This window comes from Pseudophryne corroboree, chromosome 9 (genome assembly GCF_028390025.1).
Source record: "Pseudophryne corroboree isolate aPseCor3 chromosome 9, aPseCor3.hap2, whole genome shotgun sequence".
NCBI classification, from domain to species: Eukaryota; Metazoa; Chordata; class Amphibia; order Anura; family Myobatrachidae; genus Pseudophryne; species Pseudophryne corroboree.
In genome coordinates this window covers 120,693,281-121,569,865 of record NC_086452.1, presented here as the reverse complement: position 1 = coordinate 121,569,865, position 876,585 = coordinate 120,693,281, and the positions used below count along the sequence as shown (strand labels likewise).

General features: G+C 47.0%; 1 protein-coding gene, 1 long non-coding RNA gene, 1 other non-coding gene and 4 pseudogenes across 4 annotated transcripts; 5 read left to right on the top strand and 2 right to left on the bottom strand.

Moving 5' to 3' along the window:
* The first annotated feature begins 31,779 nt into the window (after positions 1–31,779).
* Positions 31,780–634,692, top strand: TDRD5 (tudor domain containing 5). 2 transcript variants are annotated; one of them, XM_063939810.1, is made up of 16 exons: positions 31,780–32,079; positions 92,465–92,695; positions 93,118–93,501; positions 93,619–94,079; positions 101,727–101,810; positions 132,003–132,059; positions 152,189–152,348; positions 198,206–198,321; positions 225,899–226,110; positions 341,673–341,885; positions 486,021–486,087; positions 486,200–486,400; positions 564,713–564,880; positions 578,983–579,153; positions 579,260–579,440; positions 633,231–634,692. In XM_063939810.1, exons 2-16 carry the CDS (start codon positions 92,467–92,469, stop codon positions 633,479–633,481), a joined length of 2,955 nt encoding a protein of 984 aa, XP_063795880.1. In that variant the 5' UTR covers positions 31,780–32,079; positions 92,465–92,466; the 3' UTR covers positions 633,482–634,692. The 2 variants fall into 2 exon arrangements, with proteins under 2 accessions (XP_063795880.1, XP_063795881.1); XM_063939811.1 differs by lacking the exon at positions 633,231–634,692 and adding an exon at positions 607,866–607,948.
* Positions 317,422–317,541, bottom strand: LOC134963834 (5S ribosomal RNA; annotated as a pseudogene).
* On the top strand, positions 325,235–325,354 carry LOC134962294 (5S ribosomal RNA; annotated as a pseudogene).
* LOC134959234 (U1 spliceosomal RNA) lies at positions 385,847–386,011 on the top strand. The gene has a single exon (XR_010187308.1). It is a non-coding gene; the product is annotated as a U1 spliceosomal RNA (small nuclear RNA).
* An 83,953-nt stretch (positions 634,693–718,645) lies between the features above and the next one.
* LOC134962941 (5S ribosomal RNA) lies at positions 718,646–718,764 on the bottom strand (annotated as a pseudogene).
* Positions 718,765–719,533: 769 nt separating this feature from the next.
* Positions 719,534–719,652, top strand: LOC134962940 (5S ribosomal RNA; annotated as a pseudogene).
* A 68,816-nt stretch (positions 719,653–788,468) lies between these two features.
* Positions 788,469–849,251, top strand: LOC134956765 (uncharacterized). The gene is made up of 4 exons (XR_010186159.1): positions 788,469–789,044; positions 805,740–805,868; positions 846,456–846,569; positions 847,088–849,251. It is a non-coding gene; the product is annotated as an uncharacterized LOC134956765 (long non-coding RNA).
* Positions 849,252–876,585: the final 27,334 nt, after the last annotated feature.

The window sequence follows — 876,585 nt, the reverse complement described above, 5'->3', positions numbered from 1 at the left end:
ATGTGGTCATCCTCAGGGTTAAAAAAAAATAATAAAAAAAATAACAAAACCCGAACCATGCGACTAAAGGTGATCCATGTTTACACATGGATCCTCTTACCCCAAATGCAGGGACCACTCGTGACTTTCTCTCAGTTGGGGACCCGGCAGCTAATCAGGGAGAGCCACATCATAGTGCTCTCCTGATTGGCTGTGCGCTCCTGGCCTGTCAATCAGGAGAAGCGCTTAGGCTGTAATGGAGGTTCGCAATCCTCCATTATAGTCAATGGTGGAAACTTTGCGGTCTGCGGTAGACCGCAAGGTTAATTAAGGTCTCTTTAGTGGGTGGGGCAGCAACTCTCCGTTTCCTAGGCGTAGATGGAGCGTTGCGGGGGCGGCATCATGGAAACGGAGGCGCCAGTCAAACGGGGGGCACACGCAGCCTCTTCGATCAAAAAGATGGCAGCGGACCTCCTGTTGTCGCAGCCAGGCTGTGCCGGCAGGAGGCTTCCTTATTTTCTGCATTCACTCTGAAATTGTGGTGCGACCGCAATTTCAGCATGGTCGCAGGCTGGAGGCGGCAGTTAGCATGCTGGGCAGCCTTACCCTGCGATGGGCAGCCCCCAGCATACGAACAAAAGGATTGCAAATTCTGCTAAAAAGCAGAATTTGCAATCCTTACTGAATAGGGTCCAAAATCAGTATACATTAAACTGAGGTCAGAACAGACAGCAAAGAATGATAGTCCAGAACAAAGTAAAGATAGTACACTGGTTAGAAAGCAAAACATATATTGCATACAAAAGATGCATAGAGCCACATCCACGAATGCATCTTTTACTGGTCATGTGTCTGCAAGTTTATGCAAATGCTGCTAAAAAAGAATGTAAGCTCTCACGAGCAGGGCCCTCTTCCCTCATGTGCTTATCCTTTTTCTTACTTTAATAATCTTCAACTGCACCAAATCCAGCAGTCTTCTGCCACCTGATACTTATTCCAGTGCCATCTGCTGATGTAGCTACAGTATGTTTATTTACCCTGTACTTGTCCTACATTGTCGTCAACTGTAAGTTGCTGTTTCCTGTTTTGATGATTTGTTTATGTATTCTGTAATTGGGCGCTGCGGAATCCTTGTGGCGCCATATAAATAAAGGATAATAATAATAATAATAAAGCCCTTCCCTGGTGTAAAACCATGTGTCCGAAAGTGCAAGACCTAAGGTGCCAACTTTTAGCATCCGTATACTCTGAAATACCATTTGGTGCGTTTTAAGAGGCACCAAATAGACAGAATCATCTACTTATGGTGCCCAGGTACTAGGAATATACTTCAATATAGGAACAAGGGTGCAGGTGCACCATACACCATTAAATTATAATTATAACAACCATCATATCCAAGGTTCTTGGCATATATTGGCAATATATGAGCCTGCTCACCTGCTTCACGGTGACCTCGTTGGACAGGTCCCTAACATTATAGGGGTTTGCCTCTGGGGCGCAGAGCACCCCCAAATCACCACAGCCATACCACCCCAGGGCATCACACAAATGAGAGATAGAAGTGAAAAATCAGTGTTAAGCAAGTGAGAGAAGCTGCTGAGTGTTAGAAAGAGGACAGCAGTAAGGTGTCAGAGTGTTGGAAAGTGAGGTTAGTTGAATTCAGTGTTGCAAGTGTAAAAGATATGTGAAAAATGCTACATAAATAAAAACAAATACAGGGTGATATAGGTGTTAGAAATAAGTATAAGGTGGTGATGTCCCAAAGTTGCCCAGCCAGAGCAATCCAAGGAGCTCCACGCCCCAAAAGTTCACTCCCAAACTGACTCTCTATATAATTGAAAGGATCTTACCTATAGCCCCGTACACACGGGGGAGATGTGTGCTGAGCGGTGAAATGAACAATCTCACTAGATTTGGCATGCATGCGCAGGCGTGTCCTAGCGTTTGCAGGGCGGGTGTCTGACGTCAATGCTGGACAAGAATAGGCTGAAGTGATCGCAGCGGCTGAGTAAGTTCTGAGCTACTCAGGAACTGCACAAAACTTTTTTGTAGTGCTCAGCTGCACATGCGATCGCACGCTTGCAAAGCAAAACTATACTCCCCTATAGGCGGCAATTATCTGTTCGTAGTACTGCAAAAAATAGCTAGCGAGCGATCAACTCAGAATGAACACCTATGTATTAATAATCGCGGTGATGTACAATTATTAACTGTCCATGGTGCAGATGTATTAACCTGGAGAAGGCATAAGGAAGTGATAAACCAGTGATAAATGCAAGGTGATAAACGCAACAGCCAATCAGCTCCTAACTGTTAATTTACACGTTGGAGCTGATTGGCTGGTGCATTTATCACTGGTTTATCACTTCCTTATGTCTTCTCCAGGTTAATACATCTGCCCCCACATCGGGACAGAATTTTTCATGTGAAACAAGATTTACCCTTCTGTGTAGTACAGTAAACTTGCAGGGACCTTTTTGAGTTAAAATCCGGCAACATCAAACATCAAATTTGTGAAAGATTCCTCCGGAGGAATCTGACACTACACATTCAGACAGTGTCATGTTCATCACCAGGGTATGCGGTTAGCATACCACTTGTCGGGATCCCGGTTGTCCTAATACCGACACCGGGATCCTGACAGGGTCACCATACCGCCACCGTAATACTGGCGAGGTAGGTGATACCCCCACTATGGGTGTCCACGACACCCATAGAGGGAGAATAGAACCTGTGCTCGCCACCGAGCACACAAGCGGCTTCATTGCGCTCGCCCCCCTGCCGGCATTCTGCCGCACGGGATGCTGAAATTCGGCATCTCGTGCGGCGGGATCACATATCGAACCTTTGAGCAGACCTAATGCTGAGGGAGAGGAAGCCATCTTCGGATAGTGTAAAACAACAAAGCTACAATTTTCGAAGTTTGGTACATAGGGCCAGACCATAGTCCCCATTGCTATCAATGGGGACTGCGGGCTCTAGCGCTAATTAGCCGTCTGCAGGAAATTTCTGTTAAATCTCCTGTATAAAACTGTTATCACAAGGCAACAATTCAAAAATTATGCAAAAACTCCAGTTTCTACATCCTTTTAAAAAAAAACCCTTGATAAATAGACCCGTAAGTCACCGTTGCATGTATGATTTCCTTTAATGAGGGGACTGAAGGAAATAGTTTAAGCATTGAAATTAAAAAATTCTATATAGTTAAATCCTTACAATTTGTTTGTAAACAATTTATAAAAAGAGAATCCGGCGCCACTGTTATCCCAGAATGTCAGCAGCGAGTTCCAAGGGTCAGGTTTTTTTAGACCCTAGCAATTACTGAATGAAAAACAAAAAATACAGAACTGCGCTTCTCATCCGGGTATGGACATTTATTGCACAATACAATATTTAAAAATAACGACACTGGCCGGTATCACACAAATAAAACATAATAATACTCAATTAACAATAAACCTACTACTAAATTTCATGTGCTCATATAGCTAGTAAAACACTCTATATATTTATCATAACCAATAGATATCATTAATATGTAATGCATGCATATTAGTTAGTATATGAGTTCAGCCGTATATAAAATGCAGGGGTTATTAAAATCCAGCCATATAATGAACATGCGGGCGTTAATTATATTTGTTGGCCTCTGATTTAGAACTTATAACATGCTCCTCCGGACTCCATATAGTGGTGGTCATTCCGAGTTGATCGCTCGCTAGCAGTTTTTAGCAGCCGTGCAAACGCTATGCCGCCTCCCACTGGGAGTGTATTTTAGCTTAGCAGAAGTGCGAACGAAAGGATCGCAGAGCGGCTACAAAGTTTTTTCGTGCAGTTTCAGAGTAGTTCAAAACCTACTCAGCGCTTGCGATCACTTCAGACTGTTCAGTTCCTGTTTTGACGTCACAAACACGCCCTGCGTTCACCCAGCCACGCCTGCGTTTTTCCTGGCACGCCTGTGTTTTTTTGAACACTCCCTGAAAACGGTCAGTTGCCACCCAGAAACGCCAACTTTATGTTAATCACTCTGCGGCAACCAGTGCGACAGAAATGCTTCGCTAGACCCTGTGTTCGTTGTAATAGTACGTCGTGCGTGCGCATTGCGCCGCATGCGTAGAAGGGACTTTTTTTGCATCATTGCTGCACAGCGAACGAATGCAGCTAGCGATCAACTCGGAATGACCACAAGTGTCCAGCTGTCCGCTTATTATGAAACAGTACAGGCGTCCCTGCAAGCATGCAGCAATTCAACATCAACAGTCCTGCTGTCATTTATAGGTTAGGTCAGCACAGTGATACTGCAGCGCACTCCTTATTCCTCCTTAGCACTGGGGTCAGCGTGCCAACAGCCTCCTCTTCCCCCTTTCTAATGATTAGCAGCGGGGTACTCAGGCAAAGATAGTCAGTCGGCCGGCTCGTGACTCACGTAACCGTGGGTCTGTTCTCCTCCGATTATGACCTCCACAGATGCGTTTCCCCACTTGTATTAGTCAACGGCTTCCTTTAGTGTTCACGCTAGGCTGTTTTAGCAGGGCACCACGCCATGTCCGATTTTCTAAGGGCAAAATCCGCCCTGCCCTTTCTGCGGCGCCCTGCTAGAACAGCCACCCGCTTTCTGCCCTCCCAGCGTGTAAAGATGCCGTGCGCATGCGCGCGGCATCCATTCATGCTGTGAGAGCTTGGGGGAAGCCCAGCACCGCATGCCCCCAACAGTGACGCCGCCGGCCGCCCACGCCCCACGTCTGTTGGCTGAACCGCCCACTTTTATTACATGTATTGACCACACCCCCTATTTTGCATGGACACACCCTTTTTTTGACGCGTGCACGCTTGTGCCCCTCACAGTCCGGCGTCCTGCCCTGCCCGGATCCTAGAGTGAACACTATCCTCAGTGTCGTTATTTTTTAATATTGTATTGTGCAATAAATGTCCATACCCGGATGAGAAGCGCAGTTCTGTATTTTTTGTTTGTAAACAGTGTGGCCCGGTTCATAAAAAAACTAATGTCACAAGCAGAATTATTCATCCCCTTACATTTCCTGGATAGTTACCAGTCAACACAACACAGCACTAGTTACACATCAGTGAATTACACAAACAGACATATCTAGATGGAAATAATGATGACTGATTCTTCTCCGATAGTGATGATTATCTTTTGCAGTCACATATTGGTCACTTGTAGTTTCGCCTGCAGATCCCATGTGACTGCGTGTTGACTCGTCACTATTATTCTGCTGATCCTGCAGAGTTCTCCCAGTACTCATTAGCACTTGCAGTGACAATGTTTTTCTGTGTGGGAAGAACATGTTGGAGGAGTGCTTGGTAAGAGATTCCACTGAAATGAACACATGCCCCCTCTTCTTTGGAAAGCGAATAGCTTAAAAACATTTAATTTTCAACTCTTTAATGTTACATCTTAGAACTTTTCCTTGAGTTAAAAATGGAAAAAAATATTTTCAGTAGATAGGGCTCGATACGACCGTGTACGTCCATAGCGCAAATGCTCTTTTGTGACATCATGTGGCTACCTTTCAGCATGTGTGCTGATGTTATGGCTACCAAAAGGATTATGTAGCTTAAAATGGCAGCAGCTGGGTTTTAGGGTTCCAATGCAAAGGTCGACAGTCAATAGGTCAACCCCATATGGGTTCAAGAGGTTGACAGGTAAAAGGTAGACAGTGCGTAAGGTCGACAGGAACAAAGGGTCGACATGGTCAAAAGGTTGACATGACAGTGGTCAACACACAAATCATCAACACATGTTTTTTAGTGTGTTTACATGTTTTTCCACCTTTTGCTTGATTCACTATTCACCTGGACTACAATTGGGAATAGTAACCCAAAGCATGGCGAGCGAAAAGACCCCGTGAGGGTACATGATTCCACTGATTTTGCTTAGATCTGGTTAAACATATTAAATGATACACAAAAAACTTTTTTTTTAAATAAAAAATCTTGTGTAAACCTTTTTTTGTGTCGACCATTGTTGTTGAACTTTTGACCCTGTCAACTTTTGTTCTTGTCGACCTTGTCCACTGTCTACCTTTTATCTGTCAACCTTTTGACCCTGTCAACTTTTGTTCCTGTCCAACTTGTCCACTGTCTACTTTTCTACCTTTTATCTGTCAACCTTTTAACCCTGTCAACTTTTGTTCCTGTCCAACTTGTCCACTGTCTACTTTTCTACCTTTTATCTGTCAACCTGTTGACCCTGTCGACCAAATCGAGTCGACCTAATCTAGACAGAGCAGATCTTCTATATCTGCAAAAATATGCAAATGTCGCAATGACTGGAATTTATACCGAGACAAACCCTGTGCCAGCTCTGCCCCTAAACACAAGACATAATGATGTTCAATTGCGGGGGCAAGGGTCACCAGCACTGGGACGTGCAGCATCATGATGAAGCTCCAAAAAGCTGCACAAACTGCAGGGTGGCACTGCAGCAGCAGTACTGGCTATAAGGTAAGAAAAGTTGTTTTATATACTCCTAGAAATGTGTGCCCCAGCAGCCCATATGGAGTGCCTCTTCCTCTAAAATGGGGTGTCACCTCACCACAAACAAAAGCGGTACAAAAATGTGATAGAAGTAAAAGGCACAATCATGGGCGCTAACCACTTTGAGCATATATATTATAAGTGAAATAAATAATAATAAAAGATGAGAAATAAGAACAAATAAATATATCAATACGTTCCCTTGATATCAATTCTTGTTTCTTGTGTGCTTCTTATATTGTTCTTTTCACTCGTTTCAAATGTCCATATATCATGTGGAAAAAAGATGATAAAAAACAATGTGTTATATTGTCTTTATAAGTAAAGAGTTACTGTGACAATTTTGATTTCTTAAACGATCAGGCGTACCCCACTCACAATAAAAAGAGTGGTTCTATATATATATATATATATATATATATATATATATAAAGGTTTCTTTTATGAACTGAAGAACTATTCACCGAAGATTTTCATAAACAATGGCGTACCATAACTCACATCAAACAACAGTGAGAATATACACATCAAGGTATCTTTCAAATATTGATTGGCTGTAATTTTGCGTACCACACTCAATGAGATAGCAGGCTTTCTACTCCTGTGTGGGTTTCTTTAGTTCACCACTGCAGAGTATGTTCTTTCTCCAAATTTTCACAGCATATGTATACCATGCTTAAAAAATAAACAGAATCCAATGTGTAGTATAATCATAACTCACAAAAAGTACAGAAGGAATCAACACATCAAGGTATCTTTTTGTATGATATAAGACCAGTTTAAACTTTGCGTACCACACTCACGGGAATAATAAGTCTGTAATTCTTATCTGTGTTTCTTTGATTTTCACTCAAAAAAGGAGACCATTTCTCTTCAAACATTTGAAAATTTGGAGAAAGAACATATGCTACAATGGTGAACTAAAGAAACCCACGTAGGAATAGAAAGCCTGCTATCTCAGTGAGTGTGGTACACAAAATTATAGCCAATCAACATTTGAAAGATACCTTGATGTGTATATTCTCACTGTTGTTTCATGTGAGTTATGGTACGCCATTGCTTGTGAAAATCTTCGGTGAAGGGTTCTTCAGTTCATAAAAGAAACCTTTATATATATAGAACCACTCATTTTATTGTGAGTGGGGTACGCCTGATCGTTTAGGAAATCAAAATTGTCACTGAACTCTTTACTTATAAAGACAATATAACACATTGTTTTTTTATCATCTTTTTTCCAAATTATATATGGACATTTGAAACAAGTGAAAAGAACAATATAAGAAGCACACAAGAAACAAGAATTGACATCAAAGGAACGTATTGATATATTTATTTGTTCTAATTTCTTATCTTCTATTATTATTTATTTCACTTATGATATATATGCTCTAAGTGGTTAGCGCCCATGATTGTGCCATTTCCTCATATCACATTTTTGTACTGGCTATAAGGTGCCTTTTCAAAAGCAAGGGCCATTGCAGATGGTTTCACACCATCGCCGTCATCCATCAATGGTACCATAAATGAACATTATATAAGCACTAGTTGAAGTCGCGTTTTAGAGAAATCCAATGCAAGTGACAATTCTGAACTCTGGGCCTAACTTATGTTTGTGCGCATATGTCTACACAGCTGTGATTTTTGAGCATATGGAAATATTAATCATCGTAAGTGAAGCTGCTGCCCAGGAAGAAATACAGTCGCCCACCGGAGTCATCGCAAAGTCCTCAGCAACTGTTTACTCATATGCAGCACCAACGTAATAACAAGTATCATCAACTGCTCCAGTGGGTCTATGGCTACGCAGACTGGCCTCCGTGTCAGCGACGCTGGCGCCATGTTTTTGTATGTACATGATCACAGCTGAAAAGCAGATACATGCCCTAAAAGCGGCCATGACATGTCTTCATTTTTACCGCCACTCCCCGTTACCCCCCCAAACAGTCCCTTCCTGTCAATCACGTTACGTTAAAAATCCCACTGCAAGTCTGCTAATAATCGCTCAGCATTAGGCCTTTTGTACCAAGCTCTGCTGATTCCATGGAGTATCTGTCCGGTGGTTCTGTTGGTGGTAAGTATTACATACTGTGTATATGTACAGTGTCTGACTGAAGCGTGAAAGGGCCCACTGGGGTAATGCTGTGGTAGGGGCCCATGTTTAAGGGTGCGGTCAGTCTAGAGGGTGTGTGGCCAGTCTACAGAGGCGGTGTGCTCAGCCACCACATTGGTTTGCCTAACCATTAGAGGGGTCTGGTTCATTAGGTCGACATGAGTTAGGTGCGACATACATTGGGTCGTCCACGTTTGGTCGACATGGTCATTAGGTCGACATGTGCTAGGTCGACATGAGGTTTTAATTTTTTTGGTGTCCTTTTTGTTCGAAAAGTGACGGGGAACCCCAGTTAGATCACCGTGACCCCTCGCCCCTCACCGTACTTCGGGCACAGTGCCTTGCTCCGCTACTGCTCGACACAGGTTACCATTCCCAATTGTAGTCAACATGGAGCGTTAAGTATGAAAAAGGTCAAAAAATGAAAAAAAAAAATTGTGAAAAACTCATGTCGACCTTTTTCCAGGTCAACCTAATGACCACGTCGACATAGTGATCATGTCGACCTAATGCATGTTGACCAAACATGGCCGACCCAATGTATGTCGACATAACTCATGTCGACCTAATGACCGCCATCCCCATTAGAGAGTGCATAGGCTCATTGATACCTCTATACTGCTAATGCATGTATGATAATGGGGTGTAGCATGGAATGCGGGCGTCCGGGCTCCTGGTGACCAGCATACCGGCGCCGGGAGCCGGACCGCCGGCATACCGACAATGGGGCAAGCGCAAATAAGCCCCTTGCAGGCTCGCTGCACTCGCCACGCTGCGGGCACGGTGGCGCGTGCCACGCTATTTATTCTCCATCCAGGGGGGTCGTGGATCCCCACGAGTGAGAAAATCTGTCGGTATGCCGGCCGTCAGGATTCCGGCGCCGGTATACTGTGCGCCGGGATCCCGACAGTCGGCAACCTGAAGACCACCCTGATAATGCACCAGATTAATAACAGCAATGCACTATAGAAAATACACCATAGCCATGTGCAGTATAAGGTAACATATACTGTATAATAGGATTTTAATACCTACCGGTAAATCCTTTTCTCTTAGTCTGTAGAGGATGCTGGGGTTCCAAAAGGACCATGGGGTATAGACGGGATCCGCAGGAGACATGGGCACACTATAAGACTTTGAATGGGTGTGAACTGGCTCCTCCCTCTATGCCCCTCCTCCAGATTTCAGTTAGAAAACTGTGCCCAGAGAGACGGACATTTCGAGGAAATAATTTATTGTTTAAACACGGTGAGTGTCATACCAGCTCACACCTCAAACATGCCGCAGAACGTGGAATTAAATAGAACACCAGCTGACGGCATGGAAAAACCATACAGCAAAATGCTGACCGAAAACGTAGCACAACTTATGTGTATCATGACCGATAATCACATATCGCATGTCATGGCACGAATAACCGCAGCAACAGACTTGACTGCAAAGAAAACACCACATGTAACGACAACCAATAGCTGCAGATACAGTACGCACTGGGACGGGCGCCCAGCATCCTCTACGGACTAAGAGAAAAGGATTTACCGATAGGTATTAAAATCCTATTTTCTCCTATGTCCTAGAGGATGCTGGGGTTCCAAAAGGACCATGGGGTTTATACCAAAGCTCCAGACCGGGCGGGAGAGTGCGGACAACTCTGCAGCACCGATTGAGCAAACCTGAGGTCCTTATCAGCCAGAGTATCAAACTTGTAGAACTTAGGAAAAAAGTGTTTGAACCCGACCAAGTAGCCGCTCGGCAAAGTTGAACCGCCGAGACTCCACGGGCATCCGCCCAAGAAGAGCCCACCTTCCTGGTAGAATGGGCCTGCACCGACTTCGGTAACGGCAATTCAGCCGTAGAATGAGCCTGCCGAATCGTATCACAGATCCAGCATGCAATAGTCTGCTTAGAAGCAGGAGCCCCAATTTTGTTGGGAGCATAAAGGATAACCAGAGCCTTTGTTTCCCCAATCTGAGCCGTTCTGGCGACTCAAATATTCAAAGCTCTGACTACCACAAGAGACTTCGAATCAGCCAAGGCTTAAGTAGCCCCAGGCACGACAACAGGCTGGTTCCTGTGAAAACGCAGAAACCACTTAGGCAGAAATTGTTGCCAATTTCTCAATTTCGTTCTATCCACAAGGAAGATCAAAGAGGGCTCTTTTGAGGCAAAGCCGCCAATTCCGACACCCGCCTTGCGGGCGCCAATGCCAATAGCATGACCACTTTTCAAGAGAGAAATTTTTACCTTACATAAAGGTTCCAACCAGTGTGACATAAGAAACTGCACCACCACATTAAGGTCCCATGGTGCCACTGGGGGCACAAATGGAGGTTGGAAGTGCAGCACTCCTTTCACGACAGTCTGAACTTCTAGAAAGGTGGTCGATTCTTTTTTTTTTTTTAAAGAAAATTGATAAGGCCGAAACCTGCACTTTAATGGAGCCTAACGTTAGGCCTGCATCCACACCTGCATGCAAAAAATGGAGAAAATGACCCAGCCGAATTTCTTCCGTAGGAGCATTCTTGGATTCACACCAAGACACATACTTCCTCCAAATACGGGGATAAATCTTCGCCGTTACTCCTTTACTAGCCTGAAGCAATGTGGAAATGACTTCACCGGCAATGGGGGTCATTCCGAGTTGTTCGCTCGCTAGCTGATTTTAGCATCATTGCACACGCTAGGCCGCCGCCCTCTGGGAGTGTATCTTAGCATAGCAGAATTGCGAACGAACGATTAGCAGAATAGCGAATAAATTATTCTTAGCAGTTTCTGAGTAGCTCGAGACTTACTCCTACACTGCGATCAGCTCAGGCCGTTTTGTTCCTGGTTTGACGTCACAAACACGCCCTGCTTTCGGCCAGCCACTCCCCCGTTTCTCCAGACACTCCCGCGTTTTTTCCTGACACGCCTGCGTTTTTTAGCCAACGCCGGGAAAACGCTGAGTTACCACCCAGAAACGCCCCTTTCCTGTCAATCATTTACCGAACACCAGTACGACTGAAAAGCGCCGCAGATGCTACAGCAAAATAACTAAGTTTTTAGTAAAATAACTAAGAGCATGGGCTCTGCGTACCATGCGCATGCGCAGTTAGCGGCTAATCGCAGTATAGCGAAAATCGGCAACGAGCGAACAACTCGGAATGACCCCCAATACCCTTTCGGGCCAGGATATGGCGTTCAACCGCCAAGCTGTCAGACGCAGCCCCGGTAAATCTTGGTACACGCTCTGTCCTTGCTGTAACAGGACCACTCTTAGAGGAAGAGGTCAGGGATCTTCTATGAGTAAGTCTTGAAGATCTGGATACCAAGCCCTCCTTGGCTAGACCGGAACAATGAGGATCGCCTGAATCTTTGTTTTTCTTATGGTTATCACCTTCGGAAAGAGTGAACGTGGAGGGAACACATAGACCGACTGAAACACCCAAGGTGTCACGAGGGGGTCCACTGCTATAGCTTGAGTGTCCCTTGACCTGGAACAACATCCCCGAAGTTTTCTGTTGAGGCGAAAACGCCCTCACGTCTAATCGAGGAATTCCCCAAAGACTTGTCATTTCTGTGAACTTCTTGATGAAGACCCCCACTCTCCTGGATGAAGATCGTGCTTAAGAAGTCTATTTCTCCGTTGTCTTCACCCGGAACGACAACCTCTAATAGAGCGTTTACCTGCCTTTCCGCTCATCGGAAACTTTTGTGGCTTCCACCATTTCCGCTCTGCTCCTCATTCCGCCCTAGTGGCTTACTTACGCCACTGCTGTTTATTCGTCCGTGTCAGCGTCCGGGGTCTTACCGGAACGCTGGGGCCGCGGGGCTTCACGGTGGGTTCAAGGGTACAGGCAGCGGTAATGGCGTTGAGGGGGTCCGCTCATGGTGGCGGGACGCCGCTGCAGCAGCTTGCTCTCGCTAAGCCGTTGCCTAGGAGACCAGGGGCAGTGAGCAGCATGTTGTCTCCCGCAAACGATATGGTCGCCTCCAGTACCTAGTTGATTGGAAGGGATATGGACCTGAGGAAAGGTCCTGGGTAGAGGCAGAGGACGTCCATGCCCCAAGACTTCTTCGGACATTTCATGCCAAATTTCCAGCTAAACCTTATAGGTGTCCGGAGTCCACCCGCAAAAGGGGGGGTACTGTCAGCGTCCGGGGTCTTACCGGAACGCTGGGGCCGCGGGGCGGGCTTCACGGGCGGCCAGGCAACGGCGGTGGAGGGCTGCGGCGCTGGGTTCAAGGGTACAGGCAGCGGTAATGGCGTTGAGGGGGTCCGCTCGTGGCGGCGGGACGCCGCTGCAGCAGCTTGCTCTCGCTAAGCCGTTGCCTAGGAGACCAGGGGCAGTGAGCAGCATGTTGTCAGAAAAGGTCTGCATTACTGGGCGCCGCCATGTTGGAGACCAAGTTTCTGACATAATTCCTGTTCCTAGTTTTCCAGCCAATCCAGGGAGACTTCTTCCTATAAAAGGGGGCTGGTTTAGGACATGGATGTCAGTGCTTCAAGTTACAACCCTGTTGTAGGTGCTTTAGCCTGTGCTCCCAGGATTCCTGCTGTATTCTGGTACTTCTAACCCTGCTTTGCCAGTTCTCAGTTGCTGCTGCAGTTTTCCCGTTCCTAGCCTGCTGCTGCCCGTGGAGACGCTCTTGGAAAACCCGGTTCAGTAAGACCCTTTGGGCACGGATGACCCCGGGTCTCTTGCCTCGTCCTCCAAGCCACAGTCCGCAGATTCTTGCTACCAGCCAAGTCCTCGAACCACCATTCACAGTCCTCAGCTCGTTATCTCCAGCTTCATCTTTTCAAGCCACAGTCTACAGTTCTCAGTCTCCAGTCACGACCCAAACTACCGTCCTCAGTTCTCAGCTCCTCTACCGCAGTTTCATCTCATAAGTCGCAGTCCACGGTTCTTGTCTTCAGCCTCGTTTTACTCTCACCCACAGTTCCACAGTTCTTTGTCTACGACCACATTCTCAAGTCACCGTTCATCAACCTCAGTTTTCTACCTTTGCTCTGTACATAATAAATACTTTTCATTGACTCTCAAACTCCGCCTACATCCTTCATTGCTCCGTATCCCATGCAAAGGAACTATATCCAACCCCCTCATTTTGTTCTTCCCCAGCCTGCTACCTCCTTGGGCAAGTCTCAACTGCCGGATCCCCAAACTTTGCTAGACGTGACAGTCCGACAGAATTAAGATGGGCAGAACACGAAGAAGATGTTCCATTGTAAATAGTTCTTAATCCAAGAATGCTTATTGCAGGCAAGCTTTTCGGCTTGACCTTTCCCCTTGGAAATTCTTCCCTTGGAAAAACTGCTCCCCAGCCTCGGAGACTTGTATCCATGGACACCAGGATCTAATCCTGGATCCCGAACCATTGTCCCTGTAGGAGGTGAGAACTGTGAAGCCACCACAGGATATCCTGGTCCTGTAAATTAGGAATATTTACTGGTGCATGTGCAGGTAAGACCCGGACCATGGGGGTCATTCCGAGTTGTTCGCTCGGTAAAAATCTTCGCATCGCAGCGATTTTCTGCTTAATGCGCAATGTCCGCACTGCGACTGCGCCAAGTAAATTTGCTATGCAGTTAGGATTTTTACTCACGGCTTTTTCATCGTTCTGGCGATCGTAATGTGATTGACAGGAAATGGGTGTTACTGGGCGGAAACAGGCCGTTTTATGGGCGTGTGGGAAAAAACGCTACCGTTTCCGGAAAAAACGCAGGAGTGGCCGGAGAAACGGAGGAGTGTCTGGGCGAACGCTGGGTGTGTTTGTGACGTCAAACCAGGAACGACAAGCAGTGAAATGATCGCAGATGCCGAGTAAGTCTGGAGCTACTCAGAAACTGCTACGAGGTGTGTAATCGCAATATTGCGAATACATCGTTCGCAATTTTAAGATGCTAAGATTCACCCCCAGTAGGCGGCGGCTTAGCATGAGCAAATCTGCTAAAATCCGCTTGCGAGCGAACAACTCGGAATGACCCCCCATATGTCCAACTGGTCCCGCAAAACTACTCTGGCATTTGACCTGCTCACCGAATGGCCTTGTTGGCCGCAACCATCTTCCGCATCAACGAAAGGTATCGACGGGTTTACACTGTTTCAAACCTGATCCGACTCTGGATCATCAGATCTCTTTCCACAGGGAAAAACAAACTCTTAACCGATCAGTATCTAAACTTATTCCCAACTCCGACCTCAGCGTCGTTGGGATCAACAGCGATTCTTTGTGACGAAGAACTGTCAGAGAGAAACAACGAATTGTACCATTTGTTTCTTGACCTCGCCGCAGTCAGGAGAGCGTCCCAGTACAGAAAAATAATGGCTCTTACTATAGAAGGAAACCATCATACCACCATCACTCTGGTGAAATGGCAATGATAATCCTGAATAGAAAAATAGGAAAGTTTAATGCGGATGACACCGCACTTAAAACCTCTTTTTTCTTTTACAGGTCGAAAATCTCTGCCCTGAGAGATTCCAAGTTGTAGTTCAACTTCTTAAGAAGAAATCTTTTTGGGATTGTTCTGACCGAACTGTCCGGTCTCAGAAGCACGAAAAAGCCTGAATAACAGCTTATTCCCTTTCTTTTTTTTTTTTTTTTTAATTACAGGGACAGCAGGACAATGTCCTGATCCTGAACCAAGCCTTATGGCGTCGCCTACTACCTCCCCGTCCATAGGAGAATCGGTAAGATCTATTTTAAAAATCAGCGAGGGGAATCATCTGGAAACTCGAGTATGTCCCCCTATGGACTGTATTCTTAACTCACTGTGTCAAGTCCATTCCAGGACTGACTGAGGAGTATTAGATGCGTTCCCACCGATGTGGGCTCCAGCAAGATAGACCCAGCGATCTACGGTGGACGTGGTAGAAACAGAGGATGATATCTTGCTCTGCGAACTTGAAAAGGCCGCAGACCTCTTACCTTTTCACCTTCCTCTACCTGCAAAGAAGGGGAAAACAAAATGGTATCCGACCGGTCAAAATGACTACATCCCACAAAAAATGCGTCAGCAACCGTTGTGAGGGAACATAGCTCAGGACGGTAGACATACCAGTGGTATCTGCCGAGATCCACTTAACCAAGCCATCCCCAAACCAGATTATCCCTTCATAGGGAAGATGCTCCAGTATTTCTCGGAGTCAGTGCATACCTCTTGTTGTTGCACGGCAGCATGCTGCAATGTTCTAGATAGGACCCAAGGAATATCCCATTTCTCCCCGGGGTGATTATATCGGATAACAAGGTAGCCGACCATCTTTGAATACAAGTACACCCCCATGCGCATGTAATGCAAATATCATCAAAGCATATAATTCAAATTATAACTTAGCTTCCTGTATACGATCCTTGGTGACAGGGCCCCATGTAGACCAGGGGTAGACATTCACTTTATTCCATCCACGGTGGGAGAATAAACACTCGGACTCCTCGTGAGGATTCGAGACCATCTTGTCATGGCTGACCTAGAGCTTCAACAGAGCGACCAGCACATGAGAAAGAATAACTTTACTTCAGCATTCATAATAAATTGTAATATAACTGTACACATTTAAATACACATATACCTATATATATATATACCTATATATATATATATATATATATATATATATATAATCTGTCAGGAACATCAGGGTCCCTAGTGACATTTATGTGTTCTGAATGTGTATGAACTTCTACTGAATGCCAATGTTGTGGATCTAATCAGGAAACATTATGGCCGACATAGAACATAGTATTCGTGTCGACGACAGGGAGTAGTGACTGGGCAAAATAAAATTTTTGTGACCCAGAGGGATCTGAGGGAAACATATCCCTAATTTCACTAGGACGCCCCCACAAAATACTATCACGTCTGTGCTCGAGCTACAGCTCACTGCAACATACCATACATATATACACACCTACAGGTATAGGCTTTTTATATATTTTTACACCCAGTCATCATAGTTGGTGCCGACAGGGTCACCCACATACTTCTGTGTTCCCCAAACAGTGCTTACTTTGGCAAAGCTTACCACTACTGACATGCTGACACTTAATCTCATGAATCAAGTACCATCTGGAGTCGGCACTGCCGACAGAGGGATACCCATATCTGTTTGCGGTAGATCACTCACATGTCGACACACGTGTACTAAACACCCACCAGCATTGCTAACATGGGCAGATTTCTGACAGGGAAACCACAGAAAACTCTAACCGACTCTGTGTACACACGCACATTATTTACATATATCTATAGTGCCTCATGGTGAACCTATAATTGCACTACATAACTGTGCCCCCCCTCATTTTACACTGTTAGGTGTTTTGGCGGGCCCAGCATCTCTGTGAGGAGAAAATGGCGCCGTACAGAGTTGTGAGGGCTAAGCCACGCCCCCTTCTCGGCGCGATTCAGGCCCGCTATCTTTTTACAGTTTTATACTGGTGGGGGTCCGCATACAGTGCCTATGCACTGTATACATCTTTGCCAGGGTTAAACTGTGAGGTATATTGCTGCCCAGGGCGCCCCCCTTGCGCCCTGCATCCTTGTAGTGCCGCTGGTATGTGGGAGCAATGACGCGCAGCGCGACCGCTGCGCGTTACCTCTGAGACTCTGAAGTACTTCTGCCGTCACTGAAGTCTTCTGTTCTTCTAATACTCACCTGGCTTCTTTCTTCTGGCTTTGTGAGGGGGGTGACGGCGCGGCTCCGGGAACGAGCAGCTAGGCGAACCAAGTGATCAGACCCTCTGGAGCTAATGGTGTCCAGTAGCCTAAGAAGCAGAGCCCTTGAACTCAGAAGAAGTAGGTCTGCTTCTCTCCCCCGCGATGCAGGAAGCCTGTAGCCAGCAGGTCTCCCTGAAAATAAGAAACCTAACATAAAGTCTTTTCAGAGAAACTCAGGAGAGCTCCCCTAGTGTGTGTCCAGTCTCCTCTGGGCACAGAGTCTAACTGAAGTCTGGAGGAGGGGCATAGAGGGAGGAGCCAGTTCACACCCATTCAAAGTCTTACAGTGTGCCCATGTCTCCTGCGGATCCCGTCTATACCCCATGGTCCTTTTAGAACCCCAGCATCCTCTAGGACGTAGGAGAAATATAATGCATAATATAAGTGCACAGTCTGGAACCTGATCCCCCAGGCGGTAGGCTGACCATATTATCCCTTTAACCTGGGACACTCATGAATTACACAGGTTCTGGGGCTGGCTGACTACAAGCCTGCATTTCACCTGGTTTTAAGTAGCCACAGAACCTGTGTAATTCATGAGTGTCCCAGGTAAAAAGAATAATATGGTCAGCCTACGGGACTGATGAAAAGGCCCATAATACTCCGTATAATACGGAGTATTATGGTCATTTATGGAAATTATCATAAATAGATATAACTATTAATATATATTTATTTATTGCACCTGCATTGGTATTTAACAGGTAGTGATATGTTTTTAGTATTTGTGATCCAGTATTATATGTATTTCCATGTTTTCATTCAGTGCGTATTGCATCCATGGTGACGGGGAGCACGTATGTTAGGACGTCTCTTGATGACGTCATTTACTGGGCCCCGACCGGCCGGGAGTGCGGTCCCGCGACCGGAAGATGATTCTTTGCACGGGGGGCACATCATGTACAAAAGTAAGCGTTTTGTTATACTCTGTTGACCCGACGAAAGTGCCGGGAATAAAGGGCACTGAAACGTTGCCATCACTCATGTATGCTTCAGCTTAAGTTATTTAGACGCCAGGAGTGCCGCACCTGTCTACTCGCCTATATCACTTCATTGTGCTGGCACCCAGCGCACTATGGGGGTCATTCCGAGTTGATCGCACATAGCAAATTTTTGTTGCTCATGCGACCAACTAGACGCCGCCTATGGAGGAGTGTATTTTAGCATAGCAGGGCTGCGATCGCTTGTGCATCCCTGCTATGCTAAAAAAAGTTTTGTGCAGAACAAGAACAGCCCTGCAGTTACTTACCCTGTGCGATGGATCCAGCGATGAAGGTCCCGGAATTGACGTCAGACAACCGCCCTCCAAACGCCTGGACACGCCTGCGTTTGGATCTCCACGCCCGGAAAACGGTGAGTATCCGCCCCAGAACGCCTCCCCCCTGTCAATCTTCTTGCGATCGCGCTAGCGATCACTTTCTTCTGGTCGTTGCCCGTCGCCGGGCAACGACGCATGTGCGCATTGCAGGCGCCGCGCATGTGCATTTCCGACCCGTTCGCACCGCTGCGATGAACCGCTGCGTGCGAACGGGACAGAATGACCCCCCCTATATCCAATACAGGGAGAGCCGGACCTGCGCCTTATATATATATATATATGTGTATATATATATATATATATATATATATACATACACACACATATATATATATATGTATATATATATATATATACATAGTGTTCACTCTAGGAGTGAAAAGGGGCATGGCGCCGGCCTCCGGTGGCATAAATGCATGCGCACGGAGAAGCCGTGCGCGCGTCCGAAACGGGGGCACGCAAATTAGGGGGCGTGGCCACGCCTACGTCATTTTAGGGGGCGGTGCGGCCCACAGACGCTACTATAGAGAGCATCTGTGGTCGGCGACGTCACTGTTGGGGGCGTGCCCAGCACCTCCGTCGGTGCTGGGCTTTCCCCAGCTCTCTCCCAATGCGTGAATGGATGCCGCGCGCATGCGCACGACATCTATACACGCCGGGAGGGCTGGAAGCGGGCGGCTGTTCTAGCAGGGCGCCGCAAAAGGGGCAGGGCGGGTTTTGTCTGCTAAAAAACGGGCAGCGCGCGGCGCCCTGCTAAAACAGCCAAGAGTGAACACTAATATATATATATATATATATATATATATATATATATATATATATATAGCATTTGTACCTTCCCCACCTGTGGCTCAGGTGTATCTGGCAAAGGACAAGAGGCGGCACTCCAAGGTCTTGAAAAAACTTTTATATGCAAAGCATGGTGCAAAACAAGGCAATAAAGTGCAAAAAATGGAAAAACATGGAGGTCTTACGACGTTTCAAGGCATCAAGCCTTTTCCTCAGGTAAGGATACCCATGTGCAGTGTCTAGTGCAGAAAGAAAGAACCCCTTCGTCAGGGGCTGCGTCCCCGAAACGTAGAACACGCTATTAAAACACTTGAAAAGTCTACTGAGTGCCGCCTCATTGTACTGCTTATATATATATATATATATATATATATATATATATAATAAGATTTTAAACCTACCGGTAAATCTATTTCTCCTAGTCCGTAGAGGATGCTGGGGACTCCGTAAGGACCATGGGGTATAGACGGGCTCCGCAGGAGATAGGGCACCTAAAAATAACTTTGACTATGGGTGTGCACTGGCTCCTCCCTCTATGCCCCTCCTCCAGACCTCAGTTAGAGAACTGTGCCCAGAGGAGATGGACAATACAAGGCAGGATTTAGCAATCCAAGGGCAAGATTCATACCAGCCCACACCAATCATACCATGTAACCTGGAACATACATAACCAGTTAACAGTATGAACAAACGACAGTAACGGTCCAAGACCGATGTCAACTGTAATATAACCCTTATGTAAGCAACAACTATATACAAGTTTTGCAGAGTTTCCGCACTGGGACAGGTGCCCAGCATCCTCTACGGACTAGGAGAAATAGATTTACCGGTAGGTTTAAAATCTTATTTTCTCTTACGTCCTAGAGGATGCTGGGGACTCCGTAAGAACCATGGGGTTTATACCAAAGCATCCAATCAGGCGGGAGAGTGCGTATGACTCTGCAGCACCGACTGAGCAAACGCTAGGTCCTCATCAGCCAGGGTATCAAACTTGTAGAATTTAGCAAAAGTGTTTGACCCTGACCAAGTCGCCGCTCGGCAAAGTTGTAAAGCAGAGACGCCTCGGGCAGCCGCCCAAGAAGAGCCCACCTTCCTAGTGGAATGGGCCTTAACCGAATTTGGTACCGGCAATCCAGCCGTAGAGTGAGCCTGCTGAATCGTATTACAGATCCAGTGAGCAATAGTCTGCTTTGAAGCAGGAGCGCCAATCTTATTGGCCGCATACAGGACAAACAGAGCCTCTGTTTTCCTAATTCTAGCCGTCCTGGCTACATAAATTTTTAAGGCCCTGACTACGTCCAGGGATCTGGAATCCTCCAGGTCACCGGTAGCCACAGGCACCACAATAGGTTGATTCATATGGAACGACGAAACCACTTTAGGCAAAAATTGCGGACGTGTCCTCAATTCAGCTCGATCCACATGAAAAATCAAGTAGGGGCTCTTGTGTGATAGAGCCGCCAATTCTGACACTCGCCTTGCTGATGCTAAGGCCAACAACATGACCACCTTCCAGGTAAGAAATTTCAACTCAACCTTGTTAAGCGGTTCAAACCAGTGTGATTTTAGGAACTGCAACACCACGTTCAGGTTCCATGGTGCCACTGGAGGCACAAAAGGGGGCTGGATATGCAGCACTCCCTTTACAAATGTCTGGACTTCTGGAAGAGAAGCCAATTCCTTCTGAAAGAAAATCGAGAGGGCCGAAATCTGTACCTTAACTGAGCCTAATTTCAGGCCCATATCCACACCTGTCTGTAGGAAGTGGAGAAGACGACCCAGATGAAAATCTTCCGTAGGTGCATTCTTGGTCTCACACCAAGACACATACTTTCGCCAGATACGGTGATAATGTTTTATCGTCACCTCCTTCCTAGCCTTTATTAAAGTAGGGATGACCTCTTCCGGAATCCCCTTTTTTTCTAGGATTCGGCGTTCAACCGCCATGCCGTCAAACGTAACCGCGGTAAGTCTTGAAATACACAGGGCCCCTGCTGCAACAGGTCTTCCCTCAGAGGAAGAGGCCAGGGGTCTCCTGTGAGCATCTCTTGTAGATCCGAGTACCAGGCCCTTCGAGGCCAGTCTGGGACAACGAGTATCGTCTGTACTCTTCTTCGTCTTATGATCCTCAACACTTTCGTGATGAGAGGAAGAGGAGGAAACACGTAAACCGATTCGAACACCCACGGTGTTACCAGTGCGTCTACTGCTACTGCCTGAGGGACCCGAGACCTGGCGCAATACCTCCGAAGTTTTTTGTTGAGGCGTGACGCCATCATGTCTATTTGAGGAGTTCCCCAAAGACGTGTTACGTCTGCAAAGACTTCTTGATGAAGTCCCCACTCTCCTGGATGGAGATCGTGTCTGCTGAGGAAGTCTGCTTCCCAGTTGTCCACTCCCGGAATGAAGACAGCCGACAGAGCGCTTACATGATTTTCCGCCCAGCGAAGGATCCTTGTGGCTACCGCCATCGCGACTCTGCTTCTTGTCCCGCCTTGGCGGTTCACATGAGCCACTGCTGTGACATTGTCTGATTGAATCAGAACCGGAAGGTTTCGAAGAAAACTCTCCGCTTGTCGAAGGCCGTTGTAAATGGCCCTGAGTTCCAACACATTGATGTGTAAACAGGACTCCTGGTCTGACCAAAGACCCTGAAAAGTCTTTCCCTATGTGACCGCTCCCCATCCTCGGAGGCTCGCGTCCGTGGTAACCAGGATCCAGTCCTGAATCCCGAACCGGCGACCCTCCAGCAGGTGAGCACTTTGCAACCACCACAGGAGGGACACTCTGGTTCCTGGGGACAGAGTTATTTTCCGATGTAAGTGCAGATGGGACCCGGACCACTTGTCCAGAAGGTCCCATTGAAAAGTCCTTGCATGGAACCTTCCGAAGGGAATGGCCTCGTAGGCCGCCACCATTTTCCCCAGAACTCGAGTGCATTGGTGAACTGACACCCTTTTCGGTTTTAGCAGGTCTCTGACCATGTTTTGGATGTCTTCGGCTTTCTCTATTGGGAGGAAGACCTTCATTTGTTCCGTATCCAGTATCATACCTAGGAACGGTAGTCGAGTTGTCGGAATCAACTGTGACTTCGGTAGATTTAGAATCCAACCGTGTTGCTGGAGCACTCTGAGAGAGAGCGCCACACTGCTCAGCAATTTCTCCCTTGATCTCGCTTTTATCAGGAGATCGTCCAAGTATGGGATAATTGCGACTCCATGCTTGCGCAGGACCACCATCATTTCCGCCATTATCTTGGTGAAAATCCTCCGGGCCGTGGAAAGTCCAAACGGCAACATCTGAAATTGGTAATGACAATCCTGTACAGCGAATCTCAGGTATTCCTGATGGGGGGCATATATGGGGACATGAAGGTACGCATCCTTTATGTCCAGAGACACCATAAGCTACCCCTCCTCCATGTTGGCTATTATCGCTCTGAGAGATTCCATTTTGAATTTATATCTTTTTATGTACAGGTTTAGGGATTTCAGATTAAAAATAGGTCTGACCGAACCATCCGGTTTCGGGACCGCAAATAGGGTTGAACAGTAACCTCTTCCCTGCTGGTGCAGGGGAACCTTGATTATCACTTGCTGTATACACAGCGTTTGAATTGCAGCTAACACTACATCCCTTTCCGATGTGGAAGCTGGTAGGGCCGATTTGAAAAATCGGCTCGGGGGCACCTCCTCGAATTCCAATTTGTAACCCTGGGAAACTATTTCCAACACCCAGGGATTCAGGTCCGAACTTACCCAGGCCTGACTGAAAAGTCGAAGACGTGCCCCCACCGGTGCGGACTCCCTCAGGGGAGCCCCAGCGTCATGCTGTGGGTTTTGGAGCAGCCGGGGAGGACTTTTGTTCCTTGGCACCTGCTGAAGCAGGTGCTCTCTTGCCTCTGCTCTTACCTCTGGCGAGGAAAGAGGATCCCCGACCTCTTTTGGACTTGTGCGACCGAAAGGACTGCATCTGATAGGGTGTTACTTTCTTTTGCTGTTGGGGAATATATGGTAAAATATTTGCTTTACCTGCTGTAGCTGTGGAAACCAGGTCCGTCAGCCCATCCCCAAACAATACATCCCCCTTATAGGGTAGTACTTCCATATGTTTCTTGGAATCCACATCACCCGTCCATTGGCGAGGCCATAAGGATCTTCTCGCTGAGATAGACATGGCATTGGCCCTAGAAGCTAGCAATCCAATGTCCCTTTGAGCATCCCTCATAAATAAGACTGCGTCTTTAATATGGGCTAGAGTTAGGAATATAGTATCCTTATCCATATTATCAAATTGATCTGTCAGCTCATCTGTCCAAGCTGCAATTGCGCTACACACCCATGCCGATGCAACTGTCGGTCTTAACACAGCACCCGTATGAGAATAAATACACTTTAAGGTAGTTTCTTGCCTGCGATCTGCAGGGTCCTAATGTAAGGATGTGCCCTGTGGGCACATCCATGTTGCCGTCCCTAGCTGGGGACAGCGCTGGGGCAGCTTGTCTGTCCCCAGCGCTTGGTGCGTGGCGGCGGGTGTCCGGTGCAGGGATTACCTTTTTCCCTGCACCGGACCAGAGACTGCGGGGGCATTTAAATCTTGGCGCCCTCCGGGAGCCAATCGCGGCTCCCGGAGCGGCAGCCAATCGGAGAGTGACGCGGCGAGCCAATCGGCGCTCGCCGCGTCATAGGCCCCGCCCCCGGCGTCTGACGTCAGACGCCGGGCGGGAGCCGTTCGTAAAGGAGGCCGCGCCGAAGAGCGGCGAAGAGGAGGAGCCCGCGCGCAGGAGCGCGAGGAAGAGGTTCGCGTGGGAGAAGAAAGAAGACGGGCGGGAGCAGCGCGGACGGAGGTCGGCGCGCCGGAGCGCAGAAGATCCAGACGCCGCAAGGAGGAGCCGGAGGAGGTCATCGGTCGGGATCGGAAGAGAAGATGTCCAGCGGCGGCTGGACGCGGAGGAGAGACGCCGGCGCCGCTGGCCAGGACGGGTCAGCGGCAGAAGACGGTGCCGGAGGCCCTCGGGTTAGGTAAGGCCTCAGTGAGGCTATCCTCCCCTCTTCCTCCCTCGACCACCAGGGACGGGCATTAGGCCCGCGGGCACAAGTCAGGCACTAGGCCTGTGGCGCAGTTAGGAGATTGGGGGTCATTTGTCTGATTAGGTGGTTTGGGCATTAGGCCCAAGCCACCCAACCCCTGCGGCACCAGATAGGCAGGCACTAGGCCTGGGGGGCACATGTTGGGCACTAGGCCCATGAGAATAGTCAGGCCACCGGCCTGTGGGCACAGTTAGGCGGGCATTAGGCCCGAGGGGCAGTTCAGGCAATAGGCCTGTTGGGACATTAGAGGGCGCTAGGCCCTAGCGTATTTTGGCCAGTAAGTACAGATAAGGTGACCCTGGGCACAAGGCCCAGGTCACCCAACGGGCAGCAAGTTAGGCGGGCGCTAGGCCCGTGGGCGAAGTCAGGCCTCCGGCCTGTGTGCAGTTAGGGGGCGCCAGGCCCAGCGAAGCAGTGTTTTCCCCGAGGTGAGTAAAGGTGGCACTGGGCGTTAGGCTCAGGCCACCCTGAGAGTACGGTAGGTGGGTGAGCTGTGCGGTCCCCACTACTGGGTGTTCTGAGTCGGGTAGAAAAGGGACAGCACCATTTTATGTTGTAACTCCGATAGTGTGATATATGTTGTTACCGTGCAGGGCAAAGTGTATGTGTTGTGTAAGTTGTGCATAGTTGTGTTGCACCACACCCACAGCGCTAGTTTGAGGGCTCTGCTGTTGTAGATAGTATAGGGTGTGACACTAGGTCAGAGTTAGGCCCTGCACGGCTGTTTCTCTTTGCCTCCTTACAGGGACCTGTAAGTGGAGAAGATCGGAGTGCAAGACTTGTGACGGTGAGTAGCATCCGTGTACGTCTGTCCCTTGTTTGTCCCCGAGCGCCGGAGTTAGGATTGCTCACGGATGTGAGAATCCCTTTCATCACACTACGTGCGAAAGCGCGAGTGTGTGAAAGCTGGGTAGCTGAGGCTTTGTGCCGGTGATGACCATTCACCCAGCCGGTGAAGGTCGCAGCCACCCCTGGGGTATCCCCTGTTCCACCGGAAGCAGGGTCGATACCCCCTTTAATGTAGACCATTCTCTCCTCAGCTCGGTCGTCGGTCAGCTCCGAGAGGGAATCGCCGTGTCCGGATCCGAGTGAAGATTTCCAGGTCCGTTGAGGGTTCCGGTACCTGAAGGTGAGAGCGAGCGGCGCCTGGTGAGTACCGAGTCTACACCTGCACGGCAGCAGGCACCACCACACGCACTCGCAGGCCCCAACCGCACCTCTCACATTTGGCGTAGTCGGCAGGATCAAAGAGACCGGATCACGGACACGATGTGGAACGCCACCAAGAAGACCTCCCTGCGGACGGCTCCGGAGAAGACTCACCCCCGGACGTGTGCGGACCAGAGCGACTGGGTGACGGTGTCTGGTGCAGACATCCTGAAGATGGTGCAGCGGTCGGTCCAGCGTGGAAAAGAAGAGCGCCGGGAGAAGGGGCGCAAGAAGGCCGCTGTGACGCCCTGCAAGAAATGTCGGCAAACAGGTCACTTTGCCGACGAGTGTACTTGGCGAGAGACGTCCCCAAAGAAGGTGGTCCAGGAAGCGGACCGAAGACGTCAGAAGGGCCAAGCGAAAGAGTCCTGGTGTTTGCTCTGCGTAAACTATGGGCATGAGCACAACAGTTGTCCCTGGGACGAAGAGTCGAGCGAAGACGAGGTTGATCCCCGGTGTGAAAACTGTGGAGATCCCCGACATCTGCTCCTGGAATGTCCATGGACTGAAGACAGGACGGACTACGAGGCCACGGTGAAGCAGATGACGGAGTCTCGTCAGCAGCTTTGGGACCGGGTGGCTGCAGAGCCTGTGTGTGCGCTCTGCGAGGCGAGAGGACATGCGCTTCCCGATTGTCCGTGGAATGAAGACCGGATGATTGCGGATGGTCGCGCCCAGAGATGGGAGGAGGAAACCAGGGAAATGGAGCGGAAGGCCTTGCTTGAAGTTAATTCGCAGGTGCCCATTTCCACGGAGCCGGAACCAACGGGTGAAGATTCCCCAGTGAAGGAGGCGGACCAGGAACCCGTCTTGGAGAAGGTGGCAGTGGCCCTCCCTTGTTGGAAGTGTCGGCGACCAGGACATGCGGCCAGTGAGTGCCCTTGGGAAGATGCCGAGGACCTACTCTGTCCCAAGAAAGTGACCCCAGTAAGGCAGAATCCTTTCCCGCATGAGGCGGAGGTGGACGACTGGGAGGTGAAGAGGCCACGCTGCGAAGAAAAGCGTGAAGACCCAGTGACTGAGACGTCCGGAATCTCCCCGCGATGGAACCGTCCACGACCAGGACGTGCGGAACAGGAGTGTCCTGGGTACCAAGAAATGCCAGCGGAAGCAAAGGAGTACGCTGAGGAAGTAACGATGCCAGCGGAAGCGAAGGAGTACGCTGAGGAAGTAACGATGCCAGCGGAAGCGCAAGAGTACGCTGAGGAAGCAGAGGTGCCAGCGGAAGCGAAGAAGTACGCTGAGGAGGAAAGTAATACCCCAGTCCAGATATCGGAGGAGGACTCGGACTACGGTGAGCTGTCCGCCGACGAATCCCTCCCAGAACAGATGGAGGACGACTCTGGCATCGGAAGCGCCGTCGAGAGTGACTGGCAGGATCGGGTGGAGTCATGCTCCCAGTTGAATGCCCTCCGGAAAGAGGAGGAGATAGTCCTGGAGCAAGAATACCTGCCAGGAGTGCCGAAATGGACCGACGTACGGGGACAGGACTGCGATGCCGTGGGAGGACCCGTTCCAGAGGAAGAGATAGGACCTTTGGAGATGCCCCACGAGGAAATGCGACATGTGGTGGCTGTTGCCCGGGAGGAAACGGATGCCCCGGAGGATTCCGCTGTTGGGTGGTGGTCGATACCACACCCGGACGACAGGGACGAAGCCACAGACGGTATCGGAGGCCAAGAGTGGGTGACTGTTGTCCCCGTGGAGGAAGATTCCCCTTGGTGGCCAACGTCAAGCGACCGTGAGGAGATGCCACTCCCCCAGAGGATCCGCCGATGGAGGTCAGGACGTAAGAGGAACCCGGAGCTGGAGGAGGAAGGATGTGGGGGTCACAGCTGGTCCAGGCTGGGCCCCCGAATGTACCTTCGCCGGAGGGACCTCTGAATTCCCTGACCCGCGGACAATGGAAGTCGTGAGGAACTTTGTAGGGACTACAAAGGAAAAAGGGGGGGGAAATGTAAGGATGTGCCCTGTGGGCACATCCATGTTGCCGTCCCTAGCTGGGGACAGCGCTGGGGCAGCTTGTCTGTCCCCAGCGCTTGGTGCGTGGCGGCGGGTGTCCGGTGCAGGGATTACCTTTTTCCCTGCACCGGACCAGAGACTGCGGGGGCATTTAAATCTTGGCGCCCTCCGGGAGCCAATCGCGGCTCCCGGAGCGGCAGCCAATCGGAGAGTGACGCGGCGAGCCAATCGGCGCTCGCCGCGTCATAGGCCCCGCCCCCGGCGTCTGACGTCAGACGCCGGGCGGGAGCCGTTCGTAAAGGAGGCTGCGCCGAAGAGCGGCGAAGAGGAGGAGCCCGCGCGCAGGAGCGCGAGGAAGAGGTTCGCGTGGGAGAAGAAAGAAGACGGGCGGGAGCAGCGCGGACGGAGGTCGGCGCGCCGGAGCGCAGAAGATCCAGACGCCGCAAGGAGGAGCCGGAGGAGGTCATCGGTCGGGATCGGAAGAGAAGATGTCCAGCGGCGGCTGGACGCGGAGGAGAGACGCCGGCGCCGCTGGCCAGGACGGGTCAGCGGCAGAAGACGGTGCCGGAGGCCCTCGGGTTAGGTAAGGCCTCAGTGAGGCTATCCTCCCCTCTTCCTCCCTCGACCACCAGGGACGGGCATTAGGCCCGCGGGCACAAGTCAGGCACTAGGCCTGTGGCGCAGTTAGGAGATTGGGGGTCATTTGTCTGATTAGGTGGTTTGGGCATTAGGCCCAAGCCACCCAACCCCTGCGGCACCAGATAGGCAGGCACTAGGCCTGGGGGGCACATGTTGGGCACTAGGCCCATGAGAATAGTCAGGCCACCGGCCTGTGGGCACAGTTAGGCGGGCATTAGGCCCGAGGGGCAGTTCAGGCAATAGGCCTGTTGGGACATTAGAGGGCGCTAGGCCCTAGCGTATTTTGGCCAGTAAGTACAGATAAGGTGACCCTGGGCACAAGGCCCAGGTCACCCAACGGGCAGCAAGTTAGGCGGGCGCTAGGCCCGTGGGCGAAGTCAGGCCTCCGGCCTGTGTGCAGTTAGGGGGCGCCAGGCCCAGCGAAGCAGTGTTTTCCCCGAGGTGAGTAAAGGTGGCACTGGGCGTTAGGCTCAGGCCACCCTGAGAGTACGGTAGGTGGGTGAGCTGTGCGGTCCCCACTACTGGGTGTTCTGAGTCGGGTAGAAAAGGGACAGCACCGTTTTATGTTGTAACTCCGATAGTGTGATATATGTTGTTACCGTGCAGGGCAAAGTGTATGTGTTGTGTAAGTTGTGCATAGTTGTGTTGCACCACACCCACAGCGCTAGTTTGAGGGCTCTGCTGTTGTAGATAGTATAGGGTGTGACACTAGGTCAGAGTTAGGCCCTGCACGGCTGTTTCTCTTTGCCTCCTTACAGGGACCTGTAAGTGGAGAAGATCGGAGTGCAAGACTTGTGACGGTGAGTAGCATCCGTGTACGTCTGTCCCTTGTTTGTCCCCGAGCGCCGGAGTTAGGATTGCTCACGGACGTGAGAATCCCTTTCATCACACTACGTGCGAAAGCGCGAGTGTGTGAAAGCTGGGTAGCTGAGGCTTTGTGCCGGTGATGACCATTCACCCAGCCGGTGAAGGTCGCAGCCACCCCTGGGGTATCCCCTGTTCCACCGGAAGCAGGGTCGATACCCCCTTTAATGTAGACCATTCTCTCCTCAGCTCGGTCGTCGGTCAGCTCCGAGAGGGAATCGCCGTGTCCGGATCCGAGTGAAGATTTCCAGGTCCGTTGAGGGTTCCGGTACCTGAAGGTGAGAGCGAGCGGCGCCTGGTGAGTACCGAGTCTACACCTGCACGGCAGCAGGCACCACCACACGCACTCGCAGGCCCCAACCGCACCTCTCACACTTAAGGGCCGCTGTGTCAGGAGACGGTAGCGCCACTTTCTTGGACAAGCGCGTCAGGGCCTTGACCACAGTGGGGGGTGATTCCGAAATCTCCCTGTCCTGCTTAGAGAAAGGGTATGCCATATAAATTCTTTTGGGGATCTGCGGTCTCTTATCCGGAGTCTCCCAAGCTTTTCCAAAGAACTCATTTAATTCATGAGATGTGGGAAAGTTAATAATCTGTTTCTTTTCCTTAAACATGTGTACCCTTGTGTCGGGGACCGAGGGTTCATCCACAATATGCAACACATCCCTTATTGCCACAATCATACACTGAATGGTTTTAGTCACCCTAGGGTGCAATTGTATTTAGTCATAGTCGACACTGGAATCAGAATCCGTGTCGGTATTAGTGTCTTGTGTTAAGGGACGCTTTTGAGACCCCGACGGGCCCTGTGAGTCGGTCCAATCTGAGGATTGACCCCCTGATGTCCCCCCTAAACCAGCCTTATCAAGCCTTTTATGTAAATATGCCACACTTGCATTCAACATATGCCACATGTCCATCCAATCTGGAGTCGGCACAACCGACGGGGACACAACACTCATTTGCTCCACCTCCTCCTTGGAGAAGCCTTCCGCCTCAGACATGTCGACACGCACGTACCGACACCCCCCACACACAGGGATTAACCTATAAGGGGACAAAACCCCAACCAGGTCCTAAGGAGAGACAGAGAAAGAGTATGCCAGCACACACCAGCGCTTAAAACACTGGAAAAAATATGTCCAGATAGCGCTTTTTTATATATATATTATGCCAATTCCCACTCACTGCGTCACTGATGTGCCCCCCTCCTCTTTTTTCCAGCCTGTGTTCAGCAGGGGAGAGACCAGGGAGCCAGCGTTTTCCTCATGCAGCTTCTGTGGAGAAAATGGCGCTGGTTAGTGCTGAGGATGAAGCCCCGCCCCCCCCGACGGCAGGCTTCGGTCCCAGTGATTTTTCAACAAAATGGCGGGGGATCATAGATTTACTGCCTCCGCAGTCTAATCCAACTGTATTTGTGCCAAAATGTGAGGTTTATTGCTGCCCAGGGCGCCCCCCCCCTGCGCCCTGCACCCTTCAGTGCTGTTCTGTGTGTGACTGGGAGCAATGGCGCGCAGCGGTATGAAGATCTGATGTCTTCTGCCGCCTAAGATGTCTTCTGCCTTCTCTATCCGGCTTCTATCTGCGGCATCTGTCAGGAGGACGGCGGCGCGGCTCCGGGACGAACCCCAGGTGAGACCTGTGTTCCGACTCCCTCTGGAGCTAATGGTGTCCAGTAGCCTTAGAAGCAGTGCCCAACTTGACAAGCCAGCTCTGCTTCTCTCTCCTCGGTCCCACGATGCAGGGAGCCTGTTGCCAACAGGACTCCCTGAAAATAAAAAACCTAACAAAATTCTTTTTCCACAGAAAACTCTGGAGAGCTCTCTGCAGTGCACCCATTCTCCTCTGGGCACAAGATCTAACTGAGGTCTGGAGGAGGGGCATAGAGGGAGGAGCCAGTGCACACCCATAGTCAAAGTTCTTTTTAGGTGCCCTATCTCCTGTGGAGCCCGTCTATACCCCATGGTCCTTACGGAGTCCCCAGCATCCTCTAGGACGTAAGAGAAATATATATATATATATATATATATATATATATATAAAAACAAACCTGGTAGGTACAAACATGGGGGGGAGGGGTATTTCGAACCATTCACGCGCTGCTGGTTGTCGCAGCGGTGTGAACGGGTCTGGACTGCGCCTGCGTGACGCCCGCAAATCTTTGCCCAGCGACAGCCGTCGCCAGGCAACGACCAGAAGAAAGTGATCGCTAGCGCGGTCGCAAGAAGATTGACAGCGGGGAGGCGTTCCGGGGCGGATACTCACCGGTTTCTGGGAGTGGTGAGTCCAATGCAAGCGTGTCCAGGCGTTTGGAGGGCAGATGTCTGATGTCAATTCCAGGACCTGTATTTGCTGGATCGATCGCACAGGGTAACTCTTACCCATGTCTTGTTTTACAGGAATCTTTTTTCGCAGAGCTGGGCTGCACAAGCGTTCGCAGCACGGTGTCTAGTTGATCGCACAGGCAGCAAAAAGTTGCTACGTGCGATCAACTTGGAATGTGAGCTGCTCCCACTGCAATTCCCAAGCTATCTCAGAGATGATTATGACTAGTGGAGCTCTCCTTCTGGACTTTAAAGGGTCAATTATTCAGATCACAACAGGCTGCACCACACTGCGCGACCAACACCGAGCATGCTGCTGCTTTAGGGCTTGCGGTTCTACTACCAGACCAGTCCCAGGCTCCCAGAAGCAGCAGCAGTGCAGCCATGACGTCGCCGCGCGGGCGGCAGCGTGTGACGTTGGCATCAGCAGCGCCACGGGGAGAGAACGCTGTAACAACGGTGTCTATTCTCGGGCGTGGCCCTTCCGCAGCGTCCTGCGCAGAGACACTGAGGGAGGCCGAGCAGCACGAGGGAGGCCGCGCAGTGATTAGGCGTCCCTGGGTGCGGGTGTGACCACAGTGTGGACAGTAAGTGATTTATTATTATTTACATGTGAACGAGTCACTGCAGATGGGCCTGATCTGTGATGGACCAGTTACAGCATGACATGCCTGTGTTTCTGCATAGGAGATACAGTTTTTACCATTGATTTCATGTCTGCCATTGATGGATAGGATATACTGGAGGATAGTATATAACATGCAAATAAGTATATTATAATGAAATAAAGTTCTTTATGTTGTGAATAGTCCCTGAGCGAACACCTGTACTGGTTTCTGCAGGTGTCTCCCATATATTATACCCAGATGAGTGGTGTCCGTGTGTTGCTGGACATTTGCTGCACGTAGTTGTCGGTGTCATATCTGCCCTCCACCCCAGGCCTGCTGCTTTTGTACACCTGCTTTGATTTTGGTTTTGTATGTGACTGTATATTTCCTGTTCCTATATTGCTACACATGTGCACTGTAATTGTTGCTACTGTATGTCCACTACTAGGTCCAAGACACGAGGCTGAAGTTAGCTTCTTATTCGGGCAGCTTCTTAGATTCACTTCTTATTCGAGCTCCAGCTTCTTATTCAGAAAATTTAGTTTTGCAAGGGTTAACCAGTCTTGGGCCTGCATGTGACCCACTTGTATTTTGCCTGGCCCAACGCTGTTTTGGGCATGAAATACACTGGCAAAGTGGGCACAAACACCATTTTATAAATTGCCATTTTGAATAAGTAGCTGTAGATTTGCAAGGGTTAACTAGTCTTGGGCCACAAATTTGACACCTGAAATCAACAGAGGATGGTCACTTACACATGACCCACTCACTTGTATATTGCCTGGCCCAAAGCTGTTTTGCGCATGAAATACACTGGAAAAGTGGGCACACACACCATATTTCTCTTACGTCCTAGAGGATGCTGGGGACTCCAAAAGGACCATGGGGTATAGATGGGATCTGCAGGAGACATGGGCACACTAAAAAGACTGACTGGGTGTGAACTGGCTCCTCCCTCTATGCCCCTCCCCCAGACCTCAGTTAGATTTTGTGCCCAGGAGTGACTGGACACACACTAGGGGAGCTCTACTGAGTTTCTCTGGAAAGACTTTTGTTAGGTTTTTTTATTTTCAGGGAGACCTGCTGGCTACAGGCTCCCTGCAGCGTGGCAGTGAGGGGAGAGAAGCAGGACCTACTTCTTAGTTTAAGGGATTTGCCTCTCAGCTACTGGACACCATTAGCTCCAGAGGTTTCGATCACTTGGTGCGCCTAGCTGCTTGTTCCCGGAGCCGTACCGTAACCCGCCTCACAGAAGCCAGAAGAAAGAAGTACGGAGGTACAGCGCATCGGTCGCGCTGCGCTCCATGCTCCCACACCAACGGCACTCACAGGGTGCAGGGCGCTGAGGAGGGGGGGGGGGGGACTACAGCGCGCCGGGAGCGGGACTACAGTGCGCCGGGAAGGGGCGAGTCTTAGCCGCACAGCTCACCAGCGCCATTTTCTCTCTTCACAGCCGCTGCAGAGACGCTGGCCCGGACCTCCAAGCTAATTTCAAGTAACACGGGACCAAAACGGGGGGCGGGGGGGAGGGGCACACAGGCAATTTCTCTGACGTCCTAGTGGATGCTGGGAACTCCGTAAGGACCATGGGGAATAGCGGCTCCGCAGGAGACTGGGCACAACTAAAGAAAGCTTTAGGACTACCTGGTGTGCACTGGCTCCTCCCTCTTTGACCCTCCTCCAGACCTCAGTTAGAATCTTGTGCCCGGCTGAGCTGGATGCACACTAGGGGCTCTCCTGAGCTCCTAGAAAAAGAAAGTATTTCTTAGGTTTTTTATTTTCAGTGAGATCTGCTGGCAACAGACTCACTGCTACGTGGGACTGAGGGGAGAGAAGCGAACCTACCTGCTTGCAGCTAGCTTGGGCTTCTTAGGCTACTGGACACCATTAGCTCCAGAGGGATCGAACACAGGGCCCGACCTCGATCGTCCGGTCCCGGAGCCGCGCCGCCGTCCCCCTTACAGAGCCAGAAGCAAGAAGATGGTCCTGAAAATCGGCGGCAGAAGACTTCGGTCTTCAACAAGGTAGCGCACAGCACTGCAGCTGTGCGCCATTGCTCCTCATGCACACCTCACACTCCGGTCACTGATGGGTGCAGGGCGCTGGGGGGGGGGGGGCGTCCTGAGCAGCAATATTAACACCTTGTCTGGCAAAATAACACAATATATAGTCCTAGAGGCTATATATGTGTAAAATACCCCTGCCAGGATCCATAAAAAAGCGGGAGAAAGTCAGCCGAAAAAGGGGCGGGGCTATCTCCCTCAGCACACTGGCGCTATTTTCTCTTCACAGTGCAGCTGGAAGACAGCTCCCCAAGCTCTCCCCTGTAGTTTTCAAGCTCAAAGGGTTAAAAAGAGAGGAGGGGCACTATATTTAGGCGCAAATCTGTGTATTATAGCAGCTATAAGGGAAAAATCACTGTGGGTAGTGTGAATCCCTGCATTATATAGCGCTCTGGTGTGTGCTGGCATACTCTCTCTCTGTCTGCCCAAAGGACTTTGTGGGGTCCTGTCCTCAGTCAGAGCATTCCCTGTGTGTGTGCGGTGTGTCGGTACGGCTGTGTCGACATGGTTGATGAGGAGGCTTATGTGGAGGCGGAGCAGATGCCGATAAATGTGATGTCGCCCCCTGTGGGGCCGACACCACAGAGTGGATGGATAGGTGGAAGGTATTAACCGACAGTGTCAACTCCTTACATAAAAGGCTGGATGACGTAACAGCTGTGGGACAGCCGGCTTCTCAGCCCGCGCCTGCCCAGGCGTCTCAAAGGCCATCAGGGGCTCAAAAACGCCCGCTACCTCAGATGGCAGACACGGAGTCTGACTCCAGTGTCGACGAGTTGAGACATATACACAATCCACTAGGAACATCCGTTGCATGATCTCGGCAATGAAAAATGTGTTACACATTTCTGACATTAACCCAGGTACCACAAAAAAAGGGGTTTTATGTTTGGGGAGAAAAAGCAGACAGTGTTTTGTTCCCCCATCAGATGAGTGAATGAAGTGTGTGAAGAAGCGTGGGTTCCCCCGATAAGAAACTGGTAATTTCTAAAAAGTTACTGATGGCGTACCCTTTCCCGCCAGAGGATAGGTCACGTTGGGAGATATCCCCTAGGGTGGATAAGGCGCTCACACGTTTGTCAAAAAGGTGGCACTGCCGTCTTAGAATACGGCCACTTTGAAGGAGCCTGCTGATAAAAAGCAGGAGGCTATCCTGAAGTCTGTATATACACACTCAGGTACTATACTGAGACCTGCAATTGCCTTCAGCATGGATAGTGCTGCTGCAGCGTGGTCTATTACCCTGTCAGGACAGGGATACTATTTGCTAACCATAGAGCATATTAAAGACGTCGTCTTATATATGAGGGATGCCCAGAGGGACATTTGCCTACTGGGCTCAAGAATTAATGCAATGTCGATTTCTGCCAGAAGGGTCCTGTGGACTCGGCAGTGGACAGGTGATGCCGATTCAAAAAAGCACATGGAGGTTTTACCTTATAAGGGTGAGGAATTGTTTGGGGACGGTCTCTCGGACCTAGTTTCCACAGCTACGGCTGGGAAGTCAATTTTTTTGCCATATATTCCCTCACAACCTAAGAAAGCACCGTATTACCAAATGCAGTCCTTTCGATCACAAAAAAGCAAGAAAGTCAGAGGTGCATCTTTTCTTGGCAGGGGTAGAGGAAAGAAGCTGCACCATACAGCTAGTTCCCAGGAACAGAAGTCCTCCCCGGCTTCCACTAAATCCACCGCATGGCGCTGGGGCTCCACAGGTGGAGCCGGGAGCGGTGGGGGCGCGTCTACGAAATTTCAGCCACCAGTGGGTTCGCTCTCAGGTGGATCCCTGGGCTTTACAGATTGTGTCTCAGGGATACAAGCTGGAATTCGAAGTGATGCCCCCTCACCGTTACCTAAAATCGGCCCTGCCAGCTTCCCCCATGGAAAGGGAGGTAGTATTAGCGGCAATTCGCAAGTTATATCTCCAGCAGGTGGTGGTAAAGGTTCCCCTCCTTCAACAGGGAAGGGGTTACTATTCCACAATGTTTGTGGTACCGAAACCGGACGGTTCGGTCAGACCCATTTTGAATTTAAAATCCCTGAACATTTATCTGAAGAAGTTCAAGTTAAAAATGGAATCGCTCAGAGCGGTCATTGCAAGCCTGGAAGAGGGGGATTTTATGGTGTCTCTGGACATCAAGGACGCTTACTTGCATGTCCCCATTTATCCACCTCATCAGGAGTACCTCATGTTTGTGGTACAGGACTGTCATTACCAATTCCAGACGTTGCCGTTTGGCCTGTCCACGGCACCGCGAATATTTACCAAGGTAATGGCGGAAATAATGGTGCTCCTTCGAAAGCAAGGGGTCACAATTATCCCATACTTGGACGATCTCCTCATAAAGGCAAGGTCCAGAGAGCAGTTGCTGATCAGCGTAGCACACACTCAGGTAGTGTTGCAACAGCACGGCTGGATTCTAAATATCCCAAAGTCGCAGCTGATTCCTACGACGTGTCTGGCCTTTCTGGGCATGTTTCTGGACACAGGAAATAAAAAGGGTGTTTCTCCCGGCGGAGAAGGCTCAGGAGCCCTGAGTCAAGCGGAGCCTCTGCTTCGCAACCAACCGGTGCTGATTAGGGCAGACAACATCACCGCAGTGGCTCACGTAAACCGCCAGGGCGGCACAAGAAGCAGGGTGGCGATGTCGGAAGCCACCAGGATTCTTCGTTGGGCGGAGAATCACGTGCAAGCACTGTCAGCAGTGTTCATTCCGGGAGTGGACAACTGGGAAGCAGACTTCCTCAGCAGGCACGACCTCCATCCGAGAGAGTGGGGACTTCATCAAGAAGTCTTCACGGAGATTACAGATCGATGGGAACTGCCACAGGTGGACATGATGGCATCCCGCCTCAACAAAAAGCTAAAAAGGTATTGCGCCAGGTCAAGGGACCCTCAGGCGATAGCTGTGGACGCACTAGTGACACCGTGGGTGTTCCAGTCGGTCTATGTATTTCCTCCTCTTCCTCTCATACCCAAGGTACTGAGAATCGTAAGAAAAAGAGGAGTGAGAACAATACTCATTGTTCCGGATTGGCCAAGAAGGACTTGGTACCCGGAACTGCAAGAAATGCTCACAGAGGACCCATGGCCTCTGCCTCTCAGACAGGACCTGTTACAACAGGGGCCCTGTCTGTTCCAAGACTTACCGCTGCTGCGTTTGACAGCATGGCGGTTGAACGCCGGATCCTAGCGGAAAAAGGCATTCCGGATGAAGTTATTCCTACGCTGATAAAGGCTAGGAAGGACGTGACAGCTAAACATTATCACCGTATATGGCGAAAATATGTTGCTTGGTGTGAGGCCAGGAATGCCGCAACAGAGGAATTCCAGCTGGGCCGGTTCCTGCACTTCCTACAGTCAGTAGTGACTATGGGCCTAAAATTGGGGTCCATAAAGGTCCAGATTTCAGCCCTATCCTTTTTCTTTCAGAAAGAACTGGCTTCTCTTCCTGAGGTTCAGACTTTTGTTAAGGGAGTGCTGCATGTTCAGCCCCCTTTTGTGCCACCAGTGGCACCTTGGGATCTCAACGTGGTGTTGGGTTTCCTGAAATCCCACTGGTTTGAGCCACTTAAAACCGTGGAGCTAAAGTATCTCACGTGGAAAGTGGTAATGCTATTGGCCTTAGCTTCGGCTAGGCGTGTGTCAGGATTGGCGGCTTTGTCATGTAAAAGCCCCTATCTGGTTTTTCATATGGACAGGGCAGAATTACGGACTCGTCCACAATTTCTGCCGAAGGTGGTGTCATCTTTTTATTTGAACCAACCTATTGTGGTGCCTGCGGCTACTCGTGACTTGGAGGATTCCAAGTTGCTTGATGTAGTCAGGGCTTTGAAGATTCATGTGACCAGAACGGCTGGAGTCAGGAAAACTGACTCGCTGTTTATCCTGTATGCATCCAACAAGCTGGGTGCTCCTGCTTTAAAGCAAACCATGGCTCGCTGGATCTGTAACACGATTTAGCAGGCTCATTCTGCGGCGGGATTGCTGCATCCAAAATCAGTAAAAGCCCATTCCACAAGGAAAGTGGGCTCTTCTTGGGCGGCTGCCCGAGGGGTCTCGGCATTACAGCTTTGCCGAGCAGCTACTTGGTCAGGTTCAAACACCTTTGCAAACTTCTACAAGTTTGATACCCTGGCTGAGGAGGACCTTGTGTTTGCCCATTCGGTGTTGCAGAGTCATCCGCACTCTCCCGCCCGTTTGGGAGCTTTGGTATAATATCCATGGTCCTTACGGAGTCCCCAGCATCCACTAGGACGTTAGAGAAAATAAAATTTTACTCACCGGTAAATCTATTTCTCGTAGTCCGTAGTGGATGCTGGGCGCCCGTCCCAAGTGCGGATTTTCTGCAATACATGTATATAGTTATTGCTTAATAAAGGGTTATGTTATGTGGCATCCGTTGAGTGATGCTCGATTGTTGTTCATACTGTTACCTGGGTATGTTATCACAAGTTGTACGGTGTGGCTGGTATGAGTCTTACCCTGGATTCCAAAATCCTTTCCTTGTAATGTCGGCTCTTCCGGGCACAGTTTCCTTAACTGAGGTCTGGAGGAGGGGCATAGAGGGAGGAGCCAGTGCACACCAGTAGTACTAAATCTTTCTTAAAGTGCCCAGTCTCCTGCGGAGCCCGTCTATTCCCCATGGTCCTTACGGAGTCCCCAGCATCCACTACGGACTACGAGAAATAGATTTACCGGTGAGTAATATCTTATTTTTACATATCTCTGAGGAACCTGCTGTTCCAGACACAAGGGTTTGCTTATTTAAAGGGAAAAAGCCTGAGGTGAAGTTTCCTCCCTCTCATGAACTGAACGCTCTTTGTGAAAAGGCTTGGGAGTCGCCTGACAAAAGGTGGCAGATTCCCAAGAGAATTTTTATGGCGTATCCTTTCCCCTCTGACGACAGGGAAAAATGGGAGTCGTCTCCCAATGTGGACAAGGCTCTGTCCCGATTGTCCAAGAAGGTGGCGCTTCCGTCTCCTGACGCGGCTGCTCTCAAGGATATGGCGGATCGCAAGCTGGAGACGACATTGAAGGCCATTTTCGTTAATACTGGTGCATTGCTCAGACCAGCTGTGGCTTTGGTGTGGGTGAGTAATGCTATTGCTAAGTGGGCTTCTGATATGGATACCCTTGATAAGGATAACATTCTTTTGACTCTTGGTTATATCAAGGACGCCGCAGATTACCTAAAGGATGTGGCGAGGAATGTTGGCCTCTTGGGATCCAGAGCCAATGCCATGGCGGTCTCGGCCAGGAGGGCGTTGTGGATTCATCAATGGAATGCTGATGCCGACTCCAAGAAAGCTATGGAAGCTCTTCCTTTTAAAGGTAGTGTCTTGTTTGGTGATGGTCTTGCGGACCGGGTGTCTACCGCTACTGCGGGTAAGTCATCTTTTCTTCCTTATGTTCCCGCACAACAGGAAAAGACGCCCTATTATCAGATGCAGTCCTTTCGGCCTAATAAATACAAAAAAGGAAAGGGCTCGTCCTTCCTCGCTTCAAAGGGTAGAGGAAGGGGAAAGAGGTCGCCTGCTGTGTCAGGCACCCAGGAACAAATGTCCTCCCCCCGGACGGCTCGGTCAGACCGATTCTGAACCTAAAATCCCTCAATTCATACTTGAAAACTTTCAAGTTCAAGATGGAATCTCTTCGAGCTGTGATCTCCAGCCTAGAAGGGGGGGATTTTATGGCGTCAGTCGACATAAAGGATGCCTACTTACACGTCCCAAAATATCCTCCTCATCGGGCCTTCCTGAGATTTGCGGTGCAGGATTGTCATTACCAATTTCTCTATCGTCCTAGTGGATGCTGGGGTTCCTGAAAGGACCATGGGAATAGCGGCTCCGCAGGAGACAGGGCACAAAAAGTAAAGCTTTTCCAGATCAGGTGGTGTGCACTGGCTCCTCCCCCTATGACCCTCCTCCAGACTCCAGTTAGATTTTTGTGCCCGGCCGAGAAGGGTGCAATTCTAGGTGGCTCTCATAAAGAGCTGCTTAGAGAAAGTTTACTTAGGTTTTTTATTTTACAGTGATTCCTGCTGGCAACAGGATCACTGCAACGAGGGACAGAGGGGAGAAGAAGTGAACTCACCTGCGTGCAGGATGGATTGGCTTCTTGGCTACTGGACATCAGCTCCAGAGGGACGATCACAGGTACAGCCTGGATGGTCACCGGAGCCGCGCCGCCGGCCCCCTTGCAGATGCTGAAGTAAGAAGAGGTCCAGAATCGGCGGCTGAAGACTCCTGCAGTCTTCTAAAGGTAGCGCACAGCACTGCAGCTGTGCGCCATTTTCCTCTCAGCACACTTCACACGCAGTCACTGAGGGTGCAGGGCGCTGGGGGGGGGGCGCCCTGGGAGGCAAATGAAAACCTATTAAAAGGCTAAAAATACCTCACATATAGCCCCCAGAGGCTATATGGAGATATTTAACCCCTGCCTGGATTCACAAAATAGCGGGAGACGAGCCCGCCGGAAAAGGGGCGGGGCCTATCTCCTCAGCACACGGCGCCATTTCCTCTCACAGCACCGCTGGTCAGGACGGCTCCCAGGTCTCTCCCCTGCACTGCACTACAGAAACAGGGTAAAACAGAGAGGGGGGGCAAATTTAATGGCAATATTTTGATATATATAAAGCAGCTATAAGGGAGCACTTATTATAAGGCTATCCCTGTCATATATAGCGCTTTTTTGGTGTGTGCTGGCAGACTCTCCCTCTGTCTCCCCAAAGGGCTAGTGGGTCCTGTCTTCGTGTAGAGCATTCCCTGTGTGTCTGCTGTGTGTCGGTACGTGTGTGTCGACATGTATGAGGACGATATTGGTGTGGAGGCGGAGCAATTGCCAAATATGGGGATGTCACCTCCTAGGGGGTCGACACCAGAATAGATGCCTTTATTTGTGGAATTACGGGATAGCGTCAACTCGCTTAAGCAGTCGTTTGACGACATGAGGCGGCCGGACAATCAATTAGTGCCTGTCCAGGCGCCTCAAACACCGTCAGGGGCTGTGAAACGCCCTTTGCCTCAGTCGGTCGACACAGACCCAGACACAGGCACTGATTCCAGTGGTGACGGTGACGAATCAACCGTATTTTCCAGTAGGGCCACACGTTATATGATTTTGGCAATGAAGGAGGCGTTACATTTAGCTGATACTACAGGTACCACTAAACAGGGTATTATGTGGGGTGTGAAAAAACTACCTATAGTTTTTCCTGAATCAGAAGAATTAAATGACGTGTGTGATGAAGCGTGGGTTGCCCCTGATAAAAAGCTGATAATTTCAAAGAAATTATTGGCATTATACCCTTTCCCGCCAGAGGTTAGGGAGCGCTGGGAAACACCTCCTAGGGTGGACAAGGCGCTAACACGCTTATCTAAACAAGTGGCGTTACCCTCTCCTGAGACGGCCGCACTTAAAGATCCATCAGATAGGAGGATGGAAAATATCCAAAAAAGTATATACACACATGCAGGTGTTATACTACGACCAGCTATAGCGACTGCCTGGATGTGCAGTGCTGGGGTAGTTTGGTCAGAGTCCCTGATTGAAAATATTGATACCCTGGACAGGGACAATATTTTACTGTCGTTAGAACAAATAAAGGATGCATTTCTTTATATGCGTGATGCACAGAGGGATATCTGCACACTGGCATCACGGGTAAGTGCTATGTCCATTTCGGCCAGAAGAGCTTTATGGACGCGACAGTGGACAGGCGATGCGGATTCAAAACGGCATATGGAAGTTTTGCCGTATAAAGGGGAGGAGTTATTTGGAGTCGGTCTATCAGATTTGGTGGCCACGGCTACAGCCGGGAAATCCACCTTTCTACCTCAAGTCACTCCCCAACAGAAAAAGGCACCGATTTTTCAACCGCAGCCCTTTCGTTCCTTTAAAAATAAGAGAGCAAAGGGCTATTCATATCTGCCACGAGGCAGAGGTCGAGGGAAGAGACAGCGACAGGCAGCTCCTTCCCAGGAACAGAAGCCCTCCCCGGCTTCTACAAAAGCCTCAGCATGACGCTGGGGCTTCTCAAGCGGACTCGGGGACGGTGGGCGGTCGTCTCAAAAATTACAGCGCGCAGTGGGCTCACTCGCAGGTAGATCCCTGGATCCTGCAGAAAATATCTCAGGGGTACAGGTTGGAATTAGAGACAGATCCACCTCGCCGTTTCCTGAAGTCTGCTTTACCAACGTCCCCCTCCGAAAGGGAGACGGGTTTGGAAGCCATTCACAAGCTGTACTCTCAGCAGGTGATAGTCAAGGTACCTCTTCTACAACAAGGGAAGGGGTATTATTCCACTCTATTTGTGGTACCGAAGCCGGATGGCTCGGTAAGGCCTATTCTAAATCTGAAGTCCTTGAACCTGTACATAAAGAAGTTCAAGTTCAAGATGGAGTCACTCAGAGCAGTGATAGCGAACCTGGAAGAAGGGGACTTTATGGTATCCTTGGACATCAAGGATGCGTATCTCCACGTTCCAATTTACCCCTCACACCAGGGGTACCTCAGGTTCCTTGTACAAAACTGTCACTATCAGTTTCAGACGCTGCCGTTTGGTTTGTCCACGGCACCTCGGGTCTTTACAAAGGTAATGGCCGAGATGATGATTCTTCTTCGAAGAAAAGGCGTATTAATTATCCCATACTTGGACGATTTCCTAATAAGGGCAAGGTCCAGAGAACAGCTAGAGATGGGATTAGCACTATCTCAAGAGGTGCTAAAGCAGCACGGATGGATTCTGAATATTCCAAAATCCCAATTAATGCCGACAACTCGTCTGCTGTTCCTAGGGATGATTCTGAACACGGTTCAGAAAAAGGTTTTTCTTCCCGAGGAAAAAGCCAAGGAGTTATCCGACCTGGTCAGGAACCTCCTAAAACCAGGAAAGGTGTCTGTACATCAATGCACAAGAGTCCTGGGAAAAATGGTGGCTTCTTACGAAGCAATTCCATTCGGCAGATTCCATGCAAGAATTTTCCAAAGGGATCTGTTGGACAAATGGTCAGGGTCGCATCTTCAGATGCACCTGCGGATAACCCTGTCTCCAAGGACAAGGGTATCTCTTCTGTGGTGGTTGCAGAGGGCTCATCTATTGGAGGGCCGCAGATTCGGCATACAGGATTGGATCCTGGTGACCACGGACGCCAGCCTGAGAGGCTGGGGAGCAGTCACACAAGGAAGAAACTTCCAGGGAGTGTGGTCGAGCCTGGAAAAGTCTCTTCACATAAACATTCTGGAACTAAGAGCAATCTACAATGCTCTAAGCCAGGCGGAACCTCTGGTTCAAGGAAGACCGGTGTTGATCCAGTCGGACAACATCACGGCAGTCGCCCATGTAAACAGACAGGGCGGCACAAGAAGCAGGAGTGCAATGGCAGAAGCTGCCAGGATCCTTCGCTGGGCGGAGAATCACGTGATAGCACTGTCAGCAGTGTTCATCCCGGGCGTGGACAACTGGGAAGCAGACTTTCTCAGCAGACATTGCGCCAGGTCAAGAGATCCGCAGGCAATAGCTGTGGACGCGCTGGTAACACCTTGGGTGTACCAGTCGGTGTATGTGTTTCCTCCTCTGCCTCTCATACCAAAGGTATTGAGAATCATACGGCAAAGCGGAGTAAGAACGATACTAGTGGCTCCGGATTGGCCAAGAAGGTCTTGGTACCCGGAACTTCAAGAGATGGTCACGGACGATCCGTGGCCTCTACCTCTGAGAAGGGACCTGCTTCAACAGGGTCCCTGCCTCTTTCAAGACTTACCGCGGCTGCGTTTGACGGCATGGCGGTTGAACGCCAGATCCTAAAAGGAAAAGGCATTCCAGAAGAAGTCATTCCTACCTTGATTAAGGCAAGAAAGGAAGTCACCGCGAAGCATTATCACCGCATTTGGCGGAAATATGTTGCGTGGTGCGAGGATCGGAGTGCTCCGACGGAGGAATTTCAACTGGGTCGTTTCCTACATTTCCTGCAATCAGGATTGTCTATGGGTCTCAAATTGGGATCTATTAAGGTTCAAATTTCGGCCCTGTCAATATTCTTCCAAAAAGAATTGGCCTCAGTCCCTGAGGTCCAGACTTTTGTCAAAGGAGTACTGCATATACAGCCTCCTGTGGTGCCTCCGGTGGCACCGTGGGATCTAAATGTAGTTTTAGATTTCCTCAAATCCCATTGGTTTGAACCACTACAAAATGTGGATTTGAAATATCTCACATGGAAAGTGACTATGTTACTGGCCCTGGCTTCCGCCAGGAGAGTATCTGAAATGGCGGCTTTATCTTATAAAAGCCCTTATTTAATTTTCCATTCGGATAGGGCAGAGCTGCGGACGCGTCCGCATTTTCTCCCTAAGGTGGTATCAGCGTTTCACCTGAACCAGCCTATTGTAGTGCCTGCGGCTACAAGCGACTTGGAGGACTCCAAGTTGTTGGACGTTGTCAGAGCTTTAAAAATATACATTTCAAGGACGGCTGGAGTCAGAAAATCTGACTCGCTGTTTATACTGTATGCACCCAACAAGTTGGGTGCGCCTGCTTCTAAGCAGTCGATCGCTCGTTGGATTTGTAACACAATTCAACTTGCACATTCTGTGGCAGGCCTGCCACAGCCTAAATCTGTTAAGGCCCATTCCACAAGGAAGGTGGGCTCATCTTGGGCGGCTGCCCGAGGGGTCTCGGCATTACAACTCTGCCGAGCAGCTACGTGGTCAGGGGAGAACACGTTTGTAAAATTCTACAAATTTGATACCCTGGCAAAAGAGGACCTGGAGTTCTCTCATTCGGTGCTGCAGAGTCATCCGCACTCTCCCGCCCGTTTGGGAGCTTTGGTATAATCCCCATGGTCCTTTCAGGAACCCCAGCATCCACTAGGACGATAGAGAAAATAAGAATTTACTTACCGATAATTCTATTTCTCGGAGTCCGTAGTGGATGCTGGGCGCCCATCCCAAGTGCGGATTATCTGCAATACTTGTACATAGTTATTGTTAACTAATTCGGTTTATTGTTTAGGGAGCCATCTTTCAGAGGCTCCTCTGTTATCATACTGTTAACTGGGTTTAGATCACAAGTTGTACGGTGTGATTGGTGTGGCTGGTATGAGTCTTACCCGGGATTCAAAATCCTCCCTTATTGTGTACGCTCGTCCGGGCACAGTACCTAACTGGAGTCTGGAGGAGGGTCATAGGGGGAGGAGCCAGTGCACACCACCTGATCTGGAAAAGCTTTACTTTTTGTGCCCTGTCTCCTGCGGAGCCGCTATTCCCATGGTCCTTTCAGGAACCCCAGCATCCACTACGGACTCCGAGAAATAGAATTATCGGTAAGTAAATTCTTATTTTCAGACGTTGCCGTTTGGGCTTTCCACGGCCCGAGGGTTTTCACCAAGGTAATGGCGGAAATGATGGTACTCCTTCGCAAGCAAGGGGTGACAATTATCCCGTACTTGGACGATCTCCTGATAAAGGCGAGATCAAAGGAACAGTTGCTAAGCAAGGTGGAACTCTCCCTGTCGGTTCTGCGACATCACGGTTGGATTCTAAATTTGCTAAAGTCTCAGTTGATCCCGACAACTCGGCTGCCCTTCCTGGACATGATCCTAGACACGGAGCTACAGAGTGTTTCTTCTGGCGGACAAAGCTCTGGAAATACAGACCTTGGTCAAGGAGCTTCTGAGACCGACTAGTGTGTCGATTCATCAATGCACTCGAGTGCTAGGGAAGATGGTTGCGGCTTACGAAGCCATTCCGTTTGGCAGGTTTCATGCCTGGGTGTTTCAGTGGGATCTGCTGAACAAATGGTCCGGGTCTCACCTGCACATGCACTGGAAAATAAGTCTATCTTCCAGGGCCAGGATTTCTCTCCTGTGGTGGCTGCAAGGTTCTCACCTTCTGGAGGGACGCCGATTCGGAATTCAGGACTGGGTCCTGCTGACCACGGATGCAAGTCTCCGAGGCTGGGGCGCAGTCACAAAAGGAAGAAGTTTCCAGGGAAAATGGTCAAGCCAGGAATCTTGTCTCCACATAAATGTTCTCGAGTTAAGAGCCATTTACAACGGCCTCCTGCAAGCGAAGAACCTTCTTCAGGGTCTCCCTGTCCTGATCCAGTCGGACAACATAACAGCGTTGCGTACGTAAACCGCCAAGGCGGAACAAGGAGCAGGGCGGCAATGGCGGAGGCCAAAAGAATTCTCAGTTGGGCGGAACAGCACGTGAGCGCTCTGTCAGCAGTCTTCCTCCCGGGCGTGGACAACTGGGAAGCAGACTTCTCCATCCAGGAGAGTGGGCTCTTCATCAAGAGGTATTTGCAGAAGTGACAAGGCGTTGGGGAATTCCTCAGATAGACATGACGGCGTCCCGCCTCAACAAGAAGCTTCCGAAGTATTGTTCCAGGTCAAGACACCCCCAAGCCAGTGCAGTGGACGCCCTGGTAACTCAGTGGGTTTTTCAGTCGGTGTATGTGTTCCCTCCGCTTCCTCTCATTCCAAAGGTGTTGAGGATCATAAGGCGAACACGAGTTCAGGCAATACTCGTCGTTCCAGATTGGCCACGGAGGGCCTGGTATCCGGATCTTCAGGAATTACTAGTAGAAGATCCTTGGTCGCTTCCTCTAAGAGAGGACCTGTTACTGCAGGGGCCCTGCGTGTTTCCGGACTTACCGCGGCTGCGTTTGACGGCGTGGAAGTTGAACGCCAAATCCTAGCTCGGAAGGGTATTCCCGGGGGGGTCATCCCAACTCTCCTTAAGGCTAGGAAGGAGGTCACGGCAAAACATTATCACCGTATTTGGAGAAAGTATGTGTCGTGGTGTGAAACCAAGACCGGTCCTGAGGAGGAGTTTGACTTGGGTTGTTTCCTCCATTTTTTGCAGGCAGGCGTGGATGCAGGCCTGAAATTGGGTTCCATCAAAGTGCAGATTTCGGCTTTATCTTCTTTCAAAAAGAATTGGCCGTCCTTCCTGAGGTTCAGACTTTCATGAAGGAAGTGCTGCATATCCATCTTCCATTTGTGGGATCTTGAAGTGATGTTGCAGTTTCTTATGTCTTACTGGTTTGAACCTTTGCATAAGGTTGAGTTAAAGTTTCTCACTTAGAAAGTGGTCATGCTTTGGCGTCTGCCAGACGAGTGTCCGAATTGGCGGCTTTGTCTCACAAGAGCCCATATTTGATTTTTCATGTTGATAGAGCGGAATTGAGGACTCGTCAACAATTTCTGCCGAAGGTAGTTTCTTCGTTTCACATAAATCAACCTATTGTGGATGCTGTGGCTGTTCCAAAATCTCTTGATGTCGTAAGAGCTTTGAAAATTTATGTCACCAGAACGGCTCTTATAAGGAAAACGGAGGCTCTGTTTGTCCTTTATGCTTCCAACAAGATTGGAAATACTGCTTCCAAGCAGACTATTGCCCGCTGGATTTGTAATAAGATTCAGCACGCTCATTCTTCGGCTGGGTTGCCGTTGCCGAAGTCATTAAAGGCCTATTCTACCAGGAAGGTGGGCTCTTCTTGGGCGGCTACCCAAGGGGTCTCGGCACTTCAACTTTGCCGAGCAGTACTTAGGAGGACCTCATGTTTGCTCAATCGGTGCTGCAGAGTCGTCCGCACTCTCCCGCCCGGTCTGGAGCTTTGGTATAGACCCCATGGTCCTTTTGGAGTCCCCAGCATCCTCTAGGACGTAAGAGAAAATAGGATTTTAATACTTAACGGTGAATCCTTTTCTCCTAGTCCGTAGAGGATGCTGGGTGCCCATCCCAGTGCGGACTGTTCCTTGCAGTTGTATTTATACTGGTTCTTTTCGGTTACACGAGGTTTGTGTATCAGTTATATTCAGCTTGTTGCTGTTGTTAGTTCATACTGTTATCTGGTATTCATGCTGATCCAGTTGTACGGTGTGTTTGTGGTGTGAGCTGGTATGTCTCTCGCCCTTAGTTTAACAAAAATCCTTTCCTCGAAATGTCCGTCTCCCCTGGGCACAGTTCCTATAACTGAGGTCTGGCGGAGGGGCATAGAGGGAGGAGCCAGTTCACACCCAGTCAAAGTCTTTTTAGTGTGCCCATGTCTCCTGCGGATCCCGTCTATACCCCATGGTCCTTTTGGAGTCCCCAGCATCCTCTACGGCAGTGTTTTTCAACCGCTGTGCCGCGGCACACTAGTGTGCCGCCAGCGGTGCTCAGATGTGCCGCCACAGATGCCCGAAGCCTAGCTGCTGCTACCCCCACACTGTTTTTGACGGCGCTGGACTGCGGCAAGTAACCTATGACACGCAGCGTGACTCGCGCATGCCATGTCACCTTCCCGCCCGCCCGTCCATCCGCTTACCTGCCCGCTGTCTCACCCTGGGCTGCTCCTCCGGCTGCATGCACTCCAGACGCTGAGGCAGGGAGAGGGAAACACAAGCTGTCCGCTCACCTGTCTGCTCTCTCATCCCGTGCTGCTCCTTGCTCCTCCGGCTGCATAAACTCCAGTGGCTGAGGCAGGGAGAGGGAAATGAGCTTCATATCCATTGACTCCCAGGTAGGGGCCCAGTGAATTTGTATTTATTTAATAGCTGTGGGAGTCACTGTGTGGAAATACTGTGGGTGTGCAATGTGTGGAAATACTGTGGGGGCCAATGTGGGATATTACTGTGGGGGGCAATGTGTGGAATTACTGCAGAGGTCAACGCATTTGTTTAATTACTGGGGGGGCCACTGTGTGTGTGTGTGCTTTCCCCTCAATGTGTGTGTGGGATTTTTTTTTGTGGGGGGGGGGGGGGGGGGATACTGATGGTGTGCCTTGGCAATTTAAAAAATTTGGTCGGTGTGCCGCGACTTAAAAAAGGTTGAAAATCACTGCTCTACGGACTAGGAGAAAAGGATTTACCGGTAAGTATTAAAATCCTATTTCTCTAACGTCCTAGAGGATGCTGGGGACTCCGTAAGGACCATGGGGATAGACGGGCTCCGCAGGAGACATGGGCACTTTAAGAAAGACTTTAGGTCTGGGTGTGCACTGGCTCCTCCCTCTATGCCCCTCCTCTAGACCTCAGTTTGATACTGTGCCCAGAGGAGATGGGTGCACTTCAGGGAGCTCTCCTGAGCTTCCTGACAGTATATTTGTTAGGTTTTTTATTTTCAGGGAGCCTGCTGGCAACAGACTCCCTGCATCGAGGGACTGAGGGGAGAGAAGCAGACCTACTTCTGTCAGTTTCAAGACTCTGCTTCTTAGGCTACTGGACATCATTAGCTCCAGAGGGATTGGTACGCAGGTCTCACCCTCGCCGTCCGTCCCAGAGCCGCGCCGCCGTCCCCCTCGCAGAGCCGGAAGATAGAAGCCGGGTGAGTATGAGAAGAAAGGAAGACTTCAGAGGCGGCAGAAGACTTCATGATCTTCACTGAGGTAACGCACAGCACTGCAGCTGTGCTACATTGCTCCCATACACCTCACACACGGCAGTCACTGTAAGGGTGGCAAAAATAAGTATACGTACAGCTGGGCACTGTACATATATAAGAGGCCCCGCCAAATTTTGAGATTTTCAGCGGGACAGAAGCCCGCCGCCGAGGGGTCGGGGCTTCTCCCTCAGCACTCACCAGCGCCATTTTTTTCTCCACAGCACCGCTGAGAGGAAGCTCCCCGGACTCTCCCCTGCTTATACCACGGTAGACAGAGGGTTTTAAAGAAAAGGGGGGGCACAAAATTGGCGCATATTGTATATGTAAACAGCGCTATCTGGGTAAACATAAAATTATTGTGTTTTTCTTCTGGGTCATACAGCGCTGGGGTGTGTGCTGGCATACTCTCTCTCTGTCTCTCCAAAGGGCCTTGTGGGGAAACTGTCTTCAGATAAGAGGTGTGTGTGTGGTGTGTCGGTACGCGTGTGTCGACATGTCTGAGGTAGAAGGCTCACCTAGAGAGGAGGTGCCGACACCTGACTGGGTGGATATGTGGAATGTTTTAAGTGCTAGTGTGAACTTATTGCACAAGAGATTAGACAAAGCTGAGGCTAAGGAACAGTCAGGGAGTGAACCCGTGTCTGTCCCTATGTCGCCGGGACCTTCAGGGTCTCAGAAGTGCCCACTATCCCAAATAGCAGACACTGATACCGACACTGATTCGGACTCCAGTGTCGACTACGATGATGTAAAGTTACAGCCAAAAGTGGCTAAATGTTTTCGATATATGATTATTGCAATAAAAGAAGTGTTGCATATCACAGAGGAACCCCCTGTCCCTGACACGAGGGTACACATGTATAAGGGAAAAAAGCCTGAGGTAACTTTTCCCTCCTCACATGAGTTGAACGAATTATGTGAAAAAGTTTGGGAATCTCCAGACAAAAAACTGCAGGTTCCCAAAAGGATTCTTATGGCGTATCCTTTCCCTGCCAACGGACAGGGTACGGTGGGAATCATCCCCTAAGGTGGACAAAGCGTTGACATGCTTGTCAAAAAAGATAGCGCTGCCATCACAAGATACGGCTACCCTCAAGGATCCTGCAGACCGCATGCAGGAGATTACCTTGAAATCCATTTACACACATTCTGGTGCATTACTCAGACCGGCAATTGCGTCGGCCTGGGTTTGTAGCGCGGTAACAGCATGGACAGATTCCTTATCGGCGGAGATTGAGACCCTAGATAAGGATACCATTTTATTGACCCTAGGCCATATAAAGGATGCTGTCTTATATATTATGAGGGATGCTCAAAGAGACATTAGTTTACTGGGTTCCAGAATAAACGCTATCTCAATCTCTGCTAGACGAGTCCTCTGGACCCGGCAGTGGACAGGTGATGCCGACTCAAAAAGACATATGGAGGTTTTACCTTACAAGGGGGAGGAATTGTTTGGAGAAGGTCTCTCGGACCTGGTCTCCACAGCTACGGCAGGTAAATCGAATTTTTTGCCTTATGTTCCCTCACAACCTAAGAAAGCGCCACATTATCAAATGCAGTCCTTTCGTTCAAATAAAAGCAAAAGAGTGCGTGGATCGTCCTTTCTTGCCAGAGGTAAGGGCAGAGGTAAAAAGCTGCACAACACAGCTAGTTCCCAGGAACAGAAATCCTCCCCGGCCTCTGCAAAATCCACCACATGACGCTGGGGCTCCGCTGGGGGAGTCCGCCCCAGTGGGGGCACGTCTTCGACTTTTCAGCCACATCTGGGTTCACTCACAGGTGGATCCCTGGGCAATAGAAATTGTTTCTCAGGGATACAAGCTGGAATTCGAAGAGGTGCCTCCTCGCCGGTTTTTCAAATCTGCTCTACCGACTTCTCCCCTGGAAAGGGAGATAGTGTTAAATGCTATTCACAATATGTGTCTTCAACAAGTGGTGGTCGAAGTTCCCCTACTTCAGAGAGGGAAGGGATACTACTCCACCCTGTTTGTAGTTCCGAAACCGGACGGTTCGGTCAGACCCATATTGAATTTAAAATCCCTGAACCTATACTTAAAACGGTTCAAGTTCAAAATGGAATCGCTCAGAGCGGTCATCGCCAGCCTGGAAGGGGGGATTTTATGGTATCCCTGGACATAAAGGATGCATACCTTCATGTTCCCATATATCCACCTCATCAGGCGTACCTGAGATTTGTGGTACAGGATTGTCATTACCAATTTCAGACGTTGCCGTTTGGGCTTTCCACGGCCCCGAGGATTTTCACAAAGGTAATGGCGGAAATGATGGTGCTACTGCGCAAGCAGGGTGTCACAATTATCCCGTACTTGGACGATCTCCTCATAAAAGCGAGATCACGAGAGAAGTTACTGAACAGTGTGTCACTTTCAGTGAAGGTGTTACAGCAACACGGCTGGATTCTCAATATCCCGAAATCGCAGCTGGTTCCTACGACTCGTCTGAGCTTCTTGGGCATGGTTCTGGATACAGACCAGAAAAAGGTTTTTCTTCCGATAGAAAAAGCTCAAGAACTCATGACTCTAGTCAAGAACCTATTGAAGCCAAAACAAGTGTCTGTGCATCATTGCACTCAAGTCCTGGGAAAAATGGTGGCAACATACGAGGCCATTCCCTTCGGCAGGTTCCATGCAAGGACTTTCCAATGAGACCTGTTGGACAAGTGGTCCGGATCACATCTACAAATTCATCAGCGGATCACCCTGTCCCCCAGGGCCAGGGTATCTCTCCTGTGGTGGCTGCAGAGTGCTCACCTTTTGGAAGGACGCAGGTTCGGCATTCAGGATTGGATCCTGGTGACCATGGACGCGAGCCTCAGAGGGTGGGGAGCAGTCACACAGGGAAGAAACTTCCAAGGACTCTGGACAAGTCAAGAGACTTGTCTTCACATCAACATCCTGGAACTGAGGGCCATATACAATGCCCTACGCCAAGCGGAGAACTTACTTCGCGACCAACCAGTTCTGATCCAGTCAGACAACATCACCGCAGTGGCTCATGTAAACCGCGAAGGCGGCACAAGGAGCAAGGTGGCAATGGCGGAAGCCACCAAGATTCTTCGCTGGGCGGAAAATCATGTAAGCGCACTGTCAGCTGTGTTCATTCCGGGAGTGGACAACTGGGAAGCAGACTTCCTCAGCAGACACGACCTGCATCCAGGGGAGTGGGGACTTCATCGGGAAGTCTTTGCACAGATTGCAAGTCAGTGGGCACTGCCCCAGATAGACATGATGGCATCCCGTCTCAACAAAAAGCTACAGAGGTATTGCGCCAGATCAAAAGATCCTCAGGCGGTAGCAGTAGACGCCCTAGTGACACCGTGGGTGTTCCAGTCGGTTTATGTGTTTCCTCCTCTTCCTCTCATACCCAAGGTATTGAGAATCATAAGAAAAAGAGGAGTGAGAACAATTCTCATTGTTCCAGATTGGCCAAGAAGGACCTGGTATCCGGATCTGCTGGAAATGCTCACAGAAGATCCGTGGCCTCTTCCTCTACGACAGTACCTGTTACAACAGGGGCCATCAAGACTTACCGCGGCTGCGTTTGACGGCATGGTGGTTGAACGCCGGATCCTAGCGGAAAAAGGTATTCCGGATGAGGTCATTCCTACGCTGATAAAGGCTAGGAAGGACGTGACAGCTAAACATTATCACCTTATATGGCGAAAATATGTTTCTTGGTGTGAGGCCAGGAATGCTCCTACTGAAGAATTCCATCTGGGCCGTTTCCTGCACTTCCTACAGACTGGAGTGAATTTGGGCCTAAAGTTAGGATCCATTAAGGTTCAGATTTCGGCCTTATCCATTTTCTTTCAAAAAGAATTGGCTTCTCTCCCAGAAGTTCAGACTTTTGTAAAGGGAGTGCTGCATATTCAGCCTCCTTTTATACCTCCGGTGGCGCTTTGGGACCTTAACGTGGTGTTGAGTTTCCTTCAGTCGCACTGGTTTGAACCACTTCAAACGGTGGAGTTAAAATATCTCACTTGGAAGGTGGTCATGTTATTAGCCTTGCAAAATATGTATACCCCTGCGCTGGAAAATGTAGGCAGCACAATAATATCCACCAGTGTTATCAAAAACTGGAAAGGCAATAATACAGAAAGAAGTTAGATATACCGTGCGCCCAACATTGGATATGTCAAAAAACTTGTATGGATCAGAGTTCTGATATTTAAAGTCCACAACACGATCTTTCTAGGTGCTTTCTATCGGATGTAGAATATTCAGGTCGCTTTATTCTTCCCCAACACGGATATGTTAGATGGTGGAGACGGAAATGCAAAAAAGATAAAACAACAAAGAGAGTCCAATGTGAAGTACAGTCTTATTCTGCAATCATACAGAATGGATCAAAAACAAGGGTCCTATGGATTATGTTCCCACTTCATGTGTCGATCTATATTAGAGGATCACCCAGGTGGACATAATCAGTGATGAGCTTACTTTATAGCTTACATCAAACAGATGATTCAAGACATATAGAGGTATCTTTTTCTTTATAATCTTCCCCGAATAATTTTCAAAATAAATAATTTTCAAATAAAGCCCAAAAGGTAAAGGGTCAGCTTACACGTAGCTTACTTTATGCTGAATGTAGATGTTCACATAAAGGTTTCTTTAACTGAATTCATCCAGATAAAGTGTCCATTTCATAAACTCCCAACCGTAGGTATTCAATGCAATGGGAAAACAAAAATATACAAACACCAATGTGTAGCCAGTTCTTATTTTAAAGACAAATGGGGATGAAATTATTGGTATTTCTTCCACCTGAATGTAAAGGCTATCTTTAAGGGTCACCCCAAATGTGTCAACATGGATTATGGCTCACTGGAAAAAGGTCCAATAGCTCAAGATCAATGGTTCTATATATGCTTACTCTCAAGCTTACTTGTGACAGATCTGTAAATTCATATAGCGGTTTCTTTTCCTCTCCTACTTGTAACAGACAACGCTCCAAATAAATGTCCACCGTTTGGCAATTTTTAACGGTACATTTATTGTAAAAAAGATAAAATTACACTTTAAAAACAAACTATATGTACAGCTGATATCACCACGTTGTTAAAGCCACAAAAACCTTGGAAAATACAGATGGAAATTTGATTCCGGCTAAATGGGTATAGCACACAAAAAAAAGGGCCCTAATGTGCTTACCCTTCTTGCCGGATTCCACAGGTAGTTGGTACAGGGTGTATCAGAACTAGTTTCCACCAACGCGTTTCGACTTGTAATGTCTTCCTCAGGGTGGATAATTGAGCCCAGAGCCATCTATTTAAACTCTGGGTAGACCCGCCCATATGCAATTACATAATTAGTGCAACAAAACATATATTTATACGGGGCATAAAATGGACGCTGTTCTTTTACTTAATAAAAACAGGGGGGAAAAAAAATCTAAGTTGTGAATGGTTAGGACTGAATAATCACTGAAATCCGGGTTGAAAGGGGATGTAATATGCCCTAATAACTTAAATGACCACGACCTGGTTTCCATAGCAACCTAGGTCAGTGGTAGTGTCATAAGCCTGATCTACCAATAGTTGAGAACCTTAATCCGGATGTGTTGTGCGGCGGGTGGTGACGCACTTCGTTAGTGTGCGTTCCACCCGTCCCCGGAAGTGCGGCGGATGTACGCGCTGAAATCGGTACGTGTGTGTCGACATGTATGAGGACGTTATTGGTGTGGAGGCGGAGCAATTGCCAAATATGAGGATGTCACCTCCTAGGGGGTCGACACCAGAATGGATGCCTTTATTTGTGGAATTACGGGATAGCGTCAACTCGCTTAAGCAGTCGTTTGCCGACATGAGGCGGCCGGACACTCAATTAGTGCCTGTCCAGGCGCCTCAAACACCGTCAGGGGCTGTAAAACGCCCCTTGCCTCAGTCGGTCGACACAGACCCAGACACAGGCACTGATTCCGGTGGTGAAGGTGACGAATCAACCGTATTTTCCAGTAGGGCCACACGTTATATGATTTTGGCAATAAAGGAGATGTTACATTTAGCTGATACTACAGGTACCACTAAACAGGGTATTATGTGGGGTGTGAAAAAACTACCAGTAGTTTTTACCGAATCAGAAGAATTAAATGACGTGTGTGATGAAGCGTGGGGTGCCCCGATAAAAAACTGCTAATTTCAAAGAAGTTATTGGCTTTATACCCTTTCCCGCCAGAGGTTAGGGAGCGCTGGGAAACACCTCCTAGGGTGGACAAAGCGCTAACACGCTTATCAAAACAAGTGGCGTTACCCTCTCCTGAGACGGCCGCACTTAAAGATCCATCAGATAGGAGGATGGAAAATATCCAAAAAGGTATATACACACATGCAGGTGTTATACTACGACCAGCTATTGCGACTGCCTGGATGTGCAGTGCTGGGGTAGTTTGGTCAGAGTCCCTGATCGAAAATATTGATACCCTGGACAGGGACAATATTTTACTGTCGTTAGAACAAATAAAGGATGCATTTCTTTATATGCGTGATGCACAGAGAGATATCTGCACACTGGCATCACGGGTAAGTGCTATGTCCATTTCGGCCAGAAGAGCTTTATGGACACGACAGTGGACAGGCGATGTGTAGAGGAGTTATTTGGGGTCGGTCTATCGGATTTGGTGGCCACGGCTACGGCCGGGAAATCCACCTTTCTACCTCAAGTCACTCCCCAACAGAAAAAGGCACCGACCTTTCAACCGCAGCCCTTTCGTTCCTTTAAAAATAAGAGAGCAAAGGGCTATTCATATCTGCCACGAGGCAGAGGACGAGGGAAGAGACAGCAACAGGCAGCTCCTTCCCAGGAACAGAAGCCCTCCCCGGCTTCTACAAAAGCCTCAGCATGACGCTGGGGCTTCGCAAGCGGACTCGGGGGCGGTAGGCGGTCGTCTCAAGAATTACAGCGCGCAGTGGGCTCACTCGCAGGTAAATCCCTGGATCCTGCAGATAATATCTCAGGGGTACAGGTTGAAATTAGAGACAGAGCCACCTCGCCGTTTCCTGAAGTCTGCTTTACCAACGTCCCCCTCAGAAAGGGAGACGGTTTTGGAAGCCATTCACAAGCTGTATTCTCAGCAGGTGATAGTCAAGGTACCTCTTCTACAACAAGGGAAGGGGTATTATTCCACTCTTTTTGTGGTACCGAAGCCGGATGGCTCGGTAAGGCCTATTCTAAATCTGAAGTCCTTGAACCTGTACATAAAGAAGTTCAAGTTCAAGATGGAGTCACTCAGAGCAGTGATAGCGAACCTGGAAGAAGGGGACTTTATGGTATCCTTGGACATCAAGGATGCGTATCTCCACGTTCCAATTACCCCTCACACCAGGGGTACCTCAGGTTCGTTGTACAAAACTGTCACTATCAGTTTCAGACGCTGCCGTTTGGTTTGTCCACGGCACCTCGGGTCTTTACAAAGGTAATGGCCGAGATAATATTTCTTCTTCGAAGAAAAGGCGTATTAATTATCCCATACTTGGACGATCTCCTAATAAGGGCAAGGTCCAGAGAACAGCTAGAGATGGGTTTAGCACTATCTCAAGAGGTGCTAAAGCAGCACGGATGGATTCTGAATATTCCAAAATCCCAATTAATGCCGACAACTCGTCTGCTGTTCCTGGGGATGATTCTGGACACAGTTCAGAAAAAGGTTTTTCTTCCCGAAGAAAAAGCCAAGGAGTTATCTGACCTGGTCAGGAACCTCCTAAAACCAGGAAAGGTGTCTGTACATCAATGCACAAGAGTCCTGGGAAAAAATGGTAGCTTCTTACGAAGCAATCCCTTTCGGCAGATTCCATGCAAAGGGATCTGTTGGACAAATGGTCAGGGTCGCATCTTCAGATGCACCTGCGGATAACCCTGTCGCCGAGGACAAGGGTATCCCTTCTGTGGTGGTTGCAGGAGGCTCATCTATTGGAGGGCCGCAGATTCGGCATGCAGGATTGGATCCTGGTGACCACGGATGCCAGCCTGAGAGGCTGGGGAGCAGTCACACAGGAAAGAAATTTCCAGGGAGTGTGGTCGAGCCTGAAAAAGTCTCTTCACATAAGCATTCTGGAACTAAGAGCAATCTACAATGCTCTAAGCCAGGCGGAACCTCTGCTTCAAAGAAGACCGGTGTTGATCCAGTCGGACAACATCACGGCAGTCGCCCATGTAAACAGACAGGGCGGCACAAGAAGCAGGAGGGCAATGGCAGAAGCTGCCAGGATCCTTCGCTGGGCGGAGAATCACGTGATAGCACTGTCAGCAGTATTCATCCCGGGCGTGGACAACTGGGAAGCAGACTTCCTCAGCAGACACGACCTTCACCCGGGAGAGTGGGTACTTCATCCAGAAGTTTTCCACATGCTATTAAACCGTTGGGTAAAACCAATGGTGGACATGATGGCGTCTCGCCTCAACAAAACACTGGACAGGTATTGCGCCAGGTCAAGAGATCCGCAGGCAATAGCTGTGGACGCGCTGGTAGCACCTTGGGTGTACCAGTCGGTATATGTGTTTCCTCCTCTGCCTCTCATACCAAAGGTATTGAGGATTATACGGCAAAGAGGAGTAAGACTAGTGGCTCCGGATTGGCCAAGAAGGACTTGGTACCCGGAACTTCAAGAGATGGTCACGGACGATCCGTGGCCTCTATTTCTGAGAAGGGACCTGCTTCAGCAGGGTCCTTGTCTTTTTCAAGACTTACCGCGGCTGCGTTTGACGGCATGGCGTTTGAATGCCAGATCCTAAAAGGAAAAGGCATTCCAGAAGAAGTCATTCCTACCTTGATAAAGGCAAGGAAGGAAGTCACCGCGAAGCATTATCGCCGTATTTGGCGAAAATATGTTGCGTGGTGCGAGCAGCGGAGTGCTCCGATGGAGGAATTTCAACTGGGTCGTTTTCCTACATTTCCTGCAATCAGGATTGTCTATGGGTCTCAAATTGGGATCTATTAAGGTTCAAATTTCGGCCCTATCAATATTCTTCCAAAAAAGAATTGGCCTCAGTCCCTGAGGTCCAGATTTTTATCAAAGGAGTACTGCATATACAGCCTCCTGTGGTGCCTAAGGTGGCACCGTGGGATCTAAATGTAGTTTTAGATTTCCTCAAATCCAATTGGTTTGAACCACTGAAGAATGTGGATTTGAAATATCTCACATGGAAAGTGACTATGTTACTGGCCCTGGCTTCGGCCGGGAGAGTATCTGAACTGGCGGCTTTGTTTTATAAAAGCCCTTATTTAATTTTCCATTCGACATAGGGCAGAGCTGCGGACGCGTCCGCATTTTCTCCCTAAGGTGGTATCAGCGTTTCACCTGAACCAGCCTATTGTAGTGCCTGCGGCTACAGACGACTTGAAGGACTCCAAGTTGTTGGACGTTGTCAGAGCCTTAAAAATATACATTTAAAGGACGGCTGGAGTCAGAAAATCTGACTCGCTGTTTATACTGTATGCACCCAACAAGTTGGGTGCACCTGCTTCTAAGCAGTCGATTGCTCGTTGGATTTGTAACAAAATTCAACTTGTACATTCTGTGGCAGGCCTGCCACAGCCTAAATCTGTTAAGGCCCATTCCGCAAGGAAGGTGGGCTCATCTTGGGCGGCTGCCCGAGGGGTCTCGGCATTACAACTCTGCCGAGCAGCTACGTGGTCAGGGGAGAACACGTTTGTAAATTTTTACAAATTTGATACCCTGGCAAAGGAGGACCTGGAGTTCTCTCATTCGGTGCTGCAGAGTCATCCGCACTCTCCCGCCCGTTTGGGAGCTTTGGTATAATCCCCATGGTCCTTTCAGGAACCCCAGCATCCACTTAGGACGATAGAGAAAATAAGAATTTACTTACCGATAATTCTATTTCTCGGAGTCCGTAGTGGATGCTGGGCGCCCATCCCAAGTGCGGATTATCTGCAATACTTGTACATAGTTATTGTTAACTAATTCGGGTTATTGTTTAGGAAGCCATCTTTCAGAGGCTCCTCTGTTATCATACTGTTAACTGGGTTTAGATCACAAGTTGTACGGTGTGATTGGTGTGGCTGGTATGAGTCTTACCCGGGATTCAAAATCCTCCCTTATTGTGTACGCTCGTCCGGGCACAGTACCTAACTGGAGTCTGGAGGAGGGTCATAGGGGGAGGAGCCAGTACACACCACCTGACCTGTAAAAGCTTTACTTTTGTGCCCTGTCTCCTGCGGAGCCGCTATTCCCCATGGTCCTTTCAGGAACCCCAGCATCCACTACGGACTCCGAGAAATAGAATTATCGGTAAGTAAATTCTTATTTTATTGACTCTAGAGCAATTAAAGGATGCTTTTCTTTATATGCGAGATGCTCAGAGGGATGTTTGTACTCTAGCATCAAGAGTAAGCGCGATGTCCATATCTGCCAGAAGAAGTTTATGGACGCGACAGTGGTCAGGTGATGCGGATTCCAAGAGGCATATGGAAGTATTGCCATATAAAGGAGAGGAATTGTTTGGGGTCGGTCTTTCGGACCTGGTGACCACGGCAACTGCCGGCAAATCCACCTTTTTACCTCAGACCCCTTTACAACAGAAAAAGACACAGTCTTTTCAGCCGCAGTCCTTTCGCTCCTATAAAAAGCGACCAAAAGGACAGTCTTATTTGCCGAGAGGCAGAGGAAAGGGTAAGAAAGGGCAGCACGCAGCCCCTGCCCAGGAACAGAAGCCCGCCCCGGCTTCTACAAAGCCATCAGCATGACGCTGGGGCTTTACAAGCGGACTCAGGAACGGTGGGGGGTCGACTCAAGATTTTCAGCAATCAATGGGCTCACTCACAAGTGGACCCGTGGGTCCTGCAGATAATATCTCAGGGTTACATGCTGGAGTTCGAAAGGTTTCCCCCTCGCCGGTTCCTAAAGTCTGCTTTACCAACGTCTCCCTCAGAAAGGACGTCGGTTTTGGAAGCCATTCACAAGCTATATTCTCAGCAGGTGATAGTCAAGGTACCCCTCCTACAACAGGGAAAGGGGTATTATTCCACTCTATTTGTGGTACCGAAACCGGACGGTTCGGTAAGGCCTATTCTAAATCTGAAATCCTTGAACCTGTACATACAGAAATTCAAGTTCAAGATGGAGTCACTCAGGGCAGTGATAGCGAATCTGGAAGAAGGAGACTTCATGGTGTCCTTGGACATAAAAGATGCTTATCTACATGTCCCGATTTACCCCTCACACCAAGGGTATCTCAGGTTCGTGATACAAGACTGTCATTATCAGTTTCAAACGCTGCCGTTTGGTTTGTCCACGGCCCCTCGGGTCTTTACCAAGGTAATGACCGAAATGATGGTTCTTCTACGAAGAAAAGGCGTATTAATTATCCCTTACTTGGACGATCTCCTGATAAGGGCAAAGTCCAGAGAACAGCTGGAAGTCGGTGTGGCGCTAACACAAGTAGTGCTTCAGCAACACGGGTGGATTCTAAATCTTCCAAAATCTCAATTGACCCCGACAACGCATCTGCTGTTCCTGGGTATGATTCTGGACACGGTTCAGAAAAAGGTATTTCTCCCGGAAGAGAAAGCAAGGGAGTTATCCGAACTTGTCCGGAACCTCCTAAAACCAGGAACTGTGTCAGTACATCAATGCACAAGAGTCCTGGGAAAGATGGTGGCTTCGTACGAAGCGATTCCATTCGGCAGATTCCATGCACGGACATTTCAGTGGGATCTGCTGGACAAATGGTCCGGATCGCATCTGCACATGCATCAGCGGATAACACTGTCACCGAGAACAAGGTTGTCTCTCCTGTGGTGGTTGCAGACTGCCCATCTGCTAGTGGGCCGCAGATTCGGCATACAGGACTGGGTCCTGGTGACTACGGATGCCAGCCTACGAGGTTGGGGAGCAGTCACAAAGGGAAGAAACTTCCAGGGCGTGTGGTCAAACCTGGAGACGTCTCTTCACATAAATATACTGGAGCTAAGAGCGATCTACAATGCTCTAAGTCTGGCAAAACCGCTGCTTCAGGGTCAGCCGGTGTTGATCCAGTCCGACAACATCACGGCAGTCGCCCACGTAAACCGACAAGGCGGCACGAGAAGCAGGAGTGCAATGGCAGAAGCTGCAAGGACTCTGCGCTGGGCGGAGAATCATGTCATAGCACTGTCAGCAGTGTTCATCCCGGGAGTGGACAACTGGGAAGCAGATTTCCTCAGCAGACACGACCTTCACCCGGGAGAGTGGGGACTTCATCCAGAAGTTTTCCACATGATTGTGAACCGTTGGGAAAAACCAAAGGTGGACATGATGGCGTCTCGCCTCAACAAAAAATTGGACAGGTATTGCGCCAGGTCGAGAGACCCTCAGGCAATAGCTGTGGACGCTCTGGTAACACCGTGGGTGTACCAGTCAGTGTATGTGTTCCCTCCTCTGCCTCTCATACCAAAGGTACTGAGAATTATACGGAAAAGAGGAGTGAGAACAATACTGGTGGCTCCGGACTGGCCAAGAAGAACTTGGTATCCGGAACTTCAAGAGATGCTCACGGAGGATCCGTGGCCTCTACCTCTAAGAAGGGATCTGCTTCAGCAGGGACCTTGTATGTTCCAAGACTTACCGCGTCTGCGTTTGACGGCATGGCGGTTGAACGCCGGATTCTAAAAGAAAAGGGCATTCCAGAGGAAGTTATTCCTACCTTGATTAAGGCTAGAAAGGAAGTGACTGTACAACATTATCACCGCATTTGGCGAAAATATGTTGCGTGGTGTGAGGCCAAGAAGGCTCCAACGGAAGAATTTCAATTGGGTCGATTCTTACATTTCCTGCAAGCAGGATTGTCTATGGGCCTAAAATTGGGGTCCATTAAAGTTCAAATTTCGGCCTTATCAATTTTCTTCCAGAAGGAATTGGCGTCAGTGCCTGAAGTACAAACTTTTGTAAAAGGTGTACTACATATACAACCCCCAATAGTGCCTCCAGTGGCACCGTGGGATTTGAACGTGGTTCTAAATTTTCTCAAATCTCATTGGTTTGAGCCGTTAAAATCGGTAGAATTAAAATACCTTACATGGAAGGTAACCATGCTGTTGGCCCTGGCTTCTGCCAGGAGAGTTTCAGAATTGGCAGCTTTGTCATACAAGAGCCCATATCTGATATTCCATTCGGACAGGGCAGAATTGAGGACACGTCCTCAATTTCTCCCTAAGGTGGTTTCGGCATTTCACTTGAACCAGCCTATTGTGGTGCCTGCGGCTACTAGCGACTTGGAGGACTCCAAGTTACTGGACGTTGTCAGAGCATTAAAAATATATATTTCAAGGACAGCTGGAGTCAGAAAAACTGACTCGTTGTTTACATTGTATGCACCCAACAAGATGGGTGCTCCTGCGTCTAAACAGACGATTGCACGTTGGATCTGTAGCACAATCCAACTTGCACATTCTGTGGCAGGCGTGCCACAGCCTAAATCTGTAAAGGCCCACTCCACAAGGAAGGTGGGCTCATCTTGGGCGGCTGCCCGAGGGGTCTCGGCATTACAACTTTGCCGAGCAGCTACGTGGTCAGGGGAGAACACGTTTGTAAAATTTTACAAATTTGATACTCTGGCTAAAGAGGACCTGGAGTTTTCTCATTCGGTGCTGCAGAGTCATCCGCACTCTCCCGCCCGTTTGGGAGCTTTGGTATAATCCCCATGGTCCTGACGGAGTCCCCAGCATCCACTAGGACGTTAGAGAAAATAAGAATTTGCTTACCGATAATTCTATTTCTCATAGTCCGTAGTGGATGCTGGGCGCCCATCCCAAGTGCGGATTGTCTGCAATGCTTGTACATAGTTATTGTTACAAAATCGGGTTATTACTGTTGTTGTGAGCCATCTTTTCAGAGGCTACTTCGTTTTGTTATCATACTGTTAACTGGGTTCAGATCACAAGTTGTACGGTGTGATTGGTGTGGCTGGTATGAGTCTTACCCGGGATTCAAGATCCTTCCTTATTGTGTACGCTCGTCCGGGCACAGTACCTAACTGAGGCTTGGAGGAGGGTCATAGGGGGAGGAGCCAGTACGCACCATGTGACCTAAAAGCTTTTTTAGATGTGCCCTGTCTCCTGCGGAGCCCGCTATTCCCCATGGTCCTGACGGAGTCCCCAGCATCCACTACGGACTATGAGAAATAGAATTATCGGTAAGTAAATTCTTATTATATATATATATATATATATATATATATATATATATATATATATATATATATGTATGTGTGTATATATATATATATATATATATATATATAAATGAATAAATATATAATGCCTAACAATTTGTAATAGCAGGAGTGTGTGTGTGTGTATATGTGTGTATGTATGTATGTATGTATGTATATATATATATATATATATATATATATATATATATATATATATATATATACTTACCTCATTAAGATATTAATAATACCAGATTTATGTTTAATGTGATGGGTTTAAACTGATCATGGGGCGGGAACTCCACATCCCAAGTCCTAGCCATCGCCCACTTCTTGAACTAACCAATGGTCCCCGGTGCAGGACATGTCCCACCCCCTAACCAATGGAAGAAGAGCACACAGTGTCTATTGTATTATGTCTTGGGCTACTGAATAAAGAGCGAGCAGCAGGCCAGGTCACTATCAAAGACTCTGAACGCTATCTACCTGATAAGCGGAGGACCGGATTCGGGTTGCGCTTGCGAAACATTCTCACGTATGTACATTCTCTGTAGCCATTATTCTGTTTAGAACAACACAGAATAGAAAATTAGCGCTGGGAAACTGGATATTTGAATGTATAACAATTTTAATCAAAATAATTTAAGAAAAACTGTTGCAACAGATCAATAAAATACAATATGTGTAGTTAAATCCGGGCATATCGTAGCACTGCAAAAATAAAAAATTGAATAAAAAATTCCATAAAAAAATTCCATAAACCTTAATGCTGCAAATTAAATTTGCTGGTGCTCAAATAATAACCGTTCATCCCCAAGAATGCTGCCACAGTCCAGGAACAATAATTAGCGAATGGAGAAAGAACCAACGGATGTTGGTAGTGACCTTACGTGGCTTGGTTCAAGATGCTACTTGGTCCAATTTAGTGGACCAAGTAGCATCTTGAACCAAGCCACGTAATTATTGTTCCTGGACTGTGGCAGCATTCTTTGCAGTGCTACGATATGCCCGGATTTAACTACACATATTGTATTTTATTGATCTGTTGCAACAGTATTTCTTAAATTATTTTGATTAAAATTGTTATACATTCAAATATCCAGTTTCCCAGCGCTAATTTTCTATTCTGTGTTGTTCTATTTGCGGGGCCTAACTAACCCCATTGTATTAGCAGCTCTAAGTAAAGCATCTCATTACTAGCACCAAAGGTATTACTTGGTAATCCATTTTTTACACTCTTATTATTCTGTTTAGATTTACTTGTTAGTCTGTAGTGTATAACTTGTATTGTTTTTTACCTTTTTGGAATCAATCCACGGAGGCCTTAGAACCCTGTGGTTTCAACTACAAACGTTGTTGTGTTTTCACTTTCCTGCCTGGGCTTTAAAGTAGTTTAACCTGTTTAAGGTGTATAAGCATTGTTAAGGTGTACGCACTGCGGATACTTTGTATCGCCAGCGCTACTTAAGGTTTAAAGGTATAACATCATTACAGTACTTTACTATTAAGGGTTTAAAGTGTAAGCATATCATCACATTATATCGTTAACAAGGTTTAAAGGTTATCAATTGTGTTTGCGCTCGCTGTGTGTTCTCTGTACACTCAGCGCGGCCTGTGTACGTCAAGTACGTACCACGTGCGGGGCTCTGTACGCAAATAGCGTACAAAGTGCGTAGCACGTGCACGTAGCCTAGTGGCCATAGTGGCACAACGGTAATTGTGTACTCAGGGGTATAGCTTTACGGTCAAAGATAATATCAGCATTATCAAGACTATTGCTCGCTGGATCTGTAATACCATCCAGCAGGCGCATTCTACGGCTGGATTGCCGTTACCAAAATCAGTCAAGGCCCATTCCACTAGGAAGGTAGGCTCGTCTTGGGCAGCTGCCCGAGGGGTCTCGGCACTACAACTGTGCCGAGCTGCTACTTGGTCGGGTTCAAACACCTTTGCAAAATTTTATAAGTTTGATACCCTGGCTGAGGAGGACCTAAGGTTTGCTCAATCGGTGCTGCAGAGTCATCCGCACTCTCCCGCCCGTTTGGGAGCTTTGGTATAATCCCCATGATCCTTACGGAGTCCCCAGCATCCTCTAGGACGTTAGAGAAAATAATATTTTAAATCTACCGGTAAATCTTTTTCTTGTAGTCCGTAGAGGATGCTGGGCGCCCGTCCCAAGTGCGGACTACTTCTGCGAGACTTGTATATATTTTTGCTTACATAAGGGTTATGTTATAGTTCCATCAGGTTGGACTGATGCTACGTTATTTCACTGTTAACTGTTTAATTGATACACAAGTTATACGGTGTGATTGGTGTGGCTGGTATGAATCTTGCCCTTGGATTACCAAAAATCCTTTCCTCGTACTGTCCATCTCCTCTGGGCACAGTTTCACTAACTGAGGTCTAGAGGAGGGGCATAGAGGGAGGAGCCAGTGCACACCCAGACCTAAAGTCTTTCTTAAAGTGCCCATGTCTCCTGCGGAGCCCATCTATCCCCATGGTCCTTACGGAGTCCCCAGCATCCTCTACGGACTACGAGAAAAAGATTTACCGGTAGGTTTAAAATCTTTTCTCTGACGTCCTAGTGGATGCTGGGACTCCGTCAGGACCATGGGGATTAGCGGCTCCGCAGGAGACAGGGCACAAAAATAAAGCTTTAGGATCAGGTGGTGTGCACTGGCTCCTCCCCCTATGACCCTCCTCCAAGCCTCAGTTAGGTTTTTGTGCCCGTCCGAGCAGGGTGCAATCTAGGTGGCTCTCCTAAAGAGCTGCTTAGAAAAAGTTTTTAGGTTTTTTATTTTCAGTAAGTCCTGCTGGCAACAGGCTCACTGCATCGAGGGACTTAGGGGAGAGAAGTGAACTCACCTGCGTGCAGGATGGATTGGCTTCTTAGGCTACTGGACACCATTAGCTCCAGAGGGATCGAACACAGGCCCAGCCATGGAGTCCGGTCCCGGAGCCGCGCCGCCGACCCCCCTTGCAGATGCCGAAGATTGAAGAGGTCCAGAAACAGGCGGCAGAAGACTTTTCAGTCTTCATGAGGTAGCGCACAGCACTGCAGCTGTGCGCCATTGTTGTCAGCACACTTCACACAGCGGTCACTGAGGGTGCAGGGCGCTGGGGGGGGTGCCCTGGGCAGCAATGTATAATACCTTTCTTATGGCTAAAAATACATCACATATAGCCCTTGAGGCTATATGGATGTATTTAACCCCTGCCAGATCTCACAAACTCCGGGAGAAGAGCCCGCCGAAATAGGGGGCGGGGCTTATTCTCCTCAGCACACAGCGCCATTTTCCTGCTCAGCTCCGCTGTGAGGAAGGCTCCCAGGACTCTCCCCTGCACTGCACTACAGAAACAGGGTAAAACAGAGAGGGGGCACTTTTTTTGGCGATATTACTATATTTAAGCTGCTATAAGGATACAACACTTATATAGGGTTGTTCCCATATATATTATAGCGCTTGGGTGTGTGCTGGCAAACTCTCCCTCTGTCTCCCCAAAGGGCTAGTGGGGTCCTGTCTTCAATAGAGCATTCCCTGTGTGTCTGCTGTGTGTCGGTACGTGTGTGTCGACATGTATGAGGACGATGTTGGTGTGGAGGCAGAGCAATTGCCGGTAATGGTGATGTCGCCCCCCAGGGAGTCGACACCGGAATGGATGGCTTTGTTTATGGAATTAAGTGATAATGTCAGCACATTACAAAAATCAGTTGACGACATGAGACGGCCGGCAAACCAGTTAGTACCTGCCCAGGCGTCTCAGACACCGTCAGGGGCTGTAAAACGCCCTTTACCTCAGTCGGTTGACACAGACCCAGACACGGGCACTGAATCTAGTGTCGACGGTGAAGAAACAAACGTATTTTCCAGTAGGGCCACACGTTATATGATCACGGCAATGAAGGAGGCTTTACATATCTCTGATACTGCAAGTACCACAAAAAGGGGTATTATGTGGGGTGTGAAAAAACTACCTGTAGTTTTTCCTGAATCAGAGGAATTGAATGATGTATGTGATGAAGCGTGGGTTAACCCAGATAGAAAAGTGCTAATTTCAAAAAAGTTATTGGCATTATACCCTTTCCCGCCAGACGTTAGGGCGCGCTGGGAAACACCCCCTAGGGTGGATAAGGCGCTCACACGCTTATCAAAACAAGTGGCGTTACCGTCTCCTGATACGGCCGCCCTCAAGGATCCAGCTGATAGGAGGCTGGAAACTACCCTAAAAAGTATATTCACACATACTGGTGTTATACTGCGACCAGCCATCGCCTCAGCCTGGATGTGCAGTGCTGGGGTGGTCTGGTCGGATTCCCTGACTGAAAATATTGATACCCTGGATAGGGACAGTATTTTATTGACTTTAGAGCAATTAAAGGATGCTTTTCTTTATATGCGAGATGCTCAGAGGGATATTTGCACTCTGGCATCGAGAGTAAGTGCGATGTCCATATCTGCCAGAAGAAGTTTATGGACGCGACAGTGGTCAGGTGATGCGGATTCCAAACGGCATATGGAAGTATTGCCGTATAAAGGGGAGGAATTATTTGGCGTGGGTCTATCGGATCTGGTGGCCACGGCAACTACCGGGAAATCCACCTTTTTACCTCAGACCCCCTCCCAACAGAAAAAGACACCGTCTTTTCAGCCGCAGTCCTTTCGGTCCTATAAGAACAAGCGGGCAAAAGGACAGTCATATCTGCCCCGAGGCAGAGGAAAGGGTAAGAGAGGGCAGCAAGCAGCTCCTTCCCAGGAACAGAAGCCCTCCCCGGGTTCTGCAAAGCCCTCAGCATGACGCTGGGGCTTTACAAGCGGACTCAGGAGCGGTGGGGGGTCGACTCAAGAATTTCAGCGCGCAGTGGGCTTGCTCACAGGTGGACCCCTGGATCCTGCAGGTAGTATCTCAGGGTTACAGGTTGGAATTCGAGAAGTCTCCCCCTCGCCGGTTCCTAAAGTCTGCTTTGCCAACGTCTCCCTCAGACAGGGCGACGGTATTGGAAGCCATTCACAAGCTGTTTTCTCAGCAGGTGATAGTCAAGGTACCCCTCCTACAACAGGGAAAGGGGTATTACTCCACGCTATTTGTGGTACCGAAGCCGGACGGCTCGGTAAGACCTATTCTAAATCTGAAATCTTTGAACCTGTACATACAAAAATTCAAGTTCAAGATGGAGTCACTCAGAGCAGTGATAGCGAATCTGGAAGAAGGGGACTTTATGGTGTCCCTGGACATCAAGGATGCTTACCTGCATGTCCCAATTTGCCCTTCACACCAAGGGTACCTCAGGTTCGTGGTGCAAAACTGTCATTATCAGTTTCAGATGCTGCCGTTTGGATTGTCCACGGCACCTCTGGTCTTTACCAAGGTAATGGCCGAGATGATGTTTCTTCTGCGAAGAAAAGGCGTATTAATTATCCCTTACTTGGACGATCTCCTGATAAGGGCAAGGTCCAGAGAACAGCTGGAAGACGTAGTAGCACTAACCCAAGTAGTGCTGCAACAGCACGGGTGGATTCTGAATTTTCCAAAATCTCAATTGAACCCGACGACACGTCTGCTGTTCCTGGGAATGATTCTGGACACGGTTCAGAAAAAGGTGTTTCTTCCGGAGGAGAAAGCCAGGGAGTTATCCGAACTTGTCAGGAACCTCCTAAAACCAGGAAAAGTGTCTGTGCATCAATGCACAAGAGTCCTGGGAAAGATGGTGGCTTCTTACGAAGCGATTCCATTCGGCAGATTCCACGCACAAACTTTTCAGTGGGATCTGCTGGACAAATGGTCCGGATCGCATCTGCAGATGCATCAGCGGATAACCTTATCGCCACGGACAAGGGTGTCTCTTCTGTGGTGGTTGCAGAGTGCTCATCTGTTAGAGGGCCGCAGATTCGGCATACAGGACTGGGTCCTGGTGACCACGGATGCCAGTCTGAGAGGCTGGGGAGCGGTCACACAGGGAAGAAACTTCCAGGGAGTATGGTCAAGCCTGGAGATGTCTCTTCACATAAATATACTGGAGCTAAGAGCGATTTACAATGCTCTAAGCCTGGCAAAACCCCTGCTTCAGGGTCAGCCGGTGTTGATCCAGTCGGACAACATCACGGCAGTCGCCCACGTAAACAGACAGGGCGGCACAAGAAGCAGGAGAGCAATGGCAGAAGCTGCAAGGATTCTTCGCTGGGCGGAAGATCATGTGATAGCACTGTCAGCAGTGTTCATTCCGGGAGTGGACAACTGGGAAGCAGACTTCCTCAGCAGACACGATCTACACCCGGGAGAGTGGGGACTTCATCCAGAAGTCTTCCACATGATTGTGAACCGTTGGGAAAAACCAAAGGTGGATATGATGGCGTCTCGCCTCAACAAAAAACTGGACAGGTATTGCGCCAGGTCAAGAGACCCTCAGGCAATAGCTGTGGACGCTCTGGTAACACCGTGGGTGTTCCAGTCAGTGTATGTGTTTCCTCCTCTGCCTCTCATACCAAAAGTACTGAGAATTATACGGCAAAGGGGAGTAAGAACGATACTCGTGGCTCCGGATTGGCCAAGACGAACTTGGTACCCGGAACTTCAGGAGATGCTCACGGAAGATCCGTGGCCTCTACCTCTAAGACGGGACCTGCTTCAGCAGGGACCGTGTCTATTCCAAGACTTACCGCGGCTGCGTTTGACGGCATGGCGGTTGAACGCCGAATTCTAAGGGAAAAAGGCATTCCGGAAGAGGTCATTCCTACACTGGTAAAAGCCAGGAAGGAGGTGACTGCACAACATTATCACCGCATTTGGAGAAAATATGTTGCGTGGTGTGAGGCCAGGAAGGCCCCCACGGAGGAATTTCAACTGGGTCGATTCCTACATTTCCTGCAAACAGGATTGTCTATGGGCCTCAAATTGGGGTCCATTAAGGTTCAAATTTCGGCCCTGTCGATTTTCTTCCAGAAAGAATTGGCTTCAGTTCCTGAAGTCCAGACTTTTGTAAAAGGAGTACTACATATACAGCCCCCGGTTGTGCCCCCAGTGGCTCCGTGGGACCTTAATGTAGTTTTGGATTTTCTCAAATCCCATTGGTTTGAGCCACTCAAATCGGTGGATTTGAAATATCTTACGTGGAAAGTAACCATGCTATGGTGCCTGCGGCTACTAGCGATTTGGAGGATTCCAAGTTGCTGGACGTTGTCCGGGCATTGAAAATATATATTTCAAGGACGGCTGGAGTCAGAAAATCTGACTCGCTGTTTATACTGTATGCACCCAACAAGCTGGGTGCTCCTGCTTCTAAGCAGACGATTGCTCGTTGGATTTGTAGCACAATTCAACTTGCACATTCTGTGGCAGGCCTGCCACAGCCTAAATCTGTCAAGGCCCATTCCACAAGGAAGGTGGGCTCATCCTGGGCGGCTGCCCGAGGGGTCTCGGCATTACAACTCTGCCGAGCAGCTACGTGGTCGGGGGAGAACACGTTTGTAAAATTCTACAAATTTGATACCCTGGCTAAAGAGGACCTGGAGTTCTCTCATTCGGTGCTGCAGAGTCATCCGCACTCTCCCGCCCGTTTGGGAGCTTTGGTATAATCCCCATGGTCCTGACGGAGTCCCAGCATCCACTAGGACGTCAGAGAAAATAAGATTTTACTTACCGATAAATCTATTTCTCGTAGTCCGTAGTGGATGCTGGGCGCCCATCCCAAGTGCGGATTGTCTGCAATACTTGTACATAGTTATTGTTACAAAAAAATCTGGTTGTTATTGTTGTGAGCCGTCTGTTCAGAGGCTCCTACGTTTGTCATACTGTTAACTGGGTTCAGATCACAAGTTGTACGGTGTGATTGGTGTGGCTGGTATGAGTCTTACCCGGGATTCAAAATCCTTCCTTATTGTGTACGCTCGTCCGGGCACAGTATCCTAACTGAGGCTTGGAGGAGGGTCATAGGGGGAGGAGCCAGTGCACACCACCTGATCCTAAAGCTTTTATTTTTGTGCCCTGTCTCCTGCGGAGCCGCTAATCCCCATGGTCCTGACGGAGTCCCAGCATCCACTACGGACTACGAGAAATAGATTTATCGGTAAGTAAAATCTTATTATTTTTTACCATTTTGAATAAGTATCTGTAGTTTTGCAAGGGTTAACCAGTCTTGGGCCACAAATTTGACACCTGAAATCAACAAAGCGTGGTCACTTACATATGACCCACTTGTATTTTGCTTGTTCCAACACTGTTTTGGGCATGAAATACACTGGCAAAGTGGGCACAAACACCATAATTTACCATTTTGAATAAGTAGCTGTAGTTTTGCAAGGGTTAACCAGTCTTGGGCCACAAATTTGACACAAAAAATGCACAGTGTGGTCACATACATATGACCCACTTGTATTTTGCTTGGCCCAATGCTGTTTTGGGCATGAAATACACTGGCAAAGTGGGCACAAACACCATTTTATAAATTGCCATTTTGAATATGTAGCTGTAGTTTTGCAAGGGTTAATCAGTCTTGGGCCACAAATTTGACACCTGAAATCAACAAAGCATGGTCACTTGTATAACCCACTTGTATTTCTCTGATGTCCTAGTGGATCCTGGGTACTCCGTAAGGACCATGGGTATAGACGGGCTCCGCAGGAGTCTGGGCACTCTTAAAAGAAAGATTAGGTACTATATCTGGTGTGCACTGGCTTCTCCCTCTATGCCCCTCCTCCAGTCCTCAGTTAGTATCTGTGCCCGGCCAGAGCTGGATGCACCCTAGGGGCTCTCCTGAGCTTCCTAGAAAAGAAAGTATTTGTTAGGTTTTTTATTTTCAGCGAGATCTGCTGGAAACAGACTCACTGCTACGTGGGACTGAGGGGAGAGAAGCGAACCTACCTGCTTGCAGCTAGCTTGGGCTTCTAAGGCTACTGGACACCATTAGCTCCAGAGGGATCGAACACAGGCCCTGTCCTCGGTCGTCCGGTCCCGGAGCCGCGCCGCCGTCCCCCTTGCAGAGCCAGAAGAACGAAGAGAAGTTGAAAATCGGCGGCTGAGACTCCGGTCTTCATTAAGGTAGCGCACAGCACTGCAGCTGTGCGCCATTGCTCCCTTAGCACACCACACACTCCGGTCACTGATGGGTGCAGGGTGCTGGGGGGGGGGGGGGGGCTCCCTGGGCAGCAATTAGATTACCTTACTTGGCGAAAAGCACCTAATACAGTCTGATAAACTGTATATGTGCATTAACCCCCGCCATTAAAGTACATGAAAGGACAGAAGCCCGCCGCTGAGGGGGCCGGGCCTTCTTCCTCAGCACACCGGCGCCATTTTCTCTTCACAGCTTAGCTGGAAGGAAGCTCCCCAGGCTCTCCCCTGCAGTATCCTGGTACACAAAGGGTAAAAAAGAGAGGGGGGGCACATATATTTAGGCGCAAAAACTGTGTATATAAACTGCTATAGGGGAAAAATCACTCAGTATAGTGTACATCCCTGTATTATATAGCGCTGTGGTGTGTGCTGGCATACTCTCTCTCTCTGTCTCTCCAAAGGGCCTGGTGGGGGAACTGTCTTCAAATAGAGCATCCCCTGTGTGTGTGGTGGGTCGGTACGCGTGTGTCGACATGTCTGATGTAAAAGGCTCCTCTAAGGAGGTGATAGAGTGGATATGTGTGTGGGAGGGTGTCTCCGTCGACAACGCCGACACCTGTTTGGATCTGTGTAAGTGCTGAGGTAAAATTATTGCACAAAAGGTTAGGGAACAGAAAGGAAATCTACCCTGGTCTGTCCCTATGTCACAGAGTCCTTCAGAGTCTCTCTATGTTCACTATCCAAAATAACAAAGTATCGACACGGAGTTTAACTCCACTGTCGACTTCGATAATGCAAAGTTACAGCCAAGAGGGCTAAAAGATATTCAATATATGATTATTGGAATAAAAGATGATTTGCATATCACTGATGACTCATCTGTCCCTGACACGAGAGTACACATGTTAAGGGGAAGAATGCTGAGGTAAATTTCCCTCCCCTCATGAGGAAAAAGAGCGGGAATCTCCAGACAAGAGACGGCGGCTTCCCACAAGAGAATTCTCAGGCTGTATCCTTTCCCCACTAGGGCCAGGATGTGTTGAGAATCTTCCCCTTGGGTGTCCTGTTTGCACTAGCTATTCTCAGGGATCCTGCAGATAGTGTGCACATTCTAGTATACTACCCAGACCGGCGATTGTGTCGGCATGGGTTTATAGCGCTGTGGCAGCGTGGACAGGTACCTTATCAGCAGAGATTGAGACCCTAGTATGCATATAAATATTTTAAGATGCTGTCTTAAGTAATAGATATATAATTATAAAGCATGCCCAAAGGGACATGAGTATACTGGGTCCTAGAGACAAAAGCTATGTCGATTTCTGCTTGACGTGTCCTGTAGAATATACATTGGACAGATGATGCCGACTTAAGAGGCATATGGAAGGCTGAGGATTGTGTGGAGAAAGGTTCTCGGGCCTGGTCTCCACAGCTATAGCTGGTAATTCTGATATTTTGCCTTATATTCCTGCACAGCCTAGGAAAGCACGACATTATTAAATGCAGCTTTTCGAATAAAGAAACAAGAAAGTCTGAGGTGCGTCCTTTCTTGTCAGAGCCGGGGGCAGAGGAAAGAAGCTGTACAACACAGCTAGTCCCCAGGAACAGAAGTCCTCCCCGGCCTCTACAAAAATCCACCGCATGTCGCTGGGGCTCCACAGGCGGAGCTAGGCCCGGTGGGGACACGCCTTCGTAAGTTCAGCCACAAGTGAGTTCACTCCCTGTTAGATCCCTGGGCAATAGAAATTGTATCGCAGGGATACAGGCTGGACTATGAGAAGATGCCCCCCTCACCGAGGACCCGGCGGGCTTCCCCCCAAGAGAGGGAGCCAGTGTTAACTGCAATTCGTAAATTGTATCTTCAACAGGTGGTGGTCAAGGGTCCCCTCCTTCAACAAGAGGGTGTTATTATTCGACCATGTTATAATCCCGAAACCAGACGGTTGGGTTAGACCCATATTGAATTAAAATCCCTGAACATATACCTGAAAAGGTTCAGGTTCAAGATGGAATCGCTAAGAGCGGTCATTGCAAGCCTGAAATGAATAGGGACATACGGGATGCATACCTTCGTGTCCCCATTTATCCACCTCATCAGGCGTACCTCAGAATTGCGGTACTGGATTGTCATTACCAATTTCACCAAGGTAATGGCGGATATGATGATGCTCCTGCGGAAGCAAGGTGTCACTATTATCACATACTTGGATGATCTCCTCATAAAAGCGAGATCAAGAGAGCAGTTGCTGGGCAGCGTATCACCTTCTCTGGAAGTGAAACGGCAACACGACTGGATTCTATATATTCCGAAGTCGCAGTTGGTTCCTACAGCTCATCTGCCTCGCCTAGGCATAATCCTAGACACAGACCAGAAGAGGGTTTATCTCCCGATAGAGAGAGCTCAGGAGCTCATGACACTGGTCAGGAATCTATTGAAAACCAAAACAGGTGTCAGTGCATCACTGCACTCGAGTCCTGGGAAGGATGATGGCATCATACGAGGCCATCCCCTTCGGCTGGTTCCATGAAGGACAATGGAACTTACTGGACAAGTGGTCCGGATCACATCTTCAGATGCATCGTTTAATCACCCTATCCCCCAGGGCCAGGGTGTGTCTCCTGTGGTGGCTGCGGAGTGCTCACCTTCTCGAGGGCCGCAGATTCGGCATTCAGGACTGGGTCCTGGTGACCACGGATGCAAGCCTCCAAGGTTGGGGGGCAGTTACACAGGGAAGAAAATTCCAAGGTTTGTGGTCAAGCCAACAGACTTGCCTTCACATCAATATCCTGGAACTAAGGGCCATATACAACGCCCTAAGTCAAGCAGAGTTCCTGCTTCGCGACCAACCGGTTCTGATCCAGTCAGACCGCAGGGGCTCATGTAAACCGCCAGGGCGGCGCAAGGAGCAGGGTGGCGAGGGTAGAAGCCACCAGAATTCTTCGCTGGGCGGAGAATCACGTAAGCGCACTGTCAGCAGTGTTCATTCCGGGAGTGGACACGACCTCCACCCGGGAAAGTGGTGACTTCATCAGGAAGTCTTCACGCAGTTTTGCAAATTGATGGAAACTGCCTCAGGTGGACTACATGGCGTCCCACCTCAATAAAAAGATAAAAAAGGTTTTACGCTGGGTCAAGGGACTCTCAGGCGATAGCTGTGGTCGCACTAGTAACACCGTGGGTGTTCCAGTCGGTCTATATATTCCCTCCTCTTCCTCTCAGACCCAAGGGCTGAGAATTGTAATAAACGGAGGAGTGTGAACAATATTCTTTGCTCCGGATTGGCCAAGAAGGACTCTGTACCCGGAACTACAAGAAATGCTCTCAGAGGACCCATGGCCTCTGCCTCTCAGTCAGGACATGTTGCAACAGGGACCCTGTCTGATCCAAGACTTACCGCGGCTGCGTTGGACGGCATGGCGGTTGAACGCCAGATCCTAGCGGAAAAGGGCATTCCGGATGCAGTTATTCCTACGCTGATAAAGGCTAGGAAAGACGTGACAGCAAGACTTTTTCACTGTATATGGCGAAAATAGGTTGCTTGGTGTGTGGCCGGGAAGGCCCTACAGAGGAATTCCAGGGGGGTCGATTCCTGCATTTCCTACAGTCAGGAGTGACTATGGGCCTAAAATTAGGATCCATAAAGGCTAAGATTTCGGCCCTATCCCTTTTTCTCTCAAAAAAGAACTGGCTTCACTGCCTGAAGTTCGGACGTTGTTACAGGGATGCTGCATATTCAGCCCCTTTTGTGCCTCCAGTGGCACCTTGGGATCTTAACGTGTGTTGGATTCCTAAAATCCCACTGGTTTGAGCCACTTAAGACCGTGGAGCTAAAATATCTCACGTGGAAAGTGGTCATGCTTTTGGCCTTGGCTTGGACTAGGCGTGTGTCAGAATTGGCGTCTTTGTCATGTAAAAGCCCATATCTGATCTTCCATATGGAAAGGGCAGAATGGAGGACTCGTCCCCAATTTCTCCCTAAGGTGGTATCATCGTTTCATTTGAACCAACCTATTGTGGTGCCTGCGGCTACTAGGGACTTGGAGGATTCCAAGTTGCTGGACGTAGTCCGGGCCCTGAAAATCTGTTTCCAGGACGGCTAGAGTCAGAAAAACTGACTCGCTATTTATCCTGCATGCACCCAACAAGCTGGGTGCTCCTGCTTCAAAGCATACTGTTGCTCGCTGGATCTGTAGCACGATTCAGCTTGCACATTCTGCGGCTGGACTGCCGCATCCTAAATCAGTAAAAGCCCATTCCACGAGGAAGGTGGGCTCTTCTTGGGCGGCTGCCCGAGGGGTCTCGGCTTTACAACTTTGCCGAGCTGCTACTTGGTCGGGTTCAAACACTTTTGCAAAATTCTACAAGTTTGATACCCTGGCTGAGGAGGACCTTGAGTTTGCTCATTCGGTGCTGCAGAGTCATCCGCACTCTCCCGCCCGTTTGGGAGCTTTGGTATAATCCCCATGATCCTTACGGAGTCCCCAGCATCCTCTAGGACGTTAGAGAAAATAAGATTTTACTTACCGGTAAATCTATTTCTCGTAGTCCGTAGAGGATGCTGGGCGCCCGTCCCAAGTGCGGACTTCTTCTGCAATACTTGTATATAGTTATTGCTTCAATAAGGGTTACATCATTGTTGCATCGGGCGTGAACTGATGCTATGTTATTGTCATACTGTTTACTGGATTGTTATCACAAGTTATACGGTGTGATTGGTGTGGCTGGTATGAATCTTGCCCTTGGATTAACAAAAATCCTTTCCTCTTACATGTCCATCTCCTCTAGACACAGTTCTCTAACTGAGGTCTGGAGGAGGGGCAGAGAGGGAGGAGCCAGTGCACACCAGGAACTAAATTCTTTCATAAAGTGCCCATGTCTCCTGCGGAGCCCGTCTCTCCCCATGGTCCTTACGGAGTCCCCAGCATCCTCTACTGACGAGAAATAGATTTACTGGTAAGTAAAATCTTATTTTCTCTTAGTCCGTAGAGGATGCTGGGCGCCCGTCCCAGTGCGTACTGTGTCTGCAGTAATTGGTTATGGTTACACTCTTGTGGTGTTTCTTTTCTGTCAGGCTGTTGCTGATGTTGTGGCTGCCATGGCAGGCGGTGTCTTTTTATTGATGGTGTTGACACACTGTTTGTGTTACATGTTCTCTCAGCATGTGGCTGTGTATTTCATGCCATTGGCTGGTATTCTTTTGAATGCCACGTTCTGCGGTAGGTTCGTGGTGTGAGCTGGTATGACACTCATCGTGTTTAAATAATAAATGCTTTCCTCGAAATGTCTGTCTCCCTGGGCACATTTTTCTAACTGAGGTCTGGAGGAGGGGCATAGAGGGAGGAGCCAGTTCTCTCACACTCAAAATCTTATAGTGTGCCCATGACTACTGCGGATCCCGTCTATTTCCCATGGTCCTTACGGAGTCCCCAGCATCCTCTACGGACTAAGAGAAAAGGATTTACCGGTAGGTATTAAAATCTAATTTCTCTAACGTCCTAGTGGATGCTGGGGACTCCGTAAGGACCATGGGAAATAGACGGGCTCCGCAGGAGACATGGGCACTTGAAGAAAGAATTTAGATTCTGGTGTGCTCTGGCTCCTCCCTCTATGTCCCTCCTCCAGACCTCAGTTTGAATCTGTGCCCGGACGAGCTGGGTGCTTTTCAGTGAGCTCTCCTGAGCTTGCTGTGAGAAAGTATTTTGTTAGGTTTTTTTTTTTCAGGGAGCTCTGCTGGCAACAGACTCCCTGCATCGTGGGACAGGGGAGAGAAGCAGCCCTACTCTCTGAAGCTAGGTCCTGCTTCTTAGGCTTCTGGACACCATTAGCTCCAGAGGGATCGTACACAGGATCTCACCCTCGTCGTCCGATCCCAGAGCCGCGCCGCCTTCCCCCTCGCAGAGCCGGAAGACAGAAGCCGGGTGAGTATGAGAAGCAAGAAGACTTCAAAATTGTCGGCAGAAGACTCCGGTCTTCACTAAGGTAACGCACAGCACTGCAGCTGTGCGCCATTGCTCCCACACACCTCACATACTCTGGTCACTGTAAGGGTGCAGGGGGGGGGGGGGGCGCCCTGGGCAGCATTTGGACCTCTTTTTGGCAAAAGTGAACATATATACAGTTGGGAACTGTATATATGTATGAGCCCCCGCCAAGAAAATACATATTTAAGCGGGACAGAAGCCCACCGTCAAGGGGGCGGGGCTTCTTCCTTAGCACTCACCAGCGCCATTTTTTCTCCACAGCTCCGCTGAGAGTAAGCTCCCCAGGCTCTCCCCTGCAGATACACGGTAGAAGAGGGTAAAAAGAAGGGGGGGGGGGGGGGGGGGGGGGACATAATTAGGCGCAAAAATCAGTATAACAGCAGCTACTGGGTTAACATTAAGTTACTGTGTTATTCCTGGGTTTATAGCGCTGGGGTGTGTGCTGGCATACTCTCTCTCTGTCTCTCCAAAGGGCCTTGTGGGGGAACTGTCTTCAAAAAGGGCATTCCCTGTGTGTGTGGTGTGTCGGTACGCTTGTGTCGACATGTCTGATGTGGAAGGCTATGTGGAAGCAGAGCAGGAGCAAATGAATGTGGTGTCTCCGCCGACGGCGCCGACACCAGATTGGATGGATATGTGGAAGGTTTTAAATGATAATGTTAATTCCTTGCATAAAAGGTTGGAAAAAGCTTAAGCCTCAGGACAGTCAGGGTCTCAGCCCGTGCCTGATCGTATGTCGCAGAGGCCGTCAGGGTCTCAGAAGCGCCCACTATCCCAAATTGTTGACACAGATACTGACATGGATTCTGACTCCAGTGTTGATTACGATGATGCAAAGTTACAGCCTAAATTGGCTAAATCCATCCGTTATATGATTATAGCAAGTAAGGATGTGTTGCACATCACAGAGGAAACCCCAGTCCCTGACAAGAGGGTTCATATGTATCGGGAAAAGAGGCAGGTGGTGACCTTTCCCCCTTCACACGAGCTAAATGAGTTATGTGAAAAGGCTTGGGAATCTGCAGATTTCCAAACGGATTCTTATGGCGTATCCTTTCCCGCCAACGGACAGGTTACGCTGGGAATCCTCCCCTAGGGTGGACAAAGCTTTAACACGCATATCCAAGAAGGTAGCCCAGCCGTCACAGGATACGGCTACCCTCAAAGATGCTGCGGATAGAAAGCAGGAGGGTACCCTGAAGTCCATTTATACACATTCAGGTACCTTACTGAAGCCGGCGATCGCGTCGGCCTGGTTGTGTAGTGCTGTGGCAGCATGCACGGACACCCTGTCTGAGGAACTTGATACCTTAGACAAGGATACTATATTATTGACCCTGGGGCATATAAAAGACGCTGTCCTATATATGAGAGATGCTCAAAGAGACATTAGTCTACTGGGTTCTAGAATAAATGCTATGTCGATTTCTGCCAGAAGGGTCCTGTGGACTCGGCAATGGACAGGTGATGCCGACTCAAAAAGGCACATGGAGGTTTTACCTTACAAGGGTGAGGAATTGTTTGGGGAGGGTCTTTCGGACCTGGTCTCTACAGCTACTGCTGGAAAGTCAAATTTTTTGCCATATGTTTCCGCACAGCCTAAGAAAGCACCGTATTACCAAATGCAGTCCTTTCGATCACAGAAAAGCAAGAAAGTCCGAGGTGCGTCCTTTCTTGCCAGGGGCAGAGGAAAGAAGCTGCACAACACAGCTAGTTCCCAGGAACAGAAGTCCTCACCGGCTTCCACAAAATCCACCGCATGACGCTGGGGCTCCACAGGCGGAGCTAGGCCCGGTGGGGACGCGTCTCCGAAATTTCAGCCACAAGTGGAGTTACTCCCAGTTGGATCCCTGGGCAATAGATATTGTGTCTCAGGGATACAAGCTGGAATTCGAAGAGATACCCCCTCACCGATACCTCAAATCGGCCCTGCCAGCTTCCCCCCTCGAGAGGGAAATAGTGTTATCTGCAATTCACAAATTGTATCTTCAACAGGTGGTGGTCAAGGTTCCCCTCCTTCAACAAGGAAGGGGTTATTATTCGACCATGTTTGTAGTACCGAAACCGTACGGTTCGGTCAGACCCATATTGAATTTAAAATCCCTGAACATGTACCTGAAAAGGTTCCGGTTCAAGATGGAATCGCTGAGAGCGGTCATCGCAAGCCTGGAAGGGGGGGATTTTATGGTGTCTCTGGACATAAAGGATGCATACCTTCATGTCCCCATTTATCCACCTCATCAGGCGTACCTCAGATTTGTGGTACAGGGTTGTCATTACCAATTTCAGACGTTGCCGTTTGGTCTCTCCACGGCTCCGAGAATATTTACCAAGGTAATGGCGGAAATGATGGTACTCCGGCGGAAGCAAGGGGTAACAATTATCCCATACTTGGACGATCTCCTCATAAAAGCGAGGTCAAGAGAGCAGTTGCTGATCAGCGTAGCACGTTCTCTGGTAGTGTTACGGCAACACGGCTGGATTATAAATATTCCAAAGTCGCAGTTGATTCCTACGACTCGTCTGCCTTTCCTGGGCATGATTCTGGACACAGACCAGAAAAGGGTTTATCTCCCGATAGAGAAAGCTCAGGAACTCATGACACTGGTCAGAAACCTATTAAAACCAAAACGGGTGTCAGTGCATCACTGCACTCGAGTCCTGGGAAAGATGGTGGCATCATACGAGGCCATTCCCTTCGGCAGGTTCCATGCGAGGACCTTTCAATGGGACTTACTGGACAAATGGTCCGGATCACATCTTCAGATGCATCGGTTAATCACCCTATCCCCCAGGGCCAGGGTGTCTCTCCTGTGGTGGCTGCAGAGTGCTAACCTACTCGAGGGCCGCAGATTCGGCATTCAGGACTGGGTCCTGGTGACCACGGATGCAAAACTTCGAGGGTGGGGAGCAGTCACACAGGGAAGAAATTTCCAAGGTCTGTGGTCAAGTCAGGAGACTTGCCTTCACATCAACATCCTGGAACTAAGGGCCATATACCACGCCCTACGTCAAGCGGAGACCCTGCTTCGCGACCAACCGGTTCTGATTCAGTCAGACAACATCACCGCTGTGGCTCATGTAAACCGACAAGGCGGCACAAGGAGCAGGGTGGCAATGGCGGAAGCCACCAGAATTCTTCGCTGGGCGGAGAATCGCGTAAGCGCACTGTCAGCAGTGTTCATCTCGGGAGTGGACAACTGGGAAGCAGACTTCCTCAGCAGGCACGACCTCCACCCGGGAGAGTGGGGACTTCATCAAGAAGTCTTCACGCAGATTGCAAGTCGGTGGGAACTGCCACAGGTGGACATGATGCCATCCCGCCTCAACAGTATTGCGCCAGGTCAAGAGACCCTCAGGTGATAGCTGTGGACGCACTGGTGACACCGTGGGTGTTCCAGTCGGTCTATGTATTTCCTCCTCTTCCTCTCATACCCAAGGTGCTGAGAATCATAAGAAAAAGAGGAGTGAGAACAATACTCATTGTTCCGGATTGGCCAAGAAGGACTTGGTATCCAGATCTGCAAGAAATGCTCACAGAGGAACCGTGGCCTCTAACTCTAAGACAGGACTTGTTGCAACAGGGGCCCTGTCTGTTCCAAGACTTACCGCGGCTGCGTTTGACGGCATGGCGGTTGAACGCCGGATCCTAGCAGAGAAAGGCATTCCGGATGAGGTTATTCCTACGCTGATAATGGCTAGGAAGGACGTGACAGCTCAACATTATCACTGTATATGGCGAAAATATGTTGCTTGGTGTGAGGCCAGGAATGCCCCTACGGAGTTATTCCAGCTGGGCCGTTTCCTTCACTTCCTACAGTCAGGAGTGACTTTGGGCCTAAAATTGGGTTCCATTAAGGTCCAGATTTTGGCCCTATCCATTTTCTTTCAAAAAAAGCTGGCTTCTCTACCTTTAGTTCAGACGTTTGTAAAGGGAGTGCTGCATATTCAGCCCCCTTTTGTGCCTCCAGTGGCGCCTTGGGATCTTAACGTGGTGTTGAGTTTCCTGAAATCCCACTGGTTTGAACCACTCAAAACGGTGGAATTAAAATATCTCACGTGCAAGGTGGTCATGCTACTAGCCTTGGCTTCGGCTAGGCGTGTGTCAGAATTGGCGGCTTTGTCACATAAAAGCCCCTATCTGGTTTTCCATGCGGATAGAGCAGAATTGAGGACCCGTCCACAATTACTGCCGAAAGTGGTTTCATCTTTTCATATAAACCAACCTATTGTGGTGCCTGTGGCTACTACTGACTTGGAGGATTCCGAGTTGCTTGATGTGGTCAGGGCTTTGAAGGTTTATGTAGCCAGAACGGCTAGGGTCAGGAAAACAGAGTCTTTGTTTCTCTGACGTCCTAGTGGATGCTGGGTACTCCGTATGGACCATGGGGAATAGACGGGCTCCGCAGGAGACTGGGCACTCTTAAAAGAAAGATTAGGTACTACAGGTTGAGTATCCCTTATCCAAAATGCTTGGGACCAGAGGTATTTTGAATATGGGATTTTTCCGTATTTTGGAATAATTGCATACTATAATGAGATATCATGGTGATGGGACCTAAATCTAAGCACAGAATGCATTTATGTTACATATACACCTTATACACACAGCCTGAAGGTAATTTTAGCAAATATTTTTTGTAACTTTGTGCATTGAACAAAGTGTATCTACATTCACACAATTCATTTATGTTTCATATACACCTTATACACACAGCCTGAATGTCATTTAATACAATATTTTTAATAACTTTGTGTATTAAACAAAGTTTGTGTACATTGAGCCATCAAAAAACAAAGGTTTCACTATCTCACTCTCACGCAAAAAAGTCCGTATTTCGGAATATTCCGTATTTCGGAATATTTGGATATGGGATACTCAACCTGTATATCTGGTGTGCACTGGCTCCTCCCTCTATGCCCCTCCTCCAGACCTCAGTTAGAATCTGTGCCCGGCCAGAGCTGGATGCACCTACTGGGCTCTACTGAGCTTACTAGAAAAGAAAGTATTTGTTAGGTTTTTTATTTTCAGTGAGATCTGCTGGCAACAGACTCACTGCTACGAGGGACTGAGGGGACAGAAGCAAACCTACCTGCTTGCAGCTAGCTTGTGCTTCTAAGGCTACTGGACACCATTAGCTCCAGAGGGATCGAACACAGGGCCCAACCTCGATCGTCCGTTCCCGGAGCCGCGCCGCCGTCCCCCTTGCAGAGCCAGAAGACGGAAGATTCCAGGAGAAAATCGGCGGCTGAAGACTCCGGTCTTCAATAAGGTAGCGCACAGCACTGCAGCTGTGCGCCATTGCTCCCACAGCACACCACACGCTTCGGTCACTGGTGGGTGCAGGGCGCTGGGGGGGGGGGGCGCCCTGGGCTGCAATATGTATACCTTTTTTTGCAAAATGCACATAATACAGTTATAAACTGTATATGTGCCTAATCCCCCGCCATAAATATTATTAAAAAAGCGGGAGAAGCCCGCCGCTGAAAGGGCGGGGCTATCTTCCTCAGCACAGCCAGCGCTATTTTCTCTTCACAGCTCCGCTGGAAGGACGCTCCCCAGGCTCTCCCCTGCAGTATACACTACGAGAAGGGTAAAAAAGAGAGGGGAGGCACATAAATTTAGGCGCAGCTATTGGGGGAAAATTCACTTTGTATTAGTGTAAATCCCTCTGTTATATAGCGCTCTGGTGTGTGCTGGCATACTCTCTCTCTGTCTCCCCAAAGGACTTTGTGGGGTCCTGTCCTCAGTCAGAGCATTCCCTGTGTGTGTGTGCGGTGTGTTGGTACGGCTGTGTCGACATGTTTGATGAGGACGCTTACGTGGAGGCGGAGCAGGAGCCGATAAGTGTGATGTCGCCCCCTGCGGGGCCGACACCAGAGTGGATGGATATGTGGAAGGTATTAACCGACAGTGTCAGCTCCTTGCATAAAAGGTTCGATGACGTAACAGCTTTGGGACAGCCGGCATCTCAGCCCGCGCCTGCCCAAGCGTCTCAGAGGCCATCAGGGACTCAAAAACGCCGGCTACCTCAGATGGCAGACACAGATGTCGACACGGAGTCTGACTCCAGTGTAGACGAGGATGAGACAAATGTACAATCCACAAGGGCCATCCGATGCATGATTACGGCAATGAAAAATGTGTTGCACATTTCTGACATTAACCCGGTTACCACTAAAAAGGGTATTATGTTTGGGGAGAAAAAGCAGCCAGTGACTTTTCCCCCATCTGATGAGTTAAATGAATTGTGTGAAGAAGCGTGGTGTTCCCCAGATAAGAAATTAGTGATTTCTAAGAGGTTACTAATGGCGTACCCTTTCCCGCCAACGGACAGGTTGCGTTGGGAAACATCCCCTAGGGTGGACAAGGCGCTCACACGCTTATCAAAAAAGGTGGCACTGCCTTCTCAGGATACGGCCGCCTTAAAGGAGCCTGCAGATAGAAAGCAGGAGGCTATCCTGAAGTCTGTGTATACACACTCAGGTACTATACTGAGACCTGCTATTGCTTCAGCATGGATGTGTAGTGCTGCAGCAGCGTGGTCTGATTCCCTGTCTGATTACATTGATTCCCTGGACAGGGACACTATATTGCTAACCATAGAGCATATTAAAGACGTAGTCTTATATATGAGAGATGCACAGAGGGACATTTGCCGGCTGGCATCTAGAATTAATGCGACGTCCATTTATGCCCGGAGAGTATTATGGACTCGGCAGTGGACAGGTGATGCTGACTCTAAAAGGCACATGGAAATTTTGCCTTATAAGGGTGAGGAATTGTTTGGGGACGGTCTTTCGGACCTCGTATCCACAGCAACATCCGGGAAGTCGACTTTTTTTTACCTCAGGTTCCCTCACAGCCTAAGAAAGCACCGTATTATCAAGTACAGTCCTTTCGGCCTCAGAAAGGCAAGCGGGTTAGAGGCGCGTCCTTTCTGCCCAGAGGCAGGGGTAGAGGGAAAAAGCTGCACCATACAGCCAGTTCCCAAGAACAAAAATCCTCCCCTGCTTCCACTAAGTCCACCGCATGACGCTGGGGCTCCACATGTGGAGCCAGGTGCGGTGGGGGCCCGTCTCCGGAACTTCAGCGACCAGTGGGTTCGCTCACAGGTGGATCTCTGGGTTCTACAAGTGGTATCTCAGGGATACAAGCTGGAGTTCGAGACGTCTCCCCCTCGCCGTTACCTCAAATCAGCCTTGCCAGCTACTCCCCAGGACAGGGAGGTAGTACTGGCGGCAATTCACAAGCTGTACCTCCAGCAGGTGATAATCAAAGTTCCCCTCCTTCAACAGGGACGGGGTTACTATTCCACAATGTTTGTGGTACCGAAACCAGACGGTTCGGTGAGACGCATTCTAAATTTGAAATCCTTGAACACTTATATAAGGAAGTTCAAGTTCAAAATGGAATCGCTCAGGGCGGTTATTGCAAGCCTGGAAGAGGGGGATTACATGGTATCACTGGACATCAAGGATGCTTACCTACATGTCCCCATTTACCCACCTCACCAGGTGTACCTCCGTTTTGTGGTACAGGACTGCCATTACCAATTCCAGACGTTGCCGTTTGGTCTGTCCACGGCACCAAGGGTATTTACCAAAGTAATGGCCGAAATGTTGATACTCCTTCGAAAGAAGGGAGTTATAATTATCCCGTACTTGGACGATCTCCTTATAAAGGCGAGGTCCATGGAGCAGTTGTTGGTCGGAGTAGCACTATCTCAGGAAGTGCTACAACAGCACGGCTGGATTCTGAATATCCCAAAGTCGCAGCTGGTTCCTACGACGCGTCTGCTGTTCCTGGGTATGATTCTGGACACAGAACAGAAGAAGGTTTTTCTCCCGGAGGAGAAGGCCAAGGAGTTGTCATCTCTGGTCAGAGACCTCCTGAAACCAAAACAGGTGTCGGTGCATCACTGCACGCGAGTCCTGGGAAAGATGGTAGCTTCTTACGAGGCAATTCCATTCGGCAGGTTCCATGCAAGGATCTTTCAGTGGGATCTGTTGGACAAGTGGTCCGGATCGCATCTTCAGATGCATCGGCTGATCACCCTGTCCCCGAGGGCCAGGGTGTCTCTGCTGTGGTGGCTGCAGAGTGCTCATCTTCTCAAGGGCTGCAGATTCGGCATACAGGACTGGGTCCTGGTGACCACGGATGCAAGCCTCCGAGGTTGGGGGGCAGTCACTCAGGGAAAAAACTTCCAAGGACAATGGTCGAGTCAGGAGGCTTCCCTACACATAAATATTCTGGAACTAAGGGCCATTTACAATGCCCTAAGTCAGGCAAAACCCCTGCTTCAAAACCAGCCGGTGCTGATTCAGTCAGACAACATCACGGCGGTCGCCCATGTAAACCGACAGGGCGGCACAAGAAGCAGGATGGCGATGGCAGAAGCCACAAGGATTCTCCGATGGGCGGAAAATCACGTGCTAGCACTGTCAGCAGTGTTCATTCCGGGAGTGGACAACTGGGAAGCAGACTTCCTCAGCAGGCACGACCTCCACCCGGGAGAGTGGGGACTTCATCCAGAAGTCTTCCAGCTGATTGTAAATCATTGGGAAAGGCCACAGGTGGACATGATGGCGTCCCGCCTCAACAAAAAGCTAAAAAGATATTGCGCCAGGTCAAGGGACCCTCAGGCGATAGCTGTGGACGTTCTAGTGACACCGTGGGTGTACCAGTCGGTTTATGTGTTCCCTCCTCTTCCTCTCATACCAAAGGTACTGAGGATAATAAGAAAGAGAGGAGTAAGAACTATACTCATTGTTCCGTATTGGCCAAGAAGGACTTGGTACCCGGAACTACAAGAAATGATCTCAGAGGACCCTTGGCCTCTGCCTCTCAGACAGGACCTTCTACAGCAGGGGCCCTGTCTGTTCCAAGACTTACCGCGTCTGCGTTTGACGGCATGGCGGTTGAACGCCGGATCCTGATGGAAAAGGGCATTCCGGTTGAAGTCATTCCTACGCTGATAAAAGCTAGGAAGGATGTGACAGCAAAACATTATCACCGCATATGGCGAAAATATGTTGCTTGGTGTGAGGCTATGAAGGCCCCAACAGAAGAATTTCAGCTGGGTCGATTTCTGCACTTCCTACAGTCAGGAGTGACTATGGGCCTAAAATTGGGATCCATTAAAGTCCAGATTTCGGCCCTGTCTATTTTCTTTCAAAAAGAACTGGCTTCACTGCCTGAAGTTCAGACGTTTGTTAAGGGAGTGCTGCATATTCAGCCCCCTTTTGTGCCTCCAGTGGCACCTTGGGATCTCAACGTTGTGTTGGATTTCCTAAAATCACATTGGTTTGAGCCACTTCAGACCGTGGAGTTGAAATATCTCACGTGGAAAGTGGTCATGCTTTTGGCCTTGGCTTCGGCTAGGCGTGTGTCAGAATTGGCGGCTTTGTCCTGTAAAAGCCCCTATCTGATCTTCCATATGGACAGGGCAGAATTGAGGACTGGTCCCCAATTTCTCCCTAAGGTGGTATCAGCGTTTCATTTGAACCAACCTATTGTGGTGCCTGCGGCTACTCGGGACTTGGAGGCTTCCAAGTTGCTGGATGTAGTCCGGGCCCTGAAAATCTATGTTTCCAGGAAGGCTAGGGTCAGAAAAACTGACTCGCTGTTTATCTTGCATGCACCCAACAAGCTGGGTGCTCCTGCTTCTAAGCAGACTATTGCTTGCTTGATCTGTAGCACAATTCAACTTGCACATTCTGCGGCTGGACTGCCGCATCCTAAATCAGTCAAAGCCCATTCCACAAGGAAGGTGGGCTCTTCTTGGGCGGCTGCCCGAGGGGTCTCGGCTTTACAACTTTGCCGAGCTGCTACCTGGTCGGGATCAAACACGTTTGCAAAATTCTACAAGTTTGATACCCTGGCTGAGGAGGACCTTGAGTTTGCTCATTCGGTGCTGCAGAGTCATCCGCACTCTCCCGCCCGTTTGGTCGCTTTGGTATAATCCCCATGGTCCTTACGGAGTACCCAGCATCCACTAGGACGTCAGAGAAAATAAGATTTTACTCACCGGTAAATCTATTTCTCGTAGTCCGTAGTGGATGCTGGGAGCCCGTCCTAAGTGCGGAATTCTGCAATACTTGTATATAGTTATTGCTTAACTATAGGTTTTTTCTTGTTCTGAGCTATCAGTTTAATGAGGCTCAGTTGTTGTTCATACTGTTAACTGGGTATAGTTATCACGAGTTGTACGGTGTGATTGGTGTGGCTGGTATGAGTCTTACCCTGGATTCCAAATCCTTTCCTTGTAATGTCAGCTCTTCCGGGCACAGTTTCCCTAACTGAGGTCTGGAGGAGGGGCATAGAGGGAGGAGCCAGTGCACACCAGATGTAGTACCTAATCTTTTCTTTAAAGAAGTGCCCAGACTCCTGCGGAGCCCGTCTATTCCCCATGGTCCTTACGGAGTACCCAGCATCCACTACGGACTACGAGAAATAGATTTACCGGTGAGTAAAATCTTATTTTTTCGGGCCCAGGCTCCATGCCTTATACTTAGATATTTTTGCCAATAATGAACTTCCCCCTTCTTTGTCAGAGGCAGTTATAATAGTGATCCCGAAGCCCGGTAAAGACCCTAGGCTTCCAGACTCCTATAGGCCGATATCTGTGATTCCCACCGATGCTAAGATCCTGGCAAAGGTATTGGCAGTACGGCTCAACACAGTGATCACCTCCATCATTCACCCGGATCAGACTGGCTTCATGCCAGGGATGTCCACGTCTATTAACTTGCGTAGATTGTATCCCATTTTACAAATCCCACATGACTTCCCTTCTGATTCGGCTGTGGTCTCGCTGGACGCGGCCAAAGCTTTTGACAGATTCAATATTGAATGGGCTTACTTATGGGAGGTCATGACTTGTATGGGCTTTGGGCCCAATTTTATTAGATGGACTAAATTACTGTACCAACATCCGAGTGCCAGGATCTTGGTAAATGTCTATGTATCTCCCTCCTTTCAATTGTCTTGTGGTACTAGGCAGGGCTGCCCTCTATCCCCCACACTGTTTGCCTTAGCCATCGAGCCCTTGGCCTGTTTGTTACGAATGCACCCAGATATTGTGGGAATATGTACGGGCTCCCGCGAGGATAGGATCGCTCTCTACGCTGACGACATGTTGTTGTTTTTGCAAGATTGCACCAAGTCTATGCCCATTCTGTTGCGTGTGATTGACGGCTTCGGTGCTCATTCGGGTCTTCAAATCAACTGGTCTAAATCATACATTATACCAGTAATAGACCCCCCTCCTACTGTTCCCAAAATTTCCCTGCCACTGTGTTGGACAACACAATTTAAATACCTCGGAATTCAAATAACTAATGACCCTTCTGATTTTATCCCTTTGAACCTTGACCCGATCATGCAGCAGGTTGTGTGCAAATCCAAAACTTGGTGTAGGCTTCCGCTGACGGTGTCTGGCAGGGTTAATCTCATTAAAATATCATACTGCCCAAACTTTTATGTTATTCTTCAGTCCCCCATATATATCTATCCAGTATTTTTTAGGAAATTGAATAGTGTTTTATCCTCTCTGATCTGGGCTAACAGACGACCTAGGATACAGTTAAATACTCTCACCAGGCAACGCTGTGATGGCGGCCTGGCTTTGCCTAACTTTCAGATGTATTATTATGCTGCTCAGCTGACTCATATTAGTGCATGGGCGCAGGATTCTGACATTGACTCTCTACATTGGGTGTTCATTCGATGCTACTTTCCTGACCTTTCTTCTATGCAGGTATTGCTGAGTGGGAGCATTACTCTGTTCCTTCCCCCAGTTATTTTCCAGGCTTTGAGGATCTGGCGAGCCCTGAGGGACCTCTTAGGGTACGACGGCCTGGACCCAGATACCCCCCTATGGTACTCTGACTGGCTTCCTGAACTGTATACGATTGAGGGACGGGAGGTTTGGGCCCCTAGATATGTGGTTTCTATTTCCCAACTTTATGCAGATAGTGTACTCAAATCCTTTCAGCAATTAAAGGATGAATTTGAGTTACCCAACTCCTACTTTTTCAGATATCTTCAGCTTCGTCATGCCCTCCAGTCCCAATTTGCTGTTTCACCCCCACGGATCCTCCCATTTCCCATTAAGACCTTTGTAACTACATTGGGTCGAGTTAAGATGGTCTCCCTTGCGAATGGGTATCTTCTTACCAAACTCCATACGGGCCCTTTTACACGTCTCCGTGGAAAGTAGGAGGAGGATTTGGGTCTAGTAACTGAGGAGGACTGGGCCCTTGATCTGGAATATCCTGCTACGGTCACCAAGTCTCTCAGGTACCAACAAATTCAATTCTTCTTTCTACACCGAACATATGACTCCAGTTAGACTGGCCACTATTGGGACTGGCAGATCAAGTCGCTGCCCTAAGTGCGGAGTGGCTGTGGGAACATTTTGGCATCTAGTGTGGGACTGCCCGACGCTGCAGGTATTCTGGTCGGGGGTCAGGTCGATTCTGGAGAGTACAGGAGTGACTGGTGGCTTGCTTACCCCACAGTTTTGTATTTTGAGGATGGGATGCTCTGCTTCTGTGTTTGATCCTGTGGGTCTATATGCTCGCAATGTCTGTGCCTTGGCTAAGGTATGCATTGCAAGGCTCTGGATGGCCCCTGGTTGCCCTCTAGTCTCTGCTTTAAAGATTCTAGTTAATGATGATACAATTTTCAAGGAATGTTATATATATATATATATATATATATATATATATATCCAGAAAGTCCACACTCACTGCTCCAATTTGCAACCTGGGCGGTGCTCCATAAGAGATTCACAAGAAATCCAAAAATATATCCGAAAAAAGATACAGGCACTCACCACTTCCTTGATGATGAAAACTTTATTGGTGTGTCTCACATAGAGACAGTTAACAGCATGTCAGCAAAAGGTGTCGACGTTTCGGCTCCATCTGAGCCTTTTTCAAGACTAACAAGATTACAGCAGGTTCTTACCTGGGCTGCTGGGTGAGAACCTGCTGTAATCTTGTTAGTCTTGAAAAAGGCTCAGATGGAGCCGAAACGTCGACACCTTTTGCTGACATGCTGTTAACTGTCTCTATGTGAGACACACCAATAAAGTTTTCATCATCAAGGAAGTGGTGAGTGCCTGTATCTTTTTTCGGATATATATATATACAAAACGCTTCTGCCAAATTTGATAGAGTCTGGTCTCCATGGCTGGAATCTCCCTACTCCCACCTAGACCCTCAGTCATAGCGGTCATTGGAATGCTATCATGTCTCTAAATTAATGTTTAATGATATATGCTCTGTTTCTGTCTGATGAACTCTGCATGGTCGCCTAACTCTATGGATGGCTGGAGAGGTCCTGAGTTGGGTGATTCTTCCTCACTCTGCTTCTTTCTATGTTTTCTCTTTTTCTTTTCTTGTTCTTTTTTCTTGGGTTAGTTTTACGGGTTAAAAACAAAAAGTTTAATGTGGATTTTTATATTGGTTGCGGATCTTGCAAGTCCATTTGTTATGAACAACTGTATATATTTGCTCATTTCATCAATGACATGGTTTATTCCTCCACTTGATGTAAATTCTGTCCCACAAATGGAACCTTCATTTGTTTTTGCACGTGATATGTCGTTGATATGCAATATCTGCAACTGTATTTCTATTCTGTTGAATAAAAATTACTCTATTAAAAAAAAATAACCGTGAAATTAACACAGTTTGGACATATCCTTTCCACTCAACAGAAATGGACAAAGACCGGGTGTTGCAGAGATTGCAGAAGGATGTGCGCTCTTTGTTAATTGCATCCAAACATGGGCTGAGCATACAGGAACTTGAGCACGATTACCGTATGCTGATTGGTACAGCTCTTCCAGTAAGGAAACTAGACTACAGAACAACCATGGAGCTGCTTTTGGATATGCCAGATGTGGTGAACATCCACACTAAAGTTGATGGCACAGTGGTATTGTCAGGTACGTATCTTCTTTTTACAATTTCTTCACTGGTCTTCCAGGCGCGTTGGGTATGGGATGCCGGCGGTGAGCATACCGACGCCGGTATCCCGGCCGCTAGAGTGCCGGCAGTGGGGCGAGAGCGCAACAAAGCCCCTTGGCGGCTCGCTGCGCTCGCCACAGGTTCTATTGCCACTCTATGGGTGTCGTAGACGACCACGAGTGGGAATAGCCCCTGTTAGCTGGTCAGTGGTCGGGATTCCGGCGTCTATATCCTGTCCGCCGGGATCTGGACTGCTGGCCATGTAACTACATCCCCTCCTCACATGAGGGGGCAGAGAGCCGTATGTGGCAGTGAATGTAGGACTGATTTTATGAAGGTCATTCCAAAAGTAATTTACCAAAATCTCTAATAATTGTATCTTTCTTTCATGCTACTCAAGCTGTTGTTAATGAAGAAACAAAAAGTATTGCGGATTTGGTGTCCCGGCAGAAGGCCCAAACCAAAAGGAAAGTTCTAAACAAACGTCGCGTAGTGAGACCTGTGTGCCATAAGGACCTTGTGAGACGTGGCAGAATAGCTCCTGTACTTCCTGCATCAATGAAAAGTGACCTACGAGAGCTTCTCTCCATCTCCCCATTACTGGTCTCCCATCTGGAAACTGCCTTTTATAAACGGTTTGGCCGCAGTTTTCAGTATACTAGATACGGGTTCTACTCCTTAATAGAAGTCCTCAGATCTGTATCTGATATTATACAGGTGACGCAGACCAGAGCTGGATCATTGCTGGTGCTGAGGAACGCTGATCCTAAGGGTACATCTGTTGGTGAGTATGTTTCGTTATGAGTAGTTTAATGCATTAACTGAGTGTCAGATACTGCATTCCTTTATAGATTATTTTATCTAGAAATAATAGCCAACACTTAATTTTATCTGCTTCCAGGCTCAAGTATTCAACTCTCTAATCAAGCTGTTACTTTCAAGGGGACTTGCAGTGTTTCCGTAGATGCACAAAACAGTAAAAGAAAGCCATTTGTTCAGGATATTCCTTTGCCAGATGCATCCACACCATCTGCCGGAACTACCACCCTGGAGAAGCTTCTCAATGATGCAGAGACCAATTATTTTGCTAGCAAGATTTCTCTTAAGACCCTCCCCATAGACCCGAAATTTGGAGTTTGTGACTCCCAAGTGATGACTGAAAACTCAGTGTTAGGAGTCAATTTGCCTTTAAGCTTGTTCCCATCCCCTGTGCCACGGGACACTGCTAATAAATTACTGGTTAAACCTCCAATACACATAGAAACTATCACAGCTGGAGGGACTAGCTTGGCTGCAGGTACTATGGAATTGGGTACAGCAGAACCTGACAATAATTGCAGCCTGCAGTGGCTGGAAGAAAAGGTATGTTCAACGTTGCATATTTGTGATTAATAGTAACCTTTCCAGAATGTTCACACTGAAACTAAAATGTCATTAACGGAGGCAGAATCAATTAGCTGCAGGTTGTGTTGCGAGGTTTCTTCTTCCTGTTAAAGTGCCCAGAGCTATTCAATTAGAAACACGTGAGCAACCTGCAAGCAGCCTCGAGGCAGCAGTTAATACTTGTTTCTGCTCGCACCTCAAGAGAATGCAAGCAGAAATAAGCGTTAACTGCTGCATTGGGGTTGAACGCGACTCTATAAAAATTAATAGCTCAAGGCATGATACCCAGGAGAAGAAGGGACTACATGTCCCAAACTGCAGCTAATTAAATCAACCCCATTGTGTTAAACTAAATGCAGAGTACAATTGTTACTGTTAATCCCCAGATTTACATTTTTCAGTAACTAGGCAAAATAGTAAAATATACATGAGGGTTATCCCCTCACTGTCTTCTCTAGTGACTCCTATGGTAATTTAGCTGCGTTTCAGTGGAATACTGTATGAGTGCCAGAATCTACCTATATTGTACTAATCTAACTCTTCCGCATGGTGCTGTTTGATATTGTGTAATGGCATTACTGCATAATTGTTTGCTCACTGTGCGTTTTCATATGTTGATATTGTAGTGATCAAAGCTTGGGCACTTACAGAATAGCTTATTCCTGTCAGTCTTCCGCATGAATGCTATGCAAAAAATATATTGCACTCTCTCGGGAGTTTTTCAGAGTTTTTTAATCTAACCTGTTGGTGCAAGCAGGCATTTACATTAGACTGTAAGGGGCATAAGAAGGGGGTGGACTCGAGTAGTGGTGTAACAAGAGCGGGACATGTGCATGGGATAGACATTAGGATATCCTTACAAAGAAATAAGGATCAAATAAGGTTTGAGATAAGTATGGTAAAAAAAATGGGCAGACTAGACGGACCAAGTGGTTCTTATCTGCCATCAAATTCTACGTTTCTATGTGCCCTGGGTGCGAAGCAGGCCTTGCAGAGGGGGCCGCTTCTGCCAGAGCAGTGTACTACCCAGCGGAGAGTAATCGTGACTGGTATTTTTAACTACAGTACTCTGTACCATCCACTGGTGTATGGGTATAGACCTTCCTGGGGTGCGTTGTATGCCACTGGGCCAGTAAGAGCAGCACTGAAGAATGGTGGAACGCAAAGGCTGGTGTGTAACGTACTGTGGGCTCGGATAGACAGGGTGACCTGCCAGGGCTGCTAATTTCTGCTATAACCTACTGAGTCACAGTCTGACGGTAAGACTGACGTCAGGCTGTTATTATGGTGGGGGCATTGGGGTACATGCGCTCTGAGCCACCTCTTTCAGGAGGTGCTCCTGGAGTAGCAGTACTGGCTGCCAGTGCATGACTTACTCCTGATGTAGCGCACCTGCTGTGGGAAGCGTTTTTACTTATATTGCTGGCAGAGCGCAGGAGCATCTAAAAGCATCTCTTCCAGTCACCTGGAGTGCTGAGAGCAGTGGCAGCTAGAAGCAGGGCTGCTTCCATGAGAGGCCTGAGAGAAATGTAAGTAGTATCTGCCCATTTCCCATGTTTGCCTCTGCCATGTTTCCCCATGTGTGAAGCTTGCCACCAAGCCAGAAGCGTTGAGAAGTTTTACAAGTTTTAGTGTTCTGAACAAGGGGAGTCATTCTGACCTGATCCGCATGCTGCCGTTCATCGCAACGCAGCGCAGCGATCAGGTCAGAACTGCGTATGCGCCGACGCATGGCTGACAGCCGACGGCTATCGTTGCCTAGCAATCACCTCTGCCTGATGCTGGGCGGGAGGGGTTGGCGCGGCGGCGTTTGGCCGCCGTTTTGTGGGTGCGGTCCGGCCAGCAGCCGCTGCGAGCCGGGCAGCGACGAGAGTAGCTACCGGCCAGCATGCAAAAGCTGCGCTGGCTGGGAGCTAATCCTGAAGTGCAAAAGCATCGCCGCTGTGCGATGCTTTTGTACTTCAGCGACGGGGCAGGGTCTGACATGCGGGGCGGGCTAGCTCTGTGCTGGGCATCCCCCCGCATGTCCGTGTGGATGATCGTAGCTGTGCTAAATTTAGCACAGCTACGATCAAGTCTGAATTACCCCCAAGGTCATACAAATCCAGGGGGGGTCCCATCTTCTGAACTTGAACCTTTTTTCTCTTACGTCCTAGAGGATACTGGGGTCCACTTAATACCATGGGGTATAGACTGGTCCACCAGGAGCCATGATAGTGTGGGCTGGCTCCTCCCTCTATGCCCTTCCTACTAGACTCAGTTTAGAAAATGTGCCCGGAGGAGCCGGTCACGCTGAAGGAAGCTCCTGAAGAGTTTTCTGCATTTATTTTCTATGTTTGTTGTTTTCAGGCAGGGCTGGTTAGCACCAGCCTGCCTGCTTCATGGGACTTAGGGGGAACGGCCCAACCTCTTGAAGGGTTAATGGTCCCGTTCCCCGCTGACAGGACACTGAGCTCCTGAGGGAACTATTTGTAAGCCCCACCACGGCGAGCGCATATTCCAGCAGCATGCCGCCACCTCTAACAGAGCCAGAAGAATAAAGAGTAGTGAGTACTGAGCTGGCGTCCAGGGTTAGCGGGGCGCCGGCCATTATGACGGCACGAGGGTATGGAGACGCATGTCTTCTAAACGGGGCGGAATGCGTCTCCAGACACAGTACACAACTGCGTCTCAGTACACTGTACACAGTACCCAAACTGGCACAAACAGCCTTAAAACAGTTCTGTTCCATTTTAAGCACAAATATTACCTCAGCCAGTATAAAAAAGCGGGAGGACTGCGCGCCATTGATGGGGCGGGGCTTCACTATGAGAGGATCCAGCAGCTCACCAGTGCCATTTTCCCCTCTGCAGTGGTCACAGGCAGGACAGGGACGCGCAGCTCCTCCGGTGTGACTGCAGATTACCGCAGCGGTACCAGGCAGGGGGGGGATCGACTATTAGTATACTAAGTCCCCTATTGGGGTATTTAGTCTGTCACCCGGCTAAGCTTGGCATTAGCGATAAGGGCGCGGTGGGGGCTGGCTCCAAACAACTCTGTGTCTCCCTGAACTGTCTCCCTTTGTGGGTTAATTGTGCTTAACCCTTTCCTGTGTGTGTGTTCTGTCACATTTACATTATGTCAGGCAAAGAATGTGTTTCTTGTACAGCGGAGTGTTCCTCTTCCCCATGGGGCTCACTACTGTATTCTCCAGGTTCACAAGCTAGCGGGGCTGAACCGGAGTGGGTTAATTCTTTCAAAGGAAAGATTTCCACTCTTTCTACAAAATTGTCCCTCAATGAGAGAGACACTCCATACTTAAAACAAACTGTGGATGAGTTTATGGTGGCCATTCCGAGTTGATCGCTAGCTGCATTTGTTCGTAGTGCAGCGATCCGGCTACAAAACGGCTGTTATGCGTATGCGGCGCAATGTGCACGTGCATCGTACGAGCACAACAAACGATGTAGTTTTGCACAGGGTCTAGCGAAGCATTTCGGTCGCATTGGTGGCCGCAGTGTGATTGACATGAAGTGGGCGTTTCTGGGTGGCAACTGACCGTTTTCAGGGAGTGTGCGGAAAAACGCAGGCATGCCAGGAAAAATGCAGGCGTGGCTGGGCGGGTTTGTGACGTCAAAACAGGAACTGAACAGTCTGAAGTGATCGCAAGCGCTGAGTAGGTTTTGAGCTACTCTGAAACTGCACACAAAAACTTTGTAGCCGCTCTGCAATTTATTAGTTCGCACATCTGCTAAGCTAAAATACACTTTCAGTGGGCGGCTGCATAGCGTTTGCACAGCTGCTAAAAACTGCTAGCGAGCGATCAACTCGAAATGACCACCTCAGTCCCCTCCCATTTGCCCGCAAAAAGCGATCTCTGGCCCATATCCTGCAATCTGACTCTGACGCTGATGGGTCATACTTGGAGGGGGGGTGAGGTAGACTTGGAGGGGGGATGTGGCTCTGTCACAGGGAATAGAGGCTATCAGAGATGTTCTGCATATTCCTGATAAGGTGTCAGAGGAGATTGAAGAATCTTATTTTAATGTAAAGAAGTCGTCCTCTGTTACTTTTCCTGTGTCAAAGGAATTCAATACCCTGTTTGAAGAACCATGGATTAATCCTGATAAGACGTTTCAGATCCCTAAAAGGTTGCTCTCATCTTTACCTTTTCCTCTGGAGGATAGGAAAAAATGGGAAAATCCACCGATAGTGGACGCATCAGTCTCTAGGCCGTCACGTAAAATTGTATTGCCTGTCCCTGGTGCAGCCTCCCTAAAAGACTCAGTTGATTATAAAATTGAGACTACACTCAAATCATTGCACACAGCTGCTGGGGTGGCCCAAAGACCCACTATTGCATGTGCGTGGATCACTAAAGCCATTGCAAAATGGTCAGGTAACCTAATTGTGAGGTTAGATTCCTTATCTAGGGGGGATGTTGTCTTACTCATGCAGCATACCCATGTATACAGGACTCTGCAAACTTTATGGTGGTAGCCATAAAGGAAATAGGCGTGCTTAACGCACGCACCACCGCTATGGCAGTGTCGGCACGCAGGGGCTTGTGGCTACGCCAGTGAACTGCTGACGCTGACTCCAGGAAAGGCGTGGAAGGCCTACCATTCACAGGAGAGGTCTTGTTTGGAGATGAACTAGACAAATGGATCGCCACAGCTACTGCGGGTAAGTCTACATATCTTTTTTTTCCTCAGCCCCCCCGACCGAGAAGACTTATTCAGCTTCTAAGTTACAGTCCTTTCGGACAGCCAAGTTCAAGGGCAAATCCAGAGGTGCTTCTACGTCCTCCAGCGGCGCAAGAGGTAAACCACGCAAACCAGCAACTGCAGGTGCCCAGGAACAGAGCTCAGGCTCTGCTTCCTCAAAGACTTCAGCATGACGGTGGACCGCAATGCCTGGAAGGCTGTCGGGTGGGACCCAGTCTACAATTCTTCAGTCAGATCTGGTCAAATTCGTGCCAGGATCCATGGGTCGTAGCTCTTATTTCTCAGGGCTACAGACTGGAGTTCCAAGAGATCCCACCTCACAGATCCTTTAAATCAGGCTTGCCAGTTTCACAAGAGGCAAGTATAACTTTACAGCTTGCCATCCAAAAACTGTTACAGACTCAGGTCATTGTTCCAGTTCCACCTCCTCTACTAAACAAGGGGTACTATTCCAACTTGTTCGTAGTACCGAAGCCGGACGGTTCGGTAAGACCGATTCTGAACCTCAAGTCTTTGAACCCGTATTTACGAGTGTTCAAATTCAAGATGGAGTCTCTGAGAGTGGTGATCTCAGGTCTGGAGGAGGGGTAATTCCTAGTGTCTCTGAATATCAAGGATCCGTACCTTCATATTTCGATCTGGCAGCCTCATCAGGCTTATCTACGGTTTACACTGCAGCACTGTCACTACCAGTTCCAGGCCCTACCATTTGGTCTCTCCACGGCACCGAGGGTGTTCACAAAGGTGATGGCAGAGATGATGTTTTTACTCCGCAAACAAGGAGTGAACACAATTCCGTACCTGGACAATCTCCTGATAAAAGCGCCGTCCAGGGAGAGGTTGCTGGACAGCATTGCTCTCTCAACCAAACTCCTCCAGGATCACGGGTGGATTCTGAACCTTCCGAAAGATCATCTAGAGCCAACACGGAGGCTCCCATTCCTGGGAATGATACTGGACACGGACTCACAAAAGTTGTTCCTTCCGTTGGAAAAGGCATTGGTAATCCAGTCGATTGTTCGGGATGTCCTGAAGCCAACCCGGGTGTTGGTGCATCTGTGCATTCGCCTTCTGGGGAAAATGGTGGGCTCTTACGAGACACTTCAATACGGAAGGTTTCACGCAAGACCCTACCAGCTCAATCTGTTGGACAAATAGTCTGGATCGCATCTTCACATGCACCAGAGGATCCGTCTCGCAGGACGGAGGTTCGGAATTCAGAACTGGATTCTGTTAACCACAGGCGCAAGCCTCAGAGGTTGGGAAGCAGTCACTCAGGGGGTGCAGTTTCAGGGAAGATGGTCAAGTCAAGAATTCATCCTTCCAATCAACATTCTGGAACTCAGGGCCATATACAACGCCCTTCTGCAGCCCTCACATCTTCAAGATCGGGCAATTCAGGTCCAGTCGGACAATTTGACGCCAGTAACTTACATAAACCGACAGGGCGGAACAAAAAGCAGAGCAGCAATGTCAGAGGTGTCAAGAATTCTCCTCTGTGCAGAAAGAAACGCTGTGGCGTTGTCAGCGGTCTTCATTCCCAGAGTAGACAACTGGGAAGCAGACTTCCTTAGCAGACACTACCTGCACCCGGGGGAGTGGGGCCTTCACCCGGAAGTGTTCAGATGCTTGACAAGTCGATGGGGATATCCACAGATCGACATGGTGGCCTCTCGTCTCAACAAGAAGCTCAGGCGGTGTTGTTCCAGGTTGAGAAAACCACAGGTGGTGGCGATAGATGCCCTGACAATGCTATGGGTCTATCAGCTGGTGTACGGGTTTCCTCCACTTCCTTTGATCCCAAGAATTCTAAAGCGAATAAAAAAGGAAAAGGTTCAAGCAATACTCATTCTGACCTCATCGTAGATGTGCAAAAAAACGCACATCTACATTCAAATTCTTTGACATGCGGGAGGACGCCCAGCACAGGTCAAGGCCACCCTGCATACTGCCCCCCCCCCCCCCCTCCTCTTCCCTCGCAGACATGCAAAATTATTGCACTGAGCCAATGCTGTCGCATGTTTTGAGTGGGCTACCTCTCAAGGCAGACAGCTACCCGCCACTTTTTGGGTCGCAGCGGCTGCGTGTGATGTCACGCAGCCGCCGCCGCATCCTGCCATGATGACAGTCCGGACACGCCACCGTTGACCGGACCGCTCCACTTAAACGGAGCGTCGACGCCCCGTTCCTGCCTCCCTCCTGGTCTTAAACTGTGTTCTGAAGAGAACACAGTTTAGACCTTGCACATGCACGTAGCGGTGCATGCGCAGATGTGCAAAAATCGCTTTATAGCGATTTATCGCACATCAGCAACGGGGTCTGAATTAGGCCCATAGGGTACTACTTCTGTGTGCATAATATGTATAATGGGTACTACTATGGTGTGGCATAATGGGTACTTCTACGGAGTGGCATGTATAATGGGCACTGCTACTGTGTGACATAATGTGTGTATGGAGTACTACTACCACCATGTGTCATGTTGTGTATAATGGGTACTACTACTGTGTGGCGTAACATGTATATGGGGTTTTACTACTGTGTGACATGTTTATAATTTCTAAAAAGCCACCCCTGGCTTAAATAGTAAAAAAAAAAAAAAAAAACAGGCCTTGCTTATTTAATTGTAAAAAAAATTCCCAGGTAACAATAAAAGTTTGATATTTGCAAATCCTTTTTTTTTTCTTTTTTTTTTCCTTCTTGAGAACAAAAATGCCCTGATGCACTAGTTGATTGTCATTATGTAAGTCGTTATGTAACTTTTAAATTTAGTATTGCACATTCACTTTTTTCATCACTTATAAAAGAACTGTTTTAAAATATGATCTTTAACGCACTGAGTTGTAGTCTCCAATTCCTGGACACAGTGCTAAATTTTACATCTGTACAGAAGTTCTTACTACAGTATGTTTCCTTGCAGCTGGACAAGGATTTGAAACTATGCTTATCACAGAAGAGAACAGCTGGCGTTTTCAGCCCCGATCTTCGACGAGATATTAAACATGTAAGTATCAATGACGGCTATCTATAATTTTTAATTTCACAATTTAGCAATACAGGTATATGGCATTACCATATCTGACAGTTGACCGGACGGTTACTTCGGCCTGCCTTTTGAGTTCTTTATGTCCTTGACATTAAATTAATTTGCCTAGAAAACCATGATGATGTATACCTTTTTAAAGACCCTAAAAAGTTAAAACCTATGATTAGAATGCAATTTTCATTAGGCATGACCAACATATATGGTAATTGTTTTTTTTTAAATTCAATTAATTTTTTATTAGGTTTTTGATATAAATTAAAATTTACGATTATACAGTAAAAGAACAAAACAAAACAAAAAGAGCAAAAGAAGGGGGAAAATAAAAACAATAAGATACAATACTTTGCTCATAGTAAATGTCATACACTTGTGGTCTACTCTTTTACATGCATGCATTCCTAAACATAAGGATCCAATAGAGAGACTTATTACAAAATCTTGAGTTGAATGTATCGTGGGTAATAATACTCAATATATGTCCAGTATATAGCGATTTGGCACTCATCATGGTCCATACAAGAGGGACTTGAATATCTTCCAATCGTTCAGGTATGCTAAATACCGTGAATCAATTGGTGTATGGAGAGCCGAGCCATCTGTCCCATATATTGTGGAATTTCTGTTCACAATTCCTTGTTAAATAAACGTATTTCTCATGTGTAATCGAGTCATTGACCAAAGACTTCCAAGCTGTAAATGTGGGACCAGTGGAGGCAAGCCAGGTTCTAGCTATGCATACTTTAGGAAGAGTGCATAAGTTAAATACATATTGCCTAGCATACTGATCAAGAAGCTCTATTTCTCATACGTCCTAGAGGATGCTGGGGATGCTTCAAGAACCATGGGGTATAGACGGGATCTGCAGGAGACATGGGCACACTATAAGACTTTGGGTGTGAACTGGCTCCTCCCTCTATGCCCCTCCTCCAGACTCCAGTTAGATTCTGTGCCCAGTGAGACTGGATGCACACTGAGGAGCTCTCCAGAGTTTCTCAGAAAAATACTTTTATTAGGTTTGTTATTTTCAGGGAGACCTGCTGGCAACAGGCTCCCTGCATCGTGGGACTGAGGGGAGAGAAGCAGACCTACTACTTCTGAGTTCAAAGGCTCTGCTTCTTAGGCTACTGGACACCATTAGCTCCAGAGCGTTCGATCACTTGGTGCGCCTAGCTGCTTGTTCCCGGAGCTGCGCCATAACCCCCCTCACAGAGCCAGAAGACAGAAGTGAGGTGAGTATGAGAAGATCGGAAGACTTCAGTGACGGCAGAAGACGGCGTTTGAGGTACCGCGCAGCGGTCGCACTGCGCGCCATGCTCCCACACATACCTCGGCACTGCAGGGCGCAGGGGGGGGGCGCCGCCGCCCCGGGCAGCATGAACACCACAAACGCCACTGGCATAACTTATAACAGTGCCCAGGCACTAGTTAAGGGACACCCGCCAGTATAAAGATAATTTTGAGCGGGACTGAAGTGTGCCATGCAGGGGGCGGGGCTTAGCCCACACAGCTCTGACAAGCGCCATTTTCTCTTCACAGAAGCTGCAGAGGCGCTGGCCCTGACCTCCACACTGCTGTACAAGTAACAGGGTGCAAAAGGGGGGGCACAAGTGATTTGGTGTTAAATTATATATATAGAAAGCGCTAACAGGTCTGGGCAGTCTTGTTAATTGCTTCAGTACCGGGATAGGCGCTGGGTGTGAGCTGGCAGAACACACTCTGTGTCTCTCTTGCAGTCTTTATTGTGGGTCTGTCTCCTATAGCCCCAGTGTGGTTGTGGGTGTCGGTACCTGTGTGTCGACATGTCTGAGGCTGAATGCTCTTCCCAGGAGCAGGCTGGAGTGGGGACAGAAAATACTGTGAGTGGCCGTGTCGGCACCGCCGACGGATGATTGGGTGCATATGTTGAGTGTTTTAAATGAAAATGTGATTAGGTTGACTAAGATTTGACAAAGCTGAGTCTAAGAACCAGACATGGAGGAAATCCATGGAAGATGCTTTGTCACAGGCCCAGACCCCTTCGGGGTCACAGAAACGCGCATTTACCCAGAGAGCAGATACAGACACCGACACGGACTCTGATTCCAGTGTCGACTATAGTGATGCCAGATTGCATCCAAAACTGGCTAAGAGTATTCAGTACATGATTGTGGCGATAAAAGAAGTACTACATATCACTGAGGACCCTGCTGTTCCTGATACTAGGGTCTGTATGTTTAAAGGAAAGAAACCTGAGGTAACGTTTCCTCCCTCTCATGAACTGAACGCACTTTTTGAAAAGGCTTGGGAAAATCCTGACAAAAAGATACATGTTCCCAAAAGAATTCCGGTGGCATATCCGTTCCCCTCTGGGGACAGGAAAAGGTGGGAGTCAATCCCCACGGTAGACAAAGCTTTATCGCGTCGATCCAAAAAGGTGGCGCTGAGGTAGATACCCTAGACAGGGATAGTGTGCTTTTGACTCTGGGTCATATCAGGGACGCTGAAGCATATTTAAAAGAAGCTGTGAGGGATATTGGCCTTTTGGGATCAAGGGCCAATGCCATGGCAGTCTCAGCAAGGAGAGCATTGTGGATTCTTCAATGGAATGCGGACGCTGACTCTAAGAAGGTGATGGAGTCTCTTCCGTTTAACGGTAGGGTCTTGTTTGGTTAAGGCCTTACTGACCTGGTGTCTACGGCTACCGCGGGTAAGTCTTCATTTTTACCTTATGTTCCGGCACAGCAGAAGAAATCACCTCACTATCAGATGCAGTCCTTTCGGCCCAATAAATTAAAAAAAGGACGTGGGTCCTCCTTTCTTGCAGCGAGGAGGAGAGGACGGGGAGAAAGGTCACAGGCTGTGGCAAGTTCCCAAGAGCAGAAGTCCTCTCCGGCTTCTACCAAATCCACCGCATGACGCTGGGGCTCCTCTGCGGGAGTCTGCACCGGTGGGGGCACGTCTCAAGCTCTTCAGTCAGGTCTGGGTGCACTCGGAGCTGGATCCTTGGATAGTAGACATAGGAACCCAAGGGAACAAGTTAGAGTTTCAAGACGTGCCCCCTCGCCGATTTTTCAAATCGGCCTTGCCAGCTTTTCTTCTAGAAAGGGAGATAGTAAGCGCTGCGATACTAAAGTGGTGTCAAAATCAAGTAATTGTCAAGGTGCCCCCATCACAACAGGGGGAAGGATTTTATTCGAGCCTGTTCGTGGTCCCGAAGCCGGATGGCTCAGTCAGACCGATTCTGAATCTAAAGTCCCTCAATTTCTTTCTAAAAACATTCAAATTCAATATGGAATCTCTCCGAGCAGTGATCTCCAGTCTGGAGGAGGGGGATTTTATGGTGTCGGTCGACATATAAGATGCCTACTTACATGTCCCTATATATCCTCCACATCAGGCTTACCTGAGATTTGCTGTGCAGGATTGTCATTACCAATTTCAGACGTTGCCGTTTGGTCTGTCCACTGCTCCGAGGATTTTCACCAAGGTAATGGCGGAAATGATGGTTCTCCTGCGCAAGCAGGGAATCACAATTATCCCGTACTTGGACAATCTCCTCATAAAGGCGAGGTCCAGGGAGCAATTGTTGAAGAGTTGCCCTTTCACTGACGATTCAGCAACAACACCGTTGGCTCCTAAATTTGCCAAAATCACAGTTGGATCCGACGACACGGCTGTCGTTCCTGGGTACCATTCTGGATACAGAATTGCAGAGAGTTTTTCTTCCAGTGAAAAAAGCTCTGGAAATACAGAACATGGTAAAACAGATTCTGAAACCGGCAAAGGTGTCAGTTCTTCAATGCACTCTGTTGCTGGGGAAGTTGGTGGCGGCCTACAAGGCCATTCCGTATGGCAGGTTCCATGCCAGGGTGTTTCAGTGGAACCTGTTGGACCAGTGGTCAGGCTCTCACCTGGACATGCACCGGAAAATAATTCTATCTCCCAGGACCAGAATCTCCCTTCTGTGGTGGCTGCACAGTTCTCACCTTCTGGAAGGACGCAGGTTCGGGATCCAGGATTGGATCCTGGTGACCACAGATGCAAGCCTCCGAGGCTGGGGAGCAGTCGCACAGGGAAGAGACTTTCAGGGAAAGTGGTCGAGCCAGGAAGCTTGTCTACACATAAACATTCTTGAATTTAAGAGCCGTTTACAACGTCATACTGCAAGCAGAACATCTTCTTCAAGGTCTGCCTGTCTTGATTCAGTCAGACAACGTGACAGCAGTGGCATACATAAACCACCAAGGCGGAACAAGGAGCAGAGCGGCGATGGCCGAGGCCACGAAGATTCTTCGCTGGGCGGAAAGACATGCCAGCGCTCTGTCAGCAGTCTTCATTCCGGGAGTGGACAACTGGGAAGCAGACTTCCTCAGCAGACACGATCTCCATCCAGGAGAGTGGGGTCTTCATCAAGAGGTCTTTGCAGAAGTGACAACTCGTTGGGGAGTTCCTCAAGTAGACATGATGGCATCCCGCCTCAACAAGAAACTTCAGAGACATTGTTCCAGGTCAAGGGACCCTCAAGCGATAGCGGTGGATGCCCTAGTGACACCGTGGGTGTTTCCGTCGGTATATGTGTTCCCTCCACTTCCACTCATTCCAAAGGTGATAAAAATTATAAGAACAAGGGTTCAGGCGATCCTCATTGTTCCGGATTGGCCAAAAAGGGTCTGGTATCCAGATCTACAGGAATTACTCATAGAAGATCCCTGGCCTCTTCCTCTTCGGGAGGACCAATTACAACAGGGGCCGTGCGTGTATCAGGACTTACCGCGGCTGCGTTTGACGGCGTGGTGGTTGAACGCCAAATCCTAGCCCGGAAGGGTATTCCCAGTAAAGTCCTTTCCACGCTTCTTCAGGCTAGAAAAGGAGTAACGTCTACACATTATCACCGTATTTAGAGAAAATATGTGTCTTGGTGTGAATCCAAGAAGGCTCCTACGGAAGAATTTCACCTGGGGCGTTTGCTCCATTTCCTACAAGCAGGTGTGGATGCGGGCCTAAAGTTAGGTTCTATTAAAATACAGATTTCGGCCTTGTCGATCTTTTTTCAGAAAGAATTGACTTCTCTTCCAGAAGTTCAGACCTTCGTAAAAGGTGTGCTGCACATCCAACCTCCATTTGTGCCTCCTGTGGCACCGTGGGATCTTAATGTGGTGTTGCAATTTTTGCAATCACATTGCTTTGAACCTTTGCGAAAGGTTGAGTTAAAATTCCTTACTTGGAAAGTGGTCATGTTGTTGGCCTTGGCGTCCGCAAGACGAGTGTCTGAATTGGCGGCTTTGTCTCACAAAAGCCCCTATTTGATTTGAGAACTCGTCAACATTTTCTGCCAAAAGTAGTTTCATCTTTTCACGTAAACCAGCCTATTGTGGTGCTTTGGCGGAGTCAAAGTCTCTCGATGTTGTCAGAGCTTTGAAAATCTATGTCGCCAGAACGGCTCAGATTAGGAAAACAGAGGCTCTGTTTGTTCTGTGGGCTCCCAACAAGATTGGGACTCCTGCTTCCAAGCAGACAATTGCACGCTGGATCTGTAATACGATTCAGCAGGCTCATTCTACGGCAGGATTGCCATTACCGAAATTGGTGAAAGCCCATTCTACCAGAAAAGTGGGCTCATCCTGGGCGGCTGCCTGAGGGGTCTCGGCATTACAGCTTTGCCGAGCTGCTACTTGGTCGGGGTCAAACACCTTTGCAAGTTTTACAAGTTTGATACCCTGGCTGAGGAGGACCTCTTGTTTGGTCAATCGGTGCTGCAGAGTCATCCGCACTCTCCAGCCCGTTCTGGAGCTTTGGTATAAACCCCATGGTTCTTGAAGCATCCCCAGCATCCTCTAGGACGTATGAGAAAATAGGATTTTAATACCTACCGGTAAATCCTTTTCTCTTAGTCCGTAGAGGATGCTGGGCGCCCGTCCCAGTGCGGGCTGTATCTGCAGTTTGGTTATAATTACGCTCATGTTGCGTTGAGTTCAGTCAATTCTGTGACTGCTGTTGATCATGCAGTTGCATGTGTTGTTGTTGAATGCCATGTTGTGCGGCGCGTTGGTGGTGTGAACTGGTATGTATCTCACCTTAGATTAAAATAATTAAATAAATCGTTTTCCTCAATGTCCGTCTCCCTGGGCACAGTTCCTATAACTGGAGTCTGGAGGAGGGGCATAGAGTGAGGAGCCAGTTCACACCCATTCAAAGTCTTAAAGTGCCCATGTCTCCTGCGGATCCCGTCTATACCCCATGGTTCTTGAAGCATCCCCAGCATCCTCTACGGACTAAGAGAAAAGGATTTACCAGTAGGTATTAAAATCCTATTTATCATAAAGTATGCACGCTGAGGGTGTAAGTATATCTCTAGGAATATCAGTGGACACAATGGTGTCGATAACAGCCTTCCAAAATTTAGGTAACAAGAGGCAGGTCCATAACAGGTGCCAAAAAGATCCTACTCCAGAGGTGCATTTAGGACAGTTTGAGTCGGCCCTACCTCCGAAACTAAGGAGACGAACAGGGGTCATATAAATTCTCTGTATCAGAAATATGTGTACCTGTTGAAACCTCACAGAGTTGCTTGCATATCGGATATTGCCTAGCCCCCCTCCTGCCATCCTCTGTAATATTACCAATATCTGAGATCCAAAGTGATCTCAAACGTGGCAGAGCAGTATCATGAGATGCCTTAAGCAAGTCGGAGTAAACCATAGATATCAAATGTCTAGGCCCTAATGATAAAAGCAGAGTTTTGGCTGCTGAGTCCTGCAAATCCACACTAGTTCCCCCAAACTGTGACGATAGGGCGTGGCGAAGCTGAAAGTATCTGTATAAGTAAGTATTAAGGAGCGAGAACTCAAGTTTCAATTGCTGAAAGGATTTTAGACCATTGTAACAATATAGTTGTCTCAACGTGGCAACTCCCATTTCTCATATGTCCTGGAGGATGCTGGGGACGCTTCAAGAACCATGGGGTATAGACGGTATCCGCAGGAGACATGGTCACTTTAAGACTTTGAATGGGTGTGAACTGGCTTCTCCCTCTATGCCCCTCCTCCAGACTCCAGTTAGATTCTGTGCCCAGTGACACTGGATGCACACTGAGGAGCTCTCCTGAGTTTCTCTGAAAAAGACTTTGTTAGGTTTTTTATTTTCAGGGAAACCTGCTGGCAACAGGTTCCCTGCTTCGTGTGACTGAGGGGAGAGAAGCAGACCTACTTCTGTGAGTTTCAAGGCTCTGCTTCTTAGGCTACTGGACACCATTGGCTCCAGAGGGTCTGATCGCTAGGTACGCCTAGATGCTCGTTCCCGGAGCTGCGCCATCACCCCCCTTGCAGAGCCAGATGTGAGAAGATGGATGAGTAGAAGATGATCAGAAGAACCCAGTGACGGCTTTGAGGTACCGCGTAGCGGCCGCGCTGCGTGCCACGCTCCCACACACACAGCGGCACTACAGGGCGCAGGGTGGGCGCCCAGGGCAGCATAAAACCTCACTAATGGACTGGCAAAAGCGGTATAAAGTGCCTGGGCACTAAAACCAGACCCCCGCCAGTATAAATATGTGAAAAATAGCTGGGCTGAAGCGCGCCATTAAGGGGGCGTGGCTTAGCCCTCATAGCTCTAATCAGCGCCATTTTCTCTTCACAGAGCTGCAGAGACGCTGGTCCTGACCTCCTACACTGCTGTACAAGTATCAGGGTGCAAAACGGGGGGGGGGGGGGGCGGCACAGTAATTTGGTGCTGTTTTATTAATATTAAAAGCGCAAACAGGTCTGAGACATTATATTAAACGTTTCAGAACCGGGATAGGCGCTGGGTTGTGAGCTGGCAAAACTCCCTCTGTGTTTCTCTAACAGGCTTTGCTGTGGGCTGTCCCCTATAGCCCCAGTGTGGTTGTGGGTGTCGGTACGCGTGTGTCGGCATGTCTGAGGCTGAGTGCTCTTTCCAGGGGTAGGCTGGAGTGGGGACAGAAAAGACTGTGGAAGTGACCCTGTCGGCACCGCCGACTGCTGATTGGGTAAATGTTTTGAGTGTTTTGAATGCAAATGTGGCTCTATTGAATAAGAGATTAGATAAACCTGAGTTTCCGAACCAGTCATGGAGAGAATCCATGGAGGATGCATTGTCACAAGTCCAGACCCCCTCGGGGTCACAGAAGCGTTCATTTACCCAGATAGCGGATACAGATACCGACACGGACTCTGACTCCAGTGTCGACTATAGTGATGCCAGATTGAATCCTAAACTGGCTAAGAGCATTCAGTACATGATTGTGGCGATAAAAGACGTATTACATATCACGGAAGACCCTGCTGTTCCTGACACAAGGGTCTGTATGTTTAAAGGAAAGAAACCTGAGGTAACGTTTCCTCCCTCTCATGAACTGAACACTTTTTGAAAAGGCTTGGGAAAATCCTGACAAAAAGTTACAGATTCCCAAGAGAATTCCGGTGGCATATCCGTTCCCCTCGGGGGACAGGGAAAGGTGGGAGTCAACCCCCACGGTGGACAAAGCTTTATCGCGTCTATCCAAAAAGGTGGCACTTCCGTCCCCTGACACGGCAGCCCTAAAGGATCCTGCGGATCGTAAGCAGGAAAATACACTAAAATCCATTTATGTCACTACAGGGTCGCTACTCAGGCCTGCCGTTGCATCGGCATGGGTGAGTAGCGCTATTGAGAAGTGGGCAGATAACTTGTCATCTGATATAGATTCCCTGGATAGGGATAGCATTCTTTTGACACTGGGTTTATATCAGGGACGCTGCAGCCTACCTAAAGGAAGCTGCGAGGGATATTGGCCTTTTGGGATCAAGGGCCAATGCCATGGCAGTCTCGGCTAGGAGGACATTGTAGATTCATCAATGGAATGCTGATGCTGACTCTAAGAAGGCTATGGAGTCTCTGCCGTATAAAGGGGGTGTCTTGTGTGGTGACGGCCTCGCTGACCTGGTATCTACGGCTACCGCGGGTAAGTCATCGTTTCTACCTTATGTCCCTGCACAACAAAAGAAAACGCCCCACTATCAGATGCAGTCCTTTCGACCCAATAAATACAAAAAAGGAAGAGGGTCTTCTGTCTTTGCTACTAGAGGAAGAGGAAGGGGAAAAAGTTCAGTCTGTGGCAGGTTCCCAAGAACAGAAGTCCTCCCCGGCTTCTGCAAAATCCACCGCATGACGCTGGGGCTCCTCTGCGGGAGTCCGCACCGGTGGGGGCACATCTCCAAATCTTCAGTCAGGTCTGCGTTTGCTCGGCCCTGGATGCTTAGGTATTAGAAATAGTAGCCCAAGGGTACAAATTGGAGTTTCAAGACGTGCCCCCTCTCCGTTTTTTCAAATCGGCCTTGCCAGCTTCTCTTCCGGAAAGGGAGGTAGTAGGCGCTGCAATACAAAAGCTGTGTCAAAATCAAGTCATTGTCACGGTGCCCCCATCACAGCAGGGAGAAGGCTTTTATTCGAGCCTGTTCGGGGTCCTGAAGCCGGATGGCTCGGTTAGACCGATTCTGAGCCTAAAATCCCTCAATTTCTTTCTAAAAAAATTCAAATTCAAGATGGAGTCTCTCCGAGCAGTGATCTCCAGTCTGAAGGAGGGGGATTTTATGGTGTCGGTCGACATAAAGGATGCCTACTTACACGTCCCCATATATCCTCCGCATCAGGCTTACCTGAGGTTTGCTGTTCAGGATTGTCATTACCAGTTTCAGATGTTGCCGTTTGGTCTGTCCACGGCCCCGAGGGTTTTCACCAAAGTAATGGCGGAAATGATGGTTCTCCTGCACAAGCAAGGAATCAAAATTATCCCATACTTGGACGATCTCCTGATAAAGGCGAAATCCAAGCAGCAATTACTGAAAAAGTTACGCTCTCCCTGGCAATTCTGCAACAACATGGTTGGCTCCTAAACTTGCCAAAATCACAGTTGGTTCCAACAACACGGCTGTCATTCTTGGGTATGATTCTGGACACAGAATTACAGAGAGTCTTTCTTCCAGTGGAAAAGGCTCTGGAAATCCAGAACATGGTCAAACAGATTCTGAGACCGGCAAGAGTGTCGATTCATCAATGTACTCGGTTGCTGGGGAAGATGGTGGCGGCCTACGAGGCCATTCAGTTTGGCAGGTTCCATGCCAGGGTGTTTCAGTGGGACCTGTTGGACAAGTGGTCCGGGTCTCACCTGCACATGCACCGGAAAATAATCCTATCTTCCAGGACCAGAATCTCTCTCCTGTGGTGGCTGCACAGCTCTCACCTCCTAGAGGGACGCATGTTCGGGATCCAGGATTGGATCCTGGTAGACCACGGATGCAAGTCTCCGAGGCTGGGGAGCAGTCACACAGGGGGGAAATTTCCAGGGAAAATGGTCAAGCCAGGAAGCTTGTCTGCACATAAACATTCTGGAATTAAGGGCCATTTACAACGGCCTTCTGCAAGCGGAACATCTTCGCGGTCTGCCCGTCTTGATTCAGTTGGACAACATAACAGCAGTGGCGTACGTAAACCGCCTGGGCGGAACAAGAAGCAGAGCGGCAATGGCGGAGGCCACAAAAGTTCTTTGCTGGGCGGAAAGACATGCAAGCGCTTTGTCAGCAGTCTTCATTCCAGGCGTGGACAACTGGGAAGCAGACTTCCTCAGCAGACACGATCTCCATCCAGGAGAGTGGGGTCTTCATCAAGAGGTCTTTGCAGAAGTGACAAGTCGTTGGGGAATTCCTAAAATAGACATGATGGCGTCTCGCCTCAACAAGAAACTTCCGAAATATTGTTCCAGGTCGAGGGACCTTCAAGCAATAGCGGTGGACGCCCTAGTGACACCGTGGGTGTTTCAGTCGGTCTATGTGTTCCCTCCACTTCCACTCATTCCAAAGGTGATAAATTTCATAAGAAGAACAAGGGTTCAGGCGATACTCATTGTTCCAGACTGGCCAAGGAGGGCCTGGTATCCGGATCTTCAGGAATTACTCATAGGAGATCCCTGGCCTCTTCCTCTTCGAGCGGACCTGTTACAGCAAGGACCGTGCGCGTATCAAGATTTACCGCGGCTGCATTTAACGGCATGGCGGTTGAACGCCAAATCCTAGCCCGAAAGGGTATTCCCAGTGAAGTCATTCCCACACTACTTCAGGCTAGAAAAGAAGTAACGGCGAGGCATTATCACCGTATTTGGAGAAAATATGTGTCTTGGTGTGAATCCAAGAAGGCTCCTACGGACGAATTTCAGCTGGGGCGTTTTCTCCATTTTTTGCAAGCAGGTGTGGATGCGGGCCTGAAGTTAGACTCCATTAAAGTACAAATTTCGGCCTTATCAATTTTCTTTCAGAAAGAATTGGCCTCCCTTCCAGAAGTTCAGACCTTCGTGAAAGGAGTGCTGCACATTCAACCTCCTTTTGTGCCCCCAGTGGCACCATGGGATCTTAACGTGTTGTTGCAGTTCTGCAATCTCATTGGCTGGAACCTTTACATAAGGTTGTGCTCAAATTCCTCACTTGGAAAGTGGTAATGCTGTTGGCCTTGGCATCCGCAAGAATTGTCTTGGCTTTGTCTCACAAGAGTCCCTGTTTAATCTTCCATGTAGATAGAGCGGAGTTGAGAACTCGGCAGCAATTTCTACCAAAAGTGGTTTCATCGTTTCACATGAACCAACCTATTGTGGTGCCAGTGGCTACCGAAGCCTTGGCGGAATCGAAGTCTCTCGATGCGGTCAGAGCTTTGAAAATTTATGTCGCCAGAACGGCTCAGATTAGGAAAACGGAGGCTCTGTTTGTCCTGTACGCTCCCAACAAGATTGGGGCTCCTGCTTCCAAGCAGACTATTGCACGCTGGATCTGTAATACGATTCAGCATGCTCATTCTACGGCGGTATTGCCTTTACCGAAATCAGTGAAGGCCCATTCTACGAGAAAGGTGGGCTCATCTTGGGCGGCTGCCCGAGGGGTCTTGGCGTTACAGCTTTGCCGAGCGGCTACGTGGTCGGGAAAAAACACTTTTGCTAAGTTCTACAAGTTTGATACCCTGGCTGAGGAGGACCTCATGTTTGGTCAGTCGGTGCTGCAGAGTCATCCGCACTCTCCCGCCCGTTCTGGAGCTTTGGTATAAACCCCATGGTGCTTGAAGCGTCCCCAGCATCCTCTAGTACATATGAGAAAATAGGATTTTAATACCTACCGGTAAATCCTTTTCTCGAAGTCCGTAGAGGATGCTGGGCGCCCGTCCCAGTGCGGGCTCTATCTGCAGTACTTTTTTAATAGTTATTGCTTGTGTTACACAATGGTTGTATTTTGGTTATGGTCAGCCTGTTGCTGACTTTGTTCATGCTGTTGACTGGAATTCTGTTAAATGCCAGGTTGTATGGCGAGTTTGGTGGTGTGAGCTGGTACGTATCTCACCCTTAGTTTAACAATAAATCCTTTTCCTCGAAATGTCCGTCTTCCTGGGCACAGTTCCTATAACTGGAGTCTGGAGGAGGGGCATAGAGTGAGGAGCCAGTTCACACCCATTCAAAGTCTTAAAGTGCCCATGTCTACTGCGGATCCCGTCTATACCCCATGGTTCTTGAAGCGTCCCCAGCATCCTCTACGGACTAAGAGAAAAGGATTTACCGATAGGTATTAAAATCCTATTTTTACCCCATATTTCCCAAATCTGTAATTTACCTGGTTTTGAAAGCTTGTGTGAGGAATATAACGGGGTGTCTGGATCCCAGCCCCGTCTCCCAGTCATGTTCTCCACCGGTCTCCAAACCAGTACTGCCTGTTTGACAAGGAGGGCCATTTACGGGACAGGTTGCCACTCAGCAGTAGCTGTAAAAGGGTATGACCCAGGGAGGCCTGTTCAACTAAAAATGTCGGTAAATCATCATTACCACTACTGTGGAGCCAGAACTTTGTGTGATAGTTGAGCCGCGAGATAGTAGAGTCTGTAGTTAGGAAGCGCTAGTCCCCCCTCGTCACTAGGTCTAGTCAACGTACTTATTTTAAGACGAGCCCGTTTTGTGGTCCACAACAGGGAAGAAAGGAATCAGTCTATTACTTTAAATATTTTTTGTGGGAGATAAATTGGCGAATGCTGAAAGATATATAAAAGTTTTGGTTGCAGAACCATTTTAACTAAATTTACCCGCCCTGTAAGCGTTAGTGGTAACTTCCTCCATGACACAATCCGTGATTTCAAGTAATTCACCTGTGGTGTTACATTCAGAAGAGAATAGCTAGAAGGGTCATTAGAAATACAGATACCTAGGTATTTGAAAGAATTCACCCATCGTAAGGGAAGAGGGACAAGTGAAACTAAAGGGTCGTACTCACAGGGGAGATGTGGGGGGAGATGTGTGCTGAGCGAGGGGGGGCGGGATGCTCATTTCACCCAGCGGGTGAAATTAGTGATGTTCTAGATTGATCCTTCATGCAGGCCAATCTATCACTGGTGATGGCGACGCACGGGGCCGCGCATCGCTATCGCTGGGGGGCATACACACGAGAGATCCATGCTTAAAATCTAAGCAATCTGGTCAGATTGCTTAGATTTTAAGCATGGATCTCTCCGTGAGTACCCCCCTTTAAGGGACATTCTCCCCTAAGGGGAAGAATACAAGACTTGTCCCAGTTTATTGTGAGACTAGAGTAACCACCAAAAGTGTTAATAGTTGCCAAGGCCTCCGGCAGTGAAATATCATATTGATCGATAAACAAAAGAATTTCTCATACGTCCTAGAAGATGCTGGGGACACTTCAAGAACCATGGGGTATAGACGGGATCCGCAGGAGACATGGGCACTTTAAGACTTTCAAATGGTGTGACCTGGCTCCTCCCTCTATGCCCCACCTCCAGACTCCAGTTTTAGATCTGTGCCCAGTGAGACTGGATGCACTCTGAGGAGCTCTACTGAGTTTCTCTGAAAAGACTTATGTTTAAGTTTTTTTTATTTTCAGGGAGAACTGCTGGCAACAGTCTCCCTGCATCGTGGGACTTAGGGGAGAGAAGTCAGACCTACTTCTGTGAGTTTCAAGGCCCTGCTTCTTTGGCTACAGGACACCATTAGCTCCTGAGGGTCTGAATGCTAGGTACGCCTAGATGCTCGTTCCCAGAGCCTGCCGTCACCCCCTTTGCAGAGTCAGGTGAGTAGAAGAAGAAAAGAAGACTTCAGTGTAATTATCAGTGACAAAAAGCGGGATGAAGCGCGCCACTGGGGCGGACCTTCTCCTCACAACCCACAGCAGGGCGCGGGGGCGATAGGGGCTCCAGGAAAATAGCTCAAATAAGACTCTCTCCCGAGCTTAATGTATTCTTTCCCGGCACTCACCCGCTAGGTTAGACCGTACACTGTCCAGGTTGACAAAGAAGGTAATTCTCCCTGCACCTGGCACGACTTCACTAAAAGAGCCGACAGACCGAAAGGTGGAATCTACGTTAAAATTTTATGTTGCAAATGCTACGCTGCTCAGGCCACTATTGCTTGCGCGTGGGTGAGTCGCGCTATGGGAAAGTGGTCAGAAAGCGTGTCATCAGATATTGACACGATTGATAAAGATAAGATACTCCTTAAGGTAGGGAATATCTAAGAAGTTGCCGCATACATACTGGGAGCAACGTAAGATATTGGACTCTTGAGTTCACAAGCCGCTACCATGGCGGTATCGGCTAGGCGGGCGTTGTGATTTCGCCAGTGGAACGCGGATGCAGAGTCCGAGAGATATATGGAGGCTCTCCCATATAACTGGGACGCCTTTCTTGGCGATGGACTGGAGGCGTTTGTCTAGGCGGCTACCGCAGGTAAGTCGACATTTTTTTGCCACCTGCACCGGCAAAAAAGATCACCCTCATATACAGTCCTTTCGGCCCAGTAAGTACAGCAAGGTCTCCCCGTCTTGGCAGGTAGGGGAAGAGACGGAAAGATATCCACACCGGCTTCATGTTCCCAAGAACAGAAGTCTACTCCTACTTCTGCCATGTCTACAGCATGACGCTGGGGCTCCCTCGCGGGAGGTCGCTCGGGTGGAGGCACATTTTTTAAAACTGTTCAGCCAAGGTTGGAGTCAATCTGGCCTGGATTCCTGGGTTTTACAAATAGTGTCCCAGGGGTTCAAACTGAAGTTCAAGCATTCCCCCATGCAGATTTTTTTAAATCGATTTTGCCAGCTTTTCTTCCAGAAAGAAAAGTAGTGATAACGGTAATTCAAAAATGATGTCAGGACCAGGTCATAGTCCTGGTGCCTATGTCGCAACAAAGGGAGGGGTTTTATTCAAGCCTCTTGTAGTTCCAAAAACCAGACGCCTCGGTCGGATCGATCCTAAACCACAGATTTTTTTTTTTTTGGAATATCTACTTAAACCGGTTCAGATTCAAGTTGGAATCACTGGGAGCAGTGATTTCCAGTCTGGAGGAGGGAGATTACAGGGTGTCAGTAGACGTAAAGATACTTACCTGCAGGTTCCCATTTATCCTCCTCACCTGGCTTATCTGAGATTCGCGGGTCAGGATTGCCATTACCGATTCCAGAAGTTACCTTTTCGGTCTCTCCACAGTGCCGAGGGTTTTCACCAAGGTGACAGCGGAGATGAGGATCCTCCTGATTATTATCTAGACCAGAGGTTCTCAAACTCGGTCCTCGGGGGCCCACACAGTGCATGTTTTGCAGGTAACCCAGCAGGTGCACAGGTGTATTAATTACTCACTGACACATTTTAAAAGGTCCACAGGTGGAGCTAATTATTTCACTTGTGATTCTGTGAGGAGACCTGCAAAACATGCACTGTGTGGGCCCCTGAGGACCGAGTTTGAGAACCTCTGATCTAGACGGTCACCTGATACAGCCGACATCCAGGGAGCGGTTGGTACAAAACATCGCGCTCTACCTGTTCATACTCCATTAACACGTTTACATACAGGAAAGATTATTTCTCTGACGTCCTAGTGGATGCTGGGAACTCCGTAAGGACCATGGGGAATAGCGGCTCCGCAGGAGACTGGGCACAACTAAAGAAAGCTTTAGGACTACCTGGTGTGCACTGGCTCCTCCCTCTATGACCCTCCTCCAGACCTCAGTTAGAATTTTGTGCCCGGCCGAGCTGGATGCACACTAGAGGCTCTCCTGAGCTCTTAGAAAAGAAAGTTATATTTAGGTTTTTTATTTTCAGTGAGATCTGCTGGCAACAGACTCACTGCTACGAGGGACTTAGGGGAGAGAAGCAGACCTACCTGCTTGCAGCTAGCTTGGGCTTCTTAGGCTACTGGACACCATTAGCTCCAGAGGGATCGAACACAGGCCCAGCCTCGGTCGTCCGGTCCCCGGAGCCGCGCCGCCGTCCCCCTTGCAAAGCCAGAAGCAAGAAGATGTTCCTGAAAATCGGCGGCAGAAGACTTCGGTCTTCATTAAGGTAGCGCACAGCACTGCAGCTGTGCGCCATTGCTCCCCATGTACACCACACACACCGGTCACTGATGGGTGCAGGGCGCTGGGGGGGGGGGGGGGCGCCCTGGGGCTGCAATAAGAGTACCTTACTGGCAAAATAACACATAATATAGTCATTAAGACTATATATGTGTAAAATCCCCTGCCATATATTCCATAAAAAAGCGGGAGAAGTCCGCCGGAAAAGGGGCGGGGCTATCTCCCTCAGCACACTGGCGCCATTTTCCCTCACAGCTCTGCTGGAAGGACGCTCCCCAGGCTCTCCCCTGCAGTTTCCAGACTACATAGGGTTAAAAAGAGAGGGGGGGGCACTAAATGTAGGCGCAATCTGTGTAATATCAGCAGCTATAGGGGAAAAAATCACTGTGGGTAGTGTGAATCCCTATATATATAGCGCTCTGGTGTGTGCTGGCATACTCTCTCTCTGTCTCCCCAAAGGACTTTGTGGGGTCCTGTCCTCAGTCAGAGCATTCCCTGTGTGTGTGCGGTGTGTCGGTACGGCTGTGTCGACATGTTTGATGAGGAGGCTTATGTGGAGGCGGAGCAGGTGCCGATAAATGTGTTGTCACCCCCTGCGGGGTCGACACCTGAGTGGATGGTTATGTGGAAGGAATTACGCGACAGTGTCAACTCCTTACATAAAAGGTTTGACGACATAGCAGATGTGGGACAGCCGGCTTCTCAGCCCGTGCCTGCCCAGACGTCTCAAAAGCCATCAGGGGCTCTAAAATGCCCGCTACCTCAGATGGCAGACACAGATGTCGACACGGATACTGACTCCAGTGTCGACGATGATGAGACTAGTGTACATTCCAATAGAGCCACCCGTTACATGATTAGGGCAATGAAAAATGTGTTGCATATTTCTGATATTACCCCAGGTACCACAAAAAAGGGTATTATGTTTGGGGAGAAAAAAGTACCAGTGGTTTTTCCCCCTTCTGATGAATTAAATGAAGTGTGTGAAGAAGCGTGGGCTTCCCCCGATAAGAAACTGGTAATTTCTAAAAAGTTACTAATGGCGTACCCTTTCCCGCCACGTTGGGAGACATCCCCTAGGGTGGATAAAGCGCTCACACGTCTGTCAAAGAAGGTGGCACTACCGTCTCCGGACACGGCCGCCTTAAAGGAACCTGCAGATAGAAAGCAGGAGGCTATCCTGAAGTCTGTATATACACACTCAGGCATTATACTGAGACCAGCTATTGCTTGTGCATGGATGTGCAGTGCTGCAGCAGCGTGGTCAGATTCCCTGTCAGAAAACATTGATACCTTAGACAGGGACTCTATATTGCTAACCGTAGAGCACATTAAAGACGCAGTCTTATACATGAGAGATGCACAGAGGGATATTTGCCGGCTGGCATCTAAAATAAACGCAATGTCCATTTCTGCCAGGAGAGGATTGTGGACTCGGCAGTGGACAGGTGATGCTGATTCTAAAAGGCACATGGAAGTTTTGCCTTACAAGGGTGAGGAGTTGTTTGGGGATGGTCTCTCGGACCTCGTTTCCACAGCTACAGCTGGGAAATCAGCATTTTTACCCCATGTTCCCTCACAGCCAAAGAAAGCACCGTATTATCAGGTACAGTCCTTTCGGCCCCAGAAAGGTAAGCGGGTTAAAGGCGCGTCCTTTTTGCCCAGAGGCAGAGGTAGGGGGAAAAAGCTGCAGCATACAGCCAGTTCCCAGGAACAAAAGTCCTCCCCCGCTTCCTCTAAGTCCACCGCATGACGCTGGGGCTCCACAGGCGGAGCCAGGTACGGTGGGGGCCCGTCTCAAGAACTTCAGCGACCAGTGGGCTCGCTCACGGGTGGATCCCTGGATTCTACAGGTAGTATCTCAGGGGTACAAGCTGGAATTCGAGACGTCTCCCTCTCGCCGTTTCCTCAAATCTGCCTTGCCGACGGCTCCCTCGGACAGGGAGGCAGTGCTGGAGGCAATTCACAAGCTGTATTCGCAGCAGGTGATAGTCAAGGTTACCCCTCCTTCAACAGGGACGGGGTTACTGTTCCACAATGTTGTGGTACCGAAACCGGACGGTTCGGTGAGACCCATCTTAAATTTGAAATCCTTGAACACTTATATACGAAGGTTCAAGTTCAAAATGAAATCGCTCAGGGCGGTTATTGCAAGCCTGGACGAAGGGGATTTCATGGTATCACTGGACATCAAGGATGCTTACCTGCATGTCCCCATTTACCCCCCTCACCAGGAGTACCTCATATTTGTGGTACAGGACTGTCATTACCAATTCCAGACGTTGCCGTTTGGTCTGTCCACGGCACCGAGGGTATTTACCAAGGTAATGGCAGAGATGATGATACTCCTTCGAAAAAAGGGAGTTATAATTATCCCGTACTTGGACGATCTCCTTATAAAGGCGAGGTCCAGGGAACAGTTGTTGATCGGAGTAGCATTAGCTCGGGCAGTGCTACAACAGCACGGCTGGATCCTGAACATTCCGAAGTCACAGCGCGTCTACTGTTCCTGGGGATGGTTCTCAACACAGAACAGAAAAAAGTGTTTCTCCCGGAGGAGAAGGCCAAGGAGTTGTCATCTCTAGTCAGAGACCTCCTAAAACCAAAACAGGTGTCGGTGCACCACTGCACGCGAGTCCTGGGAAAGATGGTGGCTTCTTACGAAGCAATTCCATTCGAAAGGTTCCATGCAGGGATCTTTCAGTGGGATCTGTTGGACAAGTGGTCCGGATCGCATCTTCAGATGCATCGGCTGATAACCCTGTCTCCGAGGGCCAGGGTGTCGCTGCTGTGGTGGCTGCAAAGTGCTCATCTTCTAGAGGGCCGCAGATTCGGCATACAGGACTGGGTCCTGGTGACCACGGATGCCAGCCTTCGAGGTTGGGGGGCAGTCACACAGAGAAGAAATTTCCAAGGACAATGGTCAAGTCAGGAGACTTCCCTACACATACATATTCTGGAACTAAGGGCCATTTACAATGCCCTAAGTCAGGCAAGACCCCTGCTTCAACACCAGCCGGTGCTGATCCAGTCAGACAACATCACGGCGGTCGCCCATGTAAATCGACAGGGCGGCACAAGAAGCAGGATGGCGATGGCTGAAGCCACAAGGATTCTCCGATGGGTGGAAAATCATGTGTTAGCACTGTCAGCAGTGTTCATTCCCGGAGTGGACAACTGGGAAGCAGACTTTCTCAGCAGACACGACCTCCACCCGGGAGAGTGGGGACTTCATCCAGAAGTCTTCCAAATGATTGTACAACATTGGGAAAGGCCACTTGTGGACATGATGGCGTCCCGCCTCAACAAAAAGCTAAAAGATATTGCGCCAGGTCAAGGGACCCTCAGGCGATAGCTGTGGACGCTCTGGTAACACCGTGGGTGTACCAGTCGGTGTATGTGTTCCCTCCTCTGCCTCTCATACCCAAGGTACTGAGAATAATAAGAAGGAGAGGAGTAAGAACTATACTCATTGTTCCGGATTGGCCAAGAAGAGCTTGGTACCCAGAACTTTAAGAAATTATCTCAGAGGACCCATGGCCTCTGCCGCTCAGACAGGACCTGCTGCAGCAGGGGCCCTGTCTGTTCCAAGACTTACCGCGGCTGCGTTTGACGGCATGGCGGTTGAACGCCGGATCCTGAAAGAAAAGGGCATTCCGGAGGAAGTTATCCCTACGCTAATTAAAGCTAGGAAAGAAGTGACCGCAAACCATTATCACCGCATATGGCGGAAATATGTTACGTGGTGTGAGGCCAGGAAGGCCCCAACGGAGGAATTTCAGCTAGGTCGATTTCGGCACTTCCTACAGTCAGGGGTGACTATGGGCCTAAAATTGGGTTCCATTAAGGTCCAGATTTCGGCTCTATCGATTTTCTTCCAAAAAGAACTGGCTTCACTACCTGAAGTTCAGACATTTGTTAAGGGAGTGCTGCATATCCAGCCCCCTTTTGTGCCCCCAGTGGCACCTTGGGATCCTAACGTGGTGTTGGATTTCCTAAAGTCGCATTGGTTTGAACCACTTAAAACCGTGGAACTAAAATATCTCACGTGGAAAGTGGTCATGCTGTTGGCCTTGGCCTCGGCCAGGCGTGTGTCAGAATTAGCGGCTTTGTCATGTAAAAGCCCTTATCTGATTTTCCATATGGATAGGGCGGAATTGAGGACTCGTCCCCAATTTCTCCCAAAGGTGGTTTCAGCGTTTCATTTGAACCAGCCTATTGTGGTGCCTGTGGCTACTCGTGACTTGGAGGACTCCCAAGTTGCTGGACGTAGTCCGGGCCCTAAAAATCTATGTTTCCAGGACAGCTGGAGTCAGAAAGACTGACTCGCTATTTATCCTGCATGTGGCCAACAAGTTGGGTGCACCTGCTTCAAAGCAGACTATTGCTCGCTGGATCTGTAGCACGATTCAACTTGCACATTCTGCGGCTGGACTGCCGCATCCTAAATCTGTGAAAGCCCATTCCACGAGGAAGGTGGGCTCTTCTTGGGCGGCTGCCCGAGGGGTCTCGGCTTTACAACTTTGCCGAGCAGCTACTTGGTCGGGGTCAAACACATTTGCTAAATTCTACAAGTTTGATACCCTGGCTGAGGAGGACCTAGAGTTCGCTCATTCGGTGCTGCAGAGTCATCCGCACTCTCCCGCCCGTTTGGGAACTTTGGTATAATCCCCATGGTCCTTACGGAGTTCCCAGCATCCACTAGGACGTCAGAGAAAATAAGATTTTACTCACCGGTAAATCTATTTCTCGTAGTCCGTAGTGGATGCTGGGCGCCCGTCCCAAGTGCGGATTGTCTGCAATACTTGAATATAGTTATTGTTTAACTAATGGGTTATTGTTGAGCCATCTGTTGAGAGGCTCAGTTCTATTTCATACTGTTAACTGGGTATAGTATCACGAGTTATACGGTGTGATTGGTGTGGCTGGTATGAGTCTTACCCGGGATTCAAAATCCTTCCTTATTGTGTCAGCTCTTCCGGGCACAGTATCCTAACTGAGGTCTGGAGGAGGGTCATAGAGGGAGGAGCCAGTGCACACCAGGTAGTCCTAAAGCTTTCTTTAGTTGTGCCCAGTCTCCTGCGGAGCCGCTATTCCCCATGGTCCTTACGGAGTTCCCAGCATCCACTACGGACTACGAGAAATAGATTTACCGGTGAGTAAAATCTTATTTTTTTCTTTTGGGATGGTACTGGACAGGGAGGTTCAGAGTTTCTTCCGATGGAAAAGGCTCTGGAAATACAGAAAATTGTAAAATTAGTTTTGCAACCATCAAAAGTGTCGATCCATCAGGGCAAATTTGGTGGCCATACAGTTGGCAGGTTCCAGGCCAGGGTGTTCCGGGGGGACCTGTTGAAATTCCCACCTACGCATGCACCAATTGATAGTCCTGTCGTCGAATGCCAGGGTTTCACTCCTGTGGTGGCTACACAGCTCGCACCTACTAGAGGGACACAGGCTCGGGGTTCAGGACTGTGTCCTGGTGACCACGGATGCGAGTCTCCGAGGCTGGGAAGCTGTCACTCTAGGAAAAAGCTTCCAAGAAAAAGTCTAAAGTCCGGAAGCCTGCTTTCTCATGAATAAGATGGAATTGAGATCCATCTACAAAGGCCTTCAACGAGCGGTACATCTTCAAGATTATCCCGTGTGATTCCAGTTGGACGAAACGAAAAGCAGAGCGAAAATGGCATAGGTGACAAAGATCTTCCTCTGGGCAGAAAAACATATAAGGTCTCTGTCTGCTATTTCCATTCCGGGAATAGACAACTGGGAAGCAGACTGCTTTAGCAGACACTATCTCCAGAAGCTTGACGAGAAGCTCCAAACATATTGTTTCAGGTCAAGAGACGCGCGGACAATAGCAGCTGATGTACTGGTGTCCCAGTGGCTATTCCGGTCGGTGTATGTGTTCTCTCCACTTTCACTGATCCCAAAAGTTCTCGAGATCGTAAGAAGAGCAATGATTCGGACAAATTTCTTTGGCCCAGACTGACCAAGGAGAGTTGGTGCCCAGATCTTCAGGAGTTGCTCATGAAAAGATCCTGGGTTTCTTCTTCTTTGTGAGGACCTACTACGGTAGGTACCATGAGTGTACCTAGGCTTACCGCGGCTACGTTTGACGGCATGGCGGTTGAGCGCCAGATCCTAGCCCGAAAGGGTATTCCCTAGGATGTCATCCCCACTCTTGTTCAGGCCAGGAACGGAGTAACGTCTGAACATTACCACAGTTTTTTTGGAGAAAATGTGTCTTGGTTTGAATCCAAGAAGGCTCCAACGGAAGAATTTTGATTAGGGCGTTTCTCCATTTCCTACAGGCAGGAGTAAAGCAACCTGAAATTGGATCCCATCAGGTTCCAGATTTCAACATCGGCAATTTTCTTTCTGAAAAAATTGGCTTCTCTTCCGGAAGTTCAAGCTTTCGTGAAAGGCTTGTTGCGCATCCAACCTCCAGTGGCACCATGGGTTTTTAATGTGGTGTGGCAGTTCCTTTGATCAAGTTGGTTTAGACCTTTGGCTGGCCTTGGCATCTGCAAGGCGTTTGTCTGAGTTAGGGACCTTGTCCTATGCGAGCCCTTATTTGATCTTCTATGAAGATAGAGTTGACTTGAGGACGTCAGCGTTTTCACCAACAGGTGGTTTCTTCTTTCTACAGTAACCGACCTATTGTGGTGACTGCGGCTACTGACGCCTGCGCTAAGTCACAGTCTCTGAATGTGGTTAGAGCTTTGAAGGTTATGTCGCCTGAAAGGCTCAGATTGGGAAAACAGAGGCTCTATTTTGTCCTGTGTGCTTCCCAACAAGATTGGGTGTCCTGCTTCCAAGCAGACCATTGCGCGCTGGATCTATGGTGCGATTCAGCATGCTCCTTCCATGGCTGGATTGCCGTTACCGAAATTGGTGAATGCCCATTCTACTAGAAAGGTGGGCTCATCCGGGGCGGTTGACCAGGGAGTCTCGGCATTGCAACTTTGCTGAGCAGCTAGGTAACAAACAATTTGGCTAAGTTTACAGTTTTAATACCTTGGCCGAGGTTGACCTCACGTTTGGTCATTCGGTGCTGCAGAGTCATCCGCACTCTCCCGCCCGTTCTAGAGCTTTGGTATAAACCCCATGGTTCTTGAAGTGTCCCCAGCATCCTCTAGGACGTATGAGAAAATAGGATTTTGATACCTACCGGTAAATCATTTTCGCTTAGTCCGTAGAGGATGCTGGGCGCCTGTCCCAGTGTGGACTCTGTTTGCAGTTATTGGTTGTGGTTATACACAGGTTGTGTTATGGTTTTTTGTCAGCGTATTGCTGCAAATTCTTCATGCCGTTGGCTTGTGTTCTATTGAATGCCACGTTCTGCGGCATGCTTGCGGTGTGAGCTGGTAAGATTGCTCACTGTGGTTTAACGATAAATCCTTTCCTCGAAATGTCCGTCTCCCTGGGCACAGTTCCTTAAACTGGAGTCTGGAGGAGGGACATAGAGGGAGGAGCCAGGTCACACCATTTGAAAGTCTTAAAGTGCCCATGTCTCCTGTGGATCCCGTCTATACCCCATGGTCCCCAGCATCATCTACGGACTAAGAGAAAAGGATTTACCGGTAGGTATTAAAATCCTATTATCGTCTGCATATAGGGCAATCTTGTCCTCCCTATATCCCCACCGTAAACCCCGGATCATTAAATTAGCTCAGATTTTGCATGCAAGAGGTTCAATCGCAATAGCGAATAGGGCTGGCGCGAAGGGGCATCACTGTCGCATACCGCTCTGAAGTGGGAACAAGGGGGAGACAAAACCATTACTAGAGACCCTGGCAACAGGCGCCGAGTACAATAATTTGATCCATTTGATAAATCCAGGGCCAATACCAAAAGACTCCATTAATTCCCAGAGGAACGCCCACTCCACAGATTCGAATGCCTTGTCAGCATCCAAAGATACTATTACAGCACCCTGGGCAGCAAAAACACCTCTATAAACTGGCAAAAAGGGGGTATAAGATGCCCAGGCACAGCCCTACCCCCTGCCAATATAAAAATATTATCAAAAGTTTCAGAGGTAAAAACGCGCCATTGTGGGGGCGGAGCTTCTTCCTCAGGCAGTCAGCACACTGCTCAGCGCCATTTTCTCTCTCCTCAGGCTGCAGAGACATCGCTGGTCCTCCTTCACTCCTGACTACAATTATCAGGGTGCAAAACGGGGGGGGAGGCGGCACAAGCGAATTTGGTTCTTTACAAGTGTGTTTTACTGTGTAAAAAGCGCTGCATGGCAGTGGGCATTGTGTGTTCACAGGCATTATATACTGGTGCTGGGGTTGTGAACTGGCTACTCCTACACTGTGTCCCTCTGACAGATTTTACTGTGGGTCTGTCCCCTATAAGTCCCAGTGTGTCTGTGTGTGTGTGTTGTACACGTGTGTAAGACATGTCAGAGGCAGGGAGTTCCTCCCCGGAGGAAACCATTTTAGGGACACAGAAGTGTAATGTGGTGGCGCTGCCGGCACACCAAGAGCCTGCATGGGTGAAAGAAATACGTGATAGTATGCATCATATCAATAGGAGATTAGAGAAGTCTGAATCTCATGCTGAGTGCTGGAGAAAATCTGTGGAGGATGTGTTTTTTTCACGGCTCTATTCTTCCATCCGCAGGCGACCCCTCTGGGTCACATAAGAGACAATTTGCGAAAATTGTGAATACTGATACCGACACGGACACTGATTCTTGTGTCGACGATAGTGACTCCAGAGAAATAGATCATAAATTGGCAAAAAATATACAATATATGATTGTAGCTATAAGGGAAGTTCTGGAAGTCACGGAAGCCACCCCTGTACCTCAGGAGAAGGCTTATTTCTATAAAGAAAATAAATCCAAGGTCACTTTCACTCCTCCCCACGAGCTTAATACTCTCTTTGAAGGGATGTGGGTGAATCCCGAAAAGAAATTTCGTATTCCCAAGAGAATTCAGATAGCTTATCCTTTCCCGGTGGAGGACAGGAAAAAATGGGAGTCACCCCCTGTGTTAGACAGTGCTCTGTCCAGGCTGACAAAGAAGGTAATTCTCCCTGCACCTGGCACGGCTTCACTAAAGGAGCCAGCAGACCGCAAAATGGAGACTACATTGAAATGCATTTATGTTGCCAATGGTACGCTGCTCAGGCCCACAATTGCTTGCGCGTGGGTGAGTCGCGCTATTGAAAAATGGTCAGAAAGCGTGTCATCAGAAATTGACACGATTGATAAAGATGAGATACTCCTTAAGTTAGGGAATATCAAAGGCGCTGCCGCATACATGCTAGAAGCGATGAATGATATTGGACTCACAAGCCGCTACCATGGCAGTATCGGCTCGGCGGGCGTTGTGGATTCGCCAGTGGAACGCGGATGCAGATTCCAAAAGAAATATGGAGGCTCTCCCATATAAAGGTGAGGCCTTATTTGGCGATGGACTAGATGCGTTAGTCTTGGCGGCTACCGCAGGTAAGTCGACATTTTTGCCCTCTGCGCCTGCACCGGCAAAAAAGACCTATCACCCGCACATGCAGTCCTTTCGGCCCAATAAATACAAAAAAGCGAGAAGTTCCCCCTTCTTTGCAGGTAGGGGAAAGGGAAAGAAGTCCACAGCGGCTTCAGGTTCCCAGGAGCAGAAGTCTACCCCTACTTCTGCCAAATCTTCAGCATGACGCTGGGACTCCTTTGCGGGAGGCCGCTCGGGTGGGGGCACGTCTCAAACTGTTCAGCCAAGGTTGTATTCTGTCTGGCCTGGACCCCTGGGTTTTGCAGATAGTATCCCAGGGGTACAAGCTGGAGTTTCAAGATGTTCCCCCATGCCGATTTTTCAAATCGACCTTGCCAGCTTCTCTTCCGGAAAGGGAAGCAGTAACAGCGGCAATCCAAAAATTATGTCAGGATCAAGTCATAGTCCTGGTACCTTTGTCACAACAAGGGGAGGGGTTTTATTCAAGCCTTTTTGTAGTTCCGAAGCCGGACGGCTCGGTCAGACCGATCCTAAACCTAAAAAATCTGAATCTCTACTTGAAACGATTCAAGTTCAAAATGGAATCACTGAGGGCAGTGATTTCCAGTCTGGAGGAGAGGGGACTACATGGTGTCTGTAGACATAAAGGATGCTTACCTGCATGTTCCCATTTATCCTCCTCACCAGGCTTATCTGAGATTTGCGGTTCAGGATTGCCATTACCAATTCCAGACGTTACCTTTCGGTCTCTCCACGGCGCCGAGGGTATTCACCAAAGAGATGGTGGAGATGATGGTTCTCCTGCATCAAAAGGAGTCAATTCCTTATCTAGACGATCTCCTGATAAAGGCGAGATCCAGGGAGCAGTTGTTACAAAACATCACACACTCCCTGTCAATACTCCAACAACACGGTTGGATCATAAATTATCCAAAGTCACAGTTGGAACCGACGACAAGATTGTCTTTTCTCGGGATGATTCTGGACACAGAAGTTCAGAGAGTATTTCTTCCGGTGGAAAAGGCTCTGGAAATCCAGAAAATGGTAAAACAGATATTGAAACCATCAAGTGTTTCGATCCATCAGTGCATTCGATTGTTGGGGTAGATGGTGGCGGCCTACGGGGGCCATACAGTTTGGCAGGTTCCATGCCAGAGTATTCCAGTGGGACCTGTTGGACAAGTGGTCGGGATCCCACCTACACATGCACCGGAAGATAATCCTGTTGTCAAAAGCCAGGATTTCGCTTCAGTGGTGGCTACACAGTTCTCACCTACTAGAGGGACGCAGGTTCGGGATTCAGGATTGGGTCCTGGTAACCACGGATGCAAGTCTCCGAGGCAGCGGAGCTGTCACTCAGGGGGAAAGCTTCCAAGGAAAATGGTCAAATCAGGAAGTCTGCCTTCACATAAACGTGCTGGAATTGAGAGCCATTTACAACGGCCTTCAACAAGCGGTACATCATCTTCAAGAACATCCCGTGCAGATCTAGTCAGACAATGTAACCGCAGTCGCGTACATAAACAGGCAGGGGGGAACGAAAAGCAGAGCGGCAATGGCAGATGTGATGAAGATCCTCCTCTGGGCAGAAAGACATTTAAAGGCTCTGTTTGCAATTTTCATTCCGGGAGTAGACAACTGGGAAGCAGACTTCCTCAGCAGACACGATCTCCATCCAGGATAGTGGGGCCTCCACCAAGAAGTCTTCGCAGAGGTGACAAGTCTTTGGGGAGTTCCTCAAGTAGACATGATGGCATCTCGTCTCAACAAGAAGCTTCATAAATATTGTTCCAGGTTGAGAGACCCTCAACCAATAGCAGTGGATGCGCTAGTGACCCAGTGGGTATTCCGGTCAGTGTATGTCTTCCCTCCACTTCCGCTGATCCCAAAAGTCCTCAGGATCCTAAGAAGAACAAGGGTTCGAGCAATCTTCATTGCCCCAGACTGGCCAAGGAGGGCTTGGTACCCAGATCTTCAGGAATTGCTCTTAGAAGATCCTCGGCCTCTTCCTCTTCGCGAGGACCTGCTGCAGCAGGGGCCGTGCGTGCATCAAGACTTACCGCGGCTACGTTTGACAACATGGCTGTTGAGCGCCGGTTCCTAGCCCGAGAGGGTATTCCCAAGCAAGTCATCCCCACCCTTATTCAGGCCAGGAAAGGAGTATCGTCGAAACATTACCACCGTATTTGGAGAAAATATGTGTCTTGGTGTGAATCCAAGAAGGCTCCTACGGAAGAGTTTCAGTTGGGACCTTTTCTCCATTCTCTGCAGGCTGGGGTGTAGGCGGGCCTCCGATTGGGGTCAATCAAGGTCCAGATTTCGGCCTTGTCAGTATTCTTCCAAAAACAATTGGCCTCTCTTCCAGAGTTTCAGACCTTCGTGAAAGGGGTTCTGCACATCCAGCCTCCATTTGTGCCTCCAGTGGCACCATGGGACCTTAACGTGGTGTTGCAGTTCCTTCAATCGGATTGGTTTGAGCCTCTACAAGAGATAGAGTTGAGGTTTCTCACCTGGAAAGTGGTGATGCTTTTGGCATTGGCATCCGCACGCCGGGTGTCTGAATTGGGGGCCTTGTCTCACAAGAGCCCTTACCTGATCTTCCATGAAGATAGGGCAGAGTTGCGAACTCGTCAACATTTTCTTCCAAAGGTGGTTTCATCTTTTCACATAAACCAACCTATTGTGGTGCCAGTGGTTACTGACACGTTCACTGAGTCAAAGTCTCTAGATGTGGTTAGGGCTTTGAAGATTTATGTCGTAGAACAGCTCGAATACGGAAAACAGAGTCTTTGTTTGTCCTGTATGCTCCCAACAAGATTGGGTGTCCTGCTTCCAAGCAGACTATTGCACGTTGGATCAGAGGTACAATTCAGCACGCTCATACTACGGCTGGATTGCCGTTACCGACGTCGGTGAAGGCCCATTCCACTAGAAAGGTTGGGCTCATCCTGTGCGGCTGCCCGGGGGGTCTCGGCATTGCAGCTTTGCCGAGCAGCTACTTGGTCAGGAGCTAACGTGTTTGCAAAATTCTACAAGTTTGACACCTTGGCCGATGAAGACCTCAAGTTCGGTCAATCGGTGCTGCAGGGTCATCCGCACTATCCCGCCCGTACTGGAGCTTTGGTATAAACCCCATGGCCATGAAGTGGACCCCAGCATCCTCTAGGACGTATGAGAAAACAGGATTTTGATACCTACCAGTAAATCCTTTTCTCCTGGTCCGTAGAGGATGCTGGGCACCCGTCCCAGTGCGTACTTTACCTGCAGTACTTGTTTAATAGTTATTGCTTGTGTTACACAATGGTTGTATTTTGGTTATGGTCAGCCTGTTGCTGACTTTGTTCATGCTGTTGACTGGAATTCTGTTGAATGCCATGTTGTGCGGCATGGTTGAGGTGTGAGCTGGTATGTATCTCACCACTAGTATTAAAGTAAATCCTTTCCTCGAAATGTCCGTCTCCCTGGGCACAGTCCCTATAACTGAGGTCTGGAGGAGGGGCATAGAGGGAGGAGCCAGTTCACACCCATTGAAAAGTCTTGAGTGCCCATGGCTCCTGCAGAACCGTCTATACCCGATGGTGATGAAGTGGACCCCAGCATCCTCTACGGACTAGGAGAAAAGGATTTACCGGTAGGTATCAAAATCCTGTTTTCTTGCATCTGCAGTCAGGAAGGGAAGATCAGTATCGGCAAGGTATTATACGATTGCTGATAGTATTACACAAAATTAGTAGCAATTTCTGGAGTCTGACAGGCTGAAACCCCATTTTGCTGAAGAATTTCAACCACTGTGGCTGTAGGATGATCGGCCCTAGCCAGATTGGCTAAGTAGTTACCTGGTCTATCCCCAGTGGCGTATCTAGAGTGAACCACAAACAGTAATTTATATTGGGCTTTGTCAGATATACAGCTCCGCCACTTCCTCTGTGCAGCAAGTCACGCAAATCTGGACTCAACAGAACCCTCAGTTAAATATGCTAGTTCAAGGGATCTACACGAGGCCCCCAGCTCCAACTCCTGACTCTTATAAGCCGATTTCAGGTTAGCCACTGTCTTAATTAATGTACCCCGCAGAAAGGCCTTAAAAGCATCCCATAGCACCTCGGGAGTGGTAGTATCCCTATTTAGATCGAAAAATTCCTGCCAAGCTGCCTCCAACTCGATCTTATCATCCATGCGAGTCAACCAAAATTTCATATATGGTAATTGTACCCGGAAATTCAATCGGTCTGTCGTCATGTTTTTATTCTTACCGAAATACAGAGCAGATCACCGTATATAATTTGTTGTGACATACACAAAAATGCTTACAAACATTGTGTTATTTTAAACAGGTTGTTAACCAGTATTCGCAAGGTCTCCCAGTTTCACAATTGTCGGGTCTCTATAAGGTAATAATGACTTTTTGAATAGTTTTATTGTACTACTTAGCACCAGCCAGTATGGTTTCAAATGGAAACGGGATTTAAATTTTCTAATTGCTGTGAGCTAATATTTCTCTAACGTCCTAGTGGATGCTGGGGACTCCGTAAGGACCATGGGGAATAGACTGGCTTCGCAGGAGACAGGGCACTTTAAGAAATAATTTGGATACTGGTGCGCTCTGGCTCCTCCCTCTATGTCCCTCCTCCAGACCTCAGTTTGAATCTGTGCCCGGATGAGCTGGGTGCTACTTAGTGAGCTCTCCTGAGCTTGCTAAAAAAGTATTTTGTTTGGATTTTTTATTTTCAGAGTGTTCTGCTGGCAACAGGAATTCTGCTACGTGGGACTGAGGGGAGAGAAGCAGCCCTACTCACAGAAGATAGGTCCTGCTTCTTAGGCTACTGGACACCATTAGCTCCAGAGGGATCGTACACATGAACGCACCATTGGTCGTCCGATCCCAGAGCCGCGCCGCCGTCCTCCTCGCAGAGTCAGAAGTCAGAAGCTTGAAGCAAGAAGACGTCGAAATCGGCGGCAGAAGACTCCAGTCTTCATATGAGGTAGCGCACAGCACTGCAGCTGTGCGCCATTGCTCCCACACTAACCCACACACTCCGGTCACTGTAGGGTGCAGGGCGCAGGGGGGGGGGGGCGCCCTGGGCAGCAATTAAGTACCTCTTGGCAAAATAGAGCATATATACAGTTGGGCACTCTATATATGCATAGGCCCCCGCCATATTTTTACATAGGAACGCGGGACAGAAGCCCGCCGCTGAGGGGGCGGGGCTTCTTCCTCAGCACTCACCAGCGCCATTTTCTCTTCACAGCTCCGCTGAGAGGAAGCTCCCCAGGCTCTCCCCTGCAGAATCACGGTAGAAGAGGGTTAAAAGAGAGGGGGGGCACATAATTTTGGCACAAAAACAGTTATACAGCAGCTATTGGGTTAACACTAAGTTACTGTGTGATTCCTGGGTTATATAGCGCCGGAGTGTGTGCTGGCATACTCTCTCTCTGTCTCTCCAAAGGGCCTTGTGGGGGAACGGTCTTCAAAAAGAGCATCCCCTGTGTGTGTGGTGTGTCGGTACACTTGTGTCGGCATGTTTGACTATGTGGAGGCAGAGCGGGAGCAAATGAATGTGGGGTCGCCGCCGACGGTGCCGACCCCGGATTGGATGGATATGTGGAAGGTTTTAAATGAGAATGTTAATTCCTTGCATAAAAGGTTGGATAAAGCTGAAGCCTTAGGACAGCCGGGGTCCCAGACCATGCCTGATCCTCTATCGCAGAGACCGTCAGGGTCTCAGAAGCGCCCACTATCCCAAATTGTTGACACAGATATCGACACGGATTCTGACTCCAGTGTCGATGGCGATGATGTAAAGTTACAGCCTAAAATGGCTAAAGCCATCCGTTACATGATTATAGCAATGAAGGAGGTGTTGCACATCACAGAGGAAACCCCAGTCCCTGACAAGAGGGTTTATATGTATGGGGAAAAAAGGCAAGAGGTGACCTTTCCCCCTTCACATGAGTTAAATGAGTTATGTGAAAAAGCTTGGGAATCTCCAGATAGGAAACTGCAGATTTCCAAACGGATGCTTATGGCGTATCCCTTCCCGCCAGCGGACAGGTTACGCTGGGAAGCCTCCCCTAGGGTAGACAAAGCGTTAACGCGCTTTTCCAAGAGGGTAGCCCTGCCGTCACAGGATACGGCTACCTTAAAAGATGCTGCGGATAGAAAGCAGGAGGGTATCCTGAAGTCCATTTATACTCATTCAGGTACCTTATTAAGGCCGGCAATTGCGTCGGCCTGGATGTGTAGTGCGGTAGCAGCATGGACAGATACCTTATCTGAGGAACTTGATACATTTGATAGGGATACTATAATACTAACCCTGGGGTATATAAAAGACGCTGTCCTATATATGAGAGATGCTCAAAGAGACATTAGCATGCTAGGCTCTAGAATAAATGCAATGTCGATTTCTGCAAGAAGGGTCCTGTGGACTCGGCAGTGGACAGGCGATGCCGACTCAAAAAAAGCACATGGAGTTTTTACCTTACAAGGGCGAGGAATTGTTTGGGGAGGGTCTCTCGGACCTGGTCGCTACGGCTGGAAAATCAAATTTCTTGCCATATGTTCCCTCACAACCTAAGAAAGCACCGTATTACCAGATGCAGTCCTTTCGATCACAAAAAGGCAAAGTCCGAGGTGCGTCCTTTCTTGCTAGAGGCAGGGGTAGAGGAAAGAAGCTGCACAATACAGCTAGTTCCCAAGAACAGAAGTCCTCCCCTGCTTCCACTAAATCCACCGCATGACGCTGGGGCTCCACAGGCGGAGCTAGGCCCGGTGGGGGCGCGTCTCCGAAATTTCAGCCACAAGTGGGTTCACTCACAGGTGGATTCCTGGGCTATAGAGATTGTGTCTCAGGGATACAAGCTGGAATTCGAAGAGATGCCCCCTCACCGTTATCTCAAATCGGCCCTGCCAACTTCCCCCTTAGAGAGGGAAATAGTGTTAGCTGCAATTCACAAATTGTATATTCAGCAGGTGGTGGTAAAGGTTCCCCTCCTTCAACAGGGAAGGGGTTACTATTCGACCATGTTTGTGGTACCGAAACCGGACGGTTCGGTCAGACCCATATTGAATTTAAAATCCCTGAACATATACCTGAAAAGGTTCAAGTTCAAAATGGAATCGCTCAGGGCGGTCATCGCAAGCCTGGAAGGGGGGGATTTTATGGTGTCTCTGGACATAAAGGATGCATACCTTCATGTCCCCATTTATCCACCTCATGAGGCGTACCTCAGATTTGTGGTACAGGATTGTCATTACCAATTCCAGACGTTGCCGTTTGGTCTCTCCACGGCACCGAGAATATTTACCAAGGTAATGGCGGAGATGATGGTGCTCCTGCGAAAGCAAGGGGTCACAATTATCCCATACTTGGACGATCTCCTCATAAAGGCGAGGTCCAGAGAGCAGTTGCTGATCAGCGTAGCACGCTCTCGGGAAGTGTTACAACAGCACGGCTGGATTCCAAAGTCGCAGCTGATTCCTACGACGCGTCTGCCCTTCCTGGGCATTATTCTGGACACAGACCAGAGGAATGTTTTTCTCGCGACGGAGAAGGCTCAGGAACTCATGACACTGGTCAGAGACCTCTTAAAACCAAAACAGGTGTCGGTGCATCACTGCACGCGAGTCCTGGGAAAGATGGTGGCATCATACGAGGCCATTCCCTTCGGCAGGTTCCATGCGAGGACTTTTCAATGGGATCTGTTGGACAAGTGGTCCGGATCACATCTACAGATGCATCGGCTGATCACCCTATCCCCCAGGGCCAGGGTGTCTCTTCTGTGGTGGCTGCAGAGTGCTCACCTTCTCGAGGGCCGCAGATTCGGCATTCAGGACTGGGTCCTGGTGACCACGGATGCAAGCCTCCGAGGGTGGGGGGCAGTCACGCAGGGAAGAAATTTCCAGGGTCTGTGGTCAAGTCAGGAGACTTGCCTTCACATCAACATCCTGGAACTAAGGGCCGTATACAACGCCCTAAGTCAAGCGGAGGCCCTGCTTCGCGACCAATCGGTGCTGATTCAGTCAGACAACATCACCGCATTGGCTCATGTAAACCGCCAAGGCGGCACAAGCAGCAGGGTGGCGATGGCGGAAGCCACCAGAATTCTTCGCTGGGCGGAAAATCACGTGAGAGCACTATCAGCAGTGTTCATTCCGGGAGTGGACAACTGGGAAGCAGACTTCCTCAGCAGGCACGACCTCCACCCGGGAGAGTGGGGACTTCATCAAGAAGTCTTCGCGCAGATTGCCAGTCGGTGGGAACTGCCACAGGTGGACATGATGGCATCCCGACTCAACAAAAAAACTACAGAGGTATTGCGCCAGGTCAAGAGACCCTCAGGCGATAGCTGTAGACGCACTAGTGACACCGTGGGTGTTCCAGTCGGTTTATGTGTTTCCTCCTCCTCTTCTCATACCCAAGGTGCTGAGAATCATAAGAAAAAGAGGAGTGAGAACAATACTCGTTGTTCCGGATTGGCCAAGAAGGACTTGGTATCCAGAACTGCAAGAAATGCTTACAGAGGACCTATGGCCTCTGCCCCTAAGACAGGACCTGTTGCAACAGGGGCCTTGTCTGTTCCAGGACTTACCGCGGCTGCGTTTGACGGCATGGCGGTTGAACGCCGGATCCTAGCAGCAAAAGGCTTTCCGGATGAGGTTATTCCTACGCTGATAAAGGCTAGGAAAGACGTGACGGCTAAACATTATAACCGTATATGGCGAAAATATGTTGCTTGGTGTGAGGCCAGGAATGCCAGCTGGCCCGTTTCCTTCATTTCCTACAGTCGGGAGTGACTTTGGGCCTAAAATTGGGTTCCATTAAGGTCCAGATTTCGGCCCTATCCATTTTCTTTCAAAAAGAACTGGCTTCTCTTCCTGAAGTCCAGACGTTTGTAAAGGGAGTGCTGCAAATTCAGCCTCCAGTGGCACCTTGGGATCTTAACGTGGTGTTGAGTTTCCTGAAATCTCACTGGTTTGAACCACTCAAGACCGTGGAGTTAAAATTTCTCACCTGGAAGGTGGTCATGCTATTAGCCTTGGCTTCGGCTAGGCGTGTGTCAGAACTAGCGGCTTTGTCACACACAAGCCCCTATCTGGTTTTCCATATGGACAGGGCAGAATTGCGGACCCGTCCGCATTTTCTGCCAAAAGTGGTGTCATCCTTTCATATGAACCAGCCTATTGTCGTGCCTGTGGCTACTCGTTATTTGGAGGATTCCGAGTTACTAGATGTGGACAGGGCTTTGAAAGTTTATGTAGCCAGAACGGCTAGAGTCAGGAAAACCGAGTCGCTGTTTATCCTGTATGCATCCAACAAGCTTGGTGCTCCTGCTTCAAAGCAAACTATCGCTCGCTGGATCTGTAACATGATTCAGCAGGCTCATTCTGCGGCTGGCTTGCCGCTTCCAAAATCGGTTAAAGCCCACTCCACAAGGAAGGTGGGCTCTTCTTGGGCGGCTGCCCGACGGGTTTCGGCATTACAGCTTTGCCGAGCAGCTACTTGGTCAGGTTCAAACACTTTTGCAAAGTTCTATAAGTTTGATACCCTGGCTGAGGAGGACCTGGAGTTTGCTCATTCGGTGCTGCAGAGTCATCTGCACTCTCCCGCCCGTTTGGTAGCTTTGGTATAATCCCCATGGTCCTTACGGAGTCCCCAGCATCCACTAGGACGTTAGAGAAAATAAGATTTTACTTACCGGTAAATCTATTTCTCGTAGTCCGTAGTGGATACTGGGCGCCCGTCCCAAGTGCGGACTTCTTCTGCAATACTTGTATATAGTTATAGCTTACATAAGTGTTATGTTGGTTGCATCAGGGTTGGTCTGATGCTCAGTTGTTGTTCATACTGTTAACTGGGTAAGTTTATCACGAGTTATACGGTGTGATTGGTGTGACTGGTATGAGTCTTGCCCTGGATTCCAAAATCCTTTCCTTGTACTGTCCGCTCTTCTGGGCACAGTTTACTTAACTGAGGTCTGGAGGAGGGACATAGAGGGAGGAGCCAGTGCACACCAGTATTCCTAATTCTTTCTTAAAGTGCCCTGTCTCCTGCGGAGCCCGTCTATTCCCCATGGTCCTTACGGAGTCCCCAGCATCCACTACGGACTACGAGAAATAGATTTACCGGTAAGTAAAATCTTATTTTTCCTAAGGTGCTTTCTTTCACTAGCTGGATCAATTTTACAAAAATACCAGATAATTGTCTTGCATATCACTAAGGAACCACAGTTTTTATATATTTGAAAAACTTGTAAACCATAAAAGAATTTGCATTAAGTGATTTCAAATGTACAATACATATCAAAAGTAAAATTGCGTAATATGAAAATGTGTATACGCATATGACCACTGGAATCTGAGCTTTCTAATAAATCCCAGTCCTATAAGATTAGAGACGTGCAGTCCAGAGCTCACACCGTTGGATGTGTCCCCTGATTTCTAGCATTCTGGCTGCTGCTCAGTTCTGGAATCAAGGGGTTTGCGTGGAGCGCACAGTATGTGTATCTTGTTCAAGGGGGCTGCTGGTATCAGGAGAGTTGTCCAGACTCTAGGGCTAGTGTTATCGTACAGGTTTTGGATACCTGCGCTCACCCTCTATTTGGTGTTTGTATGTGAGAAATGATGTATCTCTATGATCTGTAAATACCTTTATAAGTCACAATGCTTAGTATAACAGATGGTACAATAATTCATATATAATTGATGATATTGTGATTACACATAAATGCCCTTATAGTAACATGCATATTGTGTGAACATCTGATGTATAGGGAAATTAAACACAAGATGAAATAAAATATGGTATTGCCGCTTGATGAATATCCTAAAAAAAAAAAAAAAAAAAGTCTTGTGAGAAAAGGAGTGTCTTTGTTCCAGATATATAGGAGTCAGTCTTTATCTGAAGGGATTTCCTTTCCCCTCAGTGTGAGTCTAAACAGTGTGCCCAGAGGCGGTTCTTTTGTCAATAATTGATCGTAGGTGGAGGTCGTGTTCTGGGAGGCCGGCGTCCCGGCCTGCCAGGTGCAACTTACCCTCACGATGTGATGTTTAGTTCTCTTTGTTCACTCTGTGGTGAGTGATGATGTGGCCACTTGCGCTGTTTCCGCTGTATCCGTCCCCGGTGGTGTTCCTCAGCAGACAGGGCTGGAAGCCTTCCTGGCTCTGCTGCTAGGCTGCCGGGTCCCGCCGGAAGCCGCACTGAACAACCGGAAGTTGCGTTGCCGCAACGCTCAGCTTCTTCCTATGTCCTGTGTGGTCTCAACGGCCGCTCCACTCGCCGGCCGGCGAGGAGTCTTGTGGATGTAGTTTGCGGTGATGTGCTGGCAAGCTTGAGGTGTCTGCATGGATCTGTTTCCAACCGGTTTCGGCCGCAACTGGCCTTTTTCAAGGATTCAGAGTGCTGTCCCATGGGGTTCTTTTATTGGTCTTTCTGACCAATCGGATGCGGTGGGTGTGGTTCCAAATGGGTGATTGATGTTGTGGTGGGTGTGGTTCCAAATGGGTGATTGATGTTTCCATGGAAATGCTTCACTTAGTGCATCTGTTCATTTCAAACAGTAGTGTGCCAGACTTTTTTACTTTTATGGTATGGTGTTTGACGAAAACGTGTATGTCCCATATATAGATAGTGGTTTGTTGGTCATATGTATCATTGATACATGAATAGTAGTTCTACGGTTAAGTAGAGATATCATTTTCTACAAACATATCACATTTGCATATGTATTCATGTCTATGTATAAGTGGATATGGGTGTCTGGTTTTCCAGTGTCCGATAGTGTGCTCCAACCTGTAATGATTATTTGACTAGTATGCTGTTGTTAAAGTCAATGTTGAGACCTTTCGGTGCCATGGTTTTGAGATTAAAGATCCATTTTAATTCGTTCCTATCCAATATTTTATTGAAATCCCCACCTCTCCAATTTCTGAGTGGTTTCTCTATTGCTATGAAGAACAAAGTGGTGGGATTTGCCCCATGTACTTCTTTGTAATGTTTTGATACGCTGTGGTTCTCATATCCAATTTTGATGTTTCTTATATGTTCATATATCCTATTTTTTAATGGTCTGATGGTTCTGCCTATATATTCTAGCCCACACGGGCATCTCAGTAGGTATATCACCCCCTTACTTTCACATGAGACTTCATGTCTGATTTTGAATGACTCATTTATCGTGGAGGAGTGGAATTCCTCTATTCTCTTTGTGGTGTTCTTATGTGTGATCTTGCAGCCTGAGCATTTCCCACAATAGTGAAAGCCCGTATGGTGTTCTGTGTATGGTAACGTAGTTTGTACCTTTGCTGATGGTTTGAGATGGTTCCTTACCAATTTTTGCTTAATGTCAGGGGCTTTCCTGTAGACTATGTGTGGTCTGTCATCCAAGATTTTATTAAGGTCCTCATCTTTCCTTAGTATACTCCAATGTGTTTGCAGTGTCTTCTCTATTTGTTTGGCTGCTCTGTTATATTGGGTTATGAAGTAGGTCCTCTCTCCTGGGGAATTCCGTGGTTTAGTTTTGTCCTGTAGTAGTGTTTGTCTGTCTAAGTGTAATGTTTCTGCAAATGCTTTGTCTACCAGTTCGGGGGCGTATTTCTTTTCCAAGAATTGGTCCCCCAGCTGTTTCCCTTGTGTCTTGAAATCACCCACATCTGAGCAATTTCTCCTAATTCTCATGAATTGCCCCTTAGGTATGTTTTGAAGCCATGTGTTGTGGTGTCCACTGGTTGCTAGGATGTAACTGTTGACATCCACATCCTTCCTGAATGTTTTTGTCTGTAATGAATTGTCTTTAATGAAGATCTCCAAATCCAGAAATTCAACCTTCTCCTTGCTAGTGTGAGTTGTGAATGTGAGATTCCGGTCATTGTTATTCATGTGTTGGATGAATGAATTCAGGGAGTCCTGTGTCCCTTTCCAGATGAAAATGATGTCATCAATGTAGCGCCGCCATAGGACGAGGTTGGCGCCAAAGTCATGCCCTCTCCATATGTTCTCTTCCTCCCATTTGCCCATGAAGAGGTTGGCATAACTTGGCGCCACCCTCGATCCCATAGCGGTCCCGGTCATCTGCAGGTAGTAGGTGTCGTTGAACCATACATAGTTATGGTTCAGTATGAATTTGGTGGCTGTGACAATAAAATCAGTTTGTTCTGGATCCAGAGTACCGTCTGTCTGTAGAAAATGTTTTATGCTTTCAAGCCCTTGGTTGTGTGCAATTATTGTGTATAGTGATGTCACGTCGCTGGTCGCCAGCCAGTAATCTGGTTGCCACTCTACCGTCTGTAATGTTCTAATTATGTCCGTGGTGTCCCGTATGTATGATGGCAGGTTTTTGACTTTCTCTTTTAAGAACGTGTCTATATATTGTGAGAGGTTTGAGGTGAGTGAGTTGATTCCTGAGATAATTGGGCGTCCGGGAGGGTTTGTCTGATGTTTGTGGATCTTAGGGAGGTAGTAAAACACGGGAATGACTGGGTGGTTGTTGGATAGAAATAGAAATTCTTGTTTGTTCAATATACCTAATTCCTGTCCTTGTTTGAGGAATTGATCCAGTTCTTTTTTGTATGTCTGTGTTGGGTCAGTTGGTAGTATCCGGTATGTGTCTGTGTCTCCCAGGATTCTCAATGATTCCTGAATGTAGTCTGTTTTGTTCAGGACAACTATACCCCCCCCTTTGTCTGCTGGCTTAATTATTATGTCCTTGTTTTTCTCCAGATCTCTCAGTGCCTTGGTTTCATTATTGGTGAGGTTATTGCTTCTATGTGTTCGTGCCCTTATGTTCTCTTGATCCAATTTGTCTAAGTCCTCCGTCACGAGGGCTTCAAAAGTTTTAATGTAGTGGTTCTTGAGGTGGCTGGGGTAAAATGTGGACTGGGGCCTATGTGGTGTGTGGGTGTAATTATCCATGTCCCTGTCATTGGCATTTCTGATAACTGGATTACTGGCAAAATATTTCTTCAGTGTCAGTTTTCTTATGAATGTCTGGAGATCACAGTATACATCGAATTTGTTAGGTTGTTTGGTAGGTGCGAACTTAAGACCTTTGTTCAGTACTGTTTTGTGATGTTCTGTAAGTTCCATTTGACTGAGATTAAAGATGTTGGTACTGTTTATTTTTGGTTCAATGTTTGGTTGTCCCTTTGTTTTGCCTTTTTTGGTGTTCTGCCCTCCCCTACATCCTCGTCTGACTCTGTGTCCCTCCTTTTCTTTTTTATGTTCACCCCTGCTAATGTTTTGGTTCCGCAGACCTGTTCGTCTGCACCCCATTCTAAAAAAGGAGCAGTGTGTTCCCTCAAATTGTTTGTGTGTGATGCTTCTGGAATGTTTCTTTCTTTGGTTGTCGCACCTACCAAACAACCTAACAAATTCGATGTATACTGTGATCTCCAGACATTCATAAGAAAACTGACACTGAAGAAATATTTTGCCAGTAATCCAGTTATCAGAAATGCCAATGACAGGGACATGGATAATTACACCCACACACCACATAGGCCCCAGTCCACATTTTACCCCAGCCACCTCAAGAACCACTACATTAAAACTTTTGAAGCCCTCGTGACGGAGGACTTAGACAAATTGGATCAAGAGAACATAAGGGCACGAACACATAGAAGCAATAACCTCACCAATAATGAAACCAAGGCACTGAGAGATCTGGAGAAAAACAAGGACATAATAATTAAGCCAGAAGACAAAGGGGGGGGTATAGTTGTCCTGAACAAAACAGACTACATTCAGGAATCATTGAGAATCCTGGGAGACACAGACACATACCGGATACTACCAACTGACCCAACACAGACATACAAAAAAGAACTGGATCAATTCCTCAAACAAGGACAGGAATTAGGTATATTGAACAAACAAGAATTTCTATTTCTATCCAACAACCACCCAGTCATTCCCGTGTTTTACTACCTCCCTAAGATCCACAAACATCAGACAAACCCTCCCGGACGCCCAATTATCTCAGGAATCAACTCACTCACCTCAAACCTCTCACAATATATAGACACGTTCTTAAAAGAGAAAGTCAAAAACCTGCCATCATACATACGGGACACCACGGACATAATTAGAACATTACAGACGGTAGAGTGGCAACCAGATTACTGGCTGGCGACTAGCGACGTGACATCACTATACACAATAATTGCACACAACCAAGGGCTTGAAAGCATAAAACATTTTCTACAGACAGACGGTACTCTGGATCCAGAACAAACTGATTTTATTGTCACAGCCACCAAATTCATACTGAACCATAACTATGTATGGTTCAACGACACCTACTACCTGCAGATGACCGGGACCGCTATGGGATCGAGGGTGGCGCCAAGTTATGCCAACCTCTTCATGGGCAAATGGGAGGAAGAGAACATATGGAGAGGGCATGACTTTGGCGCCAACCTCGTCCTATGGCGGCGCTACATTGATGACATCATTTTCATCTGGAAAGGGACACAGGACTCCCTGAATTCATTCATCCAACACATGAATAACAATGACCGGAATCTCACATTCACAACTCACACTAGCAAGGAGAAGGTTGAATTTCTGGATTTGGAGATCTTCATTAAAGACAATTCATTACAGACAAAAACATTCAGGAAGGATGTGGATGTCAACAGTTACATCCTAGCAACCAGTGGACACCACAACACATGGCTTCAAAACATACCTAAGGGGCAATTCATGAGAATTAGGAGAAATTGCTCAGATGTGGGTGATTTCAAGACACAAGGGAAACAGCTGGGGGACCAATTCTTGGAAAAGAAATACGCCCCCGAACTGGTAGACAAAGCATTTGCAGAAACATTACACTTAGACAGACAAACACTACTACAGGACAAAACTAAACCACGGAATTCCCCAGGAGAGAGGACCTACTTCATAACCCAATATAACAGAGCAGCCAAACAAATAGAGAAGACACTGCAAACACATTGGAGTATACTAAGGAAAGATGAGGACCTTAATAAAATCTTGGATGACAGACCACACATAGTCTACAGGAAAGCCCCTGACATTAAGCAAAAATTGGTAAGGAACCATCTCAAACCATCAGCAAAGGTACAAACTACGTTACCATACACAGAACACCATACGGGCTTTCACTATTGTGGGAAATGCTCAGGCTGCAAGATCACACATAAGAACACCACAAAGAGAATAGAGGAATTCCACTCCTCCACGATAAATGAGTCATTCAAAATCAGACATGAAGTCTCATGTGAAAGTAAGGGGGTGATATACCTACTGAGATGCCCGTGTGGGCTAGAATATATAGGCAGAACCATCAGACCATTAAAAAATAGGATATATGAACATATAAGAAACATCAAAATTGGATATGAGAACCACAGCGTATCAAAACATTACAAAGAAGTACATGGGGCAAATCCCACCACTTTGTTCTTCATAGCAATAGAGAAACCACTCAGAAATTGGAGAGGTGGGGATTTCAATAAAATATTGGATAGGAACGAATTAAAATGGATCTTTAATCTCAAAACCATGGCACCGAAAGGTCTCAACATTGACTTTAACAACAGCATACTAGTCAAATAATCATTACAGGTTGGAGCACACTATCGGACACTGGAAAACCAGACACCCATATCCACTTATACATAGACATGAATACATATGCAAATGTGATATGTTTGTAGAAAATGATATCTCTACTTAACCGTAGAACTACTATTCATGTATCAATGATACATATGACCAACAAACCACTATCTATATATGGGACATACACGTTTTCGTCAAACACCATACCATAAAAGTAAAAAAGTCTGGCACACTACTGTTTGAAATGAACAGATGCACTAAGTGAAGCATTTCCATGGAAACATCAATCACCCATTTGGAACCACACCCACCACAACATCAATCACCCATTTGGAACCACACCCACCGCATCCGATTGGTCAGAAAGACCAATAAAAGAACCCCATGGGACAGCACTCTGAATCCTTGAAAAAGGCCAGTTGCGGCCGAAACCGGTTGGAAACAGATCCATGCAGACACCTCAAGCTTGCCAGCACATCACCGCAAACTACATCCACAAGACTCCTCGCCGGCCGGCGAGTGGAGCGGCCGTTGAGACCACACAGGACATAGGAAGAAGCTGAGCGTTGCGGCAACGCAACTTCCGGTTGTACAGTGCGGCTTCCGGCGGGACCCGGCAGCCTAGCAGCAGAGCCAGGAAGGCTTCCAGCCCTGTCTGCTGAGGAACACCACCGGGGACGGATACAGCGGAAACAGCGCAAGTGGCCACATCATCACTCACCACAGAGTGAACAAAGAGAACTAAACATCACATCGTGAGGGTAAGTTGCACCTGGCAGGCCGGGACGCCGGCCTCCCAGAACACGACCTCCACCTACGATCAATTATTGACAAAAGAACCGCCTCTTTAGACTCACACTGAGGGGAAAGGAAATCCCTTCAGATAAAGACTGACTCCTATATATCTGGAACAAAGACACTCCTTTTCTCACAAGACTTTTTTTTTTTTTTTTTTTTTAGGATATTCATCAAGCGGCAATACCATATTTTATTTCATCTTGTGTTTAATTTCCCTATACATCAGATGTTCACACAATATGCATGTTACTATAAGGGCATTTATGTGTAATCACAATATCATCAATTATATATGAATTATTGTACCATCTGTTATACTAAGCATTGTGACTTATAAAGGTATTTACAGATCATAGAGATACATCATTTCTCACATACAAACACCAAATAGAGGGTGAGCGCAGGTATCCAAAACCTGCTGCTCAGTTCACTCATAAATGCCCCACAGGCATTATAGTGCTAGTGAAAACATGTTGTCTTCCTGAATTTTTTTTTTTTTTTTAAATTCTGTGCAGGTTGTAAATTTGATCTGCTTTTGCATGTAGCCCACAAATGTGAAGACAGCTTTGTTTTTACACTGAAATTTAGGTTTTAGTTTGGACACCCCCCACCCAAATCTATCTGCACATTTTACATGTGCACTACCAGCAGTACAGCATAGTTTTGCCAAAGTGCACAGTTACAGTGTTTTGTGCTTTACTTCCAAAGCAGAATCAGGCCCAATGTGCAGAGGAGAGCATGGAACTCTCCTCACTCCTGCTGACTGTTTCACAAGTTTTTTTTTTGCACATCTGATCTCCTGTCTAAAGTTACAGGGCGAACAGATCGGACCTGACTAACTGGTAGCCCATTACTTTTCGCACATCGCATAAAGCAACTGAATCCATCTAAACTATTGAGCACGCTGCCGAGAATGCAGTTTGACTGTCCAAAAGTGGACTTTTCTCACGTTTCTGCTAGCCACCTCAGTAGGGTGCAGGCAGAAATAATAGGCACCGGGTCGGCACAACAGTTGAATAGCTCCATCCTCCCATAATGCGATTTACAAGGGTTATACGTTGTTAGGAATCACAACTGCAATTATTGGCTTTTAGTTTAAATTATCTATGAAATCTTTGTGAAAGATGCAGGTTGACTAAAAGAGGGAATATGTTGTTTCTTTCTTCGTCCACTAAGGGGGCACAGGAGTGCTAATGCTGGGTATAGGGTTGGCTGGAAGCAGGCAGGCGCCAAAAGGGTTTACTTTAAAGCTCCCAGCAGGCCTTGACTCCCCGTCCCGTATACCCCACCAGGCCCGCCAGTTTTTTCTTTTGGTGCGACAAGGAGCAGGCACCAATCTTTTCTCGTGAGCTTTTAAGATCGCTTGGTTACTTTTATATTTAGTAATCCGCGCTACAGCACAGCAGAGTGGGATGCTGGCGCACTAAGCGCCCAACAAGCCCACTCCAACACCCGGATCCCGCTGGCGGCAGCGCCGGTGAACGGATCGGGGACTTCCGCCGTGGGGACCACAGGAGGCTTCAGACAGCCCGCCGCAGCCGGGACCGGAGGGTAGATTAGACTGGATCCCTGTGGCAATCCGCTCCTGCTCCAGGGAGCCAGCGGGGGGGGGGGGGGGGGCAGATGAGAGGGGGCCCGGGTGACACCATGCCTGTTTGCCACTAGACCACCCGGTCATCAGCCGCAGGGCAGGTGGGCAGAGTCCCTAGGATCCATCTGAGGGGGCAGGGTGTCTAACCTGCAGCCCCTCCCCCGACAGGGCTCACCAGTAGCAATGCTCAAGGTCAGTCCCTGGGCAATCTCTCCTCCCTCCTTACCCAGTCCCTCCCTAAAAACGCTCAGCAGCCATTTTGGGCTCACTTGCTGGCTGGGAGTTGCTGAGTAAGGAGGGTCTGGCCACTGCCTTCCCTGTTCCCCGCTTCTGTAGCCGGGTCCAGTCAATTTCTCCTGTCTGGCTTCCTCACAGGCCAATTGAGTACCTTGGCCCTCATTGTCTTTTCTGGCATTGTGTGGCTGAGTGAGTGTGTGAGTGTGTGTGTGTCAGTCTGTGTCTGTAACACCACTGTGCAGTAGTTGGTTTCACTTCCCTTGGGCAGACTCTTATTTTGCAGTGAGTTCTTCAGGGACTGGTTTGTGCACATTTAATTAACATCTTTTGCTGTGTTGTTTATTTTACTGTACCCTGTTTGCATTTTTACTGTGACTTCCAGGGGCAAGAGGGTCGTTGATCCAGAACCACTAACTTGCACAGTATGTTGTAATATTCTGTCTTCACAGAATTCTTTAGACACTGGTCGTTGCAGGGCGTGCATGGCCGTCCCACCACGTGAGGACCCACCTCTTACCCCCGTTTCGCAGGAACCAGTTTGGGCAACTACGCTGACACACGTTATGACGCAACTCATGGATCGGTTGGCTACGCAGCAAGTAGATCCTCAAGTTACAGCGCCTTCCGGTCCGATGGTTCCAGGTCAGTCTTACCCTATTCCTCCCCCAAAGGGGGAACCACCGTGGGTCACTACACTGACTCAATCTGTCCAGGGCCTGTCACAGGTTTCGGCTTCCATTCAGCAGCTTCTAGGCAGAGAAAAGCGTCCCAGGCGGGCACATACTTCTAGTGGAACTGCTACCCCTCTGTCGGGAGGGTTTTCGTTGTCAGAGTTGCCCAATTCGGACAAAGAAAGCGGGTCGGCAGACTCTGATCCGGACGCAGCTTCTAGTCTGGAAGACTCTCTCTCCATAGCGGAAGTGGAGGCCCTTGTCAAACAAATCAAACTGATCCTTGATTTTGAACACGAAGATCCGGCTCCAACTTCCAAGACGCCTATTTTCAATAAACCCAAAAAGGATTCTTCAGTTTCCCTCCTCAGCTCAGCTAGAGAACTTGCTAGAAGTGGCTTGGGCTAAACCTGATAAACGGTTTCAGCTCTCTAAAAGGTTGCAGGCTTTTTATCTTTTCCCTTCTAAGGATAGGTCCAAGTGGGAGAACCCACCCCCTGTGGACGCACATGTGATACATCTCGTGAGATCCTCGGTTCTGCCGATTCCAGACACCACCTTCCTTAAGGACTCCACTGATCGTAAACTAGATACTTTTCTAAAGACGACCTACATGGCCGGCATGGGTAACTAAAGCAATCTCGTGCTGGACAGACCAGCTTCAACAAGGCCTCTCTTCTAACGTGAGTAGGAAACTATTGTTGGCAAATGTTGGGCATATTCAGAAGGCAAATACTTACCTGGCGGAAGCGGCTCTGGATACGGCCACCCTTACATCTAAGGTTTCGGCTTCCACTGTGGCGGCCAGACGGTCATTATGGGTGCGTTCTTGGAGGGCGGACGCCTCCTCCAAGAAAGCTCTAGAAGCTTTACCTTTACCTTACGCAGCAGATACCCTTTTTGGACAAGAACTCAACAACATTGTCACTTCACTGGCTACTGCTAAAACAGCTATTCTCCCGTCGGCTACACCGGCTAAACCTATAACTTCCAATCTGCCTTTTCGGGGTCAGGGGAGAGCTAAGGGCCAAACCTCTACTAAATACCAATCCCAAACTAAGAATACGAAGTCTCGCAAGCAACCTTGGGCTACTAGACACCCGGCCACCAAGCCAGCTGACAAAACTGCAGCGTGATGGGGCGGGGCCCCCTCTGGGGGGCCTACTGCTGTCTTTTGCTCCGCAGTGGTGGAACGTCACAAAGGACGCCCTGGTCAGAGATGTAGTGACTTACGGATACGCCTTGACTTTCTGGCGTCATCCTCCAAGAAGGTTCTTCACCACAGGACTTCCGAGGGATCCCGGAGAGGCAGCTGCTCTTCAAGAGTCAGTCAGCTCCCTTCTCGCCTCTAACGTGATAGTTCCGGTACCAGCAGTACAGGAAGGCCATGGTTTTTACACGTCGCTTTTTCTGGTTCCGAAGCCGGACGGCTCATATCGACCTATACTCAACCTCGAACGGTTGAACCAATTTCTACGGGTTCCCAAGTTCAGAATGGAATCCCTCAGAACAATAATTCTCACATTGCTACCAGGGGACTTTATGGCGTCACTGGACATACAGGATGCATATTTGCATATCCCAATCCATCCAAGTCATCAACGGTTTCTTCGGTTTGCAGTCAAAACCTACTATTTTCAATTCCGTGCCCTGCCCGTTGGACTTTCCACACCTCCAAGGGTCTTTACCAAAGTGATGGCAGCTTACCTCAGACGCAAAGGTGTTTGAATTTTCCAATATCTGGATGACCTCCTACTTCTGGGTCATTTGCAAGAGGAGCTCGCATTTCACCTTCAGCTAACTGGACTTTTTGCAATCTCATGGCTGGAAAATAAACTGGAAGAAATCGTCTCTAACGCCCTCTCAAACAGTCCTGCATTTAGGGGCGCTCCTAGATTCCAGAGCGCAGAGAGTGTTTCTCCCCCAGGGCAAGATCAGTCATTCAGTGCTGAAACCAAATGCTACTACATCATCGCACGGTTTTCATACATACTTGTATGATAGTACTGGGCTCGATGGTGGTAGCGTTTGATATGGTGGGATAAGCCCAATTCCACTCCCGTCCTCGATAACTGGAGGTTCTTCGGAAATGGGACGAGTCTCCTCTCCACATACGCTCACAAACCATAGTTCTCCCTCCGGAGGTTCGACGGTCTTTAACTTGGTGGCTCCTCCAACCCAATCTCAATAAAGGACGTCCCTTTTGGATTCAAGATTGGACGGTGGTTACAACGGATGCCAGTCTTCGGGGATGGGGAGCGGTCTTGGAAGCTCATACGTTCCAGGCCGCTGGACTCTTCAGGAAAGCAAACTTCCCATCAATGTACTAAACTTGAGGGCAATCCTCAATACTCTACGTGCAGCTCAGCGGATTCTGCGCGGTCATCTGGTAAAAGTCCAGTCGGACAATGCGACCGCAGTCGCATATGTCAACTGCCAGGGCAGCAGTCGAGGAGCCATGCGAGAGGTCTCCAGGATCTTACTGTGGGCGGAAAGAAATCTACCTGCACTGTCGGCAGTATTCATACCAGGAGTGCTCAGCTGGGAAGCGACTTCCTAAGTCGGCAAGACATTCACTCAGGGGAGTAAATGTTACATCCGGAGGTGTTCGACCAGTTGGTCACCCGATGGGGGATGCCGGACATAGATCTCATGGCATCCCGCCACAACAACCAAGTCAGAAAACTCGGCTCACGCACAAGGGATCCACAAGTGTTCCTAGTGGATGCTCTGACTGCTCCGTAGCCTTTCCGCCTAGTGTACATCTTTCTACCGATTTTCCTGATTCTCAGGTTACGCCGGAAGTTCAAACAGGAAGGCGGAACAATTATACTGATCGTTCCGGATTGGCCATGTCGCCCATGGTACAGTATACGGACTTGCACAATCTGTCCATCGACAGTTCGTGGCGTCTTCCTCTACGTCAAGACCTTCTATCACAGGGGTCCTGCGTACATCCTCATCCAGACCGTCTAACTTTAACAGCGTGGCTGTTGAGACATCCATCCTGAGGTGGAAAGGATTTTCCAACCAGGTCATCAAGACTATGCTTAAGGCAAGGAAGTCATCCTCTGCTAGAGTCTCCATCGCATTTGGAGGACTTATTTTTCCTGGTGCGCTGGAAAGCAATACAACCCACGTTCTTTTAGATTGCCTCGGCTGTTGGCTTTTTTGCAATCCGGCCTCGACCTAGGCTTTCGTTTATGATCCTTGAAGGTTCAAGTTTCTGCCTGGTCTGTACTCTTTCAGAATCAACTGGCGGTTATCCCGGAGGTAAGGACTTTCCTCCAGGGGGTTATTAATGTTTAGCCGCCGTTTGTGCCTCCGGTGGCACCTTGGAATTTTTCATTGGTATTGAAACTCTTCAACGGGCTCCTTTTAAACCCATGGACAAGACGGATCTCCGTTGGGTCACTTGGAAGACTTTATTCCTTTTTGCCATATCCTCAGCTCGTCGGGTTTCGGATCTCAGTGCCTTGTCTTGGCGCTCCCCTTTCTTGGTTTTCCACTCCGACAGGGCAGTGCTCCGCACTAGAGCAGGTTTCCTGCCCAAGGTGGTTTCTAGTTTCCACATCAATCAGGAGATAGTGCTGCCCGTTTTGTCATCAACTTCTCCAAAGGAGGCTTCCTTGGATGTTGTCCGAGCTCTCCGTATCTATGTGGAAAAGACTAGGGTTATTTGGTGTACGGATTCCCTGTTCGTGTTATTGGACGCGCACAAACGGAAATGACACGCGTCCAATCAAACCTTAGCTAGATGGCTTCGGTTGATTATTCATCACGCCTATGTGGTGGCGAATCTTCCTTTCCCTTCGGGGGTGAGGGCCCATTCCACACGAGCTTTGGGGACTTCCTGGGCAGCCTCTCATGGGGCCACAGCAGAGCAGCTTTGTAAAGCGGCTACGTTGTCTTCTGCCCTGACATTCATCAAATTCTATGCATTTGGCACCTTTGCGTAGGATGACACGACCTTCGGGCGAAGGGTCATTGGCGCAGTCCAGGAGCGTCCCCGCCCCAATGGGGACAGCTTTAGGATGTCCCAGTGTTAGCACTCCTTTGCCCACTAGTGGACGAAGAAAGAAAATAGGAAATATGTCTTACTTGGTAAATCATTTTCTTCGAGTCCATAGGGGGCACAGGACGCCCTCCCTGATGCACCTGTCCTGCGGGATTGGATTCCTGTGTAGGTGCTGTGCAACCTTCCGGCTTCACAGTGGTCTTCTGTGTGTGAGGTGTCTGTGACTTTCTTCCTTCCTCTGTATGCTGCTCCTGCCTTAAGGCTTAAGGCTAACAAAACTGGGGGCGGGGTATAGGTGACGGGGAGGCAAGGCCTGCTGGGTACTTTTAAAGTAACCCTTTTGGTGCCTGCTGCTCCCAGCCAGCCCTATAACCAGCATTAGCACTCCTGTGCCCCCTATGGACTCAAAGAAAAGGATTTACCAGGTAAGATATAAATCCTATTTTCTTTTTGCGTTGCCCAGTGATACTTGTGTACAGGCATGTATTTACCACACCACATCTGTTTCATTGATGTGAAGGATGCAGGTATCATAGTAGCATCCTAGGAAGAACGCCTTTGCTTATAATTGTTGATATTTTGAAAACTTTAGTAAACTTTCCTATTACATGCATGTCCTTAGCAATACACAGGAAAGGACCTGCCATTCAGAGAGATGGGATTTCTGTCTGTACTGGACCTTGTCGGATCATTGGGTGACATGCTCTATTTGGAATGCACAGTGGATGGGCAAGATTGGCGTATATTTGATATGGAAAAAAAACAGAAAAAAGATGTGACCGGTGAGAGATTATTAAAATTACTTAGATGGATGAGCAGTTAATTTTTTGTTTTTCAGTTGAACCTTATTGATTTAATTCACAATAAAATTATATTTATTTCTTGACGCCTATCTTACCTTGCACAGACTGCTGTAGTGAGAATAGAGTCTGACCTAGAAATGTACACTGAAAAGAATTGTATTAAACCTCTAAGATGTTCACAAATAAAATGCATATGGCCTTGATAGTTATGCTGTTGCTGGTATAATGCTGACACGGTTGTAATGTTATTTAAAGCATGTTTAAAGTTATAATGCTTTAAGTCCATCTGGGGAACACTGCGTTAGCCATTACAGATGTGTCCTCATACATCTTACCTCAATACGCCACGCAGCAGGAGATGCCTGGCATAAGTGACCTGACAGGTCCAGTGCAACTCTGTTAGCGTTGGGTGTCTTTTGCTGAAAATGCATCTTTCTTGCATAGCTATGTGAATAAGATGCACAAGCAGACGCTGCTGATTAAAATCATATGCGGCATGCCTACATTCTGTGTGCAAAATGCTATGTTAGAGTTTGCATGGAAAGCACTGTAACGTAGCATTTCGCAGACAGAATATAGGCATACTACAAAAATACAGTAAGCACTACTAAGCACCACTCACCACATTGAAAAAGTAAATACAATTTAGTTCATCATGAGTGACAATTAAAATAAACAATACTGAAAGGTGATCACCCTGCACAAATAAATACATTTAAATGTATGGATCATACATTTAAGGAAGAAAGAGGCGGCACTCTGATATTCCAAAAATGCAACAAAGTTTAGTGATTCATCTTTAAATATTCGTCAACGTTTCAAGGTCCGCAGACCTTTTCGTCAGGACGTTACAACATCAGTGAAAATCAACAAAGCATTCCTCTTTCTTCCCTAAATGTAAGATCCAATCAGCTATTAACTCACCTGGGAGGGCACCTGAGCCATTGCACCTGTATCTGGAGTGCCAAGCTACTATGCAGTGTGTATGTGTGTATATATGTATATGTGTGTGTATGTATGTGTATATATATATATATATATATATATATATATATATATTCTCAATAAAATGTTACACACAGTCTCGAAACTATTTCAGCTGGTAATAAAATGTTCAAATATGGATCCACTATGGTTAGAGAGTAGTAGTTTAAAATCTTTACAAATAATACTGATGTCCATCAGCTTTGTTATAATTAGTAATTAGTGCACTCACCCATAGAGTACATTGGAATAAATTTTGTGGTGTTTCAAAATTAATGAACTCCTCTGAGAGTTGGGTTGGTCTTTTAATAGCTCTGATGGCTGACAGGCTGAGTGTAGCGGTCCATTGTAAATAGCCACTGTTAGTAAATTCGGCTTGCACGGCCAGGTGTAGAATGAAAGTGTGGCTTGGATACCGCAGCCTGTAACCAGAGCCCATGCTGTGGCTAGTAGTCCCAAGCAGCGTGTGACATACCGGCAGGGGTTTCCTTCCCCACAGATGTCTAGCCCGGACAAGAGGTGCAGGTGCAGGGGCCGCAGATCGGTGGTAAGTATTGGTAGCTCCGTAACCGGGTCCCGGATACAATGAGCAATAGCAGATGAATGGATGGCCCGAATGAGGCTATCGAGGACAACGATCACAGATGGACAGTGAATGAAGGTGGCTCCGTGACCAAGTCCCGGATGCAATGGGTGACTGCAGTCAACATTCACAAACACTCTTTTCTCAACGCTTTTCTCTGCGCCAGGCAGCTTCTTTCCTGTAGTGTCACCCCTCCCCCAATGTTTGCAAAATAGTTCTGTTTTATTGTGTTTCTGCCAAGGTCAGGAAGTCTCCCAAGTGTCAGCAGGAGCAAATAGCTCAATGTGCATGATGACTGACTGCAGAGTATGATTTTGAGAGTTCAAGAACCAGGAGTGATTTCTCTGAGAAATGTATGATTTAATGCATGTTGACAGTCCTTGCAAGGGATATCATCACCTTCTAGGGTTTGCAGTAGAAAACTGACATTTTCAGTTCCGAGCCTGGCCCTTTGGTCTCTCTTGGCTTCCACGGTGTTCACGTGGGTCATGGCCCATATGGTGTCTGAGATGTTTGGGCAGTCACCTTTGTTCCATGTCTGTACGACCTGTTGCTCACGGCTCCTTTAGAGTCCCTTATGAGGTAACATCTGCAGCTGACTTTGTCATGCGCCAGTCTTTTGGATGAAACGTGAACTTTCCGAAGTCATAAATCATCCCATATCAAACTATGGAGTTTTTGAGTCTCTTATTCAGCACCCAGTGTCAATGGGTCTTTTTTCCCTCAAAGAAGGGTCAGGACCTTAAACATCTGGACACAATGATGTCCGACTGTCTCTTCAAACCTGCTCAGTCCCTTCTGTAGTGGGTACATGTACCGAATTTGACCAAGGGATCCTCTTTTCAATTTGGAATTGAGTGTTTGTCACCACAGATGACAGCATGATCATGCTGGACAGGCAATTTCATGGTCTTTGGTTCACCATGGAATCTACTCTCCTTCAGCATCTGTGACTTGCATCAAAAAACAGGGTGGCTCTGGTGGACCCACATACTCCATTGGGCAGAATTTTGGATTCCTGCCATAGCAACAGTTTACATTCTGGGAGTAAACAACTGGGAGGTGGATTTCCTCAGCCGCCACACAACTCATTCAGGACAACGGAAACTCCACCAGGAGGTGTTTCTTCAGCTCGTGGCCATAAGGGGAAGGCCTGACCTAGATCTCCTGGCTACTCGCATGAACAGTACATTTCCTTTGTACAGCACTCTATCATGGGACCCTCAAGCAGCCCTTGTGGACACAATAATGGCTCCTTAGTGCATTCACCTGGGTTATCTGTTTCCATCTCCTGTTAATGCTACCTAGAGTACTTCAGAAGAATTGGCAAGAGGCTCTTCCAGTCACTCTGATTGCTTCGAACTTGCTTAGATGACAATGGTATACTCTACTTCCAGACATGTTGACTGAGGCCTCTTACGGTCTTCCTCTTCGGTGAGACTTCTTTTGTCAAGAGCTGTATCTGCACCAAGATTTGCCTCTTCTGGCTTTGTCAGAATGGTTTTTGAGGCGAAGATCTTGAAGGTGCAGGTGCTCTTCCAGCCGCTGGTTCAGACCATGGTAAAGACTCGAAGACCGGTGACCTCCAAAATATATAATTGAGTTTGGAAGTTATTCATCTCTTGGTGCAAACGTTGGCATCTGTTGGCTGCTTCTTTTCATTTTCCATGCCTCCAATTTCTCCAGGATGGTTTGCCTAAAGGCTTTTCATCTCTCAAAGGCCTGGTTTAGGGCCTGTCTGTCCTTTTCCGGAGGTGGTTGGCCACAATTCTGGAGGTTCAGACTTTCCTGTCCTTCATATCCAGGCACCATGCCTACTTTGTTCCTCCTTGGGACTTCAGCTTGGTGTTGGAGGCTCTCCAGATGGTGCCTTTTGAGCCTCTTGAATCGGTCTAATTGACCTCAATTTGACAGTTATGTTGCTTCTGGCCATTGCATCTAGCAGCTGCGTTTCTGCATTGGTTGCTCTGTCCTGCAAACCTCACCTGATCATTTTGCATTCGAATTGGGTAGTTTTGCGGGCTAAATATTTACTATCTACTGTCGTGTTCACATTCCATCTCAACCAGGACATTGTTCGTCTGACCAATCCACAGGATTCTTCTTCAGCCAGATCTTCCTCTCTAGCACTGTTGGATGTAGTACCTGCTCTATGGATTTATCTGAACCATACATACTTTGTTAGGTGTATGGAATCGTTGTTGGTTGATGTCCGCAAGCAAGTTTGGCGGCCTCTAAGAGTTCCGTTGTTCGGTGGGTCACCTCTACCGTCCATTAGGCCTGGTAAATGGTAACTTGTTTTAAACATTTCAGTGGTGGTAAAAGATAATGAAATGATGTGTTTCACGTGTATAAAATATGGAAAGAGACCAGCCACAAAGTTTTTTGGGTGACTATTTCATGTAAGAGACTTTGAAAGGAAACTTTAAATGACCATAAGCAAACTAATACCCGTTTCAGACTGCCAGCAATAATTCGGGTTATTGCATGTGAACACCCGTTCACTGCTTAGAGATCATCTCATCTTCAAGTGCCGCCTCGGGATGCGTCGGCTGTGACATCACTCACCTACCATAACGCGGTTTGGGCTGCCAGTCTATAAGGGGTCTCAGCCGGGTCGCACCTGGAAAGGACCCGTGTACAAAATCCCAGGTGCGACCTGGCACTGCAGTCTGAAAGGGGTATAAGTTACACTAACCGTGTTCAAATATACTTGAAAAAGATGTGGTCTTGAAGAAACTTGGTAAGCAAAAATGTATCAATTTCAGTTTTGATTAACTTTGTAGAGAGATTCTTTCTTTAGCATACATAAGGAATATTGGGGGAAACTAGTACGAGGGGGTATAGACGGGGTCCAAAGGAGCCAGTGCACTTTAAATTTCTTCAACTGGGTGTGCTGGCTCCTCCCTTCTATGCCCCCTCCCACAAGCAGTTTTAGAAAAAAGTGCCCTTAGGAGAAGATGCACATCTCTGCAGCTCCAGAGCGTTTTCTTCAATTTTTGTTGAAACTTTTATTTTCAGTATGCTGTCTGGGCAACAGCGTACCTGCACCATGGGAGTTAGGGGGGTAATGGCCACCGGCCTTACGAGGTGCAGAGCCGCTTCCCTCCTGCAGGACCATCGTCCTGAGGGGCGGCTGTTCAGCGGGGCACTGCACTTTTGCTGTCGCAGCACGCCGCACACCCCTAACGCTGCCTGAAGGTGACATCGGTGGTGAGTACAAACCGGGGGCCCCGCTAAGGGGTTCCCCCACTTCAAAGTGCGGCTGACCACGGGCGCAGCGTACAGGACCCCCCTGGGGAGGTCCCGATAAGATCCCCCGTGTAGAACTGGCACAAAAGGGCTTGACTAGCATTTGTGTGATGTTTTAAGCTATATAGGAGACTTTGCTAGTATAAATATTCATTATAGCTCTGGCGCCATTAGAGGGGGCGGAGCTAACTGAGCGGGACCGGAGGCGTTTTGGCACCTTCCTCTGCTTACTGCAGCCATCTACAGCACACACAGTGCTTACTGCCTCACAAGACACGCTGGAAAACTGGTACAGGGTGTAGCAAAGGGGGATAGCCACTTGTGTACACTATCCTGATCCTCTGTAGGACATAAATTGTTAGTGTTTACTGTGTTTTAGAAAGCTGAAAGCCTCACTGGGGCTGTGCAGCTCAGGGTGTGCTGGTGTCCTCTCTTCTCTGTGTCTCCTCTGACATACAGTAAGGCTTGCATTATAACTGTGTGTGTTATTGTGCTTACTGTGAAATATGGGTAAACCCGAGCTGTGCAGTGTATGTCGCACCAGATTCTCTCCATTATCGAATGATTGTTTCCTGTGAACAATGCAGTCAATATTCACAAATCAGTGAAGGGGCTGGTGGAGAGGGTCCAGAGCCCCACTGGTTAGGGTCTCTTAAGACTATGATGTCAGATATTTCTTCCCAGCTCACTGCTAATGTGCAGAAGACTCAGTTACTACAACAAGCTGTTGCAGATTTAGCTGCTAGAGCAGATGTACAGCCCCCCCTCTCTCATGCAGGTCCACAGAAACGGGGTTTACCTGCTCTGCTATCTGATAAAGATGATATACAAGATGATGGGGATGACCTGGATCCCATTAGTGGGAATCTCAATGCTGCTAAGGGTATTGAACCCCTCATTTTGGCTATAAGGGATATGTTAAAGCTCCCTCTAGGGGACGCTGCGTCACAGCAGTCGTTTTTCTTTGTCCAAAACAAGCCCAATGTCACTTTCCCTGATTCTCCAGATTAGATGACTTATTCATACAGGCCTGGGAAAATCCAGACAAAAAATTCCAAGTGTTCAAAAAGTTTTTGCACACTTACCCATTTGCTCCTGAAAGTAGAAATTTTTTGGAGTAACCCCCTGGGGTGGATGTCTCAGTCTCTTGCCTGTCTAAGAAGGTGGTGCTGCCTGCCCCGGGCTCCTTTACCATGAACGATCCTGGGGATCGGAAGCTTGAGACTACCTAAAATTTATATACACTGCAGCCGGCCTTTCACAAAGACCGGTCACTGCAGGTTGCTGGATGACCCATGCTATTCATTCTTGGGCCAAGCAAAATCAGGGGAGCCTCTCGCGGGATATGCCTTTAGTTACTATGGTAACCCTCATGAATCACATTCAGGACACTACCAGTGTCCTCTAATTCCCTCAAGGAGAAGGGGAACATTAATGCTCGAACGTCTGCCATGGCAGTGTCGGCACTCAGAGACTTGTGGTTGCGTCAGTGGATTGCGGACGCAGAATCCAAATGTAATGTGGAATCCCTCCCCTTTTCTGGGGAATGGCTTTTTGGGGTTGAACTGGATACCTGGATTTCCAAAATTACGGCAGGCAAATCCACGTTTCTCCTCTCTGGGGCCCCGTCGGCAAGATGCTCTTATCTGGGGCTGTCTGTCCAGTCCTTTCAGTCTCGTATATTTCGATCAAAGGCCAGAGGTTCCTCCAATGTGGCTAGAGGCACGAGAGGTAGGTCCAGAAATCCTGCAAGTACCAGTTCTCAGGAACAGTTCACCAGTTCTGCTTCCACTCCTCAGCAAGACTGTGCCCACCCACCCCGAGGGGACTTCGAGGCGGGAGCCCGACTGCGTCATTTCAGGCGCGTCTGGGAGACCTCCTGCAAGGATGCCTGGGTCAGAGAGCTTGTTTCAGTGATTGCTGGCCTGAAGGAATGGTTTCCTTTGATATCAAGGACGCCTATCTCCATATTCCGATTTGGCCGCCTCATCAGGCATACCTGCGTTTTCCCTGCTGGACGATCACTCCAGTTTCAGGCTCTGCCCTTCGAGGGTGTTCACAAAGGTGATGGTGGAGTTGATGTTTCAGCTCAGGGTCCAGGGAGTCAATGTGGTCCCCTATTTAGACAATCTTCTGATAAAGGCAAGATCCAGGGAGGTTTTGTTGCTCCATATTGACCGCACCATCCATCTTCTGTCAGACCATGGATGGATCCTCAATTTGCAGAAGTCCCATCTGGAGCCGACTCAGAGGCTCCTGTACCTGGGGATGTTGCTTGATACTGTGGCTCAGAAGGTGTTTCTCCCAGAGGACAAGGCGAAAACTCTTCAGGAAATGGTCTGCATGGTGCTCCGACCAACTCGAGTGTCTGTACATCTTTGCATAAGATTGTTAGGAAAGATGGTTGCCTCATACGAGGTGATCCAGTATGGGAGGTTCCATGCCAGGACGTTTCAGTTAGATCTCCTGAGCAAGTGGTCTGGATCACATCTACAGGTGCATCGGATGATTCAGCTGTCATCTCAAGCCAGGATTTCTCTCCTTCGGTGGTTACAGTCCTTCAATCTCCTGGAAGGCTGGAGTTTCGGGAATCAGGATTTGACCCTCCTCACGACGGATGCCAGTCTACGGGGATGGGGAGCTGTCACCCAGGGGGCGCAGTTCCAGGGCCAGTGGTCAGCCCACAAGGCCCCTCCTTCCAGTCAACATTCTGGAACTTCGGGCAATCTACACTGCTCTACTTCAGGCCTCTCCTCCTCATGGATCATATGATCCAGGTACAGTCGGAAAACGCCATGGCTGTGGCGTATATCAGTCGACTAGGAGGGACAAAAAGCAGAGCCTGCATGCGAGAGGTGTCAAAGATACTCCTCTGGGTGGAAAGAAATGCAAGAGCACTGTCAGCAATCTTCATTCCGGGTGTGGACAACTAGGAGGCGGACTTCCTGAGTTGTCACGATCTCCACCCGGGGGAGTGAGGGCTCCACCATCTAGTGTTCCAGCAGATCATCGACCTGTGGAGTTGCCCACAAATAGACATGGCTTCTCGTCTCAACAGAAAACTTCCCTGGTATTGCTCACGCACCAGGGACCCTCAGGCGAGGGCAGTGGACGCACTGGCGTCGCCTTGGCCGTACCGGCTGGTCTACCTGTTTCCTCCGATTCCCTTGGTCCCAAAGGTGCTAAAGCGAATAAGAAATCCGGGTGTTCAGGCAATTGTAATTGCCCCGGAATGGCCTCGTCGGGCGTGGTACGTGGATCTTCTGGATATGTTCGTCGAAGACCCTTGGCCTCTACCACTCAGAAGAGATCTTCTTCAGCAAGGAACGTTCGTCTGCCTGAACTTACGTCGACTTTGTTTGACGGCATGTAGGTTGAACGGAACATCCTAGCTCACAAGGGCCTTTCCAAGAAGGTTATTGCTTTCATGGTTCATGCCAGGGAACCTGTAACGTCATCACACTATCATCATATCTGGAGGAGATATGTATCTTGGTGCAAGGAATGCAAGTATCCGCCTGCAGAGTTTCACTTAAGACGTTTCTTGCAGGCTGGTGTGGATAAGGGCGTACGTCTGGGTTCTATTAAGGTCCAGATTTCAGCACTCTCCATTTTCTCCAGAAGAAATAGGCAGTGTTGCCGGAAGTTCAGTCCTTCTTGCAAGGATTACTCCACATACAACCACCTTTTGTGCTGCCTACGGCACCCTGGGAATTGGATGTAGTGTTGGCATTTCTACAGTCCTCCTGATTTGAACCTCTGGTGACAGTGGAAGAAAAGTACCTCACGTGGAAGATGGTGATGTTATTGGCCCTGGCTTCTGCTCGACGTGTCTCAGTATTGGGGGCCTTATCGTGTAAAAGTCCGTACTTGGTCTTTTACAAGGACAGAGCGGAGCTCCGGAATAAACAGCAGTTCCTGCCGAAGGTTGTCTCCGCGTTTAATCTAAATCAACCTATTGTGGTACTATCCGCTTCTGCTCCTCTGAAGGATTTGAATGCGGTGCGTGCTTTGAAGATCTATGTCAAGCGCACAGCTCGGGTCAGAAAAAACGATTCCTTGTTCGTTCTCTATGATGCACAGAAAAAGGGTTGCCCTGCTTCCAAGCAGTGCATTGCTCGTTGGATTAGGCTTACTATCCAACAGGCCTATGTGTCGGCAACCTTACCCTGTTCCTAAGTTTCTAAAGGCCCACTCTACAAGATCTGTGGGCTCTTCCTGGGTGGCTGCCCGTGTAGTCTCGGCCTTGCAACTATGCCGAGCTGCTACCTGGTCAGGGAAGAACACCTTTGTGAAGTTCTACAAGTTTGATACTCTGGCCAAAGAGGATACCCAGCTTGGTTAGGCGGTGCTGCAGCAGTCTTCGCACGTTCCTGGAAGCTTTGGGAAGTCCCCATCGTGCTATTTTCCCCCAATATCCCTTATGGATGCTAGAGAAAATAAGATTTTAAGACCTCCCTGTAAATACTTTTCTCGTAGTCCATAAGTGATATTGGGCGCCCGCCTTCATGCGTTGACTTTTCTGCAGGTTCTTGTTCTATAGTTACCTGTTCAGCTGTTGCTGTTGTTGTTACCAGCCGTTGCTGGTTGTTTTATGTTTGTGGTGTGCTGGTGTGTAAATCTCCCCACCCTTTGTTATCATTTTCCTTCTCTCATATACAGTGTGTCCTTTCTCCTTCGGGCACGTTTTTACCTATAACTGCCTGTGGGAAGGGGCATAGAGGGGAGTAGCCAGCACACCCAGTTGAAGAAATTTAAAGTGCACTGGCTCCTTTGGACCCCGTCTATACCCCGTCGTACTAGTTTTCCCCAATATCCCTTATTGACTACAAGAAAAGGATTTACCAGTAGGTATTAAAATCCTATTTTTGTCTGCTTTAAGAAGTACAGTATGTATTGGTTGGCAAAAATGTACCACATACTGCATTGTAAGAAAAATGGGTTAAGCACTGCAAAGCTTTTGTGTTGTACATAATTTCAGAATCTTTATATTGGAAAGAATGCAAATGACACTTCAGAAAGAATCATGCAATAATTGATTGACATCTTAGCTTCACAAATAAGATGTGAAATGCTTAAACATTTGCAGATTATTTTGGTGTTCTGTGTGATAAAAACTACAGACTTCTCTGTTTTGAATAGAGATGTGCGCAAACCATCGTGTTTTGGTTTTTCCAAAACCACCCTCAAGTGTTTTGAGTCTGGTTTGGTTTTGCATTTCTTGGAAGTTGATATACCACTAAAAGTGGACCACCTCACAGCTCACAATATTACTCACCAATATTGGCCAAAGGCTGCAGTGAGCTGATTGGCTACACTAAGGCGACAGAGCAGCAACACATGGCAGTTTAAAAGACTACAGCACATCTAAGAAACATTGCAGCAGAGCAGTGGAAGACAGGATGGCAGTTTAATAAACTATATGACCCTCATAGAATTTCATTAATCAAGAACTAGATCAGAGGCCCAAGAGCAGAACAAGGAAATGTAGTATGTAATAGAAGGCACATAATTCATTGATTGATTAAAAAAATAGAGATGTGGAACAAATTATTAAAAAGCAAGAATCCTGACTTCCTGTGGGCGGACCTAGCTGATGGTCGATTTTTATACAGAGCTCTCCGTTCCTGCCTGCTACCGGTGTTGACTGTGACCACGAACACCAGTAAAAGTGCCCCCAACTCACCATCAAGGGCACTGGAGATGGCGGTAGGCAAGTGGTAGTGGTCCCCGGCTCCCCGCCCTCCCGTACCAGCCAGAATCGCGGCGTTCACCGAGACGCCAAAAACAGGCGCCATCTTGCCTGCAGCATTGTCTCCCTCCCTGCAGCGCCTGCTTACTGTCCGGGCTCGCAGGTGCGGGTAGCGGCGGTGTCCGCTGTACAAGCACTCCCTGTCTTGACCGGGATCATGGAGCTTCATGACTTGTCGGGTGCCGTCCTCTCTCTCATGCTGTCCTCCTCCTTGCTGCGCCTATTCAACAGCGGGGGTTTGAGTTCTATCCGACTCCGTGGAAAAAAGGTGGGGGCTGCACAGGGAGTACCTTGATCTGTGACTGCTCCACAATTCCCCTCACTATTTATAATTGGCACTGACAGCCACTACATTGGGAAATTGGGAAGGGAAAAAAAAAAGACAGGGTCTGCATGTATAGTGCAGCAGACTCTCTGCACTAACTGGTTTTGTGTTTGTATTTTTATCAGCCTCATCACAAACTGCTTTCTCGGCAGACACTCTTTGGAGGTATCTCGGTGGCTGAGACTTCATTTATGCCTTTTCTGGGACTATTTCTTGAAGTGTGAGGATCTGGAATATTTGCGTATTTGCTCTGCCCTGCAATTTTCTCCTGCTTCATTTCTCCCTACTGCTTGTTTGGATGATCTGGGAATTTGCTAACTCCCTTTTTCTACTCCCAGTGTGACTGTCATTCAGTACCTAAGAAATACATTTCTTTATACTACTTTGTCACCCTTTATTATGGATATATTTGCGGCCAAGCCTCAGAGTGGGGGAAGAGGGGGCACGACAGCCAAATCTCGAGATACAAGAGCATCCGCCATATCTGCAACGAGCCCGCCGTCCTCAATATCTGATTTATTGTCACTGTTGCTTCATAAGAAACTGAAGGAGGCCATTGAATCTGCCGTTACTCAGCTCAAGGAACATAGTGCTTGCTTTGACGAAGCGGAGCAACGCATTTCCAACATGGAGGATGACCTGTTGGCGGCTAAAGCTACTATCACTACTCAAGAAACGTCTCTCGTGGCCATACGTGACAAATTGGAGGATCTCGAGAACCGAAATTGTTGTAATAACCTTCGCCTGATTGGCCTAGCTGAGTCGGTCATACAACGAGACCTTATGGACCTCATCTCCCCGTGGTTTCTGGGTGAATTGCACTGTTTGCCCGCATCTGGCACCATGCTCCTAGAAAGAGTACACCGTATTGGCCTGTCATCTTTAAGTTCTTAAACTACGTGGATGAAGTCTGCGTGTTGGATGCCTACAGGACATCTCATGACCTGAATTACCAGGGTGACAGACTTCTTTTGTTTCAGGACTTCTCCTACCAAGTGACGATGAAACGAAAAGAATTCTCGCCTGTCTGCAAGTCTTTCTTTGATGCTGGTCTCCGCTTTGCACTCCTATACCCTGCCAAACTGCGGGTACAACACGATGGCAAACAGCATTTTTTTGACTCTATCACCCGTTAAGTCTTTTCTTGCTTCTCTCTCGGGCCAACCAAATTCTCCCACCGATGATATGGACAGATGTTGATTTGCAAGTATAACTTCTCATTATGTACTAAAATGTTTTTTATGTTTGCATTATTAATGGTTATTGTTTAGCGACTTGCGACCTGTCGCTTTACTACTGTAAAAGTGGATTATTATGGTTCACCTGGTCTCTCTCTCTCTCGTTCCCCACCTAACCCCCCCCGTCTTTTTCCGCTGCGGGCCATTCTGAGCCTTCCCTTTCCCCCCCCCCCTCCCTTTTCTTTCTTTTCCCCGCCCATATGGAATCACTACTGTTACCATTGTTAAAGACTGGCCCTGTTGGCCTTTTGTTTGGGTTCCTAAAACAACAAAAAATAGTTAGAGCTGCCAAATGTATTTGTTGTTTCACTTCCCTACTGTTGGCTACTGCACACACTACGTTTCTCTTGGTAGTGCCCCTGCTGGCTGGGACAAGGGGGACTGCCTACCTTAAGTTCAATTCTCGTTACTTGTTTCTGAAACCAGGAATAGGTTGATATGGCACACACACACGCACGCGCGCACACACACACACACACACACACACACACACACACACACACACCCACACCCACACACCCACCATAACTTATTAAACGGGAACACATCAAAATTTTACTTAGAACGTAGAGGACCTTAAAGCACCTTTGAAACGGAGAAAAGTTCTGCAACATTTAAAGCGATTTAAGCCAGATATTGCAGTCTTACAAGAATCGCACTGGAAATAGTGTGATCCCAATACTCTTAGGGAAAATTGGTTTTCGGACTATATATCTGCCTCCTACACGGCTAAGCGACGAGGGGTGTTTCTTATTAACAAAGCCCTACAATACATAATAGATAAGCTATGTGACCCTGAGGGACGATTTATGGTTGTAAAGTTAACGTTGGATGGGGAATTGTTTACTATAGCGACATTGCATGCTCCGACTGGCCCTAACAATGTATTTTTTACTGAGATTTATGTTGAATTGCAGGACTGGGCCACGGGTCAAATAATTCTAGGTGGAGATTTTAATACCACTCTAAACCAATCATTGGACAAATCCAACGCTATCAGCCATACCACACCACCTGCTGCTCTTGCCCTATTAATGGACCCCCTACATCTTTCTGACCCCTGGAGGTATTAACATCCCGTGGCTATGGATTACACATTTTATTCCCACCCACATCACACTTCTTCCAGAATTGATTTTTGGCTAATTCCCACCTCTTTATTAGTCAGGGTACATTGTTCAAAAATTTTGAATATTGTTGTATCACATCCTGCCCCGGCCTGGTTTACGTTGACACTTTCTTCCCCTAAACTGCTTACTTGGCAGATACTCCAGACTTTAAATTATCCTTAGAACAACACTTCCTTAATTATGTAGATGACAACATTCAACATGTGAATCTTTTCTGGGATGCTTCTAAACCTGTGCTTCGGGGCCATATAATTGCATACTTCACGGCCAAGCGCAAAGCTTTAAATGCGAGATTCATGAGCTTAGTTTAGCTGGGTTATTCTGCCATGTTACATATTAACACTTCGAATCTCGCCAGTTGTACACCGACACAGGGCTATGTATGATGCCCTGTGCACTGAGAAAGCACAACACTCCTTGGACTACCAAAATAATCGTTACTTTGGGGGGGGTAATAAGGCTGGCAAATTGTTGGCTTCGTAGTAAGTAGTCAACGACCGCAAATACACATACCAAAAATCATTTCAGATACGGAACAATTGACTTCCGCTTCGGAAATTACTAGTTCCTTTTTAGACTATTACATGCGCTTTTATGCTGCTCCCCCCGACAATCCCCCATTGGGCATGGCCTTCCTTAAAAAGGCGAATGCGCCAATATTGACAGACGCGAAAGAGATGCTCTGGTTGATCCTGTTTCAGAACAGGAACTCGGATCAACCATTGGTCAGCTGGCCAAGGGTAAAGGCCCAGACACTGATGGGTTGGGGACTGAATATTATAAACTTCTGTCTTGTCACTTATCTCAACATCTCCTGACTTTGTTTAATTCTATATTATTGGGAAAAGATCCCCTGTCTGATTTTAACCAGGCTCGAATTATAATTCTCCCAAAGCCAGGTAAAGACCCCACACTGGTCACTTCATACCGCCTGATATCCCTCCTCAATCAAGACCTTAAATTATTGACGACTATTATAGTACGGCTGTGTTACCAAAATTACTCCATCCCTCACAAACTGGCTTTGTAAAAGGCCGTTCCTCAGTCCATAACATACGACAGGTAGTGGCTGCTTTGACCCAGCCCTTGTCTGAACCTATCGGTACATCCCTGTTAGTTGTGACGCGGACAAAGCCTTTGACAGGGTATCCTGGGCTCATTTACTTTGTGTTTTACATCTTCAAAATTTCGTAATGGTGTTTATCACTTTTTCTCTTACGTCCTAGAGGATGCTGGGGACTCCGTAAGGACCATGGGGTATAGTCGGTCTCCGTAGGAGACATGGGCACTATAAAGACTTTAGATGGGTGTGAACTGGCTCCTCCCTTTATGCCCCTCCTCCAGACCTCAGTTAGATCCTGTGCCCAGAGGAGACTGGATGCACTGCAGGGGAGCTCTACTGAGTTTCTCTGAAAAGACTTTTGTTAGGTTTTTTATTTTCAGGGAGCACTGCTGGCAACAGGCTCCCTGCTTCGTGGGAGTGAGGGGAGAGAAGCAGACCCACTTTCCTGGACTGATGGGCTCTGCTTCTTAGGCTACTGGACACCATTAGCTCCAGAGGGTCGGAACACAGGTGTCGTCCTTGCTGTTCGTCCTCCTCACAGAGCCGGGATAGAAGCCGGGTAAGTGTAAGAAGCAAGAAGACTTCAAAGGCGGCAGAAGACTTCAGGTCTTCATGAGGTACCGCGCAGCGGTCGCGATGCACGCCATTGCTCCCACAACACACACAGGCACAGCAAGGGCGCAGGGGGGTGCGCCCTGGGCAGCAATTTTCACCTCAAATAAGTCTGGCACAGTTATATAGATACTGCAGAGGCAGTATATAATAAATCCCCTGCCAGTTTAAAGAAAAAGAGCGGGACCGAAGCCCGCCGTCGAGGGGGCGGGGCTTGCTCCTCCAGCACTAACCAGCGCCATTTTCTCCACAGCAAGATGCAGAGAAGCTGCTCCCAGACTCTCCCCTGCTGAACAAGTATCGGGGGGCAAAAACGAGTAGGGGGTCACATTTATTTGGTGCTAAATTGTGTAGATATAGCGCTTTACAGGCTGGGACTTTGTTTCAGTATCTAGTGGCGCTGGGTGTGTGCTGGCATACTTTCTCTCTCTCTCTCTCTCTCTCTCTCTCTCTCCAAAGGGCCTTATTGTGGGTCTGTCCCCATATTCCGATATCCCAGTGTGTGTGGGGGTGTCAGTACGTTTGTGTCGACATGTCTGAAGCGGATGGCTCGTCTAGGGAGGATGCAGAGCAGATGGTGGTGGTGGTGTCTCCGTCGGCACTGCCGACACCTGATTGGTTGGACATGTGGAATGTTTTAAATGCTAATTTACTTTATTACATAAGAGATTGGACTAAGCAGAGTCCAAGGACAAAGCAGGGAGTCAATTCATGGCTTTGGCTGTGTCACAAGACCCTTCAGGGTCTCATAAACATCCCTTCTCCCATATAACAGACCCTGATACCGACACGGATTCTGAATCCAGTGTCGACTATGATGATGCGAGGTTGCACCCAAGAGTGGCCAAGAGTATTCAATATATGATTATTGCAATAAAAGATGTTTTGCATATCACAGAGGACCCCTCTGTCCCTGACACGAGGGTCTGCATGTTTAAGGAAAAGGAACCTGAGGTAACGTTTCCCCCATCTCATGAGCTGAACGCTTTATTTGAAAAGGCTTGGGAAACTCCAGACAAGAGACTGCAGGTTCCCAAGAGAATTATTATGGTGTATCCTTTCCCCTCAAAGGACAGCTTACGGTGGGAATCCTCGCCCACGGTGGACAAGGCCTTGACGCGCTTGTCCAAAAAGGTTGCACTACCGTCCCCGGACACGGCGGCCCTAAAGTATCCTGCGGTTCGCAGACAGGAAACTACCTTAAAATCAATTTATGCGACTACGGGAGCCCTGCTCAGACCTGCAGTAGCGTCTGCATGGGTGGGTAGCGCAATTGCAGCATGGGCAGATAATTTGTCATCTGACATGGACACCTTAGATAAAGATAGTATTTTGTTGACCTTGGGTCACTTTAAGGACGCAGCGTTATATATGAGAGGAAAAAAGACAAACCGGCTGCGCTGTATGTCAGGGGTTAATAATAGTAAGAGAGCCAATGAATAGAAAGTTTTATGATTTTTAATATATCATTTAAAGAATAATTAAGATAGCATGCACATACATAAATATAGTAAAATGCACTGATCACACCTAGGGTGTCTCAAATTTTAATGTCTCTTGTAACATAGGTGTACAACGGCCACAGTAGAAATCAATTACGGAGTTCCGTATTCTCCAAAGATCATAATAATGGAGATTTTTAGGTGACTGTGAATTGAATGAATGCCGTCCCAATTGATGGTACTTGAGAATATCCGGTGGAGTGGGATGCTGTAATTACCTCACTAGTGGGCTGGTGAGAGCCGGGCGTCCCCGGCTAACAGTCCTGCCGTGCCCTCGACCGCTAAGCAGCGGGGAGGAGATGTAAAAGCCGCCTGGATTTGGTTGCTGGCTGTGGCGGCGGGAAGTGCAAAAGCCGCTTGTAGCAAACACTCTGTCATCGTGATCAGGCTGTGTTCGTCCAAGTACACCTGTGGAGACACCTCAGCAAGGTGTGCAGGAGGGCGGGATCCTGACGCGTTTCGTCACGCTCCACGTGACTTTTTCAAAGGAATGAGTTATATATGAGAGAGGCTGCGAGAGATATTGGGCTGTTGGGTTCAAGAGCCAATGCCATGGCAGTTTCTGCTAGAAGGTCCCTGTGGACCCGTCAATGGACAGGTGATGCTGATTCAAAGAGACATATGGAGGCTTTGCCTTACAAAGGTGAAGTTTTATTTGGGGAGGGCCTCGCGGACCTGGTTTCCACAGCTACCGAGGGTAATTCTTCTTTTTTGCCTTATGTTCCCCCACAGCAAAAGAAAACACCTCAATACCAGATGCAGTCCTTTCGGCGCATAAGTTCAGAAATGGTCGGGGCTCTTCCTTCCTCGCCAGAGGTAGAGGTAGAGGGAAAAGAACACCAGCTACAGCTAGTTCCCAGGAACAAAAATCCTCCCCGGCCTCTACAAAATCCACCGCATGACGCTGGGGCTCCGCTGCGGGAGTCCGCAACGGTGGGGGCACGTCTTCGTCTCTTCAGCCAGGTCTGGGTGCAGTCGGATTTGGACCCTTGGGTGGTCGAAATTGTATCCCAAGGCTACAAACTGGAGTTCGAAGATGTGCCTCCACACCGATTTTTCAAATCGGCCTTGCCAGCTTCTCCCCCAGAGAGGGAAATAGTTTCAGCTGCCATACAAAAGCTGTGTCAACAGCAGGTGATTATCAAGGTTCCCCTAGGGCAACAGGGGAAAGGGTTTTATTCAACCCTATTTGTGGTCCTGAAGCCGGATGGCTCGGTCAGACCGATTCTGAATCTAAAATCCCTAAACCTATATTTGAAAAGGTCCAAATTCAAGATGGAATCTCTCCGGGCAGTGATCTCCAGCCTGGAAGGGGGGGATTTTATGGTATCACTAGACATAAAGGATGCATACCTTCATGTCCCCATATATCCTCATCACGCGTACCTGAGATTCGCTGTACAGGATTGTCATTACCAGTTTCAGACGTTGCCGTTTGGGCTTTCCACGGCCCCGAGAATTTTCACCAAGGTAATGGCGGAAATGATGGTGCTCCTGCGCAAGCAGGGGATCACAATTATCCCATACTTGGACGATCTCCTGATAAAGGCAAGATCAAGAGATCAGTTACTAAAAAGCGTGTCTCTCTCCCTGAGAGTACTACAACAACACGGCTGGATTCAAAATCTACCAAAGTCGCAGTTGGTTCCGACAACTCGGCTGTCATTTTTGAGCATGGTTCTGGACACCGAAAAAAAGAGGGTTTTTCTCCCAGTGGAAAAAGTCCAGGAACTCCAGAGCATGGTCAAGGACCTGCTGAAACCAAAAAGAGTGTCAGTTCATCAATGCACTCGAGTATTGGGAAAGAGGGTGGCGGCCTACGAGGCCATTCCGTTCGGCAGGTTCCATGTAAGAACCTTTCAGTGGGACCTTCTGGACAAGTGGTCAGGGTCCCATCTACTGATGCATCGGAGGATAAGCCTGTCCCCCAGGGCCAGGGTCTCTCTCCTGTGGTGGCTCCAGAGTGCTCACCTTCTAGAGGGTCGCAGGTTCGGCATTCAAGATTGGGTTCTTGTGACCACGGACGCGGGCCTCCGAGGATGGGGAGCAGTCACACAAGGCAGAAATTTTCAGGGAATATGGTCAAGCTAGGAGGCTTGTCTACACATCAATGTGCTGGAAATGAGGGCCATATACAACGGCCTGCAACAGGCAGAGTGTCTTCTTCGCAACCTACCCATTCTGATCCAATCAGACAACGTCACAGCCGTGGCACATGTAAACCGCCAGGGCGGGACAAGGAGCAGAGCAGCAATGGCAGAAGCCGCCAGGATTCTTTGCTGTGCGGAAAATCATGTAAGCGCTCTGTAAGCGGTCTTCATTCCGGGAGTAGACAACTGGGAAGCAGACTTCCTCAGCAGACACGATCTCCATCCAGGAGAGTGGGGACTTCATCAAGAGGTCTTTGCAGAAGTAACAAGTCGTTGGGGACTGCCTCATATAGACATGATGGCGTCACGCCTCAACAGAAAGCTTCGGACGTATTGTTCTAGGTCGAGGGACACTCAGGCAGTGGCGGTGGATGCCCTGGTGACACCGTGGGTGTTTCAGTCGGTCTATGTGTTCCCTCCACTTCCGCTTATCTTAAAATTACTGAGAATCATAAGACGAACAAGAGTGCAGACAATACTCATTGTTCCAGATTGTCCTCGAAAGGCCTGGTATTCAGATCTTCAGGAAATGATCACAGAAGATCCGTGGCCTTTTCCTCTCAGGGAGGACCTGTTACAACAGGGGCCCTGTGTGTTCCAGGACTTACCGCGGTTACGTTTGACGGCATGGTGGTTGAACACCAAATCCTAGCTAGGAAGGGTATTCCGGGGGAAGTCATCCCTACTCTAATCAAAGCTAGGAAGGAGGTAACGGCGAAGCATTATCACCGTATTTGGAGGAAATGTGTGTCTTGGTGTGAAGCCAAGAATGCTCCTACGGAAGATTTTCAGCTGGGTCGTTTTCTCCATTTTCTACAGACAGGAGTGGATATGGGCCTAAAGTTAGGCTCCATTAAGGTGCAGATTTCGGCCTTATCTATATTCTTTCAGAAGGAATTGGCTTCTCTCCCAGAAGTCCAGACTTTTGTAAAGGGAGTGCTGCACATCCAACCTCCTTTTGTGCCCCCAGTGGCACCGTGGGACCTTAACGTGGTGTTACAGTTCCTTAAATCACACTGGTTTGAACCTCTTTAAACAGTTGAATTAAAATTTCTCACTTGGAAGGTGGTCATGTTGTTGGCCTTGGCATCTGCGAGGCAGGTGTCCGAATTGGCGGCTTTGTCTCACAAGAGCCCCTATCTGATTTTCCATGTGGATCGAGCAGAGTTAAGAACTCGTCCTCAATTTCTTCCTAAGGTGGTTTTGTCGTTTCATATGAACCAACCTATTGTGGTGCCTGTGGCTACGGGTGACTGGGAGGATTCCAAGTCCCTGGATGTAGTCAGGGCCTTTAAAATGTTTGTAGCCAGGACGGCTCGGGTTAGGAAAACAGAGGCACTGTTTGTCCTGTATGCAGCCAACAAGGTTGGCGCTTCTGCTTCTAAGCAGACTATTGCTCGCTGGATCTGTAACACGATTCAGCAGGCTCATTCTACGGCTGGATTGCCGTTACCAAATTTGGTAAAGGCCCATTCCACTAGGAAGGTGGGCTCTTCTTGGGCGGCTGCCCGATGCATCTCGGCATTACAGCTTTCCCGAGCAGCTACTTGGTCGGGTTCAAACACTTTTGGAAAATTCTACAAGTTTGATACCCTGGCTGATGAGGACCTCATGTTTGCTCAATCGGTGCTGCAGAGTCATCCGCACTCTCCCGCCCGTTCTGAAGCTTTGGTATAATCCCCATGGTCCTTACGGAGTCTCCAGCATCCTCTATGACGTAAGAGAAAATAAGATTTTAAACCTTTTTCTCCTAGTCCGTAGAGGATGCTGGGCGCCCGTCCCAGTGCGGACTATTTCTGCAAGGCTTGTATATAGTTGTTGCTTACATAAGGGTTATGTTACAGTTGAGATCAGTCTCTGGCTGATGCTGTTTTATTCATGCTGTTAACTGGTTTAGTATATACCATGTTGTACGGTGTGTATGGTGTGGGCTGGTGTGTATCTCGCCCTTAGATTAACAAAAATCCTTTCCTCGTACTGTCCGTCTCCTCTGGGCACAGTTCTATAACTAAGGTCTGGAGGAGGGGCATAGAGGGAGGAGCCAGTTCACACCCATCTAAAGTCTTAGAGTGCCCATGTCTCCTGCGGAGCCCGTCTATACCCCATGGTCCTTACGGAGTCCCCAGCATCCTCTACGGACTAGGAGAAAAAGATTTACCGGCAGGTTTAAAATCTTATTATTTCGCAAATTGTACTCTTCACCATAAGCCTTCCTAACCGTTAATGACTTGAATACCCCTAGCTTTACTTTGCTTCGTAGCACTAGACAGGGCTGTCCACTGTCCCCATTATTATTTAATTTGGCATTAGAGCCTCTGATTAGACCGTTTCACTTATATAATCTATGGCGTGGAATACAGATGGGCCCAAATGTACTGAAGGTTTCAGCATCCGCAGACGACCTTCTATTATATTTCACAAATCCACAAGAGGTGTTCCAGAGTTTCCTACAAATATTACATGATTTTGAAAAAGTTTCCGGATTTTTGCTAAATTTAAAAACCAAGGCACAAGCTTTACATGTGGGCGCTAGGGAGGGCTGGACAGAAGGCTTTCCGTTTCTTTGGGCGGACTCCTCGCTCACGTATCTATTTTTAAATATACCAGTGAAGCCAACTAACTTGTACGCGGCTAATTTGCCTGGCCTGATTGCCCCCACATTATCAGACTTTCACTCCTGGCGACATTTACCATTGTCATACATAGGCAGATGTCCTCTGATTAAGATGATATAATTTCCTCGATTGTTATACGCCGTACAAATGCTCCCTATCCTCTTGAAAGCCTCAAATTTAAAAATTTTGAACAAGGCCTTTAGTACTTTTATCTGGGCGGGGAGAAAGCCTCGAATTTCGCTGTTCAAACTATGTCAGTCCCCTTCCTTAGGTGGTATCAATTTACCTTGTATACGTAACTATGCATTAGCAGCAAACTATCGCTATGTGGTAGATTGGATACATGCCACCGGCAATTATGCTAATACTGTCCTAGAACAAGCCTTCTGTCCAGATATACCTCTGACTAGCTTGTTACATATGATGCCTTCTAGTTACCCCCCACATGTTTCCAGTAATCTGTTGCTTACGACCACTTGCACTGCCTGTCAACTATCCCGCTCCAGCCTAGGTCTCTCATCCCATAACACTATTTACCAACCCCTCCACCATACCACTTCAGTATATACCCCATTGATGTTAGGTTCTTTGTTGTCTACAAATTGGACCAGTGGGGGTCTTTGCTTTTTGTGTGTGCATGTACTGGAATGTGGTCATTTCAAATTATTGTCTCACCACCGGTTGTGTGAAAAATATCCTCACTTATCTATTCCATTATTTGTGTATTACCAGCTTCGCAGTTATGCGTCTGGTGTTCTTTCCCAATTAACTGATAAAGACACTTTAAATGGGCTGGATGTCATGGTTAGACATGCTACTGAAAGGGTATGCACTACCTCCTTATTGTATATGCATATTGAACGTCAACTCTGTTTAGACCATCTTCAAATGGGTATGGTGTCATGGACTGTAGATTTACCCAACATTCCTCTTACAACGCTTCTTTCCGCATTTACACGTCTCAATAAGACCTTAGTTTCTGCTTCCTACATGGAGATGCGATACAAATTATTGCATCGGGCATATTATACCCCTAAACGACGTTTGCTAATGGGCACATCTACAGATCAAAACTGTTTCAAATGCAGGTTTATACCACTACATGTGGAGTTGCCCTGAAGTTCACAAATTTTGGATGACTGTTGGTCATTATATAAAAAACACTTATGACATAACTCTTACTCCCACTCCTGAATGGGCCTTATGGGATATTTCTCTAACGTCCTAGTGGATGCTGGGGACTCCGTCAGGACCATGGGGAATAGCGGCTCCGCAGGAGACAGGGCACAAAAGCAAGCTTTTAGGATCACATGGTGTGTACTGGCTCCTCCCCCTATGACCCTCCTCCAAGCCTCAGTTAGGTTTTTGTGCCCGTCCGAGAGGGTGCAATCTAGGTGGCTCTCCTAAAGAGCTGTTTAGAAAAGTTTTTTTTTAGGTTTCAATCTCAGTGATTCCTGCTGGCAACAGGATCACTGCATCGAGGGACTAAGGGGAGAAGAAGCGAACCTACCTAAGTGGTGGTAGCTTGGGCTTCTTAGGCTACTGGACACCATTAGCTCCAGAGGGACCGAGGGACTTAGGGGAGAGATTTCCAACTCACCTGCGTGCAGGATGGATTGGAGTCTTAGGCTACTGGACACTTAGCTCCAGAGGGAGTCGGAACACAGGTCAGCCTGGGGTTCGTCCCGGAGCCGCGCCGCCGATCCCCCTTACAGACGCTGAAGAGACGGCAGAACGGAGGTCCGGAAAACAGGCGGCAGAAGACTCCACAGTCTTCATGAAGGTAGCGCACAGCACTGCAGCTGTGCGCCATTGTTGTCACACGGCTCACTGACTCAGTCACGGAGGGTGCAGGGCGCTGCTGGGGGCGCCCTGGGCAGCAATATAATTACCTTTAGTGGCAAAATAAATACATCACATATAGCCATTAAGGCTATATGTATGTATTTTAACCCAGGCCAGTTTATTAAAAACCGGGAGAAGAAGCCCGCCGGAAAAGGGGCGGAGCTTATTCTCCTCAGCACTCAGCGCCATTTTCCTGCTCAGCTCCGCTGGTGAGGAAGGCTCCCAGGACTCTCCCCTGCACTGCACTACAGAAACAGGGTAACAAAGAGAAGGGGGGCATAAATTGGCGATATTTATATATTAAGAGCGCATATATAGTAAACAACACCTTCTAGGGTTGTTTATATACATTTATAGCGCTTTTGGTGTGTGCTGGCAAACTCTCCCTCTGTCTCCCCAAAGGGCTAGTGGGTCCTGTCCTCTATCAGAGCATTCCCTATGTGTGTGCTGTATGTCGGTACGTGTGTGTCGACATGTATGAGGAAAATATTGGTGAGGAGGCGGAGCAAATTGCCTGTAATGGTGATGTCACTCTCTAGGGAGTCGACACCGGAATGGATGGCTTATTTATGGAAATTACGTGACAATGTCAACACGCTGCAAGCCGGTTGACGACATGAGAGGGCCGGCGAACAAATTAGTATCTGTCCAGGCGTCTCAAACACCGTCAGGGGCTGTAAAATGCCCATTTACCTCAGTCGGTCGACACAGACCCAGACACGGACACTGATTTCAGTGTCGACGGTGAAGAAACAAACGTATTTTCTTTTAGGGCCACACGTTAAGGGCAATGAAGGAGGTGTTACATATTTCTGATACTCCAAGTACCACAAAAAAGGGTATTATGTGTGAGGTGAAAAAACTACCTGTAGTTTTTCCTGAATCAGATAAATTAAATGAAGTGTGTGATGATGCGTGGGTTTCCCCCGATAGAAAATTATTGGCGGTATACCCTTTCCCGCCAGAAGTTAAGGCGCGGTGGGAAACACCCCTCAGGGTGGATAAGGCGCTCACACGCTTATCAGAACAAGTGGCGGTACCATCTACGGATAGGGCCGTACTTAAGGAGCCAGCTGATAGGAGGCTGAAAAATATCCTAAAAAGTATACACACACATGCTGGTGTTATACTGCGACCAGCGATCGCATCAGCCTGGATGTGCAGAGCTGAGGTGGCTTGGTCGGATTCCCTGACTAAAAATATTGATACCTTTGACAGGGACAGTATTTTATTGACTATAGAGCATTTAAAGGATGCATTTCTATATATGCGAGATGCGCAGAGGGATATTTGCACTCTGGCATCAAGAGTAAATGCGATGTCCATATCTGCAAGAAAATGTTTATGGACACGACAGTGGTCAGGTGATGCAGATTCCAAACGGCACAAAGATGTATTGCCGTATAAAGGGGAGGAGTTATTTGGGGTCGGTCCATGGGACCTGGTGGCCAGGGCAACTGCTGGAAAATCCACCGTTTTTTACCCTAAGTCACATCTCTGCAGAAAAAGACACCGTCTTTTCAGCCTCAGTCCTTTCGTCCCTATAAGAGTCATATCTGCCCAGGGATAGAGGAAAGGGAAGAAGACTGCAGCAGGCAGCCCATTCCCAGGAACAGAAGCCCTCCACCGCTTCTACCAAGTTCTCAGCATGACGCTGGGACCGTACAGGACCCCTGGATCCTACAAGTAGTATCCAAAGGGTACAGATTGGAATGTCGAGAGGTTTCCCCCCTCGCAGGTTCCTGTAGTCTGCTGTACCAATGTCTCCCTCCGACAGGGAGGCAGTATTGAAAACAATTCACAAGCTGTATTCCCAGCAGGTGATAATAAAATTACCCCTCCGACAACAAGGAAAGGGGTATTACTCCACACTATATGGTGGTACTGAAGGCTAGGTGAGACCTATTCTAAATCTGAAAAATTTGAACACTTACAAGGGTTCAAATCCAGATAGAGTCACTCAGAGCAGTGATAGCAAAGAACAAGGGGACTATATGGTGTCCCGGGACATCAGGGATGCTTACCTCCATGTCCCAAAATTTGCCTTTTCTCACCAAGGGTACCTCAAGTTCGTGGTACAGAACTGTCACTATCAGTTTCAAGACGATGCCGTTGGATTGTCCAAGGCACCCCGGGGTCCTTACCAAGGTAATGACCGAAAGGAGGATTCGGCTTCAAAGAAAATGGACGACCTCCTGATAAGAACAAGGTCCAGAGAACAGTTGGAGGTCGGAGTAGCACTATCTCAAGTAGTTCTACGACAGCACGGGTGGATTCTAAATATTCCAAAACCGCAGTTGTTCCGACGACACGTCTGCTGGTCCTAGGGATGATTTTGGACACAGTCCAGGAAAAGGTGTTTCTCCCAGAGGAGAAAGCCAGGGAGTTATCCGAGCTAATCGGGATCCTCCTAAAACCAGGAAAAGTGTCAGTGCATCATTGCACAAGAGTCCTGGTAAAAAATGGTGGCTTATTACGAAGCGCTTCCATTCGGCAGATTTCACGCAAGAACTCTTCAGTGGGATCTGCTGGACAAATGGTCCGGATCGCATCTTCAGATGCATCAGCGGATAACCCTATATCCAAAGACAAGGGTGTCTCTCCTGTGGTGATTACAGAGTGCTCATCTTCTAGAGGGCCGCAGATTCGGCATTCAGGATTGGATGCTCGTGACCACGGAGGCCAGCCTGAGAGGCTGGGGAGCAGTCACACAAGGAGTGTGATCAAGTCTGGAGAATTCTCTCCACATAAATATACTGGAGCTAAGAGCAAATTTATAATGCTCTAAGCTTAGCAAGACCTCTGCTTCAAGGTCAGCCGGTATTGATCCAGTGGGATAACATCACGGCAGTCGCCCACGTAAGCAGAAAGGGCGGCACAAGAAGCAGGAGGGCAGTGGCAAAACTGCAAGGATTTTTCGCTAGGCGGAAAATCATGTGATAGCACTGTCAGCAGTGTTCATTCCGGGAGTGGACGACTGGGAAGCAGACTTCCTCAGCAGGCACGACCTCCACCCGGGAGAGTGGGAACTTCATCGGGAAGTTTTCCGCATGATTGGGAACCGTTGGGAAAGACCAAAGGTGGACATGATGGCGTCCCGCCCGAACAAAAAATGGGACAGGTATTGCGCCAGGTCACGAGACCTTCAGGCGATAGCTGTGGACGTCCTGGTAACACCGTGGGTGTAACAGTCGGTGTATGTGTTCCCTCCTCTGCTTCTCATAACCAAGGTATTGAGAATTAAAAGACATAGAGGAGTAAGAACTATACTCGTGGCTCCGGATTGGCCAAGAGGGACTTGGTAACCGGAACTTCAAGAGATGCTCACAGAGGACTAATGGCCTCGGGAGCTAAGAAGGGATTTGCTTTCAGCAAGTACCATGTCTGTTCCAAGAGGAACCGTGGCATCGGCCTTTAAGAAAGGACCTGCTCCAGCAGGGTCCTTGTCTGTTCCAAGACTTACCGCGACTGCGTTTGACGGCATGGCGGTTTGAACGCCGGATCCTAAGGGAAAAGGCATTCCGGAAGAGGTCATACCTACCCTGGTCAAAGCCAGGAAGGAGGTGACCGCACAACGTTATCACCACATGTGGTAAAAATATGTTGCGTGGGTGAGGCCAGGAAGGCCCCACGAAAAAATTTCAACTAGGTCGATTTCTGCACTTCCTGCAAACAGGAGTGTCTATGAGCCTCAAATTGGGGTCCATTAAGGTTCAAGTTTCGGCCCTATAGATTTTCTTCCAAAAAGAATTGGCTTCAGTTCCTGAAGTCCAGACGTTTGTCAAGGGAGTATTGCATATACAGCCCTTGTGTGCCTCCAGTGGCACCGTGGGATCTCAACGTAGTGTTGGGATTCCTCAAATCATATTGGTTTGAACCACTCAAATCTGTGGATTTGAAATATCTCACATGGAAAGTGACCATGCTGTTGGCCCTGGCCTCGGCCAGGCGATTGTCAAAATTGGCGGCTTTGTCTTACAAAAGCCCATATTTGATTTTCCATTCGGACAGGGCAGAACTGCGGACTCGTCCCCAGTTTCTTCCTAAGGTGGTGTCAGCGTTTCACCTAAAACAACCTATTGTGGTGCCTGCGGCTACTAGGGACTTGGAGGACTCCAAGTTGCTAGACGTTGTCAGGGCCCTGAAAATATATATATATATATATATATATATATATATATTTATATAATTCCAGGACGGCTGGAGTCAGAAAGTCTGACTTGCTGTTTATATTGTAGGCACCCAAAAAGCTGGGTGCTCCTGCTTCTAAGCAGACTATTGCTCGTTGGATTTGTAGTACAATTCAGCTTGCACATTCTGTGGCAGGCCTGCCACAGCCAAAATATGTAAATGCCCATTCCACAAGGAAGGTGGGCGCATCTTGGGCGGCTGCCCGAGGGGTCTCGGCTTTACAACTTTGCCGAGCAGCTACTTGGTCAGGGGCAAACACGTTTGCTAAATTCTACAAATTTGATACCCTGGCTGAGGAGGACCTGGAGTTCTCTCATTCGGTGCTGCAGAGTCATCCGCACTCTCCCGCCCGTTTGGGAGCTTTGGTATAATCCCCATGGTCCTGACGGAGTCCCCAGCATCCACTAGGACGTTAGAGAAAATAAGATTTTACTTACCGATAAATCTATTTCTCATAGTCCGTAGTGGATGCTGGGCGCCCATCCCAAGTGCGGATTGTCTGCATTACTTGTACATAGTTATTGTTACAAAAAAATCGGGTTATTATTGTTGTGAGCCATCTTTTTTAGAGGCTACTTCATTGTTATCATACTGTTAACTGGGTTCAAATCACAAGTTGTACGGTGTGATTGGTGTGGCTGGTATGCGTCTTACCCGGGATTCAAGATCCTTCCTTATTGTGTACGCTCGTCCGGGCACAGTACCTAACTGAGGCTTGGAGGAGGGTCATAGGGGGAGGAGCCAGTACACACCATGTGATCCTAAAAGCTTGCTTTTGTGCCCTGTCTCCTGCGGAGCCGCTATTCCCCATGGTCCTGACGGAGTACCCAGCATCCACTACGGACTATGAGAAATAGATTTATCGGTAAGTAAAATCTTATTTTATGCTCCGCTACCCACGCCAGACTCCCCTTGGGGCAAGGATTGTTACTTGCCAAATTATCAGCCACAGTGCGGAAAACAATTTTGTCTCAATGGATCTCGTCTGACTCCTTAACTTTGTCCGTGTTTTTACCAAGGGTCTCTCACCTGTTCCAAATGGATTGGCTTGAAATGTCCCTTAACAAAGAGAGACATGCTGATAATTTCTTTGCCATTTGGTTGCCCCATGTAAAATCATTGTCACCAACTCTAAAAAAATTTGTTACGAGCAGCGGTTTCTTTAACTTCTTGGTATAATCTTTTCATGCTTGAAACTGGCAACCCTCCTTTCTAAAAATGTTCAGCTCTGTATGTTATGTTTCCCGAATAATTACATTTGCGTGATCAAATTTTGATAAATTGTGTGTTCTTTTTTGATTTGTGTGCTTTGTGTGACTTCTATTATGATCGATATTTCTGTCACGATGCTTTGTACCTTATTGTTCATACTCTGATTATCTTCCTATGTACATTTTACGATACTGTTTTGTATATACATGTGCAGTTCTTCAATAAATTAAGGAAAAAAAAAGAATCCTAATGTGAGATTTCTAAATTCTAATGCAATTGCAAACTAATCCATGAAGCAAATCACAGGCCTTAGGAGTTAGGACAATAGAAGTGGTGATTCAAATCATAAGTATAATAAGTTAGCAAGGGGTCCAGTTTGAGGGACAGAAGACCATCAACAATGCTCTAAAAAAACAAAACAAAAACAGCCCATAATGAAAAGAAAAGTGGTGCATGATGGAATTTGTCCTTGGGCTATGCCACCCCCCTTATGTTGTATATTAAAAAATACATGCACATTTTAACAATCCAAGCACTTCAGCGAAAGGAAATGGCATTTTTGTGGCAGAAGTGCTTCATTTATTTGAACCCCACAAAAGACCACATCTTTTTGATGCAGTTAAACCAAGCTACCAGTGGGCTTAAGGCAACTAACTGTGTTGTTATTCATAGTTGAATTTGGAACATGTTAGACTCCTCATCATCACCCTTCTCACTGTTGTTGATGTTAACTTCACCATCGCACAATGGTGGTAATTCCGAGTAATTCGCTCGTTGCCGATTATAGCTATGCTGCGATTTGTTGCAAAATGCGCATGCGCAAGGCACGCAGGGCGCATGCGCTTAGTTATTTAACTAAAAACTTAGTAGATTTGCTGTGGATTCTGCGGTGCTTTTCAGTCGCACTGCTGATCGGTGAGTGATTGACAGGAAAGGGGCGTTTCTGGGTGGTAACTGAGCGTTTTCCGGGAGTGTGCTAAAAAACGCAGGCGAAAAACGCGGGAGTGTCTGGAGAAACGGGGGAGTGTCTGGCCGAACGCAGGGCGTGTTTGTGACGTCAAACCAGGAACTAAACGGACTGAGCTGATCGCAATCTGTGAGTAGGTCTGGAGCTACTCAGAAACTGCAAGGAATTATTTAGTAGCAGTTCTGCTAATCTTTCGTTAGCTATTCTGCTAAGCTAAGATACACTCCCAGAGGGCGGCGGCCTAGTGTGTGCAATGCTTCTAAAAGCAGCTAGCGAGGGAACAACTCGGAATGAGGGCCAATATTAGCTCATTCCCACGAATCCACCATTACAGAAGACGTTTGTTGTAATTGGCGGCACAGGTCTTGTTCATAGAATTTGTAATTTAATTTTAATGAAGATGAGTTTTTCCACATTTTTTGTAAGTAGCCTATTACACTGATCAATCTCCAGGTTCCCGACTGTGCTAAACCTTTCTGAATACACATTGGAGGGTGGGCAGCTTAAGTACAACAAAGTGTGTTTGAACAAGGGGCTCCAAATTTCATCTCCGTATTTGCGTTTGATGTGCTAACTTGTACATTGTTATTAAAATAATCATCCACAATTCTAGAGGTCTCAAATTGTGGGCAATTCTTTTAAACCTGACCAGATGTCATACAATTTTACTCTGGTAAACGGAGTTGACTCATAATCACCAATGGGTCGCTTGGAAAAGGTCAGTATTTTCCTGGCAGTTGCAGAAGAAGATGTCAATGTGTCATGTGCCAATCGAGCTGACATGGTTCTTAAGATCCGGGCCATTTGTAAAGAAAGATATTGCACAGGACTTAAAATTAGGATCCAGCATGCCAAAATGTAATGATCCAATGTCACGCTGTTGCAAATCTTTAATTCCTTGCAAAGCATAAAAAGAACTTAAACTACGAGTCCAACGTGCTTAGCAGAATCACTTTGTTTCATTTCTTCCTTTAGCTTCACTAGCAACTTTTTCAATATTTTAATTAACCACATGCCTGGCATTGTCGCATGTGACACGACCGGAGCCAGGTGTACGTTACCTGGCTAGGTCATATGGGATGTAGTTATGTAACCAACAGTCACAATAACTCCCCCTGCATCCCGAACCCTCAAAATACCAACAGTCGACATGCTGACTAGAAGGGACTATTCCCACTCGTGGATGTCCACGACACCCTTAGAGTGAGAATAGAACCTGTCTCGCCACCGAGCCCGCAAGGGGCTTCATTACGCTTGCTGTGCGGCTTGCATTCTGGAGCGCTTGTTCGAGGAAGCACAGTGTGGGGAAAGGAACTTAGTTCCTCTTCCAGCAAATTTTGGCTGATATGTGCTTGTGCAAAGATCAGCTGCAGCAGGGGGGGCTGATCTTCAGTGTTTCCTGACATACTCCACTGCACTCTGCATGTGTGGAGGAGGGGGGGGGGGGGGGGGGGGAGATTTGTGCTGGTGGGGGGATAACATTAAATGATGCTGGAGGGGTGGTTAAAAAAAAAGTTTTTTTTCTCTGACGTCCTAGTGGATGCTGGGAACTCCGTAAGGACCATGGGGAATAGCGGCTCCGCAGGAGACTGGGCACAAAAGTAAAGCTTTAGGACTACCTGGTGTGCACTGGCTCCTCCCCCTATGACCCTCCTCCAAGCCTCAGTTAGATTTTTGTGCCCGGCCGAGAAGGGTGCACACTAGGGGCTCTCCTGAGCTTCTTAGTGAAAGTTTAGTTTTAGGTTTTTTATTTTCAGTGAGACCTGCTGGCAACAGGCTCACTGCATCGAGGGACTAAGGGGAGAAGAAGCGAACCTACCTAAGTGGTGGTAGCTTGGGCTTCTTAGGCTACTGGACACCATTAGCTCCAGAGGGACCGAACACAGGCCCAGCTTCGGAGCTCGGTCCCAGAGCCGCGCCGCCGGCCCCCTTACAGAGCCAGAAGCAAGAAGAGGTCCGGAAAAATCGGCGGCAGAAGACATCGGTCTTCAACAAGGTAGCGCACAGCACTGCAGCTGTGCGCCATTGTTACTCAGGCACACTTCATACTTCGGTCACTGAGGGTGCAGGGCGCTAGGGGGGGGCGCCCTGAGCAGCAATGTAAACACCTTGGCTGGCATAACCACATATAACCCCCAGGGCTATATGGATGTATTTTAACCCCTGCCAGAACTCACCAAAAAGCGGGGGGAAAGGCCGCCGAGAAGGGGGCGGAGCCTATCTCCTCAGCACACGGGCGCCATTTTCCATCACAGCTCCGCTGGAAGGACGTCTCCCTGACTCTCCCCTGCAGTCCTGCACTACAGAAAAGGGTAAAAAAGAGAGGGGGGCACTAATTTGGCGCAGTTTTAATACTAACAGCAGCTATAAAGGGAAAAGCACATTTTATAGTGGTATTCCTGTCTATATATAGCGCTCTGGTGTGTGCTGGCATACTCTCCCTCTGTCTCCCCAAAGGGCTAGTGGGGTCCTGTCCTCTATCAGAGCATTCCCTGTGTGTGTGCGGTGTGTCGGTACGATTGTGTCGACATGTTTGAGGAGGAAAATGAGATGGAGGCGGAGCAATTGCCTATTATAGAGTTGTCACCCCCTAGGGAGTCGACACCTGAGTGGATGAGCTTATGGAAGGAATTGCGTGACAGTGTCAGCTCTTTACGACAGACAGTTGACGACATGAGACAGCCGGCTACTCAGCTTGTGCCTGTCCAGGGGTCTCAAACGCCATCAGGGGCTTTAAAACGCCCGTTACCTCAAATGGCAGACACAGACACGGATACTGACTCCAGTGTCGATGATGAGGAGACAAACGTGACTTCCACTAGGGCCACACGTTACATGATTGAAGCAATGAAAAATGTATTGCATATCTCTGATAATACAAGTACCACTAAAAAGGGTATTATGTTTGGTGAGAAAAAACTGCCTGTAGTTTTTCCTGTATCCGAGGAATTAAATGAAGTGTGTGATGAGGCGTGGGTTTCCCCCGATAAAAAACTGATAATTCCTAAAAGGTTATTGGCATCGTACCCTTTCCCGCCAGAGGATAGGGCACATTGGGAAACACCCCCTAGGGTGGATAAAGCGCTCACACGCTTGTCTAAACAGGTAGCACTACCCTCTCCTGATACGGCCGCCCTAAAGGAACCTGCCGATAGAAAGCTGGAGAATATCCTAAAATGTATATACACTCACACGGGTGTTATACTGCGGCCAGCAATCGCCTCAGCCTGGATGTGCAGTGCGGGCCTGGCGTGGTCGGATTCCCTGACTGAAAATATTGATACCCTAGATAGGGACAGTATATTACTGACTATAGAGCATTTGAAGGATGCATTTCTATATATGCGTGATGCACAGAGGGATATTTGCCGACTGGCATCAAGAGTTAGCGCGCTGTCCATTTCTGCAAGAAGAGGTTTATGGACGCGGCAGTGGTCAGGTGATGCGGATTCTAAAAGGCACATGGAAGTATTGCCTTATAAGGGGGAGGAGTTATTTGGGGTAGGTCTATCAGACCTGGTAGCCACGGCAACTGCTGGAAAATCCACATTTTTACCCCAGGTAGCTTCTCAACCTAAGAAGACGCCGTATTATCAGGCGCAGTCCTTTCGGCCCCATAAGGGCAAGCGGGCAAAAGGCGCCTCATTTCTGCCCCGTGGCAGAGGGAGAGGAAAAAGGCTGCAACAAACAGCCAGTTCCCAGGAACAAAAGCCCTCTCCCGCCTCCGCAAAGTCCTCAGCATGACGCTGGGGCTTTACAAGCGGACTCAGGCACGGTGGGGGCCCGTCTCAAGAAGTTCAGTGCGCAGTGGGCCCACTCGCAAGTGGACCCCTGGATCCTTCAGGTGGTATCTCAGGGGTACAAATTGGAATTCGAGACGTCTCCCCCTTGCCGTTTTCTAAAGTCTGCTTTACCGACGTCTCCCTCAGACAGGGAGGCAGTATTGGAAGCCATTCACAAGCTATATTCCCAGCAGGTGATAATCAAGGTACCCCTCCTACAACAGGGAAAGGGGTACTATTCCACACTATTTGTGGTACCGAAGCCGGACGGCTCGGTGAGACCAATTTTAAACCTAAAATCCTTGAACACTTACATACAAAGGTTCAAATTCAAGATGGAGTCACTCAGAGCAGTGATTGCAAACCTGGAAGAAGGGGACTATATGGTGTCTCTGGACATCAAAGATGCTTACCTACATGTCCCAATTTACCCTTCTCACCAAGGGTACCTCAGGTTTGTGGTACAGAACTGTCACTATCAGTTTCAGACGCTGCCGTTTAGATTGTCCACGGCACCCCGGGTCTTTACCAAGGTAATGGCCGAAATTATGATACTCCTTCGAAGGAAGGGAGTTTGTTATCCCTTACTTGGACGATCTCCTGATAAGGGCAAGATCCAGGGAACAGTTGGAAGTTGGAGTAGCACTATCTCAGATAGTGCTGCGCCAGCACGGTTGGATTCTCAATATTCCAAAATCGCAGCTGATCCCGACGACACGACTTCTATTCCTAGGGATGATCCTGGACACAGTCCAGAAAAAGGTGTTTCTCCCGGAGGAGAAAGCCAGGGAGTTATCCGAACTAGTCAGAAATCTCCTAAAACCAGGCCAAGTCTCAGTGCATCAATGCACAAGGGTCCTGGGAAAGATGGTGGCTTCTTACGAAGCAATCCCATTCGGCAGATTCCACGCAAGAACCTTCCAGTGGGATCTGCTAGACAAATGGTCCGGGTCGCATCTTCAGATGCATCAGCGGATAATCTTGTCACCAAGGACAAGGGTGTCTCTCCTGTGGTGGTTGCAGAGTGCTCATCTTCTAGAGGGCCGCAGATTCGGCATTCAGGACTGGGTCCTGGTGACCACGGATGCCAGCCTGAGAGGCTGGGGTGCAGTCACACAGGGAATAAATTTCCAGGGCTTGTGGTCAAGCCTGGAGACATCACTTCACATAAAAATCCTGGAGCTAAGGGCCATCTACAATGCTCTAAGCCTAGCAAGACCTCTGCTTCAAGGTCAGCCGATGCTGATCCAGTCAGACAACATCACGGCAGTCGCCCACGTAAACAGACAGGGCGGCACAAGAAGCAGGAGGGCAATGGCAGAAGTTGCAAGGATTCTTCGCTGGGCGGAAAATCATGTGATAGCACTGTCAGCAGTGTTCATTCCGGGAGTGGACAACTGGGAAGCAGACTTCCTCAGCAGACACGACCTCCACCCGGGAGAGTGGGGACTTCACCCAGAAGTCTTCCACATGATTGTGAACCGTTGGGAAAAACCAAAGGTGGACATGATGGCGTCCCGCCTCAACAAAAAACTAGACAGGTATTGCGCCAGGTCAAGGGACCCTCAGACAATAGCTGTGGACGCTCTGGTAACACCGTGGGTGTACCAGTCAGTGTATGTGTTCCCTCCTCTGCCTCTCATACCCAAGGTACTGAGAATCATATGAAGGAGAGGAGTAAGGACTATACTCGTGGCTCCGGATTGGCCAAGAAGGATTTGGTACCCGGAACTTCAAGAGATGCTCACAGAGGACCCGTGGCCTCTACCTCTAAGAAGGGACCTGCTCCAGCAGGGACCCTGTCTGTTCCAAGACTTACCGCGGCTGCGTTTGACGGCATGGCGGTGGAACGCCGGATCCTGAAGGAAAAAGGCATTCCGGATGAAGTCATCCCTAACCTGATCAAAGCCAGGAAGGATGTAACCGTACAGCATTATCACCGTATTTGGCGTAAATATGTTGCGTGGTGCGAGGCCAGGAAGGCCCCTACAGAGGAATTTCAACTGGGTCGTTTCCTGCAAACAGGACTGTCTATGGGCCTAAAATTAGGGTCCATTAAGGTTCAAATTTCGGCCCTGTCAATTTTCTTCCAGAAAGAACTGGCTTCAGTTCCTGAAGTTCAGACGTTTGTCAAGGGGGTACTGCATATACAGCCTCCTTTTGAGCCTCCAGTGGCACCTTGGGATCTCAATGTAGTTTTGGGGTTCCTAAAATCACATTGGTTTGAACCACTCACCACTGTGGACTTAAAATATCTCACATGGAAAGTGATAATGCTGTTGGCCCTGGCTTCAGCCAGGCGTGTCTCAGAATTGGCGGCTTTATCCTATAAAAGCCCTTACCTAATTTTTCATACGGACAGGGTAGAATTGAGGACTCGTCCTCAATTTCTCCCTAAAGTGGTTTCAGCGTTTCACTTGAACCAGCCTATTGTGGTACCTGCGGCTACTAGGGACTTGGAGGACTCCAAGTTGCTGGACGTAGTCAGGGCCCTGAAAATATGTTTCCAGGACGGCTGGAGTCAGAAAATCTGACTCGCTGTTTATCCTGTATGCACCCAACAAGATGGGTGCTCCTGCTTCTAAGCAGACTGTTGCTCGTTGGATTTGTAGTACAATTCAGCTTGCACATTCTGTGGCAGGCCTGCCACAGCCAAAATCTGTAAAAGCCCATTCCACAAGGAAGGTGGGCTCATCTTGGGCGGCTGCCCGAGGGGTCTCGGCTTTACAACTTTGCCGAGCTGCTACTTGGTCAGGGGCAAACACGTTTGCAAAATTCTACAAATTTGATACCCTGGCTGAGGAGGACCTGGAGTTCTCTCATTCGGTGCTGCAGAGTCATCCGCACTCTCCCGCCCGTTTGGGAGCTTTGGTATAATCCCCATGGTCCTTACGGAGTTCCCAGCATCCACTAGGACGTCAGAGAAAATAAGAATTTGCTTACCGATAATTCTATTTCTCGTAGTACGTAGTGGATGCTGGGCGCCCATCCCAAGTGCGGATTGTCTGCAATACTTGTACATAGTTATTATTACAAAAATCGGGTTATTATTGTTGTGAGCCATCTTTTCAGAGGCTCCTCTGTTATCATGCTGTTAACTGGGTTCAGATCACAGGTTGTACGGTGTGATTGGTGTGGCTGGTATGAGTCTTACCCGGGATTCAAAATCCTTCCTTATTGTGTACGCTCGTCCGGGCACAGTATCCTAACTGAGGCTTGGAGGAGGGTCATAGGGGGAGGAGCCAGTGCACACCAGGTAGTCCTAAAGCTTTACTTTTGTGCCCAGTCTCCTGCGGAGCCGCTATTCCCCATGGTCCTTACGGAGTTCCCAGCATCCACTACGGACTACGAGAAATAGAATTATCGGTAAGCAAATTCTTATTTTTTGTAATGTGGGGTATAAAATGTGTTATTTTACTACTAAGGAGGTGTGTGTGTATTGGGGGTATTATCAGGATTTACGCCCACTCTGGCTTTTTTTGCCTTTTGGGTGGAAATTATAATGGGGCTTATTGACATGGGGAGGATGGGAGTGCAAAACACACCCTAGATATTTTTAAAAAATTATATTTTAATATATTATTAAAAATACTTTTTAAACTTTAATAAGTAAATAAAGAACCCAACAATTTCTGAGCGGTTTTGTGGTGAAAAAATAATTGGTTAAGGGAATCACCTAAGGCTCTCAGTGTCTGAACTCACTTCATTGGTTACAAAATTTCAAATGGTTTCAGTAGCTTGCATAAAACAGAGTATTCTTCACTCTGCTGGACTAAGGTAACATGTCCCCCCTTTCCCTATCTCATGTCTTGATATGTATGCCTGGATGGTTAATTGCTGTTCCTTCAGTCTCTGAACCATATAGAGGGTGTAATTACACCTGTTTACTACCTCTTGCTTCATTTGGTGGCATGGCAAATGGACCTTTCCTTGCAGTTTGTCAGGGCTGAGGTTATTTGTGAACCCAGACTAGTACTGGACACTGGGTTTGGACTTGAACGCAGTGAGCAGAATCGGGCTGGCTTAGTGAACGATCTGCTCGTCCAGACGTGGCAGTCAGACAGTGTACTCTGAGGAAAGGTGACCAGCTATGGGTACTGGAACACTGGTGGTGGAAGCCACCAGTGCAATAGGTAGCTGAGTTGTCACCTAATGGAGAGTCACGTGAGAACTGGTGAGTTGACGGAATGCTGGGAGGATCAGCAATGCAGGAAAATCACAGATCACTGGCTGGAACCAGTGTGATGGCTGCCGACGAGGCTGAGGACAACAGCAGTACTTGAAGATGAAGTTGAGGATGTCAGTGATACTTGAACACGAAGCCGAGGACGTCGGCAAAGCTTGTAGCAGACGATGAGGACGTCCGCAATACTTGTAATCGAAGCTGAGGACGTCAGCAATACTTGTAGACGGAGCCGAGGACGTCGGCAATGTTTGTAGCAGAAGCTGAGGATATCAGCAATACTTGTGGATGGAACCGAGGATGTCGGCAATGTTTGTAGCAGAAGCTGAGGACGTCAGCAATACTTGTGGACGGAGCTGAGGACTTCGGCAATGTTTGTAGCAGAAGCTGAGGATGTCAGCAATACTTGTAACCAAAGCTGAGGATGTCAGCAATACTTGTGGACTGAGCGGAGGACGTCGGCAACACAGGTTTCCAAACGCTGGGCAGCTGAGGTAGAGCAATGGGGATTCTATGTGCTGTACAGTGCAGTGTCGGCACTGCTGGTTTCCCAGTAGCTGGGATGCGGTGGTTCTGCACAATGGATACTGCAATGTTGTAGACAGCAATGGCAGGTTTTCCGGAAACTATGGTGCGCTACCTTGCGCAGTGGAGAACGGGAAGCTGGCAAGAACTAGCAAAGTCTCTAAGACCGCTAGGGATATAGGACTGTCCCTCTGGTTTACTGGAGGACTTCCAGTAAGTCTGGAGATGCCAGGATGTAGTGGCAGCGATGGCCCTTTAAATCATCCAGGAAGTCAGGAAGTGCGTGAGATGACAATTGCAAATGCCACTAGGGATATAGGATAGTCCCTCTGGATCACTGGAGGACTTCCAGTGAATCTGGAGCTGCCACGATATAGTGACAGCGATGGCCCTTTAAATCATCCAGGGAGTCAGGCAGTGCGGGGGATGGTAACTTGCACAGAGTCTATTACCAGCAGGAGATTCTGGAGCTCACTCCAGGCTGAGAGACACCGAAGCACTGACAGTTTGCTAGTGCTTGAGACCTGGAACTTATACCCAGTGCTTACAGCTGAGTGGATGAGCGGCTCACATGATGCAGAGGTGAATACAGATTGGACCATGGATGGTCAGCTGACCAGGAACTGTCATGGCGACGTCCATAGCTGGTTTTGGAGGGAACTCCGGCGTGGTGTGTGCATAGACAAGCAATAATGCCACGGGTCCTGAGAACACAGGAAGGTATATCTGGTAACCACTGGACTTGTGGATACTGGCACAGAAGTATAGAACTGCATGAGAGTAGGAACCAACTTCCTGAAGAGTTAAAAGTTCTCAACTCCGTTGACAGGACACTGAGCTCCTGAAGGTGCTGATCGCAAGCCCACGAGGCGACCGCTCACTCCCGCAGCACGGCTGCCACCCCCTAACAGAGCCAGAAGAAAGAGTGGTGTGTACAGCGCCGACGTCCCGGTTAGCGGGTCGCCGGCGGGTATGGCGGCACAACAATGGGAGCGCAGCTCTGACAGGCTGCACTCCGGGAAGGCTCAGCAACGCACTGTGTAGGCGCTTTGAGGGGCGTCCTGAGCCAGCGAGGATACACCCTACACTGGTCACGCAGCTAACAGGGGCTAATCCCGCTGTTAGCACAAAGAAACCTCAGGCCAGTATAAACAATTAGTGCGTGAAGCCGCGCGCCATTAGTAGGGGCGGGGCTTTCTCTCAGAGCGGATCCAACACTCACCAGCCCCATTTTCTCCCTGCAGATCATAGGAAGAAGCTGACAGGGAGCGCTGCCGTCCACGTAACTCCAGCTAGAACACTGCAGTACCAGGGTGTTATAGACAGGGGGGGAAATGTGATAGTAGTACTAATTAACCTATTAAGGTTAGTTAGTCAGCGCTGGGCTTTTATCATAATAATTGCCTACAGGGGCGCTGTGTGGCTGGCTCCTTATACTCTGTGACTCTCTGAAGGTGCTCTGGGGGAAACTATGTCTGACATTTTCCTGTGTGTGTAAGTGTATATCCACATTACCATGTCTAAGGACTCTGTGTCCTGTGCTGTGTTTATCTTCTCCTGGGGAGTCTATTCCATGTACTCAGAACTGCAATATACTGTCTCAGCTGTCTGAATCCGAACCCCCATGGGTGGATTCTTTAAGGGGAATGATATCCCAGAATGAAACTAGGATGTCACATACTGACAATGAGACGCAGTTTTTGAGAAAATCTGTAGAGGGTTTGAAGTATTCAGCACCCACTACTTCGTCTAAACCTCTACCTACATACCCGCGAAAACATACACTTGCCCAGATAATGTAAGCAGACACTGATATCGACTCTGATACAGGGGACGGTGATGGGGATATGCAGGGGGGACGGGGGGGATTCATCCCTTGCTAAAGGGGTGCAACTGATGATAGAAGCCATTAGGGATGTTTTGCATATTTCTGACAAGGTACCTGAGCAGGTAGAGAAATCTTATTTTACAGTTAATAAGAAATCCTTGCTTACCTTCCCGACTTCTAAGGAGTTAAACTCCTTGTTTGAAAATCCTGGGAAATCCCAGAGAAAAAAATTCCAGATCCCTATAAGAATTCTCATTGCTTTCACTTTCCCTGCAGAGGATAGAAAGAAGTGGGAAAACCCACCTATGGTAGACGCTTCTGTATCTAGGTTGTCAAAAAAGGTGGTTTTACCTGTCCCTGGTTCAACTGCCTTAAAGGAGCCTGCTAACCGCAAGTTTGAGACTACGCTCAAATCACTATACACTGCTACAGGCGTGGCTTTAAGGCCCACTATGGATATAAGTGACATTGATTTGTTTTTACGAGGATTCTGCAGGTTTCATGGTGGAGTCCATGAAGGACATTGGCCTGCTTAATGCAAGGGCTACTTCCATGGCAGTATCGGCACGCAGAGTACTCTGGCTACGCCAATGGACTGCAGATGCAGAATCCCAGGAAAAGTGTGGAGATCCTGCCCTTCACAGGTCAGGCACTATTTGGGGACGCTTTGGATGCGTTGGTTTCCACAGCGACTGCGGGTAAGTTGACATTTCTTCCCTCCGCAGCTGCAACAGCTAGGAAATCTTATTATACGCCGTCACTGCAGTCCTTTCGGACTACTACAAAGAACAAGTGTTCCGGCGATCCTCATTGCTCTGGGCTGGCCATGAAGGACTTGGTACGCAGATCTTCTGGCATTACTGCTGGAGGATCCGAGGCCTCTTCCTCTTCGCAAGGACCTTCTACTACAGGGTCCATTCGCCTATCAAGACTTACTGCGGCTACGTTTGACGGCATGGAGGTTGGGCGCCGGATCTTCGCTCGGAAGGGCATTCTGAACAAGGTCATGCCTACTCTGATCCAAGCTAGGAAGGGGGCAACATCTCAGCATTACCATCGGATTTGGAAAAAGTATGTGTCTTGGTGTGAATCCAGGAAGTTTCCTATGGTGGCGTTTTAACTGGGACGTTTTCTCCTTTTTCTGCAAGCCGGTGTGGATATGGGCCTACGCTTGGGCTCTAGGTCCAGATTCCGGCCTTGTAAATTTTCTTCCAGAAACAATTGGCTGCTTTCCCTGAGGTTCAGACATTCTTGAAAGGAGTTCTGCACATCCATCCACCTTTTGTGCCTCCTACGGCATCTTGCGATCTTAATGTGGTGCTGCATTTCCTGCAATCGGATTGGTTTAAACCTTTATGGGAGGTGGTTGTAAAGTTTCTTACTTGGTAGGCAGTCACACTGTTGGCATTGGCATCTGCAAGACGTGCGTCTGAAGTAGGGGTATTGTCGCACAAGAGCCCCTATTTGATTTTCCATGAAGATAGAGCTGAACTGAGAACGCCTCAGCAATTTCTTCCAAAGGTAGTGTCGGTTTTTCTTCTCAACCAACCCATTGTGGTGCCAGTGGCTACTGACACCTCGATTCTTTCAAAGTCCTTGGATGTCGTGTGGGCTTTGAAGATATATGAAGAGGACTGCTCATCACAGGAAGTCAGACGCGCTATTTGTCCTTTATGATCCCAACAGGTTTGGGTGTCCTGCTTCTAAGCAGACAATTTCTCGCTGGATCAGGCTTACTGTTTTTTAATGTGTTTTAATATTATGTCTAATTAAATTGTGATCAGTTTTTTTCACTCAATCCTTCTTATTCACTAGTTAATTATTCCGTTAGCGCTGCTATTGTGTTTGTGTATTTGTATGTATTTTTGGGTGTGACTACCCCAAATTTTTAGCAGCAGCATTAGAAACACAACACCTATTAGCGCCTGATCCTTCTTTACCACTTGGTAAAAAATTCCTTACTGTCCAGCATGCTTATTCTACGGCAGGTTTGGCATGTCCAAGATCTGTTCAGGCCCACTCTACCCGTAAAGTGGGTTCTTCGTGGGGGGCTGCCCGGGGTGTTGTCGGCTATTCACCTTGCCGAGCGGCTACTTGGTCGGGTCGGACATGTTTGCTAAGTTCACAAGTTCGATACTTTGGCCTCTGAATACCTGAAGTTTGGTCAATCTGTTCTGCAGGAACCTCAGCACTCTCCCTCCCGCACTGGGAGCTTTGGTACATCCCCATGGTACTAATTTGGACCCCAGCATCCTCTAGGGCGTAACAGAAAAAAAGGATTTTAATTACCTACAGGTAAATCTTTTTCTTGTAGTCCGTGGAGGATGCTGGGTGCTCGCCCAGTGCTTCATATTCCTGCATTGTTACTTGGTTAAGTATTGTTGGTTCAGCCGTTACTGAATCGTTAAAGTTGATTAGCTTGGCTTTCCTTTTTGTTATGTGTCAGCTGGTGTGAATCTCACCACTATCTGTGTATTTCCTTCTCTCGAAGTATGTCCGTCTCCTCGGGCACAGTTTCTAGACTGAGTCTGGTAGGAGGGGCATAGAGGGAGGAGCCAGCCCGCACTATTAATCTGTTACGGACTACAAGAAAAGGATTTACCGGTAGGTAATTAAAATCCTATTTTTGTTAAACTTCCCGGTACAGGTGAGGAATTGTTGTTCTGGTAAAATGAATAGAGCTGAAATTGGTAGCGGGGACACATGGCCTCAACTAATGGCCTAAAACCAGATGCATTGATGGTGGATATTAGATGCAGATCTAAAGCTAATATAGTGTAACAGGATGTGTTCTGTCATACTTTTTTCCTCGTGTAAATCTTGTTTCATAGTCAGTTATTGTTTAAAACTACTAGTCGTCTTGGTCCTCTTCTGGGATGTAGTCACACCCTCAGCAGAAGCAGCCTAGTATGGAATCATTCTTCTTGGGAATCCTAGATAGGGTAGGAATCGGTTAGCCTTTGCATAGAGGTTATCTCAGGACTACCTGCCCTCTGTTCATTAATGAGGAGGTTGATTATATAATGGTGTTGGCAGTGGAGATTGCATGTGCTGGTAACTGATAGGACTGTTTGTTATTTAAACAAGATTTTTCAGATTTTTATAAATTTGCACAAATTTGCTGCAAATGACGCAACAGGGAGGAGATACCTAGATGGTTAACGTTCCCTACCTTTACTAACGTTGACCTCCTAAATGGTACAGATGCTTTGACAAATGTCAGGATTTGGTTAATAATAATTCCACACAGAAGAGGTGGTTTTTTTTTTTTGTCTTGGTTGTTATCACTGGTAATAACTGCTGCCACTTGTGGCTCCCTTACTTTGACACAAGCAACATACTTCTCCTTAATTTGATTAACTACTTCTTTGCAAACACATTCATAATCAATATCCTTCTTGGCATCGGATACACAAATCCCCCCCCCCCCCCCCCCCCCATCCTGTTACACTTCTACAGTAGTATCATCAATTTCCATGTCTGATTGTAAACCATTACCATCCTTACTTTTTCTACTAATCACATTTGAAGAGGGTTCAGAAATGGTGGAAGGAGGCTTTGATACGTTTACATTGTCAGAATCGTCCGACTCACACATTGCACTCATGGACACCCTTAGGCGCTCAGGGATTTGTGAAATTTGTGAACACTGTTTGTTTTTAAGCCTTAATGTGGGTACACACTTGTCCAATCCACGGCAGCTTGACTCCCAACCGACCGGTATGTCCGACATTAAACAAGTGTGTACCCTCCTCCGATGACCCCTTCCCCTGATCCAGTCGGGTCTCCTGGTTTTTAAACATGCTACCCCAAAGACATTACTGCTGACCATGTGGCCGATTCTGCAGTGTGTAGGCTGAGGGCATGGTGGCATGGGCATGGAGGCGGGGCAGTTGCTCTTTACCCTCATGCAGAGTTTGGCGGCAGTTCCCTTTTCAGTAGTAGGAAAAAGTGTGAGTGAAGAAGATGGTGCTTTTGTGTTCTAATAAGTGAAGGAATTAATGACCGAGGCCCAAAAATACTTATCTAAATGATTGGTTGAGTGTTGGGTTCCTGTTCCAAGTTTGTTCATCCTCCTTTCTACCATTTAGTGTGATGCTCGTATATGCATGCTAAATATAATGCAAAAGAGGTGATGTGCAGTAATTGGAACGACTCTGTGAATGGTTTTTGAAGTAAAACCACATGGTGGGAAATAGCCACCCTATAAAAATACTCTGCAGAACAAATACCTAAAGGTCTAAGGATGAACAAACCGGCCACATTTCAAGACTGCTTTGAAAACTTTCAACCAGAATGGAACACCATTCTAGATTCATGTTCTCTCTCACTCATGACATTAATATTACAGTAAAGGAATGAGAAATTGAAGGAAGTGAATGAGAGAATTTAAATTCTTAAGACCTTGATACAACCCTCTAGTAAACTACCCACCTTCTCATCTTTGGAGAAAAATATTACTGAAAAGATTGCAAAAAATACAGACTTTCTGATTAAGAAAAAACAGGATAAGCTACAAAGAGTACTATGATTTTTCCAAATTCGGGATCGGGGAAAAAGAGAGAACCAAACATACAAAGAAAAGAAGAAGAGCGCCCCAACCAGAAATATAGAAACACAAATAAATCACGGATTTAACCAGTTTGATTGACAGTTTTTGTCCGTTTTCCAGTATTCTGGAGCAAATGGTCGTTTGTCATTTGCTTTCATCCATTACCACATTTTCATTCCAACTAGCCAGATCTGACAGATAATTGTATAGTGTATGCCCAGCTTAAAGGGGCCCATACATCAGCAATCACAATTTTATTGTTTCACAGATCCTGTGATCTTTTTCCCCCAGATTTATTGTATCCCCAGTCCATCTAATGGTGCCCATACACTTGTGAGATATCTGGTACAATCTTTCGATATTGACCTCATCGGTGCGATAAATCGCAGGATTGTATGCACATCGAATGTGTCCCCCAATGTAATGCTCGGGCACGCTGGTCAAATCTCACATCTCACTTAATATTTATTGGATCGCATGTACAATCGCATGCTTTTTCTACCTCATTCGATTTATGGCACTGCGATGTGCGATCTGTGAGGTATTTAGCTCACTTCCTGGACACTCCCCTCCACCCTGGTCGCAAGGGGCATGCGATAAATCTCAAGATTGTATGCGCATCAATTGCACACAAAAAACACACTTTCGATGCAATTTTGTGCATGGGGAGCTTCAAGGGATATCGAAGCGCAATATCGCACAAGTGTATATGGGCACCATTACTTTGCTCATACGTTACATATTTTTTTCCCCATTGATTTGCAGATCATCTTCAGTTAAACAGATCTGCCAATCTTGAAAGACTCATCAGTTTACTAGAAACAGTCTGCAGATCTGCTGATTGTTACCGTACACTAGCAATCTACAGTCCCAATTGATCTGGGAAATTAAACATGTTCAAAAACATGATTTAACAATACCAATTGCTTTGTGGCCAAACTGCGATTTGTGAACCCCATAAATTACAAATTAATTGACAGTCTCTGCAAAATGGCAGATTGTCCCAATTGATTGCTGATGTATTTGCCCCTTAAGGCATAAGGCCCCCATATATTGGCAATCGATTGGGGCAGTTTGCTCTTTCGCAGATTATTGTGCAAATAAATCTGTAATGTATAGGGTTCACAGATCTCAGATTCAGAACAAAAATCAATTGGGTCTGTTAAATGGGTTTGCCCAACATGTTGAATTTCACCGATCAATTGGGGCTGTAGATTGCTAGTGTATGGTAACAATCAGCAGATTTGTAGACCATGTCTAGTAAACTGATGTGCCTTTCAAGATTGACAGATCTGTATTTGCAGAAAAATATCTGTAATCTATGGCCTTGGATTGGGGAATTTTTAAATCTGGGGGAAAAAAATCTCAGGATCTTCAAATTGCTATTTTTGTGATTGCAGATGTGTGGGCGCCTTTACTTAATACTAAGAAGTAAATGTAAAGAAATTTGACTTTGTATATAGCACAGATTATTTTGAACAAAAAAGTAAATTTTGTAAGAATAGTACATCTCCCAAATTATTTGTTGTGTGTCCTCTCTTCTAGATAGTAAGGTGCTGTCACTCGTTGAACCCACTTCAAGATGGAATTCTCCTATACAGAAATCAGAGTGCCTGAAACCACAGATGATAAAAATCTCTACTACAGATGCAAGCTCTTCGGTATTGCTGTTTGTAATTAATGTTACTCTTGTATTAGTATTATTATTATCATCCTTTTTTCTCTTACATCCTAGAGGATGCTGGGGTCTAGATTAGTACCATGGGGTATAGACTAGTCCACCAGGAGCCATTGGCACGTTAAGAGTTTGAGCGTGTGGGCTGGCTCCTCCCTCTATGCCCCTCCTATCAGACTCAGTTTAGAAAATGTGCCCGGAGGAGCCGGTCACAGCTAGGGGAGCTCTCCAGAGTTTCCTTAGTAAAGTTTAGTTTTAGAGTTTATTATTTTACAGGGAGGCTGCTGGCAACAGCCTCCCTGCATCGAGGGACTGAGGGGGGGGGGAAGCAGTGTCCGCCCTGCGGGGTCTGAGCCACTGTCTCCGCTGACTGGACACTGAGCTCCAGAGGGCATAGATCGTTCCCCGCCGCAAGGGATCGCTCACCCCAGCAGCATGCCGCTACCTCCTTACAGAGCTGAAGATTATGGCGAGTGAGTCACCGACCCCCATAGCAAGCGGAGCGTCGGTGTGAAGATGGAGGCATCAGGGTAGGAGCGCCCTGAGCCAGTGCCTACACCCTACACTGGTCACACAGCCTGTCAGGGTCCCCGGATCTTAGCCAGCATCAATTCTCAGGCCAGTATAATCCTGTGAAGAGCGGGAAGACGTTGCCATTTTGGGGGCGGAGCTTCTCAGAGCGGACCCAGCAGCGTTTCAGCGCCATTTTCCTGCCTGCACAGCGCTGGCAGTGAAGAGCAAGTCCCTCCACAGCAACTCCAGCTATCTATCACTTTACCAGGGGGTTGTAGAAGGGGGGGGGGGGGAGGCTGTGAAACGACTGTGTAACCTATTAAGGTGCACAGTCAGCGCTAATAGGGGGTCTCCCTTTATATTAAAAGCGCTGCGTGTGGGTTGGCTCCAATCTCTGTCTCTCTCTTGCCATTCTTGGGGGTTAAACTCTGTCTGCCCTCCCGTGTGTGTGTGTGTGTGTGTGTGTGTGTGTGTAGTGTCTGTGGTCTCCATTAAGCAATGTCCGAGGACTCTGTGTCATATGCTGCAGAGGATATGTCCTCTCAGGATGATCCCATTCCATGTAATCAGGATTGCACTGGGTTAGCACAGATTCCAGCAAGGGAGCCTGAGTGGTTATCCTCTATCAATTCTATGATTTCTCAGATTTCTAATAGGGTTGCACAAAATGAATCTGCAACTCAGGCTTTACAGAACTCTTTGGCAGTAAGGCCCAGTTCTGGTACATCCGGACTCCCCGCTGTATATTCCCATAAACGTGCTCTTGCTGAGATCATGCAGGATGATACCGATACCGACTCTGATACTGCAGACGGTAACGGTGATGTGTTGCGGGGGGCGGCATCTCTTGCAAAAGGGGTGCAGTTGATGATAGAGGCTATTAGGGATGTGTTGAATATTGCTGATACAACACCCGAGCAGGTTGAGGAGGCTTACTTCACTGAAAATAAGAAAGCCTCGCTAACCTTCCCTGCGTCAAAGGAATTAAATGCTATATTTTAAAAGGCTTGCGAGAACCCAGATTAATTCCAGATACCTAAAAGGGTTCTGGTAGCGTTTCCTTTCCCGGTTGAGGATAGGAAAAAATGGGAAAACCTGCCTATTGTTGACGCGTCAGTATCCATACTCCCAAGAAAAGGTGGTTTTACCTGTTCCAGGATCTACCGCCTTGAAAGAGCCGGCTGATCGTAAAATTGATAATGCACTCAAATCCATGTACACGGCTTCCGGGGCAATGCTACGTCCCACTATTGCCAGTGCTTGGATTGCCAAAGCTATAGTAAAGTGGTCAGGCACGTTACTTGAGGATTTGGATACTATGGAAAATGTGATGTTGAATTGTATTTACGTAACATTCAGGATTCTGCAGGATTTCTGGTAGAATCCATGAAGGACCTGAGTTCCATGGCTGCAGGGATTTCCTTCATGTCAGTATCAGCTCGTTGAGGGCTGTGGTTGTGCCAGTGGTCTGCCGACGTGGAATCCAGGAGAAGTGTGGAGACCCTACCCTACATAGGTCAGGCTCTCTTTGGGGAAGCGTTAGATGCGTTGATCTCCATGGCTACGGCTGGTAAGTCACCCTTCCTTCCCTCAGCTACACCTGCTCCGAAGAAGCCCTTTTCTTCAGTTACGCTACAGTCCTTTCGGTCTAACACCTTCTTTTGGGGAGGTCGGCCCAAGTTTAAGAAACCTGCGGCTGCAGGTTCCCAGGAACAGAAACCTGCTTCGTGTATACCAAAGTCCTCCGCATGACGGTGGACTGCACGCCCCGGAGGTGGGGCCGATGGGAGCGAGACTCAGACATTTCAGTCATGTCTGGGTGTCCTCCGGCCTGGACCCCTGGGTGATAGATATTGTGTCCCATGGGTACAGGTTGGAATTTAAAAATCTCCCTCCTCACTGATTTTTCAGATCAGGCTTGTCAGCTCTGCTCTGCAAGAAGCAGTCCAGAAGTTGGTGGAGGCACAGGTCATTGTACCATTACCACCTCACATGCAGAACAAAGATTACTATTCGAACCTTTTCATGGTACCGAAAACCGGATGGTTCGGTCAGGCCCATTCTGAACTTAAAATCACTAAACTTCTTTCTGAGGGAGTTCAAATTCAAAATGGAGTCCCTAAGGGCGATGATATCAGGTCTGGAGGAGGGGGAATTCCTAGTATCCCTGGATATCAAGGATGCATACCTCCACATTCCGATTTGGCTGCCGCATCAAGCTGATCTGCGATTTGCACTGTTGGACTGTCGCTTTCAATTCCATGCCCTCCCATTCGGTCTCTCCACAGCACCGAGGGTATTCACCAAGGTAATGGCGGAAATGATGATTCTCCTCCGCAGACAGGGGGTGAACATAATTCCGTATCTGGACGATCTGCTGATAAAGGCATCGTAGCAAAAAAAGGGGGGTTTGGGGAAGGCCGCACTGGAAAAAACTGAACAATATATAGATACCTCAGAATTAACTGACACTCTTGGGATATTCTCTCCCTTTTAATTGGTCAATTGTATACCTACACCAAATTGGTATTATTGGTAACAAAGATTTTGACGGTCAGAGGTGCTCCCAAGGGTATGGAAACACGTATCACAAAAAAGATTACAGAGAAGACAAGATAACCCTGGTAGGGGGGAGCACTCTTATCTGAGGTAACACAATCATTTTTAGTATTAATGAAACAATCATAAAATTACAAATTTTATTAGATATGCCTTAAAAATTGAAATCTACAAAACCTGTGTGTATTCACTAGTAAATATGTGATCATATGCGAAAATATGTTGGAAAATATATGTATTCTTATCTAAATGACCTCAGTCAGAAAAATTAAATACGTTAAGGTTTGTCTACGTATTGATTCCCTTAACACTAATGTGTTGAGAAATAAAGATATATTTAAAAATTAAATGGTGTGACCATCATCTTATCAATTGTATAGCCCATATACAGGTTTCTCAGGGCAATTAGTTTGAATCATAGGTCACTGATTGGTTATTTTGATTGGGTCACCTATACAACAGTATGAGGCCCGGTTGTCAACGAAAAATGTCTGTAGGGCTGTTTGCAACAATACAGTGGACATGGACATCCCATCCACCAGCCGTGTGATATTGCCACCTGTGTGAAAAAGTGGTTAGTTTATATTAGATCACACACATATATACTGAATACCGGGGTATGAGGCCCTGGTACTTAGAAACAATTGCCCAAGAGCGACACAATTGCTCTATATCAGATAATCATGTGCTGATCACTCAGAAACAGAAGCAAAACAATTTACCTGCAGTATACATCAATCGTACTTTATCGGAGGTATGAGGCACATATACCTCAATTACTCAGTAGCTACAAAAGGTTTATAGAATGCTGGATTAATGACATATATACCTCAAATTCTCAACAGTTACCAATTAGTTTCAGAATGCTGAGTTCATACAATAGATAAAGGCATCGTCCAAGGAGAAGCTGTTAAGGTCCATAACTCTCAAGACTCGGCTTCTCAGAAAACATGGTTGGATCCTGAATCTTCCAAAGTCACATTTGGAACCAACCAGAAGGTTGTCCTTTCTGGGGATGATCCTCGACACAGAAGTGCAGAGGGTGTTTCTTCCAGTGGAAAAGGTGTTGGTGATTCAAACGATGGTCCGGGATGTCTTGAAGCCAGTCCGGGTGTCAATTCATTAGTGGATTCGCCTTCTGGGGAAGATGGTTGCCTCGTACGAGGCTCTGCAGTACGGAAGGTTTCACGCTCGGTCCTTCCAACTGGATCTCCTAGACAAGCGGTCGGGATCCCATCTACACATGCACCAGAGAATTGGTCTGTCGCCAAAGGCCAGGATTTCACTCCTTTGGTGGCTGCAATTATCTTGCCTTCTGGAGGGCCGCAGGTTCGGGTTTCCGGACTAGATCCTTCTAACCATGGATGCGAGTCTCCGGGGCTGGGGCGCAGTCACACAAGGGGATACCGTCCAAGGAAGGTGGTCAAGTCTGGATCCCGGCCTGGCGATCAACATTCTGGAGCTAACAGCCGTCTACAACGGTCTCCTCCAATCGGCCCATCTTCTGAGAAATCGGGCCATTCAAGTCCAGTCGGACAATGTGACAACAGTGGCTTACATAAACCGACAGGGCGGAACGAAGAGCAGAGCTGCGATGGTAGAGGTAACAAGAATCATCCCCATGGCAGAAAAGCACGCATTGGCGCTGTCAGCAATCTTCATTCCGGGAGTAGACAACTGGGAAGCGGACTTCTTCAGCAGACACGATCTCCATCCAGGGGAGTGGGCTCTCCATCCGGAGTTGTTCAAGGAGGTAACAGATCTTTGGGGCGTACCCCAGATCGACATGATGGCCTCTCGTCTCAACAAGAAGATTTGGTGGTATTGTTCCAGGTCGAGGGACCCGCAAGCCTTTGCGGTGGACCCCTAGTGACTCCGTGGGTGTTCCAGTCGGTGTATGTGTTTCCTCCACGTCCGCTCATCCCAAGAGTTCTAAAGCTCATAAGGAGAACAAAGGTTCAAGCGATCCTCATTGCTCCAGACTGGCCAAGAAGGGCTTGGTACGTGGATCTACTGCAAGAAGAGCCGAGGCCTCTTCCTCTTTGGGAGGATCTGCTGCAGCAGGGACAGTTCTCCTCTCAAGACTTACCGCGGCTACGTTTGACGGCATGGAGGTTTAATGCCTGATACTAGCTCAGAAGGGCATTCCGCACAAGGTTATTCCTACCCTGTTACAGGCTAGGAAAGGAGTAATGCCTAACATTACCATCGAATTTGGAAAAAATATGTCTCTTGGTGTGAGTCCAAGAAATTTCCTGCGGTGGAGTTTCAACTAGGACAGTTTCTCCTCTTCTTACAAGCTGGTGTGGATATGGGCCTAAGGTTGGGATCTTTGAAGGTCCAAATTCGGCCCTATCCATTTTCTTCCAAAAACATTTGGCTGCCCTTCCTGAGGTTCAGACCTTTTTGAAGGGTGTTCTGCACATCCAACCTCCCTTTATACCGCCTACGGCGCCTTGGGACCTTAACGTGGTGTTGCAGTTCCTCCAATCGGACTGGTTCGAGCCTCTACAGGAGGTTGAAGTCAAATTTCTTACGTGCAAAGCTGTCACTTTGTTGGCTTTAGCTTCTGCTAGACATGTGTCGGAGTTGGGGGCTTTATCATGTAAAAGCCCGTACTTTCTTTTTTTCATCCACTAGGGGTCACTGGAGTACTCTTGGGATATGGACTGGGCGTAGCCGGAAATGGCACATATTTAAATATTTAAATTAGTAACTGGCCATCCCCTCCATAATCCCATAGAGCCTTCAGTATTTTTCTGTGCCTCTAGCGGAAGGTACTGTGGACTGAATGTCCTGCGATTCTTCAAGCAAGATTATATTTGTTTTTTTCTACCTGATCCCTTCCCAACTTATCAGACAAGTTCGGGTTAGGGATCATTGGTGCTGCATTAGCAGCAGATGGTCTGCCGGCGCTCATACAAAGGGCCCCGCCATTGATCAAAATCAGCACAGCTGATTGCAGCCACGGGCTGCACAAGGACACAGGCGCTTACAGAAAGGTCCCGTCATGGCCTCCGCAGGTGGTGCAGGTACTGAGCGGTAGGCAGCTCTCACTGCCGCCGCTCACTTACTTACTTTTTCTGTCTATTGCGGGCGGTCAGCTCACGCTGCCGCCCATTATGTGGGGACTGTGTGTATTTATATACTTTAATGGCGTTCCCCTGCTGCCTGCCACTAGTAAAACCCCTCTTGCACAGGGAGCCAGCGAGCGAACCCCGGCACTGGGCAGGCCGCTCGACGCTTCCTGGGTCACCCGGCGCCGCTGGCCGCTTGCAGGGTTAGCTAGCGAGCAGCTCCCGCCACTACCACCGGATTGCTCGCCGCTCCCCGTCTCGCCGGCGTCCGCGCAATACGTCCTCCTCCCTACCCTGGTACGGCTCTGATGGGGTGTGCGGCCGAGCTGACCGCGGACAGCTGCTGCCGCGGCCCGCTCTGGCAGCCGCTCACCAATCTCCGACGGGCAGTCCTTCACACGGCCGCGGTAAGACTTGCACTCCCCGTCTCCCGTCTGCTGAACAACGGGGGGGGGGGAGCAGTGTGGGGGAAATCGGCAGCCATAATAAAGGCTGCACCTGCAAATAATACTCTTCTGCAGGAGAGAGAGGGGGGGAGGAAGCCCGCAGGGAGGCCCCAATAACTAAGCTGCGTTTAGGCAGCAAAATCATCAGGAATTTTAAGACTGTGGCCAATATCAGAGTCTCTGTTACATATACAATATAACTGTTGTGTATATATATATATATATGTGTGTGTATATGTGTGTGTATATGTGTTTGTGTGTTTACACACTGATAGTATACAGATAGGGGTGTCTGTGTATATACATGTGCATGTATTAATATATATCTGTGTGTTTATATATATATATATATATATATATATATATATATGGAACTTGGTGTATCAGCAATCTTGCACTAAGCAAGCACATGGCGGACACCATTTTAACATTACTTCCTGGTTCTTCCCAGGAAGTTGCTGCCCTACAACACTCGGCCTCTAGAGGAGCCGGGGTGTTGTTAGGAATTTTATTTTCTTAGTTTTGTACAGCACAAGATGAACACGTGTGCTGTAATGTAGATTTATACACACTTTATTTACGTGGTACTAAGTCACGGTATTGGTCTATTCTTCTGTACTTGCTTGTCCGTGTACATAAGGAGTAAGTCTAAGACATAGCAGCTTCGCTGCAGAGTCCGTCGGACAAATAAGACTGCACATAAGCACTATTGCCGTTCCTCGTTGGGGGAGGCTGGCGTATATACTGACTGTGAACAATTGTTATTATTGTTTTCTAATTTGACAGTTTCAGAGATACCCGTCGCAGTGTGTCCTACAGTATACAGCAGTAGGGGTGTTGTTTAACCTGGTTTGGGCCCGGTTTCGGCTTAACAGGGCAGTGGTTGCATGGCAAAACAGTTCACATTTGCCCTACAAGAAGAACACCTTACGCTTCTCGCTGATCACACTTGTGAATCTGCTCAATATCTAGGTACAGTTTCTGTGGACGTCAGCCAGTTTAGTTCTCGCTTTCCAGTTTCACTAGTGCGCCATGACGTGCTTTTTCGCTACGTGCTTAACAAGACGGTGTCCGTTTCTAAACGAGAATAGAAACATTACCTTACGCTGCCCACAGTTTTCGTCCTGTCTTGGACAAATTCCTGAATAAATATACTCAGGATATAGTCTTTACATCTCGGTCCTTTCGGGCCCGTGCTACAGAAACAGCCACAGGCGGGTAAAGTGCTGCCACCTACTTCCAGGCATCTTTAACCAGGGTTTCAGTGGCGTTTACAGCTAAGCCACTGAAAAGCCAGGGCAGAATGAGTTTCCAGGCCATCGCCGATCGTCAGTTGTGGGCATCCACGGTTGGGGGATCCGCAATTTTTGGGTTCGCAGTTTACCAGAGAAAGGTTGATTGTTTTCCACCATTGCAATTTGCAAGACGGGTCTGCCTGGGTCAGAAGATAAAATCGCGGTTCTGCACACCGCCATACAAGCTTTAGTAGATTGAGCACTTTGACTGCAGTCAACAACAGAGTCACGGTCATTATTCCAGTTTGGGGTAGTTCCAAAGCTGGCTGAATCTGTCAGTCCGATACTGACCCTTCAGGTCAATCAGGGCGTCGCTTATACTACACATTCATGAATACCTGCAGTTGGTGACTACAGGTTTAAATCCACAGTGATTCTGGATTTCAACAAGAATAAGTACTTAGATCAGGCCTACTTAAGTTTGCAGTAAAAACCATTCTCGCTTTCAAGCGCTACCGTTTTGGCTTCGTATGGCGCCTAGGGTTGTCACAAGTAATGGCTATCGTGATAGCTCATCCCTGGAAGTGATAACAGTTCCGTGTTTTGCAGATCTGCTCATTAAAGCTCCGTCTCAAAACTTCGTCATGCAACGAATACAAATGTTGTATTAAATGACCTTCAGGCTGTGTATAAGGTGTATATGAAACATAAATGAATTGTGTGAATGTACACACACTAGTTTAGTGCACAAAGTTATTAAAATATTGGCTAAAATGACCTTCAGGCTGTGTGTATAACTTCTGGTCCCAAGCATTTTGGATAAGGAATACTCAACCTATATAACTAAGCCGTAAGCAGGGAACCTACTTCTGAATAAACTTATCCTGTTTAACTTAAGTACAAAGAAAGTCATACAGATCAGAAACCACTGAATCCGGTCTTCCCTACATAAGTTGAACCAAGAAATAGAGGCAACATCCTGAAGTAATGCTGTTAGTATTCAGATGGAAAACACCATTTTGTACGCAGATTTACAGTAGCCACAGACGCATAGAGAATATAGGCATTCTGCATATCCTTTTAATCAGCAGAGCCTGCTTGTGCGTCCATGCACATAGCGATGCGTAAACAAACTCATTTTCATCAAAAAAGACGCCCAGCACTAACGGAGTTGCATGTTACCTTTCAGCTCACTTATGCCACTCATCTCCCGCTACGTGGCAAGACGTATGTTCCCACTGCACATGTTACAGACTGGGCAGAATTTTGTGGATTATTATATAGATACTGTAGCCTCATTAGGGCTTCTTCAGTTTTTATTTTATTGTGCATTGCTAGTTAATGCTTGAAACACCCAATTGCATTGTGCGTTGTAGCTATTTCAGAAGACCACCAGTACTTATGAATAAGTGTGTTATTCACACAATCTGCTTAACATGTGAATAATACATTTACAGTTCTTCAAATATGTTATGTACGTGGTTTTACTAAAACAAGAAATATATTTCTTTTTCATCCACTAGGGGTCACTGGAGTACTCTTGGGATACGGACGGGGCGTTAGCAGGAATAGGCATATTTAAATTAGTAACCATCCACCCCCTCCATACTCCCAAGGTACCTCAGTGTTTTTCTGTGCCTCAGCCGGTATAAACAGACGTGGAGGATTCTCCACAGTTTACTTCTATTTTTGACTAGAATTTTTTTTTTTTTTTTTTACACTCAATCCCTTCCCAGTTTATTAAGAAGCTTGAGTCCGGGATTGTAGAGGCTGCTGAGTGTAACAGTTGGCTTGTCGGCGCTCAGGAGAGGAGCCCCGCCATAGACCAGAATCAGCAGAGCTGATTCCAGCCTGAGGCTGCAGGAAGAAGCTGTACAGTGCTTACAGAAGAAGCCCCGTCATAGCCTCCAGTCGCTGCTCACTTGCTGGGACATTGCTGGGGGATCTGGGCGGTCATCACTGCCGCCCCCGCTGTGTGGGACTGTACATTTATTACATATGTTTCCTGCCTCTGCTTACCGGCTCCCTCCCGCTAGCCGCACTCAGTCACTGCCGTGGACAGCTTCTACGCTGCCGCGGCTCAGCCCTCACTAAGAACGCAGACAGCTCTCACTGCTGCTGCGGTCTGACAGCGCTGGAAGCAGCGACGCTGCAGTGGGGAGATCGCAGAAGGAGGATTATACCCACAGCACAACGGCTCACACAAATGTAATACATGCTTATGAGGGATGTATATTACAGAGAGTTATAAATAATCTCTATGTGTACTGTGAATAGGTTATAACCTGACAATGTGGTTTTCTTATACATGAGAAATACTGTATATGGTGAAAGCACATGGCTGGACGCCATTATAACTCAACTTCCTGCTTTTTCTTCCAGGAAGTTTGCTGCGGTCCTACAACACTCAGCCACTGGAGGGTGCAGGGGTGTTAATAGGAATTTTGTAAAGCCTATTTCTCTATCGTCCTAGTGGATGCTGGGGTTCCTGAAAGGACCATGGGGGATAGCGGCTCCGCAGGAGACAGGGCACAAAAAGTAAAGCTTTAGGATCAGGTGGTGTGCACTGGCTCCTCCCCCTATGACCCTCCTCCAAGCCTCAGTTAGATTTTTGTGCCCGGCCGAGAAGGGTGCAATCTAGGTGGCTCTCCTAAAGAGCTGCTTAGAAAAGTTTAGCTTAGGTTTTTTATTTTACAGTGAGTCCTGCTGGCAACAGGATCACTGCAATGAGGGACTTAGGGGAGAAGAAGTGAACTCACCTGCGTGCAGGATGGATTGGCTTCTTTGGCTACTGGACATTAGCTCCAGAGGGACGATCACAGGTACAGCCTGGATGGTCACCGGAGCCTCGCCGCCGGCCCCCTTGCAGATGCTGAAACAAGAAGAAGGTCCAGAATCGGCGGCATGAAGACTCCTCAGTCTTCTTAAGGTAGCGCACAGCACTGCAGCTGTGCGCCATTTCCTCTCAGCACACTTCACACGGCAGTCACTGAGGGTGCAGGGCGCTGGAAGGGGGGCGTCCTGGGAGGCAATGAAAACCTAATTTTGGCTAAAAATACCTCACATATAGCCTCCGGGGGCTATATGGAGATATTTAACCCCTGCCAGAATCCGTTAAGAGCGGGAGACGAGGCCGCCGAAAAAGGGGCGGGGCCTATCTCCTCAGCACACAGCGCCATTTTCCCTCACAGAAAGGCTGGAGGGAAGGCTCCCAGGCTCTCCCCTGCACTGCACTACAGAAACAGGGTTAAAACAGAGAGGGGGGGCACTAATTGGGCGTTAGAAATATATAAAAAAGATGCTATAAGGGAAAACACTTATATAAGGTTGTCCCTATATAATTATAGCGTTTTTGGTGTGTGCTGGCAAACTCTCCCTCTGTCTCTCCAAAGGGCTAGTAGGTCCTGTCCTCTATCAGAGCATTCCCTGTGTGTGTGCTGTGTGTCGGTACGTGTGTGTCGACATGTATGAGGACGATGTTGGTAAGGAGGCGGAGCAATTGCCTGTAATGGTGATGTCACTCTCTAGGGAGTCGACACCGGAATGGATGGCTTATTTAGGGAATTACGTGATAATGTCAACACGCGGCAAGGTCGGTTGACGACATGAGACGGCCGACAAACAATTAGTACCGGTCCAGACGTCTCAAAAACACCGTCAGGGGTTTTAAAACGCCCGTTTACTTTAGTCAGTCGACACAGACACAGACAGGGACACTGAATCCAGTGTCGACGGTGAATAAACAAACGTATTCCTTATTAGGGCCACACGTTAAGGGCAATGAAGGAGGTGTTACATATTTCTGATACTACAAGTACCACAAAAGAGGGTATTATGTGGGTTGTGAAAAAACTACCGTAGTTTTTCCTGAATCAGATAAATTAAATGAAGTGTGTGATGATGCGTGGGTTCCCCCCGATAGAAAATATGGGCGGTATACCCTTTCCCGCCAGAAGTTAGGGCGCGTTGGGAAACACCCCTTAGGGTGGATAAGGCGCTCACACGCTTATCAGAACAAGTGGCGGTACCGTCTATAGATAGGGTCGTCCTCAAGGAGCCAGCTGACAGGAGGCTGGAAAATATCATAAAAAGTATATACACACATACTGGTGTTATACTGCGACCAGCGATCGCCTCAGCCTGGATGTGCAGAGCTGGGGTGGCTTGGTCGGATTCCCTGACTAAAAATATTGATACCCTTGACAGGGACAGTATTTTATTGACTATAGAGCATTTAAAGGATGCATTTCTATATATGCGAGATGCACAGAGGGATATTTGCACTCTGGCATCAAGAGTAAGTGCGATGTCCATATCTGCCAGAAGATGTTTATGGACACGACAGTGGTCAGGTGATGCAGATTCCAAATGGCACAAAGGTGTATTGCCGTATAAAGGAAGAGGAGTTATTTGGGGTCGGTCCATCGGACCTGGTGGCCACGGCAACTGCTGGAAAATCCACCGTTTTTTACCCTAAGTCACATCTCTGCAGAAAAAGACACCGTCTTTTCAGCTTCAGTCCTTTCGTCCCTATAAGAGTCATATCTGCCCAGGGATAGAGGAAAGGGAAGAAGACTGCAGCAGGCAGCCCATTCCCAGGAACAGAAGCGTTCCACCGCTTCTGACAAGCTCTCAGCATGACGCTGAGACCGTACAGGACCCCTGGATCCTACAAGTAGCATCCCAGGGGTACAGATTGGAATGTCGAGACGTTTCCCCTGCGCAGGCTCCTGAAGTCTGCTTTACCAAGGTCTCCCTCCGACAAGGAGGCAGTATGGGAAACAATTCACGAGCTGTATTCCCAGCGGTTGATAATTAAATTACCCCTCCTACAACAAGAAAAGGGGTATTATTCCACACTATATTGTGGTACTGAAGCCAGAAGGCTAGGTGAGACCTATTCTAAATCTAAAAAAATTTGAACACTTACAAATGTTCAAATCAAGATGGAGTCACTCAGAGCAGTGATAACGAACCGGGAAGAAGGGGACTATATGGTGTCCCGAGACATCAGGGATGCTTACCTCCATGTCCCAAATTTGCCCTTATCACTAAGGGTACCTCAGGTTCGTGGTACAGAACTGTCACTATCAGTTTCAGACGCTGCCGTTTGGATTGTCCACGGCACCCCGGGTCTTTACCAAGGTAATGGCCGAAATGATGGTTCTTCTTCGAAGAAAAGGCGTCTTAATTATCCCTTACTTGGACGATCTCCTGATAAGGGCAAAGTCCAGGGAACAGTTGGAGGTCGGAGTAGCACTATCTCGGATACTGTTACAACAGCAGGGGTGGATTCTAAATATTCCAAAATCGCAGCTGATCCCGACAACAAGTCTCCTGTGCTTAGGGATGATTCTGGACACAGTCCAGAAAAAGGTGTTTCTCCCGGAAGAGAAAGCCAGGGAGTTATCCGAGCTAGTCAGGAACCTCCTAAAATCAGTGCATCATTGCACAAGGGCCATGGTAAAAAAAAATGGTGACTTCCTTCGAAGCAATTCCAGTCGGCAGATTTCATGCAAGAACTTTTCAGTGGGATCTGCTGGACAAATGGTCCGGATCGCATTTTCAGATGCATCAGCGGATAACCCTATATCCAAGGACAAGGGTGTCTCTCCTGTGGTGGTTACAGAGTGCTCATCTTCTAGAGGGCCGCAGATTCGGCATTCAGTTTTGGATGTTGGTGACCACGGAGGCCAGCCCGAGAGGCTGGGGAGCAGTCACACAAGGAAAAAATTTCCAGGGAGTGTGATCAAGTCTGGAGACTTTTCTCCACATAAATATAGCTAAGGGTAAATTTATAATGCTCTAAGCTTAGCAAGACCTCTGCTTCAAGGTCAGCCGGTATTGATCCAGTGGGATAAAACATCACGGCAGTCGCCCACGTAAATAGACAGGGCGGCACAAGAAGCAGGAGGGCAGTGGCAAAAACTGCAAGGACTTTTCGCTGGGCGGAAAATCATGTGATAGCACTGTCAGCAGTGTTTCATTCCGGGAATGGAAACTGGGAAGCAGACTTCCTCAGTAGGCACGACCTCCACCCGGCAGAGTGGGAACTTCATGGGGAAGTTTTCCACATGATTGTAAACCGTTGGGAATTACCAAAGGTGGACATGATGGCGTCCCGTCTGAACAAAAAACGGGACAGGTATTGCGCCAGGTTAAGAGACCCTCAGGCAATAGCTGTGGACGTTCTGGTAACACCGTGGGTGTACCAGTCGGTGTATGTGTTCCATCCTCTGCTTTTCATACCTAAGGTACTGAGAATTATAAGACGTAGAGGAGTAAGAACTATACTCATGGCTCCGGATTGGCCAAGAAGGACTTGGTACCCGGAACTTCAAGAGATGCTCACAGAGGACTTATGGCCTCTGCCGCTAAGAAGGGACTTGTTTCAGCAAGTACCATGTCTGTTCCAAGACTTACCGCAGCTGCGTTTGACGGCATGGCGGTGGAACGCCGGATCCTAAGGGAAAAGGCATTCAGGAAGAGGTCATTCCTACCCTGGTCAAAGCCAGAAAGGAGGTGACCGCACAACATTATCACCACATGTGGCGAAAATATGTTGCGTGGTGTGAGGCCAGGAAGGCCCCACGAAGAAATTTCAACTCGGTCGATTCCTGCATTTCCTGCAAACAGGAGTGTCTATGGGCCTCAAATTGGGGTCCATTAAGGTTCAAATTTCGGCCCTGTCGATTTTTCTTCCAGAAAGAATTGGCTTCAGTTCCTGAAGTCCAGAAGTTTGTCAAGGGAGTATTGCATATACAACCCCCCTTTGTGCCTCCAGTGGCACTGTGGGATCTCAACGTAGTTCTGGGATTCCTCAAAACACATTGGTTTAAAACCAGTCAAATCTGTGGATTTGAAGCATCTCACATGAAAAGTGAACATGCTCTTGGACCTGGCCTGGACCAGGCGAGTGTCAAATTGGTGGTTTTTTTCTCAAAAAAGCCCATATCTGTTTGTCCATTCGGACAGGGCAGAGCTGCGGACTCGTCCCCAGTTCTCTCCCTAAGGTGGTGTCAGTGTTTCACCTGAACCAGCTTATTGTGGTGTCTTGCGCCTACTAGGGACTTGGAGGACTCCAAGTTGCTAGATGTGGTCAGGGCCCTAAAAATATAGGTTCCTGGACGGCTGGAGTCAGGAAAACTGACTTGCTGTTATCCTGTATGCACCCAACAAACTGGGTGCTCTTGCTTCTAAGCAGACTTTTGCTAGTTGGATGTGTAATACAATTCAGCTTGCACATTCTGTGGCAGGCCTGCCACAGCCAAAATATGTAAATGCCCATTCCACAAGGAAGGTGGGCTCATCTTGGGCGGCTGCCCGAGGGGTCTCGGCTTTACAACTTTGCCGAGCGGCTATTTAGTCAGGGGCAAACACGTTTGTAAAATCCTACAAATTTGATAACCTGGCTAAGGAGGACCTGGAGTTCTCTCATTCGGTGCTGCAGAGTCATCCGCACTCTCCCGCCCGTTTGGGAGCTTTGGTATAATCCCCATGGTCCTTTCAGGAACCCCAGCATCCACTAGGACGATAGAGAAAATAAGAATTTACTTACCGATAATTCTATTTCTCGGAGTCCGTAGTGGATGCTGGGCGCCCATCCCAAGTGCGGATTATCTGCAATACTTGTACATAGTTACAAAAATCGGGTTATTATTGTTGTGAGCCATCTTTTCAGAGGCTCCTTCTGTTATCATACTGTTAACTGGGTTCAGATCACAGGTTGTACAGTGTGATTGGTGTGGCTGGTATGAGTCTTACCCGGGATTCATAAATCCTTCCTTATTGTGTACGCTCGTCCGGGCACAGTATCCTAACTGAGGCTTGGAGGAGGGTCATAGGGGGAGGAGCCAGTGCACACCACCTGATCCTAAAGCTTTACTTTTTGTGCCCTGTCTCCTGCGGAGCCGCTATCCCCCATGGTCCTTTCAGGAACCCCAGCATCCACTACGGACTCCGAGAAATAGAATTATCGGTAAGTAAATTCTTATTATTTCAGTATTGTGTACCAGGTGCACTGCACTTCTGGGTTATACATGCTTTAGTGAAAGTTTTACTCAATCGCGGGACTTGTCTTTCTTTTTCATCCACTAGGGGTCACTGGAGTACTCTTGGGTTATGGACTGGGCGTAGCGGAAATGGCACATATTTAAATATTTAAATTAGTAACTGGCCATCCCCTCCATAATCCCATAGAGCCTTCAGTATTTTTCTGTGCCTCTAGCGGAAGGTACTGAGGCCTGAATGTCCTACGATTCTTCAAGCAAGATTATTTCAAGATTTTTTTTTTTCTACCTGATCCCTTCCCAACTTATCAGACAAGTTCGGGTTAGGGATCATTGGTGCTGCATTAGCAGCAGATGGTCTGCCGGCGCTCATACAAAGGGCCCCGCCATTGATCAAAATCAGCGCAGCTGATTGCAGCCACGGGCTGCACAAGGACGCAGGACGGCGCTTACAGAAAAGTCCCGTCATGGTCTCCGCAGGTGGTGCAGGTACTGAGCGGTAGGCAGCTCTCACTGCCGCCGCTCACTTACTTACTTTTTCTGTCTATTGCGGGCGGTCAGCTCACGCTGCCGCCCATTATGGGGGGACTGTATGTGTTTAGATACTGTAAATGTCCCACTGCTGCCTGCCACTACATACTCTTTGCTGCCACTATAATGCTCACTGGGTTTGCAGACGGAGCCAGCGAGCGAACGGCACTGCCGCACCGCGGGGCGCTTGCAGTAAACTAGCGAGCAGTTCCAGCTACTACCGCCGGAACGCTCGCCGCTCCCCGTCTCTCCGGCGTCCCGCAATCCGTCCTCCACCCTACTTCTGGTGGGGTGAGCGGCCGAGATGACCTCAGCTGCTGCCGGGCCCGCTCTGGCGGCCGCTCACCAATCTCCGGCGTGCAGTCATTTACACGGCCGCGGTAAGACTCGCACTCCCCGTCTGCTGAACAACGGGGGGGGGGGGGGGGGGAGCAGTAAAAGAAGAAAGTGGGGGAAGTCGGCAGCCAGCATAAAGACTGCACCTGCAAATAATAGTCTTCTGCAGGAGAGAGAGGGGGTGAGAGAACCCGCAGGGAGGCCCCAATAACTAAGCTGCGTTTAGGCAGCAAAATAATCAGGCTTTTAAGCCTGTGGCCAATATCAGAGTCTCTGTTACTTATACAATATACCTGTGGGTGTGTATCTGTGTATGTATATATATGATATATATATATATATATATATATATATATGTGTGTTATGTATATGTATTTGTGTGTTTATACACTGATTGTATACAGATAGGTGTGTCGTGTATATGCATATACATGTATTAATATATTTATTGTTAAATATAAATATATATATATATATATATATATATATATATATATATGGAACTTGGTGTATTAGCAATCTTGCAATAAGCAAGCACATGGCCGGACACCATTTTAACATTACTTCCTGGTTCTTCCCAGGAAGTTGCTGCCCTACAACACTCGGCCTCTAGAGGAGCCGGGGTGTTGTTAGGAATTTTATTTTCTTGGTTTTTTACAAGCACAAGATGAACACGTGTGCTGTAATGTAGATTTATACACACTTTATTTACGTGGTACTAAATCACGGTACTAGTCTATCCTTCTGTACTTGCTTGTCCATGTACATAAGGAGTAAGTCTAGGAAATAGCAGCTTCGCTGCAGAGTCCGTCGGACAAATAAGACGCACTATTGCCGTTCCTCGTTGGGGGAGGCTGGCGTATATACTGACTGTGAACAATTGTTATTATTGTTTTATAATTTGACGGTTTCAATACCCGTCGCAGTGTGTCCTACAGTATACAGCAGTAGGGGTGTTGTTTAACCTGGTTTGGGCCCGGTTTCGGTTTAATAGGGCAGTGGTTGCATGGCAAAACAGTTCACGTGCCCTACAAGAAGAACACCTTACGCTTCTCACTGATCACACTTGTGGACAGCTTCTGTGGACGTCAGCCAGTTAGTTCTCGCTTTTCAGTTTCACTAGTGCGGCACGACGTGCTTTTTCGCTACGTGCTTAACAGGACGGTGTCCGTTTCTAAACGAGAATAGAAACATTGCCTTACGCTGCCCACATGTTTCGTCCTGTCTTGGACAAATTCCTGAATAAATAGATTCAGGATATAGTCGTTACATCTCGGTCCTTTCGGGCCCGTGCTACAGAAACAGCCACAGGCTGGTCAGGTGGTAGTGAACGTGGTTTTCAATAACCTTTACCTATCTGATTGTCGTCAATATACGGTTAAAGTGCTGCTACCTATTTCCACGCATCTTTAACCAGGGTTCAGTGGCGTTTACAGCTAAGCCACTGAAAAGCCAGGGCAGAATGAGGTTCCAGGCCATCGCCGATCGTCAGTGGTGGGCATCCACAGTTGGGGGATCCGCAATTTTTGGGTTCGCAGTTTACCAGACAAAGGTTGCTTGTTTTCCACCATTGCAATTTGCAAGACGGGTCTGCCTGGGTCATAAGATGCGGTTCTGCACACCGCCATACAAGCTCTAGTAGATTGAGCACTTTGACTGCAGTCAACAACATTATTCCAGTTTGGGGTAGTTCCAAAGCTGGCAGAATCTGTCAGTCCGATACTGACCCTTCAGGTCAATCAGGGCGTCGCTTATACTACATTCATGAATACCTGCAGTTGGTGACTACAGGTTGAAAATCACAGTGTTTCTGGTTTTCAACAAGAATGGGTACTTAGACACATCAGGCCTACTAAAGTTGGCAGTAAAAACCATTCTCGCTTTCAAGCGCTACCGTTTTGGCTTCGTAGGGCGCCTATGGTTGTCACAAGTAATGGCTATCGTGATAGCTCATCCCTGGAAGTGATAACAGTTCAGTGTTGGCAGATCTGCTCATTAAAGCTCCGTCTCAAAACTTCGTCATGCAGCGGCCCTTACTAACGTACAAGGGTGTCGTTCAACGCGGTTAGATTGTTAACCTAGAGAGATCAAGCCTCATTCCGTAACAACGGACTCATGCTTAGGGATAATTCCGTGGTTGCACGGATTTACCTGCCTGAACATACCACACAAACTGTTCGTCATCACGTACAGTTCGTACGCAAGCCACGGACAATCTTGATCCGTTTGGCCTTTTGCCTATTGGTAAGGAGGGTGACGTCTTTCGACGCACTCTTTTTCGCAAGGAGTCACTCAGGTCATTTTCACCTGGAAGTTCTTGCACGCTCCTACAAGTTCATCAAATAGTACGGTTGTCTCTAAGGGCCAGAGTTTCACTACTCTAGTGGCTCCAAGTACATAATTTTTACCGCAGGGACAATGTGCGGTGTCTGGAATTGGATAATTCTAAATATGAACGCAAGTCTCAGAGGTTGGGGACCTGGGGTCCCAAAATGATTAATTTCACAAATCACGGAGATTTCGGTCAAACGCGCTGCGGCAAGCGGCCCACATGCTCCGTTCTCAGACTGTCCAAGTGCGGTCAGACAACACAACGGCGATCGCATACATCACCGATCAAGGACGGAATCGAAGTCGCATGACCATGCGGCAAGTTGCTCCATGTTGATTCTGGAAGTGAACAGCTGTAGGGCAGCTTATTCCAGGACACTGAGCATTGAATTCTTACGTGTTCCAGATGTTGGTCCAGCGGTGGAGTTACCCACAGGGGTATCTATTGGCATCTCGCAAAAAAAAATAAAAAAAAATCCAAGTATGTGTCCATCCCAGTATGTGTCCAGTACAAGGGCTCCGAAGGCAGCAGCTGTAGATGCTCTGATGCTCTCACGATCGCGTGGCTGTACAGCGTTGTGAATCTGTTACAACGGTTACGCTGCTTCCTCGGGTACTAAAGTGGATCATACAAGACTCCATGACAGTCATACTAGTGGCGCCACATTGGCCTCGGAGGCCATGATTCTTGGATCTCCGCGAACTACTCGCAGCCGATCCTTCACCGTTCTCGCCAAGTCCGGACCTGTCCCACTAGGGTCAGTTCTTTTACCCCGTTTTAGCACGGCAGCGTTTGACGGGGTGGCTGTTCAAAGCGCTCTCAAGTACGGAGGGCATTCCAGAATCTGGTATACAAACCATGTTAGGGCCTGGGAAGCCAGTAAGGCAGCTCATTATCACAAGGTTTAGCGTGCCTCTATAGGTTGGTGTGACGCTCAGAAGTTTCCAACATCATTTTCAAGTTATCCCGTCTTTTAATATTTTTACAGACTGGGTTTGGGGAAGGATTATATTCTACACTCAAGGTGCAGGTCTCTGCATGTCCATTTACCTGCAAAGGTGTTTGCCTCCTTTGCCGATTGTACACACTTTCCTGCACGGTGTCCTCAGACGACCTCCATTTATACCACCTAAAGCACCATGAGACATGATCTGGTGTTACCACCTACAGCACCAGGGGACGTGATCTGGTTTTAGATTTTTTATTTACAGTCTTCATTTGTTGAATTCTTACAGCAAGTGGATGTTACGTTTATCAATTGGTAAACACTTTTCTCTTAGCCTTAGCCTCTCAGCAAGGCGTGTTTTAACATAGGGTGGCTTGCATGTCAAGGGCCCAAATCTGGTGTTTTATGGTCATAGGGCGGAATTTCGCACAAATTCCGTGTTCCAGTCAAAGATCGTATAATGTCACGCATCAACTAATTAATGTAGTTCCTTGGTTATCAATATGTTCGAGAACTTACGTTACTTTGAATGGGGTACGCGCACTACGCGTTTATGTAACCAAACAATTGTACGTAGAACAGACACATTGTTCTCTATAATGTAGTGAAGATGGCTTTACAAGCTACCAAGCAGTCCTTATGTCATACGTCAGGCTTAGCTTCATAATAGGCTACAACGCCTACATCAAGGTCAGACATTCCAAACGTTCTAGTGAACGTCATAAGCGGGTCAACCGCCTACTTCAGTGTCAGACCATTCCATACGTTCTTTGGGAATGTCAGGAGCAGCAGGTCGTGGAGTTTCTACGAAACAGCGTAGACGAGCTGCTACATGGTCATCAGTGCATGACCATCAGTGCGCATGTTGGTGCGCTTTTACAGGTTGGCTACGTTTCCGGCATCAGCATTTAGCTTTGGCCGTCTAGTGTTACAGGTGCCAAACTGCTCTCCCGCCCAAGGGGGAAACTTTGGTACGTCCCAAGAGTACTCCAGTGACCCCTAGTGGATGAAAAAAAAAATAGGATTTTGGTACTTACCAGGTAAATCCTTTTCTTTGAATCCATAGGGGGCACTGGATGCCCACCCAGAGCAGTTTACCTGTCTTGTGGTAAGGTCTGTGGATCTTATGGTAACACTTTATCACCAATGCATTTGATGGTATGGTATCAACTGATTGTTATCAGTTCCGTTATGTGTCAACTTTAGGGTTGACCATTATATTATAATGTTATAGGTTCATATAATGTTATATGTAATTCTCTATGGTTCATCCTCTCTATCACTCCTGTTCGGCCCAGTAAAAATACTGAAGGCTCTATGGGATTATGGAGGGGATGGCCAGTTACTAATTTAAATATTTAAATGTGCCATTTCCGCTACGCCCAGTCCATAACCCAAGAGTACTCCAGTGCCCCCTATGGATTCAAAGAAAAGGATTTACCTGGTAAGTACCAAAATCCTATTTTCTCTGTATACTGTCTGTCTGTCTACATAATGAGTAAGGCTAATGCAAAAAAGCAGCTTGTCTGCGATGTCTGTAAGAGTATGTTGTTACCTGATGGAACTGCCACTTGCACAGTGTGTCTGGTCCATACGGATACTAATATGAGCCTCTACCCTGATCCTTCAACTTTCAAAAAAAAATATAACCATTCCCGTCCCTGCTGCAACGACTCTTAAAGACCCGTCAGAGCGTAAGCTAGAAGCTATGCTAAAGCCAATGTATACAGCAGTAGGGGTGTTGCTTCGACCTGCTTTGGTTGGGGTTTGGGTTAACAAGGCTGTCGCTGCATGGGCAACACAGCTCAAGTTGGGCCTACAACAGGATCTTCACTTAGACCGGCTTATTCTTCTTGCCGATCACGTCTGTGAATCTGCGGAGTATTTAGGTACGTCTTCTATGGACTTTTGCCAGGTTTGTTCTCTGCTTTCAGCTTCACTAGTTGCGGCACGACGTGCGCTTTGGCTGCGTTCTTGGCAAGCAGAGGCAGAGTCAAAATGAGGAATAGAAGTGTTGCGTTACACTGGCGAGATGATATTTGGTCCTGAATTGGACAAATGGATTTTGCAGGCTACTGGGGGAAAATCTGTTTTCCTGCCATTGCCTGCACTAGTTCCTAAACGAAAATACCCTGGACCGGCATTTAAATCTTTTAAACCTCTGTCCTTTCGAGGATGTGCTAGAGGAACGACCATACGGAGTAGACGTGGTTTCCGACATACCAATAACCGTCGTCAGGATACAAAGTCCGCAGACAAGCCAGTGGCATGACGGGCTTCCGGCCCATCTCGGGTCTTCAGTTGTGGGAGCACACCTTCAAACGTTTCACTTGGCGTGGTTTCAGACATCCACAGATGGGTGGATCCGAAGTTTTAGTGTTCACAGGTTACAAAATAGAGTTCGATTGTCTACCACCCATGTGGTTTTTCAAAACAGGCCTCCCGGAGTCGGAAGTTAAAAAGGTGGTTCTGCAGACCGCGATTCAGTCGCTCGTAGATTCAGCGGTTTTGATCCAGGTTCCAGTTCACCAACAGGGTCAAGGTTATTATTCCAGTCTATTTGTAGTACCAAAGCCGGACGGCTCGGTCCGACCGATATTGAACCTAAAGGGGCTCAATCAGTACGTGACTTACTACAGATTCTAGTGTTCACTCTGGAATCCGGGCTGGGCAGGGCGCCGGTTCTAGAGGGGCACTAGCGCGCGTCGAAAAAAGGGCGCGGACCTGCAAAATAGGGGGCGGGGTCATCACGGGTAATAAAAGGGGGCGTGGGTGGCCGGCGGCGTCACTGTTGGGGGCGTGCCCAGCACCTACGGAGGTGCTGGGCTTCCCCCATGTGCTTTCTCAGCATGCGCTGTGAGGGCAGGAAGCGGGCAACAGTTTTAGCAGGGTGCTGATGAAAAGGCAGGGCGGGTTTTGCCCTTAAAAAATCGGGCAGGGCGCGGCGCCCTGCTAAAACTGCCTAGCGTGAACACGAGCTTTAAGATGGAATCCCTGCGGTCAGTTATTACAGGTTTAGAGCCACGGGAATTTATGATTTCGCTGGATCTCAAGTATGCGTACTTACACATTCCAATTTGGCCCCCGTCAGGCGTACTTAAGGTTTGCAGTGCAACTGAACCATTATCAATTTCAGGCACTACTGTTTGGCCTCTCAACAGCACCTCGGGTATTCACAAAGGTGATGTCTGTGATGATAGCTTATCTTAGATCCCTGGGAGTGATAATAGTTCCATACTTAGACGACCTTCTCCTCAAGGCTCTGTCTCCACACATACTCCTTCAAAATGCCTTACTAACGTACAATGTTCTAGTTCAGCACGGTTGGATTGTCAACTTTAAGAAATCAAGCCTAGTTCCGTGTCAGAGAATTCAATTCCTAGGATTGATTCTGGATACGGTGGATCAAGAAATTTACCTGCTAGAACAAAAAGCACAAACTATTCGTCATCTCGTACAGTTAGTGTACAAACCACGGACAGTCTCGGTGCACTTGTGTATTCGACTATTGGAAAAGTTGGTGGCATCTTTCGAAGCACTCCAGTTCGGAAAATTTACTCACGTCCTTTTCAGCTAGATCTTATAGCACAGTGGTCAGGTTCTCATCTCCAAATTCACCAGAGGGTGCGGTTGTCTCCAATGGCCAGAGTGTCATTACTCTGGTGGCTCCAAATGCAGCATCTCACCGCGGTGAAACGGTTCGTCTGGAATTGTATAATACTGACAACGGACGCCAGTCTCAGAGGTTGGGGAGCAGTGGTTCTACATCGTCAATTTGAATGTCTCTGGTCAGACCGAGAAAGATTACTGCCAATAAATGTCCTGAAACTCAGGGCAATCTACAATGCTCTGCGTCAGGCAGTTCAAATACTCCAGTCTCAGACTGTTCAGGTTCAGTCAGACAATACAGCAGCAGTCGCATACATCAACAAACAAGGATGGACTCGAAGTCGCATGGCCATGCGAGAAGTTGCTCGAATCCTGAATTGAGCCGAGCATCACCAAGTGATATTGTCAGCAGTGTTCATTCCAGGAGTGGACAACTGGGAAATAGATTATCTCAGCCGTCAGGATTTTCATCCAGGAGAATGGGCTTTACATCTAGAGGTATTCCAGATGTTGGTCCAGTGGTGGGGTTACCCACGAGTGGATCTAATGGCATCTCGTCAAAATCATCAAACACCACCGTATGTGTCCAGAACAAGAGATCCAAAGGCAGTGGATGCTCTCACAATCGCGTGGCCGTACAGCCTAGTGTATCTGTTTCCGCTGCTGCCTTGGTTGCTAAAGCGGATCAAGAGAGAATCCACGACCTTCATACTAGTGGTGCCTCATTGGCCTTGGAGAGCGTGGTTCTCGGATCTCCGCGGTCTACTCGCAGACGATCTGTCGGCGCTACGTCCAGACCTGCTACAACACGGTCCATTCCTTTACCACGATTTAGCTCGGCTGCGTTTGACGGGGTGGCTGTTGAAACCACTCTCAAGACGAGAGGGCATTCCAGAGTCTGTTATTCCAACCATTTTACGTGCTAGGAAGCCAGTTACATCAGCTCATTATCACAGGATTTGGGGAGCTTATATAGGGTGGTATGAAGTTCCGAAGTTTCCGACATCTTTCAAGTTATCCCGTCTTTTGCTATTTTTACAGGCGGGGTTAGATGTAGGACTACGTTTATCTACACTAAAAGTGCAGGTCTTTGCATTGTCAATTTTCTTTCAAAGGCATTTGGCCCTTTTGCCAACAGTTCGCACTTTCCTGCAAGGTGTCCTCAGAGTTCAACCTCCATTTATACCACCTACAGCGCCATGGGACTTGAATCTGGTTTTAGATTTTTACAGTCTTCACTTTTTGAACCCTTACAGCAAGTGGATGTTAAGTTTCTAACTTGGAAAACAGTTTTTCTACTACCCTTAGCTTCAGCAAGACGTGTTTCAGAATTGGGTGCATTGTCATGCAAGCCACCGTATTTTGTGTATCATGATGACAGAGCGGAATTTCGGGTGAATCTCGCTTTCCTACCAAAGGTGGTATCTTTTTTACACATCAACCAATCATAGTTCCTGTGTTCTCAGAAGGTGCAGGAACTCCACTTACTTTGGATGTGGTACGCGCACTCCGCGTTTATGTAGCCCGAACATCAATAGTGCGTAAAACAGATACATTGTTTGTTCTCTATGATGCAGTCAAGATTGGTTGGCCAGCTTCCAAGCAGACCTTGGCCAGATGGGTTAAGCTGACCATTCGTCAAGCTTTACCTTCCTGCTAGGTTACAACCGCCTACATCCGTTTCAGCTCATTCCACGCGTTCTGTGGGAACTTCATGGGCAGCAGGTCGTGGAGCTTCTACGACGCAACTTTGCGGTGGGACTACATGGTCCCCCGCCCAAGGGGGAAACTTTGGTACGTCCCAAGAGTACTCCAGTGATTCCTAGTGAATGAAAAAGAAAATAGTATTTTGGTACTTATCAGATAAAACCTTTTCTTTGAATCCACAGGGGTCACTGGATGCCCGCCCAAAGTGGTTTTCACCTATCTTGTAAGTTCAGTAGATCTTATGGTAACACATTATCACCGACTTGTTCAATTGTTAAGGTGATTGTTATCTATTGTCGTGTTAACTTTCTGGTTGTCCGTTATGTGTCAACTTTATCGTTGTCTGTTATGTTATAATGTTATATGTAATTCTCCATTGTTCATACTCTGTCGCTCCTGGTCGGCTGAGTAAAAACACTGAGGTACCTTGGGAGTATGGAGGGGGTGGAGGGTTACTAATTTAAATATTTAAATGTGCCTATCCCTGCTAACGCCCCGTCCATATCCCAAGAGTACTCCAGTGCCCCTGTGGATTCAAAGAAAAGTAATTATCTAGTACCAAAATCCTATTTTGTGGCCCTTACTGCTTAGAAAACAAAAGCATCTACTGTATGTATTAGCAGAATTGAATCATTCATTTTTTTTAAGCACAATCAAAATCATAAACTCACTAGTCTTCAATGTATTTCAATTGAACTGTAACATTTCACACGTCAAAATGCAATCTATGGGCAATATTCACATACATATTCCTCAGTTACTACATAACAACTAGTTTTTCCTTAGGGTTTGGTTACTGTTTTTTGCAATTGAACAACTAGTATTTCCTTAGGGTTTGGTTACTGTTTTTTGCAATTGTTTTTTCTTAAATTCTTGTGAAGATTTTTGAACACTGAAGTTGCTTCCTGTAGTAGAAGTGCTTGGACTCTATGCTGTAGGAGTCCAGTACAAATTTGTGTTGTCATGGCTCCAAGTTGCTAGGACCACACCCCAGCCATCTGCACTTTCATTTTCTAAGCAAAGAATTCCCAGATATAGGTAGAGATATATATATATATATATATATATATATATATATATATATATATAAAAAAGAGAAGAGAGAGATTTAAATTGTTTTGTAGTAAACACTGATAAATCACACCCCTTCACTCTTTTGCACTAGTTATATATGTTGCAAAATTTTCACTATTCATGCTTGAAACCTGTTAACTCACATTTGAATTGTTAATAAATGTGTAACAGACCATGTATCAAGCACAAGAGAGTTAATTGATGTAGAAACACTGCATATATCGGTTTCCCTAGCATTTTTGATGATATTATGTGTTTTTATTATATTTTCAGCATTTTACTTGTTGTGGATTAAACCAAAATTACTTAACTGCTTTGTGCACTGAAGCAATTTTTTCGCTAGCCATACCGCTGTCTTTTGGTAGCCTGTGGAAATATGTATCTCTTCGTATTAAGTGAATAATACAGGATTGCTTTATTATGACCTCTAAGACAACACACCATATTGTGTGCGCATATATAGGGGTTAATAAAATGGATACTTGACCACCTATAGTGACACATGACCCTGTTTGACTGTTTTCCCCTATATCTTGATGCCCCAGGGCTATTTACCCTCAACTGTTTTCTACTTTTCTCCTCTCTGCCCTTTCTGATACCCCTTTCAGACAAAAGATCTGGGAAATACCCAGGTCTATCAACTCAGGAAATTCCCGGGTCTCAGTCTGACCCTGGTACAGTTCAGGATCCCTGAACCCAGGATTTAACCCTGGTTGTTTGGGTCCACACACAGCAAAATCCTGGGTCGATGTGTATTCATGTGTAAAAACCTGGAGTTTTGCTGTACAGTATGTCTGTAAGGGGTATAACTCGCAGCTCACAAAACCTCTAATACAGTACAGAGAAATTTCCAGCGAGTTCCAAGCTGGATAGGTCTTTGACTTACCTAGCGAGGTCACTGGTTTTACGGTTACCAAGGCAGAAGTGTGTATGTCTCTAATTTATTTCCTACATACATTGATTGGGTGACCAGGAAACACTGTAATGATATTTTGCAACATCAGTGGAATTTTGAGCAGTAATTTACAGCCCAGATCTCTTACCCTGCGCTTATTAAGCACAGCAATTTAATTATATCAAATACAGGCCAAAAGGAAGAGGCATATGGATATCGAAATAAAATAACTGACTTGTAAATGTTCTGAGCTTAACACAATGCTTTTCATGCTTTGTTATTCTGCTCTTTCAGTGGAGACCCCTGGATGTGCAGTTACCTGTCTCCCAGCAAGAGATCCCACCTGATGCTGTCAGAAAGCAGAAGCTTCGTTGTTTATCTCACATGAAACGTGGCTTCGTAATTGGGGTCTTTGTGGAGAATATAATTTCTCCCAGTGAGTTCTATATTCGATGCTACAGTAAAGACACCTCTCAGAAGCTGGAGGACATGATGATAGAGATGAGGTAGAAAATTACTTTATAATGTTCTCAAGTGAATTATAAACTAGAAACACTATGATGAAAAATGTAATTTGTGTTTATGTGGAGTAGAATAGCCGAATTTTACTGCTTAGTAAATGACTAACACAACACTGCCAGTACACTACTGTATGTAACTGAATGATTCATGCTGTCATTTACTGAGCAGTACACCCAGTCCGTGAAATCACAAGTCTCACGAGGGGTGCTATTGGGGGTGGGAAAGGCTGCATATTAAAGCAATGGGGACGCCTGGGAAGAAGTACAATAAAGTCAGTCTCGTAAAGATAAAACTCAAGTAATTTCAAAAGCCACACTTGTATATACAGGTTGAGTATCCCATATCCAAATATCCGAAATACGGAATGTTCCGAAATACGGACTTTTTTGAGCGAGAGTGAGATAGTGAAACTTTTGTTTTCTGATGGCTCAGTGTACACAAACTTTGTTTCATACACACAGTTATTAAAAATATTGTATTAAATGACCTTCAGGCTGTGTATATAAGGTGTATATGAAACATAAATGAATTGTGTGAATGTAGACACACTTTGTTTAATGCACAAAGTTATAAAAAATATTGGCTAAAATTACCTTCAGGCTGTGTGTATAATGTGCATATAAAACATAAATGCATTCTGTGCTGAGTTAGGTCCCATTGCCATGATATCTCATATGCAATTATTCCAAAATACGGAAAAATCCGATATCCAAAATACCTCTGGTCCCAAGCATTTTGGATAAGGGATACTCAACCTGTATGTGTAAAAAGTAGCATCCACATCTTTTTTTCTAATTTTGACTTAAATCTGTGTGCATGTCTGAGTCTGTATACGAAGCACGACAGAACTTGTTTTGGAAAATTCAAAAAAAGCTGGTGATGCTACTTTTTATACAGATATACAATACAATTGTGTCCTTTGCGGGCATCGAACTGTAACCCACGGTCATAGTAACCATCAACGATACCACTATGCCAAGAGAGCCACGGAGACAGGTGACTGACACATGCAGTGACATAGTGATGTTGCTCATTGTAAAAAAAAAATTCTCTTATGTCCTATGTACCATCGGGTATAGGCTGGTCTACTAGGAGCCATGGGCACTTTAAGAATTTGATAGTGTGGACTGGCTCCTCCCTCTATGCCCCTACTACCAGTTTAGAAAATGTGCCCGGAGGAGCCGGTCATGCTTATGGAAGCTCCTGAAGAGTTTTCAGCATTTATTTTTCTGTTTGTTATTTTCAGGCAGGACTGGTTGGCACCAGCCTGCCTGCTTTGTGGGACTTAGGGGGGGAATGGCCTAACCTCCTATAGGGTTAATGGTCACGTTCCCCGCTGACAGGACACTGAGCTCCTGAGGGAAACATTCGCAAGCCCCACCACGGCGACCGTACATTCCCACAGCACGCCGCCACCCCCAACAGAGCCAGTAGACAGAAGAGTGGTGAGTACTGTGCCGGCATCCCGGTTAGCGGGTCACCGGTTATTATGGCGGCATGAGGGTACGGAGCTCGGCTCTGAGAGCAGGCTGTGTCTCCAGGCTCAGAACAGCGTGGCTGCACCGCTTATGAGGGGGTGAGCTGAGCCATCTAAAACTGTACCCACACTGGCAATACACTTACAGGGACCATGGTTCACTGTATTAAGCACCAAACACTTCAGCCAGTATTAAAAAAACTGGGAAGACTGCGCGCCATTAAGTGGGCGGTGCTTCACTAAGAGCAGATCCAACAGCTCACCAGCGCCATTTTCACTCTACAGGTCCACAGTGACAGCCTGACCGAGCAGCGCAGCTCCTCTGGAGGGACTCTAGATTACCTCTGCGGTACCAGGCGGTCATAGCAAGGGGGAGAGCGTTATTTGTGTACTAAGCACCTATCAGAGTACTTAGCCTGCGATCCAGCTGAACTTGGAATTAGCAGTAAGGGCGCTGTGTGGATGGCTCCAACATACTCTGTGCCTCCCTAGCAGGGCTCTGTGTGGGTTACTTGTGCTTAACCTTTTCCTGTGTGGGGTGTGATTTCACATTTACAATGTCAAAGGAGTGTGTTTCATATACGGCAGAGTGTTTTCTCTCTCTCCGGGGTATCACTACAGTGTACTCAGGATAGTACACTTTCTTAGGCTAGTGGGTCCAAACCAGCATGGTTGGATTCACTGAAAGGGATGATCTCGACTATTTCTAACAAATTATCCCAGAATGAGAAAAAGACGCAATACTTAAGACAGTCTGTGGATGACCTGCTGAATAGAGATTCAGGCACCACACCAGCGCCTCAGACCCCTTCCATTTATCCACAAAAGCGTACACTGGCTCAAATCCTGCAGGCTGACACTGCTGACGACGTGTCAGACGTAAGGATGGTGAGGTGTGTGGGCAGCTCTGTCACAGGGGGGTACAGGCTCTGATAGAAGCTATTACAGACATTCTGCAGATTCCTGATAAGGTGACAGGAGGAGGAGGAGGTATCTTATTTTAATGTATAAAAGAAATCCTCTGCTACTTTTCCTGCATCAAAAGAGTTAAATTCTCTGAAGAAACCTGGGTTAATCCTGATAAAAAGTTTCAGATACCTAAGAGATGACTCACATCCTTCCCCTTTCTCATACGTCCTAGAGGATGCTGGGGACTCCGTAAGGACCATGGGGTATAGACGGGATCCGCAGGAGACATGGGCACACTATAAGACTTTGAATGTGAACTGGCTCCTCCCTCTATGCCCCTCCTCCAGATCTCAGTTAGATTCTGTGCCCAGGAGAGACTGCACACACACTAGGGGAGCTCTACTGAGTTTCTCAAAAAGACTTTGTTAGGTTTTTTATTTTCAGAGAGACCTGCTGGCTACAGGCTCTCTGCTTCGTGGGACTGAGGGGAGAGATGTCAGACCTACTTCTACTTCTTCTGAGTTAAGGGCTCTACTTCTTAGGCTACTGGACACCATTAGCTCCAGAGGGTTCGATCACTTGGTGCGCCTAGCTGCTTTTTCCCGGAGCCGCGCCGTCACACCCCTTACAGAAGCCAGAAGAAAGAAGCCGGGTGAGTATTAGAAGAACAGAAGACTTCAGTGACGGCAGAAGACTTCCGAGTCTCAGAGGTACCGCGCAGCGGTCGCGCTGCGCGCCACTACTCCCACACACCAACAGCTCTACAAGGGTGCAGGGGGAGCGCCCTGGGCAGCAATATATACCTCCTTTAAGCCTGGCTAAACATGTATACAGTGCATAGGCACTGTATACGGACCCCTGCCAGCATAAACGCAAAATTAATAGCGGGGCTGAAGCGCGCCGAGAGGGGGCGGGGCTTAGCCCTCACAACATGATTCAACGCCATTTTCTCTACGGTCCCCGCCAAAGCAATGTTTACACTGTGTAAACGCAGGGGGGTACAGTGATTTAGTGCAATATAGAAGGCAATATAGCACTGTCTTAGATAATGGGCATGTAATCATTGAGTTGTGCATATATGTCTGTGTTTTCCCTATCAGATATACCCACTATAGCTTTTTAGTGCACATGTGTCGACATGTGTGAGTGCTCTGTCGCAAACAGCTATGGGAATCTCTGTTGATACTTGATTCAGTAGATGCTGTGTCAGCAGGTTGGTAGTTGTATGCTTTTCAAAAGTAAACACTGTATGGGAGACACAGTAGTATGTGGGTGATCCTGTCGGCACCAACTGTTATTACTGGGTGTAAATTAACATGCTGTAACTAACTTATACCTTTATATTTATATGTATATGCATGGTACGGTTCCATGGACCTGTAGCTCGAGCACAGACATGGTGGTATTTGTGTGGAAGTGATATTAGAAATTATATATGTATACTTCCCTATGACCCCTCATGGTCGCAAGAATGTTTTTTGCCTGGTTACTACTCCCTGTTGTCGACGAATAATGGCTTTTCTGTCAACCATAAGGTTTCCTGGTTAGATCCACAACTGGGGCATTCAGTACATGGTCATACACATTCAGAACACATTAATGTCACTAGGGACCTGGCGGTTCCGGACAAGCTGCTTATATGTATGATATATATATATATCTATATATTATATATATATATCTATATATATATATATATATATATATATATCTATATATATATATATCTATATATATATATATATATATATATATCTATATATATATATATCTATATATATCTATATATCTATATATCTATATATATATATATATATATATATATATATATATATATATAGGATATGTGTGTGTATATGTGTATTACAAGATGTATATTCATATTACGATTTCTAATGAATGCTGAAGTAAAAAGTATTCCTTCTCATGTGCTGGTCGCTCTGTTGATAAATCTCTAGGTCGGCCGTGACGTCTTGGTCTCAGATCCTCACGAGGAGTCCGAGTGTTTATTCTTTTCCCTCCGCGGATAGAATACTGTGAAAGTCAACTCCTGGTCGACACGGGGCCCTGTCATAAAGGATCGTATACAGGAAGCTAAGTGATATTTTATTTCTATGTTTTGAAGTTATTTGCATTACATGCGCATGGGGAAGTGTTTGGAAAGGCATCCGATAGTTTTACCCTAAAGAGAGAGGGGATGTCTCTTATGTTGGTTCTTCTCTATAACATTGAGGCAGGCTGCCGTGCGTATGCAGTAGGTGTGGCCGGGGGAATGCTGAGGCTGACTCCGAGAGATACTGGAGTTTTTCCCTGTGACGGTGTACCGCAGTTTGGGGATGCCTCAGTTAAGTTACTCTCGGTGAGTACCATTGGTAAGTCTACCTTCGTGAGTTAGATTCGCTCACAACGGTTGGTGACAAATTCTTTTGTGGGATGCAGTCATTTTAACCGGTTCGATACCGTTCTTTTTTCCCTTTCTGTGCAGATAGTGGAAGGTGAAAAGGTAAGAGCTCTGCAGCCTTGTTAGGTTCGCAGAAGCGGATATTGTCTTCTGTTTCTACCATGTCCACCGCAAGTCGCGGGGTCTTTCTGGCTTGAGCACACACAGGTGGCAACTCGTCTAATACTGTTCCGTCAGTCTGGGAATGGACTTGAACCTGGGAGTTAATAATATAATCCAAAGGGGGTCATACTGGAGTTTACAGATGTTTCCCCTTACTAATTTTCAAATAGATCTTACCGATTACCCTCTGGAAGGGGAGGTAGTACGCGACGCCATACCAGAGTTGCGTCAGGTTCAGGACTTTGTCCTGCTGTCCCTGTTTAAAAAAAAAAAAAAAAAAAAAACAACCAAAGAGTTCTACTTACGAGGTTAAATTACAGGTTGGAATCTCTCAGGCCAGAGAGCTCCAGCACGAAAAGGTAGAAAAAGGGTTTCTCTTACGTCCTAGAGGATGCTGGGGACTCTGTAAGGACCATGGGGTATAGACGGGCTCCGCAGGAGCATTGGGCACCTATAAAGAACTTTAAGTATGGGTGTGCACTAGCTCCTCCCTCTATGCCCCTCCTCCAGACCTCAGTTAGATTTTGTGCCCAGAGGAGATAGGGTGCATTACAGGGAGCTCTCCTGAGTTTTCTGTGTAAAAGAATTTTGTTAGGTTTTTTATTTTCAGGGAGCACTGCACCTGCATCGTGGGACTGAGGAGAGAGAAGCAGACCTACTTAAATGATAGGATCTGCTTCTTAGGCTACTGGACACCATTAGCTCCAGAGGGAGTCGGAACACAGGTCTCACCTGGGGTTCGTCCCAGAGCCGCGCCGCCGTCCTCCTCGCAGAGCCGGAAGATAGAAGCCGGGTGAGTATGAGAAGAAAAGAAGACTTCAAGGCGGCAGAAGACTTCAGATCTTCATGAGGTAAGCACGCAGCGGTAACGCTGCGCGCCATTGCTCCCACACAACACACACAGGCACAGATGGGTGCAGGGCGCAGGGGGGGGCGCCTTGGGCAGCAATAAACCTCGTTTTTGGCACAAATATATATATTAGGCTGTGGAGGTAGCAAATAGACGATCCCCCGCCATTTTTATGAAATTGAAGTGGGACCGAAGCCCGCTGCTGGGCGGAGCTTGATCCCTCAACACTAACCAGCGCCATTTTCTCCACAGAATCTGCAGAGAACGCTGGCTACCCGGACTCTCCCCTGCTGAACACATCAGAGGGCTTAAATAAGAGGAGGGGGGCACATTTCAAGCTCAGTGAGTGTGAATAGCATTGGTATTATATATTTCTCTAACGTCCTAGTGGATGCTGGGGACTCCGTAAGGACCATGGGGAATAGACGGGCTCCGCAGGAGACTGGGCACTCTATAAGAAAGATTTGGTACTATCTGGTGTGCACTGGCTCCTCCCTCTATGCCCCTCCTCCAGACCTCAGTTAGATTTCTGTGCCCGGCCCGAGCTGGTTGCACACTAGGAGCTCTCCTGAGCTGCTAGAAAGAAAGTTTAAAATTAGGTTTTTTATTTTACAGTGAGACCTGCTGGCAACAGGCTCACTGCATCGTGGGACTAAGGGGAGAAGAAGCGAACTTACCTGCTTGCAGCTAGCTTGGGCTACTTAGGCTACTGGACACCATTAGCTCCAGAGGGATCGACCGCAGGACTCGTCCTTGGTGTTCGTTCCCGGAGCCGCACCGCCGTCCCCCTTACAGAGCCAGAAGCATGAAGATGGTCCGGAAAATCGGCGGCAGAAGACATCAGTCTTCACCAAGGTAGCGCACAGCACTGCAGCTGTGCGCCATTGCTCCTCATACACACTTCACACTCCGGTCACTGAGGGTGCAGGGCGCTGGGGGGGGGCGCCCTGAGTAGCAATAATATCACCTTGGCTGGCAAAAATAACCACAATATATAGTCCCAGAGGCTATATATGTGGTAATTACCCCTGCCAGATTACAGAAAAAAGCGGGAGAAAGGCCGCCGAAAAAGGGGCGGAGCCTTCTCCCTCATCACACTGGCGCCATTATTCCCTCACAGTTCCGCTGGAAGGAAGCTCCCTGACTCTCCCCTGCAGTCTACACTACGGAAAGGGTAAAAAAGAGAGGGGGGCACTAAATTTGGGCGCAGTTTAATATAATAAGCAGCTATAAAGGGTCATAATTCAGTTAGTCCCTGTATTATTATAGCGCTCTGGTGTGTGCTGGCATACTTTCTCTCTGTCTCCCCAAAGGGCTTTTGTGGGGTCCTGTCTCCTTGTAAGAGCATTCCCTGTGTGTGTGTGCGGTGTGTCGGTACGGCTGTGTCGACATGTTTGATGAGGAGACTTATGTGGAGGAGGAGCAGATGCCTATTAATGTGATATCACCCCCTGCGAGGCAGACACCTGAGTGGATGGATTTATGGAAGGAATTACGTGCAAGTGTCGACTCCTTACATAAAAAATTTGACGACATGCCAAATGCGGGACAGCCGGCTTCTCAGCTCGTGCCTGCCCAGACGATTCAAAGGCCGTCAGGGGCCCTGAAACGACCACTACCTCAGATGGCAGACACAGATGTCGACACGGATACTGATGCAAGTGTCGAAGACGATGAGTCAAATTTAATGTCCACTAGGGCCATTTGTGGCATGATTGAGGCAATGAAAGAGGTATTACACCTTACTGATATAAACCCGGGTACCTCAAAGAAGGGTATTATGTTTGGGGAGAAAAAACTACCTATAGTTTTTCCCCCATCTGAGGAATTGAATGAGGTGTGTGAAGAAGCGTGGGCTTTCCCTGATAAAAAATTGGTGATTTCAAAAAAATTACTAATGGCGTTCCCTTTCTCGTCAGAGGATAGGTCACGTTGGGAAACTCCCCCTAGGGTGGATAAGGCGCTCACACGTTTGTCTAAAAAGGTGGCACTACCGTCTCCGGATACGGCCGCCCTAAAGGAACCTGCTGATAGAAAGCAGGAGGCTATCCTAAAATCTATTTACACACACACTGGTGTTATACTGAGACCAGCTATTGCCTCAGCCTGGATGTACAGTGCCGCTGCTGCTTGGTCAGATTCCCTGTCGGAAAATATTGACACCCTAGACAGAGACACTATATTGCTAACCATAGAGCATATAAAAGACTCGGTCTTATACATGAGAGATGCACAGAGGGAGATCTGCCGGCTGGCATCTAGAATAAGTGCTTTGTCCATCTCTGCTAGGAGAGGCTTATGGACTCGGCAGTGGACAGGAGATGCAGATTCTAAAAGGCACATGGAAGTTTTGCCTTATAAGGGTGAGGAGTTATTCGGGGACGGTCTCTCAGACCTTGTTTCCACAGCAACGGCTGGGAAATCTGCATTTTTGCCCCATGTCCCCTCACAGCCTAAGAAAGCACCGTATTACCAAGTACAGTCCTTTCGACCCCAGAAAAACAGGCGCGGAAAAGGCGGGTCCTTTCTGTCTAGAGGCAGAGGAAGGGGGAAAAAGCTGCAACACTCAGCCGGTTCCCAGGACCAAAAGTCCTCCCCCGCTTCTTCCAAATCAGCCGCATGACGGTGGGGCTCCACAGGCGGAGCCAGGTACGGTGGGGGGCCGCCTCAAAAATTTCAGCGATCAGTGGGCTCGCTCACGGGTGGATCCCTGGATCCTTCAAGTAGTATCTCAGGGGTACAAGCTGGAATTCGAGGCACCGCCCCCCCGCCGTTTCCTAAAATCAGCCTTACCGACGACTCCATCGGGCAGGGAGGCTGTGCTAGAGGCCATTCACAAGCTGTATTCCCAGCAGGTGATAGTCAAGGTACCCCTACTTCAACAAGGCCGGGGCTACTATTCCACACTGTTTGTGGTACCGAAACCAGACGGTTCGGTGAGACCCATTTTAAATTTGAAATCCTTGAACACTTACATAACAAAATTCAAGTTCAAGATGGAATCGCTCAGGGCGGTTATTGCAAGCCTGGAGGAGGGGGATTACATGGTATCCCTGGACATCAAGGATGCTTACCTGCATGTCCCTATTTACCTTCCTCACCAGGAGTACCTCAGATTTGTGGTACAGGATTGCCATTACCAATTCCAGACACTACCGTTTGGACTGTCCACGGCACCGAGGGTGTTTACCAAGGTAATGGCAGAAATGATGATACTCCTTCGAAAAAAGAAAGTTTTAATTATCCCATACTTGGACGATCTCCTTATAAAGGCGAGGTCCAGGGAGCAGTTACTGGTCGGAGTAGCACTATCTCAGGAGGTGCCACAACAGCATGGCTGGATTCTGAACATTCCAAAGTCACAGCTGGTTCCTTCCACTCGCTTACTGTTCCTGGGGATGATTTTGGACACAGAACAGAAAAAAGTGTTTCTCCCGCAGGAGAAAGCAAAGGAGCTGTCCTCTCTAGTCAGAGACCTCCTAAAACCAAAACGGGTATCGGTGCATCGTTGCACACGAGTCCTGGGAAAAATGGTGGCTTCATACGAAGCAATTCCATTCGGCAGGTTCCATGCGAGGACCTTCCAGTGGGACCTCTTGGACAAGTGGTCGGGATCGCATCTTCAGATGCATCAAATGATAACCCTGTCTCCAAGGACCAGGGTGTCTCTACTGTGGTGGCTGCAGAGTGCTCATCTTCTAGAGGGCCGCAGATTCGGCATACAGGACTGGGTCCTGGTGACCACGGATGCCAGCCTTCGAGGCTGGGGAGCAGTCACACAGGGAAGAAACTTCCAAGGACTATGGTCAAGTCAGGAGACTTCCCTACATATAAATATTCTGGAACTAAGGGCCATTTACAATGCCCTAAGTCAGGCAAGACCCCTGCTTCAAAACCAGCCGGTACTGATCCAGTCAGACAACATCACGGCAGTCGCCCATGTGAACCGAAAGGGCGGCACAAGAAGCAGGATGGCAATGGCAGAAGCCACAAGGATTCTCCGATGGGCGGAAAATCATGTACTAGCACTGTCAGCAGTGTTCATTCTGGGAGTGGACAACTGGGAAGCAGACTTCCTCAGCAGACACGACCTACACCCGGGAGAGTGGGGACTTCATCCAGAAGTCTTCCTACTGTTGGTAAACCGTTGGGAAAGGCCACAGGTGGACATGATGGCGTCCCGCCTCAACAAAAAACTAAAGAGATATTGCGCCAGGTCAAGGGACCCTCAGGCGATAGCTGTGGACGCTCTAGTGACACCGTGGGTGTACCAGTCGGTTTATGTGTTCCCTCCTCTGCCTCTCATACCAAAGGTACTGAGAATAATAAGAAGGCGAGGAGTAAGAACGATACTCGTGGTTCCAGATTGGCCAAGAAGGGCTTGGTACCCGGAACTTCAGGAAATGATATCATGGCCTCTACCGCTCAGACAGGATCTGCTGCAGCAGGGGCCCTGTCTGTTCCAAGACTTACCGCGGCTGCGTTTGACGGCATGGCGGTTGAATTCCGGATCCTAAAGGAAAAGGGCATTCCGGAGGAAGTCATTCCTACGCTAATAAAAGCCAGGAAAGAAGTAACCGCGAACCATTATCACCATATTTGGCGAAGATATGTTGCGTGGTGTGAGGCTCAGAAGGCCCCAACAGAGGAATTTCAGCTGGGTCGCTTTCTACACTTCCTACAGTCGGGAGTGATTATGGGCCTAAAATTGGGTTCCATTAAAGTCCAGATTTCGGCCCTGTCGATTTTCTTCCAGAAAGAACTGGCTTCACTGCCTGAAGTTCAGACTTTTGTAAAGGGAGTGCTTCATATTCAGCCCCCTTTTGTGCCTCCCGTGGCACCTTGGGATCTCAATGTGGTGTTGAATTTCCTAAAATCACATTGGTTTGAACCACTTAAAACTGTGGATCTGAAATATCTCACGTGGAAAGTGGTCATGTTATTGGCCTTGGCTTCGGACAGGCGTGTGTCAGAATTGGCGGCTTTGTCTTGTAAAAGCCCTTATCTGATTTTTCATATGGATAGGGCAGAATTGAGGACTCGTCCTCAGTTTCTCCCTAAGGTGGTATCTGCTTTTCACTTGAACCAACCTATTGTGGTGCCTGCGGCTACTGGGGACTTGGAGGATTCCAAGTTACTGGATGTAGTCAGGGCCCTGAAACTTTATGTTTCCAGGACGGCTGGAGTCAGAAAGACTGACTCGCTTTTTGTCTTGTACGCACCCAACAAGATAGGTGCTCCTGCTTCTAAGCAGTCTATTGCGCGCTGGATTTGTAGCACTATTCAGCTGGCGCATTCTGCGGTAGGCTTACCGCAGCCTAAATCTGTAAAAGCCCATTCCACGCGGAAGGTGGGCTCATCTTGGGCGGCTGCCCGAGGGGTCTCGGCTTTACAACTTTGCCGAGCTGCTACTTGGTCAGGGGCAAACACGTTTGCAAAATTCTACAAATTTGATACCCTGGCTGAGGAGGACCTTGAGTTCTCTCATTCGGTGCTGCAGAGTCATCCGCACTCTCCCGCCTGTTTGGGAGCTTTGGTATAATCCCCATGGTCCTTACGGAGTCCCCAGCATCCACTAGGACGTTAGAGAAAATAAGATTTTACTCACCGGTAAATCTATTTCTCGTAGTCCGTAGTGGATGCTGGGCGCCCATCCCAAGTGCGGATTGTCTGCAATACTTGTATATAGTTATTGCCTAACTAAAGGGTTGTTGTTGAGCCATCTGTTGAGAGGCTCAGTTATATTTCATACTGTTAACTGGGTATAGTATCACGAGTTATACGGTGTGATTGGTGTGGCTGGTAAGAGTCTTACCCGGGATTCAAAAATCTTTCCTTATTGTGTCAGCTCTTCCGGGCACAGTATCCTAACTGAGGTCTGGAGGAGGGGCATAGAGGGAGGAGCCAGTGCACACCAGATAGTACCAAATCTTTCTTATAGAGTGCCCAGTCTCCTGCGGAGCCCGTCTATTCCCCATGGTCCTTACGGAGTCCCCAGCATCCACTACGGACTACGAGAAATAGATTTACCGGTGAGTAAAATCTTATTAAAAGCGCTATCTGGGTTTTCCAGTGTCAGTTTGGCGCTGGGTGTGTGCTGGCATACTCTCTCTGTCTCTCCAAAGGGCCTGGTTGGGGAATTGTCCCTGTATAGTTATATCCCTGTGTGTGTGGGGGGGGGGGGGGGAGGGGTACGTGCGTGTCGGCATGTCTGAAGCGGAAGGCTTATCAAAGGAGGAGATGGAGGAGATGAGTGGTGTGTCCCTGTCGGTAGTGCCGACTCAGGAATGGATGGATATGTGGCATATGTTAAATGCAAGTGTAGCATCATTGCATAAGAGGCTAGACAAAGAAGAATCCAGGGAAACATCAGGGGGTCAATCCACGGATTGGACCGACTCACAGGGCCCGTCAGGGTCTCAAAAGCGTCCCTTGTCACAAATTGTGGACACGGGTCCTGACACGGACTCTGATTCCAGTGTCGACTATGATGATGCTAGATTGCCCCCTAGGGTGGCAAAAACTATTCAGTATATGATTATTGCAATAAAAGATGTTTTGCATATCACAGACGACCCCTCTGTTCACGACACGAGGGTGCGCATGTATAAGGAAAAGAAACCTGTGGTAAACTTTCCTCCATCTCATGAACTTAATGAGTTATTTGAAAAAGCTTGGGAATCTCCAGATAAGAGACTGCAGATTCTCAAAAGGGTTCTTATGGCGTACCCTTTCCCTACACAGGACAGGGCACGTTGGGAATCCTCTCCCATAGTGGACAAGGCTCTAACACGCCTGTCCAAGAAGGTGGCACTGCCGTCTCCAGATACAGCGGCCCTCAAGGACCCTGCGGACCGCAGGCAGGAGACTACATTAAAGTCTATTTATACACATACTGGTACTTTACTTAGACTGGCAATTGCGTCGGCATGGGTATGTAGTGCAGTTGCAGCTTGGACAGATACCCTGTCAGCTGACCTTGATACCCTAGATAGGGATACTATTTTGCTAACTTTAGCACATATTAAAGACGCAGCTTTATATATGAGAGACGCTCAAAGAGACATTGGATTGTTGGGTTCCAGAGCCAATGCCATGGCTATTTCAGCGAGACGATCCTTATGGACCCGCCAATGGATGGGTGATGCGGATTCAAAAAAGCATATGGAGGTTTTACCCTAGAAGGGTTATGTGTTGTTTGGGAATGGGCTCGCGGACCTGGTTTCCACAGCTACCGCAGGTAAATCTACCTTTTTACCTTTTGTACCCCAACAGCAAAAGAAAACTCCACAGTATCAGATGCAGTCCTTTCGGTCGCAAAATCCCAGAAGAGGTCGGGGCTCCTCCTTCCTTGCCAGAGGTAAGGTTAGAGGGAAAAGAACACCTGCCGCGGCGGGTTCCCATTAACAGAAGTCCTCCCCGGCTTCTACAAAATCCACCGCATGACGCCGGGGCTCCCCTGCGGGAGTCCGCACCGGTGGGGGCACGCCTTCGACTCTTCAGCCAGGTCTGGGTTCGGTCAGAGGTAGATCCTTGGGCGATGGAGAGAGTTTCCCATGGCTACAAGCCGGAATTCGAAGAGGTGCCCCCACGCCGATTTTTCAAGTCTGCCTTACCAGCTTCTACCCCAGAGTGGGAAGTATTGTTAGCGGCAATTCAAACTCTGTGTCAACAGCAAGTGATTATCGGGGTTCCCCTGAGCCAACAGGGAAAAGTGTACTATTCGACACTCTTTGTGGTCCCGAAGCCGGATGGTTCGGTCAGGCCCATTTTAAATCTAAAAGCCCTAAATCTGTACTTGAAACGTTTCAAATTCAAGATGGAATCACTCCGAGCTGTAATAGCCAGCCTGGAAGGGGGGATTTTATGGTGTCACTGGACATAAAGGATGCATACCTTCATGTCCCCATATATCCCGCTCATCAGGAGTACCTGAGATTCACGGTACAGGATTGTCATTTCCAGTTTCAGACGTTGCCGTTTGGACTTTCAACGGCCCCGAAGATTTTCACCAAGATAATGGCGGAAATGATGGTGATCCTGCGCAGGCATGGAGTCACAATTATCCCATACTTGGACGATCTCCTGATAAAGGCGAGATCAAAAGATCAATTACTGAAGAACGTGTCACTCTCTCTGAGAGTGCTCCAGCAACATGGTTGGATTCTCAATCTGCCAAAGTCACAGTTGGTTCCAACAACTCGACTATCGTTCCTAGGCATGATACTAGACACGGAACGAAAGAAGGTTTTTCTCCCGTTGGAAAAAGCCCAGGACCTCCAGAACATGGTCAGAGACCTGCTAAAGCCAAAAAGAGTGTCAGTTCATCAATGCACTCGAGTTATGGGGAAAATGGTGGCAGCCTACGAGGCCATTCCCTTCGGCAGGTTCCATGCGAGGACGTTTCAATGGGACCTTCTGGACAAGTGGTCCGGGTCCCATCTACAAATACATCAGAAAATAACACTGTCCCCCAGGGCCAGGGTGTCTCTCCTATGGTGGCTGCAAGGTACTCACCTTCTAGAGGGCCGCAGATTCGGCATACAGGACTGGGTCCTGGTGACCACGGATGCCAGCCTTCGAGGCTGGGGAGCAGTCACACAGGGAAGAAACTTTCAAGGACTATGGTCAAGTCAGGAGACTTCCCTACATATAAATATTCTGGAACTAAGGGCCATTTACAATGCCCTAAGTCAGGCAAGACCCCTGCTTCAAAACCAGCCGGTACTGATCCAGTCAGACAACATCACGGCAGTCGCCCATGTGAACCGAAAGGGCGGCACAAGAAGCAGGATGGCAATGGCAGAAGCCACAAGGATTCTCCGATGGGCGGAAAATCATGTACTAGCACTGTCAGCAGTGTTCATTCTGGGAGTGGACAACTGGGAAGCAGACTTCCTCAGCAGACACGACCTACACCCGGGAGAGTGGGGACTTCATCCAGAAGTCTTCCTACTGTTGGTAAACCGTTGGGAAAGGCCACAGGTGGACATGATGGCGTCCCGCCTCAACAAAAAACTAAAGAGATATTGCGCCAGGTCAAGGGACCCTCAGGCGATAGCTGTGGACGCTCTAGTGACACCGTGGGTGTACCAGTCGGTTTATGTGTTCCCTCCTCTGCCTCTCATACCAAAGGTACTGAGAATAATAAGAAGGCGAGGAGTAAGAACGATACTCGTGGTTCCAGATTGGCCAAGAAGGGCTTGGTACCCGGAACTTCAGGAAATGATATCAGAGGACCCATGGCCTCTACCGCTCAGACAGGATCTGCTGCAGCAGGAGCCCTGTCTGTTCCAAGACTTACCGCGGCTGCGTTTGACGGCATGGCGGTTGAATTCCGGATCCTAAAGGAAAAGGGCATTCCGGAGGAAGTCATTCCTACGCTAATAAAAGCCAGGAAAGAAGTAACCGCGAACCATTATCACCATATTTGGCGAAGATATGTTGCGTGGTGTGAGGCTCAGAAGGCCCCAACAGAGGAATTTCAGCTGGGTCGCTTTCTACACTTCCTACAGTCGGGAGTGATTATGGGCCTAAAATTGGGTTCCATTAAAGTCCAGATTTCGGCCCTGTCGATTTTCTTCCAGAAAGAACTGGCTTCACTGCCTGAAGTTCAGACTTTTGTAAAGGGAGTGCTTCATATTCAGCCCCCTTTTGTGCCTCCCGTGGCACCTTGGGATCTCAATGTGGTGTTGAATTTCCTAAAATCACATTGGTTTGAACCACTTAAAACTGTGGATCTGAAATATCTCACGTGGAAAGTGGTCATGTTATTGGCCTTGGCTTCGGACAGGCGTGTGTCAGAATTGGCGGCTTTGTCTTGTAAAAGCCCTTATCTGATTTTTCATATGGATAGGGCAGAATTGAGGACTCGTCCTCAGTTTCTCCCTAAGGTGGTATCTGCTTTTCACTTGAACCAACCTATTGTGGTGCCTGCGGCTACTGGGGACTTGGAGGATTCCAAGTTACTGGATGTAGTCAGGGCCCTGAAACTTTATGTTTCCAGGACGGCTGGAGTCAGAAAGACTGACTCGCTTTTTGTCTTGTACGCACCCAACAAGATAGGTGCTCCTGCTTCTAAGCAGTCTATTGCGCGCTGGATTTGTAGCACTATTCAGCTGGCGCATTCTGCGGTAGGCTTACCGCAGCCTAAATCTGTAAAAGCCCATTCCACGCGGAAGGTGGGCTCATCTTGGGCGGCTGCCCGAGGGGTCTCGGCTTTACAACTTTGCCGAGCTGCTACTTGGTCAGGGGCAAACACGTTTGCAAAATTCTACAAATGTTATACCCTGGCTGAGGAGGACCTTGAGTTCTCTCATTCGGTGCTGCAGAGTCATCCGCACTCTCCCGCCCGTTTGGGAGCTTTGGTATAATCCCCATGGTCCTTACGGAGTCCCCAGCATCCACTAGGACGTTAGAGAAAATAAGATTTTACTCACCGGTAAATCTATTTCTCGTAGTCCGTAGTGGATGCTGGGCGCCCATCCCAAGTGCGGATTGTCTGCAATACTTGTATATAGTTATTGCCTAACTAAAGGGTTGTTGTTGAGCCATCTGTTGAGAGGCTCAGTTATATTTCATACTGTTAACTGGGTATAGTATCACGAGTTATACGGTGTGATTGGTGTGGCTGGTATGAGTCTTACCCGGGATTCAAAAATCTTTCCTTATTGTGTCAGCTCTTCCGGGCACAGTATCCTAACTGAGGTCTGGAGGAGGGGCATAGAGGGAGGATCCAGTGCACACCAGATAGTACCAAATCTTTCTTATAGAGTGCCCAGTCTCCTGCGGAGCCCGTCTATTCCCCATGGTCCTTACGGAGTCCCCAGCATCCACTACGGACTACGAGAAATAGATTTACCGGTGAGTAAAATCTTATTAAAAGCGCTATCTGGGTTTTCCAGTGTCAGTTTGGCGCTGGGTGTGTGCTGGCATACTCTCTCTGTCTCTCCAAAGGGCCTGGTTGGGGAATTGTCCCTGTATAGTTATATCCCTGTGTGTGTGGGGGGGGGGGGGGGGGGGGGGTACGTGCGTGTCGGCATGTCTGAAGCGGAAGGCTTATCAAAGGTGGAGGAGATGAGTGGTGTGTCCCTGTCGGTAGTGCCGACTCAGGAATGGATGGATATGTGGCATATGTTAAATGCAAGTGTAGCATCATTGCATAAGAGGCTAGACAAAGCAGAATCCAGGGAAACATCAGGGGGTCAATCCACGGATTGGACCGACTCACAGGGCCCGTCAGGGTCTCAAAAGCGTCCCTTGTCACAAATTGTGGACACGGGTCCTGACACGGACTCTGATTCCAGTGTCGACTATGATGATGCTAGATTGCCCCCTAGGGTGGCAAAAACTATTCAGTATATGATTATTGCAATAAAATAAGAATTTACTTACCGATAATTCTATTTCTCGGAGTCCGTAGTGGATGCTGGGGTTCCTGAAAGGACCATGGGGAATAGCGGCTCCGCAGGAGACAGGGCACAAAAAAGTAAAGCTTTACTAGGTCAGGTGGTGTGCACTGGCTCCTCCCCCCATGACCCTCCTCCAGACTCCAGTTAGGTACTGTGCCCGGACGAGCATACACAATAAGGGAGGCATTTTGAATCCCGGGTAAGACTCATACCAGCCACACCAATCACACCGTACAACTTGTGATCTAAACCCAGTTAACAGTATGATAACAGAAAGGGCCTCTTAAAGATGGCTCCTTAACAATAACCCGAATTAGTTAACAATAACTATGTACAAGTATTGCAGATAATCCGCACTTGGGATGGGCGCCCAGCATCCACTACGGACTCCGAGAAATAGAATTATCGGTAAGTAAATTCTTATTTTCTCTATCGTCCTAAGTGGATGCTGGGGTTCCTGAAAGGACCATGGGGATTATACCAAAGCTCCCAAACGGGCGGGAGAGTGCGGATGACTCTGCAGCACCGAATGAGAGAACTCCAGGTCCTCCTTTGCCAGGGTATCAAATTTGTAAAATTTTACAAACGTGTTCTCCCCCGACCACGTAGCTGCTCGGCAGAGTTGTAATGCCGAGACCCCTCGGGCAGCCGCCCAAGATGAGCCCACCTTCCTTGTGGAGTGGGCTTTTACAGTTTTAGGCTGTGGCAGGCCTGCCACAGAATGTGCAAGTTGAATTGTGTTACAAATCCAACGAGCAATCGACTGCTTAGAAGCAGGTGCGCCCAACTTGTTGGGTGCATACAGTATAAACAGCGAGTCAGATTTTCTGACTCCAGCCGTCCTTGAAATGTATATTTTTAAAGCTCTGACAACGTCCAACAACTTGGAGTCCTCCAAGTCGCTAGTGGCCGCAGGCACCACAATAGGTTGGTTCAGATGAAATGCTGATACCACTTTAGGGAGAAAATGCGGACGAGTCCGCAGTTCTGCCCTATCCGAATGGAAGATTAGATAAGGGCTTTTATAAGATAAAGCCGCCAATTCAGATACTCTCCTGGCAGAAGCCAGGGCCAGTAACATAGTCACTTTCCATGTGAGATATTTCAAATCCACCTTATTCAATGGTTCAAACCAATGGGATTTGAGGAAATCTAAAACTACATTTAGATCCCACGGTGCCACCGGAGGCACCACAGGAGGCTGTATATGCAGTACTCCTTTGACAAAAGTCTGGACCTCAGGGACAGAGGCCAATTCTTTTTGGAAGAATATTGACAGGGCCGAAATTTGAACCTTAATGGATCCCAATTTGAGACCCATAGACAATCCTGATTGTAGGAAATGTAGGAAACGACCCAGTTGAAATTCCTCCGTCGGAACACTCCGATCCTCGCACCACGCAACATATTTTCGCCAAATGCGGTGATAATGTTTCACGGTGACTTCCTTCCGTGCCTTAATCAAGGTAGGAATGACTTCTTCTGGAATGCCTTTCCCTTTTAGGATCTGGCGTTCAACCGCCATGCCGTCAAACGCAGCCGCGGTAAGTCTTGAAAGAGACAGGGACCCTGCTGTAGCAGGTCCCTTCTCAGAGGTAGAGGCCACGGTTCGTCCGTGAGCATCTCTTGAAGTTCCGGGTACCAAGTTCTTCTCGGCCAATCCGGAACCACTAGTATTGTTCTTACTCTTCTTTGCCGTATGATCTTCAATACCTTTGGTATGAGCGGCAGAGGAGGAAACACATACACTGACTGGTACACCCAAGGAGTTACCAGTGCGTCCACAGCTATTGCCTGTGGATCTCTTGACCTGGCGCAATATTTGTCCAGTTTCTTGTTGAGGCGAGACGCCATCATGTCTACAATTGGTCTTTCCCAACGGTCTATTAACATGTTGAAGACCTCTGGATGTAGACCCCACTCTCCCGGATGAAGATCGTGTCTGCTGAGGAAGTCTGCTTCCCAGTTGTCCACGCCCGGGATGAACACTGCTGACAGTGCTATCACGTGATTCTCCGCCCAGCGAAGAATCTTGGCAGCTTCTGCCATTGCACTCCTGCTTCTTGTGCCGCCCTGCCTGTTTACATGGGCGACCGCCGTGATGTTGTCCGACTGAATCAACACCGGCTTCCCTTGCAGGAGAAGTTCCGCCTGGCTTAGAGCATTGTAGATTGCTCTTAGTTCCAGAATGTTTATGTGAAGAGACTTTTCCAGGCTCGTCCATACTCCCTGGAAGTTTCTTCCTTGTGTGACTGCTCCCCAGCCTCTCAGGCTGGCGTCCGTGGTCACCAGGATCCAATCCTGAATGCCGAATCTGCGGCCTTCTAATAGGTGAGCCTTCTGCAACCACCACAGAAGTGACACCCTTGTCTTTGGTGACAGGGTTATTCGCAGGTGCATCTGCAGATGCGACCCTGACCATTTGTCCAACAGATCCCTTTGGAATATTCTTGCATGGAATCTGCCGAATGGAATTGCTTCGTAAGAAGCCACCATTTTTCCCAGGACTCTTGTGCATTGATGTACTGACACCTTTCCTGGTTTTAGGAGGTTCCTGACCAGGTCGGATAACTCCTTGGCTTTTTCCTCGGGAAGGAAAACCTTTTTCTGGACCGTGTCCAGAATCATTCCTAGGAACAGCAGACGAGTTGTCGGGATTAATTGGGATTTTGGAATATTCAGAATCCACCCGTGTTGTCTTAGCACCTCTTGAGATAGTGCTAATCCTGTCTCCAGCTGTTCTCTGGACCTTGCCCTTATCAGGAGATCGTCCAAGTATGGGATAACTAATACGCCTTTTCTTCGAAGAAGAATCATCATCTCGGCCATTACCTTGGTAAAGACCCGAGGCGCCGTGGACAATCCGAACGGCAGCGTCTGAAACTGATAGTGACAGTTTTGAACAACGAACCTGAGGTACCCCTGGTGTGCGGGGTAAATCGGAACGTGGAGATACGCATCCTTGATGTCCAAGGATACCATAAAGTCCCCTTCTTCCAGGTTCGCTATCACTGCTCTGAGTGACTCCATCTTGAACTTGAACTTTTTTATGTAGATGTTCAAGGACTTTAGATTTAGAATAGGCCTTACCGAGCCATCCGGCTTCGGTACCACAAATAGAGTGGAATAATACCCCTTTCCTTGTTGTAAGAGGGGTACTTTGACTATCACCTGCTGAGAGTACAGCTTGTGAATGGCGTCCAAAACCATCTCCCTTTCGGACGAGACGGTTGGTAACGCAGACTTCAGGAAACGATGAGGAGGATCCGTCTCTAATTCCAACCTGTACCCCTGAGATATTATCTGCAGGATCCAGGGGTCTACCTGCGAGTGAGCCCACTGCGCGCTGTAATTTTTGAGACGGCCGCCCACTGTCCCCGAGTCCGCTTGAGAGGCCCCAGCGTCATGCTGAGGTTTTTGCAGGAGCCGGGGAGGGCTTCTGTTCCTGGGAAGGAGCTGCCTGTTGGTGTCTCTTCCCTCTGCCTCTGCCTCGTGGCAGGTACGACAAGCCCTTTGCTCTCTTATTTTTGTAGGAGCGAAAGGGCTGCGGTTGAAAGGTCGGTGCCTTTTTCTGTTGGGGAGTGACTTGAGGTAAAAAGGTGGATTTCCCGGCAGTAGCCGTGGCCACCAAGTCTGATAGACCGACTCCAAATAACTCCTCCCCTTTATACGGCAAAACTTCCATATGACGTTTTGAATCCGCATCACCTGTCCACTGTCGTGTCCATAAGGCTCTTCTGGCTGAAATGGACATAGCACTCACCCGAGATGCCAGTGTGCAGATATCTCTCTGTGCATCACGCATATAGATAAATGCATCCTTTATTTGTTCTAACGACAGCAAAACCTTGTCCCTATCTAGGGTATCAATATTTTCAATCAGGGATTCTGACCAAACTACTCCAGCACTGCACATCCAGGCAGTTGCTATAGCTGGTCGTAGTATAACACCTGCATGTGTGTATATACTCTTTTGAATAACTTCCATCCTCCTATCTGATGGATCCTTAAGTGCGGCCGTCTCAGGAGAGGGTAACGCCACTTGTTTAGATAAGCGTGTGAGCGCCTTGTCCACCTTAGGGGGTGTTTCCCAGCGCGCCCTAACCTCTGGCGGGAAAGGGTATAATGCCAATAATTTTTTTGAAATTATCAACTTTCTATCAGGAGCAACCCACGCTTCATCACACACGTCATTTAACTCTTCTGATTCAGGAAAAACTGTTGGTAGTTTTTTCACACCATACATAATACCCTGTTTTACGGTATCTGTAGTATCAGCTAAATGTAACGTCTCCTTCATTGCCAAAATCATATAACGTGTGGCCCTACTGGAAAATACGTTTGAATTTCCACCGTCGTCACTAGAATCAGTGCCTGTGTCTGGGTCTGTGTCGACCGACTGAGGCAAAGGGCGTTTTACAGCCCCTGACGGTGTTTGAGGCGCCTGGACAGGCATTAATTGATTGTCCGGCCGCCTCATGTCCTCAACCGACTGTTTAAGTGAAGATAAACTATCACGTAATTCCACAAATAAAGGCATCCATTCTGGTGTCGACCCCCTGGGGGGTGACATCTGCATATTTGGCAATTGCTCCGCCTCCACACCAATATCGTCCTCATACATGTCGACACCACGTACCGACACACACAGCAAACACACAGGGAATGCTCTAATGAAGACAGGACCCACTAGCCCTTTTGGGGAGACAGAGGGAGAGTCTGCCAGCACACACCAAAAAGCGCTATATATAACAGGGATAGCCTTATAATTAAGTGCTCCCTTATAGCTGCTTTAATATATACAATATATAGCCATTAATGTGCCCCCCCTCTCTGTTTTACCCTGTTTCTGTAGTGCAGTGCAGGGGAGAGACCTGGGAGCCGTCCTGACCAGCGGAGCTGTGACAGAAAATGGCGCCGTGTGCTGAGGAGATAGGCCCCGCCCCTTTCTCGGCGGGTTCTTCTCCCGCTATTATTTTAGTCAGGCAGGGGTTAAATATCTCCATATAGCCCCTGTGGGCTATATGTGAGGTATTTTTAGCCTTTTATAAGGTTTTTATTTGCCTCTCAGAGCGCCCCCCCCCAGCGCTCTGCACCCTCAGTGACTGCCGTGTGAAGTGTGCTGAGAGGAAAATGGCGCACAGCTGCAGTGCTGTGCGCTACCTTATGAAGACTGAGGAGTCTTCAGCCGCCGGTTTCTGGACCTCTTCACGCTTCAGCATCTGCAAGGGGGTCGGCGGCGCGGCTCCGGGACCGGACTCCATGGCTGGGCCTGTGTTCGATCCCTCTGGAGCTAATGGTGTCCAGTAGCCAAGCAGCAAATCCACTCTGCACGCAGGTGAGTTTACTACTTCTCCCCTAAGTCCCTCGTTGCAGTGATCCTGTTGCCAGCAGGACTCACTGTAAAGTAAAAAAAACCTAAACTAAACTTTCTCTAAGCAGCTCTTTAGGAGAGCCACCTAGATTGCACCCTTCTCGTTCGGGCACAAAATCTAACTGGAGTCTGGAGGAGGGTCATGGGGGGAGGAGCCAGTGCACACCACCTGACCTAGTAAAGCTTTACTTTTTTGTGCCCTGTCTCCTGCGGAGCCGCTATTCCCCATGGTCCTTTCAGGAACCCCAGCATCCACTTAGGACGATAGAGAAAAGATGTTTTGCATATCACAGACGACCCCTCTGTTCACGACACGAGGGTGCGCATGTATAAGGAAGAGAAACCTGTGGTAAACTTTCCTCCATCTCATGAACTTAATGAGTTATTTGAAAAAGCTTGGGAATCTCCAGATAAGAGACTGCAGATTCTCAAAAGGGTTCTTATGGCGTACCCTTTCCCTACACAGGACAGGGCACGTTGGGAATCCTCTCCCATAGTGGACAAGGCTCTAACACGCCTGTCCAAGAAGGTGGCACTGCCGTCTCCAGATACAGCGGCCCTCAAGGACCCTGCGGACCGCAGGCAGGAGACTACATTAAAGTCTATTTATACACATACTGGTACTTTACTTAGACTGGCAATTGCGTCGGCATGGGTATGTAGTGCAGTTGCAGCTTGGACAGATACCCTGTCAGCTGACCTTGATACCCTAGATAGGGATACTATTTTGCTAACTTTAGCACATATTAAAGACGCAGCTTTATATATGAGAGACGCTCAAAGAGACATTGGATTGTTGGGTTCCAGAGCCAATGCCATGGCTATTTCAGCGAGACGATCCTTATGGACCCGCCAATGGATGGGTGATGCGGATTCAAAAAAGCATATGGAGGTTTTACCCTAGAAGGGTTATGTGTTGTTTGGGAATGGGCTCGCGGACCTGGTTTCCACAGCTACCGCAGGTAAATCTACCTTTTTACCTTTTGTACCCCAACAGCAAAAGAAAACTCCACAGTATCAGATGCAGTCCTTTCGGTCGCAAAATCCCAGAAGAGGTCGGGGCTCCTCCTTCCTTGCCAGAGGTAAGGGTAGAGGGAAAAGAACACCTGCCGCGGCGGGTTCCCATTAACAGAAGTCCTCCCCGGCTTCTACAAAATCCACCGCATGACGCCGGGGCTCCCCTGCGGGAGTCCGCACCGGTGGGGGCACGCCTTCGACTCTTCAGCCAGGTCTGGGTTCGGTCAGAGGTAGATCCTTGGGCGATGGAGAGAGTTTCCCATGGCTACAAGCCGGAATTCGAAGAGGTGCCCCCACGCCGATTTTTCAAGTCTGCCTTACCAGCTTCTACCCCAGAGTGGGAAGTATTGTTAGCGGCAATTCAAACTCTGTGTCAACAGCAAGTGATTATCGGGGTTCCCCTGAGCCAACAGGGAAAAGTGTACTATTCGACACTCTTTGTGGTCCCGAAGCCGGATGGTTCGGTCAGGCCCATTTTAAATCTAAAAGCCCTAAATCTGTACTTGAAACGTTTCAAATTCAAGATGGAATCACTCCGAGCTGTAATAGCCAGCCTGGAAGGGGGGATTTTATGGTGTCACTGGACATAAAGGATGCATACCTTCATGTCCCCATATATCCCGCTCAACAGGAGTACCTGAGATTCACGGTACAGGATTGTCATTTCCAGTTTCAGACGTTGCCGTTTGGACTTTCAACGGCCCCGAGGATTTTCACCAAGATAATGGCGGAAATGATGGTGATCCTGCGCAGGCATGGAGTCACAATTATCCCATACTTGGACGATCTCCTGATAAAGGCGAGATCAAAAGATCAATTACTGAAGAACGTGTCACTCTCTCTGAGAGTGCTCCAGCAACATGGTTGGATTCTCAATCTGCCAAAGTCACAGTTGGTTCCAACAACTCGACTATCGTTCCTAGGCATGATACTAGACACGGAACGAAAGAAGGTTTTTCTCCCGTTGGAAAAAGCCCAGGACCTCCAGAACATGGTCAGAGACCTGCTAAAGCCAAAAAAGAGTGTCAGTTCATCAATGCACTCGAGTTAAAATCACGTAAGCGTTCTATCAGCTGTCTTCATTCCGGGAGTGGACAACTGGGAAGCAGACTTCCTTAGCAGACATGATCTCCATCCAGGAGAGTGGGGACTTCATCAAGAAGTCTTTGCAGAGATAACGGGTCTCTGGGGAGTTCCTCAAATAGACATGATGGCGTCACGCCTCAACAAGAAGCTTCGGAGGTACTGTGTCAGGTCCCGGGACCCTCAGGTAATAGCAGTAGACGCTCTGGTAACGCCATGGGTGTTCCAGTCGGTCTATGTGTTTCCTCCTCTGCCTCTCATCACAAAGGTGTTGAGGATATAAGACGGAAAAGAGTACAGACAATACTCATTGTTCCAGACTGGCCTCGAAGGGCCTGGTACTCAGATCTTCAGGAGATGCTCGCAGAAGATCCTTGGCCTCTTCCACTAAGGGAGGACCTGTTACAGCAGGGACCCTGCACGTGCCAAGACTTACCGCGGTTACGTTTGACGGCATGGCGGTTGAACGCCGGATCCTAGCTGAGAAGGGTATTCCGGAGGAGATCATACCTACTCTAATAAAGGCTAGGAAGGAGGTGACGGCGAAACATTATCACCGTATCTGGAGGAAGTATGTTTCTTGGTGTGAAGCCAAGAATGCTCCTACGGAAGATTTCCACCTGGGCAGTTTTCTCCACTTTCTACAGACAGGAGTGGATATGGGCCTGAAGTTAGGCTCTGTTAAGGTACAGATTTCGGCCTTATCGATTTTCTTTCAGAAGGAATTGGCTTCTCTTCCAGAAGTCCAGACGTTTGTGAAGGGAGTGCTACACATCCAGCCTCCTTTTGTGGCCCCAGTGGCGCCATGGGACCTGAACATGGTGTTACAGTTCATTAAGTCAGTTTGAACCCCTTACAACGGTTGAGTTGAAATTTCTCACCTGGAAGGTGGTCATGTTATTGGCCTTAGCTTCGGCATGGCGGGTGGCATTGTCTCACAAGAGCCCCTACTTGATTTTTCATGTGGATAGAGCAGAATTGAGGACTCATCCTCAATTTCTACCTAAGGTGGTGTCTTCATTTCATATGAACCAACCTATCGTGGTGCCTGTGGCTACGAGTGACTTGGAGGATTCCATGTCCCTGGATGTAGTCAGGGCCTTAAAGATTTATGTAGCCAGGACGGCTAGAATTAGGAAAACAGAGGCTCTGTTTGTCCTGTATGCAGCCAGCATGATTGGCGCGCCTGCATCAAAGCAGAGTATTGCTCGCTGGATCTGTAACACGATTCAGCAGGCTTATGTTATGGCTGGATTGCCGTTACCACATTCAGTAAAGGCCCATTCCACTAGGAAGGTGGGCTCTTCTTGGGCAGCTGCCCGAGGCGTCTCGGCATTACAGCTTTGCCGAGCGGCGACTTGGTCGGGTTCAACTTTTGCTAAATTCTACAAGTTTGATACCCTGGCTGATGAGGACCTAGCATTTGCTCAGTCGGTGCTACAGAGTCATCCGCACTCTACCGCCTGATTGGGAGCTTTGGTATAATCCCCATGGTCCTTACGGAGTCCCCAGCATCCTCTAGGACGTAAGAGAAAATAAGATTTTAAACCTACCGGTAAATCTTTTTCTCCTAGTCCATAGAGGATGCTGGGCGCCCGTCCCAGTGCGGAATATCTGCAAGACTTGTATATAGTTATTGCTTACATAAGGGTTATGTTACAGTTGGAATCGGTCTTGGACCGATGCTGTTGTTTGTTCATACTGTTAACTGGTTTTGGATATTCCAGGTTATATGGTATGATTGGTGTAGGCTGGTATGAATCTTGCCCTTAGATTAACAAAATCCTTTCCTAGTATTGTCCATCTCCTCTGGGCACAGTTCTCTAACTGAGGTCTGGAGGAGGGGCATAGAGGGAGGAGCCAGTGCACACCCATACTAAAAGTTCTTTATAGGTGCCCATGTCTCATGCGGAGCCCGTCTATACCCCATGGTCCTTACGGAGTCCCCAGCATCCTCTACGGACTAGGAGAAAAAGATTTACCGGTAGTTTTAAAATCTTATTTTAAAGGCGTTTTTCTCAGCTTTCAGCCTACCTGGGTTGTTATCCAGGATTGTCTTTGCCATTTCACCGGAGGGTTGGCAGTATGATGGTTTTCTTTTAATAATAAGAGCCATTGTTATTCTGTACTGAGATGCTCTCCTGATTACGGCGAGGTCAAGAAACAAGTGGTCCAAATCGGATGTCTGAGGGGGGTATCGGAGTAGATACTGAACGGTTGAGGTTCTGTGTTTTCCTGTGGAAAGAGGTCTGAGGATCCAGAGTCGTATCAGATTTGCAGTGACAATCCATCAATATGTTCCGTTGATGAAGAAGATGGGTGCGACCTAAGAGGCCTTTTCGGTGAGCAGGTCAAATGCCAGAGTGGTTTTTACGGGACCAGTTGGAAATGTGGTCCGGGTCTCACCTGCACATGCACCGGAATATAATCCTAATGGGCAGGATATCACTCCTGTGGTGTCTACACAGTCTCACCTCGTCCGGGATCCAGGATTAGATCCTGGTGTCCATGCATGCAGATCTCCGAGGCTGGGGAGCAGTCTTTCCAAGGAAAGTATTTCCAGAGGAAAAGGTCAAGCTGGGAAGCTTGTCTGCAATAAGCTTTTTTGTATTAAGAGCTATTTTCAACGAACATATTGTTCGTGATCTGCTCGTGTTATTTCTGTCGGACGACTTGAAAGCAGTGGTGTAAATAAGCCGCTAGGGCGGAACAAGGAGCAAAGCGGCAATAGCAGAAGCCGCAAAAGTTTCCCGCTGGGCGGAAAGACAGGTAAACGCTATATTAGCAGTCTTCGTTCCGGATGTAGACGACGGAGAAATGGGTTTTCTATACAGACGAGATCTCCATCCGGGAGAAATACAGTCGTCATCGAGAAGTTGCACAGAAGTGTCAAGTCTTTGAGGAGTGCCTCAATTGGACATGATGGCGTCTCGCCTTAACGAGAGACCTCAGGGATGTTGTTCCATGTCAAGGGACACTCAAGCTGTAGCAGTGGACGCCCTCGTGACACCTTGGGTGTTTTCAGTCGGTCTATGGGGTAAATTTACTAAGGTGGGAGATTTTTAGAACTGGTGATGTTGCCCATAGCAACCAATCAGATTATATCTATTATCTGCTAGAAGCAGCTAGATAAATGATAAGTAGAATCTGATTGGTTGCCATGGGCAACATCACCAGTTCTAAAAATCTCCCACCTTAGTAAATGTACCCCTATGTAGCCCTCCACTTTCACTTTTTCTGAAGGTGATAAACGTAAGAAGAACATAGGTTCAGGCGATCCTCATTGTTCCGGTCTAGCCAAGGAGGGCTTGGTATCCAGATCTTCCAGATTTACTTATAGAAGATCCCTGGCCTCTTCCTCTACGAGAGGTCCTGTTACAGCAAGATCTGGGTCTGTATCAAGACTTAGAGAGGCTGCGTTTGACGGCGTGGCGGTTGAACGCCATTTCCTAGCCCGAAAGGGTATTCCCAGGGAAGTCATTCCCACACTTCTTCAGGCTAGAAAAGAAGTAACGGCAAAGCTTTACCACCGTATTTGGAGAAAATGTGTGTCTTGGTGTGAATCCAATTTCAGCGGGGTCGTTTTTCTCCATTGTTTGCATGCAGGTGTAGATGCAGGCCTAAAAGTTAAGCTCCTTTTCAGTGCGGTTTTGGCCTTATAAATTTTCTTTTAAAAAGAATTGACCGCTTTTTCGAAAGTCCAGACTTTTGTGGAAGGAGTGCTGCACATCCAACCTCCATTTGTGCCCTCATTGGCACCGTGGGATTTTGACGTGGTGTTGCAGTTTCTTAGGTCACACTGGTTGGTACTTTTTTGAAAGGTTGTGTTGCAATTTCTCTCTTGGAAAGTGGTCATGCTATTGGCCACGGCGTCCGCACGGCGGGTGTCAGAAGTGGCGGCTTTGTCTCACAATAGCCCCTGTTTGATCTTCCATGTGGATAGAGCGGAATTGAGAACTCTGAAAATAGTTCTGCCAAAGGTGGTTTCTGTGTTTCACAGAAATCAGCCTATTTTGCTGCCTGTGGTTACTTAAGCATTGGCTGATTCAAAGTCTCTCGATGTAGTCAGGGCTTTGAATGTTTATGTCGCCAATTCGGTTCAGATGGAGGAAAAAGAGGCTCTGTTGTCCGGTATGCGCCCAACGTAATTGGGGCGCCTGCTGCTATGCAGTCTGTTATACGCTGGATCTGTGTTACGATTCGGCATGTTCGTTCTACGGCTAGATTGCCGTTACCAAAGTCGGTGGAGACCCATTCTACTAGGAAGATGGTCTCTTCTTGGGCGGATGCCCGAGGAGTCTCGGCTGTTCAACTTTACCGAGCGGCTACTTGGTCGGGTTCAAACACTTTTGCTAAGTTCTACAAGTTTGATACCCTGGCTGATGGGGACCTCATGTTTGCTCATTCGGTGCTGCAGAGTCGTCCACACTCTCCCGCCCGGTCTGGAGCTTTGGTATAAACCCCATGGTCCTTACGGAGTCCCCAGCATCCTCTAGGACGTATGAGAAAATAGGATTTTAATACCTACCGGTAAATCCTTTTCTCTTAGTACGTAGAGGATGCTGGGCGCCCGTCCCAATGCGTACTGTGTCTGCAGTTATTGGTTATGGTTACACTCTTGTGGTGTTTCTTTTCTGTCAGACTGTTGCTGATGTTGTTCATGCCCTGGCATGCGGTGTCTTATTATTGGTTGTGTTGACACACAGGTTGTGTTGCATATTCTCTCAGCATGTGGCTGGGTATTTTTTCATGCCGTTGGCTGATGTTCTATTGAATGCCACGTTCCGCGGTATGTTCGAGGTGTGAGCTGGTATGACACTCACCGTGTTTAAACAATAAATTCTTTCCTCGAAATGTCGGTCTCCCTGGGCACAGTTTACTAACTGAGGTCTGGAGGAGGGGCATAGAGGGAGGAGCCAGTTCGCACCCATTCAAAGTCTTATAGTGTGCCCATGTCTCCTGCGGATCCCGTCTATACCCCGTGGTCCTTATGGAGTCCCCAGCATCCTGTACGGACTAAGAGAAAAGGATTTACCGGTAGGTATTAAAATCCTATTTTCTTCAGGATGATAGAAAAAAATCGGAAAACCCACTGATTGTTGACGCATCGGTATCTAGGTTTTCACGTAAGATAGTCTTACCTGTCCCTGGGGCAGCCTTCTTAAAGGACACGGCTGACCGCAAAATTGAGAACACTCTCAAATCTCTGTACACAGCTTCTGGGGTGGCCCACTATTGCTTGCACATGGATCACTGGGGCCGTTGCTAAATGGTCAGGTAATCTAATTAACAAGATAGATTCCTTATCTAGGGGGGAGATAGTTTTACTCCTACAGCATATACAGGAATTTTATGGTAGAGGCCATAAAAGAAATAGGTTTGCTCAGTGTGCGCACCACGGCCATGACAGTGTCAGCATGCAGGGGCCTATGGCTTCGCCAGTGGACTGCGGATTCAAGGAAAGGTGTGGAAAACCTACCATTTACAGGTGAGGCCCTGTCTGGAGCTGAATTGAATACATGGATTTCCATGGCTACAGCAGTTAAGTCTACATACCTTCCTTCCGCAGCCCCCCAGCTGGGAAAACCTATTCTGCTCCGACTCTGCAGTTCTTTCGGACAGCGAAGTTTAAAAACAAAACCAAAGGTTCTTCTACGGTCTTCAAAGGCAATAATGGTAAACCCAGAAAACCAGCAACTGCAGGTTCACAGGAACAGAACCCCGGTTCTGCTTCTTCTAAGCCTTCAGCATGACTGTGGACCGCACTGCCTGGAAGACAGGCAGCTGGGAGCCCGATTAAGATACTTCAGTCACATATGCCAGAATCGCTGGGTCAAAGATCTTATAGCCCAGGGCCACAGACTGGAGTTTCAGGAACTCCCACCTCACAGATTCATGAAATCAGGCTTACCAGCTTCTCAAGAAGCAAGTATGATTTTACAGGAAGCAATTCAAAAACTAATACAGACTCAGGTCATTGTTCCAGTTCCACTTCAGCTGCAAACCAGGGTTGTTATTCCAACCTGTTTGTAGTACCGAAACCGGACGGTTCGGTAAGGCCCATTTTAAATCTCAAGTTGTTGAACCCGTACTTACGGGTGTTCAAGTTCAAGATGGATTCTCTGAGTGCGGTGATCTCAGGTATGGAGGAGGGGGAGTTCTTTGTGTCTCTGAATATAAAGGATGCGTACCGTTCTATTCCGATTTGGCCATCTCATCAGGCTTATCTAAGGTTTGCATTGCAGGACTGTAACTACCAGTTCCAGGCCCTGCCATTGGCCTCTCTACAACACCGAGGGTGTTCACCAAGGTAATGGCAGAGATGATGTTTTTCCTTTTGCAAACAAGGAGTGAACATAATGCCGTACCTGGACGATCTTCTGATAAAAGCACCATCCAGGGAGAGGTTGTTGGACAACATTGCCCTCTCAACCCCTACTACTTCAGGATCACGGGTTGATTCTGAACCTACCAAAATCTCATCTGGAACCAACATGGAGGCTTCCGTTCCTGGGGATGATACTGGATATAGTGTCACAGAAGGTATTCCTTCCTTTAGACAAGGCATTGGTAATCCAGTCGATGGTACGGGATGTTCTAAAATCAACCCGGATATCGGTGCATCTATGCATTCGCCTCCTGGGGAAGATGGTAGCCTCTTACAAGGCACTGCAGTAAGGAAGGTTTCACACAAGGCCCCTCCAGCTGGATCTGTTGGACAAATGGTCCGGATCGCATCTTCATATGCACCAGAGGATCCGTCTGTCGCCAGATGCCAGGATTTCTCTTCTGTGGTGGCTTCAGACTTCTTACCTGACCGAGGGCCGAAGGTTCGGGATTCAAAATTGGATTCTGCTAACCACAGATGCAAGCCTCAGAGGTTGGGGAGCAGTCACCCAAGGGGAACAGTTCCAAGGAAAATGGTGAAGTCAGGAAACCATCCTTCCAATCAACATTCTGGAACTAAGGGCCATATACAACGCCTTTCTACAGGCATCACATCTTCAAGATCACCCCATTCAGGTTCAGTCGGACAATGTGATGACGGTAACGTACATAAACCGACAGGGAGGAACTAAGAGAAGAGCAGCAATGTCAGATGTGACAAAGATTCTCCTCTGTGCGGAAAGACACGCTGTGGCGTTGTCAGCAATCTTCATCCTGGGAGTAGACAACTTCGGCCTTCACCCGGGGGTGTTCGGGTGCTTGACACGTCGGTGGGGAAAGCCACATATCGACATGAGGGCCTCTCGTCTCAACAAGAAGCTCAAGCGGTATTGTTCCAGGTCGAGAGACCCATAAGCAGTGGCGGTGGACGCTCTGGTGACTCTATGGGTCTACCAGATGGTGTTCGTGTTTCCACCACTTCCATTGATCTGACAAATTCTCAAAAGAATCAAAAGGGAAAAGGTTCAAGCAATTCTCATTTGCTCTGGACTGGCCATGATTTGCCTGGTACGTGGATCTACTGGAGATGCTTCTAGAGGACCCGTAGCTTCTACCTCTTCGCGAGGACATTCTACAACAGCCGCAGTTCGTCTGTCAAGACTTACCACGTCTACATGATGGCATGGAGGTTGAGCGTCAAAATCTAGCCCGGAAAGGGATTCTGGATAGGGTTATTCCAACATTACCACCATATTTGGAAAAAAATGTCTCGTGGTGAGAACAAGAAATTTCTTACGGTGGAATTTCAACTGGGACGTTTTCTCCTTTTTCTGCAGTCAGCTGTGGAAGTGGGCCCACGTTTGGGCTCCATAAAAGTCCAGATTTCGGCCTTATCAATTTTCTTCCAGAAACAATTGGCTTCTCTCCCTGAGGTTCAGACATTTTTGAAGGGGGTTCTACACATCAAACTGCCCTTTGTGCCTCTTACGGCACTTTAAGATCTCAACGTGGTGTTGCAGTTCCTGCAATCGGAATGGTTTGAGCCTTCACAGGACGTTGACGTCAAGTTTCTTACGTGGAAGGCCGTCACACTGTTGGCCTTGGCTTCTGCAAGGCGTGTGTCGGAGCTGGGGGTGTTATCTCACAAAAACCTCTACTCAGAACTCGTCAGGAATTTCCTACAAAGGTGGTGTCTGCGTTTCATATCAACCAACCTATTGTGGTTCCGGTGGTTACCGACACCTCTGCTATTTCAAAGTCCTTGGATGTTGTGAGGGCTTTGAAGATCTATGTGAAGTGGACAGCTCGTCACAGAAAATCTGACTCGCTGTTTGTTCTCTATGATCCCAATAAAATTGGCTGTCTTGCGTCAAAGCAGACAATTGCACGCTGGATCAGGCTTACTACCCAGCATTGTTATTTCACGGCAGGTTTGCCATGTCCAAAATCTGTACAGGCCCACTCTACTAGGTCGGTGGTTCTTCCTGGGCGGGTGCCCGGGGTGTCTCGGCTTTACAGCTCTGCCGAGCAGCTACTTGGTCAGGTTCGAACACGTTTGCTAAGTTCTACAAGTTCGATACTTTGGCCTCTGAGGACCTTCAGTTTGGTAAATCAGTTCTGCAGGAACCTCCTGGAAATTTGGTGAGTTTTAATCTGAGAAGTGCAGAAAAGATAAGCAGGTGAGGCACTACCTCACCTGCCATAGACTTTTTCCGCCAGAGTTTTGGCTATAAAAATGATTAGAATAATACATAGAAGATATTTCAAACATATTCTTTGTATGTTTCATATACTTTATACAATCAAAACTCTGGTACAAACGTTAGTATGATGGGAAAGGCTTTGCCTCACCCCACCGCACGTCACTGGTGGGCGCGGCATACGGGACCCTTCTGGGGGGGGGGACCCGTTAGAGCCCCCTGTGTAAACTGGCTAGTGGTAGCTTAAACTAGCACTTGTTTGATGTTTTTAAGCACTTTAGGAGACATTGCCAGTACAAAAAACTCTGTAGCTTCGGCGCCATGGGGGGGGGGCGGTGCTACCTCAGAGCGGGACCAGCAGCATTTTGGCGCCTTCCTCTGTTTTACAGCAGCAGCAGGCACTCACAGCTCCTCCTGACACTCAGAAAACGCTGGAAAACTAGTACAGGGTGTAGCAAAGGGGGAGAGTCACTATTGTACTCAATCTGTGTCCTATACAGGACAGATATCATAAGTGTTTCACTGTGATATTATTATAAGCTGACAGCCTCACTGGGGCTGTGTAGCTGGTGTGTGCTGGTCTTCTCTCTCTGTATGTCTCCCTCTCATATACAGTAAGGGCAGGCTTGATAAGTTTTACTCTTTGTGTGTATGTCATTGTGATTTACTGTGAACATGGGTAAACACAAACTATGCAGTATATGCTACACCAGATTCTCTCACTTATCATCTGATTCTGTTTCATGTGAACAATGCGGCCAATCTTCACAACTCAGTGAGGGGCTGGGGGAGAGGGTCAGGAGCCTTCCTGGCCAGGGGCCCTTAAGAATATGATGTCTGATATGTCATCACAACTCACTGCTAATGTTCAGAAAACTCAGCTACTACAACAGCCTGTTGCAGACTTAGCTACTAGGGCAGATGTTACACATCCTTCCCCCCTCCCTAACTCAGGACCACAAAAGTGTGGTTTACCTGCTCTACTCTCTGATTCAGATGAGGATATACATGAGGATGGGGAGGACTTGGATCCCGTTAGTGGGGACTCCGCTTCTGGCTATAAGGGACATGTTAAAACTCCCTCAAGAGGACGCTGCATCACAGCAGTCGTTTCTTTTTCATCCACTAGGGGTCACTGGAGTACTCTTAGGGATATGGACGGGGCGTTAGCAGGATAGGCACATTTAAATATTTAAAATAATAACTCTTCACCCCCTCGGTCCTCCAAAAGTACCTCAGTGTTTTTTCTGTGCTCAATCAGGATAGAGCACACGTGGAGATTCTCCGCGTTATTTCTATTGTTTTGTTTTTTTCTCACTTTTTACCTTTTACTTTTTACTGACAATCCCTTCCCAGCTTATAAAGAAGCTTGGGTCTGGGATTGTGGAAGCTGCTGGTGCAGCTATTGGTTTGTTGGCGCTCAGAGAGGAGCACCGCCATAGATCAGATTCAGCTCAGCTATTGTACACTGAGGCTGCAGGAAGGAGCTGGACAGAGCCTACACCAGAAGCCCCGTCATAGCCTCCAACATCCTCAGGTAAGGCTGGCAGGCACCACTCCTTTCAAATCCCTTGCGGGGCGATTGGGGCAGTCAGATCACACTGCTGCCCCGCTGTGTGTGGGGATTGCTAGATTAGGTCACTCCTGCTGCCTACTCCCCAGCCCTGCCACGTAAAGCTGCCCGCTGCTGCACCTCAGCTTCTGCTTCCGGCCACTGATGGAGGTACCGCTGCATGCTGCTGCTCCCCGGCTCCCGGCCACTGCTAGTGATGGTACCGCTGCCGCTCCCACCGCTGATAGCTCTCACTGAAGGGAGCTCAAACTAGGTGGGGGGCCTATAGAGGGGAGATAAACAGTTTCAAAGCTGCCGGCGGCTCAGCCCTCACTCAGACCGCGGACAGCGCTCACTGCTGCCGCGGTCTGTCTCCATTTTAGGCAGTGCTGCTGCAGAGGGGAGCTCGGCGGGGGGGGGGGGGGGGGAGATAATGCACCTGCAACAGGCTGTTAAGCCTGTATTAATACAATATTACTGTAAAGAGGCTGTATGGTTTTAAGGGTTATAAATGTACCAGGGTCACATACTTATAACCTGACATGATTGCTGTGTTATACATAGAATAAGCACATGGCTGGACGCCATTTTAACCATACCTCCTGCTGCTTCTTCCAGGAAGTTTGCTATCCTACAACACTCGGCCACCGGATGGAGCAAGGGTGTTAGTAGCAATTTGGACAGATCAGGTTTCCTATAGTGTGGCCACGTGCACTGCCCTTGGGCAGTATACACACTTTAGTAACATTTTTATGATTCGTGGGACTTGTCTGTCTTTGTCTATTTGTTTGTCTGTGTACATAATGAGTAAGGCACCAGAAAAATCAAAAAAGCAGCTTAACTCCAATGTCTGTGCGAGTGTGTTACCTGATGGATCTACCACATGCACAGTATGTTTTGTAAATACAGCTACAAATACGATTTCTTCTTCTGATCCTCCATGGGCAATGCTAGCGGATGGGTTACAATCGGAATTGGCCGCCGCTCGGAAGGAGCATGAGGCGGCTAGATCTGAGGCTCTGGTGAGACCGCAGGAGATACCGGAGGGGTCTCGGGAGATGTCTAGGACTTTGCAAAAGTTCAAGTCTAGTTCGGGTCACAAAGATAGTTATAATTTGTCTTATAATTTACCTGTCTCTGCTATATTGCATTCAGACAATTCCATGCCAGACCTCATATCTCAAGAGGAACATGAGGAGGGTGAATTGGGCCAGGACTTAGATAGTGAGGATACTGGCAGCCCGGCCATTGAAAATCTCATCGGAGCAGTACGTCAGACTCTAAATTTTACAGAGACTGAAGAACCTCTTTCAAATGATGAGGTGTTGTTTGCTAAACGACCGATATCCGGTGTGTTTTCCTTATTCAGAGTCTCTTAATAAGCAGTTAACACAGGCATGGAAGAATCCAGATAAACGGTTTTCTATACCTTGGCGGTTTCTGTCTAGCTACCCATTCCCAGAGTCCATGACGTCTAAATGGGAGAATCCTCCGACGGTGGATTCGTCGGTGTCGAAACTTTCTGAAAAGTTAACCATTCCAGTACCAACTGCTACTACGCTTAAAGATCCGTCAGAGCGTAAGCTAGAAGCTATGCTAAAGTCAATGTATACAGCAGTAGGGGTGTTGCTTAGGCCTGCTTTGGTTGGAATTTGGGTAAATAAGGTTGTAATTACATGGATAACACAGCTCAGGTCGGCCCTACAAGACGACCACCTTATACTTCTTGCTGATCACATCTGTGAATCTGCTGAGTACTTATGTACAGCTTCTATGGACGTCGGCCGGGTTAGTTCTCGCCTTTCAGCTTCACTAGTTGCGGCACGACGTGCACTCTGGCAGCGTTCTTGGCAATCAGAGGTGGAGTCCAAACAAGGAATAGAAGCGTTGGGGGGGGGGGGGGGAATCTGTTTTCCTACCATTGCCTGCACTGGCTCCTACACGAAAATATTCAGGTCCAGTGTTCAAATCCTTTAGACCTCAGTCCTTTCGAGGCCGTGCTAGAGGAACAACCACACACAGTAGACGTGGTAGAGGACGTGGTCTTCAACAAACCACCAACCGTCATCAGGACGCTAAGACCACCGACAAGCCAGTGGCATGAATGGTACCCACCCCATCTCGGATCTTCAATTGTGGGGGCACGCCTTCAGACGTTCCATTTGGCTTGGTTTCAGACATCCACAGATGGGTGGATCCGCAATTTAGTGTTTAAAGGTTACAAAATAGAGTTCAATTGTTTCCCACCAAAACGCTTTTTCAAGACAGGTCTGCCTGTGTCAGAAGACAAGAAGGTGGTTCTGCAGACTGCGATTCAGTCTCTGGTAGATTCAGCAGTTTTGATCCCTGTTCCAGTTCACCAACAGGGTGGTTATTCCAGTCTTTTTGTAGTACCAGAGCCGGATGGCTCTGTCAGACCTATATTGAACCTAAAGGGACTCAATCAGTACGTGACTTACTACAGATTCAAGATGGAATCCCTGCAGTCAGTAATTGCAGGTTTAGAGCCACAGAAATTCATGATTGCTCTGGATCTCAAGGATGCGTACTTGCACATTCCAATTTGGCCACCGCATCAGATGTACTTAAGGTTTGCAGTACAGCAAAACCATTATCAATTTCAGGCCCTACTGTTTGGCCTCGTCAGCGCCTTGGGTATTCACCAAAGTGATGTCTGTGATGATAGCTTATCTCATATCCCTGGGATTGATAATAGTTCCGTACTTAGACGATCTGCTCATCAAAGCTCTGTCTCAACAGACACTCCTTCAACATGCCTTGCTAACGTACAATGTACTAGTTCAGCACGGTTGGATTCAAACCTGATTCTATCTCAAAGACTTCAATTCCTAGGAATGATTCTCGATACGGTGGATCAACGAATTTACCTGCCAGAACAGAATGTACAAAGTATTCGTCATCTGGTACAGTTAGTGCTCAAACCACGGACAGTCTCGGTGCATTTGTGCATTCGACTATTAGGAAAGATGGTGTCGTCTTTCGAAGCGCTCCAGTTCGGAAGATTTCACTCACGTCCTTTTCAACTGGATGTTCTCGCACAGTGGTCAGGCTCGCATCTACAAATTCACCAGCTGGTGCAGTTGTCTCCACGGGCCAGAGTATCACTGGTCTGGTGGCTCCAAGTACACAATCTCACCACAGTGAAAAGGTTCGGCGTCTGGAATTGGATAATTCTAACGACGAACGCGAGTCTCAGAGGTTGGGGAGCAGTGGTCCAAAATTGTCAGCTTCAGGGTCTCTGGTCAGATCAAGAAAGATTGCTGTAAATAAATGTCCTGGAACTCAGGGCAATTTACAACGCGCTGCGACAAGCAGTTCACATGCTCCGGTCTCAGACTGTCCAGGTCCAGTCAGACAACGAAACGGCAGTCGCATACATCAACAAACAAGGAGGAACTCGAAGTCGCATGGCCATGGGGGAAGTTGCTCGAATCCTCAATTGGGCCGAGCATCACCAGGTGATATTGTCGGCAGTGTTCATTCCGGGAGTGGATTATCTCAACCATCAGGATTTTCGTCCAGGAGAATGGGCGTTAAATCCAGAAGTGTTTCAGATGTTGGTCCAACGGTGGAGTTACCCACAGGTGAATCTAATGGCATCTCGCCAAAATCATCAAACATCCCAGTATGTGTCCAGAACACGAGATCCAAAGGCAGTGGCAGTAGATGCTGTCACGATTGCGCGGCCGTACAGCCTCGTGTATCTGTTTCCACCGTTTCCGCTGCTTCCTCAGTTGCTAAAGCGGATCAAACGAGAGTCCACGACAGTCATACTAGTGGCGCCTCATTGGCCTCGGAGAGCATGGTTCTCGGATCTCCGCGGGCTACTCGCAGATGATCCTTGGCCAGTCCCGCTACGTCCGGACCTGTTACAATAGGGTCCGTTCCTTTACCCCGATTTAGCGCAGCTGCGTTTGACGGGGTTGCTGTTGAAACCGCCCTCTTAAGAAGAGGGCATTCCAGAATTGGTTATACCAACCATGTTACGTGCTAGGAAGCCAGTTACGGCAGCTCATTATCACAGGATTTGGCGTGCCTATATAGGGTGGTGTGAAGCTCGTAAGTTTCCGGCATCATCTTTCAAGTTATCCTGTCTTTTGCAATTTTTACAGACTGGGTTAGATGGAGGACTATGTTTATCTACACTAAAGGTGCAGGTTTCTGCCTTGTCAATTTACTTTCAAAGGCGTTTGGCTCTTTTGCCAACTGTACACACTTTCCTGCAAGGTGTCCCCAGAGTACAAACTCCATTTAGACCACCTACAGCGCCATGGGACTTGAATCTGGTGTTAGATTTTTTACAGTCTTCACTTTTTGAACCCTTACAACAGGTGGATGTTAAGTATTTCACTTGGAAAACAGTTTTTCTGCTAGCCTTAGCCTCAGTAAGGCATGTTTCCGAATTGGGTGCCTTGTCATGCAAGACACCATATTTGGTGTTTCATGATGATAGAGCGGAACTTCGGACGAATCCCGCTTTCCTACCAAAGGTAGTATCTTCTTTTCACATCAATCAACCAATCGTAGTTCCGGTTTTATCAGAAAGTGCAGGAACTCCAGCTACTTTGGATGTGGTACGCGCACTCTGCGTTTATGTAGCCCGAACGGATACATTGTTTGTTCTCTGTGATGCAGTCAAGATGGGTTGGCCAGCTTCCAAGCAGACCTTGTCTAGGTGGATTAAGCTGACCATACGTCAGGCTTTTCTTCATGCTAGGCTACAACCGCCTACATCAGCTTCAGCTCATTCCACACGTTCTGTTGGAACTTTATGGGCAGCAGGCCGTGGATCCTTTCACTACGCAGCTATGTCGTGCGGCTACATGGTCATCAGTACCCACGTTTGTGCGCTTTTACAAGTTTAAAACGTTTGCGGCATCAGCATCTAGCTTTGGCCGTCTAGTGTTACAGGTGCCAAAAAGCTCCCCCGCCCAAGGGGGAAACTTTGGTACGTCCCAAGAGTACTCCAGTGACACCTAGTGGATGAAAAAGAAAATAGGATTTTGGTACTTACCAGATAAATCCTTTTCTTTGAATCCACAGGGGGCACTGGATGCCCTCCCAGAGCAGTTTCACCTATCTTGTGGTAAGTTCAGTGGATCTTATGGTCTAACACATTCTCACCGACTTGTTCAAATGTTCAGGTGATATCTATTATTGTGCCGTTACGTTATGTGTCAACTTCATTGTTGTCCGTTAAGTTATAATGTTATGTGTAATTCTCTTTCTGCGGCGGGGTACACTGGGCTCCACAAGGATTCACATCGAGGGTGTAGAGTAGGATCTTGATCCGAGGCACCAACAGGCTCAAAGCTTTTGATTGTTACCAAGATGCACAGCGCCGCCTCCTCTATAATCCCGCCTCCATGCCAGTGAGCTCCGTTTGTAAGTTGGTGCCTTGCAGTATGCAGGCACTTTACAGGAGGCTGCCATAAGCAGCCTTTTCAGAGCGTCATTTTACAAAGACTGACAGAAGAATCTGTAAGAAAACTACAAGGGTTGCTGCAGGCAAAGTCTCAGGGACTTTCCTGCATGCAGCTGCATCACCCCCAGCGGCGCTGTATACTCCCGCAACGGGGTTGCCGGGTCACTGCAGCGGAGGCGCCGTCTTCTTCCTAAAGTGAGTCACACACGCCGCCGTTTCCTGGATCGCGGGGCCGCAGACCAGGGGGAGGTAAGGGGCTCCTGTGCCGCACTTTACCGCGATCCTGCCAGGCTGTAGGAGGCGGGCAGCGCGCTCGCTGGCGTGGACACTAAGTACTGGGCAGCTGCTCCACTAGCCACCAGGGTCATATTTTGGGCACAGGTCAGGGAGGTTTTGTACCATGTTCCCCCGTTTTGTTTTCTGCCTGCACACCCGGTGGGGATGCCAGCAGGGGGAGCAGTCCGGACCTGATGCCCCCCACCCCAGCCCCAGGGCGCCATTTCTACAATGTTCCCGCCCTGGAGCTGCTTCCTTCTCCCTTACTCCCGGTCAGCAGCCATTACAGATAGAGCCTTGCTGTTCCTGGGATTGCTGGGGCAAATCCTCCTCTGTGGAACCGCCTCACTGCCAGTGCTGTGCTTCCTACAGGACACTTGAGTATTCTACCTGTCACTGGGACTGTGTTAGTTAAGAAAGAGTGCATACATTCAGGGTTGTGTGGTATAAACACCCTATGATATACATCCAGTGCTTACTGTGTTTGTTATATCTATAGTTATCACATATAGCCATACTGAGTATTACTTTGTATTGCTAGTCCAGTACAGTTTATGGTACATCATTTCTGTATGGTACACTTGTGACTATATATGTGTGTGTGCATGTAGCTGCTGCGTGGTTGCCTTATTGCAGGGTATTTCACTCAGCGTGCTATTCCTATATTGCTATATCTGAGGGGGGCCAAGTGTTTCAGGTTTTTCTATAATAAATATAGGATTGTATCACAAGATATACTGACGGGGTATTTTTACTTGTGAGTTATAGTCACCATATATATTCTATATCTATTGAACTCCCAGTCTGTGCCATCTTAGGCTTGTGTTCTGAGAGTTCTTGCTAGGTATAGTGCTGCTACACCTTGTACCCATTATTGTGCACATAGTTATGTCTGCTACACATGGCAACGACGTTGGGGCCTCTCCCACACTGCGTGGTAGTGAGTCCGCAGACGTAATGGAGGATAATTTAGCAGCTGAGAGTTCAGGTTCAGGGGGTTCCCTACCCCCCAGTAGGTCGGTAGCGCTTGGGGCATCACAGGACCCACCTTGGGCTACATTCTCCACATTGTTAAACATGCTTGTGACTAAATTGATTCCCCCTGTTGGACCACCTGTGCCACTGCAACAGTTTATGGTCCCTGCTGTGAACCCACCATGGGCGGATCAGCTTTCCACTCAGTTACAGCATTTGAACCGATCGATGACTAAATCTAAGTGGCACTCTCACCCGCCTAAGACTAAGTCGTCTTCTAAACGGGCCATTACCTCCTCCCAATCCATGGTTTTAACCGACACGTCCTCTTTGAGGACGGTGCATATACTGACCCCTTTGACACTGACAGTGCTGTTTCAGATGGGGAGGGTAAGTCATCCGTGGATATCTCTGATTTGATTGAGGCGACACGGCTCATTCTTCAAGTGTCTGATGATTCTGAGCCTGAAACTGTCTCCAAGAAACTGGATAGGTTTAAGCGTAAGAAGGTGGTTAAACAAGTTTTACCCTACTCTAAACACCTGGTTGACATACGTCAGGAATCCTGGGATAATCCGGGGACAAAATTTACACCGAATAAGAGACTGTTGGCTCGCTATCCTGCAGAGGTGTGTAAAAATTGGGAAACCCCACCGCCTGTAGATTTTCATGTGGCGCTCATGGTTGTTTCCTCTGCTCTGCCAGTAACTACCATCACCTCTCTGAAGGAACCGACGGATCGTCGTGTGGAGGGCTGTTTAAAAGCAATTTATACCCTTACGGGGGCTGTACAAAGGCCAGCTATTGCAGCGACTTGGGTTGCTGAAGCTGTTGAGGCGTGGGCTCAGGAACTCGAGGCGGAACTGTCTTCCGACGCGTCTGAGCATGCTCAACAATGTCTCTCGTATATTGCCATGGCTTCTCTGTACCTTAAGGAGGCGGCCTCCGATGCCGGGGTGCTCGCGGCCAAGGCTGCTACTGCGTCCGTCTTGGCCAGACGTATCCTTTGGTTGAGATCCTGGTCGGTGGATTTGGATTCCAAGAAAACCCTGGAGGCGCTTCCTTTCAAAGGAGACTTTCTCTTTGGAGAAGACCTCAATAAGATTGTGGCTGATCTGGCTACTGCTAAAACAGCTTGCCTACCTAGTACGGCTCCTTCCGCATAGAGGCTAAAAGTACTGTCTCTCGGCCCTTTCGTACTCCAGATAAAGCAAAAGGTCAGGCGTACCCAAAGCAAGCTCGTGCTTCCAGACCTGCCAAGCCCAGACCAAAGCGTGCCTGGGCCGCCCGTCAGCCAGCTTCCAAAACTGACAAGCCGGCCGAATGACGGGGCGGGCCTCCCTCATCGATTTTGCCTGACAGATGTGCCTCTGGATCCGGCAAAAGCAAACATGTTGCACTCAGTGGTACATTCCCTCCTGATCACAGGAGTGGTGGTACAGGTGCCTCTGGCTCAGAGAGGCAAGGGGTACTATTCACCGCTGTTTCTAGTCCTGAAACCGAATGGGTCCTCGCGGCCCATTCTCAATCTGAAGTCCTTAAACAAGCATGTGCGGGTCTCCAAGTTTCGTAAGGAAACTCTGCGCTCTATTGTTCTGGCCATGGAGCCTAGGGACTATATGGTCTCCCTGGACATACAGGATGCCTACCCGCATATTGCGGTATCTCATCAACAGTACCTGCGGTTTGCGGTGGGCAACCTTCATTGCCAATTTCGGGCGTTACCCTTTGGTTTGACAACAGCTCCCCGAATTTTCACCAAAGTAATGGCGGTCATGACAGCTACACTCCGCCGTCAAGGGGTCAGGATCCTACCGTATTTGGACAATTTGTTGATCCTGGCAAATTCCCCAGAACTTCTCCTGTGTCATCTCGATCTGACGGTCCAGTGCATGACAGCCCGCGGGTGGCAGATCAACTGGAAGAAATCCTCCCTGGTTCCTGCTCGGAGCATGTTACACCTGGGAGCGTTATTGGACACTCACAACCAGCGTTTGTTCCTGTGTCAGGAGAAAGTCCTGAAGCTTCAGGACAGGGTTCGATGCTTCCTTTCTCGTCTGCAAGTGTCGATATATTCGGCAATGCAAGTGCTAGGTCTCATGGTGTCGGTTTTCGACAGGGTGGAGTATGCTCAGTAACACTCTCGCCGTCTGCAGAAGTTAATTCTGACCAAGTGGGACGGCCTGCCTCACCGGATAAGATCTCACATGATCTCATTGTCTCCAGAGGTCGGCCTGTCACTGAGCTGGTGGCTGCAGGACCATCAATTGAGCAGGGGCCGTCCATTCTGGATATCCGACTGGGTCCTCCTGACAACGGATGCCAGTCTGAGAGGTTGGGGCGCGGTGTTGGACCAGGGTCGGTGGACCAAGGAGGAGTCTCTACTCCCGCTAAATATTCTGGAACTGCGGGCAGTGTTCAATGCATTGACAATGGCACAGCATCTCATACAGAACAGACCTGTTCAAGTACAATCGGACAACGCCACCACGGTGGCGTACATCAATCATCAAGGCGGCACTCGAAGCCGCATGGCAATGAAGGAAATATCGTGGATTCTTCAGTGGGCAGAACGCCATCTGCCGGCCATATCCGCAGTGTTCATTCGTGTGTCCTGACCTGGGAAGCGGACTATCTCAGTCGTCAGGACGTACATGCAGGAGGTGTTTAACTTCTCGTGGACACGTGGGGCCTTCGAGATGTGGATCTGATGGAGTCTCGACACAATCACAAGGTTCCGGTCTTCGGAGCAAGGACAAGGGATCCTCAAGCTGCGTTCGTGGAAGCTCTGGCGATTCCATGGAACGTTCAGCTACCGTACGTGTTCCCTCCAGTGTCACTCCTGCCCAGAGTATTGCGAAAGTTGAAGCAAGAAGGAGGAAACCTGCTTCTGGTCGCTCCAGCATGGCCCAGACGGCACTGGTTCTCCAATCTACTGGGTGTCTTGTGGGATCGTCCCCTTCTACTTCCACAACGACCAGACCTCCTCGTTCAGGGCCCTTGTGTTTACCAGGATCCTTTAGGACCAAGGGTTTTTCTGAGGTTGTTGTTCAAACTATGTTGAAGGCCCGTAAGCCGGCTTCTGCTCGGATCTACCACATGGTCTGGAATGCTTACTTTACTTCGTGTGCGTCTCACAATCATGACGTCTTCAATTTTGGTACGGGCAAACTGTTGGCCTTTCTACAACAGGGCCTGGACTTCGGCGTGCGTCTGGCCTCCCTCAAGGTTCACATCTCTGCCTTGTCGGTTTGGTTTCAGAGAAAAATTGCTATCCTACCTGATGTCCATACATTCACTCAGGGTGTGTTGAGGATTCAGCCTCCTTATGTGCCACCTGTGGCCCCTTGTGATCTGTCGGTGGTGTTGGAGGCCTTGCAAGAGTTTCCGTTTGAGCCTCTTCCCTTTGCTGACCTTAAGTGGCTTTCCCTTAAGGAGTTATTCTTGCTGGCTATTGCTTCGGCTAGAAGGGTCTCGGACTTGGGTGCCTTATCCTATAAGTTTCCCTATTTGATTTTTCACTCTGACCGGGCGGTGCTTCGAACACGCCCGGGTTATTTACCCAAGGTGGTGTCTTCCTTCCACCTTAACCAGGAGATTGTGGTTCCGGCCTTTAATTCTCCTCACTTGTCTTCCAAAGAGCGGTCTTTGGATGTAGTACGGCTCTCCGTATCTATGTGAAGAGAACTTCCTCCATTAGGAAATCTGATTTTCTTTTTGCGTTTGGTTTTCACAAACGTGGCTGGCCTGCTTCCAAGCAGACTCTGGCCAGATGGATTAGAATGGTGATTGCACATGCTTATGTACAGGCTGGTCGTCTGGTTCCTACTACCATCAAAGCCCATTCTGCTCGGTCGGTTGGACCTTCTTGGGTGGCCCACCGTGGTGCGACCCTTGAACAGTTGTGCAAGACGGCTACGTGGTCCTCAGGGAACACTTTCATTAGGTTCTATGCCTTTGATACCGCCGCTTCCTAGGATGCTTCATGTGGACGCCGGGTTCTTGTGCCCGCTACAGTGCGTCCCCTCCCATAAGGAACTGCTTTAGGACATCCCCGATGTTAATCCTTGTGTAGGCCAGTGTACCCCGCAGCAGAAAACAAGATTTATGGTAAGAACTTACCGTTGTTAAATCTTTCTGTGAGGTACACTGGGCTCCACAAGGCGCTCACCCTGACGCACTTAGCTTTGTTGGGTTAGTATTGGCATAGCCGCTGACTGAGCTCACTGGCATGGATGCGGAGTTATAGAGGTGGCGGCGCTGTGCATCTTGGGAACAGTCAAAAGCTTTGAGCCTGTTGGTGCCTCGGATCAAGATCCTACTCTACACCCCCGATGTGAATCCTTGTGGAGCCCAGTGTACCTCGCAGAAAGAGATTTAACAACGATAAGTTCTTACCATAAATCTCGTTATTGTTCGTCTTCTCTATCGCTCCTGTTCGGCTCATTAAAAAACACTGAGGTACTTTGAGAGTATGGAGGGGGTGGCGATTTACTAATTTAAATATTTAAATGTACCTATCCTGCTGACGCCCCATCCATATCCCTAAGAGTACTCCAGTGCCCCCTGTGGATTCAAACAAAAGGATTTATCTTTTAAGTACCAAAATCCTATTTTTTTCTTTACACAAAACAAGCCTAATGTCACTTTACCTGATTCTGCAGCGTTAGATGATCTATTTAAGTTAGCCTGTAAAAATCCAGACAAAAAATACCAAGTGTCAAAAAGATTTTCGCACACTTTCCCATTTGCTCTTGAAGGTAGGAAATTCTGGGAAGAACCCCCGTGAGTTGACGTCTCAGTCTCTCGACTGTCGAAAAAGGCGGTGCTGCCTGCCTCGGGCTCCTTTACCATAATGGACCCTGGGGATAGAAAAATAGAGACTACACTAAAGTCCATCTACACAGCAGCAGGTGTATCGCAAAGGCCGGTCATAGTGGGTTGTTGAATGACCCATGCCATTCAGACGTGAGCTTCTCAAATTCAGGAGGGCCCCTCCAGATATATGCCTCTTGTCACTATGGTGACTCTCCTGAAGCACATTCAGGACACTGCACGCGTCCTGTGTGACTCGCTCAAGGAGATGGGCAATATTAATGCTAGGACTTCTGCCATGGCAATGTCAGCATGCAGGGCCTTGTAGTTGCGTCAGTGGATAGTGGACGCAGAGTCCAAGCGCAGTGTGGAATCTCCCCATTTCTGGGGAATGGCTCTTTTGGGTTGAGTTGGATACGTGGATTTCCAAAGTCACTGCAGGTAAATCCAAGTTTCTTCCCTCTGGGGCACCACCGGCTAGGCGTTCCTACCTGGGGCTGTTTGTTCAGTCCTTTCGGTCTAATAGATTTTGATCTAGGGCCAGAGGTGCCTCCAATGCGGCTAGAGTCACCAGAGGTAAGACGAGAAGACTTGCGAACACTGGTTCTCAGGAACAGAGCACCAGTTCTCCTTCCACTAAGTCCTCAGCATGACAGTGCCCACCCACACCAAGGGGATCTCGAGGTGGGAGCTCGACTGCATCACTTCAGCCGCGTTTGGGAGGTTTCCTGTCAGGATACCTTGGTCAAGGACCTCATTTCTCAGGGCTACAAGCTGCAGTTCGACGGTGCTTCTCCCCAACGATTTTTCAAATCAAGCTTACCAGCTTTGGAGTATACGCAAGTTACGTTGCAACAGGCCATCCAAAAGTTGGTCCAGTCCCACGTCATTATTCCAGTACCAATACCACAACATGGAAAGGGTTATTACTCCAACCTGTTTGTGGTACCGAAGCCGGACGGTTCGGTAAGACCCATTTTGAATCTAAAGTCTTTGAACCTTTCCCTAAAGGTTTTCAAGTTCAAAATGGAATCCTTGAGAGTAGTGATTGCGGACCTGGAAGAACAGGAATTCATGGTTTCCTTGGATATCAAGGGCGCCTAGCTTCATATTCCAATTTGGCCACCTCATTAGGCTTATCCAAGGTTTGCCCTGCTGGACAATCACTACCAGTTCCAGGCACTGCCCTTCGACCTGTCCACAGCTCAGAGGGTATTCACAAAAAGTAATGGCGGAGATGATGTTCCAGCTCTGTGTTCAGGGGGTTAATGTTGTCCCTTACTTGGATGATTTTCTTATAAAAGCAAGATCCAGGGAGCTTTTATTGCTTCATATCGACCGCACTATCCAACTTCTGTCACACCATGAGTGGATTCTCAATATACAGATGTCCCATCTGGAGCCAACTCAGCGGCTTCTGTTCCTGGGGATGTTACTGGATACTGTGGCCCTGAAGGTGTACCTCCCAGAGTACAAAGCTAGAACTTTTCAGGAGATGGTCCCCATGGTGCTCCGACCTGCACGAATATCCATCCACCTTTGCATAAAATTGTTGGGGGAGATGGTTGCCTCATACGAGGTGATCCAATATTTGAGGTTCCATGCCAGAACATTTCAATTGGATCTCCTGAGCAAGTGGTCCGGATTACATCTACAGGTGCACCGGATGATACGGCTGTCACCTCAGGACAGGATTTCCCTCCTGTGGTGGCTGCAATCCTCCAATCTCCTGGAAGGCTGAAGTTTCGGGATTCAGGATGTGATCCTTCTCTTGATGGATGCAAGTCTGAGAGGATGGGGAGCTGTCACCCAAGGGGCTCAGTTCCAAGGCAGGTGGTCAGCCCACGAAGCCCTCCTTCCGATCAACATTCTGGAACTTCGGCGATCTACAAGGCTCTGCTTCAGGCCTCTACTCTACTCAAGGATCACGCGATCCAAGTACAGTTGAACAACGCCACAGCAGTGCCGTACATCGATCGGCAAGGAGGGACAAAAAGCAGAGCCTGCATGCGAGAGGTGTCAAAGATACTCCTCTGGGCGGAAAGAAATGCAAAAGCAACGTCAGCAATTCCGGGAGTGGACAACTGGGAAGCGGACTTACGGAGTCGTCCCGATCTCCACCCAGAGTAGTGGGGGCTCCACCATCAGGTGTTTCAGAAAATCATCAACCGGTGGGGCTGCCCACAAATAGACATGATGGCTTCTCGACTCAACAAGAAGCTTCACTGGTATTACTCACGAACCAGGGACCCTCAGGCGAGGGCAGTAGATGCACTGACGTCACGTTGGCCTGGCTTGTCCACCTGTTTCCTACGGTTCCATTGCCCCCTAGGGTGCTCAAGCGAATCAGAAATCAGGGAGTCCAGGCACTTGTGATTGCCCCGGATTGGCCTCGGAGGGCTTGGTACACGGATCTTCTGGACATGTCCTTCGAAGACCCTTGGCCTCTACCACTCAGAAAAGATCTTCTTTAACAAGGGCCGTTTGTCTACCCGGACTTACGGTGACTTTGTTTGACGCCATGGAGGTTGAGCGGAACATCCTAGCTCACAAGGGCCTTTCCAAGAAGGTTATTGCTACCATGGTTCAGGCCCGGAAATCTGTGACGTCAAAACACTATTATCATATCTGGAGAAGATATGTCTCTTAGTGCGAGGAACGCACGTATCCGCCTGCAGGGTTCCACTTGGGACGTTTCTTACATTTCTTGCAGGCTGTTGTGGATAAGGTCTTGCGTCTGGGTTCCGTTAAGGTCCAGATTTCAGCTCGCTCAATTTTCTTTCAGAAGAAATTGGCAGTGTTGCCAGAAGTTCAGACCTTCTTTCAAGGGGTGCTCCACATACAACCTCCTTTTGTGCCGCCTATGGCATCCTGGGATGTGAATGTGGTGTTGGAATTTCTACAGTCCTCCTGGTTTGAACCTCTGATAACAGTAGAAGACAAGTACCTCACGTGGAAGATGGTGATGTTACTGGTCCTGGCTTCTGCTAGACGTGTCTCAGAATTGGGGCCTTATCGTGTAAAAGTCCCTATTTGGTCTTTTACGAGGAAAGAGCGGAGCTCAGGTTGAGGCAGCAGTTGCTGCCGAAGGTTGTCTCTGCGTTCCACTTGAATCAGCCTATTGTGGTTTCGTCCAGTTCTGGCAATTCTGCTCCTCCGGAGGCATTGGATGCTGTGCAAGCCTTGAAGATCTATGTCAAGCGAACGGCTCGGATCAGAAAGACGGATTCTTGTTCATGCTCTATGATGCGCAGAAAAAGGGTTGCCCTGCTTCAAAGCAGTCCATTGCTCATTGGCTTAGGCTTACTTACTATCCAACGGGCCTATGTGTCGGGAGCCTTGCCTTTTCCTAAGTCTCTGAAGGCCCACTGTACAAGATCGGTGTGCTCTTCCTGGGCCTTGCAACTATGCCGAACTTTGTTCAGCTGTTGCTGCTGCTGTTCCCAGCCGTTGCTGGTTGTTGTATGTTAGTGGTGTGCTGGTGTATAAATCTCACCACTCTTGTTATGTTCCTTCTCTCATATATGTCCTTTCTCCTTCGTGCACTGTTTTACCTATAACTGCCTGTGGGAGGGGGCATAGAGGGGAGGAGCCAGCACACCCAGTGAAGAAATTTTATAGTGCACCGGCTCCTTTGGACCCCGTCTATGCCCCATCGTACTAAGTTTCCCCAATATCCCTAATAGACTTTGAGAAAAGGATTTACTGGTAGGTAATTAAAATCCTTTTTTTCCTTTTTCTGTCAGCCACTAGGGGACACTGGCATAACTTCAAGCCCGTGGGGTGATGATTGTGGCTTACAAGGAGCTGGCACTTGAAATAATCTAAGAAGGGAAACGAGCTCCTCCCCCTCTATCCCTCATTATCCCTCAGTTTTGAATTTGTTCCGAGGGATCCGGTCACTGCTGACTGAGTTCCAGCTCAGTCTATATTGACTTTCATTTTATTTAATTTGTTTAGCTTTTTTATTCATGGGACTTTGTACCCTCAGCCTCAGGAACCCTTCGCCACTTATATGAGAGAAGTGGGATCCGGGTTACACACTAGCAGTGTCAATCTGCACAAGGAGAACAGCACTTAATCTGAGAGGCACTGTTCCTCCCGAGATAGCAAGGAGAGCAGCGCTTAACCTGAGAGGTACTGTTCCTCCCGTGACAGCAAGGAGAACAGCTCTTAACCTGAGAAGCACTGTTCCTCCCGAGACAGCCGCATCCCGAGGCTCTGGTTGAGTGAGTGAGCCTCCTTTTGTGAGACACTGTGCGGCGCCTGCATCCAGCGCAGGGGTGTCATCCACATTCCCTCCCCTCCTATCCCTGCAGGATATGACTGGCAGCTGTGCAGTTTCCATTACACTGATGTGCTGACAGTACAGAGCGCGGCAGTGTGGGTGAGTGAGCCTCTTTGTGTGAGGCACTGCGCGCAAGTGGCCGCGGCGTGATCTCCACTGCACTGCCAATACACAGCGAGACAGCATTGCTCACTCAGTGCATGACAGAGGAGGATAGTGGAGCGGATCCGCAGTAAGCAGCGGATCCGCTGGGCTCAGGAGCAGGGCATTTAACTAGAAGGCAGACAGCATCTGGAGCACCTTGTGAGTTATGGGCAGCTAAAGGCTGATTTTAATTTTGTAAGGCACCCACTCAATTTTGTAAGGCACCCACTCAAAATGGCGCTTAGGGACCTGGTTGAGATGGGTGCCTGTGCATAGGGGACGGAGTTGGCAGGTTTTCAAACTGTCAATCACAGAAAAAGGCGCCTTCCTCAGCTAGGCAGCTCATGAATAGCAACAATGTTTCTTCTCAGGAATCAGCATTGTTAGCAGCGGTGTGGTATGTTAGATAGACTAGACTTAGGGCGACCATTTTTGGTCGACAGTAAGTAGGTTGACATGGTTTCTAGGTCGACATGAGTTTTTAAATTGTTTTTGGTGTCGTTTTCTTCGTAGAGTGACCGGGAACCCCAATTAGTACACCGTGTCCCCTCGTATGGCTCGCGATGCTTCGGGCAAGGTGCTTCGCGATCATAAAGTATGAAAAAGTTATTTTTTTTATAGAAAAACTCATGTCGACCTAGAAACAATGTCGACCTACTTACTGTCGACCAATAATGGTCAATCTAGACCGTGTCTACTTAAGTCTTGTCAACCTACAGACTGGATCCCATTAGCAGAGACAGGTGCACATTCCTTCAAACTGCCAGAAACCTGAAAGCCTGCACATAAAATACAGGCTGGTGGCAGAGAGAGTTAGAATAGGGGATTAGTACAAATATTATACATCCCTCTATCTTTCTGATATTCCTTCTCTCTCTCTCTCTCTCTCTCTCTCTCTGTATTATTGAGAGTGCTGGTGTGAATTGTATGCGTCTCCACTCTGTCTGTCACAATGTCAGACAAGGGACCAGTTAATAAGGCATCACAAAAACTATTTTTCTCTATCATCCATAAGGGATATTGGGGACACATTAGTACACTGGGTATAGACGGGGTCCAAAGGAGCCAGTGCACTTTAAATTTCTCGCATGCAGGGCCTGCTTGCAATAGGTGTCAAGGATTCTCCTTTGGGCAGACAGAAATGCAAGAGCACTGTCCACAATCTTCATTCCGAGTGTGAACAACTGGGAAGCGAACTTCCTGAGTCATCACGATCTTCACCCAGCAGAGTGGGGACTACACCTCCCAGGTGTTTCAACAGATCATCGACAGGTGGGGATGTTCACAGATCGACATGATGGCGTCTCGCTTCAACAAGAAACTTGGCTGTTATTGCTCGCGAGCCAGAGACCCTCAGGCGAGCGCAGTGGATGCACAGATGTCGCCTTGGTCTTACCCGCTGGTCTATCAATTTCCTCCAATTCCGTTGATCCCAAGGGTGCTGAAGAGGATCAGACATCAAGGAGTGCAGGCAATCCTGATTGCCCCGGATACCTTGGTACGTGAATCTTCTGGACATGTCCTTCGAAGACCCTGGGCCTCTGCCAATAAGAAGGGGTCTTTATCAGCAAGAACCGTTTGTCTACCCGGACTTACGGCAGCTTTGTTTGACAGCATGGAAGTTGAGCAGAACATCACACCATGTTGAAGTCCATCTATTCGGCAGCAGGTGTCTTAGACCAACCTTGGTAAGTTCCAGGGTGAACAAGGCAGTGGAGCATTGGGCCCCTAAATTGCTAAAGGACTTACAAGAGGGAATTCCATTAGATGAAGTATTGATCTTAGCGGAACATATTAAGGAATCAGCTATATACCTAGGAGAAGCGGCTAGAGATATCGGAAAAGTTAACTTAAGAATCACAGCAGCAACTATTGCAGCCAGAAGAGTTCTTTGTCTTCGGTCATGGCAAGTTGACACGGAGGCAGAAGCACTTTCGTTTACAGGTGACATTCTTTTTGGAAAAGAACTAGACTCGTTAATTTCCCAGGCTACGGGTGGTAAATCTACCTTTTTACAGACCCTTCCGCCACCACCTAAGCGCTCTTATACTGGAATTTCCTTTCGGTCCTTTCGTCCCACTCAGCCTTTTAGAGGGCACGGAAGAGCTACACCCTTGCGAGGTATAGGTCACGGCAAGTAGCCAGTCGCTGCTCGTCGTCAAGACCCAAAACCTGCAGAAAAGACCGTGGCATGACGGTCTCCCCTCCCACTGGGGCCCAAGTACAGTGGGAGCGCGGCTTCGAAGCTTTCTGGATGTCTGGTTCATGATATCAGACAATGCGTGGATTCACAATATCATCTACCATGGGTACAAGTTATATTTCAACATTTTGCCACCAAAGAAATATTTTATGACTAGTCTTCCACTTTTTCTGGACAAACGTGCAATACGGTCCTTGGTAGAATCGACTGTGTTAATGCCGGTACCACTGCTTCAACAAAAAAAAGGTTACTATTCCAATCTTTTCTTAGTACCAAAACCAGACGGTACTATACGACCAATTCTGAATCTGAAATCATTAAATCAGTTTGTGTCTTATTACCGGTTCAAGATAGAGTTGCTCAAGTCTGGGATCTCGAGCCTGGAACCCAAGATATTTATATCTCTGGACATCAAGGATTAATATCTCCACATTCCGATATAGGAACCATACCAAGTGTTTCTCAGGTTCGTGATTCAACAGGATCATTTTCAGTTCAGAGCCTTACCATTCAGTCTGTCCATAGCCCCCAGTGTGTTTACCAGGGTCATGTCGGTGGTGATTGCTCATCTCTGATCATTGGGAGTCACAATAATACCATACCTAGAAGACCTCCTCCTCAAAGCTCAATCAAATCTTATTCTCCAGGAGCATGCTCTATTAACATACAATGTGTTAGTGGAACACAGATGGATAATCAATTTTCGGAAATCCAACCTTCAGCTGTCATAGCGTATCCAGTTTCTCGGTGTGATCCTGGACACAAACATCCAGAAAGTTTTTCTGCCTCAATACAAAGCTCTGGGTATACAGAAACTGGTCCAAGCTGTCCTCAAGCCAAGGCTGGTATTAGTCTATTTATGCATTCGTTTACTTGGGAAAATGGTAGCAGCTTTCGAAACTCTGGAGTTTGGCAGTTTTCATTCACATCCTTTTCAGTTACATCAATGGTCAGGGTCGCATCTACACCTTCAACAGTTAATTCGACTGACTCCAGGGATGCTACATTCGCTTCTTTGGTGTCTCCAAATGCACAGTCTTACTGCGGGCAGGCAGTTCGGTGTATGGCACTGGATGCTCTTAACGACGGATCCAGCCTCAGGGGATGGAGCGTGGTTGTGCTGGACTTCCATCTTCAGTGCCATTGGTCTCCACAGGAATTACTGTTGCAAATAAATGTGTTGGAACTGAGAGCGATCTACAATGCGCTGGTAAAAGCAGCCCAAATACTTCGATTCAAGGCAGTAAAGGTTCAATTTGGACAACGCGACTCCTTTAGCGTACGTAAACAAGCAGGGAGGAACTTAGTCGCCAAGCGATGCGAGAGGTGACACGCATTCTCCAGTGGGCTGAACGCAACGCTGTAGTCCTCTCAGTATTCATTTCAGGAGTAGACAATTAGGAAGCAGACTACGTCAGCCGTCAAGATCTACGTCCGGGAGAATGGGCACTTCACCCAGAGGTGTTCGACGCTGACACAGCGCTGGGAATGTCCAGAGGTGGATCTCATGGCGTCCCATCTCAATCATCAGCTTCCTCGATACATCTCCAGAACACGGGATCCTCCGGCAGGAGCTGTAGACGCTCTGGCCGTGCCTTGGCCGAACGACCTAGTATACGTGTTTCCTCCGTTTCCTCTATTGTCTCGAATACTCAAGAGAATCAAACGGGAGTCAATCACGGTGGTCTTGGTGGCACCAGATTGGCCTCGGAGAGCTTGGTTTTCAAACCCGCGCCTTCTGCTAGCGGACTATCCTTGGCCTCTACCTCTGCAAACAGATCTACTCCAACAAGGGCCCTTCATGTATCCAGATTTACTACAACTACGTTTCTCCTGCAGGGTCCACAGGATAACAATGGGATATGATGAAGCGACAGCGGATCTGCACCAGTCGGTCAAAGCTTTCCGGCCTCCCAGCATGCAACGGGCCCATCCATATGTCCCCGCCTCCTGGCTCAGCCGGACCATGGTCAGAGGGCTGCTGGTTTTTAGCAGTCCTAAGCTTTCTTATTTTATTTTTATAGTCTTTACTATTTTTTCTGAGCAATCTTTCTAAACAGCGTCTTATACATATCTTAGAGGCGCTCCAACAACTCTCTGCCAGGTCGCAACAACGCTTACCCACGAGTACAGTGCTTTTTCGGCTGGCGTCTGTGTCGGCTATACTAGCAGGTCCAGCAGACGTTACCAGGCTGTGGCCGAAGCACGGGGAGAAGGTAAGGCATTGGTTCCGCTTTGAAGGGGAATACGGACACAGCCGCAATGTTTTGGGAGGAGACTACCAAACAGTCGCTGACGCGGCTGCCACCTCGGGTGCACCAGGGATCATAGGCTCCAGGAATAGTGTGAGGCCACGATCCCTAGGGTTGATGTCAGCAGTAGGGAGTCAGACATTCTCCTGGTCGCCCCTCCCACCGGTTTATGACCAGTTTCCTCCGAGTCTCCCGCCATGAACTGTTTTCCCGCTTCCGTCTCAGGCGCTGTACACGAAGGGGATCCAGTCGCAGCCTAAGCAGCTGTGTGACTGGTGTTTCTGTGTTCAATGAGCATCTGTGTTCACTATAGGTTCATGGAGCGACAGTGTACACTAGTAGCGTCTGGATCCACTCAGCGTTCGCTAACGTATTGATTGGTCCTGGAAGCGAGCTGAGTCTCCCTGTATCCCACTCTACCGAGTACGGGTAATACAGCACTAAATCTCTCTCTATCTTTTTGAGTATGAATAGTTAGATAAGTGCCTATTGCATATGAGTCTGTATACATTTACTGTTTCTTTCGCAATGCGTCAGAATACGGTAGATCTGTTTAAACATGATGCAGTAATATGTTCTCCAACATGTAGTTGATGATGTGCTCATATTGCTTATTATACTAATGTATAACATAACTGATTGCTGACTTTACTATATTCTGTCAGTTTTGTTCCGTTCTGATCTTCAATGCTGGTGCATGGGTAGGGTCGGATTGTATGTCACTTTAAAAATCTTAAAGTGATTACAATCACAAATTGTGTAGTACACTGTGGAAGTGTTGATTATTTAACATGTCTAAGAGCGGCAAAGGTGAGGAAGATACTCGCAGCAACACCAACACTCATATCATGTTTGTCTTGCAAAGCTGTGTTATCCTCTCATGATCTCATTCAGTATGGTTTGTGTTCAAATTGTTTTAACTGTCACCAGGGGTTCTTGAAAAATACAAGGCAGATTCAGGTGCAGGTTGATCCACCTTGTTCGCACAGACTATATCCAGTATAGCTGAACGGATAAATTCCTCCAACTCCTGTATTGGGGATAGGTTACACAATTAACCCTTACATGGAGCTTTCCACCTGTGGTGTATCACTTCCAGCAGCAGCCTATCAAAAGAAATAGGCTGATAAGCCGGTGGTAAGTAAATCTTCATCCCTTCAGGCTACACATGGTTCAGATGAGGATTCATCGGAGAATGAAAGCTTAATTAATTCTACTTCGGCATATGAAGAGGAGGAGGAAGGTCTCAGCTTAGTGAATATAGCTGAGTTTATTAAAGCAATGAAAACCATTCTATCCTTAGAGGATTCAGCAGAGCCTGTGTTAAAAACCAAGGCACCTGTGTTTAAACATCCCAAAACAGTTTCCAGGGTCAGATCAGCTGACGGAAATCATGGAAGAGGCTTAGGCTACGCCTAATAAGAAGTTTAGCTCTTCCAGCTGGGGATTGTTTAAAAAGGGAGGTGGCTCCTAAAGTAGATAAGCATGTGATTCGATTAGTGCGAAAATCTACATTACTTTTCCCTCAACATCATTAAATGATGTCACGGATAGGAGAGTGGATGATTTTCTAAAAAAAACATTTTTTTCCCTGTCTGGGGCAGTCATAAGGCCAGCCATGGCTTCAGCTTGGATGGCAAAGGCAGTGGCTGCCTGGGCTGATGCATTGGAGGGGGACTTTTCAATAGCATCTAGAGAGCAAAGTGCTCGCATACGGGTCAAGAACAAAGGATCTTTGTGGATGCCCTGTCGGTGAAATGGGACTTTCATCTGGCTTATGCGTTTCCTCCAATCACCCTATTATTCAGGATGGTGAGAAAGATAAAGCAAGGGAAAGGTGCTGTGATACTAGTAGCTCCGGCTTGGCCCAGAAGGCATTGGTACACAGAGAATGTCGATGGATGCTTCACTTCCGCTCCCTCATGTCCAGATCTACTGATGCAGGGTCCTTGTTATCACAGACATCTGGATCGACTGTCTTTGACGGCGTGGCTCTTCAAACCTCTATCCTGAAGTCAAGAGGATTCTCACAACAGGTAATTCAAACTATGCTCAGAGCAAGGAAACCTTCCTCAGCTCGCATTTATCACCGATTATGGCAAACCGGTATTCATTGGTGCAGTGAATGGAAAATGGACCCTAGGTCTTTCAGAGTTTCCAGCGTCTTCACATTCTTTCAGGCAGGAATGGATAAAGGTTTGAAGGTGGCTTCCTTCATAGGGCAAGTGTCTGCATTGACTGTATGGTTCCAAAAGAAAACTGCCAACTTACAGGATGTGCGTATTTTCTTCCAGGGAATGCTGCGCATTCAACTTCCTTTTGCTCCTCCTATAGTGCCTTGGGACTTAAATCTAGTCCTGAAAGCCCTTCAAGTTGCCCCATTTGAACCACTTAATAAAGTGGATCTTAAATGGTTGACAGCTAAAGTTCTCTTTCTACTGGCTATGGCGTCAGCTAGAAGAGTATCTGATTTAGGGGCTTTATCATGTCGTTCCCCATTTCTGATTTCTTTTATCCAGATAAAGCAGTTCTAAGAACTAGATCTGGGTATCTTCCGAAGGTGGTGTCTAAATTCCACCTCGATGAAGAAATTGTAGTCCCGGCTTTTCAGGTACCGGGCCTTTCTGCGGGAGATGCCTCGCTGGACGTGGTCCATGCATTAAGGATCTACGTGGATCGTACCAGTACCATCAGAAAGACAGATTCTCTCTTCATTCTCTACAGATTTCACAAGAAAGGATGGCCTGCTGATAAGCAGACACTGGCAGGATGGCTTTGGATGACTATTTCAGAAGCATATTCTCAAGCTGATCTCCCTTTTCCATCTAATGTGTCTGCTCACTCTACTCGTAAGGTAGGTCCATCATGGGCAGCACAACGTGGTGCTTCAGCAGAACAGATTTGTAAGGCAGCCACATTCATTAGACATTATGCTATGGATACCTTTGCCTCTCATGATGCGGAATTCAGGCTAAGGATTCTCCTGTCCAATCAGGACCATCACCACCACTAAATTGCTTTGGGAAATCCCATTGTTAGAATGTGGATAACCTGTGGACCCTGCCGGAGAAATATACGTTATGGTAAGAACTTACCGTTGATAACGGTATTTCTCCTAAGTCCACAGGATCCCACCCTGACGCACCTGATTTGAGGATCCTGTTACTCACTAACCTCTTCCTTCTTGTACGGAAGGGTGTGCATGTGCGTTCTTATCGCCTGATTAGGGCTACCTATGATGCTCCTGCCTTGAGCTTTGGAGTACAACTGATTTGCTTGAGCCAGGAGGCGGGGATATATGGACGAGCCTTTTGCATGCTGGGAGGCCAGAAAGCTTTGACCGATTGGTGTAAATCTGCTGTTGCTTCATCGTATCCCATTGTTATCCTGTGGATATTTAACAGGATGGCTCTTAATGCAGACATCCTAAAATGCAAAGGGATTCCGGAATGTGCGATTCCCACGATGTTGCATGCACAGAAACCTGTTAGGAAGCCCATTACCATCGCATCTGGCGTTCTTATATCTCTTTCTATGACCAAAAAGTGTTTCAATCCGTTTCTTTTTGTCTCTCATTGTTCTTGCTCTTTCTTCAGGCAGGTATAGATTCCGGGCTTCAGCTAGGATCCCTGAAAGTTCAGGTATCTGCCTTATCGATTTTCTTTTAGAGACGCCTAGTGCTCCTACCGGATGTGCAAACTTTCCTACAAGGGGTCCTTCGGGTACAGCTCCCGTTTGTTCCCCCTACAGCTCCATGGGACTTGAATCTGGTGCTGGATTATCTGCAGTCACTCTGTTTTGAACCCTTGGAAGACGCAGATATTAACTATCTTACTTAGAAGACTGTTTTTCTATTAGCCATAGCTTCAGCCCGGAGGGTATCTGAATTAAGTGCCTTATCTTTTATGCCTCCCTAATTGATTTTTCTACGGCAGGGTCCACAGGTTATCCACAGGATAACATTGGGATATGATGGAGCGACAGCGGATTGGCACCAAACGATCACAAGCTTTCTGGCCTCCCAGGATGCAACGGGCTCATCCATATATTCCCGCCCACTGGCTCAGTCAAATCAGTTTTTTGTTTGGTGCGGCACGAGCCGGACCATGGTCACAGGACTGCTGTGTTTGGCAGCCCTAAGCATTATTATTTGATTTTTATAGTCTTACTACATTGTTTTAAGTGATCTTTCCTAACAGCGTCTTACACGCATATTGGAAAGAGTCGCTCCAACAACTCTCCGCTGGGTCGCAACAAGGCTTACCCACGGTACAAGTTGTGTCTCGATGGGCGTCTGCGTCGGATATACTAGCAGGGCCAGCAGACGTTACCAGGCTGTGGTCGGAGCACGGGGAGAAGGTAAGGCATCGGTTCCGTTTAGAAGGGGAATACCGACACAGCTGCACTATTTTGGGAGGAGACTACCAAACAGTAGCTGGCACGCCGCCACCACGGGTTCTCCAGCGCTAGGCCTTAGGGATCATAAGTCACCAGGATTAGTTTGAGGCTGCGATCCCTAGGGTTGATGTCAGCAGTGGGGAGTCTGACGCTGTCCTGGCCGCCCCTCCCCCCAGTTCATGACCAGTTTCTGCGTGTCTCCCGCCATGAACTGATTGCCTCACTTTCATCTCAGACGCTGCCACGAGGGGTCTCGGTCGCAGCATAGGCTGCTGCGTCTGTGTACACTGTGGTTTACCGCTAAGAGACCGGGTCGCAGACATGAGCGCCTGCATGCACTAGCGTTCATTGAGCGTCTGTGTCCACTAAAATTTACCAGAGCGGTAGTGTACATTAGTAGCGTCTGGATCCACTCAGCGTTCGCTAACGTATTGATCGATCCTGAGAGTGGGGTGAGTCTCCCTGTATCCCACTCTACGGAGTTAGGGTTATACAGCACTAAATTTCTATCTACTTTTTGTCAGTAAAAATAGTTAAGTCTAGTGCCTATTGCATATGAGTTTGTGTACATTACTGTGGTTTTCTTCGCAATGCATCTGAATACGTTAAATAACTGTATAGAACAGAATTCAGTAAATGTAATCCTACATACTTGAAATGTGTTCGTAGTAGATACAGGTTGAGTATCCCTTATCCAAAATGCTTGGGACCCGAGGTATTTTGGATATCGGACTTTCCGTATTTTGGAATAATTGCATACCATAACGATATATCTTGGCGATGGGACCTAAATCTAAGCACAGAATGCATTTATGTTTTATATACACCTTATACACACAGCCTGAAGGTAATTTTAGCCAATATGTTTTATAACTGTGCATTAAACAAAATGTATCTACATTCACACAATTCATTTATGTTTCATATACACCTTATACACACAGCCTGAAGGTCATTTAATACAATATTTTTAATAACTGTGTGTATTAAACAAAGTTTGTGTACATTGAGCCATCAAAAAACAAAGGTTTCACTATTTCACTCTCACTCAAAAAGTCCGTATTTCGGAATATTCTGTATTTTGGATATTTGGATATGGGATACTCAACCTGTTTTACGCTCATATGACAAATATATGACTAATATATAACATGTGACTCACTGCTAGTGTGATTGCTGACTTTATATATGTTTGTCAGTGGTTTCTTCTGAGCCTCAATGCTGATGCTTGGGTTGGGGTCAGATTGATATCCCTTTTATACAAGTAAAGTGATTACAGTCACAGATTGTGTAGTATACTGTGATAAGCTGATTATTTATCATGGCTAAGAGTGGCAAAGGTGACGAGGTTACATTAACAGTAACACCAACACTCATAACATGTTTATCCTGCAAGGTGGGGTTATCAACTTAGCATCTGGCACATGATGGGTTATGTGCAAATTGTTTTGCGTTTCAGCACATTGCAAGGCAGATCCCTGTTCAACGACAAATAGATCCACCTTGGGCTATGTTTGCACAAACATCCAGTATAGCTGACAGGTTGGTCCCTACAGCTTCAACTTCAGGAATAGGGTACACTATTTACCCATACATGCAGCTCCCATCTTATGGTATAGCCCCAACAGCTTCTACAAATCAACAAGCTGATAAAACAAGGATAAATATATCATCAAATTCACAGGCTACACAGAATGATGCATCAAATGAGGATAGCTCCATATACTCTACTTCACCATATGAAGAACAAGTGGAAGGTTTCAGCTCAGAGGATATAGCTGAGTTAATTGGAGCAATGAAGGCTATTCTGTCTCAAGAGGATTCAGCTTATCCAATAATAAAAACTAAGGCACCTGTGTTTAAACATCCCAAAACAGTTAGGGTTGAGTTTCCAGGGTCAGAGGAACTGACGGAAATTATGGAGGAAGCGTGGTCTACACCCAATAGGAAACATAGAATTCCAAAAAAGTGGGATTCTAACTACCCTTTTCCAACTGGGGACTTTTTAAAAAGAGAAGTACCTCCTAAGGTAGATAGGCACGTCATTCGATTAGTGCGAAAATCTATTTTCTCTGACGTCCTAGTGGATGCTGGGAACTCCGTAAGGACCATTGGGAATAGCGGCTCCGCAGGAGACTGGGCACAAAAGTAAAGCTTTAGGACTACCTGGTGTGCACTGGCTCCTCCCCCTATGACCCTCCTCCAAGCCTCTGTTAGATTTTTGTGCCCGAACGAGAAGGGTGCACACTAGGGGCTCTCCTGAGCTGCTTAGTGAAAAGTTTAGTTTTAGGTTTTTTATTTTCAGTGAGACCTGCTGGCAACAGGCTCACTGCATCGAGGGACTAAGGGGAGAAGAAGCGAACTCACCTGCGTGCAGAGTGGATTGGGCTTCTTAGGCTACTGGACACCATTAGCTCCAGAGGGATCGAACACAGGCCCAGCCATGGAGTCCGGTCCCAGAGCCGCGCCGCCGGCCCCCTTACAGAGCCAGAAGCAAGAAGAGGTCCGGAAAATCGGCGGCAGAAGACATCCTGTCTTCACCAAGGTAGCGCACAGCACTGCAGCTGTGCGCCATTGCTCCTCAGCACACTTCGGTCACTGAGGGTGCAGGGCGCTAGGGGGGGGCGCCCTGAGCAGCAATAAAAACACCTTGGCTGGCGAAAATACATCACATATAGCCCCCAGGGCTATATGGATGAATTTTAACCCCTGCCAGATTACACTGAAAAACGGGAGAAAAGGCCGCCGAGAAAGGGGCGGAGCCTATCTCCTCAGCACACTGGCGCCATTTTCCCTCACAGCTCCGTTGGAGGGAAGCTCCCTGGCTCTCCCCTGCAGTCACTACACTACAGAAAGGGTTAAAAAAGAGAGGGGGGCACTAATTAGGCGCAGTATAAACAATACAGCAGCTATAAGGGGAAAAACACTTATATAAGGTTATCCCTGTGTATATATATATATATATATATAGCGCTCTGGTGTGTGCTGGCAAACTCTCCCTCTGTCTCCCCAAAGGGCTAGTGGGGTCCTGTCCTCTATCAGAGCATTCCCTGTGTGTGTGCTGTGTGTCGGTACGTTTGTGTCGACATGTATGAGGAGGAAAATGATGTGGAGGCGGAGTAAATTGCCTGTAATAGGGATGTCACCCCCTAGGGGGTCGACACCTGAGTGGATAAACTGCTGGAAGGAATTACATGACAGTGTCAGCTCTTTACAAAAGACAGTGATTGACATGAGACAGCTGGCTACTCGGCTTGTGCCTGTCCAGACGTCTCATAGGCCGTCAGGGGCTCTAAAGCGCCCGTTACCTCAGATGGCAAATACAGACGCCGACACGGATACTGACTCCAGTGTCGACGGGGAAGAGACAAATATGACTTCCAGTAGGGCCACACGTTACATGATTGAGGCAATGGAAAATGTTTTACACATTTCTGATAATACGAGTACCACCAATAGGGGTATTATGTTCAGTGAGGAAAAACTACCTGTAGTTTTCCTGAATCTGAGAAATTAAATGAGGTGTGTGATGAAGCGTGGGTTTCCCCCGATAAAAAACTGATAATTTCTAAAAAGTTATTGGCATATATCCTTTCCCGCCAGAGGTTAGGGTGCGTTGGGAAACACCCCCTAGGGGGGATAAAGCGCTCACACGCTTGTCAAAACAAGGGCTCTACCCTCTCCTGAGATGGCCGCCCTTAAGGATCCTGCTGATAGAAAGCAGGAGGGTATCCTAAAATGTATTTACACACATACTGGTGTTATACTGCGACCAGCAATCGCCTCAGCCTGGATGTGCAGTGCTGGGTTGGCGTGGTCGGATTCCCTGACTGAAAATATTGATACCCTAGAGAGGGACAGTATATTATTGCCTATAGAGCATTTAAAAGATGCATTTCTATATATGTGTGATGCACAGCGGGATATTTGCCGACTGGCATCAAGAGTAAGTGCGCTGTCCATTTCTGCCAGAAGAGGGTTATGGACACGACAGTGGTCAGGTGATGCGGATTCCAAATGGCATATGGAAGTATTGCCTTATAAAGGGGAGGAGTTATTTGGGGTCGGTCTTTCAGACCTGGTGGCCACGGCAACAGCTGGAAAATCCACGTTTTTACCCCAGGTCGCCTCTCAACATAAGAAGACGCCGTATTATCAGGCGCAGTCCTTTCGTTCCCATAAGGGCACGTGGGCAAAAGGTTCCTCATTTCTGCCCCGTGACAGAGAGGGAAACGGCTGCAGAAATCAGCCAGTTCCCAGCAACAGAAGCCTTCCTCTGCCAAGCCCTCAGCATGACGCTGGGGCTTTACAAGCAGACAGGGAGGCAGTGTTGGAAGCCATTCACAAGCTGTATTCCCAGCAGGTGATAATTAAGGTACCCCTCCTGCAACAGGGAAAGGGGTATTACTCCACACTGTTGTGGTACCGAAGCCGGACGGCTCGGTGAGACCGATTTTAAATCTAAAATCTTTGAACACTTACATACAGAGGTTCAAATTCAAGAGAAGGGGACTACATGGTGTCTCTGGACATCAAGGATGCTTACCTTCATGTCCAAATTTACCCTTCTCACCAAGGGTACCTCAGGTTTGTGGTACAGAACTGTCACTATCAGTTTCAGACGCTGCCGTTTGGATGGTCCACGGCACCCCGGGTCTTTACCAAGGTAATGGCCGAAATGATGATACTCCTTCGAAGGAAGGGAGTTTTAGTTATCCCTTACTTGGACGATCTCCTGATAAGGTTAAGATCCTGGGAACAGTTGGAGGTCAGTGTAGCACTATCTCAGGTAGTGTTGCGACAGCACGATTGGATTCTCAATATTCCAAAATCGCAGCTGGTTCCGACGACTCGTCTTCTGTTCCTAGGGATGATTCTGGACACAGTTCAGAAAAAGGTGTTTCTCCCGGAGGAGAGAGCCAGGGAGTTATCCGAGCTAGTCAGGAACCTCCTAAAACCGAACCAAGTCTCAGTGCATCAATGCACAAGGGTTCTGGGAAAAATGGTAGCTTCCTACGAAGAAAAGCCATTCGGCAGATTCCACACAAGAACTTTCCAGTGGGACCTGCTGGACAAATGGTCCGGGTCGCATCTTAAGATGCATCAGCGGATAACCCGGTCACCAAGGACAAGGGTGTCCCTCCTGTGGTGGTTGCAGAGTGCTCATCTTCTAGAGGGCCGCAGAGTCGGCATTCAGGACTGGGTCCTGGTGACCACGGATGCCAGCCTGCGAGGCTGGGGAGCAGTCACACAGGGAAGAAATTTCCAGGGCTTATGGTCAAGCCTGGAGACATCATTTCACATAAATATCCTGGAGCTAAGGGCCATTTACAATGCTCTCAGCTTAGCAAGACCTCTGCTTCAAGGTCAGCCGGTGTTGATCCAGTCGGACAACATCACGGCAGTCACCCATGTAAACAGACAGGCTGGCACAAGAAGCAGTCAATGGCAGAAGCTGCAAGGATTCTTCGCTGGGCGGAAAATCATGGGATAGCACTGTCAGCAGTATTCATTCCGGGAGTGGACAACTGGGAAGCAGACTTCCTCAGCAGGCACGGCGTCCACCCGGGAGAGTGGGGACTTCACCCAGAAGTCTTCCACATGATTGTAAACCATTGGGAAAAACCAAAGGTGGACATGATGGCGTCCCGCCTAAACAAAAAATTGGACAGGTATTGCGCCAGGTCAAGGGAACCTCAGGCAATAGCTGTGGACGCTCTGGTAACACCGTGGGTGTACCAGTCAGTGTATGTGTTCCCTCCTCTTCCTCTCATACCAAAAGTACTGAGAATTGTAAGACGGAGGGGAGTAAGAACTATACTCGTGGCTCCGGATTGGCCAAGAAGGACTTGGTACCCGGAACTTCAAGAGATGCTCACGGAGGACCCGTGGCCTCTACCTCTAAGAAGGGACCTGCTCCAGCAAGGACCCTGTCTATTCCAAGACTTACCGCGGCTGCGTTTAACGGCAGGGCGGTTGAATGCCGGATCCTGAAGGAAAAAGGCATTCCGGATGAAGTCATCCCTACCCTGATCAAGCCAGGAAGGATGTAACCGCAAAGCATTATCACCGCATTTGGCGAAAATATGTTGCGGGGTGCGAGGCCAGTAAGGCCCCGATGGAGGAATTTTCAACTAGGTCGATTCCTGCATTTCCTGTAAACAGGAGTGTCTATGTGCCTAAAATTGGGGTCCATTAAGGTTCAAATTTCGGCCCTGTCAATTTTCTTCCAGAAAGAACTAACTTCAGTTCCTGAAGTTCAGACGTTTTGTAAAAGGGGTACTGCATATACAGCCTCCTTTTGTGCCTCCAGTGGCACCTTGGGATCTCAATGTAGTTTTGGGGTTCCTAAAGTCACATTGGTTTGAACCACTTGAATCTGTGGAGTTAAAATATCTCGCATGGAAAGTGGTCATGTTGTTGGCCCTGGCCTCGGCCAGGCGCGTGTCAGAATTGGGGGCTTTATCCTGTAAAGGCCCTTATCTGATCTTCCAGACAGGGCGGAGTTGAGGACTCATCCTCAATTTCTCCCTAAGCTGTTTTCAGCGTTTCATGTGAACCAGCCTATTGTGGTACCTGCGGCTACTAGGGACTTGGAGGACTCCAAGTTGCTGGACGTAGTCAGGGCCCTGAAAATATATGTTTCCAGGACGGCTGGAGTCAGAAAATCTGACTCGCTGTTTATCCTGTATGCACCCAACAAGCTGGGTGCTCCTGCTTCTAAGCAGACTATTGCTCGTTGGATTTGTAGCACAATTCAGCTTGCACATTCTGTGGCAGGCCTGCCACAGCCAAAATCTGTAAAAGCCCATTCCACACGGAAAGTGGGCTCATCTTGGGCGACTGCCCGAGGGGTCTCGGCTTTACAACTTTGCCGAGCAGCTACTTGGTCAGGGGCAAACACGTTTGCTAAACTCTACAAATTTGATACCCTGGCTGAGGAGGACCTGGAGTTCTCTCATTCGGTGCTGCAGAGTCATCCCCACTCTCCCGCCCGTTTGGGAGCTTTGGTATAATCCCCATGGTCCTTACGGAGTTCCCAGCATCCACTAGGACGTCAGAGAAAATAAGAATTTACTTACCGATAATTCTATTTCTCATAGTCCGTAGTGGATGCTGGGCGCCCATCCCAAGTGCGGATTGTCTGCAATACTTGTACATAGTTATTGTTACAAAAATCGGGTTATTGTGGTTGTGAGCCATCTTTCCAGAGGCTCCTCTGTTATCATGCTGTTAACTGGATTCAGATCACAGGTTGTACGGTGTGATCGGTGTGGCTGGTATGAGTCTTACCCGGGATTCATAAATCCTTCCTTATTGTGTACGCTCGTCCGGGCACAGTATCCTAACTGAGGCTTGGAGGAGGGTCATAGGGGGAGGAGCCAGTGCACACCAGGTAGTCCTAAAGCTTTACTTTTGTGCCCAGTCTCCTGCGGAGCCGCTATTCCCCATGGTCCTTACGGAGTTCCCAGCATCCACTACGGACTATGAGAAATAGAATTATCGGTAAGTAAATTCTTATTTTGCCTTTGCCATCTACGTCATTAAATGATGTCAAAGACAGAAGAGTGGATGGTTTTTTGAAAAAGATATTTTCTCTGTCAGGGGCAGTCATAAGGCCGGCTATGGCCTCAGCCTGGATGGCAAAAGCGGTAGTTGAATGGGCTGACGAACTGGAAAACGGGCTCTCAGCACCTACTAGGGAGCAGGAGTCCCATATAGCTCATATGAAACAGGCTGTGCTATTCTTAGAAGAAGCAGCAATGGATATGGGTACTATTGCTTCTAAAGCATCAGCCTTAACGGTAGCTGCTCGCAGAGCAATTTGGCTACGTACATGGAAAGCTGATTCAGAATCCAAGAAGGTTCTGGAAGCTTTGCCTTTGTTGGGAACATTCTTTTTGGTAAGGAATTGACAGATATTCTGAAGTCAAAAGCAGAATCCAAGAAGGTCAGGTTTCCTGCCAGTTATAACCCTAAGCCTAGGGGTTCGGGATTTCGCTGGCAAGGTAAAACAAAAGGTAAAAATGAATCGAAGCAAACCCAGTACAATAAGTCTGGTAAAGCAAAGAAGCAATGGGCCACTAGAGGTCCAGCTTCCAAACCAGAACAGAAACCATCAGCTTGATGGTGTGGGCCTTCACCTGGGGTACTCCAAGGTAGGGGGCCGACTTCTTCAGTTTGCACACATATGGCAGCAGTTGACAACAGATGCTTGGGTGCAAGAAGTGCTATCTCTGGGTTATGTTTTTCCATTCAATAAGCAGCCTCCTCGAAGGTTTTTTTTGCACCAACACGTCTCATGTAGAGACGAAGGCCAGGGCCCTGCAAGAAGCAGTTCAGAAATTTCTTCAGTCCGGGGTTATTCCAGTACCACCGGCACAACGGGAGCAGGGTTTTTACTCCAACCTATTTTTGGTCCAGAAGCCAAGTGGGTCATTTCGGTCCATTCTCAATCTCAAAATGTTAAACAAATACATTTGGGTCCCAAGGTCCACATGGAGACGTTACGCTCCATAATTTTGGCCATGGAACCGGGGGATTACATGGTATCTCTGGATATACAGGATGCTTACCTGCATGTTCCTATAGCATTGTCCCATCAGTGTTACCTCAGGTTCGCTATCCTCCAGCAACATTTTCAATTCCAGGCCTTACCCTTTGGGTTAGCCACAGCCCCCAGAGTATTTACCAAGATCATGGTGGTTATGGCAGCTTATCTCCGTAAGCAGGTGATAATGCTGATTTATATACAGGAATAAAAAGCTATTCCTTATACACACTTTAAATACACTTTACCATGGAGCCGCTGCGGCCGCTAAACTTAATACACACTCTACGCACCTTTTACGCTGTTAGCGTACAGAGTCCCGTACCATGTACGGACTTTGCGTACAAACGCCGCGCTGACGGTACAAAGTACACACAGCGCGTACACACCCAATGAATACACTTTAAACCTTATGCAGCAATGCAGTGCGATGTTATTGCACTTTAAACCTTAGCAGGGAAAGAAAGACACGACACCAGTCTGTAGTTAAACCACTGGGTTCCGACACCACAGCGTATTATTGCTGAAAGGGGGTGACAATATAAACAATACAATACAACAGAATAATGGCTATATTCAATGGTACATATGTGATTGGATTCGCTGCTCTACCCGGTCCGGTCCTTGGTCATCTAATAGATAACTTTGTGAGTCTTGTGTTTGACCAGGTCTGCTGCAGGCTCTCTTTATACAATCCATCCAAAACATAACACAATGGATACTGTAATCTCTTTGTCCATTGGACACAGGGATGGTCATTTACAGTACAGGAGAGGTCATAGGTCGGTTTGAATAGGTAGGCAATGTCTGTTCCAACTGCTCTTGTGGGTGGTCTCCTCTGGATTCCCGCCGCATACATAATGTACAGTAAATACAGTTTATATCTACATTCTGCTCCTGCACATAACTATCCGCAGGAACATGCGATCTTTCTCAAACCAACACCGGAATGTTACCCTTAAAATACACTTCAGCTGGATACCAAACACCACCTTATAACCTTGTTCTGTCCCCTCTATCCTGTAAAGGTGAATCCCTTTGTTCTGTTACCATTTAAACTGCTGTTACTTACTGATGTGGTGCAGGGAGACTATGTGTACATTGTGCACTATCTGGATTAAATATGTAATGTGTTTTAATAGCCTTCCATGCGTTCACAAACTCTACCGTAAATACCCATACCACGCGCTAATGCGCAGGACCGCGGGAGCGACCATACGCAAATTGCGGATATACGCACGCACGGCAGAACAAGTACACGCGCGGAGGCCATCTGTGTGTAGTTTGTACGTGATGTGTGTACTGCAATATTTCTCTAACGTCCTAGTGGATGCTGGGGACTCCGTAAGGACCATGGGGAATAGACGGGCTCCGCAGGAGACTGGGCACTCTAAAGAAAGATTTAGTACTACCTGGTGTGCACTGGCTCCTCCCTCTATGCCCCTCCTCCAGACCTCAGTTAGAATCTGTGCCCGGCCAGAGCTGGGTGCTTTTAGTGGGCTCTCCTGAGCTTGCTAAGAAGAAAGTATTTTATTTTGAGACGAAACGCGTTGGGTGCCCTGCAGTGACCCCCCTAGCCTTTTTTAAAAGCGAAGTCCGAATTCCTTACCTTTTATTGAGATTTTTTATGCTTTTACCAGTACTTGTGAAATATTCTGTCTTTTATTCCACTTTTATATATTAAAAAGCTTGTTTGTTAATTATATATTTTTTGGCTCATAAATCTTATTCTGTTAATGCTTCTGTTTTAAACAACACCAGTCGCCGATACCCATATTCCCCCATTCTATAAAAAAGTATTTTAGTTTAGGTTTTTTTATTTTCAGAGAGCTTCTGCTGGCAACAGACTCTCTGCTACGTGGGACTGAGGGGAGAGAAGCAAACCTACTAACTGCGGCTAGGTTGCGCTTCTTAGGCTACTGGACACCATTAGCTCCAGAGGGATCGAACACAGGTACCTAACCTTGATCGTCCGTTCCCTGAGCCGCGCAGCCGTCCCCCTCGCAGAGCCAGAAGTACAGAAGCAGCAGAAGCATGAAGACATCGAAATCGGCAGCAGAAGACTCCTGTCTTCACTTAAGGTAGCGCACAGCACTGCAGCTGTGCGCCATTGCTCCCGCACACTCCGGTCACTGTAGGGTGCAGGGCGCAGGGGGGGCGCCCTGGGTAGCAATTAAGGTACCTTTTGGCAAAATAGCACATATATCCAGTCAGGCACTGGATATATGTTCGAGCCCCCGCCATTTTTTACACATGGGGGCGGGGCCTTCTTCCTCAGCACACCAGCGCCATTTTCTCTTCACAGCTCCGCTGGAAAGACGCTCCCCAGGCTCTCCCCTGCAGTATCCAGGTGCAAAAAGGGTAAAAAGAGAGGGGGGCACATAAATTTAGGCGCAAAACGATCACAAACAGCAGCTACTGGGTAATCACTAAGGTACAGTGTAATCTCTGGGTTATATAGCGCTGGGGTGTGTGCTGGCATACTCTCTCTCTCTGTCTCCCCAAAAGCCTTTGTGGGGTCCTGTCCTTAGTCAGAGCATTCCCTGTGTGTGTGCGCGGTGTGTCGGTACGTCAGTGTCGACATGTTTGATGAGGAAGGAAATGTGGAGGCAGAACAAGTGCAGGTGAATGAGGTGTCGCCGCAGACGGTGCCGACACCTGATTGGATGGATATGTGGAAGGTGTTAAATGATAATGTAAGCTCCTTGCATAACAGGTTGGATACAGCTGTAGCCTTGGGACAGTCAGGGTCTCAACCCATGCCTGATCCTACAATGCAGAGGCCGTCAGGGTCTCACAAGCGCCCACTATCCCAGATGGTTGACACAGATGCCGACACGGAGTCTGACTCCAGTGTCGATGACGATGATGCAAAGTTGCAGCCTAAAATGACTAAAGCCATCCGCTACATGATTATAGCAATGAAGGATATATTGCACATATCAGAGGAAAACCCTGTCCCTGACAAGAGGGTTTATATGTATGGGGAGAAAAAGCAAGAAGTGACTTTTCCCCCTTCACATGAATTAAATGAATTATGTGTAAAAGCGTGGGATTCCCCTGATAGGAAAGTAGTAATTTCCAAGAGATTACTGATGGCGTATCCTTTCCCGCCAACGGACAGGTTACGCTGGGAATCCTCCCCGAGGGTAGACAAGGCGTTGACACGCTTATCTAAGAGGGTGGCCCTGCCGTCTCAGGATACGGCCGCCCTAAAGGATCCTGCGGATAGAAAGCAGGAAGCTATCCTGAAGTCTGTTTATACACATTCTGGTACTCTACTGAGGCCAGCAATTGCTTCGGCCTGGATGTGTAGTGCTGTAGCAGCTTGGACTGATAATCTCTCGGAGGAGATAGATAACCTGGACAGGGACACTGTTCTACTGACCCTGGGACATATCAAGGACGCTGTCCTATATATGCGCGATGCCCAGAGGGACATTTGCCTGCTGGGCTCTAGAATAAACGCAATGTCCATTTCTGCCAGAAGGGTCTTATGGACTCGGCAATGGACAGGGGATGCCGACTCTAAAAAAACACATGGAGGTTTTGCCTTATAAGGGTGAGGAATTATTTGGGGACGGTCTCTCGGACCTAGTTTCCACTGCTGCGGCAGGGAAGTCAAATTTCTTGCCATATGTTCCCTCACAGCCGAAGAAAGCACCGTATTACCAAATGCAGTCCTTTCGTTCGCAAAAGAGCAAGAAAGTCAGAGTGGCATCTTTTCTTGCCAGAGGCAGGGGTAGAGGAAAAAAACTGCACCATGCAGCTAGTTCCCAGGAACAAAAGTCCTCCCCGGCTTCCACTAAATCCACCGCATGACGCTGGGGCTCCACAGGCGGAGCCAGGAGCGGTGGGGGCGCGTCTCCGAAATTTCAGCCACCAGTGGGTTGGCTCACAGGTGGATCCTTGGGCTATACAAATTGTGTCTCAGGGATACAAGCTGGAGTTCGAAGTGACGCCCCCTCATCGTTACCTAAAATCGGCCTTGCCAGCTTCCCCCATGGAAAGGGAGGTAGTGCTGGCGGCAATTCACAAGCTATACCTCCAGCAGGTGGTAGTAAAGGTTCCCCTCCTTTAACAGGGAAGGGGTTACTATTCCACTATGTTTGTGGTACCGAAACCGGACGGTTCGGTCAGGCCCATCTTGAATTTAAAATCCCTGAATATTTATCTGAGGAAATTCAAGTTCAAAATAAAATCGCTCAGAGCGGTCATTGCAAGTCTGGAAGAGGGGGATTTCATGGTGTCTCTGGACATCAAGGATGCTTACTTGCATGTCCCCATTTATCCGCCTCATCAAGAGTACCTCAGGTTTGTGGTACAGGACTGTCATTACCAATTCCAGACGCTGCTGTTTGGCCTGTCCACGGCACCGAGAATATTTACCAAGGTGATGGCGGAGATGATGGTGCTCCTTCGGAAGCAAGGAGTTACAATTATCCCATACTTGGACGATCTCCTCATAAAGGCGAGGTCCAGGGAGCAATTACTGATCAGCGAAGCACACTCTCAGGAAGTGTTGTGGTAGCACGGCTGGATTCTGAATATTCCAAAGTCGCAGCTGATCCCTACGAAGCGTCTGCCCTTCCTGGGCATGATTCTGGATACAGGCCAGAAGAAGGTATTTCTCCCGGAGGAGAAGGCTCAGGAGCTCGTGACTCTGGTCAGGGACCTCCTGAAACCAAAATAGGTGTCGGTGCATCACTGCACGCGAGTCCTGGGAAAGATGGTGGCGTCATACGAAGCCATTCCCTTCGGCAGGTTCCATGCCAGGATTTTTCAGTGGGATCTGTTGGACAAGTGGTCCGGATCGCATCTTCAGATGCATCGGCTGATCACCCTGGCCCCCAGGGCCAGGGTGTCTCTTCTGTGGTGGCTGCAGAGGGCTCACCTCCTCAAGGGCCGCAGGTTCGGCATACAGGGCTGGGTCCTGGTGACCACGGATGCAAGCCTCCGAGGTTAGGGGGCAGTCACTCAGGGAAGAAACTTCCAAGGGCTGTGGTCAAGTCAGGAGACTTGTCTGCACATAAATATCCTAGAACTAAGGGCCATATACAACGCCCTAAGCCAAGCGGAGCCTCTGCTTCGAGACCAACCAGTGCTGATTCAGTCAGACAACATCACTGCAGTGGCCCATGTCAACCGACAGGGCGGCACAAGAAGCAGGGTGGCGATGGCAGAAGCCACCAGGATTCTTCGTTGGGCGGAGAATCACGTGCCGGCACTGTCAGCAGTGTTCATTCCGGGGGTCGACAACTGGGAAGCAGACTTCCTCAGCAGACACGACCTCCACCCGGGAGAGTGGGGACTTCATCAAGAAGTCTTCACGCTGATTGCAAATCGATGGGAACTCCCACAGGTGGACATGATGGCGTCACGCCTCAACAAAAAGCTAAACAGGTATTGCGCCAGGTCAAGGGACCCTCAGGCGATAGCTGTGGACGCACTAGTAACACCATGGGTGTTCCAGTCGGTCTATGTGTTTCCTCCTCTTCCTCTCATACCCAAGGTGCTGAGAATTGTATGAAAAAGAGGAGTGAGAACAATATTCATTGCTGCGGATTGGCCAAGAAGGACTTGGTACCCGGAACTGCAAGAAATGCTCACAGAGGACCCATGGCCCCTGCCTCTCAGACAGGACCTGTTACAACAAGGGCCCTGTCTGTTCCAAGACTTACCGCTGCTGCGTTTGACGGCATGGCGGTTGAACGCCGGATCCTAGCGGAAAAGGCCATTCCGGATGAAGTTATTCCTACGCTGATAAAGGCTAGGAAAGACGTGACAGCAAAACATTATCACCGTATATGGCGAAAATATGTTGCTTGGTGTGAGGCCGGGAAGGCCCCTACAGAGGAATTCCAGCTGGGTCGATTCCTGCACTTCCTACAGTCAGGAGTGACTATGGGCCTAAAATTAGGGTCCATAAAGGTCCAGATTTCGGCCCTATCCATTTTCTTTCAAAAGGAACTGGCTTCACTGCCTGAGGTTCAGACGTTTGTTAAGGGAGTGCTGCATATTCAGCCCCCTTTTGTGCCACCAGTGAAATCCCACTGGTTTGAGCCACTTAAGACCGTGGAGCTAAAGTATCTCACATGGAAAGTGGTCATGCTGTTGGCCTTAGCGTCGGCTAGGCGTGTGTCAGAATTGGCGGCTTTGTCATGTAAAAGCCCCTATCTGGTTTTTCATATGGACAGGGCAGAATTGCGGACTCGTCCGCAATTTCTACCAAAGTTTGTGTCTTCGTTTCATTTGAACCAACCTATTGTGGGGCCTGCGGCTACTCGTTACTTGGAAGATTCCAAGTTGCTGGACGTGGTCCGGGCTTTGAAGACTTATGTTAACAGAACGGCTGGAGTCAGGAAGACTGACTCGCTGTTTATCCTGTATGCATCCAACAAGCTGGGTGCTCCTGCTTCAAAGCAAACTATTGCGCGCTGGATCTGTAACACGATTCAGCAGGCTCATTCTGCGGCAGGATTGCCACATCCAAAATCCGTGAAAGCCCACTCCACAAGGAAGGTGGGCTCTTCTTGGGCGGCTGCCCGAGGGGTCTCGGCATTACAGATTTGCCGAGCTGCTACTTGGTCGGGTTCAAACACTTTTGCAAAATTCTACAAGTTTGATACCCTGGCTGAGGAGGACCTTGTGTTTGCCCATTCGGTGCTGCAGAGTCATCTGCACTCTCCCGCCCGTTTGGAGGCTTTGGTATAATCCCCATGGTCCTTACGGAGTCCCCAGCATCCACTAGGACGTTAGAGAAAATAAGATTTTACTCACCGGTAAATCTTTTTCTCGTAGTCCGTAGTGGATGCTGGGCGCCCGTTCCCAGTGCGGACTTTCTGCAATACGTGTATATAGTTATTGCTTAATAAAGGGTTATGTTATATTGGCATCCTTTGGTTGATGCTATGTTGTTTGTTCATACTGTTAACTGGGTAAGGTTATCACAAGTTATACGGTGTGTTTGATTGGCTGGTATGAGTCTTACCCTGGATTCCAAAATCCTTTCCTTGTAATGTCAGCTCCTCCGGGCACAGTTTCCTTAACTGAGGTCTGGAGGAGCCAGTGCACACCAGGTAGTACTAAATCTTTCTTTAGAGTGCCCAGTCTCCTGCAGAGCCCGTCTATTCCCCATGGTCCTTACGGAGTCCCCAACATCCACTACGGACTACGAGAAAAAGATTTACCGGTGAGTAAAATCTTATTTTTTCGACTTTGACACAGGGGATAAGATTTTTTCCATACCTCGACTATCTTTTAATCCTGGCACAATCCCAGGAATTGCTATTGAGCCATCTCCAACAGACCATAAGTTGTCTACAGAAACACGGATGGATCATAAATTGGGCAAACTCGTCTCTGATTCCGTCACAAAGGATGATTCACTTGGGGGCTGTATTGGATTCAAGTATGCAGAAAATATTTTTACCTCTGGATAAGATATCCAAGGTGCAGTTAATGTTGCACAGTCAAACAATTTCAATTCACGCAGCAATGCGAGTGATGGGGTTGTTGGTGTCAACATTCGACATGGTGGAATATGCACAATTCCACTCAAGACCTCTGCAGCATCTGATTCTAGCCAGATGGAATGGAGTACATCAGACAATAAAAATAAGATTTTACTCACCGGTAAATCTATTTCTCGTAGACCGTAGTGGATGCTGGGACTCCGTAAGGACCATGGGGAATAGCGGCTCCGCAGGAGACTGGGCACAACTAAAGAAAGCTTTAGAACTACCTGGTGTGCACTGGCTCCTCCCACTATGACCCTCCTCCAGACCTCAGTTAGGATACTGTGCCCGGAAGAGCTGACACAATAAGGAAGGATTTTGAATCCCGGGTAAGACTCATACCAGCCACACCAATCACACCGTATAACTCGTGATACTATACCCAGTTAACAGTATGAAATATAACTGAGCCTCTCAACAGATGGCTCAACAATAACCCTTTAGTTAGGCAATAACTATATACAAGTATTGCAGACAATCCGCACTTGGGATGGGCGCCCAGCATCCACTACGGACTACGAGAAATAGATTTACCGGTGAGTAAAATCTTATTTTCTCTGACGTCCTAAGTGGATGCTGGGACTCCGTAAGGACTATGGGGATTATACCAAAGCTCCCAAACGGGCGGGAGAGTGCGGATGACTCTGCAGCACCGAATGAGCAAGCTCTAGGTCCTCCTCAGCCAGGGTATCAAACTTGTAGACTCTTGCAAAAGTGTTTGAACCCGACCAAGTAACAGCTCGGCAAATTTGTAAAGCCGAGACCCCTCGGGCAGCCGCCCAAGAAGAGCCCACTTTCCTCGTGGGCTTTTACAGATCTAGGGTGCAGCAGTCAAGCCACAGAATGTGCAAGTTGAATCGTGCTACAGATCCTGCGAGCAATAGTCTGCTTAGAAGCAGGAGCACCCAGCTTGTTTGGAGCATACAGGATAAATAGCGAGTCAGTTTTCCTGACTCCAGCCGTCCTGGAAACATATATTTTTCAGGGCCCTGACTACGTCCAGTAACTTGGAATCCTCCAAGTCCCAAGTAGCCGCAGGCACCACAATAGGTTGGTTCACATGAAAAACTGATACCACCTTAGGAAGGAATTGGGAACGAGTCCTCAATTCCGCCCTATCCATATAAAAAAATCAGATAACGGCTTTTGCATGATAAAGCCGCCAATTCTGATACACGCCTCGCCGACGCCAAGGCCAACAGCATGACCACTTTCCACGTGAGGTATTTTAGCTCCACGTATTTAAGTGGCTCAACCCAATGCGACTTCAGGAAATCCAACACCACGTTGAGATCCCAAGGTGCCACTGGAGGCACAAACGGGGGCTGACTATGCAGCACTCCCTTAACAAAAGTCTGAACTTCAGGCAGTGAAGCCAGTTCTATTTTGGAAGAAAATCGATAGAGCCGAAATCTGGACCTTAATGGAACCCAATTTTAGGCCCATAGTCACCCCTGACTGTAGGAAGTATAGAAATCGACCTAGCTGAAATTCCTCCGTTGGGGCCTTCCTGGCCTCACAGCACGCAACATATTTCCGCCATATGCGGTGATAATGGTTTGCGCTCACTTCTTTCCTAGCTTTAATTAGCGTAGGGATAACTTCCTCCGGAATGCCCTTTTCCTTCAGGATCCGGCGTTCAACCGCCATGCCGTCAAACGCAGCCGCGGTACGTCTTGGAACAGACAGGCCCCCTGCTGCAGCAGGTCCCGTCTGAGCGGCAGAGGCCATGGGTGCTCTGAGATCATTTCTTGGAGTTCTGGGTACCAAGCTCTTCTTGGCCAATCCGGAACAATGAGTATAGTTCTTACTCCTCTCCTTCTTATTATTCTCATTACCCTGGGTATGAGAGGCAGAGAAGGGAACACATACCCCGACTGGTACACCCACGGTGTTACCAGAGCATCCACAGTTATCGCCTGAGGGTCCCTTGACCTGGCACAATATCTTTTTAGCTTTTTGTTGAGGCGGGACGCCATCATGTCCACCTGTGGCCTTTCCCAACGGTGTACAATCATTTGGAAGACTTCTGGATGAAGTCCCCACTCTCCCGGGTGGAGGTCGTGTCTGCTGAGAAAGTCTGCTTCCCAGTTGTCCACTCCGGGAATGAACACTGCTGACAGTGCTAACACATGATTTTCCGCCCATCGGAGAATCCTTGTGGCTTCTGCCATCGCCATCCTGCTTCTTGTGCCGCCCTGTCGGTTTACATGAGCGACCGCCGTGATGTTGTCTGACTGGATCAGCACCGGCCGGTGTTGAAGCAGGGGTCTAGCCTGACTTAGGGCATTGTAAATGGCCCTTAGTTCCAGAATATTTATGTGTAGGGAAGTCTCCTGACTTGTCCATAGTCCTTGGAAGTTTCTTCCCTGTGTGACTGCCCCCCAGCCTCGAAGGCTGGCATCCGTGGTCACCAGGACCCAGTCCTGTATGCCGAATCTGCGGCCCTCTAGAAGATGAGCACTCTGCAGCCACCACAACAGCGACACCCTGGCCCTTGGAGACAGGGTTATCCGCCGATACATCTGAAGATGCGACCCGGACCACTTGTCCAACAGATCCCACTGGAAGATCCTTGCATGGAACCTGCCGAATGGAATTTCTTCGTAAGAAGCTACCATCTTTACCAGGGCTCGCGTGCATTGATGCACCGACACCTGTATTTGTATTAGGAGGTCTCTGTCTAGAGACGACAACTCCTTGGACTTCTCCTCCGGGAGAAACCCTTTTTTCTTGTTCTGTGTCCAGAACCATACCCAGGAACAGTAGACGCGTCGTAGGAACCAGCTGCGACTTTGGAATATTCAGAATCCAGCCGTGCTGTTGTAACACTTCCCGAGATAGTGCTACTCCGACGAACAACTGCTCCCTGGACCTCGTCTTTATAAGGAGATCGTCCAAGTACGGGATAATTATTTCGGCCATTACCTTGGTAAATACCCTCGGTGCCGGGGACAGACCAACGGCAACGTCTGGAATTGGTAATGACAATACTGTACCACAATTTTGAGGTACTCCTGGTGAGGAGGGTAAATAGGGACATGCAGGTAAGCATCCTTGATGTCCAGTGATACCATGAAATTCTCCAGGCTTGCAATAATCGCCCTGAGCGATTCCATTTTGAACTTGAACCTTCGTATAGAAGTGTTCAAGGATTTAAATTTTAGAATGGGTCTCACCGAACCGTCTGGTTTCGGTACCACAAACATTTTGGAATAGTAACCCCGGCCTTGTTGAAGGAGGGGTACCTTGATTTCACCTGCTGGAAGTACAGCTTGTGAATTGCTGCCAGTACTACCTCCCTTTCTCCGAGGGCAGCAGGCAAGGCTGATGTGAGGTAACGGCGAGGGGGAGTCGCCTCGAACTCCAGCTTGTATCCCTGTGATACTACTTGCAGAACCTAGGGATCCACCTGTGGGCAAGCCCACTGGTCCCTGAAGTTCCCGAGACGCGCCCCCACCGCACCTGTCTCCACCTGTGGAGCCCCAGCGTCATACGGTGGACTCAGGGGAAACGGGGGAAGATTTTTGATCCTGGGAACTGGCTGTCTAGTGCAGCTTTTTCCTTCTTCCCTTGTCTCTGTGCAGAAAGGAAGCGCCTTTGACCCGCTTGCTTTTCTGAAGCCGAAAGGACTGTACCTGAAAATACGGTGCTTTCTTAGGCTGTGAGGAAACCTGAGGTAAAAAATTTTCTTCCCAGCTTTTGCTGTGGATACGAGGTCCCAGAGACCATCCCCAAACAATTCCTCACCCTTATAAGGCAGAATCTCCATGTGCCTTTTAAAGTCAGCATCATCTGTCCACTGCCGGGTCTCTAATACCCTCCTGGCAGAATGGACATTGCCTTAATTTTGGATGCCAGCCGGCAAATATCCCTCTGTGCATTCCTCATATATAAGACGACGTCTTTAATATGCTCTATGTTAGCAAAATATTATCTCTGTCTAGGGTATTAATATTGACAGGGTATCAGACCACGCTGCAGCAGCACTATTCATGCTGAGTCAATTGCAGGTCTCAGTATAGTACCTGAGTGTGTATATACAGACTTCAGGATAGCCTCCTGCTTTTTATCAGCAGGCTCCTTCAAAGTGGCCGTATCCTAAGACGGCAGTGCCACCTTTTTTTGACAAACGTGTGAGCGCCTTATCCACCCTAAGGGATATCTCCCAACGTGACCTATCCTCTGGCGGGAAAGGGTACGCCATCAGTAACTTTTTTGAAATTACCAGTTTCTTATCGGGGGAACCCACGCTTCTTTACACACTTCATTCACTCATCTGATGGGGGAACAAAACACTGGCTGCTTTTTCTCCCCAAACATAAAACCCCTTTTATGTGGTACTTGGGTTCATGTCAGAAATGTGTAACACATTTTTCATTGCCGAGATCATGCAACGGATGTTCCTAGTGGATTGTGTATATGTCTCAATCTCGTCGACACTGGAGTCAGACTCCGTGTCGACATCTGTGTCTGCCATCTGAGGTAACAGGCGTTTTTTGAGCCCCTGATGGCCTTTGAGACGCCTGGGCAGGCGCGGGCTGAGAAGCCAGCTGTCCCACAGCTGTTACGTCATCCAGCCTTTTATGTAAGGAGTTGACATTGTCGGTTAATACCTTCCACCTATCCATCCACTCTGATGTCGGCCCCACAGGGGGCGACATCCCATTTATCGGCCTCTGCTCCGCCTCCACGTAACCTTCCTCATCCAACATGTCGACACAGCCGTACCGACGCACCGCACACACACAGGGAATGCTCTGACTGAGGACAGGACCCCACAAAGTCCTTTGGTGAGACAGAGAGAGAGTATGCCAGCACACACCAGAGCGCTATATATAAGCAGGGTATAACACTATAACTGAGTGATTTTTCCCCCAATAGCTGCTTGTATACACATATTGCGCCTAAATTTAGTGCCCCCCCTCTCTTTTTAACCCTTTGAGCCTGAAAACTACAGGGGAGAGCCTGGGGAGCTGTCTTCCAGCTGCACTGTGAAGAAAAAATGGTGCCAGTGTGCTGAGGGAGATAGCCCCGCCCCTTTTTCGGCTGACTTTTCTCCCGCTTTTTTCATGGATTCTGGCAGGGGTATTTATCACATATATAGCCTCTGGGACTATATATTGTGATTTTTTTTGCCAGCCAAGGTATTCATATTGCTGCTCAGGGCGCCCCCCCCCCAGCGCCCTGCACCCATCAGTGACCGGAGTGTGAGGAAGACCGAAGTCTTCTGCCGCCGATTTCCAGGACCATCTTCATGCTTCTGGCTCTGTAAGGGGGACGGCGGCGCGGCTCCGGGACCGAACGATCGAGGTCGGGTCCTGTGTTCGATCCCTCTGGAGCTAATGGTGTCCAGTAGCCTAAGAAGCCCAAACTATCTACAGTCAGGTAGGTTCGCTTCTTCTCCCCTTAGTCCCTCGTAGCAGTGAGTCTGTTGCCAGCAGATCTCACTGAAAATAAAAAACCTAAAATATACTTTCTTTTCTAGGAGCTCAGGAGAGCCCCTAGTGTGCATCCAGCTCAGCCGGGCACAAGATTCTAACTGAGGTCTGGAGGAGGGTCATAGTGGGAGGAGCCAGTGCACACCAGGTAGTCCTAAAGCTTTCTTTAGTTGTGCCCAGTCTCCTGCGGAGCCGCTATTCCCCATGGTCCTTACGGAGTCCCAGCTTCCACTTAGGACGTCAGAGAAAAACAGATGATGATACTTTCAGTAAATGTAAAAAGGTCATTAGCCTGGTTGCCACAGACATCCCATCTAGACAAGGGGAGACCCTTTTGGTTAACTTTTTGGGAGATCCTGACAACGGATGCCAGTCTACAGGGCTAGGGAGCAGTGTCCGGAAAATAATGTTTCCAAGGACAATGGACCACAGAAAAAAGTTGCCTGCCAATAAACCTGTTAGAACTTCGGGCCACATACATGGCACTGATTCAGGCAAAGGACATTCTGCAAGGAAAACCAGTCCAGATCCGCTCGGGCAATGCAACGGCAGTAGTGTACCTCAACCATCAGGGAGGAACTCGCAGCCAAAAAGCAATGAAGGAGGTAAGTCACTTACTAAAGTGGGCAGAACTCCATCTTCTAGCATTGACCGCAGTGTTCGTTCCAGGAGTCCTAAACTGGGAAGTGGACTTTCTCAGTCGACACACAATTCGTGTAACTGAATGGGCTCTACACCCGGAAGTATTTCAGACTCTAGTAGAAAAGTGGGGGTTGCCAGAGCTAGATCTCATAACGTCCCATCTAAACAACAAAGTTCTGGCATACGGGTCAAGAACAAAAAATCCTGGAGTGATCCTTGTGGATGCACTGTCAATGAAATGGGACTTTCATCTGGCATATCGGTTTCCTCCCATCACCCTGTTAACCAGGGTGGTGAGGAAAATAAAACAAGCAAGGGGTGCCGTGATTCTAATAGCTCCGGCTTGGCCCAGAAGGCATTGGTACATAGATCTGCAGAGAATGTTGATGGATGCTCCAATTCTGCTCCCTCAACGTCCAGATCTACTAATGCAGGGTCCCAGTTATCACAGGCATCTCGATCGCCTGTCTTTGACGGCATTGCTGTTGAAACCTCTATCCTGACGTCAAGAGGTTTCTCACAACAGGTAATTCAAACTATGCTCAGAACAAGGAAACCCTCCTCAGCTCGCATATATCACCGAATATGGCAAGCCTATATTCATTGGTGCAGTGAAAGAAGTATGGTTCCAAGATCTTTCAGAGTATCCAGAATCTTATATTTCCTTCAGGCAGGAATGGATAAGGGTTTGAAGGTGGCTTCATTGAGAGTTCAAGTTTCCGCATTGACTGTATGGTTTCAAAAGAAAATTACAGGATGTGCATACTTTTTTCCAGGGAATGCTGCGCATTCAACCACCCTTTGTTCCTCCTGCAGTACCTTGGGATTTAAGTCTGGTCCTCAAAGCCCTTCAAGGGGCTCCATCTCCATTTGAACCACTTAAGAAAGTGGATCTTAAATGGTTGACAGCTAAAGTACTCTCTCTACTGACTATTACATCAGCTAGAAGAGTATCAGATTTAGAAGCGCTGTCATGTAAGTCTCCTTTTCTGATTTTTTTTTATCCAGGTAAAGCAGTTCTCAGAACTAAGTCTGGTTATCTTCCGAAGGTGGTCTCGAAGTTTCACCTTAACGAAGATTTTGTAGTGCCGGCTTTTCAGGTATCGGGACTGTCTACGGGAGAAGCATCGCTGGACGTAGTCCGTGCATTAAGAATCAACGTAGAACGTACCAGTGCCATCAGAAAATAAGATTTTACTTACCGGTAAATCTGTTTCTCGTAGTCCGTAGAGGATGCTGGGACTCTGTAAGGACCATGGGGAATAGACGGGCTCCGCAGTGCACTGGCTCCTCCCTCTATGCCCGTCCTCCAGACCTCAGTTAGGGAAACTGCCCAGAGGAGATGGACAGTACGAGGAAGGATTTTTGTAAATCTAAGGGCGAGATTCATACCAGCCACACCAATCACACCGTATAACTTGTGATAAACTTACCCAGTTAACAGTATGAACATCAACCTAGCCACGGTACCACCGAAAACTATAACATAACCCTTATGTAAGCAATAACTATATACAAGTCTTGCAGAAGAAGTCCGCACTTGGGACGGGCGCCCAGCATCCTCTACGGACTACGATAAATAGATTTACCGGTAAGTAAAATCTTATTTTCTCTAACGTCCTTGAGGATGCTGGGACTCCGTAAGGACCATGGGGATTATACCAAAGCTCCCAAACGGGCGGGAGAGTGCGGATGACTCTGCAGCACCGATTGAGCAAACAGGAGGTCCTCCTCAGCCAGGGTATCAAACAAAGCTTCAGTCTTCCTGATTCTAGCCATTCTGGTCACATAAATCTTCAAAGCCCTGACTACATCCAGGGACTCGGAATCCTCCAAGTCCCGTGTAGCCACAGGCACGACAATAGGTTGGTTCACATGAAAAGATGAGACCACTTTTGGCAGAAAGTGAGGGCGAGTCCTCAACTCTGCCCTATCCACGTGAAAAAACCAAGTGTGGGCTTTTATGTGATAAAGCCGCCAGTTCGGAAACACGTCTTGCCGAAGGTAACGCCAACAACATGACCACTTTCCACGTGAGGTATTTTAACTCCACAGTTTTGAGTGGTTCAAACCAAGGTGACTTGAGGAAACGTAACACCACGTTAAGATCCCAAGGCGCCACCGGAGGCACAAAAGGAGGCTGAATATGCAGCACTCCCTTCACAAAGGTCTGTACTTCAGGAATAGAGGCCAATTCTCTTTGAAAGAAAATGGATAAGGCATAAATCTGGACCTTTATGGACCCTAATTTTAGGCCCAAAGTCACTCCTGTTTGAAGGAAGTGGAGTAGACGGCCCAAATGGAACTCCTCCGTAGGAGCAGCTCTGGCCTCACACCAAGCAACATATTTCCGCCATATACGGTGATAATGTTTTAAGGTCACATCTTTCCTAGCCCTGATCAGCGTAGGAATGACTTCCTCCGGAATCCCTTTTTCCGCTAGGATCCGGCGTTCAACCGCCATGCCGTCAAACGCAGCCGCGGTAAGTCTTGGAACAGACAGGGCCCCTACCGCAGCAGGTCCTGCCTTAGAGGAAGAGGCCACGGATCCCCTGCGAGCATCTCTTGCAGCTCTGGATACCAAGTCCTCCGTGGCCAATCCGGAACAATGAGTATTGTTCTGACCCTGCTTCTTCGTATTATTCCCAACACCTTGGGTATGAGAGGAAGAGGAGGAAACACATAGACCGATCTGAACACCCAAGGTGTCACCAGAGCGTCTACCGCTACCGCCTGAGGGTCCCTTGACCTGGCGCAATACCGCTTTAGCTTTTTGTTGAGACGGGATGCCATCATGTCGATTTGAGGCAGTCCCCAACGATCTGTGATCTGTGCGAAGACTTCTTGATGAAGTCCCCACTCTCCCGGATGCAGGTCGTGCCTGCTGAGGAAGTCCGCCTCCCAGTTGTCCACCCCCGGGATGAACACCGCTGTCAGCGCGCTTACATGGCCTTCCGCCCAGCGTAGAATCCTGGTCGCTTCTGCCATGGCCATTCTGCTCCTTGTTCCGCCTTGGCGGTTTATATGAGCCACTGCCGTGACATTGTCTGACTGAATCAGAACCGGTTTTCTCCGAAGCAATTCCTCCGCTTGACGCAGGGCGTTGTATATGGCCCTCAACTCCAGGACGTTGATGTGGAGACAAGACTCTAGGCTTTACCAGAGACCTTGGAAATTTCTTCCCAGTGTCACTGCTCCCCAGCCTCGGAGGCTTGCGTCCGTGGTCACCAGGACCCAGTCCTGAATGCCGAACCTGCGACCTTCTAGTAGGTGAGCACTGTTCAGCCACCACAGGAGAGATACCCTGGTCCTGGGAGACAGTGTGATCCTTTGATGCATTTGTTAATGGGACCCGGACCACTTGTCCAAGAGGTCCCATTGAAAAGTCCTCGCATGGAACCTGCCGAAAGGGATGGCCTCGTAGGAAGCCACCATCTTTCCCAGGACCCGCGTGCAATGATGCACTGAAACCTTTTTTGGCTTTAATAGGTTCCTGACCATGGCTATGAGTTCCTGAACCTTTTCAATCGGAAGAAAAACCTTTTTCTGGTCTGTGTCTAGAATCAGGCCCAAAAAGGTCAGACGCGTTGTAGGGACTAGCTGGGACTTCGGTATATTGAGAACCCAGCCGTGTATCTGCAACGTCTTCATGGGCAGAGACACGCTGTCCAGCAACCTCTCCCGAGATCTCGCCTTTATGAGGAGATCGTCCAAGTATGGGATAATTGTGACCCCCTGCCTGCGCAGATTTCCGCCATTACCTTGGTGAAAATTCTCGGGGCCGTGGAAAGCCCAAACGGCAACGTCTGAAATTGGTAGTGACAGTCCTGCACTGCAAATCTCAGGAACGCCTGATGCGGGGGGAATATCGGAACATGAAGGTAAGCATCCCTTATGTCCAGGGACACCATCCAATCCCCCCCCCTCCAGGCTGGCGATGACCGCCCTGAGTGATTCCATTTTGAACTTGAACCTCTTCAAGTACAGGTTCAGAGATTTCAGGTTTAAAATGGGTCTGACCGAACCGTCAGGTTTCGGGACCACAACCAGGGTTGAGTAATATCCCTCTCTTTGCTGGAGATGAGGAACTGTGACAATCACCTGTTGAATATACAATTTTTGGATTGCTGCCAACACTAGCTCCCTCTCTGACGGGGAAGCCGGCAGAGCCGATTTGAAAAATCGGCGAGGAGGCAAGTCTTCGAATTCCAGCCTGTATCCCTGAGAAACAATCTCTAATGCCCAGGGATCCACCTGCGAGTGAACCCAGACGTGGCTGAAAAATCGAAGACGAGCCCCCACCAGATCTGCCTCCCCTCGGAAAGCCCCAGCGTCATGCGGTGGACTTTGCAGACGCAGGGGAGGACGTCTGCTCTTGGGAACTAGCTGTGTGCAGCTTTTTTCCCATGCCTTTCCCTCTGGCAACAAAGGATGATCCACGTACCTACTTGTTTTTATTGGAACGAAAGGACTGCATTTGATAATGAGGTGCCTTTTTTGTATGTTGCGGGGGGACATAAGGTAAGAAATTTGACTTAACAGCCGTAGCCGTAGAGACAAGATCCGAGAGGCCATCTCCAAACAACTCCACCCCTTTGTAAGGCAAGGACTCCATATGCCGCTTTGAATCGGCATCTCCTGTCCACTGTCGGGTCCACAAGAGCCGCCTAGCAGAAATAGACATAGCATTTATTCTGGAGCTTAATAAACAAATGTCTCTCTGAGCATCCCTCATATACAAGGCAGCATCTCTGATATGCTCTATGGTCATTTGAATGGCGTCCCTATCTAAGGTGTCAATTTCCGTAGATAAGGAATCTGCCCATGCTACAACCGCACTACAAACCCAGGCCGACGCCATAGCCGGTCGAGCAATAGTACCGGAATGATTGTAAATGTGCTTTAAGGTAATTTCCTGCCTGTGATCAGCAGGTTCCTTGAGGGAAGCCATATCCTGAGAAGGCAGTGCCACCTTTTTGGACAAACGTGTCAGCGCCTTGTCAACTTTTGGCTAAGATTCCCAGCGTATCCTATCAGTTTGTGGAAAAGGATACGCCATGAGAATCCTTTTGGGAACTTGTGGTCTCCTATCCGGAAATTCCCAAGCCTTTTCGCACAAGTCACTTAATTCAAATGAGGATGGAAAAGTGACTTCAGGCTTTTTCCCTTTATACATGTGTACCCTCGTGTCAGGGACAGGGGGTTCCTCAGTAATATGCAAAACCTCTTAAATGGCCATAATCATGTACCGTATACCCGTAGCCACCTTTGGCTGTAATTTTGCATCTTCATAGTCGACACTAGACTCAGTATCTGTGTCGGTATCTGTGTCATCGATCTGGGATATGGTGCGCTTCTGAGACCCCGAAGGACCTGGTGCCCCAGGGACAGGCATGGACTGGCTACCTGACTGATCCCTAGCTTCTGCCTTGTCTAATCTTTTATGCAATAGATTGACATTTGCATTCAAGACATTCAGCATATCCACCCATTCCGGTGTCGGCATTGCCGACGGCGACCTGACATTTAAGCACTCCCCCTCCCTATTAAGCGAGCTTTCCTCGTCAAACATGTCGACACACGCGTACCGACACACATCACACACACACACGGAACCCCTTTTCTGAAGACAGTATCCCTATCAAGGCCCTTTGGAGAGACAGAGAGTATGCCAGCACACACCCCAGCGCAATAACCCTGGAGACCAACACAAATTGTTTTTCCCCAGCAGCGCTGTATAATATGTAAACTGCCAATTATGTGCCCCCCCTTCCTCTCTTTTAAGCACCCTTTCACCATGTGTAAGCAGGGGAGAGTCCGGGGAGCTTCCTCTCAGCAGTGCTGTGGAGAGAAAATGGCGCTGGTGAGTGCTAAGGGAGAAGCCTCGCCCCCTCGGCGGCGGGCTTCTGTCCCGCTCAAACTTAGTAAAATATGGCGGGGGCTCTTTTATATACATGTACAGAGCCCACCTGTACATGTATATAGTCTTTTTGCCATGCAGAGGTTTATATTGCTGCCCAGGGCGCCCCCCCCTGCGCCCTGCACCCTTATAGTGACCGGAGTGTGTGAGGTGTACGGGAGCAATGACGCACAGCTGCAGTGCTGTGCGTTACCTCAGTGAAGCTGAAGGCTTCTGCCACCTGACGACTTCTGTCTTCTGTACTTCTAGCTCTATGAGGAGAACGGCGGCGCGGCTCCGGGTGTGGACGCCCAGTAAGAACCTGCGTTCACCCCCTCTGGAGCTAATGGTGTCCAGTAACCGAGGAAGCAGAGCCTATCTTTGACAAGAAGGTCTGCTCCTCTCTCCTCAGTCCCTCGATGCAGGAGCCTGTTGCTGTGAAAAAGTAAAAGGTAGAAAGAAAAAATCCAAACAAAAATGCTTCTAGGCAGAGAACTCTGGAGAGCTCTCTGCAGTGCACCCATCTTGCTCTGGGCACAGTGTAAAACTGAGGTCTGGAGGAGGGGCATAGAGGGAGGAGCCAGTGCACACCCAGAGTCCAAAGCTTTCTTAAAGTGCCCTATCTCCTGCGGAGCCCGTCTATTCCCCATGGTCCTTACGGAGTCCCAGCATCCTCAAGGACGTTAGAGAAAGACAGATTCTCTCTTCATTCTCTACGGATTTCACGAGGGGATGGCCTGCTACTAAACAGACGCTAGTAAGATGGCTTCGAATGACGATTTCAGAAGCATATTCTCGAGCTTATCTACCTGTTCCGGCTAATGTCTCTGCTCATTGTACAGGTAAGGTATGTCCTTCATGGGCAGCACAACATGGTGCTTCAGCAGAACAGATATGTAAGGGAGCCACATGGTCTTCCATTAACACATTCATTAGACATTATGCCTTGGATACCTTTGCCTCTCATGACGCTGAATTCGGGCGAAAGGTTCTCCTGTCTAATCAGGAGCATTCCCACACAAAAAAATTGCTTTGGGAAGTCCCATTGTTATCCTGTGGATAACCTGTGGACCCTGCCGGAGAAATATATGTTATGGTAAGAACTTACCGTTGATAACAGTATTTCTCCTATGTCCACAGGGATACCACCCTGACGCACCTGACTTGAGAACCTTTATACTCACTAACCTCTTGCATGGAAGGGTGTGCATGTGTGTTGTTCTCGCCTGAATAGGGTTCTACATAATGCTCCTGCCTAAATGCTTTGTAATACAACTGATTTGACTGAGCCAGTGGGCGGGAATATATGGACGAGCCCGTTGCATCCTGGGAGGCCAGAAAGCTTGTGATCGTTTGGTGCCAATCCGCTGTCACTCCATCATATCCCAATGTTTTCCTGTGGAACCCTGTGGACATAGGAGAAATACCGTTTTCAACGGTAAGTTCTTACCATAACGTATATTTCAGCCTGATAGTGCTGAGTTGAGAACACATGCTTCCTTTCTTCTTGTGGTCGTTTCGGCTTTTCATATCAGTCAGCTGATTGTGGTACCGTACTTACAGAAGGACTTTGGGACACCACCTTCTCTGGATGTAGTGAGAACGTTAAAGATCTACGTGGAATGGACAGCACCTTTATGAAAGACTGATGCTTTATTTGTGCTTTTTGATCTTCCGCGGCGAGGGTGGCCTGCTATGAAGCAGACCTTGGCCCGCTGGATTCGGTTGACTATTCATCATGCTCATCTACACCAATCTAGGCATCCTCCATTTTCCATTCCGGCCCATTCTACACGCTCAGTTGGGTCTTCCTAGGCCACTAGTAGGGGTTCTACCACGTCTCAACACTGTAGAGCAGCCACTTGGTCCAGTATTCATACTTTAGCCACATTCTACAAGTTTGATACTTTTGCAGCTTCATCTTCAGTTTGGCCATCTTGTTTTGCAAGTTCCTCAGTGATCTCCCGCCTAGGGGGAAACTTTGGGACGTCTCCACGGTCTTGAAGTTGTTCCAGTGTCCACTAGTGGCTGACAGAAAAAGGAGGCTTTTGGTACTTACCGATAAATCCCTTTTAGTGAGCTGTGTAAAACTTTGAACTGTGCTTATCTTTGTGAGTGTTGAAGATGCTTAGCACATTTTTTTCTGTGTTCACATTCCTACGTAATGTAGGGATCATTTTACACAGCGCACCAGGGGAGCTTTCAGTTGTATGGCATGTTGTCCCTGGGTGCCTACCGTTCTGGTAATTTTGAATTCCGCCCTGCAGATTTAATGTATTTAAAAAAGAACTACTGTCTTTACTTCGTACTGGCCCACTTGTCAGGACTTGCTACATTGTAATGTATTCTGCAGTGCCATATCCATCTGCTGCTATTCAGCACTGTACTGTAGTTTTCATTAGTGGAACAATCACCACCCAGTGGTAAAGCTGTATATTGTATGCTGTTTGTCCTCTTGTGCCTTATAACTCCTTACTTCGCTTGTATGGCGCAACTAGGACATCGATGAACGTGGCTACATCTGTACATCGGGAAATAGTTAAGTAGGAAATAGTGAAGAAAATTTGTCCTGTTGTGTTGGATGTGGTTAGTCCCCTAGGAGCAGCTTTTGTACATCCCCGTTGTTATGAAGTGTCCCCCAGATGAAGGAAAGAGAAAACAAGATTTTTTTGGTACTTAACAGTACTTATCTCCTTGTCTGACTTAATCTTGGGGACACTTCGATCCCTCCCTTATTGGTTAAGTATATGGGAAAGATACTGTATTAATAGTTTTTTCTTTGACCAATCGTTGAGGCTTTTTAAGCTCAAACTGATGAGGGGATGTGAAAGGAGGAGCTTATATACTGGTAAAAATTCCCTCATTAAATGCTGATGCCTAAATCCCTCACTAACCCCATGGTTATGAAGTGTTCCCAGATGAAGTTAGAGAAAGAAATTTAATTGGTACAGTAAGTACCCCCCAAAAAATCTTGTTTTCTATGGCGTCACAAAGTTTTCATACCTCCTTACAGGTTAAACATAGAAAAAAGGGAGTTTAAGGGGGAAAACCGCACCAGTCTGAATAGATTTTAATGAAATAGTTAGAGGCCTCTGAAAAACTGAATTTAAATAGAATTCCTTCTATATATGGCAACCATAGATGTTGTAAGGATTAATCCCAAAATCGTATAGTGTTGCTATCAGTGGTGCTCCCTGGAGTCAAAAAGTATCAAGTACAAAGAAAGCCAAAAGGAGAGTTTTGGAAAAGACTCTTTTGTGGGAGCACTCCAATTCAGAGGTTATTAGTGTAATTTATGAATTGTTAAATAGAAACAATGATAGTTAACAAAAATCAAATTCAGGGAGTGACTACCTATGAAATTAATAGTAGCTTAGCGAGAATATTAATAAATTATTCGTGATCTCCAATACTCACGATTAGCAAATCGCCAGGAGCAAATTTCTGTGATACTTTTGTCACCATAATTCTATGTGATATATCTCATGAAGTAAGTGACCATCATTCATTCTGCGATTAATATCCATTACGGATTTTTGTAGATGCAGAGAATAAAATCATTGGTCACACGAATCCCAATATTGGATGACATACAACTAAGTGCCACTGTGTCCAAGAGCCAATTTATTGCAGTACCAGGGTGTTCAAAGGAGGTCTCCCTTCCTCGTACTGACCCGGCCTTTCACTGCTTAGCTTCCACGTTCAGAAGAGATTGGGCATCTCCAGTGGAGTATGACCGCAATTATTGGACTCCTTTCTTTGGTCACTCCAAATATATGCCAAGTGACTACTATATGTAAGGAGTGGAAAATGTATATAATTCGTAACAATTGAGTTACAAACTGAAAAGGATTACATGCAAACAGCTGATAAATCAGCATAAGATACAGTGATCACTGGGGTTAGTTGTATGTATATAGTCACTTAAATATATGAGGGAAAAATTCAAATATACCACATATAAGCAAAATATGTGACACGGCGGTCACATGGGAGTAAATAAATGCATATTATCACAAATATTCATTAACTGATAAGTCAATATATGACATGGCGGTCATGACACAGTTGTCATAAAGAGATACTTAAATTACGGAAAGGTATGTGACAGAGTGGTCACAGAACCTTAACAATAACCAGCTGATTGATCAGCATATGACACAATGGTCACAAAGAGATAATTATAAATACAATCCCTTAATTATACCACATGTGACCTGATTGTCACACGTATTCATCAATTGATAATTCGGTTTGTGACCCGGCAGTCACGACACAGTGGTCACAAAGAGATACTTAAATTGTGGAAAGGTATGTGACACGGCGGCCACAAAATCCTTAACGATCACCAGCTGATTAATCAGCATATGACACAATGGTCACAAACAGATAATTATAGATATAATCCCTTAATTATTCCACATGTGACATGGTTAACAACCACCAGTTGATTGATCAACATATGACACAATGGTCACAAAGAGATAGTTATAAATACACTCCCTTAATCAATTGATAATTCGGTTTGTGACCCGGCAGTCACGACACAGTGGTCACAAAGAGATACTTAAATTGTGGAAAGGTATGTGACACGGCGGCCACAAAATCCTTAACGATCACCAGCTGATTAATCAGCATATGACACAATGGTCACAAACAAATAATTATAGATATAATCCCTTAATTATTCCACATGTGACATGGTTAACAACCACCAGTTGATTGATCAACATATGACACAATGGTCACAAAGAGATAGTTATAAATACACTCCCTTAATTATACCGCATGTGACATAGAAGTTCACAGAAAAATTATAAATAAGTTATTAGAAAAATTGTATATGTGGAAAAATTCATAAATGCCACATTACATCATTAATTAATAAATGTTATGTTTGTGCTTAGAAAAAATCACCTGTACGGCCGTACCAATTAACTTAAGTGCCTGATTAAGGCAGAGTGGCAGACAATTTTGAGTAGATATCAAACAGATACCAGCTATAATGAACAATTATTTCTTTAGATTGCACTTGAGGACTGAACTGCTATAGGGTATCTCTGATGTTCAGAGTTCTATAAGAGGTATTTGCAGATTATTCAGTCAGTCAGTTGCAGCCTTGCAAATTTTCACTTTAAAATAGTTAGATTGCACATTGGTGTGGGGTATATACGATACCAGTGCTGGTCTGTACGCTGTCCATTCCGTTTTAGGCCGTGTAAGGGCTCCGAGGACTGCAGCGGCGTGTGTCTGTAATAGCGGTGGGTTGTAGACGTTGCCGCGGAGACACTCCGGAAGCTGCAGCAGCGTGTGTCCGTGGTCTCACTGAGGGCCGTTACCTGGTGATGGTCTAAGCGCTCCGGCTGGCGCGATCACGTGTGCGCATCACGTGATTTACTTGATCCTGACGTACTTTTCGCAAATTAAGCTTGGTCACAGGACGTAATGTGATCACTGAAGGTTCCAGTTTATGTAGATCGGGGCTCTTAGCTGATTGGATGATTTGTTTGATGAACATAATAGTCCACCAATCTTGTGGGTTATATTGGTCTCCCAGGTTTCACAATAATAATAAAAGTAGTTACCACGGCTTGTGTTAGTTTGTAGTGGATTTGTAGTATAAATAATATGCCAAGGCATGTTTAATAAGGTGAAAAACATATTGTTGATGTGCAAGTAGTGATATGTTATTAATTAATTTATAGCAGTGCCTTAATTGATTAATAAGTAATAAGTGATGTGATTCATGATGACTTTTATATTAATTTTTATTATTGATTGGTGAAAATTGCGGGGGAATGAAATATTTAATAAGGAAGTGAGGGAAAAATGGTGAATTAATTGTACTTATTTGTGATGATAATGGAGAGGACAGGAATAATGTGAAGAGAACCTATGATGAAGATGTGCTGTTGAATAGAAGTGGTGGGAATGTGAGTGATATGCTGTTACTAGCCTGTGATGAAATTGTGCTATGTGAGAGTAGATAAGTGTGACAAGAGCGTGATTAATAGTCTGTTATTAGGAAATGGGATGTTTTAAAAAGAGGTGTTGTAAAAATATTTTATGTGAGTTAACCATGGCTAAAGGGAGAAACTGAAGGTGGATAGCAAGTGTTATGAAATGAGGACATTAATTTAGATAAACCCCGTAGTTTATGTTTTCATTCATACCTGTTGGGTATAAGGATCCCATCTTAAAGATCCATTCGCTCTCTCTTTTCAGTAAGTTATCGGTTAGATTACCTCCTCGTATTCAGAGTTTAATTTTCTCCAAACCAAAGACTTTGTGCTCCTCCCATCTATTCTCATGATGGGTGTAAAAATGGCGAGCAACTGAAGTTAGTTGCTTCATCTTAGCCTTGTCCGTGATGGCATTACGTATAGATCCTACATGTTCTAGGACTCGCTGTTTGAGCGGGCGAGTTGTCATGCCAATGTATTTTTGGTTACAGCTACATTTCAAGCAATAAATAACTCCTTCCGTTTGGCAGTTCATGTAGTCTTTTATTTGTATCATCTTTCCGAATTTATCTTCTATTTCCTTTGTTGAATCTATATATTTGCAGGCTTTGCATTTGCCACAGGGGTATGTTCCAGTGGCTATTGGTCTTTTAGTAGGGAATTTTTGAAAGTGACTGCTTACAAGTCTGTCTTTGAGGTTTTTGGATCTGCGCCAACTCATGGCGACCTTAGGACCCAAATTTTTGGATAGGGTAAGATCTGCATGTAGAATATGCCAATGTTTCTGTATTGCTGTGTTTACCCTCTTCCATTCTTGACAGAAATTCCCAACAAAACGAATGGTGTTATCAGTACTTGTATTTTTTGGTTCTCTTTTGAAAATTAAGTCCTCTCTTTTGATGGTTTTGACAGTTTTCATAGCTTTTTTTATTGAGGTTTTACTGTATCCCCTATCGCATAGTCTATTTGTCAGTTCTATGCTTTGTGTTGTAAATTCCTTGTCATCTGAACAGTTCCTGCGGAGTCGGAGGAATTCCCCTTTTGGAATATTTTCTATGGTAGGGGGAAAATGAGAACTGGTTTGGTGTAATAAGGTGTTTGTTGCTGTGCTCTTCCGATATAATTTTGTAGCAATCATTCCTTCAGGGTTCTTGTAAATCATCAAGTCCAAAAATGGAAGCTCCGATTGGCTTATACTATGTGTTAGATGAATATTCAAATCATTCTTGTTGAGATGTTCTATGAATTGGTGCAGCAGCTGTAGGTCACCTTCCCAGATCATAAAAATGTCGTCTATGTATCTGTTCCACATAACGACATGAGACGTAAATATGTTATTGTGGTCTTTGAAGATGATTTCCTTCTCCCACCATCCAAGAAATATGTTAGCATATGTGGGCGCACAGGCCGCCCCCATAGCCGTGCCCCTTGTTTGGAGGTAAAATTTGTCATTAAATGTAAAAAAATTGTAATGTAGCACAAAATGAAGTAATTTAATCAAAAACAGGTGAAAGTCCTTCTTTGGTTCATTATATAGAAAGTGTGCTACCGCTCTTATCCCATCTTTATGGCCTATTGATGTGTATAAAGCCTCAACATCTAGTGACACCAAGTATTGATTTTCTTCTAGTCTCAAATCATGCAGTTTCCTCAATATGTCAGTTGTGTCCTGGACATATGAGGGAAGATCAAGAACATATTGTCTGAGGTGTAGATCAAGGAAGATACTCGCCTTTTCTGTTAATCCCCCTATCCCAGACCCATTGTGTCTGGGATAGGGGGATTAACAGAAAAGTCGAGTATCTTCCTTGATCTACACCTCAGACAATATGTTCTTGATCTTCCCTCATATGTCCAGGACACAACTGACATATTGAGGAAACTGCATGATTTGAGACTAGAAGAAAATCAATACTTGGTGTCACTAGATGTTGAGGCTTTATACACATCAATAGGCCATAAAGATGGGATAAGAGCGGTAGCACACTTTCTATATAATGAACCAAAGAAGGACTTTCACCTGTTTTTTATTAAATTACTTCATTTTGTGCTACATTACAATTTTTTTACATTTAATGACAAATTTTACCTCCAAACAATGGGCACAGCTATGGGGGCGGCCTGTGCGCCCACATATGCTAACATATTTCTTGGATGGTGGGAGAAGGAAATCATCTTCAAAGACCACAATGACATATTTACGTCTCATGTCGTTATGTGGAACAGATACATAGACGACATTTTTATGATCTGGGAAGGTGACCTACAGCTGCTGCACCAATTCATAGAACATCTCAACAAGAATGATTTGAATATTCATCTAACACATAGTATAAGCCAATCGGAGCTTCCATTTTTGGACTTGATGATTTACAAGAACCCTGAAGGAATGATTGCTACAAAATTATATCGGAAGAGCACAGCAACAAACACCTTATTACACCAAACCAGTTCTCATTTTCCCCCTACCATAGAAAATATTCCAAAAGGGGAATTCCTCCGACTCCGCAGGAACTGTTCAGATGACAAGGAATTTACAACACAAAGCATAGAACTGACAAATAGACTATGCGATAGGGGATACAGTAAAACCTCAATAAAAAAAGCTATGAAAACTGTCAAAACCATCAAAAGAGAGGACTTAATTTTCAAAAGAGAACCAAAAAATACAAGTACTGATAACACCATTCGTTTTGTTGGGAATTTCTGTCAAGAATGGAAGAGGGTAAACACAGCAATACAGAAACATTGGCATATTCTACATGCAGATCTTACCCTATCCAAAAATTTGGGTCCTAAGGTCGCCATGAGTTGGCGCAGATCCAAAAACCTCAAAGACAGACTTGTAAGCAGTCACTTTCAAAAATTCCCTACTAAAAGACCAATAGCCACTGGAACATACCCCTGTGGCAAATGCAAAGCCTGCAAATATATAGATTCAACAAAGGAAATAGAAGATAAATTCGGAAAGATGATACAAATAAAAGACTACATGAACTGCCAAACGGAAGGAGTTATTTATTGCTTGAAATGTAGCTGTAACCAAAAATACATTGGCATGACAACTCGCCCGCTCAAACAGCGAGTCCTAGAACATGTAGGATCTATACGTAATGCCATCACGGACAAGGCTAAGATGAAGCAACTAACTTCAGTTGCTCGCCATTTTTACACCCATCATGAGAATAGATGGGAGGAGCACAAAGTCTTTGGTTTGGAGAAAATTAAACTCTGAATACGAGGAGGTAATCTAACCGATAACTTACTGAAAAGAGAGAGCGAATGGATCTTTAAGATGGGATCCTTATACCCAACAGGTATGAATGAAAACATAAACTACGGGGTTTATCTAAATTAATGTCCTCATTTCATAACACTTGCTATCCACCTTCAGTTTCTCCCTTTAGCCATGGTTAACTCACATAAAATATTTTTACAACACCTCTTTTTAAAACATCCCACTTCCTAATAACAGACTATTAATCACGCTCTTGTCACACTTATCTACTCTCACATAGCACAATTTCATCACAGGCTAGTAACAGCATATCACTCACATTCCCACCACTTCTATTCAACAGCACATCTTCATCATAGGTTCTCTTCACATTATTCCTGTCCTCTCCATTATCATCACAAATAAGTACAATTAATTCACCATTTTTCCCTCACTTCCTTATTAAATATTTCATTCCCCCGCAATTTTCACCAATCAATAATAAAAATTAATATAAAAGTCATCATGAATCACATCACTTATTACTTATTAATCAATTAAGGCACTGCTATAAATTAATTAATAACATATCACTACTTGCACATCAACAATATGTTTTTCACCTTATTAAACATGCCTTGGCATATTATTTATACTACAAATCCACTACAAACTAACACAAGCCGTGGTAACTACTTTTATTATTATTGTGAAACCTGGGAGACCAATATAACCCACAAGATTGGTGGACTATTATGTTCATCAAACAAATCATCCAATCAGCTAAGAGCCCCGATCTACATAAACTGGAACCTTCAGTGATCACATTACGTCCTGTGACCAAGCTTAATTTGCGAAACGTACGTCAGGATCAAGCAATCACGTGATGCGCACACGTGATCGCGCCAGCCGGAGCGCTTAGACCATCACCAGGTAACGGCCCTCAGTGAGACCACGGACACACGCTGCTGCAGCTTCCGGAGTGTCTCCGCGGCAACGTCTACAACCCACCGCTATTACAGACACACGCCGCTGCAGTCCTCGGAGCCCTTACACGGCCTAAAATGGAATGGACAGCGTACAGACCAGCACTGGTATCGTATATACCCCACACCAATGTGCAATCTAACTATTTTAAAGTGAAAATTTGCAAGGCTGCAACTGACTGACTGAATAATCTGCAAATACCTCTTATAGAACTCTGAACATCAGAGATACCCTATAGCAGTTCAGTCCTCAAGTGCAATCTAAAGAAATAATTGTTCATTATAGCTGGTATCTGTTTGATATCTACTCAAAATTGTCTGCCACTCTGCCTTAATCAGGCACTTAAGTTAATTGGTACGGCCGTACAGGTGATTTTTTCTAAGCACAAACATAACATTTATTAATTAATGATGTAATGTGGCATTTATGAATTTTTCCACATATACAATTTTTCTAATAACTTATTTATAATTTTTCTGTGAACTTCTATGTCACATGCGGTATAATTAAGGGAGTGTATTTATAACTATCTCTTTGTGACCATTGTGTCATATGTTGATCAATCAACTGGTGGTTGTTAACCATGTCACATGTGGAATAATTAAGGGATTATATCTATAATTATCTGTTTGTGACCATTGTGTCATATGCTGATTAATCAGCTGGTGATCGTTAAGGATTTTGTGGCCGCCGTGTCACATACCTTTCCACAATTTAAGTATCTCTTTGTGACCACTGTGTCGTGACTGCCGGGTCACAAACCGAATTATCAATTGATGAATACTTGTGACAATCAGGTCACATGTGGTATAATTAAGGGATTGTATTTATAATTATCTCTTTGTGACCATTGTGTCATGTGCTGATCAATCAGCTGGTGATTGTTAAGGTTCTGTGACCACTCTGTCACATACCTTTCCGTAATTTAAGTATCTCTTTATGACAACTGTGTCATGACCGCCATGTCATATATTGACTTATCAGTTAATGAATATTTGTGATAATATGCATTTATTTACTCCCATGTGACCGCCGTGTCACATATTTTGCTTATATGTGGTATATTTGAATTTTTCCCTCATATATTTAAGTGACTATATACATACAACTAACCCCAGTGATCACTGTATCTTATGCTGATTTATCAGCTGTTTGCATGTAATCCTTTTCAGTTTGTAACTCAATTGTTACGAATTATATACATTTTCCACTCCTTACATATAGTAGTCACTTGGCATATATTTGGAGTGACCAAAGAAAGGAGTCCAATAATTGCGGTCATACTCCACTGGAGATGCCCAATCTCTTCTGAACTTGGAAGCTAAGCAGTGAAAGGCCGGGTCAGTACGAGGAAGGGAGACCTCCTTTGAACACCCTGGTACTGCAATAAATTGGCTCTTGGACACAGTGGCACTTAGTTGTATGTCATCCAATATTGGGATTCGTGTGACCAATGATTTTATTCTCTGCATCTACTAAAATCCGTAATGGATATTAATCGCAGAATGAATGATGGTCACTTACTTCATGAGATATATCACATAGAATTATGGTGACAAAAGTATCACAGAAATTTGCTCCTGGCGATTTGCTAATCGTGAGTATTGGAGATCACGAATAATTTATTAATATTCTCGCTAAGCTACTATTAATTTCATAGGTAGTCACTCCCTGAATTTGATTTTTGTTAACTATCATTGTTTCTATTTAACAATTCATAAATTACACTAATAACCTCTGAATTGGAGTGCTCCCACAAAAGAGTCTTTTCCAAAACTCTCCTTTTGGCTTTCTTTGTAGGTTAAACATAGAGACAAAAACATAGTATCAGAGCATAAATACGATACACAATATGGGATCATAGCATAATAGTCTTCACTCTAGGATTTTTTTAGGGCAGGGTGCTGATCACGGGGAGGGCACATTTTTCATTCGTGAGGGCACATTTTTAAGTTAGAAGGGCAAAATTAGGTACATACTATAATGCTTGGTGCTCCCATTCCTATAGGTGAAAGCATGGACAGTGCGCGCCGGAGGCGTGCAGCAAAAATGTAGGGGAGTTGTTTCGTGGGGAAGGGGCGTGACCACATAATAGTACCAAATCACATTATACCACACAATAGTGCTGCTTATACACATTGCACCAGGTAGAACCTCCTATACACACTGCGCCAGGTGTATACATATTTCGCCAGATAGAGCACGTTCTACACATTGCACCAGGTAGAACCTCCTATACACACTGCGCCAGGTAGAGCACGTTATACATATTGCGCCAGGTAGAGCACGTTATACACATTGCACCAGGTAGAACCTCCTATACACACTGCGCCAGGTAGAGCACGCTATACATATTGCGCCAGATAGAGCACGTTATACACATTGCACCAGGTAGAACCTCCTATACACACTGCGCCAGGTAGAGCACGTTATACATATTGCGCCAGGCAGAGCACTGAGGCACACTGCACCAGGGAGAGAACACTGAGGCACACTGCACCATGGAGAGAACACTGAGGCACACTGCACCAGGGAGATAACACTGAGGCACACTGCACCAGGGAGAGAACACTGAGGCACACTGCACCAGGGAGAGAACACTGAGGCACACTGCACCAGGGAGAGAACACTGAGGCACACTGCACCAGGGAGAGAACACTGAGGCACACTGCACCAGGGAGAGAACACTGAGGCACACTGCACCAGGGAGACAACACTGAGGCACACTGCACCATGGAGACAACACTGAGGCACACTGCACCAGGGAGAGAACACTGAGGCACCCTGCACCAGGGAGAGAACACTGAGGCACCCTGCACCAGGGAGAGAACACTGAGGCACACTGCACCAGGGAGAGAACACTGAGGCACACTGCACCAGGGAGAGAACACTAGGAGGAAGGGGAGGACGGGCACAGGGCAGATGCAGAGTGGCACTCACCGTTGCGGAGGAGAGCGCTGTGCCGGGTCAGCGGGGCCGGTCTCTTGATGCTGACGGCGGAGCCCAGGTCAGCGCGCAGCGCCATGGTGAGGGGGAATCAAACCATGCCGGAGGACTGGCGGGAGACACCGCAGGCTCTGATTGGCTGCTCCTCCCCACTGCACGCATACCCTGTCTCCGCCTTCAGCTGAGAGCTATCAGCGCGGCGGGGGGGAGATGTGACAGCGCGGCGGGGGGGAGAAGTGACAGCGCGGCGGGGGGGAAAGAGCAGTCCTTAGCAGGGCGGGCACAAACGGGCAGGGCGGCATTCTGTCACTCAAAAAAGGGGCAGGGCGCAGCGCCCTGCGAAAGAAGCTTAGAGTGTACACTACATAAGTACCAAAGATTAATAACACCACAGACTGAGTAGGGCAAATAACAGGCACAAGGCTAGGGTACCATTCTAAAGCTAGCAGGAGCATGTAGTGATGAGTTGTATGTGGGAATTCATTCTGCACACCATAATCCTGTATACAATATATGTACAAGCAAACAGGGTCTGAGTCACTGAAAGGGAGAAGGAGACAAGGGAGCGGAGTACTGGTGACATGGAGTGTGTTATGGAGGACAAGAGAGAAAAAGGGTACTGCCATGCTTACATATTGAGGGAAGTAATGAACAGTTGGTGGGTGAACTGGGAAAGATACTGTATATGGTGGAGGGTTTGAGGAGGAAGCATTGAGTTATGAGAAGGGCACATTTACTTTAATAAAAATTTACAGTTTTAGGGCGCATGTAAATCTGTGGAGGATTGTAGACAAATTATTGGTATGCCACCAGGGATTTGGAGAGACTAAAAATACATAAAGTATTCATAATTACTGGCCAGGAGATCTTCCATTCATCACAGTGTCTAACTCAGATGCAGATGTATGCTCTTATAAAACCTGATTTTGTGAAAATATTGGCTCACTTAATCTAGTCAAATAGTTCAGCAATGATCGACAAGGCATGTTAACAGTAATAGAGTTGAAGGCATGGTAATCTATTTAGGGGGTATCCAATTACCCGCGATGAAACATCAGGGGCCAAATGTAATAGAGTGAGAGTTTCAGAAAATGAGAGATTTGGTAAGGTTTTTCAGTTTTCTCTTACGTCCTAGAGGATGCTGGGGACTCCAAAAGGACCATGGGGTATAGACGGGATCCGCAGGAGACATGAGCACACTAAAAGACTTTTGACTGGGTGTGAACTGGCTCCTCCCTCTATGCCTCTCCTCCAGACCTCAGTTATAGGAACTGTGCCCAGTGAGACGGACATTTTGAGGAAAAGGATTTTCGTTAAGTAAGGGTGAGATACATACCAGCTCACATCACAACATACCGTACAACTGGATTACCAAGAAAACCAGATAACAGTATGAACGAAAAAACACAGCAACAAGCTGAACATGACCAATACACAACCTTCGTGTAACCGAAACCAACAAGTAACCATACAACTGCAAGTAACAGTACGCACTGGGATGGGCGCCCAGCATCCTCTACGGGCTAGGAGAAAAGGATTTACCGGTAGGTATTAAAATCCTATTTTCTCTTACGTCCTAGAGGATGCTGGGGACTCTCCCCCCATGGTCTATACCAAAGCTCCAGACCGGGCGGGAGAGTGCGGACGACTCTGCAGCACCGATTGAGCAAACATGAGGTCCTCATCAGCCAGGGTATCAAACTTGTAGAATTTAGCAAAAGTGTTTGAACCCGACCACGTAGCTGCTCGGCAAAGCTGAAGTGCCGAGACCCCTCGGGCAGCCACCCAAGATGAGCCCACCTTTCTGGTAGAATGGGCCTTCACTGACTTCGACAACGGCAATCCAGCCGTAGAATGAGCATGCTGAATCGTATTACAAATCCAGCGGGCAATAGTCTGCTTGGAAGCGGGATTTCCAATCTTGTTGGAAGCATAGAGGACAAACAGAGCCTCTGTTTTCCTCACAAGAGCCGTTCTGATGACATAAATCTTCAACGCTCTTACCACATCGAGAGATTTTGGTACCGCCACGGCATCCGTAACCACCGGTACCACAATAGGTTGATTTATATGAAACGAAGAAACCACCTTTGGCAGAAATTGTTGACGAGACCTCAATTTCGCTCTATCCACATGGAAAATCAAATATGGGCTCTTGTGAGACAAAGCTGCCAATTCTGACACCCGTCTGGCGGACGCCAAGGCCAAAAGCATGACCACTTTCCAAGTGAGAAATTTCAACTCAACCTTTCGCAAAGGTTCAAACCAGTGAGACATAAGAAATTGTAACACCACGTCAAGATCCCATGGTGCCACGGGTGGCACAAACGGAGGATGGATATGCAGCACTCTCTTCACGAAAGTCTGAACTTCAGGAAGGGCGGACAATTCTTTTTGTAAGAAAATAGATAAAGCCGAAATCTGCACTTTGATGGAACCTAAGTTTAGGCCTGTATCCACACCTGCCTGCAAAAAATGGAGGAAACGACCCAGCTGAAACTCCTCCGCAGGAGCTTTCCTGGCTTCACACCACGACACATATTTTCTCCAAATACGGTGATAATGCTTCGCCGTGACCTCCTTTCTAGCCTTAAGGAGAGTGGGGATGACTTCCCCGGGAATACCCTTTCGAGCTAGGATTTGGCGTTCAACCTCCACGCTGTCAAACGCAGCCGCGGTAAGTCCTGAAAAACGCATGGCCCTTGTAGTAACAGGTCCTTTCTGAGAGGAAGCGGCCAAGGATCTTCTATGAGCAATTCCTGAAGATCCGGATAACAGGCCCTCCGTGGCCAATCTGGAACGACGAGTACTGCCGGAACTCTTGTTCGTCTTATGATCCTCAACACTTTCGGAATGAGAGGAAGTGGAGGGAACACGTATACCGACTGAAACACCCACGGAGTTACCAGGGCGTCCACTGCACTGGCTTGGGGTTTCCTTGATCTGGAACAGTACCTTGGACGCTTCTTGTTGAGGCGAGACGCCATCATGTCTATTTGAGGAATTCCCCAACGCCTTGTCACTTCTGCAAAAACCTCTTGATGAAGAGCCCACTCTCCTGGATGGAAATAGTGTCTGCTGAGGAAGTCTGCTTCCCAGTTGTCCATGCCCGGAAGGAAGACTGCCTCCGCCATCGCCGCTCTGCTCCTTGTTCCGCCCTGGCGGTTTACGTACGCTACCGCTGTTACGTTGTCGGACTTAATCAGGGCAGGTAGACCTCGAGAAGGTGTTCCGCTTGCAGAAGGCCGTTGTAAATGGCTCTTAACACGAGAACGTTTACGTGGAGACAAGTTTCCTGGCTTGACCATTTTCCCTGGAAACTTCTTCGTAGCATGACTGCTCCCCAGCCTCAGAGACTTGCATCCGTGGTCAGCAGGACCCAATCCTGGATTCCGAACCTGCGTCGCTCTAGAAGGTGAGAACTTTGCAGCCACCACAGGAGAGAAATTCTGGTCCTGGAAGATAGACTTATTTTCCGGTGCAAGTGCAGGTGAGACCCGGACCATTTGTTCAGCAGGTCCCACTGAAACACCCGGGCATGAAACCTGCAAAACGGAATGGCTTCGTAAGCCGCAACCATCTTCCCTAGCACTCGAGTGCATTGATGAATCGACACTCCGCTGGAAGAACCAGTCTTTGCCGTTCCGTGTCCATGATCATGCCCAAAAACGGCTGCCGAGTTGTCGGAATCAACTGAGATTTTGGCAAATTTAGAATCCAACCATGATGTTACAGAACCGTCAGGGAGAGTTCCACATTTCTTAGCAACTGTTCCTTCGATCTCGCCTTTATCAGGAGATCGTCCAAGTACGGGATAATTGTGACACCTTGCTTGCGTAGGAGCACCATCATTTTCGCCATCACTTTGGTGAAGACCCTCTGGGCCGTGGAAAGCCCAAACGGCAACGTCTGAAACTGGTAATGACAATCCTGCACCGCAAATCTCAGGAACGCCTGATGTGGAGGATATATCGGGACATGTAAGTAGGCATCTTTTATGTCGACTGACGCCATAAAATCCCCCCCTTCTAGACTGGAGATCACTGCCCGAAGAGATTCCATTTTGAACTTGAAAGTTTTCAAATACAGATTGAGGGATTTAGGTTCAGGATCGGTCTGACCGAGCCATCCGGCTTTGGTATGACAAAGAGGCTTGAATAAAACCCTTCTCCCCGTTGGGACGGGGGTACCGGGACAGTGACACACTGTTGACATAGCTTTTGTATTGCCGCACTCACTACTTCCCTTTCTGGGATAGAAACTGGCAAGGCTGAGTTGAAAAATCGGTGGGGGGGCAGCTCCTGAAACTCCAGTTTGTATCCTTGGGACACTATGTCTTAACACCCAAGGATCTAGGCCCGAGTGAACCCAGACCTGACTGAAGAGTCTGAGACGCGCCCCCACCGGCACGGACTTCCGTAAGGGAGCCCCAGCGTCATGCGGTGGACTTGCCAAAGGCCGGGGAGGACTTTTGGTCCTGGGAGCCTGACGTAGCAGGCGCCCTTTTACCCCTTCCTCTACCTTTTGAAGCAAGGAAGGACGAGCTTCTTCCTTTTTTGTATCTATTAGGCCGAAAGGACTGCATCTGATAATGGGGTGCCTTTTTCTGTTGTGCTGGGACATAAGGAAGAAAAGATGACTTACCCGATGTAGCGGTAGACACCAGGTCAGCGAGGCCGTCACCAAACAAGACACCTCCTTTATAAGGGAGAGCTTCCATAGCTTTCTTGGAGTCGGCATCAGCATTCCATTGATGAATCCACAGCGCTCTCCTGGCCGAGACTGCCATGTCATTGGCCCTTGATCCCAAGAGGCCAGTATCCCTCGCCGCATCCTTTAGGTAAGCAGCAGCGTCCCTGATATAACCGAGAGTCAAAAGAATGTTATCCCTATCCATGGTATCCATATCAGATGCCAAATTATCAGCCCACTTAGCAATAGTACTACTCACCTAAACCGACGCCACGGCAGGTCTGAGGAGTGCACCCGTATTGACATAAATTGCTTTTAATGTCGTTTCCTGCTTACGATCCGCAGGATCCTTGAGGGCAGCAGTGTCGGGAGACGGAAGTGCCACCTTCTTGGACAGCCGGGAGAGGGCCTTGTCCACATTGGGAGATGACTCCCACTTTTCCCTGTCGTCAGAGGGGAAGGATATGCCATAAAAATTCTCTTGGGAATCTGCCACCTTTTGTCAGGCGATTCCCAAGCTTTTTCACAAAGAGCATTCAATTCATGAGAGGGGGGAAACGTCACATCAGGCTTTTTCCCTTTAAATAAACAAACCCTTGTATCTGGAACAGGAGGCACCTCAGGAACATGTAAAACATCTTTAATTGCCACAATCATGTACTGAATACTCTTCACCACTCTTGGATGTAAACTGGCCTCACTAAAGTCGACACTGGAATCAGAGTCCGTGTCGGTATCAGAATCCGCCATCTAGGTAAATGAACGCTTTTGTGACCCCGAGGGTGCCTGTACCTGGGATAAGGCTTCCTCCATAGATTTTCTCCACGTTTGCGAAGCAGGGAGCCTGTAGCCAGCAGGTCTCCCCGAAAATAAAAAAACTAACAAAGTCTTTTCAGAGAAACTCAGGAGAGCTCCCCTAGTGTGTGTCCAGTCTCTCTGGGCACAGAATCTAACTAACTGAGGTCTGGAGGAGGGGCATAGAGGGAGGAGCCAGGGAGTAGACAGTTTGTAAGTGGTGCCTGCAGTGCAGGTCAACTAACAGGGGGGTTGCGCTAGGCATCCCTGAAAAGAGCTTTTTTAGAAGACTTCAAGGGCCGCTGCACTTTGTGTCATCCTGACATGCTGTGCTGCCACTCCATCACCTCCCTTAGCGGCGCTGCATACTCATGTGGCCTGGTTCCTGGGTACTTGCAGCGGAGACGTACCGGTTTTTAGGCACACTGCTGCTGCAGCTCTCCTGGATCGCGTGGCTGCACATCATGGAGGAGGTAAGAGGGTCCCCCAGGTGGGATCCGCCGGTAAATCGCGGTCTAAGGAGACGGACTGCGACGCTGGCGTGTTCACTGTGGCCATGCAGGGACCTCACTATATCCATCAGGGCATAGGAGCACAAGTCGTATACCGACATATCCATTTTAATAAGGCTCCATAGTACCAGGTGGTGAGGACAAGCATAGGGGATAAGGCGCTTGACCTGTAGCCCCTCCCCCAGCTCCAGGCTCCATCTACTGCTGGTGTTCCCGCTCTGGAGCTGCCTGACAATCTTCCGTCCAACACCTTCAGAAACCTGCTGCCGCGGGTTTTCAGGAACAGAAGCCTGCTTCAGGTACGCCAAAGTCCTCAGCATGACGGTGGACCGCGCGGCCCGGAGGTAGGGCTGGTGGGGGCGAGAGTCAGTCACGTCTGGGTGTCGTCCGGACTGGATCCCTGGGTACAAGATTCTTGTACTGGAATTTCAGGATCTCCCTCCTCACCGGCTCTTCAAATCAGGCTTGCTAGCTTTGCTGGCACACAGGGCTACCCTACAGGGAGCCATCCTGAAGTTGGTGGAGGCACAGGTTATTGTACCAGTTCCTCCCCAGATGCAAAACAAAGGTTTCTATTCAAACCTTTTCGTGGTACCGAATCCGGATAGTTCGGTCAGGCCCATTCTGAACTTAAAATCACTAAACCCCTTTCTGAGGGCGTTCAAGTTCAAAATGGAGTCTCTAAGGGCGGTGATATCAGGTCTGGAGGAAGGGAAATTTCTGGTATCCCTGGATATCAAGGATGCGTACCTCCACATTACGATTTGGCAGCCGCATCAAGCTTATCTCCGATTCGCACTGTTGGACTGTCATTTTCAATTCCAGGCCCTGCCATTCGGCCTTTCCACAGCACCGAGGGTATTCACCAAGGTGATGGCGAAAATAATGGTTCTCCTCCGCAGACAAGAGGTGAACATAATTCCATATCTGGACGATCTGCTGATAAAGGCATCGTCCAAGCAAAAGCTGTTACAGTCTATAGCTCTCACGACCCAACTTCTCAAGGAACATGGGGGGTCATTCCGAGTTGTTCGTTCGTTATATTTTTCTCGCAACGGAGCGATTAGTCGCTAATGCGCATGCGCAATGTCCGCAGTGCGACTGCGCCAAGTAAATTTGCTATGCAGTTAGGTATTTTACTCACGGCATTACGAGGTTTTTTTCTTCGTTCTGGTGATCGTAATGTGATTGACAGGAAGTGGGTGTTTCTGGGCGGAAACTGGCCGTTTTATGGGTGTGTGCGAAAAACGCTAACGTTTCTGGGAAAAACGCGGGAGTGGCTGGAGAAACGGAGGAGTGTCTGGGCGAACGCTGGGTGTGTTTGTGACGTCAAACCAGGAACGAAACTGACTGAACTGATCGCAGTTGCCGAGTAAGTGTGGAGCTACTCAGAAACTGCTAAGAAGTGTCTATTCGCAATTTTGCTAATCTTTCGTTCGCAATTTTGATAAGCTAAGATTCACTCCCTGTAGGCGGCGGCTTAGCGTGTGCAAAGCTGCTAAAAGCAGCTTGCGAGCGAACAACTCGGAATGAGGGCCATGGTTGGATCCTGAATCTTCCAAAATCACATTTGGAACCAACTGGGATGTTATCATTTCTGGGAATGATCCTCGACACGGAAATGCAGAGGGTGTTTCTTCCTAAGGAAAAAGCGTTGGTGATACAGCCAATGGTCCGGGATGTCCTGAAGCCAGCCCGGGTGTCAGTTCATCAGTGCATTAGCCTTCTGGGAAAGATGGTGGCTTCTTACGAGGCTCTGCTGTACGGGAGATTTCATGCTCGGTCCTTCCAACTGGATCTCCTGGACAAATGGTCGGGATCTCATCTGCACATGCACCAGACAATATGTATGTCGCCAAAGGCCAGGATCTCACTCCTCTGGTGGCTGCAATTACCTCTCCTTCTGGAGGGCCGCAGGTTCGGGATTCAGGACTGGATCTTTCTAACCATGGATGCAAGTCTCCGGGGATGCGGCGCAGTCACTCAAGGGGAAACCTTCCAAGGAAGGTGGTCAAGTCTGGAAGCCGGCCTACCGATAAACATTCTGGAATTAAGAGTCGTCTACAACGGGCTTCTCCAAGCGGCCCATCTTCTGAGAAATCGGGCCATTCAAGTGCAGTCGGACAATGTAACGACGGTGGCTTACATAAACCGACGTTATTATCCAGGTCGAGGGACCCGCAAGCCGTAGCGGTGGACGCTCTAGTGACTCCAGGGGTGTTTCGGTCGGTGTACGTTTTCCTCCACTTCCACTCATTCCAAGAGTTCTAAAAATCATAGGGAGAACAAAAGTTCAGGCAGTCCTCATTGCCACGGACTGGCCAAGAAGTGCTTGGTATGCGGATCTACTGCTAGAAGTGCCAAGGCCTCTTCCTCTTCGGGAGGACCTACTGCAGCAGGGGCCGTTCGCTTATCAAGACTTACCGCGGCTACGCTTGATGGCATGGAGGTTGATCGCCAGATACTAGCTGGGAAGGGCATTCCGAACAAAGTCATTCCTACCCTGATACAGGCTAGGAAAGGAGTTACGTCTAAACACTATCATCGCATTTGGAAAAAGTATGTATCTTGGTGTGAAGCCAAGAAATTTCCTACGGTGGAGTTTCAACTGGGACGTTTTCTCCTCCTCCTGCAAGCAGGTGTGGATATGGGCCTGAGGTTGAGATCCGTAAAGGCCCAGATTTCAGCCCTATCAATTTTCTTTCAGAAACAGTTGGCTGCCCTCCCTGAGGTTCTGACTTTTTTGAAGGGAGTTTTGCACATCCAACCTCCCTTCGTGCCGCCTACGGCGCCCTGGGATCTTAACGTGGTGTTGCAGTTCCTCCAGTCGGTCTGGTTTGAGCCTCTAAAGGAGGTTGAGGTCACTTTGAAGGCTGCCACTTTGTTGGCCTTGGCTTCTGCAGTTCCTTCCGAAGGTTGTGTCGGCATTTCATATCAACCAATCTATTGTGGTGCCAGTCTCCTCAATTTCATCAAAGTCCTTGGATGTCGTAAGGGCTCTGAAAATCTATGTGAAGAGGACTGCTCCTCGCAGAAAATCGGACTCTGTTTGTCCTGTATGATCCCAAGAAACTTAGGTGTCCTGCTTCTAAGCGGACGATCTCTTGCTGGATCAGGTTCACTATCCAGCATGCGTATTCTATGGCAGGCTTGCCATGTCCTTCGTCTGTTAAGGCCCACTCTACTCGTAAGGTGGGTTTTTCCTGGGCGGCTGCCCGGGGTGTGTTAGCAGTACAACATTGCCGAGCGGCTACTTGGTCTGGGTCAAACACGTTTGCAAATTTCTACAAGTTCGATACTTTGGCCGCTGAAGACCTGAAGATTGGTCAATCAGTTCTGCAGGAGCCTCTGTGCTCTCCCTCCCGTTCTGGGAGCTTTGGTACATCCACATGGTACTAATGTGAACCCCAGCATCCTCTAGGACGTAAGAGAAAATAGGATTTTAATTACCTACCGGTAAATCCTTTTCTCGTAGTCCGTAGAGGATGCTAGGCGCCTGCCCAGCGCTTCGTGATCCTGCAGTGGTTACTTAGTTTAGTACTGCTTTGTTCTTGGTAAGTTCTGTTTCGTTACTTGGTAAGTAATATTGTTCAGTCGTTGCTGATGTGTGTGAGCTGGTGTGAATCTCACCACTATCTGTGTAAAATCCTTCTCTCGAAGATGTCCGTATCCTCGGGCACAGTTTCTAGACTGAGTCTGGTAGGAGGGGCATAGAGGGAGGAGCCAGCCCACACTCTTAAAGTGCCAATGGCTCCTAGTGGACCCATCTATACCCCATGGTACTAATGTGGACCCTAGCATTCTCTACGGACTACGAGAAAAGGATTTACCGGTAGGTAATTAAAATCCTTTTTTTTTTAATTATGTAAACAAACAGATCTCAGGGCACGTATGTGTATGGTACTGGTTCAATAATAGTACATCAGTTTAAAAAAACAAACAATTTTCAGTTACATAGAATAAAATTTATTCATAAAAGTACAGAATAAAACATAGTATGTCTAATAACTAGTATGAAAAATCTCTTATTCAACTTATTCACTGAACTCTGAGAGGAGCACATCACCCTTGTTGCATGTCCCTATATCATATGTGCAGAAGGCTCTACTACATCTACTGTACTAAAGTTCAGTGGTAGACACTTATCTGCATTTCATAGCAGTAATTTTTTACTATCGTTGAGATACTACATATTAGTGTCTGGACATTTGTTTTCCGTAATAGAGCCACATCACGCTGAGATTTTTTTATACTAGTTATTAGTCTGGTATCCTATCCAGATAACCTGGTTTTAATAGCGGTTTATACATTTCATCAGATTTTCTTCACATCATTCATTGAGCATTTTGATAAAGTACCGCTGATGAAGTCCGATAGGGACAAAACGCGTTAGGTCGATCTGTTGTTCTACTTCTGTATCGCATGTTTCAACAAAGAAATACACTAAAAACTGAATTTATAACTGGATATAGCCGAAGACGTTCTCTGTAAAATCACAAAGACGTACTATGTTTTATTCTGTACTTTTATGAATAAATTTTTTGTTTGCTGTTTGAGTACGATGTCCTCAGTCATCTATGACTGACGGTAACCTTCCTACAAGCCCATGGGTGGCTCATCAACTGGAAGAAGTCATCGTTGGTCCCTGCTTGGAGCATGGTGCACCTGGAGGCACTGCTGGACACACACAGCCAAAGACTGTTTTTGTCCCCGCCCAAGAGTGTCGATACACTCGGCGATGCAAGTACTAGGCCTCATGGTGTCAGCTTTCGACATGGTGGAGTATGCTCAATTTCATTCCCTCCTTCTGCAGAGCTTAATCATTTCCAAGTAGGATGACCTGCCTCATCGGACGGATCAGGTCTCAAATGATCTTCTTGACGCCGGAGGTTTGCCTGTTACTGAGCTGGTGGCTACAGGACCAACAGTTGAGCAGGGGCCGTCCCTTCTGGATACCCAACTGGGTCCTACTGACTACGGACCCCAGTCTGTGGGGTTGGGGCGCAGTGTAAGAGCAACACTCTCTCCAGGGTCGGTGGGCCAAGGAGGAATTTCTCCTCCCGATAAACATTCTGAAATTGTAGGCAGTGTTCAGTGCTTTGACAGTGGCCCTGCCTCTGGTACAGAATAAGCCTGTTCAAGTACAATCGGGCAACACCACCACGGTGGCGTACATAAATCATCAAGGCGGCACTCGAAGCTGCATGGCAATGATGGAAGTGTCAAAAATCCTTCAATGGGCGGAAAGCCATCTACCAGCCTTATCGGCAGTGTTCATTCCGGAGTCCTCAACTGGGTAGCGGACTTCGTCAGTCGTCAGGACGTGCACGCCGGAGAGTGAAGTCTTCATCCAGAAGTCTTTCAATTACTAGTGTACAAGTGGGGCCTACCAGATGTAGACCTGATGGCATCTCGACACAATCACAAGGTTCCCGTCTTCGGAGCAAGGACAAGGGATCCTCAAGCAGCGTTCGTGGATGCACTGGCAATTCCATGGAACTTTCGGCTGCCGTACGTGTTCCCTCCAGTGTCATTCCTGCCCAGGGTAATAAGGAAGTTCAAACAGGAAGAAGGAATACAACTTCTAGTTACTCCAGCATGTCCCAGACGGCATTGGTTCTCAGACCTACAGGGTCTCTCGATAGAGCATCCTCTTCTACTTCAACGCCCATACTTTCTCGTTCAGGTCCCTTGTGTCTACCCGGACCTGGCCAGACTGGCTTTGACGGCGTGGCTCTTGAAGCATCTCTCCTGAAAGCAAAAGGGTTCTCTGAGGCGGTCATTCAAACTATGTTGAGAGCCCGTAAACCAGCTTCGGCTTGGATTTATTACAGGGTCTGGAATTCTTACTTCACCTGGTGTGCGGCTAAGAATTATGATGCATATACTTTCAAAACTTCCAGACTTTTGGCTTTTCTACAACAGGGCCTAGACTTGGGCCTTCGTCTGGCTTCCCTCAAGGTTCATATATCTGCCTTGTCGGTGTGGTTTCAGAGAAAAATTGCGTCTTTTCCTGACATTCACACTTTCACTCAGGGTGTTCTACGGATTCAGCCTCCCTATGTCCCTCCTGTGCCTCCGTGGGATCTGTCTGTTGTTCTGAATCCCCTACAAGAGTCTCCATTTGAACCTCTTGAGTCTGTGGACCTTAAATGCCTTACGCTTAAGGTCGTGTTTCTGTTGGCTATTGCCTCTGCTAGGAGGGTGTCGGATTTAGGCGCTTTGTCCTGTCGTCCACCCTTTCTGATTTTTCACGTGACCGGGCATTTCTGCGACCTCGCCCTGGTTATCTGCCTAAGGTGGTATCTTCTTTTCACCTTAACCAGGAGATTGTGGTTCCAGCCTTCATCTCTTCTGGTGTGTCCTCCAAAGAAAGATCTTTGGATGTGGTACGGGCTCTCCGTATATATGTGGAAAGGACTGCCTCTATCAGGAGGTCAGATTACCTTTTTGTACTATTTGTTTTTCACAAATGTGGCTGGCCTGCGAATATGCAAACCTTGGCCAAATGGATTAGAATGGTGATTGCACAAGCCTATGCGCAGGCTGGGCTCCCAGCTCCTGCTGCTATTAAAGCCCATTCTACTCGGTCTGTTGGACCTTTTTGGGTGGCCCACCATGGCGCGTTCGTAGAACAATTGTGCAAGGCGGCTACGTGGTACTCGGTGAACACGTTCATCAGGTTCTATGATTTTGATACTTCTGCCTCCCAGGAAGCTTCCTTTGGACGCCGGGTTCTTGTGCCTGCTACAGTGCGTCCCCTCCCATGAGGAACTGCTTTAGGACATCCCCGATGTTATTCCCTGTGGAATACCAATGTACCCTGCTGCAGAAAAGGAGATTTATGGTAGTCTTACCATAGTTAAATCTTTCTGCGAGGTACACTGATTTCCACAAGGCGCCCACCCTGATGCACTTAGCTTTTTGGGTTTGTGTGGCATTAGCCACTAGTCCCTTCTCCTGTCGTGAGAACGTGGTTCTATGTGCGGAACATCTACCGTCTCTCTTACCTGCTACTGCATTGGACTGGTTAACAAAACTGAGCTCCAGTGCCTGGAGGCGGGGCATTAAAGGAGGCGGTGCAGTGCATCCTGAGAATAGTCAAAGCCTCGGCTCAAGATCCAACTCTACACCCCAATGTTATTCCCTGTGGAAACAAGTGTACCTCGCAGAAACATTTAACCATGGTAAGTCTACCATAAATCTCCTTTTTTGCAGTATCAAAGTTGATTCTAAATAATAGTTGATAAATGGAAGTCTGTCCCTGTAATTATTAGACCATAACTTAAGTTTAAGGAGTACTAGGAAAGCATATGTGGGCTGTGTTTTTATTGTGCTCTTTCTTGCTAAATTGTAATATACAGTATAAGAGAAATAATATAACTCTCTATATATAGATCTGTGCAAAAGTTTTAGGCATGTGTGAAAACACAAAGTGAATGAACAGAAGAGAAATCTAAATCAAATCAATATATAGTATAACCACATTTGCCTTCAAAATGGCATCAGTTCTTCTAGGTACACTTGTACACAGTTTTTGAAGGAATTCTACAGGGAGGTTGTTCTAAACATCTTTGAGAATGAACCACAGATCTTCTGTGGATGTAGGCTTGCTCAAATCCTTCTGTCTGTTCATGTAATCCCAGACAGACTCGATGTTGAAATTAGGGCTCTATGGGGGCCATATCATCATTTCCATGACTTTTTGTTCTTCGTTATGCTGAAGATAGTTCTTAATGACCTTGGCTGTATGTTTGGGATCGTTGTCCTGCTGCAGAATAAATTGACATCATTTACATTAAGCCAGTGGTTACTAGACTTTGTCCTCAAGGCCCCCTAACAGTCCTAGTTTTAAGGATATCCATGCTTGAGCATAGGTGACTTAATCAGTACCTCATGCATTTTGATTAAACCCTCTGTGTAGAACCATGGATTTGGGAACCACTGCATTAGCCAGCGAGTTCTAGTGCATGGGACCATCCCCTGTACTTTTCACATTGATCTGTAACAAATGTTTTACTTTACAAGGAAACCTGCCATCTTCAACTGGGTGTGGATCATAGGGTCGACAGTACCTAGGTCGACCACTATTGGTCAACAGCGACTACGGCGACACCTGAAATAGGTTGACACAGTCATTAGGGCGACATGAAAAAAGGTCGACATGAGTTTTTTACATTTTTTTTGTGTCGTTTTCTTTGCAAAGTGACCGGGAACCCCAATTAGTGCTACCGCTGTGCTCTGCACAGGTTACAATTCCCAATCGTAGTCCACGTGGATCGTAAAGTATGAAAAAGTTCAAAGAAAAGAATATTTTTTTTAAACTCATGTCGACCTTTTCCCATGTCTGCCTTTTCCATGTCAACCTAGTGACCATGTTGATCTATAGACCATGTCGACCTAATTAGTGTCAACCTAAGTGCAGTTGACCTAATGAACAGATCCCCTTCAAATACCTTGTTTGAACCATCCATTTTATAATGTATCATATTTGTCCAATGCAAATAATTATATGAAGTTTTCTCTTCATTATTGTTTTGTAATTATTTTAATAAAGGTTGTTAACCCCTTCCCTGCTGAGCTCTGAATTCAAATCTGGTTGATTGGATTAGAGAAACTCGGTGCCCATGAAATAAAATGCTGACTTGTGTTACGCATGGAAAGACATGTTTCTGTACAGTAGTATCTTAAAAATTTTAATATATATTTTTGCCGGCTTGACAAGTCTTGTGGAAAATTAACCAGATTTTATTGCCTTTTTAGATGCTGCTATTCAAGTGAGCATGTGTCCAGTCGCTATGTGGTACCTGATGATTACATCTCTGTTGGGGATATCTTCGCTGTCTGCGTGCCTGGCGATGTGTGGTGGTACAGGGTAATTGTCCACCTTGTCATCAGTTCTACAGAAATTCAAGTGTACTATCCTGACTTTGGCAATGTAGCCACTGTAAAAAGATGCTGGCTGCGATTCCTCAAGTAAGAATTTACAACTGTGCTAAAAAAAAATTAAATGTATAAAACTGTTGAGCGTTACTTTATTTATGTTCTGTAATTTCTTAGTATTGCTATCTGAGACCACCAAATGAATGGTTTAGTTAAGAAAATATATATATTTACTATAGTGTTAACGATTTTAATCTTGCATAGAACTTGGGGGTATAGAGGCTGGGCACTTGAGAAGACACTTAACAAGTTAAAATAATGAACTTATTCTGCCTCCCTTATATACTGTACCCCTACTTTTTCCAGTAAGAGCTTATTTAGATTAAATGCCTGTGGAGAGAGACAGGTGTTGGCTGCTCTGTAATATTGCTGATTTTATTTTCTTTGGCACTCGAAGTGGTATGGTCAGTTTTTAGGAGTTGCCACAAGTGTCAGCTGCACCCTTAGGAAGGACTCCAGAGGGGTTACTGAGGAGCATGTCAAACTTGTCCCGGGATCCTGGATTTAAGTGTACAGTGCGTAAAAAGACAGATCCTGGGTCTAGAAGGTAAGTGCAGTCAGAGCTTTTCTACAGGTAGTGCTGGCCTGCTTTCTTCAACCCTGGTCACAGAGATCTGTTCTAAGGCTCCGAAGACCTTTGGCAGGGTTCTTGGAAGGCATCATTTCCCCCCTAACCAAACAAAGAGGAAAAGTTTCCTGTGTTGCAAAAATAGCTTTACAAAATAGCTCAGGTTACAGCTTAGTAACGTCCCTCCTTCCCATTTAATAGGGACTTGTTTTTTATTAAGTCTGAAGTATGTTTTTACTTAGGTTAAATGATTATCCATCAGCCTTACACCCTAAAATTCACCAACCCATTTCTTGGTTACTTATTCTGTTGGCGATATGATTCTGCAGGCTCCTCACAAGTTTGAAGAGAAAATTCCAGAATTTTGTGGTTGGGAAGATTTTCCTACCAGCCAGGGTGTGAAAGATCTGGTTGTTTAGGCTGTCAGACTCTCAATATACCGGAGCCAGTGATTCCTTAGCAGTGGTCTTTTCTTTCTTATTTAAGTGCATAGAAAACAGACTCTTTTCTTTTTGCTTTCCCTTTTTTGTGGGTTTTGGGGAAGGCTTGGCTAGAGCCAGATGAATAGTTTCAGGTGCCAGCAGAATGGTAAGGATGCTCCTATAGCGGATGCCCCTTCAGCAAGACTCATCAATTCTATGGCATTCCTGCCACTAGTTCACCTTAAACAACAGCATGGACAGAAATGTGACCATTGTCAAAGATACTGTACCTTTGGTGTGGCGGGGCTTCTCTTAAACTAGTTTTAGTAAGGGCATGGGTTAAAAAATTAATTGAATCTTGGATGAACTAATTGCCTTATGGCATTTAAACAAATGTTTCTCTGGTTGATCTTCTGACTTTGGTGCACCAGATAAGGGGGGGAGGGGAATCTAATTAGCCACGATAAAACATTAGGCTTTTTTCAGGGATTTGGTTTTGCATGCTTAAAACGCGGCACATGCCAGCGTATCAGGGCTAATTGGATTGCCCAGGTGATGCAATTACCTGTGATAAATGGCCGCAGGTAATTGGATACCCACCTAAGGAAGCTTCTGTATACATTGAGGATGCTCTTCTAGATGTGAGCTCACTCCATATAGAATCTAGCAATCTAGTCTACTTCCAGGGGGCATCAGTCAGGCTCTAGATTCGCAGTGAGGGTTGGGGGTTCAGTTGAAACCTTTTCTTGTGTGAAAGGTGGATCTTTTCTTTCATCCAGATCTGAGCTTCACACTGTTCACCCATTTATTCATGGAGAGGGTTATCAGGGATTTTATGGTTGTTCTGTACCTCTTGTTTGACACTAAGAGCCAGAGGGCATTCCAGGGTTCAAAATTTGAACCCTGTAGCGTCATGCGAAAGCTCAGTTATGTATTAGAGAGGTTTCTATTCTCCTTTGTATGCAGTTGGTGTGTAGACTGGGTGGCTCTTGCTGAGATCATGCCATTTGTACTGGTCCATTCATGGTCTCTTAAGTCTCAGATTCTGGATTGATGGTCCAGGGCCTATCCTCTATTGGACAGAGAGACATTTCACTGGTCCACTCAGAAGCTGGATGCAGGAATGGAATCTTCTCTCACCCAGCCTGCTGAAAAAGACTCCCTTCTATTTATAGAAAAGAGTTCACAACATCCAGATCGCACCAGATGGGCCGAGGAAGGCATGTATGTGATTTTTCAGCCTATGTTAATATAACCTTGGCATCCTCCTCTAAGAAGAGACGTTTCTTCCGCTGGGCTGGGTTTGAATCACATGGTTTTGATGGCATGTCACTAGAAGTCTTTCTAGTTCTGTGATCCAGATTATGCTTTAGGACTCGAAAGCCTTCTACAGTTAGGATCTACCATCGGGTGTGTAAAGCATATATGATCTTATGTGAACACTGGGGAATGCTTGCTTTCCATTTCAGTATACTGATCCCCTTTTCTTTTTTGCAGGTTGGCTTAGATGAGCGGCTTCAACTATCACGCATCAAGTGTCATATATTTTTAGCCATTTATGTTTTGTTTCACCAGAAACTGGTCTCCATTTTGGAAGTTCACACCTTCATTCTTTGGGTTAACACCTTATGTCCTGGCTCTTACCCCTTTGGATTAAATTCCCTTTTGGTGATCAGAAGACTCCGTTTGAGCCACTGGTCTCAGTAAAGATGCACTGTCTTTCTTAGAATATGGAATTCTTGTTGGATATAGTCTCAGCCAACAATTGGCAGCCCTGTCATGTAAATCAGCCTAGATGATCTATTTACTAAGCGTTTGGTATTAAAACCAGGTACTTCTGATCATTTATTTTTTACTCAAAATTTAAAAGGGCAATGTTTCTACTAGCTGTGTTTTGCTAGTAAAATCATATGGCCTTTTAAATTGTTGCAGAGGTCCCACAAATGTGTTGTGCACTTGTAGGTTGCTTTACTTTCACTCTTTGGTCCAGTAAATCCCAAACTGCCTTGGTGGGATATAATAGTCTGAAGCCACTGCTGGCCAATCCATGATATGAAGCCTACCATCATGTTTTCCTTGAAGGTAGTTCTGATGTAGTCAAGAGGTATGTTTTGGGTCATTATCTTCCTGTATGATGAACCCCTGACCAACTAGGTGTAGGCCAGAGGGTTTTGCATGGTGCTGAAAAAAGCTGTGGTTGTCTTCTTATTATAAGCTCCAGTCACTCTGTGCAAGCTGCTGACTCTGCATTCAGAAAAGAGAGCCCCAGACCATCCCCTTTCCTTTGCTATGTGACAGTATTACTGGGATTTATTTACTAAGCAAGCTTACCTGCTTGTTTAACACCTACATTTAAAAGGTGAATGCTTTTAATAACAAAACATGGGATGGCCTTTTACATTTTGGGCTCAACATGCTGGGAAGCAGTGACTTATAAGCTGCTTAGTAAATAAACCTCACATGCTGATTGACCATTATTTCTTTTTCATCCACTAGGGGTCACTGGAGTACTCTTGGGTTATGGACTGGGCGTAGCCGGAAATGGCACATATTTAAATATTTAAATTAGTAACTGGCCATCCCCTCCATAATCCCATAGAGCCTTCAGTATTTTTCTGTGCCTCTAGCGGAAGGTACTGAGGACTGAATGTCCTGCGATTCTTCAAGTTTTCTACCTGATCCCTTCCCAACTTATCAGACAAGTTCGGGTTAGGGATCATTGGTGCTGCATTAGCAGCAGATGGTCTGCCGGCGCTCATACAAAGGGCCCCGCCATTGATCAAAATCAGCGCAGCTGATTGCAGCCACGGGCTGCACAAGGACGCAGGACGGCGCTTACAGAAAAGTCCCGTCATGGTCTCCGCAGGTGGTGCAGGTACTGAGCGGTAGGCAGCTCTCACTGCCGCCGCTCACTTACTTACTTTTTCTGTCTATTGCGGGCGGTCAGCTCACGCTGCCGCCCATTATGGGGGGACTGTATGTGTTTATATATACAATATAACTGTTGTGTGTATATATATATATATATATATATATATGTGGCCAATATCAGAGTCTCTGTTACATATACAATATAACTGTTGTGTATATATATATATATTTCTCTATCGTCCTAAGTGGATGCTGGGGTTCCTGAAAGGACCATGGGGAATAGCGGCTCCGCAGGAGACAGGGCACAAAAAAGTAAAGCTTTACTAGGTCAGGTGGTGTGCACTGGCTCCTCCCCCCATGACCCTCCTCCAGACTCCAGTTAGATTTTGTGCCCGAACGAGAAGGGTGCAATCTAGGTGGCTCTCCTAAAGAGCTGCTTAGAGAAAGTTTAGTTTAGGTTTTTTTTTCTTTACAGTGAGTCCTGCTGGCAACAGGATCACTGCAACGTGGGACTTAGGGGGAAAGTAGTAAACTCACCTGCATGCAGAGTGGATTTGCTGCTTGGCTACTGGACACCATTAGCTCCAGAGGGATCGAACACAGGCCCAGCCGTGGAGTCCGGTCCCGGAGCCGCGCCGCCGACCCCCTTGCAGATGCTGAAGCGTGAAGAGGTCCGGAAACCGGCGGCTGAAGACTCCTCAGTCTTCATAAGGTAGCGCACAGCACTGCAGCTGTGCGCCATTTTCCTCTCAGCACACTTCACTGGGCAGTCACTGAGGGTGCAGAGCGCTGGGGGGGGGCGCTCTGAGAGGCAAATATAAACCTTATACAAGGCTAAAAATACCTCACATATAGCCCATAGGGGCTATATGGAGATATTTAACCCCTGCCTGACTGGAAAAATAGCGGGAGAAGAACCCGCCGAAAAAGGGGCGGGGCCTATCTCCTCAGCACACGGCGCCATTTTCTGTCACAGCTCCGCTGGTCAGAACGGCTCCCAGGTCTCTCCCCTGCACTGCACTACAGAAACAGGGTAAAACAGAGAGGGGGGGCACATTAATGGCTATATATATATATATATTAAAGCAGCTATAAGGGAGCACTTAATATAAGGATATCCCTTGTATATATAGCGCTTTGTGGTGTGTGCTGGCAGACTCTCCCTCTGTCTCCCCAAAAGGGCTAGTGGGTCCTGTCTTCATTAGAGCATTCCCTGTGAGTTTGCGGTGTGTGTCGGTACGTGGTGTCGACATGTATGAGGACGATATTGGTGTGGAGGCGGAGCAATTGCCAAATATGCAGATGTCACCCCCCAGGGGGTCGACACCAGAATGGATGCCTTTATTTGTGGAATTACGTGATGGTTTATCTTCCCTTAAACAGTCAGTTGAGGACATGAGGCGGCCGGACAATCAATTAATGCCTGTCCAGGCGCCTCAAACACCGTCAGGGGCTGTAAAACGCCCTTTGCCTCAGTCGGTCGACACAGACCCAGACACGGGCACTGATTCCAGTGACGACGGTAGAAATTCAAACGTATTTTCCAGTAGGGCCACACGTTATATGATTTTGGCAATGAAGGAGACGTTACATTTAGCTGATACTACAGATACCGTAAAACAGGGTATTATGTATGGTGTGAAAAAACTACAAACAGTTTTTCCTGAATCAGAAGAATTAAATGACGTGTGTGATGAAGCGTGGGTTGCTCCTGATAAAAAGTTGATAATTTCAAAAAAGTTATTGGCATTATACCCTTTCCCGCCAGAGGTTAGGGCGCGCTGGGAAACACCCCCTAAGGTGGACAAGGCGCTCACACGCTTATCCAAACAAGTGGCGTTACCCTCTCCTGAGACGGCCGCACTTAAGGATCCATCAGATAGAAAGATGGAAGTTATTCAAAAGAATATATACACACATGCAGGTGTTATACTACGACCAGCTATAGCAACTGCCTGGATGTGCAGTGCTGGAGTAGTTTGGTCAGAATCCCTGATTGAAAATATTGATACCCTAGATAGGGACAATGTTTTACTGTCGTTAGAACAAATAAAGGATGCATTTATCTATATGCGTGATGCACAGAGGGATATTTGCACACTGGCATCTCGGGTGAGTGCTATGTCCATTTCAGCCAGAAGAGCCTTATGGACACGACAGTGGACAGGCGATGCGGATTCAAAACGTCACATGGAGGTTTTGCCGTATAAAGGGGAGGAGTTATTTGGAGTTGGTCTATCAGACTTGGTGGCCACGGCTACTGCCGGGAAATCCACTTTTTTACCTCAAGTCACTCCCCAACAGAGAAAGGCACCGACCTTTCAACCGCAGCCTTTTCGCTCCTACAAAAATAAGAGAGCAAAGGGCTTGTCGTACCTGCCACGAGGCAGAGGAAGAGGGAAGAGACACCAACAGGCAGCTCCTTCCCAGGAACAGAAGCCCTCCCCGGCTCCTGCAAAAACCTCAGCATGACGCTGGGGCCTCTCAAGCGGACTCGGGGACAGTGGGGGGCCGTCTCAAAAATTACAGCGCGCAGTGGGCTCACTCGCAGGTAGACCCCTGGATCCTGCAGATAATATCTCAGGGGTACAGGTTGGAATTAGAGACGGATCCTCCTCATCGTTTCCTGAAGTCTGCCTTACCAACCGTCTCTTCCGAAAGGGAGAGGGTGTTGGAAGCCATTCACAAGCTGTACGCTCAGCAGGTGATAGTCAAAGTACCCCTATTACAACAAGGAAAGGGGTATTATTCCACTCTATTTGTGGTACCGAAGCCGGATGGCTCGGTAAGGCCTATTCTAAATCTGAAGTCCTTGAACCTCTACATAAAAAAGTTCAAGTTCAAGATGGAGTCACTCAGAGCAGTGATAGCGAACCTGGAAGAAGGGGACTTTATGGTATCCTTGGACATCAAGGATGCGTATCTACACGTTCCGATTTACCCCGCACACCAGGGGTACCTCAGGTTCATTGTTCAAAACTGTCACTATCAGTTTCAGACGCTGCCGTTCGGATTGTCCACGGCGCCTCGGGTCTTTACCAAGGTAATGGCCGAGATGATGATTCTTCTTCGAAGAAAAGGCGTATTAGTTATCCCATACTTGGACGATCTCCTAATAAGGGCAAGGTCCAGAGAACAGCTGGAGACAGCTTTAGCACTATCTCAAGAGGTGCTAAGACAACACGGGTGGATTCTGAATATTCCAAAATCCCATTTAATCCCGACAACTCGTCTGCTGTTCCTAGGAATGATTCTGGACACGGTTCAGAAAAAGGTTTTCCTTCCAGAGGAAAAAGCCAAGGAGTTATCCGATCTGGTCAGGAACCTCCTAAAACCAGGAAAAGTGTCAGTACATCAATGCACAAGAGTCCTGGGAAAAATGGTGGCTTCTTACGAAGCAATTCCATTCGGCAGATTCCATGCAAGAATATTCCAAAGGGATCTGTTGGACAAATGGTCAGGGTCGCATCTGCAGATGCACCTGCGAATAACCCTGTCACCAAAGACAAGGGTGTCACTTCTGTGGTGGTTGCAGAAGGCTCACCTATTAGAAGGCCGCAGATTCGGCATTCAGGATTGGATCCTGGTGACCACGGACGCCAGCCTGAGAGGCTGGGGAGCAGTCACACAAGGAAGAAACTTCCAGGGAGTATGGACGAGTCTGGAAAAGTCTCTTCACATAAACATTCTGGAACTAAGAGCAATCTACAATGCTCTAAGCCAGGCGGAACTTCTCCTGCAAGGAAAGCCGGTGTGGATTCAGTCGGACAACATCACGGCGGTCGCCCATGTAAACAGGCAGGGCGGCACAAGAAGCAGGAGTGCAATGGCAGAAGCTGCCAAGATTCTTCGCTGGGCGGAGAATCACGTGATAGCACTGTCAGCAGTGTTCATCCCGGGCGTGGACAACTGGGAAGCAGACTTCCTCAGCAGACACGATCTTCATCCGGGAGAGTGGGGTCTACATCCAGAAGTCTTCAACATGTTAATAGACCGTTGGGAAAGACCAATTGTAGACATGATGGCGTCTCGCCTCAACAAGAAACTGGACAAATATTGCGCCAGGTCAAGAGATCCACAGGCAATAGCTGTGGACGCACTGGTAACTCCTTGGGTGTACCAGTCAGTGTATGTGTTTCCTCCTCTGCCGCTCATACCAAAGGTATTGAAGATCATACGGCAAAGAAGAGTAAGAACAATACTAGTGGTTCCGGATTGGCCGAGAAGGACTTGGTATCCGGAACTTCAAGAGATGCTCACGGACGAACCGTGGCCTCTACCTCTGAGAAGGGACCTGCTACAGCAGGGTCCCTGTCTTTTTCAAGACTTACCGCGGCTGCGTTTGACGGCATGGCGGTTGAACGCCAGATCCTAAAAGGGAAAGGCATTCCAGAAGAAGTCATTCCTACCTTGATTAAGGCACGGAAGGAAGTCACCGTGAAACATTATCACCGCATTTGGCGAAAATATGTAGCGTGGTGCGAGGATCGGAGGGTTCCGACGGAGGAATTCCAACTGGGTCGTTTCCTACATTTCCTGCAATCAGGATTATCTATGGGTCTCAAATTGGGATCCATTAAGGTTCAAATTTCGGCCCTGTCAATATTCTTCCAAAAAGAATTGGCCTCTGTCCCTGAGGTCCAGACTTTTGTCAAGGGAGTACTGCATATACAGCCTCCTGTGGTGCCTCCGGTGGCACCGTGGGATCTAAATGTAGTTTTAGATTTCCTCAAATCCCATTGGTTTGAACCATTGAAAAAGGTGGATTTGAAATATCTCACATTGAAAGTGACTATGTTACTAGCCCTGGCCTCTGCCAGGAGAGTATCTGAATTGGCGGCTTTATCTTATAAAAGTCCTTATCTAATCTTCCATTCGGATAGGGCAGAACTGCGGACTCGTCCGCATTTTCTCCCTAAAGTGGTATCAGCATTTCATCTGAACCAACCTATTGTGGTGCCTGCGGCCACTAGCGACTTGGAGGACTCCAAGTTGTTGGACGTTGTCAGAGCCTTAAAAATATACATTGCAAGGACGGCTGGAGTCAGAAAATCTGACTCGCTGTTTATATTGTATGCACCCAACAAGTTGGGCGCACCTGCTTCTAAGCAGTCGATTGCTCGTTGGATTTGTAACACAATTCAACTTGCACATTCTGTGGCAGGCCTGCCACAGCCTAAAACTGTAAAAGCCCACTCCACAAGGAAGGTGGGCTCATCTTGGGCGGCTGCCCGAGGGGTCTCGGCATTACAACTCTGCCGAGCAGCTACGTGGTTGGGGGAGAACACGTTTGTAAAATTTTACAAATTTGATACCCTGGCAAAGGAGGACCTGGAGTTCTCTCATTCGGTGCTGCAGAGTCATCCGCACTCTCCCGCCCGTTTGGGAGCTTTGGTATAATCCCCATGGTCCTTTCAGGAACCCCAGCATCCACTTAGGACGATAGAGAAAATAAGAATTTACTTACCGATAATTCTATTTCTCGGAGTCCGTAGTGGATGCTGGGCGCCCATCCCAAGTGCGGATTATCTGCAATACTTGTACATAGTTATTGTTAACTAATTCGGGTTATTGTTAAGGAGCCATCTTTAAGAGGCCCTTTCTGTTGTCATACTGTTAACTGGGTTTAGATCACAAGTTGTACGGTGTGATTGGTGTGGCTGGTATGAGTCTTACCCGGGATTCAAAATGCCTCCCTTATTGTGTATGCTCGTCCGGGCACAGTACCTAACTGGAGTCTGGAGGAGGGTCATGGGGGGAGGAGCCAGTGCACACCACCTGACCTAGTAAAGCTTTACTTTTTTGTGCCCTGTCTCCTGCGGAGCCGCTATTCCCCATGGTCCTTTCAGGAACCCCAGCATCCACTACGGACTCCGAGAAATAGAATTATCGGTAAGTAAATTCTTATTATATATATATATATATATAATGTGTGTGTGTGTGTATATGTGTTTGTGTGTTTACACACTGATAGTATACAGTGTCTGTGTATATACATGTGCATGTATTAATATATATCTGTGTTTATATATATATATATATATATATATATATATATATAGAACTTGGTGTATCGGCAATCTTGCATTAAGCAAGCACATGGCCGGGCACCATTTTAACATTACTTCCTGGTTCTTCCCAGGAAGTTGCTGCCCTACAACACTCGGCCTCTAGAGGAGCCGGGGTGTTGTTAGGAATTTTATTTTCTTGGTTTTGTACAGCACAAGATGAACACGTGTGCTGTAATGTAGATTAATACACACTTTATTTACGTGGTACTAAGTCACGGTACTGGTCTATCCTTCTGTACTTGTTTGTCCGTGTACATTAGGAGTAAGGCTAAGACATAGCAGCTTCGCTGCAGAGTCCGTCGGACAAATAAGACTGCACATACGCACTATTGCCGTTCCTCGTTGGGGGAGGCTGGCGTATATACTGACTGTGAACAATTGTTATTATTGTTTTCTAATTTGACAGTTTCAGAGATACCCGTCGCAGTGTGTCCTACAGTATACAGCAGTAGAGCTGTTGTTTAACCTGGTTTGGGCCCGGTTTCGGCTTAACAGGGCAGGGGTTGCATGGCAAAACCGTTCACGTTTGTCCTACAAGAAGCACACCTTACGCTTCAGGCTGATCACACTTGTGGATCTGCTCAATAACTAGGTACAGTTTCTGTGGACGTCAGCCAGTTTAGTTCTCGCTTTTCAGTTTCACTAGTGCGGCACGACGTGTTTTTTTTTCCCGCTACGTGCTTAACAGGACGGTGTCCGTTTCTAAACGAGAATAGAAACATTACCTTACGCTGCCCACATGTTTCGTCCTGTCTTGGACAAATTCCTGAATAAATAGATTCAGGATATAGTCGTTACATCTCGGTCCTTTCGGGCCCGTGCTACAGAAACAGCCACAGGCGGGTCAGGTGGTAGTGAACGTGGTTTTCGATAACCTCTACTTGTCTGATTGTCGTCAATATACGGTTAAAGTGCTGCCACCTACTTCCACGCATATTTAACCAGGGTTCAGTGGCGTTTACAGCTAAGCCACTGAAAAGCCAGGGCTAGAATGAGTTTCTAGGCCATCGCCGATCGTCAGTTGTGGGCATCCACAGTTGGGGGATCCACAATTTTTGGGTTCGCAGTTTACCAGAAAAAGGTTGCTTGTTTTCCACCATTGCAATTTGCAAGACGGGTCTGCCTGGGTCATAATATGCGGTTCTGCACACCGCCATACAAGCTCTAGTAGATTGAGCACTTTGACTGCAGTCAACAACATTATTCCAGTTTGGGGTAGTTCCAAAGCTGGCTGAATCTGTCAGTCCGATACTGACCCTTCAGGTCAATCAGGGCGTCGCTTATACTACACATTCATGAATACCTGCAGTTGGTGACTACAGGTTGAAAATCACAGTGATTCTGGATTTCAACAAGAATAAGTACTTAGACGCATCAGGCCTACTTAAGTTGGCAGTAAAAACCATTATCGTTTTCAAGCGCTACCGTTTTGGCTTCGTATGGCGCCTAGGGTTGTCACAAGTAATGGCTATCGTGATAGCTCATCCCTGGAAGTGATAACAGTTCAGTGTTTTGCAGATCTGCTCATTAAAGCTCCGTCTCAAAACTTCGTCATGCAACGGCCCTTACGTACAAGGGTGTCGTTCAGCACGGTTAGATTGTTAACCTAGAGATATCAAGCCTCATTCCGTAACAACGGACTCATGCATAGGGATAATTCCGTGATTACACGGATTTACCTGCCGGAACATACCACACAAACTGTTCGTCATCACGTACAGTTCGTACGCAAGCCACGGACGGTTTTGATCCGTTTGGCCTTTTGCCAAGGAGAGTGACGTCTTTCGACGCACTCTACTTCGCAAGGAGTCACTCAGGTAATTTTCACCTGGAAGTTCTTGCACGCTCCTACAAGTTCATCAAATAGTACGGTTGTCTCTAAGGGCCAGAGTTTCACTACTCTAGTGGCTCCAAGTACATAATTTTTACCGCAGGGACAATGTTCGGCGTCTGGAATTGGATAATTCTAAATATGAACGCGAGTCTCAGAGGTTGGGGACCTGGGGTCCCAAATGATTAACTTCACAAATCACGGAGATTTCGGTCAAACGCGCTGCGGCAAGTGGGCCACATGCTCCGTTCTCAGACTGTCCAAGTGCGGTCAGACAACACAACGGCGATCGCATACATCACCGATCAGGGACGGAATCGAAGTCGCATGACCATGCGGCAAGTTGCTCCATGTTCATTCTGGGAGTGAACAGCTGGAAGGCAGCTTATTCCAGGACACTGAGCATTGAATTCTTAAGTGTTCCAGATGTTGGTCCAGTGGTGGAGTTACCCACATGGGTATCTATTGGCATCTCGCAAAAACAAATAAATAAAAAAAAAAAAACATCCAAGTATGTGTCCATCCCAGTATGTGTCCAGTACAAGGGCTCCGAAGGCAGCAGCTGTAGATGCTCTGATGCTCTCACGATCGCGTGGCTGTACAGCGTTGTGAATCTGTTACAACGGTTACGCTGCTTCCCCGGGTACTAAAATGGATCATACAAGACTCCATGACAGTCATACTAGTGGCGCCACATTGGCCTCGGAGGCCATGATTCTTGGATCTCCGCGAACTACTCGCAGCCGATCCTTCACCGCTCTCGCCACGTCCGGACCTGTCCCACTAGGGTCAGTTCTTTTACCCCGATTTAGCGCGGCAGCGTTTGACGGGGTGGCTGTTCAAAGCGCTCTCAAGAACGGATGGCTTTCCAGAATCTGGTATACAAACCATGTTAGGGGCTGGGAAGCCAGTATGGCAGCTCATTATCACAAGGTTTAGCGTGCCTCTATAGGTTGGTGTGACGCTCAGAAGTTTCCAACATCATTTTCAAGTTATCCCGTCTTTTAATATTTTTACAGACTGGGTTTGGTGAAGGATTATATTCTACACTCAAGGTGCAGGTCTCTGCATGTCAGTTTACCTGCAAAGGTGTTTGGCTCCTTTGCCGATTGTACACACTTTCCTGCACGGTGTCCTCAGACGACGTCCTTTTATACCAGCGCCATGGGACGTGATCTGGTTTTACCACCTACAGCGCCATGGGACGTGATCTGGTTTTAGGTTTTTTTATTTACAGTCTTCATTTGTTGAATTCTTACAACAAGTGGATGTTACGTTTATCAATTGGTAAACACTTTTCTCTTAGTCTTAGCCTCTCAGCAAGGCGTGTTTTAACATAGGGTGGCTTGCATGACAAGGCCCCAAATCTGGTGTTTTATGGCCATAGGGCGGAACTTCGCACAAATTCCGTGTTCCAGTCAAAGATCGTATAATGTCCTGCATCAATTAATTAATGTAGTTCCTTGGTTATCATTAGGTTCGAGAACTTAAGTTACTTTGAATGTGGTACGCGCACTACGCGTTTCTGTGACCCAAACAATTGTACGTAGAACAGACACATTGTTCTCTATAATGTAGTGAAGATGGCTTTACAAGCTTCCAAGCAGTCCTTATGTCATACGTCAGGCTTAGCTTCATAATAGGCTACAACGCCTACATCTGGGTCAGACAATTCCAAACGTTCTAGTGAACGTCATAAGCGGGCTTCAACCGCCTACATCAGTGTCAGACCAACGCCTACATCAGGGTCAGACCATTCCAAACGTTCTAGTGAACGTCATAAGCGGGCTTCAACCGCCTACATCAGTGTCAGACAATTCCATACGTTCTTTGGGAACGTCAGGAGCAGCAGGTCGTGGAGTTTCTACAAAACAGCGTAGACGAGCTGCTACATGGTCATCAGTCCATGACCATCAGTGCGCATGTTGGTGCGCTTTTACAGGTTGGCTACGTTTACGGCATCAGCATTTAGCTTTGGCCGTGTAGTGTTACAGGTGCCAAACAGCTCTCCCGCCCAACGGGATACTTTGGTACGTCCCACGAGTACTCCAGTGACCCCTAGTGGATGAAAAAGAAAATAGGATTTTGGTACTTAACCAGGTAAATCCTTTTCTTTGAATCCATAGGGGGCACTGGACGCCCACCCAGAGCAGTTTACCTGTCTTGTGGTAAGGTCTGTGGATCTTATGGTAACACTTTCACACCAATGCATTCGATGTTATGGTATCAACTGATTGTTATCAGTTCCGTTATGTGTCAACTTTATATTATAATGTTATAGGTTCATATAATGTTATATGTAATTCTCTATGGTTCATCCTCTCTATCACTCCTGTTCGGCCCAGTAAAACTACTGAAGGCTCTATGGGATTATGGAGGGGATGGCCAGTTACTAATTTAAATATTTAAATATGTGCCATTTCCGGCTACGCCCAGTCCATAACCCAAGAGTACTCCAGTGCCCCATATGGATTCAAAGAAAAGGATTTACCTGGTAAGTACCAAAATCCTATTTTTGCATACAAGATGACATATAAAAGCCCTTATGTGCCATAGATTTAAAATTTTGATTATTTAAAAAAAAAAAAACAAACTTTGGTTTACCTTCATACTGCTTCAGGTTATTTACTGGGCATCAATTGCTTAACTTTCTGTAGAAGCTGAAAATAAAAGGTTTGCCCAGTACTGTACATAAATGAATCAAAGTGAAAACCAGTACGTGTGGTATTACTGTGATGTGCTGTAGCACATATTATTGAATAGGTGTGATAATGAAAATTACTGACTCCTAATAAAGTAATTGAAACACAATTTAATGAAGTAGATCATGCCTGTCCAACCTGTGGCTCTCCAGCTATTGTGAAAACTACAAGTCCCAGCATACACTAATAGCTAAGCTGTGGCAGGGTATGCTGGGACTTGTAGTTTCACAACAGCTGGAGAGCCGCCAGTTGGCCAGGCTGAACTAGATAGATATGCAGTAATCAGTAATTCCTGAGTTCATATATACTAATCGTGGAACTATTCTACACAATTTAATCTAGAAGTCCCCAAATTATATTGCAATCTCTGTATATACTCATTATTCACACTTTTGCTTTGGTTTAAGTTACAGGTGCATTAGTATAATTTCCTTAGGTCCAGTTTATTGTTTAGATTAGTGTTAACACGCTAGATGTCCTCATATACTGATAGGAATAATCAAACACTGTTTCTCTTTCATCCACTAGGGGACAATGGAGATACATTACACTGGGGTATAGACGGTCAGTGTGGGAGCTGGCACTTAATGAAATTTACAAGTGTGAAGGCTATCCCCCCTGTATATCCCATCAGCCCTTTCAGTTTTAGAATTGTGCCGATTAGGCTGGCTCCAACCAGTACTTAGTTTTTATCTTTATTTTAGTTTTATTTTAATTTCTCTTACGTCTTAGAGGATGCTGGGGACTCCAAAAGGACCATGGGGTATAGACGGGATCCACAGGAGACATGGGCACACTATAAGACTTTGAATGGGTGTGAACTGGCTCCTCCCTCTATGCCCCTCCTCCAGACCTCAGTTAGATTATGTGCCCAGGAGAGACTGGACACACACTAGGGGAGCTCTACTGAGTTTCTCTGAAAATACTTTGTTAGGCTTTTTTATTTTCAGAGAGACCTGCTGGCTACAGGCTCTCTGCTTCGTGGGAGTGAGGGGAGAGAAGTCAGACCTACTTCTTCTGAGTTAAGGGCTCTGCTTCTTAGGCTACTGGACATTAGCTCCAGAGGGTTCGATCACTTGGTGCGCCTAGCTGCTTGTTCCCGGAGCCGCGCCATCAACCCCCTCACAGAAGCCAGAAGAAAGAAGCCGGGTGAGTATACAGAAGGCAGAAGACTTCAGTGACGGCAGAAGACTTTAGTAACGAAGGTACAGCGCAGCGGTCGCGCTGCGCTCCATGCTCCCACACACACACACCAACGGTACTCTCGGTGCAGGGCGCTAGGGGGAGCGCCCTGGGCAGCAGGTTACTGGAGTTTTCTCTATCGTCCTAAGTGGATGCTGGGGTTCCTGAAAGGACCATGGGGAATAGCGGCTCCGCAGGAGACAGGGCACAAAAGTAAAGCTTTTACAGGTCAGGTGGTGTGTACTGGCTCCTCCCCCTATGACCCTCCTCCAGACTCCAGTTAGATTTTTGTGCCCGGCCGAGAAGGGTGCAATTCTAGGTGGCTCTCATAAAGAGCTGCTTAGAGAGTTTAGCTTAGGTTTTTTATTTTACAGTGATTCCTGCTGGCAACAGGATCACTGCAGCGAGGGACTGAGGGGAGAAGAAGTGAACTCACCTGCGTGCAGGATGGATTGGCTTCTTGGCTACTGGACATGAAGCTCCAGAGGGACGATCACAGGTACAGCCTGGATGGTCACCGGAGCCACGCCGCCGGCCCCCTCACAGATGCTGAAGCAAGAAGAGGTCCAGAATCGGCGGCTGAAGACTCCTGCAGTCTTCTTAAGGTAGCGCACAGCACTGCAGCTGTGCGCCATTTTCCTCTCAGCACACTTCACACGGCAGTCACTGAGGGTGCAGGGCGCTGGGAGGGGGGCGCCCTGGGAGGCAAATGAAAACCTTTAAAAAGGCTAAAAATACCTCACATATAGCCCCAGAGGCTATATGGAGATATTTACCCCTGCCTAAATGTACTAAATAGCGGGAGACGAGCCCGCCGAAAAAGGGGCGGGGCCTATCTCCTCAGCACACGGCGCCATTTTCTGTCACAGCTCCGCTGGTCAGGAAGGCTCCCAGGTCTCTCCCCTGCACTGCACTACAGAAACAGGGTATAACAGAGAGGGGGGGCAAAATAAATGGCAATATATTAATATAAAAGCAGCTATAAGGGAGCACTTAATCATAAGGCTATCCCTGTCATATATAGCGCTTTTTGGTGTGTGCTGGCAGACTCTCCCTCTGTCTCCCCAAGGGGCTAGTGGGTCCTGTCTTCGTATAGAGCATTCCCTGTGTGTCTGCTGTGTGTCGGTACGTGTGTGTCGACATGTATGAGGACGTTATTGGTGTGGAGGCGGAGCAATTGCCAAATATGAGGATGTCACCTCCTAGGGGGTCGACACCAGAATGGATGCCTTTATTTGTGGAATTACGGGATAGCTTCAACTCGCTTAAGCAGTCGTTTGCCGACATGAGGCGGCCGGACACTCAATTAGTGCCTGTCCAGGCGCCTCAAACACCGTCAGGGGCTGTAAAACGCCCCTTGCCTCAGTCGGTCGACACAGACCCAGACACAGGCACTGATTCCGGTGGTGAAGGTGACGAATCAACCGTATTTTCCAGTAGGGCCACACGTTATATGATTTTGGCAATGAAGGAGGCGTTACATTTAGCTGATACTACAGGTACCACTAAACAGGGTATTATGTGGGGTGTGAAAAAACTACCAGTAGTTTTTACCGAATCAGAAGAATTAAATGACGTGTGTGATGAAGCGTGGGGTGCCCCGATAAAAAACTGCTAATTTCAAAGAAGTTATTGGCTTTATACCCTTTCCCGCCAGAGGTTAGGGAGCGCTGGGAAACACCTCCTAGGGTGGACAAAGCGCTAACACGCTTATCAAAACAAGTGGCGTTACCCTCTCCTGAGACGGCCGCACTTAAAGATCCATCAGATAGGAGGATGGAAAATATCCAAAAAGGTATATACACACATGCAGGTGTTATACTACGACCAGCTATTGCGACTGCCTGGATGTGCAGTGCTGGGGTAGTTTGGTCAGAGTCCCTGATCGAAAATATTGATACCCTGGACAGGGACAATATTTTACTGTCGTTAGAACAAATAAAGGATGCATTTCTTTATATGCGTGATGCACAGAGAGATATCTGCACACTGGCATCACGGGTAAGTGCTAGGTCCATTTCGGCCAGAAGAGCTTTATGGACACGACAGTGGACAGGCGATGCGTAGAGGAGTTATTTGGGGTCGGTCTATCGGATTTGGTGGCCACGGCTACGGCCGGGAAATCCACCTTTCTACCTCAAGTCACTCCCCAACAGAAAAAGGCACCGACCTTTCAACCGCAGCCCTTTCGTTCCTTTAAAAATAAGAGAGCAAAGGGCTATTCATATCTGCCACGAGGCAGAGGACGAGGGAAGAGACAGCAACAGGCAGCTCCTTCCCAGGAACAGAAGCCCTCCCCGGCTTCTACAAAAGCCTCAGCATGACGCTGGGGCTTCGCAAGCGGACTCGGGGGCGGTAGGCGGTCGTCTCAAGAATTACAGCGCGCAGTGGGCTCACTCGCAGGTAAATCCCTGGATCCTGCAGATAATATCTCAGGGGTACAGGTTGAAATTAGAGACAGAGCCACCTCGCCGTTTCCTGAAGTCTGCTTTACCAACGTCCCCCTCAGAAAGGGAGACGGTTTTGGAAGCCATTCACAAGCTGTATTCTCAGCAGGTGATAGTCAAGGTACCTCTTCTACAACAAGGGAAGGGGTATTATTCCACTCTTTTTGTGGTACCGAAGCCGGATGGCTCGGTAAGGCCTATTCTAAATCTGAAGTCCTTGAACCTGTACATAAAGAAGTTCAAGTTCAAGATGGAGTCACTCAGAGCAGTGATAGCGAACCTGGAAGAAGGGGACTTTATGGTATCCTTGGACATCAAGGATGCGTATCTCCACGTTCCAATTACCCCTCACACCAGGGGTACCTCAGGTTCGTTGTACAAAACTGTCACTATCAGTTTCAGACGCTGCCGTTTGGTTTGTCCACGGCACCTCGGGTCTTTACAAAGGTAATGGCCGAGATAATATTTCTTCTTCGAAGAAAAGGCGTATTAATTATCCCATACTTGGACGATCTCCTAATAAGGGCAAGGTCCAGAGAACAGCTAGAGATGGGTTTAGCACTATCTCAAGAGGTGCTAAAGCAGCACGGATGGATTCTGAATATTCCAAAATCCCAATTAATGCCGACAACTCGTCTGCTGTTCCTGGGGATGATTCTGGACACAGTTCAGAAAAAGGTTTTTCTTCCCGAAGAAAAAGCCAAGGAGTTATCTGACCTGGTCAGGAACCTCCTAAAACCAGGAAAGGTGTCTGTACATCAATGCACAAGAGTCCTGGGAAAAAATGGTAGCTTCTTACGAAGCAATCCCTTTCGGCAGATTCCATGCAAAGGGATCTGTTGGACAAATGGTCAGGGTCGCATCTTCAGATGCACCTGCGGATAACCCTGTCGCCGAGGACAAGGGTATCCCTTCTGTGGTGGTTGCAGGAGGCTCATCTATTGGAGGGCCGCAGATTCGGCATGCAGGATTGGATCCTGGTGACCACGGATGCCAGCCTGAGAGGCTGGGGAGCTGTCACACAGAGAAGAAATTTCCAGGGAGTGTGGTCGAGCCTGAAAAAGTCTCTTCACATAAGCATTCTGGAACTAAGAGCAATCTACAATGCTCTAAGCCAGGCGGAACCTCTGCTTCAAGGAAGACCGGTGTTGATCCAGTCGGACAACATCACGGCAGTCGCCCATGTAAACAGACAGGGCGGCACAAGAAGCAGGAGGGCAATGGCAGAAGCTGCCTGGATCCTTCGCTGGGCGGAGAATCACGTGATAGCACTGTCAGCAGTATTCATCCCGGGCGTGGACAACTGGGAAGCAGACTTCCTCAGCAGACACGACATTCACCCGGGAGAGTGGGGACTTCATCCAGAAGTTTTCCACATGCTATTAAACCGTTGGGTAAAACCAATGGTGGACATGATGGCGTCTCGCCTCAACAAAACACTGGACAGGTATTGCGCCAGGTCAAGAGATCCGCAGGCAATAGCTGTGGACGCGCTGGTAACACCTTGGGTGTACCAGTCGGTATATGTGTTTCCTCCTCTGCCTCTCATACCAAAGGTATTGAGGATTATACGGCAAAGAGGAGTAAGACTAGTGGCTCCGGATTGGCCAAGAAGGACTTGGTACCCGGAACTTCAAGAGATGGTCACGGACGATCCGTGGCCTCTACTTCTGAGAAGGGACCTGCTTCAGCAGGGTCCTTGTCTTTTTCAAGACTTACCGCGGCTGCGTTTGACGGCATGGCGTTTGAATGCCAGATCCTAAAAGGAAAAGGCATTCCAGAAGAAGTCATTCCTACCTTGATAAAGGCAAGGAAGGAAGTCACCGCGAAGCATTATCGCCGTATTTGGCGAAAATATGTTGCGTGGTGCGAGCAGCGGAGTGCTCCGATGGAGGAATTTCAACTGGGTCGTTTTCCTACATTTCCTGCAATCAGGATTGTCTATGGGTCTCAAATTGGGATCTATTAAGGTTCAAATTTCGGCCCTATCAATATTCTTCCAAAAAGAATTGGCCTCAGTCCCTGAGGTCCAGATTTTTATCAAAGGAGTACTGCATATACAGCCTCCTGTGGTGCCTAAGGTGGCACCGTGGGATCTAAATGTAGTTTTAGATTTCCTCAAATCCAATTGGTTTGAACCACTAAAGAATGTGGATTTGAAATATCTCACATGGAAAGTGACTATGTTACTGGCCCTGGCTTCGGCCGGGAGAGTATCTGAACTGGCGGCTTTGTTTTATAAAAGCCCTTATTTAATTTTCCATTCGACATAGGGCAGAGCTGCGGACGCGTCCGCATTTTCTCCCTAAGGTGGTATCAGCGTTTCACCTGAACCAGCCTATTGTAGTGCCTGCGGCTACAGACGACTTGAAGGACTCCAAGTTGTTGGACGTTGTCAGAGCCTTAAAAATATACATTTAAAGGACGGCTGGAGTCAGAAAATCTGACTCGCTGTTTATACTGTATGCACCCAACAAGTTGGGTGCACCTGCTTCTAAGCAGTCGATTGCTCGTTGGATTTGTAACAAAATTCAACTTGTACATTCTGTGGCAGGCCTGCCACAGCCTAAATCTGTTAAGGCCCATTCCACAAGGAAGGTGGGCTCATCTTGGGCGGCTGCCCGAGGGGTCTCGGCATTACAACTCTGCCGAGCAGCTACGTGGTCAGGGGAGAACACGTTTGTAAATTTTTACAAATTTGATACCCTGGCATAGGAGGACCTGGAGTTCTCTCATTCGGTGCTGCAGAGTCATCCGCACTCTCCCGCCCGTTTGGGAGCTTTGGTATAATCCCCATGGTCCTTTCAGGAACCCCAGCATCCACTTAGGACGATAGAGAAAATAAGAATTTACTTACCGATAATTCTATTTCTCGGAGTCCGTAGTGGATGCTGGGCGCCCATCCCAAGTGCGGATTATCTGCAATACTTGTACATAGTTATTGTTAACTAATTCGGGTTATTGTTTAGGAAGCCATCTTTCAGAGGCTCCTCTGTTATCATACTGTTAACTGGGTTTAGATCACAAGTTGTACGGTGTGATTGGTGTGGCTGGTATGAGTCTTACCCGGGATTCAAAATCCTCCCTTATTGTGTACGCTCGTCCGGGCACAGTACCTAACTGGAGTCTGGAGGAGGGTCATAGGGGGAGGAGCCAGTACACACCACCTGACCTGTAAAAGCTTTACTTTTGTGCCCTGTCTCCTGCGGAGCCGCTATTCCCCATGGTCCTTTCAGGAACCCCAGCATCCACTACGGACTCCGAGAAATAGAATTATCGGTAAGTAAATTCTTATTTTTACTGGCAAAAAAGCATATTAGCGGTGCCTGGGCACTATATACAAGTCCCCCGCCAGTATAATAATTTGAGCGGGACTACAGCGCGCCGTGTAGGGGCGTGGTTTAGCCGCACAGCTTACCAGCGCCATTTTCTCTCTTCACAGAGCATGCAGAGACGCTGGCCCGGACCTCCACTCTCCTTTACAAGTACAATATATGTATTAAAACAGCGCAGTGATCATGTATTATTTTTTTGGTAGTATATGGGCGATGGGGTGTGAGCTGGTATACTCCCTCTGTGTTCTCTCTAACAGGTCTTTCCTGTGGGTCTGTCCCCTATTGCCAGTGAGAGTGAGTGTGTGTGTGTGTGTCGACATGTCTGAGGCTGAGTGCTCCTCCCCGGAGGAAGTTACTGGGGGCGCAGAGAAGGATTTGACTCTGTCGGCACAGCCGACTGCTGATTGGGTGAATATGTTGAGTACATTGAATGCAAATGTGGCGTTATTGTCTAAGAGGCTGGATAAATCTGATTCTCAGACACAAACGTGGAGAAAATCCATGGAGGACACCTTGTCTCAGGTATAGGCCTCCTCAGGGTCACAGAAACGTTCCTTTACCCAGATGGCAGATACGGATACCGACACGGACTCTGATTCCAGTGTCGCCAGTTTACATCCAAAATTGGTAAAGAGTATTCAGTACATGATTGTGTCTATTAAAGATGTTTTCTCTGGCTCGGTCCACAGGATAACATTGGGATATGGTTGAGCGACAGCGGAAATGGCACCAACACGGTCACGAGCTTTCTGGCCTCCCAGGATGCATCGGGGCCTCACCATATAGTCCCGCCCACTGACTCAGTCAAATCAGTTTTTTGCCTGGTGCAGCAGGAAGCCACATGGTCACAGGGCTGCTGTAGATAAAGCAGCCTGAAGCTTTTATTATTTTATTTTTATAGACTTACTATGTTTTTCTTTTTTGAGCGACTTTTCTTAACAGCGTCTTAAACGCATACTGGAAAGAGTCGCTCCGACAACTCCCCACCGGTTCGCAACAATGCTTACCTTCACGGTACAGTGCTTTCTCGACGGGCGTCCGTGTCGGATGTTCTAGCAGGTCCAGCAGATGTAAACAGGCTGTGGCCAGGGCATGGGGGGAAGGTGAGTCTATGGATTTCCTCTTACTAGGGTCCGGACACAGCTACACTGTATTGGTGGAGACTACAATCAGTGTGTTGATGCGCCGAACATCTCGAGTGCGACAGCGCTACAGTCCAGGGATCATAGGCGCCTGAACTAGGTAGAGGTTGCGATCCTTAGAGTTTAAGTCAACAGGGGGATTCAGACGCTCTCCTGGCAGTCCCTCCTCCAAGTTCATGTTTCCGCGCGTCTCCCGTCCATAAACTGAATGACCTCACTTCCGTCTCAGACACTACCACGAGGGTACTCGGTCACAGCTTAGTCGCTGCAGTTGTATACACTAGAGATCCCGCCTAGACCGAGTCGCAGGCCTTAGCGTCTGCATACACGTGGAAGTCGCTGAGCGTCCGTGTCCGTCAGTGAGCGACTTTCATCAATTATCAGGAGCGGTAGTGTACATCAGTAGCGTCTGAATCCACTCAGCTTCTTACGAGCACATTTGCTTGGATATGGAAGTGTGGTGAGTCTCCCTGTATCCCGCTCTCCAGAGGAAGGGTATACAGTACTAAAAATTCTCTACTTGTTAGTATTAATTGTTAATTTCTCTAACGTCCTAAGTGGATGCTGGGGACTCCGTAAGGACCATGGGGAATAGCGGCTCTGCAGGAGACTGGGCACAAAAGTAAAGCTTTAGAACTACCTGGTGTGCACTGGCTCCTCCCCCTATGACCCTCCCCCAAGCCTCAGTTAGATTTTTGTGCCCGAACGAGAAGGGTGCACACTAGGTGGCTCTCCTGAGCTGCTTAGTGAAAAGTTTAGTTTTAGGTTTTTTATTTTCAGTGAGACCTGCTGGCAACAGGCTCACTGCATCGAGGGACTAAGGGGAGAAGAAGCGAACTCACCTGCGTGCAGAGTGGATTGGGCTTCTTAGGCTACTGGACATTAGCTCCAGAGGGACGATCACAGGCCCAGCCATGGATGGGTCCCAGAGCCACGCCGCCGGCCCCCTTACAGAGCCAGAAGACAGAAGAGGTCCGGAAAATCGACGGCAGAAGACGTCCTGTCTTCAACAAGGTAGCGCACAGCACTGCAGCTGTGCGCCATTGCTCTCAGCACACTTCACACTCCGGTCACTGAGGGTGCAGGGCGCTGGGGGGGGGCGCCCTGAGACGCAATAAAAACACCTTGGATGGCAAAAAAAATGCATCACATATAGCTCCTGGGCTATATGGATGAATTTAACCCCTGCCAGAATACACAGGAAAAACGGGAGGCTCCGCCCCCTTATCGGCGGCCTTATCTCCTCAGCACACTGGCGCCATTTTCCCTCACAGCTCCGTTGGAGGGAAGCTCCCTGGCTCTCCCCTGCAGTCACTACACTACAGAAAGGGTTAAAAAAGAGAAGGGGGGCACTAATTACGCGCAGTATTTAAGATACAGCAGCTATAAGGGGAAAAACACTTATATAAGGTTATCCCTGTGTATATATATAGCGCTCTGGTGTGTGCTGGCAAACTCTCCCTCTGTCTCCCCAAAGGGCTAGTGGGGTCCTGTCCTCTATCAGAGCATTCCCTGTGTGTGTGCTGTATGTCGGTACGTTTGTGTCGACATGTATGAGGAGAAAAATGATGTGGAGACGGAGCAGATTGCCTGTAATAGTGATGTCACCCCCTAGGGGGTCGACACCTGAGTGGATGAACTGTTGGAAGGAATTACGTAACAGTGTCAGCTCTGTATAAAAGACAGTGGTTGACATGAGACAGCCGGCTACTCAGCTTGTGCCTGTCCAAACGTCTCATAGGCCGTCAGGGGCTCTAAAGCGCCCGTTACCTCAGATGGCAGATATAGACGCCGACACGGATACTGACTCCAGTGTCGACGGTGAAGAGACAAATGTGACTTCCAGTAGGGCCACACGTTACATGATTGAGGCAATGAAAAATGTTTTACACATTTCTGATAATACGAGTACCACAAAAAGGGGTATTATGTTCGGTGAGGAAAAACTACCTGTAGTTTTCCTGAATCTGAGAAATTAAATGAGGTGTGTGATGATGCGTGGTTTTCCCCCGATAACAACTGATAATTTCTAAAATGTTATTGGCATTATATCCTTTCCCGCCAGAGGTTAGGGTGCGTTGGGAAACACCCCCTAGGGTGGATAAAGCGCTCACACGCTTGTAAGAACAAGGGCTCTACCCTCTCCTGAGATGGCCGCCCTTAAGGATCCTGCTGATAGAAAGCAGGAGGGCATCCTAAAAGGTATTTACACACATACTGGTGTTATACTGCGACCAGCAATCGCCTCAGCCTGGATGTGCAGTGCTGGGTTGGCGTGGTCGGATTCCCTGACTGAAAATATTGATACCCTAGATAGGGACAGTATATTATTGCCTATAGAGCATTTAAAAGATGCATTTCTATATATGCGTGATGCACAGCGGAATATTTGCCGACTGGCATCAAGTCTAAGTGCGATGTCCATTTCTACCAGTAGAGGGTTATGGACACGACAGTGGTCAGGTGATGCGGATTCCAAACGGCATTTGGAAGTATTGCCTTATTAAGGGGAGGAGTTATTTGGGGTCGGTCTTTCAGACCTGGTGGCCACGGCAACAGCTGGAAAATCCACGTTTGTACCCCAGGTCGCCTCTCAACATGAGAAGACGCCGTATTATCAGGCGCAGTCTTTTCGTGGGCAAGCGGGCAAAAGGTTCCTCATTTCTGCCCCGTGACAGAGGGAGAGGAAAAAGGCTGCAGAAATCAGCCAGTTCCCAGGAACAGAAACCCTCTCCCGCCTCTGCCAAACCCTCAGTATGACGCTGGGGCTTTACAAGCAGAATCAGGCACGGTGGGGGCCCGTCTCAATGAATTTCAGCGCGCAGTGGGCTCACTCGCAAGTAGACCCCTGGATCCTTCAGGTGATATCTCAGGGGTACAAATTGGAATTCGAGACGTCTCCCCCTCGCCGTTTCCTAAAGTCGGCTTTACCGATGTCTCCTTCTGACAGGGAGACAGTTTTGGAAGCCATTCACAAGCTGTATTCCCAGCAGGTGATAATCAAGGTACCCCTCCTGCAACAGGGAACGGGGTATTATTCCACACTGTTGTGGTACCGAAGCCGGACGGCTCGGTGATACCGATTCTCTTTGAACACTTACATACAGAGGTTCAAATTCAAGATTGAGTCACTCAGAGCAGTGATTGCGAACCTGGAAGAAGAGGACTACATGATGTCTCGGTACATCAAGGATGCTTACCTTCATGTCCCAATTTACCATTCTCACCAAGGGTACCTCAGGTTTATGGTACAGAACTGTCACTATCAGTTTCAGACGCTGCCGTATGGATGGTCCACGGCACCCCGGGTCTTTACCAAGGTAATGGCCGAAATGATGATACTCCTTCAAAGGAAGGGAATTTTAGTTATCCCTTACTTGGACGATTCCCTGATAAGGGTAAGATCCAGGGAACAGTTGGAGGTCGGTGTAGCACTATCTCAGGTAGTGTTGCGGCAGCACGATTGGATTCTCAATATTCCAAAATCGCAGCTGATTCCGACGACTCGTCTTCTGTTCTTAGGGATGATCCTGGACACAGTTCAGAAAAAGGTGTTTCTCCTGGAGGAGAAAGTCAGGGAGTTATCCGAGCTAGTCGGGAACCTCCTATAACCGAGCCAAGTCTCAGTACATCAATGAGATGGTTCTGAAAAAAATGGTGGCTTCCTATGAAGCAATCCCATGCGGCAGATTCCACGCAAGAACTTTCCAGTGGGACCTGCTGGACAAATGGTCCGGGTCGCATCTTCAGATGCATCAGCGGATAACCCTGTCACCAAGCACAAGGGTGTCTCTCCTGTGGTGGTTGCAGAGTGCTCATCTTCTAGAGGGCCGCACATTCAGGACTGGGTCCTGGTGACCACGGATGCCAGCCTGCGAGGCTGGGGAGCAGTCACACAGGAAAGGAATTTCCAGAGCTTATGGTCAAGCCTGGAGACATCACTTCACATAAATATCCTGAAGCTAAGGGCCATTTACAATGCTCTAAGCTCAGCAAGACCTCTGCTTCAAGGTCACCCGGAGTTGATCCATTCGGACAACATCACGGCAGTCACCCACGTAAACAGACAGGGTGACACAAGAAGCAGAAGGGCAATGGCAGAAGCTGCAAGGATTCTTCGCTGGGCGGAAAATCATGTGATAGCACTGTCAGCAGTATTCATTCCGGGAGTGGAAAACTGGGAAGCAGACTTCCTCAGCAGACACGACCTCCACCCGGGAGAGTGGGGACTTCACCCAGAAGTCTTCCACATGTTTATAAAACTCGACAAGTATTGCGCCAGGTCAAGGGACCCTCAGGCAATAGCTGTAGACGCTCTGGTAACACAGTGGGTGTACCAGTCAGTGTATGTGTTCCCTCCTCTGCCTCTCATAATCAAGGTACTGAGAATTATAAGATGGAGAGGAGTAAGCACTATATTCGTGGCTCCGGATTGGCCAAGAAGGACTTGGTAACCGGAACTTCAAGAGATGCTCACGGAGGATCCGTGGCCTCTACCTCTAAGAAGGGACCTGCTCCAGCAAGGACCCTGTCTGTTCCAAGACTTACCGCGGCTGCGTTTAACGGCAGGGCGGTTGAACGCCGGATCCTGAAGGAAAAAGGCATTCCGGATGAAGTCATCCCTATCCTGATCAAAGCCAGGAAAGATATAACCGCAAAACATTATCACCGCATTTGGCAAAAATATGTTGCGTGGTGCGAGGCCAGTAAGGCCCCGACGGAGGAATTTTCAACTAGGTCGATTCCTACATTTCCTGCAAACAGGAGTGTCTATGGGCCTGAAATGGGGGTCCATTAAGGTTCAAATTTCGGCCCTGTCAATTTTCTTCCAAAAAGAACTAGCTTCAGTCCCTGAAGTTCAGACGTTTGTGAAAGGGGTACTGTATATACAGCCTCCTTTTGTGCTTCCAGTGGCACCTTGGGATCTAAATGTAGTTTTTGGGTTCCAAAAGTCACATTGGTTTGAACCACTTAAATATGTGGAGTTAAAATATCTCACATGGAAAGTGGTCATGCTGTTGGCCCTGGCCTGGGCCAGGTGCGTGTCAGAATTGGCGGCTTTATCCTGTAAAAGCCCTCATCTGATTTTCCATTCGGACAGGGCGGAATTGAGGACTTGTCCTCAGTTTCTCCCTAAGGTGGTTTTCTGCGTTTCACCTGAATCAACCTATTGTGGTGCCTGCGGCTACTAGGGACTTGGAGGACTCCAAGTTGCTAGACGTTGTCAGAGCCCTGGAAATATAGGTTTCCAGGACGGCTGGAGTCAGAAAATCTGACTCGTTGTTTATTCTGTATGCACCCAACAAGCTGGGTGCTCCTGCTTCTAAGCAGACTATTGCTCGTTGGATTTGTAGTACAATTCAGCTTGCACATTCTGTGGCAGGCCTGCCACAGCCAAAATCTGTAAAAGCCCATTCCACAAGGAAGGTGGGCTCACCTTGGGCGGCTGCCCGAGGGGTCTCGGCTTTACAACTTTGCCGAGCAGCTACTTGGTCAGGAGCAAATACGTTTGTAAAATTCTACAAATTTGATACCCTGGCTGAGGAGGACCGGGAGTTCTCTCATTTGGTGCTGCAGAGTCATCCGCACTCTCCCGCCCGTTTGGGAGCTTTGGTATAATCCCCATGGTCCTTACGGAGTCCCCAGCATCCACTTAGGACGTTAGAGAAAATAAGAATTTACTTACCGATAATTCTATTTCTCGTAGTCCGTAGTGGATGCTGGGCGCCCATCCCAAGTGCGGATTGTCTGCAATACTGGTACATAGTTATTGTTACCAAAAAATCGGGTTATTGCTGTAGTGAGCCATCTTTTCTAGAGGCTCCTCTGTTATCATGCTGTTAACTGGGTTTAGATCACAAGTTATATGGTGTGATTGGTGTGGCTGGTATGAGTCTTACCCGGGATTCAAAATCCTTCCTTATTGTGTACGCTCGTCCGGGCACAGTATCCTAACTGAGGCTTGGGGGAGGGTCATAGGGGGAGGAGCCAGTGCACACCAGGTAGTTCTAAAGCTTTACTTTTGTGCCCAGTCTCCTGCGGAGCCGCTATTCCCCATGGTCCTTACGGAGTCCCCAGCATCCACTACGGACTACGAGAAATAGAATTATCGGTAAGTAAATTCTTATTTTTTAGTACATATTGCATATGAGATCTGTATATTACTGTGTTTTCTGCATGTTATGTTGAAAAAGAACCAGTTGAAACAGAAGTACAATTTTCCTACTTATTTATAAGTTGTTATGGGGGTTGTATTCTCATATGACAATGTCTAATGCTTTAACATGTGACTGACTGCTAGTATGTTTGCTGACTTTTCTGTGTAACGTCAGTCCTGTTCTGACCCTCAATTCAGGTGAACTGTGGTCAGATTGATCTCACTTCTATATAATCATATATAGGTGATTTTCAGTCACAAATTGTGTAGTCATTAACAGATTATTACCATGTCTGTGAGCTGCAAAAGTGACAAGTAGAATTTATCAAGCACTCCTACATCCCTAACATGCTTATCTTGTAAGACAGGGTTAATTGGTATGGACCAATTGGTCACTTATGAGGGGTTGTGTGCTAACTGTTTTGCTTTTCAGCAAAGTAAAAAAACAGGAGTTGGTTCAACCACCAACAGAGCCACCATGGAATATGTTTGCAAAGACTTTATCTTCAATAGCGGACAGGTTAGCTCCGGTAGCATCACCTCAGGGGTTAGGTTACACTATTAACCCATACATGCAGCTCCCTTCCTACGGCTTGGTTCCAGTAGCCTCTACAGGCTAACAAAGGGACAGGTAAGACTAAGACAGATCCGTCTATGTGGCAGACTACACAAGATGATACAACAGATGATGATACAGTATATTCAAATACTCCGTATGATGATCAGTCGCAGAGTTTTAGTTCAGAAGATGTAGCTGAACTTATTGATGCTGTAAAGGCTGTTCTCTCTTTGGAAGAGCCAGCCAAGACAGTGTTAAAATCTAAATCACCTGTGCTTAAACGAGCAAAATCAGTTAAAACTGAATTCCCAGCGTCAGATGAGCTGACGGAAATGATTTTTGTCTTGGGCGACGCCCAGTAAAAAATATAAGATTCCGAAAAGATGGAATTCTTATTATCCATTTCCAGCTGCGAATTGTTCGAAAAGAGAAGTTCCTCCAAAAATAGATGCACATGTACTGCGACTTGTGCATAAATCTGCTTTACCACTGTCATCTACCTCACTAAATGATGTCACAGACAGAAGGGTAGATAGCTTCCTGAAAAATGTATTTTCTCTAGTAGGAGCAGTGGTAAGACCTGCTATGGCTTCGGCCTGGGTAGCAAAGGCAATGGGCGAATGGATAGAGGAACTTGAGAATGACATCTTTTCTACTAATAGGGAGCAAGAGTATCATTTAAGCCGTTTAAGACAATCTGCCCAATACTTAGAAGAAGCAGCAATTTATATGGGTACAGTTGCTTCTAAAGCTTCAGCCTTGACGATAGCCGCTCGCAGAGCAGTTTGGCTACGTACCTGGAAAGCAGATGCGGAATCCAAGAAAGAATTGGAAGCATTGCCTTTCGTTGGCAATATATTGTTTGTTTGGAAAACCATTATCTGATATCCTAGAATCAGAGGCTGAATCAAAGAAGGTCAGATTTCTGGCTATAACCCTAAGCCTAATGGTTCAAAGTTTCGCTCATTTCGTTGGCAAAGCGAAAGAGGAGTCTAAGCAACCCCAGTTCAAAACCAGGGGTAGGAAGCAGTGGGCTAGCAAAAAGCCAGCTTCCAAGCCTGAACAGAAACCATCAGCCTGAAGAGACTGGTCTCCGCCTGGAGGATTCCAGGGTTGGGGGCCGACTCCTTCATTTTGCACACATATGGTAACAGTCAACAACAGATGCTTGGGTGCAGAAGGTGGTATCTCAGGGGTATGGGTTCCCATTCAGGAGGCAACCTCCTCAAAGAGTTTTTTTGCACCAGCCCGTCTCGTATAGAGTTGAAGGCCAATGCCCTGCAAGAAGCAGTCCAAAAATTACTGCAGTCAGGTGTGATTGTCCCAGTACCGCCATCACAGAGTGGACAGGGGTTTTACTCCAATCTATTTCTGATCCAGAAGCCAAATGGGTCATTTCGACCAATTCTCAATCTGAAAATGTTGAACAAATACATTTGGATCCCAAGGTTCCACATGGAGACGTTACGCTCCATAATGTTGGAACCGGGAGATTATATGGTATCTCTGGATGTAAGGGATGCTTACCTACATGTGCCTATAGCACTGTCTCATTAGTGTTACCTCAGGTATGCCCTCCTCCAGGAACATTTTCAGTTCCAAGCTTTGCCCTTCAGGGTTAGCAACAGCACCCAGGATCTTTACAAAGATCATGGTGGTTATGGCAGCTTGTCTGCGCAAGCAAGGGATAAGAATATTCCCATATCTCAACAACCTGTTAATCCTAGCACATTCGCAAGATTTACTTTTGAGCCATATTCAACAGACAATAGTTTGTTTACAGAGACATGGGTGGCTCATAAATTGGGAAAAGTTGTTTCTGAATCCGTCACAGCGGATGGTTCATTTGGGGGCCATATTGGATTCAGACCTACAGAAGTTCTCTTACCAGAGAAAAAGATATTCAAGGTGCAGGTCATGGCTCAGGAAGCGTTGCACGCCCAGACAATGTCAGTCCATGCAGCAATGCGACTGTTGGGTCTGATGGTATCAACCTTCGACATGGTGGAATATGCGCAATTACACTCCAGAACATTGCAGCACCTTATTCTGACCAAATGGAATGGAAATCATCAGACAATAAAAAAGCAGATGATAAAGTTCCAGTAAATGTAAAAAGGTCTCTAGCGTGGTGGCTACAGACAGACCATTTAAACAAGGGAAGACCCTTTTGGATAAAAGGATGGCAAGTCCTGACAACAGATGCCAGCCTGCAAGGCTGGGGTGCGGTACTCGGAAGCCTTTGGTTCCAGGGAAAATGGACCGCAAGGGAAAGTCGCCTGCCGATAAATCTGTTGGAGATAAGGGCCATTTACTTGGCTCTAGTTCAGGCAAAGGACAGTCTGCAGGGAAGACCAGTCCAGATTCGATCAGACAATGCGACAGCAGTAGCGTACCCTCAATCATCAAGGAGGAACTCACAGCAAAAGATTGATGGAGGAAGTAACTCCCATACTAAGATGGGCAGAGCTTCATCTCCCAGCATTGTCGGCAGTATTTGTCCCAGGTGTACTGAACTGGGAAGCGGATTTTCTCAGTCGACACACCATTCAGGAAACCGAATGGGCATTACACCCAGAAGTGTTTCAGACATTAGTGAACAGATGGGGTCTACCAGAGATAGACCTCATGGCGTCTCCTAGGTACGGATCGAGAACAAGGGACCCAGGAGCGGTCCTTGTAGACGCACTGTCAGTAGAATGGAAATTTCATCTGGCATATCTGTTCCCTCCAATATCTCTGTTACCCAGAGTAGTAAGAAAAATAAAGCAAGCAAAGGAAGCGATAATTCTAATAGCTCCAGCTTGGCCAAGAAGGCATTGATACACAGATCTGCTAAGAATGTCCGTGGAAGCACCGATACTGCTCCCTCAACGTCCAGATCTGCTAATGCAGGGTCCTTTAGATGTATTTTAATTGACTGTGCTAATAAAATGAGCTGCTTTCTTAGAGGCTTTCTTTTAAACATCAAATGCAGGGTCCTTGTTGCCACAGTCATCTTGATCGTCTGTCTTTGACGGCGTGGCTGTTGAAACCTCTATCTTAGAAGCTAGAGGATTTTCGAAGCAAGTAATTCAAACTATGCTTAGAGCAAGAAAGCCTTCCTCAGCTCGTATTTATCATCGAATATGGCAAGCCTATATTCATTGGTGTAGTGAAAAAAGTTTGAATCCAAGATCTTTTAAAGTATCCAGGATTTTAGATTTCCTTCAAGCAGGATTGGATAATGGTTTGAAAGTAGCTTCCTTGAGAGTTCAAGTATCCGCATTAACTGTATGGTTTCAGCGAAAGATTACGGACTTACAGGATGTGCGTACTTTCTTTCAGGGAGTTGTACACATTCAACCTCTATTTGTTCCTCCTGCAGCTCCCTGGGATTTGAATCTAGTTCTTAAATTCCTTCAGGGACCTCCGTTTGAACCACTTAAGAGAGCAGATCTTAAATGGTTAACGGCTAAAGTACTCTTTCTTCTGGTAATGGCCTCAGCTAGAAGAGTATCAGATATAGGCGCACTGTCGTGTAAGTTTCCTTTCCTAAGTTTTTTTCCAGATAAATTAGTTCTCAGAACTAGATCTGGTTATCTTCCGAAGGTAGTTTCAAATTTTCACCTTAACGAAAAGATTGTAGTCCCAGCTTTTCAGGTATCGGGACTATCTGCGGGAGAAGTGTCGCTGGACGTAGTCCGAGCATTAAGAATCTACATAGATCGTACTAGTGCCATCAGGAAAACAGATTCTCTCTTCATCCTCTACGGATTTCATAGAAGAGGAAGGCCTGCTAGTAAACAGACGCTGGCGAGATGGCTCCGAATTGTAATATCAGAAGCTTATTCTCATGCAGATCTCCCTACTCCGGCTAATGTCTCTGCTCACTCTACACGTAAGGTAGGTCCTTCAAGGGCAGCACAACAGGGTGCTTCAGCAGAACAGATTTGTAAGGCAGCCATATGGTCTTCCATAAACACATACATTAGATATTATGCCTTGGATACTTTCTCTTTCATCCACTAGGGGACACTGGAGCTTCCTTAGACATTAGGGGTGTGAAGCTTGCAACCGGAGGTGTGGCACAATCTAAAATCAGTATTGTCTGCACAGCCGGCTCCTCCTCCTTCACATCCCTCCTCCCTCAGTTTTGAAAATTGTGCTAAGGAGGAGGTAGCACATGGAGCTTTGAGCTCCTGACTGAACTTTAATTTTTTCTCTTTTTTTCTTGATATGGGCTGTGTCACCCTAATGAAAAGGGAGACAAAGCCACAAATTTGTGAGAGACAAAGATCCCTATTGAAGGGACCTGCATCTCTCGACAGGAAAATACAGATAACGAAGGAGCTGCGTCTCCCTAGGAAAAGGGTGACAAAGCCTGATATTACTGAGAGACTACGATCCTTTTTGAAGGGATCTGCTTCTCTCACAGGAGATCCTCTTCAGCTCTGTGAGTACTGGTTGTTAGAAGGGCCAGTTAGCATAGGGGTTTTCTTTTAATTTAAATTCTTATTGATTTCTAATAGAGGCGCTACGACATAGGGCTTTATTCTTATACTCCCTTACTGGAGTTATATGCCCGCATTAGAGGGCCACTACAGGACCTGATGAAAGCGGTCCCAGCGCGCACCGGCCAGCGGTATTATAATGCCGCAGCGCAGCACAACACCGGAATCCCTTCAGCAGCGCAGATTTCCCTTGTTACTGAGAGCGGCCCCAGCGCGCGCCGACAAGGGATCACAATGCCGCAGTACTAATGTGTGAGCGGCCGGGATCCCTTCAGCAGCGCATGTTTCCCCTGTCACTATTCGAGAGGGGCGCCGCTACAGGTCCTGCTGAGAGCGGTCCCAGAGCGCGCCGGCCAGGGGGATCACGATGCCACAGCACTAATGTGTGAGCGGCTGGGATCCCTTCAGCAGCGCAGGTTTCCCCGGTCAGTGTTCAAGAGGGGCGCCGCTACAGGTACTGCTGAGAGCGGTCCCAGCGCGCGCCGGCCAGGGGGTTCATAATGTGTACAGGAGAACGAGTAGCTAACAGCGGCCGGGATCCCTTCAGCAGCGCAAGTTTCCCCTGTCAGTATTTGAGAGGGGCGCTGCTACGGGACCTGCTAAGAGCGGCCCCAGCGCGTGCCGGCCAGCGGAATCACTATGCCATGCGGCTGATCAAATACCCTCAGCCGCCGGAGGCAAGGAGTGGGGAAGTGACACTACATTAAAAGATTTGCACTACTGCTGCCAGGCATTGCAAGCCCAGATAGGTGCAAAGGGTGTCCTCATGTAGGCCAAACATTTACACATAAGAATAGGGGGGGCAGTGGGGCTCACCGAATGGAAATCCCTCTCCTCTATGAGGTGTTCAGAATTTTGCAGTGGCGGCCATCTTAAAATTCACAAAGGCGCCAAGGCACATTGGAGCCTCCCCCTATCAATACACAAGTAGACCCTACGTGTGGTAACAGCACCCTCTCCTGGTGAAAGGTTATATCTTTCTTTATATAAAACTACATAGACTATGAGGATCTCCTGTGCTATAATATGACGATTTTATTTTCAATGGACTTCTGATTCACAGATCCTACTGAAAATACAAGGAAGCAAGTGAGGCCAACTCTACCATCGTAGCTGTGTTACAGTTGAAGTGTGATTGTTGCATGTCGGCTGATGTGTGTGTGTGTGTGTGTGTGTGTGTGTGTGTGTGTGTGTGTATGTATGTATGTGTATATATATATATATATATATATATATATTATTTTATTTTATTTTTTTATTTTACATTTTTTTCATTGTTTCTCAAGTATATCCTGTTCCTTTTGTCTATGTAAGAGAGGGAACAGTAATTCCAGCCGGTTCAGATACCTTCGCTTCCACCATCTCTCACAGCCTTTCTCTTCCTAATTAAAGGGTGAAAGCGCCGCATAATACCCTGGTAGGGGATTTACACAACATGCCTAAAAAGAATCACGCAAGCCGCAATAAGAATCGGCTGCTGGATGCTTTAAGACGAGGAAATTGCTCATTAAGTAACGCCGCCTGTACACACAGAAACAGATGTGCGCTAGGCAGTTAAAATAACTTTTCTTCTTATACCAGAAAGTGAGTAAATTGACTCTACCCTAGATGCCGATTTTCCAGGAAAGGACACGGCAGTCTTAGGTCTTGAGTCTTTAGTTGAAGGGGCCAGAAGAATTCGAATTGTTTGAATCCCAAGAACAACCGAGTTCAACAGTGTTTCCCATTCCTAAATCCTTCCAATCTCAAATGGAGGAGGCTTGGACACAACCTGACAAATGTTTTCAATTTCCAAGATGGTCTCAAGTAACTTACCCTTTACCTATAGGGGTAATGTTTAGATGGGAGACTCCGCCGGTGGTAGATGCCTTACTAGGACAGTTGTCAACAAGAAGACAATCTTACCGATACCTACTGTAACGACTTTAGAGGAGGCTTCACACCGAAAAGTTGACACAGCTTTAAAGTCAATTTTTTTCGTAACAGCTGGTGCGGCACAGAGTCCTACGCTCATCTGTGTTTGGGTTACCAAGGCCATGGGAGCATGGGCGAGCCGTATTGTACAGATTATTGATGAGGAATATAGCTGGGAAATCTTTACCCAGCTGGTGGAACACTTTCAAGAATCTGCTTCATACAAGGGATGCTAGCAGGATTGCATCGCGCATCTCCGCATCGGCCATATCGGCTAGACGGATTTTATGGCTCAGAAAATGACAAGGAGGCTCTGACACTAAGAAGGCGGTGGAATCCATCCCCCTTGGGGGTGAAATACTTTTCGGGCCAGAGTTGAACAAACGGATTACACGGGCTACGGCAAGGAAGTCCACATTACTCCTTACTCCTTGTACGAGAACCACTTCACAAGGTTAAAAGGGGTTATTCGGGTCCAATGGTTATTTCGTTCAGATCTCAGGCCTTTCGAGGCCGATGAAGAGGGTTCCGTACACAGGCATGTGGGGGCAGAGTTAGAGGCCGCTCACAGGCAACACCCGGAAAGCAGGAGTAGCCGGCTGACTAGACCGTGGCATGAGATCTCCCAGCTCACTTGGTGTACCCCCTAGGGATGCATGTCTGGAAGCCAACACCTCACCGGAACGTTGGAGGAGTTTTTACAATGGGTTTGCCTCGGTGCCCTCAGACGGCAGAAGCACTACTGTCGGCAATTCAGACATTGCTACAGTTAGAGGTCATTCTTTCAGTTCCCGCCTCCAGGAGAGGAGGGGGTTCTACTCCAGTCTTTTGGTCGTGCCAAAACCGGACAGGACGGTCAGGCCGATACTCAATTTTAAAACTTTCAAACCAGTTTCTAAGGGTGATGAATTCAAGAGTGAATCAATCCAGTCGGTCATTGTATGCATACCTGCATATCCCTATTTGCGTTTCCCCACCAAGCTTACCTAAGGTTGCTCAGGTACTAAGGACACCGATGGTTTCTCGGCACTTCTGAGTACACCTTCTCGGGAAGATGGTGGCGTTGTTCGAAGCTCTCCAGTACGGCAGACTTCACTCCCGACCAATACAGATAAGCCTCATTGCTCAGAAAGCAGGTTCGCACTGGCTTCTTCATCAGAGTATCCGACTCCAACCTAACGTACGAGTCTCCTTGATATGGTGTTCGTTACACAAGAATCTTGCAGCAGAGAGGAGATTCGGGATTTGGGGATTGGAGTATCCTGACAACGGACGCCAGTCTCAGAGGTTGGGTGGCCGTCCTAGAGGAACGTCAGTTTCAGGGTAGATGGACGTTACGGGAGAGCAGACTACCCATAAGCATTCTAGACAATGCGCTTTTCTTAGCCAAAGACCTAGTCGGGGTCAATACTTAGAGATACAGATGGACAATGTCACGACGGCGGCTTACATAAACCGTCAGGGAGGACCAAAGAGCAGGATGGCGTTAAAGGAAGCCACAAAGATCTTGTTGTGGGCAGAAAGGTGAAACGTCATCCTCTCGGCTGTGTTCATTCCAGGTATGGAGAACTGGGAAGCGGATTATCTCAGTCGCCAGGACAGGCATCTGGGAGAGTGGTGCCTACATCCACAGATTTTCAACATGGTAATGAGGAGATGGGGCCTACCTCAAGTGGACCTCATGGCGTCTCGGCAAAACCATCAGCTGCCCAGATATGTGTCCAGGACAAGAGATCCAGCAGCAGAAGGAGTGGACGCATTAACACTTCCTTGGTGTTACAGGAGAGTTTACATTTTTCCACAATTCCCCCTCATACCCAGGGTTCTGATAAGGTTGAAACAAGAGCGAATGTGGGCGATTCTAATCGCACCAGATTGGCACCGCCGGAGTTGGTATTCAGACCTGCGAAGATTACTCGCGGAAGATCCTTGGCGATTATCGCAGAGGACCTGCTGTCTCAGGGACTGTTCCACCACCCAGACCTGAACAGGCTGCGTTTAACAGCGTGGCTATTGAAACCCGGATCTTAAGGAACAGAGGAATATCACGAACGGCCATTCCTACGATGATTGCCGCTAGGAAGCCGGTCACAGCCATGCACTACTACAGAATTTGGAAGAGGTACATGGACTGGTGTCAAGAACGGGAGTGGAATTCGGCAAACTTCCATTTATCCAGACTTCTACTCTTCCTGCAGGCCGGTCTAGTTTTAGAACTGAGGCTGGGCTCTCTAAAGGTTCAAATTTTGTCTCTCTCTATCCTATTTCAACAGTGGTAATCGTCCTTGCCAGAGGTTCAAACCTTTTTACATCCTCCTATTGCACCATGGGACTTAAATTTGGTGTTGGAATTTTTGCAATCGCCTACTTTTGAGCCGTTAGCAAGAACAGACCTGTGATATCTCTCTTGGAAGGTGACGTTATTGCTTGCCTTGGTTTCGGCTAGGCGGGTTTCTGAGTTGGGAGCCTTATCGTGTATGAGCCCCTTTTTAACTTTTCATGAGGATAGGGCTCCCAACTCAGAAACCCGCCTGGCCGAAACCAAGGCAAGCAATCTTGCAGATGGGGACGGGTCTTGCAGATGGGGATGTGTCCTTGGATGTTGTCCGAGCTTTACGGGTATACGTACAAGTTACGTCGTCCTTCAGAACGTTGGATCATTTGTTTTTTCCTTATGATGGGCCTAAGAAGGTTTGGCCCACATCTAAGCAGTCTTTGTCCAGTTGGATTCGACTTGCCATTTGGCTAGCTTTTAATTCCTGTGGCAAAAAGGTTCCGGTTCGGACGGGTGCTCATACCACCCGATCAGTGGGTGCCTCATGGGCAGCTGCCGAAGGGTGTTTCCACTTCTCAACTTTGCAGAGCGGCGACGTGGTCCTCAGCCCACACGTCCGCGAGATTTTACAAGTTTGATACCTTTGCGTCCGAAGATTCCCAGTTCGGACGTTTGGTTTTGCAGGTTACTGACAGCACTCCCTCCCTGGGGGATAACTTTGGGACGTCCCCTAATGTCTAAGGAAGCTCCAGTGTCCCCTAGTGGATGAAAGAGAAAAGAGGATTTTGGTACTTACCGATAAATCCATTTCTCTGAATCCTCTAGGGGACACTGGACGCCCGCCTCGGTGCTGTCGGCCTGCGGAGTTTATGGTTTTGTTCAAACACTTCGTTCAAACAGTGTTGGTTTTTCGGTTAAAGAAGTTTCTTGGATGCTGTTTGATTTGTTGTACAGTTCGGTTCCTCGCCAGGTGCTATAGTATCATGTCCTATTCTCTCAGTCCAATTTTCAAAACTGAGGAAGGAGGGATGTGAAGGAGGAGGAGCCGGCTGTGCAGACAATACTGATTTTAGATTGTGCCACACCTCCAGTTGCAAGCTTCACACCCCTAATGTCTAAGGAAGCTCCAGTGTCCCCTAGAGGATTCAGAGAAATGGAGTTATCGGTAAGTACCAAAATCCTCTTTTTGCCTCTCATGACGTAGACTTCGGGCGAAAGGTCCTCTTGTGTAATCAAGAGCGTCCCCACTACTAAAAATTGGCTTTGGGGATCCCAATGTTATCCTGTGGATAATCCGGTGGACCCAGCCAGAGAAATAGACGTTATGGTAAGAACTTACCGTTGATAACGTGATTTCTCTTATGTCCACAGGTATCCACAGGGAACCCATTCTGACGCACCTGATTTGAGGATCTTGACATTCACTAAACCTCTTCCCTCTTGTATGGAAGGGTGTGCATGTGTGTTCTTATCGCCTAAATAGGTCTCTACCTGATGCTCCTGCCTAATTGCTGTGGAAAGAACTGATTTGACTGAGTCAGTGGGCGGGACTATACGGTGAGACCAGATAGCTTGTGACCGTGTTGGTGCCATTTCCGCTGTTGCTCAACCATATCCCAATCTTATCCTGTGGATACCTGTGGACATAAGAGAAATCACGTTATCAACGGTAAGTTCTTACCATAATGTCTATTTACATATTTCTGAGGAACCTACTGTTCCAGATACAAGGGTTTGTTTATTTAAACGGAAAAAGCCTCAGGTGAAGATTCCCCCCTCTCATGAACTGAACGCTATTTGTGAAAAGGCTTGGGAGTCGCCTGACAAAAGGTGTCGGATTCCCAAGATAATTATTTTTATGGCATATCCTTTCCCCTCTGATGACAGGGAAAAGTGGGAGTCATCTCCCAATGTGGACAAGGCTCTGTCCCGACTGTCCAAAAAAGTGGCGCTTCCGTCTCCTGACACGTCTGCCCTCAAGGATCCTGCGGGATTGCAAGCATGAAACGACATTAAAGGCCATTTATGTCACTACGGGAGCACTCCTCAGACCTGCCGTGGCGTCGGCATGGGTGAGTAGTGCTATTGCTAAGTGGGCTGATAATTTGGCATCTGACATGGATACCCTTGATAAGAATAACATTCTTTTGACTCTCGGTTATATCAGGGACGCTGCAGCTTACCTAAAGGATGCGGCGAGGGATATTGGCCTCTTGAGATCAAGGGCCAATGCCATGGCAGTCTCGGCCAGGAGGGCGCTGTGGATTCATCAATGGAATGCTGATGCCGACTCCAAGAAAGCTATGGAAGCTCTCCCTTATAAAGGTAGCGTCTTGTTTTGTGACGGCCTTGCTGACCTGGTGTCTACCGCTACTGCGGGTAAGTCATCTTTTCTTCCTTATGTTCCCGCACAACAGAAAAAGGCGCCCCATTATCAGATGCAGTCCTTTCGGCCTAATAAATACAAAAAAGGAAGGGGCTCGTCCTTCCTCGCATCAAAAGGTAGAGGAAGGAGAAAAAGGTCGCCTGCTGTGTTTGGCGCCCAGGACCAAAAGTCCTCCCCCCGCTTCTGCCAAGTCCACCGCATGACGCTGGGGCTCCCCTTCGGTAGTCCGTGCTGGTGGGGTCCCATCTCAGAATCTTCAGTCAGGTCTGGTTTCAATCGGGCCTAGGGTACAAACTGGAGTTTCAGGAGATGCCCCCCCCCCTCCCACTGATTTTTAAAATCAGCCTTGCAAGTTTCTATCCCAGAAAGGGAAGTAGTAAATGCTGCGATACAAAAGCTGTGTCAACAGAGGGTCATTGTCCCGGTTCCCCCGTCCCAACGGGGGGAATGGTTCTATTCGAGCCTTTTTGTCACGCCAAAGCCGGACGGCTCGCTCAGACCGATCCTGAACCTAAAATCCCTCAATCTGTATTTGAAAACTTTAAAGTTTAAGATGGAATCTCTTCAAGCTGTGATCTCCAGCCTAGAAGGGGGGGATTTTATGGCGTCAGTCGACATAAAAGATGCCTACTTACACGTCCTGATATATCCTCCACATCAGGCCTTCCTGAGATTTGCGGTGCAGGATTGTCATTACCAATTTCAGACGTTGCCGTTTGGGCTTTCCACGGCCCCGAGGGTCTTCACCAAAGTGATGGCGGAAATGATGGTACTCCTACGCAAGCAGGGTGTCACAATTATCCCGTACTTGGACAATCTCCTGATAAAGGCCAGATCAAAGGAGCAGTTGCTAAGAAATGTGGAACTCTCCCTGACGGTTCTGCGACATCATGGTTGGATTCTAAATTTGCCAAAGTCTCAGTTGATCCCGACAACTCGGCTGCCCTTCTTGGGCATTATCCTATACACGGAACTACAGAGTGTTTCTTCTGGCGGAAAAAGCTCTGGAAATCCATTGCATGGTCAAGGAGTTTCTGAAACCGGCAAGAGTGTCGATTCATCAATGCACTCGAGTGCTAGGGAAGATGGTTGCGACTTTCCGAAGCCATTCCGTTTGGCAGGTTTCATGCCCGGGTGTTTCAGTGGGACCTGCTGAACAAATGGTCCGGGTCTCACCTGCACATGCACCGGAAAATAAGTCTATCTTCCAGGACCAGAATTTCTCTCCTGTGGTGGCTGCAAAGTTCTCACCTTCTAGAGGGACACAGGTTCGGAATCCAGGATTGGGTCCTGCTGACCACGGATGCAAGTCTCCGGGGCTGGGGGGCAGTCACACAAGGAAGAAGTTTCCAGGGAAAATGGTCAAGCCAGGAAACTTGTCTCCACATAAACGTTCTGGAGTTAAGAGCCATTTACAACGGCCTTCTGCAAGCGGAAGTCTTTCTTCGAGGTCTACCTGTCCTGATTCAGTCGGACAACATAACAGCGGTAGCGTACGTAAACCGCCAGGGTGGAAAAAAGAGCAGAGCGGCGATGGCGGAGGCCACAAGGGTTCTCCGCTGGGCGGAAAAGCACTAGAGCGCTCTGTCAGCAGTCTTCCTTCTGGGCGTGGACAACTGGGAAGCAGACTTCCTCAGCAGACACGATCTCCATCCAGGATAGTGGGCTCTTCATCGAGAGGTATTTGCAGAAGTGACAAGGCGTTGGGAAATTCCTTAATTAGACATGATGGTGTCTCGCCTCAACAAGAAGCTTCCGCGGTATTGTTCCAAGTCAAGGAAACCCCAAGCCAGTGCAGTGGACGCCCTGGTAACTCCGTGGGTGTTTCAGTCGGTATATGTGTTCCCTCCACTTCCTCTCATTCCAGAGGTGTTGAGGATCATAATACGAACAAGGGTTCCGGCAGTACTCGTCGTTCCAGATTGGCCACGGAGGGCCTGGTATCCGGATCTTCAGAAATTGCTCATAGAAGATTCTTGGCCGCTTCCTCTCAGGGAGGACTTGTTGCTGCAGGGGCCATGCGTATTTCTGGACTTACCGCAGCTGCGTTTGACGGCGTGGAGGTTGAACGCCAAATCCTAGCTCGAAAGGGTATTCCTGGGGAAGTCATCCCCACTCTCCTTAAGGCTAGAAAGTAGGTCACGGCGAAGCATTATCACCGTATTTGGAGAAAATGTGTCGTGGTGTGAAGCCAAGAAAGCTCCGGCGGAGGAGTTTCAGCTAGGTCGTTTCCTCCATTTTTTGCAGGCAGGCGTGGATGCAGGCCTGAAATTGGGTTCCATCAAAGTGCAGATTTCGGCTTTATCTATTTTCTTTCAAAAAGAATTGTCCGCCCTTCCTGAAGTTCAGACTTTCGTGAATGGAGTGCTGCATATCCATCCCCTGTTTGTGCCACCCGTGGTGCCGTGGGATCTTGACATGGTGTTGCAATTTCTTATGTCTCAGTGGTTTGAACCTTTGCGAAAGGTTGAGTTGAAATTTCTCACTTGGAAAGTGTTCATGCTTTTGGCCGTTTGTGCCACCCCGTTCTACCTGTCCCTTTTCCTGTTCTTTTTTTTCTCTATTCTGTGTGTACTATGTGTGAGAATAACAGAGTGGCAGCCGCAAAAGCTTCCCAGAGGTTGTTTGTGTGCTCCAAATGTAATGCAAAGCTAACTCAGTTCGGTGCACATGGCACTATGCTGTGTGATTCCTACGCAACATATGTGGTCTCCCATGCCGGAAACCCCATGGAAATTTCTGTTCTTATCAGTTTAATATCTGTTACGCCCCTTATCTGGGAGCCATATATTAAAAGTATTCTGGAACAGATTCCCATAAGGGAACGGAAATTGGCGTCCCATGTCCTCTCTTTTTTTTTTTTCTCTCTCTCCAGAACCATCCTGGGTAACGGAAAGCCAAGTTAGAGGAGGGACTTGTGCAGGTTATGGTATCTTTGACCAAGTCTACGTCTGCAGCTCTCCATCGACTCCTACGGTCTGATGACTCCAATGCAGTAATCCTGTCTCTAGATAAGGAGGATAAAGGTGAGATGATTAAGGATTCCTGACATGGACGTGCCGGACTACTAGAACTCTACTTTGTCCGGTAAGCGTCAGCGGTTTCCCAAAAGCTAGACAACAACTATCGGCGACTTTGAAGCACCTGGTTAAGCGTTTTCTGATACTAAACGCTATTTGTCTATCCTATTTTCGAAGTTTTGACGGAAAGGTGGGAAACTCTCCCTGCCGTCGGTTTTTCGGACTACCAGATAAAGCCACGTTGCCATTTCCAGGAGCTACGTCTCTTTAGGATCCATCAGAGTGTACATTGGGGAATACTCTTACATCTTGCATACTGCTAGGGTATGCGGGTCAACAAGGCGGCACAGGTCTGGGCTGACGTATTGATAAAATATAGTCCAAAAGGATGGTGGAGGCCCTACCATTTACCAGTGGCATACTCTTTAGTCCGGAATTGCACAAGTGGATTTCTCAAGCTCCACCTCCACCGAAGAAGACATATACGCGACCCTCCTTTCGTACCCATAGTCCTTTCGGGACATGCTTGAGGTGTTTCCTCTAATGCTACAGAAGAAACCTGTGGCATTACGAGCTCCCTTCCCACATTGGATCCCCCCAGGATGGGAGCTCGCCTTCATTACTTTACCTGGCAGGGGAGATACCATAATCTCAAAGGTAGTTCTCCTAGGGCAAGGTTCACCCATTGCACTCTGCTTGTGCTGACCTCTGCCTTTTCCCCAAATGCAGGAAACTCGACTGCATAATTTGTGGTAGCGGGGGACTGCATACACGTTTTTCTCTGGTCAGCTCAATATTGTCTCACGGATACATACTCGAATTTACAGTTTCCTCCACATCTCATGGCAAATTGGAGGGTCACTCTTCAGGGGTCAGTACAGTCCTTGGTGGTTTCGGTGGTTATGTTTCCTGTCCCGATGCATCAATGGGGCAAGGAGCTGTACTCCTACCTATTTATGGGTCAGACACTGGTTACTCTGATCCATCTTCAACCTGAAGCCAATATACCAGTATTGGGCATTTTAGTGGTTTAAGATGGAGTTACTCCACTCTGTTATTGCAAACCTGGAACCGGAGTAAATTCTGGTGTCTTTAGGCATAAAAAGATCCCTGTCTACATATTCCGATCTGAGATCCGAATCAAGCGTTCCTGCAGTTTGCCATTCTCCAGGACCATTAGCAGTTTAAGGCCTGCTTCAAATGTCTATCCTCAGCACCCCAAGTACTCACGAAGGTGATGTCTGTGTTGATTGCCCATCTCTGTACCCCGTCCCATACCTCTGTGACCTTCTGATCAAAGCGCCGTCGGAACGGATTCTACAGGACCATGCATTGTTGTAGTAAGATTTTGGTACAACACCGTTGGCTCGTCAACTTCAAAAAGTCAATCCTCCTCCCGTTACAGGGCATCCAGTTTCTGGGAATGATTCTGGATACGGGATTACAGAAGGTCTCTCTACCAGACAACAAGGCCCTGAATGTCCAAATGAGGGTATGGATGCTCCTCCGGTGGCGAAAGGTGTCTCTACATGTGTTTGGTTGAAAAAATTATGGTGGCGGCGTTCGAGGCTCTGCAATTTGTTTGCTTCCATTATCATCCATTTCAGCTGTGTTTCCTGTCTCAGTAGTTAGGGTCCCATTTGCAATTCCACCGGAAGGTCTGTTTATCTCTGAGGACCAGAGTATTTCGGCTCTGGTAGTCCAAATTAGCAGCCTCACTGTGGGTTGACGCTTCTGCCTGTGGGATTGGATAAGACTGACAACCGTTGCCAGCCCAAAGGGCTGAGGCGCATTGCTGCTTGCCACCAAATCCTTCGGTTTTCTGCCACCCTGATACCTATTTCAGTGCAGTTTACTGACGCAGCTATGTTTCTCTGGCTGGGTCCACAGGTTATCCACAGGATAACATTGGGATATGCCGGATCGACTGTGAAAATAGCACCAAACGGTCACGAGCTTTCTGGCCTCCCAGGATGCATCGAGGCTTCACCATATAATCCCGACCACTGACTCAGTCAAATCAGTTTTTTGTTTGGTGCAGCAGGAGCCGGACCATGGTCACTGGGCTGCTGTTAATAGCAGCCTGAAGCTTTTATTATTTTATTTTTATAGTCTTACTATATTTTTTGACTGACTTTTTAACAGCGTCTTAAACGCATACTAGAAAGAGTCGCTCTAACAACTCCCCACCGGGTCGCAACAATGCTTACCTTCGCGGTATAGTGCTGTCTCAACGGGCGTCTGTGTCGGATGATTCTAGCAGGTCCAGCAGATGTAACCAGGCTGTGGCCAGAGCATGGGGAGAAGGGAAGTCAATGGATTTCCTGTTACTAGGGGTTCCGGACACAGCTACACTGTATTGGAGGAGACTACAAACAGTGTGTTGATACGCCGACCACTCTTAGGTGCGACAGCGCTATGCTTTAGGGATCATAGGCGCCAGCACTAGGTTGAGGCCGCAATCTTTAGAGTTTAAGTTAACAGGGGGAATTAGGCGCTCTCCTGGCCGCCCCTCCCCCAAGTTCATGACTAGTTTCCGCGCGTCTCCCGTCCATGAACTGAATGACCTCACTTCCGTCTCAGACCCTACCATGAGGTACTCGGTCGCAGCAAAGACGCTGCGGTTGTGTACACGAGAGATTGCCGCCTAGACCGAGTCACAGGCCTTAGCGTCTGCATACATGTGGCATTCACTGAGCGTCTGTGTCCGTTAGTGAGCGTCCGTGTCTCTCATCAGTTATCAGAACGGCAGTGTACACCAGTAGCGTCTGAATCCACTCAGCGTCTTGCGAGCGTATTGATGGATATGGAAGTGTGGTGAGTCTCCCTGTATCCCGCTCTATGGAGGAAGGGTTATACAGTACTAAAATTCTCTCTACTTGTTAGTATGAATTGTTAATTTTGGTACATATTGCATATGAGGCCTGAATATTACTGTTGTATCTGCATGTTATGTTTGAAGAAAAAAAACAGTTAAAAACAGAAATACAATTTTCCTACTTACTTGTAAGTTATTATGATGGTGATTGTATTCTCATATGACAGTGTTTAATGTTTTAACATGTGACTGACTGCTAGTATGTATGCTGACTTTTATATGTTGTCAGTTCTGTTCTGAACCTCAATTCAGGTGCACGGTTGTGGTCAGATTGATCTCACTTCTATATATTTATATATAGGTGATTTTCAGTCACAAATTGTGTAGTCATAAACAGAATAATACCATGTCTGTGAGCGGCAGAAGTGACGAGGAGAATTTATCAGGCACTCCTACATCCTTAACATGTTTATCTTGTAAAACAGGGTTAGTTGGTATAGGCCAGTTGGTCACTTATGAGGGGTTATGTGCGAACTGTTGCTTTTCAGCAAAGTAGAAAACAGGAGTTGGTTCAACAACCAGCAGAGCCACCATGGAGTATGTTCGCACAGACTTTGTCTTCAATAGCGGACAGATTAACTCCGGCAGCATCACCCCAGGGAATAGGTTACACTATTAACCCATACATGCAGCTCCCTTCCTATGGTTTGGTTCCAGTAGCTTCTACAAGTAACCAAGGTACAGGTAAGACTAAGAGAGATACGTCTATGTTGCAGACTACACAAGATGATACAACAGATGATGATACAGTATATTCAAATACTCTTTAAAATGATCAATCGCAGAGTTTCAGCTCAGGATGTAGCTGAACTTATTGATGCAATGAAGGCTATTCTCTCTTTGGAGGAAACAGCCAAAACAGTGTCAAAATCTAAAGCACCTGTGTTTAAACGAACAAAAACAGTTAAGACTGAATTCCCAGCATCAGAGGATCGGACGGAAATGATGGTAGAATCTTGGGCGACGCCCAGTAAGAAATATAAGATTTCCGAAAAAATGGGATTCTTATTATCCATTTCCAGCTGCGGATTGTTCAAAAAGAGAAGTTCCTCCTAAAATAGATGCACATGTACTGCGACTTGTGCATAAATCTGCTTTGCCATTGTCTTCTACCTCCTTAAATGATGTCACAGACAGAAGGGTAGATAGCTTCCTGAAAAATATATTTCTCTAACGTCCTAAGTGGATGCTGGGGACTCCGTAAGGACCATGGGGAACAGCGGCTCCGCAGGAGACTGGGCACAAAAGTAAAGCTTTAGAACTACCTGGTGTGCACTGGCTCCTCCCCCTATGACCCTCCTCCAAGCCTCAGTTAGATTTTTGTGCCCGAACGAGAAGGGTGCACACTAGGTGGCTCTCCTGAGCTGCTTAGTGAAAAGTTTAGTTTTAGGTTTTTTATTTTCAGTGAGACCTGCTGGCAACAGGCTCACTGCATCGAGGGACTAAGGGGAGAAGAAGCGAACTCACCTGCGTGCAGAGTGGATTGGGCTTCTTAGGCTACTGGACATTAGCTCCAGATGGACGATCACAGGCCCAGCCATGGATGGGTCCCAGAGCCGCGCCGCCGGCCCCCTTACAGAGCCAGAAGACAGAAGAGGTCCGGAAAATCGGCGGCAGAAGACGTCCTGTCTTCACCAAGGTAGCGCACAGCACTGCAGCTGTGCGCCATTGCTCCTCAGCACACTTCGGTCACTGAGGGTGCAGGGCGCTAGGGGGGGGCGCCCTGAGCAGCAATAAAAACACCTTGGCTGGCGAAAATACATCACATATAGCCCCCAGGGCTATATGGATGAATTTTAACCCCTGCCAGAATCCATAAAAAAGCAGGAGAAAAGTCCGCGAAAAAGGGGCGGAGCCTATCTCCTCAGCACACTGGCGCCATTTTTCCTCACAGCTCAGTTGGAGGGAAGCTCCCCTGGCTCTCCCCTGCAGTCACTACACTACAGAAAGGGTTAAAAAAGAGAGGGGGGCACTAATTAGGCGCAGTATTAACAATACAGCAGCTATAAGGGGAAAAACACTTATATAAGGTTATCCCTGTATATATTTATAGCGCTCTGGTGTGTGCTGGCAAACTCTCCCTCTGTCTCCCCAAAGGGCTAGTGGGGTCCTGTCCTCTATCAGAGCATTCCCTGTGTGTGTGCTGTGTGTCGGTACGTTTGTGTCGACATGTATGAGGAGAAAAATGATGTGGAGACGGAGCAGATTGCCTGTAATAGTGATGTCACCCCCTAGGGGGTCGACACCTGAGTGGATGAACTGTTAGAAGGAATTACGTGACAGTGTCAGCTCTGTATAAAAGACAGTGGTTGACATGAGACAGCCGGCTACTCAGCTTGTGCCTGTCCAGACGTCTCATAGGCCGTCAGGGGCTCTAAAGCGCCCGTTACCTCAGATGGCAGATATAGACGCCGACACGGATACTGACTCCAGTGTCGACGGTGAAGAGACAAATGTGACTTCCAGTAGGGCCACACGTTACATGATTGAGGCAATGAAAAATGTTTTACACATTTCTGATAATACGAGTACCACCAAAAAGGGGTATTATGTTCGGTGAGGAAAAACTACCTGTAGTTTTCCTGAATCTGAGAAATTAAATGAGGTGTGTGATGATGCGTGGGTTTCCCCCGATAACAACTGATAATTTCTAAAATGTTATTGGCATTATATCCTTTCCCGCCAGAGGTTAGGGTGCGTTGGGAAACACCCCCTAGGGTGGATAAAGCGCTCACACGCTTGTAAGAACAAGGGCTCTACCCTCTCCTGAGATGGCCGCCCTTAAGGATCCTGCTGATAGAAAGCAGGAGGGTATCCTAAAATGTATTTACACACATACTGGTGTTATACTGCGACCAGCAATCGCCTCAGCCTGGATGTGCAGTGCTGGGTTGGCGTGGTCGGATTCCCTGACTGAAAATATTGATACCCTAGATAGGGACAGTATATTATTGCCTATAGAGCATTTGAAAGATGCATTTCTATATATGCGTGATGCACAGCGGAATATTTGCCGACTGGCATCAAGTCTAAGTGCGTTGTCCATTTCTACCAGTAGAGGGTTATGGACACGACAGTGGTCAGGTGATGCGGATTCCAAACGGCATTTGGAAGTATTGCCTTATTAAGGGGAGGAGTTATTTGGGGTCGGTCTTTCAGACCTGGTGGCCACGGCAACAGCTGGGAAATCCACGTTTGTACCCCAGGTCGCCTCTCAACATGAGAAGACGCCGTATTATCAGGCGCAGTCTTTTCGTGGGCAAGCGGGCGAAAGGTTCCTCATTTCTGCCCCGTAACAGAGGGAGAGGAAAAAGGCTGCAGAAATCAGCCAGTTCCCGGGAACAGAAACCCTATCCCGCCTCTGCCAAGCCCTCAGTATGACGCTGGGGCTTTACAAGCAGAATCAGGCACGGTGGGGGCCCGTCTCAATGAATTTCAGCGCGCAGTGGGCTCACTCGCAAGTAGACCCCTGGATCCTTCAAGTGATATCTCAGGGGTACAAATTGGAATTCGAGACGTCTCCCCCTCGCCGTTTCCTAAAGTCGGCTTTACCGATGTCTCCTGACAGGGAGACCGTTTTGGAAGCCATTCACAAGCTGTATTCCCAGCAGGTGATAATCAAGGTACCCCTCCTGCAACAGGGAACGGGGTATTATTCCACACTGTTGTGGTACCGAAGCCGGACGGCTCGGTGAGACCGATTCTAAATCTAAAATCTTTGAACACTTACATACAGAGGTTCAAATTCAAGATTGAGTCACTCAGAGCAGTGATTGCGAACCTGGAAGAAGGGGACTACATGATGTCTCGGGACATCGAGGATGCTTACCTTCATGTCCCAATTTACCCTTCTCACCAAGGGTACCTCAGGTTTATGGTACAGAACTGTCACTATCAGTTCAGACGCTGCCGTATGGATGGTCCACGGCACCCCGGGTCTTTACCAAGGTAATGGCCGAAATGATGATACTCCTTCGAAGGAAGGGAATTTTAGTTATCCCTTACTTGGACGATTCCCTGATAAGGGTAAGATCCAGGGAACAGTTGGAGGTCGGTGTAGCACTATCTCAGGTAGTGTTGCGGCAGCACGATTGGATTCTCAATATTCCAAAATCGCAGCTGATTCCGACGACTCGTCTTCTGTTCTTAGGGATGATCCTGGACACAGTTCAGAAAAAGGTGTTTCTCCCGGAGGAGAAAGTCAGGGAGTTATCCGAGCTAGTCGGGAACCTCCTATAACCGAGCCAAGTCTCAGTACATTAATGAAATGGTTCTGGGAAAAATGGTGGCTTCCTATGAAGCAATCCCATGCGGCAGATTCCACGCAAGAACTTTCCAGTGGGACCTGCTGGACAAATGGTCTGGGTCGCATCTTCAGATGCATCAGCGGATAACCCTGTCACCAAGCACAAGGGTGTCTCTCCTGTGGTGGTTGCAGAGTGCTCATCTTCTAGAGGGCCGCACATTCAGGACTGGGTCCTGGTGACCACGGATGCCAGCCTGCGAGGCTGGGGAGCAGTCACACAGGGAAGGAATTTCCAGAGCTTATGGTCAAGCCTGGAGACATCACTTCACATAAATATCCTGAAGCTAAGGGCCATTTACAATGCTCTAAGCTCAGCAAGACCTCTGCTTCAAGGTCACCCGGAGTTGATCCATTCGGACAACATCACGGCAGTCACCCACGTAAACAGACAGGGTGACACAAGAAGCAGAAGGGCAATGGCAGAAGCTGCAAGGATTCTTTGCTGGGCGGAAAATCATGTGATAGCACTGTCAGCAGTATTCATTCCGTGAGTGGACAACTGGGAAGCAGACTTCCTCAGCAGACACGACCTCCACCCGGGAGAGTGGGGACTTCACCCAGAAGTCTTCCACATGTTTATAAAACTCGACAAGTATTGCGCCAGGTCAAGGGACCCTCAGGCAATAGCTGTAGACGCTCTGGTAACACAGTGGGTGTACCAGTCAGTGTATGTGTTCCCTCCTCTGCCTCTCATAACCAAGGTACTGAGAATTATAAGATGGAGAGGAGTAAGCACTATATTCGTGGCTCCGGATTGGCCAAGAATGACTTGGTAACCGGAACTTCAAGAGATGCTCACGGAGGATCCGTGGCCTCTACCTCTAAGAAGGGACCTGCTCCAGCAAGGACCCTGTCTGTTCCAAGACTTACCGCGGCTGCGTTTAACGGCAGGGCGGTTGAACGCCGGATCCTGAAGGAAAAAGGCATTCCGGATGAAGTCATCCCTATCCTGATCAAAGCCAGGAAATATATAACCGCAAAACATTATCACCGCATTTGGCGAAAATATGTTGCGTGGTGCGAGGACAGTAAGGCCCCGACGGAGGAATTTTCAACCAGGTCGATTCCTACATTTCCTGCAAACAGGAGTGTCTATGGGCCTGAAATGGGGGTCCATTAAGGTTCAAATTTCGGCCCTGTCAATTTTCTTCCAAAAAGAACTAGCTTCAGTCCCTGAAGTTCAGACGTTTGTGAAAGGGGTACTGTATATACAGCCTCCTTTTGTGCCTCCAGTGGCACCTTGGGATCTAAATGTAGTTTTTTGGGTTCCAAAAGTCACATTGGTTTGAACCACTTAAATATGTGGAGTTAAAATATCTCACATGGAAAGTGGTCATGCTGTTGGCCCTGGCCTGGGCCAGGTGCGTGTCAGAATTGGCGGCTTTATCCTGTAAAAGCCCTCATCTGATTTTCCATTCGGACAGGGGGAATTGAGGACTTGTCCTCAGTTTCTCCCTAAGGTGGTTTTCAGCGTTTCACCTGAACCAACCTATTGTGGTGCCTGCGGCTACTAGGGACTTGGAGGACTCCAAGTTGCTAGACGTTGTCAGAGCCCTGGAAATATAGGTTTCCAGGACGGCTGGAGTCAGAAAATCTGACTCGTTGTTTATTCTGTATGCACCCAACAAGCTGGGTGCTCCTGCTTCTAAGCAGACTATTGCTTGTTGGATTTGTAGTACAATTCAGCTTGCACATTCTGTGGCAGGCCTGCCACAGCCAAAATCTGTAAAAGCCCATTCCACAAGGAAGGTGGGCTCATCTTGGGCGGCTGCCCGAGGGGTCTCGGCTTTACAACTTTGCCGAGCAGCTACTTGGTCAGGAGCAAATACGTTTGTAAAATTCTACAAATTTGATACCCTGGCTGAGGAGGACCTGGAGTTCTCTCATTTGGTGCTGCAGAGTCATCCGCACTCTCCCGCCCGTTTGGGAGCTTTGGTATAATCCCCATGGTCCTTACGGAGTCCCCAGCATCCACTTAGGACGTTAGAGAAAATAAGAATTTACTTACCGATAATTCTATTTCTCGTAGTCCGTAGTGGATGCTGGGCGCCCATCCCAAGTGCGGATTGTCTGCAATACTGGTACATAGTTATTGTTACCAAAAAAATCGGGTTATTGCTGTAGTGAGCCATCTTTTCTAGAGGCTCCTCTGTTATCATGCTGTTAACTGGGTTTAGATCACAAGTTATATGGTGTGATTGGTGTGGCTGGTATGAGTCTTACCCGGGATTCAAAATCCTTCCTTATTGTGTACGCTCGTCCGGGCACAGTATCCTAACTGAGGCTTTGAGGATGGTTATAGGGGGAGGAGCCAGTGCACACCAGGTAGTTCTAAAGCTTTACTTTTGTGCCCAGTCTCCTACGTAGCCGCTGTTCCCCATGGTCCTTACGGAGTCCCCAGCATCCACTACGGACTACGAGAAATAGAATTATCGGTAAGTAAATTCTTATTTTTCTCTCTCAGGAGCAGTGGTAAGGCCTGCTATGGCTTCAGCCTGGATGGCAAAGGCAATGGGCGAATGGTTAGAGGAACTTGAGAATGGCCTCTTCTCTCTTAATAGGGAGCAGGAGTATCATCTGGGCCGTTTAAGACAAGCTGCCCAATATTTGGAAGAAGCAGCAATTGATATGGGTACGGTTGCTTCTAAAGCATCAGCCTTGACAGTAGCCATTCGTAGAGCAGTTTGGCTACGCACTTGGAAAGCAGATGCTGAATCCAAGAATTGGAAGCATTGCCTTTCATTGGAAATATATTGTTTGGGAAACAATTGTCAGATATTCTAGAATCGGAAGCTGAATCCAAAAAGGTAAGATTTCCGGCTAGTTATAACCCTAAGATTAGAGGTTCAAAGTTTCGGCAATTTCGATGGCAAAGCAAAGGCTAAAGAGGAGTCTACGCAACCCCAGTTCAATAGATCGTCCAGGGGTAGGAAGCAATGGGCTAGTAGAAAGCCAGCTTCCAAGCCTGAACAGAAACCATCAGCCTGAAGAGACGGGCCTCCGCCTGGAGGATTCCAGGGTTGGGGGCCGACTCCTTCATTTTGTACACATATGGCAACAGTCGACGACAGATGCTTGGGTGCGGAAGGTGGTATCTCGCGGGTATGGGTTCCCATTCAGGAGGCAGCCTCCTCAAAGATTTTTTTGCACCAGCCCGCCTCGTATAGAGTCAAAGGCCAATGCCCTGCAAGAAGCAGTTCAGAAATTGCTTCAATCGTGTGTAATTGTCCCAGCACCCCCATCACAAAGGGGACAGGGTTTTTACTCCAATCTATTTCTGATTCAGAAGCCAAATGGGTCATTCCGACCAATTCTCAATCTCAAAATATTAAACAAATCCGTTTGGATTCCAAGGTTCCACATGGAGACATTACGCTCCATAGTGTTGGCTATGGAACCGGGAGATTACATGGTATCTATGGAAATACAGGATGCTTACCTACATGTGCCTATAGCAAGGTCCCATCAATGTTACCTCAAGTTTGCCATCCTCCAGCAACATTTTCAGTTCCAAGCCTTGCACTTCGGGCTAGCAACAGCACCCAGGGTGTTTACCAAAATTATGGTGATGGCAGCTTATCTCCGCGAGCAGGGGATAAGAATATTTCCACACCTCGACGACCTGTTAATCCTAGCACATTCGCAGGAATTACTTTTGAGCCATCTTCAACAGACAGTAAATACAAAGAATTACCAGGTCAGCGCTTAATGCCAATGATGTACCCAAGAAGCATATAAAACACTTTATTAAACAGCACTAAAAAAACATATAACAAATTAAAGGATATTTAGACCACAAAATAATGATCTTATAAAAATACCTCTTAAATACCTCTTAAATAGACAATAATATACACTGATTGTAAACAGTAGAAGGCAGTCGCAAAACCTTATATGGGAATGACCCTCAGATTGATTTTATCCGTATTGGAATAATTGCCCATAATGTGAACACAGAAGAGTCTTACACGGCCGTGTATGTAAGTGTCCTCAGTTATTGCAGATTTAATCACAGCTGACAAGTGTTCATTAACTAAATCATCCACTGGATATGTAAACGGTGCAAAGATATGGAGTTGTATAGTAACTGCTACTCACAGTGTAAATAGAACCGTCCTTGCTGCACCTCATATGTTGTGTAATGCCGCTCTAGATTACCCTGTGCACGGGTGAGACATCCGTCAGCGGCACGATCCGTCAGCGGCGTAGTAAAGCAGAGGGCACTATCCGGCACAAATAGAGGCACCGGTCCGCCGTTCAACACCCCCAGCACAATTGAAGTAATTCTCGGCAGGGCAGGGTGAATGGTGTTACCAGTGCAGTGGAGAAGGATGGCTGATGCAGTCTCGTAATGGATAAGCAATTGCCGGCAATGCTAGGATCAGCTGTTAAGAGGACAAAATTGTGTTCTTAAGGGCAGTTAGGGTATTGACGACTCCTTCCCTCTGTACCCTCAACGCGTTTCTCCGCACCCCAGGCGGCTTCTTCAAGAGGCAGAGTGTTCTCCTCTGAGCATTTCCCTCATTCTTTTATACCCAGTCCTTTGAACAAAGAAAGAGGGTGTGCACTAACAAAGAATGCGCAATTAAAACAGACTGAGCAGCCTTGTTACTGCACCGGGAGGGACAAACACATAAATCCCTGAGTATTCAAAAAATGCAGAAATATGCAGCATACATTGGCGCTCAGGCCGTAAGATGTATCCCTTACATAGGTTGGAGGGATATACTGAATATAACCAAGGTTGGTTAGAATAAAGTGCATTTATTTAAACGAAAAACATACTGACATGCATGTATTACAACTCTTTGGTGATCCTTCCCTCCGACCATATGTTGGTTATTTACTGCACAAGCACTTTAACCCAGCCACTGCCTCCCAGTCCATACCGAATATATGTTTATATGTCTTTGTATCTGTCTTATTAATAATACATCATACATGCATGTCAGTATGTTTTTCGTTTAAATAAATGCACTTTATTCTAACCAACCTTGGTTATATTCAGTATATCCCTCCAACCTGTGTAAGGGATACATCTTACGGCCTGAGCGCCAATGTATGCTGCATATTTCTGCATTTTTTTAATACCCAGTCCTTTGTAATTAGTGAGAACAGGTGTACATGGAGTCACAGCAGGTGTAATATGATTATCACTCTCATATAGCATCATTTGGCTCAGAGTATCACTGAAGTGGTCTATTTAAATAATAAAAAAAATGACATTTTTAAATAATTAATAATATTAAACTAATCATATACAAAATTATACACATATATAAAACAAGTGCTTAGTGAAATGCGGACAGGATAAGAGACTATAGGTTTATATTTATATAATTTCTACAGTCTAATACAGACTCTAATATAGAGAATATATTTACTGAATTTTATAAATAACAAATTCATAATAATACAATCTTTATTCTATATTCTTTATTTTATAAGCTCCAGGAGTCTCTATTATTTTTATTACATTTGTTTAGCGCAGTGCAGGGCATAAAGCTCTGCATCTCTGCACATGCGCTCATGAGGTACTATACATATACCAGTGTCTATGAGGATTAGGGCAGTTGGAGCACAAAACCTTACTATCGCAGATTATAAACCTTCCTATTTAATTAATTTATAGACCCTCCAAATAAACACCTTTTAAAATAGTCCTACACGTCAGTGCCCAAAACCGCGAGCAGACCATAGATAGGCATGCCGCTAGCAATATAGAGGCAATGCCAAATCTGGACGCAGTCGTGGGCACCGATCAAAGAGTACACTCACATAAGGGTGCATTTACGCAGGGAACCAAGGAGTACAAGGGGAGGCCAAATATGAAACAGAAAGAGAAATGTGTATATATAAGGATTATTGATAAAGGGAAAGAGAAGAAAACCAAAAAGAACGCACTCAAAGCTGCACGGATCTTAGATTTATCTAGATGAATTCAAGATCTATTGTTTCATTAAGCCCTTGTGGCTTCAAAGTCTGCAATCTCCAGATCCATGCAGCTTCCTGACGACATAATGTTCTAAAACGATCCCCTCCTCTGGGGGTAACCTTTATCTGTTCAAGACCAATTAGTTGTAAACAAGCAGGATTACTGGCATGGACTTCTGTATAGTGACGTGAGACACTGTGGTTCATATAGCTTTTAAGAATATTTCTCCTATGCTCCATGAATCGCAGTTTTAATGCCCTAGTCGTGCGTCCCACATAATATAATTGACTTGAGCAACGCAGCAAATGGATTACAAAATGCGAACTACAATTGATGAATGAATGAATCTTAAATTCTGTTTCTGAGCCCGGTGCAGAAATATATTTGGTTTTATTTACTACGTGATTACACGTAGTACATTTATTATGATTACATCTAAAGAAACCCATAACTTTTGGGCCCACTATTGTTTGTTCACTCAGATCCGTGTCTTCACGTGATCCACTAAAAAAGCTAGGAGCCAGTATGTTTCTAAAGTTTCTCGTTTTCTTAAAGATGATCGTAGGGTTTGCAGGGAGGGTGGTACTTAAAATCGGATCAACAGACAGTAATTTGTCTACAGAGACACGGGTGGCTCATAAACTGGGAAAAGTCGTCTCTGAATCCGTCACAGCGGATAGTTCATCTGGGGGCCATATTGGATTCAGGTCTACAGAAAGTTTTCTTACCAGAGAGAAAGATAGCCAAGGTGCAGGTCATGACTCAGGAGGCATTGCACACTCAGACAATGTCAGTCCATGCAGCAATGCGACTGTTGGGTCTGATGGTGTCAACCTTCGACATGGTGGAATATGCACAATTCCACTCCAGACCTTTACAGCACCTTATTCTGACCAAATGGAACGGAAATCATCAATAAAAAAGCAGATGATAAAGTTTCCGGTAATCGTATAAAGGTCTCTAGCGTGATGGCTACAGACAGACCATTTAAACAAGGGGAGACCCTTTTGGATAAAATAATGGCAAGTCCTGACAACAGATGCCAGTCTTCAAGGCTGGGGAGCGGTACTCGAAAGCCTTTGGTTCCAGGGAAAATGGACCATAAGGGAAAGTCGCCTGCCAATAAATCTGTTGGAGATAAGGGCCATTTATGTGGCTCTAGTTCAGGCAAAGGACAGTCTGCAAGGAAGACGAGTCCAGATTTGCTCAGACAATGCGACCGCAGTAGCATACCTCAATCATCAAGGAGAAACTCACAGCAAAAGATTGATGGAGGAAGTAACTCCCATACTAAGGTGGGCAGAACTCCATCTTCCAGCATTGTCAGCAGTGTTCCATGTGTACTGAACTGGGAAGCAGATTTTCTCAGTCGACACACCATTCAGGAAACCGAATGGGCATTACACCCAGAAGTGTTTCAGACATTAGTGAACAGATGGGGTCTACCAGAAATAGACCTCATGGCGTCTCATCTAAACAACAAAGTTCCGAGGTACGGATCAAGAACAAAGGATCCTGGAGCGGTCCTTTTAGACGCGCCATCAGTGAAATGGAAATTTCATCTGGCATATCTGTTCCCTCCAATTTCTCTGTTACCCAGAGTAGTGAGGAAAATAAAGCAAGCAAAGGGAGCCATAATTCTAATAGCTCCAGCTTGGCCAAGAAGGCATTGGTACACAGATCTACTAAGGATGTCCGTGGAAGCACCGATACTGCTCCCTCAACGTCCAGATCTGCTAATGCAGGGTCCTTGTTGTCACAGCCATCTGGATCGTCTGTCTTTGACGGCGTGGCTGTTGAAACCTCTATCCTAGAAGCTAGAGGATTTTCGAAGCAAGTAATTCAAACTATGCTTAGAGCAAGAAAGCCTTCCTCAGCTCGTATTTATCATCGAGTATGGCAAGCCTATATTCATTGGTGTAGTGAAAAAAGTTTGAATCCAAGATCTTTTAAAGTATCCAGGATTTTGGATTTCCTTCAAGCAGGATTGGATAAGGGTTTGAAAGTAGCTTCCTTGAGAGTTCAAGTATCAGCATTAACTGTATGGTTTCAGCGAAAGATTACTGACTTACAGGATGTGCGTACTTTCTTTCAGGGAGTTGTACACATTCAACCTCCATTTGTTCCTCCTGCAGCTCCCTGGGATTTGAATCTAGTTCTTAAATTCCTTCAGGGACCTCCGTTTGTACCACTTAAGAGAGCAGATCTTAAATGGTTAACGGCTAAAGTACTCTTTCTTCTGGCAATGGCCTCAGCTAGAAGAGTATCAGATTTAGGAGCACTGTCGTGTAAGTCTCCTTTCCTAAGTTTTTTTCCAGATAAAGCAGTTCTCAGAACTAGATCTGGTTATCTTCCGAAGGTAGTTTCAAAGTTTCACCTTAACGAAAAGATTGTAGTCCCAGCTTTTCAGGTATCGGGACTTTCTGCGGCAGAAGCGTCGCTGGACGTAGTCCGAGCATTAAGAATCTACATAGATCGTACTAGTGCCATCAGAAAAACAGATTCTCTCTTCATCCTCTACGGATTTCTTAGAAGAGGATGGCCTGCTAGTAAACACGCTGGCAAGGTGGCTCCGAATTGTAATATCAGAAGCTTATTCTCGTGCAGATCTCCCTGCTGCGGCTAATGTCTCTGCTCACTCTACACATAAGGTAGGTCCTTCATGGACAGCACAACAGGATGCTTCAGCAGAACAGATTTGTAAGGCAGCCACATAGTCTTCCATAAACACATTCATCAGACATTATGCCTTGGATACTTTTGCCTCTCATAATGCAGAATTCGGGCGAAAGGTTCTCCTGTGTATACAGGAACGTCCCCACCACTAAAACTTGCTTTGGGAATCCCAATGTTATCCTGTGGATAACCTGTGGACCCAGCCAGAGAAATAGACGTTATGGTAAGAACTTACCGTTGATAACGTGATTTCTCTTATGTCCACAGGGGTCCCACCCTGACGCACCTGATTTGAGGATCTTTACAATCGCTAAACCTCTTCCCTCTTGCATGGAAGGGTGTGCATGTGTGTTCTTATCGCCTGAATAGGTTTCTACCTGATGCTCCTGCCTAATTGCTGTGGAAAGAACTGATTTGACTGAGTCAGTGGGCGGGATTATATGGTGAAGTCCCGATGCATCCTGGGTGGCCAGGAAGCTCATGACCGTTTGGTGCCATTTCCGCTGTCGCTCCGGCATATCCCAATGTTATCCTGTGGATACCTGTGGACATAAGAGAAATCACGTTATCAACGGTAAGTTCTTACCATAACGTCTATTTATATACCCTGTACTTGTCCTATATTGTATTGAACTGCAAGTCCATGTCTACATGTTTTGCTTATTTGTTTACTCTGTAATTGGGCGCTGCGGATCCCATGTGGTGCCATATAAATAAATCATGATAATTTTCGGTTTCAAGAGTGTTGGTCACAGGAACTACTCAGACTCTTCTCATCTACGTGTTAGAACTTTACAACATATTGTTAGAAACTGAAGGGATGGACTTGGAATATGGTCCTCTTTTAAGCCTTGGCCTCTGCGAGACTCTGAGTAGATGCTTTGTTGTGTCGGCCACAATATCTCATTTTTCATGAAGATTGTGCGCAGCTCCGCACACATAAAATGTTCTTGCCTAGCGTGATGTCCTTGTTCCATATTAATCAGCCTATTGTAGTTCTTCTTAACCTATTGTAGTTCCTGCTTTGCTTGAGGACTCTGGGCTTTCTTCTTCCTTGGATGTTGTTCGGGCTCTATGTATTTCGGTGGCCCAAAAAGCATTTTTCCGTTAATCTGATGCATTGTTTATTCTGTACGATTTGGTTTAGAGAAGCTTCCAAGCAGACTTTTGCTGGGTGAATTTGGCTTGTCATTAGTCAGGCTTATTTGAGCTACGGTCAGCTGCCTCCTAACTTCTTCTGACTTAGGCGCTCTCCACCTGTTCGGTGGGTAAGTCTTATGCTGCATGTTGGTATGCCTCCATGCTGTAGCTTTGCTGTGCAGTCACTTAGTCCAATATCCATAAGTTTGACACTTTTGCCGGTGCTGCTTCCAGTTTTTTGACACCTTGGTTGTGCAGGTTCCTCAGAGTTCTCCCTCCCGTGGAGCTAACGTTAGGACATCCCCAATGTAATGTATCTCCAGTGTTACCTAGTGGATGAAAGAGAAAATAGGATTTTGGTTCTCACCGAGAATCATTTCTCTGATTCCACAGGGGACACTGGACACCCTCCCAGCACTGCTTTACCTACCTTGTTGTTTGTTGTGTTCTTGTTATATGTTCTCCTCCGGACTTCCTCTGTTTCAGTCTCCTCTTGGCTCATTCTTAACTGAAGAAGCTGATCGGGCATAGAGGCATAGGTGCCTTCACACTTCTACATTTCTTAAAGTGCCAGCTCCCACTGACCACAGTCTATATCTCTGTGTAATGTATCTCCAGTATCCCCTGTGGAATCGGAGAAACTGATTTATTGGTGAGTACCAAAATCCTATTAAGTCAAAAACAAAGAGCTCAGTATTTAGTTCCACCCACCTGATACAAATTACAAATTGGCAATGAAGAGCACAGTGATTGAAAGAATTTAAGCTAAGTAACTAGGGGAAAATGCCTTTCCTGGCACGTTTCGTCTAGCCTGGTCGTAGACTTTTTCAAAGTGAATTGGCAGAGTAAGTTCATGGGTCATTTTATACTCCTAGACTCCTCCCCTTACTTTAGATCAGTGTATATATAGTACCTGTACAGTGTGATCAGCGGTTACCTGTAATTTTTATTAAAAACAATGTATAAATATACTCTAAGAACCATACAAAGAAATATTTGTCAGGTTTATATGTGCTATAATTGTATTTCCTTAAACAGAATTCATAATATGGGTGTGACAGAATATGCCAACATTCTGACCATATCAATAATCTAGTCTCAACATTATGAACATATTCCCATAATATATATTTAATAAGAATATATTTGAGTCTTTTTTTAGGTATAATCTGATATACAGATTATTCCATCTTAATTCTACTCATCATTTTTAAGACACACATAATATATATATATATATATTTATAACACACACAGAACGCCGGCACTCGGTCCGCCCCCTGGGCTAACTCGCTGCTGGTGCCATCCACTAGGGTGTTACCCCCATATTCATCCATCAAAAACGAGGCGGCACTCAGAGACTTCAAGCAGCAAACAAATTTAGTGCAAAGACTGCAGTGAAACAATCAACGTTTCGGGGTATGATGAAGGGGTTAAATACCCCGAAAGGTTGATTGTTTCACTGCAGTCTGTGCACTAAATTTGTTTGCTGCTTGAAGTCTCTGAGTGCCGCCTCGTTTTTAATGGATGGATATAGATATATATATATATATATATATATATATATATATATATATATATATATATAGATATATATATATATATATATATAGATATAGATATATATATATATATTCCAGAAGATTATTATTATTATTATCCTTTATTTATATGGCGCCACAAGGGTTCCGCAGCGCCCGGCAGATGCGGCACTCGTGATACAGATGATCAAACGAAGATAGCAAAAATCGTTCTCAACGTTTCAGTTTATTAACTGTTTTCAAGAGCTTAAAACAAACACATAAACACTCACCTAAATACCCTCCACCATCACCATGTGCAGAGAACAGCTGGCGCTGTTTGCCGGTCCGTCCATTGAAAATTACGTCATGGCGCCTCCGGCGCATCTCCCCGACGTCAGACGTCATACAGCCTGTGACCACCACCGCATCTGTTGCCAAGCAACCAGTATAAGCAAAAATCTCCAAATTGACAGCAGCACTGCTTCTTATTACTCATACATGGTCTCCTATACTACTAAACATCAACCATATATATATACACATTAGCGTTCATATTATAAAGCAAATGTCATCACAGCGGAGATGCATAGCGATATCCATACACGCTAATATAAATTATGTATACAATGTATATATATTACAATCAGGTGATCATTCTTAACTCCATAGATTACCAATATACAACTGCGTTTCCCCAATAAGGTATTGACAAAGGCTTAAGTCTAATGGCTATCAACTAATACCTACAACTAGAGGAAACAGGTAAATTAAATTGATTTATTTAACTCTTTAGGGGCCCACTACATCGAGTTTTGAGATCCAATATGTCTCCCTTTGCAGCAATCTTTTATTACGGTCCCCCCCCCACGACTATTAGGAGGGACCAAGTCAATCATTCTATACCTTAAAGTTGTTACCGGGTGTTTCTTTTCAGCAAAATGTCTTGCTACAGGTTGTTCGCTAATTCCTTTAGCCAATGCCGATCTAATTGCATGGCGATGGTTGGCCATTCTTTCCTTGAACTTAGTTTGTGTCTTGCCAACATAAAACAATCCACAGGGACAAATCAGCTGATAAATTACAAAACTGCTGTTACACGTAAAATGATGATTCATTTTAATGGGTTTACCAGTCTGTGGATGATTAAATGTGTCCCCAGGTATCATAAAACCACATGTTACACAGCCACAACGAAAACACCCTGGTTTCTCTAACGTCCTAGTGGATGCTGGGGACTCCGTAAGGACCATGGGGAATAGACGGGCTCCGCAGGAGACATGGGCACTTTAAGAAAGAATTTAGATTCTGGTGTGCTCTGGCTCCTCCCTCTATGTCCCTCCTCCAGTTTGAATCTGTGCCCGGACGAGCTGGGTGCTGTTCAGTGAGCTCTCCTGAGCTTGCTGTAAGAAAGTATTTTGTTAGGTTTTTTTATTTTCAGGGAGCTCTGCTGGCAACAGACTCCCTGCATCGTAGGACTGAGGGGAGAGAAGCAGCCCTACTCTCTGCAGATAGGTCCTGCTTCTTAGGCTACTGGGCACCATTAGCTCCAGAGGGATCGTACACAGGATCACACCCTCGTCGTCCGATCCCGGAGCCGCGCCGCCGTCCCCCTCGCAGAGCCGGAAGACAGAAGCCGGGTGAAAGAAGCAAGAAGACTTCGAAATCGGCGGCAGAAGACTCCAGTCTTCACTGAGGTAGCGCACAGCACTGCAGCTGTGCGCCATTGCTCCCACACTACACCCACATACTCCGGTCACTGTAAGGGTGCAGGGCGCGGGGGGGGGGCGCCCTGGGCAGCAATTAGAGACCTCTTTGGCAAAAGTTTGCATATATACAGTTGGGCACTGTATATATGTTTGAGCCCCCGCCAAAAATTGTACATTAAAGCGGGACAGAAGCCCGCCGTCGAGGGGCGGGGCTTCTTCCTCAGCACTTACCAGCGCCATGTTTTTTCTCCACAGCACCGCTGAGAGGAAGCTCCCCAGCCTCTCCCCTGCAGTTACACGGTAGAAGAGGGTAAAAAGAGAGGGGGAGGCACATAATTAGGCGCAAAAATCAATATAAACAGCAGCTGCTGGGTTAACATTAAGTTACTGTGTTATTCCTTGGTTAATAGCGCTGGGGTGTGTGCTGGCATACTCTCTCTCTCCAAAGGGCCTTATGGGGGAATTGTCTTCAGATGAACATTCCCTGAGTGTGTGGTGTGTCGGTACGTGTGTGTCGACATGTCTGAGGTAAAAGGCTCCCCTAAGGAGGAGATGGAGCAAATGTGTATGTGAGGGTGTCTCCGTCGACAACGCCGACACCTGTTTGGATATGTGTAATTAAGTGCTAAGGTGAATTGATTGCACAAAAGATTAGAGAACAGACAGGGAATCTACCCATGTCTGTCCCTATGCCGCAGAGACCTTCAGAGTCTCTCAATGATCACTATCCAAAATAATAGACACTGATATCGACAAGGAGTCTGACTCCAGTGTCGACTACGATAATGCAAAGTTACAGCCAAAATGGCAGAAAACTATTCAATATATGATTATTGTAATAAAAGATGATTTGCATATCACTGATGACGCATCTGTCCCTGACACAAGGGTACACGTTTAAGGGGAAGAAAGCTGAGGTAAATTTCCCTCCTCTCATGATGAAAAAAAGCTGGAATCTCCAGACAAGAGACTGCAGTTTCCCACAAAGAATTCTCAGGGAGTATCCTTTCCCTACTAGGGCCAGGATGCGATGGGAATCTTCCCCTAGGGTGTCACGTTTGCCCAAAAGGTAGCCCTGACTTAACAGCTATTCTCAGGGATCCTGCAGATAGCGTGCACATTCTGGTACACTACTCAGACCGGCGATTGTGTCGGCATGGGTTTATAGCGCTGTAGCAGCGTGGACAGGTACCTTATCAGCAGAGATTGAGACCCTAGTATGTATATATATATATATATATGTGTATGTATATATATATATATATATATATATATACATATGTATATATATATATATAGATGTATATATAGAGATTTATATATTAAAGATGCTGTCTTAAGAGATATACAGATATACATATATAAAACATGCCCAAAGAGACATTAGTCTACTGCATGGGTCTTCAACCTGTGGCCCTCCAGCTCCTGTGAAACTACACATCGCAGCATGCCCTGTCATAGTTTTGCTATTAAGGTATGCTAAGACTGAGGCAGGGCATGCTAGGATATGTAGTTCCACAGCAGCTGGAGGGCCGCAGGTTGAAGACCCATGGTCTACTGGGTTCTAGAGTCAACGCTATGTCGATTTCTGCTTGACGTGTCCTGTAGAATATGCAATGGACAGGTGATGCCGACTTAAGAGGCATATGGAAGGCTGAGGATTGTGTGGAGAAGGGTTCTCGGACCTGGTCTCCACAGCTATAGCTGGTAATTCTAATATTTTGCCTTATATTCCTGCACAGCCTAGGAAAGCACGACATTATCGAATGCAGCCTTTCGAACACAAAGAAACAAGAAAGTCCGAGGTGCTTCCTTTCTTGCCAGAGGCAGGGGCAGAGGAGAGAAGCTGCACAACACAGCTAGTTCCCAGGAACAGAAGTCCTCCCCGGCCTCTACAAAATCCACCGCATGTCGCTGGGGCTCCACAGTTGGAGCTAGGCCCGGTGGGTTCACGTCTTCGTAAGTTCAGCCACAAGTGGGTTCACTCCCTGTTGGATCCCTGGGCAATAGATATTGTGTCTCAGGAATACAAGCTGGACTTCGAGGAAATGCCCCCTCACCGACGGCCCTGCCGGCTTCCCCCCACGAGAGGGAAATAGTGTTAACTGCAATTCACAAATGGTATCTTCAACAGGTGGTTGTCAAGGTTCCCCCTCCTTCAACAAGGAGGGGGTTATTATTCGACCATGTTGTAGTCCCGAAACCGGACGGTTCGGTCAGACCCATATTGAATTTAAAATCCCTGAACATATACCTGAAAAGGTTCAAGTTCAAGATGGAATCGCTGAGAGCGGTCATCCCAAGCCTGGAAGGGGGGATTTTATGGTGTCTGGACATAAAGGATGCATACCTTCATGTCCCCATGTATCCTCCTCATCAGGCGTACCTCAGATTTGTGGTACAGGATTGTCATTACCAATTTCAGACGTTACCGTTTGGTCTCTCCACGGCACCGAGAATATTTACCAAGGTAATGGCGGAAATGATGGTACTCCTGCGGAAGCAAGGGGTCGCAATTATCCCATACTTGGACGATCTCCTCATAAAAGCGGGATCAAGAGAGCAGTTGCTGGTCAGCGTAGCACTTTCTCTGGAAGTGTAACGGCAACACGGCTGGATTCTAAATATTCCAAAGTCGCAGTTGGTTCCTACGGCTCGTCTGCCTTTCCTAGGCATGATTCTGGACACAGACCAGAAAAGGGTTTATCTCCCGATAGAGAGAGCTCAGGAGCTCATGACACTGGTCAGGAACCTATTAAAACCAAAACAGGTGTCAGTGCATCACTGCACTCGAGTCCTGGGAAGGATGGTGGCATCATACGAGGCCATTCCCTTCGGCAGGTTCCATGCGAGGACCTTTCAATGGGACTTACTGGACAAGTGGTCCGGATCACATCTTCAGATGCATCGATTAATCACCCTATCCCCCAGGGCCAGGGTGTCTCTCCTGTGGTGGCTGCAGAATGCTCACTTTCTCGAGGGCCGCAGATTCGGCATTCAGGACTGGGTCCTGGTGACCACGGATGAAAGCCTCCGAGGGTGGGGAGCAGTCACACAGGGAAGAAATTTCCAAGGTCTGTGGTCAAGTCAGGAGACTTGCCTTCACATAAACATCCTGGAACTAAGGGCCGTATACAACGCCCTACGTCAAGCGGAGACCCTGCTTCGCGACCAACCGGTTCTGATTCAGTCAGACACCATCACCGCAGTGGCTCATGTAAACCGACAAGGCGGCACAAGGAGCAGGGTAGCGATGGCGGAAGCCACCAGAATTATTCGCTGGGCAGAAAATCACGTAAGCGCACTGTCAGCAGTGTTCATCCCGGGAGTGGACAACTGGGAAGCAGACTTCCTCAGCAGACACGACCTCCACCCAGGAGAGTGGGGACTTCATCAGGAAGTCTTTGCACGAACTGCAAGTCGGTGGGTACTGCCACAGGTGGACATGATGGCATCCTGCCTCAACAAAAAACTACAGAGGTATTGCGCCAGGTCAAGAGACCCTCAGGCGATAGCTGTAGATGCCCTGGTGACACCGTGGGTGTTCCAGTCAGTCTATGTATTTCCTCCTCTTCCTCTCATACCCAAGGTGCTGAGAATAATAAGAAAAAGAGGAGTGAGAACGATACTCATTGTTCCAGATTGGCCATGAAGGACTTGGTTTCCAGATCTGCAAGAAATGGTCACAGAGGATCCGTGGCCTCTTCCTCTAAGACAGGACTTGTTGCAACAGGGGCCCTGTCTGTTCCAAGACTTACCGCGGCTGCATTTGACGGCATGGCGGTTGAACGCCGGATCCTAGCGGAGAAAGGCATTCCGGAGGAGGTCAGGAAAGGCTAGGAAAGACGTGACAGCTCAACATTATCACCGTATATGGCGAAAATATGTTGCTTGGTGTGAGGCCAGGAATGCCCCTACGGAGGAATTCCAGCTGGGCCGTTTCCTTCACTTCCGACAGTCAGGAGTGAATTTGGGCCTAAAATTGGGGTCCATTAAGGTCCAGATTTCGGCCCTATCCATTTTCTTTCAAAAGGAGTTGACTTCTCTACCTGAAGTTCAGACGTTTGTAAAGGGAGTGCTGCATATTCAGCCCCCTTTTGTGCCTCCAGTGGCACCTTGGGATCTTAACGTGGTGTTGAGTTTCCTGAAATCCCACTGGTTTGAACCACTCAAAACGGAGGAGTTGAAATATCTCACGTGGAAGGTGGTCATGCTATTAGCCTTGGCTTCGGCTAGGCGTGTGTCAGAGTTGGCGGCTTTGTCACATAAAAGCCCCTATCTGGTTTTCCATGCGGATAGAGCAGAATTGCGGACCCGTCCACAATTTCTGCCGAAAGTGGTTTCATCCTTTCATATAAACCAACCTATTGTGGTGCCTGTGGCTACTACGGACTTGGAGGATTCCGAGTTGCTTGATGTAGTCAGGGCTTTGAAGGTTTATGTAGCCAGAACGGCTAGGGTTAGGAAAACAGAGTCTTTGTTTATCCTGTATGCTTCCAACAAGCTTGGTGCTCCTGCTTCGAAGCAGACTATTGCTTGCTGGATCTGATACACGATTCAGCAGGCTCATTCGGCGGCTGGATTGCCGCTGCCAAAATCAGTTAAGGCCCATTCCACTAGGAAGGAGGGCTCTTCCTGGGCGGCTGCCCGAGGGGTCTCGGCATTACAACTTTGCCGAGCGACTACTTGGTCAGGTTCAAACACTTTTGCAATGTTCTACAAGTTTGATGCCCTGGCCGAGGAGGACCTTGTGTTTACTCAATCGGTGCTGCAGAGTCATCCGCACTCTCCCAACCGTTTGGGAGCTTTGGTATAATCCCCATGGTCCTTACGGAGTCCCCAGCATCCACTAGGATGTTAGAGAAAATAAGATTTTACTTACCGGTAAATCTATTTCTCGTAGTCCGTAGTGGATGCTGGGCGCCCGTCCCAAGTGCGGACTTCTCCTGCAATGCTTGTATATAGTTATTGCTTAAATAAGGGTTATGTTATGGTTGCATCAGGGTTGACCTGTTGCTCTGTTGTTGTTCATACTGTTGACTGGGTATGTTTATCTTAAGTTATACGGTGTGATTGGTGTGGCTGGTATGAATCTTGCCCTGGATTACCAAAATTCTTTCCTTGTACTGTCAGCTCTTCCGGGCACAGTTTCTCTAACTGAGGTCTGGAGGAGGGACATAGAGGGAGGAGCCAGAGCACACCAGAATCTAAATTCTTTCTTAAAGTGCCCATGTCTCCTGCGGAGCCCGTCTATTCCCCATGGTCCTTACGGAGTCCCCAGCATCTACTACGGACTACGAGAAATAGATTTACCGGTAAGTAAAATCTTATTTTATATATATATATATATATATATATATATATATATATATATATATCTATATATCAAGAACAGATTTACCAAGCGCGCTATATTGATTGTATACAATTTGCAAGAATTGTTCCAGGGAGACCCAAATGGATGTACTCTGTACACTGGAGAATGGTATTTCCTGGGGTTCTGAAACAAATTGCCCCTCACCAGAAAGTCACCCAAACAAGAAGCCCAAGGCCAATTAGAAAAAAATAATGATTTAATATCACAATTTCAGCATATCCATATTAAAAAAATGTAAAAAAAAAAAAAAAAAAAAGGTTTTTACAGAAATTTTGTACAGAAGACTTGAAAAATTCAAACAATGAGAAATGTCCAGAAAGTGGTGATGACCTAGATACTCCCTCACCTTAGCAAGGTTTGAGCTCAAAAGGGAGTATCTTCATAGACTGGATTAATCACTCATGGCTAACAGATCCAACGCGTTTCGTCTACTCGACTTCATCCGGGGTAACTTGTTTGGGGGTATAGAAAAAACAATTTACTTAGTTGTCAGACAACCAAATATGATAGAGAAATTATAAATAGATAGGTATCTACCAATAATCAGTAGGACCAATAATTATTTCAGAATTTCTGAATGAGAAGACTTATGAGAAACCTAGGTGGAAAAAGAACACAATCTTTAAAAATGTGTTCTTAGCGGGGAATTCAAAGTAATAGTTTATAAGTGGATTAACATACCTTGTATGTAAATAAGTTCATCTCATGTCTAACTTTTAAAATAGCATCTAAAATTGCTTGTGTTCAAGCTTTTCTAAAAGGGTTAATACCCATCAATCGATATCCTTAAAGCCACCTAACAGAGATGAAAAGCAAGGTATGTAACATATATCTAACTAGAGTATCTGTATAAATAGAGTAAACTCCAAAAACACATACCTGAATATACTAAATGGCTTTTGTATCCATAAGTAGCATTGAATTGAATTTTGGTTAAAATAAATGTATCTACAAAAAAGGGATTAGTGGCTAATTAGCATGAGGTATATCAGCCATTAAACTTCACATCAAAAAAATATAAATATACATATCAAAAAAGTATACCGGAATAAAAGAAAATTTATTTTTTTAGAAACACTGGAACTTCCCAAAAGGACTCACAGTTGCATCTTAAAATAAAAAACATTTCATCAATTGATATACTCAAATTCTTACAACCCAAAGTTCTCCATGAGAACTTGTTATATACCTTAACTGTAGCCCATAAAAACAAAGATAGCAGAATAGTTTGAGCACTCACCCAGGGAACTTCAGCAGCAGCCATGTGTGCGGAAGTCTCAGAATGAAGTGCTTCTCACCACAGTCGCTATTTAAACCCCCTCAGTGGTTACATCACTTCCTTTAATAACTGGAAGCTACATTTGTCCTTAACTGATTAGAAACGAATTTGGACTAACTTTACTTCTACTAGATTCACAAACTTGGCTTGCCTATTCACTCCTAAATAAGAGTGTGTAAAAAAAACTACAGTGAAACTCTAATTTTAGAGCTAATAAAGGCTTAAATTGCCTACATCTAATTAGAGCCCTTTCTTCCGGTGTGCGTTCCACCTGAGTCCCCAGCCGCCAGCACCGCCTCCCGTGTCCGGCCTGACCCGCAACCCTGTCAGCTGGTAGTGCCGCGTCTCATAGAGACACCACGTCTTTGCTCTAAATTTATTGGTTGCCAAGCTAGAGGCAGGTCCCAAACCAAAAGGGAGTCTGCTAGAACATCCCCATTTCGTATGGAACGCAAACAGGAAATACATGAGTTTCACCAATGTTAAATCCAGAGTGACTGCAATAAGTTGTTTTTTAAGGCTACAGTTTTACAGAGATCAATGCAACAATAGATATTGTTTAACAAATGAATAAAATAAATAAAGCTTATATGAATAATTATCACAGCTTACGTAGGGCACACATACATCCCACAATATAGAAGCGATCTCCACAGGATATTCTCAGTGAGTTCCAATAAACTTTATTCTTACAGACAGACACCCTGATTAACAATTTTACATTAAGTATGCTATTATAAGCCTTGGTGGTTGTTCTGATCTATTCATTTATTTCATATTTTCTTTTTTAGTACTTAATTTTTATTTTTTTTATTTTTTTTATTTATTTATTAATGTGTTGTGGCTTTGAGGGGCAAAGTTCTACCCAGTAGAGTCGAGGGGTAGCAATATAGACATTTTCTATGAGTCAGTCAAAGACGACTTTAAAAAATTAAATTATAGCAAATTCAATTCTAACCTTAATTTAGATTAAAAGAAATCTCTTAACCATCTTAAAAAGGAGGATAATTTGGTCATCAGAAGTGCGGACAAAGGAGGAGCGGTGGTCCTCCGGGAGAGAAGGGTTTACCTCAAAGAAGCTTTTAATATATTAGATGATGTGTCAACTTATATCAAGCTTAATGAGGATCCAACAGTGACATTTAAAGAGGATCTTAGAGTTCCTCTATATAACGCACAAAGGAACAATGTAATCTGTAAGAAAGTAATGGATTACTTATGGGTGGAACACCCAACTACAGCTATTTTTTTATCATCTCCCAAAAGTACATAAGAGTTTACAATTCCCCCCCCCCCCCCTCCCCCCCACAGGAAAGCCAATTATTTTGGGTGTCGACTCTTTGACTGCTAACCTCTCTCATTTTATTGATTTGAAGCTACAACCTTCCGTGAAAACTTTACCTTCCTATTTAAAGGACTCTACAAGTCTGCTACAGATGTTGGATAAATATATATGGAATGTAGAGGAAAGATGGATAACCATTGACGTTCAAGTCTTGTATTCTTCCATTCCACACACTAAAGGAATTGAGGCAGTTAAATCATTTTTGATAGCCGATTCCGATAAATTGGAAGTTAAAACCAAATTTATTTTGGACAGTATAGGTTTCATTTTGAAATATAATTACTTCCAGTTTGAGGACTCCCACTACCTCCAGCGGCAGGGAACTGTGATGGGGACAAAAATTCCCCCATCGTATGCAAACCTGCTGATGGGGGTGTGGGAGGAGACATTTATCTATGGATCTGATTTCGAGAGAGACCATATTAAGTTTTATCGAAGGTATATCAACGATTTAATTATATGGAAAGGAGATGAGCAGAGTGTCGAAAAATTTATCAACTATCTTCAGATAAATCCTTTCAATTTGAAATTTACCTATAAAACTGATGCCAATACGATTGACTACCTAGATCTGAAATTGGGGAGCAAAATGGGAGAAGTGGTTAAGACATCAACCTTCTTCAAGGAAGTCGATGCAAATAATTTTATTCCTACATCTAGCTGCCACCATCCCATTATCGATAGATGGAGTTCCCTATTCCCAGTTCCTCAGATTGAGGAAAAACTGTAGTATATTTAGTGAATTTTTGGCACAAGCAGAAGTACTTAAAGATAGATTTCTGGCGCGGGATTGCAATCAGGTAAAGGTGGAAGAAGCCTAACAAAGAGCATGTAATATGAACAGAGCCAGTCTTCTATTTAAAGATACAATACCAAAAAGTGTGAGAGACATCAAATGTATACCTTTTATAACTCAGTTCAATAAAGAAAATAGTTTAATCACTAAAATTTTGGATAAACATTGGCCCATTTTGTTGAAAGACTCCATACTTGGACCAATACTGCCCCATAGACCTCAAGTGGTGTTTAGAAGGGCTAGCAATTTGAAAAATCTTCTAGCACCTAGCGCATTACGGTCTAAAAAATCAGCCGTACAGCTAGACAACAGCTCTTCCTTTTTGAAAAAAAGCGTTGGGTGTTTCCCTTGTAATCGCTTGTAATTGTTGCAAATTTATGGAAAAAACTACTTTCTCTTATGTCCTAGAGGATGCTGGGGACTCCGTAAGGACCATGTGGTATAGACGGGCTCCGCAGGAGATAGGGCACCTAAAAAGAACTTTGACTATGGGTGTGCACTGGCTCCTCCCTCTATGCCCCTCCTCCAGACCTCAGTTAGATTCTGTGCCCAGAGGAGAAAGGGTACAATGCAGAGAGCTCTCCAGAGTTTTCTGTTTTGAAGAATTTGTTAGGTTTTTTTATTTTCAGGGAGTCCTGTTGGCAACAGGCTCCCTGCATCGTGGGACTGAGGAGAGAGAAGCAGAGCTGGCTTGTCAAGTTGGGATCTGTTTCTAAGGCTACTGGACACCATTAGCTCCAGAGGGAGTCGGAACACAGGTCTCACCTGGGGTTCGTCCCGGAGCCGCTCCGCCGTCCTCACAGATGCCGAAGATAGAAGCCAGGTGAGTATGAGAAGGCAAGAAGACATCAGGCGGCAGAAGACATCAGATCTTCATGAGGTAAGCGCGCAGCAGTATGCTGCGCGCCATTGCTCCCAGTACACAAGCAGGCACTGAAGGGCGCAGGGGGGGGGGGCGCCCTGGGCAGCAAGTTTCCTCATTTTTTGGCAATATAAAGCAGGATTAGGCTGTGGGACAGTAAATCCTAAAATCCCCCGCCATTTTTTATATAGAATTACTGGGACCGAAGCCCGCCGTCGGGTGGGCGGGGCTTGATCCTCAGCACTAACCAGCGCCATTTTCTCCACAGAAACTGCATGAGATACGCTGGCTCCCTGATCTCTCCCCTGCTGAACTTCACAGGCTGGAAAAAAGAGGAGGGGGGGCACTTTGGCGACGCAGTGAGTGGGAATTAAGGTTATATATATATAAAAAGCGCTATCTGGTCATATATAGTCCAGTGTTTTTAAGCGCTGGGTGTGTGCTGGCATACTTTCTCTCTGTCTCTCCTAAGAGCCTGGTTGGGGTTTTGTCCCCTTACAGGTTAATCCCTGTGTGTGGGGGGGTGTCTGTACGTGTGTGTCGACATGTCTGAGGCGGAAGTCTTCTCCAAGGAGGAGGTGGAGCAAATGAGTGGTGTGTCCCCGTCGGTTGTGCCGACTCAGGATTGGATGGACATGTGGCATATGTTGAATGCAAGTGTGGCATCTTTACATAAAAGGCTTGATAAGGCTGAATTAGGGGGGACATCAGGGGGTCAATCCTCGGATTGGACCGACGCACAGGGCCCGTCGGGGTCTCAAAAGCGTCCCTTAACACAAGACACTACTACCGACACGGATTCTGATTCCAGTGTCGACTATGACGAAGTAAAATTGCACCCCAGGGTGACTAAAACCATTCAGTGTATGATTGTGGCAATAAGGGATGTGTTGCATATTGAGGATGAACCCCCTCGGTCCCCGACACAAGGGTACACATGTTTAAGGAAAAGAAACAGATTATTAATTTTCCCACATCTCATGAATTAAATGATTTCTTTGGAAAAGCTTGGGAGACTCCGGAAAAGAGACCGCAGATCCCCAAAAAAATTTATATGACATACCCCTTCCCTAAACAGGACAGGGAGATTTGGGAATCACCCCCCACTGTGGACAAGGCCCTGACGCGCTTGTCCAAGAAAGTGGCGCTACCGTCTCCTGACACAGCGGCCCTTAAGGACCCTGCAGATCGCAGGCAAGAAACTACCTTAAAGTGTATTTATTCTCATACGGGTGCTGTGCTAAGACCGACAATTTCGTCGGCATGGGTGTGTGCGCAATTGCAGCTTGGACAGATGAGCTGACAGATCACTTTGATAATATGGATAAGGATACTATATTCTTAACTCTAGCCCATATAAAAGACGCAGTCTTATTTATGAGGGATGCTCAAAGGGACATTGGATTGCTAGCTTCTAGGGCCAATGCCATGTCTATCTCGGCGAGAAGATCGTTATGGACTCGCCAATGGACGGGTGATGCGGATTCCAAAAAACATATGGAAGTGCTACTCTATAAGGGAGATGTATTGCTTGGGGATGGGCTGACGGACCTGGTTTCCACAGCTACAGCAGGTAAATCAAATTTTTTACCATATATTCCCCAACAGCAAAAGAAAGTACCACCCTATCAGATGCAGTCCTTTCGGTCGCACAAGTCCAGAAGAGGTCGGGGATCCTCTTTCCTTGCCAGAGGTAAGGGCAGAGGCAAAAGAGCACCTGCTTCGGCAGGAGCCCAGGAACATAAGTCCTTCCCGGCTGCTCCAAAACCCACAGCATGACGCTGGGGCTCCCCTGAGGGAGTCCGCACCGGTGGGGGCACGTCTTCGACTTTTCAGTCAGGCCTGGGTCGGATCAGACCTGAATCCATGGGTGTTGGAAATAGTTTCCCAGGGTTAAAAATTGGAATTCGAGGAGGTGCCCCGCGCCGATTTTTCAAATCGGCCCTACCAGCTTCCACATCGGAAAGGGATATAGTGTTAGCTGCAATTCAAACGCTGTGTATACAGCAAATGATAATCAAGGTTCCCCTGCACCAGCAGGGAAGAGGTTACTACTCAACCCTATTTGTGGTCCCGAAACCGGACGGTTCGGTCAGACCTATTTTGAATCTGAAGTCCCTAAACCTGTACATAAAAAGATTCAAATTCAAAATGGAATCACTCAGAGCGATAATAGCCAACATGGAGGAGGGGGAGTTTATGGTGTCTCTGGACATAAAGGATGCGTACCTTCATGTCCCCATATATACCCCCCATCAGGAATACCTGAGATTCGCTGTACAGGATTGTCATTACCAATTTCAGACGTTGCCGTTTGGACTTTCCACGGCCCCGAGGATTTTCACCAAGATAATGGCGGAAATGATGGTGGTCCTGCGCAAGCATGATGTCACCATTATCCCATACTTGGACGATCTCCTGATAAAAGCGAGATCAAGAGAGAAATTGCTGAGCAGTGTGGCGCTCTCTCTGAGAGTGCTCCAGCAACACGGTTGGATTCTAAATCTACCGAAGTCACAGTTGATTCCGACAACTCGACTACCGTTCCTAGGTATGATACTGGATACGGAACAAATGAAGGTCTTCCTCCCAATAGAGAAAGCCCAGGACATCCAGAACATGGTCAGAGACCTGCTAAAACCAAAAAGGGTGTCAGTTCACCAATGCACTCGAGTTCTGGGAAAATGGTGGCGGCCTACGAGGCCATTCCCTTCGGAAGGTTCCATGCAAGGACTTTTCAATGGGACCTTCTGGACATGTGGTCCGGGTCCCATCTGCACTTACATCGGAAAATAACTCTGTCCCCAGGAGCCAGAGTGTCTCTCCTGTGGTGGTTGCAAAGTGCTCACCTGCTGGAGGGTCGCAGGTTCGGAATTCAGGATTGGATCCTGGTTACCACGGACGCGAGCCTCCGAGGATGGGGAGCGGTCACACAAGGAAAACATTTTCAGGGACTTTGGTCAGACCAGGAGTCCTGTCTACACATCAATGTGTTGGAACTCAGGGCCATTTTCAACGGCCTTCGACAAGCAAAGAGTCTTCTTCGAAACCTACCGGTTCTGATTCAATCAGACAATGTCACAGCAGTGGCTCATGTGAACCTCCAAGGCGGGACAAGAAGCAGAGTCGTGATGGCGGAAGCCACCAGGATTCTTCGCTGGGCGGAAAATCATGTAAGCGCTCTGTCGGATGTCTTCATTCCAGGAGTGGACAACTGGGAAGTAGACTTCCTCAGCAGACACGATCTCCATCCAGGAGAGTGGGGACTTCATCAAGAAGTCTTTGCAGACATAACACGTCTTTGGGGAACTCCTCAAATAGACATGATTGCGTCACGCCTCAACAAAAAACTTCGGAGGTATTGTGCCAGGTCTCGGGGCCCTCAGGCAGTGGCTGTAGACGCTCTAATAACACCGTGGGTGTTCAAATCGGTCTACGTGTTTCCTCCTCTTCCTCTCATCACAAAAGTGTTGAGGATCATAAGGCAAAGAAGAGTACAGACGATACTTGTTGTCCCAGACTGGCCTCGAAGGGCCTGGTACTCAGATCTACAAGAGATGCTCACAGGAGATCCCTGGCCTCTTCCTCTGAGGGAAGACCTGTTGCAACAGGGGCCCTGTGTATTTCAAGACTTACCGCGGTTACGTTTGACGGCATGGTGGTTGAACGCCGAATCCTAGCGAAAAAGGGGATTCCAGAAGAGGTCATCCCTACTTTAATAAAGGCTAGGAAGGAGGTGACGGTTAAGCATTATCACCGTATCTGGCGAAAGTATGTGTCTTGGTGTGAAACCAAGAATGCACCTACGGAAGATTTTCATCTGGGTCGTTTTCTCCACTTCCTACAGACAGGAGTGGATATGGGCCTGAAATTAGGCTCTGTTAAGGTACAGATTTCGTCCCTCTCGATTTTCTTTCAGAAGGAGTTGGCTTCTCTTCCAGAAGTACAGACGTTTGTAAAGGTAGTGCTGCACATCCAGCCTCCTTTTGTGCCTCCAGTGGCACCGTGGAACCTCAACGTGGTTTTGCAGTTCCTAAAATCACACTGGTTTGAACCGCTTAACAAGGTAGAGTTGAAATTTCTTACTTGGAAGGTGGTCATGTTGTTGGCCTTGGCATCAGCAAGGCAAGTGTCTGAATTGGCGGCTTTGTTGATTTTTCATGTGGATCGAGCTGAATTGAGGACACGTCCGCAATTTTTGCCTAAGGTGGTTTCTTCATTCCATGTGAATCAACCTATTGTGGTGCCTGTGGCTACAAGTGACCTGGAGGATTCCAGATCCCTGGACGTAGTCAGGGCCTTAAAGATTTATGTGGCCAGGACGGCTAGAATTAGGAATACAGAGGCTCTGTTTGTCCTGTATGCTGCCAATAAGATTGGCGCACCTGCTTCGAAGCAGACTATTGCTCGCTGGATCTGTAATACGATTCAGCAGGCTCATTCTACGGCTGGATTGCCGGTACCAAATTCGGTTAAGGCCCATTCCACTAGGAAGGTGGGCTCTTCTTGGGCGGCTGCCTGAGGCGTCTCGGCATTACAACTTTGCCGAGCGGCGACTTGGTCGGGGTCAAACACTTTTGCTAAATTCTACAAGTTTGATACCCTGGCTGATGAGGACCTAGCGTTTGCTCAGTCGGTGCTGCAGAGTCATACGCACTCTCCCGCCCGATTGGATGCTTTGGTATAAACCCCATGGTCCTTACAGAGTCCCCAGCATCCTCTAGGACGTAAGAGAAAATAAGATTTTAAACCTACCGGTTAATCTATTTCTCCTAGTCCGTAGAGGATGCTGGTCGCCCGTCCCAGTGCGGAAACTCTGCAAGACTTGTATATAGTTGTTGCTTAAATAAGGGTTATGTTACAGTTGACATCGGTCTTGGACCGTTGCTGTTATTGTTCATACGGTTAACTGGTTTTGTATGATCCAGGTTACGTGGTATGCTTGGTGTGGGCTGGTCTGAATCTTGGCCTTGGATTTCTAAATCCTGCCTTGTTGTGTCCATCTCCTCTGGGCACAGTTCTCTAACTGAGGTCTGGAGGAGGGGCATAGAGGGAGGAGCCAGTGCACACCCATAGTCAAAGTTCTTTTTAGGTGCCCTATCTCCTGCGGAGCCCGTCTATACCCCATGGTCCTTACGGAGTCCCCAGCATCCTCTACGGACTAGGAGAAATAGATTTACCGGTAGGTTTAAAATCTTATTTTTTCTTTGCTGTATGAGAATGGGTTCAAGTAGACTTTAAGAGAAAAGGTGAATTGTAACAGCGAATTTGTAATTTATAGAATTACATGCAGTTGTAATTTGATGTATGCAGGTAAAACCAAAAGGAATGTTAAACTTAGGATACAAGAGCATTTACAAAGTATAAAAAATAAAGTTACAAATCATAGCTTACCTCAGCATTTTTTAGAGGCCCACAATTCTAATCCCAAAGACTTTAAATTTACTATCCTAAAGTGGTTAAATTAGGACCAAGAGGAGTGGATAGAGAATGTGCACTTTCCATAAGAGAATCTTTCTGGATTTTCTCTTTAAATACTCTCTCCCCTAAAGGTCTCAATGAAAGTATAGATATTGTGTCAGTTTTGTAAGATAAGCCTAATTAAGTAATAGTAGATTGGCACAGCATTATCACTAATATGATTATTGTAACTGTAGAATTGATATTTTTTATATAGGGTTAATAGTAGATGGGTATCTTATATTTTATTAATACATTATCACCAGTTATCATAAGAGGGGTGTATTCCCTATTTGATTCACTGTGTCACCAAAATTCACTTTTTCACAACATTTTTAGACCAACACCGTTGAATACCACAACACATTAATATATAAATAGAATAAATAACATAATTGAACACCACAACACATTAATAAATAAAACTTTAAAAAAAAAAAGTACTAAAAAAGAAAATGTGAAATAAATGAATAGATCAGAACAACCACCAAGGCTTATAAAAGCATACTTACGGGTATATTCAATTAAAGTTTGACCCATTCCGACATGTACAGTATTTGTCGGAATGGATCCGACAACCCCTATTCAATCTCATCTCAATTCGACTTTTTCAAGTCGAATTGAGATGAGGGACGCAGAGGAGGAGAGGGGGGGCGAGCTGCGGGGAAACCAGCGGGCATACAGGGGAGATCAGCGCTAAAATAGCGCTGCAGGAGGATGTCACACAGCCGCCCGACCTCACGGCAGTGTCCACCCGGCTCCAGCAAGCGTGCTGGAGCTGGGTGGAAGCTGCCGTGAGCGGCGCAGCTGTGTGACATCCTGCTGCAGCGCTACAGTAGAGCTGATCTCCCCTGTATGCCCACCGGCTGTCCCCCCGTCTCCCTGCGGCTCTCCCCCCTCTCCTCCTCTGGGTCCGCATCTCAGTCCGACATCTTTCGACACAAACACGTGGATCGACAGCTATTCCGCCGATCCACGTGCTTTTTGAAAAGTCGATTTCATCGACTTGTCGAAAAATTTAGGAATATATTGAATAGGTCGAATCAGGATTCGACCTTAAAAAGTCGAAAACTGCCGTCTTTTCGACAGATGGCAGTTTTCGACTTCAATTGAATATACCCCTTAATGTGAAATTGTTAATCAGGGTGTCTGTAAGAATAAAGTTTATTGGAACTCATTGAGAATATCCTGTGGAGATCGCTTCTATATTGTGGGATGTATGTGTGCCCTACGTAAGCTGTGATAATTATTCATATAAGCTTTATTTATTTAATTCATTTGTTAAACCGTATCTATTGTTGCATTGATCTCTGTAAAACTGTAGCCTTAAAAAACAACTTATTGCAGTCACTCTGGATTTAACATTGGTGAAACTCATGTATTTCCTGTTTGCGTTCCATACGAAATGGGGATGTTCTAGCAGACTCCCTTTTGGTTTGGGACCTGCCTCTAGCTTGGCAACCAATAAATTTAGAGCAAAGACGTGGTGTCTCTATGAGACGCGGCACTACCAGCTGACAGGGTTGCGGGTCAGGCCGGACACGGGAGGCGGTGCTGGCGGCTGGGGTCTCTGACGCGAGCGACGCCAGGGACACGGAGGCGCGGCCCGTTGACGTAGTCCAGGTTACGGACGTAACCCTTGTCAGAGGGGGGAGTGTCGCGGACAGGGATACTGGCTTGTAGCTGGTTATTGTAAACACTGTGTGCTATTACATTCATCAGATAGGGCACGTGATGTGCTTCAGGCACGTGATGCGTTCCAGGTGGAACGCACACCGGAAGAAAGGGCTCTAATTAGATGTAGGCAATTTAAGCCTTTATTAGCTCTACAATTAGAGTTTCACTATAGTTTTTTACACACTCTTATTTAGGAGTGAATAGGCAAGCCAAGTTTGTGAATCTAGTAGAAGTAAAGTTAGTCCAAATTCGTTTCTAATCCTTTAAGGACAAATTTAGCTTCCAGTAATTAAAGGAAGTGATGTAACCACTGAGGGGGTTTAAATAGCGGCTGTGGTGAGAAGCACTTCATTCTGAGACTTCCGCTCACATGGCTGCTGCTGAAGTTCCCTGGGTGAGTGCCCAAGCTATTCTGCTACAGTATGTTTGTTTTTATGGGCTACAGTTGAGGTGTATAACAAGTTCTCATGGAGAACTTTGGGTTGTAAGAATTTGAGTATGTCAATTGATGCAATATTTTTTATTTCTCTAACGTCCTAAGTGGATGCTGGGGACTCCGTCAGGACCATGGGGAATAGCGGCTCCACAGGAGACAGGGCACAAAAATAAAGCTTTAGGATTAGGTGGTGTGTACTGGCTCCTCCCCCTATGACCCTCCTCCAAGCCTCAGTTAGGTTTTTGTGCCCGTCCGAGCAGGGTGCAATCTAGGTGGCTCTCCTAAAGAGCTGCTTAGAAAAAGTTTTTAAGGTTTTTTATTTTCAGTGAGTCCTGCTGGCAACAGGCTCACTGCATCGAGGGACTTAGGGGAGAGAATTTCAACTCACCTGCGTGCAGGATGGATTGGATTCTTAGGCTACTGGACACCATTAGCTCCAGAGGGAGTCGGAACACAGGTCTCACCCTGGGGTTCGTCCCGGAGCCGCGCCGCCGATGCTGAAGATTGAAGGTCCGGAAACAGGCGGCAGAAGGCTCTTCAGTCTTCATGAAGGTAGCGCACAGCACTGCAGCTGTGCGCCATTGTTGTCACACACTTCACACCAAGCGGTCACGGAGGGTGCAGGGCGCTGCTGGGGGCGCCCTGGGCAGCAATATTTAATACCTTTATGGCAAAAGAATACATCACATATAGCCATTGAGGCTATATGTATGTATTTAACCCATGCCAGATATCTAAAACTCCGGGAGAAAAGCCCGCCGAAAAAGGGGGCGGGGCTTATTCTCCTCAGCACACAGCGCCATTTTCCTGCTCAGCTCCGCTGTGAGGAAGGCTCCCAGGACTCTCCCCTGCACTGCACTACAGAAACAGGGTAAAACAGAGAGGGGGCACTTTTTTTGGCGATATTACTATATTTAAGCTGCTATAAGGATACAACACTTATATAGGGTTGTTCCCATATATATTATAGCGCTTGGGTGTGTGCTGGCAAACTCTCCCTCTGTCTCCCCAAAGGGCTAGTGGGGTCCTGTCTTCGATAAGAGCATTCCCTGTGTGTCTGCTATGTGTCGGTACGTGTGTGTCGACATGTATGAGGACGATGTTGGTGTGGCAGAGCAATTGCCGATAATGGTGATGTCACCCCCCAGGGAGTCGACACCGGAATGGATGGCTTTGTTTATGGAATTACGTGATAATGTCAGCACATTACAAAAATCAGTTGACGACATGAGACGGCCGGCAAACCAGTTAGTACCTGCCCAGGCGTCTCAGACACCGTCAGGGGCTGTAAAGCGCCCTTTACCTCAGTCGGTCGACACAGACCCAGACACTGAATCTAGTGTCGACGGTGATGAAACAAACGTATTTTCAAGTAGGGCCACACGTTATATGATCACGGCAATGAAGGAGGCTTTGCATATCTCCGATACTGCAAGTACCACAAAAAGGGGTATTATGTGGGGGGTGAAAAAACTACCTGTAGTTTTTCCTGAATCAGAGGAATTAAATGATGTATGTGATGAAGCGTGGGTTAACCCAGATAGAAAAATGCTAATTTCAAAAAAGTTATTAGCATTATACCCTTTCCCGCCAGAGGTTAGGGCGCGCTGGGAAACACCCCCTAGGGTGGATAAGGCGCTCACACGCTTATCAAAACAAGTGGCGTTACCGTCTCCTGATACGGCCGCCCTCAGGGATCCAGCTGATAGGAGACTGGAAACTACCCTAAAAAGTATATACACACATACTGGTGTTATACTGCGACCAGCCATCGCCTCAGCCTGGATGTGCAGTGCTGGGGTCGTCTGGTTGGATTCCCTGACTGAAAATATTGATACCCTGGATAGGGACAGTATTTTATTGACTATAGAGCAATTAAAGGATGCTTTCCTTTATATGCGAGATGCTCAGAGAGATATTTGCACTCTGGCATCGAGAGTAAATGCGATGTCCATATCTGCCAGAAGGAGTTTATGGACGCGACAGTGGTCAGGTGATGCGGATTCCAAACGACATATGGAAGTATTGCCGTATAAAGGGGAGGAATTATTTGGCATCGGTCTATCGGATCTGGTGGCCACGGCAACTGCCGGAAAATCCACCTTTTTTACCTCAGACCCCCTCCCAACAGAAAAAGACACCGTCTTTTCAGCCGCAGTCCTTTCGGTCCTATAAGAACAAGCGGACAAAAGGACAGTCATATCTGCCTCGGGGCAGAGGAAGGGGTAAGAGAGGGCAGCAAGCAGCCCCTGCCCAGGAGCAGAAGCCCTCCCAGGGTTCTGCAAAGCCCTCAGCATGACGCTGGGGCCTTACAAGCGGACTCAGGAGCGGTGGGGGGTCGACTCAAGAATTTCAGCGCACAGTGGGCTTGCTCACAGGTGGACCCCTGGATTCTGCAGGTAGTATCTCAGGGTTACAGGTTGGAATTCGAGAAGTCTCCCCCTCGCCGGTTCCTAAAGTCTGCTTTGCCAACGTCTCCCTCAGACAGGGCGACGGTATTGGAAGCCATTCACAAGCTGTTTTCTCAGCAGGTGATAGTCAAGGTACCCCTCCTACAACAGGGAAAGGGGTATTACTCCACGCTATTTGTGGTACCGAAGCCGGATGGCTCGGTAAGACCTATTCTAAATCTGAAATCTTTGAACCTGTACATACAAAAATTCAAGTTCAAGATGGAGTCACTCAGAGCAGTGATAGCGAATCTGGAAGAAGGGGACTTTATGGTGTCCCTGGACATAAAGGATGCTTACCTGCATGTCCCAATTTGCCCTTCACATCAAGGGTACCTCAGGTTCGTGGTGCAAAACTGTCATTATCGGTTTCAGACGCTGCCGTTTGGATTGTCCACGGCACCTCGGGTCTTTACCAAGGTAATGGCCGAAATGATGATTCTTCTGCGAAGAAGAGGCGTATTAATTATCCCTTACTTGGACGATCTCCTGATAAGGGCAAGGTCCAGAGAACAGCTGGAGGACCGAGTAGCACTAACCCAACTAGTGCTGCAACAACACGGGTGGATTCTGAATTTTCCAAAATCTAAGTTGACCCCGACGACACGTCTGCTGTTCCTGGGAATGATTCTGGACACGGTTCAGAAAAAGGTGTTTCTTCCGGAGGAGAAAGCCAGGGAGTTATCCGAACTTGTCAGGAACCTCCTAAAACCAGGGAAAGTGTCTGTGCATCAATGCACAAGAGTCCTGGGAAAGATGGTGGCTTCTTACGAAGCGATTCCATTCGGCAGATTCCACGCACGAACTTTTCAGTGGGATCTGCTGGACAAATGGTCCGGATCACATCTGCAGATGCATCAGCGGATAACCTTATCGCCACGGACAAGGGTGTCTCTTCTGTGGTGGTTGCAGAGTGCTCATCTGTTAGAGGGCCGCAGATTCGGCATACAGGACTGGGTCCTGGTGACCACGGATGCCAGTCTGAGAGGCTGGGGAGCGGTCACACAGGGAAGAAACTTCCAGGGAGTATGGTCAAGCCTGGAGATGTCTCTTCACAATAATATACTGGAGCTAAGAGCGATTTACAATGCTCTAAGTCTGGCAAAACCCCTGCTTCAGGGTCAGCCGGTGTTGATCCAGTCGGACAACATCACGGCAGTCGCCCACGTAAACAGACAGGGCGGCACAAGAAGCAGGACAGCAATGGCAGAAGCTGCAAGGATTCTTCGCTGGGCGGAAGATCATGTGATAGCACTGTCAGCAGTATTCATTCCGGGAGTGGACAACTGGGAAGCAGACTTCCTCAGCAGACACGATCTACACCCGGGAGAGTGGGGACTTCATCCAGAAGTCTTCCACATGATTGTGAACCGTTGGGAAAAACCAATGGTGGATATGATGGCGTCCCGCCTCAACAAAAAACTGGACAGGTATTGCGCCAGGTCAAGAGACCCTCAGGCAATAGCTGTGGACGCTCTGGTAACACCGTGGGTGTTCCAGTCAGTGTATGTGTTCCCTCCTCTGCCTCTCATACCAAAAGTACTGAGAACTATACGGCAAAAGGGAGTAAGAACGATACTAGTGGCTCCGGATTGGCCAAGAAGAACTTGGTACCCGGAACTTCAAAAGATGCTCACGGAGGATCCGTGGCCTCTACCTCTAAGACGGGACCTGCTTCAGCAGGGACCGTGTCTATTCCAAGACTTACCGCGGCTGCGTTTGACGGCATGGCGGTTGAACGCCGAATTCTAAGGGAAAAAGGCATTCCGGAAGAGGTCATTCCTACACTGGTAAAAGCCAGGAAGGAGGTGACTTCACAACATTATCACCGCATTTGGAGAAAATATGTTGCGTGGTGTGAGGCCAGGAAGGCCCCACGGAGGAATTTCAACTGGGTCGATTCCTACATTTCCTGCAAACAGGATTGTCTATGGGCCTCAAATTGGGGTCCATTAAGGTTCAAATTTCGGCCCTGTCGATTTTCTTCCAGAAAGAATTGGCTTCAGTTCCTGAAGTCCAGACTTTTGTAAAAGGAGTACTACATATACAGCCCCCGGTTGTGCCCCCAGTGGCACCGTGGGATCTTAATGTAGTCTTGGATTTTCTCAAATCCCATTGGTTTGAGCCGCTCAAATTGGTGGAGTTGAAGTATCTTACATGGAAAGTAACCATGCTACTGGCCCTGGCTTCAGCCAGGAGAGTATCAGAATTGGCGGCTTTATCATATAAGAGCCCATATCTGATTTTCCATACGGACAGGGCAGAACTGCGGACGCGTCCTCATTTTCTGCCTAAGGTGGTGTCAGCGTTTCACCTGAACCAGCCTATTGTGGTGCCTGCGGCTACTAACGATTTGGAGGATTCCAGTTTGTTGGACGTGGTCCGGGCATTGAAAATATATATTTCAAGAACGGCGGGAGTCAGAAAGTCTGACTCACTGTTTATATTGTATGCACCCAACAAGATGGGTGCTCCTGCTTCTAAGCAGACGATTGCTCGTTGGATTTGTAGCACAATTCAACTTGCACATTCTGTGGCAGGCTTGCCACAACCTAAATCTGTCAAGGCCCATTCCACAAGGAAAGTGGGCTCATCCTGGGCGGCTGCCCGGGGGGTCTCGGCATTACAACTCTGCCGAGCTGCTACTTGGTCAGGGGCAAACACGTTTGCAAAATTCTACAAATTTGATACCATGGCTGAGGAGGACCTTGAGTTCTCTCATTCGGTGCTGCAGAGTCATCCGCACTCTCCCGCCCGTTTGGGAGCTTTGGTATAATCCCCATGGTCCTGACGGAGTCCCCAGCATCCACTTAGGACGTTAGAGAAAATAAGAATTTACTTACCGATAATTCTATTTCTCGTAGTCCGTAGTGGATGCTGGGCGCCCATCCCAAGTGCGGATTGTCTGCAATACTTGTACATAGTTATTGTTACAAACAAATTCGGGTTGTTATTGTTGTGAGCCGTCTGTTCAGAGGCTCCTACGTTTGTCATACTGTTAACTGGGCTCAGATCACAAGTTATACGGTGTGATTGGTGTGGCTGGTATGAGTCTTACCCGGGATTCAATATCCTTCCTTATTGTGTACGCTCGTCCGGGCACAGTATCCTAACTGAGGCTTGGAGGAGGGTCATAGGGGGAGGAGCCAGTACACACCACCTAATCCTAAAGCTTTATTTTTGTGCCCTGTCTCCTGCGGAGCCGCTATTCCCCATGGTCCTGACGGAGTCCCCAGCATCCACTACGGACTACGAGAAATAGAATTATCGGTAAGTAAATTCTTATTTTTAAGATGCAACTGTGAGTCTTTTCGGGAAGATCCAGTGTTTCTAAAAAAATAAATTTTCTTTTATTCCGGGTATACCTTTTTGATATGTATATTTATATTTTTTTGATGTGAAGTTTAATGGCTGATATACCTCATGCTAATTAGCCACTAATCCCTTTTTTTGTAGATACATTTATTTAAGCCAAAATTCAATTAAATACTACTTATGGATACAAAAGCCATTTAGTATATTCAGGTATGTGTTTTTGGAGTTTATTTATACAGATACTCTAGTTCAGGGGTGTCAAACACAAGGCCCGCGGGCCAAATCCGGCCCGCCAGACCTCGTCTGATGGCCCGCGGACTCACATTTCAAACATGGGTGGGTCCGTGGGACGCGCTTCGCTGCAGCCAATCCCTAGCCTGCCAGATTGATTGATGGCTCTGTGGCCCGGCTGCAAACTTTAAAAATAGGAGGTGGAGCCTTGCCAGTGCGGACTTGATGGCGCAGCTCTCCTCGATTTGGTGAGTTGTGCTTCGGACAGTGGATAACCTGCGGCTGGAGGAGGGTGTTGGGGTCTGAGAGCTGCCAGTGTTCCGCAGCCGGGGATCGGGGCTGGGTACTCCGTGATCCCGCGGCCAGCTCCGGGTGGTGATGCTGCTTTAGCTCTGAGCTGTTACAATCAGCGGTGACAGGGGGGCTGACTGTTCCCGCGGTGGGGGCTGGTTCAGGTCCCCGAGCTTCCGGCATTACAATGAGTCTCACTGACTCATTTAATGCCGCCACCAACGCTGCGCCTGTCTGCCCACCACCAGTGCCCCGGAGCCCTGTGCATTAAGACAGTCACTGCACAGTCAGTGACTCGGGTCCCGACTCCCGGCCGGAGGGGGAGAAGGAGATGCTCTGCTTTCAGCTCCTCCACCATAGACTCAAATGCTGCATGTGCCCGACTTGTTTAACTATTCCAAGTCCCTCTCTCTATTGCTGTTCACACGGACACCTGGCTGTTACACCCCGGTCCTGATTGTCACCAGCGCCAAAAGTTCATGGGAGGGATGCATATTGTCACTGGCAGCCATCTCCATGCACAGTGACAGCCCCTGATTGTAAGCACTACTGATGCCAGGCAGGAAAATGCAATACTATTGTTGTACAAGTGGAAAGTGCTGCTCCTCCTCTCTCTCGCTCCTCTGCCCCCCCTCTCTCTTCATGTATCCCCCTCTATGCATCTCCTTCCTCTCTGTCTCCCCCCACTCTCCGTCTCTCCTCCTTTCTCGCTCTCTGTCTGTCTCCCCCCTTTCTCTCTCCGTCTCTCCCCCCTCTCTATCCCTATCTCCTCACTATCCATTTCCCCTCTCTGTCTCCCCCTCTCTCTGCTCCTCTCTCCGTCTCTCCCCCCTCTGCGTCTCCCCCCTCGCGCTCTCTCTCTGCGTCTCCCCCCTCGCGCTCTCTCTCTGCGTCTCCCCCCTCGCGCTCTCTCTCTGCGTCTCCCCCCTCGCGCTCTCTCTCTGCGTCTCCCCCCTCGCGCTCTCTCTCTGCGTCTCCCCCCTCGCGCTCTCTCTCTGCATCTCCCCCCTCGCGCTCTCTCTGGACACATAGACCTACAGATACAACCGGCCCTTTGATGGGGACCAAACTGCTGATGCGGCCCCCGATGAATTTGAGTTTGACACCCCTGCTCTAGTTAGATATACCGGTATGTTACATACCTTGCTTTTCAGCTCTGTTAGGTGGCTTTAAGGATATCGATTGATGGGTATTAACCCTTTTAGAAAAGCATGAATACAAGCCATTTTAGAAGCTATTTTAAAAGTTAGACATGAGATGAACTTATTTACATACAAGGTATGTTAATCCACTTATAAACTATTACTTTGAATTCCCCGCTAAGAACACATTTTTAAAGATTGTGGGGGTTTTTCCACCTGGGTTTCTCATAAGTCTTCTCATTCAGAAATTCTGAAATAATTATTGGTCCTACTGATTATTGGTAGGTACCTAGCTTTCTGCTGCGGGGTACACTGCGCTCCACAAGGAAATACATCGGGGTGTAGAGTAGGATCTTGATCCGAGGCACCAACAGGCTCAAAGCTTTTGACTGTTCCCAAGATGCACAGCGCCGCCGCCTCTATAACCCTGCCTCCATGCCAGTGAGCTCAGTTTGTAAGTTGGTACCTTGCAGTATGCAGGCACGCTACAGGTGGCTGCCTTGAGCAGCGTTTTTCAAAGTTATTTTATAGATCTGAACAGAAGTTTCGGTTTGAAGACTTCAAGGGCGGCTACTTATAAAGTCTTAGAGACTTTTCAGCGTGCAGCTCCATCACCCCCAGCGGCGCTGTATACTCCCGCGCCGGGGTTGCCGGGTCACTGCAGCGGAGACGAAGGCTTCTTCTTAACTGTGAGTCACACACACGCCACCGTCTCCGGGATCGCAGAGCCGCAGACAAGGGGGAGGTAAGGGGCTCCTGTGCCGCACGTTACCGCGATCCAGCGCGGCTGTAGGAGGCGGGCTGCGCGCGCACTGATTACTGGGCAGCTTGCTCCACTAGCCACCAGGGTATTATTTTGGACATGAGTCAGGGGGATTTAATACAATTCCCCCATTTAAGTTCTGCCTGCACACCCGGTGGGGATGCCAGCAGGGGGAGCAGGCCGGACCTGAGCCCCAGGGCGCCCTTTCTACAATGTTCCCACCCTGGAGCTGCCTCCTTCTCCTTCACTTCTGGTCAGCGGCCATTACAGCTTGAGCCTTGCTGTTCCTGGGACTGCTGGAGCAAATCCTCCTCTGTGGAACCACCTGACTGTCAGTGCTGTGCTTCCTACAGGACACTTGAGTATTCTACCTGTCACTGGGACTGTGTTAGTTAAGAGAGTGCATACCTTCAGGGTTTGTGGTACAAACACCCTGTGATATACATCCAGTGCTTACTGTGTTTGTTATATCTATTGTTATCACATATAGCTATACTAAGTATTTCTTTGTATTGCTAGTCCAGTACAGTTTATGGTACATAATTTCTCTTACGTCCTCGAGGATGCTGGGGACTCCGTAAGGACCATGGGGTATAGACAGGCTCTGCAGGAGACATGGGCACTTTAAAGAACTTCAGAATGGGTGTGCACTGGCTCCTCCCTATATGCTCCTCCTCCAGACCTCAGTTAGATCCTGTGCCCAGAGGAGACTGGGTGCATTACAGGGGAGCTCTCCTGAGCTTCTCTGAAAAATAATTTTGTTAGGTTTATTATTTTCAGGGAGCACTGCTGGCAACAGGCTCCCTGCATCGTGGGACTGAGGAGAGAGAAGCAGACCTACTTAAATGATAGGCTCTGCTTCTTAGGCTACTGGACACCATTAGCTCCAGAGGGTCGGAATGCAGGTCTCACCCTCGCCGTTCGTCCCGGAGCCGCGCCGCCGTCCTCCTCGCAGAGTCGGAAGATAGAAGCCGGTGAGTACAAGAAGAAAGAAGACTTCAAAGGCGGCAGAAGACTTCAGATCTTCTCTGAGGTAACGCTGTGCGCCATTGCTCCCACACACAACACACACTGCATGGCACGGATGGGTGCAGGGCGCAGGGGGGGCGCCCTGTGCAGCAATAAAAGACCTCTAGGATTGGCTAAAAAGCATATATAAGCTGAGGTGGCAATATATATTTCTCTTACGTCCTAGAGGATGCTGGGGACTCCAAAAGCCTAAGTCTGAGCCTGGGCACACTATAAAGACTTAAACTAGGTGTGAACTGGCTCCTCCCTCTATGCCCCTCCTCCAGACCTCAGTTAGACTTTGTGCCCAGGAGTGATGGGTCACACACTAGGGGAGCTCTAAAGAGTTTCTCTAAAAGACTTTAAGTTAGGTTTTTTATTTTCAGGAAGACCTGCTGGCTACAGGCTCCCTGCAGCGTGGGAATGAGGGGAGAGGAGCAGGACCTACTACTTCTTAGTTTAAGGGCTCTGCTTCTCGGCTACTGGACACCATTAGCTCCAGAGGGTTCAATCACTTGGTGCGCCTAGCTGCTTGTTCCCGGAGCCGCGCCGTCAACCCCTCACAGAAGCCAGAAGAAAGAAGCCGGGTGAGTATGTGAAGAACAGAAGACTTCAGTGACGGCAGAAGACTTCAGTAACGGAGGTAACAGATCGTGCTACGCTCCATGCTCCCACACACCAACGGCACTCACATGGCGCAGGACGCTGGGGGGGGAGCGCCCTGGGCAGGAATGTTACTGAGGCTCTTTTATACTAAATAGGCTGGCTTGAGTTGTTATTCGGTGCCCGAGCACCGTGTCTGCTTCCCCCGCCAGCACATCGCAGCGGTCCCGCTGCGCGCCATTGCTCCCACACACCAACTGCTCCCCTGCCTGCATATAATGTTTGTAATATACTGTGCTACCGCGTGCCGATAAGGGGCGGAGCTTAGCCCTCACAGCAAGAGACAGCGCCATTTTAATCACTGTCCCCGCCAAAACAGCAAACAAGAGGGGGCACATATGGTTAGTGTTATGTAGGACTGTATAACACTATTTAATTGGAAATGGACATGTACTCTCTGTGTGCTCCCTGTCTGATATACACTTGTGTCGACACGGGTGAATTTTCTGTCATTAACACCTCTGGGGTTCATTGTCTGCATCGCCGACGCCTGTTTGGTACTTGATACAGTAGATATTGAGTCAACAGTTCGGTTGTGTTATACTTGTTCATAGTAAACACGGTATGGGAGACACAGTAGTATGTGGGTGACCCTGTCGGCACATATTGTTATTACCGGGTGTAAATTAACATGCTGTAACTAACTTTTACCTGTATACAGGTTGAGTATCCCATATCCAAATATTCCGAAATACTGACTTTTTTGAGTGAGAGTGAGATAGTGAAACCTTTGTTTTCTGATGGCTCAATGTACATAAACTTTGTTTAATACACAGTTATTAAAAATATTGTATTAAATGACCTTCAGGCTGTGTGTATAAGGTGTATTGAAACATAAATGAATTGTGTGAATGCAGACACACTTTGTTTAATGCACAAAGTTATAAAAAATATTAGCTAAAATGACTTTCAGGCTGTGTGTATAAGGTGTATATGAAACATAAATGCATTCTGTGCTTAGATTTAGGTCCCATCACCATGATATCTCATTATGGTATGCAATTATTCCAAAATACGGAAAAATCCGAAATCCAAAATACCTCTGGTCCCAAGCATTTTGGATAAGGGATACTCAACCTGTATATATTTAAATGTATTTATATGGTTCGGCTCCATTAGTCTGTAGCTTGAGCGCAGACATGGTTATTTTTGTGAGGGAATATTATTAAAATTATTTATGTATAATCCCCTAGGACCCCTCGGGGTCGCAAGTATGTTGTTTGCCTGGTTACTACTCTCTGCTGTCGACGATTACTAGACTATACTATAATGCTTCCTGGTAGAGCAACGACTGCGGTTCAGTACATGGTCATACACATTCAGTACACATTAATGTCATTTGGGTCCCGAAGGTGCCGGACAATCCGCTTATATGTATATATAGGTAGGATATGTGTGTATATGTGTATTACAATATATACAGTATATATATATATATATATATATATATATATTATATATATTCATCTTATGATTTTTAATGAATGCTGAAGTAATAGTATTCCTTCTCATGTGCTGGTCGCTCTGCTGATAAAGCTTTAGGTCGGCTGTGACGAGTGGGTCTACCGTCCACTCAAGATGTCCGAATGTTTATTGTCTCCACGTGGCGGAGGGAATACTGTGAAAGTCAACGCCTGGTCGAAACAGCGTCCTGTCACGAAGGATCGGATACAGGAAGCTAAGTGATATTTTATTTCTATTCTTTGGACTTATTTACATTGTATGCACAGCATCCGATGAAATTATCCTGCAGGGTTAGGAGATTTTCCTTATGTTGGGTTTTCTCTATATATCACAACACGCTGCAGTGTGTATACAGGATACAGGAGGTGTCCGGAGAAAGACTGAGGCTGACTCCGAGAGGTACTGGAGTCTTTTCCCTTGGTCGGTGTGTCACTGTTGGGGATGCCTTACTTCAGTCAATCTCGGCGGACACTGCTGGTAACTCTAACTTAGTGAGTTAGATTCTCTCTCAACGGTTGGTTACGCGTTCCTTTGTGGGATGTAGTCGCGTTACCTAGTTCAATACCGTTCTTTTTTACTTTCTGTGCAGATGGAAGGTGAAAAGGTAAGTGTTCTGCAGCCTTGTTAGGTTCGCAGAAGCCGAGGTTGTTTTCTGTTTCTCACACATCCACCACAGGGTGCTTAGTCTACCTGACTGGACCCCACTCCGGTGGGGACTCGTCTACTACTTTTCTATTAGTCCGGAAATAGACCAGGACCCGTGAGTTAATTATAGAATCCAGAAGGGGACAGTCTGGAGTTAAAGATGTTTCTCATCACTGTTTCTTTTTCATCCACTAGGGGTCACTGGAGTACTCTTGGGATATGGACGGCTTCCACAGGAAGTAGGCACTGAATAAATTAATTTTGAAACTACACCTCCCCTCCATATTCCTGAGTACCTCAGTGTTTTTTCTGTGCTCGACACAGTTAGTAGGCTTGTGGCTTTGCTGCCACAGAGGTCCACATTTCATTGGAATTTTTTCTAAGTTTTTTCTTTTTTCAACGATTTACCACATCCCTTCCCCCCTTACAATAGGCGTGGGTCCGGGATAGTGAAGGCTGCTTTAGCAGCTGTGGGTGTCGGACCTCTCTAAAAAGAGCTCCCTCACTACCACGTGCAGGACTAAAACCTGCAGTAAAGGCTGGACGGAACTTACAGAGAAGCCCCGTCATAGCCCTCACCACAGGGTCCAGGTATGTTGAACGGGGCGGTCAGCTCACGCTGCCGCCCCACTGTGTGGGATACTGTGTGTGTGTGTGTGTGTGTGGTCCCCCGCCGCTCTGAGCTGCGTCAGCCACATGGTTTTATGCACAGGCCGCTCCATGAGTAACTTTGCTGCCACAGTGATGTTCCCTGCACACAGAAATGTCAGGGTCACTGGATAAAAGATCATGATTCAACTCTTATTGATCAAGGGAATACAGCATATGTATTACAATAGACTATGAAGTCTTTGTTAAAACAGGATACAAGTTACATGTGCAGGTTTGGGTGCAACATAAGATGTTTATTAAATCTGCCTACATAATTATAAGTCGGCACTTTGTGTTATACTGTGAGCATGGGGACATATTAACCATGCTTCCTGTTGTTTTCCTGTTGTATTTCCAGAATTTTCCTGTGTTACATCTCACCTCCATTGAAGGCGCAGGGGTGTTAAGGGGAATTTGGGATCAGGCATATTGCTGGCGTGCACTGCACTTGGCCAGATATATATTTATAGAGACACCTTAGTGCTATTTACTGAGTCGTGCAAGTTGTCTGTCTTTGTTTGTTTTTTTTGTATTGTCTGTCTGCATTAGTAAGACACCAGCAATTACTAATAAACAGTTTCCTTGCCATGTCTAAAACATGGGTATACACTTACTAATTATTTATTTCATAAACTGTTTATAATGATCCTAAAGACTGCAAATCTGAATCATGGCTGTGGCAGCCAAATACTGGCTTTGTTCACTATTGTAAAGTAAGATATGTTACATCAATTAGCCAGCACATGGTGCTTATAAAACAGTATCTGTGGAGCACTGCAAAGCCTGCAGCAGCTTTGGCTTAATTCACTTGGCCACACCACACTGGATACGCCCAATCTCATCTGATTTTGGAAGCTAAGCAGTGTTGGGCCTGATTAGCCATCTGGGAGTACAAGGTGCTGTAGGTATTTTTAATCTACAGCCACACCACTCTGGATACGCCCAAACTCATCTGAGCTTGGAAGCTAGGCAAAGTGCATAGTGTTTTGCCATCTAGGGGAAACTGGTGATCCAACTAGATTGCATACTAATACATGCTAGTTCAAACTGTTAAAAATAGCTCAGTTGGGGCTTACACTATCAATATAAACCTACCATAGGTTTAACAGTCAGGATAGCTCTCCAGAGGCTGCTCCCAAGAGCGCGCTCCCGGCGCCGGCCACTAGATAGGGCCCATTAACTAAGCTGTGGTTAAGCAGCAGTCATCTCAGGTTTTAAGCCTGTGTGAGGTCACATTTAGTTTCAGACTTCTAAAAAATTTATTATACCTCTGTATCAGGATATATCTGGATATTGTATATGGGTATATAATATATATGTGTATGTATGCATATATGGAATATATATATATTTATTAAGGTCTGAGTATGTGTGAATATACATTGTTGTATGTATGTGTAGATAGATATATATATATATATATATATATATATCTAATATGCTGACATTAAAAATCTATTTTGCAGTAAGCAAGACTAATTGGTCAGCACACAGTGCTTATTAAACAGTATCTGTTGAGCACGGCAAACATGGTGAGTTCAGGCCTCATCTGCAGCAGCTTTGCTTATTGTTTTTACAGGTGGCTCTGTAGCTAAGTGGTTAGGCTTTCCGGCCACAGTGAACACTGATTGCATGGACACTGGTTCAGATCCTGGTTTAACAGGTGTTAAAAAGAAAAAGAAAAAAAAAGAAAAACATGGTAGGACACCATTTTCTTTTTACGTTCCTTCCTGGTTCTTTCCCGGAGGTTGCTGCTCTACAACACTTAGCATCTGGAGGAGTGGGGTGTTGTTAGGAGTTTAATTTATTAATTGTTTTTTGTACAGCATGACTCTACAGGAAGATTCACTATTGCTGGTAACCACATGCACGGTAATGCAGGTTAATACACACGTTACTTCCGTGGTGTACTCACTGGTTGGAGTACATGATCACTAAGTCTAATGCATAGTCAAACAAGCAGCTTCGCTGCAAAGTCGGTCACACAGTGTGTCGGACAAATACGAATCTGGGCTAGTGGCGCAATGTATAACGCATCTGACTATAGATAACAAGATTGTAGGTTCGTCTCCTACCTGACTCGTTTAAGTTGTCGTGATCGTATAGTGGTTAGTGCTCTGCGTAAAAACTGCACAGACAGACCCTTACCGGTCCTCTTTTGGGGGAATGCGGGGGCATGTACTGCCTGAAGGGAGGGAATTTTTTTTTTACTGTTTCAGTTATATTGTTGCTGTCGATTTACCGCCAGCCCTCATAGCACCAGGCCAGTACGTCAGGTTCTCGGCGAAGGCTGAACGATTTCCAATGAGAGACAATTACAATTATTGGGTGTTTTACTACCTATCGGAGTGTACCCTACACAGCAGTAGGGCTGCTGCTTCGCCCTGCTTTGGTAAGGGTTTTGAGGTAACAAGGCTGTAGGGGCAGGGCACTCCAGTTCAGGTTTGCCCTAAATAAAGACCACCTTACACTTCTTGCTACCTACAGCTTCTTTGGACGTTGGCAGTTGGTTCTTGCGTTTTCAGCTTCGCTAGTGGCGCATAACGTCCACTTTGGCTACGTTCCTAACAGGCGGAGTCGGATTCCAAACGAGATAGATCGCAGACCAAGTGGGGGGGGAAATCTGATTTCCTACCATTGTCTACGCGAATTCCTGAATGATTCCGTCTCAACGACTTCAATTCCTAGGCATGATTCTCGATACGGTAAATCAAAGAATTTACCTACCCGAACAGAAAGTACAGGTCATTCGTCATCTGGTACAATTAGTGCTCAAGCCACGCACAGTCTCGGTTCATTTGTGCATTCGCCTATTAGACACAATAGTGGCGGCTTTCGAAGCGCTTCAGTTCGGAGGACTTCACTCACGTCCTTTTCAATTGGATGTGCTCGCACAGTGGTCGGGCTCGCATCTGCAGATTTACCGCAGGGTGAGGTTGTCTCCAAGGGCCAGAGTGTCTTTACTCTGGTGGCTCAAAGTACAGAATCTAACCGCAGGGAAACGGTTCTGTGCCTGGAATTGGATAATTCTCACGGCGGACGCGAGTCTCAGAGGTTGGGGAGCTGTAGTTCAAAATTATCAGCTCCAGGGTCTCTGGGCGGTTCACGAAAGATTGCTGTCTATAAATGTCCTGGAACTCCGGGCAATTTACAATGCGCTACGACAAGCAGTGCACAGGCTGCAGGCTGTTCAGATGCAGTCAGACAATGCGACGGCGGTCGCATACATCAACAAACAAGAAGGAACGAAAAGCCGTATGGCAATGCGGGAAGTAGCTTGAATCCTCTATTGGGCCGAGTATCACCAAATGATATTGTCGGCAGTAGTCATTCCGGGAGTGGACAACTGGGAGGCGGATTATCTCAGCCGTCTGAATTTTCAAGGAGAATGGGCATTAAATCCAGAAGTATTTCACATGCTGGTCCAGAAATGGAGTTACCCGCAGGTGGACCTGATGGCATCTCGCCACAATCATCAAACGCCCCAGGTCGTGTCCAGAACGAGAGATCCAAAGGCAGTGGGGGTGGATGCTCTCACAATCACGTGGCCATACAGTCTCGTGTATCTGTTTCCACCGTTTCTACTGCTCCCTCTGTGGCTAAAACGGATCAAAGGAGAGTCCGTCACAGTTATACTAGTGGCGCTTCTTTGGCCTCGGAGAGCTTGGTTCTCAGATCTCCGCGGTCTACTCGCAGTTGGTCTTTGGCCGCTCCCACTACGTTCTGACCTGTTACAGCAGGGTCCGTTCCTTTACCCCGATTTAGTGCGGCCGCGTTTGACGGGGTGGCTGTTGAGACAGCCCTCTTAAGAAGAGAAGGCATTCCAGAATCTGTTATACCAACCATGTTACGAGCTAGGAAGCCGGTTACGGCAGCTCATTATTACAGAATTTGGCGTGCCTATGTAGGTTGGTGTGAAGCTCGGAAGTTTCCGACATCATCTTTTAAGTTATCCCGTCTTTTGTTATTTCTACAGATGGGGTTAGATAGAGGTCTGAGTTTATCCACACTTAAAGTGCAGATATCGGCGTTGTCCATTTATTTTCAGAGTAGATTGGCCCTATTGCCATCGGTTCACACCTTTATGCAGGGTGTCATAAGAGTTCAGCCTCCATTCACTCCACCTACTGCGCCATAAGACTTGAATCTGGTTTTTAGATTTCTTACAGTCTTTTTATTATGAACCCTTACAACAAGTGGATATTAAATTTCTCAATTGGGAAAACAATTTTTCTTTTAGCCTTAGCGTCAGCAAGGCGTGTTTCAGATTTGGGTGCCTTGTCGTGCAAGCCACCGTATTTAGTGTTTCATGATGACAGAGCGGAACTCCGGACGAATTCCGCTTTTCTACCAAAGGTAGTGTCATCTTTTCACATCAATCGACCAATAGTAGTTCCTGTGTTACAGGAGACTCTGGTAGGTTGGATGTGGTACGCGCATTACGCATTTATGTATCCCGAACGTCGACCGTTCGTAAGACGGATACGTTGTTTGCTCTCTATGATGCTGCCAAGATGAGTTGGCCAGCTTCTAGGCAGACCTTATCCAGTTGGATTAAACTGACCATACGTCAGGCTTACCTTCATGCTAGGTTACAGCCGCCTACATCAGTAACAGCTCATTCCACACGGGCTGTGGGAACATCATGGGCAGCGAGTCGTGGAGCTTCTACGACACAGCTTTGCCGGGCGGCTACATGGTCTTCGGTGCACACGTTTGTGCGCCTCTACAAGTTTGATACGTTGGCGGCATCAGCATCTAGCTTTGGCCGCCTAGTGTTACAGGTGCCAAACAGCTCTCCCGCCCACGGGGGAAACTTTGGTACGTCCCAAAAGTACTCCAGTGACCCCTAGTGGATGAAAAAGAAAATAGGATTTTGGTACTTACCAGGTAAATCCTTTTCTTTGAATCCATAGGGGGCACTGGACGCCCACCCAGAGCAGTTTACCTGGTTTGGGGTAGGTTCAGTAGATCTTATGGTAACACATTTTCACCGACTGGTTTAGATTAACAAGTTATGGTGTCAACTGTTTAGTTGTCAGTAATGTTGTGTCAACTTTATTGTTGTCCGTTATGTTATATGTAATTCTACATTGTCAACCTCTCTATCGCTCCTGTTCGGCTCAGTAAAAAACACTGAGGTACTCAGGAATATGGAGGGGAGGTGTAGTTTCAAAATTAATTTATTCAGTGCCTACTTCCTGTGGAAGCCGTCCATATCCCAAGAGTACTCCAGTGCCCCCTATGGATTCAAAGAAAAGGATTTACCTGGTCAGTACCAAAATCCTATTTTTTCTAATAGATCTTACAGTTTTCCCTCGGGAAGGGGAGGTAATACGTGACGCCAGACCAGAGGGAGTCAGGTTCAGGGCATTATACTGCTGTCCCCTGTTAATAAAAAAAAAAAAAGATGTTTAAATGCGTTGTTTTCCGTATTCAGATCACCTCGCTGGAAAGGCGAGGTCAAGAAACAAATGGTGCAAAGCGTTGTTTCTCTCTGACTATTCTTCAACACAGGGAATGGCTATCGTTCCCAACGTCGCAGATGTTGGGGGTAGGTATCAGAGTAGATACTGCACGGTTGAGGTTCTATGTTTTTCCTGTGTCAGAAGGACTGAGGTTCTGGAGTCGAATTAGATTTGCAGTGCCAAACCATCATTATGTTCCGTTATGAAGCGGATGGTTGCGGCCTGAGATGCCTTTTAGGTGAGCAGGTCAAATGCCGGAGTGGTTTCAAGGGACCAATTAGATGTGTGGTCCGGGTCTCACCTGCCAATACACCGGAATATGGTTCTAATGGCCACGACATCGCTCCTGTGGTGTCTGCTCGATTCTCACCTTCTAGAGGGACGAAGGTTCGGGATCCAAGATTTGATCCTGGTGTTCAGGCATACAAATCTCCGGAAATGGGAATTAGTCCTTGCAAGTGAAGTATTTCCGGAAGAAAAGGTCAAGCTGGGAAGCTTGTCTGTAATATGCTTTCCTGTATTAGGAGCTATTTTTGACGAACAGATTATTCAGGGTCTTGCCGTGTTAGTTCTCTCGGACGATTTGACAGCAGTGGCGGGAGTGAGCCGCTAAGTCGAATTAAGGAGCACAGCGCCAATTGCAGAGGATGCAAAAGTTTGCCGCTGGATGGAAAGACTGGTACACGCTATATTAGTGGTATGTGCTCCGCAGGTAAACGACGGAGAATTAGATTTCCTCTGCAGACGAGATCTCCTTCTGGGAGAAATACAGTCGTCATCGAGGAATTTTCAAAGACCTGACGAGTCTTTGGGGAGTACCTAAATTAGACATGTTGGCGTCTTGCCTCAACGAGAGGCCTCAGAGATATTGTTTCAGGTAAAGGGACACTGAAGCGATGGCAGTGGACGCCCTCGTGACACCTTGGGCGTTTTAAGTCGGTCTATGTGTCTCCTCCGTTTTGCTTTTTCTGAAGGTGATGCCGGAAGAAGAACAACAAAGGTTCAGGAGATCCTCATTGTTCCGGTCTAGCCAAGCAGAGCTTGGTTTTCCAGGTTTTCATGATTACTCATAGAAGATTCCTGGCCGCTTCTTTTATGTGAGGAACGGTTACGAAGATCTGGGAGTATATTAAGTCTTACCGTGGCTGCGTTTGTCGGGTCCCGATTGAAGGACATATCCTAGCCAGAAAGGGTATTCCCAGTGAAGTCGTTTCCACACTTCTTCTGGCTAGAAAAGAATAACGGCAAGGCCTTACCACCGTAGTTGGAGTAAAGCTATGTTTTGGTGTACATCCAAGAAGACTCCTACTGAAGATTTTCGTCTGGGTCGTTCTTCTCCGTTCCTTGCAAGCAGTCGGGGATGCAGGCCTAAAGTTAGGCTCTTTTTCAGTCCAGTTTTGACCTTATGAATTTTCTTGAAGGAATTGGTCACCTTTCGGGAGGTTCACACTTTCGTGAAAGGAGTACTGCACATCCAATCTCCGTTTGTGCCCTTTGGCACCGTGAGACCCTGATGTGGTATTGCGTTTTTCTTGTGTCACAATGTTTGGATCTTTTGTGAAAGATTATCTCTTGAAGAGTGGTCATGGTACTGGCTTTGGCGTCCGCAAAGCGGGTGTCGAAAGTAGCGGCTTTGTCTCACAAGAGCCCTTGTTGGATCTTGCATGTGGATAGAGCGGTATTGAGAACTCGGATAGTAGTTCAGCAGAGAAGGTGATTCTGTGTTTCGCAGAAACCAGCCTATTGTGATGCCTGTGGTTACTTCAGCATGGCCTGATTAAAGAACTCTCGATGTAGTCGGGGCTTTGACTAATTTGTCGCCATTTTGGCTCAAGTTGGGGAAACAGGGACTCTGTTTGTCCGCTATGCTCCCAGTGTGATTGGGGCACCTGTGTCTATGCAGTCTGTTACAGGTTGAGTATCCCATATCCAAATATTCCGAAATATGGAATTTTTTGAAGTGAGAGTGAGATAGTGAAACCTTTGTTTTCTGATTGCTCAAAGTAACACAAACTTTGTTTAATACACAGTTATTTTAACATATTGTATTAAATGACCTTCAGGCTGTGTGTATAAGTTGTATATGAAACATAAATGAAATGTGTGTATGTACACACACTTTGTTTAATGCACAAAGTTATTACAAATATTGGCTAAAGTGACCTTCAGGCTGTGTGTATAAGGTGTATATGAAACATAAATGCATTCTGTGCTTAGACTTGGGTCCCATCGCCATGATATCTCATTATGGTATGCAATTATTCCAAAATACGGAAAAATCTGATATCCAAAACACTTCTGGTCCCAAGCATTTTGGATAAGGGTTACTCAACCTGTATAAGCTGGATCTGTGATACGATTCGGCGTGATCGTTCTACGGCTGGATTACCGTTACCGTTGTTGGGGGAGATCCATTCTCCTAGGAAGATGGGCTTTTCTTGGGAGGATATCCGAGGAGTCTCGGGCGGTTTAACTTAGCCGAGCAGCTACTTGGTCGGGTTTCAAACACCTTTGCTGTGTTCTACAAGGTGGATACCCTGGCTGATGGGGGCCTCATGTTAGCTCAATCGGTGCTGCAGAGTTGTCCGCACTCTCCCGCCCGTTCTGGAGCTTTGGTATAGACCCCATGGTCCTTTTGGGAGTCCCCAGCATCATCTAGGACGTAAGAGAAAATAGGATTTTAGTACCTACCGGTAAATCCTTTTCTCCTAGTCCGTAGAGGATGCTGGGCGCCCGTCCCAGTGCGTATTATATCTGCAGTTATAGATTTTGGTTGCACTTTGTGGTGGTTTTTCTCTGTCAGGCTATTGCTGACGTTGTTCATGCCATGGCAGGTGTTTTTTTTTTATTGTTGGTAAATTGACACACAGGTTGTGTTACATATTCTCTCAGCATATGGCTGGATGGTTTTCATATCGTGGACTGGTATTCTGTTGAAGGCCATGTCTTGCGGTATGTTCGTGGTGTGAGCTAGTATAACACTCACTGTGTTTAAATTATAAATTCTTTCCTCGAAATGTCCATCTCTCCTGGGCACAGTTTTCTAACTGAGGTCTGGAGGAGGGGCATAGAGGTAGGAGCCAGTTCACACCCAGTTTAAGTCTTTATAGTGGGTCCAGGCTCATGCGCATCCGTCTATACCCCATGGTCCTTTTGGAGTCCCCAGCATCCTCTACGAACTAGGAGAAAATAATTTACCGGTAGGTACGAAAATCCTATTTAAATCCCCCGCCAGTATTAAACAAATTGAGCGGGAACGAAGCACACCGTTGAGGGGGCGGAGCTTGATCCCACAGCACTGACCAGCGCCATTTTCTCTGACGTCCTAAGTGGATGCTGGGGACTCCGTCAGGACCATGGGGAATAGCGGCTCCGCAGGAGACAGGGCACAAAAGTAAAAGCTTTAGGATCAGGTGGTGTGCACTGGCTCCTCCCCCTATGACCCTCCTCCAAGCCTCAGTTAGATTTTTGTGCCCGGCCGAGAAGGGTGCAATCTAGGTGGCTCTCCTAAAGAGCTGCTTAGAGTAAAAGTTTTGTTAGGTTTTTTTATTTTCAGTGAGTCCTGCTGGCAACAGGCTCACTGCATCGAGGGACTTAGGGGAGAGAAGTGAACTCACCTGCGTACAGGATGGATTGGCTTCTTAGGCTACTGGACACCATTAGCTCCAGAGGGAGTCGGAACACAGGTCTCACCCTGGGGTTCGTCCCGGAGCCGCGCCGCCGACCCCCTTGCAGATGCCGAAAAGTGAAGAGGTCCAGAAACCGGCGGCAGAAGACTTTTCAGTCTTCATAAGGTAGCGCACAGCACTGCAGCTGTGCGCCATTGTTGTCAGCACACTTCATAGCAGCGGTCACTGAGGGTGCAGGGCGCTGGGGGGGGCGCCCTGGGCAGCAATGATAGTACCTTATTCTGGCTAAAAATACATCACATATAGCCCCTGGGGGCTATATGGATGTATTTAACCCCTGCCAGGTCTCAGAAAAACGGGAGAAGAAGCCCGCCGAAAAGGGGGCGGGGCCTATTCTCCTCAGCACACAGCGCCATTTTCCCTCACAGAAATGCTGGTGGGAAGGCTCCCAGGCTCTCCCCTGCACTGCACTACAGAAACAGGGTTAAAACAGAGAGGGGGGGCACTTATTTGGCGATATGTATATATATATAATAAAATGCTATAAGGGAAAAACACTTATATAAAGGTTGTCCCTGTATAATTATAGCGTTTTTGGTGTGTGCTGGCAAACTCTCCCTCTGTCTCCCCAAAGGGCTAGTGGGGTCCTGTCCTCTATCAGAGCATTCCCTGTGTGTGTGCTGTGTGTCGGTACGTGTGTGTCGACATGTATGAAGACGATGTTGGTGAGGAGGCGGAGCAATTGCCTGTAATGGTGATGTCACTCTCTAGGGAGTCGACACCGGAATGGATGGCTTATTTAAGGAATTACGTGATAATGTCAACACGCTGCAAGGTCGGTTGACGACATGAGACGGCCGGCAAACCAATTAGTACCTGTCCAGGCGTCTCAAACACCGTCAGGGGCGTTAAAACGTCCTTTTACCTCAGTCGGTCGACACAGACACAGACACGGACACTGACTCCAGTGTCGACGGTGAAGAAACAAACGTATTTTCCTTTAGGGCCACACGTTACTTGTTAAGGGCAATGAAGGAGATGTTACATATTTCTGATACTACAAGTACCACAAAAAAGGGTATTATGTGGAGTGTGAAAAAACTACATGTGGTTTTTCCTGAATCAGATAAATTAAATGAAGTGTGTGATGATGCGTGGGTTTCCCCCGATAGAAAATTATTGGCGGTATACCCTTTCCCGCCAGAAGTTATGGCGCGTTGGGAAACACCCCTTAGGGTGGATAAGGCGCTCACACGCTTATCAAAACAAGTGGCGTTACCGTCTCCAGATACGGCCGCCCTCAAGGAGCCAACTGATAGGAGGCTGGAAAATATCCTAAAAAGTATATACACACATACTGGTGTTATACTGCGACCAGCGATCGCCTCAGCCTGGATGGGCAGCGCTGGGGTGGCTTGGTCGGATTCCCTGACTGGAAATATTGATACCCTTGACAGGGACAGTATTTTATTGACTATAGAGCATTTAAAGGATGCATTTCTATATATGCGAGATGCACAGAGGGATATTTGCACTCTGGCATCAAGAGTAAGTGCGATGTCCATATCTGCCAGAAGATGTTTATGGACACGACAGTGGTCAGGTGATGCAGATTCCAAACGGCACATGGAAGTATTGCCGTATAAAGGGGAGGAGTTATTTGGGGTCGGTCCATCGGATCTGGTGGCCACGGCAACAGCTGGAAAATCCACCTTTTTACCCCAAGTCACATCTCAGCAGAAAAAGACATCGTCTTTTCAGCCTCAGTCCTTTCGTCCCCATAAGGGAAGAAGACTGCAGCAGGCAGCCCATTCCCAGGAACAGAAGCCTTCCACCGCTTCTGCCAAGTCCTCAGCATGACGCTGGGGCCGTACAAACAGGTGCGGTGGGGGGGTCGTCTTAAGAGTTTCAGCACGCAGTGGGCTTACTCGCAAGTGGACCCCTGGATCCTACAAGTAGTATCCCAGGGGTACAGATTGGAAATTCGAGACGACTCCCCCTCGCAGGTTCCTGAAGTTTGCTTTACCAACGTCTCCCTCCGACAGGGAGGCAGTATTGGAAACAATTCACAAGCTGTATTCCCAGCAGGTGATAATCAAAGTACCCCTCCTACAACAAGGAAAGGGGTATTATTCCACACTATATTGTGGTACTGAAGCCAGACGGCTCGGTGAGACCTATTCTAAATCTGAAATATTTGAACACTTACATACAAAGGATCAAATCAAGATGGAGTCACTCAGAGCAGTGATAGCGAACCAGAAAGAAGGGGACTATATGTGTCCCTGGACATCAAGGATGCTTACCTCCATGTCCCAATTTGCCCTTCTCACCAAGGGTACCTCAGGTTCGTGGTACAAAACTGTCACTATCAGTTTCAGACGCTGCCGTTTGGATTGTCCACGGCACCCCGGGTCTTTACCAAGGTAATGGCCGAAATGATGATTCTTCTTCAAAGAAAAGGCGTCTTAATTATCCCTTACTTGGACGATCTCCTGATAAGGGCAAGGTCCAGAGAACAGTTGGAGGTCGGAGTAGCACTATCTCAAGTAGTTCTACGACAGCACGGGTGGATTCTAAATATTCCAAAATCGCAGCTGTCTCCGACGACACGTCTGCTGTTCCTAGGGATGATTCTGGACACAGTCCAGAAAAAGGTGTTTCTCCCGGAGGAGAAAGCCAGGGAGTTATCCGAGCTAGTCAGGAACCTCCTAAAACCAGGCCAAGTGTCAGTGCATCAATGCACAAGGGTCCTGGGAAAAATGGTGGCTTCTTACGAAGCGATTCCATTCGGCAGATTCCACGCAAGAACTTTTCAGTGGGATCTGCTGGGAAAATGGTCCGGATCGCATCTTCAGATGCATCAGCGGATAACCCTGTCTCCAAGGACAAGGGTGTCTCTTCTGTGGTGGCTGCAGAGTGCTCATCTACTAAAGGGCCACAGATTCGGCATTCAGGACTGGGTCCTGGTGACCACGGATGCCAGCCTGAAAGGCTGGGGAGCAGTCACACAAGGAAAAAATTTCCAGGGAGTGTGATCAAGTCTGGAGACTTCTCTCCACATAAATATACTGGAGCTAAGAACAATTTACAATGCTCTAAGCTTAGCAAGACCTCTGCTTCAAGGTCAGCCGGTATTGATCCAGTGGGACAACATCACGGCAGTTGCCCACGTAAACAGACAGGGCGGCACAAGAAGCAGGAGGGCAATGGCAGAAACTGCAAGGATTCTTCGCTGGGCGGAAAATCATGTGATAGCACTGTCAGCAGTGTTCATTCCGGGAGTGGACAACTGGGAAGCAGACTTCCTCAGCACGACCTCCACCCAGGAGAGTGGGGACTTCATCGGGAAGTCTTCCACATGATTATGAACCGTTGGGAAAGACCAAAGGTGGACATGATGGCGTCCCGCCTGAACAAAAAACTGGACAGGTATTGCGCCAGGTCAAGAGACCCTCAGGCAATAGCTGTGGACGTTCTGGTAACACCGTGGGTGTACCAGTCGGTGTATGTGTTCCCTCCTCTGCTTCTCATACCTAAGGTACTGAGAATTATAAGACGTAGAGGAGTAAGAACTATACTCGTGGCTCCGGATTGGCCAAGAAGGACTTGGTACCCGGAACTTCAAGAGATGCTCACAGAGGACTCATGGCCTCTGCCGCTAAGAAGGGACTTGCTTCAGCAAGTACCATGTCTGTTCCAAGACTTACCGCGGCTGCGTTTGACGGCATGGCGGTTGAACGCCGGATCCTAAGGGAAAAAGGCATTCCGGAAGAGGTCATTCCTACCCTGGTCAAAGCCAGGAAGGAGGTGACCGCACAACATTATCACCACATGTGGCGAAAATATGTTGCGTGGTGTGAGGCCAGGAAGGCCCCACGAAGAAATTTCAACTCGGTCGATTCCTGCATTTCCTGCAAACAGGAGTGTCTATGGGCCTCAAATTGGGGTCCATTAAGGTTCAAATTTCGGCCCTGTCGATTTTCTTCCAGAAAGAATTGGCTTCAGTTCCTGAAGTCCAGAAGTTTGTCAAGGGAGTACTGCATATACAACCCCCTTTTGTGCCTCCAGTGGCACTGTGGGATCTCAACGTAGTTCTGGGATTCCTCAAATCACATTGGTTTAAACCGCTCAAATCTGTGGATTTGAAATATCTCACATGGAAAGTGACCATGATGTTGGCCTTGGCCTCGGCCAGGCGAGTGTCAGAATTGGCGGCTTTGTCTCACAAAAGCCCATATCTGATTGTCCATTCAGGCAGTGCAGAGCTGCGGACTCGTCCCCAGTTTCTCCCTAAGGTGGTGTCAGCGTTTCACCTGAACCAGCTTATTGTGGTACCTGCGGCTACTAGGGACTTGGAGGACTCCAAGTTGCTAGATGTTGTCAGGGCCCTGAAAATATAGGTTTCCAGGACGGCTGGAGTCAGGAAAACTGACTTGCTGTTATCCTGTATGCACCCAACAAACTGGGTGCTCTTGCTTCTAAGCAGACGATTGCTAGTTGGATGTGTAGTACAATTCAGCTTGCACATTCTGTGGCAGGTCGGCCACAGCCAAAATATGTAAATGCCCATTCCACAAGAAAGGTGGGCTCATCTTGGGCGGCTGCCCGAGGGGTCTCGGCTTTACAACTTTGCCGAGCTGCTACTTGGTCAGGGACACACCCTGGCTGAGGAGGACCTGGAGTTCTCTCACTCGGTGCTGCAGAGTCATCCGCACTCTCCCGCCCGTTTGGGAGCTTTGGTATAATCCCCATGGTCCTGACGGAGTCCCCAGCATCCACTTAGGACGTCAGAGAAAATAAGAATTTACTTACCGATAATTCTATTTCTCGTAGTCCGTAGTGGATACTGGGCGCCCATCCCAAGTGCGGATTGTCTGCAATACTTGTACATAGTTATTGTTACAAAAATCGGGTTATTATTGTTGTGAGCCATCTTTTCAGAGGCTCCGCTGTTATCATGCTGTTACCTGGGTTCAGATCACAGGTTGTACAGTGTGATTGGTGTGGCTGGTATGAGTCTTACCCGGGATTCAAAATCCTTCCTTATTGTGTACGCTCGTCCGGGCACAGTATCCTAACTGAGGCTTGGAGGAGGGTCATAGGAGGAGGAGCCAGTGCACACCACCTGATCCTAAAGCTTTTACTTTTGTGCCCTGTCTCCTGCGGAGCCGCTATTCCCCATGGTCCTGACGGAGTCCCCAGCATCCACTACGGACTACGAGAAATAGAATTATCGGTAAGTAAATTCTTATTTTTCTCCACAGCACATGCAGAGAAGCTGGCTCCCCGGACTCTCCCCTGCTGAACACGGTGACACAGGGCAAAAAAGAGGGGGGCGGGGGCACTTGTAAGGCGCAGTGAGTGTATAGGTATATACAGATAATCATAATAGCGCTGTTATCTGGGGATTTTGTTCCAGTATCAGTTGGCGCTGGGTGTGTGCTGGCATACTCTCTCTCTGTCTCTCCAAAGGGCCTTATTGGGGAACTGTCTCCATATAAATATATCCCTGTGTGTGTGGGGGTGTCGGTACGCGTGTGTCGGCATGTCTGAAGCGGAAGGCTCATCTAGGGAGGAGGTGGAGCAGATGATTGTGGTGTCTCCGTCGGCAACGCAGACTCCTGATTGGTTGGACATGTGGAATGTTTTTAATGCAAATGTGACTTTGTTACATAAGAGATTAGACAAAGCAGAGTCCAGGGATAATACAGGGAGTCAATCAATGGCTTTGTCGGTGTCACAGGGCTGATAATGTTGATATTATCTTAAACCATAAAGCTATACCTTTAAACACACCTTTACCATGGAGCTGCTGCGGTCGCTAGCTCACGCTACGTACTTCGTACGCTATTTGCGCAGAGTCCCGTACCGTATACGCACTCAGCGTACAAATGCCGCACTGTGGGTACAAAGCACACACAGCGTGCGCACACACAATTAATACACCTTAAAACCTTATACAGGTTGAGTATCCCATATCCAAATATTCCGAAATACGGAATATTCCGAAATACGGACTTTTTTGAGTGAGAGTGAGATAGTGAAATCTTTGTTTTCTGTGGCTCAATGTACACACACTTTGTTTAATACACAAAGTAATTAAAACTATTGTATTAAATGACCTTCAGGCTGTGTGTATAATGTGTATATAAAACATAAATGAATTGTGTGAATGTACGCACACTTTGTTTAGTGCACAAAGTTATTAAAAATATTGGCTAAAATTACCCTCAGGCTGTGTGTATGAGGTGTATATGTAACATATACGTATTCTGTGCTTAGACTTAGGTCCCATCGCCATGATATCTCATTATGGTATGCAATTATTCCAAAATACGGAAAAATCCGATATCCAAAATACCTCTGGTCCCAAGCATTTTGGATAAGGGATACTCAACCTGTACAGTTATACAATGCAATGATATGATTACACTTTAAACCTTATGCAGCAAAGCTCTGCAATGATGTTATACCTTTAAACCTTAAGTAGCGCTGGCGATACAAAGTATCCGCAGTGCGTACACCTTAACAATGCTTATACACCTTAAACAGGTTAATCTACTTTAAAGCCCAGGCAGGAAAGTGAAAACACAACACCGTTTGTAGTTGAAACCACAGAGTTCTAAGGCCTCCGTGGATTGATTCCAAAAGATAAAACAATACAAGTTATACACTACAGACTAACAAGTAAATCTAAACAGAATACTGGCTACAGAGAATGTACATACATGAGAATGTTTCGCAAGAGCAACCCGAGTCGGTCCTCCGCTGGTCATACAGATAGCGTTCAGAGTCTTGTGTCCCCAAGCCTGCTGCAAGCTCTCTTTATTCACTTCATCCAAAACAATACAATGGTCACTGTAATCCCTTTGTCTATAGTACACAGAGATGTACCTTTTCATTACGGGAGGGGTCATAGGTTGATTTGAAAAGGTGGGCTATGTCTTTCTCAACTGCTCCTGTGGGTGGTCTCCTCTGGATTCCCCCCGCATACACAATACACAGCAAATTAAGTTTAAACCTATATTCTGCTTCTGCATCTAACTATCCTCAGGAACATGCGATTTTCCTCAAACCAACACCAGAATGTTTCCCTTAAAATACCCTACAGCTGGATACCAAACACCACCTTGTAACCTTGTTCTGTCCCCTCCTATCCTGTAAAGGTGAATCCCTTTGTTCTGTTATTTTAAACAGCTATTTCTTTCTGATGTGGTGCAGGGGGCTATGTGTACAATGTGCACTATTTGGGTTAAATATGTAATGTTCTAATAACCCTCTACGCGCTCACAAACTCCGCCGTAAATACCCATATCACGCGCATGATCGCCGGAGCGATCCTACGCAAATTGCGGATATGTGCACGAACGGAGGACGGGGTGCACGAGCAGCGGGCATGTGCATGGGGTTAGTACATGGGGCATGTATTACAATATTTTTCGACTTTGACAGTCCACCCTTTGGCAGTCAACAATAACTGCCACTATCTAAACATTAAACAGAAAAATATACAATACAATATCTACAAAGGATTGAATGGTAGGAGGAGAGGTGTAGGTGGGAAATGTATGACCTAGTGGGATAGTAAAAGCATGTATGTATGAAATCCGTCTGAGGGGCATGTATCATCATGCCGTACATGTTCTAGATAAGCTTCGAGGTATTGTGAAGTATACATTAAATTCTTCTTATCCCGTATTAAGGGTCTGTAAGTGGGCCAACAAACACTACCGAGCTCTTTTCGGCTTTGTTTCAACAAATGGGGTGCACATTTAGTTGATGATACATGGAGGGGGAAAAACATGTGAATGCTAATATATGTATCTATATCACCTGTCGACTATGTGTGTCACTACCTGAAGGTTGTAGAGATGAAGATAAGACACGTATCACAAATACATTCATATAACAATTGTGTAATCCTCCTTGGGTGTTGGTTGAAGTCTTGTCCGGATGGGTGTATCCTTGCTGTGGGTGGTAATCAAAGTCTTTCAAGTGTCCATAAAAAGTCTTTAAAAGTCTTTAAAGTGTCTATCAAAGTCTTTAGAATGTCCATCAAAGTCTGTAGAAATGTCCATCAAAGTCTGTAGTCTTCTTCCGAATGGATGTATTTTTGCTTGGGAGAAAAACAAAGAAGAAGCGGGTGAAAGAAACGGACCGTGGAATCACGTCTTATCACAACATTGTCTCAATTGAAGGGTCATAAATTAAATCAGTTGTTGTAACAATGCCTCCGCTCCTCAAACTCATCACTTTGGTACTGCGCTTGCACCGCATTAGAACTCGAACACACCTAAATATCAAACCAATCATTATGACAACTCCCAGGATACAAAAGAGAAACTTTCCTACATTCACAATAACATTTTGAGCCCATTCTCCTAAACCTCAGAAACCAATTGCGTGGGTTTAACCTTGAAACCCAGCCGGTCAGTTCATTACTCACAGCAGTAAGTGTAAGGTTGTGTCTCCATCGGAACTCCCACTTCAACTGTAAGATATCGTCCCTCTTTTGATCTATGACCTCGGTCGGGTCATCAGTGCTGTTTGTAATGTACGTGCAGCACTTCACACCATACTGAGTTGCTAGGGTGACACAATACCCGCCTGTCACCGCCGTGATGTAATTGAGAACCATCCTGTGCTGGATCAGTTCCGTTTTGTAAGCTTGCAACTCCCTCCCAGTATACCTGAAGGTGTCATCATACATCTCAGTGATATTATCTATCAGGTTCGCTAGCGCATGAATATACCTAAAATGTATAATTCCTCTGGCGGTACGGGTGATATCTAACGCGAGTAGGAATTGAATCCCGGTGGATTCGTGGATCAAATCAGAGGCTGCGTGCTCTGTCCTATCTTTAAGGTGTCTCTTAACGATGTGTTCATAGTGAGTGTGAGTGTAAGGAGCTTGAGCATTGCGGTGAATGTCTTTCATCTTATTATGGGTTATGGTCATTACTTCTGGCAACACTCTTCCAATGTAACACAATCCCTCTGAGTTTGGGGCAAGCCACTTATACGCCTTCCTCCCGCATATGAAATATGCATCATCGGGGAGAACATATGGGACAGAATATGACATTACCATATTGCAAACCTTCCAAGTGAAAAATCCTACCCCTAACTTTCTCATCTGTTCAGTACACGTATCAGGCTGTATGATATGCGCACAGTACCCTGGAGATACTTCTCCAACCCGCATGGTCCTACTTCCCAGAGTATACCTGTACCGAAAATATCTTCCACCGTCGGCTATTTGGCGTATAAGTTCTGAGTCTATGGGCATTCTGTCGGCTCTGTGTGAAAATGCCATGGTTTGGTTATTCCATGTCACTTCCCAATTTCCCGGCTTTCGGAAATTGGAAATGTTGAAACATACTAAGGACCTATCCACATGATATTGGTGGAGCTTCAAACTAGGGGGCCTAGAAATATTAAATTTCTTGTCCACCGGTCTCCCACCCCGTAATTCAAGTACCTCATCTATTGCTAAAGGATACGGTACTAGTCCTGACTTGCTCTGACCTTGAGGTACTTGTGAGCACACCCAGCATTCTGTTTGGTTTAAAACCTTACCCACTAATGAGTGATAATCACTCAATGGATGACGGTCCATGTTGATATTAAGGCTGGACTGACATCTCTGGATGCACCCGTCCTCAACTATGTTTTCACAATTTCTACAGATACAATTTTCTTCAGCCAATAACCCTTCACAGTGTCTCCTAGTTTCTTGACTACTAGATCGTTTTCTGATACTCGCCTTTGCTCGATGGATGTGTTGCTCTTGGAATTCTACAAATCCGTCCTTGCCATCAGAACCCATTCCAGATCCTTTCTCGACCTCTCTGGTACTCTCACCGAAACAGACTGCTCTGGTCAACAACAGGGTCAACAGGAAAACCCGGAATTCAGTCTCTTGGGGTAAGTCCATCTTGTTAAGGGGAGAGAAAAAGGAGCAAGGAAGGGGGAGGAAAGGAGGGTAATGGAGAAAATAATAAAAAGGAAAAAGAAAAACTGGTACGACAACCGCCTCTAGTCTTGTTGTTCTCCGTGCTCAGGTGCCATCTCAACAGTGCTGCCTCTCAGCCTTCCTGGAACAGACACTCCAGTGATAAGATGTTCTCTCCGAGTCAGCGACCTTTCTGTAGGGAACATAAATCTTGCATTACCATGTGTTTAACTGTTGTGTGAAATAAACCATCCGTAGAAAATGAAGAAAGAGAGAGAGAATAATAAAAAGAAAATTTGTCAGATTTGCGTTCACCATCAGGCTGTCACACCATCATGTCTATCGGTATCTCTGCACATTCTCCCTTCACCAGTATTTCCACTCTCCACCCTCTGTGCATGGCCAGGCACACTGATGCTGGTGAGATATACTAGGGTTGGGCAGACCTCTGAAAAGACCCGAGTAGATATGTGACGTTTGAGCTGTAAATCTGTCTGTGAACGTCAGAGATGAAGAGGAAACTTTAAAGATAAATCACAGAGTTTACCTGGCCGCCCCTGTATCTACAAGAAATGATCTACCAACTACATCAACTGTGACCTCAGGCTTACTACCAAGGCTAGCAATCAACTTCACTGGCTGCAGACTACAGGTGCGGCCCAAAATTTTTCCTATGTGATCCTTGATCCCAATTACGTGTATCATAACTTTGCTCGTGTTCTTGTCTAGGGGGTCTGAATTTATGTGTGCTGTTACAGTTGCTGGCATAATGCCCTTCCCTTTTACACAGATAACAAACTCTTGGCTTCCTCCCTGTGCCATGGGCCTGGGGTTTTGGTCGAGTTGATGCTTCTAGTGCTTGGATGCTCATCACCATCAACCGCTCTCCCTGTGCTTCCCTGGTTCTTTGGATATTATGGTCATGCTCGATAGCGGACTTTCTTAATGCAGCCACCGAAATACCTCTCCAGTTAGGTAGAGAGGTTTGTACCCTGGTTCTTAGTGAGAGGGATTGTGTTCAATTACACCATTTTGTGTTGACTCTACAATGTGAGGTGCTATTATCTCTGCATAATGTACAGTACCATACTTACCTGTGGACACGACCTCACTTATCCCTCCGCTAGGGGGCTTTACTACTGCTCTTAGCGGTTGGGCCGTGCCCACCTGGGTGTCCTGTATAGTGGCTGCTAGGGAAAGTGCCGACATCGTGCTGGGTTCATCTTCTTGCTTGTAATCCTGAGGGAAGTTTAAAATGGGGTACAACTTGCACGGGTTAGAATTAATACATTTATCAGTTTTACTCTTATCATCATTAATACATTTATCAACTTTACTCTTATTAGATATAGCGGTATGCCATTGTCTGTAGCCACTTTCTTCCCTGTAATATACGGTGGTGGTGGTGCGGTTGCCATCAGTTTCCTGCTAGGGTTGGAACCGGCTGTGTAAGCTAGTTCCCTCTGCATATCACCCTCTTGCTGCCATAAATTTAAACAATCTGTATGTCTAATCCTCTGTTTTCTGGATTTTAACAGACATATCCTAAGCCTTAGATTATGCAATACCTCTGAGTCAAAACTACCTATCCCAGGAAATGGTGCTTTATCCCCCACAGTCATTCGTGTCCATTCATCACAAAAGGTCTCAGTGTGGGGACCATACTTCCCCCACATTACTAACCGAGCTGACCCCCTGGGTCTGAAATTGCAGTCTGAACCCTGACTGCTGAACGTCCCTGTGTTGTGCACTTGGCTTCCATTGTGGACCTTTTTAACACGGGAAAACTTCCTAAAATGCACCAAACACAGTAGTCTACCGGTGGAAGTCCTCAAAGTTCTTCCACTAACTTCTTCTGCTCCGAGTATCACGGATCCGCCTTCTTTAGCAGACACGTGTAGCCGTTGCAGGCCCTACTTCGACCTATATCCCCTGGGCCTTTAGGTACCCAGTGAATATCTGCCTCTGGAGATTTTCCTGAGAGACCAGCGAAAACTCCCTAAACCTTTACTTTACACAAATCACGCTTGCATGTGCTTCCTATAACGCGTATGATGACGAGATTTACGCACAAATATGCAAAACTTCGTATCACGTTGCGTCACGTATTGCCCATACAACCGTGCGGTCCAATCGTACCGCTTATAGACACTTGCTATCTATAAGTGGTAGGATCACTGGAGTCTCCACACTGTGCTCCAAAACAGCCGGAGAGTAATACCATGAAAACTTTATCACACTCCGTTGCACGTATTTACTAAGACCGTGCTCATCACGTTTTCACCTAGACCAAGCTTCACCAAGATTCACCAAGTTCACCAAGCGGGATTCAATATATTCACACCCTATTCAGCCCACACTAACATTCTATAGTTTTCTGATCAGAAAAATCCTTTCCTGCTAACTGATAGCTTTCCCCAGAGGTAATACAGAAAAAAAGGTTTTTAAACTAAATTTTTGAAACTGAACAAATTTGTGCTATTATCGCGTGGCTACCATCTCGCGCTTAAACTAAAACAATGCTATTGTGTGATTTGTATTTTAGCGGTCGTACTGTTACGCATGTTGCGTAAACACGCCACGTGCGTAGGCCTTTACGTTGCGTACGCAGTCCCGCACGCTGTCCGAGACACGTGTACAAAGGCCGTACATCCGCAGTACTACAAATTCCACACTTCTATAAATGTAAGCGATATTTAACTATAATCGCTTACTTAACACTACACACATTTTCTACTGTATAAACCTTTACTAGGCCAGGCTGCGTGTGCGTCTTACACTTATTTCCTTAACTATTAACTCTATATTTTAACTAAATAGCAACAAATTTTCTCAGTACAGGTCAAAATGAATCTAGTAATCCTTAATAATTCAAATGGTATGATTCAGATTGGATAGCTATCTTGCAGAACATACATTGATATAAACACACATAATTATAATATTATATATATGTACCATTCACTGGTCTCCTGAGACTCATTTACTCATTAAGTGCTTCTAATTTGCATATGAATGCTGTGTGCTTTTGACTGCCTGTTCAAGAGGGTTGTTCACTGCTAAGAAAAAGCAGTTACACACGTTAATTTGCATTTCAATGGCTATCTTACAGCAAGCAGAGTTAACTGAATCCTAGAGGTAGAAGGAAAAAAAACTTTTTTTATATCTGTGTGTCGTTCTTACATCAAGTATTCATCTTAGTATTAACTTTCATTAGGCCCCATCTGAAACTATTTGTAATTGACTATGGCATGGGTTAAATAAATGCATTGGTAACTCATAAATGGTGATTTCTTTTTGACCAGGGAGGGCTGATTATTCTTGTCAGTGAAAATCAGCCATTTAGAAAAATGACCTTCCCAACATGGCCGCTGCTCCTCCCCCTTCCACATCCATGAGGGTTACACAAAATGGTGGATAGGCCATGTGGTTAGTCCAAAATGGAGGACAAACCATGCGGCTTCCTTTGTCACAAAGAAATCACACACCATGCAAGCCCCTGAAGTTATTTTAGGCCTGAGTTAAATTTAAAAAAAAAACACTATATCAAGGCTTTTGCAGCAACTTTTAAATGTACTTTTACCCTACTTAACAGATAAGCAATCCAATCTGAATCAAACACAACATGACTCATTTGAACCTTGTTTTGCAACAATATGATCAGATATGCAGAGTACAGGTGTATGCTTGTATTGTGTGCGTATTTGGAGCCAAACAGAAATTTGCAGATTTTAAAATAGCTTTGCGTTCTTATCTTCCGGATCCCACCAGCATCCCAACAAACCTTGCAGAGCAGACACCATCTTATCAGCAATGAAATAGGGTTTACCAGTGTATTCTACAGCCAAAAAAAGCTTACGTAGGATACCTGTCCGCCTTTTTGCTGATAGATAGTCTGCTTTAACCTGCTAGGCTTTGGGTATGAGGAAAACCAGGACGTAGCCCCCAATTGATAATGTTGATATTACCTTAAACCATAATGCTATACCTTTAAACACACCTTTACCATGGAGCTGCTGCGGTCGCTAGCTCACGCTACGTACTTCGTACACTATTTGCGCACAGAGTCCCGTACCGTATACGCACTCAGCGTACAAACGCCGCACTGTGGGTATATAGCACACACAGCGTGCGCGCACACAATTAATACACCTTAAAACCTTATACAGTTATACAATGCAATGATATGATTACACTTTAAACCTTATGCAGCAAAGCTCTGCAATAATGTTATACCTTTAAACCTTAAGTAGCGCTGGCGATACAAAGTATCCACAGTGCGTACACCTTAACAATGCTTATACACCTTAAACAGGTTTATCTACTTTAAAGCCCAGGCAGGAAAGTGAAAACACAACACCGTTTGTAGTTGAAACCACAGGGTTCTAAGGCCTCCGTGGATTGATTCCAAAAGATAAAACAATACAAGTTATACACTACAGACTAACAAGTAAATCTAAACAGAATAATGGCTACAGAGAATGTACATACGTGAGAATGTTTCGCAAGTACAACCCAAGTCGGTCCTCCGCTGGTCATACAGATAGCGTTCAGAGTCTTGTGTCCCCAAGCCTGCTGCAAGCTCTTTATTCACTTCATCCAAAACAATACAATGGTCACTGTAATCCCTTTGTCTATTGGACACAGAGATGTACCTTTTCATTACGGGAGGGGTCATAGGTTGATTTGAAAAGGTGGGCTATGTCTTTCTCAACTGCTCCTGTGGGTGGTCGTCTCTGGATTCCCCCCGCATACACAATACACAGCAAATTAAGTTTAAACCTATATTCTGCTTCTGCATCTAACTATCCTCAGGAACATGCGATTTTCCTCAAACCAACACCAGAATGTTTCCCTTAAAATACCCTACAGCTGGATACCAAACACCACCTTGTAACCTTGTTCTGTCCCCTCCTATCTTGTAAAGGTGAATCCCTTTGTTCTGTTATCATTTTAAACAGCTATTTCTTTCTGATGTGGTGCAGGGGGCTATGTGTACAATGTGCACTATTTGGGTTAAATATGTAATATTCTAATAACCCTCTACGCGCTCACAAACTCCGCCGTAAATACCTATATCACGCGCATGATCGCCGGAGCGATCCTACGCAAATTGCGGATATGTGCACGAACGGAGGACTGGGTGCACGAACAGCGGGCATGTGCATGGGGCTAGTACATGGGGCATGTATTACAATTTTTTCGACTTTGACAGGGCCCTTCTCAAAAACGTCCCCTATCCCAAATAGCAGACACTGATACCGACACGGATTATGACTCCAGTGTCGACTGCGATGATACGAGTTTACACCCAAGGGTGGCCAAAAGCATTCATTATATGATTATTGCAATAAAAGATGTTTTGCATATCACAGATGACCCCTTTGTCCCTGACACGAGGGTACACATGTTTAAGGAAAAGAAACCGGAGGTAACCTTTCCCCCATCTCATGAGCTGAATGCGTTATTTGAAAAGGCTTGGGAATCTCCAGACAAGAAACTGCAGATTCCCAAAAGAATTCTTATGGCGTATCCTTTACCTGCACAGGACAGGGTACGGTGGGAGTCCTTGCCCAGGGTGGACAAGGCTTTAACGCGCTTATCCAAGAAGGTGACGCTACCGTCTCCAGACACGGCAGCCCTCACGGATCCTGCTGATCGCAAACAGGAAACGACTTTAAAATCAATATATACACATACAGGGGCTTTACTCAGGCTGGCGATAGCATCGGCGTGGGTTTGTAGCGCTGTAGCAGCTTGGACAGATACCTTGTCCGCTGATTTTGATACCCTAGATAGGGATACCATTTTATTGACCTTAAGTCACATCAAAGACGCAGTCTTATATATGAGAGACGTTGGGTGCTAGGTTCGAGAGCCAACGCCATGGCCATTTCTGCTAAGCGAGCGCTGTGGACCCGCCAATGGACGGGTGATGCCGATTCAAAAAGGCATATGGAAGTTTTGCCTTACAAGGGTGAAGTTTTATTTGGGGAAGGTCTCACGGATCTGGTTTCCACAGCTACCGCGGGTAAATCTACCTTTTTGCCTTATGTTCCCCCACAGCAAAAGAAAACACTACAGTATCAAATGCAGTCCTTTCGGTCGCATAAGTCCAGAAGAGGTCGGGGATCTTCCTTCCTCGCCACAGGTAATGGTAAAGGGAAAAGAATGCCTGCTACGGCTAGTTCCCAGGAGCAGAAGTCCTCCCCGGCTTCTACTAAATCCACCGCATGCCGCTGGGTCTCCACTGAGGGAGTCCACGCCGGTGGGGGCACGTCTTCGAATTCTCAGCCACGTCTGGGTTCAGTCGGATGTGGATCCTTGGGTGATGGAAATTATATCCCAGGGCTACAAGCTGGAATTCGAAAACGTGCCTCCTCGCCGATTCTTCAAATCGGCTTTTCCAGCTTCTCCCCAGAGAGATAAGATAGTTTTCGCTACAATTCAAAAGCTGTGTCAACAGCAAGTGATTACAAAATGTTCCCCTAAATCAACAGGGAAAGGGGTACTATTCAACCCTGTTTGTGGTCCCGAAACCGGATGGCTCAGTCAGACCCATTCTAAACTTAAAATCCCTAAACCTGTACTTAAGAAGGTTCAAGTTCAAGATGGAATCGCTCAGGGCGGTTATCTCTGGAAGGGGGGGGATTTTATGGTGTCACTAGACATAAAGGATGCATACCTTCACGTCCCCATATATCCTCCTCATTAGGCATACCTGAGATTCGCTGTACAGGACTGTCATTACCAGTTTCAGACGTTGCCGTTTGGGCTTTCCACGGCCCCGAGGGTTTTCACCAAGGTAATGGCGGAAATGACGGTGCTCCAGCGCAGGCAAGGAGTCACAATTATCCCGTACTTGGACGATCTCCTGATAAAAGCGAGATCAAAGGAACAGTTGCAGAAAAGCGTGTCTCTCTCCCTGAGAGTGCTGCAACAACATGGCTGGATTCTAAATCTACCAAAGTCACAGTTGGTTACTACGACTCGGCTGTCGTTCTTAGGCATGATTCTGGACACAGCCGAAAGAGGGTTTTTCTCCCGATGGAAAAAGCCCATGAACTCCAGAACATAGTCAGAGACCTGTTAAAACCGACGAGAGTGTCAGTACATCAATGCACTCGAGTACTGGGGAAAATGGTGGCGACCTACGAGGCCATCCTCTTCGGCAGGTTTCATGCGAGGACTTTTCAGTGGGACCTTCTGGACAAGTAGTCCTGGTCCCATTTTCAAATACATCAGAAAATATCCCTGTCACCCAGGGCCAGGGTGTCTCTCCTGTGGTGGCTGCAGAGTGCTCACCTTCTAGAGGGTTGCAGGTTCGGCATTAAAGACTGGGTTCTGGTGACCACGGCCGCGAGCCTCCGAGGATGGGGAGCAGTCACACAGGGAAGGAATTTTCAGGGACTATGGTCAAGCCAGGAGGCTTGTCTACACATCAACATACTGGAATTAAGGGCCATATACAACGGCCTTCGACAAGCGGAAAATCTTCGCGGCCTTCTGGTTCTGATTCAATCAGACAACGTCACAGCTGTGGCTCATGTAAACCGCCAAGGCGGGACAAGGAGCAGAGTGGCAATGGCCGAAGCCACCGGGATTCTGCGCTGGGCAGAAAATCACGTAAGCGCTCTGTCAGCGGTATTCATGCCGGGAGTGGACAACTGGGAAGCAGACTTCCTCAGCAGACACGATCTCCATCCAGGAGAGTGGGGACTACATCAAGAAGTTTTCTCAGAGATAACAAGTCTTTGGGGACTTCCTCAAATAGACATGATGGCGTCGCGCCTCAACAAGAAGCTTCGGAGGTATTGTGCCAGATCACGGGACCCTCAGGCAGTAGCAGTGGACGTCCTGGTGACACCGTGGGTGTTTCAGTCGGTCTATGCGTTCCCTCCTCTTCCACTCATCTCAAAAATACTGAGAATCATAAGACGAAAAAGAGTGCGAACAATACTCATTGTTCCAGATTGGCCTCGCAGGGCATGGTATTCAGATCTTCAGGAAATGCTCACAGAGGATCCATGGCCTCTTCCTCTCAAAGAGGACCTGTTGCAACAGGGGCCCTGTCTGTTCCAAGACTTACCGCGGTTGCGTTTGACGGCATGGCGGTTGAACGCCGAATCCTAGCTGGTAAAGGCATTCCGGAAGAAGTCATCCGTACTCTGATAAGGGCTAGGAAGGAGGTGACGATGAAGTATTATCACCGTATCTGGAGAAAGTATATATCTTGGTGTGAAGCCAAGAATGCTCCTGCGGAAGATTTCCATCTGGCCCGTTTTCTCCACTTTCTACAGACAGGAGTGTATATGGGCCTAAAATTGGGCTCCATTAAGGTACAGATTTCGGCCCTATCGGTTTTCTTTCAGAAGGAATTGGCTTCTCTCCCAGAAGTCTAGACTTTTGTAAAGGGAGGGCTGCACATCCAACCTCCTTTTGTGCCTCCAGTGGCACCATGGGACCTTAACGTGGTGTTACAGTTCCTGAAATCTCACTGGTTTGAGCCTCTTCAAACGGTGGAATTAAAATTTCTCACTTGGAAGGTGGTCATGTTGTTGGCCTTGGCATCTGCAAGGCGGGTGTCTGAATTGGCGGCTTTGTCTCACAAAAGCCCCTATCTGATTTTCCATGTGGATAGAGCAGAATTGCGGACTCAGCCTATTGTGGTGCCTGTGGCTACAGGGGTCTTGGAGGATTCCGAGTCCCTTGATGTAGTCAGGGCCTTAAAAATTTATGTAGCCAGGACGGCTCGGGTTAGGAAAACAGAGGCTCTGTTTGTCTTGTATGCAGCCAACAAGGTTGGCGCTCCTTCTAAGCAGACTATTGCTCGCTGGATCTTTAACACGATTCAGCAGGCTCATTCGACGGCTGGATTGCCGTTACCAAATTCGGTTAAGGCCCATTCCACTAGGAAGGTGGGCTCTTCTTGGGCGGCTGCCCGAAGCGTCTCGGCATTACAGCTTTGCCAAGCTGCGACTTGGTCAGGGTCAAACACATTTGCGAAATTCTACAAGTTTGATACCCTGGCTGATGAGGACCTACTGTTGCTCAATCGGTGCTGCAGAGTCATCCACACTCTCCCGCCCTGTATGGAGCTTTGGTATAATCCTCATGGTCCTTACGGAGTCCCCAGCATCCTCTAGGACGTAAGAGAAAATAAGATTTTAAACCTACCGGTAAAACTTTTTCTCCTAGTCCGTTGAGGATGCTGGGCGCCTGTACCAGTGCGGACTATCTTCTGCAAGATTTGTATATAGTTTGCTTACGTAAGGGTTATGTTACAGTTTTGATCAGTCTCGTGCTGATGCTGTTTTGTTTCATACTGTTAACTGGTTCGTATATTCCATGTTATACGGTGTGGATGGTGTGGGCTGGTATGAATCTTGCCCTTAGATTAACAAAAATCCTTTCCTCGTACTGTCCGTCTCCTCTGGGCACAGTTTCTCTAAATGAGGTCTGGAGGAGGGGCATAGAGGGAGGAGCCAGTGCACACCCATTCTAAAGTTCTTTATAGTGCCCATGTCTCCTGCGGAGCCCGTCTATACCCCATGGTCCTTACGGAGTACCCAGCATCCTCTACGGCAGAGGTTCTCAAACTCGGTCCTCGGGAGCCCACACAGTGCATGTTTTGCAGGTAACCTAGCAGGTGCACAGGTGTATTAATTACTCACTGACACATTTTAAAAGGTCCTCAGGTGGAGCTAATTATTTCACTTGCAATTCTGTGAGGAGACCTGCAAAACATGCACTGTGTGGGCCCCCGAGGACCGAGTTTGAGAACCTCTGCTCTACGGACTAGGAGAAAAAGATTTACCGGTAGGTTTAAAATCTTATTTTCTGCATGGTACACTTGTGACTTTATGTGTGGGTGTGTGTGTGTGTGTGTATGTAGCTGCTGCGTGGTTGCCTTATTGCAGGGTATTTCACTCAGCGTGCTTTTCCTATATTGCTATACCTGAGGGGGCCAAGTGTTTCAGGGTTTTTTTTTTCTATTTTCAATGTAGGATTGTATCACAAAATAGACTGTCGGGGTATTTTTGCTTGTGATTTATAGTCACCATATATTCTATATCTATTGAACCTCCGGTCTGTGCCGCCTGAGCGTTCATGCTAGGTATAGTGCTACGCTTTGTACCGGGTTGCCCATTATTGTTCACATAGTATGTCTGCTACATGTGGCAATGACATTGGGGCCTCTCCCACACTGCGTGGTAGTGAGGCCGCTGACGCAATGGAGGATTATTTGGCAGCTGAGAGTTCAGGTTCGGGGGGTTCATTAGACTGTTGGCTCGCTATCCTCTCTCTGCGGAGGTGTGTAAAAATTGGGAAACCCCACCTCCTGTAGATTCTCATGTGGCGCGTATGGTTGTTTCCTCTGCCAGTAACTACCGTCACCTCTCTGAAGGAACTGACGGATAGACGTGTGGAGGGCTGCGGGGACTGTGCATAGGCCAACAATTGCAGCAACTTGGGCTGCTGAAGTTGTTGAGGCGTGGGCTAAGGAACTCGAGGCGGAACTGTCTGACGACGCGTCTGAGCATGCTAGACAATGTCTCTCATATATTGCCACGGCTTCTCTGTACCTTAAGGAGGCGGCCTCCGATGCCGGGGTGCTCGCGGTCAAGGCAGATACTGCGTCCGTCTTGGCCAGACGTATCCTTTGGTTGAGATCCTGGTCAGTGGATTTAGATTACAAGAAAACCCTGGAGGTGCTTCCTTTCAAAGGATACATTCTCTTTGGAGAAGACCTTAATAAGATTGTGACTGATCTGGCTACGGCTAAAACAGCTTGCCTACCTAGTACGGCTCCTTCCGCACAGAAGGCTAAAAGTACTTTCTCTCAGCCCTTTCGTACTCCAAGCAAAGCAAAAGGTCAGGCGTACCCAAAGCAAGCTTGTGCTTCCAGACCAAACAAGCCCAGACCAAAGCGTGCCTGGGCTGCCCGTCAACCAGCTTCCAAAACTGACAAGCCTGCCGCATGACGGGACGGGCCTCCCTCTGGGGGATCCCAAGGTGGGGGGCCGACTTCCATGTTTTGCCCAGGAATGGTTGAAGACCACTTCAGATACCTGGGCGAGGAAAGTTGTCGCTCGAGGTTACACCATACCCTTCTAGAATCGTCCCCCGCAGCAATTTTGCCTCTGGATCCGGCAAAAGCAAACACGTTGCACTCGGTGGTACATTCCCTCCTGGTCACAGGAGTGGTGGTACAAGGGGGTACTATTCCACGCTGTTTCTAGTCCTGAAATGAAACGGGTCCTCGTGGCCCATTCTCAATCTGAAGTCCTTGAACAAGCATGTGCGGGTCTCCAAGTTTTGTATGGAAACTCTGCGCTCTGTTGTTCTGGCCATGGAGCCTGGGGACTATATGGTCTTCCTGCACATACAGGATGCCTACCTACATTTTCCTATTGCGGTTTCTCATCAACAGTACCTGCGGTTTGCGGTGGGCAACCTTCATTACCAATTTTGGGCGTTACTCTTTGGTTTGACAACGGCTCCCGAGCTTTCACCAAAGTAATGGCGGTCATGACGGCTACACTCCGCCGTCAAGGGGTCAGGATCCTACCGTACTTGGACGATTTGTTGATCCTAGCAAATTCCCCAGAACTTCTGTGTCATCTCAATCTGTCGGTCCAGTGCATGACAGCCCACGGGTGGCTGATCAACTGGAAGAAATCCTCCCTGGTTCCTGCTCGGAGCATGTTACATCTGGGAGCGTTATTGGACACTCACAACCAACGGTAGTTCCTGTCTCAGGAGAAAGTCCTGAAGCTTCAGGACAGGATTCGATGCTTCCTATCTCGTCCATGTGTGTCGATACATTCGGCAATGCAAGTGCTGGGTCTCATGGTGTCGGCTTTCGACATGGTGGAATATGCTCAGTTCCACTCTCTCCCTCTGCAGAAGTTAATTCTGACCAAGTGGTACAGCCTGCCTCACCGGATAAGATCTCACATAATCTCATTATCTCCGGAGGTCCGCCTGTCACTGAGTTGGTGGCTGCAGGACCATCAATTAAGTAGGTGCTGTCTGTTCTGGATATCCGACTGGGTCCTCCTGACAACGGATGCCAGTCTGAGGCGTTGGGGCGCGTTCAGGGTCGGTGGACCAAGGAGGAGTCTCTACTCCCGATAAATATTCTGGAACTGTGGGCAGTGTTCAATGCGTTGACACTGGCCCAGCATCTTATTCAGAACAGACCTCATTCAGGTGCAATCGGACAGCGCCACCACGGTGGCGTACATAAATCATCAGGGCAGCCCTCAAAGCCGCATGGCGATGGGGGAAGTATCAAGGATCTGCCGGCCATACCAGCAGTGTTCATGCCAGGCGTTCTGAACTGGGAGGCGGACTATCTCAGTCGTCAGAACGGGCACGACGGAGAATGGAGCCTGCATCCAGAGGTGTTTCAACTTCTCATGGAAAAGTGGGGCCTCCCAGATGTGGACCTGATGGCGTCTCGACACAATCACAAGGTTCCGGTCTTCGGAGCAAGGACAAGGGATCCTCAAGCAGTGTTCGTGGATGCTCTGTCAATCCCATGGAACTTTCGGCTGCCGTACGTGTTCCCTCCAGTGTCACTCCGTCCCAGAGTAATACGGAAGTTCAAGCAAGAAGGAGGAAGCCCGCTTCTGCTCGCTCCAGTGTTCAGGGCCCTTGTGTTTACCAGGACTTGGCCCATCTGGCTTTGACGGCATGGCTCTTGAAGCTTCCGTCCTGAGGGCCAAGGGTTTTTCTGAGGTGGTCGTCCAAGCTATGTTGAAGGCCCATAAGCCAGCTTCTGCTCGGATTTACCATAGGGTTTGGAATGCTTACTTTACTTGGTGTGCGTTTCACAATCATGACGTTTTCAAGTTTAGCACGGTCAAACGGTTGGCCTTCCTGCAATAGGACCTGGACTTAGGTCTACGTCTGGCCTACCTCAAGGTTCACATTTCTGCCTTGTCTGTTTGGTTTCAGAGAAAGATTGCCACCCTACCTGATGTCCATACATTCACTCAGGGTGTGTTGAGTATTCAGCCTCCTTATGTGCTGCCTGTGGCCCTTTGGGACTTGTCGGTGGTTTTGGAGGCCTTGCAAGTGTCTCCGTTTGAGCCTCTTGCCTCTGCTGACCTTAAGTGGCTTTCCCTTAAGGTCCTATTCTTGCTGGCTATTGCTTCGGCTAGAAGGGTCTCGGACTTGGGTGCTTTATCCTGCAAGTCTCCCTATTTGATTTTTCACCGTGACCAGGCTGTTCTTAGAACGCGGCCAGGTTATTTGCCTAAGGTGGTCTTTCCACCTTAACCAGGATATTGTGGTCCTGGCCTTTAATTCTCCTGAGTCGTCTCCCAAAGAACGGTCTTTGGATGTGGTATGGACTCTCCGTATCTATGTGAAGAGAACTTCCTCCGTAAGGAACTTTGATTCTCTTTTTGTATTGTTTGGTTTTCACAAACGTGGCTGGCCTGCTTCCAAGCAGACTCTGTCCATATGGATTTGTCACAACTGAGGGCCTGAGCTGACGGGAGGCAGCCTCAGTTGTAGGGGCTGAGATGTACCGGAACCTGGGAGGTTGTATCAGACCCCTGGACATGTAAGTAACATGAATAATAACTGCCCGAAGGCGTGACCACGACAACTTGGATAAAAGTCAATGATGTTTATTATGAAAACTCCGCAACACAGCAGCAGTAAAAGAAAACGTAAAAGTCAGCAAAGAATAAATACAGTTCCTGGGTACTACAGGATGGCAGGAGCCACAGGGCACTGGTAGTGTGAGATAGTTCTTAAAATCTTCTAGATGGAAAGTCCTTACCAGGCCCGACTGTAGCAATGGAGATAACCCAGGATTGTGCCAGCTGGTGTTCCAGGAAAAGCTGGGTTGCTGAAGATAAAACGGCTGCTGTGGATACTGGCTGGAACCAGACTGTTGTTAGCACGGAGTGGATACTGGCTGGAACCAGTTAAATAATAAATGAACTTGGGAGCGATGAAATATGAACTGAAATGTAGAACTTGAGAGCGGAGAAATAATAATACCGGTGGAGAGTGGTAAAGTGTAGAAAGGACACCGGCCCTTTAAGAGAAGCTGTACTCTGCTGGAAGCTGAGCTGGAAGCAGGTAATGTTGTAGCTGGAAACAGATGAATCCACAATGGATTGGAGAGTCAGGCTACACCGCAGGTGGAATGCTGGTGCGGGTCTCTATGGTGGAAGTCTTGAGACAGGAGCTGGAACCTGGAAGACAATCACAGGAGAGAGACAAACAGGAACTAGGTTTGACAACCAAAGCACTGACGCCTTCCTTGCTCAGGCACAGTGTCTTTATACCTGCAGCAAGGAAGGGATTGGCTAGGCAATTATGCAGATTATCAATACTGAGAACAGATTGGTGGAAATGATCAGCTGACAGAATCCAAGATGGCTGCGCCCATGCAGACACTTGGAGGGAAGTTTGGTTTGTAATCCATGTGGTAATGAAAACAGTAATGGCGGCGCCGGCCACCGGAGACAGGAGGCGCCAGGCTGACAGATGCACATCCAACCACGCGGACACAGCGGAGGCCGCGGCTGACATAATCGCCACTCAGACACTCTGCATGCAGAAGTTCAGGGACGGCGGCAGAGGCCGCGGGAGACGCCATGCCAGGTGTAATATGGCGTTTACTGTGACAGCGTCCCAGAGTGACAGGAGAGGATACAGGAATGTACACATCAGGATAACAGATGGGATCCGGTCCTGGAGCGCTGAGCCAGCCTTAGGAGGCATCTGATGGGTAAGAAATGGCGTCCAGATACCCGGATCGTGACAGGATTAGAATGGTGATTGCACATGCTTATGTACAGACTGGTCATCCAGCTCCTGCTACCATCAAAGCCCATTCTACCTGGTCGGTTGGACCTTCTTGGGCGGCCCACCGTGGTGCGACCCTTGAACAATTGTGCAAAGCAGGGTTCCGGTATGAATGGTCGACCATGTTATGGTCGACCACTATTGGTCGACATTGACATGGACTCATGGTCGACACATGAAAGGTCGACATGAGTTTTTTTACTTTTTTGGGTGTCGTTTTTTGCGTAAAGTGACTGGAAACCCCAATTAGTGCACCGCGTCCCCCTCGCATGGCTCGCTTCGCTCGCCATGCTTCAGGCATGATGCCTTCGCTTCGCTCGGCACAGATTACCGTTCCAATTGTAGTCCACGTGGATCGGAAAGTATGGAAAAGTTCCCCAAAAGAAAAAAAAGTTAAAAAACTCATGTCGACCTTTTCATGTGTCGACCATTTTCATGTGTCGTCAATGTCGCCCAATAGTGGTCGACCTAATGACTGTCGACCATAACATGGTCGACCATGTGAACGGATACCGCAAGGCAGCTACGTGGTCCTCAGGGAACACGTTTATAAGGTTCTATGCCTTTGGTACCACCGCTTCCCATGATGCTTCCTTTGGACGCCGGGTTCTTGTGCCCGCTCCAGTGCTTCCCCTCCCGTGAGGAACTGCTTTGGGACATCCCCGATGTATTTCCTTGTGGAGCCCAGTGTACCCCGCAGCAGAAAACGAGATTTATGGTAAGAACTTACCGTTGTTAAATCTTTCTGCGAGGTACACTGGGCTCCACAAGGAAATGCATCGGGGTGTAGAGTAGGATCTTGATCCGAGGCACCAACAGGCTCAAAGCTGTTGACTATTCCCAAGATGCTCAGCGCCACCTCCTCTATAACCCCGCCTCCATGCCAGTGAGCTCAGTTTAGTTAACCAGTCCAATGCAGTAGCAGGTACCAGAGACGACAACCGATCGTAGCCAATTACACCACACACTCACCGCAGGAGAGGGTGTCAACGGCTATGCCAATACCAACCCAAAAAAGCTAAGTGCGTCAGGGTGGGCACCTTGTGGAGCCCAGTGTACCTCGCAGAAAGAGATTTAACATTGGTAAGTTCTTACCATAAATCTCGTTTTCTCGTTATTTATCATTTCTCTATCATATTTGGTTGTCTGTTTGACAACTAAGTAAATTGTTTTTTCTATACCCCCAAACAAGTTACCCCTGATGAAGTCGAGTAGACGAAACACGTTGGGTCTGTCAGCCATGAGTGATTAATCCAGTCTGTGAAGATACTCTTTTGAGCTCACACCTTGCTAAGGTGAGGGAGTATCTAGGTCATCACCACTTTCTGGACATTTCTCATTGTTTTAATTTTTTAAGTCTTTTGTACAAAATTTCTGTAAAAATATATATATTTTTTATTTTTCTAATTGGCCTTGGGTCTCTTGTTTGGGTGACTTTCTGATACAGAGTACATCCATTTGGGTCTCCCTGAAAGAATTCTTGCAAATTGTATACAATCAATATAGCGCACTTGGGAATTGTGTTCTTGCTCTGTGTTTTTGAGATTTGGCAACGGAGAACTCTCGATTGATTGATTTATTTATTTATTTATTTATTATATATATATATATATATATATATATATATATATATATATATATATATATATAGTAGGGCATGGCAAAAAGAATGTAATGTTATGTATCACACATTGTTTCCTGAATATTACAAACGAATAATTGTCCCCATTGTGTTAATGGAATTATTGTTTTATCCACAACTGATGACTGCAATTAATAGTTTTTATCATCATTTTAGATTGTTTAAATTGGAGCAATATAAAAGTTTTTGTTCAGTTATTCTGTTAAGCCCAGTACCCATGGGCCGATGCAGGAGAGATGTGTGCTGAGCGAACCGCTCAGCACACATCTCTCCTGCCGCTCAGCACAGCGCGATCTGTACTGAGCGTGCGGGGGGAGACGGGGGGCCGCTCATTTCACCCAGCGGGTGAAGTGAGCGACCCGCTAGATTGGCCGGCATGCAGGCCAATCTAGCAGCAGCGATAGCGATGTGCGGGGTCGCGCATCGCTGAGGGGGCTACACACGGAGCGATCATGCCGATATTCTAAACAATCTAGTCAGATTGCTTAGAATATCGCTCCGTGAGTACCCCCCTTTACATTATGTGCTACCCAACCTCCTTTGTGTGTTAAATTAGTGGAATTTGCAGGGATGATTTTTGCAGCCAGAAAGCTGCAGTATATATACATTCCAACCTAAGTGCTAGTGCTATCAATTAGAAATTCAGTTTGTGTAGTGTTGGATTTCAATTTAAAACTACTGTTATATTTACTTGCAGGTAATGCAGACATTATGAAATGCAGGATTTGTTGTTTGTGTGGAAAGTCTTACACAGAGTATGATGAGCATTTGACTTTCTTTGGGATTTTAATATGATCGGCATGCATTAGAGCCAGATTAAGTTGCTTGCAAGCCCATTATGCTGTTTTGCCCTGTGCATCCCCTGAAGGTAGACCTATTGTATGCAACTCTGAGTAACTATTGGTGATTCCTGAGCTGCTTGCGGCTGAGTGGGCGTCGGGGCAACTGGGAATTTACACATAGGATAAGTGTTCAGTGGTGTGCAGACAAAAGTGCAGGCTATTCAGAGCATAGCAGACATCCATCTGATAGTGATAATGGCTATATTCACAAGCCAGTGGACAGGAGGCGGTACGGTTGCATACATGCAGCCACCTGTAAATGCTTGCGAATATCTACCTTTATTTCTGCAGTGGGTACCCTGTGATTTCACAGGGAATTACATTGGGGTGTAGAGTTGGATCTTGATCCGAGGCACCAACAGGCTAAAAGCTTTGACTGTTCCCAGGATGCATAGCGCCGCCTCCTCTATATCCCCTCCTCCAGGCACTGGAGGTCAGTTTGTAAGTTGATGCCTGCAGTGCAGGTTGCTAATGGGGGGCTGCGCTAGGAAGCCCTGAAAAGAGCTTTTTGAAGTAAAGAAGACTTCAGGGGCCGCAGCACAGGCACTTAGAAGTGCTATATGCCAGTCTGATATATTGCGCTAAGGCTCCCTCATCTCTCCCAGCGGCGCTGTATAGTCCCGCGCCCTGGTTGCCGGGTACTTACAGCGGAGGGCTCCGGTCACTTCAGGTACACACCCGCCGCTGCTCTCCTGGATCGCGTGGCCGTATCTTTGGGAGGAGGTAAGAGGGTCCCCCAGGCGGGACCCACTGAAATCGCGATCCGGCGCGGTCTCCGGAGACGGACACCGCGCTCTAGCGTGGACACTGTGGCCGTACAGGGACCCCACTAGACCACCAGGGCAAGGGGCACAGGTCGGATTTCTCCTAATCCGTTTTCTATAGGCCCTGCAGTACCCGGTGGTGAAGTCCAGCAGAGGGGAAAGGGCGCTGACCTGTAGCCCCTCCCCCAGCTTCCATTTACTGCAAATGTTCCCGCCCTGGAGCGGCATCTCTCTTCTCCCTCCCTCCCTGTCAGCGTTTGGGTGCCATTTCACAGAGCTGCGCTGATCCTGGGACTGCTGGGCAATGTCTCCTCTGTAAAGTCGCCTGCCTCATCAGCTCTGTGCATTTACAGGACACTTAAGTATTCTACTTGTCGTTTAGACAGTGTTAGTTAAGAACAAGTGCATAACTACAGGGATATTTAGTACAAGTATCTATGATATACATCTAGTCTTTACTGTGCATTGTTAAATCTGTATACATACATAGCTTTACTTAGTAGTCCAGTTACTGTACTTAGTATTACTAGTCCAGAGCAGTTTTATTGTTTGTAATAATTTCTGCATTGTACATGTTACTGTGTTTGCCAATAGCTGTTGTGTGGTCTCTATTCTGTGTATCTTATACACATCACTATCCCTATATTCTGTACCCTGAGGTGGGCTAAGTGCATCAGGGTTCTCATATAATATAGTGTTTCACATGATATATTACTTTGGTATTTTTCTCTGTGTGTTTCAGTCACCACATACCTCTTAAATTCTCTGTTTGTGCTCTGCTTTGCAGTCACACTATACAGGGTTTTTTTCATCATGTACTTTGGTTATATTGTACTATTACGCCCTAAGGTTACGCTTCCCAATAATGTCTGCTAAACAGGGCGGTAGATCCATGGCTGATCCTGCGCCATGCAGTGCTGACGCCACGGATTGCTCGGAGGAAAACATTGCAGCTGAGGGTTGAGATACCGGGGGTTCTATACCCCTCAGTCAGTCTGCAGCAACGGGGGCACACCGAGACCAACCTTAGGCTGCTTTTTCTAATTTGCTGACTACGCTAGTAACTAGACTTGCGTTCCCCGTGGGACCTCTTGTGCCATTACAGCCACATATTGTCTCTGCAGTTAATCCGCCATGGGCAGATACTCTGTCACTCAGTTACACCAATTAAATCAGTCTTTGGCTAAACAAAAACCTAACTCTTGCTCGCCTAGTACCAAGGGGTCCTCTAAGCGGACCATAACTTCCTCACAATCCACACATGTATTGGATACTTCATCCAGTGAAGATGGCGCATATACTGACACCTCAGACACTGATGTAGATACTTCTGATGGGAAATCTATTACACAGGTGGATGTTCCTGACCTCTTGGAGGCTATCAGACTGATTCTTCAAATTGATGATGACGCAGAACCTCCAGATACCTCTAAGCTCAAGCGTCAGAAGGTTACTAAATTAGTTTACCCCATTCTGACCATTTGGTTGACATACGTCAGGAATCCTGGGAGTATCCAGGAAAGATATTCTCCCTGTCTAAGAAGATGCTAGCTAGTTATCCCCTCGCTGTGGAGTTAAGTGAAAATTAGGTAACACCGCCACCAGTGGACTCACAGGTTGCGCGTCTGGTGGTGTCACCTGCTCTGCCTGTCATTACCGTCACCTCTCTAGCCGTGTGGGGGGTTGCTTGAAGTCTATTTACACTCTTGCAGGAGCTGTGCATAGGCCCACTATTGCGTCTTCTTGGGCTGCAAAAGCTATTGAAGCATGGGTTCAGGAAGTTGAAGCGGAGCTACCGTCTGATTTTCCTGATAATGCTATACAGTGTCTTTCATATATTATTGCAGCCTCTCATTTTATTCAGGAGGCGGCATCTGATGCCGGTGTCCTGGCGGCCAAAGCGACTACTACGTCCATTCTGGCTCGCCGGATTCTCAGGTTGCGGTCCTGGTCTGTAGATCTGGACTCTAAAAAGACCTTGGAGGTGATCCCCTTTAAGGGATTCATCCTTTTTGGGGAACAAGATTGTTGCTGACTTAGCATCCGCTAAAGGTACTTCCTTTCGCTCCTTTCGACCTCCAAGTAAAGCAAAGGGTCAGGCGTACCCGAAACAGGCTCGCACTTCCAAATCCACTAAGCCCAAACCTAAACGTTCCTGTGCTGCATGACGGGGCGGCCCCCCTCCTGGGGGCAGTGCCGTAACTAGACATTTTAGCGCTGTGTGCAAGAAACGGCATCGGTGCACCCCCCACCCCAATATAAAACAGGGCCAATGCGCGCCATAGGCGTGTGGCAAAAATATAGGGGCGTGGCTGCATGGGGGAAGGGGTGTGGCCTAATAGCTCCCTTTTACACATTAGGCAGGTAGAGTCCCCCTTTTACACATTAGGCAGGTAGAGTCCCCCTTTTACACATTAGGCAGGTAGAGTCCCCCTTTTACACATTAGGCAGGTAGAGTCCCCCTTTTACACATTAGGCAGGTAGAGTCCCCCTTTTACACATTAGGCAGGTAGAGTCCCCCTTTTACACATTAGGCAGGTAGAGTCCCCCATTTACACATTAGGCAGGTAGAGTCCCCCATTTACACATTAGGTAGCAGAGTCCCCCTTTTACACGTTCGGCAGCAGAGTCCCCCTTTGTTACAGTACATATTACAGCAACAGAGCCCCCTTTTTTTTACACATTAGGCAGGGAGAATGTGTGTGTGTCACAGACAGGGAGAGTGTGTGTGTGTCACGTTAGGCAGGGACAGTGTGTGTGTGTGTCACATTAGGCAGGGAGAGTGTGTGTGTCACATTGTGTATGTGTGTGTCACATTATGCAGGGAGAGTGTGTGTGTCACATTTAGCAGGGAGTGTGTGTGTCACATTAGGCAGGGCGAGTGTGTGTGTCACATTAGGCAGGGGGAGAGAGTGTGTGTGTCACTTTAGGCAGTGAGAGTGTGTGTGTGTGTGTGTGTGTGTGTGTGTGTGTGTGTGTGTGTGTCATCCCATCAGAAGTACTGTAGGTGTTTGTTTGTGTGTATGTATGTGTGTGTGTGTATATATATATATATATATATATTTCTCTATCGTCCTAGTGGATGCTGGGGTTCCTGAAAGGACCATGGGGAATAGCGGCTCCGCAGGAGACAGGGCACAAAAAAGTAAAGCTTTAGGATCAGGTGGTGTGCACTGGCTCCTCCCCCTATGACCCTCCTCCAAGCCAGTTAGATTTTTGTGCCCGGCCGAGAAGGGTGCAATCTAGGTGGCTCTCCTAAAGAGCTGCTTAGGAAAGTTTAGCTTAGGTTTTTTATTTTACAGTGAGTCCTGCTGGCAACAGGATCACTGCAACGAGGGACTTAGGGGAGAAGAAGTGAACTCACCTGCGTGCAGGATGGATTGGCTTCTTGGCTACTGGACATCAGCTCCAGAGGGACGATCACAGGTACAGCCTGGATGGTCACCGGAGCCTTGCCGCCGGCCCCCTTGCAGATGCTGAAGTAAGAAGAGGTCCAGAATCGGCGGCAGAAGACTCCTCAGTCTTCTAAAGGTAGCGCACAGCACTGCAGCTGTGCGCCATTTTCCTCTCAGCACACTTCACACGGCAGTCACTGAGGGTGCAGGGCGCTGGGAGGGGGGCGCCCTGGGAGGCAAATGAATACCTATTTTGGCTAAAAATACCTCACATATAGCCTCCGGAGGCTATATGGAGATATTTAACCCCTGCCAGAATCCGTTAAGAGCGGGAGACGAGGCCGCCGAAAAAGGGGCGGGGCCTATCTCCTCAGCACACAGCGCCATTTTCCCTCACAGAAAGGCTGGAGGGAAGGCTCCCAGGCTCTCCCCTGCACTGCACTACAGAAACAGGGTTAAAACAGAGAGGGGGGGCACTAATTTGGCGATATGCTTATATATATATTAAGATGCTATAAGGGAAAACACTTATATAAGGTTGTCCCTATATAATTATAGCAATTTTGGTGTGTGCTGGCAAACTCTCCCTCTGTCTCTCCAAAGGGCTAGTGGGTCCTGTCCTCTATCAGAGCATTCCCTGTGTGTGTGCTGTGTGTCGGTACGTGTGTGTCGACAGGTAGGAGGACGATGTTGGTGAGGAGGCGGAGCAATTGCCTGTAATGGTGATGTCACTCTCTAGGGAGTCGACACCGGAATGGATGGCTTATTTAGGAAATTACGTGATAATGTCAACACGCTGCAAGGTCGGTTGACGACATGAGACGGCCGACAAACAATTAGTACGGTCCAGACGTCTCAAAAACACCGTCAAGGGTTTTAAAACGCCCGTTTACTTTAGTCGGTCGACACAGACACAGACAGGGACACTGAATCCAGTGTCGACGGTGAATAAACAAACGTATTCCTTATTAGGGCCACACGTTAAAGGCAATGAAGGAGGTGTTACGTATTTCTGATACTACAAGTACCACAAAAGAGGGTATTATGTGGGATGTGAAAAAACTACCATAGTTTTTCCTGAATCAGATAAATTAAATAAAGTGTGTGATGATGCGTGGGTTCCCCCCGATAGAAAATTATGGGCGGTATACCCTTTCCCGCCAGAAGTTAGGGCGCGTTGGGAAACACCCCTTAAGGTGGATAAGGCGCTCACACGCTTATCAAAACAAGTGGCGGTACCGTCTATAGATAGGGCCGTCCTCAAGGACCAGCTGACAAGGCTGGAAAATATAATAAAAAGTATATACACACATACTGGTGTTATACTGCGGCCAGCGATCGCCTCAGCCTGGATGTGCAGAGCTAGGGTGGCTTGGTCGGATTCCCTGACTAAAAATATTGATACCCTTGACAGGGACAGTATTTTATTGACTATAGAGCATTTCTATATATGCGAGATGCACAGAGGGATATTTGCACTCTGGCATCATGAATAAACGCGATGTCCATAACTGCCAGAAGATGTTATGGACACGACAGTGGTCAGGTGATGCAGATTCCAAACGGCACAGTATGGCCGTATAAAGGAAGAGGACTTGTTTGGGGTCGGTCCATCGGACCTGGTGGTCACGGCAACTGCTGGAAAATCCACCGTTTTTTTTACCCTAAGTCACATCTCTGCAGAAAAAGACACCGTCTTTTCAGCCTCAGTCCTCTCGTCCCTATAAGATCATATCTGCCCAGGGATAGAGGAAAGGGAAGAAGACTGCAGCAGGCAGCCCATTCCCAGGAACAGAAGCGTTCCACCGCGTCTGACAAGTTCTCAGCATGGCGCTGAGACCGTACAGGACCCCTGGATCCTACAAGTAGTATCCCGGGGGTACAGATGGGAATGTCGAGACGTTTCCCCTTCGCAGGCTCCTGAAGTCTGCTTTACCAAGTCTCCCTCCGACAAGGAGGTAGTATGGAAAAAAATTCACAAGCTGTATTCCCAGCAGGTGATAATTAAATTACCCCTCCTACTACAAAAAAGGGGTATTATTCCACACTATATTGTGGTACTGAAGCCAGAAGGCTAGGTGAGACTTATTCTAAAAATTTTTTTTTTTGAACACTTACAAAGGTTCAAATTAAGATGAAGTCACTCAGAGCAGTGATAACGAACCAGGAAGAAGGGGACTATATAGTGTCCCGGGACATCAGGGATGCTTACCTCTATGTCCCAAATTTGCCCTTCTCACTAAGGGTACCTCAGGTTCGTGGTGCAGAACTGTCACTATCAGTTTCAGACGCTGCCGTTTGGATTGTCCACGGCACCCCGGGGTCTTTACCAAGGTAATGGCCGAATTGATGATTCTTCTTCGAAGAAAAGGCGTCTTAATTATCCCTTACTTGGACGATCTCCTGATAGGGGCATAGTCCAGGGAACAGTTGGAGGTCGGAGTAGCACTATCTCGGATACTGCTACAATCAGCACGGGTGGATTCTAAATATTCCAAAATCGCAGCTGATCCCGACGACACGTCTGCTGTGCCTAGGGATGATTCTGGACACAGTCCAGAAAAAGGTGTTTCTCCCGGAAGAGAAAGCCAGGGAGTTATCCGAGCAAGTCAGGAACCTCCTAAAAACAGTGCATCATTGCACAAGGGTCCTGGTAAAAATGGTGGCTTCCTACGAAGCAATTCCATTCGGCAGATTTCACGTAAGAACTTTTCAGTGGGATCTGCTGGACAAATGGTCCGGATCGCATCTTCAGATGCATCAGCAGATAACCCAATATCCAAGGACAAGGGTGTCTCTCCTGTGGTGGTTATAGAGTGCTCATCTTCTAGAGGGCCGCAGATTCGGCATTCAGGATTGGATGCTGGTAACCACGGAGCCCAGCCTGAGAGGCTGGGGAGCAGTCACACAAGGGAAAAATTTCCAGGGAGTGTGATCAAGTATGGAGACTTTTCTCCACATAAATATACTGGAGCTAAGGGTAAATTTATAATGCTCTAAGCTTAGCAAGACCTCTGCTTCAAGGTCAGCCGGTATTGATCCAGTGGGAAAAACATCACGGCAGTCGCCCACGTAAACAGACAGGGCGACACAAGAAGCAGGAGGGCAATGGCAGAAACTGCAAGGACTTTTCGCTGGGCGGAAAATCATGTGATAACACTGTCAGCAGTTTTTCATCCCGGGAATGGAAACTGGGAAGCAGACTTCCTCAGCACGACCTCCACCCGGGAGAGTGGAAACTTCATTGAGAAGTTTTTTCCACATGATTGTAACCCGTTGTGAAATACCAAAGGTGGACATGATGGCGTCCCGTCTGAACAAAAAACGGGACAGGTATTGCGCCAGGTCAAGAGACCCTCAGGCAATAGATGTGGACGTTCTGGTAACACCGTGGGTGTACCAGTCGGTGTATGTGTTCCCTCCTCTGCTTCTCATACCTAAGGTGCTGAGAATTATAAGACGTAGAGGAGTAAGAACTATACTCATGGCTCCGGATTGGCCAAGAAGGACTTGGTACCGGGAACTTCAAGAGATGCTTACAGAGGTCTTATGGCCTCTGCCGCTAAGAAGGGACTTGCTTCAGCAAGTACCATGTCTGTTCCAAGACTTACCGCAGCTGCGTTTGTCGGCATGGCGATGGAAAGCCGGATCCTAAGGGAAAAAAAGGCATTCCGGAAGAGGTCATTCCTACCCTGGTCAAAGCCAGAAAGGAGGTGACCGCACAACATTATCACCACGTGTGGCGAAAATATGTTGCGTGGTGTGAGGCCAGGAAGGCCCCACAAAGAAATTTCAACTCGGTCGTTTCCTGCATTTCCTGCAAACAGGAGTGTCTATGGGCCTCAAATTGGGGTCCATTAAGGTTCAAATTCGGCCCTGTAAATTTTCTTCCAGAAAGAATTGGCTTCAGTTCCTGAAGTCCAGAAGTTTGTCAAGGGAGTATTGCATATACAAACCCCTTTTTTATGCCTCCAGTGGCACTGTGGGATCTCAACGTAGTTCTGGGATTCCTCAAATCACATTGGTTTAAAACCAGTCAAATATGTGGATTTGAAGCATCTCACATAAAAAGTGACCATGCTCTTGGCCCTGGCCTGGACCAGGCGAGTGTCAAATTGGTGGTTTTTTCTCAAAAAAGCCCATATCTGTTTGTCCATTCGGACAGGGCAGAGCTGCGGACTCGTCCCCAGTTCTCTCCCTAAGGTGGTGTCAGTGTTTCACCTGAACCAGCTTATTGTGGTGCCTTGCACCTACTAGGGACTTGGAGGACTCCAAGTTGCTAGAAGTTGTCAGGGCCCTGAAAATATGTTCCAGGACAGCTGGAGTCAGAAAATCTGACTCGCTGTTTATACTGTATGCACCCAACAAGTTGGGTGCGCCTGCTTCTAAGCAGTCGATTACTCGTTGGATTTGTAACACAATTCAACTTGCACATTCTGAGGCAGGCCTGCCACAGTCTAAATCGGTTAAGGCCCATTCCACAAGGAAGGTGGGCTCATCTTGGGCGGCTGCCCGAGAGGTCTCGGCATTACAACTCTGCCGAGCAGCTACGTGGTCAGGGGAGAACACGTTTGTAAAATTCTACAAATTTGATATCCTGGCAAAAGAGGACCTGGAGTTCTCTCATTCGGTGCTGCAGAGTCATCCGCACTCTCCCGCCCGTTTGGGAGCTTTGGTATAATCCCCATGGTCCTTTCAGGAACCCCAGCATCCACTAGGACGATAGAGAAAATAAGAATTTACTTACCGATAATTCTATTTCTCGGAGTCCGTAGTGGATGCTGGGCGCCCATCCCAAGTGCGGATTATCTGCAATACTTGTACATAGTTACAAAAATCGGGTTATTATTGTTGTGAGCCATCTTTTCAGAGGCTCCGCTGTTATCATACTGTTAACTGGGTTTAGATCACAAGTTGTACGGTGTGATTGGTGTGGCTGGTATGAGTCTTACCCGGGATTCAAAATTCCTCCCTTATTGTGTACGCTCGTCCGGGCACAGTACCTAACTGGCTTGGAGGAGGGTCATAGGGGGAGGAGCCAGTGCACACCACCTGATCCTAAAGCTTTACTTTTTTGTGCCCTGTCTCCTGCGGAGCCGCTATTCCCCATGGTCCTTTCAGGAACCCCAGCATCCACTACGGACTCCGAGAAATAGAATTATCGGTAAGTAAATTCTTATTATATATATATGTATATATATGTATATTTGAGTAATGCAACTGAATGTGCCCTGTATTTTTACATGTATGTTTATTTGGCTGACTGGACGCTGCGAAAATGGAGTTATGTGGGCATAATGACATTTGGTGTCATAAGGGTATGTTAGACTTTTGGTGGCCATAGTAACCATTAGTGGCAGTGGGATGGTCTTCAGGTTGCTGACTGTCGGTATCCCGACGCACAGTATACCGGCGCCGGAATCCCGGCAGCTGGCATACCGACAGTTTTTCTCCCTCGTGGGGGTCCATGCCCCTCCTGGAGGGAGAATAAATAGCTACGCGCGCCACCGTGCCCACAAGGGGCTCATTCGCGCTCGCAACGCTGTCGGTATGCCGGCGGTCGGGATTCCGGCGCCGGTATGCTGGTCGCCGGCATACCATGCCACACCCGTGGCAGTGGACAGACCGGGGCAATTACCCTCACTAGAGCCGGCGTGAGGGGAAAGCACTAGAACCGCCACACGCCGGGCACCAGGAGGACAAGAGGGGGCTCATGACAGCTGTGTAGCTGAGCGTGTGTACTGACCGTTGGAGCGGTGGTACAGTGCGCTGCGCAATCACCAGGGGCGGAGGCGTGTCCTGTAGCGCCGGAGCGGACAACGGTAACCGGCTGTGCTGTTTTTCCCCCTGCACCGATGCCAGAGAGAGGCGGCTTCCAGCCCTGACAGAGGCGGGCCGGGAAGGCGGATACCACTGCGGACGGGCTGTGTTGGTGCGGCAGATCCCCGCTGAGAGTCAAGGTGGGGACGGTGCAGAGGTGGCTCCGGGGGCGGAGCTGCCTCCCGGCAACGAAGGGGACCCGGCGGTCAGCGTCCAGAGGTGCAGCGGTCACGCCCGGAGTCGGACCGGGGGGTAGAGACTGGTGATGTACGGGTCCTGGTGTCCACAGTAGCGCTCCCTCTCCTTGCCGGCGGCGGCTGTCACAGACGGAATCAGCTGAGGGCGGCGTGTAATGTACGGGTCCTGGCGTCCACAGTAGCGCTCCCTCTCCTTTCCGGCGACAGTTGTCACAGGCAGAATTACCGCACAGGGGCTGTGCTGTGTAGGTGGACAGTGGAACTTTAACTACTCCCTCACTCACTAAAACGGCTGTACGTGCGGGGGGTGCTGCAGATGGTGCGCCTTCAGTGCAGTTGCGCTGTGGGCAAGGCACCATTGGCACACACCTAGTTATGGCCCTGCCTGGGGGACCCCTGGGTGGGAGGCCAACTTCTGCGGTTTGCTCAGGTATGGTTACAGACCACTTCAGATGCCTGGGTAAAGGAAGTCGTCACTCACGGATGCGCCATCTCTTTCAGGAAACGTCCCCCTCGCCAGTTTTGCTCAACAAACATCCCTTCAGAACCAGTAAAAGCAAAAAAACTCCATTTGGTGGTACAATCCCTCCTGGACACAGGGGTGATAGTACCGGTGACTCTAGCTCAGAGAGGAAGGGGGTACTATTCAGCGCTGTTCCTAGTTCCGAAACCGAATGGGTCCTCCAGGCCCATTCTCAGCCTTAACTCTTTGAACAAATTTGTGAAGGTTTCCAATTTCCGTATTGGAAGCTCTTCGCTCTATTGTTCTATCCTTGGAGCTTATGGACTATATGGTATCTCTGGACATACAGGATGCTTACCTGCATATACCTATTGCCATGTCGCATCTGCAATACTAGCGGTTTGCTATTGGCAACCTACATTTTCAATTCCAGGCCTTACCTTTTGGTCTGACCACGGCTCAGAGAATCTTCACCAAGGTCATGACGGCTCTGCTTCGCCATCAGGGTATCAGGATTCTGACGTATCTGGACAGTTTATTGATCCTGGTGAACTCTCCAGAGGTTATCCTCCGTCATCTGGAACGGACGTTCCAATTCCTGCAAACCCGCGGGTGGCTCATCAACTGGAAGAAATCCTCACTGGTCCCTGCTCAGAGCATGGTGCACCTGGAGGCATTATTGGACATCCACAGCCAATGGTTGTTCTTGTCTTCAGAGAAAGTCCTGAAACTTCAGGACAAAATAATATGCTTCCTATCTCGCCCACGTATGTCATTACACTCGGCGATGCAAGTACTTGGCCTCATGGTGTCGGCTTTCGACTTGGTGGAGTACACTAAATTCATTCCCGCCCTCTGCAGAGGTGAATCCTTTCCAAAAAGGATGGCCTGCCTCACCGGATCAGGACTCGCATGATCTCCTTGACTCCGGAGGTTCGCCCGTTACTGACCTGGTGGCTACAGGACCAGCAATTGAGCAGGGGTCATCCCTTCTGGATCTCCAACTGGGTCCTTCTGACAACGGATGCCAGTCTGCGGGGTTGGAGTGCTGTGTTCGAGCAGCACTCTCTTCAGGGTCGGTGGACCAGGGAGGAATCTCTCCCAATAAACATTCTGGAGTTGCGGACAGTGTTCAATGCTTTGAAACTGGCCCTGCCTCTGGTACGGAACAGGCCTGTTCAAGTACAGTCGGACAACGCCACCATGGTGGCGTACATAAATCATCAAGGCGGCACTCGAAGCCACATGGCAATGATGGAAGTGTCAAAGATTCTTCTTTTGGCAGAATGCCATCTGCCAGCCTTATCAGCAGTGTTCATTCCGGGAGTCCTCAACTGGGAAGCAGACTTTCTCAGTCGTCAGGACGTACACGCCGGAGAATGGAGCCTGCATCCAGAAGTCTTTCAACTTCTAGTGGACGAGTGGGGCCTACCAGATGTGGACCTGATGGCGTCTCGACACAATCATAAGGTTCCGGTCTTCGGAGCAAGGACAAGGGATCCTCAAGCAGCGTTCGTGGACGCACTGGCAATTCCATGGGACTTTCGGCTGCCGTATGTGTTCCCTCCGGTGTCACTCCGTCCCAGGGTAATAAGGAAGTTCAAGCAAGAAGGAGGAATACTACTTCTAATCGCTCCGGCGTGGCCAAGACGGCATTGGTTCTCTGACCTACAGGGTCTCTCGATAGAGCGTCCTCTTCTACTTCCGCAACGCCCAGATCTCCTCGTTCAGGGCCCTTGTGTCTACCAGGATCTGGCCGACTGGCTTTGACGGCGTGGCTCTTGAAACTTCAGTTCTGAGGGCCAAAGGATTTTCTGAGGCGTTCATTCAAACTATGTTGAAGGCCCGTAAACCGGCTTCTGCTCCGATTTATCATAGGGTCTGGAATTCTTACTTCACCTGGTGTGCGGCTAAGAATTATGATGCATACAAGTTCAGTACTGCCAAACTCTTGGCTTTCCTGCAACCGGGACTGGACTTAGGCCTTCATCTGTCCTCCCTCAAGGTTAATATTTCTGCCTTGTCGATATGGTTTCAGAGAAAAATTGCGACTCTTCATACATTCACTCTGTGTTTTACGGATTTAACCTCCCTTTGTTCCCCCTGTGGCTCCCTGGGATTTGTCGGTTGTTCTGGATGCCTTACAAGAGTCTCCGTTTTAACCTCTTGAGTGTGTGTACCTTAAGTGGCTTACTCTTAAGGTCTTGTTTTTGCTTGCTATTGCCTCTGCGAGACGGGTTTCAGACTTGGGTGCCTTGTCCTGTAGGTCTCCCTTTCTGATTTTTCACCATGACCGGGCGGTTCTTAGAACTCGTCCTGGTTATTTGCCTAAGGTGGTGTTGTCTTTCCACCTTAACCAGGAAATTTTGGTTCCAGCACTTACCTCTCCAGGTTTATCCTCCAAAGAGCGGTCTTTGGATATGGGGGTAATTCTGAGTTGATCGCAGCAAGAACTTTGTTAGCAGTTGGGCATAACCATGTGCACTGCAGGGAAGGCAGATATAACATGTGCAGAGAGAGTTAGATTTGGATGTGGTGTGTTCAATCTGCAATCTAAATTGCAGTGTAAAAATAAATCAGCCAGTATTTACCCTGCACAGAAACAAAATAACCCACCCAAATCTAACTGTCTCTGCACATGTTATATCTGCCTCCCCCTGCAGTGCACATGGTTTTGCCCAACTGCTAACAAAGTTCCTGCTACGATCAACTCAGAGTTACCCCCATGGTACGGGTTCTCCGCATTTATGTGAAGAGAACAGCTTCGCTTAGGAGGTCTGATTCTCTTTTTGTTCTTTTTGGTTTTCACAAACGTGGCAGACCTTGGCCAGATAGATTAGAATGGTTATTGCACATGCTTATGTACAGGCAGGCCTTCCAGCTCCTTGTACCATCAAAGCCCATTCTACTTGGTCTGTTTGACCTTCTTGGGCGGCCCGCCGTGGTGCGACCCGTGAACAATTGTGCAAGGTGGCTACGTGGTCCTCAGTGAACTCGTTCATAAGGTTCTATGCCTTCGATACTTCCGCCTCCCAGGATGCCTCCTTTGGATGCCGGGTTCTTGTGCCCGCTACAGTGCTTCCCCTCCCAAGAGGAACTGCTTTAGGACATACCCGATGTAATTCCCTGTGGAATCACAGTTTTCCCCCACTGCAGAAAAGGAGATTTATGGTAAGAACTCCTTTGTTAAATCTTTCTGCGAGGTACACTGGATTCCACAGGGCGCCCACCCTGACGCACTTAGCTTCTTTGGGTTTGTATGGCTTTAGCTGCGGGTACCTTCTCCTGTCGTGAGAATGCAGTTATATGTGGCTACGAACTGTTGTCGTCTCTTTTACCTGCTACTGCATTGGACTGGTTAACAAAACTGAGCCCCAGTGGCTGGAGGTGGGGATATAGAGGAGGCGGCACTAGGCATCCTGGGAACAGTCAAAGCTTTTACCCTGTTGGTGCCTCTGATCAAGATTCAACTCTACACCCCAATGTAATTCACTGTGGAATCCAGTGTACCTCGCAGAAAGTTCTTATCATAAATATCCTTTTATGTGACTAGGCCTTTTATTTACGTGACAATACATACGGATGCACTTGTGGCCGACTTGCGAGCAACTTTGAATCGGGCCCTAAGTTCTAACCTACATTATGTTGGCTTAGCTCCATGTTCTTTGTGATCCTTTTATCACCTTTAGGTTTTCTCAGTTGCTTTTTCTAATTCTATTGTCTTCTCCTCATGTCTTCTTGTTTGTTTTTTTCTTCAGGGCTTGCTATATGAACCTACCTGCCCAGGCAGTGCCATCTTCACTAGCTTTTGTGAAGCCTGTGGAGGTAATTTAATGAGGTGAAAAATAAAGCTCTGTATATTACACTTGGCTGTTTTGTAACATAACCATGCTGTGATGTAATGTTTTTTTCGCAACAAGTATCACTTTGCTTGTAGGATCAGTGGTCAACAGAAGCCATTAAGAGTTTCCAACAGCACTGTACTAAGGGCCCTCTGGTCGGAGTGGTGCTCCAATATGTATTAGACCAGTTGTATCTCTTTCTTTGCGATACTTCAACTGAGGAAGACCTTTATCTGCATCAGCAACTGATAAATCACAGACTTGGCAGTACGGGCCAAGAGCCTGGATTTTACAAGGTGAGATAAAACTTATCAACGTGTGTGTATGTATGTATGTATGTATGTATGTATGTGAGATATATATATATATATATATATATATATATATATATATATATATATACGGAAATACTGAATATTCCGAAATACAGACTTTTTTGAGTGAGACTGAGATAGTGAAACCTTTGTTTTTTGATGGCTCAATGTACACAAACTTTGTTTAATACACACAGTTATTAAAAATATTGTATTAAATGACATTCAGGCTGTGTATATAAGGTGTATATGAAACATAAATGAATTGTGTGAATGTAGACACACTTTGTTTAATGCACAAAGTTATAAAAAATATTGGCTAAAATTACCTTCAGGCTGTGTGTATAAGGTGTATATAAAACATAAATGCATTCTGTGATTAGATTTAGGTCCCATCACCATGATATATCATTATGGTATGCAATTATTCCAAAATACGGAAAAATCCGATATCCAAAATACCTCTGGTCCCAAGCATTTTGGATAAGGGATACTCAACCTGTACTCAGTTATTAAAAATATTGTATTAAATGACCTTCAGGCTGTGTGCATAAGGTGTATATGAAACATAAATGCATTCTGTGCTTAGATTTAGGTCCCATCACCATGATATCTCATTATGGTATGCAATTATTCCAAAATACGGAAAAATCCGATATCCAAAATTCCTCTGGTCCCAAGCATTTTGGATAAGGGATACTCAACCTGTACTAACAATTGAAGGATGGTATACTAAATCATGGTTTTGTTTCACTATATTTATTGAGAATGAAATATAGAAGTTCTCAATAATCGATACACTTTTAGAGGTATCCAAAGGGAGATTTTATTATAACATGTATGGTTCGTGTTTATTTCCTCGGATGGATTTATTTGATAGTATAATGGTAATGGGGAAGTTCCTAAGGTTTTCCAAAAAGGTTTTTCTTAAATAAACAGGATGAATTTATTTACTCTCCCATGTGTATTACATCTGTATATCCTAAGGGTCATATGGTCATATGTTTACAAAACTAGATACATCGAGAATAATTAATTAATATGATTATAAATAAAATAAAAAATATATAAAATAAAAATAAAAATTAAAGATAAAAAATAAAGATCCAAAATAAAAAATTAAAAACAAGAATAAAACCTGTAAAAATATGGACCTATGTCAGTTCCTCTGTATAGAAACTATATTATAAACATCATATACATATAGTCATTTGAAGTATGTCCAAATATCACTCAAGATCTGTTAATAGCCAAAATCTCTCATTTTAATTGAGATTGGTTGAATGACACATCAATCAAAAGAAATAACCAATGAGGACCAGAGGCAGGCTATTTAACTCCCTTCCGCCCGCATCTCGGGTTCCCTATGATTAAGCTGTAATGCGAAACGATCGTTAGGCAGGATGGGTCACGTCTAAAACGTGCCCGTCTTTTTGTCAGCTCTACCACTGTATATATGGACACTTAAGTCTCTTATATTGTTAAAATATGTGTGTGTGTGTGTGTGTGTGTGTGTGTGTGTGTGTGTGTGTGTGTGTGTGTTGTAATCCATACTCAATTGCTGCTTTGATTATACCAGCCGCTTCATGTGTGATGTGCTTGCTAGCAGCACGGACACACCACTAGCGGCTGGACTGCAGGCGCATCTGTACCGCTGATTGATACCTGAGAGCAGGATCCATCGAGCGGTTTACCTGCAGTCACCCAGTACATTTAGTCCAGTTAACATCCTCTGACCGCGTTAACCGGGAGATACCGACCACGGTCAGCCGTAATAACCTGGTCTGACCGCGTGTATTGGGAGACACAGTCGCACTGTTTTGGGATGGAGACTACCGAAAGATCGCTGATGCGGCTGCCACCTCGGATGTACCAGTGCTAGGCCTCAGGGATCATAGACTCCAGGGGGGTAGTGTGAGGCCACGATCCCTAGGGTTGAGGTCAGCAGTAGGGAGTAAGACGCTCCCTTGGTCGCCCCCCCGGTTCATGACCAGTTTCCTCCAAGTTCCCGCCCTGAACTGAGTTTCCGCTTCCGTCTGAGACGCTGTGTATCTAAAAGGACCCAGTCGCAGCATAAGCAGCTGTGTGATTGGTGCGTTGGTGTTCACTTGGGCGTCTGTGTTCACTGTAGGTTCAAGGGGCGATTGTGTACACCAATAGCGTACTTAAGTATTGATCGATCCTGGAAGCGGGTTTAAGTCTCCCTATATCCCACTCTCCTGAGCCGGGTGATACAGCACTAAGGGCCTAATTCAGACCTGATCATAGATGTGCTAAATTTAGCAGGCACACTGACATGTGGGGGGACGCCCAGCAGAGGGCTAGTCTGCCCCGCATGTCAGGCTCTACCTCGTCGCACAAGTACAAAAGCATCGCCACTTTTGTACTTGAAGAGTAGCTCCCGGGCAGCGCAGCTCCTGCGCGCTGGCAGGGACCTACTTGTCGCTGTGCTGGCCGCAGCGACTGCGTTTGACGTCACTCAGCCACTGTGGCCTGCCCCCCAATAGTCCGGGCACGCCTGCATTGGACGGACTGCGCCCCCTAAACAGCGGCCCACCCCCTCCCGGCCAGCGACTGCCTCTGCCTGTCAATTAAGCAAATGCGATCGCAGGGCTGAGACAGCCGTCGGCTGTCTGGCCGGCACATGCACAGCTCAGACCTGATCGGCTTCACACAGCTCAGACCTGATCGGCTTTGCACAGCACCGATCAGGTCTGAATTAGGCCCTAAGTCTCTATCTACCTTTGGTACGAATAGTTGAATAAGTGCCTGATGCATATGAGTCTGTAAACTATTGCTGCTGTTTTCTTTCGCTGTGCAACTGTATTTGTTCAAACTCCTATATAAGGTAATGCAGTAATATGTTTCTCCTACATACTTGAAATGTATCTGTAGTTGATTATGTGCTCATATTGCTTATTATACTAGTGTATAACCAGTGACTGATTGCTAGTGTGATTGCAGACTTTACTATTTTCTGTCATTTTCTGTTTATTCCGATCCTCAATGCTGGTGCAAAGCAGGGAGGGATCAGATTGTGTTTCACTTTAACAAATTTTAAAGTGATTGCAGTCACAATTTCTGTAGTTAACACTGTACAGGTGTGTGATTTATTTATCATGTCTAAGAGAGGCAAGTGTGTGGAGGATACACTCTCCATAGTAGCACCAACACTCGTGTCATATTTGTGTTGCAAAGCTGGGTTCACCTCTCAGGATCTGGTTCAAAATGGATTATGTGCAAATTGTTTTAGCTTTCACCAAAGCCTCTTGAATAATCCGAGACAGTCACAGGTTCAAGTTGAACCCCCATGGGCTACCTTTGCACAGACATTATCCAGTATAGCGGATAATGCCAGCTCCTTTACGAGGGATAGATTACCCTGTTATCCCTTACATGCAACATCCCACCTGGAGGTTATCATATACAGTACAGGAATCGGCAGCCTCTCAACAGAAACAGGATGAAAGGCCAGTGGTAAGTAAATCACATAGACATGAAACAATATCTTCACAGTCTACACGTGTTTCAGGTGAGGACTCGTCTGAGGATGAGGACTCATCGTACTTCGGGTCTGCATACAGAGATGATAATCTCGATATTATCTTAAACCATAAAGCTATACCTCTAGATACACTTTTACCGTGGAGCCGCTATGGCCGGTAGACTGAATACACGCGCTACGCACTTTGTACGCTATTTGCGTACAGAGTCCCGTACGTGGTACGTACTTGGCGTACACATGCCGCGCTGAGTGTACAGAGTACGCACAGCGCGTGCACACACAACTAATAACCTTTAAACCTTATTCGTAATGTAATGCAATGTTATTCTTACACTATAAACCATGTGCCGCAAAGCACTGTGATGATGTTATACTTTAAACCTTAAGTAGCACTGGCGGTATAAAGTACCCGCAGTGCGTACACCTTATCAATACTTATGAACCTTATACAGTTAAATACGCTTTAGACCCTTGCAGGAAAGTGAGGACACAACACCGATATGTAGTTGAAACCACAGGGTTTTAAGGCCACCGTGGATTATTTCAAAAGGTAAAACAGTACAAATCATACACTACAGGCTAACAAGATAAATCTAAACAGAATAATGGCTACAGTCAATGTACATACGTGTGAATAATCGTGTGCGCTTCCCGGTCCCGGTCCTCCGCTAATCAGGTTGAAAGCGTTAAGAGTTTGTGATAGTGACCTGGCATGCAGCTCGCTCTTTATTCAGTAGATCAAAACATAATACAATAGACACTGTGCTCTTCTTCCATTGGTTCGGGGGTGGGACATATCCTGTGCACCGGGGACCATTGGTCAGTTCAAGAAGTGGGTGATGGCTAGGACTTGAGATGTGGTTTCTGTTGTTTACATCTGAGTTCCCGCCCCATGATCCCATCACATTAATCATAAATCTGGTATTATTAATAACTTAATGAGGTAATATTTAATAATGTTCTTATTCCCACCAGATTAATGTTTACGTGTCTCTGAACAATATGATCCCACACATGATATGATTATCTATTTCAATCTTCAAGATATACATATATCCACATATTCATATATATATATATATATATATATATATATATATATATACACACATACTCCTGCTATTACAATTTGTTAGGAATTATATATTTATTTATTCATTCATATATATATATATATATATATATATATATATATATATATGAACACCTACATTTCCATGGGTTTTAGACTAGGAATGTTAATATCTTAAAATTTCTATCTGTCTGGTCTGGTTGTAGTTAGCTATTGTTTCTGATTTTCTAAACAGAATCGGTTCCTGGGTATTGTCACTTCGTTTGTTTTTACTTTCAGGTGAGACAATGACAATTCAGTACTCATTGTTTTAAATAGAAACTTGGCTATTTTAGTAATCAAAGGTGTATGCCTTCTTTATAGAATTTCGAAGCTTAGTGTAAATAAGGCCATAGTATTTTAGTCTCTGGGAGTTTTAATTTGTGTGTGGCTGATTTTCATGCTATTTAAAGGTTAACGCAGACAGTGTGGGATTTATACAATATATATATATTAGATTTATGATATGTCTTTGTGGCTTTTCCATGAGAGTACAAACTCCACTGTAATTACTCATACCACGCTCAACCCGCGCAGGACCGTGGGTGCGACCACACGCAATTTGCGAATATGTGCACGCATGGCGGAACAAGTGCATGCGCAGCGGGCATGTGTGTGTGGTTTGTACGTGATGTGTGTACTGGAATATTTTTTCGACTTTGACAGTCTACCCTTTGGCAGTCAACAATAACTGCCACTATCTAATCACTAAACAGAAAAATATCAATACAATATCTACAGAAGTTTGGGTAATCGGGAGAGAGGGGTAGGTAGGAAATGTATGACCTAGGGGGATAGTAAAAAGCATGTATGTATGAATCCATGTCTGAGGGGCATGTATCATCGTGCCGTATATGTTCTAGATAAGCTTCGAGGTATTGCGAAGTATACATTAAATCCTTCTTATCCCGTATTAAGGGTCTGTAAGTGGGCCAACAAACACTACCGAGCTCTTTTCGGCTTCTTGTTCCAACAAATGGGGTGCACATTTAGTTGATGATACATGGAGGGGGAACATATGTGAATGCTAATATGGGGATATCACCTGTCGACTATGTGTGTCACTACCTGAAGGTTGTAGAGATGAAGATAAGAAACATATCAAAAATACATTCACATAACATTTGCGTAATCATTCTTGGGTGTTGATTAAAGTCTTTTCCGGATGGGTGTATTTTTGCTGAGGGAAAACAAAGGAAAAACGGGTGAAAGAAACGGGCCGTGGAATTCATTTGCAATCCTTATCACAACATCGTTTCTATAGATGGGTCATAAATTAAATCTGCTGCTGTAGCAATGCCCCTGCTCCTTAAACTCATCACTTTTGTACTGCGCTTGCGCCGCGTTAAAATTCGAACACATCTAAATATCAAGCCAATAATTATGACGACTCCCAGGATACAAAGGAGAAACTTTCCTACACTCATAATAACATTTTGAGCCCATTCTCCTAAACCTGAGAACCAATTGCGTGGGTTCAATCATGAGACCCAGACGGTCAGTTCATTACTCACAGCAGTCAGGGTAAGGTTGTGTCTCCATCGGAAATCCCACTTCAACTGCAAGATATCGTCCATCTTTTGATCAATGATCTCAGTTGGGTCGTCAGTGCTGTTTGTAATATACGTGCAGCACTTCACACCATATTGAGTTGCCAATGTGACACAGTACCCTCCCGTCACGGCTGTGATATAATTGAGGACCATCCTGTGCTGGTTCAGTTCCGTTTTGTAAGCTTGCAACTCCCTCCCTGTATACCTGAAGTTGTCATCATACATCTCAGTGATATTATCTATCAGGTTCGCTAGCGCATGGATATACCTATAATTTATAATTCCTCTGGCGGTACGGGTGAAGGAATTGAATCCCGGTGGATTCGTGGATCAAATCAGAGGCTGCGTGCTCTGTCCTATCTATAAGGTGTCTCTTAACGATGTGTTCATAGTGAGTATGAGTATAAGGAGCTTGAGCATTGCGGTGAACGTCTTTCATCTTATTATGGGTTATGGTCATAACTTCTGGCAACACTCTTCCAATGTAACACAATCCCTCTGAGTTTGGGGCAAGCCATTTATACGCCTTCCTCCCGCATATGAAATATGCATCATCGGGGAGAACATATGGGACAGAATATGACATTACCATATTGCAAACTTTCCACGTGAAAAACCCAATCCCTAGTTCTCTCATCTGTTCAGTACACGTATCAGGCTGTATGATATGCGCACTGTACCCTGGTGATACTTCTCCAACTCGCGTGGCCTTACTTTCTAGAGTATACCTATACCGAAAATACCTTCCACCGTCGGCTATTTGGCGTATAAGTTCAGAGTCTACGGGCATTCTATCAGCTCTGTGTGAAAATACCATGGTTTGGTTATTCCATGTCACTTCCCAATTTCCCGGCTTTCGGGAATTGGAAATGTTGAAACACACCTTGGATCTATCCACATGATACTGGTGGAGCTTCAAACTAGGGGGCCTAGAAATATTAAATTTCTTGTCCACCGGTCTCCCACCCCGTAATTCGAGTACCTCATCTATCGTTAACGGGTACGGTACTAATCCTGACTTGCTCTGACCTTGAGGTACTTGTGAGCACACCCAGCGTTCTATCTGGCTAAGACCTTGCCCACTAATGAGTGATAATCACTCAATGGATGACGGTCCATGTTGATATTAAGGCTGGACTGACATCTCTGGATGCACCCATCCTTAACTATGTTTTCACAATTCCTACAAATGCAATTTTCCTCAGCCAATAATCCTTCACGGTGCCTCCTAGTTTCTAGACTACCAGATCATTTTCTGATACTCGCCTTTGCTCGATGGATGTGTTGCTCTTGGAATTCTACAAATCCGTCCTTGCCATCAGAACCCATTCCAGATCCTTTCTCGACCTCTCTGGTACTCTCACCGAAACAGACTGCTCTGGTCAACAACAGGATTAACAGGAAAACCCGGAACGCAGTCTCTTGGGGTAAGTCCATCTTGTTTAAGGGTAGAGAAAGGGAACAAGAAGGCGCTCAGGTGCCGTGACAACAGTCCTGCCTCTCAGCCTTCCTGGAACAGACACTCCAGTGATGTGATGTTCTCTACACTGCTCTTTGTCACGGGCTCTCTCTGGGTCAGCGACCTTCTTACAGTGGGACGAGTGGACCCAAGTCTCTCTTTCGGCAACCTTTAATGCTGTCGTGCTGGTTAGTAAGACTTGGTACGGTCCTTCCCACCTGTCAATGAGGCAACCTGAGTGTTGAAAATTTCGAATCATTACATAATCCCCAGGTTCAATGTCATGACAATTACCGTTTGGTAGGTCAGGAATCACCAGCTTTAGATTTCTGTTTTGATTCCTCAGCTACTGGCTCATCTTAACCATATATTTTACAGTCACCTCATTATTGCATTTCAAATCATCCTGGGGGTCAATCATTACATGGGATTGTCGACCAAAAAGAATCTCAAAGGGTGATTGGTTAAGGGGGGACCTGGGAGTGGTTCTGATGCTGTACAATACAAGTGGCAAAGCTTCTGGCCACAACAATCCAGTTTCAGCCATCACTTTGCTCAGCTTGTTCTTAATAGTGCTGTTTACTCTTTCCACCTGCGCACTCGCCTGTGGGCGGTACAGAGTATGCAGCTTGCTATTAATCCCCATCAGTTTGCACATAACCTGAAAGACTTCACCTGTAAAATGGGTACCCCTATCGCTTTCAATTATCCTAGGGATACCATATCTGCACACAAATTCCTGCACGATTTTCTTTGCAGTGAACGTAGCAGTATTTGTGGCAGCGGGGAACGCTTCTACCCAATTTGAAAACACATCAATACAGACTAAAACATATTTTAAATTTCTGCAGGGTGGTAACTGTATGAAATCAATTTGTATTACCTGAAAAGGGCCGTCTGTTGGCGGGATCTGGGATGGTTCTGTTGGTACTGACTTTCCAATATTCTACCTCAAGCAGATAAGACATGTCATTGCTCTCTTACCCGCATGAGAAGAGAATCCTGGCACACCAGTAGGCTCTCACCAGCTTACACATACCCTCTTTACCCAGGTGAGTCAGACCGTGTGCTGCCTCAGCTAAGCTTGGAAGATATGCTCTGGGAGCTACTGGCTTACCTTGTCCATCTGTTCAGAGTCCTGAGGACTCTTGCCCATACCCTTTTGACCTCCAGACTGCCTTTTCCTGCAGAGAACACAAATTTTGCATTTCACTTAATTTTTGTGTATTGACGGTGTTGAATACCATCAGTGGTGTGATATCTGTTTGTATGGGGGTGCTGGCTGCTGATTTAGCAGCTTCGTCTGCCCGGCTGTTACCAAGTGACACTGGGTCTAGACTGTAAGTGTGGGCTTTGCACTTGATAACAGCCACTCTGTCTGGTTCCTGTATCGCTGTTAGAAGCCTTTTTATGTGGGATGCGCTTCAGGTGTGCCAGCTGCCGTCATGAAATTTCTGAGGCGCCATAGGGCCCCGAAATCATGCACTACTCCAAAGGCATACCTAGAATCTGTATAAATATTGGCTGACTTACCCTTAGCCAATACACACTCTCTGGTTAGGGCGACCACCTCAGCAACTTGTGCTGAGTGCGGTGGGCCCAGGGGTTCAGCTTCTATGAAACCTCTGTCATCTACGACTGCGTATCCAGTACACAAGTCTCCCGAGTCCGTCTGTCTGTGGCAACTACCGTCCGTGTAAAAAGTAAAATCTACGCCTTCCAGTGGGTTGTCACTAATGTCGGGTCTTGCAGTGAAAGTTTGGTTCAGATATTCCATACTATCATGTGCGTCAGTGTCTATACTAAATCCTCCTTCACCATCATTCTCATCCTTCACCCTTTGTGCCTGTCCAGGCACACCCGGGAGATAAGTTGCAGGATTTAGTGCGCTGCATCTCTTTATGGTGATTTTTACAGGGGCCATTAGTGCTAATTCCCACCTTGTAAACCGTGCTGATGAGACATGTCTGGTTTGGGCAGAGTTCAGTAAGGCTGACACTGCATGAGGTGTATGGATGGTCAGGTTGTGTCCTAACACTACGTCTTCGCTTTTACTCCCTAGCAAAGCTATCGCTGCAACACTCCGCAAGCATGTGGGGAGAGACCGTGCTACAGTGTCCAACTGTGCACTGTAGTAAGCTACCGGCCTGCTGGCATCACCATGTCTCTGGGTTAGGACACCTGCCGCACACCCAGCACTTTCCGTACCATACAATTCAAAGGTTTTCCCATAATCTGGCATGCCTAATGCAGGTGCCTGTGATAGACATTGTTTAAGTCTCTCAAATGCCAGTTCGGACTCATCTGTGTGAGAGATTCGATCTGGTTTGTTCGAGGAGACCATTTCCTGCAAAGGTAAAGCCAGTATGGAGAACCCTGGGATCCAGTTTCGGCAGTACCCACACATTCCAAGGAAAGTGCGGATCTGCTGCTGGGTTTGTGGCAGAGTCATGTCGCAAATCGCCTGTATTCTATCAGCGGTGAGGTGTCTAAGTCCTTGTGTCAAGCAATGTCCCAAATATTTTACCTTGGTCTGGCACAACTGTAACTTATCCCTTGAAACCTTGTGTCCCGGAAAGGTGAAACAGAAGCTGTTTCGTATCTTTCAAGGACGACTCGAGTGAATCTGAACACAGCAGTAAGTCATCTACATACTGTATTAATACTGATCCGCTCTCAGGTTGAAAGGATTGTAAACAGTCATGCAAAGCCTGGGAGAAAATACTTGGGCTGTCAATGAAACCTTGGGGTAGGCGAGTCCAGGTGTACTGTACTCCCCTGTATGTAAATGCAAACAAGTATTGGCTGTCAGGGTGCAGAGGGACCGAAAAGAAAGCAGAACAGAGGTCAATGACAGTGAAAAATTTTGCAGTAGGGGGAATTTGCATGAGGATGACAGCTGGATTTGGCACTGCGGGCAATTGGCTCTCAACTATCTTGTTTATCCCTCTTAGATCCTGCACTGGCCTGTAACCCATCCCCCCACTCTTTTTCACAGGGAAGATGGGACTTGGCAGTGCTGGACGTCCTAACTAGGATGCCCTGTTGTAGCAAGCGCTCTATGACTGGGTACACTCCTAATTCCACCTCTGGCTTCAAAGGATATTGTGGGATTTTTGGAGCTATCCTACCATCTTTCACTACTACAGGAGCTACATTTGCCATCAATCCAGTGTCTTGTCCATCTTTGGTCCAGAGGGATTCCGGTATCTGGGAGATAATTTCCTCTACCTTGGATGGACACCTGTCTATAACAGCAGAGTGTGACATTAACCTTTGTGGGGTGTCTAACATATCCTGCACTTCCTGAACGTGATTCTCGGGTATATCTAAGAAGACACCCTCAGGAGTACAATATATGAGACACCCCATCTTACACAATAAATCTCTCCCAAGTAGATTAGTCGGAGCCGATGCAGCTAGCAAAAAGGAGTGCTTGGTCTGCAAAGGCCCTATCGTAATCTCCGCTGGTCTACTTAAAGGGTAGTGTTGCACTATTCCTGTTACCCCCATTGCTGAAATTGTTTTACCCGTGGTTTTCATACCTACCGTTGAATTTAACACTGACCTGGCCGCCCCTGTATCTACAAGGAAAGGTAGTGATCTACCAGCTACATCAACCGTAACCTCGGGTTCATTTCCAAGGCTAGCAATCAACTTCACTGGCTGCAGACTACAGGTGTGGCCTAACCCCTATTGTATGTTGTGACCCTCCCGCAGCGCGCTGGCAGCTACAATATGTGAGGGGGTAGCTGAGAATTTCCAGAGGTCTGCCAGTCCCTCCTAGGTGGGTACCTCCTTGTTTCCCCTGCATGTGGCTCATAACTCCTCCTGTGTGATCCCTGATCCCAATTACATGTGTTATACTGTGGGTCATGTTCTGGTCTAGGGGGTCGATATACGTTATGTGTGCCTTTGAAATTACAGTTCCGTGCGTAATGTCCTTCCCTCTGGCAATAATTACATTTTACTACATACGACTTACCATCTGGGGTTTTGGCTGATGTGGCTTCATTGTCTCTGCTTGTATACTTACTGTCATCAGCTTATCCCCCTGTGACTCCCTGTGCTTAATGATGTTCCGATCGTGCTCGATAGCGGACTCTGTTAATGCAGCCACCGAAATACCTCTCCAGTTAGCTTGAGTGGTTTGTACCCTTGTTCTCAACGTTTCTTTTAACCCGTCCATTAATACGAACACAGCTACCTCTCTATGATGTACATTTTCCTTAATGTCCTCGACCCCAGTGTATCTAGCCATTTCCTGCAGTGCTCGATGGAAATATTCAGATGCAGTTTCACCTTCTTTTTGTCTTATGGAAAAGATTTTATTCCATTTGACAACAGTAGTGAAATATACTCCTAATTGTAGATTGATCTGTCGTACATTCTCCTGAGTGTATTCATCAGTGAGAGGTACTTCTATGTCTAATTTACAATCAGCAATGAATTTGGCAGGGTCAATATTGGAGGGTAAACATGCTCGTAGCACTGTTCGCCAATCTTTGTTTGTGGGTTCGGTGGCGTTACCTAATTCTCTAATAAACCTCTGACATGAGGCTAGATCCTTTCTGGGATCAGGAAATTCAGACATAATTGTCCTCAATTCTGTCCGGGACCAAGGACAATGCATAGCAATGTTCCTGATGGGAGTGATTCCCTGAGCGTCAGTCTTCCCATTGGGGACCGCGATCACCCTGACAGGATTTAGTTCAATTACATTGTTTTCTGTTGACTCTACAATGTGAGGTGCAATTGTGTCTGCATAATGTACAGTACCGTACTTACCTGTGGACACGAACTCACCTGTCCCTCCGCTAGGGGCCTTTGCTACTGCTCTTACTGGTTGGGCCGTGCCCACTTGTGTGTCTTGTATGGTGGCTGCTAGAGAGAGTGCCTATATCGTGCTGGGTTCATCTTCTTGGTCGCAGTCCTGAGGGAAGTTTAAAATGGGATACAACTTGCACGGATTAGCATTAATACATTTATCAAGTTCACTCTTATCATATATTAGTATGCCATTGTCTGTAGCCACTTTCTCCCCTGTAATATACGGTGGTGGTGGTGCAGTTGCTATCAGTTTCCTGCTAGGGTTGGAACCAGCTGCGTGAGCTAGTTCCCTCTGCATATCACTCTCTTGTTGCCATAAATGTAAACCGTTTGCGTGTCTGACCCTTTGTCTTCGGGATTTTAACAGACATATCCTAATCCTTAAATTCTGCAACACCTCTGGACTAAAACTGCCTACCCTAGGAAATGGTTCCCTATCTTCCGCAGTCATACGTTCCCATTCATTGCATAAAACCTCTGCGTTTGATCCATATTTCTCACACATTATGTACCTCGCCGACCCCTTGGGCCGCGGAATATCAACCTGAACCCTGGTTGATCGTCCCTTACTTGAGCAACTGGCCCCCATCTTTTGCAGGTATTGCCTTCTCAGCTAATTCCTACAAAAAAACAAAATACTCAATATAAGGCAACTGTGAAAGTTCAACGAGTGCTCTCACCCACTCACGCCCACGTTGGCTAATACACCTAAACACTGTCTTCAGCGCCGGTACGTACCCAACCTAGAGCCCCTGCATAACCTCTATTCACTGGAAGTTTATGGGAGTAAATTACCCTTCCCAGTAAATATTGGTCGTTGGAGATTTCCTGAGTGACCAGAGAAACTCCCTTAAAAATAAAAACTGTTACACAAATCACGTTGCGTGTGCTACACCTAGCGCATATGATCCCGCGATTTTATGGAAAGGTCGTAAAAGGGTATCACGTTGAGCTAAATATTGCACCCACGAACGCGCGGCCCAATCACACAGCGTATAGGAAACTGTTACTTATCCGCCGTACGACCAATGGGATCGTTTTTCAGGCTGCGAAACCTAAGCCGGAGCGTATCTGAACGGTCCTATATGGGTTCTACGCCAACCACCTGGGCTGCGCTCTCTGAACAAAAACCTCGCTGACCTTTGGTCTGCGGTACTCTATGCCTTCGCTGACCTTTGGTCTGCGATATCTACTACTTTGCTCCTTTGTACTTTAATCAATGTTAACGTGAGCAAGCCACTCTTACGCCACCAAGTGTCCACTCACCTGGTGTAGTCTCCTACGGGATCCCGAATTCCCTGGGTCCACAGTACCTTTATTGTTTGCACACTCACGCTCGTTCACTCATATACACTTTGGTTTTTCTGTACAGAAAATTAACTTTCCTTCAGATAAAACAGCCTTAGTGCCAGAGGTAATACAGGTTGAGTATCCCATATCCAAATATTCCGAAATACGGAATATTCCGAAATACGGACTTTTTTGAGTGAGAGTGACATAGTGAAATCTTTGTTTTTTGATGGCTCAATGTACTCAAACTTTGTTTAAAACACAAAGTTATTAAAAATATTGTATTAAATGACCTTTAGGCTGTGTGTATAAGGTGTATATGAAACATAAATGAATTGTGTGAATGTACACACACTTTGTTTAATGCACAAAGTTATTAAAAATATTGGCTAAAATGACATTCAGGCTGTGTGTATAAGGTGTATATGAAACATAAATGCATTCTGTGCTTAGACTTGGGTCCAATCGCCATGATATCTCATTATGGGATGCAATTATTCCAAAATACGGAAAAATCCGATATCCAAAATACCTCTGGTCCCAAGCATTTTGGATAAGGAATACTCAACCTGTACAGTAAAAAAGGTTTTTAAACTAAATATTGGAAACTGATCAATTTGTGCTATTATCGCGTGGCTACCGTCTCGCGCCTAAACTAAAACAATGCTATTGTGTGATTTGTACTTAGCGGTCGTACCTATACGCACGCTGCGTAAACACGCCACGTGTATATGCCTTTACGTTGCGTACGCAGTCCCGTACTTTGTACGAGACACGTGTACAAAGGCCATACGTCCGCAGTACTACAAATCCCACACTTCTATAAATGTAAGCGATATTTAACTATAATCGCTCACTTAACACAACACTGTTTCTTCTGTATAAACCTTTACAACTAGGCCAGGCTGCGTGTGCGTCTTACACTTACTTCCTTAAATATTAACTCTATATTTTAACTAAATAGCAACAAATTTTTCAGTACAGGTCAAAATGAATCTAATAATCAAGATTTATGGCAATAATGCGAGCAGATATGCAAAGTACAAAATACAGGTGTATGCGTGGGATGTGTGCGCATTTGGCGCCAAACAGAAATTCACAGACTTTAAAAATAGCTTTGCATTCTTACCTTACGGATCCCACCAGCATCCCTACAAACCATGCAGAGCAGACGCTTATCTTATCAGCACTTGAGAAAGAGTTTACCAGAGTATCCACCAACCAGGAGAAGGCTTACATGGATACCTGTCCGCCCTTTGATGATAGATAAAGTCTGCTGTACCCTGCTAGGCTGTGGGTATGAGGGAAACAGGACGATGCCCCCAATTGATAATGTCGATATTATCTTAAACCATAAAGCTATACCTCTAGATACACTTTTACCGTGGAGCCGCTATGGCCGGTAAACTGAATACACGCGCTACGCACTTTGTACGCTATTTGCGTACAGAGTCCCGTATGTGGTACGTACTTGGCGTACACATGCCGCGCTGAGTGTACAGAGTACGCACAGCGCGCGCACACACAATAACCTTTAAACCTTATTCGTAATGTAATGCAATGTTATTCTTACACTATAAACCATGTGCCGCAAAGCACTGTGATGATGTTATACTTTAAACCTTAAGTAGCACTGGCGGTATAAAGTACCCGCAGTGCGTACACCTTATCAATACTTATGAACCTTATACAGTTAAATACGCTTTAGACCCTTGCAGGAAAGTGAGGACACAACACAGATATGTAGTTGAAACCACAGGGTTTTAAGGCCACCGTGGATGATTTCAAAAGGTAAAACAGTACAAATCATACACTACAGGCTAACAAGATAAATCTAAACAGAATAATGGCTACAGTCAATGTACATACGTGTGAATAATCGCGTGCGCTTCCCGGTCCCGGTCCTCCGCTAATCAGGTTGAAAGCGTTAAGAGTTTGTGATAGTGACCTGGCATGCAGCTCGCTCTTTATTCAGTAGATCAAAACATAATACAATAGACACTGTGTGCTCTTCTTCCATTGGTTCGGGGGTGGGACATATCCTGTGCACCGGGGACCATTGGTCAGTTCAAGAAGTGGGTGATGGCTAGGACTTGAGATGTGGTTTCTGTTGTTTACATCTGAGTTCTAGCCCCATGATCCCATCACATTAATCATAAATCTGGTATTATTAATAACTTAATGAGGTAATATTTAATAATGTTCTTATTCCCACCAGATTAATGTTTACGTGTCTCTGAACAATATGATCCCACACATGATATGATTATCTATTTCAATCTTCAAGATATACATATATCCACATATTCATATATACATATATATACACACACACACACACACACACACACGTACACACATACTCCTGCTATTACAATTTGTTAGGAATTATATATTTATTCATTTATATATATATATATATATATATATATAACACCTACATTTCCATGGGTTTTAGACTAGGAATGTTAATATCTTAAAATTTCTATCTGTCTGGTCTTGTTGTGGTTAGCTATTGTTTCTGATTTTCTAAACAGAATCGGTTCCTGGGTATTGTCACTTCGTTTGTTTTTACTTTCAGGTGAGACAATGACAATTCAGTACTCATTGTTTTAAATAGAAACTTGGCTATTTTAGTAAACAAAGGTGTATGCCTTCTTTATAGAATTTCAAAGCTTAGTGTAAATAAGGCCATAGTATTTTAGTCTCTGGGAGTTTTAATTTGTGTGTGACTGATTTTCATGCTATTTAAAGGTTAACGCAGACAGTGTGGGATTTATACAATATATATATATATATTAGATTTATAATATGTCTTTGTGGCTTTTCCATGAGAGTACAAACTCCACTGTAATTACTCATACCACGCTCAACCCGCGCAGGACCGTGGGTGCGACCACACGCAATTTGCGAATATGTGCACGCATGGCGGAACAAGTGCATGCGCAGCGGGCATGTGTGTGTGGTTTGTACGTGATGTGTGTACTGGAATATTTTTTCGACTTTGACAGAGACGAGGAGGAAGGCATCAGCTTAGTGGACATTCCTGAGCTAATTAGTGCTATGAAAGCCACACTATCTTTAGAGGAGGCAGCAGAGCCTTTGTTAAAATCTAAGGCACCTGTGTTTAAACGTCCCAAAACAGCTAGAACTGAGTTTCCTGGATCAGAACAGCTGACTGAAATTATGAAAGAGGCTTGGGATACACCCAGTAAAAAGTTTAGAATTCCAAGGAAATTTAATTTTCATTATCCTCCTCCGGCTGGGAACTGTTTAAAAAGGGAGGTGGCTCCCAAAGTAGATACGCATGTCATCCGATTTTTGCGAAAGTCTACATTACCTCTGCCTTCAACATAATTAAATGATGTCACGGATAGGAAATTAGATGGTTTTCTTAAAACCATTTTCTCCTTGTCTGGGACAATCATAAGACCAGCCATGGCTTCAGCCTGGATGGCAAAAGCAGTGGCAGCATGTGCTGATGCATTGTAGGATAACCTTTCAATGGCATCTAGAGAGCAAAAATCCCATATTGTACATGTCAAACAGGCAGCTATTTATATGGAAGAAGCAGCCTTGGATATGGGTACTATTGCCTCTCAGGCATCAGCCTTAGCAGTAGCAGCTCGCAGAGCGGTTTGGCTGCGCACATGAAAAGCTGACTCAGAATCTAAGAGGTTCTGGAGTCTCTACCTTTTACTGGATATATTCTATTTGGCACAGAATTTTAACAGTATTTTGGCTTCAGAAGCAGACTAAAAGAAAGTGAAGTTTCCTTCCACACACAAATCCAATCCTAGATTTCCAGCTTTTCGGCCCTTTCAGTCTCCAGAAAAAGGAAAGGGTTATGGCTAACAGTCTCTCAATCTGACAAATCTGGTAAGACTAAAAAGCATTGGAGTACCGGAGGGCCGGCTTCCAAATCAGAAGATAAGCCATCACATGATGGTGCAAGCCTCCACCTGGGGGACCAACTTCTTCAGTTGGCACAGATCTGGCAGCAGTCTACCACAGATGCCTGGGTGCAAGAAGCGGTATCTCACGGTTATGCGTTGCAATCAAGAAACACCCTCCTCAAAGGTTTTTTTGGTATTGCCCATCTTCAGTGGAAACAAAGGCCAGAGCTGTGCAAGAGGCAGTTCAGAATTTGTTTCAGTCAGGAGTGATAATTTCAGTTCCTCCTGCACAACGAGGACAAGGTTTTTATTCCATCCTGTTTCTAGTACAGAAACCAAATGGGTCGTTCCGGCCCATACTCAATCTCAAAAGTGCTGAATAAGTAAATTTGGGTACCTCTGTTTCTAATGGAGACTTTACGTTCCATTATTTTGGCCATGGAGCCGGGGGATTTTATGGCATCCCTGGATATCCAGGATGCTTACCCTCCTGTTTCTACAGCACTGTCTCATCAACGCTATCTCAGGTTTGATATCCTCCAGCAACATTTTCAGTTTCAGGCCCTACCATTTGGACTGGCCACTTCTCCCAGAGTGTACACCAAAATTATGGTGGTAATGGCATCTTATCTCCGTCAGCAGGGGATAAGGATTTTTCCATACCTCGACGACTTATTAATCCTGGCACAATCTCAGGAATTGCTTCAGTGTTATCAGTGACAGACAATAGCTTATTTGCAGAGACATGGTTGGCTCATAAATTGGGCAAAGTTGTTCCTGGTTCCATCACAACGGATGACTGACTTGGGCGCTGTGTTGAATTTGAGTCTTTAATTTAACCTCTGAACAAAATATCCAAAATTCAATCAAGGATTCAGGAGCTGCTACACAGTCAAAGGGTTACCATACACTCAGCAATGCGTGTGATGGGGTTGATGATGTCGACATTATACATGGTGCAATATGCTCCATTCCACTCTAGGCCTCTGCAATGTCTGATCCTTTCCAAATGGAATTGTTTTCATCAGACAATAAACTCAGACTATGGTCCTTCCTCTGTAAGTAAGGAGGTCATTAGCCTGTTGGCTACAGACATCCCATCTGGACAAAAGGAGACCCTTTTGGATATCAGATTGGGAAATTCTGACAACTGATGCCAGCCTTATAGGGCTGGGTAGCGGGTCAGGAAGGAGTTGCTTCCAGGGGGCAGTGGACCAAGCAAGAAAGTTGCCTGCAAATAAATATATTCTAACTTCGGGCCATATATATGGCACTTATTCATGCAAAGGACATCCTCCAGGAGAAACCAGTCCAAATCCACTCGGACAATGCAACGGCAGTAGCGTACCGCAACCATCAGAGAGGAACTCGCAGCCAAAATGCAATAAAGGAGGTAAGTCGCACGTTAAAGTGGGCAGAACTTTATCATTCAGCCTTATCTGCAGTGTTCATTCCGGGAGTCCTAAACTGGGAAGTGGATTTTCTCAATCGTCACGCCATTCATGCACGAATGGGCTTTACACCCAGAGGTCTTCCAAATTCTGGTAGACAAGTGGGGGTTACCGGAGATAGATCTCATGGCATCCCGTCAGAACAACAAAGTTCACACATACGGGTCAAGAACAAAGGATCCCAAAGCGATCTTTGTGGATGCCCTATGAGTGAGATGGGACTTTCATCTGGCCTATGAGTTTCCAACAAAGGCCTATGTGTTTCTACCAATCAACCTGTTACCCAGGGTGATGTGAAAGGCAAAACAAGCAAGGAGCGCCATGATGCTAACAGCTCCGGCTTGGCCCAGAAGACATTCGTACACAGATCTGCAGGGGCTGTCGATGGATGCGCCATTCCTACTCCCTCAACGCCCAGATCTACTGTCTCCGGGTCCTTGCTATCACAAGCATCTGGATCGGCGTGGCTCTTGCGACTTCCATCCTGAAAGCAAGAGGATTTTCACAACAGATAATTTAAACAATGCTCAGACAAGGAAACCTTCATTTATCACAGAATATGGCAAGCCTATATTCAGTGGTGCAGTGACTGGAAATTTGATCCTAGGTCTTTCAGAGTTTCCAGCGTCCTATCATTCCTTCAGTCAGGAATGGACAAAGGTCTAAGGGTGGCTTCCTTGAGAGTGCAACTGTCAGCATTGACTGTATGGTTCCAAAAGAAAATTACTAACCTACAGGATGTGCACACTTTTTTTTAAGTAAATGCTGCACATTCAACCTCCTTTTGTTCCTCCTACAGTGCCTTGGGACTTAAGTTTGGTCCTAAAGGCCAAGTTGCCCTATTTGAACCACGAAAACGAGTGGATTTTAAATGGTTGACAGCTAAAGTTCTTTTTCTACTGGCTATTGCTTCAGTTAGAAGAGTTTCAGATTTAGGGGCAAAGTTATGTCGCCCTCCTTTTCTGATTTTTTTTTTTTTTTTTTATCCAGATAGAGCGGTTCTCAGACCCAAATCTGGGTTTCTCTGGCTGGGTCCACAGGTTATCCACAGGATAACATTGGGATATGCCGGAGTGACAGCGGAAATGGCACCAAACGGTCACAAGCTTTCTGGCCTCCCAGGATGCATCGGGGCTTCACCATATAATCCCGCCCACTGACTCATTCAAATCAGTTTTTTGTTAGGTGCTGCAGGAGCCGGACCATGGTCACAGGGCTGCTGTTAATAGCAGCCTGAAGCTTTTATTATTTTATTTTTATAGTTTTACTATGTTTGTTTTGAGTGACTTTTCTTAACAGCGTCTTAAACGCATATTAGAAAGAGTCGCTCCAACAACTCTCCACCGGGTTGCAACAACGCTTACCTTCGCGGTATAGTGCTGTCTCGACGGGCGTCTGTGTCGAATGATTCTAGCAGGTCCAGCAGACGTAACCAGGCTGTGGCCGGAGCATGGGGAGAAGGTAAGGCATCAGTTTCCTCTTACTAGGTGTTCCGGACACAGCTACACTGTATTGGAGGAGACTATAAACAGTGTGTTGATGCGCCGACCACTCTTAGGTGCGACTGCGCTATGCTTTAGGGATCATAGGCGCCAGGACTAGGTTGAGGCCGCGATCCTTAGAGTTTAAGTCAACAGGGGGAGTTAGACGCTCTCCTGGTCGCCCCTCCCCCAAGTTCATGACCAGTTTCCGCGCTTCTCCCGTCCATGAACTAAATGACCTCACTTCTGTCTCAGACGCTACCACGAGGGTACTCGGTCGCAGCTTAGACGCTGCTGTTGTGTACATTAGAGTTGCCGCCTAGACCGAGTCGCAGGCCGTAGTGTCTGCATACACGTAGAATTCACTGAACGTCTGTGTCCGTTAGTGAGCGTCCGTGTCTCTCATCAGTTATCGGAGTGGCAGTGTACACCAGTAGCGTCTGAATTCACTCAGCGTCTTGTGAGCGTATTGATGGATATGGAAGTGTGGTGAGTCTCCCTGTATCCCACTCTATGGAGAAATGGGTTATACAGTACTAAAAAATTCTCTCTACTTGTTAGTATGAATTGTTAATTTTTGGTACATATTGCATATGAGACCTGTATATATTACTGTTGTTTTCTGCATGATATGTTTGAAAAAACTGGTTAAAAACAGAAATACAATTTTCCTACTTGTAAGTTATTATGATGTTGATTGTAGTCTCATATGACAATGTCTAATATTTTAACATGTGACTGACTGCTAGTATGTGTGCTGACTTTTATATGTTGTCAATTCTGTTCTGAACCTCAGTTCAGGTGCACGGTTGTGGTCAGATTGATCTCACTTCTATATATTTATATATAGGTGATTTTCAGTCACAAATTGTGTAGTCATAAAAACAGAATATTACCATGTCTGTGAGCGGCAAAAGTGACGAGGAAAACTTATCAGGCACTCTACATCCTTACCATGTTTATCTTATAAAATAGGGTTAATTGGGATAGGCCAGTTGGTCACTTATGAGGGGTTGTTCGCAAACTGTTTTGCTTTTCAGCAAAGTAAAAAACAGGAACTGGTTCAACAACCAGCAGAGCCACCATAGAGTATGTTCGCACAGACTTTGTCTTTTCAATAGCGGACAGATTAACTCCTGCAGCACCACCCCAGGGAATAGGTTACACTATTAACCCATACATGCAGCTCCCTTCCTATGGTTTGGTTCCAGTAGCCTCTACAAGTAACCAGGCTGTTAACCAAGGTTACAGGTAAGACTAAAGTAGATACGTCTATGTTGCAGACTACACAAGATGATACAACAGATGATGATACAGTGTATTCAAATACTCCGTATGTGTATCAATCGCAGAGTTTCAGCTCAGAGGATGTAGCTGAACTTATTGATGCAATGATGGCTATTCTCTCTTTGGAGGAAACAGCCAAAACAGTGTCAAAATCTAAAGCACCTGTATTTAAACGAACAAAAACAGTTTAGTCTGAATTCCCAGCGTCAGAGGATCTGACGGAAATGATGGAAGAGTCCTGGGCGATGTCCAGTAAAAAATATAAGATTCCCCAAATTCTTATTATCCATTTCCAGCTGCGGATTGTTCAAAAAGAGAAGTGCCTCCTAAAGTAGATGCACATGTACTGCGACTTGTGCATAAATCTGCTTTACCATTGTCATCTACCTCACTAAATGATGTCACAGACAGAAGGGTAGATAGCTTCTTGAAAAATATATTTCTCGAATGTCCTTGAGGATGCTGGGACTCCGTAAGGACCATGGGGAATAGACGGGCTCCGCAGGAGATAGGGCACTTTAAGAAAGCTTTGGACTCTGGGTGTGCACTGGCTCCTCCCTCTATGCCCCTCCTCCAGACCTCCGTTTTACACTGTGCACAGAGCAAGATGGGTGCACTGCAGAGAGCTCTCCAGAGTTCTCTGCCTAGAAGCATTTTTGTTTGGATTTTTTTTCTACCTTTTACTACTTTTTCACAGGGAACACTGCTGGCAACAGGCTCCCTGCATCGAGGGACTGAGGAGAGAGGAGCAGACCTTCTTGTCAAAGATAGGCTCTGCTTCCTCGGCTACTGGACACCATTAGCTCCAGAGGGGGTGAACGCAGGTTCTTACTGGGCGTCCACCCCCGGAGCCGTTCTCCTCACAGAGCTAGAAGTACAGAAGACAGAAGTCGTCAGGTGGCAGAAGCCTTCAGCTTCACTGAGGTAACGTACAGCACTGCAGCTGTGCGTCATTGCTCCCATACACCTCACATACTCCGGTCACTGTACGGGTGCAGGGCGCAGGGGGGGGGGGCGCCCTGGGCAGCAATATAAACCTCTGCATGGCAAAAAGACTATATACATGTACAGTTGGGCTCTGTACATGCATATAAAAGAGCCCCCGCCATATTTTACTAAGTTTGAGCGGGACAGAAGCCCACCGCCGAGGGGGCGGGGCTTCTCCCTCAGCACTCACCAGCGCCATTTTCTCTCCACAGCACTGCTGAGAGGAAGCTCCCCGGACTCTCCCCTGCTTACACACGGTGAAAGGGTGCTTAAAAGAGAGGGGGGCACATAATTGGCGGTTTACATATTATACAGCGCTGCTGGGGAAAAACATTTTGTGTTGGTCTCCAGGGTTATTGCGCTGGGGTGTGTGCTGGCATACTCTCTCTCTGTCTCTCCAAAGGGCCTTGACAGGGATACTGTCTTCAGGAAAGGGGTTCCCTGTGTGTGTGAGAAGTGTGTCGGTACGAGTGTGTCGACATGTTTGACGAGGAAGGTTTGCTTAATGTGGAGGGGGAGTGCTTGAATGTCAGGTCGCCGTCGGCATCGCCGACACCGGAATGGGGATATGCTGAATGTCTTGAATGCAAATGTCAATCTACTGCATAAAAGATTAGACAAGGCAGTAGCTAGGGATCAGTCAGGTAACCAGTCCATGCCTGTCCCTGGGGCGCCAGGTCCTTCGGGGTCTCAGAAGCGCACCATATCCCAGATCGATGACACAGATACCGACACAGATACTGACTCTAGTGTCGACTATGAAGATGCAAAATTACAGCCGAAAGTGGCTAAGGGTATACGGTACATGATTATTGCCATTAAAGAGGTTTTGCATATTACTGAGGAACCCCCTGTCCCTGACACGAGGTACACATGTATAAAGGGAAAAAGCCTGAAGTCACTTTTCCATCCTCATTTGAATTAAGTGACTTGTGCAAAAAGGCTTGGGAATCTCCGGATAGGAGACCACAAGTTTCCAAAAGGATTCTCATGGCGTATCCTTTTCCACAAACTGATAGGATACGCTGGGAATCTTCGCCAAAAGTTGACAAGGCGCTGACACGTTTGTCCAAAAAGGATACGGCTTCCCTCAAGGAACCTGCTGATCGCAGGCAGGAAATTACCTTAAAGCACATTACAATCATTCCGGTACTATTGCTCGACCGGCTATGGCGTCGGCCTGGGTTTGTAGTGCTGTTGTGGCATGGGCAGATTCCTTATCTACGGAAATTGACACCTTAGATAGGAACGCCATTCAAATGACCATAGAGCATATCAGAGATGCTGCCTTGTATATGAGGGATGCTCAGAGAGACATTTGTTTATTAAGCTCCAGAATAAATGCTATGTCTATTTCTGCTAGGCGGCTCTTGTGGACCCGACAGTGGACGGGAGATGCCGATTCAAAGCGGCATATGGAGTCCTTGCCTTACAAAGGGGTGGAGTTGTTTGGAGACGGCCTCTCGAATCTTGTCTCTACGGCTGGTAAGTCAAATTTCTTACCTTATGTCCCCCCGCAGCATACAAAAAAGGCACCTCATTATCAAATGCAGTCCTTTTGTTCCAATAAAAACAAGAAGGTACGTGGATCATCCTTTGTTGCCAGAGGGAAAGGCAGAGGGAAGAAGCTGCATACAGCTAGTTCCCAAGAGCAGAAGCCCTCCCCTGCGTCTGCAAAGTCCACCGCATGACGCTGGGGCTTTCCGGGGGGGGGGTCAGATCAAGTGGGGGCACGTCTCCGTCTTTTCAGCCACGTCTGGGTTCAATCACAGGTGGATCCCTGGGCAATAGAGATTGATTCCCAGGGATACAGACTGGAATTCGAAGACATGCCCCCTCGCCGGTTTTTCAAATCGGCTCTGCCGGCTTCCCCGTCAAAGAGGGACCTAGTGTTAGCGGCAATTCACAAATTGTACATTCAACAGGTGATAATCAAGGTTCCTCATCTCCAGCAAGGAGAGGGTAATTATTCATCCCTGTTGGTGGTACCGAAACCGTACGGTTCGGTCAAACCCATTCTAAATCTAAAATCCCTGAACCTGTACTTGAAGAGGTTCAAGTTCAAAATGGAATCGCTCAGAATGGTCATCACCAGCCTGGAGGGAGGGGATTGGATGGTGTCCCTGGACATAAAGGATGCGTACCTTCATGTTACGATTTTCCCCCCTCACCAGGCGTTTCTGAGATTTGCAGTACAGGATTGTCACTACCAATTTCAGACGTTGCCGTTTGGTCTTTCCACGGCCCCGAGAATTTTCACCAAGGTAATGGCGGAAATGATGGTGCTCCTGCGCAAGCAGGGAGTCACAATTATCCCGTACTTGGACGATCTCCTTATAAAGGCGAGATCTCAGGAGAAGTTGCTGGACAGCGTGTCTCTGTCCGTGAAGACGTTGCAGATGCACGGCTGGATTCTCAATTTACCGAAATCCCAGCTAGTACCTGCAACGCGTCTGACCTTTTTGGGCCTGATTCTAGACACAGACCAAAAAAGAGTTTTTCTTCCGGTGGAGAAGGCTCAGGAGTTCATAGCCCTGGCCAGGAAACTTTTAAAGCCAAAAAAGGTTTTGGTGCATCATTGCAAAAAGGTTCTGGGGAAGATGGTAGCTTCATACGAGTCCATCCCCTTCGGCAGGTTCCATGCGAGGACTTTCCAATGGGACCTATTGGACATATGGTCCGGGTCCCATCTACATATGCAGAAATGGATCACCCTGTCTCCCAGGGCCAGGGTATCTCTCCTGTGGTGGCTGCACAGTGCTCACCTCCTAGAGGGTCGCAGGTTCGGCATTCAGGACTGGATCCTGGTGACCACGGACGCGAGCCTCCGAGGTTGGGGGGCTGTCGCACTGGGAAGAAATTTCCAAGGTCTCTGGTCAAGCCTAGAGACTTGTCTCCACATCAATGTCCTGGAGTTAAGGGCCATTTACAACGCCCTACGCCAGGCGGAGGAGTGGCTTCAGAACAAACCGGTTCTGATTCAGTCGGACAATATCACAGGAGTGGCTCATGTAAACCGCCAAGGCGGCACAAGGAGCAGAGTGGCCATGGCAGAGGCGACCAGGATTCTGCGCTGGGCGGAAGGCCATGTAAGCGCACTATCAGCAGTGTTCATCCAGGGGGTGGACAACTGGGAGGCGGACTTCCTTAGCAGGCACGACCTGCATCCGGGAGAGTGGGGACTTCATCAAGAAGTCTTCACACAGATCGTGGATCGGTGGGGACTTTCTCAAATAGACATGATGGCGTCCCGTCTCAACAAAAAGCTGAAGAGGTATTGCGCCAGGTCAAGAGACCCTCAGGCGGTAGCGGTAGACGCTCTGGTGACACCATGGGTGTTCAGATCGGTGTATGTGTTTCCTCCTCTGCCTCTCATACCCAAGGTGTTGAGATTAATAAGACTAAGAAGGTTCAGAACAATTCTCATTGTTCCAGATTGGCCAAGGAGGACTTGGTATCCGGATCTGCAAGAGTTGCTCACAGAAGATCCGTGGCCTCTTCCTGTAAGGCAGGACCTGCTGCAGCAGAGGCCCTGTCTGTTCCAAGACTTACCGCGGCTGCGTTTGACGGCATGGCGGTTGAACGCCGGATCCTAGCTGAAAAAGGGATTCCGGAGGAGGTCATTCCTACCCTGATCAAGGCTAGGAAGGAATTGACATCGAAACATTATCACCGTATATGGCGGAAATATGTTTCTTGGTGTGAGGCCAGAGCTGCTCCTACGGAGGAGTTCCATTTGGGCCGTCTGCTTCACTTCCTTCAAACGGGAGTCAATTTGGGCCTTAAATTAGTGTCCATAAAGGTCCAAATTTCGGCCTTATCCATTTTCTTTCAAAGAGAATTGGCTTCTCTTCCTGAAGTACAGAATTTTGTGAAGGGAGTGCTGCATATTCAGCCTCCCTTTGTACCTCCGGTGGCGCCTTGGGATCTTAACGTGGTATTAAGTTTCCTCAAGTCACCTTGGTTTGAACCACTCAAAACAGTGGAGTTGAAATACCTCACTTGGAAATTGGTCATGTTGTTGGCCTTAGCTTCTGCAAGGCGTGTTTCGGAATTAGCGGCTTTATCATATAAAAGCCCATACCTGATTTTTCATGTGGATAGGGCAGAGTTGAGGACTCGTCCTCAATTTCTGCCCAAGGTGGTCTCATCTTTTCATATGAACCAACCTATTGTCGTGCCTGTGGCTACACAGGACTTGGAGGACTCCGAGTCCCTGGATGTGGTCAGGGCTTTGAAGATTTACGTGACCAGAACAGCTAGGATCAGGAAGACTAAAACTCTGTTTGTTCTGTATGCGGCCAACAAGGTTGGCGCTCCTGCTTCAAAGCAGACAATTGCTCGCTGGATCTGTAACACGATTCAGCAGGCGCATTCTACGGCAGGATTGCCATTGCCTAAATCGGTTAAGGCCCATTCCACTAGGAAGGTGGGCTCTTCTTGGGCGGCTGCCCGAGGTGTCTCGGCACTACAACTGTGCCGAGCTGCTACTTGGTTGGGGTCAAACACCTTTGCAAAGTTCTATAAGTTTGATACCCTGGCTGAGGAGGACCTCCTGTTTGCTCAATCGGTGCTGCAGAGTCATCCGCACTCTCCCGCCCGTTTGGGAGCTTTGGTATAATCCCTATGGTCCTTACATAGTCCCCAGCATCCTCTAGGACGTCAGAGAAAATAGGATTTTACTTACCGGTAAATCTATTTCTCGTAGTCCGTAGAGGATGCTGGGCGTCCGTCCCAAGTGCGGACTTCTTCTGCAAGACTTGTATATAGTTATTGCTTACATAAGGGTTATGTTATAGTTGGTCGGTCTTGAACCGAGGCTATGTTACTTGTTCATACTGTTAACTGGGTAGTTTATCACAGGTTATACGGTGTGGCTGGTATGAATCTCGCCCTTGGGTTACATAAATCCTTTCCTCGTACTGTTCATATCCTCTGGGCACAGTTTCTCTAACTGAGGTCTGGAGGAGGGACATAGAGGGAGGAGCCAGTGCACACCCAGAATCCAAAGCTTTCTTAAAGTGCCCTATCTCCTACGGAGCCCGTCTATTCCCCATGGTCCTTACGGAGTCCCCAGCATCCTCTACGGACTACGAGAAATAGATTTACTGGTAAGTAAAATCCTATTTTCTCATGTCCTAGAGGATGCTGGGGACTCCGTAAGGACCATGGGGATTATACCAAAGCTAGAAAAACGGGCGGGTGAGTGCGGATGACTGCAGCATCGATTGAGCAAACATGAGGTCCTCATCAGCCAGGGTATCAAACTTGTAGAACTTTGCAAAGGTGTTTGAACCCGACCAAGTCGCTGCTCGGCAAAGCTGTAATGCCGAGACACCTCGGGCAGCCGCCCAAGAAGAGCCCACCTTCCTAGTGGAATGGGCCTTTACAGAATTTGGTAACGGCAATCCAGCCGTAGAATGCGCCTGCTGAATCGTGTTACAGATCCAGCGAGCAATAGTCTGCTTAGAAGCAGGAGCGCCAACCTTGTTGACTGCATACAGGACAAACAGAGCCTCTGTTTTCCTAACCAGAGCCGTTCTGGCCACATTTTCAATGTCCTGACCACATCAAGGGACTCTGAATCCTCCAAGTCCCGCGTAGCCACAGGCACCACAATAGGTTGGTTCATATGAAAAGATGAAACCACCTTGGGGAAAAATTGAGGACGAGTCCGCAACCCCGCTCTATCCACATGGAAAACCAGATAGGGGCTTTAGTGAGATAAAGCCGCCAATTCCGACACTCTCCTTGCGATGCCAAGGCCAACAACATAACCACTTTCCAAGTGAGATAATTTCATTCCACCGTTTTAAGAGGTTCAAACCAGTGAGACTTAAGGAACCGCAACACCACATCAAGGTCCCAGGGTGCCACTGGAAGTACAAAAGGAGGCTGGATATGCAGCACTCCCTTCACAAAAGTCTGTACTTCCGGAAGAGAAGCCAATTCCTTCTGAAAGAAAATGGATAAGGCCGAAATCTGAACCTTAATGGAGCCTAATTTTAGGCCCAAATTCACTACAGTCTGTAGGAAGTGAAGGAAACGGTCCAGATGGAATTCTTCCGGAGCAGCATTCCTGGACTCACACCAAGAGACATACTTCCTCCAAATACGGGGATAATGTTTTGCTGTCACGGCCTTCCTAGCCTTTAACAGAGTAGGAATGACCTCATACGGAATGCCCTTTTCAATATCTTGGATATGAGAGGAAGAGGAGGAAACACATAGACCGACTGGAACACCCACGGTGTCACCAGGGCGTCCACTGCTACCGCCTGAGGGTCCATTCACCTGGCGCAATACCTCTGTAGTTTTTTGTTGAGGCGTGATGCTATCATGTCTATCTGGGGCAGTCCCCACTGACTTGCAATCTCTGCGAAGAATTCCTGATGAAGTCCCCATTCTCCTGGATATAGATCGTGTCTGCTGAGGAAGTCTGCTTCCCAGTTGTCTACTCCCGGAATTAAGACTGCTGTCAGGGCGCTTACACGATTTTCCGCCCAGCGAAGAATCCTGGTGGCTTCCGCCATTGCCATTCTGCTCTTTGTTCCGCCTTGGCGGTTTACATGCGCCACTGCAGTGATGATGTCCGACTGGATCAGAACCGGTAGGTCGCGATGCAAATTTTCCGCTTGTCTCCAGTACGTTGATGTGAAGACAAGCCTCCTGGCTTGACCAGAGACCCTGGAAGTTTCTTCCCTGTGTGACTGCACCCCAACCTCGGAGGCTCGCGTCCGTGGTTACCAGAACCCAGTCCTGAATGCCGAACCTGCGACCCTCCAGAAAGTGAGCACTCTGCAGCCACCACAGGAGAGATACCCTGGCCCTGAGGGACAGGGTGATCATCTGATGAATCTATAGATGTTACCCGAACCCCTTGTCAAGAAGGTCCCATTGAAAAGTTCTCGCATGGAACCTGCCGAATGGATTGGCCTCGTAAGTCGCCACCATCTTTCTCATAACTCGAGTGCAGTGATGCACCGACACCCGTGTTGGCTTCAATAGGTCCCTGACCAAAGACATGAGTTCTTGAGCTTTTTCCATCGGAAGATAAACTCTTTTCTGGTCCATATCCAGAATCATGCCTAAGAAGGGCAAACGAGTCGTTGGAATCAACTGTGACTTCGGGATATTGGGAATCCAGCCGTGCTGTTGTAACACCCTCAGGGAGAGTGATACGCTGTTCAGCAACTGTTCTCTCGATCTCGCCTTTATAAGGAGATCGTCCAAGTACGGGATAATTGTGACACCCTGCTTGCGCAGGAGCACCATCATTTCCGCCATTACCTTGGTGAAAATCCTCGGGGCCGTGGAAAGCCCAAACGGCAATGTCTGAAATTGGTAATGACAATCCTGTACAGCAAATCTCAGGAACGCCTGATGAGGCGGATATATGGGGACATGAAGGTATGCATCCTTTATGTCCAGGGGCACCATATAATCCCCCCCTTCCAGGCTGGCGATGACCACTCTGAGCGACTCCATCTTGAACTTGAACCTTGTTAAGTATAGGTTTAAGGATTTTAAATTCAAAATAGGCCTGACCGAACCGTCCGGTTTCGGGACTACAAACAGGGTTGAGTAATACCCCATCCCCTGCTGTAGCAGGGGCACTTTGACCACCACTTGTTGAAGACACAATTTTTGAATAGCTTTTAACACTATCTCCCTCTCTGGGGGAGAAGCCGGCAGGGCCGATTTGAAAAATCGGCGAGGAGGCACCTCTTCGAATTCCAGCTTGTAACCCTGGGAAACAATTTCTATTGCACAGGGATCTACCTGTGATTGAACCCAGACGTGGCTGAAAAGTCGAAGACGTGCCCCCACTGGGGCGGGCTCCCTCAGCGGAGCCCCAGCGTCATGCGGTGGATTTTGTAGATGCCGGGGAGGACTTCTGTTCCTGGAAACTAGCTGTGGCTGGCAGCTTTTTCCCCTTGCCCTTACCTCTGGCAAGAAAGGAAGATCCCCACACTCTCTTGGGTTTATGCGACCGAAAGGACTGCATCTGATAATGTGGCGTTTTCTTAGGCTGTGAGGAAACATAAGGCAAAAAGGTTGATTTACCTGCCATAACCGTGGAAACTAGGTCCGTGAGACCTTCCCCAAACAATTCCTCACCCTTGTATGTAAAACCTCTTCGAGTCAGCATCGCCCGTCCATTGTCGGGTCCATAGGGCTCGCCTAGCCGAAATCGCCATAGCGTTGGCCCTGGAACCCAGTAGGCCAATGTCTCTCTGAGCATCTCTCATACATAGGACAGCATCTTTAATATGACCCAGGGTCAATAAAATGGTTTCCTTATCCAGCGAATCAATATCAGCCGATAAGGTATCTGTCCACGCTGCTACAGCGCTACAAACCCAAGCAGACGCTATCGCCGGTCTGAGTAAGGTACCAGTATGTGTGTAAATAGACTTCAAGGTAGTCTCCTGCCTGCGATCAGCAGGATCCTTGAGGGTTTCCGTATCTTGAGATGGCAGCGCTACCTTTTTGGATAAGCGTGTCAACGCTTTGTCCACCCTTGGGGAGGATTCCCATCGTATCCTGTCCTTAGCCGGGAAAGGATACGCCATAAGATTCCTTTTGGGAATCTGCAGTTTTTTATCTGGAGATTCCCAAGCCTTGTCAAATAATTTGTTCAGGTCATGAGATGGAGGAAAGGTTACCTCAGGTTTCTTTCCTTTTAAACATGTGAACCCTCGTTTCAGGGACATCCGTAATATGCAACACCTCTATTATAGCAATAATCATATAATGAATACTTTTAGCCAATTTTGGCTGCAAGTTTGCATCATCGTAGTCGACACTGGAGTCAGAATCCGTGTCGGTATTAGTGTCTACTATTTGGGATAGTGGGCACTTTTGAGACCCAGAAGGTCCCTGTGACATAGTGAAAGGCAGGGCTACACTCCCTGTACATTCCCTGGACTCAGCTTTGTCCAACCTTTTGTGCAATAAATTTACATTTGCATTTAAAACATTCCACATATCCAACCAGTCAGGTGTCGGCGTTGCCGACTGAGACACCAAACTCATTTGCTCCTCCTCCCTAGAAGAGCCTTCTGCTTCAGACATGCCGACACACGCGTACCGACACACCCCACACTCAGGGAATTCTCTATCTGGAGACAGTTCCCCCTCAAGGCCCTTTGGAGAGACAGAGAGAGAGTATGCCAGCACACACCCAGCGCCAAAGACCCAGGGGAAAAAAAATTACCCAGATAGTGCTTTTATTTCTTATATATATAACACTGCGCCAAATTATGTGCCCCCCCCCCCCTTCTTTCAAACCCTCTGTCACCGTGTTCAGCAGGGGAGAGTCCGGGGAGCCAGCTTCTCAGCGGTGTGCTGTGGAGAAAATGGCGCTGGTGAGTGCTGAGGATCAAGCTCCGCCCCCTCAGCGGCGGGCTTTGGTCCCGCTCGATTTCTTTTAAAACTGGCGGGGGATGTCAGAATATACAGTACAGAGCCCATATATGTCCCTTATTTCCAGAACTTAGGTTTAAAATGCTGCCCAGGGCGCCCCCCCTGCGCCCTGCACCCTTACAGTGCCTGCCGCGTGTGTGTTGTGTGGGAGCAATGGCGCACAGCGTTACCTCTGCACATTACCTCTATGAAGATCTGAAGTCTTCTGCCGCCTCTGAAGTCTTCTTTCTTCTTATACTCCGCTAGGATCCGGCGTTCAACCGCCATGCCGTCAAACGCAGCCGCGGTAAGTCTTGGAACAGACAGGGCCCCTGTTGTAACGGGTGGTATTCACGTGACCGCGGGTCAGCTGACAGTCACATGACCTCCTCCAGCCCGACGGGTCACTGTCCCGATGGTCGGCATGCCGACCAACAGGGACTATTTCCACTCGTGGGTGTCCACGACACCCATAGAGTGTGGGTGTCCACGACACCCATAGAGTGGGAACAGAACCCGTGGCGACCGCAAGCCCGCAAAGGGCTTGCTGCACTCGCCCCTCCCGGTATGCTGCCGGGATCCCGGCGTCGGTAAGCTGACCGGTGGTCAGGAGACCGCCGGTCAGCCGTACTACACCCGTTGTAACAGGTCCTCTCTGAGAGGAAGAGGCCACGGATCTCCTGTGAGCATTTCCTGCAGCTTCGGATACCAGGCCCTTCGAAGCCAATCTGGAACAATGAGAACTGTCTGTACTCCTCTTCGTCTTATGATTCTATCTTCCGGCTCTGTGAGGAGGACGGCGGCGCAGCTCCGGGACGAATAGCTAGGAGAGACCTGCGTTCCGACTCCCTCTGGAGCTAATGGTGTCCAGTAGCCTAAGAAGCAGAGCCTAGCAGTTAAGTAGGTCTGCTTCTCTCTCCTCAGTCCCTCGCTGCAGGGAGCCTGTTGCCAGCAGGCTCCCTGAAAATAAAAAAACCTAACCAAAATTATTTATTTTCAGGAAACTCAGAAGAGCTCCCTGTAATGCACCCAGTCTCCTCTGGGCACAGTATCAAACTGAGGTCTGGAGGAGGGGCATAGAGGGAGGAGCCAGTGCACACCCATACCTAAAGTTCTTTTCTCTAACGTCCTAGTGGATGCTGGGGACTCCGAAAGGACCATGGGGGAATAGCGGCTCCGCAGGAGACTGGGCACATCTAAAGAAAGCTTTAGGACTATCTGGTGTGCACTGGCTCCTCCCCCTATGACCCTCCTCCAAGCCTCAGTTAGATCTCTGTGCCCGAACGAGAAGGGTGCACACTAGGGGCTCTCCTGAGCTTCTTAGTGAAAGTTTTAGTTTAGGTTTTTTATTTTCAGTGAGACCTGCTGGCAACAGGCTCACTGCATCGAGGGACTAAGGGGAGAAGAAGCGAACTCACCTGCGTGCAGAGTGGATTGGGCTTCTTAGGCTACTGGACATTAGCTACAGAGGGACGATCACAGGCCCAGCTTGGATGGGTCCCAGAGCCGCGCCGCCGGCCCCCTTACAGAGCCAGAAGGCAGAAGAGGTCCGGAAAATCGGCGGCAGAAGACGTCCTGTCTTCAACAAGGTAGCGCACAGCACTGCAGCTGTGCGCCATTGCTCTCAGCACACTTCACACTCCGGTCACTGAGGGTGCAGGGCGCTGGGGGGGGCGCCCTGAGACGCAATAATAAACACCTTGGATGGCAAAAAATGCATCACATATAGCTCCTGGGCTATATGGATGCATTTAACCCCTGCCAAAATACATAAAAAAACGGGAGATAAGGCCGCCGATAAGGGGGCGGAGCCTATCTCCTCAGCACACTGGCGCCATTTTCCCTCACAGCTCCGTTGGAGGGAAGCTCCCTGGCTCTCCCCTGCAGTCACTACACTACAGAAAGGGTTAAAAAAGAGAGGGGGGCACAAATTAGGCGCAGTATTAACTATACAGCAGCTATAAGGGGAAAAACACTTATATAAGGTTATCCCTGTATATATATATAGCGCTCTGGTGTGTGCTGGCAAACTCTCCCTCTGTCTCCCCAAAGGGCTAGTGGGGTCCTGTCCTCTATCAGAGCATTCCCTGTGTGTGTGCTGTATGTCGGTACTTTTGTGTCGACATGTATGAGGAGAAAAATGATGTGGAGACGGAGCAGATTGCCTGTAATAGTGATGTCACCCCCTAGGAGGTCGACACCTGAGTGGATGAACTGTTGGAAGAAATTACGTGACAGTGTCAGCTCTGTATAAAAGACAGTGGTTGACATGAGACAGCCGGCTACTCAGCTTGTGCCTGTCCAGACGTCTCATAGGCCGTCAGGGGCTATAAAGCGCCCGTTACCTCAGATGGCAGATATAGACGCCGACACGGATACTGACTCCAGTGTCGACGGTGAAGAGACAAATGTGACTTCCAGTAGGGCCACACATTACATGATTGAGGCAATGAAAAATGTTTTACACATTTCTGATAATACGAGTACCACCAAAAAAAAGGGGTATTATGTTCGGTGAGGAAAAACTACCTGTAGTTTTCCTAAATCTGAGAAATTAAATAAGGTGTGTGATGATGCGTGGGTTTCCCCCGATAATTTCTAAAATGTTATTGGCATTATATCCTTTCCCGCCAGAGGTTAGGGTGCGTTGGGAAACACCCCCTAGGGTGGATAAAGCGCTCACACGCTTGTAAGGGCTCTATCCTCTCCTGAGATGGCCGCCCTTAAGGATCCTGCTGATAGAAAGCAGGAGGGTATCCTAAAATGTATTTACACACATACTGGTGTTATACTGCGACCAGCAATCGCCTCAGCCTGGATGTGCAGTGCTGGGTTGGCGTGGTCGGATTCCCTGACTGAAAATATTGATACCCTAGATAGGGACAGTATATTTTTGCCTATAGAGCATTTGAAAGATATGCGTGATGCACAGCGGAATATTTGCCGACTGGCATCAAGTCTAAGTGCGTTGTCCATTTCTACCAGTAGAGGGTTATGGACACGTCAGTGGTCAGGTGATGCGTATTCCAAACGGCATTTGGAAGTATTGCCTTATTAAGGGGAGGAGTTATTTGGGGTCGGTCTTTCAGACCTGGTGGCCACGGCAACAGCTGGGAAATCCACGTTTGTACCCCAGGTCGCCTCTCAACATGAGAAGACGCCGTATTATCAGGCGCAGTCTTTTCGTGGATAAGCGGGCAAAAGGTTCCTCATTTCTGCCCCGTGACAGAAGAGGAAAAAGGCTGCAGAAATCAGCCAGTTCCCAGGAACAGAAACCCTCTCCCGCCTCTGCCAAGCCCTCAGTATACGCTGGGGCTTTACAAGCAGAATCAGGCACGGTGGGGGGGCCCGTCTCAATGAATTTCAGCGCGCAGTGGGCTCACTCGCAAGTAGACCCCTGGATCCTTCAGGTGATATCTCAGGGGTACAAATTAGAATTCGAGACGTCTCCCCCTCGCCGTTTCCTAAAGTCGGCTTTACCGATGTCTCCTTCTGACAGGGAGACAGTTTTGGAAGCCATTCACAAGCTGTATTCCCAGCAGGTGATAATCAATATACCCCTCCTGCAACAGGGAACGGGGTATCATCCACACTGTTGTGGTACCGAAGCCGGACGGCTCGGTGAGACCGATTCTAAATCTAAAATCTTTGAACACTTACATACAGAGGTTCAAATTCAAGATTGAGTCACTCAGAGCAGTGATTGCGAACCTGGAAGAAGGGGACTACATGATGTCTCGGGACATCAAGGATGCTTACCTTCATGTCAAAATTTACCCTTCTCACCAAGGGTACCTCAGGTTTATGGTACAGAACTGTCACTATCAGTTCAGACGCTGCCGTATGGATGGTCCACGGCACCCCGGGTCTTTACCAAGGTAATGGCCGAAATGATGATATTCCTTCGAAGGAAGGGAATTTTAGTTATCCCTTACTTGGACAATTCCCTGATAAGGGTAAGATCCAGGGAACAGTTGGAGGTCGGGGTAGCACTATCTCAGGTAGTGTTGCTGCAGCACGGTTGGATTCTCAATATTCCAAAATCGCAGCTGGTTCCGACGACTTGTCTTCTGTTCCTAGGGATGATCCTGGACACAGTACAGAAAAAGGTGTTTTTCCCGGAGGAGAAAGCCAGGGAGTTATCCGACCTAGTCAGGAACCTCCTAAAACCGAGCCAAATCTCAGTGCATCAATGCACAAGGGTTCTGGGTAAAATGGTGGCTTCCTACGAAGCAATCCCATTCGGCAGATTCCACGCAAGAACTTTCCAGTGGGACCTGCTGGACAAATGGTCCGGGTCGCATCTTCAGATGCATCAGCGGATAACCCTGTCACCAAGGACAAGGGTGTCCCTCCTGTGGTGGTTGGAGAGTGCTCATCTTCTAGAGGGCCGCAGATTCGGCATTCAGGACTGGGTCCTGGTAACCACGGATGCCAGTCTGCGAGGCTGGGGAGCAGTCACACAGGGAAGGAATATCCAGGACTTATGGTCAAGCCTGGAGACATCACTTCACATAAATATCCTGAAGCTAAGGGCCATTTACAATGCTCTAAGCTTAGCAAGACCTCTGCTTCAAGGTCAGCCGGTGTTGATCCAGTCGGACAACATCACGGCAGTCACCCACGTAAACAGACAGGGTGGCACAAGAAGCAGGAGGGCAATGGCAGAAGCTGCAAGGATTCTTCGCTGGGCGGAAAATCATGGGATAGCACTGTCAGCAGTATTCATTCCGGGAGTGGACAACTGGGAAGCAGACTTCCTCAGCACGACCTCCACCCGGGAGAGTGGGGACTTCACCCAGAAGTCTTCCACATGATTATAAACCGTTGGGAAAAACTCGACAGGTATTGCGCCAGGTCCAGGGACCCTCAGGCAATAGCTGTAGACGCTCTGGTAACACCGTGGGTGTACCAGTCAGGGTATGTGTTCCCTCCTCTGCCTCTCATACCCAAGGTACTGAGATTGATAAGATGGTGAGGAGTAAGCACTATATTCGTGGCTCCGGATTGGCCAAGAAGGACTTGGTAACCGGAACTTCAAGAGATGCTCACGGAGGATCCGTGGCCTCTACCTCTAAGAAGGGACCTGCTCCAGCAAGGACCCTGTCTGTTCCAAGACTTACCGCGGCTGCGTTTGACGGCATGGCGGTTGAACGCCGGATCCTGAAGGAAAAAGGGCATTCCGGATGAAGTCATCCCTATCCTGATCAAAGCCAGGAAGGATGTAACCGCAAAAACATTATCGCCGCAATTGGCGAAAATATGTTGCGTGGTGCGAGGCCAGTAAGGCCCGACGGTGGAAATTCAACTGGGTCGATTTCTACATTTCCTGCAAACAGGAGTGTCTATGGGCCTGAAATTGGGGTCCATTAAGGTTCAAATTTCGGCCCTGTCAGTTTTCTTCCAAAAAGAACTAGCTTCAGTCCCTGAAGTTCAGACGTTTGTAAAAGGGGTACTGCATATACAGCCTCCTTTTGTGCCTCCAGTGGCACTTTGGGATCTCAATGTAGTTTTGGGTTCCAAAAGTCACATTGGTTTGAACCACTTAAATCTGTGGAGTTACAATATCTCACATGGAAAGTGGTCATGCTGTTGGCCCTGGCCTGGGCCAGGCGCGTGTCAGAATTGGCGGCTTTATCCTGAAAAAGCCCTTATCTGATGTTCCATTCGGACAGGGCGAAATTGAGGACTCGTCCTCAGTTTCTCCCTAAGGTGGTTTCAGCGTTTCACCTGAACCAACCTATTTGTGGTGCCTGCGGCTACTAGGGACTTGGAGGATTCCAAGTTGCTGGACGTAGTCAGGGCCCTGAAAATATATGTTTCCAGGACGGCTGGAGTCAGAAAATCTGACTCGCTGTTTATCCTGTATGCACCCAACAAGCTGGGTGCTCCTGCTTCTAAGCAGACGATTGCTCGTTGGATTTGTAGTACAATTCAGCTTGCACATTCTGTGGCAGGCCTGCCACAGCCAAAATCTGTAAAAGCCCATTCCACACGGAAAGTGGGCTCATCTTGGGCGGCTGCCCGAGGGGTCTCTGCTTTACAACTTTGCCGAGCTGCTACTTGGTCAGGGGCAAACACGTTTGCTAAATTCTACAAATTTGATACCCTGGCTGAGGAGGACCTGGAGTTCTCTCATTCGGTGCTGCAGAGTCATCCGCACTCTCCCGCCCGTTTGAACATAGTTATTGTTACAAAAATCGGGTTTTTTGTTGTTGTGAGCCATCTTTTCAGAGGCTCCTTCTGTTATCATGCTGTTAACTGGGTTCAGATCACAAGTTGTACGGTGTGATTGGTGTGGCTGGTAAGAGTCTTACCCGGGATTCAAGATCCTTCCTTATTGTGTACGCTCGTCCGGGCACAGTATCCTAACTGAGGCTTGGAGGAGGGTCATAGGGGGAGGAGCCAGTGCACACCAGATAGTCCTAAAGCTTTCTTTAGATGTGCCCAGTCTCCTGCGGAGCCGCTATTCCCCCATGGTCCTTTCGGAGTCCCCAGCAACCACTACGGACTATGAGAAATAGAATTATCGGTAAGTAAATAATTATTTTTTAGTGCCCATGTCTCCTGCGGAGCCCGTTTATTCCCCATGGTCCTTACGGAGTCCCCAGCATCCTCTAGGACGTAAGAGAAAGACTTATGTTAGGTTTTTTATTTTCAGGGAGTACTGCTGGCAACAGTCTCCCTGCTTCGTGGGACTTAGGGGAGAGAAGTCAGACCTACTTCTGTGAGTTTAAAGGCTCTGCTTCTTTGGCTACAGGACACCATTAGCTCCTGAGGGTCTGATCGCTAGGTACGCCTAGATGCTCGTTCCCAGAGCCCGCCGTCACCCCCCTTGCAGAGCCAGAAGTCTGAAGAAGTAAAAGAAGACTTCAGTGACGGCTTCTGAGGTACCACAGCACTTGCACGCTGCGCGCCATGCTCCCACACACAGCGCCCCCCCACGCCCTGGGCAGCATATATGACCTCTATAAGTAACTGGCAAGAGCGGACATAGTGCCAGGGCACTGTCCCGACCCCCGCCAGTATAACAATTTATTTGAAAAGAGCGGGTCTGAAGGGCGCCATTACGGGGGCGGAGCTTAGCCCTCACAGCACACAGCCCAGCGCCATTTTCTCTACACAAGGCTGCAGAGACGCTGGTCCTTCCTCACACTGCTGCATAAGTATCAGGGTGAAAATCAGGGGGGGGGGGGGGGGGGGAAGGACAGTTATTTTGGTGCATTATATGTTAAATATAAAAGCGCTGCAGGTCTAGGGAATTTTCTGTGGTGTCTCAGACCGGGATTGAGCGCTGGGGTATGAGCTGGCAATAACTCCCTCTGTGTCTCTCTGACAGGCTTTACTGTGGGTCTGTCCCCTATAGGCCCATGGTGTCGGTGTGTGTTGGGTGCATGTGTGTCGGCATGTCTGAGGCGGAGTGCTCTTCCCAGGAGGAGACTATGTTAGGGACACAAACAGCTGTGGGAGTGACCCTGTCAGCACCGCAGACATCTGATTGGGTGAATGTTTTGAGTGCTTTAAATGCTAATGTGGCTCTGATAAATAAGAGATTGGATAAATCTGAGTCTCAGAACCAGGCATGGAAGAAATCAGTAGAGGATGTGTTGTTACAAGTCCAGACCCCTTCGGGGTCACAAAAACGTTAATTTGCCCAGCTGGCAGACACGGATACAGACACGGACACTGACTCAAGTGTCGACTATAGTGATGCCAGATTAGATCCAAAACTGGCAAAGAGCATTCAGTACATGATTGTGGCAATAAAAGACGTATTACATATCACTGAGGACCCTACTATTCCTGATACTAGGGTCTATATGTATAAAGGAAAGAAACCTGAGGTAACGTTTCCTCCCTCTCATGAACTGAACACACTTTGTGAGAAGGTTTGGGAAAATCCTGACAAAGTTTCAGATTCCCAAAAGGATTCCATTGACGTATCCGTTTCCCTCTGGGGATAGGGAAAAATGGGAGTCGCCCCCCATTGTGGACAAAGATCTATCACGGCTGTCCAAAAAGGTGGCTCTTCCGTCCCCTGACATGGCAGCCCTAAAGGATCCTGCGGATCGTAGGCAGAAAAATACATTGAAATCCATTTATGTCACCACAGGTACACTGCTCAGACCAGCCATTGCATCTGCGTGGGTGAGTAGTGCTATCGAAAAATGGGCAGATAACTTGTCATCTGAAATAGATACCCTGAATAGGGATAGCATTCTTTTGACACTAGGTTATATCAGGGACGCTGCAGTCTACCTAAAGGAAGCTGCAAGGGATATTGGCCTCTTGGGATCAAGGGCCAATGCCATGGCAGTCTCAGCTAGGAGAGCATTGTGGATTCATCAATGGAATGCTGATGCTGACTCTAAGAAAGCTATGGAGTCTCTACTGTATAAAGGTGGTGTATTGTTTGGTGATGGCCTCGCTGATTTGGTATCTACGACTACTGTGGGTAAGTCATAATTTTTACCTTATGTGCATGCACCACAAAAGAAAGCACACCACTATCAGATGCAGTCCTTTCGGCCCAATAAATACAGAAAAGGCCAAGGCTCTTCCTTCCTTGCTACTAGAGGAAAGGGAAAAGGTAAACGATCACCGGCTGTGGGCGGTTCCCAGGAGCAGAAGTCCTCCCCGGTTTCTGCCAAATCCACCGCATGACGCTGGGGCTTCTCTGCGGGAGTCCGCACTGGTGGGGGCACGTCTCAGGCTCTTCATTCAGTTCTGGGCTCATTCGGCCCTGGACCCATTGGTTTTAGAACTAGTGTCCCAGGGGTACAAACTGAAGTTTCAAGACGTTCCCCCTCACCGATTTTTCAAATCGGCCTTACCAGCTTCTCTTCCGGACAGGGAGGTGGTATGCGCCGCAATACAAAAATTGTGTCACAATCAAGTCATTGTCAGTGTTCCCCCGTCGCAACAGGGAGAAGGCTTTTATTCGAGCCTGTTCGTGGTCCCAAAGCCAGACGGCTCAGTCAGACCAATCCTGAACCTCAAATCCCTCAATTTCTACCTAAGAAAATTCAAATTCAAGATGGAATCTCTCCGGGCAGTGATCTCCAGTCTGGAGGAGGGGGATTTTATGGTGTCGGTAGACATAAAGGATGCCTACTTACATGTTCCCATTTATCCTCCACATCAGGCTTACCTGAGGTTTGCAGTTCAGGATTGTCATTACCAATTTCTCTGTCTGGGTCCACAGGATTATCCACAGGATAACATTGGGATATGGTTGAGCGACAGCGGAAATGGCACCAACACGGTCACAAGCTTTCTGGCCTCCCAGGATGCTTCGGGGCTTCCCCATATAGTCCCGCCCACTGGCTGCTGTGAATAAAGCAGCCTGAAGCTTTTATTATGTTATTTTTATAGACTTAATATGTTTTTTTGAGCGACTTTTCTTAACAGCATCTTAAACTCCCCACCGGATCGCAACAACGCTTAACTTCGCTGTACAGTGCTGTCTCGACAGGCGTCTGTGTCGGATGTTCTAGCAGGTCCAGCAGAGGTAACCAGGCTGTGGCCGGAGCATGGGGGGAAGGTAAGTCTATGGATTTCCTCTTACTGGAGGGGTCCGGACACAGCTACACTTTATTGGTGGAGACTACAAACAGTGTGTTTATGCGCCGAACATCTTGAGTGCGACAGCGCTACGCTCTAGGGATCATAGGCGCCAGGACTAGGTAGAAGCCGCGATCCTTAGAGTTTAAGTCAACAGGGGGATTCAGACGCTCTCCTGGCTGCCCCTCCTCCGAGTTCATGACCAGTTTCCATGCGTCTCCCGTCCATGAACTGAATGACCTCACTTCAGTCTCAGACGCTACCATGAGGGTACTCGGTTGCAGCTTAGCTGCGGTTGTGTACACTAGAGATACCGCCTAGACCGAGTCGCAGGCCTTTAGCGTCTGCATACACGTGGAAGTCGCTGTGCGTCCGTGTCCGTCAGTGAGCGACTGTGTCCGTTATCAGGAGCGGGAGTGTACATCAGTAGCGTCTGAATCCACTCAGCGTCTTACGAGCGCATTTGCTTGGATATGGAAGTGTGGCGAGTCTCCCTGTATCCCGCTCTACAGAGGAAGGGTATACAGTACTAAAAATTCTCTCTACTTGTTACTATGAATTGTTAATTTTTAGTACATATTGCATATGAGATCTGTATATTACTGTGTTTTCTGCATGTTATGTTGAAAAAGAACCAGTTAAAACAGAAGTACAAGTTTCCTACTTACTTGTAAGTTGTTATGGGGGTTGTATTCTCATATGACAATGTCTAATGCCTTAACATGTGACTAACTGCTAGTATGTGTGCTGACTTTTCTATGTCGTCAGTCCTGTTCTGACCCTCAATTCAGGTGCACGGCTGTGGTCAGATTGATCTCACTTCTATATACTCATATATAGGTGATTTACAGTCACAAATTGTGTAGTCATTAACAGATTATTACCATGTCTGTGAGCGGCAAAAGTGACGAGGAGAATTTATCAAGCACTCCTACATTCCTAACATGCTTATCTTGTAAGACAGGGTTAATTGGTATGGACCAATTGGTCACTTATGAGGGGTTGTGTGTGAACTGTTTTGCTTTTCAGCAAAGTAAAAAACAGGAGTTCAACCACCAACAGAGCCACCATGGAACTTGTTCTCAAAGACTTTATCTTCAATAGCGGACAGGTTAACTCCGGTAGCACCACCTCAAGGGTTAGGTTACACTATTAACCCATACATCCAGCTCCCTTCCTACGGCTTGGTTCCAGTAGCCTCTACAAGCAACCAAGGGACAGGTAAGACTTAGACAGATGCGTCGTTGTGGCAGACTACACAAGATGATGCAATAGATGATGATACAGTATATTCAAATACTCCGTATGATGATCAGTCGCAGAATTTTAGTTCAGACGATGTAGCTGAACTTATTGATGCTGTGAAGGCTGTTCTCTCTTTGGAAGAGCCAGCCAAGACAGTGTTAAAATCTAAAGCACCTGTGTTTAAACAAACAAAATCAGTTAAAACTGAATTCCCAGCGTCAGATGAGCTGACGGAAATGATGGATGAGTCTTGGGCGACGCCCAGTAAAAAATATAAGATTCCGAAAAGATGGAATTCTTCTTATCCATTTCCAGCTGCGGATTGTTCGAAAAGAGAAGTTCCTCCAAAAGTAGATGCACGTGTACTGCGACTTGTGCATAAATCTGCTTTACCACTGTCATCTACCTCACTAAATGATGTTACAGACAGAAGGGTAGATAGCTTCTTAAAAAATGTATTTCCTCTAGTAGGATTAGTGGTAAGACCTGCTATGGCTTCGGCCTGGAAAGCAAAGGCAATGGGCGAATGGATAGAGGAACTAGAAAATGACATCTCTTCTCCTAATAGGGAGCAAGAGTATAATTTAAGCCGTTTAAGATAATCTGCCCAGTACTTGGAAGAAGCGGCAATTGATATGCGTACAGTTGCTTCTAAAGCTTCAGCCTTGACAGTAGCTGCTTGCAGAGCAGTTTGGCTACGTTCCTGGAAAGCAGATGCGGAATCCAAGAAAGAATTGGAAGCATTGCCTTTCATTGGTAATATATTGTTTGGGAAACCATTAGCGGATATCCTAGAATCAGAGGCTGAATCAAAGAAGGTCAGATTTCCGGCTACTTATAACCTTAAGTCTAAGGGTCCAAAGTTTTGCTCATTTCGTTGGCAAAGCAAAATCTAAAGAGGAGTCTAAGCAACCCCAGTTCAAAACCAGGGGTAGGAAGCAGTGGGCTAGCAAAAAGCCAGCTTCCAAGCCTGAACAGAAACCATCAGCCTGAAGAGACGGGCCTCCGCCTGGAGGATTCCAGGGTTGGGGGCCGACTCCTTCATTTTGCACACATATGGCAACAGTCAACAACAGATGCTTGGGTGCAGAAGGTGGTATCTTAGGGGTATGGGTTCCCATTCAGGAGGCAGCCTCGTCAAAGATTTTTTTTGCACCAGCCCGTCTCGTATAGAGTTGAAGGCCAATGCCCTGCAAGAAGCAGTCCAAAAATTACTGCAGTCAGGTGTGATTGTCCCAGTACCGCCATCACAAAGGGGACAGGGGTTTTACTCCAATCTATTTCTGATCCAGAAGCCTAATGGGTCATTTCGACCAATTCTCAATCTGAAAATGTTGAACAAATACATTTGGATCCCAAGGTTCCACATGGAGACGTTACGTTCCATAATGTTGGCTATGGAACCGGGAGATTACATGGTATCTCTGGATGTACGGGATGCTTACCTACATGTGCCTGTAGCACTGTTTCATCAGTGTTACCTCAGGTTTGCCATCCTCCAGGAACATTTTCAGTTCCAAGCTTTGCCCTTCAGGCTAGCAACAGCACCCAGGGTGTTTACCAAAATTATGGTGGTTATGGCAGCTTGTCTGCGCAAACAGGGGATAAGAATATTCCCATACCTCGACGACCTGTTAATCCTAGCACGTTTGCAGGATTTACTTTTGAGCCATCTTCAACAGACAATAGTTTGTTTACAGAGACATGGGTGGCTCATGAATTGGGAAAAGTCGTCTCTGAATCCGTCACAGCGCATGGTTCATTTGGGGGCCAGAGAATAAGATAGTCAAGGTGCAGGTCATGGCTCAGGAAGCGTTGCACGCCCAGACAATGTCAGTCCATGCAGCAATACGACTGTTAGGTCTGATGGTATCAACCTTCGACATGGTGGAATATGCGCAATTCCACTCCAGACCACTGCAGCACCTTATTCTGACCAAATGGAACGGAAATCATCAGACCATAAAAAAGCAGTTGATAAAGTTTCCAGTAAACGTAAAAAGGTCTCTAGCGTGGTGGCTACAGACAGACCATTTAAACTAGGGGAGACCCTTTTGGATAAAAGAATGGCAAGTCCTGACAACAGATGCCAGTCTGCAAGGCTGGGGGGCGGTACTCGGAAGCCTTTGGTTCCAGGGAAAATGGACCGCAAGGGAAAGTCGCCTGCCAATAAATCTGTTGGAAATAAGTGCCATTTATATGGCTCTAGTTCAGGCAAAGGACAGTCTGCAAGGAAGATCGGTCCAGATTCGCTCAGACAATGCGACAGCAGTAGCGTACCCTCAATCATCAAGGAGGAACTCACAGCAAAAGATTGATGGAGGAAGTGACTCCCATACTAAGATGGGCAGAACTTCATCTCCCAGCATTGTCGGCAGTGTTTGTCCCAGGTGTACTGAACTGGGAAGCGGATTTTCTCAGTCTGCACACCATTCAGGAAACCGAATGGGCATTACACCCAGAAGTGTTTCAGACACTAGTGAACAGATGGGGTCTACCAGAGATAGATCTCATGGCGTCTCGTCTAAACAACAAAGTTCCGAGGTACGGATCAAGAACAAAGGATCCCGGAGCGATCTTTGTAGACGCACTGTCACTAAAATGGAAATTTCATCTGGCATATCTCTTCCCTCCAATATCTCTGTTACCCAGAGTAGTGAGAAAAATAAAGCAAGCAAAGGGAGCCATAATTCTAATAGCTCCAGCTTGGCCAAGAAGGCATTGTTACACAGATCTGCTGAGAATGTCCATGGAAGCACCGACACTGCTCCCTCAACGTCCAGATCTGCTAATGCAGGGTCCTTGTTGTCACAGCCATCTGGATCGTCTGTCTTTGACTGCGTGGCTGTTGAAACCTCTATCCTAGAAGCTAGAGGATTTTCAAAGCAGGTAATCCAAACTATGCTCAGAGCAAGAAAGCCTTCTTCAGCTTGTGATTATCATAGAATATGGCAAGCCTATATTCATTGGTGTACTGAAAAAAGTTTGAATCCAAGATCTTTCAAAGTATCCAGGATTTTGGATTTCCTTCATGCAGGATTGGATAAAGGTTTGAAGGTAGCTTCCTTGAGAGTTCAAGTATCAGCGTTAACTGTATGGTTTCAGCGAAAGATTGCCGATTTACAGGATGTACGGACTTTCTTTCAGGGAGTTGTACATATTCAACCTCCATTTGTTCCTCCTGCAGCTCCCTGGGATTTGAATCTAGTTCTTAAATTCCTTCAGGGACCTCCGTTCGAACCACTTAAGAGAGCAGATTTTAAATGGTTAACGGCTAAAGTACTTTTTCTACTGGCAATGGCGTCAGCCATAAGAGTGTCAGATTTAGGAGCGTTATTGTGTAAGTCTCCTTTCCTAAGTTTTTTTCCAGACAGATCAGTTCTCAGAACTAGATCTGGTTATCTTCCGAAGGTGGTTTCAAAGTTTCACCTGAATGAAGAGATTGTAGTCCCAGCTTTTCAGGTATCGGGACTATCTGCGGGAGAAGCGTCGCTGGACGTAGTCCGAGCTTTAAGAATCTACATAGATCGTACTAGTGCCATCAGGAAAACAGATTCTCTCTTCATCCTCTACGGATTTCATAGAAGAGGATGGCCTGCTAGTAAACAGACGCTCGCAAGATGACTCCGAATTGTAATATCAGAAGCTTATTCTCATGCAGATATCCCTACTCCGTCTAATGTCTCTGCTCACTCTACATGTAAGGTAGGTCCTTCATGGGCAGCACAACAGGGTGCTTCAGCAGAACAGATTTGTAAGGCAACCACGTGGTCTTCCATAAACACATTCATTAGACATTATGCCTTGGATACTTTTGCCTCTCATGACGCAGACTTCGGGCAAAAGGTCCTCCTGTGCAATCAGGAGCGTCCCCACCACTAAAATTGGCTTTGGGAATCCCAATGTTATCCTGTGGATAATCCTGTGGACCCAGCCAGAGAAATAGACGTTATGGTAAGAACGTACCGTTGATAACATGATTTCTCTTATGTCCACAGGGATCCCACCCTGACGCACCTGATTTGAGGATCTTGACAATCACTAAACCTCTTCCCTCTTGTATGGAAGGGTGTGCATGTGTGTTTTTATCGCCTAAATAGGTTTCTACCTGATGCTCCTGTCTAAATCGTTGTGGAAAGAACTGATTTGACTGAGTCAGTGGGTGGGACTATATGGGGAAGCCCCGATGCATCCTGGGAGGCCAGAAAGCTCGTGTACATGTTGGTGCCATTTCCGCTGTCGCTCAACCATATCCCAATGTTATCCTGTGGATACCTGTGGACATAAGAGAAATCACGTTATCAACGGTAAGTTCTTACTATAACGTCTATTTCAGACTGTCCACGGCTCCGAGGGTTTTCACCAAAGTAATGGCCGAAATGATGGTTCTCCTGCACAAACAAGGAGTCACAATTATCCCGTGCTTGGATGATCTCCTGATAAAGGCGAGATCCAGGGACCAATTACTGCAGAACATTACGCTCTCCCTGACAATTCTGCAGCAACATGGTTGGCTCCTAAACTTGCCAAAATCACAGTTGGTTCCGACGAGACGGCTGTCGTTTTTTGGGAATGATTCTGGACATAGAATTACAGAGAGTTTTTCTTCCAGTGGAAAAGGCTTTGGAAATTCAGAACCTGGTCAAACAAATTCTGAAACCAGCAAGAGTATCGATCCATCAATGTACTCGGTTGCTGGTGAAGATGGTGGCGGCCTACGAGGCCATTCAGTTTGGCAGATTCCATGCCAGAGTGTTTCAGTGGGACCTGTTGGACAAGTGGTCTGGGTCCCATCTGCACATGCACCGAAGGATAATCCTGTCTTCCAAGACCAGAATCTCACTCCTGTGGTGGCTGCACAGCTCTCACCTCATAGAGGAACGCAGGTTCGGGATCCAGGACTGGATCCTAGTGACCACGGATGCTAGTCTCCGAGGCTGGGAAGCAGTCACACAGGGGGAAAGCTTCCAGGGAAGGTGGTCAAGCCAGGAAATTTGTCTACACATAAACGTTCTGGAGTCAAGGGCCATTTACAACGGCCTTCTTCAAGCGGAACATCTTCGCAATCGGGCCGTCTTGATTCAGTCGGACAACATAGCAGTAGCGTACATAAACCGCCAGGGCGGAACAAAGAGCAGAGTGGCAATGGCAGAGGCCACAAAGGTTCTCCGCTGGGCGGAAAGGCATACAAGCGCTCTGTCAGCAATCTTCATTCCAGGAGTGGACGACTGGGAAGCAGACTTCCTCAGCAGACACGATCTCCATCCAGGAGAGTGGGGTCTTCATCAAGAGGTCTTTGCAGAAGTGACAAGTCTTTGGGGAATTCCTCAAATAGACATGATGGCGTCTCGCCTCAACAAGGAACTTCAGAGATATTGTTCCAGGTCGAGAGACCCTCAAGCAATAGCAGTGGACGCCCTAGTGACGCCGTGGGTGTTTCAGTCGGTGTATGTGTTTCCTCCGCTTCCACTCGTTCCAAAAGTGATAAAGATCATAAGACGAACAAAGGTTCAAGCGATCCTCATTGTTCCAGACTGGCCAAGGAGGGCTTGGTATCCAGATCTTCAGGAATTACTCATAGGAGATCCCTGGCCTCTTCCTCTGAGGAAGGATCTGTTACAGCAGGGACCGTGCGTGTTCCAAGACTTACCGCGACTTCGTTTGACGGCTTGGCGGTTGAACGCCGGATCCTAGCCCGAAAGGGTATTCCCAAGGAAGTCATCCCCACTCTTATTCAGGCCAGAAAAGGAGTAATGTCTAAACATTACCACCGTATTTGGAGAAAATATGTGTCTTGGTGTGAATCCAAAGGTTCCCTAATGCACACTGAGTGAATAATATTCCTACATAATAGTCAGATAATACGGAGATCTTGGTTGCGTATATCTGCAGATATAGGGTTAAGCCCCCAGGCCGATCGACAAGGCCTCTCCGTCACTGGGGGTCCCTAATATTAGGTATGGGTCCGGGGTGCAGGACCCCATAATGTCGGCACAGGCCGGCTACCCCAGGTCAGCACACAGGTGAGAGTTAATAGGGTTAATAAGAAGCACAGAAGTGCTATGTGAGTGGTGTGATTAAAATAATACAAAAATATATACAAAGTGATAGGGAAACTCATAAGTGTTAATAAAGTGTTAGGGTGTGCCGACCTGAAGCAGCCCAGCGATACCGACACAGGGGCCACCACACCCCACACCCACCCCACAAATAATTCCAAATATGTCTGGGTTGAATTCCCAGTGTAAGGCCACGTGGTAATGGCTCCTACAGCATCTGAGAGCCAGCTTACCTGGGGATACCCCTGACTTCCCCCTATGGCAGTCTAGAGTCAGCAATCCCTCCTACTGCTGACCCGTTCATGCCTCTCAATACAATGCAAAAAAATGGTGAACTGCTCAATCAGATAGTGATGTCACTCAGGTGCTAAAAGGGAGGGGTAATTCTGTGAAGGAAAAAACAATGGTTCCCTAATGCACACTGAGTGAATAATATTCCTACATAATAGTCAGATAATACGGAGATCTTGGTTGCGTATATCTGCAGATATAGGGTTAAGCCCCCAGGCCGATCGACAAGGCCTCTCCGTCACTGGGGGTCCCTAATATTAGGTATGGGTCCGGGGTGCAGGACCCCATAATGTCGGCACAGGCCGGCTACCCCAGGTCAGCACACAGGTGAGAGTTAATAGGGTTAATAAGAAGCACAGAAGTGCTATGTGAGTGGTGTGATTAAAATAATACAAAAATATATACAAAGTGATAGGGAAACTCATAAGTGTTAATAAAGTGTTAGGGTGTGCCGACCTGAAGCAGCCCAGCGATACCGACACAGGGGCCACCACACCCACCCCACAAATAATTCCAAATATGTCTGGGTTGAATTCCCAGTGTAAGGCCACGTGGTAATGGCTCCTACAGCATCTGAGAGCCAGCTTACCTGGGGATACCCCTGACTTCCCCCTATGGCAGTCTAGAGTCAGCAATCCCTCCTACTGCTGACCCGTTCATGCCTCTCAATACAATGCAAAAAAATGGTGAACTGCTCAATCAGATAGTGATGTCACTCAGGTGCTAAAAGGGAGGGGTAATTCTGTGAAGGAAAAAACAATGGTTCCCTAATGTACACTGAGTGAATAATATTCCTACATAATAGTCAGATAATACGGAGATCTTGGTTGCGTATATCTGCAGATATAGGGTTAAGCCCCCAGGCCGATCGACAAGGCCTCTCCGTCACTGGGGGTCCCTAATATTAGGTATGGGTCCGGGGTGCAGGACCCCATAATGTCGGCACAGGCCGGCTACCCCAGGTCAGCACACAGGTGAGAGTTAATAGGGTTAATAAGAAGCACAGAAGTGCTATGTGAGTGGTGTGATTAAAATAATACAAAAATATATACAAAGTGATAGGGAAACTCATAAGTGTTAATAAAGTGTTAGGGTGTGCCGACCTGAAGCAGCCCAGCGATACCGACACAGGGGCCACCACACCCCACACCCACCCCACAAATAATTCCAAATATGTCTGGGTTGAATTCCCAGTGTAAGGCCACGTGGTAATGGCTCCTACAGCATCTGAGAGCCAGCTTACCTGGGGATACCCCTGACTTCCCCCTATGGCAGTCTAGAGTCAGCAATCCCTCCTACTGCTGACCCGTTCATGCCTCTCAATACAATGCAAAAAAATGGTGAACTGCTCAATCAGATAGTGATGTCACTCAGGTGCTAAAAGGGAGGGGTAATTCTGTGAAGGAAAAAACAATGGTTCCCTAATGTACACTGAGTGAATAATATTCCTACATAATAGTCAGATAATACGGAGATCTTGGTTGCGTATATCTGCAGATATAGGGTTAAGCCCCCAGGCCGATCGACAAGGCCTCTCCGTCACTGGGGGTCCCTAATATTAGGTATGGGTCCGGGGTGCAGGACCCCATAATGTCGGCACAGGCCGGCTACCCCAGGTCAGCACACAGGTGAGAGTTAATAGGGTTAATAAGAAGCACAGAAGTGCTATGTGAGTGGTGTGATTAAAATAATACAAAAATATATACAAAGTGATAGGGAAACTCATAAGTGTTAATAAAGTGTTAGGGTGTGCCGACCTGAAGCAGCCCAGACTGCCATAGGGGGAAGTCAGGGGTATCCCCAGGTAAGCTGGCTCTCAGATGCTGTAGGAGCCATTACCACGTGGCCTTACACTGGGAATTCAACCCAGACATATTTGGAATTATTTGTGGGGTGGGTGTGGGGTGTGGTGGCCCCTGTGTCGGTATCGCTGGGCTGCTTCAGGTCGGCACACCCTAACACTTTATTAACACTTATGAGTTTCCCTATCACTTTGTATATATTTTTGTATTATTTTAATCACACCACTCACATAGCACTTCTGTGCTTCTTATTAACCCTATTAACTCTCACCTGTGTGCTGACCTGGGGTAGCCGGCCTGTGCCGACATTATGGGGTCCTGCACCCCGGACCCATACCTAATATTAGGGACCCCCAGTGACGGAGAGGCCTTGTCGATCGGCCTGGGGGCTTAACCCTATATCTGCAGATATACGCAACCAAGATCTCCGTATTATCTGACTATTATGTAGGAATATTATTCACTCAGTGTGCATTAGGGAACCATTGTTTTTTCCTTCACAGAATTACCCCTCCCTTTTAGCACCTGAGTGACATCACTATCTGATTGAGCAGTTCACCATTTTTTTGCATTGTATTGAGAGGCATGAACGGGTCAGCAGTAGGAGGGATTGCTGACTCTAGACTGCCATAGGGGGAAGTCAGGGGTATCCCCAGGTAAGCTGGCTCTCAGATGCTGTAGGAGCCATTACCACGTGGCCTTACACTGGGAATTCAACCCAGACATATTTGGAATTATTTGTGGGGTGGGTGTGGTGGCCCCTGTGTCGGTATCGCTGGGCTGCTTCAGGTCGGCACACCCTAACACTTTATTAACACTTATGAGTTTCCCTATCACTTTGTATATATTTTTGTATTATTTTAATCACACCACTCACATAGCACTTCTGTGCTTCTTATTAACCCTATTAACTCTCACCTGTGTGCTGACCTGGGGTAGCCGGCCTGTGCCGACATTATGGGGTCCTGCACCCCGGACCCATACCTAATATTAGGGACCCCCAGTGACGGAGAGGCCTTGTCGATCGGCCTGGGGGCTTAACCCTATATCTGCAGATATACGCAACCAAGATCTCCGTATTATCTGACTATTATGTAGGAATATTATTCACTCAGTGTGCATTAGGGAACCATTGTTTTTTCCTTCACAGAATTACCCCTCCCTTTTAGCACCTGAGTGACATCACTATCTGATTGAGCAGTTCACCATTTTTTTGCATTGTATTGAGAGGCATGAACGGGTCAGCAGTAGGAGGGATTGCTGACTCTAGACTGCCATAGGGGGAAGTCAGGGGTATCCCCAGGTAAGCTGGCTCTCAGATGCTGTAGGAGCCATTACCACGTGGCCTTACACTGGGAATTCAACCCAGACATATTTGGAATTATTTGTGGGGTGGGTGTGGGGTGTGGTGGCCCCTGTGTCGGTATCGCTGGGCTGCTTCAGGTCGGCACACCCTAACACTTTATTAACACTTATGAGTTTCCCTATCACTTTGTATATATTTTTGTATTATTTTAATCACACCACTCACATAGCACTTCTGTGCTTCTTATTAACCCTATTAACTCTCACCTGTGTGCTGACCTGGGGTAGCCGGCCTGTGCCGACATTATGGGGTCCTGCACCCCGGACCCATACCTAATATTAGGGACCCCCAGTGACGGAGAGGCCTTGTCGATCGGCCTGGGGGCTTAACCCTATATCTGCAGATATACGCAACCAAGATCTCCGTATTATCTGACTATTATGTAGGAATATTATTCACTCAGTGTGCATTAGGGAACCATTGTTTTTTCCTTCACAGAATTACCCCTCCCTTTTAGCACCTGAGTGACATCACTATCTGATTGAGCAGTTCACCATTTTTTTGCATTGTATTGAGAGGCATGAACGGGTCAGCAGTAGGAGGGATTGCTGACTCTAGACTGCCATAGGGGGAAGTCAGGGGTATCCCCAGGTAAGCTGGCTCTCAGATGCTGTAGGAGCCATTACCACGTGGCCTTACACTGGGAATTCAACCCAGACATATTTGGAATTATTTGTGGGGTGGGTGTGGGGTGTGGTGGCCCCTGTGTCGGTATCGCTGGGCTGCTTCAGGTCGGCACACCCTAACACTTTATTAACACTTATGAGTTTCCCTATCACTTTGTATATATTTTTGTATTATTTTAATCACACCACTCACATAGCACTTCTGTGCTTCTTATTAACCCTATTAACTCTCACCTGTGTGCTGACCTGGGGTAGCCGGCCTGTGCCGACATTATGGGGTCCTGCACCCCGGACCCATACCTAATATTAGGGACCCCCAGTGACGGAGAGGCCTTGTCGATCGGCCTGGGGGCTTAACCCTATATCTGCAGATATACGCAACCAAGATCTCCGTATTATCTGACTATTATGTAGGAATATTATTCACTCAGTGTGCATTAGGGAACCATTGTTTTTTCCTTCACAGAATTACCCCTCCCTTTTAGCACCTGAGTGACATCACTATCTGATTGAGCAGTTCACCATTTTTTTTTTGCATTGGTGTGAATCCAGGAAGGCATTTCAGTTAGGACGTTTTCTCCATTTTCTGCAAGCTGGTGTGGATGTGGGCCTAAAGTTGGGCTCAAATAAAGTACAAATTTCAGCTTTATCGGTTTTCTTCCAAAAACAATTGGCCTCCCTTCCAGAAGTTCAGACTTTCGTGAAAGGCGTGTTGCACATCCAACTTCCCTTTGTGCCCCCAGTGGCACCGTGGGATCTTAACGTGGTGTTGCAATTACTTCAATCTCATTGGTTTGAACCTTTACAGAAGGTAAAGTTGAAATTCCTCACTTGGAAAGTGGTCATGCTGTTGACCTTGGCATCCGCAAGGCGGGTGTCTGAATTAGCGGCCTTGTCTCACAAGAGCCTTTATTTGATCTTCCATGAAGATAGAGCAGGGTTGAGGACTCTTCAGCTATTTCTGCCGAAAGTGGCTTCGTCGTTCCACTTGAACCAACTTATTGTGGTGCCAGTGGCTACTGACGCCTTGCTGGAATCGAAGTTTCTCGATGTAGTCAGAGCTTTGAAAATTTATGTCGCCAGAACGGCTCAGTTTAGGAAAACAGAGGCTCTGTTTGTCCTGTATGCTCACAACAAGATTGGGGCTCCTGCTTCCAAGCAGGCTATTGCGCGCTGGATCTGTCATACGATTCAGCATGCTCATTCTACAGCTGTATTGCCGTTACCGATATCGGTGAAGGCCCATGTTACCAGAAAAGTGGGCTCGTCCTGGGCGGCTGCCCGAGGGGGGTCTCGGCATTACAACTTTGCCTAGCGACTACTTTGTCGGGTTCAAACAACTTTGCGAAGTTCTACAAGTTTGATACCCTGGCTGATGAGGACCTCATGTTTGGTCAATCGGTGCTGCAGAGTCATCCGCACTCTCCCGCCCGTTCTAGAGATTTGGTATAACCCCATGGTTCTTGATGTGACCCCAGCATCCTCTAGGACGTATGAGAAAATAGGATTATAATACTTACCGGTAAATAATTTTCTTAGTCCGTAGAGGATGCTGGGCGCCCACCCCAGTGCTTACTGTATCCGCAGTTTTTTGTTACGTTTCAACACATGTTGTGTTACGTTTTTAGTCAGCCTGTTGCTGACGTTGTTCATGCCGTTGACTTGCATTATGTTGAATGCCATGTTGTATGGCGTGCTTGAGGTGTGAGCTGGTATGTATCTCACCTTGGTTTAACAATAAATCCTTTTCCTCTAAATGTCTGTCTCCCTGGGCACAGTTCCTATAACTGGAGTCTGGAGGAGGGGCATAGAGGGAGGAGCCAGTTCACACCCTTTGAAAGTCTTAAATTGCCCATGTCGCCTGCGGATCCCGTCTATACCCCATAGTTCTTGATGAGACCCCAGCATCCTCTACGGACTATGAGAAAAGGATTTACCGGTAGGTATTAAAATCTTTTTTTCCATACCTCGACAACCTTTTAATCCTAGCACATTCGCAGGAATTACTTCCGAGCCATCTTCAACAGACAGTAGTTTGTTTACAAAGACACGGGTGGCTCATAAACTGGGAAGTCGTCTCTGAATCCGACACAGCTCATGGTTCATTTGGGGACCTTATTGGATTCAGGTCTACAGAGAATTTTCTTACCAGATTAAAAGATAGTCAAGGTGCAGGTCATTACTCAGGAGGCGTTGCACGCTCAGACAATGTCAGTCCATGCAGCAATGCAACTGTTGGGTCTGATGGTGTCAACCTTCGAGATGGTGGAATATGCACAATTCCACTCCAGACCTCTACAGCACCTTATTCTGACCAAATGGAATGGAAATCATCAGACAATAAAAAAACGGATGATAAAGTTTCCGGTAAACGTAAAAAGGCCTCTGGCTTGGTGGTTACAAAGGGACCATTTAACCAAGGGGAGACCCTTTTGGATAATAGAATGGCAAGTCCTGACAACAGATGCCAGTCTTCAAGGCTGGGGAGCGGTATTTGAAAGCCTTTGGTTCCAGGGAAAATGGACCATAAGGGAAAGTCGCCTGCAAATAAATCTGTTGGAAATAAGGGCCATTTATACGGCTTTAGTTCAGGCAAAGGACAGTCTGCAAGGAAGACCAGTCCAGATTCGCTCATACAATGCAACAGCAGTAGCGTACCTCAATCATCAGGGAGGAACTCACAGCAAAAGATTGATGGGGGAAGTAACTCCCATACTAAGATGGGCAGAACTCCATCTTCCAGCATTGTCAGCAGTGTTTGTTCCAGGTGTACTGAACTGGGAAGCGGATTTTCTCAGTCGACACACCATTCAGGAAACCAAATGGGCATTACACCCATAGTGTTTCAGACTATAGTTAACAGGTGGGGTCTACCAGAGATAGACCTCATGGCGTCTCGTCTAAACAACAAAGTTCCGAGGTACGGATCAAGTTACAAAGGATCCCGGAGCGATCTTTGTAGACGCACTGTCACTAAAATGGAAATTTCATCTGGCATATCTGTTCCCTCCAATCTCTCTGTTACCCAGAGTAGTGAGTATAAAAAATCGCAAGCAAAGGGAGCCATAATTCTAATAGCTCCAGCTTGGCCAAGAAGGCATTGTTACACAGATCTGCTAAGGATGTCTGTGGAAGCACCAATGTTGCTCCCTCAACGTCCAGATCTGCTAATGCAGGGTCCTTGTTGTCAAAGCCATCTGGATTGTCTGTCTTTGATGGTGCGGCTGTTGAAACCTCTATCCTAGAAGCTAGCGGATTTTCAAAACAAGTAATTCAAACTATGCTTAGAGCAAGAAAACCTTCAGCTCGTATTTATCATCGAATATGGCAAGCCTATATTCATTGGTGTAGTGAAAAAAGTTTGAATCCAAGATCTTTTAAAGTATCCAGGATTTGGGATTTTCTTCAAGCAGGATTGGATAAGGGATTGAAAGTAGCTTCCTTGAGGGTTCAAGTATCAGCATTAACTGTATGGTTTCAGAAAAGATTGCTGACCTACAGGATGTGCGTACGTACTTTCTTTCAGGGAGTTGTACATATTCAACCTCCATTTGTTCCTCCTGCAGCTCCCTGGGATTTGAATCTAGTTCTTAAATTCCTTCAGGGACCTTCGTTTGAACCACTTAAGAGAGCAGATCTTAAGTGGTTAACGGCTAAAGTACTCTTTCTACTGGCAATGGCGTCAGCTAGAAGAGTATCAGATTTAGGAGCACTGTCGTGTAAGTCTCCTTTCCTATGTTTTTTTCCAGATAAAGCAGTTCTCAGAACTAGATCTGGTTATCTTCCGTAGGTGGTTTCAAAATTTCACCTTAACAAAGAAATTGTAGTCCCAGCTTCTCATGTATCGGGACTTTCTGCGGGAGAAGCGTCGCTGGACGTAGTCCGGGCGTTAAGAATCTACATAGATCGTACTAGTGCCATCAGTAAAACAGATTCTCTCTTCATCCTCTACGGATTTCATAGAAGAGGATGGCCTGCTAGTAAACATACACTGGCAAGATGGCTCCGAATGGTAATATCAGAAGCTTATTCTCGTGCTGATCTCCCTACTCCAGCTAATGTCTCTGCTCACTCTACGCGTAAGGTAGGTCCTTCATGGGCAGCACAACAGGGTGCTTCAGCAGAACAGATTTGTAAGGCAGCCACATGGTCTTCCATTAACACATTCATCAGACATTATGCCTTGGATACTTATGCCTCACATGACGCTGAATTTGGGCAAAAGGTTCTCCTGTCTAATTTGTAGCGTCCCCAACACTAAAACTAGCTTTGGGAATCCCAATGTTTTCCTGTGGACCCAGCCAGAGAAATATACGTTATGGTAAGAACTTACCATTGATAACGTGATTTTTCTTATGTCCACAGGGGTCCCACCCTGACGCACCTGATTTGAGGATCTTTACAATCACTAAACCTCTTCCTTCTTGTATGGAAGGGTGTGCATGTGTGTTCTTATCGCCTGAATAGGTTTCTACCTGATGCTCCTGCCTAATTGCTGTGGAAAGAACTGATTTGACTGAGTCAGTGGGCGGAATTATATGGTGAAGCCCTGATGCGTCCTGGGAGGCCAGAAAGCTCGTGACCGTTTGGTGCCATTTCCGCTGTTGCTCCGGCATATCCCAATGTTATCCTGTGGATACCTGTGGACATAAGAGAAATCACGTTATCAACGGTAAGTTCTTACCATAACGTATATATCTTCCTAAGGCGTCTAAAGTCCACCTTATCGAAGAAATTGTAGTCCCGGCCTTCCAAGAGCTGGATCTTTCTGCTGGAGATGCATCGTTGGACGTAGTCTGTGCTTTAAGGATCTACATGGATCGTACCAGTGCCATCAGAAAAACACACACTCTTCGTTCTCTACGGATTTCAAAAGAGAGGATAGCCTGCTAACAAGCAGACACTGGCGAGGTGGCTTCTAATGACTATTTCTCTATCGTCCTAGTGGATGCTGGGGTTCCTGAAAGGACCATGGGGAATAGCGGCTCCGCAGGAGACAGGGCACAAAAAGTAAAGCTTTAGGATCAGGTGGTGTGCACTGGCTCCTCCCCCTATGACCCTCCTCCAAGCCTCAGTTAGATTTTTGTGCCCGGCCGAGAAGGGTGCAATCTAGGTGGCTCTCCTAAAGAGCTGCTTAGAAAAGTTTAGCTTAGGTTTTTTATTTTACAGTGAGTCCTGCTGGCAACAGGATCACTGCAACGAGGGACTTAGGGGAGAAGAAGTGAACTCACCTGCGTGCAGGATGGATTGGCTTCTTTGGCTACTGGACATTAGCTCCAGAGGGACGATCACAGGTACCGCCTGGATGGTCACCGGAGCCTCGCCGCCGGCCCCCTTGCAGATGCTGAAAAGAGAAGAAGGTCCAGAATCGGCGGCAGAAGACTCCTCAGTCTTCTTAAGGTAGCGCACAGCACTGCAGCTGTGCGCCATTGCTCTCAGCACACTTCACACGGCAGTCACTGAGGGTGCAGGGCGCTGGGAGGGGGGCGCCCTGGGAGGCAATGTAAACCTATTTTGGCTAAAAATACCTCACATATAGCCTCCGGAGGCTATATGGAGATATTTAACCCCTGCCAGAATCCGTTAAGAGCGGGAGACGAGCCCGCCGAAAAAGGGGCGGGGCCTATCTCCTCAGCACACAGCGCCATTTTCCCTCACAGAAAGGCTGGAGGGAAGGCTCCCAGGCTCTCCCCTGCACTGCACTACAGAAACAGGGTTAAAACAGAGAGGGGGGGCACTAATTTGGCGTTAGAAATATATAAAAAGATGCTATAAGGGAAAACACTTATATAAGGTTGTCCCTATATAATTATAGCGTTTTTTTGTGTGTGCTGGCAAACTCTCCCTCTGTCTCTCCAAAGGGCTAGTGGGTCCTGTCCTCTATCAGAGCATTCCCTGTGTGTGTGCTGTGTGTCGGTACGTGTGTGTCGACATGTATGAGGACGATGTTGGTGAGGAGGCGGAGCAATTGCCTGTAATGGTGATGTCACTCTCTAGGGAGTCGACACCGGAATGGATGGCTTATTTAGGGAATTACGTGATAATGTCAACACGCTGCAAGGTCGGTTGACGACATGAGACGGCCGACAAACAATTAGTACCGGTCCAGACGTCTCAAAAACACCGTCAGGGGTTTTAAAACGCCCGTTTACCTTAGTCGGTCGACACAGACACGGACACTGAATCCAGTGTCGACGGTGAATAAACAAACGTATTCCTTATTAGGGCCACACGTTAAGGGCAATGAAGGAGGTGTTACATATTTCTGATACTACAAGTACCACAAAAGAGGGTATTATGTGGGATGTGAAAAAACTACCTGTAGTTTTTCCTGAATCAGATAAATTAAATGAAGTGTGTGATGATGCGTGGGTTCCCCCCGATAGAAAATTATTGGCGGTATACCCTTTCCCGCCAGAAGTTAGGGTGCGTTGGGAAACACCCCTTAGGGTGGATAAGGCGCTCACACGCTTATCAAAACAAGTGGCGGTACCGTCTATAGATAGGGCCGTCCTCAAGGAGCCAGCTGACAGGAGGCTGGAAAATATCATATAAAAGTATATACACACATACTGGTGTTATACTGCGACCAGCGATCGCCTCAGCCTGGATGTGCAGAGCTGGGGTGGCTTGGTCGGATTCCCTGACTAAAAATATTGATACCCTTGACAGGGACAGTATTTTATTGACTATAGAATGGACACGACAGTGGTCAGGTGATGCAGATTCCAAACGGCACAAAGGTGTATTGCCGTATAAAGGAAGAGGAGTTATTTGGGGTCGGTCCATCGGACTTGGTGGCCACGGCAACTGCTGGAAAATCCACCGTTTTTACCCTAAGTCACATCTCTGCAGAAAAAGACACCGTCTTTTCAGCCTCAGTCCTTTCGTCCCTATAAGAGTCATATTTGCCCAGGGATAGAGGAAAGGGAAGAAGACTGCAGCAGGCAGCCCATTCCCAGGAACAGAAGCCTTCCACCGCTTCTGCCAAGCTCTCAGCATGACGCTGGGACCGTACAGGACCCCTGGATCCTACAAGTAGTATCCCAGGGGTACAGATTGGAATGTCGAAACGTTTCCCCCTCGCAGGCTCCTGAAGTCTGCTTTACCAAGGTATCCCTCCGACAAGGAGGCAGTATGGGAAAAAATTCACAAGCTGTATTCCCAGCAGGTGATAATCAAATTACCCCTCCTACAACAAGGAAAGGGGTATTATTCCACACTATATTGTGGTACTGAAGCCAGAAGGCTAGGTGAGACCTATTCTAAATCTAAAAAAATTTTGAACACTTACAAAGGTTCAAATCAAGATGGAGTCACTCAGAGCAGTGATAACGAACCAGGAAGAAGGGGACTATATAGTGTCCCGGAACATCAGGGATGCTTACCTCCATGTCCCAAATTTGCCCTTCTCACTAAGGGTACCTCAGGTTCGTGGTATAGAACTGTCACTGTCAGTTTCAGACGCTGCCGTTTGGATTGTCCACGGCACCCCGGGTCTTTACCAAGGTAATGGCCGAAATGATGATTCTTCTTCGAAGAAAAAGCGTCTTAATTACCCCTTACTTGGACGATCTCCTGATAAGGGCAAAGTCCAGGGAACAGTTGGAGGTCGGAGTAGCACTATCTCGGATACTGCTACAACAGCACGGATGGATTCTAAATATTCCAAAATCGCAGCTGATCCTGACGACACGTCTGCTGTGCCTAGGGATGATTCTGGACACAGTCCAGAAAAAGGTGTTTCTCCCGGAAGAGAAAGCCAGGGAGTTTTCCGAGCTAGTCAAGAACCTCCTAAAACCAGGAAAAGTGTCAGTGCATCATTGCACAAGGGTCCTGGTAAAAATGGTGGCTTCCTACGAAGCAATTCCATTCGGCAGATTTCACGCAAGAACTTTTCAGTGGGATCTGCTGGACAAATGGTCCGGATCGCATCTTCAGATGCATCAGCGGATAACCCTATATCCAAGGACAAGGGTGTCTCTCCTGTGGTGGTTACAGAGTGCTCATCTTCTAGAGGGCCGCAGATTCGGCATTCAGGATTGGATGCTGGTGACCACGGAGGCCAGCCCGAGAGGCTGGGGAGCAGTCACACAAGGAAAAAATTTCCAGGGAGTGTGATCAAGTCTGGAGACTTTTCTCCACATAAATATACTGGAGCTAAGGGTAAATTTATAATGCTCTAAGCTTAGCAAGACCTCTGCTTCAAGGTCAGCCGGTATTGATCCAGTGGGAAAAACATCACGGCAGTCGCCCACGTAAACAGACAGGGCGGCACAAGAAGCAGGAGGGCAATGGCAAAAACTGCAAGGACTTTTCGCTGGGCGGAAAATCATGTGATAGCACTGTCAGCAGTGTTTCATTCCGGGAGTGGAAACTGGGAAGCAGACTTCCTCAGCAGGCACGACCTCCACCCGGGAGAGTGGAAACTTCATCGGGAAGTTTTTCCACATGATTGTGAACCGTTGGGAAATACCAAAGGTGGACATGATGGCGTCCCGTCTAAACAAAAAACGGGACAGGTATTGCGCCAGGTCAAGAGACCCTCAGGCAATAGCTGTGGACGTTCTGGTAACACCGTGGGTGTACCAGTCGGTGTATGTGTTCCCTCCTCTGCTTCTCATACCTAAGGTACTGAAAATTATAAGACGTAGAGGAGTAAGAACTGTACTCATGGCTCCGGATTGGCCAAGAAGGACTTGGTACCCGGAACTTCAAGAGATGCTCACAGAGGACTTATGGCCTCTGCCGCTAAGAAGGGACTTGCTTCAGCAAGTACCATGTCTGTTCCAAGACTTACCGCAGCTGCGTTTGACGGCATGGCGGTGGAACGCCGGATCCTAAGGGAAAAAGGCATTCCGGAAGAGGTCATTCCTACCCTGGTCAAAGCCAGGAAGGAGGTGACCGCACAACATTATCACCACATGTGGCGAAAATATGTTGCGTGGTGTGAGGCCAGGAAGGCCCCACGAAGAAATTTCAACTCGGTCGATTCCTGCATTTCCTGCAAACAGGAGTGTCTATGGGCCTCAAATTGGGGCCCATTAAGGTTCAAATTTCGGCCCTGTCGATTTTCTTCCAGAAAGAATTGGCTTCAGTTCCTGAAGTCCAGAAGTTTGTCAAGGGAGTATTGCATATACAACCCCCTTTTGTGCCTCCAGTGGCACTGTGGGATCTCAACGTAGTTCTGGGATTCCTCAAATCACATTGGTTTAAAACCAGTCAAATCTGTGGATTTGAAGCATCTCACATGAAAAGTGACCATGCTCTTGGTTCTGGCCTGGGCCAGGCGAGTGTCAAATTGGTGGGTTTTTTTCTCAAAAAAGCCCATATCTATTTGTCCATTCGGACAGGGCAGAGCTGCGGACTCGTCCCCAGTTCTCTCCCTAAGGTGGTGTCAGTGTTTCACCTGAACCAGCTTATTGTGGTGCCTTGCGCCTACTAGGGACTTGGAGGACTCCAAGTTGCTGGATGTTGTCAGGGCCCTGAAAGTATAGGTTCCAGGACGGCTGGAGTCAGGAAAACTGACTTGCTGTTATCCTGTATGCACCCAACAAACTGGGTGCTCTTGCTTCTAAGCAGACTATTGCTAGTTGGATGTGTAATACAATTCAGCTTGCACATTCTGTGGCAGGCCTGCCACAGCCAAAATATGTAAATGCCCATTCCACAAGGAAGGTGGGCTCATCTTGGGCGGCTGCCCGAGGGGTCTCGGCTTTACAACTTTGCCGAGCGGCTATTTAGTCAGGGGCAAACACGTTTGTAAAATCCTACAAATTTGATACCCTGGCTAAGGAGGACATGGAGTTCTCTCATTCGGTGCTGCAGAGTCATCCGCACTCTCCCGCCCGTTTGGGAGCTTTGGTATAATCCCCATGGTCCTTTCAGGAACCCCAGCATCCACTAGGACGATAGAGAACATAAGAATTTACTTACCGATAATTCTATTTCTCGGAGTCCGTAGTGGATGCTGGGCGCCCATCCCAAGTGCGGATTATCTGCATTACTTGTACATAGTTACAAAAATCGGGTTATTATTGTTGTGAGCCATCTTTTCAGAGGCTCCGCTGTTATCATACTGTTAACTGGGTTCAGATCACAGGTTGTACAGTGTGATTGGTGTGGCTGGTATGAGTCTTACCCGGGATTCAAAATCCTTCCTTATTGTGTACGCTCGTCCGGGCACAGTATCCTAACTGAGGCTTGGAGGAGGGTCATAGGGGGAGGAGCCAGTGCACACCACCTGATCCTAAAGCTTTACTTTTTGTGCCCTGTCTCCTGCGGAGCCGCTATTCCCCATGGTCCTTTCAGGAACCCCAGCATCCACTACGGACTCCGAGAAATAGAATTATCGGTAAGTAAATTCTTATTTTCAGAAGCATATTCTCAAGCTGATCTCACTTTTCCGGCAAATGTCTCTGCTCACTCTACTTATAAGGTAGGTTCGTCATGGGCAGCACAACATGGTGCTTCAGCAGAACAGATATGTAAGGCAGCCACATGGTTTTCCATTAACACCTTCATTAGACATTATGCTTTTGATACCTTTGCCTCTTAGGATGCTGAATTTAGGCAAATAATTCTCCTGTCCAATCAGGAGTGTCCTCACCACTAAATTGCTTTGGGACATCCCATTGTTATCCTTGTGGATAACCTGTGGACCCTGCATGAGAAATAATCGTTATGGTAGACTTACCGTTGATAACTGTATTTCTCCTAAGTCCACAGGATCCCACCCTGACGCACCTGATTTGAGGATCCTTTCACTTACTAACCTCTTCCTTCTTGTACGGAAGGGTATGCATGTGTGTTCTTCTCACCTGATTAGAGCTCTCTATGATGCTCCTGCCTTGAGCTTTGGAAAACAACTGAATTGCCTGAGCCAGGAGGCAGGGATATAGGGACGGGCCTGTTGCATTCTGGGAGGCCGAAAGCTTTGATCGTTTGGTGCCAATCCGCTGTCGCTACCTCATATCCCAATGTTATCCTGTGGGTGTTGTGGACTTAGAAATACAGTTATCAATGGTAAGTCTACCATAACGATTATTTTTGCTTTGGCTAGCTGCTACGGTTTCTGCGTAATCTTCAGGAAGGTGGTTTAAAAATCTGTTTCTTGAATATTCAGCAGTACTATGCAGAAGTTTTAGGCAGGTGTGGGAAAAATGCTCAAAGTAAGAATACTTTCAAAAATAGGGCCTAATTCAGACCTGATTACAGCAGCAAGATCTTTCTCTAATGGGCAAAACCATGTGCACTGCAGGTGGGACAGATATAACATGTGCAGAGTGTGTTAAGGGGGTTACACACGGAGAGATCCGTGTTTAAAATCTAAGCAATCTGACTAGATTGCTTAGATTTCAAGCACGGATCTGCTGTGTGTATACCCCCAGCAATAGCCGATGCTAGCCGCCTGCATGCAGGCTCAATCTAGCGGGTCGCTCACTTCACTATTGTGTGAAGTGAGCGGACTTCTGTCGTCGCCCCCACTCGCGCTGTGCTGAGCGGGGGGAGAGATGTGTGCTGAGCGGTCTGTGTTAAGATCGCTCAGCACACATCTCTCCCGTCAGTACCCTCCTTAAAGGGGGGTACACACGGAGAGATCCGTGCTTAAAATCTAAGCAATCTTGCTAGATTGCTTAGATTTTAAGCACGGATCTGCCGTGTGTATGCCCTCCAGCGATAGCGATGCGCGGCCCCGCGCATCGCTATCGCCGATGCTAGATTGAGCTGCATGCAGGCTCAATCTAGCGGGTCGCTCACTTCACCGTTGTGTGAAGTGAGCGGCCCCCCGTCGGCTTTCCCCCTCGCTCAGCACATCACGCTGTGCTGAGCGGGGTGAGAGATGTGTGCTGAGCGGTCTGTGTTAAGATCGTTCAGCACACATCTCTCCCGTGAGTATCCCCCTTAAGATTTGGGTGGGTTAATTTGGCTCTTTGTGGGATAAATATTGCCTGTTTTATTTTTACACTGGAATTTAGATTTCAGTTTGAACACACCCCACCCAAATCTAACTCTCATTAGATAAAAATGTTGATGCTGCGATCAGGTCTAAATTAGGCCCTTAGAAATGTTAATAGTTTATTTTTGTCAATTAACAAAAAGCAAAGTGAATGAAGAGAGATCTAAATCAAATCAATATTTGGTGTGACCACCCTTTGCCTTCAGAACTGCATTAATTCTTCTAGGTACACTTGCACAGTTTTGAAGAGAGAACAGTGTCTTGCCTGAAGTGCAGACATTATTATAGGGAGTTCTGCATGTTAAGGGGGGTACTCACGGAGTGATCGCTGCTTAAAATCTAAGCAATCTGACTACATTGCTTAGATTTTAAGCCTGATCGCTCCGTGTGTAGCCCCCTCAGCGATAGCGATGCGCAGCCCCGCGTATCGCTATCGTTGGTGCTAGATTGGCCTGCTGTGCAGGCCAATCTAGCGGGTCGCTCATTTCACCTGCTGGGTGAAATAAGCGCCCCCCCGTCTCCCCCCGCACGCTCAGCACACATCTCTCCCGCATCGGCCAGTGAGTACTGGTCTTTAAGCCTTCATTTATCCCTCCTGTACTTTCTTTTGCTCTCAACCTGGTGCTGATTGCTATGCAACATCCTCCTCATGAACATTTGGATTAATTGGAGTTGATGTTCCTTTCTTGTTTGCTTTCCTGTTTATCTTGTCATCTAGGAGAGCTACGAGCTGGAGCTTGATCACTTTGCTAAATTTGATTCAGAAACCTGGGATCCCGTCTTTGGACTGCAATAGGTTTCCAGAAGAAGTGGGATCTTTTCGTTCTCTGAACATTTTTAGGGGTTTGCAAATCTGGGTCTTGCATAAACGGCTGACCTGTTGATTCTGTATTAATAGGTCATTACAATGGCACGACTGCCCGTTCAGAACCTGTGAGTGCGCATTCCTCCAGATTGTCGGATGCAACTTGCGCTGTGCAGTCTCTCTCTTGGGCCAGTTGACCACTTGGTCTTTGATGTACACCTTTACTGTATTTTATGGTTTTACTATTATGTGTACAAAGATGCCAAGTGCTCAGGCTCCTTGCTTCTACCTCATGACTGAATTGTATAGTGTCTATCCATAGACTAAGAAAAGGATTTAATGTAAGTATAAAAATCATTCTAAACCGCGTACTCCAGGGGTTTTCTAATTATGGTAATTGTGTTGAATGATGCCACATTAACTTTGTCCATTCCCATGATGTTCCATATCATTATGTTAATGTGATGTCACTATGTCTCATATATACACACATAGGCAGACACACAAATTACTTTTATACATACATTGAAGAACATCTGCAGCTGTGACTGAAAGTGTCTGATTAAAAATATTTCTTCAAAATATAAAATAGCTTGTGTCTGTGGCTGGGGAGCATGGGAACACTGAGGCCCTGAACACACTGAAAATACACATTAATTAGCAAAGTTAGATCTGATTTTTCTTTTATTCCTGATCACTAAACATACTGTAGTTTTGCATTTTACATGATCAAGCTCTGTTTTATTTCTCTGACGTCCTAGTGGATGCTGGGAACTCCGTAAGGACCATGGGGAATAGCGGCTCCGCAGGAGACTGGGCACAACTAAAAGAAAGCTTTTAGACTACCTGGTGTGCACTGGCTCCTCCCACTATGACCCTCCTCCAAGCCTCAGTTAGATTTCTGTGCCCGGCCGAGCTGGGTGCACACTAGGGGCTCTCCTGAGCTCCTAGAAAGAAAGTTTATTTTAGTTTTTTTATTTTACAGTGAGACCTGCTGGCAACAGGCTCACTGCATCGAGGGACTAAGGGGAGAAGAAGCGAACCTACCTGCTTGCAGCTAGCTTGGGCTTCTTAGGCTACTGGACACCATTAGCTCCAGAGGGATCGACCGCATGGAACTGGCCTTGGTGTTCGTTCCCGGAGCCGCGCCGCCGTCCCCCTTACAGAGCCAGAAGCAAGAAGAGGTCCGTAAAATCGGCGGCAGAAGACATCAGTCTTCACCAAGGTAGCGCACAGCACTGCAGCTGTGCGCCATTGCTCCTCATGCACACTTCACACTCCGGTCACTGAGTGCAGGGCGCTGGGGGGGGGGGGGGGGGGGGGGGCGCGCCCTGAGCAGCAATAAAAACACCTTGGCTGGCAAATATATCACAATATATAGCCCCAGAGGCTATATATGTGATAATTACCCCTGCCAGAATCCATAAAAAAGCGGGAGAAAAGTCAGCTGAAAAAGGGGCGGAGCTATCTCCCTCAGCACACTGGCGCCATTTTCTCTTCACAGTGCAGCTGGAAGACAGCTCCCCAGGCTCTCCCCTGTAGTTTGCAGGCTCAAAGGGTTAAAAAGAGAGAGGGGGCACTAAATTTAGGCGCAATATTGTATATACAAGCAGCTATTGGGAAAAATTCACTCAATATAGTGTTAATCCCTAAATTATATAGCGCTCTGGTGTGTGCTGGCATACTCTCTCTCTGTCTCCCCAAAGGGCTGTGTGGGGTCCTGTCCTCAGTCAGAGCATTCCCTGTGTGTGTGCGGTGTGTCGGTACGGCTGTGTCGACACGTTTGATGAGGAGGCTTATGTGGTGGCAGAGCAGATGCCGATAAATGTGATGTCGCCCCCTGTGGGGCCGACACCAGAGTGGATGGATAGGTGGAAGGTATAAACAGACAGTGTCAACTCCTTACATAAAAGGCTGGATGACGTAACAGCTGTGGGACAGCCGGCTTCTCAGCCGTGCCTGCCCAGGCATCTCAAAGACCATCAGGGGCTCAAAAACGCCCGCTCCCTCAGATGGCAGACACAGATGTCGACACGGAGTCTGACTCCAGTGTCGACGAGGTTGAGACATATACACAATCCACTAGGAACATCCGTTACATGATCCCGGCAATAAAAAATGTGTTACACATTTCTGACATTAACCCAAGTACCACTAAAAAAGGGTTTTATGTGTGGGGAGAAAAAGCAGGCAGTGTTTTGTTCCCCCATCAAATGAGTGAATGAAGTGTGAAAAAGTGTGGGTTCCCCCGATAAGAAACTGGTAATTTCTAAAAAGTTACTGATGGCGTACCCTTTCCCGCCAGAGGATCAGTTACACTGGGAGATATCCCCTAGGGTGGATAAGGCGCTCACACGTTTGTCAAAAAAGGTGGCACTGCCGTCTTAGGATACGGCCACTTTGAAGGTACCTGCTGATAAAAAGCAGGAGGCTATCCTGAAGTCTGTATTTACACACTCAGGTACTAGACTGAGACCTGCAGATAGTGCTGCTGCAGCGTGGTCTGTGACCCTGTCAAACAGGGATACTATTTTGCGAACATAAGAGCATATTAAAGACGTCGTCTTATATATGAGGGATGCACAGAGGGATATTTTGCCGGCTGGCATCCAGAATTAATGCAATGTCCATTCTGTCAGGAGGGTATTAGAGACCCGACACTGGACAGGTGATGCTGACTTTAAAAGGCACATAGAGCCTTATAAGGGTGAGGAATTGTTTGGGGATGGTCTCTGGGACCTCGTATCCACAGCAACAGCTGGGAATAAAAAATTTTACCTCAGGTTTCCTCACAGCCTAAGAAAGCACTGTATTATCAGGTACAGTCCTTTCGGCTTCAGAAAAGCAAGCGGGTCAAAGGCGATTCCTTTCTGCACAGAGTCGAGGGAAGAGGGAAAAAGCTGCACCAGTCAGCCAGTTCCCAGAATCAAAATTCTTCCCCCGCTTCCTCTAAGTCCACCGCATGACGCGGGGGCTCCACAGGCGTAGCTAGTTACGGTGGGGGGCCGCCTCAAAAATTTCATCGATCAGTGGGCTCGCTCACAGGTGGATCCCTGGATCCTTCAAGTAGTATCTCTGGGGTACAAGCTGGAATTCGAGGCGTCTCCCCCCCGCCGTTTCCTCAAATCTGCCTTGCCGACAACTCCCTCAGGCAGGGAGGCTGTGCTAGAGGCAATTCACAAGCAGTATTCCCAGCAGGTGATAGTCAAGGTGCCCCTACTTCAACAAGGACGGGGTTACTATTCCACACTGTTTGTGGTACCGAAACCGGACGGTTCGGTGAGACCCATGTTAAATTTAAAATCCTTTTACACATACATAAAAAAATTCAAGTTCAAGATGGAATCGCTCAGGGCGGTTATTGCAAGCCTGGAGGAGGGGGATTACATGGTATCCCTGGACATCAAGGATGCTTACCTACATGTCCCCATTTACCATCCTCACCAGGAGTACCTCAGATTTGTGGTACAGGATTGCCATTACCAATTCCAAACACTGCCGTTTGGACTGTCCACGGCACCGAGGGTCTTTACCAAGGTAATGGCAGAAATGATGATACTCCTTCGAAAAAAGGGAGTTTTAATTATCCCGTACTTGGACGATCTCCTTATAAAGGCGAGGTCGGAGCAGTTGTTGGTCGGAATAGCACTATCTCGGGAAGTGCTACAACAGCACGGATGGATTCTATACATTCCAAAGTCACAGCTGGTTCCTACCACACGCCTACTGTTCCTGGGGATGGTTCTGGACACAGAACAGAAAAAAGTATTTCTCCCGCAGGAGAAAGCCAAGGAGCTGTCATCTCTAGTCAGAGACCTCCTGAAACTAAAACAGGTATCGGTGCATCACTGCACACGAGTCCTGGGAAAAATGATAGCTTCTTACGAAGCAGAATTCCATTCGGCAGGTTCCATGCAAGAACCTTTCAGTGGGACCTCTTGGACAAGTGGTCGGGATCGCATCTTCAGATGTATCGGCTGATAACCCTGTCTCCAAGGACCAGGGTATCTCTACTGTGGTGGCTGCAGAGTGCTCATCTTCAAGAGGGCCGCATAGAGTCGGCATACAGGACTGGGTCCTGGTAACCACGGATGCCAGCCTTCGAGGCTGGGGGGCAGTCACACAGGGAAGAAATTTCCAAGGACTTTGGTCAAGTCAGGAGTCGTCCCTACACATAAATATTCTGGAACTGAGGGCCATTTACAATGCCCTAAGTCTGGCAAGGCCTCTGCTTCAAAACCAGCCGGTACTGATCCAATCAGACAACATCACGGCAGTCGCCCATGTAAACCGACAGGGCGGCACAAGAAGCAGGATGGCGATGGCAGAAGCCACAAGGATTCTCCGATGGGCGGAAAATCACGTCTTAGCACTGTCAGCAGTGTTCATTCCGGGAGTGGTCAACTGGGAAGCAGACTTCCTCAGCAGACACGACCTACACCCGGGAGAGTGGGGACTTCATCCAGAAGTCTTCCAACTGTTGGGAAAGACCACAGGTGGACATGATGGCGTCCCGCCTAAACAAAAAAACTAGATATTGCGCCAGGTCAAGGGACCCTCAGGCGATAGCTGTGGACGCTCTAGTGACACCGTGGGTGTACCAGTCGGTTTATGTATTCCCTCCTCTGCCTCTCATACCAAAGGTACTGAGAATAATAAGAAGACGAGGAGTAAGAACGATACTCGTGGTTCCGGATGGGCCAAGAAGAGCTTGGTACCCAGAACTTCAAGAAATTATATCAGAGGACCCATGGCCTCTACCGCTTAGACAGGATCTGCTACAGCAGGGGCCCTGTCTGTTCCAAGACTTACCGCGGCTGCGTTTGACGGCATGGCGGTTGAATTCCGGATCCTAAAGGAAAAGGGCATTCCAGAGGAAGTCATTCCTACGCTGATAAAAGCCAGGAAAGAAGTAACCGCAAACCATTATCACCGTATTTGGCGAAAATATGTTGCGTGGTGTGAGGCCAGGAAGGCCCCAACAGAGGAATTTCAGCTGGGTCGTTTTCTGCACTTCCTACAGTCAGGAGTGACTATGGGCCTAAACTTGGGTTCCATTAAGGTCCAGATTTCGGCTCTGTCGATTTTCTTCCAGAAAGAACTGGCTTCACATTGGTTTGAGCCACTTAAAACTGTAGATTTGAAATATTTCACGTGGAAAGTGGTCATGTTATTGGCCTTGGCTTCGGCCAGGCGTGTGTCAGAATTGGCGGCTTTGTCATGTAAAAGCCCTTATCTGATTTTCCATATGGATAGGGCAGAATTGAGGACTCGTCCCCAGTTTCTCCCTAAGGTGGTATCAGCTTTTCACTTGAACCAACCTATTGTAGTGCCTGCGGCTACTAGGGACTTGGAAGATTCCAAGTTACTGGACGTAGTCAGGGCCTTAAAAATTTATATTTCCAGGACGGCTGGAGTCAGGAAAATTGACTCGCTTTTTATCCTGTAGGCACCCAACAAAATAGGTGCTCCTGCTTCTAAGCACCCTAAATCAGTAAAAGCCCATTCCACAAGGAAGGTGGACTTTTCTTGGGCGGCAGCCCGAGGGGTCTCGGCTTTACAGCTTTGCCGAGCTGCTACTTGGTCGGGTTCAAACACATTTGCTAAGTTCTACAAGTTTGATACCCTGGCTGAGGAGGACCTTGCCTTTGCTCATTCGGTGCTGCAGAGTCATCCGCACTCTCCCGCCCGTTTGGGAGCTTTGGTATAATCCCCATGGTCCTTACGGAGTTCCCAGCATCCACTAGAACGTCAGAGAAAATAAGATTTTACTCACCGGTAAATCTATTTCTCGTAGTCCGTAGTGGATGCTGGGCGCCCATCCCAAGTGCGGATTGTCTGCAATACTTGTATGTAGTTATTGCCTAACTGAGGGTTATTGTTGAGCCATCTGTTGAGAGGCTCAGTTATATTTCATACTGTTAACTGGGTATAGTACCACAAGTTATACGGTGTGATTGGTGTGGCTGGTATGAGTCTTACCCGGGATTCAAAATCCTTCCTTATTGTGTCAGCTCTTCCGGGCACAGTATCCTAACTGAGGCTTGGAGGAGGGTCATAGTGGGAGGAGCCAGTGCACACCAGGTAGTCTAAAAGCTTTCTTTTAGTTGTGCCCAGTCTCCTGCGGAGCCGCTATTCCCCATGGTCCTTACGGAGTTCCCAGCATCCACTACGGACTACGAGAAATAGATTTACCGGTGAGTAAAATCTTATTTTTACTAAGTAAAGATGGTGGGATTCCTTTTCAGTCTTTATAGTTTTATTGTATTGTTTATCAATGCCATCTCTGAATAAAGGTTTAAATTGCATTGTTAAAAATATAAAAATAATTTACGTTCTCAATAGCCCTTAAACTAATTGACTGGATATGTGCCACAGATCAATCCCTCAATTCTGTAGATAAAACGTCTTATGTTTATAATAATCCCGACTATGTATAGTGCAAAGAAACACAATATATTTTGGTATCTTCCTATAAAAATTGTTATTCTACAGTACGACACTAATGTTTAATCAATGAGCTAGTACAAAGCTTTCATTTCACAGGCAACAATAAAAAAAAAAAATCAGATTCCAATGGTAAAGTATTCTGTCCCGATTCAGATTTGTAAGTAAAACAACAAAAGCAAGTAACTTTATGTCTGGAACAAACCATGTTGCCATGCAAGGTGGGCAAATAAATGTATATTTCTCTGACGTCCTAGTGGATGGTGGGTACTCCGTAAGGACCATGGGGTATAGACGGGCTCCGCAGGAGACTGGGCACTCTTAAAAGAAAGATTAGGTACTATATCTGGTGTGCACTGGCTCCTCCCTCTATGCCCCCCCTCCAGACCTCAGTTAGTTAGTATCTGTGCCCGGCCAGAGCTGGATGCACCCTAGGGGCTCTCCTGAGCTTCCTAGAAAAGAAAGTATTTGTTAGGTTTTTTATTTTCAGTGAGATCTGCTGGCAACAGACTCACTGCTACGTGGGACTGAGGGGAGAGAAGCGAACCTACCTGCTTGCAGCTAGCTTGGGCTTCTAATGCTACTGGACACCATTAGCTCCAGAGGGATCGAACACAGGCCCAGTCCTCGGTCGTCCGGTCCCGGAGCCGCGCCGCTGTCCCCCTTGCAGAGCCAGAAGAACGAAGAGAAGTTGAAAATCGGCGGCTGAAGACTCCGGTTTTCATTAAGGTAGCGCACAGCACTGCAGCTGTGCGCCATTGCTCCCTTAGCAAATCACACACTCCGGTCACTGATGGGTACAGGGCGCTGGGGGGGGGCGCCCTGGGCAGCAATTAGATTACCTTACTTGGCGAAAAGCACATAATACAGTCTGATAAACTGTATATGTGCATTAACCCCCGCCATTAAAGTACATAAAAGGACAGAAGCCCGCCGCTGAGGGGGCCGGGCCTTCTTCCTCAGCACACCGGCGCCATTTTCTCTTCACAGCTCAGCTGGAAGGAAGCTCCCCAGGCTCTCCCCTGCAGTATCCTGGTACACAAAGGGTAAAAAAGAGGGGGGGGCACAAATTTAGGCGCAAAACTGTGTATATAAGCTGCTATAGGGGAAAAATCACTCAGTATATTGTACATCCCTGTATTATATAGCGCTGAGGTGTGTGCTGGCATACTCTCTCTCTGTCTCTCCAAAGGGCCTGGTGGGGGAACTGTCTTCAAATAGAGCATCCCCTGTGTGTGTGGTGTGTCGGTACGCGTGTGTCGACATGTCTGAGGTAAAAGGCTCCTCTAGGGAGGTGATAGAGCGGATAAGTGTGTGGGAGGGTGTCTCCGTCAACAACGCCGACACCTGTTTGGATATGTGTAAGTGCTGAGGTAAAATTATTGCTCAAAAAAGGTTAGGGAACAGAAAGGAAATCTACCCTGGTCTGTCCCTATGTCACAGAGTCCTTCAGAGTCTCTCTATGTTCACTATCCAAAATAACAAAGTATCGACACGGAGTTTAACTCCACTGTCGACTACGATAATGCAAAGTTACAGCCAAGAGGGCTAAAAGATATTCAATATATGATTATTGGAATAAAAGATGATTTGCATATCACTGATGACTCATCTGTCCCTGACACGAGTGTACACATGTTAAGGGGAAGAATGCTGAGGTAAATTTCCCTCCTCTCATGAGGAAAAAGAGCGGGAATCTCCAGACAAGAGACGGCAGCTTCCCACAAGAGAATTCTCAGGCTGTATCCTTTCCCCACTAGGGCCAGGATGTGTTGAGAATCTTCCCCTTGGGTGCTATTCTCAGGGATCCTGCAGATAGCGTGCACATTCTAGTATACTACCCAGACCGGCGATTGTGTCGGCATGGGTTTATAGCGCTGTGGCAGCATGGACAGGTACCTTATCAGCAGAGATTGAGACCCTAGTATGCATATAAATATTTAAGATGCTGTCTTAAGTGATAGATATATAATTATAAAGCATGCCCAAAGGGACATGAGTATACTGGGTCCTAGAGACAAAAGCTATGTCGATTTCTGCTTGACGTGTCCTGTAGAATATATATTGGACAGATGATGCTGACTTAAGAGGCATATGGAAGGCTGAGGATTGTGTGGAGAAAGGTTCTCGGGCCTGGTCTCCACAGTTATAGCTGGTAATTCTGATATTTTGCCTTATATTCCTGCACAGCCTAGGAAAGCACGACATTATTAAATGCAGCTTTTCGAATAAAGAAACAAGAAAGTCTGAGGTGCGTCCTTTCTTGTCAGAGCCGGGGGCAGAGGAAAGAAGCTGTGCAACACAGCTAGTCCCCAGGAACAGAAGTCCTCCCCGGCCTCTACAAAAATCCACCGCATGTCGCTGGGGCTCCACAGGCGGAGCTAGGCCCGGTGGGGACACGCCTTCGTAAGTTCAGCCACAAGTGGGTTCACTCCCTGTTAGATCCCTGGGCAATAGAAATTGTATCGCAGGGATACAGGCTGGACTGTGAGAAGATGCCCCCTCACCGAGGACCCGGCGGGCTTCCCCCCAAGAGAGGGAGCCAGTGTTAACTGCAATTCGTAAATTGTATCTTCAACAGGTGGTGGTCAAGGGTCCCCTCCTTCAACAAGAGGGTGTTATTATTCGACCATGTTATAATTCCGAAACCAGACGGTTCGGTTAGACCCATATTGAATTAAAATCCCTGAACATATACCTGAAAAGGTTCAGGTTCAAGATGGAATCGCTAAGAGCGGTCATTGCATGCCTGAAATGAATCGGGACATAAGGGATGCATACCTTCATGTCCCCATTTATCCACCTCATCAGGCGTACCTCAGAATTGCGGTACGGGATTGTAATTACCAATTTCACCAAGGTAATGGCGGATATGATGGTGCTCCTGCGGAAGCAAGGTGTCTCTATTATCACATACTTGGATGATCTCCTCATAAAAGCGAGATCAAGAGAGCAGTTGCTGGACAGCGTATCACCTTATCTGGAAGTGAAACGGCAACACGACTGGATTCTATATATTCCAAAGTCGCAGTTGGTTACTACAGCTCATCTGCCTCGCCTAGACATGATCCTAGACACAGACCAGAAGAGGGTTTATCTCCCGATAGAGAGCTCAGGAGCTCATGACACTGGTCAGGAATCCATTGAAAACCAAAACAGGTGTCAGTGCATCACTGCACTCGAGTCCTGGGAAGGATGATGGCATCATACGAGGCCATCCCCTTCGGCTGGTTCCATGCAAGGACAATGGAACTTACTGGACAAGTGGTCCGGATCACATCTTCAGATGCATCGGTTAATCACCCTATCCCCCAGGGCCAGGGTGTCTCTCCTGTGGTGGCTGCGGAGTGCTCACCTTCTCAAGGGCCGCAGATTCGGCATTCAGGACTGGGTCCTGGAGACCACGGATGCAAGCCTCCGAGGGTGGGGGGCAGTTACACAGGGAAGAAAATTCCAAGGTTTGTGGTCAAGCCAACAGACTTGCCTTCACATCAATATCCTGGAACTAAGGGCCATATACAACGCCCTAAGTCAAGCGGAGTTCCTGCTTCGCGACCAACCGGTTCTGATGCAGTCAGACCGCAGGGGTCATGTAAACCGCCAGGGCGGCACAAGGAGCAGGGTGGCGAGGGTAGAAGCCACCAGAATTCTTCGCTGGGCGGAGAATCAAGTAAGCGCACTGTCAGCAGTGTTCATTCCGGGAGTGGACACGACCTCCACCCGGGAAAGTGGTGACTTCATCAGGAAGTCTTCACGCAGTTTTGCAAATTGATGGAAACTGCCTTAGGTGGACTACATGGCGTCCCACCTCAATAAAAAAATAAAAAAGGTTTTACGCTGGGTCAAGGGACTCTCAGGCGATAGCTGTGGTCGCACTAGCCACACTGTGGGTGTTCCAGTCGGTCTATATATTTCTTCCTCTCAGACCCAAGGGCTGAGAATTGTAATAAACGGAGGAGTGTGAACAATATTCTTTGCTCCGGATTGGCCAAGAAGGACTCGGTACCCGGAACTGCAAGAAATGCTCTCAGAGGACCCATGGCCTCTGCCTCTCAGTCAGGACATGTTGCAACAGGGACCCTGTCTGATCCAAGACTTACCGCGGCTGCGTTGGACGGCATGGCGGTTGAACGCCGGATCCTAGCGGAAAAGGGCATTCCGGATGCAGTTATTCCTACGCTGATGAAGGCTAGGAAAGACGTGACAGCAAGACTTTTTCACTGTATATGGCGAAAATAGGTTGCTTGGTGTGTGGCCGGGAAAGCCCTACAGAGGAATTCCAGGGGGGTCGATTCCTGCACTTCCTACAGTCAGGAGTGACTATGGGCCTAAAATTAGGATCCATAAAGGCCAAGATTTCGGCCCTATCCCTTTTTCTCTCAAAAAGAACTGGCTTCCCTGCCTGAAGTTCGGACGTTGTTACAGGGGTGCTGCATATTCAGCCCCTTTTGTGCCTCCAGTGGCACCTTGGGACCTTAACGTGTGTTGGATTCCTAAAATCCCACTGGTTTGAGCCACTTAAGACCGTGGAGCTAAAATATCTCACGTGGAAAGTGGTCATGCTTTTGGCCTTAGCTTGGACTAGGCGTGTGTCAGAATTGGCGGCTTTGTCATGTAAAAGCCCATATCTGATCTTCCATATGGAAAGGGCAGAATGGAGGACTTGTCCCCAATTTCTCCCTAAGGTGGTATCGTTTCATTTGAACCAACCTATTGTGGTGCCTGCGGCTACTAGGGACTTGGAGGATTCCAAGTTGCTGGACGTAGTCCGGGCCCTGAAACTTTGTTTCCAGAACAGCTAGAGTCAGAAAAACTGACTCGCTATTTATCCTGCATGCACCCAACAAGCTGGGTGCTCCTGCTTCAAAGCAGACTATTGCTCGCTGGATCTGTAGCACCATTCAGCTTGCACATTCTGCGGCTGGACTGCCGCATCCTAAATCAGTAAAAGCCCATTCCACGAGGAAGGTGGGCTCTTCTTGGGCTGCTGCCCGAGGGGTCTCGGCTTTACAACTTTGCCGAGCTGCTACTTGGTCGGGTTCAAACACTTTTGCAAAATTCTACAAGTTTGATACCCTGGCTGAGCAGGACCTTGTGTTTGCTCATTCGGTGCTGCAGAGTCATCCGCACTCTCCCGCCCGTTTGGGAGCTTTGGTATAATCCCCATGGTCCTTATGGAGTACCCAGCATCCACTAGGACGTCAGAGAAAATAAGAATTTACTCACCGGTAATTCTATTTCTCGTAGTCCGTAGTGGATGCTGGGAGCCCGTCCCAAGTGCGGAGACTCTGCAATACATGTATATAGTTATTGCTTAACTAAAGGGTTATTGTATGAGCCATCTGTTGAGAGAGGCTCAGTTATTGTTCATACTGTTAACTGTGTATAGTTATCACGAGTTGTACAGTGTGATTGGTGTGGCTGGTATGAGTCTTACCCTGGATTCCAAATCCTTTCCTAGTAATGTCAGCTCTTCCGGGCACAGTTTCCCTAACTGAGGTCTGGAGGAGGAGCCAGTGCACACCAGATATAGTACCTAATCTTTCTTTTAAGGGTGCCCAGTCTCCTGCGGAGCCCGTCTATACCCCATGGTCCTTACGGAGTACCCAGCATCCACTACGGACTACGAGAAATAGAATTACCGGTGAGTAAATTCTTATTTTTTTCTGTGTAGGGTAAATACTGGCTGCTTTTGCATGTAGCCCACAAGTGTTAGCTTTAATTTTACTTTGCAATTTAGATTTAAATTTGAACAAACCCCACCCAAATCTAATTTTGTGTATCCTTAATTAAAACAAATACTAAATAATTGCAAATTAGATGTTATTACATAAACAGCACTGCCAGAAAGCTTACCTTGCTTCTCTTGCAGGATTTGCATAAGTGTAACCCATTTGTGCACTACCTATTCAAGTCTATAGAGAAGCCACAAGAAGATCTACAGGATGATTCAATGCAGACTGAAAAGCAAACAGTAAAGCCAACAGTAGAGCCAATAAATGACCAAGAAGCCTTGCTGCAAGACATATCATTCCAAACAGTATGTATCACTTATTTGTAAAACGTCTATAGAAAGATGTGACGTTGTATTACAGTAGTTAGTAAATGCAATATCTTTTCACTGCTGATATGGCATGTTGGTTCATTAGTTTGGGTGATATATTCTGCTGATGAAGTTGTTGTTCAGATTAAAACGTTGAAAGCTGTGTACAGATGGAGCCACGATCATCTTGGCTTCTATGCTGCGCCTAGTCACCATGATTTATTAGCATAATCCTTTCATCTATTATTCTCGGCTGCAATACAGTAAAGGGGGGTACTCACGGAGCGATCGCTGCTTAAAATCTAAGCAATCTGACTAGATTGCTTAGATTTTAAGCAGTGATCTCTCCGTGTGTACCCCCTCATCGCTATCGTTGGTGCTAGATTGGCATGCATGCAGGCCAATCTAGCGGGTCGCTCACTTCACCCGCTGGGTGAAATGAGCACCCGCTCCCCCCGCACGCTTAGCACACATTGCGCTGTGCTGAGCGGGGAGAGAGATGTGTGCTGAGCGGTTCGCTCAGCACACATCTCTCCCCACATCTGCCAGTGAGTACTGGCCTTAAGAGAGAACAATACAGCAGGGGATTAAGTCCGACTGCCCTGGCTCAATTAATCCTATTAAAGGCCAAGCTAAAGAATGCTCTATCTGTAGGTTTAAGGAGAAGAGCGTTTACCTATCAATACATGTTTGGGCAGTAGTAATTGCTTTAAGCAGGACTATATGCTAATATTCACCACTTTCTCCGGCAGGGTCCACAGGTTATCCACAAGATAACAATGGGATATGATGGAGCGATAAGCGGATTGGCACCAAACGATCACAAGCTTTTAGTCCTCCCAGGATGCAATGGGCCCGTCTATATATATATATATATATATATATATATATATATGTATATATATATATATATATATATATATATATATCCCCGCCCACTGGCTCAGGCAAATCAGTTTTTTGTTTGGTGCAGCAGGAGCCGGTCCATGGTCACAGGGCTGCTGTTTTTGGCAGCCCTAAGCTTTCTTATTTTATTTTTATAGTCCTACTACGTTCTCTGAGTGATCTTTCCTAACAGCGTCTTACACGCATATTGGAAAGAGTCGCTCCCAACAACTCTCTGCCGGGTCGCAACAACGCTTACCCACGGTACAAGTGCTGTCTCGACGGGCGTCTGTGTCGGATATACTAGCAGGTCCAGCAGACGTTACCAGGCTGTGGCCGGAGCACAGGGAGAAGGTAAGGCATTGGTTCCACTTAGAAGGGGAATAACGGACACAGCCGCACTGTATTGGGAGGAGACTACCAAACAGTAACTGGCACGCCGCCACCACGGGTGTTCCAGCGCTAGGCCTTAGTGATCATAAGGCACCAGGAATAGTATGAGGCTGCGATCCCTAGGGTTGATGTCAGTGGTGGGGAGTCAGGCGCTCTCCTGGTCGCCCCTCCCCCCAGTACATGACCAGTTTCTGTCGGTCTCCCGCCATGAACTGATTGCCTAACTTCCGTCTCAGACGCTACCACGAGGGGTCTCTGTCGCAGCGTAGCCACTGCGTCTGTGTACACTAAGCGATACCGCGTGGAGACTCGGTCCCAGTACAGGCGTCTGTATGACCGGTGCGTCTGCATTCACAGTGCGTCTGTGTTCACTAAAAGTTCCCGGAGCGGCAGTGTACACTAGTAGTGTCTGGATCCACTCAGCGTTCGCTAACGTATTGATCGATCTTGGAAGTGGGGTGAGTCTCCCTGTATCCCACTCTACTGAGTACGGGTTATACAGCACTAAATTTCTAATCTACTTTTTGTTAGTATGAATAGTTAAGTTTAGTGCCTATTGCATGAGAGTCTGTGTACATTACTGTGGTTTTCTTCGCAATACGTCTGAATACGTTAAGATCTGTATAAAACAGAATTCAGTAATATGTATTCCTACATACTTTGAAATGTGTTTGTAGTTTATAATATGCTCATATGACTAATATATAACATATGACTGCTAGTGTGATTGCTGACTTTATATATGTTTGTCAGTGGTTTCTTCTGAGCCTCAATGCTGTTGCATGGGATGAGGTCAGATTGATATCACTTTAATATAGTAAAGTGATTACAGTCACAAATTGTGTAGTACACTGTGAAAAGCTGATTATTATCATGTCTAAGAGCAACAAAGGTGAAGAGGTTACATTAACAGTAACACCAACACTCATAACATTTGTCCTGCAAAGTGGGATTATCCTCTCAGGATCTGGCACATGATGGTTTATGTACAAATTGTTTCGCGTTTCAGCAGATTGCAAGGCAGATCCCTGTTCAACGGCAGGTAGATCTACCTTGGGTTATGTTTGCACAGACCGTGTCCAGTATATCTGAACGGGAAATCCCTACAGCTTCAATCCCAGGAGTAAGGTACACTATTAACCCATACATGCAGCTCCCTTCTTACGGTATATCCCCAACAGCTTCTCCAAGAAAACAAGCTGATAAACCGAGTGTAAATATATCATCAAATTCACAGGCTACACCGGATGATACATCAGATGAAGATAGCACTGTATATTCTGCTTCAGCATATGAAGAACAGGTAGAAGGTATCAGCTCAGAGGATATTGCTGAATTAATTGGAGTAATGAAGGCTATTATATCCTTAGAGGATTCAGCAGAGCCGGTGTTAAAAACTAAGGCACCTGTGTTTAAACGTCCCAAAACAGTTAGGATAGAGTTTCCAGGGTCAGATCAGCTGACGGAAATCATGGAGGAAGATTGAGCTACACCCAATAAAAAATATAGAATTCCAAAGAAAATGGGATTCCTATTACCCTTTTCCAACTGGGAACTGTTTAAAAAGAGAAGTGCCTCATAAGGTAGATACGCATGTCATTCGATTAGTGGGAAAATCTATATTGCCTTTACTGTCAACATCATTAAATGATGTCACAGACAGAAGAGTGGATTGGTTTTTTAAAACCATATTTTCTCTGTCAGGGGCAGTCATAAGGCCAGCTATGGCTTTAGCTTGGATGGCAGAGGCGGTAGCTGAATGGGCTGAGGTACTGGAAGACGGGCTTTCAGCACCTACTGGGGAGCAGGAATCCCATATAGCTCACATGAAGCAGGCTGCGGTATTCTTAGAAGAAGCGGCAATAGATATGGGTACTATTGCTTCCAAAGCGTCAGCCTTAACGGTAGCTGCTCACAGAGCAATTTGGCTGCGTACATAGAAAGCTGATTCAGAATCTAAGAAGGTTCTGCAATCTTTGCCTTTTGTTGGGGGGTTCGCTTTTCCGGCCATTTCGGTCGCAAGGAAAAACAAAAAGGGAAAAATAAGCAGTCCCAATACAATAAGTTTGGTAGGGCAAAGAAGCAATGGGCCACCAGAGGGCCTGCTTCCAAACCAGAAGAAAAGCCATCAGCCTGATGGTGCGGTCCTCCGCCTGGGGGACCCCAGGGTAGGGGGCCGACTTCAGTTTGCACACATATGGCAGCAGTCGACAACAGATGCTTGGGTGCAAGAAGCGGTAGCTCTGGGTTATGGTTTCCCCTTCAAGAAGCAGCCTCCTCAAAGGTTCTTCTGCACCAGTCCGTCTCGAATAGAGGAGAAGGCCAGAGACCTGCAAGAAGCAGTTCAGAAATTGCTTCAGTCAGGAGTAATTATTCCAGTACCACCTGCACAACGTGGACAGGGTTTTTACTCCAACCCGTTTTTGGTTCAGAAGCCAAATGGGTCGTTTCGGCCCATTCTCAATCTCAAAATGTTAAACAAATACATTTCAGTACCACTGTTCCACATGGAGACGTTATGCTCCATAGCTTTGGCCATGGAATCAGGGGATTACATGGAATCTCTGGATGTACAGGATGCTTACCTGCATGTTCCTATAGCATTGTCTCATCAGTGTTACCTCAGGTTCGCCATCCTCCAGCAACATTTTCAGTTCCAGGCCTTATCCTTTGGGTTAGCCACAGCCCCCAGAGTATTTGCCAAGATTATGGTGGTTATGGCAACTTATCTCCGCAAGCAGGGGATAAGAATTTTTCCATACCTCGACGATCTTTTAATCCTGGCACAATCCCAGGAATTGCTCTCGGTCCATCTTCAACAGACAATAACTTGTCTACAGAAGCATGGATGGCTCATAAATTAGGCAAAGTCATCTCTGATTCCGTCACAATGGATGATTCACTTGAGGGCTTTATTGGATTCAAGTCTGCAGAGAATATTTTTACCTCAGAACAAGATATCCAAGGTGCAGTTAAGGACTCAGGAGTTGTTACACAGTCAAACAATATCAATTCACGCAGCAGTGCGAGTGATGGGTTTGATGGTGTGAACATTCGACATGGTGGAGTATGCACAATTCCACTCAAGACCGCTGCAGCGTCCAATTCTGGCCAGATGTAATGGAGTACATCAGACAATAAAGAAACAGACCATAGTACTTTCAGAAAAGGTAAAACGGTCATTAGCCTGGTGGCTACAGACATCCCATCTAGACAAGGGGAGACCCTTTTGCATATCAGATTGGGAGATCCTGACAACAGATGCCAGACTCCAGGGCTGTAGAGCAGTGTCAGGAAAATTATGGTTCCAGGGTCAATGGACTAAAAAAGAAAGTTGCCTGCCAATTAACCTGTTGGAACTTCGGGCCATATTCATGGCACTGATTCAGGCAAAGGACACTCTGCAAGGAAAACCAGTCCAGATCCGCTCGGATAATGCAACGGCAGTAGCGTACCTCAACCAATCCTGGAGAAACTCGCAGCCAAAAAGCAATGAAGGCGGTAAGTCGCATACTAAAGTGGGCAGAACTCCATCTTCCAGCATTGTCCGCAGTGTTCGTTCCAGGAGTCCTAAACTGGGAAGCGGACTTTCTCAGTCGACACACCATTCAAGCAAGCGAATGGCCTTTACACCCGGAAGTATTTCAGACACTGGTAGACAAGTGGGGTTTGCCAGAGATAGATCTCATGGCGTTCCGTCTGAACAACAAAGTACCAGCATACGTGTCAAGAACAAAGGATCCCGGAGCGATCCTTGTGGACGCACTGTCAGTGAAATGGGACTTTCATCTGGCATATCTGTTTCCTCCGATCATCCTGCTACCCAGGGTGGCGAGGAAAATAAAACAAGCAAAGGGTGCCATGATTCTAATAGCTCCGGCTTGGCCCAGAAGGCATTGGTACATAGATCTACAAAGGATGTCGATGGATGCTCCAATTCTGCTCCCTCAACGTCCAGATCTACTAATGCAGGGTCCTTGTTATCACAGGCATCTGGATCAACTGTCTTTGACGGCGTGGCTATTGAAACCTCTATCCTGAAGTCAAGAAGATTCTCACAACAGGTAATTCAAACTATGCTCAGAGCAAGGAAATCCTCCTCAGCTCGCATTTATCACCGAATATGGCAAGCCTATATTCATTGGTGCACTGAAAGAAGTATGGACCCAAAATCTTTCAGAGTATCCAGGGTCTTAGATTTCCTTCAGGCAGGAATGGATAAGGGTTTGAAGTTGGCTTCCTTGAGAGTGCAAGTATCAGCATTGACTGTATGGTTTCAAAAGAAAATTGCCAATTTACAGGATGTGCGTACTTTTTTCCAGGGAATGCTGCGCATTCAACTGCCTTTTGTTCCTCCTGCAGTGCCTTGGGACTTAAGTCTAGACCTCAAAGCCCTTCAAGTTGCTCCGTTTGAAACACTTAATAAAGTGGATTTTAAATGGTTGACAGCTAAAGTTCTCTTTCTACTGACTATGGCATCAAATAGAAGATTTAGGAGCGCTGTCATGTAAATCTCCTTTTCTGATTTTTTTTTTATCCAGATAAAGCAGTTCTCAGAACTAGGTCTGGTTATCTTCCTAAGGTGGTATCTAAATTTCACCTTAACGAAGAAATTGTAGACCCGGCTTTTCAGGTATCGGGACTTTCTGCGGGTGAAGCGTCACTGGACGTAGTCCGGGCATTAAGGATCTACGTGGATCATATCAGTGCCATCAGAAAGACAGATTCTCTCTTCATTCTCTACGTATTTCACAAGATAGGATGACCTACGGATAAGCAGACGCTGGCAAGATGGCTTCGGATGATGATTTCAGAAGCATATTCTCAGGCTGATCTCCCTGTTCCAACTAATGTCTCTGCTCACTCTGCTCGTAAGGTAGGTCCATCATGGGCAGCACAACGTGGTGCTTCAGCAGAACAGATATGTAAGGCAGCCACATAGTCTTCCATTAACACATTCATTAGACATTATGCCTTTGATGAATACAGTGAAACCAAGGGGTGGAGGAAAGGGTATAGGAGTGCGCTTAGAAACAGCAGCAGGTGTGTTAAAATTCTGTCTTGGAGGGTACTCTCAACCTCCACCACATAGAGAATTATAGAACAAGAGTGACAGAAAATAAATCACAATGCGCTAGAAACAAGTGTGATACAAATATATATAACTGAATACGTTCACCAATTTTTCCTCCTCCACGTTTGCGTATGTGGATATATTCCTCATGTGCATGTAAGGAAATCGAAGAAAAAATATGCCATATGGTGAAGTACAGTTTAATACATTAAAAACATAATTTCCAACATCAATCATTCAAAAAAAGTGCAAGTGCAATGTAATAATAACAGCAAGTGTGGGGAATCCTCTGGAGGCTGCAAAAATGAACAATTACCGGCTGGATGCAAGACTATTCACATAGAACAATCCTGGCAGTGCATAAGTCCATTGGATAGCCCGGGTTCCATAGACCACGTCTGCAGATGGCTTTCCTGTCGGGTCTTAGTCCAGTCAGCTGCCTCCGTCACCCCACACGTCCGCTTCTCTTCTGGACACACACCTTGAAAAAGACCCGATTGAGCGGGTTGAAACGCGTTGGTGGACGTGTGGGGTGACGGAGGCAGCTGACTGGACTAAGACCCGACAGGAAAGTTATCTGCAGACGTGGTCTATGGAACCCGGGCTATCCAATGGACTTATGCACTGCCAGGATTGTTCTATGTGAATAGTCTTGCATCCAGCCGGTAATTGTTCATTTTTGCAGCCTCCAGAGGATTCCCCACACTTGCTGTTATTATTACATTGCACTTGCACTTTTTTTTAATGATTGATGTTGGAAATTATGTTTTTAATGTATTAAACTGTACTTCACCATATGGCATATTTTTTCTTCGATTTCCTTACATGCACATGAGGAATATATCCACATACGCAAACGTGGAGGAGGAAAAATTGGTGAACGTATTCAGTTATATATATTTGTATCACACTTGTTTCTAGCGCATTGTGATTTATTTTCTGTCACTCTTGTTCTATAATTCATTATGCCTTTGATACTTTTGCCTCTCATGACTCTGAATTCGGGCGTAAGGTTCTCCTGTCGAATCAGGAGCGTCCCCACCACTAAAAATTGCTTTGGGAAATCCCATTTTTATCCTGTGGATAACCTGTGGACCCTGCCGGAGAAATATATGTTATGGTAAGAATTTACCGTTGATAACTGTATTTCTCCTATGTCCACAGGGAACCCACCCTGTCTCACCTGATTTGATGATCTTTATACTCGCTAAACTCCTCCCTCTTGCATGGAAGGGTGTGCATGTATGTTCTTCTCGTCTGAATAGGGTTCTACTTAATGCTCCTGCTTAAATGCTTTGGAATCCAACTGATTTGCCTGAGCCAGTGGGCGGGGATATATGGATGGGCCCGTTGCATCCTGGGAGGACTGAAAGCTTGTGATCATTGGTGTCAATCCGCTATCGCTCCATCATATCCCATTGTTATCTTGTGGACATAGGAGAAATACCGTTATCAACGGTAAGTTCTTACCATAATGTATAGTTCCCATTTATGCAGGATCTCGTTACACTCATGGTCATCTACAGCTCTTACCCCTCAAATTTCAATATTTCTGTTTTCAGTCTATTTCTTTCTTTGTACTTAATATTTCTCTGACGTCCTAGTGGATGCTGGGAACTCCGAAAGGACCATGGGGAATAGCGGCTCCACAGGAGTCTGGGCACAACTAAAAGAAAGCTTTTAGACTACCTGGTGTGCACTGGCTCCTCCCACTATGACCCTCCTCCAAGCCTCAGTTAGATTTTTGTGCCCGGCCGAGCTGGATGCACACTAGGGGCTCTCCTGAGCTCTTAGAAAGAAAGTATAATTTAGGTTTTTTATTTTACAGTGAGACCTGCTGGCAACAGGCTCACTGCAACGAGGGACTAAGGGGAGAAGAAGCGAACCTACCTGCTTGCAGCTAGCTTGGGCTTCTTAGGCTACTGGACACCATTAGCTCCAGAGGGATCGACCGCATGGAACTGGCCTTGGTGTTCGGTCCCGGAGCCGCGCCGCCGTCCCCCTTACAGAGCCAGAAGCAAGAAGAAGTCCGGAAAAACGGCGGCATGAAGACTTCTGTCTTCACCAAGGTAGCGCACAGTACTGCAGCTGTGCGCCATTGCTCCTCATACACACTTCACACTCCGGTCACTGAGGGTGCAGGGCGCTGGGGGGGGGCGCCCTGAGCAGCAATAAAAACACCTTGGCTGGCAAAACAATCACAATATATAGCCCCAGAGGCTATATATGTGATAATTACCCCTGCCAGAATCATTAAAAAAGCGGGAGAAAAGTCCGCGAAAAAGGGGCGGAGCTATCTCTCTCAGCACACTGGCGCCATTTCTCCCTCACGGTTCCGCTGGAAGGAAGCTTCCTGGCTCTCCCCTGCAGTTTACACTACAGAAAAGGGTAAAAAAGAGAGGGGGGGCACTAAATTTAGGCGCAGTAAATATTATAGCAGCTATAGGGGACATAATTCAGTTAGTCCCTGCATTATATAGCGCTCTGGTGTGTGCTGGCATACTCTCTCTCTGTCTCCCCAAAGGGCTTCTGTGGGGTCCTGTCCTCTATTAGAGCATTCCCGGTGTGTGTGCGTTGTATCTGTACGGCTGTGTCGACATGTTTGATGAGGAAAATTATGTGGAGGCGGAGCAGATGCCCATAGAAGTGATGTCACCCCCTGCGGGGCAGACACCTGAGTGGATGGTTTTATGGAAGGAATTACGTGCAAGTGTCGACTCCTTACACAAAAAATTTGACGACATGCCAAATGCGGGACAGCCGGCTTCTCAGCTCGTGCCTGCCCAGGTGTCTCAAAGGCCATCAGGGGCTCTAAAACGCCCGCTACCTCAGATGGCAGACGCAGATGTCGACACGGATACTGATACCAGTGTCGACGACGATGAGTCAAATCTAATGTCCACTAGGGCCATTCGTTGCATGATTGAGGCAATGAAGGAGGTATTACACATTTCGGATATAAACCCAGGTACCACTAAAAAGGGTATTATGTTTGGGGAGTAAAAAACTACCCGTAGTTTTTCCCCCATCTGAAGAATTAAATGAAGTGTGTGAAGAAGCGTGGGCTTTCCCCGATAAAAGATTGGTAATCCCTAAAAAATTACTAATGGTGTTCCCTTTCCCGCCAGAGGATAGGGCACGTTGGGAAACACCTCCTAGGGTGGATAAAGCGCTCACACGTTTGTCTAAAAAGGTGGCACTTCCGTCTCCGGATACGGCCGCCCTAAAGGAGCCTGCGGATAGAAAGCAGGAGGCGATCCTGAAGTCTGTATATACACACTCAGGCATTATACTTAGACCAGCTATTGCGTCAGCATGGATGTGCAGTGCTGCCGCTGCATGGTCAGATTCCCTGTCAGAAAATATTGACACCCTAGACAGGGACACTATTCTCCTAACCATAGAGCATATAAAAGACTCAGTCTTATACATGAGAGATGCACAGAGGGAGATCTGCCGGCTGGCATCTAAAATAAGTGCATTGTCCATTTCTGCTTGGAGAGGCTTATGGACTCGGCAGTGGACAGTGGATGCAAATTCCAAAAGGCACATGGAAGTTTTGCCTTATAAGGGTGAGGAGTTATTCGGGGATGGTCTCTCAGACCTAGTTTCCACAGCGACAGCTGGGAAATCAGCATTTTTACCCCAGGTTCCCTCACAGCCTAAAAAAGCGCAGTTTTATCAAGTACAGTCCTTTCGGACCCAGAGAAACAGGCGAGGAAAAGGCGGGTCCTTTCTGTCCAGAGGCAGAGGTAGGGGAAAAAGGCTGCAACAAACAGCAGGTTCCCAGGAGCAAAAGTCCTCCCCCGCTTCTTCCAAGTCCGCCGTATGACGGTGGGGCTCCACAGGCGGAGCCAGGTACGGTGGGGGGCCGCCTCAAAAATTTCAGCGATCAGTGGGCTCGCTCACAGGTGGATCCCTGGATCTTGCAAGTAGTATCTCAGGGGTACAAACTGGAATTCGAGGCGTCTCCCCCCCGCCGTTTCCTCAAATCTGCCTTGCCAACGACTCCCTCAGGCAGGGAGGCTGTGCTAGAGGCAATTCACAAGCTGTATTCCCAGCAGGTGATAGTCAAGGTGCCCCTACTTCAACAAGGCCGGGGTTACTATTCCACACTGTTTGTGGTACCGAAACCGGACGGTTCGGTGAGACCCATTTTAAATTTGAAATCCTTGAACACATACATAAATAAGTTCAAGTTCAAGATGGAATCGCTCAGGGCGGTTATTGCAAGCCTGGACGAGGGGGATTACATGGTATCCCTGGACATCAAGGATGCTTACCTGCATGTCCCCATTTATCATCCTCACCAGGAGTACCTCAGATATGCGGTACAAAATTGCCATTACCAATTCCAGACGCTGCCGTTTGGACTGTCCACGGCACCGAGGGTGTTTACCAAGGTAATGGCGGAAATGATGATACTCCTTCGAAAAAAGGGAGTTTTAATTATCCCGTACTTGGACGATCTCCTAATAAAGGCGAGATCCAGGGAGCAGTTGTTGGTAGGAGTAGCACTATCTCAGGAGGTGCTACACCAGCACGGTTGGATTCTGAATATTCCAAAGTCACAGCTGGTTCCGACGACACGTCTACTGTTCCTGGGAATGATTTTGGACACAGTCCAGAAAAAAGTGTTTCTCCCGGAGGAGAAAGCCCAGGAGCTGTCATCTCTAGTCAGAGACCTCCTGAAACCAAAACAGGTGTCGGTGCATCACTGCACGCGAGTCCTGGGAAAGATGGTGGCTTCTTACGAAGCAATTCCTTTCGGCAGGTTCCATGCCAGAATCTTTCAGTGGGACCTGTCCGGATCGCATCTTCAGATGCATCGGCTAATAACCCTGTCTCCAAGAGCCAGGGTGTCTCTGCTGTGGTGGCTGCAGAGTGCTCATCTCCTAGAGGGCCGCAGATTCGGCATACAGGACTGGGTCCTGGTGACCACGGATGCCAGCCTTCGAGGCTGGGGGGCAGTCACACAGGGAAGAAACTTCCAAGGACTATGGTCGAGTCAGGAGACTTCCTTGCACATAAATATTCTAGAACTAAGGGCCATTTACAATGCCCTAAGTCAGACAAAACCCCTGCTTCTACACCAGCCGGTACTGATCCAGTCAGACAACATCACGGCGGTCGCCCATGTAAACCGACAGGGCGGCACAAGAAGCAGGACGGCAATGGCAGAAGCCACAAGGATTCTCCGATGGGCGGAAAATCACGTGCTAGCACTGTCAGCAGTGTTCATTCCGGGAGTGGACAACTGGGAAGCAGACTTCCTCAGCAGGCACGACCTCCACCCGGGAGAGTGGGGACTTCATCCAGAAGTCTTCACACTGATTGTAAATCGTTGGGAACGGCCACAGGTGGACATGATGGCGTCCCGCCTAAACAAAAAAACTGGAGAGATATTGCGCCAGGTCAAGGGACCCTCAGGCGATAGCGGTGGACGCTCTAGTGACACCGTGGGTGTACCAGTCAGTTTATGTGTTCCCTCCTCTGCCTCTCATACCAAAGGTACTGAGAATAATAAGACAACGAGGAGTAAGGACAATACTCGTGGTTCCGGATTGGCCAAGAAGAGCTTGGTACCCGGAACTTCAAGAGATGATCTCAGAGGACCCATGGCCTCTGCCGCTCAGACAGGACCTGTTGCAGCAGGGGCCCTGTCTGTTCCAAGACTTACCGCGGCTGCGTTTGACGGCATGGCGGTTGAACGCCGGATCCTAAAGGAAAAGGGCATTCCGGAGGATGTCATGCCTACGCTGATTAAAGCCAGGAAAGATGTAACGGTAAAACATTATCACCGCATATGGCGGAAATATGTTGCTTGGTGTGAGGCCAATAAGGCCCCAACAGAGGAATTTCAGCTGGGTCGATTTCTGCACTTCCTACAGGCAGGAGTGACTATGGGCCTAAAATTAGGCTCCATTAAGGTACAGATATCGGCTCTGTCGATTTTTTTCCAAAAAGAACTAGCTTCACTACCTGAAGTTCAGACATTTGTAAAAGGAGTGCTGCATATTCAGCCCCCCTTTGTGCCTCCAGTGGCACCCTGGGATCTCAACGTGGTGTTGAATTTCCTAAAATCACATTGGTTTGAGCCACTAAAGACCGTGGATCTAAAATATCTCACGTGGAAAGTGGTCATGTTATTGGCCTTGGCTTCGGCCAGGCGTGTATCAGAATTGGCGGCTTTGTCATTTAAAAGTCCTTATCTGATTTTCCATATGGATAGGGCAGAATTGAGGACTCGTCCCCAGTTTCTCCCTAAGGTGGTATCTGCTTTTCACTTGAACCAACCTATTGTAGTGCCTGCGGCTACTAGCGACTTGGAGGATTCCAAGTTACTGGACGTAGTCAGGGCCTTGAAAATTTATGTTTCCAGGACGGCTGGAGTCAGGAAAACTGACTCGCTATTTATCCTGTATGCACCCAACAAACTGGGTGCTCCTGCTTCTAAGCAGACTATTGCTCGCTGGATTTGTAGCACAATTCAGCTGGCGCATTCTGCGGCTGTACTGCTGCATCCTAAATCAGTAAAAGCCCATTCTACAAGGAAGGTGGGCTCATCTTGGGCGGCTGCCCGAGGGGTCTCTGCTTTACAACTTTGCCGAGCTGCTACTTGGTCGGGCAAACACGTTTGCAAAATTCTACAAATTTGATACCCTGGCTGAGGAGGACCTTGAGTTCTCTCATTCGGTGCTGCAGAGTCATCCGCACTCTCCCGCCCGTTTGGGAGCTTTGGTATAATCCCCATGGTCCTTTCGGAGTTCCCAGCATCCACTAGGACGTCAGAGAAAATAAGAATTTACTCACCGGTAATTCTATTTCTCGTAGTCCGTAGTGGATGCTGGGCGCCCGTCCCAAGTGCGGATTGTCTGCAATACTTGTACATAGTTGTTGTTCACAAAAGGGTTATTGTTATGAGCCATCTGTTGAGAGGCTCAGTTAAATTTCATACTGTTAACTGGATATGGTATCACGAGTTATACGGTGTGATTGGTGTGGCTGGTATGAGTCTTACCCGGGATTCAACATCCTTCCTTATTGTGTCAGCTCTTCCGGGCACAGTATCCTAACTGAGGCTTGGAGGAGGGTCATAGTGGGAGGAGCCAGTGCACACCAGGTAGTCTAAAAGCTTTCTTTTAGTTGTGCCCAGACTCCTGCGGAGCCGCTATTCCCCATGGTCTTTTCGGAGTTTCCAGCATCCACTACGGACTACGAGAAATAGAATTACCGGTTAGTAAATTCTTATTTTTTTACATTCGTCTTTGCCTTGCAGGATATTGCCAACAAAGGATATCAGACTTGCAGATCTATACTTTCCATGATTCCATTTTTTTCTTATTAAATATTAGTCCCTCATCACTCCTATCTTCTTCCATTCAAAGCTGACACAAAATTAGCCGTTTTAACATAGTGGCAAATCTATGACCACATCACTAATTACAAATACATACATAATGTAATTCTGTCCATTCCCCTCTACTGTTGGTTCACACTAGGGGTTCAGCCAACCCAGGATTGAGTTTAGTCTTTGCCTGAAGATTCTGGTTTGTTTAATTCCGTATTGTTCCAGAATTCAGCTACCCACCATAATCATAATATGTGATCCTTTTGGTGCACAGAATCTTTTAGAAGTACCTTAAGCTATTTTAAAATGGCTTTAGTTCATGGGAGATGGAGAATGTTGATCTTCCTGGGGATACCTGGTACTGGAAAGAATATAAACATTTTCATCTTTATTCAGGTAAAAGAGGAGGCTGAATCTGAGATGCCATACTTAGAAGCCATCCCCACTGGTGAAGATGTATGGGATGAGAATTGGTCTTTTTCAAGCAATACGATGACTCTTGACGTGCTAAAGCCGCATTCTGTAAACCTAGATAAAAATCAGGAGGAGGAGAAACCTAAAGAAGAGGTCTGTATCGGCTTGGTGACATAAGACTTGCAGGTTTTTGTTTATAGGCAGAAATGTAAAACTTTAAATTAACTAACGTGAACAATTCTTTTTGATCTGTTTACAGCAAGTAAATGATTTTGTGAAAGCTAATGATCTAAATCTTCTGTCCATCCCCTTGGAGGAATTCTACATATCTCTAATTGAGTCTAGGAACACTCTAGAAAAGTGTGCAGTTCCAAATTCTCCGGTGATTGAATGTGGCCCGGCTCAGAAGACAAATCCACCTGTCCCAGAACCATTATATGGTAATTTCCATTTTTAAACACTTATATCCAATCAGTCATTTCTTATTCATTTTTGAAATCTATTATTTCTGTAGCGGGGTACACTGGTATTCCACAGGGAATAACATCGGAGTGTAGAGTTGGATCTTGATCCGAGGTTTCAACAGGCTAAAGCTTTGACTGTTCCCAGGATGCCTTGCGCCACCTCCTCTATATCCCCGCCTTCAGGCACTGGAGCTCAGTTTGTAAGTTGGTGCCTGCAGTGCAGGCAGCTAACCGGGAGGGCTGCGCTAGGCAGCCCTGAAAAAGAGCTTTCTGAAGAAAAGTAGACTTCAAGGGCCGCAGCACATGCACTTAGAAGTGCTATATGTCAGTCTGACATATCGTGCTGCGGCTCCCTCACCTCCCCCAGCGGCGCTGTATACTCCCACGCCCTGGTTGCCGGGTACTTAAAGCGGAGGCCTCCGGTTAATTCAGGTACACACCCGCCGCTGCTCTCCTGGATCGCGTGGCAGCATCTTTGGGAGGAGGTAAGAGGGTCCCCCAGACGGGGCCCTCTGAAATCGCGAACCGGCGCGGTCTCCGGAGGCGGACCGCGCGCGCTGGCGTGGACACTGACAAGAAAGAAGACTTCAAGGGCACAGGCACTAGTTGCTATATGTCATGCTGACATATCGTGCTGTAGCTCCCTCACCTCCCCCAGCGGCACTGTATACTCCCGCACCCTGGTTGCCGGGTATTACAGCGGAGGCGCTCTGGTCCCTTCAGGCACACATACAGCCGCTGCTCTCCTGGATCGCGTGGCCGCATCATCGGGAGGCGGTAAGAGTGTCTCCCAAGCAGGAACCACCGAAATCGCAACCCGACGCGGTCTCCGGAGACGCTGGCGTGGACACTGCCCGTGCAGGGATCCCACTATATCCACCAGGGCAAGGGGCACAGGTCGGATTTACTAAAATCCGTTTGGTATAGGCACCGCAGTACCCGGTGGTGAAGTCCAGCAGAGGGGATAAGGCTCTGACCTGTAGCCCCAGGCGCCATCTACAGCAGATGTTCCCACCCTAGAGCTGCATCTCTCTCTGTCCCTTACTCCCTGTCAGCGTTTGGCCGCCATTACACTGAGCTGCGCTAATACTAGGACTGCTGGGCACTGTCTCCTCTGTAAAGCCACCTGCATCACTTGTCGTTTAGACAGTGTTCGTTAAGAAAAATTGCATAACTACAGGGATATTTAGTACAAGTATTCTGTGATATACATCCAGTATTTACTGTGCATTGTTATATCTGTATACATACATAGCTTTACTTAGTATTGCTAGTCCAGTGCAGTTTTATTGTCGTTTGTAATAATCTCTGCATTGTACATGTGACTGTGTGTGCCAATAGCTGCTGTGTGGTTCCTATTCCGTGTATCTCACACATATTGCTATCCCTATATTCTATACCCTGAGGGGGATAAGTGTCTCAGGGTCATACAGATGGGTCCACAGTTATCTTGGCTAGTTTGCTGCGCCTAGGCACAACATGGTTTATTAACAGAAACCCTTCATCTATTGTTTTCAGCTGCATTACAATACAGAGAACAATACAGCAGGGGATTTAGTCATCACAGCAGGGGATTAAGTCTGACTGCCCAGTCTCAGTCAATCCTATTAAAGGTCAAGATAAATGTATATAAATGTATATGTATATATTTGAGTATCCCTTATTCAAAATCCCACATTTTTGGTTCCCCTACTGATATAATGACATATATATGTATATTATATTATTTCTCTTACGTCCTAGAGGATGCTGGGGACTCAAAAAGGACCATGGGGTATAGACGGGATCCGCAGGAGCTTGAGCACACTATAAAGACTTAAACTGGGTGTGAACTGGCTCCTCCCTCTATGCCCCTCCTCCAGACCTCAGTTAGACTTTGTGCCCAGGAGTGACTGGACACACACTAGGGGAGCTCTACAGAGTTTCTCTGGAAAAAGACTTTTGTTAGGTTTTTTATTTTCAGGGAGACCTGCTGGCTACAGGCTCCCTGCATCGTGGGACTGAGGGGAGAGAAGTCAGACCTACTTCTTCTTAGTTAAGGGTTCTGCTTCTTAGGCTACTGGACACCATTAGCTCCAGAGGGTTCGATCACTTGGTTCGCCTAGCTGCTTGTTCCCGGAGCAGCGCCATCACCCCTCTCACAGAAGCCAGAAGAGAGAAGCCGGGTGAGTATTAGAAGAACCGAAGACTTCAGTGACGGCAGAAGACTTTAGCTCCCACACACTTCACCAACGGCACTCACAGGGTGCAGGGCGCTAGGGGGGAGCGCCCTGGGCAGCAGTTACGGAGGTTTTGGCTGGCAAAAAACGGGCTATACAGTGAATGCACTTTGTGAAAAGGCTTGGGAGTCGCCTGAAAAAAGGTGGCAGATTCCCAAGCGAATTTTGATGACATATCCTTTTCCCTCTGACGATAGGGAAAAATGGGAGTCGTCTCCAAATGTGGACAAGGCTCTATCACGGTTGTCCAAGAAGGTGGCACTTCCGTCTCCTGACACGGCTGCCCTCAAGGATCCGGCGGATCGTAAGCTGGAGACGACTTCGAAGTCCATTTTCGTCAATACTGGTGCATTGCTCAGACCTGCTGTGGCATCGGTATGGGTGAGTATTGCTATTGCAAAGTGGGCTGAAAATTTGGCTTCTGATATGGATGCTCTTGATAAAGATAATATTCTTCTGACTCTTGGTTATATTAAGGACGCTGCAGGTTACCTAAAGGATGCGGCGAGGGATGTTGGCCTCTTGGGATCAAGAGCCAATGCCATGTCGATTTCCGCCAGGAGGGCGCTGTGGATTCACCAATTGAATGCTGATGCCGACTCCAAGAAGAATATGGAAGCTCTTCCTTTTAAAGGTAGTGTCTTGTTCGGTGAAGACCTGGCTGACCTGGTGTCGACCGCTACGGCGGGTAAGTCATCTTTTCTTCCTTATGTTCCCACACAACAGAAGGCGGCACCCCACCAGCAGATGCAGTCCTTTCAGCCTAATAAATCCAAAAGAGGTAAGGGCTCATCCTTCCTCGCTTCAAAGGGTAGAGGTAGGGGAAGGAAGTCGCCTGCAGTATCGGGCACCCAGGACCAAAAGACCTCCCCTGCCTCTACCAAGTCCACCGCATGACGCTGGGGATCTCCTGGGGAAGTCCCTACCGGTGGGGGGCCGTCTCCGATTCTTCAGTCAGGTCTGGGTTCGTTCGGCTCTGGATCCTTAGGTCTTAGACATAGTGTCCCAAGGGTACAGACTGGAGTTTCAGGAGATGTTCCCCAACCGGTTTTTCGTGTCGGCCTTGCCAACTTCTCTTCCCGAAAGAGAGGTGGTAAGGGATGCGATACAAAAGTTGTGTCAACAGAGGGTCGTGGTGCCGGTTCCCCCGTCAGATCGGGGGAAAGGGTTCTATTCGAGCCTCTTTGTGGACGGTTCGGTCAGACCGATTCTGAACCTAAAATCCCTCAATCCATACTTGAAAACTTTCAAGTTCAAGATGGAGTCTCTTCGAGCGGTGATCTCCAGCCTCGAAGGGGGAGATTTTATGGCGTCAGTCCTGAGGTTCGCAGTACAGGAGTGTCATTACCAATTTCAGGAGTTGCCGTTTGGGCTTTCCACGGCCCCAAGGGTCTTCACCAAGGTAATGGCAGAGATGATGGTCCTCCTGCGCAAGCAAGGGGTCACAATTATCCCGTACTTGGACGATCTCCTGATAAAGGCGAGGTCCAAGGAGCAGTTGTTAAGAAATGTGGATCTCTCCCTGTTGGTTTTGCGACATCACGGTTGGATACTAAATTTGCCAAAGTCTCAGTTGTTCCCGACCACTCGGCTGCCCTTCCTGGGCATGGTCCTGGACACGGAGATACAGAGAGTGTTTCTTCCGGAGGTCAAAGCTCTGGAAATCCAGAACATGGTCAGTGAGCTCCTGAGGCCGACAAGTGTGTCGAATCATCAATGCACTCGGGTACTAGGGAAGATGGTTGCGGCTTACGAAGCCATTCCGTTTGGCAGGTTTCATGCCCGGGTGTGTCAGTGGGATCTGCTGAAAAAATGGTCCGGGTCTCACCTGCACATGCACCGGAAAATAACTCTATCTTCCAGAGCCAGGATTTCTCTCCTGTGGTGGCTGCAAGGCTTTCACCTTCTAGAGGGATGCCGATTCGGAATCCAGGACTGGGTTCTGCTGACAACAGATGCAAGTCTATGAGGTTGGGGGGCAGTCACACAAGGAAGAAATTTCCAGGGAAAGTGGTCAAGCCAGGAATCTTGTCTCCACATAAATGTTCTCGAGTTGAGAGCCATTTACAAAGGCCTGCTGCAAGCAAAGAACCTTCTTCAGGGTCTCCCTGTCCTAATCCAGTCGGACAACATAACAGCAGTGACGTACGTAAACCACCAAGGCGGAACAAGGAGCAGGGTGGCTATGGAGGAGGCCACAAGAATCCTTCGCTCAGCAGAACAGCACGTGTGCGCTCTGTCAGCAGTCTTTCTCCCGGGAGTAGACAACTGGGAAGCAGACTGCCTCAGCAGACACGATCTACATCCGGGAGAGTGGGCTCTTCATCAAGAGGTATTTGCAGAAGTGACAAACCGTTGGGGACTTCCTCTGATAGACATGATGGCGTCTCGCTTCAACAAGAAGCTTCCGAGGTATTGTTCCAGGTCAAGGGACCCCCAAGCCAGCGCAGTGGACGCCCTGGTGACTCCGTGGGTGTTTCATTCGGTGTATGTGTTCCCTCCGCTCCCTCTCATTCCGAAGATGCTGAGGATCGTTTGACGTACAGGGGTTCAGGCGATACTCGTCGTTCCAGATTGGCCACGGAGGGCCTCGTATCCGGATTTTCAAGAATTATTAGTGGAAGATCCCTGGCCGCTTCCTCTACGAGAGGACCTGTTGCAGGGGCCCTGCGTGTTTCTGGACTTACCGCGGCTGCGTTTGACGGCGTGGAAGTTGAGCGCCAAATCTTAGCTCGGAAGGGTATTCCAGGGGAGGTCATCCCCACTCTCCTTAAAGCTAGGAAGGAAGTTACGGCAAAACATTATCACCGTATTTGGAGGAAATATGTTTCATGGTGTGAGACCAAAGCAGCTCTGACGGAGGAGTTTCACTTGGGTCGATTTCTCCATTTTTTGCAGGCAGGCGTAGATGCAGGCCTGAAATTGAGTTCCATAAAAGTGCAGATTTCGGCTTTATCTATTTTCTTTCAGAAAGAATTGGCCGTCCTTCCCGAGGTTCAGACTTTTGTGAAGGGAGTGTTGCATATCCACCCTCCATTTATGGCGCCGTGGGATCTTGAAGTGGTCTTGCAGTTCCTTATGTCTCACTGGTTTGAACCTTTGCGTAAGGTTGAGTTAAAGTTTCTCACTTGGAAAGTGGTCATGCTTTTGGCTCTGGCGTCGGCCAGGCGAGTGTCAGAGTTGGCGGCCTTGTCTCACAAGAGCCCGTATTTGATTTTCCATTCGGATAGAGCAGAATTGAGGACTCGTCAACAATTTCAGCCGAAGGTGGTTTCTTCGTTCCACATTAACCAACCTATTGTGGTGCCTGTGGCTACGGAGGTTGTGGTGCTTCCAAAGTCTCTTGATGTTGTAAGAGCTTTGAAAATTTATGTCGCTAGAACGACTCGTACCAGGAAAACAGAAGCTTTGTTTGTCCTGTATGCTTCCAACAAGATTGGAAATCCTGCTTCTAAACAAACTATTGCTCGCTGGATTTGTACTACGATTCAGCAGGCTCATTCTTCGGCAACGGAAGGCCAGCCGAAGTCTGTAAAGGCCCATTCTACTAGGAAGGTGGGCTCTTCTTGGGCGGCTGCCCGAGTGGTCTCGGCACTTCAGCTTTGCCGAGCAGCTACGTGGTCGGGTTCAAACACATTTGCTAAGTTTTACAAGTTTGATACCCCGGCTGATGAGGACCTCATGTTTGCTCAATCGGTGCTGCAGAGTCGTCCGCACTCTCCTGCCTGGTCTGGAGCTTTGGTATAGACCCCATGGTCCTTTTGGAGTCCCCAGCATCCTCTAGGACGTAAGAGAAAATAGGATTTTAATACCTACCGGAAAATCCTTTTCTCCTAGTCCGTAGAGGATGCTGGGCGCCCATCCCAGTGCGGACTGTTACTTGCAGTTGTAGTATTACTGGTTGTATTGTTTACACATGGGTTGTGTATTTGTTTATTCAGCTTGTTGCTGTTGTTAATTCATACGGTTATCTGGTTTCATATTACTCCACTTGTACGGTATGTTGTGGTGTGGGCTGGTATGTTTCTCACCCTTTGTTTAAACAAAAATCCTTTCCTCGAAATGTCCGTCTCTTCTGGGCACAGTTCCTATAACTGAAGTCTGGAGGAGGGGCATAGAGGGAGGAGCCAGTTTACACCCAGTTTAAGTCTATATAGTGTGCCCAAGCTCCTGCGGATCCCGTCTATGCCCCATGGTCCTTTTGGAGTCCCCAGCATCCTCTACGGAGTAGGAGAAAAGGATTTACCAGTAGGTATTAAAATCCTATTATATCTACGGTATATAATATATCTATATGTACACATAATATATATGTCTTTATATAGTGTTTCACGGGATATACTACCTTGGTATTTTTCTTTGTGTATTTCAGTCACCATATATCCTCTGTTTTTGTTCTTCATCTGCAGGCACACTCCATAGGGGTTTTTTGTCTGGTACTTTGGCTATATTGTACTGTTACGCCCTAAGGCTACCTTTCCAAATAATGTCTGCTACACAGGGCGGGAGATCCGTGGCTGATCCTGCGTCATGCAGTGCTGACGCCGCGGATATACCTGAGGAAAATATTCCAGATGGCGTATACACTGATCCATCAGACACTGATGCAGATGCTTCTGATGCGGAATCCATTTCACAGGTGGATGTTCCTGACCTCTTGGAGGCTATCAAACTGATTCTTCAGATTGATGAATCTGAACCTCCAGATACGTCTAAGAAACCCGATAAGTTCAAACGTCAGAAGGTCACTAAATTAGTTTTGCCCCATTCTGACCATTTAGTTGACATACGTCCGGAATCCTGGGAGTCTCCCGGAAAGAAAGTCTCCGTCTAAGAAGATACTAGCTTGTTATCCCCTCGCTGCAGAGTTAAGTAAAAATTGGTAAACACCGCCGCCAGTGGACTCACATGTCGCGCGTCTGGTCGTGTCCTCTACTCTGCTTGTCACTACCGTCTCCTCTCTGAAGGAACCGACGGATAAGCGTGTGGAGGGTTGCTTGAAGTCTATTTACACCCTTGCAGGTGCTGTGCATACACCCACTATAGCGGCTTCTTGGGCTGCGAAGGCTATTGAAGCCTGGGTTCAAGAAGTTGAAGCGGAGCTACCTTCTAATTTTTCTGATAATGCCAGACAGTGTCTTTGATATATTATCACAGCCTGTCATTATATTCAGGAGGCGGCCTCTCATGCCGGTGTCCTTGCGGCCAAAGCGTCTACTGCGTCCATTCTGGCTCGCCGGATTCTGTGGTTGCGGTACTGGTCTGTGAATCTGGACTCTAAAAAGACCTTGGAGGTTATCCCTTTTAAGGGAGACATCCTTTTTGGGGAAGATCTGAACAAGATTGTTGCTGACTTAGCATCTGCTAAAACTGCATGTCTGCCGAATACTAATCCTTCGGCTCCGAAAGCTAAAAGTACCACCTTTTTTTCCTTTCGACCTCCAAGTAAAGCAAAGGGTCAGGCGTACTCGAAACAGGCTCGCACTTCCAAAACCTCTCAGCCCAAACCTAAATGTTCCTGGGCTTCCCGTCAGCCTGCTTCCAAACCAGACAAGCCTGCTTCATGACGAGGCGGGCCTCCCCCTGGTGGACCCCAGGGTGTGAGGCCGGCTTCTGCGGTTCGCCCTGGTATGGTTACAGACCACTTCAGACGCCTGGGTGAGGGAAGTCGTCACTCACGGATACGCCATCTCTTTCAAGAAATGTCCTCCTCGTCAGTTTTGCTCGACAATTATCCCTTCGGATCCGTTGAAAGCAAAAACTCTACATTTGGTGGTACAATCCCTCCTGGACACAGGAGTTATAGTGCCGGTGCCTCTAGTTTAGAGAGGCAGGGGGTACTATTCAACGCTGTTCCTAGTTCCGAAACCGAATGGAACCTCACCGTCCTTTCTCAACCTCAAGTCTTTGAACAAATTTGTGAAGGTATCCAAATTCCGTATGGAAACTCTTCGCTCTATTGTTATGGCCTTGGAGCCCAAGGACTATATGGTATCCCTGGACACACAGGATGCTTACTTACATATACCTGTTGCCATGTCGCATCAGCAATATCTGTGGTTTGCTATTGGCAACCTACATTATCAATTCCAGGCCTTGCCTTTTGGACTGACCACGGCTCCGCGAATCTTCACCAAGGTCATGACGGCCCTTCTCCGCCGTCAGGGTGTCATGATCCTGCCATATCTGGATGACTTGTTGATCCTGGCGAACTCCCCAGAGGTTCTCATCCGTCATCTGGAGCTGACGGTCCAATTCCTGCGAGCCCACGGGTGGCTCATCAACTGAAAGAAATCCTCGCTGGTTCCTGCTCAGAGCATGGTACACCTGGGGGCGTTACTGGACACACACAACCAACGGTTGTTCTCGTCTCCGGAGAAGGTCCTGAATCTTTAGGGCAATGTTTCCTCTCTCGCCCTCGTATGTCGATACATTCAGCAATGCAAGTACTAGGCCTCATAGTGTCGGCTTTAGACATGGTAGAGTATGCTCAATTTCATTCTCGCCCTTTGCAGCGGTTAATCCTTTCCAAGTGGGACGGCCTGCCTCACCGGATCAGGTCTCACGTGATTTCCTTGACTCTGGAAGTTTGTCTGTCTCTTCATGGTGTGCATCTCGTCAATTCAGTCCTCGGTCCTTTTGTCTAGCCAGTCTTTCTCCGGCAGGGTCCACAGGATAACAATGGGATATGATGAAGCGACAGTGGATTTGCACCAATCGGTCAAAACTTTTCCGGCCTCCCAGCATGCAGTGGGCCCGTCCATATATCCCCGCCTCCTGGCTCAGGCAAATCAGTTTTCTGTTTGGTGCGGCAGGAGCCGGACCATGGTCAGAGGGCTGCTGGCTTTTAGCAGCCCTAAGCTTTCTTTTTTTATTTTTATAGTCTATTTTTTTCTTGAGTGATCTTTCTAAACAGCGTCTTATATGTACCTTAGAAAGAGTTGCTCCAACAACTCTCCGCCGGGTCGCGACAATGCTTACCCACTAGTACAGTGGTGTTTCGGCAGGTGTCTGTGTCGGGTATACTAGCAGGTCCAGCAGACGATACCAGGCTGTGGCCAGACATGGGGAGAAGGTAAGGCATCGGTTCCGCTTAGGGGAACACGGACACAAGCGCACTGTTTTGGGAGGAAACTACCAAACAGTCGATGACGCGGCTGCCACCCCGGGTGCACTAGCGCTAGGCCTTGGGGATCATATGCTATAGGAATAGTATGAGGCCACGATCCCTAGCGTTTTGTCAGCAGTAGGGAGTCAGATGCTCTACTGGTCGCCCCTCCTCCCGGTTCATGACCAGTTTCCTCCGAGTCTCCCGCCATGAACTGTTTCCCGCTTCCGTCTCAGACGCTGTGTGACTGGTGCATCTGTGTTCACTATAGGTTCATGGAACGTCAGTGTACACTAGTAGCGTCTGGATCCACTCAGCGTTCACTAACGTATTGATCGGTCCTGGAAGCAAGGTGAGTCTTCCTGTATCCCACTCTACTGAGTATGGATAATACAGCACGAAGTCTCTATCTACCCTTTTGAGTACAAATAGTTAGATGCCTATTGCATACGAGTCTGTATACATTTACTGTTGTGTCTTTCGCAATGCGTCTGATGCAGTAATATGTTCTACATACTTAAAATGTAGTTGATGATGTGCTAATATTGCTTATTATGCTAATGTATAACATGTGACTGACTGCTAGTGTGATTGCTGACTTTACTATATTTCTGTCAGTTTTATTTATTCCGATCCTCAATGCTGGTGCATGGGTAGGGTCGGATTGTATGTCACTTTAAGTAGTTTAAAGTGATAACAGTCACAAATTGTGTAGTACACTGGGAAGTGTTGACTATTTATCATGTCTAAGAGCGGCAAAGGTGAGGAAGGTACACTCACATCAACACCAACACTCATATCATATTTGTCATGCAAAGCTGTGTTACCCTCTGGTTCAGGATGGTTTGTGTGCAAATTGTGTTAGCTTTCACCAGGGGTTGTTGAAAAATATAAGGCAGATTCAGGTGCAGATGGATCCACCTTGGGCTATGTTTGCACAGACTTTATCCAGTATAGGATAATTACTCCAACTCCTGTACCAGGGATAGGTTACACTATTAACCCTTACATGCAGCTCCCCACCTATTGTGTATCACTTCCAGCAGCAGCCTCTCAAAAGAATCAAGCTGATAAGCCGGTGGTAAGTAAATCTTAACCCTCACAGGCTACACATGATTCAGATGAGGATTCATCGGGAGATGAAAGCTCAATTAATTCTACTTCGGCATACGAAGAAGAGGAGGAAGGTCTCGGCTCAGTGAATATAGCTGAGTTAATTAAAGCTATGAAAGCCATTCTGTTCTTAGAGGATTCAGCAGAGCTGTGTTAAAAACCAAGGCACCTGTGTTTAAACATCCCAAAACAGTTAAGACTGAGGTTCCAGGGTCAGATCAGGAAATCATGGAAGATGCTTGGGCTACACCTAATAAGTTTAGAATTCCTATGAAATGGAATTCCATTTATCCTCTTCCAGCTGGGGATTGTTTAAAAAGAGAGGTGGCTCCTAAAGTAGATCTACATTACCTTTGCCTTCAACATCATTAAATGATGTCACGGATAGGAGAGTGAATGGTTTTCTAAAATAACTTTTTTCTCTCGGGCAGTCATAAGGCCAGCCATGGCTTCACCTTGGATGGCAAAGGCAGTGGCTGCATGGCCTGATGCATTGGAGGGGGATTTTTCAATAGCTTCAAAGAGAGCAAAAATCCCATATAGCACATATAAAACAGGCTGCAATGTTCTTGGAAGAAGCAGCATTGGATATGGGTACTATTGCCTCCAGGGCATCAGCTTCAACAATAGTTGCTCGCAGAGCAGTTTGGCTACGTACGTGGAAAGCTGATTCAGAATCTAAGAAGGTTTTGGAATCTTTGCCATTTTTTGGAGATATTCTTTTTGGTAAAGAATTGACAGATATTCTGGAGTCAGAAGCAGACTCCAAGAAGGTCAAGTTTCCTTTCACATACAATTTCAAACCTAAAGTTCTGGCTTTTCGGCCCTTTCAGTCTCAAGGAAAAGCTAAAGGAAAAAGTGATGGCAAGCAGCCCCAATACAACCAGTCTGGTAGGACTATAAAGCATTGGGCTACCAGAGAACCTGTTGGGAAAACAGATAATAAGCCATCAGCCTGATGGTGCAGGCCTCCACCTGGGGGACCCCAGGGTGGGGGGGCCGACTTCTTCAGTTTGCACAGATCTGGCAGCAGTTTACAACAGATGCCTGGGTACAGTAAGCGGTATCTCCAGGTTATGCGTTTGCCTTCAAGAAGCACCCTCCTCGAAGGTTTTTTTTGTACCAGCCCGTCTCGGGTAGAGACGAAGGCCAGGGCTTTGTTAGAGGTAGTCCAGAAATTGCTTCAGTCAGGAGTAATCTTTCCAGTTCCTCCTGCACAACGAGGACAGGGTTTTTACTCCAACCTGTTTTTAGTTCAGAAGCCAAATTGGTCATTTCGTCCCATTCTCAATCTCAAAGTGCTGAACAAATACATTTGGGTACCTCGGTTTCACATGGAGACGTTAACGTTCCATCATTTTGGCCATGGAGCCAGGGGATTATATGGTATTCCTGGATATACAGGATGCTTACCTACATGTTCCTATAGCACTGTCCCATCAGTGCTATCTCAGGTTCGCTATCCTCCCAACAGCATTTTCTGTTCCAGGCCCTACCTTTTGGGTTAGCCACAGCCCCCAGAGTATTTACCAAGATTATGGTGGTAATGGCAGCTTATCTCCACCTTCAGGGGATAAGAATATTTCCATACCTCGATGATCTTTTAATCCTGGCACTGACGCAGGAATTGCTCTTATGTCATCTGCAACAGACAATAACGCGTCTGCAGAACTACGGGTGGCTCATAAATTGGGCAAAATCGTCTCTGGTTCCGTCACAGCGGATGACTCACTTGGGGGCTGTGCTGGATTCAAGTCTTCAGAGAGTAATGTTACCTCTGAACAATATATCCAAGGTTCAGTCAAGGATTCAGGACTTGTTACACAGTCAAAAGGTTTCCATTCACGTAGCAATGCACTTGTTGGGTTTGATGGTGTCAACATTCGACATGGTGAAGTATGTACAATTCCACTCGAGGCCTCTGCAGCGTTTGATTCTTGCCAAATGGAATGGGTTGCATCAGACGATAAAAACACAGACTATGGTTCTTACGTTAGAAGTAGGGAAGCCAATCCCGGGCCATTTTTTCAATCCCGGGTATCGGGATTAAAAAATGGTCAATCCCGGGATTGGCTTTAGACTGTGTCCGGCCATCGCCCCGCCCCTCCCCTCCTGCCCTGCGGACATAAAAAAAAACCTACAAACCTGCACAGCGAGGTAGCGGGTGAGGAGGATCCGGCGGGTGAGTGCTGGGGAGCTGGCATGTGAGTGCTGGGGAGCCGGGAGGAGGCGGCGGGTGAATGCAGGGGGAGCCGGAACGAAGCGGTGGGTGAAGTCAGTCGTACTTTCCGGCTCTGCGGCTGCTGACAGCGCAGCGTGACCTCACAGGCACAGGTCACGCTGCGCATGGGGAGACAGGAGGAGGGAGCCGGGCAGCGTCTGAGCGTCCTGAGGACGCTCAACGCTGATCCCTCAATCCCCGGGATTGGAGCTTCCAATCCCGGGATTGAATCCCGGCCGTTTTTGGACCTAAATCCCGGGATCCCGCCGATCCAGGGATTGGCCTCCCTAGTTAGAAGTAAGAAAGTCATTAGCCTGGTGGCTGCAGACATCCCATCTGGACAAGGGGAGACCCTTTTGGATATCAGATTGGGAAATTCTGACAACAGATGCTAGTCTCCAGGGCTGGGGAGCAGTGGCAGGAAGGTTGTGATTCCAGGGGCAATGGACCAAGGAAGAAAGTTGCCTGCCAATAAATATATTTGAACTTTGGGCCATATACATGCCATAAATTCAGGCAAAGGACATTCTTCGGGGCAAAACCGGGCCAGATCCGCTCAGACAATGCGACGGCAGTAGCGTACCTCAACCATCAGGTAGGAACTCGCAGCTGAAAAGCGATGAAGGAGGTAAGTCACATACTAAAGTGGGCAGAACTTCATCATCCAGCCTTGTCCGCAGTGTTTGTTCCGGGAGACCTAAACTGGGAAGCGGACTTTCTCAGTTGACAAGCCATTCAGGCAAGTGAATGGGCTCTACAGCCGGAGGTATTCCAGACTCTAGTAGACAAGTGGGGGTTGCCAGAGAGAGATCTCATGGCGTCCCATCTGAACAACAAACAGGTCAAGAACAAAGGATACCAGAGCGATCTTTGTGGATGCCCTGTCGGTGAGATGGGACTTTCATCTGGCTTATGTGTTTCCTCCAATCACCCTATTAGCCAGGGTGCTGAGAAAGATAAAGCAAGGAAAAGGTGCCTTGATACTAATAGCTCTGACTTGGCCCAGAAGTCATTGGTACACAGATCTGCAGAGGATGTCGATGGATGTTCCACTTCTGCTGCCTCAACGTCCAGATCCACTGACGCAGGGTCCTTGTTATCACAGACATCTGGATCGACTGTCTTTGATGGCGTGGCTCTTGAAATCTCTATCCTAAAGTCAAGAGGATTCTCACAACCGGTAATTCAAACTATGATCAGAGCAAGGAAACCTTCCTCAATTCGCATTTATCACCGAATATGGCAAATCTATATTCATTGGTGCAGTGAACGGAAAATGGTCCCTACCTCTTTCAGAGTTTCCAGGGTCTTCGCATTCCTTCAGGCAGGAATGCATAAAGGTTTGAAGGTGGCTTCCTTGAGAGTGCAAGTGTCGGCATTGACTGTATGGTTCCAAAAGAAAATTACCAATTTACAGGATGTGCGTATTTTTTTCCAATGAATGCTGCGTCTTCAACCTCCTTTTGTTCCTCCTACAGTGCCTTGGGACTTAAGTCTAGTCCTGAAAGCCCTTCAAGTTGCCCCGTTTGAACCACTTGATAAAGTGGATTTTAAATGGTTAACAGCTAAAGTTCTCTTTCTACTGACTGTGGCGTCAGCTAGAAGAGTATCAGATTTAGGGGCGTTATCATGTCATTCCCCATTTCTGATTTTTTTATCCAGATAAAGCAGTTCTCAGAACTAGAACTGGGTATCTTCAGAAGGTAGTGTCTAAATTCCATCTTAATGAAGAAATTGTAGTCCCAGCTTTCCAGGTACCGGGCCTTTCTGCGGGAGATGCATCGCTGGACGTGGTCATCTACGTGGATCGTACCAGTGCCATCAGAAAGACAGATTCTCTCTTCATTCTCTACGTATTTCACAAGAGAGGTTGGCCTGCTGATGAGCAGACGCTGGCAAGATGGCTTAGGATGATGATTTCAGAAGCATATTCTCAGGCTGATCTCCCTGTTCCAGCTAATGTACCTGCTCCCATTGTTATCCTTTGGATCCTGTGGACTTAGGAGAAATACCGTTATCAACGGTAAGTTCTTACCATAACGTATATTTTAGCCTTTCTTCAGTCGGGCTTGGACCTAGGTCTTAGATTGTCGTCCCTCAAGGTTCAAGTGTCAGCACTCTCTGTGCTATTTCAATGACAGCTAGCTACCTTACCAGATGTGAAGACGTTTCTCCAGGGAGTCCTTCAAGTTCAGCTACCCTTTTTGGTTCCGGTGGCTCCTTGGGATCTTTCCCTGGTGCTGCGGGTTTTCCAATCGGCTCCCTTTGAGCCATTGGACTTGGTTGACCTACGTTGGTGTACCTGGAAGAGCTTGTTCCTCTTGGCTATTTCTTTGGCCTGGCGGGTCTTGGACCTTAGTGCCTTTTCTTGGCACTCACCTTTTCTGGTGTTTCACCTGGATAGAGCGGTCCTTTGCACTCACTTGGTTTCCCACTTTCATCTGAATCAGGAGATAGTGGTACCTGCCTTGCAGGATGCCTCCTTGGATGTGGTGCGGGCTCTCCGCTTTTATGTCAGCAGGACGCGGGATATCCAGTGCCCGGATTCCCCGTTTGTCTTGCTTAATTCTCACGAACAGGGTTGGCCGGCGTCTAAACAGGCCTTGGCCAGGTGACTCCGTCTCCGTATGGCGAAACTTCCTACCCCTGTGGGGTGTTACTGCACATTCCATGCATGCTGTGGGGGCTTCCTGGGCAGGCTCTTGTTGTTCCTCGGCTGAACAGCTTTGTAAGGCGGCCACGTGTTCTCTGCCCAGACCTTAATAAAATTTTATGCGTTTGACACCTTTGCGTCGGCTGACACAGCCTTCGGGCGTAGGGTCCTTAGTGCAGTCCAGGAGCGTCCCATCCTATGAAGGGACCGCTTTTGGACGTCCCAACGTAATGCTCCTGTGCCCCCCTAGTGGACGTTGAAGAAAAGGGGATTTATGGTCTAACCTTGAAAAATCCTTTTCTTTGTGTCCATAGGGGGCACATGACGCCCTCCCTGACGCATCTGTCTGTGGAACTGTTCCCTGTATTAGTGGTGTGTGGCCATTCGTCTTCTCAGTATGTGTCTCTGTGTGACGTGTCTTCCTTCCTCTTCCTGCCTGCTTCTGCCTTTGGCTTGCTATTCAAACTGGTGGTAGGTATAGGGGACAGGGAGGCAGGGCCTGCTGGGTAATTCAAAGTAACTCCTTTTGTGCCTGCCTACCTCCCAGCCAGTCTATACCCAGCGTAATGCTCCTGTGCCCCCTATGAACTCAAAGAAAAGGATTTATCAAGGTTTGACCATAAATCCCCTTTTTACCTCTTGCATCCATCTGGGGAATACTGCGTTTAGCCATTACATGTGGGTTAAAGTGTAGCTTATGGAGTTTGTCACTAAAAGAGTAAAAACAAAACTGGTCGCTGGGGGTCTGCTGTTGCCAGACCACACTCCGAGGAGGCCCCGTCTCTGGTAAGAGCAGCCACAGGCTACCCTGCGCCATATAGGACTTTGACCGGGTCTCTCTGCTGCTACTCCAGCACACTCTGCTGCTTTTTCAGGTGCTACTCTGCTGTTTAAGGACCATTACTACCACGAAGAGGGTGTGTGTCAGTAGAAAAACACTTTCAGAAACGGCGGGTTTGTACCAGCGGTATATATCAAGTCGGCTATGCAGCCAATAGCCGATATATCTGCAGATATATAGGCGCATCGTGCTGTGTGTACTGGCAGTCTGCTAACCGCCCGTGTACTGGCTGCAGAGGCCTCTGGTGACTGACATGACAACTGGACGGGCACATGCAAATGCCCACCCATATGTGACATCAGGCACGACACATGGGGCCGGTGATTGGCAAGTGTGTATATGCACTTAACAGTCATCAGATAGGACAGCGTATTGGCCTGTGCTTGATTCAGACTCTGCCACTCCTTTCAAGAGTAGGGGAAGGTAGATCCTAATTGGGTGGATACCTCTGGCTGGGGTAGGAGTCACAGTCTAGTTCTGGTGTCCGCCATTTAATTGATGCAGTTGGTCAATAAAGCTGCAAGATTTTGCAGTTTCTGATGCCATCTCTGCTGTTTTCTTTAATCATAAAATGAAGCAGGTGTTTTTTACTAGCTTTGTTCCATTTTAGAGATGTATTAAAGGAGGCTTGGCTCAAGCCAGGCACAAAATTTCAGGCCACCAAGAGGTTTAAATATCATTTTTTTTTATCCTTTTGCAGCTGAGGACACCCGACCTTGGGACACCTATTGCCAGGTTAGCGAAAGTTATCCCTACAGTTGAGTTCGTTACATGAAGGGCCCACATGGATAGGATAAGTGCAACTGTGTCTGCACAATCTTCCGATAGCCCCTGTTTACCCTCAGGTAGTGGGAGCACTTTTTCTCAGGTTCTGGGACATTTGACTTCAGTCTGCTCTGAACCTCTGGGTGAGCAATATTGGGTCCAGAGGTGACTTTTTTGTACCTCGCAGATCTAATGGCGAAACATTGTTTTTTTTACTCCAGAGGATCCATCCAAATGGAGGGCTCTCATACAGGCGATTTCCTCTGTTTCAGCCTCCCGAGTAATTATTCCAGTTCTAGTTCAACAACAAGACCTGGGTTTTATTCCAACCTTTTTTTTTTTTCTAGTGGATGGTTCTTTCAGACCAATTCTCAATTCATAGTTTTTAAGCACTTACCTCTCCTTCGAGAAGTTCATGATGGAGCAAGTTCGTCCTGTCATTAGCACCATGGAAGCAAGGAAGTTTCTGCTGCGGGGTACACTGGGCTCCACAAGGATTCACATCGGGGGTGTAGAGTAGGATCTTGATCCGAGGCACCAACAGGCTCATAGTAACATAGTATTTGAGGTTGAATAGAGGCAAATTGCCCATTGTGTTCGACCTGTTTTATGTTGTGATGATTCTACATACTTGCTAAATAATGTTTCATGACTAGTTAGCTACTATAGCTCATGTTACCCCCGGATTAACCACGTTGATATTTTAAGTATTATAACCTTGGATAGATTTTTCATTCAGAAATTAATCCATTCCTTTTTTAAATCCAATTACAGAGTCCGTCATTACCACCTTCCCTGGTAGGAAATTCCACATCCTGATTGCCCTAACAGTGAAGAACCCTTTCCTTCGTTGCGTTCTGAACTTTCTCTCCTCCAGCGAGTACCCACGTGTCCTAAACTGTGTTCTTTTAATAAATAATTCCTCTGATAACTCTTTGTGATGTCCCTTTACATATTTGAAGATATTAATAATATCTCCTCTTAGGCACCTCTTTTCTAGTGTATACATATTCAGCCTAGTAAGTCTTTCCTTATAGTCCAGTCCTTCTAGGCCTTTAATCAATTTAGTAGCTCGCCTTTGAACACTTTCGAGTTCACTGATGTCTTTTTTTTATACAATGGTGCCCAAAACTGAACACACTATTCCAGGTGCGGACATACCAATGCCTTATACAGCGGCATGATTACATCCGAGTCCCTTGTCTCAATTCCCGTTTTTACGCACGCTAGCACCTTACTTGCCTTCTTTACTGCATTTTGACATTGTGTACGGTTATTAAGCCTATTATCAATGAATACCCCCAAATCTTTTTCCAACTCTGTTTCCCCTAGGCGTTCCCCATTTAATATGTAGGATGCAAGTTTGTTTTTAGTTCCAAAATGCATAACCTTGCATTTGTCTGTATCGAACCTCATTTTCTATTTAGACGCCCAGAGTTCAAGTTTAGATAGATCATTCTGCAAGGACTCCACATCCAATTCTGAATTAATTACCTTACACAGTTTAGTATCATCTGCAAAGATTGACACTGTGCTTTCCAGGCCTATGTCTAGGTCATTGATAAATATGTTGAACAGTAGTGGTCCGAGTACAGACCCTTGTGGTATTCCGCTGACTACTGGGGACCAGGTTGAGGACTTCCCGTTGACCACTACTCGCTGTACCCTGCTATCCAACCAGCTGCTTATCCATGTGCAAATAGTTTTTCCTAGGCCAATCTTCTTTAATTTGATCATCAGTCTCCTGTGAGGAACTGTATCAAAGGCTTTTGCAAAATCTAGGAAGACCACATCCACTGCTTTTCCTTGATCAAGATTATTGCTCACTTCCTCGTAGAAGCTAATTAAGTTAGTCTGACATGACCTGTCCCTCACAATCCCATGCTGGTTCTTGCTAATAATCCTAGCGGACTATAGATACTCCTGTATGACGTCCCTTAGAATTCCTTCCAATATTTTCCCCACTATAGATGTTAAACTAACTGGTCTGTGGTTTCCCGGAAGATTTTTGGATCCCTTTTTAAATGGCACTACCTCAGCTATACGCCAATCCTTCGGTACCATGCCTGGTCTAATTGAACTATTGAAAATCAAGTATAGGGGTCGTGCTAGTTGTGAACTAAGCTCCATAAGAACCCTCGGGTGAAGTCCATCAGGACCAGGTGATTTATTAATCTTAATTTTGCTTAGTCTCTCCCAGACTACTTCTTCGCTTAAACAAGTATCTAACCATGAATCATTACTGTCACAATTGTTATGCTCTACTCCCACCATCAGTTCTTCACTGGTGAATACTGATGAAAAGAATTTGTTCAGTATTTCCGCTTTTATTTCGTCATCATTTATCAATTCTCCTAATTCATCTTTTAATGGACCTATATTCTCCTTTTTTAACCGTTTATGTATTTAAAAAACTTTTTAGGATTGGTTTTACTCTATAGCGATTTGCTTTTCATTTTCCATTTTAGCTGCTCTTACTGCTTTTTTGCATTTCTTATTACACTCCTTGTAATACTTGAAAGACTCCTCCTCTCCATTAGATTTAAATGCCTTGAAAGCACGTTTTTTTTTTAAATCCATTTCTGCCTTAACCTTCTTGTTAAACCACATCGGTTTGAGTTTAATACACTCCTGCGTTTACTGTCCATGGGAATAAAGTTATGAATATTGGTATCTAGCAACCCTTTTAAAACATCCCACATTTCCGAAGTGTTCTTGTTATTAAACAGAACCTCCCACTCTATGGGGTATATGCAATTGCGGTCGAATTCCCGAAATTGTCGAATTTCGGGAATTTTTCGCCAAAAAAAAAAAATTCGACAATGCAATTCAGTACTTTCCGACAAAAAAACGGACTTTCAAAATTCGACTTTTTGAAATTCGACTTTTGACAAATTCGACTTTTGACAAATTCGACTTTTTGAAATTCGACTTTTTGAAATTCGACTTTTGACAAATTCGACTTTTTTGCAATGATACTCATGCTGCAATTCGACCAAAGTCTATTCAATGGAAGTTTGGAAATTCGACAACAGTGCTTTTAGACAGTAAATTCGTCATTTTCAATCCGACACACTTTGGAGGGTGAAACTAATAAAAAAAATTTAAAACATGTTTTTTTTGTGGTTTTTTTTTCTTGGTAATATCATATCTATTTATATTAGAAGGGATTAGGTACTTGGTTTGTCTTTTTTGGAGGCACAAGTATTATTTATATATTTTTAAAAATAATATTTTTTTTTTTTTTTTTTTTGATGGAATGGTAAAATCCCTGGAAAAAAATGGCGTGGGGTCCCCCCTCCAAAGCATAACCAGCCTCGGGCTCTTCGAGCTGGTCCTGGTTCTAAAAATGCGGGGGGGAAATTGACAGGGGTTCCCCCGTATTTTTAAAACCAGCACCGGGCTCTGCGCCTGATGCTGGTGCAAAAAATACGGGGGACAAAAAGAGTAGGGGTCCCCCGTATTTTTCACACCAGCATCGGGCTCCACTAGCTGGACAGATAATGCCACAGCCGGGGGTCACTTTTATACAGTGCCCTGCGGCCGTGGCATTAAATATCCAACTAGTCACCCCTGGCCGGGGTACCCTGGGGGAGTGGGGACCCCTTCAATCAAGGGGTCCCCCCCCCCCAGCCACCCAAGGGCCAGGGGTGAAGCCCGAGGCTGTCCCCCCATCCAAGGGCTGCGGATGGGTGGCTGATAGCCTTGAGTAAAATGACAGAATATTGTTTTTTCCAGTAGTACTATGTCGTTAAGTGCACATCTAACCATACTGAAATTAGCCTTCCTAAAGTTACAAGTTTTGGTGGAACCCCTGTAGCTATGTTTCCTGAAACTGATGTCGAATGTGATCATATAGTGATCACTGTTACCCAAAGTCTCCCAAACTTTAGTGTTTGATATAATGGCTCAAAGCTTTTCACTGTTCCCAAGATGCTCAGTGCTGCCGCCTCTACAACCCCGCCTTCATGCACAGGGAGCTCAGTTTGTAAGTTGGTGTCATGCAGTATGCAGGCACTTAACAGGGGGCTGCCGTAGGCAGCCTATTCAGAGCTTAATTTTAGAAGAAACGGAACAAATGCTTGTACAGAAACTACAGGGCTGCTGCAGGCAAAGTCTCATAGACTTCCCTGCGTGCAGCTCCGTTACCCCCAGCGGCGCTGTATACTCCTGCGCCCTGGTTGGCGGGTCACTGCAGCGGATGCGCCGGCTTCTTCTAAACGTGAGTCTCACACACGCCGCCATCTCCCGGATCGCGGGGCCGCAAACAAGGGGGAGGTAAGGGGCTCCTGTGCCTGCTATTTACCGTGATCCAGCGAGGCCGTAGGAGGCGGGCCACGCACGCGCTGGCGTGGACACTGAATACTGTGCATCCGCTCCACTAGCCACCAGGATCGACTCATGGGCACAGGTCAGGGGGAAATTTTATATAAACCTCCATTTTTACACTGCTCGCAAGCACCCGGTGGGGATGCCAGCAAGGGGAGCAGGTCGGACCTGAGGCCCCTCCCCCCAGCCCCAGGGCGCCATTTAAGCAATGTTCCCGCCCTGGAGCTGCTTCTCTCTCCCTCACTCCCGGTCAGCAGCCATTACAGACAGAGCCTTGCTGTTCCTGGGACTGCTAGGGCAAATCCTCCTCTGTGGAACCGCCTGATTGCCAGTGCTGTGCTTCCTACAGGACACTTAAGTATTCTACCTGTCACTGGGACAGTGTTAGTTAAGAAAGAGTGCATACATTCAGGGTTGTGTGGTACAAACGCCCTGTGATATACATCCAGTGATTACTGTGCGTTGTTTTATCTATTGTTATCACATATAGCCATACCGAGTATTACTTTGTATTGCTAATCCAGTGCAGTTTATGGTACATAATTTCTGCATGGTACGCTTGTGACTATATACGTGTGCGTGCATGTAGCTGCTGCGTGGTTGCCTTATTGCAGGGTATTTCACTCAATGGGCTATTCCTATATTGCTATACCTGGGGGGGCCAAGTGTTTCAGGTTTTTCTTTGTTTAATATAGGATTGTATCACAAGATATACTGTACTGACAGTGTGTTTTTACTTGTGATTTATAGTCACCATATAATCTATATCTTTTGAACTCCTGGTCTGTGCTATCATAGGCACGCTTTACTGAGAGTTCTTTCTAGGTATAGTGCTGCTACACTTTGTACCAGGTTGCCCTAAATTGTGCACATAGTTGTGTCTGCTACACGTGGCAACGATGCTGGGACTTCTCCCACACTGCGTGGTAGTGAGGCCGCGGACGTAACGGAGGATAATATGGCAGCTGAGAGTTCAGGTTCAGGGGGTTCCTTACCCCACAGTGGGTCAGGAGCACCTGGGGCTTCACAAGACCCACTTAGGGCTACATTTTCCACATTGTTTAACACGCTTGTGACTAAATTGACGCCCCCTGTGGGACCACCTGTGCCACTGCAGCAGTTTATGGTCCCTGCTGTAAAGCCGTCAGGGGCGGATCAGCTTTCCACTCAGTTACAGCATTTGAACTGATCTATGACTAGATCTAAGTGTCACTCTCGCCCGCCTAAGACTAAGTCATCTTCTAAACGGGCCATTACCTCCTCCCAATCCACTGCTATTCCAGACACGTCCTCTGACGAGGATGGTGCATATACTGAGCCCACAGACACTGACACATGTTTCTGATGGGGAAAGGAGGTCACTGGTGGATGTCCCGGATTTGACTGAGGCAGTCAGACTCATTCTTCAGGTGGCTGATGAGCCTGAGACTGTCTCCAAGAAACTGGATAGGTTTAAACATAAGAGGGTGGTTAAACAAGTTTTACCCCATTCTGAACACCTGGTTGATATACGTCAGGAATCCTGGGAAAATCCGGGGACAAAATTTACACCGAATAAGAGACTGTTGGCTCGCTATCCTCTCTCTGCGGAGGTATGTAAATATTGGGAAACCCCTCCGCCTGTAGATTCTCATGTGGCACGTATGGTTGTTCGGAAGCGGTCGTTCAAACTATGTTGAAGGCCGTAAGCCGGCTTCTGCTCGGATCTACCATAGGGTCTGGAATGCTTACTTTACTTGGTGTGCGTCTCACAATCATGACGTTTTCAAGTTTAGTACGGCCAAATTATTGGCCTTTCTGCAACAGGGCCTGGACTTAGGCTTGCGTCTGGCCTCACTCAAGGTTCACATCTGTGCCTTTTCGGTTTGGTTTCAGAGAAAGATTGCCACCCTACCTAATGTCCATACATTCACTCAGGGTGTGTTGAGGATTCAGCCTCCTTATGTGCCACCTGTGGCCCCTTGGGACTTGTCGGTGGTTTTGGAGGCCTTGCAAGTGTCTCCATTTGAGCCTCTTGCCTCTGCTGACCTTAAGTCGCTTTCCCTTAAGGTCATATTCTTGCTGGCGATTGCTTCAGCTAGAAGGGTCTCGGACTTGGGTGCTTTATCCTGTCAGTCTCCTTATTTGATTTTTCACGTGACCGGGCGGTTCTTAGAACTCGGCCAGGTTATTTACCTAAGGTGGTGTCTTCTTTCCACCTTAACCAGGAGATTGTGGTTCCGGCCTTTAATTCTCCTGAGTTGTTTCCCAAAGAACGGTCTTTGGATGCGGTACGGGCTCTCCGTATCTATGTGAAGAGAACTTCCTCCATTAGGAAATCTGATTCTCTTTTTGTGGTGTTTGGTTTTCACAAACGTGGCTGGCCTGCTTCCAAGCAGACTTTGGCCAGATGGATTAGAATGGTGATTGCACATGCTTATGTACAGGCTGGTCGTCCAGCTCCTGTTACCATTAAGGACCATTCTACTCGGTCGGTTGGACCTTCTTGGGCGGCCCACCGTGGTGCGACCCTTGCACAGTTGTGCAAGACGGCCACGTGATCCTCCGGGACCACGTTTATAAGGTTCTGTGCCTTTGATACCACCGCTTCCCAGGATGCTTCCTTTGGATGCCAGGTTCTTGTGCCCGCTACAGAGCGTCCCCTCCCGTAAGGAACTGCTTTGGGACATCCTCGATGTGAATCCTTGTGGAGCCCAGTGTACCCCGCAGCAGAAAACAAGATTTATGGTAAGAACTTACCATTGTTAAATCTCATCCTGCGAGGTACACTGGGCTCCACAAGGCGCCCACCCTGACACACTTAGCTTCTTTGGGTTGGTATTGGCATAGCCACTGACACCCTCTCCTGTGGTGAGTGTGAGGTGCACTTGGCTACGAGCGGTTGTCGTCTCTGGTACCTGCTACTGCATTGGGCTGGTTAACGAAACTGAGCTCCCTGTGCATGGAGGCGGGGTTGTAGAGGAGGCGGCGCTGAGCATCTTGGGAACAGTCAAAAGCTTTGAGCCTGTTTGTGCCTCGGCTCAAGATCCTACTCTACACCCCCGATGTGAATCCTTGTGGAGCCCAGTGTACCTCGCAGAAAGAGATTTAACAACGGTAAATTCTTACCATAAATCTTGTTTTTGCCTTCAGTAGACATACTTGATACTTATCTCTATGTCCTTATATGAAAGGATCATCGACCTTCTAGGATTTGCAGTAGTAAACTGGTATGTTCCCAGCCTTGCCTTTTGGTCTCTCCACGGCTCCTAGGATGTTCAAAGGTCACGTCCCATATGGTATTTTTGCTGAGAGATATGGGGGTCACTATTGTTCCATATGTGGGTGTCACATTACTTCAGAGTCCCTTCTGTGGCTCTGATATTGGAAACAGATGGATCGTATACTTTCCCAAGTCCAACCTCCTCAATCACAAAGTATGGGTCTCCTCTTTGACTCATCGGATCCTTCTTCCCTCAAAGATGGGTACACATCTGGACAGACAGATACCCCGGCTTTCTCTTCAAACTAGTCAGCCCCTACTGTGGTGGCTACACAGACTGAAATGTGACCAAGGGATCCCCATTTCAGTGTGGAATTGGGTGCTTGTTACCATGGATGCCAGCCTGACAGGTTGGGGCGCAGTCATTCAGGACAGGCATTTTCAATGTACCTGGTCCACCACGGAAGTTGCTCTCATCCTGGAGTTGAGGGCGATCCGGAATGCCGTTGGTCCATGCGTAGCGGTTTCTACAAGGCCATCCTGTTTTCAGCCAGTCGGACAATGCCACAGCTGTGGCCTGCATCCTCAAACAGGGCAGCGCTCAGAGTGGGCGAGCCATGAGGGAGGTGTCTCACATCATCCATTAGGCAGAACTTTGGATTCCCGCCATACTGCCCATTTGCATTCCATGAGTGGACAACTGGAGGCGGAATTCCTCAGCCGCCACACAGTTCATCTGTGTAAGGAAGGCTTGACCTAGATCCCCTGGCATCCCGCTTGTACGGTGCTCAATCAAGGGCATTTAGGCAGCCTTTCTGCACTAAAATGATATGCAGCATGCCTATATTCTGTGTGTAATTGCAGCTCTGTCTGCATCCAAAATGCCACGTTAGTGTTTTCCATGAAAACACTGTAGCATAGCATTTTATAGCAAATACAGTTGAACTCACGCACAGAATATAGGCGCGCTGCATATCATTTCGTCAGCTAAGACGCATATTTTCTGAAAAAATGCAAAAAAAGATGCTCAACGCTACCGAGTCACACAGCGCTCACCCGCTACGCGACTTGTAGCGAATGAAGAAAATATTTACTGTAAGAGGACACATCTATACTGCTTTTTAACTTTAGTTTCTAGTCTCCCTCCTAATACTTTAACTAGACTGCGGTTGTAGTTTTTTTGAGAAACAAATTTAAGTTATGTCTAATTTGGGGATGGGAAGAGAAAGAGCCACAATTATATTTACTTGCTCTGATGTGGGGTTCCTTAATCCTTTTGCTGCTGAGGGGCTTCTCGCCCCCGTGCTGAAGCCATTTTTTGACATTGGGCAAAAGTTTATTTTTTTTTATTCAATATTCAATAAAGTAAGCCAAAAGCAAACATGATTTTTTTATTATTATTATTATTATTATTATTATTTATTTATTTTTAAATACCAAAAAGTAATACTTTCTAGAACTTGTTTGGTCCTTGATCCACCTTTACAAAATAACAAAAAAGCAGGCATAATGGTTTTTTTTTTTTTTGTTTTTTTTTTGGAGCACTTTGAAGATTATTTATTTATTTTTTTATAAACTTTTTATTAAAGAGATCACAGTGCAATACAAAGGATTATACATAACAGCGAAATATATTCACTTAGTTAAAAGAGTATGCAACAAAGCTAAGTCATAACAATCTACTGAGTGATCCATTTTGTTTACGGAGAGAGGAGAGTGTTCTCACAAAGGACGGTGATCAAACCCTTAGAAGACAAGGTATGAGAAATAGATAAAGAGAAGAAAAATAAGAAGAGTAGAGTGATACCATTGCGGGGGGACCCCGAGAGGACGGTCACAACCAAATGGGGAAAATTATATATATATTAAAATAAATAAATATATAATGTCTATCTTGTGTGGGATATTAGCCGAAAAATGGGGAGGGGGCATGTTGAGATGTCAACCAAGGGCTCCAAACCTTATCAAAGGATTTGGCAGAGTGTTTAATTATGCTCGTCATATATTCCATTTTATAGTTAAACCAAATACGAGAGATAATAGAGTTTAAAGAGGGAGGAGAGGGCTTCTTCCAATCAGTTGCTATTTGACATGTCGTAGCATTTATAATATGTCGCGCCAGTGTGTTTTGATGTCTAGTTAAATCAGTAAACCCCAGTGGGTCATAGGGGACGGGAACCTCAAGAACACTGGAAATTAGGAATATAATCTCTTTCCAGAGTTTAGTGATTTTAGGGCATTGCCACCAAATATGCATAAAGGTACCCTCTTCAGAACATCGCCTCCAGCATCTGTCGGAGGTATCAGGAAACATAGCTCGCAGCCTGGAGGGTACATAATACCACCTATAGATCAATTTGTATACGTTTTCCTTAATTTTGACACATCTTGAGCTAGAGGCAGCATTGTCCCAAATCTCCGACCAATCTTCAGGGGTCAGGTCAGAACCTAAGTCCCTCCCCCTCGCAATCTCGTGAGAGTCTACTGTGGCAGAAGCCTCCCCGCCCAATAGTGCGGAAAGATTGGATATTAAGCCTTTAGTTGAGGAGCGTTTCCAACAGAGTGTCTCAAAGCTCGTGAGTGGCCTTTGAATAAGGAGATTTCCCATTTTAGAGTGGAAATTTCTGATCTGTAGGTATTGATAAAAGTTTGCAGGGAGGAACTCAGTCCGTTCCCGAATCTGGGAAAATTGGGGGAAGCTAACATCTGTAGTAATGTCATTAAGATATAGAATATTACCCCTCTTCCACAGAGAAAAAGCCGATCTAATCAAAACCGGAGGGAAATCAGGATTATGGAATAGAGGGATTAAAGGGGACGGGCTGGAAGCTAATTTGTATTTCCTATTGACATAGTCCCAAATGGATAAGGTGCGCAAAACTATCGGGTGAGAAAGCACCGATCTGGGGCGACGTGTTTTAGGGAGCTATAGTAGGGAAGAGAGCGAGGAAAGGCCCAAGTCATCCGCCTCAATATCAACCCACAGCTTTCTCACCTCAGGATTGCACACAGTGAGTAAGTTGAGCTGCCAAGTAATGTTTTTTGAAGTCTGTGATACCTAAATCTCCACTGCGGGAAGGATGTTGCAATACACTCAGTTTTACCTTAGGACGTTTACCGGCCCAAACAAAGTGAGACGTATGAGATTGCAAAAATTTAAACACATAAGGAGGAATATATATAGGAAGGGTTTGAAAAAGGTATAGGAGCCAAGGGAATACGTTCATTTTCACAGAGTTCACGCGGCCAATCCATGAGATAAATTGGTTGGACCATGAGTGAAGATCAAACTTGATTTGGTCCAATAAACAAGGAAAATTAGCTTGGAAAAGCTGGTGGTGGTTGCGAGTCAGGAAGACTCCCAAATACTTAATTTTTTGTTTATGCCATGCGAACGGAAATGAGACTTCTAAAGTATGCTTAATAGTAGCAGGAACATAAAAATCAAGTACTTCCGTTTTACTGTTATTAATTTTATAACCGGAGTACGTAGAGTAGGTGTTAATTTCGGAGAAAAGTGGTGCCATAGAATGGGCAGGGTCAGAAAGGGAGATTAGGACATCGTCCGGATATAATGCTATTTTATGTTCTTTGAGACCCGCTGTAACCCCTGTGATCGCCGCATTACAACGGATCCTCGCAGGTAGAGGTTCCATCGTTAAAGCAAAGATCAGGGGCGAGAGCCGGCAACCCTGTCTAATACCGTTAGCGATCCTGAAGGTAGAGGAGGAGGATTGGTTGACAGAGACCCTTGCTGAAGGGGAACGGTACAATGCTGAAATCCCCTCATAAATTCTTCCAGAAAAAACAAATTTTTGTAAAACTTCAAAGGCAAAAGACCACGAAATTCGGTCAAACGCCTTTTCGGCGTCCAATGCCAGTATAACTGCAGGCAGTTTCTGTTTTATTGATAGAGTGAATTAAATCAATGGTTCTTTTTGTATTGTCAGGCGCTTGGCGCCCTGGTATGAAACTCACCTGATCTGGGTGAATCAGGAGTGGAAGAAGAGGAGCCAATCGAGAAGCCAGAACCTTGGCGTATATCTTCAGGTCAACATTTAGTAAGGAAATAGGCCTGTAATTTTGACATAATGTAGGGTCTCTGTCCGGTTTCGGGATAACCACGATATCAGCCTGGGTTGTAGCCAGGGCAAATGATGCCCCTTCTATAACATTATTAAAGAGGGAAGTAAGGTGTGGGGCAAGGTCTGCGGCAAATAGTTTGTAATATTGGGCTGTGAACCCATCAGGGCCCGGGGCTGCTGAGGACCTCATGGACTTAATAGCTGCAATAGTTTCATCCACCGAGATAGCTTTGTTCAAATCTAAGAGATGGTCGTCCGTAATACAGGGTAGAGGAACCGTCGAAAGGTATGAACGCACTCCCTCAGACCCAATGCGGTGGGAAGAGGTGGACTCTGAAAGGTTGTAGAGTGATTCATAACAGTCTTTAAATTTGTCCACCATTACCGTAGGATCATAAGTAAGGGACCCCAATTTGTTAGAGTATATTTTATGAGTTGAACCTAATGCTTGTTTACGTCTCAGTTTATTCGCCAGAACAGCATCAATCTTGTCAGCTTTGTCATAAAAACGCTGGTGTAATTTTTGTAAAATAATTGCTGCGCGGTGGGAAAGGAGAGCATTTAATTGACCCTTAAGATTTTGTATGCGTTGGAGCATAGCGGTACATGGAGATTGTTTATACTGGGAGGTCAAAGTGGCAATTTGAGATTCAAGCAACGCTATTTCCTGCGCAGTTTTTCTTCGAACAGCAGAGGACTTGCCCATCAATTGGCCTCTAAGGGCTATAACACACACTCCGGTTTCTCTGACGTCCTAGTGGATGCTGGGTACTCCGTAAGGACCATGGGGAATAGACGGGCTCCGCAGGAGACTGGGCACTCTTTAAAGAAAGATTAGGTACTACATCTGGTGTGCACTGGCTCCTTCCTCTATGCCCCTCCTCCAGACCCCAGTTAGAATCTGTGCCCGGCCAGAGCTGGATGCACTTAGTGGGCTCTCCTGAGTTCACTAAAAAGAAAGTATTTGTTAGGTTTTTTATTTTCAGTGAGATCTGCTGGCAACAGACTCATTGCTACGTGGGACTTAGGGGAGAGAAGCAAACCTACCTGCTTGCAGCTAGCTTGTGCTTCTAAGGCTACTGGACACCATTAGCTCCAGAGGGATCGAACACAGGGCCCGACCTCGATCGTCCGTTCCCGGAGCCGCGCGGCTGAAGACTCCGGTCTTCAATAAGGTAGCGCACAGCACTGCAGCTGTGCGCCATTGCTCCCACAGCACACCACACGCTCCGGTCACTGGTGGGTGCAGGGCGCTGGGGGGGGCGCCCTGTGCTGCAATTAGTATACCTTAAGTGGCAAAATGCACATAATACAGTTCTAAACTGTATATGTGCCTAATCCCCCGCCATAATTATTATTAAAAAAGCGGAAGAAGCCCGACGCTGAAGGGGCGGGGCTATCTTCCTCAGCACAGCCAGCGCCATTTTCTCTTCACAGCTCCGCTGGAAGGACGATCCCCAGGCTCTCCTCTGCAGTATTCACTACGGAAAGGGTAAAAAAGAGGGGGGGCACATAAATTTAGGCGCAAATTGTGATATAAGCAGCTATTGGGGGAAAATTCACTTTGTGTATAGTGTAAATCCCTCTGTTATATAGCGCTCTGGTGTGTGCTGGCATACTCTCTCTCTGTCTCCCCAAAGGACTTTGTGCGGTCCTGTCCTCAGTCAGAGCATTCCCTGTGTGTGTGTGTGCGGTGTGTCGGTACGGCTGTGTCGACATGTTTGATGAGGACGCTTACGTGGAGGTGGAGCAGGTGCCGATAAGTGTGATGTCGCCCCCTGCGGGGCCGACACCAGAGTGTATGGATATGTGGAAGGTATTAACCGACAGTGTCAACTCCTTGCATAAAAGGTTCGATGACGCAGCTTTGGGACAGCCGGCATCTCAGCCCGCGCCTGCCCAGGCATCTCAGAGGCCATCAGGGGCTCAAAAACGCCCGCTACCTCAGATGGCAGGCACAGATGTCGACACGGAGTCTGACTGACTCCAGTGTCGACGAGGATGAGACAAATGTACAATCCACAAGGGCCATCCGATGCATGATTACGGCAATGAAAAATGTGTTGCACATTTCTGACATTAACCCGGTTACCACAAAAAAGGGTATTATGTTTGGGGAGACAAAGCAGCCAGTGACTTTTCCCCCATCTGATAAGTTAAATGAATTGTGTGAAGAAGCGTGGGGTTCCCCAGATAAGAAACTAGTGATTTCTAAGCGGTTACTAATGGCGTACCCTTTTCCGCCAACGGATAGGTTACGCTGGGAGACATCCCCTAGGGTGGACAAGGCGCTCACACGCTTATCAAAGAAGGTGGCACTGCCGTCTCAGGATACGGCCGCCTTAAAGGAGCCTGCAGATAGAAAGCAGGAGGCTATCCTGAAGTCTGTGTATACACACTCAGGTACTATACTGAGACCTGCTATTGCTTCAGCATGGATGTGTAGTGCTGCAGCAGCATGGTCTGATTCCCTGTCTGATAACATTGATTCCCTTGACAGGGACACTATTTTGCTAACCATAGAGCATATTAAAGACGTAGTCTTATATATGAGGGATGCACAGAGGGACATTTGCCGGCTGACATCTAGAATTAATGCAATGTCCATTTCTGCCAGGAGAGTATTATGGACTCGGCAGTGGACAGGTGATGCTGATTCTAAAAGGCACATGGAGGTTTTGCCTTATAAGGGTGAGGAATTGTTTGGGGACGGTCTCTCGGACCTCGTATCCACAGCAACAGCTGGGAAGTCGACTTTTTTACCTCAGGTTCCCTCACAGCCTAAGAAAGCACCGTGTTATCAAGTACAGTCCTTTCGGCCTCAGAAAGGCAAGCGGGTCAGAGGCGCGTCCTTTCTGCCCAGAGGCAGGGGTAGAGGGAAAAAGCTGCACCAGACAGCCAGTTCCCAGGAACAAAAATCCTCCCCTGCTTCCACTAAGTCCACCGCATGACGCTGGGGCTCCACAGGTGGAGCCAGGTGCGGTGGGGGCCCGTCTCCGGAACTTCAGCGACCAGTGGGTTCGCTCACAGGTGGATCTCTGGGTTCTACAAGTGGTATCTCAGGGATACAAGCTGGAGTTCGAGGCGTCTCCCCCTCGCCATTACCTCAAATCAGCCTTGCCAGCTACTCCCAAGGAAAGGGAGGTAGTACTGGCGGCAGTTCACAAGCTGTACCTCCAGCAGGTGATAATCAAAGTTCCCCTCCTTCAACAGGGACGGGGTTACTATTCCACAATGTTTGTGGTACCGAAACCAGACGGTTCGGTGAGACCCATTCTAAATTTGAAATCCTTGAACACTTATATAAGGAAGTTCAAGTTCAAAATGGAATCGCTCAGGGCGGTTATTGCAAGCCTGGAAGAGGGGGATTATATGGTATCACTGGACATCAAGGATGCTTACCTACATGTCCCCATTTACCCACCTCACCAGGAGTACCTCCGATTTGTGGTACAGGACTGCCATTACAAATTCCAGACGTTGCCGTTTGGTCTGTCCACGGCACCGAGGGTATTTACCAAGGTAATGGCCGAAATGATGATACTCCTTCGAAAGAAGGGAGTTATAATTATCCCGTACTTGGACGATCTCCTTATAAAGGCGAGGTCCAAGGAGCAGTTGTTGGTCGGAGTAGCACTATCTCAGGAAGTGCTACAACAGCACGGCTGGATTCTGAATATCCCAAAGTCGCAGCTGGTTCCTACGACGCGTCTGCTGTTCTTGGGTATGATTCTGGACACAGAACAGAAGAAGGTGTTTCTCCCGGAGGAGAAGGCCAAGGAGTTGTCATCTCTGGTCAGAGACCTCCTGAAACCAAACCAGGTGTCGGTGCATCACTGCACGCGAGTCCTGGGAAAGATGGTAGCTTCTTACGAAGCAATTCCCTTCGGCAGGTTCCATGCAAGGATCTTTCAGTGGGATCTGTTAGACAAGTGGTCCGGATCGCATCTTCAGATGCATCGGTTGATCACCCTGTCCCCGAGGGCCAGGGTGTCTCTGCTGTGGTGGCTGCAGAGTGTTCATCTTCTCGAGGGCCGCAGATTCGGCATTCAGGACTGGGTCCTGGTGACCACGGATGCAAGCCTCCGAGGTTGGGGGGCAGTCACTCAGGGAAGAAACTTCCAAGGACAATGGTCGAGTCAGGAGACTTCCCTACACATAAATATTCTGGAACTAAGGGCCATTTACAATGCCCTAAGTCAAGCAAAACCCCTGCTTCAAAACCAGCCGGTGCTGATTCAGTCAGACAACATCACGGCGGTCGCCCATGTAAACCGACAGGGCGGCACAAGAAGCAGGATGGCAATGGCAGAAGCCACAAGGATTCTCCGATGGGCGGAGAATCACGTGATAGCACTGTCAGCAGTGTTCATTCCGGGAGTGGACAACTGGGAAGCAGACTTCCTCAGCAGGCACGACCTCCACCCGGGAGAGTGGGGACTTCATCCAGAAGTCTTCCAGCTGATTGTAAATCGTTGGGAAAGGCCACAGGTGGACATGATGGCGTCCCGCCTCAACAAAAAGCTAAAAAGATATTGTGCCAGGTCAAGGGACCCTCAGGTGATAGCTGTGGACGCTCTAGTGACACCGTGGGTGTACCAGTCGGTTTATGTGTTCCCTCCTCTTCCTCTCATACCAAAGGTACTGAGGATAATAAGAAAGAGAGGAGTAAGAACTATACTCATCGTTCCGGATTGGCCAAGAAGAACTTGGTACCCGGAACTACAAGAAATGATCTCAGAGGACCCTTGGCCTCTGCCGCTCCGACAGGACCTGCTACAGCAGGGGCCCTGTCTGTTCCAAGACTTACCGCGGCTGCGTTTGACGGCATGGCGGTTGAACGCCGGATCATGATGGAAAAGGGCATTCCGGTTGAAGTCATTCCTACGCTGATAAAAGCTAGGAAGGATGTGACAGCAAAACATTATCACCGCATATGGCGAAAATATGTTGCTTGGTGTGAGGCTATGAAGGCCCCAACAGAGGAATTTCAGCTGGGTCGATTTCTGCACTTCCTACAGTCAGGAGTGACTATGGGCCTAAAATTGGGATCCATAAAAGTCCAGATTTCGGCCCTGTCTATTTTCTTTCAAAAAGAACTGGCTTCACTGCCTGAAGTTCAGACGTTTGTTAAGGGAGTGCTGCATATTCAGCCCCCTTTTGTGCCTTCAGTGGCACCTTGGGATCTCAACGTAGTGTTGGATTTCCTAAAATCACATTGGTTTGAGCCACTTCAGACCGTGGAGTTGAAATATCTCACGTGGAAAGTGGTCATGCTTTTGGCCTTGGCTTCGGCTAGGCGGGTGTCAGAATTGGCGGCTTTGTCATGTAAAAGCCCTTATCTGATCTTCCATATGGACAGGGCAGAATTGAGGACTCGTCCCCAATTTCTCCCTAAGGTGGTATCAGCGTTTCATTTGAACCAACCTATTGTGGTGCCTGCGGCTACTCGGGACTTGGAGGCTTCCAAGTTGCTGGACGTAGTCCGGGCCCTAAAAATCTATGTTTCCAGGACGGCTAGAGTCAGAAAAACTGACTCGCTGTTTATCCTGCATGCACCCAACAAGCTGGGTGCTCCTGCTTCTAAGCAGACTATTGCTCGCTGGATCTGTAGCACGATTCAACTTGCACATTCTGCGGCTGGACTGCCGCATCCTAAATCAGTAAAAGCCCATTCCACGAGGAAGGTGGGCTCTTCTTGGGCGGCTGCCCGAGGGGTCTCGGCTTTACAACTTTGCCGAGCTGCTACCTGGTCGGGATCAAACACGTTTGCAAAATTCTACAAGTTTGATACCCTGGCTGAGGAGGACCTTGAGTTTGCTCATTCGGTGCTGCAGAGTCATCCGCACTCTCCCGCCCGTTTGGGAGCTTTGGTATAATCCCCATGGTCCTTACGGAGTACCCAGCATCCACTAGGACGTCAGAGAAAATAAGAATTTACTCACCGGTAATTCTATTTCTCGTAGTCCGTAGTGGATGCTGGGAGCCCGTTCCAAGTGAGGACTTCTGCAATACTTGAATATAGTTATTGCTTAACTATAGGGTTATTGTTCTGAGCCATCTGTTGAATGAGGCTCAGCTGTTGTTCATACTGTTAACTGGGTATAGTTATCACAAGTTGTACGGTGTGATTGGTGTGGCTGGTATGAGTCTTACCCTGGATTCCAAATCCTTTCCTAGTAATGTCAGCTCTTGCGGGCACAGTTTCCCTAACTGGGGTCTGGAGGAGGGGCATAGAGGGAGGAGCCAGTGCACACCAGATGTAGTACCTAATCTTTCTTTAAAGAGTGCCCAGTCTCCTGCGGAGCCCGTCTATTCCCCATGGTCCTTACGGAGTACCCAGCATCCACTACGGACTACGAGAAATAGAATTACCGGTGAGTAAATTCTTATTTTTTCCCGGATGGCAAAAAGCCGGACAAACTTTGTCCGGCTTTTTGCCATCCGGGAGAAACCGGCAGAGTCTGTCACACAGGACGGCTTTGAGCCGTGTGTGATGCTGTGCGCATGCACAGCATTAGAAACGGCTTGGGGGAAAAACCGTTGTGTGTGTGAAAGCTCCCCTTCACACACACGGTTTACTGGCTGCAAAGACGGCCAGGCGCTCGCCCGGCAGCCGGACCTTCCAGTGGTGAGACCCGGCTGCAACCCGGCAGCCGGGCCGGGACCGTGCCGTGTGTTAGGACACATTGCGCTACATGTGTCTTTACATCACGGCAGCGGTTTAAAGCCGGCCGGGTGTTTGCCGGGCTGCACCAGCCGCCTCGTGTGTTTCGACCCTAAGACTGGCCTTATACGCCTCCCAGATAATTCCAGGAGAGATATCGTGAGACGTTTTCTACAAAGTAGTACTGAATTGCAACCCTTATTTCAGCTTGGGAGGATGGGTGTTGTAGAAGGGAATCATTCAGGCACCATTTCCGATCTCCCCTGGGGGCATCATAGATATCTAGTAAAATATATGTTCCTGAGTGATCGGTCCACGTGATCATAGATATCTAGTAAAATATATGTCCCTGAGTGATCGGTCCACGTGAATGGGACAATCCCGGCATCTGCGATCAGGGACGTTAAAGATTGGGATATGTGTATCATGTCGATACGGGAGTAACGTTGGTGTGGAGCGGAGAAATTAGTGTAGTCTTTGGCTAGAACATGTTTCAGGCGCCAGGAGTCACGGAAATTATACTGTTGGAGGGAGGAGAGAAGGGTATGAGAGGCCTTAATTAAGGGAGCAGCTGTCTTACGAGGAGCGGGGGTAGATCTATCAATAAGAGGGTCAAGTACAGCATTAAAGTTTCCCCCTAAAATTATATGTCCTCGAGTGATCCTACCAACATGTCGAAACAATGATTGAAAGAACTGGGATTGTTCTTGATTAGGGGCATAAACTGAAATTAAGGTCAGTGTTTCAGAGCGCAAAGTGCCAACAACCATTATGTAGCGCCCTTCTGGGTCAGTCACTATTTTAATGTGCACAAAAGGAATTTTACGATTTATTAGAACAGCGACACCCCTTTTTTTAACAGTTAGCGGATGCAAAAAAGGATTGAGTGAATTGTTTACCCTGAAGCTTCAAGTGAAGGCCCGTAAAGTGAGTCTCTTGAAGAAACACAATATTGGCCCTCTCCCTTCTGCAAGCGCTCAACAATATGGTGCGCTTTTTGGGTGAGTTGAGTCCGTTTACATTGACAGATAACAACTTAAGGGCCATGGGATAAGATTAATCGGGGCGCTATGCAGGAATCACAATTTTAAAAAAAACCCTGAATGAAAACCAGACCTCTTGGGGACCACCCCGCCGGAGCAGGTGGAGAGAAGAGAAAGGAAGACGAGAATAACAAAGATAAGAAATTTGAGAAAGACTAAAGAAGCAAAGGCGCCAATAAAGGCAAAAACCCTGTAAAGAAAGGTCCTTATGTAGGACAGTTACAAAAACTTGTAGATTGATAACAAGAAACATGGCATTGTAAACCTAATCCTTAACAATCTGTATGTTGGAACATCAAAACTAAGCCCTACAGTGGGCCTTTCACCTGCATCAATCCAGAGACTGGGGGGAGGGGGAGGGAAGGGAGAAGGAATGAGGGAAGGGAGAGGGAGTAAGGGAGGTGAGGGAAGACAAACGTAACAGTAGCAATGTGTCCCGGCCGGGACACTTCCGGGGAACACAAATTATAAAGTTAAGAACATATTGTAATATAAAACTGAATGCCCAACATTAATACTGAAAAAAGGATATCACGAGTTCGCTCCGAGTGAGGCTGAGGACAAGCCTGCCCACTGTATAAAGTAATCACCGGGAGTATCAAGCAACCATATATCAAGAGGGGCACTGGTCAGTAACCCCAGGGTTCAAGTAGGAGCACCATCTGAGTTCTGGGTGCGATTCACTCTTGACCATTCTGGGAGTGGTGGTCTGGATCGCTGAGGTTTCGGAGAAACCGGAAGAGGAGGGAACAGTGGTCGCTTCGGGGAGGATATCAAGTTTAGATGTTAGTTCCTGTCCTTGCGATAAAGTTTTTACAGCTTGTACAGAATTCTTGGCAAAGACTTGCAGCATAGAAGGGAATCCCCAACGATATCTAATTTGGTGGTGACGAAGGAGTTTTGTGACCGGTTGAAGATCCCGGCGTTTCTGGATTGTCAACGGGGCTAGATCTTGAAAGATTTGTAATTGCATCTCCTGAAAAGATATGTCCTGGACGTCCCGAGTCGCAGCCAGGACTCTTTCTTTCGATCTATAGTAATGAAGGCGGACTATTATGTCTCTAGGTGGTTGAGAAGCAGAAGGCTTGGAGCGCAGGGCTCTGTGTGCCCTATCGCAGAGACATTCCTCATCTGTAAGGTCAGGCACTAAAAATTGAAAAAGGTCTTGTAAAAAGGCCGGCAAAGTGGAACTCTGAACCGTCTCCATCACGTTGCGTATTCTGAGATTATTACGGTGAGAGCGATTCTCTTGGTCCTCTTGCCGTTCCTTCAGCAGTTCAACTTCCTCATGGAGCCTCGTGACTTCCGTATCAAAACGCTGTTGCTGCCGACATAGATCATCAGTCTTCGTTTCCAAAGAGTCCGTTCTGTCGCCAAGAGACGTAATCTCCGATCTGAATTCAGAGATTACCTTAGATAGTTCTTGTTTAAAGGCTGTTTGTACACCTTCAAGGAGCCCCGTCATAACTGCTTGAATCTGTGGGTCGATATCTGTGCCCGAAGACCGAGGGGAGGAAGGAGATGCAGGGGACGACATTTTCTTCTGAACACCTTTAGATTTATTCCCGAAAAAGTATGCTGAAGCCTGTTGAGATTTCTTATTTTTCTGAGCCATAGTTCCAGTGAAGAGAAGAGCGAGATCAATGGAAGACAGGCGAGTTGGAGGGGTAAGGGAGGGAAATGGGAGTCCCAGCAGGTGACACAGGATGGAGTATCAGTAGGACAGGTCAGCCATGTGAAGAATTTCAAGTACGCCTCATAGCCTCTTCAGTGCATCGGATGAGCAACAAAAAGCGCAGTTGAAGTCCCCTAGGACTTCCAGATATGTGGACAGATGGGGGTTACCGATCACGGTCCAGCCAGTGACCAGGCACCTCTCCTGGAAGGGCAGCAGCGGCTCCCGGCGCCGATAGGCAAGATGGCTTTGTATTCTTCCTTCTTTTTTTTTTCTTTTTAGTTATTAGTGTGTTGGTCATAAAGTGCTGCTAAGTTAGGGCATGCAGAGGCAGAGTGGCTTATTAGGCTAATGCCACAATTAAAAGTGCTGTGGGAGCTGCAGGTAAAAGAGGAGCCAGATTAGTAGTTGCACAAACAGTAAGTGCAGCACTCCAACCCAGCAGCTGCTCCAGGGCTTGAAAGTGAGCAGCAGGGCTGAGGGAGATCAGCAGCAGCCCAGTACGTCAGTGGTGGCAGCGGGTCCCCTCCCTCCCAGTGTCCGTTAGCAGAGCCAGAGAGCCACGCCCGCCCGGCAGAAGAGGCAGGGGAATCGCTAGTGGCAGGCGGCTCCGGAGCACCTAAGCTCCAATCGCGTGGGCGTCTAGCTCAGCCCATCTCTCCAGGTATGGTGCAGGAGGGAGGGAGTCAGGCAGCAGGACACGGCGCCGCTCCGGGCGAGGTGCTGCGCGACCTTACAGGCGGTACCGCTAGAACAAATGCGGGGAAGGGCGTCTCCACCTGAGGCCGTGGATGCATCCAGGATACAAACACAGCTCAGGCTTGCAGGAGAGGTCGTCGCTGGTTCCCGTGGGTGCCACCAGGGTGTTGCAGGAGAAAGTGTTCCACAACAGGGCTATTTAATGCTGAGTAAGCCCTTTAAAAAAGGAATAAAGCAGGAGCTTCTTTGTTGGACGTCCGCTCTGGCAGCCAGCTAAGCCACGCCACCAGGCATAATGTTTTTTATTGCAATTTTTCCCCATCTCAATTTAAACTCCAGCTACAGTATATGTAGGAATAATATGGTAGCAAGTGAGTGTGGTGAGTGAAAGACAGACAGACTGCATTGGATCGAGAAGGTAATGAGAAGAAATAAATGAAGTCAAACAGTTTAAAACTAGCCATTCGAAAATGAACTACTAAGAATTGCTTTAAAGTCTACGCAAAGGAGAAACCATGGCTGAATGCTGAGGTGCGTTCTCTAATGAAGGCAAGCGATAGGGCTTTTAAAATGACGGATAGAGTCGCATACACAGTAGCCAGGGCAGACTTGAGGAGAGGGATAAAAAAGGCAAAAATTTAGTTTTCTATAAGAATGGAGGATAAGTTCAAACAGTGCAATGATTCCAAGAGTATGTGGCAGAGTCTGCAAGATATTACTGATTATGAACCTAAAAAGGAGGAGCAGCTAATAGTACTGTGGTGGAAGATCTTAATGTTTTTTATTCTAGATATGATAGGAATAATATGACTATTAACAAAGACGTTGAGACTAGATCTAGTGAGGTCCCTGTAGTATTAGATGAACAAGAGGTTTTGAAGTGCCTGTGAGGTGTCAGCATAGGGAAGGCTGCTGGTCCAGATGGGATTCAAGGTAAAGTTCTCCGTTATTGTTGTAATCAACTAGCTGGGATTTTTACGTTATTGTTTAATGTCTCATTACAGATTTGTAAAATTCCTAAATGTTTTAAGGTTACAAAAATTATTCCTGTACCAAAAAGGAGCATGCCTAAATGCTTAGACGATTATCGTCCTATTGCATTAACGTCATTAGTTATGAAGTGCTTTGAACGCCTGATGTCAAGTCATATCAAATCTAATTTTTCTGCCAATTTTGACCCGCTTCAATTTGCATATAGGCAGAACCGGTCTACGGATGATGCAGCTTTGACTGTTTTGTACCAGGCGCAGAATCACTTAGAGAAGAAGGGCGCATATGTTAGAATTTTATTTGTGGATTTTAGATCTGCGTTTAATACAATAATACCGGCATCTTTGGTTCTTAAGATTTTTAATTTAGGCTTAAATGGGTTTATGTGCAATTGGATTTTAATTTTCTCTGGCTGGGTCCACAGGTTATCCACAGGATAACATTGGGATATGCCGGAGCGACAGCGGAAATGGCACCAAACGGTCACGAGCTTTCTGGCCTCCCAGGATGCATCGGGGCTTCTCCATATAATCCCGCCCACTGACTCTGTCAAATCAGTTTTTTGTTTGGTGCGGCAGGAGCCGGACCATGGTCACAGGGCTGCTGTTAAAGCAGCCTGAAGCTTTTATTATTTTATTTTTTATAGTCTTACTATGTTTTTTTTTTCTCTGAGTGACTTTTCTTAAACAGCGTCTTAAACGCATATTAGAAAGAGTCGCTCCAACAACTCTCCACCGGGTCGCAACAACGCTTACCTTCGCGGTATAGTGCTGTCTCGACGGGAGTCTGTGTCGGATGATTCTAGCAGGTCCAGCAGATGTAACCAGGCTGTGGCCGGAGCATGGGGAGAAGGTAAGACATCAGTGCCTCTTACTAGGGGTTCTGGACACAGCTACACTGTATTAGAGGAGACTATAAACAGTGCGTTGATGCGCCGACCACTCTTAGGTGCGACTGCGCTATGCTTTAGGGATCATAGGCGCCAGGACTAGGTTGAGGCCGCGATCCTTAGAGTTTAAGTCAACAGGGGGAGTTAGATGCTCTCCTGGTCGCCCCTCCCCCAAGTTCATGACCAGTTTCCGCGCGTCTCCCGTCCATGAACTAAATGTCCTCACTTCTGTCTCAGACGCTACCACGAGGGTACTCGGTCGCAGCTTAGACGCTGCGGTTGTGTACACTAGAGTTGCCGCCTAGACCGAGTCGCAGGCCGTAGCGTCAGCATACACGTAGAATTCACTGAACGTCTGTGTCCGTTAGTGAGCGTCCGTGTCTCTCATCAGTTATCGGAGCGGCAGTGTACACCAGTAGCGTCTGAATCCACTCAGCGTCTTGCGAGCGTATTGATGGATATGGAAGTGTGGTGAGTCTCCCTGTATCCCACTCTACGGAGAAATGAGTTATACAGTACTAAAAATTCTCTCTACTTGTTAGTATGAATTGTTAATTTTGGGTACATATTGCATATGAGGCCTGTATATTACTGTTGTTTTCGCTAAGGTCCTAGAGGATGCTGGGGACTCCGTAAGGACCAAGGGGATAGACGGGCTCCGCAGGAGACATGGGCACTTTAAGAAAGACTTTGAATCTGGGTGTGCACTGGCTCCTCCCTCTATGCCCCTCCTCCAGACCTCAGTTTGATACTGTGCCCAGTGGAGACTGGGTGCTTTCAGGGAGCTCTCCTGAGTTTCCTGTCAGAAAGTATTTTAGTTAGGTTTTTTATTTTCAGGGAGCCTGCTGGCAACAGACTCCCTGCATCGAGGGACTGAGGAGAGAGAAACAGACCTACTTCTCTGAGTTTCAAGGCTCTGTTTCCTAGGCTACTGGACACCAAAAGCTCCAGAGGGATTGGTACGCAGGTCTCATCCTCGCCGTCCGTCCCAGAGCCGCGCCGCCGTCCTCCTCGCAGAGCCAGAAGATAGAAGCCGGGTGAGTATGAGAAGAAAAGAAGACTTCATAGGCGGCAGAAGACATCTTGATCTTCATAGAGGTAACGCACAGCAGTGAAGCTGTGCGCCATTGCTCCCATTCACCTCACACACATCTGTCACTGTAAGGGTGCAGGGCGCAGGGGGGGCACCCTGGGCAGCAATATTAAAACCTCTCCTGTGGCAAAAGTACATATATACATGTACAGCTGGGCACTGTACATGTATATAAAGAGCCCCCGCCATGTTTTTAAGAATTTTGAGCGGGACAGAAGCCCGCCACCGAGGGGGCGGGGCTTCTCCCTCAGCACTCACCAGCGCCATTTTCTCCACAGCACAGCGCTGAGAGGAAGCTCCCCGGACTCTCCCCTGCTTACTCACGGTGACAGAGGGTTTTCAAGAGGGGGTTACATAATTGGCGCATATACATACATAAAGGCGCTACTGGGTAAACATTCTGTGTTTTTCCTGGGTCATATAGCGCTGGGGTGTGTGCTGGCATACTCTCTCTCTCTGTCTCTCCAAATGGCCTGGTGGGGAACCTGTCTTCAGAAAAGAGCTTCCCTGTGTGAGTGTGGTGTGTCGGTACGCGTGTGTTGACATGTCTGAAGTTGAAGGCTCACCTAAGGAGGAAGGGGAGTGTATGAATGTAAGGTCTCCGTCGGCAGCGCCGACACTTGACTGGCTGGATATGTGGAATGTCTTAAGTGCTAATGTAAATTTATTGCACAAAAGATTAGACAAAGCTGAGGCTAGGGAACAGTCAGGGAGTCAAACTATGTCTGTCCCAATGTCGCCGGGACCTTCGGGGTTTCAGAAGCGCACACTATCCCAAATAGTTGACACAGATACCGACACGGATTCAGATTCCAGTGTCGACTACGATGATGCAAAATTACAGCCAAAAGTGGCTAAATGTATTCGATATATGATTATTGCAATAAAAGATGTTTTGCATATCACAGAGGAACCCCCTGTCTCTGACACGAGGGTACACATGTATAAAGGAAAGCAGCCTGAGGTCATCTTTCCATCCTCACATGAGCTGAACGAATTATGCGAAAAAGCTTGGGAAACTCCAGACAAAAAACTGCAGATTCCCAAAAGGATTCTTATGGCGTATCCTTTCCCGCCAAAGGACAGAATACGGTGGGAATCCTCCCCTAGGGTAGACAAAGCATTGACACGCTTATCAAAAAAGATAGCGCTGCCATCCCAAGATACGGCTACCCTCAAGGATCCTGCTGACTGCAAGCAAGAGGTTACCTTGAAGTCCATTTACACACATTCTGGTACGATACTCAGACCGACAATTGCGTCGGCCTGGGTTTGTAGTGCTGTAGCAGCATGGACAGATTCCTTATCAGCGGAAATTGAGACCCTAGATAAGGATACCATTTTAATGACCCTCGGGCATATAAAAGAGGCTGTCTTATATATGAGGGATGCTTAAAGAGACATTAGTTTACTGGGTTCCAGAATAAACGCTATGTCTATTTCTGCTAGGCGAGTCTTATGGACCCGACAGTGGACAGATGATGCCGACCCAAAGAGGCATATGGAGTTTTTACCTTACAAGGGTGAGGAATTATTTGGAGAAGGCCTCTCGGACCTAGTCTCCACAGCTACGGCAGGTAAATCGAGTTTTTTGCCTTATGTTCCCTCACAACCTAAGAAAGTGCCTCATTATCAAATGCAGTCCTTTAGTTCAAATAAAAGCAAAAGAGTACGTGGATCGTCCTTTCTTGCCAGAGGTAAGGGCAGAGGGAAAAAGCTGCACAACACAGCTAGTTCCCAAGAACAGTAGTCCTCCCTGGCCTCTGCAAAATCCACCGCATGACGCTGGGGCTCCCCTGAGGGAGTCCGCTCCAGTGGGGGCACGTCTTCGACTTTTCAGCCACATCTGGGTTCACTCACAGGTGGATCCCTGGGCAATAGAAATTGTTTCTCAGGGATACAAGCTGGAATTCGAAGAGGTGCCCCCTCGCCGGTTTTTCAAATCGGCGCTACCGACTTCTCCCTTAGAAAGGGAGATAGTGTTACATGCGATTCACAAATTGTGTCTTCAACAAGTGGTGGTCGAGGTTCCGCTGCTTCAAAGAGGGAAGGGATACTACTCAACTCTGTTTGTGGTCCCGAAACCGGACGGTTCGGTCAGACCCATTTTGAATTTAAAATCCCTGAACCTTTACTTAAAACGGTTCAAGTTAAAAATGGAATTGCTCAGAGCGGTCATCGCCAGCCTGGAAGGGGGAGATTTTATGGTATCTCTGGACATAAAGGATGCATACCTGCATGTTCCCATATATCCTCCTCATCAGGCGTACCTGAGATTTACGGTACAGGATTGTCATTACCAATTTCAGACGTTGCCATTTGGGCTTTCCACGGCCCCGAGGATTTTCACCAAGGTAATGGCGGAAATGATGGTGCTCCTGCGCAAGCAGGGTGTCACAATTATCCCATACTTGGTCGATCTCCTCATAAAAGCGAGATCACGGGAGAAGTTGCTGAACAGCGTATCACTTTCACTGAAGGTGTTACAGCAACACGGCTGGATTCTCAATATTCCAAAGTCGCAGCTGAATCCTAAAAGACAGTACGTGGGCATGATTCTGGACACAGACCAGAAAAGGGTTTTTCTTCCAACAGAAAAAGCTCAAGAACTCATGACTCTGGTCAGGAACTTATTGAAGCCAAAACAGGTGTCAGTGCATCACTGCACTCGAGTCCTGGGAAAGATGGTGGCATCATACGAAGCCATTCCCTTCGGCAGTTTCTATGCAAGGACTTTCCAACGGGACCTACTGGACAAGTGGTCCGGGTCACATCTACAAATTCATCAGCGGATCACCCTGTCCCCCAGAGCCAGGATATCTCTCCTGTGGTGGCTGCAGAGTGCTCACCTCCTAGAGGGCCGCAGGTTCGGCATTCAGGACTGGATCCTGGTGACCACGGACGCGAGCCTCCGAGGTTGGGGAGCAGTCACACAGGGAAGAAATTTCCAAGGTCTTTGGTCAAGTCTAGAGACTTGTCTCCACATCAACATCCTGGAACTGAGGGCCATATACAACGCCCTACGTCAAGTGGAGGCATTACTTCGCGACCAACCAGTTCTGATCCAGTCAGACAACGTCACCGCAGTAGCACATGTAAACCGCCAAGGCGGCACAAGGAGCAGAGTGGCAATGGCGGAAGCCACCAGAATTCTTCGCTGGGTGGAGAATCATGTAAGCGCACTGTCAGCAGTGTTCATTCCGGGAGTGGACAAGTGGGAAGCAGACTTCCTCAGCAGACACGACCTACATCCGGGAGAGTGGGGACTTTATCAGGAAGTCTTCGCGCAGATTGCAAGTCAATGGGGACTGCCCCAAAAAGACATGATGGCGTCCCGTCTCAACAAAAAGCTACAAAGATATTGCGCCAGGTCAAGAGACCCTCAGGCGGTAGCTGTGAACGCCCTAGTGACACCGTGGGTGTTCCGGTCGGTCTATGTATTTCCTTCTCTTCCTCTCATACCCAAGGTGTTGAGAATAATAAGAAAAAGAGGAGTGAGAACAATCCTCATCGTTCCAGATTGGCCACAAAGGACCTGGTATCCGGATCTGCAGGAGATGCTCACAGAAGATCCGTGGCCTCTTCCTCTAAGACAGGACCTTTTGCAACAGGGGCCCTGTCTGTTCCAAGACTTACCGCGGCTGCGTTTGACGGCATGGCGGTTGAACGCCGGATCCTAGCGGAAAAAGGTATTCCGGATGAGGTCATTCCTACACTAATAAAGGCTAGGAAGGACGTGACATCAAAACATTATCACCGAATATGGCGAAAATATGTTTCTTGGTGTGAGGCCAGGAATGCTCCTACGGAAGAATTCCATCTGGGCCGTTTTCTTCACTTCCTACAAACTGGAGTGAAGTTGGGCCTAAAATTAGGATCTATTAAGGTTCAGATTTCGGCCTTATCCATTCTCTTTCAAAAGGAATTGTCCTCTCTCCCAGAAGTACAGACGTTTGTGAAGGGTTTACTGCATATTCAGCCTCCTTTTGTACCTCCGGTGGCGCCTTGGGACCTTAACGTGGTGTTAAGTTTCCTTAAGTCACATTGGTTTGAACCACTTAAAACGGTGGAGTTGAAATATCTCACTTGGAAGGTAGTCATGTTGTTAGCCTTGGCTTCGGTTAGGCGAGTTTCGGAATTAGCGGCTTTATCACATAAAAGCCCCTATCTGGTTTTCCATATGGATAGGGCGGAATTGCGGACTCGTCCTCAATTCCTACCTAAAGTGGTCTCATCTTTTCATATGAACCAACCTATTGTCGTGCCTGTGGCGACGCGTGACTTGGAGGATTCCGAGTCCCTTGATGTGGTCAGGGCTTTGAAAATTTACGTGGCCAGAACGGCTAGAGTCAGGAAGAAAGAAGCACTGTTTGTCCTGTATGCAGCCAACAAGGTTGGCGCTCCCGCTTCAAAGCAGACTATTGCTCGCTGGATCTGTAACACGATTCAGCAGGCGCATTCTACGGCAGGATTGCCGTTACCAAAATCGGTTAAGGCCCATTCCACTAGGAAGGTGGGCTCTTCTTGGGCAGCTGCCCGAGGGGTCTCGGCACTACAGCTGTGCCAAGCTGCTACTTGGTCGGGGTCAAACACCTTTGCAAAGTTCTATAAGTTTGATACCCTGGCTGAGGAGGACCTCCTGTTTGCTCAATCGGTGCTGCAGAGTCATCCGCACTCTCCCGCCCGTTTGGGAGCTTTGGTATAATCCCCATGGTCCTTACGGAGTCCCCAGCATCCTCTAGGACATTAGAGAACATAAGATTTTAAACCTACCGGTAAATATTTTTCTACTAGTCCGTAGAGGATGCTGGGCGCCCGTCCCAAGTGCGGACTACTTCTGCAAGACTTGTATATAGTTATTGCTTACATAAGGGTTATGTTATAGTTTCATCGGTTTTGGACCAATGCTCTGTTGTTTTTTCATACTGTTAACTAGATAGTATATCACAAGTTATACGGTGTGATTGGTGTGGCTGGTATGAATCTTGCCCTTGGATTAACTAAAATCCTTTCCTCGTACTCTCCGTCTCCTCTGGGCACAGTTTCTCTAACTAAGGTCTGGAGGAGGGGCATAGAGGGAGGAGCCAGTGCACACCCAGATCCAAAGTCTTAAAGTGCCCATGTCTCCTGCGGAGCCCGTCTATCCCTTTGGTCCTTACGGAGTCCCCAGCATCCTCTACGGACTACGAGAAAAAGATTTACCGGTAGGGTTAAAATCTTATTTTCTGCATGATATGTTTGAAAAAACTGGTTAAAAACAGAAATACAATTGTACCCACTTACTTGTAAGTTATTATGATGGTGATTGTATTCTCATATGACAATGTCTAATATTTTAACATGTGACTGACTGCTAGTATGTGTGCTGACTTTTATATGTTGTCAGTCCTGTTCTGAACCTCAATTCAGGTGCACGGTTGTGGTCAGATTGATCTCACTTCTATATATGTATATATAGGTGATTTTCAGTCACAAATTGTGTAGTCAAAAACAGAATATTACCATGTCTGTGAGCAGCAAAAGTGACAAGGAGAATTTAACATGTTTATCTTGTAAAACAGGGTTAATGGAAATAGGTCAGTTGGTCACTTATGAGGGGTTATGTGCAAACTGTTTTGCTTTTCAGCAGAGTAAAAAAACAGGAATTGGTTCAACAACCAGCAGAACCACCATGGAGTATGTTCGCACAGACTTTGTCCTTAATAGCGGACAGATTAACTCCTGCAGTTCCACCCCAGGGGATAGGTTACACTATTAACCCATACATGCAGCTCCCTTCCTATGGTTTGGTTCCAGTAACTTCTACAAGTAACCAGGCTATTAACCAGGGTACAGGTAAGACTAAGACAGATACGTCTATGTTGCAGACTACACAAGATGATACAACAGATGATGATACAGTTTATTCAAATACTCCGTATGATGATCAGTCGCAGAGTTTCAGCTCAGAGGATGTAGCTGAACTTATTGATGCTATGAAGGCTATTCTCTCTTTGGAGGAATCAGCCAAAACAGTGTCAAAATCTAAACCACCTGTGTTTAAACGAACAAAAACAGTTAAGACTGAATTCCCAGCGTAAGAGGATCTGACGGAAATGATGGAAGAATCTTGGCCGACGCCCAGTAAGAAATATAAGATTCCGAAAAAATGGGATTCTTATCCATTTCCAGCTGCGGATTGTTCAAAAAGAGAAGTTCCTCCTAAAGTAGATGCACATGTACTGCGACTTGTGCATAAATCTGCTTTGCCATTGTCTTCTACCTCATTAAATGATGTCACAGACAGAAGGGTAGATAGCTTCTTGAAAAATATATTTTCTCTCTCAGGAGCAGTGGTAAGGCCTGCTATGGCTTCAGCCTGGATGGCAAAGGCAATGGGAGAATGAATAGAGGAACTAGAGAATGGCCTCTCCCCTCCTAATAGGGAGCAGGAGTATCATTTAGGACGTTTAAGACAAGCTGCCCAATATTTGGAAGAAGCCGCAATTGATATGGGTACGATTGCTTCTAAAGCATCAACCTTGACAGTAGCTGCTCGTAGAGCAGTTTGGCTACGCACTTGGAAAGCAGATGCAGATTCCAAGAAAGAGTTGGAAGCATTGCCTTTCATTGGTAATTTATTGTTTGGGAAACAATTGTCAGATATTCTAGAATCGGAAGCTGAATCCAAAAAAGTCAGATTTCCGGCTAGTTATAACCCTAAGACTAAGGGTTAAAAGTTTCGGCCATTTCGATGGCAAAGCAAAGGCTAAAGAGGAGTCTAAGCAATCCCAGTTCAATAGATCAGCCAGGGGTAGGAAGCAATGGGCTAGTAGAAAGCTAGCTTCCAAGCCTGAACAGAAACCATCAGCCTGAAGAGACGGGCTTCCGCCTGGAGGATTCAACGACAGATGCTTGGGTGCAGAAGGTGGTATCTCTCGGTTATGGGTTCCCATTCAGGAGGCAGCCTCCTCAAAGGTTTTTTTGCACCAGCCCGTCTCGTATAGATTCAAGGGCCAATGCCCTGCAAGAGGCAGTTCAGAAATTGCTTCAGTCGGGTGTGATTATCCCGGTGCCCCCATCACAACGGGGACAGGGTTTTTACTCCAATCTATTTTTGATTCAGAAGCCAAATGGGTCATTCCGACCAATTCTCAATCTCAAAATGTTAAACAAATAAATACATTTGGATTCAAAGGTTCCACATGGAGACGTTACGCTCCATAGTGTTGGCTATGGAACCGGGAGATTACATGGTATATCTGGATATACAGGATGCTTACCTACATGTGCCTATAGCAAGGTCTCTTCAATGTTACCTCAGGTTTGCCATCCTCCAGCAACATTTTCAGTTCCAAGCCTTGCCCTTCGGGCTAGCAACAGCACCCAGGGTGTTTACCAAAATTACGGTGGTTATGACAGCTTATCTCCGCAAGCAGGGGATAAGCATATTTCCATACCTCGACGACCTTTTAATCCTAGCACATTCGCAGGAATTACTTTTGAGCCATCTTCAACAGACTGTAGTTTGTCTACAAAGACACGGGTGGCTCATAAATTGGGAAAAGTCGTCTCTGAATCCGTCACAGCGGATGGTTCATTTGGGGGCCATATTGGATTCAGGTCTACAGAGAATTTTCTTACCAGAGAAAAAGATAGCAACGGTGCAGGTCATGACTCAGGAGGCGTTGCACACTCAGACAATGTCAGTCCATGCAGCAATGCGACTGTTGGGTCTGATGGTGTCAACCTTCAACATGATGGAATATGCACAATTCCACTCCAGACCTCTACAGCACCTTATTCTGACCAAATGGAACGGAAATCATCAGACAATAAAAAGACAGATGATAAAGTTTCCGGTAAACGTAATAAGGTCTCTAGCTTGGCTACAGAGGGACCATTTAAACAAGGGGAGACCCTTTTGGATAAAAGAATGGCAAGTCCTGACAACAGATGCCAGTCTGCAAGGCTGGGGTGCGGTACTCGGAAGCCTGTGGTTCCAGGGAAAATGGACTGCAAGGGAAAGTCGCCTGCCAATAAATCTGTTGGAAATAAGAGCCATTTATATGGCTCTAGTTCAGACAAAGGACAGTCTGCAAGGAAGACCGGTCCAGATTCGCTCGGACAATGCAACAGCAGTAGCGTACCTCAATCATCAAGGCGTAACTCACAGCAAAAGATTGATGGGGGAAGTAACTCCCATACTAAGGTGGGCAGAGCTCCATCTTCCAGTATTGTCAGCAGTGTTTGTTCCAGGTGTACTGAACTGGGAAGCGGATTTTCTCAGTCGACACACCATTCAGGAAACCGAATGGGCATTACACCCAGAAGTGTTTAAGACTATAGTGAACAGATGGGGTCTACCAGAGATAGACCTCATGGCGTCTTGTTTAAACAACAAAGTTCCGAGGTACGGATCAAGAACAAAGGATCCCGGAGCGGTCCTTGTAGACGCACTGTCAGTAAAATGGAAATTTCATCTGGCATATCTGTTCCCTCCAATCTCTCGTTTACCCAGAGTAGTGAGGAAAATGAATCAAGAAAAGGGAGCCATAATTCTAATAGCTCCAGCTTGGCCAAGAAGGTATTGGTACACAGATCTACTAAGGATGTCCGTGGAAGCACCGATACTGCTCCCTCAACGTCCAGATCTGCTAATGCAGGGTCCTTGTTGTCACAGCCATCTGGATCGTCTGTCTTTGACGGCGTGGCTGTTGAAACCTCTATCCTAGAAGCTAGAGGATTTTCAAAACAAGTAATTCAAACTATGCTTAGAGCAAGAAAGCCTTCAGCTCGTATTTATCATCGAATATGGCAAGCTTATATTCATTGGTGTAGTGACAAAAGTTTGAATCCAAGATCTTTTAAAGTATCCAGGATTCTGGATTTTCTTCAAGCAGGATTGGATAAGGGATTGAAGGTAGCTTCCTTGAGAGTTCAAGTATCAGCATTAACTGTATGGTTTCAGAGAAAGATTGCTGACTTACAGGATGTGCGTACTTTTTCAGGGAGTTGTACATATTCAACCTCCATTTGTTCCTCCTGCAGCTCCCTGGGATTTGAATCTGGTTCTTAAAATCCTTCAGGGACCTCCGTTTGAACCACTTAAGAGAGCAGATCTTAAATGGTTAACGGCTAAAGTACTCTTTCTACTGGCAATGGCGTCAGCTAGAAGAGTGTCAGTTTTAGGAGCACTGTCGTGTAAGTCTCCTTTCCTACATTTTTTTCCAGATAAAGCAGTTCTCAGAACTAGATCTGGGTATCTTCCGAAGGTGGTTTCAAAGTTTCACCTTAACAAAGAGATTGTAGTCCCAGCTTTTCAGGTATCGGGACTTTCTGCGGGAGAAGCGTCGCTGGACGTGGTCCGAGCATTAAGAATCTACATAGATCGTACTAGTGCCATCAGAAAAACAGACTCTCTCTTCATCCTCTACGGATTTCATAGAAGAGGATGGCCTGCTAGTAAACAGACGCTGGCAAGATGGCTCCGAATGGTAATTTCAGAAGCTTATTATCGTGCTGATCTCCCTACTCCAGCTAATGTCTCTGCTCACTCTACACGTAAGGTAGGTCCTTCATGGGGAGCACAACATGTTGCTTCAGCAGAACAGATTTGTAAGGCAGCCACATGGTCTTCCATTAACACATTCATTAGACATTATGCCTTGGATACTTTTGCCTCTCATGACGCAGAATTCGGGCGAAAGGTTCTCCTGTCTAATCAGGAGCGTCCCCACCACTTAAACCGGCTTTGGGAATCCCAATGTTATCCTGTGGACCCAGCCAGAGAAATATACGTTATGGTAAGAACTTACCGTTGATAACGTGAATTCTCTTATGTCCACAGGGATCCCACCATGACGCACCTGATTTGCATGGAAGGGTGTGCATGTGTGTTCTTATCGCCTGAATAGGTTTCTACCTGATGCTCCTGTCTAATTGCTGTGGAAAGAACTGATTTGACTGAGTCAATGGGCGGGATTATATGGAGAAGCCCCTATGCATCCTAGGAGGCCAGAAAGCTTGTGACCGTTTGTTACCATTTCTGCTGTCGCTCCGGCATATCCCAATGTTATCCTGTGGACATAAGAGAAATCACGTTATCAACGGTAAGTTCTTACCATAACGTATATTTTTTGACTGATAGGCCTCAAGTAGTGAAATTAGGTAAATCTGTGTCTGGTGAAGTTCGAGTAGGAACTGGTGTTCCACAGGGGTGCGTCCTGAGCCCATTATTATATTCGCTATTTACGTATGACTGTTTTTCAGTTTCTAATTCTGTTAAAGTGGTGAAATTCGCAGATGACACAGCTGTTGTCTGTCTGATAAGCAATAATGATGAGGCTGCCTACAGATGTGAAGTTTTACGTTTATTAGAATGGAGTAAAGAAAATTGCTTGATTTTTAAATACATCAAAAACAAAGGAAATGGTAATTGATTTTAGACGGGGTAGTAGTAGACCGTTACTTCCCGTATTTCTAGATGATAGGCCAATAGAGGAGGTGGCCTCATTTAAATTCTTGGGCATGTATATTGCAAATGACTTAACTTGGTCTTTAAATTGTACTTCTTTGATTAAGAAGGCACAGCAGCGCCTTTTCTTTCTAAGGAGACTTAGGGCTGTCTGTCTGAGTGCGAACACGTTAGTCAGGTTTTATCGAAGCAATGTGGAGAGTATTCTGACGTACAGGGTCACAGTGTAGTTTGGGAACTGCACTGTAGCCGAGCAGATTGCCCTAGAACGTGTGGTTAGAACTGCTAGTAGGATTATTGGAGTGTCCTTACCCTGCATGAATGATATTTATGTAAATAAAGTATTAAGAAAATCCATGCATATTATCTGATCCTAGTCATCCAAATTATTTGGTTTTTGAACGATTGCCATCCCTAAAACGTTTTAGGAGTATACGCGTACACACAAAGCGTATTTTAAATAGTTTTTTTCCTAAAGCTGTTTGTTTGTTAAATGAACAAAAGGATTAGGGCCAATTTTTAATATGAAATATGCTTATTGCTTGTTCCATTGTACAGAGTGCTCATACAGAAATTTCAGTGACATTTCTTGACCGTTTTGTTGGTGACTAAGTATATTATTATTATTATTATTAAAGAGAGATGACATGATAGAGAGGCCGAATGAGTTAATAGAGGGTTTCTTGTGAGGAAGATGCCAGTGTGGAAAGAGAAAGGTTGAAGAGGTGTGTGAAGGGACGGCAGTCATTTTGAGAAGTGGGAGAAAAAGTATATAGAGGGAACCTTCTCAAAGAGCCAACTAGTAGAGAATCCACCACTAGGAAAGGGGATCTCTGAATGATTGCTGAAGAGAACGGGCAGTGAGTAGAGGAAGGCTGATTTGGTGGTGAAGTAGTCTGCAGTCATTAACAGTTGAGGGTGGAAGCACAGAGAAGCTAGTTTATGTTGGTGAAGAGTTGAGGGGATGTTTGTTGGTTATGGTGGATATAAGAGATTTTAATTATGATTGTGTTTGGTAAGTAAGACAGTGTAGTTGGAGGAGAGAATTAGCTGAAGTGAGTGTAGTCTACATCCATGCAGCATTTCTTCCATTGGTGAACTTTTTGGTCTTACCAAGATTATAGAATTGGGGTTTAGTTATGCAGAGGTAAAGTAGGTTAGGTTGCTGTGGGCCTCCTCAAGAGCTTTTGGTTAGAGTTGTTCAGAGAGAGATGACAGAATTGGGAGGAGATGGAAGTCAAGATGGGTTCAAGAGAGGTTGCGTTGATCAAGGTTTTTAGGACGATACTGAGTGTGAACAGCTTTGGGTACAGTATATCAAAGAGTAGCTTGCCCAAGTGGGGGAAGAGTTGGAGATGCCACTGAGATTGGTATTGAAGATGATGCTGGAGTAACAACCACAATGTTTGGGTAATAATAATTGTGAGGCATTTGGGATCAGCAATACTGAGAGGAATGTCTGTGGGGATTTTGAAATCCCTGAGAATAATAAAGTTTACCATACAACTGTAGCGCGGGCAATTACAGATACTATGTTGTTGGAAAAGACCCCAAACAATCCTGTAAATTAGGACTAATATACACTATATATTATATGCGGTAGTAACCATGTGAGGCATTTACAGTGTACCTTTTTTATCCATATTTTGGAAGGAACACTTGCTCGGAATGTGGGTTAAAATCTGAATTTTGAAGAAACACTGTTTTTATCTCTGCAGATCGCTGTTCGCCATTACCAGCAGAAGAAAATCCAGCTGTGAAAAATACTTTTGTTCTGTTGGATGAAACCTCAATTCTTCAAACAACACAAGGGGGCAACCCACTTATGGGATTTCAAATGTTCAAAATTGCTAGGAGTTCAACAACAGTTGCTCTAGGCCCTGCAGCTCGGTTGGCCTCCAGCCCTGGCAGCCTGCTCCATTGGGTTCCTGATCCTGGCAAAAGCGTAGTGGGCAACTTAGAGTCATAATAAGGCTTAGCAAGTGTCAAAAAGTGGGTATTGGCTATGTAGGTGGAGTAAGGATATCAGTCGCATCCTTTACATGGGTTTGTTTTCATTAAGCTGGTGAAAATACAGTTTAAAGGTTTTCTCATACGTCTGATTTAAGTTTGTTGCGTATTTGTAAACCCTAAAACGAGCCTAATTGGTTATCTTTAGGAGTATTATTCTACACCATTTTTTCATACGCTAATGCAGCGGTTCATGGTAGTGAAACCACCCAAGGCAGCTATAACTCATGTGGGTCAATTCCGTTAAATGTCTTCTCCTCCCTTTCGATTCTGGGCGAGAAAGTGTGGCTATATCCTTACAGTAGCTCTAGACTCCCCAGTCTGGGTGGCAAAGTGTAGCTATATGCGTAGAAAATTCAGCGAGATCGTGTTATGAGCGTGGCAAGTTCAGCTGTCAGTGGCGGCATTGGCAACTGGCTCTCTTCGCTTGTAATTGAATTGACCCTATGATATATAGTCATTTAGTTCCAGTACATTGTACATAATAAACATGCATATTAGTATGAAAAAAATGTGCAGAATCATATTGCCGTGTGTACAGTAGCTATCTCACACGTACAAAGATGTGTCCTCCCTCATCTTACACGCAATGCGTGTAAGATTAGCCACGAAGAGCTGCGTATAGTCGCTCTCGTGACTATATGCAGCTATTGTAATGCTGTGCGAATGAGTCACGGGTGCAAGAGTACGCATGTTCCCGTTCACGGACACACTTGCCGCAACTGTCTTACCGTGATGCATGCACATCACTGGTAAGATAAGGACCCATCTGTATTTGTAGGTTAGTGGTCATGCCATTTATTTCAATAAGACACATTCCTTGCAGATAGACATGGCATGATGGTAGATTACTTTTTTTTTCTCTCTGATGGTCCATTGATGCAACTGAAGTGGTTGGTTTATATGTAAGCGTGTTAAAGCTCTAATTCAGGGTAGTAGATTTCTTTGAAGATCACAGCTTTTAGAATACAATGCAGTTTATGGCTCTTTCTCACAGATGAGTGGCACTTTTGTTTAAACATTTAAGATGCTTTGTAGATAAGGCAATTTATAATAATTATTGTTGGCAATTTTATTTAGCAATTTAAATATGCTGGTTTTTCTCTGCACAAAAAAAACACTAAAGTATTTGCAGGTGCTTAATCCAAATAAAGGGGTCATTTCAAACAACGGATCAGTCTGATTACTCTTGAATCGTCAATGTGTCTTGTATACAGGTTGTTGGGATATTGATATCCGGCATCGCGTCCGCCAGTAAATCATATTGAACCCTTGTATACATGTAATACGTTTTTTCTAGCAGTTGTGGAGCATTTTTTTCATATCTGGTAACTATTTGAATATGAAATGCATCATCCCTTGGTCTATGACACTGCAGCTTTTCTCTAACGTCCTAGTGGATGCTGGGAACTCCGTAAGGACCATGGGGAATAGCGGGCTCCGAAGGAGGCTGGGCACTCTAGAAAGATTTATGACTACCTGGTGTGCACTGGCTCCTCCCACTATGACCCTCCTCCAAGCCTCAGTTAGATTTCGTGCCCGGCCGAGGTTGGATGCACACTAGGGGCTCTCCTGAGCCCTTAGAAAGAAAGTATAGTTTAGGTTTTTTATTTTCAGTGAGACCTGCTGGCAACAGGCTCACTGCAGCGAGGGACTAAGGGGAGAAGAAGCGAACTCGCCTGCTTGCAGCCGGATTGGGCTTCTTAGGCTACTGGACACCATTAGCTCCAGAGGGATCGACCGCAGGCCCAGTCCTTGGTGTTCGGTCCCGGAGCCGCGCCGCCGTCCCCCTTACAGAGCCAGAAGCAAGAAGAGGTCCGGAAAAACGGCGGCAGAAGACATCAGTCCTCACCAAGGTAGCTCACAGCATTGCAGCTGTGCGCCATTGCTCCTCATACACACTTCATACTCCGGTCACTGAGGGTGCAGGGCGCTGGGGGGGGGCGCCCTGAGAAGCAATAATAACACCTTGGCTGGCAAAAACTCCACAATATATAGTTCCAGAGGCTATATATGTGGAAAATACCCCTGCCAGAATATGGAAAAAAGCGGGAGAATAGTCCGCGGAAAAGGGGCGGAGCTATCTCCTGCAGCACACTGGCGCCATTTCTCCTTCACAGATCCGCTGGAAGGAAGCTCCCTGGCTCTCCCCTGCAGTCTACACTACAGAACAGGGTAAAAACAGAAAGGGGGGGCACTAAATTTAGGCGCAATATATATATAGTATAAAAAGCAGCTATAGGGGACATAACTCAGTTAGTCCCGGCATTATATAGCGCTCTGGTGTGTGCTGGCATACTCTCACTCTGTCCCCCCAAAGGGCTTTTGTGGGTCCTGTCCTCAGTCGGAGCATTCCTTGTGTGTGTGTCGGTACGGCTGTGTCGACATGTTTGATGAGGATAATGATGTGGAGGCGGAGCAGATGCCTTTAGAAGGGATGTCACCCCCTGCGGGGCAGACACCTGAGTGGATGGGCTTATGGAAAGTAATGAGTGCACGTATAGACTCCTTATATAAGAAAATCGACGACATGCCAAATGTGGGACAGCCGACTTCTCAGCTCGTGCCTGCCCAGGCGTCGCATGGGTCGTCAGGGGCTCTAAAACGCCCGCTACCTCAAGCAGACCCAGATGTCGACACTGATACTGACACCAGTGTCGACGACGATGAGTCTAACCTGATGCCCACTAAGGCCATTCACTGCATGATTGAGGCAATGAAAGAGGTGTTACACATTTCTGATATAACTACAGGTACCACTAAAAAGGGTATTATGTTTGGGGAGAAAAAACTACCCGTAGTTTTTCCCCCATCGGATGAATTAAATGAAGTGTGTGAAGAAGCGTGGGCTTTCCCTGATAAAAAATTGGTAATTCCTAAGAAGGTACTAATGGCGTTCCCTTTCCCGCCAGAGGATAGGTCACGTTGGGAAACACCCCCTAGAGTGGATAAAGCGCTCACACGTTTGTCTAAAAAGGTGGCACTACCGTCTCCGGATACGGCCGCCCTCAAGGAACCTGCTGATAGAAAGCAGGAGGCGATCCTGAAGTCTGTATATACACACACAGGCATTATACTTAGGCCAGCTATTGCGTCAGCTTGGATGTGCAGTGCTGCCGCTGCGTGGTCAGATAAACTGTCAGAAAATATTGACACATTAGACAGAGACACGATCCTGTTAACCATAGACCATATAAAAGACTCAGTCTTATATATGAGAGATGCACAAAGGGAAATCTGCCGACTGGCATCTAAAGTAAGTGCATTGTCCATTTCTGCTAGGAGAGGCTTATGGACTCGCCAGTGGACAGGAGATGCAGATTCAAAAAAGCACATGGAAGTGTTACCATATAAGGGTGAGGAATTATTTGGGGATGGTCTCTCGGACCTAGTTTCCACAGCAACGTCTGGGAAGTCAGCATTTTTACCCCATGTCCCCTCACAGCCTAAGAAGGCGCCGTTTTATCAGGTTCAGTCCTTTCGGACCCAGAAAAACAGGCGTGGAAAAGGCGGGTCCTTTCTGTCCAGAGGCAGAGGTAGGGGAAAAAGGCTGCAACAAACAGCAGGTTCCCAGGAGCAAAAGTCCTCCCCCGCTTCTTCTTCTTCCAAGTCCGCCGCATGACGGTGGGGCTCCACAGGCGGAGCCAGGTACGGTGGGGGGTCGCCTCAAAAATTTCAGCGATCAGTGGGTTCGCTCACAGGTGGATCCCTGGATCCTGCAAATAGTATCTCAGGGGTACAAGCTGGAATTCGAGGCGTCCCCACCCCACCGGTTCCTAAAATCTGCCTTGCCGATTGCTCCCTCAGACAGGGAGGCGGTGCTAGCGGCAATTCACAAGCTGTATTCCCAGCAGGTGATAATCAAGGTACCCCTACTTCAACAAGGCCGGGGTTATTATTCCACACTATTTGTGGTACCGAAACCGGACGGTTCGGTGAGACCCATTCTAAATTTGAAATCCTTGAACACGTACATAAAGAAATTCAAGTTCAAGATGGAATCGTTCAGGGCGGTTATTGCAAGCCTGGACGAGGGGGATTACATGGTATCCCTGGACATCAAGGATGCTTACTTGCATGTCCCCATTTACCATCCTCACCAGGAGTACCTCAGATTTGTGGTACAGGATTGTTATTACCAATTCCAGACGCTGCCGTTTGGACTGTCCACGGCACCGAGGGTATTTACCAAAGTTATGGCGGAAATGATGATACTCCTTCGAAGAAAGGGAGTTTTAATTATCCCGTACTTGGACGATCTCCTAATAAAAGCGAGGTCCAAGGAACAGTTGTTGGTGGGAGTAGCACTATCTCAGGAGGTGCTGCACCAGCACGGCTGGATTTTGAATATCCCAAAGTCACAGCTGGTTCCGACGACACGACTACTGTTCCTGGGTATGATTCTGGATACAGTCCAGAAGAAAGTGTTTCTCCCGGAGGAGAAAGCCAGGGAGTTGTCATCTCTAGTCAGAGACCTCCTGAAACCAAAACAGGTATCAGTGCATCGCTGCACACGGGTCCTGGGAAAGATGGTAGCTTCTTACGAAGCAATTCCCTTCGGCAGGTTCCATGCCAGAATCTTTCAGTGGGACCTGTTGGACCAGTGGTCCGGATCGCATCTTCAGATGCATCGCTTAATAACCCTGTCTCCAAGAACCAGGGTGTCTCTACTGTGGTGGCTGCAGAGTGCCCATCTTCTAGAGGGCCGCAGGTTCGGAATACAGGACTGGGTCCTGGTGACCACGGATGCCAGCCTTCGAGGCTGGGGGGCAGTAATTCACATAAATATTCTGGAACGAAGGGCCATCTACAATGCCCTAAGTCGAGCAAAAGCCCTGCTCCTACACCAGCCGGTGCTGATCCAGTCAGACAACATCACGGCAGTCGCCCATGTAAATCGACAGGGCGGCACAAGAAGCAGGATGGCGATGGCAGAAGCCACAAAAATTCTCCGATGGGCGGAGAATCATGTACTAGCACTGTTAGCAGTGTTCATTCCGGGAGTGGACAACTGGGAAGCAGACTTCCTCAGCAGACACGACCTCCACCCGGGAGAGTGGGGACTTCACCCAGAAGTCTTCCAGATGCTGGTAAACCGTTGGGAAAAACCACAGGTGGACATGATGACGTCCCGTCTCAACAAAAAGTTAAAAAGATATTGCGCCAGGTCAAGGGACCCTCAGGCGATAGCTGTGGACGCTCTAGTGACACCGTGGGTGTACCAGTCGGTTTATGTGTTCCCTCCTCTGCCTCTCATTCCAAAGGTATTGAGAATAATAAGAAAGCGAGGAGTAAACACAATTCTCGTGGTTCCGGATTGGCCAAGACGAGCGTGGTACCCGGAACTTCAAGAGATGCTCTCAGAGGACCCGTGGCCTCTACCGCTCAGACAGGACCTGATACAGCAGGGGCCCTGTCTGTTCCAAGACTTACCGCGGCTGCGTTTGACGGCATGGCGGTTGAACACCGGATCCTAAAGGAAAAGGGTATTCCGGAAGAAGTCATTCCTACGCTTATTAAGGCCAGGAAAGATGTTACGGCAACGCATTATCACCGCATATGGCGAAAATATGTTGCATGGTGCGAGGCCAATAAGGCCCCAACAGAGGAATTTCAACTAGGTCGATTTCTGCATTTCCTGCAAGCAGGAGTGGATATGGGCCTAAAACTAGGCTCCATTAAAGTACAGATCTCGGCTCTGTCGATTTTCTTTCAAAAAGAACTAGCTTCAGTACCTGAAGTTCAGACTTTTGTAAAAGGAGTGCTGCATATTCAGCCCCCGTTTGTGCCTCCGGTGGCACCTTGGGATCTCAACGTGATGTTGAGTTTCTTAAAATCACATTGGTTTGAGCCACTAAAAACCGTGGATCTGAAATATCTCACGTGGAAAGTGGTCATGTTATTAGCCTTGGCTTCAGCCAGGCGAGTGTCAGAATTGGCGGCTTTATCATGTAAAAGCCCTTATCTGATTTTCCATATGGATAGGGCAGAGTTGAGGACTCGTCCCCAATTTCTCCCTAAGGTGGTGTCAGCGTTTCACCTGAACCAGCCTATTGTGGTGCCGGCGGCTACTAGTGAATTGGAGGACTCCAAGTTGCTAGACGTTGTCAGGGCCCTGAAAATATATGTTTCCAGGACGGCTGGAGTCAGAAAATCTGACTCGCTGTTTATCCTGTATGCACCCAACAAGCTGGGTGCTCCTGCTTCTAAGCAGTCTATTGCTCGCTGGATTTGTAGTACAATTCAGCTTGCACATTCTGTGGCAGGCATACCACAGCCAAAATCTGTAAATGCCCATTCCACAAGGAAGGTGGGCTCATCTTGGGCGGCTGCCCGAGGGGTCTCGGCTTTACAACTTTGCCGAGCAGCTACTTGGTCAGGGGCAAACACATTTGCAAAATTCTACAAATTTGATACCCTGGCTGAGGAGGACCTGGAGTTCTCTCATTCGGTGCTACAGAGTCATCCGCACTCTCCCGCCCGTTTGGGAGCTTTGGTATAATCCCCATGGTCCTTATGGAGTTCCCAGCATCCACTAGGACGTTAGAGAAAATAAGAATTTACTCACCGGTAATTCTATTTCTCGTAGTCCGTAGTGGATGCTGGGCGCCCATCCCAAGTGCGGATTGTCTGCAATACTTGTAAATAGTTATTGTTCACTAAAGGGTTATTGTTGAGCCATCTGTTGAGAGGCTCAGTTGTTTTCATACTGTCAAACTGGATATAGTATCACGAGTTGTACGGTGTGATTGGTGTGGCTGGTAAGAGTCTTACCCGGGATTCTAAATCCTTCCTTATTATGTCTGCTCGTCCGGGCACAGTGTCTTAACTGAGGCTAGGAGGAGGGTCATAGTGGGAGGAGCCAGTGCACACCAGGTAGTCATAAATCTTTCTAGAGTGCCCAGCCTCCTTCGGAGCCCGCTATTCCCCATGGTCCTTACGGAGTTCCCAGCATCCACTACGGACTACGAGAAATAGAATTACCGGTGAGTAAATTCTTATTTTTTCCCAAGGGCTACAAAAAAAAAATGAAACCTTTCGATGTGAATGAAAAATAATTTTGTTTCATTACTGACAATCCACTGATAGCACCATACATTATATGTTCAATTATAAGGCTTTAGGGCTTTTAACCAAAGCTCAGTAACTATTCTAGGCCACATGCCTTATTACTAAATAGAAGTTGGATGTTGTTCCATTGGGTATGATGGTCATAATTTCAACATTCATCATGTAGACTATAATGAAATGACGAATTATTAGAAGTTTGACATATAGTCCCTGGTTGCCCAGCAGTGACTTACCTGCTCCTGACTGCAGCAGCGGGGTCTTTTGAGTCCCTGTGGTGTTGTGACTATGACTACCAGGTCTGATCTGCTGACGTTCAGATGTGTATTTCTCCCCTAAACATCCCTAAAGTTCCTAACACACACCACCCCCCTGCCGCCTAACCCTAATGTCTGAGGATGTCAACACGTTGCCTGCTGACATTTTAACAGTGTTGACTTTGTCGACCTTGTGACTACATACCATACTTGCCAACACTCCCGCATTCTGCGGGAGGCTCCCGATCCTGCAAACATTCTCCCGCTGCCCCACACAGCCCTCCCAATCCCCCGGAATCCCCTAGCCCCGCAAGAAACCTGAACGGCGCATGCGCAAGTCCGGCCACCAAGGGAGCAGAGTTTGAAGTGAGCATGCAAAATAGGTTGGGAATGCACGGTGAGGGGGCATGGACAGCATCGCGGAGAGCCAGTCCTGCAGAGTCTGCGAGCGGACAGCCACTATGGACACCTTACCGCGCAGTTTCCATCTCCATTGGCCGTGGCAGCAGCTACTGATCCCTCCGCATCTCCCCCCTAGCATGCAGACCTGCGGGCAGTGAGACATCATCTAGGAGGGGTGAGTGATGGATGAACTTGCTTGGTGGGACGATTGACAGTCCGGGGCCGGCAGGAGAATACTCTTGCACGTATCAGATGTGACCTCTGGCCTCCAACTGCAGACTGGCCGGGCACCCGCTGCTGCATGTGGTTCAGTAAACTTAACATGACCTTCCCGATCTCTGCCTTCCGTGCTGGGAGATTAAACAGTCCCTCCTATTCCTTACCCTTGTGTGTAACTCTCAGTTTAGGGTTAGCTGTTATTATTTCATCCAGGGACTGGCACTATATATTTAGCAACATAATATTCACCAAGAACAACAAGATTTGTAATTATTACTGGTTACTAAATGCACTGATCTGATTGGTACACATCTACTGAACAATTGAACACTCTATTTACCCTGTACTCTATAATGTTAATTACCTATATAATGTAGTATACCCACAGTGTGCGATTCCAATCCAGACACACACTGTCCCATGCTCTACGGTGGCAATATATTAGCAGTCTATACAGCGAATAATATTTTTTTTTTTATCTATCTATCTATCTATTGATAATGCTGATTTAAATTACCTTATAACTTTACAATAATGGGTAAGAGACACAGTACGCAATTGGCATATGGGGTACCGTAAGGGTACGTATTTAGCGTAGCATACGCTAGGCCGTGATCGAGACACACATGCGGCACGCTCGCTCACAGCTTAATGCGTGGTGTCGAGCACGCTATAGGCGAGCGACAACCGTAATGCTACGCTATCAGCATAGCGGACGCTCGAGACCACGAGGAGATCACGAGCGGCGCGGACGCTCACAAGATGACAATCAGTAAACCTTGAATGTAACACACAGAAAAGATATTCTTATACTGTAAACCTTGTACTGAAACACTAGCGATATAACGCTGCTTAACCTTGTTAACACTAAAGCTGTTTGAGCGATCGAGACGCTCCTATTACTCTCTGCAATGTAATGAACACACGATACCGTGTTAAGGATCCAACACCTTTACTAACAAGCTTTTAGTTATATCGAAAAGAGAAACAGTTAACAAGTCATTCACTACAGGCCAACATATAATTCTAACAGGATATCTAGACAGAAATATACACAATAGTAAACAATCGCAAATACATAGACTAAGAGTGAATGGCTAACATTACACGGGTAACAAAGTGGCAACAGAGAAACATACCATACGGGGAACACTCGCAGGCGCAACCGGAATCCAGTCCTCCAATTATCAGCGATAACTGTTGAAGAGAGAGTACTGGCCGGTCTGGGGACAGTGACCCTTATATACACAACATACAGTGTACTTCAAAGGGCCCTACAACCTTATTGTTCATTGGACACAGGAATGTCTCTCTGCACTATATCAAAAGGTCATAGGTTAGTTTGAACAGGTGGGCGGGAATCTCTGGATTCCCGCCGCATGGATAATGAACTGCAAATATAGAATATGTCCAGAAACTACTAATGGTCATAACTACACGCAGGATGGATTAATCTTTACCTAACCAACACCGGATTATTGCTATTAAAATACTCTTCGGTTAGGTACCAGACACAGCTGTTCAACCTTAATCAGACCCTTTGTACCACGTAAAGAGGGATTCCCAAGTCCGTGAACAAGTCACATTAACCAAACTTACAGTTATCATTTAGGGGAACATTATCTATAAAACAAGCTATTTGGTTCTATTATTAAACGATTGAGTCGCCCGCTAGACGCACACAGTGTCTACCGTAAATGCACATACCACGCGCTCGAGCGCATGGCCGAGGCGCCATCACGCGGCTGCGTATATCCACACGCACGGGAGAGAATGTGCACGTGCAGCAGGCACGCGCATGAGGTGCATATATGGCAACGTGCAGCGTGATATTTTTCTGACTTTGACAGTCCACCCTTTGGCAGTCATCAATAACTGCCACTTCCTAAAACAGTTCAAAAAGAGAAAAATATATGTCATGTATAATACATTTCTATGATTGGGTAAGGGAGAAGAGAAGAAGGTGGGAAAAAGGTATGACCTAGTGATATAGTAGAAGCATGTATGTATGAGTCCATGTTTGAGGGGTCATGTATCATCGTGCCGTATGTGTTTTAAATCAAGCTTCGAGGTATTGAGAAGTATACATTTGAATTCCTTCTTATCCCGTGGTACGGGTCTGTGGATGGGCTGTCAAACTTTACCGAGCTCTTTTCGGCTTTTGGTTGCAACAAAATTGGGGAGCACATTTTAGTTGATGATACATGAATGGGGGGATATGTGAGTGCTGATATCTGTGCCTATATTCCCTATCGACTATGTGTGTCATTACCTGAAGGTTGTAGAAATGAAGATAAGAAGCAATTATGGTAAATGCAGTCATAAACTATGTGAGTTTAATATACATTTGTTGATTGAGGTCTTGTCTTGTGTCTTGTCTCGATGTACATGTTGACTGTAGTCTCCCGATGCTTTTGCTATAATTGCTTGAGCAAAAAGCTTTCTCAATGTCCATAGACTTACAAAAGTGTTGGGCTATCGTAAAATTTTAAAATCGCTAGGGATATTGGGGGTCTATGGCATTGTCCATCAATGGTCTGTGTAAAAGGTTGTCAAATTCTTCTTCCAAGCAGATGTCTTTGTACCTTGGAGGAAAACAAAGGAGAAACGGGTGAAAGAAACGGACCGTGGAATCACATTTTCATCACAACATTATCTCTATTGTTGGGTCATAAATCAAATTAGTCGTTGTTGTTGCAGTATCTTCACTTCTTAAACTCATCACTCGGGCATTACGTTTATACTTCGTTAAAACCCGAACGCATCTAAATATCAGACCGACCAATATGATGACACCCAGAATACACAAAAGAAATTTCCCTACATCCATGATAATACCTTGAGCCCATTCTCCTAAACCAGAGAACCAATTTTGTGGGTTCAACCATGACACCCAACTGGTCAGCTCATTACCCACAGCAGCCAGGGTGAGATTGTGTTTCCTTCGGAACTCCCATTTTAATTGTAAAATGTCATCCATCTTTTGGTCTATGACCTCGGCTGGGTCCTCCGTGCTGTTTGTAATGTACGTGCAGCACTTGATTCCATATTGAGTTGCCAGGGTAACACAATACCCGCCTGTCACAGCTGTGAGATAATTGAGAATCATCCTATGCTGAACCAGTTCTGTTTTGTAGGCTTGTAACTCTTTCCCAGTGTACCTGAATGTGTCGTCATACATTTCGGTGATATTGTCTAATAAATTTGCAAGCGCAGATATATATTTATAATTTATCACTCCTCTAGTGGTACGAGTGATATCTAACGCGAGTAGGAATTGAATCCCGGTGGATTCATGGATCAGGTCAGAGGCTGAATGCTCTGTTCTTTCTATCAAGTGCCGTTTAACGATGTGCTCGTAATGAGTGTGAGTATAAGGAGCTGGGCACCACGGTGAATATCTTTCATTTTAGTGTGGGATACAGTCATTACCTCAGGCAGTACTTTTCCAATATAACATAACCCTTCTGAATTTGGGGCAAGCCACTTATACGCCTTCCTCCCGCATATGAAGTATGCATCATCGGGGAGAACATATGGGACGGAGTGTGACATAACCATATTACAAACTTTCCATGTGAACTCTCCTAGCCCTAATTCTTCCATCTGTTTAGTACACGTATCAGTTTGTACGATCTGTGTACAGTATCCTGGTGATACTTCTCCAACTCGCATGATCCTACTTCCTAAGGTGTACCTATACCGAAAGAATTTCCTATGGTCGGCTATCTGGCGTATAAGTTCTGTGTCTATGGGCAATCTGTCGGCTCTATGTGAGAATGTCATGGTTTGATTACTCCATGACACTTCCCAATTTCCCGGCTTTCGGGGATTGGAAATGTTAAAGCACACTAAGGACCTATCCGCAATGATATTGGTGGAGCTTCAAACTAGGAGGACTAGAGATATTAAACCTCTTGTCCACCGGCCTCCCACCACTTAGCTCAAGTACCTCTCCTACCGTTAAAGGGAATGGTACTAGTCCTGATTTGCTATGGGCTTGAGGTACTTGAGAGCATACCCAACAATCTGTCTGATTTAACACCTTACCCACTAAGGAGTGATAGTCACTCAATGGATGCCGGTCCATGTGGACATTAAAACTGGACTGACATTTCTTTATGCACCCATCCTCAACTATATTGTCACAATGCCTACAGATGCAGTTCTCTTCAGCTAACAATCCTTCACAATTCCTTCTATTGTCAATGCTACCAGATCGTTTTCTGATACTCGCCTTTACTCGGAGATTATGTTGTTCTTGGAAATCTACGCCTGCATCCTGGTCATCAGAACCCATTCCTGATCCTTTCTCGACCTCCATGGTACTCTCACCGAAACAGACTGCTCTGGTCAACATCATGGTCAACAGGAAAATCCGGATCACAGTCTCTTGGGGCAAGTCCATCTTTGAGGAGTAAAAGGAGAAAAATAAGAAGGGGGAAAGGAAATAGGAGGGAGGTGGGAACTGGAGAAAATAATAAATGGGAAAAAGAAATCTGGCTCGACAAGCTTCCGGTCTTGTTATTCTCAGCGCTCAGGTGTCGTCTCAATCCTCCCTGAATAGACACTCTAGTGATACAACCTCAACCGTCTGTTCTTTATCACGGGACCTCTCTGGGTCAGTGACCTTTTTACAATGAGACGAATGGACCCAAGTGTCTCTCTCGGCAACCTTCAAAGCAGTTGTGCTGGTCAATAAGACTTGATATGGTCCTTCCCATCTGTCAATAAGGCAACCTGAGCGTAGAAAATTCCGTATCATTACATAATCCCCAGGTTCAATGTCATGACAATTACTGTCTGGCAAATCAGGAATCACCAACTTTAGATTATCATTCTGATTCCTCAATTGCTTACTCATCTTAACCAAGTACTTTACGGTTACTTCATTGTTACATTTCAAATCATCCTGGGGGTTAATCATAACATGGGGTTGTCGACCAAACAGAATTTCAAAAGGAGACAGATTAAGAGGGGAACTGGGAGTGGTTCTGATGCTGTATACTACGATTGGTAAAGCTTCAGGCCATAACAGTCCTGTTTCAGTCATTACCTTGCTCAATTTATTTTTAATAGTGCTGTTTACTCTTTCCACCTTCGCGCTCGCCTGGGGGCGGTACGGAGTATGCAGCTTACTATTAATTCCCATCAACTTACACATTGTTTGAAAGACTTCACCTGTAAAGTGGGTACCCCTATCACTTTCAATTATTCTAGGGATACCGTACCTACACACACATTCCTGCACTATTTTCTTTGCAGTAAATACAGCGGTATTTGTGGCCGCAGGAAATGCTTCGACCCAATTTGAGAACACATCAATACAGACCAAAACATACTTTAAATTTCTACAAGGTGGCAATTGTATGAAATCAATTTGTATCACCTGGAAAGGGCCATCTGTTGGAGGGATATGAGATGGCTCTGTTGGTATTGCCTTTCCGATGTTCTTCCTCAAGCAGGTGAGGCATGTCATCGCTCTCTTACCCGCATGGGAAGAAAATCCTGGGGCGCACCAATAAGCTCTTACTAGCTTGCACATCCCTTCTTTGCCTAGATGAGTCAGCCCATGTGCTGCTTCCGCTAGACTTGGAAGGTATGCTCTTGGTGCCACTGGTTTACCATGTCCATCTGTCCAGAGTCCTGAGGACTCCTGGCCATATCCTTTTGACTTCCAAACTGCCTTTTCCTGTGGAGGACACATTTTGCATTTCACACAATTTCTGTGTGTTTACAGTGTTAAATACCATCAGTCGTGTACTATCTGTTTGTATGGGGTTACTAGCTGCTGATTTAGCAGCTTCGTCTGCTCGGCTGTTACCAAGTGATACCGGGTCTTGGCTATATGTGTGAGCTTTACACTTGATAACAGCCACTCTGTCGGGTTCCTGTATCGCTGTTAGAAGTCTTTTGATGTGGGCTGCATGCGCTACGGGTGTGCCAGCTGCCGTCATGAAATTTCTGAGGTGCCATAGGGCTCCGAAATCATGGACTACTCCGAATGCGTACCTAGAATCTGTGTAAATATTGGCTGACTTGCCCTTAGCCAATTCACATGCTCTGGTTAGGGCGACCAGTTCAGCAACTTGTGCTGAGTGAGGTGGGCCTAGCGGTTCTGCTTCTATGGTACCTTGGTCATCTACGACTGCGTATCCAGTACACAAGTCTCCCGAGTCCGTCTGTCTGTGACAACTACCGTCAGTGTAGAAAGTAAAATCTACATCTTCCAGTGGGTTGTCACTGATGTCAGGCCTTGCCGTGAAATTTTGGGTCAAATATTCCATACAATCATGTGTGTCATCCTCTGTATTAAATCCTCCTTCACCACCACTCTCATCCTCCACCCTTTGTGCCTGTCCAGGCACACCTGGGAGATACGTTGCAGGATTTAATGCGCTGCATCTCCTTATGGTGATGTTTACGGGGGCCATCAGTGCCAATTCCCATCTTGTAAACCGCGCTGATGAGACGTGTCTGGTTTGGGCAGAATTTAGTAAGGCTGACACTGCATGTGGTGTATGGATTGTGAGGTTGTGTCCTAGCACTACATCTTCGCTTTTTGTAACTAGCAATGCTATCGCTGCAACACTTCGCAAGCATGTGGGGAGGGATCGCGCTACCGTGTCAAGCTGAGCGCTGTAGTAAGCTACCGGCCTGCTGGCATCACCATGCTTCTGGGTTAGGACACCTGCTGCGCAACCAGCACTCTCTGTTCCGTACAGCTCAAAGGGTTTCCCATAGTCAGGCATACCTAATGCCGGTGCCTGCGTTAGGCACTGTTTAAGTCTCTCAAATGCCATCTTGGATTTGTCTGTGTGCGAGATCCGATCAGGTTTACTTGATGAGACCATCTCCTGTAAAGGTAGGGCTAGTATGGAAAAACCTGGGATCCAGTTACGGCAATACCCACACATTCCTAAAAACGTTCTAATCTGTTGCTGGGTTTGTGGTAGGGTCATGTCACGAATTGCTTGAATTCTATCAGCGGTAAGGTGTCTCAGTCCTTGTGTTAGACAGTGTCCCAAATACTTCACACGGGTCTGGCATAATTGTAACTTGTCTTTGGAAACCTTGTGTCCTGTGTCTGAAAGAGGAGACAGGAGCTGTTTCGTATCTCTCAGGGACGCTTCCAATGAATCTGAACACAGTAGTAAATCGTCCACGTACTGTATCAATACTGATCCACTCACTGGTTGGAAAGACTGTAAACAATCATGCAGGGCTTGTGAGAAAATACTTGGACTGTCTATGAACCCTTGTGGCAAGCGAGTCCAGGTATGCTGAACTCCCCTGTATGTGAATGCAAATAAGTATTGACTGTCAGTGTGCAGAGGTACCGAGAAGAAAGCGGAGCAGAGGTCAATTACAGTGAAAAATTTGGCAGTGGGAGGGATTTGCATAAGAATGACAGCTGGATTTGGCACTACGGGGAATTGACTCTCAACTATTTTGTTGATCCCTCTTAGATCCTGCACTAATCTGTAACCCCTCCCCCCACTCTTTTTAACAGGGAAGATGGGACTATTTGCAGTGCTGGACGTCCTTACCAGAATGCCCTGTTGTAGCAAGCGCTCTATTACAGGAAAAACTCCTAACTCCACCTCTGGCTTCAGAGGGTACTGTGGGATTTTTGGAGCTATCCTACCATCTTTTACTTGCACAACTACTGGGGCTACATTTGCCATCAATCCAGTGTCTTGTCCGTCCTTGGTCCAAAGTGATTCCGGTATCTGGGAAATCATTTCTTCTACCTTGGACGGACACCTATTTACAACAACAGTGTGTGACATTAATCTTGTTGGGGAGTCTAACATATCTTGTGCTTCCTGAGCGTGGTTTTCGGGTATGTCCAAGAACACACCTTCAGGAGTACAATATATGACGCATCCCATTTTGCACAGTAAATCTCTCCCTAAGAGATTAGTCGGAGCCGATGCAGCCAGCAGAAAAGAATGCTTGGTATGCAAAGGCCCTATCGTAACCTCTGTTGGTTTGCTTAAAGGGTATTGTCGTACTACTCCTGTTACTCCCATGGCTGGAATTGTTTTACCATTGGTTCTCATGCCCACGGTCGAATTTATCACCGACTTGGCCGCCCCCGTATCTACAAGGACATTTAGAGATTTACCAGCTACATCAATTGTAACCTCGGGTTCACTTCCAAGGCTCGCAATCAATTTCACTGGCTGCAGATTACAGGTGTGACCACACCCCTATGGTGCGTGGTGACCTCCCTGCATTGCAGTGGCAGCTATTACCTGTGAAGGGGGTAAATGGGTATTATCAGAGACTTGCCAGTCTCTTTTTGGGGGATACCTTCTTGTTTCCCCTGCGTGTGGCTCATAACTCCGTCTCTGCGGTCCTTGATCCCAATTTCGTATGTCATATCGTTGTCTAGGGTTTTTATGTGCATTATGTGAGTTATTTGTACAGTTACGTGCAAAATGTCCTTCCCTGTTACAATTGTAACATTTTACCACATACGGCTTACCACCAGGGGTCTGTGATCGGGACTGAGGCGGCCTTGTTGTAAGGGCCTGGATACTTATTGCCATCAGTCTATCACTCTGACTCCCTGCGTCTTGTGATGTTCCTGTCGTGCCCAACAGCAGTCTCTCTTAAGGCGGCCACCGACATACCTCTCCAGTTAGGTTGAGTAGTTTGTACTCTACTCCTTAATACCTCCTTTAAACCGTCCATCAAGACGGACACCGCTACCTCTCTATGGTGTATATTTGCCTCAATGTCCACGATCCCAGTATATTTAGCCATTTCCTCTAATGACCTGTGGAAATAGTCAGGGGCAGTTTCCCCTTCCATTTGTTTAATGCAGAATATTTTGTTCCATTTTACTACAGCTGGGAAGTATATTCCCAACTGCAGATTGATTCTGGTTACATTGTCTTGATTATATTCGTCCGTAAGGGGTACCTCCTCATCTAATTTACAGTCGGCTATAAACTTTATGGGGTCAATACTAGAGGGCAGACATGCCCGCAGTAGTGTCCGCCAATCTTTGTTGTTAGGTTCAGTGGAGTTACCTAGGTCCTTAATGAACCTCTGACATGCGGCTAAATCTTTTCTGGGATCAGGAAATTCAGACAAAATTGTTCTTAATTCTGCTAGGGACCAGGGACAGTGCATAGCAATATTCCTAATGGGTGTGGCTCCATTTGTGTCAGTCTTACCATTGGGAACCGCTATTACTCTAACAGGGTTAATATTAATTACTTCACTCTGGTTTGATTCTTCAGTGTATGGTGCAATAGTTTCAGCATATTGTACAGTGCCGTACTTACCTGTAGACACAACCTCACCTGTCCCTGAGCTATGGGCTTTAGATGCCAATCTTACTGGTTGGGCGATGCCCACTGAAGTATCGCTTATGGTTGCCGCTAGAGAGAGAGCTGAAATCGTAGTGGGCTCATCTTCTTGGTCGTATTCCTGGGGGAAGTTTAACATAGGATACAACTTGCATGGGTTAGCGTTAGTATCAACATTTGCATTAACTTTTATCTTAACCTTATCACTACTACATTGATTAAGTGCACTCTTATCGTACACCCGCTTGTCATTCTCTGTAGCCACTTTGTCCCCTACTATATATGGTAATGGTGCCGTTGCTATTAGATTTCTACCAAGATTTGGAATTGCTTTCTGAGCTAATTCCTGTTGTATTTCACTTTCCTGTTGCCATATCTGTAAACAATCATAATGTCTAATCCTCTGCTTTGCAGATTTTATTAGACCTATCCTTTTTCTTAGATTCTGCAATACATCAGGGTTCAGACTGCCTACCCGGGGAAACTGTTCCCCATCATCCTCTGTCATACGTTCCCATTCTTTGCATAATACCTGTGTGTGTGTGATCCGTATTTTTCACACATTATATACCGTGCAGACCCTTTGGGCCAGCAACTACCAACGTGAACCCTTGTTGGACGTCCCTTCTTTGAACAACTGGCCCCCATCGTTTGCAGATATTGCGGTCTTAGCTAATTCTTACAAACAGACCAACTTGCCCTCGGTAAGGCGACGGTGAAAGTTCAACTAGTGCCTTCACTCACTCTGCGCCCCAATTGGCCTATCCAATCCGTGGGATCTTTTGTAACCTCTATTTACTGGGGCGCGTGGGAGTATGCGATCCCTCCCCAGTAAGTATTGGTTGTTGGAGATTTCCTTAGTGAACAGCGAAACTCCCTTAAAATAACAAAAACCTACACAAATCACGTTAGAATGTACAAATAGCGTTTATGATCCCACAATAAATTTTTTAATGGGTATCAAGGTAACAAACTAATGCACACAATTACGTGCGGTCCAGTCGCACAGCGCATAAATAACTAAATATTTATACGCTTTACGACCAATGGAATCGGTTGTTTAGGCTGCGAAACCTTCAGCCGGAGCTTTTAACTTGACTATATGGGTGCTACGCCAAACCCCTCGGGCTGCGCTTAAATACCTCGCAGTCCTTTTGTCTGCGGAAACTACTTGCTCCTTTTACCTTTTACAATGTTAACGCGGGCAAGCCAGTCCACGCCACCAAGTGTCCACTCACCTGATGTGGTCTCCGACGGGATCCCGATTTGTGGGTTCACAAAAATAATACCTTAAGTTCCACACTCACTCCTACTCACTCATATGCATACTGATCTTTCTGTACAGAAATTCCTTTCATACAGGCAGGAGTCCAATCCCTGGGTTTTGCAATAGAAAAAGGTTCTCTTTTAACTAATACTTTTTGGAAAAACTGAACAACCGTGTGCTATTATCAGGTGGCTGTACTATACCGCCCACCCTAAACAAGGTTATTGTGTGATTTGAGTCTCAGTGGGCGTATCCGTACACTCCGTTGCGTAAAACACGCCGCGTGCGTATGCCTTTGCGTCACGTACGTGATCTCGCACGTTGTCCGAGACACGTATGCACAAAGTGCAGATATGCCCACAGCGACACAATCAACACGCTTTTATCAATGTAAACGATATTCAACTATAATCGCTTACCGTACACCACACAGTATTTGCTATGCTGTGTGCGTGTCCTTTACAATGATTCCCTTAACAATTATCCTATTTAATCTCAACTAAATAGCACCAGGTTTCTTCAGCACGTGTCTAATAATCAATTCTAATGGCAACTAGAAAGTGAGCTGCAACAATGTAGATGTGTGTGTGCGTGTGTGCGTATGCAAAAACAGAAATAAACAGTTTTAAAAGATACTAACGTATTGTTCTTACGATTCCACCCCAGCACTCCTACAGCGTAGCGTAACAGACGCTTATCTAGTCAGCACCACTGTATCCCTCACCACTAATACGGATACGAAGGGATACTGCGTTCCCGCCCTTTGCTGACAGATAAAGTCTGATTACAGTAGTGAGGATATGTGGAGGACGGACGAGCCCTCAATTGATAATGCTGATTTAAATTACCTTATAACTTTACAATAATGGGTAAGAGACACAGTACGCAATTGGCATATGGGGTACCGTAAGGGTACGTATTTAGCGTAGCATACGCTAGGCCGTGATCGAGACGCACATGCGGCACGCTCGCTCACAGCTTAATGCGTGGTGTCGAGCACGCTATAGGCGAGCGACAACCGTAATGCTACGCTATCAGCATAGCGGACGCTCGAGACCACGAGGAGATCATGAGCGGCGCGGACGCTCACAAGATGACAATCAGTAAACCTTGAATGTAACACACAGAAAGGATATTCTTATACTGTAAACCTTGTACTGAAACACTGTAGCGATATAACGCTGCTTAACCTTGTTAACACTAAAGCTGTTTGAGCGATCGAGACGCTCCTATTACTCTCTGCAATGTAATGAACACACGATACCGTGTTAAGGATCCAACACCTTTACTAACAAGCTTTTAGTTATATCGAAAAGAGAAACAGTTAACAAGTCATACACTACAGGCTAACATATAATTCTAACAGGATATCTAGACAGAAATATACACAATAGTAAACAATCGCAAATACAAATACATAGACTAAGAGTGAATGGCTAACATTACACGGGTAACAAAGTGGCAACAGAGAAACATACCATACGGGGAACACTCGCAGGCGCAACCGGAATCCAGTCCTCCAATTATCAGCGATAACTGTTGAAGAGAGAGTACTGGCCGGTCTGGGGACAGTGACCGTTATATACACAACATACAGTGTACTTCAAAGGGCCCTACAACCTTATTGTTCATTGGACACAGGAATGTCTCTCTGCACTATAGCAAAAGGTCATAGGTTAGTTTGAACAGGTGGGCTGTGACTATTTCAAACAGCTCAGGTGGGTGGGAATCTCCGGATTCCCGCCGCATGGATAATGAACTGCAAATATAGAATATGTCCAGAAACTACTAATGGTCATAACTACACGCAGGAGCGATTAATCTTTACCTAACCAACACCGGATTATTGCTATTAAAATACTCTTCGGTTAGGTACCAGACACAGCTGTTCAACCTTAATCAGACCCTTTGTACCACGTAAAGAGGGATTCCCAAGTCCGTGAACAAGTCACATTAACCAAACTTACAGTTATCATTTAGGGGAACATTATCTATAAAACGAGCTATTTGGTTCTATTATTAAACGATTGAGTCGCCCGCTTGACGCACACAAAGTCTACCGTAAATGCACATACCACGCGCTCGAGCGCATGGCCGAGGCGCCATCACGCGGCTGCGTATATCCACACGCACGGGAGAGAATGTGCACGTGCAGCACGCACGCGCATGAGGTGCATATATGGCAACGTGCAGCGTGATATTTTTCTGACTTTGACACTATCTCCTTTTAGCAGCACAGTGAAGTTTATATGAGGCATTGCAACATAATAACCATACTTTAATTCTTTAACAACTATATAACTGTTACTGTTACTATCACTGTGTTGCCAATTTACTATTGAACAATCTAATAGACACTTCGGAGATTCAGGCTGCAGTGTTACCAAGGATATCTAACACATAATATTCATTCTTTCCATAAGGGTGATAAACTGATTGAGATGCAATGTATCTTTGGCTATCGGTAATGGCGATATCTGCCACAGTCCAAAAATATACTGGTAGGTTAATTGCCTCCCGAAAAAATATATAAATAACCCTAGAGTATACATGGGCAGACTAGATGTGCCAAGTGGTTCTTATCTGCCATCAAATCTATGTTTCTATGAGGAGTGCCCAATCCCAAAGTGAGTGTATGTGGTTCTACCTCAGTGGCCTCATATGCCGGCACTGTGTGTAGGTTAATATTGTCCTGTTTGGTGTGTGTGTGTAGGCTGGCACTGATTCCTGTTTGTATACTGGCACTGAACAATGTGTATATGTGTAGGAATGGCACTGACCCGTGTGTGTGTTTTTGTGTGTAGGCTGGCACCGACTCCTGCGTGTAGGCTGGCACCGACTCCTGCGTGTAGGCTGGCACTGACTCCTGTATGTGCAACTACATATGCCACCCATACACACGCACCCCCTGGCAGCATGCTGCTCTAAGTAATTTAGTTTCTACCTGCAGGACATCCCCCTGAATGGCAATAGACACATCCACAGGTGGAGCTAGACACACCCTTTAGGTGGAGCATGACACGCCCCTTCAGTGGCGTGCCATGCAAGCTCTCATACCATCTTGAATCTCCCTGAAACTAGTTTCCAAAAGTAGGCAAGTATGTCCCATACCATGAAATATTTACATTTGCAACATAGAAATGTAATACTATATTTAGCACTTTGGCTTGTAAGATGGTGTTCCTGATGGTACTTCCAGCTTTTATTCTTACAGCAGATTTCTTACAGCTGTCTTCTTAAGACTTCTTAACCACCTCCTATGGTATCTTGAAACAGAGAGGATCATCTAAATTATTAAAATTTTGCTCCAAAAGTCTATGCTGCAGATGGAACATCATTATTCAATGTTGGTACTTGCTGCTTCTGCACAGTTCAGTGTACAGGGGGTTTACCCCACCCAGTTATTGCAATAGTTTAAATCAGTGGTTTCCCAGTGTGGTCCTCGAGGCACCCCAGCAGTCCATGTTTTAAGCTTATCCATGATTCAGCACAGGTGAATTAATGATGTCATTTTCATTTAAGCATCTGTGCTAACCCATGGATATCCTTAATACCTGGATTGTTGGGGTGCCTTGAGGACCGTGTTCGGGATTCACTGGTTTAAATTATTCTTCTCAACTGGAATATAGCAGGAGTGAATGTTAAAGTTTAATAAAATAATAAGCCACGCAGGAGGTTAGTCAAAGTGAAGAGATGTCCAACTTATGTTTTCCAAAGTCATGGCGTAAAAATTATATATGTACATATAATATATTTCTCAAGCATCCATAAGGGATATTGTGGAAAACTAGTACGATGGGGTATAGACGGGGTCCAAAGAAGCCAGTGCACTTTAAATTTCTTCAACTGGATGTTCTGGCTCCTCCCCTCTATGCTCCCTCCCACAGGCAGTTTAGAAAAAAGCAGCTCCAGAGAGTTTTCTTCAATTTTCTTTTAAACTTTTATTATTTTCAGTATGCTGTCTGGGCAGCAGCATACCTGCACCGTGGGAGCTAGGGGGGGATAGTCACCGGCCTTACGAGGTGCAGAGCCGCTTCCCCGCTGCAGGACCACCATCCTGAGGGGTTGTTGTTAAGCGGGATACTGCGCCTTGGCTGTCACAGACACAGCATTCCCCTAACGATGCCTGAAGGTGACATCGTGGTGGTTACAAACCGGGGCCCCCGGTTCAAAGTGCGGCTGACCACGGGTGTGGCATATGGGACCCTCCGGGGGTAAGGGGGGGCCCGCTAAGATTCCCCGTATAGAACTGGCACAAAAGGGCTTGACTAGCACTTGTGTGATGTTTTAAGCTATGAAGGAGACTTTGCCAGTATAAATATTCATTATAGCTCCGGCGCCATAAGAGGGGGCGGAGCTAACTCAGAGCGGAACCTGAGGCGTTTTGGTACCTTCCTCTGCTTACAGCAGCCATCTACAGCACACACAGTGCTTACTGCCTCACAGGACACGCTGGAAAACTGGTACAGGGTGTAGCAAAGGGGGAGAGCCGCTTGTGTACACTATCCTGATCCTCTGTAGTACTTAAATTGTTAGTGTTTACTGTGTTTAGAAAGCTGACAGCCTCACTGGGGCTGTGTAGCTCGGGGTGTGCTGGTGTCCTCTCTCAACTGTATCTCCTCACATACAGTAGGGCAGGCTTGCATTATAACTGTGTATGTTATTGTGCTTACTGTGAAATATGGGTAAACACAAGCTGTGCAGTGTATGTCACACCAGATTCTCTCCATTATCTAATGATTCTGCTTCCTGTGAACAATGCAGTCAATCTACACAAATCAGTGAAGGGGCTGGGGGAGAGGTTCCCTGGCCCCTCTGGTTAGGGTCTCTTAAGACTATGATGTCTGATATGTCATCCCAGCTCACTGCTAATGTACAGAAAACTCAGCTACTACAACAAGCTGTTGCAGAATTAGCTGCTAGGGCAGATGCACAGCCTCCCCCCCCTTCCCCCCTCTCATGCTGGTCCACAAAGCGTGGTTTACTTGCTCTGGTATCAGATACAGATGATGATATTCAAGATGATGGGGATGACGTGGATTCCCATCAATATGTATAGTTTGGAACAGAGAAGGGAAAGTGGGGACTTGAAAGAAACTTTCAAATATATCAAGGGTTTTAACAAAGTCCAGGAGGGAAACATTCTCCAAATGAAGAGAAGCAATAGGATATGAGGACATGCACTGAGACTGGAGGGGGGGAGGTTCAGGGAAAATTTGAGGAAAAATTACTTCACAGAAAGCTTAGTAGACAAGTGGAATAGTCTCCCATCAGAGGTGGTAGAGGCTAAGACAGTAGAGCAATTTAAACATGCATGGGATAGACGGGCATACCGACAGTGTGGCGAGCGCAAATGAGCCTCTTGCGGGCTCACTGCGCTCGCTACGGTACGCTATTTTATTCTCCCTCCAGGGGGGTCGTGGACCCCCCCGAGGGAGAATAAGTGTCGGTATGCCGGCTGTCTGGATTCCGGCGCCGGTATACTGTGCGCCGGGATCCCGAAAGCCGGCATACTGAAGACCACCCGGATAGACAAGGATATCCTTACAAGGAGATAAGGTTAGAGATAAAAAATAATGTAAAAAAAAAGGGGGGGGGGTGCAGACTAGATGGGCCAAGTGGTTCTGATCTGCTGTCAAATTCTATGTTTCATTAGTGGGGATCCCGATTCTACTCAGGGTATTGCATCACAGCAGTCGTTTTTCTTTGTCCAAAACAAGCCCAATGTCACTTTCCCTGATTATCCAGAGTTAGATGACTTAATCAAACAGGTCTGGAAAAATCCAGACAAAAAATTCCAAGTGTCCAAAAAAATGTTGTGCACTTTCCCATTTGCTCCTCAAACTAGAAAATTTTGGGAGGAACCCCCTGGGGTGGATGTCTGTCTCTTGCCTGTCTAAGAAGGCGGTGCTGCCTGCCCCGGGCGCCTTTACTATGAAGGATCCTGGGGATCGAAAGATAGAGACTACCCTAAAATCTATATACACTGCAGCTGGCCTTTCACAAAGACCGGTCATTGCGGGTTGCTGGATGACCCATGCTATTCATTCTTGGGCCACGCAAATTCAGGGGGGGCCTCTCGGGAGATATGCCCTTAGTTACTATGGCAAACCTCCTAAAGCACATTCAGGACACTACCCGTGTCCTCTGTGATTCCCTCACGGAGATAAGGAACATTAATGCTTGGACTTCTGCTATGGAAGTGTCGGCGCGCAGGGCCTTGTGGTTGCATCAGTGGATTGCGGACGCAGAATCCAAACATAATGTGGAATCCCTCCCTTTTTCTGGGGAATGGCTTTGGGGTTGAACTGGATGCATGGATTTCCAAAGTTACGGCTGGGAAATCCACGTTTCTCCCCTCTGGGGCCCCGCCGGCGAGACGCTCCTATCCAGGACTGTCTGTCCTGTCCTTTCGGTCTCGCACATTTTGATCAAAGGCCACAGGTGCCTCCAATGCGGCTAGAGGCACCAGAGGTAAGTCTAGAAAACCTGCAAGTAACAGTTCTCAGGAACAGTCCACCAGTTCTGCTTCCACTAATCGCTCAGCATGATGTTGCCCACCCACCCTGAGGGGACCTCGAGGTGGAACCCGACTGCATCACTTCAGGCGCATCTGGGAGACCTCCTGCCAGGATGCCTGGGTCAGGGAGCTCATTTCTCAAGGCTACAAGCCGGAGTTCAACAGTACTCCTCTCCCCCTCCAACGATTTTTCAAATCAAGCGTTCCAGCTTTGGAGGATATGCAAGTTACGTTGCAACAGGCTATCCGAATTTCTCTAACGTCCTAGTGGTTGCTGGGGACTCCGTAAGGACCATGGGGAATAGACGGGCTCCGCAGGAGACAGGGCACTCTAAGAAAGAATTAGGACTACTGGTGTGCACTGGCTCCTCCCTCTATGTCCCTCCTCCAGACCTCAGTTAGAATCTGTGCCCGGTCAGAGCTGGGTGCACTTTAGTGAGCTCTCCTGAGCTTGCTAATAAGAAAGTATTTTATTAGGATTTTTTTTTTTTTTTTTTTCCAGAGAGATCTGCTGGCAACAGACTCTCTGCTACGTGGGACTGAGGGGAGAGAAGCAAACCTACTAACTGCGGATAGGTCGTGCTTCTTAGGCTACTGGACACCATTAGCTCCAGAGGGATCGAACACAGGAACTCACCCTTGGTCGTCCGATCCCGGAGCCGCGCCGCCGTCCCCCTCGCAGAGCCAGAAGACAGAAGCCGGCGAGAGAAGCAAGAAGACTTCAAAAACGGCGGCAGAAGACTCCTGTCTTCATATGAGGTAGCGCACAGCACTGCAGCTGTGCGCCATTGCTCCCACATTAAACCCGCACACTCCGGTCACTGTAGGGTGCAGGGCGCAGGGGGGGGGCGCCCTGGGCAGCAATTGAGTACCTCCTGGCATAATAGAGCATATATACAGCTGGGCACTGTATATATGCATGAGCCCCCACCATTATTTTACACAAAATCGCGGGACAGATGCCCGTCGCTGAGGGGGCGGGGCTTCTTCCTCAGCACTCACCAGCGCCATTTTCTCTCCACAGCTCCGCTGAGAGGAAGCTCCCCATGCTCTCCCCTGCAGAATCACGGTAGAAAGAGGGTAAAAAGAGAGGGGGGGGAACATAAATTTAGCGCAAAATCACTAATACAGCAGCTACTGGGTAAACACTAAGTTACTGTGTAATTCCTGGGTTATATAGCGCTGGGGTGTGTGCTGGCATACTCTCTCTGTCTCTCCAAAAGGCCTTGTGGGGGTTCTGTCCTCAAATAGAGCATCCCCTGTGTGTGTGGTGTGTCTGTACGATTGTGTCGACATGTTTGACGAGGAAGGCTATGTGGAAGCAGAGCAGGTGCAGATGAATGTGGAGTCGCCGGAAGGTGTTAAATGATAATGTTATCTCCTTGCATAAAAGGTTGGATAAAGCTGAAGCCTTGGGACAGTCAGGGTCTCAACCCATGCCTGATCCTACAACGCAGAGGCCGTCAGGGTCTCAGAAGCGCCCACTATCCCAGATTGTTGACACATATCGACACGGATTCTGACTCCAGTGTCGATGGCGATGATGCAAAGTTGCAGCCTAAAATGGCTAAAGCCATCCGCTACATGATTATAGCAATGAAGGATGTATTGCACATTTCAGAGGTAAACCCGGTCTCTGACAAGAGGGTTTATATGTTTGGGGGGAAAAGGCAAGAAGTGACTTTTCCCCCTTCACATGAGTTAAATGAGTTATGTGAAAAAGCTTGGGATTCTCCTGATAGGAAAGTGCAGATTTCCAAACGGTTACTTATGGCGTATCCTTTCCCGCCAACGGACAGGTTACGCTGGGAATCCTCCCCTAGGGTAGACAAAGCTTTAACACGCTTATCTAAGAAGGTGGCCCTGCCGTCACAGGATACGGCCTCCCTAAAAGATCCTGCGGATAGGAAGCAGGAAGGTATCCTGAAGTCCGTTTATACACATTCAGGTACCCTACTGAGGCCGGCAATTGCGTCGGCCTGGATGTGTAATGCTGTAGCAGCATGGACAGATACTCTGTCTGAGGAACTTGATACCTTGGACAAGGATACTATATTACTGACCCTGGGGCATATAAAAGACGCTGTCCTATATATGAGGGATGCCCAGAGAGACATTTGCCTACTGGGCTCTAGAATAAATGCAATGTCAATTTCTGCCAGAAGGGTCCTGTGGACTCTGCAATGGACAGGTGATGCCGACTCAAAAAAGCACATGGAGGTTTTACCTTATAAGGGTGAGGAATTGTTTGGGGACGGTCTCTCGGACCTAGTTTCCACAGCTACGGCTGGGAAGTCAAATTTTTTGCCATATATTCCCTCACAACCTAAGAAAGCACCGTATTACCAAATGCAGTCCTTTCGATCGCACAGAGGCAAGAAAGTCCGAGGTGCGTCTTTTCTTGCCAGAGGCAGGGGTAGAGGAAAAAAGCTGCACAATACAGCTAGTTCCCAGGAACAGAAGTCCTCCCCGGCTTCCACAAAATCCACCGCATGACGCTGGGGCTCCACAGGTTGAGCCAGGAGCGGTGGGGGCGCGTCTCCGAAATTTCAGCCACCAGTGGGTTCGCTCACAGGTGGATCCCTGGGCTATACAGATTGTGTCTCAGGGATACAAGCTGGTATTCGAAGTGATGCCCCCTCACCGTTACCTCAAATCGGCCCTGCCAGCTTCCCCCTTAGAAAGGGAAGTAGTGTTAGCGGCAATTCACAAATTATATCTCCAGCAGGTGGTGGTACAGGTTCCCCTCCCTCAACAGGGAAGGGGTTACTATTCCACAATGTTTGTGGTTCCGAAACCGGACGGTTCGGTCAGACCCATATTGAATTTAAAATCCCCGAACATTTACCTGAAAAGGTTCAAGTTCAAGATGGAATCGCTGAGAGCGGTCATCGCAAGCCTGGAAGAAGGGGATTTTATGGTGTCTCTGGACATAAAGGATGCTTACCTGCATGTCCCCATTTATCCACCTCATCAGGAGTACCTCAGATTTGTGGTACAGGACTGTCATTACCAATTCCAGACGTTGCCGTTTGGTCTGTCCACGGCACCAAGAATATTTACCAAGGTAATGGCGGAAATGATGATGCTCCTGCGAAAGCAAGGAGTCACAATTATCCCATACTTGGACGATCTCCTCATAAAGGCGAGGTCCAGAGAGCAGTTGCTGATCAGTGTAGCACACTCTCAGGAGGTGTTACAACAGCACGGCTGGATTCTGAATATTCCAAAGTCGCAGCTGATTCCTACGACGAGACTGCCCTTCCTGGGCATGATTCTGGACACAGACCAGAAGAAGGTGTTTCTCCCGGAGGAGAAGGCCCAGGAGCTCGTGACTCTGGTCAGAGACCTCTTAAAACCAAAACAGGTGTCGGTGCATCAATGCACGCGAGTCCTGGGAAAGATGGTGGCGTCATACGAAGCCATTCCATTCGGCAGGTTCCATGCGAGGAACTTTCAGTGGGATCTGTTGGACAAGTGGTCCGGATCGCATCTTCAGATGCATCGGCTGATCACCCTATCCCCCAGGGCCAGGGTGTCTCTTCTGTGGTGGCTGCAGAGTGCTCACCTTCTCGAGGGCCGCAGGTTCGGCATACAGGACTGGGTCCTGGTGACCACGGACGCAAGCCTCCGAGGGTTGGGGGCAGTCACTCAGGGAAGAAACTTTCAAGGGCTGTGGTCAAGTCAGGAGGCTTGTCTGCACATCAATATCCTGGAACTAAGGGCCATATACAACGCCCTGAGTCAAGCGGAGCCTCTGCTTCGCAACCAACCGGTGCTGATTCAATCAGACAACATCACCGCAGTGGCTCATGTAAACTGCCAGGGCGGCACAAGAAGCAGGGTGGCGATGGCAGAAGCCACCAGGATTCTTCGTTGGGCGGAGAATCACGTGCAAGCACTGTCAGCAGTGTTCATTCCGGGAGTGGACAACTGGGAAGCAGACTTCCTCAGCAGGCACGACCTCCACCCGGGAGAGTGGGGACTTCATCAAGAAGTCTTCACACAGATTACAAATCGATGGGAACTGCCACAGGTGGACATGATGGCAACCCGCCTCAACAAAAAGCTACAAAAGTATTGCGCCAGGTCAAGAGACCCTCAGGCGATAGCTGTGGACGCACTAGTAACACCGTGGGTGTTCCAGTCGGTCTATGTGTTTCCTCCTCTTCCTCTCATACCCAAGGTGCTGAGAATCGTAAGAAAAAGAGGAGTGAGAACAATACTCATTGTTCCGGATTGGCCAAGAAGACTTGGTACCCGGAACTGCAAGAAATGCTCACAGAGGACCCATGGCCTCTGCCTCTCAGACAGGATCTGTTGCAACAGGGGCCCTGTCTGTTCCAAGACTTACCGTGGCTGCGTTTGACGGCATGGCGGTTGAACGCCGGATCCTAGCGGAAAAAGGCATTCCGGATGAAGTTATTCCTACGCTGATAAAGGCTAGGAAGGACGTGACAGCAAAACATTATCACCGTATATGGCGAAAATATGTTGCTTGGTGTGAGGCCAGGAAGGCCCCTACAGAGGAATTCCAGCTGGGCCGGTTCCTTCACTTCCTACAGTCGGGAGTGACTATGGGCTTAAAATTAGGGTCCATAAAGGTCCAGATTTCGGCCCTATCCATTTTCTTTCAAAAGGAACTGGCTTCTCTTCCTGAGGTTCAGACGTTTGTAAAGGGAGTGCTGCATATTCAGCCCCTTTTTGTGCCACCAGTGGCACCTTGGGATCTTAACGTGGTGTTGAGTTTCCTGAAATCTCACTGGTTTGAGCCACTTAAGACCGTGGAGTTAAAGTATCTCACGTGGAAAGTGGTCATGCTATTGGCCTTAGCTTCGGCTAGGCGTGTGTCAGAATTGGCAGCTTTGTCATGTAAAAGCCCCTATCTGGTTTTCCATATGGACAGCGCAGAATTACGGACTCGTCCACAATTTCTGCCGAAGGTGGTGTCATCTTTTCATTTGAACCAACCTATTGTGGTGCCTGCGGCTACTCGTGACTTGGAGGATTCCAAGTTACTAGATGTAGTCAGGGCTTTGAAGATTTATGTTTCCAGGACGGCTGGAGTCAGGAAAACTGACTCGCTGTTTATCCTGTATGCATCCAACAAGCTGGGTGCTCCTGCTTCAAAGCAAACTATTGCTCGCTGGATCTGTAATACGATTCAGCAGGCTCATTCTGCGGCTGGATTGCTGCATCCAAAATCTGTAAAAGCCCATTCCACAAGGAAGGGTGGGCTCTTCTTGGGCGGCTGCCCAAGGGGTCTCGGCATTACAGCTTTGCCGAGCAGCTACTTGGTCGGGTTCAAACACGTTTGCAAAATTCTACAAGTTTGATACCCTGGCTGAGGAGGACCTTGTGTTTGCTCATTCGGTGCTGCAGAGTCATCCGCACTCTCCCGCCCGTTTGGGAGCTTTGGTATAATCCCCATGGTCCTTACGGAGTCCCCAGCATCCACTAGGACGTTAGAGAAAATAAGATTTTACTTACCGGTAAATCTATTTCTCGTAGTCCGTAGTGGATGCTGGGCGCCCGTCCCAAGTGCGGACTACTTCTGCAATACTTGTATATAGTTATTGCTTAACTAAGGGTTATGTTATGTTTGCGTCAGGTTGTCTGATGCTCTGTTGTTGTTCATACTGTTAACTGGGTAAGTTATCACAAGTTATACGGTGTGATTGGTGTGGCTGGTATGAGTCTTACCCTGGATTCCAAAATCCTTTCCTTGTACTGTCAGCTCTTCCGGGCACAGTTTCCTTAACTGAGGTCTGGAGGAGGGACATAGAGGGAGGAGCCAGTGCACACCAGTAGTCCTAATTCTTTCTTAGAGTGCCCTGTCTCCTGCGAAGCCCGTCTATTCCCCATGGTCCTTACGGAGTCCCCAGCATCCACTACGGACTACGAGAAATAGATTTACCGGTAAGTAAAATCTTATTTTTGCTCCAGTCCCACGTCATTGTTCCAGTACCACTATCACAAATGCCGGAAGGGGTTTTATTCAAACCTGTTTGTGGTGCCGGATTGTTTGGTCAGACCCATTCTGAATCTGAAATCCTTATTTGAACGTGTTCAAGTTCAAAATGGAATCCCTGCGAGCAGTGATTGCGGGCCTGGAAGAACAGGAATTTATGGTCTCTTTGGATATCAAGGATGCCTATGTCCATATTCCGATTTGCCCTCCTTATCTGGTGTACCTGCAGTTTGCCCTGCTTTACGATCACTTCCAATTCCAGGCTCTGCCCTTCGGCCTGTCTACAGCCCCGACGGTATTCACGAAGGTGATGACGGAGATGATGCTTCAACTCCAGGTCCAGGGGGTCAATGCGGTCTCTTATCTGGACAATCTTCTGATAAAGGCAAGATCCAGGGAGCTTTTGTTGCTCCATATCGACCGCACCATCCGTCTTCTGTCCGACCATGTGTGGATCCTCAACTTACAGAAGTCCCACCTGGAGCCAACTCAGAGGCTCCTGTTCCTGGGGATGTTGCTGGATACTGTGGCCTAGAAGTTGTTTCTAGCAGAGGACAAAACAAAAACACTTCAGCAGATGGTCCGCATGGTGCTTCGACCTATTCAGGTGTCCGTACATCTTTGCATGAGATTGTTAGGAAAGATGGTTGCCTCATATGAGGCGATCCAGTATGGGAGGTTCCATGCCAGAACGTTTCAGTTGGATCTCCTGAGCAAGTAGTCCGGATCGCATCTCCAGATACACCGGATGATTCAGCTGTCACCTCAGGCCAGGATTTCCCTCTTGTGGTGGCTGCAGTCCTCCAATCTCCTGGAGGGCAGGAGTTTCAGGATTGGACCCTCCTCACGACGGATGTTAGTCTGAGAGGATGGGGAACTGTCACCCAGTTCCAGGGCAAGTGGTCAGCCCGCGAAAGCCTCCTTCCAATGAACATTCTGGAACTTCGGGCGATCTACAATGCTCTGCTTCAGGCCTCGCCTCTGCACAGGGATCAAGCGATCCAGGTACAGTCAGACAACACCACGGCGGTGGCATATATCAATCGACATGACGGAACAAAAAGCAGCGTCTGCATGCGAGAGGTGTTAAAGATACTCCTCTGGGCGGAAAGAAACAGCTATCTTCATTCAGAGTGTAGACAACTGGGAGGTGGACTTCTTGAGTCATCACAATCTCCACCCGAGGGAGTGGGGCCTCCACCATCTGGTGTTCCAGCAGATCATAGACCAGTGGGGTTGCCCACAAATAGACATGATGGCTTCTCGTCTCAACAAGAAACTGCCCTGGTATTGCTCACGGACCAGGGACTCTCATGTGAGGGCAGTGGACGCACTGGCATCGCCTTGGCGCCTCGGAGGGCGTAGTACGCGGATCTTCTGGATATGTCCGTTGAAGACCCTTGGTCTCTACCACTCAGAAGATTTCTTCAACAAAGACCGTTCGTCTAACCGGACTTACGGCGACTTTGTTTGATGGCATGGAGGTTGAGCGGAACATCCTAGCTCACATGGGCCTTTCCAAGAAGGTTATTGCAACCATGGTTCAGGCCAGGAAACCTGTGACGTCAAAAAACTATCATCATATCTGGAGGAGATATGTCACATGGTGCGAGGAACACACGATTCCGCCTGCAGAGTTTCACTTGGGACGATTCCTACGTTTCCTGCAGGCTGGTGTGGATAAGGGCTTACGTCTGGGTTCCATTAAGGTCCAGATTTCAGCTCTCTCCATTTTCTTTCAGAAGAAATTGGCAGTGTTGCCAGAAGTTCAAACCTTCTTACAAGGGGTACTCCACATACAACCTCCTGGTTTAAACCTGACGGTAGAAGACAAGTACCTCACGTGGACGGCGGTGATGTTACTGGCCCTGGCTTCTGCTCGACATGTCTCAGAATTGGAGGCCTTATCGTGTAAAAGTCCATACTTGGGCTTTTTTACGAGGTGCTTCGGACTAGACCGCAGTTCCTGCCGAAGGTTGTCTTCGCGTTTCACCTGAATCAACCTATTGTAATTCCGTCCAGTTCTGACGCTTCTGCTCCTCCGGAGGCATTGGATGCTGTGCGTGCCTTGAAGTTCTATGTCAAACGCACGGCTCGGGTCAGAAATACGTATTCCTTGTTCGTGCTCTATGATGAGCAGAAGGAGGGTTGCCCTGCTTCTAAGCAGTCCATTGTTCATTGGATTAGGCTTACTATCCAACAGGCCTACGTGTCGGCAGCCTTGCCTGTTCCGAAGTCTCTGAGGCCCACTCTACAAAATCGGTGGGCGCTTCCTGGGTGGCTGCCCATGGAGTCTCGGCCTTACAACTATGCCGAGCTGCTACCTGGTTGAGGAAGAACGCCTTTGTGAAGTACTACAAGTTTGATAACCTGGCCCAAGAGGATACCCAGTTTGGGCAGGTGGTGCTGCAGAAGTCTCTGCACGTTCTAGCCCATTCTGGAAGCTTTGGGACGTCCCCATCATACTAGTTTTACCCAATATCCCTTATGGATGCTAGAGAAAATAGGATTTTAATACCTACCGGTAAATCCTTTTCTCGTAGTCCATAAGGGATATTGGGCACCCGCCTCAGTGCGTTGACTTTTCTTGTTCTATAGTTACCTGTTCAGCCGTTGCTGCTGCTGTTACCAGCTGTTGCTGGTTGTTTTGTGTTAGTGGTGTGCTGATATGTAAATCTCACCACCTTTTGTTATCATGTTCCTTCTCTCATATATGTCCTTTCTCCTTCGGGCACATTATTACCTATAACTGCCTGTGGGAGGGGGCATAGAGGGGAGGAGCCAGCACACCCAGTTGAAGTTTAAAGTGCACTGGTTCCTTTGGACCCCGTCTATACCCCATCGTACTAGTTTTGCCCAATACTAGTTTTGCCCAAAAGGATTTACCAGTAGGTATTAAAATCCTATTTTCTGTGTGTGTATGCCTAATGGTTAATAATACCCATTACTAAATGCTCCCTTATTTTTAGCTGTAGAGTGCTGCACGCAATGTCGTACATCCATATAACGCTGGCTTCCACAATTGTCATGAGTGGTATTTGCACTTGCACCAACTCCATGCTAGGTGCAAGAACAATGTCAGAAACAGGCTTCCCTTTCCTGTACGCATGGCTGAGCTTTTAGTACACGCACCTGAAATTCAATGCCAGTCCCAAAAGTCAGAGTGGTTATCTGCAATCACAGTGCCACCACCTGGTTCCCGCCCTATTTCACAGCCAAGTTGCGTCTCAGAATAGCATGACATGAACAAAAATAGCTAAATTCACTTCTGCGCATGCAACATCATAAATGTTGGCTTAGCAAAATAATTGTGTTTATGTACCTGAAGCATGATTTATATGCCAACAATTTGGTCAGAGACTTTAAAAATTTCCTATTACAATACATTTAAAGAGACATTCGTCATGCCAATTCTGCTTAGACTCTGTTTCCTACCACATGTACATACTCAGCCGGAGTATCTGGAGGTAACCTGCGCAAGCACGGGAAGAATATAAAAACTCCACACAATTAGAGCAATGGTGGGAATCTAAGCCATGACCTCAGTGCTGTGAGACAGTGATGCTAACCATTACACCATCCACGCATTGCATGTGACTCGGAATCAATTTGTGATGCAGAACTGTACAAAATGTGAATATTAATTTTTTTTAAATAGAAATAGTTTCAACTTTGAAGCATGGATGGATGAAGTGAAATGCAAATTTGTAAAATGATTTTAGTTTTTACAACATCATAGTGTACAGTTATATGTATGGTAGTAAAAAGCAAAATCACTCATCTCATTGTTGGTCCACTATCCCCTCTTCTAGTGAGATTTCTGCACCATACAGATGTAGCCAGCCTCATAGTTGCCGCGATGCATATGCATTGCGGAAGGCTGAACTACAGCATCACCGCCGGCATTCTCCCATAGGAATGAATGGATGCGTGCAAACGCACGTGTGCATTCATTCGCGGGCACGCTAGCCGCACTGTACATGCGCATAGATGAGAGTGGCTGCATCTATATACTGTATTGTTATATTTCTGCAGCAGGGTACATTGGTTTCCACAGGGAAACATCAGGTGTAGAGTGGATCTTGATCCAGAGAGGCACCAACAGGCTAAAGCTTTAGGCTGTCCCAGGATGCACTGTGGGGCCTCCTCTATAACCCTGTTTCCAGGCACTGTGAGCTTAGTTTTGAGTTGGTGCCTGTAGAAGCAGTCACTAAAAGGAGGGCTGCACTGGCAGCCCTGAAAAAGGGAGATGGACTGTGACGCTGGCATGGACACTAACCGAACAGGGACCCCACTATATCCACCAGGGGTGTGGTATAAAAGATAGACAGTGTCTAGTTAGACAGTCAATAGATAGACACCATATGTTAGACAGACATTAGGTCAACAGGGTCAAAAGGTTGACAGGGTCAAATGGTCGACATGAAAAAGGTAGACATTATAAAAGGTTGACGGTCAAAAGGTCGACATAAAAGAGGTAGACACTATGTTTTTTTGTTTTTCATTTTTGTGGTTTGTGTGGATAGTTTTGTCATCTGGGACCCCCAAGTGAATAAAGGCATACCCTCGCGGGGCTCGCTTCGCTCGCCACTCTTCGGGCTCGGTGGCTGGCTACGCTCGCCACAAGCTTTATAACCAACTCTATGCCGACATGGATAGAGAAGGTATGAAATAGTCCAAAAACATGTTAAATAAAAAAAAAAAAAAAAAAAAAACATTTGCCTACCTTTTTTATGTTGACCATTTTCATGTCGACCTTTTGTACTGTGTACCTTTTTTATGTCGACCTTTTGACCCTGTCGACCTAATGTCGGTCTCTCATATGGTGTCTATCTATTGACTGTCTAACTAGACACTGTCTATCTAGCAACCGGATACCATCCATCAGGGCATAGGAGTACAGGTCTGATATACTAATATCCATTTTAATAAGACTCCATAGTACCAGGTGGTGAAGTCCAGCATAGGGGAACCGGCGATTGACCTGTAGCCCCTCCCCCAGCTCAGGGCGCCATCTACTGCTGGTGTTCCCGCCCTGGAGCTGCCTCACACTCTCCCTCACTCCCTGACTGAGACGCTGGGCGCCATTTTCTAAAATAGATGCGACTGGTCTCCGGGACTGCAGGATATGGTCTCCTTTGTAAACCCTCCTGTACATCAGTGCCATGGTTTTACAAGCACTTAAGTATTCTACATGTTGATATTAGGACAGCATTAGTTAAGAACAAGTGTACCTGTGCCAGAACATATTGTACGAGTATTCTGATCTATACATCCGGTCTCAGACCGTGCATTGTTATATTTCTCTGACGTCCTAGTGGATGCTGGGTACTCCGTAAGGACCATGGGGTATAGACGGGCTCCGCAGGAGACTGGGCACTCTTAAAAGAAAGATTAGGTACTATATCTGGTGTGCACTGGCTCCTCCCTCTATGCCCCTCCTCCAGACCTCAGTTAGGTTCTGTGCCCGGCCAGAGCTGGATGCACCCTAGGGGCTCTCCTGAGCTTCCTAGAAAATAAAGTATTTGTTAGGTTTTTTATTTTCAGTGAGATCTGCTGGCAACAGACTCACTGCTACGTGGGACTGAGGGGAGAGAAGCGAACCTACCTGCTTGCAGCTAGCTTGGGCTTCTAAGGCTACTGGACACCATTAGCTCCAGAGGGATCGAACACAGGCCCAGTCCTCGGTCGTCCGGTCGCGGAGCCGCGCCGCCGTCCCCCTTGCAGAGCCAGAAGAACGAAGAGAAGTTGAAAATCGGCGGCTGAAGACTCTGGTCTTCATTAAGGTAGCGCACAGCACTGCAGCTGTGCGCCATTGCTCCCTTAGCACACCACACACTCCGGTCACTGATGGGTGCAGGGCGCTGGGGGGGGGCGCCCTGGGCAGCAATTAGATTACCTTACTTGGCGAAAAGCACATAATACAGTCTGATAAACTGTATATGTGCATTAACCCCCGCCATTAAAGTACATAAAAGGACAGAAGCCCGCCGCTGAGGGGGCCGGGCCTTCTTCCTCAGCACACCGGCGCCATTTTCTCTTCACAGCTCAGCTGGAAGGAAGCTCCCCAGGCTCTCCCCTGCAGTATCCTGGTACACAAAGGGTAAAAAAGAGAGGGGGGGGCACATAAATTTAGGCGCAAAACTGTGTATATAAGCTGCTATAGGGGAAAAATCACTCAGTATAGTGTACATCCCTGTATTATATAGCGCTGTGGTGTGTGCTGGCATACTCTCTGTCTCTCCAAAGGGCCTGGTGGGGGAACTGTCTTCAAATAGAGCATCCCCTGTGTGTGTGGTGTGTCGGTACGCGTGTGTCGACATGTCTGAGGTAAAAGGCTCCTCTAAGGAGGTGATAGAGCGGATAAGTGTGTGGGAGGGTGTCTCCGTCAACAACGCCGACACCTGTTTGGATATGTGTAAGTGCTGAGGTAAAATTATTGCACAAAAGGTTAGGGAACAGAAAGGAAATCTACCCTGGTCTGTCCCTATGTCACAGAGTCCTTCAGAGTCTCTCTATGTTCACTATCCAAAATAACAAAGTATCGACACGGAGTTTAACTCCACTGTCGACTACGATAATGCAAAGTTACAGCCAAGAGGGCTATAAGATATTCAATATATGATTATTGGAATAAAAGATGATTTGCATATCACTGATGACTCATCTGTCCCTGACACGAGAGTACACATGTTAAGGGGAAGAATGCTGAGGTGAATTTCCCTCCTCTCATGAGGAAAAAGAGCGGGAATCTCCAGACAAGAGACGGCAGCTTCCCACAAGAGAATTCTCAGGCTGTATCCTTTCCCCACTAGGGCCAGGATGTGTTGAGAATCTTCCCCTTGGGTGTCCTGTTTGCACTAGCTATTCTCAGGGATCCTGCAGATAGCGTGCACATTCTAGTATACTACCCAGACCGGCGATTGTGTCGGCATGGGTTTATAGCGCTGTGGCAGCGTGGACAGGTACCTTATCAGCAGAGATTGAGACCCTAGTATGCATATAAATATTTTAAGATGCTGTCTTAAGTGATAGATATATAATTATAAAGCATGCCCAAAGGGACATGAGTATACTGGGTCCTAGAGACAAAAGCTATGTCGATTTCTGCTTGACGTGTCCTGTAGAATATACATTGGACAGATGATGCCGACTTAAGAGGCATATGGAAGGCTGAGGATTGTGTGGAGAAAGGTTCTCGGGCCTGGTCTCCACAGTTATAGCTGGTAATTCTGATAGTTTGCCTTATATTCCTGCACAGCCTAGGAAAGCACGACATTATTAAATGCAGCTTTTCGAATAAAGAAACAAGAAAGCCTGAGGTGCGTCCTTTCTTGTCAGAGCCGGGGGCAGAGGAAAGAAGCTGTACAACACAGCTAGTCCCCAGGAACAGAAGTCCTCCCCGGCCTCTACAAAAATCCACCGCATGTCGCTGGGGCTCCACAGGCGGAGCTAGGCCCAGTGGGGACACGCCTTCGTAAGTTCAGCCACAAGTGGGTTCACTCCCTGTTAGATCCCTGGGCAATAGAAATTGTATCGCAGGGATACAGGCTGGACTGTGAGAAGATGCCCCCTCACCGAGGACCCGGCGGGCTTCCCCCCAAGAGAGGGAGCCAGTGTTAACTGCAATTCGTAATTTGTATCTTCAACAGGTGGTGGTCAAGGGTCCCCTCCTTCAACAAGAGGGTGTTATTATTCGACCATGTTATAATCCCGAAACCAGACAGTTCGGTTAGACCCATATTGAATTAAAATCCCTGAACATATACCTGAAAAGGTTCAGGTTCAAGATGGAATCGCTAAGAGCGGTCATTGCATGCCTGAAATGAATCGGGACATAAGGGATGCATACCTTCGTGTCCCCATTTATCCACCTCATCAGGCGTACCTCAGAATTGCGGTACGGGATTGTCATTACCAATTTCACCAAGGTAATGGCGGATATGATGGTGCTCCTGCGGAAGCAAGGTGTCACTATTATCACATACTTGGATGATCTCATAAAAGCGAGATCAAGAGAGCAGTTGCTGGACAGCGTATCACCTTTTCTGGAAGTGAAACGGCAACACGACTGGATTCTATATATTCCAAAGTCGCAGTTGGTTCCTACAGCTCATCTGCCTCGCCTAGGCATGATCCTAGACACAGACCAGAAGAGGGTTTATCTCCCGATAGAGAGAGCTCAGGAGCTCATGACACTGGTCAGGAATCCATTGAAAACCAAAACAGGTGTCGGTGCATCACTGCACTCGAGTCCTGGGAAGGATGATGGCATCATACGAGGCCATCCCCTTCGGCTGGTTCCATGCAAGGACAATGGAACTTACTGGACAAGTGGTCCGGATCACATCTTCAGATGCATCGTTTAATCACCCTATCCCCCAGGGCCAGGGTGTCTCTCCTGTGGTGGCTGCGGAGTGCTCACCTTCTCGAGGGCCGCAGATTCGGCATTCAGGACTGGGTCCTGGTGACCACGGATGCAAGCCTCCGAGGGTGGGGGGCAGTTACACAGGGAAGAAAATTCCAAGGTTTGTGGTCAAGCCAACAGACTTTCCTTCACATCAATATCCTGGAACTAAGGGCCATATACAACGCCCTAAGTCAAGCGGAGTTCCTGCTTCGCGACCAACCGGTTCTGATCTAGTCAGACCGCAGGGGCTCATGTAAACCGCCAGGGCGGCACAAGGAGCAGGGTGGCGAGGGTAGAAGCCACCAGAATTCTTCGCTGGGCGGAGAATCAAGTAAGCGCACTGTCAGCAGTGTTCATTCCGGGAGTGGACACGACCTCCACCCGGGAAAGTGGTGACTTCATCAGGAAGTCTTCACGCAGTTTTGCAAATTGATGGAAACTGCCTCAGGTGGACTACATGGCGTCCCACCTCAATAATAAAGATAAAAAAGGTTTTACGCTGGGTCAAGGGACTCTCAGGCGATAGCTGTGGTCGCACTAGTAACACCGTGGGTGTTCCAGTCGGTCTATATATTCCCTCCTCTTCCTCTCAGACCCAAGGGCTGAGAACTGTAATAAACGGAGGAGTGTGAACAATATTCTTTGCTCCGGATTGGCCAAGAAGGACTCGGTACCCAGAACTGCAAGAAATGCTCTCAGAGGACCCATGGCCTCTGCCTCTCAGTCAGGACATGTTGCAACAGGGACCCTGTCTGATCCAAGACTTACCGCGGCTACGTTGGACGGCATGGCGGTTGAACGCCGGATCCTAACGGAAAAGGGCATTCCGGATGCAGTTATTCCTACGCTGATAAAGGCTAGGAAAGACGTGACAGCAAGACTTTTTCACTGTATATGGCGAAAATAGGTTGCTTGGTGTGTGGCCGGGAAGGCCCTACAGAGGAATTCCAGGGGGGTCGATTCCTGCACTTCCTACAGTCAGGAGTGACTATGGGCCTAAAATTAGGATCCATAAAGGCCAAGATTTCGGCCCTATCCCTTTTTCTCTCAAAAAGAACTGGCTTCACTGCCTGAAGTTCGGACGTTGTTACAGGGGTGCTGCATATTCAGCCCCTTTTGTGCCTCCAGTGGCACCTTGGGATCTTAACGTGTGTTGGATTCCTAAATTCCCACTGGTTTGAGCCACTTAAGACCGTGGAGCTAAAATATCTCACGTGGAAAGTGGTCATGCTTTTGGCCTTAGCTTGGACTAGGCGTGTGTCAGAATTGGCGGCTTTGTCATGTAAAAGCCCATATCTGATCTTCCATATGGAAAGGGCAGAATGGAGGACTCGTCCCCAATTTCTCCCTAAGGTGGTATCATCGTTTCATTTGAACCAACCTATTGTGGTGCCTGCGGCTACTAGGGACTTGGAGGATTCCAAGTTGCTGGACGTAGTCCGGGCCCTGAAACTTTGTTTCCAGGACGGCTAGAGTCAGAAAAACTGACTCGCTATTTATCCTGCATGCACCCAACAAGCTGGGTGCTCCTGCTTCAAAGCAGACTATTGCTCGCTGGATCTGTAGCACCATTCAGCTTGCACATTCTGCGGCTAGACTGCCGCATCCTAAATCAGTAAAAGCCCATTCCACGAGGAAGGTGGGCTCTTCTTGGGCGGCTGCCCGAGGGGTCTCGGCTTTACAACTTTGCCGAGCTGCTACTTGGTCGGGTTCAAACACTTTTGCAAAATTCTACAAGTTTGATACCCTGGCTGAGGAGGACCTTGAGTTTGCTCATTCGGTGCTGCAGAGTCATCCGCACTCTCCCGCCCGTTTGGGAGCTTTGGTATAATCCCCATGGTCCTTACGGAGTACCCAGCATCCACTAGGACGTCCGAGAAAATAAGAATTTACTCACCGGTAATTCTATTTCTCGTAGTCCGTAGTGGATGCTGGGAGCCCGTCTTAAGTGCGGACTCTGCAATACATGTATATAGTTATTGCTTAACTAAAGGGTTATTGTATGAGCCATCTGTTGAGAGAGGCTCAGTTATTGTTCATACTGTTAACTGGGTATAGTTATCACGAGTTGTACAGTGTGATTGGTGTGGCTGGTATGAGTCTTACCCTGGATTCCAAATCCTTTCCTAGTAATGTCAGCTCTTCCGGGCACAGTTTCCCTAACTGAGGTCTGGAGGAGGGGCATAGAGGGAGGAGCCAGTGCACACCAGATATAGTACCTAATCTTTCTTTTAAGAGTGCCCAGTCTCCTGCGGAGCCCGTCTATACCCCATGGTCCTTACGGAGTACCCAGCATCCACTACGGACTACGAGAAATAGAATTACCGGTGAGTAAATTCTTATTATAATATACATATACTAGTCCAGTGCAGTTTTATTGTATTACTAAAATATTTATCTGCATTGTCACTGTGACTGTGTGTGCCTGTATCTGCTGTGTGGATTTCACTTTCAGTGTATCCCAGCTATATCTGTCACTGTATTCTGTACCCTAGGGGACTAGGTGCATCAGGGTCCATATATAGTGCGTCACAGTATTTTCCGATTAAAGTGTACTCTACTGTGTACTCAGTCACCTAATACCGGATTTAATCGCTGGTGTGTACTGCGGGCTCAGTCGCTTAATACCGGACTTATTCGCTGGTGTTTGTGTACTGTGTACGCAGTCACATACTAGGGTATTTATTCGCAGGTATTGTACTCTGGCTGTATCGTACTAATACACTCTGTGGTTGCATTCACTAATGTCTAACACACATGGGAAATCCGAGGACGCTCCTGCAGCACATGCGCCAAGGATTTGCCTGAGGGGGAGGTTTTGTATGACGGTCTGTGTACTATGTGCCATACATCTCCTAGTCAGTCCGCGGCTCCTGTAACCAATCAGGAGCCACCTTGGGTGGCGTACTCAACTATGCTCAATACGCTTGTGACTATGGAACCTCCTGTGCAATTACAGCCACATATTGTCCCTATGGTAAATCCGCCTTCGGCGGATAATTTGTCTGCTCAGTTGCAACAATGGAGTCACTCCTTGGTTAGACATAAAACTGCCCCAAGTAACGCTCGCGTCATGGGGTCATCTAAGCGGGCTACTTCCTCCTCACAATCCACTAATCTGTCAGAAGATTCTTCTGAAGAGGATGGGGAGTATACTGTTCCGTCAGACACTGACACAGCTGCTTCTGACGAGGAATCTACTAAGGTTGATGTTCCTAACTTAGTGGTTGCTATTAAACAGATCCTACAAATCACTGATGATGACGAGGATTTCACTACGGTGTCTAAGAAACCAGATAGGTTTGAACGTCAGCAGGTAACTAAAACGTTATTACTTCTGACCATCTATTGGACATACAACAAGAACCCTGGTCTTTTTCAGGAATTAAATTCTCCCTGTCTAAAAGGATGGTAGCTCAATATCCTCTCCCTACAGAGTTGTGTAACAAGTGGGAAAATTCACCACCAGTGGATTCCCATGTCATCCGTCTAGTGGTGTCATCTACACTGCCTGTCACCTCACTGAAGGAACTGACAGATAAGCGTGTGGAAGGATGCCTGAAGGCTATTTACTCCCTTACAGGTGCTGTACATAGACCCACTATAGTAGCCTCTTGGGCTGCAAAAAGGAATTGAAGCATGGGTTCAGGCATTAGAGGAAGAGCTGCCTCAGGAAATATCTGACATTGCCAGACAGTACTTGTCTCACATGACCACCGCCGCTTATTACATTCAGGATGCATCATGTGAGGCAGGTGTGTTGACGGCCAAGGCATCGACTACGTCCATCCTGGCTCGCCATATTCTGTGAGGTCATGGAAGGTGGACCTGGACTCCAAAAAGAACTTGGAGGTACTCCCTTTTAAGGAAGACATCCTGTTTGGGGAAGACCTCAATAAAATTGTGACTGACCTGGCGGCTGCTGAGACTGCCTTTCTCCCTTACACTACTCCTTCTGCACAGAAGGCAAAAGGTACCACTATTCACTCCTTTAGGCCTCAAGGGAAAGCAAAAGGTCAGGCATGCCTGAGACAATCTCATGCTTTCAAAGCCCAAGGCTAAACAATCCTGGGCAACCCGTCAGTCTGTTTCTAAACATGACAAGCCTGCTGCATGATGGGACAAGCCTCCCCCTGGAGGACCCCAGGGTGGCAGGTCGACTTGTGCTATTCACCCAGGTCTGGTTAAAGACCACTTCAGATGCAAGGGTGCGAGAAGTTGTCTCTCACAGGTATGTAGTCTATTTCAAGAGACATCTCTCTCGCCAGTTCTGCACAACAGTTATCCCTTCAGATCCGTTACAGGCACAAGCTCTGGAAATGTTTCCAGGAGGGAGCTCACGACCAAGAGTGGTGGTGCCGATACCTCTATCCCAGAGAGGCAGATGATACTACTCCACCCTGTATATAGTACCGAAACCCAATGGGTCTTTCCGGCCTATACTCAACCTCAAATCAAAGTTTGTGAGAGTATCCAAGTTCCGTATGGAAACACTGCACTCAATTGTACTGGCCATGGAACCCGGAGATTATATGGTATCCCTGGATATACAAGATGCTTACCTGCATAATACCTATTGCCATATTGCATCAGCAATATCTGCGGTTTGCTATTGGTAACCTTTACTATCATTTCCAGGCTCTGCCATTTGAACTGGCCACGGCCCCTCGGATCTTCACCAATGTTATGGTTGTGATGCCGGCCCATCTCCGTCGCCAGAATCCTGCCGTATCTGAATGACTTGCTGATCCTGGCAAACTCCCACGATGTCCTCCTCAGTCATCTGCAACTGACTGTAAACTTCCTACAAGCCCACAGATGGCTCATTAACTGGAAGAAGTACTCGCTGGTCCCTGCTCGGAGCATGGTGCACCTGGGGGCACTGCTGGACACACACAGTCAACGGCTGTATCTGTCTCCAGAGAAGGTCCTGAAGCTTCAGGACAGGATAAGATACTTCCTCTCTTGCCCAAGAGTGTCGATACACTCAGGGGTGCAAGTACTAGGCCTGATGGTGTCGGCTTGAAACATGGTAGAGCAGGGGTGGGGAACCTCAGACCCGCGGGCAGTAGAAGGCCCGCAAAGCCACTTAATCTGGCCCTCACAGGCTCACCTAACCAAGGGAGATGCCAGGCGCCCGCTGAGATTTTGTTACTAGCGGGCACCCGGCTTCTTCCCCTCAGCAGCAGCTGGAGGTAGGAGCTCACTCCTGAGCTCCGGCTTCCGGTTCTGGCAGTGTGTGCCTGTGCGGTGCAATGGGAGAGATGTCATGACGTCTCTCCCATAGTTCTGAGGAGCGGGCAGCCAGGCAGAGGGCAAGGGTCTGGAAGCAGGAGCGGGGCTGGTGAGTAATGTGTTTTTTCTTTCTTTTAATGTGTGTGTGTGTAAGCAGCGCTACTAGGGGTCATATCTAATGGGGGCAGGCTAATTTTTAAGTTGATAATTTTTGTATGGCCCCCAAAGGATTTATAAATATCCAAATGGCCCTTGGTAGAAAAAAAGGTTCCCCACCCCTGTTCTAAGGGAATTCCAAAAGGGAAGCTATAATACATTCCATTCCAATCTCCAATGTTCTCTTCTTTTAATAGTGAATGCAGCGTGTATAGCACAAGGTATTCCAACGTAGACATTCTGACGGATGTCTGGGTTCCTGCGTCAATATCCTGACCCCCGGCATCTTGACCGCATCCCGTGCCCTGTATTTCATTATTCCCTTTACTATATTAGCCCCTTGCACAGTCTGGTCGGGATCCGGTCTGAAGATCGACAGTGTCTAGGTCGACCACTACAGATCGACAGTCAGTAGGTCGACAGGGTCAGAAGGTCGACATGTTCTAAGTCAAAAGGTCGACATGAGTTTTGTTTTGTTTTTAAATAATTTTTTTGACTTTTTCATACTTAACGATCCACGTGGACTACGATTGGAATGGTAATCTGTGCCGAGCAAAGCGAAGCACCTTGCCCGAAGCATGCGAGGGAACACAGTGCACTAATTGGGGTTCCCGGTCACTCTACGAAGAAAACAACACCTAAAAAAACTCATGTCGACCTTTTGACCTAGAACATGTCGACCTTCTGACCCTGTCGACCTAGACACTGTCGATCTAATGATCCACACCCAGTCTGGTCATGTACCCCATACGCCCTAGTCCAGGGGTGGGGAATCTTTTTTCTACCGAGGGCCATTTGGATATTTATAAAATCCTTCGGGAGCCATACAAGTCTGCCCCGCGCGTGCCAAAAAAATGGGTGAGGCCAGTTAAAATGGGACGTGATACACATATGCCCCCAATAGTGCAGTGCCAGATCCACAATTGCCCCCACAGTGCCAGGTATACAAATACCCCTCACAGTGCCAGGTATACAGATGCCCCCACAATGCCAGGTATACAAATGCCTCTCACAGTGCCAGGTATACAGATGCCCCCACAGTGCCAGGTATACAGATGTTCCCACAGTGCCAGGTATACAAATCCCCCTCAGTGCCAGGTATACAGATGTCCCCTCAGTGCCAGGTATACAGATGCCCCCACAGTGCCAGGTATACAGATGTCCCCACAGTGCCAGGTATACAGATGCCCCCACAGTGCCAGGTATACAGATGCCCCTCACAGTGCCAGGTATACAGATGCCCCCACAGTGCCAGGTATACAGATGCCCCCACAGTGCCAGATATACAGATGACCCCCCACAGTGCCAGGTATGCAGATGCCCCCCCCCCCCATCCCGCTTACCGCTCCTTTCGGCGGGTACACGGAGGAGAGCACGGCTATGTTGGGCGGCGGCGTGTAAGACTTGAAACCAGCCGCCGGTTCGAGAGCCAATCAGAGCTCACGGACCGGCAGCCGCGGCTCCTGATTGGCTGCCGGCCCGCGGGCTCTGATTGGCTCACGAACCGGCGGCTGGTTTCAAGTCCTACACGCCGCCGCCGCCCGACAATAGCCGCGCTCTCCTCCGTGTGGTGACAGCTGAGACACGCTGCCGCCGGACTGTGTGGCGGCGTGTCTCACTGAGAGGAGCGGGTGGGCCGGACCAAACGGCTTCGCGGGCCTTATACGGCCCGCGGGCCGGAGGTTCCCCACCCCTGCCTTAGAACATCATGTAATATTAAAATAAAACTTGAGGTAGCGAAGGAATGTCGTAGCACGTTTTGTGCAATCTTATAGAGAAGTGTCTGAATTAAAGTATTATAATAAAATATTGCATTTGGAGACTGGAAATGCAGAAAAGTGATACAGGGTTAAGTATCCCTTATCCTAAATCACACATTTTTGGGTCCCCTACTGAGATAATGACACATATATATAGATATTATTTATCTATATAATATATCTATATATATGTTATTACTCAGTAGATATTATATATCTATATAATATATCTATATATATGTTATTACTCAGTAGGGGACCCAAAATTGTGGGATTTTGGATAAGGTATACTCACCCTGTATAGCACCATCTTGTGAATTTTTTTTAAAAAAAGTGCAGGCATTATAATATATGAGTTTGACATTAAGGGAATAAGAGCAATAGCACCATCTTGTGGATTTTTTTTTCATGAGCATGCATTTTTAAAATTTTGGGAAAATTGCAGACAATTAGCATTCTTTATTAAATATTTATATAGCATCAATATATACTGCTGTACAATTATGAGCAAATCTGTAATAAAACCAGACACAGTAAGATGGTAAACACAATAAGTGAAACTGCACACAAAAGGCCTCATTGGCCAATACAATAGTCACCAAAGTTGATAGAATGTATAAAACAACATGTACATAACAAGTTAAAATTACTTTATATAAACCAAGTAAAATATAAAACAGCAGAAAGTCGTGTAGATGTAGTAAGCGGATACTGTATATTGGAAAGAGTAATACTGCATGCATTACTATTTCTCATACGTCCTAGAGGATGCTGCGGTCACCATTAGAACCATGGGGTATAGACGGGATCCGCAGGAGACATGGGCACTTTAAGACTTTGAAAGGGTGTGAACTGGCTCCTCCCCCTATGCCCCTCCTCCAGACTCCAGTTTTAGAATTGTGCCAAGTGAGACTGGACGCACTACAGGGAGCTCTACTGAGTTTCTCTGAAAATACTTTTTGTTAGGTTTTTTATGTTCAGGGAGGCTGCTGACAACAACCTCCCTGCTTCGTGGGACTGAGGGGAGAGAAGTATGACCAACTTCTAGTGAGTTTAATGGCTCTGCTTCTGGCTACAGGACACCATTAGCTCCTGAGGGTTTGATCGCTGGGTTACGCTTAGATGCTCGCTCCCACAGCCGACCGTCACCCCCCTTACAGAGCCAGAAGACAGGTGAGTAGAAGAAGAAAGAAGACTTCAGTGACAGCATTTCCCCGAGGTACCGCACAGCGAGCGGACGCTGCGCGCCAAGCTCCCGCACACACACAGCACTACTGGGTGCAGGGCGCGGGGGGGCACCCTGGGCAGCTAAAAATCCTTAGCATAAACTGGCAAGAGAGGACATTAGTGCAAAGGCACTGTCCTAACCCCCGCCAGTATAATCAGTATTACAAAGAGTGGGACGGAAGCGCGCCATTAAGGGGGCAGAGCTTCGTCCCCACAGCTCACTTGGCGCCATTTCATCTCTGCTGGCTGCAGAGACGCTGGTCCTTCCTCACACTACTGAACAAGTATCGGGGTGCAAAACGGGGTGGGACCCAGGTTATTTGGTGCAATAATATAATATAAAAAGCGCTACAGGTCTGGGGCATTTTGGTAATCGCTTCAGACCCTTTGATTTGGCGCTGGGGTGTGAGCTAGCAAATTCCCTCTGTGTCTCTCTGACAGGCTTTCTGTGGGTCTGTCCCCTATAAGCCCAGTGTGTCTGTGGGTGTTTCGTACACGTCATGTCTGAGGCTGAGGTTCTTCCTTCCTTGCTACTAGAGGAAGGGAAAGATGTAAACGATCACCAGCCTTGTCAGGTTCCCAGGAGCAGAAGTCCTCCCAGGCTTCTGCTAATTCCACCGCATGACGTTGGGGCTCCTATGCGGGAGTCCGCACCGGTGGGGGTGCATCTCAAACTCTTCAGTCAGTTTTGGGTTCGTTCAGACCTAGACCCATGGGTTTTACAAATAGTATCCCAAGGGTACAAGTTGGAGTTTCAAGACGTTCCCCCTCGCCGTTTTTTTAAATCGGCTTTACCAGCTTCTCTTCCGGACAGGGAGGTAGTTTGCGACGCAATATACAAAAGTTGTGTCAAAATCAAGTTATCGTCAGGGTTTCCCAGTCACAACAGGGAGAAGGTTTTTATTCAAGCCTGTTTGTGGTCCCGAAGCCGGACGGCTCGGTCAGACCAATCCTAAACCTGAAATCCCTAAATTTCTACCTAAAGAAATTCAAATTCAAGATGGAGTCTCTCCGAGCAGTGATCTCCAGTCTGGAGGAAGGGGATTTTATGGTGTCGATGGACATAAAGGATGCCTACTTGCATGTTCCCATTTATCCCCCGCATCAGGCTTACCTGAGGATTGCAATTCAGGATTGTCATTACCAATTTCAAACGTTGCCGTTTGGTCCACGGCTCCGAGGATTTTCACCAAAGTGATGGCGGAGATGATGGTTCTCCTTCGCAAGCAAGGAGTCACTATTATCCCATACTTGGACGATCTCCTGATAAAGGCGAGATCCAGGGACCAGTTGGTGCAAAAAGTTGCACTCTCCCTGACAGTTCTTCAGCAACATGGTTGGCTCCTAAACTTGCCAAAATCACAGTTGATTCCGACGACGCGGTTGTCGTTTTTTGGGAATGATATTGGACACAGAACTACAGAGAGTCTTTCTTCCAGTGGAAAAGGCTCTGGAACTTCGGAGTCTGGTCAAACAAATTCTGAAACCAGCAAGAGTGTCCATCCATCAATGCATTCGGTTGCTGGGGAAGATGGTTGCGGCCTATGAGGCCATTCAGTTTGGCAGGTTCCATGCCAGAGTTTTCCAGTGGGACCTGTTAGACAAGTGGTCCAAGTCCCACCTACACATGCACCGGAGGATAATCCTGTCTTCCAAGACCAGGGTATCACTCCTGTGGTGGATGCACAGCTCTCACCTCCTAGAGGGGCGCAGGTTCGGGATACAGGACTGGATCCTAGTGACCACGGATGCAAGCCTCCGAGGCTGGGGGGCAGTCACAAGGGGAGAAACTTCCAAGGAAGATGGTCAAGTCAGGAAACTTGTCTCCACATAAATGTTCTGGAGTTAAGGGCCATTTACAACGGTCTTCTGCAAGCGGAACATCTTCTTCGAGATCTGCCTGTACTGATCCAGTTGAACAATGTAACAGCAGTAGCGTACATAAACCGGCAGGGCGGAACGAAAAGCAGAGCGGCAATGTCAGAAGCCACAAGGATTTTCCGCTGGGCGGAAAAGCATACTGGCGCTCTGTCAGCGATCTTCATTCCAGGAGTGGACAACTGGGAAGCAGACTTCCTCAGCAGACACGATCTCCATCCAAGAGAGTGGGGCCTCCACCAAGAAGTCTTCGCAGAGGTGACAAGTCGTTGGGGAGTTCCTCAAGTAGACATGATGGCATCTCGTCTCAACAAGAAGCTTCAGAGATATTGTTCCAGGTCAAGGGACCCTCAAGCAATTGCAGTGGATGCACTGGTGACACCGTGGGTGTTTCAGTCGGTGTATGTATTTCCTCCACTTCTCATTCTAAAGGTTCTAACGATCATAAGAAGAACAAAGATCCGGGCGATCCTCATTGTCCCAGACTGGCCAAGGAGGGCTTGGTATCCAGATCTTCAGGAATTACTCATAGGAGATCCCTGGCCTCTTCCTCTGCGGGAGGACCTGTTACAACAGGGGCCGTGCGTGTATCAGGACTTACCGCGACTACGTTTGACGGCATGGCGGTTGAGCGCAAAATGCTAGCCCGTAAGGGTATTCCCAGTGAAGTCATTCCCACACTTATTCAGGCCAGAAAAGGGGTTACGTCTAAACATTACCACCTTATTTGGAGAAAATATGTTTCTTGTTGTGAATCCAAGGGGGCTTCTATGGAAGAGTTTCGACTAGGACGGTTTTTCCATTTTCTACAAGCAGGTGTGGATGCGGGCCAAAAATTGGGCTCAATTAAGGTACAGATTTCGGTCTTATCGGTTTTCTTTCAGAAACTATTGGCCTCCCTTCCAGAAGTTCAGACTTTTGTGAAGGGCGTGTTGCACATCCAACCTCCATTTGTGCCTCCAGTGGCACCATGGGATCTTAATGTGGTGTTGCAGTTCCTTCAATCACATTGGTTTTAACCTTTACGGAAGGAGGAGTTAAAATTCCTCACTTGGAAAGTGGTCATCCTGTTGGCCTTGGAATCTGCAAGGCAGGTGTCTGAGTTAGCGGCCTTGTCTCACAAGAGCCCTTATTTGATCTTCAATGAAGATAGAGCTGAAGTGAGGACACGTCAACAATTTCTACCGAAGGTGGTTTCCTCTTTCCACATAAACCAACCTATTGTGGTACCCGTGGCTACTGACGCCTTCGCTGAGTCAAAATCTCTGGATGTGGTCAGAGCTTTGAAGATTTATGTCACCAGAACGACTCAGATTAGCAAAACAGAGGCTGTGTTTGTCCTGTTTGCTCCCAACAGGGTTGGGTGTCCTGCTTCCAAGCAGACCATTGCACGCTGGATCTGTAACACGATTCAGCATGCTCATTCCACGGCTGGATTGCCGTTACCGGAATCGGTGAAGGCCCATTCTCCTAGAAAGGTGGGCTCATCCTGGGCGGCTGCCCGAGGGGTCTCGGCATTGCAACTTTGCCGAGCGGCTACTTGGTTGGGGTCAAACACATTTACAAAGTTCTACAAGTTTGATACTTTGGCCGATGAAGACCTTAAGTTTGGTCAATCGGTGCTGCAGAGTCATCCGCACTCTCCCGCCCGTTCTAGAGCTTTGGTATAACCCCATGGTTCTAATGGTGACCCCAGCATCCTCTAGGACGTATGAGAAAATTGGATTTTAATACCTCCCGATAAATCCTTTTCTCTTAGTCCGTAGAGGATGCTGGGCGCCCGTCCCAGTGCGTACTGTATCTGCAGTTAGTGGTTGTGGTTACACACATGTTGTATTACGTTATTGTCAGCATGTTGCTGCATTTGTTCATGTCGTTGGCTTGTGTTCTGTTGAATGCCACGTTGTACGGCATGCTTGAGGTGTGAGCTGGTATGAATCTCACCTTTGTTTAACAATAAATCCTTTCCTCGAAATGTCCGTCTCCCTGGGCACAGTTCCTATAACTGAAGTCTGGAGGAGGGGCATAGAGGGAGGAGCCAGTTCACACCCTTTCAAAGTCTTAAAGTGCCCATGTCTCCTGCGGATCCAGTCTATACCCAATGGTTCTAATGGTGACCCCAGCATCCTCTACAGACTAAGAGAAAAGGATTTACCGGTAGATATTAAAATCCTATTATTACTATAAAAAAAAAGTGACATCCATTTTTTTAAATAATAACAGATGGTTGGAGGTTGAAAAAGTTTGTAATAGCTCCTTGTTGTAGCATGCATTTTTCCAGTGAAAGAAAACTGAAAGTTGATAAGGAATTATATTTATTTCTCTTACGTCCTAGAGGATGCTGGAGTCCACATTAGTACCATGGGGTATAGACGGGTCCACCAGGAGCCATTGGCACTTTAAGAGTTTGAGAGTGTGGGCTTTCTCCTCCCTCTATGCCCCTCCTACCAGACTCAGTTTAGAAAATGTGCCCAGAGGAGCCGGTCACAACTAGGGGAGCTCCATAGGAGTTTCTTTAGTTTAAATTTTTTGAATAGAGTTTAGGCACAGGGAGGCTGCTGGCAACAGCCTCCCTGCTTCGTAGGACTAAGGGGGGGGGGGAGTAGTGTCCGCCCTGTGGGGTGCGAGCCACTATCTCCGCTGACAGGACACTGAGCTACTGAGGGGACAGATCGATCGCCGCCACAGGGGATCGCTCACCCCAGCAGACGTCAGTGGCGAGTTAGTCACTGGCCCCCTGACAAGCGAGGAGCCGGTGTGAAGATGGCAGCAACAGGGTAGGGAGCGCAGTGGTACATGGTGCGGTGCTGTAAGGGGAGCCCTGAGCCAGCGCCTACACCCTAAACTGGTCACACAGCCTGTCGGGTACCCCGGATCACCGCCAGCATTTCACGTCAGGCCAGTATAAAAATTCAAATATGAGCGGGTGCCAGCGCCATGGAAGTGGGCGGAGCTTCTCGGAGAGGACCCAGCAGCGTTCAACGCCATCTTTACTGCATGCAGACGCTGACAGGGGAGAGCTGTCCCTCCACATCGACTCCAGCTGCCTTGTAACGGTACCAGGGGGTTGTAGAAGGGGGGAGAGGCTGTGATTTAGACGGTGTAACCTAGTAAGGTACACAGTTAGCGCTGGTAAGGGGTGTCCTTATCTCCCAAGGTGCTGTGTGTGGGTTGGCTCCAAACTCTGTGTCTCTCTTGGCATTCTTAGTGGGGAAACTGTCTGCCATTTCCCTGTGTGTGTGTGGGGGGGGGGGGTGCTTGCTATCTCACATAAGCCATGCCTAGCGATTCTGTGTCGCATGCTGTGGAAGATATGTCATCTCAGAATGATCCCATTCCATGTAATCAGGATTGCTCTGGTTTAGCACAGATTCCATTAAGAGAACCGGAGTGGTTAACCTCTATCAAGAGTGTGATTTCTACTAGAGTAGCACAAAATGAAAATGCAACTCTGGTTTTACAGACCTCTATGGCTGTTTGGTCCAGGTCGGCACCTTCAGGGCCCCCTGGTACTCACTCTAAAAAACGTGCTCTTGCTCAGATTATGCAAGACGACACAGACTCCGACACGGTAGACGGTGATGGGGAAGTGCTGAGGGGGGCAGCATCTCTTGCAAAAGGGGTGCAGTTAATGATTGAAGCCATTAGAGATGTGTTAAATATTGTTGACACAATACCTGAGCAGGTTGAGGAGGCTTACTTCACCGATACGAAGAAAGCCTCGCTAACCTTTCCTGCGTCTAAAGAAGTTAATGCTGTATTCAAAAAATCCTGGGAAAACCCAGAGAAAAATTCCAGATCCCAAGAAAGGTTCTGGTTGCATTCCCCTTCCCTGAGGAGGATAGAAAGAAATGGGAAACCCCACCTATAGTTGACGCATCGCTATCCAGGCTGTCAAAAAAGGTGGTTTTACCTGTCCCGGTATCTGCCGTGTTGAAAGAACCGGCTGATCGTAAAATTGACACTACGCTCAAATCCATATACACGGCTTCAGGGGCGATATTATTGCCTACTATTGCCTCTGCTTGGATTTCTAAAGCTATAGTAAAGTGGTCAGGCACGTTACTTGAGGAATTGGATTCAATGCATAAATGTGACATTGAATTGTTCCTACGTAACATACAGGATTCTGCGGAATTTACGTTGGAATCCATGAAGGACCTGGGTTCGATGGCTGCTGGGATATCTTCCATGTCGGTCTCAGCTCGTAGAGGACTCTGGCTGCGCCAATGGTCTGCCGACATGGAATCCAGGAAAGGCGTGGAGAACCTACCCTACACAGGTCAGGCCCTATTTGGGGAAGCGCTAGATGCGTGGATCTCCACAGCAACGGCGGGTAAGTCACCTTTTCTTCCTTCAGCTGCACCTGCCACAAAGAAAGCCTTTTCTTCAGCTACGTCACAGTCCTTTCGGACTCCTAAATCGAGAACAAAAAAGCCACATAACACCTTCAGGAGGGCGGGCAAAATCCTAAAAACCTGCTGCTGCAAGCTCCCAGGACCAGAAGCCTGCTTCTGGTACATCAAAATCCTCAGCATGATGGTGGACCGCACGGCCTGTAGGAAGGACCGGTGGGGGCGAGGCTCAGAAGGTTCAGTCACGTTTGGGTGACATCGGGCCTGGACCCCTGGGTGCAAGATATTGTGTCCCAGGGGTACAGGCTGGAATTTCAGGAGCTCCCGCCTCACCGATTCTTCAAATCGGGCTTGCCAACTTTGCTGCCCACAGGGCTATCCTACAGGAAGCCATCCAAAAATTAGCAGGGTCACAGGTCATTGTCCCAGTTCCACAAGGGTTACTATTCGAACCTTTTCGTGGTAGCGAAACCGGATGGTTCGGTCAGACCAATTTTGAATTTGAAATCATTAAACCCCTATCTGAGGGAGTTCAAATTCAAAATGGAATCTCTGAGAGTGGTGATCTCAGGTCTGGAGGAGGGAGAATTTCTGGTATCCCTGGATATCAAGGATGCGTACCTCCACATTCCAATTTGGCCGCCGCACCAGGCTTATCTCAGATTTGCACTGTTAGACAGTCACTATCAGTTTCAGGCTCTGCCATTCGGCCTCTCCTCAGCACCGAGGGTGTTCACCAAGGTGATGGCGGAGATGATGGTTCTCCTCCGCAGGCAGGGAGTAAACATAACTCCGTACCTGGACGATCTGCTGATAAAGGCAGTATCCAGGGAGAGGTTGTTACAGTCGATTACTCTTACGACTCAACTGCTCAGGAATCACAGTTGGATCCTCAACCTTCCGAAATCACATTTGGAGTCGGCAAGGAGATTGTCTTTCCTGGGGATGATCCTCAACACGGAAGTGCAGAGGGTGTTTCTTCCGAGGGAGAAAGCGTTGGTGATGCAGTCTATGGTCCGGGATGTCTTGAAGCCTGCCCGGGTGTCGGTTCATCAGTGCATTCGCCTTCTGGGGAAGATGGTGGTCTCATACGAGGCTCTACAGTACGGAAGATTCCATGCTCGACCCTTCCAACTGGATCTCTTGGACAAATGGTCTCATCTGCACATGCACCAGAGGATACGTCTGTCGCCGAAGGCAAGGATTTCGCTCCTCTGGTGGCTGCAAATGCCTCACCTTATGAAGGGCCGCTGGTTCGGAATTCAGAACTGGATCCTTCTGACCACGGATGCAAGTCTCAGAGGTTGGAGAGCGGTCACCCAGGGGGAAACCTTCCAAGGAAGATGGTCAAATCAGGAAGCCATTCTTCCAATAAATATTCTGGAATTAAGAGCCGTGTACAACGGTCTTCTCCAAGCGGCTCATCTTCTACAAGATCGGGAGATTCAAGTACAGTCAGACAATGTAACGGCGGTGGCCTATATAAACCGACAGGGAGGAACAAAGAGCAGAGCTGCAATGTCAGAGGTGACAAGAACCCTACTCTGGGCAGAAAGGCACGCGTTGGCGCTGTCAGCGATCTTCCTTCTGGGTGTGGACAACTGGGAAGCAGACTTCCTCAGCCGGCATGATCTCCATCCAGGGAAATGGAGCCTCCATCTGGAGGTGTTCACAGACGTGACCTGTCGTTGGGGCGTGCCTCAAATAGACATGATGGCCACACGTCTCAACAAGAAACTTCGGAGATACTGTTCCAGGTCCAGAGACCCACAAGCAGTGGCGGTGGATGCCCTGGTAACTCTGTCAGTGTTCCAGTCAGTGTATGTGTTCCCTCCACTTCCACTCATTCCAAGAATCCTAAAGCTCATAAAGAGAACAAGGGTTCAGGCAATTCTCATTGCTCCGGACTGGCCAAGGCGAGCTTGGTACACGGATCTTCTGGATCTACTGCTGGAAGAACCATGGCTTCTTCCTCTTCACGAGGACCTTCTGCAACAGGGGCCATTCGCTTATCAGGACTTACCGCAGCTACGTTTGACGGCATGACGGTTTAACGCCAGATCTTAGCCCGTAAGTGTATTCTGAGTAAGGTTATTCCTACCCTGATACAGGCTAGGAAAGGGGTAACGTCTAAACATTACTATTGCATTTGGAAAAAATGTGTCTTGGTGTGAATCCAAGAAATTTCCTACGGTGAAGTTTCAACTTAGACGGTTTCTCCTCTTCCTGCAAGCAGATGTGGATATGGGTCTGCGTTTTGGATCCATAAAGGTCCAGATTTCGGCCTTCTCTATTTTTTTCAGAAACAATTGGCTGCCCTCCCTGAGTTTCAGACCTTTTTAAAAGGGGTTCAGCACATCCAGCCTCCCTTTGTGGCGCCGACGGCACCCTGGGATCTTAACGTGGTGTTGCAGTTCCGGCAATCGGATTGGTTTGAGCCTTTACAGGAGGTTGAGGTCAATTTCTCACGTGGAATGCTATCACTTTGTTGGCCTTAGCTTCTGCTCGACGTGTGTCGGAGTTGGGGGCTTTATCCTGTAAAAGCCCCTATTTAATCTTCCATGAAGATAGAGCTGAGCTCAGGACGCATCGGCAGTTTCTTCCAAAGGTTGTGTCGGCTTTTCATATCAACCAATCTATTGTGGTGCCAGTGGCTACTGACTCCACAATTACATCAAAGTCCTTGGACGTGGTGAGGGCTTTAAAGATCTATATGAAGAGGACTGCTCATCACAGAAAATCGGACTCTTTGTTTGTCTTGTATGATCCCAAGAAAATTGGGTGTCCTGCTTCTAAGCAGACGAATTCTCGCTGGATTAGGTTCACTATCCAGCTTGCATATTCTATGGCAGGATTGCTGTGTCCAAAATCTGTTAAGGCCCACTCTACTCGTAAGGTGGGTTCTTCCTGGGCGGCTGCCCGGGGTGTCTCGGCTTTCCAACTTTACCGAGCGGCTACTTGGCCAGGGTCGAACACGTTTGCTAAATTCTACAAGTTCGATACTTTGGCCTCTGAGGACCTAAAGTTTGGTAAGTCAGTACTGCAGGAGCCTCCGCGCTCTCCCTCCCATTCTGGGAGCTTTGGTACATCCCCATGGTACTAATGTGGACCCCAGCATCCTCTAGGACGTAAGAGAAAATAGGATTTTAATTACCTACCGGTAAATCCTTTTCTCGTAGTCCGTAGAGGATGCTGGGCGCCCGCCCAGCGCTTCGGGATCCTACAGTGGTTATCTGGTTCAGTTTAACTTTGTTCTTGGTTAAGTACTGCCTTTGTTACTTGGTTAAGTAATGTTTCAGCTTTTGCGGAGTTTCAAGCTCGTTAGCTTGGTTTGCCTTGTATGTGTGAGCTGGTATGAATCTCGCCACTATCTGTGTATAATCCTTCTCCCGAAGATGTCCGTCTCCTCGGGCAGTTTCTAGACTGAGTCTGGTAGGAGGGGCATAGAGAGAGGAGCCAGCCCACACTCTCAAACTCTTAAAGTGCCAATTGCTCCTGGTGGACCCGTCTATACCCCATGGTTCTAATGTGGACCCCAGCTTCCTCTACGGACTACGAGAAAAGGATTTACCGGTAAGTAATTAAAATCCTATTTTTACAAAGCCAGCTGGAGGTTGATAAGAAACGAGGTATAGCACAATCTTCAGGACATACATAAAAAAAAAAAGTATGGGACTAGAAAATAATGTAATAAATGGCACCAAATTGTCACTAAAGAAAAAAACTGCACCCATTTTGAACCTAATAAACGGTTGGAGGTTCAAATGGAAAGTGTAAAAAACTATTCTTGTTTAAGCCAAGAAAATGACATGCACTATCACAGTGTTTCTCAACCCCAGTCCTCTGGACTCATAACAGTTTACATTTTCCAGACCACCTAGTCGTTGCCAACTTTCACGTTTTAAGGATCCTTTAGTGACCTGGAAAAGATGAACTGTTTGCAGTCCTACAAACCAATGCATTAAAAAGTTGAAGACAGTAAAGGAATGAGATATAGCACCATCTTGTGGAATTAAAAAAAATGCATACATTATTTAAATAACAGCAAAATATGGGGCTGCAAACAAAGATCAGCGAATTTGCAGTTAACGAAAGTGTGGCATATAGCTGCATGGGTTGGGGTTACATGGCCGGCGCACAGTATCCCAGCCTTCAGCATACCAATGTCAGGATCCTGGCCACCAGAATTCCGGCAAGGGCATAAGCTCAATGATCCCCTTGCGGGCTCGGTGGCACACCACAGGTTCTATTCCCACTCTATGGGTGTCGTGGACACCCACGAGTGGGAATAGCCCATTAGCTGGTATTGTGGCTGGCGGCATTATCAGTCTTTGGGACCCTGGCGTCGGTATGATGATGAAATAAAGCCTCCGTAGTAAATCTACACTTTTCACATCTACATTTTATTTCACAACTAGCTGAAGAAACCGGCATTGCCTGGGGTTTACATTTTCCAGTTAAGTTATCAATGAGTTGGGCGTAACTGTCTGCACATTCAGAATAATTAGTTCTTCCAAACCAGGTGGCTGCCCAGTGTCACTTTTGTTTTTGAGGTGTTGCCAGTAGCTAATCCCCAGCTTTTCTTTCTGTTCAGTTTATAATCACTTTTCATTGCGAGATGGGTTTAAATTTTGTCTTCTGTTATCAGTGTTGCTATTCCAAGGCTTTTGGGTACGCAACATGTTTTGTCTTCCCACCTCCATTTCAGGCAGTTATTTTAGTGCATTGATTTATTGTTATTTAAGGTCATTGAATTCTGTCAGTTATTACAGTTCAAAAAAGTTTTAATCCAAATCCATCCAGTGGAAGGCCCAGAACAGGCTCCTTGTGTCAAAGCTGTACCCAGTGTACATCAACAGGAGGTCTGACAAAACCCCCAACCCCCTAGTATGTTTTCTGGGATCTAATGTTACCACTCTGTAGTTTTCCTCAAAATCCATCCTGTGGATGGCCCAGAATAGGCTCAAAGTTCTGTCCAGCGTACACCAACAGGAAGTCTGACTGGAAGCCCAACCCCCTAGTTTGTCTTCTGGGATCCAACGTTACCTATTTGAGTTTTCTTCCAATTCCATCAAGTGGAAGGCCCAGAACAGGCTTCCCAGGTTACAGTACTGCTTGGAGTATTCCGCTGTGGGCTATGACTGACCCCCAACCCCCTAGTTTGTCTTCTGCGATGCAATGTTTCCACTTTGTGAGGTTTTCTCCCACATCCATCCAATGGAAGGCTGAGAATAGACTCTCTGGGTCAAAATGCTATCTGGCACATTTCACAATGAGGTCAACCTGGGACCCTAACTTCCATAAAACCTGGCCAGGTTCTAACTGGACCGCCTCGCGTTGGATTTATCCCAATCGGTGGAGGGGTGTCCGAATGCATAACTGTACAGACAAACAAACATACCAATTAATTTTTTTATGTAAGATATATGGCCCTGGCCCTGAAAGAGGTGGATTTTTTTAGTTTAAACCCGGCCAATATTTTAAATTGGATAATGAAGGGTATGTGTACCAAGTTTGGTCCAGATCCATCAAGCCATGTAGGAGCCTATGAAGAACATATATATACATACATACATACATATTTTAACTTAGATAGATAGATAAAGAGGGGAGGGGCTTCTGATGGAAGATAGACAGTTTAGAGGTTTCCGGATGGAAGATAGACAGTCAATGTGTCAACAATTAAATAGTCGACATGAACTTAAATTGATATGACCAAAAGGTTTACATGCAAATAGTAAACACAGAAAAGGTTGACACATGATTTTTCATAATTTTTAGGGTGAGGGTTGGGCACTTGGAAGAGGGTTAGGCTGCAGAAGGGGACAGTTAAGGTTAGGCACTTGGCTTAGGGTTAGGTTGCAGAAGGGAACAGTTGGAGCTAGGCACCAGGGGGGGTTAGGGCTAGGCACCTATTGATTATATACTGTAGTTTTGATCTTTTAACCCATGCCCTGTAGTAGGTTTGAGACATTATTATTATTAATAATAATAATAATAATATTATTATTATTCCTTTTTATTGTATGCCTAATAAAGATTTTTAAATACATGTTTTAATTCAGGATAAATCCAAAGTGCCCGAGTTCAAAATTTGTATTTTTTAAATAGATTTTGTGAAACGGACAGCAAAGGAATTAAATTATTTTGATAAATTACATCACATTTATAAAAAACAAAACAAAAACTATGCATGGGTTAAAAAATAAATTATAATGGCTATATTGCCCCACTATAAAGACTATTGGGGGTGTAATAGAGTCTGAGTTTGCAAAAGTGCTTTTTCTATTTATAGTATGCACAAAGCGAGGTTGGCTTTTGTCTAACTCAGACCTTATTACACCCCCTACCTGATTTTGTAACAAGATTGGTAGCATTAGACAGTGGATGACCACTCTACTAGTATGACAAGCTAACTCTTTAAGTGTTGCAAATACTTTGTTCACTTAAGGTGCATACACACTAGGCGTTTTTGCCCAGCGTGTATGCACAGCGATGATCGCTGACATCGCTGGGCTGAAAAGCGCTTAGTGCATACACACTGAGCGCTTTTCCCCCTTGCCCAGCGATGCCAGTGGTGGTGAGCGGCTTTCCATAGCAGGACGCCATGGAAAGCCACTCACCCCGCCGTTCATCTACTGGTAATACCAGTAGATGAACGGCGGCTGCTGGCGATGAAGCGGGAGCGCGCATTAGCGCTCACCGCTCATTGCTTGTGCATACACACTGGGCGGCTTTGAGCTGAAAGCAGCTCAAAACACCAAAAGTGACCTGCTTTCAGCTCAAAATCGCCCAGTGTGTATGGGCCTTTAGACATAGGAATTTTCTACTACTGAAATTGCTGTTTCGAGAGAAAGTAAATGAAGTGCAGAAACAAAAACTTGGCTCTTCATATACATTGATCTGATCTGACGCCTATCTCTCTTAATTAGTGTTCCAAGAGTAGATGCAATTAGTATAACAAGTACATTTTGAGCCAGGACACTGATCCTAAAAATTGTAATTATAGCAGACTAGTTAAAAGCCCGTCAAAGCACCAGGACACCCTGGCCGGATTATAGGGGGGAGCTGCCGGGTTTCTGGAAGTCCTGCTGCTGAGAGCCGAGGCTCTCTCATGCTAAGTGCATGGGGGTGGGGGAATCAGACCTGGTATGTGTAATCTCACCAGTCCCCGCACAGCTACTGGACAGTCTGGGGGTAGAGGAGGCCAGTAGTCACCAGCAGCTGGCTGGAGGGGTCTGTCCATGGCCTGTGTTGGGTGTGGGAGGGGCAAGCACAGGACTCCGGCCATCCGCTGCCGCACAGTATATACAGTATAAAGCAGCTGAGGCGTGTCTCTGCCTCACCCGCATCATCTGCAGCCCCAGCACTGACCCTCGTTCCCACGTGTGTCTGTGGGACCGTCTGATGGTTCCTCCATCAGTTTCCTGGTTACTACTGCTACTTGTTGCTGAGTCCCGTAATGGCAAGTAACCTGGAGTTGCAGCATAGTATATGGAGGAAAGGGTGCAGAGAATGCGGTATATGGCTGGAGCAGTATATGGAGGAGGGGGTGCTCTATATAGGGGATACTATATGGAGGTGTATGGGGGTAGAGTGTGTATAGGTGCAGTGTACATAGGGTGTGTGTCCGTGCCCCGATCAGAGCTCTGTCGGGCACCCTCCTGTGGAAAAAAATCTGCATCTCTCCACTGTCCCTATAACTTTAATCTCTCCCCAGTCCCTATATATCCCAACCCCTTCCCCTCTCTCCCGTCCCAGTCCCTATCTGCCACAACCCTACCGCCCTCTCTCTTTTTTTCCCAGTGCCTATCTGCCCCTACCCCACTCTCCCTCCACCCCGCCAGTCCCTATCTGCCCCTATCTACTCTCTCTCTCTCCTCAGCCCCCTCTCAGCAAGTGTGACAGATCAGTTGTAATAATATTAGAAGCAGCAGGGTAGGAAGCTGTAATGTCTCCCTGCAGATTCAGTTGTGAGTTTCTTGGTCTGTGTGGCGCAGCTTCTAGTGGCCGCCGGTGCACATAACAGAGATGAGGAGCAGCCGTAGCCTTTTATTATATAGGATAAAAGTCCTTGAATTGTGAATTCCGAAAACAGTTACAGAAAAATATCTTACTGTTTATTCGTAAGTATATCAATAAACAGTACTGTCTTTCATGTTCTAGTTTATTATTGTGAATTGTTGACCTCATTATTTCTGTCCTGTAAAGCCTTATGTTTAATGTGTGATGCTTCAATAAAATAAATATATATACTCGCAGGTTTCATGAGGTGCAATCCTCGCTCTGCTGATGCCTGGGTCAGGTGATCGGTAAAATCCAACATGTTTTACAATCTTGATTCACTGATTCCAACCCTAAAATGATTGGAATCAGTGAGTCAGGGATTTTTAACATGATGGATTTTGACAATGCCCTGAGAAATTGCCGGTCATCCGAGTCTGTCTATCATCATCGGTGAAATGAGGATTCGCCCCTTAGATGTGGCACACTTCATTTTAGCCATTCCTAGAGAGTAGTTTGTAGGCAATACATCCAAGCAACGATTCCTCATTCTGCTGATCCGATACACCAATCGGCGGACTCTAATGATCAGCAATTTGTCATTGAATCGGCAAAATCCAGTATGTTGAAAATGCCCAACTCAACGAATCTACTCATGTTTGGATCAGATCAGTGAATCAAGGATTTCCAACATGTTGGATTTTGCCAATGATCAGGCCCAATCATCATCAAAACGGGGAATTGTTGCTATAGGTCACAGATGTATGGGCCCCAGTAGGTGATGATAAGATCACCAAACAAACTCCTTGCACTTTAAACAGAATATCACAATACTATGATTACTGTATAATGCTGAGGTAATAATATATAGTATAGTAATCTATACAAAAATAGCAACTGTGCGGTTTACATGCACCAAGTGAAGGTAAGCTCTTGGCAGCACTTTCCAAAAATGTGTAAACAACAAAAGAACAATGTATGACTGTACTAGGTAAGCTGAACCAATGCAAGGTCTGTTGTCCATCATGAAAACAAGGAAACTTGAATGTACTAAGTAAATATTCAGTATAAACTAATATAAACTGAGGGTGATTACTCCTAAAGTTCCTACACAAACAGGAGCGGTTCTAGGCAGGGCGGGCACCCGGGGCGCTGCTGCCCACGGGCGCAACCACAGTCACCACTCAGGTGCCCGCCGCCCACCCGCATCCCGCTCCCCGGCTGCAGCAGGCGCTGTGGGCTGTGTGGGCGCCCGCTGAAGCCGGCGCCACTGTCAGAAGTTAGAGGTCTTTTTTTTTTTTATTGCTTTTTTTTGCACCATCTCGTCGCTATGTATCGATCTCCGTTGCTGTGGTCCGTCGCACCTGCGAATTGCGGTGCATACGCATGCGCAGTTTGGACCTCATCGCAGGCTGTGAGAAAACGCATATTCTGAATAAAGAACATATCATTGACAAGCACATTTTAGTAAAGCATGTGGGTGAGCATTATGTGTTAATATAAAGAGATCAATTGGTATCAAGAAGGATAGTGGTATAGCGAATATTGTGGGAACATCGGATGATGTAGTCACAATTTTGATAGGCAAGGAGCTAATTGGGACATATTGAGCTTATCCGGTCTACCCTATCAGATTTAATGTCTAATAACATACATGTTACAGTAACACTTAAGGAGCCCATATCATATTAAATTGATTGACAGAATTGCAGTTCACTTAGGTGGAACTTTTGTTATTCTGATAAGCACGCATACTCATAATCGAGGTCATTGTACACAATAATTGAAGTATTTTATATAAAGACATTGCACAGCATAGTGGGTGTAGTGTGTGGTTTTTTTAATAATCACAGGTTGCACTTTGTCTTTCACTTGTTCTTTAATTTATTTTAACATTTCACAGTTACAGGCTTTTTAAGTATATGAAATAAAAGATATATTTTAAAAGTAAAATCATTTGTATTAGTGCGAAACCTAAGACCAATCTTTTCTTCCTTGTTCCAAAACCTATCTATATATATATATTGGCAACAATATATGTTTGGCAGCACCCCCAGCTGATACATAAGACAAGGAATTGTTATGAATTTCAAGTTGGGGTTTCTTCATTGTTCAATTTAGAATATGGTACTAGTGCAGTAGTTTTCCCATCCCCCACCCCTTTTCCTTTGTAAAATAAGATTCAGATCAGGCTCATAGAAAGCCACTTAAGAAGAGTCCAATGTTCTGTTCTTATCCACTCTTGGGTGATTTTAGCTGTATGCGTTAGGTGGTTATTCTGTTAGAGCACCTGAGACAGAGCTTTCTGACACTGCGCACTATGTTTTACTCCAGAACCCCTTGATAGTCTTGAGACTTCATTGTGTCTTGCACAGATTCAAGGCACTCCATGCCAGAGGCAGTAAAGCAAACCCCAAAACATGAACGGGCCTTCTTCATGTTCCACAACAGGTATGGTGGTGGGGTTTTTTTGTTAATTAAAGCTTTTTTTTTTACCTGTGAACAGAGCTGAAGTGACTTGCCAAAAGCACCAGTGTTTACTCATCTGTCCAAAGAACACTCTCCAGAAGTATTGTGTCAGTATGCATTTTAGCAAATTCCAGCCAGGCATTTTTAAGTTGGAGTGCAGTCTTTCTGGGTCTTCTTCCATAGAGCCCACTGTTGCTCAAAAAGTGTTGAATGGTGCGATCAGATACTGACATACCATGACTTTAAAGTTCAACTTGTAACTCTTTAGATGTTTTCCTTATCTACCATTCTCATTGTTCTTCTGTTTAATCTGAAGTCAATATTCCTGTTGCGGCTGTGTCACTGAGGTTTGCTACAGTCCCACGGACTTGAATTTCTTAATAATATTTGTAACTGTACTCACAGGAAGAGATGGTCTTATAGCATTTACCTTTAACATGCTTGTCTAGAATTTTCTTTCTGATCTCAGACAACTCCTTCCTTTCTTTGGTCACACACAATGATACCAAACAGCAAAGTGACTTTTCTCCACACACTGTAAAAACCCTGAATGAAAGATTAGAAGATTGAAGACGTGTGTTAATTCAAGAAAGCAATTAGTTTGAAATATCATTATCATCCAATCATTTATATTTTCCAAAGAACACTAGCCAATCTGATAAATCCAGCCATTTTTGAATATCTTTGGAGAATATGCAATAATTTGATCTATTTACAAAGTGTCTTTGCTTTATTCTATGACATAGCTAAGGCATGCAGGTATATGAGACAATAGCTTTTCATTTTATCACTTTTAAGGAGGTCTGAAGCTATGTATCAAAGTGCTCTATGGGTACCAACAAAATAATCCACAACTGTGTATATAAATTAGAGATGTGCGGCGGACACGTTTCGGGTTTTGGTTTTTGGATCTGGATCTCTGTTCATGTTTTGGATCTGGATTGGTTTTGCCAAAACCACCCTATCGAGTTTTGGTTTTGGTTATGGATCTGGATTTTTTGGGAAAAAACATAAAAACAGCTACAATCATAGAATTTGGGGGTATTTTTGATCCTACGGTATTATTAACCTCAATTACATTAATTTCTACTAATTTCCAGTCTATTCTGGACACCTCACATCTCACAATATTGTTTGTAGGCCAAAAGGGTGCATCGAGGTAGCTGGATGACTAAGCTAAGTGACACAAGTGGGCGGCATAAACACCTGGCCCATCTAGGAGTGGCACTGCAGTGGCAGCCAGGATGGCAGTTTAAAAAACTAAGCCCCAAAGAGCACATAATGCAAAGAAAAAAAGAGATGCAAGATGGAATTGTCCTTGGGCCCTCCCACCCACCTGTATGTTGTATAAACAGGACATGCACACTTTAACAAACTAATCATTTCAGTGGCAGGGTCTGCCACACGACTGTGGCTGAAATGATTGGTTTGTATGGGCCCCCACCAAAAATGAAGCAATTAATCCTTCCACCAAAAACGCAATTAATCTCTCCTTGCACATACTGGCTCTACAGAGGCAAGATGTCATCCTCATCCTAATACTCAGATTCCTCCCCCGTTTCAGTATTTACATCCTTATCCTCACAGAGTATTAATACGTACCCACTGGAATCCACCATCACAGGTCCCTGTGTACTTTCTGGAGGCAATTGCTGGTAAAGGTCTTCCCAGAGGAATTTATAATTTATTTTGATGAACATCATCTTCTCCACATTTTGTGGAAGTAACCTCATACGCCGATCACTGACAAGGTTACCGGCTGCATTAAACGCTCTTTCAGAGTACACACTGGAGGAGGGGGGGCAACTTTGGTAAAATAAAGTCAGTTTGTGCAAGGGCCTCCAAATTGCTACTTTTTCCTGCCAGTATACATACGTACTGTCTGACATGCCTACTTGGATGCTGTCACCGATATAATCCTCCACCATTCTTTCAATGGTGACAGCATCATATGCAGTGACAGTAGACATGTCAGTAATTGTTGGCAGCTCCTTCAGGCCAGACCAGATGTTAACACTTACTCCTAACTGCCCTGCATCACCACATGGGGGGCACCATGATAGTGGAAGTCGGTGGGGGAGGGTTCTTTTGCTCATGCTCCTGAATGTGGTCTCATAACAAGGGTTGTGGCCTCACAGGGAATGGCATGCCGACGAGCCACAACCTCAAAATGACAAGTCTGGTAGGGGACAAGGTGAATGTGCGGGGACAGGTCTGCTAGGGGACAGAGTGAGTGTGCAAGGACAGGTTTGGTAGGGTACAGAGTGAGTGTGCAGGTACAGGCCTGGTAGGGGACAGGGTGAGTGTGCAGGGACAGATCTGGTAGGGGTCGGAGCGAGTGTGCAGGGACAGGTCTGGTAGGGGACAGGGTGAGTGTGCAGGGACAGGTCTGGTAGGGATAGGAGTGAGTGTGCAGGGACAGGTCTGGTAGGGGACAGGGTGAGTGTGTGGGAACCAGTCTGGTATGGGTCAGGTTGAGTGTCTGTAGGGCAGATGTTTGGGTGACAGGGTGAGAGAGTATGTAACTAGTTCTGGGCAGAGCACCGCTACCCGCCCTTCAATGCCTACCTCTCAGCACTCCACTTCAATGCACTCTCCACGCTTCATTACATCACAGCTCCCCCATTCCTTCAATATTCAAATTACAATATCCTCCATTACACACCTCACAGCACAGAAGACCCCCCCCCCTACCCCCAAATGGGTGTAGTTTGGTATGCCGGTGGCTGGGCTCCCGGCAGCCAGCATACCAGCTCCGGAATCCCGACCACCGGCATGCCGACAGCTGGGTGAGCGCGGTGGCACACCACGCTATCTATTCTCCCTCCAAGGGGGTCGTGGACCCCCAAGAGGGAGAATAGGTGTCGGTATGCCGAGTGTTGGGATTCTGGCGCCGGTATACTGTTGGCTGGGATCCTGACAGCTGGCAAACTGAAGACCACCCCCCCAAATAGATAATCTTCCCAAGCACAGAAGACCCCCCCTCCCCATATTACCAAAGGTCCAGTGCTGCTTTGTGGATGCCTCCTCACCCCTCTGCACTGCTAGTTGACACTGTATGGTGCAATCAGGGTAAGGAAGCATGTGTGCATGCAAATAATGCAGGATGTGGGATACAATGAGGGTAGATGCTAGAATAGAACCAACCATACAATGAGTGACACGGAGCGGGAGGTGGCACGGAGGTTTGCAGTCAGAGGTTTACCAATCTCACTTACAGTGGTCAGAACTAGGGGAGCCGTTGGTTAAGATGCCGGTTCTGGCTCCTTGATCAACTGGGGTCTCCAGAAAGGCGAGAGAGCACCAGAGAGGAGTTTGGAGACCCTGAGCTGCCCAGCACCCGGCCTGCGTGACAGGGAATGCTGGATATGAGAGCTTCACCCTGTCATTGTGCGGGCAGCGGCGGGATCCGGCGGCAGCAGCAGTCCCCCCTGCCGCACCTCCGCCGGAGACGAGAGCATCACTGTGCCGAGTACGGGCAGCGGCGGGATCCGGCGGCAGCAGCAGTCCCCCCCGCCGCACCTCCGCCGGAGACGAGAGCTTCACTGTGCCGAGTACGGGCAGTGGCGGGATCCGGCGGCAGCAGCAGTCCGGGCTGAAGGGAGGTAGAGGGAGTGCCTCCAAATCACGCCCACGCTCTCCACCATATCCACTCACCCCCCGCACTGCCGCGCAGCTCCGGCCAGTATAGTTAATATAAAGGATTCAAAAATCATCCTAAACGACAGGGGGGGCACGTGCCTGGGTGCCCCCCCCTGAATCCGCCACTGGGTGGGCTGGGAAATTTTATTCTTTTCCTCGCAGCCCCAGTTGCGGGAGAAAATGAAGGAGGAACTGTTGACGGGGCACCTTCCGCTTGAGTTGACAATTTTCTCATCAGCAGGTATTTGCACCTCTGCAGACTTGTGTACAGTGGAAAGAGAGATACAACGTAGGCTTTAAACCTAGGATTGAGCACGGTGGCCAAATGGAGTGCTCTGATTTCAACATATTTCCCACCCTTGAATCCTGGCAAAGTGAATGAAGGGCTCCATCCACAAGTCCCACATACTTAGCGGAATTGCTCCATCTTAGCGCCTCCTTCAATTTCTCCAGCTGCTTCTGCAAAAGCCTGATGAGGATAATGACCTGACTCGAGCTGGCAGCGTCTGGACTGACTTCACGTGTGGCAAGTTTGAAGGGTTAGAGAACCTTGTACAACACGGAAATCATTCTCCACTGCGCTTGAGTCAGGTGCATTCCCCCTCCTTTCCCTATATCATAGGTAGATGTATAGGCTTGAATGGACTTTTGCTGCTCCTCCATCCTCTGAAGCATATAGAGGGTTTACATAGTTTGCATAGTCGGTGAGGTTGAAAAGAGGCAAACTGCCCATCGGGTTCAACCTGTATTCTGTATTAATCTATTCATATTGTAATGTGTATGCTGAAGTAATGGCTTAGTACCAAATGAAAACAATGATTCTTACCACTCCCAGATAATGTAATGTCAATATGTTACATGCTATAGCCCTGGATACATTTACCAGTTAGGAATTTGTCCAATCCGCTTTTAAATACATTTATAGAGTCTGTCATTATTACCCTCTCCGGCAGGGAGTTTCAAATCTTTATTGCCCTTACCGTGAAGAACCCTTTCCTATGTTGTGTACGGAATTTCCTCTCCTCTAACCTAAGCGAGTGCCCACGTGTCCTATATAGAGTTCTTTTAATAAACAATTCCGCTGCTAGCTCCTTGTAATTACCCTTTACATATTTGAAGATATTAATAATGTCTCCTCTTAGTCGCCTCTTTTCTAGTGTATACATATTTAACCTAGTAAGCCTTTCCTCGTACGCCAGTGTTTCTAACAATTTTATCAGTTTAGTAGCTCTTCTTTGAACTTTTTCTGGTTCTCCGATATCTTTTTTTATAATACGGTGCCCAGAACTGAACACAATATTCCAGGTGTGGACGTACCAATGATTTGTACAGTGGCAGGATTACATCCTCGTCTCTTGTCTCTATGCCTCGTTTAATGCACGCAAGTACTTTACTTGCCTTCATTGCTGCACTTTGACTTTGCATACTGTTATTACGCCTATTATCTATGAGCACCCCCAAATATTTTTCCACCATAGTTACCCCTATATTTTCCCCATCTAGAGTGTAGGATGCATGTGTGTTTTTTTTTCCCCCAAAATGCATAACTTTGCATTTGTCTATATTAAACCTCATTCCCCATTTAGATGCCCAGGTTTCCAGTTTAACAAAGTCATTCTGTAAGGACTCCACATCACCTACTGAATTAATTACCTTACACAGTTTAGTATCATCTGCAAAGATTGATACTGTGCTTTCCAGGCCTATTCCTAGATCATTGATAAATATAGTGAAGAGCAGAGGGCCAAGAACTGACCATTGTGGTATTCCGCTGACTACTGGTGCCCAACTGGAAAACATCCCTATGACAACTACTCGTTGCACTCTGTTATCTAGCCAATTACTTATCCATGTACAAATAATGTTAGCTAGGTCAAGTTCCCGTAATTTGTTGATCAGTCTCCTATGAGGCACTGTATCGATGGCTTTTTGCAAAATCTACACCACGTCCACTGCTTTTCCATGATCAAGATTCTTGCTGACTTCCTCGTAGCAGCTAATTAAGTTGGTTTTGCATGATCTGTGATCTGTCCCTTACAAACCCATGTTGACTTTTACTAATAAACATTGTAGCCTGTAGGTGATCCCCTATGCTATCCCTCAAAATGCCTTCCAATATTTTACCCACTATAGAGGTTAAACTAACTGGTCTATAGTTTCCAGGATCATTTTTATTTCCCTTTTTGAATAAAGGCACTACTTCCTCTACTGTATGCGCCATTTCCTTGTTACCATGCCTGAAATAATGAAACTATGGAAAATTAAGTACAGGGGTTTTGCTAGCTGTAACCTAAGCTCCATAATAATCCTTGAATAAATACCGTCTGGACCTGGTGATTTATTAATCTTCACATTACCTAGTCTCTCCAGGACTACTTCCTCACTTAAACAAGCATCAAGCAAAGATTCATTACCCTCACTGTTTTTATGCACTAATGTCACCGGCTCATCCTCCATGGTAAATACTGATGAAAAAAATGTGTTCAATATTTCTGCTTTTAATTTGTCATCATTTATCAAAGCTTCCAATTCATCTTTTAAAGGGCCTACGTTCTCCTCCTTTAACCTTTTACTGTTTATATATTTAGAAAACTTTTTAGGATTGGTTTTACTCTCCATAGCGATTTTTTTTTTCCATTTATAATTTTAGCTTCCCTTTTCGCTTTTTTACATTTTTTATTGCATTCCTTGTAATACCAGAATGACTCCACCCCTCCATTAGATTTAAATGTTTTGAAAGCACATTTCTTATTAGCCATTTCTTCCTTGACATCCTTATTAAGCCACATTGGTTTTTGTTTAGTACTCCTGCGTTTACTGCTGATGGGAATGAATTTGTGAATATTGTTTTCAAGCAACCCTTTCAAAGCCTCCCACATTTCCGATGTGTCCTTGCCTTAAAACAAAACTTCCCAGTCAATGTCATTTGAATTCCACCTCGTTACTACCTCTTGCAGATAAGGTTCAGGACTGTTTGCTGCCGCTCCAGTCTTTGGCACGCAGTCGCTGAATGTTGAAGGTGGCCCGCAATTCACTGTCATTTTTCTAAAAATTCTTCACCACCAAATTAATTATATGTGCAAAACATGGGACGTGCTGGAATTTGCCCAGATGTAATGCACGCACAATATTGGTGGCATTGTCAGATATCACAAATCCCCAGGAGAGTCTAAGTGGGCTAATCCATTGTACGATGATGTCTCTCAGTTTCCGTAAGAGGTTGTCAGCGGTGTGCCTCTTACGGAAACTGGTGATACACAGCGTAGCCTGCCTAAGAACGAGTTGGCGTTTGTGAAATCCTGCTGCTGGTGCTGCTGCTGTTGTTGCTGCGGAAGGCAATACATCTATCCAGTGGGCTGTCATACTCATGTAGTCTTTAGTTTCCCCTGCTCCACTTGTCCACATGTCCGTGGTTAAGTGGACAGTGGGTACAATCGCATTTTTCAGGACACTGAGGACACTTTTCTTAATGTCTCTGTACAGTCCAGAAATCGCTTGTCTAGTGAAATGTAATCTAGACGGGATTTAGTACCGGGTATACAGTATGTCCATCAACTGTCTAAATCCCACTGCACTAATTGCGGATACTGGATGCACGTCTAACACCCGCACAGTTGTTATGGCCTCAGTAATCCGCTTTACAACAGGATGACTGCTGTCATATTTCATCTTCCTCACAAAGGACTATTGGACAGTCAATTGCTTAGTTGAAGTAGTACAAGTGGTCTTCTGACTTCCTCTCTGGGATGATGATCAATGCCTAGCAGCAACAACAGCAGCGACATCAGAAGGCGTAGCACTCAAGGATCCTCCGGAGGAATCCCGGATAGGAGAGGACTCCTCAGTCATGCCAATGACAGAGCCTGCTGGACTACTTACGTTCGTGAATGAGGAGTGAAATTGACGTTGGTGGTGTGGATTGCAGGAGCTTGGGTACAACTGGAAGAAGGTATTTAGGTGTCAGTGGACTGCTTACGCTATTACCCAAAGTTTCTGAACGTGACCATGACTTCTGATGAATGCGCTGCAGATGACATATAAGGGAAGATGTTGTTAGGTGGTTAACGTACTTACCCCTACTTATTATGGATTAACAAAGGAAACACATGGTTTGACACCTGTTGTCTGGATATGTGGAGAAATAATTCCACACAGAAGAGATGGCTTTTTTGGTATTTTGCCCAGGCATGACAATGGGCTTTTTCATCCCATAGCCAACAACTGTTTTCAATGGTGTCTTATTCAAACAAACCACATCACCATCAGAATCCTCATTGTTAACTTCTTCCTCAGCGCCAGCTATACCAATATCCTCCTCATCCTGGTGTACTTCTACAGTGACATCCTCAATCTCAATATCAGCAACTGGATGGGCAATGCTCCTCCCAGCACTTGCAAATGGTGGTAGGTGCCTCCTCTTCCTATACAGTCTCGGGAAGGTCAGGCCTAGACATCGCAACCATGGACACACTTGTACTCTCCTTGGGGATTTGTGATATCTCTGAATGCACAGTTGTTTTTTCCTGTGCTTTAAGAAGCTTCATTTTTTAAAAATTTTTAAAGAGGAAGGAGGGCTTCTATCCTCATGAGAAGCTGAACCACCAGTCATGAACATAGGCCAAGGCCTTTGCTCTTCCTTGCCACTTCGTGTCGTGAATGGCATATTGCCAATTTTGCGTTTCTTATCAGATAATTCTTTTTTTTCTGTTTATTAATTTTTGCTTCTTGGATTTTACATGCCCTCTATTATTTTGGGCATCGGCCTTAGCAGACGATGTTGATGTAATTGCATCGTCAATGTCATGACTGTTGGCAGCAGCAGCTTCAGCACTAGTACTAGGAACTGGAAGTGGTTCCTGATCTTTCACTATTTTTTCCTTCAAATTTTTGTTCTCAATTTCATAGGACAGCAACCCTTTATTATTAAAGCACACAGAACAGTGCCCCTTTATTTTCACAACACCCCTGTATTTTTAGCATACAAGACAGGGCCAGTGTACTTTCATTTTAACAACAGCACCCCTGTATTTGGGCCAGTGTACTTTTAGTTTAACAACAGCACCCCTGTATTTTTACAGCATACAGGACAGAACTAGTGTACTTTTTATTTTAACAACAGCACCCCTGTATTTTTATAGCATACAGGACAGGGTCAGAACCCCTGTATTTGAACAACACCCCTGTAATTTTACAGTATACAAGACAGGGTCAGTATAATTTTATTTTAACAACAGCACCCCTATATTTGGGCCAGTGTACTTTTATTTTAACAGCACCCTGTATTTTAACAGCATACAGGACAGGGCCAGTGTACTTTTATTTTAACAACAGCACCCCTGTATTTTTACAGCATACAGGACAGGGTCAGCACCCCTGTATTTGAACAACACCCCTGTAATTTTACAGTATACAAGACAGGGTCAGTATAATTTTATTTTAACAACAGCACCCCTGTATTTTTACAGCATACAGGACAGGGTCAGCACCCCTGTATTTGAACAACACCCCTGTAATTTTACAGTATACAAGACCGGGTCAGTATAATTCTATTTTAACAACAGCACCCCTGTATTTGGGCCAGTGTACTTTTATTTTAACAGCACCCTGTATTTTTACAGCATACAGGACAGGGCCAGTGTACTTTTATTTTAACAACAGCACCCCTGTATTTTTACAGCATACAGGACAGGGTCAGCATCCCTGTATTTGAACAACACCCCTGTAATTTGACAGTATACAAGACAGGGTCAGTATAATTTTATTTTAACAACAGCACCCCTGTATTTGGGCCAGTGTACTTTTATTTTAACAACAGCACTCCTGTATTTTTACAGCATACAGGACAGGACCAGTATCCCTGTATTTGAACAATACCCCTGTAATTTTACAGTATACAAGAGAGGGCCAGTGTAATTTTATTTTAACAGCACCCCTGTATTTTTACAGCATACAGGACAGGGTCAGAACCCCTTTATTTTCACAGCACCCCTGAATTTTTACAGCATACAGGACAGTGCCCCTGTGCAGCACAGTGACAGCCAGGACAGCAACACCCGTGTACAGCTGCAGCACCCCTAACAGCACATGACACCAGTGACAGGACAGCACCCCTAATAGCACAGGGACACCACAGTGACAGCACAGCACCCCTAGAGAGCACACACTGACCTGCAGAGAGACAGAGGTCTGTCTCCCTCATTCTCCAAGTCTGGAGTGAAAATGGTGGTGACGTATGGCTCTTTTTATATAGGATCCAAAACCCGTGAGAATCCGACAGCGGGATGATGACATTTTGCCTCGTTCTGGGATCTGAGTCTGTCGGGAAGTCCCGAGCCTAACTCTGCTCTCGGGTCGTGAAGTTCGTGGGGGTTCGGTTCTGTGAGAACTGAACCCACTCATCTCTATTATAAATATAGTCAAGTACTGAGTTTTTTTGTTGTTGTCAGCAGCCGCATGCATAACAATCACTGCAGTCAGCAGTGATCAGGCGGCCTGTGGCACCCCACCACAACCTGGCAGCTTGCACCACACACACAGATGTATACAGTGAGAAGCACTGTGGCCCTAGGACAGATGACTGGTGCTATGAGCCAGAGCTGATTTAAGAGGGTTGGTCACAGTGGAGCTGAAGCTGGCCTTGTTCCTGGCTCACCACCACATCTGCACTTACCACCCCTCCGGCCTACTGGATTTCTCTTGTTGGAAGTTAGCAGTCCCCAGCCACAGTGCTACCTGCCAGCTGGTGGCTTCTGGCTGCTGTGGTGAGGCGACACAGACCCAAGTACTGGTTCACCAAGAGAGAGATTCAGTGCTTGGCCAAGGCTGAGCAGGAAGAGCTGGCAAAGGAGGAGGCCAAATAAAGTCAGCAGAAATTCTGGAAATTCTTCCAGAACTCAGCCACCGCTGTTGCACAGCTTTACAAAGACCGGCCCATAATCGCGGACACCACCGCATGCTGTGATAGGGTTGCAGTACACTGCTCTGGCACTAAGGATGCTGTCTGTAAGTTCCAGTTTGTCAGTGTATGCAGCACCTGGATGTAGACTGTTAGAGGGTCCTTGCCAGGGTTAGGGAAAGGTCTCTGTGCTGCTCACTCACACCTCACACCGGTGCCCGACTACTTCTACTCAGGTATTTAGCATTCAGTCCCCGCTCCTTATGCCACAGACCTCCCCGGCAACTACCCCAAAGCAGGATTAAGCAAGGCCAGCCTTTTTACAGGGCTCGTGCCCATGAGTCCACACAGGTTGGTGCTGAGTTTCTCCAGCCCCACTACTAAAGTCTAACCTGCCCTAGACAACATAGAATTTTTTTTTTACTGTTTGCACTGTGAAAAGTGGCCCTGATTGAACCAGAAGGGCTAGCCTTCGCTCTCCATGTGCATCAATGAGCCTTGGATGACCTTGTCGCCAGTTCACCAGCTGTCCTTCCTTAGACTGCTTTTGGTAGGTACTAGCCACTGCATACTGGAAACACCCCACAAGACTAGTTTTCTAAATAAAAGTTTATATTGGACATTTATTGTTAGTTGGTATGGTTGAACAGGACAATACTGAAGCTACCTTTTTCCCAAATCTGCAGTTAGTGAAAACTGATGTTCAATTATAAACTGGACACTCCTTAATTGAGAGAAAGAGATCATTTTGGAGAGGTGAGATAAGAGCTGAAACATTGCTTTCTAAATTTCCACAGAACCGAGCACCTGTGGACTATTGCGCTAATTCAGAGGTGTGCGCTATTCAGATTTTTATGCAGTTGGCCAATGATTTTATTACTGCACATTTATCTGAGTGGCATGGGTGCACACATGCCAATGGCATGATGCCCGCAGAGAGGATTAGGATTCAGATTGCAGTTAGGGACTGTTTGTGGGATTAAGCGGCGCATGCACAGAATTGTTTATTTTTTTCACTTGTAGCAGCACTTGGTAGATTTAGCCGCAGACAATGCCTGGCTCTGTGCGGAGTGAGGTCAGAGGTTACACCAGCCTGCCTCTTCAGCCATGCCCACCTTGCAGCCCACTTAAGCAGAGGAGGACGCCAGAGCCAAGTGGTGAGGGACAACAGGTCAGTGTCACTCACACCAGCAGTGGCTACCCTGCAGCCAAAGAGGGGCTGCTGCTGCTGCCTGGCTTGCCAGCACCACCCCGCCTGTGCCCAGTGAGACAGACACACAGAAAGTGCCTGGTCTGGCCCTGCTTGCTCCTGCTCTGCAGTGCCAAAGGCTGTGCTGCACTACTGCTGTGCTGGGTGCAACAGTGCAACTTTGCATGTAGAGAAGTGGACTTGGGGGGTTATTCCGACCCGTTCGCACACTGCTGTTTTTTGCAGCAGTGCGAATGGGTCGGTTCTGTGCATGCGCGGCAGCTGCAATGCGCAGGCGCGCCGTTGCCCAGTGATGGCCGTCGCTGGGCAATGACAAGAAGAATGAAGAAAGCGATCGCTTCTGCGATCGCAAGAAGATTAACAGGAGCAAGGAGTTCCAGGGCATCAACTGACCGTTTTCTGGGAGTGGTGCGGCGAACGCAGGCGTGTCCAGGCATTTGCAGGGCGGGTGTCTGACGTCAATTCCGGGACCTGACAGGCTGAAGACATCGCAGCAGGTAAGTAACTCCAGAGCTACTCAGAAACTGCACAAAATGTTTTTGCATAGCTCGGCTGCACAAGCATTTGCAGCCTTGCTATGCAAAAAACCATCCCCCATAGGCGGCGTCTAGTTGATCGCATGGGCAGCAAAAAGTTGCTATGTGCGATCAACTCGGAATGACCCCCTTAATTCTCCTGATTGCTTCAGCTTGCTGCTGCCTGGACCTGAAGTGAAGCTGCCAAAGTCCCTCTGGCCTGCTCTGGACTGTGCTGTCTGGTTTTTGGAGTGGAAACACTTGTCTGAGGGCAGGAAGAGGCAAAGGGCAAGTCAGTGAATCATTGTTCTGTGGGCCTGTGCTGGGTTGGCTGGTGGACCATGAAGTTATTTTATTCCTGTTGGGTGGGGGGCAGGCATGACTTATTTTATTCCTGTCAATGTGGTGTTGGGGCCCGGTCATGGGCGTGCAATATTTTTTTATTTCAATCCTGGGTATCCCAGGAATCCGGGGATTGAGAGTTTTTTAATCTTTAATCCAGGGATTGAAAACATTACCCAGCAATGGTTTTCCTAGGCAGAGTGTTTGGTGTGCATCCTAATTATTAGAGATGAGCGTGTTCGGTTCTCAGGGAACCGAACCCTACCGGACTTCACGCTCCAAGCCCGGATCCGAGTCGAGCTCGGGTTTTCCCGCCTGACTCGGAAACCAGAACGAGGCAAAACGTCATCATCCCACTGTCGGATTCTCGTGGGGTTTGGATTCCATATAAGGAGCCGCGCATCGACGCCATTCTCACTCCGGCATTGGAGAGTGTACAGAGAGGACATGTCTCCGTTCTATCAGTGTCCTCAGTGTCCGTGTCTTGTGCTGCATCTGTCCAGTCACAGTGGTTGTGTCCTCTTGCTGCCATATGTCCAGTGCTGCTGTATAAGGTGCTGTGTGGTGCTGCATCAGCTTAGGGGTGGTGTATTGTGCTGCATCAGTCCAGTCACAGTGGTGGTGTCCTCTGCTGCCATATGTCCAGTGCTGCTGTATAGGGTGCTGTGTTGTGCTGCATCAGTTCAGTGGTGGTGTATTGTGCTGCACCAGTCCAGTGGTAGTGTCCTGTGCATCAGACATCAGTCATTCCAGTGACCAGTCACAGTGGTATCCTCTGCTGCCATATGCCCAGTGCTGCTGTATAATAATAATAATAATAATAACAACAACAACAACAAGTCCCTTACAGTGTTGCTGTGTTGTCCTGCATCAGACCAGTGGTAGTATCCTGTGCATCAGCCATCAGTCATTCCAGTGACCAGTCACAGTGGTATTCTCTGCTGCCATATGTCCAGTTCTGCTGTATAATAAAAACAAGTCCCTTACAGTGTTGCTGTGTTGTCCTGCATCAGACCAGTGGTAGTGTCCTGTGCATCAGCCATCAGTCATTCCAGTGACCAGTCACAGTGGTATTCTCTGCTGCCATATGTCCAGTTCTGCTGTATAATAAAAACAAATCCCTTACAGTGTTGCTGTGTTGTCCTCCATCAGACCAGTGGTAGTGTTCTGTGCATCAGCCATCAGTCGTTCCAGAAACCAGTCACACTGGTATCCTCTGCTGCCATAAGTCCAGTGCTCCTGTGCTGCATATTGTGTTATATAACTCCAGTAAAATAATGGAGAACAAAAATTTGGAGGATAAAATAGGGAACGATCAAGAACCACTTCCTCCTAGTGCTGAAGCTGCTGCCACTAGCCATGATGTAGATGATGAAATGCCATCAACGTTGTCTGCCAAGGCCGATGCCTAGTGTGATAGTAGAGGGCATGTAAAATCCAAAAAGCCAAAGTTCAGTAAAAAGTCCAAAAAAAAGAAATTTAAATCGTCTGAGGAGAAACGTAAACTTGCCAATATGCCATTTACAACATGGAGTGGCAAGGAACGGCTAAGGCCCTGGCCTAAGTTCTTGACTAGTGGTTCAGCTATACATGACGATCGAAGCCCTCATCCTCCCGCTAGAAAAATTAAAAGAGTTAAGCTGGAAAAAGCACAGAAAAGAACTGTGCGTTCTGAGATGGTATCACAAATCCCCAAGGAGAGTCCAAGTGTGTCGGCGGTTGCGATGCCTGACCTTTCCAACACTGGATGGGAAGAGGTGGCTCCTTCCACCATTTGCACGCCCCCTGCAAGTGCTGGAAGGAGCACCCACAGTCCAGTTTCTGATATTGAAATTGAAGATGTCACTGTTGAAGTACACCAGGATGAGGATATTGGTGTTGCTGGTGCTGAGGAGGAAGTTGACAATGAGGATTCTGATGGTGATGTGGTTTGTTTAAATGAGGAACCAGGGAAGACACCTGTTGTCCGTGGGATGAAGAAGCCCATTGTGATGCCTGGGCAAAATACCAAAAAGGCCTCCTCTTCGGTGTGGAATTATTTCTCCACAAATCCGGACGGACAACAGGTGTCAAGCCGTGTGTTGCATCTGTCAATCTGTAATAAGTAAGGGGAAGGATGTTAACCACCTAGGAACATCCTCCCTTATGCGTCACCTGCAGCGCATTCATCAGAAGTCCGTATCAAGTTGTGAAACTTTGGGTAAGAGCGTAAGCAGTCCATTGACAACTAAATCCCTTCTTCCTCTTGTACCCAAGCTCCTGCAAGGCACACCACCAACTCCCTCAATGTCAACTTCCTCCTCAGCCATGAACGTCAGTAGTCCTGCAGGCCATGTCCCTGGCAAGACTGACGAGTCCTCTCTTAACCGGGATTCCTCTGGAGGATCCTTGAGTGGTACGCCTGCTGTTGCTGCCGCTGCTGTTGTTGCTGCTGGGAGTCGATCGTCATCCCAGAGGGGAAGTCGGAAGACCACTTTTACTACTTCAACTAAGCAATTGACTGTCCAACAGTCCTTTGTGAGGAAGATGAAATATGACAGCAGTCATCCTGTTAACTGAGGCCTTGACAGCTATGTTGGTGTTAGATGTGCATCCGGTATCCGCCATTAGTGTAGTGGGATTTAGACAATTGATGGAGGTATTGTGTCCCTGGTCCCAAATCCCATCTAAGTTCCACTTCACTAGGCAGGCGATTCCGGGAATGTACAGAGACGTCAGAAAAAGTGTCGCCAGTGTCCTAAAAAATTGGGTTGTATCCAGTGTCCACTTAATCACGGACATGTGGACAAGTGGAACAGGGCAGACTAAGGACTATACGACTGTGACAGCCCACTGGGTAGATGTATTGCCTCCCGCAGCAACAACAGCAGCAGCACCAGTAGCAACATCTCGCAAATCAAAACTAATTTCTAGGCAGGCTACGCCGTGTATCACCGCTTTCCATAAGAGGCACATCGCTGACAACCTCTTATGGAAACTGAGGGACATCATCGCGCATTGGCTTACCCCACTTAGACTCTCCTGGGGATTTGTGATATCTGACAATGCCACCAATATTGTGTGTGCATTACATCTGGGCAAATTCCAGCACGTCCCATGTTTTGCACATAAAATTAATTTGGTGGTGCAGAATTTTTTTTAAATGACAGGGGTGTACAGGAGATGCTGTCAGTAGCCTGAAAAATTGCGGGCCACTTTCAACATTCTGCCACTGCGTGCCGAAGACTGGAGCATCAGCAAACACTCCTGAACCTACCCTGCCATAAACTGAAGCAAGAGGTGGTAACGAGGTGGAATTCAACACTCTATATGCTTCAGAGGATGGAGGAGCAGCAAAAGTCCATTCAAAGAAAAAGGACGATAGAGGACTGCTGCGCCTCAGAGAGCTGCAGTGGGGGAAACCCACGGGTGATCACTCAATCACCCTGGAACAATAATGCACAAGAAAATGAGGAATCCCTTCTGCGCTCATCCAACAACAATAAACAGTAATGAAGTATTGTAAGTTCTCAATCAATCAGTCTATGACAAAGTTCTGGTCTCTGCTTCAGTTCTTTTTCAAAACGGAAGTGCTAGGTATAGGAAGACTCGATGCGTACCGTACTCACATAGAGTCGTGGTATGTCCCTCGTATACAGGTATCTTTGATTTCTTAGTTCTTTTTTCTTTTTTCTCCCACTTCTCCGAGGTAGGAAGTTCTTATCCTCGCGGTTGGAGAAAGGAAAAAATGGGACAGAGGAGCAACTGATAGTGTAATAAGTTCGTGAAAGCAGGAGATCACTGGATAAAAATAAGTGATGGAGTATATTCAACGTGGCTCTAGGGGTTAGTGATCCAGAATTTTCATCCTTTCTACAGGTAATGGTGTAGGAGTGGAGGTGTTCGGAATGGGTGGTGATTTAACGCGTACCTTACTCACGTTAAGTCAGGGTCGGTCTTGCATGTAAAGGTATCTTTGATCCTTCGTTGTTCGTCCTTCTTCTTTCTTCCTTTTATCACAGAGATAGCGCTGGATCTGTGTTTTATTCTCAGCGATGAGGAAAAAGAGAACGACTGGTAGTGTAGTACGTACGTAACAACACGTGGTCATGTGACTGTTAGAATGATGAGTGACCTTTATGCTAAACTGATAACTTGGTGCGTACCACACTCACATCCATACAAGGAAGGCAAAAGTGCATAAAGGTATCTTTCCCTTGGACTGGTATTTTTATAAATCCAGTTATATCACTCAGAGTCACTCACACTTAAACGAGACAGATGATACATGAGAAATGGGCGTACCCAACTCACACTCAAAGGTGTTGAGACCTGTATATAAAGGTATCTTTGGGATGGTCCTAGATGTCCCGGATCCCCAATTCCACTCCTCTCGTGGGTGGTGGTGTACGTGTGGGGAGGAAAGCCGAGTGTCAATAATTCAGAAATGAAGTATTAACACACAAAAAATCTATTGAACACAAAAAATTAAAAAACTGGCAAAGGACCCGTGGTCAAAACAGGGGAGGTTTTTGCAAAGATGAGTGCAAGATGTAAAAGAGTCCGGAATATCCTCACTTTAGCTAATACCGTCCTGATTGATCACTGGTGGTCCTGGCCCTCACACCAACGCGTTTCGACAGAAAGGTCTTTTTCAAGGTGTGTAGTGAGGGCACTAGTACAGATATTTATACCCCCCAACAGGAAGTCATGTGGTGGGGGTGGGGTTACATCATTGTGCAATTACATACATAAAACCGATTCTAATAACCTATATACAACATACAGAAATAAATTCTTAGCGAGTAAGCATTAATATAATAATAATATACCGTATTTAAAACTTATTTAAAACATTTTGAAAGGTTTGAAGCGGTAGATGAGTCACTTCCTGTCCAGTGGAACGCATGAAGTGCCGGAAGTGACGCTCATGCGTTCCACCCCGAACAAAGGAACCCACTGAACCGTATAAAAACATAGCTAAGAATCCCTACATTGCCCAAGTTGGCTACCTTAAATGGACATTGTGTACATTATGTATTTTCATATGTATGAGAGCGCAAGCAAGCACCTCCGTAACATGCTTGCGTTCCAGGAAGTGATGTGTATGCAGTCATACTGTGGACCGCATATACAGGAAGTGACGTGGATGCGTTCCACCGGCCCCGGAATCGGGATCCTTCCTGTTCGTGAAATGCAGAGAATGACTATGCGTTCCAATGGGAACAGGGGTGGGTGGAAAGTGTGGAGCATGTAATACACATTGGACAAGGGGACAATCAAAGTATAATATATGAATGACAGAATAAAAATAAATGGATAGAATGGAGGGGCAAAGAGATATAAGCAGGTCTGACAAAAAATTAAAATAAAATAATGTTTAAAAGCAAATACATAGACGAAAATCTAATACACCGGTTATAAGTACGGGTACCACTAATAATAAGTATATAAGTAAACAGAATAAAAAAGCATGGAGTGGTTGAGGGCATTATTTAACACGCTAAAAAGACAACAATGGGTGAACTAGCAGATAACAGAATATTTATCTGCAGGTGCAAAAAGGAGGGATGAGAACTGAAAAAAGTCCTAAGGAAAATTTTGAAAAGGAATCAAGGTGATCTGGCTGTTCTTAAAGGAACCATTTAGTCTCAAATTCTAAATTAAGACCTTTAGGTTTCAGGGTGCCCAGATTAAATATGCTCCTCATCTCGGTCCGGGCAAGTCTTTTCTCAATGTCGCCTTTTCTCCAGTTCCCTAGTATTGCTAGGATACCACAGAATGAGGCTAATTCTGACGTTTTGCAGTCATGTTCTTCTTTGAAATGTGCTGAAATTCCATGTGTTAGCAGTCCTTTCTTGATATTCCTCAGGTGTTCACCCATTCTCTCTTTAAGTTTTCTAGTGGTTCTCCCAACATATTGTTTGTTACATTTGCATTGTACAAGATATACAACATTTTTACTGTTGCATGTTATGAATTCACCAATATCATAAAAGTCCATTCAAGCCTATACATCCACCTGCGATATAGGCAAAGGAGGGGGAATGCACCTGACTTAAGTGCAGTGGAGAATGATTTCTGTCTTGTGCAAGGTTCTCCAACCCCTTGAACTTGCCACACATGAAGTCAGTTCAGACACTGCCAGCTTGAGTCAGGTCATTCTCCTCATCAGGCTTTTGCAGAAGCAGCTGGAGAAATTGAAGGAGGAGCTAAGATGGTGCTATTCTGCTAAGTATGTGGGACTTGTGGATGGAGCCCTTCATTCGCTTTGCCAGGATTCAATGTGGTCAATCTGTTGAAATCAGAGCACTACATTTTGGCCACCGTGCTCGATCCTAGAATTAATGCTTACGTTGTATCTCTCTTTCCGGCAGACACAAGTGTGCAGAGGTGCAAAGACCTGCTGGTGAGTAAATTGTCAACTCAAGCGGAATGTGACCCATCAACAGCTCCTCCTTCAATTTTTCCCACCACTGGGGCTACAAGGAAAAGGATAAGATTTCCTAGCCCACCCACAGGCGGTGATGCAGGGCAGTGTCGAAGTCAAAAATATTACATAGAGAGAACATACAAACCCCACACATTATGAGTTGCTATGCTTGCAAATCCACGCAGCGAGCACAGCAATATATGGTAACATACACATTTACACAGACATGCCACAAAGATATATTCAACACATATTTCATATAGCACATACATTTAAAAATATCAAGCACCATACATCATAAGGTTTCAAATTATATAATGGAATATAACGTCATGTATGTGTTTTGTTGGAGTGGAGCAAGATGGACATGTCGTGCTTGGTGTCAAAGTAACCAGATTAATGTGTGTGTCAATTTGATGCCTGTGATTAAATTGTAGCACATTGCCATGAGTAGATATGATTAAATGTAGGAATATGAAGTCACTTTTTCTGGAACAAAAGAATATATTCAAAGAAGCATGTGATGGACAGGAAACCAGAGACCAGCAACCTTGAACAAAAGCCCTCACACTGACCAATGACTCATCATGAATGAGAAAGTTCCCTCCCCTAGACCAATAACAGAGAGATCTGTACGCCCCCAACAGACTCAGAGTATAGCTGATCCCACACAGAAGAGTTTCCTGTTCTATTACTATCCTGGGTCCAGAGCAAGATGGTGTGTTGGTGATACTCTGCTGATGTTAGCTGGTGTTGAGGCAGAGCTAAAGATGGAAGAACTGGAGCGATTAGTGCATAAAGTGCATTGAGAGAGAGGGTAATTGTATGCTGGCCGTGTCTGTAATGAATTTGTTTGTAAGAACTGCTTACTGTGTAAATTGTAACCATGTAAATATATATACTGTACATGTGATATATTGTAAACATATCCTTTTAATAACAAATATATACATCAATGAGCTTTTGAACTTAGATAATGTGTGGGTGTATTGTTTTTCTCTTATGGGATGTAGTGTTTTGTGACGTACAGCGCACATTCATAGCACATGGTAATAAGATGCGCCTGGCGTCCGCAGTATATATTAGAGCTGGCATTTTAAATATTTATTAGAAAGTCATTTGACTTGGACAGCAGTCAAAAGTGAAAGTTGACATCTGGTCCGGACTGAAGGACCTGCCAACGATTACTGACATGAAACAACGGGTGTGGTCTTTTGGAAAGACAAAAGACAAAGAGCAACTATATGCCTTTTCCAGGGCACACTTGAAAATTGAAATAGTGAAATTATTAATACATAACTTTTATTATAGTATACTTAAAAAAAGGCAGAGCAAGCATTCATAATCTAAGTGCATTAGTACTCATACACATTAATATTCATATTTTAGGCGAAATAATGGTGTAAGTGAGCGAAAATAAGTGGTCCCTCATTCCAGAAAGGACGTATTCATATCCTCTATAATAGAGATTCTAATAGAATGAGGTCACTCCCTCGGGTCTGAAAGGGTCCAATAATTATTGGAACCTAGGGTCGATTCCTGACCGTGGGTCCTGAGGTTATACTGTGCGTGGGAGAATAAAATACCTACGGTACCTAGTATTCCCTGGTGGTTCCCCATCCAGGTACTGACCAGGCCCTGCAGTGCTTGGCTTCCAAGATCAGACGAGTTTGGGCATACTCAGTGCGGTCTGACCGTAGGTGGATAAGTCTCCCAGGTGCACCGTATTCCAAATATGTGGGGACCCACAGGTATAAGTAATAGTATCGGTAAGTATTGGGCTGGTTAATTTATCAAAAAATTGTCAAGAAATCAAGTTGTGGTAAGGATATTTCATTACTGTAAACTATCTCTTTGCATTGCATTCATTGATAATCCAAAGCCTCACCCTTGTGGCTTTGCAACAATTTGTTCAAAAAGAATATATAATAACCAAAGGGTTAACAAAACCCACACATAGGAGGCAATGCCAAATTAACATAGACAGAAGTATTGAACACAAGTATGTATTCTTTCTCAAATGAAATGGGGAACACTGTAAAAGAATATGCTGCTAAATTTAGTATATAGATGTCCTAAAGGTCTCTCCACTTCCCATACATTTGTGAGCAGATGCCAAAAGAAAATGTTACAAGCAGTTTTGAATGAGGCAATGTTGTCAGCAAAAAAAGGGGGGGAGCTCCCCCCCTTTTTTAAATTTTTGGCATTGCCTCCTATGTGTGGGTTTTGTTAACCCTTTGGTTATTATATATTCTTTTTGAACAAATTGTTGCAAAGCCACAAAGGTGAGGCTTTGGATTATCAATGAATGCAATGCAAAGAGATAGTTTACAGTAATGAAATATCCTTACCACAACTTGATTTCTTGACAATTTTTTTATAAATTAACCAGCCCAATACTTACCGATACTATTACTGATACCTGTGGGTCCCCACATATTTGGAATACGGTGCACCTGGGAGACTTATCCACCTACGGTCAGACCGCACTGAGTATGCCCAAACTCGTCTGATCTTGGAAGCCAAGCACTGCAGGGCCTGGTCAGTACCTGGATGGGGAACCACCAGGGAATACTAGGTACCGTAGGTATTTTATTCTCCCACGCACATTATAACCTCAGGACCCACGGTCAGGAATCGACCCTAGGTTCCAATAATTATTGGACCCTTTCGGACCCGAGGGAGTGACCTCATTCTATTAGAATCTCTATTATAGAGGATATGAATACGTCCTTTCTGGAATGAGGGACCACTTATTTTCGCTCACTTACACCATTATTTTGCCTAAAATATGAATATTAATGTGTATGAGTACTAATGCACTTAGATTATGAATGCTTGCTCTCGCCTTTTTTTTAAGTATACTATAATAAAAGTTATGTATTAATAATTTCACTATTTCAATTTTCAAGTGTGCCCTGGAAAAGGCATATAGTTGCTCTTTGTCTTTTGTCTTTCCAAAAGACCACACCCGTTGTTTCATAGTTGTTATAACTATCTCCCGGGAGCACCACCAACCATTTGCTGAACTAATTACCTAAGTAGGCTCTTACGTTGGTCTAATAACATTATCCATTTATCTATCTATAATTGTTATATCCTGTGCAGATTTAAATCTTTAGAATAAGAACGATTACTGACATGTCTACTGTCACTGCATATGATTCACCATTGAAAGAACGGTGGAGGATTATATGAGTGACAGCATCCAAGTAGGAATATACTGATAGGAAAAAGAGACAATTTGGATGCCCTTGCACAAACTGGCTTTATTTTACCTAAGTTGCCCCCACCCCCCCCTACAGTGTTTACTCTGAAAGAGTGTTTAGTGCAGCCGATAACCTTGTCAGCGATAGGCATAGGAGGTTACTTCCACAAAATGTGGAGATGATGTTCATCAAAATGAATTATAAATTCCTCCAGAAAGACCTTGACCAGCAATTGTCTCCAGAAAGTACACAGGGACCTGTGATGGTGGATTCCAGTGGGTACGAATTAATACTCTGTGAGGAGGGGGATGTACACAGTGAAAGGGGTGAGGAATCGGAGGATGAAGATGAGGTCGACATCTTGCCTCTGTAGAGCCAGTTTGTGCAAGGAGAGATTGATTGCTTCTTTTTTGGTGGGGGCCCAAACAAACCAGTGATTTCAGGCACATACCTTGAAAAAGCTGCTTAGGCAGTGAAACGCGTCGGTGACAAGACTGGGACCTATACTCTGTTATCACCCTGCTGCTTATCGATAGGGAACCACGGTCTATTTGGGACACTATTTGGCAAGCCCCTGTGAAAGACCTTGCTCTGGATGACTTGCAGCCCAGTATCAACATGGGAAAACTCAACCAGTGAGAGGATCTCCATTGCCATACAGGAGTGCTAACCTATTGGAGGATCCATTCAAGTGGAACTGCATATTACCAGCATGAGAAAAACTAACCAGTGAGAGGATCTCCAGTGCTATACAGGAGTGCTAACCTATTGGAGGACTCGTTCAAGTGGAACTGGTAATTCTGGTACAAAAAAATTTCCCTAAGAACCAGGCTTTTTTCAAAATATTTTTCCCAGCAATTCTAAACAAAAGTTTTTATATCATCTAGCAGTGTTGCTCCTTGCCCTACCACTATTGGTGTTTTTTATTCATATCTATTTTTTTATTTTTTATTTTGCAACAGTATATTTATACACATAATATACTTTTCCATATATGTATGTGATATATATGACTAGGAATACCTCTATCGAATAAATTTTGATTGTTCTTATCTTTAGCGCTGAATTTCTCTATTTTTTTTTTTGTTTTACCTATGAGGTCTGACTAGCCCTTTATATTCAGCAGCTGGAAGTCTCACAGCACCTGTCAGCGCCAATTCTACCTTGGTATTTTTTCTTCACACATTTCAGCCACAGTTGTGTGGCAGACCCTGTCGCAGAAATTATTGGTTTGTTAAAGTGTGCATGTCCTGTTTATACAACATAAGGGTGGGTGGGAGGGCCCAAGGACAATTCCATCTTGCACCTCTTCTTTGCATCATGTGCTGTTTGGGGACTAGTTTTTTTAAAGTGCCATCCTGTCTGACACTTCTGTATATGTCCAGTGGTACTGCCATATAATTCCAGTGGTATTGCCATATAATTCCAGTGATATTGTCGTATAATTCCAGTGATATTGCTGTATAATTCCAGTGGGAATTGTTTGTGTCACTTGGCTTAGTCAGACAGCTACCTCATTGCACCTCTTCTACATCTTTGCATGAGGTGCTGTTTTGGGCCTAGTTTTTCAAAAGTGCCATCCTGTCTGCCACTGCAGTGCCACTCCTAGATGGGCCAATTGTTTGTGTCACTTGGCTTAGTCAGACAGCTACCTCATTGCTCCTCTTCTACATCTTTGCCTGAGGTGCTGTTTGGGGACTTTTTTTTATATTTGCTCTCCTGTCTGACACTGCAGTGCCACTCCTAGATGGGCCAGGTGTTTGTGTTGTCCACTTGTGTCGCTTTAGCTTAGTCATCCAGCAACCTCGGTGCAACCTTTTGGCCTAAAAACAATATTGTGAGGTGTTCAGAATAGATTGGAAATGTGTGGAAATGAATGTTATTAAGGTTAATAATACAGTAGGATCACAATTACCCCCAAATTCTGTGATTTAAGCCGTTTTTATGTTTTTTTCCCAAAAATCATCCAGATCCAAAACCAAAACACGAAAAGGGTGGTTTTGGCAAAACCAAGCCAAAACCAAAACACGAAAGTGGAATTAGAACCAAAACCAAAACACAAAACACGAAAAGTGCCAGCTGCACATCTCTACTAATTATTCAGAATATTTTTATCTATGACTTCTGCATTATATTAGAGGTCTCACATCTTTTTCTGATCTCAAAATCGTTAATGGGGTAATACACCCTACGTGTCGAGCTGCGTGTCAAGCCTTAGGTCTACTGGAGAGTGACGCACATCAGTGAAACACACTGTCAGATGCAGCTATCTCACAGAGCGCACATGTGTTTGATTCAGATTGGATTGTTTATCTGTTAAGTAAATTTAAAGAACATTTAAAAGTTGGTGCATAGTCATAATATAGCCGTGTTAGCATGCTGAGGCAAATTTGTATACTTTTAAACCCAGGCCTAAAGTAACTTTTGGTGCTTGTATAGAGAGTGATTTCTTTGTGACAAAAGAGCCGCATGGTCTGTCCTCCATTTTGGGCTAGCCACGTGGCCTGTCCACCATCTTGTTCAAGCCACATGAATGTGAAAGGAGGAGCAGCAGTGGCCATTTTAGGAAGGTCACTTTATCCAATTTAGCTAAACAGCTGACTTTTAGTCTGGTTAAAACAATCAGTTTCCTTTGTCACAAAGAAACAACATATGTGTACAAATCCAACACCATTTATAAGCAGCCAATTAATTTATTTAACCCATGCCATAGTCAATTACAAATAGTTTCGATTGGGCCTGGTGAGAGTTAAAAAAGAAAAAGTTTTATTTTATTTATTCTCTTTCCAGGACTTGTTGACTCTGTTTGCTAGGGTAGGATAGCCATTGAAATGTTAATTAACTTGCTTAACCACTTTAGTAGTGCAAGGCAAATATCTTTGATATGCAAATTATAGAGGCCCTGAGAGAAACTAGTCATTCAGTGTGTCCACGAATACATATGAATGGTCTCATAGGAGTGCAGTAAATGGTGTATATATATATATATATATATTATATTATTATAATTATGGGTATTTATATCAGTGTATGTTCTGCAAGATATCTATCCAATCTGAATCATAGCATTTAAATTATAGTCAATAGTCATTATAAATCTGTGTGAAATCGGATACATTTAATTGCTATATATATATATATTTGAATTAGTGTGTTGAGGGAGTAATTATAAAAACATGAAATGCAGTTCCAGCCTAAACGGTTAGGTATACATTCAAAAGGGGATCATCTTTGTGGGTGACTTCCAGCGAATGTAAGGAACAATTGTGTGTTGTGTTAGTGAGCAATAGTAGTTTTATTGCTCACATTTATCTAGATAGTGTGGTTTATTGAATTGTGAACGCACGTTTGAGCATGTGGTACGGTATGCGAGGACAGCGTAAAGAAGCGCACACATGGCGTAGACACGCATGGTTGCGTGTTCTTGCAAGGTTGCGTAGAGTTGCATGCGCAGGGTATAACCACACGATAGCAGTTCATTTTAAGGCGGGATAGAATACATTTAATACTATAGCACATAACTATCCAATTTCAAAAGCAGATAAGTGTAAGACTTTGTTTAAACTGTACTACCTCTGGGGTAAAACCATCAATCAAAGGAAGTGATATTTTTCTGTACAGAAAAACACTGTGTATTTGTGTGAGCTGAAAGTAGGAGTGAACGGTTGTTGAACTCAGAAATTGGGATCTCGTGGAGACACTGAGTAAGCAGAGGCTTGGTGGCGTAAGGTTGGCTAACTTACGTTAATACATAAATAGAGAAATATGCAGGTCGTGAGGAGGAGACTTGCACAGGAGTGTGATATAGAATTGTGAATTGAAGTTAAGGTTTTGTGTTACGCTTCAGCTGAGGAGCGCAGCTTGTGAATTTGACTCCAGTGATCGTAGGGCAGATAGATAACAAGTATCTATATGCTGTGCGATTGGACCGCGCATTTGTGTGTGCGATACGTGGTACAACGTGATACCATTTTGCGTGCTTTTTGCGTAAACTGCGTCATCATTTGTGTTGTGTAAAGCATACGCAAACGTGATTTGTGTATAGTAAAAGGGAAGTTTTCGCTGTTTCTCTCTCAGGAAAATCTCCAACGGTAGATATTCACTGGAAGAAGTGATTGGTCCTACAAACTTCCAGTGAATAGAAACCAGTTAGGGTCCTCACTGGGTACGTGGTGTTCACTAATTGGAGTGAGTCGTGGTACATCAGCGGAGAAGGAGCGGGTGGAAAGTGCTCAGAGGACTTTCACCGTCTACTCATGTTGTGCATTTGGGGATTGCGTATAAGACAAAAAGTCAGCGATGGGATCCAATTGCACAAGCGGTAGGTGTTCGGCAGCCAGGGTTCAGGTTGGAGAGCTGCGGCCCACGGGGTCAGCTCGGTTTATTATGTGTGAGAAGTATGGTCCACACACAGAGGCTTTTTGCAATGAATGGGTACCCATGACTGCTGAAGATTGGGCATCATTCCCTAGGGTTGGTGAGTTTGATCCTGAGGTATTGCAGGTAGTATGTCTAACCAAAGTCATATAAGACAAGAACGGAAATATAAGAACTGTTTGAACTAGTAGCAACAATAAACAAGTAGAAAAAAGAGAAAGCAAGTACACGCCATATGTAGATGTGGAAGCAGTTACGGCCAGCATACTAACTCTATAAAATAATAAAAATATGAATGTAACCTATATATGTACTAATGAATATCGAAGTTTTATTTAGGAGGAGAAGGCAACCTGACTGGTTTCAGCCATTTCTCATGCACCCAGAGGAGTATCCAACCGATAAAAGAGGAGCAGTAGCCTGCAGGGGAAGTGGCTGAGACCAGTGGAACTGGTAAGTATGGAGTCATTTGAGTACATATATAGTAAAACCCAAAAATAAAATAAAAATCAAGTAACGTCATAAATGGGGAAAAAAACCTGTCCGCACATTAGTATTTGCCAGTAGGAAAGCGGACAGAGATAGGGTAACCCCCGGGTATTTCTTTTAGTTACCATATAAGAAGTATTCATTTCTAGTAATGCCCCTAGTCTGTCACATGCCAGAGGCGGCGTTCGTCGCGCTTACCCCTGCGTGTCTGCTGGTCTGTGTTGCGGCCTCCGCCTTCGGTGGGCCACGGGCTCTGGCATCTGGCTGGCGCGGCTCCCGGCGGTTCTCCAGGGTATGGGTGCCGCCATGACACCCGGCATCACGTGGACGGGGGGCAGGTGACGTCATCAGACTGTTCCGCCAATCCAGCGGTGGCGGGAGATTCAAAGTCAGACGCCGGACAGAGCCTTAGCGCCTGAGTATCGTCTTTTCCCTGACGTGGATGCCAGCGCTTTTGTTCCCGGCAAGGATCTCTGAAGTTGTACTCCAGTGTCTCCGGCATTTCCAGGTGCCAGTTTGCTGCACCGGTTCCAGTGTATTCAGCGGCCGGTGTGTCTCTCTGGGGTCCAGTCACCAGTGCTCCTAGGAATCCGCGTGGGCTGCGGGCCCTAATCACTGTTCTCAAGTTCTACGAATCACCATTGTCTTAAACTACTGCACTTAAGTTCTTCACTTCATCAGCGTCTCAGTCACCGTTCTCAAGTTCTACTAATCAACAGCGTCTTAAACCACTGCACTTAAGTTCTTCACATCATCAGCGTCTCAGTCACCGTTCTCAAGTTCTACTAATCAACAGCGTCTTAAACCACTGCACTTAAGTTCTTCAAGTCATCAGCGTCTCAGTCACCGTTCTCAAGTTCTACAAATCAACAGCGTCTTAAACCACTGCACTTAAGTTCTTCACATCATCAGCGTCTCAGTCACCGTTCTCAAGTTCTACAAATCAACAGCGTCTTAAACCACTGCACTTAAGTTCTTCACATCATCAGCGTCTCAGTCACCGTTCTCAAGTTCTACAAATCAACAGCATCTTAAACCACTGCACTTAAGTTCTTCAAGTCATCAGCGTCCTAAACCACCGCACTTAGTTCTTCAAGTTATCAGTGACTCTTAAACATCACCCACAGTTCCTTCAGTCACCAGTATCCCTAATATTGCTCACAAAACCCTTCAATGGGTCTGGACATTCCCTCAAAGTTTCTTTATGATAAATTACTTTAAGTTGTTCTTTTCCTGCAATAAAGCTCTTCAATATTTCACCAAACCTTACTGTCAGCGTATGAGGAAATCCTATATTAGGCCACCCCTGTTCCGGCTTAGTTGTGGTTCCTCTTCCCAACCATCGGAAGAATCCCCGAGTTCACAACACCCTCAGTCTAGGCCAATGACATAGTCAAGATGAGCTCGGAAATGTTTGTTGGACCGGGATGAGAAGGATTGAATGAATACTTAGCATGACCTAGAAGCTTGTTGATTTTTTTTTCTTTTGCAGTACTAGAAAAATTCTCCGTCTGGATAAGATCACTGGTAAAAACGATTTCGGCAATGGGAGTAACGGGAAAGGCGCAGCAATATCCTTTGAGCAGACCTGCAGAGATTACAATAGGGCCACTGCAAACCAACATTCTTTCCTATTGGCTGCATCGGCTCCGAATAATCTACTGGGCAGAGACTTGTGTAAAATGCGGTGTGTCATATACTGTACCCCTGAGGCTGTGTTCTTAGATATCCCTGAGAACCATGCACAGGAGGTACAAGATATATTAGACACTCCTCAAAGGCTAATATTACACTCCACCGTTATAGACACATGTCCATCGAAGGTAGAGGAAATTATCTCGCAAATACCGGGTTCCCTTTGGACCAAAGATGGACAGGACACTGGATTGATTGCGAATGTAGCCCCAGTAGCAGTACAAATAAAAGGTGGCAGGATAGCTCCAAAAATCCCCCAGTACCCTCTGAAACCAGAGGTGGAATTAGGAGTATACCCCATCATAGAATGGCTGCTACAACAGGGCATCCTAGTCAGGACATCCAACAGTCCCATCTTCCCTGTGAAAAAGAGTGGGGGGAGGGGATACAGGCTAGTGCAGGATCTAAGGGGGTCTAGACCAAGTAGTTAATCAATTCCCCGTAGTGCCCAATCCAGTTGTCATTTTAATAAAAATCCTCTCCACCTCTACAAACTTATCTGTCACCAACCTCTATTCTGTTTCTCCACAGTTTCCTCTTCAACTTTTGCGTTCTCACAGGGTGGTACAATACCTGGACCCAATTCTCTCAAGATTTCAAATGACAGGCTGAAAGGACTGTAACCAGTCATGCAGGGCTTGGGAGACAATACTCAGGCTGAGAGTGGGTCGGTGCTGATACAATATGTTGATGACTTGTTGTTGTGCGCTGATTTATTTGAGTCATCCCTGGCAGATACGAAGCAGTTTCTGATTTGTCTCTTCCAAACAGGACACCAGGTATCAAGGGATAAACTACAGTTGTGTAGGACAAGGGTCAAATACCTGGAACGTAGTACTGGTACATGATTTGACAGTTCATACACCACATGCCGTATTGGTCTTTCAAAGTTCTGCCCAAACAAAGTATGTCTCATCAGCACGATGGCACCAGTATATTACTGCAGGGTGGAGGATAAGAATACTGGTAAGGGAAATTTTGTATAGACACTGATATGCATGATGGTATGGAATATCTGAATCAGACCTTTACTACGAGACCAGACATAAGAGACAGTCCGTTGGTGAACGCAGACCTGATATTTTCTTCTTCTTTCTCTCTTCTAGAGATTTTTTTTTCTTTTTTTTTTAGTTATGCTCATGGTACTCTACATTGCAAACACACAACAGTTAAATTAAGATACAAATTTGTGTTCCCTAAAGGAAAAGGAGGTCTGGAAGTCAAAGGGGTATGGTTAGGAGTCCCCAGGACTCTGAAGAGATGGACAAGGTAAGCCAGCGGCCCCCAGGACGTATCTCCCAAGCCTAGCTGAGGCAGCATATGGTCTGACTCACCTAGGGTAAGGAAGGTATGTGCAAATTGGTAAGAGCTTACTGGGGTGTACCAGGGTTCTTTTCTCAGCCAAGCAGGAAAGCAATGACCTGTCTTACTTGCATGAGCAAGAAAATTTTGTAAGGTAGTACTAACAGAGCCATCCATATTCCTCCTGCAGATGGACCTTTTCAGGTAATACAAATCGACTTCGTACAGTTAACACCCTTTAGGAATTATTGTTATGTATTGGTGTGCACTGATGTTTTCCTCAAACTGGGTAGAGGCATTTCCTGCCGCCACGGATGCTGCTGTGTTTACCGCAAAGAAAATTGTGCAGAAATTTGTGTGTAGATATGGTACCCCTACAAGTAGGAGCAAAGTGATACTGGACTATTGTGGTCATAGACACTGCCACTAGTATTATGTAGCATTGGAACCACTCCCAGATCTTCACTTAACGAATCACCCTCTTCGAAATTTTTGTTTTGGTTTTTGTTTTTTGTTTTTCTGGAAGACAACCTCATGTCATGATTGATCCGCGCAATGATCAGAAATACACCAATGAGGTGACAGTACAGTACCTTATCGAGATGAGTCAGCATTTGAGAACTTGACAAAAGAACTTGAAACTGTTGATTCCTGGTATGCCAAATACTAACTGTCTTGATTGTGAACCAAGAGACTGTGTGATTGTTCTTAAGCTCAGGTTGCCTAATAGACAGGTAAAAAGGACCATACCAAGTTTTGTTGACAGCACTATCCCAGTGAAAGTAGCCGAGAGAGAGACTTGGGGCCACGATTCCCATTGCAGGAAAGTCGGTAGTCCGGAAGGAACTCGTAAATGGAGTGAGATTGCAGAAGTATCACCAGAGAGTCTGTTCCATGAAGACTGAGAGGCGGCACTGTTGAACACTACCTGGTTGTACTAAAGGATTACAGAAAGACCAGTCGTTGTAATTGATTTGCTATGGACAAGATTTATTTTGTTCTATTTTTTTTTCTTTTTTCATGCTGACAAACATTTTTTTTTCAGGACATTCTATTTTTGCGAGGTTTTTTATGAGGAGTCGAGTGTGGGACTGGAACTGGTTCTGGAGGAAGGAGTGATTTCTTTATAGGATCCCAGGATTAGCTTATCAGTTTGTTAAAACCAGAGAAAATAAAAGCTCTAGTAGTTACAGAGTTCGGAGGTAACGTGATAGGCTATTGTCTGAGGAATACTGTATTTTGTAGTTGTGACCCCATAATTGAAGATGAGTGCATCTAGAGATGTCAGTCTAGCAATAAGGCAGCATTTGACAGACATCCTTTGAGTGATTACCACTCACTAGTGGGTAAGGTCTTAAACCAAACGGAATGTTGAATGTGCTCACAGGTACCTCTAAGACGAAATGATGCACGATTAGTGCCATCATTTTTTTAGAGTTAGCTGAGGTACTTGAATTACACAGAAGGGGGAGGGGACCGGTGGACAAGGAATATAATATAACTAGACCCCCTAGTCTTAAGATCCACCAGTACTATAGATAAATCCTTGGTATGTTTAAATCTCACCAATTTCAGGAAATTGGGAGGTAATCAGGAACAATCAGACAATGGCTATTCACACATAGCTGATAAAGAGCTCATTAATATATGTGGAAGAAAGGTTTATGAGTGGCTCTCCCCGAACTCCGAAGGTTTATGTTATCTAGGAAGGACACTACTTATAACCCTTGTTCAATGATGAAACAGACCTAGCATACGTTCCAGTAATGGAAACAATGGCCCTCATTCCGAGTTGTTCGTTCGCAAGCTGCTTTTAGCAGCATTGCACACGCTAAGCCGCCGCCTACTGGGAGTGAATCTTAGCTTAGCAAAATTGCGAACGAAAGATTCTCAAAATTGCAATTAGAAATTTCTAAGCAGTTTCTGAGTAGCTCGACACTTACTCTGCCACTGCGATCAGTTCAGTCAGTTTCGTTCCTGGTTTGACGGCACAAACACACCCAGCGTTCGCCCAGGCACTCCCCCGTTTCTCCAGCCACTCCCGCGTTTTTCCCAGAAACGGCAGCATTTTTTCACACACTCCCATAAAACGGCCAGTTTCCGCCCAGAAACACCCACTTCCTGTCAATCACATTACGATCACCAGAACGAAGAAAAAAACTTGTAATGCCGTGAGTAAAATACCAAACTTCTTAGCAAATTTACTTGGCGCAGTCGCAGTTCGAACATTGCGCATGCGCAATTTGCGGAAAATCGCTGCGATGCGAAGAAAATTACAGAGCGAACAACTCGGAATGAGGGCCAATGTTCAGGGAATGATAGGAATGTAAATCATGAAAATTTTATATTTCTTTTTCACGATTTGTCTGTGTTTTCTCCCTCTACCCAGCAGAACCTCAATCGAATCCGAACATCAGTGTACAAAGATGTAGGTAAATGTATGTGTGAAATGTTCATTCAAATCAGACATCATAGGCCATAGCACTGTCCCAGCATGTTCTATAGGTTGAATGTTGTCCCACACCCAACCAGTGGTCCCGTGACCACGAAGTGTATATAGAGGATGTCTCGTGCTCCTCCCTGTCTTCCCCAAATATAGTTAAGTGTCTGATTTGCGAAATGAATACATACGTGTGTCTAGGTCACCGATTATTGTTTGAAATATTTTTTCTTATGTTAATAATTTATGGCAGTTGTTTACTGCCAAAGGGTGGACTGTTTAAGTCAAAAATATTACATAAAGAGAACATACAAACCCCACACATTGAGTCGCTATGCTTGCAAATCCGCGCAGCGAGTAGAGCAATATATGGTAACATACACATTTACACAGACATTCCACAAAGATATATTCAACACATATTTCATACAGCACATAAATTTAAACATATCAAGCACCAGACATCATAAGGTTTCAAATTATATAATGGAATATAACGTCATGTATGTGTATTGTTGGAGCGGAGCAAGATGGACATGCCGTGCTTGGTGTCAAAGTAACCAGATTAATGTGTGTGTCAATTTGATGCCTGTGATTAAATTGTAGCACATTGCCATGAGTAAATATGATTAAATGTAGGAATATGAAGTCACTTTTACTGGAACAAAAGAATATATTCAAAGGAGCATGTGATGGACAGGAAACCAGAGACCAGCAACCTTGAACAAAAGCCCTCACACTGACCAATGACTCATCATGAATGAGAAAGTTCCCTCCCCTAGACCAATAACAGAGAGATCTGTACGCCCCCAACAGACTCAGAGTATAGCTGATCCTATACAGAAGAGTTTCCTGTTCTATTACTCTCCTGGGTCCAGAGCGAGATGGTGTGTTGGTGATACTCTGCTGATGTTAGCTGGTGTTGAGGCAGAGTTAAAGATGGAAGAACTGGAGCGATTAGTGCATAAAGTGCATTGAGAGAGAGGGTAATTGTATGCTGGCCGTGTCTGTAATGAATTAGTTTGTAAGAACTGCTTACTGTGTAAATTGTAACCATGTAAATATATATACTGTACATGTGATATATTGTATACATATCCTTTTAATAACAAATATATACATCAATGAGCTTTGGAACTCAGATAATGTGTAGGTGTATTGTTTTTCTCTTATGGGATGTAGTGTTTTGCGACGTACAGCGCACATTCATAGCACATGGTAATAAGATGTGCCTGGCGTCCGCAGTATATATTAGAGCTGGCATTTTAAATATTTATTAGAAAGTAATTTGACTTGAACAGCAGTCAGGAGTGAAAGCTGACATCTGGTCCAGACTGAAGGACCTGCCAACGATTACTGTCACTGCATATGATTCTGTCACCATTGAAAGAATGGTGGAGCATTATATGAGTGACAGCATCCAAGTAGGAATATACTGACAGGAAAAAGACAATTTGGATGCCCTTGCACAAACTGGCTTTATTTTACCTAAGTTGCCCCCCCTCCAGTGTCTCCGGAAAGTACACAGGGACCTGTGATGGTGGATTCCAGTAGGTACTAATTAATACTCTGTGAGGAGGGGGATGTACACAGTGAAAGGGGTGAGGAATCTGAGGATGAAGATGAGGTCGACATCTTGCCTCTGTAGAGCCAGTGTGTGCAAGGAGAGATTGATTGCTTCTTTTTTGGTGGGGGTCCAAACAAACCAGTGATTTCAGCCACAGTTGTGTGGCAGACCCTGTCACTGAAATGATTGGTTTGTTAAAGTGTGCATGTCCTGTTTATACAACATAAGGGTGGGTGGGAGGGCCCAAGGACAATTCCATCTTGCACCTCTTTTCTTCTTTGCATCATGTGCCTGTTTGGGGACTAGTTTTTTTAAAGTGCCATCCTGTCTGACACTTCTGTATATGTCCATTGGTACTGCCATATAATTCCAGTGGTATTGCCATATAATTCCAGTGATATTGCCGTATAATTCCAGTGATATTGTCGTATAATTCCAGTGATATTGCTGTTTAATTCCAGTGGGAATTGTTTGTGTCACTTGGCTTAGTCAGACAGCTACCTTATTGCACCTCTTCTACATCTTTGCATGAGGTGCTGTGTTGGGCCTAGTTTTTCAAAAGTGCTATCCTGTCTGCCACTGCAGTGCCACTCCTAGATGGGCCAATTGTTTGTGTCACTTGGCTTAGTCATACAGCTACCTCATTGTACCTCTTCTACATCTTTGCATTAAGGTGCTGTTTGGGGCCTAGTTTTTGAAAAGTGCCATCCTGTCTGCTACTGCAGTGCCACTCCTAGATGGGCGAATTGTTTGTGTCGCTTGGCTTAGTCAGACAGCTACCTCATTGTACTTCTTCTACATCTTTGCCTGAGGTGCTGTTTGGGGCCTTTTTTTTTTATATCTGCCCTCCTGTCTAACACTGCAGTGCCACTCCTAGATGGGCCAGGTGTTTATGGTGTCCACTTGTGTCGCTTAGCTTAGTCATCCAGCAACCTCAGTGCAACCTTTTGGCCTAAAAACAATATTGTGAGGTGTGAGGTGTTCAGAATAGATTGGAAATGAGTGGAAATGAATGTTATTGAGGTTAATAATACCGTAGGATCAAAATTACCCCCAAATTCTGTGATTTTAGCCGTTTTTATGTTTTTTTCAAAAATCATCCAGATCCAAAACCAAAACACGAAAGGGTGGTTTTGGCAAAACCAAGTCAAAACCAAAACACGAAAGTGGAATTAGAACCAAAACACAAAACACGAAAAGTGCCAGCCGCACATCTCTACGTATTATTCAGAATGTTTTTATCTATGACTTCTACATTATATTAGAGGTCTCGCATCTTTTTCTGATCTCAAAATCGTTAATGGGGTAATACACCCTACGTGTCGAGCTGCGTGTCAAGCCTTAGGTCTACTGGAGAGTGATGCACATCAGTGAAACACTGTCAGATGCAGCTATCTTACAGAGCGCACATCGACTAAGAAAACATTTGGAGATCATGCTCATCTTTTGTCATACAGATGTGTCCTCAAACATCTTGCCTCAATACGCCATGATATGCCTGGCATGAGTGAGCCGACAGGTCCCGTGCAACTCAATTAACGTTGGGCATCTTTTTTTGCCTTAATTGTGTTTTAACCACATTACTGTGTAAATAAGACACACAACAGGCTCTGCTGATTAAAATGATATGCGGCTTGCCTTTATTCTGTGCATATGTGGCTCTATCTGCATATGAAATGTTACATTACAGTGCTATGCTACAGTGTTTTTCTATGAAAACACTGTAGCACAGTATTTCGTATGCAGATACATCATTTTGCAAATAAGATTCATTCAAATGGGAAAAGTCACACAAAAAGACGCTCGGCACTACCAAGTCACTAGAAGGGCTGATTAACTTGCAGTAAGGCTAGATGTAAGTGGACACATCTGTATGCCTGACCTATTGGATTTGTGGAATGTATTTCATGAAAATACTGTATGTGCAATGACATTTTACACCGAATTCGATGTCAGCAGCACAATCCCATTACTGAATTTTCTGATGAAATTTTCAATACGGGTTCAATCCAGCTCAATGATTTCAGTTTGCCAGATCCTAATCATAACAATCTAGATGTAGAAAACCTGCTCTATATATGAGACTCATCACACAATATTAATGAGCTACAATTATACAGATGTGTCCTCATACATCTAGCCTCAACACCAGGGCCGTCTTAACAGCAGTGTAGGCCCCTGGGCACAGCAATGCTATCAGCGGCAGCTTTTATGTCTCGCGGGCGGTAGGTGGTGTTTTATCTTCCGCTGAGCATGTAGGACCTAGAGCAGTCATTTCTGCTAATTACTCCATTACTGCACATATGGGGCTAAACTGTAGAAGAAGGCAGTGGGCTGAATGAAGGGGCCCCAGTACATGACTTCCAGGGTGGTAGGGGGTGTTTAATACGTAGGGGATAGTGGAGTGGGCTTAATATTCATCATTTTCCGGTGGGAGGGCAGCTTACTTGACTGCAGATATCTCAAGTTCCTGAAAATATATTTCTTAGCTTTGAATGGGATAAAAAAAACTTTCAGGAGGTACTGGGGACTTGAGGATCAGAGATAAGGAACCAGAGCAATTCACCAACGAAAATATAAAACTGCATAACAGGCATGTGGAGCTGGAGCAGGGACCAGCTGCTGGAAGGCTGATATATCTGGTTCTGGGCATAGTAGAGACAAGCTGCCAGTGTCCACCAAAAGAGGAGTGTCTCAGCTTTTGGATTATACCCTCAGAAAAAGTCAGACAAAACACAAGATATCTGGCTGGGAAGAGCAATTATCAGGCTCAGATGGGGACCTCTGCTTTCACGTTGGATATCTCCGGTTCCCCAGGGCCAATTTAAATCTGGTACCCCTGGAAAGAGGGGACCCTCAGCTATCAACCTGGGGACCTTTTACTCTTGGGGCCCTTGGGCAAGAGCCCATTGATCCCATACGAAAAGACAGCCCTGCTCAACACATCATGCACCACGAGATGCCCGGCATGAGTGAGACGGTAGTTGCCATGCAACTCGACATTCCAGGAAACACTAACATAGTATTTTGTATGCAGATAGAACTGCCAATCACAATATATATCGCCAGTCACAAGTAGAGATTAAGCAGGACTGTCCCAGTTGAAGTTAATCAGCAGACTTGTATAGCAGGGAGACAAAGCAGTTCAATTATTTTAAGGAGAGGAGTGGAGATATAGCAAATGGAATCCAATGAACTTGAAAAGGTTAGTATTTGAAAGTAATGCAATGTAAAATTTACTGTGATGTGAGTTAGCATGCAGAGATGCAGAGGTGAGGAAATGATCCAATGTGAGAAGCAGGTTCAGATATCTGTGGCAGACGAGATCTAACCAACCATGGGGGGTCATTCCGAGTTGTTCGCACGTTGCCGATTTTCGCTATACTGCGATTAGTCGCTAACTGCGCATGCGCAAGGTACGCAGAGCGCATGCGCTTAGTTATTTTACACAACAGTTATGTATTTTACTCATGGCATAACAAAGCTTTTTCATCGCTCTGCTGGTCGTAGTGTGATTGACAGGAAGTGGGTGTTTCTGGGCGGAAACTGGCCGTTTTATGGGAGTGTGCGGAAAAACGCAGGCGTTGGAGTTGCAAAACGCAGGAGTGGCTGGGCGAATACTGGGTGTGTTTGTGACGTCAAACCAGGAACAAAAAGGACTGAGCTGGTCGCAATGGCTGAGTAAGTCTGGAGATACTCCGAAACTGCGGGGTAATCGTTACGAGAAAATTAGCGAAGCTTTCGTTAGCAATTCTGCTATGCTAAGATACACTCCCAGTAGGCGGTGGCTTAGCGTGTGCAATGCTGCTAAAAGCAGCTAGCGAGCGAACAACTCGGAATGACCCCCATGGTTCCAAATATGAAACTGTGAGCAGGATATGTCTTCTATCAATGCTTCCAGACAAGAGTACAACAGACTATGATCAGCAGAGTAGGATGAGTTAAACCAGGCTGTAAGGGGATAATTGCCTCAACTGGCTCACTCCCATGATTCCCACATCACTGAGTGTTCACCAATGGTTATATCCTCAACAACAAGCCTTGGTAAACATGGCATTTAAAATTAACAGCACAAAGAGGCTGTATAGCGAAAAGAACCTAATGATTATTTCTGGGCAGCAGTGTGCTAAGTCACAGTGCCACTCCATGGATTCTTTCAGGTTAATTTTGCCTGTCTGCCATACTTATCCAACTATTTATTAATCTGTGTTTTTTTCTGTATAACCTCCCACAAGTCATCTCTGGATACCATCATCACAACCTTAAATTTACACAGCTGATAAGTATTTATTTAGATTAGTAACTGCTGGTCATATTCTCTTCTTTTTTATTTCACTTTGAAATACAGTGTGTATTTACTCACATATACTGTACATAGTTTGCAGATTTCACTAAAAGTTTGCTTCTATTCTGTTGTGCTGTGTGTCAGGGCCTCCAGCGTTGCTTAGCAATCAAAAAAAAAAAAAAGCACATCAATTTTGCCATACTGCAACATAAATTATCGGTGGTTATAGCTATTTTTAGCTCTGATGTCTGTTAACTGACTTATGGGTAGAAAAGTAATTTTTTATAAAGAAAATTCTGTCCATAGACCATTGGGTATATGCAATTCACGGCGAATCGCGGCAATTTTTCGCCGTTTTTTAATTCGACTAAATTCGCCAGGTGAATTCCGGAAGGTGGCTTCCGGAATTCACCATATTCAATGAAAAACGGATTCGCCAGAGTCGCGGGCGAAAATCGGCCGATTTGGCGGATTTTGCCGCGATTTTAAAAAATGGGAAAAAACGGGAAAAACCCGGAAAAAAAAATGGCGTGGGGTCCCCCCTCCAAAGCATAACCAGCCTCGGGCTCATCGAGCTGGTCCTGGTTCTAAAAATCCGGGGAAAAATTGGCCAGGGATCCCCCGTATTTTTAAAACCAGCACCGGGCTCTGCGCCTGGTGCTGGTGCCAAAAATACGGGGGACAAAAAGAGTAGGGGTCCCCCGTATTTTTAACACCAGCATCGGGCTCCACTAGCTGGACAGATAATGCCACAGCCGGGGGTCACTTTTATGCCGTGCCCTGCGGCCGTGGCATTAAATATCCAACTAGTCACCCCTGGCCGGGGTACCCTGGGGGAGTGGGGACCCCTTCAATCAAGGGGTCCCCCCCCCAGCCACCCAAGGGCCAGGGGTGAAGCCCGAGGCTGTCCCCCCCCATCCAATGGGCTGCGGATGGGGGGGCTGATAGCCTTTTGTGATAATAAAAAGATATTGTTTTTTCCAGTAGTACTACAAGTCCCAGCAAGCCTCCCCCGCAAGCTGGTACTTGGAGAACCACAAGTACCAGCATGCGGGAGAAAAACGGGCCCGCTGGTACCTGTAGTACTACTGGGAAAAAAATACCCCAAAAAAAACAGGACACACACACCGTGACAGTAAAACTTTATTACACACTACCGACACACACATACTTACCTATGTTGACACGCCGACTGCCACGGTCTCCGACGATCCGAGGGTACCTGTGAAAAAATGATACTCACCTTCCAGCGTCCAGAGATAAATCCACGTCCAGAGAGATAAATCCACGTACTTGTAAAAAAAAAAGAAAACGCAAATACCCGCTCCATACCGGACTAGAAAGGGGTCCAATGCTTTCACATCAGACCCCTTTCTCCCGAATGCCGGGACATCACGTGACTCCTGTCACTGAAGTCCCTTCAGCCAATCAGGAAGCGCTACTTCCGTGGCGCTCACCTGATTGGCTGTGCGCTGTCTGTACTGTGACAGCACATCGCAAAGCCGCTCCATTACTTTCAATGGTGGGAACTTTGCGGGTAGCGGTGGGGTCACCCGCCGGTCAGCCGCTGACCGGCGGGTGACCTTACCGCTAGCCGTTAAGTTCCCACCATTGAAAGTAATGGAGCGGCTTTGCGATGTGCTGTCACAGTACAGACAGCGCACAGCCAATCAGGTGAGCGCAACGAAGTTGCGCTTCCTGATTGGCTTAGAGACCTTTCTGTGACAGCTGTCACTGACAGGTCTCATTCGTGGAAAGGTGTCCCATGTGTCAGCATGGGACCCCTTTCAGTCCGGCATGGAGCGGGTGTTCGGTTTGTTTTTTTGCCAAGTACGTGGATTTATCTCTGGACCATGGCTGAGGTGAGTATATTGATCTTTTCTTTTCAGGTATCTGTGGATTCTACATGGAGAAGAGGACCGATGTCGGCGTGTGAACATAGGTAAGTATGTGTGTGTCGACGTATGAAATAAAGTTTTACTGTCGACGGTGTGTGTGTCCTGTTTTTATTTGGGTATTTTTTCCCCAGTAGTACTACAGGTACCAGCGGGCCCGTTTTTCTCCCGCATGCTGGTACTTGTGGTTCTCCAAGTACCAGCTTGCGGGGGAGGCTTGCTGGGACTTGTAGTACTACTGGAAAAAACAATATCTTTTTATTATCACAAAAGGCTATCAGCCCCCCCATCCGCAGCCCATTGGATGGGGGGGGGACAGCCTCGGGCTTCACCCCTGGCCCTTGGGTGGCTGGGGGGGGGGACGACCCCTTGATTGAAGGGGTCCCCACTCCCCCAGGGTACCCCGGCCAGGGGTGACTAGTTGGATATTTAATGCCACGGCCGCAGGGCACGGCATAAAAGTGACCCCCGGCTGTGGCATTATCTGTCCAGCTAGTGGAGCCCGATGCTGGTGTTAAAAATACGGGGGACCCCTACTCTTTTTGTCCCCCGTATTTTTGGCACCAGCACCAGGCGCAGAGCCCGGTGCTGGTTTTAAAAATACGGGGGATCCCCTGTCAATTTTTCCCCCGCATTTTTAGAACCAGGACCAGCTCGAAGAGCCCGAGGCTGGTTATGCTTTGGAGGGGGGACCCCACGCCATTTTTTTTTATGATTTCACCGTTTCAGCATAAAAAAAAAAAAAAATAATAATAATATTTTAAAAAATATATAAATAATATTTGTGCCTCCAAAAAAAAAAAAAAAAAAGTACCTAATCCCTTCTAATATAAATAGATCTGCTATTCCTCAAAAAAAAAACACAAAAAAAACATGTTTAAATTTTTTTTATTTGTTTTCACCCTCCAAAGTGTGGCGGATTGAAAATGACGAATTTGCTGTCTAAAAGCACTGCTGTCGAATTTCCAAACTTGAATTGAATATGCTTTGGTCGAATTTCAGCACTTGTATCATTGCAGAAAAGTCGAATTTGCAAAAATTCGAATTTCAAAAAGTCGAATTTTGAAAGTCCGTTTTTTGGTCGGAAAGCACTGAATTGCATAGGCGATTTTTTTTTTTGGTCGAAAATGACCCGAAATTCGACAATTTCGGGAATTCGACCGCAATTGCATATACCCCCATATATCTAGATCTTCTCACCAGAGCACCGCAAGACCTTTTTAAAGGCTTTGCTCCCACCCTCTTCATTAAATCCCCACCTAGGGTTTTTTTTCCAATCATATCAACACTCACCAATGTCTCTTAAACATATATCCAGAGAAGGAGTTATATAACCTATGCATGTTAGTCGACCTATCATTGTCATTTGGTATTATGGCAATATCAAGTAATTTTGCCAATGATTTCAAGATTTCCATCCAGCCCCAGGGTTCTATAAGTCATACTATGTACAGTGGTTCCAGGTTTAGTAATCAGACAGTATGGTCCCTGGCCACAGAAATGGTCAGACAGTGGTAGCTTAGTGACATTTTTGTTAACAATACAGTGCACAAAGGGGTTAAATATATATAATACATTTTACCAGGTGGAATATATACATGCTTTCTGTCTCTTGGATTGTGGTCAAGCAGAATCCCTTTTTATGGTTTGATGATACTGTATATATCTAGATACAAAATAAGAATGCACTTCCTTCATCTGACCTCTCAGTGACCCAGAGTCCTAAGCTCCGCTGAATTCTATTAGAGTGAAGGAAAGCAGACTTGGCCCAGAGCTGAAAAGCACTGCCCGCACAGCATGGATTATTACTGATATAATCTTTATTTACTGTATTGAATAATAAATGCAGTATGCCAAGTTATATTGCAGATTACATAATGAAATCTGGAAGACAATATATCTGTCATATACCTGCATACGTCCCAACATGACCCTCTCCAGGAGGGACAAAATGCTCTGCTTCTGGACTTTTCTCTAAATTTATGATTGCCAGCACCTGTGTTGAACAGGTTAATGGATAAGAAAGGTGTTTCAGCACAGGTGATGGCAATCATAAATTAAGAGAAAAGTCCAGAAGCAGAGTATCTTGTCCCTCCTGAAAAGGGTCATGTTGGGACAGAGCTGGCCCTAACCAATATGATGCCCTAGGCAAAATTTTGGCTGGTGCCCCCTAGCACCACCGCTGGTTCCGTCTCTGACCTTGCATCTCTTTCCCAGCACCATCACCACTCACCTATAGCAGTCCTTATTTTGGTGTTTGTACCCCCTATATTTTAAATAGGAACAGTTCGCACATTTGGTGCACAGCCCAAAAAGGGGTGTGTTTTTGCTGGCAAGGGGCATGGCCACACAATAGTAACCCCAATTCCAATTTCGCCACACAGTACTGCAACTTTATTCACATTTGATCATGCGATAGTGTCCATAATTCATATTACATCCCACAGCAGTATCACTTTACCTTATAAACGTTACTCCTCACAGTAGAGCCCCTTATTCACATTACATCACACTGAATTGCTCCTTATTCACATTACACCACACTCTATTGCTCTTTATTCACATTAGATGACACAGTAGTGCCCTTTCTATATGCAACGCCACATAGTAGAGCACCTTATACACATAATGCCACACATTACTAATGCATTTATACACCTAATTCCACACAGTAATGTCCCTTACACATATGAGACACCTTATTAATGTCCTTATAAACATAATGCGCCTTACACATTATGACAACCTTTATTAATGCCCTTTTACACATAATGTCCCTTACACATATGCCGCACATTAATGCCCTTATACACATAATGACACACATAGTGCCCCCTACACATTTGCTGCACATTATTAGTGCCCCTATACACATACTGACACACATACAGTAGTACCCTGTTACAGATATGCCGCACATTATTAATGCCCTTATACACATAATGACACACACAGTGCCCCTTACACATATGTTGCACCTTATTAATGCATTTTTACATGACACACATAATGCTCCTTCCACATATCCCGAACACTACTGCACAACCAACCCACTCACATGCACACAGCACTCACACTGCCACTAACACTGTGACCTCTGCCTCTGCTTGAATACAGATGTGTCCTCATAAATCTTGCCTCAATGCTAATGTCGGGCACACCTTTTTTTATGAAAATGCATCTTATTTGCATTGCTATGTGGCTAGGATGCACAAGCAGCTTCTGCTGATTAAAATATGCAGCATGCCTATATACTGTGTGCGACTGTGGCTGTATCTGCATATCAGAGGCGTAACTAGAGTTTTCGGAGCCTAGGGCAAGATGAAGAGTGCCCCCCCCCAAAAAAAAAACACACCAAAAGAAGTATGTGCGCGCGCACCGAAAAAACGGGCGTGGTCACGCACCAGAAGGGGTGTGGTCATGCACCAGAAGGGGTGTGTCCACTGAAAATGGGGCATGCCAACATGACTATCACCTACCCCCTGTGTCGCCTCTCAGCACACTATCACCTACCCCTTGTGTCGTCTCTCAGCACACCTTCATTCAATTTTTGCACAGTGCGCATGCAGAGTCCCCTTTTTACACAGTGCCAGATACACAATTGCCCCACAGTGCCAGATACACAGCGACAGATACAGCGCCAGATACATATTGCCCCACAGCACCAGATACAATGCCCCACAGCGCCAGATACAATTCCCCACAGTGTCAGATCCACGGTGACAGATACAGCGCCCCACAGTGTCAGATACAATGCCCAACAGTGCCAGTTACAATGCCCCACAGTGCCAGTTACATTGCCCCACAGTGCCAGTTACATGCCCCACAGTGCCAGATACATGCCCCACAGTGCCAGTTACATTGCCCCACAGTGCCAGTTACAATGCCCCACAGTGCCAGATACATGCCTCACAGTGCCAGTTACACACCCCACATAATAGTGTCATAATGTGTCAGGCATTACGGTGTGTGGTACACTATATCACGGGCATTGTGGTATGTGGTATAATGTCTCAGGGTCATTGCAGTGTGGCATAATACATAACGGGCATTGCGGTGTGTGGCATAGGGTATAATGGGAAGGGCATTGCGGTATGTGTCACAGGCATTACGGTGTATGGTATACTATATCACGGGCATTGTGGTATAATGTCTCAAGGTCATTGCAGTGTGTGGCATAATGTGTCACAGGCATTGTATGTGCTATAATGTATCGGGCATTGCAGTGTGTGGCATAATGTATCACGGACATTGCGGTGTGTGTCATAATGTGTCACAGACATTGTATGTGCTATAATGTATCAGGGGCATTGCAGTGTGTAGCATAATGTATAACGGGCATTGCGATTCCTGTCATAATGTGTCACAGGCATTACGGTGTGTGGCATAATGTGTCACAGACATTACGGTGTGTGGCATAATGTGTCGGGGGCATTACAGTGTGTGCATATTGTGTCGTGCATTATTGTGTGCGGCATAATGTCTAAGGGCCATTGCAGTATGTGGCATAATGTATACTGGGCATTACTATAAGGAGGAAAAATGACAAATAATGTAAGGGGCATGAATCAGGATTATTTTTCTTTCCTGTGGTGGCCAACGTATGGGCGTGCAGGTTGCAAAACTGGGGTATAAGGTAGTCTTTTCCTGCAATGCCACGCCCCTTTATGCGAAACCACGCCCACTCCAACAAAACCACGCCCCTATTTATCCCTTTCTTGCTCCCAATTATGGAGCATGAGGGTGGGGGGGGGGGGGGGGGGGGGCGCCGAAGAATTTTTTGGCTTGGGGGAGAAAAATTTCTAGTTACGCCACTGGCTACTGGACACCATTAGCTCCAGAGGGAGTCGGAACACAGGTCTCAACCTCGCCGTCCGTCCCAGAGCCGCGCCGCCATCCTCCTCGCAGAGCCGGAAGATAGAATCCGGGTGAGTATGAGAAGAAAAGGAGACTTCAGAGGCGGCAGAAGACTTCTTGATGTTCACAGAGGTAACGCAGTAAAGCTGTGCGCCATTGCTCCCATACACCTCACAAACGACAGTCACTGTAAGGGTGCAGGGCGCGGGGGGGGGGGGGCGCCCTGGGCAGCATATAAACCTCTCCTTTGGCAAAATTACATATATACATGTATAGCTGGGCACTGTACATGTATATAAAGAGCCCCCGCCAGTTTTTTAAGATTTTTGAGCGGGACAGAAGCCCGCCGCCGAGGGGGCGGGGATCCTCCCTCAGCACTCACCAGCGCCATTTTCTCCACAGCACAGCGCTGAGAGGAAACTCCCCGGACTCTCCCCTGCTTACTCACGGTGACAGAGGGTTTTCAAGAGGGGGGGGGGGCATAATTGGCGCATATACATGTAAAAGGCGCTACTGGGTAAACATTTTGTGTTTCTTCCTGGGTCATATAGCGCTGGGGTGTGTGCTGGCATACTCTCTCTCTGTCTCTCCAAAGGGCCTAGTGGGGAAACTGTCTTCAGATAAGAGTTTCCCTGTGTGTGTGGTGTGTCGGTATGCATGTGTCGACATGTCTGAGGTAGAAGGCTCGCCTAGGGAGGAAGGGGAGCGTATGAATGTGAGGTCTCCGCCGACACCTGACTGGATGGATATGTGGAATGTTTTAAGTGCTAATGTAAATTTATGGCACAAAAGATTAGACAAAGCTGAAGCTAGGGAACAGTCAGGAAGTCAACCCATGTCTGTCCCTATGTCGCCGGGACCTTCGGGGTCTCAAAAGCGCCCACTATCCCAAATAGGAGACACAGATACTGACACAGATTCTGACTCCAGTGTCGACTACGATGATGCAAAGTTACAGCCAAAAGTGGCTAAATGTATTCGTTATATGATTATTGCAATAAAAGATGTTTTGCATATCACAGAAGAACCCCCTGTCCCTGACACGAGGGTACACATGTATGAGGGAAAGAAACCTGAGGTAACTTTTCCCTCCTCACATGAGTTGAACAAATTATGTGAAAAAGCTTGGGAATCTCCAGACAAAAAACTGCAGATTCCCAAAAGGATTCTTATGGCGTATCCTTTCCCGCCAACGGACAGGATACGGTGGGAATCCTCCCCTAGGGTGGACAAAGCATTGACACGCTTATCAAAAAAGGTAGCGCGGCCATCCCAAGATACGGCTACCCTCAGGGATCCTGCTGACCGAAAGCAGGAGGTTATCTTGAAGTCCATTTACACACATTCTGGTACGTTACTCAGACCGGCAATTGCGTCGGCCTGGGTTTGTAGCGCTGTAGCAGCATGGACAGATTCCTTATCAGCGGAAATTGAGACCCTAGATAAGGATACCATTTTATTGACCCTAGGGCATATAAAAGATGCTGTCTTATATATGAGAGATGCTCAAAGAGACATTAGTCTACTGGATTCCAGAATAAATGCTATGTCTATTTCTGCTAGGCGAGTCTTATGGACCCGGCAGTGGACAGGTGATGCCGACTCAAAGAGGCATATGAGGGTTTTGCCTTACAAGGGTGAGGAATTGTTTGGGGAAGGTCTCTCGGACCTGGTCTCCACAGCTACGGCAGGTAAATCGAATTTTTTGCCTTATGTTCCCTCACAGCCTAAGAAAGTGCCACATTATCAAATGCAGTCCTTTCGGTCAAATAAAAGCAAAAGAGTACGTGGATGTCATTTCTTGCCAGAGGTAAGGGCAGAGGAAAAAAGCTGCACAACACAGCTAGTCCCCAGGAACAGAAGTCCTCCCCAGCCTCTGCAAAATCTACTGCATGACGCTGGGGCTCCGCTGAGGGAGTCCGCCCCAGTGGGGGCACGTCTTCAACTTTTCAGCCACATCTGGGTTCACTCACAGGTGGATCCCTGGGCAATGGAAATTGTTTCTCAGGGATACAAGCTGGAATTCGAAGAGGTGCCTCCTCGCCGGTTTTTCAAATTGGCTCTACCGACTTCTCCCCTAGAAAGGGAGATAGTGTTAAATGCTATTCACAAATTGTGTCTTCAACAAGTGGTGGTCGAGGTTCCCCTGCTTCAAAGAGGAAAGGGATACTACTCAACTCTGTTTGTAGTCCCGAAACCAGACGGTTCGGTCAGACCCATTTTGAATTTAAAATCCCTGAACCTATACTTAAAGCGGTTCAAGTTCAAGATGGAATCGCTCAGAGCGGTCATCGCCAGCCTGGAAGGGGGGGATTTTATAGTATCTCTGGACATAAAGGATGCATACCTTCATGTTCCCGTTTATCCACCTCACCAGGCGTACCTGAGATTTGCGGTACAGGATTGTCATTACCAATTTCAGACGTTGCCGTTTGGGCTTTCCACGGCCCCGAGGATTTTCACCAAGGTAATGGCGGAAATTATGGTGCTCCTGCGCAAGCAGGGTGTCACAATTATCCCATACTTGGACGATCTCCTCATAAAAGCGAGATCACGAGAGAAGTTACTGAACAGCGTGTCACTTTCACTGAAGGTGTTACAGCAACACGGCTGGATTCTCAATATCCTGAAGTCGAAGCTGGTTCCTACGACTCATCTAACCTTCTTGGGCATGATTCTAGACACAGACCAGAAAAGGGGTTTTCTTCCGATAGAAAAAGCTCAGGAACTCAGGACTCTAGTCAAGAACCTATTGAAGCCAAAATAAGTGTCAGTACATCATTGCACTCAAGTCCTGGGAAAGATGGTGGCAACATACGAAGCCATTCCCTTCGGCAGGTTCCATGCAAGGACTTTCCAATGGGACCTATTGGACAAGTGGTCCGGGTCACATCTACAAATTCATCAGCTGATCACCCTGTCCCCCAGAGCCAGGGTATCTCTCCTGTGGTGGCTGCAGAGTGCTCACCTTTTAGAAGGCCGCAGGTTCGGCATTCAGGACTGGATCCTGGTGACCACGGACGCGAGCCTCAGAGGGTGGGGAGCAGTCACACAGGGAAGAAACTTCCAAGGACTTTGGACAAGTCAAGAGACTTGTCTTCACATCAACATCCTGGAACTGAGGGCCATATACAACGCCCTTCATCAAGCGTAGAACTTACTTCGCGACCAAACAGTTCTGATCCAGTCAGACAACATCACCGCAGTGGCTCATGTAAACAGCCAACGCGGCACAAGGAGCAGAGTGGCAATGGCGGAAACCACCAGGATTCTTCGTTGGGCGGAAAATCATGTAAGCACTGTCAGCAGTGTTCATTCCGGGAGTGGACAACTGGGAAGCAGACTTCCTCAGCAGACACGACCTGCATCCAGGAGAGTGGGGACTTCATCAGGAAGTCTTCGCACAGATTGCAAGTCAGTGGGGACTGCCCCAGATAGACATGATGGCGTCCCGCCTCAACAAAAAGCTACAGAGGTATTGCGCCAGATCAAAAGACCCTCAGACGGTAGCAGTAGACGCACTAGTGACACCGTGGGTGTTCCAGTCGGTCTATGTGTTTCCTCCTCTTCCTCTCATACCCAAGGTGTTGAGAATAATAAGAAAAAGAGGAGTGAGAACAATTCTCATTGTTCCAGATTGGCCATGAAGGGCCTGGTATCCGGATCTGCTGGAAATGCTCACGGGAGATCCGTGGCCTCTTCCTCTGCGACAGGACCTGTTGCAACAGGGGCCATGTCTGTTCCAAAACTTACCGCGGCTGCGTTTGACGGCATGGCGGTTGAACGCCGGATCCTAGCGGAAAAGGGCATTCCGGATGAGGTCATTCCTACTCTGATAAAGGCTAGGAAAGACGTGACAGCGAAACATTATCACCGGATATGGCGAAAATATGTTTCTTGGTGTGAGGCCAGGAATGCTCCTACGGAAGAATTCCATCTGGGCCGTTTCCTTTACTTCCTACAGACTGGAGTGATTTTGGGCCTCCATTAAGGTTCAGATTTCGGCCTTATCCATTTTCTTTCAAAAAGAATTGGCTTCTCTCCCAGAAGTACAGACTTTTGGGAAGGGATTGCTGCATATTCAGCCTCCTTTTTTTACCTCCGGTGGCGCCTTGGGACCTTAATGTGGTGTTGAGTTTCCTTCAGTCGCACTGGTTTGAACCACTTCAAACGGTGGAGTTAAAATATCTCACTTGGAAGGTGGTCATGTTATTAGCCTTGGCTTCGGCTAGGTGAGTGTCGGAATTGGCGTCTTTGTCTCATAAAAGCCCCTATCTGGTTTTCCATATGGATAGGGCGGAATTGCGGACCCGTCCTCAGTTCTTGCCTAAGGTGGTGTCATATTTTCATATGAACCAACCTATTGTGGTGCCTGTGGCTACGCGAGACTTGGAGGATTCTGAGTCCCTTGATGTAGTCAGGGCTTTGAAAATTTACGTGGCCAGAACGGCTAGAGTCAGAAAAACAGAAGCACTGTTTGTCCTATATGCATCCAACAAGGTTGTCGCCCCTGCTTCAAAGCAGACTATTGCTCGCTGGATCTGTAACACGATTCAGCAGGCGCATTCTACGGCTGGATTGCCGTTCCCAAAATCGGTCAAGGCCCATTCCACTAGGAAGGTGGGCTCGTCTTGGGAGGCTGCCCGAGGGGTCTCGGCACTGCATCTGTGCCGAGCTGCTACTTGGTCGGGTTCAAACATCTTTGCAAAGTTCTATAAGTTTGATACCCTGGCTGAGGAGGACCTCCTGTTTGCTTAATCAGTGCTGCAGAGTAATCCGCACTCTCCCGCCCGTTTGGGAGCTTTGGTATAATCCCCATGGTCCTGACGGAGTCCCCAGCATCCTCTAGGACGTAAGAGAAAATAAGATTTTAAACCTACCGGTAAATCTTTTTCTCATAGTCCGTAGAGGATGCTGGGCGCCCGTCCCAAGTGCGGACTACTTCTGCGAGACTTGTATATAGTTTTGCTTACATAAGGGTTATGTTATAGTTTCATCAGTTTTGGACTGATGCTACGTTGTTTTTTCATACTGTTAACTGTTTAATGGATACACAAGTTATACGGTGTGATTGGTGTGGCTGGTATGAATCTTGCCCTTGGATTAACAAAAATCCTTTCCTCGTACTGTCCGTCTTCTCTGGGCACAGTTTCTCTAACTGAGGTCTGGAGGAGGGTCATAGAGGGAGGAGCCAGTGCACACCCATACCTAAAGTCTTTCTTAAAGTGCCCATGTCTCCTGCGGAGCCCGTCTATCCCCCATGGTCCTTACGGAGTCCCCAGCATCCTCTACGGACTACGAGAAAAAGATTTACCGGTAGGTTTAAAATCTTATTTTCTGATGGCTCAATGTACATAAACTTTGTTTAATTCACAAAGTTATTAAAAATATGGTATTAAATGACCTTTAGGCTGTGTGTATAAGGTGTATATGAAACGTAAATGAATTGTGTGAATGTGGACACACTTTGTTTAATGCACAAAGTTATTAAAAATATTGCCTAAAATTACCTTCAGGCTGTGTGTATAAGGTGTATATGAAACATAAATGCATTCTGTGCTTAGATTTAGGTCCCATCACCATGATATCTCATTATGGTATGCAATTATTCCAAAATACGGAAAAATCTAATATCCAAAATACTTCTGGTCCCAAGCATTTTGGATATGGGATACTCAACCTGTACTAACAAATTTTCATTTATTTCCCAAAAATGGCAATTATTCACTGAGTAGAGTGTTGCAATCAGCTGCAGGTGGATCCAGGCAATTTAAACCAGCTATTTTCAAGAGTTCTTTAATAATGCAGTGATCACGCTAAAACCTGCTTTACTGCACACAAAAACCAGGCTGGATATTACATTAAAGTCATGTGCTGTAATTAGTGAGATCCTGGATAAAATCTAGCACCAGCTGTGCTCAATGTGGTGTAATTAGCTTTCTTTCTTTGGGAAGGTAACAGAAATTAGATTATAAATGAATGTATACAGCCTGCATTGCTCTGTTACGTGTAGAGCTATGTGCATATATGTGGTCTGGTCTCCTTGTTCCCCACCATCAAAATCAATTATGGCATCAGAACTGGCAATACATAATTCACAGAGTGTGCAGTCTGCATTGAGATCCTATCATTTTGCTGATCTGTACCTAGTGAAAATCTGCAGAGTACACAAATGGGTAATTTAATTGAAATGTTTATTCTGTAAATTGTTCAGTCAGTGAGGTAAGGCTTAAACCCCCAGAGGATAACCCTTTCTTATATGCCTGTGTGTGTTTGGAAATGTAGAATATTGCAAATCGTGAAAAGACATTAGGGGCTGTATGTATTTAAAGAAAGAGAAAAAATGCTCTATCGCCAGCAAAAAAATAAAAGGATGTTCTTTGACTAAAAAAAGGGCTTCTTCCTATCTATAAAGGGGTTAACAAGAGCGACAAAATTGCAAAAGCCAGCAGTAACCTCTGCCATTAATAAGATTCATCTTGTACCACCACCCCTATCTCTCGTCTGATATCAAGAAAATGCTATTAGATATACTAGAGAAAGTTATCCGCATATACCAGATCACCTCAGTCTGCCCCACCCCATTCTATCTACTGCTCTACGCCTCTGCCCCCTTCTCTGCTGCTCTGACCTGCGATCCTATCACTCCGTGCAGCCCTCCCTGATCCGTCCTGCTCTTTCCCCCAGCTCAGTCCAGCTCCCATACTTACCCCGTTACCTGCAGCTGGCCTGGTCCTCCTCCTAGGCTAGGTCTATCCCGTCCCACAACCAGTGGGATCTGTTGGGGTGTGCCTCAACTCCCATTGCACATACGGCGATTGCATGTTGGACACTGGACAGACCTTAGAGAACTATTATATAGCTGTCATTTACAAGCCTCAATAATTTATGGGCATATGTTCAATTTTTGTCTGTAGAGCATATGTCAGTGTACATGCTCACTTTCCACTCTGTAAATCTGTCCCCAGAAAATAAATCTACACCTACTATAGCTTGGTGTACCTGCAGATCCACCTAAATAATGTGCATGGTGAACAACCAAAATGTCACTTCTATGTCCATCCTGCTAACACATTAGCCATACCTACCAACTGCCCCGATTTTCAAGGACTGTCCCACAGTCTCACCCGTGGGTCGCAGTGTCCGGCGCTGGGTAGGGGGGAGGTGCAATTGGGAGATCCCCCCACACCCCTGTCACTCGCTGCTCCGATCACAGCAGCGGTGAATAGATGTTGTACGCATGCACACAGCATTTATTCACTGGCAAAGAGGGACAGGGGGCATAGCAGCAGCTCACAGATCGCTGTCCATACCCCCATAGTGATGAAAACAGGGAGGTGACGTGCAATCACGGCATTTGCCATGAGGCCATGGCCCCTAGTTATGAGGTCACACACCCTAGTTACGAGTAGTGATGTGCACCGGACATTTTTCGGGTTTTGTGTTTTGGTTTTGGATTCGGTTCCGCGGCCGTGTTTTGGATTCGGACGCGTTTTGGCAAAACCTCACCGAAATTTTTTTGTCGGATTAGGGTGTGTTTTGGATTCGGGTGTTTTTTTCTAAAAACCATAAAAAACAGCTTAAATCATAGTATTTGGGGGTCATTTTGATCCCATAGTATTATTAACCTCAATAACCTTAAGTTCCACTAATTTCCAGTCTATTCTGAACACCTCACACCTCACAATATTATTTTTAGTCCTAAAATTTGCACCGAGGTCGCTGGATGGCTAAGCTAAGCGACACAAGTGGCCGACACAAACACCTGGCCCATCTAGGAGTGGCACTGCAGTGTCAGGCAGGATGGCACTTCAAAAAAATTGTCCCCAAACAGCACATGATGCAAAGAAAAAAAGAGGCGCACCAAGGTCGCTGTGTGACTAAGCTAAGCGACACAAGTGGCCGACACAAACACCTGGCCCATCTAGGAGTGGCACTGCAGTGTCAAAATAGGATGGCACTTCAAAAAAATTGTCCCCAAACAGCACATGATGCAAAGAAAAAAAGAGGCGCACCAAGGTTGCTGTGTGACTAAGCTAAGCGACACAAGTGGCCGACACAAACACCTGGCCCATCTAGGAGTGGCACTGCAGTGTCAATCAAGACAGGATGGCACTTCAAAAAAATTGTCCCCAAACAGCACATGATGCAAAGAAAAAAAGAGGCGCACCAAGGTCGCTGTGTGACTAAGCTAAGCGACACAAGTGGCCGACACAAACACCTGGCCCATCTAGGAGTGGCACTGCAGTGTCAAGACAGGATGGCACTTCAAAAAAATTGTCCCCAAACAGCACATGATGCAAAGAAAAAAAGAGGCGCACCAAGGTTGCTGTGTGACTAAGCTAAGCGACACAAGTGGCCGACACAAACACCTGGCCCATCTAGGAGTGGCACTGCAGTGTCAATCAAGACAGGATGGCACTTCAAAAAAATTGTCCCCAAACAGCACATGATGCAAAGAAAAAAAGAGGCGCACCAAGGTCGCTGTGTGACTAAGCTAAGCGACACAAGTGGCCGACACAAACACCTGGCCCATCTAGGAGTGGTACTGCAGTGTCAAGACAGGATGGCACTTCAAAAAAAATTGTCCCCAAACAGCACATGATGCAAAGAAAAAAAGAGGCGCACCAAGGTCGCTGTGTGACTAAGCTAAGCGACACAAGTGGCCGACACAAACACCTGGCCCATCTAGGAGTGGCACTGCAGTGTCAAGACAGGATGGCACTTCAAAAAAATTGTACCCAAACAGCACATGATGCAAAGAAAAAAAGAGGCGCACCACAGGTATAGAATGTAGATGGATAGTATACTTAATGAATGACGACACAGAGGTAGGTACAGCAGTGGCCTACCGTACTGCTATATATAGTATACTGGTGGTCACTGTGTCAGCAAACTGCAAAACTAAAATGCACCACAGGCATAGAATGTAGATGGACAGTATACTTAATGAATGACGACACAGAGGTAGGTACAGCAGTGGCCTACCGTACTGCTATATATAGTATACTGGTGGTCACTGTGTCAGCAAACTGCAAAACTAAAATGCACCACAGGTATAGAATGTAGATGGATAGTATACTTAATGAATGACGACACAGAGGTAGGTACAGCAGTGGCCTACCGTACTGCTATATATAGTATACTGGTGGTCACTGTGTCAGCAAACTGCAAAACTAAAATGCACCACAGGTATAGAATGTAGATGGATAGTATACTTTTTTTTTTTTAATTCAACAATTTTTATTGGATTTTTTATAGAAATACAAGAACAGGGAAGACCTTCATGATACAGACATACCAAAAACCGGAGAGAAACCGGTATAGTTACAATAATCCATCGTAAGGTGCTTTTAAGCCACATCAGTGAAACCACAGATACATAGTCGGTACTTGTAGGCTTGAGTAAGAGGTAAAGGATAAACAATCTTAACCTACATGAGGTCTAGGAAATGATGAAAACATTACCGATGTGCGTCTTAGCATAAGAAATCACCATATACCTAAAGCTGGCCATACATCAGGAAGATATCGTTCCAACCAGCCAACTAGTTGGCTGGTTGGAACGATAATCTGGCAGTGTGTGGGAGCAAACGATTATCAGCCGTTTGCTCCCACACGCTGAAAAACGGCCAGAAACGGTCTGTCCAACTAGTTGGGAAAATCAAACCTGTTTGATTTTCCCAACTAATCGTTCAGGTGTAGGGGAAACTTTCCCCCCAACTGAACGATAAGCAGGCGGACACTGACCAGCAGTGTCCGCCTACTTCTTCCCGATCACTGCCTACTGGGCAGCACGAGCCGGGAGGTTCAGGGGCAGCTGCGGCAGGTCATCACTGCTGCCGGGCTGCCCCTGTCACAGCGGGACCCCGTGGAGCGGCGGCAGAGCGGGAGGAGGTGCAGGGGCAGCTGCGGCAGTTCATCACTGCTGCCGGGCTGCCCCTGTCACAGCGGGTCCCCGTGGAGCGGCGGCGGAGCGGGAGGAGGTGCAGGGGCAGCTGCGGCAGTTCATCACTGCTGCCGGGCTGCCCCTGTCACAGCGGGTCCCCGTGGAGCGGCGGCGGAGCGGGAGGAGGACCAGGGGCAGCCTGCAGCAGTTCATCACTGCTGCCAGGCTGCCCCGGTCACAGCGGACCCTGTGGAGCGGCGGCGGAGCGGGAGGAGGTGCAGGGGCAGCTATGGTAGCACATCACTGCTGCCGGGCTGCCGCTGTCACAGGACACCCAGCAGTGGCACCCCTCCCGCGATACCCCACGATCGCGGCACCCCCCGCACCCCACCCATGATTGCTGCACCCACGCACGCCACCCCCGATCACTGGCACCCCACCTGCGGTTGCGGCACCCCCGCACCCCACCCGCGATCTCTGCACCCCCCGCACCCCACCCGTGATCACGGCACCCCCCGCAGCTTACCCGCAATCGCGGCACCCCCCGCAACTTACCCGCAATCATGGCACCCCCCGCAGTTTACCCACAATCGCGGCACCCCTCCGCAGCTTACCCGCAATCGCGGCACCCCCCGCAACTTACCCGCAATCGCGGCACCCCACCCACGATCGCGGCACCCCCCGCACCCCACCCGCAATCGCGGCACCCCCAGCACCCCACCCGCGATCGCGGCACCCCCCGCAACTTACCCACAATCGCGGCACCCCCCGCAACTTACCCGCAATCGCGGCACCCCCCGCACCCCACCCGCGTTCGCGGCACCCCCCGCATATCACCCACGATCGCGGCACCCCCGCATATCACCCACGATCGCGGCACCCCCCGCACCCCACCCGCGATCGCGGCACCCCCCGCATATCACCCACGATCGCGGCACCCCCGCATATCACCCACCATCGCGGCACCCCCCGCACCCCACCCACGATCGCGGCACCCCCCGCACCCCACCCGTGATCACGGCACCCCCCGCAGCTTACCCGCAATCGCGGCACCCCCCGCAACTTACCCGCAATCGCGGCACCCCACCCGCGATCGCGGCACCCCCCGCATATCACCCACGATTGCGGCACCCCCCCATATCACCCACGATTGCGGCACCCCCGCATATCACCCGCGAACTCGGCACCCCCCGCATATCATCCACGATCGCGGCACCCCCCGTATATCACCAGCGATCGCGGGACCTCTGCTCCCCTACTGCAGTCACTGCCCCCCAAGATCGCGGCACCCCTTCCCCCTCACCACCACCAGGGCCAGCTCCAGCCCGCACCGGCTCCCGCACCGGTAATTCACCCCCCCCCCCCCCCGCCTCCCTCCGCCCGCACCGGCTCCCGCACCGCCAATTCACCCCCCCCCCCCCCCCCGCGGCCCCCCTCCGCAAGCCTTCTGTCACTTCAGACGCGCACGGAGACAATCAGGTGAGTGCCACGGAGTGGCGCTTCCTGATTGGCTGAAGAGACACTTCTGTGACCGGGGTGTCTCTGCATTCGTGGAAAGGGTTCCCATGTGTAAACATGGGACCCCTTTCAGTCCGTTTGGTCCGGGTGTTCGGTTTGTTGTTTTGCCAAGTACGTGGATTATAATCTGGACCCTGGATCAGGTGAGTATAATTATCTTTTATTTTCAGGTACCCGTGGATTCTACTTGGAGAAGAGGACCGACTGCTTCGTGTCAACATAGGTAAGTATGTGTGTGTCGACATGTGTTAAATAAAGTTTTACTGTCACGGTGTGTGTCTCCTGTTTTTATTTGGGTATTTTTTTTCCATTAGAACTACAGGTACCAGCGGGCCCATTTTTCTCCCGCATGCTGGTACTTGTGGTTCTCCAAGTACCAGCTTGCGGGGGAGGCTTGCTGGGACTTGTAGTACTACTGAAAAAAACAATATTCTTTTAATTTTCTCAAGGCTATCAGCCCCCCATCCGCAGCCTTTGGATGGGGGGGGACAGCCTCGGGCTTCACCCCCGGCCCTTGGGTGGCTGGGGAGGGGGACCCCTTGATTGAAGGGGTCCCCACTCCCCCAGGGTACCCCGGCCAGGGGTGACTAGTTGGATATTTAATGCCACGGCCGCAGGGCACTGTATAAAAGTGACCCCCGGCTGTGGCATTATCTGTCCAGCTAGTGGAGCCCGATGCTGGTGTAAAAAATACGGGGGACCCCTACTCTTTTTGTCCCCCGTATTTTTTGCACCAGCACCAGGCGCAGAGCCCGGTGCTGGTTTTAAAAATACGGGGGATCCCCTGTCCGTTTTTCCCCCGAATTTTTAGAACCAGGACCGGCTCGAAGAGCCCGAGGCTGGTTATGCTTTGGAGGGGGGACCCCACGCAATTTTTTTTCAGGTTTTTCCCATTCCATTTAAAAAAAATAAAAAAAAATAATAATAATAATAATCTTTTAAAAAATATATAAATAATACTTGTGCCTCCAAAAAAGACAAACCAAGTACCTAATCCCTTCTAATATAAATAGATATGCTATTACCCACCCAAAAAAACACCAAAAAAAACATGTTTTTAAAAAATTTTATTAGATTCCGCCAGCAAAGTGTGGCGGATTGAAAATGACCGAAACCGAAACGTTAAGCTGTCAGAACAGGGTCACGTATGTTCTTGATTTTTGAAAAGTCCTAGAGTGCCGCCTATCATTTGTGATATGTTTGCTTTTTGAAGCTCAGGAGGGCACCAGGCAAGCTGTACATTTTACTACATTGGGAGTGCCGAATATCTACATCTGGTATATATATATATATATATATATATATAATTTGCCTTGGCAGCCCAACCATGCTGGTATCCATAGTTCAGTATAAAAACAAGTAAATCTAATAAATGTATGGTGGTGAAAGAAAAGCCCAGTTTCACTGAAAAAAAGACAATTCTGCATGTTTTGAAATGAAAAAAACAAAACAAAACTGAAGAACTGTAGGAAGGCACTGTCCGCCTACTTCGGTGACATCACAAGTTGGACAGAAGTTGGAAGATTGGTTGGTCTGATGAAAAGTTGGTTAGATGTGTGGAGCACTGGTAAAAAGTTGGTGAGATGTATGGGGCACTGTTTTAGTTGAACAGACAATTTGGATGGTTGGAAGTTTGGAGTGTTGGAGAAAAGTTGGTCTGATGTATGGCTAGCTTAAGGCTAAGCTTACAATTCTACCTGAGGATTCACAGGACATCAGTATACCCGAGAGGTCAGTAAAGAAGACAAACAGGAGGGGGGGGGGGAAACAAATGGGGAAAACAATACAAGTATAATCATATCATGAATGAGTAGTGGCCAAAGAAGTCCTAAGTAAAAATATTAAAGAAGTAATTCAGGCATGGTTAGCCATTCTAACCAAAGAGAAGGGTCAGTACCCATATGGCATTAGACTAAACATACAGCATGGGGGTATTAAAATTAATATAATTGCATTTCCTAAGAAAACAGCAGGGGGTCCCAAAGGAACAGTACATGGGCCTAGGTTGTCAAGAGGCCCTATCGATTTGTCTATATAGATACCACGTTGTGGTCTCAAAAAGTTTATAGATGAACGACTGTACATCCGGGTCTAAGTATCAATATACCTCTCCCACTTCTTGGCAAACCGCCTGACCCCCAATTCAATATCAGGAAGAGTAGCACGCCTCTCAAAATAAATAATCCGGAGGGTCATGTGTTTCACAGCCATCAAAGAAGGGGTAGACGGTTTGATCCAATTATTAAGAATTTGTTTCTTGGCAATTGTCAGGATAACAGAGAGTACCGGAACAATGTCTCTATCTTCAGGCCCAAGAGACCACTCCCTAAAATCAAGTAGCAAACAAGCCCTCAGGCGTTTTATTAACCGTAAGTTAAATACTGTGTTGAGATAAGCGACCACCTTGTACCAAAACTTAGATTTTTTACGGCAAGACCACATATTGTGGTACAAGGTGGCACTCTGCGCAGTACATTTGATGCAACAGCCAGTGTCGTCCGGGACCATGTGTGCCCTCTGATTAGGCGCTATATATGCCCTTTGGAGCGTCTTCAAGTGAACCTCTTGCAAAGAGGCAGAGTATAAGAACCTGAAAGTGGGTAAAATGTTATCTAACAATTCAGCGCACGATCCCATATTGGGGATATCTCTGGCCCATGAAGACAACGCAGAATCCCAGAGCCGGTCTCTATATGAGACCCTAAAGGTGTTTCTGAAGTAACTAAGATGGTAAGGACAATCTTTAGTAAGCACCATTAAGGTGCGCAGCGGGTCTGTGGTAGCCTCAGAAATCATTGGGTGAGACTGGGATTGAGCAAAGTGTCTAGCCTGCAGGTACATAAAAAATTCCCGGTGGGAAATACCAAATTTTATCTGGATATCAGAGAAAGAAAGCACTGCGTTGCCTCCTGGGTCGTATATGTCTCTAATAGCTGCGATCCCCTTTTCTCTCCAACTCAAAAAATGTGCGTTATCAAGGCCAGGAAGGAAACATGGGTTACCCCAAAACGTAGTGTGAAGAGAGGTGTCAGGTTTTCTCTGGGCTTTAGTGTGAGTGGCCTGCCATGCTCGATATGTATGCCAAAATAGAATATTATGTTTTATCTCAGATGGGAGACGGGAGTTTGGGGTGTGTAAGAGTGCAGCAGGGGAGAAAGGATGGAATACGGCCAGTTCAAGTGGCAAGTTCGTAAATACTGATCTGCCCCCGATGGATAGTATACTTAATGAATGACGACACAGAGGTAGGTACAGCAGTGGCCTACCGTACTGCTATATATAGTATACTGGTGGTCACTGTGTCAGCAAACTGCAAAACTAAAATGCACCACAGGTATAGAATGTAGATGGATAGTATACTTAATGAATGACGACACAGAGGTAGGTACAGCAGTGGCCTACCGTACTGCTATATATAGTATACTGGTGGTCACTGTGTCAGCAAACTGCAAAACTAAAATGCACCACAGGTATAGAATGTATATGGATAGTATACTTAATGAATGACGACACAGAGGTAGGTACAGCAGTGGCCTACCGTACTGCTATATATAGTATACTGGTGGTCACTGTGTCAGCAAACTGCAAAACTAAAATGCACCACAGGTATAGAATGTAGATGGATAGTATACTTAATGAATGACGACACAGAGGTAGGTACAGCAGTGGCCTACCGTACTGCTATATATAGTATACTGGTGGTCACTGTGTCAGCAAAACTCTGCACTGTACTCCTCCTATATAATATTAATTATACTGGTGGTCCCCAGTCCCCACAATAAAGCAGCACACTGAGCACAGATATGGAGTGTTTTTCAGGCAGACAACGTATACTGGTGGTCACTGTCAGCAAAACTCTGCACTGTACTCCTGCTAATTAATACAGCTGCTCCCCAGTCCCCACAATTAAGCAGTGTGAGCACATATATATTATGCAGCACACTGAGCACATATGGTATGGAGTGTTTTTTTCAGGCAGAGAACGGATAAAACTGGTGGTCACTGATCAGCAAAACTCTGCACTGTACTCCTCCAATATTATACAGCTGCTCCCCAGCCCTCCCCACAATTAAGCAATAAAGCAATCAAGTTCAACAATAACGGAGAGGACGCCAGCCACGTCCTCTCCCTATCATCTCCAATGCACGAGTGAAAATGGCGGCGACGCGGGGCTGCTTATATAGAATCCGAATCTCGCGAGAATCTGACAGCGGGAGGATGACGTTCGGGCGCGCTCGGGTTAGCCGAGCAAGGCGGGAAGGTTCGAACCTGCCTCGGACCCGTGTAAAATGGGTGAAGTTCGGGGGGGTTCGGTTTCCGAGAAACCGAACCCGCTCATCACTAGTATTGTCTATAATTAACAGCAGTATCTAATTGATGATAAACCGTCATCAGGATTTGTTAGGTCCCTACAGCGGGTGTACTACGGCGCCGGGATCCCGACAGCCAGCCAATGCTAGTAGCGGGGTGAGCGCATAAGAGCCCCTTGTGCTACACTATTTATTCTCCCTCCAGGGCTGTCGTGGACACCCCAAGAGGGAAAATAGTTGTCGGTATCCCAGCGGTTGGGATCCCTGTGCCGGTATGCTGAGCGCCGGGATCCCAACAGCCGGTATATCGAGTGCCACCCCCCTACAGCTAATGTATAGCTGTATGATTCAAGTGTGATTGAAAAGTCTACTTAATTGTCTAGTTTTATATATAAAGCACAGTGAGTGGTGTCACACACACACACACACACACACACACACACACACACACACACACACACACATTCATTAAAGTATTAGAAATGAATGCTCATACAGTGCTGCTCATAATACAGTTATGAATATCATCACCACAGCACTGTTTGGGTAGTAGCATTGTTAATACTTACAGTACATGCCTCTAGGACACTTTCCCCTATAACCAGCCAGAGAGGTTTTTCTAATCCCTTTGGAAAAGATTATAGTAAGAAAAACACACACAGCTCCCAACATTGCGGCTGCCTCCTACCTCTGATTCACTGCAGCACATAAACTTAAATGAAAGATAATGACAGCATCAAAGCGAGAGATAATCTAATATTCTCTTCTTATCCCTGCATACCCCATACAGAGGGCAATGGAACCACTTTAACCTCTCCAGTACAGGGTCCAGTACGGATTTCAGTATACAGCATTGCAAATTGTTTTTCTCTTTATAACTACAGAATTTACTTTTTTTATTTGTTCCATAACACAGTGAGGAAAGGTACTGATAAAGAGGGGAGCAGTACATAAGATTGTCAAAGGAGCAGTGGCGTAACTACTGCCCCCGCAGCCCTCGCGGTGGCTTGGGGGCGAGGGGCTGCGGGGGCGCCACTGATTTACAGCAGACTGACATGCGGATGAGAGTCCGCATGTCAGTCTGCGGTCTCCTTCCCTCCGCCGCTTGTTGGAGGGACACGGAGGGCACAGCGCGCCTCCCTGTGTCCCTCCTGCACTATCTCCGGCGGCCGCGGGTCTAATAGGGGGAAGTGCCGTCCGTGAGCTCTAATTGGCTCACGAACCGGCACTTCCCCCTATTAGACCCGCGGCCGCCGGAGATGATGCAGCAGGAGGGACACAGGAGAGGCGAGCTGTGCCCTCCGTGTCCCTCCAAAAAGCGGCGGCGGGAGGTGGGGGAAGAAATATCTGGCACTGGGGGCATATATGGCACGGGGGGAATATCTGACACTGGGGGGAATATCTGGCACTGGGGCATATATGGCACTGGGGGGGAATATCTGGCACTGGGGGCATATATGGCACTGGGGGGTAATATCTGGCACTGGGGGCATATATGGCACTGGGGGGGAATATCTGGCACTGGGGGCATATATGGCACGGGGGGAATATCTGGCACTGGGGGCATATATGGCACTGGGGGGGAATATCTGGCACTGGGGGCATATATGGCACTGGGGGGGAATATCTGGCACTGGGGGCATATATGCCTCCTACCTCTGATTCACTGCAGCACATAAACTTAAATGAAAGATAATGACAGCATCAAAGCGAGAGATAATCTAATATTCTCTTCTTATCCCTGCATACCCCATACAGAGGGCAATGGAACCACTTTAACCTCTCCAGTACAGGGTCCAGTACAGATTTCAGTATACAGCATTGCAAATTGTTTTTCTCTTTATAACTACAGAATTTACTTTTTTTATTTGTTCCATAACACAGTGAGGAAGGGTACTGATAAAGAGGGGAGCAGTACATAAGATTGTCAAAGGAGCAGTGGCGTAACTACTGCCCCCGCAGCCCTCGCGGTGGCTTGGGGGCGAGGGGCTGCGGGGGCGCCACTGATTTACAGCAGACTGACATGCGGACGAGAGTCCGCATGTCAGTCTGCGGTCTCCTTCCCTCCGCCGCTTGTTGGAGGGACACGGAGGGCACAGCGCGCCTCCCTGTGTCCCTCCTGCACTATCTCCGGCGGCCGCGGGTCTAATAGGGGGAAGTGCCGTCCGTGAGCTCTAATTGGCTCACGAACCGGCACTTCCCCCTATTAGACCCGCGGCCGCCGGAGATGATGCAGCAGGAGGGACACAGGAGAGGCGAGCTGTGCCCTCCGTGTCCCTCCAAAAAGCGGCGGCGGGAGGTGGGGGAAGAAATATCTGGCACTGGGGGCATATATGGCACGGGGGGAATATCTGGCACTGGGGGGAATATCTGGCACTGGGGCATATATGGCACTGGGGGGGAATATCTGGCACTGGGGGCATATATGGCACTGGGGGGTAATATCTGGCACTGGGGGCATATATGGCACTGGGGGGAATATCTGGCACTGGGGGCATATATGGCACGGGGGGAATATCTGGCACTGGGGGCATATATGGCACTGGGGGGGAATATCTGGCACTGGGGGCATATATGGCACTGGGGTGGATTATCTGGCACAGGGGGCATATATGGCACTGGGGGGGAATATATGGCACTGGGGGCATATCTGGCACTGGGGGCATATCTGGCACTGGGGGGGAATATCTGGCACTGGGGGCATATGTGGCACTGGGGGGGGGGTATATGTGTACCTGGCACATGGGGGGGGGGCTATATTTGGCACTGGGGCATGTGAGTACCTGGCACCGTGGGGGAATATCTGGCACTGGGGACATATGTGGCACTGGGAGCACAGCCCTAGCAACAAGGACTACCTCCTAGCAACGAGCATGACACCCAGTGCATGAAACACCTGGCAACGAGCATGACACCCAGTGCATGAAACACCTGGCAACGAGCATGACACCCAGTGCATGAAACCCCTGGCAACGAGCATGACACCCTGAGCATGAAAACCCCTGGCACCGTGCATGGAACCAAGAGCATGAAACCCCTGGCAACGAGCATGATACCCAGTGCATGAAACCCCTGACAACGAGCAGGCAATTGAAAAGTAATTAGAAGCCTTACTGTAGGACTTAATGTGTAATGGGCATTACGGTGTGTGGCATAATGTATCACGGACATTGCGGTGTGTGTCATAATGTGTCACAGGCATTACGGTGTATGGTATACTATATCGCGGGCATTGTGATATGTGGTATAATGTCTCAGGGTCATTGCAGTGTGTGGCATAATGTATCACGGACATTGCGGTGTGTGTCATAATGTGTCAGGCATTACGGTGTGTGGTATACTATATCACGGGCATTGTGGTATGTGGTATAATGTCTCAGGGTCATTGCAGTGTGGCATAATACATAACGGGCATTGCGGTGTGTGGCATAGGGTATAACGGGCAGGGCATTGCGGTATGTGTCACAGGCATTACGGTGTATGGTATACTATATCACGGGCATTGTGGTATAATGTCTCAAGGTCATTGCAGTGTGTGGCATAATGTGTCACAGGCATTGTATGTGCTATAATGTATCGGGCATTGCAGTGTGTGGCATAATGTATCACGGACATTGCGGTTTGTGTCATAATGTGTCACAGACATTGTATGTGCTATAATGTATCAGGGGCATTGCAGTGTGTAGCATAATGTATAACGGGCATTGCGATTCCTGTCATAATGTGTCACAGGCATTACGGTGTGTGGCATAATGTGTCACAGGCATTACGGTGTGTGGCATAATGTGTCGGGGGCATTACAGTGTGTGCATATTGTGTCATGTGCATTATTGTGTGCGGCATAATGTCTAAGGGCCATTGCAGTATGTGGCATAATGTATACTGGGCATTACTATAAGGAGGAAAAATGACAAATAATGTAAGGGGCATGAATCAGGATTATTTTTCTTTCCTGTGGTGGCTAACGTATGGGCGTGCAGGTTGCAAAACTGGGGTATAAGGTAGTCTTTTCCTGCAATGCCACGCCCCTTTATGCGAAACCACGCCCATTCCAACGAAACCACACCCCTTTCTTGGCGCGTGCATATTTATCCCTTTCTTGCTCCCAATTATGGAGCATGAGGGGGGGGGGGGGGGGGCGAAGAATTTTTTGGCTTGGGGAGAAAAATTTCTAGTTACGCCACTGCAAAGGAGAGATATAGGGGGTTAACAGCAGCAGTGGTGAACAGCAGCAACCAGAGCACCATAAGACATCTGAGCTTTCTCTTGTCTACAAGGTAGAAAAATTAACACCACAACTTTATCTAATAGGTGTTATTCCCTCAAACCTGAACTGGCTCAAGGTCCATACAAAGCTTCCCATGGATACTCAAATTTAATATCAATTTAGTTATTAACTACATCTCGCTGCTGCCTACGAGACTTCTCCTGTGCCACTATCCAATTATGGAATTCGCTACCACACCTGGTCAAAATCACCACCAGCATTCAGATCTTATAACACTCTCTGAAAACCCATTTCTTTATTAGAACTTACTCCGCACCACCAGTACTACTCACATAAAAGGCAGACTAGATTCTCCAAATTGTTCTTATCTGCCATCAAATTCTATGGGCTAGATGCATCATCGCTTGGAAAGTGATAAAATGGAGAGTGAAAAAGTACCGGCCAATCACCTCCTAACTGACATTTTTGAAACACAGCCTGTGACATGCAGTTAGGAGGTGATTGGCTGGTACTTTTTCACTCTCCATTTTATCACTTTCCAAGCAATGATGCATCTGGCCCTATGTATCTGTTATTCTTCACTCTCAGCTGTGCCCATTACCCACTAGAATGTACATTTTTACTCATGATTATATAGAGAAGCCCCGATGCATCCTGGGAGGCCAGAAAGCTTGTGACCATTTGGTGCCATTTCTGCTGTCGCTCCGGCATATCCCAATGTTATCCTGTGGATACCTGTGGACATAAGAGAAATCACGTTATCAACGGTAAGTTCTTACCATAACGTATATATATATCATCATCATAATTATCTATATATTAATAGCATAAGGACGACTTTAAGAGGGACATAGCTATTATTTCTATGATGCCATTGTCTGAGCAGGGCACATCATATACCAAATTAAACGCCTTCGTCCATAGATTTGCAGAAAAATATTGGTGTCATAATTAGTTACTTTGTTTCGGAGTTATGTGGGAAAACATCCGCCTGCCGGTGGAGTAACTACTGAGGGTGTAGCTGCTATGGGGCCCTGGCTGCTTCCAGGGCCCGCAACTCCCCCTGCACCCTGCCACAGGCTACCTCTGAGCCCTGGCCGCAGTTTCCCTTTCAACCTGGGCCGCAAGGCAGAACAGCGAACTGCCGTGGCATGGGAGATGTAACCACACAATGGCAAACATTGTCCCAGCCTGTCCTGCCCGCTCTGCCCCCTACCTGGCCGTCAGTAGTAAGTCCGGTACCGCGATTTGCGGGTATTTAGGGGGTGGAGCCTAATGTTGTGAAGTACCCGTCCCCATCAGAGGCCAGTGCAGTGTGCTGTAATCAGGTAATGTCTTCTCCTGCTCGCTCCCCCTCTCTCTCTCCTGCTCACTCCCACTCTCTCTCTCCCCCTCTTTCTCTCTCGTGCTCACTCCACCCTTTCTCCTCTCCCCCCCTCTCTTTCTTCTGCTCACTCCCCCCTCTCGCTCTCTCTCCTGCTCACTCCCCCCTCTCTCCTACTCACTCCCCCTTTTTCTTCTCTCTCTCCCCCTCTCCTGATCACTCCCCCTCTCTCTCCTGCTCACTCTGACTTCCTCTCCCCTGCTCACTCCCACTCTCTGTCTCTCTCTCCTGCTCACTCCCTCTCCCCTCTCTCCACCTCTCTCTTTCTCACTACTACTCCCTCTCTCTCTCCTCCCTCTCTCTCACTCCTACTCACTCCCCCTCCCTCTCTCTCCTGCTCACTCCCCCTTCCCCTCTCTCTCCTGCTCACCCCCCCCTCTCTCTCTCCTGCTCACTCCCCTTCCCTCTCTCCTGCTCACTGCTCCTCCCTCTTTCCCCCTCTCTCTCTCCATCTTTTTGTTGCTCAGTGCCCCCCCCTCTCTCTCTCTCTCTCTCCCCTTCTCTTCTTCACACTTTCTCTCTCTTATTCCCCTCTTTCTCTCCCTCCCTAACACTCTGCCTCTCTCTCTCCTGCTCACTCCCCTCCCTCTCTCTTGCTACCCTTCTCTCTCTCCCTGACACTGCCTATCTCTGCCTATCTCTCTCCCCCTGAAATTGTCTTTCCATCTTTCTCTACCTGACACTGTCTCTCCCTCTCTCCCTCCACCTGACACTGTATTTCTCTCTCACATGCATCATTTCTCTCTCTCTCTCTCTCTCTCTCTCTCTCTCTCTCTCTCTCTCTCTCTCTCTCCATCTGACACTCTCACCCTCACTTCCTGACACTGTAATTTCCTCTCTCTGTCTCATCTCTCTGACACTCTCTCTGCCTGACACGTCCCTCTATCTCTCTCTCATTGACATCCTTTATCTCTCCCTCTCTCTCTCACTCTCTCATTTCCATCTCTTTCCCTCCCTCCCTGACACACACACTCTCTATCTCTCACTCCTGCACCCCTTGTTCCTCCAACCTCTCTCTCACTCTCCCTGATGCCCTGTCTCTCCCCTTTCATCCCTTTCTTTCTCTTTTTCCCTGACAGCCTCCATCTCTCTCTCTCTCTCTCTCTCTCTCCTCTCTCTCTCTTTTTCCATAAAACTCTCCTCTGTCTCTCATTCTCGCTCCTCTCTCTCTTTCTCCCCCTGACACCCTCTTTGTCTCTCTCTCTCACTCCCCTTTCTCTCTTTCTCTTGCTCCACTAAGCGGCATTGTAGTGACATGAGGAGGACAAGCCCTTTCAAGATTTTGCTATGGTGCCCACACAGTTCTAGTTATGCTCTGCCACCTGTCATTTACAATGCATCACCACTGTGCTCTCCCTGTGCACCTGCTGAGTGACCTGGAACATATGACCTGCTGGGTGGTCTGTAAACTGTGACAGTTATTTGCAGCCACCCACTAAGCAGGGATTTCTCGAAATTCAACTCCCTAAGGGGTGAAAAGGGATAAAATGTTCCACCCAGCAAATTTGCCCGATTGAAACTTGGCACATCAGCAAGTTGTTATTATTATTATTATTATTGTGTATTTATATGGCACCACAAAGGCTCCACAGTGCCGTACATTAATGATAGTATTATTAATAGCAGCAATAATTATTGAGAAATAAATCCCTAAGAGCTTAACATCCTTTGAAGACCCCGGCTTCAGCCCTGGAATGTTATATGGGTCTCAAACTGGTAAGGAATCTGCAGGAATATTATTTAGATTTGTATTAAACATAATCTTGTCCATTTTATCCTGCATGTTCTCATTTGTCAATTCTCTCCTCTGCCAGCAAGAGAATATGGTAAATTTGAGAAAATAATCCCCATTATAAGTATATGTAAGAAAGGAAATATCCATCTTAATAGTGTTATGCCAGAGGGTTAGCAGGGGGTTTAGCTGATACTGCCTTCTGTTACAGTGACTCTCTGAGCAGTTCCAGTCTTGTCACTTATTTCCTTGCCATAGTCGCAGATTTACCAGATGTGAACCATTGAGCCTACAGTATAAATAAGCAGCCTCATATAATGAGTTGGAACTCTGAACATTGTTGCCCAAGTCCTCCAAGCCCTTAAATTTGCATCTTTTAGTAACCAGATCACATTTCCCATACTTGTAATGGGAAATGCAATATGCCCGAATTTACTAAAAATAAATTGTAAAAAAATAAAGGAAGAAGACCTGTGATAATAACACTATCTTCAGATGGTAATAATATGGCTTCCTTCTGGTTCCCCTACTTTTGCACAGACTTCCCTGCCTGCTGACAGTGAAGTATGAGCTCGGATCTAGCCAATGTGAGCAGCCATGTGTGTCTGATAGACCACAGACTGATCAATGTAAAAAAAAAAAAAAAGGCACCCACGGGTAGGGGCATAGGCATACGGGTAGGAGCAGAGGCACCTATGGTTAAGGGAAGATGCACACATGGGTAGGGGCAGAGGCACACATGGGTGGGGGCAGAGGCATACTTTAGTGTCGAAGCTAAGCAAAGAGACCTAGGGCCCTTTGACATACAGTCAGCCTGAAAACCTAACATATATATTTATAGAACTGTGCAGGTCAGCATCAGAGGCGGGACAGGGCAGAGAAGGAGGCGGATTATTCTCCTCAGCACCAGCATTTTAACAGCATCAATCTGGGAAAGCCCAGAGGTGCGGCCTGAGAAAGATTGGCATTATTCTTTAAATTCCGTAGCGAAGCATGGGTATTCAGCTAGTATGTATGTATGTATGTATTTTATATATATATATATATATATATATATATATATAGCAAGTGATGGTTCTCTGGGACGGATTACTGCTCCTCTCCTCTATGTATAAAGAACCAGGCGGCACTCCACGGGTTTAAACAAGTAAAAAAATGTATTCAAAGTGAATCAAGAAATAACAAGCATAGTGGACACCAACGTTTCAACGCCTCCTGGGCGTTTTTGTCAAGGTGCTACGCTGTGTGGTGAAAAACAAAACAAAAACCAACTAACATTACAGTTGTATTTCCTTACCTTTTAAAAGGTGTGTGTGTAAGACTGCCTCCCCTCCATGCCGGCGTCCTCCTGGGGCCGGGAGCCGCGTCTCGCAGCACTTCCGGTTGGACGCAGCGGGCGTGATGACGTTCATCGCTGCGTCCTCTCTGATTGGCCTGCGCGCGGCTGCTCGCCATTGCCAGGGGTACCGTCACTATGGAAACAGGGAAACAGGAAATGTTACAATGCCGTGATTATATCCTGGAGCAACTTAGCTCCGTGATCGGTCATCTAATCCAGTGACTAACTTAACAGTGCTACTAAGTATTACCATCACCGGTTAAAAACAACTTGGGAATGTACCATAGCACCCCTCATGTGTTTTAAATAGGATTTACTTTCTAACTAACTAAATCTCGGTACAGGGATATGTATACACAGACTGCCCAATTCCTCCTAAATAAATGCTAAGCACATGCAATATACTGTGTCCACAGCTGCTACCAGCCTATATGAACTGACAAAAAGATTTATATACATACAGTGTATGAAAAAAAAAAAATATATATATATATAGCTATACTGTGGAGTGTTGCTGAGTAAGACTGATCTATTACAACTATACATTACTAATAGAACTCTAATCCCCTATTCCTTTCATAAGTATACATTCCACTTAATTTGCTCATTCAGTCCATTGGGGGTCAGAGTGTCCAATTCATGAATCCACTTGGTTTCCTTTTGTGACGAGATCTTCGCTCTGTCCCCCTCTCTACTCATTTTCGGCACGTGATCAATGATGGTATATTTGAGTTGGCTAAGTTGGTGGTTGGCCTGCTTGAAATGTCTCGCCACCGGCTGATCAAGGTGCTATGCTGTGTGGTGAAAAACAAAACAAAAACCAACTAACATTACAGGAGGCGTTGAAACGTTGGTGTCCACTATGCTTGTTATTTCTTGATTCACTTTGAATACATTTTTTTACTTGTTTAAACCCATGGAGTGGCACCTGGTTCTTTATACATAGAGGAGAGGAGCAGTAATCCGTCCCAGAGAACCATCACTTGCTATACTATGGAAGGAGGGCACCCCGGTGGCCGTTAAAAGGACAGTGAGTGCCATTATATACGCATGGATATATATATATATATATATATATATATACTAGGTGAATCTTCGCGCCCTATGGGCGCTCTTCACACCGGCGTAAGGGGCTACGCCCACCTTTAACCCTTGCACGCCCTTGTGGCGTGCAATATTTTTATTTTTATTATATGGAGTATTACCTCCAATCATAATTGTGTGAGTGGTTAAATATTGCACGGACAAAGGGCATGCGATGGTTAAAGGGATGTAGACCCTTGCAATGGCATGAACAGCGCACAAATCATTTAGTAGGTGCTGTGGTTGGGGGAGTGGCAGGTGCGGGGGAGACGCGGATGGGGGAGGGGTCCGGTGGTGCCACAGGTGGGGGAGGTGCGGTTGTGGGGCTGCTGCGGGTGGAAGAGGGGCTGGTGCAGTGGTGCCGCGGGTAGAGAAGGGACTCTGGAGCCACCGCAGGTGGGAGAGGAGCGGTTGCGGGGGTACAGTGGGGGAGGGGAGGGTGCGGTGGTGTTGTGGGTGGGGAAGGGGCGAGTGTGGGGGTGCTGTGGGTGGGGGAGGGGGTCCGGAGCCACCGAGGGTGGTGGAGGGGGTTGTGTGGGGGTGCCGCGGATGGGGCCCGGAGGTACTACGAGTGGGGGAGGGGTGGGTAATGCTTCTCCTCCTGGAAGTAGCTAAGCTGCTGTCCTCCCTTTGGTAGTGGCTCTCCCGGAGACTCGCACAGCAGCCAAGTAACCAGTCACTACTGTTAGCGACGGTGTTCCAACACGCCGCATTACAGAGAAGATGCACTCAATAAACTACAGCTTCCAGCAGCCCTTAGCACCAGAATGCTCCTGTTCTAAGGGCTGCTGGGAGCTGTAGTTTATTTAGTGCATCTACTTTCCTGTAATGCGGCGTATTGGGACACCGGTGCTAACAATAGTAACTGGCTGGCAGAACTGACTAGCTGAATGAATGTAAAAGGTGAGGGTGCTGTGCACCCACTGCACTGCACAGCACTGTCACCTTTTACATTGATTCAGCGTCCAGACATTACCATCTGCAATATCACCCACTCTATCCGTTACATCTCAGGGCTTCCAGGCCGGCAGCCCAGGTGCTGTGTTACGGAGTCAGGGCCTCTGGGGATACTGGCGCTTCTGTGGCTGGGAGGCACTTCTGTGACATCACGTGCAGAGGAGGCTCCGGGGCACAGAGAGTATGCGGCACAGGGAGGGCTATGAAAGCCTTCCGCTGCGCTGCTTTCATACACATCTATGCCGGTGGCCGCAGCAGCTTTTGTTCCACCTGCGCCGCGGCTAGGGAGTGGGGATTGTTGATGCCGGAGAGGGCAGGCGGACTGACAGCAGAACATAGGACGCTGTAGTAAAAGGATTTTTTTTCCCTATCTACAGTGCAGAGACTTGGAGGGTATGTTGCTGCAGATGCAGTGGGCCTATTTTGGGGTGTGGACCTGGAGCTGCAGCTCCATCAGCCCCATTGTTAATCCTGCTCTGGGAACACACAGCAGCCAAAAGGCAGAGCCTCCCATTGGATGTAACCTGTGTGGGAGGGCGTTTCTCGCCCAATCAGCTGTAGGCTGGGTATGACAGACCTACTGCTAACCCAATGAGAGCTCCTAGCCACGCCCAGCGTTATACACACGGTCACAGAGTGACAGATCTGGGCTATTATATAGGAGATATATATTTGTGTATGTGATCTGCTATAGTATAACACAGGCATTCCCAACCACGGTCCTCAAGGCACACCAACAGTGCAGGTTTTAGTTATATCCAGGCTTCAGCACAGATGGTTAAATCAAAATAACTGAGGTACTAATTAAGTCACCTGTGTTCAAGCCTGGATATCACTAAAACCTGCACTGTTGGTGTGCCTTGAGGACCGCGGTTGGGAATGCCTGGTATAACAGTTTCTATTATTTAAGTTTTATTGTATATGTATTATGGTTTTCTATATAACTACTGCATTTGAAGGTTTCACTTACAGAGTATAATGTACTTAACTAAGCAGTAATTAACTTAAAACACCTGTGAGCAATTTATTGGTTTACTATTTATTGCTGCCCCAGCACATATGCAACTATTTCTGCCTCTTAAAGAAGCTGCTGTTTGCAGTGAAACATGTTGAGAAACACAGAGCTATTACCAACGGGTCTGTTACACTTTGTTCACCACATCTATGAGCCTAATATCATCTTCTAATTGAGAGGCGACCACCCATAGTCATGGAATTTACATCTGCTTCAGATATCAATTACGGACCGGGACAGGGGCATGTGGTGTAACTATACATTTTGGACCCCCCTGCCAAAAAAGTTTCTGCCTCCCCATGGCATTTTGGTAAAACAAAAAAAGAAAAACAATTTTCTTGCGATAAACAAAATTTAATACAGTTTGCAAAATAAAATTTGACTCAACCTTCAACTATAATTAACCTTTCCACGTGGAATCTACATTTATCATAGCACGAACCTCCTGCGTTGAGCATGGAACCAAGAAGGAGGTCAGAGAAATGGAACTCGCGACTCTCGCTGCGTGTGAGCGAAAATGGCTTGGTGGAATAGATGTGGGAAGCAGACTGTCAGTGCAATCCCAAATTTACATTGAAGTGAGCCTCAGCGCCGCTGCTCCCAAGCCATTGCGAGGTCTGCTGGGACTATTGCTACGCCACTGACTGTGGCTCAGAGCAGTAACACAGCCTGACTGCGCTGCCAGAGTTCTCCCTGCACATGGGATAGTCTGAGCACCATTTGTACTCTGTACTGTATGCCTAATTCAGACCTGATTGCAAAAGCAAAATCTTTCTCTAATGGGTCAAACCATGTGCACTGCAGGGGGGCAGATATAACATGTGCAGAGAGAGTTAGATTGGGGTGGGTTAAATTGTTTCTGTGCAGGGTAAATACTGGCTGCTTTATTTTTACACTGCAATTTAGATTTCAGTTGGAACACACCCCACCCCACCCCACTCTCTGCGCATGTTATACCTGCCCCACCTGCACTGCACATGGTTTTGCCCATTAGACAAAAAGTTTGCTGTTGCGATCAGGTCTGAATTAGGCCCTGTAACCATTACTGCTGGTCTGTGACTTCCAGTACAACACTTGCATTATTTCAAGCAGATGCCAGAAGGAACGTCTGCTTAAACATTGGTGAGTTCAGATACTCTTGCTTTACTTCAGAGTCTAGAATGCAGCATTTCGTATGCAGATACAGCCACAGCAACACAGAATATAGACATGCCACATATTATTTTAATCAGCAGAAACTGCTTGTGTGTCCTAGTCACATAGCAATGCAAATAAGATGGCAAAAAAGGTACTCGACATTAGCAGAGCTGTCCGGGAGTTGTCAGCTGGCTCACTCCAGGCATCTCCTGCTGCATGGTGTATTGAGGCAAGATGTATGAGGACACATCTGTATCCAAGCAGAGGTCACAGTATTAGCAGCCATGTGAGTGCTGTGTGTGGGTGGGTTAGTTGTGCAATAGTGTTCGGCTTATGTGTAAGGGGTATTATGTGTGTCATGTACAAATGCATTGATAATGTGCGGCATATGTGTAAGGGACATTATGTGTATAAGGGCATTACTGCGTGGTATTATGAGTATAAGGCATTACTAATGTGTGGCATTATATGTATAAGGTGCTCTACTGTGTATACATTACGTATAGAAAGGTCACTGTGTGGTGTAATGTGACTAAGGGGCACTACTGTGAGGAGTAACATATAAGGCAAGGTGGCACCACTGTGAATAAGGGACACTATTACATGATATAATGTGAATAAGTTGCACTACTGTGTGGCGTAATTTGAATTAGGGATATTATTGTGTGGCCATGCCCCTTCCCAGCAAGAACATGTTCCTTTTTGGGCTGCACTCCAAATATGCACACTGTTACATTTTAAAATATAGGGGGTAGGAACACCAAAATGAGGACTGCTATGGGCAGGGCCGGTGCTAGGGTGTTCGGCGCCCTCCTGCAAAAAAATTTATTTGCGCCCTTCCTCACATACATCTAATAGGGACAGATGCGTGCTGCAGGCACGCACCGAAAATTTAGGGGCGTGGCTTCATGGGAAGGGGCGTGACCACAGAATATTATATTATCTGTCCCCAGTCCTGGCACCTGTGCTACCACATTACCTGTAACCAGCCCTGGCGCTTGTGCCACCTGATTATTTGTCCCCACTGTCACCCCATAATTTGTCCCTAGTGTCACCTCATTATCTGTCCCCTGTGTTACCTCATTATCTGTCCCCTGTGTCATCCCATAATCTGTCCCAAGACTCAGCCCCTTATCAGCCCCCTGTGTCACCGCATAATTAGCCTGAGGCACCCTGTCATGATGCAGCCCTGGGACGCCGTGCCTGTGTTCCCCAGCAGTTGCACCCCGGCTGTGAGTGTCGCAGGCCCCACCCCCATCTGCCGAATTGTTAGGGTCTGGTTGACAGCGCAACCTGTCCTCAAGCAAGGCTCCACCAGCAGAATGGAGAGCGGCTCCCCCTCCCTGCCTCCTTACCACTGCACTGCATGTCATGAAGCTGCCCTCACGCAAGGCTCCAGAGGCAGGGAGGAGAGCTGCTCTCCATTCTGCCGGCGCCGCTGCCTGTCACACAGAGTGATAGGTGCAGCGGCAAAAGGCAGCACCATCGCACATCAGCAAGGTCTGTAGAGCAGGGAGAGCGCCTATCCAGCACGGCGCTTCCCTGCATTGCAGACCTTGCTGAGCGGGTAGCGCCGGCCCTGGTACTACCCCTGCCCCCCTTCCACGCATATTACACTGTAGCTGTTACCCTGAACCACACTCCCCACACACTACATTGCCACTACCCCGCATCCCCCTCCCCTCACACACGAAACTCCCACCGCTACCCTGCACCCCACACACTACATCGCTGCTAGCCTGTATCCCCCTACCCGCACACATTAATATGAACCCCCTCCCCATTACAATGACACCTCTCCCCCAGCACACATTAATAGGACACCACCCCCCCTCCCCAGCACACATTAGTATGACCCTTTTCCCCAGCAAACATTAAAGACCCCCATCCTCAAGCACAGAGTAATAGGGCACCCCTCCCCCTCCCACATTAATAGGACCCCCCTCCCCAAGCTCAGATTAATAGGACACCTTCCCCCTCCCCAGAATACATTAATAGGACCCCCCTCTCCAAGCACACATTAATAGGACACCCCTCCCACAGTAATAGGACCCCCCCTCCTAAAGCACAGGTTAATAGGAAACCCCCCCCCCCCAAGCACAGATTAATTGAACACCCCTCCCCAGCACACAGTAATAGGACCCCCCCTCCCCAAGCACAGGTTAATAGGACACCCCCCCTCCCCAGCACACAGTAATAGGACACCCCTTCCCCCCTCCCCAGCACACAGTAATAGGACACCCCTCCCCCCCAGCACACAGTAATAGGAAGGGGGAGGGGTCCTAAGCACAGGTTAATAGGACCCCCCCCCCCTCCCCAGCACACATTAGTAGGACACCCCCCCCCCCCCCTTCCTAAGCACAGGTTAATAGGACACCCCCCCTCCCCAGCACACAGTAATAGGACACCCCTCCCCCCCCTCCCCAGCACACAGTAATAGGACACCCTCCCTTCCTAAGCACAGGTTAATAGGACACCCCTCCCCCCTTCCTCAGCACACAGTAATAGGACACCCCCCTCCCCCCTTCCTAAGCACAGGTTAATAGAACACCCCTCCCACTCCCAAGCACACATCAATAGGACAGTTTCTCCCCCCTTTATTTATCTGCAGCAGCACTAACCTGAGCCTTGGCTCCTCGTGTGGCTGACTGTTAGTGCTGCTTCTCTTCTCATGGCTGCTTGCTCCTCCCCTACACACAGGTCAGTGTGTATCACGTCTTCCTGTGTAGTGGTTGCACTGCCCATACTAAATTCCACCACTGACGGACAGGGAGGGGAGAGAGGTGGGCGGTGCTGAAGACTGTGCTGTGTCTTCAGTCACAGACGGGAGGGAAGAGAAGTGGGCAACACAAGTGCAGTGGGGAGGAGCAAGCAGGAAGGGGGGAGGGCCCGAACGCAGGAGGAGATTAAGAGCCTCTGTGTACGGCTGGCGGCGCCGCAGCCAGTTACAATACAGTGTGACAGGCGCTGCGCGTCAGTGACTCAGTATGGTTGCGGAGCAGGGATAGCGCCTCTCTACCCCAGCGCCTCCCTGCTTTGCAGACCTTGCTGAGCGGGTAGCGCCGGGCCTGGCTATGGGTGAGGGGTGATGGTGCTGGCAAAGGGGTACAGGGTCAGAGGCGGAACTAGCAGCGGTGCTAGGGGGCACCAGCCAAAATGTTGCCTAGGGCATCATATTAGTTAGAGCCGGCTCTGACTATTCTGTTAAACATTTATCATCGGGAGCATTGCCTATTAAGGCTGTAATAACCTATCATTAGCTATCAGCTGATATGTTTATGGAAGGCTATCCATTTATTTTTAGATTGTGGTGAATAACTGCATAAGCAGTTCATTATCATATGGTTTACTTTAATACATTCCTGATAATGGCATTGATACTTTTATAATTACATTATGACTTGTTTTGTATTTACGTATCTACAGGTATATGTGCTTTTATAATAAATAAATAAAAAAAATGATTCAGTTGTTATTTTGGCTGATGTGTGCAGTGCCTCCTAGTATTCTTTTTCTTAATGATGATGGGGTTAATAATGAGGAGTTAAAAGATGATGCAGCGGGGATGAATGTTACGCTGCCAAGGTGTGTACTGTATGTTCTGCTGTTATTCATCCTACCACTAAAATCTCATTTTCAGCAGTAATCTTATAATGGGAAATAAGTAGTGCAACCACAATAGTATTGCCAGGAGTTTTGCTTTAATTTACATAAAGCAGGCACAGATGTATTGCATTGCCCCTGGTTGCCATATAACCAGATGTATTGCATTGCCCCTGGTTGCCATATAACCAGATGTATTGCAATGCCCCTGGTTGCCATATAACCAGATGTATTGCATTGCCCCTGGTTGTTATATAACCAGATGTATTGCAATGCCCCTGGTTGACATATACCAGATGTATTGCAATGCCCCTGGTTGCCATATAACCAGATGTATTGCATTGCCCCTGGTTGCCATATAACCAGATTCATTGCATTGCCCCTGGTTGCCATATAACCAGATGCATTGCATTGCCCCTGGTTGCCATATAACCAGATGTATTGCATTGCCCCTGGTTGCCATATAACCAGATGTATTGCAATGCCCCTGGTTGCCATATAACCAGATGTATTGCATTGCCCCTGGTTGCCATATAACCAGATGTATTGCAATGCCCCTGGTTGCCATATAACCAGATGTATTGCAATGCCACTGGTTGCCATATAACCAGATGTATTGCATTGCCCCTGGTTGCCATATAACCAGATGTATTGCAATGCCCCTGGTTGCCATATAACCAGATGTATTGCAATGCCCCTGGTTGCCATATAACCAGATGTATTGCAATGCCCCTGGTTGCCATATAACCAGATGTATTGCAATGCCCCTGGTTGCCATATAACCAGATGTATTGCAATGCCCCTGGTTGCCATATAACCAGATGTATTGCAATGCCCCTGGTTGCCATATAACCAGATGTATTGCAATGCCCCTGGTTGCCATATAACCAGATGTATTGCATTGCCCCTGGTTGCCATATAACCTCACTATGCATCTGTAGTCTATCTGCCACTTGAAGTTTAGAGTTTTCAAAAGCCTGGGTTAAACCTAAATGACTCAATAACAACTGCATGTAAGAATGGCGAGAAGGAAACTGCACAGCCTAATCTAATAGTCATAGACAAAGTAGTGCTACAGTAGTTGTTATACTGAGACTAATATGGAGTACTGGGAAGCCAGGTACTAGAGTCATAACGCCGGCAGTTTATTCTCCAGCGTGCTTGGGGTTTCTTATTTTTACTACAAATAAGTCTTTACAGATCATTATGGAAATCATTTAATGCTGTCTGGATATTGTCGAGGGCAGTGCTCTAAAGTACAGCAGCTTGGGTGGTATATTCATGTTTCATCACTTGTTATTAAGCTACAGTAGTTATCAAACAACAGAGAACCATATGACCTACACATTAATCCCAAAATATAAATAATTATTTTTATGTCAATCAAACGCAAATATAAGAAAAATATATTTTTGCGTTCAAGAAGGGTTAATTACATTATTTAAACTGTATGTAATTACTGGGAAAGCTAGAGACTTAGCAACAGCCCCGAAACATTAGAAAAAATTGGTTTCTTAAAAATGTTGGACAGAGGAGAGTAGTGTAATCAGAGATAAAACAAAACACAGAATAAAACTGAATTAAACATTTAAAAGAGACATTAGGAATATATTCTTTCATCTGCATGTTTTAGAAGAGAAACAGACGTTTTCACTAAAGAATAGTCCAACCATTGGTAGCAAAATAATCTAGGGGGTAATTCAGATCTGATCGCAGCAGCAACTTTTTTAGCAAATGGGCAAAACCATGTGCACTGCAGGGGGGCAGATATAACATGTGCAGAGAGAGTTAGATTTGGGTGGATTATTTTGTTTCTGTGCAGGGTAAATACTGGCTGCTTTATTTTTACACTGCAATTTAGATTTTAGTTTGAACACATCCCACCCAAATCTAACTCTCTCTGCAAATGTTATATCTGCCTTCCCTGCAGTGAACATGGGGGGTAATTCAGACCTGATTGCTCGCTAGCTGTTTTTTTCAGTCCTACGTTCATATTGTCGCCGCCCACCGGGGAGTGTATTTTAGCTGTGCAAGTGTGCGATCGCATGTGCAGCCGAGCGATACATAAAGATTTTGTGCAGTTTCTGAGTAACCCAGGACTTACTCAGCCGCTGCAATCACTTCAGCCTGTCCGGGACTGGAATTTACGTCAGACACCCGCCCTTCAAATGCTTGGGAACGCCTGCTGTTTTCCAAACATTCCAAGAAAACGGTCAGTTATCACCCACAAACGCCTGTCAATCTCCTTGTGATCGCCCATGCGAATGTATTCTTCCCACAAACTCATTGCTGAGTGGCGATCGCTTTGTACTTGTGCGACGCGCCTGTGCATTATGGTGCATACGCATATGCAGTTCTGACTTCATCGCAGCGCTACAACAAATGCTAGCGAGCGATCAGGTCTGAAATACGCCCATGGTTTTGCCCATTTGCTAACAAATTTGCTGCTGCGATCAGATCTGAATTAGGCCCCTAGCGCATAGCAGAACTGAGATAACAAAGTTGTAAATGAAAGTAAAGTAACTTATGTACATGTATAAAATGTATTTTTTGTAACACAAATTACATTGCTGCCTGGAATAAATAATTTTTATATTTTTAAGATACTTCAAAATAAAATGACAGAAATCAGTAGTTATAGTATGGGTTTACATACAGGATAAAATCACTCTCCATGGTGATATTTATGCTGGTATATTTTTGCAGTGAACACTGTTATAAGATCTTGGGGGTGTATGCAATAGCAAAAATTGGTGGATTCTGTGAGTTAAAAACCACCAGATGTCCTGTATCAGAACCAAACTTGCCAAAAGCTTGTGGCGGTGCACCGCCACAGAAGTTCCAGCATGAGTGCAGCGTGACAAAGCAGATGGTGGCTGTTTTTGTGGCTAAGACTGGTCATGCCACTACTGTACCACTCATGCAGCTACTGTACCAGTTGTGTATCACTTGTGACTGGTACGCCAACCACCTGCCACAAGTGCTGGAAGCTATTTCCAGGTGCCATCCAAGAACTCACACTTGTTGTGCCCTTCATCACAGCAATGCACCTGCCCACAAGTACATGAAAGTGGTGGACTTTCTGGCCCATGAACGCATCCAGGAGCTTAGTCATTTGACGTCCAGTCCAGATCTGGCCCCTTGTGACTTCTTTGTGTTCCCACAAAGTAAGCGCAAGATGCATGGGATTCATTTTGAGTCACCGGAATCCAGCATGTAGAAGATATATCTGCTTCAGACTGGTCCAGCTGCTTCACCAAGTAGTTTGAGTGTATGCAACTTTGTACAGACTCCACTGGTGAAAATGTAATGTTCACTTTGTTTGTAAATATAATACATTTTGTGTATACGAAAACTTATCGCACACCTCCTCGTATCATGTGAGAATTCGGTCCAAGATAAATGATGGACCCAAACAACTTGAACAGCAGAAGTATGTATTCCCAAAAATGTCTCCATCCTGATTTATTCTCTTAGTTTTCCCATTAGACAGTGGATAGTACCTTGAAAAGTTTGATTATGTTCTACATAATTTAGAAGTGAAAAGTGAGCCTCAGTCAGACACAGGAGGTCATTCCGACCTGATCACATGCTGCAGTTTTTCACAGCGCAGTGATCAGGTCACTGCTGCGCATGCGTATGCACCGCAATGCGCAGGCGCGTAGTATGGGTACAAAGCGGATCGTTGCTGGGCGATGGATTTAACGAAGAATACATTTGCACAGTCGATCGCAAGAACAAGAAGATTGACAGGAAGAAGGCATTTATTGGTGTCAACTGACTGTTTTCAGGGAGTGGTTGGAAAAACGCAGGCGTGTCCAAGTGTTTGCAGGGTGGGTGTCTGACGTCAATTCCGGGACCGGACAGGCTGAAGTGATCGCAGTGGCTGAGTCAGTTCAGACCTACTCAGAAACTGCACAAACTATTTTTGTACCGCTCAGCTGCACAGGCGTTCGCACACTAGCAAAGCTAAAATACACTCCCCAGTGGGCGGCGACTATGCGTTTGCAAGTAGCTAGCGAGCGATCACCTCAGAATGACCCCCACAATTCCTTGAGGACAGCCATGGAGTCGTAATATGTGTTGACTAAAAAGTGTGGCCAATACAAGATAGATAGATAGATAGATAGATAAAAAAAAATATGAACAGTCATTTATCAAGAAGCGCTGCTTAATTGATTCACCGATAATAACCACTTAAAAATATATTAATACAATCAATTTATTCAGAAAATATTTATATGGTCATAAAAAAGAAAATAAAAATCAATGGAACAACACACAGCATCAGCTTTCCTTATCTTAGTTCTAGTTTGGAAGAGGATGGTTAGATTAAAACACAAAACAAAAAGTGACCACCTTGATTGCAGAGGGTTCAAGCTATGAGTAGTCTAAAAGTACGGCAGGTTATTGAGGTCTATATCAATGGTCACAGGTAAGATTACCCACTGTAACAGATGATGCCATTTATCTAAAGCTAATTTGAAGGCAAACTATTTTTTCTCAACTGATATAAACTTTTTAGGAAAAGAATCCAGAAGGAAGGAGTTTGACTGAGGCCAGTCACTGAGAAAATCTGAAAAAAAATGTAACTCCAGATGAAAAGAAAAGAAAAGGAATACATCCACCTCTAGAAAAAGAAAATCAATGCAGTTGATTTAAAATGGGACTCTTCAGAAGTAATCTTTTTGGAGTAAAATGCTTGAACAAAAATCTGGTGTCCACAAATGATAACAGTGAATGTACAGAGTCAGACCAATATCCCACGGTGAATTGCCTTTAGTAGTTGGAAAAACCAAAGAGACAGTGGATCCATTTATCTGGATCCATCTGTAAACCTTGACCAGACGTATATAGCCTAGAAACCTTAATGTAGACTACTCAAAGGAACATTTTGGAAGATTACAAAAAAGATGATTTTCTTGGAGATAAGAAAGGACTTCTTGAAAATGGGCTTGATGAGAAGACAGAGACTTACAGAAAATTAATATACCATGTTGGTACACAGGAACATATCTGTACAAGAGAACCCTAAAGATCTCATTCATAAAGCTTTGAAAGACAGTGTGGGCATCGCTGAGTCCAAATGGCATATCAAAATATTTAAAATGCCTGTCTCTGATATTGAAGCCAATCTTCCACTCATCTCCAGACCTAATGTGAATAAAGTTATATGACATGTAAGCCCAGTTTCATGAATATTCATGCTCCATTTAAGTGAAAGAACAATTCATCGATAAGGTCTTGGTGGAACTCAAGCATCTAAAGTCAATGTTCGATGAAGTCTTCCTTTCTTTTTTTCTACAGAACAGAATCCATCACCAGCAGGAAATGAGGATTTTTGGACAAAGATATGTTTGTAATTTTATTACATTTATTTGAACATTGCTTAAGTTTTGGGAATTCAAAGAAGATTTACTCATCCCTGAGGGTGAATTTCCCCAGGAAAAAGGTCTATAGCGCAATCCCTAGGCCAGAATGGATTGAGTTCCTCAGCCAGCTGTTTAGTAAATATGTCTCAGACGTGGTATTGAATTATTTATCTACTGAAAATTAACAGCAACCAAACCACTAAAAACACGTACTTTAAAACGTACTAAAACATACTAAAACTTCAAAGTGGAGAGCCCTTTCTTGCACATTCGTTCTTGTAAGCTTCCCCCCTGCCCAGAAAAGACAGCAGCTATTGTCACACTTGCTGCCCCCTTCTTCCCTGCAGAGAAAGCCAGCACCAGTAGCAAAAGTAGGAGGACAGAGGGGGTTATTCAGATGTGATTGGAGTGGCATCCTGTAAAGATGTGCGCCAGCCCAAATCTTGGGTTTTAAGTTTTAGTTTTGGATCTGTATCTCCTTCGTGTTTTGAAACCACCCTTGCAAGTTTTGGTTTTGGATCTGTATTTTTTTTTTAAATCCTATAAACAGCTTAAATTACAGAATTGTGGCCTGGTTTTGTTCCTACAGTATTATTGACCTCAATAACATTCATTTCCACTCATTTCCAGTCAATTTTGACCACCTCCCAATATTGTTTTCATCCAGCGTGCAGGTTTTGGATTCCATATAAGGGAGGCAAAGCCAGGACTCGGCACAATTTCACTCCCTTTCTGCCAGGATGTCTGCAATAAAGTGGAAATATGTTTAAGTAATACAAAAATGAGTTGTGTATATTGGTCAAAAACATACATATTTATTTACATGGTACATACCTTGCATAAAGCTGGCTGAGGCAACTTGAGGCACTCAACCCATTGTTGCCAAACTACTCCAACAGGTGGATCCTTCTCCAGGTCAAACATAACATTCAGGAGAATATATATGATATACCAGCTGTTGGCATGCCGGCTGTCAGTATCCAAACAGCTGCATCCCAGCAGCCGGCATACCAGCAGCAAGTCCCTTCACCATGCATTGTGCCCGGTGGCGAGCTTCTCTCGCCACAGGTTATATTCCCATTCGGGTGGTAGTGTGGACCCACCACCGAATGGGAATAAGGGGCTGCGGTTGGGATTCTGACTACTGGCATTTAGCCACCTGTTGGGAATCCGGCGTCGGAATCCTGAACGCCGGGAACCCAACAGGCGGTATGTTAACCACATACCCATTCAGGAACTCATCTTACATTGAGGCTGAAAATCTATACAGATTAAATATATTACTGTGGTACCACCTTCACTGACGGTGTCGCACAATATGTGTATGAGTACGAAATAATAACATACTGACCGGCAGCGTCACAGTACTTATGAAAATAAAATAAAAATGTTTTTAGTTTACTGGGGTACAGCACAAACAAAAATATATATATATATTATATTATTTTTTATAATTACAATTTAGGCTTTTTAGCTTTTATTATTTTCATTTTACACTGGGGCAGAGCCCCTGGATAGATGGCCAGAGCACCCCTAGGTGGGCAGAGTACCCCTGGAGGACAGAGCACCCCATGTCAGATAAAGCAGATGACAAACAGAGCACCCCTACACTGATACTGATAGGACACACCAGCCCCTGGATGTACACAGTAGACTGGATTTTCAATTAACACTGGGGCAAAGCCCCCGGATCAGGGACGTGCAGTCAGGGGAGGCAGGGGAGGCTGTGCCTCCCTGTGATTAATTATTAAAATAATATAAAAAAGATACTTATGACACATATTCTGTGTCATAAGTATCTTCTTTATTTAAGTCTAATAATTTTCTGTGCATAAATGCGTTTGAGAGGCACTGATAGCAGTGCCTCCCATGCATAATGGAAACGGGGACAGAGCGGGGGGCAGGGCCAAGCACTGGGCTGTAAAAGCCCATTCAAAAAGATAGTGAAAGCGGCACTGGAAAAAGGGACACCTCCCCCATGTCAGCGAGGCATCTGTGATTGGACACTCGCGGCGCTGGAGGCAGTGGGTCCCGGCGGTGAGTGGCGTTGGAGGTAGCCGGGAGCAGCGGTGGGCCTGCAGTGTGCACGGCTCTCCTCCCCCACCGGCTCCGTCCTCCCACTGACGCAGCTCTCCCCGTGCAGCTCCCCCCCCCCTCCTCCGCCGGCTCCGTCCTCCCGCTGACCGGAGCAGTGGTGTGCGGCTCTCCCCCCCCCCGTCCTCCTCCGCCGGCTCCGTCCTCCCGCTGACAGGAGCAGCAGTGTGACTCTGCAGTGTGTGCGGCTCTCCCCCTTGCGGCTCTTCACAGCAAGCAGCAGCAGGTTAGTGTGTGTGTGTGTGTGTGTGTGTCTCTCTCTCTCTCTCTCTCTCTCTCTCTCCCTCTCTCACTCTTCCCCCCTCCTGTGGATTGAAGTTTGTAGGTATAATGTTCATTTTTACAGGTACCCCTATTGGATTCTACTGGACAAGTGCACGTGATCGGCGTGGGATGTAGGTAAGTAATCTCTCTCATTTTTACAGGTACCCCTATTGGATTCTACTGGACAAATGGACGTGACCGGCGTGGGATCTAGTATGTGTGAGTGTGTAAGTGTGTTCTAATAAATTTTTACTTTCATGGTGTGTGAGTTGTGTTTTTATTTGGGTATTTTTTTGTTGTAGTACTACAGATACCAGCGGGCCCATTATTTCCCTGCATGCTGGTACTTGAGGTTCTCCAAGTACCAGCAAACGGGGAGGCTTGCTGGGCCTTGTAGTTCCACAACAAAAAACAATATTCTTTTTTTCACACACATGGCTATCAGCCCGGCACCCACCGCCCAGGGGTGCTAGGGACAGCCTCGGGCTTCACCCCTGGCCCTTGGGTGCCTGGAGGCGGGCACCCCTTGATTTAAGGGGTCCCCACTGCTCCAGGGAACCCCAGCCAGGGGTGACTAGTTGGGGGGAGGGTAATGCCACGGCCGTAGGGACCTACATAAATGTGTCCCTCGGCTGTGGCATTATGGGGGTAATTCTGAGTTGATCGCAGCAGTAAGTTTGTTAGCAATTGGGCAAAACCATGTTCACTGCAGGGAGGCAGATATAACATGTGCAGAGAGAGATAGATTTGGGTGTGGTGAGTTAAATCTGCAATCTAAATTGCAGTGTAAAAATAAAGCAGCCAGTATTTACCCTGCACAGAAACAAAATAACTTACCCAAATCCAACTCTCTCTGCAAATGTTATATCTGCCCCCCCCCCCCCTGCAGTGCACATGGTTTTGCCCAACTGCTAAAAAATGTCCTGCTGCGATCTACTTGGAATTACCCCCTATGTCACTGGCTAGTGGAGTCCAGTGCTGGTTTTAAAAATATGGGGGACCCCTACATCTTTTGCCCCCCATATTTTTGGAGCCAGGATCGGACTAAGAGCCTGGTGCTGGTTGTCTAAATATGGGGAACCCCTGTCCAATTTCTTTCCCAGTATTTAAACAACTAGGACCGGCTCAAAGTTTTTTTTAACCCATTTAGACCCTCCTCCATTAAGTTAATTAAAGCCCTGGACAACAAAATTGCTTTCATGTCCTCCTCCCACTCCCTTCCCAAACACTAATTTTTTATTTTTTTTTCTATAAAAATGTACAATATATCACAAGTATGATGAGCAGGCAGGTAGCGGGCATTGGCGGCATCGGACTGAGATGCAAATTAGTGGCAGAGGGCTGGGTCAGTTGATGGTGGGCGAGTTTGTAAGCCATTGGTGCTGGCAGCGGGCATCGGCTCAGGGGCAGTAGCAGGCATTGGCTCGGCGGCGGTAGGGGTCATCGGCAGGATTCAGTGGACATTATGGCTGTAGTGCCTCACCAGCCAATGACCTCACCGCACGCCACTGCCCTGGATGTATGGACAGATCACCCCTAGGTGGACAAAGCACCCCTAGTCAGATACAGCAGATGACAGACAGATCACCCCTGTACTGATACAGCAGCCACCAGCCCCATGCCCCACACAACACAGCACTGAGACGGACACATCCGATCAGTACATTCTCGACAGCCAGAGTGAAAATGGTGCAGATTATAGAATCCAAAACACAGTGAAAATTCGGCAATGGGATGATGACATTTTGCCTCATTTTTTGATCCAGGTTAGGTGGGAAAACCTGAGCCGGACTCAGATCACATCCCAGATCGGGAAGTTTGGGTGGGTCCAGTTCTCTGAGAACTGGACTTGCTCATCTTTAGCATCTGTGCCACATAGTACCAATTATTGGTACTTTGCGCATGCACAGGACCCATTCTGTGCGTGTATGAACAGATCCTACAAACACATGATGGCAGCAGACTGTCAGTGTTTGACAGTCAGCTGCACTTTAGAGGGTAAGGAGGGGGCGACGACAGCATCCGTTCCTAAAAGCATTGCAGGGAGAGGGATGAGTCCAGGATCTCCATCAGATATCGTGGCCTCTTGGTAGCTTCTGCAGTGGGCAGCTTGTACGACCCCATGAGTCATGCAGCTGGCCGATGGTTTCGGAGATGATCAGGTACTGTGTCCTAGGAGTCCTTGCTTGAGTAGACTCTGGGGTAATGCTGGAATACTGAATACCGGGTTGACACTGGGGGAACACCACACAGGACTGGTGGCACTTGGACTGAACACCAGGCTTGCATCCGTGGGACTGGACACTGGGTCAGAATTGGTGGAACTGGAGACTGGGCCAGAACCAGTGGATGACAGCTGGACCCCAGGGCAGAACTGGTGGAATGGACACTGGGCTGGTACCAGTGTATAAGAGCTGGATAACTGGCCAATCCCAGTGAAACTGGACACTGGGCTGGAACCAGTGGATGAGAGATAGACACCAGGCTGGTAATGGTCTGTCTGGATGTTTTGCTGGCACCAGTGATTTTGTGACTGGACACTGCACTGGTACCAGTGGTTCTGGATGCTGCGCTGGTACCATCCATTCTGTGACTGGACACTGGGCTAGTACCAGTGGTTCTGGATTCTGGGCTGGGACCAGAAGTTCTGTGGTTAGACACCAGGCTGGTACCAGTGGTTCTGGTAACTGGGTCTTGCTGGATTTAGTAGTGCTATGGAGGAGGTTAAAGCTGGGCTTGGACTAGAAATGTAATAGCCCCAGGACACTTGAAGACTGAGTCTGTTTTTCAGGTAGTGTGGCAGGAAGCTGAGGAAATACACACACAATAACATATGCTTGCTGCAGGCGAATGCTGAAGAAATCAGGGAAACTATGTACTGGCAGCACAGGACTGAGATGATAAAGGGCCTTATTCAGCTTCAGTTGCAAAATTGCAAATTGGCCGATTATTGGCAGACTACGCATGCACTGTGAAAGCAATGCGCATATGCGAAGGCTAAATTGCTATCACAATTTAGTGAGTGAGTGAGTTTGTGGAGAGTGGTTGGAAAAATGCAGGCTGATCGTGTCCGCTTTCGGGGAGTGTATTTGTTACTATATGGATTTTCTTTTCTCGTTATCACTATTACTGCTATTCTATTTGCTATTTTGCTATTTCTGGTTCATCTGGCTATTCCAGGACAGTTCCTTTGCACTAATTTTGACTGCTTCCCAAGCTGCTTTTTGTGATAATTTGACTCATGGTAACAGAGGAAGTTTTTATCATTTATATTTCTGGTTTGTCAAAATGTGGTTCACATTATTATCACGATATCACATTTACCTATTTTATATACCATTTTTATTGCACTACTCCAGGTGCATAGCCACTAATATATAATTTGGACTTCTAGAACAAAATGAACATAAGAAAAATAGAAATGTCTTGTAGCTGAATTTCATTTATACTCCAGTATTGAAAATACAGTATGTATAAGAAAAAAAATATCTTTTCTGAGGAAGATATGGGGGCTGGGGCCTCTCAAGTCACAAGCCACAAAATGACTTTAGACATCTTCATTATGGGAATACACAATAATCAATATACTCAGCCACCAATAACATATTAAAAGGGCTATTCCTTTAGGAGAGTACTTGTGACGTGCATTGTGAGTGACATGAAATATACTAATAGTAAAAAGTGGAATTTTGCAACATAATCAGCACAGGGGCGTTTAAGAATTGCACGTACATTACAGAGTTTACATTTTGTAGATTATATTATAGAGCTATTTTAAACGCCAAACACATTTATGGTATGCACTTGTTAGGTCAAACACACTTAGGACAACAGTTAATAGGTCAACCACTATTGGTCAACATGCATTAGGATGCCATGGTTCCAAGGTCGACATTGACAGAAGGTTGACATGACAAAGGTCGACATGCATTTTTAACTTTTTTATTTTATTTTACTTTTTCATACTTTAGGATCCACGTGGAGTATGATTGGGAATAGTAACCTGTGTCGATACCAAAAATGACAAAAAAAACTCATGTTGAGCTTTTTCTGTGTTGACCTTGAGCACACGTTGACCTTGAGCACATGTCGACCTAGTGTAAGTCAACCAGAAATGGTCAACCTGGTGACTGTCGACCTAGACAGGGTCGACCCAATGATCCACACCCCAAACTTATTACTGGTCTGCTTTTTCATTCTGCTGCCTGATTCAACAACTGAATCGAGTTATCTCTACTCTCTAATCAGAATGGTAGAAAATAATTAAATTAGTGTCAAAATACACATAACATAAACAGTGCAACTTACATCATTATTAGATGAACTTATATGGTAGAAAGATCTAAGTCACGAATTTCTAAATAATTTCAAATGCATTACAGCTCCTAAAAAAATAATTACATGTACAGAAGCCAGAAAATATGCTTTAAAAGAGATCTTTCTACTTTCACCAAGAATCAGGGACTTACAAACACCAGAGGTTCTGAAAATAATTGAGGATGTCCAACTTAATCTAAAACTCCAGTACAGGATATAGCAAAGTTTTGACATAGTTTCACAGCAAGCTCCTGCAAAGGTGGAAAACACACTCTATAGAAGTACATGCTGTGTATTGCAATCCAGTCTTGGTTTGTTGTAGAGGACGACCGTAGGTTGTTTAAATTAATTGATCTCCAGCTGAAACTTGGGATTTTGGCTAGATCACAATTTCCCCCACTTGTCTAAGAACAATCTTACGTACATTTATAATTTTTGTGTACGCTATGAGTGAAATGGAAATGAACATTTAAAAAACACAATAATATTTATTTATTAATTAGCCTAGATGCATAAGACAAATGATGCAAAAACAACATTTTTTGAGCCAGTTATGAGAAATGTATCGATTGTGTTGATATACTGTATATAATAAGACTAAATATAAGGTGCAAAACACACTCTGACTATAAACGTAATTACTGTATTCCAGTCTTGGTTTGTTGAAGATGACGACTGTAGGTTGCTTAAATTAATTTATCTCCAGCTGAAACTTCGGATCATGGCTAGATCACCATTCCCCCCACTTGGCCAAGAACAATCTGACATATATGTATAATTTCAGCGTACGATGTGAAAGGGAAATGAACATTTAAAATAAAAATAAAAAAACACAAAAATATAAATTTATTAATTAGCCTTGAGACATAAGACAAATGATGTAACGATTGTGTTGATTGATAATAAGCATTACCTATCGTGCTACAGATGTATTAACGTTTTCTGTGTCAAGGTCGCATAGCGTAACTGTGCGATAGATATGATAGATTTGTTCTCGGGGTTATTTCAGCACCATGGACAGTGAACGCCGCATGCTATTCCCCTCAGGGTTACTTCAGCACCATAGACAGTGAACGCAAGGGACGCAGCATGAACCTCCCCTCGGGGTTATTTCAGCACCATGGACAGTGAACGCCGCATGATATTCCCCTCTGGGTTATTTCAGCACCATGGACAAAGGACACAGCGATTGAAGATCTTGGCTGCGTGTTTTCAATTAACATAGAAGCGACTGCGCTGATTGACAGGAATATGATGGGAATACCGGTGGGATTGGGGGGCTGGTTTATGTACACGTGAAATTCTGGCACATCTCCCTGGATGTCCTTATTAATGATTAGCGTGTATGTTTTATGTCTGTGATAGGGTGATAAAACGCTTAGCTCAGAGGAAGGGGCAGATCTCCCAGTGTTTTCAATATTGATTCACTTCATTGGACAAATCCTAATGCTGGGGGAGGGGAGGACACGGCAGCAGTGCCATTTACTCATGTTTTCTGTCTTCCGTGGATGTGGGAGCAGCTGCACATAGCTGGGGGAAAAAGGTTGAGGTCACATCCCTTGTGTTAGGAGGAGCTGCAGACCCCTATACGGACCACTTGGATACAAAAATGAAGAAACCCTCAGTGAGTTGACTTGTGCTACTCATTTTTTATTTTGATACATTGTCAGTTTATTACCATAGCCAACCATAGTGTTATTTCAGACATTCAATTCTCCTACCTCACTCTCCTCGTTGTTATTTTAGACGTGTAGTAAATACAGATTAGCGTCTGTTATTGTTTATCAGCCCCTGTTGTACAGTATTTCTGTGTAGCATTATGCAGCACATACCACCCGTCCCTTGCCTCATGCTCTGATATTGGATATGTGCAGTAAAGAAGGTTATACCCTTCAAACATTTGGGTTGTGAAATATAATCTAAAGGCTATAATAGCTAAAATCTCTTCTTACTGGAGTACACTAAGCAATTCTTACCTGTTACATTCTGATGTAGGCAGGTTATGTATATTTTACACTGAGGTAATATGTGGTTAATGTAGTAGTGCTGTGTAATACATGCTGTAAGGAGAAAGGTAGGGCAATGGACAGGGAAGGAAGCGTGGGGAAGTCTCATACAGTATACCATTCGCTCATGTGTCTGTCCATCTAGCCACAGAATGTCTCCTGTCATTCGCAGACATTTTAGGTTCACACAAGTTGAATTACAACCTATATAGTGTTACTAAACAAACAATAGTTTGCTTTAAAAGTAGACTGTTTTGATTAACTTGTTCTTAAATAATAACATTTTAAAATTCAACATGTCAGGCTAGATTTATCTTGTAAATGTTTAATGTTTTGACCTTTTTTTATACCTTGTATGGTGATTCTGATTATGGTATGTTTTTGCATTTAATATCTCTCTACTGATCATCACTGTGTCCCATTTTGAAGTAGAGTCATATCATCAGGGTTTTCAGAGTATCACAGAGTAATATAGCAGATAGATGTGCTGATCTTTCAGAAGATTGTAAACTGTCTACACATATGATTGTGGTTAGTGGTTCAACATGTCATAGGAACACTGCCATAATGTGTGATGGAGAATGGAGACAAGATGAAAACCATAAACTGATGGCTATATTGTGGAATGAACAGTGTTTCCCATAGCACGCAGCAATAATGTAGGCCCCTGTGAAGCTGCATCTCTATGTAAAATTAAGTTAATTTATCAAACTTGTTTTTTCTTTCTCCTCCACGTCCTTTGCTGCTAGCTCATCCCTAAAGCCAGGTGTATTATATACACTATTAAATATTTGAAATAGACCGTTTTATTCTTATGTGGGTATGATATGTTTATCCATTTGTGTAATTACATAACCCAACATCTATGAGAAAGCACTGTTATATTTATTCGGATAACCATAAAACATGTTGAATACTACCAATTTCTCTTTTTATGGTAGCTCACTATTTGTTGCTTTTCTGTCTATGAGGTTGTATGGAGCTGAAATCATCTCAGACAGGGCTTGATAAAAGAATCCTTCATCCCTATTGTATATACTCAGGGGCCTATATATCAATTTAATGATAAAGTCCCCCAAAATCTAACATTTCCATTCACAGCAAGATATGAAAAAATTCTACTGTATGTTGACCCCCATGCCAGTTTAGCTGCTCCAAGAAGCTCACACTTCACTGCTACTAGTAATGACAAGTGTTTACATTGCCAGGTTCCATCCCAGCACTGTTACTGCAAAAGTGTGACCTAAGGTCACGCATGCACACTGAGAGGGCCAGAGAAGGTAGAGGGATCCAAATAAATCCCTCATTGTAATCTGGACCCTCTTCCCATGTTAAGGAGCAGACCAATGCCTTCTGAAGATGGCATTTGATCCTGCAGTCAAGCTCTAAAATCTTTCAGTTTTCGGAGCTTGATAAATTTGAGAATTACAGTGTCTCCATATACTTTGAGAACATTGTTCCATATCATCCTCTGGCCATTTCTTCTTTGTTAATGGCCATTCTGCGCATCACAAGTCGAAAACGTTGCACAGGAACATTAAAAAATGCAGATTCTCTAGGATCACTGCTGTACTGTTAATTGGTACTCTGCATGCGTGAGCCGGCAGCTCACATATGTGCAGATGAATCATTGGAGACTTTGGACGCCAGATTGAATGGTAAGTGTATACAGTAGAACTGCATTCTGAGAAGGGATTGTGTTTTTCTTCAAACTGCAGTAAGCTTTAAATTGATTACACAGCATAGTTCACACAGTAGACCATACAGCTCTGTCGTAATGCTTAAATAGAAGGTAAACAGAAGAAATGTGTGATATCTCTGTGGTTTCCTTTTACTTTAATAGGGAGAAGCAACGATCATTCCTTTTTTTTTGCAAAAATGGTGTCAAATAGAGTTATCAATGCTTGATAAATAGATCCACGTGTCTTAAATGAACGCAGGAGTACATTAATTAAATGTCCTGCATTAATAGGATTCAGAAATAGGTACAAACCTTATATGAGTACTTAAGTGGGCCCCTCAATTTCTGAGCAATACTAGGTGTTACAAGAAACTCTGCAATTTGCATACATGGTAAGAAGCAATACAACATGTAACAATCCTACATTCCCTGAAAACTAGTGTGCAGAGTTGAATTTACATAATTGAATCCCGGAGGTACACACCCGGGGGTTTATTTACTAATATCCATGTTTGTGCCGATTTGTAGGGCGTTTGATCTCGAATTTTATCGGACGTATTTTACTGCAACTTTTTGAAACCATCTATGGTAATTTACTAAGCTGCCGAGTTTTCTATTTTCGTATTTTCTGATGTTGATGTGATTTGTATTGTCGGGCAGTGTTTTACGGGAGTGATTAGTAAAACACTGCCTGACATAACACAATGAAGTCAAGCCAGATCAGTGAGATCCGTGCAGGGCTTCATTGTGTGCATTATGATAAGTGTATAAATAGTTAAAAATCAAAGACAAAACTTGTGTGGGGTCCCCCATCCTAAGCATAACCAGCCTCGGGCTCTTTGAGCTGGTCCTGGTTGTAAATATACAGGGGGAAAAATGACTGGGGTTCCCCCATATTTATACAACCAGCACCGGGCTGTGCGTCCAGTCCTGGTTCAAAAAATACGGGGAACAAAAGATGCAGGGGTCCCCCGTATATTTTGAACCAGCACTGGGCTCCACTAGCCAGAGACATAATGCCACAGCCGGGGGATACTTTTTATATAGGTACCTGCGACCGTGGCATTACCCCCCCCCCCCCCAGCTAGTCAGCCCTGGCTGGGGTTCCCTGGAGGAGTGGGGACCCCTTAAATCAAGGAGTCCCCCCACTCCAGCCACCCAAGGGCCAGGGGTGAAGCCCGAAGCTGTCCCCCCATCCGTGAGTGGTGGATGGGAGGCTGATAGCCTTTGTGTAAAAATAAGAATATTGTTTTTCGTGGTAGAACTATAAGTCCCAGCAAGCCTCCCCCGCAAGCTGGTACTTGGAGAACCACAAGTTCCAGCATGCAGGGAAATAACGGGCCCGCTGGTACCTGTAGTTCTACTGCAAAAAATACCCCCAAAAAATACAACACACACACCGTGAAAGTAAAGCTTTATTTTACATACATGCACACTTACACACACACAGACACACACACACATACTTACCTATTGTCCCACGTAGCCCCTCGGTCCCATTGTCCAGTAGAATCCATGGTGGACCTGTTAAAAAATGCCCAAAATACTCATCTATTATCCGGTGACGTTCGGTCCTCTTCAGTCCTTGTAGCTTCCAGGGGGTTAAAAAAAAAAATAACAAAACCCGAACCCTCGCACTAAAGGGGTTCCATGTTTACACATAAACCCCTTTTTGCCGAATGTCAGGACGCCCCGTGACTACTGTCACTGGAGATCCCGCCAGCCAATCAGGGTGCACCACGTCATGGCACTCTCCTGATTGACAGGCGAGGAGTACACAGCCAAACAGGCGGAGCACAGCGGCTAGAATGGAGGATCGCGATCCTCCATTCTAGCCTACGACGGGAACTTTGCGGTCTGCGGTTAACCGCAAAGTTAATTGGGGTCACCCACAAAGTTCCCATCATAGGCTAGAATGGAGGATCGCGATCCTCCATTCTAGCCGCTGTGCTCCGCCTGATTGGCTGTATGCTCTTTGCCTGTCAATCAGACAGAGCACAGCGGCTAGAATGGAGGATCACGATCCTCCATTCTAGCCTATGATGGGAACTTTGCGGTCTGTGGTTAACCGCAAAGTTAATTGGGGTCACTCTCGTGGGTGACCCCAATTAACTTTGCGGTTAACCACAGACCGCAAAGTTCCCATCATAGGCTAGAATGGAGGATCGTGATCCTCCATTCTAGCCGCTGTGCTCTGCCTGTTTGACAGGCAAGGAGCACACACCCAATCAGGAGAGTGCCATGATGTGGCGCACCCTGATTGGCTGGCGGGATCTCCAGTGACAGTAGTCACGGGGGGGTCCTGGCATTCGAAAAAAGGGGTTTCATGTGTAAACATGGAACCCCTTTAGTGCGAGGGTTCGAGTTTTGTCGTTTATTTTAACCCCCTAGATGCTACATGGACTGAAGAGGACCGAACTTCACTGGATAATAGGTGAGTATTTTGGGCATTTTTATTTTTTAACAGGTCCACCGTGGATTCTATTAGTCATGGGGAGCGAGGGGCTACATGGGACAATAGGTAAGTATGTGTGTGTGTAAGTGTGCATGTATGTAAAATAAAGCTTTACTTTCACGGTGTGTGTGTTGTGTTTTGTTTGGGTATTTTTTGTAGTAGAACTACAGGTACCAGCGGGCCCGTTATTTCCCCGCATGCTGGTACTTGTGGTTCTCCAAGTACCAGCTTGTGGGGGAGGCTTGCTGGGACTTGTAGTTCTACCACAAAAAAGCAATATTCTTGTTTTTACACAAAGGCTATCAGCCTCCCATCCACCACCCACGGATGGGGGACAGCCTCAGGCTTCATTCCTGGCCCTTGGGTGGCTGGAGTGGGGGGAGTCCTTGATTTAAGGGGTCCCCACTCCTCCAGGGAACCCCAGCCAGGAGTGACTAGTTGGGGGGGTAATGCCACGGCTGCAGGGACCTATATAAAGTGTCCCCCGGTTGTGGCATTATGTCTCTGGCTAGTGGAGCCCGGTGCTGGTTCCAAAAATATGGGAGACCCCTACATCTTTTGTTCCCCATATTTTTTGAACCAGGACCAGACACAGAGCCCGGTGCTGGTTGTATAAATATGGCAGGACCCCAGTCATTTTTCCCCCTGTATATTTACAATCAGGACTGGCTCAAAGAGCCCGAGGCTGGTTATGCTTAGGAGGGGGGACCCCACACAATTTTTATTCATTGATGTTTAAGGAAAACAGACCCTTTCCCACAGATAAGCATGCACAGATCTCACTGATCCGTGCATGACAATCCAAACACGCCAAGAAAAAGCAGGTCTATTTTTTTGCTGCTTTTCTTTAAGAATTGCAAAAAAATACGACCACAATTGAACATTCACTGACAAAGACCAAAATACAAATGGATAGTAAAGCACCGTGATGTATGAACAAACAGCCGTGTTTGACCGATGGTCTATTCATTCGTATTTCTGCCCTCTGCCGTGAAAACCATTACGAATAGCCCCAACGCTGCCGAGATTTGTGCTTAGTAAATTCCCATGTTGCCACTTTGAAAATAAAAACAGACTCTGACAAAATCGGGACTTTAGTAAATAAACCCCCCGGTGTGCCCTAAGTTTGTCCTCAAGTTCTATTCCTACTTACAGTACAGTATGTATAGCAAATTCTGTACCTTTCCCAGCTGTCACAAAGCATAATGTACAGTACTGTTGCTATCCTGCACAATTCATCCCCAACTCAGTTCTGCTTACGTCTTTTTATTTATTTTTCATTCCTTGAGTTTGTTCTTGCTGATTGTTGACTTACAGTACATACTGTGCAGGGAAAGTGCCACCTTCTATATTCTAGTGCCCCAAGGCAGAAACCAAAGTATGTATACGTGTGTATGGTCTGTGCGCTCAATGAGAGTCTTTGGAATGCCTTGTTTGTCTGATCAGTGCCAGTTTGATGGAATAGATAGGTGTCAGATGTGCCTTAACTGCTCTCCAGGTATTAGGCATACAATGCATGGCACTGTATCTACTACTGTCAAATTTGACTTTAAAAAGTGGTACTCAGTTGTTTGTGTGGGGGTACGGATCATTGCAGTACCAACCTATATGTACTATAAGTAGTTAAATGGTAAAGGTATCCTCATATTGCTGTTACATGATTTACACACATTAATAAAATGTTCTCCATGAAATATACTACGTTAGACAGGCAATTCCTGGAGATACTGTCATTTATTCATTCACTTTTTATTGGCATAGAAAATCTTACTAAGGGCCTGATTCAGGACTCAGTGTACACAGCACTAGATGCAACTGCTGTGTGCAAATATGCTAATGATGTGGGAGGTGTCTTGTGTAAATAGATGTCTCCTGCAAGCTTCTGTGACACACTGTAGCATCCGAGGACGCAGCATCGGATTATCGGTGAAAACACTGGCCATCTGAGTAACCCACAGGTTTAACAGGATGGCTGGTGTTTTCACTCTGTCGGGACCAGGAAATCTGCATCAGAAGACACAGACCATGGCCTTGGCACGTCTATAAAAATGGGGACTAGAAGCCCCTGCTTTGTAAAACGGCCCCCATGGACACCCCCGCTCAACCCCCAGTATGGCCACACAGGGATGGACTAGGGCCAGAATTCGTCCCTGGCATTCTCGCACGCACATGCGCCGTCTGCACACGCACGCTCGGCATGGGGGAACATGAATGGTGGAAGGGGCGTAAGGTCACCGTTGTGTGAGTACTCAGGCATGGCGCAGGGGGGGTGCTGTGAGTCAGGGGGCAAGGACTCGCCGCACACCCCCATTTTGTTGATATGCACACTACGGGAGGGGGGCGAGCACACTTAGGGCAGAAGACACGGGGGCATGCCGCAAGTCATGGGGGTGTGGACTCGCGGCACGCCCCCATTTTGTTAGAACAGGTACTTTGGACAGCTCTCTCTGTGACCGGATCGGCTCACCTGCCCACCGGCCCATCTAGCATTTGCCAGAAGTGCCAGATGGGCAGTCTGGCCCTGTGGCCACAGCATGTAATTCATGCTGTGACTTGGGGGCACTGCCAGCGATCTTGCAGAAGGAGACCTGCACATGTGCAGATCTTTCAGCATCGGGTTTCTGTACAAAGCTGAATTAGGATCTAACTCAACCACATGGATATTTAAACATATTGTAAAATAGAGCTATACAATTTTAGATCATCAGATGCAAAAAATGAAGACTTTTTGTGTAGTAACAACTAGGAACAGCGCTTAGCCTGCTCCAACCAACGTCCAGGTCTTTCGTCGCTGGTGGGTATATCACGGATTAGATAGGAGAGCCTATATTCCAAGGAGGTCTCATATTCAATGATACTCCAATACATTGGGAGTAGGCAACCATGACACTCATAGACAATGAAACAGACAAACATGCAGACCTCTTTCTTTTCTGTGCAGGATACTGACATTTTCTTGTAGCTCACCCCTTTCTGGTAAATAGCCCAGTGTGAATAAAGAAAATATCCTGTATAAAGTATAAATCAAGCTCTGATTCTAAGGGGTAATTGTAATAGGGTGTGAAGAACTGAAGGTGCAGGAGTTTGTCCGAGAATGGACATATTTTTAATACAGCAATCATTTACAAGGCAAAGTTTTGAGGTTTTAGGGATGTCTGTGGTCTTTCACACTTGCAAGTTATGGTCTAATGCAATATTGTACATAAGTAGGGAATACTGTAGTGTCCTCATGTAGTTTCCCTTCTGATGTTGTTGGGAATGTGTATGCAGAGTACTGTACACAAATGCAGTGACTCTATAGGCAGTGACCTGTCATGGTAACGTAACCAGGCTCTCTGGTTTACTTGTAGCAGTGAACGTACAGCCATACTCATTGGGGTAAATTTACTAAGGTAGGAGGTTTTTTTAGAACTTGTGATGTTGTCAATAGCAACCAAGATTCTACTTAACATTTATCTAGCTGCTTCTAGAAGATAATAGATACAATCTGATTGGTTACTATGGGCAACATCACCAGTTCTAAAAAAAACCTCCCACCATAGTAAATTTGCCCACTGAATGGTTCAGCAATAGAGAAGATCCTGTAGTGCAGCAGGGTTGTAGGCTGTCTTCTGATTGCAGGAATCAAGAACAGCGGTTTTAGTGTGGTGATGTTGCGGGTCTCTGGATCTAGGAGGAGGACATCCATCCTCCACCCTATTGGTGGCCATCTTAGTTAGGGAATGAATTTTCTCTAGAGAAGCCATTTTGCTGGATACTGTGCAGTAGCGCACTCCACTTGTAACAGATGTTGGGGGTCGTTCCGAGTGGTTCGTAGCCCTGCAAAATTTTGCAGGGCTACGACTATGACAATAGACATGCCCAGCACAGGGCTATCCCGCCCCGCATGTCAGTATCACCCTCCCCCCCCCCCCCCCCCGCAGAAGTGCAAAAGCATCGCTTACAGGCCCTCATTCCGAGTTGATCGCTCGCTAGTTGCTTTTAGCAGCAGTGCAGATGCTAAGCCGCCGCCCTCTGGGAGTGTATCTTAGCTTAGCAGAAGTGCGACCGAAAGATTAGCAGAACTGCTCAGAAAAAATGTAATGCTGTTCCAGAGTAGCTCCAGACCTACTCCTTCCTTGCGATCACTTCAGTCAGTTTAGTTCCTGCTTTGACATCACAAACACACCCTGCGTTTGGCCAGCCACTCCCCCCGTGTCACCAGGCACACCTGCGTTTTTACCCGACACGCCTGCGTTTTATAGCACACTCCCGGAAAATGGTCAGTTACCTCCCAGAAATGCCCCTTTCCTGTCAATCACTCCCCGATCAGTTGTGCGACTGAAAAGCGCTGCTAGACCTTGTGTTAAACTGCATAGTTTTGTGTGAAAGTACTTTGCGCGTGCGCACTGCGGCCCGTATGCATGCGCAGAAGTGCCGATTTTTAGCCTGATCGCTGCGCTGCGAACAACGGCAGCTAGCGATCAACTCGGAATGAGGGCCATAGACACCAATGAAAGCAGCAATAGCTCAGAAATCATGTATTTACTGGTTTCACTAGTTTTACTACAACGCTTTTAGCACTGGCATCTAAAAGTATACTTATTTCTAGTTTTGAAGATTTAATTCAAGGGTTTGATCCTAAAGATGATGGCAATGTTAAATTTACTGCAGACATATAAAGAAAGGTTATAGTTCTCTTACATTTATATAATGTTAAATATACGGAGGTTGAAACTGCCAATGACAATGATGACAATGCATCATTCATTTTTCAATTGTTTTACCAGTTTTTATTCCCAAGGTTGATTTCCACTCCTCTTCCTCCAGCATCTATCACTGCTGCATCCACCCCACCATTTCTGGGGGTTAGAGCAGGGATAGGGAACCTTCGGCCCTCCAGCTGTTGTTGAACTACACATACCAGTATGTCTTGCTACAGTTTTGCTATTTGGCCATGCATAAAACTGTTGCAGGGCATGCTGTGATGTGTAGTTCAACAACAGCTGGAGGGCCGAAGGTTCCCCATCCCTGGGTTAGAGGGACAGACAGGTGAGAAGCAGGAAGATGGGGTTGGGGGGTAGAGATTTTATATAGGGAGATGGGCGGGGGTCAGATATGAGGGATGGGGAGGTAGAGAGTAAGAGATGAGAAGGGGGCTGATAGGGACAGATCAGAGACAGGAAGAAGGAGAGATGGAGGTAAGGGGACAGAGATGAGAGACAGGAAAACAGGGAATAGGGGAGAGGTCAGATATGAGGGATGGGGAGGTAGAGAGTAAGAGATGAGAAGGGGGCTGACAGGGACAGATCAGAGACAGGAAGAAGGAGAGATGGAGGTAAGGGGACAGAGATGAGAGACAGGGAAACAGGGAATAGGGGAGAGGTCAGATATGAGGGATGGGGAGGTAGAGAGTAAGAGATGAGAAGCGGGCTGACAGGGACAGATCAGAGACAGGAAGAAGGAGAGATGGAGGTAAGGGGACAGAGATGAGAGACAGGGAAACAGGGAATAGGGGAGAGGTCAGATATGAGGGATGGGGAGGTAGAGAGTAAGAGATGAGAAGGTGGCTGACAGGGACAGATCAGAGACAGGAAGAAGGAGAGATGGAGGTAAGGGGACAGAGATGAGAGACAGGGAAACGGAATAGGGGAGAGGTCAGATATGAGGGATGGGGAGGTAGAGAGTAAGAGATGAGAAGGGGGCTGACAGGGACAGATCAGAGACAGGAAGAAGGAGAGATGGAGGTAAGGGGACAGAGATGAGAGACAGGGAAACAGGGAATAGGGGAGAGGTCAGATATGAGGGATGGGGAGGTAGAGAGTAAGAGATGAGAAGGGGGCTGACAGGGACAGATCAGAGACAGGAAGAAGGAGAGATGGAGGTAAGGGGACAGAGATGAGAGACAGGGAAACAGGGAATAGGGGAGAGGTCAGATATGAGGGATGGGGAGGTAGAGAGTAAGAGATGAGAAGGGGGCGGACAGGGACAGATCAAAGACAGGAAGAAGGAGAGATGGAGGTAAGGGGACAGAGATGAGAGACAGGGAAACAGGGAATAGGGGAGAGGTGGGCATACGTGAGATCCATAGAGCTGTAGATGCGGGTAAGGGGGACAGAAATTAGATACAGAGAGATGAGGGAGTGTGGGTACATAAATGACACGCAATGGGATAGGGGGACGAGGGGAACAGAGATGAGAGACACTAAAATAAAGAAAATCTTCAATGCTGGCATGATTCCTAGTGACCAGGGTTTTTTTTTTTATGAAGAGTTGGATTGTAAAATCAGTCATTTCAGATTGTGTTTCTGCCCATTAGTATATAAGACATGGCTAGTAATAGCATTGGCCTTTTCAAAAACAGGTAGAAACATGATCCAGAGTGACTGGTTTTACAGCCCGACTCTTCATAAATAAACCCCCTGAAGTACAAACTACTAGTTAACTATAGATTTGCAAGAGAAGGTTGCCCAATAAGCAATGGTTGCCCCAGTATTGTGACAGAGAGAGTGTGTCCATGACATGTAATTTGTTTGGAGCCATAAATAAATCATACATCACATTTTATTTTGAGTGCTAGAGTGCTCATGTAATGGTCTAATCTAAAATAAAAACCAGCAGTGAAAAGTAAGGATCCAGGTGCAATGTATGGGGAGCAATTGCAGTCAATTGAAGAAAGACTTTTGATTGGAGGACTGTGACCTTTGTGTGCAGCTATCACTCATTTTCCACTTACTGTTGGTACAAGACCCAGGACGCAAAATATGCTTTTGATTGATGTTATAAGAATGCTTGCATTTGTACCTTTCACTTCATATCATGTGCCTGACTGCTCCCTCTCTGGCTACACTTGGTAAGAGCTCACCAGGGACAGGGAAAACATGTAAAAAATTCTTGTATATCTTTTAAAAACAACATATTGAATTTTCACTGCTGCAGAACTATATTTCGTACATCACCACAGGGATTTGTAGATGAGCAATAACCGAGAGGTTCACAGTTTGCAGTTCTTCCAGTAAATATTACAGTAGGTACACAGTATGTATTTCTGGTTTAGGCAGTTATTTTTACCTTTATAAGTATGTGAATGAGCAGTGGTACGATCACTAGGCATTTTACTGGCAAAGGCCTTTGGTAAACTTGTATTGAGAATTCTGCATTTGCATTTGAAGTAATAAATTACATTTACTATACAGTTTAAATAGACAGAAAAAAGAAGCTGTGTAACAACAAATAGACAGTGGGCACAACACAATGCACTAGAGTAAACAAAACAAAATAAAACCACAAACCAATAGATGCGTACCACAGAGTAGGTAAGATATGGGGGTAAATTTACTATTATTCGTGTTGCAGCCGATTTCAGCCACATCAATCTCGACTGACATTGGTCGTTTGAGATTGCAACTTTTTGAAAAAAGCAAACAGTAATTTACTAAACTACTGTGTATTTTCAATTAGAGTTCACCGATGTCGATATCCTGTGTATTGTTTGGCAGTGTTTTACGAGAGATTAGTAAAACACTGCCGGCAGGACATAACGCAATAAAGCCCGGCCGGATCAGTGAGATCCGTGCAGCGCTTCATTGTGTACAGTATTTAAATGGTTAAATAGTTAAAATGTAAAAAAACATTGTGTGGGGTCCCCCCTCCTAAGCATAACCAGCTCTGGGCTCTTTGAGCTGGTCTCGGGGGGAAACTGCTTCGGGTTCCCAAGTATTTATACAACCAGCACTGAGCTCTTGGACCGGTCCTGGGTCCAAAAATATGGGGTGGGGTGAAGGGGGGGCAAAAGACAGGGGTCACTTGTATTTTTTAAACCAACACCGAGCTCCACTAGTCAAGAAGATAATTCCAGAGCTGGTGGACACATTTATACTGGTCCCTGCGGCCGTGGCATTACCCCATCCCCCAACCAGTCGCCCCTGGCCGGGGATCCATGGGGGAGTGGGGACCCCCCCAGGAAAGGGGCCCCCCCTCCAGGCACCAAAGGGCCAGGGATGAAGACTGGACTGTCCCTGCCATCCGTGGGCTGTGGATGGCAGGCTAATAGCCCATGTGTAAAAAAAAAAAAAGAAGAAAGATTTAATATTGTCTTTTACCTGTGGAACTACAGGTCCCAGCAAGCCTTCCTTGCATGCTGGTACTTGGAGAAGCACAAGTACAAGCATGCGGGGCATTAAACAGCTCGCTGATACCTGTAGTTCCACCTGTAAAATAAATATAACAATAAAGACAGTACACACACACCATGAAAGTTCAACTTTAATTACACAAACATGCACACTTACACACTCACACATACTTACCTAGTGTCCCACGGAGCCCCTCTTTCCACTTGTCATTGTAGAATCCATTAGGGTACCTGTAAAAGAAAACCAATATACTCACCTATAAGCCGGTGTAGATCGGTCCTCTTCTTTCCACGTAGGCATCCAGGGGTTAAAAAATAACAAACCGCAAAAACCCGGTCCAATGCACTAAAGGGGACCCATTTTTATACATGGAATGCCGGGAGCCCTCGTAACTTTTGTCAACAGGGGTCTCACCAGCCAATCCGGGAGCGCCACGTCATAGCGCCCTCCTGATTGGCTATGCGCTCCCAGTTTGTCAATCAGGCGGAGCACAAAGGCTATAATGGAGAATCGCGATCGCTATGGGGTCCACCTTCCCTGTCAAAGTTAGTGGTGCTACATACATTTTTTACATTGGTACATCCAGGAACGTGCAATGAGGTAAATGGCTGAGGAAGCACTGGCTGGTCCCAGAGTCATATTTACAGACAATATATGAGCTCACGGGTGCATGTGGGCATTATATACAGGTACAGCAGTATATACTGCTGGAAACTTTCAAGAAAGTTTGGGAACCACTGATTTATGCTATATTTATTTAATATGGGATAAATAAGTTGGGATAAAATGCAGTTTGTATAGTTTTTGACTCCTTCAACCATATTTGTGATGGTTGCTGGAGTTGCTGCTTCTCTATTAGGAATAATTGTCAAGAAGCAGTAGTGATGTAAAGTATATTTGACCCTTCTTGCCATGTCTCTTCCTCAACAGCATTGCTTTCAGAATCAGAACCTTACAATAATTGTTCACAGTTTAATAATTGTACTGCCAAATGTGCAAATTTGCTTTGTTTTAGTAGGTGCTGAAAGTATTCAATACTCAAACTATTTGCAGCCCTGGCACCATTATACTGTCCATCACTGTAATATGCCAATATTATCATATATATCCATTTTTATTCGATTTTAGATGCTATAGACCAGCGGTCGCCAACCTGTCACTTGCAAGCGAAGGATAGCTCGCAGCTGCAATCCGGGTCACTTGACCCGTGCTGGCTGTTACCGCTGGCCAACTCCCGGGGGGGGGGGGGGTAGAGTCCGCAATTGACTCCCCCCTGCCGATCCCGAGCACTAATCCGCCACGGAGGAGATAGGCGCTAGAGGTCATAGTGTCTGTCAGGCAGCACAGCGCTGTAGCTACCCGGAAGTGCCGGGAGTGCTCGGCGCTGGTGGCACCTGGAGAGAGTGATGTCCTGTCCTGCGGCAGAGCCTGCCAGCCCACCCAGCTTGCCTGAGATGCATCACCCAGAGATGCCTCTGCACTTCCTGCGGATGAACACCGGTCTGAGCGGCTTGCTGCAGCAGCGCCTCAGCCTCCACAGTGTCTATCAGAGCCTGAGTGAGGAGCTGGGGGAAAAAACATTTTGTTATACCTAATACACACTGAGTGAAAAATAATGCTACATAATAATCAGATAATATGGAGATCTTAGTTGCGTATATCTGCAGATATAGGGTTAAGCCCCCAGGCCGATCGGCAAGGCGTCTCCATCACTGGCGGTCCCTAATAATAATACTGAGGAGCTGGGGGGGATAGAAGTGGGCGGCCTGGTGGAGGCAGAAGAAGGCAGGAGACGCTGGGGAGATGGCGGCTGAGCTAGGACAATTTCTGGTGTCAGACAGTCTGGGAGTGTGGGTGAGTGCAGGGACTGGGGGAGAGATGCTGTATACCATACTGTCGTTTGCCGTCATGTGTGCACCTTGTACAGTATGCCCCTCCCTGGTAACGAACATTACACCCCTGGCAACTAAACCCCTGACAGCGGACATCACATGCAGAGCATTACACCCCTGGCAACAAGACCCCTGACAACAAGCATGACACGCATAGCATTACACCCCTGGCAACGAACATGATACGCAGAGCATTACACCCCTGGCAACGAGCAGGACATGCAGAGCATTACACCCCTGGCAACAAGACCACAGGCAACGAGCATGACACCCCTGGCAACAAGCATAGAACCCAGAGCATGAAACCCCTGGCAATGACCATTACCCTCCTGACAACAAGCAGGACACCCAGAGCATGAAACCCCTGGCAACGAATATGAAACCCCTGGCAATGAGCATGAGACCCCTGACGAGTAGGTAATTTAAAATTAATTAGAAGCCTTACTGTGGGACATAATGTGTAATGGGCATTACGGTGTGTGGCATAATGTATCACGGGCATTGCAGTAGGTGGCATAATGTGTCAGGCTTTTACGGTGTGGGACATAATGTATCACGGACATTGCTGTGTGTGGCATAATGTGTCAGGGGCATTACTGTGTGTGGCATAATGTGTCATGGGCATTGCGGTGTGTGGCATAATGTGTCATGGGCATTACGGTGTGTGGCATAATGTGTCATGGGCATTATTATAAGGAGGAAAAATGACAAATAATGTAAGGGGCATGAATCAGGATTATTTTTTTCCTGTGGTGGCCAGTGTCTGGGCGCGCAGGTTGCAAAACTGGGGTATAAGGTAGTCTTTTCCTGCAATACCACGCCCCTTGCAGTGAGGCCACACCCTCTATTTGGAGCACGCGTGCCCACGACGCACGCTAGTACTTTGCTTTTAATATAGCAATGGGAGGGGTGCCAGAAACTTTTTTGGCAGGATGGTGCAAAATGTATAGCTACGCCACTGCCCACAAGTCCAGTCTTAACACTGAGAGCGCGCCAGCAAGCATTCAAGTACAGCATTTCCCCCCCCCCCCCCCCCCCCCCCAGATGAGCTAAATCTCCTATTTTTGAGACGAGGACACAGCTGTCTCAGTAAAAAGCCGCAATCACGACCGCGGAGCCGCTGCACTGCTGCATCAACAGGGAGCTACCATAGCTCTCTACTTATGGAATGTCCGGAGGGGTAGAGGGGGACACTGCTGGCTGCGCATGGCAGCTCCCTCCGTCCTCACACTGCTGTGTGTGTGTGTGTGTGTGTATACATATATGTGTGTGTATATATGGTGCAATGGTTCCCTGGGTGGAGACTGGTGTGCCCCCTCCTCCGTGCAGTAGAAACCATACGCCAGTCAGCAGTCTTTGTGAGTAATTGAATGTATTAAAGTACAAAAGGCATAGTGTACCGAAGTTTTAACGCCGCACAGGGCGTTTCTTTCAAGGTGCTATGCTGCAGGCTTGAAAAATACGCCCTGCGTGGCGTTGAAACATCGGTACACTAAGCCTTTTGTACTTTAATACATTAATTTACTCACAAAGACCGCTGATTGCCGCATGGTTTTTACTGCATGGAGGGGACACACACCAGTCTCCACCCAGGGAACCATTGCACCTATTACATATAAGGCACCTCGGCATTGAGTAACTGCAAGAGTAAGTGCCTACTTTTTGTCATATATTTATATGTACATACGTACGTATGTACATACATACGTACTTACTATATATATATATATATATATATACACACACACACACACACACACACACACATACATGCACACATACACCTGCGGAAACCCCCCTTACTAAATCCTGCGTTTGCCTCTGCACACCCCAATTAAGGTTGGGGACCACTGCTATAGACTGAGATCAGCACATTCTCAAAAGCATGGGGCATAAAGGCGAACAGGAGTTGCCGCAGGAGAGGGTTAGCCTTTATAAGAGCATTAGAAAGTTAGCAACTGCACAGAGTTTTTCAGCTAAGTACTAAAGTCTTTAGATACATCTAAACATTAACAAATGTACAGATTAGTGATGTTAGCTGCATTTCAGCAGGATTGGTGCCTCAAATCAAAGACAACCTTATGTAAAACAAAATGGGAGTAAAGCTGACAGGAACTTTCAAATACTCTGCTGAAAAGCACTTTTCTCATACCCTGTGTATTTATTCACAGAACACACCTTGATGTCAAGCTGAATTCAGGAGTGACTTCTGAGACCTAAGGAAAACTGATAGTGCTGCTCCTACATCATAAGCCTTTTGTTTCCAGCCATCTGCTCTAACTTGACCTACAGTATTTGGGGTATGACTCATTTCTGCTAACAGCTATCATATATCTCTATTATAGTACAATGCAATTACCCAATGTCTATCACACTAATATATTTAAGCCCAGTAAGAATCGTAATAGTTTCTTAGACAAGCGTGTATAATCATTGGAGGCAAGGAGGGGTAGACTGAATCTGGGATATATATTATTTGCCTATTATAATTTATAATTGTTTTAGTAAACACCCTGGTGCAATCACTCTATATATATATGTGTGTGTGTGTGTGTGTGTGTGTGTGTGTGTGTGTGTGTGTGTGTGTGTGTGTGTGTGTGTGTGTGTGTTTTAAAAAGTAAAGGTGTTAATAGATTTTTTTTTTTTGTATAATAGATTATTTTTGTTCAAAAACTAATAAAAAGCCAAGAACAATAGTACATAGTGCAGGCGATATCCAAGAAAGTTGACTAAATTGAGTGGTCAGCATAATTTACAGAATACAATAACCGTACAACGAGATCAATTTGCTTTTCATGTACTACCGAATTTGGCAACAGACAAATATAGACCAGAGAAAACAACAGAGAGAGCAAGAAAGACAAGAAGACAAGAAGAAAGACAACACAGTGACACAAATAGGGAAACATAGAGACACGGGTCAGATTCTACTCCTAGGAGCATTCCTAAAAAGGCATAGTGAAACATATATAGAAAGTAATAAGTAAAATAAATAAATATCAAGAATAATCAGTTAGTCTCAGAATGTGGGAAATGTAATTGTGACAAATCTGTAGGGCCAATAATAGCCATAGGGAGCCCTCTCCGTTCCTGATATTCCTTCCATTTCAGCCAATGTTTCCACACCGAAGGAGGCAGTATCGAATATATACCTCCTGCTGTTTCAAATAAAAAATGCTTATGAGTATTATTAACAATAGCTTGGATGGTGGGTATAGACTGTGATTTCCACAACCGTACAATCGCCGCCTTGGTGGATATGAGGACATAGCCAGCAATATACCTGTCGCCTTGCGATAATTCAGATGGTGAGTAATGGAATAGAGCAAACAAAGGGTTCATTGGTACCTCTACCCCCAGCACCTCCCGGATAAAAGAAAGCACTTCGATCCACAGTAGTCTCAGAGTCGGGCAGTCCCAGAAAATGTGTAGAATAGTACCCACGTGGCCGCAATTCCTCCAGCAAAGCCGAGAGACCGAGGGCCAAATGCTATGAAGCCGCTGCGGAGTAAAGTACGCCCTTTGGCATAATTTAAAGTACATTTCAGAATGTTGGAGGCATTTTGAAATCTTAAAGCACAGTGAGGAAATGGAGTCCCACTCTTCCTCTCGCAGAACAATAGAGAGGTCTCTTTCCCATTTCAACTGGGGGGGGAGTCTTACCCTGTTTAGACAGGAGAATAATATACTGATACCATTTAGAAATCCCACCACCATGGTCAGGGGAAGACATCCTAGAGCGTAAAGAAGCAGGAAGGGGGACGGGACCCCCAAACCCCCCAGCACAGGACTGAAGCCAATGACGTATCTGCAAATATTTAAAGAAGTCCTGCTTCGTGATACCTGAATGACTTTGCAGTCTAGAGAAGGGCATGAAACCTCCCTCCAAGCATAGATCCCTCAAATGCACAATCCAAGCACCAATGCAATCGTCCAACACAAGATTAGGTATGATACAAGAGATAGTACTGATAGGCAAGTCGGCCGACGGCAACGAAATAGTCGAATCAGATGCAACAATCACATGCCAAAGCTTCAAGGTGCATCTAATCGCTTCCCCTGGGCCCTGCCACTTAGGAACGCTATGGGCGGGCAACAAAAATAGGTCTCTCATGTCTATCTGACCCATGAAAGACCGTTCGCTGAGGACCCATGGTTTGGGATTGTGCATATTGAACCAATCTCGAGCCTGACTAAGAAGGCAAGCGGAATGGTACGCCTCTAAATTAGGATAGGCTACACCTTCGACATTCTTAGGTAACATCAAAACCTGCCTAGCAATACAGGGCCTAGACCATATATAATGAGAAATAATCCTGTTAGCTCGTACGATAAGAGGTTTGGCGAAGTTGCGAGGGATAGCCCGAAACAAGTATAGAAGTTTAGGGAGTAAAATCATCTTAGTTGCGGAGATGCGTCCTAACCAGGAAATTTCATGAAGGGACCATTCTTTAATTAGTTTTTCAAAAGCGCTTAAGAGGGGTGTATAATTACAGTCGTACAAGTCTCTGTCTAAGGAGAGATAAATACCCAAATACTTGATAGATCTCTCTTGCCAAGCGTATCTATATCTATCTATATCTATCTTTGAGCAAGGTCACAGTGCGTGGTGAAGTGTGAAGCGGTAGAGCTTCGGTTTTGGAAGTGTTTAATTTGTAATAGGAAACACTGGAATACTGATCCAGGATAACATGGAGAGCGGGTAGAGAGGTGTCAGGGTGAGTTAGGCAAAGCAAAATGTCATCAGCGAATAGACTGATCTTGTGAGTCAGACCTCCGATCTCTGGACCTGCAACTGTCGGGTCAGACCTAATGGCTTCAGCCAGAGGCTCAATAGCTAAGTCGAAAATAAGGGGTGATAGGGGGCAACCCTGCCTAGTACCATTCGAAATGTCAAAGTCCCCAGACAAACAACCATTGACAAACACCCTTGCAGAGGGGGCAGTATAAAGCAAATATAGAGTCCAAGAACCGCCCAGCAAACCCAAACTTATCCAGAACAGCTCTCAAATAACCCCAGTAGAGTCCAGGGTCGGACTGGCCCACAGGGGTACCAGGGAAACCACCGGTAGGCCCCACTGCCTGGGGGCCCACTCCTTCCTCTAGGGATCAGGTTCCAGACTGTGCACTTGTATTATACATGGTAGATTTGTTGCATTACACTGCACTAAACTATTGTGTATTTCAAGCCTCTGTGGAGGCTGGCCACACCCCCTTTGTAGGCTGGCCACACCCCTAAGTATAGGCCCCTATAACTGCATTCCCCCGGTGGGCCCTTGAAGCCCTAGTCCGACACTGGTGGAGTCTGTCAAACGCCTTTTCGACATCCAGTGATAGTATGAGAAGGGGCGTTTTCAGTGGTGTAACTAGAATTTTTTTTCCCCCAAGCCAAAAAATTCTACGCCCCCCCCCCCATCCCCATAATTGACACTAGTAAAGGGATGAACCTGTGTCGCAAAAAGGGGGCGTGGAAATGTTAAAATGGGAATGACTTCGCATAAAGGGGCGTGGCATTGCAGGAAAAGACTACCTTATACCCCAGTTTTGCAACCTACACGCCCAGACATTGGCCACCACAGGAAAGAAAAATAATCCTGATTCATGCCCCTTACATTATTTGTAATTTTTCCTCCTTATAGTAATGCCCAGTATACATTATGCCGCAAACTGCAATGGCCCTTAGACATTATGCAACACAGAATAATGCACATGACACAATATGCACACACCATAATGCCTCCGACACATTATGCCACACACCGTAATGCCTGTGACACATTATGACAGGAATCGCAATGCCCGTTATACATTATGCTACACACTGCAATGCTCCTGATACATTATAGCACATACAATGCCTGTGACACATTATGACACACACCGCAATGACCCTGAGACATTATACCACATACCACAATGCCCGTGATATAGTATACCACACACCGTAATGCCTGACACATTATGATACACCGCAATGTCCGTGATACATTATGCCACACACTGCAATGACCCTGAGACATTATACCACATACCACAATGCCCGTGATATAGTATACCACATACCGTAATGCCTGTGACACATACCGCAATGCCCGTTATACCCTATGCCACACACCGCAATGCCCATTATACATTATGCCACACTGCAATGCCCCTGAGACATTATACCACATACCACAATGCCCGTGATATAGTATGCCACACACCGTAATGCCTGTGACACATTATGACACACACCGCAATGTCCGGGATACATTATGCCACACACCGCTATGCCCATTACACATTAAGTCCTACAGTAAGGATTCTAATTACTTTTAAATTACCTGCTCATTGCCAGGGGTTTCATGCTCTTGGTTCCATGCACGGTGCCAGTAGTTTTCATGCTCAGGGTGTCATGCTCATTGCCAGGGGTTTCATGCACTGGGTGTCATGCTCGTTGCCAGGGGTTTCATGCTCTTGGTTCCATGCATGGTGCCAGGGGTTTTCATGCTCAGGGTGTCATGCTCGTTGCCAGGGGTTTCATGCACTGGGTGTCATGCTCGTTGCCAGGGGTTTCATGCACTGGGTATCATGCTCGTTGCCAGGGGTTTCATACACTGGGTGTCATGCTCGTTGCTAGGGGTGTCATGCTCTTGGTTCCATGCATGGTGCCAGGGATTTTCATGCTCAGGGTGTCATGCTCGTTGCCAGGGGTTTCATGCACTGGGTGACATGCTCGTTGCCAGGGGTTTCATACACTGGGTGTCATGCCCCCAGTGCCAGATATTCCCCCACAGTGCCAGGTACACACATGCCCCAAATGCCAAAGATGCCCCCCCCCCAAGTGCCAGGTACACATATACCCCCCAGTGTCACATATGCCCCCCCAAGTGCCAAATATGCTTCCCCTCCCCCAGTGCCAGGTACAGCTCCCCCCCGCTCTCCCGCTGTTTTGTGAATGAGGGACACGGAGGGCACAGCGCGCGCCTCTCCTGTGTCCTTCCTGCGTCTCCGGCGTGTCTGTTAAATTAAGTGCCGGTTCGTGAGACAATCAGAGCTCATGAATGGGCACTTCATTCAATAGACACGCCGGAGACGCAGGAGGGACACAGGAGAGGCGAGCGCTGTGCCCTCCGTGTCCCTCCTTCACAGCAGCGGCTAGGGAAGGAGGGAGACAGCATGTCAATCTGCGCTAAATCAGTGGCGGCGCCCCCCCGCAGCCCTGCGCCTCCAAGCCACCACGAGGGCTGCGGGGGCAGTAGTACGCCACTGGGCATTTTATGTGCATCGCAATATTCCAGTATGTTATACACTCTCCGAGTGTTGTCCGGGGCCTGCCTGCCTGGGACAAAGCCAACCTGGTTAGCAGCTATGAGAGAAGGAAGCAGCGGGGAAAGGTGGTTGGCAATAAGCTTTGCAAAAAGCTTAACGTCTGTGTTCAACAAGGCTATGGGACGGTAATTTTGGACGGATGTAGGGGGCTTACCAGGTTTAGGAATAGCAACTATTTGTGCCTCAACCATTTCCCTCGGAAACCTCCCCACAACTAATGCCTCATTGAAAACAGACAACAGTACAGGGGCCAAATCAGCCTTATATGATTTGTAAAAATTTGAGGGGAAGCCATCAGGGCCAGGAGCCTTGTTTCTCGGGAGATCAGTAATGGCTAGTTCTTTAATTGTCCAAGGGGAGCCAAGGGACAGGCAGGTCGCGGAGTCCAGTGTTGGGAGGGAGATCTCCTTCAAGAAGGACTGAATGTCAGCTGCACTAGGTTGGGGAATAGTCCGGTCTGATTGTAAACCATAGAGTCGAGAATAATACTCTGCAAAGGTGTTTGCAATATCACAAGGGTCAGACACTCTAGATCCCGTGGAGGAACATACATAGAAATTCTAGCTCTAGCTCGCTTACCCCGTAATTTCCGTGCCAATAGGCGACCCGCCTTATTACCAAGTACATAAAACCTCTGGTTCAGCCTAGCAATATTACGTTGCACATCCCGAAGGGAGAAAACGTTAACCTTTTCCCTAGCTGCTAGCAGAAGCTTGAAAACATTTCTATTGAGAGGTTCAACTTTATGAAGTAATTCAAGTCTGGCAGCCTCACTTTCAGCTAATAAACGCTCAGCATGTTGAGAGCGCTTAAGTATGGAAGCTGTTTGGATGGCAGATCCCTGAATCACCGCCTTAAAAGGAGCACCAGTTATTAAAAATCGAGGTATCCTCCGGTTTATTCGTGTCTAGGTATAACTGTATAGAGCGTCGTATGGTGAGAATAGCATCGGGGTAGCTAAGTAAAAAATTCCCCAATCTCCAGGGCCGTGGAGAGACTTTACAGGCCTCCTGGTCCCATACTAACAATAGTGGGGAATGGTCCGACCAAGACATCGGCAATATAGTAACTTCACGTATGGCCGTCAGAGTCTCTTTACTAGTCAAGGCAAGGTCTATCCTAGAGTACAAGGAATGAACATGCGAGTAGAAAGAGTAGTCCCTGACAGTGGGATGTTTAGTTCTCCATGCATCATAAAGGTCGTATTCACCTAGTAACTGGCGAAGGCCAGCCTTCCCACCCTGGATGTTCCGATTTCCAGACCGGGTACTCCTAGTAGTGCTAGATCTATCTAGTAGAGGATCCACAACTAAATTGAAATCCCCCAAAATCATAACGGCCCCCTTAGTGTGCTTTTGTACTAAAGAACATAATTTCTTACAGAACGCAAGCTGACCAGAGTTTGGAGCATAACATGTGACTAAAGTGACCATAACGTTTTCAAGTAACCCTATTAATATGAGATACCGACCCTCAGGGTCTACAATTTGGGACTATAATACAAAAGAGCAGTTCAGGGAAAAAAGTATCGCTACCCCAGCCTTTTTTGTAGGACCATTAGCAAGATAGCAAATAGGGAAGCGGTTATCAGAAAATCTAGGGGGGTCTAACTTCCTAAAATGGGTTTCTTGGATTGCCACCACATTCGCCTTCATTTTATAGAAGGATGATAAAGCCAGATTGCGCTTCTGTGGGGAGTTCAATCCCTTAACATTTAGTGAGACTATCCGAACCATAACTAATTAAACAAGGAGCGAAACAGCCGCTGAAACCAACTGGTGCAGTCAGAAGTAATACCGTATCTTGAACATAGTACCATAGTAGAAACAAAACCCTGGGGGAGACAAGACACACAAGGGAAACTCACAAGGGTAGAGAGGAAAGAAGTAAGAAAGAAAGGAAACATACCCTGTAGAGATCCGGAGCCATAGTAAGACGCCAAAACATCCAGCGCCTCACACTACAAATAGAGAGGTTGGTGGCCAACCTCCCCGCAATCAAACAGTCGAGGCTTTTGAATCTCGGTATGTATAAGCTCACGCGACATACAAAACATATAAATACAGGGCTACAAAGACATGCAGTCCTAAGCAAATCATTGAGAACTAGAGGAGATAGGTTAACCTAAGAACAGCAGCAAAAGAAAAATAATCAGAATGGGACATAGTACATAGTCATGACTTTTAAACCTAGAACTCTAAACTGCTCATGTCTGAGCAAACCCGGACAAAAGGAACAATCAAAATAGTCTCAATGGTGGTAATCAACGTATGCAGTAACTATAGCAGTCTCTGCAGTAAACATCCTGGAAATGTGATATCATCCTAGCGAAGGCCGCTCCTGGCAAATAGGCGTTACCAAGGCAGAACTCTACTTCTCAACCGTCGACCAGTCCTGCTTAAGTCGGCAGTCAGGAGAGCCAGACCCACGATCTCCTCCAAGATTCCATTTACGGAGAAGCTTCATACCATCGTCCACTGAAGAGATAGCAATAGCGGAGCCATCCCTGGAAATCAATAGACGAGTGGGAAAGCCCCACCTATAGAGAATGCCAGCCTTTCAGAGAGCTATAGTAACAGGTGGGAAAGAGCATCTTTTATTAAGAGTGTACTGTGACAAGTCTCCAAATAATTGAAGCTGGCCCAAGGCCTCTGCTGAGTCAGAAGAAGGTCTAGCGGCTTTGAGCAGGGATTCTTTAACATGGAAGAAGTGAATTCTCATCAGAACATCCCTTGACGATCCCTCTGGAGTACTGCGGGCCTTCGGAATCCGATGTATGTGGTCTATAAGCAGATCCGAGGAACTGGCAGAGGGCAGCAATTTCTTGAAGATCTCCATAGTTTAGTCATGAAGACTGCTATTGGAAACTGAGTCAGGGACCCCCCTGAGTTTAAGGTTGTTTCTGCGCAAGCGATCTCCCAAATCCACTACCTTATCGCGCAGAGCAGCCACTTCACCCTCGAGGGTATCATGACAGTCAATTAGCGAATTATGCGAGCCCACCACTTCACCCATCTTCGTTTCCAGCTGGCCGGTCCTCTCGCCCAATTCGTCAATGGAGCTCTGGCAGGATCACAACATGGCTCTAAACTCAGATGTCACTTCGTCTTTAAACTGATGCAGCAAAAGCTTCATACTGCCCACTGTTAAAGCTTTGCTATCCTCTAGATGCGGTGGAAAAGGGGGGTCGTTAGAAGGGGAGGCAGGCGCCAGAGGAGAGGGCGGCATGTTCAGGGGTGATGAGCCAGCCGCAGGGGCTCCAGCCTCTTGAGGCTTATTGCGAAAGGGAGAAGGCTTAAAAAAGGCTACTTGAGAGACCGGTTTGGAGGCTTTATGATTTTTTGGAGGCATGACACCAGACTCCTGACTCCCCAGAGGAGTTCCAAACTCAGTAGGAAGGGAGTACAGCGGGGTCTCAATCCAATAAAAGAACGACCGTGTAGCGTGTGGGAATGAATCAGCTAGAGTGATTGCGGGGAGGCACTAGGAGGACATACTTCAAAGAGGTTCACATCTCAGCACGTCAGCGACAGATCTGATTCTCAAGGGCGATCAGCAATCACCCCCTAACTGAGGGGCCTCAAACCCAGGAAGCAGCCTCTACCTGTAGCAAGTGATCAAACGCTCAATGTAAAGGAGATCCAGATCCACTGCCCAGGGCCCAATACTGATCGGTCCCGTAGACAGGGTCCTAACTTTAGGCCACAGCCGGAGGGCCCTAACTCTACTTTCGGATATTATATGCCAGGAAGCGAGGGAAAAACTAGCTAGTTCCGTGTTCAGCCCGGTATCTTAATCAGGGCTGCTGATGGCGGCTGCCTGTGGGCAGGGCATGCAGAGGGGCAGTGGGTGAGGTCGCCGCTGATGATCTGGGTCAGGGGAGCAGCTCACCTTGTCAAGAGGAGGGGGGATCACCTGCCCTGAGTGGCCGCTGCTTTCCTCCCTGGCTCCCGATATCCAAGATGGCCGCCGGGGCTCCGGGCCACCCGCCGCGGCACCCAGCAGGCCCCTCCTCCCTCCTGTAGTGCCGCTGGTCCCAGCGGCAGAGGCTTGATGGTCCAGCTGCGGGAGCGCAGATCGGCGATTCCCGGCAAGTGCTCCAGAGAGGTAAACTGCGCGTCCGGCGGCTCCGGCCGCAAATCGAGGTCCTGGCTTCAAGGTGATGGACAGGCCGCAACCCGCAGGAGCCTGAATACCGGCTCCCCGATTCCGCAGCGCTGGCCTACCACTACGAAATCTTCTCTCCACTGCAGGGGCAGATACTGAAAGGGCTTCCAAGGCACATGGGGTATAAAATAAGGGTGATAACTCCTGAATTCTAGCGGAGCTCCCTGTCTGTGCTGCCAGTCAGATCAACCTCCAGGCCACGCCCCAATAGATTTTTTTTAATTAACAAAATGCAAAAAATCTAATTCAAATCAATATTTGGTGTGACCACCCTTTTCCTTCAAAACAGTATTGATTCTTTTAGGTAAACTTGCACGCAGTTGTTGAAGAAACTCGACAGGGGAGGTTGTTACAAACATCTTGGAGAACTAACCACAGATTTTCTGTGGCTGTAGGCTTGCTCAAATCCTTCTGTCTCTTCATGTAATCCCAGACAGAGTCGATGTTGAAATTAGGGCTCTATGGGGACCAAACCATCACTCCTTGTTCTTCTTTATGCTGAAGATATTTCTTAATACATTGGCTGTATGTTTGGGGTCATTGTTCTGTTGCAGAACAAATTTGTAGCCAATTGGATGCCTCCCTGATGGTATTGCATGATAGGTAAGTACCTGCCTGTATTTCTCAGAATTGAGGACACCATTAATCATGACAATATCCCAACTCCATTTGCTGAAATGCAGTCCCAAACTTGAAAGGAACCTCCACCATGCTTCACTGTTGCCTGCAGACACTCATTATTGTACTGCTCTCCAGCCCTTCGGCGAACAAACTGCCTTTTGTTAAAGCCAAAAATGTCAAATTTTGACTCATCAGTCCAGAGCACATGCTGACATTTACTGCATCCCAGTTCCTATGTTTTCAAGCATAGTTGAGTCGATTGGCCTTATTCCACTTTGAAGGTATGTCTTTTGGCAGCAATTCTTCCATGAAGACCACTTCTGGCAAGACTTCTCGAAACAGTAGATGGGTGTACCTGGATCCCACTGTTTTCTGCCAGCTCTGAGCTGATGGCACTACTGGACATCTTCCAATTTCGAAGGGAAGTAAGCATGATGTGTCTTTCATCTTATGTACTAAGTTTCCTTGACCGACAACTGCATCTGCGGTCCTCAACATTGCCCATTTCTTTGTGCTTCCATGATGAGAAATACAGGCAGGTACTTATCCATCATGCAATACCATCAGGGAGGCATCTGCTTGGCTCCAAATTAATTCTGCAGCAGGGAAATGACCCCAGCGGTGCAAGTATGCGGGTATGCTCGGGTACGGAGTACCCTTAAGAATTTGGCAGCGGGTGCGCAGTACCACCTGCCACACACTTTGCTATCACCACAATTATAATGTGCCACATAGCAACAAGACCTTGGTGTTTGGCAGCATGACAGCTCCTCCCACGTTGTCAGGGTTACTGGGAGTGCAACAGTGGCTGTATTTTCCTGTTATAATGGAGGCATTACTATATATTGTTATTAAATTGGGGCATTAAAATATATTTCTATTATACTGGAAGTATCACTATATATTTCTATTATACTGGAGGCATTACTATATATTTTTAGCCTTGTCTCCAGATTCCCCCCCAAAAAAGGGGCTGTCGTGTGGCCATGCCGCTAGTGTCATGTAGCCACTCCCACTAGCAGCATGTGGCCACGCCCCTTCACAACACATCACCACGCTCAGTTTTTCGGCACTCAGTACCACTAAGAAAATATTTCTACTTGCACCACTGAATGACCCCTACATACAGCCAATGTCATCAAGAACTATCTTCAGTGTAAAGAAGAACAAGGAGTCCTGGGAGTGATGATATGGGGGCAGAGCCCTGATCTCAACATCATCAAGTCTGTCTGGGATTACATGAAGAGACAGAAGGAATTGAGCATTCCTACATCCACAGAAGATCTGTGGTTAGTTCTCCAAGATGTTTGTAACAACCTCCCTGCCGAGTTCCTTCAAAAACTGTTTCCCTAGAAGAATTGATGCTGTTTTAAAGCAAAGGGTGGTCACACAAAATATTGATTTGATTTGGAGGATTGTCTCGAGGCACAAATCTGGGGGTGGGTACAGAAAAATATATGCTGCTTTGAAGGTCCCAATGAGAACAGTGGCCTCCATCATCCATAATTGGAAGAAGTGTATATATATATATATATATATATATATATATATATATATACACACACACACACACACAGTATATACAGTGGGACAAAAAAGTATTTGGACAGCCGCCGATTGTGCAAGTTGACCCACTTAAAAAGATGCGAGAGGTCTGTAATTTCCATCATAGCTACACTTCAACTGTGAGAGACAGAATCTGAATAAAATAAACAGGAAATCACATTGTATGATTTTTAAACAATTTGCTTGTATATTCTTGTGGAAAATAAATATTTGAACACCTACCAAGCAGCAAGATTTCTGGCTCTCACAGACCTGTTACTTCTTCTTTAAGAAGCTCTTCTATCCTCCACTCGTTACCTGTATTAATGGCACCGGTTTGAACTGGTTATCTGTATAAAAGACACCTGGCCAAGACCAGAGAGCTGTCTAAGGACACCAGGGACAAAATTGTAGAGCTGCACAAGGCTGGGATGAGCTACTCGACAATAGGCAAGCAGCTTGCTGAGAAGAGATCAACTGTTGGCACCAGTGGCGTAAGTTCGCCCCAGTCGCTCGGAGGCATGATAAATGTTGGTGCCCCCCCTACATACACACACACCCTCTTCATATGTAGCTATCCGGCACTCATGGTGAACAGTAGCAGCGTGCTCAGGTGCCTTTCCCAATAGTAATATAGATACACAAGCAAAGTGGACGGCACTCCAAGTCAGTCATCACAATAAAATAGACACCAGCATACCTTTATAGCACACCTACAGTACTCCCTCACCTACCAGCGTGTCAGAATGTAGATGCTTTGGTGCAGTGGTGTGCCGATATATATATCTATATATAAAAAATGCACAAACACCTTTTTCACTTAAAAACAGACAAACGCCTCTTTCACATAAACACACACACACACACACACACACACACACACACACACACACACACAAATGCCTCTTTCACTTAAACACACACAAATACCTATTTTACTTAAGAACACACAAGCGTCTTTTTCACATAAACACACACACATGCCCCTCACTTCCACTCACGCCTCTTACTTACACACGCCTCCTTTGCTTAAACACACACACATGCCTCCTTTACTTAAACACACACGCCTCCTTTGCTTAAACACACACATGCCTCCTCTGCTTAAACACACATGCCTCCTTTGCTTAAACACACATGCCTCCTTTGCTTAAACACACACACTCCTCACTTACACACACGCCTCTCACTTAGACATGCCTCCTTCACTTAAACTCACACATGCCTCCTTTACTTAAACTCACACGCCTCCTTCACTTAAACACACACATGCCTTTTTCACTTAAGCACACATATGCCTCTCTCACACACACACACACACACACACACACACACACACGCGTCTCCCTTATACGCACACGCCTCTTTCACTTAAAAACACACACACACAAAAACAAACACATGCCTCCTTCACTTAAACTCACACACGCCTCCTTTACTTAAACTCACATGCCTCCTTCACTTAAACACACACATGCCTCTTTCACTTAAACATACACACACACCTCTCACTTTTACACACACACACACACACACACACACACGCACACACACAAATGCCTCTTTCACTTAAGCACACATATGCCTCTCTCACACACACACACATCTCCCTTACATGCACACACGCCTCTTTCACTTAAAAACACACACACACAAAAACAAACATGCCTCCTTTGCTTAAACACACACTCCTCACTTACACACCTCACTTAAACATGCACACATAAAACACAGTGCTGCCAACATTTATTAAAGACCCCGCCAGCACCCCTCCCCCTCCAACTACACACACCCCCACACAGTGCAGCTTGAGTCAAGTGCTGCCAGTGCCTACCTGCTGCTATCAGCCCAACAGAGGAACAGAGAGCTTCACTCGGCCAGCTCAACTGGAAGGGCCTGGCAGGAGCTGCACTCTGGAGCTCCAGCTAGCTGCAGCCACAGCCAGCTCTCTGTATATACGAGGAGGCAGCTTCCGTGTCACTAACTCGAAAGCTCCTCGCAGCAAATGATTGCAAGGGTCAGTCAGCTGGAGACAATGGAGGAGATGTGCCCCCTTGAGGTCAGGAGCCCGGCGGCAGCTGACTCCACTTCCTCACAGAGTTCTGCCCCTGGTTGGCACAGTTATAAAAAAAAGAAATACAAGATCACTGACAATCTCCCTCAACCTGGGGCTCCATGCAAGATCTCACCTCGTGGGGTATCAATAATCTTGAGAATGGTGAGGAATCAGCCCAGAACTACACGGCTCAAGAGACCTCATGACCTCAAGAGAGCTGGGGCCACAGTCACAAAGGTTACCATTAGTAACACACTACGTCGTCATGGATTGAAATCCTGCAGTGCCCGAAAGGTCCCCCTGCTTAAGCTAGCACATGTCCTGGCCCGTCTAAAGTTTGCCAGTGACATCTGGATGATCCAGAGGAGTATTGGGAGTAATGTGGTCAGATGAGAGCAAAATCAAACTTTTTGGTATAAACTTTACTTGTTGTGTTTGGAGGGAGAAGAATGATGAATGGCACCCCAAGAACACCATACCCACTGTGAAGCATGGGGGTGGAAACATCATGCTTTGGGGCTGCATTTCTGCAAAGGGGACAGGACGACTGATCCATATTAAGGAGAGGATGAATGGGGCCATGTATCGTGAGATTTGGGCCAAAAACCTCCTTCCCTCAGTAAGAGCATTGAAGATGGAACGTGGCTGGGTCTTCCAGCATGAAAATGACCCCAAACACACCGCCCGGGCAACTAAGGAGTGGCTCCATAAGAAGCATTTCAAGGTCGTGGAGTGGCCTAGCCAGTCTCCAGACCTCAACCCAATAGAAAATCTGTGAAGGGAGTTGCAAGTCCGTGTTGCCCGGCGACAGACCCAAAACATGACAGATCTAGAGAAGATCTGCATGGAAGAGTGGGCCAAAATACCTGCTACAGTGTGTGCAAACCTGGTCAAGAACTACAGGAAACGTTTGACCTCTGTAATTGCCAACCGAGGTTATATTACAAAGTATTGAGTTAAACTTTTTGATTGTCCAAATATTTATTTTCCGTAAGAAAATACAAATAAATTGTTTAAAAATCGTACAATGTAATTTTCTAGTTTTTTTTCAGATTCGGTCTCTCACAGTTGAAGTGTACCTGTGATGGAAATTACAGACCTCTCTCATCTTTTTAAGTGGGTCAACTTGCATAATCGGCTGTCCAAATACTTTTTTGCCCCACTGTATGCAGCCTGAAGAGGAAAATCTGGACCACAAAACTTGCACTCTCATGTAGTAATGTTTAGTTGCTTCCATTGTAAATTACTGTGGCTAATGATCCCTGTGGGGTAATACAATTATTCTCGATAGCCGACACTATCTGGGATTTTATTTCACCTGCCCGCATAAAAAATAATCCCTAATAAGTGCCATTTTTTCACGGCCACAATTGTGAAAACACGTGGATCCAGGAATTTACCCAAGATCCTTGTGTTTTTCACACGGAAAGGGGTAAATTGTTCTGTGACAAAAAAGGGTCATTAAGTGAATTGCCCCCCTAGAAAATGTTTTTTTTTTTTTTATTGAAAAAGTTACAGAGACTACTTGAATTCCCCCACACAGTGTGTTTGAATGTTGCTGTATCAAGATTGCTTACTGTGGCAACAAATTATGTATCGGCCAGATATTGTCTTCTTAATATACATTTTAAAAAAAAAATTATAATAAATTGTGCGGCAAAAAGGGTTTGGGGACAAAAGTAAATAGTGTTATCAACAATTTAACAGAAGCCCATCCAACATCAAGGTGGATCCCTCTGTGCTTACCTATAACATATTTTCCTTTCTGTAATACATAGCTAACTGGAAGAGAGGGTCCTGGAAGCAGCCTAGACTAGGATATACAATATTATTAGGCATCTACTGAAATATTGAAGATATATGTGTAGTAGATCATGGAGGTGCGAAAATAATAATAATTAAGTTATAAATGTCTTAAATATGATTTTGATAGAAAATTGGGTATGAGATGGAATTGATCCCATGGCTTTGGATGCTATGTATGTTATGTGTTGGTGAAGATTCCTCTGAGCCACAAGTGCACTTTGTTTGTGAACTAGCTTCCAATAATTATTTGATTCTCTCCTGGTCAGTCTTAGATAATTAAGTATAATTGAGTTAAATTAAAATGATTTATTTTGTTTAAATCGAACATATGTATATACGTCTGTTGGATGATGTTTTATTGTGTATATACCACCATAAGAAACTGTTGAAACTTCTTATATGTTTTTAAATGAATCTAAATGATTATATTAAGTAAGTTCCATGTATTTATAACAGCTGAGTGAAATCTAATCAATCAGTATAATGATTGGCTTATCCCAGTTTAAAAAGGGACTGGCTATACTGCTGGGATAATTCTCTGACGAAACCGCTGGCCCCGTGGGCGGAGAAACGCGTAAGAGGGGCGTTCACTACTTGGATTCCGGTGCCCGGAGCTCCTTCACAAACTGATCCCATTGCCGCACAGAGTGTTGTGGAAACCTGACTGGGGACAAAGCAATAGCAGGACCGAGCGAAAAACGGTCCGCACCCCGAGGGAAGCCGAGGCGGCTGTGAGTATCCCTTCAAGGACGCGCTGCGGCTGGGACGTAGGGGTCGTAGCATACCGCTGTGTATTTACTCACTACACAGCGCTCTCCCCCTACTGTTTGTTATGCACACCAGTGCCTGCAGGAATGTACTGGTGTTTGAACTGTTATACAAACCTGTGCCTGCAGGAATGTACTGGTGTCTGAACAGAGAGGGATGCAAAACAAATGAACTCACTGACAGACTGGGAAATATGACATAACGTACACAGAAGGTGATAGGGTAACAAAACCAACACAGAGTGAACAGAGAAGCCCAGAGGCTAAGAAACTGGGTGTCTCCCTAGTATTAGAAATGCTCAGATGGAAAAAGCAAGATGTTGTGTTTTAATACGTAGAGAACCCGAAATGCTGTTGCTAAGGGCAACAGCAAAACCCTAAAGGGTTACCAACGGGTGTGGCAGTAAACTCCTTGGTCAGAGATGGAATAATAGACACAAGGAGAGTCTCCACAATCCTAATTCTCACTTGCAGGGCCCAGGTTCAGCTTACTGCCACTAAACTGACACATGGACGCCCTGCACAGTGAGAGAGGATTATGCAGGCAGGTCTGAAAGTACAGCCACAAACCTGCTGGGTTCACAGAATAGCAAAAGAACCTCAGCAGGCTAAACGACTGACTCCAGTCTTACTGCTAGGTCTGGATTGGCAGAGTGTAGTACCAAATGCCCAGGCCTATTTGCAGTAAGCAACAACAAAATACAAAGCTACACAGTACTGGCTGACTTTCAGGAACTGACTAACCAACAAAGATTCAGCAGCATCTGCTTAACCTGAGAAGAGGCCTTATAAAGCAGGTGCTGTCCACGCCCCCCTCAGACCTCACAGACTGTGAGCACAAAAACCATCACCGGATCCCATGCCTGTAACCACTGCACAGCAAAAGACCCGAACCGGAGTATCAGCTGCGCTCAGGTTACTCCGCTAGCACTTGTCTCCCGGTTGCCATGACGACGTGGCAGCACAGGGCAGGAGACCCTAACACTGTTACATATTAAGGAGCCTCTCCAGTGATTGATACAACTTGGCTGGATACAAATATTAAAAACGTTGTTTTGTCTAAACCAATCCTATTTTCAAAACAACATGGTTACAGCTAGACACAATTAATGTGAACCAGCGGAGATTGAACGGATCTGTCTACGTGAATAGACATTTATTAATTTGAGCTCAGGGCATGGGACTGAATAAAAAGTGCACTATATTGTTTTAATATCTGGATATTATCCTTGATTTTATTTGCTGTCTATATGTGGATTGTAATAAATATGTGATTTAAATTGACCCTGTTTTCAGCGCTCCCTTGTTTAAATATAATCTAGACTAGGAAGACTGGCCCTCATTCCGAGTTCATCGCTTGCTGCCGTTTTTCGCAGCGCAGCGATCAGCTGAAAAATCGGCATTTTTGCGCATGTGCATGGTACTTAGCGCGCATGCGCTAAGTACTTTCACACAAAACTTTGTAGTTTTACAGAGGCTCGAGCAACATTTTTCAGTCGTTCGAGTGTTCGTTGTATGATTGACAGAAAGTGGGTGTTTCTGGGCGGCAACTAAGCGTTTTCAGGGAGTGTGCTAAAAAACGCAGGCGTGCCAGGCAAAAACGCAGGAGTGGCTGGCCGAACGCAGGGCGTGTTCGTGACGTCAAACCAGGAACTAAACAGACTGCAGTCATCGCAAGCTAGGAGTAAGTCTTGAGCCACTCTGAAACTGCATTACATTTTTTAGTAGCAGAACTACTAATCTATCGTTCGCACTTCTGCTAAGCTAAGATACACTCCCAAAGGGTGGCGGCCTAGCGTGTGCAATGCTGCTAATAGCAGCTAGCGAGCGATCAACTCGGATTGAGGCCCATTGTCGGGAATGGAAACAACAAAAGTTGGAGGCTTGAATTTGGGACCCCACGTGCAGCGAAGCCACGGGCTGACAATAAGTGGGCATGGCCTGTTGAAAAGGGGGCATGGCTTCACATGAATGATGTGATCACGTGCCACTCCTCCCATTTTCATCACAGTGGGGGACAGCCAGTGCTCTGCGAGCTGCTGGTCATGCCCCCAGTCCTTCTGGCACACTGGAATTTCACAGCTACTCTGCTCTGAACTAAGCAGGACAGCAAGTGATAGGGAGCCTCCCAACTGCTCCCCCCCCTGCGGGACACTGCGGTCCATGGGAGGAACAGCGGGACAGACTCAAAAAAAGGACTGTCCCACGAAAATCGGGACAGTTGGAGGTGTGCATTACTCTTCACACCCATCTTATTAGTAAGCTAAAAGGAGGAATCACATGAAAAACTGTATATACAGATGGGTGCTCCGTTATCTTGGCTGACTGAGGCATTAGTCGCAATCGAGCATACGCAGCGTGCCTGGGCGCAAGGAGGCGTACCTAGTCGAAGGGAGGCACACAGAGCGTTTGGCGTTACCTTTGAGTGTAATACCTAAGATCATCCACCAGATGTCGCTTTTTAAAATCACCAATGCGCATACGTGTGGTCTCCATTAAAATACAATACTGAGCTACAGCGTAAGAACTACTTTACTGGTGTGTCTCATTACGCTACATTATGCTACAGTATGTCATACAGTATATAACAGTATATACAGTACAGACGCAAATAGTACAGCATATACAGATGCAAATTAATGTGTTACAGGTACAGCATGGTCTATTGATGTTAGGGATATGTGAGCGTCCAAATCCCGTAGTATTAAGTATAATGGGGAGAGATAAAAGCTCCTCCCTAAATTCCTGGATGCCAAATCACTGTGTGTATAGGTTATACAGATGCAAATGAACGTGTTAAAACACTTGTGTATGCAGACGCAACTAATGTGTGAAAGGAATAATGTAGCTCATTGACTTTAAAGTATTTACAGTGCACTAAATGAGCGTCCGAGTCCCCTAACGGCATAAACGAACACCAGTGGGAAGGAATCGCTGCTTGCATTACTTTTACACATGAACTTTGGTAACTTCCATGCAGCGATGTGGGCTTGCGGTGAAGGCTCCCGGCTCCCATGCTGAGGGTCCCAGGCTCGATTCCCAAAGTGCCAATCTATATTTTTTTCCCTGACATCCACTTTATTAATTTTTTTTTCTTTGTAAAACATTCAGTGGAAGGGTGCACACAGGTTTCACATAAATCAGAGTAAATCTGCAGGAGCAACTCATTCCGCTGTATAAAATACACAGCGGTAATGAGCCCCCGTAGACATACAGTACCAGTTTGAGCAACACAGTAACTGTTTGAGCAACACAGTACTGTAGATGGTCGGCGTTAGAGAATCTATGTTGTACTTTATACAACTCTGAAATTTACTAAGAATTTGTATTCTCAATCACTGCCGACAATAGCTAAACACTGCCGGGAGAGCATAGAATTCTTAAAAAAAGGAGCTTTCAAATAGACCTGCTTTTTGCTGGCGTGTTCAGATAGTCATGCACGGATCAGTGAGATCCGTGCATGCTTCTCTGTGGAAAAGGGTCAAAAATAGGTAAAAATGTAAAAAATATCCTAAGCATAACCAGCCGGTCCTGGTAGTTTAAATACTTGGGAAAAATTGACTGGGGTCTCCCTGTATTTAGACAACCAGCACCGTGCTCTTGAGCTGGCCCTGGTTCCAAGTATGTATGAGTGTGTAAGTGTGTTTTAATAAAATTGTACTGTCACGGTGTGTATGTCTTGTTTTTATTTGGGTATTTCTTTTGTTGTAGAACTACAGGTACCAGCGGGCCCGTTATTTCCCCGCATGGTGGTACTTGTGGTTCTCCAAGTACCAGCAAGCAGGGGAGGTTTGCTGGAACTTGTAGTTCTATGAAAAAAAACAATATTCTTTATTTTACACAAAGGCTATCAGCCCCCATCCACCGCCCAGGGATGGGGGGGACAGCTTCGGGCTTCACCGCTGGTCCTTGGGTGCCGACGGGGGGGACCCCTTGATTTAAGGGGTCCCCACTCCCCCAGGGTACCCCGGCCAGGGGTGACTAGTTGGGGGGGGGGGTAATGCCACAGCCACAGAGACCAGTATAAAAGTGTCCCCCGACTGTGGCATTATCTCTTTGGCAGTGGAGCCTGGTGCTGGTTTTAAAAATACGGGGGACACCTACATCTTTTGTCCCCCATATTTTTGGAACCAGGACTGGACGCAGAGTCCGGTGCTGGTTGGCTAAATACAGGGAACCCCTATCCAATTTTCCCCCGGTATTTAAACAACCAGGGCCGGCTCAAAGAGCCTGGGGCTGGTTATGCTTAGGAGGGAGGACCCCACGCAAATTTTTTATAACACTTTTAACTCTTTTAATACTGTACACAATGAAGCCCTGCACGGATCTCACTGATCCAGCAGGGCTTCATTGTGTTATGTCCGGCATTACACAATGATGGGGGGTAGGGGGAGGCGGTGGGAAGGGGGATGGGGGTAGGGGGAGGCCTGTGGAAAATACAGTGTTTTGAATTATGAGCGTCCGAGTCCCCTAACAGCATATAGGGCAGGGGGAAGAGTGAGAGGGGAGGTGGGGATTAACCAGCAGATGTCAGAGACGCTGTTGAAACTATTAATTGTCTGTCGCTACCCAAAAAAAGAAACCAATAAATCAATAAATAAAAGTAGTGTGGAAAGACACAAACGAACGTGTTAAAGCCATGGTCCATTGACGGTTGGTTTATGTGAGCTATTAAATTCAATTCAATTAAAATGTGCTTAAAGCTTAATGTCTCCAGTTCTGAGGGTCCAATCGGCTCAGAATTAGGTTGGTATGGAAGGGGAGACAATTAGCTACCGGAGGATACCAACCCCAAGTTTTGGTGACCCCCACAAGGCTCATGGCAAGCGTCGGAACCCACGGTTGGTCAGAATTAATGGGCCCATTATAGTCTATGGGAAAATGGGTCCACTTTGTGTACTGATATCTCTGGTTCTGGATGTCAGAGATACTCAGGACTGATACCACACAAAAGAGGAGACTCTTGGCTTTTGGGGCAGAGCAACTACTAGTTTATGTGACACTGCAAAGGGAAACAGCAAGCAACCGTATGTCGGGTCTCCTCCAATTGTCCGCCCAGCTTGCATGGGATGCAGGGTTTCTGGCTAGATAGAAAATACTGTACAGAAATGCTAAGCACTGTAATTTGGCATCCAGGAACTTCGGTAGGAGCTTTTATCTCTCTCTATTATACTTAGAAAGATTACACTTGCCGCTGTACGTTACAAGCTGTTTGTGCTATTTAGTACTCTGTACAGTATGTTCTATTAGAGTACTAAATAGCGCGAACAGCTTGTAACGTACAGCAGCAAGTATAATATTTCTAAGTATAATGGAGAGAGATAAAAGCTCCTCCCTAAATTCCTGGATGCCAAATCACCATCATTAGTATCTCTGTACTGTATGTTCTATTTGAGTACTAAATAGCACGAACAGCTTGTAATGTTCCTGGATGCCAAATCACCATCCTTAGTATCTCTGTACAGTATGTTCTATTTGAGTACTAAATAGCACGAACAGCTTGTAACGTACAACGGCAAGTGTAATATTTCTAAGTATAATGGAGAGAGATAAAAGCTCCTCCCTAAGTTCCTGGGTGCCAAATCACCATCCTTAGTATCTCTGTACAGTATGTTCTATTTGAGTACTAAATAGCACAAACAGCTTGTACGTGCAGTGGCAAGTGTAATATTTCTAAGTATAATGGAGAGAGATAAAAGCTCTTCCCTAAGTTCCTGGATGCCAAATCACCGTCCTTAGTATCTCTGTACAGTATATTCTATTAGAGTATCAAATGACACGAACAGCTTGTAATGTACAGCAGCAAGTATAATATTTCTAAGTATAATGGAGAGAGATAAAAGCTCCTCCCTAAGTTCCTGGATGCCAAATCACAGTCCTTAGTATCTCTGTACTGTATGTTCTATTTGAGTACTAAATAGCACGAACAGCTTGCAACGTACAGCAGCAAGTGTAATATTTCTAAGTACAATGGAGAGTGATAAAAGCTCCTCCCTAAGTTCCTGGATGCCAAATAACCATCCTTAGTATCTCTGTACTGTATGTTCTATTTGAGTACTAAATAGCACGAACAGCTTGCAACGTACAGCAGCAAGTGTAATATTTCTAAGTATAATGGAGAGAGATAAAAGCTCCTCCCTAAGTTCCTGGATGCCAAATCACAGTCCTTAGTATCTCTGTACTGTATGTTCTATTTGAGTGCTAAATAGCACGAACAGCTTGCAACGTACAGCAGCAAGTGCAATATTTCTAAGTACAATGGAGAGAGATAAAAGCTCCTCCCTAAGTTCCTGGATGCCAAATAACCATCCTTAGTATCTCTGTACTGTATGACTCTCAGCGTGGGAGGCAGGAGCCTTCACCGCTTGCTCACCCACATCGCTGCATGGAAGTTACACAAGTTCATGTGTAAAAGTAATGCAAGCAGCGATTCCTTCCCATTGGTGTTTGTTTATGCTGTTAGGGGACTCGGACCCTCATATTTCAAAACACGGTATTTAGTGCACTGTACATACTTTAAAGTCAATGAGCTACATTATTCCTTTCACACACTAGTTGCGTCTGCATACACAAGTGGTCATACATTAGTTGCGTCTGCATACACAAGTGTTTAAACACATTCGCATTAGCCACGCAGTGGTGGAGATGTGTATTGCATGCTCGTGTCTCAACTCGCCTGTCCGTGATTAAACTCAACAACCTAAGCTAACGCCTAGGCGTGACTAAACCTCCATCTAGGCGCAGAAACAGTCAAGATAACGGAGGACCCATCTGTACTACTTATCCTTTATCATTCAATGACATGCTGAGAGCTGTGCCTCTATCTGCCTGCCATACTTGTTTGCCTTTCAAAGAGTTTTTGATAGGAGATACTGTAGTAATTTGTAGGAAGAAGCATGCTTACACAATGTACTTGACATGCTATTTGCACATCACTTGTCAGTCCCTCCATTGGTTGCCCATATTCTACCATATTCTATTTAAGATACTTCTACTCACATATAAAGCTATTACCAAACTACACCAACATATACCTCTTCGCTTATCTCAAAACATTTTCCAACTCAACCTCTTTGCTCTGCACAAGATCTGCCTCTCTCATCTGCACAGATTACTTGCTCTTATTCACAATTGCAAGACTTTCTTCGGGCAGCACCCACCCTATGGAATGACCCTCCACGCACAATAAGACTCTCCTCTAGCCTCCAAACTTTCAAGCGTTCCCTGAAAACTCACCTCTTCAGGCGAGCCTATGAAATTCCTGAACCGCCCACGTGACCTTCAGAAGCATTCATATCTAATTACATCCCATCAGGACTGTCTCTGCTATCTGGTGGGACTGCTGTGCTATAGATAGTGCCTATCCTTATGTATCCTTCCTCATTCCATATAGATTGTAAGCTTGCGAGCAGGGCCCTCCTACCTCTATGTCTGTCTGTTATTACCCAGTTTGTCTTATCATTTTTGTTTCCAATTGTAAAGCGCAACGGAATATGTTGCGCTATATAAGAAACTGTAAATAAATACATTTCTTCTTTCCCTTATTCTTTACGCTATACCAGCTATACATCCCAGGCCAAAACGATACCTCCCTAAGCAATAGGTCTATATATAGGCTTCTCAATTATTTAATTACTTAAAGCTTGTATATGCTAATGTTAATTGCTGCAATTCATGCAAACAAACATATGTTGATGTTAAATATCTGTAGAGGGGTAGAAGCCAATATAATGTAGTTATAGGTAAGTTGTTGATCCTAATGGTAGATATCTGACCATAATTAGTCCCATCAACACACCACTATGAGTTCAGTCTCCATATACCCGCCTAACCAAAGCCAAGAGCTCTTTCTTATCAAGATGTTTAAACACACTGGGCAAGTTGCCCAAAGTGGTTCCTTCAGTCTAATTCTAGATCACAAGTTAGACAATTCCAATAATGTTTTCCTCAACCCTTACTATGCAACTGTAAATAGTCTAAGAATATGGCTGCGGCATTCTACTTGTTGTGCACCCTTCATGGCAATTGGTGCTTTAAAGCTTCTTGTCCAAAAGGAGGTATCCTATTAGCTGCGGTAACCTGTTTTCACATGAAAACTCAGACTTTTACTGCAAATCGCGAAAAAAACGTATCCAATTAGCTGTGAAAAGTTTTTACCCAATAATTTTACAGTGAATTTCACTTCACCAACACTAAGCAGGTGAAAGGTTGGAGAAAACCCAGGGCTGTCTTTTAGTATGGGCTCAATGGACAATTGCCCAAGGGCCCCAGGAGTATTAGGGCCCTAAGCTGATAGCTGAGGGTCCCCTTTTTCCAGGGTTACCAGATTTTTGAAAATCGGCCCTGGGGAGCTGGAGATATCTGACTTCAAAGCAGTGATCCCCATCCGAGCCTGTTAATTGTCTTTCCCAGCCAGATATCTTGTGTTCTGTCTGACTTAGAGTTTTTCTGAGGGTACATTCCAAAAGCAGAGATGCTCCTTTTTTGGTGAACACTGGCAGCTTGTCTCTACTATGCCCACAACCAGAGATATCAGCCTTCAAGCAGCTGGTCCCTGCTCCAGCTCCACACGCCTGGTATGCAGTTTTATATTTTCATTGGTGGATTGCTCTGGCTCCTGAACTCTGATCCCCAAGTCCACCGGTAACCCCGGAAAGGTGGGACTCTCTAGTTTTTTTTATCCCATTCAAAGTTAGGAAATCTATTTCCAGGAACTGGAGATATCTGCAATCAAGCAAGCTGCAGAAAATTATGAATATAAAGCCCATTTCACTATCCACCACTCCCCTACGTATTAAACACCCCTTACCACCCTGGAAGTCATGTACCAGTGCCCCTTCATTCAGCCCCATGACCTCTTCTACAGTTTAGTGTTCTCCCTCTCACCCCAGCTGTGCAGTAAAGGAGTAATTAGCAGAAATGATTGCTCCAGATCCTACATGCGGAGCTGAAGATAGAACACCCCCTGCCGCCCGCAGGACATCAAAGCTGCCGCTGATAGAACCACCCACCCCTACCACTGAAGGGTGGTTAGGGGCCCCAGTGCATTGTTGTGCCCAGGGTCCTACACTTCTCTTAAGACAGCCCTGTGAAAACCCCTATTTAAGGTAAACATTTCATAATGTGGTTCACAGCCCCTGGGACACCCCCTCTCCCCCCAGGAAACTTTCCCTACACACACACACACACACACACACACACACACACACACACACACACACACACACACAACTCTAATGACTAATTAGGCACTTAGAGGTTTTTCATTATTTTGAATTTGCCAATAATGGCATGTCAGGTTTGGGGTAAAAAAGAGCAAAGTGATGGAATTTGGGGTTCAAGGTGTAGGATAGGTATATTGGGGTGCTTTATGCGTGTGACAAGTGTTTTTAGGCTTGCAGGTAGGAGCAGTCGGTCTGTTTAAACTTTTTTTTAAGTACCGTAGTATGACCCAAATATATATTTATACCCATTTTTATGTACCTCAAATTCAATTTCAGCACTTATTTTGCTTTCTTTTATAATATTTTTCCATTTAAAAAAAAATGCATAATTTAACACCATTTGACCCAATTTACGTACCCCAAATATATTTAATGTGACCTTTAATAAACTTCTATACTGTTTTCCTATGCTAGTTTAGCATTTTTTGAGGTACAGCCTGATTTCCCCATTTTCACCCTGATATTTCACTTCTTTTTTTTTTTTCACCCAAGTCCCGTTTTCGCAGGTTCGGAATAGGTTAGGGTGAAAACCGGGAGTGCGCATACCCGCAATCCGATAGATGCAAAACAAAATTGAGAAAAATTGCTGCGATTCCGTGGCTAATTGGATACTGCCAGTGTCGGACTGGGGCATGAAGGGCCCACCAGGGAAATGCAGTGGTAGGGGCCCATGTTTAGAGGCTTGGACAACTTATAGTGTATGGTCTGGCCCCCCTGATGAATATATAGAGTAAATACATAGTCATGTGCAGTATAAGGTAACCTATGTATAGTGTATAATTCAAGTGCTGAGTCTGGAACCTGATCCCTAGAGGAGGATGTGGGAATCCAGGCAGTGGGGCCCACCGGTGGTTTCCCCTGTACCCCTGTGGGCCAGTCCGACCCTGGATACTGCCCTAAGAACAGAGCCAGCCCAAGGCATAGGCAAACTAGGCAATTGCCTAGGGCATCTGGTATGCCTAGGAGCACAAGCAGCTTCTGCTGATTAAAATGATATGCGGCATGCCTATATTCTGTGTGTAGCATTTTGTATGCAGATACAGCCACAGTCGCACACAGTATATAGGCATGCCGCATATCATTTTAGTCAGCAGAAGCTGCTTGTGCATCCTAACCACATAGCAATGCAAATAAGATGCATTTTCATAAAAAATAGGCACCCGTCGTTAGCAGAGCTGGCAGTTGACTCACGCCAGGAACTATGTGTCATTATGTGTATAAGGGCATTAATAATGTGTAACATATGTGTAAGGGGCATTATGTGTGTCATTATGTGTTTAAGGGCACTAATAATGTGCGGCATATGTGTGTGTGGCATTATGTGTATAAGGGCATTAACAATGTGCTGCATATATGTAAGAGAAATTATGTGTATAAGGGCATTAATAAAGGTTGGCATAATGTGTAAGGTGCATTATGTTTATAAGGACATTACTAATGTGTCATGTGTAAGGGGCATTACTGTGTGGTAGTATGTGTATAAATGCATTACCAATGTGTGGCATTATGTGTATAAGGTGCTCTACTGTGTGGCGCAACGTATAGAAAGGGCACTACTGTGTGGTCTAATGTGAATAAAGAGCAATATGGTGTGGTGTAATGTGAATAAAGAGCAATTCAGTATGATGTTATGTGAATAAGGGGCACTACTGTGAGGAGTAACGTATATAAAATAAAGTGGTACTACTGTGTGATGTAACGTGAATTAGGGACACTATCACATTATAAATTGTGAATAAAGTTGCACTACTGTGAGGCATAAGTTGAATTGGGGGTACTGTTGTGTGGCCATGCCCCTTGCCAGCAAAAACACACCCCTTTTTGGGCTGTGTGCCGAATGTGCACACTCTTCTTATTTAAATTACAGGGGGTAGGGGGAAAAAAAGGACTGCTATGGGTGAGGGGTGATGGTGCTGGGAAAGGGGTGCAGGGTCAGAGGTGGAACTAGTGGTGGTGCTAGGGGGCACTAGCCAAAATCTTGCCTAGGGCATCATATTGGTTAGGGCCGACTCTGCGTAAGAATAGACATGACATTTGTAAATTCTCTACTTGCTCCAAAATTATTCAGTGCTTACAGATATCCTCTGTCTTAGATTTATCATTTTGTGGTGTTCTTGATATTCAACATTTCTCGTTCCTTTAATTTCATCGTCTGTTATATAATTGCTTCCTTTTAAACCCCTTATTAGTCCACAGGATGGAACCTTTCTGGAGATTCTAATCTATACTGTACTAGAAACATGCGATTTGGAAAGCAAAGTCTTTCTTTCTTTCTTTCTTTCTTTCTTTCTTTCTTTCTTTCTTTCTTTCTTTCTTTCTTTTTCTTTCTTTCTCTACAATAGTACAATTTACTTGCCAGAAGTCACTACACATTAAGGGGGTGATTCTGAGTCAGATGCAGATGCAGTCTTGTCTTCGTCTTTTGCTGCAGCCACATCAACATCTTTATGGTATTGCACAGCCGATGAACTTCATCGTGAGACGCCCACTGGCTGCAAATCAGTCTCAGTTTCCACACAACATTAGTCGCACCATCAAAACTTACACCATCCCTATGGCAGGCGCAGTTTCTCCATCTGAACAAGATGTCCTGTGTAAGTGGTTCTGTGTCTTTAGACACAGCCGTTGTCAGCAACACACCCATGACGCTCTACAACAGGACCATGTTTGCTTGGCCACCCCCCTGTTACCTTCCAGAAACGCACACTGAAATTCACTCTATGCATCCAAATTTGTTCTGCATTTAAAAGCGCTAACCATCGGGATGCATGCGCAGTGTGACTCAGATGCATGTGAAATGCTACCCAGATGAATGCACAGTGTGACTCAGATGCAGACGACTCAGATGCATGTGCAGTGTGACTCAGATGCATGTGCAGTGCATAGTTGCCTACCCTCCCTCATTCTGCAGGAGACTCCCTGAAATAGTAGCAATCTCCCTCACTCCCTGAATGGTCCCTCAATCTCCCTGAAAAAAAGAAATCAGCGATACATACATTTAAATGGGATAATCAGTGCCATTTCCCTGTATTGGTTATAAGGCATAATGATCCCTATGGCTACATGCATTTCAAAGGTTTCTTGTGGCCACTTACAGTATATGGAACCTCTTGTAAAACACAATACACAAACAAATCTTGCAAAATATAAGAGTATTTTCTTCAACAAGTAGATCTTACAAACTTTGAGGCTCATTTACATTTGGATATAAGACATTTTCATGACACACCTCTCAGATGTAGCAGTACATGTCCGCACTGATAGATGTTACTGTCACAATCTCCCTGAAATGGTTTTTCAAAAGTAGGCAAGTACGGTGCAGTGTGACTCAGTTGCATGAGCTTTGCAAGTCAGATGCATGTGCAGTGTGTTTCAGATGCATTAGCATTGCTCAGGTGCATGCACAGTGTGACTCAGTTGTCTGCGCAGCGTGACTCATGCATGCGCAGTGCAGCTCAGATGAAGGCGCAGACTTAAAGCATTGAGCATTGCGTGCGACATTGCCACTGTATCTGCCTCTGAATCAGGCCCTAAGAGTCTCATGAATACTTGGACCAATGCATTATCTTTTGCATAATACACTGTATATATACCATGTATGGTCACAAGAAAGATGCACCTATCCATAGGATGACTGAGTGGTATTGTGTATTGTGTACATATTAGGCGACTGTATAATTTACTACTAAAACTGTGAAGCCACATCTCTGCACTTGTATAACTCCTGGTGTAAACCAAGTACATACGAAGGAATCGATTATTCCTGGTGTAAATCTAGTACATATTGGGGGTCATTCTGAGTTGATCGCTCGCTAGCTAGTTTTAGCAGCCGTGCAAACGCTATGCCGCCGCCCACTGGGGAGTGTATTTTAGCTTAGCAGAAGTGCGAACGCATGTGCAGCCGAGCTCTACAAAAACAGTTTGTGCAGTTTCTGAGTAGCTCTGAACCTACTCATCGCTTGCGATCACTTCAGCCTATTCATGTCTGGATTTGATGTCATACACCCGCCCAGCGAACGCACAGCCACGCCTGCCTTTTTTCAGACATGCCTGCGTTTTTGCAAACACTCCCTGAAAACGGTCAGTTGCCACCCAGAAAGGCCCCCTTTCTGTCAGTCTTCTTGCAGCCGTCAGTGCGACTGAAAACTTTGCTAGAACCTGTGCACAACCACAATGGCCTTTGTACCCGTACGTCGCGTGTGCGCATTGCGGGGCACACGCATACGCAGAAATGCTGTTTTTTAGCCTGATCGCTGCACTGCAAACAACGGCAGCTAGCGATCAACTCGGAATGACCCCATTGTATGCTAATGTTGCAGCGTTGGGTGCTTCTCACTATTCATAAACATGGAATTCAGTCTTTTTTAATGCATTTTACCTAAAATGCAACCAACTTCATCACCTAAATGTCTAAAGGTGGGTACACACTAATAGATATATCTGCAGATCAATTGTTCTGCAGATATATCTATGGACGGATCGGGCAGTGTGTTGAGCATACACACTGCCTGATCCGTCGGGGACTGACGTCATGAACTGGGCGGGCGTGTATGCACGCCCGCCCAGTTCATCTGTCAATCACCGCCGTCCGCCGCAGCATGTGTACGGACCGTCGGCCGACCGCCCCGTACACACACAGCGACGCGCCAATATATCGGTAGATATATTGGCCGTCGGCTGTGCTGCAGGGCCAACGCTATACGTCTGTGAACGACGGAGTTCACAGACGTATCGGCCATACACACTGGCCGACGGTCCCGTGATATATCGGCCGTTCAGGAGAACGGCCGATTTATCGACCAGTGTGTACGGGCCTTTACTTCTCCCTCAATTACTTAAACAGGGCAGGAGAAAATGGTCTTTGATTTCTACTCTGGTCAAATACGGTTAGATTCAATAGCAATATTCAAAAGGATAGGCCTAACACAATTAAGGTTTAATGTTAACATGCAGGTAACCATTATACTGTAATTACCAAGTGAGTTTTATTCAACATTAGACTTTGACTTAGATTTTGAAGGGATTTTTTTGGCTCTTCTGCTTTTACTGTATATAAAGTAATACAATACAATACCTAATGGGTTAGATTTAACAGTCAAACTGTAACAAACTAAACATTAAATAAAATATGATGCAAAAAAATATGACTGGCTTAAACTAGAGATGTGCACTTGAAATTTTTCGGGTTTTGTGTTTTGGTTTTGGGTTCGGTTCCGTGGCCGTGTTTTGGGTTCGACCGCGTTTTGGCAAAACCTCACCGAATTTTTTTTGTCGGATTCGGGTGTGTTTTGGATTCGGGTGTTTTTTTCAAAAAACACTAAAAAACAGCTTAAATCATAGAATTTGGGGGTCATTTTGATCCCAAAGTATTATTAACCTCAAAAACCATAATTTCCACTCATTTTCAGTCTATTCTGAACACCTCACACCTCACAATATTATTTTTAGTCCTAAAATTTGCACCGAGGTCGCTGGATGACTAAGCTAAGCGACCCTAGTAGCCGACACAAACACCTGGCCCATCTAGGAGTGGCACTGCAGTGTCACGCAGGATGGCCCTTCCAAAAAACACTCCCCAAACAGCACATGACGCAAAGAAAAAAAGAGGCGCAATAAGGTAGCTGTGTGAGTAAGCTAAGCGACCTTAGTGGCCGACACAAACACCTGGCCCATCTAGGAGTGGCACTGCAGTGTCACGCAGGATGGCCCTTCCAAAAAACACTCCCCAAACAGCACATGACGCAAAGAAAAAAAGAGGCGCAATGAGGTAGCTGTGTGAGTAAGATAAGCGACCCTAGTGGCCGACACAAACACCTGGCCCATTTAGGAGTGGCACTGCAGTGTCACGCAGGATGGCCCTTCCAAAAAACACTCCCCAAACAGCACATGACGCAAAGAAAAAAAGAGGCGCAATGAGGTAGCTGTGTGAGTAAGATAAGCGACCCTAGTGGCCGACACAAACACCTGGCCCATCTAGGAGTGGCACTGCAGTGTCACGCAGGATGGCCCTTCAAAAAAATACTCCCCAAACAGCACATGACGCAAAGAAAAATGAAAGAAAAAAGAGGTGCAAGATGGAATTGTCCTTGGGCCCTCCCACCCACCCTTATGTTGTATAAACAGGACATGCACACTTTAACCAACCCATCATTTCAGTGACAGGGTCTGCCACACGACTGTGACTGAAATGACGGGTTGGTTTGGACCCCCACCAAAAGAGAAGCAATTAATCTCTGAAGCTGAACCACTAGCCATGAACATAGGCCAGGGCCTCAGCCGTTCCTTGCCACTCCGTGTGGTAAATGGCATATTGGCAAGTTTACGCTTCTCCTCCGACAATTTTATTTTAGATTTTTGAGTCCTTTTTTTACTGATATTTGGTGTTTTGGATTTTACATGCTCTGTACTATGACATTGGGCATCGGCCTTGGTAGACGACGTTGCTGGCATTTCATCGTCTCGGCCATGACTAGTGGCAGCAGCTTCAGCACGAGGTGGAAGTGGATCTTGATCTTTCCCTATTTTTGGAACCTCAACATTTTTGTTCTCCATATTTTAATAGGCACAACTAAAAGGCACCTCAGGTAAACAATGGAGATGGATGGATACTAGTATACTTATGGATGACGAGCGACTGCCGACACAGAGGTAGCTACAGCCGTGGACTACCGTACTGTGTCTGCTGCTAATATAGACTGGATGATAATGAGATAAAATTAAAATATATATATATATATATCACACTAGTACTGCAGCCGGACAGGTATATATTATGTAATGACGGACCTGCTGGACACTGTCTGTCAGACTCAGCACTGCAGACTCCTAAAGTAAGCTACTAGTATCAAGAAGATAGAAAAATTAAAAAAAACACGGGTAGGTGGTATACAATTATGGATGGACGAGCGACTGCCGACACAGAGGTAGCTACAGCCGTGGACTACCGTACTGTGTCTGCTGCTAATATAGACTGGATGATAATGAGATAAAATTAAAATATATATATATATCACACTAGTACTGCAGCCGGACAGGTATATATTATGTAATGACGGACCTGCTGGACACTGTCTGTCAGCACTGCAGACTCCTAAAGTAAGCTACTAGTATCAAGAAGATAGAAAAAAAAAACCACGGGTAGGTGGTATACAATTATGGATGGACGAGCGACTGCCGACACAGAGGTAGCTACAGCCGTGGACTACCGTACTGTGTCTGCTGCTAATATAGACTGGATGATAATGAGATAAAATTAAAATATATATATATATCACACTAGTACTGCAGCCGGACAGGTATATATTATGTAATGACGGACCTGCTGGACACTGTCTGTCAGACTAAGCACTGCAGACTCCTAAAGTAAGCTACTAGTATCAAGAAGATAGAAAGAAAAAAAAAACACGGGTAGGTGGTATACAATTATGGATGGACGAGCGACTGCCGACACAGAGGTAGCTACAGCCGTGGACTACCGTACTGTGTCTGCTGCTAATATAGACTGGATGATAATGAGATAAAATTAAAATATATATATATATCACACTAGTACTGCAGCCGGACAGGTATATATTATGTAATGACGGACCTGCTGGACACTGTCTGCAGAATGCGTTTATAAAAACACCACACGACGAGTGTTTAACTTTTTCAGGCAGACAATCACAATATACTGGTGGTCAGCAGACAATCACAATACTGGTGGTCAGTGGTCACTGGTCAGTCACACTGGCAGTGGCACTCTGGCAGCAAAAGTGTGCACTGTACTTAAAATATGTACTCCTGCTATAACTGCTCCCCAGTCTCCCCCACAATTAAGCTGTGTGAGCAGTGAGCACTCAGCACAGTCAGATAATGATATACAGTATTACATATGATGCAGAACACTGGGCTGAGCACAGATATGGTATGTGACTGTGTCACACTGTGTATCGTTTTTTATCAGGCAGAGAACGGATTAATTAAACTGGTGGTCACTGGTCACACTATCAGCAGCAAGTAGTACTCCTCCTAATAATATGCTCCCCAAAATTTGTGTCTCTCTCTAGTACTCTAGTCTAAACGGAGAGGACGCCAGGCACGTCCTCTCCCTATCAATCTCAATGCACGTGTGAAAATGGCGGCGACGCGCGGCTCCTTATATAGAATCCGAGTCTCGCGATAGAATACGAGCCTCGCGAGAATCCGACAGCGGGATGATGACGTTCGGGCGCGCTCGGGTTAACCGAGCAAGGCGGGAAGATCCGAGTCGCTCGGCCCCGTGTAAAAAAACCTGAAGTTCGGGCGGGTTCGGATTCCGAGGAACCGAACCCGCTCATCTCTAGCTTAAACTTATCTTAAAGAAAAACATACAGTACACTAACCATAGAAAAGACCAGACTTTTTAATCACCAAACATATCATACAGTAATAGACCATCTTAATCCTAGAAAATAAAAACAACACAAAAATAAATAAATAAGAAGAATATAAATAATTATATAATCATGCGGTCTCCTGAAAAGAAAAGAAACCTCAAGTTTAATAGAAAGTATCTGATGTGCACGGTTTCAACCAGGCAAATCTTTACATGTAGGAACATTTTATCCCTTTTCATCCCCTTAGGAGTCGAATTTTGAAAAATCCCTGCTTGGTGGATGGTTGCACATAACTGTCACAGTTTCCAGACCACCCAGCAGATCACATGTTCTAGGTCACCTAGCAGGTGCACAGGGAGAGTTCACCAACTGTCATATAACTCTAGGGAGATTTACTCTGTAAGAATCACTGCTTGATGGGGGTAATTCCAAGTTGATCGCAGCAGGAAATTTTTTAGCAGTTGGGCAAAACCATGTGCACTGCAGGGGGGGCAGATATAACATGTGCAGAGAGAGATAGATTTGGGTGTTGTGAGTTCAATCTGCAATCTAAATTGCAGTGTAAAAATAAAGCAGCCAGTATTTACCCTGCACAGAAACAAAATAACCCACCCAAATCTAACTCTCTCTGCAAATGTTATATCTGATCCCCCCCCCCCCCCCCATGCAGTGCACATGGTTTTGCCCAATTGCTAAAAAATTTCCTGCTGCGATCAACTTGGAATTACCCCCGATATCCAGTGATGGCTCAAGAGGCGTGCTGACATGGCAGCTGCCCGGAGTGCCATAGCCTGGAATAGCTCCCAAATCATGGGATGTGACCACAGGCAGGGGGGCTCTCCCATGCGACCTAATGCCCTGTTCTTCTTCTGGATATAGAGGAGCCCAGCAGTGGTGGAACTACTGGAGATAACGTAGTCAATTGCCGCCGGGCTCCAGCCATGAATGGGGCACCTCCTCCGTTGTCTGCCGTTCCGTCCGTACCCATCTGCTGTAATAGAGAGGAGTCACCGCCGAACGCAGTGCCTGTCAGCATCACAGGCGCTTGCTCCTTGGGTGCTTACTGCTCTCTGATGTGCTCTGGTCACGGATGTGACATCCGACCGCGACACAGAGCCTGACAGAGGAGCCCTCCGAGAGACCGCGACAGTGTGTGTGGGCGTGCATAAAGGGCGATGCGGCTGTCACTCTGCAGGTGGGTGGGAAAGCAGCAGGCGCCGCGCAGCAGTGTGTGTATGGGCAATCAGAACGATATGGCTCAAAAAAGAATAGGGGAGGGGGAGTAAAATGGTCTGGGATGCCGGCAGTAGGGAAATTCCAGCCTAGCCGGACCCCATCAGCAGCCGCCGTCACATCGATAGTGAGTAGTGACAGCGCTGTTGTGCAGAGCCAGAGGGGAAGATTCTGTGTTGTGCTGGATGCCTGCCACAGTTCTCCTTTTACAGCTGAGGAAATGACTGTGGTCTCATTGTAAATGACCTGTCACCTTGCTGTGGTGCACTCAGGGGAGGTTTCCGTGTACTCAGAAACCCCCCCTGATGGGCCAAGTGTTTTTTGTTTTGTTTTTTGAGACGGAGACAGCTCTGTCTCCGTTTCTTTACAGTGACCGCTGCCGCCAAGATCGGAGTTGCCGGCAGCTCTCTATGCTTTGCACAGCATAGGAGATACAGGCAGCGGAAGGCAGCCAGGCAGCCGAGGGGATCTGCAGGACAGTACTCAGCAGCAGTGACCTGCCGAGGGGAGCTGCGGGGCAGGCACTCAGCAGCAGTGACCTGCCGAGGGGAGCTACATATATATATAACTTCAGTAGTACCGGCTCTCCCATCAGCAGCATAAAGTATTGCGCTGGGTGCCCGCACTGGTATATGGTATGTAGAACAGAAGGTGCAGCACTCATAGGCGACTTGGGAAAACCACACGGAGGCAGTATATAAACAGCGACGTTTCAATGCCTACAGCATTGTCATCAAGCCTGATGAACCCTATAGCATCATATTGAAGGGGCCTCTGTCCCAATGTTTTAGAGAGACACCTCTCCACAGCAGTTGTTCATTTTATGCCCCATAATAGTGCCCTAGTTAATTGTCTAAACCATAGTTGTGCCATATTTCATGTTACTGTATGTCACATTGTAAGGCTTCCAGTACACATTATGCAGCAAAGTAATCCCAATTCACATTATAACATATAGGGCCAAATGGGTATCCGTTCACATGGTCGACCATGTTATGGTCGACAGTCATTAGGTCGACCACTACTGGTCGACATTGACATGGTCGACATGGACACATGGTCGACACATGAAAATGGTCGACACATGAAAGGTCGACATGAAAAGGTCGACATTAGTTTTTTAACTTTTTTTTCTTTTGGGGAACTTTTCCATACTTTACGATCCACATGGACTACGATTGGAACGGTAAAGTGTGCCGAGCGAAGCGGTAGCGGAGCGAAGGCACCATGCCCGAAGCATGGCGAGTGAAGCGAGCCATGCGAGGGGACGCGGTGCACTAATTGGGGTTCCCAGTCAATTTACGCAAAAAACGACACCAAAAAAGTAAAAAAACTCATGTCGACCTTTTCATATGTCGACCTTTCACGTGTCGACCATTTTCATGTGTCGACCATGTGTCCATGTCGACCATGTCAATGTCGACCAATAGTGGTCGACCTAATGACTGTCGACCATAACATGGTCGACCATTCATACCGGAACCGGCCAAATGTAATGGGATGCGATTTGGCCAAAAGTGCAAGTTTAGCGCTAAACTCGCACGTTTTGACCATCTCGCAAATGTAATGGGGTGTGGGAGGAACATTCAAACTCGCATGTTTCCTGCAATCCCAAAACTCGCAATGGCAAAACTCGCATTCAGATGTTTTGCCATTGCAAACATACAACTCAGGCAATGTAATAGGATGCGAGTTTACAACTCGCACCTAAAACATTACCAAAATCTGTTGTAAAAATAGACCAGCTTCTGGGGGTTCGTTATAAATTACCGATAGCCGGGATGCCGGCCGTCAGTATAAAGACAGTGGCATCCTGGCCACCAGTATGCCGGCAGAGGGGCAAGCGCTAGTAAGCCCCTTGCGGGCGCGGCGGCTCGCTGTGCTCGCCACAAGTTATGTCCTCCCTCTATGGGGGATGGGAGAATCACCTACCTCACCAGTATTCCGACACCAGCATTGTACCGCTGTGCCGGATTCTGGCGTCAGCATTGTGATCGCCGGGATCCCGTGCGGTGGTATCTGAACCACTTCCCACTTCTGGCTGTAGAGTTTGACAGAAGCATGAACAGATCAGTGAGATGCATGCTTCTGTCTGTAAAGTACTGAAACAGTTAAAAAAAAAATTAGAAAAAAAAAAAGACGTGCAGGTCACACCGCCCCCCAAAGCCTAACCAGCCCCGGTCTCTTTGAGCCGGACCTGGTTACTAAAATACAGGAAAAAAATTGTGCAGGTGTCCCTCGTATTTTAACATCCAGCATGGGGCTCTTGGACTGGTCCTGGTTCCAAAAATGCAGGGAAAAAAGGACTTAGGGGTTCCCCGTATTTGAAACCAGCACCATGCTCCACTAGTTGAGATAATGCCACAGCCGGGGGACACATTTATATAAGTCCATGCAGCCATGGCATTATCCCACCAACTAGTCACCCCAATAAAGCCCCCCCCCCCCTCCCCCATCGTTCAGGCACCCAAGTGCAAGGGATGATGCCCAGGCCTGTCCCTGCCATCCATGGACTGTGGATAGACTACAATGGGTGCTACTAGACTACTCAGATTACATTGGGGGTAATTCCAAGTTGATCGCAGCAGGATTTTTGATAGCAATTGGGCAAAACCATGTGCACTGCAGGGGAGGCAGATATAACATGTGCAGAAAGAGTTAGATTTGGGTGGGTTATTTTGTTTCTGTGCAGGGTAAATACTGGCTGCTTTATTTTTATACTGCAAATTAGATTGCAGATTGAACACACCCCACCCAAATCTAACTCTCTCTGCACATGTTATATCTGCCTCCCCTGCAGTGCACATGGTTTTGCCCAATTGCTATCAAAAATCCTGCTGCGATCAACTTGGAATAACCCCCACTGTGTGAGATTTTGCCAGACCTCGCATGCAGATAGAGTTTTTTACTAAAAAATCACACTGCATTACATTTGCAAGTTTTGGCACCAACTCGTACCTTCTCAAAGTGCAAGAAGGTGCATGTTGGAATGTGCCTAAAAGCTTGTACCGCATTACGGTTGTTCGCTCGCTGCCGTTTTTAGCAGAATAGCGATCAGGCTAAAAATGGGCGATTCTGCGCATGCGTATGGGCCACAGGGCGCACGCGCTAAGTATTTTCACACAAAACTATGCAATTTTACACAGGTCCGAGCGACGCTTTTCTGTCGCTCTGCTGATCGGTGAGTGATTGACAGGAAGTGGGTGTTTCTGGGCGGTAACTGGTCGTTTTAAGGGAGTGTGCTAAAAACGCAGGCGTGTCAGGCTAAAACGCAGGCGTGCCTGGGGAAAGGGGGGAGTGGCTGGCCGAAAGCAGGGCTTGTTTGTGACGTCAAACCAGGAACTAAACGGACTGAGGTGATCGCAATCTGTGAGTAGGTCTGGAGCTACTCAGAAACTGCAGGAAAATATTTAATAGCAGAACTGCTAATCTTTCGTTCGCTATTCTGCTAAGCTAAGATACACTCCCAGAGGACGGCGGTCTAGCGTGTGCAATGCTGCTAAAAGCAGCTAGCGAGCGAACAACTCGGAATGAGGGCCTACATCTGGCCCTTAGTGTCCCTAGTTCAAATTATGTCACCCTACAGTGTCCCAAGTCAAGGCTGCCATCAGAAATTCTATTCTTTTTATAAAGTAATATAATATATATATATTATATATATTATATATATACATATATATATATATATATACACATACACACACACACACACACACACACACACACACACACACACACTTTCTCTCTCCCACTCACTCTCCCTCAACTTACCTATCACAGGCTGGCCGGAGCTGTAACAGATGTGATAGCAGCCTAGTTCCGTGTAGCTCCGCCCCCTCCATTTCGTGTATCTCTGCCCCCTTTTCATGATCGAGATCTGGCACTGTCACAGGAGGGGGAAAGTATGCTGCAAGCTTCTATTGAAAAGTCCCTGCCAAAATGTCCGCCACCTCAGAGGAGACAGTTATTAAAGATAATAGAGGAGCCTCCTCTAGTATCTTTAATAACTGTCTCCTCTGAGGCGGCGGCATTTTTGGAGGGACGTTTACAATAGAAGCTTGCAGCATACTTTCCCCCTCAAGTGACAGTGCTAGAACTCGGTCATGAAAAGTGGGCAGAGCATTGCAGCAGCAGGACGGTGCCATGAGCGGCTCAGGCCCTCTCCTCTCTGTTAGAGAGGCAGGGCCCGGGACAGCTGTGCCCGCAGCACCCCCCTGATTGCGGGCCTGCCCCCAGTTCCTATTATACCACAAAATTGTGATACCACTTCATATTTGGCACATTACAATGCCTCCAGTTCATTTTATACCACATTACAATGAGCAGGCCCAGGGTATGCTAAGATATTTTGCAGACCCCCAAAGCAAAAGTTTGTAAGGACCCCTATGTATCACTCAATGTTGAAAAATGTATATAACACATGCAACTTTGGCAGTGAGTGTGGGTCCATCTCAACTCTGGTCCCCATAGCAGCTGCACTCCACCTTTGGTAGCTATGCCCTTGTTTGGTGGACACTGAAGTTGTGAGAAAATGGTAAATTATAACTTTTAATTGAATCTAATATATAGCAAACAACAAAATATAAAACTAGAATAAATGAAAAAACCAAGGTACTGTGTATGAACCTTGAATGATAAAGAAAAAGGGTCCAGATTAGCTACATATAATACAGTATAAAGCATGTGCTGGCACATAATATAGTATAAAGTGTGTCCACCAGGTGGCGACATATAAAGTGAATACAGAGAGAAGAAATGCTACAGTAAGTTGGACTACAGTATCTCTGCATCTGAGTCCAGAATTCAATCCTATAGTATGTATCAAAAGATATAGAAATTCCGTTGTTTCATTGTGTGAGATGTATTTATATGACCATATAGTATGTTGCCTTTCTGTAACCTTGAATGAGCTTTGGGTTCAAGTAGTTAATTGCATTATATACTGAGCATTAAAAGATAGATTTTAATATTTTCTCATAACCTCATTGTACCCCAAATATTAGAGCACTCTCCTCTCCTATTTCTGTGCATCACTAAGTACCCTAGGATGCACTTCCACCATAGCAATTATTTTTGATGCATGCTCTGAATTATGCCTCTGATTGCTTCTGAGGTCATTACTTTGCTATCATAGTCTTATACGCCCTACACACTCGGCGATGTGCCGCCGAGCTGCCCGACCGCCAATACGGCCGACGGGCGACCCGGCGGCGGGGGGGGCAGTGATGGGGGGAGTGAAGTTTCTTCACTCCCCCCGTCACCCGGCTCCGTAGACGTGCAGGCAAATATGGACGAGATCGTCCATATTGGCCTGCATGCACAGCCGACAGGGCACCAGCGACGAACGAGCGTGGGGCCGCGCATCGTTCATCGCTGGTGCCTCCACACTCAAAGATATGAACGTTATCTCGTTCAATAATGAACGAGATCGTTCATATGTGATGTGACGTGATGTCGGCCAGTGTGTAGGGCCAGTTACTCTTTCATTTGGGAACTGTAACAGGGGTAGGCAGTATTCATTTTGGTAGTGCCATGCTCTCTCCCCTTACTATATAATGCAAAGAACAGCTTCATAAATGGCATTCTAACTTTTTTCACTTACTGTAGTTCAGAAAGTTAGCATTAAAATCAATGTAATTCCTAGCATAAGAGTTCATAGACTGACAGTAGCAGCCTTTTAGCAGTAAAGACTATTGTAACTTTTATTGTTTTGTTTTTTTCAACAAAATTTATCAGCCAAATGTGGGCATTGTTAGCCATCAAGGTAGTTTCATTGTTTTGATTTGTTGTTCTATAGGTTTGATGGGGGATTGTTCGGATGACAGCTGGAACTGTAGTAATCACAGGAGGAATCCTAGCAACTGTGATACTTCTGTGCATTATTGGAGTGCTATGCTACTGCAGACTACAGGTGAGATATTAAGACAAAGCAAACAGTCCTATTTACTTATGGAAACGAACCTGCTTCACAATACACACTATCAGGGGCAATGCGGTAGATAAGAAGGATTCAGGGAGACCAGTTCAGAGCCAAATTGCTGGTGAATGGTTGAAGAATAACAAATATTAATGTTTTTTGTTTTTTTGTACTGACAAGCTTGATATTGAGCTCCAATCACTTTATATATAGTATAGCAAATCTTCATCACTAAATGCATATATTATCTCATATAAGCCTATGGTAGTGCAGAGGTTCCCAAACGTGGTCATCAAGGCACCCCAACGGTCCAGGTTTTAAATGTATCCATGCTTGGCCACAGGTGACTTAATTAGCACCTCAGTCAATTTAATTTAACCATCTGTGCTGAGCCATGGATATACCTAAATCCTGGACTGTTGGCGCCTTGAGTACCGCATTTGGGTACCTCTGAGGTAGTGGCAACAAGTGCATTGACAGCTTACTAAATGTGTTCCTTATATTTTCTACAGTATTACTGCTGTAAAAAGGACGAGCTGCGTGGGGAGGAAGAGGAGGACCAGTGTCATCGTGGCCACTCACACTTTCCCTGCCATGACTGTTCCTCGGCGCATCTCGATGGAGTACATCCTCCATATGTGGCACCAGCTTACTCCCCATATGGTTCTCCCTACATCATACGGACGGCAGATACCATGTGCAATGGAAGAGAGAGAGATTCATACACTCCAATTCACTATGCAGAGGCTGGACCGCTTCTTGTGATGGGGGGTACTCCCAGTCTTTCTAGGGGGCTACAGGCTCTCAGTACCCAGGTATGAACTGCAAAGTAACCATCACAGCTCTCGGTGTTCTAACCTTGCCAGTGACATTATTCCGCTCCTGAGTACCCATAACAGCCCTATTCCGTGGGAATTTCATGAACTTTTTGGGACTATTAGCATAATTGGGACCTGTAGACATGGTATAAATATGTCTACAGCACCATGTATATTGTAAAAGAGACTACAGTACTTTTCCAGCTGGAAGGTTAAGAAGTATTTTGTGAAGGAAGAATCTTTGGCATTTGGAATTATCAAATTTGTTTGAACTAATACTTTGTATTTCTAGCTTGGAAAAGTTTTATTTTGTCCTGGGAAAAATTATGTGATTTTAAATCTGAATTATTGTATAAAGTACTAATATTACATATATTGTTATATAGAAACTTCAAATGGGAACTACTGCAGTCACCATAATGGTCTGCACATTCGGTGATACAGGCTTTGAGAAACAGCCAAAAGATTGTGATTTTAATTGATATTCATGACAATATGATCTTTAAATTTAGTAGGAAATGGGAACATCATTGGAACACTTCATTCAGCACAAAAAAGTAGTAGGCATATGGTGCTGTGTACCAGTAATCTAAGACAGGCTATGCATAAAGCAACACTGAGGCAGGAAAATGTCTCTTTTTATCAGTGTTTGGTTTAGCCCACTAAATTAATAATACAATACATTGTGTAGGCAAAACCTGCACTACTAGCTAGGAGCCCAGAGGCTGTACTGTGGGTTATGGCTGTACTGTGGCTCAAAGTCCTGCCCCTTCCCTGGAAGCCAAGTGGCTGTTATGTTGGTTATGCTTACACTCCAGTTCCTCCATGGAGCCCAAGTGGAGCCCAAGTGGCTGATCTTTGGGTTAGGCTCACAGTCCTGCCGCCTCCCCGGAGCACAAGTGACTGCTCTATGGACTAGACTCACAGTCCTGTCCTTTCCATGGAGCAAAAGTGGCTGAGCTTTGGGTAAAACTCCCAGCCCCGCCTCCTCTCTTGAGCCCAAGTGAGTGCTGTATGGGCTAGAATCACAGTCCTGTACGATCCTTGAATCCCTAGTGGCTTCTCTGTGGATTAGGCTGCCAGTCCCGGCCGAAAACAGGGGTTGTGTGATTTTTTTAATGAGAGGGTTTAAGTGGGAGGACATTGTGGCTTTCCATTGGGCCATCCTTGAATCCCAAGTGGCTGCTCTGTGGATTAGGCTGCCAGTCCAGGCCGAAAACAGGGGTTGTGTGATTTTTTTTGAGGGGATGTACAGTAAGTGGGAGGACATTGTGACTTTCCATTGGGTCATCCTTGAATCCCAAGTGGCTACTCAGTGGAAAAGGCTGTCAGTCCTGGCCGAAAACAGGGGCAGTGTGATTTTTTTTTGAGGGGATGTAAGTAGGAGGACATTGCAGCTTTCCATTGGGTCATCTGGTAATGACCACCATTCAGCACCCTAGGTGGTAGTGCAGCTTAAAGTCATTAATTGAAATCATACTATGTGGTAAATTTACTAAGATGGGAGTTCTATTTAAGATGGGATGTTGCCCATAGCAACCAATCAGATTCCAGGTATTATCTTCTAGAAGGTGCTAGATAAATAAGTAGAATCTGATTGGTTGCTATGGGCAACATCTCATCTTAAATAGAACTCCCATCTTAGTAAATTTACCCCCTTGTGCTCAATAGTGTTCTGTCCTAGAACTCACTTGTTTTACAGTCAAATAAATATTTTATAATACAGTATATTATTAGGTAACTCAATAAATGAATGCCATTGTTTTCAAAGTCTATTAAAATCTTTTCTATTTCACCATAGTAAGCTTGAGAGATCAAATCTGAGTTTGCCAAATAAATGTCATGAAAAAAGGGGAAATGTAACGTATTATGACATTTTTCTTTCTGACAAAATACATTTCAAATACCATATACTTTTTCATTTACTTAATAAATACCATGCAGTACATATTGCATACACATTGTTTTATTTACGCTCTTCAGTTTGATATTACATCTCAGCATTTCTTCACCACATTATATAGAATTATGAAATGGATTTTTAACAGTTGGAGAAACTTGAGAGTAGCTGGGTTTTTATTTGGAGAAAGAGGGGAAGCACAGACTCTGCTTGCTTTCTTTGCAGTATAAGGGCCAGATGTACTAAGCCTTAAAAAGTGAGAGAGTGATCAACTACCGACCAACCAGCTACTGTCATTTTTCAAACGCAGCCTGTAACATGGCAGTTAGGAGCTGATTGGTTGGTACTTTATCTCTCTCCACTCTATCACTTTTCAAGGCTTAGGGGGTTATTCAGAGTTGTTAGCAAACCAAAAAAGCAAGCAATTTTGCAAAACCATGTTGCACCGCAGGTGGGGCTGATATAACTTGTGCAGAGAGATTTAGATTTGGGTGGGGTGTGTTCAAACTAAAATCTAAATTGCAGTGTAGAAATTAAGCAGCCGGTATTTACCATGCACAGAAACACTATAACCCACCCAAATCATACCGAACCCTTATAAAGGGAGAGACTCCCTAAAGGGACACATTTGGTAGTCTAAAGATCAAACTTTTAATAGGTATACCAATGGTTCCCAAACTTTTTGGAATCACGGTGCCCTAGAGTATCAAAAAAACATTTCATGGCACCCCTAGGCCAACGGTTTCTTACTGAGAAATTTAGTAAAAAAATATTAAATTATGTAAATTATGTTTATATGTCATCCTTAGGTTCAATTATGTGGTGAGGGACAAGATTTGCTTCTGTTTGTCCACATATTTTATGATTGGCAGCCATGCTTATTACATTGACAATAAAAAGCTTGAATTGGTCCTGGCCCACCAACCTGAGGCATCACCGCAAGTGCCCTGCGGCACCCCAGGGTGCCAGGGCACACAGTTTGAGAGCCGCTGAGGTATACATTAAAAGGTTAAACCCAATAAATAATACACACATCTAAATATAAAGAGGATAAAGGACCTGATTCAGTAAGAATTGCAAATTCTGCTAAGTAGCAGAATTTGCAATCTTGCGGATCGTATGCTGGGGGCCGCCCATCGCAGGGCAAGGCCGCCCAGCATGCTAAACTGCCGCCTCCCCCCGATCATGCTGAAAATGCGTCTGCCCTGATCACGCCCCTGTCACGCCCACCGTTTCTCTGTTGCCTCCCCCACAACGCTCCTTCACCGCCTTGGAAATGAATCATTGCCGCCCCCCCATCCCCCACCCCGCGAACATGCGCCCACAGAAAATGTGGGTGCATGCGCAGGATGGGCCCTGTGCATGCGCCTACATCCTCTTAGCAGTTTTTACGGTTGGATCAATTATTGCGATCCAACCTGAATTAGGCCCGAAGTCCTGATTAGGAAGATGAAAAAAATGTAAATAAAAAAGGGTGTAATAGGGTGTAGTTATAGCACCCACTCTATGAGTTTGTATTATAGGAGAGAGAGAGGTGAAATTTCAAAATATATAGTGAAGGTGAAGACAAAAAACAACAACATTTGTATCACAATTATATTAAAAAATGATAGGAAAATTCCCCATAATAGTAAATCAGCGTATAATTAATTCTCTGAAAAATACTTAAATACAGAGGTACAAGGGAAAACCCCTGTGGGCCCCTCTGCTTGAAGGGCCCGCTTCCTCCTCTAGGGATCAGGGGTAATTCAGATCTGATCGCTGCAGCAAGTTTGTTAGCTAATGGCCAAAACCATGGGGGTCATTCCGAGTTGTTCGCTCGCAAGCTACTTTTAGCAGCAGTGCACACGCTAAGCCGCCGCCTACTGGGAGTGAATCTTAGCTTAGTAAAATTGCGAACGAAAGATTCGCAATATTGCGAAAAGACTTCTCTGTGCAGTTTCTGAGTAGCTCGAGACTTACTCTGCCAGTGCGATCAGTTCAGTGCTTGTCGTTCCTGGTTTGACGTCACAAACACACCCAGCGTTCGGCCAGACACTCCTCCGTTTCTTCAGCCACTCCCGCGTTTTTCCCAGAAACTGTAGCGTTTTTTCAAACACTCCCATAAAACGGCCAGTTTCCGCCCAGAAACACCCACTTCCTGTCAATCACACTCCGATCTCCTGAACGAAGAAAAAACCTTGTAATGCCGTGAGTAAAATACCAATCTTCATAGCAAATTTACTTGGCGCAGTCGCAGTGCGAACATTGCGCAATTAGCGGAAAATCGCTGCAGTGCAAAGAAAATTACCGAGCAAACAACTCGGAATGACCACCGATGTGCACTGCAGGTGGGGCAGATATAACATTTGCAGAGAGAGTTAGATTTGGGTGGGTTATATTTTTTCTGTGCAGGGTAAATACTGGCTGCTTTATTATTACACTGCAATTTAGATTTCAGTTTGAACACACCCCACCCAAATCTAACTCTCTCTGTGCAGTGCAACATGGTCAATTAGCTAACAAATTTGCTGCTGCAATCAGATCTGAATTAGGCCCAGGTTCCAGACTGTGCACTTGAATTCTACACTATACATATTTTACCTTAGACTGAACAGGACTATGTGTTCTCACTACAGTGCATTGCCAATATTTATCTGGTACATTATCATGTATGCACTAGCAGTATTTACTATATATATTTATCAAGAGGCCCAGACCGTGTATTCTCTCATGGTTAGCCAAGCCCCTGAGGTGGCTGACCACACCTCACCTGGGGACTGACCACACCCCTAAACATGGGCCCCTACCACTGCATTCCCGTGGGGGGCCCTTCATGCCTCAGTCCGGCCCTGCTTAAATAGTTATATATGTACATTTTCATAAAATATTCAGTGTGAGAGACACAGAATGAAAAGGGGAGAGGGGCAGGCTGAGAGACACAGAATGAAAAGGGGAGAGGGGCAGGCTGAGAGACACAGAATGAAAGGGGGAGAGGGGCAGGCTGAGAGACACAGAATGAAAAAGGGAGAGGAGCAGGCTGAGAGACACAGAATGAAAAGGGGAGAGGAGCAGGCTGAGAGACACAGAATGAAAAGGGGAGAGGAGCAGACTGAGAGACACAGAATGAAAAGGGGAGAGGGGCAGGCTGAGAGACACAGAATGAAAACGGGGGATGGGCAGGCTGAGAGACACAGAATGAAAAGGGTAGAGGGGCAGGCTGAGAGACACAGAATGAAAAGGGGAGAGGAGCAGGCTGAGAGACACAGAATGAAGGGAGGGAGAGTAGTGTTCGAGATGTCGTGGAGACCAAGAAGGAGATAGTGCAGTATTCTCCTGGGGTTGCACCACAACACAATGGCTAGTCTGTTTAGCAAAGTGCTGAGGTGATGATTTCCAGCTCCTAGTGAAATGTTGCACGTGACATGCAAAAGTGTGCCATCCACTGCTCGTCTTGAAAAGCTTCCATAAGTGACCAAAAAGCTTGTCCTAGCCTTTATTCTATGACCCACATTCTCTTTATCGCAGTGCTGATGTTGAGTATTAGCCATCTCAACAATAAATTGAATCCTTCTCCGGAGAATATAGTGCCGTTCAAGGGTACAAAGTAGAACCAGCTGCATCATTCTCTCATTTGCTGCAGAGCAGGGAGGTGCCGTGCTGGAGAGATACTCTCCCTGCTCTGCTACCCTGTTGCTGTTCACTGTTACTTCGGCTGCTGCTACACCTGTAATCTGTAAGACAGGCAGCAGTGCTGGCAGCGTGAAGAGCGCGCTACCCCTATCTGCCTCCTCCTTGCTGGAAGTGGAAGCTAGAGAGAGGAGCACACTGAAGAAGTGGTGGGCTGCGGTTGGGCGGAGGGGACAAGGTGCCAAGTGCTCCTGGACCGGTCCCATTTTCAGCTCCTTGGGCCAGCTGCTGGCCACAGGCATCCACAAGACTACATTGGGCGGACTAATGACTTCAGTTTAAGTGCAACCACTCCCAGCACCACAGCCATCTGGACTGAAAACATATGCACAGATGCCAATGGCACATAATTTAAAGTTCCTGCTCCATTTATCTGCCTCTTCTGCATTTTGCATAGACGAGGACCGCACAGTACAGGAGGAGGCCTATTCAGACACCCACGGGTATGTACCATCTTATGGGTGTGTTATAGGAGTGTTGTGGGCATGGCGTGGGTGTGTCGCTGAACTGATTGCTAAATCAGGTAAACCGTTTACACTGGAGGCCATAATTTGATGGAGATTCTGTTCCTAGCAGGGGGATGGTGCAAGTTTTTGATGGTGCATCCAATGGTTGCCTCTAAAGATGATAAAAGTGGTCATCCATGCCCTTGCACATTCCTGTATGCTTGTACACCAGGAAAGGACTAACATTAGTATCTGCATGAAGTTGCAGATGTAACTAACACAAAAGATGCTAAAGTGGTTGCAACTCTGAAAACCCCAATGTATCACACCTGCATACACACACAGCAAACCGAGGGCCTGATTCACAGTGTCACTGAGGGGCGCAGTGAAGCATTTTTTTTGCCACTGTGCATATGCCAAAGCCATTCAGCGCATGTGCAGTGAATGACTAGCAATTGCAGACGCCCAGAGGATTTTTTCGCAAGTGAGTGAGAAGTACCCAGCATTTGAGCTAGGTAACAGGGGGGCGTGTGATGTTACCATTTTCTTGGCGTGCCATTGTCAGCCACTACAAACTTGTTCACAGCTGAAGAGGGTTTTTTTAAAGCAATGCACTGGTGCCCCCATGATCAGATACCCACTGCCCCATCTCCCCCCCCCTCCCATTAAAAGCAGACCCCAGATAGGGCAACCCCCCAGCCCCCGCTCAAATTTGTAAAATATCATAACGTACCCCTCTTGTGGTCTTCCCACATGCTTCCATACAGTGAATGGCTGTCAGCACTCTCCAGCCATCCAGCAATCAGCATGTGGATTGCCATTGACTGGCTGCAGCCTGGGAAGCATGTATAGAATTTTGTCTGGATGCTCTGATTGGGGTGTGGTTCATCAAATCGACAGTGTCTAGGTCGACAATGTTTAGGTCGACCACTATAGGTCGACAGTCACTAGGTCGACATGGATGGAAGGTCGACAGGGTTTCTAGGTCGACATGTGCTAGGTCGACAGGTCTAAAGGTCGACATGAGGATTTTTTTTTTTTGTCGTTTTCTTCGTAGAGTACCGGGATCCCAAATTAGTGCACCGCGTCCCCTCACATGGCTCGCTTCGCTCGCCATGCTTCGCCCATGGTGCCTTCGCTCCGCTAGGCACACTTTACAGTTCCAATCGTAGTCCACGTGGATCGTTAAGTATAAAAAAATTCGAAAAAAGAAAAAAGATGTGAAAAACTCATGTCGACCTTTAGACCTGTCGACCTAGCACATGTCGACCTAGAAACCCTGTCGACCTTCCATCCATGTCAACCTAGTGACTGTCGACCTATAGTGGTCGACCTAAACATTGTCGACCTAGACACTGTCGATCTTCATACCGGATCCCCTCTGATTGTGTGCAGTTCACATGGAGTGTTTGGCTGCTTGCTCTGTCCATAAGTCTGTTGGCTGAGAGGTAGGCAGAGAAATATTCTCCCTGGCCACTCTGATTGTGGATTACACACAATCAGAGCAGCTGGGCAGCATTCTCTACCTGCTTCCCAAGAAGCCCCAGAGGCACCAGCCCAGAGGGAAGAACCCTCACTGACAGACTGTACCAGCTCCAGGAACACAGTGCAAGTATCTAGAGAGGTCTGTACTGCCCTAGTAATCCAAGCTTCACACCCTTACACCATACTCCAGCTGGAAGCCATAGTTGGTTAATAGAGACAGGCTTCATAGGATGCAGACCAGCCCCAAAGAGAAGTGCTACACTAATCCCACCTGACTGCAGCACCATATTTCATGCAAAACTTCAAAATGTATCAGTCAGGCAAAAATAAATATTTGACCTAGTGCCAATTTGTTGCTAAATGCCTACTGCTCCTCTGTGGGTATGCTCGACCCACAAAATAAGAAGAAGAAGAAAAAAAGGGACCACTATGTGGAGAGAAGGACTGGTATTCAGTAATTTTAATATTGCAAAATAAAAAATTTAAAATGGCAAAGCACCAATATACATGTAAAATACATCAACAATGTCATAAAGAAACACAGCATTAAAAAACTGCCGGCCTGTAAAGTTAGAAAGTCCCAAAAAGAACATTTTAGTGAGCAATTTGCTATAGCATTAGAAGCAGCTGAAAAACTTGTTAGTAGATGAGGAAAGGCTCTCTACTCCAAAAATTGGCAAGCCTGCAGTGTTTTTATAGCAAGCGTTAATTACAGTATAAGGCACAGAGGGTCGAATATACATTTTACCCATCAATGGAGTCCACAGGATCCTTGAGCCTCCCGGCCACTGGTGCTGTAACCTTAACATTGTAGCCTTTTCCATTGGAAGGTTTCTTAGGTGTTTACTCCTGTGTGGAATCCAATATTCTGGGATCACAGGGCTCCAAGTTCGGACATAGGCGGGGAAACGCGTTATCTGGAATGGAGAGACTGTAAGCCAGCATTTGTAAAATACCCCACAGTGAGAAAGCTGTAAGGGCTGTTTCACATGCGGCGGTTTTTGCCGGGCAGGAAAAAGCCGGATGGTGTAGGGTCCTTTCACACAGCACGGCCCTGGCCCGGCTGCTGGGTTGCAGCCAGAAATATCCACTGAAAAGTCCGGCTGCCATGCTGGGGCCGTGCCGTCCTTGTAGGCAGTGAACCGTGTGTGTGAAGGGGCGCTTTATTAATGGTTTTTAATACTGTGTTTCTTTATGACATTGTTGATGTTTTTACATGTATATTGGTGCATTGCCATTTTAAACGTTTTTGGTAATATTACAATTGCGGAATACCAGTGCTTCTCTCCACATAGTGGTCCCCTTTTTTTTCTGCCTCAACAGCAGCATCTCTTCCCAGGCCAGCTCACAGCAGCTTGTGCTAGTTGGGGAGAAAGGCTGCTGCAGCCTTTCCTCTCTCCCTGCCCGAAGTGGCAGTGCAGGTTACGGGGGCAGAGCGGATACGGGCCCCTGCCAGACCTAGATAAAGACTACCTGCTCTCTCTCGGTGGCTCTTCTAGGAGCTGTATCACCTCAGGCAGGAGAAAGGCTAGGCCAGTTTGTTAAGAAGATAGAGGCCACATCATCTGCAGGTTCAGCTAAGACCAATAAAGCTTCTTCTGCTGTTATATATCCCTGATTACTACACATAAAGGAGGACAGACAATGAAACAGATTTCAAGAGTCCTTAGCTATTGCTGGAGATAGAATTCTGCTAGAATACAGATATAAAAAAGATACTTTGTAGCTACAGTAGTTCCTTAAGGTGAGTACACACTGGAAGATATATCTGCCGATCAATTGATCGGCAGATATATCTATGGACGGATCGGGCAGTGTGTTGAGCATACACACTGCCCGATCCGTCGGGGACTGACATCATGAACTGGGCGGGCGTGTACACACGCCCGCCCAGTTCAGCTGTCAATCACCGCCGGCCGCCGCAGCATGTGTACAGGCAGTCGGCCGACTGCCGTACACACACAGTGACGCACCAATATATCGGTAGATATATTGGCCGTCGGCTGTGCTGTGGGGCTGACGCGATACGTCTGTGAACGACGGAGTTCACAGACGTATCGGCCGTACACACTAGCCGACGGACCCGCGATATATCGGCCGTTCAAGAGAATGGCCGATATATCGGCCAGTGTGTACGGGCCTTTACAGTGTATTACAGAAGAGCAGCCAGAAATAAAGAAAATAGATACAGTACTTCTGTTTCTTGTGAAGAAATTCAAACAGCAATCACTGCAGAGTAAAATAGTCCTAAGGAACTATGGGGGTCATTCCGCCCCGATCGCTCACTGCAGTTTATCGCAGCGAAGTGATCGGGTCGGAACTGCGCATGCCGTCGTTGCCTAGCAATCGCCTCTGAGGCAGAGGTGGTCGCTGGGCAGGAGAGGGCTGGACGGCGGCGTTAAGCCACCGTTTAGGGGCGCGGTCCACACAACGTAGACGTGGCTGGACCGTTGGGGGGGGCGGGCCACGGCGGCTTCGTTACGTCACATGCAGCCACTGCGGGCCGGGGAGCGACGAGTAGCTCCCGGCCAGCACGCTAAAGCTGTGCTGGTCGGGAGCTACTCTTGAAGTGCAAAGGCATCGCCGCTGTGCTAAATTTAGCACAGCTACGATCAACTCGGAATGAGTCACATGGTATTGCTAACCAATACTGGATACAAAGGAAAAGCATTATCTCCTGTATAAATGCACCACTGTCAGGCTTGGATTAATTTATGGGTTTGTACTAGAAGTGGCCACGGGAGTGGAGTGCGGGAGCCTGGGTTGGAAATTAGGCAGCCTAATAACTCCTCTTCATGCAGGATAGGAGAGTGAAGAGAGATAAGGTGTTATAGTGATTACATGGTTTCGGAATGTGGCGGATTGCTGGAACACAAAAGTTTAGATGCTGAGATGTGGAGCAGTCTCAGCTATGCAGGATTGCTGGATTGCGATCAGCTGCTTAGGCTCAGATTATGGGATGCGAAGCAGTACCAGCTATTCAGGATTGCTGGGTTACGAGTCTGACCAGCTACTTAGGGTCAGATTCTGGGATATGGAGTAGTACCGGCTATACAGGATTGCTGGAGCATGATCAGCTACTTAGGGTCAGATTCTGGGATGTGGAGTAGTACCGGCTATACAGGATTGCTGGAGCATGATCAGCTACTTAGGGTCAGATTCTGGGATATGGAGTAGTACCGGCTATACAGGATTGCTGGAGCATGATCAGCTACTTAGACCTAGATACTTGGTTGCAGAGCCCCTCATTGCACAGTCCAGCTGCGGCATGTAGGATCTCAAACCAGCCGCCGGTTCATGAGCCAATAAGAGTTCACGGACTGGCAGCGACGCTCCTGATTGCTTGCTTGACCCCAAGCCTTGATTGGCTCACGAACTGGCGCCTGGTTTGAGAATCATGCAGCGCCAGACTGAGCATTGAGGGGAAGGAGAGGCACACACTGCACTCTCCTCCCCTGACACACACACAGCAGCAGCAAGCAGCGGTGAGCAGCACTGTGGGGGGAATGTGTGTACCTGGCACTGTGGAGGCATATCTGGCACTGTGGGGGCATATTTGTATCTGGCACTGTGGGGGCATATTTGTATCTGGCACTGTGGGGGCATATCTGGCACTCTAGGGGCATATGTGTATCTGGCACTGTGGGGGCATATTTGTATCTGGCACTGTGGGGGCATATCTGGCACTCTAGGGGCATATGTGTATCTGGCACTGTGGGGACATATCTGGCACTGTAGGGGAATATTTGTATCTGGCATTGTGGGGGTATATTTCTGTCTGTCACTGTGGGAGCATATTTGGCACTGTGGGGGCATATCTGGCAATGTGGGGGCATATGTGTCTCTGGCACTGTGGGGACATATCTGGCACAGTGGGGGCATACGTGTATCTAGCACTACTGGGGTCATATGTGTATCTGGCACTGCACAATTGGGGTCATATGTGTATCTGGTCCCCCAAATATGTATATCACGCCCCCATTTTCATTGGCCACACCCTGTGTAGCATGTGGCCACACCCATTTTTGGTGCACCATCTGCGCATACACGCAGTACCACTAAGACATTTTTCCTACTTGCACCACTGACGTCCACGGCTGTCAGCTGAGACACGCAGCCATGTCATTCTGGAGCAGAAGAGGCGGCAGAGCAGAACCAGATTAAGGGGGGGAAGGGGGGGGGCGGCAGGGAGTATGTTACCCTGGGCCCCCAAATCTCAGAGGCCCCCCTTCCAAGACCAAATCAGTTTTTCAGAGATGGAGACAGCCTTGCATAACTGAAGCAGCTACTGGGCTGTGACTGCTCTCCTCACAGAGAGCTCTCTGCTTTGAAAACATTGTTGCAAAGTCACACACAGCCAAGGGAGCTGCTTATCACCAGGTGCAGCAGCAGCAGTTCGGCTCACATGGATCTCCTCCTGTAGTATGTTATGCCGGCGGTCGGGCTCCCGGCGTCCAGCATACCGGCACCGGAATCCTGATCGCCGACAAACCAACAGCTGCGCTCGTCACACTGCGGGAACGGTGTTGCGCACCACGCTATCTATTCTCCCTCCAGGGGGGTCGTGGACCCCCCAAGAGGGAGAAAAGCTGTCGATATGCCGGCGGTCGGAATTCCGGCACCGGTATGCTGGTCGTCGGGAGCCCGGCAGCCGGCAAACTGAAGACCACCCGTTTGTAGGTATGGTGTGAGTGTGTAGGTATGTTGAGTGTGTGTATGTATGCATGCTATGTGTGTTTGTAGGAAAGCTGTGTGTATGTTGTGTGTATGTATGCTGTGTGTGACGGTATGTTTGCTGTGTGTGACTGTAAGACGTGTGTTGTGTATATGTATGTATGCTGTGTGTATGTGTAGGTAATGCTGCGTGTGACTGTGTTGTATGTTTGTATATATATATATATATATATATGTGTATGTATGCTGTGTGTGTGTTGTGCATACATTTGCTGTGTGTGTGTGTGTATGTATTCAAAATATATAGAAATATATATGTATGTCTGGGGGCCCCCTTGCCTTGACTTAAGTAAACCAGGCCCCCCGGAGCGTTAATCCGGCCCTGTGGCAGATCGCCCGGCAGGGCTACGCTGTGTGTGCTTGCTTTGTGAGAACTACCTGTAAAGAGCTCAGCTGAACTAATTAATTGGAAACACATCCAGTATCTAGTGGAATTTAAGTTTAGGTATTCACTGTAATGTTAGTTGCATGCACTTCGAAATGTTTATTGGTTCACTTTGACAGGCTTTTATTACACATTTAACACTTACAGTATTGCAGATTCTGCTAGATATTGCATTCTGAATATTTATAGTACTATAGAAATTGATGTGTACACATTGAATATATATATATATATATATATATATTCAAACAAAAGAAAGCGGCACTCCAGTGGTCTGGTACAAATGGTGAAATATATTGGCAAACAGATGTAGATACCAATGTTTCGAGGCAAACACAGCCTCTTTGTCATGTTCACCTTGATGAAGAGGCTGTGTTAGCCTCAAAATGTTGGTATCTACATCTGTTTGCCAATATATTTCACCATTTGTACCAGAACACTGGAGTGCCGCTTTCTTTTGTTTCTATGCAACGCCAAACACTGAGGGCACCTGTGGCAGACGCTATCAGAGGTGGGAGTGCCGGGCCAGTTTGGGCTAGGTCCCTTATCCCCATTGAAGGACAATGTTAATGCTACAGCATACCAAGACATTTTGGACAATGCTATGTATGCTTCCAAATTTGTGGCAACAGTTTGGGGAAGGCTCTTTTCAGGGGCATATCTAGAGAGGAGGATAGGTCCATGTGCAGGCTCTGTCTGGGCCCCCTCCTCTCTAGCCGACTGCGCTGCAGAGCTCTGGGCACTAGGGTCCCTAGGGGTCCCTAGCACTGTCCCAGAGCCTATAGCGCATGTGCAGATCTCCAGGAAAGTGGCACGGCAGCCATTTTCCCAGTGATTTTCCTACTGCGCTTGTGCGAAACACCGGGAAAATGGCACAGCGCCATTTTCCCAGTGATTCCTGCAGCGCCAGTGTCGGACTGGGGGATGAAGGGCCTACCGAGGAAATGCAGTGGTAGGGGCCCATTCTTAGAGGCTTGTCTAACCATTAGTGAATGGTCTGGGACCGTTGATAAATAATATATTTGGTAAATACTGCTAGTGCATGCATGATAATGTACCAGATTAAATAAGATTTTACTCACCGGTAAATCTATTTCTCGTAGTCCGTAGTGGATGCTGGGAACTCCGAAAGGACCATGGGGAATAGCGGCTCCGCAGGAGTCTGGGCACAACTAAAAGAAAGCTTTTAGACTACCTGGTGTGCACTGGCTCCTCCCACTATGACCCTCCTCCAAGCCTCAGTTAGGATACTGTGCCCGGAAGAGCTGACACAATAAGGAAGGATTTTGAATCCCGGGTAAGACTCATACCAGCCACACCAATCACACCGTACAACACGTGATACCATATCCAGTTAACAGTATGAAACTAAACTGAGCCTCTCAACAGATGGCTCATAACAATAACCCGTTATTAAACAATAACTATGTACAATTATTGCAGACAATCCGCACTAGGGACGGGCGCCCAGCATCCACTACGGACTACGAGAAATAGATTTACCGGTGAGTAAAATCTTATTTTCTCTAACGTCCTAGTGGATGCTGGGAACTCCGAAAGGACCATGGGGATTATACCAAAGCTCCCAAACGGGCGGGAGAGTGCGGATGACTCTGCAGCACCGAATGAGAGAACTCAAGGTCCTCCTCAGCCAGGGTATCAAATTTGTAGAATTTTGCAAACGTGTTTGCCCCTGACCAAGTAGCAGCTCGGCAAAGTTGTAAAGCCGAGACCCCTCGGGCAGCCGCCAAAGATGAGCCCCCTTCCTTGTAGAATGGGCTTTAACTGATTTAGGACGCGGCAGTCCAACCGCAGAATGCGCCAGCTGAATTGTGCTACATATCCAGCGAGCAATAGTCTGCTTAGAAGCAGGAGCACCCAGTTTGTTGGGTGCATACAGGATAAATAGCGAGTCAGTTTTCCTGACTCCAGCCGTCCTGGAAACATAAATTTTCAAGGCCCTGACTACGTCCAGCAACTTGGAATCCTCCACGTTACTAGTAGCCGCAGGCACTACAATAGGTTGGTTCAAGTGAAAAGCTGATACCACCTTAGGGAGAAACTGGGGACGAGTCCTCAATTCTGCCCTATCCATATGGAAAATCAGATAAGGGTTTTTGCATGACAAAGCCGCCAATTCTGAAACACGCCTGGCCGAAGCCAAGGCCAATAACATGACCACTTTCCACGTGAGATCTTCAGTGGTTCAAACCAATGTGATTTTAGGAAATTCAACACCACGTTGAGATCCCAGGGTGCCACTGGAGGCACAAAAGGGGGCTGAATATGCAGCACTCCTTTTACAAATGTCTGAACTTCAGGTAGTGAAGCCAGCTCTTTTTGGAAGAAAATCGACAGAGCCGATATCTGCACCTTAATGGAGCCTAATTTTAGGCCCATAGACACTCCTGCCTGTAGGAAGTGCAGAAATCGACCCAGCTGAAATTCCTCTGTTGGGGCCTTATTGGCCTCACATCAAGCAACATATTTCCGCCATATGCGGTGATAATGTTTTACAGTTACATCTTTCCTGGCTTTAATCAGCGTAGGAATGACATCCTCCAGAATGCCTTTCTCCTTTAGGATCCGGTGTTCAACCGCCATGCCGTCAAACGCAGCCGCGGTAAGTCTTGGAACAGACAGGGCCCCTGCTGCAGCAGGTCCTGTCTGAGCGGCAGAGGCCATGGGTCCTCTGAGATCATCTCTTGAAGTTCCGGGTACCACGCTCTTCTTGGCCAATCCGGAACCACGAGAATTGTCCTTACTCCTCGTTTTCTTATTATTCTCAGTACCTTTGGTATGAGAGGCAGAGGAGGGAACACATAAACCGACAGGTACACCCACGGTGTCACTAGAGCGTCCACCGCTATCGCCTGAGGGTCCCTTGACCTGGCGCAATATCTCTCTAGTTTTTTGTTTAGGCGGGACGCCATCATGTCCACCTGTGGCCGTTCCCAACGATTTACAATCAGTGTGAAGACTTCTGGATGAAGTCCCCACTCTCCCGGGTGGAGATCGTGTCTGCTGAGGAAGTCTGCTTCCCAGTTGTCCACTCCCGGAATGAACACTGCTGACAGTGCTAACACGTGATTTTCCGCCCATCGGAGAATCCTTGTGGCTTCTGCCATCGCCGTCCTGCTTCTTGTGCCGCCCTGTCGGTTTACATGGGCGACTGCCGTGATGTTGTCTGATTGGATCAGTACCGGCTGGTTTTGAAGCAGGGATTTTGCCTGACTTAGGGCATTGTAAATGGCCCTCAGTTCTAGAATATTTATGTGTAGGGAAGTCTCCTGACTCGACCATAGTCCTTGGAAGTTTCTTCCCTGTGTGACTGCCCCCCAGCCTCGAAGGCTGGCATCCGTGGTCACCAGGACCCAGTCCTGTATGCCGAATCTGCGGCCCTCTAGAAGATGAGCACTCTGCAGCCACCACAGTAGAGACACCCTGGTTCTTGGAGACAGGGTTATTAGCCGATGCATCTGAAGATGCGATCCGGACCATTGGTCCAACAGGTCCCACTGAAAGATTCTGGCATGGAACCTGCCGAAAGGAATTGCTTCGTAAGAAGCCACCATCTTTCCCAGGACTCGCGTGCAGTGATGCACCGACACCTGTTTTGGTTTCAGGAGGTTTCTGACTAGAGATGACAGCTCCATGGCTTTTTCCTCTGGGAGAAACACTTTTTTCTGGACTGTGTCCAGAATCATTCCCAGGAACAGTAGACGTGTCGTCGGAACCAGCTGTGACTTTTGAATATTTAGAATCTAACCGTGCTGGTGTAGCACCTCCTGAGATAGTGCTACTCCTACCAACAACTGCTCCTTGGATCTCGCCTTTATTAGGAGATCGTCCAAGTATGGGATAATTAAAACTCCCTTTTTTCGAAGGAGTATCATCATTTCCGCCATTACCTTGGTAAACACCATCGGTGCCGTGGACAGACCAAACGGCAGCGTCTGGAATTGGTAATGGCAATTCTGTACTGCAAATCTGAGGTACTCCTGGTGAGGATGGTAAATGGGGACATGCAGGTAAGCATCCTTGATGTCCAGGGATACCATGTAATCCCCCTCGTCTAGACTTGCAATAACCGCCCTGAGCGATTCCATCTTGAACTTGAATTTTTTTATGTATGTGTTCAAGGATTTCAAATTTAAAATGGGTCTCACCGAACCGTCCGGTTTCGGTACCACAAACAGCGTGGAATAGTAACCCCGTCCTTGTTGAAGTAGGGGCACCTTGACTATCACGCACTGGGAATACAGCTTGTGAATTGCCTCTAGCACAGCCTCCCTGTCCGAGGGAGTTGCTGGCAAGGCTGATTTGAGGAAACGGCGGGGGGGAGACGCCTCGAATTCCAGCTTGTACCCCTGAGATACTACTTGAAAGATCCAGGGATCCACCTGTGAGCGAGCCCACTGATCGCTGAAATTTTTGAGGCGGCCCCCCACCGTACCTGGCTCCGCCTGTGGAGCCCCACCGTCATGCGGCGGACTTGGAAGAAGCGGGGGAGGACTTTTGCTCCTGGGAACTAGCTGTTTGTTGCAGCCTTTTTCCCCTACCTCTGCCTCTGGACAGAAAAGACCCGCCTTTTCCTCGCCTGTTTTTCTGGGTCCGAAAGGACTGTACCTGATAAAACTGCGCTTTTTTAGGCTGTGAGGGAACATGGGGTAAAAATGCTGACTTCCCAGCTGTCGCTGTGGAAACGAGGGCCGAGAGACCATCCCCGAATAACTCCTCACCCTTATAAGGCAAAACTTCCATGTGCCTTTTGGAATCTGCATCCCCTGTCCACTGCCGGGTCCATAAGCCTCTCCTAGCAGAAATGGACAATGCACTTATTTTAGATGCCAGCCGGCAGATCTCCCTCTGTGCATCTCTCATGTATAAGACTGAGTCTTTTATATGCTCTATGGTTAGCAGAATAGTGTCCCTGTCTAGGGTGTCAATATTTTCTGACAGGGAATCTGACCACGCAGCGGCAGCACTGCACATCCATGCTGACGCAATAGCTGGTCTAAGTATAATGCCTGTGTGTGTATATATAGACTTCAGGATTGCCTCCTGTTTTCTATCCGCAGGCTCCTTCAGGGTGGCCGTATCCGGAGACGGAAGTGCCACCTTTTTAGACAAACGTGTGAGCGCTTTATCCACCCTAGGAGGTGTTTCCCAACGTGCCCTATCCTCTGGCGGGAAAGGGAACGCCATTAGTAATTTTTTTGAGATTATCAATCTCTTATCAGGGAAAGCCCACGCTTCTTCACACACTTCATTTAATTCTTCAGATGGGGGAAAAACTACGGGTAGTTTTTTCTCCCCAAACATAATACCCTTTTTTGTGGTACCTGGGTTTAAATCTGAAATGTGTAACACCTCTTTCATTGCCTCAATCATGCAGCGAATGGCCTTAGTGGACATTAGATTAGACTCATCGTCGTCGACACTGGTATCAGTATCCGTGTCGACATCTGGGTCTGCCATCTGAGGTAGCGGGCGTTTTAGAGCCCCTGATGGCCTTTGAGACACCTGGGCAGGCACAAGCTGAGAAGCCGGCTGTCCCGCATTTGGCATGTCGTCAAATTTTTTGTGTAAGGAGTCGACACTTGCACGTAATTCCTTCCATAAAACCATCCACTCAGGTGTCTGCCCCGCAGGGGGTGACATCACTTCTACAGGCATCTGCTCCGCCTCCACATAATTTTCCTCCTCAAACATGTCGACACAGCCGTACCGACACACCGCACACACACCGGGAATGCTCTAAACAGAGGACAGGACCCCACAGAAGTCCTTTGGGGAGACAGAGAGAGAGTATGCCAGCACACACCAGAGCGCTATATACCGCAGGGACTAACTGAATTATGTCCCCTATAGCTGCTATAATATTTACTGCGCCTAAATTTAGTGCCCCCCCTCTCTTTTTTACCCTTTTTCTGTAGTGTAGACTGCAGGGGAGAGCCAGGGAGCTTCCTTCCAGCGGAACTGTGAGAGAAAAATGGCGCCAGTGTGCTGAGGGGGATAGCTCCGCCCCTTTTTCGCGGACTATTCTCCCGCTTTTTTAAGGATTCTGGCAGGGGTAATTATCACATATATAGCCTCTGGGGCTATATATTGTGATTGTTTTGCCAGCCAAGGTGTTTTTATTGCTGCTCAGGGCGCCCCCCCCCAGCGCCCTGCACCCTCAGTGACCGGAGTGTGAAGTGTGTATGAGAAGCAATGGCGCACAGCTGCAGTGCTGTGCGCTACCTTGGAGAAGACAGAAGTCTTCATGCCGCCGATTTTCCGGATTCTTCTTGCTTCTGGCTCTGTAAGGGGGACGGCGGCGCGGCTCCGGGACCGAACACCAAGGCCAGTTCCATGCGGTCGGTCCCTCTGGAGCTAATGGTGTCCAGTAGCCTAAGAAGCCCAAGCTAGCTGCAAGCAGGTAGGTTCGCTTCTTCTCCCCTTAGTCCCTCGTTGCAGTGAGCCTGTTGCCAGCAGGTCTCACTGTAAAATAAAAAAACTAAAATATACTTTCTTCTAAGAGCTCAGGAGAGCCCCTAGTGTGCATCCAGCTCGGCCGGGCACAAAAATCTAACTGAGGCTTGGAGGAGGGTCATAGTGGGAGGAGCCAGTGCACACCAGGTAGTCTAAAAGCTTTCTTTTAGTTGTGCCCAGACTCCTGCGGAGCCGCTATTCCCCATGGTCCTTTCGGAGTTCCCAGCATCCACTAGGACGTTAGAGAAATAACAATAATGCACTGTAGAAAATACACCATAGTCCTGTGCAGTATAATGTAACATATGCATAATGTATAATTGAGATGGTGGGCCCCCAGACAGTGGGGCCCCCAGGCAGTGGGGCCCACCGGTGGTTTCCCCTGTACCCCTATGGGCCAGTCCAAGCCTGTGCAGCGCTACTGCTGCGCCGTGAGCCTCCAGAGAGTGATTATTAAAAATAATGGGTGCAGAGTGTGCGGTGTGGGCCCCCCTGGACCATGGTCGCCCGTGTGCACCACACACACTGCACCCTTTATAAATATGCCAGTGGCTCTTTTCTTTACCAACATGACTGTGCCTCATTGCACAAAACAAGCACTATAAAGACATGGTTTGATGAGTTTGGTGTGGAAGATCTTGACTGGCCGGCACAGAGTCCTGACCTTAACCCCACTGAGCACCTTTTGGATGAACTTGAACAGAGATTGTGAGCCAGGCCTACTCGTCCAACATCAGTGCCTGACCTCATAAATGTTCTACAGAAAGAATGTGCACAAATTCCCACAGAAACACCCCAAAATCTTGTGGAAAGCCTTCCAAGAAGAATGGAAGCTTTTATAGCTGCAAAAGGGGACCAACTCCATATTAAAGTATACGTATTGAATACAATGTCATTACAGTCCCTGTAGCTGTAATGGTCAGGCGTCCGAATACTTTTGTCCATATAGTGGGTGTATATATATATATATATATATATATATATATATATATATATATACACACACACACACACACACACACACACACACACACACACACACACACACACACACGTAAAGTGGTTTTGAGTAAATAGACCCAGGTAATGGATAATAATTTCAGCAGTGGACAACGTCCAGTTGAAGAGTTCCAATATAATAAAAATAATATTTAGCTCCATGTGTAACTTACTGTTAAATGTTGTCAATTGCAACCTAAGCAATAATGTGAAAATAGTTAACAATCTGACAGCTCTTTTGCAATCTTCTTTAATAAATTGAGTCTTCAGCTGGAAAACGATTGTAGTAATTTGCTGTGTTTGGACAACACTCCTCACCTCTCTGTTCAAACTGAAGATCCTGAATGTAGGAAGTGGATATAACAGACCTGGCAAAGGGATCAAAACTACACATCACACCAGCACACCTGATAACGGAGTACCACAAATTTACCCACAGGAGTCCCATCAATACTAGGTTTGCATACCTCTCAACTTCTGTGTTAGCCATGGACGGACATTTTTTGCGTGCCGATGGTGCCTTGCTGAAATGAGGGGGGGTGGCCTTGCGGCAAGGGCGTGGCCTTGTGGCAAAGGCCGCAATCACTAACCACAACCCTGTTTTCGTCACTGTTGGGGCATGGACAGCGCTTAGCGAGCTGCTGGTCATGCCCCCTATCCCTATCTGCCAGGGAATAGATGCTCAGAGCAGTGAGTGACAGAGGGAATCTCCCAACTGGACCCCCCACCTCCACCGCAGGACACTGAGACCCGCGGGTGGGACAGTGGGACAAACCATGAAAAACTGGACTGTCCCGCCAAAATTGGGGAGGTATGGGCTTGCTTGTACAAATTAGGACATATGAAATTATACAAAAGATAATTTGCGATGCAGTTTTCATACTACAGTATGTATATAAAAATAATGCCTTGAAGAAAAAAAAAGTTTCAAACTAAATAAAATGTTTCTGTTTAGATCTTTTATTTATAATAATAAAATACATCTTTATCAGCCATTTTCATTATAGCAGGAGCCGGGTATGGCGGCCGTTGTCTCAGGAATACAAAATTAGATTCTGCCATGGACCATACACTAGGATGCTGCAGCATTAAAAGTGGGTTCTCATCTCCCTTTTAGCCTCTGCGTTAGAGACCTACTGGCACTCCAGCTGGGATTAATCTACATCTTTGAAGATACTAAGAGATTAGCTAAGGGTCCTGGTAAAATAGCAGTAGCTGGAATGCCTAAAGGGATTTTCCACTTCAAATAAGATTTCTAGTGAATCCCCTCCCTACTTTGTTGAAAGTCCCTTCCATGAAAGCCCAACTGTTAGCTCTGTTTAGCAGGGTCCCATCACTCACTTATCAATTCATCCTTGCTTGAGTCGGGTGTGGTTCATCAAATCGACAGTGTCTAGGTCGACAATGTTTAGGTCGACCACTATAGGTCGACAATCACTAGGTCGACATGGATGGAAGGTCGACAGGGTTTCTAGGTCGACATGTGCTAGGTCGACAGGTCTAAAGGTCGACATGAGGATTTTTTTTTTTTGTCGTTTTCTTCGTAGAGTACCGGGATCCCAAATTAGTGCACCGCGTCCCCTCACATGGCTCGCTTCGCTCGCCATGCTTCGCCCATGGTGCCTTCGCTCCGCTAGGCACACTTTACAGTTCCAATCGTAGTCCACGTGGATCGTTAAGTATAAAAAAATTCGAAAAAAAAAAAAAGATGTGAAAAACTCATGTCGACCTTTAGACCTGTCGACCTAGCACATGTCGACCTAGAAACCCTGTCGACCTTCCATCCATGTCAACCTAGTGACTGTCGACCTATAGTGGTCGACCTAAACATTGTCGACCTAGACACTGTCGATCTTCATACCGGATCCCCTCTGATTGTGTGCAGTTCACATGGAGTGTTTGGCTGCTTGCTCTGTCCATAAGTCTGTTGGCTGAGAGGTAGGCAGAGAAATATTCTCCCTGGCCACTCTGATTGTGGATTACACACAATCAGAGCAGCTGGGCAGCATTCTCTACCTGCTTCCCAAGAAGCCCCAGAGGCACCAGCCCAGAGGGAAGAACCCTCACTGACAGACTGTACCAGCTCCAGGAACACAGTGCAAGTATCTAGAGAGGTCTGTACTGCCCTAGTAATCCAAGCTTCACACCCTTACACCATACTCCAGCTGGAAGCCATAGTTGGTTAATAGAGACAGGCTTCATAGGATGCAGACCAGCCCCAAAGAGAAGTGCTACACTAATCCCACCTGACTGCAGCACCATATTTCATGCAAAACTTCAAAATGTATCAGTCAGGCAAAAATAAATATTTGACCTAGTGCCAATTTGTTGCTAAATGCCTACTGCTCCTCTGTGGGTATGCTCGACCCACAAAATAAGAAGAAGAAGAAAAAAAGGGACCACTATGTGGAGAGAAGGACTGGTATTCAGTAATTTTAATATTGCAAAATAAAAAATTTAAAATGGCAAAGCACCAATATACATGTAAAATACATCAACAATGTCATAAAGAAACACAGCATTAAAAAACTGCCGGCCTGTAAAGTTAGAAAGTCCCAAAAAGAACATTTTAGTGAGCAATTTGCTATAGCATTAGAAGCAGCTGAAAAACTTGTTAGTAGATGAGGAAAGGCTCTCTACTCCAAAAATTGGCAAGCCTGCAGTGTTTTTATAGCAAGCGTTAATTACAGTATAAGGCACAGAGGGTCGAATATACATTTTACCCATCAATGGAGTCCACAGGATCCTTGAGCCTCCCGGCCACTGGTGCTGTAACCTTAACATTGTAGCCTTTTCCATTGGAAGGTTTCTTAGGTGTTTACTCCTGTGTGGAATCCAATATTCTGGGATCACAGGGCTCCAAGTTCGGACATAGGCGGGGAAACGCGTTATCTGGAATGGAGAGACTGTAAGCCAGCATTTGTAAAATACCCCACAGTGAGAAAGCTGTAAGGGCTGTTTCACATGCGGCGGTTTTTGCCGGGCAGGAAAAAGCCGGATGGTGTAGGGTCCTTTCACACAGCACGGCCCTGGCCCGGCTGCTGGGTTGCAGCCAGAAATATCCACTGAAAAGTCCGGCTGCCATGCTGGGGCCGTGCCGTCCTTGTAGGCAGTGAACCGTGTGTGTGAAGGGGCGCTTTATTAATGGTTTTTAATACTGTGTTTCTTTATGACATTGTTGATGTTTTTACATGTATATTGGTGCATTGCCATTTTAAACGTTTTTGGTAATATTACAATTGCGGAATACCAGTGCTTCTCTCCACATAGTGGTCCCCTTTTTTTTCTGCCTCAACAGCAGCATCTCTTCCCAGGCCAGCTCACAGCAGCTTGTGCTAGTTGGGGAGAAAGGCTGCTGCAGCCTTTCCTCTCTCCCTGCCCGAAGTGGCAGTGCAGGTTACGGGGGCAGAGCGGATACGGGCCCCTGCCAGACCTAGATAAAGACTACCTGCTCTCTCTCGGTGGCTCTTCTAGGAGCTGTATCACCTCAGGCAGGAGAAAGGCTAGGCCAGTTTGTTAAGAAGATAGAGGCCACATCATCTGCAGGTTCAGCTAAGACCAATAAAGCTTCTTCTGCTGTTATATATCCCTGATTACTACACATAAAGGAGGACAGACAATGAAACAGATTTCAAGAGTCCTTAGCTATTGCTGGAGATAGAATTCTGCTAGAATACAGATATAAAAAAGATACTTTGTAGCTACAGTAGTTCCTTAAGGTGAGTACACACTGGAAGATATATCTGCCGATCAATTGATCGGCAGATATATCTATGGACGGATCGGGCAGTGTGTTGAGCATACACACTGCCCGATCCGTCGGGGACTGACATCATGAACTGGGCGGGCGTGTACACACGCCCGCCCAGTTCAGCTGTCAATCACCGCCGGCCGCCGCAGCATGTGTACAGGCAGTCGGCCGACTGCCGTACACACACAGTGACGCACCAATATATCGGTAGATATATTGGCCGTCGGCTGTGCTGTGGGGCTGACGCGATACGTCTGTGAACGACGGAGTTCACAGACGTATCGGCCGTACACACTAGCCGACGGACCCGCGATATATCGGCCGTTCAAGAGAATGGCCGATATATCGGCCAGTGTGTACGGGCCTTTACAGTGTATTACAGAAGAGCAGCCAGAAATAAAGAAAATAGATACAGTACTTCTGTTTCTTGTGAAGAAATTCAAACAGCAATCACTGCAGAGTAAAATAGTCCTAAGGAACTATGGGGGTCATTCCGCCCCGATCGCTCACTGCAGTTTATCGCAGCGAAGTGATCGGGTCGGAACTGCGCATGCCGTCGTTGCCTAGCAATCGCCTCTGAGGCAGAGGTGGTCGCTGGGCAGGAGAGGGCTGGACGGCGGCGTTAAGCCACCGTTTAGGGGCGCGGTCCACACAACGTAGACGTGGCTGGACCGTTGGGGGGGGCGGGCCACGGCGGCTTCGTTACGTCACATGCAGCCACTGCGGGCCGGGGAGCGACGAGTAGCTCCCGGCCAGCACGCTAAAGCTGTGCTGGTCGGGAGCTACTCTTGAAGTGCAAAGGCATCGCCGCTGTGCTAAATTTAGCACAGCTACGATCAACTCGGAATGAGTCACATGGTATTGCTAACCAATACTGGATACAAAGGAAAAGCATTATCTCCTGTATAAATGCACCACTGTCAGGCTTGGATTAATTTATGGGTTTGTACTAGAAGTGGCCACGGGAGTGGAGTGCGGGAGCCTGGGTTGGAAATTAGGCAGCCTAATAACTCCTCTTCATGCAGGATAGGAGAGTGAAGAGAGATAAGGTGTTATAGTGATTACATGGTTTCGGAATGTGGCGGATTGCTGGAACACAAAAGTTTAGATGCTGAGATGTGGAGCAGTCTCAGCTATGCAGGATTGCTGGATTGCGATCAGCTGCTTAGGCTCAGATTATGGGATGCGAAGCAGTACCAGCTATTCAGGATTGCTGGGTTACGAGTCTGACCAGCTACTTAGGGTCAGATTCTGGGATATGGAGTAGTACCGGCTATACAGGATTGCTGGAGCATGATCAGCTACTTAGGGTCAGATTCTGGGATGTGGAGTAGTACCGGCTATACAGGATTGCTGGAGCATGATCAGCTACTTAGGGTCAGATTCTGGGATATGGAGTAGTACCGGCTATACAGGATTGCTGGAGCATGATCAGCTACTTAGACCTAGATACTTGGTTGCAGAGCCCCTCATTGCACAGTCCAGCTGCGGCATGTAGGATCTCAAACCAGCCGCCGGTTCATGAGCCAATAAGAGTTCACGGACTGGCAGCGACGCTCCTGATTGCTTGCTTGACCCCAAGCCTTGATTGGCTCACGAACTGGCGCCTGGTTTGAGAATCATGCAGCGCCAGACTGAGCATTGAGGGGAAGGAGAGGCACACACTGCACTCTCCTCCCCTGACACACACACAGCAGCAGCAAGCAGCGGTGAGCAGCACTGTGGGGGGAATGTGTGTACCTGGCACTGTGGAGGCATATCTGGCACTGTGGGGGCATATTTGTATCTGGCACTGTGGGGGCATATTTGTATCTGGCACTGTGGGGGCATATCTGGCACTCTAGGGGCATATGTGTATCTGGCACTGTGGGGGCATATTTGTATCTGGCACTGTGGGGGCATATCTGGCACTCTAGGGGCATATGTGTATCTGGCACTGTGGGGACATATCTGGCACTGTAGGGGAATATTTGTATCTGGCATTGTGGGGGTATATTTCTGTCTGTCACTGTGGGAGCATATTTGGCACTGTGGGGGCATATCTGGCAATGTGGGGGCATATGTGTCTCTGGCACTGTGGGGACATATCTGGCACAGTGGGGGCATACGTGTATCTAGCACTACTGGGGTCATATGTGTATCTGGCACTGCACAATTGGGGTCATATGTGTATCTGGTCCCCCAAATATGTATATCACGCCCCCATTTTCATTGGCCACACCCTGTGTAGCATGTGGCCACACCCATTTTTGGTGCACCATCTGCGCATACACGCAGTACCACTAAGACATTTTTCCTACTTGCACCACTGACGTCCACGGCTGTCAGCTGAGACACGCAGCCATGTCATTCTGGAGCAGAAGAGGCGGCAGAGCAGAACCAGATTAAGGGGGGGAAGGGGGGGGGCGGCAGGGAGTATGTTACCCTGGGCCCCCAAATCTCAGAGGCCCCCCTTCCAAGACCAAATCAGTTTTTCAGAGATGGAGACAGCCTTGCATAACTGAAGCAGCTACTGGGCTGTGACTGCTCTCCTCACAGAGAGCTCTCTGCTTTGAAAACATTGTTGCAAAGTCACACACAGCCAAGGGAGCTGCTTATCACCAGGTGCAGCAGCAGCAGTTCGGCTCACATGGATCTCCTCCTGTAGTATGTTATGCCGGCGGTCGGGCTCCCGGCGTCCAGCATACCGGCACCGGAATCCTGATCGCCGACAAACCAACAGCTGCGCTCGTCACACTGCGGGAACGGTGTTGCGCACCACGCTATCTATTCTCCCTCCAGGGGGGTCGTGGACCCCCCAAGAGGGAGAAAAGCTGTCGATATGCCGGCGGTCGGAATTCCGGCACCGGTATGCTGGTCGTCGGGAGCCCGGCAGCCGGCAAACTGAAGACCACCCGTTTGTAGGTATGGTGTGAGTGTGTAGGTATGTTGAGTGTGTGTATGTATGCATGCTATGTGTGTTTGTAGGAAAGCTGTGTGTATGTTGTGTGTATGTATGCTGTGTGTGACGGTATGTTTGCTGTGTGTGACTGTAAGACGTGTGTTGTGTATATGTATGTATGCTGTGTGTATGTGTAGGTAATGCTGCGTGTGACTGTGTTGTATGTTTGTATATATATATATATATATATATGTGTATGTATGCTGTGTGTGTGTTGTGCATACATTTGCTGTGTGTGTGTGTGTATGTATTCAAAATATATAGAAATATATATGTATGTCTGGGGGCCCCCTTGCCTTGACTTAAGTAAACCAGGCCCCCCGGAGCGTTAATCCGGCCCTGTGGCAGATCGCCCGGCAGGGCTACGCTGTGTGTGCTTGCTTTGTGAGAACTACCTGTAAAGAGCTCAGCTGAACTAATTAATTGGAAACACATCCAGTATCTAGTGGAATTTAAGTTTAGGTATTCACTGTAATGTTAGTTGCATGCACTTCGAAATGTTTATTGGTTCACTTTGACAGGCTTTTATTACACATTTAACACTTACAGTATTGCAGATTCTGCTAGATATTGCATTCTGAATATTTATAGTACTATAGAAATTGATGTGTACACATTGAATATATATATATATATATATATATATATATTCAAACAAAAGAAAGCGGCACTCCAGTGGTCTGGTACAAATGGTGAAATATATTGGCAAACAGATGTAGATACCAATGTTTCGAGGCAAACACAGCCTCTTTGTCATGTTCACCTTGATGAAGAGGCTGTGTTAGCCTCAAAATGTTGGTATCTACATCTGTTTGCCAATATATTTCACCATTTGTACCAGAACACTGGAGTGCCGCTTTCTTTTGTTTCTATGCAACGCCAAACACTGAGGGCACCTGTGGCAGACGCTATCAGAGGTGGGAGTGCCGGGCCAGTTTGGGCTAGGTCCCTTATCCCCATTGAAGGACAATGTTAATGCTACAGCATACCAAGACATTTTGGACAATGCTATGTATGCTTCCAAATTTGTGGCAACAGTTTGGGGAAGGCTCTTTTCAGGGGCATATCTAGAGAGGAGGATAGGTCCATGTGCAGGCTCTGTCTGGGCCCCCTCCTCTCTAGCCGACTGCGCTGCAGAGCTCTGGGCACTAGGGTCCCTAGGGGTCCCTAGCACTGTCCCAGAGCCTATAGCGCATGTGCAGATCTCCAGGAAAGTGGCACGGCAGCCATTTTCCCAGTGATTTTCCTACTGCGCTTGTGCGAAACACCGGGAAAATGGCACAGCGCCATTTTCCCAGTGATTCCTGCAGCGCCAGTGTCGGACTGGGGGATGAAGGGCCTACCGAGGAAATGCAGTGGTAGGGGCCCATTCTTAGAGGCTTGTCTAACCATTAGTGAATGGTCTGGGACCGTTGATAAATAATATATTTGGTAAATACTGCTAGTGCATGCATGATAATGTACCAGATTAAATAAGATTTTACTCACCGGTAAATCTATTTCTCGTAGTCCGTAGTGGATGCTGGGAACTCCGAAAGGACCATGGGGAATAGCGGCTCCGCAGGAGTCTGGGCACAACTAAAAGAAAGCTTTTAGACTACCTGGTGTGCACTGGCTCCTCCCACTATGACCCTCCTCCAAGCCTCAGTTAGGATACTGTGCCCGGAAGAGCTGACACAATAAGGAAGGATTTTGAATCCCGGGTAAGACTCATACCAGCCACACCAATCACACCGTACAACACGTGATACCATATCCAGTTAACAGTATGAAACTAAACTGAGCCTCTCAACAGATGGCTCATAACAATAACCCGTTATTAAACAATAACTATGTACAATTATTGCAGACAATCCGCACTAGGGACGGGCGCCCAGCATCCACTACGGACTACGAGAAATAGATTTACCGGTGAGTAAAATCTTATTTTCTCTAACGTCCTAGTGGATGCTGGGAACTCCGAAAGGACCATGGGGATTATACCAAAGCTCCCAAACGGGCGGGAGAGTGCGGATGACTCTGCAGCACCGAATGAGAGAACTCAAGGTCCTCCTCAGCCAGGGTATCAAATTTGTAGAATTTTGCAAACGTGTTTGCCCCTGACCAAGTAGCAGCTCGGCAAAGTTGTAAAGCCGAGACCCCTCGGGCAGCCGCCAAAGATGAGCCCCCTTCCTTGTAGAATGGGCTTTAACTGATTTAGGACGCGGCAGTCCAACCGCAGAATGCGCCAGCTGAATTGTGCTACATATCCAGCGAGCAATAGTCTGCTTAGAAGCAGGAGCACCCAGTTTGTTGGGTGCATACAGGATAAATAGCGAGTCAGTTTTCCTGACTCCAGCCGTCCTGGAAACATAAATTTTCAAGGCCCTGACTACGTCCAGCAACTTGGAATCCTCCACGTTACT

Coding starts and splice junctions, on each gene's coding strand:
- TDRD5 (XM_063939810.1), top strand. CDS start 92,467: ATGGACAAAGACCGGGTGTTGCAGAGATTGCAGAAGGATGTGCGCTCT. Junction 101,811..132,002: donor TTCGACGAGATATTAAACAT/GTAAGTATCAAT, acceptor TATTTTAAACAG/GTTGTTAACCAGTATTCGCA. Junction 226,111..341,672: donor GACATGATGATAGAGATGAG/GTAGAAAATTAC, acceptor TTGCCTTTTTAG/ATGCTGCTATTCAAGTGAGC.